The sequence below is a fragment of the Penicillium mononematosum genome, assembly GCF_028829835.1.
Source record: "Penicillium mononematosum strain IBT 11891 chromosome Unknown utg000001l:1.0-4488741.0:1.0-4491989.0, whole genome shotgun sequence".
NCBI lineage: Eukaryota > Fungi > Ascomycota > Eurotiomycetes > Eurotiales > Aspergillaceae > Penicillium > Penicillium mononematosum.
Window position 1 is genome coordinate 1,698,568 of NW_026643271.1, and position 1,062,275 is coordinate 2,760,842.

At 49.1% G+C, this 1,062,275-nt stretch overlaps 427 protein-coding genes across 427 annotated transcripts in view; 222 read left to right on the forward strand and 205 right to left on the reverse strand.

Annotated features, from left to right (window-relative positions):
* Positions 1-3,695: 3,695 nt before the first annotated feature.
* Positions 3,696-4,280, forward strand: N7519_000601 (uncharacterized protein; the record flags this gene model as incomplete). The annotated part of the gene is made up of 1 exon (XM_057287379.1): positions 3,696-4,280. One exon carries the CDS (start codon positions 3,696-3,698, stop codon positions 4,278-4,280), a length of 585 nt encoding a protein of 194 aa, XP_057153462.1.
* A 2,030-nt stretch (positions 4,281-6,310) lies between these two features.
* On the reverse strand, positions 6,311-9,128 carry N7519_000602 (uncharacterized protein; the record flags this gene model as incomplete). Its single annotated transcript, XM_057287380.1, has 3 exons — positions 6,311-6,953; positions 7,023-7,136; positions 7,201-9,128. 3 exons carry the CDS (start codon positions 9,126-9,128, stop codon positions 6,311-6,313), a joined length of 2,685 nt encoding a protein of 894 aa, XP_057153463.1.
* Positions 9,129-9,869: 741 nt separating this feature from the next.
* Positions 9,870-11,069, reverse strand: N7519_000603 (uncharacterized protein; the record flags this gene model as incomplete). The annotated part of the gene is made up of 4 exons (XM_057287381.1): positions 9,870-10,145; positions 10,198-10,395; positions 10,449-10,881; positions 10,939-11,069. 4 exons carry the CDS (start codon positions 11,067-11,069, stop codon positions 9,870-9,872), a joined length of 1,038 nt encoding a protein of 345 aa, XP_057153464.1.
* Positions 11,070-12,126: 1,057 nt separating this feature from the next.
* N7519_000604 (uncharacterized protein) lies at positions 12,127-15,181 on the reverse strand (the record flags this gene model as incomplete). Its single annotated transcript, XM_057287382.1, has 3 exons — positions 12,127-14,145; positions 14,196-14,939; positions 15,017-15,181. 3 exons carry the CDS (start codon positions 15,179-15,181, stop codon positions 12,127-12,129), a joined length of 2,928 nt encoding a protein of 975 aa, XP_057153465.1.
* Positions 15,182-15,974: 793 nt separating this feature from the next.
* On the reverse strand, positions 15,975-17,289 carry N7519_000605 (S-adenosylmethionine synthetase; the record flags this gene model as incomplete). The annotated part of the gene is made up of 3 exons (XM_057287383.1): positions 15,975-16,975; positions 17,030-17,115; positions 17,213-17,289. 3 exons carry the CDS (start codon positions 17,287-17,289, stop codon positions 15,975-15,977), a joined length of 1,164 nt encoding a protein of 387 aa, XP_057153466.1.
* Positions 17,290-17,649: 360 nt separating this feature from the next.
* Positions 17,650-18,432, forward strand: N7519_000606 (putative signal sequence-binding GTPase GPN3; the record flags this gene model as incomplete). The annotated part of the gene is made up of 1 exon (XM_057287384.1): positions 17,650-18,432. The coding sequence occupies one exon, from the start codon at positions 17,650-17,652 to the stop codon at positions 18,430-18,432; it is 783 nt and encodes a 260-aa protein (XP_057153467.1).
* Positions 18,433-19,135: 703 nt separating this feature from the next.
* N7519_000607 (Apq12 family protein) lies at positions 19,136-19,670 on the reverse strand (the record flags this gene model as incomplete). Its single annotated transcript, XM_057287385.1, has 2 exons — positions 19,136-19,575; positions 19,655-19,670. The coding sequence occupies 2 exons, from the start codon at positions 19,668-19,670 to the stop codon at positions 19,136-19,138; spliced, it is 456 nt and encodes a 151-aa protein (XP_057153468.1).
* An 883-nt stretch (positions 19,671-20,553) lies between these two features.
* N7519_000608 (uncharacterized protein) lies at positions 20,554-23,599 on the reverse strand (the record flags this gene model as incomplete). Its single annotated transcript, XM_057287386.1, has 6 exons — positions 20,554-20,641; positions 20,709-21,475; positions 21,522-22,157; positions 22,210-22,984; positions 23,013-23,207; positions 23,331-23,599. 6 exons carry the CDS (start codon positions 23,597-23,599, stop codon positions 20,554-20,556), a joined length of 2,730 nt encoding a protein of 909 aa, XP_057153469.1.
* Positions 23,600-26,479: 2,880 nt separating this feature from the next.
* On the forward strand, positions 26,480-26,707 carry N7519_000609 (uncharacterized protein; the record flags this gene model as incomplete). The annotated part of the gene is made up of 1 exon (XM_057287387.1): positions 26,480-26,707. The coding sequence occupies one exon, from the start codon at positions 26,480-26,482 to the stop codon at positions 26,705-26,707; it is 228 nt and encodes a 75-aa protein (XP_057153470.1).
* A 408-nt stretch (positions 26,708-27,115) lies between these two features.
* N7519_000610 (uncharacterized protein) lies at positions 27,116-27,477 on the reverse strand (the record flags this gene model as incomplete). Its single annotated transcript, XM_057287388.1, has 2 exons — positions 27,116-27,333; positions 27,441-27,477. 2 exons carry the CDS (start codon positions 27,475-27,477, stop codon positions 27,116-27,118), a joined length of 255 nt encoding a protein of 84 aa, XP_057153471.1.
* A 716-nt stretch (positions 27,478-28,193) lies between these two features.
* N7519_000611 (uncharacterized protein) lies at positions 28,194-29,278 on the forward strand (the record flags this gene model as incomplete). The annotated part of the gene is made up of 2 exons (XM_057287389.1): positions 28,194-28,247; positions 28,295-29,278. 2 exons carry the CDS (start codon positions 28,194-28,196, stop codon positions 29,276-29,278), a joined length of 1,038 nt encoding a protein of 345 aa, XP_057153472.1.
* Positions 29,279-29,763: 485 nt separating this feature from the next.
* N7519_000612 (M protein repeat protein) lies at positions 29,764-32,492 on the reverse strand (the record flags this gene model as incomplete). The annotated part of the gene is made up of 3 exons (XM_057287390.1): positions 29,764-30,708; positions 30,766-32,249; positions 32,303-32,492. 3 exons carry the CDS (start codon positions 32,490-32,492, stop codon positions 29,764-29,766), a joined length of 2,619 nt encoding a protein of 872 aa, XP_057153473.1.
* Positions 32,493-33,038: 546 nt separating this feature from the next.
* Positions 33,039-34,592, forward strand: N7519_000613 (H(+)-transporting V1 sector ATPase subunit H; the record flags this gene model as incomplete). Its single annotated transcript, XM_057287391.1, has 3 exons — positions 33,039-33,333; positions 33,393-33,918; positions 33,980-34,592. The coding sequence occupies 3 exons, from the start codon at positions 33,039-33,041 to the stop codon at positions 34,590-34,592; spliced, it is 1,434 nt and encodes a 477-aa protein (XP_057153474.1).
* Positions 34,593-34,989: 397 nt separating this feature from the next.
* On the forward strand, positions 34,990-36,602 carry N7519_000614 (Zn(II)2Cys6 transcription factor; the record flags this gene model as incomplete). The annotated part of the gene is made up of 3 exons (XM_057287392.1): positions 34,990-35,185; positions 35,236-36,522; positions 36,571-36,602. 3 exons carry the CDS (start codon positions 34,990-34,992, stop codon positions 36,600-36,602), a joined length of 1,515 nt encoding a protein of 504 aa, XP_057153475.1.
* Positions 36,603-37,420: 818 nt separating this feature from the next.
* On the forward strand, positions 37,421-39,227 carry N7519_000615 (MFS transporter; the record flags this gene model as incomplete). Its single annotated transcript, XM_057287393.1, has 2 exons — positions 37,421-38,237; positions 38,302-39,227. The coding sequence occupies 2 exons, from the start codon at positions 37,421-37,423 to the stop codon at positions 39,225-39,227; spliced, it is 1,743 nt and encodes a 580-aa protein (XP_057153476.1).
* Positions 39,228-39,820: 593 nt separating this feature from the next.
* N7519_000616 (uncharacterized protein) lies at positions 39,821-41,503 on the reverse strand (the record flags this gene model as incomplete). The annotated part of the gene is made up of 3 exons (XM_057287394.1): positions 39,821-39,986; positions 40,037-40,935; positions 40,985-41,503. The coding sequence occupies 3 exons, from the start codon at positions 41,501-41,503 to the stop codon at positions 39,821-39,823; spliced, it is 1,584 nt and encodes a 527-aa protein (XP_057153477.1).
* Positions 41,504-41,949: 446 nt separating this feature from the next.
* On the reverse strand, positions 41,950-42,435 carry N7519_000617 (uncharacterized protein; the record flags this gene model as incomplete). The annotated part of the gene is made up of 1 exon (XM_057287395.1): positions 41,950-42,435. The coding sequence occupies one exon, from the start codon at positions 42,433-42,435 to the stop codon at positions 41,950-41,952; it is 486 nt and encodes a 161-aa protein (XP_057153478.1).
* A 504-nt stretch (positions 42,436-42,939) lies between these two features.
* On the reverse strand, positions 42,940-43,785 carry N7519_000618 (uncharacterized protein; the record flags this gene model as incomplete). The annotated part of the gene is made up of 1 exon (XM_057287396.1): positions 42,940-43,785. The coding sequence occupies one exon, from the start codon at positions 43,783-43,785 to the stop codon at positions 42,940-42,942; it is 846 nt and encodes a 281-aa protein (XP_057153479.1).
* A 1,539-nt stretch (positions 43,786-45,324) lies between these two features.
* N7519_000619 (uncharacterized protein) lies at positions 45,325-46,896 on the forward strand (the record flags this gene model as incomplete). The annotated part of the gene is made up of 1 exon (XM_057287397.1): positions 45,325-46,896. One exon carries the CDS (start codon positions 45,325-45,327, stop codon positions 46,894-46,896), a length of 1,572 nt encoding a protein of 523 aa, XP_057153480.1.
* Positions 46,897-47,335: 439 nt separating this feature from the next.
* N7519_000620 (MFS transporter) lies at positions 47,336-48,982 on the forward strand (the record flags this gene model as incomplete). The annotated part of the gene is made up of 1 exon (XM_057287398.1): positions 47,336-48,982. One exon carries the CDS (start codon positions 47,336-47,338, stop codon positions 48,980-48,982), a length of 1,647 nt encoding a protein of 548 aa, XP_057153481.1.
* A 48-nt stretch (positions 48,983-49,030) lies between these two features.
* N7519_000621 (flavin-containing monooxygenase) lies at positions 49,031-51,033 on the reverse strand (the record flags this gene model as incomplete). The annotated part of the gene is made up of 6 exons (XM_057287399.1): positions 49,031-49,491; positions 49,550-50,185; positions 50,248-50,566; positions 50,647-50,726; positions 50,774-50,896; positions 50,946-51,033. 6 exons carry the CDS (start codon positions 51,031-51,033, stop codon positions 49,031-49,033), a joined length of 1,707 nt encoding a protein of 568 aa, XP_057153482.1.
* Positions 51,034-51,456: 423 nt separating this feature from the next.
* N7519_000622 (ankyrin repeat domain-containing protein) lies at positions 51,457-52,532 on the reverse strand (the record flags this gene model as incomplete). The annotated part of the gene is made up of 6 exons (XM_057287400.1): positions 51,457-51,510; positions 51,576-51,905; positions 51,964-52,086; positions 52,176-52,304; positions 52,402-52,427; positions 52,481-52,532. The coding sequence occupies 6 exons, from the start codon at positions 52,530-52,532 to the stop codon at positions 51,457-51,459; spliced, it is 714 nt and encodes a 237-aa protein (XP_057153483.1).
* Positions 52,533-53,322: 790 nt separating this feature from the next.
* N7519_000623 (WD40 repeat domain-containing protein) lies at positions 53,323-54,681 on the forward strand (the record flags this gene model as incomplete). The annotated part of the gene is made up of 1 exon (XM_057287401.1): positions 53,323-54,681. The coding sequence occupies one exon, from the start codon at positions 53,323-53,325 to the stop codon at positions 54,679-54,681; it is 1,359 nt and encodes a 452-aa protein (XP_057153484.1).
* Positions 54,682-55,097: 416 nt separating this feature from the next.
* On the reverse strand, positions 55,098-57,570 carry N7519_000624 (origin recognition complex subunit 1; the record flags this gene model as incomplete). The annotated part of the gene is made up of 3 exons (XM_057287402.1): positions 55,098-56,565; positions 56,620-56,741; positions 56,797-57,570. The coding sequence occupies 3 exons, from the start codon at positions 57,568-57,570 to the stop codon at positions 55,098-55,100; spliced, it is 2,364 nt and encodes a 787-aa protein (XP_057153485.1).
* Positions 57,571-58,809: 1,239 nt separating this feature from the next.
* Positions 58,810-61,752, forward strand: N7519_000625 (uncharacterized protein; the record flags this gene model as incomplete). The annotated part of the gene is made up of 11 exons (XM_057287403.1): positions 58,810-58,841; positions 58,898-58,920; positions 58,972-59,161; positions 59,220-59,356; positions 59,418-59,549; positions 59,598-59,640; positions 59,696-59,798; positions 59,859-60,086; positions 60,160-60,746; positions 60,803-61,093; positions 61,149-61,752. 11 exons carry the CDS (start codon positions 58,810-58,812, stop codon positions 61,750-61,752), a joined length of 2,370 nt encoding a protein of 789 aa, XP_057153486.1.
* Positions 61,753-62,132: 380 nt separating this feature from the next.
* On the reverse strand, positions 62,133-63,026 carry N7519_000626 (prefoldin subunit 5; the record flags this gene model as incomplete). The annotated part of the gene is made up of 4 exons (XM_057287404.1): positions 62,133-62,185; positions 62,285-62,402; positions 62,462-62,719; positions 62,850-63,026. Coding segments are annotated over 4 exons (606 nt in total), but the record flags the coding sequence as incomplete, so codon positions are not given.
* A 226-nt stretch (positions 63,027-63,252) lies between these two features.
* On the forward strand, positions 63,253-65,513 carry N7519_000627 (uncharacterized protein; the record flags this gene model as incomplete). The annotated part of the gene is made up of 5 exons (XM_057287405.1): positions 63,253-63,506; positions 63,575-64,296; positions 64,352-64,760; positions 64,819-65,107; positions 65,157-65,513. Coding segments are annotated over 5 exons (2,031 nt in total), but the record flags the coding sequence as incomplete, so codon positions are not given.
* Positions 65,514-66,326: 813 nt separating this feature from the next.
* Positions 66,327-68,720, reverse strand: N7519_000628 (uncharacterized protein; the record flags this gene model as incomplete). The annotated part of the gene is made up of 1 exon (XM_057287406.1): positions 66,327-68,720. One exon carries the CDS (start codon positions 68,718-68,720, stop codon positions 66,327-66,329), a length of 2,394 nt encoding a protein of 797 aa, XP_057153489.1.
* Positions 68,721-69,446: 726 nt separating this feature from the next.
* N7519_000629 (uncharacterized protein) lies at positions 69,447-69,644 on the reverse strand (the record flags this gene model as incomplete). The annotated part of the gene is made up of 1 exon (XM_057287407.1): positions 69,447-69,644. The coding sequence occupies one exon, from the start codon at positions 69,642-69,644 to the stop codon at positions 69,447-69,449; it is 198 nt and encodes a 65-aa protein (XP_057153490.1).
* Positions 69,645-70,011: 367 nt separating this feature from the next.
* Positions 70,012-70,384, reverse strand: N7519_000630 (uncharacterized protein; the record flags this gene model as incomplete). Its single annotated transcript, XM_057287408.1, has 2 exons — positions 70,012-70,218; positions 70,343-70,384. The coding sequence occupies 2 exons, from the start codon at positions 70,382-70,384 to the stop codon at positions 70,012-70,014; spliced, it is 249 nt and encodes an 82-aa protein (XP_057153491.1).
* Positions 70,385-71,628: 1,244 nt separating this feature from the next.
* N7519_000631 (uncharacterized protein) lies at positions 71,629-73,981 on the forward strand (the record flags this gene model as incomplete). Its single annotated transcript, XM_057287409.1, has 10 exons — positions 71,629-71,775; positions 71,853-72,229; positions 72,292-72,548; positions 72,600-72,980; positions 73,030-73,187; positions 73,242-73,336; positions 73,394-73,527; positions 73,584-73,643; positions 73,697-73,789; positions 73,842-73,981. The coding sequence occupies 10 exons, from the start codon at positions 71,629-71,631 to the stop codon at positions 73,979-73,981; spliced, it is 1,842 nt and encodes a 613-aa protein (XP_057153492.1).
* Positions 73,982-74,470: 489 nt separating this feature from the next.
* On the forward strand, positions 74,471-76,348 carry N7519_000632 (uncharacterized protein; the record flags this gene model as incomplete). Its single annotated transcript, XM_057287410.1, has 1 exon — positions 74,471-76,348. One exon carries the CDS (start codon positions 74,471-74,473, stop codon positions 76,346-76,348), a length of 1,878 nt encoding a protein of 625 aa, XP_057153493.1.
* A 209-nt stretch (positions 76,349-76,557) lies between these two features.
* N7519_000633 (uncharacterized protein) lies at positions 76,558-77,295 on the reverse strand (the record flags this gene model as incomplete). The annotated part of the gene is made up of 3 exons (XM_057287411.1): positions 76,558-76,575; positions 76,641-77,090; positions 77,158-77,295. 3 exons carry the CDS (start codon positions 77,293-77,295, stop codon positions 76,558-76,560), a joined length of 606 nt encoding a protein of 201 aa, XP_057153494.1.
* A 578-nt stretch (positions 77,296-77,873) lies between these two features.
* N7519_000634 (putative proline--tRNA ligase AIM10) lies at positions 77,874-80,087 on the reverse strand (the record flags this gene model as incomplete). The annotated part of the gene is made up of 7 exons (XM_057287412.1): positions 77,874-79,255; positions 79,305-79,434; positions 79,494-79,573; positions 79,626-79,716; positions 79,768-79,811; positions 79,863-79,941; positions 80,001-80,087. 7 exons carry the CDS (start codon positions 80,085-80,087, stop codon positions 77,874-77,876), a joined length of 1,893 nt encoding a protein of 630 aa, XP_057153495.1.
* A 204-nt stretch (positions 80,088-80,291) lies between these two features.
* N7519_000635 (RNA-binding ribosome biosynthesis protein MAK21) lies at positions 80,292-83,741 on the forward strand (the record flags this gene model as incomplete). Its single annotated transcript, XM_057287413.1, has 4 exons — positions 80,292-81,035; positions 81,091-82,214; positions 82,268-83,596; positions 83,654-83,741. The coding sequence occupies 4 exons, from the start codon at positions 80,292-80,294 to the stop codon at positions 83,739-83,741; spliced, it is 3,285 nt and encodes a 1,094-aa protein (XP_057153496.1).
* A 1,985-nt stretch (positions 83,742-85,726) lies between these two features.
* Positions 85,727-87,460, forward strand: N7519_000636 (putative neutral amino acid permease; the record flags this gene model as incomplete). The annotated part of the gene is made up of 4 exons (XM_057287414.1): positions 85,727-85,978; positions 86,036-86,178; positions 86,241-87,291; positions 87,380-87,460. The coding sequence occupies 4 exons, from the start codon at positions 85,727-85,729 to the stop codon at positions 87,458-87,460; spliced, it is 1,527 nt and encodes a 508-aa protein (XP_057153497.1).
* A 757-nt stretch (positions 87,461-88,217) lies between these two features.
* N7519_000637 (glycine decarboxylase subunit T) lies at positions 88,218-89,732 on the forward strand (the record flags this gene model as incomplete). The annotated part of the gene is made up of 2 exons (XM_057287415.1): positions 88,218-88,609; positions 88,673-89,732. 2 exons carry the CDS (start codon positions 88,218-88,220, stop codon positions 89,730-89,732), a joined length of 1,452 nt encoding a protein of 483 aa, XP_057153498.1.
* Positions 89,733-90,629: 897 nt separating this feature from the next.
* On the forward strand, positions 90,630-91,091 carry N7519_000638 (uncharacterized protein; the record flags this gene model as incomplete). Its single annotated transcript, XM_057287416.1, has 2 exons — positions 90,630-90,728; positions 90,867-91,091. 2 exons carry the CDS (start codon positions 90,630-90,632, stop codon positions 91,089-91,091), a joined length of 324 nt encoding a protein of 107 aa, XP_057153499.1.
* A 1,032-nt stretch (positions 91,092-92,123) lies between these two features.
* Positions 92,124-92,534, reverse strand: N7519_000639 (uncharacterized protein; the record flags this gene model as incomplete). Its single annotated transcript, XM_057287417.1, has 2 exons — positions 92,124-92,315; positions 92,391-92,534. 2 exons carry the CDS (start codon positions 92,532-92,534, stop codon positions 92,124-92,126), a joined length of 336 nt encoding a protein of 111 aa, XP_057153500.1.
* A 2,004-nt stretch (positions 92,535-94,538) lies between these two features.
* N7519_000640 (uncharacterized protein) lies at positions 94,539-95,081 on the reverse strand (the record flags this gene model as incomplete). Its single annotated transcript, XM_057287418.1, has 1 exon — positions 94,539-95,081. The coding sequence occupies one exon, from the start codon at positions 95,079-95,081 to the stop codon at positions 94,539-94,541; it is 543 nt and encodes a 180-aa protein (XP_057153501.1).
* Positions 95,082-97,328: 2,247 nt separating this feature from the next.
* On the reverse strand, positions 97,329-100,022 carry N7519_000641 (putative Patatin family phospholipase; the record flags this gene model as incomplete). The annotated part of the gene is made up of 4 exons (XM_057287419.1): positions 97,329-98,574; positions 98,624-99,468; positions 99,546-99,866; positions 99,972-100,022. 4 exons carry the CDS (start codon positions 100,020-100,022, stop codon positions 97,329-97,331), a joined length of 2,463 nt encoding a protein of 820 aa, XP_057153502.1.
* Positions 100,023-100,531: 509 nt separating this feature from the next.
* N7519_000642 (uncharacterized protein) lies at positions 100,532-101,607 on the reverse strand (the record flags this gene model as incomplete). The annotated part of the gene is made up of 2 exons (XM_057287420.1): positions 100,532-101,297; positions 101,360-101,607. The coding sequence occupies 2 exons, from the start codon at positions 101,605-101,607 to the stop codon at positions 100,532-100,534; spliced, it is 1,014 nt and encodes a 337-aa protein (XP_057153503.1).
* A 346-nt stretch (positions 101,608-101,953) lies between these two features.
* On the reverse strand, positions 101,954-103,336 carry N7519_000643 (uncharacterized protein; the record flags this gene model as incomplete). Its single annotated transcript, XM_057287421.1, has 1 exon — positions 101,954-103,336. The coding sequence occupies one exon, from the start codon at positions 103,334-103,336 to the stop codon at positions 101,954-101,956; it is 1,383 nt and encodes a 460-aa protein (XP_057153504.1).
* Positions 103,337-103,827: 491 nt separating this feature from the next.
* N7519_000644 (proteasome regulatory particle base subunit RPN2) lies at positions 103,828-107,554 on the forward strand (the record flags this gene model as incomplete). Its single annotated transcript, XM_057287422.1, has 5 exons — positions 103,828-104,015; positions 104,122-104,291; positions 104,357-104,880; positions 104,946-107,186; positions 107,237-107,554. The coding sequence occupies exons 1-5, from the start codon at positions 103,876-103,878 to the stop codon at positions 107,552-107,554; spliced, it is 3,393 nt and encodes a 1,130-aa protein (XP_057153505.1). The 5' UTR covers positions 103,828-103,875.
* Positions 107,555-108,426: 872 nt separating this feature from the next.
* On the forward strand, positions 108,427-110,280 carry N7519_000645 (putative acyl-CoA dehydrogenase; the record flags this gene model as incomplete). The annotated part of the gene is made up of 4 exons (XM_057287423.1): positions 108,427-108,541; positions 108,604-108,615; positions 108,677-108,954; positions 109,045-110,280. The coding sequence occupies 4 exons, from the start codon at positions 108,427-108,429 to the stop codon at positions 110,278-110,280; spliced, it is 1,641 nt and encodes a 546-aa protein (XP_057153506.1).
* Positions 110,281-110,988: 708 nt separating this feature from the next.
* On the forward strand, positions 110,989-112,779 carry N7519_000646 (uncharacterized protein; the record flags this gene model as incomplete). The annotated part of the gene is made up of 1 exon (XM_057287424.1): positions 110,989-112,779. One exon carries the CDS (start codon positions 110,989-110,991, stop codon positions 112,777-112,779), a length of 1,791 nt encoding a protein of 596 aa, XP_057153507.1.
* A 984-nt stretch (positions 112,780-113,763) lies between these two features.
* Positions 113,764-117,052, forward strand: spt5 (transcription elongation factor spt5; the record flags this gene model as incomplete). The annotated part of the gene is made up of 5 exons (XM_057287425.1): positions 113,764-113,865; positions 113,928-114,116; positions 114,175-116,222; positions 116,276-116,451; positions 116,502-117,052. 5 exons carry the CDS (start codon positions 113,764-113,766, stop codon positions 117,050-117,052), a joined length of 3,066 nt encoding a protein of 1,021 aa, XP_057153508.1.
* Positions 117,053-117,302: 250 nt separating this feature from the next.
* On the reverse strand, positions 117,303-119,224 carry gmdB (general amidase GmdB; the record flags this gene model as incomplete). The annotated part of the gene is made up of 5 exons (XM_057287426.1): positions 117,303-117,436; positions 117,485-117,572; positions 117,648-118,526; positions 118,584-118,859; positions 118,922-119,224. 5 exons carry the CDS (start codon positions 119,222-119,224, stop codon positions 117,303-117,305), a joined length of 1,680 nt encoding a protein of 559 aa, XP_057153509.1.
* A 1,446-nt stretch (positions 119,225-120,670) lies between these two features.
* On the forward strand, positions 120,671-122,253 carry N7519_000649 (NAD(P)/FAD-dependent oxidoreductase; the record flags this gene model as incomplete). Its single annotated transcript, XM_057287427.1, has 3 exons — positions 120,671-121,298; positions 121,393-122,036; positions 122,092-122,253. The coding sequence occupies 3 exons, from the start codon at positions 120,671-120,673 to the stop codon at positions 122,251-122,253; spliced, it is 1,434 nt and encodes a 477-aa protein (XP_057153510.1).
* Positions 122,254-122,863: 610 nt separating this feature from the next.
* On the reverse strand, positions 122,864-124,991 carry N7519_000650 (uncharacterized protein; the record flags this gene model as incomplete). Its single annotated transcript, XM_057287428.1, has 7 exons — positions 122,864-123,103; positions 123,214-123,318; positions 123,398-124,108; positions 124,168-124,239; positions 124,296-124,587; positions 124,645-124,657; positions 124,781-124,991. 7 exons carry the CDS (start codon positions 124,989-124,991, stop codon positions 122,864-122,866), a joined length of 1,644 nt encoding a protein of 547 aa, XP_057153511.1.
* Positions 124,992-125,497: 506 nt separating this feature from the next.
* N7519_000651 (uncharacterized protein) lies at positions 125,498-127,173 on the reverse strand (the record flags this gene model as incomplete). The annotated part of the gene is made up of 5 exons (XM_057287429.1): positions 125,498-126,274; positions 126,343-126,605; positions 126,673-126,747; positions 126,800-126,942; positions 126,998-127,173. The coding sequence occupies 5 exons, from the start codon at positions 127,171-127,173 to the stop codon at positions 125,498-125,500; spliced, it is 1,434 nt and encodes a 477-aa protein (XP_057153512.1).
* Positions 127,174-127,603: 430 nt separating this feature from the next.
* Positions 127,604-130,063, reverse strand: triA (uncharacterized protein; the record flags this gene model as incomplete). Its single annotated transcript, XM_057287430.1, has 3 exons — positions 127,604-127,777; positions 127,837-128,292; positions 128,360-130,063. 3 exons carry the CDS (start codon positions 130,061-130,063, stop codon positions 127,604-127,606), a joined length of 2,334 nt encoding a protein of 777 aa, XP_057153513.1.
* Positions 130,064-131,040: 977 nt separating this feature from the next.
* On the forward strand, positions 131,041-132,225 carry N7519_000653 (DUF3716 domain-containing protein; the record flags this gene model as incomplete). Its single annotated transcript, XM_057287431.1, has 3 exons — positions 131,041-131,071; positions 131,128-131,250; positions 131,321-132,225. 3 exons carry the CDS (start codon positions 131,041-131,043, stop codon positions 132,223-132,225), a joined length of 1,059 nt encoding a protein of 352 aa, XP_057153514.1.
* A 649-nt stretch (positions 132,226-132,874) lies between these two features.
* On the forward strand, positions 132,875-134,500 carry N7519_000654 (acyltransferase family protein; the record flags this gene model as incomplete). The annotated part of the gene is made up of 1 exon (XM_057287432.1): positions 132,875-134,500. One exon carries the CDS (start codon positions 132,875-132,877, stop codon positions 134,498-134,500), a length of 1,626 nt encoding a protein of 541 aa, XP_057153515.1.
* Positions 134,501-135,278: 778 nt separating this feature from the next.
* N7519_000655 (uncharacterized protein) lies at positions 135,279-137,289 on the reverse strand (the record flags this gene model as incomplete). The annotated part of the gene is made up of 4 exons (XM_057287433.1): positions 135,279-135,703; positions 135,760-135,848; positions 135,899-136,506; positions 136,558-137,289. 4 exons carry the CDS (start codon positions 137,287-137,289, stop codon positions 135,279-135,281), a joined length of 1,854 nt encoding a protein of 617 aa, XP_057153516.1.
* Positions 137,290-137,766: 477 nt separating this feature from the next.
* Positions 137,767-138,978, forward strand: N7519_000656 (putative pantetheine-phosphate adenylyltransferase; the record flags this gene model as incomplete). Its single annotated transcript, XM_057287434.1, has 1 exon — positions 137,767-138,978. The coding sequence occupies one exon, from the start codon at positions 137,767-137,769 to the stop codon at positions 138,976-138,978; it is 1,212 nt and encodes a 403-aa protein (XP_057153517.1).
* An 866-nt stretch (positions 138,979-139,844) lies between these two features.
* N7519_000657 (F-box domain protein) lies at positions 139,845-141,208 on the forward strand (the record flags this gene model as incomplete). Its single annotated transcript, XM_057287435.1, has 2 exons — positions 139,845-139,995; positions 140,055-141,208. The coding sequence occupies 2 exons, from the start codon at positions 139,845-139,847 to the stop codon at positions 141,206-141,208; spliced, it is 1,305 nt and encodes a 434-aa protein (XP_057153518.1).
* Positions 141,209-141,498: 290 nt separating this feature from the next.
* On the reverse strand, positions 141,499-143,070 carry N7519_000658 (histidine phosphatase family protein; the record flags this gene model as incomplete). Its single annotated transcript, XM_057287436.1, has 1 exon — positions 141,499-143,070. One exon carries the CDS (start codon positions 143,068-143,070, stop codon positions 141,499-141,501), a length of 1,572 nt encoding a protein of 523 aa, XP_057153519.1.
* A 1,574-nt stretch (positions 143,071-144,644) lies between these two features.
* On the reverse strand, positions 144,645-145,904 carry N7519_000659 (M6 family metalloprotease domain-containing protein; the record flags this gene model as incomplete). Its single annotated transcript, XM_057287437.1, has 1 exon — positions 144,645-145,904. One exon carries the CDS (start codon positions 145,902-145,904, stop codon positions 144,645-144,647), a length of 1,260 nt encoding a protein of 419 aa, XP_057153520.1.
* A 789-nt stretch (positions 145,905-146,693) lies between these two features.
* On the forward strand, positions 146,694-150,680 carry N7519_000660 (uncharacterized protein; the record flags this gene model as incomplete). Its single annotated transcript, XM_057287438.1, has 3 exons — positions 146,694-147,086; positions 147,976-148,628; positions 148,712-150,680. 3 exons carry the CDS (start codon positions 146,694-146,696, stop codon positions 150,678-150,680), a joined length of 3,015 nt encoding a protein of 1,004 aa, XP_057153521.1.
* A 468-nt stretch (positions 150,681-151,148) lies between these two features.
* N7519_000661 (TFIIH/NER complex subunit TFB3) lies at positions 151,149-152,384 on the reverse strand (the record flags this gene model as incomplete). The annotated part of the gene is made up of 3 exons (XM_057287439.1): positions 151,149-151,983; positions 152,051-152,291; positions 152,348-152,384. 3 exons carry the CDS (start codon positions 152,382-152,384, stop codon positions 151,149-151,151), a joined length of 1,113 nt encoding a protein of 370 aa, XP_057153522.1.
* A 203-nt stretch (positions 152,385-152,587) lies between these two features.
* Positions 152,588-154,363, forward strand: N7519_000662 (prefoldin-like protein; the record flags this gene model as incomplete). Its single annotated transcript, XM_057287440.1, has 1 exon — positions 152,588-154,363. The coding sequence occupies one exon, from the start codon at positions 152,588-152,590 to the stop codon at positions 154,361-154,363; it is 1,776 nt and encodes a 591-aa protein (XP_057153523.1).
* An 851-nt stretch (positions 154,364-155,214) lies between these two features.
* Positions 155,215-156,274, reverse strand: N7519_000663 (uncharacterized protein; the record flags this gene model as incomplete). Its single annotated transcript, XM_057287441.1, has 2 exons — positions 155,215-155,326; positions 155,385-156,274. 2 exons carry the CDS (start codon positions 156,272-156,274, stop codon positions 155,215-155,217), a joined length of 1,002 nt encoding a protein of 333 aa, XP_057153524.1.
* Positions 156,275-156,681: 407 nt separating this feature from the next.
* Positions 156,682-159,109, forward strand: N7519_000664 (uncharacterized protein; the record flags this gene model as incomplete). The annotated part of the gene is made up of 5 exons (XM_057287442.1): positions 156,682-156,746; positions 156,808-157,427; positions 157,489-157,520; positions 157,600-158,922; positions 158,987-159,109. 5 exons carry the CDS (start codon positions 156,682-156,684, stop codon positions 159,107-159,109), a joined length of 2,163 nt encoding a protein of 720 aa, XP_057153525.1.
* A 282-nt stretch (positions 159,110-159,391) lies between these two features.
* N7519_000665 (protein kinase IKS1) lies at positions 159,392-161,531 on the reverse strand (the record flags this gene model as incomplete). The annotated part of the gene is made up of 2 exons (XM_057287443.1): positions 159,392-161,420; positions 161,467-161,531. 2 exons carry the CDS (start codon positions 161,529-161,531, stop codon positions 159,392-159,394), a joined length of 2,094 nt encoding a protein of 697 aa, XP_057153526.1.
* Positions 161,532-162,400: 869 nt separating this feature from the next.
* N7519_000666 (uncharacterized protein) lies at positions 162,401-164,868 on the forward strand (the record flags this gene model as incomplete). The annotated part of the gene is made up of 4 exons (XM_057287444.1): positions 162,401-163,073; positions 163,124-163,148; positions 163,199-163,765; positions 163,821-164,868. The coding sequence occupies 4 exons, from the start codon at positions 162,401-162,403 to the stop codon at positions 164,866-164,868; spliced, it is 2,313 nt and encodes a 770-aa protein (XP_057153527.1).
* A 662-nt stretch (positions 164,869-165,530) lies between these two features.
* On the reverse strand, positions 165,531-167,714 carry N7519_000667 (putative GTPase NOG2; the record flags this gene model as incomplete). Its single annotated transcript, XM_057287445.1, has 3 exons — positions 165,531-166,376; positions 166,805-167,552; positions 167,617-167,714. The coding sequence occupies 3 exons, from the start codon at positions 167,712-167,714 to the stop codon at positions 165,531-165,533; spliced, it is 1,692 nt and encodes a 563-aa protein (XP_057153528.1).
* Positions 167,715-168,072: 358 nt separating this feature from the next.
* N7519_000668 (uncharacterized protein) lies at positions 168,073-168,942 on the forward strand (the record flags this gene model as incomplete). Its single annotated transcript, XM_057287446.1, has 1 exon — positions 168,073-168,942. The coding sequence occupies one exon, from the start codon at positions 168,073-168,075 to the stop codon at positions 168,940-168,942; it is 870 nt and encodes a 289-aa protein (XP_057153529.1).
* Positions 168,943-172,194: 3,252 nt separating this feature from the next.
* On the forward strand, positions 172,195-172,692 carry N7519_000669 (DUF2462 domain-containing protein; the record flags this gene model as incomplete). Its single annotated transcript, XM_057287447.1, has 3 exons — positions 172,195-172,244; positions 172,346-172,427; positions 172,531-172,692. The coding sequence occupies 3 exons, from the start codon at positions 172,195-172,197 to the stop codon at positions 172,690-172,692; spliced, it is 294 nt and encodes a 97-aa protein (XP_057153530.1).
* Positions 172,693-173,125: 433 nt separating this feature from the next.
* Positions 173,126-175,735, reverse strand: N7519_000670 (uncharacterized protein; the record flags this gene model as incomplete). The annotated part of the gene is made up of 5 exons (XM_057287448.1): positions 173,126-173,722; positions 173,775-174,100; positions 174,156-174,264; positions 174,313-175,435; positions 175,512-175,735. The coding sequence occupies 5 exons, from the start codon at positions 175,733-175,735 to the stop codon at positions 173,126-173,128; spliced, it is 2,379 nt and encodes a 792-aa protein (XP_057153531.1).
* Positions 175,736-177,167: 1,432 nt separating this feature from the next.
* On the forward strand, positions 177,168-178,429 carry N7519_000671 (5'/3'-nucleotidase SurE; the record flags this gene model as incomplete). Its single annotated transcript, XM_057287449.1, has 3 exons — positions 177,168-177,179; positions 177,434-178,296; positions 178,360-178,429. The coding sequence occupies 3 exons, from the start codon at positions 177,168-177,170 to the stop codon at positions 178,427-178,429; spliced, it is 945 nt and encodes a 314-aa protein (XP_057153532.1).
* Positions 178,430-178,787: 358 nt separating this feature from the next.
* Positions 178,788-180,369, reverse strand: N7519_000672 (DUF5427 domain-containing protein MTC1; the record flags this gene model as incomplete). Its single annotated transcript, XM_057287450.1, has 3 exons — positions 178,788-179,602; positions 179,680-179,760; positions 179,826-180,369. 3 exons carry the CDS (start codon positions 180,367-180,369, stop codon positions 178,788-178,790), a joined length of 1,440 nt encoding a protein of 479 aa, XP_057153533.1.
* A 667-nt stretch (positions 180,370-181,036) lies between these two features.
* N7519_000673 (carboxymuconolactone decarboxylase family protein) lies at positions 181,037-181,599 on the forward strand (the record flags this gene model as incomplete). Its single annotated transcript, XM_057287451.1, has 2 exons — positions 181,037-181,051; positions 181,105-181,599. 2 exons carry the CDS (start codon positions 181,037-181,039, stop codon positions 181,597-181,599), a joined length of 510 nt encoding a protein of 169 aa, XP_057153534.1.
* A 565-nt stretch (positions 181,600-182,164) lies between these two features.
* On the forward strand, positions 182,165-183,640 carry N7519_000674 (uncharacterized protein; the record flags this gene model as incomplete). The annotated part of the gene is made up of 3 exons (XM_057287452.1): positions 182,165-182,732; positions 182,797-183,102; positions 183,165-183,640. Coding segments are annotated over 3 exons (1,350 nt in total), but the record flags the coding sequence as incomplete, so codon positions are not given.
* Positions 183,641-184,542: 902 nt separating this feature from the next.
* On the forward strand, positions 184,543-184,937 carry N7519_000675 (uncharacterized protein; the record flags this gene model as incomplete). Its single annotated transcript, XM_057287453.1, has 2 exons — positions 184,543-184,602; positions 184,701-184,937. The coding sequence occupies 2 exons, from the start codon at positions 184,543-184,545 to the stop codon at positions 184,935-184,937; spliced, it is 297 nt and encodes a 98-aa protein (XP_057153536.1).
* Positions 184,938-187,508: 2,571 nt separating this feature from the next.
* On the forward strand, positions 187,509-189,834 carry N7519_000676 (uncharacterized protein; the record flags this gene model as incomplete). Its single annotated transcript, XM_057287454.1, has 2 exons — positions 187,509-187,559; positions 187,636-189,834. 2 exons carry the CDS (start codon positions 187,509-187,511, stop codon positions 189,832-189,834), a joined length of 2,250 nt encoding a protein of 749 aa, XP_057153537.1.
* Positions 189,835-190,426: 592 nt separating this feature from the next.
* On the reverse strand, positions 190,427-191,255 carry N7519_000677 (uncharacterized protein; the record flags this gene model as incomplete). Its single annotated transcript, XM_057287455.1, has 2 exons — positions 190,427-190,651; positions 190,893-191,255. 2 exons carry the CDS (start codon positions 191,253-191,255, stop codon positions 190,427-190,429), a joined length of 588 nt encoding a protein of 195 aa, XP_057153538.1.
* Positions 191,256-191,756: 501 nt separating this feature from the next.
* N7519_000678 (putative C2H2 finger domain protein) lies at positions 191,757-193,133 on the forward strand (the record flags this gene model as incomplete). Its single annotated transcript, XM_057287456.1, has 3 exons — positions 191,757-191,919; positions 191,979-192,362; positions 192,418-193,133. 3 exons carry the CDS (start codon positions 191,757-191,759, stop codon positions 193,131-193,133), a joined length of 1,263 nt encoding a protein of 420 aa, XP_057153539.1.
* An 802-nt stretch (positions 193,134-193,935) lies between these two features.
* N7519_000679 (uncharacterized protein) lies at positions 193,936-197,095 on the reverse strand (the record flags this gene model as incomplete). Its single annotated transcript, XM_057287457.1, has 5 exons — positions 193,936-194,256; positions 194,829-195,439; positions 195,496-196,203; positions 196,254-196,902; positions 197,045-197,095. 5 exons carry the CDS (start codon positions 197,093-197,095, stop codon positions 193,936-193,938), a joined length of 2,340 nt encoding a protein of 779 aa, XP_057153540.1.
* Positions 197,096-197,586: 491 nt separating this feature from the next.
* Positions 197,587-199,285, reverse strand: N7519_000680 (RTC4 family protein; the record flags this gene model as incomplete). Its single annotated transcript, XM_057287458.1, has 2 exons — positions 197,587-197,835; positions 197,897-199,285. 2 exons carry the CDS (start codon positions 199,283-199,285, stop codon positions 197,587-197,589), a joined length of 1,638 nt encoding a protein of 545 aa, XP_057153541.1.
* A 1,229-nt stretch (positions 199,286-200,514) lies between these two features.
* On the reverse strand, positions 200,515-203,911 carry N7519_000681 (TMCO4 family protein; the record flags this gene model as incomplete). The annotated part of the gene is made up of 4 exons (XM_057287459.1): positions 200,515-200,875; positions 200,920-201,797; positions 201,850-202,623; positions 202,754-203,911. 4 exons carry the CDS (start codon positions 203,909-203,911, stop codon positions 200,515-200,517), a joined length of 3,171 nt encoding a protein of 1,056 aa, XP_057153542.1.
* A 1,298-nt stretch (positions 203,912-205,209) lies between these two features.
* On the forward strand, positions 205,210-207,090 carry N7519_000682 (uncharacterized protein; the record flags this gene model as incomplete). Its single annotated transcript, XM_057287460.1, has 3 exons — positions 205,210-205,219; positions 205,279-206,494; positions 206,574-207,090. The coding sequence occupies 3 exons, from the start codon at positions 205,210-205,212 to the stop codon at positions 207,088-207,090; spliced, it is 1,743 nt and encodes a 580-aa protein (XP_057153543.1).
* A 1,037-nt stretch (positions 207,091-208,127) lies between these two features.
* On the reverse strand, positions 208,128-210,496 carry N7519_000683 (uncharacterized protein; the record flags this gene model as incomplete). The annotated part of the gene is made up of 2 exons (XM_057287461.1): positions 208,128-209,119; positions 209,182-210,496. 2 exons carry the CDS (start codon positions 210,494-210,496, stop codon positions 208,128-208,130), a joined length of 2,307 nt encoding a protein of 768 aa, XP_057153544.1.
* A 3,575-nt stretch (positions 210,497-214,071) lies between these two features.
* On the forward strand, positions 214,072-215,201 carry N7519_000684 (uncharacterized protein; the record flags this gene model as incomplete). The annotated part of the gene is made up of 4 exons (XM_057287462.1): positions 214,072-214,238; positions 214,423-214,642; positions 214,702-215,013; positions 215,076-215,201. Coding segments are annotated over 4 exons (825 nt in total), but the record flags the coding sequence as incomplete, so codon positions are not given.
* A 6,871-nt stretch (positions 215,202-222,072) lies between these two features.
* N7519_000685 (uncharacterized protein) lies at positions 222,073-223,830 on the forward strand (the record flags this gene model as incomplete). Its single annotated transcript, XM_057287463.1, has 1 exon — positions 222,073-223,830. The coding sequence occupies one exon, from the start codon at positions 222,073-222,075 to the stop codon at positions 223,828-223,830; it is 1,758 nt and encodes a 585-aa protein (XP_057153546.1).
* Positions 223,831-224,744: 914 nt separating this feature from the next.
* On the forward strand, positions 224,745-226,076 carry N7519_000686 (putative aminotransferase, classes I and II family; the record flags this gene model as incomplete). The annotated part of the gene is made up of 1 exon (XM_057287464.1): positions 224,745-226,076. One exon carries the CDS (start codon positions 224,745-224,747, stop codon positions 226,074-226,076), a length of 1,332 nt encoding a protein of 443 aa, XP_057153547.1.
* A 942-nt stretch (positions 226,077-227,018) lies between these two features.
* Positions 227,019-228,812, forward strand: N7519_000687 (uncharacterized protein; the record flags this gene model as incomplete). The annotated part of the gene is made up of 4 exons (XM_057287465.1): positions 227,019-227,432; positions 227,501-227,681; positions 227,732-228,195; positions 228,258-228,812. 4 exons carry the CDS (start codon positions 227,019-227,021, stop codon positions 228,810-228,812), a joined length of 1,614 nt encoding a protein of 537 aa, XP_057153548.1.
* Positions 228,813-229,485: 673 nt separating this feature from the next.
* On the forward strand, positions 229,486-230,611 carry N7519_000688 (uncharacterized protein; the record flags this gene model as incomplete). Its single annotated transcript, XM_057287466.1, is given in 3 exon segments — positions 229,486-229,806; positions 229,891-230,169; positions 230,186-230,611. The coding sequence occupies 3 exon segments, from the start codon at positions 229,486-229,488 to the stop codon at positions 230,609-230,611; spliced, it is 1,026 nt and encodes a 341-aa protein (XP_057153549.1).
* A 313-nt stretch (positions 230,612-230,924) lies between these two features.
* On the forward strand, positions 230,925-231,851 carry N7519_000689 (uncharacterized protein; the record flags this gene model as incomplete). Its single annotated transcript, XM_057287467.1, is given in 3 exon segments — positions 230,925-231,193; positions 231,208-231,549; positions 231,569-231,851. 3 exon segments carry the CDS (start codon positions 230,925-230,927, stop codon positions 231,849-231,851), a joined length of 894 nt encoding a protein of 297 aa, XP_057153550.1.
* Positions 231,852-232,373: 522 nt separating this feature from the next.
* On the reverse strand, positions 232,374-232,738 carry N7519_000690 (uncharacterized protein; the record flags this gene model as incomplete). Its single annotated transcript, XM_057287468.1, has 2 exons — positions 232,374-232,623; positions 232,677-232,738. 2 exons carry the CDS (start codon positions 232,736-232,738, stop codon positions 232,374-232,376), a joined length of 312 nt encoding a protein of 103 aa, XP_057153551.1.
* A 284-nt stretch (positions 232,739-233,022) lies between these two features.
* Positions 233,023-235,804, forward strand: N7519_000691 (polysaccharide lyase family 26 protein; the record flags this gene model as incomplete). The annotated part of the gene is made up of 3 exons (XM_057287469.1): positions 233,023-234,928; positions 234,976-235,274; positions 235,346-235,804. The coding sequence occupies 3 exons, from the start codon at positions 233,023-233,025 to the stop codon at positions 235,802-235,804; spliced, it is 2,664 nt and encodes an 887-aa protein (XP_057153552.1).
* Positions 235,805-236,355: 551 nt separating this feature from the next.
* Positions 236,356-236,808, reverse strand: N7519_000692 (uncharacterized protein; the record flags this gene model as incomplete). Its single annotated transcript, XM_057287470.1, has 3 exons — positions 236,356-236,484; positions 236,543-236,649; positions 236,709-236,808. 3 exons carry the CDS (start codon positions 236,806-236,808, stop codon positions 236,356-236,358), a joined length of 336 nt encoding a protein of 111 aa, XP_057153553.1.
* A 1,646-nt stretch (positions 236,809-238,454) lies between these two features.
* On the reverse strand, positions 238,455-239,804 carry N7519_000693 (MCT family MFS transporter; the record flags this gene model as incomplete). Its single annotated transcript, XM_057287471.1, has 1 exon — positions 238,455-239,804. One exon carries the CDS (start codon positions 239,802-239,804, stop codon positions 238,455-238,457), a length of 1,350 nt encoding a protein of 449 aa, XP_057153554.1.
* Positions 239,805-241,340: 1,536 nt separating this feature from the next.
* N7519_000694 (fungal specific transcription factor domain-containing protein) lies at positions 241,341-243,571 on the forward strand (the record flags this gene model as incomplete). Its single annotated transcript, XM_057287472.1, has 8 exons — positions 241,341-241,350; positions 241,403-241,573; positions 241,627-241,801; positions 241,858-242,380; positions 242,432-242,470; positions 242,527-242,595; positions 242,653-242,897; positions 242,956-243,571. The coding sequence occupies 8 exons, from the start codon at positions 241,341-241,343 to the stop codon at positions 243,569-243,571; spliced, it is 1,848 nt and encodes a 615-aa protein (XP_057153555.1).
* Positions 243,572-243,767: 196 nt separating this feature from the next.
* Positions 243,768-245,498, reverse strand: N7519_000695 (TPR domain protein; the record flags this gene model as incomplete). The annotated part of the gene is made up of 1 exon (XM_057287473.1): positions 243,768-245,498. One exon carries the CDS (start codon positions 245,496-245,498, stop codon positions 243,768-243,770), a length of 1,731 nt encoding a protein of 576 aa, XP_057153556.1.
* Positions 245,499-245,968: 470 nt separating this feature from the next.
* On the reverse strand, positions 245,969-247,210 carry N7519_000696 (uncharacterized protein; the record flags this gene model as incomplete). The annotated part of the gene is made up of 3 exons (XM_057287474.1): positions 245,969-246,724; positions 246,774-247,005; positions 247,053-247,210. The coding sequence occupies 3 exons, from the start codon at positions 247,208-247,210 to the stop codon at positions 245,969-245,971; spliced, it is 1,146 nt and encodes a 381-aa protein (XP_057153557.1).
* A 542-nt stretch (positions 247,211-247,752) lies between these two features.
* On the reverse strand, positions 247,753-248,309 carry N7519_000697 (NADPH-dependent FMN reductase; the record flags this gene model as incomplete). The annotated part of the gene is made up of 2 exons (XM_057287475.1): positions 247,753-248,097; positions 248,256-248,309. The coding sequence occupies 2 exons, from the start codon at positions 248,307-248,309 to the stop codon at positions 247,753-247,755; spliced, it is 399 nt and encodes a 132-aa protein (XP_057153558.1).
* Positions 248,310-249,519: 1,210 nt separating this feature from the next.
* Positions 249,520-251,463, forward strand: N7519_000698 (cytochrome P450; the record flags this gene model as incomplete). Its single annotated transcript, XM_057287476.1, has 8 exons — positions 249,520-249,751; positions 249,807-249,898; positions 249,976-250,009; positions 250,074-250,272; positions 250,323-250,709; positions 250,763-251,174; positions 251,227-251,248; positions 251,294-251,463. The coding sequence occupies 8 exons, from the start codon at positions 249,520-249,522 to the stop codon at positions 251,461-251,463; spliced, it is 1,548 nt and encodes a 515-aa protein (XP_057153559.1).
* Positions 251,464-252,314: 851 nt separating this feature from the next.
* N7519_000699 (NADAR family protein) lies at positions 252,315-252,964 on the forward strand (the record flags this gene model as incomplete). Its single annotated transcript, XM_057287477.1, is given in 2 exon segments — positions 252,315-252,508; positions 252,523-252,964. 2 exon segments carry the CDS (start codon positions 252,315-252,317, stop codon positions 252,962-252,964), a joined length of 636 nt encoding a protein of 211 aa, XP_057153560.1.
* A 28-nt stretch (positions 252,965-252,992) lies between these two features.
* On the forward strand, positions 252,993-253,259 carry N7519_000700 (uncharacterized protein; the record flags this gene model as incomplete). Its single annotated transcript, XM_057287478.1, has 1 exon — positions 252,993-253,259. The coding sequence occupies one exon, from the start codon at positions 252,993-252,995 to the stop codon at positions 253,257-253,259; it is 267 nt and encodes an 88-aa protein (XP_057153561.1).
* A 95-nt stretch (positions 253,260-253,354) lies between these two features.
* On the forward strand, positions 253,355-253,771 carry N7519_000701 (uncharacterized protein; the record flags this gene model as incomplete). Its single annotated transcript, XM_057287479.1, has 1 exon — positions 253,355-253,771. The coding sequence occupies one exon, from the start codon at positions 253,355-253,357 to the stop codon at positions 253,769-253,771; it is 417 nt and encodes a 138-aa protein (XP_057153562.1).
* A 2,143-nt stretch (positions 253,772-255,914) lies between these two features.
* Positions 255,915-258,257, forward strand: N7519_000702 (uncharacterized protein; the record flags this gene model as incomplete). The annotated part of the gene is made up of 8 exons (XM_057287480.1): positions 255,915-256,137; positions 256,208-256,445; positions 256,507-256,765; positions 256,837-257,293; positions 257,350-257,429; positions 257,480-257,633; positions 257,683-257,960; positions 258,015-258,257. Coding segments are annotated over 8 exons (1,932 nt in total), but the record flags the coding sequence as incomplete, so codon positions are not given.
* Positions 258,258-258,954: 697 nt separating this feature from the next.
* Positions 258,955-261,473, forward strand: N7519_000703 (putative C6 transcription factor; the record flags this gene model as incomplete). The annotated part of the gene is made up of 5 exons (XM_057287481.1): positions 258,955-259,259; positions 259,288-259,561; positions 259,619-259,709; positions 259,742-261,142; positions 261,220-261,473. The coding sequence occupies 5 exons, from the start codon at positions 258,955-258,957 to the stop codon at positions 261,471-261,473; spliced, it is 2,325 nt and encodes a 774-aa protein (XP_057153564.1).
* Positions 261,474-261,951: 478 nt separating this feature from the next.
* Positions 261,952-262,694, forward strand: N7519_000704 (putative oligosaccharyl transferase subunit Dad1; the record flags this gene model as incomplete). Its single annotated transcript, XM_057287482.1, has 3 exons — positions 261,952-262,209; positions 262,351-262,562; positions 262,628-262,694. 3 exons carry the CDS (start codon positions 261,952-261,954, stop codon positions 262,692-262,694), a joined length of 537 nt encoding a protein of 178 aa, XP_057153565.1.
* A 2,732-nt stretch (positions 262,695-265,426) lies between these two features.
* Positions 265,427-266,483, reverse strand: N7519_000705 (NmrA/HSCARG family protein; the record flags this gene model as incomplete). The annotated part of the gene is made up of 3 exons (XM_057287483.1): positions 265,427-265,761; positions 265,827-266,247; positions 266,310-266,483. The coding sequence occupies 3 exons, from the start codon at positions 266,481-266,483 to the stop codon at positions 265,427-265,429; spliced, it is 930 nt and encodes a 309-aa protein (XP_057153566.1).
* An 805-nt stretch (positions 266,484-267,288) lies between these two features.
* N7519_000706 (zinc-binding alcohol dehydrogenase family protein) lies at positions 267,289-268,315 on the forward strand (the record flags this gene model as incomplete). Its single annotated transcript, XM_057287484.1, has 2 exons — positions 267,289-267,732; positions 267,770-268,315. The coding sequence occupies 2 exons, from the start codon at positions 267,289-267,291 to the stop codon at positions 268,313-268,315; spliced, it is 990 nt and encodes a 329-aa protein (XP_057153567.1).
* Positions 268,316-278,028: 9,713 nt separating this feature from the next.
* On the reverse strand, positions 278,029-280,397 carry N7519_000707 (putative C6 transcription factor; the record flags this gene model as incomplete). The annotated part of the gene is made up of 4 exons (XM_057287485.1): positions 278,029-279,262; positions 279,329-279,711; positions 279,768-280,262; positions 280,311-280,397. The coding sequence occupies 4 exons, from the start codon at positions 280,395-280,397 to the stop codon at positions 278,029-278,031; spliced, it is 2,199 nt and encodes a 732-aa protein (XP_057153568.1).
* An 877-nt stretch (positions 280,398-281,274) lies between these two features.
* N7519_000708 (uncharacterized protein) lies at positions 281,275-282,840 on the reverse strand (the record flags this gene model as incomplete). Its single annotated transcript, XM_057287486.1, has 1 exon — positions 281,275-282,840. One exon carries the CDS (start codon positions 282,838-282,840, stop codon positions 281,275-281,277), a length of 1,566 nt encoding a protein of 521 aa, XP_057153569.1.
* A 952-nt stretch (positions 282,841-283,792) lies between these two features.
* Positions 283,793-284,167, reverse strand: N7519_000709 (uncharacterized protein; the record flags this gene model as incomplete). The annotated part of the gene is made up of 1 exon (XM_057287487.1): positions 283,793-284,167. The coding sequence occupies one exon, from the start codon at positions 284,165-284,167 to the stop codon at positions 283,793-283,795; it is 375 nt and encodes a 124-aa protein (XP_057153570.1).
* A 9,318-nt stretch (positions 284,168-293,485) lies between these two features.
* On the reverse strand, positions 293,486-293,824 carry N7519_000710 (uncharacterized protein; the record flags this gene model as incomplete). Its single annotated transcript, XM_057287488.1, has 1 exon — positions 293,486-293,824. The coding sequence occupies one exon, from the start codon at positions 293,822-293,824 to the stop codon at positions 293,486-293,488; it is 339 nt and encodes a 112-aa protein (XP_057153571.1).
* A 1,119-nt stretch (positions 293,825-294,943) lies between these two features.
* Positions 294,944-295,230, forward strand: N7519_000711 (uncharacterized protein; the record flags this gene model as incomplete). Its single annotated transcript, XM_057287489.1, has 2 exons — positions 294,944-294,960; positions 295,011-295,230. 2 exons carry the CDS (start codon positions 294,944-294,946, stop codon positions 295,228-295,230), a joined length of 237 nt encoding a protein of 78 aa, XP_057153572.1.
* Positions 295,231-295,615: 385 nt separating this feature from the next.
* On the reverse strand, positions 295,616-298,403 carry N7519_000712 (putative mRNA splicing factor RNA helicase (Prp16); the record flags this gene model as incomplete). Its single annotated transcript, XM_057287490.1, has 3 exons — positions 295,616-295,999; positions 296,070-297,610; positions 297,665-298,403. The coding sequence occupies 3 exons, from the start codon at positions 298,401-298,403 to the stop codon at positions 295,616-295,618; spliced, it is 2,664 nt and encodes an 887-aa protein (XP_057153573.1).
* A 757-nt stretch (positions 298,404-299,160) lies between these two features.
* Positions 299,161-299,822, forward strand: N7519_000713 (putative prefoldin subunit 2; the record flags this gene model as incomplete). The annotated part of the gene is made up of 4 exons (XM_057287491.1): positions 299,161-299,200; positions 299,270-299,360; positions 299,500-299,692; positions 299,790-299,822. 4 exons carry the CDS (start codon positions 299,161-299,163, stop codon positions 299,820-299,822), a joined length of 357 nt encoding a protein of 118 aa, XP_057153574.1.
* A 1,197-nt stretch (positions 299,823-301,019) lies between these two features.
* Positions 301,020-302,287, forward strand: N7519_000714 (Gfo/Idh/MocA family protein; the record flags this gene model as incomplete). The annotated part of the gene is made up of 3 exons (XM_057287492.1): positions 301,020-301,060; positions 301,121-301,846; positions 301,906-302,287. 3 exons carry the CDS (start codon positions 301,020-301,022, stop codon positions 302,285-302,287), a joined length of 1,149 nt encoding a protein of 382 aa, XP_057153575.1.
* Positions 302,288-302,496: 209 nt separating this feature from the next.
* On the reverse strand, positions 302,497-302,892 carry N7519_000715 (Glutamyl-tRNA synthetase class Ib archaeal/eukaryotic cytosolic; the record flags this gene model as incomplete). The annotated part of the gene is made up of 1 exon (XM_057287493.1): positions 302,497-302,892. One exon carries the CDS (start codon positions 302,890-302,892, stop codon positions 302,497-302,499), a length of 396 nt encoding a protein of 131 aa, XP_057153576.1.
* A 972-nt stretch (positions 302,893-303,864) lies between these two features.
* Positions 303,865-306,407, forward strand: N7519_000716 (uncharacterized protein; the record flags this gene model as incomplete). The annotated part of the gene is made up of 4 exons (XM_057287494.1): positions 303,865-303,931; positions 304,060-304,193; positions 304,318-305,174; positions 305,231-306,407. 4 exons carry the CDS (start codon positions 303,865-303,867, stop codon positions 306,405-306,407), a joined length of 2,235 nt encoding a protein of 744 aa, XP_057153577.1.
* Positions 306,408-306,776: 369 nt separating this feature from the next.
* N7519_000717 (TatD family hydrolase) lies at positions 306,777-307,961 on the reverse strand (the record flags this gene model as incomplete). Its single annotated transcript, XM_057287495.1, has 1 exon — positions 306,777-307,961. The coding sequence occupies one exon, from the start codon at positions 307,959-307,961 to the stop codon at positions 306,777-306,779; it is 1,185 nt and encodes a 394-aa protein (XP_057153578.1).
* A 401-nt stretch (positions 307,962-308,362) lies between these two features.
* Positions 308,363-309,592, forward strand: N7519_000718 (uncharacterized protein; the record flags this gene model as incomplete). The annotated part of the gene is made up of 1 exon (XM_057287496.1): positions 308,363-309,592. One exon carries the CDS (start codon positions 308,363-308,365, stop codon positions 309,590-309,592), a length of 1,230 nt encoding a protein of 409 aa, XP_057153579.1.
* Positions 309,593-309,910: 318 nt separating this feature from the next.
* N7519_000719 (putative alpha/beta hydrolase) lies at positions 309,911-311,611 on the reverse strand (the record flags this gene model as incomplete). Its single annotated transcript, XM_057287497.1, has 3 exons — positions 309,911-310,249; positions 310,288-311,355; positions 311,435-311,611. 3 exons carry the CDS (start codon positions 311,609-311,611, stop codon positions 309,911-309,913), a joined length of 1,584 nt encoding a protein of 527 aa, XP_057153580.1.
* A 551-nt stretch (positions 311,612-312,162) lies between these two features.
* Positions 312,163-313,559, forward strand: N7519_000720 (Spo7-like protein; the record flags this gene model as incomplete). The annotated part of the gene is made up of 3 exons (XM_057287498.1): positions 312,163-312,406; positions 312,489-312,715; positions 312,789-313,559. The coding sequence occupies 3 exons, from the start codon at positions 312,163-312,165 to the stop codon at positions 313,557-313,559; spliced, it is 1,242 nt and encodes a 413-aa protein (XP_057153581.1).
* Positions 313,560-314,140: 581 nt separating this feature from the next.
* On the reverse strand, positions 314,141-317,118 carry N7519_000721 (MCM DNA helicase complex subunit MCM3; the record flags this gene model as incomplete). Its single annotated transcript, XM_057287499.1, has 8 exons — positions 314,141-314,826; positions 314,893-316,216; positions 316,275-316,538; positions 316,599-316,704; positions 316,759-316,805; positions 316,861-316,912; positions 316,966-316,984; positions 317,046-317,118. The coding sequence occupies 8 exons, from the start codon at positions 317,116-317,118 to the stop codon at positions 314,141-314,143; spliced, it is 2,571 nt and encodes an 856-aa protein (XP_057153582.1).
* Positions 317,119-318,284: 1,166 nt separating this feature from the next.
* N7519_000722 (putative translation regulator (Cya5)) lies at positions 318,285-321,435 on the reverse strand (the record flags this gene model as incomplete). Its single annotated transcript, XM_057287500.1, has 2 exons — positions 318,285-319,879; positions 319,926-321,435. The coding sequence occupies 2 exons, from the start codon at positions 321,433-321,435 to the stop codon at positions 318,285-318,287; spliced, it is 3,105 nt and encodes a 1,034-aa protein (XP_057153583.1).
* A 1,221-nt stretch (positions 321,436-322,656) lies between these two features.
* On the forward strand, positions 322,657-324,617 carry N7519_000723 (signal recognition particle subunit SRP68; the record flags this gene model as incomplete). The annotated part of the gene is made up of 3 exons (XM_057287501.1): positions 322,657-322,847; positions 322,912-324,045; positions 324,107-324,617. The coding sequence occupies 3 exons, from the start codon at positions 322,657-322,659 to the stop codon at positions 324,615-324,617; spliced, it is 1,836 nt and encodes a 611-aa protein (XP_057153584.1).
* Positions 324,618-325,357: 740 nt separating this feature from the next.
* erg5 (C-22 sterol desaturase erg5) lies at positions 325,358-327,230 on the forward strand (the record flags this gene model as incomplete). The annotated part of the gene is made up of 5 exons (XM_057287502.1): positions 325,358-325,526; positions 325,598-325,748; positions 325,813-326,621; positions 326,690-327,060; positions 327,114-327,230. 5 exons carry the CDS (start codon positions 325,358-325,360, stop codon positions 327,228-327,230), a joined length of 1,617 nt encoding a protein of 538 aa, XP_057153585.1.
* An 845-nt stretch (positions 327,231-328,075) lies between these two features.
* Positions 328,076-328,888, forward strand: N7519_000725 (rhodanese-like domain-containing protein; the record flags this gene model as incomplete). The annotated part of the gene is made up of 2 exons (XM_057287503.1): positions 328,076-328,375; positions 328,523-328,888. 2 exons carry the CDS (start codon positions 328,076-328,078, stop codon positions 328,886-328,888), a joined length of 666 nt encoding a protein of 221 aa, XP_057153586.1.
* A 737-nt stretch (positions 328,889-329,625) lies between these two features.
* N7519_000726 (putative mitochondrial translation initiation factor IF-2) lies at positions 329,626-332,918 on the reverse strand (the record flags this gene model as incomplete). Its single annotated transcript, XM_057287504.1, has 3 exons — positions 329,626-329,869; positions 329,939-332,397; positions 332,484-332,918. The coding sequence occupies 3 exons, from the start codon at positions 332,916-332,918 to the stop codon at positions 329,626-329,628; spliced, it is 3,138 nt and encodes a 1,045-aa protein (XP_057153587.1).
* A 548-nt stretch (positions 332,919-333,466) lies between these two features.
* On the reverse strand, positions 333,467-337,465 carry thtA (the record flags this gene model as incomplete). The annotated part of the gene is made up of 6 exons (XM_057287505.1): positions 333,467-334,888; positions 334,942-335,114; positions 335,175-335,495; positions 335,537-336,758; positions 336,817-336,931; positions 336,990-337,465. 6 exons carry the CDS (start codon positions 337,463-337,465, stop codon positions 333,467-333,469), a joined length of 3,729 nt encoding a protein of 1,242 aa, XP_057153588.1.
* A 313-nt stretch (positions 337,466-337,778) lies between these two features.
* On the forward strand, positions 337,779-338,508 carry N7519_000728 (uncharacterized protein; the record flags this gene model as incomplete). Its single annotated transcript, XM_057287506.1, is given in 2 exon segments — positions 337,779-338,325; positions 338,345-338,508. 2 exon segments carry the CDS (start codon positions 337,779-337,781, stop codon positions 338,506-338,508), a joined length of 711 nt encoding a protein of 236 aa, XP_057153589.1.
* A 246-nt stretch (positions 338,509-338,754) lies between these two features.
* On the forward strand, positions 338,755-340,098 carry N7519_000729 (TBC domain-containing protein; the record flags this gene model as incomplete). Its single annotated transcript, XM_057287507.1, has 4 exons — positions 338,755-338,828; positions 338,875-338,981; positions 339,031-339,168; positions 339,218-340,098. The coding sequence occupies 4 exons, from the start codon at positions 338,755-338,757 to the stop codon at positions 340,096-340,098; spliced, it is 1,200 nt and encodes a 399-aa protein (XP_057153590.1).
* A 306-nt stretch (positions 340,099-340,404) lies between these two features.
* Positions 340,405-341,480, forward strand: N7519_000730 (Yip1 family protein; the record flags this gene model as incomplete). The annotated part of the gene is made up of 5 exons (XM_057287508.1): positions 340,405-340,449; positions 340,500-340,551; positions 340,614-340,998; positions 341,052-341,318; positions 341,375-341,480. The coding sequence occupies 5 exons, from the start codon at positions 340,405-340,407 to the stop codon at positions 341,478-341,480; spliced, it is 855 nt and encodes a 284-aa protein (XP_057153591.1).
* Positions 341,481-342,656: 1,176 nt separating this feature from the next.
* Positions 342,657-345,446, reverse strand: N7519_000731 (TFIIB-type zinc finger domain-containing protein; the record flags this gene model as incomplete). Its single annotated transcript, XM_057287509.1, has 10 exons — positions 342,657-342,667; positions 342,754-342,806; positions 343,277-343,628; positions 343,684-344,271; positions 344,328-344,466; positions 344,527-344,632; positions 344,689-344,942; positions 344,997-345,106; positions 345,158-345,248; positions 345,342-345,446. The coding sequence occupies 10 exons, from the start codon at positions 345,444-345,446 to the stop codon at positions 342,657-342,659; spliced, it is 1,809 nt and encodes a 602-aa protein (XP_057153592.1).
* Positions 345,447-346,046: 600 nt separating this feature from the next.
* On the reverse strand, positions 346,047-346,809 carry N7519_000732 (Eukaryotic translation initiation factor eIF-5A; the record flags this gene model as incomplete). The annotated part of the gene is made up of 4 exons (XM_057287510.1): positions 346,047-346,114; positions 346,174-346,306; positions 346,370-346,627; positions 346,795-346,809. The coding sequence occupies 4 exons, from the start codon at positions 346,807-346,809 to the stop codon at positions 346,047-346,049; spliced, it is 474 nt and encodes a 157-aa protein (XP_057153593.1).
* Positions 346,810-347,136: 327 nt separating this feature from the next.
* On the forward strand, positions 347,137-349,379 carry N7519_000733 (putative GARP complex subunit (Sac2); the record flags this gene model as incomplete). The annotated part of the gene is made up of 5 exons (XM_057287511.1): positions 347,137-348,015; positions 348,069-348,363; positions 348,411-349,195; positions 349,246-349,281; positions 349,335-349,379. 5 exons carry the CDS (start codon positions 347,137-347,139, stop codon positions 349,377-349,379), a joined length of 2,040 nt encoding a protein of 679 aa, XP_057153594.1.
* A 1,870-nt stretch (positions 349,380-351,249) lies between these two features.
* Positions 351,250-351,576, reverse strand: N7519_000734 (uncharacterized protein; the record flags this gene model as incomplete). Its single annotated transcript, XM_057287512.1, has 2 exons — positions 351,250-351,404; positions 351,471-351,576. The coding sequence occupies 2 exons, from the start codon at positions 351,574-351,576 to the stop codon at positions 351,250-351,252; spliced, it is 261 nt and encodes an 86-aa protein (XP_057153595.1).
* A 453-nt stretch (positions 351,577-352,029) lies between these two features.
* On the forward strand, positions 352,030-353,302 carry N7519_000735 (zinc-dependent alcohol dehydrogenase family protein; the record flags this gene model as incomplete). The annotated part of the gene is made up of 5 exons (XM_057287513.1): positions 352,030-352,137; positions 352,191-352,259; positions 352,320-352,536; positions 352,600-353,058; positions 353,109-353,302. 5 exons carry the CDS (start codon positions 352,030-352,032, stop codon positions 353,300-353,302), a joined length of 1,047 nt encoding a protein of 348 aa, XP_057153596.1.
* A 341-nt stretch (positions 353,303-353,643) lies between these two features.
* N7519_000736 (uncharacterized protein) lies at positions 353,644-354,558 on the forward strand (the record flags this gene model as incomplete). The annotated part of the gene is made up of 2 exons (XM_057287514.1): positions 353,644-354,008; positions 354,117-354,558. The coding sequence occupies 2 exons, from the start codon at positions 353,644-353,646 to the stop codon at positions 354,556-354,558; spliced, it is 807 nt and encodes a 268-aa protein (XP_057153597.1).
* A 1,245-nt stretch (positions 354,559-355,803) lies between these two features.
* Positions 355,804-358,456, reverse strand: N7519_000737 (PSP1 family protein; the record flags this gene model as incomplete). Its single annotated transcript, XM_057287515.1, has 4 exons — positions 355,804-356,314; positions 356,371-356,998; positions 357,059-357,192; positions 357,255-358,456. The coding sequence occupies 4 exons, from the start codon at positions 358,454-358,456 to the stop codon at positions 355,804-355,806; spliced, it is 2,475 nt and encodes an 824-aa protein (XP_057153598.1).
* Positions 358,457-361,739: 3,283 nt separating this feature from the next.
* On the reverse strand, positions 361,740-363,364 carry N7519_000738 (putative MFS alpha-glucoside transporter; the record flags this gene model as incomplete). The annotated part of the gene is made up of 3 exons (XM_057287516.1): positions 361,740-362,077; positions 362,219-363,152; positions 363,200-363,364. 3 exons carry the CDS (start codon positions 363,362-363,364, stop codon positions 361,740-361,742), a joined length of 1,437 nt encoding a protein of 478 aa, XP_057153599.1.
* A 775-nt stretch (positions 363,365-364,139) lies between these two features.
* Positions 364,140-365,236, reverse strand: N7519_000739 (NifU family protein; the record flags this gene model as incomplete). The annotated part of the gene is made up of 3 exons (XM_057287517.1): positions 364,140-364,283; positions 364,354-364,887; positions 364,952-365,236. The coding sequence occupies 3 exons, from the start codon at positions 365,234-365,236 to the stop codon at positions 364,140-364,142; spliced, it is 963 nt and encodes a 320-aa protein (XP_057153600.1).
* Positions 365,237-367,085: 1,849 nt separating this feature from the next.
* On the forward strand, positions 367,086-367,821 carry N7519_000740 (zinc finger HIT domain-containing protein; the record flags this gene model as incomplete). Its single annotated transcript, XM_057287518.1, has 2 exons — positions 367,086-367,257; positions 367,311-367,821. Exons 1-2 carry the CDS (start codon positions 367,187-367,189, stop codon positions 367,819-367,821), a joined length of 582 nt encoding a protein of 193 aa, XP_057153601.1. The 5' UTR covers positions 367,086-367,186.
* Positions 367,822-369,058: 1,237 nt separating this feature from the next.
* Positions 369,059-372,268, forward strand: N7519_000741 (putative Ras guanyl-nucleotide exchange factor RasGEF; the record flags this gene model as incomplete). Its single annotated transcript, XM_057287519.1, has 6 exons — positions 369,059-369,307; positions 369,397-369,721; positions 369,780-369,974; positions 370,185-371,644; positions 371,704-372,132; positions 372,182-372,268. The coding sequence occupies 6 exons, from the start codon at positions 369,059-369,061 to the stop codon at positions 372,266-372,268; spliced, it is 2,745 nt and encodes a 914-aa protein (XP_057153602.1).
* A 661-nt stretch (positions 372,269-372,929) lies between these two features.
* N7519_000742 (LYR motif-containing protein) lies at positions 372,930-373,307 on the forward strand (the record flags this gene model as incomplete). The annotated part of the gene is made up of 1 exon (XM_057287520.1): positions 372,930-373,307. The coding sequence occupies one exon, from the start codon at positions 372,930-372,932 to the stop codon at positions 373,305-373,307; it is 378 nt and encodes a 125-aa protein (XP_057153603.1).
* A 620-nt stretch (positions 373,308-373,927) lies between these two features.
* On the reverse strand, positions 373,928-375,169 carry N7519_000743 (putative PP-loop ATPase superfamily protein; the record flags this gene model as incomplete). Its single annotated transcript, XM_057287521.1, has 1 exon — positions 373,928-375,169. One exon carries the CDS (start codon positions 375,167-375,169, stop codon positions 373,928-373,930), a length of 1,242 nt encoding a protein of 413 aa, XP_057153604.1.
* A 567-nt stretch (positions 375,170-375,736) lies between these two features.
* N7519_000744 (uncharacterized protein) lies at positions 375,737-378,645 on the reverse strand (the record flags this gene model as incomplete). The annotated part of the gene is made up of 4 exons (XM_057287522.1): positions 375,737-376,490; positions 377,026-377,686; positions 377,765-377,959; positions 378,018-378,645. 4 exons carry the CDS (start codon positions 378,643-378,645, stop codon positions 375,737-375,739), a joined length of 2,238 nt encoding a protein of 745 aa, XP_057153605.1.
* Positions 378,646-379,705: 1,060 nt separating this feature from the next.
* N7519_000745 (Herpesvirus glycoprotein N) lies at positions 379,706-381,013 on the forward strand (the record flags this gene model as incomplete). The annotated part of the gene is made up of 1 exon (XM_057287523.1): positions 379,706-381,013. The coding sequence occupies one exon, from the start codon at positions 379,706-379,708 to the stop codon at positions 381,011-381,013; it is 1,308 nt and encodes a 435-aa protein (XP_057153606.1).
* A 142-nt stretch (positions 381,014-381,155) lies between these two features.
* Positions 381,156-382,547, reverse strand: N7519_000746 (uncharacterized protein; the record flags this gene model as incomplete). The annotated part of the gene is made up of 2 exons (XM_057287524.1): positions 381,156-382,359; positions 382,411-382,547. 2 exons carry the CDS (start codon positions 382,545-382,547, stop codon positions 381,156-381,158), a joined length of 1,341 nt encoding a protein of 446 aa, XP_057153607.1.
* A 1,521-nt stretch (positions 382,548-384,068) lies between these two features.
* On the forward strand, positions 384,069-385,552 carry N7519_000747 (uncharacterized protein; the record flags this gene model as incomplete). Its single annotated transcript, XM_057287525.1, has 4 exons — positions 384,069-384,224; positions 384,274-384,547; positions 384,602-384,957; positions 385,022-385,552. The coding sequence occupies 4 exons, from the start codon at positions 384,069-384,071 to the stop codon at positions 385,550-385,552; spliced, it is 1,317 nt and encodes a 438-aa protein (XP_057153608.1).
* Positions 385,553-386,312: 760 nt separating this feature from the next.
* Positions 386,313-387,224, forward strand: N7519_000748 (uncharacterized protein; the record flags this gene model as incomplete). Its single annotated transcript, XM_057287526.1, has 1 exon — positions 386,313-387,224. The coding sequence occupies one exon, from the start codon at positions 386,313-386,315 to the stop codon at positions 387,222-387,224; it is 912 nt and encodes a 303-aa protein (XP_057153609.1).
* A 250-nt stretch (positions 387,225-387,474) lies between these two features.
* Positions 387,475-388,426, reverse strand: N7519_000749 (uncharacterized protein; the record flags this gene model as incomplete). The annotated part of the gene is made up of 3 exons (XM_057287527.1): positions 387,475-387,824; positions 387,882-388,337; positions 388,396-388,426. 3 exons carry the CDS (start codon positions 388,424-388,426, stop codon positions 387,475-387,477), a joined length of 837 nt encoding a protein of 278 aa, XP_057153610.1.
* Positions 388,427-390,647: 2,221 nt separating this feature from the next.
* N7519_000750 (uncharacterized protein) lies at positions 390,648-391,930 on the forward strand (the record flags this gene model as incomplete). The annotated part of the gene is made up of 5 exons (XM_057287528.1): positions 390,648-390,888; positions 390,942-391,009; positions 391,061-391,434; positions 391,494-391,564; positions 391,623-391,930. 5 exons carry the CDS (start codon positions 390,648-390,650, stop codon positions 391,928-391,930), a joined length of 1,062 nt encoding a protein of 353 aa, XP_057153611.1.
* A 996-nt stretch (positions 391,931-392,926) lies between these two features.
* Positions 392,927-393,817, reverse strand: N7519_000751 (uncharacterized protein; the record flags this gene model as incomplete). Its single annotated transcript, XM_057287529.1, has 1 exon — positions 392,927-393,817. The coding sequence occupies one exon, from the start codon at positions 393,815-393,817 to the stop codon at positions 392,927-392,929; it is 891 nt and encodes a 296-aa protein (XP_057153612.1).
* Positions 393,818-394,736: 919 nt separating this feature from the next.
* On the reverse strand, positions 394,737-397,626 carry N7519_000752 (Major facilitator superfamily domain general substrate transporter; the record flags this gene model as incomplete). The annotated part of the gene is made up of 5 exons (XM_057287530.1): positions 394,737-394,985; positions 395,043-395,147; positions 395,197-396,389; positions 396,438-396,557; positions 397,200-397,626. 5 exons carry the CDS (start codon positions 397,624-397,626, stop codon positions 394,737-394,739), a joined length of 2,094 nt encoding a protein of 697 aa, XP_057153613.1.
* Positions 397,627-398,321: 695 nt separating this feature from the next.
* On the forward strand, positions 398,322-399,432 carry N7519_000753 (ketopantoate reductase family protein; the record flags this gene model as incomplete). Its single annotated transcript, XM_057287531.1, has 2 exons — positions 398,322-398,523; positions 398,606-399,432. The coding sequence occupies 2 exons, from the start codon at positions 398,322-398,324 to the stop codon at positions 399,430-399,432; spliced, it is 1,029 nt and encodes a 342-aa protein (XP_057153614.1).
* Positions 399,433-399,530: 98 nt separating this feature from the next.
* Positions 399,531-399,716, reverse strand: N7519_000754 (uncharacterized protein; the record flags this gene model as incomplete). Its single annotated transcript, XM_057287532.1, has 1 exon — positions 399,531-399,716. The coding sequence occupies one exon, from the start codon at positions 399,714-399,716 to the stop codon at positions 399,531-399,533; it is 186 nt and encodes a 61-aa protein (XP_057153615.1).
* A 931-nt stretch (positions 399,717-400,647) lies between these two features.
* On the reverse strand, positions 400,648-401,670 carry N7519_000755 (uncharacterized protein; the record flags this gene model as incomplete). The annotated part of the gene is made up of 1 exon (XM_057287533.1): positions 400,648-401,670. One exon carries the CDS (start codon positions 401,668-401,670, stop codon positions 400,648-400,650), a length of 1,023 nt encoding a protein of 340 aa, XP_057153616.1.
* Positions 401,671-403,500: 1,830 nt separating this feature from the next.
* Positions 403,501-404,559, reverse strand: N7519_000756 (amidohydrolase family protein; the record flags this gene model as incomplete). The annotated part of the gene is made up of 3 exons (XM_057287534.1): positions 403,501-403,621; positions 403,654-404,387; positions 404,449-404,559. 3 exons carry the CDS (start codon positions 404,557-404,559, stop codon positions 403,501-403,503), a joined length of 966 nt encoding a protein of 321 aa, XP_057153617.1.
* Positions 404,560-404,961: 402 nt separating this feature from the next.
* Positions 404,962-405,252, reverse strand: N7519_000757 (uncharacterized protein; the record flags this gene model as incomplete). Its single annotated transcript, XM_057287535.1, has 1 exon — positions 404,962-405,252. One exon carries the CDS (start codon positions 405,250-405,252, stop codon positions 404,962-404,964), a length of 291 nt encoding a protein of 96 aa, XP_057153618.1.
* Positions 405,253-406,553: 1,301 nt separating this feature from the next.
* erg2 (C-8 sterol isomerase ERG2) lies at positions 406,554-407,322 on the reverse strand (the record flags this gene model as incomplete). Its single annotated transcript, XM_057287536.1, has 2 exons — positions 406,554-406,891; positions 406,956-407,322. 2 exons carry the CDS (start codon positions 407,320-407,322, stop codon positions 406,554-406,556), a joined length of 705 nt encoding a protein of 234 aa, XP_057153619.1.
* Positions 407,323-409,102: 1,780 nt separating this feature from the next.
* Positions 409,103-409,600, reverse strand: N7519_000759 (uncharacterized protein; the record flags this gene model as incomplete). The annotated part of the gene is made up of 3 exons (XM_057287537.1): positions 409,103-409,132; positions 409,274-409,449; positions 409,519-409,600. The coding sequence occupies 3 exons, from the start codon at positions 409,598-409,600 to the stop codon at positions 409,103-409,105; spliced, it is 288 nt and encodes a 95-aa protein (XP_057153620.1).
* An 860-nt stretch (positions 409,601-410,460) lies between these two features.
* Positions 410,461-411,265, forward strand: xgeA (putative endoglucanase; the record flags this gene model as incomplete). Its single annotated transcript, XM_057287538.1, has 2 exons — positions 410,461-410,737; positions 410,844-411,265. The coding sequence occupies 2 exons, from the start codon at positions 410,461-410,463 to the stop codon at positions 411,263-411,265; spliced, it is 699 nt and encodes a 232-aa protein (XP_057153621.1).
* Positions 411,266-413,779: 2,514 nt separating this feature from the next.
* N7519_000761 (cyclin family protein) lies at positions 413,780-415,071 on the forward strand (the record flags this gene model as incomplete). Its single annotated transcript, XM_057287539.1, has 3 exons — positions 413,780-414,432; positions 414,484-414,595; positions 414,643-415,071. 3 exons carry the CDS (start codon positions 413,780-413,782, stop codon positions 415,069-415,071), a joined length of 1,194 nt encoding a protein of 397 aa, XP_057153622.1.
* Positions 415,072-416,927: 1,856 nt separating this feature from the next.
* On the forward strand, positions 416,928-417,700 carry N7519_000762 (uncharacterized protein; the record flags this gene model as incomplete). Its single annotated transcript, XM_057287540.1, has 2 exons — positions 416,928-416,971; positions 417,172-417,700. The coding sequence occupies 2 exons, from the start codon at positions 416,928-416,930 to the stop codon at positions 417,698-417,700; spliced, it is 573 nt and encodes a 190-aa protein (XP_057153623.1).
* A 532-nt stretch (positions 417,701-418,232) lies between these two features.
* Positions 418,233-419,096, forward strand: N7519_000763 (BTB/POZ domain-containing protein; the record flags this gene model as incomplete). Its single annotated transcript, XM_057287541.1, has 2 exons — positions 418,233-418,294; positions 418,349-419,096. 2 exons carry the CDS (start codon positions 418,233-418,235, stop codon positions 419,094-419,096), a joined length of 810 nt encoding a protein of 269 aa, XP_057153624.1.
* A 257-nt stretch (positions 419,097-419,353) lies between these two features.
* N7519_000764 (GNAT family N-acetyltransferase) lies at positions 419,354-420,975 on the reverse strand (the record flags this gene model as incomplete). Its single annotated transcript, XM_057287542.1, has 2 exons — positions 419,354-419,471; positions 419,534-420,975. The coding sequence occupies 2 exons, from the start codon at positions 420,973-420,975 to the stop codon at positions 419,354-419,356; spliced, it is 1,560 nt and encodes a 519-aa protein (XP_057153625.1).
* Positions 420,976-421,569: 594 nt separating this feature from the next.
* On the reverse strand, positions 421,570-423,016 carry N7519_000765 (putative proline utilization protein PrnX-like; the record flags this gene model as incomplete). Its single annotated transcript, XM_057287543.1, has 2 exons — positions 421,570-421,835; positions 421,861-423,016. 2 exons carry the CDS (start codon positions 423,014-423,016, stop codon positions 421,570-421,572), a joined length of 1,422 nt encoding a protein of 473 aa, XP_057153626.1.
* Positions 423,017-423,938: 922 nt separating this feature from the next.
* Positions 423,939-424,860, forward strand: N7519_000766 (pyrroline-5-carboxylate reductase; the record flags this gene model as incomplete). Its single annotated transcript, XM_057287544.1, has 2 exons — positions 423,939-423,975; positions 424,025-424,860. The coding sequence occupies 2 exons, from the start codon at positions 423,939-423,941 to the stop codon at positions 424,858-424,860; spliced, it is 873 nt and encodes a 290-aa protein (XP_057153627.1).
* Positions 424,861-425,130: 270 nt separating this feature from the next.
* Positions 425,131-426,339, reverse strand: N7519_000767 (wax synthase family protein; the record flags this gene model as incomplete). The annotated part of the gene is made up of 1 exon (XM_057287545.1): positions 425,131-426,339. The coding sequence occupies one exon, from the start codon at positions 426,337-426,339 to the stop codon at positions 425,131-425,133; it is 1,209 nt and encodes a 402-aa protein (XP_057153628.1).
* A 764-nt stretch (positions 426,340-427,103) lies between these two features.
* Positions 427,104-427,642, reverse strand: N7519_000768 (uncharacterized protein; the record flags this gene model as incomplete). Its single annotated transcript, XM_057287546.1, has 2 exons — positions 427,104-427,273; positions 427,333-427,642. The coding sequence occupies 2 exons, from the start codon at positions 427,640-427,642 to the stop codon at positions 427,104-427,106; spliced, it is 480 nt and encodes a 159-aa protein (XP_057153629.1).
* A 1,485-nt stretch (positions 427,643-429,127) lies between these two features.
* N7519_000769 (uncharacterized protein) lies at positions 429,128-429,765 on the forward strand (the record flags this gene model as incomplete). The annotated part of the gene is made up of 3 exons (XM_057287547.1): positions 429,128-429,277; positions 429,330-429,656; positions 429,712-429,765. The coding sequence occupies 3 exons, from the start codon at positions 429,128-429,130 to the stop codon at positions 429,763-429,765; spliced, it is 531 nt and encodes a 176-aa protein (XP_057153630.1).
* Positions 429,766-429,946: 181 nt separating this feature from the next.
* N7519_000770 (uncharacterized protein) lies at positions 429,947-432,237 on the reverse strand (the record flags this gene model as incomplete). Its single annotated transcript, XM_057287548.1, has 5 exons — positions 429,947-430,706; positions 430,760-431,560; positions 431,623-431,786; positions 431,849-432,046; positions 432,103-432,237. Coding segments are annotated over 5 exons (2,058 nt in total), but the record flags the coding sequence as incomplete, so codon positions are not given.
* An 879-nt stretch (positions 432,238-433,116) lies between these two features.
* N7519_000771 (uncharacterized protein) lies at positions 433,117-434,364 on the reverse strand (the record flags this gene model as incomplete). The annotated part of the gene is made up of 1 exon (XM_057287549.1): positions 433,117-434,364. The coding sequence occupies one exon, from the start codon at positions 434,362-434,364 to the stop codon at positions 433,117-433,119; it is 1,248 nt and encodes a 415-aa protein (XP_057153632.1).
* Positions 434,365-435,334: 970 nt separating this feature from the next.
* Positions 435,335-436,072, forward strand: N7519_000772 (uncharacterized protein; the record flags this gene model as incomplete). Its single annotated transcript, XM_057287550.1, has 1 exon — positions 435,335-436,072. The coding sequence occupies one exon, from the start codon at positions 435,335-435,337 to the stop codon at positions 436,070-436,072; it is 738 nt and encodes a 245-aa protein (XP_057153633.1).
* A 195-nt stretch (positions 436,073-436,267) lies between these two features.
* N7519_000773 (DnaJ family domain-containing protein) lies at positions 436,268-437,854 on the reverse strand (the record flags this gene model as incomplete). Its single annotated transcript, XM_057287551.1, has 3 exons — positions 436,268-437,189; positions 437,212-437,417; positions 437,480-437,854. 3 exons carry the CDS (start codon positions 437,852-437,854, stop codon positions 436,268-436,270), a joined length of 1,503 nt encoding a protein of 500 aa, XP_057153634.1.
* Positions 437,855-438,149: 295 nt separating this feature from the next.
* Positions 438,150-438,656, forward strand: N7519_000774 (mitochondrial 37S ribosomal protein mS37; the record flags this gene model as incomplete). The annotated part of the gene is made up of 3 exons (XM_057287552.1): positions 438,150-438,279; positions 438,410-438,489; positions 438,558-438,656. The coding sequence occupies 3 exons, from the start codon at positions 438,150-438,152 to the stop codon at positions 438,654-438,656; spliced, it is 309 nt and encodes a 102-aa protein (XP_057153635.1).
* Positions 438,657-439,109: 453 nt separating this feature from the next.
* On the reverse strand, positions 439,110-440,779 carry N7519_000775 (cytochrome P450; the record flags this gene model as incomplete). Its single annotated transcript, XM_057287553.1, has 3 exons — positions 439,110-439,246; positions 439,299-440,392; positions 440,451-440,779. The coding sequence occupies 3 exons, from the start codon at positions 440,777-440,779 to the stop codon at positions 439,110-439,112; spliced, it is 1,560 nt and encodes a 519-aa protein (XP_057153636.1).
* Positions 440,780-441,625: 846 nt separating this feature from the next.
* N7519_000776 (uncharacterized protein) lies at positions 441,626-441,906 on the forward strand (the record flags this gene model as incomplete). The annotated part of the gene is made up of 2 exons (XM_057287554.1): positions 441,626-441,782; positions 441,824-441,906. 2 exons carry the CDS (start codon positions 441,626-441,628, stop codon positions 441,904-441,906), a joined length of 240 nt encoding a protein of 79 aa, XP_057153637.1.
* A 90-nt stretch (positions 441,907-441,996) lies between these two features.
* Positions 441,997-442,386, reverse strand: N7519_000777 (uncharacterized protein; the record flags this gene model as incomplete). The annotated part of the gene is made up of 1 exon (XM_057287555.1): positions 441,997-442,386. The coding sequence occupies one exon, from the start codon at positions 442,384-442,386 to the stop codon at positions 441,997-441,999; it is 390 nt and encodes a 129-aa protein (XP_057153638.1).
* Positions 442,387-443,351: 965 nt separating this feature from the next.
* N7519_000778 (uncharacterized protein) lies at positions 443,352-445,172 on the forward strand (the record flags this gene model as incomplete). Its single annotated transcript, XM_057287556.1, has 1 exon — positions 443,352-445,172. One exon carries the CDS (start codon positions 443,352-443,354, stop codon positions 445,170-445,172), a length of 1,821 nt encoding a protein of 606 aa, XP_057153639.1.
* Positions 445,173-445,677: 505 nt separating this feature from the next.
* Positions 445,678-446,992, reverse strand: N7519_000779 (nucleolar and coiled-body phosphoprotein 1 family protein; the record flags this gene model as incomplete). The annotated part of the gene is made up of 2 exons (XM_057287557.1): positions 445,678-446,859; positions 446,954-446,992. The coding sequence occupies 2 exons, from the start codon at positions 446,990-446,992 to the stop codon at positions 445,678-445,680; spliced, it is 1,221 nt and encodes a 406-aa protein (XP_057153640.1).
* A 1,049-nt stretch (positions 446,993-448,041) lies between these two features.
* N7519_000780 (GTP-Rho binding exocyst subunit SEC3) lies at positions 448,042-452,585 on the forward strand (the record flags this gene model as incomplete). Its single annotated transcript, XM_057287558.1, has 4 exons — positions 448,042-448,123; positions 448,293-450,490; positions 450,553-452,454; positions 452,508-452,585. 4 exons carry the CDS (start codon positions 448,042-448,044, stop codon positions 452,583-452,585), a joined length of 4,260 nt encoding a protein of 1,419 aa, XP_057153641.1.
* Positions 452,586-452,856: 271 nt separating this feature from the next.
* Positions 452,857-453,126, forward strand: N7519_000781 (uncharacterized protein; the record flags this gene model as incomplete). Its single annotated transcript, XM_057287559.1, has 1 exon — positions 452,857-453,126. The coding sequence occupies one exon, from the start codon at positions 452,857-452,859 to the stop codon at positions 453,124-453,126; it is 270 nt and encodes an 89-aa protein (XP_057153642.1).
* Positions 453,127-454,587: 1,461 nt separating this feature from the next.
* On the forward strand, positions 454,588-463,700 carry N7519_000782 (guanine nucleotide exchange factor DCK1; the record flags this gene model as incomplete). The annotated part of the gene is given in 5 exon segments (XM_057287560.1): positions 454,588-454,652; positions 455,009-458,771; positions 458,783-461,388; positions 462,163-462,661; positions 462,762-463,700. 5 exon segments carry the CDS (start codon positions 454,588-454,590, stop codon positions 463,698-463,700), a joined length of 7,872 nt encoding a protein of 2,623 aa, XP_057153643.1.
* A 616-nt stretch (positions 463,701-464,316) lies between these two features.
* On the forward strand, positions 464,317-469,476 carry N7519_000783 (putative plasma membrane phosphate transporter Pho87; the record flags this gene model as incomplete). Its single annotated transcript, XM_057287561.1, has 7 exons — positions 464,317-464,649; positions 464,733-465,119; positions 465,192-465,599; positions 466,406-466,743; positions 466,895-468,095; positions 468,152-469,274; positions 469,331-469,476. The coding sequence occupies 7 exons, from the start codon at positions 464,317-464,319 to the stop codon at positions 469,474-469,476; spliced, it is 3,936 nt and encodes a 1,311-aa protein (XP_057153644.1).
* Positions 469,477-470,283: 807 nt separating this feature from the next.
* N7519_000784 (uncharacterized protein) lies at positions 470,284-471,107 on the reverse strand (the record flags this gene model as incomplete). Its single annotated transcript, XM_057287562.1, has 2 exons — positions 470,284-470,290; positions 470,428-471,107. The coding sequence occupies 2 exons, from the start codon at positions 471,105-471,107 to the stop codon at positions 470,284-470,286; spliced, it is 687 nt and encodes a 228-aa protein (XP_057153645.1).
* A 960-nt stretch (positions 471,108-472,067) lies between these two features.
* Positions 472,068-472,526, forward strand: N7519_000785 (uncharacterized protein; the record flags this gene model as incomplete). Its single annotated transcript, XM_057287563.1, has 1 exon — positions 472,068-472,526. One exon carries the CDS (start codon positions 472,068-472,070, stop codon positions 472,524-472,526), a length of 459 nt encoding a protein of 152 aa, XP_057153646.1.
* A 632-nt stretch (positions 472,527-473,158) lies between these two features.
* N7519_000786 (DUF2470 domain-containing protein) lies at positions 473,159-473,797 on the forward strand (the record flags this gene model as incomplete). The annotated part of the gene is made up of 1 exon (XM_057287564.1): positions 473,159-473,797. One exon carries the CDS (start codon positions 473,159-473,161, stop codon positions 473,795-473,797), a length of 639 nt encoding a protein of 212 aa, XP_057153647.1.
* A 747-nt stretch (positions 473,798-474,544) lies between these two features.
* N7519_000787 (40S ribosomal protein eS8) lies at positions 474,545-475,265 on the forward strand (the record flags this gene model as incomplete). Its single annotated transcript, XM_057287565.1, has 2 exons — positions 474,545-474,618; positions 474,737-475,265. 2 exons carry the CDS (start codon positions 474,545-474,547, stop codon positions 475,263-475,265), a joined length of 603 nt encoding a protein of 200 aa, XP_057153648.1.
* Positions 475,266-475,666: 401 nt separating this feature from the next.
* N7519_000788 (uncharacterized protein) lies at positions 475,667-476,698 on the forward strand (the record flags this gene model as incomplete). Its single annotated transcript, XM_057287566.1, has 1 exon — positions 475,667-476,698. One exon carries the CDS (start codon positions 475,667-475,669, stop codon positions 476,696-476,698), a length of 1,032 nt encoding a protein of 343 aa, XP_057153649.1.
* A 508-nt stretch (positions 476,699-477,206) lies between these two features.
* Positions 477,207-480,238, reverse strand: N7519_000789 (glucan endo-1,3-beta-D-glucosidase; the record flags this gene model as incomplete). The annotated part of the gene is made up of 7 exons (XM_057287567.1): positions 477,207-477,226; positions 477,280-477,539; positions 477,596-477,657; positions 477,719-479,443; positions 479,498-479,640; positions 479,696-479,978; positions 480,038-480,238. 7 exons carry the CDS (start codon positions 480,236-480,238, stop codon positions 477,207-477,209), a joined length of 2,694 nt encoding a protein of 897 aa, XP_057153650.1.
* Positions 480,239-481,322: 1,084 nt separating this feature from the next.
* Positions 481,323-484,256, reverse strand: N7519_000790 (UTP14 family protein; the record flags this gene model as incomplete). The annotated part of the gene is made up of 3 exons (XM_057287568.1): positions 481,323-481,505; positions 481,570-482,000; positions 482,045-484,256. 3 exons carry the CDS (start codon positions 484,254-484,256, stop codon positions 481,323-481,325), a joined length of 2,826 nt encoding a protein of 941 aa, XP_057153651.1.
* A 581-nt stretch (positions 484,257-484,837) lies between these two features.
* On the forward strand, positions 484,838-485,113 carry N7519_000791 (mitochondrial 54S ribosomal protein mL41; the record flags this gene model as incomplete). The annotated part of the gene is made up of 1 exon (XM_057287569.1): positions 484,838-485,113. The coding sequence occupies one exon, from the start codon at positions 484,838-484,840 to the stop codon at positions 485,111-485,113; it is 276 nt and encodes a 91-aa protein (XP_057153652.1).
* A 1,420-nt stretch (positions 485,114-486,533) lies between these two features.
* Positions 486,534-490,338, forward strand: N7519_000792 (HECT-type E3 ubiquitin-protein ligase; the record flags this gene model as incomplete). The annotated part of the gene is made up of 5 exons (XM_057287570.1): positions 486,534-487,190; positions 487,279-488,534; positions 488,591-489,490; positions 489,516-489,594; positions 489,667-490,338. 5 exons carry the CDS (start codon positions 486,534-486,536, stop codon positions 490,336-490,338), a joined length of 3,564 nt encoding a protein of 1,187 aa, XP_057153653.1.
* Positions 490,339-491,248: 910 nt separating this feature from the next.
* pab1 (polyadenylate-binding protein) lies at positions 491,249-493,569 on the forward strand (the record flags this gene model as incomplete). Its single annotated transcript, XM_057287571.1, has 3 exons — positions 491,249-492,736; positions 492,788-493,353; positions 493,419-493,569. 3 exons carry the CDS (start codon positions 491,249-491,251, stop codon positions 493,567-493,569), a joined length of 2,205 nt encoding a protein of 734 aa, XP_057153654.1.
* Positions 493,570-494,286: 717 nt separating this feature from the next.
* On the forward strand, positions 494,287-496,445 carry N7519_000794 (transcription factor domain-containing protein; the record flags this gene model as incomplete). The annotated part of the gene is made up of 2 exons (XM_057287572.1): positions 494,287-495,839; positions 495,905-496,445. 2 exons carry the CDS (start codon positions 494,287-494,289, stop codon positions 496,443-496,445), a joined length of 2,094 nt encoding a protein of 697 aa, XP_057153655.1.
* A 205-nt stretch (positions 496,446-496,650) lies between these two features.
* Positions 496,651-497,034, reverse strand: N7519_000795 (uncharacterized protein; the record flags this gene model as incomplete). The annotated part of the gene is made up of 1 exon (XM_057287573.1): positions 496,651-497,034. One exon carries the CDS (start codon positions 497,032-497,034, stop codon positions 496,651-496,653), a length of 384 nt encoding a protein of 127 aa, XP_057153656.1.
* Positions 497,035-497,831: 797 nt separating this feature from the next.
* On the reverse strand, positions 497,832-498,140 carry N7519_000796 (uncharacterized protein; the record flags this gene model as incomplete). The annotated part of the gene is made up of 1 exon (XM_057287574.1): positions 497,832-498,140. One exon carries the CDS (start codon positions 498,138-498,140, stop codon positions 497,832-497,834), a length of 309 nt encoding a protein of 102 aa, XP_057153657.1.
* Positions 498,141-498,659: 519 nt separating this feature from the next.
* N7519_000797 (uncharacterized protein) lies at positions 498,660-499,804 on the reverse strand (the record flags this gene model as incomplete). Its single annotated transcript, XM_057287575.1, has 2 exons — positions 498,660-499,486; positions 499,558-499,804. The coding sequence occupies 2 exons, from the start codon at positions 499,802-499,804 to the stop codon at positions 498,660-498,662; spliced, it is 1,074 nt and encodes a 357-aa protein (XP_057153658.1).
* A 244-nt stretch (positions 499,805-500,048) lies between these two features.
* N7519_000798 (Zn(II)2Cys6 transcription factor domain-containing protein) lies at positions 500,049-501,337 on the forward strand (the record flags this gene model as incomplete). The annotated part of the gene is made up of 3 exons (XM_057287576.1): positions 500,049-500,658; positions 500,836-500,960; positions 501,158-501,337. The coding sequence occupies 3 exons, from the start codon at positions 500,049-500,051 to the stop codon at positions 501,335-501,337; spliced, it is 915 nt and encodes a 304-aa protein (XP_057153659.1).
* A 91-nt stretch (positions 501,338-501,428) lies between these two features.
* On the forward strand, positions 501,429-502,137 carry N7519_000799 (uncharacterized protein; the record flags this gene model as incomplete). Its single annotated transcript, XM_057287577.1, has 2 exons — positions 501,429-501,653; positions 501,733-502,137. 2 exons carry the CDS (start codon positions 501,429-501,431, stop codon positions 502,135-502,137), a joined length of 630 nt encoding a protein of 209 aa, XP_057153660.1.
* Positions 502,138-506,713: 4,576 nt separating this feature from the next.
* N7519_000800 (uncharacterized protein) lies at positions 506,714-509,609 on the forward strand (the record flags this gene model as incomplete). The annotated part of the gene is made up of 8 exons (XM_057287578.1): positions 506,714-506,746; positions 506,807-506,886; positions 506,945-507,937; positions 507,992-508,200; positions 508,247-508,379; positions 508,440-508,661; positions 508,745-508,900; positions 508,973-509,609. The coding sequence occupies 8 exons, from the start codon at positions 506,714-506,716 to the stop codon at positions 509,607-509,609; spliced, it is 2,463 nt and encodes an 820-aa protein (XP_057153661.1).
* A 374-nt stretch (positions 509,610-509,983) lies between these two features.
* N7519_000801 (uncharacterized protein) lies at positions 509,984-510,258 on the forward strand (the record flags this gene model as incomplete). Its single annotated transcript, XM_057287579.1, has 2 exons — positions 509,984-510,165; positions 510,186-510,258. The coding sequence occupies 2 exons, from the start codon at positions 509,984-509,986 to the stop codon at positions 510,256-510,258; spliced, it is 255 nt and encodes an 84-aa protein (XP_057153662.1).
* A 906-nt stretch (positions 510,259-511,164) lies between these two features.
* Positions 511,165-515,500, forward strand: N7519_000802 (fungal specific transcription factor domain-containing protein; the record flags this gene model as incomplete). The annotated part of the gene is made up of 10 exons (XM_057287580.1): positions 511,165-511,356; positions 511,423-511,459; positions 511,523-511,970; positions 512,022-512,219; positions 512,901-513,927; positions 513,987-514,109; positions 514,168-514,218; positions 514,283-514,407; positions 514,458-514,666; positions 514,719-515,500. 10 exons carry the CDS (start codon positions 511,165-511,167, stop codon positions 515,498-515,500), a joined length of 3,192 nt encoding a protein of 1,063 aa, XP_057153663.1.
* A 101-nt stretch (positions 515,501-515,601) lies between these two features.
* N7519_000803 (uncharacterized protein) lies at positions 515,602-515,997 on the reverse strand (the record flags this gene model as incomplete). Its single annotated transcript, XM_057287581.1, has 1 exon — positions 515,602-515,997. The coding sequence occupies one exon, from the start codon at positions 515,995-515,997 to the stop codon at positions 515,602-515,604; it is 396 nt and encodes a 131-aa protein (XP_057153664.1).
* A 503-nt stretch (positions 515,998-516,500) lies between these two features.
* N7519_000804 (NAD(P)/FAD-dependent oxidoreductase) lies at positions 516,501-517,865 on the forward strand (the record flags this gene model as incomplete). The annotated part of the gene is made up of 3 exons (XM_057287582.1): positions 516,501-516,605; positions 516,656-516,781; positions 516,870-517,865. 3 exons carry the CDS (start codon positions 516,501-516,503, stop codon positions 517,863-517,865), a joined length of 1,227 nt encoding a protein of 408 aa, XP_057153665.1.
* Positions 517,866-518,553: 688 nt separating this feature from the next.
* On the reverse strand, positions 518,554-522,233 carry N7519_000805 (HECT-type E3 ubiquitin-protein ligase; the record flags this gene model as incomplete). Its single annotated transcript, XM_057287583.1, has 3 exons — positions 518,554-519,476; positions 519,526-521,637; positions 521,699-522,233. 3 exons carry the CDS (start codon positions 522,231-522,233, stop codon positions 518,554-518,556), a joined length of 3,570 nt encoding a protein of 1,189 aa, XP_057153666.1.
* An 870-nt stretch (positions 522,234-523,103) lies between these two features.
* Positions 523,104-526,233, reverse strand: N7519_000806 (60S ribosomal eL15 domain-containing protein; the record flags this gene model as incomplete). The annotated part of the gene is made up of 9 exons (XM_057287584.1): positions 523,104-523,244; positions 523,309-523,535; positions 523,633-523,789; positions 524,003-524,089; positions 524,161-524,306; positions 524,931-525,467; positions 525,518-525,875; positions 525,982-526,059; positions 526,132-526,233. 9 exons carry the CDS (start codon positions 526,231-526,233, stop codon positions 523,104-523,106), a joined length of 1,833 nt encoding a protein of 610 aa, XP_057153667.1.
* Positions 526,234-527,385: 1,152 nt separating this feature from the next.
* Positions 527,386-529,520, forward strand: N7519_000807 (histone acetyltransferase NGG1; the record flags this gene model as incomplete). Its single annotated transcript, XM_057287585.1, has 3 exons — positions 527,386-527,905; positions 528,020-528,486; positions 528,537-529,520. The coding sequence occupies 3 exons, from the start codon at positions 527,386-527,388 to the stop codon at positions 529,518-529,520; spliced, it is 1,971 nt and encodes a 656-aa protein (XP_057153668.1).
* A 475-nt stretch (positions 529,521-529,995) lies between these two features.
* On the reverse strand, positions 529,996-531,837 carry N7519_000808 (nitrogen permease regulating protein NPR2; the record flags this gene model as incomplete). The annotated part of the gene is made up of 4 exons (XM_057287586.1): positions 529,996-531,060; positions 531,119-531,255; positions 531,308-531,736; positions 531,795-531,837. 4 exons carry the CDS (start codon positions 531,835-531,837, stop codon positions 529,996-529,998), a joined length of 1,674 nt encoding a protein of 557 aa, XP_057153669.1.
* Positions 531,838-532,226: 389 nt separating this feature from the next.
* N7519_000809 (uncharacterized protein) lies at positions 532,227-532,754 on the forward strand (the record flags this gene model as incomplete). The annotated part of the gene is made up of 1 exon (XM_057287587.1): positions 532,227-532,754. The coding sequence occupies one exon, from the start codon at positions 532,227-532,229 to the stop codon at positions 532,752-532,754; it is 528 nt and encodes a 175-aa protein (XP_057153670.1).
* A 499-nt stretch (positions 532,755-533,253) lies between these two features.
* N7519_000810 (uncharacterized protein) lies at positions 533,254-534,144 on the reverse strand (the record flags this gene model as incomplete). The annotated part of the gene is made up of 1 exon (XM_057287588.1): positions 533,254-534,144. The coding sequence occupies one exon, from the start codon at positions 534,142-534,144 to the stop codon at positions 533,254-533,256; it is 891 nt and encodes a 296-aa protein (XP_057153671.1).
* Positions 534,145-534,943: 799 nt separating this feature from the next.
* Positions 534,944-537,475, forward strand: N7519_000811 (uncharacterized protein; the record flags this gene model as incomplete). Its single annotated transcript, XM_057287589.1, has 8 exons — positions 534,944-534,971; positions 535,019-535,036; positions 535,085-535,218; positions 535,268-535,366; positions 535,423-535,576; positions 535,628-535,896; positions 535,946-536,506; positions 536,558-537,475. The coding sequence occupies 8 exons, from the start codon at positions 534,944-534,946 to the stop codon at positions 537,473-537,475; spliced, it is 2,181 nt and encodes a 726-aa protein (XP_057153672.1).
* Positions 537,476-538,357: 882 nt separating this feature from the next.
* N7519_000812 (uncharacterized protein) lies at positions 538,358-538,777 on the forward strand (the record flags this gene model as incomplete). Its single annotated transcript, XM_057287590.1, has 1 exon — positions 538,358-538,777. One exon carries the CDS (start codon positions 538,358-538,360, stop codon positions 538,775-538,777), a length of 420 nt encoding a protein of 139 aa, XP_057153673.1.
* Positions 538,778-538,963: 186 nt separating this feature from the next.
* N7519_000813 (uncharacterized protein) lies at positions 538,964-539,347 on the forward strand (the record flags this gene model as incomplete). Its single annotated transcript, XM_057287591.1, has 1 exon — positions 538,964-539,347. One exon carries the CDS (start codon positions 538,964-538,966, stop codon positions 539,345-539,347), a length of 384 nt encoding a protein of 127 aa, XP_057153674.1.
* A 106-nt stretch (positions 539,348-539,453) lies between these two features.
* On the forward strand, positions 539,454-539,831 carry N7519_000814 (uncharacterized protein; the record flags this gene model as incomplete). Its single annotated transcript, XM_057287592.1, has 1 exon — positions 539,454-539,831. One exon carries the CDS (start codon positions 539,454-539,456, stop codon positions 539,829-539,831), a length of 378 nt encoding a protein of 125 aa, XP_057153675.1.
* Positions 539,832-540,067: 236 nt separating this feature from the next.
* Positions 540,068-544,895, reverse strand: N7519_000815 (uncharacterized protein; the record flags this gene model as incomplete). The annotated part of the gene is made up of 8 exons (XM_057287593.1): positions 540,068-542,065; positions 542,154-542,531; positions 542,619-542,645; positions 542,708-542,794; positions 542,846-542,860; positions 543,557-543,985; positions 544,062-544,436; positions 544,827-544,895. 8 exons carry the CDS (start codon positions 544,893-544,895, stop codon positions 540,068-540,070), a joined length of 3,378 nt encoding a protein of 1,125 aa, XP_057153676.1.
* A 1,282-nt stretch (positions 544,896-546,177) lies between these two features.
* Positions 546,178-547,297, reverse strand: N7519_000816 (cytochrome b5 reductase family protein; the record flags this gene model as incomplete). The annotated part of the gene is made up of 4 exons (XM_057287594.1): positions 546,178-546,746; positions 546,798-546,875; positions 546,930-547,197; positions 547,253-547,297. The coding sequence occupies 4 exons, from the start codon at positions 547,295-547,297 to the stop codon at positions 546,178-546,180; spliced, it is 960 nt and encodes a 319-aa protein (XP_057153677.1).
* An 835-nt stretch (positions 547,298-548,132) lies between these two features.
* On the reverse strand, positions 548,133-548,790 carry N7519_000817 (60S ribosomal protein eL20; the record flags this gene model as incomplete). The annotated part of the gene is made up of 3 exons (XM_057287595.1): positions 548,133-548,291; positions 548,353-548,529; positions 548,587-548,790. The coding sequence occupies 3 exons, from the start codon at positions 548,788-548,790 to the stop codon at positions 548,133-548,135; spliced, it is 540 nt and encodes a 179-aa protein (XP_057153678.1).
* A 748-nt stretch (positions 548,791-549,538) lies between these two features.
* Positions 549,539-551,174, forward strand: csn12 (the record flags this gene model as incomplete). The annotated part of the gene is made up of 5 exons (XM_057287596.1): positions 549,539-550,116; positions 550,167-550,446; positions 550,504-550,590; positions 550,671-551,030; positions 551,088-551,174. 5 exons carry the CDS (start codon positions 549,539-549,541, stop codon positions 551,172-551,174), a joined length of 1,392 nt encoding a protein of 463 aa, XP_057153679.1.
* Positions 551,175-551,688: 514 nt separating this feature from the next.
* On the reverse strand, positions 551,689-552,865 carry N7519_000819 (BTB/POZ domain-containing protein; the record flags this gene model as incomplete). Its single annotated transcript, XM_057287597.1, has 4 exons — positions 551,689-551,742; positions 551,800-552,073; positions 552,162-552,563; positions 552,642-552,865. Coding segments are annotated over 4 exons (954 nt in total), but the record flags the coding sequence as incomplete, so codon positions are not given.
* A 759-nt stretch (positions 552,866-553,624) lies between these two features.
* On the reverse strand, positions 553,625-555,332 carry N7519_000820 (ubiquitin-protein ligase RMD5; the record flags this gene model as incomplete). Its single annotated transcript, XM_057287598.1, has 5 exons — positions 553,625-553,843; positions 553,897-554,661; positions 554,715-554,842; positions 554,908-555,185; positions 555,223-555,332. The coding sequence occupies 5 exons, from the start codon at positions 555,330-555,332 to the stop codon at positions 553,625-553,627; spliced, it is 1,500 nt and encodes a 499-aa protein (XP_057153681.1).
* A 2,371-nt stretch (positions 555,333-557,703) lies between these two features.
* On the forward strand, positions 557,704-558,663 carry N7519_000821 (Frag1/DRAM/Sfk1 family protein; the record flags this gene model as incomplete). Its single annotated transcript, XM_057287599.1, has 5 exons — positions 557,704-557,758; positions 557,815-557,896; positions 557,971-558,213; positions 558,271-558,476; positions 558,536-558,663. 5 exons carry the CDS (start codon positions 557,704-557,706, stop codon positions 558,661-558,663), a joined length of 714 nt encoding a protein of 237 aa, XP_057153682.1.
* A 985-nt stretch (positions 558,664-559,648) lies between these two features.
* N7519_000822 (uncharacterized protein) lies at positions 559,649-559,995 on the forward strand (the record flags this gene model as incomplete). The annotated part of the gene is made up of 2 exons (XM_057287600.1): positions 559,649-559,930; positions 559,981-559,995. The coding sequence occupies 2 exons, from the start codon at positions 559,649-559,651 to the stop codon at positions 559,993-559,995; spliced, it is 297 nt and encodes a 98-aa protein (XP_057153683.1).
* A 658-nt stretch (positions 559,996-560,653) lies between these two features.
* Positions 560,654-563,179, forward strand: N7519_000823 (putative Sin3 complex subunit (Stb2); the record flags this gene model as incomplete). Its single annotated transcript, XM_057287601.1, has 1 exon — positions 560,654-563,179. One exon carries the CDS (start codon positions 560,654-560,656, stop codon positions 563,177-563,179), a length of 2,526 nt encoding a protein of 841 aa, XP_057153684.1.
* Positions 563,180-563,437: 258 nt separating this feature from the next.
* N7519_000824 (Tim10/DDP family zinc finger protein) lies at positions 563,438-563,855 on the reverse strand (the record flags this gene model as incomplete). The annotated part of the gene is made up of 2 exons (XM_057287602.1): positions 563,438-563,624; positions 563,758-563,855. The coding sequence occupies 2 exons, from the start codon at positions 563,853-563,855 to the stop codon at positions 563,438-563,440; spliced, it is 285 nt and encodes a 94-aa protein (XP_057153685.1).
* A 212-nt stretch (positions 563,856-564,067) lies between these two features.
* Positions 564,068-566,108, forward strand: N7519_000825 (uncharacterized protein; the record flags this gene model as incomplete). Its single annotated transcript, XM_057287603.1, has 5 exons — positions 564,068-564,120; positions 564,344-564,603; positions 564,654-564,818; positions 564,873-565,298; positions 565,351-566,108. 5 exons carry the CDS (start codon positions 564,068-564,070, stop codon positions 566,106-566,108), a joined length of 1,662 nt encoding a protein of 553 aa, XP_057153686.1.
* A 2,323-nt stretch (positions 566,109-568,431) lies between these two features.
* On the forward strand, positions 568,432-569,323 carry N7519_000826 (acetate uptake transporter family protein; the record flags this gene model as incomplete). Its single annotated transcript, XM_057287604.1, has 3 exons — positions 568,432-568,709; positions 568,771-568,945; positions 569,000-569,323. 3 exons carry the CDS (start codon positions 568,432-568,434, stop codon positions 569,321-569,323), a joined length of 777 nt encoding a protein of 258 aa, XP_057153687.1.
* A 330-nt stretch (positions 569,324-569,653) lies between these two features.
* On the reverse strand, positions 569,654-572,109 carry N7519_000827 (uncharacterized protein; the record flags this gene model as incomplete). Its single annotated transcript, XM_057287605.1, has 4 exons — positions 569,654-571,299; positions 571,350-571,545; positions 571,598-571,674; positions 571,914-572,109. Coding segments are annotated over 4 exons (2,115 nt in total), but the record flags the coding sequence as incomplete, so codon positions are not given.
* Positions 572,110-572,690: 581 nt separating this feature from the next.
* pxa1 (putative peroxisomal ABC transporter (PXA1)) lies at positions 572,691-575,156 on the reverse strand (the record flags this gene model as incomplete). The annotated part of the gene is made up of 1 exon (XM_057287606.1): positions 572,691-575,156. One exon carries the CDS (start codon positions 575,154-575,156, stop codon positions 572,691-572,693), a length of 2,466 nt encoding a protein of 821 aa, XP_057153689.1.
* Positions 575,157-576,540: 1,384 nt separating this feature from the next.
* Positions 576,541-578,487, forward strand: psrA (putative general stress response phosphoprotein phosphatase Psr1/2; the record flags this gene model as incomplete). Its single annotated transcript, XM_057287607.1, has 6 exons — positions 576,541-576,628; positions 576,706-577,590; positions 577,722-577,840; positions 577,919-578,068; positions 578,123-578,221; positions 578,275-578,487. 6 exons carry the CDS (start codon positions 576,541-576,543, stop codon positions 578,485-578,487), a joined length of 1,554 nt encoding a protein of 517 aa, XP_057153690.1.
* A 1,080-nt stretch (positions 578,488-579,567) lies between these two features.
* N7519_000830 (putative protein phosphatase PP1 regulatory subunit Sds22) lies at positions 579,568-581,094 on the forward strand (the record flags this gene model as incomplete). The annotated part of the gene is made up of 6 exons (XM_057287608.1): positions 579,568-579,745; positions 579,816-579,847; positions 579,920-579,991; positions 580,138-580,434; positions 580,498-580,572; positions 580,630-581,094. The coding sequence occupies exons 1-6, from the start codon at positions 579,610-579,612 to the stop codon at positions 581,092-581,094; spliced, it is 1,077 nt and encodes a 358-aa protein (XP_057153691.1). The 5' UTR covers positions 579,568-579,609.
* Positions 581,095-581,621: 527 nt separating this feature from the next.
* N7519_000831 (uncharacterized protein) lies at positions 581,622-582,850 on the forward strand (the record flags this gene model as incomplete). Its single annotated transcript, XM_057287609.1, has 3 exons — positions 581,622-581,776; positions 581,832-582,373; positions 582,432-582,850. 3 exons carry the CDS (start codon positions 581,622-581,624, stop codon positions 582,848-582,850), a joined length of 1,116 nt encoding a protein of 371 aa, XP_057153692.1.
* Positions 582,851-582,971: 121 nt separating this feature from the next.
* On the reverse strand, positions 582,972-585,995 carry N7519_000832 (non-ribosomal peptide synthetase; the record flags this gene model as incomplete). The annotated part of the gene is made up of 1 exon (XM_057287610.1): positions 582,972-585,995. The coding sequence occupies one exon, from the start codon at positions 585,993-585,995 to the stop codon at positions 582,972-582,974; it is 3,024 nt and encodes a 1,007-aa protein (XP_057153693.1).
* Positions 585,996-587,163: 1,168 nt separating this feature from the next.
* N7519_000833 (FAD-binding oxidoreductase) lies at positions 587,164-588,698 on the forward strand (the record flags this gene model as incomplete). Its single annotated transcript, XM_057287611.1, has 3 exons — positions 587,164-587,301; positions 587,356-588,511; positions 588,577-588,698. The coding sequence occupies 3 exons, from the start codon at positions 587,164-587,166 to the stop codon at positions 588,696-588,698; spliced, it is 1,416 nt and encodes a 471-aa protein (XP_057153694.1).
* A 770-nt stretch (positions 588,699-589,468) lies between these two features.
* N7519_000834 (uncharacterized protein) lies at positions 589,469-590,687 on the reverse strand (the record flags this gene model as incomplete). Its single annotated transcript, XM_057287612.1, has 3 exons — positions 589,469-589,907; positions 589,985-590,420; positions 590,495-590,687. 3 exons carry the CDS (start codon positions 590,685-590,687, stop codon positions 589,469-589,471), a joined length of 1,068 nt encoding a protein of 355 aa, XP_057153695.1.
* Positions 590,688-591,300: 613 nt separating this feature from the next.
* Positions 591,301-593,271, forward strand: N7519_000835 (uncharacterized protein; the record flags this gene model as incomplete). The annotated part of the gene is made up of 6 exons (XM_057287613.1): positions 591,301-591,582; positions 591,656-591,925; positions 591,987-592,128; positions 592,182-592,603; positions 592,666-592,849; positions 592,910-593,271. The coding sequence occupies 6 exons, from the start codon at positions 591,301-591,303 to the stop codon at positions 593,269-593,271; spliced, it is 1,662 nt and encodes a 553-aa protein (XP_057153696.1).
* A 275-nt stretch (positions 593,272-593,546) lies between these two features.
* On the reverse strand, positions 593,547-594,790 carry N7519_000836 (uncharacterized protein; the record flags this gene model as incomplete). The annotated part of the gene is made up of 3 exons (XM_057287614.1): positions 593,547-594,090; positions 594,158-594,349; positions 594,423-594,790. 3 exons carry the CDS (start codon positions 594,788-594,790, stop codon positions 593,547-593,549), a joined length of 1,104 nt encoding a protein of 367 aa, XP_057153697.1.
* A 1,333-nt stretch (positions 594,791-596,123) lies between these two features.
* On the forward strand, positions 596,124-597,577 carry N7519_000837 (uncharacterized protein; the record flags this gene model as incomplete). Its single annotated transcript, XM_057287615.1, has 3 exons — positions 596,124-597,017; positions 597,068-597,397; positions 597,458-597,577. The coding sequence occupies 3 exons, from the start codon at positions 596,124-596,126 to the stop codon at positions 597,575-597,577; spliced, it is 1,344 nt and encodes a 447-aa protein (XP_057153698.1).
* A 1,070-nt stretch (positions 597,578-598,647) lies between these two features.
* Positions 598,648-600,026, reverse strand: N7519_000838 (glycoside hydrolase family 76 protein; the record flags this gene model as incomplete). Its single annotated transcript, XM_057287616.1, has 4 exons — positions 598,648-599,118; positions 599,174-599,589; positions 599,628-599,867; positions 599,930-600,026. 4 exons carry the CDS (start codon positions 600,024-600,026, stop codon positions 598,648-598,650), a joined length of 1,224 nt encoding a protein of 407 aa, XP_057153699.1.
* A 2,173-nt stretch (positions 600,027-602,199) lies between these two features.
* On the forward strand, positions 602,200-602,391 carry N7519_000839 (uncharacterized protein; the record flags this gene model as incomplete). The annotated part of the gene is made up of 1 exon (XM_057287617.1): positions 602,200-602,391. One exon carries the CDS (start codon positions 602,200-602,202, stop codon positions 602,389-602,391), a length of 192 nt encoding a protein of 63 aa, XP_057153700.1.
* Positions 602,392-603,479: 1,088 nt separating this feature from the next.
* Positions 603,480-604,193, reverse strand: N7519_000840 (uncharacterized protein; the record flags this gene model as incomplete). The annotated part of the gene is made up of 2 exons (XM_057287618.1): positions 603,480-603,998; positions 604,053-604,193. 2 exons carry the CDS (start codon positions 604,191-604,193, stop codon positions 603,480-603,482), a joined length of 660 nt encoding a protein of 219 aa, XP_057153701.1.
* Positions 604,194-605,093: 900 nt separating this feature from the next.
* N7519_000841 (alpha/beta hydrolase) lies at positions 605,094-605,876 on the forward strand (the record flags this gene model as incomplete). Its single annotated transcript, XM_057287619.1, has 2 exons — positions 605,094-605,480; positions 605,532-605,876. 2 exons carry the CDS (start codon positions 605,094-605,096, stop codon positions 605,874-605,876), a joined length of 732 nt encoding a protein of 243 aa, XP_057153702.1.
* A 592-nt stretch (positions 605,877-606,468) lies between these two features.
* Positions 606,469-607,656, forward strand: N7519_000842 (uncharacterized protein; the record flags this gene model as incomplete). The annotated part of the gene is made up of 4 exons (XM_057287620.1): positions 606,469-606,604; positions 606,630-606,676; positions 606,822-607,195; positions 607,245-607,656. The coding sequence occupies 4 exons, from the start codon at positions 606,469-606,471 to the stop codon at positions 607,654-607,656; spliced, it is 969 nt and encodes a 322-aa protein (XP_057153703.1).
* A 756-nt stretch (positions 607,657-608,412) lies between these two features.
* On the forward strand, positions 608,413-608,925 carry N7519_000843 (GFA family protein; the record flags this gene model as incomplete). The annotated part of the gene is made up of 2 exons (XM_057287621.1): positions 608,413-608,565; positions 608,641-608,925. 2 exons carry the CDS (start codon positions 608,413-608,415, stop codon positions 608,923-608,925), a joined length of 438 nt encoding a protein of 145 aa, XP_057153704.1.
* A 788-nt stretch (positions 608,926-609,713) lies between these two features.
* N7519_000844 (uncharacterized protein) lies at positions 609,714-610,819 on the reverse strand (the record flags this gene model as incomplete). The annotated part of the gene is made up of 3 exons (XM_057287622.1): positions 609,714-609,758; positions 609,830-610,617; positions 610,675-610,819. The coding sequence occupies 3 exons, from the start codon at positions 610,817-610,819 to the stop codon at positions 609,732-609,734; spliced, it is 960 nt and encodes a 319-aa protein (XP_057153705.1). The 3' UTR covers positions 609,714-609,731.
* A 516-nt stretch (positions 610,820-611,335) lies between these two features.
* abaA (transcription factor AbaA) lies at positions 611,336-613,839 on the reverse strand (the record flags this gene model as incomplete). Its single annotated transcript, XM_057287623.1, has 3 exons — positions 611,336-613,110; positions 613,172-613,348; positions 613,404-613,839. The coding sequence occupies 3 exons, from the start codon at positions 613,837-613,839 to the stop codon at positions 611,336-611,338; spliced, it is 2,388 nt and encodes a 795-aa protein (XP_057153706.1).
* Positions 613,840-614,891: 1,052 nt separating this feature from the next.
* Positions 614,892-617,816, reverse strand: mrd1 (RNA-binding ribosome biosynthesis protein MRD1; the record flags this gene model as incomplete). Its single annotated transcript, XM_057287624.1, has 4 exons — positions 614,892-616,106; positions 616,159-616,431; positions 616,696-617,490; positions 617,589-617,816. 4 exons carry the CDS (start codon positions 617,814-617,816, stop codon positions 614,892-614,894), a joined length of 2,511 nt encoding a protein of 836 aa, XP_057153707.1.
* A 229-nt stretch (positions 617,817-618,045) lies between these two features.
* N7519_000847 (dynein light chain DYN2) lies at positions 618,046-618,657 on the forward strand (the record flags this gene model as incomplete). The annotated part of the gene is made up of 7 exons (XM_057287625.1): positions 618,046-618,085; positions 618,138-618,160; positions 618,216-618,249; positions 618,301-618,335; positions 618,388-618,414; positions 618,465-618,534; positions 618,593-618,657. 7 exons carry the CDS (start codon positions 618,046-618,048, stop codon positions 618,655-618,657), a joined length of 294 nt encoding a protein of 97 aa, XP_057153708.1.
* A 498-nt stretch (positions 618,658-619,155) lies between these two features.
* On the forward strand, positions 619,156-619,981 carry N7519_000848 (rhodopsin family protein; the record flags this gene model as incomplete). The annotated part of the gene is made up of 7 exons (XM_057287626.1): positions 619,156-619,186; positions 619,327-619,380; positions 619,448-619,481; positions 619,544-619,568; positions 619,639-619,671; positions 619,726-619,766; positions 619,834-619,981. 7 exons carry the CDS (start codon positions 619,156-619,158, stop codon positions 619,979-619,981), a joined length of 366 nt encoding a protein of 121 aa, XP_057153709.1.
* Positions 619,982-620,392: 411 nt separating this feature from the next.
* Positions 620,393-622,633, reverse strand: N7519_000849 (sodium:solute symporter family protein; the record flags this gene model as incomplete). Its single annotated transcript, XM_057287627.1, has 4 exons — positions 620,393-620,987; positions 621,044-622,214; positions 622,278-622,450; positions 622,512-622,633. The coding sequence occupies 4 exons, from the start codon at positions 622,631-622,633 to the stop codon at positions 620,393-620,395; spliced, it is 2,061 nt and encodes a 686-aa protein (XP_057153710.1).
* A 2,323-nt stretch (positions 622,634-624,956) lies between these two features.
* Positions 624,957-625,552, reverse strand: N7519_000850 (SEC61-beta family protein; the record flags this gene model as incomplete). Its single annotated transcript, XM_057287628.1, has 3 exons — positions 624,957-624,991; positions 625,071-625,407; positions 625,550-625,552. 3 exons carry the CDS (start codon positions 625,550-625,552, stop codon positions 624,957-624,959), a joined length of 375 nt encoding a protein of 124 aa, XP_057153711.1.
* A 945-nt stretch (positions 625,553-626,497) lies between these two features.
* Positions 626,498-627,665, reverse strand: N7519_000851 (uncharacterized protein; the record flags this gene model as incomplete). Its single annotated transcript, XM_057287629.1, has 4 exons — positions 626,498-626,782; positions 626,835-627,032; positions 627,089-627,521; positions 627,583-627,665. 4 exons carry the CDS (start codon positions 627,663-627,665, stop codon positions 626,498-626,500), a joined length of 999 nt encoding a protein of 332 aa, XP_057153712.1.
* Positions 627,666-630,613: 2,948 nt separating this feature from the next.
* N7519_000852 (uncharacterized protein) lies at positions 630,614-632,297 on the forward strand (the record flags this gene model as incomplete). Its single annotated transcript, XM_057287630.1, has 5 exons — positions 630,614-630,927; positions 631,092-631,203; positions 631,257-631,386; positions 631,440-632,070; positions 632,135-632,297. 5 exons carry the CDS (start codon positions 630,614-630,616, stop codon positions 632,295-632,297), a joined length of 1,350 nt encoding a protein of 449 aa, XP_057153713.1.
* Positions 632,298-632,690: 393 nt separating this feature from the next.
* N7519_000853 (uncharacterized protein) lies at positions 632,691-633,557 on the forward strand (the record flags this gene model as incomplete). Its single annotated transcript, XM_057287631.1, has 2 exons — positions 632,691-632,892; positions 632,980-633,557. The coding sequence occupies 2 exons, from the start codon at positions 632,691-632,693 to the stop codon at positions 633,555-633,557; spliced, it is 780 nt and encodes a 259-aa protein (XP_057153714.1).
* A 1,478-nt stretch (positions 633,558-635,035) lies between these two features.
* Positions 635,036-638,837, reverse strand: N7519_000854 (uncharacterized protein; the record flags this gene model as incomplete). Its single annotated transcript, XM_057287632.1, has 11 exons — positions 635,036-635,053; positions 635,119-635,405; positions 635,479-635,908; positions 635,973-636,013; positions 636,085-636,194; positions 636,707-636,741; positions 636,800-637,443; positions 637,496-637,947; positions 638,004-638,485; positions 638,541-638,734; positions 638,789-638,837. The coding sequence occupies 11 exons, from the start codon at positions 638,835-638,837 to the stop codon at positions 635,036-635,038; spliced, it is 2,742 nt and encodes a 913-aa protein (XP_057153715.1).
* A 1,601-nt stretch (positions 638,838-640,438) lies between these two features.
* nscB (metallo-beta-lactamase type thioesterase nscB) lies at positions 640,439-641,408 on the forward strand (the record flags this gene model as incomplete). The annotated part of the gene is made up of 2 exons (XM_057287633.1): positions 640,439-640,648; positions 640,713-641,408. 2 exons carry the CDS (start codon positions 640,439-640,441, stop codon positions 641,406-641,408), a joined length of 906 nt encoding a protein of 301 aa, XP_057153716.1.
* Positions 641,409-641,569: 161 nt separating this feature from the next.
* On the reverse strand, positions 641,570-642,611 carry N7519_000856 (uncharacterized protein; the record flags this gene model as incomplete). The annotated part of the gene is made up of 5 exons (XM_057287634.1): positions 641,570-641,669; positions 641,722-641,804; positions 641,833-642,026; positions 642,077-642,361; positions 642,401-642,611. 5 exons carry the CDS (start codon positions 642,609-642,611, stop codon positions 641,570-641,572), a joined length of 873 nt encoding a protein of 290 aa, XP_057153717.1.
* A 959-nt stretch (positions 642,612-643,570) lies between these two features.
* N7519_000857 (uncharacterized protein) lies at positions 643,571-644,585 on the reverse strand (the record flags this gene model as incomplete). The annotated part of the gene is given in 3 exon segments (XM_057287635.1): positions 643,571-643,762; positions 643,782-644,049; positions 644,221-644,585. Coding segments are annotated over 3 exon segments (825 nt in total), but the record flags the coding sequence as incomplete, so codon positions are not given.
* A 597-nt stretch (positions 644,586-645,182) lies between these two features.
* On the reverse strand, positions 645,183-645,512 carry N7519_000858 (uncharacterized protein; the record flags this gene model as incomplete). The annotated part of the gene is made up of 1 exon (XM_057287636.1): positions 645,183-645,512. The coding sequence occupies one exon, from the start codon at positions 645,510-645,512 to the stop codon at positions 645,183-645,185; it is 330 nt and encodes a 109-aa protein (XP_057153719.1).
* Positions 645,513-645,564: 52 nt separating this feature from the next.
* Positions 645,565-646,182, reverse strand: N7519_000859 (Zn(II)2Cys6 transcription factor domain-containing protein; the record flags this gene model as incomplete). Its single annotated transcript, XM_057287637.1, has 1 exon — positions 645,565-646,182. One exon carries the CDS (start codon positions 646,180-646,182, stop codon positions 645,565-645,567), a length of 618 nt encoding a protein of 205 aa, XP_057153720.1.
* A 464-nt stretch (positions 646,183-646,646) lies between these two features.
* Positions 646,647-647,732, forward strand: N7519_000860 (uncharacterized protein; the record flags this gene model as incomplete). The annotated part of the gene is made up of 1 exon (XM_057287638.1): positions 646,647-647,732. The coding sequence occupies one exon, from the start codon at positions 646,647-646,649 to the stop codon at positions 647,730-647,732; it is 1,086 nt and encodes a 361-aa protein (XP_057153721.1).
* A 530-nt stretch (positions 647,733-648,262) lies between these two features.
* On the forward strand, positions 648,263-649,129 carry sha1 (putative calmodulin-binding protein Sha1; the record flags this gene model as incomplete). The annotated part of the gene is made up of 1 exon (XM_057287639.1): positions 648,263-649,129. One exon carries the CDS (start codon positions 648,263-648,265, stop codon positions 649,127-649,129), a length of 867 nt encoding a protein of 288 aa, XP_057153722.1.
* A 3,125-nt stretch (positions 649,130-652,254) lies between these two features.
* N7519_000862 (uncharacterized protein) lies at positions 652,255-652,540 on the forward strand (the record flags this gene model as incomplete). The annotated part of the gene is made up of 2 exons (XM_057287640.1): positions 652,255-652,327; positions 652,401-652,540. 2 exons carry the CDS (start codon positions 652,255-652,257, stop codon positions 652,538-652,540), a joined length of 213 nt encoding a protein of 70 aa, XP_057153723.1.
* A 997-nt stretch (positions 652,541-653,537) lies between these two features.
* N7519_000863 (uncharacterized protein) lies at positions 653,538-653,769 on the reverse strand (the record flags this gene model as incomplete). The annotated part of the gene is made up of 2 exons (XM_057287641.1): positions 653,538-653,680; positions 653,721-653,769. 2 exons carry the CDS (start codon positions 653,767-653,769, stop codon positions 653,538-653,540), a joined length of 192 nt encoding a protein of 63 aa, XP_057153724.1.
* A 999-nt stretch (positions 653,770-654,768) lies between these two features.
* On the forward strand, positions 654,769-655,035 carry N7519_000864 (uncharacterized protein; the record flags this gene model as incomplete). The annotated part of the gene is made up of 1 exon (XM_057287642.1): positions 654,769-655,035. The coding sequence occupies one exon, from the start codon at positions 654,769-654,771 to the stop codon at positions 655,033-655,035; it is 267 nt and encodes an 88-aa protein (XP_057153725.1).
* A 1,451-nt stretch (positions 655,036-656,486) lies between these two features.
* N7519_000865 (alpha/beta hydrolase) lies at positions 656,487-657,735 on the reverse strand (the record flags this gene model as incomplete). Its single annotated transcript, XM_057287643.1, has 3 exons — positions 656,487-657,136; positions 657,218-657,420; positions 657,473-657,735. 3 exons carry the CDS (start codon positions 657,733-657,735, stop codon positions 656,487-656,489), a joined length of 1,116 nt encoding a protein of 371 aa, XP_057153726.1.
* An 8,079-nt stretch (positions 657,736-665,814) lies between these two features.
* On the forward strand, positions 665,815-667,459 carry N7519_000866 (uncharacterized protein; the record flags this gene model as incomplete). Its single annotated transcript, XM_057287644.1, has 2 exons — positions 665,815-666,440; positions 666,493-667,459. 2 exons carry the CDS (start codon positions 665,815-665,817, stop codon positions 667,457-667,459), a joined length of 1,593 nt encoding a protein of 530 aa, XP_057153727.1.
* Positions 667,460-667,523: 64 nt separating this feature from the next.
* On the forward strand, positions 667,524-667,991 carry N7519_000867 (uncharacterized protein; the record flags this gene model as incomplete). Its single annotated transcript, XM_057287645.1, has 1 exon — positions 667,524-667,991. One exon carries the CDS (start codon positions 667,524-667,526, stop codon positions 667,989-667,991), a length of 468 nt encoding a protein of 155 aa, XP_057153728.1.
* Positions 667,992-668,850: 859 nt separating this feature from the next.
* sar1 (Arf family GTPase SAR1) lies at positions 668,851-670,090 on the forward strand (the record flags this gene model as incomplete). Its single annotated transcript, XM_057287646.1, has 5 exons — positions 668,851-668,869; positions 669,117-669,220; positions 669,408-669,513; positions 669,641-669,940; positions 670,050-670,090. 5 exons carry the CDS (start codon positions 668,851-668,853, stop codon positions 670,088-670,090), a joined length of 570 nt encoding a protein of 189 aa, XP_057153729.1.
* Positions 670,091-670,962: 872 nt separating this feature from the next.
* Positions 670,963-672,761, reverse strand: N7519_000869 (aminoglycoside phosphotransferase family protein; the record flags this gene model as incomplete). Its single annotated transcript, XM_057287647.1, has 6 exons — positions 670,963-671,640; positions 671,663-671,797; positions 671,834-671,931; positions 671,967-672,026; positions 672,111-672,574; positions 672,652-672,761. 6 exons carry the CDS (start codon positions 672,759-672,761, stop codon positions 670,963-670,965), a joined length of 1,545 nt encoding a protein of 514 aa, XP_057153730.1.
* A 976-nt stretch (positions 672,762-673,737) lies between these two features.
* Positions 673,738-675,189, reverse strand: glcA (type 1 serine/threonine-protein phosphatase catalytic subunit GLC7). The gene is made up of 4 exons (XM_057287648.1): positions 674,980-675,189; positions 674,507-674,908; positions 674,076-674,375; positions 673,738-674,004 (listed from the first exon to the last, which is right to left on the reverse strand). The coding sequence occupies exons 1-4, from the start codon at positions 675,154-675,156 to the stop codon at positions 673,909-673,911; spliced, it is 975 nt and encodes a 324-aa protein (XP_057153731.1). The 5' UTR covers positions 675,157-675,189; the 3' UTR covers positions 673,738-673,908.
* Positions 675,190-676,944: 1,755 nt separating this feature from the next.
* N7519_000871 (leucine-rich repeat domain-containing protein) lies at positions 676,945-679,451 on the reverse strand (the record flags this gene model as incomplete). Its single annotated transcript, XM_057287649.1, has 3 exons — positions 676,945-678,684; positions 678,753-679,313; positions 679,410-679,451. 3 exons carry the CDS (start codon positions 679,449-679,451, stop codon positions 676,945-676,947), a joined length of 2,343 nt encoding a protein of 780 aa, XP_057153732.1.
* Positions 679,452-683,921: 4,470 nt separating this feature from the next.
* Positions 683,922-686,117, forward strand: N7519_000872 (patatin-like phospholipase domain-containing protein; the record flags this gene model as incomplete). The annotated part of the gene is made up of 2 exons (XM_057287650.1): positions 683,922-685,361; positions 685,413-686,117. The coding sequence occupies 2 exons, from the start codon at positions 683,922-683,924 to the stop codon at positions 686,115-686,117; spliced, it is 2,145 nt and encodes a 714-aa protein (XP_057153733.1).
* Positions 686,118-688,022: 1,905 nt separating this feature from the next.
* N7519_000873 (isocitrate lyase/PEP mutase family protein) lies at positions 688,023-688,811 on the forward strand (the record flags this gene model as incomplete). Its single annotated transcript, XM_057287651.1, has 1 exon — positions 688,023-688,811. The coding sequence occupies one exon, from the start codon at positions 688,023-688,025 to the stop codon at positions 688,809-688,811; it is 789 nt and encodes a 262-aa protein (XP_057153734.1).
* A 604-nt stretch (positions 688,812-689,415) lies between these two features.
* Positions 689,416-690,813, reverse strand: N7519_000874 (FAD-dependent oxidoreductase; the record flags this gene model as incomplete). Its single annotated transcript, XM_057287652.1, has 1 exon — positions 689,416-690,813. The coding sequence occupies one exon, from the start codon at positions 690,811-690,813 to the stop codon at positions 689,416-689,418; it is 1,398 nt and encodes a 465-aa protein (XP_057153735.1).
* A 621-nt stretch (positions 690,814-691,434) lies between these two features.
* On the forward strand, positions 691,435-691,997 carry N7519_000875 (uncharacterized protein; the record flags this gene model as incomplete). Its single annotated transcript, XM_057287653.1, has 3 exons — positions 691,435-691,447; positions 691,509-691,627; positions 691,686-691,997. 3 exons carry the CDS (start codon positions 691,435-691,437, stop codon positions 691,995-691,997), a joined length of 444 nt encoding a protein of 147 aa, XP_057153736.1.
* Positions 691,998-693,765: 1,768 nt separating this feature from the next.
* Positions 693,766-695,198, forward strand: N7519_000876 (uncharacterized protein; the record flags this gene model as incomplete). The annotated part of the gene is made up of 5 exons (XM_057287654.1): positions 693,766-693,942; positions 694,001-694,127; positions 694,186-694,309; positions 694,378-694,823; positions 694,873-695,198. 5 exons carry the CDS (start codon positions 693,766-693,768, stop codon positions 695,196-695,198), a joined length of 1,200 nt encoding a protein of 399 aa, XP_057153737.1.
* A 700-nt stretch (positions 695,199-695,898) lies between these two features.
* N7519_000877 (uncharacterized protein) lies at positions 695,899-697,273 on the reverse strand (the record flags this gene model as incomplete). Its single annotated transcript, XM_057287655.1, has 4 exons — positions 695,899-696,673; positions 696,726-696,852; positions 696,909-697,050; positions 697,112-697,273. 4 exons carry the CDS (start codon positions 697,271-697,273, stop codon positions 695,899-695,901), a joined length of 1,206 nt encoding a protein of 401 aa, XP_057153738.1.
* Positions 697,274-698,687: 1,414 nt separating this feature from the next.
* Positions 698,688-700,520, forward strand: N7519_000878 (cytochrome P450; the record flags this gene model as incomplete). The annotated part of the gene is made up of 6 exons (XM_057287656.1): positions 698,688-698,924; positions 699,047-699,103; positions 699,152-699,254; positions 699,332-699,400; positions 699,455-700,036; positions 700,090-700,520. 6 exons carry the CDS (start codon positions 698,688-698,690, stop codon positions 700,518-700,520), a joined length of 1,479 nt encoding a protein of 492 aa, XP_057153739.1.
* A 663-nt stretch (positions 700,521-701,183) lies between these two features.
* On the reverse strand, positions 701,184-704,136 carry N7519_000879 (uncharacterized protein; the record flags this gene model as incomplete). The annotated part of the gene is made up of 4 exons (XM_057287657.1): positions 701,184-701,267; positions 701,340-703,226; positions 703,271-703,890; positions 703,920-704,136. 4 exons carry the CDS (start codon positions 704,134-704,136, stop codon positions 701,184-701,186), a joined length of 2,808 nt encoding a protein of 935 aa, XP_057153740.1.
* Positions 704,137-705,179: 1,043 nt separating this feature from the next.
* Positions 705,180-706,112, forward strand: N7519_000880 (uncharacterized protein; the record flags this gene model as incomplete). Its single annotated transcript, XM_057287658.1, has 3 exons — positions 705,180-705,478; positions 705,541-705,571; positions 705,621-706,112. The coding sequence occupies 3 exons, from the start codon at positions 705,180-705,182 to the stop codon at positions 706,110-706,112; spliced, it is 822 nt and encodes a 273-aa protein (XP_057153741.1).
* A 1,149-nt stretch (positions 706,113-707,261) lies between these two features.
* Positions 707,262-709,487, forward strand: N7519_000881 (iron-containing redox enzyme family protein; the record flags this gene model as incomplete). Its single annotated transcript, XM_057287659.1, has 1 exon — positions 707,262-709,487. One exon carries the CDS (start codon positions 707,262-707,264, stop codon positions 709,485-709,487), a length of 2,226 nt encoding a protein of 741 aa, XP_057153742.1.
* A 366-nt stretch (positions 709,488-709,853) lies between these two features.
* N7519_000882 (MFS transporter) lies at positions 709,854-711,440 on the reverse strand (the record flags this gene model as incomplete). Its single annotated transcript, XM_057287660.1, has 3 exons — positions 709,854-710,735; positions 710,797-711,075; positions 711,132-711,440. The coding sequence occupies 3 exons, from the start codon at positions 711,438-711,440 to the stop codon at positions 709,854-709,856; spliced, it is 1,470 nt and encodes a 489-aa protein (XP_057153743.1).
* Positions 711,441-711,911: 471 nt separating this feature from the next.
* Positions 711,912-715,459, reverse strand: N7519_000883 (tetratricopeptide repeat protein; the record flags this gene model as incomplete). Its single annotated transcript, XM_057287661.1, has 6 exons — positions 711,912-712,449; positions 712,526-712,805; positions 712,857-713,072; positions 713,125-713,935; positions 714,000-715,020; positions 715,071-715,459. The coding sequence occupies 6 exons, from the start codon at positions 715,457-715,459 to the stop codon at positions 711,912-711,914; spliced, it is 3,255 nt and encodes a 1,084-aa protein (XP_057153744.1).
* Positions 715,460-716,237: 778 nt separating this feature from the next.
* Positions 716,238-718,261, forward strand: N7519_000884 (RNA-binding protein VTS1; the record flags this gene model as incomplete). The annotated part of the gene is given in 4 exon segments (XM_057287662.1): positions 716,238-716,656; positions 716,671-716,738; positions 716,798-718,062; positions 718,114-718,261. 4 exon segments carry the CDS (start codon positions 716,238-716,240, stop codon positions 718,168-718,170), a joined length of 1,809 nt encoding a protein of 602 aa, XP_057153745.1. The 3' UTR covers positions 718,171-718,261.
* An 83-nt stretch (positions 718,262-718,344) lies between these two features.
* On the forward strand, positions 718,345-718,650 carry N7519_000885 (uncharacterized protein; the record flags this gene model as incomplete). The annotated part of the gene is given in 2 exon segments (XM_057287663.1): positions 718,345-718,368; positions 718,387-718,650. 2 exon segments carry the CDS (start codon positions 718,345-718,347, stop codon positions 718,648-718,650), a joined length of 288 nt encoding a protein of 95 aa, XP_057153746.1.
* Positions 718,651-718,748: 98 nt separating this feature from the next.
* Positions 718,749-719,353, forward strand: N7519_000886 (EMC6 family protein; the record flags this gene model as incomplete). The annotated part of the gene is made up of 2 exons (XM_057287664.1): positions 718,749-718,823; positions 718,967-719,353. The coding sequence occupies 2 exons, from the start codon at positions 718,749-718,751 to the stop codon at positions 719,351-719,353; spliced, it is 462 nt and encodes a 153-aa protein (XP_057153747.1).
* Positions 719,354-719,649: 296 nt separating this feature from the next.
* Positions 719,650-720,758, reverse strand: N7519_000887 (3-methyl-2-oxobutanoate hydroxymethyltransferase; the record flags this gene model as incomplete). Its single annotated transcript, XM_057287665.1, has 2 exons — positions 719,650-720,273; positions 720,372-720,758. The coding sequence occupies 2 exons, from the start codon at positions 720,756-720,758 to the stop codon at positions 719,650-719,652; spliced, it is 1,011 nt and encodes a 336-aa protein (XP_057153748.1).
* A 280-nt stretch (positions 720,759-721,038) lies between these two features.
* Positions 721,039-722,644, reverse strand: N7519_000888 (uncharacterized protein; the record flags this gene model as incomplete). The annotated part of the gene is made up of 4 exons (XM_057287666.1): positions 721,039-721,206; positions 721,270-721,708; positions 721,762-722,016; positions 722,148-722,644. 4 exons carry the CDS (start codon positions 722,642-722,644, stop codon positions 721,039-721,041), a joined length of 1,359 nt encoding a protein of 452 aa, XP_057153749.1.
* A 984-nt stretch (positions 722,645-723,628) lies between these two features.
* N7519_000889 (SLC26/SulP family anion transporter) lies at positions 723,629-726,215 on the reverse strand (the record flags this gene model as incomplete). Its single annotated transcript, XM_057287667.1, has 3 exons — positions 723,629-725,166; positions 725,225-725,702; positions 725,760-726,215. The coding sequence occupies 3 exons, from the start codon at positions 726,213-726,215 to the stop codon at positions 723,629-723,631; spliced, it is 2,472 nt and encodes an 823-aa protein (XP_057153750.1).
* Positions 726,216-730,311: 4,096 nt separating this feature from the next.
* N7519_000890 (uncharacterized protein) lies at positions 730,312-731,670 on the forward strand (the record flags this gene model as incomplete). The annotated part of the gene is made up of 1 exon (XM_057287668.1): positions 730,312-731,670. The coding sequence occupies one exon, from the start codon at positions 730,312-730,314 to the stop codon at positions 731,668-731,670; it is 1,359 nt and encodes a 452-aa protein (XP_057153751.1).
* A 1,555-nt stretch (positions 731,671-733,225) lies between these two features.
* On the reverse strand, positions 733,226-734,506 carry N7519_000891 (serine hydrolase domain-containing protein; the record flags this gene model as incomplete). Its single annotated transcript, XM_057287669.1, has 2 exons — positions 733,226-733,357; positions 733,418-734,506. 2 exons carry the CDS (start codon positions 734,504-734,506, stop codon positions 733,226-733,228), a joined length of 1,221 nt encoding a protein of 406 aa, XP_057153752.1.
* A 920-nt stretch (positions 734,507-735,426) lies between these two features.
* N7519_000892 (SGNH/GDSL hydrolase family protein) lies at positions 735,427-736,599 on the reverse strand (the record flags this gene model as incomplete). The annotated part of the gene is made up of 2 exons (XM_057287670.1): positions 735,427-736,365; positions 736,423-736,599. The coding sequence occupies 2 exons, from the start codon at positions 736,597-736,599 to the stop codon at positions 735,427-735,429; spliced, it is 1,116 nt and encodes a 371-aa protein (XP_057153753.1).
* Positions 736,600-737,370: 771 nt separating this feature from the next.
* Positions 737,371-738,427, reverse strand: N7519_000893 (plasma membrane ammonium transporter; the record flags this gene model as incomplete). Its single annotated transcript, XM_057287671.1, has 5 exons — positions 737,371-737,537; positions 737,598-737,777; positions 737,835-737,954; positions 738,009-738,109; positions 738,165-738,427. Coding segments are annotated over 5 exons (831 nt in total), but the record flags the coding sequence as incomplete, so codon positions are not given.
* A 1,071-nt stretch (positions 738,428-739,498) lies between these two features.
* On the reverse strand, positions 739,499-741,118 carry N7519_000894 (CoA-acylating methylmalonate-semialdehyde dehydrogenase; the record flags this gene model as incomplete). The annotated part of the gene is made up of 3 exons (XM_057287672.1): positions 739,499-739,576; positions 739,627-739,911; positions 739,964-741,118. 3 exons carry the CDS (start codon positions 741,116-741,118, stop codon positions 739,499-739,501), a joined length of 1,518 nt encoding a protein of 505 aa, XP_057153755.1.
* Positions 741,119-741,936: 818 nt separating this feature from the next.
* On the forward strand, positions 741,937-742,959 carry N7519_000895 (nitronate monooxygenase; the record flags this gene model as incomplete). The annotated part of the gene is made up of 1 exon (XM_057287673.1): positions 741,937-742,959. One exon carries the CDS (start codon positions 741,937-741,939, stop codon positions 742,957-742,959), a length of 1,023 nt encoding a protein of 340 aa, XP_057153756.1.
* A 675-nt stretch (positions 742,960-743,634) lies between these two features.
* N7519_000896 (Globin) lies at positions 743,635-744,875 on the forward strand (the record flags this gene model as incomplete). The annotated part of the gene is made up of 2 exons (XM_057287674.1): positions 743,635-744,180; positions 744,231-744,875. 2 exons carry the CDS (start codon positions 743,635-743,637, stop codon positions 744,873-744,875), a joined length of 1,191 nt encoding a protein of 396 aa, XP_057153757.1.
* A 106-nt stretch (positions 744,876-744,981) lies between these two features.
* N7519_000897 (DUF563 domain protein) lies at positions 744,982-745,343 on the reverse strand (the record flags this gene model as incomplete). Its single annotated transcript, XM_057287675.1, has 2 exons — positions 744,982-745,214; positions 745,274-745,343. 2 exons carry the CDS (start codon positions 745,341-745,343, stop codon positions 744,982-744,984), a joined length of 303 nt encoding a protein of 100 aa, XP_057153758.1.
* Positions 745,344-747,066: 1,723 nt separating this feature from the next.
* Positions 747,067-747,567, forward strand: N7519_000898 (esterase family protein; the record flags this gene model as incomplete). Its single annotated transcript, XM_057287676.1, has 1 exon — positions 747,067-747,567. One exon carries the CDS (start codon positions 747,067-747,069, stop codon positions 747,565-747,567), a length of 501 nt encoding a protein of 166 aa, XP_057153759.1.
* A 465-nt stretch (positions 747,568-748,032) lies between these two features.
* N7519_000899 (aminoglycoside phosphotransferase family protein) lies at positions 748,033-748,908 on the reverse strand (the record flags this gene model as incomplete). Its single annotated transcript, XM_057287677.1, has 1 exon — positions 748,033-748,908. The coding sequence occupies one exon, from the start codon at positions 748,906-748,908 to the stop codon at positions 748,033-748,035; it is 876 nt and encodes a 291-aa protein (XP_057153760.1).
* A 2,601-nt stretch (positions 748,909-751,509) lies between these two features.
* On the reverse strand, positions 751,510-752,991 carry N7519_000900 (type I HSP40 co-chaperone YDJ1; the record flags this gene model as incomplete). Its single annotated transcript, XM_057287678.1, has 5 exons — positions 751,510-751,641; positions 751,697-751,827; positions 751,905-752,753; positions 752,805-752,874; positions 752,956-752,991. The coding sequence occupies 5 exons, from the start codon at positions 752,989-752,991 to the stop codon at positions 751,510-751,512; spliced, it is 1,218 nt and encodes a 405-aa protein (XP_057153761.1).
* Positions 752,992-754,003: 1,012 nt separating this feature from the next.
* Positions 754,004-754,672, forward strand: N7519_000901 (cytosine deaminase; the record flags this gene model as incomplete). The annotated part of the gene is made up of 3 exons (XM_057287679.1): positions 754,004-754,162; positions 754,260-754,525; positions 754,651-754,672. 3 exons carry the CDS (start codon positions 754,004-754,006, stop codon positions 754,670-754,672), a joined length of 447 nt encoding a protein of 148 aa, XP_057153762.1.
* A 148-nt stretch (positions 754,673-754,820) lies between these two features.
* N7519_000902 (uroporphyrinogen decarboxylase HEM12) lies at positions 754,821-756,092 on the reverse strand (the record flags this gene model as incomplete). The annotated part of the gene is made up of 4 exons (XM_057287680.1): positions 754,821-754,891; positions 754,954-755,877; positions 755,948-755,989; positions 756,038-756,092. The coding sequence occupies 4 exons, from the start codon at positions 756,090-756,092 to the stop codon at positions 754,821-754,823; spliced, it is 1,092 nt and encodes a 363-aa protein (XP_057153763.1).
* A 783-nt stretch (positions 756,093-756,875) lies between these two features.
* Positions 756,876-758,467, reverse strand: trm82 (putative tRNA methyltransferase; the record flags this gene model as incomplete). Its single annotated transcript, XM_057287681.1, has 3 exons — positions 756,876-757,245; positions 757,300-757,977; positions 758,028-758,467. The coding sequence occupies 3 exons, from the start codon at positions 758,465-758,467 to the stop codon at positions 756,876-756,878; spliced, it is 1,488 nt and encodes a 495-aa protein (XP_057153764.1).
* Positions 758,468-758,516: 49 nt separating this feature from the next.
* N7519_000904 (60S ribosomal uL10 domain-containing protein) lies at positions 758,517-759,782 on the forward strand (the record flags this gene model as incomplete). Its single annotated transcript, XM_057287682.1, is given in 4 exon segments — positions 758,517-758,527; positions 758,734-758,829; positions 758,898-759,114; positions 759,126-759,782. The coding sequence occupies 4 exon segments, from the start codon at positions 758,517-758,519 to the stop codon at positions 759,780-759,782; spliced, it is 981 nt and encodes a 326-aa protein (XP_057153765.1).
* A 1,361-nt stretch (positions 759,783-761,143) lies between these two features.
* Positions 761,144-762,763, forward strand: N7519_000905 (flavin-containing monooxygenase; the record flags this gene model as incomplete). Its single annotated transcript, XM_057287683.1, has 1 exon — positions 761,144-762,763. The coding sequence occupies one exon, from the start codon at positions 761,144-761,146 to the stop codon at positions 762,761-762,763; it is 1,620 nt and encodes a 539-aa protein (XP_057153766.1).
* Positions 762,764-763,282: 519 nt separating this feature from the next.
* N7519_000906 (uncharacterized protein) lies at positions 763,283-765,631 on the forward strand (the record flags this gene model as incomplete). The annotated part of the gene is made up of 3 exons (XM_057287684.1): positions 763,283-763,945; positions 764,001-765,106; positions 765,154-765,631. The coding sequence occupies 3 exons, from the start codon at positions 763,283-763,285 to the stop codon at positions 765,629-765,631; spliced, it is 2,247 nt and encodes a 748-aa protein (XP_057153767.1).
* Positions 765,632-766,101: 470 nt separating this feature from the next.
* N7519_000907 (uncharacterized protein) lies at positions 766,102-771,482 on the reverse strand (the record flags this gene model as incomplete). The annotated part of the gene is made up of 14 exons (XM_057287685.1): positions 766,102-766,318; positions 766,390-766,782; positions 766,863-767,432; positions 767,524-767,665; positions 767,721-767,836; positions 767,889-767,960; positions 768,024-768,147; positions 768,212-768,547; positions 768,622-768,784; positions 768,841-769,370; positions 769,493-769,723; positions 769,797-770,030; positions 770,095-770,377; positions 770,436-771,482. The coding sequence occupies 14 exons, from the start codon at positions 771,480-771,482 to the stop codon at positions 766,102-766,104; spliced, it is 4,458 nt and encodes a 1,485-aa protein (XP_057153768.1).
* A 581-nt stretch (positions 771,483-772,063) lies between these two features.
* N7519_000908 (uncharacterized protein) lies at positions 772,064-772,279 on the forward strand (the record flags this gene model as incomplete). Its single annotated transcript, XM_057287686.1, has 1 exon — positions 772,064-772,279. The coding sequence occupies one exon, from the start codon at positions 772,064-772,066 to the stop codon at positions 772,277-772,279; it is 216 nt and encodes a 71-aa protein (XP_057153769.1).
* A 26-nt stretch (positions 772,280-772,305) lies between these two features.
* On the reverse strand, positions 772,306-774,418 carry N7519_000909 (uncharacterized protein; the record flags this gene model as incomplete). Its single annotated transcript, XM_057287687.1, has 3 exons — positions 772,306-772,672; positions 772,736-773,163; positions 773,234-774,418. The coding sequence occupies 3 exons, from the start codon at positions 774,416-774,418 to the stop codon at positions 772,306-772,308; spliced, it is 1,980 nt and encodes a 659-aa protein (XP_057153770.1).
* A 1,458-nt stretch (positions 774,419-775,876) lies between these two features.
* Positions 775,877-776,305, reverse strand: N7519_000910 (GNAT family N-acetyltransferase; the record flags this gene model as incomplete). The annotated part of the gene is made up of 1 exon (XM_057287688.1): positions 775,877-776,305. The coding sequence occupies one exon, from the start codon at positions 776,303-776,305 to the stop codon at positions 775,877-775,879; it is 429 nt and encodes a 142-aa protein (XP_057153771.1).
* A 612-nt stretch (positions 776,306-776,917) lies between these two features.
* Positions 776,918-779,619, reverse strand: N7519_000911 (putative GARP complex subunit Vps53; the record flags this gene model as incomplete). The annotated part of the gene is made up of 4 exons (XM_057287689.1): positions 776,918-777,280; positions 777,408-777,665; positions 777,719-779,514; positions 779,577-779,619. 4 exons carry the CDS (start codon positions 779,617-779,619, stop codon positions 776,918-776,920), a joined length of 2,460 nt encoding a protein of 819 aa, XP_057153772.1.
* Positions 779,620-780,169: 550 nt separating this feature from the next.
* Positions 780,170-782,487, reverse strand: N7519_000912 (uncharacterized protein; the record flags this gene model as incomplete). The annotated part of the gene is made up of 3 exons (XM_057287690.1): positions 780,170-780,214; positions 780,270-781,847; positions 782,038-782,487. The coding sequence occupies 3 exons, from the start codon at positions 782,485-782,487 to the stop codon at positions 780,170-780,172; spliced, it is 2,073 nt and encodes a 690-aa protein (XP_057153773.1).
* Positions 782,488-783,281: 794 nt separating this feature from the next.
* N7519_000913 (retrograde cargo receptor ERV46) lies at positions 783,282-784,751 on the forward strand (the record flags this gene model as incomplete). The annotated part of the gene is made up of 3 exons (XM_057287691.1): positions 783,282-783,474; positions 783,571-783,751; positions 783,809-784,751. The coding sequence occupies 3 exons, from the start codon at positions 783,282-783,284 to the stop codon at positions 784,749-784,751; spliced, it is 1,317 nt and encodes a 438-aa protein (XP_057153774.1).
* Positions 784,752-785,419: 668 nt separating this feature from the next.
* On the reverse strand, positions 785,420-787,066 carry N7519_000914 (uncharacterized protein; the record flags this gene model as incomplete). Its single annotated transcript, XM_057287692.1, has 1 exon — positions 785,420-787,066. One exon carries the CDS (start codon positions 787,064-787,066, stop codon positions 785,420-785,422), a length of 1,647 nt encoding a protein of 548 aa, XP_057153775.1.
* Positions 787,067-787,895: 829 nt separating this feature from the next.
* N7519_000915 (glutathione S-transferase family protein) lies at positions 787,896-788,549 on the reverse strand (the record flags this gene model as incomplete). The annotated part of the gene is made up of 1 exon (XM_057287693.1): positions 787,896-788,549. The coding sequence occupies one exon, from the start codon at positions 788,547-788,549 to the stop codon at positions 787,896-787,898; it is 654 nt and encodes a 217-aa protein (XP_057153776.1).
* A 936-nt stretch (positions 788,550-789,485) lies between these two features.
* N7519_000916 (zinc-dependent alcohol dehydrogenase family protein) lies at positions 789,486-790,813 on the forward strand (the record flags this gene model as incomplete). The annotated part of the gene is made up of 4 exons (XM_057287694.1): positions 789,486-789,579; positions 789,639-789,643; positions 789,715-790,104; positions 790,193-790,813. 4 exons carry the CDS (start codon positions 789,486-789,488, stop codon positions 790,811-790,813), a joined length of 1,110 nt encoding a protein of 369 aa, XP_057153777.1.
* Positions 790,814-791,514: 701 nt separating this feature from the next.
* Positions 791,515-792,603, forward strand: N7519_000917 (uncharacterized protein; the record flags this gene model as incomplete). The annotated part of the gene is made up of 3 exons (XM_057287695.1): positions 791,515-791,590; positions 791,678-792,421; positions 792,476-792,603. 3 exons carry the CDS (start codon positions 791,515-791,517, stop codon positions 792,601-792,603), a joined length of 948 nt encoding a protein of 315 aa, XP_057153778.1.
* Positions 792,604-793,028: 425 nt separating this feature from the next.
* N7519_000918 (uncharacterized protein) lies at positions 793,029-794,201 on the forward strand (the record flags this gene model as incomplete). Its single annotated transcript, XM_057287696.1, has 4 exons — positions 793,029-793,283; positions 793,336-793,453; positions 793,511-793,822; positions 793,870-794,201. 4 exons carry the CDS (start codon positions 793,029-793,031, stop codon positions 794,199-794,201), a joined length of 1,017 nt encoding a protein of 338 aa, XP_057153779.1.
* A 702-nt stretch (positions 794,202-794,903) lies between these two features.
* Positions 794,904-798,675, reverse strand: N7519_000919 (uncharacterized protein; the record flags this gene model as incomplete). Its single annotated transcript, XM_057287697.1, has 4 exons — positions 794,904-797,966; positions 798,020-798,174; positions 798,227-798,583; positions 798,660-798,675. The coding sequence occupies 4 exons, from the start codon at positions 798,673-798,675 to the stop codon at positions 794,904-794,906; spliced, it is 3,591 nt and encodes a 1,196-aa protein (XP_057153780.1).
* A 2,516-nt stretch (positions 798,676-801,191) lies between these two features.
* On the forward strand, positions 801,192-802,862 carry N7519_000920 (uncharacterized protein; the record flags this gene model as incomplete). The annotated part of the gene is made up of 2 exons (XM_057287698.1): positions 801,192-801,930; positions 801,988-802,862. The coding sequence occupies 2 exons, from the start codon at positions 801,192-801,194 to the stop codon at positions 802,860-802,862; spliced, it is 1,614 nt and encodes a 537-aa protein (XP_057153781.1).
* Positions 802,863-803,447: 585 nt separating this feature from the next.
* N7519_000921 (C2H2-type zinc finger protein) lies at positions 803,448-804,947 on the reverse strand (the record flags this gene model as incomplete). The annotated part of the gene is made up of 1 exon (XM_057287699.1): positions 803,448-804,947. One exon carries the CDS (start codon positions 804,945-804,947, stop codon positions 803,448-803,450), a length of 1,500 nt encoding a protein of 499 aa, XP_057153782.1.
* Positions 804,948-805,352: 405 nt separating this feature from the next.
* On the forward strand, positions 805,353-806,074 carry N7519_000922 (DNA-directed RNA polymerase core subunit RPO26; the record flags this gene model as incomplete). The annotated part of the gene is made up of 4 exons (XM_057287700.1): positions 805,353-805,390; positions 805,529-805,798; positions 805,869-805,988; positions 806,041-806,074. The coding sequence occupies 4 exons, from the start codon at positions 805,353-805,355 to the stop codon at positions 806,072-806,074; spliced, it is 462 nt and encodes a 153-aa protein (XP_057153783.1).
* An 865-nt stretch (positions 806,075-806,939) lies between these two features.
* N7519_000923 (MCT family MFS transporter) lies at positions 806,940-808,298 on the forward strand (the record flags this gene model as incomplete). Its single annotated transcript, XM_057287701.1, has 2 exons — positions 806,940-807,112; positions 807,170-808,298. 2 exons carry the CDS (start codon positions 806,940-806,942, stop codon positions 808,296-808,298), a joined length of 1,302 nt encoding a protein of 433 aa, XP_057153784.1.
* A 362-nt stretch (positions 808,299-808,660) lies between these two features.
* Positions 808,661-809,364, reverse strand: N7519_000924 (peptide alpha-N-acetyltransferase complex B subunit NAT3; the record flags this gene model as incomplete). The annotated part of the gene is made up of 3 exons (XM_057287702.1): positions 808,661-808,832; positions 808,893-809,124; positions 809,196-809,364. The coding sequence occupies 3 exons, from the start codon at positions 809,362-809,364 to the stop codon at positions 808,661-808,663; spliced, it is 573 nt and encodes a 190-aa protein (XP_057153785.1).
* Positions 809,365-809,791: 427 nt separating this feature from the next.
* Positions 809,792-811,116, forward strand: N7519_000925 (uncharacterized protein; the record flags this gene model as incomplete). The annotated part of the gene is made up of 2 exons (XM_057287703.1): positions 809,792-810,495; positions 810,558-811,116. The coding sequence occupies 2 exons, from the start codon at positions 809,792-809,794 to the stop codon at positions 811,114-811,116; spliced, it is 1,263 nt and encodes a 420-aa protein (XP_057153786.1).
* Positions 811,117-811,749: 633 nt separating this feature from the next.
* Positions 811,750-815,112, reverse strand: tif32 (putative eukaryotic translation initiation factor 3 subunit EifCa; the record flags this gene model as incomplete). The annotated part of the gene is given in 5 exon segments (XM_057287704.1): positions 811,750-812,218; positions 812,276-813,660; positions 813,677-814,651; positions 814,727-814,951; positions 815,022-815,112. 5 exon segments carry the CDS (start codon positions 815,061-815,063, stop codon positions 811,750-811,752), a joined length of 3,096 nt encoding a protein of 1,031 aa, XP_057153787.1. The 5' UTR covers positions 815,064-815,112.
* Positions 815,113-815,922: 810 nt separating this feature from the next.
* Positions 815,923-816,354, forward strand: N7519_000927 (guanine nucleotide-binding protein subunit gamma). The gene is made up of 3 exons (XM_057287705.1): positions 815,923-816,078; positions 816,135-816,192; positions 816,252-816,354. Exons 1-3 carry the CDS (start codon positions 815,927-815,929, stop codon positions 816,312-816,314), a joined length of 273 nt encoding a protein of 90 aa, XP_057153788.1. The 5' UTR covers positions 815,923-815,926; the 3' UTR covers positions 816,315-816,354.
* A 949-nt stretch (positions 816,355-817,303) lies between these two features.
* On the forward strand, positions 817,304-818,147 carry N7519_000928 (Rdx family protein; the record flags this gene model as incomplete). The annotated part of the gene is made up of 3 exons (XM_057287706.1): positions 817,304-817,438; positions 817,676-817,848; positions 818,042-818,147. 3 exons carry the CDS (start codon positions 817,304-817,306, stop codon positions 818,145-818,147), a joined length of 414 nt encoding a protein of 137 aa, XP_057153789.1.
* A 929-nt stretch (positions 818,148-819,076) lies between these two features.
* pdeB (3',5'-cyclic-nucleotide phosphodiesterase PDE2) lies at positions 819,077-822,101 on the reverse strand (the record flags this gene model as incomplete). The annotated part of the gene is made up of 3 exons (XM_057287707.1): positions 819,077-820,373; positions 820,412-821,861; positions 821,921-822,101. 3 exons carry the CDS (start codon positions 822,099-822,101, stop codon positions 819,077-819,079), a joined length of 2,928 nt encoding a protein of 975 aa, XP_057153790.1.
* A 1,857-nt stretch (positions 822,102-823,958) lies between these two features.
* N7519_000930 (NAD(P)H-quinone oxidoreductase) lies at positions 823,959-825,202 on the reverse strand (the record flags this gene model as incomplete). The annotated part of the gene is made up of 3 exons (XM_057287708.1): positions 823,959-824,585; positions 824,647-825,005; positions 825,178-825,202. 3 exons carry the CDS (start codon positions 825,200-825,202, stop codon positions 823,959-823,961), a joined length of 1,011 nt encoding a protein of 336 aa, XP_057153791.1.
* A 721-nt stretch (positions 825,203-825,923) lies between these two features.
* Positions 825,924-830,834, reverse strand: N7519_000931 (DNA-binding E3 ubiquitin-protein ligase SNT2; the record flags this gene model as incomplete). The annotated part of the gene is made up of 4 exons (XM_057287709.1): positions 825,924-828,639; positions 828,692-829,346; positions 829,408-830,238; positions 830,300-830,834. The coding sequence occupies 4 exons, from the start codon at positions 830,832-830,834 to the stop codon at positions 825,924-825,926; spliced, it is 4,737 nt and encodes a 1,578-aa protein (XP_057153792.1).
* Positions 830,835-833,419: 2,585 nt separating this feature from the next.
* On the forward strand, positions 833,420-836,769 carry N7519_000932 (DEAD/DEAH box helicase; the record flags this gene model as incomplete). The annotated part of the gene is given in 10 exon segments (XM_057287710.1): positions 833,420-833,484; positions 833,496-834,246; positions 834,303-834,485; positions 834,537-835,005; positions 835,060-835,231; positions 835,279-835,440; positions 835,499-835,945; positions 836,061-836,481; positions 836,563-836,677; positions 836,738-836,769. 10 exon segments carry the CDS (start codon positions 833,420-833,422, stop codon positions 836,767-836,769), a joined length of 2,817 nt encoding a protein of 938 aa, XP_057153793.1.
* Positions 836,770-838,334: 1,565 nt separating this feature from the next.
* N7519_000933 (fungal specific transcription factor domain-containing protein) lies at positions 838,335-839,980 on the forward strand (the record flags this gene model as incomplete). Its single annotated transcript, XM_057287711.1, has 6 exons — positions 838,335-838,825; positions 838,881-838,941; positions 839,002-839,176; positions 839,233-839,392; positions 839,449-839,598; positions 839,662-839,980. The coding sequence occupies 6 exons, from the start codon at positions 838,335-838,337 to the stop codon at positions 839,978-839,980; spliced, it is 1,356 nt and encodes a 451-aa protein (XP_057153794.1).
* Positions 839,981-840,435: 455 nt separating this feature from the next.
* Positions 840,436-843,030, reverse strand: vtc4 (putative vacuolar transporter chaperone (Vtc4); the record flags this gene model as incomplete). Its single annotated transcript, XM_057287712.1, has 5 exons — positions 840,436-840,836; positions 840,899-841,091; positions 841,129-842,433; positions 842,489-842,951; positions 843,026-843,030. 5 exons carry the CDS (start codon positions 843,028-843,030, stop codon positions 840,436-840,438), a joined length of 2,367 nt encoding a protein of 788 aa, XP_057153795.1.
* A 1,010-nt stretch (positions 843,031-844,040) lies between these two features.
* Positions 844,041-847,165, reverse strand: N7519_000935 (MCM DNA helicase complex subunit MCM4; the record flags this gene model as incomplete). The annotated part of the gene is made up of 4 exons (XM_057287713.1): positions 844,041-844,631; positions 844,687-846,803; positions 846,873-847,103; positions 847,138-847,165. The coding sequence occupies 4 exons, from the start codon at positions 847,163-847,165 to the stop codon at positions 844,041-844,043; spliced, it is 2,967 nt and encodes a 988-aa protein (XP_057153796.1).
* Positions 847,166-847,284: 119 nt separating this feature from the next.
* N7519_000936 (uncharacterized protein) lies at positions 847,285-847,784 on the forward strand (the record flags this gene model as incomplete). Its single annotated transcript, XM_057287714.1, has 2 exons — positions 847,285-847,392; positions 847,479-847,784. 2 exons carry the CDS (start codon positions 847,285-847,287, stop codon positions 847,782-847,784), a joined length of 414 nt encoding a protein of 137 aa, XP_057153797.1.
* Positions 847,785-848,728: 944 nt separating this feature from the next.
* N7519_000937 (putative DUF221 domain protein) lies at positions 848,729-852,430 on the forward strand (the record flags this gene model as incomplete). The annotated part of the gene is made up of 4 exons (XM_057287715.1): positions 848,729-848,895; positions 848,963-850,832; positions 850,895-851,351; positions 851,403-852,430. The coding sequence occupies 4 exons, from the start codon at positions 848,729-848,731 to the stop codon at positions 852,428-852,430; spliced, it is 3,522 nt and encodes a 1,173-aa protein (XP_057153798.1).
* A 122-nt stretch (positions 852,431-852,552) lies between these two features.
* rmt2 (protein-arginine N5-methyltransferase) lies at positions 852,553-853,698 on the reverse strand (the record flags this gene model as incomplete). Its single annotated transcript, XM_057287716.1, has 1 exon — positions 852,553-853,698. One exon carries the CDS (start codon positions 853,696-853,698, stop codon positions 852,553-852,555), a length of 1,146 nt encoding a protein of 381 aa, XP_057153799.1.
* A 519-nt stretch (positions 853,699-854,217) lies between these two features.
* N7519_000939 (prohibitin subunit PHB2) lies at positions 854,218-855,307 on the reverse strand (the record flags this gene model as incomplete). Its single annotated transcript, XM_057287717.1, has 4 exons — positions 854,218-854,541; positions 854,601-854,956; positions 855,014-855,082; positions 855,133-855,307. 4 exons carry the CDS (start codon positions 855,305-855,307, stop codon positions 854,218-854,220), a joined length of 924 nt encoding a protein of 307 aa, XP_057153800.1.
* A 162-nt stretch (positions 855,308-855,469) lies between these two features.
* Positions 855,470-856,416, forward strand: N7519_000940 (putative polyadenylation factor subunit CstF64; the record flags this gene model as incomplete). The annotated part of the gene is made up of 3 exons (XM_057287718.1): positions 855,470-855,535; positions 855,589-855,832; positions 855,867-856,416. Exons 1-3 carry the CDS (start codon positions 855,484-855,486, stop codon positions 856,414-856,416), a joined length of 846 nt encoding a protein of 281 aa, XP_057153801.1. The 5' UTR covers positions 855,470-855,483.
* Positions 856,417-858,181: 1,765 nt separating this feature from the next.
* Positions 858,182-864,986, forward strand: N7519_000941 (putative SNF2 family helicase; the record flags this gene model as incomplete). Its single annotated transcript, XM_057287719.1, is given in 7 exon segments — positions 858,182-858,491; positions 858,802-858,943; positions 858,997-859,752; positions 859,873-860,236; positions 860,256-860,836; positions 860,865-864,626; positions 864,698-864,986. 7 exon segments carry the CDS (start codon positions 858,182-858,184, stop codon positions 864,984-864,986), a joined length of 6,204 nt encoding a protein of 2,067 aa, XP_057153802.1.
* A 1,757-nt stretch (positions 864,987-866,743) lies between these two features.
* N7519_000942 (complex I 24 kDa subunit family protein) lies at positions 866,744-867,835 on the reverse strand (the record flags this gene model as incomplete). The annotated part of the gene is made up of 3 exons (XM_057287720.1): positions 867,585-867,835; positions 867,194-867,484; positions 866,744-867,139 (listed from the first exon to the last, which is right to left on the reverse strand). Exons 1-3 carry the CDS (start codon positions 867,810-867,812, stop codon positions 866,744-866,746), a joined length of 915 nt encoding a protein of 304 aa, XP_057153803.1. The 5' UTR covers positions 867,813-867,835.
* A 220-nt stretch (positions 867,836-868,055) lies between these two features.
* N7519_000943 (uncharacterized protein) lies at positions 868,056-868,397 on the reverse strand (the record flags this gene model as incomplete). Its single annotated transcript, XM_057287721.1, has 1 exon — positions 868,056-868,397. The coding sequence occupies one exon, from the start codon at positions 868,395-868,397 to the stop codon at positions 868,056-868,058; it is 342 nt and encodes a 113-aa protein (XP_057153804.1).
* A 537-nt stretch (positions 868,398-868,934) lies between these two features.
* On the reverse strand, positions 868,935-870,001 carry aah1 (adenosine deaminase; the record flags this gene model as incomplete). Its single annotated transcript, XM_057287722.1, has 2 exons — positions 868,935-869,608; positions 869,629-870,001. 2 exons carry the CDS (start codon positions 869,999-870,001, stop codon positions 868,935-868,937), a joined length of 1,047 nt encoding a protein of 348 aa, XP_057153805.1.
* Positions 870,002-870,449: 448 nt separating this feature from the next.
* N7519_000945 (L-threonylcarbamoyladenylate synthase) lies at positions 870,450-871,746 on the reverse strand (the record flags this gene model as incomplete). The annotated part of the gene is made up of 2 exons (XM_057287723.1): positions 870,450-871,417; positions 871,446-871,746. 2 exons carry the CDS (start codon positions 871,744-871,746, stop codon positions 870,450-870,452), a joined length of 1,269 nt encoding a protein of 422 aa, XP_057153806.1.
* Positions 871,747-872,319: 573 nt separating this feature from the next.
* N7519_000946 (putative DUF814 domain protein) lies at positions 872,320-875,789 on the reverse strand (the record flags this gene model as incomplete). The annotated part of the gene is made up of 5 exons (XM_057287724.1): positions 872,320-873,952; positions 874,003-874,457; positions 874,511-875,581; positions 875,641-875,709; positions 875,757-875,789. The coding sequence occupies 5 exons, from the start codon at positions 875,787-875,789 to the stop codon at positions 872,320-872,322; spliced, it is 3,261 nt and encodes a 1,086-aa protein (XP_057153807.1).
* Positions 875,790-877,342: 1,553 nt separating this feature from the next.
* On the forward strand, positions 877,343-877,786 carry N7519_000947 (uncharacterized protein; the record flags this gene model as incomplete). The annotated part of the gene is made up of 3 exons (XM_057287725.1): positions 877,343-877,426; positions 877,495-877,633; positions 877,737-877,786. 3 exons carry the CDS (start codon positions 877,343-877,345, stop codon positions 877,784-877,786), a joined length of 273 nt encoding a protein of 90 aa, XP_057153808.1.
* Positions 877,787-878,565: 779 nt separating this feature from the next.
* N7519_000948 (60S ribosomal protein uL16) lies at positions 878,566-879,455 on the reverse strand (the record flags this gene model as incomplete). The annotated part of the gene is made up of 3 exons (XM_057287726.1): positions 878,566-878,965; positions 879,036-879,210; positions 879,431-879,455. 3 exons carry the CDS (start codon positions 879,453-879,455, stop codon positions 878,566-878,568), a joined length of 600 nt encoding a protein of 199 aa, XP_057153809.1.
* A 1,395-nt stretch (positions 879,456-880,850) lies between these two features.
* On the forward strand, positions 880,851-881,740 carry N7519_000949 (putative L-cystine transporter; the record flags this gene model as incomplete). The annotated part of the gene is made up of 2 exons (XM_057287727.1): positions 880,851-881,315; positions 881,390-881,740. 2 exons carry the CDS (start codon positions 880,851-880,853, stop codon positions 881,738-881,740), a joined length of 816 nt encoding a protein of 271 aa, XP_057153810.1.
* Positions 881,741-882,327: 587 nt separating this feature from the next.
* On the reverse strand, positions 882,328-882,630 carry N7519_000950 (uncharacterized protein; the record flags this gene model as incomplete). The annotated part of the gene is made up of 1 exon (XM_057287728.1): positions 882,328-882,630. One exon carries the CDS (start codon positions 882,628-882,630, stop codon positions 882,328-882,330), a length of 303 nt encoding a protein of 100 aa, XP_057153811.1.
* A 5,069-nt stretch (positions 882,631-887,699) lies between these two features.
* N7519_000951 (uncharacterized protein) lies at positions 887,700-889,684 on the forward strand (the record flags this gene model as incomplete). The annotated part of the gene is made up of 2 exons (XM_057287729.1): positions 887,700-888,342; positions 888,405-889,684. The coding sequence occupies 2 exons, from the start codon at positions 887,700-887,702 to the stop codon at positions 889,682-889,684; spliced, it is 1,923 nt and encodes a 640-aa protein (XP_057153812.1).
* A 651-nt stretch (positions 889,685-890,335) lies between these two features.
* N7519_000952 (coatomer subunit zeta) lies at positions 890,336-890,998 on the forward strand (the record flags this gene model as incomplete). The annotated part of the gene is made up of 3 exons (XM_057287730.1): positions 890,336-890,473; positions 890,500-890,699; positions 890,758-890,998. 3 exons carry the CDS (start codon positions 890,336-890,338, stop codon positions 890,996-890,998), a joined length of 579 nt encoding a protein of 192 aa, XP_057153813.1.
* Positions 890,999-891,447: 449 nt separating this feature from the next.
* On the reverse strand, positions 891,448-894,393 carry N7519_000953 (uncharacterized protein; the record flags this gene model as incomplete). The annotated part of the gene is made up of 1 exon (XM_057287731.1): positions 891,448-894,393. One exon carries the CDS (start codon positions 894,391-894,393, stop codon positions 891,448-891,450), a length of 2,946 nt encoding a protein of 981 aa, XP_057153814.1.
* A 1,558-nt stretch (positions 894,394-895,951) lies between these two features.
* Positions 895,952-896,853, reverse strand: N7519_000954 (SDR family NAD(P)-dependent oxidoreductase; the record flags this gene model as incomplete). Its single annotated transcript, XM_057287732.1, has 4 exons — positions 895,952-896,139; positions 896,191-896,329; positions 896,389-896,769; positions 896,830-896,853. The coding sequence occupies 4 exons, from the start codon at positions 896,851-896,853 to the stop codon at positions 895,952-895,954; spliced, it is 732 nt and encodes a 243-aa protein (XP_057153815.1).
* A 163-nt stretch (positions 896,854-897,016) lies between these two features.
* On the forward strand, positions 897,017-898,066 carry N7519_000955 (Zn(II)2Cys6 transcription factor domain-containing protein; the record flags this gene model as incomplete). The annotated part of the gene is made up of 3 exons (XM_057287733.1): positions 897,017-897,030; positions 897,069-897,234; positions 897,290-898,066. The coding sequence occupies 3 exons, from the start codon at positions 897,017-897,019 to the stop codon at positions 898,064-898,066; spliced, it is 957 nt and encodes a 318-aa protein (XP_057153816.1).
* A 34-nt stretch (positions 898,067-898,100) lies between these two features.
* N7519_000956 (fungal specific transcription factor domain-containing protein) lies at positions 898,101-899,289 on the forward strand (the record flags this gene model as incomplete). Its single annotated transcript, XM_057287734.1, has 2 exons — positions 898,101-898,557; positions 898,613-899,289. 2 exons carry the CDS (start codon positions 898,101-898,103, stop codon positions 899,287-899,289), a joined length of 1,134 nt encoding a protein of 377 aa, XP_057153817.1.
* A 600-nt stretch (positions 899,290-899,889) lies between these two features.
* N7519_000957 (SDR family NAD(P)-dependent oxidoreductase) lies at positions 899,890-900,706 on the forward strand (the record flags this gene model as incomplete). Its single annotated transcript, XM_057287735.1, has 2 exons — positions 899,890-900,168; positions 900,203-900,706. The coding sequence occupies 2 exons, from the start codon at positions 899,890-899,892 to the stop codon at positions 900,704-900,706; spliced, it is 783 nt and encodes a 260-aa protein (XP_057153818.1).
* Positions 900,707-901,195: 489 nt separating this feature from the next.
* N7519_000958 (Dyp-type peroxidase) lies at positions 901,196-902,059 on the forward strand (the record flags this gene model as incomplete). Its single annotated transcript, XM_057287736.1, has 1 exon — positions 901,196-902,059. The coding sequence occupies one exon, from the start codon at positions 901,196-901,198 to the stop codon at positions 902,057-902,059; it is 864 nt and encodes a 287-aa protein (XP_057153819.1).
* Positions 902,060-902,245: 186 nt separating this feature from the next.
* N7519_000959 (flavin-containing monooxygenase) lies at positions 902,246-903,940 on the reverse strand (the record flags this gene model as incomplete). Its single annotated transcript, XM_057287737.1, has 1 exon — positions 902,246-903,940. The coding sequence occupies one exon, from the start codon at positions 903,938-903,940 to the stop codon at positions 902,246-902,248; it is 1,695 nt and encodes a 564-aa protein (XP_057153820.1).
* Positions 903,941-905,275: 1,335 nt separating this feature from the next.
* N7519_000960 (uncharacterized protein) lies at positions 905,276-907,668 on the forward strand (the record flags this gene model as incomplete). Its single annotated transcript, XM_057287738.1, has 4 exons — positions 905,276-905,656; positions 905,712-906,649; positions 906,697-907,015; positions 907,069-907,668. 4 exons carry the CDS (start codon positions 905,276-905,278, stop codon positions 907,666-907,668), a joined length of 2,238 nt encoding a protein of 745 aa, XP_057153821.1.
* Positions 907,669-908,070: 402 nt separating this feature from the next.
* Positions 908,071-909,201, forward strand: N7519_000961 (DUF2985 domain-containing protein; the record flags this gene model as incomplete). Its single annotated transcript, XM_057287739.1, has 1 exon — positions 908,071-909,201. The coding sequence occupies one exon, from the start codon at positions 908,071-908,073 to the stop codon at positions 909,199-909,201; it is 1,131 nt and encodes a 376-aa protein (XP_057153822.1).
* Positions 909,202-909,546: 345 nt separating this feature from the next.
* N7519_000962 (glycosyltransferase) lies at positions 909,547-912,496 on the reverse strand (the record flags this gene model as incomplete). The annotated part of the gene is made up of 7 exons (XM_057287740.1): positions 909,547-909,767; positions 909,848-910,470; positions 910,541-910,891; positions 910,967-911,345; positions 911,410-911,570; positions 911,641-912,316; positions 912,367-912,496. The coding sequence occupies 7 exons, from the start codon at positions 912,494-912,496 to the stop codon at positions 909,547-909,549; spliced, it is 2,541 nt and encodes an 846-aa protein (XP_057153823.1).
* Positions 912,497-913,706: 1,210 nt separating this feature from the next.
* N7519_000963 (uncharacterized protein) lies at positions 913,707-914,366 on the reverse strand (the record flags this gene model as incomplete). Its single annotated transcript, XM_057287741.1, has 2 exons — positions 913,707-914,000; positions 914,100-914,366. The coding sequence occupies 2 exons, from the start codon at positions 914,364-914,366 to the stop codon at positions 913,707-913,709; spliced, it is 561 nt and encodes a 186-aa protein (XP_057153824.1).
* Positions 914,367-916,243: 1,877 nt separating this feature from the next.
* Positions 916,244-916,753, forward strand: N7519_000964 (uncharacterized protein; the record flags this gene model as incomplete). Its single annotated transcript, XM_057287742.1, has 1 exon — positions 916,244-916,753. One exon carries the CDS (start codon positions 916,244-916,246, stop codon positions 916,751-916,753), a length of 510 nt encoding a protein of 169 aa, XP_057153825.1.
* A 1,301-nt stretch (positions 916,754-918,054) lies between these two features.
* Positions 918,055-918,534, forward strand: N7519_000965 (uncharacterized protein; the record flags this gene model as incomplete). The annotated part of the gene is made up of 1 exon (XM_057287743.1): positions 918,055-918,534. The coding sequence occupies one exon, from the start codon at positions 918,055-918,057 to the stop codon at positions 918,532-918,534; it is 480 nt and encodes a 159-aa protein (XP_057153826.1).
* Positions 918,535-918,768: 234 nt separating this feature from the next.
* Positions 918,769-920,529, reverse strand: N7519_000966 (uncharacterized protein; the record flags this gene model as incomplete). The annotated part of the gene is made up of 1 exon (XM_057287744.1): positions 918,769-920,529. The coding sequence occupies one exon, from the start codon at positions 920,527-920,529 to the stop codon at positions 918,769-918,771; it is 1,761 nt and encodes a 586-aa protein (XP_057153827.1).
* A 1,319-nt stretch (positions 920,530-921,848) lies between these two features.
* Positions 921,849-924,332, reverse strand: N7519_000967 (putative ATP-dependent RNA helicase (Hrh1); the record flags this gene model as incomplete). The annotated part of the gene is made up of 2 exons (XM_057287745.1): positions 921,849-922,187; positions 922,245-924,332. The coding sequence occupies 2 exons, from the start codon at positions 924,330-924,332 to the stop codon at positions 921,849-921,851; spliced, it is 2,427 nt and encodes an 808-aa protein (XP_057153828.1).
* Positions 924,333-925,154: 822 nt separating this feature from the next.
* N7519_000968 (DUF4470 domain-containing protein) lies at positions 925,155-928,298 on the reverse strand (the record flags this gene model as incomplete). Its single annotated transcript, XM_057287746.1, has 3 exons — positions 925,155-925,173; positions 925,218-928,014; positions 928,073-928,298. The coding sequence occupies 3 exons, from the start codon at positions 928,296-928,298 to the stop codon at positions 925,155-925,157; spliced, it is 3,042 nt and encodes a 1,013-aa protein (XP_057153829.1).
* A 618-nt stretch (positions 928,299-928,916) lies between these two features.
* On the reverse strand, positions 928,917-931,274 carry N7519_000969 (Zn(II)2Cys6 transcription factor; the record flags this gene model as incomplete). The annotated part of the gene is made up of 4 exons (XM_057287747.1): positions 928,917-930,158; positions 930,204-930,731; positions 930,781-930,808; positions 930,880-931,274. The coding sequence occupies 4 exons, from the start codon at positions 931,272-931,274 to the stop codon at positions 928,917-928,919; spliced, it is 2,193 nt and encodes a 730-aa protein (XP_057153830.1).
* Positions 931,275-931,582: 308 nt separating this feature from the next.
* On the forward strand, positions 931,583-933,529 carry N7519_000970 (putative MFS aflatoxin efflux pump; the record flags this gene model as incomplete). The annotated part of the gene is made up of 5 exons (XM_057287748.1): positions 931,583-931,831; positions 931,889-932,149; positions 932,206-932,541; positions 932,592-932,772; positions 932,826-933,529. The coding sequence occupies 5 exons, from the start codon at positions 931,583-931,585 to the stop codon at positions 933,527-933,529; spliced, it is 1,731 nt and encodes a 576-aa protein (XP_057153831.1).
* Positions 933,530-933,969: 440 nt separating this feature from the next.
* On the reverse strand, positions 933,970-935,976 carry N7519_000971 (uncharacterized protein; the record flags this gene model as incomplete). Its single annotated transcript, XM_057287749.1, has 7 exons — positions 933,970-934,260; positions 934,329-934,736; positions 934,839-935,072; positions 935,151-935,412; positions 935,481-935,605; positions 935,674-935,767; positions 935,828-935,976. 7 exons carry the CDS (start codon positions 935,974-935,976, stop codon positions 933,970-933,972), a joined length of 1,563 nt encoding a protein of 520 aa, XP_057153832.1.
* A 975-nt stretch (positions 935,977-936,951) lies between these two features.
* Positions 936,952-938,359, forward strand: N7519_000972 (M20 family metallopeptidase; the record flags this gene model as incomplete). Its single annotated transcript, XM_057287750.1, has 5 exons — positions 936,952-937,038; positions 937,093-937,441; positions 937,509-937,869; positions 937,944-938,077; positions 938,127-938,359. The coding sequence occupies 5 exons, from the start codon at positions 936,952-936,954 to the stop codon at positions 938,357-938,359; spliced, it is 1,164 nt and encodes a 387-aa protein (XP_057153833.1).
* A 1,367-nt stretch (positions 938,360-939,726) lies between these two features.
* On the forward strand, positions 939,727-941,819 carry N7519_000973 (glycoside hydrolase family 32 protein; the record flags this gene model as incomplete). Its single annotated transcript, XM_057287751.1, has 3 exons — positions 939,727-939,864; positions 939,887-941,637; positions 941,699-941,819. 3 exons carry the CDS (start codon positions 939,727-939,729, stop codon positions 941,817-941,819), a joined length of 2,010 nt encoding a protein of 669 aa, XP_057153834.1.
* A 753-nt stretch (positions 941,820-942,572) lies between these two features.
* Positions 942,573-943,295, forward strand: N7519_000974 (B3/B4 domain-containing protein; the record flags this gene model as incomplete). The annotated part of the gene is made up of 1 exon (XM_057287752.1): positions 942,573-943,295. The coding sequence occupies one exon, from the start codon at positions 942,573-942,575 to the stop codon at positions 943,293-943,295; it is 723 nt and encodes a 240-aa protein (XP_057153835.1).
* Positions 943,296-944,735: 1,440 nt separating this feature from the next.
* Positions 944,736-946,256, reverse strand: N7519_000975 (uncharacterized protein; the record flags this gene model as incomplete). Its single annotated transcript, XM_057287753.1, has 1 exon — positions 944,736-946,256. The coding sequence occupies one exon, from the start codon at positions 946,254-946,256 to the stop codon at positions 944,736-944,738; it is 1,521 nt and encodes a 506-aa protein (XP_057153836.1).
* Positions 946,257-947,332: 1,076 nt separating this feature from the next.
* On the forward strand, positions 947,333-948,547 carry N7519_000976 (uncharacterized protein; the record flags this gene model as incomplete). Its single annotated transcript, XM_057287754.1, has 1 exon — positions 947,333-948,547. One exon carries the CDS (start codon positions 947,333-947,335, stop codon positions 948,545-948,547), a length of 1,215 nt encoding a protein of 404 aa, XP_057153837.1.
* Positions 948,548-949,183: 636 nt separating this feature from the next.
* Positions 949,184-949,951, forward strand: N7519_000977 (uncharacterized protein; the record flags this gene model as incomplete). The annotated part of the gene is made up of 1 exon (XM_057287755.1): positions 949,184-949,951. The coding sequence occupies one exon, from the start codon at positions 949,184-949,186 to the stop codon at positions 949,949-949,951; it is 768 nt and encodes a 255-aa protein (XP_057153838.1).
* Positions 949,952-951,003: 1,052 nt separating this feature from the next.
* On the forward strand, positions 951,004-952,397 carry N7519_000978 (uncharacterized protein; the record flags this gene model as incomplete). Its single annotated transcript, XM_057287756.1, has 7 exons — positions 951,004-951,050; positions 951,126-951,304; positions 951,364-951,470; positions 951,526-951,730; positions 951,782-951,888; positions 951,945-952,225; positions 952,274-952,397. 7 exons carry the CDS (start codon positions 951,004-951,006, stop codon positions 952,395-952,397), a joined length of 1,050 nt encoding a protein of 349 aa, XP_057153839.1.
* A 395-nt stretch (positions 952,398-952,792) lies between these two features.
* Positions 952,793-954,459, reverse strand: N7519_000979 (putative F-box protein (Pof7); the record flags this gene model as incomplete). The annotated part of the gene is made up of 4 exons (XM_057287757.1): positions 952,793-953,355; positions 953,405-953,669; positions 953,720-954,022; positions 954,079-954,459. The coding sequence occupies 4 exons, from the start codon at positions 954,457-954,459 to the stop codon at positions 952,793-952,795; spliced, it is 1,512 nt and encodes a 503-aa protein (XP_057153840.1).
* Positions 954,460-955,038: 579 nt separating this feature from the next.
* On the reverse strand, positions 955,039-955,953 carry N7519_000980 (uncharacterized protein; the record flags this gene model as incomplete). The annotated part of the gene is made up of 3 exons (XM_057287758.1): positions 955,039-955,313; positions 955,345-955,813; positions 955,876-955,953. 3 exons carry the CDS (start codon positions 955,951-955,953, stop codon positions 955,039-955,041), a joined length of 822 nt encoding a protein of 273 aa, XP_057153841.1.
* A 356-nt stretch (positions 955,954-956,309) lies between these two features.
* On the forward strand, positions 956,310-957,496 carry N7519_000981 (uncharacterized protein; the record flags this gene model as incomplete). The annotated part of the gene is made up of 3 exons (XM_057287759.1): positions 956,310-956,333; positions 956,458-956,823; positions 956,897-957,496. 3 exons carry the CDS (start codon positions 956,310-956,312, stop codon positions 957,494-957,496), a joined length of 990 nt encoding a protein of 329 aa, XP_057153842.1.
* A 1,149-nt stretch (positions 957,497-958,645) lies between these two features.
* On the forward strand, positions 958,646-960,595 carry N7519_000982 (uncharacterized protein; the record flags this gene model as incomplete). Its single annotated transcript, XM_057287760.1, has 6 exons — positions 958,646-958,709; positions 958,915-959,889; positions 959,938-960,003; positions 960,058-960,120; positions 960,177-960,268; positions 960,326-960,595. The coding sequence occupies 6 exons, from the start codon at positions 958,646-958,648 to the stop codon at positions 960,593-960,595; spliced, it is 1,530 nt and encodes a 509-aa protein (XP_057153843.1).
* A 524-nt stretch (positions 960,596-961,119) lies between these two features.
* On the reverse strand, positions 961,120-962,700 carry N7519_000983 (NAD(P)-dependent alcohol dehydrogenase; the record flags this gene model as incomplete). Its single annotated transcript, XM_057287761.1, has 5 exons — positions 961,120-961,353; positions 961,406-961,964; positions 962,015-962,144; positions 962,206-962,366; positions 962,681-962,700. The coding sequence occupies 5 exons, from the start codon at positions 962,698-962,700 to the stop codon at positions 961,120-961,122; spliced, it is 1,104 nt and encodes a 367-aa protein (XP_057153844.1).
* Positions 962,701-963,038: 338 nt separating this feature from the next.
* N7519_000984 (uncharacterized protein) lies at positions 963,039-964,749 on the reverse strand (the record flags this gene model as incomplete). The annotated part of the gene is made up of 4 exons (XM_057287762.1): positions 963,039-963,689; positions 963,746-963,977; positions 964,034-964,547; positions 964,605-964,749. 4 exons carry the CDS (start codon positions 964,747-964,749, stop codon positions 963,039-963,041), a joined length of 1,542 nt encoding a protein of 513 aa, XP_057153845.1.
* Positions 964,750-965,581: 832 nt separating this feature from the next.
* Positions 965,582-966,659, forward strand: N7519_000985 (uncharacterized protein; the record flags this gene model as incomplete). Its single annotated transcript, XM_057287763.1, has 5 exons — positions 965,582-965,657; positions 965,729-965,787; positions 965,852-966,185; positions 966,413-966,504; positions 966,576-966,659. 5 exons carry the CDS (start codon positions 965,582-965,584, stop codon positions 966,657-966,659), a joined length of 645 nt encoding a protein of 214 aa, XP_057153846.1.
* A 575-nt stretch (positions 966,660-967,234) lies between these two features.
* On the forward strand, positions 967,235-969,658 carry N7519_000986 (uncharacterized protein; the record flags this gene model as incomplete). The annotated part of the gene is made up of 4 exons (XM_057287764.1): positions 967,235-967,348; positions 967,446-968,052; positions 968,111-968,793; positions 968,846-969,658. The coding sequence occupies 4 exons, from the start codon at positions 967,235-967,237 to the stop codon at positions 969,656-969,658; spliced, it is 2,217 nt and encodes a 738-aa protein (XP_057153847.1).
* Positions 969,659-970,969: 1,311 nt separating this feature from the next.
* N7519_000987 (putative mitochondrial carrier protein) lies at positions 970,970-972,371 on the forward strand (the record flags this gene model as incomplete). Its single annotated transcript, XM_057287765.1, has 2 exons — positions 970,970-971,201; positions 971,254-972,371. The coding sequence occupies 2 exons, from the start codon at positions 970,970-970,972 to the stop codon at positions 972,369-972,371; spliced, it is 1,350 nt and encodes a 449-aa protein (XP_057153848.1).
* Positions 972,372-972,750: 379 nt separating this feature from the next.
* On the forward strand, positions 972,751-976,992 carry N7519_000988 (uncharacterized protein; the record flags this gene model as incomplete). Its single annotated transcript, XM_057287766.1, has 11 exons — positions 972,751-972,830; positions 972,881-974,248; positions 974,302-974,535; positions 974,588-974,753; positions 974,806-974,814; positions 974,872-975,504; positions 975,560-975,928; positions 975,979-976,106; positions 976,163-976,266; positions 976,316-976,684; positions 976,946-976,992. The coding sequence occupies 11 exons, from the start codon at positions 972,751-972,753 to the stop codon at positions 976,990-976,992; spliced, it is 3,507 nt and encodes a 1,168-aa protein (XP_057153849.1).
* Positions 976,993-978,019: 1,027 nt separating this feature from the next.
* On the reverse strand, positions 978,020-981,165 carry N7519_000989 (uncharacterized protein; the record flags this gene model as incomplete). The annotated part of the gene is given in 3 exon segments (XM_057287767.1): positions 978,020-979,239; positions 979,250-979,521; positions 979,589-981,165. The coding sequence occupies 3 exon segments, from the start codon at positions 981,163-981,165 to the stop codon at positions 978,020-978,022; spliced, it is 3,069 nt and encodes a 1,022-aa protein (XP_057153850.1).
* Positions 981,166-982,195: 1,030 nt separating this feature from the next.
* hsp60 (chaperone ATPase HSP60) lies at positions 982,196-984,128 on the reverse strand (the record flags this gene model as incomplete). The annotated part of the gene is made up of 3 exons (XM_057287768.1): positions 982,196-983,712; positions 983,772-983,913; positions 984,021-984,128. 3 exons carry the CDS (start codon positions 984,126-984,128, stop codon positions 982,196-982,198), a joined length of 1,767 nt encoding a protein of 588 aa, XP_057153851.1.
* Positions 984,129-985,217: 1,089 nt separating this feature from the next.
* On the reverse strand, positions 985,218-986,615 carry N7519_000991 (uncharacterized protein; the record flags this gene model as incomplete). Its single annotated transcript, XM_057287769.1, has 2 exons — positions 985,218-986,329; positions 986,426-986,615. The coding sequence occupies 2 exons, from the start codon at positions 986,613-986,615 to the stop codon at positions 985,218-985,220; spliced, it is 1,302 nt and encodes a 433-aa protein (XP_057153852.1).
* A 301-nt stretch (positions 986,616-986,916) lies between these two features.
* N7519_000992 (uncharacterized protein) lies at positions 986,917-987,261 on the forward strand (the record flags this gene model as incomplete). Its single annotated transcript, XM_057287770.1, has 2 exons — positions 986,917-986,931; positions 986,980-987,261. 2 exons carry the CDS (start codon positions 986,917-986,919, stop codon positions 987,259-987,261), a joined length of 297 nt encoding a protein of 98 aa, XP_057153853.1.
* Positions 987,262-987,315: 54 nt separating this feature from the next.
* Positions 987,316-987,909, forward strand: N7519_000993 (uncharacterized protein; the record flags this gene model as incomplete). Its single annotated transcript, XM_057287771.1, has 3 exons — positions 987,316-987,429; positions 987,476-987,609; positions 987,696-987,909. The coding sequence occupies 3 exons, from the start codon at positions 987,316-987,318 to the stop codon at positions 987,907-987,909; spliced, it is 462 nt and encodes a 153-aa protein (XP_057153854.1).
* Positions 987,910-989,006: 1,097 nt separating this feature from the next.
* On the forward strand, positions 989,007-989,341 carry N7519_000994 (ATP synthase subunit epsilon family protein; the record flags this gene model as incomplete). The annotated part of the gene is made up of 3 exons (XM_057287772.1): positions 989,007-989,038; positions 989,088-989,202; positions 989,267-989,341. 3 exons carry the CDS (start codon positions 989,007-989,009, stop codon positions 989,339-989,341), a joined length of 222 nt encoding a protein of 73 aa, XP_057153855.1.
* Positions 989,342-989,440: 99 nt separating this feature from the next.
* On the forward strand, positions 989,441-989,709 carry N7519_000995 (uncharacterized protein; the record flags this gene model as incomplete). The annotated part of the gene is made up of 2 exons (XM_057287773.1): positions 989,441-989,498; positions 989,549-989,709. 2 exons carry the CDS (start codon positions 989,441-989,443, stop codon positions 989,707-989,709), a joined length of 219 nt encoding a protein of 72 aa, XP_057153856.1.
* Positions 989,710-989,758: 49 nt separating this feature from the next.
* Positions 989,759-992,421, forward strand: N7519_000996 (N-alpha-acetyltransferase 35, NatC auxiliary subunit; the record flags this gene model as incomplete). Its single annotated transcript, XM_057287774.1, has 9 exons — positions 989,759-989,855; positions 989,910-989,977; positions 990,050-990,190; positions 990,245-990,466; positions 990,527-990,982; positions 991,033-991,290; positions 991,340-991,438; positions 991,499-991,933; positions 991,960-992,421. 9 exons carry the CDS (start codon positions 989,759-989,761, stop codon positions 992,419-992,421), a joined length of 2,238 nt encoding a protein of 745 aa, XP_057153857.1.
* A 778-nt stretch (positions 992,422-993,199) lies between these two features.
* Positions 993,200-995,565, forward strand: N7519_000997 (uncharacterized protein; the record flags this gene model as incomplete). Its single annotated transcript, XM_057287775.1, has 5 exons — positions 993,200-993,957; positions 994,010-994,269; positions 994,319-994,453; positions 994,502-994,592; positions 994,644-995,565. The coding sequence occupies 5 exons, from the start codon at positions 993,200-993,202 to the stop codon at positions 995,563-995,565; spliced, it is 2,166 nt and encodes a 721-aa protein (XP_057153858.1).
* Positions 995,566-997,817: 2,252 nt separating this feature from the next.
* N7519_000998 (aminoglycoside phosphotransferase family protein) lies at positions 997,818-998,708 on the forward strand (the record flags this gene model as incomplete). The annotated part of the gene is made up of 1 exon (XM_057287776.1): positions 997,818-998,708. The coding sequence occupies one exon, from the start codon at positions 997,818-997,820 to the stop codon at positions 998,706-998,708; it is 891 nt and encodes a 296-aa protein (XP_057153859.1).
* A 1,165-nt stretch (positions 998,709-999,873) lies between these two features.
* Positions 999,874-1,002,240, forward strand: N7519_000999 (uncharacterized protein; the record flags this gene model as incomplete). Its single annotated transcript, XM_057287777.1, has 1 exon — positions 999,874-1,002,240. The coding sequence occupies one exon, from the start codon at positions 999,874-999,876 to the stop codon at positions 1,002,238-1,002,240; it is 2,367 nt and encodes a 788-aa protein (XP_057153860.1).
* A 551-nt stretch (positions 1,002,241-1,002,791) lies between these two features.
* Positions 1,002,792-1,003,652, reverse strand: N7519_001000 (GNAT family N-acetyltransferase; the record flags this gene model as incomplete). Its single annotated transcript, XM_057287778.1, has 4 exons — positions 1,002,792-1,003,039; positions 1,003,098-1,003,215; positions 1,003,273-1,003,562; positions 1,003,613-1,003,652. 4 exons carry the CDS (start codon positions 1,003,650-1,003,652, stop codon positions 1,002,792-1,002,794), a joined length of 696 nt encoding a protein of 231 aa, XP_057153861.1.
* Positions 1,003,653-1,005,189: 1,537 nt separating this feature from the next.
* Positions 1,005,190-1,006,881, reverse strand: N7519_001001 (T6SS phospholipase effector Tle1-like catalytic domain-containing protein; the record flags this gene model as incomplete). Its single annotated transcript, XM_057287779.1, has 6 exons — positions 1,005,190-1,005,753; positions 1,005,821-1,006,029; positions 1,006,088-1,006,181; positions 1,006,247-1,006,575; positions 1,006,649-1,006,661; positions 1,006,684-1,006,881. 6 exons carry the CDS (start codon positions 1,006,879-1,006,881, stop codon positions 1,005,190-1,005,192), a joined length of 1,407 nt encoding a protein of 468 aa, XP_057153862.1.
* A 1,316-nt stretch (positions 1,006,882-1,008,197) lies between these two features.
* On the reverse strand, positions 1,008,198-1,009,214 carry N7519_001002 (S1/P1 nuclease; the record flags this gene model as incomplete). Its single annotated transcript, XM_057287780.1, has 3 exons — positions 1,008,198-1,008,767; positions 1,008,819-1,008,919; positions 1,008,974-1,009,214. The coding sequence occupies 3 exons, from the start codon at positions 1,009,212-1,009,214 to the stop codon at positions 1,008,198-1,008,200; spliced, it is 912 nt and encodes a 303-aa protein (XP_057153863.1).
* A 1,736-nt stretch (positions 1,009,215-1,010,950) lies between these two features.
* N7519_001003 (uncharacterized protein) lies at positions 1,010,951-1,011,655 on the forward strand (the record flags this gene model as incomplete). The annotated part of the gene is made up of 1 exon (XM_057287781.1): positions 1,010,951-1,011,655. The coding sequence occupies one exon, from the start codon at positions 1,010,951-1,010,953 to the stop codon at positions 1,011,653-1,011,655; it is 705 nt and encodes a 234-aa protein (XP_057153864.1).
* A 1,056-nt stretch (positions 1,011,656-1,012,711) lies between these two features.
* Positions 1,012,712-1,014,157, forward strand: N7519_001004 (uncharacterized protein; the record flags this gene model as incomplete). The annotated part of the gene is made up of 1 exon (XM_057287782.1): positions 1,012,712-1,014,157. One exon carries the CDS (start codon positions 1,012,712-1,012,714, stop codon positions 1,014,155-1,014,157), a length of 1,446 nt encoding a protein of 481 aa, XP_057153865.1.
* A 661-nt stretch (positions 1,014,158-1,014,818) lies between these two features.
* Positions 1,014,819-1,016,453, forward strand: N7519_001005 (uncharacterized protein; the record flags this gene model as incomplete). Its single annotated transcript, XM_057287783.1, has 1 exon — positions 1,014,819-1,016,453. One exon carries the CDS (start codon positions 1,014,819-1,014,821, stop codon positions 1,016,451-1,016,453), a length of 1,635 nt encoding a protein of 544 aa, XP_057153866.1.
* Positions 1,016,454-1,016,744: 291 nt separating this feature from the next.
* Positions 1,016,745-1,017,314, forward strand: N7519_001006 (cysteine hydrolase family protein; the record flags this gene model as incomplete). The annotated part of the gene is made up of 1 exon (XM_057287784.1): positions 1,016,745-1,017,314. The coding sequence occupies one exon, from the start codon at positions 1,016,745-1,016,747 to the stop codon at positions 1,017,312-1,017,314; it is 570 nt and encodes a 189-aa protein (XP_057153867.1).
* Positions 1,017,315-1,018,228: 914 nt separating this feature from the next.
* Positions 1,018,229-1,020,876, forward strand: N7519_001007 (uncharacterized protein; the record flags this gene model as incomplete). Its single annotated transcript, XM_057287785.1, has 2 exons — positions 1,018,229-1,019,682; positions 1,019,742-1,020,876. 2 exons carry the CDS (start codon positions 1,018,229-1,018,231, stop codon positions 1,020,874-1,020,876), a joined length of 2,589 nt encoding a protein of 862 aa, XP_057153868.1.
* A 546-nt stretch (positions 1,020,877-1,021,422) lies between these two features.
* N7519_001008 (uncharacterized protein) lies at positions 1,021,423-1,022,259 on the forward strand (the record flags this gene model as incomplete). Its single annotated transcript, XM_057287786.1, has 1 exon — positions 1,021,423-1,022,259. One exon carries the CDS (start codon positions 1,021,423-1,021,425, stop codon positions 1,022,257-1,022,259), a length of 837 nt encoding a protein of 278 aa, XP_057153869.1.
* An 86-nt stretch (positions 1,022,260-1,022,345) lies between these two features.
* N7519_001009 (type I polyketide synthase) lies at positions 1,022,346-1,029,884 on the reverse strand (the record flags this gene model as incomplete). The annotated part of the gene is made up of 9 exons (XM_057287787.1): positions 1,022,346-1,023,182; positions 1,023,231-1,023,539; positions 1,023,590-1,024,168; positions 1,024,215-1,026,346; positions 1,026,393-1,026,711; positions 1,026,760-1,027,844; positions 1,027,894-1,029,137; positions 1,029,188-1,029,546; positions 1,029,594-1,029,884. 9 exons carry the CDS (start codon positions 1,029,882-1,029,884, stop codon positions 1,022,346-1,022,348), a joined length of 7,155 nt encoding a protein of 2,384 aa, XP_057153870.1.
* A 1,017-nt stretch (positions 1,029,885-1,030,901) lies between these two features.
* N7519_001010 (alpha/beta hydrolase) lies at positions 1,030,902-1,031,819 on the forward strand (the record flags this gene model as incomplete). The annotated part of the gene is made up of 2 exons (XM_057287788.1): positions 1,030,902-1,031,006; positions 1,031,055-1,031,819. 2 exons carry the CDS (start codon positions 1,030,902-1,030,904, stop codon positions 1,031,817-1,031,819), a joined length of 870 nt encoding a protein of 289 aa, XP_057153871.1.
* An 811-nt stretch (positions 1,031,820-1,032,630) lies between these two features.
* N7519_001011 (uncharacterized protein) lies at positions 1,032,631-1,034,730 on the reverse strand (the record flags this gene model as incomplete). The annotated part of the gene is made up of 3 exons (XM_057287789.1): positions 1,032,631-1,032,839; positions 1,032,890-1,033,798; positions 1,033,845-1,034,730. 3 exons carry the CDS (start codon positions 1,034,728-1,034,730, stop codon positions 1,032,631-1,032,633), a joined length of 2,004 nt encoding a protein of 667 aa, XP_057153872.1.
* A 1,046-nt stretch (positions 1,034,731-1,035,776) lies between these two features.
* On the reverse strand, positions 1,035,777-1,037,511 carry N7519_001012 (sugar porter family MFS transporter; the record flags this gene model as incomplete). The annotated part of the gene is made up of 3 exons (XM_057287790.1): positions 1,035,777-1,036,430; positions 1,036,532-1,037,235; positions 1,037,301-1,037,511. 3 exons carry the CDS (start codon positions 1,037,509-1,037,511, stop codon positions 1,035,777-1,035,779), a joined length of 1,569 nt encoding a protein of 522 aa, XP_057153873.1.
* Positions 1,037,512-1,038,795: 1,284 nt separating this feature from the next.
* Positions 1,038,796-1,040,337, forward strand: N7519_001013 (uncharacterized protein; the record flags this gene model as incomplete). The annotated part of the gene is made up of 1 exon (XM_057287791.1): positions 1,038,796-1,040,337. The coding sequence occupies one exon, from the start codon at positions 1,038,796-1,038,798 to the stop codon at positions 1,040,335-1,040,337; it is 1,542 nt and encodes a 513-aa protein (XP_057153874.1).
* Positions 1,040,338-1,040,716: 379 nt separating this feature from the next.
* On the reverse strand, positions 1,040,717-1,041,715 carry N7519_001014 (SDR family NAD(P)-dependent oxidoreductase; the record flags this gene model as incomplete). Its single annotated transcript, XM_057287792.1, has 6 exons — positions 1,040,717-1,040,906; positions 1,040,963-1,041,015; positions 1,041,064-1,041,095; positions 1,041,134-1,041,198; positions 1,041,250-1,041,610; positions 1,041,667-1,041,715. 6 exons carry the CDS (start codon positions 1,041,713-1,041,715, stop codon positions 1,040,717-1,040,719), a joined length of 750 nt encoding a protein of 249 aa, XP_057153875.1.
* A 426-nt stretch (positions 1,041,716-1,042,141) lies between these two features.
* On the forward strand, positions 1,042,142-1,043,761 carry N7519_001015 (flavin-containing monooxygenase; the record flags this gene model as incomplete). The annotated part of the gene is made up of 1 exon (XM_057287793.1): positions 1,042,142-1,043,761. The coding sequence occupies one exon, from the start codon at positions 1,042,142-1,042,144 to the stop codon at positions 1,043,759-1,043,761; it is 1,620 nt and encodes a 539-aa protein (XP_057153876.1).
* A 232-nt stretch (positions 1,043,762-1,043,993) lies between these two features.
* Positions 1,043,994-1,045,215, reverse strand: N7519_001016 (uncharacterized protein; the record flags this gene model as incomplete). The annotated part of the gene is made up of 5 exons (XM_057287794.1): positions 1,043,994-1,044,559; positions 1,044,610-1,044,714; positions 1,044,770-1,044,812; positions 1,044,871-1,044,982; positions 1,045,037-1,045,215. 5 exons carry the CDS (start codon positions 1,045,213-1,045,215, stop codon positions 1,043,994-1,043,996), a joined length of 1,005 nt encoding a protein of 334 aa, XP_057153877.1.
* Positions 1,045,216-1,045,835: 620 nt separating this feature from the next.
* On the forward strand, positions 1,045,836-1,046,782 carry N7519_001017 (alpha/beta hydrolase; the record flags this gene model as incomplete). The annotated part of the gene is made up of 2 exons (XM_057287795.1): positions 1,045,836-1,046,334; positions 1,046,394-1,046,782. 2 exons carry the CDS (start codon positions 1,045,836-1,045,838, stop codon positions 1,046,780-1,046,782), a joined length of 888 nt encoding a protein of 295 aa, XP_057153878.1.
* A 253-nt stretch (positions 1,046,783-1,047,035) lies between these two features.
* On the forward strand, positions 1,047,036-1,047,920 carry N7519_001018 (uncharacterized protein; the record flags this gene model as incomplete). Its single annotated transcript, XM_057287796.1, has 1 exon — positions 1,047,036-1,047,920. The coding sequence occupies one exon, from the start codon at positions 1,047,036-1,047,038 to the stop codon at positions 1,047,918-1,047,920; it is 885 nt and encodes a 294-aa protein (XP_057153879.1).
* Positions 1,047,921-1,048,249: 329 nt separating this feature from the next.
* Positions 1,048,250-1,049,160, reverse strand: N7519_001019 (DUF3716 domain-containing protein; the record flags this gene model as incomplete). The annotated part of the gene is made up of 2 exons (XM_057287797.1): positions 1,048,250-1,049,092; positions 1,049,155-1,049,160. The coding sequence occupies 2 exons, from the start codon at positions 1,049,158-1,049,160 to the stop codon at positions 1,048,250-1,048,252; spliced, it is 849 nt and encodes a 282-aa protein (XP_057153880.1).
* A 1,545-nt stretch (positions 1,049,161-1,050,705) lies between these two features.
* N7519_001020 (uncharacterized protein) lies at positions 1,050,706-1,051,423 on the forward strand (the record flags this gene model as incomplete). The annotated part of the gene is made up of 3 exons (XM_057287798.1): positions 1,050,706-1,050,868; positions 1,050,928-1,051,221; positions 1,051,272-1,051,423. The coding sequence occupies 3 exons, from the start codon at positions 1,050,706-1,050,708 to the stop codon at positions 1,051,421-1,051,423; spliced, it is 609 nt and encodes a 202-aa protein (XP_057153881.1).
* An 896-nt stretch (positions 1,051,424-1,052,319) lies between these two features.
* Positions 1,052,320-1,053,771, forward strand: N7519_001021 (uncharacterized protein; the record flags this gene model as incomplete). The annotated part of the gene is made up of 1 exon (XM_057287799.1): positions 1,052,320-1,053,771. One exon carries the CDS (start codon positions 1,052,320-1,052,322, stop codon positions 1,053,769-1,053,771), a length of 1,452 nt encoding a protein of 483 aa, XP_057153882.1.
* Positions 1,053,772-1,053,950: 179 nt separating this feature from the next.
* On the reverse strand, positions 1,053,951-1,054,796 carry N7519_001022 (uncharacterized protein; the record flags this gene model as incomplete). Its single annotated transcript, XM_057287800.1, has 4 exons — positions 1,053,951-1,054,161; positions 1,054,220-1,054,291; positions 1,054,338-1,054,546; positions 1,054,596-1,054,796. 4 exons carry the CDS (start codon positions 1,054,794-1,054,796, stop codon positions 1,053,951-1,053,953), a joined length of 693 nt encoding a protein of 230 aa, XP_057153883.1.
* Positions 1,054,797-1,055,377: 581 nt separating this feature from the next.
* On the reverse strand, positions 1,055,378-1,056,602 carry N7519_001023 (class II aldolase/adducin family protein; the record flags this gene model as incomplete). Its single annotated transcript, XM_057287801.1, has 4 exons — positions 1,055,378-1,055,734; positions 1,055,786-1,056,093; positions 1,056,147-1,056,532; positions 1,056,568-1,056,602. The coding sequence occupies 4 exons, from the start codon at positions 1,056,600-1,056,602 to the stop codon at positions 1,055,378-1,055,380; spliced, it is 1,086 nt and encodes a 361-aa protein (XP_057153884.1).
* A 186-nt stretch (positions 1,056,603-1,056,788) lies between these two features.
* On the reverse strand, positions 1,056,789-1,058,978 carry N7519_001024 (alpha/beta hydrolase; the record flags this gene model as incomplete). Its single annotated transcript, XM_057287802.1, is given in 6 exon segments — positions 1,056,789-1,057,016; positions 1,057,070-1,057,130; positions 1,057,178-1,057,253; positions 1,057,301-1,057,490; positions 1,057,505-1,058,553; positions 1,058,600-1,058,978. The coding sequence occupies 6 exon segments, from the start codon at positions 1,058,976-1,058,978 to the stop codon at positions 1,056,789-1,056,791; spliced, it is 1,983 nt and encodes a 660-aa protein (XP_057153885.1).
* Positions 1,058,979-1,059,437: 459 nt separating this feature from the next.
* Positions 1,059,438-1,059,704, reverse strand: N7519_001025 (uncharacterized protein; the record flags this gene model as incomplete). Its single annotated transcript, XM_057287803.1, has 1 exon — positions 1,059,438-1,059,704. The coding sequence occupies one exon, from the start codon at positions 1,059,702-1,059,704 to the stop codon at positions 1,059,438-1,059,440; it is 267 nt and encodes an 88-aa protein (XP_057153886.1).
* Positions 1,059,705-1,060,056: 352 nt separating this feature from the next.
* On the reverse strand, positions 1,060,057-1,061,260 carry N7519_001026 (uncharacterized protein; the record flags this gene model as incomplete). Its single annotated transcript, XM_057287804.1, has 2 exons — positions 1,060,057-1,060,377; positions 1,060,454-1,061,260. The coding sequence occupies 2 exons, from the start codon at positions 1,061,258-1,061,260 to the stop codon at positions 1,060,057-1,060,059; spliced, it is 1,128 nt and encodes a 375-aa protein (XP_057153887.1).
* Positions 1,061,261-1,062,028: 768 nt separating this feature from the next.
* Positions 1,062,029-1,062,275, reverse strand: part of N7519_001027 (LysM peptidoglycan-binding domain-containing protein) — a gene marked incomplete at both ends in the record, with an annotated part of 737 nt that continues 490 nt past the window's right edge. Inside the window, one exon of the mRNA XM_057287805.1 lies at positions 1,062,029-1,062,146. Within this exon, the coding sequence (XP_057153888.1) occupies positions 1,062,029-1,062,146 (118 nt within the window). The remainder of the gene's footprint in view (positions 1,062,147-1,062,275) is intronic.

Here is a 1,062,275-nt window from a genome sequence, read left to right on the forward strand (position 1 = left end):
TAATACAACATAGACCATCAATTACCAAACTCGCTTGATTCTCTGATAGGCCTTCGGTTCTGTTAATATACACCTATATCAGCACCTTCTTACGCCTTCCCACCCGCTCAAGCTACGTGGGCCGTAGCTTGGTCAATTGCATGTAATCCATTAACAATATCCCTAACGGACGGGCGTGCAACACCTACCTTGGAATTCAGATACAGTCCACCCCTCAGAGATATTAGGCTAATTCAAACAAGATTACATACTCCCGAATTCTTTATTGTCAAGGTCTTACTAAGGGGAAGCAGAAGTCAGGGGAGAAATTTCTATTACTGATCGTGCACATTCCAATATGCCTCTACTTCGCCTAGGAGTTTGAGATCTTTGATGCTCTTCGCAGCACTTTCCACAGATGAATTGCAAATAGCCACGATTTGGAACTTTGGGCTCTGTAGATAGAGTAGATAAGCATTAGCTACCCATGCACCAGGTGAAAGACTAATGATGCCAATGCGAATGGCTATGGTGATTGTTCAATAATAAGAAGAATCGATGGAAGAAGGATAGTTGAGGCGTAACCATTGAATGACCCATCGTTCTCTCTATTTGTATCTGGAAAGTTCTACATTACCATGATCACCCAAAGAATGCCGAAGCTGATGATGGTTTGTCAACGGTCTCCCACTGGTCTCCCACCGGTATCCCACCACCAGCACTTTACTCGCCAGTGGACTTGCCGGAACCGACGTTGTACCTTGACTCACTAACTTGCCGGCTTTCCTACTGATTTGTAAAGAAGTCAGAGCTCATTTAAGCCATCAAAAGTGGAACGAGTCGATTTAGAATAATTACAACATTATTTTCTACGGAGAAATGTGCGAGGAATGAGATATAGAGACGCTGGTAGGACAGCCGGGCCGGATCCGAACCACGGTAGGGCAAAAGTCTATCTCGCGATGCTACATTAACGACAACACAATTGCGAGCTGCAATAAGAGAGTCAGAAAATATGCCCGAAATAGCGCACAGACCGAAAACAAATATTAGTTTGATGGAAGGGCGGCTATAACAGAGTGGCGGCCAACAGCAGACTTCCCGCAGAACGGCTGGGGCCCAAGCAGAGCCGCCTGAACTCTCAACTACATTATGGTTGCCTTTGCAACATACAAAGTACAGGTTTATATTCCAGAGCAGATAGAAGTGGTTCAATTTAAGTTCTCTAGTTAGAAATAAAGGGCTAAAGACAGAGACAAAGATAGACACCTGCAAAGGCCAGGTCGATGTGCTAGGGTCAATACCAATGTATAATATCCAGAAATATCACCCCGGTCCTCCCGATTGATCCTTTTTTAGTCTTCATGATTGGTGCCTACTCCTTCTAATAACCCTACACCTACTTAACCCAGCTTGTTACAAAGGAGCCACTCTTCCCGGTAGAATCATTTGGCTACACCGTTAACGAGGTTTATAGGACTTTGCGATCTCTTATACACGGAGCTATTTAAGCACGGCAAAGGAACATTTGCCATCTACACTAGCGAGAGATTACCGACTGATTTTGGCAAAGAAGTTACCAAAAAGCTTGCCAGTTTCCTTTGGTCGGCGCCGAAGGAACGCCTAGAAGACCGAGAGTCAACCAGTGGACTTCTCAATCACTCATTTATTTGTTGGATGAAGAGGTGGAGCGGCAAGGATAGCACATTATACCGCTGCCAACTGTACCGAGACTTAACCCGAGGCAAACCGAGGACAACAATCAACAGGATGATCTTGTTGACGGGACCAGTAGCATGGCAGCTAGTTTGTTAGGTACTTAGGAGCAGACGCATTTCTGTAGTAAACTGCGCATTTAGATCGCTATTCTCGTTATATGTACGGTATCGACTGATGGTCGTTTATAGTCGACCGTCTGCGTCTCCGCATGGGTGATATTTGTTCCGGTCCGAGACCCGGTATTTCGCTTATTGGTCCTTTGATAGCAATGTGCTGTTTTACACGGAGTATGACCTACAGATATGAAACCGCTAGCGACCGTAAGAAAAAGTCCCATTTAGTTAGGGGGGTCATGTAACTAGTCTAAAGCGTGCGAACTACCCTAGGTAGTTCGAGGCGCGCTAGAAGCATTGTGGGTCGCACCAAACGTGTGCTAGCGGGGACAGAATCTGCTTTCCAAGCGTCTCCAAGTGCCCAGCCCTTTAAAAGGAGATTCTAGACTTCGATTTTTGGGCTTGGTGGCTGCAATAGCTTCAATAATGGAATTCTAGTGGGGTCTGCAGCAGATCCCTTTGTTTTTCCTTTTCTTGTTTCGCCAACGGGGTTGCATCATTATTCCCGAGTTTAATTGTACACTTCTATTATTTAGTTCATTGTTTCGATCAGGTTCTACGAAGTTGTGCTTGGCTTCCCATTTTATCCAAGGCGGGGCCGGAGTGAAATAGGAAGTATCGGCAGGATAATTTTCCATGGCTTTCTAAAGGATAAACTGGACGGAGTAAATACATTCCATCTTCGGGCGCCACCCTTTTTTTTTTCTTGGCTTATTTGGTGTCCACGAAAGGAGCTGTAGGTTTACGGGGGGTCTGGAGCATCTCCGTTATACGGAGTACGGATATTACAACCAGACGATTAGGGACGAAAGCCGTCTTCGGATTCCCAAAGATCGTCAGGAGGGGCGTATTCCTGGGTTGTGGGACGCTAACATGTGGAATGCTTGGGACTTGTCGGTGTACGGATGTTCTTTGTCCAGCACATAATTATGCTCACGGGACAAGCAGATCGTGGTTGGGCCACATACAACATACGTGTTATAATATAATGCAGTGGAATCTCTTTTGGCTACGGAAGCAATGCAGTGTTTTTTAGCCAGAGTTTTCCAAGGTTGGGCCCCGGGAGTTCGGGCTTGCTGAGTCAACCTACCTAAGTAACAATGCGATGGTGTTCCAAGGTTACCAAAGGGAAATCGTTTTTATGTACGGAGTAGTAGAGATTTCATTTATTTTTATTTCGAGAAGGGAAACAAAAGTTGAATTCATATGTGAATATGTTAATATGTCAAGATGAAAACGGCGTGAAGGATGAGGGGGTTCGGATTTCCTAGGAAAGTAATCCGTGGGGATCGTGAGTTTCCCCGTGCAACGTTTTCTATTTTCTTCTTTGAATTCCCTTTTCTTCTGGGATTAGGGCGAATAAGCAAGATAAGCTCCGCAGAAGAGTCTCCACCGAAAAATTTTCGAAGCATCAAATGATCAAGAAAACTGGGGCTATCCACTTGGAGGGTCCGAATAGCCGCTACGTACACCGGCGATCCCATTTTTTTCCCTTTGATAATTTTCTAAACCAGTTTGGACTGAGATAATGAATTCATTATCAAATAGGAATAAATTAATGAAGAATATGAACTAAGTTTCTGGGGTAGAAGAGTTTAAAAAAGTAATAGACAAGTCATAAAACAGAGAAGCAAAAGGGAAAAATCAGAGAGACCCATCAGAGCCTGGAACCGGTTTGATCTGGTGACACGGCCTGGGCGCTTGGACCAATTCCCCCATTTTATTCTTTTCGACTTTTCGAGGGTATAAGACTCTCCATTCCCTTTCCCTGGCTCTTTTCCTTTTGGAACTCTACTATTCCACTCTCTCCCAAAATATCTCCTAAATCTCTGATCTCTCTTCCTATTATAAAAGAAAAACAGTCTATGATCACCATTTAAAAACATGAACACCGGCACTACTCAAAGAGCCCCCAAGACCCCAAAACCAACCGCCTCTGTGCCAATTGTGCAAAATAAACGCTGGCCCCCAATGGCAAACCGAAATGCCCTCCCTTACAAGCTCACCCATCTCTCAAAAGAGAAACTCGCCCGTGAAGCCACTGCACCAGATCCGGACCTTCGCCGCTGCGTGGCTCACTTCCGCCTGCACTGTGGATCTGTCTCTTGGACCGAGAATGACATGAAGTCTCGCATCAGCTCATTTGACTTCGAAGATACCGATGAGGAAGACGATGTGGATGAGATCAACACAGAGCTGCCTGTCCTAAAGAACAGAGCCCCGACCAACGAGACTCCAGTCGAGGTCACCGAACAATTATCACAAAAACCAGAGCCTGTTGCTGTTGCGGCAACTCCGACACCACCAGCACCACCTGCATCACCTGAATCAACCTCCTCAACCTCATCAACCTCGTCTGAAAATTCTTCCGAGCATGGTTTTTTGGAAAAGGGTCGCAATTGTCTCGAGGCGACCTCTAAACACCTCTGGACAGGGGGATCTTGCATCGTATCCCCAATCGCGGGTTGACCTCGCCTCTTCCTTATAATTTTTCTCTCCTACACTCTCGACTGCCCGAATCTTTCCTCCTGATCCTTTGCCACCGACACGATATTACGATTTGATGACCATGATGAATACACCAAAATGAACCTGTATATAACTTTACAACTTCACTTCTGACATACTATAATTACCAAAGAACAAATTTTATTTTTTTTTGCTGGGCAATCTGCTTTCCCGATCACACCATAAATATTGGAAAATAACACTTGAATCTTTCCCCAAACTCCCCACACTCTATTCTTGGATGTGCCCAAGCCGGCAGGTCAAGCGATGTGACTCACCTGCCGCGTAACCCCAAGTCACATGATACATAGCCGAGAAAGGAAATATGAGAATATGAGCTGATCTTCGAAATGGCAAATCTATTAATGTTAATATGGAGAACTAACGCAGGCCCCAAACCCGAGGAATTGGGGATGTGGAACCATGATCCTCGTGGAATCCAAAGGAAACCAGAGGATCCTGGATTATGTATGGTGGAAACTTGGACAAGTGGCGAATTACCCGATTGGGACAGGTTTCATCATAGACATGTACTCAGGTCATGTCACATTTCTCATATTGGACTTTTGTACTTTTTAACAAGTGACATTCTGATATTCTGACATTCTGACATTCCCATTATCCATGCCATTGGTACGGAGTACATGGAACTATTTTCCCGGACCCACCAATGGTTTGATCGGTATCAAACTGTCAACATACATCTGACGTCGCTATGATAACTGTAGCTCGTGTCTATCAACTTTGAATCAAATTAAGTTGCGAGAAAACATGAAAACAAAGAAGTGAAAACGCGGAAAGCCACACAGCACAACAGCATTCAGCCACATAAAACCTACACTCGTATAAAATAGTACTCGAGGACGTCACTAGAACTTTAGCCACTGCTTGGCCAAGAGAACCCTTCCAGCTTCGCCGCAGTATATCTCCAGGCCTGTAAAGTATCGTGCAGCCCGTTCGCCTGGGGATCTGCCCGATTGGATGGTATTCTCGGCAAGAGGACATGCAATCTGACATCTACAACATCGCCACAGACGTCTCCAGGTCTTGTAAAGTTATGGTGCACACCCGTTTGCCTCGCGGATCTGCCCGATTGGCTGGTATCTCATCCAACGATCTTCCCCCGTAGCAAGTATTCCCTCGGTGAACGTTCGGCTGCGAGAACTGCTCGACTACGATCACCGACGTCAACTGCATGGAATTTCTCGGTTATGTCATGGATGACGCTGGTTTGCTTGGTTGCCTTCGAACTTTTGGCTAGTTCTGCGAAAAGGTAAGAGGAGGGCCTAGTAGGGTCGATGCAAAAATACTTTTGAGGGTTGAGAGGACGCAGATGCCATTGGGCGCAAGGGCCTTGGGTTTTGATTAGCTTGATAAATGCGACGGGGGCCGTTGGATGTTTGTTGTTACTTGGATAGCAGTAACTTGAGGCTGGATCTTCATGTGATGATCCCTTATGTTTTGGCCTTGCCTGATACTCGTCCCTCTATCTCATCCTCTTCATACCGTAATATAAGACCAGATAGAATCAAATCGCCACCTTTGTCTTCCCCTAGTCCAATCACCAGCTAGCGTAGCTAGTCCCCGCGCTTTCCTTGCAGCTTGATGCACGCCCTCGGTGACGATACCCTCCATTGCAGCGCCGACTCCGATGTGGTTGATTTGGGATGGTGTGTAACTTGGATACTGAGATTTGATTCGGTGATTGGGGAGTGGTGTATCATCTAGATGTACTTTTTCATTGTTGAAGGGGCCATTACTATTGGAGAGCCGGATGCTTCTAGCAAAATAGGGATGTAGGTGGACCAAATAAGTGACTATGCAAGGATATGCACCTCAATCGGTCAAAGTGCATTAGCCTCATTCTTCTGCAGTTAAATAGTTCATTGGTCGGCCTTGAATAATATAATTCCCCATTCCATTCATATACATCGCACATGAGCACTAAATGATCCAATAGCACCTGCATCCGGCCCCGGTTTTACAGCAAATCACAATTTAGAAACAACAACATCCGCTTCCTCAGAGGCGAACTTGACATTCCAGCCTCCTCTCACGCGTTCCAATTGATCTCCAACCACAGCATACTCATCCTCCGTACCCGGAGTCTCAACCCAAACAACAACAGAAGAGACATCCGATGACCCAGGAACGATACGTAGTTGAAGAGACGTCGGTCGAGAAATATCAAACGAGACCTCTTCTATCAATCCGGCGCTGATCGTGACGTATACCCCCATTTGTGCAACATACACCCGACGACGCACAGCATCCCGTGGCTGCACAGTGACCGTGTCTCCATTGGTGTCGATATTCCCGCCGTATGCGGTCAGCCCGACATCCGGATCATCGACGACATACACAGCAGATCCAAGCATCATACCTAGGAAGTTTGAACCGTAATCGCCTGAATAATCGTCGCCTTGCAGGGTATCAGGGAAGGAGTGGAAAGCATTGTACATGGAGCCATCTTGTCGGATATTGGATAGTGGTCCTGTTATCCCGCCGTAGCCAACTCGGAGGAGATAGGTGTCGGTTGGATTCTGGCGGAAGTGTGATAGCAAGGGTAGTGCATTGAGGCTTGATCCGTAGTGATGGATCATGCGTTCGATGCGCTGTAGCTTGCCGCCATAGCTTAATGAGAGGTCAGTAAAGGAAGCAAGTCAAGAGAGTTCAACTGTAAAAGATTGGACTGGCTCCTACATAAAGTCCCAATATCGCCGGGCATTCCCATTCCATCCCCAATGTGGCACTGTGGGCATATATCCCAGGATGCTGTTGATGGTCTTCGTTGCTGTGTTAGTTAACTTGAAATAGCTAAATGGAACGTTAATAAATCAAGTGTCGCTGCCAACAAGGTCCGGAAAGAGCAAAAACTCACTTGCTCCAGTAGTAGATTCCCTCTTGGCCAGTCGAGTCCCAAGCCATCTCACTGCCAAAAGGAACATCCTCCGTATCCCATGCCTCAGCGCGAAGCTTCATAGCAGCCTCCACAGCGTCGGCCTCGGCAGTCCACTGTTCACGCCTCAAATCTGATAGAAGCTCGCCAACGACAGTCTCGCCCATGAGTCCGAGACGCGAATATCCCACAAGCCCATTCCCGGCTGAATCCGTGGCGAAACAGGTCACTGTGGTATTGTATGCTTGACCGAGATACCACTGCCAAGTGTGTGTTTTTAGAAGTGACCCGTTATCTCGACCTGCCCGGTACAGCGCCCAGTATGCCCCGATCACATGGATATAGTTATAGGCACGGTCCGTAGCATAGGAGGCATCCTTATTCCACGACCACCAGTTGCCCCAGTCGATGGAGCGATCGTATGTGTATTCAGGGAGTTGAGCAGGCTCGTAGAAGAAGATACTCTTGCGGACGGTGAAGTCTGGGTTTTGGATAGTCTTTGACAGAACGTCGGAAGCAAATTGTTCAAGTTTTGCTACTTCTGTCGCGTCGGCTAGACCAGACTGTTTCATTGCGCTGGCTAAGTAGGTCACGCCACCTTCGTCGCTTAGCCCGGATATCCAGACTCGGGGTTCTTGGAGGACTTGGGCTTGGGTTGAGTGGTCCCATGTAATCACTGATGGAGCTCGGTGGAAGGGATCATTTGTGTCATTAAACCACATCGAAGTGGTACTGAACTCGCCCAGTTTGCCGATTGTTGCTGGTGCCGAGTCCGTAATGAAGTAGTGAACCGTTTGGACTTTGCCGTCTTCGTATGTGATGGTTACTCTAGTTCGACCCCAGACTGAGCCAGTCGGGGTGAGCGACAGAATGCCATTCGCACCTTGGGTTATCTTAAAGGAGTTGTCCTCGGATACCACCTCAGAGATTCGAGAGTGGAAGACGTAAAGCTGAGCTGTGAGATCGACTGGTACCACGTATCCCGGTATGCCCAGCGTGGCAGGCGTGTTGGTGGCTTTGACGGCATCATGTATACCACGCGCACCATCCTTGACAACCGTGAAGCGCAATCCGTAGGCCACTGATTCGCCGGGGCTCACAAGTCGAGAGCTAGGCTCGTTCCATGGGGTGACACCAGACCACTCATTCTCAGCGTAGGCTTTGGTGTGAGTCTGCCATTCGTAGAACCCCTCAAATGTCTGACTGCCGTATAAGAGAGGTTCGGTACTCGGCTCGTCTAAGTTTCGCCATGCTTCTAGTGGAGTGCTCGTGTTGAACAATGGAGTAACGATCAACGATGCCCCGGTTCCAGAGGTGGGGTTCACCTGAAGGTACCCAGCATCCATTCCGATGTACGGATCTGTGAGCGAGCACTTGGCCATCATATCTTCCGCTGTGCGGTTGGAGAAGATACTGTTGAATTCGGTTGGGAAGCCTAGACTGCCAATTTCCAGTGTCTGCTTTCCCTTGTTGGTCAGAGTGAAGGTTAAGCCGAGATCGCCGTCCACATCAATCCATTCTCGAAGAATATGGATAGGAGAGGTCGGTAGGGTTTGGGTCATCTCAGCGGCAGCAAGAGCGTCAGACTCGACACTTTTCAATGATTTCCTTGCTTTTGATGAGTCGCCTGCAATCCACTCCGTTGAGCCCGACAGTCGATAACGATATGCAATGTCCCCATTATGATATTGGCCATTTGCCGCTCTGTATGTAATATCGTCGAAAGGCAAAAAGTCGAAAGTCTCTCCGGCTGGCTTGAGGGAGGCAAGGACTTGGGAATCTTTGACTAACTTGATATCAAAGTTGGCTGTGGATAAAGAAGTATAGCCATTCCTTAGACCGAGTGCATTGTCGTATGCTCGCACAGCCAGGGCAAAAGAGAAAAAGAAGAATCTCGAATCAAGCTTCATTATACGAACTGTAGCCGTGGCAGGCTAATCTCCACGACCATTGGGTTGACAAATTAGAATTAAAAACTAGAGAATATTGTAAAATAGCCCAGCTGGTACTGCAGCTAAATATCGAGTCTCTAGAACGGAGGCAACCTGAGACATCGGAGCTATTAACTGGCGATCACCCCACACTTACTCCGTAGCGTTGCATCCTGAGTTCATATAGGAATATTTATTTTACGCCAATGAAGAGTTGTTTATTCAAACGAGTGTCTCTCAATCCCCGCAATACTTATAACCGCCCATGAACTCTATCATTGTGAGCGCGATATACGACAAACCATAACCATTGATCTCTCGTGCATGACACCGATGACAGCTGCGGAAGTGTGAGCGGAAGTTTGATGTCGCCTTTGGAGCATACTTGCGTCGCAGCTCCTTTCTTGGGGCTTGCTGTGGTGCGAGTGGTGGCGGTTGCCCAGGCCGACCAGGTATACCTTGGAAATCAGTGGACATCTTGATCCGTATGCCGATTTCAAAATGCGAAGGAATTCTTTTTGCTGGAGAACATCATGAGACGAGTGGGAGACGTGTTCGGCAGATCTTCATGCTGATCCGCCCAATCAGTAAACACCGGGACCATTCAGTACAGGATATAGATTTAGGTAAGTCACCAATGTTTTTGAAGTCTATATGTACATAGAATAGCTAGAATACACAAAGTAAGGAAAAGGGCAGTAAGTCATGAAGTCAGTATATCTAGTTCAACAAGAACCGCGTAGGTGTCTCTTGGGATTCGAGCTCCAACGAGACCGTTTTCCCCTTTTTAGGAGGGTGGACGTGATTTTTCAATCCTTTATTGAAATTAAGGATACACATCACGGAGTTGACGATCGTGAGAACCATCAGCAACAACGAGACACCTGCGAATAACGTCAGGGACGTCCGGAAAGAGCTGAAATCCGTGCTGTCGTCGCGGCTGTACATCCGAAGGAGGATGAGGACAAGGAATCCAACTATAAGAAGCATAAGGAACTGAATGACTGGTTAGTCTAGAGTTTGGATATTGCTTCGCGAGGATCCTCACCATCATGAACATGAGAGATTTCGTTTTCTCGCGCTTGCAAAATTGAGCTGATAGGACCAAGGTCGCTATCGTGATTGGGATCACAGAGGCATTGATGACAAAATCCATGTCTTCGGGGGCTTCGAAGATAACAAGGAGGATTTGGAGTTGAGTTCCAAATACGAAGAAGAAATCGAATTTTAGGAGAGCGATATACACCTAGGGATTCAGTCAGTCGCCAAACAAAGGACATTATCAGTGTTGCAACAAACCTGATACGTAAAATATCGACGTTTCATCTGCAAGTCCGCACTGACGTTCTTGTATATAGACCACGAAAACTCCGCGCGCAACTTCCACGTGAAAAAAATCATGCACACAGTCCCGACACCCAGAATCACCGGGACAATAACGATTTCGACATGATACAAGTCCTTCAAGCGGTCGCCAAGGTCTTTGTTGGTCGAGCTAGAGATAGTATCCCTGATCTCATTCATCTGGAGAAGGCCATATGTGAACAGGCCCTGATTACAGATGCAGAGACCGACCAGCTGAATTGTGTTCTTCCGGCGGAGTGCATCATATGACAGTGCCAATTCGTATAGAAGAGCGAAAATGTAGAGGCCTAGAAATGACTGAAGGCGCATTGTTCCGTTTGATTCGCTGTCGCTGTCGAGGTCGTCCCACAGGCTCATGAGAATCCAGCTAATTTCCCCATAAGCTCCAAGTCCGAGAAAGGCATATTCGAGATCGGGCCCCTACCTTTCAATTGCGACTGTGAGAACCGTCTCGATGACCACCGTTGCTGCAAATAATCGCGTCCATAATGTGTTGGGGACGTATAGTAGAGGTCGGCTGTGGTTGGGGGCCTTATGGTGTTCGTGTTCGTTCATGACCGGACTGACTGGCACGGAATACGTGTAGATGTCTGATTCCTTGAACTTTTAAGCATCGTCGGATTGTTGGAAGATGATTTAGATAGGTTTATCACGTTGAAAGGCAAATGTGGAGGTAAAGGAAGTGGACTATTTGATAACTATTTTCCTTTCAGGAGTTTTCGTATATTCAAGACATCCTAGACCGAATACGACTGCCTTGACAGTGGGGCGACCACGTAAGGCCTTTTAGATCAAGCCAAAGTCGATCTAGTGGCGGGCTAGTTGCAATTGACTTCCACTAGGCTAAAAAAAAAGCTGATAGGTGACTTATATGTTGGGGGTGAGTGTCTACTTGACAATAGTTGGCCGTTTGCATGGCCTTCTCAGGTGTTGTTGGTTGCCTTTTGGTAATCTCGGATACTTTTTCTTATTGTGTGTGCTATAGCTAGAAGCTTAAGAAGAATCAGCAGCAAAATATAGAATATGAAAAGTAGGAAATAAGTGTTTAGAAGAATACGCATACCTGGACTCGACATGGATGAGACACCATGGCACGCCCTCATTTCCTTTGAAGTGAGACACTACAACATATGTATACTCATACTCTTCCAGGGGAAGCTGGGCGTGCTGGCCTAAGATTGTACACCTTGGCTCGTGTTTCAGGTAGATTGTACCTATAATCACATTACAATGTACGGAGTACGGAGAACTCCGTACAATATAGGTACTTAAATGGATCTAAGTCCCCAATGAACAATAGTATGCAATGTTCAACTTCCCCTTTTTTTTTCCAGACATGAATAAAATGTATCGTATGCTTATGAATATGAGGTTTAAGATAATGCGGCAATGGGGATATATCCAAAAAAGAATTCAACAATGCACGCCATGCCAGTACTTCAACCGTCCCGAACTCCGGCCAGGTGTATCCGAACACCAGTACAAATAAAACAGAAAGAACGGAGAAAGAACACACAGCAAAGCAAAAACAAGCACAGAGAAACTCCGCATAAATGCATGATACATGAGGACGATATGCATTCGGGCGGGTATGCATCGGAAATTAGGAAAATTAGAATTCCATCTCGTCGTCCCAGCCCAACTGCTCGTATATCGACTTGGATTGGGATTTGTCGGGCGTTACGGGCACAGCTGTGGCGCCTTTGACGGGGGTTCCCATGACGGCAGGTGGGGAGTGAGCGCGAGGATTATCAGTGACCATAGCATCAAGCGATAGAGAAAATGGCACAGCAGTGGGAGTAGATATACTCTGCGGCGCCTGTCTTCTGGGCGGCGTCTCCATAATTGCCGAGGCGCGAGCGTGGTTGAGAGATTGGCTGAATTGTCGAGACGATGTCGACAAATTTTCCGTGAATGCGGAGATATTCTTAGGACGTGAATGGACGGGGGAGCCTGGGACCATTGGTTGTGTAGATGAGCGGGGAGCTGGGAGGTTGGGCACCCTAAACAGGCCTTTGCCAGTGGAGGATGACGGCCGACGCGCAGCTATGGTATCACTCTGGAAAATTTTGGAAGACGGCCTAGTGGGAGTTTCTTGAATAGCCCCGTCGGGTTGACTTGATCGCGGACTTCGTCCATCGGGTGGATTGTCGTGAGAATTGAAAGGGTCCGAGTCGGCGCCAGAGAATGAGATCGCTCTCCGACTCGAGGATGGAATCATTATGGGAGACTCGCCGAAAGGAGAATTTTCCACACCGGCAAATGACCGGGATGGGGCCAGACTACGAGGGACCGCGTCCTTCCTTCGATTGCCTCGAGGAGTCGCCATGACCTGCACACCTTCACCGAACGGATTGCGCACGGGGTTTCTTGACTTTCTCGAACTGCCTCCGCCACTCATAGCTCGTTTCGACGCATCGTCTGCCAGATCCTTGGAGACGAGCTCTCTGTTCGGCTTCCGGAGCGCGTTAATAGCAGCATCCAGCTCTTTCTTCTGGTTGGCAAGCATTTGGACCTTTCTTAATTTCGCCTCATGCTGTCGTGCTACGGCGTTAAGATCAACTTCGCGGTTTTCCGTCCGTTTTGCTTTCTGAATGCCACCCCGAACACTGCCACTGAGAACAGTGGGCAGCAAGGGCTCAGTATCGCGCTTCGCATTATTCTGGCTCGGTGCAGTGTTTGATCGAGTCAGCCCTGGGTGCCGAGCCTGGGACGCTGCCGCTTTATCATCCGTAAGTACTCGCTGCAATGTTCGTCGGGGTTTCGGCGCAGGCTGTTGTCGCTTGACTTCCGCCCCGGGCTCCACGCGGTGTGATTTACTCGAAGATTGTGTCTTCTTAGCAGCTGGGGAAATACCACCAGATACGCCGAATTTGCGGGTGATCAACTTGCATTTGTCCGGGAGACGCGCAGCATAGAATGGAATGATGACTTCCGTGCAGAAGTCGCGCACCGCGTCGCTCTCGACTTTCTTGCCTGAAAGATGGCTGCCACTGAAAGAAGAAGCCTTTGCTGTATCAGCGGCAGAGGTCTCTTCCATTGTCACAGCATGCCAAATGCACATCCGATCGAGATGGAGTTCAAGCAGTACATTCAAATCCGTAGATCTCTTAGGCTTGGCTTTCTTCGATGTTCCTTGCTCCCCATTTACATCTTTCTCCTTGCTGGTGTTGTTTTTCTCTGCCGAAGCAATGGTCATTTCCAACACCATGACCTCCAAAATTAGCAGGATCTGCAATTGTGTCTCGCGGAGGCGGAGATCCGAAATTTGTTTCTTAGACTCTGCTTCACGCGACGTTTCCTGCGCAGAAGACTCATTTAAGATTCTGTCCTTCCACCACCTGTGGATGAATGCTTCCTCCTCTGGGTAAAGACCATTCTTGCCCATCTTCTTTTTCTTACTCTTCCGCTTCTTAGATTTCGCGCCGTCATCAGAAAGCGCAAGAACTGCATCACGAATTGCCGATGGCAATGTTTCTCTGTATTTGAGGTCCATTTTCTTTGTAGCGAGAATAGCTTCACGATAGGATTCAATCAGCTCCATCGAGCCGTGAGGCTGTTCCGAGTCACGAGCCTGGAAAGCAGTCCGGCAGCGTGTCAATGGACCCTTCGCAAAGTACGCCACAGAAGTCTAGAAAATGTCAGTTGCACGACCCCCCAATATCGAGTAGACCATATCACCTTTGAAACGTAGAGAGCCTGCAGATAGTGATCTCTCATCCCGTCCAGCAACTCCTCGGGCGACTGTTGCACATCCACGACATTGGAATCGACACCGTCAACTTCCATACCCTCAGCGACATCCCCCAAGCCCTGAGATTCAGGAAGCAAGAAAGAACCCCCCTCAGCGGCATCGAAACTCCTGGACGGAGCAAGCGACTGACTCCGGTGCTCTACAACACCCACAAAGGATGTCTCAATATTGCCGACATCAGACTCAGACGAACCAAACACAACCGCAATATCCAGCCCAGCAGACTTTTCGCCCATCTCAACGTCCGAGAGGGGCTCGTCGATCTGAGCAACCTGCCACCAGTCAAACCCATCAGGAATACCACCGGTCTCGTCAACAGCCTCGCCATCCACCACCGCGTCAGTTCCATGCCACCCCTTGGCCGCAACAACGAGATTGCCCTCGTGTATCCATCGGGCAAGCTTGGAGAGCGAGTATAAGCCCCTCTTCACCCTCTCGATAATGTAGAGCCCGCAGTTGGGTACGAGACGCACAGCGAGGACAGTTGGTTCCGTTTTTGCGCGCAGGTCAATTTCCAGCGTGGGGATGTCCGCGGTGAAAAGGCCGCCTGGTTGCTCGTCAGATCGGGAGGCGGGCGTGTCGTCGAGCCACGAGAAGGGCAGCCTTGTACGGGGGAGGGTGGTAATTGGTTCGAGGATCAAAGGTTCATCAGATAAAGACGCTGAGTGAGCCTATACAAGTTACGGAGCGTGAGCAACAGCAACCAATGGATTGAGCGTATACTAGGCTGATTATAAGCAGGACTCACTCTTATGATGATGGAAGAGGTAGCAAGCTGTCCAGCAGTATCGTTTAGCTCCTCTTGGTCGCCTCTTTTCCGCTTCTTTATGGGTGGAGGGGTCGGTTCGTGGAGTTTGTTCAGCGCGGATGAACTGAGCGGATCCAGGATGTTGGGGACTATACGCGAGGCCATGGTCGCGTCTAGGAAATCGTGGGCATCCTGTAATTTGAAAGAGTCAAGTCCTATGCTAAACTAACAAAGCAATTGACGTTGTGCAGATGTCGACAAGATCGCGCTCGACTCTTGGCGGGTCTGTCGTCACGCGTCGGGACGTGCACTCCGCCTGGACCAATGTAAGACACGTTAATTGATTTGAATGAAATGGAGAGTGTTTTTTTATGAAGACTTTTGTCTAGATATTGAAATTGTCTTCTTAGATTGAGTTACGTTACGAAGTACCTCGACGTAAACTAGTGGTGTACTACCAAAAAATTATATGTCCAAAGAAGATATGAAGAATATTATGAATCTATCGCCAATGTTTAGATTAGCAGGCCCAGGACCAAGACGAAAAGAACCTTCACACACTCTCCCAGAGAGTGCCGTGAAGTTTCCCTCGAAACCGATGGAGTATGATCCAGCGTGGAAGCAGGATCAAAATCTCCCGGCAGGTACCATGGACAGTGAGGTAGAGATATGGTGTTGAAGACTATCGCTCCAGAAAAAACGCCAAAAACTTCCTTTCCCAGCCGATGAAAAGTGGTATCATGTTGAATTTTGTCTTCGCCGAAAAGGCCCGTCATTTGCGCGACCATGCAGATAATGAAACAAGAGATGTTGGTCTCCGGGTGGAAACCAACTTCGGGATTTTATGAGGGTTTTCTTTTTATAGTCTATGCTCATCGTGCTTTGAGTTGTTGAAAACAAAGCAAATCATCACAGTCGTCAAAAATTGTCCGGAGTCACCGGATCAAGCAGAGCCCGCTCAGAACTTGAGGGTACGAGGGGACTCCCAGGAGAACTCCTGGTTGGTGAAGTGACCGTTCTTGGCGGTCTGGTAGTAGATGGGCTTGGCCAGGTCAAGGTCCTTCACGATGACACCGGGACGGAGATCGAAGTTGTTGCGGATGATCTGGACCAGCTCGTCGGAGGTCTTGGAGGAAGTACCGTAGCTCTCAACGAAGATGGAGAGGGGCTCAGCGACACCAATGGCGTAGGAGAGCTGGACGAGGGCACGGCGGGCAAGCTTGGCGTTGACCAGAGACTTGGCGATCCAGCGCGCAACGTAGGCGGCGGAACGATCGACCTTGGAGTAATCCTTTCCGGAGAAAGCACCACCACCGTGGGCACCCCAGCCACCGTAGGTGTCGACGATGATCTTACGGCCAGTGAGACCAGCATCACCCTGAGGACCACCGATGACGAAGCGGCCAGAGGGCTGGATGTGGTAGACAGTGCGGTCATCGAGGAGCTCGGCGGGGATGACCTTGCGGACGATCTTCTCCTTAATGACAGCACGGAGCTCCTCAGTGGAGACATCATCAGTGTGCTGGGCGGAGACGACGACGGTGTCAACGCGCAGAGGCTTGACGGCACCGTTGTCGTGGGCGTACTCAATGGTGACCTGGGTCTTGGTATCGGGGAGCAACCAGGGGATGGAGCCATCCTGACGGGCGGCCTTCATGGCAGCGTTAAGCTTGTGAGAGAAGAGGACAGTCAAGGGCAGGAGCTCAGGGGTCTCATCGGTAGCATAGCCAAACATGATACCCTGGTCACCGGCACCGAGCTTCTCAAGAGCCTCCTCGTAGTGAAGACCCTGAGCGATATCGGGGGACTGCTGCTCGATGGCAACCAAGACGTTGCAAGTCTTGTAGTCGAAGCCCTTCTCAGAGGCATCGTAACCGATGTCCTTGATAGCGCCACGGATGATCTTCTGGTAGTCCAGGTGGGCCTTGGTGGTAATCTCACCGAAGACCATAATCATACCTAATGTAACATGTCAGACTGTGATCTGGCCTCAAGTAATCCTGGTCAGCTTACCGGTCTTGGTGGCAGTCTCGCAAGCGACCTTGGAGAGGGGATCCTCAGCAAGGCAGGCATCGAGGATGGCATCGGAAACCTGGTCACTATTGGGGAATTAATACATTGACAATTGGAATCAATGTAAACCTCATGTAACACTCCGAGAGCGAAGATGAGAGGTTTTCAGGGGATATAACTCACGCAATCTTGTCGGGGTGACCCTCACCGACAGACTCGGAGGTGAAAAGGAAAGTGCCGCTGTTTGAAACAGAACCCATTGTGACTGTGTGTGAAGAAAAAGGAATTGACAAAAGGGGAGGGAAAGAGGAATGGAGAGAGAAGGAAAGGGAGGAAGATCTCTCGGGGAGGGGAAATTTGGTGGGGTTTTGCTTTTTTTTCCGAGTTACTTTTGCGGTACCAGAGAAAAGATAGTGTGAGTGGGCCACATGCAGGTACTACCGATGTACCCTCATTGTACTCCGTACGCGGTACTTTCTGTCCCTTGTCCGCCCGAGATCGCGCCATCCAGGGGCGGTGAATTCGGGCAGATTAACAGGCCTTGGAATTTTCTTGTTACGATAAGATAGAACTTCCAAGCTCTTTTTGTACTTGTTATTCGATACCTAGATATACCAACCATGTCTAAGTTCGGTGTCCTGGTAATGGGCCCTGCAGGTGCAGGCAAGACCACCTTCAGCAATGCGGTAATCCAGCATCTTCAAACCACCCGTCGAAGCTGTTTCTACGTGAACCTCGACCCCGCCGCCGAGACATTCGCCTACGAACCAGATCTCGACATTCGTGACCTGATCACGTTGGAAGATGTAATGGAAGAGATGGGCCTGGGGCCAAATGGAGGTCTCATCTACTGTTTTGAGTTCCTACTCCAGAACCTGGAATTCTTATCGGAGGCGCTGGAGCCATTGAGTGAAGAGTATCTGATTATCTTCGATATGCCCGGACAAATCGAGCTCTACACACATATTCCTCTTTTACCAACCCTCACAACATTCCTCTCCCGACAAGGTCCGTTGAATATCAACATGTGCGCCGCCTATCTACTCGAAAGCACCTTCGTCATCGACAAAGCCAAATTCTTCGCCGGTACACTCAGTGCCATGTCCGCCATGCTGATGATGGAGATGCCACACGTCAACATTCTCAGCAAGATGGACCAAGTCCGTGATATGGTGACACGCCGGGAATTGAAACGGTTTACCAACGTGGATGTGCAATTGCTGCAAGAGAAGGAAGAGGACGATCTCACCGCAGGTGCCAACCCCATGGCCGCGGACTCCTTGATGAGCGGCGGATCTTTCAAGCAGCTCAACCGGGCCGTCGGACAGTTGATCGACGATTTCAGTATGGTTTCGTTCCTGCAATTGGATGTCTCGGATGAGGACAGCGTGCGGGGATTGTGAGCCACATCGATGATGCCATCCAGTACCATGAGGCCCAGGAACCAAGAGAACCAAAGGATGAAGTTGAGGTGAACTACGAGGATTGAGGAATATTTCACGTGATTACTGCAGTGCTGTGACTTGCAGTCAGATTCCTGCACATTCAAGATCCTCACGACCAACCACTTCACCCAATGCCACCCCATGCAGCAGCCTCGAGTTTCTGGCAGCGGAGAAATCTGAGACAAAGCCCAGTTTTCATCTCACGTTGCTATTGTACGGCCGATAGACCTACCTTAGGATATTGGAAAAATTTTCTAATATTCTTATCGCGCCGGACTACACATCATTTGGCGTCTGGGATCAATTGTACTTGCGACACAACCATAGCTGATGCTACAAGAGTCTGAGTCGGGAGCTTTCTACACTGCAAATGGATATTCGGTCATGTCCTCAGTTAATAGAACTTATAATGAAACCATAATGAAACCAAAATCAATTCATGAATATTGTTATGTCTAGAACTCCAAAAACAACATGAAGTCATCAATCGCTAGGCCAATTCAGCAGGATGAAAAAAAGAAATAGACAGACACATTGCGCATTTTCATCATATACCCCCAGACAGGCATACCAGTCGCGAAGAAAGACATTAACAAGCCGAGTATTTTGACTCAATCTCCATCACACAATTTCATCCAATTTTAAACCAAACCAAACCACCCTACTTGGGGTTCCCAGCATAAGCCGCTGCAGCGGTCTTGCTCTTTTCCTGAAAATCGCCGACAAATCCATATACCACACCCCAAAGCCACCCGAAATCCCTGCCGGCATTCTCAATACCAACGCTGTAGACATACCACCCGAGACCGAGAATCGAGCCCCAGAAGACAAGTTTGAAAGCGAGCGTGACCCAGAATACGACCACGCGGTAGGCGTAGTCTAGAATCTTGAGGGAGACGAGGATTATAATGGCGAGAAGGAATATTGAGAGTAGGTCTGGCATGGCGGAGGAGTAGGAGGCGAGGAAACTCGAGACAGGCTCGATTATGTATGGTTGGAGCACCATTGCGCGCAGGTGCGAGAGTTTTGTTGTGAGGTGGTCTTGTGTCGCTGATTGGAGGTAGGTGAATGTGGGATTTTGGAGGACTGTTTGAAGGTTTTCTGTGTCCGTGGGATGGTTGGTTAGCTTGTGGGACTTTGCGTTGCGGTGTTTGTATTTGGAGGGTAGTGAGGTAGATACCTGGTAGGAACTCCATGGCCGTTGTATTTTGAAGTGGTCGACAAGGGAGAGACAGGTGATAGAGAGAGGTCCCTCGCGTGTCAGGTCCGTGATTTTCCTTGGCTCGCTGGCGCTTTGTTTAAGATCTTTGACTCTTTGTGGCCCTTGAGAATGGATATGTTCTAGGGGACAGCCGGTACGAGGAAGGGAAAGAATACCCGGGCTTCTCAGTGTTCAAAGGCGTTGCTTCTTTGACTCGAGAGCGCTTTGTTTGATCTCGTGCTGGAGCTTAGCTTGTTTGTAGTCGAGCAAAGCGACCAGGCCGAGGAGGGGTTTGGTGAGATATGTTAGAGGTCAGCTTGAGCGGAGACTAGGAGAGGTTTTTTCTGAAGGTATATATTCCCATGCGATCAATGATAGGTTAAGAAGCCAATGTGACATCCAAGCTGTTTCGAAGTTGCGGCGTGGCACCCGGATGATAAGAGGATGCAAACTAAACAAACATCGCATGTGAAGAGATGCTCTACTTATATGTAGATATTAGTCTCACTTGTACATCACTCTCAGGAAATTCTCGATATATTTCATATGAAGATCAGATTGACCACAAATGATACTGTACAGTAGATTAGATATTTACCCTAATAGAGACGGTTTTTATATACAAGCGCGACCAACAGTAGCCAACCACCAGTCTCGTGAGTGTGAAAGAAAAAAACGCCCCAAGCCCAAGTCAGGGAAGAGGTCAGCGCGATGCCACACGCATGATCTTCATAGAAGAACCCAAAACAAAAACCCGGGACTCCGGGCTAACTCCAAGATATTGTACTCTACCATCGTGGGCGACGGGAGCACAAATGCAAATGCAGACGTGGTATAGTAAGACAGTAGCAAAGGACAAAGCTCGAGATTTGTCAAATTTACAGGGCGTTAATGAGCCCTCTGAGGGCGTCACGCTCGGCTTGGATCTCGGTCTGGAGTTGGCGGGTCTGGCGGAGAGCGTCGTCTCTGCGGGAGGAATTAGTAAGGGATGGGATGAAAAGAGGGAATATGAGATGAAACACGAATTACATACCTGTCAGTTTGAAGCTGAGCCACATCGATCTGCGTACGGTTCATCCGTCCAACCACTTGCTCCATCTCCATATCCGCATCACGGAGGAGTTTCTCGAGATCTTTCACTCGTCGCTCGAGGATTTCGGCCTGGACAACCTCGGTCAAGGGTACACCTTGGCCGCTCGTGGTCTGGTCTAGACGCGGCGAGCGAGAATCGAATGGTGCGTTTGGCGGCCGCGGGGAGAGGCCGACTGTGCTGCGTCCGCCATTCATCATCCGAGTGAGCTGGGCATGCTGGCTTTCCTTCAGCAAACGAATTTCTTCCTCGTGCTTGCCCATCTCTTCTTCGGAGTGGTTTTGCGCAACCAAAAGAACTTCCTCCAGCTCCCTCATGCGGTTCTGCAGAACATTGATCCGTTCAACCGAGATTTGCTGATCTTTGTCACCCTTATCAATGGCCGCTGCTAAACGGGCATGCAAAGAGGCGTTGTTCTGAAGCTGGTAATCGACCTTGCTGCCCAGTGCCTCAGTCCGGGCAAGGGAGGAAGCGAGCTCTTCCGAATCTGCAACACCCGCCTCAGCCTCAGCTCGATCAGCCTGCAATTGCTGGAATGCGGATTGCAGGGAAGAGGATGTGGTCACGACCTCGGCAAAGCCTTCTTGGCCGGTCGTCAACTCTGCACCGGCAGCAGTGTCCTCCAGAAGAAGCGCACGTAGGGAGCTGGTCTCCTGCTCGGCACGGTCCAAGTCCATCTTGAGACCAGCGAGGTTCTTCTCGCATTGCCACTTGCCATCTCAGGGCATCCTCAGCGCGCATGCGGAGATGATTCACCTCGTCACGCAGGTTCCGCACATCTCTCTCGTAGCCCAATTTCCGTGGCTGACCGGATTGCTGGGCTTGAGCAAGCTCCATTTCCAGGATACGAGTACGCTTCTCGTATTCGCGGGCTTGGTATGCCTGGCGATCGAGGAGGCTCCGCAATGTCCGGTGGAGGGCATCGCGTTGAACCTCGATATCATGAACCTTATCAACCAATGATTCACGTGTTTCTGGTGATTTACCACCGCTGTTATTATTATTGACCGAGTTAGACCGAGAGAGTGAGCCTGAGCGAGCTAAGCCGCTGGGCTTGCGTGCAATGGAGCTCGATCGTGATACCCCAAATGCCGAATTTCTGGGTGAGCCACCTTCCTCGGCGATCGAAGCGAATCGACCACCCTGCAGCTGAGCTAAAGAGGCATTTTCGATTTTTAAAGCTTCAATTTCCTCCACGAGACTGTTGTCTCGAAGTTGATCTCGATCATTACGCAATTGTTCCAACTCTACTCGCATGGCAGTAAGTAGGTCCTCGAAGTTATCTTTGGATTGCCGCTCTTCAAGCAGCTTTCGTTTGGTATTTTCCAGTGCGGTTTCGAGTTCCTTGTTTTTTGACGATAAATCAGACAGATCCGTTCTCTCGCGTCGAAGCTAGATGAAGGTTAGCAGCATTCGCATGTTGCGCGTAATTTACCGGCCGTACCTGTTGAACTTGGGATTCCAAGATTTGAACATGCGACTCTGATGCCAACCGCTGAGACCGCTCCTCCTGTAACTTCTGCGATAATTCGACCTTGAGCTGTGCGCGTTCTTGCTCTGCAGCGCGGCGAATCTTTTCGATATCTTCGTTCTTCCCAGGATCTGAGGCATAGCGAACAGAACTAGTACCCGAGTCTGAGAAATAGTCACTGGTGCGTCGATTGACGTCCGGACCTTCTAATTGTAGCCGTTCGACTAGATCCTCCAGTTCCATTTCTCGGCGGATAGATCCCGCCAATTCGGAGCTTATCTCTCGTAATTCATTCTCAATCTCTGCCAGCTTCGACGTAAATATACTTTCCTTTAAACTCGAAGCCCCCAGGGAAGGGGTCCGCGCCCCATATCCATTGGTCTTCGGATCGTATGGAGAGCCGGGTTTGAAAGGGACGTTTGCTAATGGTGGCATGGGGGAAGGCATGGCTGATCGACCCGAGTCCGAGATCTCGGTGCTCGATGATTCGCCTCCAGGGGATGTAACTGTATTATTATTCGCTGCCTTCCAGCCGAAGAAGGAGCTGATCTTGTTTCCAGGGGTTTTTGGGTGTCTTGGATCTCCGGCACCCATTGACATTGACACCGAACGCGGGTCTACGTCAATATGTAACGGAGGTGGTCTGTTCATAGGCGGATGTAATGCCATACTCGTTGCCCGTCGTGACGATCGTTTCGTTGGAGGAGGGGATTTGAGGACCGGGATGAACGGTTCGCTATCTAGACGACTGTGTAGGGGGGGTTCCATTCGTGAACTGGTGTTCGTATTCTTCGTCAAAGTAATCAGGACCCTCGTCTTCGTCGTCGTCGTCGTCCTCAAGAACGGATCTCAAGTACGAAGCGGAGCCGTGGCGGGAGGCGGCGGTATCTATGTGTAGGGGTTGGATAGGGTGCCGTCCTCGGGAATATCTGGGGAGGTGGGACAGAGGCACGCGATTAGTCTTCCAAACTCTGTAGAAGCGGAATAGCATGTATAGGCCATATCATGCTTGATCGGTAGGTAGCCGGGGAGAAAAAGGAGGGTCTGCACAAAGACCGGGGAGAGGAAAACCGGGGTCATTGCTGGTCGCGTACCTGTTCGGGTTCTTTTGTACTGATATATTTGAGTCCCCATCCACCGACAAAGGGGATAGTGGTCTGGACACGGGTGCAGTGGGAATTGAAGTGGGTTTATCTCCCTCGAGCGAAATGGGAGAGGAGGGGTGGTCAGGGCCCGAAGTCACTGGATCACCATTATGCGGAAGAGGTTTCCTTCGGACTGGGGGAGTAATTGGAATGGGATTGGGACTAGAGAAGCTCTCTGAATGGGCGGGAGAGCCGCCGAACCCAAGAGGAGACGCCATGAAACACCCTGGTCCGTATCAAAAAATAGCCATAGATCGACGGTCGTTCATGTCGATTAGCACGGGAAAGAGAACGGCACGCGCCAATGAAACGACCAAAAGGGTAAGGATTATTCTCAGGAGAATATCAGACGAGAAGGGAAATGGGAGAAAAGGAGAAAGTCTTGGTACACGACAACCCGGGGCGATTGGCGTAAACCGCCCGTGGGTTCTCCATTTCAGTAGCGCTCGGGACGAGTAAGCGTGGGTGGAGCGCAGGGGGGGGCTGACGTGGGTCTGGACTTGCATCGATTCAATTGGTACAGATATATTGTGCAATGGTGCTCTGGCCGGTAGGATCGACATCGCCTGAACCTACTATCAAGTGTGATGGTTGTTGATAGTACGGAGTACTCGGTAAAATGCTCTATACTTGTCGATATACGGAGGATTTGGAGTATACGGAGTACGGTGACAGGGCTCAAAGATGAAAATAGAACATTCAATAGTGTGAAGTGACACAAAGAACCCCTTGAGTCGTGGAGGAGAGGTTGGCCCGGGCTAATGCTTGGCAATTCAGGGGTAGCCGCCTTTCAAGGCTGTACTAACCGGTACCATGCACGTACTTTTTTGTGACTTCCTTATCTTTCCACAGGTGAAAAATACTTGAATGTACTTTATGTCTACCTTTTGCATTTACATTCAATATTGCCATGATCATACGGAGTATATCTACAACAGACATATTCTACATACTCCGTATTATACTCTATACAATAATATAATAATATAATAATATATCCATATAAACTTTGTATATTACCTTCAACAGAAACTTGAACTAAATAACAATCTGCAATATATTAAGGGGGCCATCGAAAGAAAAACTTCACAGTGGAGATATTGCCCCTTTTCCCCTTCGGGTCCCTCTACAACATATAGTCCAAGCTTCTCAATTTTGTGAAAAGACCAAGGTTATTTCCTGACAGAAGAACGTGCTCAAGCCAATACTACACGCTAATCACTGTGCCGTGTCCAATCAAAGTGTCCAATCAAAATGGGACGTCGATCGACACAGCGTCTCGCCAGACACTCGGGCCAGCGCGTGGTGCCGGCATGTGTTGCTTCAACGGGCTAAGCGCCGGGTGCTAAAGAACTGTTCCTGCATTGTATCACATCAGGAAGTTGGCCAATGTGGTTGTATTTTGGACTCCGTACGGAGTCCAGGCCATAGACATGACATTACAGAGCTGAATCCCGAGTCATTCAGCGCTGAAGACCCCACCTAAAATGGATCACTTACTGCAATTCATATGGATTATTTTCGCGGCTGGGTCTGATTGGACAACCATTTGTTCGTTACTCCAGCCCAGAACTCAAGGATTCAACTCTATGTTGTATATCGATGTCATGTACGGAGTATACAATATACATATGTAGACATACTTTTTCTCAATCTCCTGTGTGGTCAAGAAAAGGCTCGGCACTAATTACCACACTATCCTTATTTAACACTAGGTACAAATATTAAAATTACCAATTCGTGTCTTCAACCCCTTATCAACTCCATTAGTTGTTTTACTCAGGGCGTTTATGCGCTGTGTTACGCCCCGTGGAGTCCATTGTTTCACTGGTCTGACGGGGTACCACGTATGAAAATAGACTGGGTGTTACTATCCCAGCGACTGTGATATAAATACCCTTGCAAGGTGGCTTGACCTATTGTATGAAATTAATGATTCTAAAATGCGGCTCCATAAGGGTCCACTGACTTGAGAGCTTAACACCCCGAGACAGTGTTACGTAGCACATGGCATGTTGCTTTTCATATTTAATATTTCAGACTAAATTGGGGATATTCTGGGTAACTTGATCCGAAACATGTGCCCAACCTTCCAATTCAAGACCACTCCGTACGGAGCAGTCAATATGTAGAAGTAGCTGTCTCAGTCCCCCTGCACGTCAACAAAGAAGAGGTGGCTTATGCACCACCGTTTGATCCACCCCTTTCCCGCAGTCTAAATCATATCTCACCCTTGAATTTGTTCCATAGGTCAAAAACAGAGCTCGTGCCTGTTGGGCGATCAGTGATTTTCTGGCTTTGTTTAAATCCCAGCCACTGCTGTTCTGTCATTAGAAGCAGTTGAGAGTGTCCAGATCCATCGGGCGGCTAGATATCTCGATGCTGCATTTGCACTGTTTCAAAGGCCCTTGCTCTTTGGAATTTCCTGGACAGAATAGAACATGTATTCTGGGCTTATGCGACATAATTTGGTGCGATATCTGGCATCCCGGACAGTCTTCTATAGAAATGGCGGTGAGCATAGGGCCAGGGATCACCACCTCAGCGCTTCCGTTTCAAATCCTTCTTTCTCCGTCTCTTTGTTCCCTGACCCAAAGACATGCCTCGCAGATTTACCATTTTCCAGCCTCAGGATAGTACTCCGTAGGTGATTCGACAGGGTTATGCCGCATGCAGCTGGACCCACGACAAAGACGATGCGATCCTAGTCACCTGAAATCCTTTTCACGGGGCATATGAATGTGTCGAGGGCTAACTCAATTGGCACCTACTACTGATATGTATACCCGTTCCTCGAGGATTCTACATGATTAGGTCGATCGTGATGGACGATACGACGATACTCCCAGTATGATGGATAGTCAGAGGGACTTGAGTGTCAGACCAATCATGCAGGCTGTTGGCACTATCACGATTTACCCCGAAAAAGTATTACAAACCCCAAGAGTATTAGTATTCCAGACAAGACGAGAGTCCCTTCCATGATACCTATAGATATTCTCCCACTAAATCCATGCGCTGGCATGAGAGTAATAACTACCCATTCGATAATTGGGATTATACCCTCGCCTAGTCCCAAAGACATTCGTTATTACAAAATGTCCATTTATGCTTTCATAGGTGGTAAGCCAGGCGATACACCCAAGGATAGTATGAAAGAAACCGGGAATGACGCCGTATACAGCCCCAGCGGCAGCAGCAACATTGTAAGGGCAGATATCGTAGCCTGCGGTTTCACATTTCAGGCATTAGTCATCAAGAAGTGCAACAGGAGCAGCGAAGAGAGTGCTCCCAAAGCTTTCATGTATAAAAGAGACAACAAATGACCTCTGTTATGTGCCATACGAGCAAACACATATCCCCCTAAGGCATCGAGCCCCAAAACAACAAGTTGTGATTGAGCTTGCCCACCATATAGCCCCCCCCAGCGGCTGAAACACAAATAAACGTTAGCAATGGAGGGCTGCAAGCGGAGTAAAAGCACTTACACTGATATATCCCAATACATTCTCCTGAAAGGGGAATAGCAGCGACAAGAGCCGCAACAAGCAAAGCGCTTGGTGCTATAAAGTATATACTGTTAGAAACAATAACCAAACAGACCATAACCACCAGCTCAAGTTCTAGCCGAGCAATATTTCAGAAGATAGGGCTGCACTCACTTTCCCCGAGAACCAAATTGCTAACCTCCACCGTTACCAGGAGACAAGTTCCAAAGCTACTTGCCACCAAAGCTAACAGTATCCACGCCCTGCTGTTGGCAAACCGGCGTACGCCGCGAATTCAACGAATATTAACACCCCTGATTTAGTGACTCCAGCGAGCGCACCGATTTGCATTGCTCTCGCTGTCATTGGACTCCCGTTGACATGTGCGGCAGTTGCCACTGCAGCTGGACCGGCGGCGGCGTTTGCTGCGAGGTCCAGCGCAGCCAGGGCGAAGAACATCCATACTAAAGTAAAGGGCATAGTAAGTATTGTGTTGAAGCATGATGAGGTTGTAAGGAGGAAGTAATCCAGATCTGCTTTGAGTTTATGGGAAGGAAAAACTGGGACATACTGTTGATAGCAGGACGATTGGTATTATCCATATCCATGGTGAGGTATGTTAGCAACAACCAGTTCGATTCGTGTATTGCAATAGCAGCAGTAACGATACACAAAGCCAAAATATATGCTGATGAGAGCGGGTGTCTTATAAGAAAGTCCAAGTCCTTAGCCAATACTTGGTATACGTATGTATAGGCAAAACCCCCAGGCCTTCGCCGTATGGGTGATCCATGGATGTTATAAGAGACTGAAAGAGCTCCAGGTCCCGTTCCTCAATGAAACAGATAAATCGATCACGAAGTAGTTCCCGGCATGACCAATCAAGGGAATCATTTGCCGAGACAAAGTTTCTGACGTTCCCTAATGAGCCCTAATTTGGCCTTAGCGGCCCCTGCAGTGAGCATCCCTCGGGAGCCACCTGGGGCATCCTGAGGGTGACCCAATCCCAGTGCGATAGATACAACCTTGGCAGACTCAGGCGCTGTCTTTCCGTGTTGTTCAATTTTGAAGAATGGTGTTTTGGACTGGTGCGAGGGTTTCTTGGCACAATGCTACTGCTTAGCCATGTGCCCGGGCACATGCTTTTTCTCGTTTTCTTCTTCGTCTCTTCGCCATGCCAACTGAGAGAGACTCCCCGGGGAGTGTAAAAGCGATAATGGACACTTGAACCGAGACTAAGATATAGGGCGTCTCAAGACTCCAACTCAGATCGTTGTAGCATATCACTTGGGAAGTTGTTAGAGCAATCATTGTGCCACACAAAATGAACTCGACAGTCCGTACCATCGAGGCTAACCCCGATGTATCTGGGGTCGGGGTAAGTCCCATCTCATGTGCCATCATTATCATCCTGTCGCCATTTAGCTCCCTACCTTGAACAAAAGAAGCCCGCAGTTAAATCATCGTCCACAAATTCGTATATCGATCTACGCCTTCTGCCTGGGCGGGTCGATGGTCAATAATCTACTCAGCGTATTTGCCTCAGGAGAAGATCAAGAGGAGTTCTCGCGAGGTGTCTCCTCCGCTCTGGGCTTTCAAGGCCTAGCCCTCCTCTGCACAGCAATTTACCAGACAGTTCAGGGCGAGCTGACACTCTTCCACGCGATATGTGTCGTGCACCTTCTCGCCATACTCGGCATGGACATGGTGAGAAAAGGCCGGTATTCAGGACTCGGCCCATGGCGACTGTATTTCTTCTCCGCAATCCAGGTCCTGGCTTTGGCGGCTTTCCTCGCTTTGAACGTCTATGTTTGGGTGACGGCGCCGCAATTTGGCAGCCAGCCCCAGTGCAACAAGAATACGGCGTATATGGTCTTTGGCGTTAGCATCAAAGCCACTTCTCCTGTATTCCGGTATATCATCCTCGGGACGTTCGGTGCGATTGTGGCTGGTTATGTTCCTACTTTCACGTGTATGTTGCCGCGTCGGTGTGGGTATGTTGTGTACCGGAGACGGCATCCCGACGCTGGAAACAGGACTGAGGGTCAGAAGAGAGGTTGGGTGAATTGGCTTGTGCAGGTTAACCATCCTGTTTACCAGGATCGTCGTGAGCCACCCGAGAGGCTGCATGGCCAGGCGCTGCTCAACTTCACATTGAACAAGGTCGCGTACTGTTCATTCTGTATATATTTGATTGTCTCGCTGGAACAGACTATCCATCGCAATAACTTTGGCCCCGAAGAGAAAATGTCGCCAACGAGCTGCTTAATGTTCTTCTTGCGAGTTGGGATAGGAGGCAAGCTGAAGGTTCTCAGCAGCTGGTGCAGTTTACGCCGGGCACGGGCAACTCGGTGCATTCCTTATCTTCTTGATATATGCATGTCCATAGCTATAACAACTTTAAGATAGTGCAACGCCATGCAGCAAGGCGCTCACAGGCTGATGTCTGAAGTTGTCATGAAGCCATGTTTCGGGCCATCCATATGAGTGTTCCTTGGAAATTACCGCGAGCTCCAATCCTGCCTGTAAGTCTAAATGGCTATGGTTAGTATAGGAGAGGTGAAACTTCGAAGACTGCTGGTCAATGATAATTGCTTGAATACTGTCAATGGAAGGTTTGTTAGAGCTAGAATCCGAATGTGCATAAGGATGGAGGGGAAGTCTCATTTTCCGAGATCGAAGTGACCCTGCAAGTATGACTGCTTCGCCTAGAATCGAAGGCGGGTTGTGATGTAGGAGTAAATTCGTTGTATGAGACCAATTAATTTGTACAGGGCAGGATATATTCTATTTACAAACCCGAGTGGTCTAAGTCTAAGCATGAAAGATCGTAGCCAAGAAGCGTCCAGCTGGCGGCCCACTAAATGGTAGGTAGACATCTAAACAGTTTGCCCTCATTTCATAGTACTGTCAACTAGCTCGCGGTAGATCTTCTTCAGATCAGCGATATCAGCGTTGAGTTCGTCAACCTGCTCGCTCTTCTCGCCCAGCATCTCAAGAGTGGTCTGGTAGCGCTGATCAAGGTCTTCGAGTTCAGCTTCGAGTTCCTGCACACGGGAATCCGAAAGCTGCTTCTCTTCGAGCTCACGCATAAGATCAACAACTTGTTGCCGGGCTTCGTCGCGCTGGGTCGTCACGCGGGCAAGCTCGTCCTTAGATCCGGCGCGCTCACTCTCAAGGCGGCGGACTGTGGCACTCATACGCTCGACCAGCTGCACAGAAGGGCCGGCGCCGACAGTTGACTCGGATATTATGTCGTTGATACCGCGCGGTGGATGTGCTTGGGTGCCGCCGTAGGCTGAAGGGGTGGCAGGAGTACCGGAATCTTCGAAATACTCGTCCGGCTCAAAGGTGATGGAGGGCGCTGCCATGAGTGAGGGATTCGTGTTGATGTGTGGCGGAGAAAGCGTAGCTTGGGTGATTGAGGCAGGGTAAGAGTTTTGCCGAGGCGGCGTGCCAATTTCTGGTGAGGTGAAAGCCATAGTAGATGAGCGCCGGCTAGGAGGGCGGCACTCCGGCTGCCCTGGGGTCATGGCGTCGAGGGTACTCGATCGCCGTAGAGATGCAACGGGTGATACTCCGCGCAGTTGCGACGGGGAGTTCACCTGCTCTCTCCACTTGGCCCGCTCCTCCTCGAGCTTCTGCGCCCACATTGTGTCGCATGTTTTCTTCTGCTCGGCCATGTCCTTTTGCGTTGAGGCAAGGTCCTCTGCCGCTTTCTCGAGTTTTTGTTGCAGCTTCTGCAGCTCTTCCATGCGTTCCTCTAGCCTGCTGTTCAAATCGTGCTCGGCTTCTTTGGCGTTATCTAGTTCCTCTTCGAACTTCTTTAACTTGTGGTTCTACATTCCCGTTGGTTAATCTTGGGGTACACTGAGGCACGGAGTTTGAGATCTTACCATCTCTCGAATCTTCTTCCGAAGGTCGATCTCCCGTCGACCAGCATCATCGCGTTCTTTCTCCACACTAGCCAGGCGTGAGAGCAAAGAGCCCTCTAGTGTGTGCCAGTTTTCACTAGCAGCAGCATATTGAGTTTGCAGGGTCTCGATCTGACGCAAAAGTTTGGCCTGGGTCTCTCCTGTTGCCCCCGATGAAGCTTCCTCTGCGCGGGAGCGAAGACTCTCCATCTTGCTTTCCAAGACAGACTGTTCGCCTTTCAATTCAGCCTCGAGCATTCGGGCTCTTTCTTTCTCTTGGTCAATCTTCTCCTTCAACTCGGTAATTTCCCTCTTGGATCTTTCTTCACTAATGTCGTGCTCAATCTTCAGGTTGCATAGCTCCTCGTCTAGCTCCCTCGCCCGTTGCTTCTCTAGCTCTAGAGCGTCAGAGTTCGCCTTTGTCTCGGCGGCTTCGGCGCGGGAAACAGCCCGACTCAATTGCGATTTTATCTCTTGGACAGTCTGGCTGAGCGCATTGCGTTCATTCGTAACAGCTTCCAAGTCTTTAGTCGACTTTGTTTGGGATGACAGAGACTCGATTGCCCTCTTCTCTGCGGCCTCTGCCCGCTTGGCTCTTGCTTCGGAGTTGGCCAAGTCTCGCTCAAGCTTGTCTGTCTTTCTCTTCATTTCAGCCTGAGATTTGGTGTTTTCGGTAAGTTGCTGACGCAATTTCTTGATCACCGTGCGGTGGTCCATCTCCGACTTGGACAGCTTCTGCCCTTCTTCAAGGAGCAATGCGATCTTCTCATCTTTCTCTAGGAGTTGCTTTTGCGTACTCCCTGGGGTAGCACTCGCCGCAGCATTTTTAGCCGATTCCGCAGCATCCTTAGCGAGGTATTTCAATTTCGACTGCAACGCATCAATACGTTCAATATAACCATGCATCTCTTCTTGCCATTGAGACTCGGCAGTTTTACGCTCAGCCCGCAAGCGAGCGATATCTGGGTTTTCGCCCTCCTCTGGTACTTCTGATGGCGATTCAACGCTAACCCGCGGACTATCACCCGAAGCAAGATCATTCAGTACCGAATCGCGCTGCGAATCTGACATTTCTTGACTAGCTTTGGCTGAGTCGACTGACGGTTGAACCACGTCTACGGATGTCCTGGGCGCGGAGTCTGTGACACTGATCTCCGTCGAAACACGCGGTGATACCCCGGAGTCGTAGCTTATTCTCGGTGAGGCCAACTTAGCTGGATTGCTGTCGTCATTCGATTGAGAAGCCTTGGGGTCTTCCACCGCATTATTGACCGATGCAACGCTGGAATCAAAGTCCATACTCGACCGAGCCCCATTGCTAGGTACTGGACTAGCAGGCGGTGATGAGACTCGGCTCTGAGGAGACTTGGAAGATAGACTTGAGGTATTTTGCTTCACCATAGCTCGGGCTAGACGTTCCTGAAGCCGGTCATTTCTTCGCGCGGTCGATGAACTGCGGGAAACCGCTGAAAGATGTTAGCCAGTACTACAGGTCGCGTACGTGTTGTGGATCTCATACAAGGAACAGGAGCCTTTGTCGGTGATGCTTCTCCGCCCTGGGTTTCAGTAGGCTTTGCAGTAGAGTTGGATTGGTTTCCCTCCTCATCCATCAAGATGTGATCCAGCCGAGACTCGACGCCCGCTACTGCCTGCTGGAAAAAAGAACCCACCCCCCATTTTGGCTTTTGCGTCTGCGAGTTTTGCGCCATCGTGGCAGAGTTTACTGTATTGGAAATTGCGATCAGGCTACTAAGCGGCAAATGCCTCGTGTCGCATTCGCATGGATTCGGTGGGGGCTGCGCTCGGACGTCGACTTGGATTATCGTGGGGACGTTTCAGAACCAATTCGACGACAACTATTGCTAGATGTGTCGATGCTTAGGTGGCAATGGCAAGCACTTGCTGCGAGGGCGAAACGATAGAGACTGGTAGGATTTGAGCCGAATTCGAGGTACTAGGCTGAAACCCGAACAAAGATTAAGACGCTGGACCGATAAGACAGTGAACGTGAGGCAAATGATCGGCAAGGGAAGACCTATAGAAACAAGAAAGACGATAGAGAAATAGGAAGCGGGAATCAAAATAGAGAACAGAAATCAGAAGTTGAGGCTATGCGTTGAGATACCGTCGGTCTTGGCACAGGCTTCCGTCATCCCCAAGCTCCCCCGTCTCTCTGGACACACCTCCCAGTTTGTATCATTCACAGCCAGCGACACTCCTTTTCTGGCTTTAAGTTCCTCCAGATTACACTCACAATGTCGCTGGAGCCACCCACTTACCTCAGTTCCCTCCAGAATAACATTCGAGCTCGGCCAATTCCATGGGAGGGTGCCGTCCGAGCGGGCAACATCACCGATGACCACCTGAAGAAGATCAAGGCGGTGGACAAGGTGCGCAAGGATCAACGCCGCCAAACGATAGAAGGAGATCTTGCTGCATACACAGATCTGTTGGCTGGTGGCGCACAGGGAAAGAGTGTCTTGGACTCGGCCTCTCGAAGGACCGATATCGTGCAGTATATACTGGTGCTGGCCTCGGACTTGATTCAAGGTATATGCTACTGGCCGAGCTGAAGCTCCGAGGAAATACGCTGAACTGATATTTAATAGATGTGCCTTCTTTGGCCAACTCGCTTGTTTCTCACCCAGAACCGTACAAGCCCTTCCTACCGTTCCTGCAGCATTCGACAAACGCCGAAGACCCCATCCCTCTGCTCACGTCCACCTTCCTCACGGCGCTCGTATCGCACAGTCTCGTTGCTTCATCCAAACCTGCGCCACGCGACAACGAAGCTCTCCCACAGCTCTACACCTATCTTTCTACCTTAACCAAGAACCAGGACAGTGGGCTCCAGGATATTGGTGTCCAAGGATTCTCAGAGCTGTTGAGAACTAGCCGAGCTCGAGAGATCTTTTGGGCACAACGTCAAGAGACCCTGGCCCCCTTGATCGACACTCTTCGAGCTGCGGCAGGGGCTAAAGACAACGTCGGCAACGCTAGCACACTGGGAAGCAGCAGTCGCAGCGTCGAGCCTGGTCTCGCCGGTGGTGTTGGACTCCAGCTTCTATATCGGGTGCTCCTTGTTCTGTGGCAGCTTGCATTCGAGGGAGCACTCGTTGGCGATGAACTTCAAGAGTAAGTGATCTGACAACCAGGCGATCGCTTTATACTCTGAGCGGCTACTGACCCCACTTAGGAACTATGAAATTATCCAACTCTACATCCACCTTCTGCGTCTCTCACCGAAAGAAAAGACTACCCGCTTGCTTATTGCAACTTTGTACAATCTTTGCTCCAGCAACCGGACCACTCTGCTACCCATCGCCGTGTTCCTTCGACTCCCCGCCCTCCTGACCAACTTGTCTGGTCGTCATCTGACCGACCCCGACCTACTTGAGGATCTCAACGCGCTATCTTCCATGTTGGAGGAGTATACCAAGACACAGACCACCTTTGACGAATATGCCGCCGAAGTCCAGACGGGCCACCTGCGCTGGTCGCCCCCTCACAAGAACCCGACCTTCTGGAAAGACAACGCTCGACGAATCGTAGAGGAGTCGAACGGTGCTTTGCCCAAGAAACTAGCTGAGATTCTGTCTAAGAGTTGGGATAACGACAAGCAGGTGCTGGCTATCGCTTGCAGCGACGTAGGGCACTTAGTGAAGGAGGTTCCCGAACGCCGTGGGCAGTTGGAGCGACTGGGCCTAAAGACTCGGGTGATGGAATTGATGGTTGATCAAGATGAATCAGTACGGTGGGAGAGCTTGCATGCGGTCGGCGAGTGGCTTCGATATACCTTTGAGGGCTGATCCCTCAAAGAGGATTTGATATGTTGATGGCTTTCCGGGATGAACATATACTCTGGTTGGCATGTACTGTGTATTTTCTTGCCATAGCGCATACTCGATTTCTGCTTTTTTTTAGGGAGATCTTAGAATCATACTCATATGTGAAATCCATGGCCCCTAATACTTCAAATGGTGGATCTTGGGATCGACCGCTAAATGGTCCAAGATGTGCAACGGTGCAAGGCAGAACACGACCCCTCTATTTCTCTGTAGAAACCTAATATAATAACTTTTAATAGCATCAACCCCTATTGCTGTTCCCCAGAATTTATTTATATTGCCACGCGGGCGGTTATGTCCGGGGTGTCCCCGCAGGAATTCTTCGCCGAGAACATCATCCCACCAACCCACAGCACCCATGTCGAGATCCTTCACAGGCTGCAAGAGATGTAAGGCACGCCGACAAAAATGTGACGAGCAGAGACCGAACTGCGGTCGCTGCCAGACTGCCGGCGAGCAATGCCAATATGCAATGCAGTTGCAGTGGGGTGGACGGGCGTTCTCGCGATCCCGGTTTGGTGCTTGCGTCGGAACGGGAGGCATGCAGAGACTTGGTATGTACTTTATACCAGAGGGGGCTTGTACGTAGCTCTGACCGTTCTAGAATATTCACCAGGAGAGTTCATTTACACCACCAAGACGGCGGTGCAGCCAGCCAGCGCCAGTACCGGATCAGATCTCACTCTGTCGCAACCCGTCGATCCCTTCTCGTCCTTGTCGTCTAGTCAAAAGGCCCTCCTGCACCATTTTATCAACGATGCATCACAAATTACGGCGTGTCATTCGGGAATGCAACAGGATATATGTCGCATGTTGATCCCAATGGCGCTTCAGACTCCCTCATTACTCTACGCTACTACCGCCCTATCGGCGATCCATATCCAAGCCCTACACAACCAGTCCGAGAGCGTAAAATCAGCACCGGATATTGCCCGGTTAATGGCTCTCAGTCTCGAACATTTCCGAACAGAGCTGCAGAATCCCTCATCCAAGGACCCCGAGGCGCTGGTGGCGACAGCTCGGACGCTCTGTCTAGCTGAGATCCATTCCGGGGCGATAAACCCGAACTCATGGAGAGCACATATTGACGGGGCGAGAGCATTGATGAGGGCATCGGATGCCGCTGGGGAGGATTCCTTGCGGTCTACAAGCGGCTTCCGGCGGTATTTGGATCGTTGGTACTGGTCGATCGTGTCGCTTACGGCACTGACGGGCAATGGTCCACCTATTGGAGATATCTCGGACTTCGCCTCCTCTGATTTGATGGGGCTGGGCGGGTCTACCGATTATCTAGATGATTATTGGGGATTCAGTGTAGACCTTGCGGCTGTCTTTAGGCAGATCGGCGCCGCCGCCTGGCGAAGCCACGAAGTCGAAAAGGCTACTCAGGGCTTTGTCGCAGGAGAAGTTGATGCCAGTGTTGAAGATGATGCTGCGTCTTTGGAGTCCGCAGTTCGACAGCTCATGGATCGTGACTCAACCACACAGCCCTCGTTTTACCCTAGTGCCGCAAAAGGCTTATCTGCGGAGAGCGCACAGCAGCTCCTACTCTGCAACGAGGCATTCCAACACAGTGCGCTTATTCAGATCCACCGACGACTTCGAAAAACGCCAACTATGTCGCCAGAAGTGCAGCAGTCGGTCCGACGTATCCTGGAGTGCACCGCGCAGATCGGGCCATCATCGGGTCTCTCACCTTGGGTAATGTTGACGACACCGATCTTTATTGCGGGCTGCGAAGCGCGCGGTCAAGATCGAGATACAGTCCGACAACTGCTGTCGTCCTTGCACGACACTATTCGCGTTCCGAACGTTCTTCAATCATTGAAATTCCTCGAGCAGTATTGGGCTAATCAACTGAGTGAGGAAGAAGACTGGAGCCATTTCCTCGGTAAGAATTTTTCTTGGTCATTCCGTTGTTCATGCTAACATCTCCAAGAACGAATGCAGTTCGATTTCATCCCTTACTAAGGATACCAGCTGGCGAGAGCCTGTTATGCCTCATGTGCAATGATTCATGTTTTGAGTTCTGGTTGTATATATTATCTTCTTTTGTTGCACTATAACTTTCCGTGTCAACAAGTCGGTGTTGGCAGGGGTTTTGGCGTGCATATGTACCTATTTAAGCCCTGGCGCTTGGAAGTGGCGAATGGTAAATATTTCTTATATTTCTTTTTAGCAAGTCTGCAAAATGCCTTCTCCTTTTGAATCTAACACTTCTCTTCTCACCTATATTCAAAAGTCTAACTCTTGAGTATTAGTCCGACCAAGGAATTGAGACGAAAGACGCCAAGGATATACGAAGACGGAGCTAAGCAGGAGATATCATGGCGGATCTAAGCGGCTAATCTCCGAACATAACGACATAGCAAATTTGTAAATGATGCGATGAGTCAAAAATGATGAACTGGTCATTTTTCCAACGTTAATTCCCGTTATAGGTTAGAGTATATAGCATAACGTAAGGCAATACGAGTCGGAGTCGGGTGAATTCATCTAAGAAACCCTGGGATGGCGTTGATGCGCCATTCTGATTGGCGCAGACTCTGATCTTCAGCCCAAGGATCGTATAATATCGGATTATCGATCAAAAGATTACTTTGAAATCAGGTTGATTCCTAATACTCGGAGTTTAGTTATTATTCAACCGATTTGAAATAGATATATGTAGGTTATAGTAGTGTGCGAAGGAAGTATATATAGGCTAGTCCACCTCTTAATATAAGCTTAATTGATAGTATCTCATCCAATTCAGCTATAACAACCCAAGGGTTATCTTTCTTATCCAAATGGCATCTATCATTCGAGATGCCCCATTCGGGCAGCTTGTTCGTCTCTTGACAAACAATAAATACTTCCAATACCCCGAAGAAAAGCCTGACTTCAAGCTTCCCGACACATGGCTCCAGTTGTTGAACTCCAATGGAGACGGGAGCGACGAAAAGAAGGCCATCCAGCAAGACTCCACCAGAAGCCCTGAAGATAGTGAGCCCCTAAGCCGGGCGTCGACCGAAGCATCCATACAATTCACCGAAGCTCGCCTTGAGGCCGACGAACAACATGAAATCGAGAAAATCAAATCCATCCCCATCGCGCCCAAGAAAACAAAAGATGGTTCCATCCTTGTTGATTGGTACTATACCGATGATTCGGAGAACCCACACAACTGGTCCAATGGCAAGCGCGCTTTCATTACTATTTTGATCTGTCTATACACCTTCGTCGTGTATACCACTTCTGCGATCTACACCTCCTCAACAGAGGGTATCATGAGGGAGTTCGGTGTGAGCACCTTGGTCGCTACTTTGGGATTGTCACTTTATGTTCTGGGGTATGGCACCGGGCCATTGGTCTTCTCTCCACTGAGTGAAATCCCCGTGATTGGACGTAATCCAGTCTATATCATCACGATGTTCCTCTTCGTGATCATCTCCATCCCAACTGCCTTCGTGGGCAACTTCGCCGGTCTGATGGTGCTGCGCTTCCTGCAAGGATTCTTTGGCTCGCCCTGTCTTGCATCTGGAGGTGCTTCCATCGGAGACATGTATAGTCTAATGAACCTGCCTTTTGCCATGATGGCTTGGGTTTCTGCAGCCTACTGTGGACGTAAGTTTCCCTTCCTACTTTATCTACACCCAATATCCGTCCATCTACTAACAAAACTCCACAGCCGCCCTCGGCCCCCTCCTCAGCGGCTTCGCCGTCCCCGTCAAAGGCTGGCGCTGGTCCCTCTTCGAATCAATCTGGGCCTCCGCCCCAGTCTTCATCTTGATGTTCATGTTCCTCCCAGAAACCAGCAGCGCAACAATCCTCCTCCGCCGCGCCGCCCGTCTCCGCAAAATCCACAATAACAACCGCTTCATGTCGCAGTCCGAGCTCGACCAGCGAAACATGCGTGTTTCAGACATCGCCGTCGACGCCCTAATCAAGCCCATGGAAATCACCATCAAGGACCCCGCCGTCCTCTTCGTCCAGATCTACACAGCCATCATCTACGGCATCTACTACTCCTTCTTCGAGGTCTTCCCTCTGGTCTACCCAGTCGACTACAACATGAACCTCGGCCAGATCGGTCTAGTCTTCCTGTGTGTGCTGGTTTCATGCATTATCGGAATTGCCGTCTACGCCAGCTACATCCACTTCTGGATGAACCGGCGCATCCGTCGCTTCGGCTTCCCTGTAAATGAGAAGCTTCTTATCCCCGCGCTGCCTGCTTCCTTTGGTCCTCTCATTGGTCTTTTCCTCTTTGCTTGGACCGCACGTGCGTCTATCCATTGGATCGCGCCTACCATTGGTATTACCATCTATGGCGCTACGGTTTTCATCGTCATGCAGTGCATCTTCATGTACATCCCGCTCACCTACCCCAAGTACGCGGCTAGTCTGTTCGCTGCGAATGATTTCTTCCGCAGTGCGCTTGCTTGTGGTAGTGTGTTGTTTGCGCACCCGCTGTTTGGGAACTTGGGTGTTGCTCGGGGTGTCAGTCTTCTTGGTGGACTGAGTGTTATTGGGATTATTGGTATCTGGTTGCTTTACTTCTATGGTAGCAGGCTTCGTGCTTTGAGCAAGTTTGCTGTCTCGGATCCGGTGGAATGAGTATATCTTTTGATCTGTTTGCGATTCTTAACCAGTTGTTGCAGGATATTTGTTGATGGCGGTACAGGGAATAATGTTGGGAAAGACGAGTAGACAAAGAGCGGCGTTATATTTAGCGACCAACGTGCAATTGTCATGAATAACGAAAATATTAATATTTAATCTGAGATATCCTGTCCCTTGAATAATTGTACTTTCTGAGGTATCGCATGAAGAGACGGGGACGCATTTGGGTCTTTTCTGGACCCCATACGGAAAGACAACGACTTGGTCCGGATTATGACATTCTCAACCTTAGAAATTACAAATTGCTTGATTCTGTGCGCCTGATTACAATAGCTGAGTGCTAGGCTTTCTAGGCAGCACTTGAAACGTTAGTACCACTAGCACCTCACCTAGCTTGCACGTGGGACGTCTACCCATATCATGTGGTAATCTATTTCGGAGAATAAGAAATACTATGTTTTAAATGTGGGATGGAACTCTCAACACTCTGGCTAAGTTAACCGTATTGTTTCTTCTATGGGTAATAGGAAGGGACCGAAAAAAGGATAACTCTGGAATGATTATTCTAGAAAGATCCTGCGAGACCATTATCCACAGAGAGAAGTTATATCCTCAGGGACGTAGGGGCTCATGATATCAATCAGCTTCGAGAGAGGGACCCAGTCAAGAACACCGTGGATGCTTCGTATGGGATGGCCACTATACAAAACCCGAGCGTAGAAGGAGTCCACGTCCTCGCTATCTTTCGTCTCCCTAAAAAATCGTTAGAAAACCCCAGTATCCCAGGAAACGGCCTGACTTACCAAACTTCAAAAGCAACGTTTGATGCCATACCGGGCCAGCGAAGCGTCTCGATTCCCAAAGCACCCAGGATAGGACCGATATCCCCATCATGGATGAAGATGTGGCTGTAATCAAAGGACGACTTCCCGTCCAGGACAGCTTGCAGACGAGAAATGATCTCGCCAATAAACAAGCCCTCGACAACCTGGATGTACTTGACCGCATCCGGGTTCGTGCGCCAGTAGTAATTCCACTCCCAGTCACCAGCACGGAAGACCTCCTCAGCCATCTGCATCGTGACACAGGCTGACGAATTGGTCAGACTGCAGGGAAGCTCATAGCCGTTGCAGAGACGACCCTGGAAGTTATCCGCAAAGTGGTCAAAGGTACTCTGCCACGAACTCTCCGTCGCGCCCAACATAGCGCCCAGCTTCGAGCGCAACTCCTCGGTGACAGCAAGATGCTCTTTCCACTGCGTGGTAGTCTTCATACTCGACAGAGTAGAGCTGACAGCAGGGCAAGAGTATCCGCTGTTTACAGTATTCACAGACGTGACCATCTGGTGCAAGGGTAGAGCTCCCTTGTGGTCAGGCCACATGCCGCGCAGGACCGCGCCAGCCGAGGCCTGGGTAAGAGCGGACTCGCTGGAGCGGAACCAGACGCGGTTGTTTGGCTCCGCAGGGATCAAGCCGAGTTTCTCGCCGTAGACGCCCCACAGGTCCTTGCCGTGCTGATATCCGTCCTGGACTCCTCCGATGGTCATCTGGGGGTACTGACAGGTGCCGTTTACGCCGGGTGTGAAGGGGTTGCTGGGGTCCTGGTATGTCTGTGCGTACATTGGCATGGGCTGGATGCCGCTTGCGCTGTTCGGGCCTGCGTAGAGATACGGGCGCACATCATCGCAGTGATATGCTTGGTTCTAGGAAAGGAGTTAACTTAGACTGAGAGTCGATTTGAGAGTTGCTTACCTCTCCGCCTGGGAGAATGTTGTACGGAGTTCGCCGCTGGTGGCGCTGTAGATACTCCAAATACACAAGCTTTCCCTCAGTTGACCCATTGGCTAGAGCTTCAGGGAGCTCGTATTCCTCTGAACGAGGATGCGGCATGGAGCAGTAGTCATAGGTGCCAAAGGGGTTGCCTCCGGTTGGACCATTGGTTGGAGCTTCATAAATACCCCCATATGTCTCAATCGAGCTGTTGCTGATGTATGATGTATCATTCAGCTTCGGGGGATAGAAGGAGTCCCCCGGGGTTTGAGCCAGCGCTGAGGCCGCCGCGGAAAGCAAAACGAGACTGCGCATGACGGGGAGAGGTTTGAGAGAGAAAAACCAGCTCTGTCGAAGACCTTCGAAGATGTATATCTCTGAAGTAATTGCCAATGACCCCAGGATGAGAAATAAAATGAAGCTCCACCGCAGTCGAGCCAGTCGCGACTTGACAATCGGTGCACGTGGCGTCGTCAAGTCAACCTGGGTGCCAGCAGCCATGTGGCTTTACATAGCAATAGCCAATTCGGGGCTAATTATTCTCAACATCGGATGTGGTTTACATATGTTGCATGTTATGTGTAGTTGAGGTGATGTCCACTGGTCCACGGGTGTTTCCCCAATGTTTCCCCGTAACCGCGAGGTCTTGGCACCCCCTGCCCCCTGCCAAATATTGTCTCCTTTCAGCAACCATAATGCTACTCCGTACATATTTTAAAAGTTTCCAGATTTAATCTGACAATTTGATCATCTGTTGACCAAACTCGCAGTATTTTCACAATGATGAGTCTACAAGGTTACTTATGCAGTCTATCTATGTTCTAACATGCATGTAGCGACGAAGACGAGACATTGGACGAATATTCTCCTAATCATCCATACTATCCGTCCTTTTGGTCTCATGGTGAAAACAATCGGGAAAATTATATTGACGGGATAGCCGCTCTTCATGTGGGTTTCTCAGATATACCGAGAGGACTTTTAATGCTCCGAGGGGCATAATGTGTTACGCCTATGATATGGTCTTCAACGAAGGGGATGGGGTTCTGCCCATTGCCTTCATGTAGACCGGCAATTCTTCTGGCCAGTGCTGAGTCTTGGGGCTTGTGTCGAAAGATTGTCCAGGTATGGCTTTTTCTGGACAGCCGGAGCAGGTAGACAGGTATGACAATCACTTGAGTGTGGGCGTTGTCATAGTCGTACTCGTCATTATTGAAGTCGAGCGCAAAGTAGGTTTGTCGTGGCCAAACTTCCACCGCCAAAAGCCGTAATGTAGCCTTTTCTTTCCAAAAATCAATGAAGCTTTCGATTAATCCTCGAGTCGAGCCCAGATAATCTTCAGGGTTCAACTTTTCTGTAGGCAGATCACCTAGAATTCGGATTGAACGATGCGTTTCAAGGGCATCGGACACAGCCTGGTTCACTTTCTCCATGGAGTATAGAAAGATCCTGTCAATTTTAGGTAATCCAAGTGATAAACCTTGGAACCTTGGAAGGAATGTAGTTAACGCAGGGTTCTGATGTCATCTCAGGGAACTTATGTTGTATAACCCAAGACAAGCGGTGAAACTTATCATCCATGGATGTCATTGGTTGCTGAGGCAATTCCTCTAGGGTTGCCCTGCCTTGCTTATGACTTAGAGGAACTACTAAGTAACGGCCTTAGGCTCCGAGCGTATATAAACCCCATAAACGGCTCGAGAGTCATATCCCGCCTATTCACCACTATAACTTACCGCCCTAGTAAGTCGTGTCTACAAAGCTATATAACTTCCGAGCTAGCCAATTTCAGGGGCTAAAGTAGATTTTATGTACGAAAAGTTACCTATTCTCGAAGGAGAATCCCGTACCAAGTAAGTCGATGATGGTGACAACGTAATAATCGAAACGCACGTTGGAGACTATGTTAGGTATTTGTGAGTGAGTGGAACAAACAGTCAGATTGCAATACCAATAAGATCGGACACAATGCCCTTGTCCTCGGCTGACGTCAAGCTCTCCACAAGACTTGCCCAGCTCGGTATATTGATATTGCGACTAGAAAGAAACCCCATCTTCCAAGTTTCCCACTTCGGTGTATCCAAAGAGCACATGAGACTAGCACAACGGGCAACCTCGTGCTTCTCAAGAATATCCTCCTGGTCAAGGCAGATGCACCTCCACGCATCGTCCACCTTATACACATACTCCCAGACGTCACAACACTGGCTGTACTTGATATTCTGCAACTCAAGCCAACCAGATCGCACCAAGCTCCAATCAGAGGGTTTGCAGTGTTTTTCCAATTTTTCCCACATCTTCTGTGGATTTCGAATGTTGCGAACAATCAGCCTGGTAGTGGCAGATAGGTTTGTATTAATGATTTTTCTCGCCGCCTCGTTCAAACTGTCTAATTGGCTTTCCAAGTAATGTGATTGAGGGAGTTGACCGATTTTACCCTCAACCAAATCCAAAAGCAGATTCCGGCTCAGAATAAGCTTCATTTTGCGGCGCCAGATGCGGTAGTCGGATCGGCCGCGCAATGGTGAGCAGTTGCATTCTATTGGCAGATCATCATCCTCGAGCACACTTCTTAAACTGAAGGTACGTTCGACTAAGACCTCTGTTTCGGTAGTTGTCCAAGGCATGGGTTCTCTGAGAGGTTCAGACGCAACCGTTGTCTCAATGGGCATTTTCTCAGCGGAATTGACCCGGCGCCTTTTTGCGGGAGAGCTTAGCGGTTCGTCTCCCGGGAGTTCTTGCCCAGAGAGGGATCGTTTCACCAATGGTGTTGAAGAGGCCATGCTGTTGACTCTTGAGGCGCAGACCTAGCTCGGTGGATAAGCAAGCCCAACACAAGTCAGGGTAGGGCAATGAGAATTGACAAGGAATATTGTGAATTGTAAGAGAAGAAGAAGAAGAAGAAGAGGAAGCATTGAAATAGTGATATATGACGTCGTTTGGTTATGACAAGCGACGATCCATGCCGAGCAAGGGGGGGGTGGGCACCGTTTATATGTGCTTAACGTGTCGCCAGAAGTATGCAATTTTATGTATGACATTATAAGATAATTGGGGAGTCAAAATATGCAGCCCTACATTCTTTGGAAAATCCAGAAACTTGAGATTTTAGATACACTTCCCCCCTTTCCACATTTCATTGCTGGATTCATGACTTTTCCGGCCTATGGAGTACATTCAATTTGCTTCTCTCCTTATACCCCAAGATCGTTTTTGAAACTTTGGAAAGTTGTGTGTATTTGAGATGTTGACGCAGGTTCGCCGAACTTCCCCCAGGACAACGGTGGTGGATGGACAGAATTTCTAAGTACCTATCTCATGCGCTATTTCAAAGGTTTCTCATCACAAGATAAGGACTCAGATAGCTCCATTGGCATATAAGGCCAAAAAAAAGATGATCGACTTCGTAGATGTACCGAAAGCTAAAAACTGTACTTGTTCTTCCCCATACTCACATGCATTCCGCACAACTCCTTAGAACTCTAAACCTCTCCCACTGAATACCCTCACTTTTGGCATAGAAGGCTAGCATGCCAGCAGCTGCAGCGTCCACAAGTGCAAATGGGGCGGCTAAAATAGGAGTCGACGCGCTACCGGCCCCCGCTCGATGTCCAGGTAGCTGATGTACCGGTCAAGTTGGTGGAAGCAATGATGGTACATCCTGCAGAAGTCGTGGTGACATGGTCGCAATCGGCATTGTGAAAGAGCTAGTCATGTATGTTGATACATTTGAGCCTTGATATCAAAGCTTAGAGACGCGTTGTAGATGATAGTAATCGTCACTTCTCGGATGAGTGCTGCTAACATTCCGCCGGAATTAGATATTAATTAGTTGTTGATACAACATTAGATGGAATGAGCAAATACTATATTGTACTTTCTGCTGATTGCCGCCACATATCCTGTGATATCGGATATTCCGCCCTTTTTCAGCAGAGTATTGGCCGGGCCCGAGTGGCCTTGGTTTTATACATTCCGCTCGATGGTGCAAATGGCACCGGCATGAATGGTTTCACCCTTGTAGAGATGATATCCGGAGTGGAGGGAGAATTCTATGCTAAATAAGCCGACGAGGGCAACAAGATTGCCCCCATGACAGAAACCAACTTGAAGGTATTCGGGATATCAACGAATAGTACCGAGGGATGGATGGATACATAGTTGTTCTTGCCGCTGATTGGCCACTATGACAGGACCCACATGATCACATCAACTGGACAAAGCGATCATCATCTTGTTCTGTGTACCACAACGTCATGTCTTCGCATACTGATAATTCTGGTCGGATAAGGACCAGACAGCGGGCCAAAAGAGCATGCGAAATGTGCAAACTGCGAAAGCGGAAATGCGACGGTCACGAGCCATGCACTTGCTGTGTACGATATGAGTATCAGTGTACCTTCAAGCCTTCTCTACGGGAGAAAAAGGCCGCCTCTAAGTCCTCGGTGGCACTGGGCGACGAACCGGAAGCTCAAAAGCTCTCCAACCGAGCCGGCGCTAACCAAGCACACATGGAAGCCAATTCAGGCACTGCTTTCCCCCATCTCCTGGGTATGAGATTGAATCCCCAGAGCGCACCCAAGGTGCACGGCTTTAGCTGGAATCTGGGTCCACGGGATGAGCCTCTAGAGCCCTTCAGCAATATAGCGGATCTGATTCCAAGGGAGGAGATGGAAGAATTAGCCGACCATTATTTGAAGAAGATACATCCTGTGTATGGGGTCCTGGACCCTGAAGATTTGCAGCAAAAGATTGACAGCAGATGGAATGATCCTACGACGGTAGCTTCTTATGACGCTATTCTCTGCGGTGTGGCAGCATTAGGCTCATTGTACTCGGGCCACAAGCAACACCCGACGGAAAGCGCACTTGTTCAGTGTGCAAAAGAAAACCTCGAGACAACCAAAACTACAAAAACAACTCTCCTTCATCATGCGAGTGCTTGGGTATTACGGACAATATATCTCCGGAGCACCAATTGCCCTCATGCATCGTGGATGGCTAGTTGTTCTACGATGCACATCATCGAGGCCATCGGAGCTCATCAGGACCTCGAACTGGCATCTTTAGTGTATTCCGACACTGCAGATGTCAGTTTTAATGAAGAAACCCGACGTCGGCTCTTTTGGGTAGCCACGGTTCTAAATTCGTGGATTTCCTATGAGTACGGCCGATCGCGCGTGACCCCACGAGGTGTCTCATGCAAGCTTCCCTTGCCTCGGAAGGACGACTTTACCACAGACCTCATAAGCCTGTATCAAATCTCGGAATGGCTCGATCCAGACCATGACAATAAGGCTTCTGTCTTCGAAGAGGCTCTGACCCGCGTTGAGGGCCTTACACTCTCCCATGATGCCTTGATTCTCTCGCAAAGTAATTTGGCGCTCACCATATATCGTCGGTTACGAGTTTTGTCGGTGAATATATCAAATGACGTTCTTGTTCGCATCATGCGACTCGGGAACCGCGGCCTCGATGCCGCGATGCGACTAGCTGAAGATCACTCTCCGTGGTGGCATGTTGCCAACCTACCGTTTCAGTTTATCTGTATCTTGCTGGCTATTGACACAAGGGAGTCGCTGTCACATATTGGCCCTGCGCTATGTTCGTTCAGGGCCATTACCAGGCTTTACAATACTCCAACCGTCCACACGGCACTGGAGACAATAGAATCACTCGTTGGTCTCTTCCAGACGAAAAAAGAACGGGACTCGGTTATTCTTAGAGACAGTTTGCAACAAAGGGATGGAAGGACGGCTGAGCGAAGTTCATCCACTCCGCAAGCCCTGGACGTCACTTCTTGGCTGGGAGGGACCGAAAACTTGTCTCTACCTGATGACTTTGACTTTGACTGGAATGAATTTCTAGACGCACAACTTCCCATCTTTAGCTAATTGCAAAACTAGCGCCTAGGGATAGATAAATAGATCAAATTAGAGATGAGAACCTGAATTCAAGGTTGAAAGGATCCCCGCATTGCGTTTATACAGAGTCTCAGTCCGTTGATGTACTTAGGCAGCATGCAATGATATCTGGCTCTAACTCAACCTGGAAATTAGCATAACCTGCACTCTCCTTTCCTTATCTGGGTTCGTATAAAATCCGAACGGCTAAGTAGGAAATATCGGGTAAGTCGGGTAAAACGGAAAAGGGAACGGAAGTAGAAGTATATATAAAGTCTGCACCACAAAGAAAAGCAATAATCTAAATCAGTAGTGAAGATAAAAAGATTTGCTCAAACTACTACTTTCTTTCTAAATTCTGTTTTTCTCCGTCCTTGGATCTGCCCTGGAGCACCCCGCGACCATGCAGTCTTTCCGACAATACCGACGCATGCACAAGGACTTGCAAGAAAGCATTCAATTGCACGGTCTGTACGCCGCTACGGGTGATCAACGTGCACAGCCGACAAACGATATCCTGGAGGATGTCGATGATGCCAGACTGGAGAAGGGCATCCGCTCGGTAAATACTACACCGAAAATCGTGCTACACGACGGCAAGAGAGTGACAGTCCCCGGCGTTAAACCCCATAATGTATCCGAAACCTCTGAACGTCTCGACACAGATACAGTGTTTATTGTCGGCTTCGATGGTCCCGATGACCAACTAAATCCCAAAAACTGGTCCACGGGACGGAAATGGCGGACACTGGGCATTGTTGGTACTACGGGTATGCTGGTCGGATGGGCTTCATCGATCGATTCGACTGTGATCAAACAAGGACAGGAGGAATATGGAGTCAGTGAGGTCGTCGAGTCTCTAGCAACAGCGCTTTTCCTGATTGCTTTTGGCGTCGGCTCTCTTGTGGCTGCACCCTTTTCTGAGACTGTTGGACGAAACCCGGTTTACATCGTTACATTGTTCATTCTTATGATTTTTACAATGGCATCAGGGCTTGCACCAAATCTTGGAGCCCAACTTGCTTTTCGTTTCCTGGCCGGACTGTTTGGCTGTACGCCAATGACCACCTTTGGCGGCAGTATGTCCGACATTTTTGACCCCATCGAGCGAACATATGCCTTTCCAATTTGCTGCACACTGTCATTCCTCGGGCCTTTTCTTGCCCCGATGGTTGGGGCCTTTATTGGCCAAAGCACGCACATCAGCTGGCGCTGGACTGAATGGTGCACGATGATCATGGCTGCGCTAGTGACATCTGCCATCTTCCTTTTTGTTCCAGAAACCTATGGACCAGTACTCCTGGAATGGAAAGCCAAACACCTGCGTGAAATCACGGGTGATCAGCGTTTTGTGGCGGAGTTCGAACTACGACAGACATCGCTCTTCACTCGGCTGATGCACAGCTGCTCCCGGCCTTTCGAATTGTTCTTTAGAGAAATCATGGTGGCGCTCTTTACCATTTATCTCGTCGTCGTCTATATTGTTCTTTTTGGATTCTTGACGGGCTACGAGTTCATCTTTGGCGACACATATGGCTTCGACCAGGGGTCCGTGGGATTGACGTTCATTGGCATGAACGTAGGTTTCCTATTTGCATTTGCCCTAGTGCCTCATATCTACTTCGCATACAAGAAGAGACTGTCGAAAGCCATTGCAAACGGGGAAAAGAGCCTTCCACCCGAGGAGCGGCTTTGGTTCGCTATGTACGGTGCTCCTTGGTTGCCAATCTCTCTCTTCTGGATGGGTTGGACTAGCTATCCCTCGGTTTCCTACTGGTCGCCTTTGATAGCCTCGGTGGCTTTCGGATTCTCCGTCCAGGGAATATTCATATCCACATACCAGTATCTTATCGACACGTATGAACTTTTCGCAGCCAGTGCCCTGGTGAGCGCCACTTTCTTCCGCTACATCGCTGCTGGTGCTATGGTCGTCGTGTCAATCCCAATGTACAGCAATTTGGGTGTGCATTGGTCTCTCACGTTGTTAGGATGTATCTCCGCGTTGATGACACCTGTTCCATTTGTTTTCTATAAATATGGGCATTTGATTCGACAGCGGAATAGGAAGAGGAGTTGAGAATAATGGTCTTGGTGAAATGGACCTATAACAATATGCAAAGTTGTTTCAGTGTGCATTGAGTCGTCTCGACCGAGCGACAAAGTAACCTGTCGCCGATAAAACACCAATAGCCCCAGCAAGCAACGAAGAATTGCTTAACAATATCTCCTCCTGAGCATGACCCACTTTCGTAGCAGCCTTGTTCATGACACGGTCCTTACCAGTTCCCTCGGCAATATAATGCTGCCACTGCACCTTTGAAAGTTCATGTTGGTAATCCATCACAGTCCCACACCAATTATTGGTGATCACCCCGTCATCTCTCTTATACCAGCTGTTGCAATTTGGGTCGGCAAAGCTGGTACGCCGTAGAATAGCTTGGATCCTGTCGTTGTAGCTTTTCAACGCACCCGGCTCTGGCTTGAGAGCCAGTGTCTTTCCTTGTTGGCGGGCTTGCATTACTTCCCCAACTAGGATGTTCAGATATCGTGACTGTGCTTCGATCATGAGGATGATGGAGTTGTGCCCTTTTGATCAGTTAGAACGATTGAAATATGGTGTTATCTGGAACAGGGTATTCCTCACCCAGATTTGTGTTGGGACCATAGAACATTCCAAAGTTGGGCAAATCCTCGACTGTAACACCGTTCAATGCCGTTGCTCCATTTCTCCAGATATCCTCCAAGGGTCGGCCATTTGTGCCATAAATCCGGATGGGATGCATGAATTCCACAGTTTTAAAGCCCGTAGCAAGAACGATAAGGTCGTGTTCTTGCTCTTCTTCGTCGACCTTGATACCAGAGTCTGTAATACATGTGATGCCCCGCGTCTCCAAGTGGACATTGTCACGGGCAAGAGTGGGATAATAATCATCCGTAATGATGACTCGCTTGCATCCCGGCGCATAACTGGGTGTCAGCGTATCCCACAGGTCTGGTCGGTCAGGCAGTTGCGATTTAATCGCATTGGTACATAAGGTCCGAAGCATATGAGAAAGGTCCGAATCTCCGTCTGTGATAGCGGCAAAAAAGTCTTCACGGAACTTCATTTGAAGGGCTCGCTTGCGCCAGTGGAGGGGTGGAACCCATTTGAACAGGGTCTTTTGAAGGGTAGATACTGGTTGATCTAGGCGTGGAATGACCCAGTTTGGCGTCCGCTGATAGATAGTGAGATGAGAAGCAACCCGAGCAACTTCAGGGGCGATCTGGGCAGCAGTTGCTCCTGTAAATGAGTCAGTATACAAGCTTGTAGGTGGGCTCTTTGTCTCTTTCGTCAGTGCGCACCGCTGCCAATGATTGCGATCCGCTTTCCTGTCATGTCATAACTCCAATCCCACCGAGCGGAGTGCATCATCTTCCCTTGAAAATCCCCCAGGCCTGGGATGTCAGGTGTTCGGGGTAAATTGAGTTGCCCGACAGCAGAGACAAGAAAATCGGAATTCAAGACGTAGGAGCTTGAGAACTCGCTGTCTTTCTGCCCTGATAGCACGACGCTCGTCCTCCACTTGGACTCGGTGTCATCCCACCGGGCCTCCTCTACTGTGGAGTTGAATCGAATATGCTTGTAGAGTCCATATTTTTCTGCAACTCCAACGAGATACGCCTGGTCGACGCACAATAATCAGCAATGGCTCGTATATAGCAAGACAGGTCTAGGCCTGGAGGGTCACGCATATTACTAACGTGTATCTCTTCCTGTCCGGGATACTCTCTTGACCAATCAGGATTCTGTTCAAAGGAATAGCTATAGAGCGAGCTGAAGACTAGAATCCATCAGTTTTTGCCACTGCGTAGGTCGAGTATTTCTTACCGTCACAACAGCAGCCGGGATACTTGTTGTCATTCCAAGTTCCACCCACGCTGCTACTTCTCTCGAGGATAACAAAATTGTGAGTTTTGTTCCGTTTGACCAAATCAATCGCCATGCACATCCCTTGATGAAAGGTTAGTGAGATTTATTGGCCTTGGAGGACTCAGTATACCCGATATGCCAGCACCAATAATGACAACAGTTGCATTGGTGAAGTCTTTGTTTCCCACAGGGAGACGTGTGTTAATTGATGCCGACATTCTGGATCAGGTTGAGCATGTACCATTCGAGAGACAAGTAAATCGTGGTGCAGCGCAGCTGGGGATATAACCCAAACCTTCCCCGCAGGCCAAACATTCCCCGCAGGCCAAACAATAGTACCGATTACTCAATCATCGGGTTACCGAGGTCAATTATCTTTTATGCATGTCTCATGCAACGTGTTTCAAAGCTGCAAGAAATAGCCCGAGATTACTCCGTGCCCTGATCTTTTTGGCAACAATTGAAGAAGGCTATTTGGCAAATTTTGAATGTATTGACCTGTTCACTAAAAGCTGGAATAGACAATCCAAGATCATACAAGTTTGAAAGTTGGGAATTTTGGTGCGGGGAAGCCGGACCGAGGCATGTCTGTCCAGGCCTATCCTCCAGGCGGAGATCTCCAGGGTTAAAGATGCTCTAGATCAAGGGAGTTCAATTCCTTCTCTCTCTGCTGTCTGTAAGATGTATTGCTTGACCTGAATTGACATGATAAGGATTAGCCATTCTGATCTAAATGGATACCTAATTCTGGCGGGCTTACCTTGTCATCTGGGACTAGCTCAATTGCCAGTCTACCTTCACTGTCTCTCTTTTCCGCTTCCGCTCCGGACTTCAACAATAAGATTGCGGCAGGTCCATGTCCCTCAGAGATAGCGTGGTGAAGCGCTGTGAATCCGTCCCCATCCGTTGCGTTGACAGGGCTCTTACCCTCTTCCAAGAGGGTCTTCAAAATAGGCACAGATCCCACTGCGGCTGCTCTGTGAAGAGGAAGTTGGCCACGTCTGTCCTTGACTCTAGCACTACAATTATTGGCAAGCAGGGTGCGGACGGTGGAAATATTGGCTTTGGAACTTGCGAAATGCAGCGCATTCTATTAGATAGTAAGTCCATGTACATCCAATACCTTGTCCTTGTATCGAAAGTCTGACCTGTCCGGAGTTACTTTTGATAGAGACATCAGCTCCTTTTCGCAGTAATAGGTCGATAGTCGCGTCGCCTGCGGCATCTTTTAGGCTAGCTGCAATCATAAGAGGCGTCCAACCGGATCCATCCTATGCTAGTTAGCAAGGTTATATAACAGTGGCCAGTCGGCGTTGAAAGGCGCGGGGATCCTCTTCGAAAATAGAATAGCGATGCTCACTTCTACGTCTGGGTCGAAACCCTTCATAGCGACTAGCAATTCCACAACCGGGACTCGGTTGTAGGCTGCAGCCCAGTGGATCGGAAGACGCTCATCATCATCTTTCACGAACGCAGATTTTGGGTTTGCCTGTTCCCATAATTAGCCTCATTCTCGGAGACCGAGCAGTACCAGCGCCAGCTTGTTCTTGCGGGGCAGCCTCGGTCCTAGGTGGAGCACGACTCACATTGAGCAACGACTCAACAACCTCATCTAAGAAGCTATATTAGTATATTATATTATAGAAAGAAGGATCAAGCTCCCACTTCTTCCTTCCCGGGCAGCCTCGTGCAGGGCGAACTTCTGATCGGGATCCATGACGACTTTGGAGGAGGAAGAGTGATATTGCGATAAGAGCTGCGATAAGCCCTCCAGGGCAGCTGAGTCAGCAATATTGTGCGCGCAGGCACCTGCCCTGCCCTACACAGCTGGACATTCTACAACATCGCCATAGCTGGATGAATATAGTTTGGGAAGAAAGAGAGCTACACACATACTTGAGAGACTCAGTCCATTAAATGCACAGAGTATTTACAGTTGTTCTCATATATTGTGATTCCATGTGAGGTGATTCAATTTGTACCTCTGCATTGGACCCGCATACGAAAGGTACACCGCAGTTCTCAGAATAGGACAACTGACGAAGGAAATGAATATTCAGATATCTTTCAATGAAGTCTTATATACATTCCAAGGTTGTAGGTAGATTCGATGTCTTTGAGTTCCGACCTTGGAAAATCCTCCGAATTGTACAGTCCACCGCCCAGCCTCACCGCCCTTTTGGGCCAGACATAATGTTGGTCAAGGATGGCGCCTGAGGCATGAACACCCGCTGCAACTTCGATCCAAAGATTCATGCACGTCTTTGTATCATCTTCAACCATACTTTGTCTCGCACCAATTAGAGACACAGTTTCGGTCCCCAATTAATTGCGCTTACAAGCCTGGTTTCTAGGCTGAATCTCCGGACTCGGTTGCAGTCACGAACCTGCCGCAGGCTTTTTTTTCTATCACGCGCCCCATCAGATCGTGATTATTTGGAGCTCCTTCTCCTTCAGAGCACACCGTTCCATCTCACCCTCCCACATCAATACCTTGCGCAACTACAATGGAATACAATTCACCCCAGTCCGCCGATGACGCCGTGCGCATGTCCGCAAAGCGGACTGCCGAACTCTTTGGTACCGAATACCTGATGGTCACACCCACAACTCTTACAGACAGCTCAATCGGCATTTCCTACCGACGGAAGGCGGAGTACGCAGATATTACCGAGCTCCCCCGAGCTCTCGCAGAGAAACAGGCGAAGGCTACAGCAGGCCGAACAAAACGACCGAAGATTCAGGCGCAGGCACCCGCAGACGGCAGTGGCTCATCCATGTCACTTGTGAGGCGGCCATCGGGCGCCGGAGCGGGAGCGGGAGCAGCAGCTGGAGACCAACCTAAGAGTTTGGTCCAGAGACCGTCGGCCACCAAGCAACAGCGGCCTGAGTGGCACGCGCCTTGGAAGCTGATGCGCGTTATTTCGGGACACTTGGGATGGGTGCGGTCTTTGGCAGTGGAACCGAACAACCAGTGGTTTGCTAGTGGAGCAGGAGATCGGACAATCAAGATTTGGAATCTGGCGACGGGCGCATTGCGACTTACTCTCACCGGTCACATCTCCACCGTCCGTGGCTTGGCAGTGTCACCCCGGCATCCGTACCTTTTCTCGTGCGGTGAGGATAAGATGGTCAAGTGTTGGGATCTGGAGACCAACAAGGTCATTCGTCACTACCACGGTCATCTTAGCGGAGTGTACACACTGGCCCTTCACCCTCGTCTCGATCTGTTAGTCACGGGTGGTCGTGATGGTGTGTGCCGAGTTTGGGATATGCGGACGCGAAGCAACATACACGTTCTCAGCGGACACAAAGGCACTGTTGCCGACATCAAGTGCCAAGACGCCGACCCTCAGATTATCTCAGGATCGCTGGACTCAACAGTCCGGTTGTGGGATTTGGCGGCTGGTAAGAGCATGGGTGTCTTGACGCACCACAAGAAGGGTGTTCGCAACCTGGCCATCCACCCCACTGAGTTCACGTTTGCCAGTGCCAGTACCGGTAGCATCAAGCAGTGGATGTGCCCTAAGGGCGATTTCATGCAAAATTTTGAGGGCCAGAATTCGGTCATCAACTCTCTCGCCGTCAACGACGAGAACGTTCTCTTCTCCGGTGGTGACGACGGTTCCATGTCCTTCTGGGACTGGAAGACTGGTCATCGCTTCCAATCTATGGAGACTACTGCCCAGCCCGGCTCTCTCGAAGCCGAAGCCGGCATCATGGCTTCTACCTTTGATCGTACTGGTTTGCGTCTTATCACTGGCGAAGCTGATAAGACCATTAAGATCTGGAAGCAGGACGAACAAGCTACCCCCGAGACTCACCCTCTGACTTGGGCCCCGACTCTCGGTAGACAGCGGTACTAGAGGGAGGACCAGCATCACTGGCATTCGTATCCTCTGTTCCGATTTCTCAATACCCTGCACTCATTTTCTTTTTTGCCATCAAGTTCTTTTTGGCACTATGTGGAGTTAAGCGCGGTCTGTGGAAGGCCCTTGGTTTTAAAATATTCAAACATGTATCGGGAGAAATTTCCTCGGAAAGGTTCGTTCCATGTCTCTGAGAAAAGAGCCTTAACGTTTTGTATGATACAAACCCAATTGAGCCAAATGATACCCTTGGCAATCGACCAGATGGACAACACGTACAATTAGCCTTTACGATCTAGAGCGCAAGACACAGCTCGACTGAAAGGGTATCGTATGCAAACTATTGTGCGATATTACACTAACTCCAGATAATGCGTATCGTATCAAAACTCCTAAAGGCAAAACCCTCACCATTACTGCTCAATTCCCAAACCAAAGCCTTTAGCCTCAGCATCCTCCCTGAAAGCCGACCTGACGTCTTCCGCTGCAACCCTAAGTCGAACTTTACTACTGCGATCGCCGCGAGTGGGAATCGTAGTACCCCCAAGTACGCTTTTAGAGCCAGAGCCTTGCTCCAGCGCCAGGACACCTGAGTTCATGAGCGACATGGCCGCATGGCCTAGGCTCCGCACGCGAGCACTGGGGCCTCCACCCAGCAAGAAATCTTTGACTCCGGCACCAGCGGCTCCAGCAACGGCGACGGCTGCATCGGCGATGCGACGGGCTTCATCGAGGACGTCGCCGAATGTAGATTCTGAAATGCCTGTCCGGTGGACGCGAGCTAGCAGGGCGGCGAGGAAGAGCTTTCCTGATAGCGGAAGGCAGCGCAAGGATTGCTGGAGTGGAGTTGACGTAGCTTCGTGAATGGCTTGCTTAATAGTGGCGATAGTAACGCGCCCCGGTTGGCCCTTTGCAGGAGGTTTAGCCACGGCTGATGTCCCGGCTTCTTTGGCTGCGATAGCATTATTGCGCCGAGCGGGGGTTTTGCTGGGCGTAGGAGGCAATGATTCTGTCTCGTCTTTGGCCTCATCTGCGGCAGCAGCCTCGTCGGCTGCTTGTTCGGCGATTTCAACAGCTCGTCGACAGATATCCAAAGCTCGTCGAGCATCACCGCTGACGGCGGCTACTTTGCGACTTGCAAATTGGACGGCGTCTGGGTCAACGATGTTGCCCGGTACGTTTGCCAAGCGGGTGCTGATAATTTCCATTAGATCTGTGTGACGGTATCCGGGGAATGTGATACGGGTTAAACCGAGACGACTGGAGATTTTATTGCTTAGGGTTCTTTCGGGAAGATCCATGGTGTTTGCGACAGCCAGGACAATGAGGCGCGAGTGGCGGAGAGCAGGCCAGTTGAAGAAGTTATACATGACGGACTGATTCTTTGTGACAAGTTGATCCAGTTCATCCATGAGCACAACACAGGAGACCCGACGAGGGGAGGGATTTGAGAATTCTCTTTCGAGAAGATCCAATGCATGGGAAGGTGAGACTCGGTCGCCCTTCAAGGCTTCCCATAGTAAGGAGTAGGATTGATGCGGGTCGGTGACTTTCATGCCGTTAATCTCGACAAAGATGAAATCGTCCATCTCTTCTTCATGCACGGCAGCGTTTAGCTGTGCAACCACCTCACGTACCGTGGCAGTCTTGCCAGTGCCTGGGGTACCGGAGATATAGATACAGGCCCCTGTGCCTTCCATGATCGCAGCGCTAAGGTGGTTGTATACAGTGTTGAACTCAGTCTTTCGGCACGGCAATGAGTCTGGAACAGTGGAGACATGTAGCAAATTCCGAGCTTGACGGTAAGGAGAGTCGAAATGCGTGGGTGAGAGGACACGGGTGCCCAGGGGGGTAAACTCGAGTGGCTTTTTCACAACAATCCTGATACATGTCAGTCGCGTTTCATGAGGAATATTCATTTCCGCCGTTTCCTACCGTTTGTGGGTGGGAGTCATTAGGGACTTCTTGCGCTGTGATTGTGGCGTGGCATTCGTGGCTGCTAGTCGCTGCCTCTTTCTCGGGGTCGTAGGTGCCGTGGTCTCTTTGGTGTCGACATACTGCGATGGCTCATCAGCACTGCCTCTGCAATTGGAACGAACTGGTTCAACTCACTTCATCATCCGCTACCTTGCGTTTCCTGGAAGCCTTCAAGCCGTCCCTGACCCAATTGATCAGATTGTAGATGTTGTCTTCATCGTACACTTGCTCCCAGATAAACTCTTCGGTATACCGCCCTTGAACCTGGTTCACGCCTCGTCGACAAACAATGCACTTGTGGTATTCCGCCAATTCGGTTTTGTTCTTTGGAGGTCCATTCGGGTATTTCGCATTGAAGGCGCTCTGAGACATGACCGTCCCTTTGCCGCTGATTGAAGTCAAGGGGTTGCTATTGAAATCGAGTGTGATGTACTGTTCATTGGGCAAGGCGTCGGTCCGGCGCTTGTTCCTCGTGCCCATGAATTCGTCGGGGGATGCGAACCACATAATATTGGCAGATTTGACAATTTCGTCTTCTTCGTCCTCATCCTCCTCTTCCAAAAACTCTGTAACGATGCCAACCCAGTCCTTTCCAGCTTCGGGGGATTTTAGAAGAATCACATCGCCCACTTTGCATTGGAATTGACCCATCTGTGCACCGACAATTTTGCGTTTTTTGCGGGCGGGACGGGAGGATCGTCTTCGACTACGTTTCGCCGGGGTATCATCGTTGTTCTCAGTTTCCTGAGTAGTCTCTTCATTTGTGTCGTAAATCCAGTTCCATGGAAGGTCCTCGACGCCTAGCTCATCATCGGAGTCGTCTCGAACCAGAGCTCCCTTGGTCATCCATTGGGCGCGCTCACGGGCACTGCGCCTCTGAGGCGAAGAGTCTGGATCGCTATCGCTCATTGGGGGTGCGAGAGATGTGGTTGAACCGAAGTTGCAATGAAGGAGAAATCGCGCTTGACGCGTTGTCCACTTTTCGTCCCTTTCGGGTTTAGTCCGGTAGGGAGGTCTGGCCAATAAAAACCATCTACCTCTATTATATTGCAGCTGGGTAGGTATAAACCACATGTGCACAGTGCATGTTATGAATCCATCGGATTGTCCAGTTGACCTTCACTATGGGTGTAGTGTGCTAAAACCTCTAGCCTATATAGTACAGTATGCTGTGAATTGCTCGCTATGTCCGCCTAAATGTCACATTTTCTTGAATTTACCTACTAACATTCTAGACAATTCTAAAACATTTTGAAGAGCTGGGCTTAATGTATAGCTACATGTGCTATACGACAACTTCCCTATTCATTTGAATTGTTACCAAAAAAAAAGGGGTGCTTGACCACAACTTGTCAGATGCTTCGTGATTGCGGGATAGATATACGGTCATCCGGAGATACCGGAACAATATTACTCCGAAACCCTAACATCCAACGACATTTAACGACATTCTAGTGGATCAGATCTATATACTCCTTACTGGATCTGTTTTAACTTGATTTCTCGCCACTATAGACGGATTGTGTCACTTTAACCTCAGTATACAATGCAGCGTGCGCACTTTGTCTTCCACAGTCAAGATGTCTACAAGAACAAGGTCCATGATTATCGTAGGAAGATTGGTTTCGGGGTGTTCTGAACTATCAGTATCTTTTCATTGCACCGAGAAAATGACATATTCGACCAGTTCCATATTGCCTAGGCCTAGGTATATAGACATATGGGCAGTGACGACCTCGGGAGATCTCAGCATACGTGTATGTAATCCATAACCGCGGTTCCAGGGTTCCTAGGCAAGAATGGGTGGATGCTCTTACTACTCCTTTGATAGTTCCCATTTAAGAAACTACACTTCAGCCTCATTTCTCTGCGTCTCCTCTGGCACTCCATTATCCGTCTCAATCGTTTATCTTTCTTTTTTTCCACCTGGGTGACCTTCCTTAGGTGGTGCATCCAGTCGCCCGGACAATCGATCTTTTCTCAGTTCAAACGTCCCTTTGCCGACAAGGAGCGCCTCGGCACATCTTCTTTTTCTTTCACTTGCCCGTTTAATTTTCCTGAGATAACTGTGTCGCCCTCTTTCGGCTTGGCTCATTCCAAACGGTACGTCTAGTTTTCGAGCGCCGGTGGGTGTCTGATCCCGCTGAAATGGCGGCTCTACCCGAGTCCTACGAAGAGGAGTAAGTATATCTCACACACGTACTTAGAAGTGCATTTCACTAATCAATACTACCAGCTGGGAGCGTCTCAACGCCAAATGTGAGAGAAAAGCCTTGTTTCAATTATGGTTGTATGTACTGACTTAGCTAGCATGGGAACTGCCTAACTACGGCCCCGGTCCAGACTTTGGCGGGGAACCATCTATCGCCAGGACAATAACGAGCACGCGGATAAGAGGAGTCCAGATCATGATGATGAGGATGGCTTCGAGGATACGAACTATGGTTCCCCTCCAGTTGACTATCCGCCGCACCCCCGACTTCTACAGTGCCCGTAACTGGTCGATCCCTCCCAAGTGTACCTCCTCCACCCACGCGACCACTGATTCCGAACCAAAGCGTCTTTCCAACCCAGGCAGTTATCACTGGGGCCAGAACAGGTCAAGCTCAGGCACCGGAGGGGCCAGTCTTGAACGACCGTGGGCCTAACACCAGCAATTCCAATACGTCCGCACCAGAGCCGCATTATGCGTCGCGTAATCCCAAATCAGGTCAACGTACCCCTCGCAGGGGGGGCTCATACTGACACACCACGAGCACGGTTTCAGTCAAAGAAAGGCAGTTCTGCTTCGACTCAGTCGCAACACAGAGCTAAGAATCCACCTAACGCACCAGGGCAAAATGACTCTTATTCCAAGGCAAAGTGGCGCAAAGGCCTTTCTCCAGATGGTAAGTGTGCTCACATCAACCTTGAGCCCATAATTGACGGCCATATAGCTTCGTATCGTTTACCTTATGAGTGCCAAGTGTTTCAAGAAAAGTGAGTACATAAAAATTCGCACTGATTGGTCTTACAACTAACCCAGACACTCAAGGATTCGACAAGTGACTTCCGGAGAAGCTTCCAAGATCGACTTTCGCCAGACGATTATCGAGGAGACAGATGCCTATGTGAGGATGAGCGCGGGAAACGCCAAAGTCAGTTCCAACTAAATTTCCCCAAGATTTGAGAGGCTCAATATACTGATAACAATAAAGCTGGTTCACATCTGGGGCCGACAAAATCAGGTTTTGGCGGCCCAGAATATGCTTCAGGATATGTTGAATCGGTTAATGCAGCAGCGGACTTCGGCTAAGGCATCATCGCGTTGGACCAAGATACACGCGCATTCGAATACGAAAGTTGCCCATGCCCGGATACGGGAAAGCCACCAGGAAAGATTGTCCGAGATGCGAAAGCCACCGAAAATTGCTACGGACTACACGGTATGTATAGCGCTCTGCCAGCCCTAGTTTGTTTTTGAACCTTCCGAAGACTAACCAACCCTGGATTCTACAGCTTGGCTTCCTCTGGCCCCCGGATGGCCCGTCACTGAACTACTTTATTACTGCTCGGCGCGAGCTCCTCGATTTCATTCGCTTGAAATATGACGTGAACATCTACATCAAGCCTGGTATCCCGGACTACCTTTTCATGTCTGGAAATAATGAGCGGGATATGTGCATCATTGCATCTCGGTTCCGAGAGCTGTGGGAGAGGCTGATGGTCCAGCACGAGACGGAAATCAAGGTGTTCCTTGTTGCGGCACCCCGGGCGGAGCTTATGAGAACTCATGTGCTCCTGCAGAAGTCTGGTGGGCTCTCGACACCTGTCATCTGTGGACCGGAACTGGCCCCAGACGTGGCCGCAAACTGGAAGACCACTGCAGATGAGATCAAGCTCAGCAACAAGAACATGGTCACCACCCGCCTGAGGAAAGCACTGCATGTGATTCCTCAATTCCGGGGATTCCTGCAAATGCGAGCAAAGTTCGGTTCGTTCGCGTTGCAACAGTGGCGCAAGCCGAAAGATGGCACTTCCTATGAGTTTTCGGAGTTTCGCGAGATGCTTACCCACATGAACACCGAGGGCCGTTTGCTCCCAGGGTATGTTATCACCCTCCGCTGGAATCTGATGGTTTGCTGACTGACTTATCTCTTAGAATCCGGTTGCAGCAAGATGAGATCTTCAACCGAGTCATGGAATCAACCTTCCTTAAGCCCTGGGGTAAAGCCAAGATCAAATCGCTGTTGAGCCTGATGCCTAGATATTCCGCCAACTTTGAGTACCAAGTGAACAATGATTCGGTGATCCGCGTGGAGGCCAAATTCTCTCTTCCTGTTGGCTCACAGGAGTTTGAAGTCAACGGAATCCGTTGTTTCAAATCAAAGCAAATTGGTGCTCCTGTTGATCGCCAGATGCCAATGCAGATCAGCATGATTGACTTTGAAAGGTTTGTTTATTCCGGATCCTTTTCGAATTTTACTGGAAGCTGAGTTTGAATATAGGTCCGACTGGCAACTTGAAGTGAAGGCTCTTGAACTTTGCCCTGAAAATGAGATCCCCCCAGATCTAGACAAATTTATGCGTTCGATTGGTTTCCAATGGAACGCAAACGCAAAGAGCATTGGATCTGCCCCCAAGCGCAAGGCGAGGTTCTCCTATGGTTCGCCAGTTAAGCGCTTCGTCGAGAAGGCCACAATTCAGCTCCAAGTCAAAGACTCGCCGCATGTATTCGAGCTCGCCCGCTTCGACGAGTACACGTACGCGACTGGTCAATGGTCGATGAACCCCAAAGTGTCCTGGGGTGCATCATTGTTCAATCCTGACTGGGACGATATACTGGGTGAACAGGCTGATATCAAGGTCCTCGACGTTTCCAAAGATGCGTGTCTATCGGTGTTCTTTCCCCCACCGGGGGATGGTGAGGAACAAACGAACAAGCCGAAGACGGACGATGAACTCCGCAAGGAGGCCGAAATCCGAAAGGTGGAAGAGGAGAAGCAGCTGGGCCTTTTCATGAGCACTGTCCAGCAGGTTGCGCGGATGCTGGGGAACCCAGGTGCTGAGATGCCAGATGTTCTTGAGACTGATCTCGGAAGTCTGTTCTAGTCGATGTCAGCACAATCGTCCCAATGTTGTCAAACCTCATGGGACCACAAGAGCCAACTCAAAGAAAAAAAGAAGGAAAAGCTAAAAAAAAAAAGGAGTAAAACGACAAAATGCCAAAAAAAAGGCAACACTACCTAGCTACCGTCCAGCTTGCTTATCGAGCATGGATCGTTAGGTATGTAGCATTAATAGTTCCAATTCATATTTGAAGTTATTCCTGGTTTCCCAATACCGTAGAGCCTCTTCAGCCCTGGATCGGTCCATTTTTCTTCTTCTCGTTCTTCTTCTTATAATTCATCTTCAGTTTGTTTGTTCCTGTATATGATTTCGATTTCTCTAGGGTAAATCATGTTGAACTATTCGGACCATATAGGTTGAGTTTAGCCCGCAGCAGCCTGAGGAGCACCCTCTGAGAGCATCTTCTGCCTCAATGCTGTAGAGAGGTTAGCATATGACAAAAAAGGGCTTGGCAACCTTGGAAGGCAATAGGACTCCTGCCTCCTATTATTTGGGGAAAAGGGTGCCAACTCACTCTCTTCCACAATGCGCAGTTGCGAGCTCTTGGTCTGTACAATCTTCTCCAACTCCTGCAAGTTCGCATCCAGGCCCTTGACCTTATCATCATAGAACGCAACCGCCTTAGGCGCAGTCTGGACAAAAGCAAATCCGTCAGCCCAATAAACCCAACCATATCCCCGTCGGCACGTACCTTCTCAACATAGAATCCAGTTCCGACATCAACAAGCACCTTTTCGCGATCCGTCAATCGGCCCTTGACGTACAGCGAACTGGTGAGGGGCACGAGGATCTCATCGCGGCCATCGGTTCCCTTCTTCGCATTCCCAGTCACGCCATCATTGATTGAGCGCACACAATCGCGGAACTTGGCTTGGGCGGCGCGCAGCTTCGTGTGCGAGGTGGTCAGATGTTCCAATTCGGAGGTGAGACGGGTTTGGAGGGCGCGGAGCTGAGGGACGGAAAGAGAGGCGAGGTTGACTGGTTTCAGGTTGGTTAGCTGCGAATTCATCTCCATATGGCATGTAGAGCCGGAAGCCCGCGCTGCGCTGTCATCTTGGTGTTGGGGATGGGGGACGCACTTGAGCCTTGGGGAGCTCCGTCTGTGTTTTGTGACATTTTGGGATTCGGGAAGTAGAGTAGGGTATCTGGGGGATAAATTTCCGAATCGGGAGTTTTGTGTTATTGTAGATCAGGTCCTCGCATTGGGACTGTATAGGTGTATAGGGTGGTGGGGGGAGCTTCAAAAAACTCCTGGGTCTGACGCGTGGTGATAGTGGGGTTAAATTTGGAAGTGTTGGCAGAATAGTGGACGAGTTATACACACGCACCTGACTACCTCACTTAACTTGACAATAACCAAAGAGTTAATTATTACTTCCATAATGTATTGAGCCTCTAGATCTGTTAAAAGGAAGTTGTCAGTATGTCACCTGTGTATTATCCATGACTACAAGTACCTATAGGTAGATACAAGTAGGTAGAATGTTATCGGGGAAATTAGAGATCACTCCGACGATTCCCTCTTCTCCGCTCCGCTCCGGAATCCATCTTCACCACATAATGGCTTCCAGACTGGCAGCATGTGAAGCTTGCAGAAAAGCAAAAGTCGCCTGTGATCATAAACGACCGGCATGTACTCGATGTGCAAGTAACGACAGAGCTGGAATATGCATTTACCGAACGACGCCGTTCAAGAGAAGAACAGTGTCGAGCTCTACACCCGTGCAGTCTCCTACGTATGTGATATGTGATTCATACATGTAATCATATTTGCTTTCTTTCCACATGCTTATTGACTCTGCAGCCGGCTACCTCCGGCCCAACCATCTTTCACCGCAAGGAGTAATCCCTATCCAAACCCCGGCTTTCTGGGATCCTCCAGCCATGTCGCTATTTTCAACGAAATTTCCCCGCAAGACTATCATGCGTCTGAAACCTACCATGCTTCCGAGGACATGACTATGTTGATGCAGTCGCAATCCACTGGCGAGAATATCTTGTTAATCCAAGGCGCGGATGTCCTCCGGCAGCTGCTAAACACATTTCCTCTAGCCGCCATGAAGGATTTTGTTACTTTTTGGCTGGCAACCGGTGCGAATCTAGCTCTAGCAGAGCCTTTTACCGAGAAGTGTACTGAAAACATGACGCGCCTATTCACGTCCTTCTCACAGGAAGACAATTGGCATTTGGCATATGCCCAACGTCTAACACAAAATTCCCGGGAACCTTTGCAGTTTAGCAGCACTTCAGATATGGAAAGTTTCTCTGCCCAGTTCCTCGATCAGAAATTCCGATGGGAAAGTCTAGGCATCTTCCTCTCTGCTGTGACCCGAGCAACGATCGATATATCATTTTTCCCACCATTGTTCAAAACCGAAAAGGACCAATTCATGCTTCGGAAGCTATCTACAAAATTGAGCGATCTCGCATTAGATATTGCGCTCTCCCTGGATTGCTTGAACGACCTACAACTGGTTCTACAGTATGAGAACTGTATTGTACACACCCATGTTGACGGGGACCAAAGTAAGAATTCTCCCTTATTTTCATCTGAAAAACTTGCAGCTCATCGATAATCAAGGCTATCATTCATGGAGTAGGCTTGGAGATGTTGTGTCGTCCATGTTCGCACTCGGCTACCATGAGAATGTCGACAAAACCAAGCCACCAATTCCCACTTTCCTTGCGGAATTGCGAAAGACAGCTTGGGCCACCACATACTCTGCCGACAAGAATATTGCTATATTCCTTGGTCGGCCACCTCGGATGAGCAAGCGGTTCTGTCACTTTCAAGTGCCTTTGTCACCAACAAGTTCGGATCAGGTTTCGAACACTTCACACGTTGAGGACGAGGTCGTCAGATGGAAAACAGATACACCGATCTGCTATAGGTCAGGTATTCGGTGGGCGACCCTTTGCTCCGCGCTGAAAGAAGACGTCCTCGAATTGCTTCGATCAAAGCAGCGCGACAATTTCAGCCAGAAAGCTAGGTAAGTTAGAGCTCTATCATGTGGGATACACTGGCTCATCCTAGTGTGACATACATAGCATCATTCGGCAGAAAGCCGAAACTCAATGGGCACACCTACCCCCTCACTTCCATCTTTCGGGTTCTTTGAAAGAATGCTCTGGAGATGCATTCGAACGCGACCTTCTAGCTAGCATACGCCTGGACCAACTACATGTTCTCTTCCTACTTCAATTGTCGTTTCTCGATACCCTGACCGAGCCCGATCCATCTATACTCGACATCTCGGATCAAATGCTCTCTCTTGTAGTGGACGCGATTCTCTTACGAGACCAACTGGTCAACTCTGGAACTGGGCTCGTTTGGAAGGTATTTCTGTCTTTTCGAACCTTTAAGTACTAAACTAAACCTCTGTCAGATCGCCCACTTCGGCCTCCCGGCTGCAGGGATTATCCTCCTTTCAATGCTGAAACAACACCGCACGTTAACCGAAGCGAGATCCTCATGGTCCAAGACAATACTCAATCTCGGTATATTTGTTGCGCAGGTCCAGGTAGGGAGCATCGTTCGGCGTGGAGATCCGAACTACGCCTTGGTTTCCAAAGCGACGCAGACGATTGAGCGGTTCCTTGATTCCATACATCGCGAAGGAATACAATCCCCGACGCAACCGCCACCGCATCTAGGAGAGAATGGTGATTGGGCTTCATTTTTCAGCCAGGATCTGTGCGATTTCGAGACTGACTTTTGGGAGAACCTCGCGTATCATCCTTCTTTGTTGGCTTCCGACCCTACTTTGCCTGCCATATAGTAGGTGAACATAGTGATATACTGGAAGAATATATGACGTGATGGATCATCCCATGCTCTATGGATGCCTTATTTTGTAGGCAGACTGGGCTTGTCCGACTTTGCTGATGAGCTTTTGGGCGAGATAAAGAAGCATATGAAAGGTTGGAGCTTTAAAGGCAGTAATGACTAGGTTTCGCACCACACACACAGTCAATTTGCTACAAGTGAGGAATTCATTCATGCTCTCAAACTGAGGTACGAAACTCTTTGTGGGTGTTGACACCAATGAAATTCCATCCAACAAAGAACATTGAAGACAAAGCAAGATAAGTCGTGTTTTGAAACTGTACAGACAGGAGAGTAGTCAGGCGCCTATACAACCTCTACCCATTGGCTCAAGGTGATATAAAGATGTGTTTGAATGTCTTCCTCTTTACGGTGTTGGAGCCAGCATCCGTCATCGAAAATGAAATTGTTCCAAGCACCCGTAGACACATGTACAAGAGCGACATCGTCTGCATCTGCGAATATTTAATTATATGTACTAAACAACTTAAAAGAACGTATATTCCTTGTATTAAATAATTGAAGCTTGAAAGAAAAGGATTTCTAATATATAATCAAGTAGCGTATTAAAATCAACTATGATGACGCCGAAGTCTGGGTAGTGTCTATATCATCACCTTTGCCCCTTCTGCTTAGTCTAGTCTAGTTTATGTTTGTATATCATATCCATACTCCCCCAGGCTGTGTTAAAACGTCGTCGACTAAATCACTCACCTATTACCAAACCGTCCTAGAGCTGCTCATCTTGTTCCGGTGGAGTAGATCCGCGGCCCGTAAGACCGAGATAACCTCGCATCGTAGACCACACGCTGCTATCTGGTTCAGCAGACTCATTCGCAATCTTATAAGGCATATACGGTTGATCATCCATCAGGATATCGCCACCAGCATCCGGCTCTGGTTCATTGCCACTTGAAGAAGAGTCACTTAGAGTAGTCAAATTTGTCCACTCGGACTGCTTCTTTCGTGGCGGGGAAGACGGTTCATCTTGCTCACCATCATCATCCCTAGACCGCTTGCGACTCTCACGTCCAATAGTAGGTGCAGAAACATCTAGGTCAGTGCCAGGCGGAGATGGAGCGTCCATAAGATCGGTCATGAGGAAGTCACTTTGTGGTAAATCTGGGATAGGGGCGTAAAGTCCTTCTAGTGCAGAAACATCTAGGTCAGTGCCAGGCGGAGATGGAGCTTCCATAAGATCGGTCATGAGGAAGTCACTTTGTGGTAAATCTGGGATAGGGGCGTAAAGTCCTTCTAGTGAAGAAACATCTAGGTCAGTACCAGGCGGAGATGGAGCTTCCATAGGATCGGTCATAAGGTAGTCGTTCTGTGGTTCATCTGGAATAGGGGCGTGAAGGTCTTCCGGTGCAATAACGAGAGCATGATCTGGATCGAGACTAATGCTAGGTTGAACTTGAGGACCAGAAGAAGGAGTGAGGGCAAACGTGGTGAGAGAGTGACTAAGAGGAGCTGTAGTATTAGTAAAAGCCTGGTGTGGATTCTTAGATCTTGGCCCCGTAGACCTTCCAAAAGGGACGCGACTTCGAGGAGGAGGAGCGATGGTAAGACGTCTATCAATAGGAGGAGGTGGAAGGACATAAACAGAGATAGGAGCTGGAGCTGGAGCCAGAACTGGAGCAGGGGAAAGGGGACGGAAACGGCTAGGAGGTGGAGGTGAAGCTGGAGCTGGAGTAGGGGATGTTATGGCGGGTGGGTCGGGAGTGAACTGAGCTTCGTATCTAGCGCGGATTAGCGATGTGTCTTGCTCATCGAAATGCAAATTTGGAGTAGGATCGGGATCAGAAGATGTTGTGTCGGTTGGTCCGTATCCAGCGCGAATTAGCGCTGTCATTAGCGCTGCGTCTTGCTCATCGAAATACAAATTTGGAGCAGGAGCAGGAGCAGGAGCAGGAGCAGGAGCAGGAGCGGGGGCAGCAGATGTTGTGTCGGGTGGCTGAGATCCGTATCCAGCGCCCGTTAGTGCTGTCAGTAGCGCCGTTTCTTGCTCATCGAGATACGAATTTGGAGTAGGATCGGGATCAGAAGATGTTGTGTCGGTTGGTCCGTACCCAGCGCCCATTAGCGCTGTCAGTAGCGCCGAGTCTTGCTCATCGAGATATAAATCCGAAGTAGGGGCGGCAGCAGGGGTCGGAGTAGGAGTGGGAACTGGAACTAAAACAGGATTAGGAACTGGAACAGGATTAGGAGCCGGAGGCGGAGTGGGAGCAGGGGCAGGGCTAGGGGCAGGCGCAGGATCAGTCACACGAGCACCAGCATGAGCACGCGCAGGAGTAGGTGCAGGAGCAGGAGTAGGCGTAGGTGTAGGTGCAGGAGCAGGATCAGGCTCAGGAGCACCAGCACCAGCACCAGCACGAGGCCTAGCACGAGGCCTAGCAGGAGCAGGCGTAGGAGCAGGCGCAGGATCAGGTGCGGGGGCAGACGTAGGCGCAGGCGCAGTAGCACGAGCATGAGGCTGACGCCGAGGACGGGCACGAGGACGATCAAGAGTAGAGGAAGGAATACGAAGAGAAGAAGGAACATCATCAATAGGAGGAGCACGAATAGGGCCACGGATAGGGGCAGGAACACGAGCAGGGCCACGAACAGGAGCACGAGCAGGGGCAGGGGCAGGAGCAGGGACAAAAGCAGAACCAGGAGCAGGGACAAGAAGACGCCTATCAACAGGAGGAAGAGCAGGAGCAAGAACACGAGGAGGAGCAGGACCAGGAGGGCGAGGTGCAAGGCCACCTGCAGGAGGAGGTGGAGGGACAACTTCAACAATAGGATAGTTAGGGTCGACGACTCTCCATGAAGGATCAGTGAAGCGGTAATATCTAATGACATTGTACATACGCTCTGTAAGTGTCGCTGGATCTGGGACATGAGCACGAACTATAGCTGGCAAATCGTTTTGCCTTTCTGTGAGCCTGCGTCTAATCTCGAATCCCAACTTACCTTTAAATGTCGAGCTCCAATCACGTCCCTTTTGAAGACAGTCGTGCAACATGGGGTTATGGATCTCTCGAAGCAAGCGGATGACGGCTAATTTATCGGCATTGTTCGTGGCCAGATCGATACCAAGTGCTTCCCAAATTGGTTTCTCAAACTTTGTGCTCATATTCATTTTGAATTCTATTGGTTTCGGAGCCATATTGGATGATGTCCACAGGAAGTGATTCTGTTGAATGTCGAACTGTTGGATTGGACTGCTAGATGGTTAGACTGTTGAAGTGTTAACTTGTTTTATTGTATTGTTGCTTTGGAGTTGTTTGGAATTTTTAGAAACCAGGATGGTTTAGGAGGAATTCCTCAATTCCTAAATACTCAAAAGACTCTTTCTTTGTACTTGCTAGATTATTGCAGACATTGTCTATGTATTTCGGGAGACACAAAGGGACATATTCTTGTCAAAGGAAGCCGTCGAGAACAAAGCGAGTCATTGATGAGATATTCGGCAAATCCAAACAAGACCTTTATCACCTATCAGCCAATTAAATAAATTACTAATTGTTTTTGTTGATATAGAAACAAAGGAATATAAAGGGAGTGCCCAAGGACAACTAGAACCGCCATTTAGAAACAGAGGGAACAAATCTATAAATAGCCTTCTACTTAAGCGAAAATTGTCACCATCAAAGGGAATGATCCGAAAGATGATAGAATGTCTGTATATTCCTGCTGCCTTTAGTGGAACATGTTCGATAGAACAACATTCAGCTTGGTTATCAGCCGCTTAAACTGCAACTTGATATGGGAATGGATACGGAAGCGAAGTCTTGCGCAACCAAAACTTTGACAATTGACATAGAATAATATCTACGGCCTGCTCTTCAATAGCATCAAGATTAGCTTACAGGTAACCATTAATGCCTACAGGCAAGATACTTGCATCCAGGACGCGAGGGTTCTGGACTCTATCGCCACGGGGGTCTGGATCAACCATCTTTCCCATTGCAGCAGTGCCGGCGAAATGATTGTGAGCCATACCACTCGCTCGAATACGCACCTCGAAGTCCTCACTTGGCGGTTGCGAGGACAAGGTAGACATTCCACGGGGAGGCACCTCGACCTCGATGTACTCTGTCAATGTGCGTGTATCCAGCAGAGCCTGTATAACGCGACGGCTGCCATGGATGGGCCTGACGTGATCAACTCCTATGTGAAGTAGTTGGACCGGTCAAAGGTGAGTCGTTGAGTGATGACGATCGAATACTAACGGTTCCTATATAAGTAGATACTAGTAACATGACCGAGGTCATGATAAAGCTACCATCTATTGGACCCCTGCAACCCCGAACGGCGTATAGACGATTAGTGTCTCAACAAGAGGTTTCCCGGGGTCGGGGTTGCGCGGATTGCATAACTGTAGGAGGAGAAATGATCGCTCAGTGTCTTACAATCCTCTGGTAAATTGGTCACCGCAAATAGCGTGCGAAGAAATGCATTAGTCGGTCCAATCCCAGAGAGCATGAGGTCTGAGGCGTGCGGAGGGTACCAGCTGTGACGGTAACCTCCTCCCGTGCACTAAAGCGCAGACCATCTGATAATATCGCCCCACGAACCCGCTTTCGTGGGCCTTCGTAGGTGAGCTCAGGTCGATGAACAATAGCTCCAGTAATAAGCTGGAATCAGTTCACTGACACCCATATCTATTCCCTGAGCAACCATCTGGGCTATGTTGAACTCCAATCTCACTCCATACCTCTCTGATGGGCTCCCAGATAGGATATTGTCACTTGGAATTACTCTTAGAGACGAAGGCAATATGAAGTAGGCGATCAAACCCATTTTGCTTGGGATCTGCTTCAGTGCCGAAGAATGACTCCTTCAGAAGTAGAGAAGCAACCTGCTATAATTCTATCGCTCGTGTCCGACTATTATAAACCAGTTAGTATATTCGGCTGCATGGTCCCGCCTCTAGCCACAAAAGTTGATCACGTTTCCCCTTCCCACGCCCGGTGTAGACCTCGTATACTCGGTCCTCGGGTTTGGGTTATGGCTGGGTCTTATATGTCCACTCAAGGTCCGCGCCAAGAAAGGAGAAGAGCCTGGGAAGGTCTGAACATTGGGATATGTAGAGGGGTCACTACATGACCCAGGACAAGGATGTTGAGGGATGAACGGGTTCCGCTGCTCAAGGCGCGAGGCAACCACGCAACCTTGTCAGACCACAGACCACCTATAATGGTGTAAGCGGCTTTAGACGAAGAAACCTCCATGCTTTGCATCATCGAAGATCAATATTTCCGATAGATTTCAGAGGAGGATCCAACTATAGTATTCAAAATGTCACCCTAGCATATAGTCATGAGATCGACGACTTCGCGGCTGAATAGAGGGCTGGGCGGCATCATGTGATCCGGATATATCCGATGCTGACTGCAGTCTTACACGTTCTTCGTCATCTCCATGGATGTCGCAGATGCAGGAATCCGAATCTGAGACTCACCTCCTTTTCAGCTTACGGGAGACAAACGGCCAATCAGCCTGTAATAAAACATATCCTTGCAGGGTTATAGTTTCGAGCCTATTCCATTAACACGTTTTTTACCGCATGACTCAAAAGGCCGAGGCTTGGCCTTCATGATCATCCTTCTACCCCCGCATACGCTTTGACATGGGTGGATTCAGCGGTGATCGATGATCGATGATTATTGTCAGATTTGGGTGGGTTTTAAAATCCGGGGGCTGTCCTACACTATTTCTAACATGCCTTTACCACTGCCTTAATCTATGTCGGTGACGTCTCAACCCACAAATGTAATAATATGGCGTGTTGCCTGTAACTTGACCGGGTGCTAGGATCCCCGTTAGCGCCTTAGTGCTGACGGGTGGTCCAATGTGGCCGTCCTTGGACAAAGCCACAAGCTCACTTTGGGTTTGATCTGCAGTTGTGCTCACCCCACGGGGGGAGTTTGATCTCGTTTTATATTCTGTGGGGTAACCAATCTTCCCCCCCAAACTTTTTTTTTTTTTGAATCGTAAGATCTGAGATCTCCTGTATCTGAAAAGCTACCAAAAAGCTCCCCATCATGGAAGAAAAGACGTCTAAGGAGGCGCCTCCTCACTATGAGCATGTGGTCCAGGCCAATAAAGCAGAGCTGGATGAGGCGGCCAACGCTGATGCGCCTGAGCGCCGCCAGGCTATCGGTATCAATATCGTTCAGAATCCGTTGATGGTAAGCCTACAACTGAAACCCCCAGTCTTTGGTAGTCACGTCGAGCATGAAAGCTGACTTTGACTTTGTGTATATAGCGCAGCTCCAAGCAGCAGGCTATGATTGATGCCCGTGCCTATGCCGAGTCACACAACATGAGTGAGTACGCCGACCTATTTGGTCGAGCTGCTGTGATTGCGCGGAGCCCCAACGACTTCCCGTCGGCTACCGAGATTGACGAAGAGGAGCGCGCCGCGCTTACATACGAGAGGGACCATAAATGGCATGGTCCGAAAATGCTCTGGTACTCAATCGGTCTGTGTGCTGTCGGAGCCGCCACACAAGGATGGGATCAGACTGGATCTAACGGTGCCAACCTGTCCTTCCACGAGGAATTCCATATTGACGGCAAAGGAACGGATGAATGGATTGTGGGAATCGTCAACTCTATCATCTTCTTGACCGCGGGTCTCATGTGAGTAAAGCACCGGTGAAGAACATTTTCCTTCTATCCTTTGTGACTGACCTTGTACATAGTGGTGCTTGGATTGTCGATCCGCTTAACCACTATCTGGGCCGACGAGGTGAGATTTTCGTCACTGCTCTGTGTCTCACTGCTACGCCAATTGGCTCTGGTTTTGCACAGTCATGGCAAGGTCTCTTCGCTGCGCGATTTGTGATGGGTATCGGCATTGGGGCAAAGAACGCTACGGTGCCGATCTACTCGGCTGAGATGGCTCCGGCCCGGACTCGAGGTGCTCTTGTTATGTTCTGGCAACTTTGGGTCGTAGCTGGTTAGTATCGCTCATCCCTTCGTCGAGAAACGTGGCTAACCTTTAGCGCAGGTATTTTCTTGGGCTTTGCTGCCAATGTTATTGTCAAAGACGTCAAAGACATCGCTTGGCGTCTCCAACTCGGTTCCGCGTTTATCCCATCTTTCATCCTCGGTGCTGGAATATATTTCTGCCCTGAGTCTCCTCGCTGGCTTATGAAGCATAACAGACATGCTGAAGGATTCAACTCGATGTTGCGCTTGCGAGCTCATCCAATCATTGCTGCCAGAGACTTCTATTATTCATACGTTATCTACGAAGAGGAACTCAAGGAGGCTCGTGGCGCGGGCTATTTCTCTCGTCTGTGGGATTGTTTCGCCGTTCCGAGGATCAGACGGGCGAACTATGGTGCCTCGACGGTCATGATTGCGCAACAAATGTGCGGTATCAACAGTAAGTTGTGTCTCGCCCAGTGAGAGTAGCCACCGCTAACACCTTTTAGTCATTTCTTTCTACAGCTCAACCATCTTCCGAGACGTCGGATACACAGAGGACCAGGCCTTGTATGCCTCTCTTGGCTACGGTGCTATCCAGGTCGTGGCCACCATTCCTACTTTATTCCTGATTGATACGAAAGGCCGAAGAACCCTGACGTTAATTGTGAGTCGGTTCGGAATTTATTGTGGAATATTACTGACTATTTTTCTTACAAAGACATTCCCCTTCATGTGCATCTTCCTGCTAGCCGCTGGTCTCTCTCTTCTAAACAACACAGATAATCATGCCGCGATGATTGCACCGGTTGCCTTGTAAGCTTGACCATTTCCACTTTGTCTGAGCATAGACTGATTGATGTCTTCGATTAGGTTTGTGTATCTATTCACTATTGCCTACTCCTTAGGTGAAGGACCAGTCGCTTTCCAATACTCCGCTGAGGTATTCCCGACCATTCAGCGAGAGCAAGGAATGGCGTGGGCTGTTTGCATCAACAACACTTTTGGTGGGTATTCCGGGCATCTAATCCACCGAACATGCCGTTAACAAAATCCTCTGCAGCTGGCGTCCTTAGTCTGACTTTCCCTCGAATGATGACTGTAATGACCAAAACCGGTGCATGTAAGTTGACAACTTCTGGAACGTGGTGTTCAGATTGCTAACCCTCGCGTTAGTTGGCTTCTATGCTGGTCTTAACCTCATCGCATGGTTTATGATTTTCTGCTTTGTGAGGGAGACCAAGCAGCTAACTCTAGAGGAATTGGATCGTAAGTTGGAGTTATGGATTTCCGTGACAATATATACTAACATAGGTTACAGAGGTTTTCTCAGTGCCGACCAAGAAGTTCATTCACTACGAACTGACTGTGTGGCTTCCTTGGTGGATCAAGCGATATATCTTCAGACAGAATATCGAACGACCACCACCAATCATTGCACTGGGCGACCGGGTCAGATAAATGCTGACGGAGTCGTACGTCTACGTACTGGATATCTTCACACTGCGACTGCTGGTTGGGGTTGATACTCTTTCTATCACTGGTAAACTGGTTTTTTTATTACCCTACCTTATGAGGTAGAGTTGAACTACATGACAACTGCAATAATCCCGGTCGTTACATATGCAGAATACATTTCTAGTATCGTTCCATGACTACGTCCCAAGAGTGAATACATACCTACCTAAGAAAGTAGGAAGGGGGACAAGATCTATATAACCAGACGTCTAAAAAGACCGTCTAAAAACACTACCTGCTATACTTCGTTATATCAACGGTTCTATAGTATCCAACAGTGATATCATTCCTATATCAGGTACATGCAGGCAAGGGCGTAGAGCGTTCTTTGGCAGGAGCGAATCAACACATCTCCAAATATTAAAACCCTTGAAGTCGAAGACGCTCTCCTCCCCATATTCTTCGACTTGTATTTTCATATTCACTACAGTCATGGACCAAACATGGACAGAATGGCAACATATGATCGAAAGCCTCGATGAAGGGCCCGCAAACCCGGGAGCTACAAGCTCGCAAATACCATTTTCACCATTTTCACTCCCAGCTCCCCCGCCCAACATTCCACTGATCGCGCATCTTGAAAGCGTCCATCATATCTTCCTACATGCGCTAAAGATTGATGTACGTTCATTGGTTTGGCCATCGGCCTGGTTCCCAGGGGATGAGCGACTATGCCCCTTATCGCTCGAGCCTTGGCTTGAATTCCCTCAACTCCAAGAAGCGACATGGAAGAAAATCTGCAAAGCGCCCGAATTGGTTAATAGATGGGTCTTTCCCTCGCGAACCCCTATGAAATACACTGCTCATCACCTGCAATGGTACACGGTGCATTCGGAAGACACTCTGAAGCAATTTGCACACAGAACACTGGACGATTTCCTCGCGATGATTATTGATTTTATGGGGCGTGAGGACACACTGCGATACGATTTTAGCGTCCGCGGGCGACTGAAGTTCGACCGCCCCAGTGATTGCTGCGTTTCTGTTACGAAGTTTGAATTCCAAGAGCCAGCGTACGCAGTCCTGTACATTCCATCCTTTTGTCTGACTGTGCCCGAACTGGTCGCAGGGTTGCGCACGACATCACCGGTAGAGGCCTTGGACAAGGAACCCAATACATTTGAGGAACATGCCAGTAACATGGTGATCCGTGCGATCGCCCGACTTTACTCTAGAATGATTTGCTCTGGGCGCCGGTATGGGTATATCTACACAGGAGAGGCCTTGATATTTCTTCACATCACCCCAGAAGACTCTTCCGCTGTCGAACACTACCTCTGTGTTCCTGGTCGAGACGTCGTATCTCATGGTTACGATTCGCGTCCAAACTGGGTTCGTCTTACGGCTTTGGGCCAAGTCCTCGCTTTTGCCCTACAGACTTTAACTGCCAGTCCACCATCGCAACAATGGCAGGATGCGGTCTATCAAACATATCATCCACTCAAAGACGATCACTCAGTCTACATGCCCCAAACCCCGGATGAAATTCGGTTCCGTCCACCAGCAGAGTTCATTTATGAAAACTCAATCTGGCCTGGCTTCTGGCAGAAAATTGTGGGTGATATCATAGTAAGGGTATTTGATGAAAGCCCTACTTCAGAATTCTCCGGGAGGTTGTCAGATGTTTACAAGCCTTACTGTACCCAGGCATGCCTCCGGGGCACCTTTGAAAAGGACATCCTGGATGATAACTGTCCGAATGTTGCTGAGCACGGCACAGCAAAACATCAAATCAGAGCAGAGGAGATCTGCGAGAGAATGAATGAACAGCTTCGGCAGAATCGGTACACAGGATTTCAGCAACTGCACATCATTGGTCGAACCTGCTATCTACTAAAAGCTACGTTGCTGTCTCATGGGTACACGATGTTGATCAAGGCTACTGGCGCCAGCAAGTCCCACAGGATCCACGCTGAATTTCGCAACTATCAGAATCTGATGCCATTGCAGGGATCCCAAATTCCTGTATGTCTTGGGATGTTTTCGCCTAAGATCCCATATTGGTATCATGGAGTTGACATGAGATACATGTTGCTGCTCAGCTGGTCTGGAATCCGAACAGATCAAGATGCCGGTCTCGAAGTGTGTCAATACCTTGAACAGGAGACGCAAAATCTCGAGGGTACACTTCAAGAACATGGAGTTGTTCAGAAAGATGCATCCTTCCGCAACGTACTGTGGAATCCCACATCACAATCCTTTGTGATGATTGACCTAGAAGATTTGAAGTGGCTGAATGGAACTCCAGAGGGTCCGAGAGGCATGGAAGCCAGCAGACTCGATCCAACACAGACTGATGCGGTCTATTGACTGAATACCTTGGAGATGATAAGTAACTTCGGTTTTGGCACTCACAGAAGATATTGTGAGCAGGAATTGGTTTGGAAGAAAAGGCATCGCAAAGAATTCTATATTTATCCTCAACGCTATCTTTATTCTGGGTACCATCTTGGTGCCTGTGAAGTCTTGGATCCTGTATAATATGGTTGCAGTGCGAGAAATCAAACCGAAAATTGAGATCATTCCAGATCAAAAGTCTAGTAGACATCTATTAGCACTCGACGATCATTACCTAGGTAGTCCACACTGGGAATAAACGTACCATATCAAACCAGACACCACCTGCAAAGTTAGACTGGCTTTTCCCTTGATTCTTGAATCCAACACTCTCATAAAATTTCACCAAGTAATCATGCGCAATAAGCACAACCTTGCTCGCTCCAAAGCAACCCCTCCCAAGATGCTCAAGGTACGCCCGGACAAGAGCTCTCCCAACCTTCTTTCCCTGATACTCCGGCGAAATAGCAACAGAGTGAATTGCAACGCTATCACCGTACTTATGATTCCCGATTAACTCATCATTGACAAAGACAGGCTCACCATCCAGTGACCGCCAATTCTCCGGCATTGCCATCGACCCGTCGGTGATACGAGTATAAGGAGAGCGGACTGCAATGACATGTCCAATGAGCGTAGGTGAATCTGGATCTTGTTCATTCTCAACAAAAAGTCCCAGACATAGCTCCGGGCATGCTCCCAGGCGATAGCAGAACTTGCACCGTGTCAGAAGAAGAAATCCTGGGAACTACTCATTTGGCTCGGCTCTGGCTCTGGCTTACCTTTTCCTCTGAGCATCGCTCCGCCTCTGTAAATGCTTCTTCGACGGCTACACAGATCTTCACGTCGTCCTTGCTCAGAGTCCGAGTGAAGGCATTGGATCCGCCGAGGCCCGGGATATGGATGTTGGTCTTGTGCATGGTGTGATGCTTAAATTAAGTCGTGAGGATAGGTAATAAATTGTAATAGGAGATATGAAGACAATCTAACATGCGAGTCAAGAGGATAGAATCAATTGCCCTTCAAATGAGTCAAGGCCATCTCTATATATCGGCGGGTGGAGTATGACAGACCGGAGTATTCGGACCGGAGTGTTCGGCGTGGAACCCCCGGGGGACGACCTCCAGAGTCGATCAGTACGGAAAATGTGAAGTCCGGAGAAAAAGTGGACATTTAACCTTATTGATTTCATGCGTTAATTGGAGATGATCGAGAGTCTGACGCCCTATTAACTACATGTACACCGCTACTGTGGAGGAGTGGATCTCATACACTATATTGTGGTCAATGCTGGCTTCCGTATATCATTCCCTAGAACTCGTGTTACCTACTATATACCTCAGGTATATCTGAGGCAAGAAAATGCCCTTGAAGTTTTTCTTTTGTTGTTGGGGTGCCATTGTTGACAAGATCAGGAACTATGTAGTCTTACACTTGTCGGAGATGAGATAATGTACAAATTGAACTGCTAATAATACATACTGTGGCTTCCAGTCATTCATAGTTTCGCCAACAAGGACTCGACAAATGTGCGCAGTCCATCCAATGACACATCCTCCTTCACGTCCAGCCGACGGCATTGCACTTCCAAGGTCTCTTTCTTCTTCCATCCATTCCCAACAACAACAATAATGGGGTATCCAATCAAGTCTGCATCGCCAAGTTTCCAGCCCATACCCTTATCCCGGTCATCAAGGATAACATCGAGGGGCGCCGCGGTATCGCCGGTAAGACTATCATACACCTGATCCGCAACGGTCTCCAGCCCCTTCCCTGAGACCACCACAATCTCGTAGGGCGCCATAGCACGCGGCCAATTGAGTCCCTTGGAATCAGCGAGTCGGTTCGCCACTGCAGAGATCATACGCGAGACGCCGATACCATGGCATCCCATCTGCATGGGCACGATCTGTTCTTTGGCAGAAGATTTCACATCTAGCTCCGAAGATCCCTCCAGAAGAGCAGAGTTGACAGAAACGGACGCATTGAGGACTTTGCTGTACCGCGTTCCTAGGTGGAATGTGTGTCCTAGTTCCACGGCCGAGTGGCTGGTTAACGATCCATGTGCGCACTGCGAGCACCGGTCTCCGTCATGCACGCGAACAAGGCTGAGTTTGTTGGAAGTCCCAGGGAATCGGTCCAGCTTGGAGTAATCTATATCCGAGGCTGCGCAGCCCACTTGCTGGAGAAGATCACTCAGCGGTGGACGCTGGTATACCCGGACCTGTGAGTCGTATAGATCCAATACACGCGGCTTGTGTGCGGGGGACTTGTGTGCCTTTACGTGGGCGGTCCATCGTTCTAGGGGGTTCTCCACGCTCAGATCGAGGTCAATACCAGCGGCAGTCGCCACTGCCTTGACGGCGTGTGAATTAATATGGCGCTCAACGGGCTCTGTCGCGCCGTTCTGCATCGAAAATTTGGGATGCCAGCTCCGCACGATGGTGTTGTTATCATGAGAGATGGCCATCCACATGCCAGTTGAGATTGTGGGTCCACCTTCGACAGGCGCATCATCTGTCTGGAAGCCAGGTGCCGTGTTCTGTTCGGACTCCTCAAAGCTGTGCGTCTTGCCATCTGCGAGTTCTTCGTTATAGACATGGTCACAGTGCGAGCAGCTGACCACTTCGTCCTCGCCCTTCGGACTGATGAAGTGGTACTCATGGCTCAATGAGCCGCCCATATTCCCCGAGTCTGCTGCCGCGACTAGGTAGGGAATCTTGAGTTCATTAAATAATTCTGTGTAGGCATTTTTGACTGCATCGTATGTTTTCAATGCTTCGTTGACACTGTAGTCGAATGTATAGAGGTCTTTCATGATAAACTCTCGCCCGCGAAGCAGGCCCTGTCTAGGCCGGGCCTCATCTCTGTACTTTCGCGCTTCGGTTATGTTAGCCGAGTTTATAAATAAATAAAGAAGCACACTCACAAATTTGATACACCCGTAGAGGCAGGCTCTTGTATGATGTTGTCAGATGCCCCACAAGTGTTGTAATTTCTTCTTCGTGTGTCGGGGCCAGGAGAAATGGAGTGTCCTTCCGATCGTTGAACCGGAATAGCTATGATGTATGTCAGTGACATTATACAAGACATTGGGTATGATCTATGATCAACCTACTTCTGAGCCGTCAGTCAGTCTGCCAGACTGTTTCCAGAGCTCTTGCGAGGATATTGAGGACAAAGAAACCTTGGATGCGCCTAAATTTGCTTTAGTTGCCATCTCATGATAAGAACAGGGTATATCCCGTACCAAGTGAGCTCATATGCTTGTCAATCAGACGCTCTAGCTTATCTTGGACACGTAAACCAAGTGGGAGCAAATGGAAAACCCCAGAATATGCCTGGAATGCCGTCAGAGATATTTACTTGGATAAAAAGGTATGATTGCTCACCTGTCGGAGAAAGCCAGCCCGGACCAGCAAGTCATTGGCATCCTCTAGATCTCTGTTAACATCTGATGATAGCATCGGGTTTCTGGATGGCGTACCCTTTTCACCATCAACGGGCTTCTTGGAGATTCCACCAGTAGGGATCCAGATATTTGAGACACGGCTTCTGCCGTCAACCTATATCGAGTCAGTACTCACTGTCAAGCAGATTCAATAAATCTTTTGGAAGCGCGTACGTGAATATTGCATTGCTGAACTCGCAGGCTCAGCGCTAGCCGCTGCCCGGCTATGCGCCCTGATAGAGGTCGTATCCTAGAAATCATCGATCAAGATGCTTTAAGTCGTCAGAAGCTATAATTTCCGCAATTGACCAGCAGGCTAAACACAAAATAAGTTGTAGAGCAAGTCGAGTGTCCCTTCTCCGATGTTTCTTATCGCGTTGGTCCGAGCGCCCCGATAACCCGCCGCAAAAGATTTCTCCGTTTAATTTTCTTTCCTCCATCATTCAATCCCAAACACAACACAGCATGGCTGCGGGGAAAGGAAAGCGCTCTTCGGGCGCAAATGAGGTTGCTCCTGCGACAAGCACCTCAGCTCCCGCTACTGAAACCACGCCATCCATGCCGGACGAGAGCGCCTTCGCAGGCCTACGACAGAAAATCGAACAGCGTTTGAAGAACCAGAATCAGAGCACCGGGAAGGGCAAGAAGGATAATACCAAGCCATCAGCCCCTGCCGCCAATGCTTCCGCAAATAAAGGAAAGCAATCCCCCGCCAAGCCCGGCCGCCCTCAGGATTCTGCGCAAGGCAAGAAGCGGGATCGCAACGGCGAGGTCATTGCTCGCGAGCAGAACAATGGTGGAATGAACAAGCAAGAAAAGCCTAAGGGTGGCAAGAAGAGCAATGACGACGAAACACTGCGCCAAGAAATTATGGCTATGGGTGGTACTGAGGAGGATCTTGATCTTCTTGCTGGTGTCGACTCTGAGTCTGAGGTTGAGGGCGAGTCCGGCAAGGTTGACGATGATCTTCGGAAGCAGCTCTCTAGCATGTTGGAGGCTGCAGGTCACGTCGTGCCCGAGGATCTTGCAGATGACGAAGTCGAAGAAGACGAACTCGAAGACGACGAAGAGGAAATGGAGAGCGAGGATGATCTCGAGGACAGCGGAGACAATGCAGAGAGCAGCGGGCCGGAATCTGACATTGAGGAAGCCCCTGCTCCTAAGTCAAAGGAGGCTGAATCTGTCGTGCCTAAGGAGTATTTGAAGCTGGTGAGTTGTGGACCAGTCCAGCACCGCAACGCTTTTGCTAACATGATCATTATAGAATGTTCTTCCTCGATCCGATTGGTACAATATCCCTATGCCCTCCGCCGCCGCCGACACGAAACACATGAACGCTTTGCCCCGCCACCTTATGGAGCGCGTTCACGAGCTTGCCAACAAATTGCTGCAGGAAGAAAACGAGGAGTATGCGGCAGCCCAGAGAGCATCTGCTTCTTCTTCCCACAAGTTCTACTCAACCATCATGGCGTCCGGTACCCTGAGCGATAAAATTTCCGCGTTGACTCTTAACATTCAAGAGTCCCCTCTGCACAACACCAAGGCATTGGAGACCTTGATTGGTCTGGGAAAGAAACGTAGTCGTGCACAGGCTGTTGAAGTTCTGCGATCCTTGAAGGATATGTTCGCACAGGGTACATTGCTGCCCAGCGACCGACGATTGAAGTCCTTTACCAATCAGCCTGGGCTCGTCGCAGCATTCCAAGGCGCCGGTGGGCGGTGGAATGAGAAAGACCCTCTCCCCGGTGGCTTGAAAAAGAGCGAACTCATTGTGTGGGCCTTTGAAAACATTGTGAAAGATCAATTCTTCGAAGTCATCAAGATTCTCGAGATTTGGTGCAATGACGAGATCGAATTCTCACGGACTCGAGCCGTCAGCTATGTCTACGAACTTCTCAAGGAGAAGCCCGAGCAGGAGACCAATCTTCTACGACTTTTGGTCAATAAGCTCGGAGACCCGGGCAAGAAGATTGCCTCTCGAGCATCATACCTGCTGCTACAACTCATGCAGTCGCATCCTATGATGAAGCCAATCATCATCAAGGCAGTGGAGGAAGTGCTGTTCCGACCTGGTCAGAGCTCTCACGCCAAGTATTATGCTATCATCACTCTGAACCAGACCATCTTGAGAGTTAAGGAAGAAAAGGTGGCTGCTCAGCTGTTGGACATCTACTTTGGACTGTTCCTCGTACTTTTGAAGCCTTCCCATCAGGGCAAGCCTGCCCCCAAGGGGAAACACAACAAGCATGGAAAAGGACCGAAGGGCAAGGGCAACGACGACGCTGCCAAGGGACAGGCCCAGGACGACGAAATGCGGGAGAAGCTGATCTCCGGTGTCTTGACCGGTGTCAACCGTGCTTATCCCTTCACTGACAATGATTCCGAACGGTATGTCTTCGCTAACATTCTATTTCTCCACGCAACGTACTAACTCCTACTAGCATGTCGAAGCACCTCGACACCTTGTTCCGTATTACACACTCCTCGAACTTTAACACCAGCATCCAAGCCCTCATGCTGATCCAACAGCTCACGGTGTCTAACCAAGTCTCCGGTGATCGTTTCTACCGCACCCTGTACGAGTCCTTGCTCGACCCCCGCGTTGCCACCTCATCAAAGCAATCTCTCTACCTCAACCTCCTGTACAAGTCTCTCAAGAACGATCTGAACGTCCGCCGAGTCAAGGCATTTGTCAAGCGTCTTGTCCAGGTACTTGGCATGCACCAGCCCTCGTTCATCTGCGGCGTTTTCTTCATGATCCGGGAGCTTGAGAAGACCTTCACAGGTCTCTCTGCCTTGGTCGATCAGCCGGAGGAGAACGACGATGACGATGAAGAGGTCTTCCGTGATGTTCCCGATGAGGATGACGAAGAGCCGGAACCTGCTCCTGTTGTCGAAGCCAAGAAGCAGAACAACGTATACGACCCTCGCAAGCGAGACCCCGAGCACAGCAATGCCGACCGGAGCTGTCTTTGGGAATTGCTGCCTTTCACCTCTCACTTCCATCCTTCCGTCTCTCTTAACGCTACCAATCTGCTTGAGCACAACCCCATGAGTGGCAAGCCAGATCTGACTTTGCACACTCTCACTCACTTCCTCGACCGCTTCGTGTACCGCACGCCCAAGGCCAACGCCAGCTCCCGCGGTGCTTCTATCATGCAGCCCCTGGGCGGTGGTGAAACCGCCGACCGGTTGGTGGAGGCAGGCAAGAAGGCACAGAACCAGCTGCCGCTCAACACCGAAGCCTTCTGGAAGAAGAAGGCTGACGACGTTGCCGCGGAGGATGTCTTCTTCCACGAATACTTCACCCGTGTCAACAAGGACAAGGAGAAGGTGCGTTCCAAGAAGAGCAAGGACGTCGATGCCGATGATCACTCCGACGAGGGTCTTAGCGGCGACGAGGACGAGATCTGGAAAGCGCTCGTCGACTCTCGTCCCGAGCTGGAAGCCGACGAGGACAGCGACGACGATCTGGACATGTCCGATTTGGAATCCGCCTTTGGCTCCGACGAAGAAGATGGGGAAGGCGCAGACGAGGACGACTCCGACGGCGGTGTTATCTTCAACGACGAGTCCGATGTTCCTTCCGACGAGGAAATGGCCGAGTTCAGCGAGCCCGAGGAAGCCGCGCCCCCAGCCAAGACCAAGAAGGCGGACAAGAAGCCCTCCAAGGAAGCCGAGGAGGACTCCGACGACTTCGATATGGATGTCTCGGACGACGATGCCTTCATCGACAGCGACGAGGACCTGCCATCGGATATGGAATTGGGGTGAGTGGATCTCGAAGAGCCCGAGAAACCCGATGCTGCGCCCGAGTCGAATCGCAGCAAGCGTCGCAAGCTCAAGCAGCTGCCCACTTTCGCCTCTGCGGACGACTACGCTGCGCTGCTGGAGAACGAGGACCTGGGAATGTAATCTGTTCTTGCACAAAAAAGACTTGGATTATTTCTTACCCCCCGTGGGGGCCAAAATTCAATGTTCCTGTTTTGCATCTGGAGTTACAGGTTGCACACATTCTGCTTTTCTTATTTTTTTTATTTTCATTGTTGTCTATATCTATCCTATCTATCTATCTATTCCGTCCCTGGACGCAGTCAATACAAGCTCTTTGAGAATATGCCCAGGAGATAACAAGGACCAAAACCAAGCCTTACCCCTCTCTCGGCAAAAGTAAGCAGTCTTATAGGACAGTCCTGGGGTCCAATCATAGCGTACAAGATAGAACCTTGGAAATTATACAAAATACGGAATAGCGCTGGATTTGGCTTTTAGCAGTGTTGCAAGGGGTACCTAGTTACCTACAACATACAACATACGGAGTACTCCGTATGAAATGTCTCAAATGTCTAAATATCGCGCATAATAATTTCAGAGGTAACATCGTATTAAACATCCATGGCATCTAAATAAGCTCAAATCTTGTGTGGCTTGAAAGCCCTCAAATCACTCGACACCATACGGAGTACGCCGTGTGGACCTTTGATGCCATCGCTGCGGGTTCGCACGCAAGAACGGCTGCTGGAGCCGAGGCCAGGACGGTTCAATGGTCAAGATTGTCCTTTTGCCGTTTTTGTATGTTGTACGTACTGAGCACGGAGTAGTATTCTGCGCTTTCTTGGATACCGTGCTGGATATGTACAATATGATTGACTGGCTCAGCACTGGAGGCGTTGTCGCATACACCAAAGTCCATATCTGAAGACCTCTGAGAGGCAAGGGGCCTGGGGCCCGGCCAGACCCTGAGTCAGCAACACGTGGGACCCTTGCCTCAGGCAGAAAGATACAGAAAAACGTCAACATTGACAAATTTCCGATCTTTACAGCCAAATCGAGATCGAAAATAAAATCCCTGACAAAATACCGTGTTTCCACTATTCCTGGCTGAACCCATGTTCACGAGGCGTGGTATGCATGGATTCGAATCTTGACGATGGATTCATTCGACAGCCATCCGCATGCGGGGCCGCCACGGTCCACTCAACGCATCGAATAACGCATATGATATGGGGGCGCAACCGACTTTTCCTTAGTTGGGTTTAGGTACATTTTGAAAGTTCCAATCAAATGGCTATGGTATCTCGTTAGGAAAAAGCGGATTCGGGATGCCCGTGGAGTTTTATGTCGAGGGAAAAGACAGAAAGAGGGCACTGCTCGGAGTATATCATAGACTATGTGGATGCACCAAGTCCAGTGGTAATCGATGATGACTTCCAGGGTTCACCTCAGGTCCAAAACACTCTTGGCACAAGTCATAAGCCGTGGCTTGAACGCTTCGCCTATTGCGGCTGATGCTTGGCTGTTGCAACGTCATATCTCTTCTGGTGAATTCGATTTTTTTTTCCCTCTTTTACCGGTTGATGGAAGAATTCGAGTGGAGATCGGAAATGTCGGTATTCTCCAGATATTATTACTCCGTATAGAGGAATTAAATAGATTACGATGCGATGGTATTCGACTATACCAGCTATACCAGCTTCGAGTTTTTTTTATTTTTTTATTGAATTTCTTCCCTTTCTTCCTTTTCTTCTTTTTCTTCCTTTTCTTCCTTTGGTCTCCTCGTCTTCCCCCTCTTCAGTCCTGGGAATTGCGTGCAGTTCAATTACCACCTCAGGTACCCGCATTTGCCCTAATCCGTCCAGCTCTGGTCGCTTCACCTTCCAATACGCCGATCCCCCCCCAGAATTTGATCATTTGACTGTAAGTGTCTGGTCGCTGCATTTGTCTTGGGGCAGAAAAAAAAAAGACAAACACAGAAAAAGAACACAATCCGCTTACGCGCGACCAGTATCGCATCAATTATCCTCTCGAGGAGCATTACATGCATCCGCAGATCTTCAACTCTCCTCTCGACTCCACCGAGTTACAACAAGCGCGGTTCATCCGCTCTTTAACATACGAAAATGGCTGGTCCAAATGAATCGCCGAATCCTGTCAGCTGGGACCATGACCGGGACCACGACAGCCCCGAGCTCTCCGATAAGTCCGAGCAGGATCCCAAGCTGAAGGACTTCGACATTGAGGGGCAGGGTCGCCGCAGCTCGCAGCATCATGTCACTGCCATCGACTCATCGTCTACGACGGAAAGCATTGGTCGCCAGATTGAGCTGGAGTCGGACAACACAATCAAATATCGCACGTGTAGTTGGCAAAAGGTGCGCTTGAAACCGATAAGCAAGTTGGGACCCCATTGACTGATCTTTTCTTTACAGACTGCTGCATTGCTCTTCTCTGAGTACATCTGTCTGGCTATTATGTCCTTTCCCTGGTCATACTCAATTCTGGGTCTGGTTCCCGGTTTAATCTTGACCGTGGTTATTGCCGGCATTGTCCTCTACACTTCGCTGATCACCTGGTATGATATCCTGCGCAATGGCTGCAAGCCCGCGACAAATCGCGGTGTTAATGTTTGTATAGGAGATTCTGTCTGCGACACCCGGAAGTCCGCGACGTTTGCGACATCGGTCAGTATCTGTTCTGGGACTCCAAGATTGCGTGGTGGGCCACAGCAGTCATGTTCCTCCTGAACAACACTTTCATCCAGGGCCTGCACTGTGTGGTGGGTGCCGAGTACTTGAACACGATGTCCAATGGCGCAGTCTGCACAGTCGTCTTCTCATTCATCGTCGCCATCATCTCCTGGATCTTCTCACTGCCCCGAACATTCAGCACGCTGTCCAAAGTCGCAACCCTCTCAGCATTCTTCACCTTCATCTCCGTCATTCTAGCTGCCGTGTTCTCTGCAGTCGAAGACCACCCGGCAGGATACACGCCCGCACTGGGAGAACCCGTTGTGCTCGTCATCCCGGCCAAGGGCACCTCATTTGTCAAGGGCATGAATGCCTTCTTGAACATCAGCTACACCTTCATCGGCCAAATCACCCTCCCCAGTTTCATTGCCGAGATGAGAGAGCCCCGCGACTTCTGGAAGTCCGTGACAGCCGTGACAATCGCCGAGATCATCGTGTTCAGCGTCGTCGGCGCGGTCACCTACGTCTATGTCGGCAACCAGTACATGATTGCCCCGGCCTTCGGCTCCATCGGCGACGACATGTTCAAGAAGGTCTCGTTCTCATTCATGATCCCGACTATCATTTTCCTGGGCGTGCTGTACGCCTCGGTCTCAGCCCGTTTCATCTTCTTCCGTCTGTTCGAGGGCACCCGCCACAAGGGCAACAACACTGTCGTTGGCTGGGCTGCCTGGGGTGGAATCCTTGCCGCACTTTGGCTTGCCGCCTTTATCATTGCTGAGGTCATTCCATTCTTCTCTGGCTTGTTGTCTATCATGAGCTCCCTCTTTGATTCCTTCTTCGGCTTCATTTTCTGGGGTACCGCTTATATCCGTATGCGTGCTGCGGACCACGGACCTCGTTTCTTTATGGTCCGTGGGATTCGCGGCTGGGTCGGATTCATTTTTAATGTCTTCTTAATCCTCGTTGGTTTCTTCTTCTTGGGACCTGGAACATACGTAAGTGATGAGTCCCTTGTCCGGCGTGCTTCGGCTTGCCTTGTTCTTGTCTTCCTCGTTCTCTTGCTAACATACATGTTCCTTCTAGGCTGCTGTTATGTCCGTGGTTACCAGCTACCAAGAAGGGACTGTCGGCGGCGTTTTCACATGTGCTAGCAACGCACTGTAGACCCCCTGCAGGGCGGGGAGTTTGTTACATCTTTTTTTATCGTCTTCGCATTCGGATCTCTTGTGCACGTTTCCGATATGCCGGGTCGTAGACTCGAGTGACTTCATGACTGTGATGACCGAGAAAGCAATGTGGTGGATAATCCTGGGCTTTTACCGCTCGAGCGTCTTTAGGGTATCGCAATACCTACCTAGGTAGGTAGTTTATCTAGATGCAGATTCCACGGGCTTTCAATTGCTTTGTATACCCTGCTGGAAAAGGGCGGATTATGGGACTTGCTCCCACTATATGCATATTTTATCCCTGCATCATTTGCAGCGGTTGCCATCTTTAATTCAATGCAGGCGATCGGTTTGGAGGCTACAATTTGGCTCTCCGGGTTTGATTTGCCATCGCCGCGGCAATACTCCGATGGCCTTTGGTCTACCAATCAATATAGCCATGTACCTGAGTTGTACTGGAATGCAATTGCCACTGATGGAACATGTAGATGGGAATTCACCGAGTATTATACAATGCACGGTAGTTCCTATGTTAGAAAACAGTCCAGTAACATAGTCAGTCTATAAAATCTACATCGCCAACAGCGTCCTCTAGAATGTCCAAATCGGGAAATCAGCTACTCCCCGATCGCCTATCACCACGTGATTTTCCCGTCATGCTTCCCCGACGGCGGGTTGGTGACTTCTCGCGGTTCATTTATTTCTCTTTTTCTCTTTTCTGTTCGTTAATTCAATTCCTCCAGCATTGATTCACTATGTCAAGTGTCCGTATTCTCACACGAGGTGCTGACCTCGCCGCCGCGAGGGCCGCCACCCTCAACCTTCCCCGCGCCTCTATCGGCTCCACTGTACTTCGGCGGGAGCTCTCCTCCGCGGCTATCGTGCGACCAACAGGCCTTCGGTCATTGAGAACCAATGTTCCAGTCGCAGCCGTAGCTTCGCGTGCTGCCAACCAGGCTGTGCGGTATGCGTCTAGCTCCAGCGAGCCCCTCAGCAAGACGCAGCTGTATGACTTGCATGTTGAGCATGGTGCCAAGATGGTGCCCTTTGCTGGGTTCGATATGCCTTTGCAGTACGCCGATCTGAGCCATGTGGAAAGCCACATGTGGACTCGCGAGAAGGCCAGTCTTTTCGACGTAAGCCACATGTAAGTCAACCTTCTCCGAGCCAAAGCAAACCCGCAATGGCTAACCGAGTTCCCTATCCACAGGGTCCAGCACCAACTCAGCGGCCCCGGAGCCATTGACCTACTGAAGAAGGTGACCCCTTCCTCAGTAGACAAGCTAGCCCCAAATACCTCCACCCTCTCCTGCCTCCTTGAAGAAGGCACCGGCGGCATGGTCGACGACTGCGTTATCACCCGTCGCGGCGAAGACACCTTCTACTTCGTCACGAACGCCGGCCGTCGCACAGAGGATCTGGCCTTCCTAACCGCTGAGATCGACGCCTACCGCTCCAAGCACGGCGCCGACAGCCTGAAGTGGGAGATCCTCGCCGACCGCGCGCTGGTCGCGCTGCAAGGACCCCTCGCCGCCTCTGTCCTCCAACCCCTCATCCACACCGCAAACACCCCCGCCTCCGAAACCGACCTAAGCACCCTCTACTTCGGCACCTGCCGCGAGCTGTACCTCACCCTACCCGACGGCAGCGCAACCGCACACCCCCTCCTCATCTCCCGCACCGGCTACACCGGCGAAGACGGCTTCGAGATCTCCATCCCGACCTCCGGCGCCCCATCCCTACCCCGACAAGTCACCGAGCTCCTACTTGCCGACAGCAGCAAGTCCCGTCTCGCCGGTCTGGCAGCCCGTGACTCCCTCCGTCTTGAGGCAGGCATGTGTCTCTACGGCCACGACATCTCCACTGCGCAGACTCCCCCTGCCGCGGCTCTCGGCTGGGTCGTCGGCCGTGACCGTCGCGATCCTGCAACTGCTACCTTCAATGGTGCTTCCGTTATCCTTCCCCAGCTCGCCAGCCCGAAGTCTATCCCCCAGCGTCGCGTCGGCCTATCCGTTGAGAAGGGACCCCCTGCTCGCGAAGGCGCTGTCGTCGTCGATATCTCTGACCCCGCGAACCCCGTTGAGGTCGGCGTTGTCACTTCCGGTCTACCCAGTCCGTCCCTTGGTGGTGCCAATATTGCTATGGCGTATGTTAAGCAAGGGCTGCACACCAAGGGTACCGAGCTTGCTGTTAAGGTCCGCAATAAGGTCCGCAAGGCTACTGTTGTTGGTATGCCTTGGGTTCCGAGCAAGTTCTATCGTCCTCAGTAGAGGGTAGAAGGTCAGCTCTTCTCCTTGGATTGTTGGTTTGTGGTTTTCGATTTTTGTTCCTTTCTGAAATGGAGGAACTCGTGCGAAAGACTAGCGTTTTGATGATTTTATTACTTGGACTTTGTATATATGTTTCCGATTTTACGACTGATATTCATCATATCAAAAGACTCTTTTTCTCGTTTTTATTCTATGTTGACTCTGCTATAGAATATATGTGTATATTGACCAATTTCGTTCAACGCCGACAATATAAGAATGTGTAGACATAGAACTACTCAAAACCTATCCAAATTTCCAAGGTAGATGCAAGAATTATACATTCGAGGCAAGCAAATGAGTATTCGTATAATGCTAGACTACTTACCGAGTGCAGGTTATAAGAACACAGCTACCTACGGGTAGCAGAGCAACAAAATTAACCTACCAAGCCCCATCCATCCGCAGCCCTACACACATGATGCTGAGTTTGAGCGCCTTGGCCAGCTGCTTGCCCTTGGCCTTGGGCTCAGTGGAAGGGGCCATAATAAATGTTGGGGGATGAAGGGATGGTGTGGTAATGAGATAAAGATATGGTAAAGATGGAATATCGAGGGGGCCATAATAAATGGTGGGGGATAATGGGATGATGGGGATAAATGAGATAGAGATGTGATAGAGATGGAATATGATGAGCCCAGTGGTGTCGTAGGATGATTGTATGTTGTTACCGTGAAGTATAAATAGGAAAGGGATATTGGCATTTTCATATCTGTGGGACTTCGAGCAAACATTCCCCAAGCAAAGGGGAGTTCTCTGATGTAAGGATATTGGGCCGTTATTCTACTTGACTGGTCCAAACACTTGGCCAACGGCTCGTTGGAAGCCATGTTCGTCAACGACAAACTCTCTCTAACGATGTTGGTGGGCTGGCTCCTTCAGAACATGCACAGATGGAGCTGGCTGCGAAACAGCGGGCACACTCACATCTGGCCCTTCCGAAGCTGTATTCATCACGTAGGTGTCGGAAATGAAAAGCAGTAGGGATCCATTGTCTTCCACCATCTCCTTTGTGGCCGTCTTCTTGCGGTTAGGTTCGTCCAGGAGTCACAGGAGCCGCAATGCTGTAGGATGTATACTGTGTAATTTCTGCAGGAGGGACTGGACTGGACTTCGTGGAAGGAGAAGATGGAATGGGATAATGAGTGGAGCTTAAGTGGCTCTGCCTTCTTCCTCCGAGTCACTTTCCTTGATCTCGACATGAATGCTTTGGCTTGGCTCTTGAAGTTGGAACAGGGGCTCGAACCCCAGACATTCGACTCCTGGCCAAGCAGATTCTTGTTGGGACTCGATGTTGTGCAGGACGATGCCACCCGTTAGAGGGGTTTCTGGTGGAAGAAGGATGGGATAAGGAAGGTCAAGAAGGACAGCATACTGTAGAAGATGGGCTGGAGCGTGCTCGACAGCTAAAACCTTGGGGGAAGCCAGTGAGACTTGGGCGAGAATGAATATGGGGAGGCATTCCTCGCAAGGCTATCAGGGTCAAAGAGGTGAAGCAAACCGCACAACTGCCCTCATAAATTGTGCGGGAGAATAAGGCTCGAGGCTGGGTGTTCGAACTTTGGCTTTGGACAGCATCATTTGACGATGGCACGGAATAACATCACGGTGCTAGCACAGATAGTGGCTTGGAGAAACGTAGGGACATATTGAATATGCGTAACCGGATAATATGCAGAAAGCTCTCGAAAGTTTCATGATCACTATAACCTTAGAGAAAGCCACATTTAGTATAGGCCGATATCTGATAATAAACACAGAGTAAGGTGCCACTAAGGGCAAAGTGAGAGCCCACTAACGTTCTCAAGAGCCATGCTCAATGATGTGCAGGTTTAGCGTGTTCATGGTGAACGATGATAAACGATGATGATGATGATGATGATGATGATGATGATGATGATGATAATGATAGAAACAAGAGAGTGAGGTGTGTGCATGTGATTATATGGTGAGTTTCTAAGCAAGTACACGATGCAATAACCGAAAGAATTAATTAATTCTTTCAAAAGCAAACGAAGCAGCCTACACACAGCAATTGGAGACCTGATTTCTCAGACATATCTAAGAGACAAACATCTAACTATAGGGCCAGACAATGAAATCAGTAGACTCTTAAAATCAGTTTTATATTGCTCTAGTTCACTACGTATATGATAATATAGGTATATTGATCTATACAGATGGTAATGGACTATAGCGCTATAAAATTACATCTAGATCTAATCATAGGTGAGTTACGATTAAGAGAACTCCAATATATGAGTGAGAAATCTGTCTCATTGATGCATACCATTTCCCCCTCCTCCCCCCCTCTGAATCATCAAAGTGTGTTCCTAGTCTCCATCCGGCCGTCTAGTCGTCTCGGTTCTCAGAAGCCTGCTCTCCGGCCTCGCCCTGGGTGACATCGGCGTCATTGGCAGGCGCCTCCTTCTTCTGGCGGTGTCCTACAGCCTTGAACCCGTACTTCTGTTGTAGCCGGATAAAGCGCATCCGGCTGGCGGGCTTCTTGATGCCGAGGGCAGCAGCGGCTGCTCCGTGATCCACCTGTAGTGAGACAACTTGGTTAGTACAATATACAATCCAGCCTTTAGTACACGTATTAAGTAGCAGATGACTAACCTTGACGTCCTTGAGAAGCGTCAAAAGGAAAACCTCGTCGGAGACCTTTGGGGCGGCCTTGGCCGGGGCCTTGAGAGTGAGCTTGAGTCGTGGCACCTTGGCCAGCTTTTTGCCCTTGGCCTTGGGCTCATTTGAAGGGGCCATAATAAGTTTTGGGGGATAATTGGATGGTGGAGATAATAAGATAAAGATATGGGAGAGATGAATATGACGTTATCGTGGGATGGGAGTCTTGCTAGACGAGAAGGTTAAGAGAATATGTGTAGAAGAGAAGAAAAGAACTGAGAAGAACAAACAAGTGGAGGGACTTTTATACTCTGCGTTTTTGAGTGAACGCGCGGGGATCAAGATAATGAGCACTCAGTCATGAATTGCTCATTGCGGTTCCAATACGACCAACTACTCAATACGGGACATGCCTAGAGCCCTGGAGAACAAGCCCCTGCTTGTCACTATCTGTATCTCAAATACGCAAGCAGGAATACTTGGTTTGGAACACATATCAGCCCAGCGTACCTGCTTGTCTCGCGAGACACTGACTTCTATTAGAGACTTGCTTAGCCGAGCTTCACATTACAATCGGCCCCGCCGACGAGACGCAGGTAACATCATCCCTTTTCGCTGTCCAACGGAACATCGTAACCTCCACCTCACAGGTACACTGCCGCTCAAAAACCCTTGGCTTAACTTGACTCCGTGAATGCGCCATGGAATTGACTGCCAATAACCGAAGAGAAAGGTATTGCCTCAGAGACGATTTGTCTAAGACAAGGGGGGGCATCTACAAGAGGTCGCAGCCTCTTAGGTTATTGCCGAGCTCTAGCTGTCCAACTATACCCGTCGAACTCTGGGGATGCAATGCATGATGCTCGCAGTGACCATGGTGCGTGGAGAGGCTATAGCGTGTTGACGATATCTGGACGGGCAATCTTGGGCAATCTACCTCCGGGGCATTTGAAGAACATGGTGATCACATGTACACTTGGGTCTAGGAGTTTTCTGCAAATCATCTCTGGAACGGAGATGGGTGGATTCTTTAGGAGACTATATTCGGGGTGTTCCTTATTGTGCATGTGGAGTTTCAAGACGAGCCTGGTCATAATAGAAGTGAAGAGTTCTTCAGGTCACTGGCAACCAGAGAGTTAACAGAATACTATAGTGATCTACAAGAATGAAATTTGATCTATGTATGTCCCACCCTGTGTTAGGTCACTTTGAGGCTCTTGCATTTCGTATGCAGGAACCCGCGTGCCCCACTTTAACCCTAATCCCAGATGTCATCCATGGATAACTCCATCAAGTTTCTTCTTAGGCTCGGGACAATCAGAATATTCACCGTGAGAAGTCAGGGAGGACAAAAAGAAATAAATAAACAAATAATGGTTGAGACCGGGAACGAACGACAGACCAGGCCTACATCAAAAGAGCAAAAATGAGATAATGCCCTTGGGCGTTAGCTAATTCCAGGTAGACTCCCGGGCTAACGCCGAAGGGCATGTAGTACATGGAGTTGACGTCAATTTTAAGGAAACAAAATGCGTAGGAAATAATAGTGAAGGTGCGTACAGCAGAAAGGTCCCTGTCAAATCAATAAAGGCTGTCGCGTACAGTGTACTCCGTACGTTTGGTGCAAACTAGCCCAAAGCGATACGCTCATCGTCCTCTGATAGGGAATGAGTTTTGTGATTAAATCCTCTGGTCACTTAGCAACCAGTGTTTTCGCAACCGAAAGGCGATCTACAGATACGATAATCATGTTCTGCACACTAATACCTGTGGTTCAAATGAGTGTGTATTCCAATATGGAAGAATAAATTCAAAAGTCGAAACCGACAAAAGAGCCTGCGTGTAATTCATAGATAATAAATCGTCTCGCAGACCCGAATCTAACAAAAGAAAAACATTCCAATCCAATATATCCCATGGCCCGTAGCCCGTAGCCCATATATCCTGTATAATATACAGTACTGGGCACTTGAGTCAATCAATCCCAATACATCAAACCCTCACCTCCACTGTACAATATGTACAAAGCGCGGAGGCTGTCTTGCGTGCGACATCAACATCAATTCATATCACAGGCCCAAGACTAGATCCAGTGATGGCAAGGAGCCGCTCAGCCGCTCAGCCACTCAGCCCGCTCAGTATTTACTGGGGGGCGGGCGAGGGGAAGGGCAGGTTGGTGGGGAAACCAGTGGGGAAGGCAGTCAGGAGACCGGGAGGGATGGAGAAGGGGAGGTCGGTGGGGAAGTCGCGCTTCGAGAAGTCGAAACCGCTGGCGACACCGGAGGGGGTGGGAGTCGGCAGGCTGCTAGGAGGGCCGCTGGGAGTTGGGACGCTGCTGGGAGGTCCGTGAGGGGGAGGGCCCTCGTGACCGAGTCCCAGTCCCCACTGGCGCTTGCCGAAGGGGACACCGGTGGGCGCGGGGAAGCCGCTGGGGAAGCCGCTGGGGAAGCCACTGGGGAAGCCACTGGGGAAGCCACTGGGGAAGCCACTGGGGAAGCCGCTGGGGAAGCCGCAGGGAGTGCCGCTGGGGGCGTGGCCGTGGGGACCAGCGAAAGGAGGAGGACCATGCTCGCCGGCGTGAGGAGGGGGACCCTGAGGCAGGTCGGTGACGAACGGAGGAGGGCCCTGGGGCAGGGCGAGGGCACAGCCCATCATTCCCATAGCAGCGATGGCGGTGAACTTCATTGTGGTTGGTATGGATTAATTGTAAGATATCGAAGTAAAGAACGGAGAAATTTGGGTGAAAAGCAGACTTGGATATATGGATGGTATATCAAAGACAGATTTTATAGTTTAGGGAAAAATTACGGGGGGCGTAGGGCGGGTTTATAAGGTTGCCGATTTATCAACCTTGTTGATCTGTGAGGTCCAAGGCCGAAGTGGATTCCGGGATCGCACCATGACTTCAGAATTGTTGCCTCCTCAGACACTGGGCTAGCCGGAAGGTGGGCTGGCCGGACTACGATACCTTACAGCGGTAGAGACGAGTGTGTCGATCTCAACTTGGGGGACCTTCGGGTCGTCAGGGACCAGGTACGAACCACCCGTGGATGGGCAGAAGCACATGGTCTGGGGCTGAGTTATTTTCCATGAAGCCTTCGCTGGCCAGCCAACGCGTCAAAAAAGGCAAAAAGTGGTCCCGGTACGTTTCGACAAGGCAACTATCGACGGCACGGTTGGGCTACAGACGCCACAGCCAGGTACCAAACAATAGTGCGACGATCATCTTCCGCGTGCAGAATAGCACCAAAAGCAAATCGATGATTGTCGGGATGGTCTGACCGTATCAAATGCTTCCCTTCGGCTCGTTCGTACCTGATAGGCTCAGATCGTGGTACGGCCGAGATGTTGTTCTCACTCGGCTTTAGAGCAACTGTTGCAAGTTGCCCCTTTTTTGAGGCCGCACGACCTCATCTCCGACATGATATGCTCATTCCTCCTTTTTCCGCCGTCATCACACTTTGCCTGTAACAGAATGGCTGGCCACTCGTTTCACGTGTATGGATTTTGCCACATCGTGCGTGCCAGGAAGGCTGATGCGGATTACACACCCTGTGTCAGGATGTGCTGGTTGTCCACGGACGAGGGTGGACTCGAAGGGCAGAAAAAGCCTGGCAGAGCCACTGATTGATAAGTGAGGACCAATGGTTACCGACTGATCGGCGAGGTGGAACACTCTTGTTCCAATTTCTGAGTCGGGAGGTATTTAGGCTGGTTTTGGATCAGCAATGGAGACGCGGTCAACCCGACTCAATGAGAAAATTCTTCAAGATTGAACTGTGATGTGTCCCACTGAAACATGGAGAGCATCGCCTGTTTCTGGTATAGAAGTTCGAGAACGTGAGATACAGGTCGCAGTCCTGGAGATGACCTGGAACATGCCTGGAACATGGCCGAGTCGTCGTCAGCCCCTTGTGAATCGAGGTCTGGCCCACAGTGGAACCCCGTGACATAGTCGACGGGAATTGGACTCTTCCACTTTTCCCTTAAAACACTTGCAATACTCCGTATACAATATAGGCATCACGGTAAAACATGTGCCTGTTTTGTGTTTAGTTTTGACATATATTATTGTACTCCGTACTCCGTGCATGTCCATTGATTGCATGGACACAGAAAACGCGTGTATCCATAACCCCAATGGTGACTGCCGATTCTTTCCTGATATCGATTTGCCTCCGACCTCCACAAGCTTCTTTCTAGTTGGCTGTACAACGGCGCCAAGCATTCTTTTATGGCTATTAAGCTCACTCAGCAACTTCTCGGGACTTGCGCTGGGAAACAGCTTAGCTTCAGGGCTATTAGCGCTGACGGTGGAGCCTCGTATTAATCCTTGGTGTACGGAGTAGATACGGAGTACGGAGTAGAACAATATATCCTTAAGTAACTTGAAATATGCCGAGTCACTTAAAAGCCTAAACCCGAACTCCCTTTCATCTGGGGATTCAATGCCCCACGGCGTGTACGTGGAAACTTTCCCCGCTATATACAGAAAACCGCCACATGCATGCCATGTGTTGTAGATAGCAAAAACTAAACGGGAACGAAAGAAAAACCTGCTAATCCAGCAGATTCGATATGCCGAAAACCGAAACCCAAGGAGTAACAGCCAAAAGGTGGTCTAGTATGAGAATGTCAAACACCCCTTCATGACGCCAGCAATCCGCAGACAGCAATAGAAGAGACGGAATATAACCGAGCCAGAGAGATGTCATGGACGCTTCGGCGGCAGGTGTACAAAATCACAGAATCGATAAGTATCAAAAACCTGTCCGAGTGTCCTACATCGTACGGAGTGTGTTGTGCGGGACCACGAAATTAGTTCTATAAACCTATTTTTCGGGCGAGCTTGTATGTGTCAAGGAATCAGGATTTTGCATGCCTCCTGAAGGAGCAAGGACGGGAGACGATGCACAATTAATCGCATATTCTTTAGTGCCGCTGTTTCCGCGTCAGTGAGTCAGGCAAGCTCGGATAGATTGTTGGTGTTGGGGTCATGCTGAGCAGATGGCGAGACGAAGGTGGTACGGTCATGGAGAAATCGCGACCCGACGGCGCATAAGCCTGCTTTGGGGAACTGCGACGAGCTGTAACGGAAGGGGTATAGGCCGCGCCAGAAGAGAATGAGGATCGTCGGGACCGGATGGGGCTACGTGGTTCGTGGCTCCTATGTGCTCCACCAATTGAGGATGAGTCTGAAGACGCTCGGTGTCCTGCTAGTTTGGGACGAAGCGTGTATGATCCTTCAAGCCCTTCGTCGCTGCTGGATCCAATGTCGAATATCGCTCCGTTGGTGAAGGATACTGAGGATGTACGGCGGTGGGTCCTTGCTTGGCTTGACATGAGGGTTGACTCAGTCGACCGCGAGACAGGAGGATTCTCTAATGAAACAGTGCTTCGTGCCTTTCTCAGTTCCCGCGCTGGCTGATGCCGTGCTTGCCCGCCCGAGTGCCTCTTTTCCAACTCAGGGCTGTGGGATCCTCTTCGTCTGTCGCGATAACGTCCCCTTCCACTATTGTCTGCCGAGTCAATCGAGTGACGGCTACGGGCTGGCATACGTAGATCAAACTGGCTCGGACTGAAGGCTACCCGGGCCCGCATAATTTGAATGCCATTATCGAGTGCCAGCTCAATCGCACAGTGGTTTCGAATACGGCTTAGTCTTGGCCATGTCGCTCGCTCGCCACTCAGGCATGCTGAAAGCATGAACTCGGTTGTCGGGTTCTCCAGGAGCCGTGGGAAGTTGGAGGAAATGAGCTCCGGGTATATATTGATGTCTCCATGATATTTCTGGTTCACAATGGAGGCAAACTTGGTCATTGATGTTGGAAAGACTCCAAGTTCCGAGAGGACGTTCATCCGGTGCAGAACCTCGTCTTTGGCAAGATGTGTCATCGTGTTCATCCATCGAGGTATGAACGAAGGGCCGTCGTTAGTCTCATTCTGTGGGCCTGTTTCCTTCGGAAGGAATGGCACCACATGGGGGTTCACCTGGGACACAATGAAGTGATTCACGTTAAACATCTCCGATAACCGTGTCATGGGCAGATCTCCATCAACGGAGCCATCAATATACTGCTTGTGAAGATCGTTCCACGGGACCGGTTCCCCTGTCAACGGATCTTTAGCCATCAACGTGAATGGCCTGAAGACAAAGGGAACAGAGCATGATACCGCCCTTTGAGAGACGTTAGGAATGTGTTGAAAGTATGAAAAAGGGAACTTACACAGCAGACCATATCAAGACATTCGGCGCGGAGATATAATTTAACAGCCGTGGAAGCTCATACATGCCAGCACTCGACACACAGATGTTCAGGATTCTGCGGGTGCGGTTATATGCTTCCTGGAATGTCATATCTCCCAGCCAGTTCCTGATAGTCTTTGCCAAGTGGGATATATCAAGAAACGATCCAAACTTCAAAAAACGAGCCATCTTCTGTAGGATATTTTCCTCTTGGCCCTTCTCATTGAAGACGTCAAAATCCCCATGTACGTAAGTATCCAAAAGCGCCGGCAGCTCGTCGTCGGTGCGCGTGCAAAAAACCGCGCACACAATGCTACCAGCAGATGCACCTGAGATAATTCGAGGGATCATGTTTGCCTCATAGAGGGCCTTGAGAACTCCGATATGGGTCATTCCGAAAGTGGCACCACCAGAGAAGAGGAGCGCACTGCGACCAAATGCCTGTCGAGCTGCCAGCAGCTGGTCCAGGATGTACTTCAGCTCGAGCCCATCGCAGCGATCATGCACCGACAGGTCCACCAGGGTGGCGATGGTCTCCAGAGCCGTAGTAATATACCTGTCAATCAAATCCTTGGTGCCGATATGCGAATGGCGATAGAGGGAGGCATTGCTCATGCGGGCCAGGTCCCGACTCAGCGCAGTGCGCACCAAGAACAGCATCCGGCTCACATCACAGCTGATACGAGCATCTTCCAACTGTCGCAAGCGATCCTGTACTAAGCAAGGATCGTATTCGGTGCACTCGAAAGTCTGCTTCCAGGCATTGTTGTCCTCTAGTTCATCCAGTTCACTGGCGCAACTTCGCCATTCCTCGTACGACACAGCCTGCATGCAGGCTAACGATTAGAAAGGGTAACTCTGCAGATGCGATCGCATGCTTCAGGTACACTGCATGTGCTTACATTCTTTATTTTCATATATAGGACTTGTTTGCGGTCCTCGATGTCCGCCCTTTGTTTCCGTTCTTCCTTGGAGAGACCATCACGGTAGGTATACAGAGTGTCACCGGCCCAATTCCACGAATCCTTCACGAGTGACGATACAGCTGGGATGGAGATTGTTTTTCGGAGCGACCGTGGAGGTGAGGGTTGGGATAAAGGGTGTTCTTGGGGGTGTTTGCGCCCATGCTGGCACTGAGCTATTGTGGGGTCGCCCAACACCGACATGGCAGGCCTGTGCATTGGGGAAGCAAGCCATCCATCCGGGGTCTGAAATGCGGAGTTCTGTTAACTGGTTAATAAGTCTAATATAATAGAAAAAAAGAAACAAGTAAATGAGTGTAAAAGTAGAGATTCCACAGATTCAAGTTTGGCGGTGACCTAACAAACGTCACGAGGGCCAATGGTAGCCAGGTTCTTCAGGCACTTTGGGCTGACCATTTCCCCTTTTTATGACTGCACTATCTCTCTATTGCTCTATTACTCCAGAAGATATTCGATTTATAATATTCTAGTTTATTTTTGTCCCCTGTGGTGGATAATATCAGAAGACTATCAGAAGACATGATATTTTCCCCATGATCTCACCCCAAGGTCATGTACCCCATCCCGGACCGTGGGGAAGCATATATAATATTTGCCTACTCCGTACAATATTCTCCGTACACTGAGAGATATTTCATGATTTCTCGGAGTTCTTCAATCTCTTTACAATAGCAATGCCACAAATTTTCTTCCTTTTTTTGCTTGCGACCATTGGAATATGATGTCCCAAAATAATTGGGCATCAACCCCATGGGGGGCTTCTTCACATGCCTTTTGCATGTGAGTCCTCCAGGGCTGATTTTCGCCTTCCTATGTCATCCTTCGAGATTGTGTCGCTACAATACATGCATACATGGGGAGTATTGAATATGATTGGACAGCCAAGTAACCAAAAGCAGAAGGTTTCATATCTGGCAGAGCCACTCCTTCAGCGCATGTCTTGCCTGCACTTCAACCCCGTTCTCGCGCCAGAAGTGGCCCGCGCTGTCAATCATCCGAAACTGGAACTGACTGCATGGCATGTGCACCATCTCATCTGACCACTTCCGCAGTTTCTCAGCAGATGTAAAGTTATCCTGGTCCCCAAACAGCGCCAGGGTATGGTGCGTGCTTTGCTGGTCTGCTGGACGCGGGCAGGGGATGTGGGGTCCCTTAGGTATCTCCGTTTTCACTTTCAGCGATAAGGTCGAAAACACTGTTAGGAATTGGCTAATCGGGGGTAATAGCGGACACACGAGGAGATAGGAGATGGATGTCGTCAATGCACGGAGGTCTGGCGCATCAGCCAGACTGTGACTCACTCGAAGTTGCTCCAGGGACGATGCGACTATCCGTTTTGCTGTGCTCCTAATCTCGTGTACTGGTGTTGTTTTGTTTGTAGAGGTTGTCGCTGGCGCGGATTGGAAAAGGTCGAGCATGGTATCCAGGGTCGGTACATGTGAGGCAATCAAAGACCCATATGAATAGCCACCAAGGATAAGACGGATATCTGGGCTACTTTTGGCTCCCTCTGTGGCTTTGCGAGGCTTTGAGGAGTCTACTTGCTCACTCGGGGCCAATGCGAGCTTGAGGAAGTGCAGATATTGCAACATGAATCCGTAGAACGAAACATAATCACCAAGCTCGGGCTTTGCAGTCCAGCTTGTGCGTCCTTCAGAGCCGCCAGCTCCACTGTATATCATTCGTTAGCAACTTGATGGTCATGGCGGACTGTTAGCAATGGATGATTATACCGAAAGTTGAAAGTCCCCACTATGCAGCCAGCTTGTAGAAGTTCGCTCCCGATGAAACTGACGACTGGGTCATCGTAGCATCCTCCCAGAGTTGCATATGGATGTGCGACGATAGCACCGCGGCTGGGCCACGTTGTTGCTGATTCTATATTTTGGAGCGCGGGCGGGAGATAAATACGACATTCGAGCTTGTTGCCATCATAAATAGATGGGAGGTAAAAAGAGAAGCTTGCTGACGGAAGATCCATGGCCGGGTCTAATTCATTTCATATTTCTTTGTTTTGAAATGCATCGCTTACAGTTCGCTGATGTTATAGGAAGAGGTCGAAGGTGCGGCAGGTTTCGGTGGTCCGCCCACCCCAATAATTCGCAGGGCCAACTATCGGGCACAATCTGAACATCGCCTCCAGAGTCAAGTGTGGGTAGCTATTTAGCGAGAGATATATCGATCCAATTTACATGATAGAACAGCAAGAGAAATATGTTTATCTAGCGAAAATATGATATTACCACTTGGCTGGAAGATGTTATGAAAACCATGCAGATGTGGATTATTATTCATCCAAAAACATGTATTATATATTAAAGGCCTGATCAGGTCAGCCATGACGGATCTGGCTCATCATCTTCTTCCGATCTGGCATCAGAATTATGGGGATCTGCATCCTTGAGCAGATCGGCTGGAGGTTCTGGGTCGTCATTTTCCAGCTGACCCGCATGAGTGTCCTCATGTCCCTCCTTCAAGCCTTGTTCTATCGGAGGAGACTCTTTGGGAGAAGTAGAATCCAAGGGTGCATCCTCCTCATGCACCGGCAGACCGAAGGCAGGAAGAAGCAAGCCCCTTGCTTCCCGCAAGGCCTCTAGCTCAGCTGCAATGCAGCAAACTAATAGCTTCCAGTCTTTATTTTCGGCGAGCTCCAGATGTGATTCGATCCGGTGAGTAATTCTCTCCATGTCATCCAAAATACTCTTCACAAGTCCGTCTTTGTAACCTGCTGGTGTGGATCCTTCTGACTCGGTCGTTGATGTGGTCATCTCAACATAATGCCGCATATTGGCTTGTAAGCGCTTCTCAAAGCCGGTGACATCGGACACCGCTTGTTTCCATACTCCGCCTCCTTCTTCCAGTGCCAGTATTTCCGCATCCACTTTCTGTTGCCTACTGCGCAGACTGACTTGTTCGGTGTTCCAATGCTCCTGGGCCATGTCGAGTGTGCGACGTTTGGGGTTCAAAGAGTGAAAGGAGGATTCGCCTGAGATTTGCGGTAACGGTTGGATTGGAGGGTCACGGAGGTAGTTTCGGATGTCGGAGTCGAGTAAAGACAAAGATTCAGTATAAGATGAAAGTTTGGCATCGACCGAGTTGTTAACGTCTGATATCTCCTTCACAAGATGCCGATGTTTAGCTTTCATCTCATACAGCCTGGTCTCCAATTCATGGATGTCAGTCTCGAGGTTCTGAGCCTCTTCTTCTAGTTTCTTTGAACGTCGGCTCTCCTCATCTCCATGTATAGTAGCAATAGCGTCTTCTAGGCCATTTCTTCTCGAGAGGAAGCTTTGGATATCATGCAGCGCATTGTCCCTTTCGTTGGTCTGAGATACGAGTATCTCTCGTTCTTCTTCTCGTAACTTCAGTAGATCATATATTGATTGAAATATGCCCTCTCGGGCAGCCCGAAGCCCAATTTTCTTGGGCGCGGGCTGCCTAGTGGGCACCGTGGAAAGGGACTGTGATTGACTTGCATTGGATGACAATGATGGAGTCAAAGTCCCGGTTGAGATATCATCTGCTTGAGGCGCGGCGAGAACAGAGAGAAGGCCTTCGCTTTGAGCATCGATCAGGACTTGGAGATTGCGCTGTATATGTTTTGTCTGACGCTCGACATATAAAAGAGGGTCATGGTGGTACACAGGAGCTCCAGCCGGTACTGGTGGCAGCCTCTTACCACGAAAGGATTGTTGAAGAAGCGTCGACATGATAGAGAAAGGAAGCGTGGATGGCCAGTTCCAACCAGAGGAAGGGTTGAAGCTTCGTCGCGGCAGTCCTGGGTGGGAAGACTATTTAGTATTTTCAGTCCAAGATTAAGCTCTTGAAATCATCACGCGATCAGAAAGAAGGAGCATTCGCCAAGTGACGGTGACCTGTTTACCGCGGACTGGGGCCGCTCGCAGCTGACCGGGCGCCATCCACGTGATCTTTCATGTACAGTCAGCTCCGCTCAGGCGTTGACGTTGCTCTCGCGCCAGCAAAGCTTCTGACAACTGCTCCCAGCTTCCATTTGTACGTGCACTTCATCCATTTCGTCTCTTTCATTTAATCAACTTTTGTCTTTCTTGCCATATTGTCATCATTCGGGGTGACTCATCCTCCCTTGACACCTTGTTCTGCGCTGGGGCTGATTCGCTGTTTCAAGCTCTCTCCCGATTGACGTTGCTTCATCACAACAGCAACAAAACACTTATCATTTCTTAAATTCCGTCCAGCGAATCGTGACGCGAATCGTTTCTCAATAAAGATGGTCGGACTCATATCGGCCGCCGGTTTGGTTGGCTTCCTCTCCGAGCCTGACCCAGAGCTCAAGGTCTTTGCTTTGAAAACATTAGATTCTCAGATCGATCATCTCTGGACAGAGGTTGTAAACGCTGTTCCTGAAATGTGAGTTCCTTTTAGCTAGACTTGTGAGAATGAGCTTCATCTCGATTGTTGCGTCATTTCCCCCGAGTCCGACCGGCTTCTAGGCCTCTGCTGACTATCCACCTAGTGAGGCTCTCTACGAAGATGAATCATTTCCGGAACGCGGCCTTGCGGCACTAGTCGCATCAAAGGTATATTATCACCTGCAGGAATATAACGAGAGCATGGTTCTTGCTCTAGGCGCTGGGAAGCTGTTCAAGTTGGAAAACGGCGGCGAGTATGAGGAGACCATTATCGGTATGTTGAAGAAGATCCGCAGAATTGGCCGTCTGGTACTGATACTAACGTGTTTCTTCATGTAGCGAAATGCGTCGATACCTTCGTCTCTCTATCTGCCGCCCAACGGCCTACTGCGGGTGACCAACCAGCGAATTTGAACACTGCATTCCCAGCATCGGGCGACGGTGCAAGCAGCACATCCGCCAGCCTCACTTCTCCTATCACACCTTTCTCCAAATCCGCTCTGCCCTCGAAATCGTTGCTTTCTCGCGCGGAGGTTCCCGGCGTGGACTCCGCACACCCTGGTGGCGATGACACTACCGTTCAGCACCATGAGAACTCTCTTGTCTTGAAGCGCGGTGTCCAGGGTCAATTGCAGGCTGTCATTGAGCGACTGTTTGAAGCATGCTTCCGACAAAAGCGATACCGTCAAGTCATTGGAATCGCCATCGAGGCAAAGAGTCTGGATGTGCTCCGTATGGCCATCCTCCGCGCCAGTAGCGACGAGAAGCAGGAGGAGGGCGACTCCCGTGGCAGCGAGGAGCTCATGGAATATGTTTTGGATATCTGCATGGGCATTGTCCAAGAACGAGCCTTCCGCAGCGAGGTTCGTGTTTCCAAATATTCCTACACAATTCGCCCGAGTCGGCTAACCATGGCTTAACTCTCTAGATCCTTAAACTAATTTTGGAACTTCTTAATGAAATTCCGGCACCCGACTTCTTCTCGATCGCCAAGTGCGTTGTCTATCTTAATGAACACTCGATGGCCTCCGCTATTCTTCGTCAGCTGGTTGAGAAGGGAGATGCGCGATCCCTCGCCGTTGCCTATCAAATTTCCTTCGACCTTTACGACAATAGCACCCAAGAGTTCCTCCAGAAGGTTCGACAAGAGATTGCTGAGCTTGTTCCCGAAGACGAAACGGAGAAAGAGAACAATGACGAGAACATCGAGCCAAGAGAGTCTGACGCATTACTCGAAGACCAGGGAAGCTCCTCCCGGCCCTCGGGTAAGCGTTCAGATCTACCAGAGGATGCGGTGACTGCATTCAAGAACATTCTCCTAATTCTCGATGGAATCAAGACCATCCAGCTGAATCTGGAATTCTTATACCGGAACAACAAGGCCGACATCGCAATTCTGAACAAGGTTCGTGACAGCCTTGAGGCTCGCAATTCTATTTTCCACACTGCTGTGACACTTTCAAACGCGTTCATGCATGCGGGAACCACTCACGACAAGTTCTTCCGTGACAACCTAGAGTGGCTCGGCAAAGCCGTGAATTGGTCCAAGTTCACAGCCACTGCTGCGTTGGGCTGTATCCACCGCGGCAACCTCAGCCAGGGTCAAAAGCTTCTGCAGCCTTACTTGCCCCGCGAACACATCGCCGGAGTTGGAGGCTCAGGATCTGTATACAGCCAGGGTGGTTCTCTTTACGCCTTCGGTCTCATCTACGCGAACCACGGTGGCATGGCGGTCGACATCATTCGCGACCACTTCAAGAAGGCTACGGAGGAGGTTGTTCAGCATGGTGGTGCCCTTGGTCTCGGTGTTGCAGGCATGGCGACAGGTGACGAAGGAATTTACGAAGACCTGCGGAGTGTCCTTTACACTGATTCTGCTCTGAATGGTGAGGCCGTCGGTCTCGCCATGGGTCTCATCATGCTTGGCACCGGCAATATGAAGGCTCTCGAGGATATGATCCAGTACGCACACGACACGCAGCACGAAAAGATTGTTCGTGGTCTGGCCATGGGTATGGCTTTGATCATGTTCGGACGCCAGGAAGGTGCCGACGAGCTCATCAACGGTCTTCTCGGTGACCCCGACCCAACTCTGCGCTACGGTGGTATTATGACCATTGCCCTGGCTTACTGTGGCACCGGCAGCAACAAGGCAGTCCGCAAGCTCCTGCACGTCGCTGTCAGTGATGTGAACGACGATGTTCGCCGAGTTGCAGTGCTCAGCTTGGGATTCATCTTGTTCCGCAAGCACCAGAGTGTTCCTCGCATGGTCGAGCTGCTTTCCGAATCATACAACCCTCACGTCCGATACGGTGCCGCCATGGCGCTCGGTATCTCCTGCGCCGGTACCGGCTTGGACGAAGCCATCGACCTCCTCGAGCCTATGCTTAAGGACTCCACCGACTTTGTTCGTCAGGGTGCTTTGATCTCTCTTGCCATGGTTCTCGTCCAGCAGAACGAGGCCATGAACCCCCGTGTTACCAGCCTGCGCAAGGCCATGATGAAGATGCTTGGTGACCGTCACGAGGACGCTATGGCTAAGTTCGGTTGTGCCATTGCTCTCGGTATCATTGATGCTGGTGGCCGGAACTGCACTATCAGCTTGCAGACGCAGACGGGTAACCTCAACATGCCCGGTATCGTTGGTGTTGCGGTCTTCGTACAGTACTGGTACTGGTTCCCTCTCACACACTTCTTGTCACTCAGCTTCACCCCAACATCCGTGATCGGTGTCGACCAGAAGCTCGAAGTCCCACACTTCAAGTTCCACAGCAACACCCGCCCTAGTCTCTTTGACTACCCCCCTGAACAACAAGTGAAGGCCGAGGAGGCCCCAGAGAAGGTGAAGACTGCTGTTCTTTCTACCACTGCCCAGGCAAAGCGTCGCGCGCAGCGTCGGGAGAAGCAAGCACGCCGTGAGAGCATGGATATTGACCAAGCGCCTACCACACCCAAGGCTGCTGATCAGCTGGACGTAATGGAGACAGATGAAGCTCCTAAGGAGGAGGGAGAAGAAGGCAAGGAGACAGAGAAGGGTTCTGCAGAGGTACAGAAGAAGAAAGCAGAGCGTGAGAAGGTCGGGTACGAGCTGGACAACCTGTCAAGGGTACTTCCAGCCCAGCTCAAGTTCCTCACTTTCCCCGACCCCCGGTACGAGCCGGTTAAGAGGGTATGTTCATTTCTGTTCGTCCCATGAATTCAATGCTAACAAAATTGCAGCCCACTGGCGGTGTTGTCGTTGTTCTGGACAAGCAGCCCGACGAGCCTCGCGAGGTAATCGAATTGAAGGCTAGCAAAGAGGCTCGCCAAGCACCTCCTGCGACCGAGACCCTCCAAGACCGCCTGCAGGCTGCCATCGGAACCGCTGCTTTGCAGACTCCTCAACGGGCCGATGCTCGGGCTGCTCTATCCGCTGCTACCTCAGGTGCTGCGGCTGGTGCCGGTGTTCTGACGGCTGTGGATGAGGACGAAGAAGGCGTGGAGGACGCACCTGTCCCCGACGAGTTCTCGTACGAGTCAGATGGTGAAGAGCAGTAGAGTGTTGTTGCGGCATAGAATCTTGATGCTGGATGTATTACTAGACTAATCAGGCTGTCTACGCCGACGTGATCTATTTGGAGGGCTAGTATAGCTTTCCGTCACCTGTGATTGATATGGAAATTCCTATGTTACTTTTAAATTCCCCCTACATTCTTGTCGTACTCTATACACTCGATCAGAAGGACCACAGCAGGGTCGCCATGATTTGAACATACCGGTTAGGCCGGCTTACAAGGGTTTCGGGAGTAGAACTTGCACATGCCAGAGGTACATATCCAGTACGAAACCACGAACCAGACTTAATTGTACAAAGTACCTATTATTGTATATATAAGTGTTACATTGAGTATATATAGCTGTATCGAGATATATAGAATCATAGCGACATGGAATAATCCAATTGCAAACCGGCCGATACTCATCTTCACATGTTCACATGCCACGGGGCCGACGCCGTTGCTGACTCAGCAATCCACTGCACCTGGACACTGGGCAGGGCAGCCCTGGAGGGCTGTTATGCCTCGGCATTTCCATTATGACGCAGCACGAGCCAATAAACTGTCTGTCAACGGCGATGACCGAAATGATCAACAACCAATGACTGCTACAACGTAAGGTCCCAAGGTCTGCCTTCTGTGGGAGCATGTGAACTGGTATCATGCTCCGAGGCCCCTTTTGGTGCATCTTCATGTCCAGACTTGGAATATCGCCCGAACTTAGCGGAAATTGTTTCTTGCCCCATACATATATTCCCCAGCTTCCCCGGACTTGAAATTTTCTTCTTTCTCCCAACTATTCCTTGACCTCAATATAAATTTTGTTGTACGCCTTTTCCCCGTCATCCCTCAGCCTTCTCACCCATCGCCACCATGGCAAAGACATTTAGCAAAGAGGACGTCGCCTCCCATAGCAAGGGTGACAGTCCCTGGATCATCATTGACGAAGATGTCTACGATGTTTCCAAGTTCCAAGATGAGCACCCTGGTAAGTCAAGTCACGCGTGCAGATAAGCATGGGAATCACATGTTAACACTTTTTTTGAACAGGTGGAAAGAAGAGTACGTTGACCCGAGAGCATCCGTTACGCTCGATAAATCCATATTAACAGATTGTGTCTAGTTCTCCAGCGAGTTGCCGGAAAGGACGCTTCAAAACAGTTCTGGAAGTACCACAACGAGGGCATTTTGAAGAAGTACAAGGGTCAGCTGCAGATCGGTTCGTTGGATACGAAGAAGGCGGCACCGGCGCGACCTGCCCCAGCGCCAGCCCCGAAAACGGCTGCCCCCGAGCCGAAGTCCACCGCGTCTTCGTCTTCCGTGACACCGCCTGCCACCGGAGCGCCCCAAGACCCTTATGGAGAGTTGATCCCCTTCGCCGATCCCTCATGGTACCAAGGTGTAAGTTTTGATAAGCTTTTGCTTTTGTTATCTGCCACAGATCTGCGGAATTTATGGTTGCACAGAAGCTAATCTATATGTCGCTCATAGTATGCATCCCCCTACTTTAATGAATCCCACGCCGCACTGCGAGACGAGGTTCGCCAATGGGTCGAGTCCGAGATCGAGCCATATGTGACCGAATGGGACGAGGCCAAGGAAGTGCCCGCTCACATTTACAAACAGATGGGAGAGCGAGGCTACCTAGCCGGACTGCTGGGTGTCCACTTCCCCGAGAAGCACACCCCGCACCGCGTGAAGTCTGTGTCACCAGACCGATGGGATTTGTTCCACGAGATGTTGCTGACCGACGAGCTGTCGCGTGCCGGCAGCGGTGGTCTGGTGTGGAGCTTGATTGGTGGCTACGGAATTGGTTGTCCGCCATTGGTCAAGTTCGGCAAGAAGCCGCTGGTCGACCGAATCCTGCCGGGTATCTTGGCCGGCGACAAGCGTATCTGCCTCGCCATTACCGAGCCCGATGCGGGTAGTGACGTCGCAAACTTGGGTTGTGAGGCTAAGCTCACCGAGGACGGCAAGCATTACATCGTCAATGGCGAGAAGAAGTGGATCACCAACGGTATTTACTCCGATTACTTCACGACCGCTGTGCGCACCGGCAAGGACGGCATGAACGGTCTCAGCGTGCTGCTCATCGAGCGCGAAGCCGGCGGCGTCAGCACCCGCCGCATGGACTGCCAGGGTGTGTGGTCCAGCGGCACGACCTACGTCACCTTTGAGGATGTCAAGGTGCCTGTGGAGAACCTGATCGGCAAGGAAAACCAGGGCTTCAAGGTTATCATGACCAACTTCAACCACGAGCGCATCGGCATCGTGATTCAGTGCGTGCGCTTCTCGCGTGTCTGCTACGAGGAGTCTATGAAATACGCGCACAAGCGCAAGACCTTCGGCAAGCGTCTCATTGACCACCCTGTTATTCGCATGAAACTCGCCCATATGGCACGCCAGATCGAGGCCACCTACAACTGGCTCGAGAACATCATCTTCCAGTGCCAGTCCATGGAGGATACCGAGGCTATGCTGAAGCTCGGCGGTGCCATCGCTGGATTGAAGGCGCAGTCTACGCAATGCTTTGAGTTCTGCGCTCGCGAGGCTAGTCAGATCTTCGGTGGTTTGAGTTACAGTCGCGGCGGCCAGGGCGGTAAGATCGAGAGACTGTACCGTGATGTGCGTGCCTATGCCATTCCCGGTGGCAGTGAGGAGATTATGCTTGATCTGAGTATGCGCCAGAGTTTGCGTGTCCACGGCATGTTTGGCATGAAGCTATAAAGCATTTTTTTGGGTGTTTTCGACTGCCGGTAGACCATACCCATTTTGATTCATTTTCTTTTGCTGCTTTTGGCTAGATATCCTCTCGTCTGTGACGACATTTCTTGTTTTCTTTTTTTTTGCTACGATCTGCCTTGTACGATAACATTACATTGGCCTTTTTGTATATTTCACGATTCACGGTGGACATCGCCGCCTTTTTGGGTATTCGCTGCATACAACTCATTCTGATTCATAACTAAACTCTCGGTGTCTCCATAGTTTGCCGTATTAGCTGGCCATTGCGTTGGTAGGAACATTTGAAAAACCATAACTACAACGAAAAGCACGATTCAAAGAATCCATCAAAGGACGGTTTAGCAGAATCTTGAAGTCCCTTCTTTGTTCAGACGAGCCAACTATGCTTGAGGGCCTAAGTTTCCACGTTCAGCACCGGACATCTTTCAATCTCACTCCTTTATTCTCACTTTCTTTGAGGGGATTCGAGCCGCCATCAGGAAAACCCTGAGAACCGTTACCATTGCCTTCAGAGTTCTTTGAGATGGATCTATTATTAGGCAAAAGCAGTGCTGGCTTCCTTTTGAGTCCGAAGCCGGGGACTCGATGTGAAATATAATTTTGAGACTTTCCCGTCTGCCTATTTAGGATATCGAGGCAAGTCATTTATGTCCACACCTTGCCTTGAAGATTATCTGGCAACCATTCACGATGTTGTCTCTACAATCGTTTGAAATCGACGACGACCTTGCATGCGATGTTGGTGGAATGATTCAATTTGTATCTGATGAGCATTCCGCCACATCACTCGTACTTGCCAATATGGTGGCTCGACGAATGCGCGAATTCCGAGACAACGAGGACGATTTCGCCGGCTCTGGGACTGCTCCAATCGATCTCCTGTCAAGTCTCAGCTCAAATGATACGGATGACGTTAGCTACAATTTCTTGCGGGACATAGCCTATTCCATGGATCTTACGACCATGCCTGAGAATTTGCTGGGTCTGGTTCTGCCTATGCTGCTGCATGTTGATACAAAGCTTCCGACCCCCGAGGACCTTCATGCTCTGCACGAATTTGCTGAAGCATCGCCAATGCACCGGGATCAGGTGGAAACATGGTTGAGATCGGAACCGGCTCTGAGCACACTTGAACAGGTTTTCAAGCCATGGATGAACTACTACAGCTTCAAACCCGCGTACCAATGCAGAGATGAGATTGCGGCTTACAGGGCTAGCCGAGGTGGTGCTGGGTTTAACTATGCGTATGAATTCGTGAAAGAATGCCAATGTACAAGCTGCCTCTCACTTCTCGGCAATCTCGGGTTGGTCGATTTCAGGAACTACGACCAAAACGGCAGGAGTTTCCTCCATGCAGCTATTGAGGGCGGAGATCCCGAAAGCGTACTCTTCATTGTCGCTATCTTGCTGAAAGGAGGCCTGGATCCTCGGCACTTTCCCACGTCTATCGATGGCATGTCTATTCCCCACCATGTCGCTTTGATGCACGACAATGATGTCTTTAGGGGAGTCGTTGAGCTTCTAGAGGATACCGGTTACCCTCTATCTGTGTGGAACGATGATGGCCTCAAGCTTGAGCTGTGCAGCTTCATCACTGCCGAAATGGCCGAACTGCTCCTGTCGAAAGGGTTCAATATCACCGAGCTCCCCAGAAATACACTCCCAACGTATCTGCCCAACGAGGATGACCCCGGGTACGAGTCCGGCGAGGAATGGAACCGCGATGCAGAGTACGGTGATCCGATCATCCGAGGCGAAGACTTCGACCCCGACAATGACAAACTCGACCCAAAATCGATTCGATATGATGGTGTTGGAATCAATCCCATCGAACTCAACCCCACCTCCCGAACCATCTGGCACCGAGCAATCGAGAATCCCGAAGGTCCACGAATCCTTGACTGGCTCTTGGGCCACTCGTTTACCCAGCCAGGCTGCCGGACCGACTTCGACCGAGACTCCGGTGAGACTGCTTTGGTAGCTGGCGCAAGAGGAGCCGAGCCGGCTGGTATTGATTGGTTTTGCCAACACTCTGATCCGATGGCGGGTCGGGTCCGAAATTCCCAAGACACCGAGCCCGAGGAGAGCGCAGCTGCTTATGCGTTACAAGTAGCAGCTCACAACCTACGGCCACATTGCGACATCATTTTCAAGAAGCTTTTGCGTCATGTGGACCCGCAGTTCTACTGGGATGTTTCTATGATCAAGGGTTTGTATTGGTTGATTATCAAGAAGTATCGTGACATGCACCAAAGGTTGGAAGATCAGAAGGAGCCAAGCCGTGCAAGAGCTCAGCGAATGGGTCAACTGCGCTCCCTCACTTCAGCCAAAACTAAAGCGCTGAATAACAGACTGGAACCTTTTTGGGATACCTGGGGCCAGTCTGAACAGCGACATTGGCTCATTCAGTACTGTACGATTGTAAAGATGAACTTCCTTGTGAAAGATTTAAGTTGGAATGTCTGGGATGATTCTGAGTAGGTCGAAGAGGGTCAAGGTATCAAATATCCTGGGGGTATACTCGAAGCCAAGCAGTACAACGACTGATTTTGATCACTGACCCGGCTGTTTTTGATGTATATATGATCGTTTATGGCGTTTCTTTTTCTTTCTCTGAGGTTGTTTGCAAACTTCGCTCGGTTCGTCTCTTCATGTTTGTCCAAGGAATTGAGTCCTCATCTTACTGATATTGGATCGGGGCAGTCCTTCGCATTAGTATAATGGTAAGGACATTGTAGTTTGTCCTGATTCTCAAGTAAACCTACATGAGCTTGTATGTCTGACAAGACTTGTATTTAGGTTCCTTTGATAATTCTCAAAGGGGATTGATGTATGTTCTCTCTGCTCTTTAGCTCGAAGGCAAAGAGGAAGTTGAGAAACGCCAGGCTCGGAGGCCAAGTACGGCGCGCCACAACGACCACTCACGCAAGGATTATGCCTCTGGGCAACTCGACCTCCTCCGACACTTCAATTCTCATTTGTCCTTTCTCAAATTATCCCTTAGCAGAGCTATAATTTGCGCCTGCGTTGTGGTGTTGTTACTTCATCTTCTAACAAACTCCGAGATCTCTTCCGGTCCGTGTTCTTTGTAGGCGGTCGCGGAACTCGGTGATTGCCCGCAGAGCTCGACTGTCTACTGTGCTCCCTCTTTAACTTTCCATTCACCTTTCTGCCGTCTGGATCAGCTTCATTTGACCTGACGCTGCTTGGAACTGGTCATTCATCGGAAAATACCCGGACAGTTCGCATCCTGTTATCTACGCCTTGTCCCCCAACTCGCAAGTTGTAGCGCGGTTTCCTTGGATACGGTTCGTCTTGCTTCTCGCATTTATCTTTGTCTTTCCAGTTGCTGATTCTCCTTGCGATTGATAGAGATCTCACTATATCTTAACTCCAAACTACGACGTGCCGAACGTTGCGCGACCAGATCATTTGCAATAGCGCGTTAAGACACTACCTGTCAAAATGTCAAACTTTCTTAACCAAGACTTCGGGTCCGAGGACGACGAGGAAGATTTCAACCCTGCTCCCCAAGAAGAGTCTGATGCCGAGGAGCCCAGAGCTAAGGTCGGTCTAGAGACTCCTGTCAAGCCTCGATGAACAAACGCTAACAAAGGAGCGTGAAACAGCCAACCAAGAAAGAACACTCAGGTGGCGATGGCGCTGATGAGGAGGATGATGTGAAGTACCCTCGCGAAACAGATGCAAATGAGGAGGATGACGCCAAGGATGTCGAAGATGACGAAGAGATTGAGAATGAAGTGGACGAAGACGAGGAGGACGAGGAGGAAGAGGACGAAGACGAGGAAGAGGATGTGGTACGTTCTCCGTGGGACCTGGTAATGCATATTTGTTAACGCATGGTTTCTCTTTTAGGCTCGTCCACAAAAGCGAGTGAAGCGCGTTGCCAATCCTTTCATCGAAGACGAGGCTGGTGTCGATGAGGAGGAGGACGAGGCCGAGGATGAGGAAGATGAGCTCGCCGAATATGGCATGGAAACACACCCGGATGATCTCGATGCGCTACCACAAGGCACCGAAACAGACGACCGCCGCCATCGACAGCTGGATCGCCAGCGCGAGATCGACGCCAGCATGGACGCAGAGAAGCAAGCCCAGATGCTCAAGGAACGATATGGACGCAACCGTGCTGCCGCAACAGATTCCCTTGTAATCCCGAAGCGACTCCTGCTTCCTAGTGTGGAAGACCCCAGCATTTGGGGTGGACGCTGCAAGCCTGGCAAGGAGAAGGAGGTCGTATATTCCATCCAGAAGCGGATCGAAGAGCGTCCACCAGGGTCCCGCAACCCCATTCGAATTATCTCGGCTTTTGAGCGCGGAAACATTATGCAGGGCTGGTTCTACTGTGAAGCGCGCAGGCAGGCCGATGTTACGGAAGGCTTGGACGGCATCAACTTCTACTACCCATCCCAGAAGCTGACACTTGTTCCAGTGAAGGAGATGCCTGATCTTCTTCGCGTCCATAAATCGGAAGAGCTCTTGCCCGGTGGCTGGATTCGCATCAAGCGTGGCAAGTACATGGGCGATTTGGCCCAGATTGAGGAGGTCGAAACCAATGGATTGAATGTCACTGTGAGACTTGTTCCTCGACTGGACTATGGCCTGAATGACGATGCTTTTGGTGCCCCTGCTGCCGATGCTAAGCGCAAACGCGGTGCTGTGAACACCGTCCGCCCTCCCCAGCGCTTGTTCAGTGAGACAGAGGCGAAAAAGAAGCACGCAAAATATCTCTCGTCTACTTCTGGTCTAGGCGGAAAATCATGGAACTACTTGAACGAGAACTACGTGGATGGGTTCCTCATCAAGGACATGCGTGTCCAGCACTTGAATGCCAAAAATGTTAACCCCCGGCTAGAGGAGGTTACAATGTTTGCGCGTGGAGGAGAAGATGGAACTGCCAATTTGGATCTAGCATCGCTGGCCGAGACCCTGAAGAACTCCACCGCTGAAGAGTCATACCAACCGGGTGATCCAGTGGAGGTTTACCGGGGTGAACAGCAGGGTCTTATTGGTCGCACAGTGTCAACTCGAGGTGACATTGTTTCATTGCAAGTCACCGAGGGCGAGCTCGCCGGTCAGACAATTGACGCGCCTGTTCGGACTCTCCGTAAACGATTTAGGGAAGGTGATCACGTCAAGGTTATCGGCGGCAGTCGATACCAGAACGAACTGGGCATGGTCGTGCAGGTTAAGGATGACACCGTCACTCTGCTCAGTGATATGAGTATGCAGGAGATCACAATTTTCAGCAAGGATCTTCGACTTTCTGCTGAGATGGCTGCTGATGGACAACTCGGCATCTATGATGTTCATGATCTCGTCCAGCTTGATGCTGCCACTGTTGCTTGCGTCATTAAAGTGGACCGGGAGTCCCTGCGTGTGGTGGACCAGAATGGTTCTATCCGCAACATTCTTCCTACACAAATCGCAAACAAGATTACCCCCCGTCGCGATGCCGTGGCTACTGATCGCAATGGGGCAGAGATTCGAAGTGGTGATACCGTTCGCGAGGTCTACGGAGAGCAGCGCAGTGGAGTAATCCGCCATATCCACCGTTCGTTCCTTTTCTTGCATAATAAGGCCCAAGCCGAGAACGCGGGTATCTCTGTGGTGCGGACAACGAATGTCGTTACCGTGTCAGCAAGAGGTGGTCGGCCCACTGGACCCGATCTCACCAAGATGAACCCTGCCCTGGCGATGCAAACTCCTGGAGGTGGTGCTGCAATGCCACCTCCTCGTCGTGGCCGCGATCACCTTATCGGAAAGACTGTGACTATCCGCAAGGGTCGTTATAAGGGTCTCGTCGGTATTGTTCGCGACGCCGACGATAGCTCCGCTCAAGTTGAACTCTACACATCTAACAAGCCCGTACACATTCCGCGTGACATTCTGACACCTAAAGAGTATGTTCTTCCCCTACTGTGTTCGATGCACAGCCTTTCTAACTTTTCCGTAGTCCTGTTTCCAAACAGCCCCTCTCCATGGGCCGTGGACGAGGAGGAGGTGGCCCTGGAGGGCGAACTCCATACACTTCAGGCGGTCCTGGGAGAGATGGGTGGGCCGGTGGCAGAACACCGATCGCCGCCGCCGATTCGTCCAGAACCCCCGCTTGGAACAGCGCTTCTGCGAGAAGTAAGTACACCCGTCTTATGAAGTTGACGAAAATGCTAATCATAACATAGCTCCTGCTTGGGGTGGCTTGAGTGGCAGCCGCACACCGGCCTGGAAGAACGACGGCTCCCGTACCGCAAACCCTTACGACGGAAACCGTACCGCATATGGAGGAGTTGGCAGCCGAACCCCGTCCTGGACCTCAGGATCCAAGACACCATACGACTCAAGCTCCGGTTTCGACGCCTTCGCCTCTGGATCCCGTACTCCCGGCTGGAACGCGGGTGCAAACACAGGCAGTCGCACTCCCGGCTGGAACAGCATGTCTGCCGGCAGAGACCAGCGTGATTTCGACGATGCCCCGACTCCTGGTGGAAACTATTCCGCCCCCACACCCGGCGCATACGCTGCTCCGACCCCTGGTGCACCAACTCCTGGCGGGTGGCCCGAAAGTGCGCCCACCCCTGGTGGAGCTTTCAGTGCGCCCACTCCCGGTGGCGCTCCAACCCCTGCGGCGTTCGATGCGCCAACTCCGGCGATGGGTGGAATGGCTGCTACGCCTGGTGCTGGGTATGGTGGTAATGACGGCGGACCACGGTACGATGATAGCCCGAGTCCATAGTTCTTTGTTCTGTTTCTCTTTCAAGCCCCAAAAGCTTGTCCTTTCGCACACCTTTAAGATATCAAACGGGATAGGACCGGTTTCACATATGTATTCTACCTTTTGAATTTACTTTCTTGCAAAACAGCATACGGCGTCAAATAATATTTCCTAGTCACTGAACATGTATGATCTTGAAAGGCATACCTGAATACCCTGAGCGTAGCGATCCGGCCAACCTTCGGCGTGGACACATACCAGCATCCCATTATTAATAATAATCCTTGTCATAAACGGCCAATGCCCGGTCAATGATATCTGCCGCCCACAGGCACTTCTCATCTTGGAAGCGTGGCGTGATGATCTGGATAGCACATGGGGCGCCGTCCACCTCATCGGGGTGATCTGGTATCTGTTAGCAATCTATTCGATACAAGAGATAGGCTCACTGACAGTCCGGCTGCGTATCATCACCTGTTGCCATAGGCTCGGGGTCGAGCTCTTTGGACGCTCTTCCAAATGGAATAATGCATGCGGGATACTGGATTGGCAGAAGTTAGTCTATGCGCCAAAGAGCCAAGGCGAAAACAGCAGAACGAGTCATAAAGATACTTACATCCAACACGTTCCATATCACAGTGTAAGGAGGCCATCCGTATGTATCATGGCCCACGGCTGTATTCTGAGCCCCAGGAGCCAGAATCACATCAAGCTTCTGATCCACCCATGTCTGCCTCCAGACATCATGAACCCGCTGGCGGGCCACATGCAACGCCTGGATGGTCTCAAATGCTCCTAAACCTTGCTGGACAGGGTACGGGCCAGAGAACATCGGCTTTGCAGCCTTAGCAACTGAAGTCACAGCGGGCTCGCCACTAGCCGCAAGATGATCCTTGTGCGGACCATAGACAAAATACTGGAAGGCAAGACGCGACGCATATGCCACACTCCGTGCTTCATCGTCACCATTGACGTGGACAATACGATGTCCTGCTCGCGTCAACGCGTCAACGGCCCGATCTAGAGCCCTCTTTACAGGCGGGTGGAGCGGGAAATGCTCATCTTCAGCAAGCACGCCGATAGTCAAGCTTGCGCTGGCGTCGCTACCTGACGGGATAGTTTGCCACGGGACCGCGACGGCACCAGAGTCATACTTCCACGCCTGGCCGTCGGCGACGACAGAACTCATCAGCAGCTTGAGATCGGCGATACTATGTGCCAGCGGACCAGCTGTTGGAACAAGGTTTGGGATCCCCTCATCGGCACCGGAGACCTGTCCGCCGAAGGGGATACGGTTGCTTGTTGGCTTGAAGCCGTACACGCCGCAGCATAGCGCGGGGATGCGAATCGAGCCGGCGATGTCGGTCCCCACGCCCAAGATCGATCCGCGGAATGCTACTAGTGCGCCCTCGCCGCCGCTGGATCCGCCCGCTGTTAGGGTTGTCTTGTGTGGATTGCGGGTGCGGCCGAAGATGTTATTCTCCGAGTCTGCTGTCTGGTGGTTGTTAGCTTCACGTTCTGAGCATATCCACGAGCCATTTGGTATTTTTACCATCATTGTCTGTGGGATGTTGGTCTTCACGTATAACACGGCGCCAAGCTGTAGTAGCATATTCACTAGTGCTGAGTTCGTCTTCGCGGGTTCGTTCTCGAGAAATGCGACATATCCTATTGTTGTTTGCACACCCTCGACACAGAAGCTGTCTTTTATGCTGATCGGTAGACCATGGAGGGGGCCAATGGGCTTTCCCTCCCGCTGGAGGTACTCATCCAAGTATTTAGCACGCTCCAATGCCTGGGGAAAGAAGGTCTCCGTGAGACATGAGATCTGTACAAAACATGTGTTAAGATGATTGGTCCTTTATGCTATCAGGGATATGTTGTACTCACAACCTGCTGCGCAATAGCAGCCCTTTTACAAAACGCCGTTGTAACAGCCAGTGAACTGACCTGCCCCGACGTCAACTTAACCAATAACTGATTTGCGGTATGGTTTTCCGTCAGGTCCAATTCGACCTCAGAGAGTAGACCACTGTGACGAGGAATATCAACATCTAGCAGACGCGGGGTTTCCTGTGCGAGCGCCAGTTGGTCTGCGCTCAGAAGCCAGTCTCGGGGGATCTTCTGCTCGCATTCATGGTGTTTGGCAGCAACGAGGTCTTGCCAGTTGCTCGGGGGTGCTTCGGATGCCATTTGGGGATGGGATAAATGTGATTTCATGTTGGTGACCGTCTTCCTTTTTATGTAAAATTTATATACTTTTCTTGCTCGGCATAGCACTTGCCCACTAGAACACGTGGAAACCTCCACTTTGCCCACTTGTCTTGACTCCCCACTTGGTTTGTTGATCAAGTGTGTGTCGACCTGCCGTTTTGGGATAGCTTGGAGTCGGAAGGAATCCGCGATAGCACTCGGGGTGTAGAGTGGAGTGAAACGTAGTTGGATACTAACGCCACTTCAATTTCATTACTTTTGACCTTGCAGGGTACCCCTGTCATATACAACATACTGGAAAAATAAGGACCTGGTGTGAATGGCGGCTATAGTAACTTCCAGCCAACTAGTTAACCGGCAAATGCAACCCCTCTGTCTGCCGTGGTTATCCAGCCCTTCTCCAACCTCAACTTTAGTTTATCGATTATATTGATCCGGTTACCACATCTTTGAACTTGTTACCCCATGGAAACTGGTCAGATAGTCCATATCGATCTAGATCACCTCCCACTCATAGCAGACAACGTCGAGGCACATAAACACATTCAACTGGTTGTACAGACCAGGCCTAGCCCCAATGCAAAATACTAGAAGAACCCCACCATTTCCTAAGACCCCGTTGCTGGCCGAAACAATGCTAGAGTCATTTTTGATGGGCTTGGCATACCTTGTTCCTGGAAATTGGCGCAAATGTAGAGTGGGGACTATCGGATGTACAGACGGTGTAGGGCATTTAGATATTTAGATAATGGAGGGTGAGGCAGTGAGATGATAAGCTGCTTGGAATAATCGAGCACATGAACAAGAAAAAGAACAGGGATTCTTCACGTGTGCTCCTTTCACTACCGTTGCCTAGTTTGCCTACATATTGAGAATTAGACGAAGAAACAGCAAAGACCTAGGCAGTTTATCCTAATGATAACTCATAATGTCCATGATCCTTATGGCCAGGTGCGTTCTAAAAATCCCCGCAATCTCTAAATCTCAAAATCTCAAACGGGAAGGTAGACCCACCGGTACGTTATCTTGAACTCTATCATATGGGGCATATGCAGGTGTCCAGGTGGTATCCACGGAAATGAAAACCTTCGAATGAGATTAGCTCATTATCGGAGTGCGTAATTGCATAATTGCATTATTGTTGTAGTCAACCTTGGAACTTGTTATAGGTACCGGGGTAGGTAAGTCCAACAGGCCACTTCTGATTTGAGATCTGATATTGCGCCTGACTATTTCGGCCTCGTGTTTTTATTTTCTTTTTCTCCTCTCACGTATCTACAGGATCTTGAGTAAGACTCAAAGTGTTTTGTCATCTACTACTCTTGCCCCTTGCTACTTATACTCCACCACACACCTCCCTTCTTTGACTTCTTTTCAATCAAACCAACATTCTACCCTGGCCTGTGGCTCTGATCTTTCGCAACAATGCCCTTTGCTACAGACATCCTAACTGACCCTTCAGTCTCAGCCTCTGCTAGACAGCAAGCTCTCGATCGCATCCACTCTGACCCCGGCGTCCCCCAGAGTTCGACGACCTCGTCGTTCTGGACCCTGGGACCACACAAGTTCAGCCAGGAAGCTGCAAAGCCTCTGCCCAAAGAAGCCGATGTTGTTATCATTGGCTCTGGTATTACCGGAGCAGCTATTGCACGGACCTTGCTCCAGAACCGCGCTTCAAAGCCCTCTTCTACCTCCCATCCATCCGTAGTCATGCTTGAGGCTCGCACAGTCTGCAGCGGTGCAACCGGCCGCAATGGCGGTCACATCCTGGAGACAGCCGACGACTACGCCGAGTTCGCCGATATCTTTGGCGTGGACGCCGCGCGTAAGCTTATCCGCTTCCGATTGGCACATCTGAAGGAGATGCTCGCTGTCGCAGAGGAGCTTGGCATCACTACAGAGACGCAAGCACGCAAGATAAAGTTCCTGAGCGTTTACTTCGGCGATGAGCCATGGAAGGCGGCGTTGGAGCGGATGCACCGTTTCAAGGAGGGGATGCCGAAGGAAGCTGCTGAATGGACATCTTATGAAGGAGATGCTATCCCGAGGTACGGTGATATCCTATCGTTACCACCAAAACACCGATTCTAATTCTTTCTAGGAGTTCCGTTTGACGCGTGCCCGTGGCGTCATATCCGGCCCTGCAGGCGCCCTTTGGCCTTACAAATTCGTCACCGGCGTCCTCAAACGTCTCCTTGCAGACTTCCCGGATGACTTCCGGGTTGAGGAAAATACCGCCGTGACCGCTATCCACGACGACACTGCCTCCAACGGCCCAAGATACAAGGTCGAAACAAGCAGAGGCACTATCACCACCCGACACGTTATCCACTGCACCAATGCCCATGTCAGCCATCTGGTACCCGGCTTCCGGGGCCGAATCTTCCCCGTGCGCGGACAGATGTCAGCACAAACTCCCGGCGACAAGTTCCCCAACCAAGCAGCGCATCATTCCTGGCTCTTCAACTACGACCGCGGGTTCGACTATATGACCCAGCTGCCGGGCGGGCAGATGATGCTCGGCGGGGGCTTTGCCCAGGGCGAAGGCGGTGGTCTAGCGGACCTGGGTGTCTCGACAGACTCTGATCTTAGTCTTTACATTGATATCCATTTGTCTGGGGCTCTGCGTGCCATCTTCGGAGCCAAAGACTGGGGCTGCGTGCAAGGCGACCCAGTGCAGGCGATGTGGACTGGTAATATGGCGTTCAGCTCGGACGGGTTCCCCTGGATAGGGCGGTTGCCTGGAGCTGTGACAGGTCGGTCTGAGCATGGGTCTGAAGGAGCTGAGTGGGTTTGTGCTGCGTTTCGGTGGGGATGGAATGGTTCAGGCTTGGCTTGGTGGTAAGGCGATGGCGACTATGTTGCTCGCGCGGGATGCCTCGCTTAATGAGACTGTCAGTGCGGATCTTTCCTGGTTCCCTGAGCAATTGCTGGTGTCAGAGGAGAGGTTTGCTGAGACGGTGTTGCCGAAAGAGGTCGGTGATGACGTGCACAGGGCAAATCTTTAGATTGCTCCTTGGGGTTTTTGCATATTAGATTTGCAATTTCTTTTTCAATATTTTGTCTTGTCTGACAGCGCGGTACTCCTTTTCTTAGTCTATCATCTTTGACAGTTGAGCAAAAGAAAACATCTGTTTTGATGGAATCTTGCAATTATGTTTGTAGTTCTGTCGTGCATGAGTTAGGGTTAGAGTTTTCCGGCTATCTCCTTTAGATCAGGCTTCCATGTTCTCTCAAGGCTTAACAAGCAATGTGAAACCCATTGCTAACGATCATTGGCGAAGGGAAGTGCCTTGTATCCCGTATCATGTACCTTATCAAAGAATCCCAAAGCTACGGTATCATCTTGTACAACTTCGGTAATTCCTTCGGAAAGCCCTACAATCCGGCTCATGAAATGGTACCGAATCCATATCATTCAAAGTATCCAATGAAAGCTCTAACCGTCAACATACCTGATTCGAAATAAATCCCCGGCATAGCCATATCACCCGGCACCCAAACCGCACAACCCTAACCAAGGCAGCCAAATTCCACCAACCTCCAGTAGGAAGTCCTCATTGCTAAAGAGACATGCTGCCAATATTCAGGCCATGAAACATGTAACGAAGCAGCCTGTCACATAGCATGACCATGCTCCGCGATATCGCGATAGCGACCTGCCAATGCGCGCCTAGCAGACTTTCCCCAAAAGACCATTGGGACAATCGTCCCAGTAATGGCTAGGCTCAACATCCCACACGTGATGAACATATTCTGTATGCCACTGCGCTGGATCCATGGAGAGATCACGAATGGAACAGCGATACCGACCGCGTTACGCATGAACGCCACAGCGGTGAACGCATCACCGGTAATCTAGAGATGGATGTGAGTACAAACGACTACTCGAAATAGAGGAAGTATGTATCATGTAGGATATATCATGTATCTCGAAACGAGAGAGGTAGGACAGCAACCAATCATACCTCTCTGTAACTGTCCGTGACTAACACCAATGCAGCATCACTAATACTGCCCAGGCCAAACCCGAAAAAGGAACCTGCGACATTCGGCCAGATCCAGTGCATTCCCTACAGTCCACATGACAACATGTTAGCACTCAGTTATCGACAGACCCTCAATTTTTGACTGTGAATGTTGTTGCCTTACCCGAGAAATCGTTGCCCCGAACATGATAAGGCCACCTGCCATGAAAATGGCCGGAAGGTGTAAGATGTACAACCGCATTTCGGGTTCATAATAGCCCCTGTTTCGTTTTGCGTAGTACAAGATCGACCGATCACCGATGAAGCCCCCGTATACTGTACCGATAATGTTCCCAATCAGTGGACCAGCGCTAGTGTATCCGATTTGGGCAGGGGAGAAGAGATATGGCGGCTCTGGGAGTGTGAGTGACAGCACGTTCGAAGTTACTGTTAACCAGGCTAGTCCAGCTGCATATTGAACCGCGGCAAATGCCACAGCGGGAAGGATAAGCACGCAGAAGGGGCGGTAGAAATGCGGCCAGATTGGTTCTGGTGTTGGCGTTGCCAGGGCAAGTCGCTTGCGCCACGGGTTCTGCGGTATAGTGAGGTCCAGTACATGATGAGAATGGGCCCGTTCAATGACAGATGAAGAGCAATTGGCAGAACACCCCGAGTCAAAAATTTCCGGACCATCTTCCTTGATTAAGATGGGTGGGTTGTCTTCTTCAACTGTGGCGTGGGCTTGCCCAGTGAACACAGGGACGTATTTAGTTTCCTCGTAGATGAAGAGGAAAATGACAAAAAGGATACCGTTGGAGATCCCCATGGTTTGATAGCACGAGCGCCAGCCGTGATGTGTGGCTTGTGCCCCTGCAGCCATGGGGGTCAGGAAGCTCTATACATGGCTTCATCAGGTACCGCATAAATCTCCAAACTCTGAGGTTGAAGACTTACACCGATCACGACACATGTCAAGTATAATCCGTTCATACTTCCCCGATGATGCACGAAGAACAAGTCGGCAATCTGTACAACATTAACAGGACAGGATACCTTACTATCAGTGCAAAGATATAGCTCACTGTTATCTCCGCTATAGACTCGTTGGTAGCACCAGCCAAACCTTGTAGCAAGTTGGTCACATATAGCTCTGTCAGACTGTTTATTCTGGATGTCCAGAATGACGTCGTCAACATTAGTGCTGTTGAGACGATATAAACCGGCCGTCGGCCGTACTTTTTCGCGAATGGAATAAAGAAAATACAACCAGCTGTGAGACCGACAAAGTTTACCGACATGGCTTTATTCAATTGGGTGTAGGTGACTTTCAGGTCAATGGTAATCTGCTGCCAAAAAATGGCTTGAATGGATAACCTGGTATGATAGTAATGTTACCAGTCTGGCTCATGTACGATAATAGTTTGCACTTACGCTGTGAAGATAACTATTGTCATAGCTAAGACAATTGCGAAATTGACTGATTTGCGCATGGTGCTCCAATTCTATTCGTGGATATATGTTGGGATTAGCTCATCAATAAGTAGATATGAATCGAGCGCTGGCTCACTAGGGGCCCGTTCGGGGTCGAATGAGGGAATAGGGTCGAGAACGACACTGTGCTGCCCGTGCTCATCTGCCCCGTCGTCTGGGACAGGATGGTTGTCAATAAACACCCCAACGCAGGAGAGGAAAGGAACCTCACCTCGAATCAGTTTGAATGTGCCCGGAGGCTGGTCCGTCTCATCCTCAAAAGGTGATAGAACTTGGATTTCCGCCATTTCCTGAGTTATAGACGCCCCTAGGGTTGAAGTGATGCTCCAGATATAAGGAGCGTGCTGGCGGATGTATAGTCTCGACGGCCCTTAAAAGACGTGGTCAAGCCCTGGATATACAGCCAAATCCCTGTCTACTTTGGAAGTCAGGTAGTGGCTGCACATGCTAGACGTTGATCTTTTGACCCCAATGCCAGGATGCCACAGATACGAGAATCCAGGCAGAGAGATAAGCCATGTGCTTTGTGACCCGGGAGTTGCACATCCATTGAAGATGCGGACAGAAAGATCTCCGAGGAGGAATTGGTTCTGGTCGTGAAATGGCTGATCGAGGTCGGTTATCTTCAGAGTTCTGATCGCTTCGAACCTTCCAAGGCTCCGTTGCTTATCTGTTGCGTCAGCCTTCCTGATTGGGAATAGTGTGCGTTTATGGGATATAAAAGGAATGAGTATCTCACAGATGTAGTCAGATTAACACATAGCTTTGGTAGTTTTACAATTATATCCATAAGTCATATCAACCCCATCTCCAGACCTCTTTGTCGAGCCAATTCATGCACACTCAGATTTGGGTCTTCCTTCTGCCATAACTCTTCGAGCAGACTGAGGAGAATTTCACACTGATGAGAGCCTAGCAACCCTTTCCTAATGGTTTGTTGCCATTCCGGCTTGCGACATAGGGCACTGACTTCCAATCCAGCGACAAACATAGGAAACAGAATTGCATTCTTGATGAAGACATCTTCCGTTGGACGCTCAACTGACGCAAGACGGAGAGCATCAAGACTAGCGAGGATTCGTGTAACGAGAACGGATGTATCTGCTGGACACTTGGCAGGCTGCCGCCATGCCGAGATATTGTTATTGGGAGTAGAAGTAGCAGACGTGCTAGCTCGTTTTCTGATGATCAAGATACCAGCCAGTCGATGCGCCTCCCATAGATAACATTGTAAAAAGCTCCCTGGTTCGCCAGGCCAGTCCCAAAGAGTCTGCTCCGTAGTCTCTGTGCCTATCCCAGCAAGTATATCAAGTAGTGTACGAGGAAGACCGCTAACAGGCTCAATACCAAACCTGAGCGCCGCGGGCTGGCAATACCGGCGCCAGATACCAATCTCCGGAGCCTGGCGACCAACCGAAAAGCACGCCAGGTCTAGCACCCCCATCACCTCGAGGAGGTGGATACGAAAGTGAGTTGGGGTAGATTGGCGATGCAAATCATCGAGCCCGTGGCTCTGCAGGATATTGTGCATACCTTCTAAATGCATAGTCCAGGGCAGGCCGTGCATCAGCTGGGATCAAATCAGCGTCAGAACCTTAAGCCAGAGGATAACCGAAACAAGAAGTTGATGTTACGCACGCCAATGGTACACAACAGCAGCCCTGAAGTCAACGTCCCATCAGACAGGGTCGTGCTGCACGCTAGTTCTGATCGGAAGGTCTTTAATGCTGTGTCGAAATACTCGCAGAACTGAGAAGTGGCTGTGCTCGACAGTGCGAGTTGGAATGCAATGCAGATTGAATACAAGGCACTGGATTCTTGACAAAGCTGCGGGAGACGTGGATAAAGCATGGTATTTCTTGCAGTTGTCGAGTGAAGCACGTTAATGCCGTTATTCATAACTACTCGATATCAGTACCGTGTGGCAACCAGCATACATATTCAAAAGATTTCCTGCTGCAGACTCACATTCATTGAAAAGACTCTCATCCTCAACCACCTTCTGCGAAACCGCTAGCTCCAACTTCTGACCCCCATCCAAAGCTACATACGATCAATACCGAAGAACCGCATTGCTTTTATAGATCATACTAACCAGCATCCCCGTCCCGTTCCACCCGCCTTCTCCTCTCCCTACTAAGATCCCTCTGTCTCCCCCTCGGCCTCGACGGCACAGAATTCTTAACCGGCTTATCGGCACCAGTAAAGTGACCGCGCGACGCAATCCCCGTACCCCATCTTAGTCGAACGTCATAGCCCTCGCACGTGGCCCCGCGCTCGGCACAATTTTGACACGAAGGGCGGGCGTTGTCGCAACGACGTCGCCGTCGTTTGCACGTCCAGCAGCCTTGATGTGAGCGGGTCGACATGCCGGGTTTGGGCTGTTGTACTTGGAGCGTTGCGCGGAGAGATGAATGGCGGGCCGTTTAATGCAATGCGGGGGGGCACCGATAGATCATGCGGGTTCATGATGGCGCGTCCGACTGCCTATTTGGGGTTAACTCGATTTTGGGATTATATCCACATGTGCAAGGTCAGATGTGGATGGTATGAACATGATACAGGCAGAGATATTTTGAGATTTACGGGAGATCCAATAGTGGCATAGGCATAAAACGCGAGATTGGTGTGCAGGCTTGGCCTCTTTTGGCTACTTTTCTTGGTAGAATATCTGAACATCAGGTATTCAGCCAAATCGAGGCGACCAGAAATGATGAATTAGGACATTCCCTTGTCTAGGTAACGATCCCTAGAAACATAGAACCCATGCACAATGTCTATTGTAGTGCGTACTTTTTACCATAAAATCAAAAACCATATCTGCAGTGAACCACAAACGAAACCCCAGTAAAGCCTAGATCGGAAAAAAAAAATACATAATACAAAGCGGCAAAGACCATCATGGCGGCACCGCTCGAGCCAGCAGACGGATATTATCCACAAAGCCCTTAACCAGGTCCTCGTACTGGTTCTTGGGATCGCCCGACATAGCAAGCTGGCCCTGGCGACGAATTTCCTCAGCCGAGACTTCAACTTCAAGCTCGTGCTCGAACTCATTCTTGCCCGGTTGTTGCTGCGATATGGTCAGAAGACTGCTTTTGAGGGTGACACAGAACATTTGTATAAACTTACATCGGATTTGGCTACTTGAGTCAAGTCCACCTGGTAGGCCAAGTGGCGGTAGCTCATGCGATCTTTGATGCGATCGCCTCGTCCGCCTTTACTGACTGCTGCATCTACCACCGGGAGATTGCTGACGTCGCCTGTGTATTCCATTTCCAGATTGACACTGACGCGCCAGTCCACCGTCGTCCGTGGGCTGCAGACATCCACGTCGGCAACTCGACACTTGACTATTTTCGCGAGGATTTCACCGGTTCGTTCGTCGGTTGTCACTCGGACTTTGGGCTTGTGCCTCGGGTTCAAATTTTGACGGATCACCGGGGGCAAATCAGCTGCTTGTATCTCATAGAAGGTGTCACGTTCTTTCTTGTGCACGTATGCAAGTGGGATTCGGGTCGAGTTGGGCTGCGGCATGGACGCTTTCACAGCCTCATTAAGGAAATTATTCATAGCTCGGTGTTGTTCCTGTGCATGGTAAGTAAACCTGATGGGAATTGAGGCACTCTCGCCAGGACGCTGGGAAACGACTTACCACAGTCATCTTGCTTTCAAAAGATGTCCGAATCCGTGCATTCTCCCGATTGAGGACACTCTCGGTTAAAATTGGAAGATGGATACGGTCTCTGCTGTCCATGTCGATGATGTGGCCTAATTTCGCCTCAATCTCGATGATAGTCCCCTGGCCGGCAGCAGCAGAACCTGCTGGCCTGGCATTCACATCGTTTCTCATGACTACATGTTGAAACAAGAAATCACAAAGGGTTTTTGTGAGCTCCTCGTGTGGAATGAAGCCAGTAATGGATGGCTCCCAAGGGCCCAGCGAGCCTACAGCCTGCGAATTACTCGGCGGACGAAGTGGGGGAGCTGACGGAGCTGGGGGAGCTTGGGCGCGAGGCATACTTGTGCTTGGTGAAGCAACAGCAGGCGCTCGTGTGACCCGTGCGGCGGGTGTGGCTGCCATTATCGAGGAAGACCGTCTGCGAGTATCCAGAGAGAAATCTTGCTGGCTCTGTCGCGCATGTTTTGGAATTGGGGGACGGGGATTGGGAATGATCGGGCGTCTGCTTGTGTTGCGAGGCGTCAAGCGAGCATAGATCGGTGGCTCGTTGTACCTCCTTCTCTTTGGCTTGGGTTGTTGTGCATCAACACGGGGTTGGTGGTCGACTTCCATTTCCACGGCATGGGCGCCTCCGCGAGCGTCGGAGGGCGAACTGTTCATTCGACTGCCCGGTGCCAATGGGGAGGTTAGGAAATCTGATCCTGCGACGGTGTTCTTCTGTGCAGCGGGACTCTCAACCATCATTCGGTCTTCGGAAGTACGAATTTGACCAGCGGTCGCTGACTCGGAGGCCGCGATGATACTATTGTGACGGGAGATCGATTTGGGACTGGCGCTCTCGGTTGGCTCTTGCTTTGAGCCGCCCGAAGGGAGATGAGTCGGCTCGGAGGGGTGAGAACTATGCGGAGAGAACTGTCGTTGAGTCACAGGTGACTGCGTTGGAACCTGATCTCGTATTGGGGCCTCCTGTGTGGGCCTCGGACTGGATAGGGGATTGATGGGGGAATCGTGTCCGGAGGACGGCGGGCGGGCACTTGATGGCGACTGGCGCGTGGCAAAGGTAGGAGGAGGGCCTAGCGGGGTGCCAGGGACAGATCGGTGTGCGGTGGGAGAGAAGTGCTGCGATGGAAGAGGTTGTGACGCAACAGGAGGGCTGCGGAAAGATTCGACTGGAGCTCGGGATGTTGTCATCACAGATTGCAGTGATTGAGAGCGTTGCTGAGACCTCTGCTGGGCGAAATAAGACTGTTGTTCCGGGTGCTGTGGTCCTGCACTCGTCGGCTGCGGTGTGTACGGCGAGACCAGAGAACCACCGGGGTGTTGGGGATGCGACCCGTATGCCGGCGCGCCAAATGGATCACGCGTGCCGGGACCATACGGTGTCGAGATGTGCGGAGGTGTCTGGCTGCGCTGCGCTGTATTAATCACTGGGGCCGAGTTGAATTGTTGGTATGGCGATTGAACGGATGCGTAAGGTGAGCTTCGCTCTGGGGAAGCGTGCTGCGGGTGTTGCAACGGAGAAGGCTGAGGCGGACGTGTAGGATATTCTGAGTAAGAAGCTGCCTTCTTTGGTCGCTTTTGGGGGGTTTGATCGGATATGGGAGAGCTGGCCGAGTTGCTTGGAGGTGGAGGATTGGAGGCGCCGCCGTCGGTGTTCATGATCGTGCGCAAATCCATCGTGACTGCACCCACTTCGGGACCACTTCGACCACGCGAGCACTTTTATCAAGAAATACACGCGACAGGCGATCGCGACATTCAAGCCGTATCGCAAGATGTCGGGGAGCAGAAAGAAGGCGGCGGGACAATGAGCGTGGATAGACAAAGAGGAAGGGAGAAGTTCTCGAACTGCGGAATCGCGCGAATCAGGGAGCTGAGAGGATCGTCGCCGCTTTAGGGAACCGGCGACATCAAGGTCCAATAGTCTGTATTATGTGTCAATTTGTATTGATCGGAGAGATGTCTAAGTTCTACGTTGGGAGCCTTTGGAGCTCAAAAATGTCCAGCGAAGCTCCCGTGCAAAATGGAGCTCTAGGAAGTATGATGCATTTCGGAGAGTTTGCTAGAGCGCGCTATGGAAAATGTCTATTGTCTTTTTGAGATCACCCAGTTCATACAAGCGTCTAACGGTATTTGACGTGACATATGTGTTTCAACGTCTTTGAATCCTCGGTGCTGGTAAAAAGGCCACGGTTGTGATCTCGAGATGTCTTGGCATTGACACCTGAGGTAGTTAATCATGAGCTAAGCCGTTTTGGGAACTATACAATGTCCTTCTATCAACGTCAAGGTCAACCTCAAGTATTGGAAGACAAGATCGCGGTATAATGCAAGACTCAAGCGTCCATACATACTATGCAAATGCAAGAATTCCCAAAGCTTTAATATACTAAGCCTACAGCTTTATAGATTCTATTGCCTACCAAACTACTTTGCACTTTGGTAATCTCTCCGAATGCCTTCTAGTTTAGCTACACCTACATCTGTTTGTCAAGTGCCTCTTTTCTCAGGCCGATGCGCAATATATATAGCTTGTAAATTCCCTGCTTGTAGAAACCCAATCCATCTTCCTTTCTCTCCCCTTTCATTCTGGGGCATCCTCGTAGGTGTCCTAGGGATCCATTTCCAGCCACCACTTCCCTATTACCACTACCATGGCATCAAAATCATCGAGCAAACCTCCAGGTAGTAATTTCATTTAAATATATCCAAGTTCTTATCGACCTAACACATTAATGTAGCCAAGAAACGTCCTAGGTTGAGCAATGAGCCTAGCAACGAGGTCTCTGGCTCATCTGTAGAGACTAACTCCCCTCCTCGTTGGGATCCCGCAGCTGAGGCTGTGGCCCAAACTGCTTCAGAAAGTAACTGATTATGTTCCTTCTAATGGTTCACAGATCCCTTCCTACGGTTTCATTCTAATGTTTTCGATAGCCCACCCGACACTTGACACTGCAGGGAACCCCATGTTGAAATTTTGCACCGCTACGACCGAGTTGAGAATAATTTCCTTGCCCCCAATCCGCGACCTCGACTGGCGTTGTGGTTATAAGAATCATCTGACGACCCAGAAACGACGTCGAGCTGCGCTTGGTCAACGCTTTGGTACGGCTGCTTTGCCTGGACAAGGGTGTGCGCGATGTGTAAGAGAGCGTCGTGCTTTCGAATCTTGTGTTGTTATGCACCCACAAGGTTCCGGAAGGGCTCTGTTTACTGGTGCATGTATGAACTGCGCATTTGATTACCAACCAACGGAGTGCAGCTTTCGGGGCCTTAATCCTCCAAAATGGATCATCGAGTGGATTCGTGCAAACAATGGCATCCTTCCACAGGGTAGTTTTGCTCAAGTTGTGGGACGTTTATCTGTGCCTGCTCATCCTGGAGTTCCTTCTTCTACTTCCACTCAATCCCAGCAACATGGTCCTACCTACTCTGCCAAATGGTACAGAACGCCTTTGGATGACGGCTCGCTAGCAAGTGACATCACTGGCATGATTACCATTCGTGAGGATCTACGTGAGGTTCGTGCTCGTGTGGAGTACGATATCAAGAAATTGTCGAAGTTTGCTGGAGATGATGGATCGGACGAGGAGGCTCTTGAAGATAACGAGCCGAACCCTTTCTACGATTCTGCTTCTGAGCATGGTGATGATGATACTGGTTCGGCGGATGCGAGATCTGAGAATGATGAATCGGAAGTTGAATCGGGGGGTGTTGGTTCTCTGGGTGTTGGCTCGGTGGATCTAAATTCGGACGTTGTTGATTCTGATGTTGATGGTGGTGATGATGTTGATGGTGATGTTGATGGTGATGTTGAGTCGGATGATGCTGACGAGTAAACGGATTGGTTTCTTTTCTACCTGAAATACTTGGAAAATGATATGAGAATTTCTACTCTTATTTTGAGAACCAGCCTATGAATGTCCCGCAACTCAATGAGAGAAGAAGATATGTAGCTATGTAGGATGCTGACTTCCCGATACTGACGCGTCAGCCTGGAGAACATCTCAAGAACACATCCATAGTCCACGGATATAAAACTAAACCCACATAAGTGTAATTGTATCTTGAACTATAGCCTCAGTCATATCAAAATACCAAATGCTTTTTATGTACAGTCACCTTCTGAATCCGGCTTTAACGAAAACGGCAATCGATCGGCTCTCTGCCTTGTCTTTACTTTAATCTCTTGACTCTTCGACTCGTCGACTCTCCTACTCTCCTTAACTATCCCTGACTCTCATTTAATTTCCAATTTCACCTAATCTTTCGCCATTCTCTGTGGCGGTGAAACAGCCCCTGCTGACGTATTTGCCCGAATTCGCCGACCTCCGCATCACCCGCTCCTCGCTGGAGTGAACTGTCCAGTTTCCTCTCGACTTTCTCAATTATACCGGCATGCTTCCTTTTGTCTGTTAACCTGTGTAAATCAAGGCTTTTGCCCCTCTGGACATGTCCATTTGCGATCGACCAACATAGCATAACAAGATGACATCCCACGACGATCGGGCCACCACCTCCGCCTCCGATATCCCTTTGAAAGATCTGGAATCTGCCTCGGAATCCGACTCGACAATCACCCCCCGCTGGAATGGCTTTTCTCAATTTCACCCCTCCAACATCCTCGCGCATCCCGACGGACTGGCACCGAAGATGTCGCAAGAAGACTGGCTGGCATATTCTGAAGACACATGGCACAGGTTGACACTTGCACTCACACCAAGTTTCCTACAACATTTAGTGGGCGGTTCGCCACCCCAGCCTGCGAAGCTTCATGCCATCGCGGCTCTAGACGGGCTGCGTGGCTGGGCCTGTCTACTGGTCTTCAACTTCCATTTCTTCTTCACATACACATGGAAAGTCGCGATAGGATGGGGATTTGGCAAGGAGAACTTTGGGATTCACCAGCTGCCCTTCTTCCATATGCTGATCTCTGGTCACATTATGGTGGCCATCTTCTTCGTCCTCTCCGGCTACGTTCTGTCATATAAACCGCTGAAAACAATTCGGAGCAGGTCCTTCGATCAAACTTTCACCGTGCTCGCATCAGGAACCTTCCGTCGGGCATTTCGTTTATATATCCCCGCAATTACTGGGGTTCTTTGCGTCTTTGTGGCTGTTCGCCTCGGACTGTATAATTACTCCCATAGCGTCATCAAGGAGGGACACACAATCCTCGGTACTAACGAGCAACATCCACGTGTGTATAAATCCTTCTCAAAACAAAGCGATGACTTGTGGGTCACATTGGCGACCTTGATGAACCCATTCGATTATGCGCTGTACTACAACTATTACAATCCGCATCTCTGGACAATTCCTCTCGAATTCCGCTCCTCCCTTATCCTATTCATTGTCATCATGGGGACATCACGCTTGGTGGCACCGGTGCGCATGACAGTAGTCTCTGGCTTGACTTGGTTCTGCATGCGTTATGGTCGCTGGGAAATCGTCTTATTCCTCTTTGGCATGCTGATGGCCGAAGTGGATCTCATCTACGGAACCTGGGAGCCATCCGCACGACCGGCGGTAGAAGACGACAAAACAACCATTCGCCTCAGTCCCGGCAGCAAAACCACCATCAGAGTCTCCCGCCGCGGGCTATGGATCTCGCTCTTCATAGTCGGTCTGTACTTCGGTTCATGTCCCAACATCGGGTTCAAATGGACACCTTTCTACAGCTGGCTGTGGCACATCACCCCCAAGACGTACCCAGAACCGCACCGCTTCGCGCAGACTATCGGAGCCGTCCTTATCGTCTTCTCTATCAACCACTCCCCTGACATCCAGAAACTCTTCACAAATTCCTTCTCCCAATATCTAGGCAAGATCTCCTTTGCATTCTACGTCGTCCATGGCCCCGTCCTCCACTGTCTGGGCTATTCCATCATGCCCAACATCTGGAATCTCACCGGCAAAGAGACCAACTTCCAATACTGCCTCGGTTTCCTCATTGGCTGGCTCATCTGCCTTCCCGTCGCCATCTGGCTAGGCGATGTGTTCTGGCGCGCCGTGGACATCCCCAGCGTCAAGTTTGCGCGGTCGCTCGAAGATCGTCTCATTTCCAAGGGTCCGACACTCAGTCGTCCAACCCTGGCTACCCGCGCAGAGTGAAGCTGTCCGTTGTTTGCAACAATCTGTTTATATTAGACTGTGATCGTTAGCGGTTGCTTTCTCTGTCTTGCTACACCTGTACTCCATATGATACCTGCTCGCTGGGCGAGCCTTTTTGGTTATTTTTATTGTATTAGACCGTTGGTCTCCATGCTCCTGTTACTTAGACCTGTGATCGAACTAAGACTATCCTAAGACTATCACGTCCTACCTCTCCTTCAACAGAAAATGAAAGTAGGTAAATATACCATACAAAATGGAGCAAAACATTTAATAACCACCAACTTATACGCGCTTTCTATTCATGCAGCGAATGGTCACAGTGCAGTTGACCTTAACTTAGTTGTTCCAAGATGGTTACTATAAGCTTGGAGTAAGATAATTCAAGTAGGATAGATGGCCTAAGGCCATTCTCAGCTAATAGCAAGTGGTACATATCCAATGTGTAGTTCGTTCATTCATTCACTCGTACCAAACAAGTCAGAAGTACGGCCAATCAATAGACACAAGAGCAGTCCATGAAGATCGCCGGGTTCTCGCTGGACCTATGCAAATAGCGTACCGGATCAGACACAGAAAGGCCGACAGTACTGGCGAAGCACACAAACAAAGCAAAATAAAACAGGAGATGCTGTGGGCACGCGAAGCAATAGATCGCGGCAAACAGAAACAAATATCAGAGATTGGACCATCTAATGCAAGAGCCAGGGTTGTCGGAAAGCTCCAGGGAAAAGAAGAGACGGAAGTAGGGAAATCAAGACCTAATTTTCTGGTTGGCTCATAAAGCAACACCCGTTAGTCCTCGTCCACCGCACACTCCCAGCCATTCCCGTGGCTGGCCGGTGTGGTTAGGCCCGCCTTGTGGGGACCAGCTGATGTTGGACACTTCGTATTCACTCTGCCAGACGCCGGCTGGGCCACGCTCCGAGGTTGTAGAAGGCGGCGCTCCTGGGGTGTTGGAGGGAGGGGAAGCAACTGGTGCGGCGTTGTGCTGGTTGATGAGGTCCCAGAGGAGAACCATGCTATCATCGCCACCGGATGCGAGGATGCCGCGACGGCTTGGAGACCACTCTACGCAGTTCAAGGCAGCTGAATGGCCCTTCAGTTCCAATAGGGCCTGGCCTGGTTGTCGGACGTCGAGAACGCGGACAACACTGGAGTCCTGTGAGAATGTTGCCAGGAGGTGGGCATCATGTGGGGATGCTGGGAAATTGCGTTAGCTCGTAATTATACTCCATGTTTTGGTATGCCATCCATACCTGCGATCCTCAACAAAGGCGGAGGGTAGAGGCCGGTCTGTGATTGACCGGGGGGCTGGAGCTCCCAGGAGCTCCTGGGCTCATGACTGCTGAAGATATTGTCAGGATTCAGAGCACGTAATTATAGTTTGGCAGACACTTACGCTTCTCGTTCTTATCCGTCGGCTCGTAAATGATTGTGCTATGCTCAAGGCTTCGCAGATCGAACATTCGCACACTGCCGTCAGCACCACAGCTTACAAAGACATCGACACTGTTGGCGCAGAAGCGAACGTCATACACCTCCTTGTCGTGGGCAATCAGTTGCGTCTTCGCTGTCAATGTGGGAATGTCCCAGATGGTGCAAGTTGTGTCAATGCTCGAAGTAATGATCAGACTTGGAGAAATTGTGTTCCAGTCAAGAGAGGTAATAGGCGCAGTGTGCTCGGGGGATTTTGAGTTAGACAGCAAAGCCAACGGGGACAGTTTGGAGGTGGCGGGCTCTCGCTGGTTCATGGGACGAGTGATCGAGTTCGAGCTTTGGAGAGGCTGAGAATTTGGCAGTGACCATAAGCGAAGATGGTCTCCTGACGTGGCCAGCAAATCAGTCGATTGCTTCTGAGATGAGGGAGGCTCCCAGAGGATGCGGGTAACAGGGTAAGAATGTGTTGCCTCGGCTGTTTTCACATAGTCGAGTTTGATCTCCCCTGCGGCCGCATCTGGTGTGTCGGGATCTGGTTGCGTCCAGTGTGTATCGAGGATTTGAATCTATTAACTGGTTAGCACAAACATATTCATCCATAGGGTGGATGCACATACATAGTTGTGACTGTCTTCTAAATAGCTTCCCATGGCTAGCTTTCCACCAAAGCCCGAGTTGCCTGTGATGGGCCATTTGCACCAATCCACCGCGTATATAGGCCATGGGGCCACGTAATTGCTGTTGGTCGGCACCTGGTTGTCTCCGTTATTGTAAGACATTGATGACATTCCGGGGTTCATAAGTGCCTCGCTCAACAAGTGTTCACCGGAGGGCCTGATATCGGCGAGGCCAAGAGGAGAATACTTGGAACCTTGCGGGGTGTGAGGCGAAAATGCTCCAGGGGAGGAGGGATATTTGGAGCCATCAGGCGCAGCATGTTGTTTGTACATGGATTGGTCGAACCCGGCGGGGCTAGATCGTGAATGTCCATGCGAATTGATCATGCTGGCTCGGTGGTTGGACTGCGACGATGACTGCGGCATGGTAGGGACGACTGATGGGGCGGTATTTATTGATACTGCAGCCGGACGGTTCTGGTTCCCTGGCTGCAAGGCTCCGGGAAGGGCACTGCTGCTAGTGTTCCCGTCGCCGCCGTACTGAGAGCTCTGTTGTACGTTGATCGAGGGGAGTCGGGCACCTGCGTCCGATGTGGTGGGATAGTCGTGCGAGGAGGATTGGCGGGACAGGTTCGGGTTGATTGGCCCGGTTGATGGAATGTGAAGCTCCTCCGGCTGGCGACTGAACACAGCTGAGCGCCGGTGAGAGTCGTAGGAGGCGGGATTCGACATGATGCGGACTATGCTGGAGAGCAAGAGCGCCGTCTAGGCAGGGGATGGTGCGATGGATCGTAGTTGGGAGGATGAGCTCCACTGTTTCTCGATCGAGACCAGTGAAGGAGGTTGGGGGATGCACCAAATCGGGGACATAGCGGGGCTTTGAAGGAGCTCCAACCAGAGGACCGTGTCAGCCAGATATCATTCCAGCTTATCAGGTCACTTGGCTCTCAATGGCATCCTCATCTCGATCAGAGAGTTGTAGAGTCGAGGACAGAGGGCGGTGTCATCCCACGAGAATAGCTGACTCAGCCGGGTACCCCAGCCTGCGATGGGGATGGATCCGATCACTTCTTCAGGGAATTGTGGTTCTTTTGTTTCTGTGATCTCTATGTGATTTCTCAGGTTTCTTGGTTTCTTTGTTGATCTTACATCTCTTGACTTGAATGTTAACCCCAGTGCTCGTTGCTGTAATTATATATTCTTCACACCATGGCTTCCGATCACATCAATTCACCCTCGGCTTTACTACTACTTCCCCCGCCTCCAGCCTTTTCTTTTCCCCAAGTTAAAGATGCCTTCCAGCCATCCTTGGTGGACGTCTACACTAAGCTCTCAAATGCCTTGAGCGGATCCAACCTTACAGCTGTGCTGGATATTGCTCTGGCCATTCCAGATCTTCTTTCCCCGAGCTGCCAACCTCGGGCCAAAGTGTTTGCACAACTCCAACATTACCTGACCAGCGTCTATACCCTGGTTGGTGCTGTCTGTGCAACACATAACATTGAATTAGACTCTCCAGGTGGCATTGACACCCGGGTGGTATTTATCGATGCAAATGAGAACATCTCGGCCATCCAGGCCTCTGGTAGTTCTCGCTTTGGGCCCATTCTGGACATCCAATCACTAGCTAATTCGGGGCGCTGTTGGGATTATGTTTTCTATTTGTCCAACACAACAGGCCAAACTTTGGCTAATTCCTTCACCAACAGTGTCGGCAGCCAGGGTCGGGACGGCAGGGCGGCAAGCATGCAAGCCATCACAAGCGAGCCTGACTGGACGATCTCTGGCCGCCTGCTAATTCCTGACGACCAACATCCATCCATTCCACATTATTCTGTGGTTGTTGGTGGCACATTTGATCACCTTCATGTTGGTCACAAACTTCTGCTCACAGCAGTTGCATTGGTTCTGGAACCGCGGGACCGGGGGCAGGAGGGCCGCCTGACTATCGGAGTGACCGGGGATGCGCTGTTGGTCAATAAAAAATATGCCGAATTTCTTGAGAGTTGGGAGGAGCGTTGGCAGAGTACTGCAGCTTTCCTAACGGCCATTATGGATTTCTCGCCTGAAAAGAGATCACCGCAGATTGAACGTGCCTTTACGCCAGGTCCCAATGGCAAGATTGTCGTCGTAAGGACCCAGCCCAACCTGGCGTTTGAATTTGTGGAGATCTCCGATCCATTTGGGCCAACGATTACCGAGGAGAACCTTGGAGCAATTGTTGTTTCGAAGGAGACGCACTCAGGAGGGGCGGCCGTCAACGAAGAGCGGGTGAAGAAGGGATGGAAAGGCCTTGCCGTATTCGAGGTGGACGTACTCCAGTCTGGGGAGGCTGCCACAGTCACTGACATTGAGGGCTTTGAGACCAAAATCAGCAGCACAGATGTCAGACGGCGCCGAGCCCATCTTGCGAAGGTCTGATAGGTTGCATGCACACGGCACGTAATGATATGGAAGATCCGACAGCTAGTAGATAATCTCTGAAACACATGTACATACATTAGTTTGTCTTGATTTCGGTCATTAACCCCCAATCCTTTTGGGCAGGCACATAACCCACACGCATGGTCCATCACCCTGCATGATGTGACGACTTGCCGGCGGGGTCTGCATTAGTCCCCCTCTCCAACACTACTCACACTCATCCAATGGCCTTTTCTGCAAGTTCGCGCGCTGGCTGGCCGCAGGGTCAATCAATCATGTGATTCCTGTGTGGCACCGTCGCCAATGAAATCAACCGGATCGGGTCAGAAAGTCCGGCTTGTCAGTGCAGAGGGCGCTAAACCAGGCACTAGACGATCGTCCCCGGTCGCGAAATCAATCGTTAGGGCGAGAGCTCTCGCCATGCATGGTGAGACAAGTCAACTGTCCTACTAGTGTCTGCAGGAGAACGGCGACGAGTCGAGTATTGGATATCAATTTTAGTTAATTTTTTTAAAATTTTTATTTCTCGTTTCCCCTCCTCCCTAATTCCCTCCGTGACTTGTCTCTCCGGTCTTGGGGACAAGTCAAGAACGTCGACTTTCCCTCAATTCCTCCATATTTCCATGTTGCTGCTACTTCATCAAGCAGCCGATGCTTCGGCTGCGCGCGCCGATCATGGCCCAGCCACGTCACATTTATGATCTCGCTGACGAGCTACTGAGCGAGATATTGTCCTTCTCCTCGAACCCGCACCTCGAGCCCTAAACGGCAGATTCAATGGAAACGGGCATACTTCCAGGCCTGGCGACCAACATGTCGAAGTGTCCGATCTGGATCAATTTCGACTCGTCTGCAAGCGCTTCATGCGAATCGGCACCCCTTACAAGTTTAACCGATTTACTCTGCGCTTCTCTGAGCACGGTTTCCGGCGACTAGATGAACTGGTAGACATGCAGCTGGCCTACTATGTGAAGACCATCACGTACATGGTGCGACCCTTTTATCAAGGAAGCGGTACCAGCTCTTCAATCTCCCATATACAAGCGAGCAAATTGACTAAGAGCAAAATACAGGTTGGGCCCGGACACTGCGAACATTGGGGTCAGAGAATCCCGAAATATCCCAACTGCACAGCCGCCGACTGCGTGAACAAACCAATCTAACTGAAACCAACAATGACCGAACCCGCCTCCGCCGTGCAATCGCATCATTCTCAGCCCTACAGGAAATAAAACTCCTAAGACTCCAAGACGAAGCAGACGAATACCTCATCGACTTTATACGCGACCACTCACTGGTGACCAGCACCAGCACCGCAAGCATCCGCTTCGACTGGGAAACCTCCTGCTCGCGCGCCGTAACAAATCTCAGCATCGCACTCCTCGATTCAAAATGCAGCTCCATCCGCTTCACAGGGCCCCAGATCAGCCCCGAAGCAACATTGCAGCTCCTCCATGCCCCGTCAACAACCCTCGCCGCCATGGGCGGACGCCTCACAAGCCTCGACATAAACTTCCACTCAGCAACCGACATTACTACGACCATGGCCGACCTTTCAGGCGTCTTCCACCACTTCTTCATCGCGGCCAAAAACCTCATCGCCATCCACATCGGCTTCCTCAGCAAAACACCCCTAGACCTCGACCTCGAGCTACTCTTCCACCACATCCGCTGGAAAACCCTCCGCAAACTCAGTATTCAAGGCTGGCGCCTGAGCGCAGATGAGATCGTCGCACTAGCACGTCGCCATAGTGCCCAGCTACGCGATTTCCGCCTACTCGGCGTCTACCTCCGGCCTGGCGGTTTGTGGCGCGATGTCCTGGTTGTCCTGCGTGAGGAAATGGAGCAGCTGGAGCGGCTGGTTCTGAAGGACATTGACTATGCTGCACATTTTGATTCTGCTTCTGTCTCAAACGGTGTGGAGGTTTTTGATGATTACCCTGCTGGCCCTGTGCCGTCTTCTCTTACTGTTGCGGCTGGTACGTCCTCGGCTGTTCAGTCGCCGACTACGACCCCGCTCGCGTCCGATGGCCTCCCTGCTTTGGTAGCGGGTAGGCGATTGCCGCTGAGACAGACGTCACTCGAGAGACTGCGTGCTTTGTCTAGTGAGGATCTAGGGGATGACGGTGTGCATGTCTTGCGTGAGCAGATGCCTCTTTGGGAGGCGTGGGTTCTTTCTGCTCCGCATCGCGTTAAAAGGAATGGTCACTCACATTGGAGTATGTAAAAAGGAGAGGCAGAGAGGTGTCTAAAACATGATGACTACTTTTTTGGATACTTTTTTGGAGTTGGGGGCTGTTTGAATTACCTTATTATGACTTGCACGTGTTAGAGCCCCTCGAATATATATTTGGGTACAATTATATTGTTCTGGGACGGCTTTCATGGTAACATATACCGCATTAATATTGACTAAAAAATATGGATGTGTATGTAAGGGACGCAATCTTTAGGGTATCGTCAAACACGAATGTGCTGAAAGAGGACCAACTCTGCACTATTATTTTCAAGCCCCCCCTATTTATAACACTTGGCCCAGTCGCCGCCAGAGCGTGCAAAAGTAAGCCCTTTCACGAAATCACGACGGCGACAACGGCCAAGTTTATCCACCGGGCAACCGTGCAGCGGAATGACACGGTCATTAACGAGGACTCGCACAAGCGGCTCAGGCTCCCGACGACATTGCATCATCTCGACATAAGCCCGAGCACCGAAAGGGACCGTCCAGGCCGAAGAGAACCCGTCTGTTTGGCTAGGAGACTGGACGTGGGTGAGCGAGAGTGGAGCGGTGCCGTTGTATAAGCCCAAAGCAAAGAAGAACGGAATCATTCCGTTGTCATGCGTGAAGTCGGCGTACATGGTGTAGTTGAGGGGGAATGTCGCAGCGCCGGGGGCATCGAGCGTACGGTTTGTGCTTGTGTGGTCCTTCACTGGGTGGCGAGTGAGTCGGGCGATCAGTTCGTTTACGAAACCGACACCCTGGGTCGGGCCGAGAGGATTGCCGGCGCCATAACCGTAGTACTTGCTCAACGACTGGAGGTAGTCGTATTGGCTCCATTCGGTCGGGGTGAAGAGGTCGCAGAATGGAGATAGCTCGGCTGCATCGTCACTTGAAGACACTGTCTCGAAAGGACAGATGTCCATCAGACTGACAACATCGATATCTTCAAGTTTAACGCCAGGGAGATCGGCCTCGAGACGAGCTCGGATGGGCGGCACAAAGATTTTCATGTATTTTTCTTCGACCTTGTCGCCCAGTTCATTGTCTTCGAATTTAGGACAGGTTTCGCTGTGGTTCAGAGTGTTGTTGGTGCCAGACTCCTCTGAGATGATGACATTGGTTTTGGGGCTTGGTTGACGGTGATTGGCATTTTTGTCATCCAACTTCGCCTTCTGGAATCCCTTGATAAAATTCGCACCTGAAGCCACAACCCGCCCTGAGTCAGATGACCGAATGAAGGGCACAGCTTTCTTCGCCAACGCCTCGTAACGCTGGTAGAATTTCGTCCCCGAGTCCACCATCTGGTTCACTCCGAAGGGTACCAAATCATCACCGCCCATGATGTACTTGTATGAGCGGAGGAACTTCGTGTTGCCCTTGTATGCAGTCGCGTTCGCTTGGATATTTTCAATGAGCTTGGCATATACTTTGCTCTTCTTCGCGGACGGGAATCGAGCACCATGACGGGAGATCACTTGAGCAAAGGTGATCTGACAATCATGAGGTACCTCATCCGAGATGGATGATTCTTCGGAAAGAGAGAAATAGGGCGAATAATGGCCCCACTTGTGTGAGAGCTCGGAATTGCATTGGTAACCGCCATCGACAGTATTGCAGTCAGATCTCTTTGACATGTCCACGGGGGAAGTCACAGGTAGGTCAGGCTGGGTTGTGGAACGTGTGGGAGGGTTGCACTGGGTTTCCTTCGCGAAGTACACAACCAGGGCGAAAGTGCCCAGCAGGGACATGATGGTCAATGCTGTCCATCTTCGGGAAGATTGCTGGCGTTGCTGTTTCCAGCCTCGCTCTTGTTTCTCTCCGAGAAGACCCTCTTCCTCCCCACGATTTTGTTTGGAGAACGCCGCCATCACACCAGTGAATGAGTAGACGAGATCACAGCTTGACTAATCCGTGACACCTGTGAGCATATAGAATGCGTAGAGGGGGAACCAGTCCATTTTTAAATGCCGACCTGACTGTAAAGCATTTGGGTTAACCCTTGCGAACGTTGTGCTCGTGAGTGTTTTGGTCCCGCTGATTGGTCCGTCGCTCTTGCTTGAAGCTGAAACACGTGGACCGGGAGATGCCCTACCCGTGACTGGGGTACTTTGCAGTACTTAGGTATACTATATTTTAGTATGGAGATACATGTCACTAGAGGTACCAATTTATATACTAGCCCAACGGGGAATTTCAGCATGTGGTGATCGTCCAAATCTCATGTGCAACATCCTCACTTCATTATAATCTACATAGTTTCTTTCCGTCGAGGGCAATTATGTCTTACCTGAGTTTTCCAAGACTAGCTTGTTCCTTCTAAGCTCACGGATAGAGTTTCTGTGGCTCTAGCGGTGGAGCCCTTTGGTATATCTCCGTCCCTATCAGATGAGATTACCATGCCCTATACTCATTTGGTACCCGGAGGCTTCAAGCAAAATCGATATATTCGTAATCTACCATTGCTGGCGACCTCGGTTTACTACTTTGCACATGATGTGTTTGAGCATCGCCTCCTCCAGGTTACATCGACCAAAAATATGTCCCACCAACTACAAGAAACCAAAGCAACATGCAGTGAATTGAGATATTTTATAAATTGCGGCAACAATTTAAGGAACTAGAAGGAATAGAAGGAATGATTGGAGAGCAAGCATGTTGTACATACGCCTACTGTAGCGTGTTACTTTTGGTCCAGTGTTTTCTTCCCCTTCATCAGATCCATATGGTACATGAAAACAAATTGCCTACGTACTCAAGTGCTATAGGGTCACTCCGTATGTAGGTGATAGACTCGGCCAAAAGGTCATTGCCGTCAAGAATCCCCTGCTGCAGTGAGAAAATTAAGACATGATCGTCCGTTTCAAGGTTCGGTGCTGACATGTAGATCATATGTAGAATCAATTAGATTACTCTGGCCGAGAGCGAAAACGGTGCTAAGCGTACGGAGTACCAGCACCACCCCCTATGTATGCACATAAGGACATACTCAGGATATATATCGAATCGGCTAATCATACACCATATTAGTACAATAAACTAATGGCCTGCTTCTAGAAGAAGCTGGCAAAGGTTCTATATTGCCTTGGGATCACAAATAGATCTGATGCCGCGCGAAGCGCCGCGGAATGACAGCAAATTGGCCAGGTCTCCACAGGGAGAAGTACCTATCAGCTTGTGTTTTGAGAAATAAATTTGTTAAGTCTTCAGCATGAATTGACTTGAATAGTTATATGTTTTTTTTCCCTCCACGAGCTCATGATGAATACTTAACTCCGCCAGTAAATAAATGTTTATTCAATGTGATTTGGTTTCTAGCTTAGCACCTGGCCTTAGGTCTGTATCTGCATCTATTGCCCTGACAAATATGTACTTACACGAATTAACTTGAAGACACATGGGTTTCGAGGACGTAAATAGAATCCACTCCGACGATATACTCCACTCACGCCACCTCGACTGTAACGGTATATTCATCTCCCTGCTGTCCAACCACCGTAATTGTGACTCCATCTTCCGAAACAAAAGTTTCCCGGCCAGCCTCGAATGTGAAATGGGCATCATTGAGTTCGTCCCCACCACACCCCCCAGAACTTGGGGTCGCATCATGGACGCGAATAGGGCCTTGGCCCGAAGCCGTGGATGTTGATACCGTATAGACAAGGACTCCCGTACTGCAAGCACTGCTATCCGCGCCATTCTGGGTTCTCACCTCAGCGACAATAGCAGTAGTCTCATCCCGCTTCACAACGACTCCCTTGACGCCCTCCTTCGTTCCGACAGGGGTAATGGTGTGAGTTGTCGATCCAGCACCATCCACGCAATCGAACTGGTCATCGGAAAACCATCCCAGTTTCCACTTGTGCCACGCAAAGTAATCCGGAAGGGCGCCGGTAATCAAGCCCATAACGTCATGCCCGCCAACGTACATGGTGGTGCTGTCGCCAGTACCCGAGCTCGGATACAGATCCGGTAAACCCATTGCGTGTCCAGTCTCGTGGTTCACCACCAGGAAGCCCCATGAGTTAGGAGCGTCTTGGCCGAAGGTGACAGTCTTACCGATAATAGTTCCATCCCCTGCCGTAATTGGGCTCATGTAGGTAGGCGAGAACGAGATGTGACTTGCTGCCTTGGTCGGAACGATATAGAGAACATCGGTGCCGGCGAAGTTGATGGCCGTGCCGACGGAGTTCAGCGCGTCTTGGATGTACTCTGCTAGCTGCTCTGAGGTAATCCCCCGGTCGTAGGGGTAGGCGGTGGATTCTCTGGGCATGCGATAGAAGCGGGATGTGTCGGCGTTGACGTTGAGACTAAGTTGGCCAAAGGAGGAACTGGTGTACCAGTCTGGTGCACCGGGGATGAAGAGCTGGTGTAATTCCTCGGTGGCCTCTGAGGCCGGTGCATCAGGGAAGTCAACGAAAATCATATAGGCGTTGAGGGTGCCAGTGCTTGGGGCAAAAGTCTGGTCTGTAGCACCGATACCCTCGCTGAGATCCACTGAAGTCGGCTTGAGTTTGCAGGCACCATTTCCGGCGGCGCGTGAGTTAAGAGAACGAGAGGGATGGCTTTGGAGTGGAAATCCAGCTTTAAGATTAGGTATCGAAAGCGAACCGGGAGAGGTTGGGCATGCCTCGACAACCTGTGTCCAGAGGCAGAGTAACCCCCAAGGAGCGAGCCCTAGCAGCTGATTGAATTGGATTTTCATCTGTACGACTCTCTTGATGTGAACGATTTGTGCGTGGTATAGTACATTATGAACTGGCAATTAAGGGTTTTTATAGTAAAGAAGAGCGTTCGGTTCGAAGTCATTTGTCCGTGGTTTCAGGAGGAGCTTCCATTATTATAATATCTTGGCGGTTTTATACTCCGTAGTAAGGAAAGCGCGTTCGGTTCGAAGTGAAACAGGAGTCGTGGAAGGATCATTACGAAACAACTAGGAAATTTAGGGTTTTATACTCCGTAGTAAGGAAGTGTGTTCGGTTCGAAGTGAGACAGTTGTCGCGGAACAATCATTACGAAACAACCAGGAAATTCAAAGGGCTCCTTAGCTTCATACATATCAATCAAGCAGAGAAATATTGGCCGTCGGGAATAAGAAGTTTAATGTTGACTCTCATCTGAACAACTAGTGTTCCAAATCAGTTTCATACAATGAAACTAGACCTTGACAAAAACCTCAGGGGCCCTTGACAGCTCTGATTCATCCTTCATAATATATATGTAGCGTAGCCATCCGTGGATATGCGCACTGGCTAGTTATATAACTAGGTAGAGACTGTCTACTATCTTAGGCATCGGTGTCCTCGAGGGTAACAAGAACGAGCTCATGACGGCTGCATCACAAGGTGGGGTACCTAGGAACCAGGGGCAGCTCCTCTAAAAACCTACAGATGTCTCCCACCCTTAATGAAGCCTCACTCATTGAAGGTTGGCTCCTTGAACGATATGCAAAACAAACTTGCGATGACCCGTGGTCTGATAAGCGATATTCAGCATGTCGCCTACTCAAGGAAAGCGGCATACCATGCTATCTCTGGGCGAAGATGCTTTAGCATACTATGGGGTATCCACGGTTGTCTTTGACGTACACATCGTCGTGGGTGATGTCAAGAAAGCCGCAGAGGTTGGCACCCTCCGCCTCCTGAGTTTGAAGCGCGGTACATCGACATTGAGGAGGCCACTTGCTATCTTGTTGAACCGCAATGCAAGGGCGTGGGCCCCTTTGATCCTGTGGTCGCTCTCACCGCTGCCTCTGATTGGGATATCAAGCTTCCGGAAATTGCCACACAGACAAGCTGCTGTCACTAGAGAATTGCTAGATGGCCTTTTATTCCACCGTTACATCAACTGCTGGATTCCTTTATCAGAAGATGGCTGGATACTCCTGGTACGCACTGTTTTTTCCGCAGCCACACAAGCTGCCTTTTAGGCTATCTTTACGAATATGTTCCGATTTTAAAACTCAGGGAATTTGCTGGTTACTTGAAGGTGGAGCATCGGCAATACCATTTGGACGGGATTGCGGGAGTCAGCTATACTATAGAGCCTTTTAGAATCCATTCACAGAAGTCCGAGACTCCATACTTAGAGGGGAGTATGAATTTCGCGAGTGCTCCGTTTCGAGGGATGATGAGCGATTTTTCACAGCTGGTGTCGAGGCACGGTTGCTGGCTATGCTCCCACCTGCAAATCATAAATGAATCACATAGCATATAGCCGTCTCAATAACAATTGCTCTGGGTGCTGTGGTTACGCAATTATTATCACAACTATATCCATATTATACTTTCTCATGTTTATAAAAGATGCCAACTAGAATTCTTCTTTAGAGAACATTATGTTTACTAACACCATTGCCCAAGTAATAGCCATGCTCGTACGCTTGACATGGCTTTTAGTATTGCAAACAACATAGTAAAATATTAGCCATGTAAGTAAAACTACCTGGAGAAGTAGAATAAGGTGAACAATTCGATTCTGTAGTTCGGCTCTGGGGGGGGGAGCCAATCAGAATTCCCGGGGTTGCCGAGACGCGCCCGACCCAAACATTCCGACTTTGCTTCAAAACAAACCAGCTCCAATCTCCAACTTCACCCTTTTACTCCCAGAATGCCTCCAATGAACAAAAATTCTGGTTTAAACGACGATTCATTTTCGCTCACCAATTTGGACGACGAAATAATGGGCACCTCAACACGACGTGTCGACGAGGAGCTTGACTACGATATCAACACATCAACACTTGATCGCGCTTTCCCCGAATTTTCGCAATACAGACCTCCGAAGAGGAGGAACAGGAGTTGGACGACGAGCTTTCACATAGCGACCTCGACATGTCCGTTGAGGTGGGACGCGCTGCTGAGAAACCAGGGCGCGACGACTCGCGCAGTTCTATGATGAGCTTCGAGAACAGTGTACGCTCATCCTCGCCCGCCATGCGCGTTGAATACCCTACACCACAAAAGGCAGTTGCTGCTACGCGTCCGTCGCGTCGTGCAGTCAGTGACAACCTACGAAAGAACGCTCAGGTGCGACGAGCAACCCTAGCACAGAAAGAAACAATGAGCCCCCAAGTCTCGAAGGCTCAACGTGACCAGCGTCGGACATTTTCCGATATGCACGCAAAAGTGCGTGACAGCTATGAGGGCTCATTTTTGGGCGATGAAAGACCTGCCCCTATCGCCACGAAAACGCGTTCGACGCGTTTTGGAAACGCAAACACCTCACAGGAGATTGCAGACGCAATTGAGCGAGCTTCGCGGGACGCCTACGCGAAGGAACTCCGCAAATCGGCTTCCAACGCAGGAACTCCCCGAAAAAGCAGTGCCAATGCAACCAACACCAACACTAACACTATTGGTGAAACCATGACCCATCAATCCTTCCTTCTTCCCGACCTCCCTAACATCTCTGAACTTGTCTCTGGTGTGTACGAAGATGGCACACCTGTTTACTCCCGACAGAGCAAGATGCGCTCTACCCGATTCGTTTCTCCACTTCATGATCATACAGACGTGTCTCCCCCCATGAGCACATGCCGCTGGATGCAGTTCCCGTCCCCGAAGATGAGAAGGCCCTGTTTGTTCATCTGAGACTACTTCAGGATAAGGTGGCAGAATTGGAGATGTTCAAGTCTGAGGCAGAGCGCAAAATGGACAGTTATCGCCAGGAGAACTCATCTTTGAAGGCGAACAGACCCCGCCAGTCATCGGCTAAGTCGGAACCGGAGGATAATGCGCACAAGAAGGGATCTAAGCGCCTGGAAAGTGAGATCCAGAAGTTAGACGCAGCCAATCTCGCTTTACAAAACCAGTTGGACATTGCCGATCGAAAGGCCCAGGTCCAAGAGTCTGCCATCAAGCGCTTGAACCATGACCGAGAGTCGGCTATCTCACAACTTGGCGCCGCTTATCTCGAAACTCGAGAGCTGAAGGCCGACAACGAGGAATTGCGACGGGAAAATGCGGAACTCAGGTCCCAGCTCAGCCGATCCTCGGGCCGCAAGGCTCGCGAACAAGACACCGCTGAGTCCGAAACTAGTTCAGCCGTGTCTGATGATGTCGATGACAGCCAGCTTTACACTGAGCGCAGTGGAGACGCTAGTCGGAGCACCAGAGACATCACATCGAAAAGTAACCGCTCAACAACGAGAACCAGACGCTATGATGACTCCCGCTCCAAAGTGTCTAATCAAGTGGATAAGGAAATTTCTCGCCTTGAAAAAGAACGTGCCGATGAGGCTCTCTTCTCTATCGAGATGCCATCATCCAGACGTACATCGACCTCTAAACCATCGAAGCCAGCTGTGTCTCGCTCTTCCGAATCCAAGAGCTCCCGGAAACAACCCAACACGACCAAACAGCGCGTGAAGCGAGTGGTAGTTGAAGATGTGACTGGGCCGGAGGTGTCCGAGCAGACGAAGGCTTCGTCTGAAACCGACGTTACCTTGTTGAGCGTTATTGATGAACATGAGATCTCTCGTCTGCGCAAGACATTGGAAGAAGAAAGAATGATGCGCAAGCAGCGTCGCCCGAGTGCCCCTAAGGAATCTAATCCTACTGAGGCCGTCAACTCGACCAGACAGAGCATCTTGAAAACTCCTGCCCCTCGCAAGTCTTCTCTTCGCGAATCAAAAGCAGAAATCCCTCGGCCAGCCTCGGCTACTGGAGATATTACCACTGCCTCAAAGACAAATACCGAGGGAGACAGTAGTCTCACAGTACCAATTGCAGAGCGCCCTCGACGCCATTCAGAAAATTCGTTGCCAGCAACATCCCAGCGCAAGAAGCAGCGAAATGCCGACATGACATCCGCTTTCATCCTTCCTGATATCACCCTCCACCACGTCGACTTGGCGGCAGCTGATCCATCCAAGTTGCCACAAGTCACCCAAAAAGCATTAGATAGCATTGCTCGTCACAATGGCCAGAACTGCACAGTTTGCAATGGTCACTCCACTGATGGCACCTGCAACCACGAGTCGGTGAAGGTCGCCAAACCCATTCCCGTGTCAGAGCGTATGCCCAAGCCATCCGTCTGGAACGAAGAGCCAACCATGCGCCCCTCGCAACCCCCCGCCGTCGCTCTTGCTACTGTTCTCAAGGGCCTGGAGGACGAACTCTCTCATCTGAAGATGCAACTGGCCACATACCAAAGCGCCTACAACAAGCTTGACGCCTCGCTCGGCAAGCGCCCGCGCAAGGCCCTGCAAGAAAAGATTGACAAAGTCTTCAAGGACATCGACATGAAGTCCGACCAAATCTACGCTCTTTACGATGTTTTGGAGGGCCAAAAGCAAGATGATCGTGAAATGACCGAGCACGAAATGGAAGCGACTCTCGAGTCAATTGGAATCGATGTTGGCGCGTCCCACGCACCTGATGTCACTGGTACTACCGATAAGTCTTCTCGCCACAGCCATATTGACCTGGATGACGAGGAGGACTTGCCCTGGAGGGCATCGAGAGCACTGCTGATATGACTGGTCACCTTTCTCTGAACGGTCACTAAGCTAATGTTTCCTGCATCGCGTTGCGTGTGTTGATAGCATTCTGGTTACTTTGCTGCTACTTTGGCGCTGTTTCATGGAGTATGGTTCCATCTGTATGTTTAATTCATTGATTTGGGTAATCGATTGTTGGTTAGGTAGTTCTTGATACACAAATGTCATTGTGGCCATATCGCGGCCTTGGAAATAACATATTCCATTTCTTGTTCAAGGTTGCGTAGCTCTCTCTCCTTCAGCCTGTTTACTTGTTTTGTGTTATCTGTGTTAATCTCAACATATTTGTTCATTCTTTAGATGATATGATGGTAATACTATATGTAACGGCCGGGATACCCCAAGTGAATAGAAAAAAAAACGCCGTCGCTATGCTCAATAGCTCATAAAACAAACCAAATACCATGCAAGCCCCCATAGCCATTGCAAACCAAGTCAAAGCAGCATTCAGACGGTGTTCTCTCCACCCTCCACAGCCATAGAAGCACCCTCTGTGGCCGTCGACTTCGAAGTATTAGCAGCATCTCGCTGAGAGATATCCTCCCCAACAAAGCAGCTCAAACCGGCAAAAGCCTCGAGCAGGGTGCGCGAGTAGTATTCACGCAAATCATAACCACCAGCCAGCATACGCGCATCATTGCGAATAGGATCAAGATACTGCGACGGATAATACGACTGGAGAGAATAGTAATCGCGCTTTTCGGGCACATAGCCCATAAACGGATCGTACGGCTTCTCCGGCTCGGGCGTCTTGATCTTGCGCAGACCTTTGACAAGCCCCGTATCCGCCGCACCAGCCTGCTCCACGGTAGAAAGATTCGACACACGCTTGTTGTCCAACCGCAGCGCGGCCTGTTTCTGTCGAATGCGTTCTTCCTCGCTGCGGCGCGCAGACGACTTTTTGAGCAACACCTTGTGTCCTTCGCGCGCGATGGCCGCGGCATCTGTCGATGAGCCGGAGGCGAGTCTTGTGAGGAAATCCTCGCGTCCGGCTTGGATCTCGCGCCGCTCGGTCTCGTATTCCTGGCGTACTGCTTGGCGGCGCAAGCGGGCTTCTTCTTGTTCGAGGGTCATGCGGGCTTGGAATGAGGAGGCTTCCTCGGCTTCTATAGCTTGGTTTGCGCGGATGGATTGCATGTTTTCTGCTGCGTATTTTTGGAGCTGGGCTTCGGTTTTGGCCACGTCGATGCGGCTTACTAGGTTCGCGATTATGTCCTCTCTTTGTTCGAGGAAGTCGTCATATGCACGTTTTGAATCAAATTCTTCTTCACGGCGGTTCAGGCTGATCGAGATAAACTGTTAGACCTCGCATATCGCAGGTTGCTCTCGGGTTTTGGAAAGAGACATACATGTGCATCACTCGCCGCCGGATATCTACTTCTCTCTCCACCCCGATATCTTCGAATGTCTGCTTGCGGAACCGATTTTTCCGCAGCGTCTTGCGACACCCTGCTACTGGGCAGTTTGCGGGACCGGATGAAAAAATGCGGTCCACGCACGACTCGCACATCTTGTGGTAGCATTCGGGGTTAATGAGAAAGCGCATGTCCGGGTTGAGGTATCGCGACGATTTGCAGACGGGGCAAACCTCTGTAAAAAGATGTGGTTAGCATTATGCATCACAACAAAGCCGAACAAGAGCCTACCGTCTTCATCGCGGCGAGCAGCCGCATTGGAGGCCATGGCGAGAGTAAAGTGACGTGGAGGAGATGGCCCTCAAGACTGGGTTGAGGCTGATAAGCAACCCATGCGCACGGACCACACCATCGTCACCTTTTTTGCGACTTTTTTTTTCCTTTGCCTCCGGCAACTCCTCTCTTTGCTCCATTTCATTAAGTTGACATTGTCAGTGTGAAGCTGCCACTGACTTTTCTCTTATTACAATCATGGGAATACCGAACCCCAACCTCGACGCTCTCGAAGAGCAGCGCCTTGCGCTCGAAGATAATATCCTCCAACTTCAGAAATCGCTTTATCACTGGCGAACCTGGGAAGCAGAATACGATGGACTCCGCGAGGAGATCAGCAATCTAGAAGATGACGCCAGTACAGACGAATTCCTCGCCGTGGCCCTGGAATTTGGAGGCACGCTGGTGGATCAGAAGGAAATGCAGGTGATACTTGGTGCACAAGGTGTGACGCGGTCTCGCGGACAAGTGGTTGATCTTCTTGGACGACGCATCGACTACGTGCAGCAGAATGTTGCGACTATGGAGAAGAGGCTGTCGAAGGCCCAAAATGAGCTGGACGCTTTGGTCTTGAGTGATCAGCCACCGCTGCAGGATGGTGCGGATTTCCCGATGCAGGAAATTATGGAGGAGCTTGATGAGAATGGAAACGTCGTCTCGAGCAAGATCAATACACCTGGTAACGAGGCTTCGGAATTGCTGGATGTGCTGAAGAAGGCTGGTGTGAAGGATATTCCGGAGACGAGTGTGCCGGAGAAGACTGCTGCAACACCCGCCGATGCTACAGCTGAAGGCGGGGTTGGTGAGACGGTCAGCTCAGAGGCTGGAGATCAGCGGAACGGTCCCTCGAGCGGCGACAATGCAACTACAGAGCCAAGTGGCCCATCCCTGAAATTCTCTCAACCTCAGTCTGTGGTGACTGCCGAAGATCGCATGCAGCCGCCTGTCACGGATGTGAATGAATCTGCAGAAGAAGCAAGACTTCGCCGTGAAATGCTCGATTATGGGATCAACGAGGTGGGGGCTATTGTGGCAGAGTTGGAAATGGATGAGTCCGGAAGTGAGATTTCCTTTGACGAGGACTACGATTACGACTACGACGAGGAAGATAATGAAGACGAATACGGCCGCTCTCACAACCGGCTTCCGGCGGAATACCACCAGCAGATGATGGAATTGGAGGCCAAACTCAATGCCCGAGGCCTGATGAACATGGGCAAAGATACCGAGACGTTCCCCGAGGAAGTGCAGCAAGAGATCGCGACCCCCGCCGAGGTTGGAACTTCTACCAAAGAGAAGAAACCTAAGAAACGGGTTGCGTTCGCCGATGATCTTGATATCGCACCAGCTCCCGCACCCCCGGCCACCTCCGAAAAGGTTCCTGCTCCACAGGACGAACCTCAGGTGCTCGCTGATTCCATTGTTGAACGGACCAGCCGTGCTCCGGAGCCCACCCCAACCACACCAGCTGTTCCCAAGAAGGTGTCGCGGTTCAGAAGTGCTCGGGCCGCTGCTCCAGGTAGTAACGGCAGTGAATCTGTTACTACTGGGGCTACAATTGCAAATCCCTCAGAAGTTACCGAATCTCGCCTTCGCAAACAGGCTAATACAACTCCATCTGCGGTACCACCTGTCCTCTTCCCCGCGAAACCCAAAGAGCCCAAGCCCTTCTCCGCTCCAATCTCCGATATCATCGAGAAACCTGCTCCGCCTCAATTTCCACATGACCGAACTCTAGCCGATAAGGTCTTGGAGCGGCAGGTTAAAACAGGGGCCGCAGTGGCCCCTGAACTGGATCACTACGACGAGGAGCTTCATCAGAAGCAGATTGCGTCGGAGTTCTTCAACATGCAAAAGCGCATGAAAGGCGCACCTAAAGACGACGAGGAACAGGATATTCTGCCTCCCGAGGAAGATGAGCCTAAACGGGTGAGCAAGTTCAAGGCTTCACGAATGAGAGGTAATCCCGCATGATAGGATGTGGAGAGTGGAAGGCGTCCTTCTCTCTTTCTCTGCCGCTTACCCCTCTATTCCTGATCGAGATTTAGATTTGTTTAGTGTTACAGAAATCTCTATCCTTCTTGATCCTTATTCTTTTGGTATCAACTGGCCAATGATTCGATTGTTTGTTTTGTTTGTCTTCCTAGTCCCCTTAGTCCCCATCATAACCCTCTCCCTCTCTCTTCTTGTTCTCCTTCTCTCTCCTTTCTTCCTCTGACCAACGGGCTTCCAATTCCTTCTGGGTTTACCCTCAAGGAAGTACCAAGGTGCATACCCCTGTCTCTTCGTGAGATGGGAAACCGTGGTATCACTCACCAACTGAAGTCCAAGATCAAAAGAGAGCTTCTCTGGCTGCACTCCTTCAATTCTATCAGAACAGGAGAGAAATCGTATGTTACTCGTTCTTCTCCTCTGGGGGGGGGTTCAGAGCAACTACGGGAGTATTGACTGCCTGTAGGATTGATAGATGGAGGTGTGGTTTATTTATTCCTCTCGACATCACACCTGTATATAGCTTAACCTGGAGTGAATGCACTTGTGTCTCAACTTTTTCTTCCCATCTATCACCTGCCTTGATGCCTTGTTACGTAGTCCCTCTCTCGATGCTCCTGTGCCGTATCTCCACCCTTATGTTGAGACTGATCTCGCTTCTATCCAAACCTACACGATTGCATGTCTTGTCTTTGAGACAAAAAGGATTGAACTCTCAGTATTACCATAACTAGGACCCCTCGTTATCTGTCATAAAACCTACATCTATCGACGACAGAGCACACCAAAATGTGACATTTCCCAGGATATCAACGAATGAAGACAACACGGCCTCAAAAACAAGATGTCACGCCTGGGGCAATCCTCTCCAACTTGGTGACCAGCTCCTTGAAAAACGCTTCCTGTATCATAACCCCCTTACTATCGGTCACGATACAAGATGGACTGGAGAACAGAGTTAGCTAACTTGATTTTCCTAAACAGACCCCAGCAACCGACTGACCTGTGGATGCGACAGTTTGTCAAATACTGCCCATTACTTCTCTCATCAGCCATGATCGCATGTACCAAAGCACGACTGCCCTCCTCTGTGCTACGAGCCAGCAGCTTTTCGCGAACACGGAGACCGACATTGTCCGATTCCCGCGCTAGTTGAGACTTGCAGAAACTGGGGTTTGGCGTGTTGATGATCACCAGCGGCGCTTTACTCTGCACAAACTGATTCGCAAACGCACGCACACCGAACAATACCAACAGTTTTGACAATGGATATCGACCCGCCATATTGGAAGCTTCTTTATTGCTGAGCGATTTGAAAATACCGTCCTCATTCTGAGGATCCAACTGCCCAAGAGGAGCGGTATAATGCAGAGCTGAGTTTGGGATGGTGATGCGAGGTGTGATATTGAACTTGGAAGCTGATTCTCGCAGTTTGGGAACAAGCAAGGCAATAAGCAAGAACGTGCTCACCACGTTGACGGTGATGGTTTTCTCGTCTTCTTCCGATATACTGAATGTATTGGTAGCGAGCCCGGCATTCGCCAACAGAGCATCAAGACGTGGTAGAGCTGCAGCACGGCTGGCGAAGCTTTTGACTGAGCCATAACTATCCATATCCAGCAGCCACACCTTGACTGAGCTTTCTTCGCGGCCGGTGGATTGCAATAGTTCTTGTCTTGCAGCTTCGCCTTTCTTCAGATCGCGGACGGCCATTATCAGCTTCTCCACGCCTAGGCGCAACAGGTGGCGGCTGGCCTCGAGACCGAGGCCTTGGTTTGAACCGGATACGATGATTGTCTGTCCGCTGAGATTGCCTTCGGGGTAAGGGAGTTCGATGAAGGTGTTGGAGAGCACTGTTGACGAGATACCCTCTAAAGACGAGAGTAAAGGCATGATTACGTCTTGATTGAATTTGAGAAGAGTCGGCAAGTTGTAGTATTACTGTTCAAAACCTGAATCAGCGTCCATGAAATATCGTTTTCGCCGGTTTAGATAGGACACCATTCTGTATTTAAGCCTGTGGTACTCGGGTTTATTATATCCGTCGATTGGATTCTACATTCGACTCTCCATTGAAAGACGTAGGGCTTTATTATCTCCGTCTACTGTGTATATATTACATACCCCTGTTGGCGGAAAAAGGCGTGTAACTATAGAGAATACTGTATCAATACCGTAAATAACAGGACGGAGATAATATCTCCGCTTCGCCCTTCTTTCGTATACTCCAATCCAACCTTGGAATCTGTTGAACACTGAATTAATCTAAGTGTCTCTGATTCCAATCTCATTCCTAGAAAATGTCTCTGAAATTTGAAAAACGGAATCGACCGCCACTCTCCTGCGAACCATGTCGCACACGGAAGTAAGCATGCTATCACATACTACATCCCCGGATCTGATATCATAGACTCACGTTTTCCCAGGCTGAAATGCAACAGACTTCAACCCTGTGATACCTGCATCAAACGCAACGTGGAATCTAACTGCGTGTACGCTTCTAACGCTGTACGCGGTAAGACGCGTACTTCAAGGGAACGTGCCTTGAGTGACAGACTGAAGCGTCTCGAGGATACAATCCAGTCATTTGTCGGAGAGAATGTGTCCCAAACAAACCCACATCCACAATTAAAAGGGTCACATACAGTTAACGAGAATGGAAGCCTTCCTAATACTCATGGAATATCCATCGCCGCGCCCGGGCTGGCTGCGAGCAATGAACCTCGCACCGGAGACCAAGATCTTCTACAGAAAGCAGTTCCCAGTACTTCCAAGGCTCATCTTAGTAAAACTAGTCACTTCGAGTCTAGTCACTGGGTTTCTATATTGGAGGATATCAAGGAAGTTCGAGAAAGCTTGTCTGCCGTTGATCCCTTCTCGCTCGGCGAGCCAACGAGCGACGGTGGAAGTGGACAGCCAGACGTGAGCCTTGCTCTTGAGCCTGAAACGCGATTGGAAATTAAGGATATCCTTGTCTCGCTACCCACACGCCCTATCTGTGATATGTTGGTCTCCCGATATTTCAATGCTCCGTACATGGTACTAGGTGGGATATCATTTGCAACTACCCTCCCATGTATGTCTGGCTGATTCTAGGACAATGACAGGTATTGTGCACTCGGGGAAATTTCAGGATGAAGTGAGTCCCGTATTCGTGTTTTGCTTCCTTTCCGGAGCTATTCGATGCATCATCCCTTGTCCTAACTGACTGGTGATAGTATGTGGAATTCTGGAAAGCACCACAAAAAGCTCCCGTGCTTTGGATTGCGCTTCTTTTCGCTTTACTCAGTGTATCAGTCCACTTTCGACTGAAAGCGAACGCAGATGGGGCTTTGAATGGCCCAATCCCATCGCCCGATATCCTTCAGCAGAAGACAGCGCAGTGCCTTTTACTAGGAGGATATAGAACAGCCAATGCCTACGCACTAGAAACATTGCTTCTGTATCTTCAGAGCGGCTTTTTGGGTGACATGAAAACCAACTCCCGACAATGGTTCGATATGGGTATCATACTGAGGTTAGCATTCCGCATGGGCTACCACCGTGATCCTAGCACTCTCCCAGGAACAACGACGCCGTTTGATGGTGAAATGAGACGTCGCGTGTGGCTGCACATATTCCAATTAGACGCTCTCTTGAGTTTCCAGATAGGCCTTCCAAGCATGATACCAGCTGAGTGTTGTGACACTCATGTTCCCAGGAATCTATACGACGCCGATCTCCATGTTGGGATGTCAGCATTGCCTCCGTCCCGGCCGTCCTCAGAATACACCCCTATCCTCTATTGTATTGCCAAGGCTGGTGTAATGAACATCTTCAAAAAGATCGTTGCACATACAATTTCGCTTGCGCCACCATCTTACAGCAGAACCCTTACTTTGGATGCCGAGATGAGAGGGGCTTACAGTCTAGTTCCTGACTTTCTAAAACGAAGAGACACCAGCCAGTCTCTCATGGACTCATCCGAGATAATCCTGAACCGCTGCAAAATCGAACTCCTGTACCTGAAAGGACTGGTTGTTCTGCACCGACGGTATATCCGCTACGAGCCCCAAGACGCCAAATTCGAGACTTCACGACGCTTCTGCGTAGAAGCGGCTCTTGAAATCCTCGCCCGTCAAGCAGACATGCACCAAGCATTTCAACCCGGTGGCCGTCTACAAGAAGACCAGTGGATGCTCTCCTCACTGACAATTCATGACTTTCTCCTAGCTGCAATGGTCATCTGTCTTGATCTGTCTGTGCGTCTCGAATCTCATACGACGGCTTTCGTAGACGAGCGCGCAGACCATGGCTTTGTTTCGAGGGAGATTGGGGCACTGAAAACATCCCAACGGATTTGGGCTGCTATTAGCCATCTTTCGCCGGAATCTCGAGTTGCGTCGCTGGCGCTGGACTTGATGGCTCGTAAGGTGGCTGAGCGTCAGGCTAGCTTCTCGTGTGACGATGTTACTTTTACGGACATTCCTCCAGTGAGCCCGGAGCTACCATATATGGAGCCAATGTCGGAAATGATTGATGGGTCTGAGACACTCGACTGGGTATGTCCTTTCATGGAGACCGAACCGATTATGAATACTATCTAACCATCTTTCTCTCTCCTAGCTCTTGTTGGACCAATATTTCCAGAACTCCGGTCTTGAATTGCCTCAGTTGGAACCGAGCAATGAGATGAGTGGGTTATTTACGGATGTTCCTGGAGCTCTTGACCCTTGGACGTATCGTTAGCTATAGTATCGAAGTATCTCAGAGATAAGGAAGGAAAGCTGGCTGACTACTTGTAATTTACCCCCGTGTTGAACGCACTGCATACGTATTTGCTTCTGGGGTTTGCTATGGTAAATCCAAGTAACACTTGTACTATTGAGGGTAGCTGCTTGCCTCCATGCACGCAATGGAATATCTCATCAACTCGTTGAAAAATAACAGGGGCATCATCGTGATAGTGTCATGTAAATGTACATCAAAAGGGCCGGGAAATAGATGCAAGGCATACTAAAACTAGAGTATTCACAAGTTCATCTCCGAGTCTCCGCGCCTGATACATAGGGCACCTAGGCGGAAACTGAGACCGACGACCAGCAGGTGCAAAAAGACGGCGAGGGCCTGGGTCTGAATGCTGTGGGCTCTTAAAGTAAATGCTGCAGTGAGGAGGAGAGGGTAAAGGATCCAGGGGTTGACGGCCAGCGGCGAACATGGATGAAGAAGGGATATGACCTTGACGAGGAAGAGAGTGAGCTCTAAGACAGACGAGGATGGGAATGGGTTCAAAGATGCTAGGTAATTAAGGAGAGGGAAACGGCTCGGTGGGGGTGGGAGAAGATGATGATGCTGGCGGATTGGTTGAGGCTGGGGCTGCGGATCGAGAAGCGGTGATGATTCGTGAGGGGGTCGGGCTGGGGATGACGGTGATGGAGTAGAGTAGCGATGCCGGATTATCATGTCTTGATCTGGGACGACAGAAGGACCCTCCTTTGGGTTGGTATCAGACACAGGCGCCGTATTACTTCGAAAATGACTAGAGTCAGACTTCGAGTCGCGCCGGAAAGAAGTTGGATTCCGGCGCAGATTTTTGGTGGGGGAGAGTGCTCGCTCTACTGATGGCTGCTGGCTATCCAATGGGCGGATTCGAGCCCCAGGCAGGTCAGACTTTCCTGTGCTGGTTTTCCTGAAGCGGAACTTTTCATTGGAGTTGGCACCGACTTGAATGCCATTTAAAACGTCATCAGCTGAGGGCCGCCGGTCGGGGTCAACCGAGAGCAAGCGCTCTAGGAACTTATACAGCTTTTCAGGGAGGTCGGAGCGGATAGCTCGTGCGTGATCAAATCCAGCCCAGCTCGTGATCTCTGCACGGAGCTGATCCAAGTCCTCCTTTTCTTCGTTTATGATGTCGGCATTCGTGTATGGGAGAGCTGCAAAACATAAAAAGTAAAGGATCATTCCGAGGGAGAAAATATCAGACTTGAACGTAAAATTGCCAAATGGTCCGTCAGGATATTCTTGGCGAAGAACTTCGGGTGCACAATATGAAAGAGTACCGGTTGCACCAGTCGACTTGCGCATTGCATTTTGAGACTGCACCTCACCGAAATCGCTGACCAAAACTCTAATGCCATCATTGGTCTCGTGGAGCAGGCAGTTGTGTGGTTTCAGGTCACGATGGATGTATCCGTTGGCGTGAAGATAACGGAGTCCAGAGGTGATATCACGGAAGAAAGAATAGATTTGATCTAGCTGAAGCGTGCGAGCTCCTCCAAGTTTGGTTCGAGGCTCCGGTTCGCCTTTGGATTTGCGGCGAAGGCGATCCTTCAATTGCTGCGCAGTGGTGGAGGTTTGCACAGAGCCACAGATGTAATCATGCAAATCACCGGCATTGCAGTATTGCTGTAGGATAAATGCGCAAGGCACACTCGGGCCGAAGGTACTTATCTTTGCATTTTCCAACCAAACATGACGGTACGAAACAAGATTCTGGTGCGAGAGATGCTGTAACAGCTGCACTTCGCCCAGAACTTTTTCCAGCCACTCATGATCGTCGCCGACAGGGACTCGCTTGCAGGCATAATGGCCAAGGGACACACTATCCAGGACGTGCTTCACTAGTAACACCACCCCTTTTCCACCTTTGCCTAAGACTCGTTCCTCCACAAAGAACCTCTTGAAGTAATCTGGACTGAATGCGGCAGAGGAAATTCCCTGCGGGGACGGCTGTGGTGACGAGGTAGGTTCGGCGAGCCTGTTATTGTTAGGGCCACGAGGAAGTGCGGGCTGAACAAGGCGATGGCGTGGAGAAGGAGGAGTCGAGGATGTTGCGGAGCTGGGGAGGCTATTGTTGAGCATGTGAAAGTAGTTTGGGTTAACGAATTCGCCTTCGGGTTCAGTATCCCCACAATGTCGTTCTCTACCATTATCGCGCATTGAGCGATGGCAGAATGGGCAGTCGGCCAGCTCCATATTGTCGATGTCTTCATCTGAGGTGTTGCGGAGAACGAGCTGCTGAGAATCATGGTCAAAGACAACCACCGAGTCATTGTGCCGCCTGTCGAAATTAGATAACTAGTAGCACATAGTTGAAGATCACTTACAAAACAACATCACGGTTGCCCCCATTATAGGGGACCATAGACATATCGGGGGGGCATTCTGGCATGGATGTGAGGGAATGAGAATGCGAGCTGCCATCGATGACGATGTAGGCCGGGGGCGGTGAGGGCACGGCGGTGGATAGCGACAATTTGGTCAATATCTCTTTTTAGCCTTCCTTACATTCCTTGTCTGTACTCTTTCATGGACAATGAGTTAAAAATGGAGTCTAAGTATATCAAATCCCAGGAAAGCTCGAGATTGCAGTCCAATGGCGACCCAATTCGGGTATCATCACGGAAACCGAAACAGCCACACTAGGCCGATCTATGAGTACGGCAGTGTATAGCCGCCAGTGTATAGCCAGTGCGCCATATCGTATTTTGCTAGCAGAACATTTCATTAAACTAGTATATGTGTATTTTATTAACTATAGGAATTTATAGAAATTGAGATGTTGTAGAGGTTGCGATATCAAAGGTCATATAGGAAGTTCCCTTTTATAAATTAAGCCTGTTTTTAGCCCTTTTCTACTATCTACCAAATGAGCTAAGGAGGGAGAGAAGATACTTATACAACTAGATATCTAGAGAGACCACTAAAAGAGACGACTAAAAAGATATATAAAAAGACTATCGGAAAGACTACTAAAGACAGGCCACTAAGACTACAGCCGTGTAAGCGTGGAAGTTGATGTAAGAATTAATTATTAGACCTCAATCCAATTTGTAGGTACATATGTAATAATAAACTGGCGGTATCACAGTCAAAATTTTGATATGGAAAAGAAATAACCACATGGCGCACTGGCGGCTATACACTATCTATGAGCCCTGGAGCCCTGGAGTGGGGTACAGCTTACAACGACTCACACAACCTCCAGCCCTTGATAATCACCTCAAATACACAGAACAATTTCAGCCCGATTGAATCCCGATGGACCCGATTTCTATTACCAGTCTTGTAATAGAGGTCAGCCGTGTGTTATCGAGTTTGATCAGATATGCCAAAACGGTGCAAACCGCGAAGTCCGAAGTGCGCAAACTCAGTGAAGAGCTCTTTGCTCTAAAAGGGATCTTGGAGCACCTGTCAACACAGGTAGATGATAACCCCAAATGCGAGGAATTAGAAACAAGCCCATTTGACCGCGGTGTCTTGGCAAGAGTGTTGCATACAACGAATGAGTTCCTCCAATCTTTACTCCTGGACTTGCAAACGGCCGAGACCAAGTTTAAGCGCCTCAAGCAAACTCTGAAATGGCCGTTTACACAGACACAAGTTAGCGAGCATCTCGTCCGTCTGGAAAGAGTCAAATCGTGGTTGATACTGGTTCTCATGGCAGACCATAATTCGATGGATCGGGAGATGCAACATGAAATTCGTGATTTGACAAACACGTTGAAGGAAGACTTGCAGATTCGAGTTCAGGAGCGGAACCAATTTGCTAACAGAGAGCTTCTGCGATGGATAGCTCCCGTGAACCCCGAAAGCTCTCATCTGCGGGCGTCAAAAAGACATAGGAATGGGACTGGCAGATGGTTTGTCGACGGCCACTTGAAGACGTTTCTCAATCAAGATGGAAATCGAGCTTTCTTCCTTTTGGGAAAATGTACGTACCCATTGCAATATATAATACGTTTGACTGATATAGTTGTGCAGCCGGAACTGGGAAAACTACGCTGTTGTAAGTTTCATTTCTCAATCGGCTTGCTTCTCATATCTGACGTTCGCTAGTGCGCAAGCTGCGGACGAACTTGCTTATATGGCTTCTCAAGGCCAATCCATGTGTCTTGCTTATTTTTATTGCACAATTAGCGATTTTGCCTCCCAGGATGCAAGAAATGTTCTAGGATCGCTTGTGGCACAGCTCACGGGCACAGTTCCTTCAATATTGGATGAGATTCGGTCTGTTTACAACAAAGGTTCGAAGAATCAGGCGCATAGGTTCCCCATCGAACTGTCTGTTCTCGAAGCTGCCATCCTCAAATCTGCTTCCGAAAAGACAAAGGTTGTCCTCATGGTCGATGCAATCAACGAAAGCCATGACATGCAGCTCCTCGAAGCATCCCTTGTCAGGCTTGCCAATCTATCCACAAATATCCGCGTGCTTATAACCACTACAAGTACCATGAGTTCCATCAAGCACCACAATGCATCTGTCTTAAACATAAGCGGAAAGTCGCGAGGGGACATTTATACCTTCATAAAATACCGACTTGAGACTGATAATACGTTGAGAAATTTGGCGCCAGATTTCCAAGCGGAGATTGAGTACACCCTTCTTCGAAATGCCGATGGCTCGTCAGTATAGCGTCGATCTTACTATGCTTTCTGTGGTCTAATTATTTCTTCGCAGATTCCGCTGGGTCCAGCTCTCACTGGACAATCTAAGCACGCAGCGATCTGTAAGGGCGATGCGACAGGCCTTACGGAACCTCCCAGGGACCTTACGCGAGACATATGCAAATATGTTGGAAAGAATTGCCCCCGATGATTGGAAGATTGCTCACGAGGCCCTCTTTTGGCTCAGTTTCACCAAACAGCCTCTTACTCTGAGGAGTCTCAACGAAATCGTGGTCACGGATGAGACAAGCAAGACACTCGATGAGGATATGATGCTTGTCCCACCGCATATTCTCCTTGAAATTTGTCAAGGACTCATCACTGAGGACCAAGACGGCTATCTAAATCTTGCGCATGCGTCTGTCAAAGATTTTCTAACGTCTGATTGGATTCGCTCATCTCGAGTCCAATATTTTGCCCTGGATCCTGCAACTGCAGACCGGAAAGCCATGCACAGTTGTCTCACGTACCTGTGTTTGGACAATTTTGCACGGGGATACCTGACATGTCCCGAAAATCCACCCAAGGTGCAAGAGGATCATCCTTTCATGGCCTACGCCGCAAACTTCTGGCCACAACATGGTGCTGCTTGCGACTTTGGGGATCCAAAGCAAGACATGATCCATAAATTCTTTGCCACGAGGTCTCTTCCCGGTGGGGGGAATTATGGCATGTGGATGCAGATGTTGTTGCGGACAACGGCTGGTTCAAGCACGAATGATGCTGTGGCCATTGACGGAACGCATCCTCTATACTACGCTGCCTCGTTTGGTATGGTTCCAGTCGTCAAGTCAGTTCTTGCTTCCGAACCAGACATCGATGTCAATGCTCCGGGTGGCCGAATTGGAGCCACACCAGTGTGGATTGCCAGCCTTCGCTTCAATTTTGAGGTTGTGGATATCCTCCTGCGTGCTGGAGCTGATCCGTCCATCCGCGATCCAGGTAGTGGGCTTAATGTGTTTGATCTTTTGAGGATGGTGCCGACCCGTCATCGGAACTACCATGGTCTTCGAGCCATTTTAGACCGTCCAGCGCCTTGGAAGGATCAATTGGAAAAATGACGTGGAAGTGAGTACGATGTTGGTAGAAATGCCCAGTTAATATGGATTTGACCAATATGTCGCTATTTTCTGCCACGTTTCTGCCCCCAGATTCAATCCATGGTTGAAGAGTGGAGAGAACCACAACCAAACACATATATGAACCGCGCGAGATCCTATTGTCCACGGGTGTCTCAGCCGCAGCAAGGTTGGATTAGTATAGAGCATCGTGTACGGAGTACGAAGATACCAATTACAACTAATCTGAAGGACAAAGGATAAAAGGTTCTTAAGTGAGAATTATTTTCATTCATTTTGATTCCTCATCGAATCGGGTATCTGAGTTGGAGCTAGTGACTGAAAAACACCAAAACTCCTAGGGTTGTACAAATTATGTACTGGGATGCTCACGATTAATCACGCGGCTTTTGGATGACAGGCGCTCATCACGCCTGGACGACATGTCGCAAGGCAGCCTTCAGACCTGTGTGCGATAAAAGCACATGGCAAATTCCTTGTGGAGAGCCAAGTCCGCTCATGGGGACACGTGGAATTATGACTCGGCGAGAAGCTCTGTTGTTTCAAGAGCTAGCACAACCGATCCCACGGCGGCAGACTGTCTGTTTCTCGTAGGGCGGGATGGGGATGGCACTCGAGTGCCGTAGAGAACACTAATGGATCAATCACTCCTCCTCGCCACTCTCCACGTCGCTAACCTCCAAGTTGGCGATCGAATCATTATCGCTGTCTTCGGGATCGACGGCCTCGTCCTGAGCGGACTCAGACTCAGCCTCGGCATCCTTGGCAGCGGGCTCGTTGTTTTCATCCAATTTGCGCTTGCGGGGCATCTCGCCGAGTCGACCTTCACGGCCCTCGACACCCTCCACAGTCTCCTCATCCTTCTCGCCCTTCTCACCCTTTCCGGTACCCTTGGGTGGGGGTGTATACCAAGGGATCTTTCCACGAAGGAAGTCGTTGATCACCATCTTGGCGACACCATCCAGATCGGCTTCACCTCCCTTGAGGAGACGACCACCCTGGCGAGCAAGAAGTGCGAGCCAGTCAAGGTAGTTCTCCTGGTGCTTGATACCGTAGGTGCGCTCAAGGTGACGGGGCAGAACACGGCGAAGAACAGCCGGAATGTATTGCTCTGGGTTGTGGACATTCTCCACTCTGCAGACACCACGGAGAAGGATGTCCTCCTCAGTATCATTGGCGTTGGGCGGGACCACACCAGGACAATCGATGAGATAGATTCTCTTCATCAGGGTGATGTACTGCCACACCTTGGTTTCACCCGGAATGGGAGCAACTGTGCACACCTTCTTGCTTCGCAGAGTGTTGATGATAGAAGACTTGCCCGAGTTGGGGTAGCCAATCAACCCGACAGACACCTGCTTACGGTCGGAATGAAGGGACGAGAACTGGCGAAGCAGTGAAATCAAAGAACCCTTGCCGAAAGAGTTGTTGATATTGGCATGGAAAGCAAGACAAGGGTAGTCCTTAGAAAGATGACGAACCCAAGCGGCCTAGTCAAAGATGCAAAGTTAGCAATCAGTCACCAGCAATGAATGAAACATTGTGTAAAGGCAGAATGTGTGGGATGTTACTAAGAAGTCTGCTACAAAGCCACCAAATAGGCAGAAACAGACTTCTACTCAAAAACAAAACACAGCTGGCCCTTTGCGACAGGCTTTCAAGACGAAAGCAAGTCAACCTAGGTTCATAACGAAATTCGGTGCGGGCCAGTGTTAATATACCAAAGCTGTAACAGACGGAATTCCATTGAAACAAGCACAACCGAAGTTGTGCACGACCGAAGTCGCAGGAAGAGGCCTTGACTTAGCGATGGAACGGGGGAATAACAAGAAAAACAAAACAAAACAAAACAAAACAGGAAGAAAAGCAAGAACAGTGTGATAATAACAGATTTAAAGGGGGAAATGATGGAACTTACAGCAACGCCAGTGGGAACGAGATCACACTTGTTCAGGACGAAGATCAAGTGCTTGTGTGGTGCCTCCTCGCGAATGTACTTCTCAACACTTCTGCAACGGGTACCTTCAGGATCACGGGAATCCAGGACATGGATGATGACATCAGAAGAATCGATGACCTTGTAAAGTTCGTTCCAGATACGCTTACTCTGTCCCTTGGAAAAGACAGATTCACGAGATGTGGTAAGTAGACCCAGGTCTTCGGCCGCGGCAGTGTCATCGCCACGAATAATCGCACTTCCGTCAGCATGAGTTCCCTCATCATTCTTCTCAATGTAGGAGTCCTGCATCTTGGCTGTCTGGCCAGCGAGGTCTTCGAGAGATGACACACCAAGCTTGACGCGCTTGCGCTGAGCCTTGGGGCCGAAGGTATCATTGAAGGGAGCAGTCTCAATGGCCATCTTAGCTTGGTGTTGCTTCAGGCCGTTGACCTTATCATTGTCCCGAATCAAGCTCATGGGGAGCTTGTTGGTCTTGAGAAGAACCTGGTACGGGTCGGCAGCACGCTCCGCAACAGCCTCACGGAATGAGCTTAGAGCCTCTTGGGAAATGACGCGGGAGTTAGCAAACCATTTACGGTTTGGCTCGATGCGGGCTGTGGGCAACTCTCGAGATTGATAACTCGCGGCGACTGTGATGTCACCTTGTGCGTTGCGACGCGGTGTGCCATCCTTGAACATGTTCAAGGTCTTGATCTTCTTGGCATCACTGGAAGGCAAATTAGTATTGGTTATTGGACAATAATAGGCATTATGGCTGAGGCTGTACATACCGGTAAAAATTTTCACCTTTGGTCTTGACATTGGCCATGCCATCGTTGGGCTTCCCCTGCCGCACTTTACGAGCGGCCTCCTTCTTTCCCGTACCCATGATAGCGGTTGTGGGTTGAAATATGAAAGGAGATAAGTGCCTGACGAAAAAAAAATCGAAGGCAAGACCAAACACAGAGAGTGGCAGAGTGCAAAGAGAAGAAGAAGAAAAATAAAAGGCGGCGAAAGAATTATTTTTTTTGGCGCCAAGACATGGCCGTGCACGGGCCAAGGAAAATCGCTTCTGTTTCTTCCGACTTACTCGACCGCGTATCCTCCCTATTATACGGTAATCAATCTCAGGTTACATCCCGGCTTCATTGAAGGTCGTGTCGTTGACCTTTGATTCGACTATTTACTTTGCGACCATCCCTGCCAGTCTTATCACTCCCCGGGTTGCCAGGGTTGAATTGCGCCGCATGTCTGTCCTCCGCAATAGCCGGACTGCCACTGTGCAGGTCCGTGGATTTGCTTCCTCCTCCAACCTTCGAGTCGGGCCCGAATCGCCTCACTTCATCGATGTGCCGAGAATTATCCAGCCAACCAACCCCCGCAAACCTCATGTCAGGGGTACTCTACCCGTGCCTCGCGAGCTCTTCCCGGCCCGCCGAGCGGACAAGCCCCGGATACAATACCTCAATGCGGTCACACAGCTCCCCAAGACGGAACGGGTAGTGAGCCCAAATAGCAGCAACCCCGAGAAGCAGGAATGGAAGCACAAGATGGCGGATCTACGGAGACAGAACCTGCGGGACGGTCTGCGCGACCTGTACTCGCGCAAAAGGTCCGCAGATTCAAAGATTATCAGCCGCAGTCTTGAGAATCAGAATCGGCGAGACCGCATTCTTCAGCAACCCGAGCGGGAGGACGAGCGTCTCACACGCCCATCGACCATCGAGGCGATGATGCCCCACAAACAGCCAGTTTTGCCCGACCCCAACCGCGAGGAACGCCTTGCGCTCTCTCGGGCACGCCTGGAAGCCAAGCAGGCACAGAAAGAGATTGAGCGGAAGGAGCACCTCCAGTCGTTGTATGTGAATGCTCGCACTTTCATTACAACTGAGGAGCAGCTCAATGCTGAAATTGACCGGGTATTCCCCGAGGGCGAGAACCCGGCGTGGCGCAACGACCACCAGCCCGGCGAGAACATCTGGAACCTGGGTAACCCTCCGACTGTGTTCAATCTTGCCAACAAGACTCGCTCCAACGAGGCTGCTCGCTGGGATGTCTCTCAGGAACGTGTTAAGAAACTTGGCGAGGCGCTTACTGGAGGTAAGCTGCGAGAATAATTGTTTTTCTTTTCAGCATCATGTACAATATCTATCAAACTATCGCATTTCAAAACTCAAATCAAGAGGACCTTTGAGATCCTTCCATTTTCTCAAGACGAGTGCCCGCTGCGCTTCGATGCCAACGTGAACTGGGTCCGCCTAAGAGTTAACTCAACTGAACAGCGACACTATACCGAAACAAGAACAGTATAATCCGAGCAGAATAGGGAATCCCGTCTGTCTCTCTAGTCAAGTAGCACAGCTTGATGATGTCGCGAGCTTTCCATTTCCCATCAAGTTTCATAAATCCAGTATTGCTGTAGACGTTTTCTGCTCTCGGTCACGTTCAAGTCTGGCAAGGTGGGTACCACATGCAGCTCCTAGCACCTCGATAACGCAGTTCTTCAGAAGACCTTTAATGTCTTTGATGTGGCATTGTTGGGTTTAGGTTATATTCTAGACCTTCCAAGGTCGAATACCAGCTAATTAATAATGGAAGTGAAGAGAGGTTGGATATAAACGTGAACTTTAATTCTACCATTGACAAGCAATAGACCACAAGAGACAACAAGAGACAACAAGAGACAGGAGGCAGCAGGAGACAGGAGACGAAAGACAACGAGACAGCAGTGGAAGTTGGAACCATGAAAAGGAACCTTGAAGAAAGTGCCCTCAGAAGATTCTTCGGACAACAGAGAGCTATCTCTGTGAAAAAGGGCCAAAAATTATGCCTAGCTCCTATATGTCAATGGAGAGTCCAGGAAAGTACAGTCTGTATCCACAGAGGCCGAGGGAGGAATGTGGTCCAAGCCTCAACATGCTTCGTGCCATTAGATAGGAACCGTAGTGCCCTATCTGTTTCAGACTAACCTGGACCGCAGCAAAGATCCGAGCTGAACACGGGAACCACGATGTGCAATGTGGACCCGGAGGGGGTTGGGGAAGAAAGAAAGAAGGAGGAAAGTTGGGGGGAGGGGGTATTTATATTTTTCCAGTGGCTGAAGGCAGGAAGGAACTGGGGTAGGGGACGAGTTTTGACTAAGAGGGAAGGCACCTGATCGGGGTCACGTTTGGTCCTTCCATTGCAGGAGATAACCTTGGAAGCCAATTGAATAAGGCGTATACATGGTGTATGGCTCCAGAATGTACGACGATTCAAGCACTAATCCAGCAATGTTGACAACATCACGTCGCAGGTATTCTTCATTGCATACACGATCTTCCACCTCCCCACCACAGCCATGACTTTCAATATCGGGCCAAAGCCTTTCTCTCGGGCACTGTACTTCTCTGGTTGCCACCTTGTTGTAAGCTCCGCCATAAGTGAAAACACTAAGGCCTCTTCGCTAACAATCTCTATCTTACTCCTTCGGCTTCATCAATCAAAGATAATGCCTTGGTTACTTGTTTCTCGACGCTCTATAGACTGGACTGGACAATTCCCTAGCGGTGTCTACCTCCCCAGCACCTGGTGCGCGTGCCCTGAGCTGCAAAAGCGTAACGCTATGTTCTGCCTAATCGGATCCATTCCCTCGGGCTTTGGTAGTGTATTGGATTGATGGGGGTGGATGGACAAGCCTGAACCGGTGGACGGTGGATCTCTACTGGGAGGTTATGCTCGTCCCGAGGGTTTCCTTCTTGAGAAATCCCATGCTGATCAATACAATACAGCTTGCAGACATCGTGGCCTGCCTTTGGGGCATCGTCCCCTACGCATTTCTATTCCCTTCGTAGAAAGATCCCCAATTCTGGGATTCGTCGACGAAGTCGAAGCCTCCTTTCTCATTGCCGAAATCGAACGTGACTATGCTGCCTCTCTCTCTCTGCGATTACACATCTTGCAAACGGCAAGGTCAGTAAAGTCTAGCATACACCATCCTATTGGTGTTGACAACCATGATCACCTACTCCATTGCACACTTTCTGCCAATCATGTCGGCAAAGAGTATGGCATTTTCCGTGGCGAAGGCGCAGTGTCTCATTTGTCACCATGGGCTGCTGCCGCAGTTGGCATGTTTATCCAAGAAATTCACTCGGGCGACAGACATATGCGTGTTCCCTTCCTTGTTGGAAATGCTCTTGCTAGGTTTCTTGGGCCTGGGCATGTTCGGATGTTTTGAGAATCTGGTGCTCTGGGGCTTTCTCATCTACTATTGCTGGTGAGTGAACTGTTATGGTGTGTCGTCGCTATGGCTTGACTGGCATACGAACTCTCTAGTAAATTGGCGGAGGTAAGAACCCTGACCATCGACTGTTGCGCTCCATTCATACATCTCTAACATATCCTTGCCCTTGCAACAACATCCACGGCGAATTGAAGTGAGCCTTCACATCGAGCATACCCATTGACGGAGGCAGTCTCAAAGGCATTATTGGAACGACAAAGAAAGTTGGTGCACTGATGCTGGAACCCTGTCATGGGTCGAAGCTGGCGGAAAGCCAATTCAAGGACAGATTGGGTTCAAGTATATAATTGATGAATGGCCAAGTACTACAGTTTACTTCTTTCTCCTGTTTATTCTCGTTGCTGTCTCGCTAGGTTTCTGGCTTGCCTTATATAGCTAGCTACCGTCAAATTGCATGTTCATCCTGATGATAGGTTGATGATGAAAGTGTTGGCAGAGCAAAATATGTAATGCTGGCCTGAGGCTACTACCATCCATGGATCCATTGTAGGAATGTCAACATATGTATTGCTCACCCATCTCACACCGTCCTAGAGAGGAATCCAAATGTTCAAAATAAATCTCATCACATCCCCTCATGCATACACAGATACTATAGTGTTCCTCTAGTGCTCAAAACAAAGGAGCAACCTTAGGCAAGTGCGGGATGAAAGGAAGACAAACCTAAGCACTAGTGACCCAACAGCAGGTGGCCTAGTGGTAACATACACATGTGTACCACGAGGGAAGTGCCTAAGATCTTCCACTACCTGACTGTTCCGGTTCGGCTCCGGTCGTTCTCGAATTGTCACCTTTTTTTTTTAACTACCTCCATCCTATCCCATCTCCATCACTTTCATCATCATCTCTAATATTATTCCAATCAGATATACTTCGGAGCGGAAAATACATGCCCCAGTCCCACAATACACGTGATCAGATAAGCCGATAAGCAATTTTCCCTCCGGCAACCCACCCCGAAAAAAGAAACAGAAGCCCAGAATCACTTCGTGATGCTGGCAGTGCTACTTTACAAACCCGTCTACCTCTTCCACTAGCGTCTATCTATTACCACCTCCCTCCGTTAACCCCAATCAACTCAACCATGGTGCAAGGATCATTGAAAAAGGCCACTCCTACCGGCCCAGGCAGGAAGTAAGTGCCACTCACAGACATACACGAACCCACCATCGACAACAGTCCCACCCGTGCACCGGGAAGCAATTCATCAGTTAAACTGACATACCCTTCACCAGGCCCTCGAAGACAACAAGACCGGGCGTCCGCTCCGTCGCACCCAAGAAAGCCGGCCTGATCAAGCAGAAGAAATTGACCAAGGTACGCACCGATTCACTTTCGGGTTTCTCGCTCTAGACTGCAACATGTGTCCTGCGAGACAAGATCAAAAAGCAGAAACACTAACACTAACACCGCTCTTTAGAAACTCACGTCCGGCCTCGTCTCAATGACAGAACGCAGTCTGGCGACAAAGGCAGGACATCTCGAGCTGCTGGCTGGTGGAAAGAAGGATCGTCTGCAGAAGGAGCGGAATGCGGCTCGCAAGGATGGGACTTTGAAGTCTGGTCCTAAGAAGGCGACTTGAAGTGCGGGGAATTTAATATATTGAGATGTTTTTGTTTGATTGGTCTTTGCAGTTCGTCTATCTAGAGCTCGTTATATGAGTGCATGAAATCGATACCCAGTTTCTATTGTCGTTTTGGATTGGGTGGTTTATGTCTAGGCATGCAGGTAGGTATGTAGGTAGTAAGAGATGGGATGAAGTAGAGATGGAGAAGAGAAGCTGTGTATATATCGAAAATTTCTATGTACAAATTGTGGAAACACCAACCGAAGAAGATATAACAAGCGCGAAATCATCAAATCATAAGGCAGAGTATGTAAAAGTCATGATGTATCCAATAGAAACAACGAAATCAGGAAGAAAAGGAAATAAACAAAAAAAAGGGTATCTATAATTCTAACTCCAATGCCATATATCCAAACCATATTCGCAGACAAGGTCTGCCATCCCGATCTCAGAACTTCGAGATGCGGCTAGGAACACCAGCCTGCTCAATCAGGTCCTGGCCACGCTCCATCCAACTGTTGAAGCCGTCGTCACTGGAGTCCGAAGGGAAATCATCCCAAACGGCATTCTCCGAGTCCGCATACGTCGACCAGATGCCCTTGGGGACATCAGCCGCCGACCAGGACGGCAGCTTCGCCATAACGCACGTGTAATAGACGTAGAGGATGCGGCAGAGCAGCTCAACGCGGTCGATGTAGTGCTGCTGTGTGGGATCGGGGTTCTGGCCGCCGTCGCCGAGCCGCTTCCACCAGCTCACGCGCCACCGCAGCGTTAGCAGGATGTGGCCGAGTTCGCCGAGGAAGCGTACGTGCGTCTCGTGGGAGATCTGCTTCCACTTTATGTTGTAGAAGTCGCGCTCGAGCTTGCGGAAGCCCTCGACTTCAAGCATGCGGCAGAAGATTCGGGAGAGTTGCGCTGCGAGGAGGATCTCACGTTGGTCCTCTGGCTTGTTGATATCCATTGTTCGTTCTTCGCCTGTTGGGTCAAGGGATACGAAGCTGTACTTCGCGCGGCTGGGCATGTTGTTCCACTGGGAAAGGAGGGTCTGAGACTGGTTAGATTTGGCGCTCTTGGGATGTGGGACAGTGGACACCTACATAGGCTTGGTTCATTGGGTCGCAGTCGGCAACGCAGGACAGCCAGTTCTTGGACTTGTCCTTCGAGTCGACAATTCGTCGATCGATGAACTCCAGGAAAGTGGACTTGGAGTTGCCGTTGTACTCGCTCAGGTTCTTCAGGAACTTGTAGGTCTCTCCCAGGTCGAGGACATAGAGAGAGCCCCATGCCTGACTAGCGCGGATGTTGAACCGGCCCTGGCGCTCAGCAAGCAAAGATAATAGTTGACTGAGGTCAAATTCAGATGGAATCTCCATCCGGACTCGGTTGGAACCATCCACCGTAGGGTGGTTGACAGCTCGTTGAGCTAGATAGGGTCAGTCAATTTGAACAATCCATCGGGAGGTTTCATCGATCCTTACAGATGTAGTTGCAGGTTCCAAACTCGACAATACTGGAGAAGCATGCACGAGCGCATGGTTGCTCGTGAAGCGTGGGGCGACAAGCATCGCAAGGGGCGCTTCCGTCACACTGCAACACGTCAGCTTTATGAAAACCTAGAATTCAGGAAACCCTTACCTTGCGCTTGTTCAGTCGACACTGAACACAAGTGTCCTTGTTCTTTCGGCGCAGGCCTGCATTGGCCCGCCCAACCATACTCAATGGGCCCTTGCGACGAGCACCGCGTGGGGGCGAGACAAAGTCCGCAGACGCAATGGAGCCTCCTTGGCCATCCTCTTGGACAATCTGCAAGGGCCTTGCGATTCCCTGATCCATTGAAGCAGGATTTCTGGCCTTGCGCTTCTTGACTGTAGCCGAAGTCTGCATGGCAAGTGGTGCCGGTCGACCGGCACGCTGGCCAGCAGTCGACGAAGCCCTCGACCTTGAAGGAACAGTGGAGACTAGAGACTCAGGGGTCTCACTCACCATGAAGGCAGTGGTGGTGAATGCAGGCTGCGACGCCTCAGGTGAAGTCGATTCATGCGGTGAGGTCTTCCATCGGACATCGTCGTCTTCCAACTGACGGTCCGCAAATGCCGGGGCATCGTCGCTAGTGGCGGAGTAGGAGCACTCGTATATTCCCGACAAATCACCCGACACTGAAGAGTTCTCAGACTTGAATTGGAACTCCTGTCCTATTTGGGCATTTCGCGGGCCAGCGGTTTGAGAAACCGGCGTGATGTGTTGGGTGGGCAGTTGTGATTCCAGACTATTGAGCCATCGCGATTCCAGCGATCTGATAGACGTCTGGAACCCGCGCAGAGAGTGATCCTTGGGGTTATCCTGTGCATCCGCAGAGAGTGGCATGGACTCTTGCGGCAAAGGCATATGGTCTACGGGAATGCCATGTTGAATTTCGGTCCAGTCCTCGGGGATCATGGGGAAGGACTGTGGAATTTGCTGGAACGACATGATTCCCTCTGCCGGGGCATCCGAGAAACCACCGTGAGGCATCTCCCCAACATCGTCGACAATGACAGCGCCATTCGAGTGGCTTGGTCCTTTCGCGTAGGGGTAGAGAAGAGATGCATCCATTGGCATGCTCACTGAGTTGTACAGTTGAAAGTGTGGCCAAGCCTCGTCGGAATGGTAATTCTCGTCGGCGGAAGATGGGATAGTCTTGGGGCTGAGAGTGCCGCTGCCAGTGCCCTCGACGAGGCCATCGGGGTAGCCCAAGTTCTCGGGTGCTACATCGTGCTTTCTGCAACAAAACCAGTGTCAGCTACACATCAACATCGCACCACATTAGGGAGGAGTTTAGGAAGGGGTTTCCGGACCTGTTCTCAAGACGACGGAATTCACCAGGCAATGGACCATGGAAGGTGCCTAGATCCGCGATATCCGCATCGCACTGACTCGATTCCTGACTGGTGTCCCACTCGGGCGGTTGGTCGTAACCCAGATGTTCCCACGAGGCGACAGAAAAAGCGCCCTCAGATTGCCAATTGTCCAAGATTTTGGGGTCGATCCCCGCAGCGGTCCCAGTACTTCCACAGTCCATACAGGATGAGAGGGTGAGGTTGCGGCGGCGACCTCGTTGAGCGAAGATCCCAAAAAGACTGTCGCTTTTTGAGACTTTGCGGGTTCGAATGGCAGATTGAAGTTATTTAGGCGAAGATATGTGTGTCGATTTCGTCGAAGTAATGGATATGGGTGACTTGAATAGGAGAGAGTTGAGGGGCCAGAGGATTTGTTGAAGGGCCGGGATTCCCCACCACAAGATTTTCTGCGATCGTCTTTAGCGTGTTTGTGGCACAGACCACCTTGGGATTTCCGTTTTATTTATGCTGTACGTTGTATGAAAATAGATTCCAATGTCTTCGACGTAAGTGTTTTTGAAATCTTTGGATCTCAACTAAATTATCAAAAGAATATGGGAGATATATACATATGTACAACATAAGAAAGCATTATGTAGAGCCTATACCGGCATGTTGATCTCCGAGAGGATCTCCGACACGTTGGTCTGACTGGTCTTACGAGAGGTGATGGTGTCAGATCAACATCCGTGGCAGACCCCTGAGATATGAATGGTCCGGTAACATGGGAGTCAGATAAATGTAACCCCCTCAGTACAATATATATTTATATATTTACATATTGTACTTTAGTACTAACGTTCTTCCTTGTCTTCGCATAAAAAAAAAGCTAAAAAAAATATATCCCAGACCCTGTTCTACCGTGTAAGTTGCAGAACTGTGATTACCTCATCTTCCCCTTTTGGGCTTTAAACTTCTGACTATAAAACCCTGCATCAGAAGATGTTGTATATACAACATAGGATTAACTATTATATCTAACTATACATTATATTAATAGATATATACTCATTTGATATCTACATATATTCTACGGAGTAGACAACATCTCGATAGGGACCCTACATGAGTGACTTGAACAGCATAATGAACTATAATCTTTAAATCTATGAACTATTAACATCCTACATCATCTTATCCTATTAACTCTGCATTGTATACATAGCACATAAGTACTCCGCACATAACCTATCTATCCCTCTTAAGGCCATCAACATCTCCCCAAAGACCTACCTAGGTACCTACTTATGTAGGTAACAGAAATCATACCTCCGAAAGAAACCCGAATCGGTTCACCGCACGCTGCATTCGGCCCTACCGTTGTCCCCGCAGCCTGAACAGCTTCACCCCAATGCCCCGGTGTGTAATTCGGTGTGGCCAATGGCTCATTCCTTACCCTGATTCCCCCAGGTATAAGTGTCCTGCACCCCGAATATTTCCGGGGTGCAGAATATTTATTTCTTTTCTTATCCTCTTATAAGAAAATTAGAAAAGAACAAAAAAAATCCCTGTTCAAACCGCCGGGAAACCTCGACCGAGTCAAAATCAAAAGATCCAAATCGAAATCTCGAATATCGCCCATAACGCCCTTGGCGCTGCTTAATCCCGCCCGTCATGCACATCCTGGTAAGTGAGATCATCGGGCAAAAAGTCCCTTTTTTTCCCTCCTCTGGCAAATGTATAGAAAGCCACTTTCTGCAGGGATCTGCTTATAGATCCAAACTCCCATACTCCTAGGAGGATATCGATGACAATTCATCCCATTGCCTTCTCTCTTCCCAGCCCGGAGCAATACATCGCACAGCGTAGATAGAAAAAGAAGCAAAAAAGAAAAAACTAAAAAAGCGAGAAAAGACAAATAAACTAACAACCCAAAATAGGTAGTCAACGACGATGGTCCACCAAGCACCAAACTCTCCCCATACCTACGACCTCTAGTCGACACCCTGAAAGCAAACGGCCACCAAGTCTCCGTAGCAATCCCCGCCGCGTCCCGCTCCTGGATCGGCAAAGCCCACCTAATCGAAGCCTCCCTAACAGCCAGCTACGTCCACCCAGACGCCTTCCACGCCGACGGCAGCTGGGACACGAGCTTTGAATCCCCAGACCCGGAAAACGACTGGGTGGTGATCCGCAACGGCACACCGGCCAGCTGCGCGCAACTAGGCCTGTACAACCTGTTCAGCGAGCGGGCGCCCATCGACCTCGTCATCTCGGGCCCGAACCACGGCCGCAATGCCTCCACCATCTACAACCTGTCTTCGGGGACGGTAGGCGGTGCGCTGGAGGCGGTCTTCTGTGGGAAACGGGGTATTGCTATCTCGTTTGGTAGCAAGGATCCGCAGCCTGATGATGTTATTGCCGCCGCGGCGAGACTGGCTGTTAGGGTTGTGCGGCATCTTTATGAGAACTGGGACGAGCGCGTCGAGCTTTATAATATCAATGTTCCCATGGTTCTTGATGTTGAGGAGAAGCCGGTGCTGTATACGCGCACGTTGCCGTATTACTGGTCCCGGGGGTGTTTGTATGCTGAGGAGGGGACGGGGAAGAAGGTTAATGGTGTGAATGGTGTGAATGGCGTCCATGTCAATGGCGAGACGAATGGTACCGCTGTTAATGGTCATGCCCGTTCTCCCAGACAGCGCCAGTTTAAGTGGTCTGCTGATTTGTCGGATATGAAGAAGACCTTGCAGGAGAGTGAGGTGGGCACAGATGCTCATACCGTGCTGAATGGCTCGACTAGGTAAGAGATGGGTTCTTTATTTTTGCACGCTGCTGGAACCGCATATGCTAACGCTGTGTCTAGTGTGACTGCCCTCCGAGCCAATTTCTGGCATGTCCCCGGTCTTGAAGGGCCGCTGGACCTTGATTCTTAGATGGGTTCTTGAACAGATTCTGAATGCTTTGGATGATCCTACGATACCCGCAATGGTTTTCGAAAATGCATAATATGGTGGTTTATAGGAAGGCCGGTCCGTTTTGTACATATACGGGAATTGCATACACGATTTTCTTTCTTTTTGCAAGAGATTTTGATAAAGGTCATTCGCTGTTATTCTCGCTGCCAGACAGTCTAGTCTGGCGTAGTCACTGAAACAAAATACAGAAATAGACATCAAATAGCTAGTGCAGGTGCAGGTACAAACAATCGGAGCGGGTGTATCACATAAATGACAGGAGATGCTGAAATAAGAGCGTCAGCTCTTGAGCTCGGTATAGAAGATCACACCAGTCCTAGAGTGCGCGTGCAGCTTCGCCTGCGCCGCTATCCAGAGTCGACACCTGCTCAGCTCGCATCTTGCCCTTGCCGATACCTCCCTCACCGACACCCATTCGTCGAGCAACGTATCGCTGCGCGATAATACCAGCGGTCAATGAGAGGGTTTCCTCAATCCACTCCGAAACCCACTCGCGGGGGTCAACGCCTCCACTCTCGATGATCTCGGCGATGGCTTCGGGCACCACAACACGCTGAACGTTCGCATCCTCGGCGTCGGGGTTCTCAGGGGCTGGCACCGAAGCATCGAGCCATTCAATCCACGTCTGCGGGATACTTTGAGAGATGGCGTGGAACGCAATGCCATGGATGGGGTCGTGGAGGTACAACGCAAAGCAGATCTCCTCTTCTTGCGTATCAGCTTCCACGGCTCCATCGGTAGCCTTCTCGCCAGTCGCACCCGCCTGGAAGAGGTCCTTGGAAGCAGTCTGGCTGATAGCCTGGATAGCCAAGAAGATATCGCTGCTGCGGACAGGGTTCGATTCACTCAGTACTTCCGAAGCGTGCTTCGCGGCCTCTTCGACTCCCCCACGGGACGAGAAGTACTCGGTGGCGTATGACTCGGCGCTGGCTCGAGCGAGCTTGGAACCTTCCACGACACCTCGCACGGAAGAGATGCTCCGCGGTTGTCCAGGGGTGACCGTCCGCCACCAGGGTCCGTCATTCCAGCCGGCACTGGTCATATAGCCGCTAACATCGAGCCCGCGCTTCGGGGACGACTCCTGGCCCCGCTGGATCACCAACAGGTCCCCGCCCTCGACTTGGGCCATCACTCGCGAGAATACGGCATAGACCAGCGGGTCGATGCCGGGTAGCCGGACATATCGTGAGTCACGTGAATTTGTAGACGCTCATGCGAAGAAATAGGAGGGGCGAGGGTGTGGATGAGGTTGGTAAACGTCGGGATTGCCCTGTCTCGAAGCTCGCCGCCTGCGTGTGCCAATTAGCTCAGTCTGCATGTTGGAAAGCATGTGTTGAGTTAGGAGGATCCATACCAAGATCACGGAGAGCTCCAACATTGCCCTTGACCTGCTGAGCCCACTTCTGAGCCTCCTCATTATTCTGAATCTCCTTGACAGCCGCCTCGGCCTGTTTCATAGCCGCGCTGGCCGTTGCGAACAGACCCCCCGACCATCCACCCCACCAGCCGGCACTCTCCTCGGCTGGTTGCTGTGCGGGGACATTCTCAGGCTCGGCCTTGGGCTGTTCTGGCTTGGTTTCTGCGCGTGAAGGCTGGCTGGCCTCCTCAGACCGGCGGACTGGGGCCTTGTCTTCGGTCGCTCGCTCGATGGTCGCGCTCGGACGGGGAGATCGTGTAGATGGCCTGGGCTTATCGGAAGACAGACGCGGAGTACCTGGTCCACTGGCTGGACGCTGTGTGGCTAGGTGGTCCAGTTCGGCCAGGATGTCCTCCTGCCCGCCCTTAGCATTGTCGGATACGGTGGGTTTAGATGTTTTGTTCTCGGATTTGCCAAGGCCGAGGTCGTCAAACTGAGCTAGAAGCTCATCACTGGTTGGTTTAGGGCCCTTTGGAGGCATGTTTGTTTGGCGGGAACAATGTTCAGGAGAGGTGACGACACCTTTGGAGCTTCTAAACTTGTGGAGATCATGTGCCAAGACCAACAGCACTGACTGCAGATGCTTGATGAAAGTCAAATTTAGTTGAACTGATGACGAGAAAGCTGTAATTCTTCAACTTGAATATTTCATTCAACAGAAGAAAAAAATATGCGCCTTGGACATATTGGATGTTGGACCAGGCCTTGAATTCAATGTGTCACCCCGCACCGTACAGAGTACCCTTGTATACAATGTCATCTCCACACCTTCACATCTTCACATTTGCTCTTCACAAGTCTATACCACTTGGATTTTAAGCAAAATCAAACCAAACCATGCGGAACTCGGAAGTCCAAACCCGACTCCCGAGGCTTTGACTTATCCGCTCCATATGGACCCACGCGGGGTTGCCGATAAATAGTTGCTCTTTCCCATAGAGCCAGTTCCGATTCTGCCAAAATAGTCTATTGCAGCTTGTCAGGTACCGAATACTTGCCTCTCATTCAAAGCAGCTGTCTGCTCCAAAGCACAGCATCGTCACATCTCAACTGACATCAAACACTAGACCCCAGATTCCACCCAAATCCAGCCATTGAACAAACCAACTTCCAATTCAGATCACCTACAAATCTGCAAACTGACCACCATGCGTCTTCCATATGTTGCAGACCCACCAGCGACTAGCACACCAGACGAAGCCAGAATACTAGCCAGCGTTCAAGCCCGCCGAGCCCCAAACCCACTCCTCCCCTCGACCTAGCTCTCTTGCACTCCTACCCGGTCACAGAAGGCTGGAACTCATTTATTGGCGCAATCCGCACCCGAACCACACTCACAACTGTCGTCCGCGAACTAGCCATCTGCCGCGTTGCAGTGGTCAACGGCGCCCTGTTCGAGTGGGAACAACATGCACCACTGCTTACGGAAGGTGGATTGAGCGCAGAGGCATTGAAGTTTATTGGGGATGCCCAGGCGGACTTCTCGAGTGAGTCTGCGTCGTCGGTCTTGGGTGCTGACCAGAGGGCTGTGCTAAAGTATACCGATGCCATGACTAAAACGGTTACGGTGCCTGATGAAGTTTTTGCGGAGCTGAAAGGGTGTTTTGATGAGCGGGAGGTAGTTGAAATTACTGCTACAATTGCGGCTTATAATTGTGTTAGTCGGTTTTTGGTGGCTTTGGATGTTGGCGAGAAGAACCACCTGCACTGAGCTGTAGGTGTGTTAAAACTTTCTGGCAAAATAGACTGGTTTTAGAAGAGCTGTTGCCATTTTGTTGATGATAAGTATATGTACCAATACTGAAGTATACTAGCTTGATGATTAGGCACAATTAGAGTCCTCTAGCCCAACACTCGTAATGATCTATCACATTTAAAGACGAATGTGATACATCCAAGTAATGTGGCGCCAAGTCTTCAATGATAAAGTACACGATCTTTCTTTTTTCTTGAAAACTTCCCTTATATTTGATTCTCCAATTCGTCCATTTTTCGCTTTCAAAGGCTCTGGTTCAATCAACTTCTCAGTGTTATCATCTGGACGCCTCAGCAATATGGCGGAATCTCTACCCCTGGAACTGCTATTCGAAATCGCAAAACTTCTGCGAACTGACGGGGCCTCTTTGGTTCCATGCACTCATGTGTGTCGCTATTGGCAGGCTGCCTTTGACCCCTTGGTGTATGCCAATCTCGCTGTCTATAGTGACTGCTATCATAAAGAAAAGGGACCGCGCGGAATTTCTCTAACACATTTTCAAAAACTCACATCCGGTAGTCGCGCCATACGGCGAACCTGGGTCCGAACGCTAGAGTTCGACATAATCATCCCCTGCAAGCTACTGGACTGGTCCACACGCCAAGACCAGAATTATAGCACGAGCAACCAAGTAAGGCAGGGAAATGATTTCGCTTTCCAGACCGCTATATTTGACCTTTTCCAAACGCTTCATTCGTGGAACCAGCGTTGCCGTCTCAGCTTGCATCTAGGGCTTCGAGTATCTCGAGACAACAGGTGGCCTATAATGGAACCAGAGGCTTTACACTTCCCTACCGCTAGTGCATATGATTCCGTCGATTACGCCGGTAGACGCCTTGTTGAGCCATATCGGGCGCGTTTTGTCAAAAATATGCCAGATCGATATCTGATGCACGTTCGGTGTATTGATAAGCTCTTTTTCTTAAACAGAAAGTGGGACAAACCCCCCGGGTACTATCATCATCAGATCTGGGCTGGGGCAGTGCAGACTATCATCGAACACCGTCCAACCATCACTGAACTGGAGCTGGATCTCAATGAATGGGTCCGTCCGGATTACTTACAGTATATACAAGGACGTCGAGCATGTAAGCCATGCAATTTGTTTCTCACGCGTTTTTGCCTAGGCGTTTTTACTAACAGTCGTAATAGCATTGTCTTCCTTGTTCGGCAATATTCCTAGCAGCCTAAGAGTGGTGCATTATAAAGGCTCGGAGGACGGCGCGTGGAAACATAGTATGCCTGCGCTAAATGTCATACCCTCTGGCATTGACAGCATGAGTACCAATTTGCGAGATGTTAGCACTCACCTTCGGGAGTTGAAGCTGCACAGGACCACACTTTCATTTGACTTTCTGTGTCCTCTGGATGGAGAAGGCGAGCCTATTATAGGGTCCTTGCACTGGCCCCATTTGAAGACATTGGAAATTGAGGATGTGCCCCCCTGGCTGCCTTCTGGTAAGGGATATCTCTTCTCCGTTAGTATGTCTATGGCCACTGAAATCAAGACAATGAACTAGGAAAATGGGTTTCCAATCACACCGCACAATACCGAGCCACAATCGAAAATAATAGCTGGAATGACCGGATGTACGATGTCCAACGGAGACCGGGCGGACCATCAGTGATGGATGCAGCACAATTCCACCGGCTTCTCATATCCCTGGGCTATGCAACCCAACGTATGCCCTGTTTGAAGTCTTTGCGCTTTAGTATGGAGTGCTATTGCCAGTTTGGTCTTCGCCTTCAGAACGACGCCGATGCAGGTATGTTGGCATTGCTATCTCGTGTCGGAAAACAACCAGATAGTCTTCCTCGCCCTCCGAACAAGAACGCCAAGCCGAGTACCTTGATATGGCTATGTCGTGTTAGATATCGACCAGATAGTCGGGTTGCAAAGGCATGGCGATTTGACCTGGATGATGTGAGTATTGACTCTTCTTTGGGTCTAAGTCTTGTGATACTTCCAAGGTGGCCACCCGACAACCCTATCTAGGTTGCGCTCCTTAATTTTGCCAGACTGATATTTATGTTTTAACAAAATTGGAGCTGGGGGCACTATATAAAGGATAACCACCAATGCAGGGTCCGAATCTACTTTTCGAGACGTATGCTTCCAGCAGCGCCACCCAAATGCAAAGCAAATGCAAGGGGAGAGAACTTGTATGGTTCATAGCTGGTACATCCTCCAAGCCTCGCAGAAAAAGCAAATTAAATTGGTAGGTCCGCCTAGAAAATACAACTAAACGCGGAAGTCTCCAATCAAATGGAGTTTGTATATATATAGTTAGATATGGATGTGGGAAGGTGTTTAGTATGTCAAAACAATCGACACTTAAGTAATGTATCTTACTGAATATTGTCAAGTCAAATTAACATTTGCCATTTGTTTATCGATAAATATTACTGTGCGATACTGCTTCAATTCTCATGCGGAGTGTATAGGCCCTGTAGTATGTCGCATGTTTCTGGGCATTTGTGCCACCTTGTATGCCCCAGCCATTATGCTTGTTGCTCATGGTACTTACTACATACTAGTTGCACTAGATCATCAGTACTTTCCAGCAATTCCTGCTTTATTTATACTTATTTTCACGGGTCTAACACGGTGAACAATTCAACCCACTCCACAACACAAGGCGGGATGAAAGGGCAGAATCCAGTGGAGTCTAGATTGTGGCTCCTCTCTATGGGGACCTTGGTAGCGGCCCCGGGGAAGATCTACTGCTGACGTAATATCTCCGGACTTCAACCTTGGAAGCCTCGGTCATCACATCTCTTTCCCTCCATGGCACTACACAGAGATAGCAGAATTTGCAGTGCTACGTACCATTCGTATCCCTTGGCCTGACCTCGGGATCTTTGGCCTGTTGAGGTCAGCATCTGCATATCCACACAATGAGTGACAACCCCTCCCTGATGGTCCGCAAATTCCTGGAAGACAATGACTCAGCAGTCGTGTTAAGGCAGAAGCAAACAGCACCTGACAGTTCTGCTGAAGACTGCTGGACTGGAGACTGAGATCCATTCCAAAGGCAATATTGCTTTTTCTACAGGGCATTAATGGATTCACATCCGCTTTCTCGAGCCTTGAAATCGTCAAAGCCACCCCCGTTATGCGTCGTGCTCGAGTAACGGGTTTCGAAATCAAGCTTTGGGGCCCCTACCCTGCCCTTCTTGGAAAGCCGCTTCATTCGGTTGAATGCGTGGCGTGTGAAATCGTATCGCAGACGCAGCTTGATCGACTGCGGCTTATGAGACGGACAAAACCGGCCAAGACAATGCTCGATTGACCTTCTGAATGATGACGATAGCATCCAAAATACTATTGAATGGGTTACTTTCATGTGGAATGGACAACAAGATGAACTACGGGAAGTACGTTTGACCTGAAGCAATGGGGAAAAAAGAAGCAGTTGGGAGATCTAGGTTGAGAACTGGAAATATGGGATACATTCATCGGGTGACAGGCTCTATACATCCCGAGATTGGGGACACAGAGAAGACAGGACGTCTAGCTCGTCCGTCTTAATATAATAGCAAGATAATCGTAAGACAGGTGTTTTACAACGATAATATCGTGATATGGCACAAAAATGAATCGCAGGAACCCGACCTTTTCATGTCACTTGTATGTAAAAGTATGTGGCATATGCAGATAGTGATACCTAATTCTTCTTATCCTTCTATGTACACTCTGTAGTTATTAGCACTGACAAAGGGAAGAAATATCTATGAACACTACATCTAAGGACATATCTAAAACCAAAGTCTGCTACAAAGACTGCTAGAGAAACATATCAAGGCCGTATAACTGGCTAGTTATTCTTGTGTACCACTCATGTAGCAGGGGACTAAGACGATGGTGAAGGTAGCAGCCCGATTAGGCATGACGGTCCCTAAAGACCCTTGTAGATGGCCTAGATGAATGTGACAACCTACCATATCCAACTCACCAAGTCGTTATGTAGATAGTAATTGTGAGACAAACATAAAATTTTTGTAAACGTTATCAACATTTGACTGAGGATTCTATTCGACAAGCCCCGGAGGGTTGGGATGTCGTGTAGACGAAGGAGACGTGAGCGATTATTCTTGCGGATAGCGACGCAGCTAGCACAATGGTCACTCTCGGGAAATATAACGTCATATCTGATGATATATACTATATGACGCTGGATCTGAACAGTTTTCTTGGCATCTATGGCTAGTTTGACTTTGGCATGTCTGCTGGCTCTGCTTGTGACTTGGTGCATGAATAGGGGAGAATCTTCGAGGGGGATTTATATGCTGGACCCATCCTATATGCTGTCTACATCTTAGATGCAATGTAGCAAGAGGTGACAATATTTAAAAGCTTCTGGTCCATATATTCTACCCGGGATGAGGCGTCATTTCCCCCCCGGTGACACAAGGTATGGAGACCATGCACCGGGAGCGGGGTGGACCAAGGGAAGTCACCCACGCCATTTGAATATAATAAATTAAAATATCTTTCAGGTCCCGTCCCTGTCGCTTACCCGAGACTTACTCGTTGAATATGGATATAGTCGAGTCCATGAGACCGGCCATGGAAGAGTCCGTAAAATTAAGCGCATAGACAAAGCTTTGCTCTAATTTTCAGCTGCCTCAATTGCCGGCTATTGAGAAGACAACTATTGTTCGACCCTTAAAGTACGTATCATGTGACGTGTGTTGCGAATAACACAAAAGTCTACAGAAGAGTAGGTAACAATGCATTAATAAAGAGAATAGACGATTAAAGATCAATACAATACAAAGAATCAATAAAATCATCAGATCAATAGAGATTCAATAGTGATCAATCCAAATCCAAATCCCCCTTTCCTCAATGTCGTCCAATGTGGCTAGTAGATAGGAAGCCTCTGATTGGTCGGGCCAGGACGGGGTTTCCACTGCCTATGAAACTACAAAACTATCTCTCTCTCAACCTCAATCTCTTCTCAACTTCATCATCCTAAACCCATTTCACCTTCCCATTTATTTCCTTCAGCTGTGCTCTTTCTGTTCTGTAATCTTACTTCATCTATTGCCTTTGTTTTCGTGTCTTCTTCTTTGCGCGGTGTCGCGTCGGCGAAGATCATTTTTTTCTTCTTCATACTACCCGGAGACGCAAGATCTGCGCGCCAAACACAAGATTGCGGCGTACTTTTCCTTTGACATCTTCTCTATTTCACTTGTCTCCTAAATTCCAACCCCTCTCCATATTCTCCCATCCCACTTCGTCTTGTGTCCCAATAAGTGGACTGTCACCTACCCAGCCTTCCCCAGTCAGATAGTAAGTACACATCCCTGGCAGCCACTCACACCCATCCTGCACCCTTCTTTGCAGCACTCACTAATACCCAGCAGTCATTGGCTGTGACTCGTGTCTTCTATCCACAAGGATTCAAGTCGACTCTAAACATCTCATGGTAAGTGTCGCGTCTTTTCTACTTTTTTTTCCTGGCACAGTCTCGCAGTACTTCCCGGTCACATCTTGATCCATGCATTTTTGCCCGACCGTGTCTCATGTTTTCATGCTTTTTTTATGTTACATGTTGCATTCACTGGGTTTACAATGTCTTGCGATCCTTGTGTTGACCGTCCATGCCTTGTGCCTTGTGCCTTGGCCTTGGGACCGCGGAATTGCGCTGCGATTTACTGGCGTCTTGGCACCCGCAAGCGAACCAACGCTGACCATCTATACAGATTCTTTCTTGACATTCTTCATTCTCCATTTGAGACCTGCGTTTTCTATTTTTTTTCTTTCTCATTTTTCTCATCTTTTTTTATTGAAACACTCATACCCCTCTTGTTCTTTTTTTTTTTTGTTTTCTCTTTCCCTGTCCATTTGCACCAAAATGGCCCCTATCCCAAGGGCCGATCTGGATGGGGACAATCCTTCTTCGGATGTTGGTGACAGCCAGGACTCCCCCCCTACGCCGTCAATTTTCTGAACCATTCCGCCCCCAATCTACTTCCACCCAGATCTCCCAGTCCCCAGAGCCCATGCCTCGACGGCTCAAGTGTGACTGGTGTGGGAAGCTTTTGATGCTCCCAGATGACGCAGGCATCTCTGAAGAAGATGTTCTGAATGATCATATCAACGAAGCTCACCCGAAATCTATCAGCTTTTCTGGGTATGACGGTGCCGATGATGGAGCTGAAGACCTCGCTGAAGAGCTCGCCGAAGATGGCGCTGATGATACTTACGACGAGAATGGCGATCTCCAAGACGACGACGCCATTGAACAAGAAGAACCCATAACTCAAGCTGCCAAGCCCGAAGATGGCGAGGCTCAGGATGAAGAAGGCGAAGAGGTCGCAGTGGAAATGACCACTGACGATATCAATGACACCCAGCAAACCGAAATCCAAGACAATGTGAGCAACATGCCCGAAACTAAACGCGACCTGTTGGACTGGCTTTCCAACCCGCGTACTGGATACCCCGAGGAGTATCGCCTCCGCGAGGCCCAGTGGCGACGACCAGATGTGAAAAAGCGCCTTGAACGCTTCTGGAGAGTTCATGATGCCAACAAATTCTCCCCCAACTACGACCAGGAAGCTGCCAAGTGTGAGTCTACTTGGGAAAGTGCTTTCCACGACCCTTCCAAGGCAAGGAAACGTGATGCTCCTGAACCAGCCCCTCGTCCTCTTCCCTACAAGAAGGCCAAAGTCGACAAAGGTCAATTTCTTGAAGTACAGGCTCAGGAAATTGATGAGCTTGTCACCATGCTCCGCAATCCTGAAAAATACAGTCCCGAAGAACTCTACGCACTCACACAAACCGCTGCCTTTGCCCTGAAGGCATTTCAAGATGAATACCTGGCTCTCGATGATCTTTACCTTAAGGCGCATCGACACAAACGAGATGAACCCTCATATCAAACAAAGCGACATCAACTGCAGGGTCACAAGAAAAAGGGTGGAGCCCCTCTGGCTCGCGTCAATGAGGACAAGCTTGACTTCGAGGAAAAGAAGGAGGCCATGCTCTATGGCTACAAACACAATTATTTCCCTGGCAACACACCACTTGTGCCCATCCGCACACAACAGGATCCATTTGTGCAGGGTGGCTTTGTCCCAACTCCTGCACAAGCCAGAAAAATGATTGCTAAAAACAAAGAGAGTGGTGATCTTAACCCTGATGGGTGGGCACCCTTGAAGAAGCATGGCCTTGAATATCACCCTCGCATGTATGAACCTCGACGCGAGCCACTTGTGCCAAAAGTCACCCGGAAGCGCAAGGCCGCAGAGGTTGAAGTACCCGCCAAAACAACTGATACAGAAGAGACTCAGAATGAGAGTGCGGATGGGGACGAAACTGATGATGATAACCACCCCGCAAAGCGGCGCACACGAGGCCGCGGCGGCAAAACTGTTGTTGCCGAATCAACTCACTCCGATGCAAACTCTCGCAGAGGCATTGGCCGTGGCCGTGGCCGCGGACGCGGCCGTGGGCTTGGTCGCCTTGGCTCCTCTCGGGCTACCTTCGAAGTCACCCCTGCCCCAACCCAACCTTCATCTCGGGGCCGGGGTCGACGTGGCCCTAGCAGCCTGGCCTCCTCATCGATCCCTCCAGCAGAGACCTCCTTCCCGGTCGTCGAACCGACGGCCGCCGCAAGCCCTGCCGAACCCACCCCGGCACCGGCCAAGAAGGAGGCTCTCTCTGCTGAGGCGATCGAGGAGGCCAGGCGCCAGAAGATTGCCAATTCGAAGAACCCAAAGAGGACCAAGGCGATGCTCGATCACTGGGACCGGTTCAACCGGGAAGGACGGATCCGCAACCCAAAGCGATCCAAGGCCCAGATCGAGCAGGACCGGACCGTCGACGGCGCCGCCGACGAGGTCCCCAAGCCCACTAGCCACGGCCGCCGCAAGCGGTCGCCGTCGCTGGCACCACTTGCTGGCAACCTCGCCCCTAAGGGGCCCACCGGCCTGCCCTCAATGGCAAGCGTACAGGCGCAGCAGCAGCAGCCCATGCCACCCACCCTCCCTCCTATGGGGGTGGTCCCTCACTACGGGCCCGGCCCAGTGAACCCTTTCGCTGCTGCTGCTGCGTCTGTTGCGCCTATGGCGCAACTGGGGCAACCCATGCCGCCCCAGTACGCCCCATTCCCGTACGTCCAGTACCACGGGATGGGTCCCCTCCCGGGTCATAACCCGCGGGACCCACGCCGTTGAGGGCAGGCCGGCATCGTCGAGGCAATCCTCAGTTGTCCCTCTCTCTCATTTTAGATATTTCTTACTTCATGTTCATCTCACTTTTGTTTTTTTCAAGTGAGAGAGAGGGGACTGAGGATTGCCTCGACACCAACTGATCATCGCTTCTTGGCCCACCCCAGGGTTTGGAATGGGGTCCCAGGGGATTATCTTCGCCCCGGTTTATCTTCCCTGCTTGGTGCACGGCCCTCTTCGTGATTGGGCTGAGCCCGCGGTCGATAAACCGGGGTGGAGGTGATTCCCTGTGATCTCTGACCTCCCTGGGGTTTGGGCCAGGAAGCGATGATCAAATACATTATGATCATAAGGTACTGGTGCCCTGGCAGTGTCCGGACACTGCCAGGGCACCAGTACATGTATTCTAGGACAAATTCATGTTGTATAAAAATCCTTTTCCTCTGTTTGTAGTTCTTAGCTTGTACATGCTAGTTTCCAATGTTGTACATTGTATTTTGGATAAGAACTCGGGATTTGTTCAAGATAGGTAGATGGTACTTAAATCAACGGCTATATTGTGCTTCAACGTCAAAGCCCTGCCCTAATAATTGCGCTTTTATAATTTGACATAAGACTGTTCACCCCAGACCCACGTCCCAATTTCCTTGAGTCCTTCTTCGCCGATGCTTATATCACTTTCCACGGGAGGTACTGGATTCCGCAGAAAGAAAAGATGGAACGGGATAATGAGCGGTGCCCCAGTAACACTGACTTCATCCTCTGAGTCACTTCCCCGGATCTCGATGTGCTGCGATAGTGTGGGCTGGCCATTTGTGTGGTCCTATTTTTACTTGTCAATGGCGATTATCGGTAGTGTACGGCTCGCTTCGATGGCGATGGCAATATTGACCTTATCCTTGCGGGGTCAAGCCAGAGATGCATGTCCTGCTGCAGCTTTTTTACTCCCCGACATGACAATTTTGACAACCGCCGTAAGCCGTTTGGCAGTGACATCTGGGAGGGTTATGCTTGGCCCGGGCCAAGTCTGGTTGTTTGCTGATCCTGTTGACATCAATGTTTACCCCGTGGTAAGGTACAAAGGCCCCTCGAATCCCCATTGTCCTAATCATATCCCCAACGGCGTCATCGAAAGCTGCTCCCACGTGCACATGTGTCTCACCGGGCATCTTGACGATCAAGGTATTGGTAGCTGGATTGAAAGTATAGATGATACTGCGAATTGTCTCCGAGACATCAAGAAAGTCACGTTGGTAGTTGGGAGAGTCAATGGTAAAGACATTCGGTGAGGTGCATCGAACGGCGATAACGTTCACGCTCAAGGCCAACGACTCGGTCAAAGTGTTCCTTTCCTTGATATAGATATCGTCTGACAGATGGAGGCAGGCTCCGAGTTGTTCAGATCCATTCTGACTGGATTGAGACATTCTTGGCTACAATCGTTTCTTAAAATTCAGCGACGAGATATAAGGATTATCACAGAAGATCAAGCCATAGAACGTTGCTTTCCCCAAGCTCTTGGAACCGGAAGCTGGCTCCAGTGGATGTAAATTTCTATCGCGTCGCATGTTACACCTTTTCACCGTGTATATCCCATAGAATACTTGGGCCAACTACCTCTACTACATAGACAGTGTAGTTAAGACTTGGCGCAATTATTAGGGTAGGGCTTTTATATTGAAGCAAAATGAGTGTTCGTATGGTATCCTGCACATGTGTACATACTTACTTACTTCAATAGTGACAGTCGACGCGTCTTGATCCTCAGTCATTGGGCTCCTGGAGTCCATCACGTGCCAAGCACGTGATAAAGGCTTGGCCTCATCCGTAATGGCGAGCTTCTGGATCTGCGACCTGAGCAAACCTCCCCTCCTTTGCAACCACCACACCTTTACGGTTTTCAAATCGCTTAAAGAATCGACGCTACAATGGGCAAAAAAAGACGCGGTCCCTCTCTCGAGGAGCTCCTTGATCGCCCATGGTGCTATTACTGCGAACGTGACTTTGACGACCTGAAGATCCTCATCTCTCATCAGAAAGCAAAACATTTCAAGTGTGACAACTGCAATCGCAGGCTGAATACCGCTGGAGGTAAGTTGCATCTTATCTCAGATGAGGTGCGCGCATTTACTGATGGCCTGTGTCACTAGGTCTATCCGTGCATTTGAGCCAGGTCCATAAGGAGCAATTGACTCAGGTCCAAAATGCGCTGCCAAACCGCATGGGTGTCGATATTGAAATCTTCGGCATGGAGGGTATTCCTGAGGACGTCCTCAAGGCCCACCGGCAGCGTGTTGCTTCACAGTTTCAGCAGGCCGAGCTGGATCGCCAGCATGCGACAGGAAACCCTCCTACTGGGGCGTCTTCTGGCGGCCAGCCGACAAAGAAGCCCAAGCTCGAACCTGTTTCAGATCTCAAGAAGCGACTGGCTGAACACAAGGCCAGGCGTGCAGAGGCACTTGCCGGAGGTAGCAGCGGCGATGTGACACCCACTAGTGCGGTTCAGTCTACACCAACACCCGGTGGATATGTGAGTGGTACCCTGGTATTCTCAACGTGAAGTGACTTGAAACTAACAAATATTATTAGGCGCAATCACCTCCGGTCGCAGCCACTCCGCAATACTCCTTACCCTCAGCCCTACGGTGGCCCCCCCTGCTGGTGTGACACCTCATTTCCCGCAGACTGGAAGTCCTGTCTATTCAAGCTACTCCCCAGTTGGTGGACAGCAGGTCCCTGGTGCCTCGCCTTACACCCCGACCGGATATCCCTCACCATACCCCGCTGGACTTCCTGCACAGCCACCAGTGTCCTATGGGGCTCCTCCTTTGCCCCAACAGCAACCTCCACCATCCGATAACAGATTTACGGGCCTACCGGCCGCCTCGAATCTTCCCCAGCGTCCTGCTTTTGCTGTACCTTCGGTCAACGCGCACGAAATGCAACAGATGCATATGGGACATGTCCCGTCCCCCACCCCCGCAGCTCCAGGTCACTCTAATGGATCCAGCGCTCAACCAACTGAGCATGTCTCCACACCTGTTGACAATCAGATTTCAGGCGCAGCCAATGACGTGGCCTCGAAGACAGAGGCTCCTAGCAAACCCAAGAAAGAAAAGACCAAGCCTGCGATCCGATTGGTCTACAACGAAGATACGCTCAGTCCGGAGGAGAAGATGGCGCAACTACCTCGATATGCATACGTCCCAGACCGAAGCACGCAAACCGCCCTCGGCGAGCTCCCCGGCAACGTAATCGTGGGCCGCATTCAAGAGTCCGACACGGTTCTCGATACGACACATTAAGTTCTGCTTTGTTTTTTCCTGCTGCATTTGCAGGTGATGGAGTTACGGAACCCAGCTAAGTCGACACGTCACTACTTCTAGTTACATATGAGCATTCTTCTGGCTGGATCTTTGGTTGTCATTCAGTGGCTCTGATTCCAAATCCTAGTCTGGCGAGTCCTCCCCCGTCCCACCATATCTCTCCCGGCAACCCCAGGAAACGTTGATACTGTTTGAGTTCGATGATGCGAGATCAAGAGGCATCTTGAAAGACATTGAAGGAGAAAATCGAAAACCCCAAAAAAACATCAAAAACGAAAATGGGAGGTTCCCTTGAGTCGCTCGTTCGGGGAAGGGAGGCCCAGGTCTAAGCTATTGGCTCGCGAAAGTCACATCGACGAGCCTACGTACAGTACGTGCCATGCCCTTTGATCCTCCCTCCTGACACCTCACTGGAGGTTTAACCCCGGAGGAATCTGTTTTATGTGAATGTCTAGACGGCAAAGTGATGCCACCTACGGTCGATGTAAGTTTTTAGCGGTTCTCTGGAGGTAGGAAATCCATCTCAGGCGTTTTGGCCTTGTATTTCATGCGCTTTTCCTTATCTACCAATGCATGTTTGATTTCGTGACCCTTCCATATCTCCTACAGTAAGGTAGCACCCGTATACATCTATCCAACATCTAAAGCCAATACACAAATGGCTAATAAGTCTCAATTAAGTTGGGAGTATCACTATAAACCAATATAAACCAACTAACAACTCAACTCCACTATCTCTCCCCTAACTTTCTCATTTCATTCCATTTCCAATCCTAGTCTCTCACGCCCTCTTCTCCTTAAACGCAAACCCAAAAACAAAAAGCCCATAAGTAGCCAGCACAGACAAAACAACCGGAACAGGCTTGCCCCCCGTCTTGATCACGCGCGGGATAGAGCTTCCACCCAGTACGGCCGAGGCCAGGAGACCTAGTTCCTCGCCGTAGGATTGGCCGGCACGAAGGCGCAGGAATGAGAGGAGGTAGACGAGGCCGACGGAGACGCCGGCGGCGATTGAGGGGATTGATCCGGTCCGTGCGTAGCCGATTATCCCGCCCAGGCTTGTGAGGAGGGAGAGGGCGAGAGCGGAGGTTGTTGGTGGTGCCTACATTTGTTAGTCTATGATTGTTTGCGGTAGATATAAGAGGTGGGGTGGTATGTTCATGGTGATTTGGATATGGGTTGGAGGGTTTGACTGGGGTGGATTGGATTGTAGTCATGGTGAAGTATGTAGATCTGTGGACATACCATCTTGTAGGGTTAAGACGGGTTGTCTCTTCTTTTCTTGAGGTTTAGAGGGTTATGGGTCGAGGGTAAGATTAGGAGAGATGCAAGTTACGCAGATGAAGCTCGGTCATGCAATTGATTAGTCATATGACGAAGTCTGGGGTAATGTGCGCATAATTTAATGCTGGGAACTATATAATTGTGCCTGTTTACAATCTTGGAAGGCCCCGATTTCAACACCAATTATGAGATCTGTTCAAGTTGCTGTCCCTATACAAGCCAACTGTGCTGTATGTCCAACGTTCTATCATACCAAGGTAAGATAGTTGCTTACCAGCCATCTACAGCAGCAACCTTGTTGCAGTATCAATTCGTTCTTGGATGATGGAGCTCCATTTCTAGAGATAATAAGTTAGCAATTGCAAGAAAAGAGGGAGTACAAAAACATACCTCGGCATTCTCCACGTCACCAGCCTCAAGACTCTCTACTAGTCCGGGGTAGGTGGCTCCGGAGTAACCGGTCCAAATGCCAGGGGCAAAGACGACGTGCTTGAACCAGTTACGGCCGTCCAGACCGGGTTGGTACAAGAAAGCCCGTTCAATGCCCTTGTACTTCGCATTGGTAACGCGAATCTGGAACCACAGTCTCACCTTCTTCCACCAGTGGTACCAAGGCACGTCATCACCAAGCTGGGACTGCAGGTCCGCAGCATGGGCATCGAAAGCCTTTGCGGAATCCTGGAACTCAGAAATGGCCCTATCTAGAGCTCCGAAGTCGAAGTGGGTCTTTCCAGGCAGATTGTCTGCCGCAGGCTTGATGTGGTCCAGATAGGATTCAAGGCCAAGAGAATAGTCGGTGGCGTTAAGCGCTAGAAGGGGAGACTCCACCAATTGTGCCGCGGCCAAAGCCCAGAGCTTTGTGCAAGCTTGGTGGTAGAGGAAGCCCTTGTCACCGTACTTTTCCATCCATGCGAAGCTGTCGTAGTTTGAGTGGTAGTGGTAGACCGGGTCATTCTCACCACGGCCAAAACCGAAGTCGAGACTGGCCACACCGGCGAAATCTTGGAAGGCAGTGAAATCACTGCCGCTGCCCATGGTGGAGATCTTACCATCCCACACATCGCGGACTGTCTGGCCCGGACGGTCTGGTTGGGGGACTGCACCAGAGCGGTGACATCGTTGATAACCTTGTTCAGAAGGGGACTGGCCCGAGGTTTGAAATCGGTGCCCGAAGTAGCCACATCGACATTAAGGTATGCAATGTTGGCTTTGGAGAGCCATGGAAGAGATTCTTCTACCCACTCGGTCGAGCCAAGAAGCCCGTACTCTTCACCGTCCCAGCTGGCAAAGACAACAGTGCGCAATGGCTTCCATCCGGCCTTGAGAGCCTCGCCGAAGCTGCGGACGACCTCGTTTAGAGCAGCGGATCCACTGTTAGGATCTCCTGCGCCACCGGCAATCCACGCATCACGGTGGTTACCGAGAATAACAACTTCGTCGGGGATGTGGCCCTTGATGGTACCGATGACGTTCCACAGGGGCGTTGTCACGTACTCCTGGAGGTTGTCGAGATTGATCACCACATCCTCGGGAGATGGTCCGATGTTGTACTCCACACCCTTGTAGCCAAGACCGCCACCCTGCCACCACTCGTTGAAGTCCGACGCCTTGGGGCCGTGACCGTTAAGCGCCTTCAAGAATGGGAGAACCTCCTTGTATGAGATGGGGAGAGATGGGATTGAAGGGATGGAGTTTTGCGGATCCTGTCGCTCGCATCCGGGCTTGGATGCGTATCCCGGGGTTGTGGGGTCACCAGGAAGGATACCTTGTTCAAGTTAGTTTCGGAATGCCACTGTCTCGGAAGAAAATCCTTACTGAGGAATTGAGTGCTACCTCTCTGGATAGCACTGGGGTTCCGTGCCGGTCCATTAGGATAAGCTTCATAGCCATTTTCCTCGGTGATTTCACCATCTTCCTGCGGATCACTGTAGATAACTACGCCGACCATTCCAAGCTCCTGTGCACGCTTCACCTTCAACCCACGGAAGATCCTACCGTACTTGGCGATGGCAATCTTACCCTCCAAGGTGACGTTGGCATTGACGAGGTCCTCAAAGTCCTTGTACGTGCCAAAGTTGACATACACAAACTGTGCGGTCACATTGCCGGTAGCAGAATAGCCATGGAACACTGGGACACGGTCTGGCAGGCCAGAAGTAGGATCCTCTTCGAGGACATCCTCCTCCAATGTAGCTTCAAAGGTCACTTCAGTTTTATCACCGGACGTCTTCAAGAGGGCCAGGCGGTGATCAAGCGGGTAGTTGATGTAAATGTCATACGCCGCGAGGCCAGTATCCTCCACACCGAATTCCTTCCATTTTTCCAAAGTCCAGAGCGCCTGGGACAGATTCTTTCCTGCCAAGTGTGGCCCTGCGGTATAGTATTGGCTCCACTCTCGGGCCTTATCTGCGGAAGGAACATTGAGGAGGATCTGCTGGAGCTGGTCGTAAGGCAGACCGTAGCTCTGCGGCCATGCGTCGTGGGGGGATTGGGTGAGCCCAGGGGGAGATAGGACCAAATAGATCCACCCTCTCGAGGCAGAATAGCGGTGGGGAGTAGGAATAGAACAGTCGCCACAGAAAGTAGGGCCGCAAGGGAGAAAGTACACGCTCGACGAACAGCATGGTGCGGATATCTATGCCGCGGAGGAGCGACATTGACCTCCAGTAGAGGGGTGGTCTCTGAGAATCGCATGTCTTTCTCTCTCATCTTGTGTTGATGGAAGAGTGCAAATGCCAACCTTTGCCCAGGAAAGCTTCTCCGCATTGTATCATCGACCCGAGCGATCACCTTATCGGCTGACAAAGCTACCCCTCACGCCCGGGCGGACCAGCCCGCCATTAAATTGCCTCTTCGGGTTAATTTTGATATCTACGATCTATGCGAGTTACTCGGGTTTCATCACAAATCGATAACAACTATGCGTTAATTGGGGCTCCAATTGAGAATGGATACAAGTGATATTCCAATAAATATAAGACAGAACATGAGTGGTATCATAATGGCTATCTATATACCATCGCACAAGATGATAAACTATATGACCCTTGAGATGGGGGCAAAAGGAGACAAAACACACCTCACAGCCAGAAACAAGATGAAAGAAGATAGCGCCCATGGTATCAAATGTAACGGAGTAAACCCACAATCATAAATCGACTTCTTCCGGTATCGGGACGACATTGCGGTCTGGATTGACCCTGTGACCAATGTCCATACTCTCCCTCATAATCCGACGGGCGTCTTCGTCGGTGACTTTCATGTCATCCTTGACCAAGAGCACCGCCAGTTCAGGCACAAGAACAGACTGTGTGTAGCCAGCCACGCCTGCCGTCTTGATGAGATCATCTGTTGTCGCCAGGCGACGTACAACCACAGAGAAACGACGGATGATTGTCTCTCAGTCTAGATTGAACATAGATGTTAGCTTAGTGCAATGGAGCACGGGGGTTATATACCACATACATTTTGGTTGCACCCATGGTACCGTAATAACCACAGGTCATCGTTTCGAGTCTCTCGCCATCACTCAGTCTCACACGGGAGTTTCTCGCTTTCCCTGGTGCGAAAGAGGCACTGAAAATATTTCGGTAATAAGAGAAAGCACCAGGCACAAGTAATTTTTCAAGTTGGGGGAAATAGCTCTGAACACGCTCTTCAAACCCATCCCAGTCAATGTTAGGGTACCCTCGCTCCCGCCACAAGTCCATCGCACTGCGAAGTTTGTGCGATTCGCAGAACATGACCTGTTCGCGAATTCTTTGCTTCGGCTGTGACTTGAAAAGTTCCAGCGATGCCCAGTCTACTTCCTTATGGCACATCGGGCACAGGGCTCGGCGGGGTGGTGATGGTTTGCGGTTCTCTTTCGCTGCGAGTTCCTCTAGCTGCGACATTTGCTCACAAGTGGAAGAAGATGGGGATGAAAGTGGTGAATCATTATCAAGCAGCATTGCTTCGTATTCTTCCATCGTGTAAGGGCCGTGTGAGAAACTGGAGTTTGAGTCTTCCCCGCCACGAGGTTCTCGGAAACTCGAGTTTTCAATGTCCTTGGGCATTATGAACGTTTCCTCGGGTTCTTTGGGGGTTTCCTCGACTGGTGACGGCTCTTTCGCTTTCTCAGTCGGTCGTGGGGGGAAAGACGGCCTGTTGAAATAACTGGTCTTGGACGCATACTTTGTTGCCCTTTGCCGTTTGTGGCTCTGTGAGGAGAAGAAAAATAGATCGTCCTCATCATCGGAGCCCGTCATAGCGCTGAGGGTTCGCGAAAAAGTGCCTTTGCGAGAGTATCCATTATGAGTGTGTGGACTACTGTACGCTTTGTTGTTTCCTTCCGCAAGCTTCTCCTCCAAAGTCATAGTCGTATAGTTCACCTCTTTGCGAGGTGGGGAAGCATCGCTATCGCCAACTTGCTCTTCATCAGAGCTTAGAGGATCGGCATCGGTGTCGATATCCAACTTCGTCTTGATGCTAGACTGAGGAGCGCTCGACTTCGGGACTTCCTCCTCCTCTTCATCGGAGATGGGAGGTGGAGAGCTGAGAGGCGGGGAGCTCAGAGGCTCGGTGTCTGTATTAGTCTCTGGCCTGTTCTCTATGCTAGGTTGAGCGATGTCTGGCATGGGCTCTTCGACTTCCTCTTCACCGGAGCTCAAGGGCTCCGCGTCTGTATCAATCTCCGGCTTTGTCTCGACACTAGGATGGACACCCTCCTTATTTATCCCCGCGACTCCGATTTTCGCATCTTCCGACTCAGGTTTATTGAAAGTAGACAAAAGATGCCCGGGTGGAGCGTTCGTCCTCGTCAACCGATTGGACGCCCAGCTGGAATCGGGTTTGGCCTGAGTTGCCATGGTGGACTGCGGGAGGACTCCAATTGCCAATATCAATTGTCGGGAAGAATCGGGAGTCTCAAAGCTTGGAAGTCAAAGAGAAGTAGTTCGCGTTCATGTGAAGCGTGTTGCTCAGGCCTGGGGAAATTCGGGCTTGCGACGGGGGGAACGCGTTGTTGCGCGGTTTCAACTATCCGCGCAAAGGTGCCTGCGGTTCAGTTCGAGGTAAGAGGTTGAATCTTGTTGGACTGGGTTTTTGGTCTTCGAAACAAAGAATACTCGGTTTCGAGAAGCTGAGACAATGCGGACACCTGGCTACGGCGGACTACAGCGGCATATCGAACAACGAGAATGTGATTGGTTGAACCGTCGCCAAGGTTGGGTTTTTATACGGCAGAAAATCATTGAGTGTGCATTTGAAGATATAACAACATCTCTAGATCTACTTAGGTACATATGTATCTTACTATCCTAATACACCAACTATTGCAAGGTCATATATTGAAAAGTGGTTTGTGGGAACAACCAATGCTTTTCACTGTTATTCTACGGTTTGAGAATTATCTATTTCCAACATCCTTCAAGCTACAATGTTAAGGAGAGACCCAAAACGCCTATTTAAAAAGGATACCTAGAGAGATACGAAACAAACTCAAAATGGCAGTTGCAAAAACCCAAAATTTATATTAAATAAAAAAAAAGAGGGGGAAGGCGGCGAGCAGGGCGGTGAATTACTAGTCAATTAGTGAACCAATCAAATGCCGTTCAATTTTTGTCCAATTTGCCGCTGTCGCCAACCGGACCTGGCACCAAATTGAGGGGAAACGCGTAACACGCGACTGCAGTCCGATTTGATACTGCGGTTTCTCACAATATCTTAGGAATATCTAGGTAAGACTCGATTAGCTATCTATGGGATAGAACTTTAGCTTATGGCTGTACATCTTTTGGAATACTACCGTCTCTTTGTTGGATTTGCTGCGTAATTTAGCTTTGAGGACACGAGAAAGCAGACAAAGAACCTAGCTGGGCCAATGCGCTTGCACGTAACTTGAGATCATATCATGATAGTTGTAAAAGCTAGGATTGCCTCTATACATAGGTGGATGGGCATATATACATCGGATCATAATCAAGCCAAACCGCATGTGCAAGCCATGCGCCTCATTAAGTCTTAGGAACCGAATCAAGGTAAGAAAAGTATAAAGAGAGGCGAGAAAAGCAAAATGAGAAAATCCCCGGAGCCGACCCTATTCGAACGTCATCGATATCTCGCCATCCCGATGTCCCTCATCATGGTCTGCCCAGGCATTGGGCTCCATGGCCATGGCTCCGAGGGTGCTGGTACCAAGTGTCGGCATTGTAGAGGCAGTTCTCAACTCTGGACGAGAGTAAAGGTCATCGTTCTTGGATCGTGGGGGTTCATGGAATGATGTGTCAAACGTCATTTCCAAGTCTTCGTGCTTTGGCACAGAAGAGAATTCATTGGGCCCGTGAGGAGAATACTGCCCCGATGCTTGCGGGGCAGCGAAGAAGTCCGAGAAACAGCTGGAAGTTCGGGCGTCTTGGACCTCTTGGAGGTAGGGGGAGAGGGCTGGGCGGGTGGTGGTTCTGACGGACCGTTCAGGTCTAGCTTCATCAGAGGCATAGTCGACTCCAATTCCTTGACCTCGATCGCCTCGGAGTGCAACTCGGCTCGAATGGCCTCGATGTCGAAGAGGACAGTGCCAGGGCTGCTCTCGGGCTCGCTTGAATTGCGAGGAGCGGTGTTTTTATCGACATCATAAGTTTCCCATTTCTTCTTTTCGGCCATCTTGCCTCGCTTGAACAGACCAAAGCGCTTCTTCTCTGGCTTCGCCTCCGCTTCCCGGCGAGCTTCATCAATCTCCCGAATCAACTCGCGCTGTCGCTCGGCGTGGTTATCTGGGTCTGGATCCTCGATTTCGGCAAACTCATCCTCGAGAACCTCCCAACCAACTTCCCTCAGAATTCGAGGCATAGCCGTACGGTAATCCATATGACCATTCACAAGCGAGGTGATATCAAAGTTCTCAATGCCCGGTATACCTTCCACAGCTGCGAGGCCGGCGACTCTCATGATGCCGCCACTTGTTGCCCGGAAGAGATAGCCCAGGATCCAATCATTTGTGGCATAACCGTTCACGAACCGCCCAGACACAACACTGCGAGCCTTCAGGTATTCGTCTTTGTTCGCCACGACGGGAGAGCCAAATAAGTATACATTCTGAATTAACCCGTGGGCGCCCTTTTCGGCCAGCTCTTTCAAACAAGAAAAGATCACACGCGCGCCGAGGGAGAAACCAAGCAATGTGATAGGCCGGTTGCCAAGATTTCGTTCTCGCAAGGAATCGGCCATAACGAGGCCGGCTGAGTTGGCGCGTGCCAACGAAACAATCCAGGGATTGTCAATTAAGTATGCGAGTTTAGTGAGGACAAGTGGTAGTTGCAAGGATGCCATCAGTGCCATCAGAACGGTGTTACCTAGTACTTGTTGCAGACCCTGTGTTAATGCCTAAAGAACCAGTTAGTCTATTAACAATTCCACACAGCTTTAAAGCGCTTACCTCCGTTGCCAGAATATTGATAGTGTCACCCATGCTTCGAAGCATCTCAGGCTCCCATAGCACGGAATAGATATCGCCCATAATCGGATCAACAGTACTGAAAGGTAGACGGACATCGTCAACCTTGCCAGTCATCCAGCCAGAAACCGTCACGATCAAGTTGACCTTCTTGTTATTATGAAGGGGTCGATACTCAAACGTTTGAACTGCACCCGTACGTCGGTGCGAAGCTCTCATTCCAATGGTGCTTCCACCTAGAGTAGCACTAGAAGCGATCAAAGCCGTGCCGCCGGCTCCTCCCAGGAATGCACTAGTCCCAGAGATACCCACCGTAGTAAAACCAGCCGCAATACCAGCCCCGATGACAGGTGCTAACAGGCCAGCAGAAAGGCCGATGACCAGTCCGCCGCCGACCGTCGCTAAGCCCATAATCATATATTTCCGCTTCAAGGCCATCTTGCGGCGCTTTTCCATGTGGTCTGACTCATCCCAATTCTCTTTCTCGGCCTGTTCTTGCATTTCGAGTGAGTCTGTGACTCGCTTTTCGAACCGTGAGATCTGTAGCCACGTTACATCCAAAGCTGCGCCGACCCTCTCCAAAAGAGTTCGCGACCGAGCGTCGTACGCTGAATTTGCGATGAGCACAAGAAACAGGTCGCATAGGACAGTCCAGCGGAGATCGATATCTATGCGATCAGAGGTCGGCATCTCAGAAGGCATCTTGACCTCCGGGGGCTCCTCGGTCTCATGGGCCTCGTATGGCGGTGGGGGGGTCTAATTCAGATGAATCCGTTTCCGCGGAGAACCTGGATGGAGAGTCTAATTTCTGACTGGAAGTAGAAGTCTTCGGTTCACTCTCCGCCATAGGATTTTTGACTCGCGCATTCTGCATGAGTGGTCGCACCAGATCTTCTGGTTGCACTCCATGTTCCGCGAGCTGCTCAATCATAATCTGCTCAGCAGAATTGATATCCATATGAGCATAGATTCGCCCCATGATCGCCTGGCCCCACTTTCGCATAGCATCCGAGGCTTTCTGCATGGTTTTGCGCGTGGATTTGGTTGTGGCGATCGACGCTAGATCGTGGTTCATATTATGGATTGCCAACCTGACAACCCCCACATACGCGATCTTTTGAGTCTCGTTGAGAAGGTCTTTAGTGGCCTGGAGCTGGCTGATAGAATCTCGCAGCTCTTCGCCAACTAGGCCAGCAGAATTGCCGCCTGTCTCTCGGAACAGATAGCTTGTATCTTCATCTAGACTTGTGGCAGACTGGGCATCTTCGTCGAGCTGCACGCGAGTATAACCCCTCCCTGCTCCTCCTAATCCTTGGTACACGGCCTCGTCGTCTTCTTCCTTGGCGCCACGAGCAATGAGTCTTCCATAGTCGTCATAGTAGTCGAATTCACCAAGTGCAGGCATCGATTTCCATTCGTCGGGCTCTGCATCTGACTCCTCACTCTCGGGATGATGTGCATCAGGTTGGGCGAGGCGCTGGTGCGACCATTCTGACACCTGGGCGGTTCTCTGCTTTGAAGTTGAGCTGCGAGGCTGAGCAAGAGCACTAGAGGCCTGCGAGTACTCTGGAGGTGCAGCAGAATTGTCCTGATGCTCTGCGTTTTTGCCTCGCTCTTCTGTATTATTCGGATTGGCTGGCTCAGGGGCCCCCGATTCCAGCTTGTCCTGTGACAACTCTGGCTCCTTCGCCTTCTTCACATCATCATCATAGCCCGTCGAGCTCACTGCCGCATTCTGGATGTCTTGGCTAGCATTCTCTCCTTCGGGGGAATCGCTGGGTGTGGGGTCGGGTTGGTGTGCTCGAATGGGAAGGCCAAAATCATCTAATTCATCTGATGCAGGGAGATCTTGTTTGGCAGACCCTGCAGTAGCTTCGGGTGCTACCGGTTGGGGCGCTGAGCCCTCAGTCTCTTTTTCGTTCTGGATTGTGGGGGAGTTGCCCTTTGTCGATTGGGGCTCGTGGTGGGACGAATTGGTGGCGTTCGGCGGGGAGGGTATAGGAGAATCGGAGGTGTCTACGGTGACACCCGAGGCTGCGGTCATGATTTCATGGACTTGAGGCTCTTAAGGGCCTTAAGGTAGTGTATCGGATCCCAGTTGTCCCTTGCGTCCTCTCGTTCCTTCGCGATACTTTCGGGAGCTCACCCATCCGGCCTCACAATTGTTGCGATGAGCTTTTGAGCTCTTATCTGGGTGTGTTCGCCCTATCCTAAGTTTCCCACGTTCGATGGTGGGACACTAGATGGCCATCGGGTCAATCTCCGCAGATGACGGTGTGCCACGCGGCGAAAAAGGAGGAGGGGCGGAGAATGCGGCGGAGAGAGGAGAGATCAATTAGCCAGCACAGCGGCCACAACAAAGGATTTGAGTCAACTTTGTAATTAAAGAGTTTAGAGAGTTATTGTAGAGAGAAATTTAGACGTATTGGAGGAGGTTAGGCAACTAGCAAAAGGAGCTGTTGAGGAACCGAAAGCGGAAATGCGCCCATCGGGTCAGTTGCCAAATAAACAAGTCTGAATGAAAACAGTAGATACTTAGATATTTGAATAATAGTATACATTCTTTTGGATATTTGGGATATTTGAGATATTTTGTGAGTATTTTTGTTTCTCTCTTTATCTGGCTATGTATACTCTTGAAAGGTTTCACATTTAAACAGGTCAATGCTTATAAGATCCACCTCGGAATAGCTGCATGTCTACGGAGTACTCCATACAATAATGGGTGTGACTATATACCTCATTGTATGTTGTTATCCAAAGCATGGAAAAACCCCTGAATCGGAGATAGCGGAGGTCTTGAATTAGCTCTTCATTTCAGAACCCAGTTCTTATAATACGAGGTCATTACCACTATGCTTCGCCCTGGGGGAAACCCCGGGTAAAGAGCAAGGGTATGGACTTTCACCGGCGTCCGAGGACCTCCGGTAGAGAGTGTGCCCTTTTGATAGGGGCGAGACAGTCTTGATAAATAAATCCAAGGCGAAGAGCCGAGCGGAACGTCGTGTTGATCAATGTTTGAGGCAGTGCCGGGTACTTTTGCCCGAAACTTCACGTAACAAGGAAGAACACGCGCTAGGTCATTTCAAGTTGAAGATCAACTGCGCCCGTCCGAGTAAACCAACGAGAAGGTGAGAAAACATGGACTATGACGCCATGAATCGCGGGGGTACAAACAGAGAACCCCCGGAAGTTCAGATACCATACTCCGTATGTCAGACGTGAGTCACTTGATATGCAGCAGGCTTGCGGCTCTAGTTCTTGGCAGAGAGTAGCTTGGAGATTATGATCCTGGGGAAATCCACTTTGTCTTTTTGATATGATCAGAGATACTGCTTCATCATGACACAAGGTACGACTTTCCCTTTGAGAAGTTGAGATATTCTACTAATGAGCGCCTTCTCTCTAAAGGCTCACAGGCTTCCGTTGTTAAGATCGCTGGCGCGGGGTTTCGGCTCTCGTTACTCCTCAATGCTGCCGCTTGTCAACTCGCTCAGTCCAGACTGGAAATCCATAGCATCGCTAAGGGAATCTCGCTTTTTGCTCTGGCGCTCAAAAACGTTGGGCAGAATATTGAGGGCACCGATGTTGACCAGTCTCCAGAGGCCACAGAGAAAGCCTGGGAGATCGCCGGACAAGGCCAGATGATATTCATCGAAATCGAACACATGCTGGACAAACTGAAGGCAACCGATAGAGACAGTGATCTTATGAGGATCCCACTGCAGGAGAGACTCAAATGGTGTTTCCGGAAGCAGCATGTCACATACTTGCTAGCCCAGTTGGAATCCCTCAAGCTCAGCCTGATTGTGATGCTGCAAATTTTACAGCTCGGGAACATTATCAAATCCAACGTCGACGAGGGGACTGATACTGATTCACTTACCTCCATCGCGGACGATGCCATTGCTCAGGAGAAAGCGGAGTCTCAGAACATGATCATCGTCCGATATTGGTCTGTCAAGCGGCTAGATCGTTTGTGGGATCTTGTGGAACAGGAGACTTTGGATGCTGCCAGTGACCCGATAAACCAGAGGATAAGTTCCAATTACTCGTCCAATACGGCATCGACATCGAAGCCATTGACCAGACGCTCGGATCCAACAAGACTCCCCATCATTACGCTCGGAGACAGCGACGTTGGACTAAGTGACATGGAAAGATCTCCAAAGGATATGGTGCAACTATCAGAGAGTACATTGAACTGGCTGCTTCCACTCTGGGTGCCTTTGATCGAACCTTCGAAGCTACACCACGCCGGCAGGGGCTTTAGCACATCCAACAAGCGAGTACAGCCTCGAGTCTATGTCTCTTCAGACACCGAAGAAGATGATACCGAAGAGCTAGACTTTGATAGCCACGATATCCGAGGCTACTATCTCGAGGGATCAACAATGGACTGGAGGGAACCCCACTCACAAGAGGCTCGACAGCATGCAGCAGAGCTACGTCGAAAGTACTCCAGCTACCAGGCCCACGTGGAAAGCGAACCAGAGCCGGACGAACACCTTAAGCATCGAGATAAACCTTGCAGCGACTCGAGAATCATCGACTCAAGTGATGAGGGCGAGCAAAGATCCGACACTCTTCGGCCCTCGCACAGCACCAACCCCATGCAAGGCCGCCGGTTCCATTCTAACAGCCTCTCATCCGGATATCCTCCGAGTCACAGCAATCCCGATATCAGACCCCCCCACATACCCAAGCGGCAGCTTCCCACCACCAAACTATGCTCTACCCCGTCCTCCACCACCGCCTTCACACACACAGCCAAGTCCTGCCCAGCAGCCGTACAAATACTACCCAAACCAAGACTACGTCACGGCGCCTCGATCCGTCCCAATGAACATGAACCAACCCAGCAACCCAGCCATCACCAATCCCAATACCAACCCCTCCCCCAGAGGTTCATCGCCAAACCAAGTCCACTTCGAGCCTCCCAGGGCCCGAAACCAAGCATACAACAATATCCCTAACAACAAACTCCAACCCCGCCACCATTCATCTGCATACCCGCTTTCCTCCTCATCCCCCGAGTCTAGCTTCCGAGCCTCACCGCCTCGCTCAGGTCAACGGTCCCCGTCTTCGCACCCACGCCGATCCTCGCGTGAAGATGCCAAGGATCGACATAAGGCGTTGACTCGTAATGCTACAAGGGGGTTGGTAGGGATCGGGGCTATTGCTGGGTTTATGGACGCGTTGGAGGCATTTTCAATTCTGTGATTTACATTTCTTACTTTGACAGTTTCCTTTGTTGGCGTACTGCGCTTATTGGTTTTCCCGAGGAGTTGAATAGACCAAGTGGTTGGTCCTGGTTTCGGTTGGCTTTTCTTGATATCCATGTTCTACCCATGCAATGAATTGACGAACCTGTTATGATTGAGATTATTTGCATAAACTATGTTAATGATTCTCCTATGCGTTATTACATGTGACTCCCGTCTGTTGACTCGGATCCTTCTTACATCCCGCTCCATGAGTGATACACAGCACATTCCAAAGAAACCCCACAAATAGCGGGAAGAAAATATATGAAATCGAAATCCAATAGCAACATGCATTCGCAAGCTAATCAAGCTAATCTAAGAAGCCCAGGACCTATCATCTTCTGCATCGAACTCGGGTTCAGGTTCGGCTCGGAATCAGTCCGGAATACAAGGAGACAAGAGACACGAGCCAATCCCATGAAGCACATATGTCAATGCAACATAACAACATACTTATGTACCTTATAGCGCCGAAAGAAATATCCAAGCCCCGATTAAACCCACATCAGACCCATGTTCAATACATCAATGACCCCCGACGGTTCCATCTCGGAAGTTCCGATTCTCCCGAGCCTCCGACGGTGGTTTGCGAACATATTAGTTTCGGGTTAGATGGGATTTAATCTCCGTTGGGGATTGGAATATTTCTCTCTTGGTTGGGGGTTTCCTCTCTTCTCTTTTCTTTTCGTCCTGGTGACTTGACGGTCGTTTTGTAGGGCACTGGTGGGTATGCCCACTACCTCTCGAGTTCTATACTCCATCTACCATTGGGTCATTGAGCTGCTCTACCCTCTTGGATCCTCTCTTTTGGACCTTGTTCTCATATACTTGGTAAGTATAACTTGACCCCTGCTGATATGACCACGGGATATCGGTATAAAATATCAACAAGCTGATACGATGCAGTTCATCTCTGATCTATGACCATATATAGACTTACCCACATGCACACCCATCGCAGGGTTCATTCATCTCAGGATCCCAATGTCCATCTCAAAACTCAGGCAAAGGCTGCACCCCAAAAATACTCCCATCAGGAAGCCACCCATCCAACTCCATGCCCGCCCTAGCCATATGCTGCCCAGCAGCACTAACCGGCACCCTCTGCGGCTCATACGAAAACTGAGGCGGCAACGTCGCCTGCGCATGCGATACTGAGGGCTGATACCCCGCCGCACTCATGGGATAGAATTGTGGGTTATGTCCGCCGTCCATGGCCCACATACCCGGACCACCCATCGGTACGTACCCGTCACGCATGCTGTCCATCGCCGGCTGCATTGGGGGCATAGGGACGACGGGGAAGGAGTTCATAGTTGACGGGACATGGTCCAAGTGTGTATCTTGGCCTTGGTTCTGGTTCTGGTTTTGGCTTTGGCCTTGGCTAGGTTGTGATACCGAACCCGAGATCGATCCTGCAGTGCCACTCGACGGACTCCCCGATACAACCCTGGAACCAGCTTCCATCGCTCCACTCTGCCGCCTCTCCAACCGATCATACCAATCCCGACCCTTAACGCCCACGACATGATACCACCGACTGGGGATGGGGTACTTGCCCCCGCCACTGGCCTCGTTTAGCTTGTTTGCCAGGGCGTCGAGGTAGAAAGCCACGTTCACGGCCTGCGGCGTGACGACTTCCCCGAGAGCACCGGTTCGCACGGAGAAGTGGATTTTCAGCAGAGATGTCACGGCCATCGCGAACCGGGTGTACATGAGGTTCGGGAGTTTACGCATCGTGTCCGTGCTGCAGGTCAGCACCGCGTCCAGCAGCTCATGTGCGGCGTTCATCCATTTCACCTTGATGTCGATGCGGATTGCGCTGAGTGGGGCGTCTGGTGCTTCGCTGCCGCTATTGCCTTCTCCGTCGAGGGTCGGCAGTGTGTAATATCGTCGCTTTATTGCGTCTGGGTCGCGATAGCCTTCTCCTACGCCCAGTTCGTACATCACCAGTGCCGTGGAGCGGTATTCGAGGATCATGGGGACTGGTGATGGAGTCGGTTAGTATTGGACGCATGATACAAGTGAGAGGACTGGTGTTTCTTACCGGTGAGCATTTCTGATGGGACGTTCTTCTTCCACGTTTCGAGCCGCTTGTCGAACCAGCGTAGCACGGCCTGGACGCGGGATTCGGTTAGGGTCGATCTGGTACTGGTGTCATCTAAGCCGAATGAAGACGTTGCTTCATCGGTTATTCGTTGCAGCTGGAACCATATCGCGACATGTTGATCCGTTCGATGTGGCGAGTTTTCCAGGTGTTTCAGAGACTCTGTCATCCAGTCGTTGAACTGGAGCAGATTTGGGCGACGGGTTTTCATCGCAACACTCGAACCGAGATGGTAGCAGCCGAGGACTGCTCTCGCCTGCTCAGCCAGCACCTCGTCATGCTTGCTGCTCTTGCGGTCGGACTTTTTCGAGACACGACGTTTATTAGCTAACCCAATTTCCAGCGCCATCGTCGAAGCGATGTGCGTGTACTGATAAACCTGCAGCTTCAATGGCGAGGCGGGCGGGAGATAATATATGATCATCAGCAGCAGTGCTTGTACTAACTCTAATGACTTTTCGCCTTCGACGAAGAACCGCTCTGAATAGAGGCGGACCATCTCGCGGTTCAGCACGGCTGCCAGGCCTGCATCGACGGATATGGATGTCGCGGCAATCACGGAGAGGAAGAGGATTGGCTTTGTCTGTCGCAGTTGAGCTGCCGTGGTATTCGAAGGCAAGACGACCAATGGAAAGAAGAAAGCGAGTTCGCGAATGAAATACGCCACCAATTGCTCCGCGTCTTCGAGAGAGAGAATCCCCCGTTCGATCACGTCGTCCGCTGGAGGAAGCCTCTCCTGCTCCGGCTCACTGCGAACCGACATACTCGCGAAAGTCGGCGCCGAAAAGCCACCACTATCATGCACGCCGGCGTGCGGGGTATCCAACAATTCAGGGGAATAGTCCATATAACGGACATCCTCGGACGAGTGGGTCGAGTGATCCCGCAAGGCGAGACTGCTCTTAAAGTCCGCATCGGCCGAATCATGATCCTGGGCCTCGTCCACGTCGCTGTCATCACTGGAATCTGGCTCCTCTTCAGGGATGCGATTCTTCAACAGCGAACGCATCATGCGCATCTCCTTTTCCAGCTGGGCGACACGCGAGTCAGTCCGTTTCCGGGGCCGCCGTCTCTGCGGCGCCACGAAGACGCAGGATCGCTTGCCTTTCGCACATCGCTGGCATTGGTTAGGTGTGGATGGGCTGGGGAGACAGCGGACCTTGAGACTTCGGCAAGACTCGCAGGATCTATTTAACTGCTGGGTTGATCCTTGTGGAGTGCTTGATTCGCCTTTAGGTGTGGAGGTCTCGGGCATATTCACATACACACACGCCAGAAACTGTCAGGGAATGAGAGTTGATCGTTTCCCATAAATCAGGAGCCTCAATGTTACGTCCAAGTAACGATGGTTACTGTGTATATCGAGTCATTGTGTCGAGTGAAAATCGTGCAATGGGGGGGAATTGACATGAGAGTCGAATTGACAAAAAGTATCCGATGGATTTCGATGCCCCCACAAGGATGCGAACCAGAAATTCAAGAATTTATCATGTGAAAGCTAGGAAAATTAATCGAAGCTTAAAGCAAAACGATGCTCAAGGCTAGAAGCCCTGGAGAAGTGGAGAGAAGAGGTAATAAACCCTGTTTCTCCACGCTAAGTGTCAGCTTTAACCCAGTTCAGCTTGGGATAAAATACATACAATGTATATTATTCCAGTAATCTTACATTTTATACATCAAATTTCGGGCCGACATGCTGTTCCCTTCTGTTTTAGTGCTTACTCCTTGCCGCTTTTGGGTCACCGAAGAAAGCCGAGCAACTCAATCACCGATTTTGACATATTGTGGCCTGATCTGTGAGGCACTAAGCGCGCAATTCTTTCCTATCTTGGTAATTGAATCGCGCAGCGTAAATACTTCGCTGTTGAATATTCATACCCGAATGTTAACGGCCCGAAACTAATTTGGATTCCAAATGGACAAGGAAGCTGAGGCCAACGAAGCCATCTAAGTAACGCTAACTACAACATAGTTGGAAAGCGAAGCTAACATGGAATAATCACCCAAGTAACCGCCAAGACCAGGGTCCAACCTTGGAAGGCTTACTCCAGTGTACTCCAGTATACAACATAGACCGATCTCATCAAAAAAGTTGAGCGTACTAAAAGAAATGAATGTAATGTTTCTACATGCATTCTTTACATATAGGCTTTTCTTTTTGCCAATGATGCTTATTCCTCGACATTGAATATCTAGACATACCTGGGCGCCCTAATAAAGCGGCACTCAGGAAAATATAAAGTCCGGTACATAGTACATACAGGTACACCGTACAGATGTGATCTACTAGTAGTACCTTGCTTTTACGGTGGCTGGTTCAGGGAAATAGGCACCAGCTTGAGTACTAAATTGAGCGAATACATAAGAATTGAAAGCCTAAAGCTAAACATAGCGAATCATTATTCCACTCCATCTCCACCGAAAAGCCATTGCCATCGGCAGTCCATTATTGGCCTATCGAAAGTGCCCGGCGGTTAGGACCTGCCCCAATCGGTTCATGCCCTTTTGTTCTCGCTATAACTTCCTATTTGTGGAGATGAGGGAAATAAATCTCAATTGACACTTGGGAATTTAAATATAAATATAGTTTGACTAAGGCTTTCCACTACAAACCGTGGAAAACATACTCCGTAGTTATACGAGTGTTCTAAAATTGGAGGATATCGGCGAAATTCCCCGACTACATCGTTGAAGTAACACCGTATGACTCTACCAAAAACACCGCATTATAGTCTCATCGGGATAGAGGTCGTCTTTACGAGAGTATAAAATAGCCATTGAACCATATCTGCATATCTGCATGCATGTCTCAGTTGTTGTCCACTCCACAATGAGCACATTTAAGTGGATAAGAAGACAACTCGTATAAGCATGTGATAGGGGACCCAACCTAGGTAGTCTCCGTTCAGATCTGATTTTCTCGGTATGCCGGACAAGTGGGCCCTTAGAATATTCGAAAGAGGTGCTGTTTGACATGTGCGAATTTGGAGGGTTATGTTGTCAATGTAGATTCGAAGCTGTATGCGAGTTCCAAGGTCTGTCGATTGCATACAAAATACAAATAAATACCAACGCTACTCCATTGAGGGGATTGACACGGTCCTTCTAGGTACTTGTTATTAATAAATTCCGAACTGATCTGATCTCTCATTTCCACTCCTGTCTCTTGACAAGCATTTTAGCGTCTCAGGTACAGCGGCGAGGTCCGGTTATGGAATAGACGGGCACATCCGAACACCTTTAGGCCTTGCTTTTGTGGCTAGCTCGCTTCTAACCACTGCAATTACCGATGAATATAACATTCTCATAGAGGGCATGAATGTGAACATGCGTTTTCTTATGTCCTCATAATCCGGAAAATAGCATACTGCCACGACTCACAGAATACTCCCCTTTCGCGGCTAATCCAAGTGATAATTGGAGGGACCATTCCACCTAATTAGTATGGAGTATGCCCTAGGCAAATCCTCCTATCACTCTGAGTTATTGAACTCCCGCCCTACTAACGGCTGACATGTTATCCTTCCGACGTCGTCGAATGGACCGGTTCAAGTCTTCCCGGTCGCACAGCGGCTACGGTAGGAAAAGAAATCCGGTCCACTCATAGTCGACATCTAGTCAAGGCTACAACTTGAAGAAATCGAAAGAGAAATTTCCCAACCTAGGCAAAATCGGCTTTTAATAGCTCCCTGCTATGGTCGTAAGCAGGAAGATCCGTCGATCGGAGTGGAGGCTCGGGTCCGGGATTTCCTCAAGAAGCGCATAGCACAAAGGCTTAAAGGCTTACTTCTTGCACAATCTTGCCTGATTGGCCAGCTTCAAGGCGTGTAGATTACATTCCGAAATGAGACGCGATTAGCTACTATTGATCGACTCCGGGGAGGATCTGCTATCTAACCTTTGATATGCAAATAATGGGTCTTTTGCTGCAACGCATAACAGCAACATCGGAGATATTGCTAGGAGATATTGCTGGGGACTGGTGGGGCTCCATTCGGATGAAATTACCCGAAGATTTGGATACAGAGCCGGTGTCCTTGATGGTGATGGATGTACCTTTAGCTGAAACTCCACTGAAGTAGCTGGCGAATGTGATTCCTCAGTCGAGAGCGATCCATTGTCAACCTTGTATCCATCAACTTAACCAACATAAGTGTGCGGGCTGGGCAACGGTCAGACTGAATGATGCTATAGGAGAGGACGCGTATGTCCCGATCATTTTCTGTGCGCCACTTTATATTGATACCAGGCAAACTGCCCCGGGCGGGAGGACGCTAACGGATATAGCGTTAGCGACATGCGCGTCCTCATCATTCATGGGCGTATCAGTTTGGAATTTGTGGTTTACACGCAGAACTGTGCCACGATTGTCCACGCGACTCTCAAGACAAGCTCATCGCCATGTGGGGCAGGTCTGTGGCGGAAGATTGCAGACTGCTGATTCGATCCAGGGTACACTACTTGGGTTTTTCTTCTACGGGAGTCGTCAGCTCTTTGGATATGGGACTCTGGAGGAAGCGATGGAGATCGGAAGAGACCTAATGGGATAACTAGCTACTCAAATATTTTCTCACAACGTTCGTTTTTGATCCCTTCCCCAGTCCTTCAATCGTTTTACATTATACCATATTTTCTCTTTGATAATCCCCCTCTCCATGCATTGCCAAATTATACAGTGTATATTACTGTCTCCCGCGTGATCCTCGGTGGTCGACTATGCTGGAAGGGACTACAGCACGGCTTGAATCAGTGACTGCACATTCCAAGGCTTGTTGTACATTTTGATACCGGGAGCATGAAGTGTCAGAGTCTATGAATATCCATGACAGAATGCGCTCTTCGGTCAAAGGAATCTTTTGGCTCTATGGACTCCTTTTGACGACTACCATTTCCGGAGTCTGCGGAGAAACAGAACCGACCTTCATGAGCGTGCGAAAGAATGTAACAAGAGAATATAAGGGCAAAGGTGAGATACCGACACAGAAATACTTTCGTAAGTGCAATCCTTCCGTTGGTGTTGATTTACAACCCACAGCCTGGCTTATAAGGCCATAAACCATAAGCCTCTTATTGGATCTTAACAACTAACTCGGGTTAACCCCACAGATGAAGCCAAGTATGTCGAACATCTCCCTTCTTGTGGATAGTACCGGGTGATAAAAGCTAACTCGCAATACTCAGATTCAATCATCATTATGATAGCCGGTACGCTCGCTCATTCTTCATTTCCAACCCCGATGTCCTAACACGTCTCAGATACGCCAACACTAGTCTCCCAGATATAAAAGTCATTCCATATCTTTCAGATCTAGTCCGGACATATTTCATAACAATGAACACCATCGGCGCAGAAACGTGGATCATGCATGGGACTCTCTTGGCCTGGTGGTGGAACCAGAAGGTGGGACCATGGATGTCCATGATTCTAGGGTGAAAGAAAGCAGCTAACCAGTCGTATAGATCTTTCCGTGGGACGACGATCTAGACGTGCAGATCTCGGAGGCGACAATTCATTTCTTGGCCGAGTACTATAACATGACCGAGCATCATTTTGACGTCCCTAACGTCGACGGCGGCCGTACTTACATGCTCGAGGTCAATCCCAATTACGTCGTCAAATCGGAGAGAGACACTTTGAATAAGATTGATGCCCGCTGGATTGATACTTCATCCGGTCTTTTCATTGATATCACTGCTGTCGGCAAGGATGAGGCTAAGCGACAGAATGGGCATCCGGAAACGCTGATGTGCAAGGATAAGCATCATTATGAGGTGGGTTGTGTGTGGGTTGTCTGTCGGCGCTGTCTGTCTGTGCTCGCTAACGGGTGATATAGGAGAGTGACATCTTTCCGCTGCGTGACAGTCTCTTCGAGGGTGTTCCGGTCAAAATCCCATACGCTTATACATATCTTCTCGAAGAAGAGTATGGCCCTAAGGCACTCACTAGAACAAGCTTTTATGGGTAAGATCTGGCTTGTTCCACATTATGGAAGTTAGGCTGGTTGGCTAATTGGTTGTAGTCACATCTGACGGAAATCAGGTGTATGGCGAACGTATTGGTAAATTCACGATGGTAAAGTTCTCTAACTAACTAAAAACAACAATGGTCCGTTTTTGACAGTCTGGTCGGACACAATTAGTAAGCAATTTGCATAGTCTAAAATCACATGATTCCATGGTATTAGACTCGGTAATCCATGTACTCGGTCTGTATTCTGACACACCCCCCAGCTTTTAAAGCTATTCACAAATGCTTTAAGAGCTATTAATTCCACCTTCCTAGGGTATAATCAGATGTCTAATTTCTCTCATCCTAAGTAGATGTCTAAAAGCCTGCTACTTCTACCTCGGCAGTATCTTTATAAGGCCATCTACCGGTATCTCTACTATAGGAATCTAATACACGTTAGTGCGGCTAGCATTCACTTCCTATTTTATCCAAAGCCTATTAATGTTAATATATCGAAGCTTTATATATATAGTGGCGCCTTCCTTTATTAGTAGATTAACAGTCTACTGATTGTCGTATATAATTGACAGCTTATAAGAGGGTTTAAATCCTAGGGACTCGAGGACTCGGCGCTACTATTAGATAGTTTTACCTACTTCGGATAGAGCTAAAAGCTCTGCTTCGGTGGTAGATATAGTGATAGTCTTCTATTTTAAAGCTTTCTAGTCTATAGGACCACTATAGAGCTTATATATATAGCCCTCTAAGCTCTTCCGATCTCTATTATCTCTAAAAGATATATCGCTTATAAATTTAATAGATTTTGCTATAAGCTATAGGCTAGAATTCTTATCTTTTATCTAAACTCCGTACTCAATTATATAGTAGCGGGTTTAGTAGAGATATTAGATAACTCTATTAATAGTATCTAGATACTTCGGTCCGGGGTTTAGAAGGAATTTAGCTAGTTTACTAGTTACTTTTATAGCGTCTAGTCTAGAGATCGTGGTGGTATACTAAGCTAATCCAACTTTAGCCTAAAAACCATAGATCTAGCTCGCTATCATAACACTATTAAAGGGGAGTAATAGCTCTATACTTAGGGGCGTATTAACCCTCCGGTTAGTGATTAGACTATATCTCGCCGCTATACTCTTAATATAGCTATCTTAGTATAGCTAGAGCTTCTTTTTAGTCCGATCTCTTATAATATATATATTTAGAAACCAACTAGCGTTAAATTTATAAAGCTCCTAGTGCTTTTTTATCTAATTATCTAGATCAGTAGCCTATTTTATATAATCTAGGTAGTTTATAATAATAATATTATTAATATAGAAGAAAACGATAATCCCGTTTATAATAAAAATATATAGATCCTTCGGTATAGGGGTAAGGCCTAGTTTCACTAGTACCCTAGTAGCTTTTTACTACTATAAACGTAGAGACATCCGTAGTCTATATAGCGCATGGTATAGTATCTAGTATCGGCCTAATACTTCAAAACTAGGGGGATAGCGAGTATAAATCTTATCTTATAAGATAGAGTTTAGAAATATATTCATAATATCTCGCTACTTTATATCTAGATTAAATATAGTAACTAATATAAAAACCGCTCTCGCTATCTTCACTATAAGTGTAGCAGCTCTCTTTTCTTCTAGTATTATCTATTAAAGATCTCCCTATACGCAGATTCTAGCTTTAAATTTATTAAGCATACTATCGGCATTAAATTTATATATAAACACCTATTTTAATAGTAGGATTTATATAGTTTATATATTCGGGATCGGAACCTAGGAGAAGGTCTCCTTTCTATATAGCGTATCGATCTCGAATTCCGCTACTACTATAAAGTCTTTAGCGTAAAGATAGGATTTGACTTTATTCTAGTTCTACGGCTCTAGGGGAAGCTAATCTCTATAAGGCTTCCTAGGCTTTTAATCTATTTCGAATCTCTAGTTTATATAGGCTCTAAATATATAAACTAGCGCTAGTAGTTTGTCTTCTTCTATAGCGAGATATATTATATAGTCGGGGTCCTATCTAGGTTTCCGAGATCTAGATCCTAAGATAATATTTATAGTATTAATACTATCTAATCTATCTCTTCCTATATATAAAACCGGGGTTTATAATAGCTCTTACTATAGCTATATCTCGCTCTCTAAGATCTTATCTTCGTATTCTACCCCCCCCTAGTCTTAATAGATAGTATGGTTATCTATATAGCGGAGGTTAGGACTAGCTCTAGTAGTATATTATCTCTCACTTTAGGCTTACTATACGTTCCAATATCTCTCACTTTACTCTCACTATATATTCCGGTATCTCTTACTTTATTATCACCGGTATATTTAGGATCTATATCTACAGCGTCTATATATAGAGATCTTAGGGTTTATAAGGCTGATTCTAGGGTATCTAGTGCGGAAGATAATAAAAACGGGGTCCGTTCTAATAAAAAAGGCTGATTTTACATAGTATAGGATACTAGCAAAGTAGGTGATAGAGGTAAGGAGAGATTTGCTAGAAAGGACCCAAGCATATAGCCTCTATTTACTGTTTACTATATTAATCTAATCGACGCCGGGGTAATTAGTATATTATTAGATGGTTTTTATATAGCAATTAGGGTCTACTATCTTCCAATTCTCTCACTTTATATCTCTCTATCCTATATCTCTCTATCTATTAGATCTATATCCTATATCTCTATATCTTATATCTCTATATCTTATATCTCTATATCTTATATCTCTACATCTTATATCTCTATATCTTATAAATCTATATCTATATACGGATCCTGCCCTTACTATATATACTAAACGTTATTATATAGGGCGATATAGGCTATAGATGATAGCATCTATATCTAGGTACTCAGTTCAGACTAAGCTTTATCCCATATTAGGAGCGTAGGCTAGTTCTCTCTCTCTTCTAGCGCATTTATTAGCGTACTAACTATATCTTCTAATTCTAGCTTCTTCGCTATTATATACCGCCGTATCTTATCGAAAATAGTATCTCTAATAACGTCTACCCTTCTATACTATCCCTCTTTATATAGAAACTAGATCCTATATAGGTTTTTAGAGATATACCTTACTAGGAATCCGATCTCTACTCTCGGTGATATCTTATCTAACTATATACGCTTTGAATCTAGGATTCTCGAATACGCTAAGTAGCTATATACCCTAAGGTTTAAAAGGTTAATTCGCTAGTCCTTTATCCTATCTAGTGTAGCTAGTTTTATCAATTCTATCTAAGGTATAATCTATCTTCTATCTACTAGCTTTATTAGTATATAGTTTAGTATATATACTAATATATATACTACTTCTAGCTAGAGTATCTTCGGTAGATCCGGGTTTTTATTAATCAATACCCTTACTATTTAGATAATTATACCTCCGGATCTCTCTACTAGTCCGTTTATCTCTAATATCTTAGGAGGTAAGTACTCTATAACGTAGCCTTCGGCTTTAATTATATTTTTAACCTTATTACTAGTACTACGCTTATTATTATAGTAGAAGACCTTAATTCTAATATTTAGCTAGTTTCGGATTAAAGCGATAAACTTCCTAACAGCCTATTAGTAGTCCTTCTTCTTTATATAAGTGAATATAAAGTAGTATCTAATCCTATTAAGATAGAAATACGTTAACTAGATATATCTATTATATATAGGCTGATTTTATATAAGGTTAAAGTACACTCTACCGAGTACCCTATAGGCTTAGCCTATCTTCCTCTATAAGATCTATCTAGGTATATTTGCTAACTAGTAAGCTTCGTATACCTATTTCTCCGAAGCCTCTTACTTCTTAGGGTTATAACTAGTTATCTTTATACCTTCTATTATCTTAGTAAGTTTTTTAATCCTCTCTTTACTAATATAGCCTAAGCGACGATATTAGGTTTTAATAGAGGCTTTAGATATAGGTTCTCTAGCTAACTTCTTTATAGCTATATTTACTAACGGCTAGTTCGGCTACACTAACTAGGGAAGCTTTTAATCCTAGTATATAGTATATAGTAGGATTTCGTCTTATTTAATCTAGTTCTTCTTAAAGTTTAAGAACGCTCCTATTATCTTAAATATCTAACTATAGGCGATGATATTCGTATAGAAACCTAGCGAGTATTTGATATTAAACAAATCTATTTGTAGCGGTACTTCGTTCCTAGGGCTAATACTATAGATTAAGATAGTTCCGATTCCTTCTACTATCGTCTTCGTATCTCCTACCCGAATCGAGCTTATCGTCTTCTAAAATTCGATAAATAACCTCCGGTTATTATAAATATAGACTTATATACTAGTATCGATAAGCTATCTATTATAGAGAGGATTATAACTAATTTAGTGGAATATAGAATGATTGTAAATAGTTATAGAATGTTTATGATTGATTGTAGAATGATCGTGATCAATCGTAGAATATTCGTGATCGATTATAGAATATTCGTGATCGATCTTAGAATATTTCTAATCGATCTTTATAGGTTTCTAGATCTTAAATATATCGTTTACTAGCTAGTTTTTAGCTATAAAGAAGCCTAGTACTCTAGGCTAGAAAACTAGGTTCGCCTATATGTTTTTCTCTTCTACTCGCTTCTTTTTAATAAAGGCTCTCTATTTAGGGTCTACCTTTATAGCTCTATCCTATACCTTCTTTTTATCTAGGTGTATATCTAGTATACTAGCCGGTTTATCCTCTAGGAATATAGCCTAGTATCTCTATAATATATATCTTATCTTACTATATAGATAGAACCGCTTTTTAATAGGAAAATCAGATGGTTTCTTCCTAGCTAGTTTACTAGTAGATCTACTAGCTAAGCTACTTATTATTAAATCTCTAGGCTAAGCTTCCTAGTGGCCCTACTATATTAAAAATATAGCTTTTAATAGGCCTCTTTATACTACCTATTTTCTATAGGCTATAAGCTAATAGGCTTTATACTAGATAAGTAGGTTTACGAAATTAGCCTATCTTTCTTCCTCGCTTCTTTTACTAGTAGAGGCTATCTTAGCTATAACGATCTAGGCTATATAGAATTCCGGTAAAATCACTAATATAGCTTCTAGAAATTGGATTAAAGCCTCCCTAGCCTCTATAATCCCTACTTTTATATAGCGTTTTTATAAGGTTTACTAATTTAGTAGCTACTAATCAATATCTATTATTTTATCTAGACCTCTATCTAGATTCCTCTATACCGTACGAAGGCTTACTCTATATATAGGGTTACACTCCGGTAAGACCCGCTATCGTAGATTCCTAAGCAGTCCCTATAGTGTCTCCTAGTCTATAAAAACCTAGTATTTTTTATAGATACTCTAGCGGATTGTATTTATAACTATCTTCCTACCCTAGAGCTTCTTTTTATATATACTAAGCTTTCTCTTATATTACATATTTAGTACACTATATAGATAAAACTAGTCTATTAGATAATCTCTCTTTAGATCCTCTTAACTCGGTTCGATCGGTTCTTTCGGAAGTACGGGTTCTATATCTAATTCCGGATTATATAGATCCTAGACGTCGAACTGCTCTATAATGGTTTTGATTATCGAGAGCTATAGCTCCTAGTTCGATATGTCTTTTAAGGTAACGCGAGAGGACGAATTCGCGGAGAGAGTGTAATCCGATATCGTGACGGTTCGATTAACGTTCGCAAATGGATTTCTAATATTATTATTAATACTTCTTAGGGGTTATCTCAATTTAGGGGTTATTATCTCCGTATAGCTAGGGGCCGGTCTAAAACTAGGCAAATATAGGCTCAATATATATAAGATTTAATAAAAGGATGGAAAAGAGATTAAAATTGAAGCGATTCCGGGCTTATAACTGACGGAAATCAGGTGTATAGCGAACGTATTGGTAAATTCACGATAGTAAAGTTCTCTAACTAACTAAAAACAACAATGGTCCGTTTTTGACAGTCTGGTCGGACACAATTAGTAAGCAATTTGCATAGTCTAAAATCACATGATTCCATGGTATTGGACTCGGTAATCCATATACTCGGTCTGTATTCTGACAACATCTTCAATGAACACACCAAGATTTGGGAGTCCGCGGTGTGAGTTCTACTTATCGTATTTCACTTGGACGGTTGACTGATTCTCTTAAGGGGTAAATTCAAGCGCTCGCTTACACGAGGCTCACGCGGCAGCAACTTACCTATACACACCCCTGCACTCATTTTTCGTGTCTATATGGACGAAACACGAGTAGACCGCTGAGCACATCCTTTGCATACGTGCTTTCTTTAACTGATCTGCACCGTGGCAGTCTCAATATACGTGACCTTTTTGCATATAACTGGCGTTGGTATATTGGAGCTGGATCTAGTGATATAAGCTGTATATATACCACTATCTAAGCATCTATTGACATATTTTCATCCCCCGAAGGAAGGACCGGAGTCGTATGCTCTAAGAGGACCGAGCTTACAGCAGCTCCACCTGGGGGATCGATCACCGAGGTATTTCAATTGGCCGAAATTGACAAGCTTCAATATAAATTTGTGTAGGAGAAGAACTCGTTATAATTATGGTAGATTAAATGAAACCAGTATCCAGTCGTAGAAACCAGGCTTAACTGCCCAGGTGTAGATGATTCCGATATATGATATAGCAGGGATCTTCGGCGTCTTCGGTGTTTGATAAGTCGGAGTGACGGAGTAGCCACATTTTTCTCCCGTCCCCACTTCCGCTTTTCAATTGCGCCACTCAATCTAGTACTCTACTCCGTATATAAAGCCCACAGAATAATCTCATCTAATATTCCCATGTTGAGCATTGACCCTAGCTTTTATCCCCTGCATCGTACCTGACTCCTGCATTCATCATGACTTCAGGAACGCTAGTACCCGTCCCAGCTAGTGACGAATACTACAACCTTGGCTCGTTTGCCCATCTCATCACCACCACCAGCGCCGACGCCCAGATTTGGTTCAACCGTGGCCTGATATGGGTATATTCTTTCAACCATGTGGAAGGCGCCTACTGCTTCCAACAAGCTATTGCCCATGATCCCGCGTGCGCCATGGCCTACTGGGGCCTGGCTTATGCGGTTGGCCCGAACTACAATAAGCCATGGGAGAAGTTCGACCAGGGAGATCTACACACTTGTGTGCAACGAGGATACAATGCCACACGACAGGCAAAGAAATGCGCACCAAATGCAACTCCGCTTGAACAGGCTCTAATCGACGCGATCCAATTCAGATTCCCGACCGACCAGCCTGCGACAGATTACCCCGCTCTGAACAAGAGCTACGCCATGGCTATGAAGCCGGTGTATGATGAATTCGGAGCTGACTTGGATGTTGCCACCCTTTATGCCGATGCCTTGATGAATATGACCCCCTGGGCTCTATGGGATCTGTTTACCGGCAAGCCGAACCCTAAAGCACCCACCATGGAAGCACAGGCGGTGCTCGAAAAAGCACTTTCACAGGAAGAGGATGGTGCATACCTGAACCCTGGGTTACTTCACTTGTACATTCACTTCATCGAAATGTCGCCCACTCCAGAGTTGGGTATCAACGCTGCCGATCATCTCCGCGACCTCGTTCCCGACGCTGGTCACATCCACCACATGCCCACTCATTTGGATATTCTGATGGGCGATTGGCGGCGCTCCATCGCCTCGAACCACAAATCAACGCTCGCGGATGACAAATTCTTCCGGAAGTCAGGCGCCAAGAACTTCTATACCTTCTATCGCATGCACGACTATCACTCCTTGGTCTACGCGGCCATGTTTGCCGGTAAATCCAAGGTTGCTCTCGACGCAGTCACTCGCATGGAAGCCACTGTGCCTGAAGAAGTCCTTCGAATTGAGTCTCCGCCTATGGCTGACTGGCTAGAGCAGTTCATGGGTATCCGTCTACATGTGATGGTACGCTTCGGTATGTGGGAGGAGCTCAAGGTCAAAGAGCTGCCCCATGACCAATCATTATATGCAGGCACCACTGCCACTACCCACTATGCCAGAGGTATTGCATTCGCCGCCACAGGGGACGTGGCATCAGCCAAAAAGGAACAGGAGCTCTTCCACCAAGCGTGGGCACGCGTCCCCGTGACTCGTCGCGCATACAACGGTAAAATCGTCGACGTGCTCAAAGTCGCCGAGTCAATGTTGGAAGGAGAAATTGAATACCGTTGCGCTAATTACGATAAGGCCTTCGAGGCTCTCCGCCGTGCAATCCATCACGAGGACACTTTGCCATACAGTGAACCTTGGTCATGGATGCAACCTGTTCGCCATGCGTATGCCGCGCTGATGATGGAGCAGGGCAATTTGGAAGAAGCGGCAAAGACATATCGCGCAGATCTGGGTATGGATACCTCTGTCATCCGGCCGTGCCGTCACCCGAACAATGTCTGGTCGCTGCAGGGATACTATGAGTGCTTGGTTCGTCTGGGGAGGATGGATGAAGCGTCTGTAATTGAACAGCCGGCTAAACTAGCCCTTGCGGTAGCCGATGTCCCGATCAAGTCATCGTGCTTCTGCCGCTTGGATACGTCCCAGTCGCCATCACTACTCAATGGAAGTTCTCCAAATGGGGAAGCCTCCAGGGAAAAATGCTGCAATGCTTAACGTTTCTAGATTTCAACAACGAAGCGTTTTCCAACAGGATTGCAGACGGCTTTACTGACATAACTGTTAAAGCATATTCCTTTGGTCTTACCTTGTTATCTGTTTGCTTTTATGAGAAATATAAAAATGTTCTGATTCGTCATTCGTCCATAGAAAGGAAACTACATTTTCTTTCTCCATAGAATGCTTTCTTGTTGATACTTTGTTTTCCTTGCTTCGGTGAGCCCCAAATTAGAACTACATATTACTTTGCCGCTCGATTAATTTTATTAGAACAGGCGAAAAAGAAAGTAGTAATATAGGACTTGTATTCCTTCAATCTGTTCTGCCTATCTCATGAAAGCAACATCATTCAGATAAATGTTTGCATTATTCTTTCCTTCCGAATCGGTCTATACTATGATATGCCTAAGTTTGTTAGGTGCTATAAGCGAAGCAGCCACTTGTGTCTGCATCCCCTGGACAGATGCTAGTGATATGCATGTGGGGTACGAGTCTAATTGTTGGGTAAAAAGCCCACAAATCCCCCACAAATTCCCCGAGCAACCTTTGCAACCAAGACGCCGGTCAACCAATCGGAGTTTTTGTTCAAACACCGGGACCCTCATTTCGCGCGTTACCCGATATGGAAGGGTTTATCTGAAAATCATATCTACAAATGTACAACCGGGGATTTCGATTTCGATTTTCGTGGACCCTCGGCTTTCGCTACTCTTACCAGAGAAATGAGGTCAAAGTGCGGCTTATCCGATATCGGGAATAATTTGTATTCAGTAATCGCTGGGCTTATAAAAAGAGAGTGATAACTATATAACCTAAGGTTGCAGTTCACAGTTTATCTTTAACGTGGGATAAGGCTCTACCAATTTGGTCGCTCGCAAAATTATAGCCGCCGTTACAAACATTCAAACACCATGGGATCCATCACAGATTCCTCGTCTGGACCCTACGAGGTTTTTTCCAAGCGCGGCCAAGCTGCCGTTGACCTGGGAACCAAGCGTATAACATGGGACGTGATCAGCGACATGTGGCATCCTCAGGCCAACCCGAATGGTATCCTCTCTGTCGGGATGGCAGAGAATACATTACTCCATGACACACTTCTCGAGTATATCCACGACAATTCTCGCTTTACGGCCTCTCTTCTCACCTACAACAATGGAAGCATGGGATCCAAGGCACTTCGAAAGTCAGTCTCGCACTTCCTGAACAGACACTTCAGTCCCTTTCGCCCAGTGGAACCAAGTCACATCCTAATGACAAATGGATGTTCCTCTGCGATTGAGCACTTGAGCTGGACATTTCTGAACCCAGGAGAAGCAATCCTCCTGAGCAAGCCGTACTACAGCACTTTCATCGCGGATATCACCCTACGTCCAGAGGCGGTGGTTGTACCCGTGGAAATGGGAGACGTGGATCCTCTGAGCCTGGAGGCTGTCGACAAGTACGAGAAAGCGGCAAAGGAATTCGAAGAATGCACAGGGAAAAGAGTGCGGGCTATCATGCTCTGCAACCCGCACAATCCTTTGGGTCGTTGCTATCCTCGCACAACAGTCGACGGTCTAATGAGACTCTGCCAGTCACGCCAGATGCATCTGATTAGCGACGAGATCTACGCACTTTCGGTATGGAGGAACCGTGTGGATAACGATGTCACATTCACACCCTTTGAGTCTCTTTTATCGAGAGACACGTGTGGTTTGATAGATCCCGCTCTTGTGCATGTGCTCTGGGGGATGAGCAAGGATTTCGGTGCCAACGGCCTCCGAGTGGGTGCTGTTATCTCGCAGTCCAACCCGGAGCTGCATATCGCACAGAAGTGCTTGTCGCTGTACTCGTTTGTCTCTGGGCTGTCGGACCACATCACAGCCTCCATTCTTCAGAATGATGCTTTTACGGATAAGTATATTCAGACAAATCAAGAAAAGCTCTCTCTATCGCACGAATTCCTCGCCCAACTCCTGGACAAACATGGCATCGAATACTTGCATGGGTGCAATGCTGGATTCTTTTTGTGGGTGAACCTTGGTAAGAAGTATATTGAGCTTCATCCGGAAGAGACTAGACAAGGTCTCGCGTTCACTGATATGGTATTTGATAAACTACTGAAAGGAAAGGTTTATGTGGCCCATGGGACTGCTTATGGATCGGAGAATCCGGGGTGGTTCCGCTTGGTGTTTGCACATCCTCTTCCCTGGCTGGAGGAGGCAATGGCACGCATTATGCGTGCTATTCATGAACCTTGATATACTTAGTACTTTATTTTCGGTACATTTAGCATGGCTAGCTTGATCAAATAGAATGTTTTCAAAAGCTGGTTCTCTCATTTCTGTAGTGATAGCGCACATGTTTGTCTAGATGGAACCGATACTAGGATTGGAATTGAATTTAGCGTAGGATTCTTTTTCTTCTATAGTCCGGCCTTGTTCGTCGAGTTACACCGATGAGGATCCATAAAAATCTTATTGTGTGCATATCGTATATACGGCTTGAAGCCTATATAGCGGCTTATCTTTGGTTGCTATCTTAGTTTACCACTGGGTGTAAGTATGACTCAGAAGATATTGGCCATTTCTAGGTAAGATGGATTATAATGCCGTAACTTTGTAAACTTTGTCGTCCGGGTAGGTTTTCTTTCAATGGGAGTGTGACTGGCCCGAAAGGATCATCCTCGCATGGTGACCCCAATACGCTCTTCTATCTAGCGTAGAAGATAGAGAATACGAGCCTTGGCCGATTGAAGCCATCAATGGTCGAGGCTACTTATCAATGGCCGGTCCATGGTCAAACACCGAGAGCTAAATCAGGGGAATAGGCCGTCCGCTTGTGAAGCAACGGGCTGATAGGACTAACGAAGTCAATTTCAAACGGCAATTGATTCGATGAAAACCCACACGGAATAACCAACCCTGATAGGTCTCTCTCCGCATTTACCCAAGACACCCCTAATCCAATGCAAGTGACAAGCAAGCGTTATTACTCTATCGGGGATATCAGACCTTATCTCTTTCTCATTCGAAGCTGCGGGGAAGATGACAGCCAGAGACTATGGGAATTACTACCGGGGTATACCCCACTACGCCGGCAAGCAACCTGGCTATCGAATTGTGTAATGTTAAGAAATATAAAGGGTACCGTCGATTCAATGGAATTTCTCTTCAATTATCTTTTATCTACCTGCGACCAATATGGTAGTAGAGTCATCCGCTGTCAAGGACAACTTGCCTGTTGACCTCGAGACTGCAGCAACCAAAGCTGAGGGCGAACTGCTTGACCATGGAGCCGATACAGAGCTTCATCGGTCTCTGGGGACTCGTCATCTCACGATGATAGCCCTCGGTTCAGCAATTGGAATGGGGATGTGGTTAGGAAGCGGTACATCTCTTGTCAAGGGTGGGCCTGCAAGTCTGTTCATTGGCTTCTTGATCTCCAGCTCCATGGTGTGGGCCGTCAGTCAGTCCATTGGCGAAATGGCAGTTATGTATCCAGTTCCGTCGGCTTTTGTGCAATGGTCCACTATCTTCATTAGCCCGGCGGCAGGGTTTGCTTTGGGATGGGGATATTGGTTCTCATATTGGATTACCATTGCCAATGAGCTCCAGGTATTTTCTCCAATTGTGATGTGGATACGGTTGAAGACTACTGACACTGAAGAAACCTTGCTACATAGGCTGTTGTGACTATACTAAGATACTGGACTGACGCTCTTCCAACGGCAGCATGGATTTCAATATTCTGGGTTGTTATTATTTTGATTAATGTTTGGGTCGTGAGGTTCTTTGCAGAGGTGGAGGTTTTCTCATCGACAGTGAAATTCGGCTGGATGCTCATTGCAATTGTCGCATTGCTCGGTAGAACTATTCCGTGTCCCTTGGGAAATTCCAACACTGACTATTAGTAGTCGTTACCGCTGGAGGCGCACCTCAGGGAGATGCTATCGGCTTCCGATATTGGAATGCGCAAGCTTTCAACAATGGCTTCAAAGGATTCATCTCTGTTGTCCCAACTTGTGTTTTTGCCATGGCCGGCTCAGAAAATGCCGCTTTGGTGGCCACAGAAGTCGCAAATCCTCGAAGGTCGGTTCCTAAAGCTATTTCATCTATCTGGCTCCGTCTGGGTGTTTTCTTCATTCTGGGTGGTCTGATGATCACACTGACTGTCGATCCTAAAGATCCGGACTTGTTCGGTGGCTCTGGCAGTAACGCCTCGCCTTTCGTGATTGCCTTCAAAAATGCTGGGCTGCCGGTAATGGCCCACCTTACAAATGCCGTCATCTTTGTTTCGGTAATCTCTACCGGTAGTGTCGCTGGATACGGAGGTTCTCGCATGTTGATGGGAATGGCGCATGTGAAAATGAATCACAAGGTACATGTACAAAGCTGTTGTGGCAGTCTGATACAAATCAGTGCTAACAAATTGAATAATAGGTCTTTGGAAAGGCCGATTCCATGGGTCGACCGTGGGCAGGATACATCGCTACCATAGGTATCGGTGGTGCTCTAGCTTATCTAAACGTGTCGAATACCGGGGTTGAGGTCTTTACATGGCTTTCCAACCTAGTATCACTTCTTACCCTCTTTGGATGGGGAATGATCTGCCTATCGCATTTGCGGTTCCGCTATGCCTGGAAGGTCCAAAGCCGGGACGAAGCTCATCTTCCTTGGAGGACATGGGCTTACCCGTATGCGACATGGTGGGCACTTATTTGGTGCATTGGACTAATTATCGTGACATTCTATTTGAGCGTTTGGCCTCTTAATGAAGAGATGTCTGCAAAGAACTTCTTTGCCAACTATATCAGTGTGATTGCTGTTGTGGTGATTTGGATTGGTGCTCAGTTATGGTACCGCTGCCCATTGTGGATCGATGCGAGCACGATTGACCTCGATGAGTTCCGGCGGTTTTATGGGAATCACTCCGAAGAAGAATCTGTGCCAGCAAGGAAGCCGCTGGTGCGGAAGCTGAAGGTTATTTTTGAATAGATTAATTAGCGTTGTCATATTAGGTATCAAACCCTTCCCTGCACATTTTACATATGATTGCCTTCAGTATATGAGCATCAGGTAGATACGAAGTTTGCATTTCATTTGTGAAATGATTCCCGCTGGTACACCTGTCACGAGGTATATCATCTGCACATGACCTTGCCAAATGCACAGCTCTTGGCCTTCAGAACCCCTCAAGTAGATGGTGATCGCAGGGTCCACCCCGGTGGTTGCGGCTTTCAAGCAGTTTTTGGCGGGTCAAACGTGTGCCAACGACCCCCGAAGGATGCTAATCTCGCGACCTTCTCCTATTCTCCTGTTCGTCTCTGCGCACCTCGGTGAATCGGGGTGACATTTTTGTCTAATGCCAAGATATCATATTCATCACATTGAGGCTGTGCAAATCGAGGACTTGACCAATGACTCTTCCTCTCCTCCTTCCAGCACTTGATATGGTGATGATTAGCGCACACGAGAGATCTGCAAAGACCAAGAGAAAGGCTTGAGAGGCTTGGAACTCTGTTTTTCTACCTGTTTCGCAGCCAGCATCGAGAAGGAGCATGTTTAAAAATACCCCCTCTTTCGCAGGGTCACTCCTACAAATGATTCTCAGAAACTGCGTGTTTGTCTCACCCGGTTTTGTTTCTCATTAGCGTTACTCGCTTCCTCCATGGCAGACACTAGCAGAACGGAGGCTCAAGGCCTTCATGACCTATGCCTCTCTGCCTTCACTGCAGAGTATAAGCAAGACCATCAGTCTGCTGCCTCCCTTCACAGGTCATCAGTCGAGCATCTTGCACAGGCCCTCCAGAAGACCGGTGTATTTGAGCACGACAAGAAGCGAGCACTAAGACGGAAAATCAAGATACACGAAGGTCGCCTTCGAAACCTAAACGTACAACATGCTGCCCCTTTTGTGTTAGTGGTCCCTCAGAACAGGCAGGATATAATCGAGGAGCAGCTTCAGCGAGGGGCTGCAAAAATTGGTCTGGTGAGTAAACCCCAGATAAGAGAACCAGAACGAATGTCCCATTAATCCAAAGGGCTTGCAAACTAATTTCTTTCATGACTACAGGAGGATATAGCGCTAGGAAAGCTCAACCGTGATCGCGTTCAAAATCCGAAGGCGAAAATCGAACCCTTTTTCCAATATCTTGTGAAACCACCTCTTTCGTTTTACACGCCAATGGTAGACCTCTCTGTTCCCAATCTACGGTTCGACATCACCGGGGATGCTGAGAATTCGCCTTTCAAAATCTCCCACTGGTGCTCCACCAAGGTCAAACTCACCGGAAGTGAGGATAATCTATACATTTGTGATGGACTCAAGCGGAGAAAGCGACAAATACCAGGTGTGACAATCTCTCGAGTTTCGGAGATATCCCCAGCCATACATCACAACTCGCGTTGGGCCAGCTCGCTGGAATTTTAGCGGCCGCACTTTGGAGCATACAACCAGCTACGGAAACGTGATTAAGGAGAAATCAGACCGCAATACCGAATGGGCACCACGGCGCTTCACATTCGGAGGGCGTCGTTTTGTCTGGAAACCTGACCCTGCGACAGGCCGTGATGCCGAATATCTCGTCGAGGTTCGCTCCGAACGGCCAAAGGCGGGCAGCAAAACAGGCAAGATTGAAGACGAGGTGTTTGAGACGAAACTGGCGTGGACGAATGGCTACAGGTTTTTCAAGGGTACTCAGGTTGAGGTCGTTGGTGGACTTGATCCGTTCTTCCGGGAGTTTCTGTTTGCCAGCCAATGCACGCGATACCTGATCGCGAAGTTTGGGCACTAATTATCGCATTATTGTGGTAGTATCAACTGATATCCGACACAAACGAGAATATGACTTCTAAAAATACGAACCGGTACCTCAAAGTGAGTGGGGATGTGCAGATCGACATAGGAATACGAGATTCCTATCAATTCAAGGTTGGCCAAGAACGAATAGAAATTCGATTGTCAAAGATTCGCCCAGACCTCGGGATGATCTTGACCTATTTATGAAATCAATCCCATTTCCCTTCCTTTTTTTACCTCCCGTTTGCACTCGCTTTTCATCCCCTAGGTCCCCAGAGATCTTCAGCTTCCCAGCCACCGCTCAGAACATGCTTTGGCTGGCTTTATTTTCCATCCCCGTTGTTCGAGGGCAGTGTTCCCAGGAGTGTGGACCAATTTCCTCGCTTTTATCATCATGCTCGCTTCCTGATCTCGACACGGACTGGCACGAGTTCCAGCATCTCCCCGTCGAGCGCAATCTCTCTGGCCGGGAGTACGCCCCATTCGGAAATGGCCCCTCAACAGCTCGGATTGCAACCTACGATGAAGCGCGGTGCTTCTGCACCGAAGCCATCAATTCACTCTCCGACTGTGAAGTGTGTGCCCGCTCAGCCTGTGTGGACTCGTGCTATTCCGGCCCCGGGCGGAGACCACAATAGCCAACCAGAATAAGGTTGCAGGGTATTATCACGAGGACTGTAAGGCGTTCGGGTATTTTGCCAACTCGACCCTCTCCTCTCCTTCTACGACTCTATCATCCATGCCGCCGGCGACTGAAGCACCGGACTACAACAGCGACTGTGAAATCTGCGGTGTAATCCATGGACAAATTACGGAATGTCGTCTCGTCGACCTGAGACATTTCCCCGCCACCAGCTCAGACGAGTGTACTCGCGGAGGGGTACGATTACTACGGGAACGTATTACTCAACCGAACGGCCGCCGAGTGCTTCTGTACGCTCCCTGTCTTAAGACGACTCGATGGCTGCAGAAAATGTATCAACATGCAAAACGACGACCTACGGGAAGTCTTCGATATGTATCGATCCGAATGCGAGGATCTAGGCTACTGGACTGACAGCCAGGTTGTGGAATATGAAAGCTCCCCAAGTAGTACTAGTAGTACTCAATCTGGATCGAGCCCGACTTCACAAGCACCGGAATCTCCACAGACTGGTGGGGGAGCTAATCTCAAACCGACAAAACTGCTGCTGCTTCTTGTATTATCTGGTTCTATGTTACTTTGTATTTTCTGATAGTGTGTAAGGCTACAGAATGGATGGATGGGTGGGTGATTTCCTTTACTCCGACCCCTCGCCGAAGCGATATTCAGGCTACAACAAGTATATATCCGATCTACGTACATGTAGAGTATTTCGCTTCCTGAAGACGAACCTAGAGCCTCGTCAAGGCCACCGTGGCCTAACTGCCGCTCCTATTATTAGGCTGCCCCTTTGCCGCGCGACTTCGAAACAGCTGTTACGCCTTCGCGAAGTCTAGCACAGCCTTAACTGGCCTAGCCTGTGAGACGGGGTCTGGTTTACGTTTCTCGCCTTCTTTAAGCCTCCTAATAGGAAGTGGACACCCGAAGATAAGCGTCGACTATTAAGATTAAGGCACTTTAAAAAGCTATTTATAAAGTGGTATTCAGGGTATTGCTAAACATTTGTGCCAACTTCGCCTGTTTTAGTCCTCCTTCGGATCTTCGATGCGACCTTAATTGTGTCCGAAGGTGGCCTGACGGGGAATCATGCGTCATGATGTTCAGTGTTAATCCTTCATTGATCGAACCCGCTGCTACAGTTAGTGGAGTTTGACGAGTTCCCCGGCGCGGGAGGCAAGCGCATGGCGCCGAAGGAACATTTTACCCAGTACTCCGTACGGTTAGTCGAGATGTTGTCTCGATAGTGGGTCTCCAGGACACGGGGAAGTTGCAAGGAGGCACCAATCGGCGTGTCCAGAATTTGATCGCTTGCGCGCACGAAGACCCTGGGACTTCTCTTGTTGAAGCCCGGTGATTTTCCCCTTCTGTATACGGAGAAACCAATTTCCTGTACCGAAAATGCTTCGGGGTCGCTTACGCCGATATTCCCGACTGCATGTCCCAGACACCCCCTTGCTGCGGGGGCACTTCTGGGGTCATCGCAAGTGTTGCGGATTATGGGCCAATGTGACCCCGACGTCACTTTCTCGGTGAAATTGATTGACCTTACCACCAATCACTTTCAGTCGGAAAATACCACAATGAGAGTTACTTAGAAGAGGACAGGGTATTTATTGCCGAGGTGCTATGTCATCTCATGGTTGTCAAACCGCCAAGAATAGCGCTAGCATGCTCATAGCTCTAGCAGATTGCGTCAAAATGGATTTAAGAGGGGTCGACCCCCTGCGCAAAGCTAAGAACACACAAGTGTCTCAATTTCTACCATGTTGAAACTTGGTGTTGGCTTTCTGGTTCTTCTTGGACATCTAAGCCATCACGCCGTGGCGTCCAACTGCACCTCATCTTCCGCAACTGTTCACTGGCTCGGTGACAAACCGACGTACCATGCTGGTGTGACTTTCGGTCTGCCATGGCCGCAAGGCAAATATCGACCCCAAGAGACTAGCTTTAGTCTGACTGGCGATGCTGAAGACAAATCAGAACTGCAATCTTGGGCAACTGGCTACTGGGCCGACGGTTCCCTCAAATGGACAGCGCATGCCATTGCCGAATCGGATCAAATATATGACCAATATACCATTACTGCATCGTCCCAGGGCTGCGTCAACAACTCGTCTTCGTCATCAGAATCCAGGTCACCAAATGGCTCTATCGTTGTAACAGACAATTCCGACGCGCTTACTGTCAACACGGGCGAGGTGGCCGTCTCATTTCCTAAAGGAGGGAACATCATTATTGGCGATATCAAGACAAAGGGCGGCAAGGTTATCGGCGCAAACGGAAGACTTGTGCTTCAATCTCAGGACTCGGTGCCGGATAATTTTGACAACCGAGCAAATTCCCCCATCCAATATTGCAACTTTGACGGCAATATCAACGAGGTCTTTGTAAATCAGACATCGGCTCGCACGCTCGTCACTATTCGTGGAAATCATACGGTCACCGATGGTACCGACCACGATCCGTGGATGCCATTCGTTGTCAGATTCTATCTTTATGCCAACTCTGCCACTATCAAAGTGGTGCATAGCATCGTCTTCGATGGAGGTGAGAAAGACTTCATCACCGGGCTCGGTATTCGATTCGATGTTCCATTGAAAGGCCAGGAGTACTACGACCGACACATCAGGTTCGCTGGCGTGGATGGCGGAATCTTCAACGAGGCAGTTCAGGGAATAACTGGACTGCGGAGAGACCCCGGCGAAGAAATCAGGGCTGCACAATTTGCGGGGCAGAAACTGGCAGACACAGAGACTTGGGACACCAGGGTCACCACTCGGCTGAAATGGATTCCAACGTGGGCCGACTACAGTCTTACTCAGCTCACAGCCGACGGTTTCGGCCTCAAAAAGAGGACCAAGGCTGGCCAGTCATGGGTTAAAATCCCCAGCGGAACCCGTGCTGAAGGCCTGGCTTACTTAGGAGGTGCTACGCAAGGAGGTCTCGCCGTCGGTCTACGGGATTTCTGGAAGCGGTACCCGGTTGGGCTTGACATTTCCAATGCTGCCTCCGATACTGGTGAACTCACTTTGTGGTTGTATAGCCCCGCTGCTGACCCGTTGGACCTGCGACCCTTCCACGATGGCTTAGGCCAGGATGGATATGAAGATCAATTGGACGCTCTCGAGATTACCTACGAGGACTGGGAACCCGGCTTTGATACGCCATATGGAATTGCTCGAACTAGTGAAGTATACTTGTTCGCGTTTGACCAAACACCAACAAGTGACAAGCTTGCATCGCTCACTGCGTACATGAATGATCCCCCAGTGTTGGTCGCAGAGCCGAAATATATCCATGAAACGCAAGCCCTCGGCGAGTACTGGGCCCTGCCAGGAATTGCCAGTCCCGCTGCAGCTACTCTGGAAGATCGGCTTCAGTTCATTTTTGACTTCTACAAGGGCCAAATTGAGCAGCGTCGCTGGTACGGCTTCTTGGACTACGGTGATTTCATGCACACGTATGACCCCGACCGACACACCTGGCGATACGACGTCGGTGGTTATGCCTGGGACAACTCAGAGCTGTCACCAGATCTCTTCTTCTGGCTTTACTTCCTCCGTACTGGCAGCAAAGATGCGTACCGATTCGCCGAGGCCCTGACAAGGCACACAGGTGAAGTCGATGTGTACCACATCGGTGACTGGAAAGGACTGGGCACACGTCACGGTGTGCAACATTGGAGCGATAGCGCGAAACAGGCTCGCATCTCTCAGCCGCAGTACCGAAAATACTTCTTCTATCTCTCGGGGGAGACGAGCGCGTCGGAGAGTTGCTGGAAGAATTGCTTGACACTGATAAGACCTACGGGGAGCTTGATCCTCAGAGGAAAGTTCGCACAGACGGCTGGGAACCCAGTCCAAACTCGACGGTTTCGTTTGGTCTTGGAACCGATTGGTCGGGTCTTGCTGCAGGGTGGTTGATTGAATGGGAACGACGAGGTCCGAGATGGGAAGAGGCCAAGACCAAGTTGACCAACACGATCTCAGGAATAGCAAATCTGACTAACGGATTTGTGACCGGCTGGGGCTGTACGATCCTGTGACCTGGACATTGGGCCCTCCCCCCTCTGACCCGGGTAACCAGGGGAACGTGTCTATATCACATCTGAACGCAGTCTTCGGTCTTCCCGAGGTTGTTTCTGAAGCCATCGCCTATCTGGCGGATGATATACCCAAAGGGTTCAAGCAAGCCTGGTTGGATTACTGCTACTACTACCATGCCTCAGCGTCGGAGCAGAAGGACCGATATGGAGCGAGCTTCAGCAAGATAAGTCTTCTCCAGGCGCATTCGAGGCTGGCAGCGTACGCGGCGTATGAGACTAAGAACAAAACGCTTGCGCTGCGGGCATGGAAGGACTTCTATGCCAGCGATGGACTACTGCCGGACGCCCCCTGGAACATCACGCATGTGGACGGAAGTGGTGTCTTGGTGCCCGTCGATGAGGCCGCTTGGCTTGCGACCAACGATATCGCCCAATACGGTCTGGCTGTCATTCAGAATTTGGCCTATGTTTCGGATTCTCTTGATGACTATCAATCATGAGGTTTGATGGTATAGACGTTTCGAGCCTGCACATAGTATCTTTCATAGTTTCGTCAGATATACAAAGTATCAACTTGACACCACAATCCACAGTAATTGATTTGGAACTTTTCTGTGCTAGCTTGACCATGTAGTAGTCAATATCATGAAGTGGATAGTGGGTCACCTTAATAATGCCAGTGGGTTTCAGTGGGTATAAATGAGATGAACTTACAGTGCCCTACGGATCTGGCACATTGAATGTCGCAGTATATGTCACCAGTCTGGGTCCCACATAACATTTTCCATGTGCAAGAATACTACAGACCTGATGCACATTCTATCATATTCATCGTGGGTCCGGGAAAAGCATTTCTGTTATACAGTATGTAACGATCGAGCGGATTTCGCACTCTCCTCACATTTACATTATTCAGTACGATATCTATCAGCACATGCGTCGCGAGATCAAAGCGTGGTCCGGGCTTGATTGATATAAGAACCCACAAGAGACCTCGAGTAACTCATAAATAACAGACATAATATTCGAATTATTGATTAATAGCAAAACATCACATTTCATCAATCTCAGGCTCTCGCTCCTCTCGAACAGGATCCTGCTTCGTCTGCGCGGACTTGGCTTTCTTCGCGCCCTCGGGAGGCGGTTTTCCTCGAAGACTTTCGATGATCTCGTCCATTGTCTGATGATCGACTTGTCAGTGGTGCGACGATATGTAAAACGTCTGATCATGTACGAACAGGGTGATACGAGTCGTCAATCCCCCGATTTCGGTTTCGCCTCTCAAGGATCTCGGACTTCAAAGGCGAGTCCTCGAAGTCATCTGGGAATGTCGCACTGACATTAACTAGGACCGGATTGTATCAGCTGCTATCGAGCCTGTCTCAATAGATATGCTGGACGTACATTTCTGATCACCATCATTTCTAGACTGGACCTTTTGTGCGAAAGCTCGAGTCAGCCTAGGGACGTAAGAGGTAGAAGGCCTCACGATATATCGTTGCATATTGGCTCATTCACCACTTGGAAAATATATCTAATTCATTTCATATCAGAAACTGAACGACAGCTGTTTTTAAACCAGCTAAAATATACTCTGCGATTAGGTCATACTGATGTCAGCCATAACGAACTCGAACACGTAGAGTATCAGCAGATCAATCGAGAAGTGCGATTCAAGAAATGAAAATAATTGACCCAAGGCAAAACATCGTCATGACGTTGATCCGCGCCACCGAGCAACTATTGTTTAGCGGATGCGACAATCCAACAGTATTTTCATACAAGCAAAGCGACCATCTCTTACTAGTAACTTATATGTTAGCTTATATGATAATTTCCCATATCTTGGCTGAAGAGTCAGTCTGGTCCTTTAATATACCTTTCCGCTCAGAGCGAAAGCTGCTTAAAATGGGTATCAACGAGCGACAGTCTTAATCGAATCTACGAACCTTAACATGTATATACATATGTATTTTGTACAATATATATTGCTAAGGCTCAAATGAGAAAGAAATGTCAAAGAATATGTCCATTCACTAACTTGAGTTCATTCAATTAGTTCGACCTAATATGTTTTCGTAGCTCCTTTTGGCCCTTCTCTTCCTAGCACGACAGAAGTGCTCCTACCGCGCGATACTTCGTCGGGTCACAGCACCTTATTGTGTATATCCACCGCTAATGGTACATTCGAAGATGATAGCCGTTGATTTTTAGGCAATTTGTTTGTTCCCGTCCTGAAAGCAGCAAGGCTCGCAGCAAGCCGAAAAACATCATCCTCCTTTGCATATTGTTTCATGGGTGGTTAGGAATGGCGATACTGTCAGATATATTTGAATCCACGGAAATTCCGAAAGATCTTGTAGGCTCCATGCAGTGTCGCACACATACCACCACCCGCAGTAGCCCAGGCAGCTCCCTGGAAACGCAGGGAGTTGATCGGTATATTCCGATTCTTTGACGGACCTTTCCGTTTTCACTTAGCTGAACTGCATAAAGTGACCGCGCTGAGATTGTTACCAGGAGATACTACATACCTCTGGGCACAGGCCATGATCGTCTTGGTAGTCTCCCGACCTGTGAATCAAGGAGTGTTTGGAAATCGTTGACTGATGAAGACATCTCTCTCAGTCGAATATGCGAGTAGTTTCTTAGGTATTTGATGGTCTGGTTTTCTTTACTTCCAAGCGTTGCGATGTTACGTATTTATATACCTTGGTATATCTATAGGTAGCGATTGGCACCCAATGACATCCGAAGGCATATCATCTGATATGCTACATACAGACAGCGGTTCTGGTAAACTGGCGTTCTTAGTTATAATTCGCTTTCTCACTCGGGATCCGTGGTTGACTATACAAGGGCTTGATATCTGGCCGTGGGCCCGTACTCCATGCTGTGGCAAAGGAACATGAACTCTGGGATCAGTCCCACCGGCAATGGATTCCCAGTAATTCGTGGATGGTTTTACTTAATCAAAAAGCGGCAAGGATGAGTATTAAAACGGAAAGGGAAAGCCGTACAAGAAAGCATGTTATGCTGATAAAAGAGCAAAGAACTTAGGATTTTTTGTCTGATTTTGTCTGATACCAAACCACAGTGTAGTGTTGATACATTATTCTATTTCATTCACTATACTTCTATATGATATTTTCAAAGTTCTTTTCTTCTCAGGAACCAGAGAATGGCCAAAAACACCGACGCGGCGATGTACATAAACCCAGCGAACAGCTGTGCACCCAGGTATTTACCCGTTGCATTGGTCAACGCCAGGGCAATTGGCTCGGAGAAAGTTGATGGCACAATAATACTCAACCAAACAAGATTCATCCCATGAGCGACTCTTTCCACACCAACGATTTCTGCAACTAAAGGTGCTATCGTTGCCCAGATGTTTCCCGCCACAAGGCCTTCGGCAATCGCATAGAACATCAAAAGTCCGTAGCTCTCCGAGTTCACCCAGACTGCCAGGCTAAGAACGCCAGCAATAAAGGTTGTAATGCCGGCGATGTTGATACGACCGACGCTGTCACTGAAGTAACCAATGAGAGGCCGGCCGATAGCCTGGCCGAGATTGAGTATGCCACTGACCAGTGAGGCTTGGGAGGAGGAGAGGCCAATCCGTTGGCCGTAGTCAGCCAAGCTGTAAATCAAGATGAAATAGCCCAGTATAGTGAAGAAGCTGAATCCGATCAAAAGATCGAAGTCCCGAGATTTGAGGATAGCGATATCCATCGTTATTTTCTTGGTTTTGTCTGGCTTGTTCCGATCTCTGATCAAGAGCACACAAATGGTATTAACCGAGAACGCCAGAAGACCGAGTACTCTGAACGCCCAGCTGAGACCGATATTGTGAATCATGGCTGACGCCACTAGGGAGTAGATAAGACCGCCAAGGCCAGCGCCTGATAGGGAAATACCACTGGCAAGTGATCGTTTAGATGTAAACCATTGTGGGACCACCGATGCGACAGGAATGAATAGCAAACCCATTCCCAATCCGAAGAGAATGCCTTGGGTAAGAAAGAGATGCCAGATTTGTTTGGCGAAGCTGGCACATATGAGACTCGCTGTTTCGCAAATGACACCTGCAAACATAGTCTTTCGAACACCATACCTTTGCGTGGAAATGGTCGCGAGGGGAGAGATTGTGAACATGGTAGTCAGGCTCAGGGAGCCTACAAAGGCATATTGTAGTTTCGTTCCGCTCTCAAAGGTCCCATGCTTGAGATAGTATGCCAGAAAAACAGCATATGCGGAATTGAAGCCCCACGAATGTGCGTTCACAACGGCAGCGGCCACGGCGCATACCCATCCGTAACCGCCATCGGGAGGAGCATCGGTCTCAGAGGCGATTGTCGAGGATTCTTGCCCGGACTCTTCTGCATCCTCGACTGTTTGTGTTGGAGATTCGTTTTTTGAAGCGATCAAGGTGGAATCTTTGGAACCGATCCAAGGGAGTCGACAGAAAACTGACGGCCCATGCCTGGGTGGTGCTCCCATGGTGATGTTCCGGGACGAAAAGAGAACCCAGTCAAATGGAGAAAAGATTCCGAGGTACAATGGCTGGGTATACAATGAAAGCCCCCGAGAGCAGCAAGAATCGAGCTTCAGATCGGCGTTGTATTGGCCATATGCTCTGTGTCCAAGGCCTGAGCACTATTTTCAATTAGGCTCTCAGTTTCCAACAATAAAATCATACGTACATGAGTATTTTGAACATTCTTTATGGATCACATCTTTGCTGTATATCGAGTGAATTTGGCCAGACCGTACAGTGTGGAACAATCTTCTCCCAGTTCGGGGAATGAAAATGACAATGGATCTAACTCCGTAAGCTCCAACGGAGCTGAGTAGTGTCTTCCAAGGTTGAACTAACCTATACCAGCAAGTATCTGCCCAGATGCTCCGACCTAAATTCGATTGGGAAACCGTGTGGACCCTATCCCGGCCTCTACTCCACATCGTCTTAGGGCTCGAGTTTCCATTCGTAGTTCAATCACCGAGCTCACGAACAATTTCTGTGATCCGTTGAGGGTACAACCTGTAGCAATGACAAACTGTAAATGTCAATTTCGTGCAATTTCGTGCGTTCGGAGAAATAGTGGGGCACTGGACATATGCCATGTTCATATTTTCACTCCATCAAACCCCGATGCGTCGGAACATCGGAAAAGTACCGGTCGATGTAGGACACGTTCTGTTAGCCGTTTATATCTCCGATATTCTGATGGAATGATCGTTTAGTTGAATCGTGAAGGAGCTCTTGGGGCCCAAAGCACTGCAGTACATGTATCTTGTCCGTCATAGCGATAAGGAGAAAGAGAGAAAGCAAACGGAGGGCGATATATCTAAGAGGAACATTAATTAGGAAGAACGAGAAGATATGACAGAAATATTGGTACATACTATATCTGGCTCCTAGGAAGTTATAGTCAGGCGCATGTGGACAGCAACCAACACACCACCATTACAACTTATCTGAGCACTCTGCATCCTCGAGAGAAACAGTCTCCTCAAGTTGGCCCATGGCAAGAGTTTATCTTACTTCTCTACCTGCATAAGCAAGAGAAAATTTGATCGGAATATCAGCGAGTAACATAGTAAGATTAAGTGGTTGCTTGATAATGCGAGGCCGGGTCTCTCCCACGATGCAAGTAACACTGATGGCACGGCGCCTAGACAAGACCCGCACACTGTCAGAAACTGAAGTATTTGCCTTTCCTTACTTGAAGGCCCTAGATAGGCAACATATCTCGATGTACCAGGTAGCGCTCCTGCCCCCCGGGAGGTCCCTATAGGGCCAGGGCAGCCCCTCCGCTGACAAACCCATCCGCTGACTTGGACGCCGGTGGAGAAACCGGCCTTTTGTGCCCTCGATGTGACATCTACGACCTCAAAGACGGTGAACATGTCAACCACCAAAACTCAGGTAAAAGTTGCATGTCTATCTTGGTACGAGTAAATTTCAACACTGGCTGATCCTAAACTAACCATCGACAGCCGCTCGAGCAAAACGCGCTGTAGCGGGCAACACCCATGCGCAACTGTAAGTAGATCATATGATGTTCTTAGCTGTCACATTGCGATATTCGCTGCAGACTTCCCTGACCATGTGTCTCAGTGCATCGCGAACGAGCGGGAGTGCCGCTACCGCCCGAGTAAGCGCGGTGGGGCGCGAAGGGGCGAGCGATATCAAAATGCAAAGCAACGAACCCATGCCATCAGCTCGCAGACTCCCGAATTCTCTTATGGTTCATCACATGATAGCAGTATGTTTCTTTTTTGATGGATGCTAAATAGGGCCATACTCACTCTCTGGAAGGCTCCTTGGGAGATAATATCGTCGATCTTATCTACCCCTTGCATGAAATTCGAGATGTTGACAACTTCGTCGACACAGGTATTCCGTCCGATATGAACCCAAACGCAGACCAGGGGATATCCAGTGGGCCTCCTGGTCTGTTAATGCTAAGGGCATATCGATCGGATGCAGATCTGTATGTTCCTGCCGTGGACTCTAGTCTTGGGGACATCACTCATCTTTTGATTCCAGGCTGAATGCGTACTATATTTTCATCCACCCTTATCTTCCTTTGTTGCCACCTCCTGATGTGCCTCGCACTACTGATTGCCCATGCTCGGTCCCAGTGACGGAGATTGAGCCACACCACTCATGTCTACCATTCCGGCCCAAGTCCCCACTGGGTCTGGCGTTGATGGCAATTCTGGCATTGGTCCCTCTCTCAGACGAGTTGGACCCCATGCGAGAGGCAGCGATTGCTTTGCGCAGATCTTATTCAAAAATGTACGTGCAGGCTACTCTAGAGTCTATCGAGAGCTCTACCAGTTATGATGACGCTGGCCCGCACGGCTCTTTTAGCCCTTGTCTACCCCCAGTCCTTGATGGTATTCTAGCCCTCCTCCTGCTAGCGGTTTATGAGTTTTCCCAGAATAGCAACAGGAAGCGGATGCGCTCTCATGCTCATCATGCGTTGACTCTTGCAATGGACCTGTCGCTTCATACTCCTGGTTCTGATTTGGACTCCGAAGTTAAACAAAGGGTTTGGTGGATGACTGTGCGTTCAACATTTCCCATGGCTCTACAAATTGTCTAACGTTCTATGAAGATGTTCCTGGTGTATCAGTCTGCAATATTGAACCATTCGGTAAGACTATGTGGCTAAATATCATCCCCATCCCTTGGTCGCTAAAGCTGCACTAGTCTCCTATTGTCCTTATGAACGACCAACGTATCTCAACCCCTTTCCCCGTTTTCGCTGGCTGCCGTGAGGTAAAATTATTTTCTCGTGTCTTCGTTTGTCAGGATGGATAGTTAATTATGTCCTAGGTTATACCGGCCTTGATGAAAGCACAAGACGTACTCCTTAAGACAACCGATATTCACAAGACGCTGAAGAAAGGCAATATCACAGGCTCCCACGAGTCCATTCGCCAGCATATTACTGAACTTAACTCTTACGTCCTGACGGTAGCGGCTGATCTGAGCTGCTTTCAAACCGTTAAAACTACAGGAGGTGTTGATGCATCAGCTGCCCACAACCTCTTCCTAACAGGTCGATTTTTGATCCACACGTGAGATTCCCTTTTCTTGATATCGTTCTGTATAACTGCTGAACCGCATCGACTGTAGTGCCAGGATAAAACTACACCGATTCCGAGCATTTGGAGATTATCCGGTGTTCCTCGACAAGTTTTGCGATCTCAATTCGCTGAACAGCTCGATTAATAGCGCGCAATTATCCGAGTTTCCCTCAGGCTTCTCACCGGCACACCTGGAAGACGTCGATTCCATATTCCCATTCACTGAACAAGAATCTACTAATATCTGTCTTAAATCCGCACTGGTTCTGTCCCGAGTCCTTCGGAATCTGGAATGGCCAAATCCATCGTGTTCGGAGATGAAGCCCAGCGAAGTCACTGTGGGGTGTTCAATGCCTACATTGCGTCATCAATACCCACGCTCTCTGCCGTACATGGCCTGCTGTGGGATGCAAAGTTGCTATGTTCTCATCATGCTGTTGCAAAAGGTTAGAGCATCGCTGGACGCCGGTAACTTTGCGAGTTATTATCACCTCCCGGACCAAGAGCCTGGGTCTGAAATGGAGGATGCAGAGAGGCTGATTGAGGAACTCCGACATGGCGTCAAATCGGTATGTGAGTTTATGAGTTCTAATGCCATTTTCGAGGGGTTCAGGGATATGGCTCGTGAAGTCGAAAGTATTTATGAAGTTTCGTTTCATAATTGAATGTTAATAAAGCTGGCTATATCTAGTCAACAAGCTGAAATAACCACTTCAGAATGTTCATAGACCTGGTCGTGTGGCCATACTTTTATTCTCCGTCGCGTTCTACTTCCTTTCTTTCAAGGTTTACGTCCTCGTGTAGGTGTTGGGTAATATTCATGGGGCCGACATAAAGTCCAATGGTCATCCCACGACCGTGTTATTTACAGCAAGTTTCCAAGTCAGGTCCAAGTGACCCAAGACGACAGAAACAAGAAGTTTTGATTGGGACATCAGCCACCTTAACAGCAAGATCAAGTGCCTGCTTGATAATGTGCGCCTCAGGCTCACGGCCCAGACGCACAAGGCATTCGTGATACCCATGCAATGCCCAGACATTGTTAGGATGCTGATGGGCGCGAGTAAGGGAGTCATCGAATCCGAGATCCTCAGCATACGCCTGAGCAGCCTCTTCCACATGTCCTTGCTCCAACATCAAAGCAGCATATGCATGTCGCGTAGGCACCATCCAGCCCCAGGGCTCGGTGTATCTGAGCGAGTCATCGAAATGGATCGCCTTCCGCAGGCTCTCGAATGCTTGTTCATATTTACCCTGTCGATACTGGATCTCGCCGTCCAGCATAGCATCTGAAACCTTCAGGACGTCGGAAATCAGGTTCGGGTAGTCCTTGCGAGTGGGAGGGATTGTCTTTGCGGCCGCGCGATATAGCTCTCGCTCCTTGTCTGCGTTTTCAAGGTCGCCCATGGCAGCCAAGGCAATACCTTTACCATAATGGATCATAGTGGTGGTCACGCAGTACAAGGATTGATCTTCAGGCAATGGGAGATTCTTTATGTCTTCCCACATTCCGAAGCGAATATAGACGTGGACTCTGACGGCCTTGAAAAATTCCATCCAATCTGCTAGTGGTGGAGATTCTACTCGCAAAAGCTCATCAGTGATAGATGCTTCCATCCGATCGGTGGCTTCAAGAGCGATCCTGCGCTGCCCACACAACATTGCAGCGTAGATGAGAGAGTGGTAGTTGTGGAACCGATAGAAACTGTAGAAGTTCTTGGCTCCATTCTTTGCCAAATACTTCTCGTCTGCATTGACAGCGGCGGTGTTAGAATCAATCGAACGCCTGTAGTCGCCGACGAGGACGTCGATGTGAGTTGGCATATGGTGAATATGCCCGGCGTCCGGGACAAGGTGACGCAATCTATCAGCTCCGGGAAGCGTGATTCCAGGGATATTGGACATTTCCATAAAATGGATCCAGAGATGAAGAATGCCCGGGTGGGTGTCGGAAGCCCGATTCGCGAGGGCCGAATCGAATATCGCCCGGATTTTGTGGACAGGGGACGACTCGATAGGAGCGCCACTTTTGACTGCATACATTTTTCGAAGAGCGGTATGCATTAACGCATCAATGTATAAAGTCGTGACGTCCATAACATGGGTTTCCCGGTGCTGTTCGAAGACTTCCTCCATAGCAGCGGCATAGGACTTATCAAGAGGTGAAAAGTCAGAAACCGGCTCGTTGACGGGAAAGCGGGTTTGGATTGCTTTGATCAAAGCTCGCTCCACTGGCTTGATATTCTCTTGGTCGGCTAACTCCTCAGCTTTCCTCGATGTGTAATAGCAAATCTTGAAGCTATTCCTGAGATCTGTCGAATCGAACAGCTGCCAAGTCTTGTTGTAATTAGGCCCAGTGGCATAGCTGAGCCCCCAGTAGGCCATTGGACAGGTGGGGTCGTGGGCAAGAGCTTGCTTGAAGCAGTTGAAGCTCTCCTCGTGGTTGAATGCGTACGACCAGATAAGGCCACGGTCAAACCATATCTGAGCATCTTGGCTTTTAGTACTGATAGGAAAGCTGTGAGTGCCCAAGTCAAAGTATGGTTTGGCCGGTGAGATTGGTGAAGGAAGGGTGTCGAGTTTGAACGACATTTTGGTGATGAAGCAAGCAGTTTTGGAAACAAACGAGGCAAAATGTGTGGTTACTTGTCCTGATGGCTATCAAGGGAATAGTTTTATAGACAGAGAGGAACTTGATTAATATAAATGAGGTAGTTACAATTGCATATTAGAAGAGCTTGGAAGTCCAGGGTCATGCCATTATGCCATTATGCCATTACCAAGGATCTCTTGCCTCAATGTGATTCGCTCTCGGCGTTTGATCCACGCTTGCCTTGTCGTACTCACTGCCACACCATTCCTATTTCGTATCTACCTTGTTTTTTACTAGATGGGGAACGATCTGTTATATGCTTCTACAATAGGCTCCAAGTTCTATCAGTTACTGTACCTAAGAGAATACTAGGGGTGGACTAGTCGTTTCTGGATGGCTTTGGGTAAGGTAGCCTAGGTATGTTGAACCTATTGACTTATCTACAATAGACCTCATATGTTTCAAAAGCTCACTGAAGCCTCAGCCAATTCTTCTTCATCCGTTCAGCAAAGCTGAAGAATTTGGCGATTCCCACCGCAGCTTCTACATGTCCTTCCGGGTCTTTCACTTCCTCTGGAAAAGCGATGCCATTAGCATAAAGTCCTTGGACCCTCTCAGCCCTGTCACCGTAATGGAACCCCGATGAACGCATGTCAAATGTGAGCTCCTCTCCAGCCGGTTGTCCGTCAATATATAGTGCCGGTAATGGCGAACGTGTGTATCCAATTGCATAAATAATATAGGTGCAACGAGGTAAATGTTCTCGAAAAGCCAAATCTTGGTTTTGGCTCAAATCAACTTGTTCTATGATTTCTGGGTCTGGGTCATTTTCCATGGCTTCCTTGGCCCATTCTGCGGTGCTGCCTTTGAGCCCGGTGTTATCGAAAATAATACCGTTGTCGACATACTTGGCGTATTTGATTGGTCTGCGGCCAAAATGGACAATTTTGATGTCTCGTTCTTTGGACTTCGCACTTTCGTAAAGATTTTTGCAGCACAAGATGCCGGAATGAGAGTTGCCAATAACCGCCACCACCGACTTACCGTCCTTTGGAAGAGCGGATGGTAGATGAGAGCGAAGCATACACTCGTCCAGATCAAGTACGGTCAGATCTTTATTAAACGGGTAATGCATACTGGATCTCTGGGGTTGAGAACCGGTACACATAAAGAGTCGAGTGGTCTTAAAGCTCTGGTTAGAGGTTGAGACAGTCCATATGCCTCTCTGACATGAAATTAGCTGAGACTTGCAGACTGGGTTGAAAACCACCCACATTCAAAGAAGCCTTCTCGACTGCACCTTCAACGTTTTGGACCTCAGAAGGCTCTAACAGCCCATGTACAAGCATAAGGACCATGTCTCCGGCAAAACTGAGCTGGCAAGTCTTGTCTCTGTTCATAGATTCAAGTTTGGTCACAGCGTTAGGGGCAGGAATAGATCTTATGATTGAAGCGCAAACGGGAGAACTATAGATCGCCTTCAAATAATCACGAATCTTAGTGTTACTGCATCTGTCAGTAAAGATATGTGCAAGCTTCGGAAACTGACTCACGATGATATCTCTCGGTATACAGTGTTGAGTCTTCCTCCCTCGAAGGTCCTGTCAATCCATAAAATCGGGTTGAGACCTGCATCGCACAAAGCTGCGAGGGTTGCCAGCCCCCCGGGCCCAGCTCCTATGACAGTAGCTTCATAGGTAATACTCTCCATTGGAAATAATAAGATAGAGGTAATTATCCGTGGACTCTGTAAGAAGTTCTGCAAATGTGAATTCCATTGTTATGGCACGACGTCATAATTTCTGATATGCAGAAGATCCCCACTCGGTCTCCACCGGTGTTTTCCGGCGTTCGTTCCCGGCGATTGCTTCGGCGACGGAATCGAGGTCCACGGTACCTTCTTGACTTATCCAATAAGCTCTCTCATCGCACTCTGTTCGGGCATACTATCGAACTTTTTAGTTCATATCGATCACCAAACAGAACTCGTGATTTAACTCTAGCTTCAAAGCCTGCAGAATATACGCAAACCACCCTCAAGTCTCATAAAACCTAGGTTCGATGTTTGTTTTACCTTTCCGCTGATACCTCGTTCGCATACAACGCACTCTAACCGGCCCTTACATTCTTTTTACAAAAAATACAGCATTCTTGCAGTACCTGATGGAGTTCGTTGCCACAACCCTCTTTCTGTACACTGGTGTTGTTCTATTGGCACCCAAGCATGTGCACAATCACGAACCCGGCACAGCATTAGTCGACGCCGACGAGTTTCCTGCGGACAATTCCCACGTGCTGCGCAGTCGTTAGGTCACGCGGATCCGAGTCCCTATTATTGACTAGAATCCCATCCAACTCGACCTTCACCTCTTCCTCCCACAACGCCCCCACCGGCAACCCCGTATACCTCACAGGCAAACCAGGAGCCGTCTTCACAACCCTCATCCTCAGACCTGTCAAAGTACCTCGCAAATGATTGTCCGCCGCCTTCCCATCACCCCGCGACCCACACGATACAATCCCCGCTGACTTCCCCTTCCGCTTGGGAAGCAGATAGTCTAGCGCATTCGTCAGACTGGCCGGGATACTCCAGTTATACTGGGGCGTGGCAAAGATAAATGCGTCGTAGTCGCGGACGATGGCGGACCAGGCGCATGTGTGGTTTTGTGTAGTGTGGTGTTGGGTTGTCGGCGGGATGACGGATTCGTCGTAAAGGGGAGGGATTGTTTACCTAGATCAAGGATCGTGAAGGTTACGTGGCGGGGATCGGTATCGATGGTTTCTGGGGAGGTTGGGGAGGGGTTGTTCATGGGGAGAGTTGGGTCGTTGTTTAGGACGTCAGACGTATTGGATGCTGGTTTAGCTGAGGCGTGGGGAGCGTGTGCTGCTGGTCACGATGGTAATGTGTTTGGGAGGATGTTGAGTGTTAATCTGTTCTGTAGAGGGAATGAAATCCAGGAATTGATTGTCTGGAGAGTTAAAGGTTAGTTTGGAAGGTGAGTCCTAGCTTCCAAGGGAGGTTTGTAGGATTTAAGTTGACGAGGTCCGCGGATCCGCGCAGGTGAGCTCTTGTGGGTCGGAGATTCGGAGATGGTCCACCTGATGCGTCAAAAATCATACATGTACTCATGGGTCTCTACTAGTAAATACCAATTATTCCTTTTTATTTTCTTCATTCGTATCAAAGCCCAATTGATATCAAATTGCAGAGGTCAGCTCAATTCTTTTTTTGTTGAAGCCAAACTGGGGATCAGGTCTTTTGGTCATTTGGCCCTATTTTAGTCTGACCGGGGTATGGCCGCCCTTCTAATACTGTTGTCCCAGTCATTCTGTGCTCCTTGGATGAACCTTCAAGCTATGTACTGGACCAAAACACTCATACATATCGATGATACGATTTGGAATTCACACGACTGTTCTTTGTCAAGTTTTGGGCGTATGGAGCGTGCCATTTTTTTGCGTTTATTTCCATGAATTCTCGCAAGGGTCACCACTCAAGACGCTAGCCCCCCACTAAGTAGGAGCCGACTCAGCCTCGCGTCCCTCGCATCTCAATAAAAGCGAACCGGTTAAATTAATGCAAAAGAACCATGTAACCTCAGCATAAACGGTGTGTTTCAGGGGTCAGACTTAATCTCCTGCGTCTTATCATGATATCCGGGGGGGATTAGCTGAGTCTATATGTGGCCCTTGTCCTACTACGGAGGGCACCCATACCGGGAAGGCACACGTACACAGCCTCGTACTTTGTTCGCACTTCGATCGTTAGCCACAAAGTTCTCTTCCCAGAAACGGCAATAAATGGCTATTTTCTAAGTGGATGTGGATATCGATGGCTATCCCCTCGTCCACAGGAAGCAAAGGATGATCCAATTTAATCAGAGCAATAGATTACTACGAATACGTACTAGGTATGTCTAGTGTGGGCCCCAGTTATAAAGGATACTCGGGTCAAAATTGACATGGGTTGAAAACTCTCTCTCCCTACAGTCTATTATCTACCAGTTGTTCGGATTCACAATGGGAAATTTCGAAATATTCGACTGGAAACTAACATTCTACGACTTGCTGCACGGCCTCTTCCTTTTGCTTGCTACCTATTGGGCTGGATGGATTGTTTACACGCGGGTGTTCCACCCACTCGCACGATTTCCAGGTCCATTCTGGGCCTCTGTGTCACGAGCCTGGATTGTGCGCTCCGTGATTCGCGGCAATCCCCACGAAACTCAAAGGTTGCTGCATGCTCGGTATGGTACGATATTCTCCACCCAGTTCAAGCTTGTGCTCTTTTAAGCGTTGTTGACTAGGCCATATTGTGCGAATTGCCCCAAATGAGCTTTCGATAAGCGACCCCGAGGCCATCAAAATCATTTATGGAGTGAATTCAGGCTTTATAAAGGTCAGCAAATAAAAAGAGAAAAAAGAGGGGGAAGAAGTGCCGTTGGCTTCAAAGAAAGGAAACTGACTTTTTGGTAGAGCGATTTCTATCTGGCTTTTCGCGCACCATATAGTGAGATATCTTTCTTCAGGAGCATGAGCATTGTTGACCAGAACTAAAATAATTTGCCCAACAGCCCGATATCCAGATCATTTTACATCAACAGATGAACAAGTCCATGCTCAGCGGCGCCGCATCGTGAACGGCGTGTATACTATGCAGAGCATTCTTCAGTCAGAGCCCTACATCAATAAATGCACAGAAGTTTTACTACAGCAACTTGAAGATGTTGCAGACGCCAAAGCTTCTATTGACCTACTCGAGTGGACACGAATGTGAGCAATGCTATGAATTTCATTATTATCGATATCTAACAGTAGAGTAGGTACGCTTACGATGTTATTGGCGAGCTTTACTTCAGCAAAATGTTCGGTTTAATGAAAGCAAGAGGCGACCATCTTGGGATAATGAAGTCTACTGATACACTGATTCCGGCCATGGCCATTTCAGCTGTCATGCCATCATACCTCCGATCTTTCTTCATGCTTGTTGGGGTGTTGTTTGCCGAGACCCGCAAGGCCCTTTCTGCCTTGAATGACCTGGCGACCGCAGCGGACTCTGCTGTTCAGAGTCATGTTCAAGCGTCGAGTTCTGATGACAGTGTGATTCGACGTACTGATATTATATCTAAAGTATTTAACATTCATCGAGATCAAGGTGAGAAGCTTGATTTCCAGATCGATGACGTGAAGCTCGAGGCCTTCGGAGGATAGTAAGTTTGATTGATACCCGGAGCAAGAATCAAGTAAGCTGAGAGCTTTTTAGTTTTGCTGGGAGTGATACAACAGCAATTCACCTGTCCACGACTTTATACTATATCTTGAAGAACCCGGGAGTCTACGCAGCCCTCAACAACGAGATTGTTCAGGCCACACAGCGTGGCGAGTTGAGCTTTCCGCATATATCGTACCACGAAGCGAGCAAACTGCGTTACTTGAGCGCGTGTGTTAAGGAAGGCGCTCGCTTGCATCCTAGTGTGGCACTTACAATGCCCCGAAAAGTACCATCAAATGGTCGCAGTATTTCGGGGCAGTGGATTCCCGGCGGCGTCCGTGTGGGAATTAACCCGACTGTCGTGCAACTCGACAAAACAGTCTTTGGAGACGATGCGGAGGAATACAACCCGGATCGATGGCTGAAGCCAGATGCCGATAAGATGAATAAATACATTCTCCAGGTAAGTTAATCCAACTAAAGCTTAGAACGTGTGTTGACCGTCTTGGTTACAGTTTGGAGCTGGGTCAAGAATGTGTATGGGAAAGAATGTAAGTGCAAGCACTCTGCCATAAAATCTAGGCTCTAGGTTGACCGTTGATGAGATATCGCTGTGCGAACTTTATAAGGTCATCCCAGAGCTGCTTCGTTCATACCGCCTTGAATTATCAAGCCCAGAGATGGGTCTAGAGACCAGCGGGTTTTGGTTCTACAAGCCAGCGCCCATGCACATCCGCGTCTATCGAAAGTAGCGGAAACGACATGTTAAAACGTCTGGGAAAGCTAAATGACCACTCTGACTTGTGGGTATATTTCTTACAGTCATCGGCTCGTGATTCTCATTTGTTGATCCCAATTTTATTCTTGATCCGGGGGGGGACCTGGGTCTACCTCTTATATTTGAGATATCACAAGCTCAACGCAAGACATGAAGAGGAATCACCGTTATTGAACGCACCATCCCGAAAGAGCTGTCTCACTCAATTTTTGCTGCTGTGGGCAGGAGTGACGCAGTCATTTGTTTAAACGGACATTCAGCTTACAAGCATCAGCGTGTAGTTATCACAGAATAAATGACTCTAAAGGCTATACCGATTTGGGAATAGCTAGAGCTACCTAGGTATACTTGGAAATAAAATCTGATTAGATGCAAAGCATCGTCGGGTAACTAAGCATTAAGTGATCACTGAGTAATTCTGTATGATTACTGAGCAACACTGATTACCTACCTAGGTAGGTACCTCCAGGGCTAGGGGATGATTAGGCGACGCCCAGCGAGCACCTGGGCAGGTCACGTTGATTAACTATATCGTGGCCCGTGATCCGGTCAGGGTACTTAGGGACGTGCTCAGTTTTACTCAGTGATCAAAAAGCGGCAAGAGGTGGGCACTAAAACGGAAAAGGAAAGGTCTCGAGCCAGGCATTATCCGTTACATACGTAAATGCCTAACAAACGAACCAGCCACAACCGCGCCATGATGCACCCCTTATTCTCTACGCTCATGACATGACCCGACCACCAAAACTCTCCATCATCCTAGAATCACTCGCCATACGCGAGGATGTACATCGGCCGTTCCGACATTAAACCCCAGGCACGAAGATGAACCCGTTTCAGCAGTACATCGAGGACAACCAGCTCAACCAGCTCAACCAGATCACGACCGTAGACACGATCTTCTTCTGGAAGATCAACTCGGACTTCGGTGAGTTCTGCCAGTGGTACAGGTCCGACTTCGTGTGTGACGATGAGGCTTTTGCAACTGCGGAGCAATACATGATGTACAAGAAGGCCATGTGTTCGGCGACAGCAACATGTCGGAGAGGATCCTGCGCTCGTCGTCGGCCAATCCACGCAAGCACAAATCGATGGGGAGGAAGGTCGCGAACTTCGACGAGGTTATCTGGGAGTCCAGGAACATGAACGTGGCGATCAACGGCAACTACTGCAAGTTCGCGCAGAACACTGACCTCATGAAGCTGCTCCTGGGCACCGGGGACAAGATGATTGTGGAGGCCAGTCCTATGGATCGGATCTGGGGCATCGGCTTCGACTCGACGCTCGCCATGTCGAACGTGGGGAGATGGGGTCAGAACAGGCTGGGAAAGAGCCTCATGACGGTCAGATCTATGATCAAGGACGTGCTCACGAAGATGCCTCCTGGAGTTCGGGTCCAAGATCCCAGTCGACCAACGTCTCATCGCCCTCTGCTATCACTGTTTGTCGACGACTACCATGACGCCTCCAACTGAGAGTGCTGTTCGGAACGGAACTCGGATCATGATCACGACCTGCAACGACTGCATGAAGCGGCATGTGCTAGCGATTGGCACTGTGGATCAGAACACCTTCACGACCATGATAAGGTCCCTGCCCGCGGAGACGAAGACGTGCATACAGGCCAACCCTACCTCGAACGATGCTCCCTACACGGTTGTCCACCCCGACACGCTCAAGCTGCTAGACTTAGACGGCTGCATGATCAGCAAGTTGCGCGGCTTCAGGGACCAGAACGGAGAATTGATCTACAACTGGAAAAGCACCTGATCATCCACTGTAACCTCCAAAACGATCTGGAGTTCGAACACCGAGTTCAACCAGACTAGCTGTAATCACACCTTGCCCAGGGCGTGATCGCGATCATGGATAAGCAGACGTGGAAGGATGGCGCCACCTACGTGACCACCCTCAAGAACGTCGTGATGGAGTACGCCGGGCGCAACGACAAGCTCACGACCGTCGTCTGTATGGGATGCCAGACCAACTACACGCCTGCCTTCACGGAGATCAGGGGGGATCGAGCACTGCGGCAGCCACAAGATCTGGAAGTTTGCCTACCCTCTCGGATTGGAGATTTGTTCATCTACATCACATGCTACACGTGCGCGGAGGAGAATCCGAAGAGGGTCACGGATAAGGATGGGGTGTTCCAGAGCTACACGGAGGCGTGCAAGAACGGGCAGGAGATGTCGGACACGAGTCCTGAGACCAATCCGTACCTGTATCACCAGCAGACCGTAATCTGGGGCCCAGCCTCGAACTTGGTCGCGATTTTGTAGCGTATTCCTGTTCATCTAATATTGCATGACCACGGATCAGAAGCGCAGTCGAAATCGAGTTTGCAGAATCAGCCACAGCTCTATACAACGGGACCTCTCTATCTTCTCGCCTGCATCCACGAGTCCACCTTCTTGCGGTAGTCCCCGTACAAAATCTTGTTGCAGAACATGCTCGTTATCAGGTAGTTACTGTGACATAGAGACCTGCTTCTCTCCACGGTTGGAATCGCGTGAGGAAGCATGGACGTCGTCATCTACACATTGTCGTTGGTGTAGTCGATTACGTGGACTCCCGCGTACATGCCCGGCTTCATTGTAGCCAGTCTCACCTTGGCCTCTTCGCAGATGACAATCACGTCATAAGCGGGTGACCTATAAGTGCTGCAGACCTCCTTTCGATGGATGCACATATTGAACCGATTGTCCTATTCTTGAACGAGTAGGGGTAAAGTGATGCTACGTGCTGAGCATCGTACATATGTCAATATCAACTCTAATGGCCGGCTCTCAGCCCTCGAAGATCCCAATACTAATCCCACGCTCTGAGAGTCAGGTGCTATTATTGATTATCTGATCGACAAGTACCACACCAAGAGCCGACTGAGCTACGGCTTGTCTGGAGAGAAAGCAGGGGCTTCATTTTCAGCCAGGGCCCTTGTTATAGCCAGGCTAGTTGGTTTACAAACACGCATCCGGAGGAAACCGTCCGCTATCGAGAGACGAGGTAAGCTTTGCGACAGCCCTGGAGGTGTGTTCTATTCGGTCTTGAAAGAGCAGGACTAGTCCAATATCAGATCACCACGCGCATGTGGCTTTTGTGCCGCGACAGCATGCGGCACCAAAGTGTCTTGGTGATGAGTTTTATGCCAAGTTCCCGGCTATGGAGGCGTGGCCAGGCGTGAAAAAGGTTTCCGAGGGTCAAGAGCGGGCTAGTAAAGACAGAAGATGCAAGAGACTGAAGAATTCTGGGTTATATGGTTAGACCTGCACATGGATACCCTTTCGAGAACAGATGATATACCGATACACAAGATAGCCTCCTAAAAGACATGTCAGGCACAAAAAGCAAGGTTACCCAAGCTGTACCCACATTCATACATATTCTGTTTGCAAGATGTTCACACACTGGGCTAAAGCATGATTAGAAGGATTTCCTACGAACAGAACTTGGTCGGGAGCCTCTTCCAGTTATCATCTGCACTGTTTTACTAATTATAGTATGTAAAAAAAACATATACTCGGTCCAACGCAGGGCCTGACTCACCGGGCCGAGTGAGTCAATTCTTGTAGTATAATAGGTGTGGCAAATGGAGCGTGGTGAATAGGGCTACCCAACCAGGTTATGACTGATGGAATTAAATGTAGAACTATCAGATAAGATCGACCACAGCATCCAACAGTTCTTCTCTGCTCCTTCACCTCTAAAAGATAACACCATAAAGACTCTCTCTCTTAGTTTCTTCACTTACAGTTGCCGCTAAAAATTAGCTCCCAAACGGCCAACCCTTAATTTCTACCTTAATTAACCCGCCGACCGTAGATGATGGTGTAGCGTCATCAATCAGAATAAAATATAAAGAAACTTGAGAACAAAAGGTCTCGAGTAAAGAGTCCGCTGTTGCTAACAAACTGTGGCGCTTGGGTTCCGATCACTATAGGGTGCCCTGGGTATGAATATTGAAATCCTGAAAGTACGACAACCCTCCAATCAGATCGCATGCGCAAGAATGTCAACGTGCCTCACTCCAGTATTATTCTCACAGTGCTGACGAAAAGTTCTAGATTCATAAGCCAGCGTTCGCGGCCCAAACCTTAATCTGCTTCCATAACTCGGGGACCAATACATCCCGAGGCCTTGGTAAGCCCCCCAGTCGGGATCTCGGGAAGCCGGGTGGAGCCCACTGTAGATCGGGGATCTCGGGGTCCGCCCGCCCTTGCCATTACCTATCTCAGGAATAGTGCCTACCTATCGATCCATGGATAGGTTCAGCCCAGAGCCTTTGTCAGCAAAATATCTGGGGAACTTATTTTTATCAAAGGCCGGGGTTGCATACGTCGAAACGATGCAAATCTATATAACAAACCCACATTCTAGACCTTGAAGATGTAGTATAAAGTGTGTGAACCATGCACATACGTGGAGACATTGCATACTCGAGTTGACAAGAGCAATCCGAATCTGAACTCATTGACCATGGAAGCTGAGACTCATGCTAGCACCGACCTGGAGAGGAACGACGGCCGGTTCTTGATGAACCAGTCTGTTAAGGACTTCTCCTGGAGCGGGCTTACAGTAACGGTAAAGGATCGCGAAACGAGACAGGCAAGGGATCTTATCTGCGATATCACTGGTAATGTGAAACAAGGTACGTGTGATGTGGAGAGTGATGTTACGGTTCCTAGGTATCTGAGTTGCTGATGCGATTATGACGATAGGGGAACTCGTGGCCCTGATGGGGCCTTCGGGATGTGGAAAAACAACCCTTCTTAATGTGCTGGCGCGTCGGTCGCCAGGTGCTGCCAAAGTGCTCGGTGACAGCTACGTGAACGGCACCAAAGTTGATGCTGCTTCTTTTGGGCGCATGACATCGTACGTTGAGCAGGAGGATGCACTTATTGGGTCGTTGAGCGTTTGGGAGACATTGAGATTCGCGGCGGATCTCTCATTGCCTAGGTAAGTAATGCGGTTATGTATGTCTTATTTTGCTGGCAGTGTGCTCATGTGATCTTAATAGTTCGGTGTCAAAACGCGAGCGCATGGATCGGATCCGAACTCTCTTGGAGGCGTTTGGAATTCAGAAGCAGGCTAATACCATTGTCGGGACACCGATCCGGAAGGGTATTAGTGGTGGTCAGAAGAGACGGGTCAGTGTGGCTAGCCAGCTGATCACTTGCCCAAAGATACTGTTTTTGGACGAGCCGACTAGTGGTCTGGACTCCACGGCCAGCTTCGAGGTCATCTCGTATGCTAGGGAATTGGCAAAGTTAAACAATGTGAGTCTAGTCCCTTATTTAAGGTCTTTAAGATCTTCAGATAATGGGCAGAACAATACTAATGACTTTAGATCATGATAATTGCTAGTATCCACCAACCCTCAACGACCACGTTCCAGCTCTTCGACAAGCTTCTTCTCTTGTCAAATGGACGAATATGCTACTTCGGCCCTGTCCAGAATATCGAGACCTACTTCCGCGGGATCGACCATCCCATTCCCGGGAATACCAATCCCGCAGAGTTCCTTCTTGATATCGTTAGCTCGGACTTCAGTAGTGGCAAAGAGTCATCCCAGAAACGTGTCAAGGAGATCCAGCATGCGTGGGCAGCATCCACGGAGGCAAAAGCTATTACAAGACAAGTCTCCGAGAGAGCTCAAGTCGCCGAGAAGGATACCAATCAAGTTATGATCAAAGATATGGCTCGACCTGGTCCTGTCAGGATTACAACCGCCCTACTCCATCGATCGTTTATCAAAAGCTATCGCGATGTTGTTGCTTATGGTATTCGTATTGTGATGTATCTTGGTATGTATCCCGTGATCATGTCTATATACCATCCCTAAATATCTAACAATTTATAGGTCTCGCTATCATGATGGGCACAGTATGGCTGCGGCTACACACTTCGCAGGAGTATATCCAACCTTTCGTCAACGCAATTGTAAGCCCCGCCCTTATCATCGCTAATAAACACCGGCTAATGTGACACAGTTCTTTGGCGGGTCATTTATGTCCTTTATGGCAGTCGCCTACGTCCCGGCTTTCCTCGAGGACCGCGCCACCTTTGCCAAAGAACGGGCTAACGGCCTCTACGGTGCAACACCCTTTATGGTCTCGAATTTCCTCATCGGCCTGCCGTTCCTCTGTATGTTACACACATTCCCTAAGTCTCGCATCTCTAACCGATCATACAGTCCTGATCTCAACTTTATTCTCGATTGTCTCATACTGGCTCTCGAACTTCCGCCCCGCCGGCGACGCCTTTTTCACCTCGGTTATGTGGATTTTCCTAGACCTAGTGGCAGCCGAGTCCCTAGTCGTCCTTGTGACAGCGATCTTCCCAAACTTCGTGATTGCTCTTGCGCTCGTGGCATTTGCTAATGGGCTATGGATGAGTGTGGGTGGATTCCTAGTAACCCCGACCATTTTGAATCCGTTTTGGAAATACGTTTTTCACTATATCGATTACCAGGTGAGATCGAACAACTCGTTTTTGGAGTTATTTGATCATTCTAACATTTGGCAGGCCTATGTTTTCCAGGGACTGATGGTGAACGAGTTCTCAGAGCGAATTTTCTCATGCGGTGATGCGTGTCAGTGCACGTATACCACGGACTTGGCTGATCAGTGCCAGATCCGCGGAACGGCCGTGTTGGAGACTTATGGCTACAAGACTGGTAGGACTGGAAAATGGGTCGGCATTCTCATTGGTATCATTGCGGTATACAGACTGCTCGGATGGATTGCGCTTCAACTGCGCAAGCATTAATCCTCCCCTCAGGCGATCTCATCGGAATAGAGATATTTGCCAGGGGAGATTACATGGATTTTCAGGGTACTTATCCAGAAAATCACATATTCAAGGAAATGAGATGGATACAAAGGCGCTTGTTTCTTTTTGTTGAATTGTCTGTTTTGTCGTTTTAATTATAGATTATAGATTTGCATTTGTATCATTAGAATATACCATAGATTTGTCAAAACCCGAATGTCTGTCATAAACTACAATCCGACTTAGCCACTCTCCCTCTGCCAAGAATTGCCCGCATAAGTCGCGTTTAATGAGCAAGTTAGGTGAAGTCAAGTCACGAGTGATAGTGGGATAAGCTCCCGAGGCCAACCTTAGGGAGGCCAAAAGAGCAAACCTTCCAAGGTTGGAATTAGGGCGCGCTAACCTAAGCAGATCCATGGATGCCCAGGTGGTCCACGGGGTCCACGGGGTCCACGGGGGCACGGCTCCCAGGGTGAGTCAACCGGCTTAGATAACAATCACGTGGGTGCTCAGAGAAGCGACTGCTTAACGGCGTGCTCAGTTTTACTCAGTGAGCAAAAAGCGGCAAGACGTGAGCACTGAAACGGGAAGGCAGACATTATATGTGCTCGTATTTTTGCCAGTCATTTCTTGCTAAAACCACGAGGCTTCAAAGAATGTGGGAAGCGAGACCCAACTTCCTTACCTCAGCACTATGTCGTTCCCTTCAGCTTCCCCAGAGGAGCTAAATATTTTTCCTGCCAGCAATAATTCTCCGAATGACCCCCCACTACCTACGAACTTGGCAGCCACGCTTCCCCGCCACGCGGCTGCGGAACCCCCCGAGCTCGAGCTCTCGCAGCTGTGTGACCTGCCGCCGCAGGAAAGTCCGCTGCAACAAGAGGTCACCATGTTCGAATTGTACCAAAGCCGGCATCGACTGCATCTTTCCCCCTCCCGGCCGTGCACCGCGGAAATCGAAGCGTCCACCGGACGCAGAACTGCTTTCACGGTTGCGTCGTTTGGAGGGTGTTATTGACCATCTTAGAGGCGGCGGAAATACGGAAGGTGCATCGACTTCGACTCAGGCGCCGTCTTCTACGACTGGATCTTCGACCAGTCGGAGCGAACCGACTGCGTCCACGTCTGCTTCGACTGAGTCACAGAACCAGGCTGGCGGCGGACGTGTCTGTCCGTTCGAAGAAACAGATCCGAAGAAACTTGCTACCAATAAGTTTGAGAATGAATTTGGGCGGTTGGTCATTGATGAAGGCCGGAGCCGATATGTCAGCAATCGGCTCTGGACTAGTCTTGGGGACGAGGTAGATATCCCTCATTTTCTTTTGCTACTCAGCGTGCTTTATACTGACATCTTTCAGATCGAGGAGCTACAAGATATTCTTGACCATTCATCGTCAGAGGAGGAGGATGCACCTTCACCAGAGTCTTCCCAGTCGGGCTCACACGACGGTTTCCTTTTTGGTTTCTACTCACTTTCAAAGTCTCTTCGAGAGTTTCATCCCCGGCGGCCAAGGTCTCAGTACTTTGGGAAACGTATCGGGAAAATGTGGCCCCTTTGATCACCATCGTACACCGACCGACTGCCAGGGAACTTTTTGCCGAGGCAGCAAGGCACCCAGATGGCCTGGACAAAAATTCAGAGGCACTGATATTTTCCATGTATCTTTGCAGCATTGTCAGCATGAAGCCAGATGACTGCTTGTTCCAGTTCGGGGAAGACCGAACTACTGCTGTCAAGCGGTACAGGTTTGCTACAGAGCAAGCGCTGGCAAAAGCCGGGTTCTTGAATACACAAAGCTTGGTCCTTCTACAAGCTGCTGTCTTATTCTTGGTCTGCGTGCGACGAGAAGATGATAGCAAGTTTGTGTGGTCTATGACATCGATCGTATTACGCCTTGCTCAAAGCTTAGGTTTACACCGGGATGGCAGCAATTTCGCTCTGAAACCGTTCGAAACGGAGATGCGGCGCCGATTATGGTGGCACATCTCGCTGTTGGATGTCCGCTCATCTGAAGACCATGGGACGGACCCGCTCATTCATGAGAGAATGTATGACACTCTATTGCCATTGAATATCAATGATGACGACCTGTCACCCGACATGGAAGAGCCTCCCAAAGAGCGAGAAGGCTGCACGGATGCTACATTCTGCCTTATTCGCTGTGAAATCACGAGTGCTTTGCGGAGAGCAAACTACGCTTGTCCCGGGGCCCAGTTTCGTGTACCGAGCAGTTTACCGCCCATAGATCGTGCTGGACGGATGATTCAGGTTATCAGTGAGCGATGTGAACAACGGTATATCAGGCACTGTGATATGAACATCCCCCTGCAGTGGTGCGCCGCCACAGTAGGGCGTCTGATCCTTGCTAAATTATGGTTGATCGTCCATCACCCAATGATCCGAAAAGACCGGGGAAGTGTTTTCCAAGCAACCCGAGAGAGCTTGTTTCTGACTGCAATTGAGGTCCTCGAGTTTGGCCACTTGCTTGAAACTGATCCCAAGACCGCCAAATGGGGGTGGCTGTTCCGGACCAATATGCAATGGCATGGAGTCGCATTTGTTCTGTCTGAGATATGCGTCCGACCAATTTGCCCTGTTACGGACCGAGCTTGGAACGCTGTCAGTTTGATCTACACAGAATGGGCCGCGCAGGGTACACATAAGAAGGGCATGCTGTGGCGGCCTCTCGCCGCATTGATGAAAAGAGCTGCTGCCACCCGGTCCAAGCAACAGCAAGAATTGCTGTCCAGTTTTGGACCAGTACCCGCAACAACAGAGCCAATTCCAAGCATGAGTCATAACAATACCCTTCCCTGCATTCATATGCCAATAGGGATGCCGAATTCGCCCTCGATCAATCCACCAGGCCCAACAGCACCGAGTATGTCTGATGCAGATTACAATATTGACCTCAGCAACGGACCGTTGGATGCTCTTCGGAGCATGTTCCTGAAACAGACATCCTAGCTACTTCGAACGATATATTCGACGCTCCACCCGCCCAGAATAATATCTCGGCACCAAGCTTGCCTGCAAGCATGCCCTACAATACAACCATGATAAACCCATTCTTGAATCAGACTCCCCTTGCCGATGCCTCTCAACTCAGCTGGGAGGAATGGGATCAAGTTATGCGGGATTTCCAGATGGATGTTGAAAATGAAAATATCCGGCCAGCCACCGGAACTAATGTTGCCGAATGGTTCGCTTAGCCTCTTTATAGATGGCGGTTCTTTTCCCTCCTGTGGCTTTGGCTATTAATGATGTGATGAATTATGGCGTTGGTTACTGGACGATATTCCCCCCTCACTGTTATTTATACTCCTCTTCTCTCTTATGCATTATATTGGCGACGCTGTGTGGTGGCAACATTGTATACCCAAAAGCAAAGGCTAATTTAATTTTAAAAACACTCTCTCAATACATCAGTCAATGTATCTGCCATTGAACCATTAAACAAATAGGATATTCGTTATCACTTAATTGTATACTTCCAAATCGGGATCTACTCCACCACGTGACCGTAGTGATAACAAGCTCCAAGCTGGCATCAACCTCCGCTCCACCACTGTCCTCCAACTCACTGTCTTTGCACCAATTCTCTACCGAAATCTCCATCCCTGCTCTCTATAAACTATCCACCGTCAATTCCACACTCCCAAACATCACCGATCTCCCAAATCCCAAATCATGGCTCCCAAGCGCCACGCGGCCTCAACTACCTCCGCGGCACCCTCCACGCCCACGCCCGCGCCCACAACACCGAAACTCTCCTCAGGTCCAGCAACCCTCAAGACCAATGCCTCAGCTGCTGAGATTGCTGGCCATGTCTGGCAGCAGTATGCCTCCACAACGCCGCAGCGGACACTCCTCCTAGATGCCTTCATGGCGTTCCTGGTTCTTGTTGGTGGATTGCAGTTCGTGTACTGTGTTCTAGCTGGAAACTACGTAAGTTGAAGCTGTGGCTAGCAATGCTGCTACATCCTCGTTACTCTTCATGGCCTCTTTTCTCTTGTTCTTGTCTATACGGCGTGAGACCTGCGATTGGAAATCTATAGACCAATAGCTAACAAATTCACGCCATTATAGCCCTTCAATGCCTTCCTCAGTGGCTTCAGTGCTGCTGTTGGTCAATTCGTCCTTACGGCAAGTCTGCGCATGCAAACTAGCGACAGCGGTACCGGTTCTGGATCGAAGCCGAGCTCCAAGGGAAGAATGCGCGCTTTGCAGATGAGAGTGAAGAACAGGGGACGGGTACTTCTCATGAGAGGTGAGTTTCTTCGTTCGTTTTGTCTTTTGTGGTGATACTCAACGTCATGATGGTTTTCTCAATGCCACGAATACATATGCTGATCTGTAATTCTAGGGCCTTCGCCGATTACATCTTCGGAAGCTTGATCCTACACTTTTTCTGCGTCAACTTTATCAACTGAGCTGTGCTCGGCGCTAGATGTCTCCGTTCAATACCATGCTGGCTTATTCTGGTTCTATCCGGGGTTGATTCGTTTCAATTTCCAGATGGGGTGGGAATGTCGCCTCTTAGATATCCTTCCGCATTGGACCTTTTTTAGCCAGTCCTTGTTCTAGTCCTGTACGCTAGGTCTTTGAAGTGAAAATGTTGTTCATATTTGATCTCTCTACTCACGCAAGGTTGACTTGTTGGGAAAGCATATGCTATCCATACCGCTGTATTTAGGAGGTAGCCTGGGTGTAGAGCAGGCTACTTGGAGATGAGCTGAACGAAAAACGCAATGACGGGCTATTCATATGGCTCTATTCGGAGACAGCCTGCGAGAGCAGAGTATACTCGGAGATTAGCTATCCCAGTATAATCAAGAATATCCTTTAGCCAATTCAAGGTGTTGGGTGGGGGATGGTGCCAGGTGAGCTCCATCCCCCCCAGGTAAGAAATGAAAATGTTGCTTCAGAAGAAGCTGTAGACGGTGCTCATAAGTTAGGTGAGATACTAATACGATGGAAGACACAGGATCTCAAAAGTGATGATGAATATAGACAAAGAAGAGAACCAACTACTAGACAAGTGCTGGTTTACATCTGGACGAGGAAGTGATTGATCAACACCAAGGCTTCTAGAGAGGAGGTGATGCACATAGTGTACGAAGACGTATATTGTATATAGGATGCAGATGACCTGACGCCTATATCTGATTTTGAGCTGACCGGTGGCCCTACCTAATCACGTGATTGCTTTTATCTTATCTACACTAGTCAGCTCAATACCTATAATCTATAATTTAAACATTCTAATACTAACTTCTTTACCAATCACACACTTTAATACTATCAATATCCACTAGTCTATATCCGGTAATTCATTAAGAACTTATTTAAAGGCTATTAAATACTATAGTATTTATATCTTCCTAATATCTATTAAGTCGTTAAAGGTATAGAAGCGATATATAGAGACCGACCTAGACGACCTAGACCTTCTGCCTATTAAAAAAAAATATAAGACTAAATAGAGGGGGAAAATCTATTATAAAGGTATTATATATACTAATATATACTAGGTTAATATATAAGACCTAGTCTATTATAATAAAGCCTATTACTAGGCTAATAGCTATCGCGTTAGGGTATTTTATTTTAAACTCGAAATTATAGGATATAAATTTATTATTAATATATTTTCTCTAGACTAAATTTACACTTTTTACTAATCTAAAGATATACTATAGGAATAAGTATCTAAAGATCTTCTATAATTTCGCCTTTTTATTGATTAATAGGCTAAAGGGTAAGGTAGCCTTAAAGTCTATTAGTTAGTTTTAATATTGTTGGTATAATAGTGTATATATACTATATTAGTAAGGCATACTATGGAGGGAAGAAAAACTATATTTATCTTACCGGTACTATCTAAGGCTACCCTAGATATATACTATATGGTAAGATTAATAATATAGAGAACCTCCTAGTATAATAGTGAGATAATAAAGATATCATGAAGATATCATAGATTATCTCAGATTTGCCTCCTAAAAGGAGTTATAAAAACATGCCTGACTTCTATCTCTGATGTAATGTAATGAACTTCTTTAATTTATTCTGATCTCTATCGCAACCTTACTTCCTATTTAGGATAAGTATAACCCTACTAATATATCTTATATAATCCTACTATATAAGATTATATAAGATAGGATTCCCCTAACAAGTTATAGTCTATATTAGACTATAATATATTATCTGCTAAATTGCTCACAAAGGTCTTTAAGGCTTACTTCGGAACCGCCTTTTATAGTAATTAAACCTTCCCTATATATATATAGAGTTTATTAATATAGTATAGTAGCTCGCTAGTTATTCTTTCTCTACTATATATTTGAATTTAAGTACCTATACGACCGCTTCTTTAAATATATATAATAATAATAAGATAGATCTCTTAGTTCTCGAGTCTAGTAATACCTTTAATTATAATACCGCTATTGCTAGTCTTTATATATCTAGGGACTAGATAGATTTTCGTACCGGGGTTATATTACGATCTAATAATATTATATACTAGATCTATTTTTGATTAGTTTGCTTTATTTGTTTACTCTCGCTTAGTGAGTCAGGATAGGGTTTGTATGGTTTGCACAGATCTCTAGTTTGATTAGCTTTCTTAGAGAGCTCGCCAGATATTGCTTCCTTTCTCTCTTTCTTCTCTGTCTTTAGTATTCTCGCTGAAATGCATTCTCTTGCTCTGCTATCCTGGCTCTGCCTGTAGATCTGGCTCGTCACAAATTAGGCTATATACTTAGAGGATCTACTATAGATAGCTAGCCTAGGTAAGGCGTCGATAATATACCTACCTATAAGATCGACCTATTAACCACCTTTTTCTACTACCGAAAACGATAAAGACTGAGATAACGAGATCTTTTTCTCTAAGAAGCGGCCTTTAGAGAAGACGTTAGTAAAGTTACCTAGCTTAGAATATAGACTAGACCTAATATTACTTTCGCTATTAATAGACTATAAATACGAATAGCAGACCTAAAGAAGTAGGACCTATAAGCTCTCTTTTAGCTACCACGCTATTTTAAAGGGGTACCTAATTTTAGGATTTAACTTAAGAATACCGACTTATAGAATATAACTCTGTCACTTATTGGCAACTATGACTTCTCGGTATCTTGACCTCTCCAAGTTCTTAAAGCGAGGCCTTGTTCCGCTCCAAATAAGCCTTCCAGGTTGTGGCTTGGAAACCAGCCTTTTCAAGAAGAGCATGGCTCTCCTGCAGGCTTTGGCCCTTGTAGTAACCAGGGCTCTCGATAAACAAGTGATTCTCCAGCATCTCCTCGCCCATCGACCTAGGCATGAAGCTCTTGTAGGTTTCGGTATCAACCTGCACGAACCGAGTCTTCCTTCCCGTAACCTCCTCATACTCGGCAAGGATGCGAGTGGGAGTGTAGTAGTCTGCCGCAGCAAGGACTTGGGCGCCGAGAACCTCGGAACGGTTCTTCAAGGCAGCGGCGACAAATTTACCTGATCAAAGTGTTCGTTAGCTGCCCCAATTCTGACATGTGATACGTAAATGGGATAATACGTACCCAGATCACCTGCGATATCGATGAGTGGGAATTGAGCATCCTTGCCTACAGGGTAGGCCAAAGTGTAGACATCATCGTCGCCCTTGCGCAGCATGCCAAATGAAGTGTAGTTGTTCATGAAATAACCAGCCAAGACAAAGGTAGCGGGCACACCGGATGACCGAATGTACTCCTCAACGTGGGCCTTCTGATCAAAGTGGGGGACATGCTTCAGTCGGCCACCTGATTCTTTGGTAACGTCGAGAAGGGAAGAGAAGATGAGGTGTTGGACGCCAGCCTCCTTGGCGACATCGGCGACGTTCTTGCCATGGACGAGCTCTGCATCGGATCCAGCGGAACCCCAAGTGGGAGTAGTCACGAGGAAGACGGAGTGACTTCCTTGAATGGCTTTCACCAAGGACTCCTTGGAATTCATATCAGCCTAAATATGCTGTTAGTGGCCATCAACCAGTCGGATCTGTTGTAAAGCTGCCGCTATCTTACCGGGACAAGCTCGACCCCCTGCTTCAGCAGAACTTGAGCCTCCGGCTTTGAAGTATCGCGACTAACACCACGGATCTTGAACTCCTTAGATAGGGTCTCATCCTGCAGAATAGTACGGATCACAGAGCCGCCTTGCTGTCCGGTGGCACCGAAGACGGTAATAATTTTGGACATGATTGCGGTTTTGTAAAGGCGACGAATCCTCAGATGGAGAGATAGAATTGAATGTTTGCTATTTTAGAATGATTCTAATTGACCGCCATTGAGCAACATCTAAATATTTATCCTTTAACAATATCAATGACGTCATGATCAAATGTATGTCTCTTGAGGCCGATCGCCAGCACTTTTGTCAGCACCTTACTATCGGCGTTGATTTTAGTCCCGATGAACCAAATCAAGACGAAAATTTGTCAGGCTTAACAAGAAGCGTAAGCGAAATTCACGGACATAGGGTAGTTCCGTAATTACCGTCTTCCGTCTCCAAAGGCAGAATATAGACGCCAGGATCCTTGCTTAGGGATCCAATAGCACTCTATTGTGGTTTGTCACTCAGCGTTCCCTATCCGAGCGAAGAGCGAGTTTGCTATTACTAAGCAGCGCTAATCACACAAGGATCCCACGGTTACGGCGAACTTACGCGTGTGAATGTATTAAGGCACCCTTGTTTAGACCTGCAAAGTACTGTAATACTGTTGTGACAGCCGTGCTGGCCTCGGGGTTTTCTTAGTACCGAAGATCCGTGAATTATCAAGCATCGTACCCCATGGTGCGACTGGGTCGCCTAGCCTGACTCCACTTCTACTTCTTGATTCATTCTGAAGGGAAAACGCACTTACCAACACAAAAGCTTATAAACTACACGAGTGCGTCTTCGCGCTCATTGAGAATTAATCCCAATGTTCTTCAAATACTGTCAAACCAGAGCACTCTCTTCCCATTCTCTAGTCGATCACTGCCTCGCCAACACCACGACGTTATGCCTCACCTTGCTGCTATCATTTTAGATGCTAAGGCTCCCCTTGAGGTGCAGGAAGTCCAAACTCCTAAGCCTGGTCCTGGTGAACTTTTGATTAAGAACGAGCTTGTTGGACTACAACCCATCGATGCAAAAATCGCCAAAGCAGCAATGTTTCCCCTCCAATATCCGGTCGTCCTTGGAACATCATTCGGGGGTACCGTTACGGCCATTGGAGATGACGTCGCCGGCTTCAGAGTTGGTGACAAGGTCGCCGCAAAAAAGACTGCTCTGGCCGTCGGCAACGAGTCGGGCGCCTTCCAGCAATATGTTATAGCGCGAGATATTAGCGCAAGCAAACTGCCGAAGGATATGGATCTCAGTGTCGCCGTCAGCTTGATTGGTAACTTGAGCACAGTTGTCGGCTTGTTTACCCTAAGTGCGGGGCTGGAGAAGCCAGATCTAGTAGGCCAGGCGCCTACCAGAAACAGAAAGGTCTTAGTCTATGGGGGGAACATCAAGCTTTGGCAGTCTTTCGGTGCAATACGTCAAACAAGCGGGGTACACAGTTATTACTACCACCTCACCGAAGCACGAATCTTTTGTTACAAAACTGGGTGCAGTGAAAGTCATCGATCATACGCAGGGTCAAGAAACAGTTGTGAAGGCACTGATTGCAGAAGGCCCATACGATCTGGTCGTTGATGCAATCTCGACTCCCAGCACGATCAGTGTCACTGCGGCAGTACTCGGTGCGCAGGGTGGTGGAGAGGTGTATGCCCTGCAACCTCCCTTTGGGCCCGAGACTTTGCCCCAGGGTGTGACCCGCAAATTTGCTTCGTGGCATGTTCGACTGAGCGAGGAAGAGAATGCAGGAGTACTCAAATGGGCATTTAACTCCTATCTTCCACTAGCAATCGCAAAGGGCGAGCTTCTTCCGCTCCCCACTCAGAAAGTCAGTGGCGGCCTAGCTGGGCTGAATGAGGCTCTTACTGTTTTGAACAAGGGTGTTAGTGGTGTGAAGATTGTTGTACATCCCTGGGAGTAAGGGACGAGGCAAGGGGAACTGGTTTTAAGTTAAGGCAGTGGATCTGGTGTGTAAGCCCACTGTCCCGGACGTATTCCCCACTTGATATGAGGCGCTGGACCTCGACTCGCCACGTGTTTTTAGATTGTGGGCTCATGATAATTTCTACGTTTGTGGGGAATGGGGGAGTTAAAATAGGAAAAGCAGAAATAGTAGTAAGAAGATAAATTGATCGAGGGCTAAGAAAGATCCATCCAAATTCCCTTGCACGTGTGGGCTCTTCGCCCAAGGGAACCTCTAGCTCTTAGCGAATTTGCCAGATGGGATCTTCTGCGTGATTAACTCCACATGCTTGAGCTTGGAGATGGGACTACGGAGGAGCAGAGCGAGACGCGGTCGCTAAAGGTGCCTGGGGCCTCACATGATCTCTCAAGGCTTGCCTTTGGGCACCTGTTCGTTCAGACCGGGGGAGGCTTGGAGTAGTCGGCTGGGTATAGCGTGGGCTGCAAGGAACGAGGCAGCAAGAATGGAGTAACGTAAGGGATAGACAACAGTCAATGTCGGTGGCAAAGAATGACTAATCTGGGATTAGACACGAAAAGGTAACAGCAGGAGCGCTGCGACGGCAGCTAGTGGGGCGTAGGGAGGAAAGAAGGGGTTGTAAGAAAGGAAAGCGAAAGAGATGGGACGGAAAAGGAGAGGACGACTAACTTCAACTTTATCCGAAGAAGCAGTGGCGTAGGGCACGGGTGAAGAAGGGCAGTCTGGGTGCTCTTAGGCAGCCGAGTCTCGAGCCTTGAGCCTTGATAGGATTGAGGGTTCGGAGAGGACCCAAAATGGCGAAGCATGCTATGGGTCGGCACGAATACATATTCGCAACAATTTGAGATATTCGCATACGCACTCGTGGTACACAGGCCTCTACGAATATTCGTACTTCATGGATATTGCCTCCCTCTGGCGGTTGTTTCCGTTTGTTTGCTCGAGGCCTTTATTGGGCCTCTTTTGGATGCTTGCGCTCGTTCTCTCCTCCATAGATAGAACTCGGCTTTTCCCTCTTTGCTTCCTGTACGTAGATTCCCCTCAATACTATATCCCATTACGGAAGCTCTCGCGTTTTACAATACTTATATGCAGCCACTGCTCCAGGATATCCCGATCATTTCAGTGGAGACGGCATTATGGTACATCCTAGAATGCTCGAGATATCCATACCGGAGTCAGCATTAGTATTCTTTGTCACGATCTGTACTGTATCCGCATTGGAGATGTAAATGACTCTGGATTTCCATTATCCCTATTTCCCATTGTTTATGGGCCATTTCTAATTACATGACTAACCTCCGGATATACTCTATACCCGAAGCCATTTGGATCATCTATAGACCCGGTTTCATGCAGTATTCGTAAGGTATTTGTGACATACTTGTAGTGCTGGACTCCCAAAAATATTGCGACGGACTGTACAAGATTTCTTGCCCAGATGATAGGCTTTGATACAGTCTAGCGAACACCACGTAAAACAGTAGCTTTAGATCTCTGCACGGGACAAAAAAGACTGCAACAAAGACCGTGCCAGACCGAACCGCGCGGTCTTCGGTCCCAGCGCTTGAGACCGCTAGGCGGTCCTAACTTTTTATGGACCCTATCACTACGGTTTGGTCCGGTCTTTAGACTTCGGCAGAACCCATTTTAGGTCGGAGTCTCTAACCTAAAACCTAACCTATTAGGTTTTAGGTTCCGCCTTCTATAACCTAACCTAACCTAAAACCTAATAGGTTAAACCTAATAACCTAATAATAACCTATTTAAACCTATTTTAGTATAAAATATAGATTTTAGTATTTATAATAATACTAAATTATCGAATAAAATTACTATTTTTTATAACTATTCTAGTTTACCTACCGAATATTACTATATTATTATAGTAATAAATTAGAAATTTTATATAATTACTTTAAATTTAAAGTTAATTTACTTTATATTATATTAATTATTAATAAAAATTAAGATTAATTATAATATAGTAGTATTCTATTAATTTAAGGGTTTATTAAATATAGACTATTAGAAATATATATTTATAGTAGAGATAAGTGTTACAGAACTACCCGTCACCAATCGATGGTACCCCACCGGGTACACAGATAGGCTACTAAGAGCTAACTAATCTATCTATTAGCAGATCACGTATAGCACCTAGTACTCTAGTATTCCTAGGAACTAAGGAAGAGGAATCCATTCATACTTAGTAAGCGGAAGTATAATCAAGCCTAATCAAGCTCACTACTAGAAGGTTTATAATATATATATACTTTAGGATATCGGATATTACCTATACTAGGAATCACTATATATAGAACTAGGGATATATAACTATAACTCCGATATCGACTTTAAGAAGTATATATAGGAGTATATAGCGACTCTAGCGGTAACTCTAGGAAGTTACGCTAGAAATAGGAAGCGAAGGATATATAAAGATATTTATTTATATACTTAGTTTAGTTCTTCGTCTTTAATCATATATTATTACTTATATTTACCTTTTAGGTTACTAGTGACTCTCTTACTTATTATAATTTAATAACACTTATAAATAGACTAATACTCCGGTATAGATCTATTCGGCGCTCTACCTAGCACCGTTCCTCGATACCTTAAAAGGACCTAGTCTATAGTACGGCCTATTAGGTAATAGTACGGTTAAGAGTATAGATCGTTAACGTTAGGAACCTAAGCGGTATAAGGTAAGTATACCCGGAACCCTTCTAACCTAACTATGACCAGTTGGTAGTGCGTAACAATAAGTCTATATATATTTAAATATAAATAGAAATAGAAATAGAAATTTCTTAATCTTAGTTTATTTTCTATATAATTAATATTATTTTAAAGCTATATATCTCTTTTATTATATTCTTAATTAATATATCTAATAATTAATATATTATATGAATTAGGGTAGTTTATAAATAATTTCTATATTTTATATATATTCTAGATAAATATTTTTAAATAATCTTTGAAGAAAATAGATTATAAATAGATTCTTTTAGATTTTAATAGATTATTAATAGATTATTAATATATTTTATTAGATTATAATAAGTTTTAATAGATTTTATTAGATTATAATAAGTTTTATTAGATTTTATTAGATTATAATAGATTATAAATAGGTTCTATTAGATTCTATTAGATTCTAATAGATTAGACCTATTTAAATATAGTTTATATAATTAATTAATTAATTTTATATCTTATCTTATAATATATCTATTTTATTTAGTTTATTTATATATCTATTATCTAAAACCCTTTTTTTATAAATATATACTTTTTCTAATTATCTCTTTTATATCTCTTATAGTATTTATCTTTATAATAATTATATTCTAAAGCTAGTATTTTAACTTTTTATCTATTCTTTTCGATAGAGATATAGATAATCCTAGCTATTTTATTCTTTTTTTCTTAGATTCTAAGCCTATTCAATAACTAATTTATAATTAAATCTTTTAATACTATTAATACTTAATACCAATTTTCTTCATCTTTTAATCTTTTATTAATCTTACTTTTTTTTATTTATATTAGTCTTAGTCGAAAAAGATATATATGTTTTATAATAATATAGTATATAAAGAATAGATTAACTAGTAGCTATAAACCTACTATAAATAGAAAAGTAAGCTTTTTTAGGATTTAAATTATAATTTAAATATATAAAATAACTTTAACTAAATTATCTTTATTAAAGATAGTATATTAAAAATAATATATAAATATTATTTAAAGATCTTAAAGTATCTTTATTCTTTATTATCTAATAGTAAAAGCTATTATAATATATTAATAATATTAAAATATTTAAATATAGTAGGCTATTATAAAGTTTAATAAAAAAAGAAAAGAGAAATTACTAAATCCTTTTAAAAGATAGTAAACCTTTATATTTTATTTAGTTATTAGATTTTAATAATACTTTTAGATATATAGGATAATAGCTAATCGGAAACTCTTTTTTTATAGTTAGTTTAGAAAGAGTATCTTTTTTAATTTCTTATCTTTAATCTATTTCTATTCTATTTTATTAAATATTTTATATTTTATAAACTATTTTAATTAGCCTACTTTATATTATGTATCTTTTTAATACCTTCTATTATTATAATATACTATTATTTCTATAATATTATTATAGAATAATAGAAGTCTATCCTTTAAACGTTATTTAATAATATAAAAATCTTAATTATATTAGATTATTAGACTTCTTTATATAGTTAGAATAATTCTAATATTTAATAGTAGATTTTAATTCTTTTTATCTAATAATTAGGAGTTTTATTAGTATAATATCTATTAGAAATTATTTTAAAAGTTATTAATTCTATATTAAAAGCGTTTTATAATAAGTTATAGATCGACTAATACTCTAATAATAACTTCTAGTTCTTGTTATAATCTGATACTAGATCTGTTTTTAATTAGTTTGCTTTATTTGTTGCTCTCGCTTAGCGAGTAAGGATAGGGTTTGTATAGTTTGTATAGATCTCTGGTTTGATTAGCTTTCTTAAAGCTCGCTAGATCTTGCTTCCTTTCTCTCTCTTTCTTCTCTATCTTTAGTATTCTCGTTAAAATACACTCTCTTACTTTACTCTAGCTTTACCTATAGATCTAGCTCGTTATATAATACTAAAGACCCTCTCTATAAAGGCCTATAGATAAGAATCGGTATTCGCTCTTATATAGCTATATAGAGGTTACTACTACCTCTTAGCTCGAAGTATCTCTCTCTTTATAGATAGCTCGGTAATATAGCGTACCTAAGTATATAAACTAGAGATTAGGCTACTCTAAGATATTTAGTAAGCTAAACGTAAGAGACTATCTAGACCCTTTTTTTTTTATTAAAACTCTACCCTTAGATTTCTTTCCCGGATTTTTTTCTTCTTTTACTCTACTTTTATAGGTAAAGGTACTAGTATAAAGCTTTTTTATCTCGCTATCTTACTAGATCCTATTATTAAAATAGATTAATAAATTTAATAGCTTTATATAGAGCTTTATATAGAATTTTCTTCTACTATCGATAATCTCTAGAATAAAATTTAGAGCCTTTAGTATACTCTTTAATAAGCTTTATCTATATAACCCCTTTTATCGAAACAACCTAAATCCTCTCTCTTTAATCCTAAGAAATTTACCGGTCTTATAGTAAAGTATAATATATAAGATACTATAATCCGTACTAAGCTTATAATCGATAGACCCGCTATAGGAGATTCTATAGCTTAGTTCTACTATATCTATCTTAATCTTATTAACTAAATTCAGGCTATAGTTCTATCTTAGCTTACTACTATATATAACTCTAGTATTTATAATTATAATACTATTCTTAACTCTCTTTATTATATCTATAATAACCTAAATAAGATTTAAAAAGCTAAGAACTATCTCCTTTCGATTAAGTAGTCCCCTAAAGAATCTCTTATAGCTTATATCGCTAAATTTAAACGTATTCTCTATAAAGCTAAAGGATAAGATTAGCCCGATATTATAAAGATCTCTACTTTTTATAAAGGTCTTTAAGGCTTACTTTAGAACCGCCTTTTATAGTAACTAAACCTTCCCTATATATATATAGAGTTTATTAGCGTTATATAGTAGCTCGCTAGCTATTCTTTCTCTACTATATATTCGAATTTAAGTACGTATACGACCGCTTCTTTAAATATATATAATAATAATAAGATAGATCTCTTAGTTCTCGAGTCTAGTAACACCTTTAATTACGATACCGCTATTACTAGTCTTTATATATCTAGGGACTAGATAGATTTCTGCACCGGGGTTATATTATAATCTAATACTAGATCTATTTTTAATTAGTTTGCTTTATTTGTTTACTCTCGCTTAGCGAGTAAGGATAGGGTTTATATAGTTTATATAGATCTCTAGTTTGATTAGCTTTCTCAAAGCTCGCTAGATCTTGCTTCCTTTCTCTCTCTTTCTTCTCTATCTTTAGTATTCTCGTTGAAATGCACTCTCTTACTTTGCTCTAGCTTTACCTATAGATCTGGCTCGTTACAGTTCTAGATTGAATAAAATATTAAAAAGTAATAAGATATCTATAAAGCTAGCTAGTAATAAAATAAAATAATATTTTAATAGTAGTATATTAATAATCTAGATTCTATTTCTTCTCTATAGAGAATAATATTAATTATTTATATTATTAGATCTAATTAAGATTGTATCTCTTTAATTCTAGCGGGAGAACTAATCCTATTTCTCTATAACTATATTACTTACTTACGATATTCTCTCTATTCTAGTAACTAATACTAATATTAAAAGGCTTTTTAATACTATTTAAGATATTTATTACTACTACTATAGTTATCTAAAGTCCGAAATAATTAAAGAGTTTATATTATTTCTATATATAATAAGATTTAATCTTAAAAAAGCTAAAGTAAAGTAGCTCTAGTAGTTCTTCTTATTACCTAAGCTCGAGTTATTAAAAGAGGAAATTAATAATTATATAAAAGATATTAAATTTAATTTAATTAGTAATAATAAAAAGAAAAAGGAAAAGAAGGGAGAAAAGGAGGAGGAGAGATAGATAGTAGACTATAAAAGATATATTTTTATCTAATAAATATAGATATAGGGGTAATAGAGCTATAGTTACTAGAGTCTATAATTTAGATATAGGCTTTAGAGAGGAAATATAAAAGTAGAGTAGATAATAATTTTAAGTAATAAAAGAAATATATCCTAATATAATTATCTAATTTATTTTTATTTACTCTAGAAGACCTATCTATAAATAAAATACTTAATATTATAAGTAAAAAGTGTATTAATTATATAGCTCTACTCTAGAAAGCTATTTAGCTAGTTTACTCTATATTAGGGCTCTAATAGGTTATCTAATAGGTTTTAGGTTATTACCTATAACCTAAAACCTATCGTTAGGTCGAGGTAATAGACCTAAAACCCATTTTAGGTTAGGTTAGGTTAGGTTGGGTTCGGGTTATAGTAGGTCGTGCCGAAGTCTAGTCTCCACTACCAGAGCTCGCTAGTATATCTCTTCTGCCTCTTTCAGCTTCCCTTGACCTTTATAGAGAACGCTAAGGTTATTGACTATATCTATAGTAGACGTATAATCTAGGCCTCCTTATAGCTAATTAGTGCTCGCTAGTATATCTCTTCTACCTCTTCTAGCTTCCCTTAATATTTATAGAGATTTCCGAGGTTATTAACTATATTTAGAGTGGACGCATAACCTAGACCGAGGGCCTTCTCATATCCTACTAGTGCTCGCTAGTATATTTCCTTAGCCTCTTTTAGTTTACCCTAATTAGTATAAAGATTACCTAAACTATAGAATACCCCCTATAACTTGATATTATTATCTAACTAATCTAGATAATATATATAAGCTACGTATAGAATAAGCTATTATTAGAGCTCTATATAATTTCTCTTACTTATATTAGGTATAATATACCTAATAGATATTAGTACTAGTTTATTAAGCTAAAATAAATTTATATTTTTATTTATATTAGTAATATAAAAGTACTAATCCTATACTACTAGATATATTATATAGCTTCCTTTTTATTACTTACTCTTAAGAAAAGAGAATATAACGAGAGGCTTTATACTAATTTTAAACGCGAGTCCGCTTAATATAACCTTTTTAAGCTAATCGGGGACGTTTAAACTATAATAGCCACTTTTTACTAAGTTATACTAGATATTATAATTATTAAAACGAGTAAATAGTAATAGAAGGTCTACTATACTTAGGTTATACTTCTAGATCTTAAGATATAAGATCATTTATAATTATAGTATATTACCTTACTAGTACTAACGTCTAAGATCCGATTATAGCTATAGCTTAGACTAAGATTCTTAATAGAACTATAAGTACTTAGTAATACTAGTTCTAGTTTTATATATAAACGCTCTAGCGATAATAATAGCTAAAGGTAGTCTATATAAACGATTAGTAAGAGTAAGGATATCTATATATATTAGTATATTAGTAACGTCTATTTATTAAACGCTATAGTACTTAGATTACTATTAAGTTTACTAGTAGTATTTCTTAACGCTATACTACTACTTTATAGGAGTAATCAAATCAAGCTATAAGAGTTAAGTCTATAAACTAGGAAAGGCTCCCCTAGCTTAGTTAGCCCTTAAAGTCGAGAAGTAATAAGGATAGAGCTATAGTCTACTTTAGGAAAAAAAATCCTATAATACTATATCTATCACTAATAGAGCTATTAAAAGGGTAGTATCGATCGATATTATTAAAAATAATTAGCTAGCGTAAGTTACTATCTAATACTAGCTACTATAATATATATCTAGCTTATTACTCTACTTCTCTATTATTATTCGCTACGCTATCCTAACCCTATCCTAGTAATCGGTTTAGGGTAAAGCTTAATAATTATAATAGCGTATCCTAGTCCTTACTACTTAGCTAAACGATTACTATAAAATCATCTCTATAATCTCGCGCGAAGCGAACCGCTAGTTATATCTTTCCTATTCCGCTAAGCCTATAAAGGATTGTAACTTTCTATAATAGCGAATCAGTTAGCTATAAATACTATTAGAGGTTATCTAGCTTATATTTCTATCCTATAAAATTTACAATTATAGGCACTATAGTAAGATCTAGAGGGATATTAAAGCGGTTAACTATATATAGAAAACTTTATTTAGTTCTATAAATTAGATAAAAGGTAATAAATATTAGAACTTAGAATCTCTTACTAGAACTAGCTAGATTATCTCTTACTACTAGAGTTGTTCTAATCTAATCGATCGGAACTACTAATATAAGTTCTTTAGTATAGGCTGCTACTACCGCTACCGTATATCCTTACCATTCCTTATTCTTATAGGAGTCGGTATAGTTATAAATACCTCGAATAACTAGATATAGAAAGTCATTTATAAGCCCTATAGCTTCTATTTCTATATAGAGGACCCCTAGGTCTCGAGCTAGCTAATCTCGCAGTCTATTATCTTTTACTACCCGATTTATAGATACAATCAGCCCATAGTGGACCACTAGTTCTTCCTGGCCCCGTAGAAGCCGTAGGTTCAATTCGGACCGGTTATAACCGATATATATATCAGATGCTCTATGGTCATATTTTGTTTTGAATAAGAGGTCCTCTTTGGTTGGTCGTGCAAAGTTTGCAGCTATCCGCGGCGTCATTTTCGCTCGGACTTCAGAAATGAATTTAAGAACTCGACTATCTTCAGTGAAGTGGTGGGCTTGGAGTGTAGCGAGGGCAGAGGAGTAGTAAAAATAAGTCGCTTTATCGTACAACTCGCACATTTCTTGCAGACCACCACTGAGTATAATTTATATGATTAACCCGAGGCACTCGAAAATGGGCAAAAAAGAGGCGAAAAAAAGAGAGGTTAAAGTAGGGTGAAAAAAATAAGTAAAACGGTATATTCTTGTGGAGACTGCCTAGTATTGTATGAATAGCACTGTAGGCAACATTCAATACTCCATTTCCTACCCATTTATTAAGGTATCAGATGCCAATGCTCAATTTCCTACCCACTGCCGGCAGAACTCGTTTTGGCCTGATGGCAATAATAGACTGCCATACTACAGGCCTCCATTTTCCACGACGTCGAAAGGTTTAGCAGCCACAAAGGCATCAGCTCTATAAGGGATCGTCACAGTGTTCCAACGTGGGTTCAATTCCTAGAGACGACGGGGATTCATGGGTCAAGCGCGTCCCCGAGAGGCTACTGCTTTGGCTTGGATACAATGCGTCGGTAGACCCCGTAGGCCCGTAAACGTCTCCGGCCATAGGCAAGAACTTCTCCTTTCCTACATCTTCCGGTAGCTGGAAGTCCAAGAAGTCCCACATACTAGGACTCAGGCCATTGGAGAGAATGGGCATTACATCTAGATCGCGGAAGCCGTCCGTGACAGGCATGGAGAGAGTCAAAGTGGTGTCCCCAGGAGTTGATATTCTTGAAACGGGTGAATCAGCGGAAGTGGTTGGACCATTCAAGGTCTTCAGAATCTCCACCACCTGGCGGTAGAGGGAACGCTTCTGATTCGATCCCGCATGGCGGTTGGCACCGTCATCTGAATTCTCTTCCAACTTCATCAGTGCCTCAAGGGCCACAACACTGCGCGACATCGTGCTTTGGAGCGGGTCTTGGAGCATAGCGTCCCCGGAGGATGTGTCAGGTGACACTTTGGCACGCAACAATTCAATGGCTTCCCGAATGTGGTCTCGCGTCATTAGCCGACTGAGTTGGGCACTTGACTGCTCAGCCTTGGTTGACGGGGAATCAAACAGCAGCGCCAAGACCAACACAACGGTAGCGTTGAAGAGTTGCGTTTCGTTGGTGGACAGTGAGCCACAAACCGTGCAGCGGGCTTGGATCTGGGCTTGCGTGTTGATAATATTATGAGCCAGCTGCTGGCAGGATGCCCGTCCTATGGGAGAGTAGAGAGTAGCGCGATGGAGGCGAAGGAGTAGACTCCATAGCTGTTGATGTAACATGAATCGCTGGACTGGGATGGCGGCCATGGGACCCATGGCTGTGAGTCCGACAGAGCTTCCCAATCTAAAGTAAGACGGCAAACTCGCCACATATTTTTCGTACTTTTGATTTAGGTGCTGACGCCGCTGGGCAACTTCGTTTGCGGCGTCCCCGAGATCAATTAATTCCTGCACAATAATAGACAGTTCCAAAGCGTGTACCGTATAGGAGAGCATGGTAAACTCAGACCGAGGGCGCTCGGGAATCTTGCCATGTGTCCTGAGCAGATCGTCGTCATTGAGGTGCAATGGCATCCGGGTATTAAATTGTGAGGGGCGGATAGTATAGTAGCCAAGAGCTTGACCACGGGACCAGTCTCTCATGACAAGAGTCCACCTAGTGGTCCGGAACGATTAGCGCTTCGCCCCGAGTGGAAAAGAAAAAGGTATTCAGGGTGCCTACCAAATGCGAATCGCAATCTCGGTGCGAATTTGAGGTGGCTCAGCGGCCACAGAGCCATAATGTAAGGAAGGCGTGGCATCCAAAGTGGCATTGCCTAAGCGATGCAATCCAAGTTTGCGCGCACCCGCAATGGCCGTTACTAATACGGCATCAAGCCCCAGCGAGGTCTCTTTTGTATCCAACAGGAGCATGATAGCCGCCTGCAAGCTGGAGATAGAGCCACAAAAGAGGGAAATACCCCCGTGGAGACAACGTACGCCAAGGGACCGCCACGTCGCTGCAGGCTCATCGGAGGCGCGCAGTTGCTCTACGCGAAAGGTCAACAGGGTGAGCTGGACACCCAGAAGGGACGGGGTTGGATGGAAGGCGAGTCCGAGCACAAGCTGCGTAGAAAGAGTAAGCCGATGCTAGACCAAGCGGGTTTAAAGGAGAGCGGCACCGCGAGAACCAAACCAGCAAGAGAGTCCATGGATAGCGTACTGGCGATGGCTGCGTCGGGGGAAGCCATACTCAAGCAGTGGCGCAATTGGTCAGCTTGCTTCATGAAGCTCGGGGTGTGCACCACATTTCCCAGTGGTCCCTGACAACGTGTAACAAAGACCTCGTAGAGGAGTTGGATGATATCCCATTCTGGCAGGGCGTGAACCACATCTCCGATCAACGCAAGTTTTTGCTCATGCCTCTGCGGATCCTGGGTCACCCAGTATCGATTGGGGATGTCAGGGGCCACGCCCGCTGATTCGGTGGGAAGAGGAATGACATCCACGAAATGCTCCAAGATCTGCGCTGTTTCTTCGACCTCCGGTTCTTCCTCTTCTTCCGGCGTCACCTGACTATGGTTCTGTTCTGTAGGTTTGGTTTTGGTCCGCTTGGCTCTCGGTTGCCGCTCATCTTTGGTACATAGGTGGGCGCAGTCGCGCTTCACGCATTCCAACTAGCAACAATGAGATTGGCATTCTCATGAGATTCTAGGCATACTCACACAAGGTTCCTTACGGTCGCATTTTAATTTGGAGGCGCGACACCGTGAACAAGAGAGGGTGAGCTTCTTGGAGATGGGAATATCCATGTTAAGTGGGATGTTGGAGGACAGGACCATGTACTAAGCCCATTCGGCTCGGCCAACGTCAAGTGGGGATTCACGGAACGGGTCCAATCTCCCGTGATCACCGTGGTGTTGGTCTGATTTACATTCACATTTACATTCACATTTGTTATCAAACAAATATCCTCACATCTCTCTAAATCACCGAGTGCCCAGGCAATGGAGGTGTCAGATCACATAGACGGGAACGCCTCTCCCCATAAATTGGCCCTGTTTGTTCCTTTTGATCAACCTGCTGGTGGCTACAAAATAGATGAATCGCTCTCGTATTCAGAGTCCTATGCATGGCGATCTAGTCTCATGGATGCCGTCCGTGGACCTGGACGCCCTGGATTGGTACCCGTCTGAGGAGAGATCCGCGGAATCCGCGTGCTGCTTCCCTTCATCTCGCAGCCTCACCAAATCATGACCAGAGGACACCATTTCGGAAGATACAACATCTAGACAATACTGGATGCCAGTCTTTCAAGACGATGATATATTAGATCCATTCTCCCGCGACAAGGTGGACTCAAAGCATCTTATTGGTAATCTGATCAATATCCATTCAAAACACAACATGCCTTACGCCAGAAGCCCATTATCTGACATCGAGACCAAGATCTCACAGATTGTCTCTATCATTGCAGGATGCCACTACCGTCCCCAAACTAGGTATATTGCCTAGCATCTACTCGAGTGAACATAGTCCAGTTATTTTAAGTTACCGATATATCATATCTGAAAACAATCTACTGAGACCCTTTATTCTGCCAACATATCTATTATTTATGCCAAGTTGGTTAATACGGGACAAGAAGGATGAAGGAACAAAACCACAATCAGCATATCACAAATCCCTTCAAAGATCTGCTGTCTCCGAAATGGCCTCAGGGCCGGACTGGTCCCTTTCCTTGGACTCAAATCTGTGGTCGCGAACAAAGAACATCACAACAAAGAATCCCACAGCCGCAAATCCAATTCCTAACCAGAACGCCCCGCGGTAGCCGCGAATGGGGTTTTGTCCACCCTCGTTAACATGAGACTCTACAGTGGCGGCAATACCGAGACCAATGGAGATAGAGTACTGCACAACCGTTGAGATAAAGGATCCGGCAACACCTTGCTCCTCAGGCAGGACGGCATTGGAAATGAGAATTCCTGACGAGGCAAAGGACAAGTCGGGCCCGCCAACAACAAGCAGACAACCAGGGAAGATGAAGGCCCAGTAGACGTTCGAGTAGTTCACAAAGCTCATGATCAGGTTGCCGATGAAGAAGGAGAACATGGACACGCCGAAGATGTACTGAGCAGGCGTCTTGGCGATAAAGAGACCAACAGCTGTTGTAGCAAACAGTCCACCAATGACCAGGGGAACCATTTGAGCCACTGCGGCAAGCGGCTGGGTCTTATGGATAGTGAGGATGTAGACGGTAGTGTAGTAGAGGAAGATTCCAAAAGACATCCAGCCAAATGCCATGGCAGTGACTACGGGTGCGAAACCAGGGCGGCCCCAGAGGGAATTGGGTAGGACGGGGGCAGAGACACGGGACTGGGAGAAGACGAATCCGACGAGCAGGAAGACGCTAACAATGAGCAAGGCGTAGGTGTAGGGCTCTTGCCAGCCAACTACTGAAGCCTGGTTCCAGGAAAAAGAGAACAGAATCAGGGCCGACACGCCGAGGAAGCTACCGATGTAGTCAAACTGGCGGAGACTGAGCCCCGGAATCGGGGAGCCGATTCGGTGAGGAACAATGACGAAGGTCGCTAAACTGAGAACGAGGCAGCCGATGGCCCAGAACCAGAATCCCCACCGCCAGGTGACTTTCTGACTGAAGGCGGCGCCGATCAAACCACCAAAGATGTAGCCGGAGGGAGCGCAGAAGCCCAGGAAGGCAAAGGCGAAGTTCTTCTTCACAGACAGAGGTGGGAATGCACGCGCCAGCAGCGCGAAGGAGTTGGGTACTAGTGCGCCATTCCCGATTCCCATCATGCCGCGGGCGATGTCGAATAGAACGACGTTGTGGGCGAAGCCGCAGACCAAAGACCAGACGGCCATCCAGATCCAGCCAAAGAGGAAGACGTATTTGTGGCCGAGGTGATCACCCAGGCGACCGGTGACTAGGACGAAGACACCACCGCAGAGGGCATAGGAGGCTAGAAACCATGACATCTGTCCATTGCTGCTTGTGCCGAGAGATGCACCGATCTGTTCTATTGAGTAGGCGGCATTGCCTATACCGCCAACGGAAAAAAGTTGCGACAAGCCAATGATGAAGATAAAGATAGCCTCTTGGAAAGTCGAGGAGAAGGCGGTCGGCTCAGTTACCGGTTCGGCCTTTTCGGCGGCTCCTGGGCTCGAGATGGCTTCTTCTTTCCGAGGTTTGCTCATTAAGGTGGGAGTGGTGGATCCGTCGGTAGGCGACATGATCTGCTAGGGGATATTGATGGGAGGTTGAGGAGGTGATGAAAGAGGAATTGAGTCAATTTTATAAACCATGATCGAATTCATTTTGTGTTGCTTTTCCCGTTCTTTCTCCATTGCTGGCGCCATGGGGATATGGAGTTGGAAATTGGGGGTGAAAGTCCGCGGAGTTTCAGAATAGTCCGAGGTCACCACAGGTGGACCGCTTATGCTACCGTCCCCCTCTAATGATCCATGCAGGATCAACATGAAGCTGAGTCAAGTTGAAAATGACGGAATTAAATCACATTTTGGTCATTGTTCCTTTAAAGTACGGAATGTTCGAGTCTATCGGAATATTCGCGATCTTGACCAAACGCCGAAAACCAATAGTTGACGAAGCAAGATGAGCTTCAACCCAGCGACTCAGTGATTATCTCTGCTATGTTAGAGACAGTACTCCTCTGTCTTTGATCGTCTGAGAAAGCTCTACTTCAATTTCGAGTCTCTTGACTGCACGATTTAAAATGCTCTGATCATCATATGCGTTGGTCATGAAGACGAAAGCCGTGCCGATCTACTAATATTTTACTTCATAGTGCGACCGGTGTCAAGAGACAATGAGGCCTTCTTAAACAGTGTCTCCTTACTGCGCTGTACTTTTTGATAAGCCCTTCTCACGTGACTGGTTCTTAAGGCGTACTGAACGGCCGGTGTCGGTGTAGTGGGACTTGTTGAAGCAGGATTGCCCATTAGCTGTATTGTTGCTTGATTTTTGAGGTTACTATAAAATATAGGAAGCGGACCTGGGCGAGCTGATCCTCATGTTCTATGCGGACGATCGACTATTTCCTAGGGAGAAAATTGAGAAGACCAGTCAGGGACAGATAGGCCCTCAATTAGATTCGATTCGGCCGCCATCTATGACCGTGTAAAGGGCCTTTCCCATAAACAGTAGCTTGTAAAATGAGGGCGGTTATACAGGTGATGCAGTTTTCTTTTCACCTCCACGTTTCTGAGCCCATTGCGGTCGAAGGTATATGTACTGTTCTCGGAGAACGTTCTGGTCGTGCTTGACCTCCTCTAGGTCGGCTTTGGTGGATTCGATGAGCGTGGTTTGGCGATGGATGATATCCTTGAGGTTGTCGATGAGCTTCCACACCTCTCTGGTAGTAATCCGGCCTGTGCCCTCGGTGGGTGTATAAGCTTCGCCGTTTCTCGTTCTTTTCCCTATGATTTGGCCTGCGTCGATCGATACTCGAGGCTGGAAGTCTTCAACTGAGAAGCTGGCGTGGGTTTCTTGGGTGTTTGTGGGATGGGGCTCGGGCCCTCCCGCGGGTGGGTCCGCCATCGGTCCGGGCTCGGTCCACAACCACAACAGTTTTACGTCGAAGATGATATCAACAAGTCCCTTGTCTCTTTTTCCAACTGTTCATGGGGGCTTACCCGGTGGTACCGGTTGCATTCGGGTGTGTATAGTCACTAGCGAAGTCAGCTTCCTCCCTAACACTTGCATTTCTTTTCTTGGGACCCACTGCCAAGGTACTAGCGCCAAAATTTATTCAACGGGTATCAATAAAAAATTCTCTCCTGAATGTATCGAGTTGTAATTTACAGTGAAATTACCAATTCAAATGAGCTCAACATTGAAAGGCCTGGTTTTTGGTTGGAATGTGCTCAATATTGCATAATGCACGTGACCGATTATCTTCTCGCAAGGCGACTGGCTAGAAAAGATCCATCGATAGTTGCCGCCCTCAAGTCACTGCTTCCATGGATAATTATCCGTTAAGCCACATCAACTAATAAACTTCAAGATGATGTTCACCGTAAAATCTTACTTCCCCTTGCATCTAATTTTTATTTCCGCTGTTACGTGCGGTCTTGACCTAGGCCAAGTATGCAGAGATGTGACCGCCCTCATGATTCGAAGATTAGATGCTGATGTTTACCTAAATCACGGAATAGTGAGTCCTTGTCCCTAATAGTATCATATGATATTCTACTTTGATGGTGCGGATCATGGTATTTCTATCCCGGTAGACAACACGTGACCTACCGAGGGAGGTCATGTCGTCCCGAAGGGTTTGTAGGGTTTGCATTACCCTGGCTGCCTCAGGTAGCCTATAGGAAGTGAACTGCCTGAGGCCACTACAGCCTAGGAAGTAGCCTAGGCGTATAGAAAGTAAAAAGGGGTTTTCATTAGCTAGGAAGCGAGGGCTTTTTATTATATAATTAGACTATATATATCTACTAGCTAGGAGCTATCTAATAAAAACTATACAATCCTTATAGTATCTTATCTAGTAGTATATTATATTAACGGCCTCGCCTACTATAGCGAGCTAGCGGAGAGTATACCTATTAAATAGGAAGCGCCGCTAGACCCTAAGGATACGCTATAATATCCCTAAGGAGCTAGATAGTAAAGGCCTCTTAAGCGAGAGCCTTTTATTATAGGAACTCGATCTAAAGGGCCTAAAGGAGAGCGTATAGTAACTAAAAAGCGAGAGAAAAGCTAGTAGCGACCTCGCTTACTAGCTATATAAGAAAACTCTTTATAAGGCTAAGGATTAGTATCCTTAGGAGGGGAAGTAGAGCCTTCTAAAAAGTAGAAAAGGAGAGTGTTTACTAGGATAAAGAAGTAAGACTTCCTTCCCTAAGAAATACCCGGATAAGGAAAAGTGTAATAACTATAGATCCTAACCTCTTTAATAAGATAATAGAGTAAAACCTCCTATTAGAGATATAGAGAGAAGGCCTCTAAACTAGCCCTTTTCTAATACTAGATAAATTCTATAGATATCTCTTTAAAAGGATAAAGCGGGTATTCGACTACTTCTTAGACTTTCTAAAGAGGAGCTCTATCTTTAGCCGGGTACCGCTAAATAATAAAAAGCGGCTTATCTAGTTAGAGTAAGTAATAAATATCTCCTTAGGCCTATAGGATATACTCCTTTAGAATAAGCTAGGAGCTAGACTATACTATTCGGAGTTAGCTAGTAAGCTAAAAGGACCTAGCCTAGCCGGAGAAGTACTAAAGAAGCTAATAAAAGAATACGGCTAATAACTAGCTTTATAACTACTAGAAATATTTTAAAAAACGCCGCTTACTCTCCGGCCGCCTAAAGGGAGATATATATAAAACTATCTTCGCTTTTAATCTCTTTACTAGAGATATAGGAAATAAGTAGCGGATTTATCGAATAAAGGTCGGAATAAATTAAGAAACCGCTATTAATATATAAAACGAGTTTAAAATATAGATTAAAAAGCGCTTTAAGCCGAAGACTATAAAGATAGACCGGTATTATAGCTTTATAGATAAGCGGTAGAAAGGTAATAGCGTTACTAAATACTACTCGGCACTCCTAAAGTTATCGAATAACTTATAGAAGCTAGCTATAGAGTATAACTTTATCCTCTAGCTAGTCTCCGGACTAAACTCGACACTCCGGGCCGAGTAGTATAAATAGAAAAACTATCTTATAATAGTAACTAAAGTAGTTAACCTTCTTCTAGAACTCGAGAGGAGTAGTTAGGAAGCTACTAATACCTACTTCTATCGCTTCCCGAAAAAAGGACCCTAATACTATAAAGCTAATAGCGATACTAATTAGGGGTATCTATTAAAAATATAGTAAATAGGGCTATTTTAAAAGGGATTATAAAATAAAGAAAGAAGAGAAAGCGGAAGAGGGAAAAGTAGAGGGTTAGTAAGCCTTAGCGAGCTTACTAACCTATTTTTTAAGCCTATCTATCCGGAGAAGGATAAGGAAATTAAAGAGGAAGAGCCTTCGCTCGCTAGCCTATAGCTTAATATACTAGGGGATAATCTTATATTTTTTAATAGCTACCTTTTTTAGTCTACTACTAAAAGAAGCCTAATTATAGCCTATATACTATTAGACTATAGAGCGAGCTATACCTTTATATTATTAGAGATAGCCCGGCGAGTAAGGAGAAAATAGGATAAGTACCGGCCTTTACTAATATAGTTACCGAATAGAGAAAGGATATATATATAAAGAAAGATAGAAATAGCTATATTATTTACTAACTAGATAGGAAGTTAGATAGTTTAAGCTATAGATCTAAAAGGGTATAATATAGTATTAGGTAACGACTTTTTTAATCGATATAACCTCCTAGTTAGCTTCTTTATAAAGAGGATATAGTTAATAAACGATAAAAGGAAGTACTATATATAAGTAGTAAATAGTAGAGCGGTAGGTACGAAGATTAAAAGCTTATTAAACTTACTTTCTAAAAAGGAGGCGCGGAGATTACTATAGGATAAATAGACTAAATACCTACTATTCTATATATAGGAATTTAAAGAGGAAGGGAGGCTAGCCTAAGGCCGTTTAGCGAAGCTATTTACTAAATATATAGACGTTTTCTTAGATAAATTACTAAAGTAGCTTCTCTTTAAATAAGCTTTCTTATATTATATCGATATAGGGAGTATAGTTCCGATTAATATTAACGCCTATCCCTTATTATATAAGAAACTCGAGGAACTAAAGCGGTAAGTAAAAGACTTTCTCGATAAAGGACTTATCTAAATATCGGCTAGCCTATAGGGCTTTCCGATAGCTTTTATAAAGAAACTAGGGGGAGCCTAATAAATATATATCGATTACTATATACTAAACGAGTTTATAGTAAAGAACGGATACCCTTTACTAAGAATCTAGGACTTATTAGAAATCGTTAGATAAGCTAAATATTTATCGAAAATCGATTTAGCTACTAGGTACTAGTAAATATATATAGCTAATAAGTCCGTCCTAAAAATAGCTTTTAATACTATCTAAGGAAAGTACGAATAGCTTACTATACCCTTTAGGCTATATAATATACTAGCCACTTTCTAAACGCTAATAAACAAGACTCTCTACCTATATTTAGAGAAAATAGTTATTATCTATCTTAACAATATCTTAATCTTCTTAGATATAGAGGAAGAGTACTATAAGTATTTAGAGGAAGTGTTAAAGTGTTTAAAAGAGTAGAAGCTATACGCGAAACCTAAGAAATATATCTTTATTATTATAGAGCTAGAGTTCTATAGCTATATTATTAGGAATAGGGAAGTAAGACCTATCCCTACTAAGTTTAAAACTATTATAGAGTGGCTAAGACCTATAAATATTAATAAAGTAAGACACTTTCTAAAACTCGCTACTTACTACCGCTATTTTATATATAGCTTCTTTAAGATCGCTACTCCGCTATATAATCTTATTAAAAAAGCCGATAAAGAGCTCTATAAAAAGAAGTTCCGCCTAATTAACTAGATAGAGTAATATAAAATAGCGTTTAAAGAGCTAAAGGAAGTGCTTATTAATATATCTATCTTTATTTAGCTAGACTAAGCGAAGCCCTTTATTATTAAAATAGATATCTCCGAGTAGGCTATTAACTTTATACTAGGGTAAAAAGCGGAGGATAAGAAGGTATATCTAATAGCGTTCGATAGTAGGAAGCTTAAAGCTACCGAGCTAAACTACCTAATATATAAAAAGGAGCTACTAGTAATTAAGGAAATATTATATATATAGAAGAGATATCTAGAAAATAGGACTACTACTATAATTATTATAGACTATAAAAGTCTTTAATACCTAGCTATAATATAAGAATATAGTAAGCGTCTAGCGAGGTAGGTAGATAAATTCTAATTATATAACCTCGCTCTCTAGTATAGGAAGGGTAAAGAAGTAGTTATTCCTAATATAATTAGTAAGCGTCCTAACTTTTTAGGAGAGGGGCCGGTAAATATAGCCTAGACTCCCCTAATATAGGGGTAGCTTATCTTTATAATAAAAGTCGGAGGATTCGAAGAAATAGAGTAGTATAAGGCTATAGTATAGTACTTACTAATAGGAACCCTATCTAAAGATAAGTTACTATAGAAAGAAGTATTATAGTATATAAAGAGGCTAGTAATATATAAGTCCCCGCTTCTCGATACTACTTTCTAGAAAGAGAATATAAAGCTAATATTTAGGAATAGAGATAGGATAATAGCCCCCTATCTAAAGCTACTATTAAGAAGGACTTTCTAAAAAAGATATACGCGGAGTATAGCTACCTAAGCTACTCTAGCCTATATAAAGTACTATAGATAAAGGTATAGTAGCTAGGTATCCGGTAGGATATAAAAGAAGTAGTTCGGACTTACCTAAACTACTAAATATCGAGGTCTTAGAATAAAAAGTTCGAAAGGGAGTCTATTAAATATATAATAAACGCTAGTATATAGCTATTTAAGCGCTAAAACCTAGACTTAATAGGCCTTTTACCTATAATACTAAACGGTAATAAGTAGATAGTAATAGCTATCGACTATACTACTAGCTAGCCGCTAGCTAAAACGCTCCTAAAAGCTATAGAGAAGGCTATTATAAGCTTCCTATATAAGGATATCTTTATAGTATATAGAGCCCTACTAGAATTCTTAATAGATAATAGAGCGAATTTATTAGCCGCTTCTATCGAGTATTATATTAAGCTAGTAAATATAAAATATCGACTAATAATACTATACTACCTATAGATAAATAGGAAAGTAGAGAACTTTAATAGCTTATTTAGTAAGATACTTACTAAATACTATATTAGAAAACTAATAAAAGCGTAGGATTTATACCTAATATAAGCGCTATTTATAACGAGGGTCTATAAGTATATAATAAATAGGATAAGCCCTCTCTTTTTAGTTTATAAGACTTATCCCTATTTACTAGATAATATAGCGCTAATCCTACTAGGATATAATATAGTAGATCTAGATATTTAGATCTAGGCGATAAACTATACTAAAGCCGAAGCTAATAAGCGGTTACTATAGAAAGCAATTCGCGTAGAGCGGATTAGGGATAACCTAATATAGGATACTAGGCCTTTAGAAATAGAAACTTAGATATTAGTATAGAATAAAGTAAAATAGAAGTTCGAACTATAGTAATTTAGGCTTTATAAGATCCTAAAAAGCTACCCTTTAGAGATATACGCGTTTACTAAGCCTAGCGGCTAAGTACTTTATAATCTAATTAATAGCCGCTAGTTTATAAACGCTTAGGTCGATAATCCTAACTAATTATAGATATCTTCTAAAAATAAGTATTATTTATAATAAACGGAGCTAGATATCCGCTATCTTTTTAATAGTAAGGAGTAAGTAGATATCGATTCTAATAAACCCTTTTTTTACTAAGAACTCTCTATAATCTTATAGGCTAATTAGCGGGGAGTAGAACGTTTAGAGGTATATTCTTATTTAATAGGAAGGGAAGAAGCGATAAAATATATTATATAGAAAGCGGCGTCTAGTAAGAAGAAATAAATATAAATAATATAAAAAGATAGGGTCCTATTAGAAAACCGAATCTAAAAAGTAATAGAGGTCGACTAGAATCTAAAAGCGGCGGAATAATAGAAGTAAAATAATAAGTCCTTAAAAATAGAAAAGCCGCTAATAGTAAGTAGGGGCTAGAAAAAGGTCTCTTTAGATATAGAATCTACTAGATATATAATAAAAGAAATCGAGGAAGTCGACTTATTAGCGGAAGAGCTACTAATAGTAAGCGGGGGCTAGAAAAAAGTCCTTTTAGATATAGAATCTATTAGATATATAGTAAAGAGAGTCGAGGAAGTCGATTTATTAATAGAAGAGTTACCTACTAGAGGGGAGGAAATAGAGGATATATCTATAGAGGATACTCCGGAGATATAAGAAGCTCTATACCTCTTCTATAAAATATAAAGGTATCCCCTAACTTCCTAGCCGAATAGGAAATAGAGAGGCGATATAAGAAAAATATTAGGATTACTATATACTATAATAATAGCTACTATAGATTATTTTTTATACTCTATAATCTATAATCTATAGAGGAAGAATTTAGTCGGAACTATCTATATTAGTAGAATTAAAAAAGCGATAAAAGGAAAAGAAGAAATAATTAAAAGCTTTAAAGAGTAGGAGAAAGAGTACCTCTATAAATAGACTCGCTAGTAAACTACTTTAAACGGTTAGTAATATTCCGGAAATTAATATCTATTAGCTCGATAGTATAATAGGTATAGATATATCGGATAAGGATTTACTAGAAGAGAGCGGTAAGTTTGTATAAAGGGATATTAAAGAGTTTAGGAGTAAAGATAGAATTATATATAAAGGGGTCCTCCTCTATAATAGCTTCCTAAATAACTATTTCCTTTTATTATATACTACCTTTAGCTACTTTAGTCTCCTCTATAATAGTTTCTTTAAAGGACTCCGATTAAGCGATATAAGCCTATTTATAGCGAGTACTTAGATAGAGTAGGATAGGAGTAGAAAAGGGAGCGAGAGGGTATTAGAAAGCGGTAATATAGATTTAGAGGAACTAGAGAGTAGCGGTAGGTTAATCGATATAGAGAGAGTAGCGGGAAGTAATACTAGAAAATAAGTAGTTTATATAGGATTTAAGATAAATAACCTTACCCCGACTATCTAAAGAAAATATAATAACGCGATAAGAAGAAAAGGTAGAAAGAGAAGGACTTTAATAGTATAGATAAGCTTCCCTTATTAAGAGAGTAAAGCTAATAATCTAGCTAAACGCCCCTATAATATAGTTAGAATTCTCCGAACCTACGTCCTATATTTATAACTTACTATCTACTATAGGCTAGTTAAGGTCCTAAACGTTCTTTATAAAGATAGCGGTTATAAGCCGCTAGTAGAGGCCGGATAGGAGGCCTTTAATAATAATATTAGAGTTATCGTCGAGACCGAGAGGGAAGCGAGTAAGATCGGTTCTATTAAGATTAATAAATTTAGCTATAGTAAGCTAATAAGTTAGTTATAGGCTAGGGCGAATAGAGAAGCGGGAATACTTACTAATCTTATTATTAATCTTACTATCTTTACCCCTAAAAGAGGTAAGCTTACTTATAGGGGGAGGGGAGAGCTTACTTCGTTCTTTACCGCTAGATAAATTAATAGCGGCTCTAAGAGTAGCCTAGGGGTCCTAGGAACCGGAATATATATTAGGGAAAGCTATCCTAAACCTATTAATAAGTAAGTTAGCTTAGCTTCTTAACTAACGAGATAAGTAAAAAGAGCCTATCTATTAGTAAGAGAAGGGGCTATAAAGTAGAGAAGTAGATAATATATAGAATAAAAAATAGATATAGCTTTAGGTAGGACTCTAATAAGTGCCTAAGAAAAGAGAGGAGAAGAGATTTTCTAAGAGGAAAAGCTAGGGTTTTATATAGAGAGCCCCTCTATTTATCTCTTACTTCCCTTTTACTAGAGTAAACTATATCTACCCTTTAGTAAGTAGGATTTATACGGCTTCTCGGGTAATATAAAGAGCTTTTACTACTTAGAAAGTGCTAGAATAGAGCCTCTTTATATAGAAAGTAAAGAATTACCCGATCCGGAAGTATATACGGCTTTATATAAATAATACCGAGGGCGGTATCTTATGGTAAGTAGGGAGGGATATCGTCCCGAAGGGTTTATAAGGTTTGCATTACCCTAGCTACCTTAGGCAGCCTATAGGAAGTGAACTACCTAAGGCCACTATAGCCTAGGAAGTAGCCCAGGCGTATAGAAAGTAAAAAGGGGTTTTCATTGGCTAGGAAGCGAGGGCTTTTTATTATATAATTAGACTACGTATATCTGCCAGCTAGGAGCTATCTAATGAAAACCATGCGATCCTTACAGTATCTCAGTCAAGGCGGGGTTGGTTTATTATTAGTGCCGTTCGCTTGTGAAATACGTTATAACGTATTCCACAAGCGAGTGGCCACCCCAAAACACCATAGTAAATGCGATATATTCCACATTTATATCTCAACAACCATATATTCATCCTATCTCCCCGTTTGTTGATAGTCATTGATAAGACTTATTAGCACTATAAATCAATTTCAAAGAGAGTAGAATACTATCTTACTATCATTTCAAAAATTACCGAAAATTACGTGTCTAAAAACTAGAAATATATATAACGCAGTCACAAAGCCATAAATGTCCCCAAAGCTCCCTAGATATGCTAGATATCATATATAGAGCACTATGCTATAAAGAAAAGTCTCTATAGACCACCATTGTTGAGATATCAAGTTGTAATATATCGCATTTACTATGGTGTTTTGGGGTGGCCACTCGCTTGTGATGGCCACTCGCTTGTGGAATACGTTAACTAGTTATGGAGGCATGTAAACCACCTCAAAAATTGAAGATGCATACATTTGTATAGGAGAAAAAGGCTTCATTTTCATATATAGAGAAACAGCTGACAACCTTGGAAAACTACCCAGGCCTGGTACCTTACTTATTGAGGTAAGTGTAATAGTAATCCAGGTATTTTAATTCTTCTGCCGGTTTTAATTCAGGCACCTAGGCCAAATAAGGCATTAAGGCATCAGTATTTCCCGGAAATGGGGTTTTGGCAGCTGGCGCCTATACGTCTTCGTACATAGTGTGTGAAACGGCCGAAGGACTTTCATTTTCCCATCTGCGTTTAATAGTAGAGTACAGGAGTCCCAATAAAGATAACCACAATAACCACAATAACCACTCGAGTTTTCAGTCACTCCACATCTCCTGGGGATCGCGGATCAAGTCCAACAGAGCCTTGAGGCGTGGGCTGTCAGGACCCCCTCAGACCTTGGCCTGGACCCAGTCAAGCAGTCCCTTCACGCCTTTCTTTTCAATCTGATCGTAGCTCGGCGGTGCATCAATCATGTCAAATGGGTCCTCATGCCAAGTCAGGTATCGATATCGCTGGAGAGCATTGGTGTTCCCATCTCTTTCCAGCTTGATTTCCGTTTCAGTCTTCTCGCCACCTATCGCCATATCCGTCGGGTTGTGAGGTGTATGCTTAGTAGGCGACCAGTGGAGTAAAGAGGATGGCTTCTCGTCGCCCATGACCATGTCTATCAGGCTGTGATGTGTTGCCTGCTTGGTAGATGAACTCGGGCGGAGTGAAGAGGATGGCATGTTTGGTGTTGATGTTTGGCGTTGATGTTTGGTGTTGATGTTTGGTGTTGATGTTTGGTGTTGATGTTTGGTGTTGATGTTTGGTGTTGATGTTTGGTGTTGATGTTTGGTGTTGATGTTTGGTGTTGATGTTTGGTGTTGATGTTTGGTGTTGATGTTTGGTGTTGATGTTTGGTGTTGATGTTTGGTGTTGATGTTTGGTGTTGATGTTTGGTGTTGATGTTTGGTGTTGATGTTTGGTGTTGATGTTGATGCTTGGTATTTTGTGCTTGATGCTTGAGATTTCTGAGTTGTGAGTAGTAAAGGAAAGGGGTTGGAGGGGTTTTTATGCTCATGCTCTGACTTGAACCTCCGACTCCCAATTGGGGGTCGGTTGACCTCCGACACTCAATTTGGGTCGGACCTGTTCCACGGTAAACCTTAGGAAACAAAAGAGTAAAACCTCCTTCCGAACGTCCTTTCAATGGATGATTTTGGTTATAGCCACCTGGGCAACTGGGTAAGAACGCTGACTCTGTGGCAAGAGACAATAGTAGAGCTGCCAACCCTGATAAATGCAAATAGGATTCTAAATCAAGGGTCTGAGAATATAGATTGAATAGGTTGAACGCCAAATCAATCCTTGGAACTCCAAACCTGATTAGAAATGCCTCTATTTCGACACTGGTACCTCGAATTCTATCGTGGTTTCTGTTACTGTTCCGTTTATGACGCACGTAGTCAGGCTGGCACCTTCCCCATAGTCGCCTTGGGCTTCTGTCGTAGATCATCAAGCAGTCTCGTACTCGTAGGAACATCACTTTACCAAAAAAATACATCAACATCATGGCGTTTATGATCTGTTCTGTTTTTACGCTCGTGTTCTTTGCTGTGGGTGAGTCTACCTTCTTTTGAAGCCTTGTGGCATCTTCAATACGGTTTCCCAAGTTTAAATGATTTGCTAACATAGTCAAAAAGGGGCTTCGGCCCAAAACGAAGAAACCTCTAGCCTTGCTCCCCCCGCTGTTAATTGGGCGGCCCTGTTGGACAAAAGTCCCTGGCTTGCGTTCCGTGGTTGTTCTTTCGGTCTTGCTCTACCAATTTGGGACGGCCGCAATCCGCCTCTGCTCCCATCTCGCCATGGAGTACTGCACCCGGTATGTTGTGGATTACTACATAGAAAACATGACGCTGACAGCTTTTCAAGCCGCCTGTTTCAGCCCCGCGTCCCCCGTCCTGCCGACCCTACCCCAGAATCCGATGGCACAGCCATCGAACTGAATAATCTTCCTCCCCTCCCAGTCTCTGGCTCAACGCCAGATCTTCTTGATAGTCCCGTTCCTGATTCGGGTTCGCCAACCCTCGTCCCTAACCCTCCTCTCCCCCCTCGCCTGGTAATCTCCGGCGCCAGTAAGCCGTTGAAGTAAGTGCACATAGAAGACTGATCACCAAGTAAAATCTAGGACAACCATTTTTTTCAATATCTAAACTATATAATGTGAGCCCCCTTTTACTTCTTCAATTCCACCTCGAAGAGACGCATGCTAACGTGTTACTTGAACATAGAAATAATCTCCGGCGGTTTCTTTTCTTCTCCTGTTTTTTCCTGTTTGTCTTTCTGGTGACAAAAAAGCCCATTATATATTTACCGAGGGTGGGCAGTATGCCGGAATGAAAGAAGTACGAGAATAAGAACGTAATAGCAATTGTGGGTATCGATTAAACAGTGCATGTAAATGGTTCTAGAAGACAAAAAGATATTGTAGAAACAGGGCACTCAAGTCCCTAATTATTTTTGTTTCAACCGCAAGACTAGAATGCACGTCCTGGTCTCCGGGGCACCGTAGGCCTCTTGACCACAATGCTTCCAGGACGACTTCCGCCTCCATCAACATTCCCTCCAGGCCGCGAGGAAGCAGAAGATGAAGCAGTCAAGCCACCGACCTTGCGTCCTGGCTTGATGATAGGTTTACGCACGGCGGACTTTCCGCCAACCTCGATTTCCTTTCTGCGGCGGGTGGGGTCGTTGCGTTCCTGCTCGCGCAATTTCTCAGCAGCAGCGCGTTCACGGTCAGCCGCCATCTGCTCTTCGATTTCCATGCGCTTGTTGAACTCGATTTCTGTCACGCGGCGGTCGCGCTGTGAGTAGCCTTTCTCTTTGACGGAGTAGAATACACCACCGAGTTCGGCGAGCCACTGAGAGAAACAAGTTAGTATAGTACCAGATGACATACAGGCGAAAAGGGGGAGGGGAGGGGTAACTTACATGAGGGTCAACGGCTGTCACTGTGGACATGTATTCCTTGGCTGTCAGGATCAACTCATGGTAGACGACATACTCGGGCACATGGCCGATACCGTAAAGGGCACTTGTGGGATGGAGCGCCATGGTCACGCTGGTGCGAAGGTTGATGAACTCGCCGATGCCCTTTAGTCGTGCGGCTTGGTGGAAGAAGCCCGAACAGATGCACTTGCGGATCTGGTCCCAGTCTGTGCCGCAGCTGATGAGGGGCATTTTTTGTTGGGTCATGATGTCCTGAAGTTGGTCCCGTACTTCCTTAGCGCGGCGCAGTGTTTTGGAGTGCAAAAAGTGCTTGGTGCACCAAGCATCAGAGTGACCGTTGGTTTTCCATTGAGTATAAACATGGAGAAGAGTCAAGTGGTCAGATTCTGGAACGAAGAATTTCTCGCGGGCAGAATCGGATTCCTCCTGTCGTTCCTTGGGACGATAAAAGACATTTGGAACTGAGAGCATTGCGACGATGGATAACATTTCCTCGCTGCACTCGTATTCATCGGAGGCCATGATTATGAGCTTGGCAAGAGGGGGATCCATGGGGAATGGCGTCATGCGACGTCCTAGAGGTGTAAGTTCACCTAGGTTGTCCAGAGCACCCAGCGACCAAAGCTCGAAAAGAGAGGTGGAGATGGTCTCTTGTGGGGGAGGATCCATGAAGTCGAAGTCCAAAAGATCCTTCACGCCAAGGGATTTCAGTAAAAGTATGGTATTGGCAAGACTGGTACGCTGGATCTCCGGGATTGTTGAAATGTAAAGCTCGTTCTTATACGCTGTCTCCGTGTATAGACGATAGGCCTTGCCCGGCCCAGTCCGTCCAGCACGTCCAGATCGCTGGTTTGCATTGGCTTGGGAAATCGGGGTGACCTGGAGAGAGTCCATTCCCATGCGCGGGTTGTACACCTTTAGCTTTGAGTAACCTGCATCCACGACGAACATGATGCCGTCGACCGTCAGACTTGTCTCGGCAATGTTCGTAGCCACGATTACTTTGCGCACGCCCGGGGCGGCCTTCTCGAAGATCCTTGCTTGTTGCTCGGCCGGCATTTGACTGTAGATGGGTAAAACGCTGAGTTTTGGCGGATCATTCAGCTGCTTCAACCTTTCTTCGACCAGCTCGCAGGTTGCCTCGATGTCTTCTTGTCCAGTCATGAAGACAAGAATATCACCAGCGCCCTGAGATACATGAATGGCCAAGACCTGCTTGACCGCACTATCAACATAATCTTCACAAGGTGTGCGCGAGAAGTGAAGATCAACAGGGAAAGTTCTGCCAGGAATGATAAATTCTGCGGCACCGCCAAAGAAGCGCGAAAATCGTTCGGAGTTCATCGTTGCCGAGGTCACGATCAATTTCAGATCCCTGCGCCGAGTGAGGACTTTCTTGAGAAGACCCATCAAGACGTCGGTGTTCAAAGCTCTTTCGTGTGCCTCGTCCATAATGATGCACGAGTATTTGTCAAGATCCTTTTGGGTGAGAGATTCTCGCAGCAATACGCCATCCGTCATGTCTAGTATATAGATTAGCTACATGATCACACCAAAGCGGAAGGGGAGAAACTCACATTTGATCACCGTGTCATCACTCGTACAATCCTCGAAACGGATAGAGTATCCAACGAGTGCACCCAGCTCAACATCCATCTCTTCACTGACACGCTTCGCGACACTCATAGCAGCCACACGGCGAGGCTGCGTGCATCCGATCATACCGAACTTAGAGTAGCCATCCTCGTGTAGGAATTGAGTTAGTTGGGTGGTTTTCCCAGATCCGGTCTCTCCAACGACCACCACAACTTGATTATCCCGGATGACTCTCATGAGATCTTCGCGCACGGCAAAGGCGGGCAGATACTTTCTCTGCTCGCGCATGGTCTTACTCTTGCTGAAAGCGCTGGAGCCAGCGTCTTTCTTCATATGTTTGGCAAATTTGTTTCCTCCTCCTTTGTAGGTTTCCTCGACAGGCATGGCGACTGCGCTGTCTCCTTCGTCCTCTTTGACGCCCATGAAGTTTCCCAGGGCTGTGCCGGCGACATTTGTCGCCTCCTGTGCTTGCTTTTGTCGCTCGCGCTGCTGCCGGCGCTCATTAACGACCCTGCTTCCTTTCCGACTAAATACCGCCATGTCACTTTGTGGATCCCGAACAGCGGAGATCGGCTCCAGCTGCTTCGTGAATATCGTGCGACCATCGAGAAAAGGCGGCCGGAGGTCGTGGACGAGCAAATGTACTCGAGTCGCTTCTTCATCTTCGGGCATGAAGTCGCCGTCATGATCGCGTCGTTGTGCCACACCAGAAGTGAGCATTCGATTGGTCTCCCAGTTGTCAATGTCCTTCCGCTTTGCGTCGCGTAGGCCTGGTGGCAGGTGTCCAAAGCCCTTGTGCCTTTTGGCCGGAAGGGCCCATATCGTTGCGAGACATGTCGTTCAGCCGGGCTAGTAATCCAGGTTTAAGGCTTGAGTGACTCGCAACGTACGACCCCGTCTGGTCTGCGTGTGGTTGAGTCTATGAGAAAGTGATTCCGCGGAGTCGAACCTCTTTCCTATCGGCTAGCGCTCTAAAGTCTTACCGCCTTTTATTGCCTGAAGAACGCCACCACGCTGGCAGTCTAGCTTCTAGGTAGGAACCTAGTCTTCTAAAAAGGCAATGTTATCGGCAATATTCAGCCTCGTTTTCTTAAGGAGGTAGTTTCTTGGCAGCCTTGCTGATCTGAAAGAGCCTTTTCTTTATATTGTAGAGGAAAGCGGTGGAACTGATCGTTATCGCAATCAAACATTGCAAACTGTGATATCAGTCACGTGGCTAATAACTTACTTCATGAATAGCATATAAATTGGTAGCGTAGAGGTAAATCAACAATTATTACAATAGTATTGGAGTTCCTTCGGGTATTTGAGTAAATATCTGCCATTTAAAGCTAAATTAACTTGTGTGCGGGTTGTTGATGTGCATCAAAAATTCTATAGTAGTGGCCTCAGCCAACACCGAAAAGCAACCGCCCCGCATCGTCATCTCAATTTCTCGAGCTCCCTCATTCCGACCACACCGTATCAAACAGCCATCATGTCTAGCCAGAAACAAATTGACCCTAAGAAGCAGCAAGGTATGCTTCTTCCATTGACCCTTCAGACCTTTAGAATTCACAAAAGCTGATGCGAACCTCTCAATCCAGAGCTTCAGAACCAATACACCAACTTCAAGAATACCCTTCAGCAATTAGCGCAAAAGATTGGCGATATTGAGCAAGAGGCAGAAGAACACAAGTGAGTCATGATCAGGGTTATGCGCTGTCCCAGCATATTGGGATGTTGCTGGGATTGAATCGGGGGCTTCACCACGAGCTAGCACAACCAGCGATGTCCCAACGAATATGTACAATGCTAACATCTATTTTTTTTTCAGACTTGTGATTGAGACGCTCGACCCTCTCGCCGCAGACCGCAAATGCTTCCGCATGGTGAATGGCGTCTTAGTTGAGCGCACTGTCAAAGATGTGCTTCCTACACTCAAGACCAACTCAGATGGGTTGAAGCAAGTATTGGAGGACATGCTCAAGCAGTACAAGTCAAAGCAGAGTGAACTGGATACCTGGAAGGTAAGCGCATCTCATGTTTCATGGTCGTTCCTGGGCCTGAAACCATATCCGAGAGTTTGCGATACGGGCAGTGCTGACTTAAGTTTCCCCTTTGCAGAAGAAAAACAACATCCAGGTTGTACAGCCTTAGTTGCCTTCCTTTTCTTTGTATACTTTCAATTTAAGTGTTTCCGGGTGGTGCTATCTGAGTGTCAGAGCAATAGGCTACCGGCGTTACTAGGACGGCAAAAGACTAGACATAATGCAGCGTTGATTTGTGCTTTGATGCCAAACTTGCGAGGTTAGCTCCTTATCATAGTAAAAAAGAAATGCCCATCAGTCCTGATTCGTTGATGTTCCAACTTCGTATCTTGGACCTCAGTAGTGTCATGAGACGGCAGTGTCGAGTTTGCATATCAGCCCGGGATAACTTGAAAGCTGTAATTGACGGTCAACTTAAGCCATCTACCAGTCAATTGTTTAGGGTTCGTACAAACCTGGATGTACTTATGGACACTTATGAATGCAAGCCTTCCAAGTGATGTCTGACTTGACAGCGGAAGCCACCTACGCACTGGATCAAATTGAAGGATTATGTATCTTTCGTTAGCAACTCCATGCAAAAGGTACTTGAACACGAAATAATCATAACCTCAATTTTCTCACTCTTAATTCTGGGGAACATGGAAAGTATAGCGTAAATAGTGTAAACGAAGTCCTAGTAATGTACCTATCAACTTTTAGTAGAAAATCTCAAGTATGCTTATAGCAAGAGAATGGTTAAACTACCTGGGTATCTACATGCTTATATTTGGTGGTTTTATCATATTCCCGGCATTCTTTAAAAGATGTCTTGCACTGCGGCGCCTTTGACCATGCCTTCAGAGTATTGACCTAGCCTGTACAAGATTCTAGCATTGTAGGTATTGATGCTAGTGATCGAAGCCACTCAGTGTTGATCTGCCAGGACGTTTTGTATAGGACCAAGACTAAGTCTACAATCTGTACATTCCAATGGAATCAATAAAATATTCTCCCTTAGGGCCTGTAATACTCCGCATATCCATGTTGAGTTGTATTCGGCCAATGTGTTAAGAAAAAGCGCAGACCGAAGTTCAGCCAAGTTCAGCGGGGCTCCAGAGCTGTTCCACCTCGCGGGGCAGCAGATCGGCGATCTGTCAGTTCAATTCACCCAACACATTCATTCGAGGCATCCGACCTGGTATATTCATTATCATACGCGAATTATATTGAGATTTTGTTAGAATCAGCTTTCGGACTTGGGACCTCAAGGTTCTCTAACTATTACGTCATTGGAGAAGCTGAGGAATCACCTCACACATTCAAGATGACAGCCGGCAACAGGATCCTTCACGTGGGGATAATTGGGTAAGAAGCGCATTGCCAAAGGTACAGCCTGTAACCAATTGATACTTATACTCCAGTCAGGTGTGGCGAAATCACCCAAGTTGCCCACATTCCAACTCTCGGCTTCCTCTCGGATTACTTCCAAGTCACCTACCTGTGTGATGTATCCGACAATGCGCTCGCACACTGTGCCAAAAAGGTCGTTGGAGGCATACCCAAAACGACTCGCAAGGCAGAGGAGCTCTGTGCCTCCCCGGATGTAGACATCGTGATGATTGCCAACAGCGACGCCTTCCACGTTCCCCACGCCGTACTGGGCCTGAAACACGGCAAAGTCGTCTTCGTCGAGAAACCCATGGCTCTCTCCCTGCAAGACGCGGACCAGCTCATCGAGCTCGAGCAGCAAACTTCCGGAAAGCTGATGGTGGGATATATGCGGCGGTATGCGAGTGCCTTTATCGACGCCGTCAAGGAAATAGGAAGCTTTGATCAAGTGTGCTATGCGCGCGTGCGCGATATCGTCGGCCCGAACTCGAACTTTGTTGGTCAGTCCGGTACGTTTCCTAAGGTTTTCTCTGATTACAGAGCAGAGGATGTGAAGGAGTTGTCGAGCCGGACAAGCGAGTTCCTTGAACAGGCTTTGACGGCAGAATTGGGGATTCCGGTTACACCTGATACTGCTGCTCAGTGGAGGAACTTGGGAAGTCTTGGCTCCCATGATCTTAGTGCCATGAGAGAGGCTCTTGGTATGCCGACGGGTGTGCTTGGTGCTTCTCTATGCTCTGCGAAGGGACCGCCATTCTGGAGGTAAGTTTCCAATTCCATATCTGTGGTTCCGGGTGATATGTTAATTTCTTCTCCTCTAGTGCCCTTTTCCAATATCCCTCTTTTGCTGTGTCTTATGAGTCCGGAATTGATGACGTCCCCCGTTTCGATGCGTCTATTGAGGTCTTTGGTGGGCATAAGACTGTCAAGATCTGCTTTGATTCGCCTTACGTCAAGGGGTTGCCTACAACTATGCACGTTCGTGAGAAGTTGGAAGATGGCTCATTCCGGGAGTCTGTGGTTCGGAAGACGTACGAGGATGCTTATACTTTGGAAATGAAGGAGCTTTACGCATTTGTTGTTGAGGGTAAGCCGGCTAAAACCACTTCACAGGATGCTAAGAAAGATCTTGAGATCTTCGGTATGATTATGAAGGCAGGTCTGGAAGGGCAAGCTAGGCTTAATGGTGTTGTTCAAAATTAGTCTTCGGCATACGCATACGGTGTACATACTTTTGGATTTGCTATGGAAATGAATTATTAAAAAAAAAAGCCATCGCCCGCAGGCGATCCGGCAGCTCGAGATCAAACGGCACTCAAACTGAGGATGGGCGGGGTCTAAGAGGCAATGCGCCAAATGCTCACCTATCCATTATCCACATAGGGCAGTGCCATGTCCGATATCCTTGGTATCTACTTTTGCTTTCCGGTGGGGATGTTGAAGAAGACACCGGGGTCGCCAGGAGCAGGAATCTGATCCACACGGTAGAAGCCCTTGCGATCGAACTGCAGGATATCGCCAACATTGACCTCGGAGATATTGCAATCGGCCAGTCCACTCACACGGAACTCCGTGTTGAAATTGAGAACATCCTCAAGGATATCATCCTCACTCAACGAGTCCTTCTTAAGCAGGTAGTCAACCAACTCGACGGGAACCAGAGTTTGGCCCTCGGCGGACAACCAGGTCACCTTCTTCTCGGTTTTCTTCACGTCACCAGCCATATGCAGCTCCAGTTCCAGATGTGTCACTTTACCGGTAGCGTCATCAGTGGAGATTTTGCGCACAATTGCATTACCCCAGTTCATCAGCGTGATCTCTCGTCCTGTTTGAAGGATTTGGCATCAACCTGCTCTAGAACGATAGAAGAGGAGAAAGCAACCACTTTCTCGCCAAGAGCGGTGTTTTTGACATGCTTTGAGCGCTTTTCCGTGTACGGGGTAGCGGGACAACCAGTGACAGTCGCCTTGACAATCTTCACGCGTAAAGCATAAAAAAGGTGGGCGATAAGACAAATTTCAAATTTGGTGGAGGGGTATTCTGCCCAGGTGAGTCGCCGCCCACCCCGGGACAGTACCTAGGGCATCCATATCGTAGTAGCTGGCTAGGATAGCACAGCCACTAATGACTAGTGGAAGCCAGCGATATACAGCCGTATAGGATAGGCCCTTCCTAGATTCTGCGAGGACAAGATCATCGTTCCCAATATCAGTGATCTCCGACCATTCGATATAACACGGCTGTTAGATTTCTGGCATAGTAGTAATAAAGCTTAGCCTTATCAGATCCAGCCTGATTCTACAAGGCCGTGGCTGAAAGATCGTATTGACTTATAGCGAATTAGAAACAAGGCTTTCAATGCCTAAGCTGTGGCTTGCCGTAATATATTGCGGTTGTGCGAGCAAACATAGATCGACCTGTGGACTAGAGGAATGGCAATATTCAGCCCAACAAAGTGATATTCTATAAATTTTAAGACATGCATTGATCGAGAATACGATATATCAAATCCTAAGGCAATTCCCAAGAATATGACCTTCCAAGGCCCATTTTTTACATAATCCGCTTCTCCGCATCCACGTGAGTCTCCACCAGAAGACCCGATCCCGCAGTCCCTCAACTTCCCGACATTTTTGTTTCTTGATTTCGTTGTTTGTCGCATTATCCTCGGCAATCGTTTCGGAGTTCGCCCATGATGCCTTGAAGTGACTGGTGTTGGTGACTCGAATAATGCAGAATCGTGGCCGATTTGGACGAATGATGTCGATGGTACTCCTACCATGTCCTCCGTCAACGATAACGCCCCCTCGCCGCTCCCGGCGGATGGGGTGAGCAAGCGCAAACAAGGTAAGCGCTTGCAATGCCCTGTCTGCCTTGTCATTGTGCATCTTAATTTGTGGTCTCTTTTTGGTCTCGGTTATCGGTTATTTTTCCGCGATCAGACTCGCTGACCGGTGACTCAAAAAAACTCTTAGGCTCCGCAGCTTGTGTCCACTGTCACCGGCGCAAGGTTCGCTGCGATGCCCGTACCGTCGGGACACCCTGCACTAACTGTCGCGCCTCCGGAAAGGCCGACTGTCGCATACACGAAAAGAAAAAGCGTCTTGCAGTACGCTCAATCCTGAGATCCCGTTCCGATCCGATCTCGGCCTCTACCCACATCCGATACCACTTCAAACCCGACCCTTGCAGCGGGGACACCACTACCACCAAGTTTTCCAACTGCATTCCAGAGTGGCCATGCTACACCAGTATCTGGAGGCCTTCCGCAACATGGATTTCAGCAAGGCACGGGATCGGATACATTTGGCCGCCACGGCCCCGATATGGCGCATGCCCACGAGGCACACACGGAGATGGAGCAACATCTCGTCAAATTGATAGATGAAGAGGAATCCGGCAGAAGAGAGATCCAAAGAGGCGTGCGCGCCTTCTATGTCGGACATGAACATTCCAACATGTCATTCTTGTTCCGACAACAACGAGAACAAGATGACGATGTATACCATTTTGCGAGCAACGAAATCCCACGGCGTCAAATGAAGACGGGTCACGATCAGCTTCTTATGGATGCTCTAACACTTCCAGAACCGGCTCTGGCAGATGAATTGGTCCAGGCTTATTTCACATACGTCAATCCGGGGTACCCTATCGTCGACGAAGATTTATTCATGACGCAATACCGAAATCGAGATCCTGCAGATCCTCCGCCAGTTCTACTTCTTCAAGCAATTTTGCTAGTTGGGGCGCATGTTTCTCGTGGAAAAGCAGAGCGAGACGCTCTCAAAGAAATTTTTTTCCGCCGCACCAAGTATCTGTTTGACAATCGTATCGAGCGAAATCGCGACATTCTTGTTCAAGCGGCCCTTCTTTTGACGTGGCATTCTGATAGCGCAGATGATGATGTTGCTGCAGATGCTCACTTTTGGGTTGGAGCCGCTGCACGTATCGCCACGGGACTTGGAATGCACCGTAATCCCGTCTCCAGTAGCTTCGTGACTCGCGATCGGCGAATGTGGCGGAGAGTTTGGTTCATTCTGGTCCAATTTGATGTGTTGATTTCCCTGTCATATGGCCGACCTCAAGCGATGTAAGTCGTCCCAAACGACCAACTTCGCAGCAAATACTAATCAAGTTTCAATCTAGCAATTTGGACGATTCCGATGTGTCTCCGTTGACGCCCGCCGATTTTGAGAATTGCGGCCCTCTTGTACAAGCAGATTATGTGATCCATTTTACCGAACTATGTACGATGATTTCGTACCTCATTCGCGATCGATTTGGACTTCGGGCAAGCGAGGAACGGCGAAAGGCCGTCCTTCAGGAAGCCGACGGATCACTGGCAACCTGGTCTCTGAAACTTCCTGATAATCTTCGCCTTCGTGCGTCTGATATGGACCCTTGGTCCGCCATGCTCCATTTGACCTACAACAACTTCCTCATTCTGCTGCATCGGCCCCATCCAAGAGCCTCGGCCTATTCCGATGATTATGGCCCTCACGATGCAGAAATTTGTAGTGCGGCCGCCGGGGTTATAGCCTCAATATTCGAAGAGCTCAGGATGCATGAGCGCTTGAAGTTCCTTTGGTACACTGGCGTCCATACACTCTTCACGGCCATGATTCAAGTCCGAGTTGAGCTCCGCTTCTCCAATCCTGTTCTTGCCATCAATGCCTTACGCCGCTTTGATTCCGCCTCTTACTCGCTGCGCGAGTTAGCTCAATACTGGGTTCATGCTGGCACAATCCTGCGACTCTTCGAAGACTCTAAGCGTCTGCAAGAGGATCTTCGGATGGCAACTACGGAACGACCCAAGCCGTTTAACGACACTCATCACGCGCATAAGATGCCCGTTGCCTCTCCTGTTCCATCAATTACCATGCAAACCCCCGGACCACTCTCTTTCGGTGTGGCCACTCCCGAATCTACCCCTCTCCAACAGACGACCCTCTCACCACAACCCAATCCTCAATTCAATAATTGGATTGCCCCTCTCCGGCTTAATGTTGGCCCGCTAGAAAGGAACGATCCTTTCTCAAGCAGCATGCAAGTGGATTCCATTGAGCCAGCTCGCGACTACCCGGACTGGCGACAGTTGTTTGCCTTCGGTGATGTAGACCTACCTCCCCTGTGGGCGTGGAAGGTCTGCCCGAGCTTGAAGATGAATGGCGGCAGATATACTGGCAGGATGCCCCGATGGCCGATCTTATTCACGATGGAGGATGGATACATAGCTAGCTTTGACTCGCTACCTCTGGTTGATGACTGTATAGAGCTGTCATCTCTTCCATCGCCTGCTCTCCACACACCTTTTCTACTTTGACGACGAGACGAGCCATGCCAGGGCACGCAGATACACGATACATTTTAGAGACCATGTCAGGCCACAGACACCTACAGGCCCAGCCCATGATACCATGTCACAGACGATCACATACAATGATAGAGATATACCACGTCATATAATTGCAAATAGTGATATCGGATAAAATTAGTTGGGGCCTTTTTGTATCTCGAATGAATCACCTAGGCAATATCTAAGGATGTACGTACAAGAGTGTTCCAGATAGCGCCATATATGCGTATTCGCTAATCGCACAACTTAAGAAAACCGCCAAAGAAAACTGCAATAAATCAGAAATCGAACTGAAACTCACCCCATGCAGGAATAGGAAAAAATGAAATGCAAGGCCTAGCCAAACACAAACCGCTGCCAATTATCCGCAAGCACCTGGACACCGTGGCGCAACTCCCATCCACGTAACTGACAAATCTGTCGAGCCACGTCTTCCAGCACATCATCCATCTGCACACCTGCAACATGGAGATCACTTTCAATAAGAATGCGGTCCTCAGGCAAAGCCTTAATAACATCACCGACCTTCTTCCCAGCAGTACCGGAGAAATTGATAAGTTTCGAGAAAGAGAAATAAACATCCGACGGATTCGACCGATGCAAGAACTGGCGAATGGGCTCAACCGAACCGGTATAAGAGTGCATACAGATGCGAGGCGGAAACGGCCGATACGATTTTCCACTGAGGTCGGCTACTTTAGTGGGCTGAGATCTGTCGGGCGTCTTATCTTCTTCGTCATCTTCGTCATCATCAAATACAGCGCCTTCTGCATCTCGCTGCTTGTCCCTCTTCCGTCGCGACAGCACAACCCGTTCATGTCCTGCCCAGAGCTCCTTGAGCACTTCAAAGACCCCGCCGTGCGCTTGCACGCTATGCAGCGAGACGGCACGGTTCATTTCTCCCGCAAGCTGTAGCTGCGCTTTTAGCACGGTGCGCTGGTGTTCCGGCTTGACGCGGTAAATTGAGAGACGCCGGCCCTCGCGTGAGCCGGGGGTAAGCTGGTCATCTCTGTTTTCGATGTCCGTTGGAGTCCATGGACTTGGGAGTCGGAATGACCTGTCCAGGCCGATTTCCCCGACTAGCGCATTCGGGAACTGTTGGAGTCGGTTTCGAGTTTCAGATATTAGTTCTGAGAGGGGCTTGGGGACAGGAAGTAAATCAATGAATGGCTGGTCATCGACTGGAGATGGTGTGAGGACGGCGACGTAGTGGGCGGACTTGTGGTCAGCTGGGTTTTGCGCAGCTGTTGGTTGTGCAGTGTCGTCCAAGATCTGATGCGAGAACCACGGGTGCCAGCCGAAGCAGGGCACTACGCGGTCTGATGTTGATTGGCTTTCTTTGGCTGAGAGTGACACTGCTGTTTGTTGTACGAGGTCTTGATCTTCCCCGCGCGTGGCCATAATTGTCAGTGTTGTCGCTTTCATTTGCGGGATGTCGGCCACCGAGGCCAATGTGTCGGTGGGGTGGCAGTGGGCATCGTAAATGCCAATATCCCAAGGGAAGGGTTCCTCCTCTGGCATTTTTTTGGGGGATTTTCAACGGCAATCAGAATAGGCCCTCTAGAGCTCGCTTCTTAAGTTTTTGATATACAAGGCTGAAAGTTGCCGAAATGATGTAACTGGCGTTTTGTGCCTGGGGCATCAATCACATGCTTTCTCCGCAATTTGTTGTTTTTGGTGAGTTTGGTCTTAAAATGCCGAATGTCTTATAATCATGGACTTGTGGTCTTTTGGTCCCTTTATGGGGATATAGACTGATTCATCAAATGTGGTCCTCTCTATCAACGTTGCTCGGGTTGCCTATCCTGGCACTCATCTCTATCCCACTCATTCTCTCAGCATGGGTTACAATCTCCGCTGCGCTCTTTGCACTAATACTCAGACTATCAGTAGTCTGCGTTGAGCTATTCTGTGGATTGGTCATGCATTTCTTCTCAGTGCCAACATCACCTACCTCGTCGTTATTGACATTCACGGCATCAGAACCTACAACCCCAGCTGCTGGTAGATCAAGAAGGAATTCCAGCCAAACAACGACGCATCCTCGAAAGATAAATGACTCCCTCACGTCCTGGGCCATTGGTACCAGTCTGGATGACCCAGCAAACCGTAAAATGAACTCTTATGCACGGAGCATGATCGAGGCCCACAATTTATCTACCCCAACGCCCGTCTACAGCCTGCCCATAAGCGGTGATGAAAGGCGAGACTTCGAAGGCGTAGGTGGATGGCGCTCGTACCGGGCATCCAAAACATGCAGCTCGCATATCCCGCACGAGAAAGCCACCATATCAACCTCATCCTCTTCTACACATAGCACTGGCGGCGACGTCAATCCAGACGTAGACATTGACGCGGACGAGCGAGCCTGGCTTTCACTAAACAACCGACTCGAGCTCCCCTCGCATCTCGTCACGCTATGCACAAGTGTACACGCCGGAAGCACTCTAAACAGCCCCGAAAGCGCTGACTGGCGCAATGGCCGAAGCAATTTCCACTCACTGACGGGAGCAGCGGGCTCACAGGGCATCTACTCCGGGAAGCAACAGAATGGCTCTAGACACCACCACCGCTCGCTCACGACTTCCTCACTAACGACCTCTGACCGGCGCACGGGTACGGGACTCTCCCTGGCGCTGTCAGCGGGACCTGATAATGCAGCTGTTCATTCGAGGGAGCACGGCCACTCGATATTGTCGTCAACGTCAGGACTCACGGCCCCGTTCATGACGCCTCAGCCATACGCGCGGCTGGATTCGAACTCGCATTCCCAGTCACGGGTCCTCCCGCGAGCTTTCCCAACCAGCGGCGCAACGTTCACGAGCTCCCATTTCCCCAGCTCTGGAGATGGCCTGGGCCACAGCTTTGGGAGCAATAGTAGTGGCGGGAGCTTTGCTAACGGAGGCGGGGGTGGGTACTTCTCTTTGAGACGGCCTGGGTCCTCTGGTAGCCACATTCTCTCTGGAAGAGTTAGCCCTAGTGCTAGTGGGCATAATACCCCCGGTATTGGTCCTTCGGCTGAAGAGCGTGAGGCTTCATCGGCGGGGCTAGCGCGGTTGATGGCGCATTATTCCACCAGCCCTAGGCATCGGAGACAAAGTATCTCTGGACCGAATTCGAGGGGCCAGACTGCTTGGGATCGGGCTGGATGAAGGGTGAGGTTCTTGTGTCCTCCTTTGGGAGGCGCAAGCAGCACAAATGATAAATAAAGTGCCATGAAAGCTGCTTCTCCGACTGGAGTATTCATGGCAAGTGTCATTTATTCTGTCCAAGTCTATCTAGTCAATATGTACCGTACAGAGTTGTAGCCATAAAAAGAGGGAGAGAGGCACATAGATACCAGGGGCAAAAAAATTGAAAAAGCCACAATAAAGGAGGGACAAAGTATCCACCACAAGATATCAACATCACGCTCCAGCTCTATATTTGATAGGACATTTATTCACGAAAATGAGAAATTCCTATCCACATCATGATTGACGACTTCTCTCCCTCTGGCTGACCTCTTCCATCTCGGTAAGCACAATACTGTTGAACTCCTCCCAGCCATCGAGATACAAGTGGTGGCCAGCTTTATTCACGACGACCACCTTGGAGGAACCTTCATCGGTACGTTGCTCCTCTGGAGTGGCCTTTTCTAGGGCTTTGCGCTTTTCTGCGTCCAATCTAGCTGCTGCTGCATGGCCACCAGAGACGTCCATCCAGTCGTGGTCGCCATACATGAATACCACGGGGAAACCCTTCTCGCGCCGAGCGGGCGCCGAAGGGTCAGACGAAGTGGTGGAAGCGGCGACTGGATGGGGAGGGCGCTTGTGTTTTGGATCAATTGTCTCCCGAGACCATGGACACGGTGGATCAGAGGACTGCGAGCGAAAGCACCGGGGGCAAGAATGTATGCTAGAGCGTACTCGCCGCTACCACGAAGACTGAAGATGGAGTATGAATAGTCGTGGAGTGCCTTAGCTTCCTCGGCTGGTAGGTGGGAGAATCGACGAGAAGTCCATCCGGACACGATACGTGGCCCTAAAGGACCAGTCCACCGCACCAGACTGAAGGGGGAGATATTGGCGTCCCATAAATACGCGAACCACTTAGGGAGATTCCGTCGCGGAGCTGGAGCGGAATCAGCCTGAACTGGTTGGCGCCCAGTGATAAAGCTACCGTCGCTTGTCTTCGGTGCTGTTTCCAGAATGGCAGCAGATGAAGCGATATCTCGCTCGTCTTGAGTAACCTCGTTGGCCAACGTTGATGCCGGAGGCTCGGACACATCTGCAGTGACAGCGTATGGGTCCTCCGGGATTCCAACCGGAGACGCCAGGATAAGCTTGTTCAGATGACCGGGGTATTTCAGCGCGTAGGCAACCGCCATGTACCCGCCGAGACTGTGTCCAAGCAAGGTAAAGCGGTCAATTTTGCGTTTGATGCGCCATTCTTCCAAGGCATCTACAAACCAAGCCTCGGCCTCTCTAATGGCGTCTTCTCTTTCCTTTGCCTTGATTTTGAATGAGGGTCGAGTACTCCGGCCCATGCCTAGCATGTCCAAGGCATGGAGTTGCCAGCCCTTCAACCGGCTCAGTGGTTCGAAGTTCTTATAGAAGAAGCCAAGTCCGGCGCCGTAGCCGTGGAGCATAACCAAATGTTGGTCTGCTTCCTCGCCAATCCTCTCCACTGAGAACTCATTGAGCGCGCGGTCTTGCCCGCTCAGTTCTACCATGCTGGAACGCCATCGGCGCGGGCCATAAGGGTCATCAAGGGATTTGGTGGTAACTTCACCCAACTGATTGGGGTCTGCACTCTCGAGGCTGGTCGGAGTAGTGCCATCAGGGAGCTCTGTTGTGTTTCCAGTCTGAAGATGGGTGGGGGGGCTGGTGATGCAAGTAAGGCAGATAAGAGAGGACTTTGTGTTCGGCTGCTGCTGCAGGTATACGAGCCCACTATACAAAGCAAATCATCAGCGGGAATGCGGCAATGGGGGCTCCTTGGTTGTGGCTTACCCATTGACTGAAGCCTTCTCGGTATCCCAATGGGAAAAATGCGCGCGCCGCTGCCGCGCCTGCAGCAGCCTGAGCCGCATATGGAGTTCTCGAGATCCTCTCGGTATTGTTTTCAACTGGACGTTGGTGACGCCCATGGACGTCCTCATGGGACGAGTTGAGTGATTCTGACGCCATTGAAGACAGTCGGTGTCCCCGAGGGAGGGTGGCAAAAACGGCTGAGCGAGGTTTGGTCTGGTGTTGAGGGACTGAATAGGGAGAGGCAAGTCGTGAGGTTATGCCTGCGGTTCGCAAGTTGGGAAAACAGACAGTTTCTGCTAGCAAAAGTTGGACTGTGGCGCTCATGGACGTATAAGCAGGGAGCACGGAGACAAATCGGTCACTCCGCTTAACCCCGATAGGCGTGGCATGCGCAAAACCGGGCAGTAGAGGTAATATCCGATGGGAAAGAGCTGATGAAAAGAAGAAATATGATGATTGAAACCCCTCGTTGAGGGCAATGGGCAATGGTCAAAGCAGGATTATTGTAGAGAGAAAATGAAGTCAAGTCAACTGGGCAGATGATGTCGATCCAACTTCGCTTTCAACTTTCCGCCTTTCTCTCTCTCTCCTCTTCACATGCGATGACACTAATGACACTCCTGGGCCGGATCGGCCAAGTTTTGATTTGACTTTAACTGACGAGCTTTGCTTTTGTTATTTATTTTCATACTTGGGACTCCTCTACCATGGCCTCGCCTCTAGACCAGGTGGTCAAGGGTGCCCCAACACCGGATGCTCGCGCATCCACCCCAGAGCCATTGAGCTCCTTACGGTCATCTCAAGCTCACCAGCCAGATTCCTCCCCTCAACGTCCCTCGACCCCAGACCCGCTGGCACACCTGCCCTCCTCCCCTCCCCAGATCTACCTTAACCTCTTAATACTCGAAACCTCACTGCGAGCCCAGTATTTGGCTCTGCGCGAACGTCGCCGTCAGAATACGTTCTTCCCTACTCCTACTGGCCGCTTGGCTTGCCCATTTTGCATATGCCCTTTTCCTTCGCCCGCGTGAAGATGGCCGCGGGGTCGGCGGCTCCGTCTACTGGGTGGTGGAGATGGGGGAGAAAGTCGCCCTGCTTGGCGGGGTGGTTACCGCACTGCTCGTCTGGGGTACAGGGCAATGGGAACGAGGAATCAGATGGCCTCGGCGCTGGCTCGCTGTCTCCAATCGCGGCCTGCGTGTGATGAACACCAAGATCATCATCATCCGCGGTCCCTTCTGGCAGGAGCTACTGTCTTACGTCTCATTCCTATTCCCCTTCTCCGCTCCGTTTTTACCCTCCCCCCAATGGAAATTACCATTTTGTGGAGCAGAGCCCCGCTGATAAACGCGCTGGTGGTAGTCGGCAGCACTACCAACAGTACTACAACGGCACCGACAACGGGTCCAGCTTAGTAGAAGAAGACCTCAGTCCGGGAGGAGACTACATCCGTCTCCTCCTCCTACCCAAGTCATTCTCCCCAGAATTCCGCGAAAACTGGGACGATTACCGCACAGACTTCTGGGAAAAGGAAAACGAGCGCCGTGCCCAGCTACGCCTGAAACTGCGCGAGCGCGAGCAGCACCTCGCCCGAACCGAAGGAGGCTGGCTCGGCCGACTCGGGCTTGGCTGGCGCGCCTCCCAGCGCCGCCGCCTCGTCGCAGGAACCCTGCATCGCTCAATCGAGCCGGAATTCAAACACCGCCTAGGCCACGGCCACCGCCCCTCTATATCGAAACTCAACCAGGAGCAGCGTGGTTCCTCCCGCCGCAATACCCGCTCCGAGTCCCATTCGCGCACTTCATCCCGCAGCACCACCCCCGTCGACACCAGCTTCGAAGACCGTCCCTCCTCTCGCTCTTCCACTTCTAGTCGGCCCCGTCGCGGAAGCACCGCCTCCGGGCAGGACGCGAGCCCTCAACAGCGGAAACGGAAGGGCTCAACGCTTCGGCGGGGCCTGTCGCCTCTTACGCAGGCGCAGATCAGAGAGGGTGTGCGTACACCGTCCTTCTCGTCTGACGACTCTGTGCTGCCTATGGGTATGGTTGAGAAAGATAAAGAGGAGGCTATACCGAATTCTGTTCCGGAAAATACTGCACCTTAGCACGAAATGTTGTTCATGCTTATGCTGTTCATATCTCTATACCCTGTTTTTTCTTCTCTCTTGTCATGTTTGCCAGACACTTGTTGAGATTGCTGTTTTTGGAAACTTGCATTAGCTGTGTATGCATATCTCTAGAGCGCGGTGTCGCCGGTGCTTATAGACGAACTCGGTTGCCTCGCCTATGTATGCTGTTGTGTTGCATCTGATTCCTTTGGAAATCTCCCATTTTACTGCATTTTACAGTGTCAAATGAACAAACGTCTGCCAATTAGATCACATGGCATAACATGGCAGTACAATTGCAGGCGAGCTAGCCTAGGACTATGTACCATTCAGGTCTTGATTTAAGTCAAGGATCGAGTATTCATTCGTATTTCTCGTGTTGAGTCACTAATATTCCCTCACAAAGCCCACGCCATACGCCAAACCCCAAAAAAAAAACATGCGACGATATCGATCCCAATGCAATGACAAGAAAGCATGCTCGTAAAACTGGATGCAGGCAGATCCAGCATTCTCCTCTTTAGCTATTTTCCACATGGAGAAGAACAATATAGACAGCGCCACATAACCCAGATAAATTAGACCCGGTACACATCTTCGTCATCCTCGAGGTACATCAGGATATTGTCCTCATTCATGACCCGCAAGGCCTGGATAGCCTCGGGGCGGGAGAAGACGTGCGAAGCGCCAAGTTGGGATGATTCCCGGATAGCAGTATTAACAGCATTGATCAAGTCATCAATCTTGCTTGTGTCACTATCTTTGAACACCGTCTTGCCCATGAGCGGGCCCAGAGTCTGCCGGAAGACTGTCATGCGCGCAGGCGTGATCGGGACGTCTGCGGAAGTGGACTGCGAGTCTGTCTGGGACTCGATGAGTTGCGAGGCTGGCTGCGAGGATGCCATTGACATCTGGGAGTCAGTTTGGGTTTGGGTGCGAGCTGTCTGGCTCGAACGCAAGCGTTGAGCGCGAGGGCTGGCTGTGTATAGACTGTCTGGGTCTTCGTCCTCGTCCGGGACTGGAACACTAGACTGCGTTGCGGTACCGCGGGTGCGTGCTGTGCCAGTGCGTCTACCCGGTGTGGCGGTCGATGTGCCGCGGGCGTTGGTGTCATCATCGGAGTCGTCATCGAGTTCGGCTTCGCTGTCATCGTCGGAGGAATCGTCAAATGTGGTCTTACGTCTCTTCCGGCGCTCGTCCTCGACCACTTCCTTGAACATGGCGAAACGCAGGATGATCTCGGCATTTTTAGCATCCTTCTCGTCTACGCGATTAGACAGGCGAGCCTTGGCGTGTGCAGTAGACAGACGAATCAGCGTCTCTCAGGTACGCGGGGTGATGGGTGATGTGCGACGCTTGTTGCCAGTGAGTTCATCGTTTCGCAGAGCAGAGTATGTGGCGATGACGTGGTCGGCAGCTCCCTTGGTCAAGACGGGCGTGATTCGCTTCTTGGCGTATTGAATGTACTTCTTGATGAAGGGAATACTAATGATTTCCACATTCTTACCACGGCGGCGACCAGCATTGGCAGCGTCGACCATGCCACCGTGGAGCATAACATTGAACTTCTCGAAGACCTCACTTGGCGCGTTGGCATCTTGACGGTCTTCACCTCCCACGCCCAATGTTTGATTGAGCTGTTCCCGAACCGGCGCACCCTCTTCGGTGCCAGGCTGGCGGTAACGGTGCATGCGTAGAACGTGCTCTGAAATTATTCGGTCATGGGTATCCTCAATATCGTCGGTCACGACGAACAGCAAATCGAAACGAGAAAGCAAGGAGTCAGGGAGAGCAATGTTCTTATGCGGGTCTTTGTGGGGATCATATTGGCCATAAATCGGATTGGCTGCTGCAAGGACACTGCAGCGAGCATTCAAGCTTGTGTGGATACCGGCCTTTGCGATTGTAACAGTCTGCTGTTCCATGACTTCGTGGATGGCGACGCGATCGACATCACTCATTTTGTCGAACTCATCAATACACACCACACCACGGTCACCGAGAACCATTGCACCAGCCTCCAGTCGACGTTCGCCGGTTTCTTTGTCGGATGTAACAGCAGCAGTCAAACCGACACCGGACGAACCACGACCTGTAGTAGCGATCGCCAATGGCGCCGTATTCAACACAAAACGAAGAAGCTGGGACTTCGCAGTCGAGGGATCACCAACCATAAGGATGTTGATATCACCACGAAGATGAGTTCCGTTATCTAAGTTCTTCTCCATTCCACCGAGAAGCATCAGGAGAATGGCTTTCTTGATGTAGTCATGCCCGTGGATACTAGGAGCCAGGGACTTGGACAACAAGTCAAACACATTCTTCTTCTTGGCAATCTGATTGATGTTTCGAATGTCGGTATCCGTAAGCACTGCCTCTGCAATGCCTCCACCGCTCTTCGAAGACAACTGGATAATGTTGTTCGCCATGATGACGGTGCGGAAAGTCGACGAGCCACTGCCTCCGTTACCAAGGGTACGGTAGATACCCACCAACTGGATTCTATCGCCAGGCTTGGCAGTGTCGACGAGGTCGTCATCCAAAATGACATCGACACTTCGGGGCAATTGTCCTGCCGGGGCACGTTCGGGCATTTCTTGGATAGAAATCGACTGGTGGTCGAGATATGTTGAGTAACCGTACTCGGTGATAAGCTAGAAATTGTATCATTAGTCTCAAATAATCCATTCAGATTGTCCAAGCTGGACTCACCGGGTTCTTCTCATCGTCCTCTTGAGGGTAAACGTTCAAACTGGTTGCACCGCTGGCACCCATAGTTTGATCACGATATTTTCTGGCAACAAACCGATCCTTCCTTTCGACATAATGAACACTCTGGATGATCTTCGGGCGTACGAGAGAGCATTTTGTCACAATGCCCTCGAGAGAGACCATGTGGTTCAAGTGTTCTGATCCCAACGTGCGCGGATTGGAAGAAAATTCTCCGAATGCACCGACATAAGCGCAGTAGTAGTTCTGTCGATATCGTTAGACATTCAATGTCTGCTAAGAATCGTCCAAAAACCGAATACACACCGCATCATCCGAGGTTTCTCTAAGTGGCCGACCAGGCAAGGTTTTGACAACCGCCTTCAAGGCTGCGTCAAAGGCTTGTGAATAATCAAACGGCGAAGAAAGCAGCCTACATACATTAGTCGGTGAACCCAATTCCACATCTTATAGAGGGGTAATTTACCCATCGGCAAGCTCCCGGTTGTGTGCTCTGATTTCATCGATGCTGACCTGTCCAGAATTATCAGCACCATCTCCTGGCAAGGAATTTCGCATATCCACGCACCGTCAATCGTCGCCCACCCTTGTTCAGCATAACCACAATATCCGCTCGGTAACTGTTCCAATCTGTTAGATGTATATTATAGCATATTGATCGTCGAGGTCGAACCTGCGTGCCCGTGCATCATCTAAAAAGAAAAACAACTTTGTTAGCTCAAGGGACGACAACACACAACTCAATGGACTTACTAGGGTCAAGAAATTCAGTTGCGGCACGCACGCGATCCTGCGCGGCCTCATCACGTAGTTGTAAACCGTCCATGATGTGTGATGCAATATAGTGTGGTGGGAAGGAGGGATTCGAGGGGGAGGGCTTTGGGATTTCCCGATTTGCTAAAGTGGAACGCGTAAAGTTGCACGCGAGGAAGGCGCGTCCCACGGATACCACGTGCCGTGCTGAGTCAGCGAATAATTTTTCAACCGGCTATATAAGCCGCCATCCCCCCCGATCTTTTTCTTCTTCTTCAAGCGACTCTACGTACGTTCTCCTCCCCCCCAACAGTTGGAAACCTTCTTGGTTTTCACATTGGACTTTGGCATTTTGAACTTTTCCGCTGACTTTTTTTCCTCCCACAGTTCAAAGAATCACTTTAGAGTAGACGTCCCCTTTCTAAACTCTTTAAAAGAGCCACAGAATCTCCACCCTTGCTGATGACTACATGTCCTCGATGCCCTAAAGTGAAACCTTGTTACTCCCGCCTCGACTGTCACGCGTGCTGTCCGCAGTGTCTGTGTTTCGGTCTAGGGAGTGGTGATGATCTTGACCTGGTCTCGACGTCTTGACTTCGGTCGGTCGGTCCTGGTGGGTGTCGAGGAGGTCTGAAAGGTCCTCTTCCATTCTGGTTGATGGTATGGAGCGCTGTGTGAGGTCCCTTGATTCTATGCGGTATCGATCCACAATGAAAATATTTTCAATTCCACTTAAATCCTCTTCGAAAACAAAAACCTTCGTAGATCCCTTGAATGTTTCGTTAGCGCTGTGTAGACTTGTAGCTATCCAACAATATATTTAGCACATGAGTACGCAAGTGCACCTGTGTGAGGTCTGCTGGATCACTACCTAGGTACCGATGCATAATTCTTTGCACCGGCCTGCGTCAGTCCAAGGTAGCCGAGCATAGACAAAATAGTACTACATGAAGATTCAGAAAGACAAGAGAAGCCGACTGTCTATATCCCCTCTCTGTCCTCGATGTTACATTTAAGATACTAGTAGGCACTACGATGTCTTTTTGGATCCCTCCTCCCTTCTCTTATGAGTAGAAAGACGAAAGAAACTGGGCTACACAATACGGGCAAGTTATATAGCCAGTGATGCTTAATGAAAGTTGGATAATCTCATATATATTGTACAAAATCAAATAATAAAAACAGGATATATAAAAAAGTGTAAAATTACAGTGACTATATATACATGGAGCACACTGCTCAGCGGTCGTCGCCCGGTCCGTCCCTAGGTGTCCAGGGTCCCTTGTGTCTATTTCGCACGGAGTCTCGTTGCGATGGTGTCCGTCCGGGTCTCACATGGAGCCCAGTATCGGTCTTGAAGAGAAGGTGGTTTGAAGTATCCAGCTTCCACTTGCGATTATACTTGTCAAACAGTTGCCGCTCGGGGGTCAGCCTCCTGGTGTTGGCACGTTGCATCTTGGCCAAACGTCGTTCGTAGACATCGGCGAGCGCGATGTCCTTGTTTTTGTACGCCTTAGCAATAATGCCCTTGTACCTCTCGGATCGTTCCTCCCAGGAAATTGTCTCCTCGAAATGCTCGCGAACTGTGGTTTCCAGGTCAATTCGGTCCTCGCGAGGAAGGATGCTCGCCAAAGGACCCAAGACTTTCTGATGGCCACTGGGGAGTAAGCCAGACATATTCCACTCGTTCACGGAAGGCTCGGAGTATTCGTCTTTGTTCAATTTGAGAGGCTCCTTAGTCGCATTATCAAAGCTGCGCTCACGCATGTCGCGGCGGGGGCCAAGAGCACCAGAGCGCGAGGAGAACAGATGGGTTGGGCGCGGGAGGGGATGGCTTTTCGGTGCCTTGCCGCGAAGAATTACACCCTGATGTTTATCACGTGAGTATGGCATCGCGGCAAGGACATCAACAGTCTTTGGTGCAATTTTGTAGATATTCGCCAGATTCTCATTCCCCTGCGCAATACTTGTTTGCCGGAGCCGTTGCAGTGTGCTGGCTAGATGCACCATGGTGGGGTAATGAGGGTGCATATAATCGGGCTCAATTTTGCGCCAATGCCTTCGGGCCAATCTTCCCATCATCCTGCGAGGTTTGGTGATACCCGAGCGACCTTCAAGATGGAGGATTGTCACCGGGGCATTAATTGGTCTCACGCCATATCCCTTGAGAAACCATGACCAACCAGGGAAATGAGCAATGAACTTCTCTTCGAATAGTCTAAAAGCCTCCACATTGTCGGAATAAATATCAGATGTCGCAAGTACTCTAACGTAAGTTGACCAATTGAAACCAGTCAATGCAAAGCCAGCTGCCTGAACTTCAGCCACAACTTGATGCATTCTTTCGGACATGCCTCGGCGAGCCAAAGACTCTAGGTAAATCGAAAGTGGATTGTCCAGGATGAAGCGTCGGGCGGGAATGATTTTGGGCTTTTCTGCTTGTGTGGTGGACATCGAAAGAATTGATGGGAGAGGGGACTCGGTTGGCGCTGGCTGGGGTAACGTCGACGATCGTGCAAAGAGGGTTTTGTCAAGGTCACAGGTTCTCGCTTCCTCGCTTGCCCTTTCCATAATACTGTTCCAGCACTCTTCCACTTTCTCATAGTTATTGGTTTCCGCATAGGCATTCATAACGGCTTTGATGAAATCTATCGGCAAGGATCCCAATGCATCGCCGTCTGATGATCCCGCAGTTCGTCTGAGTTGCATGTAATGGGTGAAGATCTGAAGTGCCTTTTCGGCGCCGCCTTGCGTGCCGTATGCGTCGATCAGACGTTGATAATGCGTTGCAGTGAAAGACTCAACAGCAGAGCCCTCTGGCCGTCGACCGTCGACTGGTGCCGGATTGGCATTAAATTGTGCGATTGATTCAGAAAGTGCTCTTTTCTGCGTTCTCCAAGACGATGTCTTCAACGGGAGTCTGAAGATCTTTTGCGTTTTCCACGTCTCTCGCAGTCTGCATCCTCAGGTTCAACAGGCTCGCCTCCATCCCAACTCGACCGAAGCGTGCTTGAATTTCGCGGGAGAGGACGTGCACCATATCACGGTTCCGTTGCTTCACATACCCAAGCAAGAGAATGGAATAATGATGCTCGGTGGCTTGCAAACCAGCTTCATGCATCTTCCTGAGAGTATCTTGTGCACGATCCACCTGCTTAGCATAGACATAAGCAGCCATAACAGCCGCGTAAGTCATTTGGTCCGGTTTCAGGCCTAGCCGTCCCATGCGGTCAAGGACGCGTCGGAAGGAAAACTTTGATACCCTGAATGCATACCGCATTAGAAGAAAATTCCACATTCGCAAGGGAGATCCTCCCACCGCTAAATTCCAGCTGTTTGCGACGAGCTCTTCCGCATGACCCAATTGCCCATTCTTGCAGTACACCATAACAGCCGTATCAAGCATTGGCCTCGAGATTTGTACTCGACTCTTCTGCGCCTCTTTGAGTAATTGACGGATAGCTTCGACGTCGCCTCGCTCGGCGAAAATCCCCATCAGTGTGCCAAATGTGTACGAGTTGGGATGTACATAATTTTCTCGCATTTGCGAGAAGGTCGAAACAGCACCTGATAAATCCTTGGCAGTAGTGTACGCCAGAAGCAGTATATTCCAGCAAACTGTGTTCAGCGGGAGACCAAATTCCATAGGAATTCGCTCGAATTGTCGCCGTGTCTCAGCCACATCACCTAGCCGCGCATGAACGGCAAGAAGTGGGGCCACCGACCTTTGAGTCTTCGGGGAGCCGTGATCAGCCAGCAATCTATCGAACAGGTCTTGGACAGTTCGCACATCCCCAATCTTTGAAAAAGCATCCATAATCTCATGGTATGAGCGGATGCTTGGTCTGTTATATTCATCAAAGTGCGCCTCTTCGTCCAAAAAGTATATCATGCTTTCGGTCATGTTGAACTCCAACAAGCGATCAAGGATAGCACGGATCGTGTACGAGAACGGCGTTGCATCCGGAGATTCTAATCGCATTTGGCGATAAACAAGAATGCACTTGACAAATTCTGACCTGTGCTTTGATTTTAGGAAGACTTCCATCAAATCAAAATAGTGTCTATTGGTGAAAAGACCAAGAGGGCGGGATCCGCGCAACAGCGAAAGCAAAGTTGGTAGCGGTGTGGTTTTGACCATGTCATGAGAGGCGATGAAGCGCTTAATTAGACGACGAGAGAAGTCTTCCTTTGCAGCACTAAGCTTCCCGGTACCCTTCTGCAAGTAGGCAAATAAAGCTAAGATATGCCTAGAAAAGGAATACTCAGGCAAGTGAAAGCGATCAAATCGATCCAGCAAAGAGTCCAATGGCAGTCGCTCGTTTTCAGGGGTCTGCAATAGCGAGCTCCAAAGCGAGGTAATTTTGGACCACTGTCTATGTTTCACCATGTGCACCAGGCACTGCGAGATTATGTCTTGAGCAAATGGCGTGGAAATGGCTTTCTGACAGATCAAGTCCAAATGCAAGGGTTTTCCGGGTGAAAGAAGCTGTGAGCTTATAATGTTCTCGAAGTCTGATTTGGTGCGAGCTTCAGGCGAAATTTCGTTGAATAGTTTCCATGCTCGTTCTCGTTGTTTTGGTTGAACCGATTTACTCAGATAAGCACAGAGTACAGGCCTGAGGTTCGATGGGAATCCAGCTGCGACGTACAGCACCCAAGCTTTATCGAATTCGGTGCCGTCCTCTCCAGGAAAGCACGGAGCGATGCGCTCGCTTTCCCGGCCTTATCGAGAAATTCTGGAGATCGAGGCCCTTGCCCCTTGGATGCATCGTTGTGGCTGGGTGAAGGTTTTGATGTAGTTTGGGGAAGACTTGAAATGGAAACATAAGACCTTGGAAAGCCCAAATTTGGTCTTCTCCGAAATCCAGTCCTGTTTTGGGAGCGAGGCAGACGCGAAGCTACCAGAGTTTGAGCCAGCCGAGGACATAAAAACTCGAGCGATGGCCCTATCCCATCGCTTGACTCTCTGGTTCTGCGCTGAGTGCTAAGAATGGGGGATGATCGTTGGCCCGACGCCTGCAAAAGCGCGACAAACCATTGAGGAGCGTCCGCTCCGGCATCATTGTGCTTCCAGAAATTTCCAGACAAGCAGCCTCTGTTTCGTATCACGCAATTAGAATCTTGAAGGAAAAGCCGTCCCGCGTTCTCGAGGGAGCCTGTTGCACGTTCGAGCATCACCCCCAACTGCAGTTTCAAGCCGTAGGATGCCGGTATGATTTCGTTTCCCGTATTATATTTGGTTCAAAAGATCTGTATAGATAATCATGCGTCAGAAAGTTGTCCTGGCTCTGAGCACGACAAGCAATTGAGCAAGTTGTCCTTGGTGGTGCCATTCGTACCAGGGAAGGAAAACCGGACCCGTCACAATGTCGCTCACATACAAGTCCAGGGCATAAGCTTCCAATCAAAATCCAAGCGCCTTGATTTGAACAAAAAGGCAATGAACGGTAAATGCGAGGTCCCATAAGCTTGGAGAAAACAACGCAAAAGATTCGGAGGTGCATGAAATTGCCGTGGTTTCACCGCCTTTGCTGAGCCCACTTCAACCGTGTCCCTCCTATTCTCATCACGAGGACACCAAATAAAGGAACAAGACGGGTAACATATCATGGAGGTGACTGACTTTATTTTCAAAGAAAGGGAGGAAGTTCTCCTTGTGGGAGACTACAATGCCTACCGGGCGCACACTACCAGAAAACTGCAGAAACTCCGCAAGAAGCTTGGTCAGGCCACTGTCAAAGGCCGCAAGTATACTGCCAAACCAGCTGTGACTGCTGAAAACGTTGGAAGCAATGTATCGTATGTCACTTACTCTTATTTCTTTTCCCAATTGCTACATCGATTAGTTTCTGACCGATGCCAGATATGTACATCTTTTGCTTCTTAGTTCCGAACGAGCTTGGGCACAAGCAATGCACATGAAGTCCACGCATTCCGCAGATACTTCCACAAAGGGCATCTCTGGTGCTGCTCGGCGTCACATTATTTCTCGACTGAACAAAGCCACTGGGTATGCGCAGCATCTAGTCTCGCTGCTTCACGAACAAGCACTTTCTGGGGCAAGTGATGTGGATATCCTGGAGACTCGGGCTTATTTGGCAATGATTTCCGGCACTCTGTGGCTTGAAAAGCGGAGATGGGAACAGTGTCTCCAAGATTACTCCATCGCAAGGGTGATTTACACAGCCCTGGGTCAGAGGGTCAAGAAAGACGCCTTTCGGGACCTGCTATCGGGGACTGTTGACCCAAGTCTCCGATACGCGGCTTATCAGATGAAGCTCCCCCGCTCCAAACCTACTTCATCGCTGGCCATTGAATTCTTTCCATTGCATTCTGAGATTCGCGCTGAGGTTGAGAAGGTCGATCCCTCTTGTCTCGCTGAGGAAGCAGCCGGTACTCGACGAACTGCAGAAGGAGAGGTGCAGGAATTGCCCCAATCTGTCACTTGGAGATCGAGAACTGTTCCACTGGATGATGCCTCAATTTCTCAATCGTTAGCTGCTGCTTCAGCCGCGGAGGCTCGCCTCACTAGTTGGTTGACAGACTCAGGCAAGTCCGCCACTGCTAAGGAGAAAGCTGCTGCATATGACAACGTGATTATTGCTAGCCAGGATGCTGTCGACGCTACGAAATCTGCCATTGATGACCTGGCTAGTGAGGGTGTTGATCCCAGTGATAAGAGAATGCAGGCACTGCAAATCACTCGAACTGCAGTTAATTACACCTTGGTTGGCTGGCGAGTCGGCCGTAACCGGGTGTTGTGTGGAGAAAGAGACGGGTTGTCATTTGAGGAACAGCAACCCACAACGGGTGGAAAGGAAACCACGAAGCAGGCAACAGGCAATGGCAAGAAGTTGAACAAGCTCCGTGAGCGGGTCGTCCTGTATGATTCGACACTCCAGAGCTTGGAATTTATTCTCGAGCTTCCGGGTGTTGCGGCCGATTCGACCTTCGTGCAGGATCTAGAGGCAAAGCGGCACTACTTCCGTGCTCTCAGGTATGGCTCTTATCACAATCCTCATTGGTTCCCGCAACTAATCATAATTCCCTGCCTTTAGATGTCTTGCCTTAGGAAGATCCCATGGAGTGCTTTCGAAGTCAAAGGAGGCTCTCGCGCTGTTTTCCCAAGCCCTGAGCCTTGCCGCCTCCGCTTCTCCCCAGTCAGCAACAGATGCTGAAGGTGTCCCAAAGCTCGACGTCTCCCAAGTGCAAGCAAGTACCTTGGAGTCTACTTTACGAGAATTGGTTGCTCGGTATCGTGGACTTGTTACTTTGGAGAAGTTGACTGCTGGAGAGGCGTTACAGTCGAGCCAGCGACCAGTGGTGGAACGACTACAACATTTCGCAGGATCGGGACTGGACCTCAATAATTTGGTGCCTTACCCACCTCAAATGCAGCCCATTCCTGTCAAGCCCTTGTTCCTCGACGTGGCATGGAACTATATTGATTACCCGCGCGAAGGTGGCCAGCGACAGGAGGCTCCTACTCAGACACAAGCTCAAGCCCAAGGTCCTGTGGAAGAAGAAACGAAAGGCCGTCGTGGATGGTTTGGTTTTGGCGGTCGTTGAAGGCCGTTTCATAGATGCCATGCTACGAATACCCATACCCATTGATTCAAATGTTCCTATTGAAGCCTACATGTTCGTACTTTCGTACTAGTACGACATGTACGTCGTAGTAACAAGCACAAGCACGTGCATATAGAAACCCTTACTTGACATCTGACCAATCAACGTCGATCCAACTCTCGGGAATTCCCTAGCCGGGGTCACGTCGTGCTGAGTAATGGTGATATGGCTTTGCGCTCACTTGTCTGTATTTTAGGATATTCTACAATATAGTATTCTAATACTCCGTATGCCGTATGTATATCATACAGAGGAATTCTCAATGAGAACAAAAATCAGCATTGAACCTACATCAATACTCCCTACCATCATATTAAGCCCAGCGTGGAGATTAGTACTGAGAACCCCCCGAACTATAGGCTAAAGCAGAGATTGTACAAAAGAATACATATGTAATAATTAAGATACAAGTAATAATAAGAATTCAAAACAGAATTGGATATTGATTATGCCAAATAACTCGAAACACAAATTATTTATGTATGCATTGATATGGGCTGGACTAACATCCCGCGGAGTCCCGTGTAATTGGCGTTCCCGCCCCTGAGCCCCAGTCAATTCTTTCTCCCCTCTCTCCACTCGCTTTTTTCCCTTTTTGTTCAGGGTTCAGTCCTTCCTTCTCCGTTCGCAATTCCCCTTTCCCTTCAATCCTGGAACTTCGACCCCGTGGACTCCCCAATATGGTCGACATGGCCAACCTCACCGGGAGCTTCGTCTCACCATCGGCGGATGCGACGGTCTCGCCCCAACTTTTCGCGCCGGCCGGTCTCGTTGCCTCCATATTGGATGGCTTCACTATCTGGAAGGGCCTGTTGACTTTCTTGGTTGCCGCTGTCATCTATGACCAGTGTGAGTACGAATGCGACTTGGGTGGCCTCTGAAATCGCATCTTGAAACTAATTCAACCCCCCTATTTACAGTCAAGTACCACTACCTCAAGGGTGCAATTGTTGGCCCTATGTACAAGATCCCCTTTATGGGCCCGTTCCTCCAATCAGTCAACCCCAAATTCACCGAATATAAGGCCAAATGGGACAGCGGAGAGCTCAGCTGTGTATCTGTCTTCCACAAGTGAGAAGCCCCCCCATATGTACTTATTTCCTTTGGGTCTGTTCTCTAACACTATTCTACAAAGGTTCGTCGTCATTGCGTCGACTCGTGATATGTCCCGGAAAATCTTCAACTCGCCCACCTATGTCAAGCCCTGTGTAGTGGACGCCGCGCACAAGCTTCTCGGCAAGACCAACTGGGTCTTCTTGGACGGTAAGGCCCATGTGGATTACCGCAAGGGTCTGAACGGATTGTTCACTCGCCAGGCTCTGGCCATGTACCTTCCCCGTGCTGAGGAGGTCTTCAACTCCTACAATCAGCGCTTCCTCGAGAAGTCCGCCGCCACCAACTACACCCCGACCCCCTGGATGTCCGAGTTCCGTGAGCTCATGTGTGCTCTGTCTTGCCGTACCTTTGTCGGTTACTACATCACTGATGAGGGTGTCCAGAAAATTGCCGATGACTACTATCTGATCACTGCCGCCCTTGAGCTGGTTAACTTCCCTATCATCCTTCCCTACACTAAGACCTGGTACGGCAAGAAGGCCGCCGATATGGTGCTTATGGAGTTCACCAAGTGTGCTGCCAAGTCCAAGGCCCGCATGGCTGCCGGCGGCGAGATCTCTTGTATCATGGACGCCTGGGTTAAGGCCCAGCTGGATTCCGCCGCGTACCGCGAGAAGATTGAGAAGGGAATCCAGGTCGATTCTTCAGAGAAGCCCAGCCAGGTTCTTCGTGAATTCTCCGACTATGAAATTGCCCAGACTATCTTCACCTTCCTGTTCGCTTCTCAAGATGCAACCAGTGCCGCCTCCACCTGGTTGTTCCAGCTGATGGCCGATCGCCCCGAGATCCTGGACAAGGTCCGTGAGGAGAACCTTAAAATCCGTAACGGTGATCGCACTCTCCCTGCCACAATGGATATGCTCGACAACATGCCCTACACCCGCGCCGTCGTTAAGGAGACACTGCGCTACCGTCCCCTGTCATCATGGTTCCCTACTTGGTCAAGAAGGACTTCCCTATCAGCGAGACTGTCACCGTCTCCAAGGGCTCTATGATCATTCCCTCCGTGTGGCCCGCATGCCACGACGAGGAGGCTTACCCCAACGCCGACTCGTTCGATCCAGACCGCTGGATCACCGGTACCGCTGAGCAGCAGACCAAGAACTGGCTGGTCTTCGGTACAGGTCCCCACTACTGTCTGGGCCAGACCTACGCTCAACTTTCTCTGATGTCCATGATTGGAAAGGCCAGCATGGTGATGGACTGGGAGCACACCCCTACCCCAGAGTCGGAGGATATCAAGGTGTTTGCTACTATCTTCCCTCAGGTATGTTCAAGCTTATATTCCCTTCCGATGATCAATTGGCTAACATATATCAGGATGACTGTCTTCTTACATTCCGGCCCGTGCTTAAATTCTCGTCTTTTGTACAAAAACCAAAACGAAGCCGGAACCCAGCCCCATTTTCTGGACAGAGGAGGGCTTGGTTACGTTGATATGATGCCTTCCTGTCCTGGAGATGGGGTGGTCCGCTGACACTTCTTTCTCATTCGATTTCGATGCATGATGAAAGCTCGATACAGGAAAAGTCTTTAGCATATGTTTCTCTTTAGAGAGACCTTTCATACCCTCTTGCAAAGAAGCCCCTATTGCGATTATGATTACCTATTGCCCGTGAGGGGTCGCAGGGGGTTTCTTGTTTCTATTCTTCAGTGACTACTCCTAGAGCCATGCATATTAGAACAATATTAATTATCTTTTTCTGTTTGGATATTTATGACATGTTAAATAACTCTTTATTTGCTTGAATTAACTAAACACATATTTCCTCACATGGCTCGACATATAGGCTAAAGCTCTTTGTTTTGTCTTTTCTCTTCATTTCACAAGTTCTTCTACATAGTCATGAGAACTGATAGGGTTATGGTTTAACATGGCCTTTTTGGTTTACTAGAGAGGACCTGACTTGTCTTTTCTGTACAATATGTATGATTCTGATAAAATATCCAGTCACGAGGTCATCATTTAGCTGATATATACACTCCACTATATATCCGTGCTATCTCGGCAAGATCTAGTGACATGAAAGTCAACCAGGTTATATATTAATTATTAAATGACAGTTTCTAGCTATAATATAACCAATTGAGCCATTCCTACCAATCAAGATCCCAATATCGCCCAACAAAGCTTGTACGAGAATAGCCCATAACGAGAAAAAGCCCCAAACCAGTAGGCGGTCATGTGTGGCAGACACTGACATCACAATCCCGCGGTTACGTCCAGAGGTATAATAACTCCCGACTCGCCTCCGCGGACAATAAAATCCAGAATTTAAACAATGGCATCGACATTATCATCGAAGATCCAGCGGTCTACTATTGTGCTGTCCTCCACTGCAGTCAGAACCCCGGCGCGCAGCACGGCATCACCCGCCGCGGCCTTGCACCGAGCTATCTCCGCACCAACAAGAGGCCTGGTCACTTGTCCTCAGAACCGTACCTTGCGCAGCCGCCTGGCACCACCATGCAGCCCGCAAACAAAGTCCATCCCGAACACCAAGAGCCCGCGCCGAGTGCAGTCGCGGTGGAACAGCGATGAGACAAGCCCAATCAAACTCCGGGAATGGGGATTCGAAGAAGTATGTACTCCCCGGAGCAGATGAGTCTTTCGTCATTCCTCCTTTTCTACCCCGATTACTTCAAATTCTATTCTCTTTGGAAACCAAGTACCGCAAAGAAACGGCCACGAAAACCATTGTTCCACATCTAACAAAGCCGAAATCTAGATCAACGCCGCCCTCCCAACCTCAACACCAAGCCCGACCCACAAGCCCGTAATCCTCATCGACGTGCGCGAGCCCGCTGAACTCAAAGGCACGGGTATCATCCCATCCGCAGTCTGCATCCCGCTTGCATCGCAGGGAGATGCATTGTACCTCACGCCGGACGAATTCGAGACCCGGTTCGGGTTCCCTAAGCCTGATCCTGCGGAGAGTGAGGGCGAGCCTGCGCAGATGGTCTTCTATTGTAAGGCTGGGGTGCGGGCTAAGGCGGCGGCGCAGATGGCTGTGCAGGCTGGATATGACCCTGCTAATGTTGGGGTTTATATGGGTAGTTGGTTGGATTGGGAGAGGCATGGGGGGGAAGGTTGAGAAGTGGGAGGGGGATGATTTTTGAAGTAGTGAAATCGAAGTAATGCTCGTTTGTTAAGTGCTTGTAGCTGCTTTTGGGGATAAGGGTGGCTTGCTGGGTGTGGTGGTGGGTGGTGGATCGAGAAGAGGATTGTACATACTGCATAATTCCGTATAGGATTATTGAAGGGTAGGTAGATCATCTGGTCTATTCTGATATCCTGAAACAACCTTTTGATTTGGTCTATGCCCTAAAAAAGACTGATTTAGTTTCCAGACTGGTCACATCGCCCCCGCGCATGAAAGACAGATAAAGGTCAACTAGTAGTCGACATCTATATTCACTAATGCAATACTGGAATAGTATGAATCCAATTCACTATAACAGAAACAAAGGATCTGGTATCGACCAGGCCTTGCTTTTCCTATATCATGTACAGGCGACTTCTTTCGCTGTTCATCCATCAAGTCATGGTCATTCATTGTATGTTCAAATCGTAGTCAAAATAGAATAACTTTTGCGCTTTTCGACAGCTATTGTCATAGCCCAGTAGATTCCGATTCGTTTCCTCCACACTGGCTATGGCTATGATGGAACAGAAGGCCATGAGGGCCGACGGAGAACAAAGCTCGCCACTTACTGGCATTTGATCGTCAAGTTCGCCCGGGGATACGTACCGCAAGGCTGGAATGGGTCCGGTGCCGACGATGCTTGATATGAAGACACCGCACACCGGAAGGAAGCCCTAAGACCGAATTCAAGGAATGTCGAACACGGGCTTGAGCTTCTTGACCAGAGCCCATTCCTCCATGGAGACTTCGGACCGGTAGAACTCCTTGAGGGTGTCGATACTGGCACGCGAGATGTGCGAGATAAGCTGGTCCTTCTCTTCGAGGTGACGACCATACATGGGCTGGTTGGGACCCTCGACCTTAACAGCAACAGAGGGCTGACCTCTCTTGCAGACTGGAACAGGCTTGTGATCGCGCTCGATGGACGTGCTGTGGAAACGGTTGCGTTAGAAATGAGACAAAAACCATAGAATAAGAGGAAAGGGGATCAAAACTTACACTCTACCAATATCAACAATCTCCCTCACACCAGCGGCGTTGGTCCTGACCGCAGCCAGAGGAGTGTGGAGACGAAGGCTTCCTTCAATAACATCAACACCGATGACAATGGGGTCGGTCTTGTTGAAGACAGCAATGGGCTTGATGACACAGGGGAAGATAGCAAGAAGCTTAGCCTCTTCCTTACGCTGTTCCGTAATCTGAGCCATGTGCGCAGTGAAGGCATCGAACAAGTGGTAAATGATGTCGGCAGTGAAGATCTTGACACCGATTTCGTTGGCATAGGCCATTGCTTCCTTATCAACCTTGACATCGAAGCAGAGCATGACAGCATGTTCCTTACTCTTCTCAAGCATAGTACCGGCCATCATGACATCACGCCTGTAGACGGGACCGATGGAGATATTGGCAACAGGAATCTTGGAGACCTTGAGGAACTCCAGGAGAGCCTCAAGCGAGCCCAGGGTGGAGGCCTGGACAGTGACACCACGCTGATCAGTGGAGACACGGCTCAGCAGGTTCTCCAGATCGCTCATGACCTCCTCCTCAAGATCCTCCTCATCGTCATCAGGGCCGACAACAAGCATACGAGATCCAGCAATAGCGTGCTCCAGGTCGTTGGCAGCAATCTTCACACCAAGGGCGGCCTTGACCTCCTTATTGTGAACGTACTGGGACTTCAGACGCAGCTCCTTGAGCGGTGCTGGTGTCAGAAGAGCACGGATATTGGTTGTAATAGGACCGTTGAGACCGCACATTACGATGCGATCACCCTCGCGAAGGACACCGTTGGACAGAATAACGTCAATGGTGGTACCGAGACCCTCAATGACCTTGACCTCTAGGACTGTACACTCGACCTCGGACAAGTACATGAGCTTACTGGTCATACGATCTTGAGTCAGGCTGGTCAGGAGCTTCAGCATGTCAGGCACACCTTCTCCGGTGTGGGCGGAGGTGGGAACGAGAGAGACATTGCGAGACATAGACTTGTTCTCGAAGAACAGCTCAGAGTTGAAACCCTGCTCGGCGAAAGCAAGCTTGGTGGCCTCAAGACGAGTGCGGAATTCGTTTTGAACACCCTTGTTCTGCATAGCCAAACTCTCCTCGAAGCCATTGTTGTCAATCTTCTTCCAGCCATAGAGACGATCGATCTTGTTCAATGCGACAATGAAAGGAGTCTTGCGGTCACGCAGCAAACGCATAGACTCGAGGGTCTGGGGCTCGAGACCGTGCATGATATCAACGACAAGGATAGCAATGTTGCAAAGGGAGGAACCTCTTGATCGCAAGTTGGAGAAGGACTCGTGACCGGGGGTATCGATGATCAATAGACCGGGAACCTTGAACTCGAACTTTCCATCCTTGTTGACAACTTGGGTCTTTGTGCGCAGAGCTTCGACAGGGAAGTAAGTGGCACCGATCTGCTGGGTAATACCACCTGCTTCGCCCTCCTGCACGTTGGTCTGTCGGATCTTGTCAAGCAGCTTGGTCTTACCAGTATCGACGTGACCAAGAATACAGCAAATAGGGGATCGAAGATCATCCTTTGAACGAGCCGCCATAGCCTCCTCGTGCTTTTGCTTTCTCCGCTCCGCAGCCTCGGCCTTTCTCGCCTGAATGGCCCGTTGGTTGGCGGATTGCTCTTCGTCAGATGAATCTTCATCGGATGATTCCTCAGAGTCGGATTCGGAAACAGGTTCTTCTTCCTTCTCATCCTTTTGGGCGGGTGCCTCTTCAGCAGGCTTCTCTTCTTCAACCGATTCCGCGTCCCAGCTGTCCTTGACATCTTCGTCGGCAGCTTGCTCCCAGTCTTCAACGGCATCTTCTTCAGCAGCAGCAGCGGCGGCGGCGGCAGCGGCGGCCGCCTCGGCCTTGGCTTTCTCCTCAGCCTCCCTCTTTCGATCTTCGGCTTCGCGCTGAGCCTGGGCTCGAGCAGCGGCGGCTTCGAGGTCCTCTTCCTGCTTCTTGGCAGCCTTCTTCTTCTTGTTCTCATATACAGGGCGCTGCTTCTTCTCACCACCCTCCTGCAAACCAGCAACCTTGCCACCCGCGGCAATCATCTGCTGTATGCGCAACTCATTGCGCTCCTTGGCCTCTCGCTGAGCCTTGGTAAGCAGCTTGCCTTCTTTGCGTAGCTGCTCCTTCTTTTCGCGCTCCTTCTCCTTCTTGCGTTCACGAGCCTCTGCACGCTTCCTCTCTTCCTCCTCATCAAGGAGCTTCTGCCTGGCGGCGGCAGCCTTCTCTTCCGCTGCAATGCGCTCCTCCTCCTCACGTTGCTGTCGAAGAAGCTCCTGTTGCTTCTGGAGGGCTGCTAGATGGGGAGGAAGCTTCTTCTTTTTGCCGGTCTCCGGGGCGGGTGCAGCGGCGGCGGCTTCATTCTTCTTGGCCTCAGCGGCGGTAGTCTTCTGGGATTCGGCCTTTTCTTGAGCAGGGGTGAGCTTCTTCTTTGTGGCAGCCTATATATACGAGAAGAAGACACGTTAGTAAATGATTTTCACACCCAGCACGAATTTCCAGCATGAAGATAAATGTAAAAACCTACCTGCTCCTTCTTGCGCTGCTTCTCCTTCTCCTTCTTCTCACGCTCCTTCTCCTTTTTACTCTTTACTCGGAACTCGCCCTCGGGCTGCGGTTCCGGCGCAGGCTTAGCCACCTCTTTGATGGGCTTGGTCTTTTTTCCAGCGAAAACATCGTCCTCATCGAAGTTACCTTCCTCAGGCTGCTTGCTTGCCAAATCGTCGGCAGCGGCAACCTCGGGGTCCTCGCCCTCGACAAAGTCATTGACCTTGCCCTTCTTCGCCTTCTTGGCCTTGTTCTTTCTCAAAGCAGCCATGAGACCACCGACCGGCGCGGCGTCCTCGTTGGCATCTTCTTGGGGCTCCGCATCGGCGGGAGCAGCAGCAGTGGGAGCGGACTCGCCGAGATCGGCCTCCCAATCCTCCTCCTGTCTCTTGTTGCCCTTCTTCTTAGGCGCCATGATAGATTTCTATTGGGGGGTTTTGTTGATGATCCGATTGGAGTGGTGACCGGAGTAAATGGAGGCGCACAAACGGAGTTAACCGGTTATTCGCGACTCGTAATAATACGCAGACGTATTAAAAGGGAGAGGATGACAGAAGCCAAAAAAAAGGACGATCCCCAGAATTCAAGGCGAGAGATAGAGCTCTCTGTAAGGTGGGCCTAAGGAGGGGTGTGGGAAGGAAAAAGAATTTCGGGAAGAATCATGGCCAGTGGGGAATAATATGGCATCGGACTTCACTCTCTAATCGCCACAACCACCAACCTTGGAACCAGCTGGATTTCCCCCATATATTGTCAAGGACCCCTTTTCTTTTCTATGGTACCTTCCAAGGTTATACCGAATATACGCTAATCTAATAGAAACAGAACTTCAAACATTACTACTAACATTTTAATCTGACTATGGCATACATACACTCTCACATTGACTCAAACCTCACAGACCTATGTACTTCCTATTTGGTCCTCCACACTTCCCCACCCCAACCAGATCCCCTTGAGATCTTAGATCTCAATGTGCAGCATGTTCCGAAGCCAGCTGAAGACGGCCTGGGTATGGTTGTCGTAGACCTCAAGCACGTCCTCAACCGCCTCGAAGAACATATGCACTGTATTGGGGGTCAGGTCCTTGAACTGGCTTTTGTTGCATGCCATGAGAACCTCATCTAGGTATTTCGAGTCGCGACTGGCAAGCCGAGCCAGAATGTTGCCGTCAATATGCTTGCTGTTCTCGACCTGGGAGATTGCATCAAGGTAGCGATGTCTGCGGGCCAGGGAGGGACAGATGACCTCATCCCTAAGGCAGATGTTGAGCAGAAGTCGAAGCAGGTGCCACTCCTTCTCATCCAGACACAAGAGCCTGTAGACCGATCCATTGATGCCAAAACCATAGAAGGTCTTGGTGGTCGTCAGTTCAGCTGGAGGCTTGCAGCCCCGAGCAAGCTTGATCAATGAGACGGGGAGATTTGCTGTCGGACGTGGCACAAGGTCTCCCGGTTGATCCAGGCATGTGAACGTCCGGATAGCTCCGCCTCGGGTACTCACAAAAAGGAGGTCCGATTGAAACCCATTCGCATCCAAGAAATTGTGAGACAAACCATCGCGTGCGATTGGGTCGGAACCGTGCATCACGATGTCCCCATTTACAATCTTGTAGACCAGCAGGGAATGTCTCGAGGTGGTGACGTAGATCAGCCCTCCTTGCACCGTTATTGCGACAGCTGGAGATGGGAGAACACCGGTAATGTTTCGAACCCATTTTGTCTGAGAGTTTCGTGAGGAGACTGTGAAGAACCTTTTCCCAGAGACGATAATCAAGCTGTCACCGTACGCCGTCATCGCATAAACTGGGTCATTAAACCATTGCGTGTGCTTGTCAATGCAAGTGATTTTCTCAGGATCGATGGCATCCCGAGACGCTTGGATGAGCATCAATCGACCTTGGCGGGTAGTGGGTTGATGAGGCAAATTGATTGAAGTCCCAATTGCGATAAGGTGGTATGCATTGCCGTCCTTGTACGGCATCCAGTCAAGAATGCATGTGATCTTCTCTCCGGCAACTCCGTGTGGTCTCCAGGGGAGAAGGCCTTGAGTAACCAGGTTCATATCGTTAGAGACCACTGGCGACTGTGTGTCTGGGTCCACAAACTCGACACATGCCGTGCGGTAAAGATCAAGAGGCAATTCTCCGAGCTGGGCGACAGAATATGAAACAATAAGACATCGGAGATGGTCGGAGTAGGTGAGCTTGCTTGGATTTCCGGGAATGTCGATGCGTCGGGGAACGACCTTTGCTTCCTGATCTAGGGAGCATACTAGAAGCTGACCATCCGCGAAACAAAACATGTATGTAGTTATAGTCCGAGACGATTTATCTCGTACATCAACAAGGTCGAAGCCGCTGAATCTGATCGGGAAGTATGCGGGCTGGCATGAATGTTAGGCCATAGCTCAGAAGGACAGGATGTGATATAACTTACACAGTTTTGATCTGTGATCCAAACACGGGACAGGAAATAGTCAAAGCCATTGCCATCTGGGGCAAATGACACCCGCCAGAAATCATCTCCGCATGTAAAGAACGCAAACTTATTGTGGGTTTTGATGTTGATTGATGTTTGCCCAAGATGGCGTGGCGCCCTTTGATTCAAACCTGAAGAGAAAGTATCTGGTTAATGAAGGCGACCAATATTTTGAACCAAATATGACTCACATCTGAAACCGAAGACAGGGTCACCGTGGACATTAGTGATGTTTGTATCTATCTCAAACGGAACAAGCATGCCACTGCGCAGTCCACAGAAAAGGAACGCGTGAATTCTATCGTCTGAGAGAGTCTTGATAACAGCGAGGCTTTCAATCGCCTTTGACATATCTTGTGCAGTGTCGGCGACTGAAATACGAGTGTCGGCATGTTGTCTGATTCCACCAGTCTCGTTGTAAACCTCGAATGATAGCACTGTGCCGTCGCTGGTGCCGAGGAAAATTGATCCAAGGTCCCCCAATTTTGGTAGGCGATGCAGATGGGCTCTTTCTGGAGCGGGTATGGAGCTTCATGATCAGTTAGAGAGGCACTCCCTCCCTCAGTCACGACTATCCGAAGAAGATGGAGAAAGTTCCCCTTTTCACTTCTTGTAGTCATAATAATAGTGGAACTTGGCCCGTCCACAATAGCTGCCGTGACAAATACATGGGGATCGTGTTGAATACAGCTGCTGAGATAGAAAGCAGTAGGGAAGAAAAAGTGCACAACTTTTTCTGTGACCCGAACAATAACACCGGAAGGTGTACAGTCCATTGCCAGAGTCTGTTGAGTCTCCAATTCTGCATCGTTTTGAAGGGCAGTAATGCCATCTCTCATGTCGGGAGTCGTATGGAGGAGCAACGATGAAAGAGGATCGGAGGCCAGCAGGTAGATTGAATCCCTAGTACCAAGTGACACAGCCCACATACCACTTATGCTGGACAATCCACCCAACTCTGCCGAGACACCAATTTGAGCCTCAATGCCGTATCGAAGTTCGGTTATAGCTCCATTACCGGAAGCAGAGGCCGAACAGACAAAGAGCCGATCGTGGTCATATGGAGTATCTTTGAAGAGGTCTGAGGTATTTGAGGGAATAACAGCTGCATCGGGAACTGGTGCCCAGTTGACGAACCGCTGGACACATCTGGGGTGATCCCGTGCCTCCTGGACAAACAATCCACCATCACCTTGGCTTCCAGCAGCGAGAATGAAGTCACCACCTTCATGGCCCATATCAAGGATATCGAAAGCCGTATCAACATCGCAGTGGAGTTGACCCAAAGAAGTCTGAGTTTCGAGTTCACCATCGTTGCCAAACTCGAGATAATAGATCCAGCCTTTTTCTTGACAAAGGAAGATTCCATCGTACCTCTGACTGTACATCCAGTTTCGCGAAGGTCTGGCCCAACGAGTCCACAGTCCAGCGTCTGATGATTCGGCATCAGGAATGATTGGCGGGTATCGCATCGGACGAGACGAGCAATTGGGCGTGTACATCGCCATGGAATTCGTGGTGACCAGGAGGTAGGAGGATTCTTTGGCCAAAGGGATGACGATGCTAGGCAACTGGTCTTGGTGAGGCAGACAAGTTGAGGTGATCTTGGGATTCATGCGGCTGATCGTGCTGGCTTCATCCCATTCAAACACCATAGACCGTGTTGTGCCAAGCCTATGGATGATAAGCAGTAGAATGGTCCGTTTGTCATTGATGTCTTTCGGGTACAGGAATTCCATGAACAGGATATCGCCATCGACTTGGAAGAAATTTTCCTGTTGAAAGACTGTTAATATCGGACATGTGTTAAGTAATACAATAGTAAGAACATACACTTTCAAGTGGGTTCAGCTTGCCCTGAGCCATCTGCATCTGGAGTTCACCGGGATATTTTAACCACAAGACACCGAAGAAATTACGCGACGCGCTGACTGCGACCGCACGCGACCTTGACCATTGTGTAAGCTTTCGTCAATCCGATGGAGTTAGCGATAGGTGATACTTACTTGGGATCAACAGCTATATGCTTGCCATATTTGTCGGCTATGTTGACATCGCGGGGCAGAGGGCGACTGTAGGAAACAAATGGGCCATCTCCCAGTTCTGAGCAGTACATGAAAAGGAGCTCATTTGAGTCCGTGGCAAGAAAAAGGAGTTGAGGAGGCAGGTTATCATTGTAATAAGGAGGCACCAACTCTGATTGAGCCTCACTTTCCCAAGGCAACTCGGTGCTTACATTGATGACTTTTGCCCCGATTAGCGAGCCATCGAGGTCTGATTTTTCGACAACATCTTGAAGATGACCACTGGGCAGGGCTTCCTTGATTTGGATTCGCCGTTCTCCAATGAAAGCCACATCATTGTGGTCTTTATCTCGGAGACGGGCTGGAAGGATCCAGTTGATGACAGGACTGGGAATCAATGGCTGGGTAAGCAGTCCTTGCAAACGCGTCGGACGCGTCACAGGCTTGTTTCCAGACATTGTAGTAATTGGGTGGGTTTCAAAGGAAACCGAAAACAGATTAGAGCAAACGAGGAAATGATGCTGTAACCAAAGATGGAGAGCGGGGTAAAGAGATGTGAGAAGACTCGAAGAGAGATAGACGAAGAATGAAAATATGAGTAGGAGATGGAAAGTAGAAGACGGAAGATGAATTGTAAGTGAATGAGTTAGAAGGGAAGTAGGAGGCAATATCAAAAGCCGGTCAGGCAATGGCCTGAGGCGCAACAAGCCCCAAGATCTGTCTGAACTGCACCACACTTCCTGCAGTTTTCTGTATTCAAGAAACAGCGTGATGGCATTTGAGATTTGCAAGATCCACTTGTCTTCATACTTCAAAGAGTTGAATATCTCAACTGCGATTCATGCATCGACAGCCAACTGCGGTACTGGCTGTGGATTGATATCCGATACACAGCCAGAGCTCCAAGGGAGTACAGGCAGTTGCCAAGCAGTTGCCAATGATTTCACAGTCGAGTATTTCCCAGACAAGCCCTGCGATATCTCTATTAATCAATGCACCCCACATATAGGGAATATCAATGTCAGACTTACAGCTTGCCTGAACACTATACAAAAGTGGCAGTTCTTGGGGATTTGCAAATATCCGCCACAAGCTCCATTGGTTGCCAAGCTCCAGGAAGCAAGTCTTTACCACAGAACTAATGTCACTGACAGACACCTCGGCGAGCACAATCCCGGAGGTATGCAATCACCTCCCGTCGGCAAGCTGTCGCAACCCCAGAAACCGTGGACTTCCAAGGGCGCACACAACACGGTACACAGCTATATGTGCCCGATATCTTGTGATGAATACCACAAAACTATGAAACTGGAGCGTTGTGCCTAGGCCTAGCACAGGCGAGTGTTGTTATCGGCGAAAACATGTCGCGGCTGCCGATCGATGCCTAAGGCTGGAAAGTGGGACTCCGCCGCCTTTGACTTCAAGACTTTCCATTGCCTGGGTATATGTGCCTAGAAGTTCATCAGTCCACGTTCAAAGAGACCTCAATCGCCAAATATAAAGCCATTCTCTCATATGCCAGGTATTGAATGGTCTATTTGGACACGTTGTTTCGTTGTCCGGTGGAAAGTCGCACTCGATCTATATCTGATCAGCCTCTCGATATTGTTGAGCTAAATTGAGAACCCACAACGTGAAATTTGTTCATTCAGATCGGGGAAGAAACTGAACGATAACTTCCGTCTTCTCTTGTGTGCGCATATGAGCTACTTGACCTCCTGGGAAGGCGACATATAGCGAATAAAGGATGGAAGATACCGGAAAAGAAAAGAATCATCCCAGCTCTAAGGACATATCTGCCTCGGATGAATCCTCAAAGAAGTCAAAAATGACTGAAGAGGCAAAACAGATGGCTCGAACGAAAAAGGCGAGAGCCATCCCGCAATGCATGTGCCGCGCGCGACGTTGAAGCCTTAGCTGCACACGCAACTTCAGAAGGCGGGTTACTTGACGATGGGTTGAGACAGATAGTCTGTGAGTTACTATCTTCTAGAGAAGATGAACTCAACTAACTGGTGAATAGGGCCTATTTTCTTACGTTGCGACAACCAAATACGACAATATAACGCATCGGTGCCCCCGAGTACTGCACTTTCCCGACATGCCGATGAGGAACAGGTAGAACTCGATGTCAACCGGTCCTTTGTCTACTACCCAAAAGGTATGTACGCTATTAGAAGTCTCTAAGCTGGGATGTTAATAGACTCTAGCCCCCGAGGAGGAAATGCTGAGAAAGAAACAGCAGCTATCCAACCTGATCACTCAAGTACTAAGGGAATACCCCATGCTTTGTTATTTCCAAGGATATCATGACATAGTTCAAGTTCTTCTTCTGGTACTGGGCGAGAAGCAAGCTGCGCCAGCAGTGGCACAAATATCTCTTTTCCGCATACGTGACTACATGCTCCCATCACTCTCTCCAGCTGTGAAACATCTCCATCTCATTCCTGCAATCATCGAAACAACAGACCCAGAACTAAGACGACACCTTGGCAACATTGAACCATTCTTCGCTCTTGCAGCCACACTGACACTATACTCCCATGATATTCAAGAGTACAGCAACATTTCAAGACTTTTCGACTTTCTTTTAGCTCGAGAACCTGTGGTCGCAATCTACCTCTTCGCATCAATGATCCTGTCTAGGAAAAAGGAGCTACTGGAAATTCCACCGGATGAGCCCGAGATGCTTCATTTCACGCTTTCTAAGTTGCCATGCCCACTTGATCTGGATGGACACATCCTGCATGCGGCACAGCTCTTTGAGGACCACCCGCCAGAATCTCTGCCGCTTGGAGCCTGGAAACGTATCTCCTGGTGTAGCGTGCTCAAAACTTCACGAGACCCACACCAGAAGTACACACCAGGAGACGCGATTTACTTGTTTGAAAAGCAATCTCAACAGATCCGGGCTGAAGAGCGCAGGAAACGAGCCCTGGATTTCTTGTGGAGCCACCGTCGCTCCGTGGGCTCTGTGGCGTTGGCTATCTTGGTTGGAGCTGCATCTTTCTATATCCGCAAAAAGGGACTCGACACCTCAATTTGGTCTTATGTTGGCCGAATTCAAAAGGCAATCCAAAACTGGATTTGAAACTTCAAGTCAATGTGCACTAAACTATCACGGATGCTGGTGCTATTACATATGTATGATAATGAGGGGAAAAAAACGATAGAACCAATATGTAATCCCTATGCCCGAGGATCGCAACTTACAGATTCAGATATAATAAAAGAATTTAATCAATTATAATAGATGATGTATGAGGTTGTATCCGATACTCGTGTATGACACCTAGTGGTACCCACAGTTGTGGCTTGAGCGGTGGCTTTATCTGCGGAAGCTGATGTGTACACTTGACAACTCCCCTTCCAACAGCTTACTTCAAAACCAACCACCATGGCGAACAGAGGGTACGATGTTGTAGTAGATGTGGATGCAGAGGTAAGGACTCTCTAATTAATAACTCATTATTTTGTCTAACAAATCATCAGGGCGACCTTGGCCATACCGACCTGCAAGAAGACCTCGAATTCCACCCCTCCAGTGAGTTCCTCCAAGCGAACCAGTCTAGCCCAGCTCTCTAACCCAGTAACCCTACCGTCCAGACTTCGAAAACGACCAGAGAACCGCCAAAGTCCAAGGCGACTCCGCCGCGTTCCTGGGCGGCGGGTCATCGCGCCGCCGTGACCGATCCCCTGGCGGTACGCCGACCAAGCACAGCTGGTGGTCATTGCACTACTACGAGCGATTCTTCGACGTCGACACGAACGAAGTCTTCCGCCGCTGCGTGGCGACCGTGTATCCCCGCACCAACTTCCTCGATGTGCTAGAGGGTAACGCAGACCTGTACGGACCAATCTGGATCGCGACCACGGTGGTGGTTATCCTGTTTTTGACGGGCACTATCTCGCAATGGCTGTCGAACAATCACGACGAGCACTTTGAGTACGACTTCAGGTTGCTATCGGGCGCGGCGGGTCTGGTCTATGGGTACACCGGCATCTTGCCTGTTGCCTGTGGGGTGCGCTGCGTTGGTTCGGCAGTTCGACGGCTGACCTTATCGAGTGCTGGGCTTTGTATGGGTACTCCAATTTGGTGTGGATTGCCGTTGCTCTGGTCAGCTGGAGTCCGTTAACTGCGCTTAACTGGGCGCTTGTTGGCGTTGGCTTTGCTTGGAGTGTCTTCTTCCTTCTGAGGAACTTGTATCCGGTCTTGAATGCTACTGATGCTAAGGCTAGCAAGATCCTCTTGATCTTGGTTGTTGTGCTACATGCGGCTCTGGCTATTGCTATCAAGGTGCTTTTCTTTGCGTAAGTTGTGTCCTTGCCTGTCAAGACTAATTGACCCTTACTAACATATCTACTAGCCACGCGAGCCCCGTCTCGAAGAAGAACAAGGACAAGGACCACGATGACCACGATGACCACGATGATGACAAGGACGACAAGAGAGGAATGATGTTCCGGGTATAAGCGGGGAAGGATGGACCCATTGGCTTTTCATCTGGAGTACTGTCCATTCCGTCGATTCTTGCTCAGGTAGCAGGTTTCCAGCTCGAGTTTTCTAGTCGTGTTATTGATGCATGCATGTATTGTACTTTGTATTTATCGCAGACGGACTTTGAGGATGCGAATCAATTCGACTTTTTTGAATTTTACACATTTCATTTCATGGAGTGCAACTTGGTCGTCGAGAGGAGCCAACTAGAAAAAGTATGACTGTGGCTGCATTGATTTTATCATCATATCTAACGCCATTTGTAATCCTCTCCATGTAGCAGTCCAGCCAATCCCCATCTCTGGAATCTGCACCACAGCACGCCGAGCACAAGACCGAGGAGCGAGTCGTCTATTTGAGCTTCTTCTTGGGGCGGAGCTGGTTGGTGTGTCCGCACTTCTTCTTGCGGCAGTTGGTGGCACGGGGAGGGAGACGAGCCTGTAGGACCGAGTTAGTACATGAGTTGACGTAATTGATGGCCTTGCCACAAAATGCGGTTTGATGACGGGTATCGGGCGCTGGCGGAGAAGGCGGGGTAAACGTACGTAGCACTTGCGGCAGATGGCCTTCTCGCAGTTGAACTTGGAGGCAAGGGCCTTGAGGGAAGGCTCAATGATACCACCACGGAGACGGAGGACAAGGTGAAGGGTGGACTCCTATAACGAGTTGATATCGCATGTTAGCGAATATTCCACCATTTCGCAGACCATAGACCATAACGTGAAGCAATGATTCCTCCTCTTGCGTATCCGTAAACAGAGGTATTCTTTAGACAAAGAACATGTTGGAGATCCGACCCGCCCGAGATACCATATTTGCCCCCACTTTCGGTCCAAATCACATAGGTTGAATTCCGGATCCTACCTTCTGGATGTTGTAGTCGCTCAGGGTACGGCCATCCTCGAGCTGCTTGCCGGCGAAGATCAGGCGCTGTTGGTCAGGGGGGATGCCCTCCTTGTCCTGGATCTTGGTCTTGACGTTGTCGATGGTGTCGCTCGACTCGACATCGAGGGTAATGGTCTTACCCGTCAGGGTCTTGACGAAACTATATCGCACCGTATTAGTCCATATTCATTTTTCCTCCATGGGCTTGAGTCGTATCGGGGGTTCGGGTTTGTGGTTCGCGGTGACATTTGAGGGTTCAGGAAGACCTACATCTGCACTGAAACGGCGCGGAAAAAGACGATGTTAGTTCACTGAATCCATAGCGATGCATAGACGCTGTTGCACGGGGTGTATAGGACGTACTGGTTGCGAGTTTTCGTTGTTGTCGGCTGTCGGTCGCTGTGTTCCAGGCGGAGCTGTCGATTGTCAATTTGAGGATTTCGCTCGCTTAGCAAAGGTGGACCGATCGAGGTACCCTAAGCCCTAATTGCTACCCGTTTTCGTCATGCGTTATGTAAGCAACCCCGGCCGACCCCGGCCGCCAGCCAATGATAATTTGGCAGTCCACCTGTCTACGTCAGGTATACTTCGTACTACCTGGAGATGTTCTACTAAAAATTGATGAAGCGTGCTTTCTGGCGTCAATGGTATTTACTGATCAAACACAACTAATAAGTTGAATCGCCAGCTCGACTGAAAATATCAATACACTGACAATAATAGTCCATATCAACCCTAGGAAATCAAATGATTGAACTAGAGATAAAAGGTTGTACAAAGGTGAACGCCAGATACATGATCCCAAAGCCCCAACGCCATGCATACATATGATACAACGAACTTTCCCGTCGACCTCTAGATAGTCGACCACATCTTTGAATTGGACATAAAACCATCATCGTCCATATCGTCGGAGTCCGCGTCGTACATGTCCTCTTCAAAGTCAGCCATTCCATAGGTGTGGTCAACATCACTGTCGTCGGTGTCCATTCCTTCTGTCCCCAAACTAGCAAAGTACTCCCTGTTCTGTCGCTCTTCATCTTGCTGTGCGATTTTAAATTCAACAAATGTGACAGCACGGACAAGAGTTTTCAATGGGACTGCAGCGAGCTGGGCTGCCAGCTCGTAGAAAATCCCGTGCGGGGCCACTGAGATGTGATTCCCATCGATACCGGTGATACCACTCGCCGGGACGCCTGTGATCGTCCTCTTCGTCCTCAGGGATGACCCTTCTGGTTCTAAGGGCTTGCATGACTGTCTGTAGCAAAATGTCAAGCTTATGCTGAGTCGTACCAGGGGGAGCAGGAGTAGCGGGAGCACTAGGAGCATCGGGAGCGGGAGCATCTGGAGCACCTGGAGCAACAGGAACAGGAACAGGAGCAGGAGCAGGGCCAGAAGGAGAGGATGATTCTGGGGCAGCACCAGAGGTTGGTGGGATATCTTGTTCTGCCCGGCTGATAGGAAACATTTCGGCAATGCGACTGGGTTCCTTAGAGGTATCCAGCCAACTGCTTTCGTACCAGTCCATGTAAGCGTCTAATTGGGCAGACGTCATGTTCAACACGTCTTGGTCTGTGATCTGAATGGCAGTCTTTTTCCCAATACTTCCCCCAAATGGTTGATCATGATCGTAATCCTTCTGGGCTAGTTCCCACATGGCCCAGTCCATAACCTGTGCAGCAGGCTCTTTAGCTGTGGTGGGATACCTTTTCAAACCATCAAATGGGAAAAGTAGTTTGGTAGAAATAATAATCAGCACCATCAATTGCAGGTCGGGTAGAAGTTGTGCTGTTTTTCGGCCATCGAATGAACTTGTTGTCGGATACTGAAATGTGATGCCCAGCAATTCTTGCAAGATCCTGGTTGCATCGTATATCTCAACTAGAACTCGTTAGCTAAGATAAGCTAGACAACCACGCGGCGACGGTTTCTCATACTTGGTAAAGCCAATCTCTTGATGTGCCGGAAAAGAATCATGGGCGTATTCAACGGAGGAAGGTCAAATTCAAATCGGCGCTGATAGAACAGCACTATTGCCAGGACGCCGCGGTGGAATCGCTCCGCATTAGGTATTGTCTTTGCCAAAGTTAGTCAAGGACAACCTAGCAAAAATCTCGGTAGTCAGATTACACTCACATTGACTTCAAGGATGGCAGTCAGTTCTGGCGGGAGCCTATCCCTCATATCCCGAGGGATGGTTGCCAGGACTCGGGCATAGGGGATCTCCTGCCGCATTATCATACTGGAGAATGTGAGTATTGCTCATCCTAGAAGCAAATGACCGACCGGTTTACATACTTGTGAAAATCACTGACACAGACAGGAAGCCGCATCAAAAAAGCTGCGAGGTAACACAGTGCAACAGAATCGATCAGGCGAGGCCATTCGAGGTACCTCGAGTTTGGTTTGAATCCATCACGAGATTCATCTGTTCCTGCGGGTTGTGAGCTGAACAGCTCAGATTCGGTATCATCATCGTCATCTTCAGTAGAATCAGTGATTCTCGATTCAAAATCTTGCAGACGAAGAGCCCAGAGATCACGAACAACCATCTAGTATAGTGAGCTTCCACCTTTGAACACACATGAAGCATCATGTGCACGTACCTCAAGTTCCTCTGGGAAACCGTGTTCATGAACCAATGCATGACATTGTTTCCACAGGATAAGCTGGTAAATTTGCAAGAAAAGTGTGTAGGCCGGACGGCCACGAAGTGCTTTTGACAAAGTCAGCGATGAGAACGATGCTCATACTGCTAATTACATACTCTTGCTGCCCTTCTCCCTAGTCTCTCTTTTCAGGCGATGTGTTTTGCCTAAGTTTCCAAAATCGTCGGCATCTTCTGCGACTTGAACACCCTACGCATGTCACATAGCCCAAATTAGCTGTCTATTTCTTGACATTTGGCGATGTGATAGGACAAGGTTAGGAAAAGCCGATGGACGTCATACCTCCTGCAAATGACCGCGCCGACAATACCAAAGTCCATTGTCGAGATAGTATCGGGTCTCACGGCAACCTTCTTGACCGCAGACCCCTCGGGTAACGTAGTCCATCCCCAAGGGATTTGTTCATGCTTGTTTGAGAAGGGTTGGCATAAGGATATACCGAGCGGGACTTTTTTTTCTGCCTCCCAGTGACCGCCGATTCTGTCGCTCCACATGTCCCGCAATGCGCTGATTGATCCGACTATCTCAAGACGATTAAATTGTACATAGATAGGTTCTCATCTACATATGGATTCTTTTTTTTATTTATTAACTACAATATGTAATTTATTTTCTAGGTTACACTTTCAATATTTGGTTTGGGGTTTGGTTTGGGGTGTAATCGAGCTCTTACATCCATTTATCTACATTGAAATTTTACTAGAACCATCGTATAGTCAAGCAAGATTGAGTATTTATTCATTCATCACACTATCATGAGATGCTGAGACTCAGAACTGTTCGGACAACACATATCATGCCAACCAAAGCAATTCTCGGTCCAGCCCACATCCAAGGTTATGTGGGGGACAGATCTTGAAGCAATGGGCATAATCGTTCAAAGAATCGTATCCTCCTTTGAACCATGAAAGATAAATTTTTGGCGGGCTTCGAGCCCTCGTGGAACATAAAGGTTGGCATAACAGGTAATAAATCCAGGTATTAAATTTAAGCCTTGGGAGCCTCCTTGCACTCCATAGCGGCCTCCTCGCCCATGGCAGTCAGGACGACAATGTCTAATGGCAACCATATCAGTAACGATTCCCTAGGCAGTTTGGATATTGTTATAACTTACTGCACTCCTTCTCCTCGACAGTGAACATCTGGTTGATCTTCTCACCAACCTCGTTGTCGGGAACCTTGACATCATCCTTGGTGTCACCGCTGTCGGTCATAAGGGACATGAAGCCATCCTCGGTGATGTCGAGCTAATATTTGTCAACAAAACAGTCCAAATTACAAGGGTCATTAGGGAACTCACGAGCTGGTACTCCTTGCGGTTCACGTGGGGAACGTCCATGTTGTGGGTGGAGGGGGGAGAGATCCTCAAGCTTCTTGCCGGTGAAGATATCGGTGGCAATCAAGTGAACCTTGGCGTGACCGTGCTTTCCAGTCTTGGAGGTGGACATGTCAATGATCTTGCAAGGGCGGTTCTTGATCACAACGTGGCCGTTCTTGCGCAGAGCAGAACACTGCATGGGGAAGGTCTGCGAGGCTCCGGCATCAGCGGACTCGAAGGTGACATCGTGCTATATCGGATCATGTTAGCAGGCGCTTCAAAAGTTGACCATATGGCGGGGTTAAGAGTCCAACATGGCCTCGTGCCCTCGAGAAGAGGGGGAGCCGCATGCGGGGCTGGGAACAGAAGTCCTACAGCCATTGGGGGAACTCGAATTTGTAAGAGAAAAGTACATACCTCCTCGGCAGACATGGTGAATAGATTTAGAGGGGTTGAGAGGGGGAGTGTTTTTCAAGTATTTGGGGGAGGGGAAATGGAAGAAAGAGGGAGGAAAATCAGAAAAACCATCGACTAAAATCTATCGTGGGCGGCGACGCTTGTGGCGGGGTCGCTTGGTGAACGTTGATTGGTCAGGATCCATGTTGGGTTTAGTCCAGTATAGGGGAGGTTGTCCTGTAACCTACCAACTACACAATACGGGTACTACTATCAAAGGGCTACTTGGTTGGATTTTCCGAGTACACTCTTGATTTCTTCTGTCTTTTTGTTGGATTCTCATGCCGTCCATCCTTTTACACAATGTGGCGCGACCGCATTTCAGTCCAGTCAACTCCCTCCGGTGCCAATAGTCGCAACCTTTCTCCTCTACCGCGACGATCATCCTCCCAGCTATCTCCAAGTCCCTACAATAGCCGCCCTGGTGTAACTTCCAGAACTTCATCAACGTCTCTTCTTGCGACCCCCAATGACTCTACAACATCTCTTCCTGGAACTGCACGAGGGACCAGTGGCTCTCCTTTAAAGCAAACCGGTATTCAACGACCTCGACCAGCCAATGTCCCCGATCCGCTGGAAGTCTTGAATGAAATCATTGGAAAGGAAAATCAAACCGAAAAACATGTACCGCAGCTATCGTCGGTGCCGGAACGGCCAGGGCAATTGGTAGAAGCCATCCAGTTTGATGGGCTGAGTCTCGAAGAGTTTCTGGAAAAGGAGGATTCAGCACCAAGGAAAAGGACCCGCGAATGTGACGTAAATGCGCAAACTGTTCAGCAATTTGAACAAGAACGGGATAAATTTCAAGAATTACACACATCCATTACTGGATGTGATGATGTGTCCAAGTCAGTTGAGTTGTACTTGAATGACTTCCAGAATGAACTTGGTGCGGTGTCGGCGGAGATCGAAACATTGCAATCTCGCTCAACACAGTTGACTGCTATGCTAGAGAATAGACGCAACGTGGAACGGTTGCTGGGACCTGCTGTGGAGGAGATCAGCATCTCCCCTAAGGCTGTGCGGACAATTGTCGAGGGCCCAATTGATGAGAATTGGGTGCGTGCACTGAATGAGATCGATTCTCGAACAGCAAATATCGAAGCCAAGGCCGCCGCTTCCTCAAATGGCTATAAAGCCGTCGAGGATGTACGACCCCTTTTGGCCGACGTGAAGACCAAAGTGAGTATGCTACACTCCTCAAATTATTTAGACCTGCATTGACATCTATGCAGGCGGTCCAAAGGATCAGAGACTATCTTGTGTCACAAATTCGTGCTATGCGATCGCCAAACATCAACTCTCAGATTATCCAACAACAGCGACTAGTGAAGTATAAGGATCTATACAGTTATCTCTCGAAGGTCCACCCAAAGCTGGCAGGAGAGATATCACAGGCGTACATTAACACAATGCGTTGGTATTACACATCTCATTTCACACGCTACCTTCAAGCACTCGATAAGGTTAAGGTTTATCCTCCTGACCGAAACGAGGTGCTTGGAGGCGATCCATCCACACATCGATCAGGTAAGAGCTGTGCCTCTCTGATGCCACGTATATACTGATTTTTTCAGGGAACATGGTTCCTGGCGGCCGAGCTGGCTCTGCCGTGCATGACCCTTTCTCCCTGGGTAGACGTATCGATATCCTCCGAACTGGCAATCTCCAGGCTTTATCCTCATACCTGGCTGAAGAGGATAATACCTACCATGGAATCGAAGTTCCGTTCCGAAACTTCAACCTCGCATTGGTGGACAATGTGTGCGCTGAGTACTCTTTCCTGACTGAGTTTTTCTCCTCAAAGACCTTCCATCAAATCTCTCGCAACGCCATGGAAATATTCCAGCCGGTCTTTACCCTTGGCCAGAACCAGACCAAGAAGTTAATCGAGCATACCACGGATTCTCTGGGTGTCCTCATGTGTGTTCGCCTCAACCAGCATTCGGCATTCGAGCTTCAGCGCCGAAAGGTGCCTGTCGCCGACTCATATGTCAATGGAACCAACATGCAACTCTGGCCGCGCTTCCAGGTGATTATGGATCACCACGGCGACTCGCTCAAGCGAGTTGGGTCCAACACTGGGCGCAGTGCTGTCTCGGCCCTTTCGATTGCAGGCGGAGACGACCTGAAGCAGTCTTCAGCGCCCCACTTTTTGACTCAACGCTTTGGACAGCTTCTTCATGGAATCCTTGTGCTCAGCAGCGATGCTGGTGATGATGAGCCCGTGTCCAACAGTCTGGCCCGGTTGACTGCTGAATTCGATTCCCTTTTGGCAAAATTGAGTCGCAACGGCACAGACGCAAAGCGAAGAGAGCGATTCCTCTTCAACAATTATTCATTGATTTTAACCATCATTAGCGTATGTTGATACCTCTGTGCTTTGGGAGAACACGCGCTAATTGGAAACAGGATACCCAAGGTAAATTAGCAGTTGAGCAGAAGCAGGTAAGCATTTGAGCTGTGTCTATCAGAGATAATATTTCTAACTTGGCTTGCAGCATTTGGAAGAGATGCTCAAGAATAGCACCAGCACCAAGCGGTAGAGGCGATTGCATACACCGGACTGATGCATATTCCATGTGGAATAACAACATAATGCATCTACATGTCCTTTCACATATAAAAATTTTAATAGACGTGTATATCTATCCAGGCACCTGCGTTACTCTTGTGATGTAGCCTCCGAAGACCATCTAAACATGTAGAAAGAGGAAGATACCCTAGAAGACTCTATCTAAACGATACCCTGGAGTTAATAGTAGATCCAAGCCGCATTCTCCTGTAATATTGCAGGGGTATGGGTGGAATGCTATTATAGTGCAGTGTCGACCAACTAATAGGTTTCCTTAAACGGAAATCGGCCGAGGCAAGCAATCTTAACCTTTCAGCTGGCGAGAGAATATCCGTTTTAAGAGACCTTTAGTTTCCGTCAAATAGCCTTCTCGCCTACCTACCTAGGTAGGCAACCTCCGATGACTCACAAAGTATCGAATTTCAACCTTGGAAATGGATAACCGTGGCAGCCCAGTTCCACCGAGGCGAAAAGATGTCTGATCGAACTTAAACAACCGAACCTTCTAGATCATCGCCTTGCACGGACACGAGATAGCAACCACAAGCGTCCCTGTTAGCATTCCGAAAGTGACTCACTGACCAAGGCCATGATCAAAAGTAGTATTGATACAGTTCTTGCCAACGTGTGGCCAAACATGGATCCAGGAACGCTCGTGACACAATACTAGATACGCAACAAACCGTAGTGGAACGGCCGAAGCCAAAGGATGACACACCTTCAGAGCCGTTAAGGTGTTCGTCAAGATCCATGGCGAACTTGACGGGGGAATCGAGGTGTCCAAGCACTTGGTGCCTAATAAACTTGGAAGGCACAACTATGTCATGAGTACGCTCAATCAGGTCTTTGTACAAAGGTGTATGGTTCCTTCCAGACACAGGATGGCACTTCTGGAAGGGTCGATGATTTGTAGATGCACGCAATTTGGGATCAGCAGATGTGGAAGACGTAAATATCCGAGATTGGGTTGCAGAAGAAAATGCCTTTTTTCAGACCATGGCGACGAAACGGAAAAAGGATGGTGCATCTACGACACTCCATATGTTCAATTCAGAATATGATCGTGAAGAAGGAGGCCTTGAACATCCTGGGGCTTAACAAGCTGTTCGCAGAGTTTGGCAAACAGTATAAAAGGCTGGAACTTGGGAGCTAAGAGCACTTCAGTTAATGCAGTATTATAACGCATTCGTAACTGTTGCATTCTGGTACAGAAGACCAATCGAGTAAAGCTTGTGCCCTTGCCTTAGTTTAAGCACCACCTTGGGATAAACTCCAAGCTCTTTCCCATGTTTCGGGTATTGGGAGCTCACCGGCGACACGCTCTAGATATAAGTAGCAGCCAGTGCTAAGAGTTCTCACTGCAACCTGCTTCAAGTAAACGGGGTATAAGTAGAGTCCGTCGATTTGAGACAGCCAACACAACTCAACCAACAGCGAAATCCAAAATCCGTTGAGGACGTACTCTGCAATTCGTCAATCCAGATCCAGACCCAGATCCCAACCAAACCGAAGGCCCTCCCCAAGCAAAAGTACCCCCTCAATCCGGGGTAAAATCCAGCAGTACGACCCTATCCCCAAGGACGTGGCTGCATATCCAGTGTGACGCATATGCACCTCTCTACATACACCTCAAGACAGAATAGCCGGTAACACAGTATGCCACGAATAATTCGCCAATTGAACCCGGAAACACACAGCCCATCTGCAGTATCCTGGACGATTTCCCGCTCTTGCCGCAGCGGTCAAGAAGTGTCCAGCACATGTGTCTGGACGGGTCGAATTGGACGCCTCATTTGATAGATCCGAGACAGCCCCTGGATTCAAAATTAAGAATTAAGCTATCAGGTGTCCGAGTCCGCGTGATCTGGTTTCGAATCTTGGGGATTGCTTCTTGCAGCTTGGCGGGTGTCGCGGGGGAGCGGTGAGACGATTGGGTTCTGTGAGATTGGGACTTTCTCTTCGGCTTCGTTGCGCCTTTTCCGAGGGGCTTGGTCAGCTGTTGGGGAAGAGATTTTTGGCTTTTTGGGTTTAGTAAGTTTGGGATATGTTGACTCGCGTATACCGTGGAGGCTTTGTTCAGGTAGGGTTTTGGCTAGATGGTGAATGAGGCCATTCGTAAGATCTTCACACCCATTGAAGTTATTGAAGGTGATAGTTGTAATAAGCATGATAACTGAAGATCAATCATGATGTAGATCCAATGTCTGCTGAAGCCCAGGTTGAACCCCTGCACTGAGCTCCGCGGGGTTCTCCCGATTCGAGCTCACTTGGCGCAAACGTAAACGCAAACCCCATGAGGATTCAGACCTCGGAAATAGTTGAAGAGATGAGAAATCGTAATAGATAGAGATCTCCCATATCAGTGGAGTCGAATGCAAGCACGAAAATGATGCCGATCTCGACCCACATGGAATTGGAAGTGACAGTGGTCTGTATAGTTCGTCAGAAGGAGGCGTTTGAGCATCGCATGGGGTTGCTTTGATGAGACATTTTGAGAGAAGCTTGCCCCTCTTTTCAAAGCTATTTATATTGCTTTGATCATCTTCCCCTCGTTTCACTCCAAAAGATCTTGGTATCTGACCTTTCCTTTCTCTTTCCTCCACACACATCCCCCTTCAATCATGACCGTCTCCATCCCCAAGACCATGCGGGCTCTGCAGTACTCAGAGCCCAAGAAGCACAAGATCGTCGAGGTCCCTGTGCCTGAGCTCCGCGAGAACGATGTCTTGGTATGAAGCCGTCGATCAATCCCCAGGGAAAGCGAACTGACCAAACCCACCAGATCAAGGTCAAGGCCTGCGGTGTCTGTGGCACCGACCTGCACATCCACGAAGGTGAATTCATTGCCAAGGTACCGTCTTCCCATTACATGAAGCATTAATCGTGCATCGACGTGCTGACCAGTCCACAGTTCCCTCTAATCCCCGGCCACGAGACCGTCGGCGTCGTCGCCGCCATCGGGCCCAAGGTCAAAGACTTCCAGATCGGCGAGCGCGTCGTCGCCGACAACTCCGAGCTGTGCGGAACCTGCTTCTACTGTCGTCGTGGCGACGAGCTGTTCTGCGAGCACTTCGAGGCCCACGGCGTGACGATGAACGGCGGTTTCGCTGAATACTGCGCCTACCCTGGTAAGTAGAGCATATCAAAAGCGTACGGGACTCTCGAATCTGATTTCAGGTCTTCCCTTTCAGCTGGCAGAGTCTTCAAGATCAAGAACCTTTCCGACGTTGACGCAACTCTCCTCGAGCCCGCTTCCTGTGCCGCCCACGGCCTGGACAAGATCGCCCCGAAGATGGGCTCGTCCGTGCTGATCTTCGGTGCTGGTCCTACTGGTCTGGTGTTGGCTCAGATGTTGCGCCAGAATGGCGGTTGCAATGTCGTCGTTGTTGCCCCTGCGGGTCTGAAGATGGATTTGGCTCAGAAACTTGGTGCTGGTGATAAGTATGTTGAGCTGTCGCGCAAGAGTCCGCAGGCTCAATTCGATGCTCTCAAGGCTGAGAACCCCTATGGATTCGATATCGTTGTTGAGGCTACTGGTAGCCAGACGATCCTTGAGGACTCGATTAACTATGTTCGTCGTGGTGGTAAGCTGGTGGTGTACGGCGTGTACTCGAGTGAGGTTCGGGTCTCGTGGTCGCCGGCCAAGATCTGTAAGTTTTGTCGTCGCTTTCTCTTGAGTTCTTTGCTGATTTCCTTCCAGTCGGCGATGAAATCACTATCCTTGGCAGTTTCTCTGAGACCTACAAGTTCCCTGCTGCTGTTGACTACCTTGACTCTGGCAAGGTAAAGGTGGATGGCATTGTGAACAAAGTGTACAAGATTGAGCAGTGGGAGGAATGTCTTGAGGCGATGCGCAACAAGACCGCTATCAAGGCTGCTATCATCTTCGATTAGAGTATATCGCGAATTGGAGCATACAAAGTACACTTTAGAGGTTAATAGAATTGACTCTCTTAAAACTATGGGGACATCCTGACTCTTTTATATATATTTCGGAAGTGAGGACCTTGATAGACCAAGGTACTTGTACTTTTGAGATTAATAATTGTATTCCCAAATATGATCTGCAATATTGGAGAGGGTTATACTAATCAAATATGAGGCTATCGATATACAAAGATGTGCAAGTAGAGGGAGGTCAACCTTGGAAGAACGTACTCGTCATCTCAAGGACCCGCCCGGCCTTCTCCCCACCGCAAATCTCCAAGCTCCAACAACCAATCCCTCAAACCACAATGGTCAAACCTCTAACATTCAAAGGCGATAAGCCAAAGAAACGCAAGACCCGCACCACAGACAATGAAGCCCCAACCTCTAAATCACGCAAAACCGAACCAGAACCCGAGGACAACCCAGAAGACCAAAGCTGGGTCTCCGCCGACTCCCCAAGCGACATCGCCGGCCCAGTAGTCATAGTCCTACCCTCGGACGACGCAACCTGCGTCGCCAGCGACGCCAACGGCCAAGTCTTCGCCAGCAAGCTCGAGAACCTCGTCGAGGGCGACCCAGCCACGGCAGAGCCGCACGATGTGCGACAGGTCTGGGTTGCGTCGCGGGTGGCGGGAACGGAGTCGTTTAGTTTCAAGGGACATCATGGGAAGTGAGTGAAGACTTTGCGTTTATCGCAGGATTGCATATCGCCGCGATTACTATTCGCGTTCTTTTTTTCCCCTTTCAACTCAATCAAAACTAATAACCCTTTCTATAGATACCTCTCCTCAGACACACACGGCATCTTTTCGGCAACCGCGTCAGCAGTCAGCCACTACGAATCCTTCCTAGCGATACCTTCACCTGAAGTCTCGGGGACATTCTCGCTCCAGACGCACGGCGGCGATGGCGAGTCTTTCCTGACAATAAAAGAGAACGCTAAGACTGCTTCTGGCGTTGAGATCCGCGGGGACGCGAATACGATTTCGTTTGAGACGACGGTGCGCGTGCGCATGCAGGCGAGGTTTAAACCGAAACTGCGGGCGTCGAAGGAGAGTAAAGCATATGAGAAGATTAGTAAGAAGGAGCTTGAGGGAATTGTTGGGAGGAGCTTGAATGAGGATGAGGTTAAGAGGTTGAGGAAGGGGAGGAGGGAGGGGAATTTCCATGAGGTTTTGCTTGATGTTAAGGTTAGCGGGAAACATGATAAGTGGGCTTGAGGTGTGAGTTTTCCTTCTTCTCTTCTTTGGGAGAGCTGGGGCTGATGTGGTGGTGCTTATAGTCTGAAGCAAGTCGGGCTTCGACTATACTAAGTTTTACAACGCTCTATGTTTGGAGGCTTGTACGAATAGAAATAAAAGCTAATGATGTATGACCAGTTCTCTCGGTTTAGAACTTGGCTTTCTATAACTCTATGAATCCATCATTCTCACATTCCACCATGCAAGTCTCTTTTAGCAACGTATAGCGAAGCCTACATCTTCCAGGGCTTCTTCCTCTTCTAGTTATCCTTGACGATAGACAACATGAGCTGATCACCAAGACTTATTTCACTTCACCGAGCAAATTGACCGAATAGTTCAAACGATTTGCTGTAGGGTTTTACACTGCAGAGGTTTGAAGGCTTTGATATTCTTACCAATTGGACTTTATTCTGCGTTCACATAGTCCCTTCAACTTGCAAGTAGTTCTAAGCTAGAGTATAGCATAACTACAGCGAAGAAAGCGAAATACAAGACATAATAAATAACATGAATCTAGGCTGTACGGAACTCATTTTATATTCTCTGTTAATTTTAAGTTCACTCTCCCAATTTGCGTAGAACTTGTATATGTTAAGGAATTATCAACGGGATACAAAAGCAAAGCACAAATCTCAAATCAACTGAACTTCAATTAACACAAACAACGCACACATCCATTTGTAGATAGAGAGATAGTTCTGATTATGGAAGACATAATTCGTCACGCAGAAACAGATCTATGGCGAGGAGACGGTAACGACAGAATGGGGGGATGTGTCCAGTAGAGCAGCAAGCCCTGGGTATGAATTCTAACAACAGTAGTACAAGAGAACAGGACCTCGACACCTCAAGCAAAAGCGAGGGACCGGGGCACAAAAAAAGTATGGTAGACCGGAGATCCTGGGGACATAACAGAAAAAAAAAAAAGGACGGCAACCGCGTCCACATTTCGGCGAAAAAAAAAAACATTCTTTGAGGAAAAGGGAAAAGAGAGATAAAAGGCGAGAGAGATAAACAAGGCGATATCTGGGTTGAAAAAGAGGAAATAGCAAGGGTCAAATCTAGGTTCATAAGGGGTCTTTCACCGCGAGGATAAGCCCCAGAACATGGGACGGGACGCAAATGAGCAGATCGGGGCCGAGGCAGACGGTTGTACAGAGATAGGCGAGGATGAGCGGAGGCATTGAAGTGAGGGAAAGGAAAGAAAAGAAGGAAAGGGATTTAGGAGTTGAGCGATAGGCCCTGGAACCGGTTGAGCCATTCGCCCTGCGCTGGGTGCACACGGGACGAACCATTGGAGGCGCCGATGTTGCCGGGATACTCGAATGAATCTGCAGGACCAAAGCTGGAAGCCTGTGGGGCAAAGACATCCGAATGAGCAGGTCCTTCTGAGTGACGGGAAGGCTGAGAAAAGGGCTGGTAGGACTCTCCGTAGGATGTGCGAAGCATGCCAACGGGGTTTGGCATCTCCCGACCTGTGTCGACAGCATCTCGCGCTCCGCCATAGGATCTATTCTCAAGTTGGTGGCGACGGTCTGCGTCCTGGCCATAAAGGGGGTTGGGCATAGTGCCAGGACCTGACAGACCAGTCGTAGGGGGTGTGACAAACGAGGCCGGGTTGATAGCTGACATCCAGATGCGGGTCTTGTAGATCTTGAATAAGTCGGTCACCAGCGAGTTGAAGTTGATGTACGAATCAGCAAAGTAGTAGAAGGTAAGCTTTTTCCAGTCCCTGCATAACCATTAGTCCAACCATTACGAATGGCAATCGAAATCGCGTAGACTTACATTTGGAACTCGGCGTCGAGGATCTCCATATTAAGCCGATGCTCGACCACTTTCTGCTGGCAGACCCGCTTGGCTTTGGCTTCATTTCCTTCCTTATCGTGCAATGTTAGGACCTCATGTTGCTGTGCCAACCGCTTGATGAGCTTAGGTTTGATGTCTGTCGCGGGTTCCTGCGCACTATGAGGACCGTGAGGACCCATGCCACCTGTGGCACTTCGAGTGTTCAAGCCCGTGTTGGGGTTGGTTAGGGTGGAGCCCTCAGGCTGGCCGTGTCTAGAGAAAAGCATGAGGGTCTTGTAGTGCTCTTCCGCGTAATGTTGCTTTAACTCCCGTGCCTGTTGGAGCGATATGTTCGCATGGATGACGGTGCCCAGATCTGTTCCCCGGTCCGCCTCCACAATGACTAGATCACCATTCTTGACCTGTAGACCGGTATCTTCTTGAATGTAGAAAACGTCTGCGCGGCTGCACTTGAAGGCGACAATGTACAAAAGCTGATTTTGATGAGCATGGGACAATGCGGATGGTTGACGACCGTACGCATTCGACATGGCATACTGGCTGAGAGATGGCGGGATACCCGAGGAGCCATCTCCGCGCAAGGTCTGCTCACGGGAGTAGTAAGGTTCTGCAGAAGACGTTAGTTATGGGTGATACCAAAAGGATGTAGCAAAGTAAATAGACTCACGGTTCGAATAGTCACTAAGGTTACCATAGCCATCATCACGGTCTCCCATAGCTGCGCGAGGAGTAGCAGTCGTGTGCGAGTCAGGACCGATTGAGCCGTGACGCATCGGTATCTCGGCGAAAGAGTGTCGGCGACTTTGAGGTATGTCAGGCATGCCACCGAAGCCTAGAGACGTTTGCCAATGAGCCTTGCGGACATTGTCTCTAGAGCACGATTCTCCAGCGGGGAGGCGAAGGACGAGAATTGCGCTTCCGGGTGCGCTAAATGCTCAGAGAAGCGGCGACGAGAATTACCACGCAAGTTGTTGTATCCGGTAATATCGCGCAGTTCCCCCGGATCCTCTCCAGCCAAATCTCCCTCTAGAACACCGCCTCGGATGCGATGTAGCGAATGACCACCACCGATTGATGCAGCTGATCCAGCTCGCTCACGGTATCTGTTATCCATTTGACCTGCCGCAGCTGCTTGCCGTAAGAGTGCGTTCTCGCGCGCTAGCTGTTCGATCTGCCGAGCCTGGCTCGCTGAATAGCTCCTGTCGCTTTCCGACCCGTTAAGGCTCTCGTCGCCATCATCGTCCTCGCGGACCCGACCCAGCATTGCAGTATCATGCCCTAATTCACCGAGCATACTAGGGCGTGATGCTCGAGGCTGGACAGCAGACATCTGACCTGGACCACGGGAGCGACTTCCTGGGTATTGCGCACCGGCAGTAGGAGCTGCACCGGCCTTGCTAGTATTGAGGCTGAGGAACTCTGGATCCATCTGACCAACAGAGTATGACTGAGAGCGATAGGTTTTGAGAGTTGGTTGTAACGGGATGGAGAAAGGGATGGCGGATTCACCGGAGATGGTACGGGTGATTGGGCTCAACATTTCGTCTGACACGTTGCCGCCCGAAGGAGGTGGGTTGGTCATGGTCGGAGAGGGTACCATTTCTGCCAAGCGAGAAGGGGGTTCCTTGCGTGATTCAGTGTTCCAGATGCCTGTGCCTGTGCCCCAGGAAAATGGACTTCCTCCGGCTTGATTCCAATTGAAAGATCCGGCAAGACTTGGGCTTGTAGTTGTCGCCCATGGTGCCTGATCACTAGCGGGGCTTGTAGGGTTAGACGGGGCGGAAGAAAGGGGACCTCCAGGCAGCGAATGTTTACGCTGAGCGGAAAGCGGAACTTCATTCAACCACGAGGTGCGACGAACTGGTGGCCTGGTGGTAGGTGGGATAATGTTCTGGGCTTGTGCGCCATGGTCTCCATCATCGTCAGAGGAAGCCAATGCATCCGAGTCTGGGGTGGAACGGCGCACGCCTGGGTGAGTCTTCTCGAGGATGGCAGACGCTGTCGGCGCGGCAGGTGGGGTGGATGACTGGGCCATCGAGGTCGGTTTGTTAGATGGCGCTGCCATTATGGTAAGAGGGACACTGTTGCAGTGTTAGTATGGGATTCTCAGCATAATATGTGTGACAAACACAATTATTCCCTGCAGACTGTGCCACCATGAGCGCCACTTGACACCCAGTGAAGCAACGCAACCAGAGCGGGGCTGTCTGACCAAGGAATATCGTAGCCATGGAGGAAGGAAAAGGAAGGAATGAGAGGTAGTTCACTAACCTGTACGATCTTCGTTAATAGCAAAGCTGTACTGTATAGAGGTCTCTTGTGCCAAGGAAAAGAATGAACACATGCGATAAAGCAACCGTCTTTGTTCCACTCTCTCGATGAGGTTGGGGTAAATGATCGATCTCTGCTCTTCAAAGGGACGATGGATGACTAGTAATGCGCTATGTGCAACTCCGGCTAAATTGAAGTCAGTGATTTTTCCCGTATCAAAGCTGGATAGTAAAATAAGGGGCAAAAGACACAAATGAAGGAAAATATAAGAAGATGTAGGTGTGGCATGACTGAGAGCCGCAAGATAAAAGCGGAGCTTGCGTAGATATGCATATCCTCGGCCCCTCTTGCGAGAGGGTCCAGAAGTGGGGATAATAAGAAAACCCCCTCAGCCAAGAGAGAGTTGCAACTGAATCCGAAGGATATGGATATGAAGGAAGAGCAATTGCAAAGGGAGTAAGGGAAGAGTGAGAAATGTCCACAGAGAAGAGAAAGATGAAAATAACATGCAAGCAGATCGCGCGACGAAGTGCCCAAGATGCAGGAAATCGAAGCGACCGTGAACTGGACTCGTACGTACCTCAAGTTGTCAAATACTTGAGCGAAACCTTTTAGCTGGCCTAGCTGGCGGGTAGATCACCAGACACCTCACAAGCAAAATAGTATCCACGAAAAAAAGAGTCGAAATTCAAAAGCAGTCGCGTGATCGCAATTGTGTCTGGGAAATTATCCATGTGTCAGCCCAGTCGCGTTCAGGACAAGGGAAACTCGGCAGAAATGTTGCGCAACTCACCACTCTAATCGCTTCTCTCAAAATGTCTATTTGCACGGTGCGCACGGGTAATCGTGGGTTTCGTCAAGAGTGTTGGGAGTCCTATGCCCGAATTGCACAGCTTTATTTCGAGGGGAACGGAGGCACAAGCACGATAGAGAGGTCAGATAGATAGGATTGGCGAGTAGTAGAAGTGTCGTATTTCGGAAATGATGAGGCGCGTGCCAACGAAGATGCTGAATCTGAATGTTGGTCGGTCTATTGGGGAATGGAATGCGCTCGGAGAGTTATCGAAGCTGTGACCACAGATGACGTTGTGGAGCAAGCCGTGGGGACTAGGCTGATCCCCTTAAGGATGGCGCATCTTGCGATCGAAGGGTGTAGATGGGATGAAAGTTGGGAAGAGAAGAGGGGGAAAATGTAAAAGATGAGGGGAACGCAGAGAGCCTGGGGTAACTTCCCTTACGGATCTGGCAACGTTGCCCCGGAGGACACGGACCACTATGGTTTGATCTTCGATTTTTAGTTGAATTCTTTTAGTGGCTTTTAGTGAATTTTAGTGGGATTTTCTTTTAAAAATGATGAGACATGGAATTTATAAAGAAGAATATATTAAATAGAATATATTAACACTACAAAGCTATATGGAATAGGGAACATTAAAAAGGAAATGAAGAAGATCATAATACGGAGCTCTCCATAGGCTGAGGCAAAGTGGCGTCGACCCCCATCCAGAACGGGTCCCTTGGAGTAATAAGCCGATCATCTGTTGGGCACTTTGAGAAGACCAGGAACATATTATAAGTAACTGTACTCCGTATATCTGAATACTTCTTCCGTATAAAATACAGAAAAATCCCTCGCACGGCCCTCGGGTCGCACACTTGCGGGGCCAGACTTTCCACTTTACCCCGGATTGATATGCATTTTCTGACACTTCATAACCCCTCTAATATAAACCGAGCTTCCTCTTACCCCTCTATTATATGTTGTAAGTATTTTGCGTGGATACCTTCACCTCTCTCAGATCCACCTCACCTCTCGATCTCGATGCACCTGGACCGTTGAACAGTTCTGTGCCACACAGTCGTGTAGTACAATAATAGCATTGTCAACGTGACTCTTTTGCCCCCCCTCAATGGATGATTTCCAATGGATGATTTCCCTTGTGCAATATATGGGAGGGGAAAAATAGGAAAAAAAGTACTTCCAAGGTTGTTTAATGGGGGAGTCAAGGATCAATTTCCAAGGTCCATCTGTCATTCTAATTTCTGACGAATCACATTCTGCTCCGGACCTCCGACCGGGTTTATTTCCTGGCACAAGATGCTGCAACATCCAACGGTTGGCTATGATTCCACTTTTACTTGTTTGCTAATGTAGCTAATGTAGGTATTGCTAGGCGCCGTTATGAAGTGCATTTGGAAAACTGTGTTCTGTGTCCTTTTCTCTCTTTTCATACCTAGGTAGTAATAAGAACCCCGCAATTTATCCCCCAGCTAGGCAGGAGCAATAACTGTAGATCTCGCCGGAACTCTAAATATTTGCACTATACATATTCCCCGTACCTAGGTAAGTTATAGCACTCCCGGACATCGGTCTCAAGCCCTAGGGCCAAGACACGCCAAGCTAGGATAGTACTACACCTGATAGATACGGTGTTCTGTATCTTAGTCTCGTATCTTCCAATACCGGATCATTGTATAGTAGTGCTGGTGTATAGCAATCGTCACACCCAAATAAAAGTCTTCATGGCAAACCAATCATCTACACTAGCATGCAGAGCAAAGTGGCCAAGTGATTAAGGTGGCGAGATGGACCTCGGGAGGAGCTTGGAATGAGGATCGCCTAATTTGGTTACTCAACTTTGGAACCATGGGAAAGCCCAAGGCCGTGCACTGCAGCTCCCAACCTCGGAACCTAAGCTCATCTATCAGGTTGTCGATGGTCGTTGTCGTTATAAATGTTCCCTCCGCAGATGCTTACCATGGATTCATGGCAATTCTAAGCAATCATGCTGTTTCCAAGGTTGGTATCGAATCAATCCCATAACCAAAAGACAATGTCGATATTCACAGGAAGACAGATGACATGCTCCGGGATACAGCTTGTTGGTGTCGCCAGACATGAGTACCACACTATCTAAATCAAACTTATCGTCATCTCGAAATAATCGAGAGTGTGTGCGGCTTTGCTATATGTCCAACGTTTTGTCAAAGTTGCATATGGAATTCCTGCGAACAGTGCGATGGCGCTGTCCTTGGAAACCATTCTATTTTATGTACAGTTCTGATCTATAAACCAATCACTCCAACCGCCTCCCACCAACATCGATATCCACTTTATAATACTTGAACTTCCGACTCGGGATTTTGCGCTCAAAAAGAATATCCAGCTCTTCGAACGTGCGACCCTTTGTCTCCGGCATACACAAAAAGCAGTACAAAGCGCAGAGCATGCTAAGACCGGAGAACAAGAAACCAATCTTTCCGCGCCAGTTTCCTTGATCCTCGTTCATGGCATACGGAATCACCACTGCAAATACTACCGACCAGACAAAACAAGTCACGGTAGATAATGCAATCGTCAGCCCACGGAGCTTGGCCGAAGATACCTCCGCCAGCAGCACATAGCAGAACGGGCCTGAGACTTAGGTCATATACAAAAGTGCAGACTAGCATCAGGCCGCACTGTGCCCAGGTGGTAGATGTCTGTCGCGGAGCGAGGTCCACGGCGCCAATTATAAACTGCACGATGGCGAGTACAGTACATCCAAACAAGTACATCGTTTGTCTACCGACATATGAAAGGAGAAACCAGGAGATGCACGTGCCCAGAAGGCCGAGGCCGTCAGCCCAATGTTCATCGAAAAGGCATCAGACGCATCCAAGCCGGCTAACTCCATGAAATGCACGGCGTATGTGAGAAAGAAAACGTTACCGGTAAATGCCTGCATGTCATACGCCATGACGCAGACAACCAGGCGCCGGAGGTTGGTCCCCCGGAAACAGTCGAGATAGGTGGGCCGCTCACCCTGATAGCTTTCCTCTATACGCAGCGTCTGCTTGATATGCGCCAGCTTTTGCGAGACATCGACAGTGGGGGTTGCGAGACGACGCAGTGATACCGCAGCCTCCTGGTAGCGGCCCTTGCGACACAGCCAGTAAGGTGGGTCGGGACAGAAGCCCACCAGGATCAGCATAATGCAGGGCAAAGCCCATTGTGTTGCTATGGGGATCTTATACGACCACTGACTATCCAAAGATTCCGTGCCCTTGAGGATACCCGAGGCGATCAGCGAACCAATCGAAAAGGCGAGATTGGTCATCGTGGCTGCGAACCCACGCAACACTAGTGGGGTAACTTCGCCGACGTATGCCGAAGCACAAATCGGATAGAAGGCAATGATGCATCCATTGACAAGTTCGCCGACGAAGAGCTGTGCCGGCGTGGAGCTGAAAAACTGGATGAAAATGAATGCGATCGATAGCACGCAGCAGCCGGCGGTCATTCGGCGCGGCCCCAGTCGTTCATATGCAATGCCGGAACAGAGCGCGCCGACAATTGCACCGAGGAGGTTGGCATATCCGAAGGCTGAGAGCCATTTTGCTGCGATGATGTATTTCCCGTCGCGGTTGTAGCCGAATGTCTCCTTGAAGACGGGAAGGCCAACCAGACTGCGGACGATACCACCATCAATGCCTTTCAGGATGGTTGCCTGACAAAATGAGTATGAGGCCACTTTTCGGAAATTTTGGGACTGACCATATTCATGAAGAGTCCCCAGCCAATGGCGGGGTAATGTAGACGCATGGCATCCCACCATGTGAGGGCATGTTCTTGTTTCGTGAACTGGAATGACAGCTCGGCCTCTTCCGTGGCCTCGACAGGAAGGCTCTGGACCACCGTGGTCCCCTTCTCTGCTCCCATATTCTTCGCACAAATCAATGGAATTCAAGAAAGAAGAAAAGTTGAATTTATATATCTAGATGCCAAGGCTTGGCATGCGGTTACAGCGGAGGATGCCGTGAAGTGGAGCCGTTTTCGGAGGACCTTGAGGGTTATCTTGGGGATTTGTAGCGGTATAACTTCAGATAAGTCTCTTAAATCTGGTATGAACTGCCAATATCAAAACACGTCTTACTTGAGAACAAGTCGAGGTTATACAAACCTCTGTGCCATTGACCGCCCCGAAGTGCATCCTATGTATGTCCTGCAAGGCAATTGCCGGGACCTTTAGTAGAGATTGTCAATGTCTTCCGTCGACAACCCAGTTGTGTCTGGGACAATTGACCAAGCTCCCCAGATATGCAATACTGAAGCAGTCTGCAAACACAAAACCAGTTCGAGCGCCCAGGTTACTTACCCAAGTCGACGTTATACATGTACGGCATTAAAAGGTCACCAGCCAAGTTGTGAAGGCCTGCCATCATCCCAAGGTATATGGACTTTGCGCGCAAGTCGGTAACTGGAGATATCTGAAATCAACTGGCCGGAAGCTCCCATAACACCCACCACTGAGTAAACGAGAACATTTCTGGTTGTTTCTCAGCTTAAGATTGCGTAACCTTGTAAGAAACCAAGCATCTCTTCAATGTTACATGAACATGGCAATCGCCTGGGAAGTAATGCAATAAAATTACTTAGCATTCATTTCCACTTCTAAAGACTAATGTACAAGGTATATGCTCCCAAATGAGCTATTTTACGGCGCACTGTCCAAGGGCGCACCAGCCGTAGCAGCAGCACCCTTCTGCTGGCGCAACTTCTCCTCAAACTTGGAGAACTCATGCATGGAAATAATCTCCTCCTCATCCATAACCTGCTCAACACCCTTGACCTCCTCGATCTGCAAGGCAAAGTTAGTAAACAATTCTCATGTCAAAACCAAAGAAACGAAGTGCTGGGGATGAACATACATAGTGCATAAGCATAGACTCAATGCCATTCTTCAAGGTAACAGTGCTGGAATCGCAGGTGCGGCAAGCACCACGCAGCTTCAACATAACAATGCCATTCTCGAACCCTTTTAATTCGATATCACCACCGTCTTCCTGGATAGCAGGGCGGATACGAGTCTCGAGCAATTCCTTGATCATGCTGACAACCTCATCATCATCCTCGTTAAAGGAGAGTGAGTCCTCGCCACTCTCCTGCTCACCGTCGATAGCACCCTCGATCGTCGTCACGATCGTCTCGCCAGATGTCACAGCTTGCGTGATGATGCTGAAGACTTCCGGCTTGATGTGCGCCCAGTTCGCGTCGCTGCCTTTGGTCACTGTGATGAAGTCCGTGCCGTAGAAGACGGATGTAACACCTTCGACATCGAGCAGTTTTGCCGCGAGAGGGGATGGGTGTGGCGGGGCGAGGGTTGAACGTGGTGACATGTACTCGAGGAATGTGCTGGGGAAGTCCTCTGGGAGGACGCGGTGGTTAGGGATGAACTTCAAGGCCTGATCGGAGATGAAAGGTCAGTTCGGTATCTTTTGTCAAATATAATTGAGCTCTGGAACTTACGTCGGGGTTGGGGGTGTTCTCGGTCTGGATGAAAATGGTGCGCTTGCTGGTTGGTGAGAGGCCATTCACTCCGCCCTGTGAGGCGGGCTGCTGGTACGGTCGCACTGTTGGTCGGCGACGGGTCTCTGATGCTGTGATGGTCGGGAGTCGGGCTGCGCTGGACACATATCTGTGGCGGGCGAATACTGGTGTGATCGTTCGGGCGGAGCACTCGACGGGAGTGGCCAGACGGCTGCTTAGCAGAGCGCGGCGGAACATTATTGTAGATGGAGTGCTCATAGACATTATGTTATGGGCGAACTGTGCAAGATGGTTGATAACAGGTTGATTGTAGAAAAAAACATTCGAGGGTCTCTCCGGCTGCCGCTCTGACGCAATTTGATTACACGTGATCTGAGATCATTGCCGGATGACAAATGAAGACAGTTTATCGGCCAATCAGAAGAGACGTTTTGCACGATTACAACTATGGATGTGCCGACTGTCGGAGATTGAGAAACCAGTCGTTCATGGTCAATTGTCATCCTAAATCGTGTATCGAGACTACACACAGATAGAGAATCATCGTGATCGTAAAGTTCAACTTTACCCACAATCAGGCTTTCCGAAAGTAAGCTTCTCTATGTCAGCCTCGAAGCGAAGGCTGGTTTGTATAAAAGTGCAAAGTCTAATGACCGAATAACATTGGAGAACGAACTTTGCCTGCGCTTTATTAGAAGTAGCTTCCTAATTCAGGATGAAACTCGTCCCGTATAACCGGTGCGAGCCAGCCCCGTATCAAGAAGGAAACCCGACGACATGCGGAAACAACATTTGAAGGCTTGAGCCATGCAATGATCGAGCTCAATCGAAAGGAGGAACTGACTAGGACATGACCACACAAAGGTTTAGCCCAATATTTCGGAGGCCCCACTGTATCAAGCTTCTCTCGCATTTCATAAATACAAGGATGAGCCCATTATTCAAGGATACCCAGCAATATAATATGTGCTCTTCAGTTAACCGGTCGTGCCTGGCTCACGCCAAGAGTGTAGAATACAATAGAATGACCTATTGTGAGAAGCATGAATTGGCGATAAAGGATATGCTTTGTTATACCATGATTCTCAAGAGATAAGAATAGCACTGCTTCCCTGTGTATGAGCCAGCCATGTCCTGAATCCGAGGCAGTGGTCAACTGGCGATTCAGCGCCAGCAACCTCTTCAGACTGAGATATGAAGGTGATGTAAGTGGGTAAGAGAAGCTCAAAAAAAGCGAGCCCTTGCAGGATGTACACCAGCAGCTGACAATTCTGATTTGGCCTTGCTGCTTTGTCTAGCACAAATTGCAGTGGTGCCTGGATGGCACTGGCAGTGGCAGAATAGCAAACGGAATAGAATACGTGGAGTTATCAAACGCTTCATTGATGGGTTGGATTCGGTAGGCTGTCATGACTTGAAGAGGGCAGCGAGAGAAACCAGGTATGTGGCCGAATCCCCTCCCTTATTAGATGAAGAAGCAACATAGTGCAGCAATCACGCCTCGCATATGTGGGACGACTGGCACCAAGTAAGTAGACTGCTCGCAACAATGGATGAAGGTGTCCTGTCCTGCAGATGGGCGCCAACATGCTCTCGACAAGTCATGAGAAGGCCTGTGGATGCTTCAGTTGAAAGGCAACTAGCAGTTTCCAACATATTCCATTGGCACCGGGGTTGACGTCGACCCAAGGAGATCAGGATCCGCCTATTATGGTCGGGCTGGTATGCAAGTGATTGTCGTGGCCATTGTAGGCATGTCATGCTTTTGGCTCTCGAGTGATGGATAAAGACATGATCCCTTGCATATCCCGTGCGAATGTGGCTCTTGATGTATCGCGTGCATTCTGGGTTTGTCTCGTCACACTAGACAGGGATTCGATTTTGGACGTGGACGATCAGGCTCCAAGCACGTCTCCGGGGAAATTTTTGCCATCCCCTTTGAGCTTTCTGCATATATCTTGCAGCCTTTCGATTTAAATTTAGTACGTCACACATTTATGGAGTTTCTTGTCACGCGTGTGCCGAATATATTTGCTGCCTGAGGCAGAACACATGACCCGAGCTTCTTATTTTTCATGCAAATCATGCAAATCGGGTAGCTTAACTTTCCTGACCTTATCCTGCATCATTCTCGAGCAGGACGTGGACCAGTGAAAAATGAGGGAGCAAGTTTGATCGCTGTGCAGCTGATGGATTCATTGGGAAATCGACACAATGCCTGGTTCCTGTGAGGTTTGCTCTTTAGAGCCCTCAAAATATCGCTGTCCGACATGCGCACTGATGAGGTATTGACTCTCCTATCCATACGTGGACCAGTTGCTAAGAGTCATGAATTTAGTTGCTCGCTTGCATGCACCCAATCACATAAGATATACTGTGCTCCGAAAGCACCGTCGAATGAGGAACCGAGTAACACCCCAGCACCCGATGTCGATCCCACACCCGAGAATGACACCAACGGTCCCGAAGCTACAGAGACAACTGGCGCCAATCCCCCTGCCATGACCCCCGCAGCAGTGGCGGCATCCTCAGAGATGAAAGAGCTTCTCAGCCAGCACCCGGAACTCCGCAGTCAGCTACAAGATATGTACCAGTCGACGCTGGAGGAAGAATGGGTGGAATCCTACACAGCACCCGCACGCGGGCGTGGACGTGGTCGCGGGCGAGGCCGTGGAGGGTTAACTCCTCGTAGCCGTGGCCCGTGGACATCCGAGAAAGGCTTCAACCGTGGCCTGGGCAGAGTCCGCAAGCTTAGGCAGGATTGCGAGGAAGGGACGGAGACTGGCCAGACCGCTGAGGCTTTCATGCGGTTTATGGCGCTTGTCAAACAGGGCAACGACTCAGCCTGAGTCATCCATATTTTCTGGGAAAAGCAACATACGAGTTGGACGGTCGGCACATATACCTTGATCGCACCATATTCACAGGCTGAGTCCGTGTAAGCGAGACATGCAGATTGAATCTACAAGACGGTGGGTGGGGCTTTTTGATCTACCTTCACTGTTCCAATAGAGTAGCTGTCAGATTTGACAGCTTCAGGCATATTCAGCCTCATGCAGCTTACGAGTGTTCGATCTCCTCCAATGCATACATACTACCGGCTGTCAAGGTTGCCGACTAGCGCATTTACCAGTAGTCCAGGGTAGATTTAAGCGCTGAGCACTGGCCCTCAGACCTCGGGAGCTCATAAAGTGCAATATCACACGACATACAACGTTACCATAGCCAAGACCAAAAGCCGAAGTCCTACATACAACATAGTCGGATTAGCGGATTAGCGGCGCTTTTAGCGCCCCCAATAAAGCGGAGCATATGTCAACGGCCCAGAACTCCAAAGACCGAAATTTCAGTGGGAACAGTACGAAAGTACTGAAAGCTCGGAATCTGCATGTTTCTGACTAGTCACATGGAGAATCTCGCATGAGCAGAGCAGCCTAAGCTGCACTCGCTGCACTCTGCAGACTGTGGGATGCAAAGACAAAACAGCTCTTTCCAAGGTTGTTTCCGAGGATGACACGGCAGTGAAAGCTACTGCAGTTCCGTAGTCAAGCAACAAATACCAGTTAAGAAATAATGCATGGATGCAACATTGTACAATATAGACCTGTCGACTAAGCAAAATCATCCTCGACCCAGCCTCGGTTCTAGTGGCCACTCATTTTGAGACTTCAAAGATTACCATGTGTCGACTTCAGCTGAGCCGCTTTCATGAAAACGAAGATCTCTTGGACTTCCAATGAAATGCAAGAACCCCAATAACCAGGAAAAAAAAGAGGGTCTGAAACCAATTTCAGATTCCCCAGTCTTTGTGATCTGTCCATATTCCAAGGTGATCCGTTTGCTTTTATCATTTATCTTCCCCGTTACTGCCAAGGCCCAAGATATCCGACGCAGCTCCGGATAGTTCTAGGGTAGTTTTCAAGTCAACTCCCCGATTCTGATCTCGGATGGCTACCTTATTGTTCTACCGAACTTGATCTGTTCCGACAATGGATGCGCTGCAGTGCTTGTTCTCTGAACTTACACAGTAACCAGAGCGCTGTCACACCAATCCATTTTGTGGAGGAATTGCCGACCGCTTCCGTCATGATCTCGCAGCAATCTCGCCGAGAGAGAGCTCTCAGTGACAGAGCTCAAGCAATGCCTGCTACAGCTTCACGACCAGGCATGGGCAGTCGAACTTCTTCAGCTCCGGCGGGGGGCCTTTATAAACTCGATGTGCCGCGGAAGCCAGGAACGGGGACGACAGTCGAACACACATTGCTGGAGGAGGACGAGGGGTCGCCAATTACGGGCGAGGCGACCAAGGACACAGGACTCCGTCAAAAGGAGGAGGTATGTCTCGAATTGACCCCGGACTCTGAGTGGTTCGTTGCTACGGTGTTCAGAGAGCTTCAGGCTGACGGTTCCCTTTTCTTTGATAGGAAACTCCCAAGAGCGGCTTCCCCGAAGTGACCATTGCGGTGGCCGGCGAAGAAAATGCCGGCAAGACCAGCTTTGTCAAATGTGCCCTGGATATGAAGAGCCCGCCGGTCTCCCCTATGAACAAGAAGAAAATGTCATTGAACGGATCGGTCTACATTGTGCATCTGATGGAAGTCGACTTGGCCCAGGTTCGATTCGATCAGGACAAGAAGATCATCTGGCCGCATATAGGGCGCGACAGATCTGCGCCGGTCATTGACGCGGTGCTGGTTCTACATGATGCCACCAAGCCGGATCGACTATCTTTGACAACGAAGCTCATTGGTAGGTTTTTGTCGAAACTATCTAGGAAGTACCAAGGCTGATTTCCCCCGGAATTTAGACTCATTGGCTGCCTCGGATCTTCCTTTCTTGCAGGTTGCCTGCAAATGCGATGTCAACCCTGAACCTTTGGAAGACAGCGAAGTGGATGCGATCCATGATCGGTACGAGATCTATCGAACGTCGTTTTCCTCGCCTCGATCTCAACGCATGTGTATAGCGTTGGTTTTGGGGGCAGTGATTTCCACTCGAGAAGGTGAGCGTTTTTTTTTTACCTGAAATCTTTTTTTATTTTTGTTTTATACCTTTCTCCTTTGAAGACCGTCGAGTCTCAAGCTGTGCCTTGACCCCCCCCAAGCGGAAGCGGGCCAAGGTGGGTCGCGGTAGGAGCGTTCGCTACTTTGTTCCCCCATAGAAACTCTTTTTCGGTTTTCCCCTAACTAACCCCTCTCTTCTCCATTCTTAGATCTCGCCAATAATTCTAATAATTCTCTTTCAAAACCTTCGGATTGGCATCATACTCGTTCCAACTCGGAAAACCCAGCCGTGTTCACAGCCGCGGGCGGCCCACAAACGGCCTCAGATCAAGTCGATGGGGATGGTGAGAACCCTCTCCCAACCGATGGAAACTACTTGCAGCATACGTCCAATCCCCACCGTTATGCTCGCAGTAACTCGCAACCGGTGCGACCGCAAACTCCGCCATCCGGAGCGCGTTTAAATACCCGCAGACCGTCAGCACAAGAACTACACTCTCCCAACCACGATAACCGCCAGCAACGATTGCATACCGCCTGGCGACACAGTGGAGGATCAGACGCTTTCAACAGTTTCTTAAACATGGACGACGAGGGAGACGATGGACAGAGCCGGCCCGCGAGCCCTGGCGCAGTTGTGCGCCCAAAACCGAGCAGCGAGAGCAACTCGAGTGCAGAGACGGGGTTATCGTTTGATGAGCTTGTCGATCGTTTGATTTCCCTGCCGATTTCGAAACAAGACCAGAAGTTCCGTTCTATATTCCTATGTCTATACCGAAAGTTCGCTGCTCCCGCAAGTCTCCTAACTGCCTTAATAAGTCGATTCGAGCGAAATGAGACCAGCAACGACGATCAGTTGGCCCGCATGGCGGATCAGCTGCGATTACTCGATGTCATGGCTCAATGGGCTTCAGACTATCCCGGAGATTTCGCTCATCCCAAACTTCGCAAACGGATCATTGAGTTTGTCGCTGTACTCGAAAAGAGCCATTTCTACATGTTCGCTGCCAAGGAGATTGGGTCGCAATTAGACTCGAATGCAGAAGACGATGATGTCGGCTGGGCATACGGGGGGGACAGTGATTCCGATGAGCCCCAGCTGGTTGAGACATTCTTCGACAACTCCGGACGAAGCTCTCCAGCAGCTGTCGCTGGCACTGGCCCTACCACCAACACCTACGACACCGAAGAAGAACAAGACCCCATCTATAGTATGAGTGCACTGGATCTCAGTAGTGGGCCGCATGATTCGACATCACGGCTTTCAGTCTCCTCGAATACCGACAAATCCAACAACATCACCGCCCAGTCATTCACATTGCTGAACCTCGAAGCAGCCCAAAAAGAGGCTTTGCGTCTCGAATTAACACATAAGACTTCACTTAGCAAACTCCAGTGGCGGTTCTTCATGGAAACCCCAGAAGAGGAGTTTGCACGAGAACTGACGCGGATTGACTGGATCATGTACAACTCATTCCGGCCGCGTGATCTTGTTCGTCATGTCAGCCTCTCGGGAATAGACAAGGATAAGGTCAAGAGCTTGACGAACGTTAACCGGATGATCAAGCAATTTAATCATCTGGCTTTCTTCGTCGCAAGTTTGATCCTCTTGCGCGATAAGCCTAAGCATAGAGCGCAGGCGCTAGAAAAGTTCATGAACGTTGCAGTGGTAAGCTTTCTCCATCCAGCTACTATACAGTCAGCAGTAACTAACACACCTCTTTCCAGAAACTCCGACGCCAAAACAACTACAACTCCTTGGGTGCCGTAATCGCCGCCATCAACGGCACCCCAGTCCACCGTCTCACGCAAACTCGGGATCTGATCCCCATCCAAACCCAGAAAGAGTTTATGCGTCTGGTCATCCTCATGAGCACCCAACGAAGCCACTTTGCCTACCGTCTAGCTTGGGAAAATTCATTCTCAGAGCGAATCCCATTCCTACCCCTCCACCGCCGTGACCTTGTCTCCGCTGAAGAAGGCAACAAGACATTTGTCGGCGAGAACAAATCTCGCATCAACTGGAAGAAATTCGAGGTTATGGGTGAGGTTGTTCTCGGCGTCCAACGAAGCCAGAAGACGCCTCATCCTCAGGCTCAGAAGTTCGACGATGTTGAGCGACTGATCCTGGACTCGAAGCTCTCTGGAGACGAAGAGGTAAGGTCTATCATCGTGAATCATTGTCCTTCTCATTAACATTATCTAGGACTTGTATGCTCGTAGTTTGCTTGTCGAACCGTCCACGGGAGCCGAGGGACGAAGGAAGTTCGGCTGGTTGCGCTCTCAAACCTAATCGCTTCACCTCTGGCATCCTGAGGCACTCGTCCCCGTAAGCCTCAACACGAATTGAGGCTCACGACAACCCATCTCATCAAACGCCTTCCTACCTCTCTCTCTGCCCTCCCTACCCTATCTACACCTATCTTACCCTTCCTTCCTCTACACTTCCTTTCTCATGCCGCCACGCCCCTATATGATTGATAAATATTGCTGTTGTCTTTTACCTGCTTTTCGTTATGAACTCGGCGGAGGTCGATATGACGGTTGTAACGGTTGATACATCTTGAGAAAAAAAAACGTTCTGCTACGGCATTTTGTACATATGCGTGCTGAGGTGTGGGTAGTGATGGTCATCGACTGTCTTGCAGATAGCAGTTTCCTATCCCGGTATATATTGAGATGTTTATGTAATTATTCCCTTGTATCCCCTGTCCACAAATAAGATCCTAGCCCTATACCAATATTGAACAATTGTCAGATTCTACCGCTAAGTAGCGGATGCCGCATACAATTCCAATCACGTGAATTGGTTCCACCCGACTATCTCAACCTACCAGCTTGAGACGAAGACAAACATTTGAACTCACCTCCAAACCCCGGTGCACCAGAGTCTCAAATCCACCCCAATCAACCCATCAAAAAGCCACAGCCCTCGGGGTTCAACCCACTCAAAAATGTCCACAACAATCCAAGCGCGCACAACCTACCGCGCCCTCCTCCGCGAACTCCCACGCCGCCACCTCTCAAATCCCTCCCCACTGCACCAACACCTACGCGCAATCTTCCGCTCAACACCATCAACATCTTCACTGCAACCGGAAAACTCCAATGCCCTCCCCTTCTCAGTCCCGAAAACAGACGAGGAACGCACCCTCCGCATCCAGGAAGCAGATCAATTCGCTCAATATGCCCGCGCCCAGCGTGTCTACTGTGAGCTCCTTGAGCGCTATAACCCCGGTATGACCATGGACGAGGAAGAGAAGATTCGTCTTACGGCTAGACGGGTTGGGTTTGATTTGCCTGAGTTGCATGTTCCTGAGGGGAAGGAGTGATTATAACATTAGTTGGAGGGTTTGCGATGCTAGGTTTAGCTGAGCTGAGCGGGCTTGTTAACTATGCTCGGTATTGCTTTGCTTTCCTTGGTTCGTCCTCCGGTGGATTATCGATTGCGGATACAGATGGACGATCTGCGTTCTGATTCACGGTACAGGCGGATTGCAGGCTTGTTGGATGTTATCTGTTGTCTGTATAGATAGTGTGGTTTTGTTGGGATGCATGTATTCCATGGAATGGCGTTATTGTTGATTTTTGGGTTTGTATACTACGGGTTATGTACAAAATAAATAGAGAGCATTGCCAAGTAGCATGAACTTGTTCTTTTTTGAAAATTTCTCTATGCTATGCATTAACTCTGGAAGATTGATGTTCCAGTCGTAACTTGGGGTATCTGATATTGAGATCCTGATCTCAATACTTGTTTAGTGCGAACCAAGTGGGTTGCCGCACAGTGTTTGGGGCACCGAGAATGGACACCCGACGTTGACACTGGGCGTGATTGTGTTGCGAAGGTGATGACCTAGCAAAAGGGTTGTGATGAAGATTGCCCGGGACCCCGATGACGCTGGCGCTGAAGATTGGGCTTTTGAATAGACGTGCTTCCCTGATTGACTCTTCAGGTAGCGCTGAGCTGCGTGCGCTCCATCTGTCTCATCAAAGTCGAACTACTTTCTTCATCTTCCATGCCAACACCGACTTCGATCGCAGTCTTGGGTCGGTTCCGGTTGAGACCATCTAGCAGGGTACAGGCCTTGCAAATCCGCTGACTAGAAATGTAGTTACAGCGCTCACAGTGCTTGATAGTCTGCGCCTTGACCGCCTTACCCGTGGGACCGCGATTCGCCTTCACATGTCCACCATTAGGAAGCTTGATTTCGGTCTCGAGTGACTCAGCTGCGTCGTTCTCAGTGAGCTGTTTCTCCATTGCAGCCATCTCTCCTCCACTGGTTCGGCCATTTTGACTACCACAGCCACCAGCCGATTCCTCCTCGACACCAGACTGCTTGGATTTGCCAGCACCCCGAACTTCCACCGGTACAAGCGCCGCCATGTCTTCGCCACTCTTGACAATGTCGAGGATCGAACTGGGACGAATCTTCTCAAGATCTTTGATCAGGGTGCGAGCACTACCACGGAAAGCCTCCGGCGAATAGATACATTCAGTAGTGAAGTAATCGAGCTGACGGTGGTGGGCGTAAAGGACGATCTCCTTTTCGTAAGCGTACTTGAGAGGCTTACTGCGCTTGATATCCGAAGCGTCGGAGCTGGTGACGATACTAGTACCGCGCGACAGACGGGGCAGATCACCGCGAAGGAGATTCATCATAACAGTTTCAGCAACATCGTCCGCATTGTGGCCTGTGACAACGTGCTTGATGCCCAAGCGGGCCGCGCCTCGGTCGAGCGCCTGCCGCCGGAACACACCGCAGTACGTGCAGTTACCCTTCTTGCCCACTTGTTCCACGACCTGGTCCATCGTCCAGCCATATAGCTCGCTGTATCCCAGGATATCAAGAGGCATGTCGTATTGCACGGCGTTGCGTTTCACGGTCTCCAAACTGTCATCGCGATAGCCGCGGATGCCCTCGTCGATCGACAGTAGGCATAGGTCGAGTCCGTAGTTGTATCGCTCATTGAGGGTTTTCAGTACGGCTGCTAGTACCGTGCTGTCTTTGCCGCCGCTGGCTCCGATCGCGACTCGCTCGCCGGGGAAGAAGAGGTTGGTGCCGATGATGGTTTCGTGTACTTCGGTTTCGAAAATTTTGATGAAACAGGCACGGCAGAGCTTGTGTCTATTCTTAGGTCGGATAATGACGGCTCGCGCCTCCTTGCAGTTGAAACACGCCGTCGGCGCCATGATGTGAGTTGTTAGGCCTGTGACTTGGTGGCGGAGAAGAATTTCTTTTCCCCCGCGGTCGATCGGATGGTCCGTGCGCAGGGCGCTAATCTGTGCGTTCCAAGGTTCGATCTATATCAACACATGTGCAGGTTATACTCGGTCTTTGACCTACCATTTCTCGTGGAGACAGTATTCCAAGATTTATGAGCTAAGTTTCTCTTACTTGTGTATTATAAGGACAAATTCATTCACAAAAGCCAACTTTGGTTGTTTTTCAAGACAATATCACGCGAATTAGGCCAATGGATCCAATGGTTTAAAGTACACAGATGCTCACAATAGACACAGTGCAAACGTATGTAATAGACAAGACAGAAACAAAAAGCCAGTCAGTTGGAGTCGAGATAAGTGTGGAGACTTCAATCACAATAATCTTTTGCGTAGTTTGAGGGATTGAAATGTAGCTGTGTTGACTGGGATGTTGTATGCGATTGATTCTCCTGGTAGTAATGAATCAAGTATTCTGCGATAGCAGTTAAACCAGCCAATATTCCTACCCAACTAGGAAATATCCGATGCGACACACTATCGCCTTTTTTGCTCAGCGCGTTGTTGCAAGCGCATGCTTCGTCGCACATCGCTTTGCCCACTGCTTTCCAGTTCAGGTTCCAATTTTGAGCCCGGCGAGCAGTTCATCGTGCCAGATGGCATTGCCATTCTTCCTTTCGCTTTCCTGTCAGATTGATGCAGTTTGGTAGGGTGTGTCTCAATGCAGCTTGACGACAGAGGGGGAGTAGAGGATTGGCCGTCACCCGCGAAGGAGCCAAAGAGGGCGACAAGGGAATCGAACGAGAAATCTCGAGCAAAATTTGTAAAATTGCTCCATAAAAGAGCCGTGGATGCTGGGTTATCCGAACGTGGAGGCTCAGCGGCCAGCAGTGCTTCAGCAGTCTTGTCCCAGGCTTGCTGGATCTCGTCTAACGTCCCTTCTTGTCGTCTTTTGAGCAGGGCCAGGAATTCCTCGTTGCCTTCGGTAAGACTTGAAATATCGGAGACGTCCTGGTGCCAATTGCGAGGGTTTTGAACCGCCATTTTCATGGTGTTGTGTTCCGCATGCAGAGTGGCTAAGAAAGCGTTCAGATCTTCATATTCTATACCTAGCCTTCTGAGATCTCGTTCTAGAGATTTATCGCTGCTCGCTGCCAGGCGAAGAGGCGAGGGTTCCCGAGTTGGTGCCGCTGACTTGTGGGCAACTCCTGTCAAAGGCAACGTAGACACTTTATTCTCTCCGTGCTTCTCACTCCGGTCTGTCCGGCCAAGCTTTCGTTTAGACTGTGAACTGGGGGACATCGTGTGAACGAGAACTTGCTTGCAAGCAGTATATAGGTGTTTGTTATGGTCTTTAATGTCGCTCTTCGAATTCCGTAGGTTTTGATTTGAAACAGAACCAAGTCGCCGATCGACTGCCTACAAAGATAGACCCACAGCTTATTTCGCGGCCCAATTTTCCGCTGGGCAATGCATCCCGAGCATGGGGCCAATTAGAGAAAGCTACCTAGCCGTGCATGGCCATGTCAGCACTGAATTTGAGGCTTTAAGATTGGGCGAAGGCAATATGTAAGGTGCCCAAACTGGCATGAATGCATTATTACTATCTATTTTGATTGGCAATATGCACGTAGTAAATTGCAAGTCATTATTTACGCCGCCCTTTTTCCCACGGTTGTCATCAGGGACATGTTCGAGGATAACATCATATTCCCCTCGGCGAGACAGATCCAATGGAAAATGATTCTCCTAGAAGCTTGTCTTTAAATTTATATCCAGGGTCTAGACCTAAAAGCGACGAAGACAGGTACGATATTTGGACAGACCGATTTTCCATGGCCGCCCTTGGTCGTATTTTGACGCGAACTGTACCCGGTGAACCTTTCAAGCGAATTGTACGGGAAGGCAATTGTCCAGGGGCGAGCAGGAGAGCATCTGGGTTGTACTGCGAGGTGCCCAGTATTAACTCAAATTTTTCGCTTGCTCCATGTTGAACCTGGAATCTCCATGGACTATCGCGGACGACGTCGAAATCCCAATAGAGGAGGCTCTCTGGAAAGGAAGTAATGAAATATTCTCCTTTCCGAATACCAGATGGATCGCACAGAAAACGACTGCTCCTGTATGGAATGCTCAGCAGGATGAATTGAGATGACACTGGAACATTATTCAATGGATCGTCGTATTCAAGTAGCGCGCGGCATGATGCGAGGATTTTGAATCCCGTAAGAGGGCTCACTCGCATAAAGGCCGTGTGGAAAGAAAGGTCGAATCCATCTTTTATAATGATGGACCTTAGTCCCAAACTTGTATAATTGGTCCCACCATCCCAACCAGGGGGAGGTTTCAGGATAGTGGTCAGATGCCCAACTCTTTCGAAAGAGTCGGGAGCATAAGCTGATGACATCTTGATCAAGTAAATTCCAAACCGGAAGGAATATGACCCGCCTATAAAAGCCAGGAAAAGAGAATCATGGCGCCATTCCTCTATTTGATGAAATATCACATTAGTTCAACTGTCTTGTAATGATCTGTTTCATTCAGGCTGGAGGGGACCCAACATACGACCGGCTGCATCGACCTTGTCTGAGTTGAGGAACATCAAGTTGGCATCTAAATGCAAACCACTTGCTGAGATAGAGAGATTACACCCCGCCAAAATCCGGGTTGTTGCTGGCTCGTCGGATCGGGGTTGAAAACATGAGAGCGAAGGAGCCAGAGCACCTAGCCGTCGCGGAATGACATTCTCTTCATTATAATCTTCGATATGTGTTAGCTATGGAAGTGGTACGGGCTTCTGTACTTCGAACAAACTCACTGTGCGCCTCCCAGAGCAAAAGGCTTGCATCATCGTGCGTCCTGATCAGCTCGTGCTGTAACCGCAAAAATGCCCGATCACCCTCGCCATAAATCAAAGGCATATTAATTCCAAAGAGGCCCAAAAGAGAATAGGCCCTGTCTTCTATCAAAGTTGTCTGTCTCTGTGATGCCCAAGAAAAGCGTTCCCGGATAGAACACTCATGAAATTTTCGTAATTTCTCAGGATCGATGCCCGTGGCCCTCTCAATGTGTTCTTGGCCGTTGTTTTTGTCGATTATTTCCAGCCAATTCTTGTCAACGAATAGTAGAGATGTCGGAGCTATGAGCTCTTGTAGTGTCCATCCCCTCGTAAACCACCTCGCACGAGAAAAGGAAGCCAGGAAATTTTTTTTCCCTCGGTCAACATCCTCAAGGTACACGTAGCAAATCATGGATTCCTTATACCAGCGAAACATGGCATTAATAGCTTCTTGTGTATCGGAGGTGTTTGTTTTGTCGATACAACAGGTGTCCATCCAAGCCCATTCCCAGCCATCCTCTTTGGCAAGATCGCAGTACTTCTTCAGCTTGCTCCAACCCTCGGGTTTATACCGGCCACGCGTCAGCTTGGCATAGGATGACTTCATATCTTGATAGGTGACTTCCCTGACACCCTCTGAATTTTCCGAAAGCCATGTATGTGACAAGATAGCATATGCTGGAAGCGGGCTTCCATGATGTGGAAGCTCTACTTGTTCATAGAGCCTGTATGATTCTGTGTGGAGAAACCTCATCGTGCATTGCTCTCGTAGATGAAAGCGGGCTTGGTGCTTAGTGTACAATATGAAGACCGTGCAGCATATATTTAACGAGATCTTGCCTGGTGTATAATGAAAAGTGTAATCGTGAAAACGCGATCTATCATTAAATCCAATAAATCGAGCCCACATTTATAGCCTCACCTCCCATCTCCCTAGTGCAATAAATTCCTCATGAAAGCGCTGCTATTTCAAGCAAAAGAGGGGTTACTGCAGATCGAATCCTCGTAGGTCCTGCATGACCGCAGGATAGAGCACCGAAAAGGTCAAGTTGCATTGGAAGCGCTAAGCTTGCATGGCGGTAGTTGGCGTTGATTGGGCATACTCGAAGGCCCAACTGAACGCCAATTCAAGTCGATTGATCAAATTGACTGCACTTTTAGAGACCTGAGAAACAGAAAAAGCCATTGATGGAGGAGCTCTTACTGGGAAGAGGACAAGGAAAGTGGGAAGCATCGTCATGTACTTAATAGTCTAGTATATCTATCGGAGGTTGTCAAAACGCCATCTTCCGGCGCCAACTTACATATGTACGTATGTAAGTACTTTTGATAGTTATCGCCTATGCCATGCAAATGAAGCTGATTATTACCCTTTATAGATAATACTCCTTGGTATTCTTCAAAAAAGCAATACTATATATATGGAGTCCACCCCCAAGCGACAATATGCGCACTTTGATTGGCTGTATGGTGCAGCTGAGGCTGAGCACTTTGACACGCCCAGCTGTAGATCTGACGTGGCAAGTATCATAAGGCATGCTCATCCCGATCAGAATGTTAAACAAAAAAAAAAAAGACAAAAGGAAACTAAATAAACACAGGTTCTCAGATTTTGCGAGACTTCTTGCTTCAAATTCCGATCTGGTGCCGTGAAAGAATCACCAAATATGACTATCGAGCTCGAGCCAGGCACTATAATGTCAACATACATCCCAATGCCCTGGGTTCCGGACATAATATCGGAATGGGCCGCCTTGATTCCACTGGCCTGCCATCTTGCTAGTCCCCAAGATGATCACTTGACTTCGGGCGACGTTTCTCTACATGGGCGAATTTCATTAATTCTATTTCCTCGCCTTGGGACTTTATGGGGGCTAGCAAGACTCTTCGGCAAAGGTTCGAACTATTTCGATTACGCCAGTGTCAGAGGAGGTTCGGCTCGAACAGTATGGGATGTCAAATGGGGATCCGAATTTCCCTGCGCAAATGGTGCAGCGAGTGCAGCAATTGAGAATTTTGCTCTTGGAAATCTTAGAGATAGAGCAGGGGTGATACCTAGGCTTTCTATCCCCATTTCAGATAGCAATGTCGCCCCTAGCTCTGGATCAGATGAGGCCCCAAAACTTCGCCAACAAATCTTGCATGTCTACCAGTTTCGCCTCTGTCCGCCCCGACGGTCACTACGATCTAAAATCGACAGTTTCATGAGTTCAAAGATTGCTAATTGCATCATTTTCTCTGTACTTTGCGGAATTTCAGCTATATTTGGACTTGTTGGCGCCTATGGAAGCGCTGGCCTCATCTTGATCACTGCAATCTCTAGACTGGTTGCATGGGCCATAGTCATTCCTCGAAGCGCTGGGTATTTGAGCAACAATGAGAAACATGAAACTGCATGCATGTTAACAGCGTCACACGTCAACGCTATGGAGTGGAGTCTATACACTGGCGATCGCGCGATTGTCGACACCTTGCTCAACAAGCCGATGGTTCATTTCCCAGAAGGAAAACAAGCACAGTTAGCGGCTCGCTGGTTTTACTTTGCACATGGAGTTCAACTTGCCGCAATCACATACGTGGCGGCGCAGAAAGGCTGGGATGGTATATGCTTAGTGTGCGTCCTTTTTGTTCACACTTTATATCATTGGACATTTTGCGGTAATGCAAAGGTTGCTGACTGGCTGGCTCGAGAGGGTGTTGAGGTCAAAGTAAAGAGCTATGAGTTTGGCTGGCGAACTGCTATGCTTGGTTGCATTCAGCTATTCAGCGAGTCCAAGGTGACTCGTTGGATGGATTCGATAGTGGTTTCACATCCGCGACGTGACGCCTTTCTCAGACTTATTCAGGGAAAGGAATTGGAGAAGAGCTTAGAGGTCCAGCTCGATGAGCATGATTTGGACTGGATCAATAACGCAGCGTCTCTGTCTGTTCAGGGAGGGCAGGTACTGAAACGAGATTTCATTGTCAGAAAGTGAATTTATTATTGTAAATTAGGACTTGATGTTCCGGCACAATCCACGAAGTTTGTAATTTGTGAAGCGTCTACAATCTTGGAATGTTGATAGACTTTGTAAAGGAAGCTACCTAAAGATTCCGTCCTAAAAGACTACATCCTGGTCAAGCCTTTACATTCTCATCCGGGCACGCCACAGGCTTCCCCTTCCGACAAAGCAGGCTAGCAGAGAACACCGGCCACTTCTTCTTCTTAGCCACCTCGACAGCCTGATGACGAATATGATGTCGTCTCAAATGCAGAGAGTAAGGCTTCGACCGATCAGCAAACAACTGAAGATTCTCCTTCTCCCCGCCCCCTAGCTTCTCTACAGCCTTAACAGTCCGCTCCTGCGAGAACGCAAACGAAGTACCAATAATCTTGAACTTCCGAGCCATCTGATGGAGATCGGAAGAATGCCAATCATCAGAGACCCAAGAGGGTTTCGCATTCCAGGGCAGCCGTCTCTCCTTCTTAAATGCACGCCACCATTCCTCGGTCGATAACCGGCCCTGTTCCCCACTAACAGCATGAATGCACCCACTCGTCTTCAACGCCACATGGACCAGCGTCCGATCCACCACAACATCAACCGGGACCTCGTCGATTGTGGATTCTTGCTCTGGATTTTGACATCGTGTTGAGAGCCTGATTCGCCGACCTGGGTGTAACATGTACTCTGCCGCACAGATTGTCGAAGGGGCTCCGTGCGAAGTTGCGAAACCGGGGTATGGGAACTTATCGGCTGGTCCGAGGACAGACGGTCTGATGATTAGGACTTTGTCCATTTTGTTACGCTCGGCTGCCTTCTGCAGGACTAGTCGCTCGGCTAGGTGTTTGGCGTATGCGTATGGCCATGGGAAATCATGGCCGTCGTATTCGTCTGATGAGCCCGTTTTCTGTACTGCGCTCCATGCTTCAAGTGCAATCTTGTAATAATCTTCTTCCTCCCTGCCGAGGGGATATACTCTCTCGTCGACGGATACGTCGGTCGATTCGTTGGATTTCCATAGATGGGCGTTGGCATATGCAGTGGAGAAGTATACGTAGCGCTCGAGGTTGGTGAATTTCAGGGCATATTGTGTGAGACATATGCTTGGTGCTAGCACATTATAAGCTAGTTCTCGCAGAGAATTTTGTAATTGAGCTGATGCTGCGATGTGGATCACAATATGAACTGTCCGTTTCAGCATCTGTATTGTCTCTTCTGGTAAACTCATTGTCGCGGTATTTCCCAATTCGCCGTCAAGGATAGTTATCCGCTCGTTTTCGGTGAGGATCTGTGCGGCAGAGGGAGGAAGCATGTCGGACCATTTTGCTTTTGCTTTACTGGTCATTCAAGTCAGTAAGTGCTGCTTTGGCCTATATATTCTGACTTACTCGGCGCCACCCCGACATAGCACATATACTCGTTTCGGAGACGACTGACTCAGAAGTCGGCACAGAAGCGCAGTTCCAATAAACCCCGTGCCCCCGGTAATGAATAGGGTCTTGCCATTATAATAGTCCCATATCATGATGAATCCATGCAAATTGAATAGCCGCTACCCGCCTTCATGAGTAAAATGGAAATATGTAGGACCAAAGGGTGTATGCAATGCTATAAAATCGTAGGAAGGGGCTTCAAGTGGGTCTATGGGCAATATAGAACCGGTTAATATATATTGTAGTCTATTGGATCTCATCTAGACGCTCGATGATGGCAATGAACTCCGGTTTCGGGCACATGCAGACAGATCTGCAGGTAAGATGGGGCGGATGCAGCTGTGTGACCCATCTGTGACCCATCACACTAGGGTAGAGATCGGGGCCCAGCCATTCGGATTATTTCAGAGTAGCGAAGCTGTAGAGATGGACAGAGAGTATCTAAAGGGTGGTGATGTATCTTGAAGTTGGAATAGCAGCGGGAATTGGGATACAAGTCGGTACTTGATAAGACGAAAATAATGCAATGTGATCAGCATGCCGATCTATCTCAAATGTTTGAAATATCTATCAAACTAGCCTCGCCTAAGACGAGACTCATAAGAAAAGGGGTGAGATTTAAGTTTGGCTGTGATTCAAGGAATCAATGCACACCGCTTCATGCAGCAACTGGCTACATATGCATCCATATATTGCGTATGCATTGTGGCGCACACCTGTACGGAGTAGTGTCTTGGATTGTACTCGTCAAGCTCTAAACTCTAGTTAACTCATGCGGAACAGATTGAAACCACATCAGATACATTATCTCCCGGGCCGAGCCCTAGTGGATCATCCAAGCCAAGCAACAGTCAAGATGTTGATATCCGATGTCTAATCCCTCCTTAGAGCCAGTGTTATTGCTCTCCCTTAACAAGCTATCCAATCCAAGCCTCGCCCTTTTACCCAATTGTTGAGGGCCACAATGTAATAATGTGACGAACAGCAAGGGAGGCCCCTAGGACAACGCACCTATATTGTTGGGCAGTGATAGATACCTTAGGTGTAAAAGTATATTCTGTGACATCTCTATTGGCCCTGACACGTAGCCAAATAAGAGTCCAACATCCTACGGAGTACTTATATTAAAATAACCTGGTATTTGTGCCTTACAGCAAAAGACAGCAGCTTATATTTCTGCGGACGTCAATAACAACATGCGATTAGTACATGACTCCCTGCCAGTACATCTCCAATATCCTTTGACAAGACTCCTACTGGTTTTCGGCAATTGTGAGCGACAGGCCTATGTGGGGCCAAATGTATTATACAACATTCCAGTGGTGGTGTCTGCCATGGTGCAGAATTCCTAATGGAGTATGTCAACAAGCTCATTCGACGAGATCCACAAGGCGGGCATTCCGTAGGGCAATTATGTGGGGATGAACGTCAAAGTTGGGATAAACATACTTCATCTCTATAGAGATATCAACATATTTTATTTTGTGGCCTTATCCTGTCCCTTTTATTTCATATAACATGCTAGGTCGATTTCACAGAGCAAAGTTTTGCATCACGTCTTCTTTTGACTACATTTCCTAAAATACATTCTAATTATCTTCAATCCTGTCAAGATGAAACCAGGTCCACTCGATATGGGCTATGCCCGACCTCTCGAGTTCACCCTCTCAGTCGTCGTGAGGACCAATCCTAGCCCGCTCGACTTTCAGTTTGCTGCTGATACCCTCGTCTTACAATGGCCTGTACTGAACTTGCGAATGGATCCGTTGGTAGGTACTCAGCAACATCGATAACTGTGCGGAGACTAACACTGAACAGAAAACCAAATTCTTGGATCCAAAAGACCCCGGTGACCTGACCGAGGTATGGGAGGGGAAAACACTTAAACAAGAACTCAGCGACATTGTCGCAGTTTCTTCCGAGCCGGACTCCCCACAACTGATTGACTCTGCGGCACTCGACAAGGCGTTGGATTTCGGGTATGGGTTGGTACACGCATGGAGGCAGCGAGTATTCTCCATTCGAACTGTATTCTTGACCGATGCCTGCATAATCGGGTTCAGGTTTCTGCAGTCCCTCTGCGATGCAAATGGTAATTGATTATTTAGAGATCAACAAAGCAGTAGAGCTGACATTGTGATTATAGGCGCCCATCAAATAGTCCAGGCTTATTGCACCCTCCTCAGGGGGGAGAATATTACCCACACTATCCATACCCGACCACCCCTGTCCCTGAAATCAGAAGTACTCGAAAAATGCGCCGAGAAGGTTGAGTCCCATCAGATCGCAGATCTGCACGAACATTCTACGTGTCGCACTTGGGTAGCCGGAATCGGGGCACTCGGGAAGCAGATCGGACGGAATATATGCTATCCTTCAGCGAGACGGATCAGCAAGACCTTGCTGATCCCCCGGAGGCAAATTCAGAGCTGGTTAGAAGAGGCCGAGAGTGACAAGGCCAAGGTAACTGAGCATGATCTCGTGGCAGCTTTTATCTACAAGGTAAGTAGTGTCACCTTCGTTCTGTTTACACAAACTTGAACAAGCTCACTGAGACCATATACAGGCTTCTTTACATCCACCGACTGCCCACAGCTTCGGCCTAGCCATCGATATCTCAAAACAGGTCCAGTCCAAAGCAACCCTCTACAACCCCTGGTACATGATGCCCGTACCGGACCCAATACCAACAAGCGAATATAACTCCCCTTCATTGATTCGACTCGCAACACACATCCGGCGCGCGGTTCACGAGGGCCAGCAGCCAGAATGCATTGGAGAGATTGTTGATCAGCACAAGAGCCTGAAGAATAACCCCATGATACCGAAATCGTATGGTGGCCGAGCGGCTCAACCGCGCATCGCTTCTTGGAAAAACCTGCCGCTTTATGATCTCGATATCCAAGGTGAAAGGCCGCTCTTTGTACAGGGCAGTGTTGACTACTGTGGACTTTTGCGTGAGACTAAAACTCACTTGGATGATTTGTTGGTGACGTGGAAAGCGCGGGGTTGGGGTGGGGAGGATGGGGGTTATTGGGTTCATGGGAGATTGCCTGAGGCTGTTTGGAGGCGTATGATGGATGACTTGAACTGCTGATGTTGGTTCTTTTCTCCATACGACTGAAGCGTGTGTCTACCTAGGTATCGTGTTGTGAAGTATATCTTTAATGCCTTTATATTACTGAAAAAGGATGAGATTGTGACATTCTCTACTTACCATTTGATTTTAACCTGTTCAACATGTCAGATAGAAATCTAAGAAACATACGATCACCCGCTAAAGTGGCAATTGGGGTATCCCCGCACAAGATGGCGCTTGAGCGCAATAGTCAAGTCCACGCGACCTTATCGTATCGGCTTTTGCTCTCGGGAGATCGTCGCGACTCTCTTTATACTGGAATGGTGGGGATATGAGGATGTTCTCAAATGCTGATACCTAGGATCCGTTTCTTTACAGTTGGTATAGCTTCCAATCTGCAGCTGAACAGCTTCAAACCAGAAGATGTCCCCTCCCGCTACAAAACGAGCCTGCGATCAATGTCACACTCTGAAAGAAAAATGTCGACGACCGAGTACAACGACATCATGCGAGCGATGCGACCGCTTAAACCAGACCTGCCAAACGACGCGGAATCTCGCGAGACCGGGGCGAAAGCCACGCGACGCAAGAAACCTATCCTATACTCTTCCAACCTCATTCCTCAGCTCGGTCACCCGCAGCGCAAAGACCCTCGACCTATCTTCATGCAAGAACACCCCCTATCCCGATCTCTACCTCCCATTCGACAAAGGCCTAGCCAGCAACCCAGCCCTATTCCCCGAACTGAGACCAATGGGAAAGACACTTCCTCAATCTCATGAAAGACATCGTCGTACCATCCCCACTAGACAAATTCCTAATCGGACCAAGCTTCCACGAGTCAAACCACCGTTTCTTCGTGCAGAACCTGCTCCGCCCCGCCCCGACATCTATATTGAAACACGCCACAGTCGCCTGTGCCGCCGTGCTCCTCGGAGACCAAGATGCGCAGTACATGAAGACAAGCGTCGAAGTCGGACACCGGCGGGCTGCACTGGCTGTCTCGGGACTGCGGTCGTTGCAGATATCCAAGGAGCAGGATCTGGTTACTGCGCTCGTGCTCGGCGTGGCTATAGTGACGTTCGCTATGCATGTAGCCGATGGCCAGCCGGTGCTTATATCGCGTTATACGTTGACACTTGTTAAGCCGGTTTATCAGGCTATCCTGGGGATGGATCCTGGTGTTATGGATTTGTTGATGTGTTTGGTTAGTACGGAGACTTCGGAGTGTCTGCTTCGGTCTGAGATCCCGACTATCCGGGTCGGTGAACGGGATCGTTACAATGTTGTTGATCGGTATCTTGGGCTTAGCTCGTCGCTTTTTGCCCAGTTATATGATATCTGCGAGGCTGGTCATTTGATGAAAGTTACCGGTGGAAGAATGGATTTTGAAATGGTTGAACGATTGGCCACGATACAAGACTCCCTGGAGAAATGGCAGCCCTCATCACCGCCGGACTTTATTGAACGATTTACTCAGTCTGAGATTGTGGTAATGCTCGCTCAGGCGAAGGTTCCTCCGTCTTGCGGCTTTACTTATTGTGCATCGGCTACGCTATCCCTATGGGCAACGCGACAAGGAAGCATTGCAATTTTCCAATGCTATTACCGCGGAGATCGACATGGTCCTGCAATCTACAGGACGTTCAATACCATGCACGGCAATTGCATATATGGTAGCATGCTTTGAGATCACCGGGACAGAAGCGCGGGCAGCAGTCGCTGACAAGATCCATGAAGTTGTGACTTTCTCCAGGCAATCGCAGCTTCAAGTTATGCGCACCCTATCCTTAGCATGGGATGCGAGGGATGGCGGTGACCAGATCTACTGGTTCAATATAGGTAATTATGTACGCAAGACACCTTGCACACAAACCCATGTATAATGTTCTAGTCTAGAAATTGTGCTATTATCCCAATATGTGGCAATAAATAGAAGTTTATTTATGTCCCATCATTGCAGCCCATGTTATCCGAGTCTGCTCGTCATGGATCTCTGGCTTTTCGATGAAAAAGAAGCTCTTCCCTGAAACGTGAAGAGCTCGGGAATGCATCTCATCACCAGCGACACGCATCCCCTTGGCATCTACCATGTCCTCCCCAGACAATAGCTGCAATATTACGCCAGTTACAACATCCATAGGAATGAATATTTCGCGAGGGAAGATCGCCTGAAACTCCTCAATGGCGAGAAGGGGCGTTTCCACCACCCCGGGACACAGAGCATTGACCCGGATTCCTTCTTCCCAAAGGCGCTCTCCAACAGAGCGAGTGAATCCAATAAGCGCATCTAGAAATTGGTTAGCCAACCCTGTAGAGTAATTCAGCTTGTTTATTCTCGACCCACGTTTAGTACTAGAGTACACAGGGGTTAGCATGCATGGGTATAGTCCCCCAATACTGGACGTGAGTATCAAATTCCTATACCCCTTCGTTGCCTCCGGAGAGCGACGAAAATAATGCATCGCAAGATAACTGGTATATAGAGCGCCGTTCACGTTGATATCGATAAGTTCGGAACCCGGCTCGGGCGGGATGCCAGTCTCAGACTTAGCGAAGAAATCGGTGTTGTCTGCTCTTCCGGCGTTCGCGAAGACAAAGTCTATTCGACCATTGGCATTGAAGACCTGATCGAATACAGTGGCTAGTTGTTGGTAATTGCGCACGTCGGCTTGGTAGAATGTGACATTGGAGAGGGAGGCTGCTGCTTCTTGGCCTCGCTCTTCGTTGCTGCCGATAACGTTGACCTGCCAGTTGCCGGTCTGGCTTAGGTGCTTGGCGACTGTGAGGCCGATTCCGCTGGCTTGAAGGGTTAGTCGATGGACGATCAGACTTCGGGAGAATTGTGGGAGAGTACATACTGCCGCCGGTGATAAGGGCAACCTTGGCCATTTTCGCGTGCAATCGAATAATGATATTTCTGTGAAAGAACCTTGCGAAGCGGTTTGGTGAAGGCAGTTTCTTTTCGCATTTCCTTCACATTTCGTCCATCGATCGTGTGGCTTGACGCTAATCGACGACATCTAAAGCTTCCCTTCTCTTGATTGGAAGGGCACATGTCCAGTCTGCTTACTATCGGAGTCAACAATTGGCCCGGAAGGATATTCATCACTTTGCCGTAGACCCATAGTGGAGACCGATGGAGTAAAACATTGCCGACATCCAATTATGCCACATGGTTGGGCACTTGGAAAGGGTTGGGACGAGGGTGCCCTGTTGTGGAGTCCTGAGTCATGGAGGGGAAAGTTATACCTTGAACATGACTGGCGGCTCTCAGATGTTGATCTCGTCGCCCTTGATTATAAAGCTGCAGGTCGGAGGAATTGCGACTGCAAGTATATGCTCAACACTCGCAGCTTAGGTGAACCTTGTCCCGGGGAATTGAGGCTACAGTCGGAACTTTTTGTTCGAATGGCCCTGCCCTATGTTGAAAGTTTGTGTACCTTGCTTGTAGCGTGGATAGCCTCGGAAATGCTAACTGCTTTGGATTCTTGGTGCGTTTAGAGCCAGCTAGGTTGGTCTAGTACGTCAGGGCGATCAAAGTACATATACACTAGGGGTATTGCAAGCCCATTGGTAGGGGACGTTACAAAATAGACTTCGCTTCGAAGTTAATTGAGGGCATAGGGCGATAGAGCAGTAAGGGAGAAGAGAGAGATCGAAGATGAAAGATGCCTAAGTGAATCTTCCAATGAGATACCCTGTAAAGAGTCGTGTAAAGAGTCGGGGCAAATGTTCTAATCTCCGATATAGCCCCTTACGAATGTCGGGAATCATCAGTGCCGGAGTCCATGTGGATGACATTTCCCGGCAGTTAAGCTATGAATTATATTGCTATTATACTGCAGAAACTATAATCTATTAAACAATTCCAATTAAGAGTGCATTAACCATTGTATTTATGCATTTCTGTGCGACAGTCCAGGAAAAGCAAGTAGAGACCGTCAATCGAGGTGGGATCGAAATGCAACGGAAATGCAATCCAGTACAATCCGGCTGCATGAGACATATGAACCTCGTAATGAATGACAAAGACGCTGTCAAGTGGATCAACTATACCGGCTAATTTCCACTAACTTCCACCATGTGGGCTGTAATCGGAGGTGTCTGCTGTCCGATGGACATATCATATCGGGTCAACCCCAGACCTCAACTGTCTGTGGATCTGCCAAAACGGCAATTCCGAAAGAGTATTTGATGACCTGCATCGCTTCTAATTATTGGATGATCATGGCGCTTTCGGCGTTTTTCACTACGTTGTGCGTTGTACGGAGTACATCTGGAGACACCTGTGGATTGGGATTGTCCGTCTATCCATCCATTTCGAATTATTCTCCTAGGGCCGAAAACTCTACTTCAGTTTATCTGTGATCTTCTCTATAGACTTCTTTATTGTTGCTCCCTTGCTTGGAATATAGGGATGAGTTCCGAATTTTGTTAATCTGCCGTGAGAACTTGACTGCAATGAACAATAATTTCTCGCTGCATATTTCCAATAGTTATCTCAGTGAAAAGCAATGTGCCAGATATTGTCATTTCCACAGGTCTTATCCACAGAGTTCTCGGGAAAAATGACTTGCAAATAAAGTGGATAAGTGGACCTTACAAGTGTCAGATCCAACCTTGAAAATCTGATATATCCACTTTCCCAAGATGATACGTCGGGAAAGGGTTCCTGTGCTTTTATATGATTGGTGAAATCTCTATGGTCAACACAATGCTCTGTAAGTTTATGATCTGACGGGCCGTTGATTCCCAGCATATTGCTTTTTCTCAAGGCAAAGGAGTCCCATAATGCAATCTGTAATCGTTCGCATTGGACCATGCCTTGGTTGAACTGCCATCTGCACCTAAACAATGCCCTGTCATCAATGTGATCGGTAAACCTTTCATATCATCTATCTTTGTTGTACTTTTGTGGATCTGAAAAGATATGACAGATCCAGGCTACATACATAGATGCGGTCCCTCCCCCTTCCTCCCCCTTCCTCATCTCCTCCAAGTATATTAAAGACCCGAAACACGGCTCTCAATGATTCCAAATCATCCAGGCCAACAACTTTCTCTCCTTTAATTTTACCTCGTTGTTGGTGTTGATCCACACCTGCCTGTGATGTCTTCCCCAGAACCCTCCTCCACTCCCACGTGGACGCCAGGTGACTTCGAACACCCGAATCAAGACCTACGCCGGTCGATGATTATTGCGTTGGTGTTCGCTTACACCTTGTCGACTCTCGCCGTGGTTCTGAGAATCCTGGCGAGGAAGGTGACCGGGAGCCAGCTTTTCATGGACGACTATTTGATTATGGTTGCCCTGTTCTTCAAATATGCATGCTCCAGTGGAGTCGTTGTTCGTAAGTGATATCGGATACTCCATCAGACAACTTGATACTAACACCGGTATTAGTCCTATTCAATGGAATGGGGTCCCACATCACAATGATCCCAGCGAAGAATCTCGTGGTTTACTTCCAAGTACGTAACAACCTCAGCCCTATGAAAGTACCACGCATTGACTCGAGATAGCTCGGATTTGCCAACAACTTCATCTACACTGGCTGCATCGCGTTCATCAAATACTCGATTCTGGCGCTGTACAAGCGACTCTTTGCAGTCCGACACATGACAATTGCAGTGAACGTCATGTTTGGATTCGTCACTCTTTGGGTCGTGGGTGTTTACGTTGCCGGTGCTCTTCTGTGCATTCCAACCAAAAAGTTCTGGGACCAGTCGGTTGAAGGAGCCTGTCTTGACCCCGCCAAATTCTACTATGGCTTGCAGATCCCCAACATCCTCTCCGACCTGATTCTCCTCGTCATGCCCATGAGAGTCGTATGGACATTACCGATCCCAAAGTCCCAGAAGGCACTTCTTTCCGGAGTCTTCCTCGTCGGTGGCCTGTATGTTTGATAGTTTCTATTGGTGCTGCAGTGGAAAGCGTACTAACATTCCTGTCTAGAACCTTGATCTTCGATATCTTCCGCCTCAATGCCATGATCCGACTGGTTGAGCTAGGTCCTGATATTACCTGTAAGTACCGTGCTAATATTCCCTTCAATCTCGTGATCTATATTCCTAACTTCTCCAGACAACCAAGTTCCCGTCATTGTGTGGACCTGTATCGAAGCAGCAGTCGGAATCACCGCTGCTTGCCTCCCGAACCTCCGCCCTCTGTTCAAGATGGGTCATCGCAACTTCTGGTCTCAACTCAGTTCCTCCAACAACGTATCGGAGATTTCCGAAAGGACACTTGTGGGCTCGGCCAATCCTGGATGCACTGTCACTTCCACTATCACTTCCAACCATAAGAGAAGTGGCTCCTACGCGGTTCGGCAGACTTTTGAGATGCCTCCGTATGAAGACTACAGGGATGAGAAAGCGGTGGAGAGGGTTTAAGTCTGCGGATCTTTTGAGGAATGAAGCGGCTCCATGCGGATTGCACATGGTCGGGGGGAGTCAGGCGAAATAGGAAAATTCTGGCACACTCATTTATATTCTTCTTTGTGATACCTTGATACTATACACCTTTAGTCTTTTCTTTACATACTTTTATGAGCTTATCTCAAAATATTATATACCATTTCTTAATGTCCCAGGATGTTTCTTCCGTCATATCTCTCCTCAATCTTACAGGGTTGATGTGCTCATGGCATATCCCGTCGATAAGAGCCTTCGTCCAGGCAACTAATTCAGTCCAGGATGTGCTACTCGGCCCAACACACGGCCCATCTCCATGGTTGCATGTAGGTTGCTACAAGTATCGAATGAAGTTAGGATGGCTAACCACCTCGAGATTGGGACTTTAAGAATCTCTGCATCCCTAGATTTATCCGCTCGTTTGACGCATGCTCCGTAACAAGCGTTGCAGATATCGTCAAGTTTAATAAAGAAACAGCGAAAAAGAACCTCCAACTCGTATGTTGACAGGGACACGATCCTACGATCTTGCAGTGAAGAGGTACTGACACAACGCAGCATTCATCGAGCAGAATGACCTGGAAGGGGCAATGAACGCCATTGACGAAAGGGAACGAATAGATGGACTGAAACAAGATCTTCGCAGGGCTGCGAGAGATATTCTGGACGACCTATTTGGCAAGGAAAAAATCAATATCCTGGCAGCTCCGGGAGATTCCCCGCTACGTGTTCATGCTTCTGCTGCAGGTAACAACTCACCAAGTGAACATTTGACTCGCCGTTGCTAGTAGGATTAGGGCATCCTGTCGCCACAGTCACGATAGGACAACTCCGCTACAACGACCGGCCTTTCGGTCTATGTCTGGTGGCCAGGGTGAACGAGGAGGAGACTCTATTGCGGTTCATAGGGGTGTACGAAAAGTTCGCTAAGCCTCGTCCTCTTCCGAAATTTCGAATGGCCGTATAAACTATTAATTATACCCCTCGGATCTTCTCGTACTCAGGCAAAGCCCATCTGACCATCCATTCACATTCAAGAATCTGCTTCGCAGCAGAGCGGTCCTCAGGCCTGAATTCAAGCATCGACTTCAGCATCTTGAAGATAGCCTCTCTCTCAGCCGGTTCAATGCGCGACATCTTTTTTCTCTGTCGAGGCTCCTGCATATCTTGTTCGAATCTGACCTCCCACGACCGGTGCGGGTCCCGTTCCCGATTGATCGGCTTCCCATCTTCTGCGAATCTACCATGTCGTCCCTCCCATTTGTTCCACCATTCTACGGGTAGGATACCAAGGGTATCCACTTGCTCACAAGTAATGCTATCTTCGGTCGCGAACATACCGTCAAAAAGCGAGTTCTGGCCTATGATTTCCCATAAAGAGCATCCGAGTGACCAGATATCTGATGGGAAGGATAGAGCCTTATGTGGTTCGAGGCGAGCCTCTGGTGGCCGGCCCACAAGCGGAGTGTGTGATTCGAATCTCTGTTGCTTGGTAGGAGAGAACGCCTCGCCGAAATCGCCGAGTAGGATTTTAGCTTCTGCGAGTTCGATTTTATCACTTGTTTCGCCAAGCCACATTGGCAAAACGGCGCGTGATGGGATATTTCGTGGGAGTGATTGCCCATCGAAACGTCTAATTGCTTCAAATTCCGGTTCTCCGTACTTTTTATGAAATTCCTCCACGGAGAGTTGGCTTAGGTCAAAGGGCAACTGGAAGAGAACATTTCCATAATGAAGATCTCCGTGGACGAATACCTGGGAATGGACGTATTCAACGGCAAGAACCAGCTGTGCTGACAAGGCCCGAGCAACCTCCATTTGGAAAAGGCGGTTGTATGAGGCGTCTTTTGCCTCGGAGAGACTCATTCTTGCCGGTGTGGTCACGTAACAAGCGTGTGTACCATTCGGTCCTTGGACCTCAAATCTATCTATTATTGAAGGTATCATTGTCTTTCCTAAGCTGGTGCTGGTGCTTGAGCTTTGTTGCGAGTTGGAAAGGTCCGAAACGACGCTGAATTCTAGCGGGTTCGAATCCGCGGTGCACAGTTTGATGGCGACGTATCTGTTATGTTTCTGATCTCGAGCCAGCCAGATCGTCGAGTATGTGCCGTGGCCAAGTTTTTGAACCACTTGATAGCGACTGTGAACATGGTCGCCGATTGTTATGGGGTGGTAGCCCCCCACGCGATAGCTTTCTAGTCTTTCCACTCTTTCGATGGGTTCATAAAGGTGATGCGAGGAATCACTACCCTGAGTGTGAGACCTGCGAGCAGCAATGCAGGAAAAGTCGCGGAATTGGTTGTGGTAATGCTGAGTTCGTCGGGGTTTGCAATGAAAAAGCAACAAACGCGCCCGGAAAGGCTGAAATGGGGTTGGGATTAAATTCCTCATGGTACAGCTAGCTCTGAAGCTGGATTTCACGTGAAAAAAAAAATCATTACAAGGTTGGGAGACGAGCCTGTCGCTACTCGGCGCGTCGATAGATCGGCCTGTTGACAGGGGCGCCGGTCAGCCTGGTCTGATCGACGTGGCGTCCGTTAGTGCTGTCTGATTCGAGGTACCTCCTGGAGGCTGACGGTAAGGGTGACTCATATGTTAACAACTGATAGTGTCGGGGTGTGCGAAAAGCTCAGTGAGCTGCTCGGGGTGAGTAACTACCCTATGCTCCAGGGGTCGCCCCCGAGGTCCGGGAGCCGACCACTTCCCGCAATCTACCCCAACACTACAGTTTCGAGAGACACACCTGGCAGGGAACTCCAATTTGTACATTCTAGTAGGTTAATATCTAAAGAGTCCGATGGCTAAGCTGATTTGCCGCCATTTTCCTATAACTCGGCGCCGTGGCAATCCTAGCCTTCTTACCCCAGAGCAGAAGTGGGATAGGGATCAACAGAGTTAGAAAAGCGAGCATTGCAAGCAGAATATGCAAGTCTCGCATGCCCATCCCATTGACCCAAGGCGTTAGCGCAAACAGTACAATCACCGAGAAGATGTTCCGCATAAAAATGACTCCGATTAATGCGTCACCAATAATCTAGAAGCCAACAAGTCAGAAAGAGAACCCAAACACCCAAAATGAATAGGTACTCACGTCTTGGTAGCAGTCCATGAGATACGAAAGCGTGATGCCACTAATAGACGCAAGAGAAAATCCAAAGAAGCCGAATCCAACGGCGAGAAGAGCCCAGTGCGCACCCTAGAAAGTGTTAAATCGTTCAAACTTGATGTCTTGAATGCATACTCACATAGGCAAGACCCAACCCGAACATAAGTATTCCCCCAGGGCCAATAATGGCAATAGGTAGAGCAAGCCAAAGACGCATCTCCGGTTCGTAAATACCGCCATTGCGCTTGGATAACCACAGAATAGATTTATCGCTCAAATGTCCACCAAAGGGGAAACCAAGAAGAGCCCCAACAAATGGAGCCACGTTCATCAGCCCAACCCCAATAGCATCGAAGTTGTAAGGCGGTATAATCATGTAAGACGCCTGTAGCGACGTCATGATCGCGAACCAGCTCAGCACAGAACCATACGTGATAGCCGCATACGAAACCGCCGGGAAGGTAAAGAGCGCCACGATAGGCTGATAGAAATGCGGCCACAGCGCTTCGTCAGTGGGGGTTACCAAGGCCATGCGCTGGAAATAGGTCTTCATCTGAATATTCGGGTTGGTATGTACGCGACTAGCGACCGTCTCATCAGCGCTCTTTGCATCTGCTACGTCGCCATCTTTGTGTGATTTGGACAGGTCACCTGTGTGTTGTGTATCTGCGGTAACCTCGCGACCATCCATAATGGGGACGTATTTCGATTCCTCGAAAAGGAATATCACACAGAGTAGTGTGACCCCGAAGAAAATCACACACCACCACCACATCCACCTCCACCCTTGTGCCACCACGATGTATCCCGATGCCACGGGACCAAGGAAGGCACCTGCAGATTGGACAATGACGTACCAGCCGTTCATGGTGGCGTGCTGGTGCACGAAGAACATGTCTGCGATGGTAATTTGCACGACGATCTCACTGATTGCGCCGCCGATGCCGGATATCGCGCCGCTGCCCATTAGATCGCCGATGGTGGTCATTTTCGCTTGCCAGATGCATGCGGCGAACTGTAGGGCTACGCTGAGTATGTAGATTGGTCGTCGGCCGTATTTGTGGACTAGGGGCATGAAGAATATGCAGCCTACGGCGAGACCGCCGTAGTTGGTGGCTGCGTTGGCGTTTAGTATGTCGACTGTGAAGTTGAGCTCGTTTCCCATTGGGCCCCATGCTGTGAAGCCAATGTCGAGTTGTACGAAGGTCCATAGCACGAAGAAGCTGACTAGGGTGAAGTTGAGGGCTTTGCGAGCTTTGGACCAATTAAGGGGATCGTTGGGGTCGGCTGATGGGGTGGGGAATAGGACCAGTTGGTCTCTAGATTGGTGGACTGATGGTATAAGTCAAGGTTGTACTTGTATTGTAGTACCGTACTTACTATCTTCTAGCCTGACTGTCCCTGGAGCCCAAATGGTCTCATCTTGGTGAGTGTCGTTCTCCATAGTTGAGAGGTGGATGAAGGGAAGGGTGAATCTGAGCGAGCATGGCCATGATCTGTCTATTTAAGGACTTCAATTGCGGACATTCTACCGCAGCCTTATCAAGTTCGAATATATGCGGGGAAACTCTCCAAGTCTACTTCCCATGTGGCCCTGATACTCAAACTGGTCGAATCAGGACGCGTAAAACATGCCGGCTTGGCAGACTTCCCCCGCTGATCTGATGATCTTCGACTCTTATAGGCCTCTAATTCCAGCCGTTACTGGTATCTTTGACTCTGTCGATCACTCTGTCAAGCTAAGCCTCTAGCTGCAAAACGTCTAGTTTCAACCTGAGACACTGATAAGAGAACAACGATTGACTACAACTATACTCCGCACACCGAGCAGACATTCAAGCAATATCCTTTCAAAGCAAACTAATAAAAAAACTTATTCAAGTGACCAAATATAAGCACGAAACATCTCTCGACTATAGTCACTCCACGGGTAAACAGTAAGATCAAAGTCCGGCTTCAACATTCTCCGATTCCTCTCCGTCAATCGAAACCCATCCTCAAGCTCATCATTACAACAAGCACACTGAGCCGTACAATGACCCCAACCCTTCCTCCTCATCGGATCAGGTGGGTTCTCACAACATTTGCACTGACGACCACAGCACCCCCCGCGCCTGGCACAATCCTGGCGCAACCACTCACTCTTGAGATACCACTGCGGCTCCTTCCGAATCCACTCATATCCACTCTTGATAGGTCCCACGGGACAACCCGCGAGGAGGGTGTCGTATATCCGCTCGAGACGCACATACTCGTGGTCCAGGGCTATCAGCTCTTCGATAAAATCCGGTAGAGCGGCTTTGGCTGATTCGGAGCCGGCGTGGTATTTATGGATATACTTCTTGAGGAAGTTTTCGCGTTGGGTGATTTCGCGCAAACGCTCTTCTGTTTCGATGATCGATTGCGCCCAGCGAGATAGGACTTCCCAGTCTGTCTCCCACCATATATGTCGCTTGCCGCGGATGATCTGCCAGTTGATCCATCTGTTAGAGGTCTCTGCGACGTCCTGTATATAGTTGAGGATCTCCTCGAGCGCTGGGAATCGGATTTGCTTGACTGGGTTCTTCATCTTGGGTTGCTGTTCTGGAAATGCATATGGGAGGCTGGTTTGAGGTTATTTGAAAGGGTAGACATGTTACATCACTTTTTATCATCCGATCAGTTGAAATTGTGAATATGGTTTACGTGTCCATGGTGGAACATTGGCTATGAGATATAGTTTATTCCCGAAAAGTTTGACAGAAACAACAGCCAAATTGGGCTATCCCAATGTACGGCAGTGTATAGCCGCAGGTGCGCCATATCGTATTTTGCCAGGGGAACATTTCTGAAAGCTAGTATGGGTATGTGTGCTCTATTGACAATAGAAGTCGAGATATGGAAGGTTATATATAGAAAAGTTCCCTTTTATAGGCTAAGCCTTTTCCCTTTCCTAGTATCTACCTAATAAACTAAGAAGAGGAAGGAAATGTCTATATAACTAGATATACAATAAGAAGACTACCGAAGGAACTACTAAAACAGACCACTAAAAAGATGAATAAAAAGACTAAGAAGGTTATAGCCAACATTCAAAGGATTTCGAGTGGTAGAACGTCGATAAAGAGGGGAAGAAGTCCCGAGCTAATCAAATGCATCCCGAGGTCGGACTTGCTCCATCGGCCTTGGTGGGGTGTTGACTATAATTTCAGATCATAGTGCCATTTTATCCCTAAGTATTTTGCAAAGTGAAATTCTTGACACAGTTAGAGTCACCAGCCCAGCATGTCCCATGATACGCCAAAGCGCCGGGTGTTGGTGATCGGATCAGGTGGTGTGGGGACAATGGTCAGCGTCGCCCTCGAAAGATCTGGACAGGCGTCTGTCACTGCTGTTCTCCGATCCAACTATGAACAAGTTGTCCAGCACGGATTCGAAATCGAGTCCATCGACCACGGAAAATTATCGTCCTGGAGACCAAGCGCAAGTACGTAACCCTTGAAACCTTCCAAGTCGAAAAACAGCTAGTTAGTTTAGTCCTGTAAGTCCAAAGCTAACATATAACATAGTCCTCAATGCTGTCCCCCTAGCAGATCCCAACACCCCATTCGACTATGTGATTGTCACGATGAAGAACATCCCCGAAGTGAACAACATCCCCAAGATCATAGCACCAGCCATAACCCCAGAGCATACAACGATCGTCCTATTCCAAAACGGTCTGTATATCGAACCACCAATAGTCGCAGCATTCCCCACGAACGTGGTATTATCAGCGCCGACGTTCCTCGGCGCACACGAACACAACGGACACGTGGTACACGACGACCACGACTATTTCCACATTGGCGCATTTCACAACCCAACCGTGGATTCAGCATTCGAGCGCGCCAAGCTCGAAGAGTTCGCGACAATCTATAACGGAAGCAAAGTCGTCGATGCAAACGTCGTCGATGATATCGTCTTCTATCGCTGGCGGAAGGTGATCTGGAATGGGATTTTCAATCCCATGTGCGCTATCACTCAGCTTGACAGTGCTGCGGTGAGGCGATTCGGCGGCGAGCATAGTTTGATTAGACCAGGTATGGCGGAGATGGCGGCCATTGCTAAGGCGGATGGATATGATCTCGGGCCTGGTATTGTGGATGAGATGATCGATGTTACTCCGATCGAGTTGTCTTTCCGGCCTAGTATGTTGGTGGACGTGGATAAGGGGAATCCTATGGAGGTGGAGGTCATTCTGGGAAATGCTTTGCGCGTTGCGAGGGCGAAGGGTATACAGACACCGGTCTTGGATAACACTTACCGGTTTCTGAAGCTCACTCAGGCACGACTGCTGGCTGCAAGAGGGTTGATTGTTGAGCCGAAGGAAGTGCCAAAAGTAGATCTGATATAGTCGTCTGTCTAGACCTGCTTGGGTTTAAAGCTAACAACATTCAGCCCCATTAATACGAGTTATATGATCTACCCCGCTGGCACGAGTCCATCATTGCTTTAAACAGTTTCGCTATACCCGAGAAGCTCGGACACGACGGTGCAGCCACCTTCCTTGAAGCTTTTCAATGCCATCGACTCACCGTGCTGGTAAAGAGGAACTGCTTGCTTAGCTCGAGCTGCGGGGCCGATGATTGTAAAGAACTGGATTCGCTCATCTGCGAGCTCAACGAAAGGGGCGTCCATTCATTCCTAGGAATGTATAGCCAATGGCGGCCTTGTTTCGATCTCGTATGATCATATCATCCGGTGTCCAACTGATTCCTTTTTGCTGTCGGATAGCGAGAAGCTGAGCAAATTGAATCTGTTTCCTAGCTTGTACAAGCAGTGCACTTGCAATTTATAGCGAGATCCATCTGGCTTCCGCATCAGAAGTATGGTATCTCTAATACCATCTGCTCTAGCTTTCTGACATGCGCTGGAATCCCATCCAGGGCCTTCACCGGGTTTGTTGTTCTGTATGAGATAAACAGATCTCTGTTCGAACATATGTGCCAGGATGATCCGGAATGTAGCACCCGGTCGATGCCTGAACGCAGCTGGCGTGTTGGCATTAAGACTGCTGATCCAGCAAATCCAGTTTGTTCATGAGGTTTTTCGGCAGTTTGTTCATATAAGACAGCTTGCTCGGCAGCCTGCTAAGCCGATACAGCTTGTTGATCAGCTTGTTGAGCAACATTGGTACTCTTGAGAGTGAGATCAATGCTGATTCGATCGCTTTGCGATGCCCTTCAGATCCAGGCTAATTCTATAATCAAGCTTGACCCAGGGGAATATGTCGATGGATATACTGGGGACGACGCTGGTGATGGTATGGAGATTGATGATGATGATGACGCTATGGATATCGATTAGTGTCTAGAGATCAGTGTGAGACGAGACAAAGATATAAGTACACCACAAGCATTTCAATTGCTTTTTACGTGTACTTTGCTAATTTATGCTAAATTCAATGCGGCTAAATCTCAATTGTGTTTAAAAAGAGGATGGAATGTAAAGGGACAGACTCAAAGGAACTAGCCACCCCCATCATCATTATAGGTCTTTTCCAGGGAAGATGCTAACATGTTCTCATCAACACATAGAATCCGAGACAAAACTCAACCTGGAAGTATGCCTAATGCATGCGATCTCGTATGAGCATACCAACCCGAAGAGAACGATTTGAACGATCTGAAATTAACAATGACCGGTCTTGAATGAGTTGATAGCGAGCCTCTGCACTTGGCGCATCAAGCAACATGGCAGGTGAGAGACCTGTAGAATCCCGGATCTCTTTGTTTGCCCCAGCCTCAGATAACAGGCGCACCATGGCCTCGTTGTTTTTCAATGCAGCGTCTAGCAAGGGTGTTTGGGAAACCGGGCGGGCCGTCAAGTCTGGATCAATCCGCTTATCTGTAAGCAGAATCTCAACCAGCTCCTCTTCATTTGTGTCGACCGCGATGTGCAATGGAGTACGATCCGAAGAAGTAGAGTCCAAAAAGGGCACATTAGGATCTACGTCTTTCCGATTCACAAGCAGACGAACCAACCCAGGCTGTTTATTCAGGATAGCGCCATGAAGAGGGGTCGGTCCACCTTTTCGCGCAAAGCCTGCGTGAGCACCAGAGGATAGTAACATCTTCACAATTTCAGCATGGCCGTTTCGTGCAGCGGCGTTTATTGGAGTTATTCGGCCCGTGGAGTAGGCGTTCACTTTGATTTTCGGATGTGCTAGGAGCGTCGCAACCACCGCTGTATGACTATGTGCACTAGCTTGGTAAAGGGGCGTACACTTTGACGGGTCCCGAACATTTGGGTCGACTCCATAGTCTAAGAGTATCTTTACTATGGCTAAGTTGCCTTTGATCGCTGCTATAAGTAAAGGCGAGTAGCGGCCCGATTTAGACGGTAATTCGGCGGGGCTCTTAGTATCTGTCCAAGCTTGGAGGGCTCTCTTTAAGGTAAAACAATTTCCTGAATGTACTGCACGGTGGATAGCTGATCCGCCTGAATCCTTTGCATTGCGTACGTATAATTGTGATATGAGTGTTTGGTATATACCACGATTGACTTGGACGAAAGAAGCAAGATCGGATTCGTTATCAATCGCAGACGCAATTTGAATGAGTATCTCTGGGGGAAGTTGTGTAAATGACATGATTCCGAGATGTAAGAATGTTGCATGTGGACGAGATACTCGTGAACTGAGGGGGATGTACCATATTATGTAGCCGCGGCTAAGAGATTGAGGACCCTATAATATTCTAAGGTAATTAGCGGTAATATTGACAGGTTTCCGGTTTCAAACCCCTAGGTAATACTAGTGGCTTGGCAGGTCTCACCTTCACCCCAGTCAGTCACCCCCTTCACAGTATATCAACACACTCTTCGAGTGACCCTCTAGTTCCACTGCCAAGATACGCTAGATCATGTTAAAGATAGTCTAAAGATACAAACTTTCCTGTAACGATCTCAGTACCACGGTTTACTTTTAATAGATAGGTGCCTTCCAAGTCTCGTGATTGTATTAGGATTTTCCATGGGAATGCAAACAAATCAAACACAGCACTAGAGCTGGAGAGCGCCTCGAGAATCTGGCGAGCTCTCACTTCACTCTAAAAGTACTAGTTATACTAAAGATGATAACGCCCTCTATTTACGCCCTAAATCTAGAAGACCCCGAAAAACCTTGTACCAACGACCACGGTCCGGACCAGGAGACATGCACGAATGGAAAGCGAGCAGACCCACGCGGCCCCGGAACCCGTGGAGCTGACCAATACCGGAACCAGCACTGGACGAGTGACAACCAGAGATTTGCCAGATTATCGTACACCTGCAACAAACCATCGAGGAGCAAATCTTGCTAAGCCTTAGCACTACTTTATCAGCCTCTAATATGTTAAATAGTGTTGGAGCCTCTGGTCACGTCATATGGGTGACTGCCTGGTTTGTTAGGCTAGTCATGCCTGGTTGTTTGTCTCTTCTCTCTTAATGTCTCTCTCTCTCTCTCTCTTCCTGCTCCAGTCTTCTGTTAGTCTATGCCAATATAGCCATTCCACTCTGCTCTTTATTCTCGTGCCGCCGATAGGTTCTGAGCCCTTTGCTTGGTTTTCCTACTAAGACTCTATTAGTTCTTTTGCTGAGACTGATGCCTTTTTAACCCTAGTAACGTTATTTGTATGATACCCTACGTGTTGATCTGATCTGTAGATTTTTTATAGACCCACTTTTACCCGGAAACTTACTCGCGACTATCCGCTAGTAGTAGCTCTACCCTTAGACCCCTACTTTTTTGCTCGCGATTGTACGCTAGAAGTAACCCTGATTAGCCCGTTTGGTTACGTGTTGGAGCAGTCACGTGACAGCCCGGGTCCCAGGACTTCCAGTAGTTAGTGCAGATAGCTTCCTCTCTCTCTTCTTTTCCTCTCCAGAGTCCAATACAGTTTCCCCTGTATCATTTCATTCCTGCGTAGCCTTCTATCTCGCTGACAAAATCAAAGAATAAATGCTAGGAAGATCTAGCAAGACAAATGCTCCATAAGCAAAGGGAGATCTGTCACACAGTGCGTGAAGGCAAAATGCATTAAATGCATGTAGGCAAAAGGCAAAAGGCATAAGCTGCATACAGACAACGCTATGAATGCCTCACGATCACCCATGTGTCGCCAGGGATTCTGAGTGAGTCGGAACTGGGAAGGGTAAATTCGGTGCTCTCCAGGCCGAAAAGAAAAAGCTAAGAGTTGCCGATCATTTTCACTGTTAGAATCAAAGTAGTACTGTTGGTGAGTTAGGTCAAGTGGTAGTACAGGCAATCACAACGCAAGCCATGTGTCGTCCAGATCTGTGTGGTCCATAGGTCTGACCTCCGGAGGCCAACCGGAGAATATTGGCTAGTCAAGAAACATGCATATATTCGGAACAATACTCCGTACTTCTATTCCAAATCTGGAGGGTTCCTTGGTCATAAGTCGCCTGCAGTCTGCAGCTATTCACGGGCTTCCCCAAGCAGATCTTGCGCATTATCCAACAAAATTCGTCCCGTTGTTTCCGATCCAAATAGACTCCGCAATCCATCATCCACTTTTTTAGCCAGAGACTCCGCCAGCCTGGCAGGGGTATAGGGAAATCACTCCCATACAGCAATCTGGACGAATCAACGAGCCGTAGAAGACCATGAATCTGATCGGGAAATGGCACACCCGCAAGATCAAAATAGAAACGCGTCTGCAACAGCTGCTTGATCTTCTCCCCACTAATCCCATCCCCTGCACCAGGAACCATGGACGAGAACTCCGCGATCCTCTCCATAATCGGAGGGAAAGTCGCACCACAATGACCCACCACGAAAGTAATCCCAGGACATCGGTCCACAGTCCCAGAAGTAAGCAAACTCATAAGCGCCCGGGTCGAATCGAACATGAACTCCATAATCGGCGCCGCGACACCAGGGAGCGGTGTCACCTTCTCGAGGGAGTCATCATGCCGGATAAGACAGGTAGTCGGGTGAAAGAAGACGATGGTCTTTCGCTCACTCAATTTGTCAAACACACGACTAAAGCGTTGATCGCCCGGGTAGATGCCGTGCGAATTGGTCAGGATCTGAAACCCCACTGCGCCAAGATGGTCTAGTGCATAGTCTATTTCTGCAAGGGAGCCTTCCACGTCTGGGAGGGGGAGAGATGCGAAGAAGAGGAAGTGGGCTGGGTGATCGGCGCAGGTTTTGGACATGTCGATGTTGGCGTGGCGGGTTATGGATCGGCCTTCTTCGTCGTTTCCGGGGGTTAGGTGGGTTGCTGGGGAGGACATGCTCAGCACTGATTTCTTGATGTTTAGCTGATTCATTAGTTCGATGTGTGCTTCGGCGCTCCATTCCTGGATTTTATTGTGTTTAGCATGGAAACTTGATGTGTCGTTCAGGTTCAGAGGGACTCACTGGGATTGAGGGCATACCATCTGGGTGGCCTCGGCCTGCGAATTCGCTCTGCAGGCAATACTCGCGATACGAGGGTGGCACACAATGGGTGTGAACATCGATTCTCTCCATTTTGGATCCCCGAATGGGTATGAAGTATGTCCGGGAGGATTGTGGGTGATATTGATGGGCTTATGTGTCCCTGGAACTGAGAATCGGTAGTCCTGCATATGTAGACGTAACTCGCTTGTGAAAAGAGGTCACCGCTAGTTCGTACCTAGGCTAAAAGAAAACAATACTCATGAACCTAGCAAAAATGTCGGCCTTGTCGTTGGATAATCTAGGGAAGCGGTCGGAGACGTGGCTAGTTATAAAGCTATACAATGCTTTCGTTTTTGTCATTCGACTCGGCAACGTCCCCGCTCACGGGGAGATCGACTTGGACATCACTTTCGCGGGAAAGTCGAAAATAAGACTCCCAGACAGACGGTATTCGCTACACATTGCCAGGCAAGATCGCTCCTCGCTATAGAGCTACGATGTCTTACAGCCAAACCCAATTATCTCCACTCGGATTACCAACCCCTTCTCCATCTGAACATCAACCGTGATGGACATTCCTTGGAGGCTGGCTGGCACACCGAGTGGAGATAATTGGGTTTGGCTGTAAGACATCGTAGCTCTATAGCGAGGAGCGATCTTGCTTGGCAATGTGTAGCGAATACCGTCTGTCTGGGAGTCTTGTTTCAACTCTCCCACGAAAGCGATGTCCATGTCGATCTCCCCGTAGCGGGGAGTTGCCGAGTCGAATGACAAAAACGTCATTCATGGAGGTATGGTCCATGACGGCAGCGGTCTGCTGTTGAACCACTGCATTTTGGTAGTCAGCATCAGCTTGTGACTTGGTCTTCACCTTGCTGTACAAGAGACGAGATCCAACTTTGCATTCGAACCCGACAATACTGACGCCATCGTAAAGAGGGAAGTTGTAGAATATCTCTTGGCAAATGTCTGTGTCAAAGTTGTACGGGCTGCACAGGACAGGATGGTTGCATGGGCTTTGAGTGAAACCTGTGGGAGGTACTGAGGTTGCCAGTTACCAGGCTCCTTCTGTTGAGGGCTACGATACTGGAGATCTAGTGAAATGCACTAGCATGGGAAAATCGGGAAGAAGAGAGGTGATATGAAATCTATGGAAAGCAGGCTGTATATAAAGCCTGCACTAACAAAGAATGAGATAGCAAACTAGCAAACTAGCAAACAGCTCAGTCTGCACAAGAGACAAAGACATCCCATGTATGTCAACACCTTCCAACTGCATCCGCAATAGCCAGCCATGATGGGCTATTGCGTGAACCAAAAGCTTAGAGAATAGAGTGGTGATGATGTGCTGAGTACTGATTTTGATGAATGATGAAGAAGAAGAGGGGACGTTCAAGCAGCTTGCAAGTTTATATAGAGCTGTTCATTTGTCCATTTGTACAGCCATGCAGATGCCCACTCATTTGCTATCTACGGTTCAACAAATGTTTATGTTGACAAACAACTGACTTTGGATATGGTTTTGGTGCAGTGACTCATTTTATTCACTTAACTCTACCTAGATAGGATTGGATATGACGGCTGAATTACACTCTGACCACCTGCGGAACTCGAGAACCAGAGTCTTAGCACATTTATATAGCTACCTGGCTACTTTTCTAGAACTATATAGATCTCTTGCAGTCTACATAGTAACCTAGTAACCTAGTAACCGTTAGTGAAACGAAGTTGGAGTATTGATTTCCATACTTCGAAAGCCTTATGTCTCAGGGTGTTTTGAGGGATGATAATTGACGCGGCAAAAGCAGCAGCTCGGGCTAAGGTTAGCCTCCTAAACAACAGCAAAATCCCAATGACTAGTGCTACAAAGGCAGCTCGACAAGCTTGGCGTATGATTTCATTAAAAAATGTGCTCGGTACTACCTAAGTACCAATTATTAAGTAACCACCATGCCCAGTAACTTTTACAGCCAAAACAGCACCTCAAGTGCCCAACCAATGCTCATATCATACCGCGTAGACCTCATAATCTAACCGAGGCCTGCATATCAACAAGAAGCAAAATGGTATAATGGTATGCTCAATTACAGCTTGAACTGCAACAAGTTGCCGACCATCTCACGGGCAGTGATGCGCGTGGTAGCCCACAACGTAGGGAAGTCCAGGGTGCTGGTGAAGGTATCGGCGTAGCCAAAGAAGAGCATGGGAGGGATCCAGCCACGGGCGTACTCGAGCGCGAAGCAAGACTCATCCATCTTGTACTGCTTGACCTCGCCACGGACGAGATGGTGCACGCTTCCGGCCGGGTAGACCTCCGGCTTAAACTCGCCGGGGACGTAGGCGAGCTGGGTGCCCTGGAGGATGTTGAAGTAGTCATCGGCGGTGTGGCGGCCCGTGTGGCCTTCAGTGCCGATAGCGGTGCCTGGAGAGTAAACGTTAGAAGCGCGAAAGGGAAAGGGGGTAGATTTGGTCGTAGGAAAACTCACCGAAGATGATCAGGTACTCGGTGATACTGGCGTGGATCACGTACATGGCGCCCATGGCGCCGCCGGCGTTGTTGAATACCCACTCCTCCTGGGTGCTCAGGTAGTTGGGGCCGACTTTCTGTTCCAACTCGGCGACAATGAAGTTGACGATGGAGCGGGTGTCCTCGCCGTGGGCGGTGATGGCGCGCTGAGACACATCGTGCAGGTGCTCTGGGTCGAAGATGTAGAATTGTTCCAGGCGCGCATCGAGGAATCGGTAGACGGCAGAGAACAGGGCCAGGAAAATGGCGAGGTAGCTGAGCGTCTTCAGAGAGAAGCAGCGACAGCCGCAGCCGGAGCTGGAGGACTTGGAGGATTTGGAAGGCATCTTGGGAACTGGTGAAGGGTCCTGTAGGGAAAAAGAGGCAACCGAGCATTTAAATTTAATTTCAGCCCCTGGCGAAAACCCCGGAGATCCACCCAGTGGGGCATCAAAGCAAAACAATTAAAACAATTGAACGATCATCAACACACCCTCGCTTTGGGTCAATTCATTATTAGAGTATAGAATATGATTTTATTCCTTGCTCAAATATGTCTCATTTCTTAATTCAATACATGCACCTGCCATATAGTGGTGATAGCTGGTACAATTGAACGGTTTGCACTGTGTCTGTAGATGTGTTTGCATGTGTTTGCACTATCCATCAACAGGCCATGCCGGATGCTGCCAATCCGAATTGTCGTCTCTTCTATTGGCCAACTCTCGATATTTCCTTCAACGATGTTGCCTACTCGGTACCCGGGGACTCCGTATTCTGTACACTATCGAGTATTCGAGGCCAATGATCGCTCACGTCAGATCTTGTAGCTGATATGCGGAAGCTACTGCAGTTCACAGAGCCACGCCAAGAGATATCAAACTTTATTCATCTGTGGTGATGAAGATGTAGATCAAGCCGACGTTGTTGAGAAATTGGTTGTGTGAGCTCTTCGATGCGTGCCGAACAAGATACTGTGCCTGGTATAGATTGGAACGAAGGACCAACCAAATGTCCCGATAACGACTTGTCAAGGTTCATATTTATGTAGATATATATCTATGACCGTGGGAGTCGATGCCAGCTACATAGTCATTGAGCTATTGCTGTTTATCTAGCGTGACTTTCTGACAGTCTGGTTTGTCGGTGCTGGCACACCTAGCTAACTCTGACTGTTTTGGCTGGTGTGTTTTAGTCGATAAGCAAGAGGGTTGAGATGCATGGATATCCCGAGGTCTGATCTGGAAGAAATCTACATCCCGAGTGCAGTCCACGGGTACATCCATGGATGTATTGATATCCAAGCTGCCTGCCCAGGTGGTCAGCAGCTTACATCTGCATAGTATCAGATAAGGTGCCTGGTGCCTTCCATCGATCCATGTACCTGTGTCATGGGTGCCTTCCTTTTTGGGTGCCTTCCCTCTTAGTCAAAATTCGTCCTCTACCCCAGTTCCTTCCTGCCTTCAGCTACTGGAAAAATATAAATACCCCCCCCCCCAATTTCTCTCTCTTCTTCTTTCTTCCCCCAACCCTCTCCGGGTCCACATTGCACATCGTGGTTCCCGAGTTCAGCTCGGATCTTTGCTGCGGTCCAGGTTAGTCTGAAACAGATAGGGCACCACGGTTCCTATCTAATGGCACGAAGCATGTCGAGGCTTGGACCACATTCCTCCCTCGGCCTCTGTGGATACAGACTGTACTTTCCTGGGCTCTCCATTGACCTGTAGGAGCTGGGCATAATTTTTGGCCCTTTTTCACACGGAGATAGCTCTCTGTTGTCCAAGGATTTCCGAGGACAGTTCTCTCCTTCAATGTTGCTGTTTGTTGACAGCGCGTGGTTGCCTAAGGCCTGGTTGTTTGTTTACTCCAGGGCCTACTTGGTTGATTCTTGTCTCATTCCATACATGTTGTTTGTCTGCACCAGGGCTTGTTTTATTGATTCTTCTTCATACATGTCTGTTGGTCATGAACCTTGTGTCCTATTCCTTTGCTGTTTGATTCTTAGCTAGCCAGAATCCAGAATTATCTTTTGCTTTTGCTTCACCATTGTCCCTCATCCTTGTGTCATGCCTATCTCCAGTCCTTATACGGCACCCTTTGGAGTACTACTAGCCATAGACTCATTCACTACTCACGGTGCCGCGATCGGTAGACTCGCTAAAATTAGAGCACTGAGTGGTTACCATTCAAAACAGACATAGGAAGAGTTTGGATTACGCATCAGTATGAAATATTTCCATCGACACCTATACGGTGCACCCAAGATCGATACAGCTTCTCCCGCCGCCAATTGCTTACGCGAGCTTCTTGGACCTTTCCTTGACCGATCCTGTCTGTTCTAGCGGATAAATCGGGTGGTTCGTGCTTGCTGAGGCTCTGATATCTACCGCTAGCACCATGCCATCGTCGATCTATGTCAAGGATCTGAAGCCAGCAGGCTAAATACAGGCTAAATAGAGCGATTGAGCGAGTACCTTGAGAGATGGTGATGTTTGTGATATATTCATGTCTAAGACAATCAGCTCATTATCAAAAAGATCGACTGTCGAAGGATGGCAAAAACACTTGGCCCAAGGCTGTGGTGACATGTGAATTTGGAGGTTTGAAGGCCAGAACGTCGATCATGACCCATTAAAGAACGGTCTGATTTCCGCGATCTCTTCGACTTGGGACAAATATACAGCCGAGGTATCGGAAACCAGGCCCTTTTTGCGGAGGTGGCTTGCATTTCCATTGGTTTGCGGGCGACGTGCATATGCATGAAGAACCGGCAGAAGTGACGACGTGGCTGATTCACAATTCTCCCCTATGCAACTACTCTAGATTCGACCATATTATTGACGGATTTTGACGTTGCGACAATGCATACAATGGTCTCTCTCCAAGGCAACACAGAAAATCCGGTCAGTTCGCCCTCGGAGAAATCTCGCAAATACCGAAGTTTAGTCAGGGGAAATCTCGACCAAAGCGGATACCTTTCAGGAACACCCGTCAGATTTGAACGCGTCCTGTTATTATTATTCGAGAAGCAGAATATTCTCCACCACTGTGTACGACACCGTTGTCTCACGTTCGCTGCCAACGGCGAAGATCTTCCCAAATCCACAGGGAGAACGGATAAATCCCTGCACAACAACTGTCTTCTCCAATCCGCAGTGAAACGGATAAAGTCCTGCATAACAAGGATCATGCAAGCTTTTTAGCTTTCCGTATTATCCGGAGGATGTGGAGTCCCTCCATGATCTCGTTGGATAGCGAATAGCACGCCCAAATCAAATGTGAGACAGGAGTACCTAGTGCTCTACACGAAACACGAACCCCCCCAAGGTCAAGTTATTCCACAAACGGACGACTCCGAGAGAAGAGAAGATGGCATGTATAAAGCAGACCGCAGACCCCGACTCAATTCTATCATCACAACGAGTCTCAACTCCGATACCAACAGCAACTCCCATCAATCCAGAACACCAGTTCCAACAGCCAAAATGAAGTCCTTCGCCCCCATGACCCTCCTCTCCCTGGCTCTGGCCGCCATGGGCGACGCCGCCTCCGTCCGTCGCGCCGCCGAGATCTGTGAGCAGTACGGCACCACCAAAGCCGGCGACTTCACCATCTTCAACAACCTCTGGAACCTCGCCAAGGACCCCAACGCCAAGCAGTGCACCGGCGTGGACTCGAGCAACGGCAACACCATCGCGTGGCACACCAAGTACTCGTGGGGCGGCGAGGCCAAGAACGAGGTTAAGAGCTTCGCCAACGCCGGTCTGAACTTCACCCCCTAAGGTCCTGAGCACCGTTAGCAGCATCAAGTCCGCCTGGGAATGGAGGTAGGTTTTGACCCTGCACATGGCTACTTGAATCTGAACAGCCTCCGCTAACCATCTCTGGAATAGCTACTCCTCCACCGATATCGTCGCCGATGTTGCGTACGACTTGTTCCTCAGCTCTACTCCTGACGGCAGCGAGGAGTACGAGATCATGGTCTGGCTTGCGGCCCTGGGTGGTGCCGGCCCGATCTCGTCCACTGGCAAGGCCATCGCCACCGTCACTATCAGTGGTTCCGAGTGGGATGTCTGGGTTGGTCCCAACGGCCAGATGACTGTCTACAGCTTCGTCGCCAAGTCGACCATGAACAAGTACGACGGTGACCTGTTGGACTTCTTCAAGTACCTCATCAAGGACCAGGGTCTCGACAACAGCAAGTACCTGAAGACTGTGCAGGCTGGTACTGAGCCTTTCATTGGTACTGCTGACTTCACTGTGCCGTCGTACTCTGTTTCTGTTGTTTAAATCAGCAGCCAAGCTGCAACAGGAGCGTGAGCCTTGTTAAGGACAAGGGTCTGGATGACAGTGAATACTTGAGAAGTATGCAAGCCGGTACTGAGCCTTTGTCGGGTACTGCTGATTTTCACTGTACCGTCGTATTCTGTTGTTAGATCAGCATCCAAGCGATCCATAGCAGAAGCGTGCGATTGGACTTGGATGGGGAGATAGTATATTGAGAAAATGTAATCAATGTTGAATCCGCAAATCATCGGGGCGATAATCCTCACAACTAATAATAGAGTCATAACTGGATGACACCTGCAAAAATTAGTATCATTAGGGTCAACCTGCTACACTTCTACTCCGAACACACGGTCGCATCAATGTTTCAGCCCCAGACCACCTCACCAACACGATCTCTAACCGCCCACACTGAAACAGCCCTACCATCCTGAAACCGCCCCATTGCAGCGCCTAGCTCCACAGCTCTACTCCGTAGTAAGAATCCCAACGGCGCCATAACAATGATGTAGCCTGATCCACATGGAACCAACGTGAGTACAAAACATCAAACACCACTGCTAGTGTATATGTACGTTGTCGAGCACTCTCAACCAACCATGTAACCAAATCACCAACAGCGAGACGCCATGCTGAAACGAGGCGCAGTCTCGCACATCCAACATTCCAAAGCGCGCACTGATTTGGGCGGAAGGGCGGGTGACGATCCGCGCATGGGTCCGGGTCCGGGGTATGTAGTGAGAAAGGAGTAGCTCGCGTAGAGGAATCTAAGAATAACATGGAACAAGAACATCCATGGATACTCCGTAACATAAATTTAGAAAAGCGCTTCCATGGTGTTGGGATTGTAAGCGCTGGGCGGGAAAGCGGGAGGAATGGAGGGAGAGTTGGGGAGGACGGGCGCTTATATAGATGCATATGCAGTGTGTTTGTCTTTTTTTAGAGTACGGAGTACACGCTAAGAGTACGGAACACACGCTAAGAATACTATGCACGGAACATTGCATGCATTCCACATGAAGAAAAATAAAAGGTTGGGAAGTTGGAAATTGATAGATCCGACGGGAAGGGGAAAAAGGAGATCGGGGATATTGGAATGATGTGACCTGCCTTATGTGAGGTGGAAATCGGATAATTTGAAGGTTTAAAGGTTTAAAGGTTCAAAGGTTCAAAGGTTTAAAGGTTTAAAGGGCTTGAATAGGTATTTCTGGTATGTTCCCCTCGAACACGCTTCGCGCCGTTGACAGAAAGGAACAGGGATTGTCTCGTCAGATCGGAAACCTGTCAGGTTTCGAGTGATTGGGCACTAACGCGAGTTCGCGCCAACCTGAAATCGCCACTTTTTCTTTTTTTTTTTCCAGCTGAAGTCTGTTTTAGGGGATGATTGACTTGGATTGTTGGATTGTTGGATTTGTTGGTTCTTGATTCTAGTTCTAGGCAGTAGAGTGGCATAGATAATACTATTCTGGTACGCGTTCAAGGAATGGAATGAGCCAATAGATATGAGACGGGAGTTTCATCAAGAATAATTGAGTGGACCCGATATATGGCGATCCTGGATGAGCATCGTGTGTTGGATGATTGTTGGATGTTGGAATAGTCTCAATATGCCCCTTATTTTTTTCATGTAGAACGTCGAAATACTATCACATCTCTTATTAAATCGAATACGAATACCAACAGTAAAACAAAAGCAGGCTCTATTGGATGAATCCAGGGATAATAACGCACAGGTACAAATAATAGTCTATCAAATGTCCATCCCTCGACAAATCAGCTCACTTTCTCACAACTCCGCGCGCCAAAAAAGGTTGTATCTTAGATCCAACGGAGTATGCAGGTTTCTATTCCCCCCTGTGGTCTATCCTTCTCTGCCTTCTAACTGGGCCCGTCCTTGCAGGAGAAAAAAGTCGCCCTCCCCCCTCTGGCGCATACCAGATACTATAACTAGAGAGGTATTCCGCCCAGATTCTTCACGAGATTCATCCACATGCCCAACGTCGTCATCCTTTCTTTTTTATAATTCCTTGTGCTTTTGAATTCGGCTTCTTTATAATAATTCATCAGAAACCAGTATTCCCATTTATTTCCAATCTATTGCCAACTTGCAGTGAACTGTGGATTGTGTCTTGAAACTATCTCAGGTCTCAGTTGGAACTCAGTTAGGGCTATAGGCTGTTGACACGACAACCCGAACTATCCCATCCTTGCTGCAACATTCTTTTTTTTTTTGCAAAGTACTTTATCTGAAAGGTATCCTGCTGGTCAGGAATTCTTTCGACATTGTGGTCTTTAAGGTCTTTTAAGGTCTTTGATCTGATTTTCGCTTTTGCTTCACTTTGTGTCGACTCTCTAATCCCAAACACACACACAAAGACCTTTGTATTGCGTTTGTCCCAAGGTCCTTGAATTGGATTGTCCGAGACAATTTATTTGTGTGAGAATTCTTTGATCTCTGTTTGTCGACTTATTTAATTCCCATCCTCGACCTCTCTACTCCCGACATTCACCTCTATCATGGATTCATTGTCACTCAACAGAGCAGCTCTCGATGAGTTCGTCACTACCCGAGTCACTCGGGAAATGGTGGCACACCTGGCTCAACAGGCATCTCAGGTCATTCGCTGTGAGGCGCATGTGACCAACACCGTCAACCAGAACGGCCAACCTACACCACCATCCACCCCTCCAATGGACCACTCAGACCTCCCTGCCCTGCCCTCAATCGAGGCCTTCATCGGCTCACTCGTGGCTCGGTCACAGGTGCAGGTGCCCACTCTCATGAGCTGTCTCGTCTACCTCGGTCGTCTTCGTGCCCGTTTGCCCCCAGTCGCAAAGGGGATGCGCTGCACTGTCCACCGCATCTTCCTCGCCTCACTCATCCTCGCCGCAAAGAACTTGAATGACTCCAGCCCCAAGAACAAACATTGGGCCCGTTACACCGCAGTGAAGGGATTCGAAGGATTCGGCTTCTCCGTCCCCGAGGTCAACCTCATGGAACGCCAGCTCCTCTTCCTACTTGATTGGGACCTGCGCATCACCGAACAGGACCTCTTCACCTATCTCGAGCCCTTCCTCGTTCCCCACCGCCAGCGTCTCATTGCCCAAGAGCAAGAGCGCATGGCCGAAGAGGAATACCTCCACAAACAACAACAACAACACCGCGAATGGTATGGCATCCCATTCTACAGCCTGCGTTTCTCGTAACTAACCCTCTCTAGGCGCCGTCTCCACGCATCAGCGGACCTGCTGGCCAGCCGCCTCCGCCGCCAAAAGCTCGAAGCCCGCAGTGAGACCCGTCGTGGCAGCGACAACTCCTGCGGCGTCTCCCTAGTCACGTCTCCTGTCCAACCATGCACAACACCCACTACGCTACACAGAGTGCCGAACACGACCGCTACAACCCCTACCAGCGCCAGCGCGCATCCCCCAACCGAATCAACCGCTCTGTGTCCCCACCATCCGTTCGCGACGTGCCAGCGCTCTCCCACGCCGAGACCTTCAACTCTCTCTGCTCGCGCTCGTCCAGTCTCGCCCCAAGTTCAAGAGGTACACCAGCTTCCATCAGCACAGTTTCCTCCGGCGCCGATGACCTCGTGGTCACAGACTCCACCCAGAGCCCGACCTCCCTCTCCCTGAACTACAGTTACGTGAACGTCCCCCACCTCGAATCCAAGAAGTCCTTCGAGCCTATCCGCCAGCCATCGAAGAAGCTGAAGACCAGCAACCACGCGCACAGCGGTGGCTTCGTGGCTCGTTTCCTGGCATCCGCAACGGGCTCGTACATGGGTGGTCGTCGATCTCACTAAATCGAGCGGGTTCTCGATTTCTTTCCGTTTTTTTCCTTTTAGCAATCTGATCTTTACTTAATCACCGATGCTATTCTTGCATCTCTCATATTTCCTATCTCTCTGATTATCTCACATCTCACACATTCCCATATGACTATTATTTCCTTTTCTCAATTCCATATTCCTGCTTTGAAAAAGCTGTTCACCCCGTTGATACGCACATCTGCCAATACCCCCTCATACCGATGTTCACATGTCATCTACCACCGTGAGCGTGATCCCGCGAGAGTCGTGACCTCTCTGCTTTCTTTTCGTCTTTTTATCTATTCCACTCGCTACTGCATTGCCTTGCGCGACCTCGGCGTTTCTCTGTCTAGTATTTCTTATGCCTGTCTACATTACACTCGTTTCACATTGGATGCTATGCAAGACTCACTACGCTTAGACTTTTTGCTCGCGCTCGCGCCCGATGTACGTTGTACTTTTGCTGTACTTACCTCCTACTTGGACAATGAAACTCAATATTGAATTTTGGATCTCGTACAATAAATATTCCATGTAAAACGGAACCCTCACTATAGCATAGTCCAAACGTAATAGATACACCCCTTGCGCAACCCCCAGGATGCAATATTACCTACCCCTTCACAACCCCTCTTCTCCCTTGCTGCTGGCAACAACCTTATCCCGAGCCTCAATCCTGGCCTTAGACTTCTCCTCCTAAAAAACTCCCTAATCATCCTCCCGGCTCGGTCCCCCAATCCCGTTCCACAAAAGACTCCCCAAAAGCCTCAATCCCAGCTTTGAATGAAAGAAAACAAAAACAGACCTCAGGCATCCCAAAAACCGCCCCTTTCGCCGCAACACGCAAATCACAAGCAGCGGCGATTTCCAATCCCGCGCCGAGCGCGAACCCATTAATGCGCGCGATGACGGGGACAGGACACGTGCGGATGGCGGTGCATGTTTTGTGGACGGATGTGATGAATTTGCGGGCTGCGGGTGCGTTGGGGAGCGTGGGGAATGTATATCTTCCCCGCATATATACCTGCATAGGTTTCATGTTGTATAGTAGGCTCGGGTTTTAGCCGATTTAGCGGGTGCGGGTGCGGGCCTGTTGTTATCATATTGACTTAAAGTAATGGATGCACTGTACGTCGAATAGAGAGGTACTAACGACGTGGGCGTGTAAGACATAAGGTGGTGAGACTTGCGAGTGGGAAGTTGCAAGAAGACATGTTGTCGCGTATTAAGCGGGGTACTCGCGATGTATGCGGCGAAAGGTGAGGTGCACGAATGGGGAGGTACTGCAACATACATAAAAGTGCACGAGGCACTTGACCGGGCCGATAGCAGATTATGTGGTGAAGCGCGTGACGGTGAAAGCTCGGCGTGTTGGTAGATGACTGACCTGGTCGGTTGACACTTCGAAAATAGGAACACTTGGTTGTTGACGATGATGCCGAAAGTGACGATGGGGCTTCGAGGATGATTATGGCGTAAAGAAAAAGTAAGTTCGAATAGAGCTTCCGGGCTCATAACCTATGGAGAGACCTGTACGGAGAGGTCGAAGTGCAAGGTGAAGTGTGATGTAGACTGCTACACACAGTTGAGGAAACTAAGTTCTGGACTATTGAGTCTGACATTATCACCTTGGGTTAGGTGTAAGATGAGCAAACCGAACTTTCCCTACCTGATGTTACTTAGTTAGCAAACAGTTGACTAACTTGCCTCATCCTTCCTTCACTTCTACCTTCAGATATCCCTTCGCTTGGAATCAGTTACGCCCTCGTCATTCGTCACTCCGAGTTGTCCTTCAGGACCTGAATCCTTTCTGTCTCTTTGCAAGCCATCACCTTCCCAAGGCTGCAGACATGGCGGAAATAACCCAAGCAAGTGCTGAGCGCTTTACGACGGCGTAAGTAAACCGGATTTCTCCAGAAGGATGTGTCTTGACACTTTCCTCACTTTCCTCTCTGCTTAGTACACTTTCACTCTATCACGGTCCTTTCATCAAGATACGACTCGAACCAAGAAAGAAGGAATACACGGTTTCCAATCCCCTTCTCTGCGCAGAGTCCCCTGTCTTTTCGGCGATGTTTAAGCCCGGTTTTCGAGAACACGAAGAGCAAACCGTAACCCTACGGACATCGTCTCTGCACGGAGTATCCAAGCACTCATCCAGTGGCTCTACCTCCGGGCTGTCGATTTCGGTATCAAGGACAATTCAGAGTGTATTTCGGCTATTATTGAGCTCGCAAGGCTTGCAGACAAGTACGGTATTATCGGGATCCAATCTGCCGTGGCCGATAAAATCAAGAAAGTCATTTGCAGCCGAAATAAGCAGAATGGAGGTAGTTTTCCCAAGGACAACACCTCCTCGCTCAAATCTGCGCATATAATTTCAGGGACCTTCCTTCCTCGTGGGCATCCTGTGCGCAGCATATTGGCTGCAGCTTGCGTGTGTGGGTATCTGCGGCAAAAGAACCACAAGTTTGCCCAGGAGGCTGAGGATCACCCTACCTTTGCGGCGGATCTCCTCCGAGAGGTCCAACTAGCCCTGGATACAATAAATGTGCTCAAGCAAAGGGCCTTTATCTTCAAAGATCCTGTGGACAAAGCAGAGACTCTCTTGCAAAGGACTTGAGCTGCATTGAAGCATCAAAGGGGAATGGTATTTCTCGGGGGCTAGGCCATCTTTATGGCACAAATTCGCTAAAATAGCTCACCAATGCTCAGCAATATCCTAAATTTGGAGCTGACCCCCTCCATGAAGTGACGCTAGCTTTGAACACTGTGAAGCCCGATGCTACTTTCAAAGATCCTATTGATGGGAGAGAATGCTATTTGGCCAATCTTTGAGTTAGACTCCAGAGTCTTGAGAAAGTCTGTTTGGAAGTTGTGCCAGCATTGATCTTTGTTGTATGGGACAATCGTTGCAAGTTATTTGGGAAAGGACTGGTTTGCATCTACAGATCTGTTCACAGGCTGGGAAATCATATCGATATCAAGAGAGCCTAGGTAGAAATGCTACAATGAGCGCATATTGTTTGTTTCGGCAGTTTGACAGACCCCTCCTTTGTAGCCCTTAAGGCCGTTCTTTCCTTATTCCGTCAAGCTACATAGCTGGCTTCATCAGTTCTCTCTTGACTATCAATCTATCACCCACTATCTTCAAAATGGATAAAACTCCAGAAGAAAAGGACACATCTGGATCAATTATTGAGCACTTTGCAACATCGTAAGTCACCCAATGTCCCTCAGGAACCGGAATATCTAACACGTTCATACCTAGCACTCTTCCTCTCTTCCACGGTCCACTCGTCAAGATCCGAATCGAACCAAGCAATCGAGAATACACGGTCTCAAAACCCCTTCTCTGCAATGAGTCGCCAGTCTTTTCAGCCATGTTCAAAGGCAATTTCCGAGAGTCCCAAGAGGAAACGGCAACACTACAAGAGATGGAAGGCGTCGTGTCCATCCAGAGCATCGAAGCGCTTATCCAATGGCTGTACCTCCGTACCATCAACTTCGATATCGATACCAGATTCCACGAATTACATATAGTGGCTGCCGTAGAGCTCGCCAGACTCGCGGAGATGTACGGGATCACGAAGATCGAGCCCCAACTCGCCCAATATGTCAAGGGAAGATTCGCAAAGTGTGGATATCGCCACAAGAAAATCCGTATTGGTAGGGCTGTATTACCGGATACTGACGACTGGATTCTGGGAACCTTTCTACGTGACGGCCATCCAGTGCGCTGGATCATGGCCCAAGCTCTCGTTTTCTGGTATCTCCGAAATGAAAACGAAGAGTACCCCGGTTTCGATGTGGCCCAAGGATGTCCCAAATTCGGAGTTGACCTCCTCCACGAAGTGAGGCTAGCCCTGAATACTCTGAAGCCTATTAGCAGCGCTACTTTCAAAGACCCCATCACTGGGAAAAGAAGGTATCTGGTGAAGGGTGAACATGATGAAGATATGATGAAGATGATGAAGGTAGAAGATGAAGATGACGAAGGAGAAGAAGATGATGAATGACTGGATCCAGGCTGGGGGTCGTTGAGAGTACCTACCTCACCTCGGGAGCTTGGGAAAGGAGCCTAGTTAGGAAATACAATATTCAAATCAAAAGTCATGCAGTTCAATAAGAAATAACCACACCTTCTATTGGGCTAATCGCCATATAATGGCCAACACAATGTTCAAGCAAGTCAAATAACAAATATCAAAATCCAGGCAATGCTAGCTGTTTCGTTACTCGTGATCATCTCAATGCAAATCGCCACTATGGCAGCTTATAGAGCCGGACTTTCCCAGTACTCGCGCTTGATCCTCATGATAGCAGAGTGCTTGTGCGGGAAGCTGACCTCGCCTTCTTTGTAGAATCCCGCTTCTTGGAGGTAATTAATGAGTCTGCGAAGAGTTAGCATGGCCATTCCCTTTCCTCGGTCTATCGTTTTGACACCGGAACTCACTTGATGTTATCAACCCGCGGCTCCAACAACACAGATTCAGTCCGCATATCCGACACAAAGCAGTGGTGCACCAACGCACTCAACCAAACCTTAACGCGGTGCGCACCCCGGAACTCCTGCTCCCCAACGAGCAGATGAATGCCCCGATCGTAATTACCAACATGGTCCACAAGTCGTCCCAGCCGATCTTCCTTGACCCAGTAGATCTCGAAATATCCAAACGGCTTCCCGTCCCAGCACCCGATAACAGGGAAACTGTGTCGGCTAGTCAGGGTATGCAGCAGGAACTTCTCCTGCACAGACTTCGGTCCACCTTCAGCCCACATCGCCTCCACCCGCGGGACATTCATCCACCGATGCAGCGTGTCCAGATCAGAGGAGATATCCTCAGTGAGATGCTGCGCGATGCTCGTCACAGCCGTGCTAACAGGCGTCCCCGGCCGACTATCAGTACCCTGCGCCGTCATCGGCACAAACGCCACGCGGAACGAGAGATACTGGCTCAGACTGGGGATGTAGCGCACGTAGAAGACCTCGCCCTGGTGCGGCGGTTTCGGTCGCACGGGGTGTCGCACCCCGTTCGTGGAGGTGAACTGCAGTGGCGGGGGCGGGTAGTACGTTGGTAGATGGCTACCGGACGTGAACGGTCCTACCGAGGTGAAGGGGCCCATATTCGCCGTGTGGAAGGTTGCTTCCATGGGCGCTAGTGTCTGCGGGGTTGCGCTGGGTGATCCGTCCGGTGCGGGCGACGCGTTCCGCGACCGTAACGGCGGTGTTGAGGGGCGACCTCGGCTTGGCGCGAGTGTGAAGAGGAATAGGCGAGGGTCGAGCTGCCAGAAGCTGCGTCGGCTGACGAACATCGTTGACCAGCTGCTTGAGTCGCGGGTTTCGATGGGTTGGAGACCGACGGAGGAGTCTTCGGTCGCTATCAGGCCCATCCGCTCCAGCTTCTGGAGGAGGTTTCGGCCTTTGAAGATTCCTTCGCGCTTGATGTTTACCCGCCATACGCCTTTTGGTCGTCCGTCGGGCGGGGTCATGCTTGAGGCGGCGGTCTCTAGGTGCAGGTCTGGTTCTGGCTCGTGGAAGTACCACCATAGAGTCGCCCAGAGCATCATGGCGATCTGGCGCGTGGGTGAGGTCGGGGGCTTGTACTCGCTGGTTGGTGGGTTGACTATATACGAGATGTAGAGGGAGTCGCGGGTCAAGGTGGGGGTTGTGAACCGGGTGAAATTATCGTCATTGTCGCGGGGTTGCTCTGAACCTGGTTCATCCTTCTGGTCTGTCTTGCGAGGCTTCTCGGTGTTGATTATGATTGTCCATCCTGGAGGGAAGGTGGAGTTGTTCTGTGCGTTGAAATCGGCGGATTTGAAGGTGACCCCACCAAAAACGGGCGACACATTAAAAGTGAGGCCATTGGGCAAGTAGCAAGTGGTATTTCGCATGGCGAGGATATCTTTTGGGGGTATTTTGGAGAGTCACAAGACCTTTTTATAGGAAAGGCTTTGATCTCTGCTTTGGCCCCTCACTGCGCGGGGTGGAGGACGATTATGCGCCAACAATACCAGGCAAGGCAGCTAAAGCAAAGACCCAATACCAATAGTTGGATTGGTAATGCGACGCTGGAGATTGCTCAGAGAAAAAAAGTGAGGGAAGATTGTCCGAGAGGGAGCCCTGGAGGTTACATACCCTATGACGCAGACCATCAGCCCACTACGACCCTTATGTAGATATTTACAAGCTTTTGACTTGATCTCCAAGCTTGATTTATATGGAAGATATTGTTTCTTTTTATTATTTGCAGCTCTAGATTAAGTACTCAAGACATGGCCATAGCTATATTATTTCATGTATTTGGTAGTTCAGGTCAGAGTTCTCTTTAAAGATATTGTGGCTCCTGGAGATCTGTTGATCTTCGAAATTTCCCTGGAACGAGACAAGTCTTAAGGTCAGCGGTCAGCCAATAGGACGCAAAGTAAAATAAGCAAAAAGGTATCGAATGGGAAGTCGTCAAAGCCCTGAAACGCCCTTAAAAAGTCCTAAAAGTCCTCCACTGTGGTCCCCAACTTCCGCTCCCGTGCCAAGCGCACCAAATCTCCGCCCGTCACGAGATCCATCAGTCCAAGCCCAACCGATTTGTAGATGATATTCCCCCGTTGTGCCCATTCACGTAGACTCTTTTCCTCATCCACAGTCGCCGCCTCACGGGTGGCATCACGCACCATCAGTAGTTCGCCCAACTCGACAACCTGTTTTGGCTTAATTCCGGCTTGAATGATCTCACCCGCCTCCTTCAGGGCCGCGTCTAGAGCTATCCACTAGAATCACACCACTACGGTGGATCTGCTTGTGCCAATGGCTATGCGCAGCCTGTAAATTGACCTCGTCTCGGAGGATATCCGGGTGGATCTCGGCCATGTGTGCCTTGTATGATCCAATCGCACAAATCAACCGCCCTTTCTGACGGCCTTCGCCCGAGGTGAGGTACTCCGCAGGGAAAAGAGGTTCTGGAGAGGGAGTACAACAGAAGATTGCGTCGGCCTTGCGTACATGTTCCTTCAGAATGCGACTGTACTCGCCGAAATCGGTGCTAACGGCAGAAAACTTTACGTCCCCGCGCCATTCGGTGTTTTCGGGCTGATAGATTTCTTGCAGAAGCTTGGCTGCGCGATCGAAAGACCGGTTCACAATATATACCCGGCGGATGTCCTCACCGCGGAGAACCAACGCCAAGCGGATGTGCCAGTAAGCCTGGGTACCTGCACCGAATACGAGAAGAGTGCGCACCTTCTTGCGCCTGTTGAACATCATCAGTGAAGCCAAGGCCGTGCGGAATGCCGTCAGCTCATGAGCGTTGATCAGGGCGAATGGCAGACTTTCGCCATCTAGGAGTGTCACACTGCCGCGCGGCGATGTGTCACGAGTTCCTGCGCCCGGCCAAGCGCCAAGAGTTCTAGAAATGTTCGAGGTGACATTCTGCTGATTGACACAACCAGTGAGCAGGGTGGAACTATCCGTGCTTGATCCTGCTGCACTGCTGTTCGTGGTGGTAACGGGACTAATCGAGTTACTGTCTTCCTTGTCTTCTTGGGAGCCCACAGACAAATCGCTCAAGTCGGAGGATATGGAAGCCACTGAGTTTCGGAAAGAGCCTCGTCTGCGCGAGGAAATATGGTCCTTCTCCTGCATATCCACCGTGTCCCGTTCAACCGCACAGCCAGCAGCGCCCCCGTCCTGCAGGGAAATCATCTTGATGCCAATTGTCTGGCCCGTGCTGGCGGGCATAAAGAGGGTGGTACAGCCATTCTGACGAGTGATGGCAGTTCGCTGGGGTTGGTAAGCTGCCGAGCAACCCTTCTCCTGGGATCCACTGGAGTATTCTCGTAGGGCGTCGGCGAGATTGCGTTGTAGATTAAGAATCTCGTCGCGAGAGAGCGCATGTAGCAGCTCGCGGAGCTGGGATCGGGAGAGGATGGTGAGAGGCATGTAGACGGTTCGTACTGGGAAACTAAAAAGGAGAGGTGTAAACGAGTAGAGGAAAGGGAAGAGAAATTCTGAAATCTGCGAAGTTCCAGTTAGCCAAAGACAGTCCAAGGCCAGACCACGCCTCTGCCAAGATAAAAGTGAAACAAATTACCTATTATTGTACAATCCTAATGGAGTAAAAGACAGCCCGAAATAGATTCGGGGAAGAGCCAAGTCGCTTTCTCCGAGGATGACGACAGCTGCTTTCGGAGGTGGGGGGGGAAAGAGCGGGGCGATCTGCAAATAAAACAAGTGTTGGAAGAGTTGGATTTGATGAAACAATTCAAGTCATAGGAGTTCAGATATTGACTGATATAGGAGATCTAATCAAAAGAGGAGAGAGAATGTAAAGATCGAAGATGATAGGAAAGAATCCCTGCTGCATTCGATGCGAACCCAAAGCCCAATGCGGAAATCTGTTATACGCATTTGGGTGCCTGAGGCAAGGATCAGATACACATGCATCTGCATCTTGTTTAGGTGTTCGTATTCGTTTTGAATGGAATAAATTGATTATATTCATCTTGTAAGCAGTCTCTATATTGCAAGGGAAACCAGAGAAACTCGTTTATATATATCCCACTAGGTGTAGATGATATTCAGAAGTAATCCACATACATATATGTAGACATGAGAACGAAGCATAAACAATCATTCATGGGCAATTGTCGCATCATTTTGAAAACTTCAGTAAAAAGAACAATTATTAGACACCATACACTTGAAATGTTATAAAATCTCAAGAGAAAGGTCGGCATCGGCTGCCGTCAATGTCGGACACCTCACCCGACATCCATATGAGTCAAAGAGATAGCCAACCCCCCAACTCCGGACACAATCAAACTCCCATCTCTCTCAGCATCTAGAATATTAGAATACCATCATGGCCTCAGGACAAACCCTCGGATTCATCGGATGCGGTAAGTGAACATAACCATCCATACTAAACCAACAACTAACAAACCCAAGGTAACATGGGAGGCGCCGTACTAAACGGCCTCCTAAACAGCGCATTCTCAAAAAGCACCACAACCACACCAAATCCAATCACCCACTTCATCGCATGCACAAAAACAGCCAGCTCAGCATCCCGTCTACAAACAACAATCGCCCCCGAACACCAACAACTAATCAAAATCGTCTCCGACAAAACCGTCCAAACAATGCAAGAAGCCGACATAGTAATCCTGGCCTGCAAACCCTTCATGGCAGAAGCCGTGCTCAGCGAAGAAGGTGTCCGCGACGCCCTCGCCGGAAAACTCGTCATCAGCATGCTCGCAGGCCAATCATGCGAAACCCTGACCAATCTCATCAACCCAGACGCCAGCGCAGATCCCCCGCATCTCATGAAAGCCATTCCGAACATGGGCGCGCAGTTTGGCGAATCGATGACGATCATCGAGACTCCTGCGCCGACGATCCCGACCTCCATGGTTGAGATCACGGAGTGGATTTTCAAGCATGTCGGTGCGGTTAAGTACCTAGGAGCTGACCATATTGGGCTGGCGACTGTACTTATTGGGGCGACGATGGCGACGTTGACGCTGCCGATTGAGGGGTTGCTGGATGGGTGTGTTGCGGAGGGGTTTAAGCGTGGAGATGCGATGGAGTTGGTTTTGCAGGGGATTAGGGGGTTGTCGGCTGTTTTGGAGTCTGGGAAGCATCCGGCGGCTGTTAGGGAGAGTATTTCTTCGCCGAGGGGGTGTACGATCCAGACGCTTTTGAGTCTTGAGAAGGCGGGGACGAGGTCGGATTTTGCGGAGGCAATTGTTAGGGGGAATACTCATTTGAAGGAGAAAATGTAAATCAGGTCTAGATAGATACGTACGTATAGGGTCATACAGGAGATATTAAATTCAGAGAACATATCAACCAGTGTTTGTACACACCCATCCCATGTAAAGGACCTGTGGAATTGACACTGAAAATGATCCTTTTGAAGACTAAAATGGCCTTTGGACTTGTACCTTCATACTGCAAGCCGCTACTTGACTGTACGGTCTCAGTATCTACTGTGACAAGTCCTTCCACCTGCTTGTCCACATATGGATACATGCGGTAAACTATGAGCGCCTCTAATGTTGAACTATTTGCATGTTCGACAGGAGCTGCCTCATACTTTGAAACGCCAAAGATTGCCGGTGAATTTCGGGAAAACGCCACATTGGCACTGTCCAGCAGAAGAAGACGCAAACCCAGACGTACCCAACAAGACTGCCAAGCCAGCTTTCCTCCATTGTCCGAAGATCATGCTCTCGACCAGCTCTCCGTGCTAACTGGCGAAGCATCTTGACAAAGAGGGACTCGCCCATGCAACCGATAAAGTTGAGCTGAAACCAATAAATATTCAAATGCCAGTCAGGGCTACCACGTTGCCAGTCTATCAAAGCGTGGGCGGCGCCCGAAAGCCCAAATGCAACCAAGGCAATGATCGACTTGTGGGCGAACGACCGAGGCGAGCGCCTAACTATCCGAAGACTGACGTATTCCCCAATGCTTCTGTAAGGCTTCATGGGGAGCGTGTGCCAGAACCTTGACCAGAAATTTCGCAGCCCGACTGCCTGGGAGAGGTGTCCAAAAAGTGGTGGCCAGTCCTCTGGATCATCCAGGCCGATCATGACAAAAAGTGCGCCCATCAGGGCATTCGTCCCATCGAGATATACGAACGTCGTCCAGAAAGATGAGAAGGTGACGAATGTCACGTTCAAGCACTCTCGCGCCGTGAACCCATTCAAGGGTCGCAAGAGAGATTGTTGATATGGAGCAACATCATCGGGTAGGATGTCAATGACAACTTCGTCATATAACGCAGGGGAGATTTTTGTTTGGATGATGTAGTATGTGAGCAGCTTGGAGAGTTGTAAGACAAGGAATACCCCACGAGACTGCTTCGGCCGCTCCTGTGAGGCCTGGTTTGGATGCGTACGTATCAAACGTGGATTCAGCCAAATTCGGCGGAAGTAACCGAAGTCAAAGTTGAAGAATGTGCTCGATCCAGGCGTTGCCGAACCCGAGCAAGGTGGTGATATCCCCTCGAGATGTAAGGTTGATATGGTGTGCAGGATATATCCTGTTAATGCTTGAGCCCAGACAAGTGAGACACCAGGGGCAAATGGCACATGGAGTGCCGCAGACAAGGAGAGGAAAGCGGGGATTAGAATCAACGGCAGTAGTGCTAGGCGTTGTCCCTGCTTTGGTGCATGCAAAGAGATGGCGAATGCAATCCCGGACAGAGCAAGGTAGAGCACTGGTTGTGAGACTTGGATAGCTTGTTCCAATGCCATGGCTTTTTTGTGCCCCAGTACCTACTGTTTTTTAAATCAGTCCTTTGAGGGCGAAATGGTGCAGAATCGGTGCGGCGCACCTGATATAGTTTGTGCGGTCTCCTACTTTGCCCCCTGCCGAAATTTCCAGACATGTTATTTTAAACGTGGGGGGCCATTCGGCAGGAAGGATATTGGGATGTGGAGCAGCTGGCCCCCAAATGTGGACGGCAGTGTAGACGACGGCCCCCAAAAGCAGACTCCATATGCGTGCAGAAACAGCTCCACACGAGTACTTACCCTTGTTCAAATACAATACATTGTGTGAAGTCAGTTGGATGTTCAAAGTGTTGAGCAATAGGGGGTTAAAACGCATAGAACATATGACTATTGCCCCTTGCAGTAGCAACAAAGCTTGTATATTATCCATTACCACAATTACCAGCTAATGGAGCAGCTCATATCCTACGTAGAAGATAGGTATTATGTGTGGCGTAATCATACCTAGGTATATAGCATAACCCGGGCACGCGTTATGGAAATATGGTGAACCGGGAAGCCACGGCCTGACTTACAAACTTTAGGTCAATTATGTTGTACGCGAAAAATGGGCTACTTGGACCAATATAAAAGATAACAGTATAGAGAAGATTTCACAAGCCAGTATCAATTCTAGTCTCAGACAAGATTTGTTTTTTCCAAAGCCAAACAAACGGACCATACCAGCATCCCTTGTATAACTAGTTCACAATGATCACCAATCGGGAGAGTATACCCCGTTTGATCTAGGCGTGGGCATTCAAAGCGTCTTCCATCTGCTTGACATCGTCATCGGTCAAGCCAGTGAAACGGACCGCGTTGTTGCTGAGCGGAACCGGGTTGCCCTGATCGAACTTGCCAGTAAGGACGGTAGCAAGGGTCATGCAAGCCGGTGGCATACCGCTGACAACCACGGCTGGATATATCTGTTAGCTAAATAGGCCCTTCTAGCGTTGAGATAGCGAGGCTACTTACTGCCAGGTGCCTCGCCATTGAAGTCGATGGTCGAGGTAGTGAGTTGCTGGTGGCATTGCTCCCAGTCGTACTTGGTGCCGTAAGATTGTCTCTTAACACGGCTGATAGGTGCGGCCTCGATCTCGTTCACCTCTCGCTTGGAGTTGGCGACAGCAGCGGAGACACCTCCGGTCACACCACCGGCGGCGCCAATGACACCGCCGATGGTTCCAAGGGCAACGTCGAGGGAAATCGTGACCAAAATAGCGGAGCCGCTTTGGACAGAGGCAGCAATGGCGACAGCGCCGAGGAGAGTCTTGAAGGAAACCATATTGAAGGTAGAAAGGAAGTTTCGGAAGTAATTGAGGAGCTTTGAGCGAGTAAGAAAGATAGTGCTTTGGATCAGTTGTCGGCTGGGAGGACAGGCTGCTTTATACCTCGTCTCTGGTCCGTGACCTCTTTAGTCCTTGACGTCTCTGGTCCGCGGGTTTGACTATCCTTTTCCTCCATGGAGTAAATTGGAATGAATATCCCTCGAGCGGGCTATGTTTTCATTGCCTTGTACTGCTATCTAATTCCTTCGTCTCTATAGTTACCTCCCGGCTCCAGTGTCAACTCCACTCCGGCCTTCCAGATTCCACCTGTGTTACGGGCCATAACTGTCTTACAGACTATCGTGCTATGCGACGTGGTGCGTCAGGCATATAGATGAGGGAGATATCCCCGTGGCATTCGCCGTCCACCATGAATCCTAAGCTTCTCTGCGCCTTTCTCTGTTTTAATATTGTATACAACTTCATCAATAGGGATCTAGTCCAGGCTTCAACTGGAGTCTTATGCACATACTATAATGAAAGTACTAGGCGTCCTGTTCTGTTAGTACGAACGATATCCGTATGGCACTAAGAACATATTGGCCCCCATACTTCGCGTGGGTCAAACTGAGGCATTAATGATAATTATCGCTTCCTCGCTGAGTGAGATGAGATCATGAGTGATCTTTCTGGCTGAATCATGCAAAACTCACAATCCTTTGCCGATGGCCCCAACGTGCCCTGGCGCTATATGTCCTTACGTGGATTTGAGTAAGCCTGGCAATGAAACCAAAGGAAGGCCAGAGTTCGAAAAGCAGGAAATCAATGCTTCTGTTGGGAATAAACTAGACAGTTATCAACTTGAATAATCCTAGGCTTCCTATTCTAATACCTAAGTAGTGTAAAAGGTATTATGCCATACTAAGATACTAAATATCCCCTTATACTCCCTAGAATATCAGACCGATTTACTATTGGCTCTCATATCTTCTTCACGTCTTGCCCCCACTGAAAGCTTGGTCCACTTTAAGCATCTGCCGTGGCGCCAATCGCAGTAGTCCGACGCCGGAAGCCTTGCATAAGGGGGTTATCCCGCCAGGCCCGCTTTCATATAATTTCAATATCCTCCCCCCACCTCCCCTTTAGCTGTTGCGATATTTACTAACACCCACAATCCTTTCTTAGTTAGTTCAATTTCTGGCCCCCAAGCATCCCACCCAACGTGGGAAACCTCTACGAGCACTATTTCCGCATTCCTTCAACCGGGCAACAAGCTTCCTTCCGCGTATATGCAGGCTGAACAGACCCACCACTGCGCATTTACCATTTCGAGAGTGTGGAGTTAGTCTCTTGTTGTCAGGGCGTAGAGACCCCATCCTCACCTGATTCTCTGTATCTTCCCTGCCATCTGTCCGCCCCAACCCTTGTCCTGCTCTCAATTATCTACACCCCAAACAAACGTCCACCTGATCCTCCTGTTCTTGGCATCTTATTCAACCACAATGGACGCAGAGCTCCAAGCCCCACCTTCACCAGTCTGTCTAATCGAAGGCCATACGACCGAGCAGGAATGCGTGGTATGGGTAAGGGTCCACGACCGCCATCTCCAAGATATCACGATCGCAGGCGATAACGGCGAGAAACTCTTCTCCGTCGAAGGCCCGGGGGGGCTATAGCTCGATGACGCTGAGACGACCATTGAAGGATGCCTCGGGCCGGCCAGTCTTCGACCTACGACGTAAGATCGGGTGGCTTGTAGAAGACGCTAGTGGCAACAAGATCGCCGAGCTGTGCCATAATAAATTCTTCACGTCGCAACATACGGCTATTAATGCGAAGATCCTGGGTTCTGGCGCGGTGTTCGAGATGCGACCGCGCGATGCGATGGGGTTAACGAATTATGTTAATGTTGGTAATGCGACGATTGCGGAGATCTCGGTTCATTCGAACAATATCAAGAAGCGGTTTGTGCGGGATCGGGATGTCTCGGTTTTGAGGGTTCGCGTGGCTAAAGGGGTAGATCTCAGCTTGGTATGTGAATGTCTATGGTAGGTATGGGAGAGGCGTGGCTAATAGTTAATGGTAGGTCGTCTTGATGGCAATGGTTCGAGCGGAGATGGCGCATGTTTGGCAGAAATAGACCGGATTTTGTTGGGCCATGTTTTAGAGAAATACCTAGGTATAAGAAAGACTTGTCAGCTGTGGATGGCATCACTGATAACTACATTAGGGGAATCATATAGGTCCAAATAACCGAGTGGAGGGTTTTGCACCGCATCCATCTCTCAGTGATAGATTATAGAAGCTCTCTAATTAACTATTCACTCATACACGCTTCCATCCAGCGGAAACTCCACTTGCCCACTGGAGAGTGCACAATGCCCTATCCCATCACGTTCAGGCATTTCAACCCCCCATTTCAACGGAAGTGTACCATCAATTCCACCTATCTCCTCCATCGCATCCCCACCCGAGAAGGAAGGATGACAAGCAGCAGCAATAGCCAAACTACAACTCCCCGCCACTGGCATACCGGACTTTAACCGTTTAAATGATATCAAGACAAGACAAACCAGCATGGCGACCCCGACAGAAAGCGTACTCAGAATCACAGCCGGCGAATACCCACACGTGGTGGTATCTTCCGCAGGCTCCCGAGTCAGCCCAATCCCATACGACTTAATGCTCACCAGATAGAGACTCTGGGATATGAGCCAGTGCAAGATGCCCGAAATGGTCAGGAGGGGAAGTGAGTATCGGTAAGGAAGGGACAGGAAGTATGTACTTCGCTGAGAGCCCCGGGGAAGCGTGGAAACCCGAAGACCCTTCCGTTTGAGGGCGTGGTAGCTCCATTCATTGGCGAGCGCCATGATGGTGTAGATACCATTGGATGAAAAGTACAATATCGAGAACACGACCTGGGGGGCATTGGCTATGATGGTGTTTGCTACCAGGGAGGAAGGCAAGCCGATTATCAAGTTCGAGATGTTCGGCTCTCCGAGACCAGCGGCCCAAATCCCGCTACTTCCGGCCACCCCTATGATGAGGAAGAAAACGCAGACAAGGATGGCAATAGAATATCTAAAGTGATGGGTTAGGTCGAAGAACAGGGGGTTTATGGTGGATTCACATACGATAAGAGACAAATCGTCCATCGGCGACCAGACACGGGCGATCCCCATCGTCTTGGTTTTGCATCAAATCTCAGGCTCTTATTGACCGGCTTGATTACCACGTCACGCGAGAGTAGACATTGTCCCCTTGTGGTATCATCGGGTATCTCGACGAAGGAGGAAATGGCATCCCCTGTGGTCAAAATGGGAGTCTCGGCCATGGTGAGGGTAATCCAACATAGGATGACAATTTTGATGATGTTCGAAATAATCACCACGATAATCAACGGAAGGCTGTACTCTACGGTACATCTTTCCGGGACGCTTTCGCTCAGGCAATAATTGACTTTGAGATCTGTCGAGTGGAGTGAAAAGTTCGTACTCACAAAGTCTGAAAGCGTTGCCGGTACCGCCCAGTTGTCTGGGTCTGCGAGTAGCTCCGGTACAAGGCTTGGGCAGTCTCGGTGCGAGAAAGCGGAGCCTAATCCAGCGCATATCCAGCGGTAGGGGTCAGTTTCAGGTGGTCCATGGTCCGTGAAGTTGGCGAAGTCTTGGATAGTTGAATTATAATCATCCGTAACAAGGAGCAAGTTGGCGTAATTTGTCTGAAACCCATTTGCGTATTTGGAGATACACTCGCTATTGGTGAAGTACTCGAGCGTCCCGTTCATGTCCTTCTCCAGCAGTCTTGAAAAGGTCGTATCAGGCGAGTTTTGACCAGGGAGTTTCACATTGTTTACATTGAAACTAGAAAAGGGCTTGTTTCCTACAAGCACTTGGTACTTATAGACTGACAGGGTCTGGAATATGGTAGAGTTATACCTGGGAAGTAAGATGAGACATTGCATCCACTGGGCATCTTGCGAATAACATCAGAGACTTACATGAGATGCAAAGGGAGCGATGAAAAAGCCAGAGAGATCCAAAGAAAGAGCTTTATACGGGGAATGTGGCTGAGATTCCGTGTGCTTTGCACGCCAATATCCAGCCACTTCCCTCTAGAGTGGGCACGATCAATATCCCCCCTGGTTGGAGCACAGAGACATTGCTGTACTTCGTAGATTCTATTAGCCCCTATCCTTCCTGAATAGCGATGATTCAGTGACTGACCATGCCGTAGTTACTCGCACCTAACAGAACAGTTCCTAGAATATTAATCACCAAGTGAAACGCCGTGCTGATCTGTTTTGATTTCTCGCAGTTCCCAGTGAAGAGGACGGCTTGATCACCCTTCAGTCCATGATTCGTGACCGCCCAGAGGACAAAGCCAACATTGAACACCAGCACCACGAAGGTAGAGATGGACCCCTAGATAAAGCGCCTTTTTCCAGTCTTCAGTCGTTTTGTTCCCGAGCAATCGACACTTCGACCTTGACAATGACTGTGACCAAGTGGTTAGCTTGTCCGCTATAAGCGATTCGTCGTCCGGCTGTGGCAATGGCTGTAGTTCCATTTCCGATTTCTGCATTGAAGTCAAAGGGTTGCAGAGGGAACAGCGAATCTTTTGTTTCTAATAACGTACACTAAGGCTGTACGATGCTCCGCCCGGGCGTGGTTGTCGATCTTCTATCCCCCCAATAAATCCCCCCCAATAATATTCGCAAAAGAACCCCCATATTTTGGGGGCCACAAAATGTTCCTCGAGGATCATTTCTCCATGCTAACATTCCTTAATTTCCTTCTGTAATTTTAATAGAACATGTGCTGTAAATCACAGAAAGTGAAACACAGATATCAGTTTTACCTCTGTAAGAAAAAGATATCACAGATTAACTAGGAATTGTGTTAGGATATTTAGGGGTTTATGTCTCTACACATAACTATATCGAAATATAACGTAGTTGCTTGGCAAAGTGGCTACCTAATATGTACATATAGGTATCTGTTGAAAATCCCAGTTATTTCCCATTAACACTGGCCTTTTCCATCATACAACGCCAACCCTAATTCGGGGTTTTACAATGCAGATCTCTAGCATGAAGGATATGCACTCAGGCTCCTGCCATAGGAAAACTTGGATGCCTTGGCGATATGCAGCCTGATCATACTATTGCTGTCCTTAGCATATCTTTTCATGATACTATTTTTGTCTCACATACATGCTGTATAGAACTTAGCCTCTATAATCAACACTAGATCATTTATATAAATCTCGATTTGGTACTAGAGCGTGGGATGGTAATGGTATAGACCGATTTAGAGGGCCCTGGGGCAGGAGTGAGTAGGAATGTACCGGAATTTCATTCAGGATAGAGCTTTACATGATGACAGACGATTGTTCAAGAAATAAATGAGGTCCATACCTATACAAGGCGCTTTAAACATAAGCCAAATAGACCGGGTGATTTCATACGAAATCTCATTCCCCTACCATATTATCATCCCCAGATATCGTCATCATCCTTAACCAGATCATCTTCGTTCAATACCTGCAATCCATTTCCGCGTTCCTCCCGCTTCCGCTGTCGCTTTGTCACCGTGCGCCCGGGTGTAAAAGGCGTCACAGGAGTGAATGGCATGTACGGACTATACGGCGTAGCCATACCCGTGACAGGAGCCGCACGGTTCTTCAACGGCCGTTCTAGGATAGTCGTCTTGGTAGCCGGGGCACTTTGCGGCGGGTACGCTTCGCGGAAAGGTAGGTTAGACGGAATTGAGGAAGAAGGCGAGGGAGTAGACAGGGTTAGCGGCGCCGGTGGACGGGCACGCCCAGGAGCCGGTCTGATCGGCTCGGTCGTCTGCTGTCGCGGCGCCACTGGAGGAGGGCGGGGGTTGTAAATCCGCGGGGAAAGAGGCGGGTTTTCGGGTACATAGGATTGAGGTGTGGCCATTGCTGGTGAGGCCAGTGGGGAGGAGATGGGCATTTTGCGGATAGCCAGGCGCGGTGAGCGCACTTTGCTTGGTTCTGGATTGGCGCGGGAGCCTGAGTTGAAGAGCTTGGATAGGCGGGAGCTGTTGAATCCCTTGGGGGATTTCAATGGAGCTAAGGGTGCCAGTGAGCTCTCTGAGGCGTGGGAGCCACGGTCAGTGAATGGGTTTGTGAGTTGGCTGTCTGGTGATTGTGCATGGAGGTCTCGTTCGGGGACAGCCAGGTCAACTCCGGAAGCTTTTTGGGCGTCGTGTTCCATGACCGCTGCATAGAGCATTTCCATATCATGCTGGGCCCGTTGTCGGTCGTTTGCGACGATGGACTCGTCGATGGTCACCATGCTGCCGTTCGTGGATGGTTGGGAGGGTCTGGCACTCCTATTCAGTGATCCCCAGGACCTGAACCCGCTCGACTTGGGACTGGGGAGGTTGTGTGACATGGGAGAGACTGGGCTGGGATCCATGCTGACGGGAGGTCTGGCAGGCTTCAGAATTTCCATATGCAGTGTATAGTTGGAGGACTGGACTGTCCGACGCAGACGTCGTCCGACGAAGATAAGTAGAGCTAGTAGGACAGCGACGAATATCACATAGGCGCCCACTATGCTCCCAATTTGGATTGCTAACAGTGGTTTGTCCACTGTTGGGGGCGCGGCTGGTTTCGATGCACGTTGAACCTTCTGGGCCTGTACCGGGGCACTATGTACGATCAAGAGAGTAAAAAGGACAGGCAAAACGAAGACAGCCGGGGGAGTCATTTCCGGCTAGATTATATGACAGATGAAGAGGAAAAGGAATAATTTTAAAAGTAGGTGTGGTCACTGATCGACATTCCGAAACGTCGAATCTCACACGAGGATTTGGGGTGATACATGTTCCAAAGGTGATGAGGGCGGCAGGGGGGAGGGGGTACGTATAAGAAGCAAGCATATTCGATGTGATGAAGTGAAGAGAAAGTCAGTGCAGGCCAAGGCAGTCTGATGAGCCTGTCGTTGGTCACAAATACGCGCCCTCATGCACGATCATCACTTGGCGGCGGCCACTCACAGGGCAGAGAACCCTAACTCCCCGCCAAAGTCCTTTTGACCAATTTTAGCACTCTCAAGATTGAGGTAAGGAGTTGGAGTCTTCTCAGACACATTGTAATTGGTCTAAAATCGAGCCACATTATCAATTGGATATACGAGAATACCCAGTTAGAGCATTCCTTGTCAACCAGTATCCGAAGTATACGCAAGTGCCGCCACAGTGAGAATCAATTTGAATCGCCTATACTGACGAGCATATCTAAGAGAAAGCTTTTGAGAACTGAATCTTAATATGTGTGGCAGCATCATATCATAATTTTGCTGAGTATGTCTTAGTCGAAAATAGAATACCTCGTCCATCTCATCCTATTTTCAAATCAGAGAGCAAATACTTGTTCAAGCCCGAGAATAGGTGCAAATCACTGATATTAGCAAGCTACATACGTACCTACCTAGGTAGGTATGTAGTCAAGGAGATTCATCTCTCTCACTGTGAAAAAGGAATACCCCAGTGTGCCTTCCCTCTTTCGTTTCTTCCAAACGATGTGACTCCAGGCTCACCTGCCCAGGTCAACCGGGCAAGATGCCCAGTGAATCCTCACCATCCATCTTCATCTACTTTCTACCACATTGCTTTTTCAATTCATTTTACCACATCTCATTGTATCACACTGCATCCTATACTCTCACAAACACTTAGATGGGAAACAAGGTCTCGGCCGTGCACGGTGTCAAGTCTGACCACTTTTATGACCAAGGAAACGCAGTTAACGAGATCTGGGTGGGAGACGTTGAAGTGATCTCGCGTTTGCCGTTCGGTGACTCCGACCTCGAGCAAGCCGGCTGGCCCCCGGGAGACTTCCCAAAGATCCCCTGGCATCATTTCATCATTCCCATGCACAAGCGCGACGAAGCCAGCAATATGACAGCGAGTCTTCCCTCGTGGGCTGATGCGACTTGCCCGGACCCGCTACCAGAGCATGGTTACCTGGGCATGTACACAGGCATCTCCTCACCTGCTGCATATTTTATCGGGGACTTTTTCCTTCTCCTCGCTCTCGTCATGTACCGGTGTTTTCTTAGCATGGTCAGCAATGCTTTCTTCGACTGGCAATATCTACGGGGGGCATCACACCTCTACCCGGACCCGGCTGCGATCAGGCGCACGGCTAAGCATAACCTTTGGACCGACCTCGGCAAAGCATTCACTGTGGTTGCTCTTTCCATTCTCTGCTTGGTGCTGGGCGCGCCTGCTCTCGATGCTGCCGCAAGGACAATGAACGCGGCCTCATTCGTTCTGTCAAGTGCGGTCGGAGGCGGTCTCGGTGCTCTCATCAGCGTCGTCGTAATACCTTTACTCTTTCTGTGGTGGACGAGAAAGCCACATCCTGTGACGACCGTATGTTCGAGAGCTGAAGATCCCAACCCAGTTTCGTGAGAGGAAAGTTGAAGAAGGGGGGTTGGTGCTGAAGAAATCGTCTTTGTTTGTCTTATTTCGAGTGTCATTGCTCGTCATGTTTTATGTCACATTATTGGTGTATAATTATCTCCGATGTGGTGCCACACAGGATGAACAGAAGGAAGAGTGGAGAAGGAAGAGTGGAGGAGTTCTCTTTTTTGTCGTTTGCTGTCTTCAGGATTTAGTGAATAAATCGCGCCACAGCTCTTTCATACCATATCCCTTTGACTGATCTTCTTCGTGAACTCGTACGGACTGCGCCATGCCCAGTGACCCGAACTTGCCGGAAGAAACCGGCGGAACAATTGATGACGGACGCGCTCGCTCTGTCGCTCGGCGTTTAATCTCCTCTGCTAGCTCAGGCGCTACCGCGGCATAACATGCGTTGAGCTCTCGATCAAGATTGATATATGGTTTGTGGGCAGAGGGTGGGGCTTGGAGGTTGTATGAGCGCGTGAGAGTGTTGATTTGTTTCACGGCGAGTTCGTGATAAGAACGCTCGATTGCGAGGTAGTCGGGGTCCCGTAATGGTGGAAGATGGGCTAGATCTTCTGTTTCCTCGCTGTCATTCTTAATAGCAGGTGATCCTTGTGATGTCTCTGACTTGGATGTATCTTCTCCAAACGAAGCCTCCAACTTTGCTCTGTCTGCCAGCCGGGCCTCAGCTGCAGCATATGCTTTTGCCCGCTTCATTTGTACGTCCAAGGACCCACCCTTGCTCGCAATCAACATCGCAGCATGTCTCCTCCAATCCGCCCGAAGACGTTCGCGGAACCGACTGAGTTCCGAACCAAGCTGCTGTTGCTTCTCGATCCACGGCGGCACAATTTCCTGCTGTTGGATGATCTTATTCATGAAATATTCGGTTGTATCAATGAAGGCGTTGCTTGCATTGTGATCTGTCTTGGTGTTCACACCTTTCCCACGGCGTATCTTCTTGAATTGTCCACGCGCAATCGCATCTTCGATTCGCTCATTTGCCAGTGACGAAAGACCCGAAATCGAGATTGGCATGGAATGCGCCCCGGGTGTTAACTGCTCCCTCATCTCACGGCGCATATCCTCACGCTCTTCTTCGGAAAATCCAGGAGCCCGACTTAGTGTGTAGGTAGAAGTACGTTCTTTCGCTTCGGCAAGTCGTTCTCCGCGGGACTTTTTGGGCTTCGGGGGGGATTCTGAGGTTCACGGGATCGGGGATCTTGTAAGGCATTCGGATCGGTTTGCTAGCGTCATCTAGCATGCGCAGAGTTGTATCCTCGACGCGCTCTGTTCCTGTCCATTTAGGTGCGGCGGCGTTCTCTCGTGTGCCCTGACCTGCGCCAGCCTACGACAAGGGAATGTGGGTTAGTGATTGTCGGACAGTAGGACACGATAAGGATCACATACGGGCATTTCGACTATAGAATGAGCAGCAGCATACTCGCTCCTGAATGAAGAAGCAGCAATGCGCTCTGCGAGCTCATTTTTTAGTTCTTCTGAGAACCCTGCTTGCTCGATGTTGCGCTGCGCAGATCGTCCACCTTCTAGCATCGCATCTTCAGTCATCTGAGCCAGACGGCGTCCCATCGGACTATCTTTTTCTTCTTCTTTCGAATCATCTTTAACATCTTTATCCTCCGTTTTGGCCGTAGACGAGGACGATGTTTGTTTCAGGTGGCATGCTGCGGAGAACCGCCTAGCTGCGGGAGCTATCGGAGCTCTAAAGGTGCATGTTGAAGAAACACCACGAAGTTGTGTAGACAAACTGTATCTCGCGGACATGCTCAGTAAATTCACTTTCAATTTAATGAACTTGCGATATCAAAAAGAGTGTACAGGACTCGTCAATAGGGTGGCAAGCCCTCGAGGTAGACAAAGATCATGGGCCCCGGGGCGCGACAGAGATTAGTCATCCACCTCCGCGGAGTCGAAACTTCGGATTTTGTTCGTCGTCGGTCCGTCGCCGGCGCCAGTCTCTCATCGTTAATCCCGCACACGGTCGCTTCAAGGCATTTTGCCTGTTCTCGCTCAATTGATACCTCTGTTGCCAGTTTCACGACCCTAATAATTGCCCACCATGGCACCCAAAGGCTCCCTCTCCACCCGGCTCAACCCGATGCGTCTTAACACCATCAACCACCTCCGTGTTCGCCGGCCGAATCAGAACGAGCAGAACCCCTGCGTGGTAGTGATGTCGTCTATGCTTAGTATGTTTGCTCCTCGTCGGCAGCGAGCTTGTCGCTGTCAACCTCTCGTCCTGGCTTCGCATTCCGGATGTCGAATACCTTGAACCTCGAAATCGTGAGTGGGTTACTGACAATATTGCGTTGCAAACAGACTGCTGGGCTTCCGCCGGATACGGCGCAGAGGGCTGCGCTGCTCTCGAGGCTCAATTGCGGAAGTGCATGGATGCACCGGTACGTTATAATCCACCGCCGTTCTTTTCATATTGTCGACATTTCTAACCAGTCACTCCCACATATAGAAATCCAAGGAGCAGAAGAAGAACACCGTCAACTACCACCTCATGAGAATGTACCCCAAGGTTGTTGGCCCGCGGAAGAAGGATGGTGTTCTCGGTTAAAATGTTCTTTGCACTGGATTGTTATTTTCTATCCGGACTTGGCAGCAGAAGCGAGTTGTCCACCTGGAGTTTTGGATTTCTTTTTGATACAATATTTACGCGAATTCTCTGGCCCTTATCACCTGCTGATTCGGTCCGCTTATTTTGCATCAGAGGCTATGGGAGTTGGCTTTTCATATGTACAGTATACAACTATGTGGGATGTGGAATCACCTGTCAGAACAATTGATTAACTCTTATTTCATTACACATGCATAGATGAGCCACCTGGCAGGATATCCTTCTCGGCGACTATCCTCATGGATACTGTATGAGCGAGCGGGAAGCTAGTGTCTCGTTCTTTTCGCTTATCCTTTCAGCGGCAATACTGACACTTTTGGTGATCAAATTAATTCTACTCTGAGTTCATACTGTAGCAATAGCTGCGCATGCAAATTCCCCTCCCATGACATCTCAGACAGACTCAAACTTGAGTATCAGTTTATCGCCTGTCGGTTTCACAGTGTAAGCATCGATAGCCTCGATGTTGTCATCGTTGACAATGGTGGTGCGGAAATTAGTGTAAATCGCAGCCACGGCCAATTTCATCTCTGTCAAACGGTAATCAGCATGACTCAATGATTGCGATTCTTCAATTCATACCTTGCAGTGCCAGATTGCTTCCCACACACATACGTCCTCCACTCCCAAACGCCCAGAACCACCGGCGTTTCTCTTCCAGATTAGCCGGCGAATTCTCAGCTTCCAGCCAACGCTTCGGCTGCCAGGTTTCTGGCTCCGGGAATACCTCCGGGTTACGGTGCAGTGAATATGCTTGCGCATTCACCCTTGTGTTAGGTGGGATATCTGCATACCCAGCCAGAGTGCACGACGGAGATGGCGTTACGCGAGGCTGAATGCCAGGGATTGGAGCATGAAGTCTCAAGGTCTCCGTCACGATCGCTTCCAACAGCGGCAGGTTATCAATTGACTTGGCCGGTGGTAGATCGGCTGTCTTTGGGTACGAAATCGGGGGATCCAGAGTGAGTAGCTCCTCTCGGAGCTTGTTCTGCACTTCTGGGTGTCGGGATAGTTGCCAGAACAGATATGTGAGGCCAACAGCACTGGTTTCAAAGCCGGCAGTCAGCTGGTCGTACATTTCGCAAGCAATATCGAGTCGCTGCTGGGCCTTGTCTGGCTCTGATTCTCCGTTCTTCGCGGAATGCTTATCCAGAGACTGTTTCAACTGCTTGTAAACAGTTGGCTCGACGCCTGGCTGGGTCGATGATAGTATCTGCTCTGCCCTATCGCATAGGTCCAGAGCCCAAGAATCAAGCATTGCATTGGCCTCGTCGCAGTATTTAGGTACTACACGAAGACCGATCCGTCTCAGCCATCCATCCAAATATGGAACCTCCTGGGCATAAAACTCGAACGGCTTCCGGCACATGTAAAGGTGAAGCCAGTGCTTGCGGACCGAATTGTCTTGCAGGTAATTAGTGCCATTCTGCAAACCGAATAGATAGGAGGAGACGAAGTCCATTGTCAGTCCCTGATTTAGATCATGCACATCGAGGGATTTGCCAGACATTGCCGCTTCCTGAAGAATCGGCAGCAGTCGGTCAAAGATGACGGTATTTGAGACTACCCGCATATGAGGGGATGTCTGCAGAGTCGATTTCGAGTATATGTTGGACAACATCCTTTTCCGGGTTGAATGTGTCTTGCTTCCTGTCATGGTGAACATGCTCACTGTCCTGTTTCTCACGGTGAGCTACGTACGTTGGACTACTGTGAATCAGTGTCCATACTAACCCAAATGAAGCGAAGACTCGGGGATACCAGTCATGCTTCTCAAATCCGCCGGCATAAACTGACTTAATTCCTCCCTCGACACAGTTGATCGAGATCTCCGACGGTCCTAACCTAACGATAGGACCGAGTCTCTCGTGCGCGGCCTGGATGGTCCTGTTATTTCGGCTCGTGAATCGCCTCCATAGCATCCATATCGGGGAGACGGGAGCACTCCAGTGTGCGTTGGGGATCTTCGACAGCGGGGAGAGAAACGCTGGATAAATTAACACCCTGTAGAAGATAAGACCAGCAAAAAGTGCTACCGCCAGGGCAGTGATCGAATACGCCATTGTGAACTCCGAGATGGTTGTGTTTGCCGTCCACTAAGGTGGATAACTGGGACAACCTAGATGCTTCGCAGATATAAGGAAAGCGGCTTGTGAGCCCCTCTGGACCTCGGGGCTGTACGGAGTATACAATGGAGATTGCCGACACCGCTATGCCACTAGCTGCTAGACCAGCCAGCACCCATCCGTGTATTGCAGGTGGTGCCGAGTGTGGTCCCTAATTGCAAGATTAACCTATAGGCCCCATACCGTTGAATTCCACTCACTCTGATTCGTTTTACCTTTGCCGACGGCGAACAGTTAGGTAATGGAATTACCCCAAAGATCGTCTCCAGATGGTCAATACGAGCTACATGTGCATAGCTACATGCAGGTTTGATAGGGAAACTTCTCCAACTCGGGACACCGCCCCGACATTACTTCCCCGCGAATGCGATAAGGCGATAAGAGCTAAATGCCTGGTTTTTCAGGCGTTGCTGGAAACTTGCCTGGCTTTAGACGAAGCCATCTATATTTTGAAGCTCTTCCCACTATGAATCCAGGCGCCGATGGCATTCTCACCGTCTAAATCTCCCGGTTTTGAAGCATTCTTTTTGCACAAATCCTGGAATTAAAGCTATTCCCACCATCCAAACCCCCTTTGTCGATCTAGGAATATGTATGGTAGAAAGTAGCTTCAATATCATCAAATGCATATATTTTTACAGTTGGAATAGTTAGGTTTTCCTAATATGGAGATTTGTATAGTAGGAATAGCCTCGATGCCTAGAATAGGACGAACCTTATCAGTCCTTCACTCTCTCGTCATCCTGTATTCATCACCTCCCCCAACAATTGATCTACTCGAACATGCCTCCCACCGAAAGTCCAACCCCGTCGCCTGTGAGTATGCATATGTTATCATTGGAGCTAATCATATCACTGATACAACCTCACACCGCGCAATCTCCTAAGCATGCCTCGCCCCTCAGGCTACAGGCGAACAGCGGTGCCCTACCACCACTGAGTATACCTACTTCCTTGTTTAATTCAAGTCACTAAGATTAGGTAGTTTACCGTCCCCGCGGGCTGGACCACCGAGCTATCAAGACCTGAGATCCGCTGCGAGTGGTAAGGAAATGGATCGCTAGGTCAGACTATTTGCCCGACGCTATGGTCTTGGACCACGATCCCGACCTCGAGCTGGCCTCCATCGACACTGTTCTGCATAGTGTTCATGTCTAGATTTGTGTTTTCTCATCATCGTCCTGACAGAACTTTATCTGGTTTCCAAACGGGTCGATGACGCCCATTTCCTGCGATCCCGCCGCCGGACCCTCTTCAATTCCTGGCCTCATGTATCGATATCCTTTGGCACTTAGCTCGCGATGATACTCCACGATTCCCCTCATCATTATCCGGACCTGCACACCGGGGCTGCCATCCCCGTGATGCTCACTTAGGTGAAGGATCAGGTTTCCCCTAGAAATCTGCCGATATAGAGGCGCGTTTTCATCGAACCGATGATCCCAGTCGACCCTGAAGCCGAGATATTCGAGATAGAACTCGTCCGCCTTGGTGATGTCAAAGATGCGGAGGATCGGGACGACTGATTGGAAATCGATGGCCATGATGCCCGGAAAAATCTATTAATATAGACTAGCGCGCCCTGGCAATTAGGGTTCGAGAACTAATCGAAGAGTCTAGGTGGTGACATCAGTTACGGGACGTACTGTAGCGTATCCTTACTATAGTCGAGAAACTGAGTAAATCGGGTCTAAGAGATAGTGAAACACATGTATATATGAAGGACTTGGACGAAATTGCGGAGGAGCGCAGGTTTATTGGAATGAATGCCAGGGTTTAGAAGTGAGCGGGAGCGGGGTGGAGAGGGCATCCATGGATGACCTCGGGAGCCTCCAGGCAGATAGCCCGGAAATAAGGCGGGAGTGCGCAGGTGGCTGTTGCACAACCAGATTTGAGGTCTCATTTCTTCGTGCTGCTGGCATTAAACATTTCTCTTTTGGATACTCATATCGTCCGCGTTGTGAGTGCTACTCGTGAAATCACTTGGACTTGGACTCACCAGGGCAGGGTACTCTCTGGTTTAAGCTCCCCGAATCCCCCTTCGCCATTCCCCCAACCTTCATATCCCTCTTTTCTCTTTTCGGAGTTGGAAATTGATATTCATTCTATTATAGTCTTGTTACTCTATATTGGAAAGGGTCTGCTTAACTGCTTTTTTAGCGTGAGAAAAGAGCCCTCTGGAGTCCTAGCGAGCCCATGTGCTTACGTCATAAGGCAACTGGCGCCCACATGGGGCGATTTGTGTACGAAATTGCTGCCTTGGAACATATTGTGTGAACAAATGAACATAGCACAATCGACAACTGCAGAATAGTATATAGGTTGGACCGCTAATCTGCTTGTTGTTGAACATATGGGGCTCTTTCTGTAGGATTTCCCTTTCCAGCTCAGTGAACAGCATCAAAACACACATGAAAGTGGCGGAAAACAAAGAATGATGGCGATAGTCTGAAAGCCCGAAACGATTGTTCTTTTCACATCCCTGTCAAATCAGGCTTTTGCTTTCAAGATGCTTTACGAGCTTCCATCGGAGATCATATATCAAATCGCGACATTTCTCCCAACTGCCAATGCATTAGCCCACTTGGCCCAGACATGTCGCCGATTACACAACATTATCACGGCTGAAAATTCCCGCATCTTCCGAGCGTTTGTTAGAAGCAGATTTCCATCTATCGAAACACCGCCATTCTGGAAAGATGCAGCACAAGCGTTGACATCCCGGTCCCGGGCCTTGGACAGAAAAGCCATCATCGGACGATTTATCGTACCGCCTGAAACTATAACTAAAATCGGTTCTCACGAGGTGACTCGTCGAGACAACCCGACTCTCGGGTACAGGCCTTCAATTGATTCTTACGAGATCTGGAATGGCCAGCGTTGGGCTGATAGGAAGGAGGTGCTTGCCTGGGGCGCTGCCAACCAGCTTGTGATGAGGATCAAGCAAACCGGTGCTCGCTCACAAGAAGACTGGCTTGTGTTCAATGATATTGATCATATTAGCAGCTATGATGACATTTGTTCTCTGCATCTTTTGTCCTCTGGAAACCAATACGTCAACGATACCAGCGTGGAGCATCTGATCTTTGGTCGAGTTCGAGGTGATATCGCTCACCTTGCGATCTCTCCTAATGAAGCAAAATTTGAGTACAAGCAGAAGTTCTTGGCGTATGGACTCAAACTCGATAAAACAGATTTGAGCAGTGACACAGACTCTACTTTGGCTGCTCATTTTGAAAATGGATCCATCGCTTTCTACCATACCCAGACCGACGAAGAAGAAATCGAGCCATTCACATGGCTTCTACCGGAAAGCTCGTCACGAACCAACTACTCGAAATTGCTATCCTCATCACTAGTGGCAGTAGGGACTGGGGACGTGGAAAATTCCTTGTCTATCTCGAAAATCACAGCAGACGGTATCTCTGCATACCGAAAAATCGGAATCGGTTCTTTAGACACCGACCCTGCAAGCCTCAAATCGCAGGTTAATATCGGCGCAATTGAACCCCTCAATAACCACAACCTGGCAACCTCCCCGGGCGAAGTCTTTCTAACCGCCTGGGACGACTACACCGTCAGACTCCACGACCTGCGCTCCCCAAGACCCTACGAAGTCTCCTACAGAGACGCCACAGACCTGAACCCCATCTACAGCCTCCACTCCTTCGGCCATGAGCGCTTCCTAGCCGGAGCCGGCGGCGAAGCCGTGGTCAAGATCTTCGACCTGCGCATGTGCAACACGTACAGTTACCTCGACGCACAGGTACCCGCCTCACAATCGCAGAGCACACAATCGACAGCAAATACCAACGCAGACACCAGACCCAAGACGGAAGCAAAGTCCCGTTCTAAAAAGGGCTTTTCGATATTCCTCTCCCACAGACCACCCCCTACATTCCCCCAACAAACCCCCGTCCCAGCCCGCAACCGCCAAAGAGGTCCCTACCGAGGCCCCATCTACACTATGTCCTCGCCCTCGCCCTCCTCTCCAACCGTATACACCGGCATCGTGGACGGTGTCGTCCAGCTCGACTTTGCGTCTACGGATGACCTAACCGGTCCGCAGAAAGAGTGGTACGAATATAATCTGGACCTGGGCGTGAATACGGGTTCGGGGGTTTTACCGCGCTGGAACTCTGAGGCCTTCAATCTGGCTGGGTATGAGCGTCCAGATGAGGATGACTTCGCCACTACTTCTAAGCTGAGGAATCAGCGCGCGTTTGCGGATATTGAGCCTGCGGATGCGGCTCGTGATACGCATACGGGTTGGGATTGTAGGTGGGAGAGCTTGGAGGAGCCTGGGGCTTGGAGGAGGCGAGATTGGTAGGTCCGGATTTTGACTTCTCTGTTTTGTACATTACTATTCTTAATAGAGATTGATCGGGCTAGAAGGGGTCTGCGTGGGTATGCTACGTCCTTGACCTCTTTCTTACTGCATGGATGATTGCAAATACTGGGGAGTTTGTTGAGACAGATCCCAAACTTTTGATTGATGTAAGCTAATGAGCAAAAAAAAAAATTCTATGGCAAATCAGGGGTCCAACGACCTTGTCCATAGCTCCGTGTACGCCTTGCTGAGTGAAATTGGTAAAGTATGATGCGGGATATGAGAGCCCCTATCTCTCCGAATTCATCTATTGCAGCGAACCTAAGTCGTACTGCAAACCTTGGAAGTTGCAGCAACACAAAGATAGCGATTCTTCCCTTCGGCAAAGCGACATCCAAGACAAAAAGCCCGGGTTTGGTGGCAACTTTTTTTTATTAGATGCTGACGATAGCCTGATATTATGGACTAGCGAATACGTTTGTGTCGCGAAAGCAAGAGTCGTCGTTTAGTCCTCGAACTTGAAAGAGGTCGTGGCGGGGCCAATGTCGATGGGACCGCCGCGGTAGGAGCCGCGCTTCTTCTTGTTCTTTTCCTTGGTGAATCCCTTGCCGCGAGTCACAGACAGGTCCTTCCAGGCGCGCTCTGCGTAGGCGTACGACATGTAGTCGTTCGAGGGGTGGTCATGAGGCAGCTCGCTCAGGAGAGCGAGAGGGGTAGGGCGAGCTCCGACGTGCTTCTTCTTGGCAGGTCCGTTGCCAGGAGCGGGGCTGGCGCTCGAGGAGGTGGTCTGCACAGCTTCCACCGCCTTGTTGGCCGGCTTGGTCTCGGTCTCGGGAGAATTGGCGAGGGTTTTGCTCCCGGATGAGGAAGAAGACTCCGAATCAGAAGAGGAATCGGAGGACTCGGGGAGAGGAGTCTTCTTTGCCGTCTTCAGGGCCTTCTTGGATTCCTTCTCAGACTCGGACTCGGACTCGGAAGAAGAGTCGGAGGAAGAGGAGGAGTCGGAAGAGGAGTCGGAAGAAGAGTCAGAGGAGGAATCGGAGGACGAATCAGACGAAGAAGAGCTCGAAGAGGAAGACGAAGAGGAGCTCGACGAGGAATCGGAGTCAGAGCTAGAAGAATCCGAAGACGAGGACGAAGACTCGGATGAGGACGAAGAGGAAGATGCCTCCTTGGGGGTGGCGGAGGTCTTGGCTTTCTTAGCCTTAGGGCTGTCGTCTTCGGACGAAGAGGACGAGTCAGAGTCGGAGGAGCTGCTAGACTCGCTGCTAGACTCGGCCTTGCGCTTCACACCGGCAGACTTCTTGGCCGAGGCAGGGGTGGGAGCCGCAGGAGACTTATCATCATCCTCATCATCCGCATCGCTGTCAGAGCTGGAAGAAGAAGACGAAGAGGGGGAGGACGAGCGAGTGGCCTCGCCCATCTCAACATCCGAGTCGCTACCGGAGCTGCTGCTTGAGCTGGAAGAAGAACTGGGGCTAGCAGACTTCTTCACGCTGGATCCCTGCTCGGATGCTTGGAAGAGTCCCAAGAGAGATGGGACATTTTTCGCATCGCTCTTCTTGCCCGACTTTGCAACTTCCTTGGTGAAGGCGGTGCTAGTCTCGGGGAAGTTGTCCGACAAGAAAGCCGCGACTGAGGCGATCAGCTGAGGGGGGATGGCCTTGGTGGTCTTGGAAGACTCGGTCTGTGAAATTAGGGCATTGTCAGTCTCATCGTCACGCTGGTCTGTTTGTAGATCATGCCAATCGACATATCAATCGAAAGTAAATGAAGCGTACCTTCTTGACCGAAGTCTTCTTGCTAGAAACCTTTGCCATAGCGACTGGACGGTTCGTTTCGACGGTAGCGAAAGGAAGAGAACCCGGGGCAAGAAGAGGCTATTTAGAAATAATCTGCCAGGAACCAGAAGAGAAAGAGAAAAAAAAAAGTATATAAAAGGCGGTAAGCCGTCAGGTTCACGGTGATTGGCGAAGATTGGTGAGCGTTGATTAGTGGGGATAGGCGGTGGTTAGCGCGCAGCTGTTTTGGCTTCCTTAGCCTCCAATTGTCTGATTGGCTATTCCTTCTCACCGCCCTCGCCTGAAGCTTCCAAGGTTATTCATCCTCACGGTGATCACAGCTACCTAGGATAGTGGGGGACATGATTGACTAGAGAATTCGAGCGCTATAATGTAGAAATTTGGATATATGGCGCATTAACAATTTCCATCCCACATGCATCTAGGCGCCAAGATTGGAGCCTGGACCTGAAGGACCATGGGGCCATGGGATGGATGACTAACATTTTGCTGGCAATTAAAAGCCAATAGGATCAAAGTCATGGATGGTATGCACTGCGAGAACACAGGGCGAGTATGTCTGTACACCTAAAATCAAGCAAGAAAGTAAGACTCCAGTGAGTAGCTGCCGTAGAAAATCTGCTCTCAATTCAATGCTAATCTCTGACATTCCACACGTTTGTTTACAGCTGGGCAACCCCGGATCAATTCAATACTCCGCTCCAAGCTCTCCGCCTTCCCAAGGTTCCACCCGCGAGACACATTGATGAGCTAATTCGAACTTCAGCGCTGGCCACTTGCATTACTTTGGGCCACAACGTGTACTGCTTTATACCTCGTCGTATTCGCCGGCTCGCAAACGCATTGTCCCTCAACGGATTTCAATTTCTTCCGCGCGTGGTGCGTAGTGGCGTCGCCCGATCCCGACCATCCCGACCATGTCCCCTTGATCTCGCGGCTACCCACACTTGAGCTCTGTGTCCCTCGATACCATGATGAATGGCAGGGACCGTCCCCGTGGGCCTTTGCCAGGGCCGCTACCAAATCGTGGAGATATGCAGTCTGATTCGGGCTCTAGCCCAAGCACCATGACAAGAGGGGCCGCTTTTGAGGATGAGAAGAAGCGGATCATTCATAGTTGTTTCGCAAAAAAGGATGAAGAAGGTCTCTGTACGTACATGGTCAACATATTTCCTCAGATTTTCCCTCCCCCCGATTTCAGGCAATAGTGGTGGGGTTGGCAACACATTGCGAAAGTGACGTACATGGCCTAGATGGGATCTTGCTTCGTTCCAATATTTTGCCCGTGATCTCTGCTAACCCCCTCTTTTGTTTCCAGTGCTCGAGTCTTATATAACGCATGTCCGCATCACCGAGGATGCAGCGCACCCCTCTAGCCCCTCCCCGCCAAATGGGCCACCGGAGAACAAGAAACCCCGTATCATTATCATAGCGGTTCGGAAGTCAGGCAGAGTCCGCATACACAAAGCTCGAGAGAACAATGAAGGAACCTTCTCCATTGGAAAAACTTGGATGCTCGACGATTTAAGCGCAATTCAATCATTTGGTTCCATTGTGCCGAGAACACCAGGAGAGCAGCAACAAAAAGAATGGGCGGGCAATGTAGGATTCACGGTCACAATCGGAAAACCATACTACTGGCATGCCAGGACTTCTAAGGAAAAGGAGTTCTTCATCGGGAGCTTGGTCAAGATTTACAAGAAATACACCAATGGAAAAGTCCCCAACCTCATTGGTTTTGACGACAAGGAGCGACAAATGCTGGCAAGACATGGACAATCGGGACAACAAGGGCAGCCAGCACAACCATCACAACCAGGTGGCCCTTCAAATGGACCACCGTCAAGGGGACCCGGTCCGAAGCCTTCAACATCGGACAGCCCGGTGCCTCCCTCGCTACAATCGTCCTACAGAGGCCGTGATCCCAGTCGCGATGGGCCCCGGGAAGTCAAAAGAAAGCCCTCCGAAGACCCAGCACTTCGTACTCAAAAGAGCCGTGAGCAGATGTCTCGGCCATCCACCGGTTCTCGGCCATCTACAGGACAAGGCAGACCAGCACCATCTCCCTTTGATCTACATAAATCTCAACCTCAGTCGCTTCTTTCTGGGCCACCCCTGGACCAGCAACCGCCGCCACGCGCAACCGAGCGTAGCGCAGCAAATGCGAAACCGCAGAGTTCACAATCAGAGCCGAGGGGAACAGATAATTTGACTCCTGCAGCCCAATCCAGCAGCTATGCTGATATTCCAGAGTCACTCCGCCCATCTTCTGCTCGCAGCCAAGATCGCGGGACCAGACCCCCGCCTCTTGCTACCCAGCCAGCCCCAAACAAGACACCGGACTTCATGCGCAGCAATGACGCACTCCGTCCTACAACCTCTGGCTCTTCCAATAATGAGAGTAAGGACACGGCCCCACGTCCCACGCCCAGCTTTGGGCCAAAGTCGCCCCAGCGTGCTAGTGGGGAGAAGGCATTCTCGTTCAATCAGACCTCTCTGCCTCAAGAGAAAAGTACAGATAGCTTGTCACCTGGAGCTCCTGCACAGCCCCGGGAACCGTCTTCGTCACCGGCAATTGAGGGACTGGCTGCAGAACCTGCTGCTATTATGTCTGCGAATCTGCCCTCCGCAGAGCCTATTGAGCCTTCCAATGAAAAGTCCAATACGCCTGTCGAAACTGTTCCTGCTGCGGACTCGCCATCTCAAGCTTCCCCAGAGCAAGTTGAAGAAACCGGCGAATTCGAGCCGCATCGCCCGGGGCTCGGTCCTATGATCAAGAAAAAGGACGGCAAAGATATTGCTGGCGCCTGGAAAAAGGCTGCAAATGCTTATGCTGGTTTCAAGCCCAGAGCTGGTGGGGCTGGTGAGCGACTGCTGGCAGCCGCGAAGAAGTCACAGGTCGATGTCACGGGCCCTGATGGAATCACCAGCGTTGTTCCGGCGCCGTCCCTTACCCGGTCGGCAACTGATCCCCCTCAGAGTCCAGTGGCAACAAAGTCGGAACAAGATCTCCAACTCCCTGCGCCCGCTGCAGGGCCGGAGACACCAACCGTCGAGGTTACAGAGCCAGCACCGGAGGAGATCGCGGTGGCCCCTGTCCAAACTCCTGAGGTCTCACGGGAGAACCTCTCTGATGTTGTGATAAAGGTTGAAGATCGTTCAAGATCGCCATCTCCGGCAACTCAAGGACGTCGTCGTAGACGCCGTGAAGACCACACTATGAAATATTGCCAGGCCCTTGGGATCGATCCCAGCGTTCTCGACGGACGTGGTATTGAGTTTGATGACATCCTCACAGATCTAGGCTGGAACGGACGGTTGGCCGATGAACAGAAGATTGAGGATTTGGAAGCAGATGTTCGCCGTGAAATTGGCCGTGTCGAGGCCACCAGCTGGCTTGGCAACCTTGAACAACAGGAAGGAAAGGTGGAACAACTTGCGAGCTTGATTGACAGAACGATCGAAGAGTGCGACGAGCTGGATGGTCTTTTGACCCTTTATTCTCATGAACTGAACGTAAGTTTCAAGATCACGGAATCAGGATTGATCTCCCGTCGGCTAACGAGACTACATTACAGACTCTTCACGAGGATGTCGCCTATATTGAGGCTCAAGGTCAAGGTTTGCAGGTACAAACAGCGAATCAGAAGCTCCTGCAAAGCGAACTGCAAACCCTTTTGAAGACACTTTCAATATCTTCATCCGAACTGGGGCCCCTCAAAGAGGCCTCCTTGAGCAACCCCGATGGGTTGAAGGATACTGAAAGCGCTTTGGCGACGTTGTACAAGGCCATGCTCACTATCGACTCTGACATTGGACAAAACAAGAAACGCCAAGTCGATGCTAGTGTCGGTGTGTATGCTGATACAGAGATCGGCCAGATGCGTGCGATCAAGCAAAAGAAGGAAGAGTATCGCTCTACTGCAACCATGTTCCTCAACCGACTGCAGCAGTTCATGGCCCTTGCCTTCAAAATGGCAGAACAAAAACGCGTTGATTGGACCAACGGGGGTGCTAAGGATCCCATGAAATTAGATAGTGCCGCACGAGGGCACTTCCGTCAAGAGGTCTGGCGGTATAATGCCCTGATGCTATTCGCTAAGGAAGTTAGCATGGCAGAATGGCATAGCCTTGTCGGTCTCTATGAGCAGCAGTCCAAGCCTTCGTACCAGGGCGACTTCCGCGACAATAATCTGGCTTGGAAGAAGACTGCGCGCAAACCAACGGGAGATGAGCAAGAACTCCTCTTCACACACCAAGAGAAAGAGAAAGAAGCCGAGGGTCTCACCATGGCTGCACGAAAACTGACCGTGCGACGAGGCAAGACGGTACGGGCTGCCGCTGGACTTCGACTGGCTTCAGGCAGCGGGAAGAAGGAAGGAAAGTCTGAGCCGTCTGAGGCGTTCTCTGGGACGCTGCGGGAGACACTGAATATGATGGCTCAGGAGCAAAACTTCATTGTTCAATTCTTCCATCTCGATTCTCTTGCCAGCGCCGATTTTTCCGACTTAGTGTCTGCTACTATTCCAGAAAATCGCTCTTGTCCCGATTTCTCTGCCAACCAGCCGCATGATCCTGATCGGGGGATGGCAAAGAGAGTCGAACAGATTATGGATGAGATCTACTCATTCTGGCCGAATGACATGCAGAGCATGGTGGACTGGGCCATGCAAGCTGATCCTCTTCAAGGAATCGGCATTCTCTATGCGTTGGAGACTGCCATGAATGAGTTTGACGACACGAACCAAGAGTTCATTCTTCATGCACTCCAGAAAATTCATTCCCGCCTGATGGGACTGTTCAACCGATTTGTAGATGAACAAATCCGAGGCATTGAGGACACCAAAGTCAAGGTGAACAAGCGGAAGGGAGTAATTTCCTTCATGCGGGTGTTCCCCAACTTCTCCAATGCGGTGGAAAGCATGCTGTCATCCCCGTCCGGCGCCTTCTGTGACATTCGTGTTAGCGTCAATGACGCGTACGACCGTATCAACCGTGCGATGTGGGAGTCACTCAAATTCATTGCCAAGGAAGCACCCGGCCAACCTCCGGGTGTCACTGCGGGTGCGGGTGATCCGGAAGACAAGGAGATTCTTAACTACCACATCCTCCTCATTGAGAACATGAACCACTACATCGAAGAAGTAGATGTGCACAACATCCCTGCACTTGAACGCTGGGCCGATCGGGCCCACCAAGTCTTCCAAGAGCACATGAAGCTCTACCTCGACGCGGTCATTCACCGCCCATTGGGCAAGTTGATTGATTTCGTGCAGTCGATTGACAACCTTCTTGCTGCGGGCGGTAACCCGACCGATATTGCAGCCCGCGCCAGCCACTCCCGCATGGTGGCGAAGAAGGTCCTCGCCTCCTATGACAACAAGGAAATCCGCCGTGGCATCGAAATGCTCAAGAAGCGTGTCGAGAAGCACTTTGGTGACGCCGACGACCCTGGTCTTAGCCGCAGCCTTGTTGTCAAGGTGCTTCGGAGTGCGAGAACCGTTATGAGAATACGTATGACCGCACCCGGAAGATTATTGAAGATGTCTACGAGGGTCAATTGGAGCTGGATTGGCGCAAGGAAGAGACCCTTAGCATGTTCCGGAAATGAGATGTACTTCATATTGAAAGATAATCCTATTCCCCTTCGTTTCGTTTATGCATTTTTTTCTTATGTATTCTCTTCTATAACTTCCAAGCCATGCCCGGCAAGCCATGCCCTCTCACCGGGCATTGACATCAACCCATCAACCCAATCGACGCACAAGGCATATTCCAACATCCACCCTTGTGCGTATCCCACGTCCACTCACAATCATTGATAAGCTCTTGAGATTCACTCTCGGATTGACAGTATACTGCCAATCGCAGCCATTGTAGATATGGAAGATCATCTTGTTGGTGGGATTCTACCGCGTGAACTCGGCCTTGCTGCCACAAGGGATCACTTGGCCCGCCCATTCGTCGCAGGCATTGCTGCTGCCGCTCCAGGCCGGGCCACAGCCACCGATGGCAGAAACACTGCTTGCTTGGGTCAGGGCTGTATTAACCGCAGCCCCCGCCGGTGCTCTTACTACCGCATCCATTTCACAACATCCTCCTGTCCACGGTGGATAGCTAGCCACAGCGGTGTACTCATGCGGCAGTTGTGATAAGGATCGCATCCTTTATATGCGGACATCTTGCCAATGTTAGGTTTACCATGCTCAACTGCAAGCGAAAGAGCTGTAGACCCGTCGTCGCCTTTAGTATCGCCATTGACAGATTCCTATTCGATGAGAATCCTAACACATCCTCGCCGCCATTTGTCGAGGCCCATTTTCTAGTGTTATTCCCCGGTTTGAGTTAGATTCAAGCTTGATCCTAGCACCTTAGTTAATACTCCTACCACTTTAGCCTAACCATACGCTGCCGCGTACAATAGTGGCGTCTAGGCACGTCTATCCTCCGAATTGATATAGCTATTTATAGTAGTATAGGATAATAGAGTTTGCCTAAAGAGCTTTAGGGGGCGAAATTGGATACCGTTCGGCATATCAGGGTCGATCCCGTGTTGCTTAAGAAGCAACTTGACAAGGTCTGTGTTACCCTCTCTAGCCGGTGCTATAAGCTGGGTCTCCAAGTGTTTGTTTGATTGATATCTAGTCTGGTACTTAGTAGGAACCGAACTTATACTTAGATTCCTACGGTTGTGGCTATGTGGAGAGAGGTGTCGCTATCGTAGTTGGTTGTTAAAGGGTTAGCTCCATTGGTGAGGGCTCGGACAGTTAACTAGCTGTTTTTTTTTGCTGCCCAGAGAAAGGCGGATGCATTGGATCTCTTTGCATTGCGTAGAGGTAGTTCGATTTTGATATTAAAAAGGCGACTCAGCTGAGCGAACACTGAAACATCCTTTTCGCCCAAAAAGGTCAATGTTTCGTACCAGTTCTGTTTGAAGATCTGATAAGGTCATTCGATTTGCATGGTTTCACTGTCTGATGTGAAACGAAATGTGAAATGTGTCAAGGGAACTGTTCTTATATGGAGACGGGTACCCGCAGACTAGTCTCCCTATTCTCCCTATTAGTAGGGAAGGTATTTAAGCACTTTCCCATATAAAACCAGGGCTATGAGATTGAGTTCTTTTCATTGGCCATTTCGACCCACCGTTCGCTTCATGGGAGTTTCAGGGGTTTGAGGTTTTGGATATACTGTTTTTTATACGGAGTAGGTACTCCGTAGTTAAGTATGGAGGATCTATCACATTTTGTACTGTACTCAGGCAGACACGGATTATTTCAGGCGAATAGGAATGAATTCAATGTTTTGAGTATGTCAATTATTGTTTTACCAGCATATACAACATATGTCGACTGCATGTTAGGAGTATTGTAATCTTAAATATGTCCCTATTAACGGCAGAAGCAAGGTAAAGGCAGTTATCCGACCCATTTACCATTTGGCTATGTGTGGGGGGGGATCTTCGATCTTCGATTTTAATCTTCTTTTTCTCCTTTCAAGGTCTCGATATTTCCATTTCCCTTTCTTTTTCCTTTTTTTTCCCTTTTTTTCCTGACTTGTGTGTCTTTCTCTTTTTTTTTTTAATACGGTGAGTCTCTTCCCCACGCCTCCAAATGGTCTCCACCTGGGCACATGTCCAAGGGGGGCACGGATACTTTCAATTGCAACTCCAGACCTCGTTCGTGTCTTTTGTGTACAACATAGAGAACTGTCCAGGTGTCTCTGTGCTGTTTTTCTTTTCTCGCTTTCCGACAGGACGAATCCTTTGGTCCCACTTGCGCCTAATCATGTCTCTTTAGATCGTTACTTGTCGCATTCCTCGAATTCCCACATTCCTCTCGTTAATTCAACCCGGGACCTGACTCGGATCTCCCACTGCATGTGGCCTTCGATTGAAACGAACATTCCTCGAACTGATCGGCACCCCTAAAATCCTTCCCGTGGACCTTGCGATCGGAGATCCATTTGCGGGGACTGGCACGCCTTAGATCTGGTGTCTCGACCTCCAATCGCGTCGGGCAATTCACAACACAGCCATGCCCTGGCGGCCGCTGCCTCGCATCGCCTTTGCCGTGGCCATATACCCTTTCAACCCATCTTCCCCGCAGATCTACCATTGGAGCTGGGCGATGAACTCTACATAATTGAACAAGGAGGGAGGGACGGCGAATGGTGCCGAGGCTATCTGGTCGCGCCGCCTTCGTTGCTGGCCGGATTGACAAGTGCCAAAGGCCAGACTCTTGAAGCTCGTGTGTTCTCTGGTATCTTCCCGCGGAACTGCGTTGAGATTAGAGAGGTGCTGGGCGACGGCGACGGATACAAAGCACTACTAAATGCTGACCGGAAAAGCATTGATCGACTGACCTTGTCCGGCTGGGATGGAGAATACCTGTCCCGGAATAGTCTGGCTTATTCCGTCAATGACTTCCAGGCTGTTGGCGAGGTGTCTGATGTTGTCTTTGCGAAAAAGGGGAAGCCTTCCCAGATTATTATTCACAAGACCGATGGGTCAGACCAGGCAAGTCCGCGATGGCGAACGGGCTCGATTCCGCATACGCCTGTCTCCCTCGCTCCTCGCGACCCTGATGCGCCCAAGCCTGCTGCTCCCGTCCCGATGCTTAAGATCGGTGATGAAACCCCGACTTCTCTCACAGAGCCACTAGTCGATGAGATCGCATCGTGTCTGCGCGAATGGCATTCGACTAATTTGCATGAACTGCTGTTGGAACGCCGGTATGATGTGTTGGAGGAAATGTCATCCATTGTACAAGAGCTGGACTTTGCGAGACGACAATTACTACACAATGTTCTGACTGGAAAGGAGAAGGAAGCATTGCGGGACGAGACTGTCTGGAAACTTGTCAAGGCAAACAAAATGCTTAGCGGGGACGTCATTGTCCGCGATCCGGAGGGGAGAGGCCGTTTGCTAACGGGTGACGATTCTGCCATCCAATTGGCAAAGCTGCAGTCCGAGATGAGTATGCTTGAGTCCCGTCCCACCCAGACATCCGATGCCACCGCACTTCATCATTTGCTGCTGGAAATCAACGCCGTATCAGGGAATGCACCGGGGCAAGTGACCATTGGAATTCAGCTGTTTTCCCGATCAGACGCTGGTTCGCTCAGTCCATTGTCTGAGACCTTTAGCTTAGATATTCCGTCTCCTGATAAGTTCGTCAACATGAGCCAAAGCAGTAGACTGAAGACGCTGTTCACCGAATTGGCCGCAACAGACATCGGAGATGGGTCCGCGAATGGGCGGCAGCTCTATCTAGTTGCTTGGGTCCGTGCTCCAGAGTCGCGATCCACAGCTGATACCACTCCTACGTCGAGGCCATCAGTCTCGCGGGAGAGTTCAACCCCGACCAAGGCCACGGCAAACGGGGGCGTCCAACCCTCGGCCAAGGGAAGTTTGAGAACGCGGCGCAGCATGATGTGGACGCCCAAGCAACGGGGACCGAGCTTGGATCAGCCATCTAAGTCCACTACTCAAGGGCTTCCACGATCATCAAGCAGTACGTCCAGCGTCAAAGAAGCAACCTCTCAATCCGCCCCAACGAAAGAGGTCACGGCGATCCGCACTGTTGGCGTTGGGATATTGGAGATCTCGCCGATTCTTCGACAGGATAAGGACGTTGAACAGGTGATCAATATTTGGTCGCCCCGTCGAGACGGCGAAGACGGCGAAGGGCTGACGGATGGCTTTGACAAGTTGATCCGCGCCTTGCTTCCTAGTCCCACCGGCCGGTATGTGCGTGCCGACCCTGCGGCCCGTTTGCACCTCCATCTGCGCCCCTTTACCAGTTGCGATGCCGAGTTCCTGATCCGTCAGAACCCCACTATATTGCACGATGTCGTACAGACACAGCGCATTGGGTTCTCTAAGGCTCCTACGAAGCCAAGATCGGATATCTACGTGACACTCTCTCAGGCCGTGTTCCCCGTAGATGCTCTCCTGTCTCACCCGCAGGCTGGTCAAATTCCTCTGCAAACGACCACCGGACTCCACAATCTTCAACTTACTCTCGAAGTGCGTGATGCTAAGGGAGCTCGGATAGACAAGTGTGTCTTCCCTTCGTCATCCAATACTTCGAACACCGCATGGCGCACTACAATCGCCCAGCGGTGCACGCCCTGGAACCAGACAATTCGCCTGAAAATCCCCACAGAAAAAATCCCTGGCGCGCACATGGTGATGAGTGTTGCCGATGCACCAGAATTTCCCTTTGCTCTTGCCTGGATGCCCCTCTGGGACCAGCAGGCTTTCATTAGAGATGGGCGTCATTCTTTGCTGTTGCATGCTTATGACAAGCAGACATCTAGCATTGAGAACGGAAAGGGTGCTTATCTGAACCTCCCATGGAGCGCGCTCGGCAAGAATGAGTCCGCCAAAGATGAGGCCGTGACGGGCCCATTGGCCACTTTGCACCTTGAAACCCATCTTTGCAGCACAGAGTATTCCCAGGATCAAGTCATTCTGGGTCTTCTGAACTGGAAAGAGCGGCCGGTGGACGAGGTTTTGGATACCCTAAAGCGTTTACTTTTTGTTCCCGAGATCGAGATTGTCAAACAACTCAGTGGTGTCTTCGATGCGCTCTTCGGAATCCTGGTCGAGAATGCCGGCAACGAAGAATACGAAAACTTGATCTTCAATGACCTGGTCACTGTTCTGGGGATTGTTCATGATCGACGATACAACCTCGGCCCGCTGGTCGACCGCTACACCGATGAGCAGTTCAGCTTCCCATTCGTCACTCCGTGCCTTATTCGAAGCTACCTGCGCCTCTTGAACGCAGGGACAGACGGTACGCAATCTCGAAGTCTTCGCGCTGCCTTCAAGGTGGGACGCCATCTGTTGAAGTTCATCATCAAAGCCCGCGAGCAGCAAAAAGCCAAGGAGGAAGGTATTGGCATTACGACAGTGCAATCCACCTTCAACAGAGACATGCATACCATTTTCAAGTCTATGGAGACGCTGATGAAGAACTCCTCGCCGGCTTTGGTCGGCAGCAAAACACTAGTGGTTCAACATTTCCATACGTGGTTACCTGAGCTCTCCAACGTCCTGAGCAAGGACGAAATGGTTATGATAGCTTTGAGCTTCATGGATTCATGCAAGGATGTCACCGGAATGTTGATACTCTATAAGCTAGTTCTTATCCAGAACTACACCCAATTTGAGGTCTTCGCCTCTGGCGAGGAGAGACGAACCTTGATCTCCAGCTGTATTGGTTGGTTGGCTCCATACTGGGGTTCTACCTCGGGCGTCTCGGATTTGTATCGGGATCAGGTGCGATTAAGCAGCTCAATCGTGGCTCAATTGCTCAGCCAGTCTGATCCTCTGCTTTATGGGTTCATGCCAAGCATCGTCGCCTCTTACTGTGCTATCTCCACTGAGGGAGTAGACGAGACGGAATATCTGTCTTTACTCTTCAGCAAGACTTTCCCCTTCCAGATGAAAGCTGCCAAGACCCCTCAAAGCTTCGATGAGTCTCTGGTTGAACTGTCTGCGCTCATGGCTGCCATTGCCAAGATCCCGTCTCCCAATCTTCCCTCCTTGAAAGAATTGGAGCTTGCACTATTTGTTGCTCAGACCCTTGAGGCCCACAACTCCATCCTCGACTGCGAGGCTTACCCCGAGACTTGGTTTAGTATTCATGTGTACAACCACCGCGCGACTATCAAAAGTCTTGAACATATTGCAGTGTTGCTAATTGACAAACTCCTTCCGGCACCGGATGATGCCGACACCTTCGATACCAAGCTATGGGAGTCATTCTTCATGACTTTGTTGAAGGTAATTTCTAGCGATGTCCTTGCGCTCGAGACCTTCCCCGAGCAGAAGCGCCGCGCGGTCTGGAAGATCGCCGGCGATGTGCGCGAGCAGGGGCGGACCTGTTGCAGTCGACCTGGGAAGCCATTGGTTGGGAGACCACGGATGACGAGAGAGAACGCTTCAATTTGAAAAGGCTGGGCGGTTATCAGGTTCAGTATGTTCCCGGCCTAGTGCCTCCTATCATTGGTTTGTGTCTCAGTGTCCACGAGGGGCTGCGACATGTTGCTGTTCAGATACTGCAGACGATGATTCTGAGCGAATGGGATCTGAACCAGGATATCTCTATTATTGAAACGGAGATCATCTCTAGCCTAGATGCTCTATTCAAGTCCAAGCAGATGAATGAGAGTGTTAGCCAGAAGATTTTCATCGGCGAGCTGTTGGATCTGTTCGAGAGTGAGACGATTTTCGATGATCTATTGTCGAATGCTGTCAAGAGTCTTGTCGGGACAGTCGATGAACTCTTGGATCTTTTGGTGGCTTCTCAGAGTGGCGCCTCAACCCAGAGTCTGCACGCTCTGAAGCTGATGGAATACATGAAGGACATGGGTCGCGAGGATATCTTTATTCGCTACGTTCATGAACTTGCCGAGGCTCAGGCCGCAGCGGGTAACTTCACCGAAGCAGGTCTTGCCCTCCAGTTCCATGCCGACCTCTACGAATGGGATCTCAACAAGGCTATGCCGGAGCTAGTCAGACCCGCATTCCCACCTCAAAATGCATTCGAACGGAGAGAGGCTTTGTACTTCTCCATTATCCAGCACTTCGAAAATGCGATGGCCTGGGGCCCCGCGTTAGCTTGCTACAAGGAGCTCGCAGTTCACTACGAGCACACGACAATGGACTTCGCCAAGCTCTCCCGAGCCCAAAGCTCCATGGCTCGAATCTACGACTTCATCGCCAAGGGCGGCAAACAATTCCCGCGTTACTTCCGTGTGGTCTACAAGGGTCTCGGGTTCCCTCCTGGCTTGCGCGATAAGGAGTTCATCTTCGAGACGTCCCCGACAGAGCGCATGGCCTCTTTCGTGGATCGCATGCAGCGGGAACACCCTACTGCGCAGGTCATGTCTACTGGCGATATTCCTGACTACGAAGGCCAGTTCCTTCAGATCAGCGCCGTCAGCGCTTACCGCGATGTGTCTCATCCTGTCTACCAGCGCCCCAAGGTTCCGTCCTCTGTCCGCGAGCACCTGCTGATCTCGGATCCGTCTCGTTTCTCTGCCACCTCGCGACGACACACGAGCAGCTCGGATGTCCGTGAGCAATTCGTCGAAAAGCTCGTTTTCACTGTCTCGGAAGCGTTCCCGAATATCCTCCGTCGTAGTGAGATTGTTTCTGCTCAGGAGGTTTCTCTGTCGCCTCTGCAGACTGCCATTGAGCGCACGTGGCGCAAGACACAGGAGCTTCAGCTTATTGGCCGGCGTGCTGCGTCGGGCGAAGATTCTGGTTTGTCTAATCTGACTGAAGCCTTGGAATCACTCCTTGAGGCCGGGTCGTCAAACTCCAACTGTGTGGCATCGTACCGTGTATTCCTATCCGATGCGGAAATGGCAAGGAACAGGCTGCTTGAAGAAATTGATGAAGATGCTGAAGAGGTACAAGCAACGCAGCAGCCTGTGGACTCGATGGAGACTGCGCTCTCTGTTGCGCTCGTCGACCACGCCTTGGCTATCAAACACGCACTGTCTCTTTATCAGCGTCCCGCTCAGCAAGCCACCCAAGCTGAACTGCTTCGACGCTTCGAAGATGTCTTCGAGCCCGAGCTGGCTTCTCTCTTCCCAGCTCCGCTGGAGTACTCATCACCTACACCCACACAAACAGCCCGCCAATCCCCCTCCTTGAGCGACAAGCGCCGAATGGCACCTGTCCAGCGAGTTGTCAGTCCGGAACAAGACCTAAGCCGCACAATCCGAGGCAATGCCCACACCCGCAAGCGCTCCGACAGACAATCCGTTAGTCACCGGATCAGCATAATCAACCCCTTCAAGCGATCCCACGGCGCCACCAACTCCATCTTCACCATCCAGCAATCCGACAGCAAGGGCCAAATAACGGGAGATCAAGACGAAAACCTCGACGACGACACGGCCACGATCCACAGCCGCACAACTAGCCACTCCCGCGGCGGCCGAAGCGAGAAGCGCCGCAGCTTCTTCGGCGGCGACAAGACACACAAGCACGGCTCCTCGCCGTCCGTCGCCCATGACTCCCAAACCTCATTGAACACGCACAATGTCTCCCGTGACACGGCCACCCGCTCCAACGACGGCCGTAGTCGCGCTGGCTCCCAACACCGTGGCCCTACCGCCACTGGGGCAGCTACGGACCGGGCTGCGCCCGCTTCCAGTGGTGGATGGTCAACACTCCCGTCTACGCGCGATTATTCGCGGCCTGTCACACGAGAGAGTAATGCGGTGACCCTGACAACTACAAATGGCACAGCCCCGCTGTCCCCTGTTCTCAATAATAGTAATAACGGGATGCGTGACTCGGTGTTCCGTCGTTTCAGTATGCTCAAGGGTGTCGGACGCAAGAGCAGTCGGATGGATTTTAAAGCTAATGGTGCGCTGCCGGAGGAGTAATGACGACCCCCTTTTTTCCCCTTTTACTTTTTTTTGATTCTATCCTTTATACCTCTTTTTTTGTTTTGGTTTTCTTTCTGTGTTTCGACCCTCCTTTTATTTTATTTTTGTTTCATTTCTTGATGTGACTTACTACCCTGATGTATTCTTTGCCTGACCTTTTTTTTTTTTATGTGGACTGGGGTTCTCCTTTGGTGTTAAAAGACATATACCATGTGCTATATAGTTCCAATCTACTCCGTACATAATATTAGTTTACCCGACCAACAGCGCTTCTTATATGTCCAAAGTCTAAGTCGTCAGTATCCATGGATCTTCAAAACACAATTGTCCGTGCATCCAATCGTCGACTGTGGCAGTGCACGGTCTTGGCTTTGAGCTGTAGCCAATCATCATACTGAAGTAACCTGTTATGTGGGGAATCAAGGCTGGTGGGTCGTCATCTCAAAGCTCCTCTCTCCACTGACTGGGCCACACCCAACCTTGGCCACTACCCAACGCTCCACTCCTTGCTCTGCATGTTCCTAACAATCAAAGGCTGTGCTAACCTTCTGAAATTTCCCAAGTCACAGCTAAGAAAGAAATCTGGGACGTGGCTTGAACCCCCCACCGATTATCCATTCCTTAACCTCTTTGGACCCTTGGAAGCTTGGTAGAAATTATGTGTGGGTTGATATACTCCCCTTCCCCTGCTTCTCCCATTCTTCCCATCCGCTCCTTTCCGGCTTTTCACAGAAAGCCTCCTTAATTATACAATTCCGTCGATGCAGACATATAAACCTCCAATCTAACTTGAGATTATATCTAGCTCTCCCAAACTTCCGCTCCCACTTCCGAAGCCACACCTTCGGCCCACGAAGAATGACCTCTGGAAACGGCTCCCTGGACGCCAATGAGCGGACAGGGCTACTCGGCGCACACCGCGACTCCTTCGCTGGCCTCTCGCCTCACGTTCACGCCGACGAGCATGGCGGCCACCACCACCCCAACGATACCCGCGTGTGGACGCACTGGCCGATGCACGTCGTCCACCTGACGTGGAAGACCCTCGTCCGCGACTACGTCAATGTCCTGCTTATCTTCGTGCCCTTTGGCATTATCGCCGGTGCCCTCGAATGGGATTCCACCACTGTCTTTACGCTCAATTTCTTTGCTATTGTTCCCCTCGCTTCGCTGCTCAGCTTTGCTACCGAGGAGCTGGCCGCTACTCTCGGCCAATCACTTGGTGGCTTGATGAATGCCACTTTTGGAAATGCCGTTGAGCTTATTGTAAGTTTGCCGATCCTGCCCGAATCAATGCCCTCAGTGCTAGCTAGCGGGTTATTGGTGTTGGTATTGATATGATGCTAATTTGCTTGTTTCTTGATAGGTCAGCATCATTGCCCTCAGACAGAACCAGATTCGCGTCGTTCAGGCCAGCATGCTGGGCAGCATTTTGTCTAACATCCTGCTTGTCCTGGGCTGCTGCTTCTTCGTCGGTGGACTCCGCTTCCGCGAACAGTCTTTCAACAGCACCGTGGCATCAACCATGTCCTCGCTCATGGCAGTGGCGTCCGCATCGCTTATCATCCCTGCCACTCTCTACGCCGCGATCTCGGGTAACACCACCGCCAAGCCCGATGCTACTGGCGAAATCCCGGACCCGGACAAGGCTGCGCAGAAGAACATCCTCATCTTGTCGCACGGCACCTCCATCATCCTCCTGGTTATCTACGTCATGTACCTCTACTTCCAGCTGGGATCCCACTCCGACCTCTTTGAGGAGACGAACTGCAGCGACACCGAAAACGTCGCTGGCGCCGAGGGTGAGGAGGAAGAAGAGGAGGAGCGCGTCCTCAGCCCCTGGGCTGCGGCTGTGGTTCTCGTCGTCGTGACCGTCCTCGTCTCTATCTGCGCCGATTACCTAGTCGATGCTATCGACCCTCTTGTACAGACGACCGGCATGAGCAAGACGTTCATTGGACTGGTGCTGATTCCGATTGTGGGTAATGCCGCGGAACATGTTACTGCCGTTGTGGTTGCGTACAAGGACAAGATGGATCTCGCAATCGGAGTCGCTATTGGTAGCAGCTTGCAGATTGCGCTGTTTGTCACTCCCTTCTTGGTTATTCTGGGCTGGATCATGGGCATCGAGATGACGCTCCACTTCCAGACTTTTGAGACCGTTGCTTTCTTTATCTCTGGCTTGGTTGTTACCTTGCTTATTCAGGACGGAAAGTCAAATTACCTTGAGGGTGGCATGTGTCTCGGCATGTATCTAATTCTTGCCTTGGCATTCTATGTCTACCCTGATAGTGTTGGCAACTAGGCTATTACTTGGGTTTGGGGGTTTATTTTTGGGTTGGGGGGGTTTGTTGTCTTTGCCCAGTCTTCAGGGCTCTCTTTTGTTTATTTGTCTTATTTCATTCTTCCATGCCCTACATGTAGCGTCTGCTGTGTTTCCTTGTATTCTATGTCAACCCTGCTTGTCTATAGTGCATTAGTAGTCAAAATTGCATGTACGGGTATATTTCTATAAGTCTTTGTGAAGAATCCTGAAAAATGAAGTCAAATATGCTATTAAAAGCGAATCAGTTGATGGATTTTTATATTGACATCATTCTACATTGCGGAAATATATCTACGCTAAATACTTGAAATCAGCAGGAAAAGTCTTTCCTTCACACTGTTGTAGACCCGAGCAGACGATCAAGAGAATTCAAGCTTAAGTTTTAGCCTTTTTGTCATAATTCAGACTAATTATCCACCTGCATCCATCACCTCTCAATTCTGTTTCCATCAGTTGTACATCTCACGACCTCATCGAAATCCTTGGCGCTGACTAAGCTATCCCGGAAATTTACTCGAGACCGCAAACTTCCCAAAACAGGCCGATTAATCTCCCCCGTCTCAATAATTGTACAGGGGCCAACACAACCGCAAATATGCCGCCCCGACTCAACCTCTTCACAGCCAACAAGGCCGTTTCGGCCCTGCGCCAATCAACCACTCCCGCACTGTCCTCCCCCCGGAGTATCGCCAGCCCCGTCCGACTCCGCGCCGTCCAGTCACTACCCATTCAGCGCCGATGGAACTCCTCGCGCGATGGCTCGAAGAAGGTCGAGCCTCAGCCGGATGAGCAGACTTTCCCGACTGTCGATCAGCTGCCCGATGTTAGCGAGGAGGCCAGCGAAATCTCCCGAATCATGGATAAGGAAAAGCGCTGTGATGGTATTCCTTCTACTCCGGAGTTGGATCAGGGGTCGCCTGTTGAGGAGGTGAGCAAGAATGCATAAATGCATAATCACAGGGCTTAGAGGTCTTGGCTGGATATGGTTGTTAACTGTGTTTCGTGGAACAGATCCTCAGCCGCGATAAGGATGCTATGAAACACATGCCGAAGGTTATGCGGGACGCATTGAAGAAGTCTGGTGGCTCGCGCTCGTTCTCGACTTCGGCTCGGAGTCTCATGACTGATGTGCAGGGCGAGCCTAACAACGAGGCTAACCCTATTCCTCCTAATGTGCCTGGACTCGAGGGCGCTAGTGATGAGGCTGCTGCTGCGCTGGCTAGCATGATTGAGCAGGTGCAGGGTCAGGCTCTTGAGGAGAACCCTGGGCTCAAGTTCGATCCTCCTGCTGTCCCGGAGGATCTGAAGACGTTGAACTTCCGCAAGCGCTACGATACCCTGCAGGATCAGTTCACGAAGATGATGATGGAGAGTGGGAAATTGACCAAGGCGCAGAAGGTATGACTTTCTTTTTCCTTTTCTTGCTTACGTTCGGCGAGGGCGTGAGAAAATTGACTAACTGAACATTAGAACATGTCTCTCGTTCTGGATCACCTCCGCACTGCCTCTCCTCCCCAGATTAACCCTCGTCGCCGTCTCCTTGGGGCTCCCCCAGCATCCCAGCTCCCCCTAGACCCCGTCCTCTACCTCACTCTCGTCGTCGACTCCGTGGCGCCTCTCTTCCGAATTCGTCAGCAGAAGGGTATCGCTGGTGGTGGTACTGCCGTGCAGATCCCCCACCCGCTGACTCTGCGCCAGCGCCGCCGTACCGCGATTAAGTGGATCCTTGATGCATCTGATAAGCGCCGCGATGCGCTGTTTGCCAACCGTGTTGCGGCTGAGGTGGTGGCCGTTGCTGAGGGTCGTAGCGGTGTCTGGGATAAGAGGGACCAGCAGCACAAGATTGGTATCTCTGGTCGTGCGAACTTGAATGCTAACGTTCGTCGCTAAATTGGCCTTATGGGCTTGTATTTCTTCTATCTGGGTTTTGGGGTTTGTCTTGTATCTCTGAGCACTTCTGCATTATGTACATTTATATAGTCCGGTCAAAAAGAAAATTGACTTTCATTCTTCATGGGACCTATTGTATTCTCCGAGACAATTGCTACATAATGTCAATAATCCTTTGAATTTGACATATGCGACAGGGTTCTTAAATGTGGCTTATGATCTCTCCAGATCATTGCCCTATATAGGTATGGCGGCTTGCTTCCTAGTGCTACATTTTCTATTATTGGAGGCCACATGCCCTGAATTAAACTTACTTGTACATCTTGCATATCAATTGCTTCTATACATCAACCTCATCTTGTTCTCCGTGGCAGCTCTCCCAGTGCTTTGTATAGAACATCGTCTGATATAGGCCCCCGCCAAGCAGCACGATTACCTAATATACAGCTTTAGCTCGAGCGCAACTATTCTTGGAGTCGGAAGGAGAAAAAAGCGTCAATACGTTCAATATTTACGTGTCTACAGTCCGAAATAGATTCCAACCAGATCATCATACACCCCCGATCAGCGAAGTGCTGCGTTAGATCATTCCCGACTTGATCATTTGCCAGTGCAACCCCAAGCTCCCGGACTTCTCGACCCTCTTCGCGACCCCACTCACGATAGAGGCCACTTCTACATTCCCCTCGTTCTTGCGTCTCTCTCTGCTCCTTGAATGACCTAGGCCGACTATCCTCCGGCCTCCTTCGACGGTGGCTCCCCCCTCGCACTCCGATTCCATTGAACTTGTCGAGTACCATCCCTCCCACACAGCCACCACACGCGCATCAGGCCCCGCTCGCTCAGACCAATATCGAGATAGCGCTGGGCGGTTAGACCCTGCCTACAGCTCGCCGCTTGCGGGCCTTGGTATCGTTGGAGAATCGCAGGAGAAGAAATTCGAGCCCGGCCAACCCCAGGGCTCTCGTCTTCGGTTCTGGGCTGAGGCTCTCCGACGTCGCGCTCACAACGCATCGCACGGGAACGTCGATCCAGATCCCAAAGCCAAGATGAAGTTCTCGCACAGTATTCAGTTTAATGCTGTGCCCGATTGGAGCTCGAACTACATCGCGTACAGCAATTTGAAGAAATTGTAAGTTGTTGGCTTGAGTATCGGTCTTCGGCTTTGTGGTTGTGATGGTGTGGTGCAGATTCGGGGATCTAATTTGGTGTCACATTGCACGGGATCGATGCATCGGATCGGATAATTGTTTGTAATGGTGCTAACGTTGCATCGTGGTCAGGATCTACACCCTTGAGAAACAGGTCAATCGCGTTGAGGGACCGAACACAGATGTAGAGTCCGCTCCGCTGCTGGGTGCTCAACCGAGTAACCCAGATGCAATCTTTAAACGGGCTCTCGATGCTGAGATGGATAAGATCTGTTCTTTCTATCAGAAGAAGGAAGCGGAGATTTTTGAACTCACCGATGAGCTCATAAAAGACGCCGATGTATATCTTTCTGAGACGGATGGTGTCGATATGGACCCCGTCAGCGAGACAATCATCAAGGCAAGCTCCCGCCGTGGCAACGGTCATGGCTCTGTCTCGCGCCGCCGGTCCAGTGCTGTGAGCAACGACTCAATGGCCGACGATGAAGGTGAAGGTGCCGATAGCGACGACGACCGGTCTCCGACGGCCCTCCCACAGCGCCGGAGATTGCTGCGGTCGATCGATGGCGAGTCTAACACGGACGACCAGTACGGTGATCTGGCGGACTCTTCCTACTTTGCACAGTCGACCACGCGAGAACCGCACGAGTCGGTCTTCAACGACGAGGATTTCCTCGCTTTATACAATACCGGTATATCGTTGAAGAAGCGTCTGATCGAATGCTACGTCTCACTCTGCGAACTTCGCTCCTTCATCGAGTTGAACAAGACTGGCTTCGCCAAGGCCTTGAAGAAGTATGACAAGACCTTGGACCGCAGCCTGCGCCGAGACTACCTAGCCACTGTTGTCCATCCCGCGCCGCCTTTCACCGACAGCACTATGGCTGAAATCGACCGGCATATTGAGAACGTGGAGGGTGTGTACGCGGGTATCGTCACGAAGAACAACAAGCAGTTTGCCAGGCGCGAGCTGCGTCTGCATCTGCGCGAGCATGTCGTCTGGGAACGGAATACTGTTTGGCGTGAGATGATCGAGATCGAACGTCGTGCGCAGGCCGCCAATGTTGGTATTCGCCGGACCCTCCTGGGCGGCGATGAGGACCCAGCCACTGCACGGCGCCAGGGTGACAAGAACGAGATCCCCACTCAGGAGATGTCAACGCCGCTTGGTAGATTCCAGTTCCCGGTGTGGCTTTGCAGCTTAAGCTTTGGTACGCTGGTATTTAGTATCGCCATCTTTGGTGTATTACTTTCCTTGAACATAATGGACACCCCCGAGGAACAGAACTGCTTGGCTATGCTGGTCCTCGTTAGTATCCTGTGGGCCACTGAGGTATGGGATACTCTTCGTTTATCTTGCTCATATTGAATGCTAACATCAAGTGATAGGCTATTCCGCTGTTTGTCACTTCGCTTCTTATCCCGTTCCTAGTCGTGACTCTAGGCATCATGCGGTCAGACGAGGAGCCTCAAACGCGATTGGGGCCTAAGGAATCAGTTGGCAAGGTGTTCGCGGCGATGTGGACTCCTGTGATTATGCTGCTTCTAGGCGGATTCTCAATCGCAGCGGCGCTGTCCAAGTACGATATCGCACGACGTATGGCCATGTTCGTGCTAAGCAAAGCTGGCTCGAAGCCATCTGTGATGCTGTTGACCAACATGTTTGTGAGCATGTTCCTGAGCATGTGGATCAGTAATGTTGCGTCCCCCGTGCTCTGCTACTCGATCATCCAACCTTTGCTGCGCAACATGCCTCCCGAGTCAGACTTTGCCAAGGCACTCGTGCTGGGTATCGCGTTAGCCGCCAATGTCGGCGGTGCAGCGTCCCCGATTGCCTCACCGCAAAACATCATTGCCTTGCAGAACATGGAGCCGAACATCAGCTGGGGCACATGGTTCTTCATCGCCCTCCCCGTCTGCATCATCTCCATTCTACTCATCTGGGTCCTGCTGCTGGTGACATTCCGCCCGGGCCGCAACGCGACCGTGGTGCCCATCCGCCCCGTCAAGGACCGCTGGACCGGCATGCAGTCCTTCATCAGCATTGTCACCTTCCTAACGATTATACTCTGGTGCGCCAGCCACCAGCTCGAGCACATCTTCGGCGACATGGGTGTCATCGCCATCATCCCTCTCGTCCTCTTCTTCGGCACCGGTATCCTCAACAAAGAGGACTTCAACAACTTCCTTTGGACAATCATCATCCTCGCCGCCGGTGGTCTGTGTCTGGGCAAGGCCGTCACCTCATCGGGCTTGCTGCACACCATCGCCATGGGAATCACCAACCACGTCGAGAACCTCAGCCTGTACAGCGTCCTTTTGGTCTTCTCTTCTCTCATCATTGTCATGGCCACCTTCATCTCTCACACCGTCGCTGCCCTTATCATCCTCCCACTTGTCCGCCAGATCGGCGTTAGCATGGAGGACCCTCACCCCAACTTGTTGGTCATGGCCAGTGCCTTGATGTGCTCTGTTGCGATGGCTCTGCCAACAAGTGGATTCCCTAATATGAGTATGTCCTTCCTTCAGCTCACTTGATCGAGCTCTCTGCTAACTTATTCCTCTTAGCTGCTATCATGACCGAAGTACCTCAGACAGGCCAGCGATATCTCCAAGTCCGCCATTTCCTGACTCGCGGTATCCCGGCCAGTCTCATGTCCTTTGTGGTGATTGTCACTCTTGGATATGGACTGATGTATGTTGCAGGATTGTAGGGCATGGGATGATGGGATGGTCTCGTGACATTTTGGAAGAGTTGCGGGTTGCAAATTTTTGGGTTAGATCATATGCTGGCATAAACAAAGAGAAAAGAACATATATTGGACTCATAGTACCTTTTTCTCCATTTGTCGGTGTTATCTTCTTTCTTGTATGTATTTTCTTCCTGGGTTTCTGCTGGGGTTGGCTTGCATAGATGATAATAGTGTCTGAATGCACATATCTTTCATTCTGATGGCTTCAACCAAATATGAGGATAGTTACACTTGTCCAACTTCAGACTTCAAGCCAATTTCAAAAGATGAACGTCTGCATGACGTCTAAGATACGATCTTCTGTGCAAGGTCTGGGAAATTCTCTTTCCTTGTCTTGATCTTACTACGTACGTACATTACTTCTTTCAATCTACGCCGCATCATTGGAGAGAAATAAACACAAAAGCCTAGTTCATTATTCCAATTCTCCAGACCAGATACTTTATAAGACTAAAAGCTAAAGGTACACTGTATACCACAAAGACACCAGGACAGGCAGGCCAGATCTAGGGAGATGGCCTAGCCGCAGACAAGAAAGACACGAAATATAATGAAAAGGAAATAGACATGAAAAACGAAATGATAAAATTCAACCATGCATCGTGCATCACCGTAACATAAGGCATAAACAAGTCATTGAAGGTATCCGTAGACACACCCGATTACCCGTACAACGGAGCCCCGGATGCTCCAGGGTTCATCGAGATGGTAGAATAAGCAGATATAGAGGCGAGGTATATACTCTTTTCTATTTTCTGAAGAGCAAGATTAATTACTAGATCGTTAGTCAGTGAAATGCACCAACAGAAAGTATGTCAAGTTAGAGCCACATCGGGGGGATTAGGGTTATTATGGACAACAAGACCAGGTATACGGAAAGGGAAAGACAAGAAAGAAAAGGGAAATACTAACAGCAAACCAATCGTCAAATCACCATGAATCTTCGCCTTGAGTTGAACCTCAATATCCAGATTCAAGTCCAATCGCAGACGAAGCTGCTCATCCCGACCACCATCATCTTCCTTCTTATCCTCACCACCACCGAGGACCCCACCAACAGCCTTGCCCGCACTACCAGTCGCCCCGTTCAGGGCATTCCCGGCTGTGTTCTGTACGAGCTGGCCCGCCTGATCTACGCCGCCAACACCCGGAAGCCCGCCGAGCGGACTGCCGTTTTGTTGTTGTTGTTGCTGTGGCTGGCGCTGGCGACGGACGCGACGGGGTCTGGGCTCTGGTTCCATTTCGCTGCGTGCGATGGATTCGGTTTCTGATTCTTGGCGGGGACGAGGTCTGCGACGACGGCGTTCGGGCTTGGGTTGGGGTTGGGGTTCGGGTTCGGGCTCGTCTTCTTGTTCGGGCTCAGGTTCAGGCTCGGAGTCCGGTTCTTGTTGTTTGACGGGCTCTTCGGGTTTGGACTCGTCTTGTGGTTGCTTGTCCTGGTCCTGGTCCTGGTCTTGTTCTGAGGCTGGAGGGGTTTGTTCTTGTTTGCCGGGAGACTTCTTGCCTAGCTTGGGCGGGGCACGTTTGGGCTTGTTGGGGGTTGTGGTTGTTGAGTCGGGAGTAGGAGTGGGAGGTTGTTCCTGATCGGACATGGTGGAAATAAAAGAGGAAGAAGGTTGTTCAGGAGGGGAAATGAGGGGAATATGAATTGATTCGATTCGAGAAGATGAAGGACCAAGCGTTAATAAATGAACTATGTAATCGTGCGTATAGTTGGAATGATGTAGATTGTTCAACCGTTTATATCATCAGAGGGGCCAGGCTTGGATAAAACCGGGCCTTGTAAATAGAATCTAACCGCCTCCGACGTCAGATGGTAGACGCTGTGGTTCTCGGGTCCATATCAAATGTGCTGAGACTCTCTAGCAAGGGGGACCCTTATGAGAGGTATGACGTCCGGGACAAGGATCCAGACGTGGCAGATGGAGCAACCTGGTATACATCGGAAAATAATATGCAGTGGCCGAGTTTCATGCGCCAATCAGACTGGATATCGGTGAATTCGGTGCATTGACATTCTCCACTGAAATAGATTAAGTAGTCGTAAGACGGGGGCATGACGCCACTCAACGTCAAGGTCTTCACAGTAAATTGCCCGTAGAAAGGCAGTTAGCCAATGAAACAGACAGAGAGGGCAAATTACTTGTTCCTGGTTTTTTTTTTTTTCCCATTTGGTTCAGGCCACGAGTCTGCTTTTGTTTCCACGGATCGTGACAGGATGAGGCGGATATCCAGTTGGCCACTTAGGAGATTCCGGACTTTTTGCGGTGGATTTTCGCTGTGGACACGGCCATTGTCAACGGTTATCAGGCCTACGCCGATATTATGTCTGAAAATGACGATCATGCAAGTTGGAGGTTGGATGTTGGAGGACAGCCTCCAACGTCATGTCCCGCACTTTTGATATGTGCCGTTTTCCCTTGTTATCATATCCTGTCTTTCCCTTTTGGTTTATGTTTAGGATATCCTTCTACTTTTATACATTTTTCTTTTGATCATCTTCCTACCTCTATACTCTATAATCTAGTCTCATCACATCCATCACATCCATCATGGCGACCGTTGAGAAAACCAAAGAGCAGCCCAAGAAGTTCCCCGTGCAAGAGGACCTCTCCGACGGCGAAGACTATGACAGCGCCGATGACTACACCGACGACTATACCGACGAGGAATATGAGGAAGTACCACAAACCAAGACACAGAAGAACAAACAACTGCAGAAGAAACCACTGCAGAAACAGAAACAACCCATTCAAGACGACTCCGATGGCTACACGGACGAAGATGACTATGGCTCAGACGAGTATGAATACTCCGACGACGAAGCCGTGCAGCCGTACTCGAACGAAAACTCAAACTTCAAGCCCTCAGGCGGCATGGACGTCCTCCACAAGGAGGAGAAATCAATGCTGGATGAGGAAGGCATGAAGTTGAGATTGGAACTGAATCTGGAAATCGAGGTCGAGCTCAAGGCGCGCATTCACGGAGACCTCACCTTAGCTCTCATGTAAGTAATAACTGAGGTATACAATCCTCGCCCCCAAACCCCCTTCGAGAATGTCTGCTCAAAGACCGGATTAGGAGTTGATCGCGTTTCATATCAACAACAGGGCTTGATCACCCATTTCTGGTTCCATTGCCAATCCTATCACGAAGATCCAACGTCGTCACGAGTGGTCCTTTTTCAATGCTTCAATTGCTTCGATGCAGCTTTTCATAGAGCCATGTTTTGATTTTAATATCTTTCGATTTGTCTGTTCAGGGGTCTTTTTCCTTTTTTTTGCAATGGTTTTCCTGGTCGGCGTGCAGGGCCAAGGGGGTGCAATATACCGTGTATACTGCTATGTATGTTCCTTGGACAATCACTTGAATGGAGTTTCCCTTCCAGTGCAGCAGTAAGTGGTGTATGTAGTTAGTGTAGTGTAGTGAAATATAGTGTGGTGATGAGTGTAAAGTGTCATGGCGGAAACTGTGAAGCCGAGGCCCCGGTCTTGGCATTTTCTACTATCCCCGTTGTGTTACCAACTCCCCTCTTACATTGTACTCGCTGTTCTTCTTTACTCGGTTCAAATCCCAATTGTTTCACTTGTTCTATACAAGTTCAATCCAATTGACACTGTACACTCCCAATACAACCGTCACCATGTCGTCCAAAGACTTCATCATCAGGCACATGAATGCCGACCACCAAGATTCTCTGATACTATTCCTACAAGCCTACTGCGGCATCACATCTACTCAAGCCAAAAACGCCCAACTGGAAGAAATCAGCACCTCAAACCTGATCATCACCGCTCAGGGTACTCGCTACAGTGTCCCGATCGAACCCGTGATGAAGGACTACTCGGAGGCGCGTGGTCGAATGGTCGCCATGCACAAGGAGAGCCTAAAGCGTCTGGGCCGCAGCGAGATCACACTCGCAGAGTACCGTGCCCCACGCGGCATTGAGGCCGTGATATTCGTGCTGTGTTTGTTGTTCTACGTTACCTGCTTCCAGCGCAGCAATCTGCAGCCTGGCTCGGATCTCTACGAGTACCTGGGTCTCCAGCGCGTTCCCTGGTTTCCGCGTATTGTCTGCATCCTCCACCCGTACGTCGTGGCTATTCATATCGTCGAGACCATCGCGCTGGCTGTGACTCAGTTGAGGCCCCTGAATGTGCCTGCTCTGTCGGGTTTATGGTGGAAGTGGGTTGCGTCGTGTTTCGTTGAGGGATACGGTTCGTTCAAGCGCATTAGGCAGATTGTGAAGGAGCAGAAGGCGAAGAATGGCAAGAGCCAGTAGAGGGTAGCATAGGCAGTTAATGGTAACAGACGCAATTACTGGCAGAGAAAGCCGATCATTTGTAATGTATGGATTTCAGGTAGCTGCAACAATAACTGGAAATAGACAATTGGAGGTGCAATGTTGTACAACGTTGGGATGTAATAGGTATGGCTCGAATGTCAGATCGTGATCGAGCCGCGTCCAGATCAAGGTAGCAGCACGTGACTGCGTGCTGAGTCATTATATAAAATCACCTGACTGATCTAGTGACTTATCCAGTGACTGGAGCCACTAATCCCAATATGGCCTAGTGCCGGTTAGGGCACTACACAAGCGAGCGACACAGTGCGCCCTGCGAAATTCAGCGACTCCACGACCTCAAACTCCCACGACAACCCTACGACAACTAATCTGTGTTTCTGGTGAAGGGCTGCACATTTAGAGGTGAGTTATCGGGCTATCTCAACTCCTGCAAGGTTTCTTTCGAAAAATTCTGTTTCGCTCGCTGCGCCCATCAATTTCGATCATCGGTATTCAATTCCTCCACATCAACTTTCGATCCTATCTCGCTTTCAACGGTCATACAACCACTCCGCTATCACTGTCGCCCAACTATTCGGATATTCGAAGATTGATTTTGTACGGTGCTCGCGACGAAACAGAAGGATTGAAAGGGAAAAAAAGAAAAACTTGCACAAGGTCCACCCAAAATCAACAACATCTAACTTGTGTCCGTCGACTTAGACCCCTCCATCAATCGCAAACATGGGTATTTCTCGGGATTCTCGCCACAAGCGCAGCGCCACCGGTGCCAAGCGCTCTCACTACCGCAAGAAGAGGTACGATTCTATCAACCCAGCATGAGATCGAATATTTCTTTCAATTGGAGGGAGAAGAAAGAAGAAAAAAAGGATTCGATATACCAGTTACAGATTCTTACATGTCTTTGTCCTACAGAGCGTTCGAGAAGGGTCGCCAGCCCGCCAACACCCGTATTGGCTCCAAGCGCATCCACCTTGTCCGCACCCGTGGTGGTAACCAGAAGTTCCGTGGTCTCCGTCTCGACTCCGGTAACTTCTCGTGGGGCTCCGAGGGTATCTCCCGCAAGACCCGTGTCATTGGAGTGTCCTTCCACCCCTCCAACAACGAGCTGGTCCGCACAAACACCCTGACCAAGTCCGCCGTTGTCCAGATCGACGCTGCTCCCTTCCGTCAGTGGTACGAGGCCCACTACGGCCAGCCCCTCGGCCGTAGACGCCAGCAGAAGACTGAGGCTACTGAGGAGAAGAAGTCCGCCTCCGTCGCCAAGAAGCAGGCTGCCCGCTTCGCTGAGTCCGGCAAGACTGAGTCCGCTATCGAGCGCCAGTTCGAGTCCGGTCGTCTGTTCGCCGTTGTCGCCTCCCGCCCCGGCCAGTCCGGCCGCTGTGACGGTTACATTCTGGAGGGTGAGGAGCTTGCTTTCTACCAGAAGGCTATCCGCAAGTAAACGAAAAAATAAAATATTCGGTTGTTGCAACGGGTGGATCGGAGTTTCAGCTATGTCATGATCAGAGCATCCACAGGATGCAATTTGTCTGTAAAGCTCTGAACCGTCAAATCCATGGGGAATTGTTCCTAGTTTCATGTCTTCTTTAGTAATTGCATTTCTAATTGCGTAGTATACAAGTATTGAGGAATATAATCTTGGGTAAGACTCCAGAGGAAGAACATGTTTCAATTTGTTTTTGTTCTCATAGAACTTATCGCTGTAACCAGTACGGAGTACAAGTTACGTGTTGGACAGCCCGTGTACTTGGGAAAACCAAATCTCCGGGGGCGCTTCCCGAGCCCGAGCTCGATGCTTATCCGTCTATCCCCCACAGCCCAACCTTCCCTCAATCAACCAACATGTCAACCATCAAAACCCGTATTTGCATGATATCAGACACACACACAAGCACACCACATCCACCCCAAAGAACAGACCATGCCTACCGCTACCCTCTCCCAAAAGCAAACATCCTCCTCCACGCCGGCGACCTCACAAAAGTGGGGTACCGCGTCGAGCACGAAGCAATGATCGCCATGCTCACCGACGCCGACGCCGAGCTCAAGCTCGTAATAGCAGGCAACCATGACATAACCCTAGACGAAGAATACTTCACAACCTTCGGCTACACCCGCCACCAACGCCCAGAGCAACTAGGCGAAGAATCCATTCTGCTATCAGACGACAACCTCCAAACCACCCTACGCACCTCCTCAACCAAGACCCCAAACAAAGACTCTCTAAAATCCTACGCCCGCTCCATAAAATCCCTCTGGACAAGCGAGTCCGCCCGGAACGCAGGAATAATCTACCTAGAAGAAGGAATCCACTCCTTCACCCTGTCAACAGGCGCAACATTCACCATCTACGCTTCCCCCTACCAACCAGAGTTCTACAACTGGGCTTTCGCATACCCCCGCGATCAAGACCGCTATAACCCCGCCCCCGCCGCACTCCCTCAGCCCCAGAACCCAATCCCCGATTACCCGGCCATCGACATCCTACTAACACACGGCCCGCCTGCCGGGGTCCTGGATCAGGTCCCGCCGGATTTGAACGTTGGCTGTGAGAATCTCCTTCGTGCGGCGCGGCGTGCAAGACCCCGACTGCATCTCTTCGGTCATATTCATGAAGGGTGGGGTGCGCAGCGTGGGGTGTGGGATGATCAGGCGGGTGGAGATGGTGGTGTTAGGCTTGAGGATGTGCCGACGGATGCGGAGGAAATGCTGGAGAATCGGGGCGCGTTTTGTGATGTTAGTGCCGGGGCGGATCGGCCGCTGCGGGTTGGGGAGGAGACGCTTTTTGTCAATGGGAGTATTATGACGGTCGCGTATGAGGCGAGGAATGCGCCGTGGGTGGTGGATTTGGAGCTTCCTGTTGCTGGGGGATAGGTTCAAGTATCTTATGAACGGTTCTTGGATATAGTATGGTGCTGGTGCTGAGAGAAATAGAAGGAGATGTATGGACGAGATTTAGTGTTTGGCGGTTATTTCGGGGTCTTTCATATAGATTTTCGGTTAGATATATATATATATATCATGAATAAAGTGTTCTATGCAAAGTGCAAATAGCTGGTAGTAGAAGAATGAATATCGGACTGGGTTGTATTTGGGATATATATTTACCAAGGCTAGCCCTTAGAATAAATAAGTATGCACAGAATTGAGAATTGATGAAGTTGGGATCGATAGTGTCTACCTAATAATCATTAACTATATTCTTCTATATATACGCAGTAAAACACAAGAAATAGCTACGAAGAAAAACCCTCTGAACCACCATAGTAAGACCATCGAGAAACAGAAGCAAATAAAAAATCAAATCATAAGGCCGAAAGAAATAATCATAAGCAAACTACCCCCCAACTCCATATCGTAAAAGATAAGCCTCGAATTTACCCTAAGGGGCACCACCAAGACCTATAATGTTTATTAGCTCCCGCAAAGACACCATATCTACCCAAAAGACTCACCAGCAACGAAGGCCAGGTACCAAGTACGCGAAGCACCGCCATCAATCCAGCTGTAGTCGAAGTTCGGCTGGGCAAAGAACTCCCACGCCGCTTTGGGATCAATGAGGGCCAGGTTGGCGTACAACACACCCCTCCATCCGCCCTCGACCTTGGAAGCCGGGGTTGAGGCATTCTCAGCGAACATTGCCTGCCATTCCTGGCGCACGAACTCCTTCCGTCGTGTGAAGGGGCTGTGTGGCATGAGTGGTAGCATGTGGATACTATGGTGCTTGTTAGCAAATTTCAGAGTTAAACAGCGGAACGGTGGTGTACACACCCTTGGACGAATTCGAGGTTGGCGCCGAAGTAAGTGGTGTGATCGACCTTGTTCTCGAATAGCTTTTTCGGTATGTTAGTATCGAGACCGGTCTAGACATGGAATGATGATGACGGTACTTACAATTCCTGTGACCTTGTTCGCAGTAAAGTTCGCCGGCTGGTTGACATTGTCATCCTCCATCAAGAAGTAGTTATGGAGTGACCGGCCAAGGATACCCAACATGACATTGCCACGAGCTTCCATGCTAGCATCGCCGGTCGTCTTTCCCCACATCTTGATCGCATACGCGAACATAGTATCTTCCGAGGTAGATTCCTGATCCTTGCCATCGAAAGACTCGAACAAGCCCTTCGCCCACGAGTGACCGTTATACCAATCGAACGAGCGCGAGAATGGGAAGTGGGGATCATTTGCAACAGAGTTACCAGCATCACGAACAAGCGTGTTGACCCACTCCTTGTTCGCGGCCAGCCAGCTGGGATCAAGAGAGCCGATGATGGCGGCTGCTTGGATAAAGTAGCCATAGTGGAAGTGGTGGTCGTTGTACGCGGTGTTTCCGAAATCCTGGTTCAGATCGCCGTTGTAGCCGGCGGTCGAGACAACGCCCTTCCAGATGGTATCGTAGGCGAGTGGGAATTGCTGCTTGTTCTGCACGAATAGATCGAAGGACTTCTTGAGCGTTTGGAAAGCGTCTGTGGCTAGCTCGACGTTGTTGCCGAGCTGGTTGACCGTGTACACTAGCGTTGCGAACTTGCTCAACGCCTTGCCGCTGTAGTACATGCTGTTGAGATCTGTCTGTTCTGGAATGTTCTGCTTGAGCTCGTGGGGAGCAGCCTGGATAATGGCGTGCTGGGCTGCGGCTGACAGCTCGTGGACACTGCCATCGGTGGTTGACCACGGGGCGAATCCAATATCGATGGGGAGGTTTTTCTCGACCATAGTCCAGCTTTCTCCGATTACGGCAGTGGCATTTCCCTTTGTTGTGGTGCGAAGGTGGATATCGGTGATACGGCCCTTGGTGGCACTGTCGAAGGAGTGGACGTGATGGGGTAGGGCGAACATGATCAGAGGAGTACCTTTGATATCCTTTCCGGCTTTGGTCCAAGAGAGCGTGTAGGTGCCCACATCGTCTCTGAGAGAGCCGGAGATCTCTCCTGCCACCGGGTACACACCAGAGGAGTTGTCATAAAACTTCTCGCCAGATTTGCCTGCGGGATTCTTCGCAACTTGGATAGTACCAGAAAAGCCCTTCGGACCACGAAGATTGGTCTTTGAGACTAGCTTGAAATTCGGATCCTTGCCATCAGCCGGAGTGGCATAGAGAAGCCAAGTTGTGTCATCATCAAGGAAAACTTGGTACTTGAAGATGCCGGGTCTAGGCGAACCGGCACTGACGACCTTGCGGAAGAAAACACCACTTTCGATAAGGGGTTCCAGGTCATTGTACACAGCTGTTGCGTAGCCCATGCCTTGGACAACGGGGAAGGTAATCTGTTGAGCCGAGCCTGCGGAGCTCTTGAGCACAGCATGGGCTGAGAAAGCCTTTGGCTGCTCGACGTTCATGATGGAAGACTGGCCAAGCTCGGTTGCAGAGAGAATCAGATGTTGAAGGCCGACTGGGTTGATGTAGTACTGCACTGGGTTTCCAGGGATCTTGTTGTTCGGAGGCCCGTATGCGAGCAAGTGAGACTCGACATGGGAGACAATCATACCCCAGCTCTTCAGGGAGCCACCTCCCTTGGACCATGCCAAAGAGTAGGGCTGAGTAAAGGTAGCATTGGTCTGAGTGCCCAGGAAAAGCCCGGCATAGAACTTATTCGTCGCAATAGGGTCAGTGGCATTGGCCTATGATACAATGTCAGAATATTTGATGCGTATTCCAATTTGGGATTATCTTACATGCTCGTTCTTCACAGGATGGTCATCTCGAGACTTGATATTAGCGGGGATAGGACCAGTCGCAACCGCCTGGAAGATGTCTTGGCCATGCATGGCTTTGGGTTTATCTGATGCAACCGGGGAAGAACCTGTTTGAACAGGCTCTACTAAGCATTAGAATATGTGCAAAATGGTATAACAATTCATGCTGAATCATACCGTCTGACTTAGTAGTACTTGGGTCGGCCTGCGGTGAATCTGTCACAGATCCAGCTGTAGGAATTAGCGCTGAGTTTTCAGGATGTTTGGCCGAAGATGTCGCTTGAATAGGGTCGGATTTGCCTGTATCAGTAGATTGTGTTGACGCAGTCGGTGCTGGTGCAGTACTATCACCACCAGAGCCTAACAAATCTTCCAAGCCGTCAACGAATCGGGCAACGTCAAACTGCGGGAAAGGCTGCTGTGACGAATGTCCGTCCTGTTGCAGGCCTACTCGATACACCTAGTCCAAAATGTCAATACCATGCCATATACCATGCAGCACATTTCTCTGAGACGTACTGGGTGAGACTCGGGAATAAGGAGCCTATCTTCACTATTCGAAGGTGGATATTGAGTCTCGAAGGCACTCGCAGACTCGGTAGCTGTGTTTTGCAGAGTAGCCTCTACTGCATTTCTCACACGTGGGAGACAGTGGGCGATTTCTGTGGCTAGAAGCCAAGTTAGCAAGGCTGTAGCCTTCCATTTCAAGCGTGTCTCCATGGTGAAAAGCCAGATCTCGTCACGAATGTTAAACACGCGGAGATTGTAGGCAGTCTGTGTGCTATTCTCGATCCAATCCAATCGGATATGAATCACTTGAGGGCAGACGACTTCGGAGGGGTCCAAAATGCGAGATGAAACTGGGAAAGGGGACAGGCAACTTAAGAGAAAAGCAAACTTACAAGTATGTGCTATGGATTCCAGGAGATGTGCTATACCCCCTCGGATCTCAAACACTCAGGTCCAGGTCAGGACAATACACGAGCCGGTTTGCTGTGAATGGTCCGTACAATATAGATAGATTCCACAGACTGTCGATCCTGATCGATCTTCATAAATGTTAGCAGTGTACAGTCTTCTTTAGCTAAGGGGAATGACCAGAGTTGGGTATCGTGTCTGGCTCAGCAATGTAGGGCGCAACAGGCAACACGTCGAGTCCGCGTGCGTTCCCCACCCCCAAGAATGTGTACGGGAATCACTGCAACGACCATCATCCACTTACTGAATTATATGAGATTGAAGTTGCCCAGGTAATTGGGGTTAATTGGGAGATGGATCTGATATTCCGTCAGTTGATCGAAGATGTTAAATGCAGGCAGCACTTGCCAAGGGATCGCCGATGTGGAGTAGAACTGATGACAAGATAGAAAAGGAAGAAGAACCATAAATATATGCAGATTCAAGTCATTAAAAGATGGAGATGACTCAATATGAATCACCGGACAATCCATGGATAAAATTTTAGTTACTTTTTATGGAATCATGGGACATGTTCAAATGGTTTATCCCAAAGGTCAAAGTTGACATTCCAAGGTCGAGGCATCTTGCCATCTACATATGATCCAGATACATGCGAGTAAAAGTACCTACATATGTATACTTCTGCGTGATGAACACTTGTGAGGCAACAGGCCGTGCCAAGTACGAACTATATGAACTATATTGTGCAAACACCTGCAGGGCTGGTCACCTGGACTGGAGTATAGCAAGAATGAAGACGCTTTTAATCCAAACCCGCAAAATGGGTTACGTTAGATGCTGTCAGTGGACATGGCACATGTGAAGTGAAATAAGATATTTACATTCATTGCATGGGCTTCGACATGGGCTTGATGATGCCCTGCTTGATCATGACACGAGGCTTGGTGCCACTCTGGAAGCTTTCTTTCGGAGACCACTCGGGGCCCAAGGGCAGCCGCAGGGATCGTTCGTACTGCTGTTTGGTCTCGAACTCGTGCGGCAACTGGCTTGCCATGTACTTCTTGTTCTAGAGTTAAAAAAAAAAAGTTAGTGAGCTGTACGTGTTCGTGTAGGAACAAGACTTGGCTTACCTTCTGGACTCGCTTCTGGTTGATAATGACCCGATCAAGCTTTGCGTCCTTGCGCTGATGGGCCTTCACACCCGCCACAACAGTCAAGTCTTTCTTTTGCTTCTTTTGCTGTCTCTTGCTGACACCTTCACCGGCCCAGCTGCCCCAGCCCGGGAGTGTGTTGTCCACAACCTGATCGCCTTCATCTTCAACCGTGTCCATCTTGTCTTGTTCGAATTCCTGGACAACTTCATCGCCGGCAAAGGCTCTCTTCACGAGGTCGTGGTTCTTAAGCAAGACGGGAACTTTCTCCTCATCATCGCTGTCGTTCTCTTCGAATTGCTGTTTCGCGAGGGTTTCCTTGGCGTTCTTTTGCTTCTTGCTCTGTTGCTTCGCTGGAGCAACTTCGGGCTGGGTATCATCGAGGGAAATGTCAATGCTTTCTTGGGCATCTGGCCCAGTCCGGCGACGGTTCGTCCGTTCCGTTTGAACCAACCAAGGGTTCTCCTCCTCGCGGGTGTATCCTTTTGCTGATCGAAAGAGTCGCGCGAAGATCGTGAAGCCTTCTTGTTGCCAGAAGCTCCTGACTTGTGCTTGGCAGTACCGTTGACAGCAATGTCAACATCATCGTCTGATACTGGTACCTGCGCAGCTTCATCATCGGAATCTAGCTTCTCCTCGAACTCATTCTTGGGCAACGGCTTTGCGTGAGATTTGGGGTCGGGCTTCTTTGATTGACCAAACTTCCGTCGACCGACCTCCGACTCTGCCTCAGACACAGACTCCTCTCCGTGGAGTTCACGGTTGAGTTGACGAAGCTCCGCATCGTTCCTTTCTTTGCGGGCGGCATCGGCATTTTTCATGAATTTCATTTCGAAAAGGTCAGCATGGGGCCCCTTCACACCATCTTCAGCATCATCACCGCCCTCGAGGGCCTTGAGCTTCTTCTGGATCTTTTGCCTTTCCACATCGGAACCCTGCTCATTCCAAGGGTCCTCATCTTCCGATTCGGAGCTTGAAGAGCCCAAGTAGTCATCATCTCCAGTGGAAACACGCTTGCCTTCGATCCTCTTCCGTAGCTCCTCCTCTCTTTGGGCCAAGTCGGCGGCACTGTTGCGAGCCTCTTCGTCCCAGGCAGTGCGACCAGTCTGCTTCAAGCCCTTGGCCCATTTGCTTTCACGATGCTTGGAGCCCATACGAGCTTCGGCTCGCAAACGCTCGTTCTTCTCCTGATCCATCTCGTCCATATCCACACCGGCTTCCATGAGTGCGTTCTGCTCCTGTTGCTCCATCTTTTCGCGCTCTTTCCGGTGAACACGGCGATAAGACTTGCTCTTGATCTTCTTGATGCGCTTGGCGCGCACTTCCTCTCGGAAAAGCAGGTCACGTCGCTTGCGGAGTTCTGCGCGCCGAGCCTGGATCTCCTCAATGGGAATATTGCGGGCCTGTAATTCTTCGAAACTCTGGATCTGGTCCTCGGCTGACTTGCCTTGAGCCTCAGCTAGCCCACTCTCCACAAGGATGTTCTGGATGACATTTTCGAGGTCTGTCTGCGGCTTGGCAGCTTCCAAGCGGTGAGTCTGCTCAGCATCGGGATCACGTAGCGGGAAGGAAAGGTGTTCGGCTCTGCGGTTGGCTTTGACAGTCTCGAGCCATCGGTTCAAGGTCTCCTTGCTCTTCTCGTAGGCAGCAGCCCGGTCAAGTCGGTCCTGTTGGCGTTTCGCTAGAGGGGCATCTAGCTTGCCAGGAATGCCAGATTTTGATGCTTGGACAACAGAATCGATATGTTTGAGCGAGTTCTTGAGGCGAGAGTCGGTGATGGAGGGTAGGAGATCGGCGACGGTTAATTTGTTGGCGGTCGTCAGGCCGAATTCCGAGGGCTTGCCTTGTTCTTGTGATTTCTGAGTACGTTTCGTAGATTTTTCAGTCTCCATAGACTGGACAAAGTCTTGTAGCTTCGAAAGGCCGTGCGGATCCGCATCGGCATCGTCGTCCGACATAGACAGCCCGTCCTCGCTGGCGTCGCTTTCACTGTCCCCCTCTGACCCAGAATCCTCGTCGCTATCATATTTCGCAGCCCGCTTGGCTTTCGCAGCTGCTTCCTGGGCTTCCTCCTCCTCGGCCGCCACATTCATATCCCAGGCGGTCGCGAGGTCAACAGCGTCTTCTCCCAGGTCATCGTCCTCGTCGTAGTCTTCACCGTCAGATTCCTCATCCGACTCGTCGACATCTTCAGACAAGCTGATCTCTGTAGGCTTCTTTGGCTTGGGTGCAGCTTTTTTCGGCTGAGATTTGGACTTGGATGCGCGGAAAGTGAAGCCCTCGAATCGCTCTTCGTCGCTTTCACCGAGAGCTTCATCGCTGTCCAATTCGCTGTCGTCATCGCTGTTCACTTGTCCGAGAGTCCATTCATGTCCCTCACTGTCGCTGCCACCATCAAGGCTTCCGGTGTCCTCGGTTCTGCGGCGTTTGTATTGGGCGGCGGTATCCTCCTCGTCGTCCTCATCGTCGCCGCCGGTGTTTCTCTTGCGGTTGAAGGTGCCATCATCGTAGGCTCCAAGACGACTGCGTTTGACACCCAATTTAGTGTGAATTGTCTTCTCTGCAATAGACAGTGCATTCAGCGACCGAGTGCTTTTCCGCTTCGGCGCAGCTTTTTGCGCTGAGCGGTCTTTAGGACCCTGCTTCTGAGTCTGACTGCGAGGCATCGTGGCGTATAAGTCAAGAAATCAAATTCTCGACTAAGAAAGAAGCTTCAGATCAGTACTAAAAAAGTACCAAATGATCTGATGGCTGCTTTCAAGAGGGGCGTAGATGGTGTTGAACTTTTTTTCTGCCGGGAAAAAAAAGTTCTCGGCGCGGAGATTAGCGCGACCCGTTCATTCGTCGAGTTTTGTCTCCCGACTCCCTCCAGGACAACTCGACTCGCTCTATCCCTCTTCGGTTCCAATTTCAAGGCTCCTGAATTGCTCGCCATAATGTTCAAGCCCACGCAACCAATGATGGTGCGTTTGCGCTTGACTACCAAGCAGGTCAATGGTGGCTACTACAAGGGAAACCGAACCGGCTCTATGGGTCACTTCGACAAGAGAGGCACATACAGGCCCGATATGTCAAAGCACCGTGTCTATATGCCTGCCGAAAAAGCTTGAAATCCCTGGGAGGAGATACTCTGCCGAGACTGCGAAGGAGCCATTCACCGTGAGCATTCAAAACCGTCTGACACCAGTTAGCTGAAATGTCGGATCTGCTAACATGGCTATAGCTCGGACCCTTCGTCACAAAACACATGCGCAAGACGCCCTCGAACTACGTCCAAGATATCGAGAGAAATGGGCGCACGGTTACCGTGATCAGAGGATTTGAGGGTCAGGACTATCTGGAGAAGTGGGCCGAGACCGCTGAAGCCGAAGAGGCCCGACTAGCACAACCGTACACCAAGAAGATTGAGAAGATTGAGACCGAGCCGACGCCGCAGCTTGAGCAGACTGAGCATATTGAGAACCAAGAGCTGGCCCAAACGCCCGAGACGCCAAAGCGCAAGCCATCCAAGACCCTTTTCTAGAAATCCCCAAAGACTGAAACCGCATAGCGGGGATTGTCTATGTGTTTTCAACTGAATGTGAGTGCGCAGCAGTCCGGGCGCTTGAGATCACTCCCTAATATTTATGCCAGCGGCCCAGCATACCATCCACAACCACCCTCGCTGGGCATTACTCAACAATTTCATTGATCAACCTTCTCTCCGCTGGTTGAATATATCCCATGTATTATAGTCTCTACAACATCAACTTGATTTGGAACACGGAGGAACCCCATGCATCGGTGGACGTGTACCATTTGGCATCGAGACAGGAGCAATTGTGTACTATTTTGACAAATTCATGAATATCAGATTACAAAAGTTACAAGTAGCCTTGAAGGTGTCGGGTAATGCCTCGAGACACTCGAGATCTGAGATGCCTGAATTATCCAACATGTCTGCAAGTCCTCGACGGTATGAGATTCCTAATAAAGGATTGATAGAGAAATGAAACTCTAAGCTTCGGAAGCCAGACTTAGGTAGTATACAGGTTTCATATGTTTTTAGGTAGTCACTCTTACCTTTTTAACAGAGAGTAGGTAGAATATGTGCTAGCACACTCTAAGAGAAAGAGGTGATAGCAATGGCCTTAGTGTTCTAGCGATGGTTGATCTCGCTAGAGTTGTGATATAAAGTATAGGAAGAGAAGAGCCGGGGAAGATGATAAGGTGACTGCCTAAACAAGAATGGGAAGGAGCAGACTCTAGCCTTTCTATATTACTCTTTACCTAGGTACATCTATATATCTATTTATATGTCCTTTTAGGTGTCTTTTTATGTGTCCTATAGATCTGTCTATAGCTACACACCTTAGAATAGAGTGAAAAAAAAAATTCCCACAACACGGCCTTTCTATATATCAATTGATGACATCTATACGCCCAGATGGCTACCTACATAGGTAGAGGTGCCCTAGTTACGTTAACTACGTATACTAACATCGAAAATCACGTAGATGGGCGATTTTCTGCTGGCGACTAGGACCAAGAAGACCATGGTCTCTCGCCTCTTTGAGCATTTGTTTATAGGCATATATTTTCTCTGTAGATTTTCTTTTATCTTTTACTTGGAAGGCATAGAAGATCCATATAAGTTGCCAATATATCCACTCTAGGGCTGTCTATACCACCTTCAGCTTAACAGCCAGAATGTTCCAGTGGCAATCGAGAGGAAAGTCAGCCCTGGAGATCCCGTGGATATGTGGTCCGTGCCCAGTCCGATAAGCCCGCCATGCTCTTCCGTATCGGCTCCCGAAGTGACGGCGATGTCATAGTTCTTCACCTTTCGTCTTTCCTCCTCCCACGGTGATGTGGGCGTATGTTGATTTGATTATCTGCATCTAGAGGGTTTATTTTATCTAGCCTGCTGATCATCTTCCCATCCGGCAGCTCCTGCTGCAACCATGTTTCAATCCTTCACGGGTAATTCTCGTCGCCCGCGGCAGGTGAACCTCAGTGGCCGGGCCACTAATCCATTCGCTGCATTCCCCGGAAACTCGCCGACTAGACAAACTCCTCATGCTGCAAACCCCGAGAGTGCAGTCGCCATTGCCCAACGTGAGCGAGCCCTGAGACAACTTGAGAGAGATCGACAAACCGCATCTCGCACCGTTCAGCGAGTCTGGCGGGGTCATCAGAGCAGGAAAGCAACATACAAGGTCTGGAAGTCTGAATGGGATACACTTGAGTGGGAGAGAGTTACCACTGCCCTGGACTTCGATGATGATCGCCGCCCAAGGACGGAGGTTGAACGTCTGGAGTGTCTGGCACGTCTTTCGGCACCCCCATATCCCACGGCCGAGCAATGCTTGGATCAGCTCAGGCTTCTCGTTCAGTTTGTGGGATTGGCAACAAAGAAAGAAGATGTTCTACGTTTGGTATACTTCTGCAATGTCTTTGAGCAGACCTTCCATGCTCTGCCGACCATCGCGACAGAAAATGACTGGACCGAGCTGTTAAAACGGCTGGCAACCGCTATCCTCCATGCGCTCGGCTCTGCAAGTAACAGTCCGACACATGAAGCAGCCGTTCTGCCCCTTCTTCGGACGATGGTCTTCCTGGTTGACTTGATACCGAAGAGGATGGCATCGATTGGTAGACACTACTATCAAACGATGGCGTTCTTAACAAAGAACATTGAGCTTTTAGGGGGGCACCCTGTCACCGGAGCATGTTACGAATGCTGTCCTGGCTCTTTTGCGACCAATCACCTCCGAAACCATAGCAGCCTATGAAGCGCTTGCTATGTCGTATCTGACCATTCCAAACCTGCCTGCTTACCTTGGTGAGCTTGATGGATTGGCGCACCAGATAAACTACAAGTTACTGGCGCCTGCAATTGAATCATGCATCCCTCTGACTAAAGAACGCCTTTCTACCGATGATGTCGAGGGCATCGAAGGCCGACTTTGGCTGCTTGCGTACCTGATCTTCTTCCACCGATATGCTCTTCCGGGACAGGCCAACCTGCAAGCACCTGACCTTGGATTTCTGAATGTCGTCTCTGGGTTGCTCAACTCAACCTCTGTCTATCTGACAAGGTGCCTGGAGGCGGATGAAAATGGCCCGGATCCAGCCAGAGGTCCGTATTTGGATCAGTTCGTCGCCGACCAGGTCAGTAGTCTGGTCAACCAAAGTAGCATCACCGGGTTACTTTCTCGCATCAAGACATCGTACCTCTCACACACCGATATCTCAAACGATTACAACGCTTCGAGAGAAGCAAAAATTCTTGCTACTTATGCCCTGAACTTGCTTAGGGTCTTCCCTCGGCGTGGGGATGATATTCGAATGTGGTTATATCTAGGCTCGGCGCCTTCAGCAGATCTGACTTCCGGCCAGCCAGGTGCCAAAGTACCGGCGATCAAATATTTTTGGCAGGCATCAAAGTCCAGTCGAATCTTCGATACTATTAGCAAGGACTCGAGCCAAGTTCTTCCGTTGCTGCAGCTACCACAAGATGGGAATCAAGAGGATCAAGAGCAGGAGTGGACGATTATCCTCCTCTTTTTTGAGCTTTACACGTTCGTCTTGAAAGTAATGGATGACGAAGAGTTCTTCTCAAGCGCATCACCATTTGCAGCTTCACAAAATGTGCTGTCTTCGTGGACAAAAGAAAGTGCGCTGCCTCTTAAAGACGTTAAAGACATGACCGTCTTCCTCAAAAATCTCGCCTTCACCCTCTATTGGAATGTTGCCGACTTGACCAAGAAAGGACCTGTTCCATCATCCGCTGTGGATCTTAGAAGTTATTTTAGCAACACGGCTCAAGTTTCTGGACCAATGGAGCGTACTGAAGTGGAGACCAAGAAGGAGATCAATGATCTTCCTGGTGTGACAGGTATTCCACTTGACTATTTCAAAGGCTTGGTTACAGGTTTGCTCAGAATGCTGCATGAGCGAGAGTAAGTCGAAATGCTCCATTTGCCATGGTATGGGCACTCCAGCTGACACGCTTTAGTTCTCGACGCAAATTCCTCCCTCAAAATCATTGGCTAATGACTGATCGATTCGACATGGAAGGTTTTATCCCAGCCGTTGTGGCAGAAGAGGAGAAGCGCCATGAATTCCAGGACGACGATGAAGATGCTGAACCTGATCTTCTCGACGAGGAAAACCCGGAGCCTTCTCAACTTGTCGGCAATAGCCATGCGCGGCGACTAATTCACATGCAGGCCATGCGAAATAGTCAACGAAGACAAGCTCATAATAATGCTCTGGCTGCCATTGCGCCACGGCTAGAGATACTTCGAAATATGCCTTTCTTCATCCCATTTGCCACGAGAGTGCAGATCTTCCGTCAATTTATATTTAGGGATCAACAGCGTCGCCGGAAAGGCTTCGTGGAGCCTGAATCCTGGCGCTTGTCTGTGGCCCAAAGCGCTATGATGAATGGACACGCTGAGGGTGCGGCTGATATCTTGGCCCGACACCACGCCGACATCCGGCGTGAGAGTGTATTTGAAGATGCATTCTCTCAATACTACGGCTTGGGTGACGGTCTCAAAGAGCCAATCCAGATCAGTTTTATCGACCAGTTTGGAGCAATGGAAGCCGGTATCGATGGTGGCGGTGTGACGAAAGAGTTCCTGACCAGTGTCACTGCGGAAGCTTTCAAGACTGATGACTATGAGAGCATGTTTGCGGAAAACGATCACCATCTGCTGTATCCCAGCCCGATAGCTGTTGACCAACTTAAAAAGGTTCTCAGCGAGGCTGGACTCACAAGTTCAAGCCCAGAGTGGCAGAATGACGTGCGCGGTCTTCTTCGACGATATGAATTCTTGGGCCGGATCATTGGAAAGTGTCTTTATGAGGGGATCTTGGTCGATGTCAACTTTGCACCATTCTTCCTCTTGAAGTGGGCCTTGACAGGGGGGCTCTAGGTCTGCGGTGAAGGAATCTTCGTATCGTGCTAACTTGAACGATTTGAAGGACCTTGACGAAGGATTGTACCAGGGCTTGGTAAGTAGTATCTCCTAGCAAGATCGAGATTGTGTCTTTTTGAGCCTACAGCTGACCAATTTGTTTCACCAGTTACAACTGAAGAATTACTCCGGAGACGTGGAAGACTTTGGTCTTGACTTTACCATAAACAACGTGATTCGGATGCCCAGTGGACAGAACCGCACTGTCACAGCAGAGTTGAAACCGAATGGCTCACAAACCCCGGTGACAAACAAAAACAGATTGGTCTACATTTCCTACGTGGCTCGTTACCGTCTACAGTTGCAACCTGTTCTGCAGACAAATGCATTTTTGCAAGGCCTGGGCCAGATCATTCAACCCGCCTGGCTATCCATGTTCAATCAGTCCGAGTTGCAGACGCTAGTGAGCGGAGACAAGGCTGATATTGATGTGGAGGACCTGCGACGGAACACCCTCTACGGAGGTGTGTATGTGATTGGTGATGACAATCTAGAACATCCGACCATTGCACTGTTCTGGCAGGTTATGCACGAGATGACCAACGAGGAGCGGCAAAAGGTCATCCGGTTCGTGACGTCTACACCTCGAGCTCCGTTGCTGGGATTCAGCCACCTTCGTCCTCACTTTAGCATTAGAGACTCCAGTGATGACCAGGAACGTTTGCCGAGTACCAGTACTTGTGTGAATCTTCTGAAGCTGCCACGGTACTCTGATGCAGACACATTGAGGAGCAAGCTTTTGTATGCAGTGAGTTCCGGTGCTGGGTTTGATTTGAGTTGAGGGGGGTTTGAGGGATGTTCGGGCATTATTTTCGTGTACATTTCCCGTAGACCGTCTGCCTATTAATTTTAGCATGCATAGCATGGGCATATCTTTTTTTTTTGAAAAGAACCAATCTTATTTATGTTTCAATATGTATATCAAGTTCTACCTAACAACACAGGTATGTTGGAACATAGTTGAGGTCCCGAGGTTATACTTAATAAGCCCTTAAAGCGGCAACCCCATCCCAAATAGGACTAGTGTCCCCATCTCGTGCGGCCTCTGAGTTTTCCAGAACCAATTGCTTTGGAACGGCTCAACTTTTTTTCTTTCCTTCTTACAACCTCCCCCCTCTATCTCCGTTGTTCTCTCTTTAGGGAAAAGTCTTCCTTTTCTTTTCGAATCTTTAATCGAAAGATACAAAATCTCAAAAAAACACGAAAAACCCAAGAAAAAGACTTTTTCCAGTTATCTTATCTCATCCCCGATTGTGCGGTGTGTTGTGTGGAAGATTTTCTTTCAACGCCTCCATCGTCTTCATTTTCACCTGGTTAGTCATTTTGCTTTTTGTCTTCTCTTCAACTCTTTCTTGAACATCGTGTCATCTCTGATTCTTCTATTTCTCTCGCGCATGCAATACACTTCGATTTTCCCCTCCCCGCTAACCCGCTAGTGCTCTTTGCTCAAGTGAAATTTCTCTGAACTCTTTGTCTCGTGGATACTTTGCTGTATGGCACCCCTCCCTTTTCATTGATTCACCCCTCGTTTTTTTCTCACTTCCCCCTTGGTTACTTGCCAAAGAGGCTGCATCAACTGCCGTGTAACCTTATCTCATATGCCTCCTTGATTCCCCTCCCCCTCTCCGCGATAGGCTCGGCATGCACATGCTAAAACTTTTTTTCTTTTCTCAGTGAAAACAGTCGCCATTATGTCTGCTGAAGCCCCCACCACCGCTCCCGTCACCGACAACGTTGTCGCCGCCGCCCCTGAGGCCAATGGCACTCCCGTCGAGGCCACTCCCGAGGCCGCCGGTGATGCTGCCAACAACCAGCCCCACTCGGCTTCCCTCTATGTCGGCGAGCTTGACCCCTCCGTGACTGAGGCTATGCTCTACGAGCTCTTCTCTTCCATCGGCCAGGTCGCCTCTATCCGTGTCTGCCGTGATGCCGTCACCCGCCGCTCCCTGGGTTACGCTTACGTTAACTACAACAACACCGCTGACGGTGAGCGTGCTCTTGAGGACCTGAACTACACTCTCATCAAGGGTAAGCCTTGCCGTATCATGTGGTCCCAGCGTGACCCCGCTCTGCGCAAGACTGGCCAGGGCAACGTGTTCATCAAGAACCTCGACAACGCCATTGACAACAAGGCTCTTCACGACACTTTCGCTGCCTTTGGTAACATTCTCAGCTGCAAGGTCGCTCAGGATGAGTTCGCCAACTCCAAGGGCTACGGTTTCGTCCACTACGAGACCGCCGAAGCTGCCAACAACGCCATCAAGCACGTTAACGGTATGCTGCTGAACGACAAGAAGGTCTTCGTCGGCCACCACATCTCCAAGAAGGACCGCCAGAGCAAGTTCGAGGAGATGAAGGCCAACTTCACCAACATCTACATCAAGAACATCGATCTCGAGATCACCGACGACGAGTTCCGCACCATGTTCGAGGCCTTCGGTGAGATCACCTCTGCCACTCTTAGCCACGACCAGGATGGCAAGAGCCGTGGCTTCGGTTTCGTCAACTACGCAAACCACGAGAGCGCCGAGGCCGCCGTTGCTGAGATGAACGAGAAGGAGGTCAAGTCTCAGAAGCTTTACGTTGGCCGTGCCCAGAAGAAGCACGAGCGTGAGGAGGAACTGCGCAAGCAGTACGAGGCTGCCCGCATGGAGAAGGCCTCCAAGTACCAGGGTGTCAACCTCTACGTCAAGAACTTGACCGACGACATCGATGATGAGAAGCTCCGTGACCTCTTCACTCCTTACGGTACTATCACTTCCGCCAAGGTTATGCGTGATGCCGCCGAGCGTTCTCCCACCCCTGAGGCTGAGGAGAAGGAGGCCGGCAAGGAGACCAAGGACTCCGAGGAGAAGGAGGTGAAGACCGAGGAGACCGCCGAGGTCAAGTCTGAGGCCGCCGAGAAGAAGACTGAGGAGGGCGAGGCCACCGAGGAGAAGAAGACTGAGAAGAAGGCCTTCGGCAAGAGCAAGGGCTTCGGTTTCGTCTGCTTCAGCAGCCCCGATGAGGCCTCCAAGGCCGTCACTGAGATGAACCAGCGTATGGTCAACGGCAAGCCCCTCTACGTTGCTCTCGCTCAGCGCAAGGATGTCCGCCGCAGCCAGCTCGAGGCTAGCATCCAGGCTCGCAACACCATCCGCCAGCAGCAGGCCGCCGCCGCCGCCGGCATGCCCCAGCCTGTAAGTTACAATTTTCTTGATCAGTATTCATTCAATTACTAACTTGACTAGTTCATGCAGCCCGCCGTCTTCTACGGTGCTGGCCAGCAGGGCTTCATGCCCCCTGGACAGCGTGGTGGTATGCCCTTCGCCCCCCAGGGCGGTATGCCCATGCCCAACATGCCCGGTGGCCGTCCCCAGTACCCCGGTCCTTTCCCCCAGGGTGGCCGTGGTATGCCCCCCAACCAACAGCTTCCTCCCAACTTCCAGGGTATGCCCATGGGTATGCAGGCTCCTGGCGGCATTCCTAACGGCATGGGTTACCCTACGCCCCAGGCCTTCGGACGTGGCGGTGGTGGCCGTGGTGTTCCCGGTATGCCTATGAACATGCGTGGTGGCCCCGGTTTCGGCCGTGGTGGTCCTCAGATGGGTCGTGGTCGTGGTCAGCCCGCCCCTGGCGGCCAGCCCGCTGGCGAGCCCGCCTCTGCCAACCAGGCTCTCCTCGCCGCTCCCCCCGCTCAGCAGAAGCAGATGCTCGGCGAGGCCCTTTACCCCAAGATCCAGGCTCAGCAGCCCGAGCTTGCTGGCAAGATCACTGGTATGCTTCTTGAGATGGATAACACTGAGCTGCTTGGCCTGTAAGTTACACTGCCCATTCTTTTCGTTTTAGTGTGTGATATGATTTACTAACGTTCTTTTTCAGGCTTGATGATGAGGAGGCTCTCCGCGGCAAGGTTGACGAGGCCCTTAACGTCTATGATGAGTACATGAAGAACAAGGGTGATGGCGAGACCGCCGAACCCAAGCCCCAGGAAGCCGCCAAGGAGGCCCCTGCTGAGGAGAACAAGTCTTAATTGATGTGTTCACTTCTTTGTCTTCTCGGAAATCTTGGACGCACGTTTTTGACGACTTTTCCTTTCTCTTATCATTATTTGTTCCCATCTTTTACCCTTTCTACCCCTACATCTCCCTATCTCTGATCCTGATATCCCTCGGTTCGAAAAGTTTGTTCTTAGGCAGTCACCTTCCTGGTGTTTAGTGAATGCGGTATGACATTCGGATTTTTTTTTCTTTTCCAGTTTCCCTAGTATGCACTATTTCCCTTTACCTTCCATTCGGACTGGGGCTATATTGAGTGTCTCCAGGTTGGCATTGGTAAAAGTCTTTTCTTCTAGGCGCTGGGCGTGATTCCTTTGACATCCTTTTCACCATCCTTGTTTCTATGTTTTCTTTTTATCTTTCGACTGGGATGGATCTGTGAAATTTCTTTTTTTCCACACTCCCCCTTCCTGCGTTCTCTGGGTTGTGGTTCACTCAATTTGAGTGTCAGATAGAATTATGAATTCCTCACGGAAAAGTCTGGTCGTCCTTGTGTTTGTTCTCGGATTCGGGAGAGCAGCGCCAGACAATCAATGGGATGGCCGTGGCCTATTGCTTCATCAAGTTCCTTTCGTAGACGAAGATTTTTCTTTCCCGACACTTTCGACTTTGTGGCCGCTGTGGTCCGCCTTCTCATATGACTCAGCATTGTCTCTACCCCGAGGTCACCCGTGGACGCCCCCGGTGAATGAATGATTCCTGTGGAATCCAGCTTTAGAGAGAACATTTCATTCATCCGAGATGATATATGCGCAATGGCTTCTGAATTTGTACCCGAGACATCTGAAATTGGTTCCTTGACGGCACATTCGAACGAGGATAGCCAGTTCGTCGGTAGCTCAAGCGGCGTCTATTTCATCAAGACCGTGAAACGTGCATTCAACAGCCTAGAGGGCCCGGGTTCATCTGAACCCCAATTGCCCACAGCAGAGGAAACGCTCGTAGGCGCTGAAACTTCACCTCGTGACAAGCGCCAGCGCACCTCATCCGTCAGAGACACTGCTTCGTCCTCGGAAGTGGTCGAATCTCCCGCAGAATTGACCTACGACCCAACATTGACGGCATCTCTGGGCAATCTACCGCCCCCAGATGTGGCCAAGAGTCTGATGATGATGTACTTCAAAGTCTGGCACCCTCTGTTCCCGTTCCTGCATGGTCCCACCTTCCTGCAGGCGATGGAGAAAGTCTACTCGAGCAGGAATGAAACTCAGCACACGCCGGAATCATGCATAGATCACCGGAGTACATGCTGGACCACAGTTTTCCAATGTGTCTTCAATCTAGGCAGTTTACTAGCGCCAGACGTAGATCTGCCATCCGAGTCGAAGATCCAATCACCGACCAGTTTCAACTCTTTACTCGGCACTCTCTCCTCTCGACATGATATCGTTTCACTACAAGCGCTTCTAGCTATCCAAGTCTATCTCGTCGCTACCATGTCACTTCGACAAGCATCGACTGTCGGAGGCTGTATCCTACGCTCGATGCTTCACGCCGGTCTCCACCGGTGTCCATTTCGATACAAGCAACTCTCCACCCACGACCGACAACTGCGCAAGCGGGTCTTTTGGTGCGCTTATGCAATCGATAGATACCTGAGCCAGGCGTTGGGCTTGCCGCTTGGTATACAGGATTCTGATATCGACGTGTGTCTGCCTGCTGCCCGGGAAATGCATTCCCCTCGAGGCCAGACGACTCAGTCTGCGAATGACAACTCCGCGCCGCAGCACGGTAAGAAAGAATACCATGACAAGGAAAGCGTTCTTGCTAGCTATGTTGACTCGGGGACTCTGACGGGCCGGGCATTGGAGCTCTTCCACAAATCAATATTGGTTCGATCCGTTCGTCGCAGTTCGGTGTTGTTCCTCGTAACAGACGTACATAAGTGGTGGAATGGTCTTCCCTCCCATCTCCAAAGAAAGTCAGCAGTATCTGAACACAGGGTGGGATCTGTAATGGCAGACACTGCGTTTGATTTTGCTCCTTTTTTCACGGTGCTGTATCAGCATCTCATCCTCATCATCCATCGGCCTTCGTTGTCGCTGGATCCGTCCACTGCGGAATTCTGCTCTGGATTGCAAACTTGCATCGGGGCTGCTCGGGCTATACTTGCCGCGCTGAGGTTGCAAGTCGATAGCCGCCAGGCTCTATTCTGGCCGGGCTTTTTGTCGGCTGCGTGGATGTCCGGGTTGGTTTTGGCTTTGGCTTGTCAACTGAACCAATATGTGTTGACGAAGGGTCTTCAGTACGTGTTGTGTTTCTTTTTATTCTGGATCTTTAATTGATCACTGTGTGCTAACTGCTTGATAGGGAAATAGAGGAATTTTCGGGATACCTGCGTTTGATGTCTACTCAATGGGAGACAGCCAAACACTGCCACATGTCGCTCTCAGTGCTGACCGCGAAAATCCAACAGTCAGAAAGCGGATCCGATCCAACAGCAAATTCCCAAGCGTATGTGAGGGGCTCTGAGGGAAGTCCGACACTTGTGGAATCTTTGGCTGCACGCGAGGAGAACAGACGGAGACTTAGTCGTCTCTCACACTCGCGAGAAGAGTTCGACGTATCGGTAGAACCTTCCGATCTTGAGCACCGGAATAACACATGGGTCGAGGCTATGCATAGGGGCCATGATTCCACGGTAGTTCCTTCGGCATCGATGCACCCGTTGCAAATGAACGAGCAGGGCATTCTCGCCGATACATCGTCTTCACAGATGGATTTACAGGACATGGATGCCACACACCTTGACGGGATATCGAATTTCGACTTGAACATGGTGGATTTAATCGAGGGTGCTAACTTTGACACTCTGTTCGATATGATCGGGCAGCAATTCCCCAGCTTTTAGACCATGCTACTCACTACTAGCACGAAGCAATCTAGATATGTACAAACTAACAGCGAGTTTACATGAGATACCAAAAAGGCCAAACCATAATAATGCATATTGTTCACGCAGTGGGTATGTGTATGTCTCTCAAACGCTCATGTATCATCAAATAGAACCCCCCCCCCCCCAATTCGCCATAAACCATCCACCACCAACCCCTATCTTACGCCTCACGACGGAAAAGCAAAGCCCGATTGATCCGCACTCTCCCATTCCGAATCTCCTGGCAATAGTAGTCAGCCTGCAGCTCCGCCGCGGCGAGAATAGACGCCTTGTTGGAATGGTAGTCTCCGGGCACCTTGATAGAGATGCACAGGGGGTAGTCATGATGCTTAGCATGGACGGAGATCGAGGCAGTGCTGGTTCGGATGTAAGCGGCGACAGTGCGCATAAGAGTCTCGTCGTCTGAGTCCGAGTCTCGCGGGTTGACGAAGACGTTCACCCAGTTGCTGACCTGGCGTGGATCGTACTCGGGTTCTGGGATTAGCTCCCCGTCGAAGTAGAACATGCTCTGCATCTTGCTGAGGTTGGAATTTGGGATGCCCATGTTGGATGGGGGTTTACTTACCTTGTGATTTTCAATGTTTGGTGTTGGGAGGGAAGATGGAAGATGGAAGATGGGAAGGAGGTTTCGAGGCTTCTGGAATTCAAATTATATCTCTGTTTAAGTACTCTCTCTGGTAACTGTCTATTGTTTATAGTGAGTCTTCTGAGGTAAGAACAAAGGAGGTATGGTACAATGCTATTTTCAAGTCTTTCATCTAATTACAGGATGTCTTTGTGCCTCTGTGTTTATTGAGTCTTTGGGATATTTCCTGGAGGTCTGCCTAGTTTATGACTCGAAATTAATGTATTATTTTCTATTATTTCTGCCTACCTCTATTTCCTACTAGGAAAATGGACCTTGGACGGTTAAGCTTGATATTACTATGTCCTTGGCATGCTATTTCGACTCGCAGCACGACATAAAGACATGAAAGACGATGCTATTATTACATACTGTCTCAGAATCTCAGACCTAAATAAAGAGGGCTACTTAAGTGTATTACTTTTATTTTATCATAGCCAGCAATATCAACGCTCGTATTAATGTAAAAGCCTAGGGCTGCCTATTCACCTTATAAACCAAACTACTATAGCATACCTAGGTAGATATTGTTGATTATATAGAGGAAATCATAATCTAATTTCTATATTCTATCAAACATCTAGTCTATACCCAATCTATAAGCTGCTCTAAGCATCAGAAAAACTCCTTCCCAGAAACTCCAACTCCGATCAAAGCACATCAACACCCCCTTCCATGAAATAAAACCCTATCTCCCCCGGAAAAGCAAAGACCGGTTAATATGGACAGACCCCCCTAGCAACCTGTGCTCGAAGACATTCCGCCGATACCTCTGCAGCAGCAAGAATCGACTCCTTATCGACATGTTCTCCGGGGACCTGGATCGAGATGCAGAGCGGGACATCGTGGTGCATAGCATGGCCGGTGATACTGACGACTCGTGTGCGGATGCAGGTGAGGACTGTGCGCATGATGGTGAGGTCGTCGCATCGGTAGTCATGCATGTTGAAGAATACATTCACCCATTTCGTTGTTCGGGGGTTGTATTCGGGCTCTTGCAGTAATCTTCCGTTTTGGTAGAACATCTCTTGGATATTGTTAAATGGCTGGTTTGGTTTTGAAGCTGAAGGGACTGACCTTGTATATTGATGATAGATGAATTCGAATGGATTTGGCTTTGAGGGCTGAGTGCTTTCGGAGTGACTGTGAAGGCCTGACATAGCCTGAGATAGGGTGCTAAGGCCCGTTTAAATGGTGGGCTGTAAGACAAGAGCATCCTGATGTTGTTTCCATTCCTTTTAGATGAGGGAAACAGGTGTCATATTGCTATAATGGCATTTTCGGGTTTCTTAGTTCATCGCCGCCTGATCTGTTCCATCTTGTGCGAGATGGCTTTGAGCTTCTTGTTATGGATGTTCAGTTGATACCCTCTATAGGTCAGTTCCTATAATCATTGGTATTTTGTGTCTGTTCGACATTCAACGGTCAACTGATCAGTTTATCCAAGATATTTCAGATGAGACGAGACGAGAAAGAAGGATAAAAAGACAAAGAAAAGAAGGAAAGAAGAAGAGAAGCAACAATGAATTGTCTCAGACCTCCTTTCACAACTTCTCAACCTCCAAACAAACAGCATCCACAACCCCCTGAGTGTCAGAACTTCCCCCCAGGTCTGGAGTCAGAATCCCCGCGGCACAGACCCGTTCCACACAGCCCATCAGTTGGGCAGCAGCATCCTTCTCCCCAATCCAGACGAGCATCTCCGCCGCCGACCAAAAAGTAGCAACCGGATTCGCAACCCCCTTCCCAATAATATCAAAAGCGCTACCATGAACCGGCTCAAAAATCGACGGACTCTTGCGCGTTGGATCCAAGTTACTAGAAGGCGCAACACCAATCGACCCCGCCAGCGCAGCCGCAAGATCCGACAAGATATCCATATGCAAGTTAGTCCCGACAACGGTATCAATCAACTGCGGCTTCGCCACCATCCGAACAGTCATCGCATCAACAAGCATCTTATCCCACTTGACATCGGGGAAGTCCCGCGCGACAGACGCAGCAACTTCATCCCACAACACCATCCCATTGCGCATGGAGTTACTCTTCGTGACGACGGTCAGGAGCTTACGCGGCCGTGATCGCGCTGTCTCAAATGCGAATCGCATAATCCGCTCGATGCCCACACGCGTGAATACAGCCACTTCTGTCGCGGCTTCCCATTGCTGTCCGACGTGGGACCGTCCGCCTTGTCCGGCGTACTCGCCTTCGGAGTTCTCGCGTACGAGCATCCAGTCGATGCCGTTGGTTGCTGTGGTGAGGGGGCATTTGGTTCCTGGGAAGGTGCGGACTGGTCGGACGTTTGCGTATAGCTGGAGTGGGCCGCGGAGGGCTAGGAGTAGGCCCCAGAGTGAGATGTGATCGGGTACGTCTGCCTGTGTTAATATTGCTGTTTACAGGTCTGGTGGTTTGGTATAATGCTGTGCGGTATAGAGGACATACCGGGTGATCCAACGGCACCGAATAGGATGGCATCGTACTGGCGTATACTGTCGAGATAATCTTCAGATACGTATCGTCCGGTTTGCTTGTAGTACTCGGTTCCCCATGGGATATGCTCAAAGTTGATATCGAATGTACCAAGGGTCTTTGCAAGTTTCTCGATGACCTGGATAGTAGCACTGACTACTTCGGGACCGATGCCATCGCCTGGGATAGAGGCAATGCGGTATGAATTCTTCGAAGTCATATTCAAAGAGGAAATATGTGTGGAACTAAAAATATCATAGCATTCCTAGAAATCAAATGCAAATAAATACCCAGACTATATACTACATGCGATCAAAGAAGGCTGATAGTTCCCCCATGTACACTTTTTGCCCGGATGGCCGCTGTCGCGACAAGCCTCTGCCGGCAGAACTTTCAGGCGATGGGATCTGCCGTTCACCACTGCACCACATCCCCAACCCATTTTGATCTTGCGCATAAATAAAATGCCATCGAAATCAAAAGAGAAAAGGCCCGCGCGTATAACAATTGCCTGCAACGCGTGCCGCTCAAGAAAACAAAAATGCAGCGGCCGTAAACCCGTCTGCGAACAATGTCTCGAGAACAACCGACCATGCAACTGGCCCGAACAGCTTCGAAGAGGACCGGAGAAAGGATATGCCGAAGCATTGGAGAACCGACTCCAGCTCACTGAGAGCATTCTTTTAAATTTGCTTCCACATGTCTCGGACGAGCAGCTTTCGGATGCGATTCCTCGAGAGAGTAGCGGCACGTATGTGCCATTTCCCAGACTTGAGAAGAGAGGGATTGAGAATTGGTCGCAGTTCCCTCTTGATACTCCTCAGGGTATCCGGAGGTGGCAGCAAGCTTGTACTGAGCCTGGAAGGGTGGGTGCAGAAATGCAGGGCTCTAAGAGAAGGCGTTTGCAGTCGGTTCAAATGTCCGCAACTCGAGAGATTGATGGATCTTCCAATGGAACTTGCAATGGGACACCGAACTGTCCGGTTCCCGAGACAGCAGATAATACGCATGATGGGAATGCTACGGTGGAGAGAATGAGCTCTTGGCAGGGAGCGCCGTCGTTCGAGTTTCAACGTCAGTTTTTGTGGTGAATGAGAAGTACTTCTTGATTTACGCCTGTTGCATATCATTTGAAATACCCATTTTGTCATATCAGCCAATGAAGATGAATCTTGAATCGCGATCCAATTATACGCTGTAATTAACTAATTAAATAATACAAAATGATAACCCCAATGTGACCCCTTTCAGCATTTCACTGGACAATCGGTCGTCCTCGACCAGAGGAGGCAGTGGAACTCTCACCTGGAGCAACTTGCGAGACTGCGTGGAAGAGCCATGCTGACTGCTTCTTCTCTTTTCTGGAACTGGGTCATGTTGGACTGTAACCCTTGGTGCATCCTCATGTGTTGAAGGAACTGGTCGTAAGTCTTCTCCTTGCGAGTACGCGCAGAGCCTGAATCCTTCAGTGTCTTCCAAGAAGATCCGCCCTTGCCCGCACTAGCGTGCTGAGCCAGCTGGGGTTCCTTCAACAGAATGGACCTCGGCGGAGAAGAATTAGATACCAACTCAGTATGGGCTCACCTGTCAGGGAGACGATGGGCCAGGGGGCTGTGCTGACTGGGGAGGCGAGGAGGATATCTGGTCTAGAAGCCACTTTAGCGGCGGCCTTGGCGACAGCGGACGGGTAGCAGCCCTCCATAGAGAAGGCGACGAGGCGGGTGACGAGACGACAGGTGACCGGACCGGATAGGGGACGGGGTAAATCGGCCGAGCACGCCACGCAGGGATGGGCGTAGCACCAGGGTAGCTACGGGAGACGATATCGGGCCCGGCAGCAACACATGCTGTGGGACGAGGCGTCGACGGTTATTCAGGCGCATCAGCATAGTCGGCGTAGGCCGAGCCGGTTGGATGCGGTCAAAGTTGATAGCCTCAAAGAGGATCCCTGGGAGGGTGCGCATCCGGTAGACTGCCACGTAGTGCAGGCCCGAGGAGTGGGCCCGCTCGCTGATATTGAGAACCGCCTGGTCCACAGCAATGCCCTGGGCCTTGTGTACAGTGATTGCGTATGAGAGGACGAGGGGAACTGAGTCCTCGTGCACTGTTGGTTCCCCACGAGAAACTCGCGTGTCACGAGGAGAATAGACACGGCAGGCGAGTCATCGGGCCGGCAGTTCTAATCAGGCTAAGCCAAGGGTATGCTTCGGCACAATTGCCGAATTTGGTCAGCTTTGTGGTGTCGACTTTCAGAGGTGGTGTCTCGTTGAACGACCACCCATGTCACGGCATGTGACAGAGGATCGTAGTTGGATGTCCACACTTGGCCGCCATATATTAGTCTCTTCTTCTGCAGACGCTGAATCACGACCTCCTGGGGAAGGTCCGCGTGACAATGTCGTCGCCGGGGCCGTTTGGGGGTTCATCCAGGGAATGCAGGTGGATTCGGGGGCTGGCTTCCCGCCAACCCCTCCCCCCGCGCCCCTAGCCCTTGGACAAGCCGCCGCTGATGATATAACGACTTTCCCCACCTCCTCGTCTCGGGCCTTTTGAGGCGAAAAGCGAAGCAGGAAAGCTTTTACCGCAGGGCAAGGCACGAAATGAACTTTGACCTCGCTGCTAGCTGTGTACCGTTGTGGTACTATCGGTAACGAATGAATTGATATTCGCTTTACGGGCAGAGCGGCGATCTTCATGGGATTTGTTTGCCTTTTGTATAACATGACTCCGAGTAGGCAGGTCTGCGAACGATTCCGCCATGGGTCCGGCATAGCGTGCACTAGTCTGTTGCTCTTTGCAAACTCCAATTCCATGAGGAGCGGAGACCTGACGAATAGCTCGCCGTGCATCAGATTACGGTTGTAAAGAACATACAACGCATAACGACCAAGACTGAACGCAACGTTCAATCTTTGGAATGGCGCATGAACCCCAGACTTCTAGTACGGACCATATCCATCTCGAAGAGTACAATGTCAACCTCCGTTGACTGTGCGCTACTAAAGTAGTTGCAGAGATATTCCACGATAGCGCCAGACTCAAGGGATTCGAGAAGGACTTGCCGAGGAAGAACACTCGTTTTCGAATATATGTTGAGCAGCTCCAATGATGAGCTGAGCGTGAGTTGTCGCGGAATGGTCAGAATGAACAGCCGCCACAATATACTTATTGCCAGATGGATGGCCTTTTGTAGATGCCTTTCTGTGTGTCTTTTTACGGCTGTGTTGCAGCTTGTGGTATCGGCTTACTGATTTGAAATCGGCAATCCTCATAGTAGTATTTAGTAAGGAAGTATACCTTCAACAGCCTCACCTGGAGGGTTTTCTAGTAAACGCTGGCGGCGAATAGCGGTGGGGAATCTAAACCAGTATATCTTGTTCGAGGTAGCTCTCATAGAAGCCTCTGCATTAGCACCCAGGATGCAGAATTGTCGCTGTCGAAGGAACACGCTGTCGAAGGAACACGCTGTCGAAGGAACACGCTGTCGAAGGAACACGCTGTCGAAGGAACACGCTGTCGAAGGAACACGCTGTCGAAGGAACATGCTCGGATCGTCAAATGCCACGCGTAATAACCAGTGAATACAAACTTCTGTAACCCCAAAGAAGCGCTGGCCCTCTGCATGAGCCCAGGAGCTCTGGGGAAGAGAAAATCTTCCTGTAGTAGAACGTACAAGGTGCTGCTGAGGTTGTGGAGCCGCTCCGGAACAGATGCTTCAGGATCTGGGACAGAATTTCCCTGCCAAGGTAGCCGATATGAAAGATCGCGGTTTCAAGGACCGGGACGAGGCCTTTGTGAAACCTCTAGGTGGCGGATGACCGATTGTGACATCGAGGCCTTTTTGTTTTCCGTCATGATCACCATGGACATTGAACCATGAGTTAAGGTGTACATGCAAACGTTTCCCCTAGTCTGTGATCGATATACGCTTTCCTTTCAACCCCGTAGTTTTCCGAGACTGGGAAATGATATGCGAGTAGGTTTGTCCCGAGGTGATCAACATCAACCTCAACCTCTCGCCTCCCACGTACAATATTCGCTATATAGGAAGATAGTATTGGGTGTGGCTGGGACTGCGCTTGTATATTAGTGTCATGAACTCATACATTGAAACTCTTACAGACTTACAGCCATCTCCGCAACATAGGGTTGAGCGTCGGGAAGTGCGCTTGGAGACAGTCACGAGAGAGTGTGGATGACCGTTCCCACTAGTACCGTAATGCATGATGTTCCATCCGCCGGACAGCTTGACTCCACAATCTGTGTATCTGAGTCTGTCGACTGGCTGCGGACAATCGATATAGCACTCGCTGTGTACCGGTGCCGCTGCGCTTGGAGACTCTGTGTTTCGTGAGGTACAGGTTACTGATGGAAAGTGAGAGTTGAAGGGGTATCGAGAGCTGAATTTGGGCAGCAAGAACTGAGCTAGATTGTGGGTATGCGGATAGGAAGTGAGGGTTCAGTGGGTAGAAGCTGGGAGCTGAATCTGGGTGTAGAAGAGTAAGATATGATGCTAGATGCTGACAGGACCTGATCAATGAGCGATAAAAGTCAACCTCTACAATGAGAAAGAAAGAAAGAAAGAAAGAAAGAAAGAAAGAAAAAAGAAAGAGAAAAAAATGGATGTAAGAGGAAAGGCAGGAGGATCAACGCCCCCCCCCCCACGATAAGCAAAGTCAGCGGCGGGGGTCGACCGAGAAGCATTTTGGTATTCTGAGATGGGGGGGGCTCACAAAGAGCCCCTTTGACCCCTCGCAGGTGCGTTCGCCGTTTCGCCATAAGGCCACGGCCACCTGGGGGGATACTATGTTGGCTTTACTCTTTTACATATACCATCTCTTCTTAATCCATATGTCACCTTGATCCCATTTAAATATGAACACAGCTATTACTAGTTACAGTATTACTGGATAAAATTCACTCTCAAGTAATTTAAAATTATTATAGAGCTTTGGAAGAAATCGTGGATACATGAAGGGACCAGCCCTGCCACCAGTCTTGGCACCAGTCTCGTAGGCAATCAGAACCTGCTCAGCTGCAGACTCCACTGTGAGCATTGTAGGTGCTGGCCACATCTTGAGGTGAGCAGCTAGCTCGCTTGGGTTTCTGACACTGTTATCCCAACTACAATGAGATAAATATTTGCCGGGTGAATGAGTGCTTTTGAGAGTAGTGCACTAAGAACAGGACCAGGCTTGTTGGGTTATGACGAGTGCCAATGTATTATCTGCTGGCAACGCGATGGGCTTGGGGATGTTGTTCGAAAGCCTGGGCCAGTATAGATGGCCCAAAAAATCCACAGTTCGCCCTAACTCCGCTCCATGAATTCACTACCGAACCATATAGGGCCCGGAAGCCCGGGTAGTGTGACCTTCAAAGCAGAAGGCCAGTGGTCCAGCAAGTGTGACAAGTGTACACCTACCTGTCATGCTATGCGGCGCACCACCCAAAAGAAAAAGCACATAGCTTGATTTTTTCGAGCAAGAGCTCTGTCTGTAGCTTTTACATACTGTAGACAATTGGAAGAGTCCACTTGTGATGTGATGTGGCATGATGAGTAGAAATAGAGATATTGTCGGCGGGGGATTATTGTTGCGGATGGACTTGGACATCATTCTGGAGATTGTCTATTATATCGTCAGTTAATTCATCCACTTTCTTTGCTCGAAGTGCTGACCTTCAGATTTTCCAGCCCTTGGTTCTAAAAAGGTGGTGGTTGCTTTTGGATTTGTCCAACGCCACACACCCCCATTCGATCCATTCGATAAGGTCCCAGGAGTTAAAACAATAGCAGTTGCATTTTGAGCTAGAGGTCTATTGACACTCCTTGCAAAATGCACTAACTGACAAGATACAAGTTAGCTAGGTTCCTCACGACAGAGATGATGTCGCCCAGATTCCCATTCTGTGCGTTATCGAACACAGCATCTTGGAGACCAAACATGTGCAAGTTCTCTGGAGTTTGGGGCCTCGGCTCTGGCATCAAGTATACGGCAATCAAAAAAAGATGCAACTTACAGGCTTTTCCATTCTCTCAGACATAGCGAGAAAGGTCGAAGCGAGATGCTCTCTATTGTTCAGACTATTTTATGGCCAACATTTTAGTGTGTGTAAGAAGAAAGAGAGGAAGATAAGATCATTGCCCTCCTCCGTGATGAGACGGTAAAGGGAGAGTAGAGGAATAGGACGAAGGAGACGTGTAGAAATTGTGTTGTGGACAATGTAGTGACATGTCCACGGGTGGTGACATGTGTGACCTGAGACACTGCAAACAAACAAAATGAAAGTAAAGGAAATTGGAAAAAGTACTCTGATGTCTACGGAAGGTGCTCTGCATCTAAATCCTAGCCTCTTTCCCACCAAAAACAAAGCCAGCACCACATGCTGCAGTAATTCTGTATTGAAGCCATTTCCCCTGAACATTCTGGAAAAACATGGGTCATTGCAGTGTAGCCAATGTATGATATTACCATGGACCAGCCGTGTGCGATTTATATCAGTATCTATATTCAATGAAATCTACTTTCTGTGATAGGACTACGTGTTAATCACATCCAAAACCTGGGGCTGTTGCAGAAAACGTGGGGTATACATCGATGTCCAAGTTCCCCGGGTAATGATTTCCGTAGGGTTTGTCTATTCCCAAATCGGGTTAGATCCAAAATCGGTAATACCAGCGATTGGTGCAGCCCCCGAACAACCTTTTGGAGGAGAATGAGACTTGGACGATATCTCCTTCGTCAACGAGGCCGTCTATCATGCTACCTGATGTCATTAGTTCTTTACATATACGAGTCTCCTCCGATTGAAGCCCCAGAAATACAAATACGCTGATCGTTGTTTGGGTAGTATTTTTAGAAGTCCTCTTGGTAGTCTTTCTGGTAGTCTTTTATCGATAGTGGTCCCCTTTTAGTAGAACCAATGAAATGGCAGTGAAAAGCTATAGTTCGGATTAAACATTTCCCCTTGAATAATACCCCGCACTGTACTTAGATCTTTTAAGCTATCCTTGATGCTGCCCTCTATTTGCTAACGGGCTAGGATATTGCAAGCACTGCATGGTCTCATGGCAGCCAGAAGAACGGGAAAAACATGACAAAGGACAGTGCTCCCCCAAAGAGGAGGCATCATGCCTCCATGGCATGCATATCATGTCGAGAGAGTAAAGTCAAGGTGACTATCGTCTAGCCTAGTGGGGAACAAAACAAGCTAATATTAGCAGTGTGACGGTGGTAAGCCCAAATGTTCCAGCTGCATGAACAAACACCGCGAATGTCGATACCAGGCCGTAGACAAGAGAAAGTAAGTGACCTATCAAGGTCATTCCATGAAGAGAGATAATAGCGCTGATTATGTGAAGACTCCCACTCCGCGTTGCCATAGAGCTTCTATCAAGCAGAGTAGAACAGCTCTGTCTCTTCATTCGTGAAAGTGGATTGGAGGCCCCGCCTATGCCGCAAGAAAAGGACACTGCTTTGACTAAAGTCCTTGATCTTCTTGGCTTGACTGGAGTGCATCCCGCCGAAGGAAAATATCAAACTAACAGCAAGTCCTCCGATCACAATCCTCAACCAGCAAGCAATGATCTGCCACCAACTTCAGTGCCATTCTCCGCTCCCGGTATAATAAGTGATTTAAATAGCACTTGGGGTCAGACATCGACATCCCCGGCCAACATATCGCAAAACTCTCAATCAAGTGCCACAGTGCTTTCGGATCCTCATGCCGTATCAACACTGCCCGTTATCGATACTGGGTGTCTGGATATACCAATTACCGAACAGTATCCACCAACGGATGATCATTCGGATAATTCATTATCAAACTGGGACTGGACCTTGGATTTTGGAACATGCATTACACCGCCATCCCCAGAAATCCAAGACATTGGAATAGAACCACCACGGCTGCCAGGGGAGCCATTGGAGCCATCGGATGGGCCACCTGAGCCCTTCGAGCCCTCGGTCCTTCAAATCCCACCCAGTCTCGACAACGACACCAGGAGCACGGAAGAAATCGAAGATCTGATCGACGAGCTTTCTGATCGGATGGGCACATTGCGCTTTGGTCCTGGAGGCAAAGCTCGCTTTTATGGTCCGACATCGACCTTCAACCTTGCCGATGCGCCAGTATCTGTTAACGCCCAGGCACGTCGTACCGTCGATTATCTCGACGAAACAGACTATGACAGACAGGTCCCATTATCGCTCGAAGAGCATCTTCTTAATCTCTATTTTGCCTGGCAAGATCCATCGTTCCACGTTGTCGACCGAGAATTGTTCGAGAAAGGAAAGACAGCCTGGAATGGGAGAGAAGAGACCCCGTTCTATTCCGAGGCACTCTGCTATGCAATGTGAGTTTGTTTCAATTTGGTGAATTAGATATATGGAATAACGCTTTCAAACAGGTGCTCTCTGGGCGCTGCTTTCGAAACCCGTTATCATCCATCGTTTGTGACATTCCCGAAATCTCTCGGTGAATTCTTTGGGGACCGTGCAAAGGAACTTCTTGAGATTGAACTAGACTCTCCATGCGTGGCAACAGTCCAAGCATTGGTTATCTTAAGCAGCCATGAAATCGGTGTGGGCTCAGATACACGTGGATGGCTCTACAGTGGTAAGTCCCGTCGCAAGTTCCTGGCTTTCTTTACTTACAATTCCAGGGATGGCCCTTCGACTTGCTTTTGATCTTGCCCTGCATATTGACCTCTCTCCCTATGTTGCTCGTGGATCTGTTACCGCTGCCGACGCTGAGCTGCGTCGAACTGTGTTTTGGGCTGCGTATATGGTGGATCAGTGAGTTCCCATATCGCTTTCATATGCGTTCAGGATACCTCTAATCTGTTGAAATTTCAGTCTTGTCGGCTTCTATCTTGGTAGGCCTTTTTACACCAATATGGAGGATGTTACAGTCAAAAAGCCCAACAATGACGTCGACTATCGACACCCTTGCAAATGGACGCCCTACGCGTCTCCCATTCCATTTGAGAGTAATTCGGGATTATTTGACTGTGTGGGGGCCGTCAGTCAACAGGAAGTCTCACTATGTGAGCTTATGGCACCCTGCGGCTACTTTCTGTAAGTTCTTCGTTCTCGTTTGTTATTGTGTCTCCAGCCTTTGGTCCTGCCACTTGCTTCGGCTAACCTTCGCCCCGAAAAAGTTATGGGACATCAGCTATCCCAAGAGCCTTGCTCCAACAACTCAATGAGAAGAATGTTGCCAAGCTTCTCAGTTGGAAAGCTCAGTTGCCCTCATTTCTGCAAATCGATCTCAACGATCACACTTCTCCTTATCTTCCACATGTGTTGCTACTTCAGTGAGTTTCTACTTTATTTTGCAAGTCTCAAGTAGATTCACTAACACATCCTAAAGCATGCAATATTACCAGAATCTCATTTACACCCATCGACCTTGGATGTCAAAAGGTTACCTGCAACCACAACCCCCAAAGGGTCCCCAGATCCACCCATGCCCGAGAAATGTGCATCAATTCCGCCATCTCCATTGCCAAAATCCTTGTATTGTACGAGACGAGATATACCCTCCGTCGCATAAATATCAAAGCAGTCTCAATTACCTCCTCCGCGGTGCTCCTACTTCTCTTCGCCGCCGTTTCCCAGTACCAAACATCAGAAGAAGAGAACATCATCGCTCATCTGAGTACCTGCTTCAGAGCCCTCGATGAGTTCTCTCTATCCTGGCAGAGTGCAAATCGCGCCAAAGATCTGCTGGTAAGGCTACAGCACAAATGGGAGCTTCGAACCCGTGCTACTAAACCGGACCGGGGATCGGATGGGACTGGTTACCCCCCGAGAAAACGATCACGAACACTTAATGGATCTGACGCCATAATCCCAAGTCATGGAAGGCTTCCAAACACACAGCCTGAGACACGCGATTTCCAATTGGAGTCTGGGTTGGGCTGGATGCTCATGCTCAGCGGTCAACTTCCGTCGGATGGAGATGAAGATCTCTATTCCTTTGTGGCAAATACAAGTATACCAGAATCCAATTCCGAGGATTGACAGACATGTCTGCAATTTTGCAATTTACTTTGTTTCAGATAAGTACTCCGTAGTGAAAAAGGAAAAGGCTTCACTGTGTCATTGATAAAAGGTTAAACGTCTTCCGGGGCCGACTTCGGGCCTATTTCGGGGCCCGTCTCGGCGCTTCCAAGGTTGGCACGGCGCGGCGCGGGATAGGGGGAGCTCGGGGATGACCTTGCGTTGGAATGGGATGTGACAGGAGTATTTATTTTCGCTTTGGGTTTAGAATATAAATTGGGAAAACCCGAGGTCCGGTTTCGGACAGAGGGGTTCACTAGTTACACATGTAGTAAACTACATAGTCTACTACTGCGAACTAACTAGCCAGCTAGCATAGAACCCTATCTAAATGAATGTCGAGTCAGGAGGCAGCCTGCGAGCAGTTCCATCCTGTGTCATATCTGGACAGAGATCGACACCCAGGTCGGATAACGAATGCGATTGTCAGTTCTTGCGGCCTTGAGCTGGAGCGCAGGAACAACTTGAATACCAAGTTAGCCATTGCCGATGACCACGATCTTCTTGTCAGTCAGTCGTACGTTGTATCCCAAACAGCCGTGTGAACAAGCTTGCCAGCGAACTGGTCCAAATCGATGATGTTTGGTATTTTGGTATTTCCACCAATTGAGAATACTTGATAAGAACGTCCGTTCCATCATGGATAACTTTGTCATTCTTTTGAGCTTGTGCGCCAATCTGCCTCGCTTCTGGTTCCAAAATGGACGTGATGAGCTTGGTATTAGACATAATCGGGATTTTCAATCCGTACTTATCTACACAGTGGGCAATGTATTTCTCAGTCGCAGCATCACCAGCATAGCATTTGGACCAGTTCGAATTGGGCTCGAATGGAAAGACATAGCTGTGAGCAGGAATCGCGTCCAACACCGCGATAGATATTCTCGAGCCATGAGCCTTCAACTTCGGAATTATTTTCCTAGGTAAACACAAAATCAAGCGGATGATCATGTTTCAGCTTATGGGCGAGCTGCGCCTACTATGCAGATGACTCGGAGCTGAGATTTTGAATCCACATTGACCGGGGTCTATATTTATAATCCCATTGTAAAGGAATTCGTTGGACGGTATGGTGTGTTTCTCAACAGTGGATGTCTTACTTTTTACCCCTTGTCTATTTCTTTTTCCGCTCTCCGTCGTAGGAAGATGAAAGGCTTCGGGTTTAACGAATTACTCCGAACTCAGGCTCAGGGGTTGTCTCCATAGCTTTAGCAACGAGACACGAGCAGTAGCGTTGACGGGGCACATGAATTAGACCCAAATCCTTCGCAGGCAGGATTAAAGCCCACGTCATAGGCTGATATCATTTGATGGGTTTCATCGAAGACGGGAAGTGGAGATCTAGGTATTATGCACGTGTGGTGTATGGGAGCCATTTTCTTAGCCTTGCATTTTAAAGTGAAGAGATTTAAAGTACAAAAGTCTAAAAATCTTTGTCTAGGATTAGATTTAAGTATACCTTAATCCAGTATTCACCTTATTTGCATCGGATGTGAGCTTCTTTCCAATTCTCTGTATGTCGCTCAGCCCTCTCGGGGAGGCTCCAGTCGGGACGGATCTATCCGCCGATCATGGCTCATTGGAAAAGGGCCCTGTAATCGCAACCTACATCCTTGCAGTGCTAGCTGTCGGGCTTCGGTTCTATACGAGATTGCGAGTGCAAGGTCAGCGAGTAGCTGCAGATGATTGGATGATCGTGGGTGCCTTGGTATGTTGTCGAAAAAGGAAAAAGGAACTGTCAACGATGACTTTTGTTTCTGACAGCTATATACAGCTGGCCGTAACCTCCTGTTTCGCTCTGATTCTGGTTGGTATGTATACATCCTCCGGCGGCGAAAAGGGATCTCAATTCTGACTTGCAATGTTATTGACAGTTAGTGGCCATCATGGTCTCGGGAGGCATATATGGAGTGTCCCTCCCGCTGAAGCCGTTGAATTGATGCGCGTTCTCTTCGCCTTCGTCGTGCTCTACGTGCTCACCATTCCACTCGTCAAATTATCTGTTCTTCTCTTCTACCGCCGTATCTTCGGCATGACATATCCAATCTGGTTCTGTGTGTTTCTGACAATTGGATATTTTCTCTCTGGCACGATCGCCTTTCTGGCTTGCTGCAGACCAGTTTCGTACTTCTGGACACAATTTGAAGAACACAGTGGAGGAAAATGCGTCTTCAACCTCTACCCATTCTATATCAGCCATGCTGCAATAAATGTGGCCACGGATGGAATCATCCTGTTGGTTCCAATCCCCATTGTGTGGAAGCTGCAAATGCGGTGGACGCAGAAACTCATGCTATCCGGCATCTTTTTGGTTGGAGGATTGTGCGTTACCCCCAAGCTAAGTGCATTTCAGCTCAAGCTTATATATCACAGTGTCTTGATTGCAAGTCTCATCCGGGTTTATTACATCACCTTCCTCCGAACCTCCAACGATTACACCTGGATCATGGGCAAGTTCTTCGTCTGGTCCAGCGTTGAGCCCTGCATCGGCATCTTATGCGCCTGTCTTCCAACATTGAATCCGCTGCTCCGTCTCGTTATTGCTCGCGTGTTTGGCACTAGTACAGGGAGGTATGCTGATACTTCGAAGAAAAAGAAGGAGGTAGCGAATAAAAGAACATTTATTCGCAAACCAAGGCCACTTGACTGGGACGAGACTTTGTTGACTACACGTGACGTACAAGTCGAGATGAGCGGAGTTAGAAGGGACCATGGGGAGGATGGGCAGATTACGGTGGATATGGAGTTTCGAATAGTCGAAGAGAGTAATCGATTCAAGTGAAGTGAACCTACCGGGTAATCCCTTTGCCCCAAGGCACACATTATCTGTGTGCGTGTTCTGTAAGGCATCAGAACTTCCCAATTGCGTTAGTGATAGTGGAGTCGACCCCGGACTTGCTGACTAATATGTTCCCCTCAGCCCTCCAGGGCTCCTTCTCCGGAGCAGAGCTACATGTACCGTAATCATCCATCTTTCCGAGTGCCGTGATGGTATTAAAAAATTGTTCAATTTGTTCGCGGGTGTTCAAAAAAACTGAACATTATAAGAGACATGAGCGGTCGCGTCAGTCACATCGAACCTTTGCAAGAGAACCAACCTAACATGCAAAGCAGACACCAAGGAACGTCCATATGAATGCAATGTCTGCCACAAGCGTTTCTCTCGAAGGTAAATTTTGTTGAACGCACATGTTAATTATGACAGTATTCAAAATCCTATGTTCGAATCCCTAAGTTTAATGAGCCATATAGCGATGTCTTGAGCCGACATGCCAAGGGCCATAATCAAGCCAATGCAACGGCTGGTCCATCGGAAGCGCCAAATCGACAGTCAGCAGTAATTGCGGGTGCCTCATCAATGATCCCCGAAGCAGGAAATGGTGCTACCAGCGCAGAATCCGAGATCCCAGTATCTACCACTTCGCAAGATGCGCCTCTTGCATTGACCGGGCTCCCATCGCCACTGGACTACCTAGCCGACATTTCAGCCCACCATGGCCGCACCGAGACAGACCTCGGCGTCATGATGATTGATGACCAGCAACATTACTTCGGATGGAATGCGAGGACGCCGGCAGATCAGATGTCGCACCGAGCTGGCGTGGCCTTCGACCCTGGGCCAAAAGATATGCTACAAATGTGGCTTGAACCTTGCACAGATTCAGCGTCAAATGACTCGCTAGATTTGATGGGCGATAGCAGGTTCCCTCTGATGGGTGATAATTCGATGATTACTCCAGACCAGCACAATCGACGTTCAGTCGATAGCAGTGATAAGATTCCAAATGAACGCTTCGCTAGAGTCCAGCAGTGCTGGCTAGCACCACCGAACACTGGGCGTCTTATCAACAGTTTATGGCGGGATATTGCCATGTCGCCTGTTGATAATATCTTCTCCGTTCAGTCGTTGCACCTTCACAACGAGCCAAGTATCATTCAAGGCTCGCGGTGTGGATTTGACGAGGATTGCAGACAGCGACTGCAGGCAGCTTTTGGACCCATGACTGTTTCTGCATATATGGAATCCCCCATAAATAGGAATATTCCTCTAGCCACGCCTACCTCGACCTTGAATCATCCTGGTTTTCCTCCCGCTGAGATTTTTGATATGGCACTAGACTTATTTTTCCGCCTGTTTAATCCCCTTTTGCCGTTTGTCCATCTACCGACCTTTTCGGCAAAGAAGGCTCGACCATCTCTCCTATATGTTATGACACTGGTGGGCATGACATTGCTTGGCACTAAAGGAACAACTGCGTTTGTATCCAGAAATTTCTCAGTAGGCCAAATATTATTACACTCGTCATATATGCAGGTAGCCTGCTGACAGTCAATTAGAGCGCTTTGAACAAGGTAACAGCTGAATTTTCTCGGTGCTCAATGGGACTTGAGAGCGTTTCCGGCACTGTGACATCATTTGCGACGGTTCTGCTTTTGATAAACCTGGCTGGTTTGACCGGGGTATGAATCCCTCAAGCCCAATTTTGTTGCTGAGGTACTAATCGATGCCATTCTACAGGAAAAGGCACATCTGGAACAGTGCCAACCTCTTTATATCAACGTCATATCTGTAAGATTGAAGAAAACTTTCTTATTTTCCTCTATCGCTGTGATGCTAATGGCAACTATTGCAGGTTGCCCAAAGACATGGGTTGTTTTCAGCCACCGAGGGGCAGGTCCTTGACATGACTTTGTTTGAAACATTTCCCGATATTGACATGAGGTGGAAGGCCTGGAGCAAGGTCGAATCGACCAAAAGGTATGCCGCGATTCCCGCTCATACGACACATCACTAATAATCTCCCTAAGAATAATCATTGGACTATTGCTCCTGGACTCTTGGTACTCCTCGTTCCTCTCAACTGGTCCAATCGTACTCCCAGACTCGATCCAACTCATTCTCCCCTGCAACGAGTCTCTCTTCTCCGCTCACTCCTCCGTCCAATGGACACATCTCATCCGCGGCGGCAAGCGCATTCTCTCATCAACAATCCTTGCTCCATCCGAAAAACATCAACGTCCCCGCCCTTGAAGATCCCGCAGATGACTTCTGCATACAAACAGTACTAGCAATAGTTCAACTCCGCCAGTCAGAATCCTACCACCGCCTCCTCTCCAATAGAGCCAGCTACCCCTTTGCCCCATGCCACACCTTCGCCATGGACGGCCGAGCCAGGTGTCTCCCCTCCCTCCAATCCCAGATCATCACGAACTATGGCGAAACCCTCCATCGCCTAAACCCCAACGCTCTCATTACGTGGCACAACATGTGCATGACTCTCACGGCCGATATCCAAATATTTGACCTTGCAGCTGGCCGTGCAGGCCCGGCTCCTGCGTGCAAAGCCCTCGACAATATCCGCGAGTGGTCACAGACACCTGCCGCCAGACGCGCGTGTCTTCACGCTGCGCATATCTACAAAGTCATGGCAAATCGCAAAGCTTCTGACCACCCCACATTCCAATCTATGTTTTCGGTTTTCTCGGCCGGGTTAGTGCTCGGCCTGTATACTTTCATGGTGCCGGACTCCGCGAGTTCGCCGACTAGTCTCGGGTCCGTGGAGTTAATGGATGATGTCGACTGGAGATCGGTTGGGACGGAGGGGTTTACAAGTTTCATGGAGCCTAGAGGAAGTCAGACTTTCGCGCCGACGGATGATCCAGCTGTTAATTTCATTCGCAATGGGGCTACTATCTACTTGCGAGGACTGCCGTTCCACGGTGGATATCAGTCTGCGCGTCGAATCCTGCTTGATTATGCCTCTCTTCTCAAGGACTCTGGGAAATGGAGTGTCAAGAAATTCTCTTATATTTTGTACATAATGAGTGATGTTCTTATGGATGTGGAGTGATAATAGGATAACTAAGTTGCTAGCAATATGTTCTGTCAGAATCTAATTCCACGATCGATCGGTCCAAATGAAAACCAGCTACCTAGGCCTAGAGCTACATACTAGGCCCCATTCACCTTATTTTGAGACCACCATGGAGAATCACCCAGAATGCGCTTAGTATCAAGCGTCTCCTTACCGGCCATGATCTCCTCCCAATGCCAATCAGCAATCTCAGCTGCACGCCACAGAATATGAACATGTACGAGCTCTGCGTCCCCCACAACGGGCAAAGAGAGGCAGCATGGCTGACTGTGATGCTGGGGCGTAGATGTAATAGTGGCTACTCCGGATCGGCACTGTTCGGCCATAAGACGCATCATACGCTCGCCGCTGGTGGGCCTAGTTCGTCCGCCAAATTTGCTGAAGTCTACTGTCACCCAGTGGACATATTCCTTCGTGTCGATCTCGGGGATGTTGGAGCCGTCGGGGCGAGAAAACATACCTGGTTGGGGCATCTTGGTTTAGATGAGAAATGTGGATTTAGATGGTTGAGTTGATATGAGTCTCAGGTAATTGTGATGGCTGGCTCGTGATGGGCTCACTATGGGGTAGTGAGATTAGTCGATGGGATGCATGGTCATTTAAATAATACTACCTGCAGTCGAGTCTTTGTTGGAAACAATTGCCTTCACTTTCTTTCATGTCTATATCCGAGCCTCTAGGGTTTTCCCTTTGCCTCTTTGTCCATATTTAGCCAGATAATGGGGTACGAACTCTGCCCTGCTTTTCTCTCTCTCACTATTCATAGATGTCAAATGATGAAAGGCGATAATATAGGCTTTTATACTTTTATAGTTCCAGGGGTCGCATACTTTTTGAGTTCAGTCTATGTTCTTCAGGGCTTAGCGCGATCCGGCCTCGGGATCGCGTCATTCCTCCCGAGGTCGCGGGGTTCCTACCGAATTCTACGGATACCATTCCTTCCTCACAGATTGCTGGTCAACTGTGCCTTCCCGATATGTCCGCACGTGCTCTGCTTAAGCAGCATTTTAAGCTTAAAAATAAGCTTCCCACTCGCTGCTTTTCCAGCAGCCGAACCACCAACGCGGACTTCACCCATGCGGTAAATTACACCTGAGATCCAAGACGACCTAAGGCTAATCTGACTGAAAGGTAATTGGCGCAGGCGTCGTCGGCCTGGCGACTGCGCGGCAACTTGCAGCTCGCGAAGGCACATCAACCATTCTACTAGAGCGACATGACGCACCAGGGACAGAGACAAGCAGTCGCAACTCCGAGGTATGCATGCTATGCGATAAGCCCGCTTGAATGTTTGACAACAGACCAACAACCCCAAACAAACTAACAAAAATCCCTCACCAACCAGGTAATCCACGCAGGCCTCTATTACCCGGCAACCTCCCTCAAAACCCAACTCTGCATCCGCGGCCGCAACCTCCTCTACGACCTCTGCGCGAAAAACAACATTCCCCACCGCAACACGAAGAAATGGATCGTGGCGCAGAATCCCACACAATGGGAAGCCTGTCTGAAAGTGCACGCACACGCACAAGGACTAGGCGACGCGCCGACACGGCTAGTGGGCCGCGAGGAAGCGCAGCGGCGCGAACCAGACGTCAAGGCAGACGCAGGCATCGTCGAGAGCGAGACATCCGGCATTGTGGACAGCCACTCGCTGATGACTTATCTACAGGGTGATTTCGAGGAACGCGGAGGTGACATTGCGTTCAAGACGCGCGTGACAGCCGTGGAGGCTATCGACGGCGGCCGCGGCGGGTATAAGATTACCGCTGTCTCGGATGAGGATGGCTCGGTTACCTCTATTACCGCTGAGACGCTGATCAATAGTGCTGGCCATGGCGCATGCGATATCAGTAACATGCTCCTGCCGCAGGAGCGCCATTTTGTTCCGCATTATGCTAAGGGCACGTACTTTTCGTATGCGGCGTCCAGGCCTAGGACTTCGGTTTTGGTTTATCCGGCGACTTTACCGGGTACTGGTGGGCTGGGTACGCATCTGACGCTTGATATGGGCGGGCGCGTGCGTTTTGGACCGGATGTTGAGTGGGTTGATAGTCCTGATGATTTGATGCCGAGTGCTGCGCGTTTGGAGCGGGCGTTGCCGGAGATCAAGGCTTATCTGCCTGGTGTCGATGTCGATGCTATTGCGTTGGATTACTGCGGTATTCGCCCTAAATTGGGGAGGGGCGGTGCTGTCAATGAGGGTAAGGGGTTCCAGGACTTTATAGTCCGGGAAGAAGAGGGTCTGCCTGGGTTTATCAATTTGTTGGGAATTGAGAGCCCGGGCTTGACGAGTTCTTTGGCGATTGGCGAGATGGTTGATGGCATCTTGTACCGTTAGATGCCTCTTCCATCTTGCATTTTGGCTTATAATTACTACATGATTTGGATGGTATATGGAGAAAATACTAAAGGAAAATCTGGATAAAGGCCTTTGAAATCCATCCCCTCATGGTTTTACAAGAATTCTAGAAAGGGCATGGCCTTAGGGTTTCTAACTTTGGAAACGAGAAGTGAGCATCGACGCTTAAGGACCGATGGTCTCAGCTCCAGATATAGGAGACACAAGGTGAGATTTTAGTTCCGTTGCCTATATTAACAAGCTCCAGTCCCTACATACACAGAACCCCAATTGGAGAACTTCCCATTGCTAGTTGGGCATGTTCCTTGCATCGCTGGCTGGGGAATTGTTGGCTTGGGGGAGTGAGGGCTCTATTGGGCTTAGTGTATGCCAAATGTGCTGTATTCCTAGCAGAGTAGCATAGCGCTAGAGTAAAAAAAACTTCCAAGAAGGCAAATGTCAAAGAGAGTCATCAAGACTGGATCAATAAACAAGACACAAACCCTCATATGCAGTCCGCAAAGGGAGGAATGACAGTACCAGAACGCCATGACAGGATGAAAAGCAAAAGAAAGCAACGCCGACGCAAAATATTAACATGCAAAGCTCGCTCCAAAGTCAACGTCCAGCGTCTATACAAAGTCACAAACACCACGAGCAACACAGGTTCTGAGCAGTGATAAACAAATCATTTCAGGCCAAATCCTTCGCTATTTACAACTGCATCCCAGAGCAGCCGCTGGAACTTCTCCCGGGTGGGATAACGGTAAAGACCCAGCGTGTTGAAGCAAGTGCGAGCAATCGGGTAACGGGGACAGTCATCTCCAAGACAAGCAAGCCGGATGACAAGACTTGTAGCCCCCATGGCCGGGATCCGATCGCTGCCTGTAATGAATGACAGGATCTTGCGCTGTGCTTGAGGCTGCGATTTCTCAAAGAAATCCCAGAACCATCGCACCACGGGAAGTGACTCTGGCCGTGGGTGTGACCAGTTGTCGTAGGTGGCCACAGCCCGGAGAGAACTGACATCGAGTGGTTCATCTGAGCCGCGGACTAGCATTTCGATCTCTTCTGGTCGGAATAGTGATAGTGCATTGCCACCACAAACCGTGAAAAACCCGCGTTTGAAAGGTTCAAATTGTCGGGCCACGGCTGTGTCTAGCAGATATTGGACATACAAATCCACAAACTCACGCTTGTTAGAGTTGGTCACAGGCCGGTTCTCGCCATTTGGACAGAGTGGCACACTGGTTATTTCGCCGTAGCGATCGACCTGGGCAACGAAATCGTAGCAGAATGTCTCGGCAACATTGCCTTCGAATTCTAGTAGACCCCGTAGGCCTTTGGCGAGAGTTGGTCGGTACTCGGCAAGATCTTCTAGGGTGCATTTGAAGGTCGAACGCAACGAGGTAGCCGCTTGTGGCCCGTTCGAGTACGGTGCCGACGACAGCAGTTTCTTGAATGCAAACGGAGGCAGATCAACGTCAAGGATAGTGGAGTTGTAAATGGCGAGGCCTAGAAGAACCCCAACCAAGAAGAACTGTTCAGATGACTCAAAGCAATAAGGGTTAAAGTAGCAGTACTGCGAATCATCATCGTAGATGAAGAGGCCTATTTTGAATTAGCCAGTCATTTAACTCTAATATCGGAAAACGCTTACCATGAAGCGGGTCAAAGACCTCTCGGACAAGCATAAGGAACCATTCCTTTCGCAGGCCACCGGCGTCAATGCCTTCTTCGCCCGAAAATTCGATTCGAAGACCCTTTTTGATCTCTTCCTGGCCAGTGCCAACAACTTCACTCACTCCCTTGAGGCTATCTTCAATCAAACACTCGCGCCGTACCTTCAATACGAGGTACTGACTAACCGCCGCTTGGTTGAGGACGCTGTCGAAAAATGCGTCTCGTGCCTTCACTTCCATTTGACGACGCGCATCATGCTCCATGATGTGGATTTTGGCCCATATGCTAAGCAGGAACGGATACTGACAGAAAGTAAACTTCGAGCTTTTAGCTTCCCAAGTCTCAAAGTCTGTCACTAGATCCGAATAATCCAGCAGTGTATTGTAAAATGTACTGATCGGAATCATATGTCCATGACGAGGGCCCGGATTCTTGGGCATTTCAAGACTGCGCGGAGTCCCGTCAGATTTCCTTGTTGCAGAGATGTTAGCCGTAAAGAACAGCGACATTACTCTTGCTGCTGCTCTGATCTGCCAGTCCTCGGAATATATTATGGGGTCTTCGGTTTTCTTGCCAGATTTCTTGTTCGGGGTACTTCGATTAATGGCAGCGTGAAGTTCCGCAGGGGTATTTCCCGAAGCACTGGCGAAGCTCGGTATTAGATCGTCTCCATTTTGATGATTTTGAGGGCGTCTTCGCCCATGCTGACGACTCAAGCGGTAAGTGAGAAATCCACCGATAAGTTCTACCAGTCGCTCGAACTGCCTGACAGAGAAACGGGAAGCCCAAGACACGATGTAGTGATGGCAATCATTGGGCAGATTAGACATGAGTCCTAGGATTCGTTTGATAATTCCATAATGGTGATTGGATCCCTCTAGACGAGCAGGGGCTTTGGCCGGTTCTTTCGGCGAGGGTTTTCTGTCTTGGGTTGCCGACTTCGGGTAGTCTTTTGGATGTGAGGGTCGCCTGTCGTCTCGATGAGACGGCGGAGTGGCCGCATGCTGGCAATACGACGCAGGTGAAGACAGTACAGGATTCGCTAACAATATGAACAAGAACCTGGTATCTTCCGGTTTCTTCAGCACACGGCGCGGGCGCTTGAGGAGGGCCTCGGTAGCTTTCATCAATGCCCGTTGTAAGTGCAGACGAGACTCATTGATTTGTCTCCCAATGAAGGACGGATCAATAGACGCCCATCTCTTGGCTCGGATCGAATCCGCTTCTGATCGTGTGGGGTCGGGTCTTTTGGCGGCCCAGAGCTCAGTCCAGGAATTCCCCGCTGACAGAATTGAATGATACCACTGGGCTAACTCGCTCCAGTTGATCCGAGGACTTCGCGACGATATCATCCGAGACTTTGGATTGCTCTTCTCTTTGGAATACACGGGATTTTGGCCTTCCGCCTCAGCCCATTCATTCATCCACCAAGAGGAGTTCTCAGTCAGATCTCCCAAAAGAAGGGTCTTCGCATCCGGTTCGAAGACAGGAGCGTCGTGCGCTGGTTGGGGCATTGTTGTACGTTCCATCCTCATTCTCGGCGGATTACCACTACTAGCTGATCGAGCTGATCGAGGAGGTGGATACGTGGTAAAAGATTCGTTGAGGCAATCACAGCCTTTGAAGGCAGTGGCGATAGTATTCTCCAGCGGCTTAAAAATGTGTGTCCGACTGTCGCAGCTTTGAAACTCCAGCTTCCCAGCTTGCGAAACGCCTTGCGGGCGGCCGTCTAGCTCTGGAGTCGACCGGTGATCTGAGTTTGCTCGGGCTCTAACAGGAGTTTCATTTCCCTCCCAGCGAACCGATGGTGGTGACAAGTAACATGGGTTTTCTTTCGACACCCCCAACCTTTCCCGTTCACTGGAGTGGGAAGCACTGCGGCTCCTAGAATCCCCAGTCCGTGGGGGCGAGAGATTGTTTCGACCAGAGGCATGAGCCTGCATTGGTGGAAGATCAGGCAGCGGTTTGTTCTTTCTGTCGTCGTCCGGCGACAACCATGACCGAGAGCCCTTGTCCAAAAGGCTATCGAAATACATGTTGAGGCATCCTCCGATCATACCGCGAGTTTGATTGGCAGTCAAAGGAATCACTGTGGTAACAAATCAGCATTTTCTACAACCCATAGCGCAGAACTAGCATTGGGGCGTTACCTTTGCTTCCCAACTTGGATGCTCCGCTCTGGGACCCTTGCGGTGGTTTGTCTTTTGATTCAGGAGGAGCCGGCTCCAGGTCTGTGACCATCAAGCAGTCGGTGCATCTAAACACCTTCAAGTGCCTTGGCCACCGGACAGTAGCATCACATGTCTGGCACTTGCCCTCGGCGATATTATTTCCAGGTGCTGCACCTTTCCGGGGACTTGATGACTCGGGCTCCAAGGGATAGGTTACCTCATCATCATCGTCAGAGTCAGAGTCCCAAGTGGCATACTTGGTGGCTGACTTGTCCCGTTTTCGCCCAAAACCAGCGAACGGATTGCTGATCGAGCGTCTATGTTCTCGGTGGTACGAACCCTTAGGCGCACTGCCGTTTAACGGGGGCATGATTGAAGCATCGCGAGGCCGAACTATGCGGCGTGGGCTAACTTCCAGTCCAGGGCGTTGGGAAGGGTGTAGTCCAGGGATGGCGGCGTTGCCAGCAGTTGAGCTCGGAGGAATCGGCGGATGACGCTCAAACCGGGACGGCATAGAGGCGCATCAATTTGATCGGGTTCGGCTTAACCAAATTCAACCTCTCCAGTATGGTACCCAGCTCGTGGAGCTTGTTCTTCGTGCCAGACACATGCGAATAGATCGTGGAGGACGGAGTGGGGGGGTTAGGCAGTCGAGTAAGGCGAGCTTTGCTTCTTTGTTTGGTAAATAACAGGTTGGTCTATTGCAGGGATAGGCCTTCGGTAAGCAAGTCAAATCTCACCAAAGAAAGAACTATCTCACCTCAGAATCCAATAGAAGACGGATGGATCGTTACAGCAGCATTTCATAGTCTGTGGACGGATTGGGAAAGCGGCCGGGGGAAGGAAGTGGTTCATGCCTCAGGCTCTGAATTTCTATTTATGGATTAGCCGCCTGAAATTGCAGGCGGCAGATCTATTTTTGTGGCACATCCGTTAACTAAAGACAGGCGTGAACATATAAAATTTGCTAATTATAAAAAAACAAGATGCTTTAGCTCTCGGCCACAAGTGAACTAGACCATTTGCTGGCGATCCGCTAAGGCGCGGTCGGCCCCCCCCTGAGTATTCCAAGGTTGGCTCTAAGAGATAAGAACCAGTAAGATCTCACGATAGGCATAAGTACATCCGTAGGACTAGTATAAAAAATAACTCTACGCATTCTACAATACCAGTGGCATGGAGTTGAACCAGTCATACTTCGTTAATAGGGGAATTGAAACATAGAACAAGATGGCTTTTTGGCTAACAACAGAGCCGGCTGGTCTGCATTAAAGTTGAGCCCAGCGTGGATAACACTGTCTGGGAAAGAAGTGCCTGAATAAATGACCACATGCTGTAACCAACATTTTCCAACCGAAACCACTGGGAAAGTGCACTATCGCACTTAACGGTAACGCCAGTAGCTCTGGGTGTTCTGGCGCTTCCAGGTGTGGCGGCGACCAGCCTTGGTGTTGTTGTAGCGGTGACCCTTGTTCATACCACGGGACTTCTTGCCAGTGGCGGTAAGGCCACGAGACTCGCGGTGCTAGAAAGAAAGCCCTATTAGCAAAACTATCAAACATCACATTCGCATTCCGAGCCAAACTCACCTTGTGAACGGGGTTGCAGATCCAGTTGATGCGGGCATCACGACGGATGGCCTTGTGCTGGGGGTCGACAAGGATGACCTCGTAGTACTTGTAGGTGGAGTCCTGGTTGATCCAGTAGGAGTTCAGGACGCGCAAGTTAGCAGCGCGACGGCCAACACGCTCCTCAGCGGTGGACTTGAGAGCACGCTGGTACTTGAGCTGGTTGATACCGTGGTTGGTGGGCTTGCCTGTTCACACAATCACGCATTAGCCAAAAAAAAATCCTTCAACTCCCGCAGACCTTCAGGAAATCCGAAATCTGCTTTCGACAGGACAAATTCGTACCGTAAGTGGCACCCTTGGGGGCAGGGCGCTTGCGGCCACCGCGGCGGACACGGGCACGGTAGATAACGTAACCCTGCTTGGCCTTGTAACCGAGACGACGGGCCTTGTCGGGGCGCGAGGGGCGCGAGGCACGGTGGATGGCGTTCAGCTGGCGGAGCTATATTATGCACTCTCAGCAAAGTTCAACGAGTGTATAGCAAGACACATGAAGCCCAAAAGGGTTTTCTTGCGTGCCACAATCATTTCCGCCGAATGACTTTTGTTCGAGCCGCCTAGCAATACCACATAAAAACGGCATATCCTAAGGCAACGCACACCAGTGCTCGGCGGAGATGTCAGGCAATCGGGGGGCGAAGGGATTTTATCTCACCTCCCAGCATCGGACGCGCAGCAGGAAGCGAATCACATCGGACTGCTTCTTCTTCTGGATTTCTTCCACGTACTTGAGGGCACCCATCTGGACGGTTGTAAGTCAGATAAATGCACTGGCGGCGGAAACTGGATGAAAAGAGAGATGGTAAAACGTACCTTGTCGGCTGTACGAGGTCGTCGGTTGTCGTTGTCGCAAAAAGTTCGAGGAGGAAAACGTCGGGAGGCAGAGGTTGTGTGTGGGACGCTAGCGATTAGCGAGTTGACCCACCGCGGCCAATCACGGGATGAGCGAACTTGATGCCCTGAATATCAGGCGTCAATTATTTAGCTGCCTCAGGCTGTAACAACCTCCGATTTGGTATACACTGCTCCGGATCGATGGTTTCGTTCATTTTCTTGGGCAATATCGAATGGAAATTAAGGGTTAGGAATGGAAAGGCTCTCTTCAGGATCGTACTCTTAGGTACTTATCGTACTGCTTGTGCTGTAGGCCAATGGGGAGAAGTGAAGAACAGACCTATGTTTCTTCAACCGTATAAGTGACCGACTGATCTTGTAATTCCCCAAGTGGATCTTTCTTTTTTTTTGGTCCAGGATTGGTTGGTTTGGGGATAAATTTTCCAAATACTCAATACTATCAAAATATCATACAAAAGCATCAAGATCGTCAAATCGCCTCGCTCGGTAAATGCAATCAATCACCTCGCTCTCTCCATGCTGGTGCCTCGTGAAGCATAGTCTTCCCAAAATCAAAGAACTAAAAGCAAGCAAAAGCAGTCTTGTGTGTTTCTTTCAAGGGCGCCTCGAATGATGCTCTCGCTGCACCATTTCATTGGTCACAGAGATATAGTATGATCCCGCTGGTAAAACGCTCTTCTTGCATAAAGGACAAAGGCAACAGTTCTGGGTCAGGAATGGATCAATACACTCTGGATCAAATATGTGTCCACAAGGCAGTTCGCGGACCGTAGATGACCCAACAACAAAATCGTCGAGGCAGATAGCACAAGTTGTTTGGGTATGGCTCAGGCGATACTTGCTTCTGCAAGACTCATTCTGTCCGGGTTTGATTATTGCTGCTTCGGGTTTCTGGATGCCAGCCTCGTCTTGAGCATGGTGGTTTTCGCTGGGTGGTACCGAGTTGGTCTTGTCGCCAGAATCATGATCGATTGGATTCGCCAATGTATTATCTTGTGGAAGTGTTGGTTCTGCTGGAGGGCTGATCTCCAAGTATGTATAAAGTGGCATTTTGTTAACCACCTCTTGAGGAACCGTCATTTGGTTTAATGCCAAGGCCTCGATATCGACTTGGCCTGCATTAACACGCCTCTGGAGCTGAGCCCGTCTCTTGCGCAGGACGAGTCGATAGATAATCATCAGGATGATACTGAGTATAAGAACTGTTCCTGCAATTGCAAGTACGAAACTCCAGATGCTCGGCGACGCCCCTTCAGTTTCTTTGCCTACGATATGTGAGCATAGATTTCGATAGTGAGGCATTTTTGTGACCTACCAGTTTCAATTCTGGCAAACAGCCGGTTAGTCTCGGTCTGTAGCGCGAAATCTTCCGTCGATTTGTCTCTCTTGGTGTCGGGCGTCTTATTTGAATACCACGAGAGATCATTCATCAATGTGGCTCCGGCTGGGCCTGAAATGGCATACACTGGGTAATTGTTGTCCATTCTCCATTTATCCCCATCATTAGTTGCCCAGCGTGAGTCGTTCGAGTCGGGTGGTATGCCGGTCTCGTTGTCTGAGGGCTGGAAAAAGACCATAGCATGCGTGCCGACCTTTTGGGCGGCAGAAAGGAACGATAGCGAACATTCGGCGGTTACCCATGGAGCAAGGCCAACGAGGGGAGTATCCGAAGTCTGAGACATCTTCATAGCGGGTCACATTTGGCGGCACAGACGAAGCGGTAATGTCATAGCACGGATCATGCGGCTCTAGCGTGGGTACAAACAGGAGGCCTGATACAAATCCATCGTCGGGCATGCCGTTGCTCGATATCGTTTGAACCTTACGATCGAGAACAAACCGATAGGCAACATTCTCCTATTTAATTATGCAAGTTAGAATCAGCCCCGGGGGCTGTTGGCTAAATCTGAATGAATAAAGCACACTTACTGCGACTGACGAGGTGGAATTCGAAGCTTGCCCTGAACCTGCCCAAAGTGTAGCCACTTTATCCACCGAGTCACTTCGGGAAGACATGGTATCGGCTGACATGATGCTTGATACTGGGTCAACCTTGGAAGTGAATAGTGAAGATGAATGCCAAGTAAAGGATACACTATGAGTCTAAATGCTCGAGACCCGTGAGGAAGGCGTGTGCATAGGGGAAAGAAGTTGGATATGAAAAAAAGTTGAAAATGGCAACCACTATGGTTTTAGGCAAAGTCATTTAAGACGACATTTAATCCTGAAGCATCCCATACATCCCCATTGCTAATTAGAGCTCTACAGCGGAAGAATGCGAGAGTCAATCGGGACCGGCACAAGAATGTAGAATAAGCCTGGTTCCAACCACGAGGCAAGAGGCAAAAATACGTCTTGGCTAAAATACACTGAGTTTCACATTTCGAAGAAATCTCCGTAAACGAGTAAACAAATAGAAATGGCCGAGCGCGGGGTCTACATTGTATACTTCGCTAAACATGGCCGTTCACGGTAGACCGGTTATGGAGATGATCATCCACTGACAACTTTTCAAGCTTTTTACACTTGATATGGGGATTTAGCAAGTTAGTGTTATAAATAGTAATTCTCCAACGGTTTCGTTTCATAAAACACTCCCTGATTAACTCTCTGATGGCTCATCTCTCGGAATGTCCCAACAATGGGGTTCTCAGTTCTCACCGCAGAACTGTAGGAATGTATTATCGGTTTTCAACCTTAACCACATTTTTGGGCGCTAGGCCATGTGCGAGCCTTCACCTAGTGAGGCGCAAGCTGTATAGTAGTTGCAGACAATTGAACCTTCTGAAAGCCATATTCATCATGAACGGATGTTCATGCCAAGTGTTCAGGAGCCAATGAATCGAAGATGGTGCACGTGATGATAAACGTCGTATCGCCATCACGTGCATATCCCCAACCGCCAGCGACCGTCACCACCTTTGAGAGTCATAATTCATCCGTGAAAGGTGCTCTTGCTCTGTAGTTGCTTTAGCTCATGATCAGGCTTTGGGGGAAATTCAACCTCCTTTCATTCTTCTTCGCTCCCAGTGACCAACGACAGCATGTGTCTGTCTAGTCCCATCAACACCTCCTAGAATCCTTTCTGTCGACCAATCTCTCATTTCGTTGATACTGCCTTTGGCGTCTGAATCATTTTATCTCTTCTTTTTCCTTCGTCCGATCATCGTCTGAAGAAACGCCATGCCGTCCGCATACAAAGGCAAAGGCAAAGGCCGCGATGCGCGCCAGTCGCGTAGCCGCAATACCACCCCGTCCAGTGCTAGTGCTCCCGCTATCGCATCACTGCCCATCCAAAGCTACTTGGAGAACGATGTCACCAAGCACATTGACTTGGCTAGTGTGCAGTACTCCGAAGTGTTGGACCTGGTATCCGCGCAGAACATCCCAGATTCAAAAACATTGGAGACATTGGTGGAACATCTGAAGGGTCTTAGTGACATGGCCGATATGAGGGGCGAGGTTTGCAATGCTGGAATGCGCGAGATGTCTCAAAAGCGCAAGGAAGTGGAAGATCAGGAGCTTGATCGTGAAGTTCGAGATCGTTCCAAATTGAAACGTGAAACCGAAGAAGACGACGATATTCATAAGGGCGGCAAGCTGAAGAAGCGGAAAGAGCGCAGCGGAAAGGAGGAGCGCCCATTAAATCATGGCGCACATGAGATAGCACGCCAGGATGGAGCTGAGACTAAGGTTGAGGGAGGTAAGAGATGCAACTCGGCGCTTTCTTCCCACTCTTTGTTTTTACCGACCCATCTCCACAACTTCGATCTTCTTTCACTTTCCCCACCGTTCAGCCTTCACTAACCATCAACAGCGGCTTCTCCGGCATCGAAAAACTCCAAGAATGCGATATCGGATGAAAGCTCCTCGCTTTCACCCCCGTCAATGATGTCCCCCAACGGCACGACCACTGCTGGCGACGGGCCTGCCCCCGGGACCCCCGGGTCTGATACCAGTGCCGACTCCCACCAACCTGAACCCCAACCTGCGATTCCTCAAGTGCAAGTCTTTGGCGATAACCCACTGAAGTTTGACGACCCGACCATTTACAACATTCGGGAGGTTCTCCCAGGCATGACGGACGACGAGAAGAAAGAGATTTACAGCGTTGCCCACTTCCCCAAGACCGATCTTGCCCACATGGCAGCTGGCGTGGCTCCTGACAAGGACTTCAGCAACGCCAAACCCTCCAACCAAGTCAGCGCGAATACTTTCCAGACCTACATTGAACCTTACGTCCGGCCTCTTACCGAGGAGGACATTGCCTGGCTAAAAGAAAGGGTAAGTCAATTGCAGCTATTCTCATGTCAACACAAGCTGACCTGTCACAGGGTGATCGTACTACCCCATTCATCATGCCCCGTCGCGGAAAGAAAAGCTATCGTCAAATTTGGGCGGAGGAGGATGGAGTGTCCTACGACTCGAGTCAAGATGACAAGGACCAGCTGCCTTTGAATCAAGGACGTGGCAGCATTGAACAGCTCACCGACGATAAAGCCGAGACTAACGAAGTCTCTGTTGGGCCTCTCCTCAGCCGACTGTGCTCTCTCCTCCGTTACGAGCACCGTACATTGCCCGAAGATTCCAACCCAACCGCAAATGGGGATACTGCTAGTGTGAGTGGACTGGGTGGAGACGCAATGGACATTGATCAATCCACCGCCGAGAAGGAGAACAAGAGCGAAACCAAGCCTCTCCCTGCTGCAACCACCTTCCGCGACGCAGATCCCAACGACTTCAAAACTTCGGTCGCAAAACTGGATCATGCTCAACTTGATGAACGCGCCAAAGCTGAACTACGATTCATCGGTTTCCTCGGTGCAGATGATAATCCAGACTACGACGCTCACTACGATGATGAAGTTGCTGAGCGACTCCGCCTACTCCAAAGCGAGCTCAAGAAGCAGATAGTCACCAACAATGCGCGCAAAGCTCGCATTCTGAAGATTGCCCAGGAGCACATGGCCATGCTTGAGTTCACTACCATCCAAGACGACCTCGACTCTCAGGTCCAACAGGCCTATCTCAAACGCACCCGCACTATGGGCAAGAGCAAGAAGGGCGCTCAGCCCAAGCACCGGCCTGGCGGCGCAGGTGGCGGCAGCCAAGTCGCTGGTTCTGCGGGCGTTTCCCGTCCCGCTGTCGGCGACGCTGCAAAGATTGTCATGGACCGTCGTCGTCGCTGGAACGAGGCATTCCTACCTATCTTTGACGACATCAAGACTACCATTCCCTCTGAGGGAGAGACGATCTTCGACCCAGAAGTTATGGCTGAATACGAAAAAGCCGAGCTTGAAAATTGGGACGAGGAATAAATCTTCTCGCCTCTCTGCTTTCTTGCGGGTTTCTACCACTCGACAACCCGTCTTCTGTCCTTTGGCTACCTGGTAGCTACCTCAACCCTTTGAATTATTTCCCGCACGATACGATACGAATGCATGATGGACCGGCGTGGCGTTAGCGGATACCTCCTTTTTTTTTCTCTCTGTGCTCCACCGCATCAAGTGTTGAACCCTTGGCTATGTTGCAGGCCGCTTGAAGATACACACTGGATCTTTTCCACCACATGTGTCTAGATAGTTAGATGTGACTATGTCCGTGTATTCTTATTCTTAAGCTCCAAGCAGTAAGCTTTCAATGAACACAAATTCTCCAATTGTCAAATCTCCAGAGATAACCCGATATATATTTTCGGTCACGTCAACGCCAAAATGATAAAAAGTATGTAGGGGGTATCGATCAATTCTAGCAATCCAAAAGACAAGAACAAAAAGAAAATCTCCACCAACCTCATCTGTGAATAATCAGTACCTCCCAAGGGTACCTCTTCAGTCTAGCCGTCAATTCCCTCTCACTCATCTCCAACTCCGTACAAATCTGATCAAAACAATGCGTACCATCAAGATACTTCGCAAGAACCTCATCCCCAACCTCCTCCTGCTCCTCCTCTTCCCAAAACGCCGACGGGGGCCCTCCACTCCCAGTCCCAGTCCCAGTCCCATTCCGACCCCCACTCACCACCGACCCAGCCCGCTCACGACTAGACTCCCTCCTCGCAGCCGCCGAGATAGGCGCGTCCTCCGACACACTCGAGACCGCATAGGGCGTATTATTCCCCGTAGTACCGCGCGACGACAGCGCCGTAGGCGTGAACGAGGACGCGCGCGGCGGGGGCGCAGGCTGGCTCGTTGCACATGCGTATTTGTGTACGCGGTACAAGAAGCCCTTTATCACGCCGAAGGTGATAAAGCGACGGATGTCGATGTTGGCTAGGGAGCGGCTGTGTGCTGCGTACCATTGCTTGACGCTCTGGCCTTGTTTTAGGCTGGCGTAGAGCTCGACCAGGGCGACGCCGTCGACGATCGCGGGTTTATGGAGCGTGTTTGGTGTTGTTGGGGAGGTGGACGTGGACGTGGAAGGGTCTTCGTCGGCGCCTAGGAGGGGCCAGATTTCTTCGGCGTCGAAGCGGGATTCCTCGCGTGTGAGGCTTGATGATGGGTCTGTCAGGGAGCTTGAGAGTGGGCCTGTTCCGGTGCTGTCGTTTGTGCTGCCGTTGGCGCTTGGGCTTGGGATTAGGGTTGGGGGGAGAGGGGAGGAGGGGCCGGTTGGTGGGTGTGGTGCGAAGCGTAGGTTTACGTAGCGGGCACATTCTAGTTGCATTGCTTCGTCGGAGCCTATTGTTGGAATGAATTGGGCGGTTGGGGCGTAGATGGCGGAGAAGGAGAAGATGTCGAGGATAAATAGACAGCCATAGTAGAGGAGATGTCGGAGGGCGCGGCAGGTGAGGGAGAAGTCTGTGTCGGCTAAGACAGAGATGATGCGAACGCTGTTGACGCCGTTGATGTGTGGTACGATCTAGCAAGGTTCAGCTGGTGTGTTTCTAGCCATGGGGACGGTATCGTCTTTCACATACCCTTTGCATGGTCAAGTCCCAGTTCTCATCCATAAAAGCTTGGTATCGCAACGTGAAGAGCGGCACTTGCCAGGCCTTAACGGGCGGGGGAGAGGGATATATCGGGAAAAGCTTTATGTTGAGAGTGTTTAATTCGTCTGGATAGAATGGTTAGCAGCGGAATAGTGCCGAACAGGTCCACAGGCATACCAATAGGAATCATGCACTCGCAATAATTGTTCAAATCCTCCATCAACATCTCACAGAGACTATAAACCTTCCCCTCCCCACTTTTCGAGAAGTCTCGGGACAAGAAGCCATTTTGCTCTTCCAGGCCATGCATTAGGTCTGCTAGCTTCTGCACCACGCTCTTATACGTGCTGAAGTCCTCCTCCTCGGCGAGGACTATGCAGAAGTTGAAGATGAATTCATTCCGGTCATACCGCACTGATTTCATGCATATTGGGTAGCCCAGGATACGGTATCCGTTTGTGCAGACTTGCAAAAGGTTCCCACAGAGCTCCTGACGGGGGATCACGAAGAAGGAGACATCCGAGAAGGTGAGGAAGGGTGGTTGTGAGGGCGCGTTGGGGGAGGGGACGATGGCTCCGTCGGGGACCTGGTGGACGACTTTTGGACCTGCATATCATTAGTCAATAGGTAATTGAAGGCTTATCATGGTATTGAAGGTCCTCACCCTCTATCGTGTCGAATTTACTGTAAAAGATTGCCTTGATCATCGTGGAGATGCTGTGGGCTTGTAGGGATGTGTAATAACCAATCTGAGTGCAAAGCAGCGCAGTCTATTAAGCCAAATCCAATCAAACACAGAGCTGAAACGAGGTTCATGTTCATGGGCATGGAGATGGAGATCAGTTGCGGAGCGGACCTCGGAGCGGAGAAGCTTATCGAAATCAATATTTCCCAGAGTTATTCCTAATTAGGTTAGCCTTTGTACATTGTGTTTGTTTGATTGGCTGAACCTGGTTGAAGCATAGCTCACGTGATATATAATTTATCTATCCCCGCACCATCTACCAACCAACACTTCGATTCATCAACAGCTTCAGGATATCCCACAGGTACTGTTTTTTTTACCCCCTGGTTTTAACATTCAATGAAAGATACGATGTCGTGCAATACTACAGAAGATGGAACATGCGATACACCCACATGTTGTGTTTGCAATGGATCAATCAAGAATTTGACCTTGAGTGACTCAACTGTGCCGCACTCCAAGAATTGTCCGTGGAAAGGCAGAACATTTATGATCCGCGATCCTCGTACAAACTTCGTGATTGGGCTTCGAAAAGGTATCTTACGCCTCGTCTCTGAACGCAGTGGGCATGGGTGCGGTATTCACTGGTTGTGTGTCGAATCTGAGCACAAGATGCTAGGCTTTCAAAATGTGGTCTCTGGCACTTTTATCGGGTGTAGTGGTACAGGTCAATTAATCGCGGAGGCCAAGACGCACCGTGACAAGGAATCATTTTGTGTGCGAGGACATCCAGACGGCGGTTATGTCCTCCTCCTGAGACAGGGATATGGGTTCTTGCCGGTGCAGGTAGACGGAGGCATACAGCTTGTGACCAGCACTGACAGAGATGATGGTAAAGTATGGGAGTTCACTCGCGTCGAGAACGAGTATGCTATTTGATTTCGCCCTTTTTATTTGCAAACACTAGCTAGCTTCTTAATTAATGTTTAATATCAAGGAAGATCCAGTTTGCTTCTTGACCCCTACAATACCCATATAATGGATAATCATGAGTATAATTGATATTTGATAGATATATTTCTGAGTAAGTTAGAATAACTTTTGCCGTTTGCTGAACATCCTCAGATTAGCACGTTGAATATAAATATCCCCGGCAAAGCAAGTAATGAAAGAGTCAACGAGTCAAACAAAGCACGGCAACGGGAACATGAGGGTATTAGTGAAAATGAGACAGGAGACAATGAAATCTATGCGTAAGCAAGAGACTCTTCTGGACGTGTAAGTAGAGCAATGGATATAGATAAAAGCAAAGGGAACCCCGAGAAGAAGGAGCCAGTCCACTTCAGACAATGCGAGAGAGGTAAGATGCGCCGTAAAAATGCAAAACACGAATCATAGCGGGGCCCTATTCGAAGGGTCTCGAGTAAATAGTATGCAGTCATTGAGCCGTGCCCGAGGCATGATTGGAAGTAGATGGAAGAGCAGTGTTTGCGATAATGCTGTCGGGCACTGTGAACAAGGCCCTTGTCACCACACGGGCCGCACCGCGACCGTGTGGGATTCGGACATTGTCGGCGACAAGAGTCAAGGGCTGGTTCGAACGAATGGCTTGCACCATCTCGCCGAAAGTGCCACGCTCCCCAGCCTCCTTCAGCCATTGTTCCCAGTCCTCGTCCAGCGGCACATCAGTGCCTTGGTCGCGCGCAGCCATGGCAGCAAGGATCTGGTTGTTGAGGGCTACGCCACAACTTTCCATTTCCTCATCACTGAGTTCCTCTTCGATTTCATGCTCTTCCTCGGCGGACCGGTAACTGGAGGCACGGGAATCGATCGCACGGACCGTATCATTGCTCTGGGTTTCCATGATCTGGTCATCTTCCTCTTCTGTCCCGCAGAAGTCGTAGTTGTTGAAGTGGACCTCGATTGAAGGGGCGGGTTGCGGGGATGCCGGTCGGACTGAGTGGGCTGTGGTGTCCCGCACGATAATCCCTTCTTCTGCCTCGTACCTCTGACGCGCAGACTTGGTCCCCTCCCACCGACAGAGGTTGGAGATCTCCTCCTCTGTCAGACCGAGTTCGTCAAAGGTGCGGAACAGCTTTCGGTGCCATGGGAATCGACTCAGTCGCATGCGATGCGGTCCATACGAGTAGTCCAGCCCCGGGTATTGTGCTTCAATGCAGTCTAGCGAGCCGTAGAAAAGGGATGTTTCGACACGTACTTCTGGAACGAGGTTTCGAGTAATGTGAGCGCCAAACGAACCGGGATCGTTTGGGCGAGGTCGTGGAAACGTGGCGTTATACACGATCTGGCCCACGGATGGTTTACGCATGGTGAAGGGTCGGATGTGGAAGGAGGTCAAGAGGTAAAAGCCCAAATTAAGACGGCAAGGTCGTCCCAGACACCTTGGAATGTGATTCAGGATATCCAGCCCTGGAGGGGTACCCCCTTGCCCTTTGTCAAATTCCCGGATGTTTGGGACGTTTTGGATGTGTTTGGGGTGCGGAGGGCTTCAGTGGGGGGGTAACGCGCTAGACAGGGAGACAGGGCGCGTACGATAACTCAGAATTATAACAGAAATTCTCCTTCACCTGGATTTCTCGTAATCCAGGTCAATGGATATGATGATTAAAGAGAGGAAAAATCCCGATCAGGTGCCCAGCTGACGCTTCGGCTCTTTGACCCTTGGGGCAAGGTCTCACAGGCGTTCCATTGAAGTCAACAGGGGAAAAAAGATGGAAGATGGAAAATGGAAAATGGAAAATGGAAAGAAAATAAGAGAAAGAAAATAGAATAGTTTGGAGACAACTGCCCTTGCAAGACTTTTATAACTAAAAGTCCAAAGTGTGCGTTGGCATGGCCACGATGCACGGCCAGCTGTTAAAAGACGTACAATGTTGTAGACACATTCCGTTACTTGGACTTGAACTTCGCATATTTAAGTCAATATGGTTCATCGAATCATAGTACTCTAAATTATAGAATGATTCGACAGATTTGGACATGTTCTATTGCCCTTTCGGGTTTTACGTTCGCAATCACGTGCAAATAACATGTCCAGTTTATCCAGCACATCTTCACCTGGGCAACCTTGGACATGCAGAATCTGACATCAGATTCTAGATACTGCCATGTCGACCTTCGATGGCATTGTGGAAGGTAAGTCTGACACTTTCCACGTCACTTCCACGCTAACCATCCGACAGAGTTTCCGGACATTCGCAGTGAGCTTCACCTATAAGATCAGCCAAACTTGCAGCTAAGGAAAGCAGTTGACTACTTCCGGAAATGCCCCGAGCGGCCGGCGCCACTAGCTTGTTTTCTCAGCCATGTGCATAGCGATCATTTACAGGGCCTCGAGTCCTTTCGGACGCCGTTTATCTACTGCTCGCCGGCCACGCGAGAGGTATGTTCATATCCATCCTTCTGATATTCATTAAACTGACCATGTGCAGCTGCTCCTCCGGATTGAAAAGTATCCCCATCGGATGAACTTCAACAAAGGCATCTTGGAGTCACGCCGATTGCACTATAAGCATCTTGCGAAGCTTCTGGTTAGTATCGTGTTCTGAACTCTGACTAGAGTTGACCAAGAGCTCACTCCCCACAGCGCCCAATTCCACTGAATACCCCAACAGAAATTGAACTCACACCCCGACGTCGTATTAAGGTGACATTGTTTGATGCCAACCATTGCACCGGGGCTGTGATGTTTCTAATTGAAGGGGATGGGAAGGCAATCATCTACACAGGTGACATCCGAGGTGAGTTGACGATGTCTCGTCTTGGTTGAACTGCTGGCTGATTATCTTCAGCCGAGACATGGTGGGTGAGCAGCTTGGCCCGTCACCCTGTCTTGATACCGTATACCCTGGGACAGAAACAACTGGATAAATTGTATCTGGACTCTACCTTTGCAAGCAAGACAAATCCATTCCGGGAGTTCCCCTCCAAAGCCGAGGGGCTGTCTGAGCTGCTGCAGAAAGTCCAGGCTTATCCTGGCGATACGGTCTTCTACTTCCGGGCGTGGACGTTCGGCTACGAGGATGTCTGGATAGCGCTCTCAGCTGCGCTAAACACAAAGGTGATGAACACCACGCAGCTCAAGTATGACACTGGCTAATGTAGCGTAGATCCATGTGGATCGTTACCAGATGGGCCTTTATCGGTCTCTGGTCCAGACTCCAGGCAATAGGGGAGTTAGTGAAGCTCCTGCTCTCTGTGGGTTTGACCTGGGAAACGAAGCTGTGACAGGCTGCCTAAGCAACAATGAGTCAAGTCGAATCCACAGTTGTGAGCCTGGAGTTTCGTGCCCGGTAACTCGCGCCGCTAATACAGTCTACATTGTGCCTATTGTGAATCGCACAACTGGTGGTGCGGAAATCCCCGAGGTCGGTGCAGGTGGTGGTATTGGGGATCTGTACCAAACACATGAACTCGAACTGCCAGATGAATCTGCATTGGCCGAGTTGGAGAAGTTGTGTCTCAAACATGTCCAGGACAAAGAAGCCCTTTCTCAGGTGCGAAGTGCACTTCTTGATGCATTCCGGTCGAGAAAGAAAGCACTCTCCCTTGACACATATGGCGTGAAGGAGGAGGGCGAAATTTCATTGAAGAACCTAGTAACCGCTCTAAGCCATGGTCCATCTGAAACCTCTAACCGGTCATCCCGGCCAGATCTGCCTAACACGATAGTAAGTGGCACTGCTTTTCTCTTTCGAAGATATTCTCTAATGGCGTTATAGCGTTTTCCATATTCACGACACTCTTCTTACTCCGAGCTATGTGAGCTCGTAGCTGCCTTCCGGCCTAAGGACATCCATCCATGCACCGTGGATCCAACGACCTGGAACGAAGACGTCTCCATCAGACGTTTGTTCGGCCACCTCTGTTCGGGAACCGATTTTTCGCATGACAATCACATGCGGCAAACTGTAGCCGATGACGCTGACGACGAGGGAGATTTGCGCGCAAGAAAAAGGGCCCGATACAATATGGACCTCTCCACACAGTCAACCCAAGAAACCAGTAGTGGCATTGAAGAGTTTAGTCTTGGTGCTGCCGATGCAAGCCAGCATCATGATCAGGGGCATGTATCTCTACATCATTTGGGTCAATCCGAAGAGGCTGCCAGAGTTAAACGCAACGAAATCCGTCAAGCACACCGCTATCTTCAAGAGCGTGCGGAACCTGGGCTCTTTCAAGTCAATCCTCTCCCGTCTACATGGCCAACAGAAAAAGAAGACAGGTTCGATCCGGCCAGTGGTGAGGGAAGTGAAGAAGGGGATACGCTCATACCCGACCAGCCAAATTTAGAACCTTCGGCTACAGGACTCCGACTCGGGCCCGAACCAGGCACATCTACAAGAATCACTGACCTAACTGGCGATGGTGCTACATCTCCCCGCCAAATCCAACAAACAGACAGTCAGCACACAGACATACTTTCTCTCTCCATCTCCGAGTCAGCATTTGACTCTCCGGACCAAAATTCCGTCGAGAATGGGCTACCAGACCCAGTGCGAAGAGAAGAAACCGTGAATCGCTCACGCCGGGCGCGTGTTGCTGCTTATCTAGCTGCGCGTGAAGGTACTTTCTCTGCGTGGACAGATGTGTCGCTTGTTTCGGCGGATAATCACGGCGAGGAAGAGATTGAGCTATAGGCTTGACCTTTTCTTTATACCGGTAGGTGCATGGATCCATTCCCCTTCTTTTTTTTTCCTATCTTGTTCTTCGGTTTTACTGTGTATGATACCCCCTCTCTATTATCTTGTTATCAATCCGCCATCTGGTATTTCGCCGATGGAACTATGTCTGGATACCTGGAAGCTGGATCCATCGTGGACTTTTATTCTTTTGACGGGAATGGATCACTGTGATGCAGAAGATTTGCGTGCTCCAAGCCAACTACATTACTTACTACGCATTACTGTTCCTGAACCCCAGCCAAATAGTAAGCTTGGTCCACCTTCAATAGCCCTAGGTGAAACTAGACTGCATCGTCGAGAAACCCTAACAACCTGAGTACATAGGTAAACCATCGATATCAGTAATCTCTTTGACGATCGATATTGCCGCTCTCATCTATCTGTTTATAGAGAACAAAGGACTAAACAATGGCTTTGCCAGACTATAATTATAACAAAGCCTTGGTGAGTTTACCTTCTCTATTTTGTGCCTTGCATACTAACTTCTTTCAATATCATGGCGGCTTGCAGATATCAAGAACAAAGGGAACAAAGATCCCTAACAATAACTCGGACGTCTTTCATCCCCTTCTTCTTAATGAAGACTTTGTCTCCAGTCTAATCAGACCAGCGAGATGCAAATGCATAAATAGGTCCCGATGCCTTGACAATTTCGAGGTATCATCCGCTTCACGGTTCTTCTTCACACTCCATCAGTACAACCAGCTTACTTTACTCTGCTTTGAGCTTCACAGCTTCACCACACAGTTACTCCACTAACCTAACCAGGTAAGTGATCCATTTATCTCCCCATCTTTCCCACTCTATCACCAGAGGACCAGCCTCTCCCATCCCAAGATGCCTGAGTCTATCCCTCGCAAGCTTTTCCGCGGTACTCGAGCTATTCTCAAGTACCGTAAGGAGCGTGGTATCCTTGTGAACAACATCCGCTCCTACATCACCACTTTGCGCTCGATGCCCGAGGGCAACTACCTTATTGAGATCGCTCTCAACGTCCAGTCCCTGAAGATTCAGTGCGACAAGGTGAAGTGGGCTTCCGAGGCTGTTGCCGTTGATGCCGCCGACATGACCTATGTTGCCTCCAAGGGCATTGCCTACTTCACCCACACTATCCCCCAGATCTGCGACGAGGTCGGCCGTGACACCCGTCAGTTGGCCGATATCCTCCATGACCACATCCACCAGACTATTGTCGACACCGAGATCCACGTCGCACTTTGCCTGGAGCATGCACTAGCTAACCTGGGATACATCTAGATTCTCGTTTCCCTCCATCGATTCACGGACTTCGCACCAGCGTCAGCTGTAGCTATATAGCTATAGCTGTATCTCAGCCCAGTAACCCAGGTACGTTCCAGCACATTCATTCACATTAACATTTCCTTCATCTAGATCTATACCTTCCCACACTCGCTTCATCCACTTCATTTCATAGACTCCACCATGCCACATATAAACCAATCCACCGTCTGCGACTTCCGCAAGGCCCGCGACGACCTCGTCATCCTTCTAGAGCAACAGGCACGGTTCCTGCGACACGACATCGACAGCCGCGACTACGTGATCCCAAACCTGCGCCTCCAGCTCATCCAGCACCTCGATATCGTCGCCTCGCTGTCGATGAAGATGGCCGTCGATAGCCGCCACCACCCCTACGTCCTCGTCCACCAGACCGGCTTCTACGAGACTGTCGTTCCTATGCACTGCGCCGCGCTGAAGGGCCAGTGTATCCACCTTGCTAATCGTCTGCGCGATAACCTTTGCACTGACGTCCCTGTTGCGGTGGCGAAACTGATTGATCAGATTGTGGCTAACTTGTGCTTTTAGATAGGTTCTGGAATTGGATTATCATTTACTGGATTATTATTTCCTACATAACTGCTTTATTGCTCTTTTTTATCGTATATTCGACGTACCGTTTTCCTTCGACGCTATGCCTCCCCGACCCGGCCCTGTATCGACCTTTCAACGTGAGCGCGCGGCTTTCATCTTCGGTTTGGAGACGCAGGCGAGGATTCTGAGGGCGGATCCCCAGGCTGGTGAGATTGTTGCTGAGAGTCTACGTGAGCTTGTTGGTAGTGTTTATCGGCTTAAGGATGCTTCTATGACTATGGCTGCTGATGCTCGTGGCAATGCTTATGTGCAGGCTAAACCGTACGGGTTTTATAGCTATAACGTGCCGCGTATGTGCAATGATCTTGTTGCTAGTTTGTTGCACTGGGCGGATATTCTTGTTAATACTGATGGACGGGGGACGGATGGGATTGTTGTTGGTTCTATTGAGGGGATGTTAGCTTCTTTAGGGTTTTGAGAAGAAGAGGAAAGGACGGAAAAAAAAGTAGTTTGCTTAATCGATGACTGTTTTGCCGTTGACTGTACATGTGTGCCATTGTAGCAAATCGTAGAGCTGAAGTAGGTTCAAAGGTAGAAGTAAATTCGTATATAGAAATCCTATATCACATAAAACGACTCAGAAGATCAAAGGTATATAGGAACTAAAAGACCAAAAAAGCTAAGATGCAAGACAGAAAGAAGCCAAAGGAACATCTAGAAGATGTAATACGCCTGCGTCAAAGGCAACTCCGAAGCCGGCTCAGCATCACAAAGCATCCCATCCGCCTCAACCGTATAACTCTCCGGATCGACCTTCATCTTAGGCATAACATCATTAAACTTCATATCCTTCTTCCCAACCGAGCGACAATTCCTCACAGCCTCAACCCGCTTCTTCAATCCATACGTCTGCACAATCCCCGCATCGATAGAAGCCTGCGAAACAAACATAATAGACGTAGCCGGCACGCGCGCACCATACATCGGCCGCATAATCATCGGCTCGACTGTCGGGATCGACGCATTCGGATCTCCAACCTCGGCAGTAACAATCATCCCGCTCTTCAGAACAGATACAGGCTTCGTGCCGAAATTCGCCGGCTTCCACATCACCAGATCGGCGATCTTGCCCACCTCCACGGACCCAATGACGTGCGCCATTCCCTGCGCGAGAGCCGGGTTGATCGTGTACTTGCTGATGTATCGCTTTACGCGGAAATTGTCCGCGCCGGTGTCGGCGTCGCTGCCGAGCGGGCCGCGCTGCATCTTGTTTTTGTGTGCTGTGTGCCATGTGCGGAGGACTACTTCGCCGCAGCGGCCCATGGCCTGCGAGTCCGAGGACATCATGCTGATGGCGCCTAGGTCGTGGAGGACGTCTTCGGCGGCGATGGTTTCGGCGCGGATGCGGCTCTCGGCGAAGGCTACGTCCTCGGGGATGTTCTTCGATAGGTGGTGGCAGACCATTAGCATGTCGAGGTGTTCGTCGAGGGTGTTAAGGGTGAAGGGGCGGGTTGGGTTTGTGCTGCTGGGGAGGACGTTGGGGTGTTCGACCACGGAGATGATGTCTGGGGCGTGGCCGCCGCCTGCGCCTTCGGTGTGGTAGGTGTGGATTGTGCGGCCTTTGAAGGCCTCAATGCTCTGCTCGACGAAGCCGGATTCGTTCAGTGTGTCTGTGTGGATCATGCACTGCACGTCGTACTCGTCGCAGACTTCGAGACAGTTGTCGATTGCTGCTGGGGTGGAGCCCCAGTCTTCGTGAAGCTTGAGACCTGCTGCGCCTGCTAGGATCTGCTCTCTGAGACTCTTCTTTCCGCAGTCGTTGCCCTTGCCCGTGATACCTAGGTTTATGGGTAGGCTGTCGCATGCTTGCATCATCTGACGCAGGAGGTTCGGCGAAGGTGTACATGTCGTCGCGTTTGATCCAGTGGTAGGACCAGTGCCACCACCGAGGAAAGTGGTGATTCCCGAGGCCAGAGCTTCATCCACCTGCTGCGGGCAGATCAAGTGGATGTGCGTGTCGATACCACCAGCGGTAACAATCTTGTTCTCTCCGGCAATGACATCCGTAGACGAGCCCACCACCAAATCAGGATGCACGCCGTCCATGACATCCGGGTTGCCAGCCTTGCCAATACCAGCAATAAGCCCGTCCTTGATACCAATATCAGCCTTGTAGATACCCGTCCAATCGATAATCAACGCATTCGTGATAACAGTATCAATACACTCGGTATGAGACCGATCAGATGCCTGTCCCATCCCCTCGCGCAGCGTCTTCCCTCCACCGAAAGCACACTCATCCCCATAATTCGTCATGTCCTTCTCAACCTTAATCCACAAATCCGTCAACCCAAGCCGCACCAGATCCCCCGTCGTAGGACCAAACATGCGCGAGTATGCCTCGCGCTCCATTGAGAACCCAGAAACAAGCGCACTATCCGCCTGCGGCTCCGGCACATGCCCAAACCCAGCTATCTGCAGCTTGGTCGTGATCTCGTCGGCACGACTCATATCCAGCGGCCCATTCGCCAACCAATTTCCACCGCGGATGACGCGATGTCCACCGATCTCGACGAGCGTGACCGTCTTCGTATCGCCGGGCTCAAACCTAATCGATGTGCCTGCGGGGATATCCAGTCGGAAACCGTACGACTGCACGCGATCAAAGTGCAGCTGCGGGTTCGTCTCGATGAAATGGTAATGCGATCCGACCTAGCAATCACCACTACGATTAGCATCACTCGTTTCGAGTCGCTTTCCTTTACCTTTCCGCCTCGGATATCGAATACAAAGTACACACCTGAATCGGCCGATCTCCTTTACTCATAACCTTAAGCTTAATGCGCCTCTTCCCAGAACTCAATTCCACACGCGTATGTCTAGCAGGAATAACCGCGCCGGGCATCTTCTCCGGCTTGAAATCCTCCGGGTCCGGGTCTGGGAATGCCTCAGGCGCGGGGACAGGCAGGAAACTGCCATACAGGGCGCGTTCGAGATCGCCCTCGTCGCTACTGATTGGGTGGTGCACGGTTACTAGGTAGGTACCGGAGGTGAAAGTACCCTCGACTTGGAGTTCAACGAGGGTTGCCAATACGGAGGGGAGGACGTGGCGGCGGCCGAGCATTGTTTTGCCGATGGACATTAGATCGGCGACGGAGTAGTGGCCATCGCGGATTAACTGCGGGGTTTGAGTGTTAGTTTGCGCATTGGATTAATTGGGTATATTGTACGTGCTGATTTCATATGGAATTGGGGGTTATCGTACCTCGTGTAGCACTGAGGCTATCAGGGCCTGTTGGGGGATGTGTTAATGATCGTGTGCTACCCGTAGACATCTCCAGAAGATACACATACCACAGCTTCTGCATGGTTGAGCCGCACTCCACGTGCTAAACGACGCTGTGCCAAGAAGCCTAGGTGGGCGATGGTAAGCTTGTCAAGCTACAGGGGTGTTAGTAGTGTTGTGTCTCGGAGAATGTATGTGCGACTTACCTCCTTCGGAATAAGCTGCATGGTTCATGTGGAACCTGAACCTGGCAGTTCTTGGCGTGCAGGATAATCAGTTTTTGAGGCAGTATTCAACTTTTGAATACCTCAAGAGTAAGTGAAGGAGTAAAAAGACAATTCAAGATCAAAAGGAAGTCAAGTAGGAATGTGGGGATGCGGTACATTTCAAACATTTGATTCCACTGATAAGGTTGCCCATGATAAGTGAGCGTGGAGGCCGATTGGGCCGGGGACGGAGGTCGGCGGCATTAGTCAAGGCTTTGGTAAATTGATAATGCGCTTGGATTTAGTGAGGTTTTAGTTGATTTAGTTGATTTAGTGAGGTTTAGTGAGGTTTAGTCTGTTCTGGGTTTTAATTTGCTTCTATTTAGTTCTATATTTATAACTCGTTGTATAGCTCTGGTGGGAAATACCATCTTCATCTTAAAACCTTCTACTAACGACTTATCTAAGAGGTAACTATGTAACCCTAACCTGCCATGGATACTGACTCAAATATATAGAAACCACATCCTATGATCAGTCCATTTCACTAATTCAAGCTAAGTAGGTACAGTTTTCCCCAAACGCCGCTCAAAAAATGTAAAACCGGGGGGTTACACATCCAGTCCACCAGACCTGGACCATCTCATCTGACCCAAGAGTCAAGCAAATCAAACATCAGAAAGCAGAAAGCACCAATCAACTCATTTACACCTCGCTCTTGCGCTTCTTGCTCCTGCGCTTGTTCTCAGCGGGTGTCTTGACAGCCGGTGTGGACACCGGCTCGGCAGCCTTACGGCCCCGCTTGACAGGCGACTTGGCAGGGGTCTCGGCCTCCTTGGCCTTGTTCTCGCTGCGGCGGCGCTTGGTAGTGCTGCGCGGGGGAGTCTTTTCCTTCACAGGAGAGGGGGACTGCGACTCATCGGATGACTCGGTGGACTCATCGGCGGACTCTTCGGGCCCAGCTTCAGCTTCAGCTTCAGCCTCGGGCTCGGCCTCGGCCTCAGGCTCGGCGCCGGCAAAATCCTGCTGCAGTTGGTTGGCGGCGGGATCGTGCTCCTCGTCGACCTTGCCGCCGGCCTTGTAGGCGGCCATGTCGCGCTTGTACTGGTCGTAGTTGGCGGCATACATCTTCTTCCAGACCTATGCGGATACATTAGCTATGCATACTTACAAGTGATATCAAGCTAGAACTGCTCTGATAGATGCCGATACATACCTCCTTCTGGGTATCTTCCATGCTCTGCCAGCGGCGGGTGCCCTCGTCGGCGACATCCTTGGGGCGCGCGTCACCGCCCAGGTCATCGGCAATCTTGCTGCGGTTGTGCTGCATATACAGGAAGTAGGGGGTCAAGGCACGCTTGGGCGCATTGGGGTCGACAGGCGCGCGCTTGCGCTTCTTGGGACCACCGGCCTCGGACTTGGCGCCGGGGCTGCCGGCGCGGAAGGGGACATCGTGGCCCATGAACCCAGAGGGACCGGCGGGAAGCTCAATGGTGGCATCACGTCCTTCGGTGATGTTGTTCACGTGCTGGACGTAGGCCTTGCCAAGGTCGGCGATGTAAGACTGCACCTCCATCAGGCGCATGACGATCTATCAGGCATTGTTAGCGGTCTGATTGCAGGAGTAATTGCGCTTGGTCATTAGGTATATGTATGGGTATAGGGTTAGCGAAGGAAGAGTGGCAGTCAGGCAGCGCGTTAGTTGGCAAGAGGTGTGATGTCAAGACGCTCCTCAGCTCTGGAGGGAGGGAAATGGTGGGAATTCTTCTTTCTTTTTTGCAGATGAAGCTTGCCAACATGCTGCTCAAGTAAGAGACAGTATAATTTAAGCTTCAACAGCTTAATAGGTAGCTTTATAGATGCTCCCACGCGACGCGTAGCAGGCGCGCAGTGGGGATGCACACAAGAAAACAGGAAAAAAAGAACCGAAACAAAGAAAATGCAAAAGTCAAAAGTAAAAAATAATGAAATGGAAAATTACCAAGTCGCCAGCCCGTCTGAGCTCTTCTTTGTTGACCTGAACGGTCGTATCATCTTGATTGGAAGCCATTGTCTTTTTGGAGGCCGAGGAGTGTTGGAAGAAAAAGAGAATTTTGTTATTTTTTTCGGGGGCGAAGGGGGGGAAGAGGACCGGGGGGTGGAAGGGCCGAGTACCCACTAAATAGCAAAAGGCCACCCCGAAGTGCCCCGGGCATTTTCACTCTGCTTTAGGCTTAGGCTCTGGCTTGTCATGAGACCCATAGCACTGCACCCCTAGTGCACCTCCTTATACTATTCTACTCATATATACATACGGAGGTATTAAATTCCATTTTTTAGATCCATAATATTCCTTCTATAATAATATACAATGTTATAGGGCTAAATTAATAATAGATACGTAACTACCTACCTAGGTAGGTACCTTCAAAGGTTGGATGACGGGCTCTTAGGGGGGTCCCGAGGGGTAGGTAACCCATGGCCCATATACTTGCACGCCAGGTACTTGCTTATGCTAAGGAAACAATTATATATAGTTTAACTATATTATTTATTTATATAAATTCCCGGGTCTTTTTATTCTATTCCACGCCTATTCCTTCACAATTCTACTGTTTTTTTCCTGCTCTTTTTTCTCTTTTCTTGGAGGGGCTGGGGCATGTTCAGGTGTGTGCTATGCTCCCCCCGCCGACATCTCAACCTCAGGGTCGCCCAAGCCCAGGCTGTAGAAGAGGGGCTCAGCTGAGTACAAGGTGTTTCCAGCTTGTAGTACGAACGCCTGTTCTGACTTCCTAATTCAATTCGTTCTAGCTGCCTTTTTGGTTCTTCTTTTCTCTCCGCAATGGTTCATTGTACTTTTATAGTCTACATATGAAGTGTCTAGTCTTGTCGCTTAGCTACCAGTAGGTACTTTATGTATACATGCATGTATGTCGGCTCTTGGGGGCAACTTATATAGCTTGCATGCAATTATTGGATACATTTCGGGTGCATGTTTGTTTGTTTTATCGTTCTACTACTGTATAGATAATTACTTGGGACGATTTTTGCTAGTTATATGTCGATTCTACTGAGGGATTCTCAGTTGGCGTGCACATATATATCCACCACCCTTCCCATCTTCATCACAGACTCCCCGTCTCTTTCCTTTTTTTAAAAAGGAAGAGAATATTCGGTTCTTCATATGTCTATACTGCTACGGATAAATACAACTACCAGATACACATTATATATATTCGGAGACAAAATGTATTTCTTAATATGACGTCTGAAGCCAGCCAATGACCCGGCAACACGCTGAAAACAAGATGCACCAATATACATGGCTATTCTAGGTAATATTCTATAATAACCTAGAACTTGAAGACCTGCTCCTTGCTGTAACCAAGGTCCTTCAAGATACCAGTGAGCTCACCCTGGTCCTTGGGGCTGACCTTGCCACCGGAGATAGCCTTGTACATGGGAGGAGGGCCACAGACGAAGAGCTTGATGTTCTCCTCCTTGGGCTCAGGCAGGACGGTCTTCAGCAGCTCCTTGGTGATGTAGCCCTTGCCACCGGTCCAGCCCTCAGGGGGGTTGTCCAGGACGTAGAAGGCACGGAAGCGCTGGGGGTAGGTGTTCTCCAAATCCTGCAACTCCTTCTTCAGGAGGATATCCTCCTCGGAGACGTTGCCGAAGACCAGAGTGACCTTGGTCTTGTCCTTGGGGTTCTTGAAGATCTCGCGGGCGAGCTGGTACATCGGGGTGATACCAGTACCACCGGCAATCAGGCAGATGTGGTTGTGCTTGTTGGCCTCCCAGGGGTACTTGACAAGAGGTCCCTTGAACGACAGGCGCTGGTCGACGTTCATGGAGTGGATGTGCTGAGACATGGGGCCGTTGGGGTAGGCCTTGACGACGAGCTCAAGGTAGCCGGGAATATCTGCCATGTGTTAGAATATGAGGAATAAGTTGTGGTTCATGTTTATCCTACCCTCATCACTGGTGGGGGTGTAGGGACGGAGGACGTTCTTCTCGGCACCCACGGGCTTGAAACGGGTCAACAGAGCAGCTATATGCCTGTTAGTGGTCGATTGGCAAGCATCATCGGAGTCAGAATACCCACAGGCAACAGGAAGACCAGAGACTGCCTCCTTATCGTCGTACTCGAAGCGAAGACGCTTGGTGTTGGGGCTCAGGACCTCAATATTAGCCAGCTTGAGATCCACCCAGTCCTCGCCGTTGAAGACCTTGGGGCGGTCCTTGGGCTCGGTAACCGCGCCGTTGCTGTAGCGGTAGACACCAGCACCGAGACCGGCGAGGCCGACACTAACATAGATGGGGGTCAAGTTGGACTTCTTGGGAGCGGCCTCCGCAGAGTATTTGCGGAAGCTCTAATTTAAATAGCGTTTAGTATGGGTATTGAATTGAGGACATATTTCAACTAACCTGCTTCAAGGGCTGCGCGCAACGGAAAGATTGACGAGCAAACATTGTAATGAATTGGGGGAAGATGGGGTAAGAGGGAAAGGAACCTGGTGAACCCTGGAATGTCCGCGGGAAGAAGTCGGCTTACAAACGCGAAAGCGGACAGCTCCCTCCCGACCTGATTTCGAATGACGCAATAGGTTCCTGTACTGCTGCAAAGACCAATGTTTGAGTAAAGATACTCAAAATATTCAAACTAAGCAGCTTTACTGCAGGCTAAATGAAAGACTCGCAACTAAAATGGCAGCTGAAGATACCGATAAATGCCTGACCTGCAGGGCATCAAGGTTCGGGGCCCGGCCTCGGGCGTGACTGAAGAAACTCCGATATCTGACACTTACTCCTTCAGGATTGAAATTGTAATATGCAGATAGAATCGATGAGTGTTTGATATGATATTATTCATTCCCATGGGTCTATATGTATGTAGTTCGCAATGAGATATTATGACCAGCAGTAAGCGACTTGCAACAACTACCTTGTGTACATTCATCCGACCACACCTGGGCATTGTGAATGGACCTCGGGACTGACTTGAAACATATCAGACAACAGCCATTATTTCAGGTCGATATATCTTCGATATGATGCCCCAGCACCTATCAAATAGGCCTACTCTTCATGGTATGCCCTTTACCCTACTAGAACTCGAATAATTCAAGAAACCCGATGATTTTTTCAAATAACCTAAAGATGCCACCATACGGGGAACTAGAGACATCCAACCATCTCACCCGTGAACAGGGCGGTGGTCTCCACGTGACCATCTTTCATGCATGCTATGGCCATAAACAGTCATTCATCCACACACACTCCAAACCCAACACCCAGAACATCACATTTAAGCAAAGGTAGAGGGGCGAGAGTAGGCGAAGACCTTCTTGCCGACCTTGCCACCGGCGCGGTGGGGCAGAGGGAACTTGAGGTCCTTCTGGAGGAGCTGCTTGATGTAGGGGCGGCGGATGCTGTCGTTGTTCTCGATCTCAACAACCTTGAGGATCTGTAGTAAAATAATCATTAGAATGTGGTCATTGGCGGATGGTTCGGATAGCGTAACATACGTGGATGGAACCGAAACGGGAGCGGTGACGGGCAGCCATGTCCTGGTAGAGGGCCTCAACAGCGTCGGTGCGGCTCATCTCACGGAACTCCTTGTACATGTTGTGGGTGCCGGAGCGCGAGTCGTAGCGGATCCAGATACCGAAGTTCTTGACCTTGAGGGGACGCTTCTCCTCGATCTAGACACGAAAACATAAGCACCATTCCATATCCTCAAATATTCAATCCCAACATACCACGTTCAGGGAAACGATCTCGCCGTTAGCCTTCTTGAGCTTACGGAGCTGGGCCATGAAGTACCAGAAACGCGACTTGGCCACAACAGTGTTGGGCGCAAAGATGCGCATGCGGTACAGCTTGGGCGTGGGGTTCGCCTCGTTGGGCAGGTGACGCCCGATGACCTGGTACTCAGTAAGACGCCCTGGGAATCCGTCAGTCATAGTTCGTAGTGGATATTCCAATTGCCCAAATGTTCAGTTCGAGAGATAAAACGGTGCGCGATGTAATTTGGCGATAATTCGAGAAGACCAAAGGTGATTTGTGGATATTGAGAAAAAAAATTCGAGTTTCAACCATGCGTAGCCCTGATCGACAGCGTTCTGGGTTCCTTCATAAACAATTCCAAGCGACGTCGATTTGCCATTGCGTCCTCCTCTTCTGTGATTGTCCCAAGTCGATATCGTGGGGGTCTTTGCGTCTCGAATTCCCTCCAAACATATGCGCGCACCGTTGTCTCGAAAATAGTCCTGGGGTATCGGAAAGGGAATAGAAATCACTCACCCATCTGGAAGAGTTTAATGTTAGTACAAATCTTCGAGAAAAATCGTATGGTAGGTACTCACTGTGATTGTCGCTGTGGTGGATGAGTCGTTAGTGTGCCGTCGATGGAAAATGAGAATTGTGAGGTTCCAATTGTGCTTAGGGTTGCCGCCCTTGCCCTAAGCGAGTGGAGGCTTTCCGTTTTGCGCTAGTCCCATTTGGTAATTTAACTGCGCCACAATCTTTCCGCCACAACTCATCAGCCACATTGCCTCGCCTTCCCCACATGTCTTCTCCAAAAGTATGGCGTTCCTCACTTGTTTGTCTTTGTCGGGTCGGATCTCAACCCTTTCCCCACCTCGAATGCTTCATTTCAACTCATAACTTGTCAATCAATTTATTCAATCTTCTGCCAGAGGGCAGTTCACCATGACTTCTCTCGGTTCTCTCGCGCCCGCATTCAAGAACGCATACCTCAACGGGTCTGGCCCGGAATTAGCTGCAGTACTCACCCCGATCGCGCCATCTGAAGATCCCGGTCGGCTGCGCTCTTTCTACAACTTCTCCACCGCCGAATATCTCTCCAAGGATCTCAGCTATGGTCTTTTCCACGGGAAAAGTCTGAAATTACCAAAGGCGGAACAGGCTGCCTGGGTTGACATCTTTGCTGCTTACTGGGAAGCTATAGGCGAAATACTTCGATGTGAAGATCGCATCCCGGGTGCTAGCGTCGTTGCGGTCTTCAATTCCTGGAAAAAGGTTGCCAATGCCCTCATCCGGGGATACTCGGGCCCTGCCGGCATTCCGGCTTGGACATTGCCATGCTTGTACACAGTCGGGAAGTACATGCGTACTTTTGCGATCAATGCCGATCTCGAGGCTGCATCTCAAGGCTCCGCTGGGTTTGGGTTCCAGGATGACATCGCAGCTGATGTTGAAAAGAACGCGAACTTGGAGGAGGCTGCTCGGGTCATCAACCGGATGTTCACTCTGTGTCTGAGTGATAGGTAATGATGTGATTCGATTCTTGAGTTGTTCCGTTGCTAACCAAACCCAGAGCCCCCCTTGAAGAGTCCCGCAAGTGGGGTATCTACAACATGACCAACCTCCTATTCAAGACATACTTCAAGGTATCAAATGTCGGCCTCACTGTCACTAGCAAAGTGCTAAACTTTCCCCTTCAGATCAACTCCGTCGGCCTTACCAAGAACTTGCTCCGTGCTATCAGCGCTTCATCGGCCGATCTTCCCCCTCCCGAGGTTTTCCCCAAATCCCACATTGTCACGTTCGAATATTATGTTGGGGTCATCCACTTCCTGGATGAGAATTACGCAGAGGTATTACCAAGTGCTGTGTTCGTGGACTATTACCGGGACTGATTATTTGCAAAATAGGCCGAAGAACACCTGACATACGCTTGGAAAATGTGCCATCGAGACGCAATCAAGAATCGAGAGTTAGTAGGCCTCAGCTACAGTTATGTTTCCACTAACCACTATTAGATTGATTCTTACCTACCTTATTCCTTGTCACCTCGTGACCACACACACTTCCCACTAAGGAGCTTCTCGCACCATTCCCACGACTCGAGAAGCTTTTCCGGCCTCTGTCGAACTGCATCCGAAAAGGTGACTTGGTTGGATTCGACCAGGCCATGTCTGACGGCGAGGCAGAGTTTGTGAAGAGACGTATCTACCTGCCGTTAGAACGTGGCCGCGACATTGCCTTGCGCAATCTGTTCCGAAAGGTTTTCCTCGCTGGTGGTTTCGATGAACCCAAGGAAGGTCAATCTCCGGTTCGACGTACGCGTGTCCATGTGAACGAATTTGCGGCCGCTCTCCGTGTGGGTACTTCTACCAGCGGTCGATCGCGCATTGATATCGACGAGGTGGAATGTTTACTCTCGAACCTCATCTACAAGGTAGGCTGATAAGTATGGTAAATCAGTGAGTGCTTACTGACCATGTCGCTTCCTCAGGGACTCATGAAAGGATACATTGCACGTGATCGAGGCATCATCGTTTTGAGCAAGGGAGGCAGCGCTTTCCCGGGCACAGGTGTCTAAGGACGTACTGCAGCGTATCTGAACCTCATTTCGTCTAATGCTCATTGACAACTCCCTCGTTGGTTGCCAGTACCTTCAAAGTCGCTAGGTATGCATCCGCCTATGACTTACATTCATACATGCAGCTATATCATTCGGCACACTAGAACACTTGTCAGCCGCTACCACTGCCGGAGACATTTGGCCTGACGCGATGCACATTGCACATCAGCAGCATACTTGGTCATCGCTCGGATCGAAGCATCAGCTTCACCAGTGTCATCGAGTCCACGCTTGCCTAACACATGAGAATTATCAGAATTGGGCTAGCTGAACTATATTAGATCCTATCTTTACGAATTCACGAATCCATTACTCCGAGGACTTGACAACTTCAAAACATGCTCTTTATTCTGTAGATATTGAAACATAGTAGTACAAGGGTATAAGACACTGCCAGCAGCGATATAGAATGGAAACGCGCAATTAGTCAAGAGCCAACAATCAACTTACCACCTCAGAACCCTGATGAACCCTAGCAGTGTGTCGTAACAGCCGAACTCTCAACCGATTGACCAGTATAATCATCCTAATCGTGAACCAAATTAGCACCTCATCCCTCCAAACCCATAGAAAGTAAACTCACCATATGATTACACAAAGCAACAAAAAGATCAAAAAACATCTTCCCCCCACGCTCCATCTCCGCCTGCATAGTCCCAGAGCGCATAAAAGTGCCCCGCGACCTCACAATCAGCGCAAGGTAATGCGCCCGCAACTTCGAGTCCGTGTCCGGCGTGTCAGCATACGCGAACCGCGCACTCGCAAGAATCGTACTGCACTGGATCCCCGTGTGCAGGCCCTGCTTACGCAGCGCGAGACGCTGGAGATGGGGGAGGTTGTATTTTTCCGCTGCGCAGCTGTTGAAACATGTTAGTACACGGTCGTCCTTTGAAACATTCCGCCCAATTCATAACCAGAACGAAAATAAATAAACAAATCACTTACTAAATCGCCGTATCCCGTAATATCACCCCCCGCGCCCGATGATGAAACACCGTCGCCGTCGCCTGTCCCGATTCCCCACTAGTGCCCGCGCCAACTCCTGCGTCTGCGTCCTCCAGCTCCCATGTCTGCGTCCGGCTGTTGTGTCGCAGACGCGGGTAGTAGTCGCCCTTGTAGAGGTACTCGAGGACGCAGGAGAGGACCTCGGCTTGCTCGTCTGGGAGGTCGATGCGCTTGCTTGGTGGTTGGTGGGGGAGTCTGGGCCGTGGCGCATCCGGGTTTGGTGTTTGGGCTGTGCAGTGCGCGGCGAAGAAGGGGGATGCGCGGAGGATGGCTTCGTGGGCGGCGAAGAGGCGCTTTTCCGGGCCCACGCGGAGCATTACTATTGGGCTTGTTGGGGGTTCTCTGTGTTGGGTTAGCGGTTGGCTTATGGATTGGTGCATAAAATGATGAGGATACATCCATGCTGTGGGCAGGACTTACGTTACGTCTGGGGGGTTTGTCGAATCTTCGACGCTGCTCGAGTCGTCGAGTCTTACTGATTGAGCCCGAGCCTGAGCCTGAGCTATCCCGCTCTTTGTCTTTGGGTGCTCGGTCTCTGGTCCTCTCGCGGGGAACCCTGCGCGACTGGAGCGTGAAAGCTGAAGCTTTTGCGGCGCGATACTGGCCTGGAATTGGCCTCTCTGGTGCTCTTTTGGACAACATTGCTATTATATTATGATCTGGATAGGAGACGGGATTGGGGAGAATACAGAGATAGCTGTGGATGGATTCAGGGGGCAGATGGGGTACTATTTATAAAAGGCAGAAGAAAGCAAGCTTCCGTTTGTTACTGAGACAAGTCACATCGTACTCACTGGTATCTTGTCTGTGAAGATTACACGTGGGACGGTTCTCATACGGATTATCTACTGGATAGCTCCAATTAGCCTGCGTAGAAGGGCAGAGCTCAGCGAAAGACGCGTCACAACTAGTTTCGACCGCGTAAAGGGGTTTTTTCGAGTCGCCAAATGGGCGCGTGGTCACGGGTCTGGGTTTGGCCAATTATACGCCGCCGTTGAGACAAAGGAAATTACGATTTCCCATTTGGGAAAGAGTTGTGGATAGCGGTGGATTATTGCCTCGCATCCGAGGCAAATTCTGATCTTCTCTCTTTGTTGGAATTGATACGTCCATTGGGCAACAGCCTTGGAATGGCGATGTTGTTGATTTACTTATGAACTCGCTTGTGTTCGAATCTCAGGTTCGAATTAGATCGCAGTGGTCCGTACAGCTTTGAATGGACTTGCATTGCAATGTCCCAACAGATGAGCCCCTTAACGCCGACGCTAAACGCCCTTGACAAGACCCAGTGTTCCCGAAGTTACCCATCCGATCGCCACTTGCCACAGAAAGCCCAGGAATGAGGACAAAGAAAGAAACAGAAAGAAAGAAAGAAACAGAAAGAAAGAAAGGGAAGACCTACGCTATAGGAATACTTTCCTGGCATCCTTGGGATGACTTTCGCTAGGGCAATACGGGCATTTGAACCGATTACCCTTGCCCAGGCGTTTCAACGATTCCTGCGCAATGACATGTCCACATGGCATCATCATAGGAGGGTTCTCATCGGTCGCCTGCTCCTTTGACACTGGACAGACAAAGATAGAATGGAAGAGATATTGAGGAGGCAGGGGTATTTCGACCTGACAATACAAATATTAGCGTTCATACATATACAGAGTAGCGATTTCCTTACCGGAAGCTCATTCTCGGATGTCCACTCCGTTCGCTTCGACTTCATAATCGTTTGTAGCTTCAAAAGCGTCGGCAGAGCGATGGCGCCTGCTGTAGCAGCAATATACAGCGGCGAGTCCGCTGAAAGGCCTAACAAAGAACAGAACTCGCGGGTGAAGAAGTGAGCTACGTCATCCCAGGCCGACGTGTTGTTGAACAAAGCCGCATATGGCGACCCGCCCAGGTTGGGCGAGTACGCCATTGCGCCGACTAGCTGCTGAACTTCTCTCAGGTATCGAGGCACAAACACATGGAACTCCTGTCGTGCATACTCGAGCGCAGCCAGCCATCCGCTTGCGGTTCCCTGGTTGTTCGCTCCGCCGTGGTACAGCCATACATATTGAAGTCGGCAGAGCTCGAACTCGAGGTTGCTGCCTCGGGCTTCCAGGGCCTCGCGGTTTTCCCTTGACCATTCGATCGCAGGCAGTAAATTCCGGTTCTCTTGTAGTTGTTGTAGGATATAGTACATCGAGGCGAATTGTTTCCGGATCTCGGTCGAAGGCACTTCGTCAATATCGAGCAGGCTGGCGGATGTATTGGACGGTCCACACCCGTTCTGGGTGACTGGATATATCGTCTTCTGCTCGGCAATCTCGGAGAGGAAGGTGGCGGCCACGGCGAACTGGCCTTCGCGAAGGAGATGCATGGCGATGGCGCGGTTGATGAGGCTTTCGTGTGAAGAGAGGCCATCGTCATCGGTGCTGGGCAGTGGTCGATCTTTGAAAAGCTGTTCCGATGTTAGATGGGTGGCAACGCACGGATGATCAGTACTCTCGATACCTTATCTAGAGATTTGGTGTACTTGTTGAGGCCACTGTGAGTCTCTTTCAAGCTGTCATTGATAGAGTCAAAGGACGACTTGACCGAGTTCTGAAGGGAGGCTAGGGTAGCAGAGGCAGCGGATGGATCTATGGAGAAATCGATGTCGTCAGTTGAGGAACCTAGCGGGAGCACATTTACTTGGGCTACTGACCAGCAGCTATGGCATCGCGAGCAGCCTGCAGTGAATCAATTGCAGATTGAACATTCTTGATGCCCTGAGAGGCCTCAGTCCTCTTGAGGAGTCGGCTGTGTTCTTTCTGCACTACATCCATTGCAGATGTGGTTCGGTTGACAGGCTCGGAGGTGACTGAAGAGGTTACCGAGTCTCGCCATGTGGAGAACTTCAGATAAGAGCTCTTTATCTCGGCGCCTTCCAAAATGGATACAATATACAATATATTGAGGCAATAGGAATATCTTTGTTTCACACTGATGCAGATAGAAGACAATAGTGAGAGAAGAAAACCGGTTGAAGCCACCCAGAGAGACAAGCTGTTCCGGGTGATCTCCCACGTGATTCAACCCCTCCATCCGGATGAAGAGGGTTTTAGCCAAGGGTACATAGTCGATGAGCATGGATACTCCTTTAGTGTTCAATGAATGTGAAAATCATAAATACTAGACATGTGTACAAATTACATATGTTCCTGGGGGATGCAGCCCCCTCATATTGACACCGATCTCGCCGGATTCACTCATTGAACATGTCTCTCCTCCGTAACATGATAATATGATAATCTATCCCAATCCATGGGTGCTGTTTACATATGTACTGTAACAACTCCAAGGCCATGAGCCCCAGTTCTCTATACCTTCCTACCACCTAGCTCTGATGTGGAAAATTCCACACTCATGGCTCGCTCAATTTTGCCACCTCACACCGCTTTCCACATGCCCTAACTCCGTTCCAACTCCGACAACCTCGGCTATTTACGGCTATTTACGGCCGACAATGTTCGGATAATTATTATTGCGGACTCGTCGCCTGCCCCTTTTTTGCCGCTGCCCTAAGCCACTGGAAAATTATAAATACCTGGTCCTGCCCCCCGAGCTTCCTTCTCTTTTTCTTTTCTTCTCCATCCTAGTGCACGGGTTTTACACGTATCAGTGAGGAGACATCCGAGATCGTGTTTTTGCTAGTTGAAAACTACCAAATTGACTGCTTCAAGTGGGCCTTCGGGAACCTTGGGAATTTTTGAAATACCACTGCCTCAACTCCTTGACTTCTTGGTCTTCGAGTTTGAACTTGATGCTTCGATGGGAGACCCTTCAGTCACCCTCGAGTATCTTGAAGTCTTTTCACTACTTGTTACCCATGCTGGTGGCTCTTAGAGAAGAGATTTTGTTAGATAGCCTCTACAATATAGATTCCCGGTGAAAATTTTTCAAAAAAACAAAACATTCATATCGCGTCTTTTGTTGTCCTGGTGAGTCGCGTTGGCCTCGTATCCGCGTTGTAGCTGGACCCACCGATGTCCATTTTAGCTAGTCTCGCCTCTAGTCTTCCGTCCATTAGAGCTGTGAGAGAAGCTGTCTCCGGCTGTGTTGGGCAGTTCCTGGTTGGAACCTTGGAAAGTCGCTTTCTGCTTATCGCCACCTGTACTTTTAACTGACGATCGCTAAGTCTCAGCACTGCCCCAATGATACAATCTACCTGAGATTTGAGATGGAGAATGTTTCAGGGGGTGTAATAATGGTGGCACCCTACGGAGTACGCTATCAATACGGAATCCTCACTCCTCCATTTCAATGGGGCTCCAGATGTCCACTTTAGCTGCACATGTGTTAATCTATCATGGAATTATAGTCACTAACGTATCACTAACCTTCAATGTTTCAGTCTAGGTACTACTGACAACATTCCCTACCAACAAAGCAGATCCCGTCCTCTTCTCCGACCGTGAGCTTGCGGTGCTGTCGTACCAGGTCGAACAAGGCCGAACCAGACCAAAACAGCGTGCCAGCCAAGAACCTCATTCTGAGCATCGAACTTGTCGGAAGGATCCTGGATTCCGTCTAACCCCCCCCCCCCATGCCCCTATGATATGTCCAATATCGAAGCGACAGATACTCTGTTCTTATCGATCTCTCTCCCAAGAAGTCGGTACCTGAATTCATATCGGTACGGTCGCAGTCAGGGAACCGGCTGTTCTAGTCTTACACTTGGATTCGAGGCCGGCCGAATGCTCATCGGAGTTTCTTTCAGACCCTAGTTCCAGTTCCTCCGAGGCTTGCTAGGGAATACAGAGTGGCGTTTGATGCAACTCTGATACACTACAGACGATGGGTACAATGAGAATACGGAGTCCAATCTTTGTTGATGCACAAGAGGAATGCTTTCACCTCCGCATCTGGGGTATCGTACTCCATACGATATACGTGATACCTTGCTTTTCCAACACTAACATCTCCCCAGCCCCGGCCCCACCAACAGTACTGAAAGATATATACTACTCCGTACTAACCAGTCTCTCAATTCACTATTTTATGGAGATCGGCAGATCAACAGGCAATCAGATTTTTCATCGCGTGCTCAGACACCAGTCAAAGCATGCCAAATTCATTATCTCGCTTCACGTTTCAAGGAAGCGACATAAATGGTACACGAGCTTTGTGCTAAATTTGTAAACGGACTTCTTCCTTTGATATACGAATACGAAACATGTGCTTTTTACACGAAACAATCATCAAGGGGTTACCAATTCCTCATAGACCCACATACCATAACTGACCTTCGTCATAGGGGCACGAGAGCAGGGATCGACAGGCACAGTCTCTCTCGTTGCCTGATTCCCAACGTCAGGATCACTTTCTCTCTTTGTCAACTGCTCGAGTAAAGAGATGTGGCTGGTATCCAACTTCACCAGCCCATGCTCTTTGATACTGTCGCTATAACAAGACTATGCCTGCTTCTCCAAAACACTCTCCTTAGCTATACGCACACACCATGATGTCGCCCCCTTCCTGGGTCTTTCCGACCGTAGCTGCATCCACCTGGCTAGGTGAGCTCTTCAATTGTCTACGATTGTGTTGGGCATTGATCTAATACTGGATTTAGCAATGCTACTCGCTATGTTGGGCCACTGGACTATGATCGGTGAACCGAGATACGGCCTGATGAAGCCTGGTCAAAATATACCGTGAGCACACGCCGCCTTGCCCCCTTGGGTCATCCCTATGATCATGCCAAGATTTAACTAACAGCTTCGTGCAGATTCATTTCAGATATTGGGGCTCAGGAATTGAAGCCATTATTCATGATCGGATGCATCACGACAGTCCTACTTCTAAACCTCTCCTTCTACCAACATGTTCAAAACAAATCATATATCAACAAGGCGTGCACGCACGGTTCATTCCTTTTCACAATCGTTGGGAGTATCGGCTTGGTTATGCTCTCCGTCTTAGACAACATCGCCCACCACTTCATGCACGATGTCTGCGTGACGATCTTCATGTATGTCCCTCGCCAAGACCGACATACCTATACGTTACAATGTACTGACAGCTCTAGCGTCGGGTTCCTAGTTAGCGCGGCTTTGATGTGCTTGGATTATATTTACCTAGGCATAGCACATGCTCTGCGGGAGCCTATGCTCATGACAAGTTTTGTGATCAAATCTTCGTTCATTGTCGTTGAGCTTGCCCTCATTATTGTCTTCCGGATCACGGAGCATACCCACTACCAGCAGAATAACATGGCGGCTACTCTCGAATGGGGTGAGTATATTCGGTCTCCACCTCTCCACTTCCTTATATTGTACTAACTCGCTCCACAGTCATCGCCTTTGTCTTCACTGGCTATATTCTCTCTTTGATTGTCGACCTAATGCCGTCAGCTCAAAGGAATCTCCACAATCCAAAGGGATATCAGCAACTCGAGATGACTACGGACTTGATGCCTTAGCCCGTGGCTTGGTTGGTCTTTTTGTATAGGCGCTTGGCTGTGACTTTTAGCGTTGATTCGATTGGCGACATTGTTAAAATGTACATATATATATATCCGTGCTCGTGAAACGAATACCAAGACTTTGTTACTTTCTTCCTAGCTTATGGCAATACCTACATAAAAATACGCTCAATCAACCTCTCAAAAGGTAGGAACACCTGTTAATGGTTCCTCTTTGGGATTGCTTCTTGCGTAACAGACTATTTGAAATGATTCCACTTACCAGCGATGATGCCTATGACCGACCTCGACCTAAAAACAAGCAGTTAACTCTGATAATAGCCCTTGACACTTTTAAAACTCTCATACAACATAATAATTTGGCGGTAGAAACTTGGCAATAGGGTGGTTGATAGGGCTGGACCTGTGGGTGGCGTACGTACGCATCGACGTATAGCCTTGACGCCAAGCCTAGTGGCTGAAGGCCAAACAGCAATCGACGCCCTATTCGTAGGGCGCAAGAAAATCTGCAAATGCTAATATTGTGTTGCGAAGCTTGGCTATTTCTATTGGTATCGAGACTGAAGGACTACACGCTCAACATCGCAACAGAACTCTACCGGAACTCAGATATATATCGACCCAGAGAATCGATCAGATTAACCGATGGGAATCGATTTAGGGTTGGGTTTGCTTACGTCTTCATCGATCGATGCTCCTAGCAAGTGGAGGGAAGGTATAGCTCGTCCCAATCATAGGCTTCTACTGCTCCACGTCGGTAGTCGTACGTGATGCCATTATCCCCATCTAAGACTAGGCTTAGTTCATAGCATCTTAGTACTATTTCAGCCTTCTGGTCGGTGACGCCACTCCGTCCTTATAAAGGGCAGCCTGGAACCTCTTCATCCTTTTCTTTCTAGAATTATACTCATACTCAAATTTCCTCTCGATCTCATTGTCCATCAATCCATCACCTCCCCACTTCCTCATACCATCATCAGTCATGGGTCTCTTCAGCCACCACCACCACGACAAGCACGATAAGCACCACGATCACAAGCACCACGAGAGCCACAGCCACCAGCAGGGTCACCAGCAAGGCCCCGGCGGTCCTGGCGGTCCCGGCGGTCCCGGCGGCCCTGGATTTGGAGGACCTCAGGGTGGATTCCAAGGACAGCAGCACCACCACCAGGGTGGCCCTGGAGGCTTTGGTGGCCCTGGACAACACCAGGGTGGACATGGCGGACATGGCGGACATGGTGGTCCCGGTGGTCCTCAGAGAGGAGTATGTATAGTTCGTTCATTCGCATGGGTCTTTTGCTGACGTTTCTATAGCACGGCGGTTGGTAAATTGTAGATGGAAGTTCTAGAGATTTTGGAGCAAATATGTCGAATTAATAGTCTCATATCATGCCACAGTTTTATTTAGAAATGAGTCGTGTGTACCATCTCGCTGGTCGAACGTCCTGAATTGACTTTTTCTCTCGTTGGTGCTATACTTGCCGTAGAGTTAGCACGTGGTTTCGAATTAAGAAAGACCGAGTCTTGTAGCCTTTCATTTATCGGGTATATGTAGAAGATGAAAATATTAACGGGAAGAGGGAAGGACTGTAGAGTGTGTCCTGAGTATCACATCAATATAATGTGATGCCTGAGGCTACAATACCAGACAGCCATAGTCACATGACCTGACCGCCATCAGGTACAGAATGACGTCGCCACTTCTGCACACTTCGGGAGGTTTATGTGGTTTTCAAGGCGAACGTTCGCCCATGTTGCATTTGCCTTTTTCCTCTTGTTTTAGGCCGAATACTATGCCTCAAACCCTGTTGCCTGGATATGTCACAATTGTTCCTACCTGACCAAGAGTGCAGGAGGATCGAAGGAAGGTCGGCACTCCCTTCGCATCTTGAGCTTAGGAGACGTGACCTGCTTTAGGGTTGAATGATCGGCGCTTTTTTCATTCTCGTCTCCTTCGCGAATAAGCCTGGATAGGAGATTAGCCATCATGCAGGCCAACGCCCCGAGTGTCCCTCCAGTCGATCGCACCGACTCTACGCCATCGGAGGCCGCCTCCAACGCCACTGGATTCGAACGTCCCCCATCACAAGGCCACCAGCGAATAGTGTTCACTGATGCGGTTGCCCTCCGATACCTCGAAGAAGACCCCTCGACCGATGTGCTCCAGCGACGTGTAGCACTGCAAGGCTACGAAATTTATGTCGTTGAGCAATGGGCCTGCTCTCGCGTACATCCGACGTTCATCATCTCGACCTATACTGGTGACCCTTCGCATACAGTGATTGTGGGAGTATTGAGTGTTCCAACCAATGAGGCTACATGGTCACCTCGGTTACGGATGTACTTTGACGCCATGAAGCAATGCCACGCCAGAAGGAAGGAAACACCACTAGGGACGGTCATGGTCACGGATTTATCCTCATTCCCTTCTGCCCTGAGTCTAATTCCAATACCCGACGGCGATATAAAGAAACACCGGGAGGACTTTATTGTAAATGAAAACTTAAAGAGACTTGGGTGCGCAGGCCGCGCGGGCTTGAAGCTTCAACCTCCCTCAGCGGCGACCGAAGCCAAGTTTCATCAGCTGTACCGAACGAGTGAGAGAATTACTTTGTACAGTGCGGTCATGGAATTGGTCAGACAGTGCCAGATTGCCTTGATGGTGTTTGACAAGCTGGCCCCGGAATATGTGGACGGGCTACTCTGTGATGTGACCGAGGCAGCTGTTAGCGATTGGTGGACAGATATCGGGACGGACCTGTACAACATTGAGCCAAGCGACAGCAGCCTAGGACCTACCAGCGTGGCTGCGTTGCTGGGCACGTTGCTCGGAGCTCGAAATCGACTGCACGCCTATGGCGCCCCTGTGGGGAAAGACGCGTTCGACTTCCCTAATATGAAAAGAGGAATTGCTGGATTTCAAAAGTCTCAAAAAATGAGGCGGTCGCGACGACTGGATCGAGTTACACTGGACCGGTTACACCGCGTCACGGCCAAGGCTGCCAATGCAGAAGGCTGGACCGATGCAGTGAAATCAACCATGGCGGAGCTCAGTGGACAAGGTGGTGAGATGGTTATGGGGATGGTCCGCGGGCGTGACAAAGGCGGCATTGCCGATATCGAAACACTGGATCTTGACACATTCGTACAGTGCTGCAATGGCGAGAGAGCAAAGTGGCTGTGGCTGGGCAAACCGCGCAAGAGTGGTGTTGAAGACGGGTTCACTCGCGGGACTGGATCGGATATGATGTTTACCACCGATGAACAAGGTGGTTATGTCTGGACTAGTCGCAAGAAAAATTCGACAGAGGATATGTATGCCGAACGAGTAGGCTCTGGGCTCGATCGTCCTTGGAAGATACCGGAACCGACCGCTGAAGAGAAAGACCACCGAAAGAAGGGCGTCAGCGGACGAGTTTCGGACGCGCGAGCAGGATTAGGGCGTTTCAAGGATGCAGTGGGCCTGCAGGGCCTTCGCCATCACCATCATTCTGCACGAGATAGCTCCGAGTTGACAACCGATCTTGCATACCGTCCGTCCATCGACAGTGACAACGAGGCACCGTCAACAAAAACGCGGACTGCCTCTGGGCTCCGGTCAGATAGAAAGATATCAAACGACATCGAAAAGCTCATTGAGGAGGAAGAGAAGCCTCAAATGTCGCCAACTCCCGACTCCGAGAGAAAAGCTCCTGAAATCCATATCGAACCTGTACCAGAAGATGAGCCAGAAACACAAGCTCAAGACTGGCCCAGTACACAGCAGCCTCCAGTCATTGAGGAAGAATCCGATATGGAACGCGTTATGTCTCAGTCGACGGCAGCATCAACGGATCGCGAACGTGACCGCGACGGTTCGATCAGCGGGATAGCTGTCATGGCCCTGCGGCGGCCGCAAAGTTACGAAGAATTCCAAAGCCTTGAAAGTGAGATTGAACGGCGGGACAACTTCTGCGCACGACACCTGTCGTTCAGCACAGTTGAAGAAGTGGTATTGAAGTGGGAGCCGCTAGGCGGGAAACCAACGGTCAAAGAAACCGATAACCTGGAGGAGGCCATCGCTCAAGAAGACATGCTTGCCTCTGAGGGGCGCATCTTCAGCTCGCGGATTCAAGAGCTGAGCCAGCATACCGTGCCTTGGGTTGAGCGACAAGTGGAATCCGTGGACGGTCTCAACCAACTCCTATATGACCGCCACGAAGAGCTCAACTCAGTCTATCTGGAACGATTCGGCGACTACCAGAGACTGCGCGAACGATCCAGTGACATCCTCATAGATGAAAGCCACCACCTCGCCGATGGCGTGAAACGCGTGGAGTTGCTGGGCGCCAAACTGGACTACGAACTACACGTCCTCGAGTCTAAAGTTGAGGACATGGAAGCCGGCCTGAGTGACTTTGACCGTCACATTGTGAATGTCGAGACGAGAATCAAAGCCCTGGTCAAAGGCGAGGAAGAGCACGACACTTCCTGGACCGCATGGATAGCGCGATCCATGGGATTCTCGACCTAATGACGACACTTGTATGATATTATCTTTTTCATTCTCTGTTTTTTTCCCTTATCCACCATATTGTACATAGTCAGAGATAGACCGGGTGATCGTATCCTCCATCCGTGATGGTATAAACGTGAACCATCATTCAAAACAGGCCCAGATTCAGTAGGCCGAACCAGTCAAATAGCCTTACACAGAAATAAAGACCACCAGGCTCTCTAGCTTCTTAATGCTACCAGAGCTCCTTCCCAAGAAATTTCGTTGTCAACACGTTTACATGAAGCCCATGCCGCCACCCTGCTTGTTGGCATTGGCCTCACCCTGCATCTTCTCGCTGACCTTGATGTTGACGTCGAAGAACTTGGACACGCAGCGGTCGAGACAGACGGACTCGCCCTTGTTGAGGTCGCCTTCGCGGTAATCGGCGGGAATACACTTCTTGGTGCAGGACTCGGTCAAGCTATGATTCGGGACGGGCAACAAGTTAGAATGGTTTCAGGATATAGATGGTTCGAAGATGGATCGGAATAGGGATTCTGCAGTCTTGTGATATCTGAATCGAGACACAGTTGGGTATTAAAGCTTCAACTTACCGGTTGAACATGTCTGAGATCATCTCGACTTCTGTCTCGGCGGCAGCAATCTTCTCTGCCGAGGACATCTTGGGGGCACCGCCGAAGAGGAAAGACATGATGTATATGTGATTTGAAGTAGAATTGGAAGATGGTAATGAGAGGCTATATTGTATGTGGAGTAGAACACCAGAGAGTCCAACGTATTCGGGAGGTCGGAGAAGCTTGGGCCACCCGCGTGGAAAAACTCGGTTCTGCCGTTTCTTTTTCTTCTCTTCTTCTTCTTCTTCTCCTTCTTCTCTCAACAATGTGAGAGCCATTGGCATTTGCTATGCTTTCAATTCGCCCTAGATGGGCTTTATCTGGCTTTGGCCTGCAAAACAGGTAAGATTTGCATTTACTGTTTACTGTTTTACTCTCTCATTTCCCACCATCTCCCATCTCCCCTTATATGATGATTTATCCCCGCATTAGAACCGCTACAGTGATGTCCTTTTGGGCACTGAACGTACTGGATTTTATCTGACAAAGCTTAATGCTTAATTTTGGATTAATTTTGGATTAATTGTTTCTATTATCTCGAACATTGCTGACCCAGAATCTTCAGTGCAGGACTGCGACTCGCTAGACAATCACGTACTCAGACACCCTTTACACCACTAACCCTACAGCCAATTCGAAAGAGTAGCTCTACAGCGTCGCCTGGAAAGGCCTTCCAGGAGCGCGTACAGCAGATCAAAGATGCCTGCTCAGACCCATACCCTCGCCTAGCGGTGGACACGCGCACAGTGAGCTGCGCTGAGTTTCGCTCTCGCTACGCCAAACTCGCCGACAATGATTCAGTAGAAGACACAGTCATCGTCTCTGGTAGGTTCTGCTTTCTGGCCTTCACAATGCCCATGTACTTAGAATAGTAGGAAGAATCCGTACCTATAGACTCGCCGGAAGCAAATTGATTTTCTTCGATATCGTGCAAGACGGCCATAAAGTCCAGGTGATGTGCAACAAGCGTCGTCTGGAGAGTGTCTCTCCCGAGGACTTCAAGAAGTTCTATCGTCTTCTGCGTCGCGGAGACGCTTTCTGTATGTCTCGTCTCCGTCCGGCTTGACTCTATCGCCCGCTAAACGCTGTTATAGCTGTAACCGGTAGACCGCACCGCACTGGACGAGGCGAGCTCACTATTGACGTGAGTGAGTTGCCGCAGCTGCTCTCGCCGTGTCTGCATGATGTCCCCGTCCACGATACCGAGCACGAGACCTCTCCGTACCCTCGCCATGTCCAGTTCCTGGCCAACCCCGCGACGGCCGATATCATTCGAGCCCGCTCGGCTCTTGTACAATATCTGCGCCAGTTCTTCGTCGACCGGTCCTTTATGGAGGTCAGCACCCCGATTATTGGGTCTGTGGCAGGCGGCGCAATTGCTCGTCCGTTCTATACATCCGCCACTGAGTTCCCAGACCGCCAGCTGTCGCTGAGAATTGCACCGGAGCTGTGGCTCAAGCGATTGGTGGTTGGTGGATTTGAAAAGATTTTCGAAATTGGACCTTCGTTCCGCAATGAAGGTGTGTTGGAACAGCTAAGCAAGACGTATCTAGCAAAGCTGATGAGATATAGGACTGGACAAAACCCACAACGCAGAATTTACCACCTGTGAATTCTACCAAGCATACGCTAACCTCGAGAACCTAATGACCATGACCGAAGACCTCCTGTCCGGCATGGCAGCCCACATCCGCGCCTTAAACACAACAGGCACGCTTAACCCCACCACAGCAAACTTCACGGCACCATTCCGCCGCATCGACTTTCTTACAGGCATCGAAGAGGCCACAGGTCGCAAACTGCCTAACCTCGAATCCCCCGACGCCCTAGATAAAGTCCACGCCATCTTCACCGAACTCTCCCTCCCACTCCCAACGAACCCAACCCTCCCACGCCTCCTCGACGAACTATGCAGTGTCTACGTCGAATCGCAATGCATCGATCCAACCTTTATTATCAACCCACCCGAATGCCTCTCCCCACTCTCCAAATCCTTCATCCACCCGACGACCAAGCAGCGCGTCGCCGCGCGCGGCGAACTGTTCATCGAGGGCAAGGAAGTGGTGAATACATACGAGGAGGAAAACTCGCCCTTCGAGCAGCGCCGCAAATTCGAGGACCAACTGCGGTATGGCAAGGCTACTGGTGAAGCTGGCGAGGTAGACGAGAGCTATCTCGAAGCGCTGGAGTGGGGATTACCTTCTACCGGTGGATGGGGTTGTGGCGTTGACCGTCTCTGTATGCTGTTCACAGGGGCTAAACGAATTACCGATGTGTTGCCATTTGGTAATCTAAGGGCTGTGACAAGACGGCATGGGCGTAGCGAGTGAGGATTCTGTAAAATAGATGTATGTGGCTTGTACGATATACGACATAAGAATGAGACGATATGGAATTCTCGACTTCCTATTGGATATATTATTTAGATCCCTGCATCAAGTAACATCGTGTCGAATTTAGTGCAAATGAAGAGCCTTTTATATTGAAAATGGGAGAAGATCCGCTAAATAAATTCTTGGAAGCGGGGAAGTTGATTTTGATTTCTACAACATCATGGAAATCAACTCGACTAACACGGCTGAGGCCGTTACTGTCAGTCTGCAGGAACTTGTGGATGGTAAGTTGTGTGTTAAAAAAAAGAATAGAAAAGAGTAGATGCTAAGCCATGCAGGAACTGTATCATTCGACACTCTAACCAAAGCCTTCGGACCGTCCTCTCTGGGCATCATCCTCGTCAAGGACCTACCCTCGACCTTCACCGAACTGCGCGCAAAGGTTCTCTCCAATGCCTCGTATCTGGCGGCTCTCCCTGAACCAGAACTGGGTAAGTCTCCCAACACCAGAGACGCCCGACTCCAATCCGCAGCAAAATCAGACTAACCTCCACGGAGACTCGCTCACCAGCCCAGGATCCAAATACCTGGTCGGCTGGTCCTGCGGTAAAGAAACCCTGAAATCAGGTCATTTCGACACGCTCAAGGGCTCGTACTACGTGAACTGTGCCTTCTATCAGGATGCATCTCTAGACAGCGCCCCGGCAGATGATTTCCCAGATCTACCCCAGTATACCGCGCCAAACATCTGGCCTTCACCAACCAGATTACCCGAATTCAGGAGTAGCGTGGAGTCCCTATGCGGGTTGATCATTGATACCGCGGCTCTCGTCGCCAAGGCATGTGACCGGTATGCAGAAGCCAACATCGAAGGCTACAAACCTGGATACCTGCACCACGTCGTGACAACCAGCCTGACAACCAAGGCACGACTGCTACATTATTTCCCCGGCAATCAGGAAGAGGCTGAAAGTGATGATGACTGGTGCGCCACGCACCTCGACCACGGCTGTCTGACCGGCTTGACATCGGCCATGTTCCTCGACGAAGCAGCTTCCCCTCCAACGCTTGATCCATCGGGGTCTGCATCTGCCCCTCTCTCTGAGCTTCCCCGTTCCCCGACCCCTCGGCCGGACTGTACATCCGCTCGCGCACTGATGAAATCGTTAAAGTCAATATTCCTAAGGATTGTCTGGCTTTCCAGACCGGTGAGGCCTTGCAGCTGATCACGCGCGGCAAGTTTATGGCCGTGCCGCATTTTGTTAAGGGGGGCAAAGGCTAGTCCTGGACAGAAGATTGCGAGGAATACTCTTGCTGTGTTTACGCAGCCGAATCTTGCGGAGGAGGTTCAGCCTGGGTTGAGCTTTGCGGAGTTTGCAAGGGGAGTAGTGCAGAAGAATTATTGAGGATATATTGAGTTTGGATAGCTTACTTTTATTGGAATGAGCTCTTTGATTGGAATGAGGTTAATTCAAATCATCCATTGGGGCTTTTTTTTGGCCTTTCGTAGTTGAACTGGAATGGAATGGTCACCGTTGGCCAACCAGAACCCTGGAGATTCCCCGGGGGGCAAATCCAACCCAACCAGATGAATCCAAGTGAGTGACGCACCTCCAAACCCAATGCCCATGTCGGCACATGAATCTCGGCATTGACAGAGTTCCAGGTCCTGCAGCCAAGCAATTTCACTATAATTCAGTGCCCAAGATGCCGAAAGGTGGACCGAAAGCTCCACATAATCCCCCCTCGTTAACTCGGTTATGGGCAGATCCAAGACCCATCACCTGGAGATCTCCACATTTCCCCATAGTTTTCTAAGCGTGGAGTGAGATTTGCATGTTGATCTTCACTTGATCCATCGCTACTCCCGTACTCTCCAATATGGTCGCCTACGGACGGACGGAACTACATATGGTCCCATTACGGGGACCTGATATGCCCAGAAGCTAGCTATGCCAACATGGTCACTTTCCTGGGACTTGTTTTTGGGTCCGTCCCCCGCACTATCGCTGATCTTCCCCAGGAATTCTCGTTCCCTGGCGGTAATGGTGGCCATAGTGCCTAGCTGGTGTGGTGGTGTCATGGACTTCTCAACGCAGTATATAAAGCAGATCAAACTCGCAATTCGATTCAATTCCTTCTTGCCAGACTCATCTAGAATTACTGTGCTACCCTCCTGGCCATACTCCTCCCTTCTCTCGAACTATACCACCCTTCCTGCCACTTCTATACCTCTCCATTTACCTCACATCCTCCACAATGTCCCACGAAGAAGGAATCAGTGTCAAAGACACAAACAACTCCTCCTCCTCAAGCAACGATGACTACGAAAAAGGCCACTTCGGCCCCCCTAGCCCATGTCAACACAGCCTCAAGCCGCTACCCTGCCTTCGGAGGTGATCTCCAACCAGGTCTATACCGCATTCCCAAAGACCGCAAGCTCGCCAATCCAGCACCGCTGGGCCTCTGCGCATTCGCTCTCACCACCTTCGTGCTGGGCTGTCTCAATATGAGCGTCAAGGGCATCACAAAGCCTAATATCATTGTCGGGCCTGCATTGGCTTATGGTGGGTTGGTGCAGCTCCTGGCTGGCATGTGGTATGTTCTCCGGACATGTTATGGAAGTGAAATGTAGACGGGCTTTTACTAACGAAAGCAGGGAAATGGCTATTGGCAATACCTTCGGTGCGACGGTGCTCTCGTCTTACGGTGGTTTCTGGATCTCGCTGGCTATCACTTTCACCCCCGGTGGGTTTGATATTGTGGGCGCGCTAGAAGAGGCGGATCATGGGTCTCATGCTATGTTTTATCATTCGCTGGCGCTGTATCTCTTCGTATGTTATTCCGGATAAAAAGAAGGGGAAGAGAAAGCTAACTTTTCTACTTAGGGCTGGTTCATTTTCACAACGCTAGTCACGATGCTCACGCTTAAATCCACCGTGGCGTTCTTTTCGCTCTTTTTCGTCGTTGACGTCGCTCTTCTCTTGCTCTCCCTTGGATATCTTTTCAATGTGGATGGAGTGCCGAAGGAAAAGTTAATAAAGGCTGGTGGGCTCTTTGCTCTGCTTGGTGCTTTCTTGGCTTGGTATAATGCCTTTGCTGGTATGGCCGATGATAGTAATAGCTTCTTTTTGCCTCCTGTTATTCATTTCCCCTGGTCGGAGAAGAAGAGGTCTGCTAGACGGGATTCTGCTGGACAGAGTGAGGTGTGAGGCGTGCTTGGTCTTGTATGATGTTATGATATGGCATTCTTAGACATAGATATGAAATGACAATAGCTATGGAACCTACATCTCTTTAAGTAGATTGTTTTTGTTCTTCTAGATATTGACGTCGATTCCCTAGGGCTGCTCTACAGGATTACATAGCCGGAGGGTAACAACTCTCGAAGAACACACTGAATGAAGGGACTCTAACCATACATTGTACAATTCATACATAATTTCATTTGGCTAAGATAGAACCGTCCCTCCGTAACGCCCATGGGTATCTTGAATATGCCGCTAAAAGGAGGGAAAACAAACGGACACATCGGGATCAATCTACGCAAACGGATAATCACTATCCTCCCCAGAAGAATCACCGCCCTGAATCCCTAGTCCAGAGACACCACCAGACACTGGATCGTCAGCCAATCCAATGCCATCCTCAAATACAACCTCCACGGAGTCATCCTCAGTTTCCGGCGCACTGCCAATAGCAGAGCTGACCAGTTTACTCGTTTGCGCAACGGACGCAAGACCGTTCTTCGGCTGTGAGCTGGTACCCTTTGGAGCGGACGAAGGCAAAGAGTTGAAAGGTAGACCACCAGAAGAAGGAATCTTAGCCTGACGCCGGAGAGCGTGGCTAATTTCGCCGCGCGCCATTTTTATGATTGCCTGCCACTTGCGCGGGTCTTGCCGCTGCGCAGCCGTAAGACCACACTCCACACCGTTGATTTCTGTTAGTCCGAGCGTCTCCACCCGGCAGTCGCCCCAGAACCACGTGTTGTCACCGGGAATGCGCGCATCAACTTGTGATGAGTACTGACGACCTTCCATCACGCCGGCTACGTCATAACCCAATGTGTGGATGCCGAACATAAGCTCTGCCGCGAGCGGTTCGTAGCAGCGACCGACGATTAGGTGTGGGGAGACGTTGCAGGTTCTGCCGTTGGCCATACGGTACCAGGGGCCGTAGTCGCTCATGCTGACCTGGCGGAAGGTAGCGGTTGCTTCTTCCGTAGTGAGTGGGATAGGACCGGTTGCTGTCTCGCCGTTGGGTGGCACGGGGATTGTACCTTTGAATGGGCCTTCTTCGGTAATGCGGTTTGGATCGGTGGTGAAAATCTTACCGGAGATCAGGGCTGTGTAGTGTTTCGCTAGATGCTCCTCGTCGTCGTCGATACACTCTGTAAGGCAGAGTGCGATTTTTTCAACAACCATCACGTCTGTCACTTCGCGGACTGTTCCGCTTTTGAGCTGGTAGTGATGGAATCCATGTGGCCGAAGACGAACGGTGTCGTGTACGGCAATGAGTTCGGATCCAACGAAGATCCCCTTGCAGTAGATCCTTGCGTTGGGCCATGTGCCCATGATGTGGAACTTGTGAACCATGCTCCAGGAAGACATAACAGTCATGGCGTTCTCAATAGATGGATGAATATCCTCTCGCTCTTGGCCATGGAGGTAGAGTTGCCATGTGTTGAAAGGTTTGATATTCCGCAACGGAACATAGGCGTATTGTACGGAGTAAGACTTGTCTTTACCCAGGGGATCTGGGAGAGTCTCCACCCGGAATCCGGAGTAGCTCAGCCCGCGTGGACTGTCCGGAGCTTCAATGATATCCACCATATGCCCTTCCTCTTCCGGGGTTTGGGTCACCACACCGGCACGCCAACTGGGCACGCCATGCCACTTGTTGTCGTTGCCGAATATTTCAATAAAGCCAGTAGCAGGGTTGCGCATCAAGCAGCCATCTTCGAGACCCTGCCAGATCCAGAGAACAAGCTCACCACGACGGGGGACGTAAGCGGGATCCAGAACCAGTTTCATGAAGTAATCCGAAAGCCATTCCTGAGTCAACACCCAGTCAAAGTTGAATTTCTGCTCAATATCTTCATCGAGAGACCCCTTATCTTTCAATTTCATAACCAAGATTCGCCAGTAGTCTGGTCCCTCTGCATCGGTGGGTCGACGCTCATTGGTGACTTAATATGTGTTAATAAACAATCTAATGTAGAGGCATGGTAGCACTTACTTGGCTGCACGGCACGTCTGGTTCCCTGCACCGTAGTTCCCCGAACTGCAGTCCCTTGGCTTGTCTTCATCTTACCACAGGGCTTGCATGGACACTTGTCCAGCTCGTTCTTGACCAGAGACAGGAAATGAGGAAAGAAAGTTCTCTGCGATTGGAAATACTGTCCGCTCGGATGGCCAAAGAGAAAAGGGTCGAACTTCACGTAGGATTATTAGTTGTAAACCAAGATGAGAACTCTGAAAGCTCACCATGCCAGGGTTGGTCCCACGTTCTCGTTGAAATAGACAGTATCCCTCAGGCAACTTTTCAATGGTATGAATGACACCTGACGTATGTTATATCAGTATGAGAGTAGGGATATGAAGCATAGAAACAGAGAAGAAAGGATGAAGCAGGCCAGCATAAAACACAAAGGAGCGAAGGAGTGGAGGAGCAACTGAGCACATGACAGTTGAATTCAGCGACAGATGCAGTCACCCAAATTGTGCAACTCGTAAAACAGCACAATCGAACAACCCAGCATGCCAAACAAAACATGACCCAAAACATCTGTAGTCAACTTACCATCTTCATAAGTGCCCATATCTTTGAGCCAGTTCTCAGCAAGTAACTGTCGCCATCGCGCATCAGAGCGTTCAGTGTAGATATTACCCACAGGCCAGGTACTCATGTCTCCATCGCTGGGGAAGTTATCCATGGGGATAACATTGACATTGGGATCCTCATCCTCGCTGCTAGAAGACATGTTTGTCTTCCCCACCTGGGGAGCCCAGGAAGTGCAGACTGGATTCTACAGGAGCTAAGACTCGGTAATGGTACGAAGTATCAGATAAAAAAAGATGTAGCACAAGAAACTGCCGGGTGTCTACAGACAATAGATGTTTGTACGAAGAAAGAGTTGTTGATAGGATGAACTATGGAGATCTCCATCCATGGATGGTTTTCTCTTTGTGCTGGGCTTATCGATAACGCACACCGCCGCTTTAAGAGGGCGGTGAAGAAAAAGGGGAGATTTCTGTTGCCGCTTTAATTCGAGTCTTTCGAATCGTATACAACAAAACATACCTAGAAAGACTAGAAAGATACATAAGAAGAATATCCAATTGGACATTGGAGTCTTCTTACATATGATAGAAATCCCTATATCTCTTGAACAACCTGTTCGATATATTAAATTACTAAATTTTTACGTCAATGACGGAGGCTGCATGAGCGGCTGATATAACACTAAACAGAACCTTGGAAATATTCCTAGTATACATACATAGGCAGATGAATTTGTTAAAGTTCTAAGATTCATGATGAAAGACCTTCGAGATTGTACATGTTGACTGTTAAAATTCAATTCGCAGTTGCTTCAACTAGCGCCTCAGAGCCAGAGTGCTCTTCTTCCTGATAAGGCGGCGGTGCGACTTCAGCACCATTGGCCCAAACTTTCTGCAGCTCCTGATCTATTTCCTCGCGGCGCTGCTTCCATTCATCCACCTTATCCAGACGCTTCCGCAGCTCCTGAAGTTCCTTCTCAACACCAAGCTTCTCCTTCTCCGTACCGATTCTCTCGAACTCCCAGACCTCGCCTTCGGCACCCAGGCCAAGAGTCAGGTTGTAGGTATGGTACTTTTTCAAAGACGCCCGCGTCGAAATGGTGATGAGAGTAATACCTCGCTCCTTGGCATTGTCATATAGCAAGCCCTCGACGTCCGAGGAAACAGCCGAGGTACCTTCGTCCATGAATGCATACCGCGGCTCATGGTAGAAGAGCCGTGCCATGCCCATGCGCTGCTTCTCACCACCGCTCAGAACGTCTTTCCACTCCTTGCGAGCGTCCCATCCACCTTCACGCTGTGGCAGATAACCAAGATGGGCGTCGTCGAGGATCTTCTGTAGAGCTGCGTCTGTCTCGCCAGCTTCACGCATGTCGATCTCCGTGTGTGGGTAGATGACTTGGTCCCGAAGAGTACCGACACTAAGATACGGCCGCTGGGGGAGGAACATGATTCCATCGAGGCCGAAGCCTCGAGGGCGACTAACCAGCCCGCGGTATACGGGCCAGAGCCCGGCCACAATACGGGGGATTGCAGACTTGCCTACGCCATTTGGACCTGAGATGAGGAGGTGGTCGCCTGAATGGACGATGAATGAGAGCGACTCGATGAGTTCGTCGCCGCCCATTGGGTAGAGGGACGGTGCGACGATCGGGACCTGCTCCAGACGGACCCCGTCGAAGCCGTTGTGGATGGTGCCTTGGGAATCTGCAAGAGAGTATAGTTCGGGATGTGAGCCCCGTGGGGTGTAATACGCATCGGCGTGAACACGGTGCAGGGTGGCAATGAGGCTGTAGATGCGGGAGGTGTAGCCAGCCAGTTCCGAGATATCCTTAATGCTGTACATCATGCGGCCTCCAGCATCGGCGAGCGAAAGCATGAGGCGTTTATTAGTGATGAACTCCTTCATGCGGCCACGCTCGCGACCCATGCCTTCGGGTGCACCGGCCAATTCCATTGCACCACCCGAGCCACCCCAGGCAGGGAGGAAGATGGGCAGGGAAGTTATCAAATAACCAAATGCCGACCAGGAGTACTTCAGGATCATGTCTTCGAGCATGTTGTAGCGGATCTTGAGACTGTAAATGCCCTCCATCCATCGCTGCAGCTCCTTGAAGCTTCTGACTAGGAACACCCGCTCGGTATCAGCTCCGCCGTAGAAGGAGATCTCTTCGGCATTGGCTAGAAGTCGTGAGTGCAAACCACGGAAATCCCCTTCCTTCTTGCCCTCTACTGCCTTAAGCTTTCCAAATGGTGGTGACAGTTTCCGGAGCACCACGGCTGTGCTGAAATACCCAGCCAAAATGCCGCTCAGGGCAAGGGGGCCGAGTGAGCGGTAGAGTTGATAGTTGAATACGAAAAGATCCACCAACGGCTTTCCCATTGAGGAGTACAGTGATGCGGCAGCCGAGCAGAAAAGGGTAAGATCCTGTGTGATAAATTGATCTGGCCCTTGACCGATTCCGCCATCCAAGTTCATCAGCTTGTAATAATTGTTATTGTCGGTTAGGTATAAGTCGTGGATATAACGGGTCAACCGAGTGCGGAAGGCGATGGACACCTTCGATTGGAGGAATTTGATCATCGCATTGGTATACGAAGCAAGGGTTCCAATCCCACACCACTTGAGAATACCCCAAAGGAAAGCCTTCCCTTTCCCAGCGACGAGATCCCTCACGATCTCACCATCAAGCCGTGCAATCAATAGTGAGAGATAGGTTCTCATCAAGAGAAAAAGGCCATGGCTCATCAATAATCCAGTCTCCTTGCTTCCCCATCTTGGGACCATGATACTACCCAAGCTCAAGAACTGATGCAGAAAAGCCAAATTCAGACCTGGTTTGGTTGTAGGGGGAGGAATATGGCTTGTCGAGCCATCATCTTTGCCGCGAGCCGATGCTGGGGGGTTGAGGAATAGTCGTCGATGAGCGTCAAAGGTAGTCGGTTTGGTGGGATGAATCAAGACTTTAGAGGTTAGGGAGTCCTTGTATGGCACGTAGATAGTGCGAGATCCATCTTTCCCCCGGAGACCAGAGTTCCGGCGTAATAGACGGCGACCCTGGGCTCGCTCCTTGGCTCTCCCTCGGAACCACTTGTAGCCTCCATAACCCGAGCTGATGATGGAGAAAAGAAGGGCTATCGTTGCAATCAAGCGGGTGGTCTTAGACGTGCGGTTGAATTTGGAGTGTACGAGGTCGGAGTAATGACGATATAATGCCAGGAGGGGATCCTCCGGACGCCGAAGGGTTGACTGGACAGCCATCTTCAAATGGCCTGAGACCTCCGACTCACGAGGTAACTGTTAGTCCCTAGACTCCGAAGGCCATGAGGTTAATTCTGAGTGTGTTCTAAACCATAGAGAATGCATGTCAAGGCCAGAAAGTGAAGTTGACATATCTTCCAAGGTTGCATCATTGCATGTGAACCTCGGGATATGCGGAGAAGCACCTCACGTGGGGAAGCTGACTGTACGCTTTTCTGCTGCAGCCCAGCCTTTTCCCATCTGCCCAGGTGGGTGACCTTCCAATGAACTCCAAGGATCCTGCATGTCCAACTTGGATAATAATAGAAATGGGGGAAACCCCGAATTTTTGACTCTGACCCCCCAGCGATACTGGGGATATTCCCATGGATCCCAGTCCTAGTCTTTAATCTATATTATTTTCTTTGACATCCTTTGTTATGGGTTCAACTTCCCCTATAAAACATTCCAACCCAAATATGGAACCTCGAGAACTCGAATACCAACCGCTAGGTATAACCCAGTGAACAGTTTGCTTGGGGTTTGGACTGGATCTAATTTGAGTCGCATCAAGTGAAATCAATCACGTTTTCTATGTTGTAGGCCATAGCTCCTCCTACTGGCCATCTGAGTGGCTATTAAAGCATAAAAGTGGCCATAAAAAAGGGGCCATACATAACAATCACAGTTAATATCCACAGTTAGATCCCCCCACAGGCCCTGATCGGGATCATCTCCAAAAGGATTCTGCTTGGATTCTGCTCGTTTTGACTCAGACCCTGTTTTGTAGGGTCCACGGGTTCTATGAACGATATATAGAGCAAAGGAACAAGAATCCCACATTCAACATGAGAGTAGCATTGGCCAAGTACAGGGTACGACTCTGCACAGCGTGATAGCAAGTCGGGATTTACCGTAGCCGCTGAGGGCTTGGAGTAGCGTGTGAAAAAGGACCCCCCTGTGCCTTGCTAGCCTTGTTAGCCCTGTTTAGCGTCAAAAAATATGGAAAAAAGGAAATAAATCCCATTTCCTCTTCTCCCCCGTTTTCCCACACCGTAGATTCACGTGACATTCCCCCGACTCCTCTCGACTCCCCCCCCCGAAAATCCTCCCTAAAGCAAGTAGAGATATCACATCCCTTTTCTGTTCGTTTAGTTTGTTGTTTTTTTTTGAAGCAATAGTGTGGGCGTTGAATCACTCCCGGGTCCAAAGGCGGTACGTGCGAACTTCCCAAATCGCTTGCTTATTATCCTAGGAGGCGTGTTAACGTCCCCTATTAGCCGCGCTCTCAACCTTGGAGAGTCCTGGCATTGACTCGGCCTTTCAGACCTGGGAACTGTTTCGCTTCACTCCCCTTTTCTATATTTACCTGTGTTGAGGCACCTGACACCGCCAGCCACCCTCGATGAGTGGAGAGAGCACCGCGCGAGATTCAGCTCTGGAATCCGCAAACAACGCACCTATGGATACCTCCGGCCTTCCGGGCTCAGCCAGTAAGTGAAATGCGCTTGTTCTTTTTCACCTGTTGTACCCAAGGGCGATATGATTGCTGACGTCGTTCCTTCCGTAGGTACTGAGCCCGAACAGGGTAGACGTACCGATGCGACCGAGATCCAGGACGCAACTTCAGTTGCGCCTTCCGACCCGGCACCGTCTTCCACTGCACCAGCGGAGAGCACCACAACCGCTGCTGAAGGCGCCGACGCACCCAAGAAACGTCATTTGTTGATCCCCATCCCGTCGCGACGATCCTCGAAAATCAACAAACAACAGGGGTCGGAAAAGACTGAGGAAGCGGCGCAGGATGGGCCTTCTCGGAGGAGTTCCAAAGTGAGCATCCTGCGGTCGAAACGGGATCACAGCCGGGCAAGTAGCCGACGGTCGCGCCAGCCTCAGAACGGAGTGAATGTGGAGGAAAGTAAAGAGGCGGCGACTATGGCTGATGACAGTCCCCCGAAGCCCCAACAGAAGAAAAGTTCATCGAAGTTCCTGGCTTTCTTGGGCTGTTGCTCCTCATCGGACGTTGATGCAGATGACACTGCTGTGCCTGCAAAGAAAACAACCATGCGGCAACCTGCTTCCAACAGGTTGCCTACTCCAGACAAGACGGAGGCTCCTACTGACTCAAGCACCGTAGAATCAAGGGAGCCATATCTAGATGAAAAGGCAAACTCCACAGTCAGCGCTGATCAGCCCGGTGAAGAAGACCGCAATGTTCAGCCTGCTATGGCTAGCGTGCAAAGTGATGGTCCATCTGCGGATGCCACACAGCCAGAAGTTTCTGGCCAGAAAGATCAAACCGATGATGTTACCCCGCATGATCAAACAGGAATTGCGCTGGGATCTGTACCTGAAGTGAAAGCAGATGCAAACACTCAAGATCGAGAGGGTCAATCAACCTCGACCACCGAGGACCTCAATTCTGCATCAACGTCAGCCATCCCTAAAGATTTTGGTACTGACGGCCAAGAAGAAGTTGCATCTCATCAAGAAATGAAGCCCCCTGTTGTGATCCCTCCCCACCACCACCGCTGCCACCTGCTCCCCCGGCACCCCCGGCACCCCCGGCACCCCCGGCACCCCCAGCTCGAGGCCACTATGAGGACGCAGCGCAGCCTTTGCTCCCTGCACCTTTGCCCCACTTACGCGGCCGAAAGTGCTTGGTTCTCGATCTTGATGAAACACTGGTTCACAGCAGCTTCAAGGTAAGTCTCCCTCGCTTTCAATATGCGCGCAAGGCGTATCATCGTATTATTGTATCATCCCACTCACTGATTTGACAGGTTTTGGAGCGTGCCGACTTCACTATTCCAGTTGAGATTGAAGGTCAATACCACAACATCTATGTGATCAAACGTCCTGGTGTGGATGCATTCATGAAGCGCGTTGGTGAGCTTTACGAAGTGGTGGTATTTACTGCCTCAGTTTCAAAGGTCAGTTAATAGTTGATGGCTTTGGCGAGTGACGTACACTGACTTGAGTTATAGTATGGCGACCCGTTGCTCGATCAACTGGATATCCACAACGTGGTTCATCATCGCCTATTCCGAGAAAGTTGTTATAACCACCAGGGGAACTACGTCAAGGTGGGCTTTTTTTGCCCCTTTTAGAGATTGAGAACAAGCTAACGATTATCCAGGATCTCTCACAAGTTGGTCGAGACCTGAAGGAAACAATTATCATTGATAATTCCCCTACATCCTACATCTTCCACCCTGAGCACGCGATTCCCATCAGTAGCTGGTTCTCTGACGCTCACGATAACGAGTTGCTCGATCTCATCCCCGTTCTCGAGGATCTTGCAGGGGCCCAAGTCCAAGATGTCAGCATGGTCCTCGACTGCACCCTCTAGATCGACTGGATCCTTCTTACGCCTGAGATATCCATTTTGAGCGAATTGTTTTCTTTTCTACGCGAGAAAAGCCCTTTCCTTTTGCGTTCCTCCAGCATTGCTGCCATTGATGGCTAGTCGCCCTATTTCCTACTTCCGATTCCCCTTCTCGACGACAGAACATGGTCCCAGATGGAACTGGTATCCTACTGGGCCAGGGCCGCGTCTCCTGCATTTGTTGTCGTTCTTGGATAGTACATTAACCTGACCATCTTCGACCTTCTGCATTGCAATTTGACTTTGTATCTCACTACGCTCCGAGCGAGCCCATTCCCCCATTTCCTTTTCTATTTCTTACCCTGTGCTTTATCAACACCCCCTCATGTCCTGATCTTCCCTTTTTGTGTATTCTCTCCCCATTCCCAACACCCAACAAGTCCGCTTTTCATGCATTCTGCAGGCGTCTCTTGGTTATCATGTCCCCGCTGTATCCCCCCCTATGTTTTTTTCCTTTTCCCATTTCTGCCTTGCTACACGGCCTTACTGGCTTGATCTCAGCTCACCAATACACGAGCATGCATTTCATTTGCTCTCTCTTTTTTGCTGGGACCTCCTGGCAGTTGGTACGCATCTCCTTCATAGTGCGCAGTGTCTAATAATTCCCTTTACACTGCCAGCATTGTTGGAGTGATTCTTCATGCAATGTACATGATCACGGCTCTCGAAGCTGTACATAGCCCCCGAGACGTATCCAGAAAACAAAATGGAGCAAGTTGTATTAGAGTAGAAATGAATTTAACCATTAATTATTGCCTATCTATAATCCATGATATAAGTAAGTAGACAAGTACCTAGGTAAAGTGCTTCGGGGGCCATTCCGCATTGAGGCCGCATTAAGACGATGATGTAGTCACCAACCTCAACCTTCCCCGAGACCAAGGTTTCAGTTCCTGACGCTCAGTGCAACCTCTTTATTTCCTCTTTATTACCTCTTCGTTCTTTGGAGCGCATCTCCTGGGATTTTCGTTGTTTCTAAAATAACCCATTGGCGATCGTCTCCCGATAAAACCGCCGAAAGCTCCCCGCAATCGCGATTCCCACCGCCCCCCCAAACATCCCACAACTCTCACGCTGGCGGAAATCATGAAGAACAAGGAGGGCTGGGACGGAAAAATGAGGATGGAGCCAAAGGCCGTTATTACAAACCCGGAGGCGCTGGAGGATTCAGATTACTCGGATCCTGATGCACCTCCGGTCGAAGAGATTGAGGCTGATGAAGGTACGGTCGCTGGGTGATTGATTGTTCAGGAGGGAGAGTCTTTGGAGGCGATCGGCTAACGGCTATTTAGATCTATTGGCAGACGAAGATGTTAATGCAGAGGTAGGCAGATAGCCCTGGCCTCTCCGCTGATCGACGCGCGCGACGCGATTGCTAATCGTTCTTCTGCTGTAGGATATTGACCTCGTGCATTGCCGGATATCGTCGATTTCTGCTCTTAAGTTGGAACGCTTCCCTAAGCTTCAGGTACATACCCTCAACAACCCTGGAATCTGCATGTGTCTGGTAGCTGAGAGGGGCATATGGCACCACTTTTTCCTCAAAGACGCAAAAGCGCAACGACACGGCATTCCTTTGATTTACCTAGATGGCTAACGCGCTGGGATATATAGAGACTATGCATGCGCCAGAATCAAATATCACGAATCAACTTCCCTCCAAATGTCGCCGCCAGTTTGACCGAACTCGACCTCTACGATAACCTCATCTCCCACATCAAGGGCCTGGAGGAATTCCATGACTTGACAAGCTTGGATCTGAGCTTTAACAAGATCAAGCATATCAAGAATATCTCGCATTTGAAGAAATTGACCGAGATTTTCTTTGTGCAGAACAAAATCTCCCGTATCGAGGGCTTGGAGGAATTGACCGCAATCAAGAACTTGGAGCTGGGCGCGAATAAGATCCGAGTTCGTACTATATGATACCCGCATATGAGGTGAACGATGGAAAAGCTGACGGGGTCTGTTCAGGAAATCGAAAACTTGGAAACACTGACGGCGCTGGAAGAGCTCTGGCTCGGGAAAAACAAGATCGTTGAAATGAAGGTCCACAATTTGTCACCCAAAATACCTTAAGAATTAGAGAAGCTGACACCTTCGCAGAACCTGGACAACCTATCAAACCTCCGCATCATCTCCATCCAATCCAACCGCCTCACCAAAATCACTGGTCTCTCCGCGCTCCCGAAGCTTGAAGAGCTCTACCTCTCTCACAATGCGATAACCGACCTTTCAGGACTGGAATCCAACGAGACACTTCGCGTGCTCGACTTTTCCAACAACCAGGTATCCCATCTTGAACATCTTTCTTCCCTAAAAAACCTCGAGGAGCTGTGGGGGTCGAATAATCAGCTTGCTAGCTTTGAGGAAGTTGAGCGTGAGCTCAAGGATAAGGAGAAGTTGCAGACTGTTTACTTCGAGGGTAACCCGTTGCAACTGAATGGGCCTGCCGTTTATCGGAATAAGGTGCGCTTGGCATTGCCGAATATCCAACAGATTGATGCTAGTAAGTGTTGCCTCTCTGTGTCTTGCAGTATACACATGGTTTCGGACATGGTGCTAATGTGATACTCCACTCTACAGCGTATGTCCGAGTTTGAGGGAATGTGGGTAATACCTTGATGTCTCTTTTATACTCTCTCTATTTGAATAATGGCTCTGTCGTCTTCCGTTCTATAATCAAGGCGGATTGATCTCTACACATAGAATGTGAGGACCTATGAAATTGACTCAGAACATCAAAGAACAAACCATAGAACTAAGAAGTAGACAATATGAAATGACCACTATGGCCCGAAAGGAGTGAAATATCTACAAGCATTCGCCTACCAAACTACTTTGGGTAAGCCTCTGCATCTGCCCATGGGCAGTTTTCACTTCCAAGGAGTCGCGTAATTAACGAGGTGTGCCTACACATCCATGGAGAGTACACGGATATATTGTGAACATATCAGCATTTCTATGACAAGCTCGGAAGTTCTCCCAATATTTGTCGCATATTGGAACCTCATATTCTAGAATCTGGTTTTCGTTGGGGACACCTAACTCACAACATCCCTGCACAAGATATGCGTACCAATCTCATTTTTATGAGGATGAGGACACTGTATATGTGTTCTCTGGCACTCCTTGTGTCTTTCGTCAATGTTGGGTACGGACACGGCTGTACCGGTTATTGGTGTGATACATGTCTTCCTGCGAAGGTTCACGATGCCCCTGGGGTTGGCTTCGACCTGACCCCCTCGTACGGGTGCGCATTCCAACAGCCTTTCCCTATTAACAGAAATCTAATGCTTGACATCCAGGACAGCGGTAGTGCACTACTATAATGGGACTGTTGTCGAGATTGCCAAAGTTATGGGGAGTCCAGAGTACCTCGAACTCATGGCACGCCTAGCTACCACATCTAAGCCGTCTCCAGATTCAACTCTCGGTTTTATAAGTAGAATTCAACCACGCTTGCTGGAATATCTCCTCCCGGACGTGTCGTCGCCGTGGAGAGACTGGTGGCGTTGGCTGGACACGAAACTCGGTCGACCAGTAAAAGCAGATGACGTCGAAATAATCAGCGATTTACTCCACAAACTGAAAACCTCCTCTGAAAAGACAATCTCCCAGCCTCTCGACAGGGTTGCCGTTACAGACCCCGGCTTCCAGTCGCTTACCACAGCGACGATCAACGCCGCACTTCGAATGTTAGATCTACGCACATGGGTAGGCGACAGCGGTTATTACACACGTCGACTAGTGGAGGGAGATGCTGTTTATGCAGCCAGCGGTTACGGACTATGCCCCGAATACCAGGATCTCTTCCATTGCATGGACGAATTTGCAGAGACACCTGATCGTACCATATTTTTTGTTTCCTGTAACCCGCAATCTCTTATATGCCAGCATTGCGGAAGGTCTCACCAGTGAAGCTCTTAGTCGGCTTACTAGTGTTGAGGCGCAGCTTGTAGATTACGAGCTTGGGCTAGATCATCTTCTCGAGAAAGACGAAGCCGCACTATGGGATCGTCTTCGTTCACAACTCCAGATCCTCCCTCGAGAGTTCAAATATCCTATTACGCATCTCTTTCTAGCTGGCGAGAGCGCAACGCACCCTCGCTCCCTGGCTATCTTTAGGGATTCTATGTCTGAACTCTTGCCTGGTCCTGCCAATATCGAACTCGTAATGGATCCAACTTTCGCGGCGGCCCGTGGTGCGGCACTATACGCCCGAAGGCGCCAAGAGGTGCAGAGCGACTGTGTGGAAGGGAGTGAATGCACAGAGATGAGAATGCACGAGCGATTGTACAATTTCACAAGAGAGGATCTGCGCTGAACCAGATCATATGAACTTATCTTACTGCTTATTTCTGGGAAGGAAGCCGAAGCCAAGCGTAGGCTCAATTTGATTTCGGTTGAATACACCCATGCGTGAATATGGGATTGTTTAAACAAGACTATTTGAGAGAATAGTATTCCCTACTCACCCAAAAATCAATGCACCGTTGCAGTAACTCATGATCCAGAGGAACATATTTAATATCAGGCCGATCTGCAAGAGCCTCGACCGTATTTTTGGTCTCAAAGACTGGAGTATAAATACTTGCCTCCATCCGAGTCAAGTTCTCCAGAACTGGTTCCTGCAGCATGGGAATCATCGACTCCAATGGATTCCCCGGAGAATTTCGGATAGTTTCCACCCATTCCTGGTACGGAACTTGCTTGACAGGATATCCAGCTTGGTTAATCAAACCGCATGTCTCCTCTATACTCACCGACTGCGCCACATCTTGAGAGACGAGATGGTATGATCGCCCGAGGCTCTCAGACTTTGATGCAATATGTAAAATGGCCGAGGAGACGAAGTCCACCGTCACATACTCAAGTCGCTGGTTTGGAAGATGGGGGAATTGACGGGTCTGAATGCAGCCAACGACCAGTCGTGCAAAGAAATCATCTGTGCTTCCATAGCCCCTTGAACTGTCCCCAATCACGAACCCTGGTCGATAGATGGTTGCAGCTAAACCGCGGTCCCGCGCCCTCTGAACCATCTCATCCGCCACCCACTGAGTCTGCGCGTATCCCATTTCGCAAGGCAATGATCCCAGATGTTCGGTGAGCGGGTCATCTTCGAAAACTCGTTTCGTTCTGCTTGAAAGACCAGTTTCATTCCACACGTCTATCGAGGAGACATAATGCAGTGCCTTGCGTCTGCCTAATGTTGTGAGTCGGATGATGGTCCGCGTGCCAACTACGTTGGCTGCATAAAGAGCCTCGTAAGGTTCACACCAGTTTACTCGTGCACCGACGTGGAAGATTACGCTCGCCCAGTTGCTGAGCCAGGTGAACTTGTCCTCTCCCAGACCGAGGGTGACATCTGTTAGGTCTCCATCAAGAGCCATGATCTTTTGAGTCTTCTCCAGCCTGCCATCCCACAGGTCATATTTTTCCAACGCTTTCTGAATGCGGTCGTTCGCCGTGAGATGGCCACGGCTTCGGGCCAAACAGGCTACTTTCTTCACACTAGGCATGGATAGCAGTTGATGGAGTAAGTATGCACCGAGGAACCCGGTCGCTCCTGTGAGGAACACTTGACCCTCTTTGGTAGATTGCCAATCCGGAGGAGATACTACATCATCCGCTAGATGGGAGTCCTGTACCCATCGCGTTGTCTGGACAGGACCGGTGCTGTCTTCGTCGGGGCTGTGGAGGAGAGCTGTGAGACTTTCCAAGGTAGGGTTTGCATACAGTTGTACCATCGTTACAATTTTACCACTGTGGTGCTTGATCTTCCCTATTAGCTGGGCGGCCTGCAGCGAAGTCACCCCAAGAGAGAATATATCCTTATTGGGATCAATGTGTGACACGTTCAGCAATTCTTGGAGGTGCGATTGGAGCCAGTCGTTCTGGCCCTCTATTTCTGGGGATTTCTGGCCTTCAGGTTCTTCTGTCTCTGATGCCTTTCGCAAGTTGCGAATCAGAGCATTCCTATCAACCTTGCCGCTGGATGAAAGTGGAAATTCCCGGATGCTTTGAATCGAGCCTGGTACCATGTAATAAGGCAAATGTTCCTTTGCCCAATCGATAATCGCGGACAGTTGAACTTCCGTTTCACATTCAATTGGAACCACATAGGCCACCAAATCTTCCGAGTCCCCCTGCTTGTGTTGGATAACGACACACGATTCCACTTGCGGGTTCCTCTCCAGCGTACGCTCGATATCGCCCAATTCCACTCGGTGTCCAGAGCATTTAACCTGTTTATCTGCCCGGCCAATATAATCCAACGTACCGGTTGAGTCTCTCCATTGTGCCAGGTCACCAGTGCGGTACAGGCGGATAGATTTCCCAACTTCCTCTCCCAGTGTGGCGGTATTGACGTGGATAAACTGCTTCTCGTTCTCTTCGGGTCTGTTCAGATATCCTGATGACAGTTGAGGTCCGGCAACACAAATCTCCCCCGTCTGATGTGTGCTAGTAATATTCCTGAGCTGTTCGTCCAACAGATAAATTTCAGATTCCCCGAAGGCTCGTCCGATGCTGATGCGAGGGTGTTGTGTCTCTGCAAGATCGACCCGGCACGCTGTTACAAATATGGTTGCCTCCATCGGACCGTATACATTCCACAGGTTGCCCGGTGGGTCGTTGATGAGGACTTTCTTCATTGCCTTGACATTTACGGCCTCACCTCCCACAAGGACGTGGCGCAGGCCACGAAATGCGATGGGCGCATTCAAGGCAATGACATTGAAAAGGGCTGTTGGTATAATCACCACTGTTATCCCTTTATTTTTCAAATAGTCACTGAGAGCAAATGGATCCGTGATGATCACTTTGGGAATTTGAATGACTGTCGCCCCAGCAAGTAGCGATGTCCAAACCCCAAAGAGGGAGAAATCGAACCCCGGGCTGGTAACCCCAGCCATGCGGTCAGATGAATCCAGCAATGTAGCCGGCTCAGAGGCTAGGACATGGAGAATACCGTGAGCCAGGACCTGGATTGGTTTCGGCAGTCCCGTGGAGCCAGAGGTGAAGAAAATGTGACTGCGATGGGTTTCCGGACACCCTGCCCCTATGAGGATTGGGCTAGTCTCGCTCAAAGTGATATTCTGCGCAGTTCCTTCCTCCACTTGGATAAGTTCAAAGTCTGACACTCGGTCCGCGAGGGCTTTGCTGGTAATGACGAGGCGAGAATTGATATCGTGTAGCATGGCTACTAGGCGGGAGGAAGGCATGGAGGGATCAATGGGGACACAGGTCCCTCCAGCTCGGAGGACAGCAACTTGTGATATGATCTGTTGATAACCAGAATCAAGTAAGATGCAAACGGGTTCCGCGAGCTTGATTGACCTTCCATGTAGTCTTTCAACAAGTATATCAGCTCGTGCAATGAGCTCTCGATAACTAATGCTGGCATCGCCATCGATCACTGCAGTTGCATTGGGAACAGCGTTTGCACGCTGGACAAGGCGATGTTCCATTGCGCTTTATGGTCGAAGTAGCTGATAATGTTTCTGTTAAGGAGCGACTGACTGATTCTGATGATCTAGTGATAAATAGATCGCTGTTTGAAAGTCTTGCTCCAATTGAAAACTCGCCAAACACCGGCCACTTTATAAGATATGGTGCTCGGTCTAACTTGTCTTTCTAAAGAACACCAATTCGTACACTCTTGGAACAGCGATCTATGTCAACCTAAAGGGATATGTTACACATACTGATAATTGGCTGCTAAAGCCTACTCGTTCATGTCGGATCAACCTGTTCAGGTCCCTTATAGTACTGAAATTTGCGTCATTAGTTGCCTTTCTCGGCTTAACATGCTATATAAAATAGCTTGCATTGGATCTGCATCGTACGGAATAGAGAAGGTCAATTTTAATTTTGGCAGGTATGCACCGGACCTCGTATTGCGTATATGATGCGAATCTACATATTAGGAAATTAGGTAGTCTCCGCTACATGAGGCATCTGTCTTGTCTGATCAAACTCTTCAGACCTTTGATAGTAATGAATTTTCCATCATGCATTGCCCAGCTTGGTCATGATATATGTAATAGCTTTCGCATTAGGTATTTGGTCCCGTGAACCCTTGTGGAAACTCAGTAGGACCCTACATATGGCATATATATCAGCACGATGCTACATCTAATATCAGCCCTACTATATGTGGCTCCTAGGGCCGAGAAGGCAAACGTGAATTTTGAATAGAGAGTGCTTAATCCAGTAAGATCAGCATGTATATATAGAAAGAGCCGTTAAATGGAAGTAAGTTTTGATAGTGTTGTATGTCATACAGGACTTGATAGAGCACTACTATTTACAACCCTATTTACACTACTGCGCCTTGTTTGTGTGTGACCGCAAATGAACTCAAATCAAGATTTGCAGATTGTTATACCCAATACGAGTCTGATCGCATATATATGTATACATGTGTTCCGTGTTGACGTGTATGGCTAGCAACGATTTAAGAGGCCAATACTGAAGTCAAGGTCAGTGTTGGTGGTGAGACAATAGCGTTGAGACATAAATATGTAAGTGTAGCAACAGGAACCTTTGAAGTATATGCCTATTTATAACAAGGCACACAAACATTACACAAAAACAAGTCTTTCCCATATTGTTAAACTGTCTCTGCAAAGCATCATGGCCTCCCAAATATCCCGTGAACAGATAGAGATACTGAGGTGTCAAGTTAAAGAACCGACATCCGTTCTTTGCCCAGACTCTGAAGGGTACGAAAACGGCCTGGAAAGATGGTCAGAAGTTGGATTTCAACGAGCGGTACCTTCTATTCCACCACAAAGGACACCGTACTTTGACTGATGAGCCATATAGGGAGTCGTTATGCGCCCGACAAGTACCGAGGATCTTGCAATCACCGTGCTCTTTGCCAGAGACAACCGTGTGGACCTAGCAGTCAAGGGCGGAGGACATTCCACAGACACCTCCTCCACGAGTGATGGAGGTATCTTGATCGACCTGGGTGGCATGAGACACGTTAGTGTCAACTCAGCCGACTCCACTGTCACTGCACAGGGTGGTGCACTGTGGAAGGATGTGAACGATACTGCTGCTCGGTTTAATCTGGCCGTAGTTTGCGGCACGGCCAGCCAAACGGGGGGTGGGGGGCTCACTGTCCGCGGGGGATATGGGTATTTGACTCCGGAGCATGGGCTAGTCCTTGACAATCTTCTCTCTGCAAAAGTAGTGACTGCCGATGGAAAAGTCCTAAACGCATCCGCGAACGAGCACCCCGACCTTTTCTGGGCAATTCGGGGCGCTGGAGCGAATGTCGGGGTGGCAGCGGAATTGACGTTTCAGACTCACAAGCAGGCCAACAAGGTCTGGTGCGGCACCATGATGTTCACGGGCGACAAACTGACAGAAGTTGTCGAGGCACTCAATGGTGCGCTGGTTCATCCACAGAGGAAGGCTGCAGCGCAATGTGTCTTCGGTTTATCACCTGATACGGGTGCCCCGGTTATCACCACGGTCCTCTTCTTCAATGGCCCCGAGGAGGAAGGGCGGGTGCATTTCTCTAGCCTTGTTAACCTGGAATGTATCGGCATGGACATGGAGATGAGACCCTACGCAGAGGCCAACACCATGCTCGACGATGCAATGCCACCAGGCGGAAGGAAAAAGACCATTGGGGTGAAATTCGCTTCGACTATTCGGCCTGAATTCGCCTCGGAATTGATGGAAGAGCTCGGCCGCAAACTCGCCACAGCGCCCGAATTGGCCAAAAGTTGTCTCGAGATCGATTGTTTTGATCTTTTCAAGGTGTATGATGTGCCCGTTACCGAGACTGCCTTCCCAAGTCGAACCAAGACTCTCAATGGGGCTATTCTCCTGCAGTGGGTCGATCCGAACAAGGACCAGGAGTTTGTGGCATGGGGAGAAACAATCCAGAATATGTGTGATAATGAGTTACGACGAGCCGGTCATGAGCCGGATAAGCTGGTATCGACGTTCTTCGGCTACACGCACGGTGAGTCAGAGGGGGAAGAGAGGAGAGGACTTGAGGGATATGTTATGTACTGACGTCGCCTTTAGATGACAACATGACACCTGAAGATATGTTCGGAGTTAATTCTGATGCCTTGATCAAAGTGAAAAGGAAATATGACCCAGTCGATGTTTTCAACAAATTGAATCCTCTTGGCTTGTCTGGTTAGTATAGCGGAGGTTCTGTAAGCCACGGCAGTGATGAGCGGATGTGTATCAGATATCAGATACTTCCTAGCTCAAGACATTTCCCTTTTTTAGCTCACATCTTTTGTCGCCTCTCGTACAATGCACAGCACGTGGGCTCGAGTCCCTGTGTGAAGTCGATCACACAAGTATGTCATCGGGAATGTGAAGGCTCAGCTGAGAGACGAATCAGCCTAGTTATATGTTCGGGCTTACCTGTCGTAGGGACGAGGCGGACATGAGCTGAGGGAAGAGAGAGAAGAGAGGTACGAGAGGGAAGAGGGACGAGGGAAGACTGATAGTGAAGGGCTGATATAGGAGAGTAAATAAAAACAAAAAAAAGAATCCGTACCCCAACTACTCCTGGCACGAGGATCGAAACCCTGACCAGTTTCACCATTGACTGAGTTTCCCAATGCGGTGTCACCCGGGCTCATTGTTCTACCCAGCAATCAGATGACCTCGTGTCTCTCACCCACTCGGTCACCCAGGGAGGATTTTGACTGACTACCTTGGACTATAATCAAATAGACCATCTGGACTCATATAAACAAGCTATCCATTGCCTAATCCACCCCCATAAGTAATGGAAGCCAATATTTCAGCCTTCACAAGAGCTTTGCATTTGTTGATATAAAGGTTTATCCATACAGGCCCGGTGAAGTGGGTGATAACTGGTGACAAATCGAAGATTAGAGATTATGGTTGAATAGGCATTCTCATAAGAAACAAACGGTCTAGTCAAGTGACCGGATTAAGCTACCTTTACAGACGGCCGGTGATCAACTGGCCGAAGTTCAATATTTACCTCTTCCGTCACCAGTATCCGCTGCGAGCTTGTGTCCCAGTCTGCATGCAATTCAGAAACATTGTTTGTACGATGGGCGTTGGAAGAGACATCCACCGACCTTGCCTCCCCAATATCATTATAATACTCATTTGTTTTCGACCACGGCGTGCTGCTTGACGGCCGGTGGCTGACCTTTCCGCTGGACATGCCGAAGATTCTTGCAAAGGCGCCACCGAAAGCTGTCTTCAAGAGTACTCGCATCGTTGGCAGACATGTGCAGACAATGCCCGTTGAAACTTCGATGATGGACCACATGTATCCCTTCGCGTAGAGCCATGTGGAGTCGTACTCGCCCAGGACAAGCATCGAGAGGAGAAGGCGGGCCATAGCTGCAGCGCAATCACTGGGAGAGAACGATGTATTAGCAAGGCTTATCTGTACTCTCCGGGTATGGAGGTAAAAAAAAGAGAATTCCCATACAAAAGACCCAATGCAAAGATCAGAGACAGAGCAATCTTCTGCGGTTTCGGAAGCTGGATGTTCCACACCCTAGGAATTGGCATCAACCAAACCGCAAAATCACTGATGATATTGACAATTGCGTAGCCGATAGCGAATTCCTTAAAGTTCAAACAAGTCCCCTCCGTCGTCCAGAAGGCGCTAATCGGCTTGCAGTTGAAAATAGCGAGGAAAGTCATGACAATTGCCCACACAGAGATCAGAAGGATCATGCCGTCGACAATCCGCAAGAAACTCGAATGCTCGAAAATGCGTCGGTATAGAAAAAGCAGTGCTAGCTTCACAGTCGGAGGAGCTAGCACGTAGAAGATCTGGAAGAAGTAGAGGAGCTCTGCGAATGTAGCAACCTTTTCTGGTGAGAGGGTTTCTCGGTGCTTGCCGAGGCCGTTAATTCGACCTGAAAGCCCGCCAGTATTAGTATTGTGGATTCCTTAGCAGGATCAGAGTCATCATTGTGACACTCGTACTAACATCCCACGAATATCCCGTATAATAGCCAGTCCCAGAAAAGAGCCACGCAGATAATCCAGTCATCTGCCCCGAGAGACAGCTTTCGCAGTCGTCGAGCCCCAAAGCGGGCAATAACAGCGAATGTGGCCAAGACAATGAAGATTGTGTTCACCACCCATAGTGTTGGTCCGAAGTCCTCCTGGAGGTCGGTCATATGTGCCGACAGGAATTGCCAACTCCTACTTCTCACAAGTTACGACCTTGGCGATATGAAGAGGGTTTAACCCACTGGCAGTATCATAAAACCTTCATGGTTAAAAGTGTCAAGACAGCCATCAAATTTAATTTCAAATATTCAATCTCGGCCCCAAAAACCACGAGGGGCCACTGACAAAAATCCCTCTGTCTCACATCTTGCAAGGATGCTGCAGGACACTACCCACATGCAGAAATTTGTGCGAGAATGGCACCTGCTTGGAAATTCTCGACGATCGCAGATCCACGGCCCGCTCCTTGGCCGGACGGGATGGCGGGTATCACCGAGGCTATTCTGGGGGCAGATACGATTTGGGGCCTAAATTAAAAGTGGGTTTGGTCTCTCGGTGCTGCATACACAGTGGAGGCAGGATCGCACTACTGCAACCATCAAACTCAATGAAAGTGCAACATTGGGGCCAGAAACTGGAGCCTTTTCACTTGAAGTCTGGTTGCACACCGTGCAACACGGGGAAGATGGAGGGATATCCGACTTTATTAGAGACAGTGCTGCATTCCCCAGCACTCGTTCAACCCATACGGACTACTGAAACCACCCAATCTCTGGGAAAATGACTGTGCCTCAACCGAAACCTTCCTGGCAAGAGTCTGCCCGCAAAGTCCAGGCAGTGCGCGATCGTTCTATAGAGCACGTTGACCCCGCCATCGCTGCTCTTCCCGATACGCACACTGGCAGGGTAATCGATGTCCCCAGGAAGCACCTTCCGCAGACAGAGATCGCTATTACAGAAAGCTCCGCCGAGACCTTGGTGGCTTCCCTTGCATCGGGTAAACTGACTGCGACCGCGGTGACAAACGCTTTTCTTCGGCGGGCTGCGATCGCCCAGAAGCTGGTGAGTAACGCTGTAGCTTGTGCCTGGCGAATACCTCGAGATTCCGAATTCTAACTAGCATTCTTCTGCTTAGACCAACTGCATCTACGAGCTTCTCCCTGAACGTGCCATCGCCCGCGCAAACGAACTGGATGATTATTTTGAAAAGCATGGAAAGCCCTCTGGCCCGCTTCACGGTTTACCAATTAGCATCAAAGGACATGTAGGCCTCAAGGGGCGAGACCTGTCTGCTGGATTCGTCGGTTGGCTCGACCGGAAGAGCCAAGACGATGCAAATATTGTCAGGATTCTCTTGGATGCCGGTGCAGTTGTTTATGCGAGAACAACCGAGCCACAGGGACTGGTTAGCAGATCTGAATTTCCTATTGTGCTGATTTATGGCTGATGGCTTGGTTTCGGGATAGATGGCTCTTGAAACTTGCAGCAATATCACTGGCACCACCACCAACCCACATAATACCGCTCTCACACCAGGTGGTTCTTCTGGCGGAGAGTCAGCATTGCAAGCCCTCTATGGCAGCTCTCTGGGAATTGGCTCAGACATCGGTATGTTGTCAGATTCCCTGGATTGGTTTATCCATTGCTAACAATAGATCCAGGTGGTAGTATTCGCTCTCCCGCCGCCAATTGTGGCCTCTACGGCCTAAAACCATCGACCGGTCGACTCCCGCTAATCGGATGCGCTTCTTATGTTCTCGGATGTGATACAATTATGGGAACACTTGGGCCTATTTCACCAACATTTGGCGGCGTTGAACTTTTCATGAAGACGATAATCGAATCAAAGCCTTGGGTCCATGACTCGATGATGCTTCCAATCCCTTGGAGAGACCAGGAGAAGCACATTCACCTGGGTAACAAGAAGCTAACCGTCGGTGTAATGTGGACCGACGATGTCGTTACTCCCGCACCAGCAGTGACAAGGGCCTTGAAGGAAGTCATCGAGCGTCTTAAATTGGTGGATAGTATTGAGGTTATTGAATGGAAGGCATATCAACAGAAGGAAGCTCTCGAGATTCTTGTAAGTGGTCCCTATCACTAAAGTTATCAATGTGAGCTGGACTAACCAATGAACATATATAGACTAGGCTTTATGCTCCAGATGGTGGAAAGGCATTTACAAGACATGTCGAGTCCTCTGGTGAGCCATTTACGCCACTCACGTCTTGGACTTTGCGAGACACCCCTGGCATTGAAGAACTTAGCCAGCAGGGCGTGTGGGACTGGACTGGAAAACGGGAGATGTTCCGCTATGCCTATCTGCAAGGTTAGTACATTAATTACCCACGATTGTTCCTGATTCTGATCTGACTTGGGTCCAATATAGAGTGGAACAATGTTGCGCCCGAAATGGATGTTATACTATGTCCCGCATTCCCCACGCCCGCCCCACTGCACGATACTTCGAGGTACTGGGGTTACACTTCATTATTCAACCTCCTTGACTATTCGGCCCTTGTGTTTCCAGTTACCAAGGTGGATCCCGTAAGAGATGCCAAGGACACCACTTACACCCCGAAGAACGAATTCGACAGCTGGGCATACGAGCATTACGACCCGGTAAAGCAGAAGGATGCGCCTGTTTCCTTGCAGCTGGTTGCTAAGAGGTTGGAGGAAGAAAAGCTACTCCAGGCATTCAGAGAGATCCAGGAGAAGATCGGTTTGCCGTTCGTGGATTGTCTGGCTTGATTACGCTTCGGGGAATCAATTCATTTGGAAGGAGATTGTCGATTCTTGGATGGCGCAGGTTCTTCTTACATATCTACCAGTGATATGAACAACAATATATCAAGGAAAGTGAGAACCACATCTTGCATTTTGTGCGCATTCTAGTTTTTGTCTTACTCTATATACAATCATCGTTCCAAGCCTAGACAGACCCCTTGCTTGCCAGAACAGGTAACCTTGACAGCTACCTATACAACGTTGATATTCCCATGGAGAGTTGAATTGAGTTGAAGAGCTCACTCTTCCCAGATGATGCTGCTCAACCCCGTCGACGAATTACTAGCCTGGCCAGGCTGTCCAACCTGCAAGTTGGCAACTAGCTTGCCAAGAGTGCCACTCTCCGGATCCCTTCTGACGATGGCTACATTAGATGAACCCTGGTCCCCAATAGCCACCAGAGTGCCCTTCTTATTGACGACAAAAGTGCGGGGAATGGTGCCATATGAAGAGGTGATTTGGCTGAAAGTCACCGTTCCATTAGACGAGCGAGCCAGGGTCGCGATAGAGTCATTTGGAGGGAATCCTTGATCAAAACGAATCGAAGCATAAAGAGAATTCCCAGCCATAGCGAGCTCCGCCGGTGTAGCCCCAGCCGGTAACTGCCCGCCTGGGTATGGCACAAAGGATTGAGTCTCCCGGAACCCGAGACAACCGGAGGGTAAGTATGATACGACGAACGCATTGAAGTGGCCGCCCAATTCGCTGAGAGTGTACAGCATAGTCAGTGGGGCTTGCGCTGAGTCTGAGGTAGATTTCCAGAACAGCCCGTGTCGCGGTCCACTACCAGGGGTGTAATTGAGAACTAGGGCACACATTTAGAAGCCCCGACTGCTGATCAATGGCGTACACGCGGACTTGATCGGCGCCTAAATCGGGAACAAGGAGGAAATCACCGGTTGGGTCGAGGATCACCTGATGCGGATGCGGCGCATTCTGCTGAGGTTTGATACCCGGCTGGGACATTTGGTAGCGGAAGACCTGCAAGGCCTCCTTATCGGAGCTAAGGGGTAGGGCAAAGGTCGAAAGGGCCGATCCGCCGCTGGTGAGTGTTAGTTTGTGCGTATATAGGCCGGCCTACAAAGCTGGCTTAAGTAGACATCAGAATCACTCACTAATGCGCAATAGCCAAATACTTTTCGCGTCCGTGCTTGCCTCCATAAATAGTGCTGTGGACTGCGGAGCCCACATCCACGGTCTTAGCGAGCTCCGTTAGTCTCCCATCCTGATCTACGGAGTAGGAGCTCAGCGAGCCATTTATAGTCCCGTTGCCCGAGTGGTCGGAGCAATAGAGTGTGCGCGTTGACGAGTCGAATGTAAGCCAACTAGGAGCATCACCACATGTCTTCAAGGACGAAGTGATCGAAAGCGAGTTTCCATTTCCGCTATCAAGAGAGAGAGTGTAGATGTTGCCGTCATAGTGGGTGGCATAGAGGTTCGCGGCAGCTGCCAGGGAAATAAAAAGAGCAAGACAACGAACCATAGTGGAACTGGGAATAGCAGGAGATAAATAGAGCGAGGGGAGCTCGGGCAAACGAAACAATATATACTTCCAAGGTTCCCTACGTATATAGTTAGAGGAATCTAATTTATCCGGTAGCGCCTGGCGTCTGTCTTAGTTTTAGATGCTTTTGATTTCGTAGATTTCTCCGCAAGTCCCCGCATATAGGTCGTGCCTCTGTCTAATAGGTGGAATCTCTTTTCATGGCCGCTAGGGTGGACATTGGCTCCACTAGATTGCCCATTCTGGAAATGAGCGACATCTCGGAGAAAAGTCAAGCAATCCCGTTTCATGTCAATAACTGTAGAACTCCGCTCTGGGCTGCCCACCGCGGCTAGAGACCGGCAGACCAACCTATCAGTAGACATATTAGGCACATGGCAAAACCATATCTTTTACGGTGATTATGAGGCTCGCCCCCGTGTGTCGGGTCGGGGTTTGACAATGGTACTGAAGAAATAGCGTGGGATAGGGCAGGGCAGTGTATTCCGCTAACGCCATAACCAATTTTGCCTGTAGTAATATGAACAGTCAGATGCGTATTCTATCCATGAATGAATAGGATTCTAACACTACCCTACCTAGTAATAATATTAAATATTAAATCTACCTTTTGTAACTTGGTTTTACTATAAAAGTTACTTACCCTACACACTACGTGAAGGTGTAAGTTTATTTTGTCACACCAATGCATTCCAGTACATGTTGTGGGATCACGCTACCTAGGTAGTCTTTGCAAGCTTACTACAAGTGCATCTTGCCTAGCTTTGCCAAGGTTAGTGTATCTTGCCTAGTTTTGCCAAGCTTAATGCATTTTGCCTAGTTCTTGCATATGCCTGGTTTTTATACTTTGCATATTCAGTTCCAGCATATATAGAGAATGGGCTTAATACCCACATCCATGGGGCTAGCCAGGACGTGGAATACATATGCAGTTGGTTGAATTAGTCCAGCGGTCTTCTGGTTGAGACATATGTGTTGTATTTGACAATAATAGGTGGGTGGGGTTGGATGGCCCACTCGCTTGCTGAATACGTTACAGTGGCAAATGGATGTTATAGAGTTAAAGAAAAATATAGAAAAGAAAGAAAAGAAAGGAAAAAGAAAAGGGCTTTTCGGGGAGTGCTGAAGTACGGGGATGACCGAGTTAGTCTTAAAGGGGGTGTTGAGATGTGATATTACGTCCTATTGTCCTAGGGCTTCCTATATAGTTGGCTCCCTCTCGTCTGTTCCTCTCCCCTCCTTTCCCCGAGTTAGCCAGTCAGATAGCATTCAATAGATTAATTTTGGTCACTTCTTCCAAAGCATGCGCGCCATGAGGTTCTCACAACTAGTCACTGCCTTGCCCTTATTGTTCCGAAGCGTGAATGCGAACCAGTACCGGGACGGCTGGGCAGGACCGGAAGACCAGACAAAGTGGTCCAACCCCACCTGTAGCCCGAACGTCGTGGATGTTGATGTCGCCATCATTGGTGGTGGTTCCAGTGGTATCCACGCCGCAATACAATTGAAGGACGCCGGCGCCAGCGTTGTGGTCATTGAGAAGAAGGACCAGATCGGCGGCCACGCAGAAACGTACACCAACCCTACCACCGGCATCGTCACTAACGTTGGTGTTATCGTTTTTGAGAACACAGATCTGGTCAAGCGGTACTTCGCCCGCCTCAGAGTGCCCATTATCACGAACACCCTGGAAACCCCAAGCACAAGATATGACTTCGCCTTGGGAATTCCTATCCCGCCCCCGGATGACCAGCAGGAGGTCATTCAAGCTGCCGTGCAAGCTTACACCGAGAATGTGCTGAGCAAGTACGGATGGATCGACCAGGGCTTTTTGGTCCCGGACCCCGTTCCCGAGGAGTTGTATCTGCCCTTCCCACAGCTTGCAGAGAATTACAACTTTTCTGCTCTCGTTCCTATTGTTGCGGAAATCAACTGGTATACGGGCAACATCACGACACTCCCGGCCCTGTACGGCATGAAGGGCCTCGGACCAGGCATGATCGCCAGTATCTTCGGCGAGTTCATACTATCTGGCACAGGCAACACCAGGAGCCTGTACGACGCGGCCCTGAAGGAGCTGGCCTCCAGTGTCCTCTTGAGCACCACGATCCATAATGTAGACCGTCACTCCAACTCGACTGGTGTGACTCTCTTGGTTGCCCAGCGCGGAAGCGCCCCCAAGACAATTCGTGCCCGCAAGTTGCTGGTCGCCATACCGCCAATCCAGAAGAACATTTGGTCCTTCGACCTCTCCAGACAAGAGCAGGTCATCTTCTCCAAGTTCTCCTCCTCGGTTACTATGCCGGCGTGGCTCATGTCCCTGGTTTCAATGGCTCGTTCACCAACGCCGGCGCCTTTACTCCTTTCAACCAGCCCATCGTTCCGGGTAACAATGGCTTCATCGCCACCGGATCGCCTGGCGAATTCCTGATCGGAGGGGGCTTCGACCGCGGAGACATCACGGATGAAGAAGGAAAGGACCTCGTCCGCGAGAACCTGGCCACTCTAGCGGCGGTGGGTGCTGTCCCGGCAGATGCGGCAAATACTGTCACATTCCCCTACACTTCCGACCACACGCCGTATCATGTACGTGTCACGGCCGAAGATATCAAGGCTGGCTTCTACACCAAGCTGCTGGCGCTGTAGGGCTCCCGCAATACGTACTGGACTGGCGCGGCGTTTACTGGCCACAACAGCGCTCTGGTCTGGAACTGGAATGAGGGAACGATTGTGCCTGGCCTGAAGAAGGACCTTGGCCTGGAATAAGCTGTCGAGGGACTTTACCATATTGGCTATTGTTGAGGGTATGGCAACTGGGCTTCTGGGGAAACTAAGGAAGAAGAATCCGCTGCATTCGATCTAGCAAGGAGAGGCCTTTATAGAGGCCTAGGGAGGCAAACAGGGAAATAAGCGAAGGCTCAGTCTGGAAAAATAAGGCATCTATGGAGGATGGGATGATCCAACGGCTATTTAACTCTGTGTAACCTAGTCTGGGAGATGATAAGGGTTTCCGTTAATAATTGGCTGCGACTGACCTACCTAAGGTACATCATCTGCGAAATTGAATAATTACATATGTACTATGATACTATGGATGTTAACGTCTACAGGATGAACAAGAGCCTGACTACCCTATAAGTGGATAGCTCTGCAATGTGGATTTGTGCTGATTTCTATTTCTTTATTCAATAGGGTTCGGTTATTCAGAAAGAGAGTCTCATCGCTTAGAGCAGGACGCTGAATACGCAACCCCGACGCGGCTGATTTCCTGAGCCCTAATTCTGTGGCAAGTCGACATCTTTAGTGGCTCATCATGAAAATGCTGCCGAGGCAACTGGTTATCCCCTTATTATAGCAACGGCATTAGCTGCGTACAACGGTACTAGAAAATTGTTCGAAGCATCCACGAAAAATAGAAGTACATCAGGTCACCTACGTCTCCGAAGTACAACTTAAAATAGTACTAGAGAGGCAGCTCAGGAGAGTGATCAGGACCCAGAGCCCACGGAGGACTAGGAGGTCTGAAAGCACGAACGAACAAAAAGCAATCTATCTGCACTGCACTGGGCGGGAAAAGCTTTACCGCGATATGATGTTGGAAGTGTGGCATAGGGAGATTGTACAGTCGTTCAACGCTCAAATATCACAAAAAGCCTGAATTTCTCAAGGTATCAAGATTCCAAATGTACATGTGTTTTAACGCCGTCCCAATTGAGTGTATCTACTTGCCTCCAACAAGCATCCAAGAAATAGCCCCGACCCAGACTAAAACGAAGACCGCAGTCAAGATTCCCGCGCCAACCCTGTCACCCGAAGTGATCGGTGCAGGCCCGATGCTACCCTCGGGATTGGAAGCCCCCGTGCGGGTCACTTTTGGACTTTCCACCATTGTCAGCATTGTAAGGGCCATCGGCCGTGAATGGGACCATGACAGCGTTAAGAACACCCAAGACGGACATCTGCTGCTCCAAGCCCATAGTCCCATCCCATTCTGATTTCTTCGTCCAGCGAATTCCACAATGCTTCCCGTCGCTTCCACCGGAGCATTGCTGACCGGCAGCGACAGCGGAGGCCTTGAATTTCCCCATTACCTCCGCCGTGACGTTGGTCGGTACTACCAGCGACATGAATCCGATCCATGAAGTGAAATAGGTCTTGAAGGTTTTCTGGTTGCGATCGCACATATCGATCGGCTCGCAGGTGATGTCGGAGATGATTTGATGATCACCGGATTTAGGGAAAAACTGTTCAGATGTCTTGAGCAGTCCTGTCACGCCTTCGAGCCATTTGCCTTCGGTGCCATTGGTCTATAATGCCTGTTAGTTTCGATAGTCAACTTGTCGGGGACAAGGGTAGACGTACGTAGTTGTGCATATAGCCTGCACCCATGATGTACGTAGCGTAGTTGTAAGTCCATTGGTGATCACCATGATCCTTGCAATTCGCAGCGTTGGTCGTGGTATCGGCGATAACCCAGGTTTTCCTCAACAGCGGCGTGGAGTGACTCCAATCCCAAATCTTCTCGGCCCACTCGGCATAGGTCGCGTTCTTGGTGTATAGTGCCAGACGCGCTGAAAGCTGGAACAAGCCGCCGTTGGAGATGGCGTTTTTCAAATTGTATCCATCCTGGTAAGGCCAAATCTGCCATCGCAAACCACCACCGCAAGCGGTCATATCCCAGCGAGGAATCTGTCCATTGAAGACACCCTCGGCCAGTGAAATCCACGAGGGTTCGCCGTCTCTTTCGGGGAAGTTCAGTTCGCCGGCGGTTATCGCCGCTAATCCCCAGAACACTTGATCGTCGTTACCGAGGTACTGGAGTAGTTGCTTGGGAAGAAGTCGTTGTCGTCGCCCTTTTGCCAGTACATGCCTTCCTGAATGGCATCGTTGAACTGGCTGTCGCCTGTTAAATACCAGTACTGAATGAGGGTCATGAACATCGAACCACCCTCCCACCAAGTATCGTCGAATTTTCCGGGAATCGCTTTCGAGTCGCGGGCATTGTAGTAATCGACCATAGTGGTGGCGACGGTCTTGGCGGCATTTTTAAGGGACGCTGTCCGGAGAGGTACATGTCAGTCATTTGGGGTGTTTAGCCAGCGTACAATATGAACGTACTCTCATCCTCAGGGTTAACCTCAATGGCGAGGACATTTTGTAAGAGAAGGAAGGTTAAAAGGGTGGTCAACCACCTAGGCATAATCACAGGCCCCATTTGACACGAGCGGAGTGATGACCGACATCGGAGGAAATGCATCGGACTGGGAGATGAAGAGCAGAAGTTAAGTGCATTGAGATTCAGAGGAGAATATGAGAGTGCATCTACTAGAACAAAAGGGTAATAATACAATGGAACCCATCAGATGCTATCGAATCACCACGATGAAACCAGTCACTTGGCAAAGAGGCACCGTATGAGCGGGTTTATGTACACAGTGATAATTCCAAGACATTGGCGCGACCAATCCTGCTGCCTGACTTCGTTCTGGATGCAGCTCTATTCAGCACTGCCCAGTTTCCAGGCGCTTGGCGTTGAATTTTCCTTTGGGGAAATGAGGGTGTAGTAATGCCAAGACGCCCCCCTTACCCGGCGTACCCGGGGTCGGCGGTTCGGGGAAGCATAAATTCTGCATTCGAATAACTTCTAACACACTCTTCAGGTTATAGAACATGAGAGTTTGCCAACACATTTAAGCTGGCAAAGAGTCTCTGAATGTCAGATCAGGGGGTAATATGCCAAGTCGTTTCCGCTCGGAGTGTCACGAGCGCCAAATTGGGTCTTGGCGGTACCGTGGAAAATCGACTTTCTTATTTTTAGTGGCGCCAAGAAATGCGCCAAGACCCTGGCACTGCCACTTTCTCCTTTTGCGGGAATCAACTGGGAATCTGCTAATTATCTGCTTCTGGGCTAGTCACATAGTCGATGAAGCTTAATAGTCTCATGCACAACTCAGATCGGAGAAGGGTCCAAAGTTAAAGGCCCATGGTATTTCCATTCGCAGTTCCCCGTTCTCCGCATCTGTATCTGTATCTATCGAATCAGGGTGCCAAATTTGGAGACAACCCTTGAGATAGTGGCTCGTTCTTTGTTTACTGCTCTCCTGAATCTCAGCCTAAGGGCTCTTCTTTCATATCCAACTAACTTAGCTAGTCGACTAGTTATCTATGTTGTATTTAGTGTCTCGCTCAACCACTCCGACGGCCGTTCTATATTTATAGTCTCCATCTATGCTGTATATAGCTAGAGCTCTAACTATTTCTATAACTATTGAAACATAGTTGCGCGTACTCCGTACTATACTAGAGGAAGAATGCCATGGATGCCTAACCTGAGAGGCAACGTTGGAACACCCAGATGCCTCTCTTCTTCCTACCTCTCTCCTCCACCTTCCACCTTCCTTGGAGAATCATACCAACTCATATCTACCGATGACCATCAGTTGGCCTTTGAGCGCCGTAATCCTACGGCGTTGACTCTACTCAGCCGATCGCGCATTTGTGAACGGTCTCCGTGCACCCGTCCTTTCTGATCGGCTCGCCACCTGGATATCAGAATCTCAAAGCTTACGTGAAGAAGAACGTCGGCACAGCCGACCTGTTTCTGGCGACGTCCGCGGCGGACTTGCGCTGGGAAGATCTAATGTGTCGCCAATCCCATATTGTGGGGCAATTCGATTGGGAATCCTTCAAACCAAGCTCCTTCGACTTCTTTCCCCATCCATGGCGTCTGGCTTCTTCGGCAGTAAGGGGGAATTTGTACTTGCCAAAGGCACTTTGCAATACCTACTACAAGTTGGCACGCATTATCTATCGAGCTATATAAAGCCACTTCGTTTATATTTGAGGTTTAAACTACACAGTTTGAAGACGGAGATTACGAGATGCCAGAGAGAAGAATGCGATGCTGCCGAGCATTCCGATTCTGACCTTCGCCTGAGTCGAAGCTCCAAAATGTCCTGACTACTAACAGAGGTGGGCACCTGGTTGTGTGTGCGTGCAACCACGGCCTGGATATGGTTGCCGAAAGACTCGTTCGGTACATGGAAGATAACAATATCCATGACAGGTTTCATGACAGGTTTCTGCTCTCTCGGGCCAACTTCTCTGCGGTGGCCAACGTCAACAGTTTTACGCGAGGTTCGTGAGAGAGGCGACCTTGAATTTCAACTTCTGACTGTGGACAAGCTTGCGAAAAACCATGAGACGCCGACGGTGGCAATCAAAATGCCTGCTGGCCTTATGTTGAGTAACAGTAAGGATTTCCATTTGAGATCAACTTTTTCGCCATAAGCTTGAAGCGAACTCTAATCATTATGAACGGAACTAGCTCACCACCTGTCTATGGCAATTTATACCGATAAGCCGAAGAGTGTGCTACCTGTTTCTGGATGCGGCGTTCTCGACACCGTGCGAAACGGGTGAAGGGCTACCTCACTGAAGACACCGAGCGCACCCAGGACATGATTGAAAGTGAAAGTGGGGTCGCAGAGGTGCTCTTCATTGCCGTCTTTGTGATCGGGACAGCTCTGTACTGGGCCTCATGTCTTGTGACGATGGGATGGAGGCAATATTGCGGTTGATGAGCAGGAAGATGCCAGAAGGTCAACCAACGAATGGAACCTTGGAAGGATCGGGAGGCCGACGAGAAAGCTGACGATGCGACCTCCTCGCTCTACCTAGGTACTGGGACTACCAATATTTACATTGGATAATTTCGACTCTGGTTAGCAGTATCCAATTCACAAGAATGTCAACACTTACCATATGACTGATGAAACGGGGTAATTCAGTGCAAGGTCTCTGGTATCGAAGCTGTGGATTTTGGGGAATTATATAGGTATGTTTTGATATGAAACACAGGCAAATCAGGGGGAAATCGTATCATGGCGGCCAACGGAAGTTATCTTTGTTATTCGATGGCAGGCTGCATATTCAGTTGTGTGCAGGCAGACCCAGGAGCAGCCTTCATGATTATGGGCCGTCTCCAAGGCCGATTGTCCTGTAAGACACGGCTCCATTCTCAACGCCAGAAAATACCCGGGCCAAAGGCAAAGCATGGCCCCAGGAGGATACGAAGACCATTTTGATTATGTATAAGATTGAACTGTATATACATGTAGTTCGTTTTCGCCATCGCCTGGTCCACCTATTCGTAGGCTCTCCCTGCCTTTATGTGTCACCAGGGACCTGCCTGGTGATGTAGCAAGCCGATTGCTTCATTTAATAGGGACATGTTCGTTGACATGGCCTACCCGGTAAAACGAACCATATTGGCCATGCACCATGAAGCGAAGAAGCTCCGGGTGGCCATGGCCAACAGACCAGATGGAGGCACGATCTCTCCCAGCAGACGGTTCTGTCTGTAAGTCGAAGCGAAGCACGTCTGTGGAGCTCAGTGCCAGGAGGGAAATCGCATCCGCACCTTCAGCTTACAGCCAATGCAACTGTCCATAAAACGAGCGCGTCTTCGGCTGGATCTGCTGATCTAGCTTCAACCGCAGCAGTCCTAGTGAATAGAGTTCTTCCATCCCTCGTTCCCATATAAGCAACAAGAAAAGGCCAAAACCAGTCTCCAGCTCAGACAACCGAACTCCGTTTCCCGTCCTCCAATCCCTCCCCGGGCTCCCTAATACCACCACCGACATGCTCCACCGCAGATGAATTCTCGCTAGAATCCTGCCCCCCCATTCTCATTCTCAATCTCCATCCCCATCCCTTCTTTCCACATATTCACCAAGCTCGTCGCGCCCATGCGTCGATTTTCCTCCTGGATATTAGACTTGACGCCAGCGCCGATAGGATACTTCTTGCTTGAGAGTGTATCAGCCAGTTCCTTGAGCGGGATACCGGTCTCATCACTAATCAGGTCTTCGTAGATGGGGTTGTTTTTGAAGAGGTTGTAGGTGGAGTAGAAGGGGCTGCGTTTGAGGGCGGAGGCGTGATTATGGCGCGAGTGTTGGATTTCGAGGGTCAATGAGCGAGGGGTATCTGATGGCGGATTGGTAGTTGATGTGAAGGGAATAGAGGTTGAAGGGTGGGATTTTGAGGTGTAGGTAGAGGTGGAGGTGGATGTCGGTAGGGGAATGGTGATAGGCGAAGCTGCTATCGCGCGGTCTGCTGCATCGGCTGTCTCGAAGATCGCGACGATGGGGCGGTTGGGATTTGGTGAGGTGTTGGTTGTGTCATACTAAGGGAATTGTCAGGTCAGTGCTTGTCGAATGGTATTTGAGAGAGGACGTACCTTGAGGTTACGGTATGTTATTACTTCTCCGAATTTCTGGAGCGCGGCCAGTACCAGTTTGCTTTCGGATAGGTTCCTTGGCATGGGAAGTCCGGTGATGTGGACCTGCCCTGTCATGCGCGCAAGACTAGGGGACACCATTGCGAGGTTTGTAGATTTGTGATTGAGAAGTTGAAGTTGATCGGAGGTTGGAGAAAAATGGTGGATCGTCGAGATCGGCACTTCTTGGCGGAATTGTCTATCTACAACACACGTACAGTACATAAATATCTCCGATAAGTCACATAAATCGAATAATTTCTGACAAAATCGTAGATCATGCTCTTGCTCTGAACATGGTCTTTCCCTTTCCCGATCGGATGGCTCTCTTTCCCTGAATACCCGCTATAGGACGCTGCACGTGATTTGCTGCCAGATGCGCTGATTTCCCCAGGGCTGGGCATCTTCAGGACCCCGAGGTCAACCTTGGAACTTTACAAGGTTGGAACCGGCCGAGAAAACCTTCGAGGGTTGCCCACCTGGAGGCCCGCAGTTTGTGATGGGCAATGGCCGTCTTGGCATCAATTTTCTGGGCTAGGGAATTGTGACCAACCGACTCTGTTGTACCTAGAAACTTATGTTTCATACGACTCGGAGTGGGGGGGCTAAATTCTCAGACGGCGTTGTGATAGCCTTTTAACCGAGGTAACCGTGCTAATGTAGGAAGTTCCACGGCAGTTGTCTGCAATAATATCTGCACGGCGCATGTCAGGGCCTGCGTGTGCCATTGGAGGCTGCGAGGAGCCTTCAGTCAGGATCTCTAGAACAAGGCGAATGACATGATGCTATTCAGAACGTCGGACAGGGTTCATCGATCCACTCTAATTTAGCAGGCTAAACGAACAAATTAATCGAAATTCAGTTTCGAACTCGATCGTCAGGGGGCTTACGCCCCACCAGCGCTATCAAACCAACTTTGCCGGAAATAAAATAGTCAGCTGCACCCTCCGTTCGACGCTTAACTGTATCTGCACCATTTCGATATCGACTCTGCAGATCAATATGACTACTAGCAATAGTCGCCCAACCATCCTGGTCATCCACGGGGCATGGCACCACCCGGACTTCTACGCCACGTTTTGCAAGGCATTCGAGGTCTTGGGCTATGAAACAGTTTGTCCTCGTCTTCCGACCTGCAACAACGATGTACCCCCTACAAAGAAATTGGCAGATGACGTGTCACTCATCCGACAAACAGCACAGTCGCTCCTTGACAGCAGGAAGGCCGTTATTGCGGTGATGCACTCCTACGGAGGAGTTGTCGGCACAGACGCCTTGTACGGACTGGCGATCGACCAACTGATCTACATGACGGCCTTTGTGCCTCCGACTGGAAACAGCCTAGCTGGCATGTTTGGAGGGCGTCTACCTCCTTTCATTACAGTTGATGTATGAAATCCTTTTTATTTGAGCTGGGATATACTTACTGACTCCATGTAGGACGAGAGAGATCTACTAACTGTTCCTGATCCGGCAACTTGGTTCTTCAATGACCTTTCTCCTGCGGATGCCGCGGCTTGGGCAAAGAAGCTAGTAGTTCACCCGAAGTCTGCTCAATTCGACGCGATCACACATGAGGCATATCGGACCATTCCCACTGCATACATTGTGTGTGACAAAGATGCGGCTCTTATCCCAATGGTACAAGAAATGATGATCGAGAATGTGCGGAAGACGGGAGTCAATGTTGAGGTGGAGAGACTCCCAGCGAGTCACAGTCCTTTCTTGAGCATGCCTGAGGAAACTGCCAAGTTGGTGCTAAAGATCGCTAAAAAGGGACTTTGAGGAAGCTTAGCCAGATGAAGCCGTGGGAGATTCATCGGTCCTTCCTCGGGAGTTCCGAATACGGAATAGACCGTCCTTATACAACATACTAGTGAGACACCTTGTGAACTGCGGATACCTTGCAATCAAAAACGGGACGATGTCCATCACCGAGGTTAGCACGGACCAATCAGCTGGCGAATCTCTATCAGAAAAATCTCGAAGGAAGCGGATCAGCCAACTCTAATGGCGGAATTGACCAATCATATCCAAGAATACATATTAACTACGTCCTCCAATCCATTCAGGGCAAAGTATTCCTCGTGGGAGACGTATTACGTATGAGACAAATATATACAGCCCTGAGGTCTTAAAACGTCAATTGTTCTAAATCTGAAACTTTTAGAAAATTTATTGCAGATCCGATTTTCACATGGTATTTTGTGCCTAATGCGTTAAGGAGTGGGTGTAGGCTCAATATCTCAGATATCATATGGAGGTTTTTGTCGCGTCCGACTATTCTAAAATTTGCCATTCACCTGCCTCATAGGGCTTTTTGCATTTATAGCACAGCACACTCATCTGCCTTCTCCGGAAGTCGTTTCCCCGCGTTATGGGTGCCAATGCCCGTGGACACACATACATTGCTGTGAGCACTGCGCTTGTCGTATTGTCCACGGTTATTGTTGGCATTCGTGTTGCTGCGCGAGGGATCAAGTCAAACCTGGGATGGGATGACTATATGATATGTTTGTCAATTGTCTTGGCATATAGCATGCTCGGGCAAGCCATTTTCTGTACAGTCCCTAACTCACAGCGAGGTCACTCACGACTAATCAATCATAGGGGCCCGAGATGGAGGACTAGGAAAACACATGAGTGACCTAACCACTGAAGAGAAAATTACCTTCCAAAAGGCGAGTATCGCGAACCTACATGCCCGATACGCTCTAACACCAACCACAGTGTTTCTTCGCAAACGAAATCTCATACACCCTCCTTGTCCCTACTATAAAAGTCTCCATCCTGTTACTCTACCGTCGAATCTTCAGCGTCCCCAAATTCCAACTTGCTAGTCTACTCGCCGGCGGCCTAGTCCTAGCATGGTGTCTTGCAGTTTTCATCACCGTCCTCGTTCAATGTCGTCCGATTTCTTTCAACTGGAACAAAAACCAGTCCGGCACTTGCATCAACGCGAAATCATTCTTCTTCGGGAATGCGATATCCAATCTTCTCATTGACGTGGTCATCCTCGCTTTGCCGATTCCCATGGTCTTACAACTCCAACTACGCCTATCGCAGAAGCTGACCATTCTGGGTATCTTTCTTCTCGGTGGTTTGTATGTCTATCTATCTTATACCTATGGAATACAAGCTTATAGAAGACAGTGTATGTGTCGCGAGTGTCATGCGCGTGGTTACGCTCGATATTTTCAATGACGATACGTCATGTGCGTTTGCTCGAAATTTCCCCTGCATCCGAAATAACGTAACTGATGTCCGGTTCATTCTAGATTCTATCATGGAGGCCGCTACCTGGACCTTCGTCGAGCCTTGCGTCGGTATTATTTGCGCTTGTTTGCCAACTATGCGTCCGTTGCTGCGAGCGTTGTGCTGTTCGTTCTCGTGGAGTACGGGGGATTCTAAGGACGCGCCTGTTGGTAAGAATTATGGGATGCAGAGGATATCTAGGTCTGACATGAATAATGACGAAGCATGGGGCCATGACCGGTTCGGTGATGAATATGCGTTGACGGCAGGAAGCTCGAAATCGAGGGTCCATGTGGATGACGCTTTATAGATTTGATAGTGATATTGTGCATTTGTCACAAATAAAAGTTTACAGAAATTCCAGGGTGGAAATAATCTGATATAGGTATTTGCATCCGACTGGAGACTTCTCCTTGTCTTCCTCGATACTATCTAAGAAACAGATGAATATGGCCATAGACAATGGGATTAAGATCCTTTCCCCGAAACCATTATCGGGCTAGTATTAATTTGGAAAAATCTCCTTTGGGGGGTCGGGTCCCGAAAGAGCTCGCGGGCGCGCAATCGGACTGCATTGCAAGACTCTGCGAGTCATCTTGTGATGAACAGATCAAGTTTGGGGTGACGGGTGGTCTCGCTGATCGCGTCACTATCGGACATCGGCGGTCCAAGTGGTGTCAATGAGTCAGGATGATTCATTCACAACATTTTCACTTACTACCATTAACTGTATGGATATTGGATCTAAGCATGGCTTTGATTGTCGTCTTATTCAGCCTCTTGGTGTGCAGGAGTCATAGCAGTTTCCATCTGCTCTAAATAGTGCGGGGAAAGATAGCCCTGGTGTAGAACAGTCGACAAAGCTCTACAAGGATCCAAAGAGTTCTCGTCAGTTCTATTGGCCGATGTACTTAGTGCATATGCAAGGTGTCTCAGGCCCAATGATCCATATTGGGGGCCTGAAATCTGTCATATAAGAGTGCCGCATCTCTGATGTGGATACATCCACCTCCGAGTTTAATCAAACACCGGGCTCGAGGAGCCTAACATCATCTTATCTGCTACGATGTCAGACTCCAAGATTAAAGGAAGCTGTGTCTGTGAGAAGATCCGCTATGAATTAACAGGGCAACCAATCACCAACATCATCTGTCATTGCGACACATGTCGCAAAATCACCGGGTCCGTCTTCATGGCAAACAGCATGTACATGAAAGAGGTAAGCCAAGAACCAGACAGCTACTAGTACACTGTCACATTCGAATGTTAAAGATCCCATACTAACTCTAGACAGAACTTCAAGATCACCGCCGGAGAAGACGTTCTAAAAGTTTACGACGACAAACCACCGGGCTCGAAGAATACTATTCACCGACACTTCTGTTCAATCTGCAGTTCGCCCATCCACACGACTTCGACAGGGACACCGGAGTACGAAAGTGCGCTTACTGTCACGTCTGGTACTATGGATCTTGGGAATGACTCGTGGAAGCCTTCGATGGAAGTGTTTTGCATGAGGCGGCGGGGGTTTGTTTCCCCGTTTGAAGGAACGGACAAGCATGAAAAGACCCCGTACTAGGCGTTGTCGAGATTTGGTGTTGCTGATAATACTCTGCATATAGTCGGATATAGAATCATCTGCGAACCAGCTTAGTATCCAATAGCCGGTATGAATTTCACAAATTCAATCCTAATCTTCAGCTGCAAAGAAGCACTTCTTGGTATCGGCTCGTAAAGTCGTATATTGCAATAGCAAGAATTCCCGGTATCCTTCATCACCTTACATGAGAGCATAATGCCGGATACAAGCTACAATTATGACTAGCAGACCGTCAGCAATAGCGGCAGAGGAGCCAACTAGCTAATCTGAGACAGTTGCATATGGATCTGAACCTCTACCCCTAATAGTCGTTCCACTCGGCTCAGGCCTCAAGGCCATGAAGATAGAATACCTTTGAAGAAACGGAAGGGGATACTCGCCGCGCCCTACCCAACCTGTGACAAATGTTACAGAGCCAAGATGAAATCCTGCCATTTTAGGCTTCATTATAGAACTCCCAGCCAAGCTTACTCCTTCTATCCAGCCGAATTCTTAGTCCCAGAATAGGATGAGAACTAACATCTCTGGATCTAGGCAAGGACATTCCGACAAAATGCCACGAAATTTGCGATAATTCGGTTGGGATTTGAAGTTTACTTGGGTTTGAATATTTTCTGAAACACTCAGATAAAGATGTTTTGGAAAGGTTTGAATTGATATGTATTTATTCAATTTAATAAGGCATAAAAATCGTCATAATATCGCGGAGGTACGCGGAGAATCTCCCTCTCCGGACACGGGACGGGGTCTCTTCCGTCTCGCAGTCTTTTTGAGTCTAGACACGCTTAGAAGATAGGGATTCCAAGGCCGTACTAAAGGGAAAAAAAAAAAAAGAAAAGAAAAGTCAGTATAATAGTCAATACTCCACAGAAACCAAACTTACAGCAATGGGGTCATTGAAACGAAGACCCTTGTCCAGAGCGCTGATAGCCTCAAGCTCACTGGCCTCAAGGTCGAAGTCAGTGACGGTCAAGTTCTGAGCAAGACGAGTAGGGTTGTTGCTCTTAGGAATAACAGCGACATTGCGCTGAGTAGACCAGCGCAGCAGGACCTGGGCGGGGGTACGACCGTGCTTCTCAGCAATGGAGGTGATAGTAGCATGCTCGAAGAGCAAAGGAGTATCCTTAGCATGCTTAAGGTCGAGCTCAAGGAAGCTCAGAGGACCGAAGGAAGAGTAAGCAGTAACAGTGATGCCCTCCTTCTGGGCGTAGTCGACCAGACGGGTCTGGGTGAGGTAGGGGTGGTGTTCGATCTGGAGGGTGGCGGGACGGACGCGGGCGTAGCGGAGCAGATCCATCAGCAGCTGGGCGCTGAAGTTGCTGACGCCGATGCTGCGAGCCAGCTTCTTGTCAACGAGGGTCTCCATTGCGCCCCAGGTCTCGTGGATGGGAGCGTTGGCGAACTCGATCTTGCCCTCGGCTGTAGTCCAGCTGGGAGGGTAGCGCACTGAAGGGTCGAGGTACTTCAGGGCAATGGGGAAGTGCACGATGTACAGATCGAAGTAGTCGACGCCCCAGTCGGCGAGCTGCTTGCGGGCAATGGGCTCGACCTTGTCGGCTTCGTGGAAGCTGTTCCAGAGCTTGGAGACGATGAAGAGCTCCTCGCGCTTGACGATACCCTCCTTAATGGCGCGGGCTACACCCTGGCCGGCTTCGACTTCGTTGCCGTAGTCTAGGATTTATGATGTTAGTGTCAATTCGGGCTTAGTTTGGTGGAGGGTGAATGTACCGCAGGCACCATCGAAGAGACGGTAGCCAGCCTTGATGGCGTGGTAGACCTGGTCGGCACAAGTGTCGTTGTTGACCTTCCACAGGCCGAACCCCACAAGGGGCATCTCATAGCCGCTGCTAAGCTTGACAGTAGGGGCAACCATTGTGAATGAAGGGATCTAAAGAGAAATAAAATAAAACAAGGAATTGGGGCGTAGAGGGGTATAAATGTGACCCCGCCTAGTATGATTTGAAATATCAAATACCAAAATTCCAAGCTGCAGGCTAAATCGACCAGATCTTCCTCAATTGGTCTCTACCTTTGGCCTCTTTTTCTAGAAATCCTCAGAGTCGCCCCACTGTTTAGCGGCTAAAGTGGTCGATATGGGAGAATTTAGCCGGGAGAGGGAAATATGAAGAAAATAAAGAAAATAGCCAAATCGAAGCGAATGATTGGTGCATTCCCATTACTCAAGTAGCCAAGTAGCCAAGTATATTCCAAAGTAATTTTCTCCAAACGCCCAAGACATTCCTGATATCCCCAAGTATCACAAAAAAAAAAGACAGAAATAGAAAGGGAAAGAAAAGAAAAAATAAAGAAAATCACAGAAAATCACAGAAAATACAAAAGACCACTCTCAGAATGATTATCATTACTTTAGTTTTGGTTAAATAATTCATTATACCGCATCCACCGTGGCGTTATCATAGCCCGCGCTCGCATCGGGGCCCGCCCCATGCATGCTGGGACCATTGGACATCCGCCCGACGATCTTATCCATTAGGTCTTCCGATGGCAAGAGGCCGTCGAAGTGGTGTGGCTGCTGCGACTCGCGCGACACAGGCACATGGTGCTCCGGCTGGTAAGGGAGGTGGTAACTGCCGGCGCCGACATCTCCGGGAATGGATGTGGAGTGCGCACCCCATGAGGCCTGGCCGTGACTGAGATCATCAAGTGGATGTGTGTTAGAGCCAAAGAAACCGTGTAGCACGCTGTTGCTGTCGTGCATGTTCACGCTGTGCTGCTGAGACGGCACGTAGTGGGATGCTTCGTGACCCATTGTGTAGCCCATCCCTGGGTGGGAGAGCGGAAGGTCGTGCACGTTGAGCATGACTGGTGCACCGCTGGAGCCGTGGAGGCTTGTGGATGGGATGCTCTCGGGTGCGAGGCTGGTGGAGTAGGAGTCCAGCACGGAGGTTACGGCGGTTTTGTCATTGAGTCCGTCTTCGGCTTTGCTGATGGACGTCATGAAGTCCAGATGGCTGGGGGTATTAAAGAGATTAACCACGTTGTCGTGGGGTGATTGGTACATGGGCCATTGCGAGTGGGATTGGCTCGGGTGGTGGATGAGGTCGTGGGGCTGAGGGGCCTGGTAGACACCCTGGTGGGATGGTTTGTTGAGAAGGATGGAATCCAAAGAGAGGGGAGGACGATCAACTCCGGAAACTGGGCGTGGGCTGTTGGTTGTAGTCCGGTCCGGTGCCGGAATTAGTCGTCTCCAAGTAGTTGTGCCAACTTCGCCGGGTCGGGTTTGTCGGAACTTCCAGGCCAGAACGGCCATGCGCTTGCTCTCATCGCCGTGATGGCCTTGATATTGGTTTGAGAGCCGGCGAGAGCTGGGTGGGGTGGCACGGAGCTCTTGTACTGCAGACAAGGAGCGGAAGAAGCGACGGGTATGGTCGTCAGCGTCCCGAGCAGCTTGGGGGTTGCCCGATTCCTCCGCCATACGCTTCCCTTCGGTCAATTGAGTGAACAGCTTGGCCCACCAGGATGATTCAAAGAGAGGCTTGACCTTGGTCGACTGGGTTTTGGGTAGTTCGTGGTAAGTCTCCAGGATATTTTGACTATCTTCATAGATATGTGTGCTGCAGGTCCAGTTGTCCATCTGGCTGACACCCAAAACGTCGCCAGCAGTAGGGTGACCGTAGTCAAGGTCAAGTTGAATACCCAGGCGCGATCCCGCAGGAGGGAAGTCGGTCATTAGCTCCAGGTTCACTTCTAGCAAGATGATATCACAGTCCACGGGATTGTTGATATCATCCACCATGGAAGCCAGTTGAGGGAAAGAAGACCGCCACCCGCTCACATGCTCAAGAGGCATGGGAGGTGCAACGGGGTGGTGCAGGTCACCCTGCAGACGAGTGTATGCATGCAATGCCTTGTCAATACGATTGGCCTGCTGAGGAGCGCTGACCCACATGTCGAAGCTAAACCCATGGATGGTGCTAGCGGCAGCCTCCTGCATATTGGAGCCAAGGGGATAGTGTGGGGGTGGGAGATCTCCAACGTATGGCTGCATGGATCTCATATGGTCATGGTATGAGGGGTATGCGTGGCTGCCATGGTGGCTGGACGCTGAAGGGTGCTCCATTGCCGTTCTCCATTTAGGAGCGGGTGCTGAGCCATGAACACTCGATGATCGTTCTGGTGATGCCTCACGAACAAGTCGCTCCCCTGGAATACTGTATTAGTAAAAAAAGAAGATGTAGACATCAGTCGATATTTGACAACTCACAATCGGGATCACCCTTCAGGAACGAGTCGAGGACTTGCAGATGGCTAGACACCTGCTTGCGAGTCCTCCGCTTGCCGGTCAACTTGAAGATGTACTCAGCAATCAACTCGTTGCGGCCATAGGACTTGCCCCGTTCGGACCACTTTCTCCGACCCATGGGAGGGTTTGCTTCGAGGGCTGGAATCGGCTGTTAGCTTCTGCCCAATCTATCACTATGGTGATATAGACTTACCCTGCTGGAAAGCGTCCTCCAACTCATCAGACCACACCGGCTCTCCATCTTTCCCAGTATCGCGGCGAGGGCGAGCACGGTATTCCAAGTACTTTTGGGACTTGAGATAGCTGCTTCGTGCCCGGCGAGATTGCGAATTGGGACCAACCGAGTGAAGTCTGCGAAGCTTCCGTTGGTGAAGCCGGGCCGCTACATGCTGTTGATGCAAGCCTGGCGCCGACAATGGTTGAGGAGGATGAGGGGCATGAGGATACTTGAAGCCCAGCTGATGAAGTTGATCCTCACGAGCAGTGATATCAGTATGAGCCAACTGGTCCGAATAAGACTGGACATTCCCAGTGGTATTCTGCAAAGCTCGATCAGAATGAGCTCCAACCGGATCCAGTGACGTCTGGTTCTGAGTGACAAGGCACTCGGGTTGCCAGTCAGTAGCCATGGGGAGGGAACCAAGGACGGGCTTCTCCAAAAGAATGACAGATTCCAATGAGGAGGGGATTGAGAGGCACCGTCAAATGCTTACTGCCTGGCAAAGAACGCAGCTCAGTCACAAACAACGACCCAAGAACGCAAGATGTCAAGAGAATGTAAGAACCTGGGAAAGAGAATGTGAGAGCGAGCAAGATGGTGTTTATAGGGAACCATACCTCCCCTTTGGAGAGGGGTTCTGTAGCCCCAGTAGCAACATTGCTCCGACAGGTCTGCTTTGCCTGGCCTAGGTCCCTCGAACGCCTTGTCCATACTCCTGGGCAGGTCGCGGTCCTGGCCCGCGCACATCCAGGTCCTTTGTGGGGAGCAGACCATAGGACGACGGCAAGCCGACCTTGCCGCAGCAAATCAGGAGTCAAGACAGGGCTCGATATGAAGGACGGTTGTCAGGATGCAAGGGATGCTCAGCAGCACGAACCAGTGATGAGTGGATCGGAGATTTTGTGCAGCATGAAGTGACCTTGAACATCCATTTCTCGGACCAGCATCAACAAAAAATCACAATAATCAGTGGCAATAATCGCGCCGCAGGAATGTTGATGGTCCAACGACATTGTCTTCTCGCACGGGACGTGGAATGCTCGACCACCGCCAGACAACACCACCGGAATGCAGGCTTGGCTGATCTCTGTTGATGACAGTCCTTCGTACCATGAAAAAGGGTAAGTTAAACAGGTAAAATGACCCTGCGATCCAAGGCAGTTTGGTTGAATTTGTGGGGAAGAAAAGAAAGGTGTTGCATGCACAGTAAGGTAAAGTAGGGTTACAGTTACGCCTGGATCAAGAGGACACGAGATGCACGAGGACGGGACTGCAGGGTAATTTGACAGCCGCAAAGAACGTGTTAAAAAGTAATTCGGGGTATCTTTTTATTCCCATATTGTAACTATGGTAGTATGCAAGTAATCGTACATGGTACATTAATCCACCTTTTCCCTGCAAGGGATGTCAACGAGCCAATCCATGGCCGTGTCCTTGTCAAAGGGAGAAGGGACGAGGGCTTCACTCTTCCTCCTGCCCTCCTACAGTGAATTTCTTGCGCCCGGCGCCAGAAGTAAGCTGTTGGAGTTTGACCCTGTCCATCTGCTCTCCTACCTTCTTCTCTAGGCGCGCGAGCTCCTCCTCGGGATCGACGGCCTCCTCGTTCACGAACTCCAAAACCAATCGTCTCCCCAGGAGATGCGTGTTTTTCAACGCGTCCATGGCATTCTCCGCTTCGCGAGCGCTTACAAAGTCTGCAAAACCGAAACCACGAGCACTGTGATCGAACTTCTGAGGAACACGCACAGACCGAAGTTGTCCGTATGCCCCGAATAGAGATCGAATGTCCTTCTTCGTGGCTTGGAACGGTAAGTTTTTGATAATGATCTTGGTTCTCCGCGCCGCAACCTTCTTCGCGGTATCTTCGCGTCTCCGCTCCTCGGCGGCATCCTTGCCCTTGTGGGATGCGCGAACGAGAAGCTCGTGCTGATCCAACTTGTAGCCGTTCATAGCTGCAAGAGCAGCCTGGGCTTGAGCCTTGGTTTTGAAATCCGCAAAAGCGAATCCCATGCTGAGGGTCTGCCCTGGTCGCTTGGGATCGGGTTTGGTCTTGATGCGACCGGTGATAAAGCCATCCAACGGTCGGAACACTTCCAGGAACTTCTCATTGGTGGTTGAGAAGTTGAGGTTCTTTACGAAGAGTGTCGTGGTTCCTACGCTGTCATCAGGCTCATCTGCGGCAAACGTGTCTGCAGTTGAGAATCCTTGATCCTTGCCCCGAGTTTCTGGAGCAAGTGTGGGTGGAGCTGCTGAACCATCGAACAAATTCTTTGGCGCTTTCTCCAGGAACAAGATGGAATCACCCAACTTGCGGTATGCCATGCCCCTGAAAGCCTTTTGGGCCTCATCAGGCTGTGCGAACTCCACGATCGCAATGGTGCCACTCGGTGGCATCAAGAGTCGGATGATCTTGCCGTAAGGGTCGAACAGACTCCTGAGCTCTGCCGAAGTGACACCATATGAGAAGTTCTTGACCAAGATAGCCGTATTCCCACGTTCACGCTGTTTGAAGGCATCAATATTTACCCCATTTGAGGCAAAGTAGGCTTTCGTTTCTTGAATCACATGCGTTTCAGCATGTGCTTGCTTCACGGCGGCATCTGAAGAGGTGGGATCAAGCAGTTCAGATTTGGAGACTCCGAGCCTTCCAGCTACTGATGACATCACAGCGTCGGCCTGTAACAAAATTAGTTTCAATGTTTTTATTCATGGTAAGACGCAAACTCACGTTCATGTATAGGGAGTTCCAGCTGAAGGTGGATCCAGAGGCGTTTTGTTTCCGCTTGATCTCTCTTTGCTTTTTGAGAGGGAGCTTGGACAACTCATACTCATCAATCTTATATGTCTTCTTCGCAGAAGCAGGCAAGATATGGAGCAGGCGACCCTGGAAATGCTTTCCATCAAGGGTCTGGTAAGCATCAACAGCCGCATCGGCATCACAGTATTGCACATAGGCAAAGCCTTTGCTAGTAGTGGAGCGGGTGTCAAAAGCAACATGAATCTATATCCAATTAGTACCCAAGGTCATTGAATATATATTGTGTAAATGTGCAAATGTGCAAAAGTGGGTTGAGTTGGCTCTTTCAGATAGTCAAGAAGCATCTACTAAAATCTCTTGTCCTGGTAACATCATATGCAATTTGCATCAGATGTCCCTATCGGGAAAGTCATCATACGAGCACTCGTGGCAAGCAGGCCGAAAGCCAGCTAGCCGGTGGGGAAAGTGGGGCAAACGTGAAAAAGCGCAAAGAAAAGAAGTACTAACCTCTTCAATTTTGCCGAAGCGTTCAAAAATCGGTTGAAGATCCGATTCTGTTGTGTCGTATGCAAGATTTCTGAGGAACAAACGAGCCGAGTTCCGAATAAGATCAATATTCGGATCTTCCGGCGTTGCCTCGGTGATGCTGTCAACGTCAGTCGTGTTGGGCGCAATTTTCTCAATGGCCGCAGTGCGCGATTCCTCGTCACGCTGCGGCGACTCATCGCCAGATGCGGAAGGTGGTGAAACAGCTTTGGTCGGCGCAGTAACCGCTGCGGTGGCCTTCTGTTGATCAAACTCTTCTTGCTCTTCTTCGTCGAGAAGGCCCAACAGGCGACTCGTCTTTGACCGAAGCCAATCTTCATCAGAGATAGGTCTAGTGTCCACCACTTCAGGCTCCGCAGAGTTGTCCTGTTCTGGTGTTTCTTGAACCTCCTCTTCCTCGCCCTTGTCAATAACCATGGGCTCAGGCTGTTCAGGCTTTGCTGCCGTGGGAGGTTTTTCTGTCTTTGCCTTTTTCGGGTGTGAAGGCAAGTCCTGAATCTCCTCTTCTTCCTGCGCAGGCTGGTTAATAACGGGAACAGTGTCCACAGACGGCTTGATCATCTCATCATCATTGGCCCATGTCCGAGTTTTTGATGACGATCCCATGAGAGAAAGGTACTCTTGTAGCTTAGGGTCTTGTGGTTTCTTCTCGCCATCCCTCTTGCGCTTCAGGTTGTTATCCACCGACGCATCGTTATCATTCTTGGTATCACGTCTTCGTGTGGGGTGAGCATCCTCAGCGTCATTTGAATCAATCTGCAATAATACGGGTCAGTCTCAAGACCACCTTAATTGGTCAGCGTGCACAGGCGAAAGGAGAGTGGCTGAAGCAAAAGAGCTGAGAATTGACATACCGGACGAGCGATGTCTACAGCAATCTTTGACATCTTCATGTATGTCTTGTTGAAGTGCTTCACAGCTTGCTGAGCTGCTTCATGACTTTTGAAGCCGACGAACCCCATCCTACGTTTGGGTAGGACATGAGCATCGGTGACTTGAAAGCGAGTTGCAAAATGTTTCTTAAGTTGGTCATTGGAGCATGTTGGTGGGAGACCACCCACGAACACTCTTGTGCTCTCCATTTTTGGATTTTTGTGGTGAGTGTGAAGACTCGAAGTTTCTATGGGAAAAACTTTTTTTTCTTCTTTCATAGTGCCGCGGGCGGTCTGCTTGGTGGGCGGTGTGGCTTGTCTACCGGCAATAAAGTTACCCTGGCTTCACGTTATCGCGAGATTGCGCTACCCAGTTTCTTTTCGATCGCAACTTCGAGACCCCCTTTCGATTTCCTTTTTGATACAGGAATTACTAACAATGGCACTTCCCCCAGCTGAGAAGAAGGAGCCTATGGAGGGTAAGTTTTTCCTTCATGAGTCCAGTGACTAAGTGCTAAATGCTCCGTGCAGCGCAGATTAAGTCTGTGGACATGGTAAGGACATTCATGAGAGAAAGGAACGGTCAATTGATTCTAACCCAATTTTTAGACCGAGGATATGCAGCAGGAGGCTATTGCCCTTGGTATGAACCATTGAGAGAGCCCTGGATATACAAGGCTAACCTACCCCTCAGCCATTGAGGCCACGGAGAAGTTCAGAGTTGAAAAGGCATGCGCACTCCTCACACACTGAGTATGAATATGATACTAACTCTTTATAGGATATTGCCCAGTATATCAAGAAAGAAGTACGCCGATTCTACCCCGCTCCGATCGCAGTTCTAACCCCATACATCAGTTCGACTCCCGTAAGGGCGCTACCTGGCACTGCGTGGTCGGTCGTAACTTTGGAAGCTTTGTTACCCATGGTTTGTGGATACCAGATCCCTTGTGTTAATAACCAGATACTGATCTTATGTTCAACAGAGACCAAGCACTTCATCTACTTCTACCTCGGACACTGCGCAATCCTGCTTTTCAAGACTCAGTAAATGCGATTGGTATGTCCAGACTCGACGTGCTGGACTGATGGGGAGTGATATCCGGAGAAATGCGTTTTTCAAGCGACTCTTTTGTCTTCTAGTATTTGGTCTATGGGGCTGTTATCCTTTGGTGAACAGCCATTAGTGAATTAAGCCCATCTGCCCGAAATAAGTAAAAAAAGCAAAACTAAAAGCATCGCCTAGTTTATGTCCTCAGTGAAAACTTCATACACTGTACTGAAGGTACATGTATAATCGCCGATGGTTCGACGGATCCCTGCTGGAATCGATGATCACATGTGCATTTTATACAGGAGTGCCTGGCCAATCACGCGCCACTATCTCTGACATCACGTGTCACTTGCCAAGACCGCCAAGCCACAGCGCCACACCCCCAATGCCGCTGCCTTCGTCTTTGATCGACCTTCAATTCCTTAAATAGCTTTCAGTCCTCTGTTGGTTCTTGTCAGTAGCTGTGCGCCAACTTTTCCAAGTCCCGCAATCACAATGGCTTTCTGTATCACGTTTGGAACGCATGGTAAGTCGTCTTGTTTTGACCCACGATCCAGAAACCAGAGTGGACCCTGTTCCTGGAGTTATATCGAGTGATGGGTCTCCGCGCTGTCGACGCTGCGGAGATACCCAATCTATTGAACGAGATACTGACAATAAATACAGAATTCTCCTCTCGGCTTGAGGGCTATGAGAATGTTCGCGCATACTGTTACAACTGTAAGTTCTGACGTCAATGGTCTATTTGACCCTATTTACGGATGGTTTATTGATCCTCCGCTTTTAGGCCAACATTGGAATGGTCACTGCGTCACCAGATGGTATGTCTCTGTCCCAGAGTACCAGATTAGAGTAGTTTGAACTTGACTAATACTTCTCCAAGGCCATTTTTCACTGTCTGCTTCATTGTAAGTTCATGCTCGGCTGGACATCGTCTTGAGAAACCGCTTAAGATATCTAACTTTTACCTCGCTGCAGCCATTGATTCCCCTTGCGATGCACAAGTACAAGGTAAGCACACTTTCATTATTCACGGCTTGACCCCGATGTTAACGTACTATATAGGAGGTGCAATGCTACACATGCCGTTTCACCCAAGACCTACGGTAGGCTCTACTCAGAAATACTCAGTACTATCAGCTTGGTAGGATGTACTAATAGCGATTGTATCAGTGACCGACCTGACATCACGCCTGACACACGACCTCCGCCAGGCATGCAATATGGCATCCAACCGCCCCCTCAGGCCCAAGGAGGCTGGCAACAACAGCCCCCTCTGCAATCCCCCCCTCAAGCGCAGGGTGGACTTGGATACAAATGAGTTTCCAAGGATGTTAAAATTCCACTAGCATGAAGGCGCGGCTTGTTGAGGGGATATGAGGCAGAAGGAGGGTTTATCAGGAGACGCATGTTGTAGCTTAGTATCGCGGATTTACCCTTTGGCGTTGGGTCATTTTGTATTTTGCTTTTTTTTTTCTTGCTATCAATTCTGAACTATTCATTCGATCAGCATAGCATGTTTTATTCCTCACAATGAATATACATGGTTGGTATAGAATGTTAGCTTGCACCGCAGACTGTCTCTACCATGATCGGAAAACATAATAATCAAGTGAATGAATTTCAAATTCAGATAAACTAGCAGTAGGGGTATAAATAGACATAAACAAGATATTAAACCACGACCAAGACGCAAAGAAAAGGACCAGTAAAGCTAACACCATCAAGAACCTCAAACCTCCCTCTCCGAGGTCTGCTTATCCTTTTCCCCAAGCACCTCAGTCGGCGTCGCAACTCCAGAAGGCGTAGCCACATCATCAGCCCCAGCCTTCGTCCCCCGATAAACCTTAGGCTTCTTCCCCACAAGATCAAGCGACATCATCCGCACAACACGAACAATACTCGCGCGCCCTTCGTACAACGGGAACACGACAACACCAAACGTAGTAAAGAACAACCAAATAATTCCAACAACCACCCACCCCGTAAAGAACTTCTTGCTGAACACATACGACGACCCGTACATTGGGATCGGCCAGAGGATCAGGAATGAAAATGCCATGAAGATCGTCAGCGTACGCGCGTACAGTGCCGAGCGGTTGAGCTGGCGTGTTTCTTCTTCGCTCTCATCTTGTGTAGGGCCCATCTCTCCAGGAACTAGTTCGAGATCGACGTGAGCGGCGGCGGCGACTTCTGTGTCGTCGACTTTGCGGATTGCGCGCATGGATTCGTAGTCATAGTTTTGCGGGCCGAAGATGTAGGTGAAGAGTGGGACGAAGATTACCGGGCTGAGAAGGGCCGCGACATTGCCGGCTAGCATGGGGTAACTGGAGCGGTTTGTTAGATTTCGGTTTGCAGATTGATGTTGGGAGGGTATGCTTACTTGGCTCCGGTGGTGTCGACGGTGAGGATTCCGTATTGCTTCTTTGCGGTCACTAGCCAAGCAATGAGGGAGACTGCCAGACCGAGGGGCGGTGATACGGCTGCTGCGATGCGGTTCTGGCCCTTCCAGAGGAGGGTCATGGCGCCTGGGAAAACGGCGGAGGAGATGATGACGCCCATCAGCAGGTAAAGATATCCCATACCGATGCCGGCGTAGTAGAGACCCGTCGCGAAGCCCGCCATGATGATTGAGTAAACGATGCAGGACATGTGGGAAATCCAGACGAGTCTCTTGCCCTTGGCGCTTGGGTCGATGTAAGCCGCGTAGATATCGTAGGTGAAGATCGAAGAGACGGCGATCAGCTGCGCCGAGAACGCGGATGTCACAGCCATGAAGATCATCAGTGTTGTGGCGACGGCACCGCTATAGCCAAGCAGCTTGACAGCTGCGAAGGGCAGCACTAGTCCAGCGGTCACGTCGCCGGAGCTCAGGCGCTGCGTGCCCTCTAGTGCCAGGGCGGAGAGGCCCATTGTGCTTGCGCATAGCCAGGGAATTGCGAACCAGCAGATGCCGCCAATCACGTATCCTGGGAATGCATGGACGGGGCTGGCGGCGATAGCCTTGTTGTAGTAGCCGTTGTCTAAGAAGACTGTGCCGAAGTTTCCAACTAGGTTGATGATCCAGAAGATGCCACCCTCCTTAGAGCGCATAGTTAGATAACTGCCTTCCGCGTTGCCCTCAACGGGGTGACGCTGGGAGGCTGCAACTAGCGCATCATACACCTTTGATGGAGATCCTAACTCGGCGTTTGTGGCATAAGCGGAGAAGGCGAAGAGGAAGATAACGACGAGAATTACCACAGTGTGCAAATAGTCTGTGATAAAAGTAGCCTTAATACCACCGAAGAGAGTGTATAGCACGACGCCAATCGGGAGCAGGAAGCAGGCTGCCGCAGTGGGCACTCCAGTCAAGGATGTCATCACGGCTGCGCCACCAGTGAGCAGCATGGCAGTAACCAGGATGTTGGTCATCAAGCAAAAAACTATAAACACAACATGCACGACGGTTCCATAGCGAGCGCGGATAACTTCCAAGAAAGTGTGTGCGTTCGGCGCACGACGTTTCAGCTCGATAGCTAGTGTTGCGAATAGGAGAATCTGGACACAGGCGCCTATTGATACACAACATGTCAGATATGGAGCTTTCAAATCATACTGATGTAGCGTGGACTAACCTGATGCGTAGAAAAATGGACCAGAGACGCCGTACTGGTATGCGACTGCAGATGACTGGAGAAGAGTTGCAGCCCAAGTCCAACTACTGACAACAGCAGCGGCAACCAGTCCTGATTTGACAGACCGTCCTGCAGTTGAGAACATCTCAGACGTTTGGACTTCGTTCTGATAGCTGTACGGGAATATTTTTGTTAGTTTAAATGACTGATATCGACTAAGGCATAGAGACGCACCGTTTCAATGCCCAAGTAATAAAGATCATCAGCAGAGAAAAGGCAAAGCCTAGTCCCAGGATAATTCCATATCCAAAGCTCGGGGACAAAGGCGCTGTGAAAATAACCCCGTCGGACGACATGTCGTAGACGTGAGTAACCAGGGACTCAGGAGGGTTTATAGCCAGCAATAGAGGGATGGATATGAAAGATGCTGGCAATGTGCCTCAAATTGGGAATCAGCGACTAATTCTCCGATTGATATGGAAAGTATGCCTTATATAACTTTCCAATACTGACTTGCATGTGGGATACAAGTTCCCCAGACCGGGAAGATAACAACCTCATATAGGGCCGAACGCACAGCATCAGAAGCATGGTACGGACCCCCAGCTCCGAATTCGCACGACCTGGGGCATAGCAAGTCCCATGGACGATCTTTGATCTGAGCTTAGATAGGGATGCTGCACTTTGATTGCCAGATAAGGGCAACATGCTCTCGTAATGCCATGCCGCGCAAGGCAGGGATGTGGACCGTCTAGGTACGCCACTAGAATTAGAGAACCAACATCCCAAGGGACCTCGGGAGCCCTAGGAGATTTCAAAGAGTCACTCTGTGAAGAAGGGGAGGTTTCGGGGATATACGTGTTGTCGGTCATTGGTTGGTGCTGTTATCAGTTACCCTTTAGGGCACCGTGGTTGGATGGTTGTGATTGGCTGGAGAAGATGGAAGATAAGACTTTACGAGTCGGCAAACTCGCGGACACTGGACGTTTTGAAACTTCCCAGTGAGACTGACATTGCTGACGGATTTTCCGATGTGGGAACCTTGGGATATCGGAGCGTCCCGGTGGCTCCAGGGCTGATCAAGATATGCCCAGGTGCTTGGCAGTGAAGGTTACTCATTCTTATTATTTTATTTTCAGATCCACTATCTCCCCACGTCTACTTTATACTCTATTAAACATTCTATTACTTAGATTAATCGTCTCAATTCTAACCTTGGAAAGATTCTGGTACCAAAGCGTGCTTGAATTAAGTTCGTTATCATGTCCATCATATTCCCGACATCGGGAGGTTTGTAGCTGTCTAGACTGCCTCACCTGGGAGCCACGAGTTCATCAAATGCATATTTTAACTAATTGTTGAACCGGATAGATTGAATGATATACATGTCTGTCTCTTTTGGGTGTTACTGTTCTTTCTTTTTCATTTCCACGCCCTCGAGCACCTATTATATATATAGGGTGTTAGGCTATCCATGAGAAATACAGTTTATATTATAAGTGTAAGACAAAGAGCAAGCAAAGAACTATAGCAAAGAACTCTATATACACATACACTCTATAGTACAATTCACACTAGTTACATATTATCAGCGAAAAGAAGACTCCAACATCTATATGAAGAAAATGGGAACTCCACTAGATCGTAGCTTAATTCGAGATTGATCCACCGCATATGCATTACCGTGGGAAACGTATCAAGTCCCAAATAAGCTTAAATTGCCTAGGAAGTATAGACTTAGCTTTGGCGAGTAACCTGTCCGGGTTGCCTATCCCTATGCCATAGCCGAGAGCTCCTAGTTTCTTCATTTATTGACTCTTACAAACACTATAAATTTGATATCTCTCCTAGCAAGTATTCCTCTCGGCAACTATCTTCGCAGTGACTATATCACCACTAGAAGCTACAATTCGCAGCTTTGTTCTAGACGGGTTGACGCTATATTGCGGGAGGAGGAGGTATGATATATCATAGATAAGTAATGCAGAGGGCAGTTGCACAATGGCTAGTTTCGCGGGTTGCAAGACTCTATGTTCTAGTCGCCTCGGGCATTGAATGGAGAAGAGTGCCGGTTCGCCATTCCATATACTCCGAATCACCCGGGACTAAAGTATCCAGGTTGGGTCAAACAGGCCAGAAGCGTAATAGTCTACAAAGTCAACGGAAAAAGCAAACCCAATGCTAGAAATAGATCCAATCAAGTCTTTATATTGTACAGACAATCGTCCGGATAGAACAAACACCATGTTTCGGTCCAACCTGCCACAGCCACAGCACATTCCAGCGCATGATATCGCCAGGAAACGAGCCAATAGACAAAACACGGACAGGTCAAGACGGATACACGAACCGGTTAGTTCTATCTAGAATAACCTATACAGCAGATAGGTCGTTGAGTAATTCTCTTTTGCAGCGCAAACGAAAACACCACATACACATCAAAATGAAAACGGAAACGGAAACAGAATCACGCCAGTTGTTCCAGAAGGGCTGATTTGGTTCCAGCGCCACCAACGAGAAATGGCCCAAGGGTCATGGGGTATAGGAGTGGGAGTGGGTGAATGAGGCGGTAGGAGAGGAAGATTCGAGGTTTGGGAGCGCAGTCAACGCCCAGGATAAACGGATAATACGCAATAATCTGACGGGACATCAACTTCGCAATTGAAGCTGATCAGGTGCTTAAGCAGAGAACTTGCGGGTGATCTTGGCGATGACTAGAGAGAAGAAAGCAATTAGCAACCAATCCAATGATAACACCAGACATCCATCTCATCTCCAGTAATGAGTTCTTACCATGCAGACCAACAACCGAGAAAATGAATCCCAGACTCAGGACCAGGACAACAACGGGGTCGACGCGCAGACCGGGGCTCTCGTCGGTGTACAGCTTGAGCATGGTGCCGGACGAGCCACCGGCGCCGGCAGAGCGGGTGGAGCTGGGACGGGCATTGCGCAGGGTCTCCTTGTGGTCGGCGGTGGCACGGCGGCGCATGGCAGCGCGAGGACCGCCGGGGGTCGAGGGAGAGGAGGGACGGCCGACGGAGGTGCCGGTGGCTGCGGCGGCACCGGACTTTGAGTCAGGGCCGGACTCGGCGCCTGAGGTGAGGGGAGATGCTGGGCGGGGAGCAGCCTGGTGGCTCATTGTGTTAGTTGTGGAATTGAGGATTTGCTAGATGGTTCGCAATGGGTTGTTGCGTTGGTGGTGGATGGAGGCAAGCTGGCTTGATCGTCGGATGGGTTGATGGGTTTTGGTCTGGGGTAGATGGACTTACCATTGTGATTAATTGCGTATGGAAGAGTGTAAAGGGGAAAAAAAGGTATTAAAAGAAAGATGGAATGGCAGTTCAAGAAGAAAGGGAAGGAGGAGCTTGAGAGGGTCTGAAAGGAGGTTTGCGGAGTTGAGGCCACGATCGCGGTTTCTTGGGTAATACCGTATTTGACTTGTCAACCCCGGCAGTTGGGGGCGAGTTAGGTGATAATTACCGGTATTTACAGTACAGAAAGATCCACCAATCAGAACGACTCGGCGCATCGCTGCAATAGCACAACCCATCTACGAGACCTTAGCGAGTGAATACAACATACATATGTACCTAGGTAAATATCGTCAGTATGAGTGTATGTACAAATAGGCTATGATTTTATGTATACATGTATATGACAGTGAATAGCATTACCCATTTTTCGATACCACTCTCTTCATGAAGTACATGTAGGACACTTGAGATATGATGTGGAATCAATTCTATTAATATAGCAGCTACTAAAATACTATCCAGGCGTCTAGTCCATTGAATTAATAAGAAAGATTAGTTCACATTCGTCGGAAAAAAGCATTGATGGCTGTCGTAAGACATGGAGAACACCTCCGGGAATCAAATCATTCAGATAACGCCGTCGGTGCACTCGTGCAGGGGGTATGGGGTATGGGGTATGGATATGAACATGTATAGGGAACCAAGGAAAGTAGAATCACAGGAATTTTGGACAGCTCAGAAGCCAGGAAGAATGGGAGATGGTGGGCAGAGCACATTCGACGGAGATGAGGTATCATACGAAAGCCCAGAAGCAAGAAAGCAAAATGCACAAAGAGATCAGGCTAAATGTCAAGGTGTCCACACAGACACGAAGGTTCACAGTTAATAAAAGACACGACGCTCCAAAATTCAACGCCCCGGGAAATTACTTATAGAAACACCCTTTTTCCCCCACCGGGGTGATCAGTCGATCATCATCCGTGATGGTACTTGGGTCAGGTTTGAAGAGAGCTCGGTTGTCTTTTCTGCTTCCTTGTTCCTCTTCTTGTTGATATGGGGCTTCAAACCGCGGTTGAAGTTGTGGACGCACAGGCAGGCGTTGATGATAGTGATGACAATCAAGATGATAGTGATGACGGCGAAGAAGGTCATCGATGGTCGAGCGGGTAGGTATTTGAAGTATGTCAGCGGCGAGTACATTCGGAACAGCTTGAAGCAGAAATATGCCATCGCAGCGAATAAGAGAAGCTGGCAAAATCGTTAGAGCTAGAAGTCAAATTTGCTGGTATTGTGGACTTACGATGATGATTATCATGCCAACCATGGTTTCTCGTCGCACAAACCAGGCGCCACAGACCAGAATGATAATGGTCACGGGGATGGCAGCCACCGTAAGCGCGAATTCAGCATCCATGCTGGTTGAGGACACCAAGACGAGGAACTGGACAGTAAAGCCCAGGAAGAAGAAGAAATCGAATTTCAAGAGAGCGATATAGATCTGATACACGACCGGTTAGTCGTGTTGCTGATGGGGAGGTCGAGCGAAACACAAACCTGGTAGGTGAGATAGCGACGCTTCATTTGCAGATCAGCACTGATATGCTTGTAGATCGTCCACGCAAACTCATCGTATAGCTTATAAGCGACAAAAGTCATCAATAATGTCCCTAATGCCACGATGCATGGAATGATGATTAGGAACGGCTCGGACTGAGCCCAGACAACCGGACTGATCATATTCATCAGGGCCAAGGTGGAGACTGCCTCTTGAATTTGTTTCACTTGAACAGCGCCGTAGATCAGGAGGCCAACATTGCAGATACACAGTCCGATGATCTGAATTGTATTCTTCATGCGCAGAGCATCGTATACCAGCACCAGTTCGTAGAGGAAACCGAAACCGTAGAGGGCGAGGAAAGTAGGGATGGTTTTCGAAGCGGGACTGTTGTTTGGGAGTTCTTGCATTTGAAAATTTGCGAAGATGTAACTAGAAAAACGGCGATGTTAATGTTGATTTCCAAGATGTTCGCTTTGACGGAGTCCAATACCATTCAAGGCCGAGTGTTACGACTGTTTGGACGAGTGTGATGATCGCAAAGGACCACGTCCAATGTGTATTTGGGAGATACATCCTGGGGCTATGGGTCGCAGGAGTGACGTTAGAATATCCCTCTCGTGCGCGGAACCCTCCTGGCCCTCGTCGAAAGGCGGGATCGAAAGAACCCCCCCAAGAGAGAAGCGCGCGACCCGTGTGAAGGAATCTTGCCGAGAGGCTCCGTGGTGGAGCTCAGGTCGGCGGAATGGGTTGGGAAAGACACGGTGACGGTGTGACCACCTGATGGTGGCTTTCACTTTATAAAGACCGGTGGAAAATAGGCCCGTCACGGGGGGAAAGGGCAGATTGAAACACCCGGAGGCTCGTGTGCTTCTGGGGCTTGGCAGTTTGGTTGGCCCCAAGCCGGGATTCGTCAGGAGACGTGATTAGATGCAGGGAAGCCTCAACAGGGGCATCCGACCGTCAGGCAGACTGTTCGAACCAGTCGAGTCGAATTAAAGATTGACGATGATTCCTCTTTGTATTTCAATGTTCGTAGTTGTATTTTTATCCCGCGGTCTTCCGAATTGTCAAGCGGGGGTGGGAATCGAGGGAATGTGTTATGGCAGCGACCGTACGGAGTACAGTAAATGCAACCCTCGAGAAAAAGAAAAGAGAGGGAATAAGGAACGAGTGACAGAAAAGTTGAAGAAGGAAAAAAAGGCCAGAGTCGAGACGGGAAAGAAAGTAGGGGCACATCTGGGGTTCAGAGTTGTCCACATACCATGGGGCGGGTCACACATATTACGCAGTATGCAGGCTCCTACACGGAATATACATACTCCAGAACAGTAGAGGGCTAGAGGATTTACTGGATTACTGGACTAGATGCTTACTACAACGATTCTAGATGCACCGAAGAGTCCCTGGAAAACAGTTTCTCCAGCGACCCAAACGAAGCCGCACTATTTTCTGCATTTCAACGCCTTTTTCCTCCTGAATTGGTGGAGTGGACCCATCGACATCCGACAGGTACCAAACTTACTCGAGTCCAGACTCTCTCTTTCTTTCTTTTTTGTTCTTTTTGCTTTGCTTTTGTGTGTCTTGTATTATTTTGTATACTCTGGTTCGTCCAATTGACCCTTTTCGAAAAAGGTTGTTCTTGAACTGGTTCAACACCTTACCCCGTTTCATTTGGATTACTTAATCATATTAGTAGCCCCGTACCTACCTAGGTAGGTAAATCCAAGACCCTGAGCAACTTAACTTGTGACACCGGTCAATTAGTCCAAGCCACATTTGAATCCTATCCCCAGAAAAGTAATATGAAGGCAAGGCTGTGAAACACGTAAAATACGGAATGTGACCTTAACCAATGTGGCTGAGAGGTGGCTGAGAGGTGGCTAAGGCAGTTTAAAGGTTGTCCGAGCCGTGGCCCCTGACCATGTCATCCTTGGTTCATGGGTGTTCCAAGATTTACAGCTGTATTCCGTTCTTAGGTACCTTAGTACCTGTTAGATCTTATTTTCATATGGCTCCATTTAGTTCTCTTTATCACTTCATCTTCATTCTCAGCCTAAAACTGCCAACTGCAAGTGCTGTCGCATGTCAGGCCCGGATCGCCAAGGCACCGCATCCACCGATCAGCCTGAGTGTGCGAATGATAATTACCCTAAGGTCCACTTTGATCCTATTACAGCCAGCCAAAGATTCCACCCTCGTTCGAAATACTCATATGCAAAGTATTCTGTAAAGTCAGATAAACCATGCATTAATCGACGCCGACAGATCCCCCGCCCGAGCGAAACATCTCCGCCAACCGATGTTGATTTATCTCCAATACTTTCTCCAGAATTGCCCGACAACATCCATAATAGGGCCCTGGCAGAAAAAAGGCTAGTCAGTCCAATCACAAAGAACCTTTGGGAGTGAGACATCTGATCGGCCATCGCCGGATCCGATCAATAAAAAGGCCACCGGAGCAGGGTATCTCGGTAGAGACAAGTCCGACAATGAAACTGACGAATGCCCGGTCTTGATCTTCTACCTTTGAAACCTCCTATGCTAAGAGTTCCATGATATGATGGAGCATATCCAACTCACTAAACTGATCATGTCTTTCTGGAAGCAGCCCGTTTGTTATGTGTCTCAGGATCGCTAATAAGATCGTCACTACGTAGCTCTATCAGAACCGACGAACCAAATTTAGCAAGTCTACTACGGCCTAAAGAAAGACTAGCGCCAATGCCCTTGGCTCTCCAAAAAGACATATTGCTGATAACCAATGTACTGATGATAATCTATTTATGGTACATAAGTAGAAATGAATCCATGTGAGATCATAGCTTCTCCCTTAGCCCCACTACAGCTTATAATTGTAACCCAGCGCAACGTTGATTGATTACTATAATATCTTCACCCAAGCAGCTTTTAATGGTCAACTCAAGATACATTCAAACTATTTTGTGGCTATCTTGACTTCGGCTGCGGCGTGGACTTTGTGTCCGAGGGCTTGTTTGGTAACGTATATGACAAGCTGTGTAGTGGACGAATCTTTTGAATGGACTTACAGATATCCGACATCTAAATCGATTGGCACGGGCCTAATGCTTTTCATCTATTGCGTTTATTTTCCGATTATCCGGTATTTTGTCGAAACAGTCTTCATCTCCCTCCTGCCATATGTCTCAGAGATGAGTGCCACGCAAGGTCGGGACAGGGCTGACTAGAGAGTAAATTGACATCCATTAGGAACAACCTCTTTGTCGACAACCCTGTCATCTCCTCATATTTCCCCTTTTGGTTTAAAGTCTGAAATGTTATCGCAGCGCCTGTTCGCCCTTCCCCGCACTCCGATAGCGATGATATCGGCAAATCCTAGCCGTTTAAGCATAGACTATCAAATCTCCAAGTTTATGTCTATTATCTAATGGAATGGCAGATCCTTCAATCAGATCTATGGTATAAATAAGCATAGGATCGCATGTTCGCCATCCCTCAAGAGCAACATTTCATAACACAGAAGCCTCTAATACGACAACGATATGCTGTCTCTGTGGGCCGGAGCTATCTTCCTTTGCGGGTATATTGTCGTCCGCGGATTCCTCTCGCCCTTGTCTGCGATTCCCGGTCCGTGGTACACTCGATTTACAAGTCTATGGCTTAAGTACCAGGAGTTTACTGCAAATCGACGAGAATCAGTCCACCGCTTGCACAAGATCTATGGTTCCGTCGTCCGGCTGGGCCCGGATGAAGTATCGTTTACCAGCCTCGATGCGATTAAAGAGATCTATGCTTCGGGGGGTAGTGGGTATGACAAGACCGAGTACTATGATCTTTTCAGGCAGTTCAAGATCAAGTAAGTCTTTGCATCAAAGAGATATCCGGCAGCCACTGATACAGAACTTAGGACAATGTTCTCTACATTATTGAAAGATGAGGTACTTATTCCTAATGAAAAATAAAATACGCGTGTGCTAATAGCCACCAGCATAGCAAAAGAAAACGTATCTTTGCCGACAGATATGCCATGACCAATATCATGAAAGAAAAACCCATGGCTGCTATCCACGGACGGGCCATGGCGTTTATATCTAAATGTGCCGAGGCTGGCCAAGATAGTGTGGACGTTTATGTGAGTTGTCAAAATATCACAGCATCCAACATAAGAAATGCTAATCCTCTCAGTCTTTGCTCCACTGCTATGCTCTGGACTGCGTTACTCACTTCATGTTCAGCCCCGGCGGCCTCAGATCTCTCGACGTAGCCAAAGACTACGAAATCATGCACGAACTGACCTATCACCAAAGTCTCCAAAGTATGCACTGCCCGATTTCCGTGTTTTAGTGAGGGATACTAAAAGAGAAACAGAAAACCTTCTGGAGTACTACCTCCCTTCATTAGCACCCTATTTCCCCAAATTCCTCCACGCCCGCAGCGCCCCAAAAGCAAACCAATACGTGCTAGACATGGCGGGCCAAATCGAGCACGACGACCACTCCCTCATAGAAAAGCTCAAACGCAAAGCATCAAACCTGGAACTAATGCAAGCCGCCGCAGAATGCAAAGACCACATGGCAGCCGGCATCGACACAACAGGCGATGGTCTATGTTTCTTAATGTGGGAGCTCTCGCAGCCTCAGAACCTCTGCTTCCAGCACAAACTTTACAAAGAGCTTGCCGCTGCGCCGGCCAATACACCCTTGGATAGCTATGTGTATCTCGACGCTGTTATTAAAGAGGCGCTGCGGTGTGCGCCGCCTATTCCGATGTCGCTGCCTCGATATGTACCAGCTGGTGGAAGGGAGATCAATGGGTTCTTCGTTCCGGGATATACTATTGTTAGCTGTCAGCCTTACTCAGTGCATCGGATGGATGATAGTGTCTTCCCTGAGCCTGATCGTTTCAATCCTGATCGGTGGCTTGTTGAGGAGGGGGCTGCTGAGCGGAATAGGCTTTTCTTTTCCTTTGCTACGGGGGGAAGGGGGTGCACGGGGAAAAAGTGAGTTGTTCCAAGGTTCCTTAGTCTCTGGTTTACTAATGCTCGTTTTGCTGATACTGGTTAGTCTTGCACTTGTTGAGATGAAGATGTTGCTTCGGGAAGTGTATTCTCGTTATCGGACGACGGTGGCTTCGGATATGACTGCTTCCATGAAGCTTGATGATCAGATCATCTCTTCGAGGCCCAAGGGGCAGAGCTGTAAGTTGGTGTTTACGGCTATAGAGTGATATTGAATGACCAATTAGTTTGGCTGTATCCAAAAATTGCCATGAACCCTAATATTATCAAAAATCAAAAGCGATAATCCATCAGATTTTGGCAGTAATTCCTTTAATATGTACATACGTAGACATGAAGACATGCTCATTGGAAATTGCCGACGGTCATGGCCGTGCGTGAAGAGAATAAGGGAACTCAAGCCGGTGCGGGGTGTGAGGGGACGATAAGTAACTCTCCCATCCTTCTCTTCAACATTCCCAATTCAGCTCTTGTCACATATCTAGTTCAGCACGCATCAATCCTATTTTCTAAGGCACCAGCACAGACTACCAACTATTCTGTTACATATACACACCCTCTCATAGCAACCCAAACACCTCCGTCCTCCAAGATCCAATAATATGGCCACCAAACCCGACCAATCCACCTGTCGCTTTTCCAAGCGAATCTCATTCCGATGGCTCACAACGCCCGCTGAGGAAACAACCGACACAATTGTGATGTCCGTGAAGGACTGGTACGTTGATCTGCGGATAGAAACGACAACTGGCAAAATCGACTGGGCGATTGCTGGACAAAGGATTGTCGAGAGTCAGGAGCCTCGTAAGTTACCTCCAGCGCTACATATGTATATAGGATGCATTGCATTCAACGAGGCTAACACGAACGACCCATTAACCGACTCTATAGTGAAAGTGACATTCTCCCATGAACTTGACTCTCACAATGCCTTTGAGACCATTGATTGTGGCACTTTCGTTCCCCTGCCAAACGGGGATGCACTTGAGATGGGGTCTATGCCTCGTCATGATCTCCCCGGTGCACCTGACAAGGAGTATGAGGAGGTATGGCGGGAGTTGCCATTCAGAGAAGGTCCCGAGGGGCCGAAAAAGGGTCTTTCGTGGGTGCTGGAGTCGGATGATGGAGATGTCAGCAATGAAGAAGGCTCGGTAACGGTTACGAAGACTTTTATCGGTCGCATCTGGGGAACGTATTTGGCGCTGCGCCAGATGCAGATTCATACGCGACAGAAGACTCCATCTGGTGATCTGGTTGTTAAGAAGTTCGGCGCTGATGTTAGTGCCAGAAGGGAAGAGTGGGAATCGGGGTGGAAGGAGAAGTATTTGGTTGGCGAAGATGCAGGTGCTTTGCCTTCGATGGTGGCCGGGTTTGATGGGGAGGGTGTGGGATCTTGGAGAGTACCCGGGGAGAAGGTACAAGTTCAAGGAAAGACGTATATCGTTCGAGCTTTTGAGGAGATTGCGTAGGGCCGGGGTTCTCTTCAATCATAAGCATTTGCATATCCAAGCAAGATATATGATCGCCATTGGAATCGCTCTTAAGTGTCACACAACAGAGTCAATCTTCCTCCTAGGATTGGCTGTCTCAGCTATATGATAGCCATTATTGAGCCCAGGATGCTTCTTCTAATCTGGGTGACCCTCTCCAAAACATGTGTCAAGGCCCGTGAGCTCCTCTGCGGCAATAATTACATCCTATCAGCGTTCAAACCGTCGCTGAGCAGAACGCTCTGGGAGGCCCTAAACTGTGAGTGTACTAGACTTAGGCACGAATTGCCTCGAACAAGCATAGGCAACACAAAAGCAAGCCTTGAATCTAAGTAGATGCAAAAACAAACAGCAAATCCAAGCCATAGTAGCACAGCCAACCCAACTGACAACTGGCTGCCCTATACATTCCCAAACGGGCCAAGCGCCAAGATGACTCATCCCACGTGACAGCAATATAAAACCCGCAAACCCACCTCGACGCCAAATTTCCCTTCCTCAAGCGCCATCCCCACCAATGCTGCGTTTCTTTGCTACACACGGCGAGCCTCACAGCCCGTCCTCGCAGTTCTGGGTCCCGCCCAGAGCCGCGAAACCCCTTGCAAATGAGAAATTCGGAGGAATCTTCAAAACACAACCCGCGTCGTCGTTCGATTTCGCGCGTCGGCGCCGGTACTGCCCGTGAGGGCCTGGTGTGATCCTAGATCACTTCTTGTCCACACTTGCACTTGGCATCAGAAACATCGGGCGGAGGGGCTTGCCCCAATGCCCCTGGGAGAGTCGGTGCGAAGATTGTGTGTGATGACACTTTAGTGCAATACGCAGCATACCTTGCTCTGTCTTCTCTTCGGAGGGGCGGATGGTATCATTCGATTCCGATCATTCTGGTGGGGATGGCGCTTCACTTTTTTTCCTCAGGTCAGTTCTTGCTTCCCCCCCTGGTATTTTCTTTTTATGTTGGGGGCTCTGGAAAGAGTTTTTTTTGGCGACCTTGCTGATTAGTGGGGTTGTGGACCATCCTTGCGAGGTTCCTTAGGGTCTTTTGCCTGCGGGCTCGCTGGGTTTCGGTCGCTGGGTTTCGGTCGCTGGGGTTAGGTGTTGGGTTTGTGGGGGCTTTATTCGAAGTGGTGGACGCAATAAAATACTCATAAAATGCTCATGAAATATATCTTTTGCTAGCCGAACGGCCAGTGAACTACCCTAAGAATACTCTTTTACTCGTAGCTGCGTTAGGAATTGAAAGGAATATTTCAATTCTAGGTGAAGGATGCATGTTTGGAAAAATTTGCGAGGCCGAAACCTCGACCGCTGAATGTGTAAATTATCGTGAACATCTTGTTAAAAACCCCTGTTGCCAGGGACGTAGTGAAAGAACATTTTTCCTCCAAGTTCTCTCCATTATCATCGAGCTTCATTTTTAGCATCGCCCATATCCCCTCGAACCATCGCTTGTTCGTTTACTCTTCGTCACCGATCTGTGTTGAAACCCACGTTAGCTCGGTTTCCCATAATGTCGACCTTGGAATAATCAAGAACTTACCTTAGGAGCGAGGTAGAACCGCAAGTGTCCACTTCCCAGACCGTACTCAACAAGCAGCGGCACTTCCTGAGAGAGGTGCAGCACGACAGATGAGGACAGGTTAGAAGCCTTGCAGAAGTTGACGAGGTACTTGAGGGAGAAGGTCAGGGCGACAGGTTCGGAGAGGTTGATAACGACGTTCTGGTCGGGCTTGTCGACGTTGGTGTGCTGGCGGATGGTGACGGATCCGTTACCGATATCACCCTGGCAGGAGAACTTGACACCCTCCTTGCTGGCCTCAATAACGACTACGAAAGAGATTAGTACGACGGGACTTGGGTCTCTTTGTCGGGCAATCGCCTCGGTGGAAAAGTCACTTACCTGACTCGGACAGCGCGTTGAGATCTCTGCAGATGCGCTGGAACTCAGAAGAAGGCATCTCCACGGTGGCGGCGTACTCAGTCTCAGGGATCGCCAGGTGCTCCTGGTCAATATCCATGAGCTTGATGTCATACTCGCTCAGACGGTCTGTCTCTGCACTCTCGAACATCAGGTTGACGGCATCGGGTGAGTCCTCCGCCTTGAGGGTCAGGATGTCTTCATTCTGGGCGGCGCGGAGCACCTTGGTTAGGGAGAGCAGGTTGATGCCGAGGGCGATATTACGGTCGCAGCGGTAGGGAGAGAAACCCTCCGCGCGGAGCAGCATGGAAACTAGGGCAACGTGCGAGTTGTCCATGGCCTGGAGGGCGATTCCGGAGTCATTGCAATCGAAGTTGCAGTCCTGGACAAGATCCTTGATGGCGTCGACGACCTACACACAATAGTGTTAGTAAATTGTCCATTGTTGAATTAGCTGAGTGGCATAGGTCACATACGCGCTTCAGAAGGCTTGCCTGTTCCAATCGTGCTTCGAGCACTAGAGAGTGGGTTAATTTACCGGTTCTTCGCACACAACAATCTTTTCGATTTGGGGGTTGGCCGACTTACTCTTGATGGTTGTGTGTGTAGGTGTATGTTTAAATTGGGTTGTAAGGAGATAGGAGGGGAGAGCGTGTGTTTCCGAAGTGAAAAGGTGGTAGGGAGACGAGGATAGTGAACTGGGTATGTATTTGAGCGAAGGTGAAAGAGGCAGCAGGTCTAATATAAGGATCGCGTTTGGGGTGGGGAAGACGCGGTCGCGTTTGGCGATATGTCCCTTTCGGGTTTAAGTTAGATACCTCAGGCGCTAAGGCAACAAGGCCTCCTTCACATAGCCTCGTAACTAGGGGTTTGCCGACAAATTATCAACAATTACGAGTATGGGCCTTAGAAGGATAATTCATTTGCAGTAGAGCCAGCTGTAATGTACAAATTGGGAAAAGAAATCAACATTTGTCCTCACACTCAACGGAGATGAATGCCGAAAGAGTCATCATCGAAGACCACTTAAGAGAGACGAACAGATAATAATAGCACAAAAGAAATAAGTAATGAGCAAAGTAGCAAGAACCAAAAAGCAAGAAGCAATAAACCTCGAATAAAACGCCGCTGTCGCCGAGCCCCGTCTATATGTACATGTCGTGGGTATCAATTTGTGACTTATAGCTGCTAGCGCTGGTGGAAGTCGAACCTGTGCCGGATGGCGCGGACGAAAATGGAGGGATTCTGTGGGATGCGTCAAGCACGAGACAGAGAGCCCAGACTGGTCTTAGATGCTGGTAACTCGTTTCGCAGAGTTGTTTCCTGGTCGCTGCTTGATGACCATTTCCAGTTCCTTGAGCATGTTAGTGCTGGCATCTGCCTTTTCCCTGGCAATCGCCTGTCTTGCACGGTCTTCCCGTACACGTGCAAGACGCTCGTCTCTTGTCAAAGACATCCTCTTGTTTCTCGAGGCCGGGAGTACAACAGCTTCGAAAATTTCCTCGTCATCATAGGTCTGGGTCAGATCCGGCCGGCCCTCGCCAGTTAAGGCTTTCAGCGCATCAGTTGGACTGCCCTCGACTGCCGTAGATCCTCCCAGGCTGGGGGTGGGGGACATGGGTAACAAGAAAGTGCTTGGTGGTCGCGATCGATCCCCGACACTAAGGCGATCGTGTTGGTTTGCCAATGCGGCTTTACCAGCTTCCCACTCTTGGAGAAGAGCTCTAAGATCACTGCCGACCGAGTCATATTGTGCAAGGAGGGTGGCTTCGAACTCATCAGGGTCTGCGCGTTCTAGATTGGCGTGTGACTCCTCGCTGGCAATGTGCATTTTAGCATGCAAGGCACGCACCCCTTGTGACAAAGAGCTGAGCCGTCTAAACTGAGCACGCAGGTGGTCCTTGCTTGGTGAGGCGGAAGGTAATGGGGATGGAGGAATGGTATCACCTGCGAATGTTAGGGAAAGTCCTTGTGCCATGAAATAGGGATTAGCACTCACGGTCCTCTTCATTTAAAATTGTTGTCATTTTCAGCATGCTATTGCCGGTCACCGCAGCGAGCTCGCGCATTTCCTCGACAGCAGAACTCCACCGAGCAATATCGGAGCCACCGCCATCGGCGCTGAGAGCTAGCAAGCAGCACAGCACGCTTTTTCTCACACTGTACAGCTTTCCAAAGAGATCCCTCAGAGCACGCAATGAGTACTGGTCTTCGTTGGCTCGCTGCGACAGGGACGCCTCTACCGCTTCGAGTTCTTCCAGTCCAATGTCATAAATATCGTAATATTTCGCCAGGTCGCCTTCATCGGTAAGTGGGCGTAATGTGTTCTGGGATTGAATATACCGCTCGAGCATGGAGTAAAAGCATTCAGAGACCGCTCGGCGCAATCTCAAGCATCGTCGCGTTTGTACTTGATCCTCCAGCCGACTGATAGGTGGAAGAGGAGTGCTTCTGCGATAGTTCGTTAGTCTCATTATTATTCTGAACTGAAAACGCCGTGTTCTTACATCCGATAACCTCTTGAGACAAGTTCAACCTCCTGAATGAAGACCACGGAAGCTGACGCAGCAGAGTCAAATCCCTGGGCGTTTCCAATGAAAGCGCCAGCTGCCTCAACAGCCTGGTGCCGGAGATATTTCAACCATTGCCGTTTCGCGAAAGCATAGAACAATACACCGACAGCGGGCACGAGTATCAGGAGCACTCCAACTTTCTTGAGACTGAGTCCTGACCCCGTCCTTGAACGGCTCCAATGTAATAACCAAGCGATAGAAAAGGATGTAGCGGCTGTTACAATGGCGCCTTGAATTCCAAAGGTTGTAGATAGGGACGGGAGAGCTGAGGGTTGTTTTGCAGATAGGACATCTGCAGCGGATGTGTAGGAAGGAGCGCTGTGTTCATTCAACAGTTGCGATGCGACAATAACGTAGCCAAATTGTTCCAAAAATCGTTCATTGTCGCTTCGTGCTAATCTGGCATTCAGGGCGGACTAACGAGAAGGAGCGTTAGTATGATCCCATGCTATCGTAGACGAGGGGTCGTACCGAGCAAGTGTCATATAGTTTCCCGATTAGTTCCCCCTGCGGTGTGCCTCGTAGATTGAGAGGCTTCGGTAGCTTGTTTCGAACGCGATTCTGAAACTTGGAAGCCCCTCGAGGGGCAAAGTTGGAGGAGCGGGTATGATCATCGTCGCTTCGGTTCTCCTCAACGGGCCAACTCTCTTCGTTTCCACCCTCCCCTGGCACGGATGTCAGTGGATTTGAATTCCTCGGATATCTCGGACATAGCAAACCTTCCAAATAGTCGGCCAAAGGCGAGTTCTCATACACGATTGATTCCATGTTGCGGGATCACGCCACGGTGACAGGAGAGCGGAGAAGGTGGGCGAAGTGGTGACGCAAAACAGGTGATAAGACAGGCGCTTACAGATCCATGTCGCAGAAGGACAGGTGCCTGGCAGAGAGAAAGGTACCGATAAAGAATGTAAATGTTAAATGTTGCAAATGCCTGGGGCCACGTTGAGGCACGTCCGGGGAAAGGAGGTCTCCCAGTCACGAGAGGCTAATTTAGACTTGACCCACTTACCTGTTCCTGGCGATGATTTTACAAGCTACGGAGTAAGGGTTCTATATTTAATTTAAAGGAGATTAGATGATACATAAAACTACGTACATATATATATGTACATGTTTAGGCTCCAGCCAATCTGATCAATGGGGATCGACAAGGTTTACAATGTACATCTGTACATCTGTACATCTTGTTGAGCTGGCCATAAGCTGCATGAGCCCTCACCGGTTTACCTAGGTATGGATGCGCATAATGCTGAGTCATCTAGTATAATCCCGAGGTCAGCCTGGCATCGATGGCATCCACATATATCCATTTGGGGGAAGATCACCATGCTTCTAGAATGACGATCATGCTTCTGTTTTATTCTTTTCTTTTCCTAAGAATGATTGACTACTTCCTTCGTGACAGGCAAACAGACAGCCATCTATAATCCATCTGAAATACAACGTGGAGCTATCATGCTTAGACCTTAAATCCCGCTGTACTCCATGCATGATGTACATCTGCATGTCATTTTATTCTTGTTATCAAGGACCCTATCGTCGATCAAATTTGGAATTCTTCCGACTTGGCCGGGATGATGTTTCGCAGGATATCAGCTGCCTTGTTAGTCATGCCCCGAGTTGCCTGGAGGTGACAGACTTGACTCCTATGAGAGATTACCAGGTGCAAATTTCCAGCAAGTAAGGGGTTGAAGACTTTATCTTTCGCTAGCTGCTCTGTTGAAAAGTTATGTACTCCGTACGTGCCATACACCTCATCTCAACATCCTAAAAGATGATCAGACCGCCCAGATTAGGGGGTGAGTAGGGGAAGGGGGTATCAGCATAACAACCAGGGTTAAGAATTATATGTTCTCTTCAGCAGATTCAAAATTCCGTGACTACTGTTTTCTGGATGTCTTATTCCCTTAAAGGTGATATTAAGTCCCTACCTTCCGTGCCCTTCGGCGTTAGTCTACCTGGAATTAGCTAACGCCCGAGGGCATCCTATCATTTTTGCTCTCTTGACCTTTCGAAGGTCTGCTGGTTCTCGGTCGTGATCGTTATTTTTTTTACGTGTTTTTCTTCCGCCACGACTTCTCTCTTCCCCTGTCTGCCTCCCTTCTCTATGAATATTGAAACTGTCTAATGTATTAGAAGGAAAAGAGATAAATCCCAAATGGGACGCAGAAATAGGACACGGGAATTTTCCCTATATTTGTAACGTCTCAGATGAATATGATGGCCTGGTATATCAGGCAGCCATGCATGTGCCTGCATAACTATGCTCACCAAAGCCCCCAAGGGCCCCCACCTTTCAATTCCAACACTGCTTACTCGAGTCGCAAAGCCTGCCGGGGTATCTCGAGTCAATCACCAAAAAAAAAATGTCCCCTCCGAAAGTGTGGATGCAGCCAGGCTGGCAGGAATATCTATCGGCACGAAACGCTGGACTGCCATATCTCCCAGCTGTCGCAGAACTCAGCACAGAGGTGGTGCGCATACTCGGCGGAAACCCAGGAGACATGCAACTACAAGGAACCAATACATACCTAGTTGGAAGTGGCCAGAAACGGATTTTGATAGATACAGGACAAGTGAGTGATTCTGGCCATCCCAATTTAGTACCTTAGAGACTAAACAAGACAATCATGTCAACAGGGGTGTCCAATCTGGCTCACCACTCTGGTCAACTATCTTGACCAACACCAGTTGAGCATCTCCCAGGTACTGCTGACCCACTGGCATACCGATCATACCGGTGGTCTCCCGGCGCTACTAGCGCAGTATCCACAGCTGGCCACGGCGGTCTACAAGGCCCATCCGGACCAGAACCAACATTCGATTCGCAATGGGCAGACTTTTACTGCTGAAGGAACTACGCTACGAGCGTTGTTCACGCCCGGACATAGTCAAGACCACATGTGCTTTGTCTTGGAGGAAAGCGGCGCCATGTTCACAGGTGATAATGTGCTTGGACATGGAAGCAGTGTTGTTGTGGAAGACCTAGGACGATACATGAAAAGTTTGCAAGTCATGACCCAAAGTGCGCGCAATGAAGAGATAACAGTTGGATACCCTGGGCATGGTGCCGTGATTGACGACCTACCAGCCAAACTCGTAGTCTGGAGCAGACACTGGGAACTACGAGAAAAGAAAGTCTTATCGGCTTTTATTGGGGGTAAAAACAAGACAAGGACATCCTTGACGACGCGGGAGATTATCATATGCCTCTACGGGCTCGAGATGGAGGCGATGGCTGGACCGTTTATAGCGCAGGTTCTGTCGAAACTAGCCGATGAGGGCAAGGTTGGATTGGCTGCCGCAGGGCAAGAGAAGAAGTGGTTTCTGCTGTAGACTAACCTTGTCAATTGACCAATTGGATTAGATTAGACTAATGCTATGACCGAAATTCCGACATGTTATGGCTATTAGTAGGTATGGATCAACTCCCCAAGTGACTGAGCTGAGCCATACTCGATGCCCAGGTGTATAGTGTCATGAATACCGCCTCCCTTTTAAAAACAACTGCCGCCTTTCAGGTAAGCGAGATACCTACGGTCGTAGGTGGCAACCGTCAGGAAAATCTCGTGATTATCCTGTGAGACAATGAGACGTCTGTTAAGGCCGGTTAGTATATAGCTTCTAATAGCGCCGTCTTATCACTCACCGACGAGGCTCGCACTTTCGGCCATGCTTTTCGTCGTGCATGATCCATGCGATCATCTCATCTGTCTCTTGCCAGAGAAGTTCCTGGCGGGTCCCGGATATTTGGCTTGACCTCAACTATAGCGAAGACTTCGCCATTTGCTTCCAAATAGCCATCTGTATGCGCAATCATCTTGTTACTGCCAAAAACTGCAGTAGAAAATGGCGAGCCGTGTGCTGTCCATTGGCATTTTAACTCAGGTTGGTAAACCAAGACAGCCCCTAGGAACAGCAGGAGAGCGTCGTTCACAAGTTGCTCGTCTTTGGCTGGCCCGGGCGTAATTTCAGAATTGTAAGCGACCGACACCTCGAAGAACTATCCACCATTTCGGCGCCAGATCCCGAGGCCGTGCTGTACTGGTCAGGTGGAGAAGTGTTGCGCTTTTTGCGTGTTTCCGGGCGCGATGTTTGCATTTCAACAGAATCAGATTCGAGCCTTTCGAGCCATTCTGCGGACTCTGACGGAATCTGTTTCTGGGACTCTCTCACGAGGAGAAAAGCACCTATGTCCCGATCTACGGCATCTGTGCCGTGGTTTTGAGCCTGCCTGAGATAGGCTTGGAGCTCGGGAAAGTCGTGATAAGCTTCTTCGGCCTTCAGTGCTGCTTGAGTATCAAAGTCAGGCTTGAAAGCTTTCTAGCCTTCTATTTCTGGCCACAGAGCTCTCATGGCAGCGAAGTCCAAAGGGGTCAACTTCGAAGCCGGGTTGACCTTGGATAGGGTGTGTAGAATGGGATTTTGGCTTCTCAACTTGCGTGCGACTCTTTCCCACTCGCTAGCTGTCTTGGGCACGTTGGGTTTAGGAGGATTCAGAGGATTGGAGACCTCGAGGGACTTGGAGGACGCCGACATGATGATTATGAATTGTTGGATCGAATCCTTTTTATATGGATGCATTAGTGATAAGCAGACTGAGCCTTTTGCTTGCTAGTTTGCTAGTTTCTTTGCTAGTTTTTTTGCTAGCTCAGGCCTTCTCAAGAATAGCATTGCAAAGTGCTAGATCCTGCCTTCAAACTGTTGGGCTCTACAGTGTAGGAACCAAAGAGGCAGAGAGGAGAGAGTTGTATTGGGGAGAGAGCAAGCTCCTAACAACTACCTAGGTAACTAGTTACTGACAAACGAGGGTCGATGCTTTAGGGCCCAGGCATCCACACATAACAAGAACTCCTTTAAGACCGCTGTCACTCACTTTATTCTCACTTAGGATAGCACTAACAGTGCTATATCCTATCATCCACTTCAAGAATAGCATCTCCCCATGACGGAGCGCTATATCTCTCACTTTGACTTTACTTTGGCACCATTTACTATGAGCAAAAATGGCTGGTTTATCATCCAACCTACTGCTGCAGCTGTACTACGTAGTCCACGAACCCGGACCTGAATCTAACCGAAACTATCATATAAGGCAAGACGTTGCTGCTGCAAACCCGGTCGTTGATCTTCCCCAAAATAACCCACCGCTTAAAGAGAGAACCGACCTCGATATGTGGATTAATCAAGTTGAAAAGATCCTCTGTAGCTATAAACTTTATAACCTTATTACCAAAGAGATTCCTTAGCTACCTAGGTAGTGGTGGGCAATCCTAATAGAGAGAAATAGAGGACCCTCTTATTATATGTGAGAACCTCGCTCTCTAGTAGTATATATCATGTTCTTATATAGGGGATCAATAGCCGAGAAAAAAAACACCACGAATATCGCCGACGAGCTCCTTAATAACATATAGAGGTATGAATCAATTTCATTTTGGAACATCCTGATGTAGGTAGTCAGGTTGCTAGCTACGATCCAACAGAGCAACAAAACATCACCTTCGGATAGACAATGTGTAGGTACCACCGACTGGCTCAGACAAACGATACCGAACGAACAATTCCAGTGGAGCTTTTTCGTCTCCGAAGTTCCATAGTTGCGAGCACTGCAAGGTCATCTTCTTTCCATCATACAAAGCCTGAATGATTCTCCCCTGTTGAGCACCCATGTAAGAGAAGACCAAAACCTATATAGGGTTTAGATACCATCACACGATAACACGACTGGAGATGAATGCGGCATCTATGGAATGGTTTATGACGTGCTCGAAGGAGCATCGTGCACACGATAGCTCTCAGCTCATGTGTAGTGATTCCTCGACATGTATCAGTAGGACGAATGTGAGCAAGACTTGACATAAGCGAGTGAGGCTTGAGCGGGCGATCGGTGTATCGGTAAGGACTGACCACTCCCCATGTCCTTGGTGCTGAATAGCCCTCCGAAGGCCAAGGATCACCTGCTTTGTAGTCCGGCCTATAAGTTGTTAGTTCCAAATATCAGTGTAAATACAATGATTTGTAGTCCACTTGCCCCCAATATTCTTGGTTCCTAAGTTGTTCAAGCGTGAAGTAATCGGATGGTCCTTGCCTTGGCACCTGCAGGTGACAATCGATAACCCTCTCTATTTCCCGGGCTTGGTCGTACTCAAAGTTGTCCATCTCATACTCATCACGGTCCTCCTCCGTGAGATTCTCAAGTATTGGAGCGGTGTGTGGGGGATATTTCGTCGGGGAATCTGCGATGTATTCCTGTATGGTGCGGGCAGGTGGTATCTTCATAACAGTCTCAGGATAATCCTCTTCCACATCAGGACGGATAGGATATTTTTCAAGGAGTTTATCTGGGTGTGGTCGAAAGAAGCACGGGTTAAATTTGAGAGTTTCTTCGTCCGGGTCGAAGGGCACTTCAAATGTTTGGATTCCAAGTCCCTGAAGGTCTTCAGGGGAAGGGAAATCAGGTTCAAGGTCTTCAAGTCTTTGGAAGAGGGAGCTGAGAAAGGCATGAGGTTGAGCTTGTGTGATTTAGTCATTTTGAAGGGAGGTAAGTGAGGTGGTTGAGGGGGAAATGAAAAGAATGGATTAGAAGAACAGGCGGTGGTGTAGGTAACGCGCTCATTGTTATGTCACTAAGTCACTACCTAGGTAGGTATATATCAACGGGTGCCTTCCAAAGTTAGTACATATGTCTACATACGGTACTCTTCCAACTTTCAAAGCTTGTGCAACTACTCTTCAATATCAACTATCAACCTCACATTACACTACATATATGCACCTCTCCAGGATTTGACATATATACAATCCAATATGGTGTGAACGGCAGTGTGGGATAATTGAGATATGGTGTGGTCGGGAAACGAAAACTCGTTAATGTTTCCACATCATATGTCCACATAGTAGTATTCCGCTAGCGTTGACATATACTAATTTCAGAGAGGGCCTCACTGAATGTGTCCTCTTCGAATACGATAGGCTTGATTACTCCTACTCACCTTATGTTATAGAATAAGAAAATGTCATGAAGAGAAGGGTGCAACAGGACCTACAGATTGGAATACCCTAGAAGTGGATGCTAAAGAGCCCACATTGAGGAACGGAGATCCACATCTATCCAAGCCAATGAGTAGCATCATTCGTGATTTGCTGCAACCTCTCTCGCAGGAAAGTAGCCATTCCTGGGAGGATATCCGTTGGCAGCTCCGATCCATGTCCTAGATCCTTCCTGTTTAGAACCCCGTTGCTTTCGGCATAGCGCTCAGTAAGCTGTACAATGAGCCTGGCCAGCTCCGAAAGCTCCGTAAAAGCCCGCATAACCATAGCCTCATGTTCAGGGGATCTATGAGACCCGACACTGGGACTCTTGCATGGCGTCTGTTGGCTGGGCAGCCCAGTGGGAGGCTGGTCTTTCGCAAAGTTTGAAATTGTGATGGCATGCATGTCGATGATAGACATGCAAGTTGCCGAAACGAGCATCCCCACCTCCGCTCGCTCAGAGCAAGGGCAGGTCAAAATTGTAGTGAGGCGATGGAAGGCTGCTGTAATGGTTTGTGCGGTTGTCTTGAGAAGGCTTGCGTCTACGGGGGGATGCTCGTCTCAATTGCTCTGCTGGCACTTCTAGTTCGGAGAATATGTCTAGAGCAACTAGCATGCAATCCGGATCCAAGCTGTCGTGGTCTTTTGCAATATTGGGGTCTGGTTGTGCCGTTTTGTTATTGCACGGAGTGGAATCTGAGTTTGAGATATTGGATGTCACACCGACGGGTATGGAGACACCATTGAAGCGGGAGTACAGGGTCGCGCTCTCGTCTACGAACTGGGTCGTGGTTATATCTCTTGCAGAGGGCCGATTCGACTCTTCACTGTCTCTATCCTCTGGGAGCTGTTTTCTTGACCGGTAGGGGCGACCAGCCCGTCTTGCTGGGCTGTAAAAGCATGTGTATCCAAGCTTATCGCAGCGGGTACAGAAGGGTTTCTCTTTAGTACAACGTACTTTTGAGGCGGAGCATTTGTCGCAGGAATCTTTGAGTTTGGGGGTCTGTAACGAAGAGCCAGTACCCGGAAGAGTGGTTTTGGACGATCGCGAACTCTGGGTGCGATTGCGATTCATGGCGTTTGCCCCTGCTTGTCATGAAAAGGTTGCACATAGATAGAGGCTGATATAAATAATTCCATAGTTAGCTTTTTTTTGTGTAATCTTTACATAGCTTTTGTATTCAACTTCCCTCACCTAGATGCGTTGGTCTTGGTTCCGCCTGCAACCCGCTTGCGCCCCTCCTTGCCAAGAGATAAGAAGTATGCAAGAGAAGCTGTGGAGCAATCGGCCACTTCGAGCATTATCCAGGCAAATCTCCCGGATATGACTTCGTTTTCAGAAACGTGGGATGTTTTCCAAGGTTAAAGACCGAGAGAAACTGACGCCGCGATGTAACCTCGTGTTCCCCGAAATCCTTCGACGCGAGAGTAAGATAGAATAAGCACTAGCCCAAATCGGGTTAGGCCCCACCCGGGCCGAGCATCAAAGCCAAGGTTGAGGCGTCAGGGGAAAATGGGAAAAAGTATCACCGTGCGACAATGGAAGCCTCAATCCCTGACAATCCAAGCCTCGAGGACTCGATGTCTCTTGCGAACAACGACTTTCAATCCATATTCGCCCAATGTACTGCCCATGATGATCTCCTTCATTCATCTGTGGAGTCCGGTGGTGGTCTGTTCGCAGATGCATCAATAGACGACCTAGATCTCGATCTGAATGTCGATCTTGACCCCGATACGTATTTTGATACATTTGCAGGAACTCAATGTATGTCTTTTGGAGCTCTTCCTGACCTTCGCACTGGTTCTATACATCGTGTGGACTCCAATAGATTTGACGATCATGATGAACCGACACTGGATTGCTCCACGCTTCCCGATCCCTCCACACCACTATTCGCTGTTCCGGATTCAATCCTCACTTCACCACCACCATCGACTGTGGCAGTTTCTTGCCTCGCACAACATCGCACTCCTTGCATAATAACTGCGACACAATCCCTTCGCTCGCTCCACATCCCCCAGACCAGTTGTGTCTCCCGCCGAAACGGCGGCAGCTATGATAGCAATGGACCTGGGCCGCCACGCATGTCTGGCTCTGTCCTTAAAGCAAATAAAGAGGCAGGCATGTCAGTCTGCCGCATGCTGCAGTGCGCCTGCGCACTCCGCCCACAGAACCAGCTGATCCTAGCAATTATTTGTTCCCGATTAATCGCGTGGTACCGCGCGATGATCCACGCGTGCTTCATATATGGCCACAGCAGTTCCTCTGGGCACAGCGTAAATAGCGCGCCCAACCAGGGCCCTGCATCGTTGGAGAAGGTGGTTCATCAGCCTGTCACGATCGGAGACCACTCGGTTGATGACCAGGTGATGGGCTTGAGTATTCAGGCACAAGTGACACTACGCGAGTTACAACATATGCAGCGACTGATTGAGACCCTTTCAGCGCGCATGCGGGAAACAACTAACTCATACCCGAAAGTGATGCAGGGCTTTGGAGCTGAAGCTAGGTTCCCATCAGCCGGGCTCCCGGGCATCACGCGTGACCGGCTAGTGACGCACCTGTTGAAGGAAGTCCATAAAACCAAGGCTGATCTGATGACAGCTTTGGTAACACCATGATCCAAATCCGCCTCGGTGGAGTGACAAGTACATATATTGAACTAGAGTCATATCCGACTTTGACCGATCTGCATCTGTAAGAACGTACAGCAAGCACTGAACGGGAAGAAGACTTGAGAATGTACTCTCGCATGAAGGGTGGGACTGCTTGTTTGCACTGGAGAGAACATTCTATCTAGATCCGATCTGGTCCTCCTATTCCTATTTCATCCGATACTTTGATACTGTCACGTGTTGACCCCCACGTGTTGCCCTGGACAACCCGTCCACAGGTCAACATGGGTCTCGTAGCAATCGAGTGTTCCAGACACGCGATTCTCGACCTCTATTGATTTGATACGTCATAGTCCCGTTGCCCGAGCTTGTTGATAACATCAAGCCTCACCCCGCGTCTCCCCGCGTTGGATTCCATCCCTTGATTGACCTCACCGCTTCTCAACAATCCCGACACATTCCCTCGCTTTCAAAATAATTGAGCCAGCTTTCATCTCGGTATGAAATCTCACGTCTTATTAGGAAGCCTCGACATCATGTCAGGTCTTCTCGACGAAGGTCCGTCACCCCGCTCGTCAAGGCAGGTGTTTTCAAGACCATGTGATACAATATACATTCCGTCTGATGACTTTACTCCCATCAGCTTCATGCGTCTTTACAGTTCACCCAAGCGGCAAATTAAAGACACTGTTCCACATATCTCAGGTGATGCTGAGATCAACAGCTTCAAGTCGCAACGTGCTAGACACCAGGTACAAAAGCCGTTGGCTGGATCTACTCGCAAAGCTCCGCTTCAGCAAAATTTTGAGGTTGTCCAGGCAAGGGCGACAACGGTCGATGTCCCTGGAACAGGTGGCGGCAAGGAAAACGTTCCTCCTGGATTTTCCGTCATCACCAACAAAAAAAGCAAATCAGAAGATCATTCACCGGTGTCGAAAATGGCCCGTCCAGTCGTGCAAAACGCTAGTCTCAGAGCACGCATGACAACCAAGTCAAAAGAAGCCCAAATAGAGCCACTGAAGCGAGTGGCTCTAGGTGAAACTCGAGGAAATGTCATCAGAGCGCCCAAAAAGATAGAACCTTCACCACCTGCTGGGAATCCTTTGGCCTCTGCCTTAAAGCGTGCCTTCTCCGCCATCGTTATTCAACGGGCATGGCGGTCATTTACAGAACGACGAAATAAGCACGCGTGTGGTATCGCCACCGCCAGGGTGGAGTTGGCATGTGACGTGATTACTCGATGGTGGCGTGGTGTCAAAGCCTGCAAGCTGCGAGAGCAGAAACAGAAGGCGAAGCTGGCAGAGAGCACTGAACAGACGACCCGCCGCAAACCTGCTTCTCAGCGACGTTCTGTTCGCCAGGGCCACCAGAGTTCTGGCCGCCGAGGCATTCGGCGCCTCTAAAAGGGCCTTTCTTTTTCCTTTCTGTTTCTCTTTCTTTCTCACATTTCTTTCACATTCCTCTCATTTTCACTTCTTTCTTATGTCCTTTTCTTATTTATGAAATGATACCCCTACCGCGTTTTGACAGGCAGGGCTTTTTGTCCCCGGTTTTGTTTATGATAATCGAACTACTTTTGTCGTGTTTCTTCCAGCTCACCAGATGGTCACCTCCTCCGAACGGGACAAAGCTGTCAGACGAGAACGTCTATATGGCAACAAAATTGCTCGGGTTTCTGCTAGTCTAGCTTGAGTTTCTTCTAATTCAAACCCGAGATACTCGCTACGAGGTTTACGGCAACTTTGCTATTCCGGGATCTAGCTCAAACATCCCAGCTCCGTAACCGGCCCTAACCAAACCACCTACGATCATTCCGTCGTCAGTGATGTGCGCCAAGACGGTTGAGTCGGGCCTGACAATAGCAGCGGATCAACACAGACAGTCATGCAATATTGCTGCTGAGCTACAGGCCGAGAAGGAAACACAAACAGATTGACGGCGAGACGCAATCACGATAGAATCTCTAGCGAAGATGGACCCTGCCCTGACCAATTTGAGGACCACCTACAAGCACTAGAGCAATAGAAGGCCTGGATCGTAAGCTTAATCCGGGAACTAACGGCACCTCATTGGCGAGGCACCTCGCGCATCATCCCAACTCGAAGCCGTGGAAACCTGGAAGATAACTCTATTGCAACGCTCCCAGTCATCCAGGCGACGCCACACGTTCTAGGTGACGTCCGTTTTACATCGGGTCTCTTGGTCCATGACTAACGCATTAATGATTAGGCTTTCGTCGAGCTCACTCCGGAGGCTGAGCAGTGCTATTTTAGGACGAATCGAATGTCCGAAATCCCGAGGAACCAAAACACCCCGGAGTGGTCCCTCCGGCTTGAGTTGCAGCGCTCACCCGTCTCGACGCCTTTGGCTCGTTACAGGAAGGCACCTACTGTGCCAAGCAAGCCAGCAGCTCCGACGTAACAGGTGGAGTGTGCAACGGTGCAGGCGGAAACAGAACGATACGTCGAGTGTGTGCAGCAGAGGGACGGCTATCTCAGGGCCAGCAAGAGGTTGCAGGACAAGTATAGCGAACTGCACGGAGTTCCTGTACAACGAGCTAGATTTTAATGCGGCTGATCTTGCGAGGGAGAAAAAGGAGCTTGAGAAGGAAATCAAGCACCTACAGGAAGCAGTTGCCAACCTCTGATAAAGGAGGGTCGTTACACCAGGTCGAAAGAATGGAGGACAACAACCGAGTTCTGCCGGATCACAATGAAGAGCTCCTTTGCGAGTCTGTGGTATCGGGCATCGAACTCCAGCAGACTCGGAACAGGGTGGACAACCTTGAGCGCCAGGTAGCGGATTTCCAGACGGAGGCAGCGGACCTCACAGAGGAAGTCGACACATGACCCCTGGAATAGCCCCTTTACACTGTAATAAGCTCATTCTCCTATAGTATATCTATCTATTGCAAAAAAAGAGGTCCACACATGGGCCGGTAGCTACGAAGCTATATATCAACTTCGGAAATGGTACAATGACTACGAGAAAAACAGCCCCAGGTTGACAAGGAAGGACTCGGAATTCATATCTCAGTTCCCACCAGAGTTTAGACAGTGGCCTACCGTGTTCTTTGAACGCTATCCTAGCTTGTAACCCACCCGCAACCCACACCATTACTACTATAGGCGTCGAGAATACTTCAGTTACGGGTGGCACGTAAGACCAGAACGGTATCGCTTAACCCTGAAAACCAGGACTCTGAAACTCAACGATCCTAATGGTGAAATGCTGACCAGTAATGCTGCCAATGCCTGGGCGAGGAACGGGGCTCGTGGGTCATTATAGCTTATCAAAGTAAGAAGAGTTTTCTTTTTTTGTTTTGTGACAATATGTCAGCGAAGTCGTCAAACAGAGAAAGGGAGAGGGAAAGACAAGCTTACTTCATGGAGACACGATACAAATGGATAATCAATAGAGATAACTATGTATGTATTGAGTGGCGGACCAGAGAAGAAGAGAGAGAGAGCTACCAACCTATCTAGGTCCTATCACATGGTGCAGCGCCAGCTTGCTTCTGGCCACGGGGCATATAAATTGCAATCCATTGCAGCACATCAATATGAGGCTGCTCATCGAAAGTTCCAAGTAGCCGGCTAGATTGGATATCATGATCCTTCTGGTAGTGCTTCCGGGCAATACTCTTCTGGCTGTACTGAGTCTCCTTCGAAGCGCAATCTGGGTGTCGGCAAAAATATTTCGCCTCGGTAGATCATGGGATTTTTCGAGGTCGATTCGAGGCGCCATATGAAAATCTGCAGGCTCAGCTCTGAATGGCTTCAACCCGCTACCTGATCGGGACCCTGGGTAAGTTGTTTCCTACGGTGTTGTAGAGCCGTCCAAAATCGTGCGGCAATCTAGGGAAGAATCTTCATTGTATTGTTTCATTCCATCTCGGTAAACGAGCGGGTTTGTGTAGAGATTTGACTATCATGACGAGGAGAATCTACCCACTCCGAGGGGATCGCAAGTACTCGAGGCTGCATCAATGCCTGATTCCCATAACACACAGTCCCTCATGAATATTGGGCCGCATAGTGAGTTTGCTAGGTGCATAACATCTGAATATGCAACCAAAGGCTACCAAGCCTCTCACTCGGACCATTTTTCCTCGCTCGCACTAGAGAATTGCTCAGGATATCATGCCTACCATTCTCCTTGGCAGACTTGCCTAATCATAAGAGTTAGCTGTCTGCCTCGAAAACTGGTGACGGCAACAAGCACGGAGCAACAGCAATGGAGGGAGTGCTTGTATCATGGAATGATGGTCCGATTCAACGAAACAACGGGACATACCGTTTCCCTTGCCGGCCTGGTGGGCCTTTCGCTTGTTGCGCTATGCCAGTGACCCTCCAAGTCAATATATTCCTTTCGAAGGATACTAAGGCATGATCTTACAGGAGGCGCCGTCATGTCATTTCACTGGCTGGCACGAAAATCACTTGACAATGCTGGACCCATCCAAACGCTCGCAACTGCGGAGGCAACAAGGTTCGACATTATACTGGGCTCGGACTGAAAGCACAAGATGAAGGATCCCTCCAAAACCAGCCGTGGCCCCCAGTGCCGCTTTGAGACGGTGGAGCTCCCTAACGCTTCTCGTAAGTCGTTCTCCTAGCCATTTTTCTCCAATATGTTCGATGCTCTTACATAGCTAGAACTAATACCTGATAGGGCAAATGGTTGAGATTAGCAACAGGTACCTACTTCTCTCGACCCTGAACGAAGCAGCTACGCGCTGCATCATCAAAGCCATTCTGTTCGCTATACTTGACGAAGTTGCCCCTGTTCAGACCCTGGCACCTGGCCTCTGAATTTGCAGAACGAGACACATTTGCTCTCGCGTCCATTCACTGTGAGGGAAGTGCCGTTCTAGGCGAAGGTTAGTGAATGCTCGGGACGTGCACTCGCAACCGACGATTCCGGAGCGAGCGATCTTGAAAAAGGAGTGATCCAGCCAGTGGTCTCTTCATGATGGTGGGTTACCTTTTCAAGTGCCTTTCGTTGCTACGTGATTTGCTAATCGTTAGTTAGGCGATCGTAATGAAGATGCTGGCACTGCCGCTACGGGGGAGTAAGAAAGGCCAGACCGACGGGTCGCTCGTCGTGCCTTTTTATCTTTACATAGCGACGGGCCGAAAGTTGCCTTTCTGGCTCGTTTGGAACACTACTGTAAACAATTTGATAGGTCATGGGCAGGTCGGAGTCATCTATATCTTCCAAGGTTTACAGCTACTACTGTTCTGTCTTCACTTCCACCATCTGCATAGAACAAAGTAATAAATCCCTTATAGCCTTTGGTGAGACACCTTGGACTGGAAGTTCCAACACCAAGGGCGAAATATCTATAAAAAAGACATTTAAAATAAAGAGATTTGGAAAAGACAAAACACGTCACAACTTGGAGGTATATGGGAATTATTCTTGCACGTCTATAGGGACGCACCTGCCATGTAATGTAGGACCTTCCAGGGCAGCTTGAAGCCTCGCCACATTTCCTCATCCAAGATTCCTACTTTTACATCGCATTCCCAGAAACCTCTCGAGCAAAAAGCTATATTGTTTTACATGTTGACGGCCTCCGACCCTCTCTGAGGCCTCCAAAAATCCCATCCCTTCCAAACCCAACGTGCCGGAAGACGATCAGGAATGGGACGCAAGCGCAGAGAAGTTGAAACTCCAAAACCCCAGTCTCCACACCCTACCAAATCTCCATCTGGCTTGGAAACTGACAGTTTTAAATCTGCAGAAGGGATCCAGATAAGCGTCTGGATATTTTATGGCAAGAGACAAGCGAGACGATTGTGCGGATCATGCACGACGACAAAGACCGAAAGTGCCACCCTCGTCGGTGAGTTTGATGAGATGGCACTGCCAGGAGCCATATTCCGACCGGCCACGATAGAACTCCTCCTTGTCTCGCAGGATAATCATGAGATTTTCCTGACAATTGCCTACTACGATGATCGGTATCTCACGTACCTAGATACGTACCTGAAAAGCGAGAACACATCGAATGAGCCCTCGAAATCCTGTGGGCCATTCCTGAAGATGAAATCATGCCTAGGTACGGCCCGTGGAATATGGCTCATCCAGCTCATATGGACGACTTGGCCATAATTATCTTCTGCGTTGCTTTTCAAGTGACATGCGGTCTGGCTCCTTCTGCTAATTAACAACAGAATCAATGCCATCCGCTGGACTTGGGAAGGCACAAAAAGGGGTATGTGCCCTTGTGACATGAAGACGTGAGCACCTGCAATGGGTGATCTTCAAAATACCTGCGCGCCTACAATGGGTGACAGTTGATTTTGTCAAAAGGATGTGCGCACCCGCAATAGGTGACTGCCCAGAGGATGTGCGCACCTACAATGGTGACTGCCAAAATACCTGCGCGCCTGTAACGGGTGACAGTTGATTTTTTTCTAACGAGCACTGTCTGTTGTCGAAAGACTTCAGCATGCCCCCCCAACAGCAACGAGCTTGGGCCTCTTCGTGGCGCTGTTGACTAGTAGCCCATATACTGGGTGAAGCCAACACAAGCTCAAATCCCTAATAGAAGTATGAAAGCCTGTGATTGCGGTGACGAGGGAACCGATGTTCGGAGCACTTCCTCTATACACCTCTCATGTGAAAGAAGCTTTTCTTACTGTCACTCCTTCAAGCATCGGGTTACTGGTGATCTTCTGAAGTAGGGTTAATCTGCCATTCGCGTGCTTATACTTATGGATTCAAGGCAGAGGGAGAGATAGAAGTTGTTTTTCAAGAAATGAAGCTTGTTGGATGCGAGGCTCTTCTTTTGCTAGCATTCTCTTCTTTTTCAAACCTGTAAGTTAGCAACCGATCTATATTGTAGCCCTGGATACGTGCCACTGTGCCACCCAATGATGTCATAGGGCGCACGCTCCAATATAACTTCTGCCACCTGTTTCTTTTATTTCATCAACATTCACCTATAATAGTACTATATCTTATCCCATTACGTCCCGAAACTCGATTTCCTTCAAACCCACTGAAACCTACCACAAAATCCAAACCCATCATGCCCAACGAATCCAACCAAGACAAAGGCGCCACCGGAGCTGCCAAATTCGTCACTTCCACACTTGGAAACACACTCGGCGGTGTCACCCGCACAGTGGGTGGAGTAGCAGGTACAGCCGGGCGAGGTGTCGGCGATACCATCACAAGCGCGACGGGGAGCGCTGGCGAGCCGATTGGGAATGCGCTCGGTAATGTAGGCTCGGGTCTTGAGAACGGGGCAAAACGAGTCGCCCAGGGAACGGAAGATGCTGGGAAATGGAAATAAAATCTTCTACTCTTTTTCCTTTCTCTGGAGTCGTCGTAATCAGCGGATCATACCACCCGCTCTTTGCGAGAAGAGGATCGAACACTGAAGCAGGTCTGAGTCTGCAACTCTTTCTGCACTTTTTGATACGATCTCTCTACGGCTTTATCTTGGTGTATCTTCTTTTGTTCTTTCAGATATTCTACCAATTCTGGCCTTAGGCCGCTGCGTCTGCGTGACTGACGGCGATCTTTGCTGTTCCGATGATTTTGGTGGCCGTTTTAGAAGATTCAATGTAAAGCCTTTAGACAGATTTCAGAATAAATGATTGCGTCGTTCGTTCCCAGGGGTTGACAGCCATTCTTAATGCGGCTTTTGGCCTTTTAGGCCTGCTTATCATTGTGGTATCGATCATTTATATCCGTGTAAAACATGAGAAACCTTTGGATCGAATTTAGATGTTATCTGTGGGATGAGATTAGTGTCTTGCTTCTAATGGTTCTCCGCAGAATCTACCCTAAGGCATCAACTAACGGCCTATGTTTCGTAGCTCTAGTTTTAGTCAAGATGACACAGTTGCACGCCCTGTGTAGATTGAGACGAAGAGATCGAGATCGTATATAATTTGTTCGCCGATGTTGCAGGTGACTGGAGAGACGGATTAGTATTGCATTTTCAGTGGTACTTTGACAAAGAAATGAAAGAAATCTTGGAGAAATCTCAAAGGAATCTTAAAGAAGCTCACATCTTTAGGGCAGTTATTATATCGACAGAAATTGGCCTAGCTGCGGCCTCAAAGCAGGTAAAGATAGTGCAAAATGGCCAGTCCATGGAGATGCTCGGATCCGATCCTACGACTGTGGTGCAAGAAAAGACAGATATCTTAGTTCTGGGAGTACAAATGCGGTAGTTGTCACCCTCGTATCCAACAGCAAAGCCATTCCATGCCATCCAGCTGGCTCTGGACTATCGAGCCATCTTCTTCTTGTCAATGGCTTCGTGCAGCTCATTTTTCGTGCTGGTTCCTGGAATGTTGACCTCTGACACACTCTTTCATATATTATGTACCGTATATATATAGACGTTCGGCCGCTCTTAGGTAAAGTTTGTTGGGCTACACAGAGCTACCAAGGAAGGGGGGTCCAGAAGAAGAAATAGAAGAAGAAGACGACGAAATAATGATTTTTGGAGCTTTATAGCATACCATGCACTGGGAAGATGGAGAAGGAATAAACATCTATTCAAACTAGCAAAAGAAGGTCTTTTTATAGAGACCGCATAAATCAAACAAGCGCTTAGTCTGCCAGGAGGATGAGGACCGTCCCAACAAGGTCCACTCAATTTGTAAAGGCAAGGGTATTTATACCTTGCAAATAGCGAACAAGTGCTCAATCTGTTAGGAAACAAGCCTTTGAAACCAGGCGGGAAAATGGTAATCGGATCATATAAAAATGCTAATGCTATTCCAAGAACTACATTGAGCTATCGTCTTCTGCTCTTTGCATTTTCTTGAAAATGCTCTCCCACACTTCCACAGACGGGACCAAGCTATCATGGTCAGTGCCAGATGTCACCCTCGAATCAAATTCAATTGTACCCAAGTCCCCATCATCAATTTGATGCCAGCATGTCTCAACATAATCTTGACCCTTCTTGCCAATCATGCTATCAGACTCAGCAAAGAATACCTGAACTTTCAATGGCGCTCCACCTCTCCCTCTTTCGAGCTCAGCCAACTCGCGCACAAAGACCTCATAGTCTTCACATTTGCCCCACGTGTCAGGTTCCTTCCGTAGACACTGCATCGCCTCGCTATTAGAGCCAACTGTGTTCTCCTTGAACATCCCCTGCATCATCAAAGAGTCTATCTCCTTCTGTTGGTCCAGGTCTAATCCGTAGTTTTGCGCAATGTAGAGACGATTCTTCGCCTGGTCATCACCACTCTTTGAGGGGAAGGAGGCAGAGAGCTTAGCAACCATTGCTCCACTCGTCGCTGTTGCAGAGCCATCATTAGCGAGAAAGAGACGTGGGATACGATTCCACAGCTTGAAGGCTGGAGTAGGGATATATTGGGCCATTTTCATAGATGTAATGCCTGATTTGGCGGGGTCGACCCACGGCGCTATCGTGTGGTTAGATCTCAAGCTTGACGTTGGAACACGTCCGTCCAATATAGAATAAAAAGAGTGGAAATGCGACATACCAAGCAGGCTGACCATTGGTTTCTCAGGATACAGGATATCCCGGCAATAATAGAGGGTATTAAACAAATAAATAGTGCCAGCACTATGCGACGCCAACGAAACATGCTGGATGTCTAAATGTGCCAAAAGCCGTGGGACGGTCTCGATCCAGGTGGAAACTCGCTGCGACAGCGGCACGTCGGTGGAACCCCCCATCCCGGGACTATATACGATATGAGCTTGTTTCATGTTATACTAAGCCTAGGTCCACCTACCGATCAACAACCAAAACGCGCACGCCCCATTTCTCGGCAATCGTGTGCAGACAGATTCCGATGTACCGGGATGAAAACATGCCCGGCATTAGAAGTAGTGTCGGAGTAGTTCCGTTCTCATCGGGCTCGCGGCCGTAGTCGGCGTAAGTCACATTGAGAGGGCCATGAGTCGGAGTTGGCTCGATCGTGAAGGAGCGATGGAAGCGGGGGTTGGAGACATAAGAGGTGGCAAACGAGCGAGGAGATGTTGGGGAATATTCCATTGCTTCGACAATTAGGATGGAAAGTTGGGTTGAAGATATAAAGGGTGGGGTTTTCAGCTCGAATTGAGGGAGGGAATAGGCATCTATCAAAGGAGACTAGTAAGCTTGAATGTGGCGCCCTAAGGCTGATAATTATTTAACCGCAATTTCTCTGTCCAGGTTACTAGATGGGCATCAACTGGCACTTTTTGTCAATATTTTAGTATATTATATCGTGCGATAGAAATCCAAAGGAAACTGGGGACCAAAAATGGAAGCGGATGTGCCAGCCCCCGCCCCCTCAGCCTCATGAGATATGTGCACGAAGCATCAAAGATATTCGCTTACTTCCATCTGACTCATATCTCTGATCCCTCAATCCTAAGTTTCGTGCGAGTGTCCTAGTATGACCACTGTTTCTTTTGCCTCCGTATATCGGTAAATGAAAGGCAAGGCGTACTACTGGCTGGCATGCACATAGCGGCGGCGACAAAATCAAGACGACCTAGATCAACTGTTAAGTAAACGGTATGTATCCATTGCGTGCAATTTGTGAGTCCAATCAATGAGGTCATTTAGTTGTTGGGGGGGATTCTTTACAAGTTCGGTGAGGGAAAGTGTTGAATATTGCTGCGTGGTACCATGGTTTAAATTGATACTGCAAACAGACATTTTAGACGCACTATTTGATTGCCCCAAGAGATAGACAGAGAGAGATGCGTGACCCATATTATGTAGCATCAAATCCAGGGACAGGGCAGGTTAGTGACACATGTATAACAACTGAATGGTGCTAAAGGGATTTTTTTAGGATATAACCTCGTTTCGTATGCAGTAACATGAAAGGAAAATATAAGGAACTGTTTAATAACCCATATGAGCGCCTATACGTTGTATTTTGACCGTAACTCCAGTTTCCAGTTTAGGGAGATATATAGTTGTGCCTCCCTACATGCTGATGATATCGAATCAGAAGAAAGTAGTCCGACTATCTTAACGCAGTATTGAGCATAAAAAGAATCATCCTCGTGCCCCATGATTCCATCAACGAAATTTCTCATATGAAAATAGTCATTACTAGTGCTGGTGTCGCATTATACAACTCAACACCCACGAAGATCCCCGACAATGAAGACCCCACATTATCACCAATAAACATTGACTGTCTTCATCGCACGGCCATATATCATCAATATATTGCATATCACAAGCCCTATGTCGTACATCGTAGGACAAGCACTGACATACAGTAGATCGACGCAGAACCACCTCAGGAAACACCACACGGCTCGTGCAAGTCACGATCAAAGCAAAAGCTGCCATAGCAACCAGACACGCGTTTGACCACCATACCATGCCCATCTCCTGTGATGTCACTAGTGCGGAGAGTCGAATAAGCACCTGAAACGTATACTGTATGTTGAAAGTAAGTTAGAAGCACAAGCCCCATTTTGGAACCCATGGTCGAACAAAGCGCATCGCTGATATGGATATTAACTTCATCCACAGACCGGTTAATCCCGTCCTTGTATTCTCATAACCGCTCGAGTCGCCTACAAAATGGCCCCAGCTTGAAACGGGCATCATATTGCACAGGGATTGGCTGGCGATCGAGCGAATGATAGAACGGTATATTGGAGGTTCTTGCGCGATGACGTAGGTTGTGTTTTGTCGAGATAACGCTAATAGTGCCCATCTCCTCCCTCTTTCGGTGATCATCGACGGATATTTCCATGGTTAGATGCTTTGTGGTTGGGGTTATTGCGATGAACATGAAACTGCTGGAAACACCGTTTCGTTTGCCGCTTCGATGTACATCCTCCGTATGCGGAATACAACTTACAATATATTGGATAATATTGTAGGTTTGGTTCTGGTTCTGGTACTGAATTCAATGTTGCAGCTTAGTATATGTTTCAGCCCGTGTCATCTCGGCACCTGCGAAGGCACCCTATTATCATCCCGCCATAGACTGATATAGAAATTTTCAATAATCAACGCCGTGTCATGTGCGAGGTGTTCACGGGTTTCAAATTGCATCATGGTCATTTGGGCTGTATATGCGACCGGAGACTATCAGATGGTCACGCTACTGGCTAGACAGTATCTCCCGACTGCTGACACCTAGATGCGACCGTTCCGAATTCAATGTTCTCATCTCCGGACTGCGGTCTGCAGACTCACTCAACTATTAATTTTCCGGCATCCGATGCCGTGTTTCGAAACACGGGTTTCCCATGTACCCATGTTGAAACGGTCATTGGCAAGTCAGATTTCGCACCCGATGATCAAACGTGAGGGCCAACCATGTTCAGCGGAGAGGAGGTCCATGGGCAGGTGGGGGTCCTTGATTATCAAGCACTTCTAGAAGATTTGCATCTGCCATGTTGAACAGTGGCGATACGTGCGTCGAAATCGAAATGTCGATATTCTGGTGCCTTGGAACATTGAAGAGTTCGGGCGCATCTGACGTGGATTCGCAGGGATGACCGCTTATAGCCATGGCAAGAGCCGCAATATTGCGCAAAGTGGCGTGTGCCAAGTTATATTGGTGCTCTATGAGAGGTTGCTATATTTGTTTATGCAGGTCTTGAGATAGTTATATGCTGTATGCCTGCAATAGAAGAGGTGAAGGTACGCCACAGTGTCGATCGTATCCTATTTCCAATGGTGAAGTGTATACATCGTACACCGTATGACTGTCTATAGGTACCATGTACAATGTACCAGAATTCGTGCCAACATACGCCGTACTAGGCATCCGAGTAACCAGGTAATGGGCAGTGCATAGACCGGCTTTCAACACCCAGGCTACAGATCTCAATCGGACCGGACCGAGTCAAACGGCCAAGGCTGGAGCCCGTCGATCCCGAGCCAAAATAACAGAACACTGCCACTGCAACCCCCCTAGCTCATCGCATTATTGTCACTCTGTGCGACCGCTTGGCATAAACAATAGCACGTAAATAGTCAAAAGTGGTGCCAAGACTGTACTCATGCAAGCTCATGGTGTTGGCATGATCACCATGATCGCCCTTGGCAAGGCCATTCCCCCATACATTGCATTCGATAACCGGCACTACCGATACCAGGCGTCAATGAATTCGTTTTTGAGAATTCGCCATCTGTCGCAGAGTGCTTGGCGTCGAGAGGGAACCCTATCACAGAGCGGATGGTTATCGAAGAGGTTTAGTGCCAAGAGCTCTTCAAGAAAGGGGGTGTATCAAAATAGAATCATTGAACCTGAACCCCCTTTGTGGAGAAATCTCCCCCCTTGCTCTTTCTACCCCGTATTGTCACCCCGGAAATATTATTGTTCTCCAGGACTCCATACCAGGTGTCAAGTCGTACCGGGCGCATTCTGAAGATTCAATGCCTAGGTCTTGGCAGTTTGCTTCACCTCGCGCTGTTGCCAAGCATTCCTCCGGTGTGGCCTAGAGCAACTGGCCGTCTCCTTGCACTGTGCACCGCCGGGTAGATCATTGATCTGCCTGTTCTACCTGTCTTGCCGATTGTGAACCCCCAGGTTTATCTTGGCGGGGAGGTCATGAGGTTGATGTTTAGGTTGTGACGTTCCTCAGTAATCTGCTCAATGGAACGGTGTTCTCTGTGAGGCACGGGGTGGACTTGGCATTGTCCGAGTCCGACTCGGTAGTTGATTCTTTGACGTGGTGAAGACCTGGGGTACTGGGGTATGTATCGGGTGGTCAATACTAGAGATATCCTGCACAGACCAGCAATTGGTATGATTTATTAGTCCTTGTGTATTGTCTTTGTGTGAAACATGTAGGACCTCTTTGTCGGGGGAATATCCACGATCTGCCAAGATCGCACATTCCTGTACTCCGTACGGAGTATTGATAGAACAAAGCGAGGATAGCCTTTTTCCAAATTGGGAGATTTGAAATCAATCGAAATTAGAGTCAAGTGATGTCAATCTTGAATGAACATGAATATATTATTTGAGACAAGAATAATCAAAAGTCAGTCCCTATATTGTACTACTCCGTATAGAGAAACAAGAGCAAACGCCGACAGGGCTTTCGTAACTGCATCTGGCACAGTGCAGTAGCCCCAAAGTGCCAAAAGTGGAGGAAGATGAAAATGCCTCATACATTGTCTTAAGTACTCTGGTAAATCCTCGGGCTCTTTCAAACCCATTTACCCGTCCCGCTTATCGCGCATTGCAGCTTGCATTTGTCCAATCTCTTTGCTTCTGGACACTCCACTTCTCCTGTTCTTCCCGGTCAACCATTCTGGTATTATTCTATGCGCTTCAATTTGGAGTATACGGAGTATACAGTTCGATAACCTTTGGAAATAAACATCCCGCTCGTGCCATCCTCTGCCCGTATCCCCACCTGCACAGTTCACACCTTATTGCGCTAGACACATTACTTACAACAACAGTACACTTGGCGAGTTGGAGTTGGGGTAAGTGCTATACAAGCGGGTCAAATTGCTAATCGTCTTAGTGACTGCCACGATGAGCGGAGAAATTCCCACAACTCAATTCTACAATCCCATCGTGCCACGAACACAACGCTACTACTAGTGACCCTCTCACATCAAACCATGTCCCCGTATAGAACATCCCCTGCAAACTTCTCGCTCTTTCCTACTCCACTTGGGAGAACTCCTCCGTGGGATCGGGAGGGGGTCGGGTCTTCTTGGCCCATTCCACAATGTCCCAACCATATTGTCGCCCAGGATTGGACTTTTAATTTCTTCCCGTTTTGGCGGGAAAGAGCCCAAGCCCAAGTCCAAGGAGTGAGGGGTGGCCAAGAAAACAGCCGTTTCTAATCCCGCCGGCGATGTCGCTGTCAGCGCGGGAACTTTTGCCCTGCATGTACAGAGGACTTTGTAGACAGTTCGGGTACATCCGTATCCTTGTACAATTTCGGATACGATGTATATTTTCAAAACAGTGTTTCGCGCCCCGGTTCCCCTTCTCCCTATTAGGGAACTGAAGACGTAAGAAACATACTAAAACACAGCGAATCGCTTTATATGCAAGACCGCCGCTCGTCCGTAGACAATTGTCCTTGTCCTATGTACGTAATAATGTAAACAAAATGACAAAGGAACAAAGAAATAAAAAGCAAATATAATATCAAAGCCCGACAGGGAAAATTGAAGCAAGATGAACTCAATGGCTTCGAACCCGGGTCATCCCCGCCGCACAGCCTTTGCGTTGCCAACAAGCTTCTTCCACGATTCGATTCCAAACTCAACTCATTTCCCACGGTCACCCGGCTCGAGGGCATATGCAATTCAGTGAGCTTGGATTTCGCTTACAGGGGTTATGCCTGCTCGAACAAACGGACTGTGGGGGGGGGATCTCCTCGGATTCGAGAAGCTTGTCGCGATCTAAACGGGGAGTTCAGGACCCTACAGGTTTAACGAGGGGTTGGTGGCTGCAGTCTGCATATCTCCCGGAACCAGTGCGAATGTCAACATCGGGTGATCCTTTCAGTTACTGGTGGAGTTTTCAAGTTTTTCTTTTCTTCCGGGAGTTTTTTATTGTCCGAGTTATGCGATATACTTTGGAGACTGGTTTGCGCAGGGAAGATCTTGCCCGGTCAGCCGGTCTAGGGCTGATAGTGATCGCGGCTGACCGCTGTTCTTTGTCAACGTGCAAATCTTCGTAAGCTTTAATGCAGGTTACTCGTGTTTCTCTGTTATCGGGCATAGAGGGATTTTCCTTTCTGGTTTGGGTGATTAGTTGTGTGGAGATGAGATGAGAAATCAAGCTGCCTGTTGAAACATCTCATCGTACTCCGCGAGCTGTACTGTAGATCGATTGCATGCCCAACTTGACGATCCTGATCGCTTCGCCTCTGAATGACGAAACGGTGAATGTCTAAATTTGGAGGGTCGAAGGAGGCCGTGCTGGCAAAGGGTTGAGCTGGGCATCCCTAGTAGAGAACATGACTGCCTCGGGACTTGGCACTGGGATGAGAACCAATGGAAATCATCAATTCTATCTACTCCTTACAAATACTGGATGTACAGCCTGTACTCCAGGGCTATGTGCGATGTTTAAGTATACCAAGACTGATCTACCGGGAAGGAGCAGAGCCAAGAGTCCATTTTGAGGTGAGTTCGGAGACAGTGGATACGACTTTGTATGTAGTAGTATCTACTATATGTACTACACGTAGTATACGTCTGTACACAGCCCGTACGGCGTATAGTATCTTGTACAATTATGCAACCTCCAATCTACCCAAGACTTCTGTACCCGAGAAGCTCCGGACTTGAGTCATGGGCTTTGAAATTGTGTAAGGGTAAGACGGGGAGAGTGAGTAAATGACTAATATCCCATGTCACTCTACGTCAGATGAAGGGAGTCTTCCGCATTAGGAGCAAGGGCAGAGAACAGGAATCAATACCAAGCATTCAGGTATGACTCGAGAGCTCGGCGAAGACTGCCAAGAGCCTGATGTAGATAATCGAAGTAGAAACCGTGAAGCGCGTACGGCGCGTTTATAGATTTTTTGAGTTATCTTCTCATTACGAGTTTCGGTCGAGTAAGAGAATTCAGCCTGTTAACGTTCGCTTTAGGGCAAGTTCGGTCAAGGCTGACCCGTGGACGGCTCGGCAGCGTTCAGGCACAATGGGTATTTTCCATACCGATTTTGATTATAGGGAATGGCCTCTGTAACTGGGCTATGACCATACCAATACGAGCCAATAATAAAAAAAAGTTGCCTCTGGAGGTCTGGAGGTCTACAATATACGGAGTACAGATATACCTAGGTAGTACTACAATGTACGGTGAAGATATCAAGGCAGAATTTTCTTGATTATTCCGTACCAGAATTTCAAGTGGATTCACACAGTCACGGCAAGTATTAAGAGAGGTCAGGTTCAACGGGGGGTTTTTGAAGGAGAAAAAGTGACCCTGAAACGGGTTTAGTCCCCAACACAAAATCCCTCATAGCCAGCGGCCACCGACTCAACAGGCAATGGTCATCATGGTCCACTTGAATCAATTGACCTCGATACTCAAATGAAACCCTTTACTCCGTATGTTGAATACATTTAGATTCTTTTCTTTCTAAAACAAAGCACTTAATATAGACACCAGGATTATTATAGAACAGTGTCATAATAAAGAAATAAAGAAAAAGATAGAATATACATTTATAGTACTATGTACGAAGTAGTAGCGCAGGAACCATCGTGGGAGTGGCAAGACATATTTCTTAGTCAGGTACAACACGGCCATAGAAATCGGAGTACATTGTAAGGCAAATTGAAAAAATTGGGGGTCCATGGGGTGAAAAGAGAAAAAAAGCAAGGAAAAAAAAAGAGGAAATCCCAAAAGGTTAGGGAAATTAGAAAAATTACGAAAAAGAACGGAAATTGAAAAATTAAAAAAACGTGGAAGGAAAAAAAAAAATTAAAAGGAAAAAGACCAGACTATTCCCAAAACGACAGTGCCGAGCTGCCGTATCGTCACTCCCACCACTTCCCCCTCCAAGACATCGGAGACCCCTGCACCTTTTCTATGATCTTCCTGTTCTGTTATTACTGTCAACCTTTCCCCAAACTTCTCCTTCCTTTTACCTTCCTTTTACTCCTCTTTATAATCTCCACTCCATTTTTCGTTTCTTGACATTCTCGACATTCCTGTCCTTTTTCCTTTTTCCTTTTTCCTTTTTCTTTATCGAGATCCGAAAGCACGGACCTTCAAGCCTGGAGGTATTCGAGAATCAGATCTAGTCTCCAGCTCCTCAACATTGAGTTGCCATTCTTAGGCACAATTATCGATCTTGGCGAATACCCTTCTTCGTCTCGACACCCCCTAGTCATGCGGTTTATATCATGACGTTGGTCCTCGTTCGGGACATCTTGTTCTGCCCTCAAGGTCGATCGATTTTACATTGATCGATATCAAGGACAGCATTCGTTGAATGAAAGACCTCTTTCAAGCAACGTCTTAACCTCGCCTTCAACTCGATCTTACGCCACTCGCCTCACCCTCCTCCTTTTTCTATCCTGGAAACTATACCGCGAACCGTTCTTCCTTTCGAAACCATGGCACAGACTCGGGACGGAGAAAGAACGTTTTCTTTCCATAACCTATTGAAGATGCTCCTCTCGCCCAACTCGTCCAGCAAGCCGGCCCATGGCGAGGCCGACGTGCCCGAGGATGTCGATGAACCCCCTGAAAACGTCATGCACGCCACCTCGATGAACTCCGACCAGATTGTGCTTTCTCGGCCGACAGTGAACCGCAAGGAATCACTGCTCACGCGCGCGTTGAAGAGCAGCCCGGAGATGTCCCCAACCGATCCACACGCCTCCCACTACGACTCCTATATGTACCGATCCTACCCGCATAGCAACATCAGTGGCGTCTCGACGGCCGAGTTGACCAGCGACGGCGGCCTCACGAGTCCATCCTTGTCTAATACTCCCAGCCCACCTTTACCACCTCAAATGATGAAAAATGCCGCGTTGATGGGAAAGAAGAATTTGACACCTAAGGTGAAGGTCGTTGATGCCAGTGAAACTTCTGTCGAGGCCAACCTTGGCCGCAAGCGATGCATTAGCTTCGCTTGTGGTCGTAAGACGGATGAGAAGAATGAGCTGGGATCTCCCGTCTCACCTTCTGGGTCACAAGTAGTCACGCCCAAAGCCCAAGCACCAAAGGAGCTTCCCTCAGAAGATGTCTCGATTCAACCCCTCAAGCGCAAAACCACACTTACTTTCGCGTGCCCCGGACGAGAGACTGCCTGTCAGAGAGAGAGATCTCCGACTCGCAAGCCCTCCCCCCCGGCCGCGATGCCGTGGCTCCCCTGCACCTGCTGCTCGCAGGGCATCTCCCATCCCGAAGGAAACTCCCAAGGAGATTTCCAATGATAAGTCTGTCTCTGCGTCTACAGAGCGCAAAGGTGTCCCGACCAGTGGACTGGGCAAGTTCGAGGAATCCGAAGCTACTCGATTCCACGAATTTGCTAGCTCAATGGACGAAGACGATGAATGGGTAAACAGGGAGGCTGACTATACGCAAAAGATTACTTTGAACGACTGTATGAAGAAAGAGATGGCTATCCGACGGCTCGGTGAACAGGCAGAGGAAGAGGCTTTGGAGGAGGAAGAGGATATGGAAGACCTTCCTGACGACGACGAGACCGTGCACGACTTCTCTTCAGACGACGGCAACGAATCGGACAATGAGGCTGGCTTCGCAGACTCGGACGAGAGCGACGATGATGGCTCCGACATCGAGTTTTGGGGATCGTCACACCATATCCCAGAACCCTCCAGTCAATCCACCGATGCACGCCCCTCGACCATGGAACGCCGGGCCTCGAACACATCTTTCGACTCCATGACGGACGATCACTCGAACTGGCTCCCAGCCCCCGTGCAAAGGATCACCAGCCGTCGCACTTCGAAGACCTCCAAGAGCATCAGTATCCGTCCGAAGACCCCGAACCTTCCTGATAGCACCGACTTTGTCTGTGGAACTCTGGATGAGGATCGCCCCCTCGAACTCGCCTACAAAACTTGCCTCGAAGAACGGCGCCGCCTAAAGGAAGTTATCATCCCGCAGGATATCGACCCCAGCTTCCCCACCAGTGATCCGGAGGACAATGAGGACCTCGAACCATCCGAGGAGGAGGTTTCCAGCATGTGCTCCGTCACAGGTCGCCGCGATGAAATTACCCGAGGAAGGCCAGAGGGCGATGCCCGCAAGCAATCACCCCATCGCTCCCCAGACGTTTGATGTCCCCACCACCCCGTCGCGCTGGCCGCACGTCTCCCAAACGTCTCAAGTCCCCCCCCCACCCATGAAAGCGAAGTCGTCCACGCCAGCGACGTGGGAACTCACCGACGATATGCCCATCGTCGAGTCTATCGGAGGTGTCAACATCAGCCACCTGGTTCAACGCCGGCCTCTCGTCCGTACCAAGTCACTCCCCCGTGTTCCCAACCCTTTCTTCACCGGCCTGGACAAAGATCACAGGTGGCAAGGCATCCCGCCATTCTCTGAGTCGCCAGAGCACGAACACTCACGTACCCGTGAGCTACACACTCGTGGCCCAGTCGACATTGTCGAAGGGCTCGAGAAGAAGCGCCAGAAACGCAAAGAAAAGTTCTGGCGTCAACATTGCCGCAAAGCTGCCAAAGAGCAGATGGGCAAACGGCCTGTTCCAGGCCATGGAGCCGAACGGATGAAGGAGCTTGGCCTCGAAGTTGCTGAGAGGTGCAGAGCTTATGGTGTCGGTCAAGACGCCCAGCTCGTCCTATCTGTTTAGGTGTCCCTACCTATGGAACTTGTATGAAAAAGTTTCACCCCTCCGTTTATTTGACTTGTACATACTTCTTGTCACTTTTTTTTTTTTGTTTTCGGGGTTTCTTTTTTTTTGGTATTCCCCTACTCGGTTAGCGATCCGAGTGCCTTTCGCTTTCTTATATATATTAACCCACTTTGTGTTGTCTACATGAATGGTTCCTTTACCCTTATCCATTTCCCCCCTTTTCTTCAATAATTCCTACACGGAGGTGGTTCTTTCTTTGCATTTTCTGTCGGAAGTATATCTTATATCCTTTCTTTTCCCTCTTTCCTTATACTGCGGTCCTATGGACTTGCTGGAGGTCGCTTCCTTTGTTGTCTTGCATGGCTGCGGTGCATATACCCCCTATCTGGCTTTTCTGCATTGTGAATAAAGAGATCCATCCGTTTGGTGGGAGTGAATATGAATATATTTTAGATAAACCTTCTTTCCTACCTAGGTATAGTAGATGGAAACAGTAATCGTATCACAAGACTCAAAAGAGTAGTGGCGAGTCTTTGCCACGATAGACTTAGCCAGAGAGAAGTACGCAATTATGATCAATATTCCCAACAAATCACAGAAGAACCTACAAAACCATCCATATATACCCAAATCAGCCCAAATCCACCAAGTCGTAGCTTATCGCTGCGCGATGATTCCGTCTTCCTGCCTAAGGCACCAAACCCGATCCCCGAAAACAACATCAAACCTGTCTTCTTTGCTTTTATCTCTTCCAACCCCGGTCCATCCACCTCTCCCAATCAGCTCGTCACTGATCTTGATCTGTGATCCCTGCTCGTCACCCTCATCCATTATTTCCTGACTCTGGCCTTTCACCATGTGGATCGTCAACTGGTGTAAGTACCCTCCCGATACCGCACCCGATCACCTGCAGTCACCGTCCAGGGCCGCTCCCAGACACCGAGGAAGAAGGAACGAGATATATCTCTGGACAGCTTGGCTGCGTTGGAACCGAGCATGTCTTCATTCCAACTCCGACACCGAGTCATGCGACGGCTGTGCCGCGGTACCGGCTGCTTGTGATCGAGATGTGCGTCTCGAGGTACAAGGTGCAATTTGCTGATCTCTCTTCGTGTCCTTTAGTCTACGATATCCTGGCCTCGCTGGGTCTCCTCAATAAGCACGCCAAGCTCCTGTTCCTCGGTCTGGACAATGCCGGCAAGACGACGCTGCTGCACATGTTGAAGGTGAGTCGAGCGTTGGTGTTGAGTTCGGGAATAGAAGACCTAGCTCTTTTGTGTTGAATTCCGATGGCAACAAGGCCCGAGTCTGGTTGCGCTGGGTTGCTCCACAGATCTGGGTGCTTGGATATAGCACGGGAGAAATGAGGACTGGACGTTGTATGGGGCTGTTTGCTGACAGGACATTAAACAGAACGACCGTGTCGCCGTCCTGCAACCTACCGCACACCCGACCTCCGAGGAGTTGGCCATCGGCAACAACCGCTTCACGACCTTCGATCTCGGTGGTCACCAGCAGGGTGAGTGACGCTCTTGATGGGGACTCGTGATGTTGCGCCAGCATACTGCGAAGCAACATAAACAGACACCCCTCCGCAGTCGATCTCGAGATGGAACATAACTAACGAACCTACCTTCTCCGTTCAGCCCGCCGTCTCTGGAAGGACTACTTCCCCGAAGTGAGCGGCATCGTCTTCCTGGTTGATGCCAAGGATTACGAGCGCTTCCCCGAATCCAAGGCCGAGCTCGACGCTCTCCTCGCCATGGAGGAGCTCTCCAAGGTTCCCTTCCTCGTTCTCGGAAACAAGATCGATCACCCCAATGCCGTCAGCGAGGATGAGCTGCGTCACCAGCTCGGTCTCTACCAGACTACTGGTAAGGGCAAGGTCCCTCTCGAGGGTATCCGGCCTATCGAGGTGTTTATGTGCAGTGTTGTTATGAGACAGGGTGAGTTTCGTCGAGTTCTAAGGACATTGGATAAACTGTGGAAACCGCGGCCGTGGCGGCTAAGCACGCATTTGAAACAATTATAACTAACTTTTCCCCTTTCTCGCAGGATACGGCGAGGGAATCAGATGGTTGTCCCAATACGTTTAAACAGAGAGTCTTCTCTGCCCCCGACACAACCGATCCCCTCCCCAACCCGCCAAGCCCAAATCCATATTGATTTCACTCGCCCAAGACTCCAAGTGAAATAATTGGCTTTGGCTTTGGCTTTGGCTCTTTCCGACATCCCTCTACACCCGAACACCCCATATCTAGCTATGCTCCACACCCCCCTCCCACAAACCCAATCCAACTTTACCCCCGGACGTACCTGTACGTCTTGAATGTGTCACTCGACAATGTACCTCACTCGTCACGTTTGTTCAATTCTTCCTTCTTGTGCTCTGCGCTTTTGATTGAGCTAGCTAGCTGGTTTTCCTGGTTGCTATAGTCTAAAGACTTGAATTTCTTTCTTTTTTTTGGTACAAAGTATAGGAATGATTTGGTTCAAGTCTACAAATTGTGTTCGGTTTCAGTGACGTTGAATCTCATGGCTGATAGTTGCTACATATCGAACACTCTATTGACTATGGTCTGCAAGTTCTTCCGTCAATTGATACAGTTCGTGTCCTAGCTCTGCATTGGGTCGATACTTCTCCGGAACAGTAGAGCCCTAGAGAGATTCATTTCCGTCCATGTACCAATCACACCGAAGACATCGTGAACCACAGGATTCACACGGCCTTCGCAAATTACGTTTCGAAAACCATCTAAATAAAGCACATGCAACTTCTAGACCGGAAAGTCTCGTCTGTAAGGATAAGATACATCCTCGTGGCGCACTTGTGAAACGATAGTATTCTTCCTCGATCTGCGAATCGCTTAGCGAAGCACAGCTTCAGCTCCGTCATGACTCCGCATGACCCTCCCTATCCCATCGCGAGCACATGAGGATGGATATCTTAGACATAAAGCGCCTATGATCATGCATGTTCATCATGATCGTCGAAAGGGAAGTGATCCAGGAGCGCCGTCTTCTCAATTTCGGTGCTTGAATTTGCCATCAAGCCTTCCTTGATGGCCTGGATGACCGCCATGGACTTTTCAAGCTCGTCCTCATTTGGAACCCAACCAAGAGCGTCCGTGTCTATGAGATCCCTCATCTCCACCAATTCTTGCAACTTCTCCTGCTCCTGCTTGTACTCATTTAGGCACTGCTCAATCTCTTCCTCGGAATAATGGACCGGAAACTCGGCAGACTGTGCATGTTTCGATTCTCCATCAAGATACATCGGCCAATTCCGATATGCCTGTATAAGAGCGTGCTTCAATGAGAGGGAGTCGCCTTCCCAAGGGGCCCCGGCACAATGGAATAGCTTGGCTCGAAGCATGGAGTTTTCGTCTCGGAAAGCATCAAAATGATCTGGCATGCGCGTCATAGTCAATGCCGCATAGTAGAAATGGACAATCCGTATCCGCATCGTCTCCTGGACCATTGCTTGCTCTTCCTGGCTTAGCTGGTCGAAATTTTCCGGTAGTTTGACCTCTGGTTTAGCCAAAGTTTCTGATAATGGATCGCCCCAATTCTGAAAATGGTTCGGTATGCCGGCACATAGGCAGAGTGGTAGGACTACCGCATGCTGCCAGTCAAATGATGCCCACTACGTCGCTGGACGCATTCACTAAGATGTTATTAGGAGAAAAGTCCGGATGGCGGAGAGTTGGCCGAGATAGAGGGTGGTCTGGTGGGACTTCGAGATAGGGCACTAGCTTCAGATAGTCGGAAAGGAGAAGCTGGTGTCGAGCGGGAGATCGCTTCTAAAACTGGTGCAATTCTCGGAGATATCGTTCAACGTGAAGACGGGGTTTGCCGAATCGTTCACAGAAGTCCGTTTCTCGCCTGGCAGGTGCGTCGAAGCATGCAGTAAAGGTATTCCCTGTTCGAGTCAAAACTTGCGAGCGAGAAACAACGTGAGATGGAACATACATGGACCACGGTCAATCTCTAGTAAAGCCCGCTCCTGATTTGGACCGATGACAATTTGATCTGGTGAAGATAAATCGGAATTTTGAGAGGCGGGAATAGCTCTCTGTGAGCAGCTGAGGTCACCCTAATAGTAAAGGCTCCCACTCGCTGGAAAGCGGATGCTCATGAATTGTTTCTCTGCCTCGACAATCTGCTTCATTATCTTGACTCGGGTCTTCGTATCTATAGAAAACCACTGATCACTTAAGGGCGTTCCGTCGGTCTTTTCGAGCAAAATGTACTCGGCTCCAACGGTGTTTGCGTGATCCGGAGAATACCCAAGAACTTCCGGGACAGGGACGCCATGAGAACGCAGGAAAGCGAGAGTGGCTGCCTCGCTAGCCACAGAGTAGTGCTTGGGCACAGTTGTTTTGTAGGGTAGTCTTGCAAGCACGGCATAGCCATCATCGAAGGTGATTTGCAGAACACGGTTGAAACCCCCTTCAGCGAGTTTGGTGATTGAAACCACGTCATTGAGATGTCGGCTGACAGAATGACATATTGCTCTAGCAAGTGCATCCACATCGAATCTAAGATGGCGCTCAGCGCGCCGGAGCTTTTCATTGAATCTGGTTTGACATATCACGTTAGCATAAGGCAATTGACATCCATGGATGTTAAGATCAGATCGCTGAGCACAACTCACAGAAAACGCCCAGAAGTGTACTCAAACAGATCATGATTACCACACCAAGAGCTCAATTTTCCCGGCGAGGTCTTGTATGATCGACTAAACAATCTCGAAATGGCCCTCATTTTGGACCGGATGATGAAAGGTTGATGGATTAGTTAGGTTGTGAGGGCATCAAGTCCCCTAACTAGCCTATGTTGCACTTAATGTCTTATAGTAGCGTTTATATTCGTATGTATGGGGTAAAGTAGTCGAATTAAAGTAGCCTAAAACGGTAGGTTGTATAGCACCTGGGTACTGGACCTCGGTAGGGGAAGGCACTAGCTAAAGCTACCCGTGAACTTAACCCTGGAAAGCACAGGGCACGTGACCATTTCTATATAAAATTGAACTGATATTGCCTACTGTTGCTATTGCTACCTCTCAACATAAGATGTTATCATACTGGGATACTCATATCTTGCTAGTCAAGTACCAACAAGGGCGGAATTAACCACCCATTATAAAATACGACAGATATCTTGACCTACATAAACTCAAATGTGATTTTCACAGCCCATATAACAAACAATCTAAACCTCCGAACAAACCATTCCATGGCCAAACTAGATTCACAGGACACCGCTAGTAACATAGACACCCATTCCCAATCCAATATACGATGCATCAGCAGGACAGAGGTACTACTACCGCCTCGTACGTGTCGGACTAGAAAGACGATTCGAAAGACGATTCGAAAGACGAATAGGATTCGATAAGAAAACAACAACACATGCGGTCAAGGAACAGGACAATAAGAAGTAAGAGAAAAAAGAGAAAAGAGAAAAGATAACCAGTTTCCCTTCCCCGTTCCCGAGATGCCGAAAGGAAAAACATTCCAATCCAGATGGTTAGAAACAGAGACAGAGAAGTCGAGAAACAACGAAGAAATAAGCATTTGAACTCCGCTCCGGAAGTACAGAGGGTCGCACGGGCCAGGAAATGATGGGGTGACTGTTGTGGTTTTTATCGCATGTCGCACTTAGGGAGAGAGCCCGGGGGTCTGGAGGAGTTGAGAATGTGACTGTGATATTATCGGTGCGGGAGTTGAGGAATATCGGGCTACCCTGGGTGCGGATGAGGGGTTCCTCGGTCGTTCATCGTTTTCGTGGATCCGGTGGGGGACTCGCGGGGGTTGTAGGGAGGATGTCATGAGGGCGCTGTTAAAGAGATTTGTGAAAGGCTTATCTCCGCCCGAACCTGCTGCACATGGGGAAGCTCGTATTGATTCTTTTATTTCTTCTTTTGCTTTCGCGGAGGAGTGACGGGACCGCCGGCGCTCATGCCACCGTAAACGTACTTTTGCTTTTTCTCGGCTGGTTTCAGGATCTATCGGAAGAAAAAAAGGGAAGGTTAGAAACTGAAAAAATGATCTCGGGGATGGAAATTCCATGACTCACCTGGAAGGAGCAGAGCAGACTCTCGTCCACGCTCATCATTGCACCGGCATTATCGAATTCGCCACAGTAGTTGGGCGCACTGAATAGTGTAACCAGCTGGCGCTTGGAGAAGAATTCGTATCCATCCTCAACAACTTGGTGTGCACGGCAGATCAGATCCATATCGTGTTTTTGGAGGAAGCGCGAGACCACGTCGGGGCCGAACGTGAATGAGACACCTCGGTCGTTTTCGCTCCAGCCGGTGATATCCTTATCGGGGTCGGACCACAGGAGATCGCACAAGAGACCGCAGTCGGGAATCTATTTCAGTCAGCGATGTTGGCCTTCAGCCGAACGAACCCAGTGTCACACTGCCAATTTTCTTTCCGCTGCCAATAGAACCACATCCACCAGAGAAGGAGGGGTGAAACCGGAGAAGGGGAGAAACTTACATCCGTGGGGCGCATGACACGGCGGATCTGCTCCATCGAGTTGAGATCCGGGCTCAGACCACCGTGCATAGTGAAGATCTTCTCATCAATGATGGCGGCAATGGGGAGGCAGTTAAAGCAGTCGGTGAAAGTCTTCCAGAGCTTGATGTTGTATCGGCGCTTGCACTCATCGTAGAAACCGTAGATACGGTTGATCGAGGCACACTCGTGGTTTCCACGCAGAATGAAGAAGTTTTCAGGGTACTTGATCTTGTATGCAAGGAGGAGGCAGATGGTCTCGAGGGACTGCTTGCCACGGTCGACGTAGTCACCGAGGAAGAGGTAGTTAGCCTCCGGAGGGAAACCGCCATATTCGAAGAGACGCAGGAGGTCATAGTATTGGCCGTGGATATCGCCGCAAATCTAGCGAGACGCATGTTAGACGGAGGCCGATTCCGACTCAAGAGACCGTTCGGACACAAAAAAATTCGTACCTTGATGGGCGCTTCCAGTTCGAGAAGAATGGGCTGAGAGATGAAAATCTCACGGGCCTTGGTGCAGAGGAAACGGATCTCTGACTCGAGCAGCTGAACCTGCTTTCCAGGGCGGCTACCCCTCACCTCCAAGAGCCGGTCGATGATCGAGTCCAGATCCACTTCCTGGTCGGCCATGGCTAATAACGTCTAATGAAAACACGAAAGAAAGAAGGGGAAAAAAATAGGTGGAAGGAAAAGAGAAGCGAAGGGTGGAAGAGAGACTTCCGGAGCGATCAGGTGAGGATAACAGAGATTTGATGACGCGGCGGCTATGTCCTGTTACTGTCGGAAAAACATGTTAATAGAGCGTCCGATTAAAATGAAGTCCAGTCTGTATCCTAAATCCCAAGGTGAAGCAAAATTGACGAACGCGCTCGAAATTTTTCTTTGAAATTTCTCCCCCTTTGGCGGTCGGGGTCGTTGGGAGGAGCAGCAGCGGAGGGAAAAGGAACAGATGCCTACCAAACAGAATATTTCGAGACCAAACAGATCTAGAGAAGGCCCCAACGGCCAGGGGAAAGGGGAGGGGGAAGCGGTTCTGGCAGAGATGCCAGACGGGTGTGGACGGTGGTGCCTATCCGAGTTGTTGGGTATGCGCACGGTGGATAGAGGAGAGAATGGGCTCCAAGACGCCTCAAGAGGTAGACGAGGCTGAGCGAAAGAGTTACTGGACTCTGAGCGATTCGACTTGGATGAAAGAAGCCGGAGGGTGGATGAGTCGAAATGAGTTGAGATGAATCCGAGATGAGATACAGGGAAATTTCAATCAAGGGAGAAAATTTTCTCGGGTGTATGATAGTCAGACTCTCTCAAAACAACATTGAACGACGTGATCGTGAACGTGACGGAGATGGGGGTAGGTTGAAGAGAAGAGAATCTTTTTGAAGAGAAAGCGGGAAGTTCCTATTTTGTGTTTGCGCGTGTTTGATCTTCCCCAAGGGAGAGGGGGATGTTATATATAGACTTATAAGAGAACCCTTTCCCCCCCCCCCCCAACTACTTTTTCCTTCGATTATTCTATTTATTCCATTCTATTTCTTCTGTGTTACAAGCGCTTTGACTTATGCAGAGAAAAATCTGCATAGAGGGGTTCTAGGTCGAGACTCCCAACGCCCTCGACGCCAAACGGGGTCCAAGCACGAAAGAAGAGGCTGATCTACTAAAATAGTTCATTTTGATGCATTTAGATTGATATCATGCCATTCAACAATGCGTTTGTGTCTCTATATCCACTATCCGACTTACAGAGTGGATATCTAGATGCTTATAGAGGTAGGAAAGTAGGAAACTCTCCAAAATAATTGGCATTCTTCTCAAATGAGCTCGGAGCTCAAGTCTCATACAATGCTGCTTGTCCAGAAGTCATGCAACATTATACAGAAAGGAATTGAAAAACGGGAAAGAAACAAGAGGGGAATTAAACAAGTCAAAGATCCTTCCAACGCCAACATGCCCGAAATTCAGAGTCGTACAGTACAACGCTAGAACCAAAAACAAGAGATGTCTTTCACTGTGCCTTCCGTGAATCAAGACGGTCCCAAAAAAAAAAGGGCCATCGCAGGATGCGTTTTGGGAAAAAGGGAAATGGAGACATGGAAAAGTGAAAAGAAAAGCAAAGACGGCCGTAAATAGTTCATACATCCAACCCACCATGTCTCATAAGTCATCCAACGCCGAAAACAATGCATAGAATGATCAGCTGCTGGTGCGGGGATATGTTGTTCAAATGAGTCCCGGGGGACCGCACGAGGGGAGTTATGTCCCCGTAAATAAGGAAAAGAGATGAAAGAACCTGCTGAAGCAGCTAAACGTCGTATCCACAACGGAGGGATTCCGGGAGTCATGAGATGAAAACGTGAGAGGCGAAAATAGTGCAGGCAGGAGATGCCATGGGCCGTGAACTGTAAATAAGAAAGGGGTATTTTATCCGCTAATCGCATGTCCGCTCAGGATCGCCTGTGTGTTCGAGCGGGTGATTGGAGGTGTGGAAATATGAGCGGAATGGTCTAAGCCTGCACCAGAGCTGTGAGCGAAGTCCTTATGGGAGTTATCCCAGTCATTCTCGCCGAGGACAGTTAGCCAGTTATGGCCCACGTCCTGGCGAAGGACTTCCAGCTGCTGGCGGCAGAACTCTTCATCCATCGTCCGGTCCTTGCCCTGCAACGCCTGTACGAGAGGAGGACTCGGCGAATGCATAGGTTTTTCGGGGCTTTGGATGCTTGATGACCCAGATTGCGCGGCGCTGTCCAGCCTCCACGGCTGATCAACAGGGACAACAATCGGATGGTCAACTGGCGGTTGAATTTGCTGAACGGGAAGAGCCGGAAGAGGCTTGCTTCCGGTGTTGTCTAAACCATCGGTGGTAAATGGGTTGTCCACCGAGATATCCACTATCCTGCGTCGTTGAAGCTTTTTGCGACGGTTGGTTCCCCCGTCACTTTCCTTCAGCTGCGTGCCATTAATGTGCAAATCTCCCTCACCCTCTTGAGGCTTGGAAATTGCAAGGTCATGGGGGACTTTCGAGATAGTAGACTTCTGCACAACCGTTGATTCATCTGCCGGGCTGGAGCGTACAACCGGTGCAGCTTGAGGCTCTGCCACTCGCTCAACAAGTTGCTTCCTCTCGGTGTATCCCGGACCTCTACCGTCAATTATGATGTCCTCGGAATAACCAGGCGTTCGGCGGAAGAGGTTCATGATCACAACTCGATATCCAGAGTGGGTCTTGATGAACGGATTGCCAGATACCCAGATCTCCCGTATTTCAGGAAGACTGGTCAGCCGTGCAATCTCCGTCGGGTCCGTGAGGTTGTTGTCACGAAGATCCAATCTTTCTAAAGAGAGCAACCGCTCGATACCTGCGAGCGAACGAAGGCGATTTCCGCGGAGGGTGAGGACGGTGATAGCGGGAAGAGGATTCCGGGCGAGTGAGTGAAGCGACTCAATCATGCAATGCGACAAGTTGAGGGCTCTCAATGCCACCAGTGACGCCACACCGTCGGGAATCTCCGTCAAGAGGTTGGAGGACAGATCGAGCGAGTTGAGACTGTTGGCTACAGGGGCGAGGCTAGTAGCAGAGACAGATGTCAGGGAGTTCTCCGGAAGGCCCAGGTGTCGCAGGAATCGCCATTTTGAAGGAGAGAGGACGTCTGCGAGAAGGTTTGTGGAGCTTCCATTCCGATGGCTGGTGGAGGTCTCGCTTGATTCAGAGCTTGCGGAGCCCGTGCGGCGAATTTGCCGAGACTGGCCTCGACGGTGGCCGTGCTTCGTCACTGGCCGAGTCGGAGAGACACTTCCGGCCCTGGCGCGAATTTTGGCGCCTTCTGAGCCACCTCGGAGCATCGGGGCAGATCTGGGGCTAGTGCTGGTTCCGAATGCTGTGTCCGCAATAGGAGACCCAGGGGCTGAGAGGGAGTTGGCCTGGTCGGGAGTGTGAAGCGGCTGACTGCTGGAACTGGTCCATCCCAGTGAAGGCGACTGCTGCGACTTAGCAGACCGTCGGCGGCGTTTATCAATGTCGTCCAACACAATTCTCGTTAAAAGATCGGCCGGATCATCCAAGTGGGCTCTCTTGATGGTCAAGGTGCGTAGTTGCTCAGACAATCTGTCCCAACCATAGAAAGAACGGTAGTCTAGATCAATAATCTCTAAAGCGCTCAAGTTCTTAAACGAGTGCAGTGGCACAGCCGTATCAAAAGGAAATTCTTCATATCCAGATATCAGAGGAGCACGGTGGTCCGGGCAAGACGAAGACACGGGATCTTGGTAAAGGCAGAATATAAGTATTTCAGGTCCGCTTCCAAGGCGGCCTTGGCCCTGTCCGATTTGGTTGGGGTATCCTTGGATCCGAGGCGGAAAGATGACCAGAGGTCGGTCATACCAGACATCACACTACGAACACTGGACACCGAATGGATGGAAGCCCGATCACCCCGGGACTGTGGGGGCTTGTTCAGGAATGAAACATAGGATTGCGAAACCTCGGTGTGAATATTCTCCAACCTGATGTTCATAGGGCCAACGGCAATGGTCAATTCTTCAAAACGGGAGAGAAGGTAGAAAAGGTGGTGAGGGGTCAATGTCAGTTTGGCGGTTTTAGCGTTCTGCGACATGAATTTTAATGCTGCGGATGAAAAGGCCGCGGCTAGGGTTGACGAGGTCGAGGCGAAAGAGCTACCAGGGGTCAAAGGAACACTGGGTGATTGGGGAATGGCATTTTTGGTGGGTTGACGACGGAGCTGTAGTGCATTGGCGAGGGCCTTCTCGTGGGTACGAACGTAGCTAGCAACATTCTATGCAAACACGTGTGTTAGCTGACTATAGGACTAAATACTCAGACGGTATCTATCATCTCAATTATCAGGCCACTGCTGCGTAGAAACACAAACCTTTATGAAAAGTTGTCCATCCCCGGTGTTGATTTTCTCCATGGCGGCAACGGGGGTATGGTGGTGGACCGGGAGAACTCTGAAGATGGATAGCTCAACAGATGTTGCCAGATGTAGACGACATCTTGCTTGTGCGACCCGAATGAGACCCGAAAAAAACGAGCAATCGAGGCTCTGAATGCGAGAGTTAGCAACGGTGTGCTGAAATTGATCAGTCTCATTGGGGATATTGGGGGGGGAGGGGTGGGAACCCCGGGAGGCAAGTGAGGAGGAATGATACCTGGAGAATTAAATATGGAGAGTCAAAGAACGACTCGATCTCCTCTTTGAGACCTCGAAAAGTGAGATAGAGGTTGGAGAGGAATGACAAAAGGCGAGGAGGGAGAAGGTGGTGGCACGGGGTAACCAATTATTTAGCTAAAATAATACGCCTTATCCTGATAACACAATACAACATATACGCCGTAATACACGTTTACAACATTTTCGATTTTCTTTTATCAGCTGAGAGCATATTTCAAAATGATAGTCGTCTGATATCCTTCTGATTGGTTTTTATTTCTCCTTTTCGAGATATTTATAATCTTATGCTTTACTTCGCAATGCAATTGTCCGATTCTGCCTGGTTTCCCAACATGTACACTGTCCTCTTCCCCAAAATTTGACCTATCGAAGTACTAGTAATCTATCAGACACAGACCACGTACTCCGTACTTAGTCTAATACCGTATAACCGTCACTAATATAAATAAATATCTGCTACTAATGCACCTACTATACCCGGGTGGGAAGTGGCGAGCCTATGGAGACAGCGCCTAGGATTTTAGTTCGCCGACTTCTCTCCCGCGTCTATCAAAACGATTGGAGTCAACGATTAGTACCCTGTTAACCCCCTATTACGCTACAAGGAGACTGGGCAAAAGATTTGGATAGTTCGCAAAGATTAGTCTGGGATGGTTTGACCCCTCTTGCATGATTGAACCATAGAATTCGCACATAGCATCAACATTATGAGCCGATCGTGGAGCAAGGAAACTCAGACCATATGCTATCGGTGGGTCCTGTACCGAGGGGCTCTCTTTGATCGACAGTAAAAAAAATTTAACATCTTCCCATTCATGCAGTTGAAACCCACTCCTCCTGGAAACTGTTGAAACTTGTCATGAGTCCCATCTTGGTGGCGGCGTGTTGATCAATCTCCGACGCAGCCACACGCAGGCAACCTGAGTCCACGATGCAGACCGGGTGGGAATGCCGAGAGCTGGCCTCGTTGCCCTGTGCTCTTGTTGGCCCGCTTTTTTACTTTTTTTATCGGCTCACGTACTCCGTACGGAGTATCATCTTGTTTTTTTAACCACTGACTCTTCAGCGCAAACCCCGAGAGTACGAGAGTACGACTCATACGCTGTGCCCTTACCGAATATGTCGTTGGTCATCTGTAGGCGCTGAAGGGGGTGCAGGCGATCAAATCAGGGTTTAGGCGGAAGCGAATGATCGCACGAGGCACACGATTGGCGGGGGCGCACATGCATGGGAGGATATCTGCATGCTCGAAGGATGCCTCCCTCCTTAAAAGGGAAATAGTGGAGGCAGTCATGCAGAAATTCAACGAGAATGAACATCAATAGAGGACCTGGTTGGCGCAATACCTTGATGATTCCCCATAAAAGGACGAATCAGCGACATTCAACTAGAATTCGAAATTACGCTACCTGGGATAGTGCGAGTCAGTAGTCAGCTCGCACTGACATCTGACATTCCTCTGGGTTAGTGGAGACACTAGGAATCGGATATGTGTTTTATTTTATTTTTTTACTTTAAATATGAACTCCAGATGTCTCCTGATGACATCAATATACCTTGGTAACTTCCAATGTTACGAGACATTAGTGTCACAAAATATAGATATGGTTTCATCTTATCCATGGTTCTGCTCGACTCCGTCCCGATATCAGCCACACCGCTTCAACGGACAATGGATAAGGGCGGCTGTCAACCCATGGTTCAATGTTACCCTTCATCTTTTTTAACTCCTCCATGTATTTTATCTCTACCCGAAAGGGAGGACCGTCGGCAAGCCTCTAGAATACTACCTGTGGTTTTATGATATGAATTTACTATATTGCGAATGTTTCATATCTGAGCATCAAGGACAAATGCGCCTCTAAACTTTGTACAGAGGTAATTTGCCCTGATTTATTTTTTCATCCCTGCGACAGATCCTAGAGCGCGGGGTACAGTTGTAGTTAGATCAAAATATTGAGAACTAACATTCCAGGACATTTATGTAAATGCGCCGCAAACGCTCGGTTCAACTTCAGATCCCAGCCTTGCTGCATACGACACTGCACTTTTCATGCGAGGAGTTTGCAGCATCCCTGCCGTTATCGAAGTGTGTGCTATGAAGCGCATATGTACTCCGTATGTACCATATGGACAACCCCTATTATTTCCAGAAGTACTTCGGGAAAGAAAATGAGACGCCAATCTATTCGGCCGATCAGGGCTGAATGTCCCCTCAAAACCCAGAAATGTTCGACACATGGAAATCATACATTTTCACATAACTAAGGGGGAGGGGGCACATGATGTGCGATCAATTCGATCTACATTGCCCCTCTGTACTACAATTTTGTTTGTACACATCTACAACATAGTACCGAATACCGTAGACAGCATCAAACAATGAAGGCTAAGTTGGCCCCGGGTAGTAAATGCTTGCGGGCGTTGCCCGGCCTCGGAGATCCGAGTACAGTTTTCCCCACCCTTGGACGATCTCCGCCAAGTGCGCAGTGCGATATGGGACATACATAGGCGTTGAGCCTGCTCATTGGCTAAGACACGGCACGGGTCATTAGCATATGCATTTCTCTTGCCAAGGCTCAAATGTGGCTCGCTGAGCCTTTCTTTTTCTTTTTTTTTTGCTTTTGCCGCTCACGTTCGGGGAGTACTGGGGGTTAACTTCCTAAGCGGGGGAAAGCTTTCTCACCGGCTCCAACAACGCCACAATACTTCGCGAAGGCAGATCCATGATCTGCACAGTGCCAAATGGGGAACGATGACTCGAGTATGGATTGAAGATAGAGAAAATGCCAAGGCCTTCTTGACTTCAAAGAGCGGGGCATTCGAGGAAATATGGTAACCTTGATTGTCGCACTTAAAGTCGGCGCTCCCGGCACGTTCAGGGATGCCACAAAAGGCTAAAGCAAAACAATAAACCGAGCGGCTACCGCGCAACACAGGACAATAAATATTCTTACTCCTGCGTATTGCTATGAGACAAGCCAGGGGCTATGTATCGAAAATGATGTCTAGGACTCGGTGGTATAAGCGAGTGTAGAATCGAAGTAGTAACGCAAAGCGATGGTTTACAACGTGTTTGCTTTTTAACATCGCATTTAAGAATTTAGCAGGTTGCGATCAGCATTCAAGACGAACATGGCCAAGAGGAAAAAGTGTCCGGAAGATCCGCTCCTAAACGAGTCTAATTATGAACGAATGCCGCAGCCCGTGACGACGCTAAGGATATTTAGTTGCTGCAAATCATCCTCGATATGTGAATAAGGGGTCTTTTTAACATCAGGTGACCAAAATGACGCTGCCGTGTCGTATAATATAAGGTGGCCAATATTCCGATCTACTATGTTGTACTTTCTACCTTATGTCCGACATCGCGAGCACAAAGCACCCCTCGGTCTTTTGTGCATGTGGCTACAGTACCCCGGTTGAGAGCCCATAGGGTGCTTTCCTAGACCTCCAATTCGGCTGTGACAAACAAACTTTGCCGAAACGCCTACCAATCACGGGAGGACACTGATGTATTTCTCGATATTCAAGCCGCCCACCATGTAGCGGTGAGCTGTACTTAGTATGATTCTTTGAGCCGGGACAGAAGATCTTGCATTTGTACTCGGGAGGCGACCGCGACGACCCCGCTAATTGAGCATTGAACCCTTGAATAAGATATTACAAGAATGGATGTCAATTACTCCCGGAGGACGTGCATGGAGGGGTACATTCCAACAACTTTTCAATGCCATCGCACGGTCGGCAGCATTGTCGTACTCAAATGCCGCAGCATGTCAAGGTGGGATGATGCCTGCCATAGTTTCTCAAAGTTAATTCATTCTCGATACAAAGAATGTCGAGCGAGGTTGAAAATTGTGCGACCATAACAAATCCAGTACCAAATAGAGTGCTTTGGTTGATCTACGCAGTGCACTCATTTTTCCAAGAACAACAGAGTTCTGAATTGGAAGCAATTGCTGTTTAACTACGAGGCATCCATGGTTCTGGTATGTTTTTTATTTCCAGGGTTCTTATCGTGCGGGGCAAGATCTGGATGACTCAGCAAATAAAAAAGGGGACTAGCTATTTTGGGAAATGCACTAGTGGGGACAGGCTACACGTGACGCCAACGTCATGATCGTCTAACGTAGCTTCCCCAACCGGATTTCAAGGTACCTCTGTAACTCTCAACATATTTGTTGGCGTATTCAGAATGTGTTGAACATGACCACTGAGAAGAAAACTGCTGTGTACGACCCTTACGATCCGGCCTGTCTCCCTGACTACGACCGCGACTTCATTCAACCCGATGAACTCGACCGATTCGAGCGGGCGCTGAATGCCCCAGAAGCCTCCCCATTGACAGCAATCAACGACTGGCGCCCAATCAATCAACGAGTCCGCAAGAGTCGTGGCCGTCGCAAAACACTAAAGCGAAGCAAGGATGAAACGAGGGAAGGCGTGCTATATTCTGTTTTGAAATGGCCCTTCCTCTTCATTGTATTCGCGTGGCTCATAGTACTGAGCTTTGGCTATGCTCTGGTGCGGGTCTACATAGTATTGTATGAGCAGTGGGTGACGTGGCGCGGGAAGAGGGAAAGGCTGCGCCAAGAGCTATCTGCACAGAAAAACTATCCGGACTGGCTGAAAGCGGCGCAGGCGTTGGACGTCCATCTCGGAACCGAAAATTGGAAAAAGATAGACGAATATGCTTACTATGATCACCTCACTGTCAACAAAGTGGTGTTGCAGCTGAAGCAGCGGAGGAAGGATGCGGAGTGGGAAATGGAAAATGGTCGAGTCGGCTCCAGCGAGGTACCTGCTATTGAAGATCTCCGGGCACTTTTGGAGGCTTGCGTCAAGAACAACTTCGCGGGCGTGGAAAATCCTCGGATATACAGCGAGACCTATTCGGGGACCAAGGACCTGGTTCAGGAATACATCGACGAGGTGCATGCATGCATACAGATCGTTTTGGACAATAAACAGATTGACAAGGATGCCAAGTATCATCTTTTCAAACATCTCGATACGAACTTCGGACGCACCGCTCTTTGTCTTTCGGGTGGGGCTACATTCGCTTACTACCACTTCGGAGTTATACGAGCGCTGCTGGATAATGATGTCCTCCCAGAAATCATAACCGGCACGTCAGGCGGAGCACTGGTGGCGGGACTAGTCGCGACTCGGACCGATGATGAGCTGAAGCAGTTGCTCGTTCCAGCTTTAGCACATCGGATTCGCGCATGCCACGAAGGGCTGACAACTTGGATACATCGCTGGTGGCGAACTGGTGCTCGGTTCGATACTATGGACTGGGCTCGGCAATGCGCCTGGTTCTGCAGGGGCTCAACGACCTTTCGCGAAGCTTACGAGCGGACCGGGCGCATTTTGAATGTCACCTGCGTGCCCTCGGATCCTCACTCACCGACTATCCTGGCCAATTATCTGACATGCCCCGATTGCGTCATATGGAGTGCCGTGCTTGCTTCGGCGGCTGTTCCAGGCATTTTGAACCCTGTTGTATTAATGACTAAAAAGCGTGATGGCACGCTCGCGCCTTATTCGTTTGGTCACAAATGGAAGGATGGTAGCCTGCGGACTGATATACCTATCAAAGCGCTGAACCTGCATTTCAACGTCAATTTTACAATCGTATCACAGGTAAGATCAATTTCGTTCAATTCTACTCTTTTGCCACTAACACTGACCCAGGTTAACCCTCACATCAATCTCTTCTTCTTTAGTTCTAGAGGGACAGTAGGGCGGCCAGTCACACACCGCAGGGGTCGTGGTTGGCGTGGCGGCTTCCTCGGCACTGCAATCGAGCAGTACATCAAATTAGACCTCAACAAATGGCTTCGAGTTCTTCGACATTTAGAGCTCCTTCCCCGACCTATGGGCCAAGACTGGAGCGAGATCTGGTTGCAAAAGTTCAGTGGCACTGTGACTATTTGGCCAAAAACCATTCCATCTGATTTCATCCACATTCTTTCCGATCCCACTCCTGAAAGGCTCGCCCGCATGATACATGTTGGCCAGCAAAGTACTTTCTCCAAGATTAAATTTATCCAAAACCGGCTTAAGATCGAGAATGCGATCATGAAAGGACTACAAGAATCCAGGATAGGTGGACGTGCACTCTCCCCGATTCTCTCTCGTCGAGTCCGCGATCGAGAAAATGAAGATCCTATGGTCGAGCGTTTAGATGATAACCTCCCCGAGCGCGATGGATCTAGCTACAAGAGTGAGTCGCGTTACGGTGAGTTGTCAGATAGCATGTCCCAATCCACCGGCTCGTCACGTCCTCATACCCCGAGTTCCCGGCGGGGGAGCGTCATTGAGGAGATGAGACGCCAGTCTGCCGTTTTCTTTGATGAAGCGGACTACGATCGGGACGAAGATGCCATGGTCATCTGAGAAAAATACAGGCGGCTCGAGCGGCTCCATCAAAGTTTATGGCTTAGACTAGGGCCTTTCTGCTTCGGGGCACCTGCAGCCCTATCTTCCGTCATGATACTTCCCGCTACTTTGGATATCCAATATCCAGGATGACAGGCGGCTCTTGCCGGTATTTGCGGGCACTTTCGGATAATACACCCGTTGTCCCTGTGTAGTGCCTTTCCCTTTTCGTTTCCCGCTCACCCCCTCTTCATCAGCATAGCAAGGTGTCCTCTGTCTTATTGATATGCATTTGGTCGTTTTTTTTTTTGGCTTCCCGTGTCATATTGCGTCCCTTGTTCTTAATCACATGCTTCGTTGTTTCTTCTTTACCTTCTTATCCTATATTGTGTAAATAGATAGTTAGCTTTAGGTGTACGAGTACTAGGGTTTAGGGGAGATATATTGTAATTAAAGCGCCCTGAGGTAGATCTGCTAGAATTCGGCTTGGCCGAGCGGGGAAATATTCAATAGTGACATCGGTCTCAACGTACATGTAGGTAGCTTCAAATAGCCTCTCAGCACTAGAAATTACGTTACCTTTATAGAATTAACCGAAGCTGTTTAGGTATCTGTTAATTTGCAAATAATGATTAATCCCACGCTAGTAACTCGCAATACCCTTTTTTTCCTTCCAGCTCTATTCACATGTACATGGTCTACTATATATATTGAAGCTACGTAGTCCGTTTCACCCCTGCGTCAGGGCAACACGCCGAACACTCCTGCGCGGTTACATATTTATAACTTGGACTATTTGTTTTATAAAATGAAGGGACCGAATTATGTAGATTGAGTCTGACGTCGTAGATTTGCTTTGATGTATCATGGTGTGATTGGCGATTTAGTTCATGAATCTTATCGGGTTACCAGATAACATATCACACAGCATCAGTGGTCTAGTGGTTATGATGCTAGTCTTCCAAGATTAGGAAATCTTCCTTATCTAGTTAACTGGCGAGGGGGGTTCGATTCCCTCCTGATGCATTCTTTTTTTTCCCGGACAAGTTTACGAATGGGTTTTCGTTAATTTATAGCCTTCTTTTGGTATCTTTTCTTTTCTTCTTCTTTAAATTTTTTTTTTTGCTTGGTTTATACCTACGTAGTAGATATTCTGCCCTGGAAGGTGCGGAGATTCATAGTAACAAGGTTGGTTTAACAACACCTACATACGTAACTCATCTCCAGGAAAACAAAGATGAGGCACTTTTGGGTCACTCGAAAATTGTGAAACAAGAAACTCATTGAGGTCGACAGGCGACGTATTTCAATTTCGGTTCGCTCAAACGTCATATTGGTGTTCACCACTTTACAGAATCCCACTATGTATATCTCGAGTTACTATGAACCAGGAGTCGCTTTCCTCATCTACGCATACGTGAGACCCTCACAGATACTGTAATACTGTGTACCTCTTGATAGGCAGAATCCAGGGACAGCAGGAAAATCGGCTCAAGTGGTCCAGCCCGGCGGGAGGGCTCGAAATGGAGCGGAGGTACCCACATCGTTGTTCTTGCAACCAGGCTGAATTAATTTTGGGCCAAAGGTATGGGGGGTGCGAGAGTATTAGGAAGTGCACGGACCTTAGATATATGTGCAGAATGTGATGAATCAGTTGCAGAAGGTGACGATTCAGTTGCAGAAGGTGATGGTTAGTTGACAACTCACTAACTATACGGGGGAACCCGTGGTACCATTGTGGATGCGGGGGAAGTATAAACCAGTCTGCAACTACTCAACACGAATTGAATTTAAATACTCTCAAGTTATCGAGGTAATATCATAGTCAACTCCCGCAAGATCAACATAGAGATTACCTTCATCCGCCATCACGCACGCATATACACCTCCAATCTATAAGCCCAACTACCAGCATCGCCAAAAATGCCTCCCTCCCAAAACGATATCGCTAAGCACTTCCGCAACCTCCACAATCCCCAAGACCCTCTCATCCTCACGAATGTCTGGGACGCCAGCACCGCCTCAGCCATCGCCTCGCTTCCCACAACCCGCGCTATCGCTACAGCCTCCTTCGCCATCGCAGCCTGCCTCGGTGTCGACGATGAAAACCTCACGAAAGCCCAGAACCTGGCCGCCCTGAAGATAATCGTATCCGCCGCCCACCGCATTAACCCTGCCCTGCCCGTCACAGCCGATCTGCAAGACGGCTACGACAAGGACCTCCCCAGCTTGGCGGCGACGGTCAAGGAGGCTATCGCTCTAGGCGCAGTGGGCTGTAACCTGGAAGATATGGATAATGCGGCCGGTACTTTGCGGCCGCTAGACGAGGCTATTGCGCGCGTGAAGACCGTGGTTGAGGCAGCGAAGAAGGCCGGGGTTCCTGATTTCGCGCTAAATGCACGGACGGATGTGTTGTCTCAGGAAGGGACTACATTGGATGATGCGATTGTGCGTGGAAAGGCGTTTTTAGAAGCTGGGGCTTGTACGGTGTTTGTTTGGGGTGGGCCTAAGGGACGGGGTGTGTCGAAGGAGGAGGTGAAGGTTTTGGTGAGGGAGTTCGAGGGGAGGGTGAATGTGATGATGCTTTTGGGAGAAGGGTATTTGGGAGTACAAGGGATTCGGCAGTTGGGAGTTGCAAGGGTGAGTATTGGGCCGGGGTTGTGGATGTGTGCAATGAAGGCGGTTAAGGAGCAGGCCGAGTTGTTGGCCTGAAAGGGCTACAAAAATGAGCATATACGGAGTAGCGAGTATAGTGGATAGCTCATAGAATAAGAGTTTATACAAATACATCTCCCTACCCAGATGATAACCAGGATCAATGGGATACGAACAAAACTCCATACTTAATTATATCAACATGAAAGCAAAGCGATTTTAGATCCAATTTAGATCCCAAATCATAAAATCGGATATCAAATTATTATTTAAGTCCATCCGAAAAAAAGAGTCTCATGAAAATGACAGGAATATAGGGAATATAGTAAGGCGAATCTCCTTAACCTGCCGGAGGACAACTTGGAGGATCCGATGGTTCAGTGAGTGGGACCCGCGTGGCGCCGAACCTTAAGTTGGGTGGTATCTCCGTCAAAAGTAATAAGTTAATTGAATCTGATCAGCTCCACTAAGGGAATCATCTATCTTCCCATGGGGAAAGATCTATGTACAACCTTGACTTAAGCACCAAAGGGGGCCTCGGGAAAAGAACGTAACTTATTTACAGCAAAATTTCCTCTCTGCCCACGACTCTAGTAACCAGTACAAATATGTATACCCTGTCATTCGTGTCTCGCTTAATGGCGAGACTGTTATGTGTAGCTTAGAGTTTGCGGGACAATTCAAGTCCAAGATGTTCGCGACAGAACTTCCGACTCTCCTCACTCACATCAAACCCATTGACCCACATTCTACCACCGGGCTCAAACGTGCTTTTACAAGCTAGATCAGGCGCCGGTCTCTCCCTGATTACCTTCTCTCTAACCTTCTCAAGTCCAAGCTCGGCCAACTGCGCCCGCTGCATATCGCGAATAGCTTTCCATTTCACATCTCGCGCGATCTGACATTCGCCATCCGGAAGAGTCATATCACTGGCATTGCCACGGCTGATGCTGCGCAAGTGCTCCACGCGAGCCTGTCTAAACCGGCTCCACGCACTCATCACCTTCGGCAGATCTTCCGTCGACCTCAAATATCCAACAAACTCCGCCAGACTCGCCGCATCCTCAATCGCCATTCCCGCCCCCTGCGCAGCATGAGGAAGAAGAGCATGCGCCGCGTCCCCAACCAGCGCTACTCTCCCAGACGTACTGACATAGCTGGGAATAGGAGCGACCTCACCTAATGTCCAGGAAACGCATTCCCCCTCTTGAACGAGGGAGGCCAATGCTCGCACTTCCTCACACCACTCTGACACAAGCCCGCGCATCTTCTCAACATCGGCAGGGTGATTCCACGACCCCAGGGGCATCCCTTCGCTCGGTCGTGGGACACCGATAACAAGATTATACAACTCGCTCGAGGCAACCGTATACCCCAACACAAAAGCGCCGGGCCCTACCCACGACTTCGCCTCCGGGGAAGCCATAAGCGGCGCAGTAATAGGATTAGAGAGCATCCGTAACCGCGGAATCACAGCGCGGTAGTTATGTTCCCGATATGGGGTGGGGGCCACATCCTTCGACGCCGGCAGGCATCGCCTGGTCCGGGACCAGATCCCATCAGCTGCAACTGTGAGATCCGCCTCGAAGATCTCATCGTCTGACATATGGACAGTGCCCGTCTCGTGGTCCACGTGTACAACGGACTTGCCGAATAAAACGGACACGTTGTGCAGTTGTTGTACACGCTCGAAGAGTGCTTGCTGCAGGTCTGGTCGGTAGATCTGCAATTGGGGCCAGCCGTAGAGCCATGTGCTAGTAGGATTGTTCATGTTGAAGGCTAGTTCGGTATTATCTTTCCAGCGGCGGACGGATATGTGGGAGGATTGGAAGGCGACTTTTTCCAGGGATGGGGTTAGGCCCCATTTGTGTAGGATGCGAGTGCTGTTTGGGAAGAGTTGCAGTCCAGCGCCAAGCTCGCTGAGGGAGGCGTTGGATTCTAGGACTGTAATCTGGTGGTCGGGGTTTATGTCTGAGAGTGCTATTGCCGATGAGAGACCGGCCATACCAGCGCCAATGACGGTTATTTTCAATGGGATGTCTGGTTGATTGAAAGACATCTTGATCTGCGAAAGCTTAGCAGAATTGTTTTAGATTCAGGTGCTGCTTTGCGGGTTTGTTGGAGAAGAGATGTTATACACATTCCATGGTTGTGGATGCTTTAAGGTCTCCCCAATGAGCACCGGCTATGGGTGCCAAGCAGATAGAGCTGATGGGGTTCAAAAATAACTCCGCAGGCTTTCTAAGGCTTTCTGACCTGTAAAATAAACTGCGAGTGATGGGTAGAAGCACACCGACATTTTAAGGGCTGTTACTCCGTAGGCTAACATGGGCTAACATGGGCTAGGTAGACCTCTCAACTACATGAATCAGTGGCAAGTCATTCTACCGAAGAGAATTTCAGGCCAAGTTGAAATTCCCACTCCAATCACGTTCATTAAAGGTTAGTGTCTCGTACTGAAAAGAAAAGCAATGTAAAATACGGCTTAAATTTCGGATTACAGCAAACCTTCCCGTTAGAGTGTGCTCGAAATATTTGACAAGTGAAAGGAATGCAATGCATGGTGATACAAGACCTGGACTACCATTCCAAACTATAAATGGGGAGAAATCGATGCACAGAAAATCGAATGCTCCCTCTTCTCAAGGTTTGGATACCAGTGGACTTACTACCCCTCATCATGTTCTATAGTGGTAGGCGGGCCCCTTCATTCTTGCTATGTTCGATTCTGCTTACGATATAAAGCTCTTCTAGTGCAGCGATCTGGAACCGAGCATGGTGCCTACAAGATAGGCCAGGTTGAGAACTCAACGTTATGCGGTTACAAGAGCAAAGATCGAATGCCTTTCAGTTTGGATGCGGGTATATTCGCTGTAAGCAATAGAGCTGACTTGGCTTCCTGTGTATGCTGACTTGGTGGGTTCGGAACAGGTGTCGGGATCTATACACACGGAGACTCTGGAGATGGAGGTCACTCTGGAAGTGTATAAAATGAGCTTGGGTATCTTGAACGGATACCCCAACCAGGATTTCAAAGTCGATCTGGATCTAAATATGGTGAAGGGAAGGATTGAGATACGATTGACTGCCTTTGATGAATTGTGGCTTGATATCGATACAAAAGTCTTCCAGGTGGCCGAGAATGGCTCCGGGCAGTTCATAGAATACAGGAAGGCTCATCTCATTCAAGAAATGCCGGGTATTAGGTGCAAACCTTGGGTTTCCAATGGTGTCAATATTTAGCAATAGGGGGCGAAACAAGGCACAGTGAGCTTTCACAGGATCATCAACCAAATTACGATCAATTAAGTAATGGGTAACGCTACTCGTCGGTCGTAAACGATGCCATGAATATTGTACATAAATACAGTCGAATACTCCGTTGTTCGGAGCGATAACCATCCATACGATACCTAATGCTTTTCTTTTTCTTTTCGAAAAACATATTTTGCTAACGAGACTAGACAGCACCCAGGCGTCGGCACTTCCTCAACCATTGCGCGCGAGTTTCAGCCCCTGGCCATCATCTATCTCATCTTTTGCCCACGACTATCTCCAGGCACGCCACATCACCCGTTTTTTAGCCGATCCAGCATGTTAGAGTTTGGAATCCGCATATGCAGTTTCATCTTGAGCATACAGCTGAAGAACTACTAAATAATTGGTCCGATGCGCGCATTGTGTCAGTAGCTCCTGCAGCTGCAGGTTAGATGCAGTTCCATGTCGTACTCAGAGCCGGCCACGGAGCAGAAGTATCCCGATATGATGTCTGCATCTTATGTAGCTATTTTGGTAGAATATCTACGGAGTACAACATAGCTAATGTAATATTCAGGTCAGTTTTGGAGACGCCATAATGTCTCACCTCCAATGAAGTTTCTTTTTAATTCTAGATACATATCGCGCATAAAAGCCCACTTATGCACCTGGTTAGGCAGGTAGATAATTATTATAAACCATATAGTAAGAGGTCAATGACCACGAGGTCGCAGGTGGCTTTGACACTGAAAAGGACCATGCATAACCAATTGTATCGTATGCCTTCGAGGTATTCAGGTAGTTCCGGTAGATATGCAAAATTTTGCAAATATTCGCTTTTTCTTCACCTTTGGAACGCATCGGTCATGCTAGAAATAGCAGATTTGGTGGGTTTCGATTGGGGGATATTGCACCGAAGTGAGTCGTAGTAGTGGTGGGGCTAGACGATCTCCGCAAACAATATTCCTATGGTGGAGATATGATGGAGACCAAATGAAGTGTACCCACTTGTATGGAGCTTGTCATGCATTAATATCGCGATAGCGCCTGTTTAGCCTAGTTCCTTCTGCATCTACGGGGTATTTTAGTATCCCGCGTCTGATTTAAGTTTCGGCTTGTATCTAGACCTCGTGGGCCCAGCTGATGCCGATCTCCACAGCCTCAGCCAGCCATCGCCTTACGAAGATGTCCCGCTCTATGTATACAACATAGTCAATGCGCGAGTAAAACGACCAAGTATAACCTTATTTTCGTAGACCGCCATTTCTAATTAGACACCTCAGTTTCTCCGCTCTATCTAAACGAAGTTATACGCCTTGCTATGGCAAATATATGCGTGGGTCGAAGGATTTTTCTATTTCTGTGCAGTCTATTATCTAGGATAAGACGTAACGTGGGGTATAATGCGTCTTCTCGGGGATTGCTCAGCCCGACTAGTCTTAGAGTACATCGACTATCGCTTCAAGTTACGTTATGGTATGTAGGCGACTTTTGTGAAACGGGAATTGATAATGATATTAATATGTATGAGGACACTAACACTGCATGATTGATACTACATTCACCTGATTTTATGTAGAGTGGAAACACTAGAGGTCGTGGACAGAGCCTGATAAATGGAGATAAATAGAACCACAACTCCGTTAAACTGCTAGAATGGCCTTTCACATTTTGGCCCTTCACATTCTTTGATAGAGAGACAATCCGAAACTAGCTGCTACAAGCTTCCTTGATCATAAGTCTCATATCCAGCATGACGATCCAGGAGTTTTCCAATATTTCTAGTCTGACTACGAAGGTAGTGGCATCAATTGATGCGTACAAAGGAGCCAAGACCGAAAAAGCTCGGCGTGATGCCCTTGAGAATGCTACGAGTCTCGTAAGAGCTCTGGAAAATCCCGCAGATGCAATTTACAAGTTATTCGCTTCGGTATGGCCCAATTTCCTGGCAATTTAGCTACTCTAGTACTGATGTTTGGAGTCAAAAGCCTGTTGTTCTCATGGCCGTTAAGACTGCCAATGACCTAGGTATCTTCAGTCTTTTAGCTCAAACGACTTCTTTTGCCACATGTGGAGAACTGGCTACGCGGAAGAACGCGGACATTCAGCTCGTTGGTAGGTATTATCCATATACTCAACCACTTGATTGCACACGTTGACCGCGTTTTGGTAGAACGTATCATGCGTGTTCTTGTTTGCAATGGTTTCGCTAGTGAACTGGGTCCCGGTCAATATGAGCCTACTGACTTGTCAAGGCAAATGACGGAGAGGAAAACGATTGGGACAATGGACTCACTGTAAGTATATGGCTTAGTTGTTCAACTCCCGCAACTACTGGCCATTTCCGATCTAACAATCAATCTAGTTTCGTCGACTTCTTACCCATCATTCAGAAAACGCCGGAATTCTTTCAGAAGTCTGACTACAGAAATCCTGGAGACCCCAAGGATGGGCCTTTCCAGCATGCCTATAACACAACTGGTTCCTGCTGGGACTGGTTAGCTAAGAACCCAGAGGCACTAGACCGCTTTAACACTTTCATGGAGGGCTCCCGAGACGAGATCCCTCACTGGGCTCACTGGTTTCCCGTTCAGGAGCAGTTACTAGATGGAGCGTTGGATAACCATCCTCTGCTTGTTGATGTTGGCGGGAATCGTGGTCATGAGCTCGTCGGATTCAAGGAAAAATTTCCCTTGGAGGCTGGAAAGCTTGTACTTGAGGATTTGCCTTCAGTTATCGAGGATATTCAAAACCTCGACAGCGATATTCTGAGAGTCAAACATGACTTTTTCAAACCTCAGCCAGTCGAAGGTTTGTTATGCTCCTATTTATTTCCCCCATTATCTAACAGATATTATAGGTGCTCGTGCATACTACTTCAAGCACATTTTGCACGACTGGTCCGATGATAACTGCAGGGTAATTTTGAAACACACTGCTGCTGCTATGGAGAGGGGATATTCCAAAATCTTGATCGAGGATTACGTCGTCCCTGACCAAAATGCCGGGGTAAAGGAGACCTTGATCGATATGGTTGTCATGGTATGGTGTCCAGGAATTGAGCGGACTCGCCAACGATGGACAGAGCTTCTAGAGTCCGTCGGATTAAGAATCAGGAACTTCTGGCTGCCAGATGGGTACAACAAAGGAATTATCGAAGCCGAATTAGAGGAGATAGTTAGCTGAGAAGTCTGTTGAGGCCGGAGGTCGGAGGCCTCAGGTATCAGTCAGAAGTCTGTGCATACCGTAAAACTTAGGGGTCTAATCAATGGTGTTCAAGACTCTGTATTTCTATATCTACTCTCCTAACAATTTACAGTTATGGACCTCCGATTACATAGCTTAAATTACAAATTATGTAGAGTTAATAAATCCTCCGGTATACCGATGTCATTACGCCGACATCAGAAACAATGAACACAGTATTTATAATTTGCACCGATGCGCAACGGGGGCGACGATCTCGTTTGACAAAGTTTGTCAGCCGTAAGATCAGGTCTTGTGGGTAAAAATATCAACCAGAGAGCAGCAGACACAGCTGAACAGGTGAACAGGAGAAGATCGCGAGATTGGCATCCTTGGGGGTCCTTGCCACTCGTTCAACCCACCAAAAACAGCTGGAAAGCCGCAACCGTCAGCGTTATGGACACTGAAATCACCAACTACTTGAACCCCAAAGGCCACTCATCCCAGGAGCTGTGTATTTGTCAAGGTCATGTGCATGGTATACCTCTTGACACCCCAGGTGTACCAGCGGAACTCATTTCACAAAGGAAATGCAAACTTCATGTCTATCTGATGCTTATCTACTCAAGGTCCTGATATATAAAATGTGCTTTGCATATGTTCAGATATCCGAAATCAAGAATAATTTTAAAGCACGAGGCTAACAATGTTCACACGAATGGACTGCACCCTCTATAATAACTTGTTGCTGTGCAGAAGCCCCCTCGGGTTTCCAAAACCCAGTGAGCTTCAGCCCAGCCTTGTTCAGCAGAGTCTCCCACTCATTCTTGGTTCGTTCCGCCGCCGAGAAAGCAGTCATCATAGTCATATCACCAATCGCAGCCATCCATGGAATATTAGTCTCCGGCATAGCCTTCTCATGAATCAAGACCAAAGAATCCGGACCCATTGCTTCACGAATCCTCGATAGGATTTCCACGGCCTGCTTGTCCGGCCAGTCGTGGAGCACAGTGCGGAGGTAGTAGGCCTTTGCGTTTTTGACAGGCTGCTCATCAAAGAAATTATGAACTTGGATCTCGACTTCACAGGGAATATCCGCGGTCTCAGTCACATGCGATAAATCCTGGAGAACAAGCCTTCCCTGCAAGCCAGGGAACCTCTCGCGGAAGGCCTGGAGATCTTTACCGCGACCGCCTCCGACATCCACGAGAAGAACCTCGGCAGGGTTCTGCACCTGTAGCTTCTCCTCAACTGGGAAGAAATCCAGCCAACTCTTCTCGTCGCGACGATAGGGTGAGGCCATGACTGTGTCGAAGGCGTCCTGGTAATATGAATTCGACGCCATGTAAACAAAATATCCACGCTTGGACCCGAGTGCGAAATTGAATGGTGAGTCGTCAATATCATCTGGATTTTTCCATCCTTTCTGCTTGAAATACTCGGGAAGCTGGGCAACAAAAAGGAATAGGTGAGTGCTGGATATGTTAGTTGTATGTTGACACTCAACACATAGACAAGAATACTTACAAAAATATCACTGCTGCAGACATCCAAGACGTCGAAACATAGGCTGCTGCAAATGGCGTGGATGAGAAGGTATCAGAGGTATCTTGCTTGAGAATATCCAATGGTACAAGTGACCTCATGATTCTTCCTATTTCTCGTCAATACCAGACTAGAATTTGAGTAGAGGGTAGGGACATATATTACCAACTAGCTTTGGATCTGCTTTGACATCTTCAGAAAGCTGGCCCACGCGCACTTTGCCATCTTCGCTTTCAGAGGTACGCTTGGCGATTGCATCGAAGAGCTTAAGATCTACAGCGAGACGAACTGTGATGGCTTGGTGGCACTTGAAGTTCATTAGCCTAGGCCCCATCCGAGGAATCAATTCTGGGGAGTTTCAAAGTTACAGTATAAAGAAGCCTGAGTGTCTTGTCCAGAGGTGATTCACATTGACTCTTCAATCGATCGCAAGCTTGAAAAAGTTGGGCTCGCTGCTGCGGGTCCACAGCTTCGAGGTTGCCAGAAGAAATAACCGAGTCAATAGACTCAATAAGCCGAGAAATGTCCATAGTCAAAATTTGGATGTAAGATGTTGGTAATTATAGTAAAACTCGAGAGCCGCACTCGTGTGATTGTCAAGGGGAGCTTGTCCTAAATGAGGCAATCGACAAAAGGTTTGGAAGGGAAGGTCGTAGAAAGGATCAGGTCAAATGAAGTGAGGAATTATCTGTCTAATGCGACAATTGCCACGTATCTCAAGTGCCTTTGGAGCAAGCGAAAACATGTGATTAAATAGAAAAAGGCCTTGTTTGGAAACATGGGATTTAAACCTTGGAAGGATAGCCTGGGAAGAAGCGGAGGCATCTACGGGGGGAGGGATCATCCCAGACCTATGATAGATCATTGAAGTGTTGTATGTACATGCGTACTCCCCATATTTTATTAAATGCTGTAAATATAGGTGATTGGATTGCCTTCCCATTGGAGCCGAGGGCCCAACTGAACCCACATCTAAAAAGCGCAATCTTGCCGTGGACATGTGGCGAGGAATTCGATCAATCCACTGCTGAATACGCTGCTGTGGGAGCTCATTCCATGAAGTTTCCCGTGCTCTCTCTGCTAATTGAGTTTTCGAGCTGCAACTAAATCTGCAGGTCTGTGGCCAGGCTTTCCCAGTACCTGTATTTATATATACAATTGCAGACAGACTACATAAATGGAGCAGATACCTGTCATTACCTAGGTAGTAATTCAGAATATTCCCCCGTATTATTTAGAACTTTTCACCCTAATGTCTTTTGAATGTCTAGCCAGGTATTACATATTACATATTCCAAGGTTCAAGTTTTGTTGCACTGTTCTATATTAAGCATTAGGATATAGAATCAACAAGCATGGATGCATTAGTCATGTACAATTGCATGCATAGGTAGTTTTTCTCTTCATGACTCAGGACCAAGATGAGATACATTCCCCAACTAGCTTTCGCACTTTAGAATGTTATATGTATGCAATTAAAAAGTCGGTGGGACTTACGGAGTAGTGGCTGGCTGAATGCATAGGCTACTGCAATGCTAACTGTGTGAGGCTGCAGGTGTATATTGCATAAGGATCCACTTGTGTGCAGGATCGGTCATACATATGCACCTAAGTGTACAGACCACAATCGCTACTAATAGGCTAAGAGAGGTTAGATCTTGCATATATACTCCGCCCGTATTTTACATATTCTAGATACACGTCGACTTGGCAGCAGTCAGATATTCAATCCTAGAGTGAGACCTAGGTACGGTGAATGACTGCGTCAATGGTTATTTATAGACTATTAGGTGTCTAGGGGTTGTAGTCACCTCTTCCCCTCACGATGCCCCTCGAGCAGCATAGGTTGTCCAGGGTATTTTCCTCCGCTTAAAGTTCCCGTTTCATCACTGGTACTCAGGGCAAACATCCAACCAATCTCAGATTTCCAGGGATTGCTTCAAAATGTCTTTCAAGTCGGAAGAGACAATTTCAAAATATCGACATTTTGAATTCAACGGGCCCTATATTATTTATGGACTTGTTATCTTTGCTCTATGCTACTGGTGGAAATCTACCGAACTGAAGAATCCATCTGGCCTGCCAATTATCGGCAGAAGATGGTATGAGCTGGGCAATGGCAAAGCCAGCCAGCGGTTCCGGGATGACTGCCTTGGCATTGTCAGGTCCTGCCTGGAGAAGGTCAGTGATGTTCTAATTCTGATTTATTGCCCTTATCTAATTCTTGATTTGCTTTTGAGCAGTACGGAGATGCTTTCTATCTCTATACCGATTCTAGGTATCGCTTGATCCTTTCTCACAAGTATGTCGATATGATCCGCAATGAAAAGCGCCTAGATTTTATCACGGCGCTCGCAGATGTAAGGAAAGGACACTCCTGAGGAAAGCAAAGGCTGACAAGGAAATAGAAACTCGACAGTGGTGTGCATGGCTTTGAGCCAATGGCATCAATGACAAGCGACAAAAAGATTTTACACGCTGTAACGAAGCATTCACTTAATCGCTATTTGGGTGAGCCATTTCCCACGCTTTCTTTCACGTGTGATGCCTAGAATTGCCCCCAGAAAAGCTATCTAACCTTATAAAAGGGACCTTTGTTGAGCCACTTAACGAGGAATCTGACTATGCACTTCGTGAGGTCTGGACTGATAAACCTGGTACCACTCCATAGCCATGTTGAATCTATGAGATTGGAGCTGACATTCCACCAGAGCCCCAGGAGGTTATGTTGAAAGACTCCGTCTGGAAAATGTTTGCACAGATAATGTCTAGGATGTTTATCAATGACAAAGACTTTTATCGAAACCCGGAATGGGTAAATGCGAGCTCGGAGTATGTCGAACTGTCAGCTTTGGCCGGATATGAACTTCGAGCCTTCCCAAAATGGGCAAAACGCTTCGTGGCACCCTTTCTTCCGAATTGTCGGAAGCTTCAGTCCCTTTTCGAACATATCAACAGTCTCCTGAAACCTTTAAAGGAAAAGCTAGACGGGCAAATTCTGGAAACTGACCCTAAGAACCCGCTAAGTTTCTTACATCAAAAGCTTGATGGTCAATTAGATGAGCTTGCGTCTATGTTAATTGCCCTCTGCTTAGTGTCATATGATGGAGGAGCCGAATTATTCACGCATGTTCTTCACTCAGTGTTTGGGAACGATCAACTAATAAGTGACCTCCGTTCTGAGATTGTGAACGTGGTTGGGAAGGAGGGTTTCAACAGGAATACCTTGCAAAATCTAGTGCTCATGGACAGTGTCCTGAAGGAGGCGCAGCGTATGCATCCCGAGTCCGTTCGTAAGTCTCGCTCACCTACACTCCAGAAAACTCCCCTTGACTCTTAATATTAGTTCTGATGCAACGGATCGCTTTGGAGAAAGTCGTGTTACCCGATGGACTCATTATACCGAAAGGAACTTCAATAATGGTCTCTGGCTGCCATATGATCGACGCATCCGTTTGGCCTGGAGGTGACAAGTTTGATGGCTACCGGTTTTTCAATCTACGCCAGAAAACGGATTCTTCTGCAAGCCAGGCATCATACAATTTTACATCAACATCTCCAGAACATTTCAGCTTCGGCCATGGATCTCAAGCATGCCCTGGGAGATTCTTTGCGTCGTATATGCAGAAGATACTTCTCTGCCACGTGCTCATGAAGTACGATGTTTTGGTCACGATTCCGGAGGAGGGCGCATGGTTTCAACGTGGGGTGACTCACGTGGCCCATCCAGGACTGAAGGCGCATGTCAGGCGAAGGAATGAGGAGATCCAATTGTGAAAAAAAGGGTAATGGGAAAAGTGTTAAATCTCTGTCATCTCTGTCACATGATCCCATCTCATGTAGTTAGCTCTGTACTTTCTTCCATCCCATAGTTGACAACTATCAACACATTCAATACACAATACATTTGTACAACCTTTATGATCGCATCTACTCTATAGATTCAAAGTCTTCGACGACCTCGTTGCTTGATTTCCCTAGCATAGTTATCTGGTTATTTCGGCTTAAATTGATATGCCATGCAATCTTTTCCGCTTTCTGCTACTGTTCTGCCACAAGTTGATATAAAATGCTATGGATGCCTGGATGCCTTAGGCACCAACCCCTTGTTTGGAAGATAGTTTGTGTGGGCGCTCGCTCCATTCTCTTCCCAATACAACTCTCTCCCTCTGCTTCTTACATCGTAGAGCCCAACATAAAATACCATTTTCTCTTGTTTTCCATGGATGTGTCTAAGTCCCCACAGTCTGCTGTCACATTTACTGTCCACTGTCCATATGCTTGTCCACATTATCCAATGACCTATACCCTAACATACTCCAGTTATTGGAGCCTATGATATATTATCTATTATCAACAAGCGAAACACCAAGGACTTGACCAGCCTCCTAACATTTGAACTGATTTATTTTGAACAGCCTACTGACACGCCTCAGTGCCTCAACCTGAACCGTTCGGCTTAACCTCCACTTCTCGCAACCATTTATCCATTGTCTCTTCCATCAAGCCCTTGGTCAAAACCACCTATGAATGGTTAGCAAGTCGATCAAGGGTCCATGGGTGTACAGGTAAAGGGGTAAAGGACGCGAGACTCACCAGTTCTTCTGACTCTATAAGCGTGTCATGATCTGCGTCTTCTACAATGCCCCACTCGACATACTCTGGTCCAACCATTTCGTCCCAGCCGCCAGCATCAAAAGATTCACGCGGGACATGAAGCCAGTCATAGCTAATTTTCATCTTTGTGCCCGGTCCTTCTCTCTTCAAAACATCCATTGCTTCGAGAACCATGGCTGCCATCCTGTCATGGTCGCCATGCCCAGCCCAGATAACAAATATCCGCGGTCGGTTTGCACTTCCCGATGTCTTGAAGGGACGAGGCGTATATTTCATTTTCGCATAGTAAGCTGCGACTCGATGCTTCTTCCGGAAAGCGGGAATCTCCACGTCCGGTTTGCCCTCACGACGAATTGGGGGGAATACGCCCATCATTTCAAACAGCTCGACGGTTGCCTCCGGGATCGTAGGGGGTGGCCGAGGCAATGCCAAGTCCAGCATGATTATCCCCAGAACTTGCTTTCCCTGTTCGTGAAGCTGGTATGCGGTCTCATATGCAGTGGCTGTTCCCATTGACCAGCCGCATAGTATATATGGCCCTTGAGGATCAATGCTGCGAATGGTGTTTGCGTAGATGACGGCAGTTTCTTCTATCGTCCAAGAGGATTCTGATTTGGTCATGAGGAATGGAGAGCCAAAGCTGTAGACTGCGCGGTCATTGGCAAACTTGGGCAGTGTTCTGTACACGAAGGCATTCCCGGAGCCTGGAGGGGTCAGGAAGAGGGAGGGAACGCCGGATCTAGGGGTCCCCTGGAGCAGGACTGAAAAGCATACATTGCTAGGTGCATCTTCCATGGCAGGTGTGAAATTGAGAAAGTCTGGGGTGTCTGAAATTGAACTGATCTGTTGGCAGATGGCACTGACTGTTGCCTGGGTGAAGAACAGAGATGACGGTAATGATACTCCTGTTTCTATCTTGACGCGCTTGAGAATTGCGATAGACAAGATTGAATCAACTCCCAGCTCAATCATTCGAATAGAGAGGTCAATTGGATGTCCTTTCTCTTTTTCAATGGCCATGCACAATGATTGCATCACTTGAGGTCCTGAAATGGGCCCATCGATACGGTGATTGTCCTGCGTATGATGGCGCTCCCGGTATATCCTGACTAGAGCTTCTAGTTTGGTCTTCTCAACCTTTCCTGCCATGTTCCTCGGGTATATTTCGTGTCCTAGTGACTGCACCGGTATCACGTCTGCCGGCACATAAAGTTTTCCCATCCGCGCCAAAACGGTGTCTTTAATTGCATTTGCCGTGTAGCCATCGACTTCCTGGTTCACAACGGCAATAGGAACTTCACCGGCAACATTGTCCGGTGTGCGTACAACCTGAGGTTGAAGAGCGTTGATTTCGGGGATTTGACCTAGAACCGCCTCGATGGCTGATGGTTCAATGTTCTCGCCTCCGCGGATGATGGTGTCTTTGTACCTGCCAATCAGGTAGAGACGATTGTCGGCACCAATGAAGGCTTTATCGCCTGTGCGGAACCAAGGACGGCCATCCTCTCCGTTGTAGAAATTGGCATCGGCTCCTCCGATATATCCCTTGATCAGACTTGGACCTGAGAAGTGCATCTCGCCAGCCTCTCCAGCCCCAGTTGGCACCTTGCTGTCCTTGGCGTATAGACGGACAGTCATGCCAGGGAGTGGCGTGCCGATAGAAACATCTCTGTCTTTGACAATACCACTGATTTGGCTGACGACGCCAGAAGAGACAAGGATGCCCTCGGTCATACCGTACAGATTTTCCACCCCGACGCACCTAAGGTATTGAGGGCGATCCTGATGACCTCTTCGCTTGGGGGAGAACCTCCCATTACAATCCGCCGAAGGGAACTCAGCTTCCCGGATGCAAGCGATATATTGCTTAGAGCATGCAGCATGGTTGGCACCAATCCAGCGTGGCTCACGCCCTCCTCCCGGATAGCCTTTATCACAGCCTCTGGAACGAATCTTGGTCCTGGGAGCACAACTGTGCCTGCGTTAAGGAAGCCGGATATGATACAAAGCCAACCAAACCCGTGGTTATTTGGCATTGTAAATAATACCCGATCCCCAGGCAGCATAGGAACACTGCTTTGGCGCCACCACAAGGCGGCCGCAAAGCCGTACGCTGATGGCATAATGCAACCTTTTGGGAGAGATGTCGTTCCACTGGTGAAGAAGATCGTTCGATCAGAATGTTCTGAGTGGTGATCTCTGCATAGGCTTTGCTGGAAATCTGGAGCTGGATTCTGCATCAACTCCTTAAAAGGTGTCCACTCATCCATCTCCCCTTCGACCAATATCCGAATGCAGTTCAGCTCGGACGTCAACTCTTCAATACGCGCACACATATCAGACGTTCCGGCAATGATGCCCGAAAAGTGTGATTGACATCCTTTGATCGCCGTCTGCAGCATGTGTCGCATCTCTCTGGCATTGCCCAGACCCGTGGGGTTGATTGGGATGTAGGCGCATCCGATTTGGTACGCAGCCCAAGTGGCAATGACATATTCGGCGGTATTTGGCATAAACATAATCAATGGGTCTCCTCCTTCAGACCTCGACTTTGTAAACCAATGACAAATCGCTGGATAGCACGATCGAGGTCCCGGTAGGTCCATCGTAGATAGTCCGCTTCACGCTTAGCGTTGCCGATGGGCAGGCTCGGGATTCCGTAGAGAGTAGAGGCTTGCTGTGTACTGACGAGGGCGACGGCATCCGGGTATTTCACGACGTTCCGATAAAACACCTCGTGGAGGGTTGTGTCGGAGTCTGGAAGGGGGGGGTCCATGCAGTTCGCTGGGGGGGCATCATAGTGGATGATTTATTTCACTGTTGACAATTGACAATTTGTGGGGAAACACAACCAAAGGAAATTATGACCCCAGGAGCAGGAGAAAACAGAAGTAATTAAATACGAGGGATATCACTCATGTACAATGCAAACTACAATACTATAGATGCCTAGGCAGGTAACTCGGGCCTGCTCAACCCTCTCTTCCCCCGCGAAGGTATCAATGGACCACAATCTATCGATACAGCCCTAGAGACATGCTGACCGATGTTTGCTCGCGGGGTCTTATGGAGCTCTTCAAGGTTATCGCTCCACTTGCCCTCTGTTACGTGTGATCCAGATCGATCGAACTATGGACCCGGATGCTAGGAGAGGTACACGATGGCACAGATAGCCATTTAGTGAGCGTTATTAATTTTTTGCCTCCAATGAAGTATCTCGTCAACATAAGGAGAGAGTTAGATCGAGTCAATGGATATGACAGATTAGAAAGTGCCGTGCGGTGGCTACTCTCACCCCCAGCTGAACTGCCGTATATGCAGCGGGACCCACTTACAGGTCTTGAGGTGCATAACACCTACACCAATCTTGGCGGACAGATGTGATAAATCACCTTATATCTACTCCGCACACATCTGGTACCCGACTGGAACCTGCATTGTAATCCAATTGCCACACACGTGGCATGCATATGTACGATCACTCACATTGCGATTCCCGGGATTCTCGGGGTTGAGACTCGAGAGGCAACCTTGGAAGTGTGACCGGCATGAATGCAGCTAACTAATAGTAAAGCACAGGTCATGCATTTTCTCGAAAGCGAGAGCCCTCATCCGGGTAACTGACGTGTCTCAAGTTTTCATTACCGTGATCAGATCGCTGGGCCTCCCTTCGCTGCAGATCAATACCCATAGCGGCCTTCTATGTGCTATGTTTGGCACCAGGAATTGGCATATTATTTGGGTAGACTCTATGAAGTGGAAATCACTGATTTGGAATCGAGCACCCTGATTTACTCTTGCCCATAATTTCAGCTCACAATGTCCCAAACTATGGTTTCCGCTCGCTCGAAGACGACCATGATCATGGGAGATCGATCTTTGGACGTCGCTGTTCTTGAAGTCATCAAATTGGAAAGTCTTGTTGCAAGTGACCCGGTCGAGACGGCAAAACTTTTGAAGGCCGCGAAGTCTCAAGGATTCTTCTATGTCACTTGCGATAATGACCTCTCGCAGAAAATCTCAGGCTATCTCCGGACTTGTTACCTGAACTCCCATGAGTACTTCGCCAAGCCTTTAGACGAGAAAATGAAGGCGTTCAGAGAGGGTGCAAATGACGGGTATGTCAGCCTCTACTTATGGTGGGTGCCATCCAGGTTTAAAGATACTCACACATCAATAGCTACAAACGCGCAGGCATTGAATCATTCGAAGTAGGTGTGTCCATGATCATTTCAATATACCGTGCCTAACCACTCTCAGATCACTCGAGACGAACAGAACCGCACCACTTTACCAAGCCCTTTCGCAGAACACGCCGGAGCGACGCTAGATCTTGTCAATATCTGCGACACCATAGTACGCACCCTTCTCCGCAGCATTTCTGATAGCCTTGGTCTTGATGAATCCGCGACCCTGAAAAATGCCCATCGTCCCGACGGACAAAGTGACTCGGGATTGAAGTTTGTCTCTGGCCCAACCAAAGCATCCATTGCTGATGTTCCCGACACTACCCACACCGATGGTGGATCGATCACCTTGCTCTGGTGCGAGAAATGGGCTAGTCAGATGCAGACCAAGGAGACGAAAGAGTGGTTATGGATCGATCCCAAACCTGATTGCGTCTTGGTCAACATCGGGGATTATCTACAAAGTCAGACCGGCCTGCACTCCCCAGTTCATCGAGTGAGCCAGCCGTCCGATGGTGTGGAGGACCGATACTTTGTGTCCTATTTCTTGAGACCGAATCATTAAATCTACGAAATCTTTGTATGCATGGTCATATGACCCCTGCATCAGCTTCCTCGACTACAAGCTTCTTTCTTCCACTTAGATGGTCACTATCCCTACACCTCTATGCGCATCTCTATCTAACCTTCTCCATCCCCTGGTAGCAGTAGCGACGGTTAATTCAGGAATCTCAATGCCTAGAAGCGGGTAGCCGATGTGAAGTAACACTGGTCTTTGTTAAATATGCATACTCGAAATTGCAATCTGATCAGTCCCACGCTTTCTAGTCAGTGTGGTGCCTTGACATCTGTCGATTCTCTATCTAGCAAGCCCAGTCCTTCCACGCTTGACTAGTCAAACTATAACTCGTAAAGATTTGAAGGCTGTCATTAATATCTGTTATTAGTTCATTAGTATTGAATAGATACGTCAGAATGGAGGCTTGTTGGCCTTTCGCTGGACGAAAGAGAGAATAGTGCTGCCCTGCGTCGTAACTCAGCTTCAAAATCAGCAGCTAGGCGCTCATTGATTCTCAACCAATTGACCCACCATTGATCCCCGATATATCGGTATATGCACACGGAAACTGCATCATGACTATACGATAGTAGCACTACCCGTATTCATTACTTCACGAGTCATTCTATACCACAGACCGCCTATTCGCGAAGCGCATGAATTTGCTAGATCTCAGCCAGCCATACCGGGCACACCGAGCTTTTGGCTGGTGAACTCAAACTTGCAGATGTGGCCGAATCGGGTTATCACACACTACAGCATAACAACGCCATTCCGACGGATCAACAGATCTATTGCCCAGGTGGTGCTCTGTAGCTATGTAAGTGAGTGGAGACAACACGCTAGAATGCAAGGCAGGATGGAAATTCTTGGTTGCTTTTTTTTTAAATTAATCTTAATTATCCTTTTCTCTTTCTAACCGGCAGATTCCTACAATGTTGTATGTACTCCGTATATTCTGTTGAATACTGTACCTGAAGAGGCTAGTGCAGCTGAAAACAATGTAAAATAAATGAGACTTTGGAAGGGTCGAATATGTGATCATCCTGAAATCTGATACTCGAGCCCCTGTCCCTGCCAACGCTCATATAATAGCCAAATTGTCGAGCTCTCCAGAGCACTTCGAACGAACTCAGCCCAGAGGGAAATTCCACAATGGCTCTTGAATTCGATTTGGTCATTGAGAATCGACAAGTCGCCTTCTCCGGTACCCTCATTCTTATATGCACTTGCATCGCTATTATCTTATATTTGAGAAATTCCAAACCCCCTCTGAGGCCTAAAGGATCAAATGGTCTGTTTACACAGGGGCGCAAACGGCTCAAAGAGTCACGTCCAGCTGTCACGACAAATGCTGAGTGGACATCAATGAGAGAGCTAGAATTCTACAAAGAGCTCTATTTCAAACTTCAGAATTTGGAGGAACACTCCGACACGATACCGATAGCACGAAAAGCTTTCCTAGTTCTGCTTTCACAGGCATTGGAGGATTACGACAAGGCACTGGATACAAACATACTGTCGATTAAGCGCTTCGACAAGAACGAGCTTGCCCACTTTCTGCAAAGTCATCAAGACAGAGTCACAAGCCAATATCATCAGTATATCAGCCGCCGACAATCCGGTGGTCCGCGTGAGTTGTTCCAAAATCAGCAAGCAGCTGGAGACTGGCTGAGGGAAATTGCACCGCTAAAGTTGGTCGACGGCGCCTGGCTAGGGCATTTAAACAAGGTTACTATGCCTTTCTCGCTGAGGCAAATCGTGAGACAGACATGGCAAGTGTTCACAGAGGAACTGGGAAACGGCAACCGGGACCAACACCATGTCAAGATCTTCGAGGAGCTTCTGAGGGTATTTGAGCCAGATTTACCCTCGCCAACAACGAAGGCTATTCTGCATCCCCGATACAAGCTAGGTAATCTCAAATATTGGAGAGCAGCTGTGGCGCAGCTCTTAGTGTCTCTCTTCCCGCACGATTTCTTGCCTGAGATTCTTGGGTTTAATATGCATTTTGAATCCCTGCAATTGGATACTATGCAAGCGGCGAAGGAGTTGCCGGAAGTTGGCCTCAACGCATACTATTTCCTTCTCCATGTTTCAATTGACAATGGTCACTCGGGACATGCTGCAATGGCCATGGAAAGCGTCGCAGACTACATCCGGCATATTGGCGACACTGAGGGCGAGGTGGCTGCTGAGGTGGCGTGGAAGAGAATCCAGGCTGGATATATTTTCAGCGAGTGGCAATCTCAAAAAGGCAGCCAAGTAACCAATATCATTGCACGACTCAATGATGTCTCTGATGATCGACTGGAGTCAAAGGTTCTTTCGATATTCGGCTCAAAGATTCAGGCTGCCCATAGACTGCATTGCGGTAGCCGGGTGAAAATTGGAAAGCGCTCGCTTTCTGACTGGCTGGATCCCGAAGCGTTCTTGGTTGAGGAATGGCAACGGGAGTTCATTCGATGCTTGAGCACATCCCAGCCGTGGATATATCCAGGTGACAGCAGGAGGAGCAAATTGGCCCAAGAGTTTCGATGGGGAGGGAGAATGTACGGCGCATTCACGAAGAGCGAACTCGAAACACTTGAGCTCTGGATCAACTCCCTAGACTATGCCCGAACCCCTTTTTATTACTCCTTCATCGAGCCCATAACGCACTCATGGCACCAAAGACCCAAGATATCAAACACCGACAAGAGCGGTAATTTTGTCATCGCTGTTAAAAGAGGGAGTATTGAAACAGCAAGTTTACTCCCCAAAGACCCGTTGGGGAAGTATTTGGGAGACTTGCCAATGAATCCAAATCTTTCCGTCCTATTGCCGCTCTGGTTTACGCAGTGCTGCCTCTTGGAAACATTTTTGTACGCTCCGGGGAGAACAACCGATAACATTGGCTGCGCTGTGGTCCGCTTCTTGCGGGCTCAGTCCGGCTTCGAGACGGAGGACTTAATTGTGACCGGGACAGATGAGCCTCGCACGTCAGAGAATGGAGGAATTGTTGAATTTGGCCTGGAAATAATTCGTCATGCGTCCCTTCCCATCCCTCAAGATCTATACAGACTTTTCTCTCGTTGGCCGTCCGAGTTTGCCATAACCATGCTCAAGTTAGCTTCCAGCCCTATTCGAAACTTTGGTATTCTGTTGGGTATGTCCATGGCGTTTCTCGAATTGCAAGAGATGGTATCAGAATCTTCAAATCCTGGCTTGCTTTGTCCGAAGAGCAGCGAGCGCCTTGCGTTGCTAGTTAGGAGACAGTATCAATGCTTGCAGATCTGTCTCCAGGAGATTCCCGCGGGAGATACACGTCATGTGGACTTCCACCGTGGGTATGATATGGCGAAGGTGGAGGTTAACAAATGCTTCGGACCAATGGCGTGAAACCTGAATCAACAGTCAACTTCTTTTTCAGATTGTCTTTATGCGCGGATGACATTCTGTGATCAGGGATTCCCTTGGAGGGGGCATAAGCTACAGCTTCCGCATTGACGATGATACTGCTTTCCCTTTCTTGATAGAAAACTGGAATAAAATACTAGATTACTTTGGAGCTCCATAGTGACCAGATTGACCTAGCGAAAGCTGAAATACTCCTAATAGACTCGACGTAAGGTCGCAGGTGCATCGATTCTGAGATGCCGATCTAGTTCGTATTCTATATAAATGTACTTTAGGTACAGTGCAGAGAATATTAACAGGAATGATACTTCCCATGGAACAAAACAAAAACCCAAGCACGGTAGGACATCACTCTGTGCGTCGGATGCGAATGCCACCATGCCACCCAACCCATGCCTTCTCAGCCGGACCACGAAGAAGACAAATAACCAGCGCCGCCCCAATAAATGCCAAATTGACACTGCCCGACAGGATCCACCCTCCTTGACTGTAGAGACGATTTCCAACAGAGGTACCCATGAGCTGACCGCAGAAGACGCCCATCATGTATCCCGTGTTAATCCGATTCCGCGCCTTGGGCGCAACACTGTAGATCGCAACGCGATTGGCGACTTGCGTCATCTGCAGACCGAAATCCTGCAGCGCAGCTTGGATAATTGGGCCGGCGACAGTGTACGTGCCTGTATAGGTACCGATGCTGACGCCGGTGATCAGGATAGCGAGACTGACGAGGATGGAGAACTGCGGCACAAATTTATCGATCATGTAGCGTGAGTAGAGTGGGCCCAGGAACATGGGTGTAAGACCTGCTAGAGAGAATAGTCCGATTGTCAGGGTTTGATAGTTGTAAGGATCACCGGATAGGAGGAAGGTGAGTGTTGTCCAGAAACTGGTGAATGTGGCCGAGAGGAAGAATCCCATTAGAGTTGCCTGAACAAGAACCGGGGAAGTCCAGTAGTATCCGATAATGGAATATAGGATTTTGAAGTAGGAGATGTTGGTGTTTGTTGATGGGTAGTCGGGCATGAACAACCATAGAAGGGCGAAGATGAGGAATTGGAGTGCTAGTGATAGCCAGTAGATATTTCGCCAGTGTGAGTATTCTGCGACTATACCTGAGAGCAGGCGGGCAAACAGAAGGCCCAGGACGAGTCCCGAAGAAACGATTGATAGGGCTGTTGCACGACGAGCTGGAGGGGCGAGGTCTCCGACGAGAGGGAGCATGATTTGCTGCAAGGATGATAAGTGTCGTGTTCAGGTAAGAGACTCGGATATGCTTGGTTGCACTTACTGGAGTGACAGTCGTGACCGAAGACAGATAACTTAGAACAAGAAATATCTCGAATGACTTGGTGATGCAGACACCAATCCACAATGTCGCAGTAACAAGTGTCAACAGTAAAACGAAGTGCCTTCTCCGAACCAAGTCGCCAAGAGGACAAAGAAGGATTAATCCTGTCGCATATCCAGCTTGGCTGCAGGTTGGGATCAATGAGGCTCGCTCATGTGAGACATTGAAAAACTGGGCAAGAACATCAAGAATGGGGTGTGAATAGTATAGGTTGGCCACCTATACGACTATATTAGCTAATGTTATCGCATATTTGATACATTTCAATGCCATACCGTGAAAGTTCCCGAGAATGCGAACAGAATATTCAAAGGCAAGCCGAATTTACTCGGGTTCTCCGCATTCCATCGACATCGTGGCGGCGTCCATGAAACGACATCAGCAAAGCGTCTCCAATACTTTCGTTTTCCTATTGAATCTTCCGTCGAGCTTTGGACATTGACATCATGGCCTTTTTCATCTTCACCAAACTCCTGGACCGTAGGGGAATTGGAGTGTGCCGAGGTGATCGGCAATAGTTCTGCAGGGCCTTCAATTTGAGAGCTGGAATGGTTTCCCAACCTTGGAGTGTTTTCCGCAGACATTTGCTAGAGCTTGAGATCGTATGTGGCCGTATGCTCGTCTCTATCTCAATGACTCGATGACATCAACGAGGCCGAAGACATGAGCATTAGGCTTAGGGGGGATTTATGCGAGGTAGTGCCAAAACAGCTCGAAAATACTGATCACCTAGACCTGCAGACTGGACATTCTTGAGTCAGTAATAAATCAAAGCCGTAAGGTGTATATATCCTCGGTGTGCCCGGGTGAGATGTTGCTTAGCAAGAAAGAATCTCATTTCCGCATGCATTTCCGCACTCGCCCCCACATTCTTGCGGGCTGTCAACTTTACCCGATCTTGATACATTCATATCTTAATTCAGGTGCAATTGCTTGTAAATTAATTTTGGTTTTGATTTGGGGTTATAATTCATATGATACATATATTCCAAAATGAAGGCGCATCGATTGTTTGCAAAGCAGCAGACAGTCTTGAAAGCGGACATGAACGGATATCAGACGACAAGCCATTTTTCTGTAAGAGCCTTTGCGGTATCTGCATTGCCGCTGAGAACATGAATACACTGCAGTGCATAAGCGGCTTCGCGGGAGAAATCCTCAACGAAAGGCTGGCCAGTGGGTGAAGGAGTCTTTTCGGGTTGGCCATCATCGCTCATAACCACATCGGCACCATCTTTTGCAGATGTCAGTTCTTGAACAGACTTTTGCTTGGCCTGTTGTTGAATTTGCTCGCCGATTTCCAACACCCGGTCGTACCCTTCGACAGCAAGGTGGGCCAGACCAAGCGAGTGCCAAACACGAGCGAAATTGAATTCCATCTCCTGTTTCTCGGCTAGGAGCGTTCCCGGCTTCTCCCGAACCAGCCGGTATTCATGCATAAAGGACAGTCCTTGCATGATGAGGTAGTGGCGGTTCTCGGATTGTCGTTTAAGAGAGTGGTGGATGAATGAGAGTGCGATGGAAAGGAGAACCGCCGGGTTTTGGTCGTCTAGGGCGTATGCTCGGAAGAAATAGTTCAGCGCCGGGTAGAAACTGTTTCCGGAGTACAGCATGTGGCCATAGAGCACAAGAAGAGCAATGTCTAGCTCTTTCGCGGTGATGGGCTCACCGGTTTCGTCCCGTGTGGATAGAGTGGCGCGCTCTTTCCAGACAGAGTGCCGGATGGGTCGAGAGGGTGTCTTGTGGCATTGTGAAGTCTATCGCCTTGATTTGGCGAAGCATGAATTTCATGTTTCCGGAGGAATGGAAAAGCGATCGGTGAGGGTCGCCACATAGGTGGCCCAGCATAGAGAAAAGTCGATAAGTATCGGTGACAAACTGGTATTCTTTGATAAACCAGCGGGCTTCATTGGCCAATGTCTCTTCATCTCGTGCGCGGAGAGCGCATGCTATAAAGTTGTCAGTAGATAATCACTTGATAGTGAATTGAATGAACTCACTGAACCAGCAAACATGAATCAATCGCGACTTGGGCTTAGAGTGCAACCAGATGCTTGCGACCGCCGCAGAATCAAGGGTCTCATAAGCTTCTTCTGGCTCGCCTTGTTCTGCTACGAGTAGAGCGTACTGCAGGAATATGTCAAGCCACTCATCAAATGGAATTCCGTGGTAGTCGGTGGGAATGGCGCCCTGCAAGGGCTCCTCCGCGACACCTCCTAAATATAACATTAGCATGGGGTGTATGGATGGAGTGACCGGGTGACATACCCAGGGTTTCCTGAAGGCGGCCCGCCATTTGCTGCATTTCATCCATCATTGTACCATTTTTGGTTTGGTTCTTGTGTTTTACACCAGTCGAATATCCCCTGAAGGCAATGCTCCGATCCATCGGATAGAATGCCCGATTGTTCCGGAAATCTCGCAATAGAGCATCGGCAATGTCCAGCCAATCTTCAATGGCTACGGAGACACCGTCTTTGACTTGGGGATTCAACTCCAATAACTTTGCATACAAGAATTGAATATCATCAGTCCGAGTACCTTCGCCAGGTTGCGCCCGTCCTTTCCCAGGCGCCGAAGGAGCTGCCATAAGCGTTGTTGCCTGTGTCGGCTTGGGCGCAATTGACCGGAGCGGTTCTGACTCAGCCATCTTGAACTCTATGGCAAGCTGTTCAAGTCTGGTGTCCTTTCTTCTTCTCTTGCTGCGATTTTCCTGCCGACCGATCAGGACAGCCTCGCCGACATACTTCATAGCCTGTTCGCTCATCCCGAGGCTCTCATATAGCTTCGCTAGCAGTACTCGCGACTCCATATGACTAGCGTCGTGTTCGGCGACGAGTAGATAACAGCTTTCAGCATCTTCCATCTTGCCCAACTGCATGCAGCAATCTGCCATGGCCATGAAGAAGCTGATGTCGGCATGCTCAGCGGTTTGTTGTATGGGCGTATAGTATCGGAGTGCTTCTTCGAAGAGACCGACTTGTTTTAGAGCATCTGCCACTTCCCTGAACAGATCACCATAGTCGAAGATCCGGGCACCTTCGGAATCGTCTTCGGGGTTAAGCCATTCAAAGTGATGCTGGGTGCATTCTGTCAGTACGTACTTGTATTCAGTCATTACCATCATCCGAGATAGAACTCACCAATGCCTCGTTGTGATGCTTGTCGCCCAATTTCAGGCGGAAAACACCCATCTTTATTCGAAGCTCCAACGGAAGACCAAGCCCGTACGACTCCCGAGGCCATTTATTGGGAATAAAACCATCGGTTTTGATGCGTCGAGGCGAATCATCAGCATCCCATTCTCTGTCGTCATCCTCGTGGCCGTCCCACACTGAGTCTTCTCCGCGACCTAGAAGCCAACGTGCAAGGATTTTCAACGAGATGAGTCCTTCTTCGGGTTCATTGAGATAGCCAAAAAGTTCAACATAGATATTAAGATCCGACCAAGTGAAATCAGAGGCCTCAGGGTCGAGAGATAGGTAGTGATCAATGCTGTTTGCGTAATGATCCACTGCTTTTTGCACGTCATTGAGATCAATGTACGTCTCTGCAAGATGGCGCAGTGCCCTGGCACTGTGCGGACAGCTCTTGAGTAGTCTCTCATACTCAGCTGCGGCTCGGCCATTGTGACCTAGCTCACGATAGATCGCTGCTCTCTGGAACCGAATGTTCGTGTTATCGGGACTGACCTCGAGGATGCGACTGTAACAATAAGCAACATCATGCAATGCGGACTGCCGATTCTCTCCAGCGCGATCCAAGATGAGCCGAGCAACTTTGACCCAGACACCGGGATCTTTCGGCCTCGTATGGGCTCCGTTGAATAGAGCTGCTAGGGCTTTATCTTTTTCTCCTTGCGCGAGGAAGATTTCCGAGAGCAAAGAATGAGCAGCAAACATCTCAGGATTAATCTGAATCGCCTGCATTACCAGATCAATGGCCCGTTCGTAGTCTCCATCGATGAAGGCAGAGGTAGCCCCCGAATGAAGATGTTTGAATTCCGGACTGGGCTCCAGCGGTTTGCGTGGTCCTCTTTTGATGCCCTTTCCACCGCGAGCGCCCCATCTTCCGGAGAAGCGTCCACCTCCACGGCGGCGGCGCCTGCTGGCGCCTGAATGATCATCGTCATCATCCTCCGCTGGTTCGTCTTCATCAGACTCGCTAGTATAGTGTTAACCAGGGTTATACATGTGGCGTCTCAGCAAGCATACCTCTCGCTTTCATCTTCAGATAAGGCAAAGTCCTCGTCTGACACGGCTCCCTCGCCAGGCACGGGAGGATACGACACTGGGGGGTACCCCTGCCCGTCATATTCATCCGGGTAAAAGTCATCGCCATCTTGCTCTTCTTCGACTTCGACTTCGCCTTGGCCTTCGTTGGAATCTTGAGGATATTGATTGATGCTTTGGGGCTGAGTTTGTGCGTTTTGGTCACCAAACAAACGAGGATCAATCACCGAGGCAAGCATGTCCCCGACATCAAAAGATTGATCATTTTGCCATGGATAATGAACAGTTTCATCGATATCCGGATATGCGGATTCTCCCTCCTGCATTTCCTCATCAAGAGGAACCCCGTCCGGGTAATGTTGGGAACTCATGGCCACTGACAATATAAAGTCCAATAGAAAGTGTTTTCCACTGTTGATAAAAGTTATAGCTTGAGACAATCATCAGAAATGTGGATCACCAAGGGAGTTCATTATCGATCCAGTGTATAGTTGGAGCGCGCTGAATTTCAGGTCTGGGCTTGGCAGATATTCATAGTAATTGTCCCCACCAGGCTGAAGAAAATACTCAGATTTGACCAAGAGAGATAGAATTCCTAGAAAAGAATAGAAAGCGAAAGTCCTTTCAAGACTGAAGAAGCAGAGATATGGAGAAGTCAAGAAAGAATGTAGACTCTGAGGTTCTCCTCGGTGAACCCGTGATCTCGCGGCCTGAAACAGGAAAGCCTCTTCACCAAACTTCTTCATCCCCAACTTTCCTCTTCCTCTCTTCTCTCTTCTCTCTCTCCACCTAACCTCTTCTCTTTTCCCCCTTTTTCTTTCCTTTCCCTCTTTCTTTGGGACTCGGTGGCTTGACTGTGTTTGACACACTATTGCTTCAAGTCTCAATTTCCTTTCGTTCCAGGCCTTAATTTTTCTATCTCAAATTTCCGAGGTGCAGCCCACTGGACTGGTCTGTGCCATCGTTATAAGAGATCCGGATCTTTTCAGCGTCGTCTGATATCTTAGGATCTTAGCCTGGATCCTAACTCGAGGACTTTTTTGATTTTATTTGTTACGCAAACTCAGCAGGTCCTGCAGGTGTTTTGCAGTAATCATTTCCCCACCCACTGTATTTACTAGTCATCCTCTCAACACGTCGCCCTAAACCATGGCCAGTCATATCATTGGCAATCGCAACAGCACTCCTGAAGCATCGAATTCAACCCTCCGCCCTCCATCCTCATCGCGAAACCTCGGATCGCACCAGCTGCGGGCGTCGGCAGACATGTCCGGGTTCCCTTCGCCGCTGTCCGCCCGAAGCATCCGTCCATCATCGGAGGTCTTCTTCAATCAACAAACCCAAGGTCAGAATACGACGGAAGATGCTTTGGACCGTGCCGCTCAACAATGGCTTGCGGACATTGATCAGTACGAAACTACATTGGAAGAAATGGCAGCTGCCACGCTTGACCAGGACTTTAAGGATGAACTCAGTGCCATCGAGCAATGGTTCCGTGTTCTGAGTGAAGCTGAGAGAACTGCGGCCCTGTATGCCTTGCTGCAGCAGACCACTCAGGTCCAAATTCGGTTTTTCATCCAAGTCCTGCAGCAAATGTCTCAGGGTCACCCGATGTCCGGCCTGCTCTCCCTGCCAACTTTGGCGAAAAGGGTATGATAAATTGTCCACATCACCTTTGGGATGTAACTAACCTGCTTTTCGTCGTGTAGATGCCATGTCCAGCCGTCTGAGTGACGCTATGTCGAAGCTTAATATGGACACCTCCCGGAACTCCCTCGGACGACCCCCGCCATCCCCTGGCGCGAAGCGCAACTCTGTCCTCGACCCTTCCACCATCAATGCGATGTTCCCGGATGCTGCTGCGGCCATTGCGAAGAAGAAGGCTGAATTCACCCAGCAAACTGGCAACGCACCTCCGTCGAATCGCAATAGCGCAGTCTTCGATCGTGCCTCTTTCGTGGCCCCTACCATCTCGGCACCTGACAACAATTCCGACGGCCTGGGCCAACAGCCTGGCTCCCCGTGGGCTCAGCGTGGTGTTTCAGACACACAACCCCCGATAGCTCGGCCCAAGTCATCCTCCGGACACCAGCCTATGGGCCAGTTCAGCCAGACCTCTGGCATGCGCTCGCCTCTTCCCCAGACTGCCAATATTCCCGCTCCCGATATCGAGCCCCCGCTGCTTTCGCCCTACAACGTCGGCAACCACAGTTGGGCGTCAATGACCAACACTCCGATGACTGCGACTTTCGGTCAGCAGTCGCACCAGAACCCCAACAATCACGCGGATATGGTGGCCAATGCCACGGCAATGAAGCTGGCTGCTTTGTCGACTGTAAACAACCGCATTGCGCTGGATGACGCGCGCAAGTACCGCCGTTCTCGCTCCAATGATGGCCAGGGCAAGAACTCCCAAGGAAACCCGATTCTCTCCCAGGGCTTGGCTAGCCCAGGCCTGGGTGGACAGCACTTGGTGGCCGGTCAGCTTCTGAATACTCAGCAGCTGGCAGCTCTGCAGGCCCAGCAACAGGCAGCTATGGCCGGTAGACGGTCTCGCCCAACATCGCCCGGCATTGCTATGCACGGTGGTGGCTTGACTCCGATGGGCTTTACCTCACCGCAGAACAATGGGTTCCTGGCTGCATATGATCCCAACAACCCTCTTATGGGCAATGGATTGGGCTCTTTGAACATTGGGCAGTTTGGTCTGGGCAATGAAGGCTACCTGTCAGACCACTCGGAGGTTACACGAGGCCGCTCTCCGCGGGGTCGCCGTGGCAGCTCGAAGCCGCCTGAGGATCCCACCGACCCGGCTCTTCTGAAGGATATCCCCAGCTGGCTGCGATCCCTGAGGCTGCACAAGTATACCGACAATCTGAAGGACCTGCAGTGGACAGAACTGGTCGAACTGGACGACAAGGCCCTGGAAGATCGCGGTGTGAACGCTTTGGGTGCACGCAACAAAATGCTAAAGGTAAGCGCTGCTTGATATTTGATTCTGATTGTCCACTAACATTTCCATCAGGTCTTCGAGCAGGTCAAGGAGGCCCGTGTCGATGGTAAATTCGAAAATCTGGTTTAATGTGATATTTGAATTTAAATTCAGCGACATCATGGAACTGGCATTTTCTTTCTGCTATGTTTACAACATAATCGAGGACATGGGGGATCTGAAATGTATCAAACGCTGTGATGTGAACGGATTCATGAGAAAGGCTCGGGATTATTGAACATTGGATTCGGGTTAATAGTAGATATGGACATGATTGATTTGATTTACGTTTAATACTCTTTTTAGTATTTTGCTGTTGGATGTAGTGTAAGTAATATCAGTCTGAAGCACTACAACATAGAATATCATTTTCGGAACTGCCCAAAAGACCATGTGGCCCGTGCACTTCTAGAAACTCGCTGCCACTTCCGACCTCCATCTGCTCAAGCTGAGAGCTGCTGTGACAACCTCTCCACGAGAATATCTCGCGGCGCAACAATTTCATCGCCATTGAAGAGCAACCGTCCCACAATATTGATCAAGCCCAGCAAACCTCTGATCGAGACGTGATCACCACCCGCAACGAACACCGAGAGCCATAGCTCGATCTCTCAACCGAAACATCAACTACAACGGATCAGGGAATAAAAAGACACAAAGCAGCCAAAATGGCACCAACAAAGCAGGAACTCTCCCTGCTAATCACCCCTCTCGTACCCGAGGCTGTCCAGCACAACAACCGCGTATGACTTTCCAACATCCCACATCCCATCCAAGCACCCCTATCCCGCACCACATGCACCTCCATATCCCCTACACTAATATCAGATCTACATCCGCATCCTCCTTTCCAAATAGTACACCCAATTTTTAACAATGGAACTAGGTCCTCTCCTCCCTCCACAGCCTAACCTCCTTCCTCCTCGGTCTGTCCGCCGGAATCCTAGCCCTCCAATCAGGCTACGGCTTCGCCTTCTACTTCCTCGGCACAATCCTGGTATCAGGGCTCTTCCATGCCGTGTTGATCCGCCGCTCTGGTGGGGCAGGTGCCGGCTCTTTCTTCCCTGGCAGTAACACTGGTGAGATCGAGGGTGCTATTGAGATGGATGAGAAGAGTAAGGCTGTGCGCATGCAGCTCGGTGGAAAGGCTGGTCCGAGGAAGATTCTTCGCAAGGGCGCTTGGAGGGATGTTTGGTTTGGCGGTGGTGTTATGAGTGAGGCGCTTAGTGGGTTTGTTCTTGGGTGGGCTGGTGTTGGGGGTGTTTTGAGGTAGAAAAAGTATCGGCTGGTGGGATTTACTTCAAAACCTGCGAACGGGTTTGTCTGGGGATTATTTAGGAGGTTGTATATGCTCTGTACGAATTGGATTGTTACATGCTTTTAATTGATACCTGGACACTCTTTTTCTCAAGCACGTCCGCAGGCTGGAAGATCACTTGGAATATATAACATTGCCATCGCCTCTGATGGGCAGATATCAAAGGTCGAGATGGCCCGAGGCCCTCAGCATATATACATATTGTTCTGACAAGAAGCTAAAGACACAAAAATACACCAGGCACTGGTTTCTTACTCCTCACCAGCAACGTCATCGACAACCTTCTCAAACTCCTCCAACACCTCCTTAGAAACAGGATAAGTATACTCCACCGCAGGAAAAGCCCTACTCTTAACCTCCTCCTTATAAGCCTCAATCCCCCTCCTCGCCTCTCCCCAAACATCCGCATAAGTCTTAACAAACTTAGGCAAAAACCTCCCCTCAGGGAAATTCCCCAACATATCAACCTGCACAAGCACCTGCCCAGAACACCCATTCCCAGACCCAATCCCAATAGTCGGCACGCTCAGCCGCCGCGTAACAATCTCCGCAATCTCAGGCGGCACAGCCTCAATAATAACCATAAAAGCGCCTGCCTTCTGCACAGCCAATGCATCCCGCAGCAGCTTCACAGCGCCCGCAGCCGACTTACCCTGCACACGGAACCCACCCAGCGAATGCTGCCGCTGCGGCGTTAGCCCGATATGCGCCATGACAGGGATTCCCGCTTGCGAGATCTTGCGGATTGTAGGCGCCATCTCCGCCCCGCCTTCGAGTTTAATTCCCTTCATCCCGCCTTCTTTTACCATCCGGATTGCGGACTCTAGTGCTTTTTCTGGGGTGGTTTCGTATGAGCCCATGGGTAGGTCTGCGATCTGTTTCTATGTGAGATGTTGATGCATTTGGTGGGGTGGAGTATTGATATGGATTGGTATGCATGAACATGCATGTATGGGTACATGTATATACTTACTGTGAAGGCGCTCTTGACGGCGCGGTTTACGCTCCGGCAGTGGAGGAGCATCTCGTCCATTGTTACTTCGTTTGTGTCTTCCATGCCCATAGCGACCATTGCGAGGCTGTCGCCTACGAGCACGATTTCCATTCCGGCTGTGTCGGCGACATGGCCGCTAGGGAAATCAGATGCTGTGAGGACTGTGATCGGTTCGTTCTTTTTGTAGAGGGTTTGGATGGTTTGGATTGTTACTTTTTTGCGGGTGTTGGTGGCAGGTGAGCCCATTGGTGAGTGGGAGCTATATTGCGCAATGCATATTTTGATAGGTGATTGGCGTGGAGGAATGGCTAGACCTCTGAGGTGCAATGCTGGGCGTCTCAGGCAATTGAGTGTTTTCATAGCCATTTTGAAATTGAATAACTTCTAACAGCCCTGGAGAGCTCGAAGGGAAAAGCTGAATAGTAAAAAGATCTGAAGTTGACGTTCTGGCGGATGCGGCGTAGTTCGCAGTACTTGCCAGTTGAACCTCGGCCATCGATATACCTCGCTTGTTGTGAACTGTGAACTCCTCTTTTCTTTGTTTTGTCTACTTCATATTTCCCTTACCTTGGTATCTATTTAAATTCTGTTATTCTGCACTGCGGCATATTCTGACGTCATACAATATTGATAGGACATACCCACCCTACAGCTTCTTAAGCAGTTGCTTATCCGTCTTCAGCCGAATAGAAAGCCCAATAATAGAAGCAACAAGAGCCATCGTACCGGCATAGACTATAGCCGGACGGTAACCCAGAATCCCCTTATTCTCCCCACCAGCAGCATCGAGGATGAATCCAGCGATGGGGGCGCCCTGGGAAATAGTTAGCACTACAAGCTCTTCTACAAAACCACGCAAACAACCACATAGACTTACAAGCAGATAACCCCCAGCCCAACCAGTCACAACCATCCCCATCACAACAGACACTCTCGCCGAGCCAAACGTATTCCCCACAACAGTGGGCATAGTTGAGAAGAAGCCCCCATTCGCCATACCATTCACAATAACAAAGACGATCAACGGCCCCAGCGAAGTCGAGATAGGCCAGATAATCAGCATGCTCAGTGCGCTTAGCAGAAGGGAAATAAACAGCGTATTCAGCGGTCCAACTATATCACTGCACAGCCCGCAAAGCAATCTCCCCAGCGCAGAGGAGAAATTGAATGCTGCGACAATACCCGCTCCCGTGCCGGATGACATTCCCAGCGAAGCTGTGAAGAGAGGTAGGAAGAAAGGCGGCACTAGGAGGGGGAATGTGGCGATTGCGCCCATTGCGAAGAGGAGGACGAAGCGGATGTCACGGAATAGACGCCTATAGAGGGATTAGCCCCGATAGTATAACAAAACGCAAAGCGTAGAACGTACCAATCCACAACAGCCGAAGGCGGAATCGGAACCCGCTGCTTGATCAAATACGCAGCAGGCAAGCCCGTGGCCCAAGTAGCGAACCCGATAATCCGGAACGTCCACTGCACGCCCACACGCTCGAGGAGCGCATTCATCACGAAGCTAATCACAGCACCGCCCAGTCCACCCGCCGCATAGACAATGCCATTCGCGATTCCACGCTTCGCTCGGAAATACTGCGCCGGCGTGACGGAGACGACCATAAAGCAGAGACTGGTAGTGCTGGTCAGTAACAGTGCAGTAAAATCTCCTCTCCCAGCATAAGACCGGATACATATATATAGCCAGCGTGCCACATATACACTCCACACATGGACGCAAGTTCCAGACCGGATCAATCTCACCTAATCCCAATCCCCATAACAATACCAGCCGTAGCAAACAAGCCCCCGATATTCATAGCCGAGAAGCCACTCAGAACCTCCCCAAGACCCAAAAAGAACACGCCTGCCAGGGCAGATCTGCGCGTCCCGAGCTTGCGGATAATGCGCGCGTTCAGAATACCCAGGAAGGAGATACATGCTGTTGCGAGGGATCCGACGAATGCTAGAGTTGACGATGTTGATACGCCTTCTTTTACGAGCGCGGCTTGCAGAATTCCCCAGCAGTAGGATGTTCCGATGAACCACCATGTTACCACTGCGCAACCTGATATCACGACCCAGGCTTCGCCGCCGTCCGGGACTTGTGAGTCTGCGAGCAGGGATTGCTGCATTATGTCTGTTTCGGAGGGGGTTGTTGAGAGGCCATTTTGGTTGCTTGTTCGTGCGGGCCTTTCTTCTAGGGTTGTGTTTAGGTCCGGGAGGGAGATGCTGGTGCTTGTTGATTGGGGATTGGCCATTTTGGTGGGCGATGTAGGAAGTAGGTATGGGGTTCGGATATATCAGTCTTACTAGTCTTGGAATACTACGGATCCATCTGGGCGAGCCTTTAGCTGAAGAAACTTCGATTGAAAAATGGTATACTCCATGAGGTACAATATGGCTGTTTTCGGAAGGCGCTAGTCTGAAATGGGAAACCATCTTGGTTCATCATGTAACCATCTTAGCCTTGAAAGCTTTAAAGCTTCCCCCTTAATGGCATATCTTGAAATTTAATAAACTATTAAAGCTTTCCTTAAACTCGAGTAGCCTTTGGAAAAATGTAGACAAAAGGCAATGTAGAGCTTAGACCTGTGCCGCATATGTGGGTGAGCTGACTCGGGATTGCGCGCTTAGCCTCGGAAGAAGTGGAGATGGTTGACATTAACAGGGCGTGTTTGATGATGATCGATTATCAATCAGGTACTGGCACCTGCGCAGATCTGACGGCTGGGTTGCTAATGATTGATTACGTGGAGGATTGAGGATTGAGGTAAGAACACGCCACGTTCGAACGATGAGGTGGAATATATTCACCGAGCAAAGTCTATAAAAAACAGTACAATCAAAATGGGTATGCATTTCCCTAGGAAGAAATCAAGTAGGAACCAAGTCCATTCTAAACAATCCGTTTCTTCCGAGATCCGAAACGGTCAACAAACAAGACCCGACCAAATAAACCGACACACGCGAACCAAGGGAATAACGCTGAAAGAATATCCACAACAATAACAGGATGTCCATGGTCAATGTCATGGGATACATCCAATATAGACAATGCTAAGTGACAAATGTAGAGGGGAGGCGAAAATGTGAAAATAAAACATGACCAGGATGAACATGATATTAACAGGTCATAATCGGGGTATTTCAGATCAGACTCCAAGCCAGGGAGGAACAACTGATCGATGCAGAGAGGTAGGAAGCAATAGATGCAGTGAAGAAATGAAGCGCCGAAAAACCAATCACTCAATGTGAGGAATCTCGTCCGAGGAATTGGCAACGGCACTTTGAAGAGCGCTGGTCAAGTCGATATGGAAGAAAGGCCGGTTCATGCCCTGCACGAGCGCAACCTTAGGACGACGCTGGTACGCCTTGCTGTCCGTGATCTCGCGATTGAACTTGTCCTCGCGGATGACTTCGGAGTCCTCGGACGCGGTCTCGATGCCGTCGGTCTCGCGTGCGGTGGCGTTGGAATCGGACTTAAAGCCGGATTCGATATCCGAGGGCTTGTGGGACTGCTCGCGTTGGTTGGCGATGATCTCGGCGTGGGCGGCGGCTGAGGCGCTGCCTTCGATCTCGGCCACGCTGAAAATGGGCTTCCACCGGTGGAAGCCATCGCTAGCGACGGGTGTCGGGTAACCGAAGCCTGCGGCAGCCAGGCCGCGCTTTGTCCAGCGGTTGTTGATGTGTGCGAAGTGCCATTGCACGGTGCGGGGGGAGGCGTACATATCCAGCTGGTTGCGTACGTCGATCAGGTTCTGGATGGAGGTCACGTCGACATTGTTCACGGAAGAGAAGTCCAGAATGACGGCTTGGAGAAGGGGCAAGTGGGAGTCGTCGTCGCTGCCTTCCTTGCCGCGGCGGGGACCAGCGTCGTTCCAGGGACGGTCACCGCGGTTTTTGTAGGCGTTCGGGTTCGTTCGGCGGGTGTTCTTGAAGATGTTTTCAACCAGGGAATCGGTGTAGTGGTTGGCGTTGGGGCAGTTGAAGCCTTCGGCAAAGCGGTAGATGAAGATACCAGGAAGGGGCTGCTCCACTTCGATATCGGGGTTGGAGCCATCAGTGTGGTTGAGGGGAAGGAAGATCGTTCGGTGGTGGTGTTCCTCGTCGTCGGAGGGAGTCTTGTTAGTTCCGAACGATCCGTACTTTCCATCACCATCCAACAGGTGGTCTCCGACAACGGAGTGGATAGTGACACGGCCCAGGAACTGACCGCGGGCCTTGGCCACGCGGAAAAGCAGGACTGCAACCGCCACGCAGACTGTGCAGTAGATACCATTTTCAATGGAAGAGAAAACAGTGACAATGACACCAAGGAAGAAAATAATCGCATCAAGCGGAGACACGCGCCAGAACTGGTAAACAGTGTTGGGGGGAGTGATCAGATCGCCGACAGCGTGGATAATGACACCAGCGAGAGAAGCCTTGGGGATGTAGAAGAAGAGAGCGGGCAGGGCATAAATAGCCAAGAGCACCACGACCGCGGTAATAACACCAGCAAGGGGTGTCCGCACTCCAGCTTTAGACTTGATAGCTGTGCGGGAGAAAGATCCAGTCGCGGGGTAGCCACCGAGGAAAGGCCCGAGAAGGTTACTCACACCAATAGCGACAAATTCCTGTGAGGGATCGATAGTGTAGTTGTTAACACGGCCAAAAGACTTGGAAATGGCGATGTGCTCAATCAGAAGAACGATGACCGCAGCTGGAAGTTCACCAACGAAGGCTTTAATGATCTTAGTATCCATAGTGGGCACGGCGGCCTGTTGGAATCCTCGAGGGACTACCCCCGAGGAGCTTGAACGCTGGGTTATCCTTGCGGTGCAAGTTCGTGGCGGCACTAATCATAGTGTAGAACAAAATGACGAACACGGTGCGAAGAGTCGAGACAAAGAACCAAATCTTGGCCCTAGCAGGCTGCTTTTTGGCAGCGTAACTGCATACTGAACGGATAATGTAGAGCATTGCACAGGCAGTGACACCCATAGCAGCATCCAACGTGGAAGTTGGGAGGTATTTGAGGGTATTGATAATGACCTCGTAGGTGGCACCGCGCGTACTGAAGTCGGCCGTCTCGCCCAACATGGTCGGAACCTGTCCCGAGCAAATGCTCAGAGCCGAGCCGGTCATGAATGCCGAAATAGCAGGGAGAGGAATGAAATCGACGATGAATCCGATGCGCAGCAGACCCATCACTAGAACAATACCACCGCAAATGACAGCAAGAGCGGATGCAATCAGATGTGGAGGATAGTCAGGGTATTCCTCGCGGACGTTGGCCACGATAGTTCCGGTAAGAGTCGACATGACGGCCACGGGCTATGAACTGAGGTCAATAATGTCATTTTGGTTTCAGCCGGTCGGAGTATCACTCACCCCAATGGTAATATCCTTCGACGTCGCAAAGAACCAATAGATCAAAACTCCCATGAACGAGGAGTACAGACCGAACTGTACCGGCAGTCCAGCCAGGTTAGCATAGGCCATACCTTGTGGCACAACGACCGCTCCGACGGTGATACCGGCAACCAAGTCGCCCCACAGCCATGTTAAGTTGTAGTTGCCAATCCATGTGAGGAAAGGGAAGAGGTTGAGCAAGTATCTGCCCAGTTGGGCTCCCGATGGGGTGATCTCGCGAATCCAGTCAATGCTCGTTGGTTCGGGCTCATTGTATGAGTATGTGTCGACGGTGCCCATGGAAAATGCGGATTCTCCTCTTGTAACGGTCTCACCAGTAGCACCCAGAGGGTCTCTGTATGCGAGCTTGATCCCGAGGACCTTGGCCAGGGATTGACCAATATTGGAATTGGTCTCGCCCCATTTTTGGAACATGATTATGCTTGTACAGACCGGAGTTGACAAGTATCAAAAGCCGGGTGTGGACGAAGCTTCACCAGAGTGTGTTGGGGGCTGGTGGGAGGATAGAGTCAACAAAGGTGGTGATGGTCAAGAATATAAACAGAATGTCAAATCAGATAATCAGACAATCAGACCATGGCGCGACAAGATAAAGAAAATAAGAAAATAAGAAAAAAGCAAAGAATGTTGGATGCGTGATTCGATCCCAAATGGCGCAATATCTAAGCTCTCCAGATTCAAATTAAGATTTGAAAATTCCGCTTGGCTTGAGTTGAATTCAAGCAAGGGTTATACGAGAGACTTGAACAAAGTAACTCGGAGGATAATAAAAAGCAAAAACCGGTTGAAAGTCCACGTTGTTAAAAGCCAGAGTGAATTTCTTGAATTTCTCACACGGCAGCCGAGTCCGATGATCCCAGTTGATCACAGAAGAGCGTAAACCCGCCAGGTCCCACTCGGTCTGGAAGAATGACGACGGGTCGTGGAGTATATCCGTTTTTTACACGGGGGCCCATGGTCGAGATGGAGACGGGATTACTTGGAATTTGCGTGCTGCTTGCTTAAAGCACTATCATATACAGCTATTAAACTATTCATTGTTCTCATGACATTTCTCTCGCCTGGTAGCTCATGTAAATCCCATCAATTCGGTAAATATGAACGTCCCCAATGATTAAACTGGGGAGAAGCTGTCGCAGTGCCAAGAACTGTGGATGACGAATGATAACGCGCTTTGATGAGATTTGCCCCAAAAAGATCAACAAGTGGATCCATCAAACCAATCACGGACCCTCTAGAACACGCAATCTGCAGGCGAGATGGTGAAAGGGAAGAGGTTCCACGTTTTTTTGGATGTTCTTCTCTGTTTCAGGAATCTTCTACCTGGCCAAGGTTCTTTAAAGCTGATTAACTTTATTCCTTTACCGCCCTTCACTTGAATATCAAATTACATAATTTTGCATTTTATGAAGGTTCCAAGGTTCCCCAAAAGTTTTATATAGAAGCTTGGAACCTTGGAATATCCTTATAACGTACAGGTCCACACCTGACGGGATCTACAATATTGTAAAGCATATTTATCATTTGCCGCGTGGTCCCTGTTGCCGAGTGGTCTATTCATTTTAAATTTTAATTAAAGTCTCGCGTGGGGTCCCTTTGGCCTCGGCGCTACTCTATCTGTTAGGTGCATACGGAGTATGAACGAGGAGACACGGAGTATCCCGTAGACCGTTGCCTTTCTACAACATAGCCACGCTATATCTGAGTGATCGGCCTCCAGAACCTTGGCTAATGATATCTCAATCTAGTAGAGCAAAAAAAGGCCGTAGTTGTCTCTTGTGCCATAATAGATGCTCCAACGACCAAGGTTTGAGGCGTATACAATCTGAATATGCCGCTTAGAACAGGCACGTTTCTCCCTTGTTCCCCTGCATATTTTGCCCACTTTGTAAAGGCGCAATCAAGATCTAAATCACGTCATCGAGCTTTATAGTTGGCCCGCGTCTAGCGAGATACGCTAGATACCAAAGTACTAAAGCAGTGCTACCTACTGTAGCTGCGCCCTTAACTTAATGGTGCCACGAGGCTACCCATGTCACTCTTGGCCTTTTTACAGACGTATCAGATCTCTCTGTTTACCTCGTCCATCTCGGTCGCTCGCTTGTCTTCCTAGTGCATTCCTCGGCACTTTCGACCATATCACGCAAGACATTCCTGCCACTACTCAGGTTACATGGATGCATATCCAAGACTTATGGATTCTCTTGGCTACCTTGCTAGATATTATTTACATACAAGAGGAGAAACAGCCGACGGGAAGAAGGAAAAAGGAAATAATGTGGCGTCGCGCCGCTCATCTCATCTCAGGCAGCTGACTCTTAGGACATGATCGGATCTGCAGCTGCCCAGGTGGTTATGGTTGCACAACCGTGCTCATGGGAACATGATCTCCGCTATACGAGGACATCGTGCATTTCGCTTCTCCTCGGAGACGCTCTTTGGTTTCAGCCTCTTCTTGACTAGACTTGATGGCGCCTGGCTTGTTTTGTACGAGAACCTTGGCATCTATATCGACTAATGATTCAGTTGGTTGAATTATTGGTTTGGTTTTGCTTTCTTTTTTGGACTCACTTCTCGCCCTTGCCGCTAATACAACATAGCCTCATTATTATCTCCCGAGATCCCATGTCCTTGGTCCCCGGGGTCCGCTTTGCGCCACTTCTGGATATCGATACGGGATCTTGTGAAAGATTTGGAGGTCTTACCCCCGAGCACGCCATGCAACAGAACAGCCTCGATCCCATTTCTCGTGTCTGTGTGAGGTGGCACGGGACATTCTAGGTGTCCTCGGGTGCATGCATTCATATGCAGGGGTGACCATGAAGTCGCTTTTGCGGGGGAACCCGAGGATGCAGCTCGATGCTACTGTATGTAAGGAGTAGCCCTCGACCTTTCTGGGCAGGCGCTCACCTAGCACTCCTAACCCTTGTTTCCTTAAGGAAAAGCTAGAATGACCACGAAGTAGGATTTTGAATCGCCAAGGGAAACAAGAAAGGGAAACAGTATCAGTTCCAGGATTTACCCAAAGCATTTCCGGCCCTTATGGCAAAGGTAGCACCTAACAGACATGTTAGTAATTACACCAAATTGGATTTGTTCTAGAACATACAGTCATGTCTCCTTTCGATGCAGGTGAGCTTATAGCTCTTGGCCATAATAGACAGATGCTCAAAGCGTAAGACCAAGGTAGGTACTTGGTCGTAGATGAACGGCACTTCTCTTTCGCAATTGGTATAATCCCTGTAGTATGTCCAGGTGGTCTGATCGGGCTCTTTTATTGATTAGCTTAAAGTCAATATGAGCTGGATATCTACTCCGTAGTGCTAGTCCAAACGTTATTGCGTGGTGACACAATCGCTTTTTTTCTTTCTTTTTTCATTTCGTCATCTAGCAGCGACTTTGGCAATCAGGTGAATGTCATCCGTCTGATCTAACTGGTCTATCGGTGTCAGGGGGAATGAGAGACCTGGCCATCCCAAGAATTTCCTCCCTAGCTATCCCCTGGCCATACCGTTTATCCAGTTTGGACTTCAGTTCATTAAATTCCTCGACGGACTCACCCTATCGATCTGATCCAGGCAGTCCAGCAGTCTAAGTTTCCACCCTAACAGTCTCCGGTTATTTCAGAATTTGCATCGGGACAGGAATCCCACTCCATGCAACTTGGTATCAGGCCAACGGTTACGACAAACACATAACTCTAGGCATGACAGCTGGTTCAGTGTTTTATTGCGGACTTATCTCTATTGACCACCATCGTCTATCGCCTCCCCGACGGAAGTCACCCATGTTCAATATTTCGCGGCTTGTTACCCTCACTGCCACTCGAAACATTATAGCTCTTCGGTCAAGTCATTAACAAGGATACATGGTTCCGCAGGTCAACCTTCCATGAACGATTCCACCAAATTCCCAGGGAATGGCTCTGGCATAGATAACGCATTTCTCATCCCGTACTCAATCGCAAGCAATCTCTTGTATCCAGGAAGATCTCCGACGACGCAGTAAAGGTCAAAATCGAGCACTTTCTCAGCCCACAAAAGTGCCATTTTTTGTTCCTTCAATCTCAGACAGTACATAGCTGCATCATAGTGGCCAAAAGATAATGTAAGAATACGGACTACACAATAAGGAAGCCAGCCACGAGATTCTGTTGTGGAGTTGGTGCCCCAGGCTCCAACCTCGTCTGACAGGTAGATAGTTTGCTTGCTCCACTACAATACAACTCTCCCACTTCTGCTCTTTAGTCCTTACAAACCATAGTGCCCGAGACATTGTAATGTGTCTATTGCCTTTGCGGTATTGGGTGGGCCTTCCCAATGTCGTTTCGCCTCTCTCCACCTGTACTTTCTCTCCAGCGGGTATTGCGGGAAAGTGCTGGTCACATCCGGTGGATAACCGCAATGGATTTTCGATGTCAACAAAAAAGTCCTCCCCTACTCCCCAAAGTCTTTGGTTACCTGTTCCTTGACTACAGCTGAAGCAAGAGAACTCCGAGGCACCTCTCGCTATGTCTGCTCAAGTCACCATCCCTGCACGAGTACTCGTTGGCTCTGCGCTTGCATATTTTATCTTCAATTCTATCAACGCTATTCGAAACCGACCAAATTTGAAGCATTCTTCACGGCCTGCTTCTCTCACGCCTGGACAGATCGAGATCATCAAAGCCACCATTCCAGTCCTCGAAGAGCATGGGTACACAATTTCGTCCGTTTTCTACCAGACCTTGCTTGCCGAGCATCCGGAATTGAACGAAGTCTTCAATACCGCCAACCAGGCTAGCGGACACCAAGCTCGCGCTTTGGCTGGTGCTCTCTATGCATACGCCTTGCATATTGATGACTTGGCCGCACTTGGCCCTGCTGTTGAATTGATTTGCAACAAGCATGCGTCTTTGTATATTTCACCCGGGGACTATGGAATCGTTGGGGAGTATTTGCTCCGTGCCATGAAAGAAGTCTTGGGCAGTGCATTGACAAAAGATATCCATGACGCCTGGGAAACTGCATATTGGGCCCTTGCGAATGTTCTGATCAGCCGGGAAGCCGCTCTCTACAAGGAAAACTCTGGTTGGACTACTTGGCGCAACTTTATGGTCATTAGGAAGAATATCGAGTCCAGTGAGATCACGTCCTTCTACTTGAAGCCGACCGATAAAGAACCACTCCCAATCTTCCGTCCCGGACAATACATTTCGGTGAAAGTCGACATTCCTAGGCTCAAATATCTACAGCCTCGTCAGTACTCTCTCAGCGACAAGCCCCAATCGGACTTTTATCGAATTAGCGTCAAGAAAGAGACAGGGGCGGGCCTTACGTCGGGCGTGGACAACCCCTCTGGCTATGTTTCGAACGTTCTTCATGATGAGACCGAAGAAGGAGATATCATTCAAGTATCCCATCCGCGCGGTGACTTCTTCTTGACTTCTGAGCACTCAACACATCCTCTTGTGCTGCTATCGGCTGGTGTAGGAATCACTCCTATGATGTCAATTTTGAACACTATTATTGCAAGCTCCATTGACCGCAAGGTTCACTTCATTCATGGATCGCGTACCACCAAAGCACGTGCATTCCAAGACCACGTCCAAGCTTTAGCCAAACAGCATCGCAACATCCAGGTGACACTCTTCACCGTCCAGCCCTCGAATGAGGACACCAAAGGGGTCACGTATCATCACACTGGCCGCGTTAATCTCGAGAAGCTGAGCCCAGATGCTGACCTGTATCTGGACAACAAGTACACGGAATACTACGCCTGCGGCCCCGAAGGCTTCATGAGCGATACGTCGGCGGCCTTGAAAGCGCGCTCGGTCACCTCAGATCGGATCAAATTAGAGTTGTTTGGAACTGGCGGAGCGCCACAGTGAACATGGTGTGCTTTGCATAATGCTTTGTTTTGATTATGTACAACTCGACCCTGCCATGTATCTACTAGCACCAAGCTATCCTGGGTCACGATGTCCTTCATATTGGCATCTTCTCGAGCATGTCAGGTATATACCGAGAGCGTTTTCTGGGCCCGAGGCTTCTTGGGAACTAGTACATATCTGGGAATTTGTGACCCACGGAGAGAAACGTATCTTGAAAGTAGTTTTGAAAAGAGTCATGTTTTCATTCCAAACATTCACTAAATCTAGATGCTACGAGACAGGTTCACCATTCGGCCACTGCCGACAAAGGATATCATGGGTATAAGCTATAAGTCCGAAAATGCTCCTTCACTTCTGTACGTTCGGTCGAAGAGAACCTACGAGCTGCTGTCTGCTGCCTATCATGTTGAGTTTATTGATTGGACAGCAATAGTAAAGATTGTGTGCAAGCAAGTTGACTCGTTAAAATATATAGAGAAATGGGATAAGAAAAAAGGGCCCTCGTCAATAATAAAAGTAAACTGGAGCAAATTCTCCCTACAGATGATATTGTTCAATAGAAGATAATCTTTAAAGATTGTTAAACCTCCAGGGAGAGATCCATACGGTCTAGTGCCCGACGGGCTACTGTCCGTAAGTGTTCTATCTCAAGGTAGACTGCTGTATTGCTCAGAGGTCGGGTGCGTGCTAGGTCTGGCGAGAGGAAAGGACCGAACGCATCTTAACGCGTCAATACAAGTGTCCAAGGTGTCGTGGTATAGTAGGTTCTGGAAGGATCTTTAGTAAATTAACTAATAAAACTCGAGAGCCTCAACATACCTCCCTCTACCGCTATACGAGCATGTCTTATTGACCCCGTACGTATAGCTCCACAAAACCACTCACAACTGTCGTTTGACGGTACCGTCGCTTGCTGAAGCCTCCTCTTCAAAGCTTTAACGAATTCCGAAATCGTGGACTAGTTCGCCCATGCTTGGCGACTGTCGTCAAACACGACCGGGTCTGGTAACAATGCTTGTCGCACTGTTGCAACTGAGTCTTCGCTCGTAATCCCCGACAGAGTGTAATTGGCTTGGCTCTAGTCTAATTAGCGACTATTCTCTCCGACGGGCAAACCAAATGTCGAAACAAGCCTTGCGAAGAGCACTATGACTGCCCCTCACATCTCGAATACTTACGTACCTGGGCCATATACTCATCCGCAAAGAAAGCAGGCTCGGCTCAACTAAATGAGTTATTCGAGATCAGAATTGATGCAGCTTACTAGACATGACTTAACCAGCTTGCTAAGGCCCGCCTGGAGTGGGATCGTTGCGAGGAGGACAAGAGATTTTCGAATGGACAAGACTTTGTAGATCATGACCTCTGAGAGTGCACACAACAAGAGCAGGCGACTGATCAAAATCGTCCGCATTTGAAAGCGTAGGCTTTAGTTTGGAAAGGGTAAACAACCGGTATTACAGAATGCAATTTGATTGCTTGTATATATCAGAACTTGTCCGCCATAGGAGTAGACACCAGTAATCGCCAGTATTAGAAGACTAAAAGACTTCTATTTGGAGCTAGCAGCGATCTTGTACAATGACTTCTTGAATAGCTGTATCATATTTCCCACTGGCTTGTCACCAGGCGGAAGCACCTGCGTTCCAAACACACCACACAAATCAGAGGTTTGATCAATAAACTACGAGATTCTTATGTAAGTAATCTTTCTCAATTCACCTCATGCTTCGTTGGCACTTACCCAGAACAAGTTTGGCTTTCCACTCCAGAACAAGGTATTCTTCTTCCATCCTGATGGCTCGTCGTTCATGGCCAACATTCCACCAAGCCCCCAATCGTAGACCCCGGTATTGTCCGGCATCCCAATGAAAGCCGGTTCCGCATCATGTGTACCGATATAGTCGTGTAGTGACTGTCTGCTGTCATCGCCAAGCTGCGGCTGGAACATAGTGGCAGATGTTCCCTTGGCAAGAAGCTTGCCATCGTCTACCAGGATGGAACGCAAGACCTTCATAAAATCATCCATCGTAGCGTGCACCCCCTGACCACCAAAGCACTCTGCCACTCCTTCAGTTAAAAAAGGCGTTCCCAACGGAACAACACGCCCCGAAGATTCGTCTCGTCGGGTCATCTGCACACACTCAGCAGCCATCTCGACGCGTCGAGACGGCCAGAATGTCATCTTTTGGATTGAAAGAGGGACCCAGATGTTCTCCTGCATGTAGCTTTCCAAATCTTGGCCCGTGAGATGCTCTATCAGCTGACCAACCCAATCAAGGCTGGTCCCATATTCCCAGCTGGAGCCAGGCTCAAACAGCAGAGGGTACCCAAATCTGTCGTTGACAGTAGCACCGACGTTGACCTTCCTCCCAAGAGACGATGTTATCTTTGCCAGGTCCGCATTGCTCATGTCATAACCCGCACCGCTGCTGTGGGTGAGAAGATGGCGAAGAGTTATGGCGTTCTTTCGGTCGTGCGCAATGTACTGCCCGGAGGTACTCCACCCTGTGAAAACCTGCTGGGCAGCCAAGCTGGGGATCATGTAGGAGACATCCTGGTCCAGATCCACGATTTGACGCTCGACCAACTGGAGGGCGGCAATGGACGTGAGAAGCTTTGTCATGGATGCAATCGCCATAACCGAATTCGCCGTGAGTGGACTTTGGGTTCCGTCGGCAGTCTTGTGCCCGAAGGCCCTGGCGTAATGAAGGCTTCCGTTCCCATTTGTGGCTGCAAGCACAGCACCGGGAAAGACACCGTCCTCCACAGCGTTGGAGAAGGCTTCTTCGAGTGAGGCAAAAATGTCGTTGGCTCCTGATATGCAGTCCATCTTGATACGTACATTCGAGGGCCGAGCAGGCTGCAAAGGAAAGATATATTGTCTGCGAAAAAAAAGAGGTGAACACTTGCTTTTTGACGCCACTTGCTAAGCCTTCGCATTGTCTCATTAGCTGATAACTCGTGTTTAAAAGCCTCTTGTATTCTGCAGTCACTGTTTCTGTAGCATGATTGGGTCTCTTTGGTGGGGATGACCCAGGTGAGATCGGGGAGGCGGATATTGCGGGCCGCGGCGGCGGCTGAATGGGCGCTTGCCATCGCATTTTCGCTTGCGTTCCCGGCACGGTTCACATGCAACTTTAGAGTGCTTCCGTTTGCTCTGACTGGGGGGATACATTCTTCGGCTATGTGTGATCAAATATATTAATACTTTTTTGGATACTCAATGAAGAATTGGATGTGATAAACCTATATCTATGCTCCTGAACGCTATATAGGAAATGCTGCAAACTATCTTGCTGCTGCGGCCCGACGAAGCCGCAATAGCCGCACCGCCCAGATAACGCAGCATTGGGAATTATGGCCTCTGATTATATATTTGGTATGTCAGGATGCCAGGGAGAAGTACACGCTCACTATTTAGCATGGGATTGTCAACCAACCACTAGTATCAGTAATACCACCGTGTTGAGCGATAACTACTTCCTAGATGAACGGGGATCTTGTCGAATCGTTGAATATCCGGATGCGCTAGTACTAACTAATGGAACGGATCGTCATGACAGTTTAAAGAACTATCTAGGAGATTGCTGATGGGATCGTCTTGTAACATCTGGAGCTAGCTAGGATTGACGTATTACGCCACGGATGTTTCGAAGTGACCCAGTTTACCATACACAAACAAGAAAGAGCATGTAGATGTTGAATCAGCCTGTCCTTAGCTCTACACAAACATATAGAAAAAGCGGTATTTTACCCAGAGTAGTACCGAGTCCACTTGCTGTGGCCCTTGATAACTTGAACAAAGCTTTTTGCAATCATGCGCCATGTTTGTTCGGAAGGGTGTAGCTCATCGTACCACATAAATGCATCTGGATTGTTGTCGGTCCGAGCACAATCTGTGCCATTTAGAGCACAGTGGTTGATGTATCCCGTTACGTCTAAGGGTGCTGTGCCATTGAGATACTCCTGGGGGTGGTGATATATATCGTTCATCTGGTAGAATAATGTCAGCACTAGAACATTCGAAGGTTCCCATGAGCCGTTGTTCGAACCCACCAGCGCTTCGAGGTCCACGAGGGCAAATTGGGCTTCGGGGTATCTCCGTCGGTACTCCACATCTAGTGGCGTTCTGACTTTGTATATCGCGTTGACAAGCGACACCTGCTCCAAAATTCGCTGGGAGGAAGCTGTAATGTTGCTGTATTTGTCTGGCCAATATTGAGTTGCTCTGAGGCCTCCCGCACCTGGCATGCCGTACTGTGGACTGAGGTACAATGGGCCAAGCGTGTTGAGAATGAAGTGGCGAGCGCCATGTTGGTACAAGCGATCGATCTGTTCAAAGACACAGTCCACGTAGTTTGGAATAGTGGTACCTGCGACCTGTGAATCGGTCAAATAGCCATAGGCGCCAACATCATTGCCACCAATCATTATAGCGAAGACAGTTGATTCGGTTGGGATTGTCATGAACTTAGTTCCATTGGAGAGCACATAATTGTCATCGGCCAGAAATGCGGGGATTTCATAAGTGGCAACATCCGGAAAAAGCTGCTGTGTTGGCTCACAGGTTCGCGGCGTGAGGCTGTTGGCGCACACAGCTCCAGCAACGGCATAATTGTGTACCGTCGCGCCGGTATACTGCCCCACATACGATGGCCAGGGACGTCCGCCATCTGCGGCAACAGAGCTCTGTGAGCCTTGTTAAAAATCCGATTTGTACTCGTTCATTGACCCAGTAGCTCACACCTCGTTGTTGGTCCATCCCACTGGGGGCAAACTTCCATTATGGGCGATGATGTAGTTAAGCCGACCAGCATCTGACCAGCTATCCCCAAAAACAACAAGATTTGTAAAGTTTGGAATGTTCCAAGCATAAGTCGATGTGACTATGAGTGAAAGAAGAATGGAACCTGCTGATACCATTTTCGCGACTTGGGTGCAAGATAATGAGAGCTTGGTCAGGAATATAAAGCTTGGGGGTAATATGATATGAATTTATACCATTACCGCAGGTAAGAGTCTTTGGTCCCAAGTTCTCTACAGAGATCTACGTTCTGTGTCCGTGTTCATCCACTACATACAAAGAGACCTACCTTGTAACCGGCTGAGGGAGTAGTAAATCGTTACTCAAAAGGGAAACTACGGGGTAAATCTGAAATTTCAGAAGATTTTCAGTTGTTCCTATTGGACCAATAGCCAGAATAATGTTCCGGGGCCCCCGCGGGGTTTTGCTTTTCAAGTTTCCGTACCCACGGAGGTGGAAGGGGAGCCGGGTCGTCCGGATGATGCGGGTGCTGCGGGTGCTCGACTAACGTCAGAGCTTCGGGCAGGTTAATGGTGGTGTATCGATCTCTAATGTGGTTTCAGTTATGTTATTTGTATTCCACCCGGAGCAAGCCCAGATACCCAATCTAGATGTTATGCGTAGCTCTGCAATAAAAAATCAGTTTCCTTTTATTATGGATGCTGGTTCTCGCGAAATGGAGGAGCAGTGACAGTATGTACTAGCTACGTAGACTGTAATGCCACTTTCTGTCAATGCAGGGAATTTACAGGGGAGTTGTAATCCAGTAGGCTGGTTTCGAATATAAATCTCCTCGTTCAAGATATCAAAGTTATGGAAGGTGTTGGCAGTGAAGCAGGTATAAGCTGACACGCATGTTTGAAAGATACTTAGCAAAAATTGAAACTCCCTTAAGCCTCATCTGCGGCACTCTTTCTTGCCCTTTGAGTTCGTCCTTGAATCACCTCACTCAAATCCCCAACAGGTAGAACCAGGGGGAAGTCAATCGCTCCAGCATTTGTGCTACAAATATATACCATATCGGAATGCAAAGCACGAAATTGCATGCCCCAGCAGCCTTGTAGAGAGAGAGATATTAGTAAACTGCAGGATATAATCTGATGCATATGTTAATGACGTACCATTTCGATCTTGGCTGCAAAAGCAGCTTTTCCCATCGCAAGGTAGAAGTGGACGGCTCCATAGAGGCAATATGCCACCACCAGGAAAAACAAAGCAAGAAAAAGGCAGAGATTGGTGCGAATTGAGCATACCAAATAGACCAAGGTGACCAAGGCCAAGGTAATGTAATATAGGCCTTTTATATATGTATCAGCAATAGAATCCTGGCTAATTGCCGTGATACGTTACATACCTGCTGTTGCATGGTACCCAGTTGTTTCCAATCCATCAAAGGCGTCACCCGTAGGAGAGTATTTAGCACCGACGGCAAAGAAAGGCATGAGGGACGCTCCTTGAGCAAGCCAGAAAGCCCCTATATGAGAGGTCAGTGTCTTCTCTATGTTCTAGAGAATAAGAAAGGCCTTACCGTAGGTGAAGAAAACTGCGCAGGAGAAAGTGTTTCCGAGTATCCACTCCCCGATTGCGCCAATGACCTGGATCATCCCTCCGAAAAATATAAAGGCTGGGCTGATTTTGAACTGTTATTAGATATCCGTGTTTTGCTTCCGAGGGCTAAGCTCACAGAATAGCCCCTCCATCTCCACCGGCTCCTCTCCAGCCCATATGGAGCATTGCATTGGGTGTCGCGGCTACTAGAAAGCCCATCAACGATATCGGGGTTGGGTTACCGAAGGTGCGCCGCAGGTTTCCCGCAATTGGCATCTTAGGAGTGAGGTAGAGCTTCTCAAAAGTATCTCGGGGGATTGGAAGCATAACACTTTCTGCGGTATGCACAGGAGAAAGTATGTCTGTGCCACCCTCCATCTTTTCAGACATATTGTCAAGCTGATGATTGAGTAGTAGTGTAAAAATGTAGAGAGAAAATAGCTAATTGGTGTTGAATGGTATGTATAATTCTATCTCCTTGTTGGGGTCCATTGATGCCTTAATATATGGAAAATACGGAGCGCAACGTCAATTGCTCTACTATCTCTAATCTGACCCCATACCCCGGACTCTACGAGCGCCTCGTCAAAATATCTCCGCGGAGCTCAGTTCGGTATCTGGTCTAGAAGCGCGTCGTGAAACTTAAACATTATACTCAAGATAGGCAACTGTTTCGCAGAGTTTTGATATTGGACTTGTCAGGCAGCTTGGTATGTTCTGACCTAATATGAATACTGCACCAAGTGGCCAAGCGAGCCAAATTTACAATGATAGGTAAGTGGTGTAGGCCAATATCTACACAGAGAACCCTTCATTCTTTAAAGCGGAAACAGTTCTTCGCAAAGTTCTCACTCCAAGGCCTTCCCGCAATATCCGCTACGCCAAGAAACCAAGCAGCACTGTTCTATCTCTTCGAGGCGCTATCAATGTCTCTTTCAGGTGGCGAATAGGCTGGCTCTATCGCTATCTATATACAGTAGATAGGCGGTAGATACCGTAGGAAACCCCTCAACGCCAATAGGCTTGCAAGTACAACAGATAGGACCCCGTCGGAATCTATCACTGGAGGCCCGTAGCAGCAGCCCGTCATCATATCCGTGTAAAATCTTTTCCAAGAGCGAGTTTCGAGAGTCCTTTCACCCCAATATGGTAGAACCATCTGACATCGCCACTGACCAATGGAACAAGAATTAGAGTATACAACGAGCCAACCCGGAAAGCAAGCATATATTTCAACCCCCAGTTCTAAGCATCCGCGAGCTTGATGTAATACAGCATATGGGATAATGGTCATAAAGTGACCTAGCATACTATTCTGAAGCGGCGAATCAGAAATTATACAGAAGGATTGAGAAACATGGTCATTTAACATTGAATTGATTGGTTACTCGATTATAGGGAAGAAAGATACTTCACAATTTGCTAAGGCACGATCTTATTGTCCTAGTGAAGAAAAGACGCGGTGTCGTATCACAGGTGGGATGGCATGACGACCTGTTTTCCAGAATCAACATTTTCCCGGCGCCAAAGACTGGTGACAGTTTTTTGCTGTGTGTAGAATGCCAGCCCAGGCTTTCCATAAAACGTGTTTGCGCCACCCCCGCAATGCTCTTCTTGTTTCCAGTGAAGGAGAACATAGGAAGCGGGACTGGAATTGCAACATTGATACCGACCTGTCCTGCCTCGATATTCTTTTGGAAGTACGAGGCCGACGAGCCCGACTTGGTAAAAATAGATGCACCGTTACCATACTCATTTGCGTTGAGAAGTTCAACAGCTTGTTCTAGGGTCTGTACGGAGATACAAACTAACACGGGACCAAAGATCTCTTCTTTGTAACATGCCATGTTGGCGTTGACATTGGTGATGACCGTGGGCGCCACCTAACGATAGTCAGCAAAGAAGAAATGTGAGGTACAAGCGTTCATCACTCACAAAGTTTCCTTGGGGGTACTTTTCTGGTTTGTATCCTCTGCCATCTAGAAGTATTGACGCTCCTTCACGCTCGGCACTCGCGATAAGAGACTCAATTCTCGCTCTGCTTTCGGAACTGATCACTGGACCCACGTCGGCATCTCTCTCGAAACCAGCAGACACGACTAGCTTTCGAGCCTTCTCCACCAGTTCTGGTATATAACTGGAGCTTTCGCCGACTGTCACAAGTACACTTAGCGCCATACAACGTTGTCCCGCCGCCCCAAATGCAGCACCTGCTATAGCATTGAGAGCCGTCTCTTTGTCTGCATCAGGAAGAAGAACAACGTGGTTCTTAGCGCCAAGGTTTGCTTGAACGCGTTTTCCATTAGCTGAGCCCCGTGAGTAGATGTATTCACCAGCACGGTTGCTACCAACAAAGCTGATTGCACGAATTGCAGGCTCATCAATGATAAAGTTGACGGTATCCACAGCACCATGAACAATATTCAAGACTCCTTTTGGGAGCCCGGCTTCACGAGCAAGTTCGGCCAGAATCAAAGCAGCACCGGGGTCTCTCTCTGACGGTTTCAAGATGAGAGTGTTTCCGGTCACGACTGCAATCGGGATACACCAAAGAGGAATCATGGCAGGAAAGTTGAACGGGCAAATGGCAGCGACGACCCCAAGAGGCTCTCGATAACTTCTTGTTTCCATGTCTCGAGCAACTTCGAGAACCTCACCTGGGAGTTGAGTAGTGATGCCGCATGCAGTTTCGGCCACCTGTAATCCACGTAAAACATCTCCCCGGGCATCCTTGAAAGTTTTGCCTTGCTCTAATGTAATGGATGCAGCCAAGCGGTCCCAGTTCTCCTTGATGAGGTGGGTAAAGCGGAACATAATTTGCTGGCGTGCAATGATACTGGTGGCCCTCCATGTCGGGAATGCGTTTTGGGCTGAAGAAACTGCTATAGAGAGTTCCTCTGCAGTAGACTGAGGGACGCGCGTGACCAGATTGTTGGTGGCGGGATCGTAGACTGGAATCCACTGAGTAGCCTTGGACGGTACAAATTCATTATCCAGAAAATTGGGTGTGTCGGCAGGGGACACAATCGGGTCATGTGTCATGCGCACTGCTGAGCCTGTCGAGGCGGTTCCGGCGGTATTCGCAGCCATTCTTATCATTAAAGCGCACAGGATAAGTGGTCTGAGAGCACAAAAGATAAGTCGTTGTTGAAGAAGAAGAGGATATGATGAATATTTCCAACGTGGCGGCCTATTACCTTTTAGTATTGAAAGGGTTATGGAGCTACGAGACATACCTGCTTCAGTGTGGTGCGTTATCTTGTGTGCTGTCCGCTCCACGGAGTATCAAAACGGATATTGCGGACTTGTTCGGTAGGTTCCTTTAGCACGGTCCTTTCGAGTGGATCCAAGGTAACCAGAGCCGACGTTTACTATACGCCGTAGTCTCGACCCCATGCTTCCCCACGTCCCCGTCCAACACAGCCGCAAGCCTCGGGGTCTGCCTGTCGGAGATAAGACACGCCAACCGAAACACATGATTGCGGCTGATGCGGCGGATCGGATATTGCGGTCATTGCGGTGAATCTCAACCATGCGAGAGGAAAAAAAAAGCATACCTTATCGCTCCAACGCACACGAGACCAGGCACTTGTGGAGCACGCTCGGACCCGAAAGGAATATGCGCAGATGCGGGGCGAGCGCATAAAGTGGGTCGCCAGATATGGATACTACGATGTAGTTTGGACCCTTGCTTTATACCTGTTCGCAGAGCCATACCATTCTGTTATTATGAGTCCCCTGTCGCTGCTGAACGACTTGTGATTTTGTTCCAAACTCTGACTGGCACAGTCTCTTTGCCTCTCGACACCTGCCTTTGAAATCATTCAGTGTCCACCTCTCCAGCCCTTTCGGAAAAACATGCATGCCGTACTCCTTGGGCAGCGGCCCCGCTCATAGTATCGGCGCCCATGGCCAAAGTTGCCATGCCCAAGCTTGCTGCAGCTATCTCAAAAGCAGGAGGTCTAGGATTTATTGCTGCGGGTTATCATAGCGATCATCTTGAAGATTTGCTGGAGGAGGCCGAAGATCTGCTCCAGGAAGGCACTGCGGAAACTCCGACCAAGGTTGAGGAAGGAACCCCGAGGTTCCTGCCGGTCGGGATTGGCTTCATAACGTGGAGTGCCTCCTTGGAGAAGGCCCTCCCCTCCTTCTCCAGATACTGCCCTGCTGCTGTTTGGCTATTTGCCCCGCCGCAGGGCTTCAGGGACTTAATTCCCTGGGCCACTCGTATTAGAGAGGCCACAGCATGTAGGACCAAGATCTGGGTCCAAGTCGGATCTGTCTCAGATGCGGTGGAGGTGGTCGAGGCTATCAACCCGGATGTCATCGTCGTCCAGGGACTGGATGCCGGTGGGCATTCACTAGCCCGAGGAGCCAGCATAATTTCTCTTGTGCCAGAAATCATGGACAAACTCCGAGAGCTTCGGCCTTTCCCTCATAAGCAAATTGATGTCCTTGCTGCTGGTGGAATCAGTGACAGCCGAGGTGTCGCCGCCGCTGTGGCACTTGGCGCCCACGGGTGTGTGTTGGGAACGCGGTTTCTCGCTAGTCCCGAATCCTTGGTCGCTCATGGCTATCAAAAGGCGTTACTCGATGCCTCAGATGGAGGAACCAGCACAGTTCGGACCACGATCTACGACAAAGTTCGCGACATTCATGGATGGCCGGAGGGCTACGATGGCCGCGGTCTTATCAACAAAACCTTTGTTGACCATCTTAGTGGTCTCAGTGAGGTGAAAAACCGAGAGCTGTATCGTGAGGAGCTAAACCGTGGAGACCAAGGATACGGGGTGAATGGGAGACTTACAACATATGCGGGAACTGGAGTTGGACTCATTAGGGAGGTTATTCCTGCTGGTGACATTGTCAAATCTTTGCGCGAAGGCGCTCGCGCCTTGCTCTATGGACAGAATTATGTATCTAAACTTTAGGTGGTACAGTGTATGTCAACTATACAGATTGTTCGTCTATAACGTACCTGATGTAATGTTCTTATCATAGAATATTACAGTTCTATGTGTTGTCGTAGGATGTGAGGACGTCACCAGAATACCGACGATGTATATATTTTCAAGTCGGTAATTCGGAGTGGTGCTTTGGATGTGTTTCTTTTAACCAGGTAGTAGATGAATTTGAAAGCATAAGGATGATTGAGAGTGACCGATATTAGCACTTATCACTGGAAGAGGTAGAATACCGTGGATTCTCCACAGCACTTAATTATTGCATGGTACCTCGAGCCATTCTTAGAAGCACTGTGATGTAACACGCAGTCTATGGCCCCTAGCTCATTCGACAGATTCACACACACTCGTTGATCCATTTGCGAATCCGCAGGACCCGAAGATTAACAAGGGATCGAGCGCGAGCGAGGGCGGCTATTGCGGAAACAGTCCCGGAATCGTGAATCCACCTCTTTGCACCCAGTCAATAAGAGTGAAGTGAGTTGTATTCGTGAACAGATTTAATGGACCGTTATTCCACAGAGCAATCTTGCGCCGACTTCCGTGGCATTTTTATTTTCATATCCAAGCTTTAACCCCCGTATATCCTGCCTGACTCCATCACCTATCTTTCGTTTCTTCCACCATTCTCTTCGCTCAATCATGACTCCAGAGCAGACTGAGCTGATTACCAAAACCGTTCCAGTTGTCGATCAGTATGGCCAGGAGATTACCAGGGTATTTTATAAAAATATGCTGGCTGCCCATCCAGAGTTGTACAGTGTGTTCAATAAGACAAACCAAGATACAGGACACCAGGCAAAAGTCCTTGCAAAAGCCCTTTACGCCTACGCCGCAAACATTCGCAATCTGGAAGCTTTAGGACCTATGGTGGAGTTGGTTTCCCACAAGCATGTGTCTCTGGAGATCACTCCGAACCAGTACAACATTGTTGGCAAGTACCTCATCGGGGCAATGCAAGAGGTTCTAGGAGTCAATTTCACGGAAAACATCCAAGAGGCCTGGACTGCCGCTTATGGTCAACTTGCCGGAATCATGATCCAGAAAGAGGCTTCCCTCTATGATCAGCATGACGAATGGAAAGGCTGGAAGGATTTCCGCGTCACGGACATCTCTCGTGAATCAGATGAAATTTCTTCATTCTATCTCTCCCTGTCGATGGGAAGCCCCTTCCGTCGTTTGTTTCTGGTCAATACGTTTCTGTCCGAGCTCATGTACCGCATCTTGGGTATATGCAGGCACGGCAATATTCAATGAGCGACCTTCCTTCCCCTACATATTACCGGATCAGCGTGAAGCGGGAACATGGACAGCAATTCGCTCCTGGTCTACTGTCAAATACTCTCCATGAGTTTGAGACCCCCGGTAAGACTGTGCAGGTTTCCCATCCTCGGGGCAACTTTCTCTTGAAAGGTGTCCACGACAGGTCACCTGTTGTTCTCATCGCTGGTGGCGTTGGCATAACGCCCTTGTTGTGTATGTTGAAATCCCTCACATCAACTGCACCCAACATGGAACGTCATGTCCATCTCGTCTACGCCACGAGAACTACGTCTGCACGGGCCTTTTTCACAGAGATTATGGAAATCGGTCGCCGAAACCCGACAGTTAAGCTGGCGTTCTTTGTCGAATGTCCCGGGGAAAGTGATCAGGCCGGTAAAGACTATCACCATATAGGTCGTATCGATCTACGGCGTCTTGGCATGCAGCAGGATCTTTTCATCGATGATTTTAATACGAGATACTACATCTGCGGACCGTCTCCGTTTCTCGAAACGGTGAAGAGATCTTTACTCTCTCAAGGGGTAACGTCGACCAGGATCAATATGGAAATTTTTGGTGCTGGTGGCTTCGATGCTACTAAACCTCAGGAGCATTTATAGAAGAAGAATCCGAGGACCGTACAGGTGCCCTCTGTAGCTATCTTTAAGATAGGGATAGGTCGAGAACATAAAATCTCCAGGTGGCGAAAAGTATCCATGGATCTATTCAAACATCATAAGGTCGCAGGCCCTTGATATATACTGCCTTAATGGCTACACCCATCACATCCATAAATCGCTCAACATCCAGGTAAACATCTTCAGAGCACCAGTCAAACTTGCACGCTAAGGTTGGGTCGGCTGCATGAGTGCTGAAATAGTCATGACCCTGTAGAGAAGCAACATTGCGAGCGCCCTTTTTATCTAGGCCTGATGGTGGGATTTTCACCGTCGCCGGTCCTAGAGCAAAATGGCTAAATATTTTAAAGTGATCATTGGAACAAAGGACATGAACTAACTGTGCCTCATACGGAGACGGATACTCTTAGAACCCAATTGATTCCAAGTATCCAGGGGAAAGGGGACCATTGTAAAACGAAATCCGGCCATCGTCCTCTATCTTGTATTCGAAGAATAGACATTTTCCTGTGGCACACTGGTAGGATATCGATCGTGGATATTTCCGACCTGGACCTGATATGATCCGTCTGCTATACTGCCTTTCGTCTTCACAGAAACATGTGGGGTTTCCAGGCAAAACACCTCGTGTGTCTCCAAAGCAAGCGAATTTTCTACACAAAGTGCAGGTGAAGTATGGACGGTCCGCATTGCCATTCTCGTTGGATGAAATACAGTGGCGTCTTTTAGTAGGACCGCGACAATAAAGACAGCGCGAAGTGAAGAGACTGGTCATGTTGCTGAGGGAGTGCTTGGGGTTGCAAGTGATATTGGGCGCGATTTTCAGGACTGGAAATGAAGGAAAACTTGAGTATCAGGGAGACGATTTTGTTTATCATGCAAAACGGTGAGGCTGAGCCTCTATGTACCCAGGAATATCGTGACTCATGTAGGCTGTGCGCCCAGGTGGCTGTGAGACAGCAGGACCGGTGTGAAAATAATCTCTTAAGACAGGGCTGTTTACTGGCTCGATGCATGGCGACTCTTTAGGAGAAAAAACCAACCCTGTTGTCTCGGGCAGCCATTTTCCATCTTACAAGTACTTAGGAAATGTCGCCTCATTTGATCAAAAATCTTTGCTATTGCGACCCCTTTATATTTTGTTGCTTTAAATGTAGAATGGACCTTTCAGAGTGATATTAAGTTCCTTTCAAGCATTCCATATTTTCGATGTAAATAGGAGCCAAGGCAGATTCGGGCAATGACAGCGCCAAAACGCCAGCCAATTATAGGCTTACACGAAACTGCGCAACAATAAGAAAGCCGCGTCGATTTGTAACTAACAGAGCACTAACAGAACCTCATTCGTGTTGATCAAATCAGTTTCAAGGCCAAGGGTTGGTCTATTTGAAGAACAATAACATGATACTGACAAAAGGCACGCAACGCTGAATTTTCCTTCTTAAAGCTGTGCGAACTAAAACACTTCACTAGTGGATCGTCTTGTCAATTTAAGAAATCGCGATAGAAATGTCCGGGTGTGTTCTTGAAGCGTGCTGTCGGCAAATCCTTGCCATATACGTTTCCACCTGGCTTCGCCATTCAGGTCCAAATAATAGTGTTGAAGCACTACCACCACCTCCCTATATACATGATTTCCTCTGCCGCTTTAAATATTTTTCTTGGCTTTCCATATGCCGTTACAATCGACTGGAAAGTTACTACATGTAGTATCCCCAACTTCCACCCTTCATTTCCGTCTGGAAATACCCTATGCCAGTCTCTTCATCCTTCTACATACACACTTTTCTCTCTCTTCTCATTAAATTCCTCTCCTACTCGAAACTCATCCTTTCCTTCTTCTTCTTCTTCTTCTTCTTCTTCTTCTTCTTCTTCTTCTTCTTCTTCTTCTTCTTCTCTCTGTCGCCGTCTCACAGACAGTCCGCACTTGAACCTCATTTCTACTGACAAGAAGATAAAAACAAATTAAAAAAACGATGGTCACTCGATTCAGTTTTGACTCTTCGACACCATGCGCTGAACGAATGGGCTGGCGGACCTTGGTATCTGAACGTTGTTACGAGAGAAACGAACTTTGCCATGGAGGATGCATCCTCATGGATACCGAAGCTATCATGGTGATGTTCCAAGGAGAATCGGAGCGTGCTACATCATACTAACGTTGTTTAGAAAAATGTCTGAGCCGCCTGATCCTGTCTCGTCTACCACCTCCCAGCACTCCACGCCGGCTTCACTTTTATCTACACCTGGTTCATTTCCACAGTCCAAAGCAAGTCGCATGTTCTACAGAAGGACTGGAAGGCACCCTGGTGTTCAAGAACAACAGAGTGCCCCTGCATACGCTAAATCCTACACCTGGATTGCCCCGCGCCCTATTCTACTTACGGAGCAATCCGGGTCTTCTCAGTCGCTTTCGTCCCCCAAACCCATATCCAATTGCCCCATACAAGACGCTCGCAAGGACAGGGGGTCTTTGGAATCAAGCTTTCGGGTGCAGATACTTGCAAACAAACGCAGGGGGGAGAATCCAGATCCCTACCAGAACCTTTTGTGTTTCATGTCGAAGACAATTGCGGCTGGACCAAATGGACCAATGGCTTGGTCATATGGAAATGCGACCGAGGCTGTCCCAAAAGGAGAAAGGAATACCGTCGCTGGCTTGTTGCGCTTTTGAGGGCCCTGCTGAGAGTTTTCGGTCGGAGTAAGAATTGAGATGTCATACATCATAGGACACTCTTTAGGGTTGCAGGACAAGGTTCCGGGACCCGTTTCAGCCTCCACAGGCCTAAAGGCTTGGCGGGCGCGTAAAAGATCGGAGAAATTCCCCTTCCAAGGTAAACACGATTCACCGATATCAGGGTCTCATCACATTTGACCTATATTCCCGGTCCTTATCGAGTTTTCATAATTTCAACTTCAAATGTGGCTCCTCAGATATCAATCTAGCTAATTATATCTAGCGTACGTGGCCACGGCCGACCGAGGGTCGACATCTGCATTTCAACATTCGCGCTGGCGCTAATGCAGGTGGACAAAAATCAATCAGGCCGTTCTATTGGCAGTCCAGATAAGCGATTGTCTCCTGTCTAGAGGTCCCATGTGATTGCTTTTCTAGGTTGAATCGGTCAAAGTCTGAATTTCAATCCCTCCAGGACACCCATTCCGACGCATAGTGTTCGAACCCATGGTCTCCAAGCAACTCTTGAACTCCTGCGCTCCACTCAGTCGGATTATCCGTAGCTGAATCTTCTAGATTCATTCCACGGCTTAATCGAAACTTAGTCCGAATCCATCCCCTTGGGAAATAGCCAGCGAGCTCCCAATCAATAATACCAACAGAACCGGTCTTCGGAGTATCTTCCACTATTATATTCCCAGGGCCAAGGTCGGCATGGTAAAATACAAATTTTGGGCAGTCCATACCCATCGCTTCGCATGCTTGTTGGAGGTTACTAGGAGAATAGTCCTCTACCGTACCTCGTTTGATAAGGAGCGGCTCAAGGGCATTCTTGCCATCCACGCCACGAAGCATATTGCATTCTCGACTCACGAGAAACTTGCAAACATCTATGATAGCTTTCATATAGTGGCGTCTCCATTTTTCATCCAGACTAGGCCAAGCCTCTCCAAGGGTTCGACCTTGAACCCTATTAAGAAACAGATAAGACCGGCCATTATGTTCTGCTTCGTGCAAGACCTTAGGGATCTCGAAGTCAGGCTGCTGTCTCGAGACAAATGACAATGTCGCAGCTTCTGGCGTTATGCCGGCCTCGCATATTTTGACTTTGCAAAAAGCGCTGTTTCCTACAGACCAGACTGCGGAGGCATTTCCAGCGTCATACACCAGTTTGAATTTTGGATCATCCAGTGGTAATGGTAAGGTCGGAATTGGGGGAATAGGCGCGTTGGTGATGGTGTAACTCAGATCGTCGTCTCGATCATACCAGGTAGAGGTATCAGAGTAGCCTTTTGAACGACGAAGACGTAGGGGGGCCGATGCGGAATGTGTTTGCATCCACCTGCTTGAGGGACTCCCTGACAGGTTCATCCATGTTCTTGGCTAAGGCAAGGTATTAACCGTTGTTGGTGTTGATTTCGACAAAGTAGGATTAAAGATGGCAGACAAAAGACAGAAGCTGTAGAGTCAAGAAAGTTGAGGTGTGATATGGAAGAAGGGCAAAGACGGGGAAGTGATGGGTATTATATACGCCCACTGGAGTGAAAAATAACTATTACAGTCATGTTCCATTGGTACTCGCACCTAGTACTTCGGAGGGCCTGAGACCACTTATTCCCTGCCGGTAGTACTTCGTAATCTTAACTCGTAACTAGTATACAACGGTATGCTCGTAGGAATAGGTACGTGGTATAAAAGAGCGGTCAAAGGTGCAAAACAATGAAGCGGCACTGATTGATGAAAAAATCCTTGGCGAATGCTTTGGCCGTGATTAGTCTAGCAAATCTAATTGTACATTTAACTACAGCGCTAGGTTCGACAGCTTGCCATGATCCCACCCTCCGGACGACATGAATCTGCAAATTCTTTAAAGATCCAAAGTACCCGCCAAGACGATCTGGTCCAAGATACTCTAGTTGACGTGCATCCTTGTCCCTGAGCCTGAGTCTTACGATGATGTCCTTCGCATTCACATCGGGATTCATTTGATCCAGGGGGACGTGGACCGTCACCAACAGTGAGTTACTGCGGTTGGCGCAACCTAGAACGTACCGCCGACTGAACACTGGCTCAGACCCGATCAACACTTCTTGCAATTGCGTTTCCCTTTTATCTGCCGCTAGTTGCAGCGTTGCCTCCGAAGCCAACACTTTTGCCCAAATCGATATGACGAAAGATCCCGCTATGGATGTCTGTTACTCGGTCATTACTATTAGCTCTTTCGTTGCTTAATACGGAATTATATGGGTTCTCCTGTCATTATGAGCGATAGAAATAAGTGACGCACATTTTATAGGAACTGGAATAGTAATGTCAAACTCGCTAGTGGTTAAAATTACCATGTTGTAGTTCCCTATCGAGCTGTTAGTAGCTACCGGAGCCGTTGCACTCTATCCTTCTTTCCCGCAGTTAACCTGATACATACGACCATAGGGTGTGGAAAACAGGGCTTCCCGTCCGCTCAGCCGTACTTAAGCCACACGCCGGTGAGTTAGTAGTTGGGTGGGTGACCACCAGCGAATCCTCACTGTTGTATGTTTTTGTGTTTTTGTTCCAGCATCACTCTGGTAGCATTAACTTTTCAGCCACTATTGGTTGATACTGGATACATGGAGGACCGCTTTGGTTGTTTCAACTGGACCTTCTCGATGAGGCTTCAGAATCGAATCATACGATTAACCAAGGCGATTGATATTAGTCATGTCCTAGTCTGTTTAGTCCTGCCCCGGCCTTCATGCAAATGAGTAGTCTTCTTTTACCTTAGCTTTATAGTACATCTGATAGTACTCTAGGTATAAAATGCACCAAGCATGCCCTCACGCCCCGAACCAGACGGTATGTATGTAGGTAAATTCGAAGCTGGGAGATTCTTCCATGTAGACATATCCATCCAATCACCAACTAGGTAAGGAATAATGGTCCTATCAGCCTTACGCAGTAAAGACTGCCTCGACACCATCTGATGTTCAGATTGTTGTAGTTGAATACCGGAGCTCTAGGTAATATTGTTGCCGGGGTAAGGAGGAACTGTCGCGTCACACCACAAACGTAGTATTTTCCGATTTTTGCCCGAATAGCCCACCAAGCGAACTCGTCACTCTACGTCGCCATGAGACACTCTTTCACGTTATCTACTATACTCTGGTCCAGATACCCACCACCGAAGTTCATGGGAGGACTACCTTGGAAGTCAGTCCCACAAGTGCGCAGAGGACCTTGAGGACTTCCCAGGAAGCTATCTTGTCGCACTCCAACCTCCAGCTCTTTACTCCTGCAACTACACGTACGACTACCAACAACGCGTCTCGTATCAACCATCCATAGGATGAGCAAATGCATTGGAACGGAAAACATGCAATGTCTATTCAAAGGTCATCAAGGCTAACAGAAAAAAAAAAGGCAGGAATCCATCATGATCACGCCGCGACCCCTCTCCCAGAGCTTGGTCGTCCTAGGACAACGCCAGCACGGGAATATAAATCTTTTTGATTCATTCGCAAGAGCCAGGGCCGCAATCATGGTCTCGTCTCATCCATCTTCGATTCATGACTCTTTCCCATCGTCAGCGCAACTCCCCACCACACAAACCCCAGTTCCCATGGAAAACATAAAATGGGCGACAAACGCGAAAAAGCAAGGATCAAGGACCCGAAACGTGTATGCAAGGAAAAAAAAAGTGTTGACAGCGAGGAGGATTCGAATCAGGATTACAGGAGAAATTGGGAAGTGGAACCCGAGAAGACAAAGAGAAAAAGAGAAAATGATATCTTCCAGGTCTTCAGAGGAAACGCCATTGCAAAGCATAAAACAAACAGGTTCCCCGCGTCAAATCGGGGTTAAGGAGAAGGGCCCCCTTCACATGGTATCATAAGTGAAGTCTTCATCATTAGCCTAGCATCAACCCCCATTTACGGCATGGAAATTGTCTCCGGAATCCTTTTACTGCGAAGCACACTGCACCCGCTCGGCACCACCGGGCACGTCGTCATCATCCTCGTCCATGCCGGCCGTGGCCGCGCCGTGGGCGCGGGCCTGGTCGTGCTCGTTCTCGGGGTCCTCCAGCTCGAAGTCCTCGACCATGGCGTCGGTGGGGGGGCACGACCTTCTCAGAGCGAGGAGGAAGGACCTTCTCCAAGAGTTCCAGGTTCTGGAGCTCGTCCTTGGTAGGGAACTTGACATCGAACTTGATGTACAGGTTACCGTGGTCGTGGTGGCGGAATGAGGGCATACCCTGGCCGTGGATGACCTTGATGGCATCTGGAAAGCATTGTTAGTAACGAGTTTTACAAGGCTTGTGCGGGAAAAGAAAAAGGAAACCAAGGCAAGTCACATACCAGGAACGATAACCTCGCCAGGGGCGATGTTCACGGTCAACCACCGATCGTCGAGGTGCTCAATGTGAATGGAACCGCCGGCAAGAGCGGTAAGAAGGTCGATCTCGGCCTGGTAGAACAGGTCGTCGCCCTTGCGCTGGAAGCGCGCGTGGGGCTTCTGCTCAATCTCGAACACGACATCACCGGGCATGACACCGGGCATCTGATCACCCTCGCCACGGAACTCAATCTTGTGGCCGTCGCGCACACCTTTGTCGACGTGAACGTGAAGCACCTTACGCTCAACGACAGTCTTCTTGCCGTTACACTTCTTGCAGCGGTCCTTATCACGGACAATCTCGCCCTCACCGTTACAGTCGGGGCAGACGGTCTGGAAGCGCTGGATCATGGGACCCATCTGGCGCATCATAGTCTTCATACCGCTACCGTTGCAGCCCGCGCACTCCTTGACAGCGCCCTCCTTACCACCGCGGCCATCACAGCCACCGCAGATGACGGACTTCTGGAGTGCCAACTTGGATACCTTGCCCTTGTAGATATCCTCGAGGTTAACCTTGTGCACGTGGTGGATTGTGCGGGCCTTCTTGGGGCCTTGTTCACGCATGCCGCCGCCGAACATTCCACCGAAGGGGCCGCCGCCGCCGCCGCCGAAGAATTGAGAGAACAAATCCTCGGCGTTCATGCCGCCGCCACCGCCGCCATGCTCCAGGCCTTCCTCACCGAGCTGATCATATAGCTGACGCTTCTCGGGGTCGGAAAGAGTCTCGTAGGCGTGCGACAGTTCCTTGAACTTCTCTGCGGCATCGGGGTTGTTGGTGTTCTTGTCTTCATGTGACGAAGGTATGTCAGCTGAGTGTTTCCAACATATGCTATTCGGAATCTCTGGGGGTTGTCACATACCAGGGTGGTACTTAAGAGCACCCTTCTTATAGGCGGTCTTGAGCTGAGCCTCGGTAGCAGTGGGAGGGACCTAAATGGAAGAAACACAAAAGTCAGATTTCAAGTACGAATCAAACCGGCTTGAGAACCGGCTAAGTATGGTTTAACATACCCCGAGGGTGTCGTAGAACTTCGTTTCCTTGACCATTGTGAAGTATGCGGGGAATCAGAGGCGTAAGAAAGGATTATCGATATTAGGTATTCGCGTGGAATCCCAGAAACGGAGCGGGAGAATGGAGGGGAGACAAAGGCGCCGAAAACTTTTAGACGGCTTTTATATGAGAAGTGCCAAACAGACAACAATTGCGGATATTTGAAGTCCTGGCTGGAGATGAGAAAGTGGAGGAGGGGGAGAGAAAGAGATGGTTATCTGAACAATAATAATCGAAGCCAAAAAAAGGCTGAGTAACTTTTTTACCCAGGCACCTGTATTAGCCTCGTAAAATTACCCCGATAAATTACCAGGGCAACTAAGAATTGACGATTTTTCACTAGTTTTCTTTGTCTCGCTTTGAAGCAAATTTGCTAATTTTCAATCCAGAATTGACAATTTGCTCTACAATACGGGCTATTCTATATCTTCAACTCTTCTGGTGGCTTCTATGTACACCCAAACTGGCCCGAGCGCTGATTCCACGGGATTCTGCGGCCTTCGATGGTCTTCGCAAGTTTTCTCCGCGCTTCCACTGCCCACGGGTTGTTTTTTACCGCTGACTAACGGGGAATATTTCGCCCATCAGGCGCCGAGGTGCATGTGTAGATGTCTGGAATGAGACGAATCTCTAATGCCTGTTGATTTCGATATTTATTGCTTTAATACATATGTAGGCATATTATATTAAGGGTCGTATACGGGTTTTTGCATATTGTATCCTGCATACAATCCCTGGAAATGTACCAGTAAACTTGACAATGCAGAAATTTTGAACGCTCGCCACTAACAGCCACTCCAGCCACATATCTCTTATCGATAAGCCAAGAGGCGAGGGGGAAAAAAAGCTCTTCACGGTCCACTCGGTTCAATAATCGTCATAGAGGGGTTCGGAACTCTCCGATTATAGCCTGAAGTAGAATTTCAATACTCCATATCTCGTAGTTTTCTTATCTTGCCCCTCTCTACTCTGTAGCCCGCACTCAGCTCAATCATTACACTCTTCAAAATGGAACAGGATCCCGGATTCATTGCCGCCGTGGAAGAGGCGAAGCAGGGCCTCTCTGAGGGAGGTGTGCCAATCGGTGCTGCCCTGGTCTCAAAGGATGGAAAGATCCTGGGCCGCGGTCACAACATGCGCGTCCAGAAGGGAAGCGCTGTCTTGCATGTCAGTACAGCGTGATATACTCCAATTGATATCAATTGTCGATCTATATCTATATCCACTGTTATAGCGTTCATGAACTACCGCTAACACACACAAGGCCGAGATGTCCGCCCTCGAAAACTCTGGCCGTCTTCCTGCCTCTGCTTACGAGGGTGCTACTATGTACACTACCCTCTCACCCTGTGATATGTGTACCGGCGCTTGTATCCTCTACAAGGTGAAGCGGGTTGTCATTGGCGAAAACAAGAACTTCATGGGCGGTGAGGAGCTTCTGCTCAATAAGGGCAAGGAGGTGGTTGTCTTGGATAACGCCGAGTGCAAAGAATTCATGGCCAAGTTCATGAAGGAGAAGCCTGAGCTATGGTATGTCGTGTTTGGTGCTTGGTCTATCGCAATGCGTAAAACGGCTCTAGGTCTCCTTGCAGTTGCATCAAGAATTCTTGGCCGTTTCATGATCATCAATACTAACTGTAGTGTCTGCTATACAGGAACGAGGATATCGCTGTCTAATTTTCATAAGGCCTGCACATATCATAGCCCTAAATACCCCGAGAATAGAAAATATTCACGCCCAAAGATGCGTTTCTAGATCCAATGTAGTCTTCAGATCTGAGTCGGGGAAGAAGCCGACTGATTTTAAGTTTCAGGAAACAGACACTTATACGGTCAAGCGGTGGATTTCTTCAAAGAAGAACTTGAGGTTCTCGGGGTCGACAAATGGAGTGACACCTGCGTTGAGAGAGACAATTAGTTAAATGATATGCAGCCCCAAAATATAAGGTTCGACTAACCGTGGCCCAAGTTGCAGATCCATCCCTGCTTGCCCTTCTTGAAACCCTCGACCATGGGCTCAACAGTGGCGGTAATGGCAGGAGGGCCACCGTAGAGCATTCCAGGATCAGCATTGCCTTGGATAGTTACACGACCATTGGCAATGCGCATGGCCTCAGCTGCATCGTGCAGCCAGTCCAAGCCGACAACATTGTAGCCGGAATCGCAAAGGTCATCCAGAGCATACCAGGCACCCTTGGCGAAGACGGTCATGGGCACAGGCTCCAGACCCATCTCCTGCAGCCGCTTAGGCAGGTTGGCGGAGATGTGGCGCAGATAAGGAAGCGAGAACGACTTGAACGAGGCGGGAGACAGCTCGCCAGCCCATGAGTCGAAGACCTGCACCAGCTGCGCTCCAGCTGCGACCTGCAGCGCGAGGTATTCCACACAGATCTCGGCAATCTTCTGCAGAAGAGCCTGTGCCTCGGCAGGGTACTTGTAGACCCATTTCTTAGACTGCACGAAGAGCTTGCTGCCACCGCCTTCAACCATGTAACACAGCAGCGTCCATGGTGCACCACAGAAGCCGATTAGGGGCACCCGGCCTTTCAGCTTGAATCGTGTGAGGGTAATTGCCTTATAGACGTAGTCCAGCTCTGCTTTAACATCCACCTTCTTCGCCATCACCTTCTCGTACTGCCCGTCCGTTGGGGAGTCGAGGGGCTCGGGGAAATGAGGTCCCTTCTTGTCCACCATCTCCACGACCATACCCATGGCCTGGGGAATGACTAGGATATCAGAGAAGATAATTGCGGCGTCGATGAGGCCTTCATAACGCTCAATGGGCTGGAGAGTCAAGGTCGATGCGACTTCGGGTGAGCGGCAGCATTCGAAAAAGTCACGGCCGCCCTTCGCCTCGTGGTATTCAGGAAGGTATCGGCCAGCTGTATAATAAATAAGGAAAGGTCAATCAATTGTTCTTGAGGACATAGTGCACGAATAAGTCTGACTCACCCTGTCGCATAACCCATATCGGAGGACGCTCCACCTTCTCACCTGCGACTGTCAGCTCCGATTAGAACAAAAGCCACAGAGTAGGCATACCCCGTGCAGCCCTCAACAGCAAATCGTTTTTCAAAGGCTCAAATTGTTCCTGCATTGTGTTGGTGGAATATGCAAGTGGGATGGAGGGGGGAAGTGGGATTATAACAAGGTTCTCCGGGTACCGCGGCCCGCGATTATCGGAAAACACTTTTGAGTGGTAACGCTTTCTACTCATACAAGTTGTACATTTATACAGCTTCTGTTTTCTTCCAAAGGTCTCTTTAGTAATGCATTTGTCCCTTAGAATATACATTATTCGAGTTGTCAAATCAATTAGGATATTTGTGTGTTTCGCCAGTTGATCTTTGCAGATGGATCCATCCTTCCGGGATATGACAGCAGAGCCCTCACCAACACTCTGATCTCGACCACAGAACAGATATCACCACCACATTGTGCGGCTTGACATATAGCACGGAACAGAACGGAGAACCATTCGATGGTTACGTGTGTGAGGCGAAATTAACCGATATAATTCGCGATAATTGGAGAAGGATACCGTCATCCCAAAATAATCGTCGGGTGACACCTGAGGTTGGCATTCTTTTCAAGGTTCTCCAAATAATATTTCTTGTTTTATGCCACTCGGTTTGGTTCGGTTTGATATCCTTTTGATATCCCTTCTTGATAGCACCAAATAAGACGAAGAGGAAGTCAACACAAAGATGGTACGTGAAGATCTCGGGAAATATATATTTTGACATGGGTGACGCGAAATTTACGGCTATGCTTTCTTTTTCTTTAAAAAATTAATAATGAACGTCGGGGAACTGTTGCATTAAATATGTATTTGGAACTTTAATTGATCATTTGCTGTACATTCATCAAAAGCATGCTTTTATTCGTCGTAGTCACCTCTCTTCCGCAGATTGCCCAAGTTGTACATAGAATCATTGAGCTCTTTTTGCTCTTTCTGCTCTATTGTCGTAGGGAGACTTGAGGTACCTTCGGAGTTGATTTTGATGACCATGGAGTCCTCTGCAGGGATCCACTTTCCAGAACTGAGCCGGAAGGATTCGAGAGGAGGTTGGGAAGATGACTTCCAGGTACTTGTCGAATCGGACTGTCGCAAAGTATCCACGGCAACAAGAATAGAGCCCCTTGAATCAATGCCAACCAGTTCAAGAACGTTTCCAGATAGCTGGAGAGTATGTTGGTGAGTTATCGTGTTGTCGCTCTCGAGACTGTAGCAAAGAAGCTGTGAAGACCTGTTCTTAATGTTAGCAGAATCATAGATATTAACAATGGTTATTGGAACATACCCTTCAAGTGCGACAAAGATAGCCTTCACCGGTTCAGCATTGTCGGCGGTAGGCGCAAGGGAAACATCCCAAATGCCGCGCACTGTGGTCTCTCCTTCTGACCCAGGAAGCTGAACTTTCTGTAAGATCTGATTCTCGAGCCAGTCCCACACAAGCAGATAGTTGTCGCCACCACCCGAGATGAGAACCTTCGGTTCGAACGAAGGGACACAAAGACTGCTGACAAATGAAGTGTGGCCAAAGCAGAATTGCTCAATTACATGCGCTTGGGGAACACCACGAGAGACACGGATGTGCTCATCACGATCCGCAGTCAGGATGTAATTCCGCTTGCCAACCGTGTTATCCGCAGGGCGGGTAACGGATATCAACTCCGTCAACAACGAAACGTGACCGACAATAAGTTGATGCTCGAAGTTTAGCACCACTCGTTCTGCTTGGTTGGTCTTCGATAGAGCAGCCTGCCGCATTTGCTGCTCCAATGATTCAAGGTTGCGCTTCGTGTGCACCGTGAGGTTTGTGGCAGAGGGCTCATATGATTTCGCTGGAGCCTGGACTTTCACGTATTCTCCGCTAGGAATCAGTGGGAAAGTGTACACATCTCCGAATTTGTCGCCCGTCAAGATGTTGTTCTCATCGGGAGTCAGAGTAAGCGCAGAGAGCTTCTTTGGCATTGTACTATAAATGATGAGATTTGCGAGCTTGCAATTAGAAGAATAGTCACTCACCGAGCACTCAATTGCTGGAGTTTGCCTTCGTTATCCAAACTCAGGACTCGGACACATTTATCCTCAGAGGTCATGATCACTACATATTTGCCGTGGGCGACAGTCACGAGAGGAATGTTGGTCCAGGAGTTTTTGGAAGCTTCTTTGTTCGAATCCTTAGGTTTTGACTCGGATTTGGCATCCTTTTGTTCCTCAGAGGTTGAAGACAACTTTCTTCGCTTTTCTGGGGGCGCTTGGCTTTCAGATGCGGGAGCTGCGTCAGAGCTTTTATCCTCCGCATTGGCATCTACGGGTTGAGGCCACACATCCAGTCGCTGACCACTGGACGCATCGTAAGAGTAGAGATCGCGACCAGCAGTGGCGACAAGGATATCCGATTGGCCTGCTGACTGCCTGTTGACATATCGCAGACACTGGAACGGGTGTTGGAGACCGGCCATGATGAAGTGCTTTGATCCACAGAATGGAAATGGCCAATGAGCTCACAAAATGTGCCAATTGTATGCCAATTGTAGTCAATAAGACAACAAATAACAATAAGAGCTCCCGAGACCCCTGTGATCGAATTCCGGCCATGTCTGTCCATCAATGGGCGGGTCTACTTTTTACGTCACGTGACCCACTAGCGAGCGCACCACCAAAATTGATTTTCCCAAAATCGGCAAGCTCTTCTTTTCTTCTCTTCCATTAACCACCACAACAACAGACTTTCCCTTAAACAACCTATCTTCACCGAAATCAAGAAGAAATGGGGGGGCAAGTCCGCAACCAAGACCGCTTACTTTGAGAAGCTGCGCTCTCTGTTAGTTTCCTCTCAATGGCGCCTTGCAATTGACTTGATCCAAAAATTCTAACAATTCTGTGTTACAGTCTCAATGAGTACAGCACCATCTTCATCGTTGGAGTTGACAATGTCAGCTCTCAGCAGATGCACGAGATCCGTATCTCCCTCCGTGGAGAGGCCGTCGTCCTGATGGGTAAGAACACCATGGTTCGTCGTGCCCTTAAGGGTTTCGTCGCCGAGAACCCCGAGTGGGAGCGTCTCCTCCCCACGTCCGTGGCAACGTTGGTTTCATCTTCACCAACGGTGACCTCAAGGCCACCAAGGAGAAGATCCTTGCCAACCGTGTCGCTGCTCCCGCTCGTGCCGGTGCCGTCGCCCCCGATGATGTCTGGATCCCCGGTGGTAACACTGGTATGGAGCCCGGTAAGACCGCCTTCTTCCAGGCTCTCGGTGTCCCCACCAAGATTGCCCGTGGTACCATTGAGATTGTCTCCGACCTCAAGCTCGTTGAGGCTGGCAACAAGGTCGGTGCCTCCGAGGCTACCCTCCTTAACCTGCTGAACATCTCTCCGTTCACTTACGGTATGACCATCGCCCAGGTCTACGAGAACGGTCAGTGCTTCGGCGCCGATGTTCTTGACATCACCGATGAGCAGCTCCTGGGCGCCTTCTCCAAGGCCATCTCCACCATCACTGCTGTCTCCCTGGCCACCAACTACCCCACCCTTCCCTCCGTTATGCACTCCCTCATCAACGGATACAAGAAGGTCCTCGCTGCTGCCATCAGCACCGACTACAGCTGGGCCGAGATTGATGAGCTCAAGGACCGCATCGCTAACCCCGATGCGTACGCCTCTGCTGCCCCTGTCGCTGCCGCCGCCACCTCCGGCGGTGAGGCCGCCGCTGCCGCCGCTCCCGCTGAGGAGGAGGAGGAGTCCGACGAGGACATGGGCTTCGGTCTCTTCGACTAAGCGCCTCCTCGATGGGATGCGAATGCCATGTATTAGATTTACTTGAACCGGAGCTTGAAATAGCGACCGGGAATGAAACAACATGTCTTGGCAATGGATTTCCTTCGGAAACCTAGGATTCGTATAATGGACGTAGCTACGCCCATTGTTCGTTTCCGCTGAATTGGTGAGTTTTCAATTCTTTCTCTATTTCCCCTTGCACTACGCACCTCACCACACCCTGGCGGATGATTATACATTTTTAACCCCGAGCATTTACGCCCCCTCCGGGGCGCTCTGAAGATTAAAATAATGCAACAACAACACTCTAATTTTTTGCTGACGCCATGCCTTTACCCTCACATGCTTTGGACTTGGTACCTCGATTTGCAAACAATTGCTAACTTGTGACAAGACTACAGATGCTCTTCATACGACCTGCGATAGTAGTGCCGATATGTTGTCGCCGTAGACAATTTTGTAGCTGGAGGCTGTCAGAAATCCTGTTCGCTATCTCTATTTGGGCAACTGCCGTAATAGATGGTTGCTCAATGAAAAGTCGGTCTCAAAAACTCGAAATCTTGTTCATGTGCGTAATGGTCACGTGGTATGCGCCAAGACCACCAACACCCACTGTAGGATTAGGTATCTTTTGTACAGCAGCTCCATACAAAAGATACACAAACTCACAACGACCTACCCACTTTGCCCTTGTCACCCGTCACCCTCCTATCATAGCAAGCATGCTCCAATTGATGGCAGGCTGAATGGATCTCAGTGGGCCCGGGGTCCGAAGTCCGAGTACGGAGGCCGAAGGTGCAAGCCTATTGACGTGAGATGGTCGTTGGTATTGGTTGAGAATGTAACATCCCGTTGCTGAGGTTAGTCTCACTCCACCATCCCTAAGAAAATCCAGTACGTAAAAGGTATACACCTATCTCACTTTGTCACCTTTTTATAATGGCCAATAATACCTATTAGCGAGACGCCTACGGGTACGAGCTGACGATTCCTACCAGGCAGTATCCGTTACGAACCTATACTGCACGTTCAAAATGGGCTCACTCCTCGCAGACTATACATATTATTTCCTTTTATCCAGCCTCTCCGATAGTCATTTATTTGGACGGTGTGGCTTTCGCTCTGTTCCAGCATAGCCGGACGATTCACGGGTCGGACTGGAGAACAAAAGTCCGAAAGCGAGGAGCCCGAGTCTGTGGGTACTATAGCCAAGACATCTAGGTCCTAATGCTGGACATGTATACGGTGCATGATTCATGTCAAGCCAACGGAAACAAGTATTTAAAGCCATGGTGCGCCCTGTAAACACTATATATACTCAATAAAGCATATCTCCTATCTTTTAAGCACCTCTAAACATCATGGAGCCTCACCATGAACAGCAAGTCGATGTTTTCATCGTTGGCGCAGGTTTTGGCGGCATTGGTCAGGCCTATGCACTGCGCAACCTTGGGCTCTCCATCAAAGTCATCGACTCTCTCCCGGATCTCGGGGGCACATGGCTTACGAATACCTATCCCGGGGCCTTGAGTGATACAGAGAGTTTCGTATATCGCTTTTCATGGGACAAGGAAGATTTGCAGACCTATCCTTGGAACCGCCGATATCTTAGACAGCCTGAGATTCTTGCATACCTGAGACATTTCGCGGAGAAGCACGATCTCCGCAAGAACATGGAGTTCAACACCGAAATGCAGTCCGCTATCTGGGATGGGGAGTCTCATGTCTGGGAGATCAAGATCAGTACCGGACAGACTTTCAGAGCACGCTACCTCATTACTGCAATGGGGATTTTGTCGAAGGCAAATCTTCCCAGCATTCCGGGAATCTCGACATTCGAAGGAATAGTCGCACATACATCCCATTGGCCAAGTGACTTGGACGTGACGAACAAGCGCGTCGGCGTCGTGGGATGCGGTGCGAGCGGCGTTCAAGTCATCAGCAACATTGCACCGTCTGTTACATCCTTGACAGCGTTTATTCGACATCCGCAATACACACTGCCCAGCAACGACAGGTTCATCACACCAGAGTATAGGGCCTGGGCGAATGAGAATTACGACAGGATTTGGGAGCAGCTCAAAAGCTCACTGATTGGGTTTGGATATGTCGAGTCAAACCGTCCGTTCTTTTCGGTGGATCATTCGCGACGTCAACAGCTTCTGGAGGACCTGTGGAACAATGGCAATGGGATGCGTTTCATGGTTGAACATTTCTGCGACATCACCACCAATGAGAAAGCCAACGAAGTGGTGTGCGATTTCCTTCGAAAGAAGATTTATCAGATTGTGAAGGACCCGAAAAAGGCGCGCAAGCTCATCCCCAACGAGCTCTTTGCTCGAAGACCGATCTCCAATGATGGCTATTACGAAACGTATAACCGGGAAAATGTGTCAATCGTGGACTTAAAGGAGACCCCAATCGCAGAGATTACCTCTAACGGCCTGCGGACCGAGGACGGAACTGTGCACGAACTTGACGTACTCGTCCTCGCCACTGGTTTTGACGCCGTTGAAGGAAACCTCGTTCGGGTGAACATCGTTGGACGTGGTGGTAAGGAGCTTAAGGATGCCTGGGTGAATGGACCTAAGTCCTACCTTGGTAGCTTCGCCGCTGGGTTCCCTAACATGTTCATGGTGAATGGTCCGAAGGGTGCATTCGGAAATGTTGTGCCGGCCGTGGAAGCCAGTGTTGAGTTCATTACTAATGCTATCCAGCGAGCGGAGACAGCCAGGGGAAAGTATGGCTCCCAAGGGATCGTCGAAGCCACCCGTGAAGCAGAGGATGAATGGGGTCAGGCTTGCGAAGACGCCGCGAAAGAGAATCTCTTCAACAAGTTGAAAAACTCTTGGTTCACTGGAGGTAACATCCCCGGAAAAGTGGTTGGTGTGAGAGCATATTTTGGAGGGCTGGGTAGTTACCGAGCCATCGGGATCAGTGCCACGAAGGATACCTGGAAGGGGTTTAAACCACTCTCCTAGGCAGATAGCAGCTGGAACCGTTCACTTATCCTGTAATCCTAGAACTGTTCATTTTGTGGTGTTGTTTGCCATAATGTCATCAGTACTTGCGATAGATCTATATTGTGCGAAACTGTCATTAGTCAAGTTCTGAAGGCTATAAAGTTAGCAGTCCTAGTTCACTGTGGGGGGATATTCCTACCATGCCGATCCATGAAGGATTTTATTTGAAACAGCTGGTCAGTCATCTAGCTATGTAAAACAGCTATGAACGAAGTGTGGGAGAACCTCAAGTCTCCCTTGTCATCATGTTTCCCTGCCCAGGTGGTGCGATCTGATAAGAATTAGGCTGGATCAGATAAGGAGAGGACCCACCCGGGTCCGGACCCCGGTTACACCCTGCTCGGAGATAACCAAAGTTGGAATCCCCGGCGCCCTTAGGGTAAATTTCCGAAGAGTTGTCTACCAGTCGGCTCTTCATCCTGATGGCAAAACTGCAGTGAAGTCGCCCTTGTCTTGACGAATTTTGTTAGTTCTACCATGGCTTTCCCACCACCAATACCCTATCCGACCCAACAGGTGGCTCCAGTTCCACGATATAGTCCAATCTACACACACGACGGAATCAGTGACTCAACCTCGACACCCACAACAACCACGCTTGATCAAGCCACGCCACTGCAACGAGAGATTTACGACATGGTTGGACGCAGTGAAGAGCCAAGCCACTACAGCAACAGGTTACGCGCGATGCAAGACACCCTCGCGGTACCATCGGCTCGGTCGCCTGAGCTGCAGCAACTGAGCTGTGTAACATGTCGCCGCAGGAAGGTCAAGTGCAATAGGAGGGACCCATGCTCGAACTGTGTCAAAACAGGAATAGCTTGTGTTTTCCCAGCATCTGCAAGAAGATTCGAGAGGGCAAGCAAACCACCGAAGATAGATGTCATCGACCGTCTTAAGCGATTAGAAGATATGGTCAAAAATATCCAGCATCCTGTATTCCCGGAGACAACAAGCTCACCAATGGATACAGCTGGCAATGGCATAGTCACGGCATTCGAGAAGTGCCCTTTCTTTGACACAGACCCCCGAGTGACTCGGCAGAAGCATGGTTCCCCGGAAGAGTTCGGACGATTGATGGTTGACAATGGTTGCAGTCGGTACATAAGTAACCGGCTATGGGCAAGTCTAAGTGACCAGGTATGCTCCTATTTAGACTCTTTTCCTCTAGAATCCAATGCTAACGTTAGTTAAGATAGATGAATTGCACGACCTTTTGGTACCTTCATCTTCCCATATCGACGAATATCTCTCTCCGGATAATGTTCATCATGGCGATCAACATTATGACTGTTTTCTCTTCGGATTTAATTCCGTGGCACATACGCTGGCCAACTATCACCCACAACCAGAGCAGCTGTTGAGCTTGTGGGATAACTATCACCGCAATGTAGCCCCGCTACTTATGATTATCCACCCGGAAACTATAAAAGAGGTTTTCCTTAAATTCCACGTTGGGCCAATGTCCCTGGACAGCGATTCTGAATGTCTTCTCTTTGCTGTTTACTTCTCAGCTTCCGTGAGCATGGGTGCCGATCAATGTGTTTTGGAACTCGGAGATACAAAGGAAGCAATGACCAGCCACTTTAGATTTGCCACGGAACAGGCATTTGTTCGAGCAGATCTCACCAGTTCTAAAAGCTTGATGTTAGTACAGGCCGCTGTCCTCTATCTGAAAAGCTTGCGTGCGTTGGAGCAGATGCGGGCTGTATGGACAATGACGTCCATTGTGATCCGTCTGGCTACAGGCCTGGGCTTACACAGGGATGGTTCTGCATTCAACCTACAACCTTTCGATGTCGAGATGCGGCGCCGCCTATGGTGGAGTATCTGCATTCTGGATATTCAAACTGCAGAAGATCAAGGCACGGATCCGATGATTCATGATGTGTTGTATGACACTCAGCTTCCGATGAACATCAATGATGAGGAAATTCGCCCTGGTATGAAGGATATGCCTCGTGAGAATGCTGGCCACACTAGCTTGACTTATTTTCTTCTTCAATGCGAAGTGGCTTTGGCCACGCGCCGATTGACCTACTATCTCCCCGGGAATCCCTGTTCCGCCTTACAGACGATTGAAGAACGCCAGGCGCTTCTCCAGGACCTTGATAGGCGCCTCAATGAGCGCTATGTCCGCCATCTCGATACAGCAAACCCACTGCATTGGGCTTGCAGCAAACTTGTCGACACAGCTGTTGCCAAACTTTCGCTTATAATATACCAGCCGTTGGACAAAACGCAAAGCATTGCCTCATTACCCAAGACATACAAAGCAGGCTTCTGCTTAAAGCCGTCGAAGTGATCGAACTTTCACACCTTTTTCAAACCGACATAAGAGTCACCAGATGGAAATGGGAATTGCAAGCACACACTCCCTGGTATGCCGTTGCTTATGTTCTGGCTGAGCTATGCCACAGCCGGGAGAGCTTGGAAATGGAACGTGCGTGGTCGTCGGTGTCTAAAATCTTCAAAGATTGGCAAGTACATGCGTTTAGGCAAAACAGGCCTTTGTGGCGACCGTTATCGAGACTTATGATGAGAGCAGCATCTTGTCGGGACAACCAAAAGGAAGATGCAATGCAGCCAGGCATAATATTGGATGGTTCAGTCTTCCGGAAGCAATTGTCAGATCCGGACAATTCTATATTCGCCGCAGATGCTTGTTCTTATTTCAATCAGCCGAGTGATGAAACACAACCCAAGAATACCGTTACTCCCTGCTTCAGCATGATCCCCGCCATGGGGTTGGAACAACCATCAGAAATATTTGGCGGGTTCGATCCCTTGCAGCCTGAGCTCTGGAGTTGCGGCTTGCCAATGTAACGGTGGCACATTGACGGGCAAGATTGTATTACGTGGTGGAAATGTTAGCCACTGCCGTTAGTGAGACGGATGATTATGGATCTCACTTTGGACTGGAACAGTCGAGCGACGGCAGTATAGCAACCTGCGTGCCTGGCTGATCGCCAGGTAAACGGTCCTTGTCTTTATATGGGATAATTCAGCTCTCGTTTATGAAATCCACATCTTTGACCGACCACAAAAAGACTACAAAAGGCTTGGCCGCTGGTCTGTTTATTCTCAAGTCTATACGAATATTAACTGTACACTCTGGGCATGAAGCATCTTGGCCTCTAGTCTGAGGCAAAATCTTAGAAACCTCGGTACAAGAGGGAGAACGAGCCTACCCCCGAATATAAGTTCTTCAGGCCACCATATGGTATCATACAATCCGTATAATGATCTCATTGCTTTAGGATCTGTTATAGACCCTCACAGGCTGACCTATTTGGTTATGACTCCAGATCCAGCAACTTTGCAAATTCCCCATCCGTCTTCTTCAGTAACTCCCTTGGATGTCCCACTTCGATCAGTTGACCACTAGCCAAGACAGCAACTTGGTCAAAGTCAAGCAGACTGTGGATTCTATGTGCCACCATGATCACGGTGCAGTCATGGAATGACTCCCGTATGACCCTTTGCACTTTAGCATCTGTTTCCGGGTCCAGACTACACACAATATTTCGTCAGCTACCACAAAGCCGATGGAATAAATGAAAACCAGTAACTGATGAACATACCTGCTTGTTGGCTCATCCAAAATCAGGATTCTGCTCTTTTTCAGCAGTGCTCTGGCAAGACAGAATAGCTGTTTCTGACCCTGCGATAAAATGGTGTCATCTAGAATTGAATCCAGAATCTCTTCATCCATGATACCAGGGCTTGCCGCAAGAGAGTCCCAAACTCCAACAGATTGCAGTGCGGCAATTATTTGCGTGCTCGAAACGACGTTCAGTGGATCGGCATTCTGTCGAACGGTGCCGGGGAAAAGGAACGGCTCTTGGCTGAGACAGCTTATACGCTGTCGGATTGTTGATCGGGAAATAAGGGAAATATCTTGTTCATCGATGAAGATTTGGCCCGAATTAATCTCGTTGAGACGGAGGAGTGATAGTGCCAGTGTACTTTTGCCACTATTTTATAGGAATTGGTTAGCCCTGCCTCCTGGTAAAAGTGTGCCCTTAAATGAGGAGTCGATGAGAGTAAGATTCACCTTCCTGTTCTGCCACAAAGACCAAACATCTTCCCGGCAGAGATCCGCAGATTAATGCTGTTGAGCAAAGGCTTCGTCTCGGAGGAATTCCAAGAAATACTCGCATCCACAAATGCAATCTCGCCTTTGGTCGGCCATTCAGGGAGTTCGTTCTGAGCCTGAATGGCCGTGTTGCTCTCTTCGTCGGGGGTTTCTTCGGCAAAGTCCTTGATACGTGAAATGGCCCCTAGTGACGTTTCAAGCAACGTCCAATTCTGAATCAGTTCCGATAGAACGAGTCCCAGGTCCATCATCATGACAAGGCCAATACCCAAAAGGCCCGAGTCAACACGAGTGCGGAGAGCGAAAGAGATTCCAACAAGAAGCACTGTTATAGCGGCTACAATCAGATTTAGTACGAGACTCAGCCAGCGTTGAATGCATAAGAGAAGGTAGTAGGGCCTTTGGGCGGTGTCCAGCATGGAGATCATTCGAGACGTGGCGGCGCGGGTCCAGGAAAAGGCACGGATAGTGGCGATTCCTGCTAGTGACTCGATGAAGTGGGTGTAAAGAGGAGTCTTTAGTTCGATTCTGTAGGTAATGTAAATTAGTTTCACGAATTCGCAAATTACTTATACAACCCAGGTCGAGACAGAAAAGGTATAAAAAATGAATGACGCACTCCAACAGCCGCAGTTGACGAGATGTTTTGAGGTAAAACCGCTGGATCAAAATTAGGACTCCAAGGAGAAGCGGCAGAGCTGCTGCCAAGTAGGGCAGCGATGCAATAGCAGTGGCGCCTTGGGCAATGGCTCCGAAAAACACTGGAAGTTGTTGTAGTTAGATTATTGACCAAGCATCTATCCAGTATTCACTTACGGAATCCCGTGGATATAAAACCCCGAGGTAGAATCATGTCAACCAGCCTCATATCCTGGCTAAAGCGGGTTACTAGGACTCCAGTATCGACATTCGACAAGAAGGACAATGGGGCACTACAGTTGTTAGGCAATTACCGAGGCGGGTGTTTCATTGCAATAAACCCACCCCATGCAAGCGTGCAACACAATGGAATGAAGATTTTTAGACGCCGCGGGGACGATAATCACCCAGGTCCAGCTAGTAACAGACCGGAAAGGTCAGCCAAAGCACGAGATCCAGGACGATAGTTATAAGACTCACAATACGGCAAGTGCCAGGGAAAGCGCTTGAATAACAGAGAATGCTCCATACAGTCCAAGCCAATAGCCTAGGCGTGAAGCTGTAGCGTTGTCGCTACTGGAGGCCCAGAGGTCGACCCATACGTCTATGGCAAAGTGAGTCCTATGCAGTTTTGCCAATGGCATATTGAGGATATAGTTGCAACTTACAGCGGAATGCGCTTATACTGGCTTCGGTAATCATGAGGGGAAGCAAGGCAGCAATTCGGGACCAACCCAGCGCAGAGAAATAATACTTGTATACGGCGAGGTCGGCTGTCTGCCGATGGGCATCTGTGGAAGGAGGGCTAATAGAGTCTGTAGTGTGATTAGAAGGCTTCGCTAGCTCATCAGTTTTCTCTGCTTCATCTGTTTGCGTGTGTTTGATTCCATGCATATCAGTGAGGTCGTCCGCGTTTTCTCGAAGTTCGGCATAGCTGCCCTGCTTGACGACTTGGCCATTCGCCCCGAGAACCATGATCAGATCAGCTTGGGGCAAATGATGGACTAGGACATGATGAGTGTAAAGTCATAAATTTTGATCGGCTAAGCGAGCTGCCTCGCAACCGGAATGCACGTACTGGTGGGGGTTGATAAGAACACTGTACATCCCAGTCGACGTAACAGTCCGGCCGGACCAAAGACATTGTTGAAGACATGTCGGGCGGTTGAATTGTCAAGGCCACTAAGAACATCGTCGAAGCAAGCGATGCGTTTGCGAGCATAAACGGCTCGCGCGATAGCCTATACAGGCCGAGGTATTAGTGGATGACCAATAAGACATAGAGGTAGCCACGAACAATCCTTTGTCTCTGGCCTCCGCTCAGTTTAGACCCTTTACTACCCACGGATGTCTTGTCACCTGCCGCCATCTTCTTGAGATCCAGATCGAGCGCACATGCGCTCACAACGGTGCGATACCAGTCCGAATCAAACGTAGATTGGTCTTCACCCACAATATTATTCCGTACCGATGCATTGGATAGCCACGGCGTTTCATCACAGAATCCCACATCCGGGTACTTGATGAAAAGCTCACCCTCCAACAAGGGCGTTTCACCTGCGAGGCCCTTCAGGAAGGTGGATTTACCGCAACCTACTGGGCCAACAAGGATAATGACAGTACCAATGGGAGAGGATTCAAGCTTAAGTGTGATACCGGGTGTCTCTGACGGAGAGGGAGATTTCCAGCCAAATCGTACATTTTGTAGAGAAAGGACGACTTCTTTCTGCGTGGGTAGACTTTGTGGAAGCGGGCATAGCTCGATACCGGAAATGTTACCGGTTGCAAGAGAGTGAGTCGATACCGGCTGAAGGAGCTGTCTCTTATCTGTGTATAACATTGTTTTATTAGCTCACATCGAGAGACAAGGAGAGTGATTTGGGATCCAGGGATACTGAAACGTCATCAAGAAGGACATGGAGAGAGCCCTGGAGAAATAGAGTGCTTACCAAGACGGCTCGGATTCATAAGAAATTCTTGTATCCTATTCAGGCAACCTAATGATGCATACGTGTCGGGAATCGCCATCAATAGATAACTTAGCGGCATAATCATCAAGCTTATGAGCGACAATGATGTGACGGCTTTGTTGACAGCAAGACCTCCCGAGCCCTGTAGCAATGCTAGTATCGCATAGGCAGCGAGAGTCACGAGTTGTCCAACAATTATAGGAGAATTGACTACATGGGTCGATGTCAGTATTGATGGGAGCGGTAATCCAATATGCAAGGAAATTGGGACTGAAGCACGCACCCATGCATACGCGGATTGACTGGAGTTGGCGGAATTTCTTAGAAATCTCAAGCTCTTCCGTGCGTAATTTTTCGATCATAGAGCTCATTACTTCGGTCAATCCGAGAACTTTGACGTTACGAATAGAGCCCAGGATGGCAGTCGTGAAGTTGATACGCTTCTCCGTAGCCCGAAGCCAATTCTTTTGCCGAGCGGAAACAGCATTACCCATGGCAAACGAAGAAGCTGTGAAGACTAATGTCGCTCTGTTAGACAATAAAAACTGCAAGGCAATAATTGGGGAAATGGGCAGACTAACTGATCACCACCAAAATTGGAGCGATACAGACAGCACCGACTTGGGTTTGTAGCAACCATGTAGCTAGTGCCAATTGTAGCACGTTAGCCCAAGTTTCGCAAACCACTGAATAGAAATATTCAGCAAGCATCTCTATATCAGAGCCTAGTAGGGCCATAGCACTAGATTCGTCGGTGCTTCCCAGTGGTAGATCCATCATATGCTGGAAGACAAGAGCCATCAGACCACCACGAAGCATAGTTGTGGCCCGGTATCCCAGATGCTCATAACAGGCTCTAGAGACCTAGAATAAAATGTAAGCTTTACTCTTCACGGTATAACTAAAGCATCATCTAGCTTACAGCAATCCCGGTAAAGACAATTGCAGTTGCTGCAATCAAGCCGTAGCCTATGTCCTGCGATAACGGCCCGGTCTGCTGCAAGATAGTGACAACTTTGCCAATCAGAAATGGCTGCGCAATACCAAATCCCACTACGCATAGCCGTGGGAAGGCGATCGTCGCAATTTCCCATCGCAGACACTTGATCACCGCCAAGAGCAACGCATTCTGTCCATCCTGTATACAGCGAGCCCACGAATCTGCGAATCGAATGGACAATTCTGAAGATAAAAGCTTTCTGTGAACAGTAGGCAGGGCGTCTCCAGTCAGTAACACGGAGTGCCCTTTCCACAGCAGGCCATTCAACCAAGTAAATAACCCTCGACTGAACGGTCCACTCACACTTTCAATAGAGTGGTCCTTTTCAGTGTGTACAAACCATTTCCGTTTTTCAGTATTGGTCACTACCAAGAGAAGTAGTTTGGTGGCTAGAGATGCAGAGAGGCAAGCTGAGTATGCCTGGTAGTCAGGTAGCAGCCAAGCCGTGCGCACGCGCGCAAGATCTAAAAGCAGCGTGACAAACAAGTAGGCGGAGGCAAGAAATGAGGGCCGGATGGACCGGAAATGCTCCAGGTCAACAAGGATTATAATAACCAGTGCCGATACAAGATCGAAAATGGCACTCGCAAGTAATATAGGTCCTCCAGCCAGGTGCTGGGTCGCAACAACTGCCAAGAGTCCAACCTGAATGGCTGCAAAAGTTACAGATATAGCCTGAACGATAGTAACGCTTAGAGGTTTGTGCTTCTCGTAGGAACGCCAGCGGGAAGGAGGAGTACTCACGAGTGTTACCACGCGGAATGCGGAAGAGAGCACTTTGGGTGACTGCCTAGACAACTGGAACAAACGAAAAGATGCGGGCAAGAGAAAGCAAGCCGCTGGTAAGACGTTCAAAATTGCGGACTCGAAAGCCACCGTGAAGTCGAAGCCCCCACGACAGTCCGCTGTGGAAACGATGGGACCAAACTGGCTGTCGCCACATGCACCCGTGGCCGGGGTTGATGCCATTTCTTGTACGAATGATGTGAGCCCTGGAAGAGGAATCCAGAAACTTGACGTGGGGATATGGATAAAGCCCAGTTGATGATAGGAAATGAGGTTGATCCTGCACAGACAGCGAATTTCGAAGGGTAACCAAAGGCCACTCACCCGAGGGATCTTGTAGTCTTAATTATCGCATAAGCAACTGCTGGCAGTTTCCAGACCTGTCGTGAATGTGAGCTCGAGGCGGACTATGCAAATGCGGACTGTTAAGTATCAAGAGCTCCTGTGAGATTAGGAGGTTGAAAAAGTGCAGCCTGATAAAGGGCCAAAATCAACCAAGTTTATCACCAAACGGTACTTTCTTTCTCTCCCCACCTTATTATCCCAGCTCCGACTAGCAGCAGTACCATCTGTTTGGATATTTTATTGAACCACACCACTATGTGCCAAGATAACAAGCCTCATCACTCTTGGGGAAAGGGATGAGCTTCGCCCACGGAGACCCGGCACTGCGCCGGAGTCCGATAGAGCGGATGCCTTGATAGCCAATCATTCCTCTCGCAACACACGTACGGAGTATACCCCTGTTGATTTAGTGAAATTACATGGCTCCAACGATTGGCCACCCGTCCCTATCAGCAGCCACAGGGCCCGCTTTGCGGCGAGAGGATCAAACCAGAGAGTCGGGTAAGGATAGCACATTGGACAGCCGCAGCCCGTGGCTGGCATTGAAAGCAACCGTGGAAGCAAATGGCACGGATTTCATTTTGAAAATGTTAGGCTGTGAAACTAGCAGAGACGATTTGGTATTTGAGGCTTAGGATGTATGTCTAATAAACATGTGTCTCTAGTTGACAGGATTCCATGAATATTCATCAACCACATCGTACCTGTCGGCCTGAACGTCTTGATCCCTTTCCACAAGATCATCATCATCATCCTCATCCTCATCCCCTGAGAATGAACCGTATTGCAGGCGTCGAAATTTTGCCCATGTCAGACCATCTGCCCATTGTCGAATATCGTTGAACAGATATGGAGGGCTAACTTGTTCCGCAATGTGAGCATGGCGACCACGTTTAGCGACAACTAGAACCTCTTTCCTTGCTTCGCTTCTGGACGACAAGTCTCTGTCTTCCGCCACGCGGAAATCTGCCTGATTTTGTGGGGCCACTTTCTGCTGGGATGGCGAGTACCCGGGTTGATGACAGCGCCTGGTGAGTCAGACTGGGTAGACCGATAAATGGTGACGGAAGCCCCAGAGTTCGCCCCATCACGCCTGACTAGGATGGTATTCCAACTGCTTGGTTGAGGTTTTCGCCAGTATGGAACTGCCAGGGAGGAAATCATCCTTGGCAAAGCAGAGCATCTGTGAATTTGGTGTGAGGAAGTGGAGCTCTCTCCATCTATTCCCATACTCGATCAATCTATCAAGTGTATCATAAGCAAGTCTGCCGTCAGACGGCCCAAGGACGGTAAGCTTATCCAGGCGCAAACCTGGAAGTAACTTGAGGGCCCATACTAGCCTGCAGTATACATCATCATCGTAGTCAATTGGCTGGAGCATCAATGGGCTTCCGCCGACACGCAAATGACGGATCTCTGAAAGAGTGCTCAAAGGCAGAGTAGAGAGCTTGTCGAGCATACCCTCCGCATCTTCGAAGTTGAACAAAACCAGACCAAGCCAAAGATCCTCAGCTTCTTTCTAATCTGGCGGCAGGTACGAAGAATGGCCAGAGAATTAGGCGCAGGCTTCATCGTTTTCCTCCCAATACGGGAGATGCGTCTTTCGCCGAAGGTAAGCCTAGTCGACGTAAAGAGACACGTTGTATATTTGATTGCGTATTTCGCCCGGAAGTTGCAAAAGCATGCTGTGTACTTCGGAGCGCATGTGTCGTGTTTCCATCCTTTGCTTCGGTGTTCTTTTTCGAGCGCGCTGTGAAGGCCGACTGTTCTTCATGTTCTGGTAGTTCAAGCACCAGTGCAATGGATCTGGAGCCCACCCTGAAGGCTTGTGCTCGAGGAGATAAAAAGCAAGTGGCACAGCCATGGTTTGGTCGGTTGCAATAGAAACAATTGTCGTCCTGGTCCCGCTGTAGATTGTGTCGACGCCATTCTCTAGCATATTCAGTATGGTTCTTTTCCTTTGGTGGAACTCGACGTATCTGCTTCTTAGCAATTTCCCCCTTAGGGTTCTGATCAGGTGAAGCTTTTGGATCTTTATTGATTTTGTTCTTCTTTTCCGTCCTGCTCGTGCTTGCCTTAGCTGAAATGTTACTGCCCGGGTGTGCTGGAAGAGCTTTGGCATTATTGAGAAGCGTGTCGCAGAGGTCGAGGAATTCTCGCTTATCCATGTTGACCGCGTCCCCTGCTTTCATACTAAGCCGACCATGTAAGAAGCCGACCGTTTTTGGAAGCTCTTCTTCGAGCTGGTGGAGCATAACGACAGTAGCCATATACGGCGTGATACCGACTTTAAGGCCTGCGCAGATACTATTCTGGTATTGCCAAGCCTCGATGTATTCCACGGCTGTGGTGAAACCTGACCGTCGTATGGTGAAAAGGTCACATGTGGCCTTTTTGGCGTGTTCTTCTGGATCGCCCACTGGCAGCTTGTGGATCTCTATCCAGAGATCGTCGGCATACGTTGACTCTGTAGGTAAATTATTGATCAAGTCGATTATTTGGTCATCGAGTTGATTGAAAAGCCATCCATGAACAGTGAAAGACCAAAATCTCCATCGTAACATGGGTTGAGGTGATGCCGGTCGTGGTCTGGATGGATCAATCAAGTTCTCCAACATACGGGGCTTGAGAGAGTTCTTGACTCTTGATCCCCATCTCGTGATGTTGGAATCGAGGAAAAACTTAGGAACATCCAGGATGGTAACCTTTATTGGTTCAGGGAGGTCATCAGCCTGTGTGGCTGGTAGCAAAGGGGTTGTTCCAGATGAAGCCATGGTGAATGAAGGTCGTTGAGGGACGTGAAGTATGAAAAAGGCCCCACAGCCAGCTTGTAGGTGTTTGATGGAGACTCTTCGTCGACTACCAAGGCCGTTTCGAGCCCACCTGTATTGATTTCTGGTCTGGAAGTGAGGAGAGTGTTCTTCTCCAAACAAACAGAAGTTAATCTGGAAATATAGGGAGGGTTAGGGGGGCCTGACAAACAAGACATCCGCAGGTGACCTGCCCAACAACATTTGTTTGTCACATGTGAGAGATACATACCTAGCTCTACCAGAAGCAAAAGTGAAGCGAAAGGTAACTAAGAAATATCTCTATCTTCCTTTAAAGGTAATCGGCAATAAAAGGTGAACTTCGATTTGGAAGTGCTAGTTATAATTTGTCGGGACAAATTTTCATTTGGGACCCCTTTCCAGTTTTAGTGAGTTAGAGATTTACCATTAATTTTGACCATACGTTCATCATGCAGTATTTCTGTCACAAGTTTATACCGACAAAATCATATACCACGTGATTCCGGTCTAGGCAGTGTATAGGCGCCAGTGCGCCATATGGTATTTTTCTATATTAAATTTTGACTATCATACCGCCGGTTTACTGTTATCTACAAGTTAGGGTCTAGTGATTAATCCCTACAATATCAACTTCTATAGGGTCAATTTCCATAATATCCCAATTCCTATAATAAGAATAATTGGCCGCTTATACGGCTCTAGTCTTATTGGTCTTCTTAGCTAGTCTTCTCCGATAGTCTTTTTATATGTCTTTTTAGTGGTCGTTTTTCTAGGCTTTTTTCTAGGCTTTTTTAGTGGTCTCCATAGAGAGTCTGTCTAGATATCTAGTTATATAGATATCTTCTCTCCCTCCTTGATTCATTTGGTAGATAGTAGAAAAGGGCTAACAAAAGGCTCAATTTATAAAAGGGAACTTTTCTATATATAACCTTTATCTCAATTTCTATAGTGTCAATTCCTATCAATGTCTATAGTTTATATACACATATACTAGTTTTATGAAATCTTCTGCTAGCAAAATACGATATGACGCACTGGCGGCTATACACTGCCGTACTCCGGTCCCACATCCATGGATAGTGTTAAGCCTGACACAACTTTATTTTAGAGGGCTTGACGTGGACATATATCTCTTGTGTACCTATTCGAAGGTGGTACCTGCATATTCCAACAACCTTGGAACGTTTAGTCAGGTTATATAACTCCCAATTCCAAAATAATATTTGACCATGGAGAAAAAAAAAGAGAAGACATTCGGATGCGAAGACATTCGGATAACACCACGTGATATATTTCCATTTTCAGAAGTATATGTCCTCTTCACTCATAAATGTACATTTAGTTCAATACATTTGATACATTTGCAACAAAGAAGCAGTAGCGCCTAATATAATACTCTGATAGGGGCCAGTTCACATGACCTCAAGTGCAACATGTGGGCTACATTGTAGAAACAATGGGATTATGTACAACCACCACTCCCTCACAAAACCAATTCCCAACACTCCCCATAATGACCCTCCCCAAAGACCCATGGTCCTCAGAATTAACAAGCTTATACCCCTGCTTCACATACAGCCTCCTAGCTGAAACAAGGACATTCTGCGTCCAAAGCCGAATCCGCGCATACCCCGCCTCACGCGCAAACCGCGTGCACTGCCCAATCAGAGCACGGCCAAGCCCAAGGCCCCGCGCGCTAGGCTCAACAAGAAGGAGACGTAGCTTGGCCGTGTTAGATGCATCTCTGGCTCGAACAAGGACTATGCAGCCCAGGAACTCGTCGTTGCGCTCGGCGATCCAGCACCGGTCTGTGGTTGCGTCGTAGTTGTCGAGGAATTCTGCACCCACTTTGCATACTAAAGCTTCCATTTTTGTGCCCCAGCCTTGCTCTTTTTCGTATAGTACTGCGTGGCGGTGGATTATCCAGCCTATATCCCCTGGCCGGTGGGTGCGGAATGTGTATACCGGGGATTGGGGTGATTCGGAGATTTGGGGATTCATTCTAGATTCATTCTAGATGTTTTGCAGGATTGAGTTTTTTTCGCAATAAGAAAAGGAGAGAATTGTGGATTAATATCGTGGAAGTCGGTATAGATATTTTGTTGTGTAGAGCCCTTCCTTATCGGGACATGTCATTGGAAGGGCGTGGACTAAAAGAGAATATTTCCAAAGAAAACTGACCCATACCAAGCGATAGTTTTGGATTTTGGTATGTGCAATAGAGAATTATAGACGAATTGGATCCAAGATAACACGGATATTGCATTCAATGCATTCAATCCAAGTGGTATACAACTGCGCAACATGAGGTCAAGACAGTGTGGCCTGAGCATGCATAAACTAACTTTGGAACCTCCGGGCATGCAATAGCCCGAACAAACCAGCCAAAACGACAAAGAACCTTTCTACAATGATGTATCCACGCCTGAGACAAAGTATAACCAGAAAGAAACAGGTCATAATGAGAATAATGCGGAGGAGCTACGCCCCATCCTCAGTACTCCGCCCGAACCGGCCTCCCAAACCGCCAAGATCGCGGCGGAAGAACTTGCCAATGTTCTTCAAGTTTTCATTGAGGTTTCCTGTGGTACTTTCCGTTGGGGTGTGCATAGGATTGGATTGTAGGGCGGAGCTGGCCAAGGAGGGGGACAAGGCGCCTGATGGGCTGGTCACGCCAGATGCAGATGCAGCTGTCCCGCTACCGCCAGCCACACCAGCACCCAGGGTGCTCAGACTGGGGTTTCCGAAGCGGTCGACGCCGTCCTTGGCAGCGGACATGATGGCAGAGCCAAGCATGGAGGCATCAAAACGGGAGGGCATGGCTGCGGCGGCACTGCCTGAGACCTAGGCCTTGGGATACGGATCCGGTGCCGGTGGCAGATGGCCCTTGGAGAGCGGCGAGTATTGGGTTGCTCTGTTGGAGGCTAGATGCATAGCGGTCTGATGCACGGTGAAGCTGGAATAGCTCCACAAGGTGATTTTGATCTTGGCGGCTGCGGATGCCTTTGAGATCGAGGATTTTGCGGAAGTTGTTGTTGTTGCGGTCAGCAATGTGGATGAGGTATGCTTGCACAAGCGCTTCCGGTGGTGACGGCCGGACCTGGAGGGTTTTGAGGAGAGTTTCGATTTTGAAGAAGCTGCTGTTCACACGCTTGACAAAGCCGGCGGGCGCCGGAGCCGGCAGCAGGGATGAGAGACCGCTCTTGAGAGTATAGGAATCGAGAAGCATCTATGAATGGAGTTAGTAAGATGTAGAATTACAGCGTAGAGGTGACATCGTACCTGTTCTGCGCCGGTCTCTGAAAGAGGCCTGCATTGGAAGACATTGCTAATGAACTGGCTTGACATGAGCTCCACCAGATGATCGGAGAAGGCACGCGCATATTGCTGCTTATGCAGCAACTGTAAAATTTCGGTTGCCTTCTCCTTCGTCCGGGAGAGCATCTCGCCCACATATGAGCTCTGATCACTGACTGCTTCGATTTTAGCCCAAGGGGTGTTGCGCATTTCGCGCCAGGAGGGCTCGAGGTCAACTTCGACTTGGCGCACAAGGCCTCGTACAGCAGCGGATGCAATGCCCATGAAAGAGTCTGCCTGACTTTGCAGATCCACGGACTGCTTCAGGTTCTCATCCAATCTACCCCTAATCTTCTCTTCCAATTGGGAGCAAGTCGTGTAGCAGTAATCAGCAGTGTTCAGAACTGTGACGTAATCTTCCACAGAGGGTACCCTAGACGGTGTGTGAACTGTTGGTCGTTCACTTATATAATTGAGAAGGACTTGCTGGGCGTATTGGTCCAAATATTTGGCAAACACCTTGGCCAGCTCCACCAGACTGCCACCAGTTGAGAGCTTGGCACATTGTTGCAAAGCATGCCGATAGAAAGTGAAAAGCTCAGTCGAGGATGAAATCACAATATGCGAGTTGAACTCCTCGTCCGGTACCTTGAGGGGTTGTTGGCGGTATTTCGGTAGCAGGGCTGCGAGTTGTTTGTCTTGAGCCTCGACCCATACACTGAGGTATGGTTCAAAGGCCTCAGAAATTGACTGGTTAAATACAGGCGGCTCGGCAGAGGCAAATGTATCAACAGACGCACGGGACGAAGGGGCGAAGCGACGTTCAAGAGAATGCTCGAAATCAAGCGTTTCTTGCAAGCACGAGAGGAGCAAATTGACATCGATCGTCTGTCCGCTTCGTACAGATCGGGATAGAATGCCCTTAAAATCTTCTCGTGTACCCTCGCAGAAAACATTGGCCAAGACCTCGTTTACCCTCCACGAAGCCGGGAAGATGGCCGCATTCTCTTCGTCATATATCTTCAATATGCGCCGGAACCATGAATATCGGCGAGAGATGTTGTCCAATGATCCAGCTTCCTCATTGTTCCGGAAAACCTGCCGGTACTCGCGGAGCTGTGTATTGCAATACCACGTCACAAGTCGAGACCGTGCGTGTTCACCTAGAGCATCTGCGACTAGACACGACTCCGCAAGCATCGCGCGCTTCGAGCCTACCTCACCCTTGGCGAAGGCTAGCTCGAAGTCCTCACAAACCTGCTCTTGGAGGTCCCTTTGTATATCCGCGACGTTTCGACTGAGCATTGCGATTTGATCGATTGATCGGTATGACTTGAAATGGGCCATGAGCTGAATGACAGCCTGCAGTAGCTGTGCACATTCGCCGTATTGCCGCGTCCGACTGAGAGCTTGAAGCTGGTCATATGCCGTAGTCAGCATCTGTAGGCGCTTAAGCGCCGTCATCGATAGCGTGAGGTTCTTCTTGGCGTTGTCTAATTGTTTGATGTCGGCTGTCATGTCGGTGATTGCCTGCTCGGTCTTCAATGCTCGCTCACGCACGTCATCGATCTTCTTGAACAGCTCCGAAAGGTCGGCCTTAGCTGCCTGGATTCGCTCCACGCTATCGGCATTGGAGGTGACCTGCTCCTCCACCAGCATGCCGATGTCATCGTCCAGCTCATCTTCGCATTCGTTCAAGGCATCGGCGATCTGAGAAACGGAGGAGAGGGTGGAGGGATGGGAGAAAACGGCATTCAAGTGTTCAATCGGATCATAGTCCACTAGATTTACCTACTGTGTTAGCATATATAGCAGTGAGCACGAGAGGTCAATTGTTCCGCACCCGCATCCAAGGCGTCGAGGCGTGGTCCCTCGTTTGGCGACATGTGGCCGGTGGTTGTGGCAGTGATCGTCATTCCATCAGCCCACCAGAATCATCCTGCCCTTGGTCTCAACTTGCCTTTTAGTGAGGCCAATGCGGAATGCGTGGGAGGAGAGAAGTTGAATGGGGGATGTTGATCCCGGCCCGCATGGCTCTAGCGCGCCAGCTTGGCATCTTCCGCAACTACCACAATCCTCACAGGGCTGCTTGTGCACTTACAGAGACAACCCCTGAGATGCTCAAATCTACACTTTACTACCAATATTCTGAATAAAAAGTTGAAACGGAGATTCATTTGATTCATTGTTTTTTATGTTTTTGATAAATCTTTTTCATAAAGTTCCTGGCCCAGTGGCCCATGTCCACATTTCGAAGCTATCAAACCATTGCCGTTCGCCCAAGCCATGCAAAATAAAGAAAAGTATGATCACATCAGATGCATTGCGCTTCCACAGAACCACTTCCAAGATAAAACCGACTAGCTAACAACAATAGAAGTGGAAGTAGACGTGGAAGGTTTCAATGAAACCAGAGAATAGTGATGGAACAAGTGCTCACGCCGGAGCAAGAAAAGCGGTGGGAGGAAGTGCATTGGTTGCCTGTTTTATTGTGTTGTTAGTTATCGTTCCGTGGCGAATAAAACGATGAGCTTACCTTGAGCTGTTCGAAGTTTTTCCAAGCCAGTTCGGGATTCCAGCCATTCCCCGCCAGGGCCATCTCTGAGTATTCGAAGGTCATGCCCGACTTGCCACTCATCTGAGTGACCATCTGCTCCTGCTGGAGCTGGGTGTCGGACTTTCCAGGTCGGGGCAAACCATATCCTTCAGCAACGTTGCCACTTGGGGCAGCTGCGGGGACTGCGAGGACTGCGGGGGGTGCAGGTGTCGCAGCGGGAACAGGAGCCGCAGCGGGAACAGGGCCGGGAGCTGCAACCTGGGGGACTTGGAAAAGTGCCTGGATCTCAGGAGACCATGCTTCGTGTCCACCGTAAGCGCGCAGACAGAAAATCTCACTGACAACTCGAATGCCACCGGGAGTGTTACCGGGGCCAATAATAAAGGTTCGGTCGAAACTCCGGATCTCAATCTTGCCACCAACACTCTCCTCAAGTTGTCCATGCACCATGAGGGAGAGGCCACCAACGCCAGTGGGGCTTTGTCCAGTAGGGTCGGGGAGATGAGGGACCGGGTGGCATTCAATAAGCCATTGCTCTGCCTTTGCGATAAGGTCGGGGTGACGAGTGGGCGGGAGCGCATTGAAAACTTCACGGATTTGCTCAACCCCTTTGAAGGATCGTGACATCCGTGCGGAAAGGTGACTGATCTTGTCGAGATTTCGGCTCTTTCGGATGTATTCACCCCAACCTGCCGTCTCAGTTTGACCGGCGCGGGGAGCCGTAGTGTTTACGTTCAGCGAGAAAGTAGACTGATCATCGTAAACACTGCTGACGAGGCCGTTGCGATCGTTGTCGTAGCCAGGGAAGAAAGCACGAACGAAATTTTCGCCGACTTGAGATTCGTCGATGAAGTGAGGGGGCAAGACGGGGATCGGTGTCCTCTTCTGAGCTGCGACCTCTTCCGGGGTTCGCACTTGCACGTTGTTCAAAGTCTGCAGCTTGGGATACCACTTGAGCATGGTGTCCTTGAAAGTCGGGTCAGAACTGATCTCGTTTTCAGTCAGGTCAAGGAAGATAAGGTCGCGGAATTTCCAGCGCCATCCAATCATTGCCTGTGGATTTTTGATGTTGTTCTTTGAGAGGTCCAGATACTGGATATCGGGGAAAGATTGTGCAAGGGTCGTGACAGAGCTGATGTTGCTGAGCTTGTTGTCGGCCAGGCTGACACTTTCAACCGCCTCACGTCGCTCAGCTACAGTCTTGAAGCCCAGTTCCCAGACCTTCATGAGAGCAGGGAAGAACTTGGACTTGGTAGAGACATTGGAAAAGATTCCCATGGCTTGGAGATCGGGATCGTCCGACAGCTTCGACAAGTCGAGTAGCTTTGTAGCAGGGAAGAAGCGCTTGCCGAGGATAGTCGTCATCTTAGTTTTAGTATCGGCGGTCGAGCCAGGAACGGGGTCCGCTGCGGCCAGCTCCTGATCGAGTGCGTTGGCAGCAGTGTATGCTTCAACAGTAACATGAGCTCCGGCGAAGACATTGTTGTTGATGCGTAGCATGTGACCCGCCAGATCAGGTCGAACGAATGCCACAAGAGTGTCACCTTCAGTGCGTGACTAATCGGAAAGTTAGAAAGGTGCGAAGGGACCTTGAAAACCACGGTCACCCAAAGGGAAAGAAACCAAAAAGCCCAGAATGTGTCGATCGTCGTTTTGTATGAGGACCGTCCTCGAAAACGAGAGGACACTGAAGCGGGGGACGTCGAGGATCGATGTTGGTGACCGCCATTGTGAACGAGGAACATACCTTTGTAATCTTTGCGCGGGGTCCGGATTTAATGAATGAGTTCATTCGTCGTTCGAGGAATGCAATGAGGCTCTCTAGGCCGCCATCACGGTTGCTTGCCGCCTTGCTTGATTTCCATCCTCGGACACTGAACGGCTCCAGATCGCCACCAGTTTTCTTCTTGTGATCTCGAACGTTTGCTTGGCTGTCGGCGCTGTAAATGGCTCTCTGGATCAGATCCGAATCGATGGGCTTGTTGCGAGCCTGGCCCCGGTTGCTTCCTGCAGGCCGGCCACCTGCGCCAGTGCCGGCGGCGCGGCCACCCAAGGCAGACTTGTCGGCACGGTTTCTCTTTGCACGAGCACCGCCCCCATCCATGTCCATGTCGCCATCCCGGTCGGTGCGAGTAGGGCCCCGCTTGCGGATTCCCCCGCGATCATTGCCGCCGCGGCGAGACTTCATGGTCTTCATGATGGTTGGAGGACGGATTTGAGATGTGGGCGGGGTATCGGAGGTTCTTGGGAAGGGAAATAAGTTGAAAGAAAGCCGAAACTGCTAAGTGGAAGCGAGCAGCGCGCTATGCGCCTCAGATCAGGCAGAAAGAAGTTGTTCGCATGTGAGGAAATCGCAGTGGAAATGTGACTCGGAAGTAAAGAAAGAGCAAACTGAAAAGACTGGAGGAAGGGGGAGCTGCAGATTATGTAGTGCAGCTGCAAGACAATAAGAAAGTGACAGTGAATGACAAAGAACAATAGGGCCTTTGAATAAGTAAAGTGAGTTCAAAGAAAAAGTGACGATTGGCACGTGATGAGGCGGCATTGTCTGCTACTAGTCCCGATCGGGTGATGACTCATCTCTTTGTTTCGGGTGGGCCAATCACATGCTGTCGTCTGTCCTCACGGGGCACTCCTCATACATCGGCCCTGCAGGTATGCCTGGCCACTTGGAGGCTTCAAATTGGCCTTGCTCTTGTCTCTATTGTCAGGTGCCTGGAAGATTGGAAGATCCAGTCGCATTGAGTTTGAATTGACTCACTCGGGCTCTATTGTCGGTATGGCTGCCTTGTCTATTTTCTTTGCTTTGTTTTGTTTGTTTGGTGGACACTTGAATGGGGTCTCATCCAACAGAGCTTGCGTGTCCAATGACCACCTAACTAACCTATTCATGTTCTCTCCGTCTTATAGGCATTTGATTTTCTGCCGCTGTCCACAAACCCTCGCCTGGCATTTTGGGCTTCACCCTATGGTCATCAATTGACCGGCGAGATGCCCGCAAAGTCGCGATTCACGAGGCTAGATGCCTTTGCCAAGACCGTTGAAGATGCTCGCATTCGCACGAACTCCGGAGGTGTCATTACAATTGCTTCGCTATTGATTGTTATGTGGCTGGTATGGGGTGAATGGGCCGACTACCGACGAATTGTGGTGCAGCCGGAGCTTGTCGTAGATAAATCACGAGGTATGGACAGAGTTTGGGCTCGATCAGACCCATGATGGACCTGCAAAAAATAAACTGCATAAGGCAAGGTCGCTAATGACTTCCTTTGTTGCGCAGGAGAGCGAATGGAGATCCACTTGAACATGACCTTCCCTCGGTTGCCATGTGAGCTCTTGACCTTGGATGTGATGGATGTCTCTGGTGAACAGCAGGTCGGCGTTGCCCATGGCGTGAACAAAGTCCGCCTGAGCCCACACAATGAAGGCGGCAAGGTGATCGATGTCCAGGCTTTGGACCTGTAAGTGCTACCCGAAATCACTCACGCTGTGATCGCAACCTCATTTTCTCTTTCCAGACACTCCCCATCAGAAGCTGCGAAGCACCTGGCTCCCGACTACTGTGGTGAATGTGGTGGAGCAACACCACCCGCCAATGTTATCAAACCGGGATGCTGTACTACTTGTGAGGAAGTGCGCGAAGCCTATGCCGAGAAGCAATGGGCCTTCGGCGACGGCAGCAACATCGAGCAATGCAAGCGCGAAGGGTACGCCGAGAAGCTCGCTGAGCAGCGCCGCGAGGGGTGCCGGATCGAGGGTGTTCTGAAGGTCAACAAGGTAGTGGGCAACTTCCACATTGCACCAGGCCGTAGCTTCACCACTGGCAACATGCACGTCCATGATCTGGACGCTTACATCGTGCCCAATGCCGGCCCGGCAGACCAGCACACGATGTCGCACTTGGTCCACGAGCTTCGTTTCGGTCCCCAGCTCCCCACCGAGCTCGCAGGCCGCTGGGGTTGGACCGACCACCACCACACCAACCCGCTCGACGATACCAAGCAGGAGACCGACGAACCTGCTTACAACTTCATGTACTTTGTCAAGGTTGTCTCGACATCCTACTTGCCTCTCGGCTGGGATCCTCAGTTCTCGAGCTCCATCCACAACGCCTACGACAAGGCGCCTCTTGGCTCCCACGGCCTCGCTTACGGTGCTCAGGGTAGTATCGAGGCTCACCAGTACTCAGTCACCTCGCACAAGCGTCCTCTTTCCGGCGGAAATGACGCGGCGGAGGGCCACAAGGAGCGCGTGCATGCCGGTGGTGGTATTCCGGGCGTCTTCTTCAACTACGATATCTCCCCTATGAAGGTTATCAACCGCGAGGCTCGTCCGAAGACTTTCACCAACTTCCTGACTGGTGTCTGTGCTATCATTGGTGGTACTTTGACTGTCGCTGCTGCTTTGGACCGCGGTCTGTATGAGGGCGCTATGCGCGTCAAGAAGCTGCACTCGAACTAGATGTTCATGTCTGGTCAGATATAAGATAGGATTCCTTATTAACACAACTTCTCTTTGCATGGGATAGTCTATTCTCGCATGAGGTACATGCTTTCAAGCTTGGGAGAGGTGAGTTGGAGCATCGTGGAAGCAAGGGAAGCTGGCACTTGTGGCGTTCTTGAGATACCTTTATAAATGTTTTGCCATTGCGCTGTTTTGGGCTAAGACGTAACTATTCATATATCGATAACATCGAATCTTTGTGATTGAAAAAAAATCCCAAAAAACCAACCCATTGATTGTACAGCTGCTTGAATTGTTTGTACATACATTGAGGGATTCAAGTTGATATTCAAACATTGACACATGATATGGACCCACCTTCCCCTTTCAGAAATATATACTTCCCCGGGATCCTATACATTCAAGATCACATTCCCCCTCTTGCGATAGGAATCTTTCATAAGAGTCACGTTGGCTTTGCTGTCCAAGCTATATTCCCCGAAGCAGAACTATTTAGTTGATGGCACATGCCAAATATATACGACCAAGATGTAAGAATTACTCTAGGACTCGAAATCCATAAGAAATAATGGTCGTAAACCATACATTTTACCCGAGAGGTATCTAACAATAACAGCGATATCAAACAAAAGCTAAATATCATACAACAACCCCAAGCACAACAGCTACCTCACGACAGAAGCCCTCGCCCGACTCGTCCTCCTATTCTCAGTATGCCTATCCCGGTCAGCAGCAAGCTGCTGCGCGAATTTACTCTTGGCCCTAATCTCCGGACCCTTCCAGTAGAACACATAAATCGGAATCATGACCAAGAACCCCACGCAGCCGAGCAGCGTACTCGCCCACTGGAGATGATACTTACTCCCTATATTCTCGTACATGGGCGTGGAGTACATGGTCGCAACTCCGGCGAGGAAGTCTCTCGCGAACCCATTACCCCCCGTTGCGGACGCAGAATACGGCCCGTACGCCGCAACCATGTAATCTATCGTTGCCATATAGATTGCGTAGTTCGCCATTGCAATTAAACAGGCGAAGATGCACGGCGCGACCCAGGGGATTGGCGGTCCCATTGAGGTCCAGGCAAAGCCGAGGAGTCCAATTGGTTCGAGGGGTGCGATAAAGAGCAGGAGCAGGAGACGGCGCTCGGCGAGACGGCTTGCGGTACCGCTTTGCCGCCGTATTTTGATTTGTCGGTGGATGTCGGGTAGGAAGATTATGTATGCTATTACGTAGCCGATTAGAATTGAGCCGAAGGTCAGACCGATGGCTAGCACGCTGAAGGACCATTGTTCGAAGACTAGGGTGAAGGACTCGGTGAAGACGAAGATCAGGGCGTCGGAGAAACCAGAGAGGAGGGAGAGGAAGAGGACGATCGGTTCACGGATGAACATCTCGAATGGCCGGATCCAGATACGTAGGACGTCGTGGAAGTCTAGACGTGGGGTTTTTAGTTCGTTGGGACCCCAGATGTCTTCTCCGTTCTTGCGGCGGCGTTTCGCTTCGCGGTCGATGAGGATAGTAGTGCGTGTTTCCGGTACAATAAAGAAGTGGAGGATCTGTGTTACGGCTCCAACGATCAATTGGATCCAGAATACCCACTGCCAGGTGAGCCATTCGCCGATCATACCACCAAAAAAGGGTCCGACTGTTGACCCGCCTACGGACGACAGAACAACAAAGGCCACTGCATAGCCTTGGTCGTCGGCTTCCCACATATCGGCTGTCATGCCGAGGGTGACGGAGCCTCCGGCGGAACTGAGACCGCCGAGAACACGACATACGACGATTGTGCCGTAGTTGGGTGCGAGGGCGCATGGGATTTGCCAGATGTTTACGAGGAATAGGGAGAGCTGCATAATAGGCCAGCGGCCAAATTCTTCGCTCCACGGTGCCCAGAGCTCACATCCGAATGCGTATGCAACTAGGAACACACACTGTCCGACTCGTGCGGCTTGTTCGCTGATGTGGAACTTTTCGGTCAGACCGGTGACGGCGTTGGCGTAGACGCCCGTGTTAAAGTTCATGGACATCTGAACCACGAAGATGACACTGAGAATCATCCATTTCTTCCATGTTGGGAAGCAGAAGCCGAGCTTTTCGTAGCAGTCGTCTTCTGTTAGCTCGGGTTTGCCGCCGGTACGCAGCTTGGGTTTATCTTCGTGACTGGTTGCGTCGGAGTTGGAAGCATGTTCGGCGTGGGCGTCGGCGCCCCGTTCTGTTTCGATCTTATTCTCTTCTGGGTAGGTTTCGTCTTTGAAGCCTGATGCCTCTGGCTTCTCGGGGTCTGGAAAGTCCATCGGGGCAGCCATATGACAAGCTGTGTTGATTAAGGTCTATTGTATAGATGTATTGGCTGAATAATGGTACATGTGGAAGTGTAGGATAAAAAACAGAAAATAAACAAATGGCTTGTTCTATGCATGCAGATTGCACAGTAGATGATATCGGGCTGGTTATTGACATATCGGGAAGCGGACCACTCTGCCCTTATACACCGGGATAGCGACCATAGTTCATTCGACACTACCACTCGGATCTGTATACTTCCGTACTTCCGTACAAGGAAGATCAAATATCCAATGATATCTACTAAAACCCGGGGAAAACCTGCTCGCCACTCCAACGTTGATCGGCAACTCGTCAATGACGTCATTCTAGCCCTAATCTACGTCAAGTGACAGGGATTCCATGCAACCTTCTACGTTCATATGCTTCATATCGAATTCACAATTGAGACCGGAGGTCGGTGGGGAAATGTTGTCATAGAGGTTTCTTTCTGTTGTTGGTCCTATTGGACGAGTAATTCACCGAGGTGGTTCGGAATCATCTCGTTGCATCAAATTCGCAACATCCAGCAGCCAGTCTGGTTGTGAGAAACCTCGCTAAAGAGTCCGCTATGTCTGCCCTCGTGTGACACTATGGAATCAATTCCTATTCGGAACTGTTGCGCATAAACATCCCGCCTAGCCAGTCGAGCAAGATCATATTCTAGACTTTATATATATCTCTATTCGATAATAACACTGCTAAAAAGCACTCCCTTTCTCATGGGGACCTGGATCAAGTGCTTGCGCGCCTCACACCTGCCGCTTCGTGCCCAAAACCAACTTTTCACAGCATACCAAGACGCGTCTATTTTCAGTTCCCCTCGATTTCCACAATAGCACGATCCTGGTCGGCAAGAACTTTTTGAACCGAGGGCCTGGCCTTCATCCTCTCCATCCACGCACCCACGTGAGGGAACTTGTCATAGATATCTTCGCCTCCATAGCGAGGGGCCCACCGCTGCCATGCAACGAAGGACAGATCAGCGTATGTACACTTGTCGCCGACCAGCCATTCTCGAGTTTCCAACACTGATTCGAGCACTCCGGTAACTCTGTGGATCTCGCTGACGTATCGATCAATGACGCTTTGGACTTTCTCCGGATGGGCTCGAATGAACCACGCAGCCTGGCCGTAGTATGGTGCCTGACCTGAGACTTGGAAGAAGAGCCATTGTTTCAACTGCCACTGCTCAGGGAAAGTGTTGTAGCTGAGACGATGGTCTTTGTCGTATGTCTCAATGAGATATTCAACAATTGCTCCTGACTCCCAGATTTGGAGGCCGGTGTTGGGGTCATCAATGGTGGGAAGACGGCCGTTTGGGTTGAGCTTGAGGTAGGGATCTTTCTTAACTTCGGAAAAGTCAATATGCCGTGTTTCGTACGGGATGTTCAGTTCCTCGAAGATGATAGCAACCTTCCAGGGGTTTGGGCCACGGTGATGAGAGTATAGGGTGATTGGCTGCATTTTGAAAGAGCGGAGTGGGTTAAGGCGAGACAGAAGATTCAGAAGATTGGGGTTGAGAGAAACCAAAGGCGTAGAAAAGGATTTCCTCTATATATAACCCGATCACAAACAGGACACACCTACGCTGACAGTGCCCACCAAAGGCCGAGTTGGATTTCGGGATCTACCTAGGTACCCACATGTGCAGGTACCTAAATAGTCATTTCAAAGCATTTGCCATGCTAGGGAGTCTCCCGGAGCTTCGGGGCTAGCTTAATTCACCATCTTCCTCAAAGCTACGTGGAAGGGGAGTGTGTTGGCTAGAACCAATTGATTAATCCTTAGCATAATGCCCACTTGCCCCAGTGAGGTAAATAAGATGGATGCAGGTAAAATTCTACCCTATCTGAAGCTTTTAGAGGGTGTTAAGCAGCCCGAGGGCATGCTTAAACCCTAGCTTTCCTACCTACGCACACACATCAAGGAGGCTACATTTTCAATTCATCTTATTATCTCGCCCCTGGAATTGACCTGGTATTTGAGACGTTCCAAGGTTCATGCCCAGCTTATATCGTCCCTTTCGTCAGCCAAAAAAGAGTTTGCTTTTGGGTGGGGCCGTACCACTACCCGCTGACACTTAAGAAACTTTAAATGGCATCAATCACCGAAACTACGACAGCTGGCACTCCAAGCTATATCAAATGCCGACGGAAAATTTCTAAGCTTCAGAGTAGCGCTGAAGCACTTTTTTGCCACAAGGCGTTCGGCTTTCGAACGCGTACAACAAACATTCCCCGATGTAGTTCACCATGGATATCGACATGTATCTGTGGCGTTTTAGGACGCATGAAGATGTATAAAAGAAGCAAGAACTCCTTCCCTTAACATTCACTCCAAACCCCATTGACAATACTTGAGCGGTACACGACAAGGAAACAGCAAACGACTTCAGCGATAATGGCCGCCTCCGAGATGATACAATGGTTTATTGATCATCCCGACAAGGACCTCAAGGGCATGAGTTACACTGAAGCCTCAATTCCCCAAGTCGGTGAGAATGAGGTCCTGGTGAAGTTCCAGCGTCTCTGAACTACCGTGACGTTGCCATAGCAAAGGTGAATATCAGTCATAAGAAAACTGATTCGAAGTTCACGAAATTGAGCGTTGGCTAATCTGATGGGTGCAGGGTACCTTTCCTTTTGCTCACAAGTACCCCATCGTCCCCGCCTCCGACGGTGCTGGCGTGGTGGTCGAAATTGGCGCTCGAGTCACGGAATTCAAGAAAGGCGATGCGGTTTTAACAATCTTCAACCAGGGACATCAGTTCGGTGACATCGATCCTTGTACAGCATCTACTAGTGTCGGTGGTACCATCGACAGTGCATTGCGTCAGTACGGTGTTTACAACGAGCTTGGTTTGGTGAAAGCTCTAAAGAATTTGTCTGCTGTAGAGAGTAGCACTTTACCCGGTGCGGCTCTTACTAGCTGGAATGCTCTTTACGGCCTCAAGTCTCTTAAACCCGGACAGATTGTCTTGGTCCAGGGAACTGGAGGTGTCAGTCTTTTTGGACTTCAGGTAAGGCCATTTTCATAATTCTATAACTGGGGGGTTACCTCGTCCTACAAAGGAGAGCTGATGTCTAGCACCATATTCTCCTTGATAGTTTGCCAAAGCAGCTGGAGCTGTGGTCATTGCTACAACATCTTCAGCAGAGAAGGTAGAGAAGCTGAAAGAACTAGGCGCAGACCACGTCATCAACTACAAGACCACCCCAAACTGGGGAGAGGTCGCTCGCGATCTTACCCCTGGCCAAACTGGGGTGGACTATATTTTGGAAGTTGGCAGACTCGGCACCATTGGACAGAGTCTGAAGTGCATCAAGATGGATGGCATTATCACCGTTATTGGGTTCTTGGGTTCCAGTGACAAGCCTCAGCCTGGTGTTATGGAGGCTTTGACCAATATCTGCACTATTAGAGGCGTCTTTGTTGGCAGTCGCGCCATGCTCAAGGAACTGATCCAAGCCGTTGAGGCGAACAACCTTCATCCTGTCCTTGATCAAGCCAGCTTCAGTCTTGATCAAACTAAGGAGGCGTTTGTGCACTTGGTGAGCTATTTCAAAATTACTGCTAGGCTGGCCACATTTGTTCTAACGTTACTTTATCACACGGAGGCCAAAACAATTTTGGAAAGGTTGTTGTCAAGATTGATTAAAGTGAATTTTACGCCCGCGGGCTTCTTGCATTCTAGCTACATTCACTTGAAATTCCTGGACTGTGGGTGATCAGGTGAATGCGAGTCAATCTGTTTAAACCTTCTACTTCTGTTTGCTACACTGTCACTTCTGTGTTTTATGAAAGGGACTATATAAATTCATTCCGTTGAGAGTTAGGTACCGCAGTGGCTTCGTCCCCTTAGTAGAAATATAGGCTTGTCGTTAGGCATAAATTACGTTAATCGGTGCCCTAGATTAGGCCTGGGCCTTCCTTGTGTTGGTTGAAGATTGTTCGTGGTATTAGCGGGATGTAGTAAAAAGTGTTGTACGCTTGGGAGCATCTACAAAAGCTAACTACACAGCGCCACAGCTAACATGTCATACATAAGTCCTCCTGCTGTGCCTCGCTAATTCATTTCCATGAGAGATTACGAATCGGGCGTTCTGGCACCGGTTTCCCACCGGTCTCCCACCGGCCTCCCGCCACTGGCACTTACTTCGCTTAGCAGTGAATATGCCGTTGATGAAAAATCACGGACATTAAACTTGGAATAGATTAGTGATACGACGAAGTAATGTAATTATTAGATTCAGTAAGCTGTTAGTTACTGGATTGTTAATCATTGTTAAGCGACCTTGAAGGAGCAGACGAAGTATAGTTATATAAATCACGAGGGGAGGTCTGGGGTGATGTGCCAACACCTGCTAATATACAGATAATTGATAGCTTTTCCTATTGCCTTGGCTGTGTTGTACTAGCGCTCTTGAAAATGCCCGCTTTCGATTTCTCGACCACTGGGTCTGAAGTAGTCGCTGCGTTCCCAGAACGAGTCTGTGGGAAGACATGTAAGTATATCTTCCTGTCAATTAATGGATTCCTTCTATAACGGCAGCGAAGCTTTGCTTGATTCAATTTGGCTGACAGGCCATAAGTTGTGATCACTGGAGCCAGCCATGGAGGGCTTGGAGGCCACACAGCAATTCTCCTAGCAGCCGCCAATCCTAAGGAGATGATTCTTCTCGGGCGCTCAGAAGACAAAGTCTCCTTGGTCATGAAGGAGGTTGGCAGAATCAGCCCCTCTACAATTGTACGATTTGTCAAAGTCGACCTCATGTCCTGCGCATCAGTGCGAGCTGCAGCGGCGGAGATCAATTCATCTACCTCTAGGGTCGACGTTCTCATTAATAACGCAGGCATCATGGGTGCCAAGTTCTCCTTGACTGCTGAAAACGTGGAAAGCCATCTAGGTGCTAATCACGTTGGCCATTTCCTACTCACCAACCTCCTTGTTCCGAAACTCGAAGCTTCCCGCGGCGGTGCTCGGATCGTGAATGTATCTAGTGCCATGTACCAGTTCAGCCCAGTTATGTTCGACAACTACAACTTCTCTGACGGCAAGACCTATAACGCTTGGATAGCTTACGGACAGTCCAAGACGGCAAACATTTTGTTTGCCGTTTCATTGGCCAGGAAGCTGGAAAAGAAGGGAATTAAGTCCTATTCACTGCACCCTGGAGTCATACAGGCAACGGGTCTATCATCCGGAGTAGACCCAGAAGCATGGCCAACTGTGGGACCTATGTTTGAAAGCAAGAAGCTGGAGATGCCGAAGGAAAAGAACATCGAGCAGGGCTGTGCAACTACTCTTGCTGCGGTCCTGGACCCTGCGCTTGACGGTAACTAATATTATCTGTGAAATGGGTGGTAAATGTGCTTACAAGTTCACGCAGATCGATCAGGGTCATTTCTAGATGACTGTAATCCACGAGAGGTTTTGGAATACGCCTCTGACGCCTCCAATGCGGATAAGTTGTGGACTCTGAGTGAGGAAATCGTTGGAGAAAGATTCTGCTACTGAGATCCCTGTTCCTGCTTTTTGGCTGAAGCTACTCAAACCTGAGATTGCGATATAAGTACCGTCTATAGGAAAATGAAATCAGATGTATGGTTGGTTAGAAATACCCACTTCAATCTCGTCTTCATAAACAACATACAACATATGTACGGAGTACTCCCATTGGAGATAGCAATTATCTGAGCCCTTCCACCGGCTTCCCACCGGCTCCCCACCAGTATCCGACAGTTAGCCCTTCACTTGATTATGAATTGACAAGTGATGGCATGGCGAAGATGAGGTGGCATCTATTTAACTCGAGAGCATGGCAGCGTGTCGATTTATAATCAAGGCATCATTTATATGCCGAATCGAACTTGATACATCAGTCTCCATTTCCATTCCATTTGTCCTCCTTCCTTAACTCCAGCTTTATGGTAACCAGAAACATGAAAGAGGTCATCAATTTAGCAGGGCCGACTGTGAACTTCGTGGATAGTCCAATCCCGGAGCCGAACGATGACCAAGTGCTCATCAAAGTGGTCGTGTCTGGGTCGAACCCAAAGGATTGGAAGGTCCCAGATATTGCAGCTTCTGGGGATAGCAATATGGAGATGATGCTCAAGGCCAAGAAAGGCCTGAACCAAGGAGACGATATTGCTGGAGTAGTCGAGAAAGTCGGATGCAACGTAGTCGAATTCAAAGTGAGTCGTCTACGTTTATATCTCATATCGCCCAAGCTCACAATTTCTAAAGCCGGGTGATCGCGTGGCAGCCTTTCACGAAATGTGTGCGCCTGGTGGCTCGTATGCTGAGTACGCAATTGCGTGGAGTCATACAACCTTCCATTTGCCAACACACACTTCATTCGAAGGTGCGTTGAAGACCAATATTCTTATATCCGAATCTAACCAGAATTCATTTTTTATAGAAGCCGCCACAATCCCACTCGCTGCCTTGACTGCTGCTGTTTCATTGTATGCGCACCATCGCCTCCCACCCCCGTGGGCACCTGCAACGAAACCGATCCCATTCATCGTCTATGGTGCAAGCACGGCTGTGGGCTCTTTCGCAATCAAGTTGGCATGCAACAGCAATATCCACCCTATCATCGCCATTGCAGGAAAAGGATCGCAGTATGTTAGGGCCTTGCTCGATTCAAGCAAAGGAGATGTCGTGATCGACTATCGCGAAGGTGTAGAGACAACGGTCAAGAAGATCAGAGACAATCTCGAACGAGCCGGTCACTCTAAGGTGGAGCATGCACTCGATGCTGTTATCATTCCGCAGAGCGCAGAAGTCTTAAAGAATTCGGTTACCCGGGTGGACAGATTGATTTCACGCTGCCTAACGATCTAGACGTCTCGCCTGCGAACAAATCGATCACTTCGGTGGGATCGGTGCACAAACAACCGGAGTTTGAGAATAACGAGGAACTGGGTTTCATTTTCTCCCGGTATTTCACAAGAGCATTGAACAAGCGCAGTTTCTCGGGTCATCCTTTCGAAGTTAGGCCGCGCGGCCTAGAAGGTGTTGAAGAGGCTTTAAGAGACTTGAAAGCCGGAAAAGCAAGCGCTATGAAATATATTATCCGCATTGCAGATACACCAGGGATTGTTTAATGTGCGCAAAGCTCATCAAGCGATTTGAAGCATTATTTGGCTACCAAGATATTGCTTGCTCCAGGCCTTTCTATAAGAGGCCTTCTCCTTATAAATTGAATGCAGCAGATTTCTCGTCTTGACTTTCCTTAGTCTACGATGTATATATATACCGCTTTACTACTACCAATCTTTTACCCAGAAGAAAAAGGAGAAAGAAAGAATATGGAGAAGACAAAAGTAATCGCCTGGTTGGATATCCAAAGTCAATCTATACCGTGTACATACAGGCCGCATATTTCCACGAGACTGATCTACATGCTGAAACAAAAATGTTTAATAAAAAGAATAAAAGAATAAAAGGCAAGGACCCGGATATACTGATAGGTAAGCAAGCGACTCGCATGAAAAAATCAGGGACGATCCCACCACGCCCGTCTGGAACTCCGGTTGGATGCGTGATGCAAAGAAGCAATGAGAGATAAAAGAAATGATAATGAGCGATGTTGCAAAATGCAAGAAGAACTGCGCTGCAAGAGGAAAGGATTGGAAGCCAGGCGCAAAGGTTGATAGGTACGCAGGAATGGCGGGTTGGACATAGTAAAAATTGGATGCTAATGATATGCAAGGAATGAGGAGTCGAAGGACTTAAAGGAAAGTTGAGGTAGTGGCAAAAGGATAGGTGGGAGATAGAGTGAGTCAGACATGAGGGAAGGAACCAGTCTATTTAGCATAGCTGTAGTACCTCGGTTCTTGGCCGTACTGGCTTTGTTGATAGCTGGGCGGAGTTTGGGAAGCCTGCGCAAGCTGTCCGTACCAGGACGACCGACGGGGCTGGTCGGGGCGGTTCGTCTGGTTTAGGGCATCCCATGTGTGGCTGGCACCTGGAATGTTGTACATGGACTCGTGTCGACCATGTTGAGATTGATACACAGACCCAGCCTGTTGGGGTTGCATCGGCAGAGGTGAGAACGGCGGCGAGAACTGCTGGGGCGCATACTGTTGCTGCTGCATCATGTGTTGCTGACGGTGTGCAATGGCCTGTTGAACCGCCTGGTTCGACATTCCCTCCTTCATTTCACGCTTCTCGCGCTCCCGAGCATCGATGTGCGAGACAAGGCCCATAGGGTTGACAGGAGTCTGCGGTTTCCGGTTGTCATTTGACATGTTGAAGAATGAAGAGCCGGTCATGCGGGCGACATGCTCCTGTTCACGAGCGGAAAGATTGGCTGAAGCATCGTTGTAGTTAAGCATACCCTGGGCACCGCGAGACGAAGGCCGATAGTTAGGATCTCGCTGAGGGCTCATGGGCGAATTGGTACGGGCATAATGTGTCCAGTCGCCAGACACCGGGCGTTGCACTGACATGGGATTGGAAGGGGTGCGATTGTGAAGCTGCATCGGAGGACTGGGAGCCGCCCGTTGCTGCACGTACTGTTCCGGGGTGAGACCTCCTGGAGTGACAGGGCGACCGGAAGCCATTCCAGGCTGCCACAGCATGCTGCGTCGATATTCCTCTCGGCTGGAAGGCCGGGCATTAGCCTGATCGATCGCTTGGGTAGGGACCGTAAATTTGGTTCCCGACGAATCATTGCGTTGGTGCGTCGATTTTCTCAGGGTGTCTGAGGTGGTTGGACGCCCGGTAGTAGGCAAATAGGTCATAGTTGGGCCGAAGTCAACAGCGGGAATGTCCGGATTCGAAGTTGGGGCCTTATCCATAGCATAATGAGCATCACCAATGACATAATCCTTGGCCGCCGGGACTCCCACGGTCTTCATGACACCCATTCTGGGTTTGGTGGACGCGGCGGATTTCTTGCTGTAGACAGAACCGTGAGTGCTAGCATAGTCAGGCGAAACCGTCGACGCATCATCATAAATGCTCTCGTCCTCATTTCCGTTTCTTTTTCCGGTAGATGAGACTGGGGATGGAAGATGAGGAGCAATTTTATTCAGCGCATCTTCATCAAGGGTATGGCGAAGATCGTCATAACTCGGTTCGCCTGGTGACTGTGGCTCTGTCCCGAAAAGCTTTTGCTGGGGAAGTGGCTTGCGTCGTACAGATTTGTCGGCATGAATTTGCATCCGTTGAGGGGAGGACTTCTGGGGAGAAAACTGACGCGGGCTGCCAGTACTAGGTGTGTTCGGGCGATGCTCCGGAACTGGAGGAGGTCGAACGGGGAGTGCAAGACCAATGTCCTCATCACTTGATGAGGTTGTAAGAGAGTTTGTGGACAAAACGGGGCCAGGAGCATAGGCTCGGTCGAAGCTCCTGTCATGGGGCTGTTGGTTGTCTGTGGGCTGTGTCTGGTGGCTTTTCCATGCAGCACCGGCGACTGCCGTGCTCAGTCCCATAGTTCCGACCGATGTTAGTTGGGCAAGTGTTGCGTGAGACATCCGGTTGTTTGCCAACCTCTGCTCCGAAGAAGCCTCTGGCCGGTTAGTGGGCATCTCTTTGGGTCCATGCGAAAATGTAGGCGGGTTCTCAACAGGAGCGGGTGGAGTGCGTGGAGGAAGCTGATCTTCAACTGACGGGCCTTGGAGCCGGTCGAGATTTGGTTCGCTTCCGGAGCTGGCGCTCTCGGCGATAGGAGCGACCGCTGGAATCCCACGGTGTGTCAGATCTTGAGAAGAAGAGTTAGGTGAGCTCTCAATTAAAGATCCACGGCCTGGCCGAGAGCCAGTGTTGAAGCCCGTGGTATCAGAAACCACGCGGTTGTGATACACCACGGGGGAGCCTTCGTTCTGGGGGACTTCATGAATAATAGCCTCGGTAGAATTGTTAATTTCAGGCTTGTTGTCGATACCAGAAAACTGGCGGCGAGTCGAGTCCATAGGGAAATCACTAAGCCGGCCGGACATGGAGCGATAGCGAGGTCTCACGCTGTTCACGCTATTGGTTCTGCTCCTGCCAGACGAAATCCGGCGCTGTGTTGCCTCTTTGAGCTGTTTCCTCCACTGAGCCTCGCTCCATTCTTGGCTTCCCGGGGTTTGAAGGAGACTGGCAATGTCCAGCACGTCAAGATAGCCGTAGCGTCGCTCCTTGGGGAAAGCAAACATGATGCTCTTAATGTGATTAGTGTCTGCCACCAGGCGAGTAGGACGGCCATAGAGATTGAAAGTGTCGAATGTCGGAAAAAGGAAGCGCAGCATCATCTCGAATCCCGAAACCGCAGCATGCGGCTCAGGCATGACAAAAACAAGTCCTTCCGAGGAAGAATCAGGCGAATGGGTGGTAATCCGTCCCTCCAACTTCACCAGGGTGGATGCATCAATTAGAGCCTTAGATTGTGGGTAAATCGCATATGCCGAGTAGACCTGGGTAACCGTCGCAATGGGAATCGCCTTTTTCGTCTTCTTCGTCTCGTAAAACTTGATGTTACCAGTGACCGGCATTGACAGGCGGTCATATGCCGATTTCTTCGTGACTTTTCGCGCTTTTTGGAGCTCCTTTTCGTCCGGCGGGCAGATCACAAACCAGCACCGTCTCCACGGGGTTCCAGCTCCAAATCGCACACGCGCCCAATCCTCGTACTTGAATTTGGTGGGTGCCAGGATAGAGTTGATTCCGTTGAGATCTTTCCCTTTCGCTGCAATCAAAGAACCGGTGTAAGCTTCGTACAAAGATGTGTGCTCGAACATCGAGAGACGAATCGCCGCAGTCCATTGGGTCAGTGAGTTGAAAGAATTGAAGTGCAACAGATATCGATTTTTGCCCGCGGAAGAAAGGCTGAGTACGTTCTTCAATGGCTGTATAGCTCCATTTTGGATCGGAAGAGTCTCAATCTGCGAGTAACTGATGAGTTCATGTCTGACGGTTCTGGTAGGTTAAGGCTTACCATCTTCAGAGACGCATCAGCCAAATTGATAAAGGTCGCCGGGACCTCTTCTCCACCTGCTGCGTCCAGCGCAGCGCCATCCCATAGTGAAAGAACTGTTCCGACCAGCTGTGCATAACATTCCACCCATTGCCGATCAGCACAAGGGCGTCCGTCTGCCACGTGTTAGCCATTCTTTCCCCGCAAGGGGGCGGGGAAATCGCTTACGAGTATCCAGATCATTCAATTTCAAAAAGTATCCTTCCTGATAGACCTTGTTCGTGTGGGTATTGAGGAATGAAAATATTGGCGACAGCTCCGGAGGGATATCGTCCGCCTGCTGCATGAGAGGCGGGTTGCGTGAGAAGATCATGGATGCCGGTCGCGAGCCATTTCCGCCTCTTGGTCCAGAGCTCACAGGGGATGATTCTGTCGGAGGAGATGGTGTATCGGGAGGGGTTTGCCACTGGGGTGGTGTATCGGACGGAGTCACCTTGGTCACTGGCGTAACGCTTGACGACCTTTTGCTTTCTCTGGCAGAACCATTGTTCCTTGACCCCCCAAAACTGGATATAAACGAGCGAACTAATAAAACGCAAGGGAGAGTCAATAACGGGCTCTAGTGCGCACTTCCCGGCATACCCGGAGAGGATCGACTTACCACGCGAACGACCCATGACGTCGGAACGTGATGCGACAGACAAGAACCTCAGTAGACTTTTGAGTAGTACCCCTCACTGAGTGAGACTGTGAAACGTCTTGAAAGTAAGGAGAGAGACTGGGGGACGTGGTGGGATTTAAAAGGAAACTGTCCGAGGCAGGTCGATTGCGCTGAACGAGAGACTGACAAATAGCGACTGCGCCTGGACCGAATTAGGTGAGGCAGATTCAATCCATAAAAGCCACACGAGGGTGAGCCTGGAAGAATAAGAATGAGGAGAGCGAGTGGTTTCGGAGTTTAGGGAAATCGAGCTTCTCTGCCAAGGAAGATGACGTTACAAGCTGCGTCTTTTCGCTAATCACCAGGATTAACGATCCTTGATTTTATTTTCAATTCAGAGACAAACGAGTGAGTTAGAGAGAGAGGGAATAAATTGGAATAATATTGAAAAGAAGAGATAGGCAGAGATGGAAAGACAGAAAGACAGAAAGAGAGAAAGAGACCAGAACTACGGTGGGTCATCTGGGCAAAGTCGGAGGCGACTAAACATTCCACGCTACAGCAACACTACACCCAATAGTACATCCTTATTATTCTCGGGTGACACTTGAAAAAACCAAAGCCAAGCCAATTTCTGCTATGTATTTATCTTTGAACTGAGACCTTCAAAGGGTTTTTATTGGCGTCATCCCGGGTCCCTCTTGTGGAGAGACAAGACTATAAGTAGACTAGTATGCATGGATAAATATAGCGGCATGTCTTATGTTAGTTAACTATGTACTCCGTATGTTGTACTCCATGCGGAATATAAGGGATCTTATATTCCCCTGATACTACAATATCCCCTTTCCCATGTCCCCCCTTAATAATACTATAACACTTTGGCCAAGACTTTAATTCCCATTCTAAAAATGGAGGAACTTGCCAAGCCAAGTTCTGCAGTTCCATTGCCACTTTAAATCCGACTCTCATACGTTGCCTTTGCCTTTGCCTTTCTACCGGGTCCACAGATAATCTGATCTGAACACGCGTAATGACCCTTCACCGCTGTACACTGTTTAGGCCCACATACATTGAACCACAGTTTATGTAAGTAACAATCTTCCAAGGTTGTTCCCTGTTTCTACATATTTACCCGGGAGGATGGAGTTCATGAGACTTCACACACGGGCCTTTTCACTCCTGCATTAGGGCAGTCTAGCCATCGTTGCTCAGATAAACCTTGGCACAACGGGGCCAATTGTATTACTTTGCCTATATGGTAGATAATATTATTATAATATCTCACGGAATACGGAGTACTTTGTACTCCGTACTCCGTACAATGCCAGGTATTATACGGTCGCAGTCTTGGCATAGATCAAATAGATCTGTGATTTTCTGGTCTGCAGCATAGGATCAGCGTGGCTCCATGAAGATCTGACCGAACGCGTCATAGGTACTTTAAAATAATGTAGATCGGCCATGTGGCATCTCGAGATGTGATTCCAAGCATTCCATCTTTTCCCGAGGTCCCCGCTCTATATACAACGTCCACGGTTAATATCTCCGTCTATCCCTGTTCGGGAAATAAGGTTATCTCAAGGTTCAAGGCATTTTTCCTTTTTTGTATAATCATATATAGCTAGGTACCTTGGTAGGTACTAGGTGTCCAGATTGTTACGAGGCGCTCTATGAAAATATGTGGAGCATTCATGCACTGCTGAGTTTGTTAGTTTGTCTGCACATTTTCCTAGGACAACCTTAGAAGACTCTAAAAAGGTGCACCATCCTCTATAACTGGGAGCGACTCTCTAACACTGGAAGAACCTCACTATATAATACCGAAACATATAGAGATCCAGGGTGGAATTTTCGTGCATGCTTCGATCAAAGCCTAAAACTTGGCACTGGCCATTACGAGGCCCGGTTCATTCCAATGGGACCTCGGGAGCTCTTGACAAGATTACTCTCTCTCCTGGGTCATTAACTATGACTAGCTACATCCATAGACGAGAATAGCCTTGGGACACCTTCTATATCTATACTTCTTGTGGCTCACAATGGCCTCGAGCGTACTGGAATCCGTGATCTATGTTGTATATAAAAGCTGAACTGTGTTTGTTGGAATGGCTCAGTCTAAATGACATAACCTTGGAACTTTGGGAGCCCTGGAGTACATTCGCGCTTTCCTGATCGCTTTCATCATCACTCTTTTCCTCGCACCATCACACGGACTTCTTGCTTTCCCAGACCATTTCAACCTGCATCACAATCAACCATCTCAATCGTTCTTTCCATTTTCTGTTGACTTGTCCACTTTCGTGTGAACAGTGGCAAGAGAATCTTACCTAGGTAAGATCACGCAGTATGTCTTCTCCCCTACACCTAAATGAGACTATAAAGGTCTGGGATCCTTCACTGGTCCCTCTCATCTTCTCGTTTCCCTCTGGCTTCCTGTTTGGTTAACTGTAGCCATTAGCCTGTGGTTCAACCAACGTTGACTCCTCACGAAATCTCTGCATCCCTTTAGACCCACGAACATCGATCGAGATGCGCAGAAACACAATCCCACGAAAGTCAGCCCAGGCTAGCGATTATGAAGACCTACCACATATTCTCGCTGGATTGGATCTCCATCAGAATTATGCACCGATCTCACCCCCTTCAACCACTTACAGGGCCCCTGGGCTTTTGCTCGAAGAGCAGATGTCACGACTCCTGCATCGGAGAACTGAGCAGGCTGGTAAACTCGACATTTTGCGGGAAGAAGTCTCATATTTCGTGGTCGGCTTCAAGCTAACCGATTTACCAGATATGATAGCCTCCTATATTCCTAGTTGGCAAACCAACACTCTCCCTGGGTCCTTCGCGCATCTCCTTTACTCACTGTTTGGTTCATTTGAAGCAGTGGTTGAACTTCAGCAATCCCTTGACAATATCCCAGAATATTTCGATGAACACCGACACAGGGCAATGTTTGCAAACCGAATTCGGAACTTCAATCGCGAGCCAGAGGACCTCAAGTGCGGTGCTACCGTCGCACCTCAGCTCCCACCGTCTCAGGACGGCGAATGGTGTAGGAAAAGTGACGAATTCTTATTCTCTCGCGAGTTGCAAATGCTCAGAAACTTACTAGAACCTCTACGCGATACATCCAAGCCAATTTACTGGATTACTGACCGAGCCGACAGTGCTCTGGAGATGGACAATGGCTTCCTGGCCTCAAAGGAATTGATTGCGGATTTTAAGAAGGATCTCTATGAAACCGCGTGGAATCGCCGCAAGAACTGTTTGCAAATACCCCATTCACTTCCTCCAAATGAACGGACTTTCTAAACATCTCTAGACACAATCTATGACCCCCGTCCAGCCTGGGATGAACAACAAATGGAAACAAAACAGGTCAGAGAATACCGCCTCCAAGCCTGCAAAGGAACATTATACTGGGACCGCTGGCCGCCCGTCGAAGAGCAGTATGACAAGAACGCCCAGGCCACAAAACAATTTATCATTGACAACAATCCGAAGGTCGCTGAAATCCTTGGATTCCTGCCACTAGAGAACTCCCGACCGCCAGCAGCCCTGATCTCAACCCAACCAGGTATCGAGCTCGCATGCATCACCGACCTCGAACACTACGACGACCAAATCACGATCTTACTCATACGGATCAGCCAATGGCTAGCTCTCGCCCGCGGCTTTCCAGCAGTCCACCTGTTCTGCGACATCGTCCGGCTCTTTACCATCTACGGCGTCGACGTGGCCAACGCCGTGCAAGTGGAGTTCTGCAAGCATTTGACTGGCTTGTCGTCATTATCCTGGGACCCTGTCGAATTGCCGCCGCTGTTTCCCTGTCTGGAAAGCGAGATCGAGGCACACGAGCTCTGTCCCGAAGAAATCCGAAGTCAGCATGCGCGGAACTGCTGGGCGGAGCAGCAGTTGATGACGTGTCGCTCGCTTTGGTGTAGGGATGATAACGCTATTGCCTGGGACTACCCCCTGCAGACTCTCGTCTGGGAAGAGAAGGAGGATGGCCGGATGCTTGCGCTTAGGTCTCCACCTTTCCAAGATCATGCCAGACATATCCCGTGGGGGTTGGTTGATATGTTGAAGGAGGGGTTGTGGGTTGGCGAGTATGAGGATGATTGGCTGGCACAGTTCGTGGGGTTCAACAGCGAGTACTCAGATGGCTACTCTACCAGTTTCTGCGGCGGGGAGTGAGAGATGCCAAAGGGAAAAAGAAGAGGAGATACTGAACAGAGAGGAAGACGGCCGAATACAAATGGATGGAAATGGAAGACGGCATCTATTCATACAGTTGTATCAAGAGCTAGAAAGAAGCCCGATTTATCAAGGAGACATGCAGACTTATTCAAGATATCCTACCTTGATACGTAACAAAGCTAAATCCACTATCTCATGCAGCCATTGGCAACCAGGTTGTTCTACAAGGGTGAGATCAAAGTAGGGAAACGCCAGTTATAATAAGACAATGGGCACCCTTGGTCTACAGCCCTGATCCTCTGGTGCATACGGGGCTACATAGATGATCAATATTAAATTTGAATTCATTTTGAAGCTGGTCCTTCGTGGATTAAAGTTGTCAAGTCAAAACATACATGAAGTCAACATGCTGTCGAAGAATAGAGACCTCCAAGAAAAGCCCCTGGGTACGCATCAAGAACGCTACATACATAATCATAACATCGTAGAAATGCGCTTCATCTTTGTTCCATCGCATGATAAGAATTGACAGGGTCAACCAGTGCCGTCTGATTACGGCCGGGGTATCATAGAATCAAAGAATCAATATTGCATCAAATAATCAGAATCCAACCCCGGCTGACTAGGGAGATAAGACGAATCGTTCGACTGTGAGCCGAAAGCAGCATCCGAGGAGTGGTCTCCTGCCGCGTAGTAAGACCGACCATCCTGATCATATCCAAGACCATAGATACCCAGCGAGTTGACGCCGGGGGCGGTTTCGTCGGTAAGCAACGCGCGCTGCATGAAGAGATTTTGCACCTCGTCTTCGGTGCAGCTGTGTTTGGTAGTCATGTGCACCCACAAATCGTAGTTGCGATGGAAACGATGCGGGCACGACTCCGGGTAAAAGCAAGCGATCTGCCGTCCTGTTTCCTCGGCGTAGCCTTGGCCCGTGAGAGCAGAAAGAGTGGAAACGGAATTCTGCGGCTTTTTGGCCGCCTTTTTTGCGTTACGTCGTTGTCTGGCACTCGGGTATCCCAGGTGTGTGCAGCGGATGTGTTCAATAAGTGTCGAGTTGTTGCCGTAGCGTTTGCCGCAGCCGACGCCATCCCACCCCTCCACTTTTTCGTTGTTTGAGAGATCGGTTTCGCCGCAGACGAACTGTCTTTGGCCTTCGTGGACTGTGCGAGTGTGGACGTTTAGGTTGCCTTGCTTGGTGAAGCTGCGGTCGCAGCCGGGGTAAGTGCAGGGGAAGATCTTTCGTTCTTCCAGAGTGACGTCCCCATGGGCTATCTCGATGTGGCGCCGTAGCCCTCGTGCTGTGGAACAGACTAATGGACACTCGGGACATGCGGGTGGGTGAACAATTCGAATGTGGCTTTGTAAACTGGCATATGTGGGGAATGATATATCTTGTGTTGTATTGTCGTCGGCCATATCTGACGATTGAGCATCCATCTTTTCGGCACATTCTGCGCAAGTGAATCGCTTCTCGGAATGGACCCTGCTCTGGTGGGTTCGTAGATTACCAGGCTTGTCGAAGGCCATGTTGCATTTCTCCTTGGTCTTTGGGTCCACGAATTTACATGGAAATGGCTTCTGGTTCAAGTGGACAAGCATGACGTGCTGCTGTAGTGTCGAGTGCTTCCGGAATGTCTCCTCGCAAGGTGGGTACTCGGTACAGCGGTACTTGTCATCGCCATCATGCGTAGCGGCGTGACGGCGAAGCCGTGACCCGTTCACAAAGCTCTTCTCACAACCTGGGTAGTCGCACACGAAGTCTCGAACACCTGTATGGACACTCTTGACATGATGTTGAAGGTGGGAAGTGCGTAAAAATGCCTTGTCGCAGTCCTCACACTTGAAGATTCTTTCGTTGTTGTGTGATCGAATATGCTCCTGGAGTCGAGCCGGACGATTGTAGGACTTATCGCACCCCTCGAACGGGCAAGGTAGCATTTTCCGCTCGGATGGGAATATTTGTCGGGAAGAGGTGGCCGAGATTGGGGTCGCCGGAGATTCGTCCATGTCTTCGCTCATTGAGCTCGGAGTACCAGGAGCCGAGTACTCAGCATCAGAGTGAGTCTCCTCATAGATCATGTCTGTAAGATCGTCAGTGATTAGATCACTTTATCGTGATGTTATCTAAGGACGTAGACTTGCCGGAATTGTCTAGGACATTCTGCTTCTGGTGTCGTTTGGGGGTCGCGACACCCTCAGATGAGGCCTTTCGTTTCATGGCCATCATGAGAAGCCCTGAAAGGGACAATTGGGCAAGGAAAAGGACCTCAAGGCTCGAGGAAGTTCGGAGGTGAATGCTAAACTAATAAATTTATTTTTTGCCGGAAAGGCGGTGACGGTCAACAGAGAGGAAGTTTTTCCGCTCCCAGGATTTTTAGCATCAAATCCCACCTCGAACCCCCGAGTTGTCTCTCATACCTCTGGGTCTGTCATCGCTCGCTTCGGCCTACAAATACTTCGCTCCTTTACAGGTTTACTGTCATCATGTCTGACTACGGCCACGACGACGACGTCGAAGAGACGTAAGCTACCTCCCTTCACCAAATTGCCCAGGGACGAGGCGCAAAGGAGCTTTGCTCCCCATTTTGCCTCCAGGCAGCTTCACAATGTGTTCGCTCATACTTGTATAAACCCATTTTCTAACAATGTGGTATGCGCAGCTACGACTACGAGCCCGGCGAGGATGTGTTTGATGAGGAGCCGGAGGAACAAGAGGGCCTCGAGGGCGAAGACGGGGTTGAGGGAGAAGAATACCCCACCACCAATGGCGAAAATGTCGTGGTCTCTGGCGATCCCAATGCCGGATACGCAGGAAAAGTGATGGAGCAGTCGCGCGAGAAGAAAGTCCCCAATGACCAGCGCACTACCACCCCATACTTGACCAAGTACGAGCGCGCGCGTGTTCTCGGTACCCGTGCCCTGCAGATCAGGTACGTTGCTTTTGATACCGACAATTGCGCATATACTGCGTTAGCTTGGGCTTGCTGACATTTGGCATAGTATGAACGCCCCCGTTCTTGTCGACCTCGAGGGTGAAACCGATCCCCTGCAGATCGCCATGAAGGAATTGAACCAGAAGAAGATTCCCCTGATCATTCGCCGATACTTGCCCGATGGATGGTAAGCAATATCCTGTGATGAGTGGCGAGCCAGATCTAACGTTCGACTTTAGGTATGAGGATTGGACATGTGAGGAGCTGTTGTAGCGGTCAAAACGGTATCAACCGTTCTCTACTGAGGCTGTTTTCCGTCTTTTGCTTTTCTTTGGGTTTCAGCATAGCGTTTGGAGTTCTGGGATTCGAAGAAACCGTCGAAAAAAAGAGACTTGGGTGTCCTTGATGAAACATGGACACCAATTAGGCTTTGTACATGAATCTAGAACGGAAAAAAACATATACAAAAATAATTTGACCTGTTTTATCTTCTTCCATATACATACTTTGGCTTTGTAAAAGAAGCAATTATAGCGCGTATAAGCCACGCGAGAACTGTCGGGAATCCAATGACCTTCGAAATTTTGATATGCTTCATACATCAAGACACATTTGGATGCACTTGACTTGATAAGATACTTGGATTCATATGCACACTTCTATGTCCTCTGTAATGCATATCCTACTGATGTAGGATGGCGGATATCCACGGTAAAAAGCTGATTCGGTTATTCCCTCTCCAACTAAGCTTATGGATCTACGGAGTACTCCGTGATGACTAGGCCAGTCTCGGCATCTGGGCAACCAATTTGCCGTCCATAAACATTGATATTTCCGCAAAGATTGGCAAAACAAGGGTAAAATATGATATTTCAATAGATTTCAAGTAGTGGAAACATATTCAAGTCGAACTTCGCTAAACTATAAATCCCTATTCTAGAAAAAGTCTGGTTATTCTATTGTATCAATGCCTTATATTATCGAATGGCCGAATGCCCGAGGCCCCGCTTAGGGTTCTGTTGGAAAATATTTCATTATATTATATCCATTGCTTCCATCTTGACTCTATATCCACACTCCTATATTATACACGCTCTCGCCCGTGAGGGACATCTATTTGACCGACACATGAGGCAACATGGGGTCAACTAACTTGGATATAGAGCAAAAAGTCCTCGCTGATTCCCCGACCACTCAAGAAAATGCCAATATATCACAATCTCCGGACAAAGAGTCCGAGTTGACATTCGATACGGGCTTACATACATGGCTCCAGGCTTTGGGCTCATTCTTTCTCTTCTTCAATTCATGGTAAGAATACATATATTCTTCTCATATAAAGATCCTGTTGCTAATAAGTTGAAATAGGGGAATTATCAATACATGGGGTGCCTATCAAACCTATTATGAGCGAGAGTTACTCGTCGGTACTTCATCCTCAACCATTGCCTGGATTGGATCACTGCAGTCTTTCCTTCTGATGATGGTTGGAGTCATCACTGGTCCGCTGTTTGACGCTGGCTATTTCCGATCCCTCATCGTCTTCGCTGCATTCTTGCTGCCCTTTGGCTTGATGATGACCAGTCTTGCCACAAAATACTGGCATCTGATTCTTTCTCAGGGCATTTGCGTCGGACTCGCAGCAGGTTGCCTTTTCGTGCCCTCCGTTGCCATCCTGCCACAGTACTTCCGCCGCAAGAGAGGCCTAGCCAATGGCTTAGCAGCCAGTGGCAGCAGTATTGGTGGTGTGATCTACCCCATCATGTTCGATCAGTTGCAGAAGAAGGTCGGGTTTGCCTGGGCTACGCGAGCACTTGGGTTTGTCTGCTTTGGCACAATTTGCATTTCTATTAGCATTATGCGCTCGCGCTTCCAGCCAAAAGAGAAGCGCAAGCTCTACCAGTTGTCTGCTCTAAAGGAGCCGGCCTTTACTATCTTCGCCATTGCCATGTTCATTGGCTTCTTGGGCTTCTACAACTTCCTTTTCTATGTGCAGTCATACGCAATAGAGACAGGCATTGTAGACTCCAACCTTGGATTCTACCTACTCTCCATGCTAAATGCCGCCTCGACCTTTGGCCGTATTGCGCCCAACTTCCTCGCCGACCACGTCGGCCCTTTGAATATGCTCACACCCGCCGTGACCATCACTGCCATCCTGGCCTTTGTCTGGATTCGTGTTCATACCGTACCTGGCATCATCATCCTTGCCGTCTTCTACGGCTTCTTCTCAGGTGGATTTGTGTCTCTGCCGCCTGTGGTCATGGCGAGCATGACTCCGGACGTGCGCAACTTGGGCACACGCTTGGGTATGGTCTTTGCTATCACTTCCATAGGCCTGTTGATCGGTACCCCAATCGGTGGTGCAATCCTGGCCGATACACACCAATTCCTTGGAGTTCAGCTTTTCACTGCTTGCTGCCTCACTACCTCTGCGGTTCTTATGAGCTGCGTCAGATTCCTGCGCTCCGGTCTTAAGTTCCATGTCAAGGCTTGAGTCTTGGCCGCTGCCTGCTGAAATGTCTTACAAATATACCCGCTGCCCAAGAGGTTCAAGCCTTGTTTCAGCTAATTCTTGATCCCGTTAACTTCGTCCTCATATTGCATATTGCATTGCCTCCCGACAACTCATTTCGCTTACATCCAGTCAATGGGAGACACGGCGCACTTCATGTTATACTTAGAGGGAAAATGACAATAATCATATAACTGACTCTGTACAAGATAATATCCACCAAAGGCCCAGCCCCGCGTAAGCCCTCCATGCCATAAGAACCCTCGAAGAAAAAGGCGAGAGAGAAATAGAAAAGAAAGCCATCTATGGGCTGCTTCAATAAATACTGGCAAAAGAACGGTGGTTTACATCACATCCTCCGGTCCAACTGGGAAGTTCTCACCATTCTCCCTCACATGCTCAAGCTTCTTATCTCGACTGCACGGTTTGCGCATATCGAATGCATCTTCCCCAGTGTCCGACATCCCCGATGGATCGTCGCTATAATAATTAACCACCCTCCGGAAGACGGAGTATCTGTAAATATGCATGTCAGTCACCAATTCAGCATTCGCGCATCTATATTGATTCACTCACCCCATTCCTTTGTACATTTCATATGCAACTTTATTTCCGGCGCGGACGTAGAGATCCACAAACCAGGCATCGTTGCTGTCGGATCCCCGCTCTAGCTGCTCGGTCAACCGGCGTGCAAATCCGAGACGGCGCCAGGCTGGTGCGACGGTCAGGACTGTGATGTGTCCGTGCCATGGAGTGTAGTGCTCGGAGTGGCGCATTGCAGGGTGTTGCTCTTCGAGCTTGCCCATAACTAAAAGAATGTGTCAGGTATATCCAATATTTGGGGAGAATGTGCCAAGTTAGGGCTAGATTTGAACATACTATAACCTACAATGCCGGCCTCACGGTCCTTCACAGTGCTGAACAATGAGGGCCATTTGTTCAGGTAGTTTAGGTAGAAGCCAAGGTCATAATTCTCGGTGAGGGGGTCAAGGTTTGTGAGATTAAGATCTAGCAGGTCCAATGGGGACATGCGTTCAATAGAACTCATCTTGATATGACGATATCAATATGAGAATGATAATGTGGGGTTTGATGCTCTTGTTCTTTTTTTGCCGGGCGGTGATGAGCAGGAGTCGGCGGTGAAGGTTGAAGTTGAGTTGTTGGTGTTATACCCCTCCTGCATCCTGGTGATGCAGTCATTCCTTAGTTGAGGTTTTTCACATTGTTATATATCAATTGATATTAGCTTGGTCTTTGTTTCATCGCTACTGCGCTATACTACAACATTGACTCGGATCCGGAGCTATCGGAACATCCAAACTGGGCGTCCTAATCAAGAACTGTTCCTCGCCTGCAGCCGGACTACAACCGCTTGTTTCTTTTCTCTGGCTATATTGCCCTAATCCAGAGCTCTCAATTTCCTAATAAAGCTTCCAACAAGGCGAGGGTCCCGTGTGACACCTCCAAACGATCCAATGCCCCTCCCTCCGTCTCCCCTGAAACTCTCACACCGCTACCCATCGGCCTCGGAGGACTCACCCATCTCCCCCGGGACAACTGGAAATACCTTTACATTAGCAAGCCCCCTGTCACCGCGAACACCTCGATTATCTGCACCACCGTCTCCCATCGCGTCCCGCCATAACTCCAACGCCATGAGTGGGTCCCACCGAGAATCCGGAGATTTCTCTGGTGCCGTTGATGCGGGCGGCGGAGGATTGGGAAACCTTGCCGATGAACTGGCCGACGCATGGGAAGAGGAAGATGGATATGGATATGCGTCAGGTCAGGAAGCTAGCCGCGCGGGGTCACAACAGATGGGTCACAGCGATGGAGAAGATATGTATATGCAATCAATGCACAACGTGCGCTCCCGGTCACCTTCCATCTCACCAGAAAGAGATTCGCTCCATCCGTCAAGGAACAAACACCGTGCAAATCATTTGCGACAGCACCGCCGGCAGGAGTCGCAATATGATGGCTCGGATTACGGGCCCGACTCGGATCTGGAGGAAGCGGATATCTCCCCCGCGCTGGAGAGCCAAATGGCTGAGATTGAGAGTCTCGCTCGGCGAGGTATAGAGAATAATGGAAGTGAAAATGACCGTGTCATTCAGCGGACGGTCGAGTCATTGAAAGATCTTGGTGGGCAAAGCGGGATTGAGAACAGTGCCATGAGGTAACTTAACTTGACCCAAGTATAGACCCATTCCACTCCCGATAGCTAATATCTAATCGCAGACTTATCACTGCTCATTCCTCAATCACATCACATCTCACCCACCAAACTCGCGCCCTCCAATCCCTCGTCCACCCACTCCTCTTCTCTCCATTCCCCCTCCTTTCCGAAGACGCTATCGACTCTCTCATGCCCCTTATCGACGAAGGCTTATTGCCAAATCTTCCATACCCCTTCCCCGAACAGCAAGACTCCCGACCAACAACTCCTCAGTCCTCCGCACACAATCCCCTGGCCTCTCTCCAAGCCCTCATTTCGCAAACAGCAGATATCACACATACTCTTCGCGGCTTAAGCGATACCCTCTACGAGTCGAGACAATTGACTTCAACGGCTTCCCGTCGGTTACGCTCTGCGCGAGAACTCGTCACTGATATCCGGCGGGAAGAGGAGAGCCGCGAAGAGGGATCGCGGTGGATCGAGCGCGGTGAGTGGGACCGCCGACTCAAAGACCGAGAGGCGGGTAAGGTTTGCGGCGATGTAGTCAGTGGCTTTGAAGCTGTTTGTGGAGAATGGCGGGAGAAGCTGTTCGGGGCTAATGCTGAAGTGGCTGCTGCATAATTTTGATGTTGATGTTGATGACTTGATCATTTTCGCGATTCTGTTTCCCAAGGTCGGGTCAGGACACTCTAGACTGCTTTCTTTTATTTTCTTTTTATTTCTTTTATTTCCTTATTCTTGTCAGATATCCATATTGATCTTTACTAGGTCATCTTTCATTAAGTTGTTCATATTGAGAGAGTTCCCTAGGTTTACATACATACAAGCTTGAAATCGTGATACTATCCATTCCAATTCGATTAGTAGGCCCATTCTTCCTCTTATGTGATCGAGTTCGAAATTCATTAAACAGGTACCTGCATTCGCATGCATGCTCGTATGCAACCTGTACCTGTGCGGGGACCAGTGCGGTCTGTCGTCGAGAGTTAGCATCGGCTTAACTCCGCCATTGCCCATAAATAGGAATAAAGAGACCAAAACATCTACAAGACCACCAAATTATAGCAGAAATTCTAGGAAAAGATTATATCATATTCCGAGCGAGGTGAAAGACAAAACTGGGGCCCCCATTAACAAGTTACGGGGTGAACATGGGTGAATGATACACGAAATATGCAGAAGGGTCATGAGAATAGCGCCAAAAAGAAAAGAGCTTGGATACACTTTTTAACTGGAAAGTCGTAGCTCGGTCGTTTACTGCTGCTGCTGCTTCCATTTAGGGACCCACTTGCCACCGGCGGGCTTGGATTCCGAAGCGGGAGCAGGAGACGGAGAAGAAGATTCGCGGGGTTGACGGGGCGCCCAGCGCTCGGTGGGGGCCTCACGGGGCTCGCGGGGAGCAGGGGGAGGGGGTGCGGATCCAGCGCTGGCGGCGGCACCGGCGCGCAGGTGAGGAGGAACGTATCCACCCTTGCGGAGAGGAGCGGGCTCCTCACGGACGGGGGCACGGACGGGTTCACGAGTGGGCTCGGCGGGGACACCACCGGCTTCCTTGGCGGCTTGACGTTCTCTCCAGCTAGACGGGGCTGCGGTACGTGGGGCGATATTGAGACGGGGAGCGGTTCGTTCGAGTGGCTGTTCGAACCCACCCTTGCGAGCTGCACGGCGCGCTTCGGCTTCGGCCTCCCGCTGTTGCTGCCTTTGAGCCACCTCGTCCATTTTACTACGTGACAAGTTAGTATTAGGGATTGAAGTGAAATAAGCCAAAGGGAATACTAACGCTCGCTCTTCCTCACGCTTGGCCTTCTCCTCGGCCAAGACACGACGGCGCTCCTCCTCGCGGGCGATGCGTTCCTGCTCCTCACGCTCGGCACGCTCCTGCTCCTCTCGTCGACGAGCCTCCGCTTCCTCGCGCTCCTGCTTTTCGCGACGGCGGCGCTCCTGGACCTCCTTGACACGCTGCTTCTTCTTAGCCTCGAAGTCGCGCTCGGCGGCCTTGCGACGCTTCTCGAATTCCTCGTGGCGCTTCTCGGAAACCTCTTTGCGGAAGTTGCTGAAAACGGGAACCAGACGACCAAGACGGTGCTTGAGGGCAACGGCCTCGGCGTGCTTCTCCTTAGACTCGCGCACCTGCTCAGCGACTTGCTGCTCATAAAGCTCCCTGTCGTGCTTCTTTTGGGCATCATAATCGGCGGCGATGTGCTTCAGTTCCTCGCGACGGAAGGCACGCTCCAAGTGGTCGATACGCTTGGCAGTGGTACGGATACGGTCGTTCAGCTCGTTCTTCTCCTTCTCAAGCTGAGCCAGCTTCATAGCGCGCAGGCGGTTGGCATCAAGCTCGTCAAGGTCGATCTCGCTGACATCAATACCCTTAACACCAGTCTTGAGCTCCTCGAGCTGCTTCTTAAGCTCCTCCTGGCGGATGCGGTCCTGCTCATCCTTAATACGCTTGAGCTCACGGTCACGCTGCTCATCAGCCAGACGCTGCTTCTCAGCATCCTGGAGTTGCTGGGCACGGACACGCTTGCGAGTCTCCTCCTCACGCTGCTTGCGCTGCAGAGCATCGGTAGCGGCTTCCTTCTTCTTGTCGATAAGAACGCGACGGGCAAGGGTCTCCTCGTGCTCCTGGGCGGCACCAGCAATGGCGCGGGCCTGGGCAGTCTGCTTGGCCTGGAGACGAGCCTGGTTGTAGGAGGGATCGACGTACATGCAGGCAACGTGGAGGGTCTTGGCGAGACGGGCGACCTGGAAACGGGCGATCTCGGCGGGGGTGTGTTGCAGGCGCTGAACAGAGCCAACCTCACTCTCAGCGGAGCCAGCGCCGCTGCCGGCGTGGGTAGCCTTAGAGGAAGAGAAGACATCGGAGTCGAAAGTGAGGACGCCGGAGATGTGATCAACGCGAATAGCGAGGTCACCCTTCTTGCAACCGTTCATGATGAACTTCTCGATCATGGCGGGGGTGATCTGGAACGGAGCAGGGAACTGGGCAAGCTCGTAGACGAACTTGAGCTCAACTGACTCGTAAACCTGGGACAGCTGCTGGAACAGACGGGTGAGAATGACCTGCTGCAAAGGCACAACGTACTTCTCCATCTCGGGGTCGGCACCAATCTGCTTCAGGATGGGGGTGATCTTCTTGCAGATGGACAGGGGGTGGAAGTCAACCTCGAGGATGTTGTACAGCTTCGCGGATCTCGGGGCGCACACGGCGGAGCAGACCCTTGTTCAGAGCATCGCGGAAGAGCACAGTACGGGTGGGCGATGTGGCCATGCCGAGAAGGTTAGTGAGACGGGTGTTCTTGTTCTTGCGAGCCTCGTCCACATCGACCAGGGCGCCGCGGGAGCGGGAAGTGCTGATAACGGGGATGGACAGAGCGGAGAGTAGGACAAAGGAGGCGGCCTTGGTCATCTCGAGCTCGGTGACCGACGGGTTGTCCTTCTTGGAGCTCTGCCCGCTGGCGAGGGCCACGGAAGAAAGACGCAGGAGGTTGTAGTAGCGGTTGTAAGCGGCGGCGTGGAAGAGGTAGTTCTCGCTAACAAGGAAAATGCGGGCGAGCTTCTCGTAGTAGTTGGCCATCATGATGTTCTTGGCGGGGCGCTTGCTGAGGTTCAACAAAGTGTGGATATCCTCAATGCTGCGGAAAGCCTCCTGCCACAGCTCCAACTCAACGGCGACGTTCAACTGTTGGAAGCGGGTGTCAAGGTGACGCTGCAAGGTGTCGGCGTCGCTCAGGTTGATGGCGTGCATCTGCGAAGAGTACTTGGCGGCATTCTGGACGTGGTTGCGCAGGAGCTCACACAGGCGGCGGAACTCGGTCTTGCGGGCGTACTTCTGGCAGAACTTGAAGGCCTGCAAGGCAGTCGACTGGTACATGATCTCGAGACGGGCATTGTTCTTCAGGATCTCGAGGACGGTGCGGTAGGTCTCCCACAGGAACTTGAGCCAAGGAGTGACGACGGCGCGGTCGGTACGGTCGCGCGACTGCTCACCGGAGACAGTGGCAAGAAGGATGGTCTCGGGGGTCTCGATGGCCTCCAAATCCTCGATGTTGGAGGAAGGAGCGGCGGACTCGAGGGTCGACTGGATCTCATCAGCCTTAGCCTGGGCCTCGGTGACCTTCTGCTCGGCGAGTTCGATGAACTTCTTGAGAACAATCTGTAGAGACGGAGAAATCCTAGATTAGTGACAAGTCACAAATTTTTTTTTTCAACGCCGATCATCAACACGAACCTCGATAGTGCCGACATTGGTGTTCTGAGCAATGTTCTTGTACTGGTAAAGACCATCCTTGGCAGCCTTGCCCTTGCGAAGGTCGACGGACAGCTCAACAAATAGGAGCATCACCGGCTCGAGGGAGGCGATGGGGCTGCTACGGGTGCGCTTGGAGGTGACATGTTCGTGGAGGACAGTCAAGGCGGCGGGCGCCTGACCGACGGCGATAAGTTCCTGAGCCCTCTGTGGAAGATATAGTTATTAGCAACCGATCCATCTTGGATGTCGCGACGACAGCGACGGTGACACCTACCTTGAGGACATTCTCAGGCTTAATATGCGGAGGAGGCGGCATGATGGGTGGATGCCCCTTGGGAAAGGATCAAAGGTGGCTGATAAGAAATTAAAAAATAGAAAAAAAAAAGTTGGGCAAAGCCAGCGACACACACGGGCAGCTGGGAAGAATGCGATTAGAGATGCTGCCACGCGAATACCCGATAACGAGGGGAAGATTCACAATGTGCGTGTTGAGGCCAGAGCAAAAATTGGATCCCGCCAATGTTCCCACTTCGCGTTAAGCGATGACGATCACGTGTGGAAGCCTGAGGCAGAAATCAGAAAGTACTTGACAAGGTGATCACCTTGTCTACGAGGATGTGTCATATTGGATTACTACCTAGGTATGCATGGTATAGTTTTTTTTTATTGGTCGACTAAAATATCCCGAGTCATATACTAATATTATAATTCCAACTATCTCATTCCGACCCCGATGGTAGTTTATAGCTATATAGTTAATCCATCAAAGTTCAAACAATAAGTACCTGGTACAAGTTTTGTATTGGTCTCCACCGTACAAAATACTAGTAGTACCCCAACCCAATCTAAGTACCAGGTACTTCCTCTCCCCAATAATTTCCCCAGTATAACATATACCAACGTAACGTGTAAGGAAAAAGGGAAACCCACGGACCTGCCCAGGGATCTCAGGAAAATCCCCTCGAAACCAGCCCATTCATTTGTCCATTCTCTCTCTCATTCAAACCCGACTCCTTCACCTTCTTTTTTTCCTCTTTCCTCTTTCCTCTTCTTTGTCCGGCGTCTTGGCCCCTGATTACCCGCCCCTAACCTAATTCTTACGCCCTTGGGACACCTGCCGATCCAAAACCCCCCTCTCCCCCTTTCTCCATTCGCGCTTCCTTCACAGCTCAACACACGATGGCTCCCTACGAACTTCGATCCGGGGGTGATGTTAAGAATAAGAAGCAAAGTGTCGCCGACTTGAAATATCGTCGGTTGACCGAGCTTAATGGTCGTCTGAAGGAGGATCTGGACCGTCCACGGGTCAAGGTCTCCGAGGCAGCTCTCTCGTCCGTCAAACTCTTTTCTTTGTTGAGAAACACAAACAACTAACACCTTCCAACAGTCTCATCAGTTACTGCAACAATACTCGCGACTTTATGGTTCCATCCGTATGGGGACAGGTATGCGACCGGGTTTTTGCCTCATCGCGCGCGACCAAACTAACAAGTCCATTTCCTAGGTTGACAAGCGCGAGGATCCCTATGCTCCCCAGCAACAGGGAGGTTGCTGCACCGTCATGTAATGCACTCACGACGGGAATTTCTTTCGCCATGACATTTCGCTCTCATTTTTTCCTTTTCTACTTAATTCCGGACCCATTCACGACCCCCTTGGACCCGAACAAAGCACTGCGATTGCTTGCGCGGACAAAGATGTCGGCCTGAAAGAATCGTCTGCTGGTCTTGCACGAAAACTTCCACGCCTCCAAGGATCATACGAATCCCGTTGTGTTTTGTCGCCCTGTCCGTCCCCGGTCCCCGAACTCTGCAGACAGTGCACTTGACGATGCACTTGTTGCGCCTTACTTCTTCTCTGAATTTCACCATTCCCCCTTCTCGCTGTGTTTGTTTGGAATCGGCCTTTTCTTTTTCTTTTTCTCTTTTTCTCTTTTTCTTTTTCTTATCTTTTTCTTTCTCTTATGTATCCTTTTCTTACGGGTTCTCTTCAAATCTTCAAAAAGCCTCTATGTTTCAGGGTGTGAGAGCTGCCATTCATGTATCATAGATTCGCATGACCAATACCATATCGATCTAATCGAATTTGCGCCATTTTCATGTAATTCGGCCCCAAATTCCGGCAATCACGGCGTGCGATTTGCTTGGGGTGACCCGGTGCTCGGATTCCTTGTTTTGGCCTTGCACGGCCTAAATTGGCAATTGGCAGCTCATGCCGAGTACTTTTGTATATCCTAAATACACATAGATTCATTATTCCAATCCAGTACATTAGTATGTGTAGCAAAGTGCCTCGGTACTGATATAGACAAAAAGTCAGCCCATCCCCGCTGACATCATCCAAATTCCCATCCCACTAAGCAGCTCTGGACATCAACCCGAGGACTTGCATCCAACATACCACCTATCCAACCAGAAATAACGCCCGCAATACACCTACCTGCGTACAACACTACAAACCCCTGTCATCCCAAACACCCCATCCACACCACACCACACAATCACCTCACCATCCAATCGCACTATTCGCATCGACATCGAACCACAGTCATTCACCATGGCCGAATCTACATCGACCCCGTTAGACTCCAACCCAGATACTAGCGACAAGATCGCACCCGTGAACGTCCATCTCCCCCGCATCTCAATCCAGTTCTGCACACAGTGCCGGTGGATGCTCCGCGCCGCATACGTACGTTATTGTCTTCCCGTTTTTCTCTTTGGCCTGTCTTGTTAGAGGTCTTTGGGGTTTGGCATGTGATTGGTTGTTTTGTTATTTGGATTCTCGATACTTGATATACATATGTGTACATGTGCCTTGATATTACACATGGACATGCACCAAACTCGATATCAAGTGTCACTGTCAACACGGCCATGACTACAACCATAACCAACATCAATGCCAATACTAACACGAAAACCATAGTTCGCCCAAGAACTCCTCTCAACATTCAGCACAGACCTCGGCGAAGTCGCCCTCGTTCCTAAAACCGGCGGCGTGTTCACAGTGACGATATGGCATGGGACGATGAAGGATGGGGAGATCACGACGCAGGAGAGTATTTTGTGGGATCGGAAGAGGGATGGGGGGGTTCCCTGGTATGTTTTTATTTCCTTTCCTTTCCTTTTTTTTTTATTTTATTTTTGTCAATTATTCTATACAGTCTTCTATGCATTCGTTATACACTGCGTACGAGACTCGTCTAGTTGTGCTATTATCTGACCATTCCTTTCCCTATACAGAAGTCAAAGCGCTCAAGTCACTCGTACGGAATGTTATTGCTCCGAATAGGGATTTGGGACATACGGATCGGGCGTTGAAGAAGGAGCAGGGTGAGCAGGAGTCGAAGAAAGAGGAGGAGAGTAAGGGTAAGGCGGGTTGTGAGGATTGTCAATAGGTATTAGGTCTTGTTCTTGGGATCTGCACGTACATTCGTTTGCTTCATGTAGAAGATTTTTAGACCGTGTCAGCATAATGCTGGAATTAAATACTACTGAACATACTCACGTTAAGGTTGTTACAAGCATTGAGAACAAAATTCAGAGTCTCACTGTACACATCACATTCATTATCGCGCAGAGCGGAAGAGTCTAACAAGAGTCCATAAAAAAAAAAAGAGAGAGAGAGAAGAAAATAGACGAGACACAAGAGGATCAAGTACAGGGGAAAGAGAAAAGAATATCCAAGGCCATCAAGATCTCGAATGTCGAGTCAAAGAAACCCCACTCCTGTAAGAGATAGAACGCCGGCCTATCACCGAACTCTAAGGCAAGAGAGAACCACCATGAACATCACAAGGGCGGAGCAAAACGGAAGAAAAGAGATGAAAGAAGGTGTAGGGTAAGGATAGAAAAGGATATTCGTGGTCATCACACAGAAGTAGGTGGGCGAGCCCGATGCAAATAATCAGATGAGATGTAGGGGGACACCAATGCCAGTACCCATTGAGAGGAATACATGATATAGCGTGACTCTCAGCCTCAAAGTGGGGAGGGAGGATAGGATAAAAACATTCAACTCATCTTGTCTTGATTCTGTAATCGCTCAGACAAGCTTTGCATTTGCTTGTCCGAGGCAAACTCAAGACGTCCAGCAGAAGGTAAGAAGGTATCGTTATCGACTTCGTAGAGTCGTGACCAGGAGAGCCTATACGGTGGGAAAAGAAAATCCAAAGTCCGGCTTCTTCGACTGGTCGAGTCGTGAATTCATGGAATACCAGTGTGGTCTCCAGCCTCATCGCAAAATGAAATGTTCATAAGACCATGGCAGCATTATACACAGCTGGAGATGGTTCAAGCCTAAAAGCACCAACTATGACGGCAAGAATCATGTCTCACCGCGGACCTCGTGCGAATGGTTGCGACGCTTCCAGAAAGCAAGTCGAAGCCGACTCCTCCGCTTAGGAAGTTTGCGAGGACCATGGGAGTCATCCGCTTGCGGAGTTTCATTTTTGATGCTCTCGCCAGTAGTCGTCGACTGGGTCGTGCTGCGGGTTCCGTGGGCTCCTAGCCTGGAGAAGTCTTTGCTCGCACCATCTTCGGAGCGAGCTTGACCACGAGCGACAGAGCTACGACCGGGGCTGTAACCGCCTGCGGGCTCCGATACACCTGAAGGATACGCGTCCGCTGTGCTGGGACGTGTGCTATTGTCGTCAGGTCCTCCAAGCTCACTTGGCGGGGCACTTTCCCCGGAAAGTCGCTTTTCGTCTCCGCTATCCACCGCCAAGAAACTCGAGGCATTGGTTGCGGGAGAGATTGGTGTCATGGTGTTGCTGTAGGTGCTTTGTGTCCGTGTGCAACTATTGCGATTAGAGCCTGTGCGAGCAGACGAGCTGTGGTGCGCATGGTGTCGTTGAGAGCCGCGCTGAGAACCATGTGAAAGGCCTTGGCGGGAGCTGCTTGGTCTCTCGGCAGCCGCAGACGCCTGGTCACGCCCCACTGATCCTGATGAGGTACCACCACCGAAGGCCGAGTTGGCATACAAGACAGCAGCTAAAACAGCCGGGTCATCGGTAACAGGGCTTGTTTCTGAGAGAGGGCTATGTAGCTGTGTCGAAATAGACTCACGGGCAGACTCCGGAGCTCCTGGGATGGAGAAACAAGAAAATTCCGGCACGGCACTAGAAGATTTCCGGGATGGAAATTCAGGCGCCGGCGCCAGCGGACTTCCTGTGATCTCTATCTGGGGCCCTGTCGTATCTGGCGACACAACCGGTTCAATGTTGTTTTCGTTGTATCCACCAGAGTCTGAACTCATGGGAGATTTGACCATATCCGCTGCGCCATCTCCTGGACCGACGCGCTGCTTTTCAGGGGCTGCAGGGCTATGGGAGCGAGGCGAAACAGTGATCTCGGCCCGTTTCTCAATCGGAAGACCTTGCTTCTTCAGCTCCTCGTTAGAAAGTTCTTGCCACCGTGCCTGGTTGCGGAGGATATGGTCTGTAGTGAACTGCAACTGCGGTAGAAGGTCGGAAATGCCTTCAAAGAGTGGCAGTGCGAATATCGACATGAATCCAATTTGACCAGTAGCCAGCTTGTAGATGTTCCCTAGTTCGGGTGGCCCGCCAAACAGTGCAGTTTCCATTCCAACCTCCCTTTCCATCTCCCCTGGTTGGCGAATTCCTCTTGCAGTATTTGCGTCCACTTCTTTGCAACCTCCCACGGTCGAGCCACGTTGCTGATGTCGGCACATTTGATCAGTAATCCACAAACGAGGGTCTTGTACATGTCGACATCTTGCGGCTTCCAGCCCTCAATAGATCGGTTGTTTTCGTAGAACTTTTCTTGGAATGAGCCCATTCGCTGCATGAACTTCTGATGCACACCCATGTCGGTGGCCAGGATAGAGCTGATAAGGAGCTTCCGCAGCTGATTGTCCTTGAATGCCGCAGGCCAGTGGCGACGCAAAATCTGGGAGAAGGCGGCGCAGTGGAAGGCCTCCAAGACGGAATTGTCATTGTAAAGTTGAGCCAGAGGTGCGTTGAGTTTGACAAGGAAAAAATTGTTGACACCTGGGTGGCCAACGTCGTGACCAATGGCTGAGATAAGGAGGGTAAGGGCATCGAATGGCGTGAGAAGGGAGGTGATAGGAGTTTCGGGGACAGGAGATTGACCAATGGATTCATACGGGGGCAAGGCACCAATGTGTAGCAGGAAGCAAAAGACGGATTGCAGCACATCAATCGCATGGCGGAAATTGTGGTAAAGCACGAAAGAGTTATAGGCGGCGCGACAGGCGAGAAGGAAAGTTTGCAATTCATCAGGGGTCAACCTCCAATGGTCCAATCCCGGCATGTTCAGAGCATGTTGTATCATCTCACAAGCGCCAAAGACTAGTTCGTCCTCGGTAAATTCATGAGCGCAGAACTTCCAACTGCCCACCTGCTCTTTGATACAAGGGATACGCGCGGGATCGATGTTGAGATCCTGCTCCTGGAATTCATCATGGATGACTTCTTCTGGGTTGCAAATTCCTTTCATGAGTTTTGAAACCATGGCTTCTCTTAGATAAGAATATGGCTGCTCATCATGCACACCGACCCAAGAAAGCTTTCTTTGCTTCCTCCGTGCGAGGAATCGGGACATCTCTCTCTGGGCCGCTTTGCGAGTACGGTAGGCATGAACCACGAGCCCTTGAATGCGTGACCGATCTAGCGGAGTCGTCAAGACATCCATAGCACCGGCATCAAGACAGCGCGCAATCTGCTTGTGTTCCAACGTGAGAGGTCCTTGAGAATCTGGTTGACTGGTAGGGCCGGTGGCCGCGTTGTCGCCGGTTGTATCGGGAGTAGGAAGGCGCAAAATAGCAATAGGAATGACCAAATTTGGTCCCTCTTGGGCTTGAATGTCGTTCGAGACACCCGATAGAAGGGACAGGCCCCGTGCTTCGTCGGACTGTGTCGAAAATGTGAAAGTGCGGTGGATGGAGCCCGGTGACGGAGGAGCGTTATCTGCCCACGAGGCGCGACTGGCTTTTCGACGAGCCAGGTTCGACTCTTCGCCGCTAAAATCCACCTCGAAGAATGCGAAAATCGGGTTACACTCGCTGCCCGACCGGTCGCTGAGCTCGGCCAGCTTGGTGGCGAAGGATGAACCGTTGTGGCAGAGGTAGACTGCGAAACCGGGAGTAATTAGTAAAATTATCAAACGCAGCGCAGTCTGCAGAACCTACCTTGTTTGCACACTAACAACAGCTGTTCCACATCCGCCTGTAAGGCCTCCGGCTCCTCTGGGGTCGTGAAGGAACCTGAGGACGATATCGTTAATGCATCAATGGAATTTCTGCGCACCCATCTCTCCGACCGCACTCGGTCGTCAATCAAGAGGCCCGCGCAATCCACGCGGTCCACCATAGTGCTAGGAGGTTGGGAACGACCCCCCGAGCAGGCTGGGATCACAAGACCGACAAGAACTCAATCGGTTCGCAGAATAGGAAAGGAGTCGGTCGGTGCGCTCCTGACTCGCATATGGCCCGGATGATGAAGACCGAGGCGTTCGGCTGGGGGGATGATGGAAGGTACGAGGGCGGTTTTGGGAGGTGAAGAAAAAACGAGCGGCGAGGTTGGGGGTTTATGGGAGATCGGGAGAGATCCGACTAAATCGGCACAAAGAAAGTCGGAAAAAGGAATGACAGGAGTCGGCAAGCAAGCTCTCAGTTCACCGAATCGAACAATGGAGTTGTTTCCTGCAGCGAGGCAGTCCGAGTCGCGTTGTGGACTGGAAGTTCCGAGACAAGCCCCAGAGCCTAGACTTGTCCTGAGACTTGTCGCACTAAACAGATCGAGCGCGCAACCCACTTTTTCCACCCCGGAGTCAGATTCGGAAGAGCGATGGGATGAAAGCGACACGTGAGTCGAGGACGAAGGGGGTTCAATTGGTGAAAGAACAGAAAGGGAGAAGAAGCGGGAAAAGGACGTCAGTTCGACATGGTGTGTGTAATGGAGATAGCGTGTAGCGGTGAGATCAACAAAGAAAAGATGAAAAGGGAAAAGAGAAGAGAAAATAAAGAAGCAAAAGAGCAAAATACACCCAAAGCTGAGTGACAGTGGAGGGGCGAACACGGGGAAGGGGCTTCTTTCCTCCTTCCAGAAGGCCTTGGGGCGGGACGGGATGATCCTCAGGTAATCTTAGTGGTTACAGTCTTTACTAGTTGGGTATTAATTTTGTTACATATTAACATTGGATACGATGGATGGATTTGGTTAGTTGCAGTTTGTATATATATGCTATTATCTATCATAGAATAATCATCTATATATTATATCTTCTTTTCTTCTACTTATATACCCATCTCTTCTGGCAGAGCCTCCAATCGTAACCAGTGGACCCAATGACGCCTCTTTTTTTTTTCTAGAAGGTCAGCGGGTTAGTCAGCGCAGATTCTGTAACACAATACACCTGGGGCTATGCAGTCTTCAGGGCTAGATGCATAGATAACATAGGATATTTAGATATATCCATGGATATAGACGTATAAGTGTTAATACCTAGGTAGTTATAGTGATATCACATATATACATTTTATTTTACATACGTATCTTATATACCAAAATAATGTAAAGAATATGCCCAGGCGAATACTGCAGAATCGCAAAAAAGATGCGAAAAACGAGTGGATAGGACGTTTGGGCCCATTTGGGGCCAAATCTGAAATAATCCGAGGTGATCTCATCGACTGCTGATTAGTCGATGGAGGTTCTCCACTTCCAGAAATGGATCACCTGCAGGACAATTGCATGCACCTTTAATTGACACGTTATTATTCTCTACGGAGTATTAATTATATTCATTCTATAAATCTAAATCTACATACATTTCCAAGGTTACTATGTGTATAGATAATATGGCTCTAGTAATACCTCTAGTACCTACCTAGATAGGTAGGTATGGCCTTGCCTAATTTCCTTGCAATCCTCCCATGGTTCACTTGCTGATCGCTACCATGTGATTGGGGAAACCCTAGCCAATCAACATGAGGTAGCGATAGCTGCATGTCGCCTAGTTACTTTCGAAACTGGAGTTTATGGCATTAGTACTAAGTTGCAATAATAGCCCTGGAGGTACTTCTGCATATTAAATTCTGCAAATGGAAAGGTGGAGTTCTCGACTTTGTCGATCTCTTGGCTATGTATCAGATTATGTACATAACTGGCTTCCAAGGAACCGGAATATATCTACGGAGTACATATCTCAGTTATATATTTCCCCGTCTACTCGAAAACACAAATAATCTTCCCCTTAGTAGTGTTACTCTCAAGCAACTTATGCGCCTCCTCAATCTTCTCAAACGGAAACACCTTCTCCACAAAAACCTTAAACGTCCCATCACAGAACTGCGGCAAAGCATGCTCAACAAGCGTATCGCGCAATTTCCGCTGGTACTCCAGATCCCGACTGCGCAGCGTGCTCCCCTCAATCCGCACACGCTTATACAGCAACGGCGCAATGTTTACTCCCTCGGGTAACTTACCGCCACCCATAAGACCCAGCAAGACAATGCGACTGTCGCGCGCCGCCACGTCCAGATTACCCTGGAAATACGTCGCGCCGATGAAGTCGACGGTTACGTCGACGCCCGCGCCAGACGTCGCGGACTGGATCTCCGCGGCCCAGTCCTGGGTCTTGTAGTTGAAGGCTTTTGTCACGCCGAGTTCTTTTTCTAGGAAGTCGATTTTCTCTTGCGAGCCTGCTGTTGCGTAGATGGCTTTTGCGCCGGCGGCTTTGGCGAGCTGGATTCCGGAGATTGAGACTGATGATGCGCCCGCGTGCCAGAGGACGCTTTGGCCTGATTGGAATTCGCCGATTAGGAAGAGCGCTTGCGAGGCTGTGATCCAGGTCTGCGGGAATGATCAGTTAGTCTGGGTTCGTTTTAGTTGGCGATTGTATTGCGGTGCGCACCTCCGGCACTCCGGCTGCCTCTTCCCATGATAGCTCTTGCGGCTTGTGTACTAGCATGTGAGTTGAGACCGAGATGTACTCTGCGTAGGCGCCACCGTAGGCCAGTCCGAGCACTTCATCTCCGATCTTGAAGTCTTCGTGTCCGTCTGGTCCGAAGCTCTCGATCACACCCGAGAACTCTACGCCCATGGTTGGGGGTGCTTGGGGTGGGAGTGGGTATAGACCCTCGCGCTGAAGCAGATCCATGCGGTTCAGTCCGAAGGCCCGGATCTTGACGATGGCTTGGCCTTCTGCAGCTGTGGGCTTGGCGATCTGGTCGATGAAGAGGCTTGTTGCGGGGCCTTTGCCGCCTTTGATGCCTGGGGATTGTTAGTATTGGAGTTCACATTGTGTAAACTGTTTGAGGTGCGAATATGGAGGAAAGAGAGTGAGAAGGGCGAATGGGTTGATATCGGTTCATGATCCTCAATACTTCCAAAAGATGTAGATGATATCAGGTGGGAGATGTTCTTCAACCCCGCGTTCACTTACCGATAGCTCGCATGGTGTCGCTCATCTTGAATGATATGTACAGTGTACAATGGGTGTTTTCTAGGCAAATATTTGCAGAAGATACCTTTACTTATATGCTAACAGCGATCCAGTTACCTACCTATGACGAGCTGACCTCATCTGGGAATTTGATCGGCATTTGTCAGCATCGCCAGCTTCCGAGGTCCACTGTACCTTGAGAGGGTCAATAATCCATGCCGGACAGCCGAGTGGGTAATGTACGAGTGCTAAAGAATCAGAAAAAGTAGGTCGTAGCAATGCTAATCAATTCATCTAGCTGGAAATAATGGGTAATGGTAATATCAATCATAAAGTGGCCAGTCCTACTCCATGCAATCCATGATTTTCGACGATATCAAGCCCTCCAACCGTAACAGACTCCACGGACTTTTCCCAGGTGCCGTAATTCAAGACGCCAGAAAAATAGCAAGCACATAAGAAAAAGAAGAAACCATAAAGTGCGAAAGATGGTGGCCGACAGGTGGATCGACCGGCTAGAAAGGCTCGGGATCCCCGGTGGCTGGAAGGGAAAGGAGAAAAAAAGAAAAAAAAGAAAAGGAGAATAACAAAGAGAAAACACTGGAGGAAACGAAAACCCAACCGCGAACACACTTTTTGTTCATGGGATGCCGTGGCATGCATATGCAGTAGCAGTAAAAGCAAATGGGAAAGGACATAGGTCACTATCATACAACACGGTTATGAGCACTCGTGTGGGAATATCGTTATGAGAGAAGGTTCTTCAGCGATGGGCTTGCGCTCGCTCCGGTCCCAGCCGCTGTGCCATTGACCCCGGGGTTTCGACTGCCTGGTGGCCCGCCCATCAGAGAAGGTGGTGTATCTTCCGGTCGAGTGGGAGGAGTGGCGGTTGGCGCCCGCGGATCCATACGTGCCTGCGTCACCGGTGGTGAGTGAGAGGGGGCTGCTACCACACGCTCGACAGAGTACATGCGAGGAGGTGGGCCACCATTAAGAGCGCTCAGCGAGGTCTGGGGTGATCGGTTGACCATCGTTGCTTGCACGATTGGAGGGGACGCAGATGCTGCATATGATCGCGGCGGTGGCTGCGAAAGATGCGGCGAGCGGGCCGGCACAGGGCCATATGGGCTCTGGTGGGTGGAATACGGCGGCGGCGGCGGTCCCGAAGGGCCAGCGCTGGTATAGTGTTGAGGTGGTGGTCCTGCGGGATGGGGTGGCGGATAGTTATTCATATGATGGGCAGGTGGCTGTGTCGGGGGATAAGGAGACGGCGACATGCCGTTGCGAAGACCGATATCGGCCGTATGACGTTGCTCGTATGGTCCAGTGTATCCTGGTCCCGGGAGTCCGCTGGGTGGGTGAGCAGGAGGCATCGGGCGCCCAAGCACACCGCTAGGAGGAGGATGCGGGTGTGGGTGAGGATGTGGGTGCGGCAAAAATGCATGGCCTGCATGGCCCGCATGACCTGCATGAGCGGGCATTCGTGAAGTGGGTATCATGGGACGTTGAGCAGAGTAAGGCGAAGGCCGTTGGTCGGGCGTAGGCTCTGGCACAGGCGGAGGGGGAGGAGGCGCCGGATTCTTCAAGTGGCATTTATGACATTCGTATGCCAGTTCGCAAGGATCTCCATTATGTTGGGGGAAGGCACCTTGAGGCGGATGATGGGGGAGCCCCGAGCCATTGACCATAGGAGGTCGTCGCCCAATGGCCCACCACCTGGGACTAAAGCCGGTGGCACAACGGACGCATTGACGGTTGGTCTCCACGCCAGGAGCAGCCGGTCGCGGTGCAACATGGTTGTCAGTATCAATGTCCATAGGATCTTCAGCCACCTCCTCTAAAACTGGTTGAACTTTGTGAATGTCCTTCGAAGCTGGCGTGGTACTCGTCGAAACCCGGCGGTTCACATTGGTGGAAGGGTGTGGAGGGGCTCCAACAGATTGATGCAAGTACGCCGCTTTGCGAACGGTTCCAGTAAGGGTAAGATCGGCCTGCTTGTAGGTCTGGGCGAATAATTGGAGAGCGTTTAGATGGCCCTGGTTTGTCTGCTCACCGATTGCGTGCAGAACAGTCTGCACGTTGTGGTTTGGACAGTAAACAGCAGGTGTCGCTGCTCCAACATCTTCGCCTAGACGGATAGCTCGCATGCTGTCGCGGCGCGAGCTCTTGACGGGCGTGATATCAAAGCCGAACCGGTAGTGTGCTTGGAAAGCACAGCCCACGTGGAAGTGAGCATTGCAGCCAGCAAAGCTACATGGAACGCATGCGCCCTTACTTGACTTGCAGACCTTGCACGTCTCGCGCCACCGCTCCATGGGAATAGATCCGAATCCTTCCGCAGGCTCAAGCTCCTCTGCATCGCCGTATTTCAACTCCGGGGTCCACAAGGTGCAAAGCACGTGGGCCCAGTTGTTGCCTGCAGTACGCTTCAGGGGTTCCCGAGGACCAACAGGCTTGCCAACGGCCTCCTGCCGCTGGCGATAGAGCTTGATCGCCTCGGCCACCATCTCCTTCTCCATGCGCTCCTTTTCCTTGTCGCGCTCAGTCTTCTTCCGGGAGTTGCTCTTGGGCGTTTCCATAAGGTCGTGCTCGGTCCATGAGACTGGGCAAAGAACGCATGTGTAGTTTGTAGAAATCGAGGGAGTGCGGTCGTTGGAGCACATATCACACAGCCATTTGTTGCCGGGGCGCGAATCTCGTACACCATAGCAATTGCGATGGACCGTAAGACGGCAATCCCGACACGAAAGATGCTCTTCGCCCGAAGGTTCAACTTGGTTGCAGATTGAACAAGGGAGAGTCTTGGCCTTTGGCGGGTCGGGAACAATCGGTGGAGCTTCCACGACTTTCTCGGGGACTGTCTTCTTCTTCGGCATAGGTTCCACAGATGTCGCAGTTGAAGGTGCGGGGGTTTCCTTGACCTTCTTTTTCGTCGGGTCCACCTTGCCTTCCACTTTTGGTTCTGCCTTTCCTTCCATCAAAAGTCGAGGGTTTGTATCAAGCGGAATTCCCATCGCGGTAGCCGTAGTTGCCGTAGCCGGTGTGATCACGAACGGGGTTTCGGTAGCTACAATCAGTTGCGCGAGCATTTCCTCGTCGATGCGGCGTCGCCATGACTTGTTACCGCTGCTTGCGAGCCTCTTTGCAAGCTCGTCAACATCCTCGTATTGGATCCCGTATTTCCGCCATAGCAAAGCACAGCGAAGACAAAGCGCAACGGTCAGCATAGGGCCCTTGTCTTTCTTGTTTGACGGCTCAGACGGAATAACGGTGCCTGGTGGAACTAGAGGTGCACGGCGCCACTGTCGCGAATGGCGGGTGGAGCAGAACTTGCAATGGAATCCACGCTTCTGGACAACGGCTTTCTCGGAGTCAAAGGCGGAATCATCATGATCATCGGCCACATCATCAAGTAGTTTAGATGAAACTACACTGTGGCGGCGAACCTCCTTCTTGCCACGTCTGCCTTCATAACTGCCCCAAATCTTCCGACCACTGGGGGGTTTTCTTCCACATGTAGTAGAAACGGACGATCTGATAGATAGGGACAGTCTTGACGTGCTTCATGATATTGCGCCATTCGGATCCATATTTGGCGACACCTTGTTCGAATAGCTTGAGCTCCTCTGGCCGAATGTGGGGCTCTTTAAGATCCTTGTACTTGTTGGTTTTCTTCAGCTTAGCAAGGGCAGCCTGGACATCGAAGTTCTCAGAGTAAAGAAGTGCAAGGGCTCTGTCGAGGAAATTCGTGGAGTATTTCTCAACTCCAATAGCAGGGGCCAGTTCCTTGGCTTGGCGCATGTAGTCGTCGATGAACTTTTCTCGATCCGCATCGCTCAAATGAGAGCCAGGTGCATCATCTTCGCCGCGGGCGGGGATCTGATCAGCAGTGGGCATTTTGAATTGAAGTTCGGCTGTGCGCGCCTGTTTTCCATTGATTGCGACCGGTTCATCCAGACCACGATGCACATAGCCCGTTGGCTCATCTTGAACCCACTTCGGTCGGTTTGCCCTTTCGTGCTTTGCAGCTTCCATTGCTGCCTGCGCATCCTTGGAGAGTTTGCCGTCCTTTTTTGATTTCTTCTTCGCATCAAGTGGCTTCACGTATTCTACAGCGCGGCCTGGCCAGGGGGGGACCATCGCCTGGTGTCGAGTTCCTGAGACGTGAGCTAGCTCGGGGATAAATTCGATCATCGTAGTCAAGAGCATCCTCCACGCGGCAGTGAATACCCAGGTACCGGTAAGGCCACATTTTAGCGTGTGCGATCTGTTCCGCGGTTGCGGGCTGAGGCATGGAATTTTCCTCGGCTCCTGGGGTGCTGACAGAGGTACCATTTGCTGTACCATTCGCATGATTAGGATCCTCTTCCTCCTCTTCTTCCATTATCACATCCTCGCCATCGGTTCGGATGCTGCCAGTTAATGGTGTGTTGCGTGCTTCGAGCTTGCGCTCCTGGGCGCGACTGCAAGCGGCACAAGCCCAAGCAAAGCCTCGAGCCGGTTTCTTGGTCAAGGCGGGCCGTACACAATGCATGTGATATGTTGAATTGCAAACTGCACAGTCAACTGATTCGTTGTGTGCAGCGTACAAACAGCATCGTTTGCAAGTCTTGACGGCACCCGTCAATTCTTTTCCCTTGCCGATCTCAACAAGAATGAATCTCCAGCGTTCGTCGAGAACCTTCTTGACGTTCCCCGGAACATTAATGATATCTTTAGTCGGAATGACATCGTAAAGACGCTGGATATACCGGTCGAACATTTTGTCATACCAGAAACAGTTTCTCGTCTTCTTATAAGCACTAAGGTCCTCGATCTCTGACACATGCCGAATATCACACTTGCCCCGTAGTGAAGAAAGAGGGCAGGTGTCGGAGTGCATTGAAGCAAACAGAAACCGAGTGTCTGGAGAATGGCGCTGAATATCTCGTGGGCGATAATACCAGTTGACTCTCATAGCCTCAATGAAGCCACCCGGCTTGGTTTTGGATGGAAGAAATTCCATGATGCGGGCTAGATAATATGGCTCACCCGGAGGTTCGCAAATTAAATAAACATGGTCTATACAAAAAAGAAGTTTAGTGTCATAACAACCACTTTGAAGTGGGGGGGGGGGGCTAACCATTGAGGGCAAAAGTGGTGCCATCATCGGCTATTAATTGGCCATCTTTCAGATAGGGCCCCGAGTTTTCGAAGCTCACCATATTGGTGAAATCCCCCCCCTCGGAATCGCCTGGAGGGGAGGTAAATATCTTCTTCACCGCACCGCCCGAGTTGGGAGTTGAGCTTGGCGTGCTGGCGGGTTGTTTGCGTTTTCTCAAATTAGATCCATTCACATCATCCGGTCTGGCGGAAAATGAAGAGGTGCCAGGAATAGAATCTTTTGCTCCATTTGCGTTCTGGCCATTGCTCAGGCTCTTACGTGGCGCCGACGAGGTCTTCTCATCGAGATTAGCGCCGTTGGCGTTGTTGGGTGTGCCGCTATTTCTTTTGGCTGACTTTGAGTTTGGCGCGGAGAGATCAATGTCCGCGTCCAGGTCACGGTCCTCCGCGTAATTTGGCCGAGGGGCATTCCGACCTCTCGATCGCGTGCCATACGCGGTGGCGGAGCCGTTAGCCGAATCGGCCACTGCCTCCGGAGAGTTGGGAGTGGTCATTGAGTGAGTTCCTTAGTCATCCACCGGCAAATGAAGAGTGAACGTGATAGAAATATAAAGCCCAGGGAGAGCTGTGGCGGGTGATTAGTGGGAACCCGGTAGCCTTGGAACTTTAGAAAAAGGGAGAAAGCAAAAGGAAGAAAATGGCAAAAAATACAAGAGTGGGCAGATATTGGGATTTCAGCGGGTACACGCGAAGAACTTCAGGGAGTTGCGAAGGGGAAAACCGAAAGAAAAAGTGGGAAAGACAAAGAGTGGACCGTGTCAGATCTTATTTCTCTGCAGGGGTGAAGGGCGTTCCGATATCAAGAACCATCCGAGAGAACATTGATAGGGGAGTTGACAATAGAGCTGCAATATTGGAAGGGGAAGGGAATAATGAGATAGTAGAATAGAGGACTTACAATGAATAGAAATAGAAATAGGGATGAAATGAATAAGGGGAGAATGGAAAAATGGGAGAATGGGAGAGTAGAAGAATAGAAGAATAGAGAGGAGAGAGAAAGAGAACAGTAGATAGAGTGGAGGGATATGAGGGATATGAGGATATGGGTCGGGAGAAGCGGGTCAAAAGTTATTTAGCGGGAAAAAAAGACGATATAGCCCAACGGGGAATGGGGAAGGGGAAGAGAAGGAAAGGGAAAAAAGAGAAGAGAAGAGTCGAGGATCCCGACCTGGCCCCTAGTCCCAATATGTTAATATGACGGATCCCTAAGGACATGGGAACCAAAACCTCTTTTGGACCTCCCTTGCTCGATCTACTTAATATTTTCTATCAGACGGAGTTCATGTAGAGGAATGCTGGTATGCGGGAACGTGTATAATCATATCTTCAAAGGGAAGAGACAATACTAGATGTTATATGCACATATGTGGTTTATCCTTCTTCTGTTGATATTGGAAAAAATTACCAGATACATGAGTAGTACCTTTTGGGCTATTTGCTATTTTGTGATTTTTTCCCCGTTCGCCTGATCCTGTGCGACCAAACACACATTGGCTACGAATCTCGGGAGAGGCAAAAGGGGGAGAGTCTATAAGGATAGAATACTATAGGTCCTTAGGCGCGTCGGATATCGAGGGTCTATGAATTAGCAAGAGCAGAGTAGCAGAGTAGCAGAGTATCTTAATCATATACGGAGTAGGTAATTTAAACTTCTCTCCAATGACGATCGATGCCGCCGAGAACTGGCCGAAGACTGTGAAGGTCTGAACTGGGTATAACGTGCCGGTCTACTCCGTTGGGAAATCCACCCATGGGCCCAGGTAATTTCCAAGGTTTATGGAGTATGGAATCAGGATATAACCTGTCTATGTGTGGACGGAGTGTATATGGAGTATGAATTGATCTAGGGTTGAGGTGAGATCAGGTGTATATCTGGGAGATATATACGGCGATCAGACCTCCGAGGGACAACAGATCCAAACCATCCCGACAATTACATTCATAACCTTTACCATTGGCTTGAAACGTGTTCTCTCTTCGTATTAAACCTGACTTGAAACGTTTGCAATCCTTTTTTTTTTTCTTTTTCAGGGGAGATGGAGAAATAAGAATACAGATCGGGATATATATCACATTCCATGCATGGTGACTGAATTCCGTGTTATCACGATGCATACGGAAACCTCACAATCTTGCTAGTGCTAATACTGCTAATCCTCCTAATCTTAATGCATAAGGTGGGTGGTACGCGCGACTCATGATACAGTCGTCATGACGCCTCCACCCCGATTGGGGTCTCAGTCTGTACCTGGTCTCGGGATGGGCACCTAAATTTGGAAATTTTGGAAATTTCTTCTTTTTTGGCCTAGCCAATTTGCTTTCATTTTCCCCAAGTGCGAGTCAACATAAGTCCACATGTACGGAGTACGTGAATGCAGAGGTGTTCGATGTTGTAGGTTCCGAGTTTGCCACGATGTCTTCTAGCCGCGAGGCAAATCCATCACCGTTGGCCCCAGATCGTCAGCCGACCCTCTCGGCTCCGACGACACACGAGATTGGACGGAATTGCGCCAATCGTTTCTAGGCATTAACATGGGGCGAGGTACGAATCTCGGCTTTTATTTATTGTGCGTTTCTACACAATAATCAGGGCTACAGGGCTACAGGGCTACAGGGCTTGGAAGAACAGCCTCCACAGCCTCCACATAAGTACCTACAAAATAGGTACGATCCCGTACAAGGTTGGTTTAGTCCCCCAGCAAGGGACTCCAGGGTTGCCATATCGGGACTACAGTTCAATCATGCAGAGCATGGGGGGGATGCAAGCATGCAATAAGAGTAATAATCCCGCAAAACGCACACTATTGAAAACGCAGCGATCATGTCTCTAAGGAACATCAAATTAAAGACAGGCCCCGAGGCCCTGGGGATCTGAGTGGATGACATAATTGCTGATATAATCTATAATGCCTCAGGCAATAATATTGTAGTAAGCGTAGATAAAACAACAACATGGGGAAACATCAAACATCAAAATATTAAAAATCAAACATTCCAAATTCAAAAAGATGGCCAATTTTGATTAAATCCTCGGTTTTATTCCCCTCCCCAGACGAATGGGCCGAACTGTGTTTCAGGCATGTCGACATCGGGAGTCCAGTCTCACGGGTTCCAGACATCCATTGATATCGCCCGTCGACAAGCGTATCACGTAGCGCCCGTGGCAGGACAAAAGCGACCCCGACAGAGCCCACAGAGCAAGTTCCCAATATCTCACTCGGCCCAGTCGTAAAACAAGCTACTTTCCCTCGCCAAAATGTCAATCCAGACACCATATTGGAATCAGCACCGCTGGAGACTGCCCGAGATCTGCTAACCGCCCCTGTCCATCGTTTTACCGCCAGCAAGGTTCTTCTGGGCGCGGGCGCGGGCACGGAGCCAACCCCGGATGATCCTCAAAAGGCCGTGGCTGCATCGACTGCCCCACCTTCCAGTCAGAATCCCCTGCTCTCCCTGTCTAATCCAAAATATGGCCTGCCGCCTGCCCTCACGGCCAATTTTGCCGCACTCGGTGTTAGAAATATTTACCCGTGGCAAGCGTCGTGTTTGCTGGCTAGGGGCTTGCTGTCTGGTGAACGTCATTTGGTTTACACGGCCCCGACGGGCGGTGGCAAGTCCCTTGTTGCCGATGTTCTACTTTTGAAGCGCATCATCGAAAACCCAGGGCGTAAAGCGCTGTTGGTTTTGCCTTATGTTGCCTTGGTTCAGGAGAAGCTCAAGTGGATGCGTCGTATTGTGCAAGATGTGGAAAAGAATATCCCGGATTATGACGAAGATGATTCCAGATTCCCTCGCAGGCGATGGAAGAAATTGCAGAAGAACATCAGAGTGACGGGCTTCTTTGGAGGAAGTCGGACGACTGCCACTTGGGCTGATACTGATATTGCGGTTTGTACGATAGAGAAGGTGTGCACGCTTGACATTCAGTGGTGATTGCAGGGTTCTGATATTTCTCTTCTTAGGCAAACTCGTTGATAAACACCGCGATCGAAGAGTGTAACATTGGAGACTTGGGAGTCGTGGTTCTTGATGAGTTACATATGCTCGATGACGAACACCGGGGTTACCTCTTGGAATTGATGGTCACCAAGTTGCTGTTACTACAGCAGGATATCCAGATTGTTGGAATGAGTGCCACGCTTTCCGTGAGTCTATGGCCCAATCCTGTGGTGAGAGACTGCTCTAACGAATAACAGAACACCGAGATGCTAGCACAATGGATGAACGCAAAGTTCTACATCTCCACATACAGACCAATTCCCATTGATGAATACTTGGTTTACGAGAACGGAATCTATCCAGCTGCGACCTCGCGGCAATTGTTCCAAACGGCATCCAAGCTGACTGCAGCAGCATCTCTACAAGACACCATTTCTCCCCACAGAATCATTGAACCTTCTACCTTCAAGCAACTCAGCAACTCCGCCACAAATGCCATGGTAGCGTTAGCGGTCGAAACTGCAGCCGCTGGGTTTGGATCATTGGTGTTTTGTAGTAGCCGTAATGCATGCCAGATTCATGCTGCGACTATCGGTGAAGCGATGCCGCCAGCGGAGCCGGAAGAGTTGAGCAAGCGACTCGACCTTCTGGCAGAGCTGCGGAGCCTCGCTTGTGGGCTGGACCCGGCTTTGGAGGCAACAATAATCAAAGGGACAGGATTTCACAGTTAGTATTCCGACATTCATGATAGAGCGTCCACACTTACTAATAATCATTTAGATGCTGGCATGACCACCGAAGAGCGGGAGCTAATTGCACAGGCCTATGACCAGGGTGTGCTCAAAGTCCTCGTGGCCACATGCAGTCTTGCCGCTGGCGTAAACCTCCCGGCGAGACGGGTTATCATCAACGGTGCGCGCATGGGCCGTGAACTAGTTGGTCCGGCTATGCTGTAGGTGCTGCCTTCCTGGAGTGAGGAGTATATGCTGACAAAAACAGCCGTCAAATGTGCGGTCGTGCTGGCCGCAAAGGCAAGGATAATGCCGGCGAAACCTATCTCATCTGCGTGAAAGCCGATTTGCAGGCTGTCTGCGATCTGTTGGACGCTGATATGCCAGCTATTGAAAGCTGCCTGGCCCCGGAAAAAAGGGGTCTCAAGCGGTATGTATTTCTCATCCAACTGTTTATTGTTCCCGAATCATTAGCTCACATCCCAAAGGGCTTTACTCGAAGCCGTGGCAACGGGATTGGTATCCGGTTGCGAGGCGATCAAAGAATATGTTCGGTGCACGCTTCTTTACCGCACATTGGACAAGAAGATCGCATACACCATCATGAAATCCGGCCTCGAAGAACTGGTTGACGAAGAACTTCTCATTTTCCGAGACGACGAATCCTACGAAGCCACACCATTAGGACAGGCAGTCGTGGCCTCGGCTTTTTCACCCGAAGATGGCCTATTCGTTCACGAAGAGTTGAAGCGAGCATTACAGGCCTTCGTCATGGACGGTGACATGCACATATTCTACATGTTCACGCCGCTCCAAGCAGCCATGAACACACCCATCGACTGGCAAATCTTCCGCGATCAACTAGATCGGCTGGATGAGAGCGGTCTCCGGGCTCTACAATTCGTCGGAGTTCAACCAGGTTTCGTCAACACAATGTACGTCTTATCCCTCCCTACTCCATCCCCCCTATACATATGATATCCACACAATCCCACAGACATATTCTAGTCCAACCCAGCCCCAAACCCAAACTAACACCCTATCCACTAGGGTCCAGTCAGGCGCCTCTCTAAAAGAAACGACCCCAGCCCAAATAAAACAAGCTCGCATTTACCGCCGCACCTACACAGCCTTCCAACTCCGCGATCTCAGCAACGAAGTCCCCCTATCAACAATAGCCCAACGCTACAAAATCCCCCGCGGTACAGTCCAAACCTTGGCACAGCAGTGCCACGGCTTCGCCGCCGGCATCGTCAAATTCTGCCAGCGCATGAACTGGGGCATGATGGCTGCCGTCTTGGATCATATGCGCGATAGACTTGAGGCTGGCGCGCGCGCAGATCTTCTGGAGATGGCCCAGGTTACATTTGTCAAGAGTTGGACGGCGCGTTTGCTGAGGGATAATGGGTTTAAGAATCTGAGAGCTTTGGCGGAGGCTGAGCCGAAGGATTTGGTTCCTGTTCTTATGATGGTGGGTCTTTTGGGTTTTTGGGTTCTTTTGCCATGAAACTATATGTGTGGTCATCTACTAACACGTCTCTAATGTGTTTAGGCCAATCCTCGCAAAGCGCAGAAAAGCCAGCTCTATCCGACAGAGGCAGAGAGGTACACCGCGAAATTGTTGGCTAAGGCTGAGACGATCATTGCGCATGCTATCAAAATCAGGGGTATGTTGTACTTTGTGAAGAATCTGCCGCAGAGACATACTGACTGGCATTATCTACTAGAGCGGGAGATGCAGATCGAGGTTGAGGAATGAATATCACGGATTTTGGCATTTTGCATAGGTAGGAGCGTTATTTCCGCATAGCTTCCATGGCTTTGGCAGCATTGGATTTCGTTATGATATACCCCGAATTCAATCTTCGCTTAGCGCCTATACCACATCCTCGTCACCTGCGTCCTCCGCATCTTCTTCTGGAGAAGGAAAATACCCTGCAAAAGGGCCTCCGCAGTTGGTGGACATCCAGGCACATAAATATCCACAGGCACGATGCGGTCCACACCACGTACAACATTGTAGCTGTAGTGGTAATATCCTCCTCGCCGTTGGCACAACTGCCCATGCTAATCACCCATTTAGGCTCGGGCATCTGGTCATAGAGTTGTCTCACTGCCGGTGCCATCTTGTTGACTACCGTACCGGCCACAATCATGACATCTGCCTGTCGTGGCGAGGCACGGAAAATAATGCCCAGTCGATCCTGATCGTAGCGCGGCATTGAGGTGTGCATCATCTCGATTCCACAGCAGGCTAGTCCAAAGGATAAGGGCCAAAGGGATCCTTGTCTTCCCCAGTTCACCAATTGATCTGCCTTTGCCCTAGTGGCAGGGAATTGTTAGAACTAAACCAATCGGTTCACGTATTCAGTATTGAACGTACAGAAGATACCCCGACGCTCCATCTTTTTCACTTTTGAATGGCAGGGGTGTAGATGTAGAGCTGCTAGGTTCTGAAGATGTGCGTAGGTATCGCGTCGTTGCGATGGTGGGCAAGAAACATGACCATTGCTTTGGATTTGAGCGACGGAGGATGCTTTGAGAGGTTGTATTCAAAAGCATCATCGCCAGCTAGTCTGGGTATTCTGCTAGCTCAAGAAATCAAGTGTAAAAGATAGAATCAGCAACTTCTCCAACTTCTCTTCCCCCTTAGTGAACTTATAGTAATTTGCCAACTGCTAGTGTTGAGCATCCAATGAAAACGCAGATACTCGGACTGCAGCCAATCAGAGCAGTCTAAATTCGGCGACTTGGTGGGTCCATGCTTAACTCAAGTCGCCGAAATCAAGACGCCGAACTTACTACAATCAAACCAACGCCTTTCACAATTATTAAATGCCGCGCAGCAATCCAGTGAAAGTCGCCTGTCGTCTGTGTCATGACCGGCGAGTCAAATGTGACCGCAGTGAAGGCGTCGCGTGTTCCAATTGCCGGAATGCCCGGCGCCAATGTGAGCTGATTGTATCTCGCCGTGGACGGTAGGATTCAAAAGGACATAAGCCATCGTGTTAAGACTAATTCGAATTTAGGAAACGAAAGCTTCCTCTCCTACCCACTGATGGAGACTCAAGTGGGGGACTTATAGAGACCTCTCGCAGTGTACGGCATGAAGGAATAACGAGTTCAACCCCATCTCTGGCCACTCATTCCCAAAACAATAGAGATAAGCCACAACAAGAGCCATGTTTCCCAGCACTTGGACCAAGCGGCAAAACTCCATATGTTGGAGATTCTTTTAATCTCAATTACCTGGTCCAACAATTTGGGAATCCCTTCGGGGGCACGACGGACGTCAGCCCACTCCAGGACCACCTCCACGCGGCAATGCTGGCCCGGTTGGGTAAGCCGACGACGCAGGAAATTGAAAGGCTTCACATATCTACCATTGAACGCCTTAAGAACCAAGGCGCCTTCGATCTCCCGTCACAAGAGACCAGTCAGGCCCTTCTTGACGCTTACTTCCATTTTTCACTTGCTGCACTGCCTATTCTTGATAGGTCCAGATTCCTTGTCAGTCTCGAGGAAGGCAAATTTTCACACTTGCTCTTGAATGCTATCTACCTCGCTGCCACTATATACTGTTCGGATTCCGTCATTGCTAATGCCGGATTTGTGTCCCGGTACGCTGCAAGCCTCACCTTTTACCAGAGAGCCAAATCTCTTTATGATGCTGGTTATGAAACAGATGCTATCGTGACGATCCAAGCCACGTTTCTTATGTGCTATTGGTGGAATGGCCTTCTAGAACACCAAGACCCTTGGTATTGGGTTGGTATCTCTGTGGGAATGGCACAGGCTTTAGGACTGCATCAGACGTGGGTATACTCATCCCTCTTAACATAAACTAAGGGCAACTAACCAGTGTTGTAGAAAGTCATATATCCGTCTCGAAGAGAAAGACCGAAAATTATGGCGAAGATTGTGGTGGATGGTATATGTCGGTTATTGCCCAAGCCCCAGGTCCTATTACTGGACTGACTTCCTACCCCAGGCCATGAACATAAATCTGTCTATGCTTCTCGATCGTCCTCCACATGTACAGGGAAGACTGTGCAATGTCCCCCCTCTGTCGGAAGCTGATTTTGAACAAGTCAGCGGGTCCCAAGAGACAGAAGTCAATGAGGCAAATACCTTCGCGATAAATGCTGTGCAACTAGCTCGAACAGGTTCAACATCCATCATTCCGTTCCTAAATGTACTTCCTTGCTAACGCATATTACAGTTGATCGCTTCTTCACTATTAAATTCGACGAAGACAGTGGTCATTCACAAGATATCTGTTTAGAGCAGATTTCCTTGTGCTCTGAATCCCTCCCACCGGAATTCAAGTCGTTGTCAACGAATAGCAGCAAGTGGGCTATATTAACTCATATATTATACCAGTAAGTTGACTTCCAAATGACTCTCCAGAAGCTCTCCATTCTGATCGAATATACAGGGAATACCGACTAATTCTGCACCGGAGCAACCCAAGGTTCTCTCTCAACATCGGACCAGACAGTCCAACATTCGAGATATGTACAGAGATCTCCCACATGCTCGAAATACTCATGGCAAACGATCTTCTATACGCAGCCGCAGCTAGCATGTACGTCCCCCAATAATAACCTGTCCCAAATATCCCCGGATGGTCCTGCTAAATCATTTCTAGACTTGCGCCCGTGCTGTCGGTGCTCTCGATCTACATCGTCAACATACTCAGAGGAGATACCGGCGTCCGAATGATCTCACAGCATCGCGCCCGCTTCTGCATGCTCATACTTGACAAGTTGCAAGATCGGTTCCCGGTTGTTGCGGCCTACTATCCGATTTATGAATCCATGCTTAGGCGACACTCTGCAGGTGGGCAGACACAGGATGCGGGGGTACCGGAGTGTACGGGAACAGGATCCTCGGTGCAGAATGGTCCTCGTCAACTTGATAACGAAGGCAATCTTGGTAGTATGGATTCCACTGGGGGGGTTATTTGATCAGGTTCCGCAGGACGGTATGGGGATGGCGTTTCCTTTCTCGTTCCCGTTTGGGAACCTTTTCGAAGATGTTTTTCTGAATTCATCCTCTCAGTCTGAGTCTTATTGTGAAGATGATGTATCTTATCCTTAGTGATGTTGAATGTAACAGATCTTCCTCACCAGAATACTCTTTAAAATTCGGTCGTAAGTATCTTCACTATCTACTATCTCTAGATCTACAACATATACAAGGCAGAAAAACAAATAGGTAGGCAGTAATCAAGTGCCATTCTCATACTATTTGCAATGACATGTATGCGGTTTGTACATGATTTACAATCCCCCAACGCCCCAGCCCAAACGCCACCAATAGATACAAACATAAGAGTCGCCATGAGCAGTGGAGAAGGTGGTCAACCCCCCAAAAATAAATAAAGAGAACGGCTCAGTTCTTCTTTTTCAAACAAAGATTTCTACAACTCACCGTGTCCGCCATGCCGAGGCTCACCCTCCGATCCCGGCGCAGCCATAAACCCGCCTTCGCGCACGCGCAGCCCAAAGTTAAGCAGGATGATAATGACAAGTCCGAGGCCGACTACCGTCGGACCCCAGCGCTCGTAGTAGACGCGCTTGACATCGCGGCGCTTGCGGATCTTGTCGACGCGCCAGATGTACAGGAAGAGACTGTACACGAGGGCGCCAGCGGCGAGGATGGTGAAGGCCCAGGAGGAGATGAGGGTGGCAGATTCAGTGCCGAAGTTAAGAAGAGCTGCGGCGATTCCGCCGAGGATGATGGAGAATTCTAACCAGGAGAGGAAGGTTCGCTCGGCGGCGAAGTAGACTTTCGGTTCCACGCGGACGGGAACGAAGATGCCTATTTTTTGAGAAATCGTTAGTTTGGGTGATTGGTGCACGGAATGCATGGAAGTGACTTACGTTTGCCAGGGGGAGCCTGGAATTGCTGTAGCGTGCGTCGTTGGTTACCCAAAACAGCGATGCCACGCTGTTCGGGGGGAGGCAGGGATGTTGGAACGGGACGGGGGATTATCGCCATGAGACCCTGTGCGACAGCGTGACCAGCTCGATAGAGGTAGTGTTTGGCCAATTTCTGCGCGTAGTACGCTCCCCCCTATGCGACGAGCTTCTTCAAGTTCGTCCGAATATACCGATTCGTCGTCCGAGTCGTACAATGGGTAGTCTTCGTCGCCAGGCAGGGGCTGGGCGGCGACGCGCTCTTCGATATCCAGTTCGTTGCCATTGGTCTCAAACAATCCGTTATGGTGCTCGGTGGCATGTTCATCCAGCGGGCTTTCTTCCGTAACCGGAGTTTCGTCATCATCCGAATCTTCATCATTGGCGGAGATCGAGGTACTCGCCAGCGGTCGGTGGATACCGAATTGGCGAGTGGCGGGTTTGCGGATGTCTACACCCATCTGGGGGAACCAGAATGGAAGCAGATCGATGCGAGTAGGGAACATGGTCGCTGTTCCGTGTATGAACTTGCTGAATTTCGGCACTGCCTCCACCAAGTGACTGGCAGTCAAATCCCGAATCCACTGGGGAGGTTCCTGGCCTGCCTGGGTCTGCAGCTTCACCTCCAGCACGGCATAGGGGAATCGGTCGATATCCTCGGGAGGCAGCTGGGAGAATGGGAAGTCGACTCCGATATCCATACGGCGCCAGTTCTTCCCAGACCGTTGGCGGCCATCCATGTTATCCTCTCGGATCATGGTCAGCTCCGTGTCAAGAGAGATTCGAACACGCGCATCACCTGGCAGCTGGAATGCAGTGCGGTGGTAGAATGTACGGGTGACAGGGACCAATCGGCGAGTAATGACGCGGTATTGAATCTCGCGGGCTAGTTGCTCCAAATCATCAATCTCCGCCGGGCTCTTTTTACCCTCCTTGCGCATCTTGTCAAAGATCTGCTCAACCGTCATCCGGCCCTCGAGATAGGCATTGACGTGCTTCTCCTTGAGCACGAAACGCGCCTTGACGGACTTCTCTCCCGTCCAGTCCTCGCGGTGGGTTTTGCGCTCCACGAAAATCTGGTCACTTTCCATCCCACCGTACCAACGCAGCCGAATTGCCTCGGCGCCTTCAGTTTTCTTCAGACGACCCTGGTACAGTTCCCAGGTGTCGGTGTTGTCAAAGTAGATAGAGGAGATGGCCGTGTCCTTCTCCTCGAACTCCTTGCTGGCATTGAAGACCAACACTGGCAGGTGCTTCAAGATCACCAGCTTCAACTCCGTAATATTATCCCGGTGCACCCAATACTTTGTTGTCTGACGCACAAAGTTTTGTTGAGTGCCACCGGCAGATGCATCACCTTTGACCGGGTGACCCTTGGTCCGGACCAGGTCATACAGCTTGGATAGTTTAACCACGAAAGCGTCGTAGTTATCCTTGAAGAAAGGCTTGGCCTTCAGACGTGTCGCGAAAACCGGCTTGAGGTACCATTGGGTTTCTTTCTGTGCGATTGTTAGCGGATTGAACCCGACTCGGAAATTGGAAAGGGAGACATACGTCATGCTTCTTGAGGATCTTCTGGAAACCCGTGTAGTTCAATTGAGTGAATTTGGCCAAGTCATGAACGTCGGCAATAATATCACTGAGCACCTGCTCCAGCATTAAGAAGTTCGCATCGGTGGGTGGGGGGCGAGAAGTTCGAATACTCTGGCGATGGGAATCGGTCGAGCTGTCCAGACGGGAGACGACATCGTTCACCTCGAGCTCGCTTTCTTGAATGCGGGCGACAATCTCCTCACTCTTGCGCTTCTGGAATAGGAAGACCTTCTCTAGCTCACTCTCAAGCAAGGAGACGAAGCGTGTCTCATCGTCCTCGGTCCATTCCTTACGGGCGGGCTTGGTGTTATCGGCGGTTGGCTCGTCGACGAAATCGGTCTTCAGAGCTTTCTTCAGTTCATCGTAGGCAATGTAGTAAGGGTAGAATTCCTTGATCATGGAAGACCGGAGATATTCGCCGAACCTGTGGAACGATTGGGTCAGTACGGTACGTCGGTGGCGCGGGGAATGGAATGGCTAAATCAGATAGTTACATACCTCATTGTGGGCAGGGAGAGATGTGAGGAAGTCTGATTTATCCCAGGCTCATGACGAGAAAAAGAAAAGAGAAAAGAAAAATATCCCGAGGGAAGGGATGCCAAATTCGGAGGGTTCTTAGCTCTCCGACAAGAAGGCAAAGAGGTTATCCCCGAACTCGGCTAGTGCGATGACTAGCGGGTGACGGCCCCATCCTCTCATCGAAGTGGGTGCGATGCTAATCCAGGTGGTAACGGAGTGCAGTAAGCTCTAAATCGGGTTGAATTAGGGGATTTTAACTTGTCAGATAGCTGAACAGGGGCATTAAAAGTATCTTATTTAGGTCTAGTGGGTTTGTTTATTCCTCGGATGGCTGTATATTGGCGATTATCAGGCAAATCCTCATGGCGATCACGATGTACAGTGGTAATTTTGGTATGGTAATTTTGTATCCATACATACACCCCCTTGGTGACGTTGACAATTTGACCAGTCGTGGGCGCACGTGGGCAGTTAGTCTCTGTGCTCTGTCTCTTGTGTCTCTCTTGTCTCCTCTCTACTCTACATGTTTATCTCCGTTTACCTTGATCTTCCAATCTTCATTATACTATGTTATTCTATCCTATTCTATTCTATATCAGTATTATGAGACAATCCAAGAATCAACTATCATTCCAATCCCAAACTCCCTTATCTCTCTTTGCCTCAATGCTTGTCGCAGGTGGGCTGGTATATAAGGCGCCATCTGGAAGATCCCCACCCGGGGCTTTCAACGTGTTGGGTCTAGCCAGATGCATGTCGTTTCTCACCTTCCCACATGTGTCTTAGCTTCAAGTCTTAGTTTCTAACAGACGCAGCAACTTCGGAGAATTGATGAGATTGAAAATATTATGATCAAATCTACTCCGGACAATATACAGTTCTCGGACCGAATCCCATAGCATTATCCATAAAAAGCACAAACGCCAGAACACCCTCAGTCAGAGATGACATGCAGCCTAATCTATCATCACATCATGGTATCATCCGCAGCCACCTAGGACATGCTCATGGCCGCCCGGCGGATACTACGACGAGCACCCTCACCGAAGACATTAACTGAGCCCTCCGTCTCCAGCGAGCGCACCACATCACTGAACTGGTTGTGGTCGATTTTGTTATCGCTCTGCTCGCTCACATCGCGATACAGGTCAGTCCAGCGGACCGCACCACCACTCACACCACCACGTTCGTCAAGCCGGGACAGCACCGCCTTCTTCAGGTCGTCGCGCAGACGACGGTCAGCGGCGCTGCTGCCTTCGGTCAGAAGGCCCATGTCAATGAGACCGGTCCGGGAATCGGTGGCGGCCTGCTTGATGGCGGAGCGGATGAGGCGCACGGCTTCCTCAACATCACCGGCGGTGACCTCGGGAGATAGACGCATGCGTGCGTGCGCCTCGGAAAGTCGGATCATAGACTCCAATTGTCGAGTGGTGGCAGTGATACGGCGTTCTTGGGCGCGGATGTCATCACCGAGCTGGCGCATAGCCACGTAGGCGTCGGTGAGGGCAGCACCCGCAGCTGGGGTGATCACAGGGTGACAGTTGGTCTTGGCGTATGTAATGTAGGCCGTAAGGAATTCGATAGGCTAGACAGGACTGTTAGAAACCTCTCTATTTGATCGCACGGGAAAGGTCACTTACCAGAATTTCCTGCGAACTGGCATTCTCAGGGTTATCCTCAAGGTACATACCGACCAAGTGCTTAGCGAGGCGACGATCCTCCGTCTCGTCGACACGGTCAAGGACCAGATATACCAGGTCGAAACGAGAGAGCAGAGTGGGCGGCAGATCAATGTTCTGCGGAACAGCGAGTTTAGGGTTGTACCTACTGCCGATGGGGTTGGCAGAGGCCAGGATGGATGTTCGGGCGTTCAGGGTAGTAATGATACCCGCCTTAGCGATAGAGACGGTCTGCTGTTCCATGACTTCGTGAAGGACGGAGCGTGTGGAATCGTTCATCTTGTCGAACTCATCAATACAGCAAACACCACCATCGGACAGAACCAAGGCACCGGATTCTAGAACCATTTGGCGAGTCTCCGGGTCACGGGTCACGTAGGCAGTCAAACCAACAGCCGATGAACCCTTACCACTGGTATAGACACCGCGCGGGGCGATCTTATGAACATACCGCAGTAGTTGGGACTTGGAGGTCGAGGGGTCACCGCACAGAAGAACGTTGATGTCGCCACGGTAGCGTGGGTTACCTCCCTTTTGGAAGGTCTTGTTAGTGCCTCCAAACATCTGCAGCAGGATACCCTTCTTCACGTCGTCCATCTCGTAGATGCTGGGAGCCAGGGAACGAGACAACAGGTCGTAGATGTCAGGACGAGCGGCAGTCTGCTTGATTTTTTCTTCTTCTTCGGCCGAGACTTTGCGCGCTTGATCTGCCTCCGCCGCCTGCTCAGACATTTCTTGCTCGACTGTGGACATGTCAATGCCCATCTTCTTACGGTCAAACTTCTGCACATGAAGGACATCGATGTACGTCTTGAACAGGGACTTCTGTGAGCGTTGACGAGCACTGACACGCATGGGGTTGCAGCGGAAGATACCAGTCACCTCCACACGGTCACCAGCCTTACAAACATCGACTAGCTCATCATAGACACACAGAGACACTGAGTGAGGAGTCTGACCATCAGGAATGTTGTCTGGGGTCTCCTGGAGCTTGATGACTTGCTTGTCAGAGAAGGAGCAACGGTTGTGGAGGAGCTGCATTGAGTTCTTCTCTTTACAAGAGTCTCGGGGGCAGACTGTTGGCTCAGCAATTCTGCCACGATCAATGTCAACTTGCACACCATAGCTGCAGACGCTGCACCGGAAGAAAGCTTCTTTCATATCGGGAATGATGGGAGTAGCACGAATGACCAAACCCTTGATGCTGACCAGCTTGTCCATATCGGCTGGGTCGAGATCACGCATGTTCACGGTCTTGTCCAGGCCGAAGGGAAGCACCTTGAAGGTCATCGCCTCCACTTCACCGACCAGATCCGGCACATCGACAGTCGGAAGCACATTGTCCGAGGTGAGGATGGGCTGACCACGTCGGTCACGAGGCTGAGCAGCGCGTTGACTCTCTGACCGAAGAACGTCCATTTCCTTAAGAGCGAGATCCACCATCACATCCTTCAAAGCTTGATCCATCAGAGGGATGATTTCTTGCGGATATGCAGAAAGTTGGTGCCACAGCTTGCGAGTCAATGGGTATGACTTCAGGTTAGCAGCATCGAGATTGAATGTGGTCACACCGAGTCGTCGCATGTCGTTACACATGGCGATGCACTCATGTCTCTCTGCTAATTCTCCCATAAGTCTGGTTTCATCCTCGGAGGCACCGTCAGCCCAGAGACGGTATTTTGTCGCGAAATTATACAGGAAGTTCTTGAACGCCGACATGGAATCTTGGATCGAGATGTTGGTACCCCAAATCACACGAGTGGAGTTTCCGGCCATTGCGTCAGCTTCGGAGGTGCCAGGGTTGATATTCGAGAAAGTGGCATCGGAGCGAGGCATTGTATCACCTGTGGGCATTCCATTGGCATCAACAAACACCCGGTTACGGCGACTGGGAGTAGACCCAAAGCCACCGGAGTGCAAATCGCTGCGACGAGGTCCCCGTCGGCCCTGGCCTCCCGGCGACACAAATAATCCGCTGCTGGCGCTCAATGCATCGGAGCGGATGTCGGAACGGATATCAGATCGACCAAGGCCTCGAGTAGGGCTAGAACTTGGAATATAATGAATAGGAGAAGAATCTGCTGGGTGGTCAGCGATCTATATCGCATCAGAAAAAGGTGCTGCTCTGCTAAAATAAAAATTCATACCTCTCACACCGGGATTGCCTCGCGGGGTTCTGTCGCCATCGTCTACCGTTGAGCTGGCATCGGCCATGCGTTCATCCGGAGTCTCGGCATTGTTATCTCCCTTGGTCGGGGATGACTGGAAAAAAATGGGGGACGAAGAGGGTGCGGCTCCCTCGGCCATTAGACGTCTCGAGGCACGAGGGGTGGCTTGAAAAGTCGGGCTGCTAGGGGGGCTCCTGTCGGGACGAAGAACTGGGGGATGCAGTTGAATTTTTGGAGGAGCGACCCCTCCGTCTTTGTGCTGGTGACGACATGGTGGATATGAATTAATGTGCTGATACCGGACGATGGTCAGGTGGGTTGGTGTGTGTATGGGATATGAGTGAAGAAAGGGAGAGCAAAAAGCTGTGGGCGGAACGCGGTTTCTGCCACCATGGACGCGACTGGCGCGTTAAGTGGTTACCCTTTTGGGACGACGTGTTTTAACCTCAGCCACATGCAGTTCCCCAAATCCACCTTGCCCGCTCGTTCGCCCACCAAAGTCTACCACTGAATTTCCTCTCATGCCACCAGCAAGAAATATTCGAAATCCTACTAGCTTAAGCCGAGTCACTTACTTTTGGGAAGTTTATCGTTCCCCCAGGCTGGATGGCACGTCCCGGGAGCCCCGATTTTGAACACGAGTGGGATGGTGTCGATTCAGCGGGTCAAAAGATTGCTCGAAGCTATGGTCTTGCCCCAGGTCGACCAATATTAGAGGATAATGATGCCTCTAGAATGATTTTCCAATCTGGCGATAAACTCTATATCTGGGATGTGCTTTATTACGATGTGTATGAAATAGCATCTCAGGATATTAAGGAAGTCGCTCGTGTTCTATCTCAGGAAGGAGGTTATAAGATGCTACATAGACGGGCTCCTCGATCCAGTTGAAGATATTTGTTGAGCCTGATAGTTGTGCCGGCTTAATTGGGAAGAGGTCACGTGGCCACTGAGCGGAGTTGTGTTTTTCTTTTTGTTCTTGTTCCTTCTTTATCTTTATAGATTTCGGAATGTAATCAGCTGTTTTTTTTTTTTTCGCAAAGCCTGGACCGTCTATTGTTCCTCCAAAGTTGATGAGCTCTTTGCCACATGCAGGTCCTGAACCTGTGGCTGGTGGATTGTCATTACATAATGCACTGCCACATCTTTAATCCCGTGGGCCAATCATCGCTCCTTCCCTTTTCCCCTTTTCCCTCCCCCACCAAAACCTTTGGAAGCTTCAATCCTACCGTAGTAGGCATTTGCATTCAGATGTCCATTAGGTGTCAATGTGTCATGGAAAAAAGAAAGAGTACGCATGGAGTGTCCTTGTTATAAATATAGATGAAACTCTGAGTTACACAAGGGAATATCTGTTCTCCTTTCAGAATCTATCGACGGAGTACTCCTTAAAGCCGCCGTAACTTATTTAGCTGTTTCACCTGGCGCCTGATGTCATTGTATCCCCGATCGGCGCTCCCACGATCCCTCCAATCCCTGTTCGTCAACCGTTTCTTGATCATCCCTGCCAGCTCAATCCTCGCGCCACTCACCTCATTAACCAAGAGATTATTCAAAGACCCAAGTTCGACATTATTGGCTCTCCTCCCCACAGCGCTGATCAGTTTGGCGCCCTACGAAGTCTGTTCAAGTGAAATTCTCTTTGTGATTTTTTTTTCTTCTCTTATCGTCGAGCTCCTTCTTATTCGACCCCTCCGTATACAGGCGATCACTTCCAATATCCATCGGTACCTACAACAAAATCTCGTGATGCTTCTTGCTGTGACAGCTTCTTCGATACCCCTTTTGGCATCCTAGCTTCCCCATTTCCCTCGGCAATACCCGACCTGATCGTCATGGCTTCGGGCTTGGAGGAGGCACTGGAACATACCGGTGGCCACGGCCGAACCGCTGAAGGTGTCTCGATTTCGACCTTCCTGGCGTCGCTGGCGACGGCTATCATCGTCTTCGTCGTTGAATTTCTCCTCTTTCTGTTACTAAAGGGGAAACTAACTCGTATATAGTAAGTCACCTGAAACCCCACCAGGAAGAGGAACGAGAACATTGAACTGACCGAACTTGGTATCTAGTCAACCGCGAACCTATTTGGTACCGGATAGAGAACGTACAACCCCATCACCGCCAGGCCTCTTCCGCTGGATTGGTCCGGTCTTTCGTACATCCAGCTCGGAATTCATCCAGAAATGTGGGCTAGATGCATACTTCTTCTTGCGCTATCTGCGCATGCTTCTGAAGATCTTCCTTCCTCTGGGCCTCGTCATCTTACCGGTTCTACTTCCAATCAACCGTATTGGCGGCAAGGGTCAGACATACCAACATGGTAACTCGGGCACTAAGTATTCCGTCACTGGTCTGGATCAGTTAGCATGGGGTAACGTAACCCCCGAGCACACCAATCGGTATTGGGCTCATTTGGTAATGGCCGTGATCGCCATTATCTACGTCTGTTTTGTGTTTTTTGATGAACTTCGGAATTACATTCGCCTGCGACAGGCCTACTTGACGTCACCCCAGCATCGACTCCGTGCTTCTGCTACCACCGTGCTCGTTACTTCTATCCCACCTGATTGGCTTAATATGGATGCCCTTGATAGGCTTTTCGATGTTTTCCCTGGAGGCGTGCGAAACATCTGGCTCAACCGCAACTTCGACGACTTGAACGAGAAAGTGAAAGCACGAAACGATATTGCTCTCAGGCTTGAAAGTGCCGAGACAGATCTGATTGCAAAATGCAAGAAGGCACAGCTCAAGAGGGCCAGGGCGGAGGCAAAGAAGGCCGGCAAGAGTCAATCAAGTGCAGAGAAACAAGAGCAAAAGGCGGCCGAGAAACGTGCGTCCCAAATGGCTATGGGTCCTGGTGTCAGTTCTGGTAATCCTCATCAGGCCCACACGGTACAAGAAGTGCTCCATGGACAACCGCAAGAGAAACGGTCGGAGGACGGACCTCGACGAGTGTTTGACCCTGCTTTTGCCGCCGCTGGGGCGGTTGGCCAAGGCGTGGGAAAACTGGGCAAGACAGTGCTTGGAGGCTTCAAGAAAGTTGAGCATGGCTTGGAGAAGCCCTTGACTCGGACCGGGGGCTTCGTTGCAACTACAGACAACGTCCTCCCGCCTCGTTCAAATACGCCTCCAAGCCCTGGTCAATCTGCAACTGCAGACAATCCTCCACCTCGTGCAAACGCTTCTCCAGCTCCCGAACCTCTTGCCTCTGATGACACCATGTGTCATAACCCAACGACTTCGCCGAAGCCACCATTCTGGAGACGAAAGTCGTCTCATACGAAATCCCAGGGTGTCCGTGAGGCTGACGAGTATCCACTGACTGCACCTGAAACCCCTGCAACTGATGCACCCCATCACGACTTCAAAAAACCCGACAAAAACGAAAAAGATGGTCATGGTCGGAAGGAAGGGGAGAAAACGGAAGGGGAAGAATATCCCATCGCTTACAATGAAAATTTCGAAAATGAAGACTATGGAGAGCCACTGTGGAAAGAATACATCCGGCCAAAGGACCGAGATACCATGCGTCTACCCATATTTGGTTGGAGTTGGATGCCTTCGATTTGGCTTTTAGGGAAAAAGGTTGACACTATCGATTACTGTCGAAAGGAGCTCGCTCGTCTGAATCTGGAGATCGAAGTTGATCAGCAGCATCCTGAGCGGTTTCCTTTGATGAACTCGGCCTTCATCCAGTTCAATCACCAAGTCGCTGCCCACATGGCCTGTCAATCTGTCAGTCACCACCTCCCAAAGCAGATGGCACCCCGAGTCGTGGAAATCTCTCCCGACGATGTCATTTGGGATAACATGTCCATCAAATGGTGGGAACGATACCTGCGTTCCTTCGGCATCATCACACTAGTCAGTGCAATGGTCGTTGGGTGGGCGTTCCTGTGGCATTCACTGGGCTACTGTCGCAATTGGCATATCTGGAGGGTGCATTCCCTTGGCTTGCCTGGCTTGGCAAGTTACCAGATTGGTTAATCTCAGCCGTTCAGGGTATTCTTCCTGCGCTGTGTTTAGCTATTCTGATGGCACTGCTCCCTCTCATCCTTCGCTTCCTGAGCCGCACACAAGGCCTCTTCACCGGAATGTCCATCGAGCTCACTGTCCAAAACTACTATTTCGCCTTCCTCTTTGTGCAGCTGTTCCTGGTCGTCACCATCGCTTCCAGTTTCTCGACAATCATCGAGAACGTCACCGATGTGACCAGCTGGCCGCAACTCCTAGCAGTGAACATCCCGAAGTCTAGTAACTACTTCTTCTCTTACATGATTCTACAAGCCATGTCTGTGAGCGCTGGCGCTCTTGTACAAATATTTGGCCTGGTGAGCTGGTTCATTTTAGCTCCAATTCTGGACTCTACCGCTCGGAAGAAGTGGGCACGAACAACAAATCTCAATCAGATGCAATGGGGCACATTCTTCCCTGTATATACCACCCTAGCCTCTATTGGTAAGCTATCTCGTCTTTTTTGTTTGAATCTGTTGGCTAACGTTACCCAAGGTTTGATCTACTGCGTGGTCGCACCTCTGATTTTGGTTTTCAACGTCATCACATTCGGCCTGTTCTGGTTCGTCTATCGCTATAACACACTCTATGTCACCAAGTTTCGCTTTGACACAGGTGGTCTTCTATTCCCTCGAGCTATTAATCAGCTATTCACTGGAATCTACGTTATGGAGGTCTGCCTGATTGGCTTGTTCTTCTTGGTTCGGGATGCGAATGATGATGTCGCTTGCGAGGGACAGGCTATTTGCATGATTGTGGTTCTAATCCTGACGGCCGGTTACCAAATTCTTCTCAACGAAGCGTTTAGTCCACTGATCCGGTATCTTCCCATTACCTTGGAAGATGAAGCTATCCGACGTGATGATGAGTTCCGTCGTGCTCAGCACGCTCGCCTCGGTCTCCCTCTTGACGATGAGGATGACGAGGATGGTGATGTTGAGCACAACCTCGCCAAGCGTGAACACCAAGAGCGCCAACACGGAAAGGAGATACGAGAAGACATCGAGCTGAAACCTCTGGAAACCAATTTCTCAGGTCAGAAACGACAAAATTCCGATCTCTTGTCGACACCCAAGCTTGGACACAAACGTCCATCATGGGCCTCCAACTCATCAAATCGGAAATCTAAGTATTACGGTCAGAACTCGTCCAACTCCACGCCAACACTACGGGACATGCGGGAGAAGATGGCCCAAGACACCGAGGCCCAGGGGCCAGCTCCCCACACAGTTGGCCAAGCCCTGTTTGCCGGTATCCATGATGAACTAGAGGACCTTACGCCCGATGAGCGTGATCAGCTGGTGCAACGTGCCTTCCAGCACGAAGCCCTTCGCGCCAAGAGGCCTGTCATCTGGATTCCGCGTGATGATCTGGGCGTAAGCGATGACGAAGTGTACCGAACACAGCGATTCAGCAAACATATCTGGATCAGTAACGAGTACCAGGCGCTAGACGGCAAGTGTCGGACGATCTTCAGTCGGAGTCCTCCAGATTTCTCAGAGGTGGATTTGATTCAGCTGTGATATCATTTGTACATTGTTCCTTTTAACCATTCTATAGCATTTTCAAGCGTCGCATTCAGTCATAGACATCCAATGTCCTCTTCTTAAATATCCCATTTCCATGAAATCATCCAATATCTCCCTTAATCCATGAACTTGCACAGGGGCAATCTATAATCATCCACAACCCAGTAAGCCCGGCGCACACCCTCCCATTCACCGTCCAACTTGGGCACAGAAATCTCTTCCCACTGGACATCGAACCCAGCCTCGAAGAGATCCATCTCCGCCACCTTCTGGTAGACGTCATATGAGATCTGGCGATCAGCACCCATGCCATTAAAGAATCCCCACCGACCCTCCTGCTCCAACAACCCAATAACCTGCTCAGAAAAGAAATCCCGGAAATCACCATATGACTCCGCAAAGGTATCGTAGTAGATAGCATCGAACGTCTCCCCAGCCGCCACAAGGCCAGGAAGAATATCCTGCCAGCGACCCTGGTGGATAACAACACCGGGCTTAGTATCCCACCCGCGCCGTTTCATCTCCGCAACGACCTCCTCATGCGCTTCGACGATGTGGTGCACCGCTGGCCCTTGCTCCTGGAAGAATCCGTCCACAATGCCCATCCCGTGACCGATGTTCAGAACTTTCAGCCCGGGTGTCGGGAGCAGTGCTGTCGCGGACTTACGCATGATGTCGCTTTCCCAGCGCATCATCACGCCGTTCTGGTCGGAGTCCAGGATCCGGTCGTTCTGGATGTTCAGGCGCGACTCCAGATACTGCGAGTTGGACACTTCCGGGTTGGCAGGAGTGGTTGTGGTTGTGGTTGTGGTTTCTGTTGTGGGTTCGGCGAATGCGTCGACGAGCTCCGGTGCTGTTTCGGCCTCGGCCTCGGCTTCGGCTTCCTCTTCTCCTTCCTCTTCGTCGTCATCATCGGCGAGCTCTTCGTAGGCGTCGAGGCGGTTCAGCAGCAACTCTGCGCGCACACCTGCGTCGACGATCAGCTCGTATAGCTCGAGAGCGCCAATTCGGCGCGCGATACAGCCGGGTGTCTCGTTGTTCGCGTCCAGATCGTTCCAGATAGCGCCCTCCTGCAGGAGGAACTGAACTGTCTCCACTGCTGATTTCACGGTATCGGCGTCCAGACCCTTGGGGTTCGAGTCTGACGTGGTTGCGCCATTAGCGCCGGCGGTCTCTGTATCGGGCTCGCAGGCAGCGATTGCGGCGTGCAGAGGTGAAAAGCCGGTCTCGGTATCTTTGACGTTTGCTGCGTCTGGCAGCATAGACTGGGTGCGAAGGAGGCGGCGGAGCTTAGAGCTGGTCGTGCTGCGATGCAGCGAGGAGAATCTCTTGCACGTCGAGGTCGACGTCGACCTCGGTGAGGTGCACTGGGGTATCGTCGGTGACTTCGGGCATGATCTGGGTGCTGTTAGTGGGGGTTCGCGAAGAGGTATTTTCCCAAAGAAAACACCCCAAAAATTTTTGGTTTGTTTCGCAAGTCATACTCACGAATTAAATGTGATACTTGCTAGTTAATGCTAGTCAAATATGTTGAACTGTAGCTGACTGGATGTGGTGCCCCTCCGAATTAGAAAAATCGTCTCGCCGCCTTCGTCCCCGCATGGAGAAAATATATATAAGCCCTAGAGATCTACACCACCACTTACAAAGAACTACTATGTTTGAAGAAGCTCTGAAAAAGAATAGAGAAGAGACCACATTCAGATGCTTGGCAATCCAGCTATTTGTACAATAATTCACATTCCTCCACGCAGCGCCATTAAGTATCAAGCGGAATGAAATTAATTGCCCTCTCCGCTGCGGGCGTTGACATTCAGGCCCAATCCTTCGCTGTCCAGATAGAGCTTGTTCTTGCCACCGCTCTCGTGCAGGATCTGAGCAATGTGACGGGCATTTTCAATCTTCCGGAGCTCAATGTAACTCTTGCTCTTCTTGATGGCATCACCAATAAGCTCCGCGGAGCGGGCCTCACCCTGTGCGCGGACAATGAAGGCTTGCTTCTCTTGGCGGGCCTTGTCCACCATGAATGCAGCACGCTGAGCATCTTGCTGTGCGACCTGCTTGGCCTCAACTGCGGCTGTGAATTCGGGGGAGAAGGTCAAGTGCTGTGTGAAGATACCGTTGTTAGAAGCTGTTTGAGCTAGAGGGTGGTGGAGGTACATACTGTCAAGGAGACATCGTCCAGAGCAATGTTGAAACGGGCAGCTCGGCGAGCCAGGTTGTCCCGCACCAAACGGGCAACGTTCTCACGCTGTGTGATCAACTGGCTGGCGTTGAACTGAGCAACAACGCTCTTCAGCACTTCGTTGACAATGGAAGGCAGAACGCGCTCATCGAAATCTTGGCCCAGAGTTCGGTAAATCTGGGGCAGAGCATCCACACGGGGTCTGGATAGGACACGGCAGGTGATGTTCACCATTTGCAAGTCCTTCGTACCAGTGAGAGAAGGGATGTTGCGAGGTTTAGCACGGACATCGTAGATGATCGGCGTTTCGAACCAAGGAATCTGGAAATGGGTTCCTAAAGTCATGCAAATGTGAGAGAGAGCTCCTTTGTCTGGCTAGTGAGTTTCCATACCTTCGTTGTAGATTTCCTTCTGGACACCACCTAAGCGCGAGTACTTGATAGCACGGTGACCACCGTCCACTAAAAACTAGTTAGAAGCTTGATTCCTTAAGTAGTTGAGTATAACATACCGTTGAACAGAGCATTTGACGCGACGTAGGTGCCAATACCGGCGAGAACGAGAGTTCCGACAAGTCCCATGCCTCCTCGGCCACCACCGGATGGGAAGCCGCCGCCGAAGCCGGCCTTACGCTTCGACAGCATAACTTGCAGGCGCTCCCAAGCCTCTCGTTGATTTTGAGACATGATGTGAGGAAGTGCGCGGAAAGATTTAGAGATGGATGAAGACTAACTTGGTATGATGCTCGAACGGATGAGGTGAGGTTGCGGGCGGTGGGAGAAAGTCGGGCAGAATCAGCATTACTTTGCTTGGCCTCAACTTCTTTGCCTTTCTCACTCGCATCTCATTTCTTATCGCAACCATGGCGCCCGATCGGACTGGGAAGAGTGTATTCCTGGGGAATATCCCTTACAGTACGTAACTGCAGCTGCATGTCTAGCCTGCGTGATACTGATCTTTTCTACAGACCTCACCGAGGAACAAGTCAAAGACATCCTCAGCACGGCCGGTACCGTTACCAAGTTCCGATTGATGATGAACCCTGAGACCGGCAAGCCCAAAGGTTATGGATTCGCAGATTTTGCGGACGCCGACGCCGCCGCCTCGGCGGTGCGCAACCTCAACGATCACGAAGTCATGGGCCGCAAGATCCGTGTTGATTGGCCTCACAACAACGAGAAGGATTCCGTACCCCCAGATTACCCGCAGCAGTCACAACCCATGATGAACCAAGATCCCATACAGCAGCAACAGATTGCAGGCTCAGCGCCGCTGCCTCCTCTCCCTCCGGGCGTGGAACTCCCCCCCTCAAATCGACTGCCCCAACGCTATCTCCCATACTCTCGCATCTCTCCCACCAAATCAATTGCTCGATGTCCTGACACAAATGAAATCTCTCGCTGTTGCCGACCCGGCGCGTGCTACTGAGCTGCTGCGCCAAGCGCCTCAGCTCGCCTATGCCGTCTTCCAGGCTCTACTCCTCATGAATCTGGTCGAATACCAGCTGCTTGGTTCCATCGTCGAACAGGCCGCCCAGCCTCCCCAGGTTGCTCCACAGCCAACTCCTCAGCAATTCCAACCATACGGTGTTCCCGGTCAGATCGCTACGCCGCCTGTCACCGCCACTCCTTTCGCCCCTCCCCCGGTTCAACCTGCCGCCCCGATGCACGGCCAGGAGGAGCTCCTTCAGCAAGTTCTCAGCATGCCCCAGGCCACTATCGATGCTTTGCCTCCCATGGAAAGAAGCCAGATCATGTTGTTACGCCAGCAATTGATGCAGGGTGGCATGCGGTAGGGTACTTTCTTCTCTTGATACTACATATGGATTCGGATATTTTGTGGCTCTGCTCGCCGAGAGCAAGCCTGGCATACCCAATATTTTGCTTTTCTCCTTTTCTTATGCCACTGTACTAGGCGAATGGGTGGCGCAAAGGGGTTGTCAATTTTTTTTTCCCATTGATTTGCATACCGGGTAAACCTCAGGCTCTACCTTCAGAATAGTAACAGAATGATATCTTGATTCCCTTAGTCCTTTTATTTCGACAATCAACGTCTATCTTGCCTTTCCTTCGTAGTACTTGTTTAAAAGGCAACATGCTTCAACCCGTGGGCATATTTGGCGCGTTTGTCAGTGGCGGAGAAGCCTTCCAAGGTCATTTCACCGTCTGTAACCTTGACAAGCTGCGTTGGCAAGATATAGAATTGGCACTAGTACCTGAGACACTCTCCTCCCATGACTGGCAGTGTCTTGAAATGGTGTTACGGCAAATTCTACACATGATATTCAGTGTTCAGTGGAAAACTGCCAGACCATCAATACCCGGCACCAATCACATCCAAGACCGGCATAATTCGTACCTATGCAGTCTCAATTGCAACTCCAATTGCAACTCGTAAGATCGTATAGAAGGCATTGATGTCAATATTTGGTTGTCATAGAGGCGCTTTAGCTCTCTGACACATTGGTGTCAATATCATTTGCCATAATAACTGCATTACGATACTCTATACTATAGGCGTAGTCTGTGTCTTCTGTGTCTCAAGGTAGATCAAGCAAAGGAAAGTAATAGGAAACCAGCATATCCCGTCCTAAGAAAAACAAAAGAGTTGGCCGACAAGTGATAGTACTCATCAAGTGTTATTTGAAGCTCTTGTCCGTCAATCTACATCGTTCATATCTGTCACTGAGATATACGCTGACCTCTGTTTAAAACTTCATAATGTCGTTAATAACCTATCTAGACCGTTCCGGTTATTATGCCAGAAGAAGCATGTAGTTATCGGCATGGTACATCAATTTAGCAAAGGCAGAAATATCCCCTATCTTTGGCTTTAGTGGCCTTGACGTCCATATCAATTACCAAACTGTTTGGATTTTGTGGCAGGGTGTCTTGGTCAGTTCAATGTCCCTTGATGCCCAGCCAATACGGAATGGAACAATGATAAACAGCGTACAAAGATGACCTCGTGCAACTATTAATACCGGAGTGCTACCTAGCAGTGGAATGGGTGCATTCGTCGGCGCTGGCGTCTCTCTCAGCACAGGTGGAAGTAGCGTCGCATGCCGGGACCTAGTAGTCGAGGGTTGCTGGGGCATATATAGCTTGGTCGTTATTATATCGTAGTGTACGTATCAGCGCAGGTGTACGTCTCAGCGCAGGTGGAAGCCCTAGTCAGCGTCACATGTAATCGCGACAAAACGGCCTAGTGCTACCGGAGTGCTGGGTTAGTCGTAGGTATAGCTCGCTGTCGCATGAAAGCACCTACCTATTCAGCCACGAGACACCAGATCGTTGCCTGGGCGCCGCGCATAAGTGAGCTTTTCCGTCTCATTTCTTCTCTTCTTCTTTTTCTCTCCCACCTTTCCACACAATCACGGCTCTCCACTGTTTCGCATGTTTGCTGCTTTGCTTCGTGCCCTGAGTCTGTGACCAAGGTCATCACACTGTGAGTACCTCGCTTTCGAGGTTTTTCCAGCGTGTTTCTTCTTGTCTGGCTTGCCAGTATTCATCCAAAGATCCGAATACCCAAGCTCCTCACCCCCTCCTCCAACGCAGGTCATGGCGTCAAAGGGGGTTCCTCAGCAGCAGTCGGCGGATGGTTTGGCAATGGATGATCAGGAGCCTAGGGCCCGGGCCGATGAGATTCCTGAGCTGCGGCGGGGATGCATGATCCCTCGGGGTCGGTATCTAGCCAGTGACCTCCCGCCTCTGCATACGCTGACAGAAATTTTCGCTGACATGGCATCGAACGCCCTGAAAATGGGATTCGAGCATGTCCTCAGTCGGCTCGGCAGTCGACCACTTCGAGTGGCGACAATGTGCTCAGGAACGGAAGCCCCGCTTCTGGCCCTGGAATTGATCCAGACGGGTAAGTGCAGTGTCTTGTTTTCGGTTTTCTTTTCTATTTCCTCGGTCGTTTGTTTGTTGTATTCGATGTTCATGTTGGGTTCATGTTGCTTGTGGTTGGTTCCATGGTCGACGTTCTTCAGCTTCCAGGGCTGCCCCAACTTCCCAAGTCACATGTTTCCTTCCTTGCCCTAACTTTGCCCGACTTCCATGTTACGATGGCTTTACTCTGCTATTGATATATTATTTATTTTGCTTTCATCCCATTCTCATTTTCTGCTTGGTTCTTCCTGGAAGATGGCAATGGCGCAATTGCTAATATACCTTGGCAGGTTTGGCAGAGGCCCAGCACTTTCGGATCTCGCACGCTTTCAGCTGCGAGATTGTTCCGTTCAAGCAATCATACATTGAACGGAACTTCCGCCCCCTCTCCTCTTTCGGGACATCACCGAACTTGGAGGGGACGAGGCGTAAGTACTCATCCATCTTCCCCTGACTTGACTTTCATGCTGACTTTGATTTTGAAGGCGGACCGCCTACGGGTCATCGGAAGTGATTCCCGGTGACCTCGACATCTTAGTTGCTGGAACTGCCTGTGTCGATTTCTCTCCGTTGAACAACCGCAAGAAGACGCTGCAGCAAGGCGGCGAGTCGGGAGCTACGTTCGACGGTCTCTTGCGGTACGCGGAGAGATATCGACCCCGTATGGTCGTCCAGGAGAACGTCCGGAATGCGCCCTGGGATCAGATGAAGGGAAAGTGGGAGGAGCTCGGATACATGTCGGTTTGTGTCAATGTCGACACAAAGCATTATTACATCCCGCAGACACGCGAGCGCGGGTACATGGTGGTCATTGACAAGCGCCGCTTGGAAGCAGCGGGCCTGCTTGGAGACTCCATGGACCAGAGTGGCATTGACACTGTCACTCAACGCGTTCGTGAGCTTGCTGGTCGTTTCAAGCGGCCAGCGAGTGCGCCTGTGGGGTTGTTCTTGCTGAGTGATGACGACCGCCGACTCGAGCTCATCGAGTTGAGAGCCCGCCTTGAGTCCCGAAGCGAAACCAGCTGGGACCAGTACCAGATTCGTCACCAACGGCACCGTGACGAACTGGAACTAGGCACCGAGAGGCCAATCACTCGATCCCTGCCCGGAGTCAATGATCTGAAGGCACCGGACTTCTATTGGCATCGTTTCTGGAAGACACAGCCGGAGAGAGTGTGGGAGACCGTGGATATGAATTTCTTGAAGAAGATGCTTCAAGATTATGACATGAACTTCAAGGAGTAAGTTTCTCAACCTTCACTTCACTTTCACTTCACTTTCACTTCACTTTCACTTCACTTTCACTTCACTTTCACTTCACTTTCACTTCAGAAATAACTTACTAACAATTCACTTCACAGGCGTTGGATCGACTTGTCTCAGGGAGTCGATCGAGGGAATGACAGCCTTGCCGGGTCCGGGATCGCGGGGTGCCTGACGCCGAAGGGCATCCCATTTGTGACCACCCGCGGGGGCCCCGTTTCTGGCACGGAGGCTCTTTCGTTGCAAGGTCTGCCTCTCGATCGAATGCTACTCACGAGAGAAACCCAAGCCGATTTGATGGACATGGCAGGAAATGCAATGACGAGTACGGTCGTGTGTGCAATCATGCTGGCTGGTCTGATAGCCGTGCATGAGATTCTTGACGACGGCGAGGAGGGTCCAACCAACCCCGGCGACGCGGAGGCCAAGTCCCTTCTCGTACCCAGCGAGGTCCACAGCCTCGTGAGAAGCAACCTCCAAGTCGCCGAAGCCCCCCCTCGTCGACCATGCTGTTCTCAAAGCCAAGGCGGCGAGCAGCGTTCTGTGCTGCTCTTGCGAGAGACAGACTGGGGTTCAAGATTCAATTTATAGTTGCACACTGTGCGGACATACCGCTTGCAGATCCTGTCGTGGAAATCCCACGCATTCATATCTACATGTTTCCCCACTTTCTCGACAAAAGCCGTCTGAGTTCATAGCGGACCTGAAGGGACTTGTTCCCATGAAGCTCATGCTGTCTGGTTTGTCCGACTTGGACTTCGAGATGTTTAGATCCCTTTACCTTATCGACAACCTCCCCCAGTTTTGGCCCGACTTTATTCTGTGCGTCAAGGCAGCTGTGCACGACGTCTTTCGGTTTTTCGAAATCAAGCGCGGAAGAAAATGGCGAGTTGTTTATGACGGCACGCACTCCAGCTTGTTCTTTGATATCGGTCCGGACTCCATCCAGTGGCTCTTGTACGCAAAGCCCCCCCAAGTCCGCGAGCACGAGAAGCGTCATCCGAGAAGTGCTAACCAAGCCAATTGCCAGAATGAGTCCCACCTCTGGGTCGTTCGTCGAGGGTACATGGGAAGTTTGTTCACCCGTTAGCACCGCATTCTCACTTCAGATTTCTGGCCGAGGATACCAAGTCCGATCATTCCAATCGGAGTGTGGTCTCAAAGCCGCTAAATTTGTTGACGGAAAAGTCTGGGACAGTCTTTTCGTTGAAGGATCCGATCAAGATGTCGCAGTTCTCGATTTCGACATCCGAGGAATCTACCAATTCCTCCCTGACTGTGGAACAGCGCTTGGTGCATTGTACAGAAAAGAAGCCACCGCCCATGCGCCTCCAATGTTCTTATTCCTTGACCCAACAAAGACTGGACCACCTGATGAAGATGCCTGTGTGTTCGCTATTGACCACAGCCGCCTTCCTGGATATGATGTGAGAATGACGATCGCCGAGTTATCCTCAGCTTGGAGATCATTGAATGTTACCCCGGATTCGCAAGATGTGAAAGCTTTCTGTCGTCGATGGGCCAAGGTCCCCGAAGCGCAGTTGAAAATTTGTCCTGCCGAACAGATTACCCTCCACACATTGCAGCAAGGAATCCAAGTCTCGATTGAAAACCAGCACTGTCATGATGCTTGTATCACCCTCACCTCGCTGTCAGCAACAACACCAATTCTCAACCTGCCCGACGCAAATTCCGATTGGCAAGCATGGAATCCCGAGGTCTCTATGAGAGAATTGAAATGTCTCGCCTGGTTGTTCCCGAAGATTGCCGCGTGGTCCGACTTTGAAGACTGGAACGAAATCATCTGTCCAGACAGTTCAGACCCTAACCATCATACAAATGGCAATTGCAACACCTGCAACCCTCCCACCCCCAGTATCCTTTGGGGCCGCGACAACAAAGACCGAATCATCCCATACGAGAATCCCCAGGACGCTGCCGTCTATGAGCGTGCCATCAAAAACCGACCTTCGCCATTTTTGGTCTTCAGACGAATCAACGAACATGGAGACGCTGAATTGCGTTTCACCCTCAATGTTCAAGCTCTGACGCACCAGGCACATGGAAAATTGGTTGGCACATCAAGCCGTGAGAAAATAACATCTCGCTGGCGACTTCTCCCTCATGCGTACGACATGGCTCAAAGAACTCCTGGCCAAGAAACCCCTGGCCAAGAAACCGAAATGTTTAATTTGAAGAGCAACGACAACGACAGTCCTTCGCCACAACCTCCTAACTTCAAATTCGAGTTGCGTGTTGAACAGCTTCGATCATTGAGCTGGATGATTTCACAAGAAGCAAAAGACATGGAACCATTCATGGAAGAGGAAGTTGAAGAATCCATCCTCCCCTTGATGCCATGGCGCGCCGAAGTCAAAGCAACAATGCCAAAAATTGTTCGCGGTGGTGTGCTAGCTGACGAGGTTGGATATGGCAAGACGGCTGTTATTCTTGGTCTCATCGACGCGCAGTATGAAAGCGACTGCAAACCCCCTGAAGACAACGGGCTTATTCCAACAAAAGCAACCTTGATCATCGTTCCCAGCAACGTCTTCAAACAGTGGGTTTCGGAAACCGAGAAGTTCCTCAAAGGCAAATACAAAGCTTTGGCGATTTCGTCAATCAGCAAGATCACCATCCGGGAAGTCCAAGATGCAGATATCGTGATTTTGTCATGGAGTATCCTGGCGAACGATGCATACTACAGCCGACTTCAACAATTTACCGGAACACCCCAGGCTCCCGCAAAATCGAGCGGAGGAATAGGTCGAAATTTCGATAGCTGGTTCCACGACGCTCGTGCTTCCTTGCGGGAGTCTGTTGAAATATTGAAAACAGAAGGGCCTGAGGCGATGCTCCAGCAATTGGAGGCCAGACGTCGCCGAGTTCAAGAGACACAGGCCGACTTCACCTACGTGCCCTCTCGACGCCTCCGTGGCCAGGCATTTGCTGACGCTAATAATGGTCGTGACAAGTCCAATGCAGGAGCGGAAGAGGATCTGGATTCTGATTCTGACTCGGGTTTCGAGGACTTTGATGCATCTGATGCGGGATACTCGACCGGAGCAGCGAGTTCTGCGGGCCAGCGGAAGCGGAGGCACAGTAGGAAGTCATTGGAAGGTTCAGAAGGAAAGCGACAAAAACGCCCATCGACGGACCTGGCAGAAGTGGCCGATGACAAAAAGAAACGTGAAGCCAAGTCAAAAGCTGTGAAAGATGACCGTAAGGACTTTGATATCAAAAAGAACCCCAGGCAAGACTGGCGCGATGTCAAAGCCGCATTCCTTCACGCTTTCAACTTCAACCGTTTGGTTATCGACGAATACACATATGCCGGGGAAGAAAGACAGGCTTCCCTGCTGTCATTGCAGGCACGCTCCAAATGGATCCTTTCTGGAACGCCAGCTCTTCGTGAATTTGCCGACATCAAGAGTATTGCGCGTTACCTTGGTCTACACCTTGGTGTGGACGACGATGGCGATTGCGACAGACCAACGCAGAACAGCAGAGTACGGAACATCCGGAAGAACCACACAGCTGTTGAGGCATTCCAGTATTACCAGGCACCCCACAGCAACGCCTGGTATCAAAACCGCCGAGAACATGCTCAAAGGTTCCTGGATCAATTTGTGCGTAGGAACATTGCACGCATCATACAAATTCCCTTGACAACCAACCTTGTCATCACCGAACAGTCACCCGCTGAAAAGACAGCGTACGATACGTTGTTCCGAGCCGTCAAAGAAAACAAGAGACGAATTCCTGGTCCCCTGAACTCCATTTTGTCCAAGAGCCAGTTTCCTCAAGAGGCTCTCATCATGTCCTGCGTCACAAGTCAAATAGGACAGCCTCCATGGAACCTCGAGAAGTGCCGCAAAGGCTCGCGGAACGACAAAAAGAAATCCGCTGAGATCTGGACTAAAGTGGACTCAATCACTCGACAGGCAGTGACTGTTTGGTATCGCGAAATGAACAATACTGATCCTAACAACTGGCAAAACGCCCTGAATGGCATCGCCAAGGTTGATTTCGGGGACGCGGAACTCAACGAAAGATTCAACGACCTCTTAGAGGGCACCATCCGCTCGTACAGCGAGTGGAAACTCACCGAACAACACCGACCAATTGAAGATTTGCTCCAGCAGCGATTCCAAAAGATTCAGAACGCGAAGACCGGCAACACAGCCACTGGGAGACGTCCTCCCAGAGCCACAGAACATGGAGGGGCCAATGATACGTCTTCAAGTTCGGTTTGGACGGCTGTGGAAAAAGCCTTGTCCGCTGATGTCACATCTCTCTTAAAGCAAGTCCTCGAGATTGACCGGGAATACCGATTCTACGAACACCTAGTGGAGATCCAAACCACTGGAATCCCACCATGTCAAGGGTGTGAGACTGATTTGCAAGAAAAAGAAGATGTCACCGTTCTCAAAACCTGCGGCCACGCCCTCTGCAAAACTTGTATTGCAGCCGCGATCACACAAACACACAAGCCTTGTCCCATTATTGGATGCAGTGGTCACATTGTCCAATCCAAGATCGTTCCTGGTGAAATCCTCGTCAGTGAAGACCAAGCAATCCAGAGCACCAAGCTCGACAAGCTTGTTGAGATCATCCGCAATGTCCCAGAGGACGAGCTTGTCATCATCTTCGTGCAAATAAACCACCTATTGCCCGTGGCATCGAATGCCCTTAAAGCAGCGAACATCGACCACCGCATGGTCACACAGACCAACTTGAAGGGAATCGATGAGTTCAAAGACTCGCCCAAACCAAAGAAGGGCACCACCCAACCACCTTCCAGACCGAAGGCTTTGATCTTGAATCTCGGAACCTCCATGGCAGCTGGATTGTAAGTTATTTCTCTCTGCTGTTATCTGTTATTCTTTGTTTGAAACATTACTAATCTGGTCTGATATAAAGGAACCTCCAATGCGCAAATCACGTCATCTTCTTGTCACCGTATTTCACCGCCTCTCACCATGACTATAACTCAGGCATGACCCAGGCAATCGGACGTGCCCGGCGATTCGGACAGGAACGCGAAGTCCATGCCTACCATTTGCTGGTAAAGAATACATACGATGTCAACATCTTCCAGAAGGCTCAGTCAAGCAAACTCGTTGAGCGTCAAGGTGTCCCAGGTTTGGTTCCAGAGGAATCGGTATTACCAGACGACGTCGCATACGAAGGAGAAGAGCTGCCAGAGTAGCCCTAATCGGTCTAAGGCTGCCTCAGGTGCCATTTGTGCGGTTCGATTTTTGACTCGCCGGTTGCCGTCACTGTCACGGTGACGTTTTTTTTCTTCATATTAAAATTCGCCGGTCGACAAGGTGGACACGGGTGAATGTTGTACATAGTGTGTGCAATACATACTTTTCCGTTCTACAAAATTGAAGTGTTCTAGCTCTACTCCTCTTCCTCCTCGTTCTCTTTGTTGAATATAGACAAATATTTTTGATGTTTTCTCCTATGAGCTTCAACATCAAAAGATCGACATATCTAGATACACTGATGATCTTAAGGTCCTTGTCCACACCTCAGCGGTCTTTGCCCACATCCTAGGATCTTTGCTCACCACGTCTCAGGGTCCTTTATCATCCCCATTTTCCGACGTTTCGGTGCTTTCCCAAGTGGTCGAGACCGCATACAATGCTAGTTGTAAATCGGGGAACGAAGGTCACATACAAACCTATCATGGCATCGACCATGACCCAGTGATCCCGCTTCGGCACCTAGTTTCCTTCAGTGGATTGACAATCGTTTTGATGGCGGCATGTCCAACGGGCAGATGTAGTAACAAGACGATCCAGCCATTTGACTCGATCAATATGTATGCTCCGAGCGATGCTAGCTAGAGCAATGCCCCTTTGCCTGCTATTTGTTGCCGACTTTGGCATCTGAAGAGTGTTGAGATGGTGCCCATTTGTCGGGAATTTTGGAGGGTCCGGTCTTTATACCAAAAGCGGCCTCTAAGCTATCGTTTCTTACCCTGACAATGACAATGCACTACTCGAGAAAGCTAATAAATTGTATACTGTTAGCTCCTGTATAGTGGTAGTTACATTATCTCAATGTTTCAATCTCAACAAGAAAGAGACTCTCCTACTATATCCAGGGCTCAATAGTAGAGGCGGGAGTTGCTCATTGCTAAGCGTACAGTCCACGAGAGTGTGAGAGAAGAGAAGAAGGGTTCCAACTTCCCGAGAAAAGTCATGCAAGCTAACGGTTGGTCAACTAGTTATGGCTAACTATGGCTACGTGCCGCCTAACAGCCAAAGGCATGAGGATATAACCCGTTGTCCAACACTTGTCGCCTGTCTACCGAGGAAGAACTTTATGGACTGGAGCACCTGTTGTGACATGAGTGCATAGACTAGCTAGACGGGTCGATGAACACGAACACCGCAAAGACTAGGCAGTTGGGCATTTCGAAAAGACACGCTATACAAGTCAGGATGTACATAGCCCAACTCAGCCAGCGGATAGATGTCGAAGTGGATATCTCAAGTGATATTGCAATGCACTCCGTTACCCTCATATAACTAGGAGGAATGTACAATGTCTTTTACAGTACACTCACCTGTCTACAAACTCAATAGCCATAAGAAAAAGGAGGAAATGGAAAAAAAAATCTGCGATTGGTCCTGCCGATATCCCACAGCGACTGGGCCAGATCTGTATCCGGGCTCCGATCACACAAATAAGAACCAGGAACAAACGTACTGTACATGGTATGTTGTAGACAGAAAAAAAAAAATAGGACGCCTCAAAAGTGGTTATGATTCATAGCGCCTCGGGGTGAAGGGCGCAGTGGCCTCTAATCATTCCCTGGGTTGACCGCAGTGCCCCCAGGCGGCTTTTGCTCGTCCATTCGAAATAGAAACACAACCATTATAATATCCTCTCCATCCGGAATTGACCCTCGGCAATGAAGGGCTCTTTTTAATCATTTTCCTTTGTGCCTTTCTATTGCTGGGGCGCGGCGTCCAATGCATTGTCCTTGCGCATCATCGTCTCCGGGTTCCACTCTGGCACGTCAGTCAGGTTGGTCAGACCGGCGCTGTTCTCGCAGGTATCGCGCCCGCTCAGCGGGCCAGGGGCGGGAATCTTGGAGCCGGCACCGGTAGCGGTGGCGGAGTCCTTAAGGGCTGTCAGGATGGTCTTGACCGACTCCGGGGTCAAATCCTCGTAGTAGTCATCGTTAATCTGGACCATGGGGGCGTTAACACAAGCACCCAGGCATTCGACCTCGATGAATGTGAAGAGGCCATCTTCGGTGGTGTGGCCGGGGGTGATTCCGAGGTGTTCGGTAATGGCCTTGACGATGGCGGTACTACCGCAGCCGCCGAGCTGGCAGGGGGTCTGTAGGATGCGAATTAGGAAGAGCAGGGAATAATGCTGTTTTCAGGTGCTTACAGTGGTGCAGATCTGCACGAAGTACTTGCCAACCGGCTCGCGGTTGTACATGGTGTAGAAGGTCGCGACCTCGTAGACACGCATTGGGGGCATCTCGAGCATGCGAGCGACTTCGTTCATGACGCTGATGCTGGTGAAGCCGTGCTGACGCTGACCGAGGTCAAGCAGGGGCATGACAGCAGCCTTCTTGTACTGGGGAGGGTAGCGCTTAAGGATCTCATCGGCGAGTTTGAGGTTCTGCTCGGAAAACTTGAACGGGAGGGTCGGGTTGTTGTTGGGCTTGTTGCGGTGCTATCGGAGGCAATCGCAGTCAGTATATGAGTCTTTGATGTGCCAATCCCAGGACGCAATCGGCGCCTGAAGCACGGGAGGGGTCGAAAGGAATACGCACCACCGCAAGGGAGTCGCTGAACCGTTGCGAACCGGCGGAGAAGGCTCTGTATTGGGGTTTGGGGAGCTGGTGCAGCAACTGGCGGCCGACCCGCGGGACTGAGAAGAGTTTAGAGGCCATCGCGGGCGATGATTGAGGGTCAATTGGGGGGAGATGAGGTTGGAGGTTGGAGGAGAAGTCAAGTTGACGAGGCGTTTTACTCGGGGCGGGCCCTGGGCAAATCAGCATCCAGGGATTACTACCGCCTTACCAATCCCCTGCCATACAGTTGCCCTTCAATGCAATCAACATAACGCTCAGCTTACGAGACAGTGATACTCTCGAATGGATTGTTTTAACGAACTTGATATTACTTGATATTGATGGATGTATACCGGGTGACTAACAAATGCAGAACTAGATGGATGAATACCGACCCGATTGCATCACATTATTGTGCCGTACTCATCAACCACATCTGCAGTCAACCAACTAAACATTCTCCATCTTATAAACCTCATAAGCAACCTCCTCATATGGATGCGCCGAGACCAAAGCATCGACTGCATTCAGCATAATGCCCCTGCCAAGACACATAATCTCAACCCTGACCTCCTCGCACCGTTCCAAAGCACCGACAGCTCCGACCGCCGGGTTCGCCCCCTCGTTGGGTAGAAACTGGCCTGTGCCAATAGTCTGGAAACAGCATTTGGTATACTTTCCACCTGGGAATGACCCTGCGCCCGTGGCGAAGATAGCTTCTTTACAGGCCTCCACGTTGGCGGTCGGGACGAAGAAGACGAGCTTGTAACGGTCTGGAGTGGAGGTGGACATTTGGTGCTTTGAATGGGTATAGCTCTGTCTGCGGCTTCGTTGAGAAAGGCTAAGTAGTCCTGCGCTTTGCTGCGGATTTATTCTTGGGTTGGTTGCGAAGCACGATGCACGACGTAGGGTATAAAGTGTCTGGGAGGGTAGTTGCGGCCGGAAAGTAGACCTCGTGAGGCTCCAGGTACCACAAAGGATGTTTCGGGGCATGAAATACTGTGTCGTGCAGCAGTGTTGACTGTCAGACAACAAGTGCCCAAGTGAGGAGGTAGTAGTGAGGAGTCATGGTAACTAACTAACAAATGCGGCCTTGTTTACAAGGCATCAACTATTCCCGAAGCAACTCCAAATAACTATCTTCCAAGGTACTTCGATCGAGAAGTGAACGCGAATGAATATGTAACTTGCCATTCTCCTGGTATATACTTCAGTTGAAAAAATAGTATACAAGAGTGTTGAAACACAGGGTATCAAATGCATCGCTCACGCCCACCACAGCCCCAACTTCGAACAGGAACCAATACACATACACCAACAAACCAGAATTTACACAGTAATAGTGTGCATGCGTGTATACTTGCTGACATGCTCCTCAATACTTGCCAGCATCTCCGCCTTGCGAGAATCCTCGATCCAGCTCTCCTGGACACTATTCTCCGCAATGATCCTCCACTCCAGCACATTCAGGTTGAAAGCCTCCTGCACAGCGCAGTAGTTATCAAGAATATAACCACCAAAATAAGCAGGATCATCACTGTTGATCGAGAACTTGACTCCAGCCTCCAAGAACCGCCGAATAGGCAGCTCCTTCACAGAAGTGACACAGCGCAACCGCACATTCGACAACGGACAGACGGTAAGCAGGATACTCTCACGCGCCACACGCCGCATCAGCTCCTCGTCTTCAACTAGCCGAATACCGTGATCAATACGCTGGGCACCAAGCTCAAGCGCAGTGCTGATATAAGTCGGATCACCTTCTTCGCCGGCATGCGCCGTGAGCGGGATATTCTTCTGCGCGGCTGACGCATAGATCTCGCGGAACATATCTTTCGGCGGGCCGACTTCTGAAGAAGACCAGCCGAGTCCGTGTACAAGACCAGACTCGAAGTGATTGTGAGCCACAATCTCGTCGTAGACTTCCTTGGCCGATGAGACGGGGAGATGTCGCACGAAGCACAGGATCAGTCGTGTGCTTAGCCGAGCTCGGTCTCGGCACGCTTGCACCCATTCGAGAAACCTGTCACAATGGTGTCATATGGTACACCGCGGCTTTCATGTACTTGCGGGTCGAAGAAGACCTCGGCGTGGTGGACGCCGTCTGCGTGCGCCTTTTGGAAATATGCCCAGGCTAGGTCGGCAAAATCCTGTTCCTTGCGAAGGACGGCCATGCCTTCGAAGTAAAAGTGTAGGAAGTCGTCCAGATTACTGAAGTGCTCGTAGCGTTGCTTGAGTGTCTCGACCGAGGTATATACTGGGTCGGTCGGCAAGGTGATACCATTGCGCGTCGCGAGATCGAAGATGAGTTCTGGCTCAAGGGTGCCCTCGAGATGGACGTGGTGTTCACATTTAGGGAGGCCCTCTAGGAACTCGTGCAAAGGAGATTGACACATTGTTGTGGGTTGCAGTGAGTAAGTTTATTCGGGGGTGAGGATTTTCTACATCAATGCGGAGATATAAGTGCCGGACGAGTTTCCTTTTTCCCCCGCTGGTATCTCAGGCTATCACGGCCCTTCATTTTCGTGACACAGCTGTCTTTTATCACCCGCAGACTTTTAATCCCAACATTAGGCCGATCGATAAGCTTTTCCCCGGAGGTCTCCGAAGTCCACGTCGAATAAAGAGATCAACAGGATTCACCAAACGAGTAAGTCCAAGAGGCTCCAATCACAGCTCCTCTTGACACTCCGTGCATATAAGACATTGATTATACGTAATATTGTATGTTCAAATATATTTGAATCTAATATTCACACTTTTCAAAGCCTCTATCTAAACCCCGAAAAACACCCAAGTCTTGGAATAAAAGAAAATATACGTAATCGTAGCCCATCTTCAGGACTAAACTCGCAGTTCGGCACCAGCAGCCTTTCGTAGCCGGTTCATGACAGCTGCAGCCAGGTCACCCTCGCGATCTGACACACCTTCCACGTAGATAACATCCACATCAAGCTCATCCAGCCCGCGTAGGGCGGCAAAGAGACCATGCGCGATGGAAACTGCATCCGAGCCAAGATGGTAATCATATGCGACCTTCGTGCAGCTACTTGAGTTTCCATCCTGTAGCACGGGAACCGGGAAACTGACAACGTTCCCAATGGGAGAAGGCACGGGGTTCATGGTCGTGGCGATGTCATCTTCCGAAGCGAGCCCCAAGCCGAGCTCCCAGTTCCGCGTGCGAATAATACCAATTTTGTGTGCGCCAATGGCTGTATCTTTCAAGTCCTTTAGGACATGTTTCATCACTCCGGCCGGGTTTGATGTCGGCTCGAAGAGAACAACCCGTGCTTTTGGCGAGTAATGGCGGTACTTCATGCCCGGTGCGCGTGGAACCTCCTTCACGTCTAGCGTGCCGTCTTTGTAGCCGACTGCTACACTTTCCCACCCTTCGCATTTCCGTATTTCGTCGATGCCGATGCCGCCGGGGCGAAGAACCACTGGTGGGTCACATAACCCGTCGACCACGGTGCTTTCGACGCCAACGCCAGATGCGCCGCCGTCAAGAATCAGGTCGATGCGGTCTTTGAGATCGTGGTATACGTGCTGCGCGGTTGTTGGGGATGGTTTGGTGGATGCATTTGCAGATGGCGCGGCGAGGGGACGGTCGGCTGCGTGGATGAGTAGGCGTGCCAGTGGTGAAGAGGGCATGCGGACGCCGAAGGTGGTCAGGCTAGAGGTGACCTCTGACGCCAGTATGGATCCGGATGGGTTAGGTAGAATAATTGTCAGTGCGCCGGGCCAGAATCTATCGATCAGAGGCTTGTAGATCGGGGGGGAGGGCGATTGGCGGCGTCTTGGTTGAGCTAGGGCTGCCTTGAGAGGTGGGATTTAGGAGACGCTCAAGCATGTCGAGTGAGTCGACATGAACGATTAACGGGTTGTCTGAGGGCCGCTGTTTGGCGCGGTAGATTCCCTGGACCGAAGAACTGCGCGTGGCATCGGCTCCTAAACCATATACTGTCTCGGTAGGAAAGGCAACTGGAATGTCACTAGACCGGAGGAGTTTGGCAGCTTCTTCGATGGCTTGCGACTCGGGCGTTTTTTGCTTGCGCTCCTTCTCCCACCATTCCGCCAGAGATAAATCGCCGGGCCCTTCGCTGAGCCGTTGGACGGGGACAACTCGCGTTTTTGTAGACATTGTGTTCAAGAGTCTGGCACAACTGCGCTGACAGTGGCCGGCAAAAGCGCGAGTGAAAAACAACGTGATGTTTGAGAAGACTCAATGACGCACCATTCGGGCGCACACGCTATCAGATGAGGGGCGAAATGATGCCCGAGAGGCCGGGTTCTGGTTGCGCGGGGCAAAGTCTTCTTTTTGCTCGTCGGCGTAGAATCAGAAGTCGTCTCTAGCGTACATTGACTATCATTCTGCACAATACCGTCAGAAGCGATAAGAGGCCCTATATTGAAGATCGCGAGAAAATCGGTTCGGGTCATGACGTCGGATGACTCAGCTCATCAACACCGACAACGGTATTATGATTGGCAATAGATTTGGAAGAATAGGGGTTATTCATGATTGCATGAGGTTGAAATAAGTGTAGATAAACTAGTCGAAGCGGGGTTGTGGTCGATCAGCTGGCATAAAGAGACCAGGTTTGGTATACATCGGCTTGACACCAAAGGTACCACCTAGGCATCTTGTATAACCTCGTTGAATTGAATCCAAAGCTCTAATCTATGTGCTCTCTAATGTATACACAAGACTCAATCATTTCTTCTTGCCCTTACTACCTCCTTTGCCACCTCCACCTCCACCTTTTCCACCTTTGCCCTTACCCTTCTCACCACCTCCTCCGCTTCCAACTCCTGCAGTCATGATGCGCACCTTGCCCACAACCATAGTGTTGATAATCTCTGTGTCCTTCCAACCCTTGATGAGCTCTCCCTCCCGTTCCCGGAGGCGTTCAGCATCAGCACGAGAGATCCCGACATCTTCGGCGTGCTCCTTCTTGACCTTCCCGGTCGTGGTCTCGGACACCCACCGACCAATGATCTCCTTGACGGCCTTGCCCTTCTTCACTGAGCCAGGCTGCAGCTTAACTTTGTATTTGTAGCGTCCAAGGGCAGCCCATGGGGCGCATACTGGAATAGCAGCAATAATTTCGTCATCCGGAGTCGGTGTGCCCACAAGGGCTGGAATCCAAGTGAGATCTGCAGCTTCTGCGGCAGCTGTCTCCTCGTTGTAGTCGTCCGTTCCATTTTCCGTGAATTGAGCCTGGCGTTTCCGCTCGGCCTCGGCGGCACGCTCATGCTGGGCCCGGCGTCGCTGCCTTTGCGCCTCGGCCTCTCGCTCACGCTGTTCCTTGGCTTCAGCTGCCTTGGCCGCCTTAGCTGCTTTGCCTTTGTTGGCACCCACTAAACGAAGAGCAAGTTCCCGCTCATCTTCGTCTTGATGAGCATACTTGGCAGCAGCGCGCTTGTCTTTCGCCCGCTTGCCGCGAGTGGGAGCGATACGTGGTGCAGCTGGTTTTTCCTCAGCGGGACGGTCAAGAGGCTTGCCCTGTCGCAAGGTACGTCGCTCTCGAGCGTTCAAATTCGGTTCTTCATTTTGTTCGAGCACAGAATTTTGACCTGCTGTTCCTGCTGTCGTTGTGGTTTCTTCGCCCTCCGGCTGATCTTCTGCAACTTCTTGCTCCGGCTCATCCTTCGATTCTTCTTCCGGCTCAGACTCAGGGTCCGATTCTTGACTTGGCTGAGAGGTCAGGGGCTCCGAGTTGCCTCGCTGGAGAGGGTTTCTGGTGGCGACTTTCTCATCTTCATCCTCATCTTCAGATCCCGCATCTTCCTTCTCTGCCTCTTCGGTGGCCTCTTCGGTAATCTCTCCAGGGCCCTGTTCGGCGGTCTCTGTCTGCTCTGGGGTTTCTGGCTCTACGGCATCCTTCGCCTCAGAAGCCTCTGTCTCATCTGTAGTAGTTATAGCGGCTTGCGGAACGTCAGATGTGTCAAATCGCTGCTTGTGGTTCCGAACGCTTTCCTGGCTGATTTGGAACATAATACAAAATCCAAGAACCAGTTGCGATGGGGCCAAGAAGTTCTTCTCTCCCTTGATTTGGAAAACACCTGTGGGCATGATTCCGCTACCATTCTCTGCGATTTTCGATACCTGATGAGCATGCGCCCACCAAGCAGACATGACAGCCTTAGAATCCCAAGCACTTGACGTCGCGACGCAAAGGTTGCCGGCTTGGGATAGCGTGCTTGGGGAGATCGGTGCATCTGCACTACCGGCTCGGTTCTTCACCACGATCGGCGTCGCACCTTCAAGGTCAGCGTGCACAAAGATATCGCCCTTAGACAGATAACGTCGGTAGAGCAATTCGCTTTGCATAGCATCCCGTGCACTATTAATGTTAGTAGATATCACAACCCAGTGCTGAATGGGGCCACGTACCCTATGACCAAATATCCCTCTGAAGAAATGAAAAAGATAAATTTCTCGAACCAGAATGGCGTCCGAGCCTGTCGAAGCACTTGCTTCTCTTTCTTCAAGCCTCGCTTGAGGTCGGTTGTCACCTTCTTCTCGTGACTCTTCAATGCCTTCGCAGACGACTGGGTTGTCCTTTGTTCCTTCTCCGAGGCTTGCTTCTTCTGGTCGTAGTATTGCGATGCGTTCGCCCATGGGCTCAGGCCAAGGTCAATGTCTATTGTCAATAGCTTAGACTCTCGTTCCGCACGGGCTGTCTCTTGCTCTGCCTCGTTCTCCGAGTCCGAGTCTGATTCATCGCTGCTAGAAAACTCCTCGTCTTCATCCTCGTCGTCGCCGGCTTCCCCAAGAACTAGGGTGACTGTGTTTTCGTACAGTTTGAGGGGCAGCTTGATGGTCTGCGCCACTGGATTGCCGCGACCCTGTTCCATCTCAATCAGGCGCGCAATTTCACCCCAGTCCATTCCTGGGCCACTAATCCGTTGACAGCATCCATTGCCTCCTGGACTCGGTAAACGTTGTCCTGGATAGCATCCGCTTTGCGGATGTGAAGTTCCTGCACGTTTTTGAGCTCATCGATCCGCTTTTTGTGCTCCGACCGCACGGATTCGAGCTTCTTCTTGGCCGCTTCCTCACGCTCCGTCAATCGCGACTCGAGGCGTTGAGATTCAAGGGATGAGAAATACTCGTCGACCGTGGCATTGAAGCGTTCGAACTCCAGGATCTTTGTTCCTGGTTTGTTTTCAAACTGTCGAGGTTTGAAAGGGTGGAAGTCTTCGTACAGCAGAGCCGGGGCCTTTGACGCAGTCTCTCCTTCTGGGATGGGTCGCGTGTCTTCTTTCGCAACAATGTAGCCCGGATGGCTTTCCCCAGAATCAAAGGTGTTGGAAATTCGCCTCGATTCTTCTAGCACTTCTTTCACGGCCTGCAACTTATCTTGGCTCCCCAAGACTTGCTCCAGTGGAGTTGTAGTATCAAATTCCTTGATCGCAAAGACGTGGTCTAGAAGCAAGGGAGGGTATTCAGGAAAGCCTTGCGACAGTGCCTTGCGCAGAACATCCGTTCCCTTTTTCTTGGACTTTTTGGGTGCATTTCCCTCTAGGGCGAAAAGCGCCTGTGCGTTTTCCAGTGTCTGCAGAACTCGATCCGCTGTGATGTCCGGAACCCCATCATAGTTCTGTTTATTAGATACAGTGTACTTAAGTCCGACCTTGATCTCTTCCTGGCCCACACTGGCGGCAACTTGGCGGAAGACGGCAAGAATGTTGTATTCGCGGTCCGTCAAGATAATGTTGCCACCGGCAAAAAATTCGAGGAAGATATGGTATGCGCCATCGCTGAAAGAGAAGTCGATGATGCGATCGGTTCCAATTTGGGAGATACCTGTAATCCGACGAGACTTGAGGTACTTTCGAAGACGGGTCACAAAGGGTGAAGGTGTTGTTGCCGCGGTTCGCGAATATTGGGTAACATGAGTGCGAAAGCCGGAGTCAATAATGAGTTGGCGTCGGTGGTCTGGCTTGGCGAGCTTGAAAAGGAATATACGCTAATAACATACTAAATCAGCTCGGTAACCTTGATGGCATAGAAAAGAATTGAGCGTACCGAGGACAGATCGTAGATGTTGGACACTCGGAGGTTGACACACTCCGATGCCAATTCCTGCGTGATGACCTGGGGATGTTAGCGTGACATCTTCTTTGCAGTTAATTTGAAGATACCTTGACATCCAAAGAAGAGAATCTTTGCTTCATAGCTGTGTTTGTGAAGAGAGGGGAATTTTTTTGAGGGTGACGTATGCGGGGCTGGAACTAGCTGTACGAGGAAATCTACCATGCGAGTTAATACTGCCTGGCAGAAAACCAATCATTTACCCCACTCACCTGCGTAGTATGTAGATCCTGAACACCGCGTAAATATGGAACTTGTGCCTAGATCTGTTGAACTGGAATATCTCAGTGTATAGGATTAAAGGAAAGTGGTGTGTAATAGGAAAAGAGATATAAAGTTGGTCATCTTTTCAGATTTGATCAAGGCGGAACAAAAGGGCGGTGCATACCGCAACCAATAAAAGGTATTTCTACTCGGGGTCCTAATCCGGAATAGTAAGAATAGCGGCCATCGCGTGTTATTTTGTATACTTCAGCCCTCTATCACCTTGAAACTACTGCCTATACAGATTTCTTTGGTTTGCAAGGAGATATACTTGTAAATGATCCTAGAGAGTTACATGTATGTATAGGCCGGCACAGTTATACCAAAAACTCTCATATCCTCGCCTCATAACCTGAGCGACTTTTCCTCCCCGTATATATCTACGTATACATATCGGTGGACATGTTCTCTATTAGGTGTCACCTGCCTTGACGGTGTCCACTTCACGATCTCTAAATTGAAGGTTTTCCATTTTACAAGAAAGTTCCTTTTGGGAGCTCTCTGGAATGCATGGAGCAATCTGCAACTATCGAATTGAGGGGTGTCATCTCGACACCCCAACGATGGGCATCTAGATTTCCACTCTATGTCGCGCTGGAAGGCCTGTGTTACGGACAGATGTATCTGACTAAATTGCGGTTTCTTGATATGGATGGATGCCCCAGGTTGTTCTTCAAGGTGCACAGCACCACTAGGTGTCTCCTCTCATTTTAGTATTACGCCATGGGAATCTTCAACTGAGAAAAAAGAGACCCATTGAGAAATGACTAGGCAAATACCTTCGAAGTACGATGTAGGCTCCAGGCTAGTAGTGGTGCCGGTTATAAGCGGCTCCGAGCAATAAAGTAACATGCGTGCACATGCAGTATCGGAGCTCTGCACTCAATCGAATTGTTGTACGTTGGCTGGCAATTTGACGGATCAACAGTATTGTGTTATTGAGGTATGTGGTGGGTGGAAAGCTCTCTCTCCCTCGGTGGCCACCTGGGCAACAACGAGTGCTCAAGTCATATCACAAAGTCAATTTTTGCTTGGGACTCCCAATTGAGCCAAATTATTATTATATTATGTACTGTGCAATAGATAGATGTAGTATTCAATCCATTATCTGGCGCTGTAACCTTGACATTTCCAAAAGCTTGGATGATCTCACATTCCAACGAAATACCATTCCACAGATCACCCAGACAGCGGGTTTGTTGATGTTGAGATATCCATATTATAAAGAATGCATTGTCTCTCCTAGCACTCGGCAAATAGATTGACTGTTGATAAATCAAGGGCGTCCTGTGTTTCTCAACTCTTCCACTTTCATACTCCTAGTCTTCTATCGCTATACCACTATTAAGCCCACGTTCAACACCAATCCAAAATGAAGCTTACTATCTTCTTCCCTCTGGCTGCTTTCCTGTCTTTGACTATCGCTGATCCTCTGGATGACGCCAGTCCTGGCCTTGTATGCTGTCCCTATCTGGGTGTATAATTCGATTCGGAGGACTAACCACCTTGTCTTATCTCGAACAGATTCGGTGTATCAATGAAGCCACTGCAGTATCAGGCTGTATTTCCTCTGTTGATTACGAGTGCACTTGCCCAAGCCCAGCGTTCAAGGATGCGCTCGGTGTCTGTTTGGACGCTACTGGTAGCCCGGAAGACTTCGAAGGTATATTCCCCTCGCCCATTCCAGTCTTCTTGCTATACCTTTCAATTGGCCTCGCACCATATTGGAACTATTTGGAGACTTGGGCTAATTGACTTACTTTTAGTCGCCGGTGAATTGCATAAGGAACGTTGTGGTGGGTCGCCGCCTCAATAAGGAGCCCTGGAGGTTATATATACTTTGATGTCCATCTGATCTTTTATTTTTTTCGAGTGAACGGACATAGCAATGGGCTAAAGAATGAATGGGCCTTAGTTTACTTCCTAATAGCAAGTGTAAATCTGATTAGTCTCGAATGTTGTTGGTAGATGTAGTGTAGAATATGTGATATCCTACGGATATCACCTATATACCCAATAATGTAAGTCTAACGTCGGTCCGTTTTTATTTTGCACTCGAATTAGCGCCAGTTTCTTTAATAATACGCGTGCATGTAACTACTGAAAACTCGAGGGAAAAAGCAATGCAGCCTGCAGGACAATGTTATGCGATGGATGGTGCTGCAGCCTTCCGATGTGACCCATATTTTAGCCCTTTTTGTCTGCTCTGATCATCGAGGAAAAACCCCCATTATGGAGTTGGGTCTAGACTCCTGACAGTTTCGCTACCTCGTAGATATAATGTCTGCACCTCGCATTGATCTGTGCATGGTCGGAAAAGCTCGTGTTGCCCACTCCAGGGCTGCAACGAAAAATTATGTATTTACGGTACTGCCAGATAGATGGACAGCTCTACAGTGCAATATAGGCGAGCAAATGAAAAGACCCCTGGAAGAACTCCATCATTGCGATTGCACGATATTGATATCAATGAATGGGACAAGTTAAAGACAATAAGAACATTCAAGTATTTTCGTTCTGAACTTCATATTCTGATCAACCCATCACATTTAAGCAACGTTCTCGAAGGCAGTAGGGAAGCGCTTCATGTTCTGCTCAACGGGACCGTGGCCACGGAGGGAACTGAACGTAGGCACCGTCCTGGAGGAGCTTGCCCTCCTGGCGGAGCTGGACGTACTCCTCGCGGCGGACGGGGGTGAAGCCCCAGTTCTTGGAGACAATGATCTTTTGGCGACCGGGGAACTTGTACTGAGAGCGGCGGAGGGCCTCGAGAGCGGTAGCACGGTGGGCGTCACGGGTGCGGACGGACAGAATGATCTGGCCAATGTTCACACGGGCGACGAGACCCTGGGGCTTACCGAAGGCACCACGCATACCGGTCTGCAGACGATCGGCACCAGCGCAAGACAACATCTTGTTGATACGGACGACGTGGAAGGGGTGCACACGGACGCGCAGGTGGAAACCTTCCTTACCGGCGATCTTCACAAGGTACCTATTGAAATCTATGAGATTGTGTCCATGGATATCACGCGACAGATGTGGGAGCGGATCGAGTAACGTACTTGTTGGCGCAAATACGGGCGGCTTCGAGAGCCTCGGAGGACAGCTGCTCGTACTCGTTGGAAACCAAGTGGATGCAGGTAGGGAAGTCATCCACGTTAGCCTTCTTACGACCAAGATCGAAGATACGAATCTTAGGGTCGGGAACACCACGGTTGAACCGGGACTTGGGTAAGGCTGGATGTCGAGGTCTGATGTCAGCGAAACCGGCCCGTCTTAAAAAAAAAAGATCCAAAAAAATGCAGAAGCACAGTGCCACAAGCGTCACTCCTCATAGCAAAGGTAACATTCCGGTCATGGCGAGGTGGTCCGTTGGCGATGTATTGATGCACTCCCCACCACTAAGATAACCCGCACAAATCTTCAAAAGCTCGCGAAAATCGAAATCGGCACGCACCTTGTTCTTGCAGTAGCGGTAACATCTCGCGGGACGACGGGCCATTTTGAGTGTTCGAAGGGTGGTGATGGCACTTCCTGCGAACTGGGTATTTGTCGGTGGTTGTCGAGGGTTCGGAAGGAGAAAGAGAAAAGAGGGTTTCGCTGTGGTCACGGGTCTTGATTTCCAAGCAACTCTGTGGCAAAAGGGTTTAACCCTATTAATGCCTGAGCGCTCAGGCCTCAACCCAAGTTACAGTTACAGACTTTGATTGGTCCAAAGCTTTCTCCACTAATCCCGTTTTGGTCCACTTTTATCGTGCTGATAAATGGAGCACCCGGCTTTCCCGAGGGATTCATGGATGTCTACTCCCTAGGTTATTACCATTCGATTTTCACGTATACTTCGAGTCGTATCCTAGCTTGCGTAAGGAGCTAAAAACAAGTGAGCTCAACACAAAGCAATAAACGGCAAGTCCTTTGCTAGGCATAACTAAGAAACTAAAACAACCTATGGGTTGGGATCTGCATGCCGACCTAGTTACCGGTGGGCATAAGGAACTTGCTCTTCCCGATTATCAATCAAGGTTCGAAAGTCCTTAGGGTCATTACAGGTCACAAATACATACTCAATCCCCAATTGTGGAGCGATGACTTTGAACTGATGGTATGTGGATCTATGGACCGTTGACGTCGCGATGCTATCTCCGACGCCAATATCACCCACGCGGCCTTGCCCCCCTCGAGGGCCAACATGTGCTTATGGCATACGATTACTGTGGGCTACCTAGGTAGAAGTGACAAAATTGGTCAGCTGGACGTCACCATTGGGCGGTGCTTATTCAAGATTAATAATGCGGCTGTAAATGTTGCCGAACTCCCTTACACCCAGGAGACCCCCTCCATGCCGGGGTTGTTGAAGGGAAATGTGACAGTGTTCTATACGGGAACTACCCAGCTGTTCAGCGCATCAGGAAATGCCTATGACTTATATCAGGATTTGGATTCTACCATCCAAGCGTTGTATGCGAGGGACCCAGCATGAGGTTGAAGAGCTTCAAACCGTTGCGAAGGCAAGCTTGTCCAACATGACGAAGAAGTATTCAAACGTAGCTTTAGTTGTAATTCTATGTTCTGATATTCTAAGATACATGATTTCAATTCCAATAGCCCTGACAAAAGCCATCCCACGAGCGCCATGATAAATGGCTTTCCTTGGGGTCTTCCACAGGGGACGAGAGGCATGACTCCGTAGATATAGTACTTCAAAGGTTATCTAGGTACCTGTAATGACATTCATGTCGATGTCATCGCCGTTGAGGCTCTTTTGAGGTTGAACTCTGGATACCTACCCCGAACTCCGGGGTCTATTCCGAAGGCTGGAATGCGGATGATCCTTTAATTTCCATTGATAATTTTCTGTCCACCTTGCCATTTTCATGATGAATGACACCTGGACAGAAAGCATCTCTCAAATCCTGGGCTGGGGCTATTTCGTCCTGTGGTCACTGTCATTCTATCCGCAAGTCCTGCAGAACCACGGCCGCCGCTCAACAGACGGCTTCTCTATTGACTTTGCTCTGCTCAACGTGCTCGGACTATCTGCGTACACCGTTTTCAACGCGTGCTTCCTCTTTTCCCCGGTTGTGCGCGCTCAGTATGCCCAGCGACATCCGCAGAGCCCTGAACCAACCGTCCAATGGAACGATTTCGTCTACGCCCTTCACGGGGCACTGATCTGTTGCTGGACCAGCAGCCACTTCCTATGTGCACGGTTTTGGAACTTTAATTCCAAGCAGCAGCGGGCGAGTACGCTAGCTCTCGTGCTCTTTTGGGGCTGCCTGGGGGTGGTCCCTCTGACCGTTCTGTGGGTTATGGTGTCGATGTCTTGGGAATGGATTGATGTGGTAAGAGGAAACCTGCTCCATGAAATTACTAACTATCCTGGAGTTAACATACGCTGACGGAACTATTCCTTAAGGTGTACGTGGTCGGCATGATCAAGGTGTTCCTCACGGCCGTCAAATACACACCCCAGGCAGCGATGAATTATCGGCGGCAGTCAACAACTGGGTTTTCCATCGGGGCAATCTTGCTAGATCTGTCCGGTGCGGTTCTGTCGCTGATGCAGCTGGTGCTGGATTCCTCGTTGCAGGCGGACTGGTCGGGCGCCGTTGGCAACATTGCCAAACTCCTGCTGGGCAACATCAGCGTTCTATTTGATCTAATCTTCATCTTTCAGCACTTTGGCCTGTATCGCGAACGATTGGCAGAGAATAAGCCAGGACTATCAGTGCGCGATCCTCTTCTAGATAGCAGGAATGAGGCATAGACATGTACATTCATATGACCAGGAACTTTTACATAGATTTGCAACCTAGATGAACTTGGAATGATACACGGAGGACCTTTTGGGTCCGATTCCTTCCCCCGAATGTATCATATGTAGTGAGCAAAAAAACTAGAAGACACTATAATGAGGTCTACTTCTAAATACAGATGTAGCCGATATCAGCTGGGAATAGTGCACTACTCAACAATTACATAATTAAACAATTATATTAAGTGGAATTTGAACTTAAGAGTTGCCCTTTGCTGGCCTGGGTGATGGAGTCAGTCTAATAGCCAAATATGTTGCCAGTAGCGAAGAAAACATCATGCCCATCAAGGGAGCATCCGAGGATGATCTGTAACAGCAAAAGCTAGACCCCGAAGGAAGGTTCATTCAACCTGGGACTAAAGCTAAAGGACGATGTGACAGGCCACATGGACTGGAGAGTGAGCCCCCCTTTGAGCAGATAAACGTTGTCCTCGATGTGGCATAGAGAAGAATGAGCAATGTGCAAGCCGGAAGTGTCCGTGAAATATATGAACCATCATAAATAAGGTCGTTGGAGCTGCACAGGATGTCTTCCAGGGCTAGGCGTTTCCCTCCTCAATTGCAGCCCAGATGAGCTCTGCAAATTCGTGGAGCAACATATCTTGGGTAATAACAAAATCCCAATCTCCTTCTCGTGGTTCATTCAATAACAAATGCTGAAATGGAATAATCAAATCTCCGCCCTGGATAGTGGGTTCCTGGCCATTTCCCCCTCGTTCTATCAAGATCCTCTGCGCAACTTGCGGTGCTGTACTGGCGTGCTGTGGAAATGACATTGCAGGAACCCAAGATTTGATTTCGATGTTTCCTGAACCTCGTTTGATGTCGATGGTGATGCCCATTATCATCCGTCCTTTTGATTCACGCAACCACCAAGCAATGTCTCTTTGCAGTTTTTCAGCGGTCTCTGAATATTCGACTTCAAGAACTAATGTTGGAAATTGATGTCCTTGCCGTATTGGACTCCATGCCCGGTCCGCTTGTTTTTTTCGATCCTCGCCATCGATACGGGTGGCTCCTAGACAGGAGATTCGACGAGAGACCTTCATTTGATGGGCGAGACGCATAAATCAAGTATTCGAACCGGGAAGCAGCTTCTTCGTGGGGGTGGCTGGGCAATTTGAGGATGAGGGTTTGAAGTGATAAGGAGTAATCAAGACGGCCGGGCAGCTGTTCGTCAAGTTCATCGAGTGCTTTTGATGGAAACGCTTTAATAACAACAAAGCAGTCGTGTGGTGATACGGAAGGCATGGGACTTTCTAGATCGCATTGGGGATTGTAGTGAAAGACTGGCGTGTCAGGAGGAAGGTGTGGCAGAAATCCATCCTCTACATCCGTGTCCGACACGATATTCCTACGTTCACACATAGCGGACGTTTCCCATACATTGCTCTTGTTTCTGATGTTCATGAATTGATGGAGTTGAGCAAAAGAACAAGTATACGGGGCTACATCTTAATGACATCACCTCCTCGCCTATACAACATACACCAGTGCTTCCATTAGTCCTCCATAATCGCTGCCACCTGGGCAGTCCCCTCCCGTTACTAAAAAAGACTACAAAAAAAGACTACAAAAAAGACTACAAAAAAGACTACAAAAAAGACTACAAAAAAGACTACAAAAAAGACTACAAAAAAGACTACAAAAAAAGACTACAAAAAAGACTACAAAAAAGACTACAAAAAAGACTACAAAAAAGACTACAAAAAAGACTACAAAAAAGACTACAAAAAAGACTACAAAAAAGACTACAAAAAAGACTACAAAAAAGACTACAAAAAAGACTACAAAAAAGACTACAAAAAAGACTACAAAAAAGACTACAAAAAAGACTACAAAAAAGACTACAAAAAAGACTACCTAAGAAGACCACTAAGGAGACCACAGCCGTATAAGCGGCCAATTATTCTTATTATAGGAATTAGGATATTGTAGAAATGGCACTGTAGAAGTTGATATTGTAGGAATTAATCATATAGACCCCAGTTTGTAGGTAATAGTAAACTGGCGGTATGACAGTCAAAATTTAATATGGAAACATACCATATGGCCCACTAGCGGCTATACGCTGCCGTCGTACGAAGGTTGAGTTGGTTGATATTATCTCGACAGATCGATACAGTTGAGCTGCGACAACTTTTGCCGGCTCTCCACACCTTTATTGGTGCTTGCTGCAGACCATTATACGAACTTAGCGTCGAGGTCTGTTGAAATAATGATAAGAGCGGGGGGAATATCTTCGCCTTTTCGGATCTAAATTGCTAACCAAGATGCAACTAAGTGGGTGTCCATCAAACAGCCATACGATAAAGTATTCTCTTTTTGGTTGAAGACTATGAGTCCAAGCACCTCAGCTTGTCAAACGGCACAAGCCCCGCCCGGTCATCAAGAGGAGATCCAGAATGTTCTCTGTAGAAGGAATTACCAAATAGAAATGTCTCTGGTCATAACAGCATGTAGGTATCTTCGCCAGGCCGGGTGAAAGGGGAGAGCCAATTTAGGGCCTAGCAAACCTTTGCGAACCAATCCTTTATAGGTCTTTATCTCCTTTATAGAGTCGATAAAGATGTTCTTTATATCCCGGGTCATATCCTTGGTTTTGCGCTTGAACTCGTACGCTACTAAGGCTATTATAGGATAGACATTGTGCTAACAAGTAGAGATAAGACTTTCAAAAACTTTATTACAGTTAAGTTCTAGAAATTCTATTTCTCTAAATCAGCGATCCTATGCCGTGGCGCTAAGGATAACGTCGTTATAGAGTTTATAGCTATATACTATAAAGTATAGAAGCGTTCCAACTATACACTGTTTAGTTCTAGCAGAATAGAGTCTGTACGTGCCTTTTAATAGTCTAGTAAGTATTAGTTAGGCCCGAGGAGGTAAGGTACCTTCGAGTGGCTGTCTGATAGTGGTAGCACGACTAAAATCAGTCAGTTTTAAGGTGAAGTTCCTATTAAGAAGATAGTTACTTATATAGTGTAGTGGAAACTCCTGGTGAACCACGACACGTGTAATTGTACATAGTCGTAGCCTGCAATATTTTGACAAAAATGTACCGAAGTAATACCTAGGTAATTGTTTGGGCATAGTGGTAAAATAGTTACAAGTGTCAGCACCATGTCGTCGACTGAGAATTTCTTCGACTCTCTTATTGACAAAAAAAGCATACTTGATAGTAGCCCATTTCTAGATGCGAACAGCCAGAGAGGACTAGAATCGTCTTATCGCCTTCTGCGCAACATAGTCAAACCCCCAGGATCGCGGCAGTCGCAAAACAGACATGATAAAGCACGACAACACCTTAAGAATATATACTCCATAGCGAAGCCCCTGTTTGTCCTTGTTACTGTTACAATCTCTATCACTGGTCTGGCATTATTAGCATTATTAGACTATCGGAAAGTATTTCCTCGTCCTGGAAACTGGCAGAAGAACAATGCACCCTCCCAAAAGTTCGAATCACACGCGATTGAGCTCATTCACGAGCTGGCCGACGAAAGAGAAAGAGGAGGTCTTGTGCATGTACAACGTAAATATTCCTTCCACTTGCTGAACGCGCTATAACTAAATTTTGCTTCTTTCCGCCCAAAAGAGCGTACAAAAAGTCGGACTTTTAGGATGCCGCGAGGTGTCAAATAGAAGGTGCGCGCCTCTCCTTCAGAGCCAACAACACTACAAAGGAGCCCAGTTGACCAACCCTCCCAATTCCAAGATGCCCTCTTAAAGTTTGGTAATATGTCTCCATTCTTTGCTTTATTAGGATTGTGCTGACAGAATTGCAGATAATGATAGGACCGAGAACGGCCTCGGTGCGCAGTTACCAGTTTCCGGGGGTTCAGGTTTGTCTATATATAAGCGTAGTTTCATAAACATGCTAATATGTCAAAGGTTCGCTCGGAGCCTTTACTGCAAATATTACTGATAAAGAGCCGATATCCTTCCTTCCTTCACAGCTCATTGGCTTCCTCTATGCGTATTAAGCCCATTTCCCTCATTTACAAGCCGGTAGCGGGCTACTTCGAATTAGTGGGCCTAACCTACATCTTTCATACTCTCTCGACAATTCGGCACCTCCATATATCCATACCAATCTTCAACTACCTCCCGGTCTAAATATCAACATCGAGATACGAGGGAATTGTGTTATTCCTTCATTCAGTATCTTTGGCTCTAGACGTCAGGCATCTCGGAAAAGGAAACGTCGCATTACTACATTTCTAAAAACGAGGCCAGTACGTCTATCACTGAGAACGATAATTCTTCGACCAGTCCCTGGTGTAAGGCCTGTTGCAAGTATGTCAATACTGCCCTCAGCAAGGCGCGAGTGGATGAAGCCCTTTCCCTCGTCTCCGTGTATTAGAACCGCAGGGGCAATACTTGAATCTAGAATTCTCCCGTTGAAATACTCTGTTTCAAGGACCACGGCCTTCCCATTCTATAAGGAGAAAGGTAAGCAGTTAAAGCACGCAAAACACACAGGATTCTAACCAATAAGGATTTCGCTTCCTCTTCCAGGTCTTTATCATCTTGTGCCCTTGTCTTTTGAAATACAGAGCCGTTGATTTCGTTTATGACGGTCACCTAATCTCAGCGAGCGCGTCAGCGATGTTCAGGTTGCTCAACTCGAGGATCGGCAGTGTTATGGTATACTTGCCTTCGAATGTTGCCTTTCTAGGTAGAAATTGCTGAAGACAGTTTCAATAATTTGTGATGGAACTGACTGCAAGATAGGAGGGGCTACCCAACTTCCCATCCGAGGTTTAGGTAGCAAACAGAGGTCATGTGATTCTGCGTCAGTATATAATCCCTACATACCCGACATATATGTACCTATATAGGTAGGTACATGTACCTAGTAGGCACTATTCTCACAGTCCTTCATGTTTATAATGGGACAAGAAAGACATAAATTTTAGTCCATCTCTTCGTTTCCTTTCCACCTACCCCTTTATGATGTAGTCAAACACTGTTGACAATGTTAAGATGGATGCCATATACTGCAATAATTTGATGAGGAAGATTCTGCTTTCTCCTACATGTATTTTGCACCATTGCGGCCCGTATTGTCACATTAACTATCACTGAGTATTCTGCCAGAAGATAGGTGGTGAATCGGGAAGGCGTTCCGCCTAACCAGGTTATTCATAGTAGTTCATACTCAGTACATACCTACCGTGTATAGAGAATCATATCCATCCTACTCCCTTCTTATAGAGAATTTCATCTCAAGGCCCATCAACATAATTCCGAAGATCAGAGGCGGCCGAGTGGGTCGGATTTCCGTAGATCTTAATTACATAATTGTGGAGAGATGGAAATACATTATTCCAGGTGTGCCGCCTGAGGCATCAGTATCCTTTTCCGAAACGGGCCAAATGCGCTTGTATTGGTCCTCCCATGGTGCCATGTCAACAGTCCCCAGTTGTAGAACTGATAATAAACCCAAGGGAGCTATACGGTCTCCTTATTTCACTCCGTGATTTATCTTTTCCTCTTCCAGAAAGTCCCCTCGTATTGCTCCAGCCCCCAAAGCCGTTGCGTATTTTTAGATACAGTAAGGGGATCCGCATTCTCAAGAACAACTTTGATTTTAAGGTCTGCAACCATCACTCTTCTCAATGCCTTTCTCATTCCGACTCTCATACCATTGTTTCCGATGAATTTCCAATTTCGATCAACCATGTGGCACGCAATCAATCTGTGACAGCTTTCATCCGCATTCCTCGCCTTCAATTTTCCCATACAAGCGCTCTCCACAAGGTGTCCACTAAGTTTTGACCGCTCTTAATTACACTTGCAACCCTGAAATCTTCTTTTCTTCCCCCCATTGAGGTATAATACGGGGGTTTATATACATTTTACTTTTCTTATACATTCACCAGCGTCGGACTTGGGCCCTTTCACCATGTCAGCAACGCCTCGAAAGCCTGGAACTCCCGGCAGTTCCAGCAAATCATCAACCGCAGATCCGCACTCCAACAACGGGTCCACACGAGGGCATGCACGCTCGCCCAGCGCAACCAACGGTCTCAACCGTTCCCCCTCCTTAAGAGGTTCGACTCCTGTTTCCGCGCGCGCAGCTGCAAGAAAACCTGGCCGTTCCAATCTCAGCATGTCAAACGTACCACGAGTTTCCAACGACCCTTCTGAAGAAGAGGCGCGGGCTCAGAATGCCGCCCTCATCGAGGAACTGCGGGAACAGCTGCAAAAGGCCGAAAGTGCCTCCGAACAATATCAAAAACAGCTCGGCGTTCTGCAAATGCGCCTCGACGAGGCGATCAGTGAGCAAACCAAGTTGGAGGACCAGGCTCATGAGCGAGACAGTCGGATCGAGGCCCTCAACAGTGAAATTCGGGACCAGGGTCGTCAGATCCGGGATCTGGAACAAAACCACGAGGCCGAGCGGAATGCTATGCTCCAAGAGAAAGAACAACAGACTAGTCGGGAGGAAGAGATGCAGGCGACCATTCAACGCTTGAAGGACTCGATAGCACAGAAGGACATGCGCATGAACGCAGAAGGGGATCGCCACCAAGTCTCCCGATCTTGTAAGACACTCATGCTCCTACAACCCCTGATGATTACATTCAGAGACTGACCACCGGTATAGCGAGCTTCCGCAATCGATCTTCCCCGGACGTGGATGGTCAATTCGCGCCCTCCCCCCACATCGAGCGGAGTCCATCCCGCAACAACTCTACACTTCTCCTCCAGAAAGACAAACTCATCGAGTCATTACGCCTCGAACTGGCCGAGTCACAGATCAAACTCGTCGAGATGGAGAACGCCGGTGGCGGCCGTCAGCAAGAACTAGAGAAAGACTTGCTCGAGGCCCGCGTCGCCAACGCCCGCTTGATGGAAGACAATGAAAGCTATCAACTTCTTCTCAGCGAGAAGACTCTTACTGGCGACTTTGCCAAGGGCGAGTTCATGCGGGATGCCAACCCCACAAAGGAGTCGGCAGCTGGACTGGGGTCCTTGGCAGATGAGCTTGAATCTGTGGACGAGTCGCCCGAAACCGATGCCGCACAACAACCGGACGGAGAGGTGAAGGCTCTCAAAGATCAGAACAAAGCTCTGACACTCTACATAGAGCGCATTATCAGTAGACTGCTTATGCATGATGGATTTGAGCATATTCTGGACCGGAACGAGGATGAGGAAACCTCTACCACAAAGACCGGGGGGAGTGAAAAGGAGCTTCCCCCAACTCCCCCGGAGAAAGATGATGGTTCGTCGCAAAGTTTCATACAACGAGCGAAGTCAGTTGTCGGTGTTCCAAATTCCCGCCCTTCAACCCAACCCCGGTCGCGTCCAACCAGCATGCTGCCTCCACCGCACCCCTCTCAAAACAACCCCAACGAGAACCCCAACACTGCACCAAGCATTCCCTTCCGTACGCAGTCTGTGAGAGCCAGCCACCGGCGCAGCCGCTCGGAACAAGTCGACCCAAGTGCCGCGAGTGTGGTTGGTCACATGTACCGCGGGGGACGTAACTCGGGCGGACCCATCAGCCCGACTGCAATGGGCCCCGGATCCCGCCAGAGCATGTTCTCCGGAGCAGCAAGTTATATATCTAGCATGAGTCGCGCACCCTCCATGTCCAGCCAGCCCGATCGGACCGGTCGCAGCAGCTCCCCTAGTGTCACAAGCGATCCTCACGGAGATACAGCTTCCACCGGGGCTACCTCCAGCCCTCCTCGATCCAGTGGTGGCATGAACAACTACACTGGAGCGGTGATGCAACAGGACAAGTTGCGCCCTCTACGTCTTGTCAGCGAAACCGCTAGAATCAAGGAGGAGGAGGAAGCGGCTCGCAAGAAGGCGAACCGCGCGAGCTGGATCCCGTGGTTGAATCGCGCCAGCACCGATGAACCAGCGCCGCAGTAGGCGTTGTTCTCCGGGCAGTATGATTTGATGTGATCTTGAACTGATCTTTGACCATATTTTTAACATACCCATACCCCTATGATGCACATAACGCAACTCATGTCTTGAAATGTCTGCCTATATTTCAAGGGCCCCGATTTCTCATGTTTCCTTTGACGCGATCTGATCATGATGTTCATGCGATGTGACTTCGAAAGGAGTCTCATACATCATATCATGGTTTTTGTTTATCTTGATATATATTATTCCCCATGTATCGTTCACGATGATGTCTTTCCACTCATTTTATGTCATATCCCAATCTTAGGTTGTATACCTTATTCCACCTTGTGGTATTTCAATTGAGGACAAGGGCCAACGAATGGCTGGTTATATCTCTACACCTTCCCACTGTCACACCGAGAACACAGAAAATGACCAGAAATAAGTGATTGGAAGCCAACTGAGTACTAGTTTCAAGCCAGAGTGGAATAAGTTTGGATTTATTCCCAATCACGTACGCTGTGGTCTACAGTTCACCTGTATAGTGTATGGAGCTTTACCACGGAATAATATTAGTGCGTCTCCGCCTCCGGCCAGATTGGCGGTTGAGCATCAACAATCACAAGGACAGTATTTCCCCAATTGCTCCCCAACACAACAATAATCACCATGCCCGGCTCTCTGTCCCTCTTCTCCGTCAATGCGGTCCTTGTCATGTCCGCTGACGATGGCTCCCGAATCTACGCAAAGTACTTCTCGGCACCACACCCCCCGCCGGCGCTGCACCGAACTCAACTGACTACCCCGGTGCCAACCCCTACCCCACCGTGAAGGAACAGCGTGCTTTCGAGAAGGGTCTCCTTGAGAAGACCAACAAGTCCTCAAGTGATGTGATCCTTTACGATAACCGCATCGTGGTCTTCAAGATGGAGAGCGACGTCATGATTTATGTTGTTGGAAGCGCCGACGAGAACGAGGTGCTGCTCTACAATGTTGTATTGTCACTACGAGATGCTCTGGGAATTTTATTCAAGTACGTTATTCGATCTGAAGCGGGGAATTTCATCAATGCTAACAAGATCGTTCATCAGGGGCGCAACCGACAAGCGTACTATCGTCGAGAACTACGATCTCGTCTCCTTGGCTATTGACGAGACCATCGACGACGGAATCATTCTCGAGACGGACCCGGTTATGATCGCTTCGCGTGTCAGCCGCGCACCGGCTGCAGATGCACCCAACATGAAGAATATCGACCTCACGGAACAGGGTCTAATGAACGCCTGGGAGTTCGGCAAGCGGCGTCTTGCAGAGGGGTTGCGACAGATGTAAATGGGACTCCGATTGTTGTCTTGCGTTGGAGGGTTACGATGCGTTTCCTCATTGGAGCATTTCTTGATTGTTTTTTTCCACCCGCTTTTCTTCCTGGCTGGTCCTGGCGCGTTATGGCTTTTCCTTTTTTCCGTCTGCCCGACTTGGTTGTTTCCAGGCATCGATGACATAGACCTGTTCCTTTTCATTCTAGCATCTTACAAAAGGTCTTGGCTACATCATTGTGTTATGTTCGATATTGACAATGTTGGGCCGGGGCACCGCATAATTCATGATCCTATGTTCGAGAGACTTAATATGTGCAATGAGAAAATCAATAACCTCGTCATTTCTGGAGATGCTCATTGCGCCTGGAGCCTGTACCAGGGGCCTTCTCTCTTGAATTTGTGCACCACAGTATCTTAGGACACAATGTCCGCTAGTTGACCATTCGCCTGATATCAATCGAGTCAACCAAGTGGACTAACAGGTCTGTCTTCGGCGGCGTCAACATCATTTATTTCTCTCGAAGAAACGAAAAGCCGGGTATCTAATTTTGAAATGCTTTCTTCATCGAGTTTTTCCAAAGCAAGATCCCCGGGAGTTCGACCCTCTTTATCACTAGCATTTGGGTCCGCATTTCCGTGATCAAGGAGTGCCTTCACAACCTCAAAGTGACCATTCATACTAGCCAGATGCAAAGGGGTGAGGCCCATCATATCGGGCGTCCTAGGATTTGCATTGACGACTGTAAGTAGAAAGATCACGGCCGACGTGTCTCCGTTCATTGCTGCTCGATGCAAGGGTGTCCAACGCAGGGAATCCCTCGAGCTGACATCGACCTTGTCACGATCAAGTGACGTCTCAATGTTGTTTTGAGCGGATAGATGTAGTCGCTGCGGGTGGGAGCCCTCGAACGTCATCATGTCATACATCTTTGCGCGCTCTAAGAGGACCTTAATCATTGCGCCGTGTCCTTCGCCCGCAGCGATATGCAGTGCATCAAGTGACATGTCCCGTTCCGTTGATGTCATGTTTTCGGGATCGAGCAAGCTGTTGATCAAGGATGCGTATTGTTTCTTTTTCGCGGACCACGATAATACTTTGTTGATTTCTTCGTCAGTGATATTGAGCCTCAAGGATAACCTTCGATCCAGGAGTCGGAGTAATAACTTGTGTATGACTTCGGGGAGGTTAAAGGCGTGCACGACGTGGTATAACCAGAATGATACGGCGTATTTGTGGAAGTAGAACTGCTCCTCTGTCGAATGGTTCTGGAGCTTCGTCTCTGCGATGACTTTTCCAATATCAAAGCCAGCCCCTTTTCGGGATCTGAGGAGTTTGATTGCCATGTTCCGGACTCCAGTTGATGGTTTGAGTGTTGAGAGAATCACCTCAGAAGGTACAGAGCCAGTTCGCAGCTGCGGTATTACATTTTTTGAAACTTGAGTTTCAAACACGCCGTAGTTGAGGTAGGTGAGAATGATACTTGCCATCAATTGATGAGCGTCATCCACGTTGACTAGGGTTTCGGTCGAATCTTTGAATTCACCGAGGAGGAACTGTTTCACACTGTGGTGAACAAGGTGTATAGTAAGCTCCTCCTCATCAACGGCGACAAGACTGCCACAAGAAGCCAGAGTGTTGTGCATATTGTTGAGCAGTCTATCCGGATTCCAGTTCAAATCACCGGGCACAACACATAGCGCCTCGCGCAGTTGCTGGAGAGTGAGCGGGGTTTGGGCCACGGTTAGAATGGCCAATATCTCCTTTTGACGTGTATGTTTGGATTTTGACCGTAAAGTGCGAGAAAATGTCTCTGAGAGATCCTTCGGTAGGTCTGCAAGAGCTTGACGAATCTCTTCATCACTTTCCATTGCGCATAAAGATTCAATTTGGAGAGCTACCCAAAGGAACATCCCTTGTGATCCTTTCAAGAGAGCGTCTTGGATTTCGAGGATCAGAAGAGGACTGCCAATCGTGAGCTGTCCAGATTCGATACGATGTTCCAATTCTGTCTCGATGAAATGCTCGATGTCAGGTGTATTGTTCGGAATGGGTGTAACAACCGGCGCAGCAAGTCGCGCGAAGTTAGTTTTGAGGGGGCTCTCGTTTGGATCCTCACGAAGAGAAATGCAAAGTAGCATTGCAAATGTTTCATTTTGAAGATCTGATAGCTGCTGGATCACGATGTTTCTTTCATGCACGTCGAGCTCGTCTAGCCCATCGACAATAACGAAGAACCTCCTTGTCTTACGAAGAGGAGTAAGAAAACTTGTAAGAAGTCCCATTATCCTTTCTATCGGTTCGCGCCGATGCGTCCTGTCCAAGTATTCCGCGGCAGCCGTGAAGTCTGATATAGGGTATAACAACTGACGAGCTAAGGAGCCAATGACTTCCCGCGCTTTAAGAGTCTCAGACGCATCATGTCGGCAAAAGAAATATGCCACATGGGGCGTTTCATTCTGGATGTGGAGATCGTCCACTATATTGGCGAGAAGCACAGACTTCCCGGAGCCTAACTTCCCAGTATAGACGAGCGTGGAAGAAAGAGGCATACTTTTCCAATTTTGATACTGGGCGCTCTCCCGGAACAGATTAGTGTTGCCGGATTTTCGAGCCTGTTTCCAGGATACTGTGCAGTCGTACTGCGAGCAGAAATCAAGAACTCGCTGTTTCGTTTGAATGGCTTGCTGATACGCGGTTGATTTCTGGAATATCGATGAGACTGTTCTAAACCGCGAGTTGTTTTCTGCCTCGTCCTCAATTCCCTTGGCCATCAAGAAGCCGACTTCGGCTTTGATAGTCTTTCCCCAGGACTCAAGCTCTGATTGGTATGTCTTCAGGTCCGAGTCACCAAGCGCGGATGCCCTCAATTTCCCAAAGATTGACTTGCGTGTAAAAGTGATCGTCTCATGGCAAAGACGTACGATCAATATAAAATATTCACAGAGGCAAGATTGTAAATCTTTTGACCGAGGATAAAGTAAAGCCATCTTCTCATAACGAGGGGCAAGACGCCCAACAGTCATGAATATATTCGATAATTGCTCAAGATAGGAGGAAAAGTCGAGGACTAGTTGGAGCGATATTCGCACTACTGACCAGACACCACACGCAAGCAGATTCTGAGATCCACCGACTATGACATCCCCTAAAGCAGCGAATTGCTGAGTAGCTTGTAGGACGTTCATAAGTCGCGGTCCCAAGCACCGGCGTCGCTTCTCGGAGACACGATCAATCTCGGCTGTGAGTTGCATGACATCTTGGATACCAGGGGGAGACTCAATTGATTTAGTTCTCCAGGCACGGAAACTTGCTTTTTGCTCATTGGACAGTTCGGCCTCGAACTGTGATACAGCCTGGGCGAGGCGGACATCGGGCTTCAAGCGTGGGGCCGAGCTCAATTGCGACATGCCTAATATCCTCCCCGGCTTGATTCATGGAGTGTACTACCCAGGTGAAGGGAAGAGAGAGTGGGATTTGGTGCGCTGACATTGAAATTCGCCAAACATTCCAAGACATTTAGGGCGGGGAATCGTACATGTGCTAGCGCAGAACCCATTGGGTGCTTCGGTCCTATTGGCTATCTACATGATTTTGTCGGTTATTAAAGTGCAATAATTAATATAAGCACTTCTAGTGACATATATAGAAAAGCTATTGTGTATTATGATCTTCACCCGTGCTAAATATATAATTGGTTGCTAATTACTTCTAAACAGGCATATACAGGCAGCTAAAAAGACATTTAAGAAGAGTCGTAAAAAGATACTACAAAATCTGTTCTAAAAGATATTAAGAAACCAATAGTCTACCTAAATATGATCATACAGAGCGCATAATGTGGGATGTCTCTCTCTCTTGGATCTCTGGCAGCAATGAATTAAGATAATCAACCGAACTCAGAGTTGCCAGCCCGAGATATCACCATTGTAATCTTTGTCTGATCTATAATGACTCTGAGGGGGCTTAGCAAGATCAAAACGTGGGAACCATTCTTCGCCGAAAGTGCCTCTAGCCTTGAAAGGCATTGCATTCCGGAAACCAACAAAATAACTGTAGCGGTACGTCAGTCAAAGTCCCAGGATCATAAGCATAATGAGTGGCATACAGGGCACCGGCTTCCTCATCCCAGACTAGATTACGAGGCCTGGCGGCGTTTGGAAAATACCCCATTTTCTTAGCCGCACTAGTAATAATCTTCATGTTAGCATTCACTTCCGTAGTTGAAGGGTGTTCCACTCACGGGAACTCCCGAAGAAAGACTTCCCGGACACGGTCTCGCTGCTGACGGTCCATATCCCAGAACACAAAGGCGGACCTGTAATCTCCGAGGCGTTTCCCAGGCACTTTCTCCCACGCAATCCATGTAATATGGCCCCTAGGAACTACCCCTGAGCGATCTTGAGTCCCTCTCTTGTACGCGAGCAATTGAGGCGTATTTTCCGAGCCTTTTTTAGTGAGAAATTCGTATGCCTTTAACTCGGGGGTGTGAAGTCGGTTGCTTCTCGCGCGCGGGTAGCTTGGTCCGCGTGCTCGTAACCGGTATGTGGAACTTGGAAATAAACGCGCATAAAGGCCTCTTGTCCATTGGCAGCATCGTGACAAGTGAACAGAACACATGCGTACGAGTCGGCAGACTGCAGTTCGCATTGATAGCTGTGCGTATTGACCATTTTGTCGATTACCCATTCCGAGCGGGTGGGCTTATTGAGGGTGACCGTGTCGCCTTCATCCAGTCCACTAGGGAATCAGGATCTTGGAACTTCCATGATTGAATTGGGAAATCATGAAATCGTTAGCAAGCAGAAGAACAGAGAGTCGAAAATGGAAGTCGGAGGTGAAAACAAAATGTGGTACTTGGTCACATGCTGAGCCAGAAACAATAGTCTACGAGTAAACAACCTAAAGACAAGACCAACGTATCTATTCCCTTCTCGATATGCGACCTTCATCTTCTTCATCTTCACATCAGCACATCCAACCTCCATCTACATTGTACACAGCTCCAGTCACAAAGCTCGCCTCTTCACTAAGAAGGAATGCGATAACAGTTGCGATTTCCCCTGGTTCTGCCTGTCGCTTTTGTGCCGTCTTTTGCAAGCCACGCTTTACATCTTCAGGATCCTCACTGGCGGAGAGAGGCGTATTGACGGACCCTAAACGGTTGGTTAACTAACATACAAACGTGTATCAGATGTTAGACCTACCGGGAGAAACACAGTTGACTCGAATATGCTGGTTCTCTTTTGCTGCCGTTTGTGTCAACCCAATAACAGCTGCTTTGCTGGCGCAATAGGCCGAGACACCGGGGGCACCCATTTGTCCGAACACACTTGCAGCAGAAACCTATTCCAAAAGGGATTCAGCATTGTATCCCTCCGATTCGACACTGAGATGAGACTCACGATGCTACCACCGGCCTTCATAGCTTTCAGCTGAGCCCTCAGGCAGAAGAACACACCGCGTGTATTCACAGCAAATGTAAAATCCCAATTGTCGTCTGTCTCCTCAGTGATTGGCGCAGCAGGCGTGATCACCCCGGCCATATTTACAGCACCGTCCAGCTTGCCTAACCTGTCGACAGTCGACTGGATCCACCCATCCACTGATTTGCTGTTGCGCACATCGATAACTGTGGACATATGCTTCTCCCTATTTGGGAGGAACTTGATAGCTTCCTCCAGGGCCTTTTCGTTGATATCGGCAAGAGAGATTCTTGCGCCGCGATTTGCGAGGAGCTGCGCTGTGGCTAACCCCATTCCGGAGGCTGCACCGGTGATAGCAATCTAGGGGAGACATGGTTAGGTCAGCATATCTCTTGATAGAGAGCGATGACCAGTAATTACCACTTTATCCTCGAAAGATGTCATTGCTCTACACTAAACGTTCACCCGTTGTAGCTTCACTGATAATGATACAACGAGCGGGGAATAAAATTGCCCTGAAGGGGATTACACATTATCAGATACACATTTATAAGGGAATCTGGATATCGCCTATAAAATAGACGTACATTTTTCATGTACAACCCGCATGGATTATCCGCTGTAATAGGCAAGTGACCGCGCACCGTCAAAACAGGCAGGTTTGCGCTATCGGCGATCCACCGATCCGTCGATCCCCCGATCCACTTCCCCGCAGACTCCTCTGCAACACTTGCCTTGTTCAATTACCAAAACATGACAGATTCACTTCCAGACGCTGTGCACGAGTCAATTACTCATACCCGGTCATTCACAGGATGTGCCACAGTAGGTTTGGCCGTCTCACTGAGTTATAATATTGCATTTCTCACCCAGAATATAGTGTCGAAGCCGACATGTGAAATGCGACGAAGGACGCCCAGAATGTTCAATGTGTCAATATCTTGGCCTGGACTGTGGGGGATACGAGAAAGATATCTTCTTTGACTTCGAGAGCTCACCTCGCAATCTTGGGGTGCGGTTTCGCCGACCATTATTCTCAGTAAAGGAAAGAGAACGGATGAGTCAATGGCTTGTCTCGAGTGCTCCCCCAAAGACAACTCTTCGGATTATATCCCACATTGATGAGGAATGCGAACGAACGACTATCTCGGATGATGTCGAGATACACCAAGGGCCATTCGGGGCGTTTAGATTGAACCAAGATCGAGACATCCTGCCTTACAAACCAGCCGTGAACGACCGTGAACAGACACATTCCAGTTCGCCGGAAGATGTGATCCCACTCAGGGATCCTTACTTGGCCTCGTCAGATATGCCTCTATCGCCTTGGTCACAAGCCTTGTTGCACTTCACTTTAGATGGACAAGAGAATGTTCCCAGTCCGCCTCCCCCGGGATATTTAGATGCCGTGATGGATCAGGATTCCCTGGAAGACAATTCAGCAGCCCATGAATATTTACCCACATCATACTTTCTAGATCAAGCTCACAATCATTTCACATCACCGACCGCTTTGACTTCTATGGGTACCACGAAAGCCGTACCCCAAGATGCCGTGTTTCTTCTCAAGCACTATGCTTCGGCTGTGATTAGCCTGATGACTCCCCTGCGACACTCCAAAACCCCCCTGGCATGTTCTTTTCATACCTCACGTTAAGAGCTGCCTCGCTGGTTTGGTCCTGGGCGATTATATGAGTGATGCCAGTTTGTGTGCATTTTACGGAACATTGGCCATAAGTGCATTCAGCCTCGGCGGAGTCTCTGGATCCCGAACGTGGAGCGAGAAGGCCATCATATATAAGCATAAAGCCCAGCGACATGCAAAGATGATGCTGACGACCGCCTACAATGTCCCCAAAGTGACCAAATACAAGTCAATATTGATGGCATTGCTCACCATGGTCCAGGTGACGATGCTCTCGGGGAACCGAAGAGAATCGGAATATTATTTTGTGGAAGCAGAGAAGTTCATTCGTTTAAGGGGACTTCCACGCAAAAAGTCTAGAAAAGTACGATTACTGCATCACTGCTATGTATTTGAGCGCATCATCCATGAGAGTATCTTCATTTGTGGAGTGAACTCAAGACAGCGTCATCATGTCCACGCCGCCATTGAAACGAGCGGGCTAGGAAACTATAGCCTTGACAGTCTATCTTTTTCGCCTATCGGGTTGGAAGAATCTGGATCAAGAGATGATGAGAGTGCGTGGGCAAGAGGAAGGCGAGAATGATCTACACCTGGAAAGGCCTGGCTTCTGGTCTAACACTCTCTACCCGGAGATATTTGGTATCCCTGAGCCTTGGGTTATCCTTCTATCCCAGATTATTCGATTAGGGAAAGAAAAGGATACAGCGGAAGGGGATAATGCATCAAACTGCATCAGCTTGAAAGAGTTTAGCGGCCGGGCGAAGACTCTCGAAGACTATATCAACAAGCTGCCACTACCTAGCCTGGACCATATCCATTCTGGACTGGACCGTGAAATTATAAAGAATATGCTCAATGCCATGCAGAATGCACTGGCGATATACTTTTACCGTCGAATCCATGACGTGGACTCTTCCTTGCTACAGCAAAAGGTCGCGGGCGTGTTGGACCATCTACTACGTTGCGAGGACACAGACTCCACCGTGGTCCATGGCTCAGCAGGCTTTATCTGGCCTGCGTTTATTGCGGCTTGTGAAGCTGAGGATCCATTGGTTCAGGTATCGTTCTCTGACTGGTTTGTCAATTCGGCACGCCGCAGTGGTTTGTCTTGCTTTACTGAGACATTGGCCAATATTCAGCGAATTTGGCAAGAGAAGACTTGTGCTAATGGGAAGAGTGTAACTTGGCTGGATCTGATGAAAAGCACTATGCCGTTACAGCAGCTATTTTAATTTCTAATATGATTCTCTGGACAAGAAGTCAATCTATAAACTTGCATGTTCATGATCACCTACTATTACAGTGAATATGGATATTGATATTCTTCCTTGTGTCTGTAGAGCAGGATAGCCTAAGTTTTGTATTTTTGAACCATCACTTTCATCTATATTGTGTGCAGATGTAATGTGAGTATTTCCGTGGCCTCTCTGCCCGAGGAATGCTCCCTCAAGACCAAGGTGACAATCAGCTGCAACGCCCCCGCACTGGGAATATGCACTAGCGGCAGTACGTGTCAGTCCATCAGATAGTCTACATAGATAGGAAAGCAAGTGCAAGGTGCGCTGTCATACGTGGGTTGCACGGTTATCGTCAGACGCGAGTTAGGCAAGTCTCCGCGACAACCCCACATGCGCCAAAGTGGGAAGTATATCTCCTCTTCGGAGAGAGAGACGGAGCTGCCATAAGTTGTTATTCAAGCCTTTCCGTGAAAAACTACATAAGCCATCAATATCCAATTGCTCTGTTCCTTTCACCCACCATCCCCATTCCTGCTACGTCCATCAAGAGACTAACATCAACGAACTACGCCAGAACCCCACAACCTATCCCAAATGGACGTATCTGGAATTGCACTTATCACAGGCGCTGCCTCAGGAATTGGCCGCGCCTGCGCAAAGACATTTGCTAGAGATGGCGCTTCAGGGATCGCCCTGCTGGACATCAGTCCTGAAGCCCTGGCAGCCGTCAAAGCCGAGATCGAAGAGCAACAACACAGACAGGGATCAAAACCGTGTCGAGTCATGACCTACCCTACCAATGTAACAGACGAGAACCGCGTCAATCAAGTCATCCAAGAAGTCGCGACGACATTTGGCCGACTCGACTACGTCGTCAATGCAGCCGGGATCGCAATGAAGCACGCAGGGGGGAGCTGCATTCTGCGAAACATCAGATTGGGAACGCATCTTGAATGTCAATCTCACGGGAACATTCTTTGTTCTGCGCGCTGCTGCCAAAATCATGTTGAAGCAGGAGCCTCTCCGGTCCTCGATTGATGGCAGGCCACTACAGCGTGGCTCAATTGTCAATTTCTCGTCTATTCAAGGCGTCGCTGGGATTGCACTGTCGACTGCGTATACTGCGACCAAACATGCGGTTATTGGTTTGACGAGAACTGCCTCTGAGGATTATGCTAAGGATGGGCTGCGTATCAATGCTATCTGTCCTGGGTATACCGAGACCCCATTGACGACCAAGTCGCCTCAGATCCTTGCAGCTATGCAGGAGAAGGTCGCTAATGCGGTTCCAATGGAGCGTATGGGTCGACCGGAGGAGATTGCTGATGGAGTTGTTTATTTGAGTGGTGGACGGGCTTCTTTTGTTACTGGAACGGCTTTATTCGTGGATGGCGGATACACTCAGCGATGAGCATATTTATACATGTAGATATAAATAAAATCTATAATCTCCAAGTTATTGTTCCTATGTGTCAGTCGAGACACGCGGTAACATTTTCCCCTGGGCGGTTCGGCCAGGCGCGAGCTGATGTCATGACCCTACGAGGTAGCATCGACGATATCTCTTTTTCTTCTTCGCTTTTGAATAGTCATAGAACCTGAACATGTCCAATGATTCCTTCCTTTAATGTAAGCAATTGATGGACTCACATCGTTGGAGTCAATAAAACTGGACTTTCCTCCAACACGGGCCGCCAGCAGCTAAAGAATGAACAAGTCACTGGTCAACTCGTATATTCTCAACACTGTTTCCTCGTCCTTTTCTTCTGGTTTTGTCTATTCAAATCTCTTTCGTGCTTCGAAAAATTTAATCCAGAGAAAGCGCCATTTCACCAACCAAGCGATCCTCCCCGGCTGCATACCTGCCTCTTACAATTGCAAGCTGTATCAAAAAGCAGATATGAGCACCCACCGTGTCCCAATAGCTCCCCAGCGCGTGGATGCTCCGCTCACGCAATCAGCTACCTTTCTTGTTCTCTCTGTGACCAGCAAGCCCGGTGCCATTGAAAACGCGCGCTCAACTCTGGCAGGCGTAGACAGCCTAGCCAAAAATGTATCTATCCGTGACCTCAACGCTCAATTCGCATGCACCGTTGGCATTGGAAGTGACATCTGGGATCGTCTCACGGGTCTTCCCCGACCCTCAGAACTGCACCCCTTCCGCGAGATCAAAGGCGCAAAACACACCGCGGTCTCGACAACCGGTGATCTGCTTTTCCACATTCGCTCCGAGCGCAGAGATATCTGCTTCGAATTCGAGCGTCAGCTCCTGGACCAGCTGGGTGACTCCGTCTCCGTTATCGACGAGACAGTCGGTTTTCGTTACTTCGATGTGCGGGACCTTCTTGGCTTTGTAGATGGTACGGCTAACCCAGTCGGATTGGCGGTTCCGGGTTCTGTTCTGGTTGCAGAGGAGGATGAATCTGCATCTGGTGGAAGTTATATCGTTGTACAGAAGTACTCTCATGATCTACCTGGATGGAAAGATCTCTCGACCGAACAGCAGGAGAGGATTATTGGCCGAACTAAGATAGATAATGTTGAACTAGACGATGCCACGTCTGGACAACGCTCTCACAAGACACTCAACACCATTGAAGATGAGGGTGGGAACGAGCATGAGATTCTCCGCGACAATATGCCGTTTGGGTCTCCTGGTTCTGGCGAGTTTGGGACTTACTTTATTGGCTATACTCGTCGTCTCTGGGTTATCGAAAAAAATGTTGGAGCGTATGTTTGTTGGAGATCCTCCTGGTCTGCATGATCGCATCCTTGATTTCTCGAAGCCGCTTACTGGGACAACGTTCTTTGCTCCATCTGCTAGTTTATTGGCTAGTTTGGGGTCTGACTGAGGTCGGTCCTTTGTGATCGTGCTTCGTATATTGGACAATGTATGTACTAGATGTGACAATGCATTTTAGTAGTAATAGTTCATAAATATTTATCCACATCAAAGCTTGGAACTTGAGAGCTGAGCAAATGCCAGACCCTTCCAACCGGCTGCTTTAGACTCGGCGCATATCCGGCGATATTCCACCGCACTGCCAGCGTACCTCGCAACACTCCGAATAGTCTTGCCCTTCACATTAGTATTGACCCCGGTCATCCAGCTATCGATTTCGTTTGACAAAGCACCTTTGCTGCTGTCTACGACGTGTTCGGTCCATGCATCCACAGCTTCTCCTGTAGGCTCTACATAGGAGTAGTTGTTGTTTTTGCAGTGCTGCAGGAGATCCGAAATAACTTCCACGGCGTGTTCGATGGTCCGAGGAGCATTGCCGAATGGTTGGTGTGGACCCAGGACCATGAACATGTTCGGCATGGAGCAAGCCGTCATGCCCAAGTATGTACGGGGCCGATGATCAACCCAAATTGCCTGCTGCCCTTCCTTTGTATTGCTGGAGCCGAGGAGGGGTCGACCGTCCTTCCCTGTCCAATCAATGGAGCTGAATGCACCGGTAATGGCATCAAAGCCCGTCGCATAGATCAAAACGTCTAATTCATGCTCCTTGCCATCAGACATAATAATGCCGTCCTTCGCGACTCTCTCAATTGGGGTTTTCTTGAGGTCAACGAGGTGCACATTGGACTGGTTAAACGCCTCGAAGTATCCACTCTCAAGAGGGACTCGTCGTGTGCCGAAGCCGTGATTTTTGGGAATCAAGCTATTAGCAACCTCGGGATTATTGATTCTGGCTCGAATCTTGCTGGCCATGAAGTCGGAGTAGAGCTTGTTTGCTTCACGGTTGTTATATGTGTCGCTGAATGTGCCGAGCCATTTGGCAAAACCGGGCTTCGCATATATATCTTCCCAAAGCTTCAAGCGCTCTTCCGCAGACACTTCTAGGGACTTGCGTGGGTCGGCCTGGTGCATAAAGCAGGTGGGTGTCTTGGCGCATAGTTGGAAAAGGGCATCATAGTTCTTGCGGTGCTGTTCCATCTGCTCGGGGGTGATCAACTCGTTGCGCAGGGGTGCGGACCAGTTTGCCGTGCGTTGAAAAACATTCAATGATTTGATGCTCGGTTCCTTTGATAGCGCTGTGATTGTTTGAATTCCTGTTGCGCCGGTGCCGATAACACCGACTCGCTTGTTGGCCAGGTCACGACAGATATCGAAGTCCTTTGGCCAGCGGGAGGTGTGGAAAGATTTGCCTTGGAACAGTTCAATATCCGGGATGGCAGGGAGTGTAGGAGTAGACAGGAAACCCATACAGCTGATAAAGAAACGGGTCCGGTGATAGGTGCCGACTTCGTCGCGAAACAGCCAAGTATTATTCTTGTCCTGCCAAACGGCTTTCTTCACTCGAGTGTTGAGTTGTATGTTTTTGTGGAGGTTGTGCTTATCGCAGACATGTTCAATATAATGGAGGACGTCTGGCTGGGTGGAGAAGGACTCCTTCCAGGTCCATTCGTTCAGAAGGTCTTTGTCCCACGAGTATGCGTAGGAGAGTGATTCAGTATCGACTCGTGCTCCCGGGTAGCGGTTCCAGTACCAAGTTCCTCCCACATTGTCGGCTGCCTCGAGAACAGCAATGCGCCAAGATGGAAAGCGGTTTCGGAAGTTGTGAAGTGCGCAGATACCTGAAAGACCGGCGCCGATGATGAGGACATCATACTGCTGTTCGTTGATTTCGATGGACCCCATAGTGTAAAATTGGCAACGGAACAATTGCGATCAGGTATCTCAGTCTCCTTGTTCGTCCAGGTCTTCAGCGACTTCCGAGATGATCTTTATAGGATTGACATTGTGAGAGCACAGCTCCCAGTGGAGCTGCCACATGTGGGACAACATTCCGAGGGTACAAAGTCCCTCAGGTGGCTTTCGCGGTAACCTTCCTCTTCGAATGTGCCAACGCAATTTCTCAGAGCAGCTGTTGAGGCCTTATCAGGCCAGTAGCCATGCCCGCACTAGGCCCCAAAGGGCATCACGGTTTTCCTTATCTTCTCCGCTTTTTACGTGTCACGTGTCGCAGACGCTTTCCTCCTTTGTTGTTGCTTTCAATGAGGTTGTTACCCCAAATATGCAAGGCATCAAGTACCAAAAAAAAAGAAAGAAAGAAAGAAGAAGAAGAAGAAGAAGAAGAAGAAGAAGAAGAACAATTATTGCGAGCCGAACAGGGCAACAGGGCGGGTGGTGCTTAGATTGGCTGACCTCTAAGGCTCCGTACAAGCATGTTCAGAAGCTGTTGCACATAGTATCTCAATTATAGTTCCTGGTCAGAACCCATGCTTAGCAGTTTGGCAGTTGGCGTCTAGGCTCGTGTTCAGTAGATTTGCGACATGCGGTCACTGGTTTATGTCTGATTACATCTCTTCCACATGATTATGCCCCCTTTCTACTTTCCCACAAGACGGCTTGGCTCTTGCAATTGTCCGAAATTTTCTTGCCACTTTCCATCTCTTGAAGTAGCTGCGAAGCTCTAGGGTCTACATTCGGCGTAGTAGCTAGGTAATTTCCATCCTAATCCTGGGTACGCACATCGATACCCACCTCTATTAACAGACACAGAGAACTAAGCTGGGCCTCCCGGTTCAGTTGAAGAAAATTCAGTCTTTATCTTGGAAAAAAGGGAGAGAAGAATCCGCCCACGAACAATACGCGTATTCGTATAGCGATCCAGTTGTAGTAGCCCCACCAACGGTATGTATCAAATACATACCGCTGATTGGCTCTTAATTTAGGTACGGCAACTCAAAATCACATTCCATGGACATAGTGGCCCACCTGACCCAGGGGCCAGGAAGCACAGCCATATACGGACCTTAGGAAGAGACCGGCGCTGGACGGTTCGATCACGTAACCCTGTACACATCAGCTGATTTTATCTCCATGTTGCGAGGACCTTTATCCGTTGTACCTGTGCTAGACATTTCCATGCGTTTTTCAGAAGTGCTCAACAGTTCAACAGTGACATTTGCATTCAGCTTCCTCCATTCACCAACTAAATGGTCCCCGGGTCCATAAAACACGCCCAACAATATGAGTCAACTCCGTGTGCGCGTCGAGGGACAATCATTCAGAGATTTCTTGAATCGAGAAATCACCTTGCGGGGAATAAATGTGGCAGGTGACGCTAAATATCCGAAAATCCCAGATCTCAGATCGCACAACGCCCAGGGGTTCTTCGACGCGGATGTATCGTTTGTGGGAAAGCCGTTCTCCCTAGAAGATGCCGATACACATTTTCAACGCCTCCGAAAATGGGGATACAACACCATTCGATACATCTTCACCTGGGAGGCAATCGAACACGCTGGTCCTAAGATCTACGATGAGGAATGGATTGATTTCACCATTGGAATACTTCGTGTCGCTAAGAAATATGGGTTCTACATTTTTATGGATCCTCACCAAGATGTGGTAAGTCTAGTCTCAAATGAATATATTGTCTGTGTACTGAACTTACTATTCTAAGTGGTCTCGATTATCAGGAGGATCCGGAGCACCTACATGGACGCTCTATGCTGCGGGACTTAATCCGAGAAACTTCAAAAATACACAGGCTGCCATAGTTCACAACACTTGGGACAATCCCGCAGAGTTCCCCAAGATGCTTTGGTGTACGAACTACACTAGGTTAGCCTGCCAGACTATGTTTACTTTGTTTTGGGCTGGTCGAGATTTCGCACCGAAGGCGATCATCGATGGGATGAACATTCAGGATTATTTGCAAAGCCACTTTATTGCAGCATGCAAATACCTTGCACGAAGAATCCAAGACGCCGGTGATCTCGAAGGAGATGTGGTCATTGGATGGGAAAGTATGAACGAACCCCACAAAGGACTGATCGGCAATAAAGATATTTCCTCGATCCCACCGGAGCAGCACCTTCAGCTCGGGACATCTCCAACGGCGTTTCAGGCCATGGTAATTGGCTCTGGGCGGTCCTGTGAGGTAAAAACCTGGGCTTTCGGAACATTCGGCCCATACCAGACAGGCAAGGAGGTTATAGACCCAAAGGGTGAACAGGCATGGCTTTCTACTGAGTACGACGACTGTCAATATGGTTGGCACCGCGACCCGGGCTGGCGGCTCGGTGAATGTCTCTGGGCGCAGCATGGTGTTTGGGATCCATCTCAAAGCAAAGCCACCCTGCTACAAAAGGACTACTTCTCACGCAACCCACTGACTGGCGAGCTTCTTGACTATGAAGCCTTTACAAACTCTTACTTTCTGAACCACTACCGAGCGTATAAGGACGCTATTCGTAGCGTGTGTGGAAGTACTATCATGTTTTGCCAGCCACCTGTCATGGAGCTACCACCAAGCCTTAAGGGTACCGCCGATGATGATCCGAACATGGTTCACGCGGCTCACTTCTATGATGGCTTGACTCTTTTAACAAAGCACTGGTTAGTATGAAAGTCTCATCTGTTATTCATAATATTGATCCCAATAGGAATCGACTCTACAACTTGGATGTTATCGGGCTGCTTCGGGGCAAGTATCTTGCACCACCTTTCGCAATGAAAATCGGCGAGGCATTAATTCGAAAGAGCCTACGTCGTCAGCTCAAGTTCCTGCGCGATGAAAGCGTCGAACACATGGGCCATCATCCCCTAATCTTTACGGAGATTGGCATACCGTATGACATGGATGATAAACATGCATATAAGACTGGAGACTATAGTAGTCAGGTCAGAGCAATGGATGCCAACCATTTTGCGTTAGAAGGCAGCACAGCCAACGGGTTTACCTTATGGGTTTATGTGGCAGAGGTATGTATGCGGGTCTACCTTTGGCAGAGACAGCCTTAATTAACTCCACCTAGAATAACCATCAATGGGGCGATCAGTGGAATGGGGAGGATCTTTCCTTATACTCACAGGATGATTTGGAATTACGAATCAAAACCTCTTCCGACTCAACAGAGTCAGGGTCCACAGAGTGCTCTAAAGATCATCTTATCCATGTCGAAGAAGAGGAATTTGGCTCGCTTAAAGCCTTGAAACGCCTTTTCACCTCGTTTGATTTCTCCCAGGCTACCATGCGGCCGCGACGGGGCCACAGGGCAGTGGAGGCATGGCTCCGTCCCGCTCCTGTCTTCACGAATGGGCGATTAGAGAACTATACTTTCGATTTGAAGAAGTGTACATTCACCATGAGATTGATTGCAAACCAGGCTGCAACTCACACCCCGAGTGAAATATACCTCCCCGAGTTCCATTTTCCAATGGGAGATACCTTGGTTACGGTGAGTGGAGGCGAATGGGAAATCTGCCTCCAGGAATTCCATACAGTCAAGCTTCAATATCTGCGATGGTGGCATGGCGAAGGGGCAGTGGAGATCAAGATCGAGAAAACGAAACGGGTGTCACGGGAATATGCCGCTCTACGAAAACATTACCGGAGCCAATGCATGATGATGTGAGGTAAATCTCTTCGCATGTACAGTCTACTTTCATCACGTTGAAATCTTGTCACTATTTATGGATGCTCCGCCGTCCTTTTTCCCGGCGTTCTACCGAGGTTTTAGGCTGCCATTGATACATGTAACAGTACGTATCGTATTGAGGAATAAATTACCGCAAAGTCTAAAAGCCACGGATCCACCGTATCCACTTGGACCCACTGCTGTGCTCCTTCCAAGGTTAGCATGGAGGTCTGGTCTTTTTTTGGACCTCGTAAGAACTCTTCAGCAAGCCCCGAATAATTTGAACATCTTAGTTATTGCATCTGCAACATTCCTAATATTTCAACAAAACACCATCACTTCTAGGGCTATTCTCCACACATTGTGCCTTTCGAAACACTCGACTGACAAGTTACAACTATGGACCAGACCATGACCGAAGGGCAATCAGCCCGGCCAGAAACTCAGAATATCCTCACTACGAATACCACAATGCCACTCTTCCAGGCAACCGGACGGACGCTACGCTCGGCCTCGGTCAGCGCTCTCACGACACTGCTAGAGTACAATCCCTCCGGTGGGATGTGGCAGGCAACCGGGACAGCTATTGCACACGCGCCAAATGTGACGGATCTACGATCGCCCGATGATGTTTTCTTCGATGTACACGGTCGAGGTGTAAGGCGAGTCAGCACGCAAGATACAATTGGCGGTGCGATAATTCGGAGAGCGACGGCGCCTACGGTCGAACCTGGAGGCTTGCATGATGAGAAGGACAGAGCTGCACCAGCCAAAGGCCCCCTTGAACCTCGGTTTGAACATCATAAAACCAATGAAGACCACATTGCTCCAAAAGTATCCTGGGCCGACGCCTTCAAGAAAGCTGCTGTTGCCGCATGGAGATTCATTCTTACGCCTACGGGCCTTTTCATCCTGGTTTATGGTCTCAATGTGGTCGCTTGGGGTGCCATGTTATTTTTCCTCTTGCTGAACGTTGGTTCGATGAGCAAGGAGCGCAAAGAAATATGGATTGAAATCGATTCCCAAATTCTCAATGCGTTGTTCTGTCTGACTTCGTGGGGGTTGGCGCCATGGCGGATTCGCGACACCTATTGGCTGCTGATGTGGCATTTCGGTTCGGCAAAAGCATCCAACAAATCCATAACCCAGCTTGCAAAGCGAAATTCGAGTTGGTATAGAATGCGGAATCCCAATTTCGAGGAGTCGAGTTACGACCAAATGGCGGCTCGTGAGACCCTAACGGGCAAGGTTGCTCCACCGACGAAAACATGGAAAATGGACTTTGTGGTGATAAATATGTTGTTGAATAGCTTGTTCCAGGTTGGAATGGCGGCATTCATGTGGGCGTACAACCGCCATACTCGCCCGGCCTATGGAGTTGGCCTTTTCATTGGTTTGGGCTGTTTCAGTTCGCTTCTGGCAGGAATAATGTCATGGTGGGAGGGGAGAAAAGTCAAGTTGATCGAGGGTGCCTTCTTTGAAGGGATACCGGAGAACGAAAAGCAGGAGACTATACAGACATTAGCCTAAAACTCAGGACTACTGGGCATATCGATTTATATACTATGAGTAATAGGGAAGACTGTCTAATACCATGATCACAGCTTTGCGAAGTATTCCGTCTATCGAATTGAAGTTGGTGATTAGGTGCGTTTACGGCAAAGGTCACTACTCGATAAACTAGAAGCAAGTGCTTGCATATAATTTGCTCGTCGCATCAGTTGGAATTGGCATGGTCCGAACCTCAAGCTTGAGCCTAGGAAATAGAATCCTACAGAATTCCTATCAAACCTCAAAGTATAAGCTCCCTTCCACAAGCCGAGTTTAGTTAAAGCTGGTGATGAATATTTATATTTTCGGCACTGATATACCCAGTTATATGTAATCACTATCATCTTCGAAGTCATTTTGGGTCATGTCCGTAAACCTTTCGATGACCAAGCGATCCTCAATCCCTCTAACTCTCTCTTGCCGAAGCATATCGTATCCCTCCAGGTGAAGAGCCGCCATAATGAGCTTCCGTGTGCTCTTATGGAACGCAGAATGAATACTCTGTTTAATACCTTGGCTAGGGTAGGCAACAAGGCCGAGTGAGCCTTTAGTTGGTAAGAAGTCAGCGAACGTGAATGATAAAAGAGCACCAGAAGGGGCTCATAAATGGAGAGTATATCCTTACCATGTGCCATCTTGCCCATAACCCCGAAAGTGCCTTTGAGCAATCCACCCGCAAAACCTGCGGCACCTCCGTCTCTGGCACCTTTATATGGCTGATAGAACACACCCGTCACAGCTTCTCCCATGCCAATAGCAAAGCTTTTGGCACCTGCAACCGCGCCAGTTTTCCAATCTTTTACTTTTCCATACTCCGGAACCTTGTCTCCGTATAGACCAGGGAGGACGCGGAAACCTTCAGCCGCCGCTAAAGGCAGATCAACCATGAACCCAGAAGCCACCTTTCCTAGAAGCTTCCCAGAAGCGTGCGTCGATGCTGCAGCCATCGCGGCAGCTCTGCCCTTTTGTTTAGGCTCGACATCCCTGCGGGCTGCCAAATCGTTCATCGATTGGGCCTTTCGAACTAATTTTGCACCGTCTCCTGGCGAAAGCTGGGTAGTATTGTTTTCTGATCCACTTGGCGATGGAAGAGGTGAGGTACGACCATCTTGGTATACCTTGTACGGCTTATAGAAGATATCACCTCCTGCTTTGAGCATATCAAATGTGAGCCCCATTCCAGCAGAGGAGATACCAGTCACTGGGTCCCATCGCGTGTTCTCAATGGTAATCGGGTTTGGTTGATATCTTGCGTTCAAAAAAAGTTAGTCATGGAACCCATGGTGGATGGCTTTGAAGTGGAAGGGTTCGGGCTCACGGTTTCAGCTTCTTAACGTCTAACAGATTGTTTTCAACGAGGATCTCTGCAGCGATTTTCGACAGGCGAAATCTCTTCTTGCCTAGGCGATATCTCCAACAGGCTGGGAATTCCGGTAGTAGATCGCATCCGACCAGACTTTGCGGTAAATTGCGATGGAATGATGCCACAGCTGTTTTCACTCCTTCGTCTAGCTGCATTTTGGCGGCAATACCCTGTGCGGAACGCACTGCGTCAGGCGTTAAGCAAAACTTCACTGCTTGGGCTAATGTTGCGACCTTGAGTTGTTTGTATGGTATAGGGTCTGGTCCTGCACCAGCTGCAGAAACCATTTCTCCCCAAAATGGCTGGCTATAGCTAGGTCAGAGAAGGTTTCTTGAGGTCGTTGGGCAATTCAAGTAAATCAAGGAACAGTCTGTCACTCACTCTCCAAAGAATGGTACAATGATAGTAGGTTTGCCATTCCGTAGCCCGCACGCCGTTGTACCGGCGCCTCCGTGATGAACAACCGCACTGACACGTTCAAATAGCCATTCGTGCGGGCAGTCGTCTATAAACAGAACATCATTCCTGTTTAGTTCTCCCGGGTCCACGCCTCCCAGCTTGCTCCAACCACGTGAAATGATCGCCCGAACCCCAGTTTCCTTAACCGTCTGGAGAATCGTTTTTGTTATTTCTTCCGGGTTGTCCAGGACAATGCTTCCGAAGCCAAAATAGACCGGAGGTGGCCCGGCGTTAAGAAATTCTGCAATCTCAAGAGGAGGCTGATAGTCGGGCGGATCGCGGAAGAAGAACCCACAGACGTCTATTCATGTTAGTTAGCCCATTCGGCGACATCAGCGAATTCAACGAAAACGACTATATCTCACCAAAGTTGTGGGGCCAGTCATCAGGTTTGGGAACTAGGCCAGGGGACCAGCAATATGTATAGGGAACATTCAGTTTGCTTAGAATGAAGGGACCGTCCGAAAGAGAGATAGGCTCGAGCTCTAGCTCATGCTTCCGCCAATCGTTAATCACGCCCCCTAGACTGTTTCAAATGGAACATAAGTCAGCTATTTCCTTAGTGTACACGTCGTAAAGGATTGCTCAGCGCTTACCCCTGCCATGATAGCCAGTCCACGACGCTATAAGAGACGTGATTAAGCCACCCTTGATCAGCCGGTATGTTTTTCAAATTGGCTAACGGGTGCGAAAATGCCTTTGTTGGACTCCACGGCATTGTGAACATCAAGTGAAGTGGGATCCCCAGGGCTTGGGCGCAATGAACATGCGCGAAACTCGGAGGATTGGCAATGATGGCATTGGCCACAAAGGGGGCATTGGTGATAGGATCCGGCATCAGACAAGATTGCCAGCAACCATGAAGGATCTCTGCCATCATCAAGCGCTTCTTTTGAATATCTCCTTCACGAACACTGTCTAGGCTGGGGATCAACCCAGGATTCTTGACCATGTATGACATCAGATCGGCCGGATCGCCGCCGATAGGGTAAAATTCTAACCCGGCTTCGAGGATGAACTGCTCGAAGACATTATGTGTTGCGATACGCACGCGATGGCCTGTTTTTTGTAGCTCCGTCCCAAGTGCAACAAATGGCTGGACGTCTCCTCTGCTGCCGACGATTTGAATGACAATATTCAGAGGAAACTTGAACGTTGGTACCCTTCCTGAGCAGTCTGGTGGTGGTAAGGTCTGGGGGATAACATGGGGCAATAGCTTAGAAAGAGATCTGCAGAGCCGAGAACTAGCATCAACAACAACACGGCCGTCATCTACTAGGTCAGATTTGCTTTACCGAACTATAACCTTGTAGAGTACGTACTATCCACAGAGATCCCTTGAGCTTCGGTCAAATCTTGCGGAACAGCCTCGTACGGTGGTGGGGATTGGTCGTGAGGCTGGTCGTAAGGGGCCGTGTTGGCCTTCTTTGAGTACGTTTGGTGGTGTTCCATCGGTCAAACAATATATATCAAGCAAAGGAGAAAGAGAAAGAGAAAATCGGGAAAGCAAAAGTTACAGGTGAACAGATACCGTTGGGAGGGACAACATGAGCCAGGAGCTTTAAACGCAAGAGAAAACTTCCAAGGTTGCCATTAGCTATTCGATGGCCAGGTCATTTCGAAAAAAACCTTATATATACCAAGATCCAGCCTTAGGCCCCCCCCCGACCTATTTATGGTTAAAGTCGGAATACGAGTACGTTGTAAAAGCCGTGTATCGTATATGTATTGAAAGATACTTTGGTATGCAGTCCCCGTATCAGAAGTGAAGATTTGGAATCTTCTTAACGGTACATATGGGAAGCAAAACCGTTAGAGCTTTTTTGGCAGCTTGAACTATACACCATAAGTCTGTACATAGTATATTGCACGTAATTATTGTGCCAGGACAATGTAATCAAGACCTCTAGTTCCGACGATCAGCCGGATACAGCCACTAGTGGCAGCCACCTGGGCAGGTGGGTCTGGTCTATACGCGTATCCAAACTTCACACTACATAGCTTGATCTTGGCAGGGTCTGATGTTTTAGGTGGATAATATCCTGAGAGGGGCTTTTTCTTGGAAAATTCATATTGTATGTGAACTCGGAAATATTGAGGTGGATCACAGTCCTAGACCGTAATGGACTCACTCCTGGTTGTGGCGCAGGTGTTTAATAAAAGCTACTGCCTACGTACATTTATATAGATGTAAACGTGCATAATTGATGCCTAAATATCTTTTGTATTGGCAAGCCACACAAAAGAATACCTAATTTTTAGATATAGTGCTTGGTGAACATCTAGTGGTCGCCGGGGCGCACCAATACCTGGTGTGTTGGGTGCTTGGCACGGTTGCCAATAGATGTCCCTAATCAATCGTGTTTCTAGAATTTGCCCGGAATAGTAGTACGTTGCTTGGAGTAATCAGAAATATGAAATGGCTACAATAATGAGTTGTAACAAGAATATGGAGACATACACGAAGAATATATCAAGAAGGCACAACAATATATAAAGCCCACACAGAATTTCCTACCTCGGTCAGAACTAAGCTCGTAATATCTCTCACGTCCAGTCACTCCTTTTCCGTCCTCTCCTTATCATAGATCATGGACAACTTGAAGACTTGGACGATGCCGAGACCAATGTGTGTACTACAACATCAAGAGTAGGAGGTCTGTCAAAGAAGGCTTGAGCCTTGGAAGGCTAGGAGTAGGCGTTTGGTCGCGCAGTTTAGTGTCGGTACGGGAGTGAACTTTGACCAATCATACGTCTCGAAGTCGACGCTAAATGTGGTGTCCGACGGTGGGCGGAGCTTCTTTGGGGAGACGACGATCTCGCCTATGTGCCATCCGGGGTGGGCAATCTTGGCATGACTGACCTTCTTCGATACGAGCCAGAGGTACTTGCGACGGTGTGAGTCCACCAATGCGTAGTAATCAGAGAAGACTAGGATGAAGGGGATGCCATAGGCCTATATGATGATAGGGTCCCCTTATGGCCAGCGATCTAGGTAGAGATCTCCGTCGGAGTTGAAATCTGATGGCCACTTTCCGTGGCGGTTCCTCGTAACGATCAAGTTCTGCCCGATTATAAGAAACACAAGGGCGTCAGATAGACGATGCTCCGTAGGTGGTGTGACAAGCCATCCGTTGTCGTCAAACTCAAGCTTGTCGTAGTAGGGAAGATCATGCTTGCTATTGTATTCCGCCAGTTCCATCTGGGCATTTCTGTTCATGACATTCAGATGTCTTGCGGTATTGGGGGCCTCTTCGTCCGCGCACATGCCGTATCGTGGCTTTGACTTCCGTGTGGAAGTGGGTCGACGTGGTCTCGGCATATTGGAGGTAGGTGTCGGTAAGCAGTCAGGTATGGCGGGGCTGACGGGCTCAGCGGAAACGAAATTGCGAAGTGACGACAGGGTCAAGTGCAGAAGAAATGGCGCTTGACGTGATAAGAAATAAAGCTTATTACTTGTAATAATCGCCAGACTGATTGAAATTACGGCAACGAAATGAGATTGGAGAGAGTGAGGCGAGGATGAGAGTAAAGTGAGAGCAACATAGTAATTCTTTCCTTAAATGCGGGTAGACAAACTAGGAAATGTTGACTGAACACATTCTCTGAACTAGAGAGACTTGATTCTAGTTTCAAGCCCTGGAGGCTGTCTTAGGGTACATAATCAAAGCGGTTTACCCAGAGGTATAAATATCAGTTTATGGAGCTGCGTTAACTCTCTGCTCGAAACACTCTACCGCCCGAGCGCTGGCCCAGCCGCAAAACTATGAACTGGGCCACGTTGGGTATGATATGCCACCTGGCTCTGTCAACTGAGCTGGGCCGGTTCCTTCGACGCTCCCCATATATATATGTGTCCTCTCGATTGAAGTATCCCATTTTACCGAGCGCGGCGATGACGGTGGATTTGGGCTATCTCATGGCTCGTCAACCTCCCATACCTACGTGATCACGTCGGCATGACCCGGTGTGTCGCTCATCAGAACCCCCGTCTACGATATCTCCTACATATCCTTGTCCAGCAAGGCCGTATCCCACCCTACTAGCTCCCAATCGCAGTTCCTGACCTTTTGCCATTGGCCTCTTACACTGGCTCATTCAGATGTTCCTCAGCATCCTCCCACTCGACTTTGTGGTGATACGCGCGGGAATTCCTATCATGGGAAACAATACGGCAATTTCCCATCGCATCATCATGCCGAAGCCAGCTTGGTCGGACCGTCCGTCAAAGCCACGACACGGCTTTTGCAGCGAGAAGAACAGCATTTCTCACGACACGCAGCATGCAGAGGCGATGAATAGGCAGGCACAATGGATCCTAAAAGGCAAGGCGAACACAAGAAATTTTCCATTGGCGTGAAAATGAAATCCACCGTTAAATAAGGCTTTCCCCTTTCCCCCGTCATGTTGAATTTTACTCACTATACGGCCTTACCTAGATAGCACTGCATACTCGTCTTGCCGCAAATTCCTATGCACAGCGTGTTTCGGCCCCTGCTCGTTGATACCCTGCCTCTTCCACGACCCTCAAACCGTGGCAGGTTACCGATGAGTCCTGGATGCTGCAACGGGAGGCTAGGCCACTCCATGGCGGTATCCTTGCTGATGCGTGCGATCTTGGGAAGACACTGACAGCCCTCACCCTGATCCACACGCCAATCTCGGGCTCCATACTGCCCCACGTTTATCCTGATGCTCTCGGTACTGATCGACACATGGCTCTTGGAGATTGAGAGGCCCATTGGCGATGTCCTGGCCGTTCGGCTATTCTACGGTGCGAAATCCCGCAGCGGCGGTTCCGAGCGGAAGCCTCTTATGCTCGCGTCTCTCAGTCAGGTTCCATCGTTCCTGGTCCACTGCCAGAGCACCATCTCTCCTCGGTGCGTACCATTTTTTATGTAGTCCTATAACACCTAGCCTCGCGTACCTCATCCGAGATTCACGAATAGGGCGTGAAGCGTACCTGCCATCCCGCCCGTAAGGAGATTGACCGAATGGCGATCGATCTCACCGCTACCGACGTCGTCGTCGGTAAATACTTCTCTGCGTCCAATGACTCGTTTGAGTCATTAACCTCCGACGAGCCGGAAGCAATAGGCCTGCCACGCAACCCCCTTCGAGATAGCGATCAGTCACACGACGAAGCTAGCTCGGGAAGTGCGATAACCCCCAGCCTCCTCGGCACCGAGGGGGCAATTCATGAAATTGAAGAGCTCTCGGAGCAACGACCGCCTGAAAACCATATCCTCGCAGCAGCACCAGTCTGTCGCCCTCCTTAACCAGCAGTTGACCTGGTGTCTCACAGCAACCCCTCTCTGGAATAGGGCCCTAGATTACTGCCTGCTTTCATTTGCTTCGTCACCGACTGCATACTCCGACAAACATAACCTTCCATACTACAATGAAATAGAGCTCGATGACGACGGCTGGCTTGTGACCCCTCCCGCCGGCCATCGCTTGTCGGACGCTCTAGTTTTCCTCATCGTCGGCCAAAACCTTGTTGTCGCAAGAAACCGCCATGGAAAGTGGCCCGCCGACTTCAACTCGGACGGCGACTTGAACCCGGACCGATGGCCACAGGGCGACCCTGTCGTCATATGGGCTCATGGCATTCCGTTCATACCTGTCTACGCAGACTACTACGCCTTGGTCGGCTCACACTTACACAAATACATGTGGCTTCTGACCAAGAAGCTCATGCGAAAATGAAGCACACCGGATGGCACCTGGGCGAGGTCACTGCCTCACCGAGAAGGCTCCGCCCGGCCTCTGACACAACCTTCAACGTGGACTTCGACAGCTACGATTGGTCGAGATTCACGCCTGTTCCGACTTCCAACTGGAGTACCTCGCGGTACAATGGAAGAAGGAGTGGGCTTTCCAGCAGATAGCCCAGCTAAGTAGCCTCCTGGTGCCAACCGCCCCCCAGCCACCGCTACCAACCCGCTAGAAGCGAACGTCCACTGGTCAGCCATCGATGAGCTTCTCTAGAGGGAAAGCCGTACTACCTTCTAGATCCTCGGGATCTGCTGGTGTCATGGGCCCTATCTGAACATCATCACAGGGGAACGGGTTTCGAAAGACGAATTCGAAGCAGGATACGACGTATCGGCAACATATTTATCGCTAATGGTTTCCTCGCTCTTCCGATCGTCCTTCGCACTGCAGCCCATCAGCCTAGAAAGGCCAGAAGTCGAACTGAAGCACTCAATTGGGAGTTTCGAGGGGCGAGATGGTGAATGGAAGAAGCCGGAGGAAGCCAAGCCGATCCTAGAAAGGATTCAAGCCCAAGAGCAACACAAAAAAAAAAAGAAATACGCGAGGCCAGGGTCGACCAGCTGCAGGAAGCTGTGCCTGGCAGGGGTTTGAGGACATCCTTTATGAAATTGTTTGCGACGTCCAATGTGTTACACGAAATACCTGCTAATCAAGGGCCAATGGACCCGACATCAACGGTTTTTCGAAGCGGAATTCAAGCCTACGGTCCCCTTCAATGCGAAAGTGGATGGCTACTATACACGGAAAGATGGCTCCCTCCCCATCCTTGTTGAGGCCAAACGGTCTTTCAGAAGAGTCCACGAGCCCTCTGTATCAATGCAGGAAGCTGCGGAAGTTGTCGCATGGTTACTTTACATTACTGGTAGGGACCCAGATCTTGCTTGTCTCTGAACTTCAGTATCTTGAATAAAGTACTCGTTCTAAAAGATACGACTCATAACTATTCCCAATTGGTTTAAACCTATGTAGAGAATCGCAAGTATAAGAACCTTGTCGAGAGACGGATTACGGCAGGGATTGAGCACTCTTCGAGTCCGTGAAGGTGCTTTGTTGTTCTGGGATGGTATCTCTTTGCTATTTGTGGTTGCCATTAAGCCAGTCTTCCCAACATCGCCTTATCTCTCCGCTCACAAGTCCACGGACAACCCATGTCTACACGTGAGGACCCCAACAAGATGTTGGTGTTTTCTCATACACAAACCCAAATCCCACAAAAAGGTCCAATAGCAACCATGAACAAACCACCCAAAGATCCGATACCTGAACAAGTCCAGCAGCTGCGAGCAGCTTACGACAAACGAGCGCGGGCAAACCTGATCTATGGCCATGGCCAACAGATACTAGACTTCAACATTGGAATAGTCGATAGAATCCTTACACGTATTGATACGAGCAAGCCCTCCGGGCAGTGTGTCCGGCTGGCCGCCATACCAAGACACCTTATGAGGCGATATTCTCAGCCTGGAGAAGAACGTGCCCGAATCCGCGTTGGAAAGCGACTTCAAAATCATCGGGGACTAAATACGGCCCTTGAAAATGTGCCATTACTGCCAAACTTGGAGGATGACCCTGAAGACTTTGGTGCACTTCTCACATTGCTGCTTATCCTTAGCATCGATTCCAACGATGTCGACTCCGAGAAATACTTCCTCAAGGAAGGCAAATATAAGAGCGAGATAAGCAATCTGCTGAAATGTCAAGGGACATTCTAATTTAAAATATAGGTTGATGACAAGATTGTATGTTGTATGTTGGAGTTCCAATATATGAAGAGAAGAGACCGAGAATAAGAAATCCCAACACCATAATCCACAGGTATAATCAAAAGGCCGATGAAACCAGAAATTGCTCGTTAAATGATCATGAAACAGTTCGCTCCCGAATATAGCCAGCGATACCCCGAAATAATATTGCCATCTAGCCATTCCGGCGGATGCACCATGCACTCACACCTCACCCCAAGTGCCGAGTCCAGCTCCAACACCAATGGCGCTATTGCTTTCGCTACCGCCAATGTCCCAGTAGTTCCGGCTAGAGCTTGTCATCGTCCGCCGACTGGAGATAGCTGATAGCTTGGCACTCTGGCTGGCGCAACTGGAGCCAGGTCGCCGGGGATGCGGTCGTAGGAGTGGTGAGGAGACACCCGCTGCGTTCGATACACCGGAGAATTGTGATGCGCGACGGGTCTGGGTTTGTGATCTGGAATGGGCTCGCGCTACGAGTGGGTGGTGTTGCCGGATAATGGCTGCTCGCCGGGATGCATCTTGCGGTCGGCGGGGTGGGGTTGGTGTGTGGGTTTCGTTGGGCATGTAACCTCGGCGGCCGAAGCGGTTGCGGAGATAGCGGAAGACCATCATTACATCGAGTCCGCGTTCCCAGTACTCGGCTTCATGTTTGAGTTTTGCTGATTCCGATATTTCGTCAGATCGCTTTGGATCGTCATCTTCAATGCCCCATTGTGCTTCGTGCTCTCGATTTGAGTCTCGAAGTGTGGGCATGAAGTGCGGGGATAGCATGGACTCGCCAGTTGTATCCGCGATCGTGGATGTGCTGGACTCGGCAGGTTTCTGAGAGATTCCGCTTTCCGCTAGGCGGTTGAGAGACATCCCCGCATATTCGGCGGATATATCTTTAGTCATTTGATAATATGTTGTAAATGCTCCGGGGTGTTCACAAAGTTGATGGACAAGGACCCCTAGCTCATGAGCGATCGTCTGAAGCATCTTTGTGCGCCACAGCGGCGCATCGCTATACTCCGGCTCTGGCTCACGAGCCAGTACCGTTTCCATGTCTAGTGGATCTTCTTGGGTCTGAGGCTGCGCGTCCAGCGGCAACGACTCACCAAAGATCACGGAAAGCAAGGAATCATCAATCCCGATCAGGTCACGGATCACTGTTCGTGTGATACGGCGCCAGAAAGACTCTTCATCCTCCGATACGTCTTTCGACAGTGATATATCCCGTGAGAGCCCCTCAGATGCACGACCTTGTGAACTGTGATCACCGGAACGATGGAAACTCGATCGGCTGGTCAGACTAGTCCGCCTCTGTCGGGTTTCACGTTCGATCTCCTCCAACAGAGCCCGGCTCTGGTCCATGCGCCATTCTTCGATTCGCTGCCACCGTTCTCTTTCGACATTTGCCTCGCCCTCCTCGACTGTATCTAGATGCCTCTGCACACTTGAGTTACGTCGGTGATGGAGATGGCCATACGAGGGCCGTTGGCGGTTGTATTGCTCATGGCGCCATAGTTGATCTTGTACTGCCTGACTCGAGGCCTGGAAACTGCCTAATCCGTCATGGGCCGGGAGCATCGCGGGCGGCCCCTGATCAAACCGTATTGGGGAACTCGGAGCCAGCTCTGGTGCTCGAAAGGCGTGCAGTCCATCGTCTAAGCTGTCCAGTTCGGTTCCATCTTCGTCCAGTTGGTCGTCGAGGGCATTCTCGTCGTCTGCCTCGCCCTCAACGCCAGATGCAGACTGGGTTGCAGCGAAGGAGCCGAAGTCACTGAGTCGAGAAGCACCTACAGTACGCGTACGGTCGGTTGAAGTCGTGTGTGTCCGAGCGGTCGGGGAGAATAGGACCCATTGTGTGGTGTCGTCATCACGCTGTTCTGGCAAGGAGGAAGGGATATCGAGGGTAGGTGCCTGAGGGGTTGAATAGGAGGTTGTGCGGCGGGGGACTTGTGTTGGGACCTGGAAAGCCATCTCGCTGATCTGGTTGTAGCTAAAACAGATAGTACGATAAGAGGGTTTGATCGAGGTTCAGGAGATGACAGGGGAGTCCAGGGCGTTCAAGTGGGGAATAAATGCATTAGAGCATATAAGGAAGATGTAAGCAAGGAAAAATAAAGGAGTATAAAGAGTTCAAGTCCAAGAATCAAAGAAAGACAAGAGTGACAACCTTGGAAGAGTGCCCTGGAGATGATGTGAGAGATTAGCTGATAAGCGATGCCCGAAAGGGAGATCGTCCAATGATCCTCCAATGATGCAACCGGTATCGGAATGGTGAGAAGTGGTGGGAAATGGTGAGACCACCTTTCAAGTAGTTTATCCGTTGCTCTTTTCCCTCTTTTAGCCTGTTTCGAGGGGCAAATACGTGGTTCAACATCCTACTAGTGCCTGTGTGGATATGCCTGAATCCCATCTGGGAATCTCATCACCTGACAGACGGTCACCGGGATCGACACGGTGACGTGTGAACTTGCCATCAGTCACATTTTACTGTCAACAATATCGTTCTTTTGGAGAAATGCTACAACACCGTACTCTGATATCAGTCTTGCAACCATGCTATGGCCAACAAGGCCACTGTGATGGCGTGTTTCCGCTTGTACGCTAGCTAATACCCCTCATGGGACCTGCCCTGTACAGGTTGCGACAGACCAGCAACACATGGCATACTCAGTGGAATGACCGTCGACGACCCCTAGAGAAAAGTCCGTGTAATGTCGAAAATTAACAAATGAAGCATCAATACCACACTGTTGATCGATTCGAAAGAAGCGCGAGGGTCGACCTTCCAAATAGGGAGCTGGGAGCTGTGAGGATTGTCTGATTCCTACCTATAGTCTCATCCGGCGATCCTGTTCGATTACTGCGTCTACTGAAGTGGAATGGGTGCGTTATTGTCTTTTTGCAATGTCTGATGCTCGAGTAGAGTAATTTCCAGCTTGGTTGTAGAGTTGCGAAGTTGCAGATCTGCAGATCGACTATAACGTAAATTTGACGCAACTAGAGGCGACAATAGGATGATGCAGTTAATCCGTTTAATGTAGTATGTCCTCAATCCTAGCCAACGATGTGTCTCTCGGTGCCCTGACTAGGTGTCCTCCTTCCCGTCGCCGATGACGTTTGGCCCAAGTACCTGACACTCGGCGTGTCGGTAGATGCTTGTGCATATTTACCGCAGCAAGAGAGAGAGACAGATGGAGACAGTTAAAGGAGTGAAAGATGCCAACCTAACTGGTATCATCCTTCATGGGGTATATATTAGTCTACTATAATATAGCATCTCGAGTCGACGATCAATCCTTCCCGGCCAAAGCCTCTCCAACCCAATCCATCTGCACAGCACTGACGCCACGCGCGTAACTGCGGTTGGTGAACACGAATTCGTTGTACATTATCGCCTCGAGCTTCTTGCCGTAAAGCACACTCGATGGGTGAATGGCGACGGTTTGATTTCCAACGATCGTGCGGTAGCTGCCATCCGGCACAAGGCGAGCCGTGTTGGTCGCGAAACCGGCCAGGAAACTCTGCAAGATCAGAATGGGCGAGGGGTCGTGTAATGAGGTATTGTTCAAAGCTTCGTTAGTGAGCAACTTGGCTTGTCGGCATTGGGTGCGGAGTTGTTTGCGGACGTCCTGGTGTGTTTTGGTTAGTTTTATGTTACTAGCGTCCACGAGGTATGTACTACTCACCATCACTGATTGCATCGCTCGGTGTGATACCAGGTGTCGCTCTGCCCATGCCTTACGGTCCGCTTGTTCAGCAGCATACACGCGTACAGTCGTCAGCATTGTGAGGTGATCACCCTCGCGCCGGTATAAATCGCGGCGGGCTGCCTCTGCTGCTTCCTTCTTCTCTTCTGAGGTGGTATTCAGGAAAATGTTCTCTACACTCAGACAAGAGATAATATCAATGACGTCGAGCAAGCATTCAGACCCGTGCTCGGCAGCCGCCAGCAGGACACGTCCTAGAGTTGGAGTCAAGGGCAGCTTGGCAATGTGTAGGCCGACCGGGCTGATTTTGCCATCATCCTCAAGCGCATTAATGTTCAATAGCTGCAGAAGAGCTTTCTCAAGCGCTTCGCGTGGTGGGCGTGTCAAGAACGGGAATCCAACAATGTCATCAACGCCACGCGCCTTCATGTTCAGCAGGGCTTGGCTCAGATCACAACGCAGAATCTCGGGTGTGTTTGTCTCATCCAAGGCCAGATAGTCCTTCTCCGTATATAGCCGGAAACATTGTCCAGGGGCCTCACGACCAGCTCGACCTTTTCGCTGGATGGCGGCTGACTTCGAGATAGGCTTCACCAGGAGCGAGTCAAGACCGAGGCGAGTGCGGAACTGCTTGACCTTGGCCTTACCGCAGTCAACAACGTGTCGTACACCAGACACAGTCACGGACGTCTCAGCAATATTAGTCGATAGAACGATCTTGCGCGTTCGTGGCGGGGCAGGCGCGAAGACCCGTTGCTGGGCAGCCTGCGGTAGCGCAGCGAACAGAGGTAGAACAAGAATTTTGGGAAGCGACGGGTCCATGCCCATGGCATACTCATTCACCAGGTGTTCCAAGGCCTCGACAGTTTCCTGGCCAGTAAGGAAGACGAGGATATCACCCGGCATCGGTTCCTTCTGGTGAATCTGAAAGATGACTTTGAGCGCTGCATCCACGAAATCATGTACTGGCGCGGGCGAGTAGATAGTTTTGACAGGGAATTGTCGACCCTTAATGTGGCAGACCGAGATATCCTTCGGGGTTGAAGTATCCATTTTATCGGCTTCATCCTCGGCTGCTTGGATAGCCTTCTGTGCTGGCTCCGTTTGTTTGAATCCCTGTTTGAAGAAGTCCGTAAGACTCTCCATATCGGCCGTTGCACTCATGACAACCACCTTAAGCGGCACACCACCCCGGCCCTCTTTCTTTCCAGATACAAGATTACGCAGGAATCCGAGTGTGAGATCCACATTAATTCCTCGTTCGTGGACCTCATCGACAACAATGGCGCTGTACTTAGTCAAGTTCGGGTCGTGCAACATCTCCTGGAGCAGCATTCCCTCAGTCAAGAACTTAACCCGCGTACTAGGTGACGTTGACGTATCAAAACGCACGGAGTAGCCAACCTTGCTGGCAGGCGAATGCGATCCAAGCGGTGTTCCCATCTCCTCAGCTACACGGCGTGCCAGCGAAATAGCAGCGACTCGTCTGGGCTGTGTGATAGCAATGCATCCTCCGACCACTTTCTTTTCTGTCTTTCCGTCCCGTGTAATTTGCGTAGGTACGGGCCGACACCAGAATTCGTCTACTAGGAACTGCGGGATCTGCGTACTCTTTCCGCTACCCGTCTCACCGACCAAAAGCATCACATCTTGTTCCCGTAGTAGATCGCGGATCAAATCGGCATTTTCGAATACGGGAAGCTTTCGGCGCGTCTCGAGCAGGGCTTTGGCCTTTTCTCGTAAGGGTATGAAGTTGGTCTTGGTATCGGTGAGAGGTTTCGACTTCGATTTCGTGTACGGTTTCGCTGCTGGTGGCCCGTTCGTTTGAGATGCTTTCGCTGGCAGATTTTTCGGCACGGATGCTGCTGTTTCTACCTGCTTGGCAGGTGCAGCGATTTCCCTCGGTTCATCTTGATCGGCGGGTATGGAGGTTGTGGAATCGAGCTTGCGCTTCTTGTTTCTCTTCTTCTTTCGCTCGGGCTCTTCTGTCGGTGGGGGCGAGAGCTTGTGCTTTACGATCTTCTCATCGTCCGAGTCTGCGAACACGGTACGCACCTTTTCGGGCATTTTGAGGTGTATCGCAAAGAATGTTAAACCGGGACGAAGCTCAAATCCGAAATTTTTGCCTTATCGATAAGGTGATAAGGATCCCCTTATCAACATCAACAACAGACCTCGGGAGAGCATCCACAGGTACGGCGCTAAGATTATATAGGGTTGTCTTTTTCTTTCCCGGTAATTCACAAAGTCAGCTAGAGAATCCATTTTACATATCTACTGTACGCAAAGAATAAGTGAGATGGTGTCGTCATTCCATTGTTTGAGATAGTATTACTTCCGACTCAGTTTCCATCCGCTTTGCAGACCTTCTTATGTTTCTTCCAATCGGCCTTCTGACAGTCTCTTGAACAGTACTTTGCTTTATGACAACGCGAGCAAGCCCTCAAGCCCGAACCATTGGGTTCCTTGGCCTTACCACAGCCCTGGCAGCTGTTCAAATCTTGACCAATCGAATCGCTAGCCGACTGAAGTACTGATAAATCAATGGGCTTGTCGACAAGTGCTGACGCAAAAGCTGGGGAAATGGCCATCCTCACAGAGTGTTTTGCAAGATCTTTCCAGCCAGCAAACTCGGGCATAAAGCCAGTTGGTAACTTGCCGTTGCCGCACGAACACAGAACTCTTTCCCCAAATTTGATCGACAGTGGAATCTTTCCCGTCGCGGCGTACTCACAATTGGGCTTGTGAGACCAGGATCGGCATCGCTCGGTCCAGGCAGGCAGGGCTTCCTTCCATAGGTAAAGCTCATCTTTGGAGGTGCGGATGGATTTGGGAGCATGGTTGCTGTTCGCCATCGCTCGCAGAGCAGGGATGATTTGCGGCATGAGATTAGTATACAAAGAGAGAACTGCGGCGTCAAGAACAACGGTGCGATTTGACGTATCGAGTAACATCTTGGATATGAAAACCAGCATATGCACGCCCTTCTCTTCGGGGCAGTCGATACCGTAGACAGAGGCCTGGGGACCTTCTGTTCCACTGAACCCTAGAATTATGTGGAATAAACCGTCCTTGAAGTCCACTCTCGCCCGGGCACTTGGTGAAGCTGGCAATGAAGGGTTAAACTTCAGGGCATATTCTTGTGCGGACCACATGGTTGGAAGATGCATTCGTAGCCATCCTAGACGTGCACAGGAAGGATTGGTTAGGCCTATGGTGAGAAGTGATGAGAGATTGACGTGCGGCATATTCCACATAGCGGGCGATCCCGAATCCATGAATACAGGATACATGAAGGAGTGCAAAGCTGACCAGTCGGTAGACTTTGCAACGTCTGCGACGAGCTCAAGGTAAGATGACTTGCGAGCAATTCTCACTCTGGCAGTAGAGTCCAACACAGGAGCAGGGAAATTGGCTTTGAAGCTTGGTCCCTTTCCAAGAGACAAGACATAGTTGAACGGTGATCGTAAGGATCGCTTGATCTCGCAGCAATCTCGAAGTAGAGCTTTTGATTGCTCAGATAGAATTTGGACACGGGCTGTGAATGACGAAATTTGGCCGCTTTTTTCATTGACGGTGGCAGTGATGGTTGTTTCCGAGTTTCCGTCGGGAGGGACTTCGTTCTTGACATCCCCCGAACCAAAGGCATGTATGGACATAACATCACTCTGATGTGGCTGGTTCTTGGTAATGTAGACATGTTCAACCTCCTCCTGTTTCGCAGTGAAGATGCTCAGGTTGTGTCCCAAGCTACTGGCAAATACCACGGTTGTTGTAGGGGAGTGCGGAATAGCCAACGAGACAGTGGCGGTACGTGGCTCTTGAAGCAGAATCCAACTTGGCACATAGAAAGAAAGAAACATTGGCGACTTTCCCTTCCATCCCAATTGGTCTTCATCAATTTCCACTTCAAACGAGTCGCTGTATCTGGATCCTTTGGCTTTGAGGTTACCAAATCCAATCTGCGTTTCCGCAAACATATTTTTCCACTGATTGGCTGCTCGTGGTGAGGATTGCAGGATAGCATGGAGCGGGGGTGTAAAACCGACCTTGATGGCTTGGGCGATAAATGCGTCTAATTTGTTTCGAGGAATCCGAAGGGTGACACTGACCATAGGTGGCATGTTCTGCCAGCCCTGCAAGGTCCCAGATTTAGGAGGGCCAGCCAGGCTGTTGGGTGAGCCTTTCAAAATATCAACGGAGTAAAGCCCCTTCAAATGCATCCACAGATTCAGCTCTTGAATGTAGGTACTGGCAAATGCAAGACTGGTGTCTTGATACACGAGCTTAAGCAATTCTTCCATTGTATTATTCCAGTCGGTGCCGGTCCTTGTCTTGACAAGGCAAAGAAAAGCGACAAAGCTCGCCCGGTTGTAAGTTGGTAGAGATGGTATTTGTGCGCTTTGCATTCTGGCAAGCAACTTTGAGACATCCTCATCGGCGAACATTCTCAAGAAAACACGGTAGAGCACCTGTGCTAGGCCGGCGGAGTCAAAGTGAATAAGGCCTAGTGTGTTGACACCTGCGTCAGCCGGATTCAATGGTCTCTTCCATGCAATTCTCGCAAACACTTGTCCAGCCCTCGATGAGGGTCCTGACGAGTTTAGACATAGTGCTTCATCACCTGCAGAAGAGAATGCGGTGTTTGTCGCGACCTCCACGGGCACCAGGCCGAGAAGCGAGGTAACCGTAGTCACGTCTCCACACAGAAGTGTTTCAAGAAGGGATATCTGAGTTTCCTGGGTCCGCACAAGCTTTTCCGAATAAACAGTGGCTGAAAAGCTGTTGCGAAGAAGCGGCGACGTGGCGACAAGCAGATTCAAAGCCCCGAAATGATCGATAAGGTTAGATGTGTCAATAATATCGAACACGAGTGGTGCTGAGGCGTCCGAGTAGTGTTCGTCATCCAAGACCAGCGGCTCGAAATGATAACGATCGCGGTAGCAATGAGGCGACTTTGAGGGACCGGTGATACGCAACTGTTGGAGGGCGTATACAAAGGCCACCGCATCTCCAACAAAGAACCGTAGTGTTATCAAGTCAGCCATGGAATGCGCCCTGAATGACTTCGTCCAGGTGCCGAACTCTGCCCTGGCGCACTTGACAATTTCATGCAGCTCAGGTCTTTTGGAAGAAGAGCCCGAGTGAGGCGATGTTGGCTCAATAGGAGCATAGCAAGAACTGATGTGGAAACCAAGCACCGGGTCGGTCCCATAATGCAAGAACATGTTTCCATCCTTGGGCACAAACATGGGATTGGAATTAACCGCGAGGGAACGAGCTGCTTCATCAGTCTCAGTGGTACCAAAAGCCCAATAGTTCTTGTACAAGGTAGGGAGATCGAGGATAGCTTGCATGCACGCAGGGGCAGCGGCTCGGATTCCCGTTCCCACAGTCATCTTGTCACCAACCACCAACTTTCGGAACCGTTGAGACATTCTCATTCCATCATCGACCTTCTTCTTAAAGCAGCTAAGCACATCCCCGTCTCTCTTTTCTCCATAGAAGCGCCACATGTCCCGTACCCGTTCAAGAGAGATATAATCGGAGATTCTGATGACGCGGCCATACTGGCTCTGTTGCCAGGTTGGCAGCGAGGTTGAGTGAGACAACAGTTTGGTTGTTTGGGTTTGCAATAAGTTAAGGGAACTGTCATCGATGCGGAAATGATAGAAAAGATTCCAAATGAATTGGTCGTTCGCGCCATCAACATCATCCAGAATCAGTGACAGCAACACAATGTTGCGAGCTGTGGGGTTTTTTTCGGATTAGCCCCTAGAGCCTGGAATTGGAATCAGCGGTCATACCAATCACAGCGGTGTCTACATCGCAGCATGTAGCGTCTAAAAGACGTGGGTCGCGAGCTTGTTGCTCCGTGTGTATGGTGAAGAGGATATGGCGAACATCCCCGCAGCCGAGAAGCAGTAGATCAGCGTTCTTCTTTTGTGGCAGATCTTGAGTCAAGCAGACAGCAGGTGTGTTGCCGATAGGATAGAAGAACTGGATCAAGTTCGCGATCTGCGGGGCCAGCATTTTGAGTTAAAAAAAAGAATTGGTATCAAATATCCATGAAATCACGAGAACATGTAATAGCGAAGATGTGGGTCAGTCAGATAGAATGGATGAAGCGAAGGTGATGAAGAGGCGAAGACGTGAAGTGATGAAGAATGCAAGTTGGAGGGGGCGTTGGTAAGGCGTTGACAAACGATCAAGAAAAATTGAAGCTGTTGTAAACATTGGAAAATGACTTTGGGCAGGTTTTGCTAGGTAGGTAGGTAGATAATCCACGATGTATTCTATTACAATCTAGTGGGGTTTCGACTGGAGTCCATCTTGAGATTCGTCTTGAGATACAGCCAGAGTCGTAGAGTTATATCCATGCAGCCTAAATGCTGCTGCTATCCGTGATAATAATACAGTTAGCTCAGGCTATTCCAAAACGGAATACACTCATCAGCATAGTCCTTCTCAATCCCCGAAATATCTCCAGAAAGCCAGCATTTCTAAGAACCCCAGGCACCAGAGGTGGATGCCCGCACCTTAACATTTCTACAAAGTCCCAGCAAAAGTACGTATGTCATTTCCTACCTCAAATAGACGTCGCAACAGGCATCACTACCGAGATACCATTGCTGCTGCCTACGAATACTCTCAATCCATTCGTGCATACAACATATTCCAGTCCATCGTGTCCCAAGGAAACTGACTCGCATCCACGTCAATGGAGCTCGGCCCTGACATCTCAGGATATACCCATTGTCCCGAGCTCGTGGACACCTCTCCTCTAGCGCCATACGCAATCCCGGATACATTTAAATCCATCTGCATAGGCGTTGATAGGTTATCCACATTGGTATTGACACCAGAGGCACCACCAGGCTGCACGGTGTGCGCATCCTGTCCAAAATTCGACACCATCTTCGTCACCCTTTTTCGGATGTCGGACACAATTAGTGGCGGCACCAGGGGTATCTCCTGTCGCCTGGCTACCTGTTCACGCGACTCCCAAGCCTGCAAAACAATCCGAGAGAATACAATAAAGAAGGGGCGGTCATCTTCCTTTGCATTCATGATGCGGGCCTCGTAGTTCTTGCTCATCACCTCCCACGCCTGGTCTGCGTTCCCTTCCGCGGGCCTCTGCTTCAAATCCTGCAGGAGGTGAATATATGCGGGGAAGGGGAAGTGGAAGTCAACAAGCCACAGGTATCCTTTTATGATAGGCGACTTCATGAGGTTGGAGTCGCACTCCAGCATTCGCAGCGCGTGAGAGATGCCGACGGTGCGCTGTGTATCTGTCTGCTTCACAGAGGCCGCCGAGTATTTAGAGTAGTGTTGCAACAGACGATTTTTGGCCAGGTATCCCCGCGTTGTCCAGATCGTCATGAAGTGTAGTGGGTTTTCGGGATTGCACATTGCCAAGTAGTTATCCTCCATTGTCTTCTCCAGCGCCACAAGCCGCTCCGCCTCGTCTATAGCGGTGGATCGAGGAGCAATCGTGTTCAAAAACGGATTGGTGAAATCGAGGTGAAAGGCGCTGTGACGGACAAAGTTGGCGAGCTCGCTGCGCACAACAGCGAACAGCATCTCTGTGGGTCTATTGTTTGCTGCGGGTGGGGCTTTGATATCTGGTTGAAGCTCAAAATCACTCACATTGAGAGGAACCCGGCAGTCCCAAGTAGGAGCCAGCGACGCGGTCTTATAATCGGACATTTCGCAGATGCGATTGTCAAAGATTATGAGCGACCACCATAACCTTCGACGCAACTCCGCCTCTAAAGCGGAACATTTCCCGTACATTGACTCGTTGTGGATACCTATCCGCTGCGCTATTCGGATAGCAACGCCGAGCATTGATGAGAGAGAGGCAGGGTCCGTATCGGGTCTGATCGACACCTGCAAAGATCAGTGAGTGGGCATAAATCGGTCCGAACTACCTACTAGGTACAGATACAATGCGGTCAAACACTCCCGGTCACTGGAGCGTAGAATACCACAACTCCGTAGGGAATGCTGGCATGCGGACTGATAGCCTGTCAAGAGATCCTTTTTTGGGAATCCGAACAAGGCACTGCATTGATCCTCTGTGAGACTCAGAATGGATACACAGTAGATACTGAACATCAATGCTTCCAATGTGGGATTGACATTAGCGATATCGCCCACAGCATCAATGATACGTGTTTGAAGGGTAGGTGTATGCGTGACCTTCAGAAGAGGATTGACGTTGTCCAAGTAGATCTGCCAGAGCCTGAAGATCTGTACCTGGGTCGGATGCGAAGCAGAAAGGTCGTCGACATCCCCTACCGGTGAACCGAATAAAAGGTGGTCATTGCTTTTGCCTTGAAACATATGGTTCCATGCCTTCTTGATCACGGCCTGGCGCATGTGATCGTTGTCGCGCAGAAATCCGATGTCATTTTCGTCGTCTTCGCCATCATTTCCCTCGCCGCCCTCGGGGTCTTCTGTCTTTCCCAATTGTCAGTGAGTCCTGCGGACACTCAAACGGCCTACGTACCTTTTGACTCATGGCATGCCAAAGATCCCTGCTACATGATTAGTCGTTGGGAATTATGCCCGGGCGCTTTGACAAAAGGAACAGGGCAGAGTCTCATACGAAGATTTGGATTTTCCTGCTGCCTTTTCTTTTGACAGGCGGGAATCCGTATCAGAAAGTGCACGTTGAAATTGAGCACTGTCTGTGATTTCGTCTCGCTCATCCTCACTGGGAGACTTATAGTCTGTAGCAGGCGTGTGGAGAGGATCGAACTTGATGTTATGCTTCCGAAGCAGGCTCTCATAGTGTCGTAGGCGTACCAACAGCTCCCGCTCAGGAAACCTCCGACGTCGCTGGCGGATTGCTTGCTTGCACTGCTCACCGGCGCGTATACAGTTGGCGCAGGGGAATGTACGATCGCACTTGATCTTGCGTTGCTGACACAGCACGCACGCCAGCACGCGCCGTGCCTTGGCGGTGGCCGTCTGTTCGGATGGAGAGATTGGCGTCGCCATGGCACCGAACTATTGATCCTGGTACAGCAGAAATGTTTTTGATAGAGCCCGGACCCCAAAGCCCGGGTTGGTTGGGGAAGCAGGGAAGGGAAAGTCGGGTTTTATGAAGTCCGAAACCCACGCTACTTGCTAACCCTCGCACTTTCTAACCCCCGACCATCGTGTTGATTTTCCCTTGCAACGTGCGAACTCCCCGACCATGTCTTTCCTCGTGCCTATTTAAAGATGGAAGATTTCCGGGACTATTCATTATGGTCTGGAAAAATACTGGTTGGTCGCATCTTGGCCAGTGAAACGAATACCTCACCATGCCTCCACACTCTTCCACCTCTGACAGCAGCCAATCGGCCAGGATAAATCTTCCAGAGTCGATGAACAAACATCGTGCGAGGAGTACTGATGCAGAAGTCAAAGGCGAAGATCCATCCAAAGCTGAAGGCCCTCCAGCTCCTCCTGGCCAGGACGAGACCCAGTCAACTCTTAGGGTTGTCTGTCTGATCGTCTCAGCTTTTGTCGCCATGTTCCTGGTCGCGCTGGACAGAACTATTATCTCGACGGTATGAATATCACACATTAAGTTCGGCCCAATAGAGCTAATGTATACGAATTGATAGGCCATACCCAAAATCACCGATGAATTCGACTCTTTCGATGACGTTGGCTGGTACGGAAGCGCCTACTTGTTGACATGCTGCGCATTTCAACTATTGTTTGGCAAGCTGTATAAGCTGTTTTCTGTCAAGGTCGTCTTCCTTGCCAGTATTCTAGTGTTTGAGGTTGCCTCTGCTATTTGTGGAGCGGCTCCGAATTCAGTGGCCTTTATAATCGGACGAGCAATCTGCGGAGTCGGTGCGGCTGGTATCCTTGCTGGGACTGTGTGTTGACTCCAGGCCTCTGCTCTTTGTGCCAATTTCTGACGGACTGGTCGCAGATAATGTGCATCATCCATTCCGTGCCTCTCCAGAAGCGTCCACAAATTCAGGGACTATTCGGCGCCCTTTTCGGGATTGCTTCTGTTGTTGGCCCTTTGATTGGCGGCGCATTTGCATCGAATGGGACATGGAGGTGGTGCTTCTACGTTAATCTGCCAATCGGTGGTGCTGCGATGATGTTCATTGGTGTCTGCCTCAGGGTCCCCGACCAAGATAGAGCAAAGGTCTCCTGGGCCGAGAAGCTTCTACAACTGGATTTCCTCGGCACTGCACTTTTGATGTCTGGCGTGGTCTGTCTCATATTGGCGCTCCAGTGGGGAGGTCAGACGTATGCTGTATGCCATATGCACCATTATTTCAACCAACCCCAACTGACGATATGAAGTGGAACAGTGGCCGCGTCGTGGCTTGCCTAGTTCTCATGGGCGTGTTACTTCTTTCTTTTATCGCCGTCCAGGTCTTCCTTCCAAGGACAGCGACGCTTCCAGTGCGCATACTTTCGCAGCGCAGCATCATTTCAGGCTTCTGGCAGACACTCTGCGTCGGATCCGGAAACTATATATTTGGTATCAAGACAGGCCCGTTCATCATTGCTGCCTGTTACTGACCTCATCCGCAGTGTACTTCCTCCCAATCTGGTTCCAATCCATCAAGGGGAGTTCCGCTGTAGAATCCGGCATCCGCCTGCTACCAATGATGATATCAATGGTCGTCGGCTCAATCGGTGGTGGAATCACAAACTCCAAGATCGGATATTACACCCCATTAGCGATTATCGGATCCTGCGTCATGTCCGTCGGGGCCGGTCTCCTCACTACCTTCCAGGTGGACACCGGCGAGGCAAAATGGATTGGCTATCAGTTCATCTACGGAATCGGCCTTGGTCTGTGTTTCCAAGTCCCCAATCTCGCCGCGCAGACCGTCCTCCCGAAGCCCGATGTGCCGTCTGGGCTAGCACTCATGTTGTTCGGTCAGCTCATCGGTGCAGCCGTCTTTGTCTCCGTCGGAGAAAATATCCTAGCTAATCAGCTTGTGAAGAGACTTTCTGGGCTTCCGGGGTTCAACACCGGTCTTGTCACCTCCGGTGGTGTCACGGAGCTGATAAATGCAATGCCGACGCATCTACACGACACTGTTGTCCACTCTTACAATGAAGCGCTGCGGGAGGTGTTCCAGGTAGGGTTGATTATTTCTTGTCTGACCATACTGGGTGCGGCTACTCTGGAATGGAAAAGCATCAACAACGGACAGACAAGGCCCGATGCTGAGAATCAGGCGCTGGCTGCAGGGCAACGGACCGTGGGAGCGGTGGGTGGTAAATAAAATAAACCAGGGGATTCTTTCTTCTGTGACTGCTTAACTTGGAGCAGGAGGTTGGAGATGAGTCAATTACTTTCTCTAGTCTCGTACGCTTTTACTTTTATTCCAGCGAGATAGTCACGACCTTGTCGCCAGTAATTAAATAATTAGACTTCGCGTTTATGAATATGTGTGGCCTATAATATCAAATGAAAATCTCAGAGAGATTTCCAGCCGGGCAATTATTGGGGCAACGGTTGGGAAGAGATATAATGCGCGCCATTGACATTGACGATCTACCTAGGTACGTTCACCTTACCTTTATTCGGCATTGCCTTGTACCATGTAAACAGGGTCGCTATAGTGAAATACACGCGCTGACGTCCGTTATAGTCTGACCACGATTTCTTCTGACTAGGCTAAGATACTCCCAAGTACCTAGGTAGGGAATCAAATGCTGTAAGCTAAGATGTTTCACATTTGTGGCGCAAGTGAAGAATGTATAACATGCTCAGAGATAGTACCGGAAGCTCCTGTTCTCCCCATCTGTTTGATTCGAGGGGTTCTGTCCCCTGAGTAGATTCGTCTTCTACTCCTCTCACCTCTATGGCGACATCGCCATCGCGAGGCTCGGGCTCGATATGGACACCTTGCTCTCGATCACGTTTGGCGTTAGCCTGCTGAAGATAGACACGGAACAGAATAAGGAGGACCACGTCAACACAGTAGACAACTAGCATTCCCGTAAAGGCAGTCTATTAAATAATCATTCCGTCAAAAGTCTTTCTTTACCCCATCTAGCAGAGAAATAGGGGTGACTCACCTTGTATGTTGGCGCCTCAGACTTGACATACAGTTGAGGACCGGCGATATTGCCAGCACAATAACCCACAAAGAAAATAGCGTTGACAGTTGCCCGTTTCGTGAAACCACCAATATTGCTGGAAATAAGGCTGAGATAAAGTGGGAAACCGTTCATCGAAGCACATGATAACAACAGACAGGCGTACCTGGCCCCCTTGCTGTCGGCGGGTAGCTTTATGAGGACGGCTGTGGCTATGAGCGCGATCACATTTCCAGCTATGCACAGGATAATTCGCGATCGACGTATCCTATGCGCTAGCCAGACCGAGACCAGTATTACAACCATCATGAAGAAGTAGATCGGCATATTGAGCAACAGCGTGTTCTCTGTGCTGTATCCGAAGCTAGAGAGAATCAAGGAGGTAAACTGTGAATAGAAGGTCTAGTCAGAGAACAAGGTCTTCACTAAGCCTCACACATACCACCTTCACCCAACTTACATTTGATATCACTCCATTTATTAGGCAACCAGTGCTTTCAATCGCGAAAAGGAACCAAGACTTAGGGTCCCGTAAAGCCTCCCAGATTGCGGCCACGACCAGGTACCAGTCTTGGCAGTCTTTTGCCGAGACTGGATCTGCTCGTGCACCTCAGCCCGCTTGGCGGGGGCAAGGAATCTTGCTTGCAGTGGAGAATCCGGGAGGAAGTAGATAAGGAATATGCCCCATACGATGGTCAGGCAACCCAGTATGAGGAAAAGTACCTAAAGGCAGATCTGGTCAGCTATGGTCGGTGACATACAACCTGGAATAAGTGGGAGAAAAGTAGTATAAAGACGCACCTGCCAACGGGCAATCTTCTCATACCCAATATAGGCACAGCCATAGGCCACCAGTGCCCCGGTCATGGCGCCCATCGCATTCCCTGCAAACCAAAGACCATGCCTAGCTGCATGCTGGGAGGGTTTATACCAAATGCTGGTAATCAGCGTGAATCCAGGGCTGATGGGGCTCTCAAAAACTCCGAGGAGAGTCCGCAACACCATCATACGACTGAAACTTACTCCGGCGGAATGGCACGCAAGAATAATACCCCAGATGACTCTACAAGAATCGACGCGTCAGACACTCACTAGCTCGGATATACGCAATTGGGTCTGGTGTAAACTCACACTGCAATTGAAAGTGTCTTGCCAAGGGGAAATCGGACTAGTAGGATGGAAACGGGATAGCTGGCTGCCAGGTATCCAAAGTAAAATATGCTACTCAACCATGAAAATTGGGTTCCATGCAGACCCTATATTTCAAAGCGTGTCAGCGAGGACGTATTCTGGTTGGGACTTCGGCCTGTTCGAAAAAACTTACTAGGTCTTCCTCAACGCCCAAGATCATCGCGTTTGACAAGGACACCTTGTCCATAAACTGCAGCATGTAGCTGAATATGAGCAACGGTAGCATCCTGGTTGACAGAGATTTAGCCTATGAAGAGCCTCGTATTGGCATAATGCGAGGATGATACCTGTAATCGATCTTTCGCAGGATGTCTTTGTTCTCCTGGCTTCTCTCTGTCACCACCTTGACATAACCTTCTTCCTTGTCGATAGATGCCATCTGTTCTGGGTTCTCTTGATCAAGATCTGCCATCTTGCCTTTCTGTAGTTCGGCCATCGTTTCCACTGTTAAGAAAAATAAAGATGCACATGAGCAGCACACTTTCTGTAGGATTCGTTCAGCTACTTATACTAAATTATGGCAGATCTTCCTTTGTGACTGAAAGTAGTCAACCGAGTCCTCCTCTCATTCACAGGCTTACTAGTATCAAAGTGTACAAGGCACTTCCCCGGTCTCCGCATATAGATGCGCTCGGACCATCTCGTATAGCCCTTTTAGCCTCGTTCTAGTTAACTATACCCTATAAGCTTCAATCGCCGGACGACTTTCAAATGCCGGGCCAATCAGTTATTTCCAGGTGGGGAAATGTCAGTCTCTTACCAATAACTTCGCTCATGCAATATCCAACGCGGTCTAGTTGTCTTACCCTTTTCAGGCTATATGGTCACGTGACGCATACTTGCTAGCATTATAGCGTAGTTACGTCCTTTTCTGTTATCTTTTCTCCGAGATACTCGCTGATCTCTCTTCATCACCTTCCTCCAAGAGTTGCTCTGTCCGACCATTAGGCCAGTTCCCTATTCATATTGACTACTTACCTCTATCACATCGCCAGTCTACTTCCCCGGTTAGCGATACACTTGAACCGGCGGTACTCGCCTCTTTGCGGGGAAGGCGGAAGAAACCCTAAACCAACGGCCTCGCTAGTTCTCGGCTAACCCGTTTTCAAACACCGAGCCAGTAGTTTATGTCTGAGTGGAGAAATAATCTCCTATCAAGGGTCTACAGGTATATCGCTATCTGTGCACCACGGTACATCCCTCAGCTATCTTTTGTCACCACATAGAATTCACTATCTATGTGGACTGCGCGCGTTTGCATCGGACGTACGGCCGTGGAAGCCCGGCCGTGGAAGCCCGGCAGTGGCCGCTGACCCGGTATTTGTAGCCGGAGATAAAGCATAAGAAGGAGCCCTACGACGGTCTTCATCCAATCTTTTTGCCTATTCCAATCAGCGAAACCTAAAACACAATGGAAGTACAGTCAGACAACGTTGAGAACGTAATTTCCCAGTCCATCGATCGAGTAACCTCTGGCCTACGTGATCTTAGCCTCAAAGTCAGTTACTTCGACTCGCTTCATTGATTCAGATATTGACTACTCAATCCACAGATACATGAAAACCCCGAACTTTGTTATGCAGAATACCGCGCGCATAGTGAGGCATGCAACTTTCTGACCACCGCTGGGCTGAAAGTTACCCCACAAGCTTATGGTATTGAAACCTCCTTTTTGGCCGAATATGGTCAGGGAGGACGATTGGTCACTTTCTGTGCAGAATACGATGCTTTGCCCGAGATTGGACACGGATGTGGTCATAATCTGATTGCAATCTCCTCCATTGCCTCATTTTTAGGCGTTGTGGCCGTTCTAAAGGATACCAAGATGCCTGGAAGAGTACGCCTTTTAGGTTGTCCCGCTGAGGAAGGTGGCGCAGGCAAAGTGAAGTTAATCAACTTGGGTGCCTTTTCTGACACTGATGCCGCCCTCATGAGTCACCCAACCCCCCCATTTTGGCCATATACCAGCTACCCTTGCCGGCGTCGCATATGGAACAAGTTTAGCTGCTGGGGGCTTTTCTGCGCATTTTACCGGAAAGCCAGCGCATGCAGCCCAGATGCCCTGGGCTGGGGTCAACGCACTCGATGCAGCAACGCTGGCGTATTCTGCGGTGGGTATGCTTAGACAGCACATCCGGCCCAGCGACCGTATCAATATCATTCTACCGGAGGGAGGAACGGCCCATAACGTTATACCCGATAAGAGCCGCATACGATGCAGTGTGCGATCCGAAACTTTCAGTGAAATGGAAGTTTTGCGGAAGCGTGTGGAGAACTGTTGCAACGGAGCAGCCTTGGCTACGGGGTGCAAGGTTGACCTGGTGAAAGCGTAAGGGTTCTACCTCTCTGTTTCATCATATAGCATCATCCCACAAGCGCAATGGCTAACTAAACAATGAATAGAATGGAGCCTTATGCAGATATCCGACCCAACGAAAGCATTTGTGTGGAGTTCCAGCGATACATGAATTCTTGCGGGAGAGAATTTGTCTGTGATCTCCAACATAAAGATATTGGCGCATTCAGCACAGATATGGGTATGTCTTAAGGCTGAATTATTAGATTTGACACTGATCAAAAGGCTAGGTAACGTGAGCTATGAAGTTCCTTCATTCCACGGCCATTACTTCATTCCGACACCCGAGGGAACAGCAATGCATACCGAGGGTTTCCGTGATGCTTCGAAGACGCCAGAGGCTCACGACATTACCATGAACGTGGCTAAGGGGATGGCTGTAGCGGGAGTAAAGATACTGCTGGACGAAGAATTTGCCGCGCGAGCATGGGGTGACTTCAACCAGGACAAGAAATTGAGATAAGCCATAGGCTTAGCCGTCTACCCGTGGATTCCATTAGAGCCTTTGCGTATTAGATATAGAACTTCAATTTCTCTTCGCAACACTTTCGCACGTCAAATCGCTGACATTTGCATTAGAAAGAGGGAAATAATTTGGTTCGGTCTCTAAACTCAACAAAACTTCATCCTCAGCGTTCACAATTCGTGTCCGTTAGGTCAGCATCGTCGAAGCAAGTACCTAACAACTTGGCCAACACGACTACCTATAAGAATCAAATTTACCTGGTAACCGTCCTCCAAAACTCATTCTTCTAAATGCCTCTTTTCGATCGATGCCCACCATATAGAAGCTTGGTCTACCTCAGGCGGTCGTTCGCTGAGAATAGCGGCGACACTAGCCCTTGGTCTCGAAGTGAAAATTAGGTGGTAATTACGCTTTATCGAAATATAACAGCTTACTAGAAGTGAGGAAATTAAGGGTGTAAAAGCAGAGCGATATTATGATATTGTTATTGGACCAAATTTGTATCTAAAACGGATATATATATCACGGACGGAGTCTGGATGACCACCTAGATACAATGAAATTTTGGCTATATTATACTTTGTTTGTTCTAAATAGGTTCTAATTTACTACGGAATTAATAAAAACAGAAGTACCTAGTCCTATATCACCCTATAAGAAAATAGAAAAGGAATGTGTATGAATATCAGAGGCGAATGAGTTTCCGAAGGCTAGAAAAAAGAGTCTACACACGACATACAGGGAAAATGGGTATCTCGTTGAATGCATATGTCAATTTAAACAGGCACTGAGAAAAAACGCACAAAATTGACCAATACATAGTAAATAAGTTACACGTGGGGGATATTGGCCTGGGTACTGCCTATGTAGGCCCGTCCAGGGTATCCAACATAGAAAGGTAAACGACAAATCGATTCTGTCAGAAAAATGTATAACAAGCTCCAAAAAGAATATGATATACCCACGGACCAACTTTGCTCGCATTCCTTTTGCGCTTGCCTATAGACGCCGTTACATTTAAGTATTGTTGTTGTCTTGGCGAGGCTTTACAGGCTACTCGTTTCATGTCTCCGAAGAATGAAGGCGTTGAAAAACTAAGTTGCATGCCATGATCAGCCACCCCTGGATTAGTTTGTATTCTCAGTCCAATTAAATTTAAGATTCGTTCCTAGTTTTGAAATTCTTTAGAGGTACCCTAGCATGCACTCTTCTAGGGGGGTTAGAATGTGCAACATTTCTGTTGCAATAACACTACGCGCTTGAGGGAAAATTGGTCTATTGTATATAAAGCACAAATATCACTTTGATTCGTATAGACTAAGCTATTCCTTGCGGTCATCTACTCACCAAACCCTCTCATCATCATGAAGGTTACAACGACAGCATCGGTTTTGGCCTCGATCTTGGCGGGTGCCACTGCTCAAGACTACAATGCTCCACCCCCAGATCTCTCGACTCTCCCCGAACTCTCTTTGTTTGACACCTGGAGGCCGCATACCCATGTCCCTCCCACCCCACGGCCAGATCGGTGACCCATGCGCGCACTACAATGATCCTGAAACAGGCCTCTTCCATGTCGGTTTCCTGCACAATGGTACGGGTATTGCTATGGTTTTGACGGATGATCTTGTCCACTATTACGATGTCAGGCCTAACGGCAACTATTCAATTGTCGCTGGCGGTGCCAACGATCCCCTTGCTGTGTTTGATGGCTCTGTCATCCCTAGTGGAGTCGACGGCAAGCCGACGCTCTTATACACCTCTGTCTCGGCATTGCCAATCCATTGGACCCTTCCTTACGTCCGAGGCAGTGAATCGCAATCTCTGGCGGTAACTTACGACGGGGGCCAGAACTTCACCAAGCTTGACATTCCACCCGTTATTCCCGAGCCCCCAGCAGGTCTGGAGGTTACTGCTTTCCGTGACCCCTTCGTTTTCCAAAATTCCGCACTCGACCAATCCCTTGGCAGTGCCCCAGGTACTTGGTACACAATTGTTTCGGGTGGCATCAAAGACGTCGGACCTGGAATGTTCCTCTACCAGAATACGAGCCCCGACTTCGAGCAGTGGGAGTACCTTGGAGAATGGTACAATGAGCCTGCCAACTCGACATGGGGAAATGGAGACTGGTCCAAGATGTTTGGCTACAATTTCGAGACTAGCAACGTCGTCGGTCTCACCCGAGAGGGATACAGTTACAACGGCGATCCGTTCATGACCATTGCAGTTGAGAGCTCGTATGTGCCAATCCAGGAGTCCGTCTCCTCACTACATGCCATGATTTGGGCTGCAGGAGCAATTGCAAACACCGATGGTGAAAACGTAACATTCACCCCTGATATGGTTGGTGTCTTCGACTGGGGCTTGGCCGCCTATGCAGCAGCCGGCAAAGTCCTGCCTGCATCCTCTCAAGCGTCTACTGCCAGCGGGGCCCCCGACCGTTTCATCAGCTATGTCTGGTTGACTGGCGATGTTTTCGGAGGTGTTGTTGGCTTCCCAGCTGCTCAGCAAGGATGGCAAAACACTTTGCTGACGGCACGCGAGTTGTACATCAGAGCCATCCCCAACGTGGTCAACAACGAGCTTGCGCAGGAGACTGGCTCATGGCGTGTGGCCGATAACGGCCGCTCAACTGGCCGGTGTGTTGAACTCGAGACACTCGGAATTGATATCGCGCGTGAGACCTATGGCGCTATGACTTCTGCCCCCAGCTTCAGCGAGCCGGACCGGACCACTACCAGTGCGGGCGTCATTCCCTTCGGTCAATCCCCCGAAAGCCGGTTCTTTGTTCTCGAGGCTGAGATCGACTTCAATGCACGTGCATCGACCCTGCAGGCCGGCTTCCAGATTCTGGCATCCGAGTTTGAGTCGACCACCATCTACTATCAGTTCTCCAACGAGTCCATCATGATTGATCGTTCCGAAACAAGTGCCGCTGCAGACACGACCACCGGTATTGATGAGTCACCGGAATCTGGCCGTCTTCGTCTATTTGACATCAATGATCGTTGTGGTGCTCAGGGCGGCAATGGCGGTCACCCCGGTCTCGACGGCCTCGACGGACTCGACGCCGTCGGCGGCGGGTTTGGTCACAAGGGCGAGCACGGTTCAAGCGGCTACAAGCCCAGCACTGCATGGGGAAGCAATGCGCAGACTTCTGAGTTCGGTGGAGTTGGACAGGACCGTATTGAGACTCTAAGCCTGACTATTGTCGTCGACAACTCTGTTCTGGAAGTTTATGCCAACAACCGCTTTGTTGTCTCTACCTGGGTCCGGTATGTTTCTCTTATCCTTTGGTTTCTACTTTTCACCGAACGTAAACTAATTCTATGGCAGTCCTTGGTACGCAAACTCGACTGAGATTCGCTTCTTCCAGAACGGGGAGGGCGAGGCATCCTACAGCAACATTCGCGTTTCTGATGGTTTGTATGATGCTTACCCGGAGAGACCTCAGTAGAGGATGGCAGGTGCCTTGCAAATTTAGCAGGGGATACTTGGGTTCCGCAGCTGTTGTACTCTATCGTGGAAGGGTTGAAAAAGAGGAAGAGCTTTTGGATGGAAAAGACAAGTCCTTGGTAATAGCTAATAGTACTATACGACTAATTAACGATGAGATGGATGGATAATTAATTGAATGAATGCTTATTCCGAGGATATGTTGAGTATTATTGTGAAGGGAAGTGGTCAATATTTAAGGATTATGCGGGCAGTCGCATGGATGAGTGATGCTTTACAGCCAGACAGCGATCCATCACGGCCACGGTCATTACCTGGTCGAACCATGGAACCAAATAAGGTGCAAAAAAGGCAACCAATCGGATACCGGTATTTAGTTTTGATCGACCCACTCCATCAACTACCCATTCGGGAAGTCACGATTGCCACAAAAGCCCTGAAGCCATATTGTTATAACAACATTGTGTCCACTATTTCCCACCTTAGGAAATTGAACGGAGAGGGGCTAACGTGCTGTGAGAATCCATACAATCAATCTTTGCCTATGGAAAATAAGGCTACATTAAGGAGGGATACTAGTTGGTTCGCCTCAGGACCTGCCCCACAATTAGTGTAGGTATATTAGGCTACGCTTCACGCTCTTTTTGCTTTATTCTCTTTAAATTATTGCAATATTTCCTCATCTACGTTAGTCTCTTACACCCAATTCGCCACAACTACGAACATCCCCAGCGTCTTTACTTCATTCTCAGTCATGGGCGGGACACAGGTGGCACAAAAGTTACTGCAGGCTGCACATGTAGCTCCGGAAATCTTCCAGTTGCGCCCAGATTATCGCGCCCTCTTGATGGTGGTAGAGGGTATTCCTCCAGGCCCAAGTGATGATTTTAGCGAGGCCCTCTTGAGGGAGGCTGAAAATTCCGTCAAGGACAAGCTCTCCAATTGCCCTGTTACCGAACTTCCACACATCGCTGCATGGCGCGAAGCCTACAAAGCCTTTGGAGCAAAGCCACAAAAAACCCGCAACAGCCTCGAGGCTCTGACCCGTCGCGCGCAGGATGGCTTGCCGCGAGTCAACCGGCTCACCGACATCTACAATGCTATCTCCGTCAAGTATCAGATCCCATTTGGAGGCGAGGACCTCGACAAATACGATGGATCGCCTTTCCTAGTCCGCGCCACGGGTACTGAGAAGTTCGAAACTTTTTCTGGCGGGGAGCCTCAAACGGAACTTGCATCTCCAGGGGAGCCTGTTTGGTGTGACAATAGTGGCATTACTTGCCGTCGGTGGAATTGGAGACAGGGCCCGCGGACCGCCTTGACCGATGATACCTCGCGCGTTTTATTCATCCTAGATGCACTAGAGCCGCTGACCGACGATGTTCTGGCTCAAGCTGCCGACGAGCTCGATTCGGCTTTGAAACGTCTATCGCCTGAGGTGCAAACAGCGCGCCGAGTTATTGGCCCTTCGGCTTGATCTCTCCTTGATGACTGTCTGTCTGGAGCGGGATCCGCCTGCCAATAAAAATATCAGTGCCCTATATGTGTGGTCAACATTGTGAGAGGTAGGAGGATTCATTTAAGACTCTTAGGTAGAGTACCGGTAGATAGACAAAATGTCATAGACGGTGCAGTTGTCTCTCATCTGTTCCCCACTTGACCTTTATAGAAATTAGTCGTTTGCATTTGACGGATATCAAGACTGGTTTGTTATCGGCACCGGGTACATGTTCTGGGGGCCGGAACGACTAACCCGGCGTCCATGGCCACCAATCAAGACGCCAGGTTAGCAAGCACCTGGGTCGTATCGGCGACAGGGATCTCGGGGTTGGTTTGCTGGGGTATCCTCTACTCTCGCCTGGACTGCATGATCATCCGTCATGCAACCACCCGTTGATATGAATTTGGTACGTTCATATAATTCGTCGTATGAATTGTGTGACCTCCTCGGGTTGCAGGCTTCGTGACCCGAACGGGGTTGCCGGAGTCGTCGGAGCGCGAATATCCCTGTTATGGTATAATGCATGTAGCGACCAGAAGTCCTCTTGGATACCCCGAATGTACTGCTTGGTTACTCTAGCGTCCGTTGCCTTTTGCGAGTGACCGAGCGCAGATCTTACGTGGTGACGGATATGGGGTTGTAGCGGGAGGATACTTGACCAGCGAGTCCCGATTTCATGCGGTTGTATTTCGTTATAGGTGGAAGGAACAGATTGCAGGGCCAATGGGTGACCAAAGGGTTGAAACGTTATCCGCTCCGCCGTCCCGACTAAGTAAACCCAAGTTAGTACCTAGCTGACAAGCAAGTGGAGAAGGTTCCATACAGGAGGAGCATTGTTGGGCAAGGGACAGTGGGAGCACTTTACCTAGGTAGAGATCCGATGAAGCAAAAGTGAAAGGTGGATGAAAGTAGAGGGGCTGAGAGAACTTCCCAAGGAGATCACTGGGTATATGCATGGATTGGGCCTACTCCTGGTCGTACCTACCCGATTTGGAACTATACCTATTACCTATATAAACACTTCTACCTAGGTAGGCACCCGGGCATCCAAGTGTTTTATAGCCAAAAGGAAATTTCGCAGGAATTGTGTCTTCCAACCCACATGTGCATTAATGCCTAAGTTACGACCGAATATCCTAACACGGGATCCAAAAGGGCATCGCAATGATATCGACAACGATATTTCAAAAGGCATCGCAGTGGGTGTTCACTGTGCCGCCGTCCACATGCAAGTATTCTCTTCCAACCAACGTTTACCTTCAATGAGCTTTGTTGCGGTGTCGATATTTTGTCCAAATCAACGAACAGCTGTATGCCCAAACGGTCTTCAGTGCAAATATTGTACACGGGGAGATCCGGATCTTTATGTACAAAGCCAATAATAACCATCGTCTCATAATGATGGAAAAAAGACATTTATAAAATGGAGGTGGACGTTCCAAGCTTCAGAATTGAAAATCCACTGCTCTTCGCAGCATTTAATTCCTTTAGTGCCACGTCCGGAATCACCGAGTCTGAATCCATACGCACAAAAAGGCATAGTTTGTTCAGATGGGGCAGCCTTGTGGCCCGAACATCTGAAAGGCCCTCAATTAAATAGGAGATGCACCTCAGATGATCGCCATCAAATGTGTTGAGATACAAGCTGAACCTTTCAATGGATGCGGGCAACATATCAGTCAGTCTAGGCCAGGCCGGACTGCCAACAGACTCAAATTCATCCCATTCCAAATCTCTCATCGAGGGATCATATGCGGGACCGCACAGCATGTCAACGTCCAATTCAAGAACAGCCAATTTCTGAAAACGAGTCATATCCATCAGTGTGGCTCCCTTATTACCCCAGTTATTAAGTACTGTCACCGACAATTCCCTGAGTGTCCCTGCGCAGACAATCTGCACCGTGTCCAGAAATGCACCAATGTTCCAGTTATAGCCACAGCCATGCCACTTGGTTTCGTGCGAAAACTCAAATATCTCCAGGTTTGGAATTCGCTTGAGTAACTGTGACAGCTCCTCCGGGCCAGCGACACTTGACTCCAAAGTCAGTTTTCGTAGGTTCGTGCTATAACATCCAACCATTGGGTCAAACGCTATCCCAGTGTACCCGTCATCCTTCAAGATGCAACTGCGTAGGGAGACTTCAGACACGGAATTGATTGCCAGGAATGGCACAAATGGTGTCAACGGGGACTTCTCATCATAGCCGATATCACGAGATGGCTGCACGGCGGAGAGCAGGGATAATGGCGCGTCCGGAAATTCCGCAGGGCGATTGGCCCGGTGGGTAATCAGTTTGAGTGCAGCCCAAAGAGGTTCATTCGTCCCCGGCCACATGTCATGTGTACCAAGAGGATCCAGTTCATCCCACCGTGGGTGTAGAGCCACCTTTCGTACTTGCGATAACAAGGTCAGGAGGAAGACATCTGCATGTATCATGGACCATCGGATTCCTTTAATCCAATCGTCGACATCTCCCCTCACGGCTTCGATGAAGGGCGACGTAAGGACGAAGTTCCTTAGAGTCTCAGGTACCTCAGCTTCCAGGAAGTTTATCACATCTTCCTCTTCCTCTTCATCTACACCTACGGACCCCCTGAGGTCAATAGATTGTATGTATTGCGCCACAGAGTGGTCCAGAGCGATATGTTCCAACAGTTCCCGCGTGCTCATGATGCGGATGCCTGTTTCCTGGGTAATCTCATCCCAATATTCGCCAGAGTCAGATTCTTCTGCCCCTTGTGGTTTTTCTTCGGATTTTCGCGAAAATGTGAAGTTTCGAAACCGTTTCCGCCGTGTAGCATATTGCGCTCGAAAAGGAGTGCTGGCAGCAAAGAGAGTCTTACAAGAGAGGGCAGTGGCTTCGAAATCCACCGGGATTGTTTCTTGTACGATCTGCACCAGGAGTTCCAGGGGAAGGCCAAGCAACGACGGCATCCTCCTTCTTTTCCTTTCTCAGGGCTCTATCTTAGCTGAAGATGAGCTTTATTCGATTCTTTTTATTATTTAAAATTTGAGGGCAAACTGAAACGAGGAATATAGGGTGCCCACCGCCCGGCAGGCACCAACATCACCTGCTTTGCAGCGTGGCAGAATACAGGCCCGGCTTTCAGGGGAGCATATACCGCCCTTCGGAAATATCCTATCCTTCCAGTAAGTAACGCGTGATATTCTTAGATCGTACTAACCCCCCTATCTCTACCTATGGATAGTTATTAGTTCTCTCTTATATGGGCGGACAGCACGGAAGAATCATTCAGGCGTCATTTGATGGAGAAAATTTGGTTCTACTGTATTCCCAACTGTGGAGCTTCGAGCACGATGACACGGCACCGGTGGAACTCTTCATACGCTACAAATATAAGCCAGCTAGTTGGACTGGAGAGGCCGGACGCTTGTGATCGAGGACTTGTGAAATCAATTGCATCAATGGACTTAGAATGAATTTTTAATAACTATCAATTGATGGGTGACAGGGACGAGCAGGTACTTAATTGGCCTAAGTGGTTTAATTGTCTAGACTAGAAACCCCCCCCCCCCGGGGTATATATTTCCTTTTTATTCTGTGAATGGATCAAGATATGTATCATGTTCAGCTTCCCACAGAGTATGATCTGCACTGCCGAAGCCTAATTAAATCTCTTTCCATGTGCGTCTCAGCCGCAGCTGAAGCACAGATACCACTTCCCCCACAACAATGCATGGTAGATCCGTGTCTTTGGTTTTAATTTGCCAGGAGCGTTACGAATGTGACGCAACGGACCTGCAGATGCTATCGCTCGTGAGGCATTGAGCGAATTGGCTGATTCCGTGAGCTGCTAATGCAGGTTGTCGTGCATACAGTTGTAATAAAAGCGACATGTCAAATCTGCCTGGTATTTGCTTTTAGACACTGTGACGGCTGCCCTTGATATTTCAAATCTAGTCTTCGACATACCCAACCTCATCCCCCAGGGTCTATACATCACTACCAGAAGTATTGCAAAAAATCGAACACTATCTTCAATCCAGCGATGGCGGTAGCAGTATCCCGGAACAGCCTATCCCGCAACAGTCTACCACGCACAGGTATCGCCGCACTCCTAGCAGGATTGAAGACGCCCGGAGAAATTCAGCTGCCCAATGGCGCAGTTATACCCGTCGGCATCGGGGAACCGGTCTATCGAGTCATCTTCCGCTCGGAGCGTGCCCTCCGCACACCGATGACAGAAATGGGCGTTGGCCGAGCCTATCTAGCCGGCGATATCGAGGTGGATGGTGATTTCGGCGCCCTCTTCAACGCCCGCCAGAATTTACAGGAGAAAGTGCCCCTGCGACAGAAGTTCCAATTCGTATACGACTTCATCCGAACGGCGACCAAGATGAACGCCCAGGCTATCGGTGATCACTATGGGCTTGATGATGGGTTCTATCTCACATTTCTCGACAAACGGTTCCGGTTCTATTCGCAGGGTTTATTTCAACAACCTGACGAGACGCTCGAAGAGGCCTCTGAGCACAAAATGGAGACCATGTTTGCTGCTCTCGATCTAAAACCAGGCATGAGGCTACTGGATATTGGTGGTGGATGGGGTGGTGTGACGCAGTATTGTGGTACTCGAGGCGTGCATGTCACTACGTTGACCCTCGCACCCAATGGTGCTCGCTATATCCAACGTGTTATAGAGGACAATAATCTCCCTGGTCAGGTCTTCCTGCAGGACTTCCTTAACCATGTACCGGAGGAGCCATACGACCATGTTGTCAATTTGGGGCTGATAGAACACATCCCCAATTATCGTCGTTTTACACGCAGGATGTGGGATGTGCTCAAACCAGGTGGTCGCATGTATCTGGACGGCTCGGCGGCTGTTGAGAAGTTTGCTGTTAGCTCTTTTACCAGAGACTATATTTGGCGTGGGACACATACTTTTATGACTCTTCAGGACGTTCTTGCGGAGTTTTTATACCATGGATTTGCGGTATTGGATGTTGCCAATGAGACTCGGGACTACGAGCTCACCATGCTGGAATGGGCAAAGCGTCTAGACTTGGCTAAAGACGATCTAATCGCGGGTTGGGGAGAGCAGAATTATCGTGTCTTTCGATTGTTCTTGTGGGGTGGCACACATGCATTCCAAACCAATGCTTTGCAGGCTTACCATTTAGTCGCGGAACGGACATCCTCCCCTGGTCCACGCCCATCTATTCCTCGACGGTTCCACCAGTTCCTCAGAAACCTGCGTTGATCTATTGCTGCCGACTTTGGGGACCACCATGGTTGTAATTAGACGGAAATATTGTTTCTATTTTACTATAACCATATACCATGGATGGGCTGGATGGCACCGATCTAGCATTACTCTAGGTCTTCAAGTTACTTGGCTCATACATTTTTAAACCGAGAGTAACAGTGTAGGATGATCAAAAAAGCTTCACAATATCGTCACAATATAGCAGTCCAACTGACATATAAATTCTACCGTTCACCGAAATCCCCGGATGGCTACATACTAGTCATTACCAAAGTAAATGGCCCCCATTGGACAGGATACGGGGCGAAGATATGATCGTACGACGTCAAGACTGTCAAGCTTCTTCTCGCCATCTATCCACCACTAGACCTCCGATTAAGCGCCCACTGTTCGACTGAGTGTTTCCGAATACTTAGGGCGTTTCAGGGGCCCCGCTCATCTGAAACTTACTAATTGACAGCAAGGATCCGTGGGCCGGGCCCGGGGGTATTCCAACTTGCTCTGCGAAGCGCGTGTTATAACTCGACCATCTCCCGTTTCTATACCATATTCTATCACGCCACTCTTCTGCACCGACAGTTCTTTCCGCTTAATATCTCGTTCTATCTCGCAACACCATCTTCCGCAACCATGGCTTCTGGCCTTCTCGAACCTCTGGCGGTATTTTGCAGTCAATCGCAGTCTCAACGATACATAAAGGCTGCCAGGAATCTCGGCGATTCATGGCGTAGCCTTGCTGAAAAGCCTCTTTCCGAGTCTGAAAAAGACTTTGTCCTGGTGGAAACCAACTTTGACTTTGTTTTGAAGATCACGAATATACTGGAAGAGCAACGCCAGTCAGAACCATCCATTGTCGAAATGTCAGCTCACGAGCCATCTACACCTCTGTTGACCGTTTCATCTGAACCATCTCTATCGACTAAGTCATTTGCAACCCCTCTGTCGACCGGGCCATCTACATCAACTGAACCTCCGCGGCACTATCGTATCTTTGCTGATTATGGCACGGCTTTCATCTGGCGGGATCCCGATGACCTTAGGCCTGAGGAAGGGGACTGTATGTTAGAGGCTGGAGAGGTACTGTCTACATTCCCTTCATCCGTCTTGGAGTTATTCAATGCGTGGGTAGACACGTACACGGATAACTTCAGCGAAAGACGCGATAAGACTCAAAATTATTATGCTGATGTTTTCCTAACCACTTCCGAGGAGGTGGCTTGGAATGTGGCGGGGTTTTTGTTGGCTTGGCGTATCACATTAGCGCCTCAGGTTGGGAGAATTGAATTTAGCGCCGGTTGTTCAAAGTACATTCTGGAGAAAGGGATGGAAACCAGAGCGACTTTGCAATTTCTACAGGACCAGGTGGATATTTTAGCCAAAGGAAAGCCTGTAACATAGACACTTCACTACCTTGACTCCTTTACTCGATACATCGCTTATATCGGGAAATTGACATCCTCCTGGCTTTATTCCTTTAATGTATTCATGATCATCATTAAGGCCTTAGCAGGGTGGCCGACGTTAACTTCCAATGTTTGTTGTCCGAGGTCGTGATAGCCCTATACGGCAGTGTATAGTTACCAATGCGCCATATCGTATTTTGCTAGCAGAACATTTCATAAAACTAGTCCATTTGTATTTAATTGACTATAGACGTTGATAGAAATTGACACTATAGAAATTGAGATATTGTAGAGTTTGAGATACCAAGGTTATATATAGGAAACTTCCCTTTTATAATTGAACCCTTTTTTTAGCCCTTTTTTACTATCCACCAAATGAATCAAGGAGGCAGAGAATATATCTATATAACTAGATATCTAGAGAGACTGTCTAAGGAGACCACCAAAAAAGCCTATAAAAAAGACCACTAAAAAGACCACTAAAAAGACTATCGGAGAAGACTACCTAAGAAGACCAATAAGACTAGAGCCGTATAAGCGGCCAATTACTCTTATTATAGGAATTGGGATATTATGGAAATTGACCCTATGGAAGTCGATATTGTAGGGATTAACCGTTAGCCCCCAATTTGTAGGTAATGGTAAACTGGCGGCATGACAGTCAAAACTCAATATGAAAAAGTAACATATGGCGCACTGGCGGCTATACACTGCCGTAAGCCCTAGAAACTTCCAAGGTTGCGAGCGCGGTCCTACTTGATTAGCAATCCGCTGAACGAAAGGTGAGGAAGGTCCAACCTTCGAATTTCAAGTTTTAAATGTAATCTTTCCTGTGATATAGACAGAATTTCCTGCCAAAAAGTGATTGCTCATCCGGCGAGTTTCTTTCTTATCGTCAACTTCGGGTGAATTAATAATCGACGTCCTCATTGTAACCTTACGTTGTGGATGAGAAAATGACGAAAAACTATAAGTTGGACAGAGTGCCCTAATTACGGCTCATTGACAGACCTTCATTCATCTAAACACTTCCACTGAATAAGAAAAATGACCAGTAAGACACAAGTTCTTATTCTCGGTGCAACCGGATACATGTACGTGAAGTCTATGTTGTAGTATCGTTTCCGTCCAACAAGTTTCTTGCAATCAGCTGACCTAGATTTTACCAGCGGGGGCTCAATTCTTGCTGAGCTACTGCGATTTCCGGAGGCGTCCAAATTGAGCATTTCCGCATTGATCCGTCGTCCAGAACAGGCGGCCAAGCTCGACTCTCTGGGGGTGAAGCCGATCCTGTTTGATGGCCTAGATGACCTGGAGGCTTGCATAAATGCAGCTTCCCAACACGATCGTACTGATATTCTATATCTTTAAAAATTTCTGCTCAATCTGCTGACAATGCCTTCCCAGTTGTGATCAACGCAGCATCTGCGTCCCATGACCGTTCTGCCAAGGCGCTGATCGAAGGTTTAGCACTTAGACAGAAGGCAACGGGCAAGGAATCTTATCTCATTCATGTGAGCTTGTCTATCCTGTGGTATAGACTTACGGACAAACTGATGGAAAGTTTAGACTTCGGGCACCTCAATTCTGGGTGATCATCCCTACACCGGCACGCCGCAGGACCAGAAAATCTGGTCTGATGAGAAAGATAACATATTTGAGATGGAGAAGAACCACCCTGAGCGCTACGGGCAACGTGTCACCGATGTTACAGTTGTTGAGACAGGCTTGCGCCTTGGTGTCAAGACGTACATTGTCGTCCCTCCCACAATCTGTACGCGGAACCAATACTACTGAAAGTGATCCTTATGCTGACACCCAGCAGACGGACAAGGCGATGGTCCATTTGCGACGTTGAGTCAACAGGTACCTAACCTTGCGCGCTTGGCCCGGAAGCGCGGATTTGCAGCCGTGATTGAAAATGGCAAGGGCGTACGTATGATACCCATATCTGTGGTACCTACTTACTGACGCAGTACAATTCATAGATTTGGAATCATGTTCACATTGCCGATCTTTCTGCTTTCTATGGTCTTCTCTTCCGTGCTGTGATTGAGCAAAAGACATGGCTTCCCTCCGGCCCAGAGGCTATCTTCTTCGTTGAAAGTGGTGAGCATACATGGCTCCAGGTTAGTCAGGGTATCGCCGATACTATGCAAAAGAGTGGTCTACTGGCGACGAACGAAGTGAAGTCAATAAGCCTCAAAGAAGCAGCTGCGGAAATTACAGGAGGGAATGAGAGTCTTGCAGAGATCACCCTGGCATCAAAGTAAGTAAATCTCTTTGTAATGGAACAATAAGCTAACATTTCGTGTAGTTCGAGGGCTCGTGCTGACTTCGCTCGGAACCGACTTGGTTGGAGCACGCTCCGAGGATTGGATGATTTTTTGAACCACTTCGATGCCGAAATAGCAGCCATGCTTGGAGAGCTGAGGGGTTAGATTATTAGACGCGAAGTATATAGCACTAAGGTCACCGAGGTCTTGTGGTGCACTTTGTTATCGCCGTCGATCCAACGAAAAAAACATTCTCGAGAGGTCTTCGTGAGACATCGTATAGCTTATCATTAAGACAAGGCTTGTACTTGCAGACTTGGACGAATGAAAACCCCATGTAATGTATACAATTATTCTCTCAATTTAATATTTGATGGACTTGATAAGTATCGTCTTGTTTTCGTAACTAAGCACTTAGGTTAACCTTTACAAAAAAGAAATGAATGGGTAAGGAATTCATGAGACATATTTCTAATAGACCGAAACCTGATTCACTCTTTTTTTATGTATGTGTATATTTAGATCATTATGTACAAGTCGTCAATCATGCGTGCATAGTATCAATCCAGGCCCCAGCCGCGTACGCGTCGGAACACATATGCCCGGTCATTGCGAAGGCCGAACTCGCCCCAGTCGTCCGTGAGTCTGTTGTAACTCCAGAAACCCTTCCACGCTAGCTTGGTGTTCTTGGATGGGTTGGGAGGAGCCGGTCCAACTTGAGAAGATTTCGGTACGGTCGATGAACGTAGCGATAGATGCATCGTGTAAACATACTTGGGATCTACACCCTCTGTTTCAATGAGGAGATCTCGCTCATCCGAAAGCAGCGATTTCTGGTCGGACGCTGAGCCGGGCTTCCAGATTTCGGCGGGGGCTTCTGAAATTTCAGATATGTCAACGGGTGAAGCCAAACGCCACCGACCCCGAAGGCCATGCTTCAATGTATTCATGGCGAGAGGTGGCACGGAATCAGTTGCGCCAGAGAGTGTATGACCCGCATCAGAAGCACGCCGTTGATGCTTCCGGTGTGCTGGGGTGCGCGCCGCCATCACATTTTCCTTGCTGATGTGAGGAACCACATCGACTGGCTCCGTTGAAGTGAGCAGCGAGATTACCGAGCCATCTGGGGTAGAACCGCAGGTAGCGGTAGTAAGTCACGATATGAATGGGACTGTTCCACGACAAATTGGAGTACGCAGATGCAGCACCAGCCCGAGTGTAGTTGACCGTGCTGATGTAGATGCCCGTGAAACGAATCCGAGGGAGGGTCTGGAACACTTGGCTCCACGAAGACAGCGGCGGAGGGATCTCCACAGGCCCGTCCTTGGGAAACGGAGTGTATCGCGGAGCAAGGGTATAGATCGGTTCGCCATGCAGGTCGCACGCAAAGTCATAATGCATTCCTGGAAGCCAAATTCCCGGCTTTGACAGATGCGTCTCCAGATATGTTGCTCATGAGCGAAATGGTAGGCCATCCGCTTACACACCAATGCCGTCCGACCGAAGGCTGATGGGTCATCCATTGCCACATGTCGCAGAATCTCAACTAGCACTTCCGATGGCACGGTGGCAATTGGGCAAGGGGGCGGTGGTGTGTTTTCGACGATGGGCTCTACCGGTGATATTGGCACGTGCGCAAACGACGCAATGAGCTCAGGTGTCGGGAGAGTCGGGCTCTCTTCGGTCTGTTGGGTCACAGCGGCATGGGTGGTGGGTGCGGGCTGATTTGGCCTCTTCCATACATGGGCATAGTGCTTATTCCGGTAAGACTTATCGACAGACGAATCTAGCTGCACAGAAATGAGCATTGGTATCGTAATTGCGGTAAGTAGCGATCAAAACTCACCCTATACGCCTTTCGGTAATGTGAAAGACTGTCACCCAGGTTGCCTTCGGCCTCCTTCTCGACCGCTCGTTCAAAGTGCTCCAACGCAGACGTTGGTTCTGCTACCTCTCGGCGTGAGAAGTCATCTTCGAGTGGTTCCACGCTCAGCTGGCCAACTTGTTGGGCGATCTCATCGGGGTCAAAGGAAGCCAACGGGGGACCCTCCTCTTCGATCGCTTTGCGGTGAGAGGCCTCATGGCGTGTGGGCGGAAGACGAGCGGGTGGCGGGGCAGTCGCAGCTGGAGTCGTAGGAGTAGGAGCGGTAGCCTTGGGTTTTGATCGACGAGTGACCTCCTCGCGCCACTGTTGGCGGAACGACTCGAGTTCGTCGTTGTCGTCCATGGCGAGTTGGTGGTAGGAAGGGAGTCTTGTCTCATCCACACATTTCTCACCTAAGGCCATGACACGCCCATCTCGGGTGGCTTGGCATCCCCGGCTTTTTCAAGCTATGACCTCACATTGGAACTCGGCTTCGTCTTTTACAGAATTCTTCGTTATATCGCTATTTCATCTTTTAACATCGGGCATAGTTCTTCAAATTATAAATTGTTGAAAACAATTTGTATGTCATCCATTAGCCTGGTCCCTTACCTGACCACGAAGGTCCTGTCTCATGCGCTTGACGGTTGTATCACATTCTCGAGATAGGGGCATGCAAAAGCTGTCCAAGAATTCGACACATCTAGCTGAAATTACCCGACTATCCTATTACCCTTGGGAGGCGTAAGAGCCGGGGTGGGAGCCTCGAGCCTCGCAACGTCAATAATCGGCTGCTTGGCTATCGACACCAATATGAGGCACAGCGCGAATTTCGAGCCTGAGATTGTGTTGTCCCCAACATGCGCAATTGATCTCAACGGCAACACAACAAATTAATGGAATTGGAAATCTGTGTTATTGCTCTATGTATTAGCTTGTGCGCTAACCGGAAATCTTAGTTTCATCGATGCTACAAATGACCAAATCTGCCTTCAAGCGCTTCCCATAAATAGCCCGCGCATTCAAATAATCATTTTCGTCCACCCGACGAAATCCACTTTCAATGTTTGGCTCAATTCCTGCCTGAACGTGTCGTTTTGCCACTCGCTCTCTAGCGACTTCTAAGTCCGCGTCAACAAACAGCCGATAGTCAAATAGAGGGGCCACATCTCGCCAAGATGGTTCATCAAAGAGCAGATAGTTTCCCTCGACAATCACTATGGATGTCTCGGGGGGAAAGGACAATACTGTCGGATACCGGATCTTTCTGCTTGTGATCGAAGGATGGCGCATAGAGAATCTTTGCCGAATTGCCGTCAGCCCATATCCGCAGACTCTGTACGTATTCCGTGAACCCTGCCACATCAAATGTCCACGGGGCACCTCGTCGAGCGTAAGCTTGCTCTCGGTTGGAAAACTGGTCCAACGCAACTCGAGGCAGGTGAAAGCCATCCATTGGGATACACATTGCATGGTGACAGACAGATCCGTTCATCTCATTCAGTCGTTCCACGACCGCCTTAGCTAACGTGGTCTTTCCTGACCCTGGAATCCCGGCTATGGCCACCAGGAATCGCTTTCCCCCCTGGGCCAAAGAAAGGCCATGGATGGACTTAGCCACTCGCGTATATATTTCATCCATTAAACGAGAGCGGTGGAATTGTAGTGATGTACGATGGGGGTCTAAAACAACTTTGCATTTCATAAATATCTCGCTCTTAGCGCAAATATACCAATATATTCAGCAGATCCGTACCTTCGATATGAGTTGGAACTCACAATTGGGGAGTTTACCAAGAAAGCAGTGTTGTTGTTAAATACAACTAACTTGAAAAAGGACGTAGTCAGATTATCCATGCCCGCTCCCTTTTGTAGGACAAATGATTAGTCTACAAGATGGCTTGGTAGCACATTATCGGCCGACAGTCCTCCGAGAATGTCAGATCTATGTGGCTGCCGTGCACGTATAGTGCCAGTGGCGACAGAAATCTCAGAAATGACTCGTGCAGATGGCACCACACGTGAGATTCGGCTCACCGCAAGGCCAGTAGTGCCCCATGGAGATTTTTCGCTCGGTTCGCTGCCGATAGATGGGGAAGTGCAGTTTAGGCTTTGACAACCCCTCCCCGGACCACTACGTCCGCCCGGCGGACTGCAATGTCCGCCCATGGGGTTACTCGGATAGTCTGAAGTTTTAGAGGTACCGAACAAACATGCCTCAGTGGACCTACATCGTTGTAAGTGGGTGCGCTGCGCGGACATCCGTTTGCGTTGCACAGCGAAGGTGGCCAGGTACATACCGAGGTCCTCGCATCGATGGATATATGAAATGAATGAAATGACGATGGCGCCCGAGTAAAGTACAGTATAAAACGCCTTATGCCCTGCAATCCTGCCTTCACAACTGTCAAGGTTCTTTGTCTCTCAGGAGCTACCGCCCCGGAAACTACGTTCAACATGGTCTCGCAAGAAAGCATCCGGCGGCCTAATCCGACATTGTCGGACAGCGTTTTCAAAATGTTCCAAATGCATGGCAAGGTAGTGATCATCACAGGTGGCACTGGTGGAATTGGCTACCAGATTGCTCGTGGCCTGGCGGAAGCCGGTGCCAACATTGCTATTTGGTTTCACAAGTCTTCGCAAGGCGAGCAATTAGCAGCGTCACTGGAGAAAGACTTTGGTGTCAAGGCAAAGGCGTACAAGTGCTCTGTGCAAAACTTCGACGAGGTGTGTCGTTCTACTTCCAATTCTACTTCCGACCCGATTCATAAGGCAGTGATACTGACTTGAACGTATGCAGGTTCAAGCAGCAACTGACGCTGTGGTGCGTGACTTTGGCCGGCTGGATGTCATGGTTGCGAACGCGGGCATCCCATCAAAAGCAGGCGCTTTGGACGATAACTTGGAAGACTGGCACCGGGTGGTGGATGTGGATTTCTCGGGTGCATACTACTGCGCCCGCGTTGCTGGTGCGATCTTCCGGAAACAAGGGTCAGGTAACATGATCTTCACGGCGTCCATGTCGGGCCACGCAGCAAATGTTCCCCAGCAGCAGGTTAGCTATTATATTTCGGTACTTGGAAGGAAGGAGAACTCGGCTAACCATAAAAAGGCTTGCTACAACGCTTGCAAGGCAGGAGTTATCCACCTGGCTAAGTCGCTCGCTGTGGAATGGGCTGGGTTTGCCCGCGTTAACTCCGTCAGTCCTGGTTATATCGACACACCCATTAGTGGAGGTTGTCCATTTGAGATGAAGGAGGAATGGTATAACCTCACACCACTCAAACGGGATGCTGACCCACGCGAGCTGAAGGGTGTCTATCTGTACCTTGCAAGTGACGCCAGTACCTACACAACAGGATCGGATATCGTCGTCGATGGAGGATACACATGCCGGTAAAAGGAAGAGCGGCAGATATTTTAAGGAATTTTTATAGGACCTACACAGGTGATGATTGCGATGACCAAATGGATGGCTTGATTAATAAAATGCATTTCACTCATATGTGTAATGCCTAGCACTCTCTACTGTGGCCCCTACAACCAGGGATTGATAATGTACGCAGTCTCACATGTCCAAGAGGGAGGACAAAATCGGGGGTCTGCTGTCGAAATCGTAGTGAGGGTGGGTAGGGGTGCGAGTGTTGAGCGAAAATAGGTTACCCTATAGAAAATCAAGCCTCAACCTATTTAAATCCTAGACGACAACTAAGCATCCCGCTAGCCGTGGGCATGTCAGGTCCATATTAGGATCTGTAGAGATCGTGCACGGACTGTTCAGCACTTCTCTGCTCATGTTATAAAGATATATCCTACACATGCTAAGTCAATCGGTTTAACCACCACTGCGCTAAACTACGAAAGAAATGCTTTACACTTATATAACCAAAAATTACTATAAATTTATACGGATTAACCAGTGACAGGTCAACGTTTTTAGCTTTGGAGGTCCGAGGCCTCCACGGGCTGGGTTGTCCTGGGCCGGTTGAATGTCCACAGGTTATGGGGAGGTGTACTAATAATAAAACAGACGTGGAAGTGAACATTTTAAATTGAGTTGACCCTCGCGAGAACCATCTTCTTTCAGTTAACAGATGGCTCAATACGAATTGTAAGATTATGATGAGCGATAACAAACTTTGGAAACACTCGTTATCTTCAAATGGACATGATCGCTGAATGAACAGCCCCAAAAAGTGGAGCCCGAGGCCGACCTGCATAAGAACACGAACGGTGCCGCGTCTTAGCCTCTGCCCTGCCAAGATTTGAGGCATTGAGCCCTATCATTGGCGACAGAAGTATGGATTCGATCTCGCCAAGAATGGCTTCTCATGTCATGAATTGGGAGAAGTCCAATAGGGAAATATCCTCAGCGGGTTGAAGACGACGATCACCGGAACGAAGATGACTGTCACCTTCACAACATAAGTATAAGTCGCGGGAGCCGCAACCTAGTTTCTCGAACAAAACAGATCAGTAGCGGCTCTCACTCGTGGCTGGGCCTTGGAAACCGTTGTATCAGGAAGCAGACTTCATCCTCACACTCATGATGGTGAATATCCGGCGATTCTGGCTGTCTTCCAGCCTGATCCTGTCTCTTCTGGCTCAGCAAGGTTTGTCGATTGTTTTTGAAGATACAGACGCCCCTGGGGTCATCAACCCCCTCCTCGAGAGAGGAGACACATCGAACGAAGATGCTGCCTATTCTGTTTTTGATCGACTGAGCAAAGACTCTTACTACTGGAGCGGTACAGTTTCTTTCCCCTGGGTATATAATGTTCATCCAGTCATGACAAGTTAACTAACATTGCACAACAGCTTCTCAGAATGGTCATAAGACCCTGGCGAACCTCACAGTCGACGTCGGCGACGACGAAGCGAACATCGTCTCTATGGAGAAGTTCCGACACCTGCTGAAATCCGTTGACTGTACCGATAACGGCATGGTCGTGGAGTTTGAAGACACTCGTGCATTCGGATACACTCAGCGTGGATGGCAATGGGTCAATGATGACGATGATCGTAAACTGATCCTTGTGATGGGTAGTAAGCAGTGTAGCTGGAACTCTCACAGGACACCATTTATCGTCTCATCAATTGCGTTCGACAAGCCATCGCTAAAGGCCAAGTTGAGTGGCGTGGCATCGGACTGGAAACGACTCTTCCGTAACTACGAGATCACGGTGGGCAAGGCTCCAGAATCATCCACAAGCAGGCGAGACTGGGACTCGGAGGCTTCCCTAAGCTTCAACCATAAAATACCCCTCAGCCAATCGATACCTATTCCCGGCGGCGATCTCTCCGTGGACATTTCCTGTGAGGAGTGTGAAACAAAAGGATCGTTTGATTTTGGTGTCCACATCAAGACAAGCTATGGCACCCCCGAGTCTGCCTCCATAACACTCTCGCCCAATGGCGTCTCTGCAAGCTTGACGCCACGCCTAGGACTGAGTGGAAACATCACAAATGAGATCTCCGACGAGTTCGAGCTCGTAAGCATCCCTGTCCAGGGTATCTCAATCCCAGGGGGTGTTCTTGAGCTTGGGCCGGAAGTTGTCTTCAGCTTTGGATATCAAATTGGTCCTGTCAGAGGTTCCGCAGGCATTTCATCCGGGGTGACTCTCAGTCTGGAGGATTCTGCAGAGCTCGAAATTGATTTTCTGGCTCCGGATGTGTCCGCTGGGGGCTGGACTCCTCAAGTTGAGACTCAACCGATGAAGATCGATGCTAAAATTGAGGCCGGAGCTGAGATTTACACCAAAGCGGAGGTTCAATTTTCTGCGTCAATCCTTGGTATGTATAACAGTTCCAGCACTTTTTGGACGTGCTAACACCATCTAGACCAGGGCTATGAAGCCGGTGTCAATCTGAAACCCTATCTCGGGGCCAATATAGCAGTCTCTACCGGTGGGTCATTTGCTCAACATGAGTCCATCACTCCAATGTACTAATGTCGTCTAGATAAGGGCCTGGGAGTCGATGTCAATCTGGGAGCCGATCTTGGTGCTCACATTGCGGCTGGTGGTAAGTTAATTCTCAACAATGGGTTTGGGTATTCCCTAACGAAGTTAGGCACCAAGGCCTGTCTCACCCAAGGGCTGGAGTCAGCCTTAACGTGGATATTGCGGAGGTTGATACACCTGAAGACCCTGTGATGGAGAAGACAATTGCGGTATGTCATTTTAAGTCTGCGAATAGATCCGTGAAATGACTACTAACTTCCGTACAGGAGGTCACGGCGCCAATGTCACCGTCTTGTTTCAATTTTGGTCCCGGCGGTTCCGTAAGCTTGGGTGCTGGCAAGAAGCACCCAACTTCAACCAGAAAGGCTTCTCCTATTTCTTCCGTCAAATATACACCCACTCCTTCAACTACACAACACACCTCGTCAAACCCCACCACCACCTCATCTTCCACGCCGCAATCGTCGTCTGCCACCCCGACCCCGTCTCACCGCAGACGAAGCCACCGACAGTATCATGCGATGCGGGGACACTAAATACAAAGACTTCTCGTACAGTGGCTACTGCTTCAAGCGCAGTACTTCATTAGAAATGCAAGTTGCATTCAAACGAAGCTCACACGCACCGACTAAACTTCGATTCTTTTCTTCTATACCTCTTCTCTGAACAGCTTACATTCACTTTCACTTCGGACCCATTGGTTATTTTCTTTTCTTTTCTTTCTTTATTTTTCATTTATCCATATATATACAATTTTACAATCATGACCTTTTCTTTCGGTCTAATTTCACTGAATATGTTCTGTGTTTTCCTCATGCATGGTAAGTTTGATCTTAGGGGGTTATGCGTAACTAGAATAGTCGGAGTTAACGGGCACTTGTTCCGGATATATAGCATGTGTCTATGAAGGAATACTGGGCACTATGGCCCCATTGACAATGACAATGCAAGATTTGATTAGTTAGTTTGCGTTATTCGAGCATCTATCCTTTGTCTTCAATACCAAGTACTGGATGTAGGTATGGATTCCACCATATTTGGCACGTATAATGTTGGTTTATCAAGGAACACCTTCGATGATTACTTTGATAACGCTTTCATTACCCTGCCGTACGAGATCGAAAGCCTCCTCTGCTTGCTCGAACTTGAAGCGATTCGTGATCAGCCGCTTGACATCAATTTTACCGCTGGCGATCAGATCCACGGCTGTCGGATAGCAACCGGCAGTGTAGCGAATAGAGCCTCGGATGTGCAAGTCGCGGATGCACGCAGTTGTGATGGGAAAGATAACATTCTGATTAGGAACTCAGTTTTGTTCTTTCGGGATTGCAGGAATGCTAACTCACCTCGCGTCCCATGCCTGCTTGCACATAGGTTCCGCCCTTCTTGGTCAAGTGGATTCCAGTCTGAATGCACGACTGCGCTCCAGTGGCCTCCAAAACTACATCAGGCCCTTCGCCTAGTTTGAACTGCTCCTTCATCATTCTTGCCACCGCTTCGTTCCATGCGCTATCGTCTGTTCCCTCCGGTCTCGAGGGAGGGACGAATACATCGTCTGCGCCGAATGTCTTGGCGAAGTCCGCCCGTGACTGGCTGATGTCCACTCCAATTACCTTCTTTGTCGAGTATGCCTTGCACACAGCCTGGCAAAGCAACCCGATGGGCCCGCACCCGAAGACCACAACGGTCTGATTTGGCCTCACCTTGCCGACCTTGGTGATCTGCACTGCTACCGCGACTGGCTCCACCAGTGCAGCTTCTTCTAAGTTCATACGTGCTGGTACCGGGTAGCAGTAATCTGCTTGGGTGATATAATACTTGGAGAGCGTGCCGTCGTGTGGAGGGGTCGCAGCGAAGACGGTGTCAGGGCAGAGGTTGTAAGATCCGCTGCGGCAGTAATCGCAGCTGGGGTGATGTCAGCCACACATCTCCTGTTTTTGCAAATCGAAACATACTGTCTGCATGGCACGCCAGGCTCGATTGCTACCTTATCGCCCACTTTAAGGTTTTTGACTGCAGAACCGACCTCGACGACGGTGCCAGAGCTCTCGTGGCCGAGGACAATGGGCGAGTTTAGGATGAAGTCTATTCACGAATAGCGTAAGTTGCGTTCCCACGCTTGGAATCCCGCCTGGTTTTTATTTACCTCCGATCCGTCCTCGCTGCCAATAGTGCACGTCACTTCCGCAAATACCAGTCTGCGCCACATGAACTCGCACATCCCAAGGGTCTTTGAGCGACGGAACTGGCCTGTCCTCGAGGAGCACATCTTTCACAGCCCGTAGGACAAAAGGAACGGTTTGTTTCCTGTAGATGGTTAGGTCCGGATTCTGATAGAGGTGTGGACTATATTTACACTCATATCGTTTTGACAGACGAAATGTCCTTACAATTCTCAGATTATATCAAGTCGAGGCTGAAGCTCTCACTGTTTAAGAATAATCCACGGGCTTTCTATTCTTCATTGTGGTACTATGTGACTTCCCCGCCGGGCGCTGCGGATGCGGACCACACACTCCGCACCGGATGGCCCACTCCGGCCATTGAGATTCATGCGACCCCGTTGGGGGGGTTCGCCCTGGCCTAAAATTGCGCATGAATCGTCTAACTTGCTTTAGTACTGCGGGCGGAAGAAGTCCATTTGGTATGAGATGGACCTCGGCTTTGACCTCCGTACCAAATGCTTGGTGGCCTGGTGACCAGGTAGGTGCAGATATGGGACGCATGGCCCTTGGGCATCTCAAGCTTAAAGCAGATTCTGCTGTAGTAATCGCGACCCCGCCATTCAACGGCATGGAAATTGATTCCAGGTCGTGGCAAAGGCGCATTTGTTCAGTATTTGGATGGAGCAATCGAAGGTTGGTTGGCTTGGGATGAGTGTCCGGTCAACACATATATTTATCACTTGCAGCATATTCAAACTTTGATTTCAAATAGGTTAATGTACAATATATATATAATGAGTGGCACTACAAGCATCTAGCCGACATGCTCGACATGCTCCCCTTTCCCGTCCATTTCCTGTCCCTTATCGAACATCACTCCAATGGTTGCGGGTGAAGGTCCGTCAAACACCTGAGCAATCTCCTCAAGAGAATAGCCCTTTGTCTCCGGAAATGCGAACCAAGTAACAGCTAGTACCAGAACATCAAAGCAGCAGAAGAAAATATAATAGTGCCATCCGATAGTATCAAGCGCGATCGGGTTGACAAACGCCAGTACAATCAATGAACTGTAGACGCTTAACAGCTCAACGGTCAAACCCTTGCTGCGGATGGAGTACGGGAAGATCTCGGTGGGGTAGCCGAGCAACAGTGGAGTATAGGCAATGTCGTAGTGGAAGTAAAAGATGAAAACGAACGCAATCACTGTCTTCCCTAGTGCGTTGGCTTGTGTGCTGTCGAAAACGGCGGAGCAGGCAGTCCAGATAACGAAAGAAGCCAGCATGCCTGCTGCCGACCACAAGAACAGTGTTCGGCGACCAAGTCGATCAACAAGCAGAGCCGCACCTCCCGCTGCAATAAAGTTGAAGATCTGTAGCAGGCCATTGATGAGGGTCTGCGTATCTGGGTCTTTGATTCCAACCGTGTCGAGAACGAGGGTGAGATAGTATGACACGACCGCAACACCCTGGACTACCAGATAAGCCTATGTGCATCATCTTATGCGCTTGAAATTCAACTTACATTCCATTGGGCAAATGCACCGACGCAGACTGCAATGAAAGTCCGTTTTCTGTTACCTGGGGTCTTAACCAAAGTAGACCATTTCGTTTCCGCAGCTCGGCTTTCCAACTCAATGGTACTGACAATTTCACTCATTTCGAATTGAATCAGAGGGTGTGATGTATCTCCAGCAGTATGGAATCGAGCGAGCAGCTCTTCGGCTTCCTGTATCCGTCCCTTTGCAACTAACCAGCTAAAACGCCCTTCATCAGTGTATATTATATCGACAGTGGCACAGATGACACTCACCGGGGTGACTCAGGGACCAACCACCAAAGCAATATCTGGACAATGGGAAGCCCAGCTTGGATAATTGATGGAACCCTCCAGCTCCACTCTGAAGTATTCAAATGCTTCTGCGTACCGTAAGAAGCCCAAGAAGCCAGGATAGCACCGAGGTAGTACATAGTCCAGAAGGCGCTAGTGTACTTGCCTCGATGGGTCGGGTATGCAAGCTCGGTAATCAGCATAGGGGAGGGCTGCACGACCAACATGGAACCAACCCCAACAAGCACACGAGAAAAGACAAACATTCCATACTGTACCGAAGCAGCCTGGATAATGGACGCGATCACAACTACGATGGCACCTGACAGCAATGTCAGGCGTCTTCCCATGTAGTCGGATAGGATTCCTACAACGGGTAATGAAACAACACTGCCAATAGACTGTGCTGCATTGACGATGCCGAGTACTGAACCGGAGGGATTCCCAAAATACTCTTTCCATTGAGCAATAGATTGAAGACCGTTCATGAGAGACCCTAGAAACGATCAGGTTATTAGCTATCTTCTTGAAAAAGCGGCAGCAGAAAGCCTACCATCATATCCAGCCACGGCTGACGACAGCAATGGGATCATGAGAATGAGATTCAGTTGCAAGAGATGAGGTACTCTGAACCAGGGACGGTCATATTGAGGTAGAACAGAGGCCAGAGCCTTGCCGACGATATCTTGGTCCTTCATTTAGCTGTAGTATAGAAAAATCATAAGAAGTAGTATAAGAACTCCAGTATGGTCATAGCTGGGAGAGCGTATCTAATATATCCGCCCTTGTCCATGACTCGGAAAGTACAAAGGGGTAGCCACGATGATGTTATCAAAGACCTCACCCTTGGATGGAAAGTGGAGTAGGTCTGGGGTACATCACTGTGGGGCTTTGGAAAGCGAACCCCGTGGGGTAATGGCGCTAATAGCTGCGACATGACGCCGACATGGTGCACCTCACCTTTAAGGTTTCCCCGCGCGGATGCCTATGTCCGGTCAACGGACCACGACGTCCGTTTCGGGGAGCTAGTGCAGAGATGTGGAAACTTGTTGCTCGGGATTGTTGGAGGATTGGGGAATCGATGATATCGGCGCTAAGAAATCCCATACCTGCAGGACAGGCGGAGTTCATGGACGGTCATCATAAGTGGACTGTGAGAATAATGCAGCAAAACACCGGATGTGAAACAATATCTGCCTGGGACCAGTGACGTGGACTGTGCTCCGTCAACCTTGCATTGACGGTGATCGGGCGGACTAGTCGGCTCTGCGCAGGGAACCTTCGGTTTCACAAAATCTGAGTCGGATTTTGAACTCCGCCCTTTTACCGGGAGAAGTCTGAATTATCCAATGGCCTTTGTGGTATCTGCAGTCCGTTACAGCGCTCGTTTGTCAAACGAAATTATATATATCGTTGTCACGATGAACCAACCTACCTTTTTTTTCTGTTTAAGAGCACATGCAAACACGACAAGAAAGTAATTCCACATAATTTTTGAACAGAAGACGATTTTGACCGAAAATTACCACAATGGTCCTTTATCAACCGCCAAACAAACATGTGATGGAAGCCTTCAGCCTGAAGGGCAAGGTGGCTGTTATAACAGGTGACCAAGAATTTTCCCTCGCCCATAATATAAAATGACTGTGAAGTTAATAAGAGCATTTGGATTTGCAGGTGGTTCTCGTGGTATTGGGCTAGAGATCTCAAATGCACTGGCGGAGGCAGGGGCCAATGTATGTTGCTCTTAGGCGGTGGGTTCCTAAGCTGCCCATCTCTAATCGATGGTTCAAACTATAGGTAGCGATCATTTATCATTCATCGAAAGATGCAGAGGGCATTGCATCCCAAATTGGGAAAGCCCACGGTACCACAGCCGCGGCATATAAAGCAAACGTTTCCGACCAGAAAGATATTGAAGCGGCCATTCAACAAATTGCACGCGATTTTGGCAAGGTAGATATCCTTGTGGCCAATTCTGGCATTGCCACGGCAATTTCAGCAGAGGATTACAAGCCAGAGGAATGGCAAGAGATCATGAAAGTGAATCTCGATGGTGCTTTCTATAGCGCCCAGGCTGCTGCGAGATTGTTCAAAACACAGGGGTCCGGAAACGTCATTTTTTACCGCCTCCGTGAGCGCTAGTTTGGTCAATATTCCACAAAAGCAAGCTGCTGTAAGTATGATCTTCACGAGCAGGACGAGAAGGTGTGACATAATTCGAGATAAAAAGTACTGAAGGCCTTCACGAATAGTACAATGCGTCCAAAGCTGGAGTGGTGCAGTTAGCCCGGTGTCTGTCGGTGGAATGGGTAGACTTTTGCCGGGTGAATTGCATATCCCCTGGCTTTGTGGCGACAGAAATTCTGGATCATCATCCTCCAGAGCTGCGGGAGAGATGGCTCAGCATGGTCCCCGCACGCAGAATGGCAGCAACGTATGAACTCAAAGGGGTAGGCAATCTTGAAGTGGTTGAGTGGTTGCTTAGGGCCTCGAAAAAGGCTGACTTCAAGACAATATATAGGCCTACGTGTTCTGCGCTTCGGATTCGTCAAGTTATATGACAGGAGCGAATCTGGTTATTGATGGTGGTTATACCCTTCCATAGGTGATACCACTGGTGCCAACTGCTCTCAACATAGCATGGCTTTTGGACCTGGCAGATGGTTAGGACGACATATAGAGAATATATTTTTCACCTACCTAGGTAGTCATTCATTTCTTTCTCTTTTTTTGGTTTTTATTTGTCTTGGTGCAAATGGCACCATTTGGGCATCCTCATGGACTTACTCGGGATCCCATGCCATAGATTTACTTCAGTTCTTAGGGTAATATGGTTCCGGTTGTGAAACCTATATTTTAGGGTAAGATGGCGACTGGTCAGAGTTGCAACCTCGGGAGTAACCTTGGAATGTACCTGCTGGGCTCACGAACCACGGGCCTGACCCCCGCGGACGCTTTCACCCGCAACCCCGCATTTATGTTTATGGTATTTTGTCACCGCCCTGGGGATGGATGTTGCTGGGAATCTGAGAACTCGTCCACAACATTCAGTCTATAGTTGTCATCGGACGTCAGCGGGGAGACATTCAAAATCTGCTTAAAGGGAATAGGGACAATAGCAGATCTGTCGTGTTTCATATATGATCTGATCATCTGCCACAAGATTCGGGTTTCGTACACATGACGGATGCTGGAGTACGAGCCCGTCAAACTTCGAGTGTGAATCCTTCGCGTGTGGCCAGCAGCAGGCTGGGTAAATACGCATGTCGGGAATGCCGACGACGCAAGTCGAAAGTACGTACTTCACACTAAAGTGTTGCTTCCCCTTATCTTCGCGTGCACCCGTCAAATGTTATTTTTCGCCCTATATAGTTGTCTAACTTCTTGGTAGTGTGACCGCCGACTTCCCAATTGCTCTTTGTGCATTAAATTTGGTCGAAGGTGTACCTACGAACTACTAGCCAAAACACCATTGACCAGGCAACACTTAACCCAAGTAGAGGAGGAGCTGGCTCGCACAAAGGCCCTGCTCTCCAAACATTTGCCGCGGTCAACTCCCGATAATCATGGGGTTGACCAATCCCGCTACCAGAGCCCTACCGTGACGAGCGATCACCAACTACCTCCAGTTGTCCCTGACGGAGAATCTTCATTCCAACATGACGGAGTTCAAACTGCACATGATAATATGGGAACCACGAACGGACCTCCTTCCATCATCAGCAACCAGACCTTGTTAAATGCTTCAACGGGATCTCCCTCCAGGAGCGGGCAGCCTTTCCCTTCCCATGACAGCAGGGCGTCGTCGGCCTCCCACCGACCAAATTCTTGGGCCCAGGAGACTATACACAGGCGAGAGACTGTGGTGGCTTCGTTGGAAACACCACCGTCAATTACGGGGTTTGAATGGGATGAAAGGTTAGAAGACCAAGGCGAGGATGATTTCGTCGACGGGATGGCTATCCTACCAAGCAGGGTCAATGGTGGAGGATATTTGGGTATGGACCATATTCATGTATTTCTTCCGTCATCTTCTTTCTGACCGAGTTCTTGAAGGGACCGCATCCGGTGCTGCGCTCATCCGTTTGACGGAAAGTCAAGACTCTGAGTGGCCTGACATGTCCGCGTCCGATCAACGATGCGAAACAGCATACTCTCATCAGCGGACGCGTGTAGCCTTCTCTTTAACCTCGCTGTCCCAGCTGGAACCTTTCATCGATGCATACTTCTCCCTCTACCATTGCTCGTATCCAATCATTCACGAAGCAACATTCCGCGCTCAGTTCATGGAAGTGATCCCACGACCGGCAAAGACTGCCTGGCAAGTATTATTATATGTGGTAGCCGCCTTAGGTGCATTTACAGCTGCTGTGACTCCAACTGATGTTGACTTCGCTTTATTCAAAGCTGCCAAGGCTCGGCTGACGATAGATGTCTTGGAAACTGGCAACTTGACTCTGGTGCAAGCATTGACCCTAGGCTCAAATTATCTGCAAAAGCGGAATAAGCCAAACTCTGGGTATAACTATCTCGGCCTCGCCAGAAGAATGGCCATTGGAATTGGCCTGCACAAAGAGTTTCCTGCATCAAAGCTTTCCCTTCTTGCGCTGGAGATGAGAAGAAGGGTGTGGTATTGTCTGTATATCTTTGATGTGGGGGCAGTGATTACTTTATCCCGGCCTCTTGATTTACCGGAGCAGGGAATTGAGACTCATCTGCCGCTGAATATCCACGAGAGTGTAAGTCCCTTCGGGCTCATACCAAATTCTGATGACACTGACTCTGCCGTAGAGCATCACCCCTGGCACACAGGTTGTTCCATCTCCGGTACCGGAAACAACAGTCTACACGCACCTGAGGGCCCAAGCGACATTTCATCTAAAGACAAACATCATCTATTCTAAAATCATTTCGACTCCCCTTCCATCCGCGTCAGAGATCATTGAGTTAGACAACCTCGTCATTGGAGAATGGTTGCACTCCCTTCCGCCCTGCTTCAATGAGGATGCCGTCCAATCGACCAGATTCACCCTCTGCCACGCGATCTTGAAATGGCGGTACCGCAATCTTCGTATATTGATGTATCGGCCGTTCTTGGTGGGGCGATTGATGCTAGGTTCTGAGATTGGTCTGAGCGGTACAGGCGATAAAGACGAACCTCACGTTGAACTTGCTATTCAAAGGTGCCTCGATGCTGCCAAAGAATCGGTCGAACTAATCTCATCATTTTGGGGTCAAGATCAGAAAACAACAATGGCCTGTTGGTATGGTCTATACTTCTTATTCCAAGCGATCTTGATCCCTGTGATTTGCTTGCGCAACAGCCCTTCCGTTCCGGCTGCCGATGACTGGCGGGCACAGATCTTTCTAGCGATTCAGACGCTCGAGTCGATGACGCCATCGAACGCTAATTCACATCGTTTCTTGAGGACCATACATTCTTTATGCAGTTTCTATCTCCACCCCGGATGGACGGTTGGCAGGGTCCGATCCAAGAATCACCGGAGACTCAGATCACAAACCTCTATCCACTTATGTGGCCTACCCTTGAAATGGCACACATTGACGGAGTGGATCCCGCGCTGTATGTTCCCTTACGTCTGAGTAATATTTCGTACAGCTGACCATGATGCTTTCTTTCACTTCCAGGCAGGAAGTCGTTGTGAACCACTTTATGAATCAGGTTACTGGGCTACAATGACTAAACATCTAGTGTTGGAATGGTTTTCGTAATCTCGGTTTACAAGGGGGGCTTATACCCTATCAGTATCTGCTAGATAAGCTCGGTGTCGGTGCCGCATTGCGTTCGACGCAAGAGACCAAGTTCGCCGTGCCTAATATTCTCGTGGATGCTATTGTCAGAGCACAAGTTTTGCCCAAACTCGTCCCTGATGATTACACTTTGGTTAAGATTCACCGCGACCAATACTGCGCCACGGGCCGGACGGTACGTTATGCAAGTCTACGGCGTGCCTAGCATGTCGGGATTTTCCAGTCGTCTGTTGATGGATGTTGATGGACTCCAAAGTCATCGACTTAGACGCAAGGCAGTCTGCCGAGTGCACTGTTGTGGCTTCCCTAGTACCCATTCACGCTGCCTGTTGACTCTTCCGATGTAGAAATTGCGTCGTTTTCGGGATACCCAGATACTTTACGATCCATGTGTCTTCTGTAAGATACAGCCATATTAATACTTTTACCTTACATTGAGGGCAATATATGATAAAAGTTGTCGGGTCTGCGGGATCTCCCACTTAGTGAAGGGCCATGATACCGAGAACAGTATTCATATTCTCGGTCGCTTGTCCATTAGTGGACAATGGTTTTTCCACTAGGCATCATAAATGTGGGCATGGTTAGTACTCGTAGTATATGGGCTTGCTTATAGTCGGCTACGCACGGGCTCAAATTTTATACTTCAATTTTTATACCCAGCATCCAGCATACCAGTATACACCTCGAGTGTTGCCAACGCCTATTAATCTACAAAATATGGATACTCCAACCCTTTAATATCTATCGAAACCCCACAGAATAGGCCCACTATCGATCTTCCCTTTGGTCGAGCCGGAATAACCTGTTTTGCCTCATGCCCGACCTCGGAGATCAGATCAGATTGATAAGCCTTGAAAAAAAAAGGCTTAAAAAAGAATCAGCCAGATCCGGCTATCACGGACTGGAAATCATTAAAGATAAATAATATTAGAAGTTGTTAAAATCAGGTCCTCTCCAGCCCCTCTATCCCCTCCGGTCCCTCCAAGTCTCTCCAAATCGCCCAAAATCTCCCCCAACGCTTATCTCCGCCCACCGCCACCCGCGAAACCCCGAAAAACTTCCTTTTCCCGGTGACGCATCCTTTTTCTTTTCAACTCGGGCGCAGAGAACTCGACATCATTTCCACATTGAACTAATTGAATGCCGCAAGTGGAATTCTCTTCAGGCCACGGCACTGGCCATCAGTTTCACACAGAATCAAACGCCTCTCTAGGGACGTCATGGACCGCACAGTTTGAAGATTCTACAATGGCCACCACACCAGGGACAGGGTCTCCTCCCGCGCCCAAGTCCCCTGTCACAGCAGATAATATTACTCCCGGACAGCGGATGGTGTCTGCGACCGCCGGCAATGTCTTGACCGGACTTCTGGGTGAGTCGGGAAGAGCTCCCGATCCTTGGAAACCTAGCACTAACAGCTCCAGTGACACCCTTGGATGTCGTACGAGTCCGTCTCCAGTCACAATCCCAGGTCCACAACACCTCACCCTTTACCTCTCACACCACCCAGACCCTGAAAAACCTCCCTCCAAACCTCGGTATCACCTCATGCTGTCGCGAAGTATTCTGGGTCGGAAATGATGCACAGATGTGCATGCTGGGGCCTCAAGCGACCGCGGTCGGAACCCATCCACACACGGCGATTGATTGCGCGGTTGAAGAATCGCAGCGGCGAACATTCACATCAACTATAGACGGGCTACGGAAGATCGCGCGTAATGAAGGAACTTTGACACTGTGGCGAGGGTTAAGCCCGACCCTGATGATGGGAATCCCGGCCAATGTCATCTACTTTGCTGGATACGACTGGCTGCGCACAGATGATCGGAGTCCCATCAAGCAGCGGGTATCTGAAGGCTATGCGCCCTTGATAGCTGGGTCCTTTGCTCGCGTAGCAGCCGCCGCAGCAACCAGCCCACTGGAGATGTTTAGGACGCGTCTCCAGGCAACTCCGGGGACGGGGGCGGGACATTTCAAAGCTACTGTGCAGGATCTGTACCATATGACGCAGGCAAAGGGATATAGCTCGCTCTGGCGAGGATTCACTCTTACTATGTGGCGCGACGTTCCTTTCTCCGGACTCTACTGGTGGGGATATGAGGAGGTGAGAAAGGCCCTGATCGCGGCGCGGCAGAAGGCCCCTCATCTCGCGGGTTCTGATCTTGAGGCTCAAGAGTCAAGTCTCCAATCTTTCCTCGATAGCTTCATCTCCGGCGGTGTTTCAGGATCCTTAGCAGCACTTGTTACTACCCCATTCGATGTCGGCAAGACACGACAGCAAGTTTTCCGACATTTGGACGACGTTCCTCTCACTGGGGCCCCCCGCACGGGATTACCCCCCGGCATCTTGGCGCCAGAACAACTATCCTTACCAAAATTCCTTATGCACATCTTCCGTGAAGAAGGTACCGCCGGCCTATTCCGTGGTTGGACGGCACGATGTCTAAAAGTTGCTCCGGCCTGTGCCATCATGATCTCAACCTATGAGCTTGGAAAGCGCATGGCCCGGGAAGCCAACGAACGGCGACACTCTGACGCATGATCGCCCCTTTTGTACATTATACTGCATATGTGCTCCCCGCTTTTTTTGTTATGGCGTTTCTGATGATACCGCATGAGCCGAGTTATATAGAGTGGTGCATTAGCATTTTGGAATTTGGATGTTGTATATATATTAATGGAAATCTCTCTCTGGGCATATAAAAAAGCAATTTAACCCCAAAGACATCGCTTTGACTCACAGCACAGCCCAGACGATCAGCGGGCAAATTAGGTCCGGGCGTGATCATCCGGACCCCACGAAGATGAGGCTGAAGTTCCCCCTGGCTGGTGAGATTTAAGAATGGACAGATTCCGACTTTTCCCTATTTCCTACTTTTTCCAGGTCTATAATCATCCCAGGTTCAACTGGGCTCGGCATCATGACTTCCCGGCCACCCCTGACCGACCAGACGCGCCCATGGTTTGAGCACATTGCTGTTGCGAAAGATACAAATGCCGAGTGAGTCCATATGCTGTATTATCGCATTCGTATAATAACTCATTTCTCAGCATTGTCGCTGTCCCGCCCATCGGGGCCCAACATAGAAAGACATGGACAGCACATGGCGAGCAATCGTCCTGGCTTGATACCAAACTACTATCTCGTATTATCCAAGCACGAGTCTTGCTGTATAATTACGGAGACCTGCGTGACGATAAAATCGACACCCTGGGTGAACGACTATTGAACCAACTACGTAATGAGAGGAAAAATGAGGTTTGTTGTCCTGTTCGCTTTTCAAGGAAGGATTCACCAACAGTTGCGCAGTCAACTCGACGGCCCATCTTTTTCATCTGCCACAGCACTGGTGGTCTCGTCGTGAAAGCAGCTCTAGCCCTGGCATCGCGAGAACCGAGCCAATCCATCTTAACCAGCTGTCATGGCATCGCCTTCTTTGCAACTCCCCACCAAGGCTCGACTTATCTCTCCGCCGATGAGTACACTGCTAGTATTCGCCATATCCTGCACCTGGAGCATGACACCCCAGAAGCGCTCAGGAAGCAATTGCGTCCGCGCCAAGAGCGGCTATGGCATCTATCGAACCAGTTCAACACTCTTTCAGCCGACATGAGGGTTTGGTCTTTCCTCGAAACTGTGGATTCAACCATGCATGTTATCGACGCGGAGACAAATAACATATTGGAGTTCCATGTTCCTATCACTTCGATTCGGTCGGGTTTGCTGGATATTGAGCACGAACAAGAACTGCCCATGGCAACAGACCATGCGGGGACGGCAACGTTCCACGGCCAAGAGTCCACACGAGATAGATTTCTGCATGAGCTTGGTGGTGCCGTTGACACTGCGGTTGAAATTTCAAAGCGCGAGGATACGCCATTGGGCGTAGAACAGAAAGTCCTGGTTCAAATTAATGGCTTCTTCGAAGATACTGCACTGGGTCTCAGTGACGAAACCCCACTTAAGCTATGGTCAAGCACGGTGCCCTTGGAAGAATACCTCTCTCGGGGTCCATCAGCCTGCCTTCGGGAGAGACTAGGTCGAGTTCAGCCGCGAGGCTTGGATGATTCCTCAATCAGCAGTTTTGATAGTCCTCGGTCATCCTACATTGCTCCTAGCCCCGATCCACATGACCATCATCATGACCACCATGATGAGAAACCAAGGCCCCTACGAGCCCCTCTACCCTATAGGCAAAGCTTCGATAATCCATCTGGTGCTTCTCCGAAGATCCAGATCACCCAAGCAGAAAGGGAAGGCTACTTTAATGACCCTCCAAGTGAAAGTCCACCTCCGCCACAGGAGCGGAAACGAAAGACCTCACTCTCTAAGGCGCTAGGATTAATTCCATTAAAGCGAACCCACCGCCGGAGTGCTTCTGACAGCAGCTCCCAGGGAAGTGTTGAACGGCCACCCTCGTAAGAGCCACACTCCGATGTTAGAGTCGTAACCATAAGCTAATGGAGAACAGGAGCTCTTTTACATCGCAACCAGTACAATCACCCTTCCTAGAAATACCCAAGTCTACTCGTGATCGTATCAACCAGAATGCCGACAGGCCGGATATACCTCGAGCAGTTCCACGTTTCGATCGACCTGAGGCTGATACCGAGAAACTGATGTGGATTCATGTGCCCTATACCCATACTGGTTGGGTATCGCAAGTCATCCGCCGAGCATGTCAGGATAGACATGAGCCGGATTTGTAGGGAATATTAACTATACAAGATTTACCACAGTACTGACTACCTTTGCAGTGTTCGGAAATTTATAAACGACGAAAATTGGTACCGTCGGCTTAATAGAGCTCGTCATCTCGAGCCCCATGCACGTTTCGTCAAACCCGCATGTCTTCACTCAAGGCAAATGGATGTTCTACAAAGCCCTGCTGATGCCTTGGAGGACCCACAACTCGCTTTATATGTATGTTTCAACCACCCTATATGCATATCAGCGCTGACTCTACTTATTCCAGGCTCCCTATGTTAGTACTTCCGGTTAACTGGATATCCGTCATACACACTGTGCTAACCCACACCAGCTCCATTGGGATACGTACCGCAACTTGATCCAACGGCGCAAAGTAGTCGAAGACCGACTCAATCAAGGCCGATCCAGACCCGTCCCAGGCCGAATCTCAAAAGCAAGCCTGGAAGCTCAACTTATTTGGACCTATCTGGGCTGCGAGCCTCCAGTGCACTTTCGCCGCACATTGGACCAGTACGGATATCCGAATCTGCGCTCGACTATGGCTCGTGACGACGACCAGATGCTCTGGAAACGCACTCGCAGACCCGCGCGCATTGACGAGCAGCTAAAGCAATACCTGCAGTCTGCACAGGATGATCCCGATCCTGAGGAGAATGTGGGCGAATTTATGGATGGGAATGTCCTGATGGTTGATCAGCTCTGGCTTTGGATTGTTGATCAGAAGACTGTTGTCACGTTCTTTCCAAATCAGGAGGCTACGACCTCTGAGGGAAAGCTTTTTGAACAGTCTAACTTGCATAGCAGTATTTACAATGAGTTGAATGGGGATCTCTCGCGTCGCTTTGAGACGGCCGGTGACTTGGCTGCTCTCATTATGCTGCATGCTGTCACTGTGCTCCTGGATAAGACTCTCCATCATGATCTGCAGGTATTGCGGATATTTGAGGAGTCAATTAGCATCTTGGTAAGAGTTATCCCTTCTATTCGACTCCCGAAGTAACCTATATTAACAAAATCAGACCGAGTCCGTCACCAAGTCTTTCAAGCGGTTCCGAAATAGAGGCTTCACCAACCGCCCAGCGGATCATGATCGCACCGCAGATGGCAAGATTATGACAGCCGCGCAGCAAGATTACAAAGAGTTGCAGGCTGCTCGTCGAAACCGTGAAGATCTCTCCGTTCTGCTCGAGCTGCGCGACATCGAGGACGAACTATCGACCATTCTAAAGCTCCTCGATCAACAAGACACCGTCATCAAAAGTATGGTCAAATACTTTGACAGCAAGGGGTGCGGTAAATCATTCCTTGATACAGCACAGGAGCGGATTGACGAATATCGTTCGCAAATCAACGACATGAAAGAAAATAGCCATACAACACAGAAAGCAGTAAGTTTCCACTCTTCCCTGTGTGCTGTTTGCATACACTGACTAGGCAGGTCGAAACCCTCCTCGATCTCAAGCAGAAACAGGCGAATGTAGACGAAGCCAAAATGACTCGATGGCAAGCTGAAGTAGCTCAGACACAATCGCGAGCAGTGATGGTCTTCACCATATTCAGTGTCGTGTAAGTCTACATACTCTCTCCACAACTACCTCAATAATCATGCCTGACAATTCAAGCTTCCTCCCTCTATCCTTCTTCACCTCCCTCTTCGGAATCAACGCCCGAGAATGGAGCGGCGAACAAACAAACCCAACCCTAGGAGAAATGTTCGAGATAGCAGGTCCGTTTCGTCCGAGAAGTCTATCAGTACTACAACTAACATTTTCCAGCCCCTACATCCTTCGCCATCATTTTTCTCTCCCTCTTTGCAGCATTCAGCAATACGCTGCGCGATATAGTATTCAAAACGCACAAGATCGGCGCGGGCCTCCTGAAAGAATTCATCTTCCATCCAATTAAATCACTCTTGTGGGATTCCGCTACAAGTAAAATGCCTGTCCATGTTGTCCCGGAGGATTCCGGGCTTCGGAAACGCTTTGATGAGTACCTTGGTTATGGGAGGAGGAATATGCAGCGTGATGAGGATATCTGGCAGCGGTGGCAGGGGGGCCGGATTTCTGGCGGGAAAGAGGTTAAGAAGGGGAAGTACGACGTAGATGTCGGATTGGGTCGGAGAGGTCGGGGGGGAGGTTTAGTTTGTATGTTTTGTATATCCTTTTGGTTTTGTGCTTTTGGATGTTTGATACCCTTGCGTCTTGCATTTTGTATCCTATATTTTCCTTTTGGGAGTATGCATAATCCACATGCTTGGAGCAGGTCAATGTATAACCAAAGCGGGCACCGAAGAAGGCGATTCATTCTCCATGTGTTTTCTACTCAACTTCAATGGGTCTCAAGAAGAGGCAGCATGGCGGTGTTGGCCATGTATAGGATAACCAAGGGCTCATCGGGACTTCTAGATTCATCCAGCCTGGATGATGGGAGTATCAATGCCGCCAATCCTTGAAAGCCGATGTTTTTGTCTTCAAAATCCAGAGCCGTCGCACGCGTGTGGGTGTGACTGGAATTCGTTGAGGGGTAGTGGAGGAGAAAGGTGAAGTCTACAATTTCTTAGTACAATGTTCGAGCTGGACTGGACGGATGCAACAAATACTCCTTTCGTCACTATCGTGATACGGCATTGCAGCTGTACTTTGACCCTGGCCTTGGAGGTTGACATAGTTGAACAGATGTAAAGGTAGGCCATCCGTGTACGAACCAAGGCTGTAACAGTCTGATACTACCGGTATACTGCTGGACTGCCACGTCACTCGGGTCTCACTGCATAGAGATTCAATACAGGATGCAGCCACGGCGCTTCAACGTGAGGACCCCGAGCCTGGACTGAGCTAGCAGAACGTCACTAGGTTCCTCCATAATGAAGCCCGTGCTGTACTAGGACTTGCAGTGTTTGAAGGAAATAGATGTGGCGTATGTTCATGTCTCTATGCGAAAAAGAGTACAGTACCTGTTCCGAGAAAAGTATAGCCCGGGAAATATGTGGTCTAATTCAATTAGAAAAAGCTGAATTAATACGACTAACTTAGTCTTCTAACCTTCAAGCGCACATCCACCACAGACACCGTTAGCGATCATTTAGATTCATTTCACCTTGCGTGCCAAACAGCCAAACACCGTGGACAGAGAAACAGAATCCGATCATATTGAAAGAAAATTGCTAACAGACTGGTCGACATGGGGTATTTCGAAAACATGAAAATTCAAAATGTCTGCGCTTCCATCACAAAATATTGGGGTTTGTATAACCAGCCTATATATGTATGTATTCAGAATGCGAGAATAAAGGGGACAGGGAAGGGCCCCCTTTGGGGTGCGGGAAGCTCAATCGGAGAAATGGACTTGACTGGATATCCATAAAAGGCTTATTCGCATTAAGCATGTGTTGGATGAAGGCTTAAAGGTGGAGTCGATGGTGGAATAACTGGCAATGAACCCTGTTCTCGGCAGAGTTTCATCCCGTATACCAGTGGTCATCAGCCCTCAACAGCAGGGAGCGAGGCAAGATTCATAGCAGAGCACTTCAATATAGTCTGCATCATGCGATTAGAGTCCAACGGTTTAGACAAGTAATCGTCCATCCCAGCCTCTATGCACTTATCTCGATCTCCAAGCATAGCATGCGCGGTGAGGGCAACAATCGGCGTGCGAGGAAGCCCATTCATCTTCTCGTACTGTCTGATATTTTCTGTGGCTTCAAATCCACCCATAACGGGCATCTGAACGTCCATGAGGACCACATCATAACGGTGGCGTTTAGCCTCTTTCACGGCTTGGAGGCCATTTTCCACGACAGTGACGTTGTGATTGAATTTCTCCAGAATTCGGACGGCGACCTTTCGATTCACATCATTGTCTTCTGCTAGAAGGATTGCTAACGAGCGTGTATACCCCGATGGGGTGCGGGTTGTGCGGTTGCCCAGGGCAGGAAGAATGCCGTTCCACAGATCGATGGGTCGACATGGCACTGTAATATAGGATGCTATGCCGAGTTCACCGGCAGCTCTCAACGCCAGTGATACGGTGTATGATGTAATGACTAGTGGGATTGGTTGGAGGTCCGGGCAGGCTCGGAGTCTTGCGGCGATGTCCAAGTTTTCGATGAGGATTGCGTCGAAAGTACAGCCCCAGTTACTTTTGAACTGGCCACCTCGTAACTCCTCCTCTCTGACAATGACTGGCTCTAATCCGAGCTCAATGAGAACCGAAGCTATTGGGAAGCTACGCGCAAGACCGTGGTCGAAGAAGAGAACCCGTCGGCCGCGGTGGGGGGCAAGCTGGTCTGCAAAGCTCATCGGCGGCTGGGCTAGCTTCACTCGGCAGGTAAATGAGAATGTGCTGCCTTCTCCCACATTCGAGGTCACCCAGATATCACCGCCCATGAGAGAAACAAGCCTTTTTGAGATTGCGAGGCCCAAACCTGTCCCGCCAAAGCGACGAGTCATCGATCCGTCAGCTTGCTGGAACTTGTCAAAGATCAAGCCAATTTTGCTTTCGTCAATGCCGATTCCAGGGTCTGAGACTGAGAACTGGAATGCCGTTTCATCTGAAGCGCACTTGTCGTCGTGTGCATGCTTTACCGTCACTCTGATCTCGCCGTGGTCTGTGAACTTGATGGCATTGCCGACTAGATTTAACATGACTTGCCGTAGTCGATATGCATCTCCGATCAGATAATCCGGTACTTCTCCATCTACTGTGTAGACTGAGACCCAATGCTTTCTCGTTGGTTTCCACCGAGAGGGCTTTCAGCACACTGAACACTGTTGCACCAAGGCTGAACGGTGTCTTTTCAATTATCATATGGTTAGCCTCGATCTTGGAGATGTCAAGGATATCGTCAATAATAGTTAAGAGACTAATGGCAAGATTGTGTACCATATTCAGAGTCTCTCTCGCCGGAGCCTGGAGGTCGTCAGTGTCGAGTGCCAGGCTCGAGAGCCCAATTATCCCATTCATCGGGGTTCTGATCTCGTGGCTATATTCAGTTAGCACAAAAATACAAATTGTCAACCATTGCGCAATTGAGTAACAGATTAACATACCTCATGTTAGCCAAAAAGTCAGACTTACTCTGATTTGCCAGCTCTGCTGCTTCACGAGCAGCGGTATTGCGCTGAATGCTATCGCGCAGACTCGAGATCATCTTATTGATCTTTTGTTTTAAATCGTCCATTTCCCCAGAGGCAGACACAGTGATCAATTTTGTGAAATCACCACTCATCGCCGCCTCGGTGATCTCACCAAAGGCACGAACTTGAGAGGTTAGATTGTCCGCCATCGTGTTGACATCTTCACTGATCGATCTCCAAATCCCGTGAGATCCCGCAACGTTGGCCTGGCCGCCGAGTTTACCCCGGACACCCACGTCCCTTGCCACGCCTTTAACTTCCCCCGCGAATTTCCCCAACCCGTCCATCATACTATTGATTGTTTCTTTCAGAGTCAAGATCTCACCCTGTGCGTGAACCTCGATTTTGGTACTAAGATCGCCGCGCGCGATGGCCTGGGTCACGTTGGAGATTTGACGGACTTGCAGAGTGAGGTTTTGGGCCATAGTATTAACATTATCCGTCAAATCGCGCCAGCGACCTTCGACATTCTCGACTTGGGCTTGCCCGCCCAGCGTGCCGTCGGTTCCCACTTCCCGCGCGACTCGGCTGACCTCAAACGCAAACTGATTCAGCCGATCAACCATTGCATTGATCGTAAGCTTAAGATCCAAAATCTCGCCTTTCACGTCCGCAGTCACTTTCTTCGTAAGATCGCCACGGGCAACGGCGGTCGTCACATCGGCAATTTCGCGGACCTGCTGCGTAAGATTCGAGGCCATGCGGTTGACATTGTCAGTCAGATTCTTCCAGGTACCCTCGACACCGTGCACAACAGCCTGGCCGCCGAGCACACCGTCTGACCCGACCTCGCGGGCAACACGGCTAACCTCGAATGCAAATTCCCGTAACTGATCGACCATCGAGTTGATGATATTCTTCAAGAGTAAGATCTCACCCTTACAATCTGCCTGCACCTTGCGCTGTAAATCACCCTTGGCAACCGCGGTCGTCACGGTGGTGATGTCGCGGACCTGCGTGGTGAGATTGTTGGCCATGGCATTCACGTTGACGGTCAACTCATGCCAAATTCCCTGAATGCCCTCAATCTTTGCCTGGCCACCTAACACACCCTCCGTGCCGACTTCCCTGGCCACCTTCGACACCTCCTGGCTGAAAACCTGTAACTGATCCATCATGGTATTGATGGTCTGCTTGAAGGTAGCAATGTCAGGCGACATTTCGAGGGGGTGCATGCGGGCCCGCTGTGATAGATCGCCATGGGCGACCTGGGTAATGATCTCGCCAATCTCCCGCAGTTCTTTCTGGAATGCTTCATTGATGTGGGTTTGTTTGCAGAGCTCCTTCTGAAGGTTTGAGCGTTCGTGTTCGATTTCCGCTGTGGAAGAATGCGACTCGCGGCGGTAAATAAGTTCATCCACAATGAGAGAGATAAACTCGCGAGGAACTGAGACTTCTGGACTCTGCTGATGCTGGAGAGCTGCTCGTGCTTGCATGAGATCTGCATCGCTGACTAGGGCTGGCCGAGCGGTATCCATCATGGCAGCCATTGTCGGCGGCAAAATCAGGGTCTATCCTCAATACAAATCGGCTGGGGGATTTCTAAGGCACGCAGGGACTCTAGAGGCAAGTTGGCGATGGAATAGGAATATCAGAAGGTCATGGCCGTACCTACGTTGACAGGCAACGGTGCCAACACGATGTGTTCCCCGCAAGCGCTCTATGCATCTCCCGATAGCCCAGGTATTCCACGATAATAACGAAATTCAGATTGAAAGAGTGAATCCAAGTCAGGTGCAAAAAATGCACGGAAATGCAAGACCGGAATGCCGTAATGATCTGTCTGGTGACACGAAAGGAAAAGGGACCAGACGGAGGGAAATCAGCGGAGTGAAGCTGGAGAGTAGAGAGAAGAGTAGAGAGGAAAAGGAGGAAGTAAAGATGGTGATTTGCTGTTTCCACCCGCTTACATTTTGCCTATTAATCCTCATTGCATATATTCATTCCCCAACTATGCCCTGAAGTTGTATTTGTCCTCAGTCTAGACCCTTCTTGGGCCATGGGCTCTAGAAACAGCACAAAACAGCCGACCCGAGTAGCCAATCAGTTGGCTAATGTACGTGATATGGAATGTTTCACAGTGCTAGTCCCTTCTGCCGAGACCCAAAGCTTCAATAGATCTATCGAGTACATTTGTACGTTTGAACTCTGTAAGGGGACATTGTCGATCCCGAGCTAAAGTACGTGGAAACTACAACTTTACCCGAAAAATCTAAAGGACAAGGGAAAAAGACTTAATCCAGTATGCTGTATCAAATGGGACTTTATTGGAATACATGATATAGTACAGTGGAACCTTTTGTGTTGAGTCCCAGGAGGAGAGGAGAGGGGAGAGAGAGAGCCAGAGATCAGACAAGTCCAAAAGAATACAGGTATGGAAAGAAACATGAAAAAAAAAAGATAAACACCAAATAGACACACAAAGAAAAGACATTACACAGATATCCGAGTATCAGAACAGGCTACGATGCAAAGAAGAGCGCTCGAGGTAATTCTTGAGAGGGGAGATGGTCAGGGGCTTTAGAACATGCCGCCGCCCATACCACCCATACCGCCCATACCTCCCATGCCACCACCGGGAGCGGCAGGGCCCTTCTCCTCGGGAGCATCGACAATGGCGACCTCAGTAGTACCGAGGAGGGAGGCGACACCGCTGGCATCAACCAGAGCGGTGCGGACAACCTTCAGGGGGTCGACGATACCGGCGGCAATCATGTCAACGTATTGGCTGGTGGCACTGTCGTATCCGCGGTTGAAGTCCTTGGCGTACTCGTCGGTCAACTTGCCGACAATGACGGAGCCCTCAAGTCCGGCGTTCTCAACAATGGTGCGGGCAGGGCGGCAGATGGCGCTCTTGACGATGCTGACACCGAGCTGCTGATCGAAGTTGGCGGGCTTGACGCCACCAAGGCCGTTGGCAGAGGCCTTAAGCAGAGCGGTACCACCACCGGGGAGGATACCCTCCTCAACGGCAGCGCGGGTGGCGTTGAGGGCATCCACAACACGGTCCTTCTTCTCACCGACCTCAACCTCGGAGGCACCGCCAACCTTGATGACGGCAACACCACCGGACAGCTTGGCGAGACGCTCCTGCAGCTTCTCCTTCTCGTACTCGGAGGTGGTGGGGTCAGCCATGACACCGCGGATCTGCTCGCAGCGCTGGGAGATGTTGTCCTTGCTGCCCTCACCGTTGAGGATAATGGTGTCCTCCTTGGTGATGGTGATGGCACCAGTGGAGCCGAGCATCTCAGGGGTGAGCTTCTCAAGCTTGATGTCGAGCTCATCGGTGAAGACAGTACCGTTGGTAAGGACAGCGAGATCACCGAGGATGCTCTTGCGGTTGTCACCGAAGCCGGGGGCCTTGACGGCGGCGACCTGGAGCTGACCACGGAGCTTGTTCAGAATGCAGACGGCGAGAGCCTCTCCCTCAATGTCCTCGGCAATGATGACCAGAGGGCGGCGGAGGGTGGTAGATGCCTCAAGGGCGGGGAGAATATCTTGGACGGCGGAGATCTTCTTCTCGGAGAGCAGGATGAGGGGCTTCTCGAATTCGACCTTCTGGGACTTGGGGTCGGTGATGAAGTAGGGGGAGGTGTAGCCACGGTCGAAGCGCATACCCTCGGTGACCTCGAGCTCATCCTCCAGGGTCTTACCCTCCTTCACGGTGATAACACCCTCCTTGCCAACACGCTCCATGGCGGTGGAGATGAGCTTGCCAACGTGGGTGTCACCATTGGCGGAGATGGTGGCTACCTGGGCGATCTCCTCGCCGGTGGTGATAGGGCGGGAGTTAGCCTGAAGGTATTCAACAGCGGCCTCAACAGCAGCCTGGATACCGCGGCGCAGATCCATAGGGTTGCAGCCAGCGGCAACGTTCTTGACGGTCTCGGAGAAGATGGCGCGGGAGAGGACAGTGGCGGTAGTGGTACCGTCACCAGCGACCTCGTTGGTCTTGGAGGCAACATCCTGGATAAGGCGGGCACCGAGGTTCTCGAACTTGTCCTGAAGCTGGATGGCCCTGGCGACACTTACACCGTCTGGGGAATGATTAGTCGTTTTTTTGCTAATGACCATGTGTTTGTCTCGGAAATCTTACCCTTGGTGATCTTGGGGGAGCCGTAGGGGGAGTCGATCAGCACATTGCGACCCTTGGGACCGAGTGTGGAAGTGACAGCCTTAGCAAGAGTGTCAACACCCTTGAGAAGGCTGGCACGAGCTTCAACGCCGAACTTGATCTCCTAGTTGCTGTTAGCAAGGGGAACGACTTGACTGATCCGGAATGGACGGAACAAGGGCCCAATGACACAGCAAGACGGTGCTATGGGTAATTGCCAATCCAACGCACCTTGTGAGCAAAACGCTGCTGCTGGAGGTTCAGAGTCGAGCGAGAGAAAGGGGCACGCTTGGAAGCGGCCGACAGGACGGAGGCCCGGGTAGAGAGAGCGCGCTGCATGGCTAGGAACAACGAGATTAAAATAATTAAAAGAAGAGAGAAATATAACCCAGGAGAAAATAACGGGTTCGGAGAGGGAAAAAGAAAGAGATGGAGAAAGCTGGGGGAGAGATGAAGCCAAAGTCTCGAAAATTTTCCAGGCGCTTCCTTCATCCCCAGAGCTTGGCGGCAGAAACAGCTAGAATCATCACGTGAGCCGGAAGAACGGACCTAATATCGGCTGTCGAAATATTGTAGATATTATTGTGTTATAGCCTAGAATTACATTCAGAATCTGTTACATTGTGTAGTTTGAGTGATTTTGTCTATATTTAAATGTGTAGAAGTAAAAGTGCTCCTACAGTTCTACATAGATCCAAGCTGATATGGTCCAATGTATACCTCGGCAACCTTCCAAGCTTGGCCCCGTATATTAATTAGCATTAGCAATCACTACTTCCCTTGTCTCTAAGTACATGTGTGTGTAGGGAAGCTTTTAATTGTATCTGCATCTTCAATTGCTCATCTATGTTGTACATTCACATCCTATCAATAATCTGCTGCTCAAACTAACCTTGGAAAGATTGCGGCAACCTTAGATATAGGTCCAAGTCCGCATACTAATATCCACACAAAGCTCTTACAATCAAAGATCAATCCAGGGATATTGCCATAGTTCTCATGTCACTTTATTCTGACCTCCCTATTGACTTACAATGAATTAGTGAGGATCCTCCTAGTAACCTACAAGGCACTTAAAAAGATATGCGACATGCTCTTATTGTAACTACACTACTGGGCCCCCCGTAGGGGGCCAACGAGCAACGCATGAAAGAAACGCTGGGGTGCAACTCCGGATAAGGCGTGGCTCCATGCCACGCAAGAATAATTATCCGGAGTTGCACCCGTTGGTTGGGATTGAGGCTCACCCCTCTCCTCCAACCAACCAGCGGAAAAAGCACAGAAAGAAAAAGAAAGAAAGAACAAACGAAAAGGAAAGTCACAAAAAGCAGGAAAACAAAAAAAGCAAGGGAAAACACAGGGGGGGAAGTCATTGAGTCGTCAAATGAACCGACCTCGGGAGCACCATGACGAATATGAACCAGGAAATTAGAATTCCTTGGTATCCTCGCCCTCGTAGCCAAAGTAGCGAGGAGGCTCTACGTCCGGAAGGTTCGCAAGCATTTCACTGTCGGAAATGAACTGGTTGTCAAAGCCACTGGTTTCAAAGTAGCTGGTCACTGGCACCATGAGCTGACCGGTGTATTCATTTGCAAACTGCAGTTCGGGAGCCACGTCAAACTGCGAATATGCGGCCGTGTGGTTCACGCCATCAAAGGTGGAGATGCCACCAGAGACAGAGCTAGGAGCCGCACCAGGACCGGCCTCGGGAATTCCATTCGGGAACCGGTTGGCAATGTCAAATGGGCTTGGTCCGTTGGATGGGAAAGGGATGCTAACTCCAGTTGAAAAAGGGGCGCTGGAGTCGACAGGCATGTTCGGGTAGTAAAATTGGCGACGGAGTGGCATGTTGGTGATAACGCGCGCCGGGTTGGTTGGGGTAACCGGCTCTCGGAAAGTTGCAGAGGTGGCAAGGTAAGGGTCAACACTGGCCAGGCGCTCACTGCCGACCTTGAGTTTCACCATCTTTGACTTCTTGGTCGCTTGAGTGGTGGCCTCGCTGCTTTCAGTCGAGCTGTCGTTCTCCTCAGTAGTAGCCGATTCGTTGTCAGCTTCGCGGTCATCGCCGGCGAAGTCACGCAGCCATTCCGCTCCAACACACAACAGCTTCTGCGAGTCATCACTGTCGGTTTCCTCACGCTTTTCACGCAGCTTGGGAGCAGTGAAGACCTTGTCCTTCTTCTTGTTCTTCGAAAACTGCTTCTGCTTAAGAGTGTACACGTCGTCAGAGTCATCAGATTGATCACGGCGACGGCGCTTTCCGCCACGAGTGCTCGGCGCAGAGTCTTCCTTTGGAGAAGGCAACGAATCCTTCTTTTTGCTTGCGTCCCCTTTGTGGTTCCCGTTTGCACGCTTCAGTGGAGGCGGGTTTGGCTTATCTTGCTCCTCCCGCTTGCTACGCAGCTTGGACAAATGCTGGACGATTGCACCTTCCGTGAACTTCTCTCCCATAACTTCCGCGGCATCCTTCCAGGGGATCTTGACGCCGGTCTTGTTGCAGACGTACTGGATGGCCAGCAGAAGCCGAATATCGGTATCCACTATTTCGGTCAAACGTCAGCATAATTCAATCAAAGATTCTCCAAAGAGAAAGATGAAACGGATTGGAGATCTAAAAAACAAAAAAGAAGACTTACCATCCCAGCGGACCAATGTCCGTTGACGCCGGCTGCTGACTTGGCGCTTGCCCTTATCCTCTTGCTCCTTGCGGGCCTCTTCAGCCTCCAATGCCTGTCTCTGTTCCTCGACTTGCTTCCGGAGCATTTCGAGCTCAGCGCGATCCGCGTCCTTGTCGGGCTTTCGGCCGCCGGCTTTCTTCTTCGCCATGTTGGATGTACGGTTCGTTTATATCCTTCTGCACGATATCATCATTAGCATTTGTGCTCATAACAAACAAAATGAGTACGGAGTATATCGACAGGGCATGAGGCAGGTGACTGGGCATGACCAATCCATTGCTGCATTTCTGCAAACCCCTCAAGCAAGAAGGAGACATGGGATCTGCAGAATGTCTTCTGTGTAGACAGGGGATGCATGACAACAAATGGCCGTGATGGTCCAACCCTAAGGAAGGTATTGTCCTCAACGTGGAATGGGGTGGAATTGGATTCGGCTGGGGTATGACACCATGCGCCCAAGCAAGGTAAGTTAAGACGAATATGCAGAGTGATGAGGCTAATCGTGATTGCAGGATCTTAGGGCATGGCCCAAAGAAGCTGTCGTCAGATTGCCGATCACAGCAATTTGGTCTCCGATATCCGAGTGTGCAATGTCAACATCCTCCAGCGTTAGGGATGGCATGGGACCAATGATGGTCCGATGCAATGCCCTCGCATTGCGGGTTAACACCAGCAAATCCCAGCGACAACTTGTACTGGGAATCGCGGTGCACTCGATATGTCCACTTGAGAATTGCAAGGTTCTCAACATCTTGGGCCTGTGCCACAGGTACCCAGAGGCCATGCAGTTGTGATGAGCTTGCAGATGTTGGACGTAGTTGTGTACGACCCAATCATCAACAAGATCAATGGGTGCTGCAGCAACCACGATCCCTGAGGATTGGATGGCAGTGGGAGCTCCCAAGGATCACAACGTGCAACACGACCTCGTGCTGAAGATGCACAGATGCCAGCGCTATAGGGTGGGAAGTGGGGATGTGCCAGAGGAAACCTATGGTCCACCTCCAGCACAAAGCTGAGTACTCACCTGGTGGATATGATAAAAAGGAACTGTCGATTCGAGATGCTTTGGTATCAAAGCAAAGAAAGGTTGGGAACGTCCACGACGATGAAAGGTGGATGGAGGAGGGTGGGATTGAAAGGTAAGTGAGAGGTGTGAAGACTGAAAGAGGTGATGGGGGATGGCAAATACCCTTGAGCAGCAAACCGCCTTGCAATACTGTTGCAGTGTTGCCTTCGGAGAGCTTGTTTGGCCCTTGGGTTTTGAGGTCGACCACGCGTCTTGTATGCGTCCGGTCGGCTCAGATCGAAGCGCGTCATACCGCGTCGAAAGGAGGCAGATTGAATCTTTACTTGTGCGCAGCAAGCCCTGCTCCATGGAGTCTCCATTTCTATTTACACGCGCTGATACATCATCGGATCTAGCACCTCGAGGCAGCTGAAGACGTACTAGGGTTACGAAACTTGAATTTGATACGGCGACGATACCTATTTTCCTGCCCTTGTCATGAACGATCTATACACCTTCGCGGCAACGCTTCTCCACCCCACCAGCCTTGGAAAAGGAAATGAAAAGCGCGGAATGCAACTATTGATGAAGCAATTGCACATAGCGATTATAATTTTACCCATTGGGCGTAGTGTGGCCGGGAAACAGAGTGTGTCGCATTGTATAGTGTTCTTTGTACCTATATGTACATATGTAGGTATAAGGCTGTTGCCGTGAGGAACGATCTATATGACTCCACGCAACTTCTAATCCCCACCAACATCGAAAAAGGAAATGGAAAGCACGGAATGCAACTATTGATGGAGCAAAGGCACACAGCGGCTATGGTTTTATTCATTAAATGTTGAAGCTTGAAATCATACCTAGTGTGTCGCGTCGTATAACCTTGGAACTAGCTAGTGTTCTTTTTGCATACAACCTTGGAACTCAAGGCATGTTGTCAAAATAAACGCTAGTCACGTGACGGCAAACGCTGTAGCCGCTTATCAATCTATACCGGACTAACATTCTTCCGTGGATCTGTTACCGTTGAAACAAATAAACCACAAGAGTGGTAAATTAACAGCAGTAAAGAAGAAGGTATCGTACTGGACTAAATAATGCACGAGATGCACGAGGTACTAGAGGATCATAGTAACTGGAATTGAATTGGGTGATAGAATACAAAACTAGGATCCCAACCCTTTAAGAACTAGATAGAATTCTGCCTATACTGACCGCCAACCGCTGTTGGGTTACTCGGACGGGACATCACGTCACTGGAACCTTGGACACAACCTTGGAAGCGTCGTAGCCGCTTATCAATCTATACCGGACTAACATTCTTCCGCTGGCTTTGCTCTCGCATCACGTGCTCTCTGGGCATCGAACCGAGCAAATCCTCACCGCCGTGCTAGTCACCGCCTTCCCAAGCCAGACCTCTGCGCACGTGATCTTGTCATCCCGATCCTCCGAAGTCGAACGCTTCCAAACTCACCCGAACCGTTTTCACCCCTTCAATCGAACCATACCTCCCACATTCTCTTCAAAATGACTGCCGCCTGGAAAGCTGCCGGTTTGACGTACGCACTCACAAATTGTCTTCCAATTCAATGCTAACCCCAACCCCAGCTACAACCGCTACCTGGCCATCGCCGCCCGCACGGTGCGCCGCTCCTTGAAGGAAGGCCCTCGCCTCGCGTCTGAGCGCCGTGGCCAGATGGACCTCCGTTTCGCCAAGTGGGAGGTTAGTGGATTCTCCAAGCTCTACGCTGCAGAATTTTGACTGATGACAATGTTACGATGAACAGAACGGAAAGCAGGGTGAAGTGAAGTCCCTCGCCCAGGCCAACAACGAGGCCCTCGCCAAGGCCGCTGAGAAATAAGCCTTATTCACCCATAACCTGAGAGAATCGAGCTTGGAGATATGCAGGGCCCGAGTGTGACGGACTTGAGCGAGTTTTTGGTCCGGGGAAGGCATTGAAATGTACATGTGTAGCAATACCGGCCTGTCTGGTTGGGCAGAGCTTAGAAATCGCACTCGTCTTTGTTTTCACACCATCCATAGGCCGTTAAATTAGAACTGCCGTAAGAATACTTATACTGCCCGAATGTGGCCGGTCAAATGTTGCACGTCACCCTAGGACCCGGTTGTCGACTTCCCGACTCGCTTTTTCCTCCGCTCACCTCCCCGCCTCCCCCTCGATTTGTACGATTTCTCAAAAACACGTCCGACAGCACGACACTTGTTTGAACTCCCGTAATAAGAACGGCTTTGCGGGGAGAACTTGGGATTCTTAGTGATGCTGCCGAATAATGAAGTTCGCGTTCCCCGTCCGCGGTTCGTTGCGCAGTCCGCACCCCGCGACATAACCGCTGAATTTACACAAGCCGCTTCCAGTACGCATATTCCCCCGGCAGCTTCGGTTCAGTATCTAACATTTGTACTTGTAGAGCTAAATGCAGGACAGCTCGTGAAAGATGAGACGTTCACCCTGTTCGAAGCTGTGGGCGCATTGGAGGTGCGTTACCTTTCTCACCGGATGTGAAACGTGCAAGGAGAATTGCAGCTGACGACGACCGAACCCGCACAGATTATGGACTCGAAGATGGATAGTGGCTATATAGCTCCCGGAGAAAATCTTGCGCAGGCGCTGGAAGATGACTACGACGTACGGCGGCCTTTGACACCAGAGGAAGTCGTTGGCTTGATGGACCAGTTGCTGTGCCACGAGGTGGGACATGACCTCGCACATACGGAGACAACCAGGTTGCTGATTTAATGGCAGGTGGCTTGGCATAAGGGACATCCTCTTTCGCAGACACTATTCACGTCAATCTATCTCGATAAATTATTGTGGCCGGTGCCGAGAACCATGGACGACGCTCGATTCGACCGTGTACCAAGTGATTCCCCTTTGGTCAACCTCGTATTGAGAGCTTATTGTCTTGCATTGGTCAAAGCTTGTGATTTCGTGCATATCCGAGTGGCCACTGAATATTATTACGAGGTCAGTCGGCCGGCTCGGGAACCAGTTCTATGACCATCGCTAATGCCATTCGCGAACTAGGAAGAGGATTTTGTCAGTCAATTATACAACCGCAATCTTCTATCTGCCTTCGATATTTCCCACTTTCACCGTCTGCTGGACCAGGCGGTTGCTTGGGTTGCGGAGCAGACCGATATTGACCAGAAGCTCAAAGATGCCATCCGTTGCAGACTCGTGTTCCGGCATGAGTTTTTGTCCGCACTACATCAAGACGTTGAAGTACTTGAAACCAGATCTGTGGAAAATTTTGCCTCGTGTATAGCTCAACTTCAACCTCTGACAGAGACAGTCGTGCTGGGAAAGCCGGTGCCAGATGCCTTTAGCTTGAAGATTCAACGGAAGCTTGCTAGCACAGTGCCGCCGCGTCCGATGGTTAATATTTCCTCCGATGATGCGCTCGCGCATCTGAAACGACTGTGCCAAGATGCGATAGACATGCAGCAGATGCTTGATTACACCGGTCCCACCAATTTCAAGGTATGTACTCTTGAACTTGAATCTAGTTCCGGTTCTAACTTCTATTGCAGACTGCTGTATGGACTTTGCTTTCTCGAAAACCACAACCGTCAATCTATATTCGTTGTCTTCTTCAAGCATTGATTGTCAGCAACATGACGATCCTCGGTGCCGTGCCAGTGAAGGAGTTTTTACACGATGAACTCGCGGAACTCGTCTTGCCTGCCAATATTCTGCTCGAGGCTAACACCGATGAAGTGGAAGTGCCGTCCGATCCTCGGTTCCAGATTGCCCAGAAGATGGATGGTTTCATGAAACGATTTGCCCAGGTTAGTGAATATATAGCTCATGACGTGTCCCATCTGCTAACTTCCACAGCCCTTTGTTGATACTGTGCGATGTGCCTGTCTCAATAGGTGTCGCATGCGCCGAACACTCTGCCATACCCTCGTCGATTGGGACAATCTGCAGATGGAGGTGAGACTTGCCTTGTGTCTCTTTGCCAGTTGAGTGTTAATACTGATTTTTTCAACGCAGGCGGAAGAAATTGACCTTGAGCTCCGCACTTTGAGTGCGGAACCGCCTCTACAATTCCAAGGCGGCGAACCGACCTGGTCCTTCCCGCTTAGTAGCTGGGCCTATCATCAGAAGCTCGTCCAATTCCGACTCATTCTCCAAATGGGCTTTGAGTTGTCGATATATTCACCGGAGGAATTACCAGGCATGTACTGGTATTTGTCTCATATATGCTCTACACATCTCGGCCACATTGATCGCATTCGCACGTTTACTGTGGCTGCACGAAAACGCGACTTGATGTCTACTGGCGATCGCGCTGGAACCTCCTCTCAAAAGGCATCCGCGTTCCACCGATCATTCCACGCTCTGGAGAGGTTGACCACGCACATCATTGCAGTGGATGCCTTTGCGATTGCTCTACATGCGTTGTATGTTGTACTGGCCCGGCACAACGTGCTCCCGTCTGCTCATCCCCCCAGGCGTATTCCACCGACCGACTCCGCTACGAAATCCGCATGAAGCCGTTTATCCCTATCACGTTGCCAGAGTTGGTTCCATACGAGGAATACCAGCGGGAGGCAGCTCTCGAAGGTGATTCTGACGCCGCCATTTTGGAGCGTGCCTCGAAAGCCATTTCCGAAGCGCGCAAAGCATGGGAGGCGACTCTTGCCAATGGGGCATTCATCGATGACCCTTCTGCACCCACGCAACCGCCACCTTCGGCCATTGAAGAGGATTGGAAGCGCGATGTGAAAGACACCATGCGTTCCTGCATTGGAACTAGTCTTGCTGTTGAGGCGGTCAAGAAGGCTGTCTCTACAGCTTCTACAGAAGATAAACCCCTCAACTTGGAGGTGATTGTTCCTGAGGTTGGGTCCAAGTCTCGTTGGCATGACTGGTGGGTGGTACCACAGGTTTCTGAGAAGAAGTCCAAGGCGTGAAAAAAATATGTTATTTTCCGATACAGAGGCATACATTGTGTCTGAGTCCCTTAACTACTTTTGTACGAGTGATACCTTTTATTCGTTATAGAAATGACCATGACTTTATATGACGGGGTTCTCTATATATATAGACCATATAGAATCAATTAGACATTTGCATATAAACTGGAAGTAGTTAATATGAGAATATATATAATCTGTAAGTAACTCAGCAAGTATGTATAAAAATCAGTGAATCACATCGACCGAATACAGTGTAGAATCAGCCTGGGAATGTACCTATCTAGGTAGGTAACTTTCCCCTTATGAAATCATCTGCCGCCAGGGCTGGGCAACTTCACAATCTACCACTCCAGGGCTTTTCCACACCTCACCTTCCAAGGTTTAGCCAGACATAATACCTTGGCACTCTTTTCAATCTTGACAGCTTAAATTCTTCAAAGTTTTAAGATCCATCCTTTATCTCGAATTCCCAGGTTTCTGTGTTGATTCGCAGGACAATCCGGGGCAGCTCACGGACCCCCGATGATAGGCGTTGGACGCATCAATCGCTCCAGGGCTAGTCTTTCCTACCAATTCGTTATTGGCGCTATTCCGACTGGTCAGCACCAGTGAGAGCTGTCTATTTTCAGCATTCACCTCGCCTTCACCTCGATCTACGTCTTCCTATGCTGCTCCCTCTTATTGCCCGGTCGCTGCAGGCAGCCTCTCCTACCATTCCTTTGCTGTCGACCACGGGAATCAGGTCGTGAAAAAAGGAGCAAAAATTCACATTATGCCAACCTACCCTATTCGTCGCCGCCCGCGCGAGTGCAAGACTTGTCTACCTTGCCGAGCGAGCAAAGTCCGCTGCGATCGCAATGTCCCCTGCGGCAATTGCACCAAACGAAACTTCACCTGCTCCTACGGTCGTCCATCCTCTGCGAAACAACCCCCTCCTGCTACTGCCGTCACTGCTTCCTCCACTCCATTACAGCAACCTACCTTTGCCTCCCCCGCGATCGCCCCATATACCAGCTCGGCTCCCACAATCAATGGCTCATATGCAACAGATCATCCCTCGGCCACCAGTGCCGATCCGGATTTACCGGATATAATTGATATTTCCCAGGCGGAGTGGGATGAAATCAACTCCAAGATGGTCGCGATGGAACAGATCCTCGGCAGTCTGACCTCGCTCTTCCAAACACACTCGACGCGCAAGCCGCCAGAACCAGAACCCGAACCCCAACCAGAACCAGAACCCATTGAACGAAAATGTTCCACCCGGTCGGAAGGTGTCTACGGATCGAATGTCTTAAAGACGGGCGCAGTCCATTTTGGGTCACGGTCGGCTCTGGTTGATATTTTGGATAAATCGAAGATGTCGGAGGACACAGCGCAGGCGCTGCCCCAGGAGGATCTTCTTGCTGAACTTGCTTTGGGAAATGAGTCGGCTGCATACCCCTTTGTCGATTTGTGGTCCTCTGATCCGTACACATTCAATATCGCCGGTGTTTGTGCGGTTCTTCCGGAAGACGAACGGTGTTTGGAGTAAGTCGGAGATTTGCGGTGTTCTGCGATGCATGCTAATTCCAATTGTCAGGTTCCTGGCGTTTTACCAAGATATAGGATCAGTTTTATACCCAGTGCTTTCGGATACCGCAGAATTAGAAAGACAAACGAAACGACTTCTCGAGAATCGACGACGAGCAGGGGGTGAATATAAAGCCGATGCCAACGGGTTAGTGAAACCGTTCGGGATGCCTTTGGCTTTTCTCAGTCTGCTTTTTGCGGTTCTTGCATCGGGATGCCAGCTGTCTGACATCCCGGAAAGCGACCGTGAGTTGACCTCATGGGTATACGGTGCGTCGCGTTCCAGGAAGGTCGGGGGTACTGTACTGACTTGCTCCAGTTTCTTGTGCGTATCAATGTCTTCGGATGTTGAATTATGTATCGCAACCCAGTGTAGAAGTAATTCAGGTTCTTCTCATCATTAGCAATGTACTTTCATACAATATGAATGCAGGTGCATCATATACTTTGCTCGGTATGTGTTGAGTGTCCCCAATGACATGGTCAAGCTAACCGATGTCAGGCATGACGGAGCGACTGTGTCTTGTTCTCGGGCTGCATGTTGAGTCGACCGGGTTCTCACTTGCAGAACAGGAAGTGCGACGGCGTGTCTGGTAGGTCTTCTCTCTCTCTCTCTTGGTAGAACTGAAGCTCACATTTCTCAGGTGGACAATGGCCTTCCAGAACAGCCATTTCTCACTTGCCTATGACCGACCATCGATCACCATGGTCAGCCAACCCGAGATTCCATTCGATCCCAAATCAATGCCGGGCCATCGCTCATACTTCGAGACTCTCTGTCGCATTGTGTCTTTGGCGCTGGAAGTCCTGCGGTCGCGTATGTATCCCGGATCGTCTCAGTTACGTGTCCATGAGATCCGTGAGTATAAACTACAGATCCAGCGGATACTCGCTGAAGCGACTCCTCACCTGCGGTATCGAGACAACTGTCGGTCGCTAGCCGAGCACATTGAGCGAACCGAATTGCGCCTGCACTCCTCATATCTTCTCTCTGTCTTGTGTCGCATTTCGCTTGACCCACATGCCCATCTGGATGCACACCGTCGCACAATGATCCGCGAAGACTGTATCAGTAGCTTGATCAACACAATCGACGCGTTTGTCGAATTGCACGAGATCAACTCCCACTGCTCGCGGTCCTGGATCAGTCTGCAGCGAACCATTGCGTCGGCATTTTTGCTCGTTGCAAATGACGACAGGCCTCAGATCTGGCAGCTGATCGACAGATTGGAGATGGTCCTGGCGGACCATGTTTATACAGACGGTGGCATGAACCAGAACAAGCGCACTGACTCCGCCAAGCATCTTTCTTCTTCACTCCGTGCTCTGCGTGAGATCCGGCAGGCCTTCAGCGCTCGCACGGGTAGTTCGACAGGGCAACCATCGAGCACCACATATTCCCCCCTTTTGTTGCCCTCCCCTCCCTCTCTCGAACCCAGCCCGAATATGCCATCAACCACCCCAGGTCTGCAACCGATGGAAGGGTTGAGCATGCGGAATATCCTTGGTCGTGTTTCGGATGTGATGTTGTTCCCCAGCATGAGCGGGGACCACCCGGTAGTGTAACTGCTCACATCTGTTTTTGTTTTGTTTTGTTTTTTTTGTTTTGTTTCCCTGTACTGGCGTTCGGGGATTCGGGGAACATGGGACCATCGGGAGTATACAATACCTGGGCATTTCCTATTCGGTTAGCATCTTCTGCGCTATATATACCTCCCTGCCCCGTTGGGGAGAATGATATCGATATGTGAATCTCTCCACAATATAAGGAAAGTCCTGGATACTTGCACCTGTCAGTCCTGTAGGGAATTGAAAGTAGAAAGTGGAAAGTTGAATCTCGAAACTCGACCACAGAAGTCGGCAAATTCCCTTTTAGATGTTAGCTGCAGCCCTGGAGGGTCCGGCAGTTTCAAGTTATCGGCCGACCAATCCCTTTCTCTCCAGATCCGGTACTTATAAGTACGTGGACTCTCAAATCGACGTCACCAAATCTGATGTATCCCTGAACTCGGCTTGCAATTCCCTCTCTTTTCTCTCTTTTTCATGCCCCCCCTATCTTTGAGGATGAGAAGAAGGTTGAAAGGGTGGAGTCGTGGCTGGCTGATTCGGCCGGCCGAGTTATCCCCGGCTTCTTTACCTTTCTTACCTCTGAGACTCTCGACTACCAAGGGAGTACGGAGTAGGTATTTATGCATCGTTCCTACATATTTAGGCTTTAATTATGTTCTGACGCGTATTACTTTTTACTTCCTATTTGTCTTGCATAGAATCTATCATCTGATGCTTATTCATGATCCACTTATAACCGTTCTCGGGGTCTGATCCTTGGAATCCATGAGGCTTATGGGGATTATGGGGTGATGTGGAGGATCTAGGCTTACTTTGTCTGGCTCGTATGATATTTGGATCCTTCCAATCCTTCTCATTTATTACCCAGTGTCTCGGGTAATGGCATGTTGTACGGACTACTCCGTAGCGTGCCCAGGTGTCTCTGCTTACTCTTGTTTCTGCTCAGGATTTGGATTTGGTCTGATCAAATCCAATTTACATCGTACTTAGCTATATGTCTATAGATATTCCTTTCAATGTGGATTGTGGGTCATATTAATATAGCATCTCGATTTCTACGGAGTAGTTCGAGGGGCTTGGTGCATCCGGGACCGGCACTATATATTTCGGATCCGTCTTCCCGTATCTCGGGCTAAACCGATATGAACTACTGCTTTTTCAAGTAGATGACCAGTTATATTAGAAAGTGTTAATGCTCTGGACTTGACTCTGTATTCTGCTTTCTAGCATGTTATATATAGTAGTAGATCTGTACATCCCAGTTGTATTTGGAACTTCGTTTTGCTAAAAGCCAGGGGCGACCATATGTGATAGTTTGAGGGGACCCGACAGCGACTACTTCACAGGACACGGAAAAGGAATTAGCGGTGAGAGCCTTCTATATCTGATTGGGTACGAATTAAGCAGGTTGATATGCAAACCAGATGTGTAGCATATCTGTTCAACCACTGGCCTTTCTGCGCGAATAACAACCACTGTTGATATTCTACCCCTCTATGATACTAATATTGCTCCTTATTTATGACATATGCACTGGAGATTCTATCCATGTTTTTAATAATAATTGAGTAGCTCAATGTTTGGGAGCAACTTTGATGCCCAACTCTCGACAAAGTACTCGGCTCCAGTATGGAGAATCAGCCAAATGCGTAAAGTAGACCATTCTGATAATGTAAATGAATATAATGAGACACTGTTTCTCATTCAAAGTAACATATAGTACCGTGGTTCCGTGATGGCCAGTATCACTTGCTAGTACTTTTATCCAATGCCGTGAACCCACTCTGAATCGGATGTTCTGCATTAGCCTGGACAGCATGCGATATCATATCTTTTGCGATATCATATCTTTGAGGCACAACAACACCATTGTCACAACGTTACATATGTACCTAAACCAACAGCTGAGGCGACCGAGGTCGAGGTAACTAAAGAGGCAAGTGAGACGAGTGATAGCGATGAAATCAACTGCTTCATTAGACTCAAAATCCGAGGCTCTGAAAATCCAAGAAGATGTACCATTTTAATCTAGACGGTAGGTCATTGCGCAAATGCACCCGGCCGTGTGGAGGTATGTGCTCGTATACCCCAGAAAGTCCCTACACTCACCGCTACAGAGTACACCTGGGAATTGTACAAAGAACCGAGCAGTTTATCTTGTGATTCTTCCCCAGATCTATCATCAATGTGAGACGATTTTAATCTACAAAATATCTCTCTTCCAAGGAAATACGGAATAAAAGCTTCAAATGTCATCATCGGAGGTCCCCTGCCCCGCATGCAAATGGACCCCAGATCAGCAAAGACGCTGCGCCTACCAAAGTAGCGTGCGCCTCTTCCACGGAGCCCACGATCGGGGTTACTGGTCCCTCGGCTCAAAGTTTCTTCTCAAGGAGCGCGGGAGAGATCCCCTTAGCCATGAGGTCATCAACATCCACTTCATCAAAGAGAATACCACCATCCCCGTCCCGACCACCGTGCAGGAGTGGACCGAGGGCGAGAAATATTTTCAGATCGTCGAGCGGGTGCCTGGGGTACCGTTAGAGGAGATCTGGCCGTCAATCCCCCAACCCGACCGGGAAAGACTGGCTCGTCAGACCGCAGAGTATCTGGGGCAGCTCCGCTCGTTCCACTCCGCTAAGATGGAAAGCCTCCATGGTCAACCGCTTTCATGTCCTCATCTCTTTAACGATGATAATCTTGGCGTCACACACGGCCCACTGAGCACAGCCGACGAGCTCTGGGATGTTTTGGCGAAATCCTTGAGCGACAAAGTACCGGAAGTTGTTAAATTGCGGCTCCGTGATCGCATGCCTTCTCCTCACCCGTGGACCTTTACCCACGGGGACTTGACTGACTGCAACATTATCGTGGACCCAGTTAAATTTGAATTGAGCGGTCTTATTGACTGGGAGGGCTCGGGGTATTACCCTGTATGGTGGGAGTTTATGGGGGCTAGCCTCGGGTTCGGTGAGGATGACCTAGAGTGGAAGCGTCTGCTACTGGGAAACATGACCAATCAGAAGGAGGCTCGCGTATGGTTTCTGGAATTCAGGTCGTTTAGTTCGCGTGTGGGTGATACAGACACACGATTGAAGGTGCTAAAGGAATGCGGCATTGAGGAAGACATAGAGATCTAGGCAGTACTCCGTACAGAAGTTAGGGTGGTTTAACAGACATCTGGGATGAAGAAATAGCAAGCAAAAATAGTAAAAGGGGAATAAAAGATGACCGCTTAAGCTTTCCAAATGTAGACGGCGATCTCAACTCCATCCTGTTGAAGAGGACAAAGTACTAGAAGCTAGAAGTACTACATATGGTGTCGATAGTTTTATGCCATGTACAATATATGTTGTATATACGAGATTTACTTAATTTTCATCAATACTTCCCCAGTAGTAATTCTCCAATGTAAACAAACATAAAGAAAATATCTAGAGAATACTATCTGATGTATGGGAATTGCGAAGCTTTTGGTGGAGATAAGCGATGAGCAGAGTCATGCAGTTCTTTTCCTCTTTCAGGCACAACTCCGAGTCTCCCCTCATTTTTGTTCCTTTCAATTCCTTGTTTTCCGTCTATCATTCTCCATATTCTCCATTTCCCCATTTTTTGGAATTTCCAACTCCATTTGGCCACATTATTGGCTTTTATTCCCCCATCTGGGCTACTTGTGGGGTAATATAATCCCCCGCTTTTGTCCTCTTTGCCCCGGAAATCACGCATCCATCCGCAATACGCCAATTTACGCAGAAGCTTTTACGATTCCCTAAATAGATGCCCAGCCTTCCCCCCCAGGCAAGCTAACACATGTGCCTGAGCTGGACCTCGGGTTGCGGAAATTTACTACCATTCCCCTTGCTAGTACTGCCGATCCCTACCTAGTTTCCAGGCACGGCCGACAGGGAGCTGTTGGATTCTGCTGTCGAGTGGAGTTGGACGGAGTAATGGGATTTGCTCATCACTGCGAATCACATGGGATGTTATCAATAGTCAACCTCGGTGTCGATCCTTATTTGCTTGATGATGGAGCTTCCTCGTACTCCGGACGGAGGACGCCAAAAAAAAGAAGTTAGTGCAATTGCGGTTAGCTGAGACCCTGTCTGCTGCGTGACGATCGGTCCCATCGCAATGCAAATAAAGAGCTCGCTTGCTCCGGGCTTGAGCTTTTGAATCTCCCCGAAGGCTCTTCCTGTTTCGCTCCGCAACAAACCTTTGAACGACAGGTTTGGGGAATCGACGCCAATTCGACTGGCCAGACAAGATATCAAAAGAAACGAAAGCCAGATCGGCCCATTCGACAACATGCGTCTTTTGCCAACGCTCGCCACGGCGCTCCTGCTCACAGTCAACGTGACAGGGAGTCCAGCCGCTGCTTCAGCCCCGGCGGAATCCGCCACCCCTGTCGCGAATGTTGTGGACCAGCCCGCCCCGACAACTTCGGCCGCTCAAGCAAACAATGTCAACCAGGCCAATGTCAACCAGGCCAATGCCAACCAGGCCAATGCCGCAGCTGAGACTACGCCTCCTGCTGACACCGTCAAAGCCGCCAACACAGCTACCACTGCGGCTGCTGCTGCAAAAGAAGAAGAGACTACCGCTGCTGCAGAGCCCGCCGTCCCGACCCAATCCAACCCAGTGGAATCCATGGTCGGCGGCATCAAGACTGCTCTTGATCCCAGCCCTAAGGAGTCAGCCGCCTCAGCTGGTGCAACTGGCCCCACTGAGACTGCTGCTAAGTCGGCTGCTGAGACTAGTCCCTCCCCTGCCGAGACCACCCCTGCCGCCTCTGCTACAGGCACCTCAGGCACCAAATCTACCACCTCAGACAGCAGCTCTGATGACAGCAAATCTGATATCCTGCCAGACATGAAGGAGGCCTTCTCGAGTTTCCTCGGCGGTGGTGGTGGTGGCCTTGGGGACCTTCTGCATGGACTTGAAAGTCTGCTTAACCCAGCCTTCTTGGGTAACTTCGCCGACACCTTCGAGTATCTCTCTACCAGTCTCGCACCTCCGGTCGACAACCAGCTCCGCGTCTTGGTCGGCAATGCCAATGACCTCCTGACTGCGGACTTCATCAAGAAGACCGGCAATCTCATTGACAACGCCAATATGCTCTTGACCGAGGAGAACACCAAGGAGATTGGGACCCTTCTCAAAGTGGCTAATAAGTTATTGTCTGGTCAGTTTATCGACAAGGTGGACAGCCTCATCGACAATGCCAACAACCTCCTCACTGCCGGCTTCGTCAAGAAGACCACCAACCTCATTGATAAGGCTAGTCCTCTTATCGACAAGGCTGGCCCTCTCATCGACGATGCTAGCGGTCTACTCACCGACGGCAACGTTAAGGCCATCGAATCACTCTTGTCTAATGCCAACAAGCTACTTACACCTGGCTTTATCGACACCACCGGCAAGCTTATTAAGCAGGCCGGTCCCCTCATCGACCAGGCTAGCGGTCTTCTCACAGAGGGCAACGTCAAAGAGATCGAGAGTCTGCTCGGCAATGCCAACAAGCTGCTCACTCCCGGCTTCATCGACACAACCGGCAAGCTTATCAAACAGGCCGGTCCCCTTATTGATCAGGCTAGCGGTCTTCTCACGGAGGGCAATGTTAAGGAGATCGAGACTCTCCTCGGCAACGCTAATAGCCTACTAACTACTAGCTTTGTGAACCAGACCACTAGTCTGATCGATGAAGCTAGTGAGCTCTTGTCTTCGGATACTGTCGATAGCCTGAAATCTCTCCTTACTCAGCTCGCTCCTATCATCCCTGAGCTGAAAGGTCTGCTTAAACCAGATACTATCAAGGCGATTGAGAACGTGCTTAGCAATGCTAACAAGCTGCTCACCGACTCATTCGTCAAGGATACCAACACTCTTATCACAGAGGCTGTTGCTCTCCTCACTCCCGATCTGGTGAAGGCTCTTAAGTCGCTCCTTAGCGATCTTACTCCACTGATCCCCGAGCTGAAGTCACTGTTGACGAAGGAAATGATCAATTCGATCGAGGCTCTTCTAAACAACGCCGGAGACCTGCTCACGGAAGATTTCGTCAAGGACACTAAGGGACTAGTCAACGGGGCTGGCGACCTCCTCACTCCGGAGGTGGCAAGTGGACTGAAGTCGATCTTGAACAAGAGCACTATCTCTGCCATTGGTTCTCTACTGTCTAACGCCAACACCCTGTTGACACCCAAGTTCGTTAATGAAACGATTGGTCTGGTGGACAGCGCGGATGATCTCCTCACCCCACCTATCGTCACCGGACTGAAGGATCTCCTCGGCGACGTGATTCCTCTGATCCCCGATCTTAGGAAATCTCTGCTGAACACAACCATTATCACCGACCTAGGATATATCGTGACTAATGCTACCACTTTGCTCACGCCCGCCTTCGTCGAAGATACTTCAGATCTTGTCGAGAACGCCGACGGCCTCCTGACGCCCGACGTCGCTAGCACGCTTAAGGATATCCTTGGATACGTGCCGGACTTGCTGCCCGAGGTGAAGAAGCTGCTGAAGCCTTCGGTTATCTCGGATGTTGGAGCTCTCTTGGAGAACGCTCATGACCTCCTCACACCGAAGTTCGTTAATGAGACGACGCTCCTGATTGATGATGTTACGAGCTTCCTGCCTTTGATCCAGGAATTGCTCAAGGCGCTGTGATGAGTTGAGGAGTCGATGTTTTATGATTTTCTTATATTGATTGCAACGCAATTATGATCTTTAATGTTCTCTAATGATAATTAACGTTGTCTATATTTGCTCCATGGTCTTGGGAAAGTCTTGTAAGCTAGGATGTAGGCATAAGCGATATCTTAAATAATATACGGCCTCTGCCCTTGACGAGAAGGTCCAGCAATTAGTTCTCCTTGGCCCAAGATGATATTAGGGATGTTACGTGTAAGAATATGCCGACGTCGTCTTAGACGTTCTTTTCATAGGGAAACTCCAGAGCGAGGGAATGATTGTACTTCTCACACGTAATACTAAGGCTGGTGTTATCCTTCAGGATTTAAACTGTTTGCAGAATGTTTGCTGGGGTGAGGGTTTCTTTTTGGTTGAGTTAGTAGAGTTGCTAGGCTGCATACTGTTAGCTATTTTGGAATGTTGCGCAAATATGCATAAACTGGGTTGTTGATAGTAAACGTGAGCGCTTGAATACATACACATGCTAGCAATAAGCGTATGGATAAGCAGAAGGATACCTGTAGAGCCTAGGAAATAGCTTCAGGAGTTAGGTTTGGCCACCATACCATCGCCCAAAGAGTGACTCCTGGACCGTGAAGCTGAATGCTAGCATCAGCAGCGACCTTGCCCTTCCCAAGCCGAATCTCTTCAACTTCCTTGAATCCCATCGATAGGTAGAGAGCGCGCGAGCCCACAGTCGTTGCTTCGAGCCAGATTGGGAGGTTCGCAGCTCGGGCGGTCTTCTGGTGTTCCTGAATAATCGCTTTCGCGAGGCCTAGGCAAATGTCAGTAAGAGATGGGGTATCACCGACCCACAGATGGGAGTATCTGACCTTTTCCACGGTGTTCGCGCTCGGTTCCGATACTGAAGACGTAGTAGTACTGGGTCTGTCCACGTAGACCATTTTTCTTCGCGTTGTCGGTCATACCAGAGAATTCGGTCCAGAGACGCTAGATAGTCAGTTAGATTAAGAGTGTGGTCACCAACAATGATGGGCTTTTGCTTACCTTAACGCCTGGAAGTCCTATTTTCCACAGAACGCCCAGAAACCCAGCCCAGAGAAGAGTCCAGACATTTTCGATGTATCCACCCGGTGGGATCAGGACAGAGGCCGCTTTCCAGCCATCGGCTTCGGTGATCACTGCATGATTGAGCAAGGCTGACTTGACGAGCGCGGTCCAGTACGTCGGCAGATAAGCCAACCTTTCTTGCTGAGACATGCCAAGCAGCATGTACGCGATGACGGGATCGGTGTCGAAGACGCGGCCGTTCAGCGCAGCGACAGACCTCAGCATACCTGTGATCTTATCAGTACCCAAAGATCACGCTTGAGCCAGAAATACTCACTGCTACCGCCGTGCGTTATTGGAACTGATGCCACAGCCATGGTGTTTGTGTTAGGTTAAGAGATTGTTTTCATATGAAATAGGTCGACGCGTCATTGGCCATTCCAGGCGGTGATTGAAGGCAGCCATAAGAAAGTCGCGAAAGAAAGTCGCGAATGTTCGCGACGAGCTTCGTCTTATAGTTTTGGCATCGACGTCATAGGATCATTATGTAATCACGTCATCGGCCCGCCTGGGTCCCAAGGTCCAATCCCGAGATCGACCAACTGACTTTAGTGCACAGGTGAGAACTATCATCTTCATTGTTCTCAAACTCTCCGTGAGGTTCACGGATCAGGCTTGCAGTCATCTGCTTCCATTGAGACTGGCTCGTTTCATCTCCACTGTGGGTACACGTGGAGCACAGTCTGCCAACAAACACTGGAGCTGACTGAATCCGGGGACGCACTCGGGCCGCGCCCGCTGTCAGATTTCGGGGCCGACATCATGGTTCCTTATGATATTGACCATCGGAATGCAATTTATCAGAAAAGGTTTCAGAAGTTTATAGCGGCATTGAACAAATGCGATCGGTACACAAGAGCGCTATGACTGCGCAGTCGCTGGTTGAACTGGGACAACTGTTCCACTGGATGATTCAAATTCCTTTTCCAGCGGTATATTGCGGCTCCAGCAGATTGTTGTTTATTGATAGGTAACCAACATTTTCATGAATCAGAACAATCATCCAAGGATGTCAAGCACACGATACACTACCTAGGTAAGTAATGGCAACTCCACAGGAGTCGGCGTCGGAAGATACGGCGGACCGGTTTTCTCAGAAGTGGTCTGCAGCCAGCTTCACTGACAATATTTTACAGTCTATCGTAGCTCGTTATATCATGGAGACAGACGATCTCCGAGAACCCGATCCCGGGACTTTGAATGATCCGAACACGGCTAGGACACTCAAGACACCCAAAACATCCGAGGTGGATATGAAACATGTCCACCCATTTAAGAAACACAGTCGTAACAGAGACTATTCGATCGAACATTCCTTCTTGAAACAACCTAAGCCTGGCATTATTTTTGCCCCTGGAAAGACCTTTACGCTATGTCAAGCAGTTTTTACACTATTCAAATCTCCGATCTGCCCGTTGAGCTCACTCCTGGGAAAATTACTCCGGGGAACGAAGCAAGAAGAAATATTCAACACTCTGTGGATACACGTCACTATGGAAACCACCCTGAAGTGGAATAGCATCCACTTTATACCCAAATTGACAATATTACAACTAAAATATGAGGACCTGTGAAAAGGAAGCCGAAAATGACCACTTTAGGCGCCAGAAACGGCCGTCTTACCATCTCTCCAGGGCTATCCTGCACCCGCCCAGCACTGTTAGTTGTGGGCGTGTGTAAGAAGCACGGCAAACGGCCGTGGCAACAATTAGTAAAGCACAGCCAAAATAGTATTACCTTGTGCTGTTTCATCTATAATACGATATCAAGACCTGGAAAGAAAACCTAATACAATTTGCATCTGGTGTACAAGTACAGCATCCAAACGCCAAAATAAGGTGCCAATTAGCCCGTTCATCTGAAACGCAATAGTCCTGACCCGTGATCACTCTCTGGTGGCACACCATTATCCCTATCAAGATCTTCCAGAAGGACTTTGGGACACATCAACCTTGACAAGCTAGTACTCGTAGTTTTATACTCTCCCTCGTGCAGCACACTCATATTCTTTTCCGGGCGCATCACATACTCGGGCACCGCCTGTCTTTCCTTTTTGTTCCACATCCAGCCGGCATCATTATCAGACTTCTCGGCGGAATACCCGTAAAGCGACATTGGGTTGTAGTTAGAGAGTTTGCTCTTCCGTATCCGGACAATCGGATGGAAAGACTCGTTCGTGGCGCGATCACTTCCGTCACCGGGGGCCCGCTGGTAGTTGCCCGGCGTGCGGTCTTGCTTGCCAAGTATACGGAAGAACGCGCCTTTCAGCCCGGAGAAATTGGAAACGATAGGCCCACAGCCCCAGCAGTTCGTGGTGTTGTTCTTGGTGTTGTTCTCGGCTATCGCGTCTTGGTGCTGCTCGAGGAGCATTTTGATCGCGGGCTCTTCAAAGGTCAGCATGCCGGAGAGATTGTCCACCTAGATTGTGACGGGCATTGGGTTAACTAGAATCATCACTTAGGAGGGAGGATAAGACGGGCTTTACCATCCACGCAAATGCGATGTCGCCGATCTCCCCATGGTCACCAGCGGTACGTGAATCTTCTGCCTTGCCACCGATGTTTCTATGAACGCCCGGGAACCAACATTGTTGTAGATCCTTGGCCGGGGCGTCAGAAGTCTTGTGCCAAAGGGTCGGAAGGTAGGCTTGTCGTCTCTCGTCAATAGCAAGGGCTTGGAAGGCATAGTCCAGATCTGATGGGAAGTAACTGTTTAGCACTGGTATAGTATGCTATTTGTGATGATCACTCACTTTTTGATAGGTTCGCGTTGTGAAATGCGTACTGTTTGTTTAGTGCGATGCCAAGTTTTGTGGCTAATCGCACCAACGGCCATTCAGGGATTCCCTAGCCATATAAGGTCAGGCTCATGCTAGGTGTGTATCAAATTAACCATCGCTCGTATCACGTACCAGAGCACCAATAGTATCCCAGACCCCAACAACTTTAATCCTAATACCATCCGTCAAGCGCAGCTTGTCCTTGTTCTGCTGATACCACGGTGTCTTCATGAAGGGCTCCCCGTCCGTATTCTCACGGTAGGCCTTCCACATCTCCGCGAAGTGCGGCATGTGCACTGCTGAGAGGACACCAACATCACTTACCAGGCCAGCGACTGAGCGCACTGTGAATGCTCCGCGCGAAAATCCGAAGAAGAACAACTCGTCCCCGGGCTCATAGTTATTAGATATGAAATCATAGATCTTGCACACTTCGACGTCTAAACCCCAGCCGATGGCGCCTACGAGGCAAGAAGCGCATAAGCCACATTCGTTCAATGAATTGTCATCGGCTTATTCGACCTGATTACTCACCATATATGGTTTTCTGGAAGGGAAGTTCCCCAGACCCTTAGGCCGGAATGGTACGACACGATCTGCTTTACAATATTGCTATCGGCATCGGCGCCACTAGTCGCAATCGCTCGAGCAATCTTCGCAACATTCGAAGGCGCGGACTTGTTGCCCTGGTCAGACGCTAGCCACGTCCCATCGGCGCAAAGTATTATGCGCTTGTAGCTTGCTAGCTTGGGCATTTGTTGCGTCATGATAGAGCGAATCTGAATCGTCCGGGAAAGGTAAGGAAGACAGAACATTCAATTCCCGCGGGCAAATCAGGCTTGCTCACTTCGGAAAACCTAGCTTAGCGTTAACCATCCAGCTTCTATTCACACCTAGCGTAGGGTTGCCCTAAGCCCTTGTACTAAGGCGATAGCTTTTTCGCCGAATTCAACATTGAGTCTTTACCTTATTTATGTAACGTTCAGCCAGTTTAGAGGAAACCCAACACTATCATAACTCAGTTGAAAATTGTATTTGGTGCGTATTATGCCGTTGGGAAATGGAATGAAACATCGTTGCTAGCTGGAGAGATTTGATGACTATATACGAAAGCGAAAAGCGTTCTTACGCATCCATTGTAATCTGTCGTAATGGATTTCATATTCCAGATTCCGTTAGATAGATCGATTCTTCTAGGCTGCTATGTTGCTGAAAGCAAACTGCCCGGGGAAGCTAAAAACGTGTACTAACCCTTGGGTGATCGTAACTAACCAATACAGTATTGCTTCAAATCTCGAAAACAATCCTTTGCAGCCGTTGCCATGGGAAAGCTATTTTGTCTAACTTCTTTAAGGGAGAACAATAATCTTCGCGGGGGGCCAAAGAACAGGCCACAGCATAAAATCATGGGTCGCAGAAACCTGAAAACGATGGTCTTGAACAAGATGCATCATAATCATCTTATCTGAAGACCTTGATTGAATGCCAATACTTAGGTAACCACTATTCGGCAGTCTAGAACCCCCCGCCTAGTCGCATGCGGTTATAGGCAACCTTAAATTTTTAAACTGGCGCATGATCTTCCAAGGTTGTGGGTAACCTTGGAAGGTCTCAAAGTAAATTTAAACTCCCACGCGACAGATAACCTGCTTTCTGCCCAGGTGGTTCATTGGTCGAATCTGCCGGAAGGGAGCCTCAACCAGATAGCGGCGCAACCCGAGAAGCGCCAATTCATTAGCTTATTTGACGCTGACCAGACGATATCAAAGCTAACCCAACGTCCAGAAATCCATTTTCTTTTATTTGACGTCTTCTGATGATATTCCCTGTTGTGTGCAATGCCCAGACCCAGTTCCCCGTCAACAAAAAAATTCACGCATAACAGACTTCGATCTCCCATCCAATGAAGAATTTCTGCAAGGAAGTCAGAAATACAATTTCATAAAAAGAATATCCCAAAAAAGGCCGCTTTTTATAGCATAACTCCTGGTCTCTGATTTGCAAATTGTGCACGAATTGTGCAGAACTGTCGTAGAACCATCCCACCGAGAGACCACCTTACAACTATCCGGCCGCATAGACTTCATAGGTCTCTCATCGGATCCCCCTGAACAACAAGGGCTGCTTTGACGCGACACTTCTCCGCAAGGGCATTAATCCAGCCTGCCAGACGAACACCTGCTTTAAAAATCTGTTCCGCAATGATCGGCGCGGCATCGTCATAGTATTCGCCTGCAAGATCTACGCCCGTGAGATACGGAAGTCCCCTTTTGAAGACAACAGCACAGTTCAAACGATTAGTCTCCTCCGCCCACAATTTGATACATGTCCGGGGGCTGGTCACATCCGCACATTCCACAGCGGTCGTGGGTCTGTGTTTGTTCTTTTGAAAGAGATACCTGGCCCACTTTAGGGATGCCAGTTTTTCATCGTTATGCTTCAGTGTATGGTTGATGCCGTTGATCTTGTGAGGCATGTCTGTGTCCCAAATACTGTGCAAATTATCCTTGTGACCGTCAAAACAGACCTTTACCCCGTTTCCTCCATTCTCGTACCCTTCTATATGCAAGGGCATATGAAGGTCCCCAAAGAAGTGGAACAAGAACATAACGGCTTCTGTTTGGTTGAAGCTATCATCATCCACTCGAAAGGTCTACTACCAATTAGATTGCGATCAAAGTAATCACGGCAAAGGGAGCCTGACCATATCTTCTATAGCCGAGATGATGCAGCCTTTGCCGCTTTTGCACTCCCGTGGAAGGGATGATATCTTACAGATATTCCCCAGGGGATCATCCGTCACATCTATATTTCCATAGACAATTAACGATAATCCATCTAGGGAGGGTTATGACATACCAACATAATGCCAAGGTTTAGTCTCGGGGCACTCTTGTTTGATTTCATCGGCCCATGTAGCCGCGTCTGAGATGTCGAACTGCCTGCGCTGAGGCAAGAGTTTGTTAAGAAACTCTGTGCCCCGTTCAGTGAGATATTGCTCGGTCAGGTATGCAACAGTACGATGACCGACATCTCCCCATCCAAGAGTCGGCCGGCAAAGAAGGTACCAGAGGAACAAGATTGCAAGGCCACAACCCATTTTGGTTCTGATAAAGACGGAATGTGTTTACTGGGTGCAATGGTACACTTGTAAGGGTTGAAATTGTATTCGACGTAGATATTGAATCGTCTGGTATAGTGACTGTCCGTTATATGTACGTAAATAATCCAGGTCAAACACCTATAGATTAGGCACGTATTACTATGAGGTCATGATCCTCTACGCGATCTAGATTTTAAGAACTAATCGTAAAGTAAGTCTAGACTAGCGGTAGGGCTCAATGTAGGAAATTTTGGTAAGTACTATAATTTTTCTAAAGTCGGCTTTTTTTTTCGAGATATTATCGTAAGAGACCAAGTCCGGTTTTTAGCATATGTTTAAACTCGTGCGTTCCGAGTTTGAGATGGTGGTAGCTTCCAAGGTTAGTCCAACCAATCTTCTTCAAACGGATCGAACTCCTCATTGGTATTGTTACAATCAATGTGCTGAAAGCTGTTAGCTGGTTTGTAAAAGGAAATAGCAAGACTGACTTTCCACGGTTCTCGCAGCGTATTCCAACCCACGGAAAATAACGCACTCAGTCTAGAACGAGAAAGGTTTTACCTTCCTGAGGTCATGTAACTACCATATATACATACAGGTGCTCGAGAAGCAGGTTTTGTTTATCATAATCGTCTATTCACCTTTAACAATGGGCTTCAGGATTCGTCGGCCATTTTTTAAAGAGATTCTAGGGTCATCTTGGCACTAAGCCCTACTGCTATCACCCAAGCTTGGGGACTGAAGAGTAGGGCATATAGCTGGTTGTAAAAAGGGGTTCTAGGTCTTTGAATGATAGGTTGTAAATTAGTTTGGCCTGATAAGTAGCGGATTGGCCGCTACCCGCGAGTTCTCAATGGAAACAGCCTGGAATGAACCATGCCCAGGTGGTCATAAGCGGTTTTTTAGGTAACCGATAACCGGCGCGTCGTGGGGAGGTCTAGTCCCGACATCTGGAGATAGATTGGCCGCGATCAGTTAGCACTACCTGACCTCAACCTCCATGCTCCCTGTAGCTAAATGGAACAGAGTTTGCTCGCACCAAATCTAGTCCTGTGAATCATTTTATCTCATTGTGGTATGTAGGGGCCTCCTTACCCCGGAGTAAATCATCTACTACTACGAGTTGATTGAGTATTCGTCGCGTCGAGTGCTAGATCCTGCAAAGTTGTGGGGACTAAATTTTAGTCAAGGCTGACCATAACATTTGTTCGTGTGACGACTGGTGCGCCAGTTGGAATGTTTCCAACCAATTCCATTGTCTTGCTCGTGAAGACGAATCGCACTCGGAAACGAGTTTTAACGCTTTTATTCTTTGAGGTCATCTCAATAACTTATCAACCCTGTTTGGACTATCTCTGCCAACCAAACTCGTACTTGACAAGTCTATAGCAACTTTATTCTGATATACGAAGCAGGAGTATAAAATTTGTTCTACCGTGGGAGGCCACTAGTGCGATTTGACTATAAAGTCCGCATTAGGAAACCTGCCAATAACAATAAAATTTTCTGTAGAAATAAATCATTATTCTACCATCGAGATAACCTGCCCATTACATCAATAACATGAACAGCAGGGCCCGTATTCTACAGGACAAAGACGTATAAAGCAGGGCTGATCGTACCTAGGTATCATATCGGGTTACAAATATCCATTGAACTCTTTTTTTATCATTTAATTCTGCTAAGCTGCCTTGATATTATACTGAACCTTTCTATCTCAAAGTTCAAACAACATGCCTGTTCCCCACTACGGCGTCTGGGCTTGCCGCCCAACTAGATATAAAGCCGAGGGACACGGAGTACGCACCCCACACATCGAGCTCTTTTTCACTGATGATAGCTCGAGGAAGCGGAAGGCTGCTATCAACGTCAAATCGACCAGTGAAGATTCTCGCCTCGTGTTTCAGGTTACACGCGATTTCTCCCCCCCCATCACCGAACAACTCTCGAAGTTGAAGCTAGGCCTTCACTTAGTCCAGGATTCTAATAGCGACGACGGCGAAAATCACCGCCATTACCTTTATAGCCATTACCATTCACGAGACCCCAATTTAGAGGGTCTCGACTATTCTCGCACGGAGAATCTTGTGGATATTCGGTCTGGGGAAGTCCTGCCGCATGACATCCCAGGCCGTGACAATGATATCTTGGACAAGATAACGCCAATCCTCGATGATGTTATCGACAACACTGAGGATTCTATCGGCAACTCTCCAACCGCTTTTATTTTTGGGTCTTCCTTCGGATCTGGTATCCATAATATTCATATGAACCAGGGCAGTCTTCCTGAGTTTGACAATGGTGTCTACTCAGACGGAGCCCTGCTGTTCAAATTTGACGATGAGCACTGGGAAGCCGTGTTTCTGGCCTTTGCTTCGCAGAAGCTCCCAACCGACGAGGAAGGAAAGCCAAAGCCAGGCAGTAGGACTTTAGCCTAGATACTCAGGCAGTGGGAGGCACATAATGTTAAAGGTTTATTGGTAAAAGCACGGGATTGGTATTACGATTACTTTGTTGCGAGGCGAACTGGTTAAGTTGATATGGCCATGTGTCTCACTCGATTTCGTATTATTTTCAGTGTTAATGAATTATCTTACCTGGTTGATAGGCTATACACCTAGAAACTGTATATCTTTATATTAATACAGAGTGCCCGACTCGCTCGAGTATGAAATATTTCGAGGAGAAAATGTTGCTGCTTACGCATACTAGATTCTATATATAAGACGGATGGATGGAACCTATCCCTCGCAAACAATTACGTATAAGAGACAAGTCTTTTATACCGGAGGGCATTAGGGGGAGGTTAGGAAACGGCAGATCAGGGCGCTAAATTTAAAGGGTAATTCACAGGTCCGCCGTTTACACCCGAAACAAAGGAGACGGAATAGCCAGGTAGCCATACAAAACACAGCGATCCAACGTGAACCGAAATTTTTTTATTGAGCTAACAGAGTGGGGACTTGGTCAATCTATGTTTATAACCCGAGTGCTCTCTCCCAATGCTAAAATTCTTCTTCAGGTTGCCCAGAACGCACAAGGTGCCTCTATGTTCATCCCTTGAGAACCCGTGCTCTGCAGCTTCATTGAATCTCTGCTCGTTGTTTCGAAGACTTCCTAGTCACAAAACTGCCTCAGATAAAGCTTTTCTTGGACCATCCCAACCTTGGAAGCTTGGTTGGACGACTAGTAACTGGTTATGTCAGGTGGGCTTCATGTGGTGAATGCACCAGAGTCACACATTATACGACCAGAAATCATGACGAACGACGCTGGGGCAAGGATGAGGAGAAGATCTGGGGTTCTGGAGTCCAGACGAGACGATGGCGTAATTCCTGAGCCGCAGGCATCCAGTGACAATCTTACTGCCCTCGAGGATAAAGCGATCATTGACTACGTTAATCGATGGAAAGATCACGGATTTCAATTGAAGAGACAATCGATGGTGTCGCAAATCGCTAGTGCCTATCTCAAAAATCATGGTAGCTCAGACAATGGTCAGTCGTCATAGTGGGATATTTGCTCGCAATCGGGACTTTCTCGAGGAATTCAAGAAGTCCCGAGATTCAGAGAAAGGCGAACTGTCAATCAAAGATCCTGCTGTGGAAGATACTAGGCTCTGCAAATTCATAGAACAGTTTGCGGCCATTCGATCAGACCACCTACTCAACAATGAGCATATTTATGCCCTTTCAGACACGGGGTATGCCACTACAATTCAAAACCTTAGGCAGCCCTTGAACATTAGCCACCGGAGGCCTTCCGAAAACCGCGAATTGGCCTGTGTTATTTACTGTTACCCAGCCAAAGGCAAGCCCCTTTCACCATATGTCATCTTCAAGTTGTCCAACGTTTGGGGCCCAAAACGGCACGATAACCGAGTTACGATATCATACAATACGACCGGCTGGGCTGAAGGGACACATGCACTGGACTGGCTGAACAGCGTGTTTGAGAAGGAAACCAGTACACCTGGACGCCGGGAGCGAGGCCAACTCCGAGACCGAAGTCAAAGACGTCTTCTGTTGGTTGATAGTCAATTTCCCATGACAGCTGAATTCTTCGTGACCTGCTGGAAGAGAAATGTCATCTGCCTCTGTGTTCCAAAAAAAGGCAGTGAATATCTCAACCCCTGCAAGAACGGGATTTTCGATGCCCTTGATAAGCTCTATGCAGAGCATATGAAGAAACAGCTACGAGAGAAAAACCCATACACCGTCTCGCCATCTCGATTCGCGGCCTTTATTGATCGTGAACTCGGATTCCCCGATCGGGAAACCGAATCAGCGGAGGCGTGGTCCAATAGTTGCTTGCTCCCACCAAGCCGCTCGCGATTGATGGAACGTCGCACGGGCGATCGGATTCGTTCTCAGACAGTTGAGCCGAACAGCCCAACACGAGCTAGGAGACGCCATATATCACCAGATGAGACCAACGACGTGGAGCAAACGACAGCCGACAATAACGATGAAGAAGGCGCCAATGACATGGCTGTCATTGTTCCCCAAGAGCAGGTACCTTCACCACAGTCGCTGCATGGCTTGCAGTCTCAAGAAATGCCCGACCAGGGGGTCCCAGAAGAACCAGAAGTGCCTGAAAATTCCACAGACACCGAGCATAACCAGGAGCAGAGCGAGTCGGAGCAATCAACTAGCGAAGAAGAAAACTCCAATGCTCATGTTCCTATCACACCGTCTCGAACCCCGAAGCGGCCAAAATCCCCCAAATCAAAGTCGTCCCGGAAATCAGTCCTACCAAGTTTTGTGATGTCGCTTGAGGATTTCAGAGAGTGCTTTGATAAGTATGAAAACGCATCGCCCGATGACAAGAAACGGCGGCGGGAGGAAATCACGCTGGGCTATGCTAGGTGTGTCTGGAAGCTTGAAGATACCATCCAGTTCCCGCCGTCGTCATCTTCTAAAAGATCAAGGACTCGTTGAATAGGAGACTTGGATTATCATTTCACTGAGGTTTGATTTCTAGGGTTTAGATGGGCATCTACACAATCCATCATTTCCTATTTGTGTCTTGTTCCCCCTCTCTTTTCCTGTTGCACTTCGAAATCATGTATATAGAATAGAATAGGTGCATCAATTTGATACATCCGATCCGTACTAGCGGAACAGCGATCACTCAACACATTTATTTCCTTTTGTATCAAGTTTCTCTTTAATCTTCCTCAGTCAAGACTCACCATTGTTCGCCTGGCTAAATGGATGTCAAAGACCTTGAAGACTCCAGGACTCTGAAGGATCGAAGCCACCATGCTGAAAACACCCAATGCACGCTAGAAAATTTCACTGACACTTTGTGGATACAGGTCACTATGGAAACCAGCCGGCCTAGAGTGGAATAGCATCCACTTTATACCCAAATTGACAGTTTCCTGCTAAGAGAACAGGCTCGAATGGCCATACAAAATGCAGCGATCCGATGTGAGCCAAAATTTTTGCTTAGCTAACAGAGTGGAGGCTCGGTCAATGTTTATAACCCAGTGCTAGGATTTTCTTCTAGGTCAGCATTTCAGGCCGTCTTTTGCCTGAAATTCTCAGTGCCTCTCTTTCAACCTCCCTTGTACATCATAAGACCAGAAGACAGGGTATGCTCACTGTTGTTGGGGCGCCTCCATCTCACACAATTGCTTCCGAGGTTGCCACGAACCTCGCTGGTGCATATCTGCGAAAGAAGTCTGGTGTCATGGGTCAACCAGCTCTCTCGGTGGAGGACGAGAATGCGGTTGTTGAGCGGATAGAGCGTTGGTTGAATCATGGATTCTTTCCTTATAACATGTTGGCAAAGGATACAGCCAATGCATATTTCAATAACCAAGGCTATAGCCGCAATAGACCAAACCTCAATGCCGGTTGGCAGAAGGGTTTCTGGATGCGTCATCCAGAACTTGCTGATCACATAGCCAAAGAGCGCGATACACTAAAATTGAAAGGTCCGCACGAAGATCGCAGAGCTCTGAAGTTCTTTCAAGCATTCAAAGATATCAAGCAGCGGTTCCAGATTTCCAACGACAACATATATGCTATGGAAGATGCCGCATTTGTTACCACCATGTATCGAAAGTCCAGCGTCATGTTTGTTCGGCCACCGAACCAACATCACAAGAGAGAAGGACGGGCATTTTCTTCGGTTATCCACTGCTGCTCAACGCGAGGAAAGCACCTGCCCCCATACATTGTCTGCAGGAGCCAGGATCCACCTCAGACCAAGAACTTCGGTCGCATCAAAGTCTCATTCACCCAGTCAGGTTGGGCGGAGTCGAATCATGCGCTCGACTGGCTGAAGACTGTTTTCGAGCCAGAGACCCGACCCAAAGGTCGGCGTGAAACGTGGAGAATCCTGATGATTTCCCATCGATTTTGCGTAGTCTTTCCTGAGTTCGAAAAGTTCTGCTGGGATCACAGGATCGCTTGTCTTTCCTTTCCCAAAAACGATCAACGATTCTTCAATCCAATCGAAAACATCGCTTTCGGGCCTATGCAAAGCAGCTATACCGATTACATGAGAAAGAGATTCTCCGATAACAATGGAAATGCCATCACACTGGAGGTGAGGGAGTTCGCATCCTGGATTGATGGCGAGGTAGCTTCGTCGAAACGAGCGGAAGAAGCTGCAGATGTTTGGCGTCAAAGCTGCCTTGTGCCGCTGGATGAATTTCGCCTTCGCAACTGTCTCCAAGGGAACCGAGCTACAGCCATGCCAGAAGATAGAACTTCTATTCTCGATAGCCGTCTTTACTCGGATGACACCCCTCCGGCAATGGCGAGAACACGGGCCACACCTCGAACAAGTGTTCCTTTACCCATCATCCCATCCACGGAGGCAATGAGCCAACACTCTACTCCCGAATATTCACCTCCTTCACCACGGCAATCACAGGAGAGCCAAGAGAGAGATGATAGCTCTGCATCGGAGGGAAGTCAATTCGACAGTGAAAGTGAGACTGCCAACAGTCACCAGCCCATTACACCATGCAGGACACCTAGACTGCCAAAGACTCCTCGGCCCAGGAGTCCGGAGACAGAACCATCTGGTTCAGTGATGTCGTCCAAAAGGCACCGGGACATCTTGGATAAATGCATAGAAGGATCACCTCAAACACAAAAGAGGTATCGCGATGACTTAATTCTGGATCGTGGGGATCTGGAAAAAGAGAATGCTCGTCTGAAAGAAAGGGTTGAGCTGTTGGAGCAATTTACGCTCAAGAGACAGAGACTCGACTGATATGCCTTCAATTCTTGCGTGGTATCGCAAATTATTTTCTTTCTTTCTCTCATGTATTTAATAACAATGTGAGCGACGTCGCCCACGTTTTCTCTTTGTATAAAATAGCATTAGTTGGATCAATTCCATATGCCCATGCCGGTACCGGGACCCGTGATACCGGAACCGCAACCATTCAACACATCTCGTTTGATATCAACTTCCTCTTCAACTTTCCTCTTAAACTTACACTCGTTCTTATTCACACTCTCCCTCTCCAAACCTTCCAAGTCCACCTATCAGCAGCCCACCATGGTAACCGTCCTTCTCATCCTGGACGTCCAAAACGGGGTAATCGACCGCCTCGAGAAGACGGAGTCCTACCTCGAACGTCTAGCATCGACCATCACTTCCGCACGCAAGGCCAACGTGAAAATCATCCACGTCATTACCGGATTCCGCCCAGGCTATCCAGAAAACCACCCAAACAACTCATCTGTACCCTCTGTCGTCGCACGCGGTGAATATCTCGAAGGCCACTCATCCGTGCAGGTCCACCCAGCCATCGCCCCTGCATCTGGAGAGGTGGTACTCACCAAGCGTCGTGTCTCCGCCTTCTTTGCTACCGAACTTGATATGCTTTTGCGCTGCGCAAATGTCGAGTCAATCGTTGTCGCGGGCTTGATCACCAGTGGAGCTGTCCTATCGACAGTTCGCCAGGCAATGGATATGGACTACCGCGTCACCGTCTTGGAGGATTGCTGCATGGATCGCGATGAGGAGCTGCACCGCGTCCTAATGGAGAAGGTCTTTGCACGCAAGACGGATGTTGTTTCGGCGAAGGAGTGGGCCGAGAAGCTTTCCATGCTGGAGGAGCGCTAGATATGTCATGCCTGGAGGTATGTATTTTGCTTTCAATGTGGAGTCCAGTAGTCCGACTGACTTGTTGTGGCAGAGTAGACTGGTGGCGTCGGTCAATCCAAGCACTCGATCCTAGTCACGCCGTGGAAAGCTCACACTGTCCTTTGAATTATTATGGATAGCCTCCGCAGAAATATTACACATTGCCTGTTGAACGAACACCTAGGCAACTATTGAGGACCCAATTTGCTGTATCGTTTTAAGACCGATAATTTCCGTGTTAGTGCTATGCACCTCTGACGTGTCAGGGTGATCAACGTCAGCTAAACCAAGCCACGATGATGCACCAATCCGATGCCACCACGATGTCCTGCTTACGGGGTGGCTGAGGGCTACCTACGCATGTATTATTTTAAAAAGGCAGATAATCTCAGTTCATTCTTTAAGTATTTCACACTCTTCTATGCGTTTTCCCGAAGATGACTTCCGATAATAACGGAATTTTTCCAGATGATTTTCACGTTAGCATTGACCAAGAGCAAGTTGATGATAAATTCCGGAGGAGTCGGATGACCCCTTTTGTGGAATCGGTAGACTCAGCATTGACCCTGGTAGATTCGTTACCTGGATTTAGCCAGTATGGATGGCCCAATCAGTCCTACATACAGCAAGGTTTCGTTCCTCACGGGAACTTCCCAGACGATCCCGACCATATTGCGAGACGTGATTTGCAAGACGATTCAGCACCCCGGACTTCGTATTTGGACCCTGATAAAATTGCGGATGGCTTACCTGAGATAGAGGGGAGGATCCCTTCATTGAACCACGGTCAACTATTAAGGTTGAAGGCCCATCTTGAGGCTGTTCTGCAAAGGGTGGATACATGTATACGACTTCGACAGCCATACCAACCCAGCGTGCACTTCCCCGCGCCCATGGCTTCTTCTGGTCACTACTACCCTGCTCTCTTTGGTGCACTCTGCTGTCCTCTATGCAAGACAGAAGGCAGGACCTATAGGCAACTTTCATCCCTCAATGACCACCTTGAAGAGGGGCATGGTGTTCTAGAGTGGGGATATCGGTGCCTTGAGCCAGATTGCACTTTCACTGCACCTCGCAAAAAGGCAATGATTGAACATTGGCCCCGTGTACACAGAATTCCTGGTGTGTACCTCAGACCAGAGCGCAATATCCGCATAATCCAACTCCCGTGTCCAACAGCTTGTGAAATATGTTCTCAGCCCACAGTCACCTGGAATGACTTCTATCAGCATGCGAAGAACCACTGCATAGGAAACAATCTTTCAGAGGAAGTACCCGGGGTGGATGATGGATACTCTTCTGCCCAATTGGGGCGGAGGGACAAGCGCGCGGATGAGGATAAATACACAACCTGTGAAGTGAAACCTCCCATGGTGCACCCAGGAAATGCTATATTGTCACATGGTGTTGATAAGAAGCCGGACCACTCCTCAGCTCCCGGTGGAACAGAACCACAAGACACCATCGTGCACGAACCAAGACAATTTTCGCTTTCTCGTGGCTCTGGTTCCTCGGCTACACATTCAGTTGCAACAAATATCACAACTCCGGAGTCTGAAGAGGACTCGATAGATGCAGGTATACTCGACACGAAGAATATGGACCACATCTTGGACGCAGGTCGTTATTTCAGTGACTTGGACCAGCTCGAGCTGCAAACCGCACAGATACTCGGCATGCTAAATGGCACCGGCATTAAGCTTGAGTCGCTGGATGACTGTATCGAGTGCCTTGGGAATTGGCAAGCTGCGCTTGAATATCTGCAGTCTCAAGGATTTTGTGAAAACACCGTCAGCATTTTGATCGAAGATCAAGACCGGGATGGCGTTGCCAGTGTTTTCCATATATCACTGAGCCAAGTTGGTGCTTTGCTCCAGACCATTCTGAGCACATTAGAAGAGGATGCATTAAAAAGGTTGGCAATGACCTGGATGCAGACTATGCTCAATCTTGACAACAAGGCTCTCTCTGACTGTGATTCCGTGGAAATTCTTCGGTACCTGTGTAGAATCCTGTTTATTGGGATTGTTGCATTCTCCGGTTCACATGTGTGTCGCTTCGATATTAATCTCTGGGATCAAGAGATGGAAGAGATTCCTGTCGGTTTTGATGGATATGCCTTCAAGCCAAGGAAGCTGGCTTGCTTGGATGACTTCATAGGTGGTCCTGCATGGATTCTAGGGAAAGTCTCTGCTCCTCCTGAGGGGATGAAGATTTCTCTCACTGTACAGGATGTCCAGGAATTGTGGGGGCCAGTGTCGCTGGTCGAAGGTACTGCAGAGGAAGCGCCAATCATCCAAACAGAGAGAGGCTTTATTGTCCCCTTCCAATACAGCAACAGTCTTCCGTTTCGGAATCTTTGGTGCACGAGGAGATTGAATGCCACTGGTTGACAGAGATTCCAAGATACATCTCCGATGAGAGTTTGCATATGAAGATTCTCATTAGCAGCAGATCGAGGATATTAATCGGTACGAGCACTGACGTCAAGCCTGGGCTTGTTGTCAATGACAAGTGCAGATCGTCAATCTCCAGTATTGGGCAACAAATCGCTTGTCGACTCCAATACCCTGGAACAAGCAAATCAAGATATGTGAGTGATGGATATGATGTTCAGCTTGTCGGCGGACAATATGTCACAGCCGGACTCGTGAAGAAGTACAAGCGGATCCCGAAGCGCACCCTGAAGGCAATGCTCATAGCAGACTGCACAAAGCCAGACACAAGACTCGTGCCGCTTCTAAAGCTCCGTGTCGGATTGGAAGTGAGTGCGTGTACCGGAAACGCCCAGCGAGTGACGCTCTGGGACGCTCTTCGCTTTTCTCAAACAAGCACCCAAGACACAGACCACCCGACCTATTGCGCTCACAACATCGGCGACAAGAATTGTATCAGTTCATGCTGGACTCGATGGAGCTCAGTGGACGACATAGACTCCCTTGACCACATACCCGCGCAAAACAAGCTTCTCTCCGGCCTCGAAGCCCGTCGTGTGATTGTAAACTCAATTCTGGCGCTCGAGCACTCGGGTATCGACGGCGAAGGAAACCTCCAAGTATCATGGCCCTTTAGCAATAGCCCAGCCAATTGTCCCGTATTACCATCCACACCGAAAGAGTCCCATAACTGGTTCCGCGTCGTCAAGGATACGCGGGACACGTCGAGCTTTGCCGTCTTCAGTCAAAGGTGTCTGGAGTTGCCGGAGAAGGGAATGATGCGGTCATGCTCTGTGCTATGCAAGGAAAGACATTCCAAGCCGCTGCAAACTACGCTTTCGACGCGTATTCTGACACCTACCGAAGAAGGTTCAGTGGCTGGACTACTGGTGGGGGTCAAGTTTCTAGTCGGGGAGGCACATCTGACAGTCACGAAGGCAGTGCAGGACAAGTTGGCAATAATCGCTGCTGTTAGCATGAATCCTCTCAATCCTCTGCGGCATCGATTCCGCGAGATTCTACAAGATGCCGGACCCTCTGTCTACAAAGAACATATCTGGCCTGATAACACAGCGGGCCTATCAGTTCCGGTGTTCGTTTACTGATAACACCGGGGGAAATATAACGGCTTTCTTAAGGCTCGTATACGCGAGTAAAATTACCACGAGTCGGCACAGTGCAACACGAAGCGTGCAAATGTTAATAACTCGAGATAATGTGTAATGTCCATGTGGCTATTAAAACAGGATAATCAGGCCTGTACACAACACAGAGTAACAAAGCAAGGCATGGATCATATTGAAATTATCGATGGGTCTGCCCTGTCCCCATTGTAGGGGGATGTAGTACCTATGAGCGGTGCATAAGAGAGAGCTTCGTGTTTGACATACATCCCATCAAGAACTAGAAACTCCATTTCGTTCTGCATCAATTTGTTTCCCCACCCACCCGCCATCTCAGGAAGACTAGATAGAGTTAGTGAGAACTTCATGTGTTATATGGAATTGGACGAGCTCACCGGTAAATACATCGGATGAGAACTGAGGTATAGGCTGCAATCTCTGCAACCAGCACCAACCATCCGGCATTTGCTGTTGATGCACAAATTCTCAACCGAAACTTATAAAAGCGTCTGCGGCGACCAATCTGACATGGGGGTTTGGCAGGTCCTCATCCCCAAGCTTGCTTTCGAACATGAATTTCTTTTGCATGGCATCTTTTCCATTGCCACGCTTCACATGGCAGCCACCACCGCGGACCCACAACAAGTTCTATCTTACCTAGACACCGCACTACAGTGCAATGAACTCCCCTTTGCCCCCTTCAGAGAAGAAGCATTGGCCCGCCTGACCCTTGCCAATTGCGACGCCGTCTTTGCCCAAGCAGCGATCGTCACTATCATTGGCATAGCACTCCCTCGGCTAAACGCTCAGCATGGCGGTGAATCCTGCAGCATGATCGAAACTATGATGACGGTTTTTGAGCTGCTGCAAGGGGCAAGCAAAATCTCACAAATTAGCAAACCATGGCGACAGCCGAGCATATTCTTCAAATACGACTGGAGAGAAAATACTACGCTGGATCCCGACGTGGCCAATGCTATCGCACAATTGCGAATGCTGAATAGCGCAATTGAAAATACAGATCTGGTACAACATAACAGCAGCCAGGAAGCTATTGACTCCCTACAAGGCTCCTTTGCTAAGTTCAACCATGCGCCGCATCCCGCACCTAGCATTGCTTGGCTCACCTTCGCCAAGAGGGAATTTGTGGATGGGTTGCGCGCACGGCAGCCATTCAAGTTGTTGATCCTCATGAATTGGGCAGTTCCATTACACGAATTAGGGGCGCGCTTTTGGTGGGATAAGGGCTGCGGGGATGCGCTAGTCGCTGAGTTATCGAGTGAGCTAAAGGACCGGGATAGGAAGTGGAAATCTGCATTGCAGTGGCCGCAGCAGAAGGTCGGCATATTATCGATAGTAAATTAAAGTGGCAGAGTATCTTTCTAGTTTAACTAGGTTAAGTGTTTGAATCCAAAGACCCCTGGGTGTCTCCGAAATAGACAAGGAGCTGACTATGCCAGCAACCTCTTGAGAATCAGCTCGCAAAGCAACCCCAATGTCTTGGCCCCGACAATATCCAAGGCAGTGATCTCAATACCAAGTTCCGACCTGGTCCAATTTCGCAATTCAACTGCGACTAGGGAATCGATTCCGTAGCTGGCTAGTGGCCGACCTTCTTCCAATGGGTTTTGCAAACCAAGACTGCGCATCAGAACTGCATTCACCACCTCCACGGCTGATGCTACAAGCGCCGGGTGGTCCAAGTCTTCACTCGGGGAAGCCGCTGCGTTCTTAAGTCTGACCAAGTGGCTGTCTTGGCTGTTGCCTCCCATGGCACCGGTTGCTGCGGCCGTCGCCCTTAACGCGCTCCACCGGTGGGATGGTTGGAGTGGTGAAGCGGGAAGGAGAGGAACGGGGATGCCTGTGATGAGCTGCGAGATGCTATCCTGGTTTATCGGCGATGTTGTCTGCTGGAGAATCGAAAAGCGTAAGATTTTGTGCAAGAGAGCTTCATTTATTGGTGTCCAGCCCTGCGACTCCAATCGACGACTGAGGTCGTCATGTTCTGTGAAGTATCCTACATCCTCAACCACTCCCAAGTTGACAGAGCATGCTGGGAGACCAAGAGAATGTCGGTAGACTGCAAACGAGTCCTGGAAGACATTCCCAGCACAATAGTTGGTTTGGGCCTTTTGACCTGCAACTCCACTCACACTAGACAGGAGAGTGAAGAAGTCTAGTTCGAGGTTGTTCTCTATGGCCAGATTGTGCAGGTTCCAGGTCCCGACTACCTTGGGAGCGATGGGCGTCCGGAACTCATCCGGTGTCATCCAGGTGAACATTTTGTCCTGGTTTTGTTAGTTCGCCAAAATTCTGTACCCAAGGGCCTGACTTACTCGCAAAACCATTGCACCTTGGATAATTCCACCGACCGGCTTGTTGGTTGAGGCGAATGCTCGCCGCACATCCTTGACATCACAGATGTCACCTTGGATCAGATCCACGTGTGTTCCCATGGCCTTAAGATGGTAGATGATACGTTGAGAAGCAGAATCCTCGTATCCACTACGGGACATGACCGCAATGTTCTTGGCCCCGATGCGGGCTAGGTAGAGGGCGAGACTACCACACAGACCCTTAAATCCGCCGGCAATAAGGTATGAAACATTGTCTCTCAGTTTTAGGACGGGAGCGGCGGGAATGACCTGGATTATTAGTCAAGTCTCAACAGAGAGCGTGGTGTGGATGGACATACTGGTACTCGAACATCATCGCGGTTCCCATCCGACACCACAATCTTGCCAATGTGCTTTCCATCTCGCATGCAACGGAAGGCATTTGCAATGTCGCCAGAGGAGAATGTCCTATAGATTGGAAGGGGCTTGATGATGCCATCGTTGGCGAAGGCAACCATTTGTTTCATCAAGCGGTCGAATGTGGGCATGGGGATCGCCTGAAGGTCGAATGACCGATATGAAGCATTGCGGCTAAATGGTGCCAACGAGATGCTGTTTCGATCAATGAGATCCTTCTTACCAATCTCAATGAAGTTTCCATTCGGGGCCAGGCAGCGCCAAGACTCGTGCAGCATATCACCCGCCAACGAATTCAGAATCACATCAGCGCCACGGCCATTGGTGGCAGACATGAGATCACTCGAAAATGATATCGACCGCGACGAGAACATGCGGTCTTCTGGGATGCCGTATTCCGTTCTCAAGAAGCGGCGCTTCTCCTCTGAACCAACGGTCACGTATATCTCGGCTTGCAGGTGGCGGCAGATTTGGATGGCTGCCAATCCGACACCTCCTGCACCGGCATGGATCAAAACGGTCTGTATTGTCAGCAGAAGTGAATAACCGGCAGGGAAAGAGACATACCTGTCCTGCCTGTGTGTTTGCCAGATTGATGAGACTGTACATAGCTGTCATGAAGCAAATTCCGAAGGTGGAGGCATCCACAAATGACATCCAATCCGGAATCCGCTGGACACCCTCCACCATACCGATTACTCGGTTGCCAAATGCACCTCCATCCTTCCGGACGAGCACTACACGATCTCCAACGGAAACAGACCCCACATCATTTCCTCGTCGAGTGACGATTCCGGCACATTCTATGCCAAAACGACGCTCGTTGGAGGGAAAGAACCCCAGGGCATGCGCCAAGTCTTTGAAGTTGAGGGCCGCTGCATGCACCTCAATCTCCACGTCACGGTTTCCAAATTCTTCGTCAGGCTGCTCTGCATACTGCAGACTGTCAATGGTGCCAGCCCGCGTGCTAATCAACCTTACAGTGGACTGGTGACCATGCAGTGACTGCTGTCGGGGCTCCGGGCCCAAAATACTGTCCTTCTCGGCCTGGTTAACCGCCTTGTCAGGAACGATCCGGCTGATATATACTATTCCCCCTCTCTCGATGAATTCATGATCCTCATCTTGCAACTTCTGAGCCGAGACGAGACGTTCCAATACCGAATGAAGAGCACCTAGGCTGGCTGGCCCATCTGCATGCTCAACGTCCAACACCATGATTAGAGAGGTTGGGTCCTCGCCATATAGCGATCGCGCTGTGCCGAAAAAGAGGGCATGCTCAGGGTGCGTCACCTGCATCTGCGCACCTCGTGTGACCCAGAGAATTCGACACTGGCGTTGGACGAGGTTCCGGAAAGATTCAAATTGTTCGTCGCTTAGGTTAGACATGACTGGAGAATGCATCTCGTCCAGTACGACGACAGTCCCATTCTCAGGAACATCGTTAAATGGCAGGAAATGTTCAATGACCTCCCACCCATTCTCGACGAGGTCGCTAAGGGTTCTCGACTTCAGTCCATTCGAGGCCTTAAAGTGTGTGACATGGAGAGGTACCCTGGGTTGTGGAGCTTCCTTAGCTATGGTAGATTCAAAGGAGGCAATTTGGAGCTCGCCAGCATCCTTCGGAGGTTGCGCGGTTGAAGTGCTTTCCAATCCGTCATGTTTGGATAAGCTTTCTCCAGCTGTGCTGGTGTCGTACACAACGAAAAGGAAGCATCTATGGGAAAGATGGTTTCGGGCCTTTTCAATATGGCTAGTCGAGGGCGGGTGGCAAGGAGATGCCTTGAGAATAATGATCTCATAAGTGTCCCTGTCTTCCATTTCGCTAAATGGCGCATCAATGTCGTGAAGGCCAAACTCCACATTCGAGCTTCCGTATTTGGACTGTGCGGAGAGAGCGGAGTTTTGCGATGGTAGCGAGAGACGGTACTCGAGGTCCGTGGCAATATCCGAGGCGACGGGCTTGACGCAATCAAGCCACACGCTTTCGGGTTTGTCAATTAAGCTCAGCTCAAAGAGCCGCAGTCGAGGGTTCTTGTGAGCAACAAGGTTGACGACCTGTCCTATCTTCGCAACAGCTTGGGCAGTGCTGCTGCTAAACTCTGCTGCCTCAAGCAAGGTATCAAGTTTATTATCCGAAAGGAAAGATACGTCCGGTTGCCATTCCAAACACGTATACGTGTGCGCTGCATGCCTCTCCACGGTAGCGTCGAGGGAATGGTAGTGAAGGCCAGAAAGTCGGAAGAGCAAATTCCCATTGGCTGGGTCATACACCTTGACATTCGACTTAAGCCGGCGGGGATCATCATGTCTTCCGACACCGGTATACTCTGCATCTGCAACAGCTAAGCCTGTCTCTGGAGAAGATGCTTGCGCCATCACGGTCAGGTCATCTATCGTAGCCGGCAACATCAAGATATTGACAGAACTTCGGTGGCCAGCCCAGACAGATGGTGCACCCGCCTGGAAGCAAGAATCAATGCTCACGGGATGCATTGAGTACAAAGACTGCGGTGTTTTGGATTGTGGTTCCAAAAGAGATACAGTGGCTCGGTTCGACCGCTGACCAGCAGTAGATTCAATTTGCAGTTGTTGTTGGAAACTGGGACCGAAGCTGTATCCCACATCCCGCATTGCCTTGTACCAGGTCGAGGCAGGAGTGCTGTGGAGGAGAGGGAGAAGGTCGCTCGCAGGCCCCACTGGAGATGTCAGTCGTGATCTTCAATCCAGCAAGAGACAACATACCTTGGATACCCTCTTCTGATAGACTGACAAGCCCTTGACAATGATCATTGACAACCTCCTTTGAGATGGATGAGATTTTGAATTCATGCCAACTGTCCTTCGTGCTGGTACATGGGTTAAGTGACAACATGATCTGGGTATTTCCGGATTCCTCATCTACGGTTAGTGCGCGGAAGAATGTGATATTCCGCAACTTGTATGATACTTGGTTGACGCTGGCTGTGTCAGGGATGCGACCCAAGGATTTGGCCTTTTGGAATATAGCTTCGATGGCCATGGCAATATATCCAGACGCGGGAAAGACCACGCTATCACCGAGCTGCTGAGGTTAGCATGCAAATCAAAGAAAGAAACGTCGGATAAGTACCTTGTGGTCCCGGAGCCACGGTAAGTCATCTACTTTGATGGCCTTTTTCCACACCGGTTGAGTCCACGGAGTACCCAAGACTTTGGTACCGAGAAGATCATGGTGAGCAAACTTGCGGAACCGCCAGTCACTGCTTGCCTCACTTTCCTGCCAATATTTGGTGGCGTGGTTCCATGGGTAGTTCGGAAGATCGACGATCAATGAGGGTGCTGCTGCTTCAGTGTCCTTGTTCACTTGGGCCAGTTGAATCGGGCATCCTATAATGAATAGCTGTCCAGCCAATCCCAGCATGGCGTTAAGTGCATCAGCGCCTCGTTTCCAGGACGGAATATAGTCGACCGAGGATGAAACAGCCTTCTTGATTTGGTTAATTGGTCCAGAAAGGGCGTTGCTTGGTCCGATCTCGATCAATAAATCCACGCCATCTGATGGGGATATCATACGCTGAATGGCTTGGCTGAACAGAACTGGCGAGACCATGTTACGCACCCAATAGCTCGGGCCGAGGTCATCCTCAACTATTTCCCCCGAGGTGGACGAAATCATAGTTGCAGACTTGAAAGATGGCTGCTGCCAGTTAACGTGCCTTTCTAACAATGTCTGGTACTCGTCCGCCACCACGTTCATATGTCTAGAATGGTACGCCGCATTTACCAGAAGCAGACGAGCAAAGTGGCCGTCAGCCTTGATCTTCTGTTCAACGGTTTGCAGTTCCGAGCGGACCCCAGAAAGTGTTACACTATCTGGGCTGTTGATACAGGCGATCTGAATGGATGTGGTTTTCAGATAGGGTTGTACCGATTCAGCCCCTAGTCCAGTCGCAAGCATACCGACTTCTGTTTCGAACTGAGCATTTGAAGTTGCCTTGCCTCGGTAGTAAGCGATCTTGATGGCCTGCTCGGCAGTGATCCTACCAGCCATGACAGCAGCTGCAATTTCTCCAGATGAGTGGCCAACAACAGAGCTGCATTTGACGCCAGAACCGTCCAGAACTGCCAGAATAGCAAGCTGAAGAGCGGTCACAAGGGGCTGTGAGAGTTCAGGATCACGGAGGTCCTCGGCGCTTTGAGGGTTGACCAGTTTATCTAGGCTTGTCAGTGTATCCGTCAATGGACAAGGTTAGGAGAGACTGACCGATAAGCGACCACTGGGGAGGCTCGGACAGGTTTCCCAGGACATTGTCTAAATGCTCCAACTCTCTCTTGGCAACAGGGAATGTAATAAGATCCTTGCCCATCTGCACCCATTGAGCGCCCTGTCCAGTGAACACAAAGCCAATTCTGGGTGGATCCGACCGAGGTGTTCCCATAGTCACATCATCAACGTCGATAGAATTGCTGTTAGCGATCAGATATCCTCGATGATAATGCCGTGTACGGTGATTGGAGAGTGTGTGCGCCAAATCTCGGATCTTCACTCCAACAGCAGGATCCGAGAGATGTTTGTCTAGCGATGTTACTTGAGCCCGGAGGGAATTCTCGTCGTTGGCCGAGAGGACCAAAAGATAAGGTCTCTCCGGACCTGCATCGTCTGCAAAGATATCGTCGCTTTCGGGTGTGTAAGAGGTGACATGCTTGCTGAGTCCAGTTGCAGCATCAACAATGACATGGGCATTGGAGCCACCATATCCGAAGGAGTTCACACTAGCTCGTCGGAAGGGAACGGCAGGCCAATTCGTTGTGGCTTGCGAGGGACGTAGGCAAAGCTTGTCAAAGTCGATATTAGGGTTTGGGGTTAGGAATGTGGGGTTTCCAGGGATAACACCCCTCTCAAGGGCGAGAATTGTTTTCAACAAACCCGAGATTCCCGCTGCGGGCTCCGAGTGACCGATATTGCTTTTGACTGATCCAATCCGTAAGGGGTTGTCCGGAGTTCGATGTTTGCTAAACACCGATGCAATACCGTTCACCTCAATCACATCACCAGCTTTGGTGCCAGTTCCATGACATTCGATGTAACTGGTCAATGACAAGTCAGAAATACCAGCATTTGCATACGCCTGCCGAACGGCGGTTGCCTGGGCTTGTGAGTTGGGGCTGGCAATACCGGCTGTCCAGCCATCACTCCCAGTCGCAGTACCGCGTAGGACGGCACGAATGGGATCACCGTCACGGAGGGCATCATCGAGACGTTTGAGATAGACCATATTAACTGCTTCAGCTTTGATATAGCCGTCTGCCTTAGCATCAAACGTGTGACATTTTCCTGACAGCGAGGCTGTTCCATTGGCACCAAAGTGGTGGTCCATAACATGCTCAGGGCTGAGATAGATATTGGCGCCGGCAACGATAGCACCGTTGATCTCACGAGTTTGGAGATATCTACTCGCGATATCGACACCGGTCAATGTACCGGAGCAGGCTGTATCTATAGTCATACTGAGTGATGTTTAGTCTCAGATATTGAGAAGCATTGCCGAGAGACATACCTAGGACCCTTGATGTTCAGAAAGTGACTGATTCGGTTGCTCAACATAGCACGTCCAATTCCAACCGTCGTCGTAGTGCCTCTGTTCTCTGGGTCTCGGGCTTGCATGTCCCCATAATCACAGGCAAATGAACCGACAAAGCAACCGACGGGTGACTCGTCCAGTTGCTCGAGCGTAACACCCGCGTTTTCGAGGCCCTCATAAACAACCTCCAATAATTGACGCTGCTGGGGGTCCATAGACATGGCCTCCAGTCGAGGGAGCTTAAAGAACTGGGCATCAATATCCTGCACGTCAATTCCTTGGAGGAACATCCCTCCCGGAGAGGCCATCGTCTTGTTCTTCAAGGATCCATCGTACTATGTCTGTTAGTGTATGGCGGAAGTAGTGATTTCTCAAGACTTACATGAGTATCAATGTTGAACCTAGAAGGAGGAGGTCGGTTTTTTGCGATGCTGCCTCGCTCAATAAATCTCCAGAATGCCTCTGGGGAATGGCAGTCATTGGGGAGTCTACAGGCCATTCCAACCACGGCAATCGGGGCTTGAAGTGAGGTTTGGGACGCACCATCTATAGCTCCAATATCGGGGATGGCATTGTCTTCACCAAGAGAATTGGCCTGAACTGAGTCGGCAGTCCTATGAATATCAACAACTCCATTGGTATATCTATCCGTGCCAGAGCTGTTTATAACCATGTTGAAGTGCAAAATCGTAGTTGAAAGCAGATTGGTTTTGCAGGAGGAAGCACATCCAGGCTGTCCATTTTGTACCTGGACCACCTGTCTTTGCTCAGCTAGTATGACCTCTATGACCTCTATATTCAGAAGGATGTAGTCATTGATAGAACAGACTTGCAATTTGGTATACAGTATTGTAACTTTTAACACGGGACGGGCACGATAGGGTATCCCTACCTAGATATGAAACGTATATGAGTTTTAATAATATATTAGGCCTATCAATTTCGTCACTTACGCGACATGGGCCTGGGGACTTAGCAATTGATTAGGTGCATATGTGAATATTTATCTCTTGGCTTACTTATTTATATTGAATTACTCCATATAGCATAGCATCGTTGATAAGAGCATGCCCTAGGCCATCCGATATATCTTGCAAAAATGCTACCTGTGGTGGACATGGGCACCCAAACATCTTACTGTTTTGTAAACCCTTGTAATTTAGAAAGATTCAAAGTTTGCTCCGACGATCCTTCGAACCTGATGAGGTATGACTGTAACAAGCATCGTCGAAATTGGCCGTTTTCAGCTGCTGCGGCTGCCGCCGCTCCTCCGGCCAGGCAAATAAAGTTTTCCGAGATCTACAGGTATGCAGATCAACAATGTACCACGCACAAGATTACGCACGAGCTAGCTCTTCCTCGCCGAGTCAGCCGCAAGCAGAGGCCAAAACCTGCACGCTGCGTGCAGGGCCCCATAATCTCCCAAAGATAATGCGATGAAGATTGGTATGGTTGAGCCATTTCCACCTTGTGTTGGCTCTAAGTCCAAAATATGACAATGCGAGCGCGGGTGGGTCCGGCACGTGGAGCGAGAGTCGTTGCTAGCGAATGTTGCTCCGGCGTCATCGGGTGAGATGCTGAAGAGAAAGTTCCACGTGACTAGGATAAATGTTATAAGATGTCATAGATGGGCCGGGAAGGGTTTCGATTGTCTATCCAATTGAACAACTTTTGTCCCATAGACTTCAACATGTCTCAACAAGATGTCGAGTTCAAGACCATGGATGGTGTCACTCTGCGAGGTCGAATGTATATCGCCTCGAGTCGAGGACCTGGTATTGTGATGAGTCCAGGGGTAAGTACCGAATCACCTCGTCTGATTTTCCTAACTAACGTCAGGCAGTTCAATGCTGTCAAAGAGATGGTAGGCCTGCCAAACGTGGCTGTAGCCTTTCAGCAGTCCGGAATCACAGTGCTTATGTATGACCCACGAACCACTGGGCTTAGTGATGGCGAGCCGCGCAACGATATCGACCCCTTTACGCAGATCGACGACTACTCAGATGCGCTGAGCTTTCTGGCTGTTCATCCTATGGTGGACCAGACTCGTATGGGGATTTGGGGGATGTCTCTTTCTGGGGCAGTCGCACTAGCATGTGCAGCAGTTGACCCACGCGCCCGCTTCGTCGTCGCCATCTGCCCAGCTACAGTCTTTCCTTTTACGCAGGCCAAGATACCTAGCGTACTTGGGAAAGCTGCGAAGGATCGGGAGTCCCAGTTAAAGGGTAACGATCCGTTCTATCTCCCGATGCTCAACGGAGCGGGCGACAATCCAGCTGGGGCCAATCTAGGCATTGACAAGGATGCCGCTCTGCGCATTATCAGCGCACAGGACGAAAGTATCCCCACTCGCCAAGCCTTAGCTGCCAATCATGTCAATCGTACAACCATCCAATCTTATCGGAAGCTCGTAATGTGGAATCCAACTCCGATCTATAGGCATCTGGCTGTGCCGGTGATGTTTGTGGTGCCGGAGTTGGATCAGCTCTTCCCTGCTGCGGAACAACAGCAGACGTTCAAGAATCTCCCGGGAACCATGAACCAAGTCCATGTCGAACCGGGAGTAGCCCACATGGATGTTCTCGAGGGGAGCATTTGCCGGATTTGATGAAGCGGAAGTTGCTGTTTATCCGGGGGGGTTGTAAGTTAAATGTAAGTGGAGGGGAGAAAACAGCCTGATTGGATGTGGCTTGTCCAACTCAACCCAACGCACGGGCCAATTCCCGCCCGGTCGCACGGGTTGAATGCAAAAGATCGATTTAGGTACCTTTCTATGGGATACACATATAAAAGGTACTGAAAAGCCAAAATAATTCAAACGTGATATCTCGACCACGATATTCAATTACAGGAAGGTGAAAATATTCATAATTTAACCTACTATCTTTAGTTTCTCTACATAATCTTTTAAAAAAGAATATCTAAAATTAGAGAAAACGAAACTACACTAGTAATTGTAGTGTAAAATAGATCGAAAGGCGTTTCCTCTAGAACAGACTTTTATTTTAACTTAAAATCCTATCTTACTATAATACATAGCCTATAATAACTTAATAATATATCTATTTAATAGTTAAAAAGTGCCGTGGTCGAGATATTCACATCTGAATCATTTTAGCTTTTAAGTACCTTTTATATGTGTATCCTATAGAAAAGGTACCTAAATCGATTTTTTGCATTCAACCGTAGGCGACCCAACTCCCCTTGGGAGTTGGATCGTGCGTCGGACCGAGTATGGATATCCGAACGATAAGCGATATACGATATACTATGTAGGTAAGCACAGAGGACCTTGGTTAGTACATGTAGCCACTATTCCAAAGCATGCAATCAATTGGAATAACTTCGTTATATTTGCTTCTTTGCGACATAATTCATTTACAGAAGTCTGCCTCTCCATCACATCCCACATATAATATCTACAACTTCACCTGCCCTCGCTCCTGAGGACCTGCACAGCAAGCCGGCTCGGGGTGCAAGGTCGACCGGTTAAAGGACTGGCTTGAAGCCGGCACATCCAGTGCAGGGTTCTTAGTAAAGAAGCCATCCGGCTTGAGCATCACGCTGACACGCTCCATGGGCATAACAGGGAAGTCCTCAATGCGGGGGTTATGGGTGAGGCCGAATGCTGGGGGCAGTTAGCTAATATTGCAGGAGAGGTTAGATGGGATAGCATACTGTGCCAGAGAACAACATCTTCGTTTTCAACTGCGTCATTCCTTCCAGCCCACACTTCCACGCCTTCAGATTGCTTGCTCTGGTTTGTGAACTCGCCGGCGGCGAATAGCTCGTCATCTTGATATTTAGTAACCCAGATAGGGCGGGTCGCAAAGCGGGCGCGCTTCGAGCCAAATGAGTTCGGGTGTGCCAGAAGCATCTGACTCGGCATGGTCTGCAGCTTGTATGCGATGGGGTGGTGGGTTATAGGGTTGATGATCGAGTCGTTCCGGATCTTGAAGACGCGGTGGCGGTCGACGCTGGTCGAGGCACTGCCGCTTGACTTGATAATGTTCTCTTCTGTGGTGTACCCGACGAGCCATGGGTTGCTGTCATCCTCCGGCATAGGCACGCTTTCTTCGTAGTATACTGTGTTTTTGTAGCCGTCGATGGCAGGGTCGATACGAAGGGAGAACATATGTTGGTGGAAGGGGGCCATAACGCCCGGTCCGACGTTCGTACCCCATGGCACGGTTTGGCCGTTCTCGTTTTCGAAGGGCACAGTCGAGAGGATACCAGTTGCTCGTACCTCGAGCTCAATATTGGCTGCTTGGTCGAGAATAAAAGCGAAGATGTATTCGTAGTTAGCAACGGTGCAGATCATCTGAACCACGAGCTGGCGGTTACGGACGACAGTCGCCGCCCCAGTGCGGTAGTTAGTGTGCTTATGTTGCAGCCCATTATCCTGCTCGTGCATACAGATGACATTCTTTAGTTGAATCGGTGCTCCCTGTGCATCCGTGCGATATCCATCGAAATACTTGATGTGACCGAGACAGTCGCAGCCGAGACTCAGTTGGTTAGCTGTAATACCGAAGCCGACGTCACCCACGTCAAATGCTTGCTTGCGGTGGTAGGGAGCCCGTGGATCTAGAATAACTTAGACGGGTTGCTAAAGCGGAGTCATAGAACATACCGGCGTAGGGGACTGTCATCTCAGAGACCGACAGACGGTAGAAGGTGTTGCGACCATCGTAGGTTACATTGTGCAGCACCAGGCCCTCTCGGTTGTTGAAGCCCACTCTGAAACGCCACTTCTGCCATGACACGGCATTCCCAACGATATTAAACGACGCTCCCTCTGGTTGCTGGACAATGTAGGGCTTTAGATCAGTGCGCAGAGGCTCATCCAGCAAATCATGCGCATATTGCACAGTAGGCACCTGCTTCCAGGGCTGGGTCTCAGTGCTTTGGGTATCGGCTCCACCAGGCAGATAATCCATGCGGACCAGTTTGCGAGTGATGCCATCAAACACAGGGGAGAATTTGCAAGGGAGAGAATACTGGTTGTTCTGGGGGTGGTCTGTCGCCACAATGTACATGTAGCACTGGAACAAACGCCGTGTCTCCTTGGCATCATCAGTACCATAGATCCACGGATCTAAGCAGACGGTGTGGCCAGCCGGAAGCTTCAACTTTTCAATTTCAGCCTTGACAGCTGGATGGCTGAGACATAGCTCCTCAATTTCCATCATTTCATCAACGTCCAGTGGACCCTGGACGTCCTTGGGTAGCTCTTTTGCTGACACGATGGACTTGGTGTCTGCATTGATCAGAGCCTTGAAGAAAGACCCGTTATCCAATCGGTGGAAGAGGGCCATCAACAACCGTGCTGGTTTCAGCGGGCGCACTTCACCTTGGCGCTCGGCCTCGAGAAATGGTACAACCTCATGCTTGGCAGGTTCCTGAAGATCGATGCGTTTGTAGCGCAGCTTGGCACCTGGGAAAGCGGATTCGAGAACGGAGACCGCCAATTGGATCTCCCCAGGTGTTATAGGGTCAAAAGGGTGAAGGCTAGTCATTATAGATAATGTTCAAGGAAGGATGGTTTCTCTAAGGCTGGGAATAGCAATGCATTTATATTCGCATGAACCCTGGTGATCCCCTTGGGTTTCCCTTTTGGGTAAATCTTTCGCGCTCCTGTGGCGATCTGATTGGCCAGTTGGGCAAACGGCGCATCTTTCCCCCCAAGGGGTTTAGCGCGTATGCATTCTTGATAAGTGCCCGGAAAGTCATGATTGGTGGGGTTCACCGGGAATGATTTGGAGAATAAGTTGGTCCCTGCAGTGTCCCCAATTTCTACCTAACTAGGAGACAGAAGGACTGTTGCCAAAATGAAGATTTGAGTAAAAATGAAGCTTTCGTGGCCTTGTTGCCTTACAGCCTTGTGGATCAGGCTACAATTTTAGTCGTCTGCTCTCCCTAATATCCGCTGCCAGCAGTGTAAATCCCTGTTATACTAACCAATAATTCTTGTCCGCAGGTACGGATACTCCGTAGATCCCGATGGGTATGAGCTATATCTATTCTACTGAGTTCTCCTATGTTAGACTCTCCCGGGGTAGAGTTTCATTACGGAAAATTGTGGATCACACAGCCCAATATATATAAAGGCTTGTCTGCAATATGGTTCGAAGCGTTTTTATAATCCTAGCCGACGGATCTATTCCTAATATGTCTATACCCAACTACAAGTAATCCAGTTGTCTCGATGGGCATTATTCCCTGAAACCGAGTAAGTACATAATATTCGTGGACCTTGTCGAGCACCGTGGTGTACGAAGACAAATTACCAATAATCTCACATTCGAAGAAGACTGGTTCGCTAAGGCTGCCTCAAGCACGAGTTACATTTCAGATTGCCAGTGGTCACGCAGTAAACATTTCATTGATATTCCGTTCTGTCCCTTCATGCAGTGAAGGGATCTTCGGTGGGTATAGCGTGTTATACCGAAGTTTCATAGTGACCTAGACTTCAACGTCCGCTGTTCAGATAAAACAAATGAATAACCTCCAAAAATTCATATCAGACATGGTGAAGCTCAACAGAAAGCCGTTGGGTGCAGACTTAAGCCTTCACCTCTTCCTTCAAATAGGTGTTCTCACCGCCGCTTCCCGATCCCGACCGATCGGGCGTACTGGCGCGGAGAGTCTTCTGCATGCGGCGCGCCACGCGAGGCGGGTCAAATATGTTATTCGACTGGGCAAAGATTTCATCAATCTCTTCAAGTGACCGACCCTTGGTCTCGGGGAAGAAGAAGTACACGGAGGGCACAATGACGGCATTGATAACCGCGAAGATAATGTAGTACTTATTGCTAATGCTGTTGAAGCCGATGGGGGTCACTTCAGCGAGCAGGAAGTTGAAAACCCAGACAGTGGCAGTGGAGAGGGCGCTGACGGCCGCGCGGACCTGTAGAGGAGCCAATTCGGCGGCATATAGGAAGGTCAAGCCGGAGAATCCGACTGTGAAGATAAACTGGAAGCAGAAAAGCGCAATGACGGCGACCACCAGGGGAGCAGTTTGGCCCTCGGCCTCTGGCGATGTTGTACCGGCAAGAATGGCCATGCAAATAGCCATGGCTCCTGCACTCCATGTCATGAGTGGTCGGCGACCGAGACGATCGATAGTATAGAATGCGAGCAGACCGCCGAATGGCTGCGTGAGGCCCATTGATGCGGCGAGGATACGGGCCCTCACTTCGTCCATGCCGAGATATTCCTAGGGCGCTGTCAGTTAATGATACACTCAAACACATAAGTGACGTCTGGCAATCCAGCATGGAAGGTGTATGAACGAAGAAGACAACAGCATTAACTCACCTGGAAGATAGTCGTTGCGTAGTAGGTAATCAGGTTCACACCACACATCTGCTGGAAGAACTGACCTGTGCAGGCAAGGTATGCACGGTGGAAGAGACGTTGCTTGTCCATTGTGAAAACAGCGGTCCAGGAAGTATTTCCACAGACAGCGAGAGTAGTTTGAACATCATGGATAACGTTGGAGATCTCATCCGAATCAGGCTCTAGCTCGAGAAGAGCCGACATGACATTCCGGGCCTCTTGAATTTGGCCGGTCATGATCAGCCAACGGGGGGATTCCGGGAGGAACGGAATGGAAGCCATTGCTATCATACAGAAAACTGATGGGAAGGCAAGTGGGAATCGCCATGATGCGGAGTTATTCTTCACGAAGTAGAGTCCGAGATCGATCCAAAGTCCTAGACTGACTCCGGCACCGACAAAAATGCCATCTGTAACGACGTTCGAGCCTCGTTTATGTGCTGGTGAGATCTCAGACTGCCAAACTGGCACGGTAGCGGTGTATCCACCAATCCCCACACCAAGAACTAATCTTGCGACGATGAATTGTGCGAAATCAAAGGAGGTGGCCATCAAAATGCAGCCAATCATACAAACCAAATTGGCCCCGAACATGACCTTCCTCCGCCCTAGCCGATCGCCTAAATAGGCGCATGACAAGGCTCCAAAGATACCACCGACTGTGTAGAGAGCAATCACAGTGCCTATCCATGCACAAATGATTAGAATATATAGAGACACGGGAGACGTTCTCTTGATATTGACCGACCTTGAATTGTGGAGTTTTCCGCTTTCAAGGCTCCCTCCGTGTTTATAGTGTCCATGCGAGGAAATTGCTTATTGAAGGCCTGGAGGGTCAAAAGGCCACCAGCCACACTCATATTGTAACCATAGCAGGTGAAGGTTGGGAATACGACAAGTGCTACTGCTGCTCTGAGGAGTGCATTGCCGCGAAGGCCAAGATACGGCTTCAAGCCCATGGTGGAATTGTACAAGAGGTAGACAAAGGATGAAGAGAGTGGATTGGGAGGAGTGGATGGGAAGTGAAGTGAGTGCGATAAGCGACTGCACGCTATTATATCAATAATATTGTAGCGTGTTGATATGCAAGACGGTGAGCATTGATGCAGCGAGTATGGTGGCTTGGAAATCCGGGGTCAAAAATCTGGGGTTGAATTTTCGGCCATCGGCGGTCACCGTCAGGGTAGGAGCCAAGAAACTGCTTAATGGAAGCCTCAACTGGGTTGAATAGCGGAAGCGTGGACAATTAGCACTTCCACGTCAAGAGACCAACATCCGGGCGCCATCCTCCGGGCATGTGGTTTTTTACGCCTACACGAAAATAAAGAGGAATTGACAGCTGTGAGGCGGAGGATGGAGGATTGAGGTTGGCCAAAGATAAAATTGGATCAGCGGAAGTTAGGTAAGTGGACATTCGAATCTCGGTATGAGTTGCCTCCCACATAATCTCTTGATTTGCTGGCTTCAAGATGCCAATGGCGTAAATGGGTGCCATAGGCCACAAAACTCGATAGTGGGTAAGGGTAGGGTCAGGTATTCCGGAGGGTAAGATAGATTTGGGATCCGAAGGGCTGGCTGTGGCGCTGCAGCCTTCCTAAAGAATGTTTAGCGTATTTTAATACGATGCATCTTCCAATTTCCCAATCCATATCTGCCGACATATGCATTATTATTCTGTCTCTTCCAAAACCTCAATATTTTTTATTTATTTTTCACACAGTCAACATCAACATCACCGTCAAAGACCCCTCATGTGGTGACAAACCCGAGGCCCGAGCGGGGGAAGGACTTCTTTCGTTTCTTGGACTTGCCCTTCTGGTGGCCCCGCCATGCTCAAGTCAGTCGGAGGCAGCCGAACACCGAGTCCAGAACAATTGAAGATAATTGTGATCGTCTGTGTCGATCCTGTTATCTCCTAATCTCCAAAGGAGTTAGAGCCATTACCGGATGCTACCGCGGGGATGACCGTCCAATGCAGTAGGTGCAGCCATCAATGGCTGCACAATCCACGGTTCATTAACTTCAGATTAATTGAACTCTGATACTAGATGCATGATGTTTCATCCATTAATTCCAGGGTGTAGATGAGTATATATCATGGTGTGTTATCCTCGAGATGGTAGGTTGATCCAGTGAGAATCGATCGACATTTCTTTTTCGCTATGTTTGTAAACATCTTCAGATCTTCGGTGGGGTTGTCTGCGTTATGGCTGTCTTGGGTAGTGCTGTTTGCCTGCGGCACCATGGCTGCAGCAACTCCATACACCATCTATCGCGGTACATTCGTTCAGCTTCCCCAGCTTGATTCAAACTCGGCCAAGCCAAAGCTCGCTCGAACCCAAGGTGTCCTGTGGGTCTCTTCGGAGGATGGTCGTATTAAAGGATATGATTGGCAAGTCAAAGATGATGCTAGCTTCCAATCGTTCCTGTCTAGCCACGGCTGGACTGAGGCCGATGTTACAATTGTACAGTCAAACGATGATCAGAACGAGTTCTTCTTCCCCGGCTTCATTGATACCCACATCCACGCGCCGCAGTACCCCAACCTGGGGTTATTTGGATCAAAGGGTCTGTTGGACTGGTTGAATGAATACACATTCCCAGTTGAAGCTAGCTTCGGCTCCGAGTCGGACCCAGAGAACAAGGACACCGATCCTAAAGATACACCCCCAGAGGGCCTCCGCGTCTACGATGAAGTCGTTTCCAAGACTCTTGCCCACGGCACAACTTGCGCATCCTACTTCGCCACCATCCACGTCCCGGCCACCAATGCCCTGGCAGCCCTTTGCCACAAACACGGCCAGCGCGCCTTCGTCGGCCGTGTCTGCATGGACAACCCCGACCAGTGCCCATCTTATTACATTGATCAGTCCGCCGATGATGGGCTGAATGCAACAATCAGGACCATCGATTATATCCAGAAGCTGGACCCGAACGGAACATTGATTAACCCGATCGTCACCCCCAGATTTGCGCCAAGCTGCTCACAGCACTCCCTCGATAGCCTCGGCAAACTAGCAGCATCCTATAACCCGCCCCTGTGGATCCAAACGCATATTTCCGAGAACACAGACGAGATTGCACTCGTCCAGAAACTGTTCCCAGAGTCGTCCAGTTATGCTGACGTGTACGACAAGGCTGGCCTACTTACCAACCGTACCATCCTCGCACACGGTGTGCACCTCACCAAGGAAGAGATGACTCTGATCCGCGAGCGCGGCTCAAAGGTTTCGCACTGCCCAGCATCGAACTCCGCCTTAGGCTCAGGACTTGCTCCTGTCCGCTTCATGCTCGACCAAGGCGTCGCGGTCGGTCTGGGCACGGATGTGGCTGGCGGGTACAGCGCCAGTATTCTTGAGGTTGCCCGACAGGCGAGCCTGGTGTCCCGAGTGGTTCAATATAGTGCGGAGTACCAAGAGCTGACGGGCAACAAGACATCGGATGGAAGTGAGAAGCTTCTGGTCGATGATGTTCTCTATCTAGCCACGCGTGGCGGTGCAGCAGTCGTCGATATGGTGGATGACATTGGTGGCTTCGATAAGGGCATGATTTGGGATGCGCAGCTGATTGAGTTGGGTGCTGTTCTTCCAAACAACACGGCGAGCCCACTTGATATGGCTACTCTCGCTGGTCGAGGTGTCGAGACTGGCTCTGTGGGCAATATTGATCTGTTTGGAAATGAGACTTGGCAAGAACAGATCGAGAAGTGGATGTGGAGTGGTGATGATCGGAACGTGAAGAATGTCTGGGTTCAGGGAAAGCTGGTCCACACCAGGGATGAGTGAGATTTGGTTTGATTTGTATACGTATCTCAATGTTGGTTCGATGAAGTCGGATGTTTTTTATTTCGTTAGGCTACTCATCGCATACGAAGATTGAGTCAGTTTGGTCATATACTCAACCAGCCCAGGTGACAGAGGACTAAAGATCCAACGTTCGCTTTTGTACTATCGTGTAGTGAACATGTTACTGTCACTGTTCCTAAAAGAATTCTTGGCTTTTGGAATTTACGTGCATAGTGTGTATATAAGAGTCTGCTACTACCTAGGAACGTTTGAAAACTTGGAAATTGTAAGAAGTAGGCACATTTCTTCCCTAGCAACTTGTTTGGGGAATTTCCTATTGACTCGATCCTGAAGCAATATTTACTACCCGTATGCGAGCTCAGACAGTAAACCCTCCATCAACCACCAACGCCGCTCCACACATATAGCTGCTCGCGGAAGAGCAAAGGAAGAGCATTGCATCGGAAATCTCCTCCACCTGTGCAGGCCGACCGATGGGTGTCATCTGAAACTGGGCGTCCATTGACCCGGACTCAATCTGTTCCTTGATGATTGGAGTATCCACGAACCTGGTTTATGCTGTTAGTACGACCAAACATCGACACGGAATGGGTTATATATATACCCAGGGCAGATAGCATTGATACGAATCCCTTCTCGGGAGTATGCTTTGGCGTCCTGTTATCTCATTAGCCAAGTTCAATCGCGCAGTTTACAGAGCCTTACCATTTTGGTTAGTCCGACAACAGCGTGCTTCGCTGCGGTGTAGTGAGGAATCCCAAATGGACGGGGGGACCGCCAACGCCAAACATGGAGGAGACATTAACGATAACTCCACGGCCGTCGCGAGTGCCACGCGACCTATACTTGAATTAGAAACACCAAGCAGAGAAGAAAGGTCGCAATACTTACTCCTGTGTGAGCATCTGTCTGATCAAAGCTCGCTGACAAAGCCAAACTCCAGTTTGATTGATATCAATTACTTTCTTCCACTCCGTCAAAGACATCTGGTGAGTTGAAGTGGGATTTCCACTAATACCGGCACAGTTGACGCCAATATCAATGTGCCCGAAACGCTCCACGGTCTTTTGGACAGCTGTGTCAACTGATGCTTCATCTGCCACATTCACTTGGAAGATTTCAACATCGACATTTGGATGTTGGCTTCGGATCTCGGTCTGAACATTCTCAAGCAGTGACAAGTTGAGGTCAAGAAGGGCCAGGCCACTGATACCATTTCGAGCCAGGGCAAAAGCAGTGCTCTTACCAATTCCTAGACTTGTCAGTAACAGACTCTGTTGCTTTGGTGATACGTAGATCATATTTTACCCGAAGCACCCCCAGTAATAAATGCGATCCCTTGAACGTGGCAAGTCATGCTGAGCGTTTGGATTTTCCCAAGTATACCTTTGCAGGAACACCCTCTATTGCAGAGTGGAATATCTTAGAATATGACATCCCTTGACTTTTCGACAGCGGATAACGGAAATCCCAGGTTCCGTTCTGATTTGCATTGTATAACTTCCTTGTATAAGTTAGTGTGGGGAAAGTGGGCAAGTGGACCCTGACCCTTCTCGCGGTCAACTTCCCGTTTCGACCTGATCGCATCGGATTCGATATTTTGACACCGACAGGCCACTTCCCATCGGAAGACTGAGAAGCCGAGTCCCTATTTCGGCATGGGACCGGTCTTGATGAAGAGGCGTAAAAGGATATCCGTTTCCAAGTTAAACAACTGTGTTTCTGTTCAAAATTCCATTCTATATTCAACCTCAATTTCCAATTCGGTCATCAACAAGCCAAGATGACACGCGCAAACACACAAATCGAAACCGACGCCATTGTCATCGGTGGCGGTTTCGGAGGCTGCAATTCTCTCTACAAGCTCCGCAACCTGGGTCTTTCCGTCAAGTTGATTGAAGCGGGAAGTGCCTTTGGTGGTGTATGGCATTGGAACCGGTACCCGGGCGCCCGCGTGGACACCGAGATGCCATCATATCAATTCAACATCCCTGCGGTGTGGAAGGGATGGAATTGGTCGCAGCGGTTCCCCGGCGATGAGGAGTTGCGTCGCTACTTTCAACATGTGGACAATGTCCTAGGTCTGAGCAAAGACACATTTTTCAATACCATCGTCACACGTGTGCGGTATGATGCGACCACGAAACGTTGGGTTGTGCATACCAATACCGGTCTGGAAGCTACATGCAAGTACCTCATTGCTGCGACGGGGTCTTCGTACAAGAAGCATTATCCACAGTTCCAGGGCTTGAATCAGTATGCTGGAAAGCTTGTCCATGCTGCGGATTATCCCGAATCCCTCGACGTCAAGGGCAAGAGGGTGGGTCTTATCGGCAACGGAGCTTCTGGATTGCAGATTGTGCAAGATCTTGCAAAAGAGGACTGTGAGCTCAATGTTTTCATTCGAACACCCTGCTTTGCCATTCCGATGAGACAGCGGGAGATCTCCTACGGAGAATCTGAAATGATGAAGGGCTACTACGACGGCATCTTTGACCGTTGCTACAAATCTGTCACTGGCTTCCCTCACAACACCTTGTTCCAATCAGCCCTCCAGGCCTCCCCAGAAGAGAGAAAGGTGCTTTTCGATGAGCTGTGGGCGCGAGGTGGGTACAGCTTCCTTGTTTCCAACTACTACGACTTCCTGCTGGACGAAAAGGCCAATTCCATCTTCTACGACTACTGGGTTCAGCAGGTGCGGGCTCGCATGACAGATCCTGAGAAGATGGATATGGTCGCTCCACTAAAGCAGCACATGTTGGTTGGAACAAAGCGGCCCAGTCTCGAGCAGGACTACTACGAGATGGTCGATCGTCCCAATGTCAAGCTGGTGAATTTGAAGCAATCACCAATTGTTGAGTTTGATGCCACTGGCGTGGTGACTCGTGATGGTACTGGTACAAAACATCATGATCTTGATATTGTGATCTGTGCAACCGGATACGATGCCGTCACAGGCAGTCTTTTAGATCTGGGAATCACCGACAAAGATGGCCACTCGCTAAAGGAGAAGTGGAGCAATGGAATTTTGACTCATCTAGGCCTGATGGTTCCCGGCCTCCCCAATTTCTTCATGGTTTACGGTCCCCAGGCGCCTACCTCCTTGGCTAACGGCCCACCTTTCGTCGAGATGGAAGCTGACTGGATCTGCAATGTTATATCGAAGATGAGAAAGGAGGGACTTGTGTCGATCGAGCCAACCCAGAAGGCCGCTGAGGCGTGGCGCGACCATGTCGTCGCTGTAAGTGAGCACACGTTGTATCCGAAGACCGACTCTTGGTACATGGGCTCCAATATCCCCGGCAAGCGGCGCGAGCCACTGATTTATTTGGGTGGGATACAACGCTGGTGGCAGAATTGCACGCAGGCCCTGGACAGTTGGCAGGGATTCACAATGGCTTAGGTCAAAATGCGGTTCTCCAGGGATGTATGTCGACAGGTCCAGACCTCCAGGGCTTGTATATAGTTTGTGATAGAAAAGTGTCTTTAGTCATAGAAAGCAGTTCACTGCTCCTGATATTTGGTTAATTGCCGAAACACCGTTGTTTGATGCTTTGTGGAGACTCTCAATTTCTGTCTGCTTGATTCAAATGCAACCAGGAGTTACTTCAACTCATAGATCCGTAGACGAGCACTTAAAGAATAGCTAACGCATTAGGTGGGCTCCCAACGGCACCGGGGAAATTCAGTGGCGACGAAGTAAGCAAGAAAGAATACTGCGTACTAGCGTGACAAGCCTCACTGAGTGCCTTCAAATCCCACAGTTCACCAAGCGGAATGCCCAGCAAACTAAGACACCATTGGTGCAACACAAGCTCGTGCATAGGCTGCTCGACGCCATCAATCATAGGCGGCATAGCCTCAACAGCCATATTATCACTAGCAACAGCAGCAAAGTGATGATCCCACAGCCAGCGTGCCATCTCCTTACTTCCCTCAAGCCCGCATATCTTGTGTCCACTCATCGCGGCTCCTTGTTCCGCCCCATTCATCTGACCCAGTTTGTCGGTGACTCCGAATCGGATTAGGAGAATGTCACCCGTTCGGAAAGTTAGACCTTGCCACGTGGCTACCGCTTCCAACTCCTTAGTCCCAATGCGGAAGCTGGAGAATTCGTCGTACTCGATATTTTGAGACTCTGCGTAACGTTTGAAGTCGAGTAGTACGCCTCGACCGGTCACGCAACCGCGTTGGTGCCAGTCTTCTTCTGCGTTAGCCTTCCGTGCAATGACGTAGATTGAAATTTCTTACGGTCTAAGGTGGGAAGTTGATTTTCGGGATTGGGGGTTTGGAGGGCTTCGACTGTTGGTTTCACTCCGTTATAGGCGAGGCCAGTTGAGAGGTGGGTGAAATGAGCTGGTTAAAAGGTTAAACAAAGTAGATTCAAGCGAAGATGAGATGGGAGATATACTGAAGCTATCCCATTGACTGCTGGCTTGCGTATTGAATTCGACCTGTTACTTGCGTGGTGAGCAGGACGAAAAGGACCAAATATCCCAGATAGCAGCATACCTCGTCATCAAAGCCAAAATGACAGGAGGATTCTGGGTCTTCCAGCTTTGTAACATTGTGGCAGAGGCTCTTTCGAAAGAAGCCGGGAAACTTGATGCTTCCAATAGGCCAACTGGTGGGATTAGGTACAAGCTGGTCTTTCGGGAGTTTGGGCAGAGCAGCTCACTTCAGAGAGATAGACAACCCTTGACGAACCTCTGCCGCTGCATCCTTGATGACATCAGGGGTGAGCAGGTTCAATGTTCCGTAGACATCTTTCTTGCCGTCCTTATCGAAAACACCCCAAGCGCAACCTTGCGGCATGCCCTCCACGGGCGGCAACTCGTCAAAGGTTGGAATAGACATTTTTAGGCTGACAAGTGATTATTGGGATCAAATCAGGTCCAAATCGGGCAAATTTATGTGTCGTGTGGCGCCAGCCTGCTTGCTGGCATGCATGGAAGGTGCCTAGTCACAACCGAACGAAATGTCTAATAAGTGGACGTGAGGAACTTAGGAACTGAGGAAGTTGTATTCCAGACCATTCGTTTTTGCAAGTCACGAGATCAAGGAGGAAATAGGAAAGTATGGGAGTTTTCATTCTGGGAAGGTGCGTCTGTTGGGAGTATAATTCTCTTGGCCCCCCCCCAAAAAAATTCCTCAGTTCCCCAATTTTCCCTCACGTTGCCTAGGTCCCTTTCCCCTTCTCCGGATGACACGGGTACCTCAAAGTAGGATATGCGTATGGAGTACGGATGTCTGCTACAATTCCTAGTAGAAATCCGGCCGAGGTGCTCGCCGTCAACTTCCCGATTGGGACAGGTGGATCAGAGGTGGACTTGTGGGAATCTTCCAAAAATGATCGCGAAGTATCAAAGGGGTGGAGGGGTGAAAACAAGCCGATACGTGTTTTGCTTTTATTACATTAATTGAGTCTGTCCTCGAGACATTGGTACTTTCTATTATCGGTCCCTCTTCGTCTGATCATGTCTCTACAGTATGATTCTGAATTCGCGAAGGAAGCTGCTCCTATCCTACAACACCTTGCTCGGGCCCCAAAGCCAGCGTTAAACAATGTCGCCACAAGGCGTGCCATGCTCGGCGCCATGACGAGTGAGGAAATCAACTTACCGGACGACGTTGAACATGTGGTTCACAGTGTCGCCGCGCCAGATGGTCACAACGTCCCCGTCCACCACTTTCGCAAGAAGGTCCCAGCTCGCGAGGGAGGCGAGCCTGCCATTATCCATATCCACGGCGGAGGGTATATAGCTCTGAGCGCAGTCGGATGTTCAACTCCCCATGGGCCATCGGTTTCTCAGACTGGAATCCAAATCCTGAGTATCGACTACCGACTGGCGCCCGAGAACCCATACCCTGTACCTCTGGAAGATTGCTGGGCTGTCCTACAATGGATCCAAAGCAACGCGGAACGACTGTCAATTAATCCAGCTCGAATTGCGGTCATGGGAGAAAGTGCCGGCGGTGGCTTGGCCGCTGCCCTTACTCTTTTGGCGCGAGATCGAGCACTCTCCCGCCTCTAGCGAAGCAGATTCTTATTTATCCCATGCTGGATGACCGGACAAGCACCAACCATGCGGGTGAACTGGCTTTCTGGGATGATAAGGACAACATCACGGGTTGGACTGCGTATCTAGGACCGAAGGTGGGAAGTGACGCGATTATTCCCTACGCTGCGCCGGCTCGAGTCGAGACCGTGGAGGGGCTTCCTCCACTATACCTGGACTGTCCTCAACTTGATATCTTCGTGCACGAGGGTATGGAGTATGCACGTCGGTTTTTGGCTGCCAATATCCCCACTGAGTGCCACATCTACCCGGGTCTACCGCATGGGTTTGAAGCGCTCGCACCTGGCATAGACGTCACCAAACGGGCTATCAGTAATCGCTATAAGGCCATGACTAGCTTTTGAACAAAACGAATGTAAATATGTAAATTCTCAAATGTGATCGCGCGAAAGGAGTGGGGTAATCACCGTACTGTCTCGTAAGATTGAAACCAATATAACATCAGGATATTCGGCCGAACCCGACAGTGGGTATGAGTAGGGGCTGTGCCGTGGACCGAGGCCGTTAGCCACTTATAAGAGGACTGGCTTTTGTCTTCAGCATAGGATTGTTGATCCCGTTTGGCAAATCGACACCCTCTTTCTATCAATTCCCAAGATGACATCCATCCCAAGACCCAGCCAGGAGACGGTTCACAATCTCGTGAACAATAAAGTTGCCATTGTCACCGGGGCAGCCAGAGGAATTGGCTTTGCGACAGCATCACTTCTAGCGCAGAATGGAGCACGCGTGGTACTGGTAGACGTGCGAGAGGGTGACCTGAAAACAGCCTGTGAGAAGATAGGCTCACGGTCGACATACAAAGTCTGCGACGTCAGTGACTGGGATCAACAGATAGATCTGTTCGAACATGTGGTTAAAACAATCGGTCAAATCCATCTGCTGGTCTGCAATGCAGCCATCAACCCCGAAATCGCACTTCTGCAGACATCCGACCCGCAGAAGCACTCGCAGATGAACTCACAGGTTCGCTACAATTACCTGGCCGACGAAAGAGACCAACAGAACTCCAATACCCTTCAGCGTCCATCCACAGCGCTTGTGGATATAAATTTGAACTCGGTTATTTTTGGTCTGAAGTTGGGCATCCACTTTATGCACCACGGTCGGATCGTGGTGGTCGGGTCTGCGGGTTCGTACGTGCCGATCCCTTCCCAGCCACTCTATTCCGCCAGCAAGCATGCCGTGCTGGGCTTGGTGCGTAGCACTGCTCTCATGCCCGAAGTGGCTCGGTCGGGGGTCTCCATCTCTTGGATCGCGCCCTGGTTGACCTTGACCTCGATGGTGGAAGGATTGGAGGCGACCACAAACGGCAGCTTGACAAGCTCTCCGGATGACGTCGCGTGGGCCATTATTGCGGCTTGTGCCGCAGAGGCACCAAATGGCAAGGGGTATTGGGTCCAGGGCTCTGCAATCAGTGAGGTGGAGGGGGCTTATGGCGAGATGGTGGGACGGTTGATTTCTCCGGAGAATCGGTTCTAGCGGAAGGGACCAGCCCTGGAGGGCTGTTTACCTGGCTATTTCTCGAGCCAACATTGCACAACATTTCTGGATCAGCGTCAATTTCCATTTGGACCGTCAAGACCACCTGGGTTGCTGAAATCGAATGTGCAACCTAGGAAGGGGTCACTGCTATACCATGAACACCTTATATGTTGTGTCTAAACAACGTCATGGCATCAATCACGCGAGCAAATCTTGTCAGTGTTTATATTACTCAATTAGAGATCAAGAATTTAAACAAGCAAATTGATTGATTCAGGGTATCTCGCGTTGCCCCTAAAAAGAAAACAGACCAGGTACCATTCCACCTAAGAGGTGAGGTTCGAGAGAATGCCAGATTTGCCGCCGTCGCCGTTTCTTGAGTGCTTCCTCCTCGTCACCGACCCAATACCATGCCACCTTGCAAGCTCCATCCATATTCCACCTAGAAGGTGCGGTTCGGACGAGGTTGGCGGGTTTGGCGCCGCCGTTTCTTCGGGCTCCCCTCGTCGACAGGTGCGGCAATCGCGGAGCATAGTGCCTGCAGGTGTGTAATGTGAGACCACAGGGCAATAGCTTGGTTTTCGAGCTTTGCACGGGTGCTCTCCCTCGGCGTCCTTCATGGTGTCGTAATTGGCTGAGAAACAGGCTTCTGCAGCGGTGATAGCTGCCTTGATGTCTATAAGGAGCTGGCCATCTGGGGTGACAATCGCCGTACCGGTGGAGGAATTGGCGGGCATGACGTAGTATTCACATCGATCATCGGGCCCATTCCAGTGACAGCCGATGCAGGCTGTCATGTGCTCACATCCTACCACTCGCACACAATGTGGGAATGGACCTATCTCGCGCTTGCAGTGAGTGAAAGGGGTGTCGAAAAGCCCGCCAACGACATACCCCAGTGCTGCCTCCACATGCCTTGCGCTTTGCGCGATGTTATGCTCAAATGACGATGGGGTTCTGTCCCGGTTGTCGCGGACCATGAGCTCACGGCAGGGCTCCATATCGTTAAGGGCCAGGAGGGTATGGGTTTTCAACATGGATCCTTGTTTTGCTACGGTGTAGTTCAGCTTTTTGAGGTGCGAGGCCCAGGGGCCAGAGGGTTTGACGGCGTTCAGCGCTGCACTGCCTCGAGAGTTGTAGGCTGCCCAAAGGGCTCTTCCTCGGGCCCTCTAATTCCAAGGTTAGTACTTCACTTGCAGACAAGGGAGAATGTGTCCTACAGGAGTCTCACGGACATCTTGCTATCCGTAGGCGAGATTAAGGGGTGAAGTTTGAAGGAGAGATGATAAGAGACGAAGAATAATAGATGAAAGTCTAGGGACTGATAGAATGCGATGATGGTTGGTGAAGTCGAAGAGAGAAGTGAAAAGAAGTAGGAGTCTAGTGAGAGTCTCTCTTTATTCTACGCCTGAGAAACATAACTGACGCTTCACGTTAACCTGAGCTTTGGTTGCCGAATACCACTGTACTGTCTGTTCGATCTGTTCACCAAAAGCCGTATGTGATTTATCGCCAGCCAAAATGGTATTGAAGTTGTGTGCGCTCCAAGGGTATTCAACCATTCGTAGAGATGGATAGACACAGATAACCATTCCATCCACAGTTACCCACGGTTGGCTGTCAAATATCAACTCCTCTGAGAGCATAATTGGCTACTGATCAATTAGAGTATGATTAGCGAAAGAATTTCATTTGTTATCAAATAATCACAGACATCAAGGGTCTTCCGAGATAATAGAATATGAAGCATAGGGTTTATACAGAACTGGGGGGTCAGTGACGAACAATCCAAAAAAAGTAGCATGATGGATGAGAAGTCCGTGAAATATGAAGGTACTATAAACTCAGTAATTCCTAATTATAAATACTTCTCTTTTAGCGTTAATATCCGACAAACAGGTATCCTTCCCCGGAACCCTTTTCTAGAAACGAGAGATGTTATATATAGCATATTGGGTGGCGTGTAGAGGTGGCAACCCGGAAATAGCAAAAGTAAAAAAAAAGAAAGAAGAATGACGGGTTATTGGCGTACACTACTCGGATAATCTTACGGCCGCAGGACATTACCAAACTAATTAAAAAAAAAAACACAAGAAAGGACATGAAGTGCTCATAGTTCTGAGACATAAGATAATCAGGTTGGCGATACGAGGTTTGAGAACCAAAATCCGGGGTCGGCAAGTTCCGCAGTCATAAGGTCACCTGAACCAGGAAAAACGAATTGATATAAAATTGATGACGCACTGGATGTGTTTGAGAGCTGTGTTAGAGACATCTCCAAATAACTACCTAGGTACATATACAGTAATTACATGCGGGTAAAGTCATACCCTGGGCAGTAAGCGCCATATTAGACAGATATGTAGTCGCTCGTAAAGAAGATGGGTGAAATAGCTTTCAAGTTCTATACCTTGACCTCAACTGCACTCTAACACCTATACGAAATAGAATTGAGGACCTTGGATCATCTAAAACATCCCATGTGAGATTTCCCAGTCATTCCAAGGTTCTCTCCGTATACCAAAATAGTGGCTATGCTCGAGCTAGTAAACATCCTAACGCCACTATCCGATCTACCATGGAAAAGAATATCTCATCTAATATTAGAAACTAATGTTAAGGTCATGCAGGGTTGTCTTGGAGGTATAAGAAGTATAGAGCAAAAGTTATATAAAGCCCTTCGGAATCTCGTTGATCATCTGTGTTGATACAACCAATCCAGCCTGCTACTGCTACTGCAATCTGAACAACCTTTGATATTCCAATAATCCTTCGTCTGAAAATGAAGGCTTCTACAGTTCTCGGTCTCTTTGTTGCCTATGCAGCTACTGCTAGTGCGATTCCAGTCAAACAAAGAAACCATCAAGTTGAGATCACCTTCATTGGCGCTGCCGATGCCCAATTCACTCAAAACATCCCTACTGACGGGTCCGTGGTCTCTATTGGTAAGTCCCTTGTTATGCTATGCAGCTGGACTGAAACAATTCTAACTGCCCTTCTGTAGAAAATCCATTGAGTGTCTCGCACATTTCATCCAACACTGCCGGGGTCCAGTGTACCTTTAATGGTATTGATCATAGCGTGACAGTTGTCAATGGAGTCCAATGGGTCGATGTTGGCCCCCCGCAGACCCAGGTAACTGGATCTTGCCAGGTGCAGGGATCGGGTTCATCCCCTACGCCCCCTTCCACCCCTTCCACCGATCCTACCGGAGATAATGTGCATGTCACTTTCATGGGAGCTGCCGATGCTCAGTTTACCCAAAGTTTCCCATCCAACGGTGAATGGATTGAAATTGGTATGTCTATATATTCCGCTATAAACACACGAAGACACTAATTAGGATAGTGAACCCGCTGAGCATCTCCCACATTCAAACCAACACTGAGGGCGTTACTTGCGTTTTCAACGGCATCGATCACAGTGTAACTACTGTCGTCGGTACCCAGTTGGTCGATGTCGGACCCCCGCAAACTCAGGTCTCGGGTTCTTGTGCATGATGGTCTCTCCTGAAGGGGGAGTGGAAGTGGCATTGTAAGTCTTGCGTTCAAAGGAAAACAAGGAAAGCGAAAAGAAAGAAAAAGAATAATCACTGAATAGTACATTCTGGTTTATGTGATTCGGTTGTGTGGATTTTCTCAATTTTGTTGGAGGAATTAGCCCCTAATACCTAATACTCTGTCGATATACACTCCTTTCTAGCATGTCTCCTCCATCCACTCCTTGGAATACATATTGTCTACTTAACGTCTTCAATCATACATCCACAATTCCAATATCGATCAAGCCACAACCAGGTGATTCACTTCCTCAGAAAATACCCTTAGACCATGTTTCGCGTGGGGGAAAGGAGGGACAAATGTGATTCAGGAATGTGACGCGAGGGGCTACGCAGGCCACATCGATCTTGAACGTGAACGTGGAGGTTTTTGAACATTACTTCCCCACGAGGTACTCTTACTTCCTTATTTTCCACAGGCTATCTAAGAAATGTCTAATCTATCATACATATTATAGTAATATTAAATCGAATCACTCGACAATGCAGTCCGATCCAAAGCCTTCCAAGAGTCAGCCAAGGAACCCCGGAATTCAGGGCTGCTACTGTCCCCTTCGAGCCCTTCGAAGGCCAAGCGTACGATGGCATTCCAGATAAACAGTCCAGACCCTTTTCATTTCTTAAAGGCCGTATAAAGCTAAGTCCCACCCCCAGATCGTGAGTTTACGCGACAACGACAACCGCCAACACCGCGCCATCGACATGGGTTCGATCAACTGAACGCTTCTTTTTCTTTCTTTTGAAATATAACTCCATTGACGCCTTGATCCATCGCGTCATTGTCGACCAACTGATCTTCTACGCGGCTATCGTCAATCGCAGCCTTCCTACTTTGCAATGGGGCGCGTATCTATACCAGTCCTGTTAGCGGCCTTCCTCGGGTATGTCTTTGCTGGTATCCACCATCCTGCGCATGGCCATCATCATCACCATCGCCGCTTGATGCCGGCTATCGAAGACTTCGAGCTGCAGAATCTGCCCTGGGATAATGTGAATAACACTCCAGACGATTTCGTGGTGGAATCCATAACGCTCACAACAACGACAACCGTTTTTGGAAACTGCGCGCCAACCAATCCCGTTCACTCCACCCTTACGCTTGTTGAGCATAAGTCTGAGCCTACGCCATGTTGGCATAATCATAATGTGTACAACCTCGCGCACCCCGAGCCATATGAGAACCATTGGCATCAACATGGACCGCAGCCGGAGCCTATCCTCCCTGCGCCGACAAATATAAGGCCCGCTCAGCCTCAATTAACTCAACCCAAGCCCGCAGTCTCAGAGCCAGAGGTGACCACTACCATCTTGAAGACACAAACAATCACCAAAACCGCCACAAATACCGTAAGGGTCACCGTCTACCCAGATGTCAACCCTGTGCCACTTGCCAACACAACCCCGGAAAATCCCTCAAAGGAAGAAAAAGCCGCGGCCCTTGCAGCCACGCTGCCAAAGGGCTCTTTAGAAGAAGAGAAAGCTGTCCCAGTTAAACGCCCCCCACCACCTCCCAAGAACAACGGCGGACCAATTGATGCCGTCCTCAATCTGCCAAACGAAGTCCTCCCTGATCTCCCAGTAGTCAACGAGATCCTCCCAGGCCCAAAGCCACAGAAGCCCAAGCCAGTGGACTGGACCACAACACCGCCGGACGGGCAATTCTCAACAAGAGGATTTGGGGGACGTACTCCGCCAAAAGGAAAAGGCACGGAGATCCACTACCAGGGCAATGTCGGAAAGCCTTGGGGAAGCAATATCATCAACGTCAGTCCAGCCGAGGCACACGCTTACAAATACGTGGCGCAGTTTACAGGTTCGAATGATGTACCGTGGACGGTGGTTGTGTGGAACAAGATCGGGCCTGACGGTAAACTGACTGGGTGGTATGGCCACTCTGCTCTCACATTCACTCTTGCACCCGGTGAGACTCGCTATGTTGCTTTTGATGAGGACTCTCAGGGTGCATGGGGTGCTGCACCTGGTGATCACCTGCCTACGGATCAATGGGGCGGATACTCGTGTACCTGGGGCGAGTTTGGGTTTGGGGATGGCGAGAATAATGGCTGGTCGGGATGGGATGTTTCGGCTATCCAGGCGCAGATTGCGAATCATCCTGTGCAGGGGATGTCGATCTGTCAGGCTAATGGGAAGGGATGCTCCATAATCACACCAGGTGCTAAGAAGGTTGTTGATGCTTATGTCAAGTCGAAAAAGCACCTGGATGGTATTGGTGGTTCGGCGTCCCCTGGTCCTGTGCGGCTGAAAGTGGTGCTTGATTACCGGGGTTGAGGATAATTTTTGTATATACGCATGCATGTTGCAGTTTAATATCGATTATAAGAGCGATTAATTCGTTGAACGGTCCAAACATTTCCCCAGGCTATGTTCCATATATGAATCTTGTAGGATGAGAATATGTCGGCAACTCATACTCGCAATCACTCAAACGGGGATTTGTCGACCTCCACTCAATTCATCGCGGGAATGTCAATCTGCTTGATAGTCCATACCTTTCCACCCTGGCTGGATGAAACTTCAGTGTAGGTAGCACCACCCGCGCTAGAAATCGTCGAGCCAAAGGTAGTATCAGCTGAGGCCAGAGTGATAACAGTGTTCAAATATTTCTGCGGAGCGATAGTTCCCGAGCAGTTGTTGTTGCACTCAGTTCCGGTGCCGTATCTAACTCGAGTCAGTAAAATCCTCTGTAAATACCATTCTAAACAGAACATTGACTTACCCTCGCATGTAGGGTCCAGATTCGTGGGAGTAAGTGGAAAGTTCAGCACCAGTCTTGCCATTTGTAACAGTCCTGCAAATGTTAGTGATGTATGTAGTCATCTTGGGTTCATACTTACTGCTTCCAGGTCTGTCCATCGGACTCAAGGTTGTACTCAATTCGCACCTCGTCGGTTCCGCTCACAGGTGATCCAGGGCCATCGAGCTGGCCAAAGCTGCCAAAGACACTGGCGCGCACACACCACTGGCCGGTGCTTGCTCCGCACCATGCGTTGCTCGACCAGCTTTCCAGGGTAGTCTGGACTAGGTCACCAGTTCCGTTGGACATCTATGGTTATTAGTGACCAGAAGACCCCTTAGGAAAATCGGAGACTCACTCCAGGCCAGAGGAATAGCACACCGTTCTGGGTCTCTGGGGCAGCTCCGGGGATCAGAGTTGTGACAGCGTTGACGATAGTGGACTTGGAGGGACCGAGCGAGACACTACCACCCCAGGTGTCATCTCTCTTGACAACTGTCTCTAGCAGTCCTGCGCTGGCAAGGCCGGCAGCAGCGAGGAAAGGTACAACCAAGCGCATTGTGGTAATTATGAGCTGGAAGACTGCAAGTATATTCTGTCCAGTCGCTCAGTGTTCCTGCGGTTGGAGATCTCAAGTATAGAGCACTTGATCAATTGAAATTCATGTCGGCCTGAGCAATCCGTCAATTTATAGTTTTTTTCCGGCAAGACATGGGCCATCTCCACCGGTGGACTGGTGGAATTGACTAAAAGCGGAGCGTCTCCGGAAGCTCTTCAGAGCCGGATGTTTCACCTTAAAACAAGCCTAAAACCAGGCTGATTGGTGAAAATCGCCAGCTGCATGCACGAGGACTCCTCATTGACGCATTAATTTCGGCCAAACAAGGCCCAGTCAGGTCGGAAGCCCCGCTTCTGGGCTTTCTATTTACCTGACAGGTTCTATTTGAGGTGACAGCAGGACACTAGCCAGTATTCGAGTTAGACTACAACACTCGGTGCAGTACATAACAGGCGAGAAGACTTTGGTGATGAATAAAGACCCATAAAGTCGTTTCATATTGCAATTCACGTACAAAACATTAATCTCTCCGGCAAATTGCTCCGCAGGCCGATATGTTAACTTTAGACCGGGTGAATATCTCATTCCAAGTATTCGCCCTTGGTTTCGGCGTGGATGACATCAAACAGGGGCTTCGCACTAAACCAGCCAGCCTTCGGGGTCCCCACTGTTTTGTAAGTGAATGCCGCATCGGCTTCTTCAATCTTCACGGTTTGGCCGCCTCGTCCGGTAGCTGCTGCATCCGCTAAGAGTTGCGCGTAACAGCATTTTTCCAGGCTCACGAACCAGAACACTGTTTCTTCAATTGTATTGCCGACTGTCAATAGGCCGTGGTTTTGCAGTAGGGCTGCCTTCTTGTTGCCCAGAGCTTTGGCGATGTTCTGGCCTTCTTCTTCTGCGAGCACGACGCCTTTGAATGATGAATAGAGAGCCAAGTCCTGATCCTGTTAGAGCCGGGCTCACACGCGAGAGCATTGAAGATAACGTACATTGTGGAAAGCACAGGCATCTTGCGAGATGATATCGAGCGGTCGGCCCAGCGAGCAAAACGCCCGTCCATGGAGACTATGACTGTGAGCAGCACAATTCACCTCGGGCCGTGCTTGATGAATAGCGGAGTGGATCATAAATGCAGCGGCATTCAGCATTCGATTCTCTCCGCCCGCAATGACCTTGCCATCGTGGTCGACCTGGATTAGGTCTGATGCCTTCATCAACTTGAATGCCCTGCCGAATGGATTCACCCAGAATGTTGTCGGATCCACCGGATCGCGCAAGGTGATGTGCCCAGCGACGCCTAATGGGATTGTTAGCTTTTAATTGGATGCTTCGCTGCAGGACCATCCATACCCTCGTCGTATCCTTTATCGCCAAAGATTCTGAATGCTGCTGCTAGGCGGCCCTTTAAATATTCTCGCTCCTTCATTTTATCCTCGAACACAGGCATACTGGGCATCTGCATCTTGATCTTGGCCTTTTCGGCACCCGCCGCTTGGGATGATTGTGGTGCTTGCATGCTGATGGTGTTCGCCAGGGTCTCGGTGGAAGTTGGAGGAGCCATGGTTGTTACTCGTCTATATTGAGGATAGTCGAGATACACGGGAGTTATATATCTGCTTCCAAGGCCATCCAATACTCTTAACGCGGAGAAAACACCGAAGCGGGGTTGCTGATTATCAACGTTGTTGGATTGGCCGGGGAGCCGAGGTTGTGTAGCTTCTCCGCAACCGGATATCCTTATATTTGTCGCCACCGGGCATAATATTGTGACCCTTGAGGGTAGTTGAGGTAGACTAGATAGTACATGTTGAGTAGGATTGAGGAATAAAAGAATAGCTAAGGTGGAACTGAAAATACACCAAAATCAAATCGCTGGACTCTAGCATAGCACTTAGAATCATTAATGCATCAAATCGTAATAGTTGTCTCAAGAGTTGAATAAGGCCTTTGGGTTACCTTTTCCCCAACCCATGAGATCTAGTTTGTAGATCTTTATAGCGGAAACAGATGTGCCCGATGAACCTCCGCCATCAATGCCTCGAACAGTTTACGGTCGGCTGGGCTGGAGCTTTGGCTGATCGTCGCATGACGATGCGGAGATCCAACCAATGGCTTCAAATCGGCTTCACACAAAGTTCCTGTCACTGGTAGTTTCCCAGTTTGGAAGTAATGGCGAATGGCTTTCGCCACGCAGATCGACGGGGCTGTGAGTGTTGTGTGCTAGGAGATATGTCAGGGATGAATCACTAGAGGGATTACCGTGAGTAACTCACTCCTTCTGATTCTTGCTGCAGCAGTCTAGATCCTGGGAAAATTTGGGACATGTGTTGCGCACTGAGACAGTTAGCTTGGGCGGCCACTAGCGACGAGAAGATACACACCTGCGGAGAGGTGTCACTGGGTCCAGAGTGTTTGATACGAACAGCATGGGATGAGCCGTAGTAGCGCCCCATGGCCCTAAGACCGGTTAGTTGCGAACGCGTAGAGGCCATGATAGGGCATACCTGCGAAAGGGTACTTAGCCTTGGCTTTCCATCCAACACAGCTCAATTGCAATTGTGCCCAATAATCACCCAGAGATGCGCTATCGGCCACAAGGCTAGACCATTCTTCCCGGAACTGCTCAATGTTAAGAGATGTTAAATGTTCCCCATCTGAGCACATAATAGCAGCCATAGCATAAAGCATATTATCCTGCGATGTAGCACATTCTGGTGACCAAGGCCCAGCAAGACTGCATTTGTTGGACGGACATGCACCGAAGTGGTTACCATGTTTGAAGTCAGCCATGGGAACTGCATTCCCTTGCCCAACTCGGTCATTCTGTCTGCCAGGACGGGGAATGCAAGGAGGGGCTGGTAGGTGGCAATACGCTGGATTGCTTTGATGTCCGTCCAAGTCACGACTTCTGGTCCCCGTGCCGCAGATGCCATGACGGGGATTGAGGTGTTGAAAATCTGCTTCTCAAGTTGCCAGTACGCTGCCCTGATCGCTTCTGGACCACCCTCCACGTAGAAGGGACATGCGACGGGTCCAGCCTCGTCACAGTACTGGCCAAATCGATCAAAGATGGCATCTGCGTCGGCAACAACGTTCGGTCCTGTTCCTTGGTAGTACTTCACCATGTCGACTACGCCATCGAGAACAGCTCGTGTGACTCGTTCAGGGAAGAGCGAGGCAAAGGTAGTTCCCAGCAGGGTACCGTATGAACGACCCCAATAGAGAAGTGGCTCTTCTCCGCGGTGCCATTTGGTGCGTTGTAGGATTGCGTTTCCTTCATCCAGTCCATGACATTTATTGTGAGCTGTCTGGGCTCTTCGGCCTTCGTTCTCGCGCCATTCCCCATGACGTTCAATGATGGTCAGCATGTCCTGCGCGACCAGTGGGGTATTTACGTAGGACATCATTTGTTCGTCTGATCCTAGACTCGACATATCAAATACCGAACAACCCGAGTTTAGCGCTTCGGTCCGCTGCCAGTTTCTCTGTAAGGAGTCCGGTCCGCTTCCCAACATGCCTTCCGCAGAGACTTGCAGCTCCCAGTTCCTTTGGGATACGGGATCAGGAAAACACATCACTGGAGGGGTTGTGGAACCCACTCCACGAGGATCAAATCCGATAATATCAAAATATTTATTGCCAGTTTCTTCTCCGGCATCTGCTCCGGTCTCTTTTGGGTTGGCCTCCGCATCAATAATCAGCTGGAGATTCCGACCCGACTCGAACGCTTGCATTGTTCCCGGTCCACCAGGTCCACCTGGGCTATGAGCAAAGATCATCATATCAAGTGCAAATTAACTTACCAGGATTGATCAGGACCGCGCCTCCATACCGCGGATCCGTGACTGGGACCTTGGCCGGCAATCGGACAATAGCCAAGGCGAATGTGCGACCTTTCCCATCAGTCCTTTCGTAGTCCATAGGCACTTCCAGTCTGGCGCATTGGAACTCATCGCCGCAGTTATGGTACTCCAGCGACTGTGAAGGAACGATTTCGTCCCAGGTGACTGGGATGTTCAAAGGCTCGACCACCTTCCACGAGGGTAGTGGGACAGGCCAGACTAAAAGAATCAACACAGCAGCAAGCAGAGGCAACCCCCAGCGAGCATATCGATGAGGTGCCTGGCGCTGGCGTACCTGGCGCCCCTGATAAGGCGGTAAAGGCGCGGATTTCCCGTCCATCACACGACCAAAACATCCAAAACAGAAATCGACCAAAACACACAGAAGGGCAGTTTCCCACAAAGCGGAAAAATCCCAAAATCCCAAAAGCCCAGGGCGCAAGAATATAAAAAGAGAAAGTCAGAAATCAGACAAGTCTTTTCGAATCCCGCCGGTCCCGCCAAGTGGGGGGTTTCCCTGGCCTAAACAGCCCGATCATCCATATACCTTGCATTCTATTGGGAGTCTATCAAATACAGTTCACCTGGGCAGATCAAAAAAAGATAAGTGTCGAGGAATAGGAGAAGGCTCATGGGCCAGTGCACCTGCATATCTCCAGGGTCCAATAGCCAAACATCTTCCAGAGAGGCAGCTCCAATCACATTGCAATCTTGGAAAATGACCTCTTAATAAACATCTAATTTCACATAGTGTTTACACAGAGGGAATAAAAGAGGAAGAAATCTATGAGAGGTATACCTAACAGACCGAAACCTGACTGACCTCATTTTGAAGCTCGGATCGCAATGCCACGATAACCGCCAGCCGCTCGAAGTGCGCCTCGTCCATGTTTCCCTGGACGACCCGATCTACGAAGTCTACGGTACTTGGAACTACACGATGCTGAATAATGGGCTCCATGAAGGGACCGTGGAACCTCCCGTCCTGCATGAGGATCCTAGTGCACCTGCTGTAGCGGTAAGGCGAGCGCCACCATCTCGGCTTACTTCCATGAGCGGCAGGCATTGTATTTCACCGAGGAATATCAGGCTCTATGGGGAGATCAGCCAGATCCAGGGAAGATATTTTAGATGAACTAGCGTTAAACTAGGAAATTTTGGAAGTGATCACGGTTGACACCAGAGAGATGGTTCAGATTATGAAGAATGAAGAAAGTCATTACGAATACCTTGCTTTAAAGATTTCGCAGCGCCGCCGGTATGTACACGGAAAAGGTCAGGAAGATCGCACGGAAAAGCCCCCATTGAATAGCAAGAAACCCACCCCCCGATCTATCCCCGTGTGCAGATGTAAATAAAGATGATGTCAACTTCGTCGGAGCTTCGTCTCGACGCGGAGCGCAAATAGGTCGAACCGCTTAGTCGTGGCTGCGAGGTCGCTTTCGAGGGTTGATAGCCCGGCGACCAAGAGACTCTGCGCGGCTGCCAATGGAATCCTCGACCCGCTGGAGGTATTCGACAAACTCGTAATAGTTATCGAAGTCCAGGTGAGTCTTATCAGCCTCGTTGCGAACCCTGTTCATCAGATGCTCAAAGAGATGGCGCATGCGGTCGCGCTCCGAGTCGTTATTCGGGAAATGTGGAACCCACTGCTGCATCCAGTTGGAGAAATCAGTCACCGACTGCGCTGGTCGCTGATAGCTATCCATATAGCGCGACCTAGCGACATCGGGGGTAGACTCCGTTCTGGAGCTGGTGAATAAGGAAGGTACAGAATCTGTCGTAGGTGACCTTTTCGGCCGGGAGGTGACGTACGTGACGCTTCCACTCATCCTCGATATTAAGGGCAACGTGCTTAAGCGCCCGTGTGACCTTGCGCTCATCGACCTTGTACCACTCCGGATATTTATCAAAGTGTCGCTCTAGACCCATGGAGAAGTTCTTGAACTCTCCCAAAGCTCGTCCGTTGTATACCGGCACATTGGGCACCGGTGGGGCTTGGATGGATGATTCGGGATGAAAGGATCGGGCGGAAGGTTGCAGACTGGAACGAGATTCAGTCTTAACAGTTGTTTGTGCGGCGGGGGACCTGGTAGCTGCTGCGAGGGCTCGCAATTGCTCGAGGTTCAAACCAGACACGTTTGCGGGTTTCGGCGAAGGCTTCGGTTCGGACGGCTTAGCCTCAGATGGATGACGATCAGCAGCTTGAGTCACAGGAGCTGGAGCGGTAATCTGCTCCGATCGGGCAGCAACAACCTTCTTTTGGGCTCCATCAGTACCAGCCTTGTTGTTCTGCTTCGGTTCGGCTCTGGATGGAGTTGAAGCAGGGGTGGCCGGGGGCACTTCCAGGGTGGTCGCGGCCAGAAGACGAGTGCGGGCCAGTTCCAATTCCCTCTCCTCCTCTGCAACCTTTTGTTTGATGTCAATGAGCTCTCGCTGCTTCTTCAGTCTGGACAATTGCGCTTGCGCTTGGCGGATTTCCGCCTCCAGGTCGTCGGCAGAGCCGACAGACGCTGCAGGCTCGGGATCGGTGTTTTGGAACATCTCATTCAGACATTCCCATCGCTCTTGAATTCGATGAATGTTGGATTCAGAGCCAGGTTTGTTGTCTGGCTCTGACATGGTGATTTTTTTAATCCTTGCGCGTCGCAGATAAGATAGTGTGCGGAGAAAGAAAGTTCCGAGTCCGTGAAGAACCCCACAGTGCCTCAGGCAGCGACTGTTCTGAAGTCGATCTCGAAGCCGATGAACTATGTCAGAGTGATGATTGATGGTTTGAGTTGTTTGAGAAACTCGAGGAATCTGGATTGTCAAGAGTGCTGCGGGGTGAGCGGTCTCAAAAGGGTTACTTGATCTCAGTGTCTCTTGAGGTCCCTGCTTCCCGATCTAGTACGGGCAAACGCAGCATACGCGATCTATAACTCCGTCATGAAAATCAGAATATCCCCAAATTTAAGGGACAAGCAGTTAAGAACTATTATTTATGTTGTACTTTGCCTAGTCAAATTAATAGTGCTAGAGCCGAGAAAGAGGATATTCATCAAGGGGATAGCTCAACTCTTATATATTCTATATGAAGATATAAGCATCATTATTGGATCACACCAAATTAAACTAGCTAGGAAGGATATGTTGCTCTATGTCACATTTTGGGAAACTAGATGATTCGGAGAAGAGTAGCAAAGGAGCTCTAAATGGCACGTTGATTGACTATAGTATTCTTTTTACACCTAAAATCCGAAGACCTGTGAAATTGGTGCCGAAAATGACCACTTTTGACTGTTTCCCGTTGTAAGGCTCACCCCTCGCGGACCTGACTTCACAGGAGTACTGATACCTCCACCATTGCTACAAAGCAGTGTAAACACCAACGCAGATATAGTATTCCAGTCACAGGTTACTGCACGCCGTGTCGATCTGCGTGTTCCAAGCACGGAACTGCGTCAACGTGATCCCCGCATCCGTATTTATCGACCAGCAGTTGTCACCGTCCTTAATTAGGTGGAAACTGTTGCTGTTGCTGAAGATTCCAGGCATTTGGGGCGTGGGGCGTGGGGCCGAGGTGGTGGTTGCGCCGGGAACATGTACGCAGACGTAGTAGTCCAATCAAAGGTTTGTGCATTCTATGAATGTTAGA

What these genes read in the sequence shown, in the direction of transcription:
- glcA (XM_057287648.1), bottom strand. Translation starts at nt 675,156, where the DNA reads ATGGCCGACCAGGAAGTGGATCTGGACTCGATCATCGACCGGCTCTTG. An exon ending in GTGTCATGCGCCCCACGGAT is followed by an intron (nt 674,376 to 674,506) that starts GTAAGTTTCTCC and finishes TGACTGAAATAG; the next exon opens with ATTCCCGACTGCGGTCTCTT. An exon ending in GTCTGCTCTGCTCCTTCCAG is followed by an intron (nt 674,005 to 674,075) that starts GTGAGTCATGGA and finishes TTCTTCCGATAG; the next exon opens with ATCCTGAAACCAGCCGAGAA.
- N7519_000927 (XM_057287705.1), top strand. Translation starts at nt 815,927, where the DNA reads ATGGCTCCCTACGAACTTCGATCCGGGGGTGATGTTAAGAATAAGAAG. An exon ending in GTCTCCGAGGCAGCTCTCTC is followed by an intron (nt 816,079 to 816,134) that starts GTCCGTCAAACT and finishes ACCTTCCAACAG; the next exon opens with TCTCATCAGTTACTGCAACA. An exon ending in TTCCATCCGTATGGGGACAG is followed by an intron (nt 816,193 to 816,251) that starts GTATGCGACCGG and finishes TCCATTTCCTAG; the next exon opens with GTTGACAAGCGCGAGGATCC.